The following is a 1,153,433-nucleotide window of genomic DNA, read 5'->3' on the forward strand; positions in this document are numbered from 1 at the left end:
GCACTGACAGGCTGACTCCCCACCCCTTCAACCTCAACAGCAATGCTGGCAGCACTCATACGTCTATTTCCTAATGACAACCTCTGGATATGACGCTGTGCACGTGCACTCAAATTCTTTGGTCGACCATGGTGAGGCCTGTTCTGAGTGGAACCTGTCTTGTTAAACCGCTGTATGGTTTCTGGCCACCGTGCTGCAGCTCAGTTTCAGGGTCTTTGCAATCGTCTTATAGCCTAGGCCATCTTTATGTAGAGCAACAATTCTTTTTTGCAGACCTTCAGAGAGTTCTTTGCCACGAGGTGCCATGTTGAGCTTCCAGTGACCAGTATGAGAGAGTGAGAGCGATAACACCAAATTTAACACACCTGCTTCCCATTCACACCTGAGACCTTGTAACACTAACATGACACCACCGGGGAGGGAAAATGGCTAATTGGGCCCAATTCGGACATTTTCACTTAGGGGTGTACTTACTTTTTTTGCCAGCTGTTTAGACATTAATGGCTGTGTGTTGAGTTATTTTGAGGGGACAGCAAGCTGTACTCCCACTACATTACATTGTAGCAAAGTGTAATTTCTTCAGTGTTGTCACATGAAAAGATATAATAAAATATTTACAAAAATGAGAGGGGTGTACTCACTTTTGTGAGATACTGTATATAGCAAAATGTCTATGACCGAGCTAAGGCTATATTAGTTCTGTTGGACCTGTAACAGTTGACCAGTATACAAGTTTGGTTTTCCTACATTATATAATTGTATTGTGTGTTCCTAAATAGTTCAACTTAAGTCAGGCATTAATGTTTTCAATACAATTCATCTCTATAGTCCAAAGTGGATAAAACATGATATTTTTTTTCTATAAAAAGTAAACTAATTTGCAATGCAGAAATAGAGATAAAAATTTGGAATTACAAGGTATTCATAACTCTCACAACTTTAAAAAATATTACTTTAAGGCTCCATTCACACTAGTGCGATTTCAGATGTGACTTTAGTCACACAGAATCACATGACAATGGTGCCTGTTTCCTGTACTACTTTGCTGATTTTGTCCCCATAGAATATGCAAACCACTTTGAAGTAACATCCAAGTTGCACTACATAATTGCACTGAAAGCCAGACCAAAATTGGATCACAACATTGTGAACTTAGTCTATAATGCAATTCCACCAAAAAAGGGTTTCTGTTTTTGGATAGAATATTGAAGGGTTGAGTTTTTCTGTATGAAAAATATGTGCATTATCTGTGTTAATTCTTCCTCATTTGCTATTCCCTGGTGGTACTAGTAAAAAGATCTTGAAGTGGGGTATATTTTTCCCACCTAGAACACAGATTGAAATAAAGTCTGACAGGTTTTAACCCTTCCTATTTCAACAACAACTAAAAAAAGAAATACATGGGCTTGAATTAATGGAAATCCACCTGAACATCTGCTGGCAGCAAAGTAATCTTCAGATTAAAGATGCAAATCACCCCTGCAAATATTTACATTATAGAGTTATTAGAAATCTTCACATGCTTTCTGTCCTTTCATTTTCTGTCTCAGTTAGATAGTCTGTGTACACCATTTTTAGTTGCCTGTAGGTACCCTCCCTAATGCTAATGTCTGCATATACATAAACTTGCAAGTTGCATGCATGATACAACCATCATTCTGCCCTTTATTGTCTATGGGCAGTCTAAGGGTACCTTTATTGCATTAAAAGAGTTGTAAAGAAACCTGTGAACTAGTAGGACTGTAAAAAGGCTAAATTGCTAATAAATGCTTTTAAATTAAAAAAACAATTTTATAAATGTATTAAACAGAAAATTAGCACAACATCACAATTTTGCTAAAATATCTATAATGTAAATATAATTATCCACTAATATTATGGATGTTGTATATAATACTGTATATGTATTAGGCAGATGTTTCTTTTTTTTTCTTTAAAGAACACATTTAGGCTCATTTAAAGTTCAAAGAACAGTGATATGTGCAAGGTGCTGTAATCCAGAGCAACCAATCAGAATTTACTCTCTATTAGTATAGAGCAATCAGAAATTTGAGTGGTAATAGCTTTAAGCTAGCTGCCATGCATTACTGAAATACTATATTTCAGTATATACTATACTGTGTTGTTTTTTTTTTTTTTTCTTTCTTCAAAGTCTTCATTCCTTTCTAGTATACAACCTGCTATTTCTGAAAGAATTCATTTATTGATTATTGCTTCCAATTATTCCAACAATTTGTACTTCCATACAACTAATCTTCTTTTGCATCCTTGTTGCAGACAACATTGTGAGGTTCAACATGGTGTTAATCAGTGGAACCTGTAATTATCACTCCTATTTCATAGTGAACAATTGTCTCTCATGCTTGGTAACTTATCTCACATACTGAAAGTCAACACATTTAAAAAAAATAAGCATGGTGGATTGAGTGGTTTACATTTTTTTATATTTAAGAATTGTTTTATTTTTGTCTTGCAGTACAAACCATTGACATGAATGACATTTACATGAAATAACTAGTAAATTCATTTGGTTTACAAAACTCAGAAAATCCATGACCGAAGACTAAATATAAGAGACATAAAAATTCAATGTATTTGACTAATCATTTGAACAGAGACCAAAAGCCAGTTGCATAGCATGAAAGACTGTATAGGTCGATATAACTACAGGGGGTCCCCGGGTTACGAACGAGATAGGGACTGTAGGTTTGTTCTTAAGTCGAATTTGTTTGTAAGTCGGAACAGTACCTTTTTTAAGTACAAATCCAGTCTCAGAGTCAGGAAGTGAGATTAAATCCATCTAATGAGGATACAGACAGTATAATTTTTTTTATTTTAATTATTCTTTACTTTTTTTAATTACTTTGTTATTTTTTTTTTTATTTAATTAATACTGTATTTCTTATTTTTTTTTTTTTTTTATAAATTTTTTTTCACTTAACTTTATTGCTATCACACAGGAGAAAACAATTCCCTGTGTGATAGCAATTGGAGGTGACAGGTTCCCTTTATTGACCCTGTCACCTCCTAGCACTGCTAGATTTTCTGTCAGAGCTGAGAGGGGAGGAGCACAGCTCTCCCCTCTCACTCTTTACATGGCGGCAGGGACAGGAGGAACAGGTACAGTACACTGCATATTAAGCATATTACAGTACTGCTCACAGGCTGTTACAGGCTGCTCACCTGATGGCACAGCAGGGAGATGGATAGATGCTGTGTCCAGGCAGGCCGGCCGCGGTGCACCTCCGCGGGGCAGCACTCGTAGGAAAGACCGGGGATCCTGGAGGCTTCACTAGGCCGGACAAGGCCGCGGTGACGTCACTCGGGCCCCGTTCGTAAGTAGGGGTCGTTCGTAAGTCGGATGTTCGTAGGTCGGGGACCCCCTGTACTGTTGCTTGCCTATTGTGACTTTTAATACAGCCACAATGTTGAATATGGAGTTATTTGACTGCATGATGAAGGTAAGAAAACTGAATTATAGTCTATTGGCATTTAATGCAAATCCAGTATTAACAAATTATGTGAATTTACACAACAAATTTTAGACAATGAATATGGTGGTAGAATTAAGCCATGAATATTTTGAGTTGCTCAAAGTAATACATTTAAAAACACATGGCTTAAATATAAAGAATGGATACCATCCCTGGTCAAAAAAAACAACCACTTCCACCTTAAATATTAAAAAAAACTTTCTACCCATCCTCCCATGTATAACACATTCTGTGTTTAGGAACCCTGACGTAAACCAAAAAGTGCCATTGTTACAAAATAAGTGCCATCTAGCTCTTAGCAATTCCCACCCGAAATTTTACACCAAGATACTCAAACCTTTCATTATCCAAAGCAGAAATGTATTTAGGTAGCATAAAAATTGTTATTTAGCATGGGAAAATCATCTTTCCCTTCACAGAAAACGATACTTTCACTCACATATCTATTCCTCCATCTGTTTGATACGGCCAAAAATGTGGATTTCTACTGCACCTGCTTAACTAGACTAGAATTTTGCACTGAAAATTAGCCAGAGGTAGAGTAAGAAATGTGTCTGTAAAGGCATGTATTGAGTGATGGGCAGAGAGTAGCCTAAAACTGTAGTCATTACGATAAAGAAGACCCCCCCGTAACTTTTAAATAGTAACTCCACTTTTCTTGAGAAAAAAAAAAAAAAAAAAACACTCCCCTCTGGGTGGTCAATACACATTGCAAAGGTTTTAACAAACCTTGTTGCAGATTCCTACCTGTTTCTGCTATATGTTCCACCAAGTTTTTTGGATACTGATTCTGAATGAGAGTGACTAATTCATGTTAATAAGCTGGTGCACATGGAGTGCTCTGATGAGAAAATCTGCAGTGTCTCCATCCCTTTAGATATAATTAACTCTTAGGGAGTATCTCACCAAAAATTACATTTTTATTGCAGAGGATACCAAAAACCTGACTTGTATCTTAGTGCAGCGTTCACACAAGTAGGAAATTACATTTCTTGGGGTGTTCTGTATACCAACTGTGTACAGAATGCCTTCGGGAGCTACATCACCTCCTCCCATACTCACCTCCAGAACTTCTCCCAACCTCTGGAATTCCCTACCCCAATCTATCAGACTATCTCCAACTCTATCCACTTTTAGGCGATCCCTGAAAACTTTTCTCTTCAGAGAAGTCTATCCTGCCTCCACCTAGCAATTGTACTTTTATTTTCTCCATCCTGCACAGTTATTACCCTTTTGTATCACTTGACCCTCCCTCCTAGATTGTAAGCTCTAACGAACAGGGCACTCTGATTCCTCCTGTATTGAATTGCATCGTAATTGTACTGTCTGCCCTAACGTTGTAAAGCGCTGGGCAAACTGTTGGCGCTATATAAATCCTATATAATAATACTACTACTAATAATATCGCATTGACTTTATAGAAATGTACAGAGGCCGCAGTTTGAAAAGGAAAGGTAATTTTAATAACATTATATTACAGTATGGCTTGTGTAGTGATTGTAAATAATTTTTGTTTTCTTGCTATATTTTTTTTTTTTTACAAAAGTGGAGTTACCCTTTAATTATATCTCAACAAAGGACACCCCCCCCTGCAAAGTAACACTGACTAGTGTCATATATATCCTTTATATATAGTTCTTTTTTTTACTCACTGTATTTTAGTTATCCTTTAAAAAACAATAATTTTCAGTTTGGGCCTAGTTAAGGGAGAAAATAAGGTCACTGATCAGTGGAGCATAACCCAATACTTCCAAATACTGCAATACAGATGTCACAGTAAGTGTAGCTGGGCATAGGCCCAAGGGTCTAAATGCTTGCTATAGCATTTGCACAATTAAAAGGTATCTAGCAACTTCTGCTGGTCCAGCACAGGTTCTGAGATCAGTGAAGTGTCCACTTGTGGACATAAACACTGACGTGTGGAGCTTTTCTATGTGAGCTGATGATGATGTCACCACAACATACTTGAAAACTGTTCAGAGTTTGGTTGTGATAACGTCAAGGTTTCAGCATATGGGCATAATGCATGTTAGTTACACTTCTGAGAGCCTTATTTTTCTATAATTATTCAAATCAGACTATATAAATTGTTGAGTTTGATGGTCCTTTGTCTTATTGAGTAAGTAAACAGACCAGCAACAGAAAAGTACAGACAATTTAAGAAGCATTGAAAACCAGAACACGTATCCAGTTTCACTACACATCAACTCAGTCATCAGTATTCATGTGGAAGGCCTTGCCAGAGAATTACACCAAAACCCATCATCTGAATCATTCTCTATATTATCAAATCTATGTGACATGCAATCTCCATATTTAGGGTAACACATATTAAAGTTTAAGAGACAAACAAAAAAAATCAAGAATCTCGGTGTATGTAAGAAGTCAAGGTGTTTTAGTGTTCATCGGTGTGTTTTAAAGGCCAAGTGATCATAATTTATGTTGACTAAATCAGTATTAAATTCCAACCATCTATTTAAGGGTTTAAGCCTATTATTGGAAAAAAAAGAAAAATGTAGCAATAGCCAGGAAGGCTATTATCAGTAATACGGTTATAATACCAAAATTACTTTTCTTATGTGTCTATTGGGACAAATAGGTAATTTAATAAAGGCACATGACTTTGCTTCTATCTATCTGGTGCCTACCAGACATGGTATATGCTGCTGTTATAAAATATAACTTTATTTTACATTTTTAATGAATATAAACTCTCTACTTCTCTACTGCAAAACATGTACCAATGATACAATATATAATGCATTGTTTTGGATCTGTACGTCTATGTCTAGGGAACTATTGTGCATATGTTATTTGTTGATATGCCAGCCTTTCTATTAAAAAAATATATGTCTGGCAAAAAAATAACCTGGCATAGCATGGAACCCTGAATTATCAATATGAATACACTTGCTGAGGTTCAATGAAAACATGCTGATTAACTGGAGGGATATGTGGCACTTAAGTAATGTAGACTGGACTAAACAATTGGCTTTATTATCACTGCTTCTTCACTAGGCACTGTCAAAGTATGAATAATGAAGGAGGTAGAACAGAATGAAATATAGATATATATATCACAGTTCAGGAGTTTATATACCATTAAGTTATGGCCCTTGAGAGTACAACAGTGTGACGTTACCAAATTGGAAAATGCGTTATTGTCATGTGAGTGGAGGCACATGACAATGACACATACCAAAGTAATTTATGAAGAATTGCAGGGATTATCAAAATGGCGAAACAATAATGGAATCCCAAGAGGTTTACTTCCAAATACCTGAGAAGGGAATGTGCAGAATCGAGAAGCTAGTTCTGTACAGTTGTCCTATTAACACCAACTATATAACACAAGAGTGAGCAACGTACTATTATACTTAAACGTCCAGTCAGCTTAGCTCATTTTCTTTCAGATAAAAAAAAAAAAAAAAAAAAAGCATATTGGAAAAGGGATGCTAGAGTAAAAAAATACATTCTTTTCAGGATTATCCTTTTCTGTTCTTAAGTATAAAGGTATGATTGTTTAGAATTTTACCAGGCTTAAAATCTCTGACTATAAACCAATCTGAAATCATGCTGCCAAACCAATTTCTCCCCATGCCTGGTTGCATCTGGTGCCAGATAAGGGGCTTTGTTTTTTTTAAAAAATAAATTAAAAAAATATCATCAAAATATCATCTAGTGATAAAACCAAATATTTGCCTTGTTCTAAGAGGAACATTTGCAGCAGTGAGTGATTATTACTGCTTATACTGCCCCATTGAGTGATAATGAACGGTGACGGTTGGTAGGGATTTTAGCCGCAGGCACAATATCTGAGAATACCTTTTCTGTGTAGGATCCGTAGTGCTGGTGAATGCAAGTTAATATATATTTTTTCTTTTTTTCTCTTTTTTTTATACAATAACCACTTTATAACTGGAAGGACCATTTTGATGGCGACTTCAGCATGAAAGAGGTTAAACTTCCACGGATAAACTTCACATCAAAAGGACAGAATAACAAAAACACGATAGTCACGAGTACCCGCATCAGAGGAACATTTTCATCCATGTCTATTCAGAATGGACGAGAACAAAAAAAGTGACGGAGGCAATGGAATGGAAGGGGTGACCCCAGTAGTGCCAAGAATCCTGAAGCACAGTCTCTTCTAATCCTCAAACACTTCCAAGAAAAGTGGGGGGAACAGTTCAGTGGGGCACTCCACTTTCATGTGCAAGAACCTGCTGGCATGGCAGGCTCCAATCATGCGGAGGTCGGTGACTTTCATCAGCAGTTTTGGCCAAAAGTGTGCAACATTGTGTTTCCTGTAATTAATGTAGTGTTCAAAAGCCAAGAGGAAACCTTCTTGGCACTTCTCTATTCTTTCGACACTGGAGAGACCAGGACGATCTAACAATAAAAAAAAGAGAACAGGTTTTATAAAAACAGCTATTGATTTAGTTGCTTAACACAGTGCTTCTAAATTTCTCACCAATAGCCTACATTCACCACACCTTATTACTGCTGTTTCTGTTCCCATTGGGGAGATGTCCCTCACTTCCTGTCCTAGTGACAGAAAGTTAAATGGACAGGAAGTGATGGGACATCTCTTCAACATGGACAAAGATAGAAGCAAAAACACTTTTTAGGAAAGTAGGATAAAATCTGTATGGTTTTATTTTGTTGTTATATGTTGTTTCTGTTTTACTGTCCTAAAGACCCCATCCCCATTCTTCTTATTTCTAGAGGGAAAATTTGCACAATAAAGTCACAGACAGCAATACATTTAGACAAAAGTTCTAACTCTTTATTACTTTATTCAAACCTAAAATTAAAATGGCTGAAGTTCCAGTTTAATTTTCTCTTTCTTTTCTTTCACACATTGTTAGTAATGAGTTAGTGACCTTGTGCCTTTCACGCGTTCATTCAGAATTGAAGGCATATGCAAAATATTTCAATATTTAAAATTACATAAGCATTTTCCATATTTTAGTAAATGACAACTGTTATTACAAATGATGTGGTCCTTTGTAACTCTCATCAACTACGTTCAAGTATTTCAATTTGCAATTTGATTTAATCTAAACTAAAATATAAAAAAAAAATCTGAGATCAAGATAAAGAGATTGAAGATACAGGATTAAAGTAATCATTTTTCTAGATACCATCAGACAAAAAATTTAATTGAAGTTCGGTTTCTTTAAAAGACTGAGTTGTATAAGCTAAGGTAAAACCCATCTGAAATCTCACATCTTTTTTTAAAATCTTCTTATAGACCATGCGATATTTGTGAAGGTTTTTGCTAGGAAATGCCCTAATATATTGAAAATGAAGCATCCTTTTTTTCTTTCCACCGGTCTGAGCTGTCACAGCTGAGTAACAGCCACATCCCTCAACACAGGAATCCTAATTACTGAGTCTAGTAGCCCTAAAGTTTGGGGCACATGGATTGAAATTCAGCTGGTTTAGCAGGGACCAACTTAATTTTAATCTATATGTAGCCCTCTCGGCTTGAAAGAAGCCAATCATTAGATCGGCTTCTGTCGAATGGGACTGCTGGAAAACATTGTTTGGTTGGTGGCTTGCAGCTAATCGGCTGCAGCAATGATCAGTGTATTTCGAAGCAGAGAGTCCCCGCTTTCAGAATACAATGTCCCGGCAGGGGGGGATTCCTGCATCTACATCGCTTGTGTGGATGCAGGAATCAGTTTGTTTTTTGTTCAGTCCTAGTGCTTACTCAGCTTAACTCAGGTGCCCACTGGATTGTACAGCAATATGCAGACACCCTGCACAACTGCTGTAAGGGGAAAGTGGAGGTAAGAATATAAACTTGGGTGTTGTTAGTACATCTATTAGATCGCATATATATAGTTCTGTGACTTTAATTGGGCTTTAAAGACTAAGTGCAGGATTGGGTATAAAGATAAGGGATGTTGGTGCAGGATTGTCTTTTCTCAGCAGTTTTGGGAACATTTTGGTACTATCTTGAAGAACAAAAGCCTTTTTCAAACAATGTTAGTAATAGTATATGACATGTTTTTAAAATAGTGCCCTAAAAGAAAAATTACCTTGTAAAGGATGGGATTAAATATCTATAATATCTCTAGAAACATTTTATAATGCGCATACCTGATGACATAAGTAGCACAGCCTGCAACAAGGCGACTTCGGTATCATCAAGGTTAAATGAAGACAGCGATACACCCAAATCAAAAATGGCATCAGATACCACTCCTAGTCCTCCATTTTTCAGCTGTCCCCTTGTCACTGCCATTTCCCCATTCAGCGTTAAGGTCTCACTTTCAGGATCATAGCGCACTGCAGCTCGGAGGGACATGATCTCCATGCAACAGCCTTTGAGAAGGATGATCTGATCTTCGCATGGCAGCTACAAATAAGCACACATTTATTATTATTCAGTAAACCTTTCTAAAAATTGCTGACTGAAAAACCACTGCAGTCATCCAGTCATGTGCAAGGAGAATTCCTGTTGTAATTAACTTTCACTGCACATAACAGGTAACATACAGGTTTACTTTATTCACGAAGCTAAGTGAACGATCAAAGTATTAAGTAAGCATTCTTTACTTCAAGTGTTCGTTAACCCCCCCCCCAAAAAAAATGCAGATTCTGGTCCCTTAAAGCAGATTACACAGCACAGTGCTTGTGCTGTGTAATCTGGCCCCCTCTAAACTGTAAACCTTCCCCCTGAACTTGCACTTCCTGTATGGCCTCTCTAAACAGACCACGAAAATCAGTGCTGCTCCGACCTGATCACCGTGGTCAAAGTGCCTCCCTCCGTGATAGGCTGCCCTGCTCTGTTCTCCTCTCTCCCCCCTCCTTCCTGCCTGTCATCCCTCTGTCCCCCCCCGCCACTATTGTAAAATAAAAGTAAAAAAATATCACTGCCAGCCTTTCTATTAGAGGCTGGCATAGCACACTATGTCACTAGTTTTCAAAAATGAGCAGTGTAAATACCTAATTTGAGCTGTCTTCAGGCCGGTCAAGTGATGCGCTGTGCCAGCCTCTAATTGAGGGGCTGGCATAGAATTATATGGATGGATTAACAAACCCTTTCAGTATATCAACCATATTGATTTCAAAGGGAAATGTTCTGATCATGATCAACAGTTACCCACAGTTCACAATGGACTGTTTACATACTCCAACATTCAGTCATACTGGGATCTATGTTGTACAAAGTATTCCCTCCATCCTGATCCTCCTGATGACGAGAGGCACAAAAATGCCTACGAATCTTAAAGGAACTGTTGCTCCACTCTCCCTTCAGCATCGGAAACTATTTTAGTGGGTCACATGATCAGCACTAGGCTGGGCATGAATTAGGCTCAGATCTGGAAGGAATCTGTTAGATGGGGTCCTTGACTGGTAATCACTGTCATTGCAGAGGTGGGCCTTCTTCTGAGGTGCTGCATATATGTACTCCTGAGTTTGTGCTGGAAACGTGCTATATACAGTAGCGCACTCCTAGCGCTGATACTAAGCATTTACCGACAACTTGGGCTTTCGTACTAACAATCGGGAACCAGGTGTACTGGCCTCAATTTCATGATCGTTGTGATAGCCTGTGATGGGCTATCACAATGATCATTCTATAAACCCTGCCGATGTGCTCTCTCTCTCCTGAATGGGGAAAAATATACATTGGGGGAATTTATCAATACTGGAGCATACGGACTTTAGAGCAGCTGTGCATTGCAACCAGCTTTTATCTTCAGCTTGTTCAGTTAAGCTTTGAAAATGAAAGAAAGAAGCTTGTGAGTAGGGCCTCCTCACCTGTACACACGAGCGGGGGGGTACATCTCCTCTCATGTACGTGCTCATCAATATCTGGGACTAGGCCGCATTCATGTGTAAGTCAACATTATGGTGGTACCCTGGCTTAGAGATGAGCTGTACAGTTTGTATTTGAGTAACATACAGAGTTCCTATGTGAAGTGTCCTGTAGGTGTAACTTAACACCTTGCTTGATTATTATTGCATTTAGGAGGGACACGCTTAGCCTATGCCCTCTCCACTAGTCCAGCGTAACTCTGCCACCTCATTCCCAGTGACAGAATGGGGTCACACTGTGCATTAGCTCAGACCTCATGCATACACATAATTAAATTCTTCTCTCTCCTGTACTATGCGGCTAAGTACTTGGTGTCTTTATACCGCGGGTTCAGTCCCAGAAACGTTTGAGTGAACCGACCACCAGGAAGGGAGCTAGAGCAATGACCCCCTCGCTAACAGAAGACCTATCACCCACACCAGGTACCATGCTTCATGACTGACTGCTATTCACTTCCCATCAGTTCTTGGTTACCTGCGGCAACTAGACTCCTGCTCCAATGTTCCTGCGAGTTAACCTTTTGTAGTGACCTTACCTTCATACCCTGTGTGTGCTTTACAGGTCCTATTCCTCCAATAAGTCATGTACCATGATGCACCCCTTTGAATAACTTCAGAACAGGCTTGCAATAGGTAACAAAGCCTTACTGGAACACTCGGAACATTACAATGTAAAGTGCAACACAGTCCTCCTGACTAAATACGTTGTGGCTGCCCAGGTGTACCTGTAAAGGTAGTCCATAATTGGGAGTGTACATAGCTCCAAATTCCCCATGGAATAGCAGATGAAGGCTCTTCCAGACCACATCCCTCTAGGTGACATAGACCCTCCTACTCCCATGCAGCCCTGCTCCAAAAAGCCCCCTCAAGCCTGGCCTTTTCCATTTTTATATATAGACCGGGAAGGAAGACAGGACCCAACAAGCCTGGGAAATCGGCTACCCAAAGCTTAACCCCTCCCTAAACTGGGCAGTCTGTCTCACTTGCCAGAGGAAAATATTCACCTTGTAGACACCTGCCCATGAGAAGATTGGTTGCTAACAATTCTGACTGCTCCAGTTTTGATAAATGTCCAAGTTTTCATCTTTTTTTCCTAGCCAGAGGAAACAAAAAAAACCCCATGTGTAAAAAAAAAAAAAAAAAAAGGATAAAATAGCCAGATCATGGCTGGATCTAGGTTAGCGTCAGTGCCAGTGTCAAAGGTCAGGGTCAGTGTGTTTAAAGTGATACTAAAGTCTCTTTTTTTTAGTTAAAAATAACAAACATGTGATACTTACCTGCTCCATGCAGTGGTTTGGACACAGAGCAGCCCAGATCCTCCTCTTCTCGGGTCCCTCTTCAGTGCTTCTAGCTCCTCCCTCCTGTTGAGTGCCACCACAGCAAGCGGCTTGCTATGGGGACACCCGAGCCAAGTTGCAGCTCCATGTGTCCGTTCAGACATGGAGCCGCGACCTGGCCCCGTCCCCTTTCTCTCCTCATTGGCTGACTGACTTTGATTGACAGCAGTGGGAGCCAGTGGGGCCACGCTGCTGTCTCATCCTATGAGGAGGGGTGTCCCGGGCAGCTGAGACACTCCTGCAACATTGCTGGATCTAGATGGACCTCAGGTAAGTATTAGGGGGGCTGAGGGGGGCTGTTGCACACAGAAGGTTTTTTATCTTAATGCATAAAATGTTTCTTTGGGAAGATAAAACTTATAAAAGTCCAATAAAGAGACAGTCAAATATTTCTGTGGTTGCATGTGTTCACCAAATGTACACATATTTTTACCAAAAAAAAGTAAGTTTACATTTTTGTGTTGGACCACATTCACAGCCATCTTGGGCTGCATGTGGCTCGTGGGCCACAGGTTGAACACCCCTGGGCTATACTATTGCTATGGACCTGGAAAGCGCTCGGTAGCTAACACACACAGTACAAAGTGGTCTGAAAAGTGACACAAGCAGAGCCCAATGCCCGAAGGTCACATTCCAAACAGACTCTACCATCGTCTACTCCAGTGGGGTCCAGGTATGCCCTCTAAAGTTATTGCTGAGTATACATTAATCTGTATTAGAGACCAGCTCAAGCAGCATGTAGATGAAGTCTTAATTAAAGAAAAAAATAAACTTGAACAAAAGAAGAAATGACTAGTAAAACCATTAAACTTTTGTCATATATCTCCCACTGAGAGTATCTGACCAAAAATGACATTTTTGTTGCAGGGGATGCCTGATATCTGCCTTGTATCTTACTGCAGACCTCTGGGTAAATCAGTAAGCCAATTACACAAGCAGGAAATTATGTTTCTGGGGGTGTTCTGTACACATTCTGTGTACAGAACACCTCCAGGTAGCCATATTGCATTGCATTTACAGAAAATTACAGTGTTGCAGATGGAAAAAGAAATGTCATTTTTACTAACATTCAATTACAATATGACTTATGTCACAATTGTATATGATAGATATATATATATATATATATATATATATATATATATATATATATCTCTATATCTATATATCTATATCTCTATATCTATATCTATATATTTTTTTTTTATTTGTTATTCTCCCCGCCCCACGACAGTGGAATTATCCTTTAATGAATAAAATAGAAATAAAAGTTTTATATTTTGGAACTTTTAAAAATAAATAATTATAAAACATTGAGTAGTAATATTACAATGTACTGTATATGAACAGTTCATGGTAAAGAAGTATAAACAATAAGGCATGTGGTGGACATAGAGTTATAACAACCCAGAGTGCAGCAATTTACGGCACAATCCTTTTCAGTAATACTTATGAAATTATTTTAAATATTAATAATGACCAGAAAAGATCAGGGGGTCAGAGTAGGGTCCCCCTTTAGATTGATGTTCACTGGAGGAAAGCACCCTTACATAGGTGGTTAGTTAAAAAAAATGCTTCTTACGAAAAAGAAAACTTAGCTGTCTGAGGTTGCATTGGTTCAACATTGCTGGACTGCTATTGAGTGGGACTGGTATCAGAACTATAAAAGCATTGTCAGCCAGTAGATCCATATGCCCCTGCTCTTTGCTCAAGGAACCCCTAGCTACCTATAAAGAAATCAGGGTACATTGTGGGTATATTTGTAGTAGATATATATGAAGGCAATAAAACTATACAGTATGTTCAATATTCTACATGTGTCAAACATGTTGTAGTCAGGGCTTATCAAAAGGTCCTCTGGTTGCTTCAATGTCTTGGCTGATAATGCTTTAAAGACAAAGGGGTTCAGCAAACTGGTTTTCATTAACATGGGAGAGGAATCTAGCAGGTCAGGACATAGCTTAAATGGCTTTATTATTGTTATTAGAATTCAATAGACATATCTTTTCTCAACCAGTAAAACTGTAGCTGTGTTGAAAGGTATACTGTTTAGGACAGTCATGGAGAACTCAGCAGAGCATTATTAAATATTAGGGATGGGCCCCCTGTTTGGTTCGCACCACAACTTTCGAACAATGGGAACGTTCAGAACCGAATAACGAACCCCATTGAAGTCTATTTGACCAAAACGTGAAAAAACAAAAGTGCCTATTTTGAAGGCTTATATGCAAGTAATTGGGCATACAATGGTTATGGGGGCCCGGGTACAGCCCTGGGGGACATGTATCAATGAAAAAAAAGTTTGTAAAAAAACTTCATATTTAAATGAGCAGTGATTTATTATTGCTTAAAGCGAAAGTATAAAAATGAAAAATTCCTTTTTAATATAGTGCCTGGGGGGTCCCCTTAGTCCACCTGTAAAGTGGCACATCTGTACTGTGCATAGAAGCTGCTGCAGCAATAATTGCATTTATGAAGCCCAAAAAATGACATTTTCCCTGCAAGCTTTCTTTATTTTGTAAGCAACGGCTTGGGGAGCCAGTCTGTATGATGAGGCCACAATGTAGTGCATGGGGAACAAGATTTTCTGGTATCTCTACGACAAACTTTGGATTTCTACTTCTGTAACAGGTGCAAAAAAATTGTTTGTTGGGTGTCAGTGGCACCTTCACACCGTAACCCTATAGAGGTACTCTTGATGAAAGCAAGATTTGGCCTTGTTGTCAAAAATTGCAATGATATGTACCTGTCAAACAGGTGTGGAAAGATTGTTCTTTGGGTGTCGATGTTGCCTTCACACTGTAACCCTATAGAGGTACTCTTGATAAAAGCAAGAATTGGCCTTGCTGTCAAAAATTGGAATGATATGCACCTGTCAAACAGTTGCAGAAAAATTGGTCTTTGGGTGTTAATTGTGCCCATGAAACCTACACCAAAAACATTCTTCCAGATGAAATCAACACGCACAACACTAGGCAGCCTAAAAGTCCTGCAGAGATTCCACATCCCAAAAACACTTAATCGGCAACATTGGCATTAGGGGCTTCATAGCTGCTTGTAATCCAGGATTGATTCATTTTGCTAAAAGTCAGATGGTCCATGGAGTCTGTGGACAGACACGCTCTATGAGCAGTAACAAAACCTCCAGCAGCACTGAATGCCCATTCAGAAAGCACGCTGGATGCAGAGCAGCCCAGCAGCTCAATAGCATACTGGGCAAGTTCTGCCCAGTGGTCTATTCTCATGACTCAGTAAGCCAGTGGATTGTCGACTGGAAACATCTTCATGTCTGTTTTCACCCCTAGATAATCGTCCACCATGTGATGCAGACGCTGCCAATGGGATGTGGAAGCTAATTGCCCAGAGCAGCCAGGACTAAAAAAATTCAGAAATGCATTACTTAGGCAGCCGCCATCTCTGCCGCTCCTCTCTTGACCAACATAAGCCTCAAAACTACATTTTCCATGACACTGTAACCTACCAGAGTCGGGAAAAGTGTTTGATAAACTTCTCTTTAAGGTATCCTCAAGAGATTTCATCTTATGCACTCTCTGTGGGGACGGAATGAGTTCTGAGACTTTCTCCTTATAACGATGGTCAAGGAGGGTTGCCAACCAGTAGTGATCCTTTTCCTTTACACCACGTATTCTTGGGTCCTTTCGCAGGCTTTGAAGCATGAGGGAGCCATGCACCGCAAATTTGCGGAGGCATGAGAAGCAAACTCCTCTGGTTCACTAAGGATTATAGTATCTGTAACTGCCTCCTCCCAGCCACATACTACTCCCAAGGGTTCTGTGGATGGAAAACCATCTCTCACTGTTTGATGTATGTCTCCCTCTGCTTCAATGCCTCCAAAACCACCAGAATCCTCCTCCTCCTCCCTCTTCTTGTGTGTTCTGTGGCATAGGAACATTGGTGTCTGCATAAAGTGGGCCTTGAGAGGAAATGAAGTTCTCCTCTTTGTCCCGCTGCTCTGCCTCAAATGCCCTGTCCATAATGCCACGCAGAGTCTGCTCCAGCAGGAACGCAACAGGAATTATGTCATTGATGCACGCATTGTCACAGCTCACCATCCTTGTGGCCTCCTCAAATTGTGACAGTACAGTGCATGCATCCTTTATGAGCAGCCATTGGCCTGGGGAAAAAAAGCAGAGCCGGCCTGAGCATGTCATTGTGCCATACTCACACAGGTATCCGTTGACGGCCCTCTGTCAGAAACCATTAATCAGACCGAGACAGAAGTACAGTTAAATCACACTTGTTTGATAATAATAAAAAAAGGTAAACAGAGTAAACGTAGTCCAAACATAGCCAGAGTTTCAGGAACCAGAACGGATAGTCAGACAAGCCAAAGCATCAGGGAACCACAAGCAGGATCTGGAGCCAGAAGGAATGTAAGCCAAGCAAGTCTTTAACAGGAACACAGGAGAGCGTATCTAGAGATGTGACCAAGGCGAAGTCAGAGATCATCAGGGCTGGGTGGCTTAAGTAAGCAGGACTGACGAGCAGGATATCATTAACAGGTGAGTCACTGTGGAGAGATAGGAGCTGGCAATTAGCCGACAGCTGAGCGGCCAGCTCAGAGAAGGAAGGGCTGAGCCCTGACACCCTCTGTTGCATGTGCAGCCGCTGCAGCATTGCTAAAGTCGAGTTCCATCTGGTGGGCATGTCACAAATCAGGCAGTTTATGGGCAGGTGGAATTCCCACTGAATTTCAGCCAGCTGAGCACTGGCTGTGTATGCCTAAAATGGCTACACACTCTTCTGGCCTGCTTTAATAGATCTTCCAACCCTGGGTACCTATTTAGGAAACGCTGCACTACCAAATTGAGGACATGTGCCAGGCATGGCACATGTGTCAACTTTCCCTGTCTAAGGACAGACAGGAGGTTTGTGTCATCACACACCAAAATTCCTGGCTCTAGCTGGCTTGGCATGAACCACCTCTGGGCCTGTTCCTGCAGAGCTGCAAGAATCTCTGCTCCAGTTTGGTTCCTGTTCCCTAGACACACCAGCTGAAGCACTGCATGGCACCTATTAGCCTGACTCATTGAATAGCCCTTTGAACGCTTAGGGGGTACTTGAGGTTCATAGGACAATTCAGCAGAGGAGGGCATGGAGGAGGAGGAGTAGGAGGAGAAGGTAGAGTTGACGAATCTGGCATTATCGCCAGCTGTATGGAGACGTGGGGGCACAACAAGCTTCAGCACTGAGCCCTGTCCTGCATCCTTCTGAGTTGCAAGCAGAGTTTCCCAGTGTGCTGTGAATGAAATATATCATCCCTGCCCATGCTTGCTGGACCAAGTGTCAGCAGTAATGTGGACTTTGCGGCTGACTGCCTTGCCCAACGATGCCACAAAATTGCCTTCCACGTGATAGTAGAGAGATGGAATGGCCTTACGTGAAAAGAAATAGCGACTGGGAACCTGCCATTGTGGTACAGCACATTCAGCAAATTAATGGAAGGGGGCAGAATCCACCATGCGGAAAGGCAGAAGTTGTAGAGCCAGCAGCTTTGACAAGCTTGCATTTAGACCCTGGGCATGTGGGTGGCATTTTTTTTTCCCACTGCAACAGATGGGGCAGAGAAATTTGCCAGATATAGTCTACAGCTGGTGGTGTGCTGCTGGCAGATGTTCTGCAAGGACCTGGGACACCCTGCGTTATACCATCATCCCTGTCAGTGGAGGCTGCTGAGAGGTCATGAGGTATAGCAGGGACAGACTGAGGTGAGTAAGCAGGAAGGACAGATTTGTGCCCTCTTGTGTGGCTTTTAGGTGCTCTTACCAACGGGCTGAGTGGTGGGAGGTTAAATGACTTGTCAAGCATGTGGTACCCAAATGGTTGGTGTTTTTGTCACGCTTGAGATAAAGTTTGCAAATAGCAACAGTGCACATGTACTAAAAAAGGCCCAGACAGCTGAGCTGTGGGAAGTGGGTCGGGAGATAACAGCGCCACAATGTGATTGAATAGGGTGGCTGCTTTCTACTCTTCCATGATGGCTGCCTCTTTGGGGTTGTGCCTCACCCTAACTTTGCTCCTCTGCTCTATCTGGCACCCAAGTCAAGTCAGTGACCTCATCATCATCATCTCCTCCATCCTCATTACCATTGGAGACCACTTGAGACCACTGGCAATAAGCTGCGGCTGGGGGAACATGACTGCCAATTTGTGTACCAGTGTTCTCCCCTCTCTGTAGGCTCATGTTCCTGCCTTTCTCAACCTCAAAGTCAGAATCAACATCTAAATCGAGTAATTGCTGTGCATCGTCAAGGAGCAAGTGGCTGACGCTATGTTCAAATAACTCAGCTGACTCCTCCATGCCTGATGCTGGGGCTATGGCAGGAATAGCTGTGGACAAGGAGGCAGGTTTTGCCACTCTGGCAGCTGCAGGGGACTGCGCTCTAGTCTCTGCTTGGGTGATGGAGGATGAGGATGGTTTAGTAAGCCAGTCCACCACCTCCTCTGCATGCTGTGGCTGGATAGCACTTGCAACATCACTATACAGAAGAAATGATGCCCTGCCTGAGAACTGACCACGTCCACCTCTGCCTGCGGACACATACGCTGCTGGCCCCCTTACAGTGCCATGGGAATGTCTGCCTCTCCTTGCTATCCTCCCAGACATGATGGGGGAATGGGGGAAGCTTATTAACAAAATGTAATAAAGATGTGTAAATGCGTATGTGGATGCACTTTAAACAATGGAAAGTGGTGTTTTGTGCACTTTGAGTATTCATGACACAGACACACTCCACGGACACACTATAATATACTGCAATATACTGCATCACACATTCAGTAATGCACAAAACTACATGGCGTTAAACTTGCAGTAATGCAAAGAACTATATGGCGTTAAACTTGCAGTCACGCAATGAAATATATGGCGTTAAACTTGCAGAACGGACAGAACTATATGGCGTTAAACTTGCAGTAATGCACAGAACTATATGGCGTTAAACATGCAGTAACGCAATGAAATATACAGTGTTAAACTTGCAGCAACGCAATGAAATATACAGTAAAAAATTGCAGTGACGCAATGAAATATACAACACTAAACTTGCAGTAACATACAGAACTATATGGCGTTAAGCTTGTAGTAATGCACAGAATTATATGGGGTTAAACTTGCAGTAACGCAATGAAATATATGGCGTTAAACTTGCAGTAACACAATTAGGTAGACGGCGTTAAACTTGCAGTAACGTACAGAACTATATGGCATTAATCTTGCAGTAATGCAATGAAATATACGGCATAAAAACTCACAGTAACGCAATGAAATATACAGCGTTAAACTTGCAGTTACGCAATGAAATAGATGGTGTTAAACTTGCAGTAACGCAATGAAATATACGACGTTAAACTTCCCTACATTCACAGTAATGTAAAGATGAATGGTGGTGGCACTACACTCACAATGCTTGAACTATCCCTACATTCACACTAATGTAAAGATGAATGGTTGCACTACTCTCACATTGAACTATCTCTAGATGCACACTAAACTGATATTCTGCACTGACAATAGAATCAGAATAGCACACTATAGCACACTAACTGTCTAATAGCACTGAACAGAGCCCTGTTCTATCTCTCTCCATGCCGCTATCACACTACAAATGGCCACTATGGAAAGAATACTTTTATAGTGTGGGGTGGGATTAAGAGCAATGAGCCATGATTGAATAGCGTCATCATGACAGCGACCAATCATGGCTCTGACAGTACTCTGTGCCCTGATTGGGCGAAGCTTTCATTGCTTCAGTCAATCAGGGCTTTAAATGCACTGTGCAGCGGCGCAGTGCATTGTGGTCGTTCGGCAGGCCGAACAAATGGTCGGATATCCCTGTAATTTGGTTGTTCAGAGAACTTCCGAACAACCATTGTTTGGCCCGAACTCATGCTCAGGCTCGCCCATCCTTATTAAATATGCACTTGCAGAATTATTTTTTCAGTATGTGTTATTTATACCTGTAATATATTTCACAATATATTTATTTTTAATTCTGCTGAAATTTCTGAGTGATACTACAGAATGGCTGCAGCACCACTGTACAGTGCATTTACTTACCTCACAAAACATAGGTAATTTTTTGGCAAAATCAACCACTCGTGTAATTGCTGGGGTGATTATTTTTGTAAACTGGCTGAAGGCTTCTAAGTCCACTTTTCCACCCTCCGGTGCATTAACTATAGGAGCCTGCCCGATATCTTCTGGCTAGGGTCAAAACATCACATATGTAAATTTAGTCATATATTACCTAAAGTTGAAATCCACGCAGATATCAAAAACACCATTTAATCAAGTTACGGGTTCCCTTTGAAAGTAAAGTGTTAGAACATTTTTCTTCTTGGCTTTATCTCTGTTTAAAATATCAAAGCATTTTGGTGTATGTGTTCCATAATTTCAAATTACTCTTTGATCCTGCGGGAAATCCTGTGAGTTCCTGCCCACTTTGTGTTTTCTCAAGTAGCTCTATCATTCTTGCACAGAGTACCTTGTGAGCAACAAAGGAACATAGAAGGTTATGGAGACTGGGAGGTGGGGTGATAGGGAGGTCCCATATTGACAACGCAGCACTTCCATGGATACAGTACGGTAATAGTCACCCTAGGTCCAGAAGTATATTATTGGCACACTTACATTATTGGGTTTATATACACTTTAACCACTTGTCTACGAGAGCCTTTTTTTTTTTTGCACACATCATAATGCACATTTTAGGCCTGAAGTTTGGTTGAAATACCCTAACATTGTATATTTTCTGAAAACAGAGACCCCAGTGAATTAAATGGTGCTAGTTTAAAATTTTTATGTCACATGATTTTAGCACATGTTTATCAAACCCATATTGTCAGTTAAAAATATAAAGTTCATTTTAGTGCACACAAACACAATATTACCCAAATGTTTGATAAAATATAGAAGATGAGGTTGCATTGAGTAACTAGATACCAAACATGTCAAGCTTTTTAAAATTGCGCGTAGGCGATACTGCAAAAACATTTGCAGGTTATCAGTTTAGAGTTTACTGTGAACAATGGCCCTAGAGTTATTGCTCTCACTCCAGTGCACATTTTTGTTTGTTTGTAAGAGGGCTTTAAAAATACTTTGTGTTTTTTTGTTTATTTTGTGTTACTTTAATTTTGTTTACACTTAACTTTATTGCTGTCACTAGGGGGCTGACAGCTGGGATCATTCACCAGAGGGGAGATCAGTGAACAGATGTAGCAAACAGATGTTCACTGATCTCCCTCCACTCCACCTACTGACACCTGCCATGCCTGTCCCAGACCCGTGTAAGTGATTGGCTGCTTACAGCCCCTGGAATCTTTTTCAACAGAAAGCTGACAGTTAGCTTGACAGTAATAAACACAGTCCTGGCAGGAAAATGGTGTGGATAATTACTTTTTCTGCCACAAAATATTTGATTGATTTACTAAAGAAATAGAGACTGTTCACTAAAGTGAATATTAAATGATCAACTGATTATATGCTATAAAAAAATGTTTCTAATATATACAGTATATATATATGTATGGGGAATTCAAAGTAAACATAGTTTAATCTTTTTTACTATTCACTTTGCAGGTAAACATTACATTTCCTATATGTCAAGAAGCAAGAAGGACAAACCAAACTTTTGCATTACTCAAGGTAATATATACTGAATAAATAAACACAAGTAATTATACTCACAAGCCAGAACCCAGATCCCAAGAGGGAAGCAAGGCCTAGAGCTTACCCGATTACCTGAAATAGATTTTTGTTCCATTGTTTATTTTTCTCAATTTACAAAATTCAAAGTGAGCGCACAGATGTAAAATCTAAATCAAATCAATATTTGGTGTGACTACCCTTTGGCTTCAAACAAGCATCAATTCTTCTATGTATACACAGCACTTGTGCACACAGATTTGGAAGGAATTTGGTAGGTAGGTTGTTCAAAACATCTTGGAGAACTAATCACGGATCTTAATAAAACGGATACATATCTGTCTGCATTTCTCAGCATTAAGGACACCATTGATTGGGCAACTATGAGGACCATAGACACAGTGATTAGCCAAGGAAACTTAATGCAGCAGATGAAAGCCACATCGTACTTACTTCCCTTCCACATCAGAAGATGTCCAGCAGTGCCATCAGCACAGAACTGGCGGACACATGTAGGGCCCAGGTACACCCATCTACTGCCCATAAAAGTCCGGCCAGAAGTGGTCTTCATGGAAGAATTGCAGCCAAAATGCCATATCTTGGACACGGAAACAAAGCTAAGTGACTCAACTATGCACAAAAACATAGGAACTGGGGTGCAGAAAATGGCAGCAGGTGCTCTGGACTGATGAGTTAAAATATGAAATATTTGGCCATGGCAGGAGGCAGTTTGTTCACTGAAGGGCTGGAAAGTGATTCAATAATGAGTGTCTGCAGGCAACAGTGAAGCACAGTGGAGGTTCCTTGCAAGTTTGGGGCTGCATTTCGGCAAATGCAGTTAGAGATTTCGTCAGGATCAATGGTGTCCTCAATGCTGAGAAATACAGGCAGATACTTCTCAATCATGCCATACCATCTGGGAGGCTTGTGATTGGCCCCAAGTTTACTTTGCAGCAGGTCAATCACCCCAAACATACAGCCAATGTCATTAAGAACAAAAAAAGAAGAACAAGGAGTCCTGGAAGTGATGGTTTGGCCCCCACAGAGCTCTCATCTCAACATCGAGTCTCTCTGGGATTACATGAAGTGACAGAAAGATGTGAGGCAGCCTACATCCACAGAAGATTTAAAAGGGTAGTCACCCCAAATATCGGTTTGATTTGGATTTTGCTTGTGTTCATTTACTTTCCATTTTGGTAATTGATAAAAATAAACTCTTAGAGCCCTTTCACAATGTCAGCGCCCAGGCATCGGCGGTAAACCACCTGTCTGTTTCCATCTGATTATTATCTGATCTGATCTGCTAGACGGATGGGGAACAGAACACATGTCCATTTACGTCTGCCTCTCCATAGAGAACAATGGGTGGTCTGATCAGGTCTGCCTGAAAAACAGACAGGCGGACCCGATCAGTCTACTTGTGTGAAAGGGGCCTAAGGCCTTGTTCACACAGGGCATACAGCGTATACCCCTGCAAGGCCATGTTTACCTGTATGGTAAAGCACAGGTGTTCTGTGCATCCCTGTGCAGGCAGTCCCATTGATGTCATTTGGGATGTAGCAACTGCACAAACACAGCCGTAGTTCCCAATCTGACATCCATGTAGGTCCCTGAACTCATACTGTCTGCGTCTTGTACCCACACCCACATGAATGTCAGATTGGAAGCAGCGGCTATGCCTGTGGAGCCATTGCATCCTAATTGACATAAATGGGACTGCCTGCACCGAGATGCACGGAACACCCGTACATTCCCGTGCAGGTAAACATGGCCCTCCAAGGGCATACACTTTAGTATGCCACATGTGAACAATGCTTTAGTAGCAATTTAGCAGGAACTTTGTAAGTTATGTTGTGTTTGCGTGCACTAATTATGATTTTGGTGTATTTTTAGTGAAAACAAGAGTTTGATGAAATGTGCAATTATTGCGAGGCCTAAAAAAATCAGTAGCACATTTTTTTTATTCTATAGTTCTTGTGCTTTCAGAAAATCTATGGTTTGTATGGTCTTTTACAAATTCTGAGAGCTGAAAGGGAAAAATGGTAACCTCCAGCTTTTTTAGAGTATGTTGTTTATTTTACTGTTTTGCGCACCTTCAGTTTTCACCATTTCACAAAAAGGTGCAATTTAAAATGTACAATTAATTGTGATTTATTAACTCAATACAGTTTTAATTTTTATATTTAGTAGGAATTTTGCAGGGATTTTGAAAATGTTGCCATGTATGAATCTACTAATAATGATTTTAGTGTATTTTTAGCAAAAATATTGTTTGATAAACATTTGTGAAAATATCACGGGGCCTTAAAAATCAGTAGCACCTTCTTTTAATTCTATTGGCCATGTGCTTTCAATAAATATATGGTTTGTGGGGTCTTTTACAAATTCTGAGAGCTATAAGTAAAAAGTTAACACCTAGAGATTTTTAGAGAAATTTTTGCGTATGTCCGATTTCACCATTTCTCAAAATGGCACAATTTAAAATCTATAAATATTTGTTATTTATTAACTCAATACGGGTTTAGCTTTTATATTTAGAAGACATTTAGCAGGAATTTTGTAAAATTTGCTGTGTTTGTATCTGTTAATAAAGATTTTGGTGCATTTTTTAGCAAAAATAAGGATTGGGTAAACATTTGCGCAGATATTGCGGGGCCTTAAAAATCTGTAGCACCTTCTTTTTATTATACTGATCCTATGCTTTCAGAAAATATATGGTTTGGGGGGTCTTTTACAAACTCTGAAAGCTGTAAGGGAAAAATGAAAACCTTCAGATTTTTGAAGAAATTTGGTTATATACATTTTTGAGTATGTTCAATTTTCACCATTTTTCAAAAATTGTTTATTAACTCAATACAGGTAAAGTGTTTATATTTAGTAGGACTTTAGCCAACATTTTGTAAAATTTGCTGTGTTTATATCTGCTAATAATGATTTTAGAGTATTTTTAGCAAATATATTGTTTTGGGAAACATTTGCACAAATATTGCAGGGCCCTACAAATCAGTAGCATCTTTTTATTCTACAGGTCATGTGTTTTCAGAAAATATATGGTTCGGGGGATCTTTAACCAACTCCAAAAGCTGTAAGTGAGAAATAAAAACCTCCAGATTTTTTGAGAAATTTGGATATTTAAATTTTTGCATATGTCCAATTTTCACCATTTCGCAAAAAGGCGCAATTTAAAATGTACAAATATTTGTTACATATTAATTCCATACAGGTTAGCTTTTATATTTAGTAGGGATTTTGTAAAATTTGCTGTGTTTTTATCTGCTGATAATGATTTGAGTTGACTCTGAAAGCTGTAAAGGAAAAATAAAAAAAGTCATGGAAAAAAATGCAAAAATGGTCTGGCCAGCTGAGTTTAAAAGTGGAGCGCAGAGCCTGGCAGCGAAAAGGTTAAAGGGTGTTGTTACTTCCAGTCAGGAAGCTTTTTACATGTTCTCTTTTTTATGCTCTGTGTTCTGCTTGCTGTTCTCTGTCTTTAACATTGTACCCTTTAGTTAATAATGTTGAGACCGTTATGAAGTCTATGTCTGCTTCAATTTTTGGGTTCATTAACTGAAGTGTCTGAAATATATTTATTTGTTGTGTCTCTAGGAACAAAGGATGAGGATAACAGAGTTTTTGCTTTGCCAAAAACTAGGATATCCCCATGCATTTCACCATTTTGGTGAAATGCAAGTTAACTAGTAAGTTGAAATGAAGGTCCCTTTGTATGTTTTTTAGGAGTAAAATTGGCTTTAATTGGCTCCTGTGGGTTAGAGGGGCTGCTTTAAAACTTTAATATTTGAAAAAACTTTTTCTGCTTAAGTGTACATTGAATACATCAAGAAAGGAATTCAGTGATAGGTTAGCTAATTAAAAAAGACTTTTTATTCACATGGCTTTATTTGTCAACAAAACCATGAGATCCACATGTCCTCTGTGCCAATAACATGGGGATGAATGCTTCTATTGATAAATTAATTAATCATTTCATTGGTGACATGGTAATCAAAGGTGATCAAAGGCTTGGCCAGAAAAGTAAATTAGAGTCAGTTAGCTTAAAGTTAGCTTAAGGCAGTGGTTCTCAACCTGACAATTTGCCAGGGGTCACCGAATCCTGGGCTGTTCCTGAAGCCTGCACCGCTCTCCAGCCTTTTGCAGTCGCCCAGCAGGGCTGTCCCTGGAGCCTGTGGCCACCCAGCTGGGCTGTTCCTGGAGCCCGCGGCCGCCCACCGCATGGCTGGGAGGCAGAGACTAGAGGTCAGCTGACTGGTGAGGAATGTGAAGTGGGAGGGGCTGGAGGAGACCCTATCTCCTGATTTCAGCATAGGTGTCACTGCTACAAGACACCACAAAGTCAGAGACATAGTGAAGCTGTAGACACAGTGAGTAACACTACCTGTGATTATAGTTACCATTAAAAGTCCCCACTACAGTTCTCAGATCAGCAGATGATCTTGATTAAGAGCACCTAAGTTGGCTGATCAGAACTCCCCCCAGCACTGACACTTATCCCATTTCCCCCCCTCCCCCCCCCCACCAAGGAGTAAGAGAAGGAATAAAAATTAAAAATTGAGAATACATGGAAGGGAGAGGAAAAGAGGGGGAGGAACAAAAAAGATGGCTAGAGAGAGGGATGGGGAATAGAAAACAAGAAATTAGGATAGAGAGATAAGAGGGAAAGAAAGGAGAACAAAGAAAGAGTGGTACATCCTAAAATGTACCATAAGGGTTTTTAATACTGTACAAGTGGAAGGGACTTGGGGAGCGCTATATATCTGTGGGTGAGGGGCGCAAATTACTTGTCTTGCCAGTGGGGAGGGAATGGGGGTGGGGCCAAGTCCCGCTCTATGTGTCTTATGGATACTCAGAACTGAGCTCGGGAGCAAGTGACTTGCTATGGGGGCACTTGGCATGGGAGAGGGCGGTGCCAGGAGCTCCGGTGGGGGACCTGAGAAGAGGAGGATCACGGCTGCTCTGTGCAAAACCATTACACAATGCAGGTATATATAACATGTTTAATATTTTAAAACAAAACAAAAAAAAAAAAAAAAACAGCCTTTACTATTACTTTAAAACTAACTTTAGGGTAGGGTTAGCATTAGCCTTTACATTTTTAAGAGTTTTTCTCAAGCAAATTCTTCCTAGCAGGTCATTTTTAATGAATTCGGCAACACGAATGGGTCCTCCTTCAAAGCACATGCAGTCACATAAACCTAACGTTCCAACTAAATACTAATATGTTATTCAGTTATTAATTTCTTACCAAAAATTTTCGTTTCTGTTTCCAGTGACTTCCCTGTGCATTGGTGGCCACATGAGCTTCAGTGACAACCTGTATTAGCTCCCACTCCTCTGGTGTCGGTTCTGGTTTTTGTACCAGTGTCTTCTGTAGTTCATCTTTGCGTCTCTTTTCTCTGTTTTCTTCTATGAGTTTTCTTTTTGCCAAACGCTTGCTGTCGTCCAAAACCACTTTGAGGAATAAAATGCACATTAATTCTTTTCACACTTTCCAATGTCAGTAAATGTCCACTGATTTATACATATAAACACACATTCAGCTCGGCCAAGTACATTTTTTTTTTTGCATGGATCACCTTGCTTCCCATTGCCTGGCAAATTCAAAGTATTTTACTACTTTGGCAGTCAGTGTTTTGCCTGAGTCACTGAGTGTAGCCAGGCCACATTTTATTTCAGCCCACAGAATGACCAAAATATATAATACATTTCAGCTGCTTTATTGAAATCAGCTGCTTTATTGAAAGCTCCGCAGGGAGATAGGTGATTGTAACTCCCCCCACAGCTGCACCAATTGTTCCTGACTGTCCCTTGTGTTCTCCAGTCCCCCTGTGTGTCCTTCATGTGCTCCTCCAGTCCCCCCGTGTCCTCCTCCGGTCCCCCTCTGGTCCTCCTCTGATCCCCCTCTATGTCCTCCTCCGCGTGCTCCTCTGTGTGCTCATCCAGTCCCCCCGTGTCCTCCTCCGGTTCCCCTCTGTGTCCTCCTCCAGTCCCCCTCTGTCCTCCTCCATGTGCTCCTCTGTGCTCTGTGTGTGTTACATCAAGACAAGTAATGGTCACAGTTGCTTCAGTCAGTAATGAACAGGGTGTATTACATTTTGACAATTTAAAAACTGTCTAGCCTCTTTACATATACTCATAATCAGTGGCGGCTGGTGCTCGATATTTTGGGGGGGTGGCAAACAAACCTGGCCCCCTCACTCGCCCCCCCTGCGGGAGACAGAGGGCAAAGCGACGATTAGTGGCCTTACCTTAGGAGGCCGATGACGAGGTGCTGCTGGATCCGAGGTAGGGCTCCTGTGCCTCTGCCCCTCCAGCTGCTGCTCCTCGCTCCAGCTTGTCGAAGGAAGATCCAGGGCCATTGCTTATCCTCCTGGTCAAACAGGCGTTGCTTTTCCTCCCGGCCGAACAGGAAGTTGGCCCTGAGACCCGATTGGCCTGGAGTCCTAAGACTTCCTGGCCAATTGGGTCTCAGGACCCACTTCCTGACTGGCCAGGAGGAGAAACAGGAGGACATTAGCAAATATTAATTTTCTAACGTCACACAACTGGGTGGGCTCAGGGCGCAGTGCTTTGCACCCCAAGCCCACCCTTTTTGAAGCCAATTAGAGCCTCGGGCTCTAATCATGTGCTTAAAAAAAACACATTGAAATCCATGCATCTACTGCCCTGCATGTAGATTAGGGGCCGGGCGCATGGATTGGGGGGCGGCGCCCCTGTGCCCTCCTAATAAAGAGGCCGCCACTGGTCATAATCATATATTAAAGGCTGTGGATAGACAGATGATTAAGAGGTTGTTAAAGCCTTGCCTGCAATTAGTATGAACTCAACACAACTGAGGCAGCCCGCTTCTCACTGCTGATAGAACTGTACAAGCAATGATACTGATTTATGCACATGTTCTTGGCTGTTGGATGTTTTGTTGAGAACAGCACATAGCATTTCTATAGGCCTTATTCAGATGTTTTGCAGTGCACTTATCTAAACAGCCAAGCACACATGCATATTGTGGAAAAGAGTTCAGTTAACCCTATAAATAGCAGGTGGGAGGCTTCTCAGAATGCATTGTGAGCAGCCTCAAGCAGCCTGCCCTTTGACAGCCTCTTCTATGGCTGCCTATACATACCCACTGTAGCCCATCTAAACATTTCCATAAGTATATGTACCAATTTTGCAACAGAGGGAAATAATCTCTCCCTTCCAGTGTATGGCTACTCCATATTGTCCACGTGACTTTTCAGCTATTGAAGACTTAGACCTATTCCTAATGTATTTACTTTAAAATGGAATATATGTTTTTCTATGGAAGTATCCAACTCTGATTTGAGAGAGCAAATAAGTACAAAATAAAATAATTTTAGAATACTCCGGCAACCTCTTGAAACCATTTACATCCCTACGAGAAGAATTTTCTATTCCTGCCGCATACTACTTTAAATACATGCAGATAACCTACTACATAATGCACAATCCACACCTTAATCTCTATATACATGAAAAAGCATGGATATACAGTGCCTTGAAAAAGTATTCACACCCTTGAAATTTTCCACATTTTGTCATGTTACACCCAAAAACGTAAATGTATTTTATTGGAATTTTATGTGATAGACCAACACAAAGTGGCACATACTTGTGAAGTGGAAGGAAAATGATAAATGGTTTTCAAATGTTTTTAAAAATAAATATGTGAAAAGTGTGGCATGCATTTGTATTCATCCCTTTTACTCTGATACCCCTAACTAAAATCTACTGGAACTAATTTGCCTTCAGAAGTCACCTAATTAGTAAATAGAGTCCACCTGTGTGCAAATTAATCTCAGTATAAATGCAGCCGTTCTGTGAAGCCCTCAGAGGCTTGTTAGAGAACCTTAGTGAACAAACAGCATCATGAAGGCCAAGGAACACACCAGACAGGTCAAGGATAAAGTTGTGGAGAAGTTTAAAGCAGGGTTAGGTTCGATCCATCATCTGAAAATGGAAAGTATGGCACAACTGCAAACCTACTAAGACATGGCTGTCCACCTAAACTGACAGGCCGGGCAAGGAGAGCATTAATCAGAGAAGCAGCCAAGGGGCCCATGGTAACTCTGGAGGAGCTGCAGAGATCCACAGCTCAGGTGGGAGAATCTGTCCACAAGATAACTATTATGCCGCGTACACACAACCGGACTTTCCGGTAGAAAAGGTCAGACGGAATCATTCCATCAGACATTCCGATCGTGTGTGGGCTTCATCGGATTTTTTTCTTTCAAAAATTCTGACGGGCCTAGAAATAGAACATGTTTTAAATCTTTCCGATGGAATCAATTCCTATCGGGAAAACCACTCGTCTGTATGCTATTCCGACGGACCAAAAATGACGCAAGGGCAGCTATTGGCTACTGGCTATTGAACTTTCTTCTTCTAGTCCCATCGTAAGTCATCACGTTCTAAACGATCAGACTTTGGTGTGATTGTGTGTAGGCAAGTCCGTTTCAGTGGAACTCCAGCGGAACTCCATTGAAAAAACCGTCAGAGTTCATTCCGACGGAAAGACCGGTCATGTGTACGCGGCATTAGTCGTGCACTCCACAAATCTGACCTTTATTGAAGAGTGGCAAGAAGAAAGCCATTGTTGAAAGAAAGCCAGATGAATACCTGTTTTTCAGTCATGTGGGGGAACACAGCAAACATGTGGAAGAAGGTGCTCTGGTCAGATGAGACCAAAATTGAACTTTTTGGCCTAAAAGCAAAACGCTATGTGTGGCAGGAAACTAACACTGCACATCACTCTGAACACACCATCCCCACCGAGAAACATGATGGTGGCACCATCATGTTGTGGGAATGCTTTTCTTCAGCAGAGACAGGGAAGCTGGTCAGAGTTGATGGGAAGATGGATGGAGCCAAATACAGGGCAAACTATCAGGGCTAGGCTCAGCCCTTCCTTCTCTGAGCTGGCCGCTCAGCTGTCAGCTAATTGCCAGCTCCTTTTTCTCCACAGTGACTCAGCTGGTTATGATCTGCTTGTCAGTCCTGGCTACTTAAAGCCGTCCAGCTGACTTCATCTCTGCCTTCACCTTTGGTCACATCTCAGAAACTTTATCCTGCGTTCCTGTTAAAGACTTGCTCGGCTGACGTCCCTTCTGGCTCCTGATCCTGCTTGCTGTACTACTATGTTGATCTCAGGCTCTCTGACATTGGCATTGACTGACTACCCGATCTGGTTACTGAACTCTGGCTATGTATTGACTACGCTTACTCTGTTTACCTTTTTTATTATTATTAAACAAGTGTGATTAACTGTACTTCTGTCTCTGTCTGATTCATGGTTTCTGACAGTAGGCAAAGGCCATGAATTCAGAAGATGCAGTCAGTCCACTTGTTGGTAATATTTTTTCCAGATTGGATGACCAGGATCACCCCATGGATAAGTTTGCCTTGGCGTTACAAACGTTCCTGAGTTGCACGGCTCACTTGGAATCTTCCACTATGGTTGCTCCGGTACAACCTGTGTTGCAGGCTGTTCCTGCTGCTGCTCTAGTCTCTGTGCAGGCACCCGCCTTAAATATTACCTCTATAAGAGGCATGTCTGGTTCCGCTCCGTTTCCCCAGCAATTTGGGGGCGATCCAGTTCAATGCAGAGGGTTTCTCAACCAGGTTGAGATATACTTTGAGATGCTGCCCCAGGCATTTCCCACAGACAGAAGCAAAGTAGGTTTCGTGATATCTTTGTAAAAAAAAAAAAGCGTTGGTGTGGATTCTCTATAAAATAACAAAACACCAGAAAAAATGTGTGAGCTGCAACCAATCAATTAGTGCTGTGACACCATTGCTACAAATCAATATAAAATATGTTGGTGCGCTTATCAAACTCTCCCCATCTGTTGGAGTGGTGCTTGTATATAAAATCCTAAACCATAAAAAATGTCCTGATATCACAGTAAAGTGAATAAGTGGAAATAAATATATCAATCAATAAAGTGAATGGATGCAAACAAATGCATCAAAAACCTGTAAGGGAACACATATCCCAAGATATATGTTGATGAAAGAAATAAAAATAAAAAAACATTAAATGGTGTCTGTTTGTGTTAACCCAGCTGAGGTCTAAATGTCCAATCAAATGCCTTTGATGAACTTGCTTGTATCACAGATCACAGTTGCATGATGAATTACATTTGCAAGGTGATGATTCACATAAAGATAAAAGAAAAAACATCATTGCGCAGTGTTTTTAAATGCTATAAAACTGGGCAATCAATGTAATCCACTCACACATTCACAGTAGCTGAATCGCTTTTGTTACAATGGTCAGATAGCTTCACTGCTCATACAGCTATCGCTGTGTATGCCGAACACTATACGATGACGTCACTGACTCCTCTTCCCCATGCGTATCACATGTCACGTGACTTTCTCAAGTATCTATATGTGTTCCCTTATAGGTTTGTGATGCATTTATTTGCATCCATTCACTTTATTGATTGATATATTTATTTGCACTTATTCACTTTACTGATTGTGATATCAGGGCATTTTTAATGGTTTAGGATTTTATATGCAAGCATCACTCCAACAGATGGGGAGAGTTTAATAAGCGCACCAACATATTTTATATTGATTCGTGATATCTTTGCTTTCTGAGAGAGCCTTGGCCTGGGCAAACCCTCTATGGGAGATGCAAAAACCTGTGGTCCTGAGTTACCCTGAATTTGCGGCTTCCTTCAAAAGGGTATTTGATGTTCCCGCACACTCCGCTTCTGCTGCCAAGAGCCTCATGTCCATCAGAGTTCAAGAACTGTTGCCGATTACGCCACTGAATTCTGTAGTCTGGCAGCAGAGGTTGCCTGGAACAATGAGGCTCTCGTGGCTGCTTTCTCTCATGGTCTCTCGGATAACATCAAGGATGAAATAGCAGCCCGAGATATACCCACTGAGCTGGAGAGGTTGATCACATTTGCCATCCTCATTGACTCCAGACTCTCTTTTAAGGAGCACTGGCGCAAGCCTCCTGTACATTTGTCTCCGAGCTTTACAGTCCCACCCTTGCCTCCCTCACCTCCTATGCCTCCTTGTATCGAGTCGGTCTGTGAAGATGAACCCATGCACTTGGGCTTCACGCGTATCTCTGCGGATGAGAGAGCCCTTAGGAGGAGGGAGAGATTGTGCCTTTATTGTGGCCAGGCTGGTCACTTTTTGAAGTCTTGTCCTACCCATCCAGGGAACGCCCGAACCTTGAGGTCCTGTCACAGACAGACCTTAGGTGGCGTTGTTTCGTCTCCAGTTTCCCAGAAAGATAAGCCCCTGGTTTTGGTTACTCTGTCTTGGGCTGAGTCATCCGTCGAGTCATGGTCACATCTCAGAAACTTTATCCTGCGTTCCTGTTGAAGTCTTGCTCAGCTGACGTCCCTTCTGGCACCTGATCCTGCTTGCTGTACGTTGATCTCTGGCTCTCTGACATTGGCATTGGCTGACTACCCGATCTGGTTACTGAACTCTGGCTATGTATTGACTACGCTTACTCTGTTTACCTTTTTATTATTATTAATAAACAAGTGTGATTAACTGTACTTCTGTCTCGGTCTGAGTCATGGTTTCTGACACAATCTTAGAAGAAAACCTGTTAGAGTCTGCAAAAGACTTGGGAATGGGGCAGAGATTCAATTGCAATAGGACAACAACCCTAAACATACAGCCAGAGCTACAATGTAATTGTTTAGTTCAAAGCATATACATGTGTGAGAATGGCCCAGTCAAAGTCCAGACCTAAATCCAATTAAGAATCTGTGGCAAGACTTGAAAATTGCTGTTTACAGACACTCTCCATCCAATATGACAGAGCTTGAGCTATTTTGCAAAGAAGAATGGGCAAAAATTTCACTCTCTAGGTTTGCAAAGCTGGTAGAGACTTTCCCCAAAAGACTTGCAGCTGTAATTGCAAAGAAAGGTGGTTCTACAAAGTATTGACTCTAAGGCTGCGTACACACGGTCGGACTTTGTCTACAAAAGTCCAACGGACGCCGACGGACCAAATCTGGCGGACAATTCGACCATGTGTGGGCTTCATCGGACCTGCAGCTGACTTTTTCGGTCGAAAATCTGACGGACTTTAGATTTGGAACATGCTTCAAATCTTTCAGACGGACTCGAGTCTGGTCGAAAAATCCGCTCGTCTGTATGCTAGTCCGACGGACAAAAACCCACGCTAGGGCAGCTATTGGCTACTGGCTATCAACTTCCTTATTTTAGTCCGGTGTACGTCATCACGTACAAATCCGTCGTACTTGTGTGATCGTATGTAGGCAAGTCCGTTCGTTAGAAAGTCAGCCGCAAGTCCGTCGAAAGTCCGCCAAAAGTCCGTTGAAAGTTTGTCGGACGGGCTGTCGGACTTTTGTAGCCTAAAAGTCCGACCGTGTGTACGCAGCATTAGGGCTGAATACAAATGCACGCCACACTTTTACCATATTTACTTGTAAAAAAATGTTGAAAACCATTTATCATTTTCCTTTCACTTCACAATTATGTGCCACTTTGTGTTGGTCTATCACATAAAATCCCAATAAAATATATTTACGTTTTTGGTTGTAACATGACAAAATGTGGAACATTTCAAGGGGTTTGAATACTTTTTTCAAGGCACTCTATCCTCTGATAACTCCTGTCTCAAGGGTATCACACTTTTCTACAATCTTTTACAAGATAAAACCACTTTTGTCAAACTTCCACCAATGATAAAATGCAAAAAAGACATAGGTGTTTCTTTTAGTTCAGCTGAATTCTTCTCTAGTTACAAAGCGACCCGTTCCTCCAACCTGTGGGAACTTACCCTTAATATCAACCTCCGTTGGTATATCACCACATCCCAGATTCACACATTCATTCCATCAGCCTCACCTTCCTGTTGGAGGAACTGTGGTGAACTAGGCAGCTTAATGCATTCACTTTGGAGTTGCAATAGGCTTTCAACCATCTGGTCAGAAACATTCACACTTATCAGTAATGTTACTAAAAATCCTATAGCCCCATCACCAGAATTTGCCTTGTTAAGCATAGACATCAACAATATCCCCTCTCAACTACGTTATGTGACTGTTCACATACTCCTAGCTGTGTTATGGTTTTCTTTGAATTACACTGTTCTCCCACTATAATCAGCTCTCATGGCAACCATTTTCTTTGTCTCTGCATTGTTCCATCTTGTATGTCTATTCTATTTAAAACTCAATAAAAATGTACTGACATTAAAATTATTTTAGAAAAAGATTACAACCCAGGAGCAGCAAAGACTCCACCACTGGCATCTACCAAGTGGTATTTATTGGTTACACTATTAAATTTTCTTAATCAGAATACACTATAAATAAACCAATTCCAAAGCAAAAAAGTCTTATGCTTCGTACAGAAGATGAGAATATCGGACAAAAAATCGTCCGTCTTTTTTGGATGCTAGCCTCATATCGAAAACGAATAAGTTATTAGAGTTCTGAAAATTCTCGTGAGACAGAATACAACTTTCTGCATTGATACAATGTATTGTAATGTATTCTCTTGTTTCTGAGCATGCGTGTTCTTGTTAACTTGATTTTTTGGATGAGAATTGTACTGATTAAATGAAAATCGTTAGTTCTGTTATTGCATGAGAAAACATTTCGTGCTTATCACTTTGGACAATTTCGCATGAACTTTCGTGATCGACTCTCAAGAGCTGTGTACTAACAATCAGATTATTGGACCGAAAGCAGTATTTTTTGTCTGATTTTCTCATCGTGCATACTGGGCATTAGCGAGAGCAACCCAGGAGGCCAGAGAGTAATCACTGTGTCAGTAAGTTTTATTACACTGTGGTAGACTACCTCCAATGTTTTCTGATGGGGCCATTAACAACTGAATTATTACACTTGATACTAGGATCATAACTCACTGTGTTGTACTGTATATTATAGAATGTAGTCCCTCGGACACTCTTATCTTGTACGTTTTGATACTTACGGCCTAGTAGGTATTACTGTTTGATGTATGCCGTCATTCAATAACTCTATGCAGCTGTTTTGACATTGGATCTTGGTTTTGTCTGTAAGCTTGTGGGTGAGCGCAGCGTTGTGCGGCAGCAGTAACACACACACACACACATTACAGATACAATGGAAAGAACCTGTATTGTAGTCAGAGTATAACAGTTCACAACAAGTACGGCAGGAAGGCAGCCCAACCAGGAAAACTCACGGATAAATAGCAGGTTGTAGCAGAGCAGATCTCAGCTGAACTGACAGAGTCTGTCTTAAGGGGGCGGAATGCGGCCTGGCCAATCTGCGCCCAAGTGGGAAGGTTTCCAGGAAGTGTGTCAGATCCCTATTTTTTCCCTACTCATCTGGAACCTTACACTGCTGCTATTACTGTCCCTGACAGACTGGTGACATATCCCTACACTATCCACACTCTAAATGTGAACCAAACTCTGCAGCCAGGGTCTTAAATAGACTCTGCCTGACCCAAGATGGCCACCAGAGTCACATGGGCTGTCAGAATCCAACTAGATTGCTGCCCCAGTGATCCAGGAAACTCTGCAGTGCTGCTGCAGTTAAGCGCCACCTGCAGTGGAGAAAATAGACTGCATCTGCCTACAAGCTAGCACATCCTACCTTGCTATCTGATGTATTGCCAATGTCTCAGTATGTGACTGTCCTTTACTCAGTGACATTATGTCCATACCTTTTGTACTCTGTAAACTGTCTTACACTGAATTAATAAAAATTTGCAAGAATATATTTAGTTCAGCTAATATATCAGCTTGGTTGCCCTTCTCTGTATTTTCTCCAGTTCTCCAACATCATTTTTGTAAACTGGTGCCCAAAACTGAACTGCATATTCCAGATGAGGGCTTACTAATGATTTGTACAGGGGCAAAAGTATGTCTCTCTCCCTCTCTGGAGTCTAACTCTTTTAATACATGAAAAAATGTAACTTGCTTTGATCAACCAGAACACTGAGATCTTTCTCAAACATTGACTCCCCTAGCTGTTCTCCTAGAATGTTTAATGCATGCATGTTTTTTACTCCCAAGTACATAATTTCACATTTATCAATAATAAACCTCATCTGTCACATAGTTGCCCAAGTAAATATTGCATTGAGGTCAGCTTGTAAGTTGGAGACATCCTGTAAGCACATTATTCCATTATGTAGCTTAGTGTCATCTACAAAGACTGACAAACGGTAATTAATTTTTAAAGACAAACAAAATATTGTATAATCTATATACTTTAAATTGGTTTATATTTTGGGCATTCACTGTACTGTGTTCTAGGTGAGTATGTGGAACATACATCTCTTATGAGGTACTTACAATCTGTTGCCATGCCAACAGCGATGCACTTTTTGAAACGACATTCTTGGCACTGGTTCCTTGTTACTTTGTCTATCACGCATTTTCCTTCATATTTACAGGAATAGCTTGGGTGAAGATTTTTCTGAATAGTTCTCCTGAAAAAGCCCTAACAATGGAAAAATACATTGTTACTGTTTGTGGACTGGAAAAAAAAAATCTGAACTTGTATTGCCAATATAGCACTGTAAGCAATGCAAACTATACAAAAACACTCTGCCTTTTTAACTTTGAAGTGAGATGGCTTCATGACCCATGAGTCTCAGCCTGAGATATAGAAGACTTCTGACCCAAATTTTCAATACACTGAGCTTCTTCTTACACTAAGCCACCTGATATTGTCATCCAACACTTTATTCATGTAATTTCCTTTGTACAGCTACAGCTTTCTTCCCTATGCAAAACAAACACTAGGCAACATTATTGTTCTGCAGACACGTTGCTGCAAAGCCCTGCCCCCTTTACCTGCTATGTCACAGCTGGTGCAGAACCCTACAGATTATAATTCATACAAATGGTATATAGGGAAAGGTGATGTTCTGACGTAGTGACAGGTGAAATAATTTGCCATAGTGGGGGGCATTCTACCATAGTCTCATGCTAATTTCTGACAGTACATTTCTACCACTCAAAGAATAGACATGCTTTTGCTAGTCAGGCATTTAAGGGTATGTCCAGCAGTGTTGCCAACCATCAGCATTTCTACTGCAGACAGTAAAAAATGGGCACTTTTCTCCTGCCAGTAAATGCCAGTGACAGGAAAAGGTTACCGGTAAAAAAATATGGCAGTGACGCTCAGCTTAGAACTGTACATGCGCAGTTCCAGTCCGGAGCTGGCCGAGACCATCCAAATGTTTGCTACAGTGTTTGAGGGCGGCGCCGGTGGGGGGTGGGTCTGGCAGAGGTGGTGCCTAAGTGTGTTGTGTGATGTCAGGGTGCAAGGGAGGCAAGCGGAGCCTTGTGTGCAGGTCTGCAGGACGGAAGCAAGGCAAGCCAGGAGCGGGACTGTCAGTGCTCTTTGGACTGGAGTGGACTGAAAGTATCACCTGGCGTGGAGAGAAACTGTCACTGTGACTCAGGAGGGGACATGTTGTGTCGGTGAAGTGTAATTGTGAAAGTCAATTTCATCTGTGTGCTCCGGACCATTCTAATTTCTTGCCCTCCTGAGTCCTGTCCCTGAGCTACTTAATTACTATACCGAAAAAAAAAACAAGAAATATGTTTTTTGCCTTAATATCTGCCTTAAATCACATTGCTAATTGCATATTGTACTTGTTTGTAGTCTAAATACTGAAGTTTGCACTTTAAACTGTAATTTTGTAACGCCAGTAAAAACGTGGCTGTGCCAGTAAATTTTGGGTGTCGTGTTAGTAAATTTCAATCTGGTAGGTTGGCAGCACTGATGTCCAGTCAAAGTTAAACATTTGAATTTTGCTTAGGGGCCACCTCCTGAAAAAGAGTGACAACACTGTAAGGTGCCTGTGAAATTATCCAGATTGTCATCCTTTTCTTTTGGCTGTGGCCATAAGACTGCAGTGCTCTACTGTGACCCAGCCTATTCTCCTAGTGTTGTCACTGAGGCTAGTCACTCCAACAGCTGCAACATCACAACCAGCCACACTCCTTCTTGCTGAGTGACAGAGGCAGTGGGAACTTTTGAAAGTGGTGCTGGTAACTGAAGTCTGGGTCAGAAATTATGTTCCCAGCCCTGCTTCTGCTCACCCATGGCCAATAATAACAGTTTGAGAAAGTAGTGGTAGGTCCTTAGCTGATTTTCTTGTACAGAAGGCACTCTAGCAATGCATTGTTTACAATTACATTTCTCAAAAAGGCCTGGATTCTTTCCTAAGTGTACATAATATAACTGGGTACTAACATTTATAGGTAAAGTTGATCCAGGGAATATCCAATTGCCTCTTGGGTGATCATGAAGTTTATTTTTTTATGGACAGATTTTGCCTGTCCTAGCCTCCTTTCCCTAATGTCAAAGGTTTGATATACCAGGCCTAGGCCTTTTCTACTATTAATTTTCTTCTTGTTGACCACATTATTTGTTGTTCTAAGCTCACTGCGCATTTGAGTATCGGTTTTCTCTTGAAGTTAGTCAATCTTGATCTGAAATGCCAGATTGTCAGATTCCATTGATACTGTTCTTTTCCATATTTGATATATTCCCAATAAACCTCCACTCAAACGCTGATTCTAATAAAATTTCACAATTGTTGGTTTTCCTAGTGGCGTTTCCCACCTCTCAGATGGACTGCTTTTGCACATCCCACATGTTATAAACTCTTTTACAATCCTGTGTCCTTCAATGAGTGATAAAGAAATGTTTGTACTTACGATAAAATCTCTTCCTTGAAGTCCATTGAGGGATATTGGCCTTATATAGAAATTGCTTATAAAAGTGAGGCATGATGGTTGGAGGCAGGGTTATATGAGGAACCGACTTTACTTTTTTGTGTTCTGTTCAAACATTCTGTAGGCAGCAGTATAACCCATATGTCATATACTAATCTACAATTCTGCATCTCTCAATGAACTCCAAGAAAAAAAGATTTTACACTAAGTACAAAAATCTTTTTTTTTTTTCCTTTTGAAGCGCCTTGCAGAGAGTGGGTATCAGCTTTGGTGAAGTAATGTAATTTTTTACGTTGTACATGGAAACCATCAACTGCATTTTTTGCTCATTTATCAGAGCGTTTCCAATAACAACCACAAGTTAGAATCAGAGCAGGTTTGATCCTAATTGGTGACTAAGGGTGAGTAAAGGAACCAAAGTAATCTGAGTTTGGTATCCTGTTGTACAGTGCATTTTTTACAATTAAAAACCATTGCAGCTAACATAACATCCTTGTATGCAGCAATAGACCATATGTTAGACACATTTATTTATTTTATTTATTTACCTTGCATCCTTCACAAGTGATGCATCTATAATGATACCCTGTAGCCTTGTCTCCACACACCACGCACAGTTCATCTTTATCTAAATAGCTGGGTATGTACCCTATAAAAAAAAAAAGGAACATTCATTAATTCAAATAGGTTGGGAGAGGAAATCTTTAAATATGACACACATCAAACATTCTACCATAAAATAAGTCATTATCCATATTAAGCAATTTCAGATCTTAAATACGAAAAAATGTGGTGTTTGCATATATTTAGGACATACAGGATAATGTGCATGTATTTGGAATTTGATTCTAAATTTTAAGAACAATATTCAATGACAATGAATTACATAAACAAGAAGGTTCTCAAAAACACATGGTGGTTATTTACAAAAGTGTGAAGCTATGTGTAGTGAACCTCTGGTCACTTCAACCATCCAGTTGTGTAAGAAAAGGTTTGGATAAAGTGGCCACAGGGTGATTTCACCTCAGGCCACACTTTAGTAAATAGCCGTCATGGCTTTATTTAAAATTCCAGTCCAGCCAAAATTGGGTTTAATAAAGGTCAGTGACAAAAACACCATTCACCAACATGCACTTATAACCAAAAAATAGACTGACCTTTTAAATTATAATACACATGCAGTGATGTGTATTAAAATATAATAACTTCAATTTTAGTTTAGAGCAGGTCAGAATCAAAAGGATAATAAGATTTTAATTTCTGAATAGTTGTCTGATAATGTAATTTCTGACTAGCTGTTAAGGTTTTCTACACATTACTCTCTGCCCTATTACATAAATGACAAAGACTTAGCTTATGCACACTCACAATGAAACACAGTCATGCTGGCATACTTTCTCAACAATTATAATAATAATCTCCTATCTTTCTTGGTTCTTTGATCTGGAGAAATCTGAACAATTGCCCACCCAACAACCCTCTGTAATCCCTGTTAATGTGGCAACAATACACATACTACACAGGGCACATTATCTCTGAATAAGAGATCCTTCACTGACCATAAAATGCTAAATGGAGGGTTAAATATTCAATCAGAACTTCCTGACCCCATCATATTTCTTTCAGAAACCATGAATCAGACTAAGACAGAAGTACAGTTAAATCACACTCGTATAATAATAATAATAGTATTAATAATAACAAGGTAAACAGAGTAAACGTAGTCAAAACATAGCCAGAGTTCAGGAACCGGAATGGATAGTCAGACAAGCCAAAACATCAGGGAGCCAGAGATGAGCATAATAGAACAGCAAGCAGGATCTGGAGCCAGAAGGAATGTCAGCCAAGCAAGTCTTTAACGGGAACACAGGAGAGTGTCTCTAGAGATGTGACCAAGGCGAAGGCAGAGATCATCTGGGCTGGACGACTTAAGTAGGCAGGACTGATGAGCAGGATATCATCAACAGGGAAGTCACTGTGGTGAGAAATGAGCTGGCAATTAGCCGACAGCTGAGCGGCCAGCTTTGAGACAGAAGGGCTGAGCCCAGCCCTGACAGTACCCCCTCCTCAATGACCCCTCCTTCTCAGAGGACCACCAGGCTTGAGGGGAAAATGTCTATGGAAATCATGGAGGATAGGGGCATGTACGTCCGAGGATGAGACCCAAGAGCGTTCCTCTGGACCGTACCCTTTCCAATGCACCAGGTACTGTATGCGCCCACAGAACCCACAGGAGTCAACAATGGACTGTACTTCATACTCCTCATGGTTCTCAACCGGTACAAGGTGAGGACGAGGCACTGAGGTGGTAAAGCGGTTGCAGACCAAAGGTTTTAATAAGGAGACATGAAATATATTCGAGATACGCATATTAGAAGGAAGGTCTAATGCATAAGCCACTGGGTTAATCCTGCAAAGAATATGGAAAGGCCCAATAAACCAAGGTGGGAACTTCAGAGAGGGAACACAAAGCCGGTGGTTGCGAGATGACAGCCAGACCCTGTCCCTAACCTGGTAGGAAGGTGCAGGCAGGCGTCTGCGGTCAGCATGGAGTCTGTACCTTTCATTAGCATGTCGCAAAGCCTCCTGGACTTGTGCCCAAGTAGAACGAAGACCACGGAGATGCTCCTCTAACGCAGGAATACTCTGCGGAATAAACGAGTCAGGCAACATGGAAGGCTGGAAACATAGTTCACCATAAATGGGGACAATCAGGAAGCAGAATTCTAGGCACTATTCTGAGCAAACTCCGCCCATGGTAAGAGGTCTGACCAGTTGTTATGATGGTCAGAAATATAGCAATGTAGGAATTGCGCCAAGGACTGATTGGCTCATTCTGCGCATAGGAGAAAGCAAGCCGAATTCCCAATCGTGCACAAAAGGCTCGCCAGAACCGGGACACAAACTGACTACCCCTGTCTGAGACAATCACCTTGGGTAGCCCATGTAAGCAAAATATCTCCTGAGCAAAAATGGAAGCCAGTTCCTTAGAAGTGGGCAACTTCTTAAGTGGAATACAATGAGAAATTTTCAAGAACCGGTCAACCACCATAAGGATAACTGTGTTGCCCTGGGAGTTGGATAACTCCACAATGAAATTTATAGACAGGTGAGTCCAGGGCCTCTCTCCACTGGGTATGGGTTGTAGGAGGCCCACTGGAAGGTGTGGTGGAGTCTTACGCTGAGCACACACGGAACAGGCAGCTATGAAGGCTGTTACATCAGCATGTAGACTAGACCGCCAGAATTGTTGGGAAATGGCCCAAAAGAGTTGATTCCTCCCAGGGTAGCCAGCAGCCTTGGGAGAATGGTAAGTCTGGAGCACGGCAGTACAGAGACTCTCTGGGACAAAGCAGCGGTCACAAAGTTTCTCAAGAGGAGCATGGACCTGAGCGGCAAGAATTTTGTCATCCAAAGGAGAAGTGAGACTGGTGTGAACCATAGCCAGAATACGATCAGGAGGAATCATAGGAACCAGAACCAACCTTATCTTGGAAGTGGAGGAAAATTGTCGTGCCAAAGCGTCATCCCTTACATTCTTAGTACCAGGTAAGAATGAGACAATGTAATTGAAACTATACAAGAAAAGAGCCCATCGCACCCCGGGAGAGAGGCATTTAACTTCAGACAAGAATGTGAGATTCTTATGGTCAGTAAGAATGAGAACCAGCACAGTGGTACCTTTGAGGAGATGCCTCCATTCTTTCAGGGCTAAAATGATTGCTAACAGCTCTCTGTCACCAATCTCGTAATTGCACTCCGCAGGTGACAATTTCTTGGAAAAGTAGCCACAAGGATGCATAGCGCTCTCAGAGGTAGGACGTTGAGACAGAAGGGCACCAACTCCAGTTTCAGGAACATCAACCTCAAGGATAAAAGGTAACGTGGGATCAGGATGTGCCAACACAGGAGAAGAAACAAAGGCAACGTTGAGACTCTCAAAGGCCTTAATGGACTCTGGAGACCAACTCTGTGGGTTACCGTCCTTTCTGGTCATATTAGTCAGGGGCTTGACCAGAAACAAGAAGTTACGAATCATCTTCTGATAATAGTTGGCAAAGCCAAGAAAACGCTGCAGAGGATGTAAACCCATGGGTCGGGGACACTGTAGGACTGCTGAAAGTTTCTCTGGGTCCATTGAAAAACCAACAGTGGAAATGACATAGCCCAGGAATTTAACTTGTTCACAATGGAATTCAAACTTCTCCAATTTACAATAGAGATTGTTCTCTCTTAGTTAATGAAACACACAACAGACATTTGTGTGGTGGCTCTCCAGGGACTTGGAAAATATGAGGATATCATTGAGATAAACCACCACACAACTGCAACAAATCTCAGAGGACATAGTTAATACATTTCTGGAAAACTGCTGAGTTACAAAGGCCAAAAAGGCATTACGAGGTACTCATAATGGCCTGTTCTTGTATTAAACGCAGTTTTCCACTCGTCACCCTCCTAAATCCTTATGAGATTGTATGCCCCTCTCAAATCAAGCTTTGTGAAAACCGTTGCTCCCTTGAGGCGGTCAAATAACTCCGTAATCAACGGAATTGGATAGGCATTCTTAATCGTGAAACGATTGAGACTCCTATAATCAATACAAGGTCTCAGTTCACCACTCTTCTTCACAAAGAAGAACCCAGCACCAGCAGGAGATGAAGATTTGCGGATGAAACCTTGAGAAAGTGCGTAAGCAACATACTCCTCCATGGCCCTATCCTCCAAGACCGACAAAGGGTGAACGAGGGGGGTATGGTCAATTATGGTCAATACGACCGGTGTGGGGGCAAACTACTGGCCCAACCTTTGTCAAAGACATCGCTAAAATCGCGGTACTCATCCAGCAGGGAGGAGAGTGAAGAGGTGCACAGGACCTTGGCTACCTTCTGGAAGCATGACTTACTGCATTGTGGCGACCAGAAAACCTCAGCATGGAGCAAATCAAAAGAGGGGTTGTGTCTCTGTAACCAAGGATAACCAATAAACAGCAGAAACTTAGGTGAAGAAATAACTTGGAATTTGATTATCTCATGGTGAATAGCCCCTACAGCCATGGACAACGTAACAGGCTCATAAGTCACATGGGCAGGCTGTAGAGGTCTCCCGTCAAGAGCCTCAATGGCAAGTGGAGTGTCACGCAGCTGCAGCGGAATCGAGTGCTTCACTACAAAGGCAGCATCAATGAACAGGCCTGCAGCCCCAGAGTCGATTAGAGCCTGTATCTCAACGGACGACTCAGCCCAAGAAAGGGTAACTGAAACCAGGGGCTTATCCTTCTGGATAACAGGGGACGAAACAACGCCACCTAAGGTCTGTCCGTGACAGGACCTCAAGGTTCGGGCATTCCCTGGACGGGTAGGACAAGACTTCAAAAAGTGACCTGCCTGGCTACAATAAAGGCACAATCTCTCCCTCCTCCTAAGGGTTCTCTCATCCGCAGAGAGACGCGTGAAGCCCGAGTGCATGGGTTCATCTTCACAGACTGACTCGGTACCAGGAGGCATGGGAGGTGAGGGAGGCAAGAGTGGGACTGCAAAGTTCGGAGACAAGTGTACAGGAGGCTTCCACAAGCGCTCCTTAAAAGGAAGTCTTTCTGTGAGTCTAGAGTCAATGAGAATGGCAAACGTCATCAACCTCTCCAGCTCAGTGGGTATATCTCGGGCTGCTATCTCATCCTTGATGGTATCCGAGAGACCATGAGAAAAAGCAGCCACGAGGGCCTCATTGTTCCAAGCAACCTCTACTGCCAGAGTACGGAATTCAAAGGCGTAATTGGCAAAAGTTCTCATACTCTGTTTGATGGACATGAGGCACTTGGCAGCAGAAGTAGAGCATGCAGGAATGTCAATTACCCTTTTAAAAGAAGCCACAAACTCTGGGTAAATCAAGACAACAGGTTTTTGCATCTCCCATAGAGGGTTTGCCCAGGCCAAGGTTCTCTCAGAAAGCAAAGATATCACGAAACCTACTTTACTTCTGTCGGTGGGAAACTCCGGAGGCAGCATCTCAAAGTAAATGTCAATCTGGTTTAGAAACCCTCTGCATTGGACTGGATCGCCCCCAAATCGCTGGGGAAGCGGAGCGGAACCAGACATACCTCTTATAGAGGTAATACTTGAGGTGGGTGCCTGCACAGAGACTAGAGCAGCAGCAGGGATGGCCTGCAACACAGGTTGTACCGGAGCAGCCACAGTGGGAGATTCCAGGTGAGCCGTGCGACTCAGGAGCATTTGTAATGCCATGGCAAACTGATCCGTGCAGCAATCCTGTTCATCCAATCTAGAAAAAATATTACCAACAAGTGGATTGACTGCATCTTCTGAATTCATGACCTTCACCTACTGTCAGAAACCATGAACCAGACTGAGACAGAAGTACAGTTATTCACACTTGTTTAATAACAATAATAAAACAGTAAACAGAGTAAACGTAGTCAAAACATAGCCAGAGTTCAGGAACCAGAACGGATAGTCAGACAAGCCAAAATGTCAGGGAGCCAGAGATGAGCATAGTAGAACAGCAAGCAGGATCTGGAGCCAGAAAAAATGTCAGACAAGCAAGTCTTTAAAAGGAACACAGGAGAGCGTCTCTAGAGATGTGACCAAGGTGAAGGCAGAGATCATCTGGGCCGGACGGCTTAAGTAGGCAGGACTGATGAGCAGGATATCATCAACAGGTGAGTCACTGTGGAGAGATAGGAGCTGGCAATTAGCTGACAGCTGAGCGGCCAGCTTTGAGAAGGAAGGGTGAGCCCAGCCCTGACAATTTCACCAATAATATTAGACTTACGTAGTTTTTTGATTATTATCATACCAGACATGGGCTGTGTTGTTTCCATTTAAAAAAGAGATTTTCTGTATTCATCTATCACAAGTGATACTATATATTTTGACAAAAAAAAAAAAAAAAAAAAAAAACAATTTATTATCTAACTGCCAGAGATTTCATGACTTGCACAATACAGCATGAGCATGCCATGTCTGAGAGAGGCATTGTCAGGAAATGATTGCTGCAAGAACAAGGACAAGGCCAAATTCCGCTATTTACGTGATTATTTGACCACAGTAAGGTAAAGAGACATAAAGCAACACATATGTGCAATGTTAAAAGTGCAGTATTTCATAGCAACTGATCACTTTTCACTGTCTGCTAACAGATTTCTGATTGATATTGCTTACTGCACTTTTTTATATCATTCCTACTTCAAGTGCCAAGCCAGTGTTGAGTATTTTAAGTAGCCCAAATTCACAGAGCTAACACACTGGCATACGTATCCATATTTACAAAAAAAAAAGTTATTTTCAGTTGAGCCAATGACATTTGAGAATTACAGTCATGTGTATAAAAATAGAATGCCTTAAGCTGGTGTTAAAGCTTTGTGAATTGAGACTTGTGCATTAATTTAATAAAGTGTAAAAAATTTGAAATGTATCAAAATGAAGCAAACAGACGAAGTGTTCACTTATTCATCCAATCATGTGTAGATGTTACTTCAATTTACATTGTACTCAATAAGACCCTTAGCGTATTTAGAGTATGTAATAAAAGTGTGTACTACAGAAAGATAGAATCAAACAAGCTGTTTCTCTTTTTACTACTTTGAGTGCAAATATAACAAGAAAGGTTGGAAGAGGACACCTGCTCTCTTGGCTTTTAATGAGTTACTATAGGGACTTCATTAAATCCAAATCAATGCTGATCAATAAGGACAAGCATGCCCTTTGAGTAACCTTCTGTCCTCACCACTGGATTAATTGATTCTGTTAGAAAATTCAATAATGTTGATTTTATATTAAAGATGTATTTAATCTTAAAAAAAACAATTCCAGTTCATTTACTATAAACTGTAATTATTACTGTGCTAAGAATCTATAAAAAGTAAAAAAGTAAATAGCAATACTGCAGCCAATCCAATCTCATATCGATAGATAGATAGATAAATATATAGATAGATGTGTGTATATATATATATATATATATATATATATATAAATAATTCTATGTTATTTATACATTTAAGCCTGCAATAAAATTTTACATTCCTAAATGCTAATAGTTCTACCATTTGTGTTTTCTTTTAGCACTAAATATGTTTTAAATGGCATTCATAAACACATACTACAGTTTTTTTTGAATGTAAAGAAAATATATATCAACTTAAAAACAGTGACATTTTATGTTGATAATTTTTTTATGTGCAGTGCTATTGTTATTATTATCATTTATTTGACCACACAATAATGTCAGCTCATTAAAACTAATGTTGCTAGCTTTCCTAGGAATTCACACTAGCAGAAAATATAAACCCTAGCTTCACTGAAATTATATTATAAATGACACAGAAAATCATAGGAGTTAAAATAAAGAGATTTTTGGAGGGTATTTTCTCTACAGAAATAAACTCCAACTTTTAAACTTAGTTGTAAAACAGATGAATATAGTAAAAATATCTCCTAAGATCCTGTAAAAAAAAAAAAAAAAAATCTCTATGGATGCAGCAATACTGGACTGTACATTCTAAAGTTCTCTAAATAAAACTGATGTGTTTGCAGAAATAATGAAGAGCCATCGGTTCTGTGTTCTAGCCAGGCTACATCACTAGTTAAATCCATGAGTCACTGTGTCAAAATGTATGCACCTACGTTGTTTGGTCATAAAGTTTTCTGGGGATAAAGATACACTGCATTCATTCTATAGGATATCCACATAATACTCATAATATTTTGTAATGTAAAAAACAGCTAAAATAAGGTAAGAAAAACACATTGTCATACAAAATGCAATACAGTTTAACTGTAAATTTGACACATTTAAAATCCTTAATAGCAAAGTGCCTGAATATTGTTAATTCATAGTGAATAATGTGACATTAAGAGAGATTGGTTTACAATAAAAACTAACACTGAACAGACTAGCTACAAAATAGGAAAATATGCTTAAACATTGAAAAAAAAGAAAAATCTTGATCACTTTATCAGTACCATGTTAATCCAGATAGACATTCTAATGTGTACCTTTCAGCCCAGGATAAATTCAGAAGATAAAAACTTTATGTCTAAAGGGCTTTATATAAAGGACTTCAATGTGACAGGTACTATACTGCAACAGATCAAAGATCACATATATACTGTAGCTAGTGAGAGAGACTGAAAGACACAGAAATGTGCCCATAGCAGAGAATAAATCTATAATTCAAGCACAAAGGAGAATAGGGAAATTCCTAATGTTAAGAGAAATAAAAACATTTTAATCTCCTAGCAACCTGAACTACGGCTTTCGGCTGATTACAGATGAGCTCTGAAATGACGGACGGGTGCTAAAACTATGCAACTTTAAATCATCACAGACGATGGATGCGACAATGCTTAGACAATGATGTGAATGAGCCCCTTTTTATGGATTAAGAAAAAAAAAAAAAAAAAAATCAAGCAGACCCCATCCCTACCTTTTTTCTGTGAGAACATCGGAGACTGTCCTTGTGCAAAAGTTGCTTTTTCCTCAGAGAAATACCCTGGTTGGTTGTATGAATTCAGGGCCATGTCCATTTCTGAGTACTCGCTTTTAAACATGTTTCCAGGGTAACTAGAGGTATAAGCCTGATTCACCGCCCAGGCCTGATCCATATATATATTATTGCTGTGTAGGACATGAGCCTCACAAGAACTGTAGTTCTGACTATCTTCGATATAAGTGCAATATTCTGCGGGCTGCATGCAGTAGGTGTTAACAGCAGGCTGGGGCATATCGTACATTTCTTGAACGCAGTAGTTCATTTTGATTTTTCAGAACCAGCCTCTACTTTACACAGACACTACACACACACACACACACACACATGCATAGAAATAGAGTGGAGGGAGAAAAAAAAAAAACAAATGAATATCAAGCAGTGGCTGAAATCTGCCTCAAAGCTAAGCACCCAGAGTACGATTTGGAGCAGCAACTTCTGTGCTAAGGACCTATTTATATCTGCCATGCCACACAGCAGCCAAACATGTTGGAAAAGAGATTTGTAGCAGTTTAAGGTCCTAATCTATGAGCCACTGCTAAATCCCAGGGAAGATGGCTGCTCAGACAGGTAGCAGGGGGTATTAGAGACACAACACAAGCAGCGGCAGACCCCAATCCTGTCTTGGTTTAAGTTGGGCCTATAACTTTGCAGGATCATATTTAGTGTGACATATGAGTGGTGAATACTTTACATGACATCTCGAGGAGTAAAGCTGAAGTGAGACAAGGGGCTATTGAAAATCCTAAAATCAATAAGTCCGAGTTTTTAACTCTATCCTTTTAGAAATTCAATAAAGGAACCTAGATGACCCATACCAGAATTTAAAAGGTAAACACGGCAGCAACCTAATCCACGATCAGTTCTATTGATTTGGTGTTACAGCTTTAACCGTGTGGTAAAGAAGAACCTGCTGTGATGGGTGTATTGATTGGCATTCATGCGCTGTTTCAGTTATTTTTAACCCATTGTTCACGTTTTACACAATGTTTTACATCAAAAAGGTTACAAGAAATGAGTACTGATAACTGGATAGACCTTCATTTTTTTTGTTTTTTTTTTACACCTTTCTTTATATTTTTTTATATTAAAAGACTGTTCTTGCCTATTAGCAAGTTTATTTACAGTATGTAAATTTAACATGGGATCAGCATCAACATATTTTATTATTTGATAGCATATTAACTATGAATACAGAAGAACTTGATCACTAAAACATCTTAAAAGTTTTAAAATGCTATCAAAATATGCAGCTATCATTAAAAAATACCTGCCAATGAATGTATAAGTCACTGTTCTCCCATCAGGAAAACCCCTCTGAAAGGCCATGCTGCCTTCACTGAGTGAATGCATGTAGACATGAAGCTGCTGCAAAGAGGTTGCATGAGATCAGTAGCCCTTAGGTACATTAAACTGATTAAAAAATGCAAAAACATATTTTATTTTTTGAAATGGCAATTTTGTACATGCCAAGTATTATACCCAAGCTTCTATGTTTACATTGTAATTATTAACAAAAATGGGGCTCGGCTCGTTACATATGTGTAGCACCCTCTAGTGTGCTAGAAGGATAGTGTATGGTTTTTTTTGAGAGAGTAGGTACATTTCCAGGCTTGGCTGGCAGCCAAGCCTGGGTGTGTTTTGATCTGGGTTGGGAGTGACTCAGAGTAGAGCTGGGTGACTCACAGGCAGCATCATCAAGACCTCCCACTTCTTTCCAGAATGTTCTAGTGTTTTCTAGAAGGGAAGGAGGAGAGGGGAGGTGCTGCTGTCTGGGGTGTTCTAAGGAGCCCTGACCAATCCCCAATCTGGATTGGCAGGGGGCAGGCCTCCTTAAATACCTAGGGTCCGCCCAGCTAGGGAGAAGTTGTTTGAGTGAAAGCTGAAGATGGAGTGTTAGGTTGTCTGGGCCTTTGAGGGAGCTCCCTCAGCTTGGGGGGGTGACCTTGGGCCTGGGGCTCGGGTGTGCCAGGCAAAGTCTCCAGGAGAGGAATAACAGGTCGAGGGTTGGTGTGTGACACAGAGTCTGGAGAGGACTGTGGAGGCAAGCCTGAGAGGACTGGGAGATTGCAGTCTGGGATGGGTGCAGAGCCAGTGGAGTGGACTGTGGTGGCATGGGCAGTGGAGAGAGGCATTTGCTGCCAGGAGGGCTGGCAGGGCATGAAGATGTGGTACTGGGCTCAGTAGCCATGTGGACAGTTAGCACTAAGGACCACCATATTTTTGCTACAGGGGCCGCAGTCCCTGCCTGCAAATGGCATTCACCCCAGGCTTGGCTGAGCCAGTGTCAGGCCTGCAAATCAGTGCTAGCTGGTCCAGGAAGTGCAAGCAAGTAATGTGCTGGATATACTGGAGTTGTATATACTGGAGGTGTATATAGTCGGTCCCATGTATATTGCAAGGGATTAGCTCAGTAGCGGAGTGTGCAGGGCCCCCTGGGTGGGTAACAGCACAGTGAAGTAGGCACAGACAGCAGGATCTTTGTGAAAGCAAAAACTGTGGTTTATTTACATGTTTGTGGTTACAAAGTGCAGGTATCAAAAAACAGGTAAAATAAAACAAAACAGAAAATAAACCCTTGCCACGTTGGACGTCTAACTACAAAAACACAGGCCTGACTACTTGTTCTGCCACAGCCTATCGCTGCCCAGACACTTGGCACATAGAAACACAAAGAAATAAACAGAGGCTTTTAGCCACACAGACTTAATCTCACCATTCAGAGGTATTGCTGCTTCCCAGTCTGCAATGCACAGAGATCTGGTTCCAGGGCGGAGACCCTTGTTGATGCAACCTGGGAGTTTTATAGAGCCCTGAGTGCTTTATCTGTTACACCTGAGCTTGTTAACCCTCATTGAGCCCAAACAGGCTCACTACACAGTACAAACACAAAAGCAATCAGTGTACAGCATGAACCTGGGACAAATATATCCCATCCTGGACACAACCCATTGATTTTCCTGGCTTCCTGTCACAATATATTGTTCTGCAAATCAGTTTGGGCATCTCATGAATATCCCATCCCCATCTACGTTTATTCCTCTCAATAAAAATAAAAACAAAGTTCAAGGACTGGTTTTCTGCCTGAGGGTGAATGAGAACTGTGTCCTGGCTGGGCAGGGTGACAGATGGACTACAACACTCAGCAGCCCCTGCATGGGTACCGCTACATTTGGGGGCTCGATCCGGGATGTCTGTTCAGTGGTAACCTGTCAGCCGTTGCCCCTAGCAACCGAAGTTGACCGAGCCAGGGGAAATGTACTTTGTTCCACCAATTGAGGGATTGAACTCAAGGGAAGGGTTTCTGTGCTCTGCCTGTCATTCAGTACTACAGTAACAAGTGCCATTGCCCAAAGCAACCAACGGGAACTGTCTGTCAAGTTATTGCTGCCTGCTTAACCAGTTGCCCAACCATGGCTGGGACTGACACTTGTGCTTTAAATCTGCAATTCAGTAATTTTCTACCATGTGCTGTCACCCGTGACAACCACGGCGGGCGATCGCACCCATGGATTACAAATATGTCCAGCATTCCACAATTTTTGGAAATCTTGAACTTTTGCTTCAAACTTCTGCTTTATATGGTAAAGTGTGCCTGGAGATGTTGCCCGGGGTTATCAGGGTAAGCCTGCGGGTGGAACTGTGCTGAAAGTGTTCCCTTCAGTGAAGCATGGGCCACAAACTTTATTGTTGCTACCGGCAACCATCGGAAAAGTCAGCTGTCACCTGCCTTCAGTTGCTTGAGCATAGTCGGTGTCGAGTGACGTGCCTGCTAGTTCCAGTGTGCCTGCAAACTTCAAGGGGTTACAGAAGCATGCTGGGGGAGGGGCCTGCCTATCAGTTTCACAGAAGCCAGCCCGTCTGGAAGCGAGGGGGCGGTGCCACACCCTAGAGGAGACACAGCGTTCCCTGCTAGCAGACATCACGAGGCAGAGGAGCAAGATGGAGGAGTGTGTTCATGTGTTTCCAGTGCTGACCTGGTTGCCTGATCTGCAGGAGCAGACACGGTGTGTGGTATGGATTGTAAAGGGAACCCTACACCAAACTTTTTAAAAAAATGGCGTGGGGTGCCACCCAAACTTCCATACCAGATGCGGGTGACCAAACCCCACCTTCCTGAACCATACCAGGCCACATGCCCTTAACATGGGGGAGATGCTTTGAAGCAGAGGGGCTTTGCCCCCCCACCCAAATCACCTTGTCCCCATGTTGATATTTGCGTCACCGGGTAACCCCACCTCTATGTTTACCTGTCATTCGGCTGTATTCCTGGGCAGGAACAGTCATGTTTGGCGGGCGACAGATTTTTTTTTTTATTTAGGTCAGCTTTTTTTTAATAAAGGACTTGTCAAAAACTGGTTTTGTATTTTTATTAACCTTTTGAGCACTTTTTGGTGAATGGTACTCCATACTCATTCACAAAGGGGGCTTCCAGATTCCAATAAGTCCCCTTCCCACCCCCACAACCACCGGCCCAGAATTGTGGGGAAAAGGCCCTTGTCCTCATCAACATGGGGACAAGCACCCCCTCATGTTGAGGGCATGTGGCCTGGTATGGTTGGGGGGGGTGCACGCTCGTCTATTCCCTTCTTTCCTGGCCTACCGGGCTGCATGCTCGAATAAGGGTATGGATTTGGGTGGGGGGCATGCCTTTTTTTAAAAAAAAAATTGGTATGGATTGGAGGGAACCCTTATGCAGTTTTTTTTTCTCATTTTTTAATTGCCAGCAATTGTTTTGTTTACATTCAGCTGCCAGTGGGGAGTCATCTGTTGTTAGGGACATGGCAGCCAGCTTGCTGGCCTGCTCCTTAGCAACCAGCTATTCTTCAAATAGAATTGGATCGTCGATCAATTTTCGACCAATTCAAATTCTTCTGAAAATGTAGAATTTTCATTAGAAAATTAATATATGAAACAAAACTAAACAAATTTCAATAAAATTCGTATTTTCATGACAGATCCACTTTAGACTGTAACATATTGTTACCCTTTCCACTTGCCCAGGGTTTTGTTAGATGGTCTCTAACTTTGATCTATTTTACCAACAAAGAGATGTGAAATGGGGCATTATTGCTCTTTTTGTGTAATATTTTTCACACTTCACACTTGCTGTGGCCGTGTCTCACAGCAGGGGTCCGGTGTGTCCCTGTTCACCATTTCAGGTGCGAATCAGGCCTGAATTTTTGGCTGAATTTTGGCTGAATTTTTGGCTAAATGGAGTCAAAGACGTACAGGACCCTTTTCAAGTGCGCTGTGTGGCCATGCCAGAGCTGTATGAACCAGCTTCACTGAGAGCCGGTCATGCAAATTGGATGCAGGAAAGCCAGCCTTAGCTCTTGTTCACACAAAACACGGGTTTGAAATCGCGTGAGTTCAGCCGAACTGGCGCAATTTCAAACCTGCATTTCAGTGCGAGTTCGGGGGCGATTTAAAAGACACCTGTGTGGGTTCGTGCACAGATGTCTATTGAAATCGCCCCTGAACTTGACAAAAGTAGTGCAGGAACTACTTTTGGAAATCGGTGTGGCGCTGCAAAGTCAACGTTGCACCGATTGGGAGAGTGCCGATGCTGGCAATAGGTTGCGACTTGGCATGCAAATTGACATGTGAACGCACACCGATGTGAACGGGCGCTTATGGTGTGTTGGACCCTTCCCTTTCCAGGTGTAGACTGTTGCTTCTCAATAAGCCACTAAGTTGGATGTGATTGACAACTGAGACGGTGTGCTGAAGCACTGCTCCACAACACAGTTCCTATACTGCAGGTCATGCATGGGTCCAACTCCAAAAAAATTTTCTTTAGAAAATCAGAGATTTTGTGCATTTTGTGATCCGATGTTGCCACCATTGATTTCAAAATTCGACCAACAAAGCCTTCAATTTCACCTCATGTTGCTATAGAAAATAATTTTTGTGTTTGGGAATCTTCTTTTCTCTCCGGTAATTTTCTTTTCTTGCGCTCATATGCATTTCTTTTTTGATTATATTTCTTGCACGATTCTGTCATCAATAATTTGAAAATCATTTGCTTTTCAAAAATTTTCAACATGCCCAATCACTCAAATTGGATGGCTGCATCAAAATTGGCTGTGGCTGCAGCCTACTAATGGTGCGAAATAGGAACGAAAATTCTTAGTTAAGATTTTCGAAAATTGTTTTGGAATTCGACCCATGTGTGGCCAGCCTTAATGTATGTAAACAAAATACATTAAAACAATATCAAGCCCAGCAAACATTTATTATATTGCAGCTTACCAAATCTTAGAAGTGGCAGCAGTCATTTTCTTTTTTCTTTTTTTTTTCACCTGGTGACCCTGCCAGTAAGTCCATTTTTTAAAAAAGAACACTGTATGGGGTACCATTCACCAAAACATGCTCAAAGTGTGAGCTGGAGTTTGGCTTCAATTTGTTTAGTGTATCTAAATCTACTAGTACTTCTCATGCCGTGTACACACGGTGGTCGGGTTGGTCGGGTTGGTCGGGTTGTCCGACGGATTCGTTCCGTCGGACCAGTCCGGTCGAAAAGTCCGCCCGTGTGTACACGGCATAACACTCCCCTCCTCCCAGGCTGGAAGTGCTGCTGTACAAAGGTGCCCCTGTGCTCATTCATCCAGAGCAGAGGCACTGTAATACAGGAGGTGTGTTACTGGTCAGATCCCCAAGTGAGAACAGAGGGGAAAAAGCTTAATAAAAAAAAAAAATGCAGCCACCACATCTAAGGATTGGTAAGCTGCAATATATTACATTTTGGATTTGGGGTTTATTATCACTTTAAGGTTGTGATTGGTAAACATTCTCCTGCACACAGCATCAGCATACATAATAGACAATAGAAGTCAGTCTCCTGCACACAAGCTCAGAACTCTTTGTTTATGTACTGTATACTGAGCCTGTGTTTAGGAGCAGTTCTTATGTATGCAGTTTAAAATAGTCACTGGGGGAGAAATAGCTAGGGCAGCCAGAAAGAGAAGAGACTGATACACCCTAAAGTGCTGATCCCTCTCATCTTTTTCCTGCCTGTAACTCTGAAGTTGGGGAAATTAAACTCATTGCCCAGAGGGACAACAATGTGTTCATATTAGGCACTTTTATATATTATAATTAAAGATGTAGGCACATTTTTGCATATTGTTTTGATGAGTTTTATATATCGATGCTATTGTTTGACCCCAAACTAATGGACTGCTGACAAGGTCAAACAATAGCATCAATATGTAAAACTCATCAAAACAATATTCCTACATTTTTATTATATTTGTATTATTCTATAATTTACTGCTAACTGGGCACTTCATTCCAGGTCACTGAATCAAAGAATCATAGGTATACACCCCAGTTGAAGTCCTAGCGGACGAAACGCGTCGGGTTAGATATGCCTACTATGCCACAACTAAACTAAGCGCTTTTTTATTGATTTTATTGTTTTTTGTCTTCTGGCCTCTGTCATTGTCTATGGGCCACTAGATCTTTGCTATACCTGGTCTCTGATGTGGTTCATGAGCCAGTGTTTCCTTTTTATTGTAAAGCTTTTATTAAAGTTTTTTTTTAAGCGGATTTACGCTATGTGGGGTTTCTCCTTTTGATTTCTCCATCGGAGGAGCTATATGGTGACTGGAATACCTGAGTGTAGGGGATCGTTTGGTGGGGACTCTTACCTCCCAGCATCTCTACTAAACAGATGAAGCAGCACTCCATCTACTGCCGTTCGTGCTAGTACAAGCTTACCTTGACTCCGAAGCCGCTGGCCGGTGAGTCCACCACTCTTGGTAAGAGTATTTTATACATACCTATATCCATAGTTCCTACTTTATTACTTCGGTATGTGAGCCATCCGGGCAGTTCAGAGGGAGTTCAAGCAGCCAAGCATCCAGGTGTACCTCCATAGGTCCACCATTGGGACTCACATCTGATCTATATTTAATTTACTTATGAACATTATATATATCATTGTCATCATATTGGGTTTAATTTTTTCACCAACTTTTGAATTTTATTTTTCACCTATTAATACAATATATGTATTCTTATGATGCTTGTTTATATGTCTGCTGACATCACGGTTTAATATATTTTGTGTTTACTCACGAGATTCAAATTACCACACATTTTTCTCTTCCCCTTGATGGGGATCTTTCTTCTTTGTTCTAGATAGCACATATACTAATCCCCATATAGATATCCCCTTTAAGATATTGATACTGATTTTTAGTCAGGTACACTTGATTGGATACAGTGCAATATATGGGGCAGACTATAGGGGGGTCTACTTAAAGTACTCATTATTTCCTCTTTTTTATAAGATCTTAAAAGATTTTATTTGATTAAACACCTCATAGGGGAGTTTTGACCCTCTGATTGTTATTTCAGTGGGGCTGACCCAAATGAGGAACAAGTTCATTTTAGCGCCACACTTTATTTTTTATAGGTATTCAAGCTGTTTATGGGCAGTGTCGGGTAGCAAGTTTCAGCACAAATATCCTTAAATTACTTAATGTAGATTTTACCGGCATATTCAAAGTGACAACACATGGACATCTGTCCTTTTGTTCTGTTCATGATTTTAATATTTTGTTTCAACAACTGTAGAGTACATGAAGACAGATACACATATTACTGGACACTAAGGCCCCTTTTACACGGACGTGTCTGTGTATGGACTCCACTTTGCTCAGCAGGGATCGCTCTGAGCAGGGATCCACTGAGCAGACGGATGACAGGTCCGTCTCTGCACACTGTGCAGGGACGGACCTGTCAGAGATCTCCTTTATGGGGGATCAAATGAAAACAGACCGCCTGTCCGTTTTCATCTGATCCAATAGATGGATGGAAAATAGGGTTTCCATCCGTCTGAATTGAGCGGATCGGAGCGAAGTGAATCGGATGTCAGTGGACATGTCACCGCTGACATCCGTCGCTCCATAGACCTGCATGGAGCATCCATTCAAGTCCGCCTAAAAAATTGACAGGTGGACCTGAACGGTCTGCCCGTATGAAAGGGGCCTTACACATATAACATAGAATTTTTTTCAATCAAATACTTTTTATGAAGTGACAGGTATAGTGATCTTTGATCAAAATATCATAACCCTTAAGTTGATGGGAAAAACTTTTCCCTTTTATCATGCTAGAGCATTGAATACAACTTAAACATGGAAATGAACCAGTGTTTTTAGGACCCAAAAAGGTTACCCGGGGATTTGGTATTGAAAATTGATCAGACTTCACCAACCTGTCACGTATCGTCCTGCCTCGTTGGTAAGATGGTAATGGGGGATTATTGAATTCTGGAACCAATGGATAAGCACTTTGCAACAAAGACCAATGTTTTTTAATAATTTTGGTAATGTTATGTGAAAATGGATGAAATTGTGGGGTGAAAGGCATTCTGCGACCTTGATAATTAACTGATATGGTCTTATTGTGTATATTAACACGTTCAGAATGTACTAAATCTGCTGGATATCTTCGCTGTCGCAGCCTGCCTTCCATCTCATCCAATCTCATATTACAAATATCTACCTCACTCGTGGTACTGGTCACACATTTTAATTGACTCCGTGGGATTGATTTAAACACCCCAGGAGGATGAAAACTAGAAAACAACAACAATTGGTTGCGGTCCGTTGGTTTTCTATACAGGTTGCTTACAATATGTCCATCTTTGATGGATAATAAAGTATCCAAGAACGGAACAGCAACATTGTTATATATAATGTTAAACTTTAAACCAGGTATTAGTGAGTTTACATTGAAATTGAGCAAAGATAATGAATTTAAATCACCTGTCCATACAGCGAAGGCGTCATCAATGAACCTGTACCATACTGTACAATGTTCACTGAATAACGCAGAAGGAAAGATGAAAGATTGTTCTATCATATCCATAAATGCATTAGCATAAGGTGGTGCTAAATTGCTGCCCATAGCTGCCCCGGCTAATTGTAAATAATAAGTATCTTTAAACAGAAAAAAATTTCCTCTAATACAATAGCCAACAAATCAAGGAGAAACTTAATCTGAACAGCAGTGTATTTTTTTGAATGAATCAATAGACGTTTGCAGGCTTCTATTCCCAGAGTATGTGGGAGGGCTGTATATGGACATCTGTCCTTTTGTTCTGTTCATGATTTTAATATTTTGTTTCAACAACTGTATAGTACATGAAGACAGATACACATATTACTGGACACTAAGGCCCCTTTTTTACGGACGTGTCTGTGTATGGACTCCATTTTGCTCAGCAGGGATCGCTCTGTTGATCCCCACTGAGCAGACGGATGACCGGTCCGTCTCTGCACACTGTGCAGGGACGGACCTGTCAGAGCTCTCCTCTATGGGGGATCAAATAAAAACAGACCGCCTGTCCTTTTTTATCTGATCCGATAGATGGATGGAAAATAGGATTTCCATCCGTCTGAATTTAGCGGGTCGGAGCGAAGCGAATCGGATGTCAGTGGACATGTCACCTCTGACATCCATCGCTCCATAGACCTGCATGGAGCATCCATTCAAGTCCACCTAAAAAATTGACAGGTGGACCTGAACGGACCGCCCATATGAAAGGGGCCTTACACATATAACATAGAATTTTTTTCAATCAAATACTTTTTATGAAGTTTACTTTTTTTTACACATATAGTATACAGACAAAACAATAACAAATGTCCTTACAAAACAAGACAATTAAATAAAAATAAATATATATACAGTGGGGACGGAAAGTATTCAGACCCCCTTAAATTTTTCATTCTTTGTTATATTGCAGCCATTTGCTGAAATCATTTAAGTAAATATGTTTCCTCATTAATGTACACACAGCACCCCATACTGACAAAAAAACATAGAATTGTTGACATTTTTGCAGATTTATTAAAAAAGAAAAACTGAAATATCACATGGTCCTAAGTATTCAGACCCTTTGCTGTGACACTCATATATTTAGCTCAGGTGCTGTCCATTTCTTCTGATCATCCTTGAGATGGTTCTACACCTTCATTTGAGTCCAGTTGTGTTTGATTATATTGATTGGAGTTGATTAGGAAAGCTACACACCTGTCTATATAAGACCTTACAGCTCACAGTGCATGTCAGAGCAAATGAGAATCATGAGGTCAAAGGAACTGCCTGAAGAGCTCAGAGACAGAATTGTGGCAAGGCACAGATCTGGCCAAGGTTACAAAAAAAATTCTGCTGCACTTAAGGTTCCTAAGAGCACAGTGGCCTCCATAATACTTAAATGGAAGATGTTTGGGATGACCAGAACCCTTCCTAGAGCTGGCCGTCCAGCCAAACTGAGCTATCGAGGAAGAAGAGCCTTGGTGAGAGAGGTAAAGAAGAACCCAAAGATCACTGTGGCTGAGCTCCAGAGATGCAGTCGGGAGATGGGAGAGAGTTGTAGAAAGTCAACCATCATTGCAGCCCTCCACCAGTCGGGGCTTTATGGCAGAGTGGCCTGACGGAAGCCTCTCCTCAGTGCAAGACACATGAAGGCCCGCATAGCGTTTGCTAGAAAACACCTGTAGGACTCCAAGATGGTGAGAAATAAGATTCTCTGGTCTGATGAGACCAAGATAGAACATTTTGGCCTTAATTTTCAGCGGTATGTGTGGAGAAAACCAGGCACTGCTCATCCCCTGTCCAGTACAGTCCCAACAGTGAAGCATGGTGGTGGCAGCATCATGTTGTAGGGGTGTTTTTCAGCTGCAGGGACAGGAGAACTGGCTGCAATTGAGCTAAAAATGAATGCGGTCAAGTACAGGGATATCCTGGACGAAAACCTTCTCCAGAGTGCTTAGGACCTCAGACTGGGCCGAAGGTTTACCTTCCAACAAGACAATGACCCTAAGCACACAGCTAAAATAACAAAGGAGTGGCGTCACAACAACTCCGTGACTGTTCTTGAATGGCCCAGCCAGAGCCCTGACTTAAACCCAATTGAGCATCTCTGGAGAGACCTAAAAATGGCTGTCCACCAACTTTTACCATCCAACCTGACAGAACGGGAGAGGATCTGCAAGGAGGAATGGCAGAGGATCCCCAAATCCAGGTGTGAAAAACTTGTTGCATCTTTCCCAAAAAGACTCATGGCTGTATTAAATCAAAAGGGTGCCTCTACTAAATACTGAGCAAAGGGTCTGAATACTTAGGACCATGTGATATTTCAGTTTTTCTTTTTTAATAAATCTGCAAAAATGTCAACAATTTTGTATTTTTCTGTCAATATGGGGTGCTGTGTGTACATTAATGAGGAAAAAAAATGAACTTAAATGATATTTGGGCGGCACAGTGGTGCAGTGGATAGCACTTTCGCCTAGCAGTAAGAAGGGTTGTCGGTTCGAATCCCACCCACGACACTACCTGCCTGGAGTTTGCATGTTCTCCCTGTGCCTGCGTGGGTTTCCTCCGGGTACTCCGGTTTCCTCCCACACTCCAAAGACATGCTGGTAGGTTAATTGGATCCTGTCTAAATTGCTCCTAGTATGTATAAATGTGAGTTAGGGACCGTAGATTGTAAGCTCCTTGAGGGTAGGGACTGATGTGAATGTACAATGTATATGTAAAGCGCTGCGTAAATTGACGGCGCTATATAAGTACCTGAAATAAATAAATATTAGCAAATGGCTGCATTATTTATTTATTTTATTTCAGGTACTTATATAGCGCCGTCAATTTACGCAGCGCTTTACATATACATTGTACATTCACATCAGTCCCTACCCTCAAGGAGCTTACAATCTAAGGTCCCTAACTCACATTCATACATACTAGGGACAATTTAGACAGGATCTAATTAACCTACCAGCATGTCTTTGGAGTGTGGGAGGAAACCGGAGTACCCGGAGGAAACCCATGCAGGCACAGGGAGAACATGCAAACTCCAAGCAGGTAGTGTCGTGGTTGGGATTCGAACCAGTGACCCTTCTTACTGCTAGGCGAGAGTGCTACCACTACACCACTGTGCCGCCCATTATAACAAAAAGTGAAAAATAGAAGGGGGTCTGACTACTTTCCGTCCCCACTGTGTGTATGAATATATATATATATATATATATATATATATATCAATAACTTTTTCTAGTATATAGCAGTTACCGAAATGGAATTGGAATGTACAATCAGTACATTTAGTTAAGTTTCCCACCATAGACCTATCATAGAACAGCATCAATATCGACAGAGTCATGGAGATCATCCACTCTAGAAGAGACTGCGTATGGGGAAAATAACCAGGAGAACCAGATTTTATTACATTTATTCAACCCCTGTGTTTATAGGTAAGTCGCTCTCTATCCAGCACAGCATTCACCATCATGCACCACTGGACACAAGTTGGAGGGTTAGAAGACAGTGAACAATGAGAAATCAACTTACGGGCAATAAATAACAAACGAGTACATAAAAATTTCTGAGAAAAATATGTCCAGTCCTCTGGGAATATGACCAAAATGGCATATTTAGGATCAGGAGTTAATTGGATTGAACAGACTTCCGATAAAATATGAAATATATCTCTCCAGTTTTGAAACAACGTAGGACAGTGCCATAACATATGAATTAACGTGCCCGTATGCATACTACAACTGAGGCAATTCAGTGAAGGTTGGCTACCCCAAAAAAACTTTTTTTGCGGGGTAGAATAGGCACTAAGGAGTATGAAAAGCTGCATCAGTTATTGGGAGGGGTAAAGCGAAAAAACTTCTAGAAGGAGCTGTAACGCAACTCTCCACTGATCCTTATTTAGATTGCCTATATCTTGACTCCATATCTGTCTGCACTTAATCAAGGTTTTAGAGCTGACTTCCCTCACTAAGGCTTCACATAATCAGATCAGAATCAGACAGTGTCACCACCATAGAAAGAATGTTAGAAAATTTAACATATATGAAATCCAAACACGTCTGAGACTGTAATGCGTGGCAAGGTTGTAGATACTGAAAAACTACTCTATTCGACAAATGATACTGCTCTATAATAAGGTCAAATTATAGCATAGTACCTCCATTATAAAAATTGATGAAGATATACAAGACCAAATTGTTTCCAGCACTCAAAACCAGTAAGGTTATTTACTTCTGAAAGATTCAAATTATTCCAGATAGGCATATACTGCATGCAGCCTTTATGACCGATAGTAACATGTACAGCCTCCCAAACCTTACGTATCAACAAAAAAATTGGGGAGGAGCGGTGCATCCAAAAATGACCTGCCTCCAGCAAGGAAACAAGGGGGTCTTTAGACAAAGAGGAAAAAAGAATTCTCTGAATTAGATCATAAAAGTCAATTTCTGCCCACCCTGCTATCTGTTGCATCAGAGATGCCAAAAATATAATTTTACATTGGCAATCGCCAACCCACCACCATCCTTAAGAATCTGTAAAGCACTTAGTCAGATCCTGGCCTTCCCATGTTTCCATATGAATTCTCAAAATAACGTATCTATCTGTCTAAATATGTGTTGGGGTATCCAAACTGGACAATTAAGTAGCATAAAAAGAAGCTGGGGCATCCCCACCATTTTATAAAGTTTACCCTCCCCACTACTGACAATGGTAATTTACACCAAAAAGGACTAAGTAGTGGAAAAATATTCAAGTTAGGATACTCTACCACATTAAAGTGGATGTAAACCCGAATTTTTTTTTTGTTTGATATCATACTGTAGAGTATAAGATTTCCTATCATCTGAGCCCAGTCTTGTCACACAGAGTTAATCCATCTCTGAACAATCCTCTTTTATTGTTCAGTGAGAGAAATCTTGACAAACTGACAAAAACTGTGTCAAATCCACCCCCTTGCTGTGAGTGACAGGTGATTTACATCTCTGCACTAGCCTAAGACACATGCAGTATTTTTTAATTCCCACCCCCCACTCCTTTCTTCAGCAGCTCTGCCAGGATTGGCTGTTCCACACCTCAGCATGATTTGGCATGCTGAAGTCATGTGGTTACTTTCCTGTCTATTCACTGGATGTTAGAGATCATAGCAGAAGTTCAGTGTTAGAAATACACAGGAGAAAATGCATATTGACAAGGGGAGTGTAGAGGTGGGCGGGGAGTCTACTGACATCACGACTCCACCCACCGAGCTCCAGACAACAGACCCACCCACAGAATCTGCAGTTTTTCGGGTCTCATAACAGACAGAGGGGAGACATTTGACAGGTAAAGATACATACAGGAGGCATGTATATTCTTATAGATAACCCCTATGGCAATAGTTTAGAAAGGATGGCATTGGGTTTACATCCACTTTAAGGGACACCTTTACTCCCAAATATTTATGTGTGACTAGCTTTGAGTAGCTGCAACTGGGAGGGGCTATCTGCTGGGGTCTAAAGGAATCATCATGGAGTTGTCCCAATCAATAGAGAACCCAGAGAATCTTCCATAAGTAGTACCTAAGGACGTTACTGCACTAGTGGAGTGTGTGGTGTATTTTTGCTGATGACACAAAGGTGTGTAATAGGATTGATGTCCCTGGAGATGTCTGTGACATGGAACATGATTTGGCATTCCTAAAAGATTGGTCAAAGCTTTGGAAACTGGAGTTCAATGTTTCTAAATGTAAAATAATACACCTAGGCAAAAAAGAAGCCATTCATAGAGTACAATATTGAGGATACAGTGTTGGCCCAGTACTACAGAGGTAAAAAAATTTGGGGTCACTTACTTTTTTCAGATGATTGCAAAATAAGCACCCAAAAAAGAAGGCAGTCCTGATTCCTCTATATAGATCTTTAGTTAGACTTAATTTAGAATACTGTGTCCAGTTCTGGAGAGCTCACTTACAAAAAGATAAGATAGAACGAGTTCAGAGATGGGCAACAAAAATGGTGAAAGGTGTGTGGGATAAAACATATCAAGAGAGACTTCTTGACCTTAATATGTGCACTCTTGAGAAAAGAAGATTAAAACAATTAGTACAACTAAAGGCAAAACTTTTTTTTTTGTTTTGGACAGCGTGGAGATGGATTAGAACACCTCTCTGTTTTTATCACTGTCTGTGCCCCCATTAGGGAGATTTAGCCTCTATATTTGTCCTGAATTTTGGGTTGTCCCCAGAAAAGTAATAGAGGAGAAATCTTCCAAAGGGTACAACAGTTCTGGTGACCTGGAGATCCTCAAATGATTCCTTTAATTTGCAGGGCTTTTCTTTCACTTCCTGTTTTGGCTATGGGACAGGAAAAGAAAGGAAATCTCCCCAATGGGACACAGATGGTAAAAAATAGACTGGAAGGTGTTATGACCCTCTTACTCTATCCAAAGAGGAAAAATACGTTTTGCCTAAAGTTCTACTTTAAAGGTGTAAACTGGATATTTTTAATATGAAATTAGGATCAAGAACATGGGGAAATGACCTCAAACTCACAAGCGGAAAGTTCAAAACTAATCTTAGGAAATATTATTTTACCAAAAGAGTAGCTGATGCTTGAACAGGAGGAGGCAGTGAGTCAGTCATCAGTAATTGGATTCAGGCCGTGTTCGTGCCTGGGGTCTGGTGTGTTCCTGTACGCCGGTTCCTTTGCGATTCAGGTCCGAATTTTAGCCTGAATTCGCACCTAAACCGGACTCAAAGACACACCAGAACCTTTTTCAATCCGGACAGCGGCTACACCAGACATGTGTGAACCAGCTTCAAAGAGAGCTGGTCACACTTGCCTGTCATGCAAATTGGAAAACCCAGCCTTAAACATAGATCTATACTCTGCCAAAAAAGTAAATCGGGCAGACTCGATGGACCACTTGGTCTTTTTTCTGCTGTTACTCTTCTACACTATATTACCAAAAGTATTGGGACATTTGCCTTTACACGCACATGAACTTTAATGGCATCCCAGTCTTAGTCTTTAGTTGGCCCATCCTTTGCAGCTATAACAGCTTCAACTCTTCTGGGAAGGCTTTCTACAAGGTTTAGGAGTGTGTCTATGGGAATGTTTGACCATTCTTCCAGAAGGCGCATTTGTGAGGTCAGGCACTGATGTGGACGAAAACCTGACAGAACACCAGGCCTTCTTGTCCAAATCAGTGCCTGACCTCAAAAATGCGCTTCTGGAAGGTCTCATAGACACATTCAATATGGAACCCTATGGACTTATGCCCCGTACACACGGTCGGATTTTCCGACAGAAAATGTGTGATAGGACCTTGTTGTCAGAAATTCCGACCGTGTGTAAGCTCCATCACACATTTTCCATCGGATTTTCCGACACACAAAGTTTGACAGCAGGATATAAAATTTTCCGACAACAAAATCCGCTGTCGGAAATTCCGATCGTGTGTACACAAATCCGACGGACAAAGTGCCACGCATGCTCAGAATAAATAAAGAGATGAAAGCTATTGGCCACTGCCCCGTTTATAGTCCCGACATACGTGTTTTACGTCACCGCGTTTAGAACGATCGGATTTTCCGCCAACTTTGTGTGACCGTGTGTATGCAAGACAAGTTTGAGGCAACATCCGTCGGAAAAAATCCTAGGATTTTGTTGTCGGAATGTCCAAACAAAGTCCGACCGTGTGTACGGGGCATAAGACTGGGATGCCATTGAAGTTCATGTGCGTGTAAAGGTAGGCATCCCAATACCTTTGGTAATATAGTGTATGTTTTTATGTTTGTAAATGTGGAATATTTGCAATAATTGGGGAAGCAGAGAAGTGGCAGCCAAAAAAGTTTAAAAACTATATAACTGCTTCTTATTCAGATGACCTCTTGGCTAAAAGTGATCCTGTGGTTCCCCCCCCATGGGGCAGAAAATTTGGTTATTGGTCCCACCTCTCCTCTGGTGAGTATGTTATCTATGTATGTATTTATCTCTTTTTTCCTAATGAATGTTTTTTTTTCACTTTTAATCAGTGTGGGCAAGGCGGAGGGGGCATTTAAAAAGTTGAACTTGCATTTTATGTGCAATGTCCACTTCATGTTAGCCATTGTAAAAAGTATATTGCTCAAAATGTATTGCCAAGCCACTGAGACAGAAAGTATATTTCCAGCCAAGTACCAGGGATGATACTTTATGGAAAGAATCCTTGTCAGCTCTGTTAGAAGAAATATAGCTTTCATCATATGTACTGCCGGACCATGGTGTTCATATAGATGCTGCTTGTTTAGGATATCGTTTTTCTATTTGTTGTCTAATGCTGTAAACAGATTCAGCTGAAAATGCTGCCAAAAATGTTTTTTTTCTAATGTAGCACAACAAAAATGTTTTTCAAGGTCTAATTGGTTACCTAGGAAACAGCTACCTAGACACCAAGAAGAGTAAATAAAAATCATTTTAGAATTTTGCAGGAATGTTTGATTCAGGTTGAGAGCTGCAGCCAAGACTTTGTTGATCTAGGCTTGACCTAGGCTCGACCTAGGCTCGACCTAGACTCGCTCACGACTTTAGTCATCAGTGCTGCAGTTTCTTTTTTTATCTCAGAAATAAAATTAATGAGCTTTTCTTTTCTTTCTAAAACTGCCTATGAACATCAGAGTTCCAGTAGCTTGATATATAAACTTCAGTTGTTCCTGTGTCCAGAGAGAATGCCCCCAGTACTGCTTTTCCCCAGAGGAACAATAGGCTAGCAGATCAAAAAATGTCAACAAAAGTGAGTTTAGTTTAGAACAACACCGCATCCCAAATTATTCTAGAAAAAACATTTGAAAGAAGACGGGATTTTTAATGGTGTTGAACATTCTTTCAGAATAATTCACCAAAACACTTCCATGCTTAAAAATTAAATATCTTTATTACAAATTACCCCAATTATGAGGCCCACCTTTTATATAAATATCATATTAAAAGTTATATTGAAGCACTGTTTAATGTTTACTGTATACACTAAATATTTGATCATTATTATATGTCTTTTCCTTTCCAGAAACTATACTCAGCTGCACCCCTTCATCCCCTGAGGAAGCTTACCAGAGCGAAACGCGTTGGATCAAGGCACCCCTCCCTCCTTTTCTTGACATATTTGTGCCATTATAGTTATGTGCATTATGATGTTTATATAATTGGGGTTGCAATAGTGAATATGGTGTGCGGAACTCTTTTAAGTTTTTAAGGGGTAAATACTTTTAATGAATTTGTAATAAAGATATTGAATTTTTAATCATGCAAGTGTTTTGGTGAATTATTCTGAAAGAAGGTTCAACACCATCAACCACCTCCCGCACGCTCTATTGTCAAATGATGGGCTGGCGGTGGCTCTCTCATTCTGGGACAGCGTCCTATGACGTTGTCCCACTCGCGCCCATGGGGGGTGCACATCGATCAGAGGTGCGCTCTGTCCCTGGGTCGCAGTGCATCACTGATCTGGGTAAAGAGCTGATGACGAGGCTCTTTTCCCATGTGATCAGCTGTCTCCAATCACAGCTGATCACATGTAAACAAGGATAGCATGTGAGGAGAGGAGAGCCAATCAGCGGCATTTCCTCACAGGAGAGATCTGCACAGATAATCAGGACATTGATTATCAGTGCCCTGATTATCAGTGCAGCCCCAACAGCGCCCAGCAGTGTTGCCAATCAGTGCCCAGTAGTGATGCCAGTCAGTGCCCAACAGTGATGCCAGTCAGTGTTGCCTTTCAGTGCCAATCTGTGCCTGTTCATCAGTGCCGTCCATCAGTGCCACCAATCAGTGCCCATCAGTGTTGCCAATCAGTGCCGCCAATCCATGCAGCCTATTAGTACCCATAGGTGTCGCCTATCAGTGACAATCAGTGCCACCTATCAGTGATGCATATCAGTGCCCATCAGTGCTGCATATTAGGGCCTTCTCATCAGTGCCATGTCATCAGTGCGCATCAGTGCAGCCTCATCAGCGCACATCAGTGAAGAAGAAAATGTATTTCTTTACCAAATTTTATAACAGAAACTTTTTGTTTTTTTCAAAATTTTCGGTCTTTTTTTAGCAAAAATAAAAAAACACAGTGGTGCTTAAATACCAACAAAAGCAAGCTATATCTGGCTTAAAAAAATGATAAAAAATTTGTTTGAGTACATCATTGCATTACAAAATTGGCCTCTGCAGGAAGGGTAGTAGTAGTTAAAAATCATGTCTTCCTTAAAACTTTTTTTTTCTAGATAAAAAATCCAGTCACGATAGCCCTGTTACCCTTATCCGTATGGTTTCCAGTTAAAGAATATGTAAATCCAACATTTCATATTCTTGATATGTGCCTGATGTACCATGTACTTTTATTAAAAAAAAGTATCCTCTTCTGTTAGTATTGCTTCTTTTGTGTGAAATCCCTGGTGTTCCTGCTAGTCCCTTTGCTTTCCTATTAAAAACTGACCACATTAAGCAGGAGAAAACACTGTGGTCAGTTCTCTAGCTGTGCTGTGAACTCAGCCTGCTCTCCTCCAATGATCAGACCTGTCCTGACACCCCCCCCCCCCCCCCCCCGCACAGCCATTCAGTGGAAAGATTAGTGTGCTGCTGCTTATCCTCCTCCAGGTTCTATGCAGCTGAGAAGAGAGGAAATGTGATCACTTATAATAAAGGTAAAAAAGGTATTTACAATGTTTTTTATATCTATACACAAATGTTTGCCTTTACTTCTGTTTTAAACTGAATGAGTTGTTTTACAAGGTGAGCGTTTTCAATCACATTAACGTATAACATATGTAAAACCTTGGGCAGTTTTTTTCTGCTATCTTTGTTCTGTTGGGGAGATTTCTCTTAATTTTTCTTCACTGTCCTGGGCACAAAACAGGAAGTGGGAAAAAGTCTTTCCAAAGTGAACATATACCATTTTTCACCGGAATAGGTGTTTCCACTGGAAGATATCCCCTCTGTTGCTGTTCTAGTCACAATACACTTTTGATTTCCTAGTACCACCATTTATGGGTGATAACCTTGAACAAGTAAAGAGGGTCACAGACAGCAAGCAATAAAAACCTGATATGTATTCTAACTGTTCCACACTATTATCCAAAACTATGGGAAAAAATCTAGGTACACTTTAACCACTTCAGCCCCGGAAGATTTGGCTGCTCAATGACCAGGCCATTTTTTACGATACGGCACTGCGTCACTTTAACTGACAAGTGCGTGGTCGTGCGACACTGTACCCAAACAAAATTGACGTCCTTATCTTCCCACAAATAAAGCTTTCTTTTGGTGGTATTTGATCACCTCTGCGGTTTTGGGGTTTTTATTTTTTTGCGCTATAAACTAAAGAAGAGTGACAATTTTGAAAAAAACACAATGGGGGTTATTTACTAAAGGAAACTCCACTTTGCACCGCAAGTGCACGTGGAAGTAAAGTCGCTGTCGATCCGAGGGGGAAATGCAAGGAAAATAAAAAACAGCATTTTAGCTTGCACATGATTGGATGATAAAATCAGCAGAGCTTCCCCTCATTTCAAATCTACCCCTTAGATTTAGAGCGACTGCACTTCCAAGTGCACTTGCAGTGCACAGTGGATTTGCCATTCGTAAATAACCCCTAGTATCTTTTATTTTTGCTATAATACATATCCCAATATTTAAAAAAAATAATAAATTTTTTCCTCAGTTTAGGACGATATGTATTCTTCTACATATTTTTGGTAACAAAAATTGCAATAAGCGTATATTGATTGCGCAAAAGTTATAGCGTCTACAAAATAGGGGATAGATTTATGGCATTTTTATCCCCTTCCCACCGAGCATACGCAGATGTGCATACTCGGCTTTCCGGGGGTTATACCGGGATGATGCCCGCAGGTGCAGGCATCATCCTGGACCTGTTGTTTAGAGCCGGCGATTGGCTATCCAAGTATAACAACTGATGCGGCTAAAAGCCGTTCGGCTGTTATACCAGAGCAGCGGGAGGGGACATCCCCCTCTCCCGCCACTCTTACCGGGCCTCCCGTTCGATCGGGAGGACCGGTGGCCAATCGGCTGCCTCCAGCGGCTGGGGGCGGGCTGGAACGAAGCTGTGGGCGGCTTCATTCCAGCCTTCTAATTGTAAACGCGGAAGCGACGTCATGAAAAAAAAAATACACATTATCCAGAATCGCCGATCTGAATACTTTAAAGTGCAAAGGAGGGATCGGGGGTCTTTCAGACCCCCGATCCCTCCATAAAGAGCACCTGCCACCACCTATTACTGTCACAAGGGATGTTTACATTCCTTCTGGCAGCAATAAAAGTCATCAAAATGTTTTTTTTTTTTTTTTAACACAATTTATAAATATATAATTAAATAAAATAAATAATTAAAAAAAAAAATTTTTGAAGCGCCCCCGTCCCCGCGAGCTCGCACAGCAAAGAAAACGCATATGGAAGTCGCGCCCGCTTATGTAAACGATGTTCAAATCCCACATGTGAGGTATCGCCGCGACCGTCAGAGTGAGAGCAATAATTCTAGCACTAGACCTCCTCTGTAACGCTAACCCGGTAACCGTAAAAAAGAAATTTAAAGCGTCGCCTATGGAAATTCTTAGGTATCGTAGTTTGTCGCCATTCCACGAGTGCGTGCAATTATAAAGCGTGACATGTTTGGTATCTATTTACTTGGCGTAACATTATCTTTCACATTATACAAAAAAATTGGGGTAACTTTACTGTTTGGATTTTTTAAAATTCATGAAAGTGTCACTTTTCTCAAAAATTTGCGTTTAAAACACCGCTGCACAAATACCGTGTGATATAAAATATTGCAACAATCTCCATTTTATTTTCTAGAGTCTCTGCTAAAAAAATATATATAATGTTTGAGGGTTCTAAGTAATTTTCTAGCAAAAAATACGGATTATAACTTGTAAACACCAAATTTCAAAAATAGGCTTAGTCATGAAAGGGTTATTATTATTATTATTTTTTTTACTAGTAATGACAGTGATCAGTGATGTTTATCAGGACTGCAATATTGCGGCGGACAAATTGGACACTTTTGACACATTTTTGGGACCAGTGACATTTATACAGCGATTAGTGCTATAAAAATGCACTGATTACTGTATAAATGGCACTGACAGGGAAGGGGTTAACACTAGGGTGCGATCAAGGGGTTAACTGTGTTCCCTAGGTATGTTCTAACTTTAGGGGGGATGGGACTGACTAGGGGAAGAGAGAGATCGGTGTTCATACTCAGTATGAACACACAATCTGTCTCCTCTCCCCTGAGAGAACCAGGATGTGTGTGTTTACACACACATATCCCCGTTCTCATTCTGTAACGAGCAATCGTGGATGCACGCCGAGCACTCACATCGGCTGTGGGGACACGCTTCGGGTGCGTGCGTTGGCGCCGCCGGAGGCGTCTTAAATAGTCGACGTACAGCTATGACGACTCGCACAGGGGAGCCAACCTGCCACAGTATAACTGCAGTGGCTGGTCCAGAAGTGGTTAAAGAGAAAATCCTGAATGGGCAAAGTGATAAGTTCTCTTGAAAGATTACCCTCCCTTGTCCACATGGGCCTCCTTCACACTATTAGGCAATGCACGTGTTTTTGTTGTTTAAAATGAATTAAAGCGCAGCAACGAAAGCTGCCTTAGGCTGTAGGGTTATCACACATTACCTGAATGCAGGTAGCATAAATAAGCCTTTAATGTTCATCTTAGCCCTGCTCCTGCCGCTATTCATCCATTACAGCCCTCAGACATACCCAGTGTTGCCAGGTATTGGGAAGTATGTGACCTTCTCCCCTTCCTCTCAAGATGTATTGTTCAGGTCTGAGTAGTTAACTATCAAGCCTGAACTCTTTCATGTGGGGGACCGAAATATGTCATTACCTGTGTAAGTTCCAACATTAACAGGGAGCTTACACAGGGTTTAGACTAGAGATGTAAAATTTCCAGAAATTTTAACCACTCAGCCCGTGTTCACACTAAAACGGGCTGCGGATCGCACAGGAGCGTTGTGCATCCCTGTTCCCTGTTTCAGGGACGAATCAGGGCCGATTCTATGCCTGAATTCAGCCCTGAAACGGAGCCAAAGACGCACAACGTTTTTGTGCAGTGCGCTCCGCAGCCGCCCCGGAGATATGTGAACCAGCTCCATAGGGAGCCAGTCACATTCTCCTGCTATGCTAATTAGATGCGAGGAAACGCACATCTAATTCGCATAGGTGTGAACCCGGGCTTAAGGACCAGCCTCGTTTTGGATTTTAGGTGTTTAAATGTTTAAAACAGTTTTTTTTGCTAGAAAATTACTTAGAACCCCCAAATATTATATATGCTTTTTTTTCTAACACCCTAGAGAATAAAATGGCAGTCGTTGCAATACTTTTTTTTGCACCGTATTTGCGCAGCGGTCTTATAAGCGCACTTTTTTTGGAAAAAAATCACTTTTTTTGAATAAAAAAATAAGACAGCACTAAAGTTAGCCCAATTTTTTTTATATTGTGAAATATAATGTTACGCCAAGTAAATTGATACCCAACATGTCACGCTTCAAAATTGTGCCCGCTCGTGGAACGGCGTCAAACATTTACCCTCAAAAATCTCCATAGGCGATGTTTAAAAAATTCTACAGGTTGCATGTTTTGCATTACAGAGGAGGTTTAGGGCTAGAATTATTGCTCTACCGGTCGCGGCGATACCTCACATGTGTGGTTTGACCACCGTTTTCATATGCGGGCGCTACTCGCGTATGCGTTCACTTCTGCGCGTGAGCTCGTCGGGACAGGGGGTTTTTAAAAACATTTTTTTTTAATTTTTATTATTTATTTTACATTATTTTATTTATTTTTACACTGTTTAAAAAAAAAATGTGTCTCTTTTATTCTTATTACAAGGAATGTAAACATCCCTTGTAATAGAAAAAAACATGACAGGACCTCTTAAATATGAGATCTGGGGTCAAAAAGACCTCAGATCTCGTATTTACACTAAAATGCAATAAAAAAAAAAAAAAAAAGACATTGAAAAAAATATGCCTTTAAGAGGCGTGGGCAGAAGTGATGTTTTGACGTCGCTTCCGCCCAGCAGTGTCATGGAGATGAGTGGGCGCCATCTTAGGCTCACTCGTCTCCAGGCACAGCATGGAGTAGGATGCAATCGCCTCCACCGCTACCGACGGCTCCGGTAAGCGGCGGAGGGCACCGGATCGCGGCGGGAGGGGGGGCCCTCTCCCGCCACCGATAAAAGTGATCTTGCGGCGAATCCGCCGCAGGGACCACTTTTATCAGAAAGCCGGCCGCCGCACGAAAACGGGGATACTGGGGTTATGGCAGCTAGCTGCTGCCATAACAACGATATCCACCATCAAAGTTTGGACGTACATCGGCGTGCGGTGGTCGGCAAGTGGTTAAAGCCATGGGGAAAAAAATTGGAAATTTTCATAAAAATTAAAAAAAAATTCAGTGTGGGGTAGTTTTACAAATTGAAAGTCTTTTTGTTACACTGGTAAAGTGAAATGCAGTGTATATATATATATATATATATATATATATATATATATATATATATATATATATATATATATATATATATATATATATATATATATATGTACTATGCTTGAAATAAAAAAAAACAGCTTATTCAGTAAATAAACTAAACTTGCTTTTTTAAATTGTATTTTATTGCAAATAGAATAACAAGGACTGTATATGTTAAGAACATTTCAACTATAAATGAGAACAGGTAACCACCCCCTTTTCTCCTGCAGACAACAGCAAGTGGTGAAAATTGTTTTTCCCATATCTTACATGTTCCTTTTTAAAACGAAAACATGCAGAAACTCGGGTTACAGCCTCTCCTGAATGATTTAACTTGACAGATAGTAATCGACATTTAAAAACATCAGTTTTGCCATGTTTACGTGCCGCGTTTAGTCATGTTTTGCGTTTAGAAGCATTTTTTTCCAAATAGTCAACCGAGTTACTGCGCTTACAAGTGTTTAGTTACAGGCCTTTGGCTTTTCAAATGCCTCTGAACATTAGTCCTGAATGCATTTTTTTGCTTTCCAAAAAAGCTTCTAAACTCAACTGCCTAGAAATGACTATAAACGACCCTGTGTACATGTACTTATAAGATAACAGAGGAGAGTTCAGGGGCAGCTGAAAAAAACGCCCAACTGCTCCATCCATTTACCAGCAGCAGTGTACATGAAGCCTTACACGAGTTTACAAGCAGTTACAAGCATTTGGCGTTTGAATTGCCAGTAAACTACCGTCCTGAACGTGATTTATCTACTTTCAAAAAAATGCCAGTAAACTCAACTGCCTCTAAACTCCTATAAACGACGGTGTGTAATGTACAGATAAGATAACACAGAGAAGAGTTCAGGGGCTGCTGAAAAAAACGCCCAACTGCTCCTAAATGTCCGTTTATCCGCTGCAGTGTACATGAGGCTTAAGTGTCTTTTGAGCACCTCTGGCATACCAGGATGTGTTTTGTCACCCTTGTAGCATTTGGAAAAGAATATTTCTTCTTTCAATATTTGCAAATTGTAGCTTTGCTCTCAGCAGAAATAACACTGTGGAAACGTTTCCATAATCTAGATATGGGTCTCATCATTTTAGGAGGAGGAAAATTAAAAACAATTTACTGACAAGACTATAGGGAAACATTATGCTGTGATGGCAGGGAACATTATTTGGAATCATTTAAAGGTTAAAAAATATAAACAAATTTGTCAGACAAATTTACCCTCTTATCTGGTTAAGGAAGGGGGATGGGTCTTTATATGAGGCAGTGACAAGGTTAGTCTCCATTGCTTGTGTTGGTTTCTTGCCACTGGCCACAGTTCCCAGAGATGAGTCCCCCGTCATTTCTACAGCTCTCAGCACCCCATTTGGAACCTATAGCTGACTTGTGAGTAAACAGGGGGGATTGTCTCCCCCCCCTTCCCTTTTCCTCCCCTCTCTTTTTTGTATCAAACATCAGACTACATGTCATAAACCAGATGTGACCAGAACTGTGTGACTGCGACAGAGTGAACCAGACATAAACAGGTGAAAGTAAATACGTTTATTAAAGTAAATGCATATAAATGTGAACATAGTACCAATACAAACAGAGTGAACAAACTGAACAACCAAACAGTGATAATAAACCAACCAGTATATATATAGCAAAAAGGGAGTACCAGAATCGTAATCAAGTCAAACCAGGGTCATAAACAGGAGATCAGCAGATGGGGGGTGGGGGGGGGGGGGCAGGAGTAAACAGACAGGGAACAAGATGGAAGGAATCAGGCTGCAGGGCAAGGATCCAGGGATACAAGAACAGAAACAAACAGGTTCAGGGTTCAGGATACAGGATCAGGGTTCAGGTCCAGGATCAGGATCACAGATAAACAGGCTGTGGGTCAGGGCACAAGGACAATACCAGGGCAAGGTGTGTGTAAACTCGCTGGGTATTTATACTATAGCTGCTATCAAAGTCAGGTGATACCTAATTGTAGAAGGTAATGCCTGCTCCACACTGCCAGGATCCATCCGCTGGTGGATGCATGTACTGGGGCCCAAAGATGACATAATACCAGCAGGAAAAAGCTCTGACAGCTCCAAACTGCCAGGAGACACCTGCTGGTGGACCTCAGTACTGCACGCCAAATGATAGATATTACCAGTGGAGGGAACCTTTTCTGACAGTAACCCCCCTCGAAGGAGCAACCTCCGGACGCTCTAACTAGCTATTGCTGGGGAAAGTCCATAGCGTCAAGCCAGGCAGCGGGCAAAGTCACATCAGGTTGGGCTATAAGTACGTCAATTTGGGTAGCAGGCACAAGAACCCCAAGCTGAGTAACAGGCACATCGAGCTGGGCGACAGGCGCATCGAACTGGGCAACAGGCACAATGAACTGGGAAACAGGCATGGGCACATCAAGCTGGGCCACCGGCATGGGCACATCAAGCTGGGCAGCAGGTACAGGCACATCAAGCTGGGCAGCAGGCACGGGAAAATCAAGCTAGACAGCAGGCACATCAAGCTGGGCGGCAGGCACAGGCACATCAAGCTGGGCAGCAGGCAAAGGCACTTCAAGCTGGGCAGCAGGCACGGGCACTTCAAGCTGGACAGCAGGCATGGGCACTTCAAGCTGGGCAACAGGCACGTCAAGCTGGGCAACAGACACGGGCACTTCAAGCTGGGCAACAGGCACAGGTACATCAAGATGGGTAGCAGACAGTGGCACCTCAGGCTGGGCAGCAGACAGTGGCACATCAGGCTGGGCAGCAGACAGAGGCTCATCAAGCTGGCAGCAGACAGTGGCACATCAGGCTGGGCAGCAGACAGGAACACATCAGGCTGGGCAGCAGACAGGAACACATCATGCTGGGCAGCGGACAGGAACACATCATGCTGGGCAGCAGACAGAGGCTTGTCAGGCTGAGCAGCAGACAGAGGCAAATCAGGCTGGGCAGCAGATAGGGACACATCAGGCTGGGCAGCAGACAGAGGTTCATCAGACTGGGCAGCAGACAGAGGCTCATCAGACTGGGCAGCAGAGGCTCATCAGACTGGGCAGCAGACATGGAAATCATCAGGCTGGGCAGCGGACAGAGGCTTATCAGGCTGGGCAGCAGAGAGTGTCACATCAGGCTGGGCAGCAGATAGGAACACATCAGGCTGGGCAGCGGACAGGAACGCATCAGGCTGGGCAGCAGACAGAGGCTCGTCAGGCTGGGCAGCAGACAGAGGCACATCAGGCTGGGCAGCAAACAGGAACACATCAGGCTGGACAGCAGGCTCCGCACCCTCAGACAAGGAAACAGACACCGGGACTTCAGGCTGGAACGCTGGCTCAGGTTCTTCAGGCTGGAACGCTGGCTCAGGTTCCTCAGGCTGGAACACTGGCTCTGGCTCTTCAGACTGGAACGTTGGCTCTGACTCTTCAGGCTGGAACGCTGGCTCTGGCTCTTCAGGCTGGGACGCTGGCACTTCAGGCTGGAACGCTGGCTCTGACTCTTCAGGCTGAAACGCTGGCTCTGGCTCTTCAGGCGGGAACGCTGGCTCTGGCTTTTCAGGCAGGGACGCTGGCTCTGGCTCTTCAGGCAGGAACGCTGGCTTTGGCTCTTCAGGCTGGAACACTGGCACCTTGAGCTGGAACACTGGCACCTCCGGCTGGAACACTGGCACCTCCAGCTGGAACACTGGCACCTCCAGCTGGAACTCTGGCACCTCCAACTGGAACTCTGGCACTTCGGGCTGGAACTCTAGCACTTCGGGCTGGGATACTGGCACCGGAACTTCAAGCTGGGACAGACTGGTGGGTGTGGAGGCAGGTTGGGTTAATGGCAGGATCGTTTTGGTTGGGAAAAACGTTTGTTTTTTCTTTGGCTTTGGCTACTGAAGCTCTGTAGGTGACTGCAGGACTGTAGGTAAGGGGTGCAGCAGACTGGAAAGGAGGATTGGGATATGGCAGAGAAGAGGTAACAGTAACTGGGGGAAGATCTTGTGGGTTTGTAGGCAGCGGAGAAGAGGCAGGTGGGTTGAATGCAGGATAGGTACAGGGAGCAGAGACCGGATATGAGTATTTGGTCGGGAGCAGTGTATACTGGGCTGCAACTGAGGTTGACATGGCTGATGGGGAAACATATATTTGGGTAGGCTGGTGCCTGATGGCAGAGGTGGTTTGTTTGGCTGAGGCTGATTGCATCATGTCAGACCATGCCGAAAGTATAGGTTGTACAAACTGTAGTTTTAAATCTCCCTGTCTAACAAAAGACTGAGCAGACACAATGCACTCAGCAATCACCTGTGGGGAACAGGCTGAGTAGTGCTCACAAAAATCGGCGGGATCATCCTCAAAAAGCCACACTAGGGATACAACCTGATTCATACTAAAAGGAGGAGAGAAATCATCATGGCCCTCTGGAATACAGGGCAGGGCCAGCTCAGTACAGATCTTGATAAAAGGCTGCACCTCCCCAAACAATATATAACCCTGATCGACCAGGGAGTGAGCCAAACGGATAGCTGTAAACAACTGGTCACTAGACCATCCTTTCAAAGCCTGGCGGCAATAATCACTACTTTCAGATGCCAGCAGAGAAAAATAAATAACCTCACTGGCATTCATGTTTGCAACCAAACTGAATCAAAATGGTTCCCCTGTGCAGTCACTTCTGGTCAGTGATGGCCCTGGTATTCTGTCATAAACCAGATATGACCAGAACTGTGTGACTGTGACAGAGTGAACCAGTCATAAACGGGTGAAAGTAAATAAGTTTATTAAAGTAAATGCATATAAATGTGAACATACCACCAATACAAACAGAGTGAACAAACTGAACAACCAAATATGCAGGGCAATGGGCAATGGTCCAGGGATATAGGAATGGAAACAAACAGGGTTCAGGATACAGGATACTGGAATCTGGGTTCAGGTCCAGGATCAGGATCACAGATAAACAGGCTGCAGATCAGGGCACAAGGACAATACCAGGGCAAGGTGTGTGTGCACTTGCCGGGTATTTATACTATAGCTGTTATCAAGGTCAGGTGATACCTAATTGCAGAAGGGAATGCCTGCTCTACACTGCCAGGATCCATCCACTGGTGGACGCCAGTACTGCGGCCCAAAGATGACATAATACCAGCAGGAAAACGCTCTGACAGTTCCAAACTGCCAGGAGACACCTGCTGGTGGACCTCAGTACTGCACACCAAATGATAGATATTACCAGCGGAGGAAACCTTTCTTGACACTACATATACGTGCACTTTATTGCAGATAAAAGTATATGTGGAAAGAATCCATGAAACGCGTAGAGCCCTTGTTTGATGCTATGCCATCACTACTATCTGATCAATCACTTGCCTTTACAATCACGATCCATCAATGTATTTCCTTATATTATGCAGAGAGGTCTAGGTCACTAATCAACACCACCCATACCACGGTGGTGTGTATATACATGTATCATGTGTTACAAATGAGCAACATTATTTATTCACTGTATTTTCTTATGATTCAACATGTGTATATGTACCAACGAACATGATATTATATATACATTTTTTATCATCTGATAACCGCATGCTTCATTTAAAGTCCATAATTTTCCTCCTCTTTTACCCTCTTATCTGTCAATTAACCTCCCTGGTGGTATGATTATGTCAGATTTTTGATGCTGAAAGCGGTACATTGTTTTACATAGAAATTTGGCGTTTTATATTGTAGGCCTGTAATTCTTAGGAATAACTCACTTAAATCTGTCCAAACAAGAGTCTAGTAGACATCCCGGGTATGATAAAGTTTGAAACACAAAATCATAAATTATAATATAATAAAGAACTATAAATATTTGTAACACATAATAATATAATAATAATAAAAATTATTCAATAATGTAATCAAATCAAAAACACAGAAATTTGCTTGTTTGCAGAATTGTCGCTGTCATTACTTTCAATGTTTGATGACGAATTTCCCCACAAATCACTATCGCTCAATTCTGCAAGTGATTCTAATTTATCATCGCTGTTTTCTGCCTGGTCTAAAACTGCTTTTGATGTAAAGGGACACTTTTTGGTTGCTATGGACATGCTCAAGTTTCCAGGCAGAAAGAACAGTATATATATAATATAAAAATGCTGACAGGGCACTGGACAAAGCACTAAGGACAAAAGGGATGTGAAATAATGTGATACAGCAATGTAATCTGTAAGATTACAGTGTACTGTGTGTGTTTTGTGTTTTTCACTTTTTGAATTTGGCGCCGGGCTCCGTCCCCATGCGTCGCGACACTCGCAGGGAACAGAGCACGGCATTGTGATAGATCGAGCGGAGGACGGCTTGCACACACAGCGGGGAGACATCGCAGGATCCTGGGGGCAAGTTCAGTGAATTTGCCTGGATCCTGTGATGCAATCCCTAGTGTGGCTTGGGGTTACCACTTTTGGTAATGAAAATTCACCCTGAGCCACACTCAGGAATACTGCGAGGGAGGTTAAGGCTTGAGAGGACAGAAACTATCAAACTATCCTCTATTGTATCCCAACAACCACCCAACTGTGGGAGGTACAAGATGGAGCCCACAAGCAAACTAAACAAGGGCCTTCCCCATGCATTGCCCTCTAATGGCAGAAATGCATATGTATCTAGTTTGAGAACTGCATTGAGAAGTACAGTGCTATTAACTGTCATTAGACAGCACAGTTGAGAAAAGTGGTAAAATAGCTCTGGACTAGGGATAAGCCGAACACCCCCCTGTTCGGTTTGCACCAGAACATGCGAACAGGAAAAAAGTTCGTTCGAACACGCGAACACCGTTAAAGTCTATGGGACACGAACATGAATAATCAAAAGTGCTAATTTCAAAGGCTTATATGCAAGTTATTGTCATAAAAAGTGTTTGGGGACCTGGGTCCTGCCCCAGGGGACATGGATCAATGCAAAAAAAAGTTTTAAAAACGTCCGTTTTTTCAGGAGCAGTGATTTTAGTAATGCTTAAAGTCAAACAATAAAAGTGTAATATCCCTTTAAATTTCGTAGCTGGGGGGTGTCTATAGTATGCCTGTAAAGGGGCCCATGTTTCCCGTGTTTAGAACAGTCTGACAGCAAAATGACATTTCGAAGGAAAAAACACATTTAAAACTACTCGCGTCTATTGCATTGCCGACAATACACATAGAAGTTCATTGATAAAAACGGCATGGGAATTCCCCACAGGGAAACCCCGAACCAAAATTAAAAAAAAAAAAATGACGTGGGAGTCCCCCTAAATTCCATACAAGGCCCTTTAGGTCTGGTATGGATATTAAGGGGAACCCCAGCCAAAATTTAAAAAAAAAATGACGTGGGGTTCCCCCTAAATTCCATACCAGACCCTTATCCGAGCATGCAACCTGGCAGGCCGCAGGAAAAGAGGGGGGACAAGAGTGCGCCCCCCCCTCCTGAACCGTACCAGGCCACATGCTCTCAACATTGGGAGGGTGCTTTGGGGTAGCCCCCCAAAACACCTTGTCCCCATGTTGATGAAGACAAGGGCCTCATCCCCACAACCCTGGCCGATGGTTGTGGGGGTCTGCGGGCGGGGGGCTTATCGGAATCTGGAAGCCCCCTTTAACAAGGGGACCCCCAGATTCCGCCCCCCCCCCCCCGTGTGAAATGGTAAGGGGGTACTTACCCCTACCATTTCACTAAAAAACTGTCAAAAATGTTAAAAATGACAAGAGACAGTTTTTGACAATTCCTTTATTTAAATGCTTCTTCTATCTTCCTTCATCTTCTTCTTCTGGTTCTTCTGACTCTTCTGGTTCTTCCTCCGGCATTCCCGTCCAGCATCTCCTCTGCGGCATCTTCTATCCTCTTCTCTTCGGGCCGCTCCGCACCCATGGCATGGGGGGAGGCTCCCGCCCTTCTCTTCATCTTCTTCTTCATCTTCTTCTCTTCTTCCTTCTTCTCTTCTTCATTTTCTTCTCTGGGCCGCTCCGCACCCATGCTGGCATGGAGGGAGGCTCCCGCTGTGTGACGGCGTCTCTTCGTCTGACGGTTCTTAAATAACGGGAGGCGGGGCCACCCAGTGACTCCGCCCCCCTCTGACGCATGGTGACTTGACGGGACTTCCCTGTGACGTCACGGGGAATGCCACAGGGAAGTCCCGTCATGTCCCGTGCGTCAGAGGGGGGCGGGGTCACCGGGTGGCCCCTCCCCCCGTTATTTAAGAACCGTCAGACGAGGAGACGCTGTCACACAGCGGGAGCCTCCCTCCATGCCAGCAAGGGTGCGGAGCAGCCCGGAGAAGAAAATGAAGAAGAGAAGAAGGAAGAAGAGAAGAAGAAGAAGATGAAGAGAAGAGCGGGAGCCTCCCCCCATGCCATGGATGCGGAGCGGCCCGAGTAGAAGAAGATAGAAGACGCCGCGGAGGAGATGCTGGATGAGAACGCCGGAGGAAGAACCAGAAGAACCAGAAGATGAAGGAAGATAGAAGAAAGAAGAAGCATTTAAATAAAGGAATTGTCAAAAACTGTCTCTTGTCATTTTTAACATTTTTGACAGTTTTTTAGTGAAATGGTAGGGGTAAGTACCCCCTTACCATTTTCACACAGGGGGGGCCGGGATCTGGGGGTCCCCTTGTTAAAGGGGGCTTCCAGATTCCGATAAGCCCCCCGCCCGCAGACCCCCACAACCACCGGCCAGGGTTGTGGGGATGAGGCGCTTGTCCTCATCAAAAGCACCCTCCCAATGTTGAGGGCATGTGGCCTGGTACGGTTCAGGAGGGGGGGCGCACTCTCGTCCCCCCCTCTTTTCCTGCGGCCTGCCAGGTTGCGTGCTCGGATAAGGGTCTGGTATGGAATTTAGGGGGAACCCCACGTCATTTTTTTTTTTTTTATTTTGGCCGGGGTTCCCCTTAATATCCATACCAGACCTGAAGGGCCTTGTATGGAATTTAGGGGGACTCCCACGTCATTTTTTTTTTTTAAATTTTGGTTCAGGGTTGCCCTGTGGGGAATTCCCATGCCGTTTTTATCAATGAACTTCTATGTGTATTGTCGGCAATGCAATAGCCGCGGGTAGTTTTAAATGGGTTTTTTCCTTCGAAATGTCATTTTGCTGTCAGACTGGTCTAAACACGGGAAACATGCCCCCCTTTACAGGCATACTATAGACACCCCCAGCTACGAAATTTAAAGGGATATTACACTTTTATTGTTTGACTTTAAGCATTATTAAAATCACTGCTCCTGAAAAAACGGCCATTTTTAAAACTTTTTTTTGCATTGATCCATGTCCCCTGGGGCAGGACCCAGGTCCCCAAACACTTTTTATGACAATAACTTGCATATAAGCCTTTAAAATTAGCACTTTTGATTTCTCCCATAGACTTTTAAAGGGTGTTCCGCGGCATTCGAATTTGCTGCGAACACCCCAAATTGTTCGCTGTTCGGTGAACTTGCGAACAGCCAATGTTCGAGTCGAACATGAGTTCAACTCAATTTCGAAGCTCATCCCTACTCTGGACCCATAAGGTTATTTATTGGTATTGCTATCTTAAAGTATTGATGATGTAATAATTTGGTTCCTGGGCAGGTGGTTTCTACACCCCAAAGGATCTCCATGCTCCTCTTAGCTTGTAGTTTAATGTAACAAAAATGGAAATTAAAGTCCAACACCACTGCTAAAAGGTCCAGATACAACTTCATTTCAATAAAAGTCAGCAGGACAATTAAAAAAGTAACCAACGTTTCAGAGGCCCACAAACATCTCCTGAAAGCAATGTGAATGGACTAGAAATGAACTGGGCCTTTCATTGTTTCCAGTGTGATTACAAGCACAGGTCTTATCAGCAGCTAGTTTGGCAGCCAAAACCACCTGCTGACAAGCTCTGTACTTGCAATTACAAATCTGACTGACTTTTATTGGAATAAAGTCATATCTGGATATTTTAGTAGTAGTGTGGCATTTCAATTTACATTTTTGTTTCACTAGACTGCACTGGTAATAAGCCAAATGCAAAGAGACAATAAGAGTTGTTCTGGGCTATTACAGCAATCACAAATAATAAACACAGCCTATGTGTACATTTAAGGGTCCTTCCTTTACTCACAATTGAGGAAGGGGAGGAGGGAGAAGTCCATAAATGAAGGGATCCTAGAGAGGTAGGCAGCGGAATATTCAAGGTGGGGGAAAAGATGGGGGGGTGGGGTAATAGACTTCATTGTGGGATCTTTTTTCTTTAACCCTACCTCCCACCCCCGCTCTACTGTGCATCTTATCTCTATTCTGTCTCTGTAGTACACCTTCCATATCCACATTAACCCACTCGTCTCCATCCTCCCCTTGTCCCACGGTATATGACCTATACATTACCCTTTCACCTCCTTCTCCCTCTATGTATGACCTGTACACTAATGATGTGGTGTATCTAGTGAATCATTATCAAACTTTGTGTTTTAATCACTTAAAGATCAACCTGTTTGATCTTTGTGACTACCCTGAGTTGGGTGAAAGGCAAATTAAAGAAAGATTGCTGATGTCAGCACAGTGGTGAAGTTTCTAGGGTAGTGTTATTAGTTTCCCAATTGTTTATTACATTTTTAACTGATATTGTCATTGAAGAATATGTACTCATATAATCACTGTGTGATTTTATTTTTTACTTCACTTTATAAATTTGAATTACACTATAATAAAATATCATAAACTAAGCAATTTTCCCTTCATTAGATATAATAGACTGTTTTTTTTCCCCACCAAGCCACAAAACAACATTCGACATACAACAATTTGAAACAAGGGGATATGTTGGTCAATGGTTTTGTCCAAGATTTGCCAAAAAATGTGATGATGAACATTTACCCTATACATATAGGTATCTCATCAAATTAGTGAAAATTCACCCAGGGTTCACCTAGTGAAGATGACATTTGCTGACAATCATTCTTTAACAGGAAAAATACTTTATTTTAACATTCATTCTATGCAGGAAAAGGGTGAATGTTAACTACAATAGTTTTTCTATTGAAAATGCTATGATTGTCTATAGAGTGCTATGTTTTTTTAAACAGGTTTAACACCTACAGTTTTAACATACTCAATATATATATATATATATATATATATATATATATATATATATACTCTATATAAAGCTATTCTGGCATGCCCCATATAGCAAGTAAGCCAGTTTGATAGCAATCTGCATGCCCTTAAGGGTATGCAGATTGCGATGGGTGCTTAGAGTGGCCCTTAAAAAAACAGGGGCCTGATGCTGCAGGTTACTGGTTCTTTGGCACCCGCAGTGCCAGGGAAGGGGTGTGGCAAGGAGGGGGCAGTGGTGTACCACCTACCTAACCCTCAATCAGGGCAAGTAGGAAATCATCCCATCTCTAATTAATTGGTTTTAGGGGTCTCTGAGATCAATAACCAGTCAACTGGTACAGGTTAACTAAAAAAGGCATCAGAAAAAATTAAGTTATTATACTGTTATTATATAATTATAATTGTTACAAAATTATTTTAATGGATTTTTTTTTTTATATGCGTTCACTTCTGCTTTATTGATGAATTAATGGTGATACAAAACCATGTGGTTACATATAATTTATGTTGCACAAAACATAAATACAATAAAATATTAGTATATGTATATTAAAAATATTAGAAAAAGAATTGTCTGCCAAGTTGTATTTTAGGACCCTGTACAGTATTTTAATTTTAAATAAAAAATTTTTTGGAGGTGGAGGGGGGGATTTTATTCCTTTTTTTTTTCAATACATTTGTATTGAAAGTTTTCAAATACAATGCAAGACGATGCGTAGTAGCTAGGCTACGCAGTAAACTTATGATTAACAGTAGTTGGTTTAACAACAAACAACAGGGTTAGGAAATCCAACGAGCTACAAACTTGTTACATCCAATCATTTGCAGTGATTGAGATCGTTTTAATGAATATTTACCTTTCCAGCTTCCCTCTATGTCTGAAGATATCCCTTGGCATCCATAAAATGTTAGCAGGTGAGAGGAAAGAGGAGCAACAGTCCCATTCCTCTCTGATCAACTCTTTTGAGCATTGACAAATACAGTGCCCTGAAAAAGTATTCATACCCCTTGAAATTTTCCACATTTTGTCATGTTACAGTCAAAAACGTAAATGTATTTTATTGGGATTTTATGTGATAGACCAACACAAAGTGGCACATAATTGTGAAGTGGAAGGAAAATGATAAATGGTTTTCAAAATTTTTTGCAAATAATATCTGAAAAGTGTGGAGTGCATTTGTATTCAACCCCCTTTACTCTGATTTAATCCCAATAAAATACATTTACGTTTGTGGTTTTAACATGACAAAATGTGGAAAATTTCAAGGTGTATGAATACTTTTTCAAAGCACTGTACCCTGCGATGTTGAAGAAAGGAAGGGTAACCCCTGGAAGTCGCACATCTGTGGTGTCCTACTGCAATGAATGGAGTGGCAACCTCAGCCTTGACTCCGACCAGGCCACGCCCCTAACTCGTTTCACTCCACCCCCTGGAGCTTAGTCATGGGGATCATGATTCTCCATGACTAAGCTCCGGGGGAGGAGTGAAACGCGTTAGGGGCGTGGCCTGGTCGGAGTTCAGGCTGAGGTTACCACTCCATTCTTTGCAGTAGGACACTTTAGATGTGCAACTTCCAGGGGTTACCCTTCCTTTCTTGCGCCTTTGCAGGAGCCAGGACGGGCTCCATCCCCTGTCAGCACTCTAGCAGCAGCTGCGAATGCACTGTCCACATACCCCCTACTTATCGAGCCTGAGCAGCCCACACACTTTTCCCTGCAATGTGTTTGGTTCTCTGTAATATAATTTCCCATAGCTGGACTCTAGATATAGGCAATGACACCACAAATAAATTGCACAATATATTATTATTTTGCACTTTATAGTTATAAAATATTGAGCTTTGTGCACATGTAGTATACACCGTTTTAGTGGTAATATTGTATAAGCACTTTCTGGTCAGCACAGTTACATTTTTATACATTAATGACACCACAGCTTCAGTACCATGGAGAGCTAATGCCGGCAGATTCACCTACAGCCTATCTGAACCCTCTCAGATACTGTACATATGACATGTGTTGAGGGAAGACAAGGTCATCTGTCGTGAGCTGCTCCTTCACTCTCCAAACCATTCTGGAGGCAGGGAGCTGATCTGGCAGTATTGCATAAATGCAGTAGAGAAAAGTCAGATCACCAGTCTTGCGTGCTGTTTGTCAGGGTGGTGTAAATATCAGGATTGGCTGAACAGAAATGCAAATCCTGTTGCATGTAAAACAAGTACCATATACTGTAGATAAACTGTGTATTTCATTTTTTTGCCTTGAGATTCGTTTTAAGTAAATCATAAGAATTATATGTTTATCTTGCAGAATCATGAATGTAATACTTAGCGCAACATAAATCTATTTAAAATGTTCAGTTTAGAAGAAGCTAGTCATGTATTTCTACATAGTAAAAGAGGAACTCATTGAGGCTTATGTATAAAAGGTGTTCTAATTGTTTTTCATAGCAACCAAACAGATTCCAAATATTATTTCTGCGGCGCAGAGATGAAAGTGAAACAAAAATTCTAATTGGTTTAATTGCCAACAAAAAACTTTATGATAGCACACTATTAATGCATAGACTCCACTGTGAGCAGAAGAGACCATTATAACTTCTTCCAGATATCTGGTTGGTTGCAATGGGTCCTGAAGATTACTAGTATTTCTAGTATAATAAATATCCTAATGAGTTTCAGTCAGGAGGGTCTTCAAGCCAGAAAATAGGTTTAAAGGGTAGCTCCACTTTTTTGGGAAAAAGAAAGACAGGTAGGTTTATTTTATTAGAAGAGACATTGCTTGCCTCTTCTGAAATAGCCTGCCTGCCTGAAAAAGAAAAAAAATTATACATTTAATAAATGCAAGGGGCCTCAAGTGCATACCCCCGACATGTCTAGAGAACTGCACAATGATTTGTTTTAATAAATTAGCATTGCTGTAAAATGTGCTTTACTGTGCGGTTGTGTGTGTGCCTCTATGTGTGTTTTGTGCTGCAATTCATTTTGAAAGACACTCCCACATGCTGTTATAGTAGCAGGCAATGCCCCTATACTGCAGCACACCACAAAGCACATACTGTGCAGAGAGGTGCATTTAATAAAAAAAAAATCTGATTTTGTGTGTGTTAAGGGTGCTGCCAACCTATTCTCTATTCAATATGAATAGGTTGCCTTAACGTATCATGCCTTATTGCACAGTACTGCATTACATTGGCTCCAGGATAAGATCAGGTTTGCACAGATATAAAATAGCACGCCAACAAATTTTCAGAGGTTTACGACTGTTAAAAATCTGAATGAGAACGCTTGCTTACACAGTAACAAATGTCATTCAGAACATCTGTCATATTTGTTGTGACTTTGGGATTAATGAAGAGATTTTTAAATTATTTTTTATAAATGTGGTAAAAAAAATATTTTTCGTTCATCTAGGGTCCTATGAAACCTGATCCTCCCCCGACAGCTCCGTAGTAGCAGATCATATCTATCAGTGATCTACTGCTGCAGGGAGAGGCAGAACAGAACTGCAGAAACCTATGAGCCGAATGCAGCAGGCCTTTACTCTATTACCCCTAACTAAAACCAATTGCCTTCAGCAGTCGCCTAATTAGTAAATAGAGTCCACCTGTGTGTTATTTAATCTCAGTATAAATACAGCTGTTCTGTGAAGCCCTCAGAGGCTTGTTGAGAACCTTAGAAACAGCATCATGAAGGCCAAGGAACTCACCAGACAGGTCAGGGATAAAGTTGTGGAGGAGTTTAAAGCAAGGTTAGGTTATACAAAAAATATCCCAAGCCTTGATCATCTCATGGAGCACTGTTCATTCCATCATCCGAAAATGGAAAGAGTATGACACAACTGCAAACCTACCAAGACATGACCGTCCACCTAAACTAACAGGCCAGGCAAGGAAAGCATTAATCAGAGAAGCAGCCAAGAGGCCCATGGTAACTTTGGAGGTGCTGCAGAGATACACAGCTCAGGTGGGAGAATCTGTCCACAGGACAACTATTAGTCGTGCACTCCACAAATCTGGCCTTTATGGAAGAGTGGTAAGAATAAAGCCATTGTTGAAAGAAAACCATAAGAAGTCCCATTTGCAGTTTGGGAGAAGCCATGTGGGGGACACAGCAAACATGTGGAAGAAGGTGCTCTGGTCAGATGAGACCAAAATTGAACTTGTTGGCTTAAAAGCAAAACACTATGTGTGGGGGGAAACTAACACTGCACATCACCCTGAAAACACTATCCCCACTGTAAAACATGGTGGTGGTAGCATCATGTTGTGGGGATGCTTTTCTTCAGCATGGACAGGGAAGCTGGTCAGAGTTGATGGGAAGATGGATGGAGCCAAATGCAGGGCAATCTTAGAAGAAAACCTGTTAGACTCTGCAAAAGACTTGAGACTGGGGCGGAGGTTCACCTTCCAGCAGGACAACAACCCTAAACATACAGCCAGAGCTACACTGGAATGGTTTATATGAAAGCATATTCATGTGTTAGAATGGCCCAGTCAAAGTCCAAACCTAAATCCAATTGAGAATTTGTGGCAAGACTTGAAAATTGCTGTTCATAGACGCTCTCCATCCAACCTGACAGAGCTTGAGCTATTTTGCAAAGAAGGCGAAAATGTCACTCTCTAGATGTGCAAAGCCAGTAAAGACATACCCAAAATGATGTTGAAGATGTAATTGCAGCAAAAGGTGATTCTACAAAGTATTGAATACAAATGTATGCCACACTTTTCAGATATTTGTAAAAAAAAAAATTGAAAACCATTTATCATTTTCCTTCCACTACATAATTATGTGCCACTTTGTGTTGGTCTATCCCATAAAATCCCAATAAAATATATTTAGGTTTTTGGTTGTACCATGACAAAATGTGGAAAATTTCAAAGGGTATGAATACTTTTTCAAGGCACTGTATCTGTTGACTGAAAACAATAAATAGTTATCCAGGCTGTGAGTTAGGAAACAAAAGGTTTGTGTTTATGGCAAGACGTGTTTTTAACTCAGAATGATAATGTGATTTGCTAATGCTGACATGTGCCCTATTCGTTCGTGGGAAGTGTGTATATTAATTTTAAGTCCATGTAATCTTTGTGATAACAAAAGCTGTCAAGTTGTATGCCTATGTTGTAAATATTAACACAGGGTTCTATTTTTGCAATTATGGAGAAAAATATTAATAATGGATGAAAAAGGACATGACATACACAGCCAGCAGATAATACAGATGAAGATAATGTTGAAAAGAAAATGAATTTATTATTGTACACAGCTTTTTATCGGTTAAATATGAATATGCACTCTACCTGACATGTCACCACATTTCTTTTATAAACAGAAAAGCCTCTTAAAGTGGAGGTCCGCTGAAAAAAAAATATTAAAAGAAAAGCAGCTACAAATACTGCAGCTGCTGACTTTTAATATATGGACACTTACCTGTCCAGGGAGCCCGAGATGTCGGCAGCCGAAGCCGATCCATCCTTTGGCTCTCGGCTGCTGCCGCCACCATCCTCGGTAAGGGAATAAGGAAGTGAAGTCATGCAGCTTCACTTCCTGGTTCCCTACTGCGCATGCTCGAGTCGCGCTGCGCATCCTCTCAGGTCCCTGCTGTGTTCTGGGACCTGTGTGTCTCGAGAGTAATACAGCGGGGGAGGACGGGGTAGGCGCCGGAAGTGGCATAGATCACCGCGTGCTTTCACACTGGAGCAGTGCGCTTGCAGGATGGTAAAAAAAGTCCTGCAAGCAGTATCTTTGCAGCGCTGTAGGAGTGGTGTAATCAATTAAATCAATGGGGCAGCGCCACCAAAGCGCCGCTGCAGCGGGCGGTTTTAACCCTTTTTCAGCCACTAGACGGGGATCAAAAGCGCCCCGCTAAAACGAAGGTAAAGCGGCGCTAAAAATATTGGCGCTTTACCACCGACACCCGCCCGCCCCAGTGTGAAAGTAGCCTTAGTCATAAAGCTCCCTGTTCCTGTAAAGAAATCTCTTCAATCAGTCTTGTACTAGACTAGAGAGAATTCAAAATACTTGTTAATGTTTCATTAACCTATGTTTTAAACTTGTCTGATAAATGTAATGTTGCAAAGCAGAATAATTCTATGACTGTACCTTTTCCCATATGTCTACAATGAATATTGTAGATTTCCAGTGAGACAAAAGTTTGAAAGAAGGGCTTTGCAAAGGTCTTTTCTATTGATATGTCCTTACCAAGACCTTACCAAGTTATTTTCCCACATGTACTGATCAGAGTCAAACTTTCAGTGGTGGAGGAGAAGCAAGCTCAGTTCAAAGCAACAGTACATTAATGCATAGAGCAAACCATACATGTTTCATACCATTGTACGTCTTTCAATTTACAAAAAACTAAGTAGCACAAAGGCCTAACTAAGTGTATAGAAACAAAATTAATTGTTAAGTGGGGTCCCACAATACATCAGTTTGATAAATCTAAAGAGAATTGTACAGAGAATGTACAATCAGTTAAGTGTGTGTGTATGGACAACTTCAGGTTCCTTTGTGTCCAAAAAACAGACCTTACCTGAATACATAGGACTTATGGAAGTTAGGTTTTAGTGTTCTAGCAATTCTGGATTAGCAGGTTGCTCTTTAACTGGTCCCAGGCTGTTTAAAGCTTGTAGTCAAGAGGACCTACAGCGTGAACATTTAGTTTAATCACCTCCCCTAAATGAAGGTACTTGTACATCCTGAGGTTTTCAGTGGTTTTACCAGAGTCATGGCTACAGCTGCAGTCATGACCCTGGTATCTTTTTTCGAGATGGTGATGCTCTTTAATGTACTTTTCTATGTGGCAAAATGTGGTCCCCCCCTTCCCTAGCCATCTTTTGCCCGCCTTCCCGGGCTCTCCCATTGCACCAGGGAGCCCAGGACTGAAGGTGGTGGATGAGGTGATTGGGGCGGTTGGGGCAGCACACCATAGAAATGAAGGAGAAACTTCCATTCCCCAATCATCTCTATGGTCTATGAAACTGGAATTATTGAGCATTTTGTCACTTCTAGTTCCAGTTTGCTGTTTACAAGCCAGTACATTTGATCAAACTGATCTTGGTTAGATCAGATGCTTTTAGGAGTAGAGAAGAGAACTGGGGTCTGATAGACCCCAGATCTCTCTGTAAAGAGTATCTGTCAGTGCCTCAGCTATCAAAAGGGATGTTACTCATCTCTTGTTATAGCATTAAAGTTAATAGAAAATTTGGGGAATTTGGTCAACATTGATGACCTGATGAATGCAGTACATTTTCTTTAAATATTCGAGGAACATGTGTATTCCTGAGTTCAGAAAACAAGGTCAAGTTGACTCTTTAGTGCCTGCAGCAGAAAAAAGTGAAGACTCTGGAGTGGATATCACAATCTTCTAGTTTATTATATTTTTATTCATTTTCCAATATACAAATTACATATAAAATCATCACAATCCCCATCACATCATTCTTTCTTACACCCCCCCCCCCCCCACCCAATTTCCCCTCTTACCCCTTATAGTAATGAAACCTTCATGAACTTGTAAATGTATCTTCTCCTCTTTCCTCTTTAGTCTGTTAATTATCCATCTATTTTCCTCCCTCCTTACCCCGACTCCTCCTCCTTCCTATATTCTCACAAGTTCGGTATATTTCCTTGAATTCAAGCCATTCTCCCCAAATTTTAACACATTTTTCTAATATATCCTTTCCACTGTAATATCATTTTTCCATCTTATAGATATAATCTACTTTTTTGGCTCAATCTCTTATTGTTGGGCTCTCCATTACCTGCCAAAATTTTTGTATTTGTAATTTTTGTATTATTTGTAACCATTTTGCTGTATTTATAAGATGAGGTATTATGCCCTGTACACACGGTCAGACATTGATAGGACATTCTGACAACAAAATCCATGGATTTTTCCGACGTATGTTGGCTCAAACTTGTCTTGCATACAAACGGTCACACAAAGTTGTCGGAAAATCCGATCGTTTGGAACGCGGTGACATAAAACACGCACGTCAGGACTATAAACGGGGCAGTAGCCAATAGCTTTCGTCTCTTCATTTATTCTGAGCATGTGTGGCACTTTGTGTGTCGGATATGTGTACACACGATCGGAATTTAATCGATCGGATTTTGTTGTCAGATAATTTAGCCTGCTCTCAAACTTTGTGTGTCGGAAATTCCTATGGAAAATGTGTGATGGAGCCTACACACGGTCGGAATTTCTCCGACAACAGGGTCCTATCACACATTTTCCATCAGAAAATCCTATCGTGTGTACAGGGCATTACAGTATTTTTGTATTGATTTATGGAAAGCTTTGTGTTATGAATTAGATAAGACCAAGGTCTTCGGGAATATTTATTCCCATAATCTCCTGTATCTGTTGATTGACCTTCTGCTAGAACTTCTGTATTTTTGGGCACTCCCACCATAGGTGTGCCATTGTTCCTCTCCTCTTACAAACTCGCCAGCAGCATGATGATTTCTCTGAATGATATTTATTTGCTTTCAAAGGTGTTACATACCATCTTGCCAGATGCTTAAAGTTAATTTCTATCGTGTTTGCATCCACTGTTATACCATGTATCAATCTCAGTATTTTCTCCCTCTGTTGTTCATTAGGAAGTGCCCCAAACTCGTTCTCCCATCTTTCCACATATGACGGAATTTTTGTTCCGCCATTGTAGGAAGTATCTTATAAATCTGGGAGAGACCATGCTTTGGTGTCACCGTTGAATATAACAAACGTTTCAATGGGAGCAAGTTTTCCACTGTTCTTATTGGCTGTGGTAAAGTTGCCAAAAAATGTCTTAATTGGTTATACCCCCATTCATCTATCAAAAACAACCCCTCTTTGTGCCTCAATTCCTGAATGGTGCATATTATTTCTCCCTTCATTATATCTTTTAATTGTGCCTTTTTATCATTTTTTTATGAATGATTTTTATTTTGGATGTAAAAGACACAATTGAAAGCATATGTGCAGACGCAGCCACTTTGGTAAACACACATACGAAGAAATGTATCTGGTTGAAATAGATTACATATGACATAACGTAAATAGCAAGACAGTAAGCAAATGGTCACTTAGGTTGTTAGCTTGTGTTCCTAGCGTCCAATAAAACTAGGTGTATCTCATCCTGGGAGTGACAGAGCTCATTAACTGCTAAGTCTCTACTCTCTCTGTTCTTTCAGAGACTGTCAGGTTGTACTATGTATATTCGTTGTTATAAGTGAATATGTATATAGGTTGGTGTATAGATATCAGAAACATGAGGGTAGTAATGTATGAATGGGGGTCACAGGGGGTGGCTGGGGATATTTTAGGAGGAGTGGAAGAGGACTATTTAAGTGTCTTTTAGCATTGGGTAGAGAGAAGGGGGGAGGTCTCAGACTTCTACCTTCCTCCCTCACCCACTGCAATTTTGTGGTTATTTCAAGTCATAAATTGCGTGTATTCGTTATGAAAAAGTGTAACCAGCATGACCAAATTTTCCCAAATATGGAAGGGGTGTCTCTCGCTTGTCGAAAAGTTGCTCCTTTTCCGCGGTTTTCTGTATACGTGTAAGCCAGTCGGCTACAGATGGTGGCTCTGGGGGAGTGCCATTTAGATGGGACGCACATCTTTGCTGCATTTACCATATGCATGACAAGTGAGCGAAGTTAGGCGTTTTTTGGAATCGAAGAGTGGTGCAACAGAAACTGCGCTGGGGAAAATTCATGAAGTATAAGTGGTAATTTGGTTTGTAAGTCAGTGCACCTCTTTCCAGAAGGGTTGTAGTTTAGGACAGGTCCACCAGAAGTGATCCCAGCTCCCCCTCACATCTCCAACATTGTGAGGAAAGTGATGGAAAGATTCTATGTAACCTAATGTGTGGTGCCCCATATGAAGTCTGTACAGACCTTCTGGTACGCTGAGAAGAAGGTAGGAAGTTTTATCGGGATGGTTTGTAAAAAGTATAATATTCTAGGTAGAATGTTTATTTTGATAATTGTATTGACGAAAATGCCTTGTTGATGTCAAAGGTCGGAGGAAAATGGGCAGACTGGTTTGAGATGAAAGAAAGGCAAAAGTAACTCAAACAACCACTCATTACAACCAATGTATGTAGAATACCATCTCTGAATGCACAACACATCGAACCTTGAAGCAGATGGGCTACAACAGCAGAAGACCACACTGGGTGCCACTTCTGTCAGCTAAGAACAGGAAACTGAGGCTACAATTTGCACAGGCTAACCAAAATTGGACAATAGAAGAGTGGAAAAACGTTGCCTGGTCTGATGAGTCTCGATTTCAGCTGCGACATTCAGATGGTAGGGGCAGAATTTGGTGTAAACAACATGAAAGCATGGATCCATCCTGCCTTATATCAACGATTGAGGCTGGTGGTGTAATGGTGTGGGGGATGTTTTCTTGGCACACTTTGGGCCCCTTAGTACCAATTGAGCATTGTTTAAATGCCATGGCCTACCTGAGTATTGTTGCTGACCATGTTCATCCCTTTATGACTACAGTGTAACCATCTTCTGATGGCTACTTCTAGCAGGACAATGCACCAAGTCACAAAGCTCAAATAATTTCAAACTGGTTTCTTGAACATGACAATGAGTTTACTGTACTCCAATGGCCTCCACAGTCACCCAATCTCAATCCAATAGAACACCTTTGGGATGTGGTGAAATGGGAGATTTGCATCATGGATGTGCAACTGACAAATTTGCAGCAACTGCGTGATGCTATCATGTCAATATGGACCAAAATCTCTGAGGAATGTTTCCAACACCTTGTTGAATCTATGCCACGAAGCATTAAGGCAGTTCTGAAGGCAAAAGGAGGTCCAATCTGGTACTAGCAAGGTGTACCTAATAAAGTGGCTGATGAGTGTAGATGGCCTTGACTAACAAATTAAAGCCAAATTTTAGTTGAGAGGGTAGCGTTAGACTAGCAGATATAGATAGCCTTGACCAACAACTGATTAACTAAAGCTGAATTCCAACTAAAACAGTTTCAGCAGTTGCAGCAACAGTTTAATTTCCTTTAGGATTTAAGGTTTTACATACATGAATAAAAGCTGATCATTGTAAGCATTCCTGTCAGTTTTAAATGTTTCATCTCAACCCTCTAACTACTGCTTTTGCTGGACAGCTTGGTCTGTTAAAGGAAGCTTAAAAATAACAGACTTATGCCCTGTACATACGACCGGTTTTGCCGTAGGAATAAACTCTGAAGGTTTTTAGGACGGAGTTCTGACGTAATTCCGCTCAAGCTGTCTTGCATACACACGGTCACACCAAATTCTGATCGTCCAAAGCGCGGTGACGTACAACACGTACGACGGGACTAGAAAACGAAAGTTCAATAGCCAGTAGCCAATAGCTTCCGTCTCGTACTTGCTTCAGAGCATGCGTAGTTTTTGGTGCGTTGGAACAGCATACAGACGAGCGTTTTTTCTAATAGTAATTTGTTCCATCGGAAAAATATAGAACATGTTCTCTATCTAAGTCCGTCTGAATTTTCGACAGAAAAAGTCAGATGGGGCATACACACGGTCAGAATATACGATGAAGAGCTCCCATCGGACTCTTTCTGTCGGAAATTCTGCTCGTGTGTACGCGGCATTACTGGTTGGCTCAACTGATAAAAATAAAGGGGAAAAAAATAAAGAAAACTATAGAATACAGCCACCACATGTAAGGATTAGTAAATTGCAATATATTGCACTTTTTTAGTTAATACCGCTTTAAGCAAGGCTTTATAGACATTGATTTACTAAAGAAGCAAAGAATTTCCTGTCTGCAGAGTGAATGTGGCAAAGCTTTATTTACTGCAATGGTAAAAACAAAAATCCAGTTCCCTCTTGAATATGACAGGGCATTCAAACTGATCTCTTTGCTAAAGACAAGAAGTAATAATGTAGCAGTAATTATGTGTTTACACCCATAGAACGTAGACCAAGGCTATTTACATTTCTTAGAAAATAATTGAGTTATTTAGTTTATTTTCCAATTCAAGAGCTAATCATTAAGCCAGAGAAGAGCGTCTTGACTCTCTAGGTTAAGTTAGAGGTTAAAGCCATAAGCAGAGAGCATCTGTCAGGAGAAGGCATTCTGAGGTAAATAACTGCTAATTCTAAAGAAGCAAAATACTTAAAACCAGTTTAACTTTTTATAAGGTAACAGTTCTCAAGAAGACTTAATCCCTCCTTAAGTGACCTCAGATAAAGGGAAAAAAAGCCATTTGTCTGCTAAAAAGCATATCACATACCATAAATAAGACATTACATAAAAAAAGGATAAAGAGCACCTGTTAGCTTCCTACAATGAACCAGCAGCAATCCACTAGGGACCTGTAACATGGTTGTGAGCCATGAAGCGCTTCAGTGGCGTCATTAATTTCTATCAAATTGATAGGATGTATCCTTGTAAATCATATGCCATCATCTCAAAAGCACTTAATCTGCTGAAAGTAGACCAAATAATTCTGACATAACACATGTACTATTTCATTAGGAACGTCCGTTTGCCAAGTGATTTAAGAACTTTTCCATCCAAAATGAATACAAAGTCTTTTTCGTTTTACCAACCTGCTGCCATTCATATATGTGTGAAATTTGGTTCTGTGTAATTCGAAAACTTTGAAAAAGTGTTTCTCATATTAGTTCAGTGACACGTGACCAAAGCTAAGAACTCCTGTTTAAGAGGAACAGGAATGCTATGGCATGCCTCGCCCTATGCCAGTTGAATAATGGTGATCCTGTTTCATACTGTAAACAGCCAAGTACGATCATGTATTTCGTACACCTATTATTCAATACTATATTTTCCATGTGTCAAACCGTGTAGTGCTTGTGCTGCTTCAATAATGCGCACCAAAACTTTTCAAGTTGTCAATAGTGGAAAGCGATAGCAGTTTTGTAGACACTTAAAGTAGTTTACATGTATAAAGAACACAACTTATCACAGTACAGGATAACAAGCTAATACCCATTGTGGTGATTATTCTGTCTTACTAGTAGTCACTAGAGTCATGTGTTAAATACATAAGAATGTACATACTATACATTGGACCATGCATAGTAGCAATTATCAGTACAAATATAGTAATATTTAATTTCATAGCATATAGCTTACTGTATAGATATCCTTAAAGTCAACCAAGAAAAAAACAAGCAACTGACGCTGAGCAGTTTCTTTTTGGCAATTTGGAAAATAGGTCAACATGCATAATAAGTCACATGATGTCAAAGTAATTGCTTCTACAAAAGACATTTTCAGCTTAGTGTACAGCTATCTCAATGCAATCTGCATCACTTCTAAATCCATAACAATCCATGTGTTTCTCTGTGTTATTTGAACTCAGCTGAAATTTCTGAACATACCACACTCCAAATTCAATTACCTTTCCTATGTCCCACTTGGCAGCCAGGTTCATAGGCAGCGCTCAGCTTATTTATTTCCAACTGGCTTAATTTAAAGCTTGATTCAGTTAGATATGATCCGGATATGTTGTATAAGTACTGTCTTGTAGTGTTTCCATTTATTGAGTCACTGTATATGAAGTTTCTTGCTGTATCTTGAAAGTTATAATACAAAAATTTAGGATGAAACTCAGTTTTGAGATTCCATTCTTCTGCAGCTTCTTCGGATGAATTAGGAAATATTTTTGAGTAAACTGTGGGCATAATTAACTCAGTTCAGCTGTGGTGTTTTGGCCAAAAATAGTTCTGCTTCCTTCTAAGCTTTGTTGCTTGCTTGCATTACCGCTTGTCCATTATCTCTCACACAGACCTGAAGTTATTTTTCAATGTGCAATTCAATAACTACCTACAAGCTGCATTCGTGAACCAGATGTCCCTGACACTGCTATTGAAAATTCTGGTCTGACTGAAAAGCTCCAGTAATTTATGAGCTTTTCTTCCATGATCACTTAAGGTCCCCTAGGTCGGAGCTGGTCGTGGACATTATTTAGGCTGTGAGAACTCAAAACATTGAGGATTCAGCCTGGTATGACTGCTCTTACCACACAATGACCTGGCTCACACTCGTTCACCTAAGTGTGACATTCTTATGAACTGACAGTCTGCTCAATAATTACTTAAAAAACAGCCAGCATTTTGTTTGCACAGACATCGTCTGCAGAAACATTTATTTTGTTTGGGGTTTAAGACGTGGTTGCTATGTCGTATGTATATTCCTGCTATGGTTGATCAGTCCAGGTACTTTTCAAAATGACATCATACTTTTTCCTTGAAAATGCTTTTATTTGCATTTTTTATTAAGCGCAAAATGTTCTCCTTATTTACAATGCTGTGACGGTATACTTTTACATTTCACTTTTCAGTTCTAACAATAAAGTTATTTAAAAGAGTACAAACATCTACTTTAGTCATTGTGAATATATTTTGTAATTTTTTTACTTGAATTAAAAGAGAATCATTTTTTTCAAATTAGTTATTTCCTATCTTAAAGTTATTTCCTATCTTAAAGTGTATGTACTGCCCAAACTCTTATTTCTTAAAGTATATCTATGGCCAAATTTTAAAATCATTCATACATATTCATTTTCACTTTGTATTTCAATTATTTATATGCTATTATTTTCCACGATCTGGAAGTTTGTAAATTTACTTTGTTAAAGCTCCCACACATTTTCTTCCTTGAATTCTGTGACACATATTCACTATGTCCTGTAGGTAGGCACTGCTGTGTCACACGTTTCACAGAGCCTGCCATTTTTAGAACTATAGAGGTGTTGGGAGGAGGGGTTTTAAGAGGCAGAGTCAGTACCAAAATCAATGTGTGCTGGCAGCAAGGTACCATGGGATATGTAGTCCTAAGAAATCAAAAGTAAACAGCAGAGGAGAAGCTGCAAAGCATGCAGGAACTTAGGAAGTTGTAGAAAGAGTTTGCCAACAGACAGGCAACATTCACATGAAAGGAGATTTGTCAAGTAAACTAAAATGCTAATGTTATAAAATGAAAGTGCATGCCGTGACTATAAAACTCCTTTAATTTTGGCTAGAGTATAGGAAGGGTTACAGCCTCTGAATAATTTTATTGCTGTCTTGTTCTTGTAAAGAGATTTACCCTTTCCATTTGTTCTGGTGACAACTGTTATCAGAAAAAAAAAAAATTGAGTTGACACTCGAGCAAGAATAGAGGTTAATGCCCCGTACACACGGTCGGACTTTGTTCGGACATTCCGACAACAAAATCCTAGGATTTTTTCTGACAGATGTTGGCTCAAACTTGTCTTGCATACACACGGTCACACAAAGTTGTCGGAAAATCTGATCATTCTGAACGCGGTGACGTAAAACATGTACGTCGGGACTATAAACGGGGCAGTGGCCAATAGCTTTCATCTCTTTATTTATTCTGAGCATGCGTGGCACTTTGTCCGTCTGATTTGTGTACACACGATCGGAATTTCCGACAACGGATTTTGTTGTCGGAAAATTTTATATCCTGCTCTCAAACTTTGTGTGTCGGAAAATCCGATGGAAAATGTGTGATGGAGCCTACGCACGGTAGGAATTTCCGACAACAAGGTCCTATCACACATTTTCCGTCGGAAAATCCGACCGTGTGTACGGGGCATTAGAGTTCCAGTGGGAACACTTATTCTGGTAACAACAGTCCTGGAAGTGATGGCCTCTGTAAAGGACTGCAGCCATCAATTTCTCCTCAACGGAGTTGTGTTCAGCTACACAGGTGGTAGGAGTGGTAAGCACTCCCTTATGTCTTTACAGGTACAGCTTTTATGGGCAATTTTAGTTTGCCAGTAGAGTTGCTTTGAGACTGTGAGCTGATTCTGGTGCTGTTGGCTTATATTATATATATTTTTTAGCTTATACATTGAGAGAAAGGCACAATGTTGCTATTAACCACTTGAAGACTAGGGATTTTATGATATGACTTTAGATTTATAGAGGAGGTGTGGTGATAGCATTACTGCTCTCGACTCGACATTCATGGTGATACCTCACATACATGGTTCAATCGCTGTTTGCACACGTCTGGGACTGACACGTGCATTCGCCTTTGTGCATTAACACGAAGGGGGGCTGGGGTGCTTTCAACTTTTTTTTTATCATTATTTATTTAATTTGTTTTTAAACTTTATTCCCTGTGTAATCAGTGCTTCTGATTTTGTAGACCATAGAAATGATTGGAGTCATTCTGTCTCTGATTAGCTCTATGGTCAGCTGGCAAAATTGCCGGCTGCATTTTTGGGTTCCCTAGTGGGATGGGAGAGCCCAAAAGAGATGCGCAAAGCGGCGAGAGGGGGGGATGTCCACTCCCACTGCTTGTAAAGCAATTCATTAGCCAATTAAGCACTAGGATTTTGTTTACAAGGAAGCTGACTGCCAGCTGAATAAAACAATTTGGGGATGATGCCTGCAGACATCTTTCCCATATAACCACTCAAAGTCCAGCGATGTACCGGTACGTTGCTGGTCAAAATGTCTATTCAAAAAAAAGTGTCAATACGTCAAAAGATAAGCAAGCATGACATTCAACCAGGAACAGTTGAGCTTTCTAAATTCAAAATCAAGAACCATTTTTGGCCCATTTGATTAATGAAATCAGCTTAAAAATGTTCATAAGTTTCTGAAGTTACAAATCCAGAGGACTTTGTGGTTATTTTATTTTTATTTATTACCAATATTTAAATAGCACCAATATATTATGCAGCACTTTACTGAGAACATTGATCCTTTAACATGAAATGAAAGAATAAAAGCTAATGGGCTGTTTGAACAGATGCTAAAGGAAATGCCTCTATCTATCATTCAATGCGGTTTTTTTAAAGCTGTCAGCCCCTGGCTAATTCAACATACTTTGGTTTATGGTACATAAGGGATAAAGTGGCCAAAGCTGCCTCAAAAATATGCACTTTTTATCCATTTAGTTACCTAGTAAAAAATGCCATTTAGCTCTAAATGTTTCCCAGTATAAATGGATCAGCAGGTTACATTATCAAATCTTGCAGAGGTTGAAAGCTGACAATTTAGATATTTTACTAAAAAATAGGCAATTTCACTATTTTTTTAACTTTTTTAAAGCTGGAAAAATATGAAGAATGCTTAAATCCCCCCAGTTTACAGCATGCACACATTTTAAATATTCACAATGTGTATTACAAGAAAAGAACTAAAATATTCTACAAGAGGCTTATGAAATGCTCAGCTGTAGAACTTTCTGTATATTTGTTATCGGAACCATTTAGCTTCTCTCTTTCATTTTTCTGAAGCAGGTTATAAAATACAGAGGAGACAATGACTGGCCGCTAGCATGTGAACACGGGCTATATTTCAGTTTGATACTTCATGCAAAGGTCACTGTCACCTGTTCTAGTCAATGAGTCTGAACTGCATTATGTATATGGTTGTAATTTTTTTTTTTTTTAAGAAGACTGCTATTGTTTTGCTTAATATAGGGTCAGCACTAAGGATGTTTATAAGCTCTCCTTCACTGCATAAACACACACACTTGAACAACGTGTAGTACGTCGGGGATGGGTCCTGGGTGATAGATTTGCACCCCCACTTTTTGGAATATGATCCCTTTATGGGGGACAATTTGACTGCAGTCTTGGAGTACTCAGGGATTCTCACCCATGCAAGGTGGGTTCCCATTGGAAAGGGGTAAACTGACTGACAGTTTGCCCAAGAAGCACCCAGCTAAACAGAAGCAGATGGGAACCTTAAACCCAGGTGTGGGACTGGTATACTGCCTGTGAGCCACTGTATTATTTTCAATCTACCAAAATTATGGGCTGTTTGTGTTGCTTTGCTGAAGAAAGCTCTGTTTGCCTGGTTCTGAAAGAACTATAAAGAGTTTACTTTTACAAGTGGCTGACTGGTGATCCTAGGTTCCCCACATCACAGATATACTGTACAAGTAGGAATGTATACATATATGATAATTTGCAAAATTACTTTTTAGTGGTCACAATAGGCATCTTGGGGGGAATTTATCACTGCATCTGTGCCAGAATTCTGGAGCAGGAAACATGGGCAGACTGTAACCTATTTATCATATTTGTGCATTATTTTTCATGTGCGGGTGTGATGGCTGCACTGGAAAGTTAAATATCGCAATTTGCAACATTTTGCTAATTTGTTGCAGCTTCTGTACCAAATTTAACATAATTGTGAACCAATTTCAAACACACGTTCTCGATCTCAAGCTGGCATAGATCTTTGTGACTGTGGTATAGCAGTGCAATTAATGTGACTGTAATCAATTGATATCAGTTGTTATCCATTAAATCACCTGCATCAAACACTGTGCTACGCCTTACTTTTGTACATTCATTTGAATATTCCATCCATCATATTCCTCCATTAGATATTTCCTCTTTCCTCTACATTTTCCAAACCTAGCTTAAATCAATTGACTTTCTACATTTAGTTACACACATTTATTCTCTATTAATGAAGGTTTAAAAGTTTTTTCTAATAAAATCTTTAAACAACTGCATCACTTTGAACTTGTTAATTTTTGTTCAAGGTACAGCTATATCTTCACTCCTGTTCTCACCCCTCTAACTGCACTACTTTTTAAGTGACTGTTGCCCATTTGCGACATTAGTCACCCCCACTTCTCTTCATGGCCTGCTTGACAATTCTGTGATTGCTCCATTAATATATATATATATATATATATATATATATATATATATATATATATATATATAATATATATATATATATATATATATATATAATATATATATATATATATATATATATATAATATATATATATATATATATATATATATATATATATATATATATATATATATATAATATATATATATATATATATATATATATATATATATATATATATATATATATATATACACACACACACGGCTTTTTTTTTATCAGAGAATAGATGCAGGAACTCCCCCTTCTTAGTAACTTCTTGTCTCCGCCCCCTACTCACCTCTGAGAACCATTCCTTGGTTCCACCCCCTACCTACCTCTCAGTAGCGCCCCTGTTAGAGAATACAGAGCCAAGTATCATTAGTGAGGCTAAGTCATTTGTACGGCATTTGTTAACGATAACAAGAAAAATAGTAAAATCGATCCCCCCACAACCAACAGCAATAGACCCCCCCTCAGCAACAATTGATTAGCCCAGATAAAATAGACCCCCCAGCAACAATAGACCCCCACAACAAATCACCCCCCCCCCAGCAGCAACAAAAGATCTCCCAACAGCCAGCCTCAGTAGACTCTGACTCTCCAGCAGCTAGCATCAATAAAACACCCTCCCTCAACAGTAGATCTCTTCCAGCAACTATTGACCCCCAAGCAGCAATAGATCCACTACCAGCAACAATAGACCTTCCCAGCAACAATAGACCTTCCCAGCAACAATAGACCTTCCCAGCAAGAATAGACCACAATGCAAAAGTTGACATCCTCCAGAAACAATAGATACCCCAGCAGCCAGCATTAATAGACTCACCAGCCCACCACAGTACCCCTTGCCATTACATAAATATAGTGCTGGATGTGCTGGAACTGCGTTCCCCCACATTCAAGCTGAAAAAAAGCCATATATATATATATATATATATATATATATATATATATATATATTGCTTTTGCTTCCAGTCAAGTAGAGAAGTTGTATAAATCTGGGCTTAGACACCATGCTTATAGCCGTAACCAGCTGAGTGGCCAAAAAGTATTTATATAAACCCGGAAAGGCTAAGCCTCCGTTCACAAGGGCACATCAGGTAGTTAATTTATACCTGGGGTTCTTCAATCCCCATAAAAAAGAGGAAAAAAGCTGATTTAATCTTGTAAAAAAAGATACAGGGAGCCACTGAGGAGAATGTCTAAATAACTACATACATTTTGGTATCATTTTCATTTTTAAAAGATTAATACCTCCCAATAAGGACAATGGTAGAGACTTCCATGCTTTCAATCTTGACCCAATGTCTCCTAGAATCGGAGTCAAATTTAGGGAAATAAATTCAGAAGCTTGACGGAAAATTACAACTGCTAAATACTTGAAATCCTCTACCCACTGCAATGGAATATCATTCAAAGCCGTGCTACGGGCTTCCACATCAATTGGGAACAACAGGGACTTAGACCAATTTACCTCCAACCCTGTAACTATTAAAAAAGAATCCAGTATCTCTAAGGCCCCTTGGAGCGAGGGTCCAGCATCATTCAAAAATAACAGAAGGTCATCTGCATACAAAGCCACCCTCTCCTCCAACCAACCAATCCGCAGTCCCTTAAAACTGGGTGAAGTGCACAAAGCCTCCGCCATTGGCTCAATAGCAAAGAGGGTCGGAGAGAAAGTGCAGCCCTGCCGAGTTCCCCTAAATAATGAAAAGGGAGATGACAACCCTCCCCCTATTTTCACTGCAGCTGTGGGGTTTCTATATAAGACCTGCAACCATTTTATAAATACCATTGGAAAGCCCATTCTGCGGAGTACCTCCCACAGAAAGGGCCACTCCAAGGTATCAAAAGCATTCTCAATATCTTGGCAAGCAATGACCCTAGATCCTATATTAAGATGTGAGGCATAAATATTAGTATATAATCTCCTCAAATTCACATTAGTGGCCCTACCAGGCATGAACCAGTCTGATCTGAATTAATAATATTAGACATCACAGGTTGTAATCGTCGGGGGATGAGCTAGGTGAAAATTTTAAAGTCTAAATTCAAAAGAGCAATAGTCACATATATGAAGCACAAGAGGATGGATCTTTTGGGTGCTTATGAATTAGAACTATATGAGCATGACTCATTGAGTCCGGCAAAGCTCCCTCCTTCAGACAATCAGAGTAAAGAGAAGCCAATACAGGAACTAAGAGCTCTCCAAGAGCCCTATAAAACTCAATAGGAAGGCCATCCGGCCCCGGTGACTTGAACTGATGACCAAAAGTACCTCCTCCCAAGTTTTAGGGCGCACCAGCGTCTCCCTCTCACTATCTGTTAATCAAGCCAGTGCAACTGAATCCAGCCAAGCCTCCAATTCAGTTGGCTGAAAATCAGAAGGCAAATGAGATGTATGCATAGTCTTATAAAATTGCCGGAAAGTCTCCAGAATTTTAGACTGTGTACAGGCCACATCTCCAGAGGACATGCATATTTACGAAATCGGAATACTAGGTTGTTCATATTTAGCCATCATGGCCAAAAAGCGACCATTGCGATCTCCCTGCTCAAATAATTTTTGTTTATTTTTGTATAGATCCGTCCTTGTGGCCTTAACCATATGCAAATGTAAGACCCGTTTGCTTTGGAATAGAACATTAAAATTGGATTCTGAAGGCTCGTCCGCATATTGTGCTATTTTTTCATCCACTATAAGTCTCAAAGTGTCGCTCTTTACTCATTGAGCCTTATGTACTATTTTATGGGTTAAATTTAGTTGTTTACTGTTCTCCTATGTCACTGCATTTGGCCTCCCATCTGTGATTCGAGTCATAGACTAATCACAGTAGTAGTAACTGGACTACGGGATTCAAAGTGATTCCTACTTTTTCTCCGGTTTAAGCTTTATTAGGTTTGTATTGGGGAAGGTTGATCTGGTTGCTACTTTTGCATTACTGCTGCAGTCTGGTGCTTTCAGTCTTTTTTTTTTTTAATTCCTCTCGGTTAGGTTAGTATACTGTTTTTTTTTTTCTTTAATAGCCTCATACTGCCCTTACTAGTGGTGCCATCATTGTCTTTTACAATTATTTTAAGATTTTAGCACATCCTGCAACTTTGCTCCTAATACACAACTAATTTAGAAATCTTTAGTACAGAGTAGAATTCTGGTACTGTTTTTAAACATGGACCTGCAGAAAAAAAAAAGGTTCCAAGGTTTGAAGTATATTGAAGATCACAACATGGTCTTGGTAGTGCGATGGGATGGAGAGTGTACGTTCCTTTAGGTCAGTGGTTCTCAACCTATCTAGTGCTGTGACCCCTTAATAAAATGTCCCAAGTTGTGGGGACCCCTAACAGTAAAATTATTTTTGTACGGTGGGGTGTCAGCACCCAAGGCAATACAAGTAATTTGCGCCCATAACCCACGGACATTTAGCGTTCCCTGAGTCCTTTCCACTCGTACAGTATTAAACCCCTTATGGTACATTTTAGGATGTACCACTCTCTTTGTTCTCCTTTCTTTCCCTTTTATCTCTCTCTATCCTAATTTCTTGTTTATTTCTCACATCCCTCTCTCTAGCTGTCTTTCTTGTTCTTTCTCTTATTATTTCGCTCCCTTTTTCTTTGTCCCCGTCATAGCTAGGCGCTCACTCGTCCCCTCCCCTTTCCTGACCTGCCAGGCTGCATGCTCAGATGAGGGTCTGGTATGGATTTTGGGGGGGCCCCATGCCGTTTTTCTTTTACATCTTGGCGTGGGGTTCCCCTTAAATTCCATACCAGACCCGAAGTGCCTTTTCAATAGGTGCTGGCAATTGTAACCGCGGGTCATTTTAAATGGGATTTGACTCGTTTTTTTTTCTTTAGAAATGTCATTTTTGCTGTAGCATGTTTGATGCATGCTACAGGTGCACCACTTTACAGGCACATTAAGGGGACCCCCAGGCACTATATTTAAAGGAATTTTTCATTTTTATTGTTGCACTTTAAGCATAATTAAAATCACTGCTCCTGAAAAAACAATTATGTAAAAAAAAAAAATGTTATTGATACATGTCCCTTTAGGGCAGTACCCAGACCCCCATACCCCTTTTCTTGCCAATTACTTGCATATAAACCTTTAAAATGGGCATTTTTGATTTTTATCCTGTTCGGCTCCCATAGACTTCAATGGGGTTTGTCATTTGGGTTAGAACAGGGGGGTGTTCGGCCGATCCCTACATCTAAACATAGGTTTTCTGTTAGATCCTCTGTAAAGTTTCACAAAAGCCTGATGACCATGCCAATGATTTCCAATGATGCTGCACTGCTTTTGAATTCAGAACTACATTCTCTCCCTCATGTAGACTGTGCCTGCTTGCACTACAGTGTAATGAGAAGATGTTGCAGGTGGCTTGGCTATTAACATTGTCACTGCTAATGGAAAATGCTGTAGGTTGTCATTTAGCAGCTGGCCATGGCCTAGTGCTGCCTACTTCTTTCTGGAATGAGAACACTGCCTCTGCTGTCAAAACTCTCCCAGTGAATAACGGGGGAATGTATAAGACACAAATGAAGATCTGGCTCTCTCAACGAGATTAGAGGTTTTTTTTACTTTATGAGGTTTATGCATCACATTGTAACTGAATCTGACATCTATTTAGACACCCAGGGGCCCATAGATGTACCTTATAAAAGCCAAAATTTGGCTGTCCCATATTTACAAACTAAATACAGAATGACACTTATTGAAATTTTATACACTGGTAAGATTAACTAACATTAAGGTGATCACATTTACAGTACATCTAAAAAACACCTTATTCTTAGTGTGCAGTTAAAAAGTTTACGTGACCTTTTCCTGTTCACTGTATGTACTGTATATATACATTCTAGGCTGGAAATGGTTATACTAGGATCATGGCTGCAACTGCAGCCTAAGATCAGCTTTTATGTAAAAATGATCCAAATGGCTCTACAACCGCCCCATCACTTTTACAGGGCTCAGAAGAGCCCTCCCCTCATCATTCCCAGGCTTTCTTTTTCTACCTGTAAGCAGTCAGGTTAGCTACCCACAGAGGAGGTGAGGGAACATCAGTTCCCCATCTCCTCTACGACAAATGATGCCAGAGGCGATGAGGATTTAGTTACTTCTGATTTCAGTGGTTTGTTATGATTATTAGAAAGGATTTATATAGTGCCAACAGTTGCAGCACTTTACAACATGAGGGCAGACAGTACAGTTACAATACAACTAAATACAGGAGAAATCAGAGGGCCCTGCTCGTTAGAGCTTACAATCTAGGGGGGGAGTCAAGTAATACAAAAGGTAATAGCTGTGGGGAATGAGCTGATGAAGAAAATAAAAGTACAGTTGTTAGGTAGGGGCAGAATAGGCTACTCTGAAGAGAAGGGTTTTCAGGGTTTGTCTAAAAGTCGACAGAGTAGGAGATAGTTGGACAGATTGGGGTAGGGAGTTCCATAGGATGGGAGAGGCTTGGGAAAAGTCCTGTAGGCAAGCATGGGAGGAAGTGACAAGGGAGTAGGAGGTCTTCGGAGGAATGAAGATGACAATTAGGTTTGTATTTTGAGACTAGATTAGTGGTGTAGCTGGGGGCCGAGTTGTGAATGGCTAGTATTTTCAATTTCATTAGTTGGATAAGTGGTAGCCAATGGAGGGATTGGTAGAGAGGAGTGGCAGACACTGAACAGTTGGCAGGGTTGATGAGTCTGGCAGCAGCATTCATGATGGACTGAAGGGGGAGTGAGGAGGGAGTTGCAGTAGTCGAGGCGAGAGATTACCGGGGAGTGAACTAGGAGCTTTGTGGTGTCACTGTGTTCTGCTGGCTAGGAGGTCAGAGGAGGGATGAGGGGTCTCATAAACTCCTGATAAAAATGCAAAGAATACCTGTCACTGTCCCCTTATAATAGTAATAAATTTGAATGAAAAAAAAAGTATTAAAATTATTTTAAATAAAATAATAAACAAAATTTAAAGCACAGATGTCCCACTGTGCATATGGAAATATGCACGTGGGTCTCGCACACATACATATGTGATTAGTGATTGGCCCACAAGTGAGGTATCACCATGAATGTCAGAGAGCAAAAATTCTAGTGCCATCACTCACGTTTAACTCTAAAATGGTAAAAGAGTTTAAAGCATCGCCTATGGATAATTTAAGTACCATGGTTTGTCACCATTTCACAGGCATGCACAATTTTAAATCTTGACATGTTTGGTATCTTTTTACTCATGCATTGGGGTTGATTTACTAAAGGCAAATCCACCCTGCACAAGTGCACAGCAAGTGCACTTATATATGCAGTTGCTGTAGATCTGAGGGGAAGATTGGAAATAAGGGGAAGCTTTGCTGATTTTATCATCCAATCATGTACAAGCAAAAATGCTGTTTTTTTAGTTTCCTTATATATCCCCCTCAGATCTACAGCGACTGCACTTCCAAGTGCAGTGCATTTGTAGTGCAAAGTGAATTTGCCTTTAGTAAGTGAACCCCATTATCTTTTAGATTTTAAAAAGAAAAATGGGTATTATACTGTGTTTAGTATTAAGGAAATTATTCTCGCACTATCAAATATGGAGGCGGCTAGGGGCGGAGAAGCTGCTTGCACCAATTCGGGTACACACCTGACCTTGGGAATAAATATATAAATGGGTGGTGCTGCGCTAATCCTAAGTGCAATTTAAAACCAGTGTGGCTTAAATGATAATCATATCTTACATCACCAAAGAATAAGCTGATTTAAGTGATGCATGACACTAACTAAAATATAAATAAATATAAGCGTGAAAAAATCTTCATAAAAACACACATATTTAAAAATTATATCATCGTAGCATATGGTTGACTCAAAGTCAGTGACAAAACAATCCTTAATACAGTGCAGGTAAATATAAATAGTGATTTAAGCTATATGCAAACGTAGCTCAAAAAAGTGACAATGTGCAATGTGCAGACAATGTGCACAATGTGCAGTAGCGTATACAACTCTATACAATATGAGTAACAGAAGGGTCAGTATACCATGCTTCACATAAAGTGACAAATGTGCAAAAGTCCATCCAAATAGATACGATATAAATATCCCAAACTAAGGAAATAAAATGCTTCACACAGAAAGTCCATATAAAAATGAAATATGTGACAGCAACGTCCTAGCATGCAATCGTTGCAATTAAAGTGCTCAGAGTGAATAACATCAGGTGTATCTTTGTGTACATACACACAAGTGGGTAATGGCCCCTTACCTTAGGGTAATAGGGCAAAAGCATATGACCAGAAAGACTTTTAGGGCATCCACCTAGGGGCTCCAGCGCTTCCCTCACCGTCCTAGATCCTAGGATATGGTTCCCTCAGATGTGGTGCAGGGAGGTATATAAGATAATAAAGCAGGAAGGGTCCCAATAGTGTAATTCCATTTAGTAAAATAGTGATTTTTAATAAAGAAATACAGGATCCCCTGATGAAGTCACGTGTGGTGTGACGTCACACGTAGGGACGGGACAGGCTGCATACACTGATAGAGGCTTACGAGCTCGCCGCTCGTCGGATCAAACCGCTGTTCATTTATTTTTAATGTGAGTACCTGTATTTCTTTAATAAAAATCAATATTTTACTAAATGGAATTACACTATTGTGAAGCATTTTATTTCCTTAGTTTGGGATATTTATATTGTATCTATTTGGATGGACTTTTGCACATTTGTCACTTTATGTGAAGCATTGTATACTGACCCTTCTGTTACTCATATTGTATAGAGTTGTATACACTACTGCACATTGTCTGCACATTGCACATTGTCACTTTTTTGAGCTACGTTTGCATATAGCTTAAATCACTATTTATATTTACCTGCACTGTATTAAGGATTGTTTTGTCACTGACTTTGAGTCAATCATATGCTACGGTGATATAATTTTTAAATATGTGTGTTTTTATGAAGATTTTTTTCACGCTTATGATATTTATTTATATTTTAGTTAGTGTCACGCATCACTTAAATCAGCTTATTCTTTGGTGATGTAAGATATGATTATTATTATACTGTGTTTTTGTGCACTAAAATTCATGTATGTATTTTTTCCTGAAAATTTGCAATCAATAAACAGTTGCCCAAATATTGTGTGACAAAAAAAATTGCAACAAATACCATTTTATTCTTCTAGGCCTTTGCTTTTAGAAAACATATAAGGTTTGGGGGTGCTGCATTTATAATGTGAGAAATGTCCAAACTGCCCCGGACAGCAAATAGTTACAGAGGAACAAAGCTTCGGTAATTGTTCCCAAAAAAGGTAAACACGGGGCAGAAGACTAGTCACAAGTATTACTGTGGTCTTCCCACAGCTGAGCTCTTCCCAATACTGCCTTACCATGCCTTGCTCTGCATTCTTGGTGAAGAAACAGCCACCTTTGTAGTGATATCACTGAATCCCACTCCAAATCTTCTTAGACAGGGATGTCCATAAATGAGGCCCAACACCAAATCTTAAACTTCCTTAAAAATTTAGATTTCTTTTTTTGGGGGGGGGGGGGTGTTGTAAAAATACGTTTACACTTAGTGAACACATGCAACTGAAGAAAAATTTGACAGTGTCTCTTTATTGGACTTTTATAAGTTATATTTTCCCAAAATACAATATCCCACTGTTCAAAATCAAGCCTTATTCATGTCATCAGTTTTCGGCACTATATTTGTGAGCTGAAAATAGAACAAAAGAGAGAGCGCACACAGGCTCATAGTGCAGTAACCTTAATTACCAAAACAATTAAAAACAATGTAAAAAGTTGCGCTCACAACTTTTGGGATGTCATGCCTGATACAAGCCTCTGTTTGTGAGTGGAACTTTTTACATTGTTTTTATTTGTTTTGGTAGTCAAGGTAAGTGCACTATGAGCCTCTGCGCGCTCTCTCTCTCTCTCTTGTTTTATTTTCTGCTTCCAGTACCCACTGGTGTATTTTGAAAGAATCAAGGCTTTTGGATTTTGGTAACCCAGCTTAAACTTTTATCTTTCCCTTTGACTTTAGACTAGTTAATGGTGTTTTAGTATATTTCTGAGCAACTATTTTCAAGGATGAAGCACACGATGGGCAAAATTACAACCAAAATATCTGATGAACACCTTGAAAATTCATTGGGATTTGCTACTACATCCATCCAACCAGATATTGATGAGTTAGTTAATCAAAAACAGTGTCTAATATCACACTAAGTTTACGTTGCCCTCTTTTGATTTTATAATAAAAAATATTTTAAAAAATATGAAGTTTTATTACTCAGATGGGTACATTATCTATATCAGTGATCTTCCCAACTTTTCCTGCTCATCAGCTATCCTTATTGTTCATGTATTTTATGTGTGTCCCAAGACAATTCCTCTTCTTCCAATGTGGCCCAGGAACGTCAAAAGGTTGGACACCCCTGTCCTCAGACTAACAGTCAGAGGCAGTAGTGCCTTAAAGTGGTTGTAAACCCACTTTGAAAAAAAAAAGAAAAAAACTAACACCTGCAAGACAAAGGCATAATGAGCTAGTATGCATAGCATACTAGTGCATTATGTAATACTCACCTGAGATCGAAGCCCTCACTGCGGTGCCCGTACACAGCACCACCTGGCAACATCACTCCCGGGAGTTACTTCCGGGTATCAGCGATTCGGCGCTGTGATTGGCCGGAGCCGCGATGACATACGTGCCATTGCTTCAGTTTGCTTCAGTGCACATGTGCTGATGATGTCGGCACATGCAAATACAGGGGATATCTCCTAAACCATGCAGGTTTAGGAGATATCCTGGGTAGCTACAGGTAAGCCTTATTATAGGCTTACCTCTAGCAAAAAGTGGTCTGTAAGGGTTTACAACCACTTAAATCTCAAACAGCAGATACACAGCTATGTGACTGTATGCATAGTGCCTAGGCACCCTCACATGTCAGGAAATGCAGTGATGTTTTTAGGAGAAATTATAGACAAAAAGGTACATTTTCAGGGTAATTCTTAGGCCCAGTCTCTGTGTTCCCTCTATGTTCACTTTTTGAGTCGAACGTATTCAAAAATTAATACAGAATCATTCATGCCATATAGAGATTCGTACAGCTATATCTACAGAAAGGGCCATGTTTTAATAGTTTGCACTGTTCTCTGATTATGATACAAAACACTGATGCAAAATCACTTCGGTAATGAACAACTCTGTAATGGTTGCAATACAGCAAATAAATATTGCATGTTAGGATCTTTATACTGACATCTAACAATGAGAGATAAGGAAACAATGTGACCAATGTAAGAATTGCTGCATATTGATTTGGAGCAATGTGTCAGAGAAAATAAAATCTACCAGCATGATGGAACACTTTATTTTATTGAGTGTTTACTAAGTGCAACTGAATCAGCAGTTGTAGTGACACACAGTAGCTAATGATTTATTAAAAATGATTTTTATGCTGGCCATATGAACCAACTGCTTTTTTTTTTTTTTTTTTTTTTTTTTTTAGCAAACCAACCTTAGTGAGGTTTGGTTAAAATTTTCTTCTATCTGTGTGTTTAATATCAGCACATGTCCACTGCAGAAAAAGCCTGATTGGCTTCCAATGCTGCCCTTCCCTCTCCAAGTTTAAAGGAAAAGCATAGTCAAAGCTATTTTGGCTATACTTCTCCTATGGATCACAGGAGTGCAGTTATTTCCACACTCCAGTGACCCGTCTTCAGCCTACAGCGGGCTGAAGTCCATTGCCAGATGACGTTACAGAGACAGTCCAGCTCAGCGCTATAGTGAGCGTGGGTGGGGCAGAGAAGAGAGCCGCAGACTGACAGTCCCCGACTCTCTGCTCACAGAATGCTGATCGCTTAGTTCACAGTGCAGAGACGGCGGGGGACAGATGCAGCATCGGGTCGATGCTGCATCCACCTAGATGAGTATATTTTATTTTTCTAAATCCTGAACTTCTCTTTTAAGTACTGTTGTTCATAGGCACTGCCAGGCAACTAGCATAATTAATTAAAAGCTAAATGCTGGTAACATATACAATTGGCCTTAAAACTGAACTACAAGTGGTATGAAAACACCATTTACAGTAATGGAAAATAAACAAAATATATTTTTGACACACAGAAATACCTAAATCCATCTTGATATTAATTTCATGTAATCCCTTACACAGCAGCACTCAGACTGGAAGTAGGAGTCAGCGTAGATGCTGATCAGGCTCTGCTGGATTGAAATGTGCTGACTGGAAACAGGCAGACACAAGAAAAGTGCAGAGTTGATGACTTATCGGTCTCTTCACTGTTTAATTATCAGGCTGTAGGCAGAGAGGTGGTATCACTACATTCCCTAAAGATGACCCTTTCATCAAAGGGCCACTGATAAAAACGCTCAGTCTTGTAGAGAAGCACATAGCACAGCAGGCCTCGAAACGTGCCATTTCACTGCTCTCTCCTCGCATATGTTCGAACCCTCCAGATGTGTGAATACACGTTTCCCCACTACGTGCATTTTTTCATCTCGCCAGCTCATACTTCACTACAAGGCATACTAGCCCACAGAGGAACCATTGCAGTAGCTGGAAGAGCAGCGAAGTGGTGGCCTTTCAAGACATGGGCCACGGGAAAGTAAGTACAGATGCAGAAGATCGTGCAGCTGCTGGGGAGCAGTGAAGAGGTGACATTTCAAGAAAAAGGCTGCTAGGAATACAAGTATACTGTAGATATGCTTCTTTATAAGGCTTGGCTTTTTTTTATTTTAATCAGTGACCCTGAAGTGACAAGGTAACATTACCTGTAAAAAAAATAGTAACACATTCCTGGCTGTGCTGTCTGATAGAGGAGTAAGAATCACATATGGGTATTTAGCCGTTTGCCTGAGGTTCTGCTTTTCTTATTACATTTCAATGAAATAGCCAGCTATTTTTTCTACCCAAACAAACGTTTAATCCTAACCATCAATGTGCAGTATACGTACATAATCCTAACTACACAGATATAACGCCTTTACTTACAATCTGTAAACAATCAAAATAATTGGATGTTATCTAATCCTGAAATAGTGTAAGGAAGCACACTTGAAATGCTATTGCACACATTCAGCTCTTTTTATTTTACTGTACAGTATAACCAAGGGGAAAGAAACTGAATTTAATAAAGGAAATGTAGACCTGTTCCTCTTGCCCGTTGAAAGCATTCAGTACACTTAATGCTTTCCAAAACAAAAAACACATTACTATTCTAAAATAGATAACCATCTATTTTCTGGATGCTCCACAGATATGTATTTTTTCATGGCCTGCTACATCCAAAAATTACCTTAGCTGACCCAAGTTTTTCTGGTTTAGGTGCTAGTATAATCATATGAAAGAGAACCTGGATTTAATAGTGTGCTATCAGAAACATTCAGATGGCGTAAATAATTTGCATAAAATTGAGCCTCAGCAGAAACAGATATTAGAAGCATTTAACTTTTAATTGGCAAAAAGTACTGCACATACTGTGCTGCTTTTCTTCTGCTATAAGCTCTGGGGTCAGAAGTTTCCAAAATGCCACAGACTAAAAGCATGAATATTGCAAATATTCTGTTTTACATTTATGCTTTTCGCAAACACAGATATATAAAAATTGTACTAGCATACTAAGATAAAAAAGCGCTTTTATATAATGGAATAAAGCCAGTCATATATGGTCAAAGTAGCATAATTAACTGGACACAGCAAGTTCATGTCTAGGGACATTTGGTTATTGAGGAACACATTGCTTTTGCAAACCTGCCTCTGCTGCCAAATTACAGTATTTAAAAGACCATCCTAAGCTGGCCCAACAACCTTATTTTATGTATCAGCACAAAGCACACTAGGTCATGTGTTGTTCAACCATTCCCAGCTTTTGACTGGCCTTTCAACTCACTGATGAGGAACTGGAGGTGAGAACTCAACAAGCTTCTGAAAATAGAAGAAAGGAAGTTGGCCACTCACCTGCCACATTGCCAAGAATGATGAAGGAGAAGCTGATGGAAAGTGCTACAAATTCTGGTATAAACAAAGAGGGTCTGTACATGTATCTGATTAACTCCAACTTTTGTTCAATCTTTGATATATCCTCTACAAATACTAAACATTTTAGAACCATTACACTGCAGTGTGCTGCAATGCTATAAAGGTCCCTTTTTCGCCTTAGGGCCTATTCACACTATTGCATTTCAATAACATGCAGCAGTGCATGTTACATACATTGATGGGCTGCAATTCATTGTGAATGCCATCTCAACACCTCCAAAACACATGTGCCGTTCAATGCATGGTATATTTTGCATTTGGCTATGACAAAATGCAATCCATCCCATTTTTCCATGCATTAATATGTATTTCAGCCCATTTATTTTTTGATCAAATACAAATAATGTGTTAAGTTTAAACTTTTACACATACTGTATTCAGACAAAACACATTACAAATGTCCTTACAAAACAAGAAAATATATATAGCAATCATCCCTGAGGAGTGTTAACGTTACAACACAATAAGTAATTCAGTTAAGTTCCCCACCATAGACCCATCATAGAACAGCATCACTATGGGCAGAGTCAGGGAGATTGTCCACACTAGTGCAGACTGTGTATGGGGAGAATAACCAAGAGAACCAGATCTTATTAAATTTGCTCATAGGACCCCTTTGTTTATAAGTAAGTCACTCTTTGTCCAGCATAGTATTCACAGGTGTGTACTACTGATCACAAGTTGGAGAGTTAGAAGTCAGTCAACGTTGAGAAATCAACTTACGGGCAATAAATAACAAAAGGGTAAATAATGGCCAGTCCATGACCAACAGGGCAAATTTTGGGAGGGGGAAAGCGAAACTTCTGGAAATTGTCCACTGATCCTCTTTAAGATTGCCTTTATCTTGATTCCATATCTGTCTGCATTTAATGTAACTGCCCTCACTAAGGCTTCACCACCAACCCTTTTTAGAATGAGATGGTGTCACCACCATAGAAAAAATGTTTGAAAAATTAAAATACATGGGATCCAAACGAGTCTGAGACTGTAATGCGTGACAACATTGTAGAAACTGGAAAAATACTCTATTCAAAAAGTGATACTGTTCTACAGTAATGTCAAATTACAGCATAGTAACCCAATTATACAGCTGATGGCGAGATACAAGACCAGATTGTTTCCAGCACTCAAAACCAGTAAGTTTATTTACTTATGGAAAATGTAAATTATTCCAGATAGGCATATACTACGTGTAGCCTGTATAGTATACTTTGCATTTGACTTTAATAAAATGCAGCCTGCCCCATTTTTCCATGCATTACCATGTATTTAAGCCCAATTATGTTGAATGGGTTGTTTATTGCAGCATTCCTCTGTGCACAGCATGGAGAAAGCAAACATTTTATATTCTCAGTATCCTAATAGGTTCTGTCTTGGATCCTGAGCCTGGGGCTTTTAAAGAGCTTTGGGTGAGGTCAAGACTCCATTCCTAGTTACAAGTCTACATATTAGTCTCAGCTGTCCACAGGCCTTTATATATGTGAGCTGACTGATGCTTAGGACTCTTTTACTCTCTCTGCTGTGTGAACCTGCTGCTGGGTAAAAAGGCTGACTGCAGAATAAGCACTAAAAAGGTAAAAAAAGCTGCCTGTTTGTTTTGGGGAACCCATTATGGAACACATTGTTAAAGTGGTAGTAAAATTCACATTTTCATTTTTCCCTATAGGGAGCTTATAATAACGCTTACCTGTAGGTTAAAGGAATATCTCCAAAATGTGCAGCATTTAGGAGATACAGTGGGGCAAAAAAGTATTTAGTCTGCCACCAATTGTGCAAGTTTTCCCACTTAAAAAGATGAGAGAGGCCTGTAATTGTCATCATAGGTCATCATGACTAAATACTTTTTTTGCCCCACTGTATTTGCTTATTTGGCAGCCGGTGAAGTCACCAGTTAAACCTACCCCCCATACAAGGTTCACATGTGCTGATAGATCTGGGACGTGTTTATACTTATTTTTAAAGGAGAAGTCCAGCCAGAGCTTTTTAGGCTGGGCTTCTCCTACGGGTTACAGGAGTGCAATTCGTTTTGCACTCCTGTGACCTGTTTTCAGCGGAGAGCAGTCTGAAGTCTCTCCGCTGACGTCACTGGAATCAGTGGAGGCAGCGCGTCATCCCAACTTCCAAGTCTGGATCTGCCAGCTGCCTTGATTGATGGCAGTCTCAGCAAGTCGCTGAGATGGCCTCCCCCCGCCCCTCCACAGCTCAGTGCTCCACACTTTCCTCTTGGGGATCTGTGAGAACTGAGTCATCGATGATGTTTGGTGGCTCAGTTCTCAGTGCAGAGACGGCGGGGGACAGCTGCAGCATCAGTCTGATGCTCCATCCACCGAGGTAAGTATGATTAAAAAAAATAAATAAAACATACTTCTCTTTTAACCACTTGCCATCCAGGCCAATTCTGACACTTCACTCCTACATGTAAAAATCTACTTTTTTTGCTAGAAAATTACTTAGAACCCCCAAACATTATATATATTTTTTAGCAGAGCCCCCATAGAATAAAATGGTGGGTCCACACAATCCTCTTATTCCAGAGGAGTCAGTGTCCTGGTCCCTAAACCCCTGCGGTTCAGTCTCCTGGGTCTCCACCTTGACCTAGATGGGGGGATAGGTCATTCTCCATGCCTTATGTGATGGAGTTAAATTAGTGATTGTTAGCATTTACATGCCCCTCCCCCCGGCTAATATGTCAGTCCTCCACAAAATTGCACCGAATTTGGCACTGTACGCTACAGAAAGTATTCTCCTGGCTGGTGGTTTTAACATGCCCCCTAATCCTATGATGGATAAGTTTAACCCTGATTCAACTGTAGATTCTGTTCTGTCCCACTGGGCTGAGATATTTGGTCTGACTGATGCCTGGTGATGGAGGCATCCAATAGAGAGACAACTCATTTGTCGTTCAACTACATATACCACTCTACCACTCTCTCTCGTATTGATCTGATTTATGTTAGTAATCCATTACTCTCCCGTCACTTGTCATTCAACTACATATACCACTCTCTCTCGTATTGATCTATGTTAGTAATCCATTGCTCTCCCGCATTCTGGATGTCTCCATATCGCCCTGTGGCATATCAGATCATCCCCCAGTTATGCTGACATGCAGAATTGACTCTAGCCCTTGTTCCTGGAGGTTGTCTCGTTTCTGGGTCTCTGATGAGTGGGTGGCCCTGGTAGTGTCATCAGATCTAGGTAACTTTTGGGTACACAATCAAGGCACAATGTCCAGGGCACTGGTCTGAGATGCCTTTAAGGCCTATGCTCGAGGCCAATATCAGGTTATTGGCAGAGTCCAGAAAGAGTCTTCCCTCTTCCTAGTAGAGGCAGAGGCTAAGGCACAGGCTCTGGAAGCTCAATATGTGGTAACTAGAGATCAAGGGCTGTATAGTGCTATGCAAACTATATACAGAGAAAATAGCGTTGATGTGGACTACCACTTGCCGGAAACTCCTACTATCCCAGTCTCAGAGATTCTTCGAGCAGGGAGAAAGGACAGGTAGACTCCTGGCCTGGTTGGCGAAGGAACGCTCCACAACGTTTCACATTCTGAATATTAGAGATAGTACAGACACTTTACATGCTGATCCTTTTCAAATTAATATTAAATTTGCATTGTTCTATGAGCACCTATACACATCAAGGGCGGACTATACCTTGGACAGTATGACAGAGTGTCTGGATTCTGTAGACTTTCTAGAATTGTTAGCTTCAACACGACAGAGACTGGATGCTCCGTTTACACTGAAAGAGATACAAGTTGCTATAGCCTCTCTCCAGACTGGTAAAACTCCGGGCCCAGATGGCCTGCCGGCAAAATTTTATAAAGCTAATGTGGATGTATTGGCTTCCCACTTTCATGAACTGCTCCAGACGGCATTAAAAGATGATTCCCTGCCTCCATCAATGTGGGACGCTGTTATTGTTGTGGTGCCCAAGCCTAATAAAGATCCTGAATTGTGTGCTTCTTAAAGACCAATCTCACTGCTTAATGTGGATGCCTCAATTCAGTGATTTTGTCTTTAGTTCACAGCGATCAATCGGGGTTCATGCCAGGTAAGGGCACTGACATCAATGTCCGCCAATTATATACTAACATCGCCCACGCTAATCACACCGGCTCGCCTGGAGTGGTGGCCTCCCCTGATGCGGAGAATGCCTTCGAATTGGAGTGGGAAGTCCTGTGGCAGGTTTTCCAGGGATTTGGCTTTGGGCCCAAATTTGTGTCTTGGATACAGTTATTATGTAGAGCTCCTATGGCTAGGGTCAGAAGCAATGGCATTCTGTCTGAGCCATTCTATCTCAAGATAGGTACCAGACAGGGGTGTCCACTATATCACTGGGACTTTTTGCACTGACAATAGAGCCATTGGCAATGCTTGTTCGCTCCTCCCCCACAGTCTGTAGTCTCCCAGTAGGTCCCCTTACAGAATGTTTTTTACTATATGATGCACTTCTGTACTTACCTGATGCCTCTGACTCCCTCATGGCAGCACTAGACATAATTAACCGCTTTGGTGGCTTCTCAGGCATTAGGATCAACTGGAATAAATCGCTTCTTTTCCCTCTCTCCCAGCAGGCTCCCCTTCCTCCTAGTCAGACTCCGCTGATCTGGGTCTCCAAGTTTAAATACCTGGGGATTGAAATACAGGGTGATCTAAGTTGCTATTTAGCCGAAAATGTGTACCCAGTTTTGCAACAATTAACCCATAAGTGTCCGGCGTGGAAATCCCTGCCGCTCTCCCTGGCTGGTAGAATCCACTTTCTGAAAATGTCTTTCCTTCCTAAATTTCTCTATATGTTTAGAAACACCCCTATCTCTATTCCCAATTCATTTTTTATTAAATTGGAATGGCTTATGACGAGCTTTATCTGGGTGGGTTCTACTCCCAGGATAGCCAAATCTACCCTTCAATTACCCCTCTCACATGGGGGACTGGCACTACCCTGCTTTAGACAATACTATGGGGCGGCGGTGTTGGTGACGGTGCGTTGTTGGTTTGAAAAGCCAATCCAGCCGTCAACCTGGAGGCAGCTATCTTAGGATCCTACTCAGCATTAAGCAACCTAGTATTTAGGGGTCTGAAAGCCAACCCCGACATGACAGTCCCATGCGTACTATGGTCAAGATGCGGGGACAAGTAACGAAAGCATTGGGTGCGGCCAATATGATCTCTCCTCGCACCGTACTATGGGGTAACCCTCGACTGTTGCATCTCCACTACCTGCCTGATCCCCAGGTGTTTCTAGGTACCACTCTGTAACCCTAACCTTGTTACTGGTTTCATTTCTGTACACTGCAATTTTTCTGACATACACTGGGATTTTTGTACTGTGCTGAATGTGATCTTTGTGCCTGATGGTTTAATGTAACTGTTTTGTTTTATTGTTTCCCTTGAGAGTAACAAATGTAGTGGTACCCCCATAGGGGCTGCTGATTGACTCTATACCCCACTGGCTATCCCGACTCCTCAGATCCTCTCTTACCTCTGACACCTCAGGTTCCATGTTGTTATTCAATGCTATCAGTAAAAGTCATACTCAAATTGTAATTGAAGAACATAAACAATTTACTAAAAGAATTTGTTTAGGATAGCAGGTGGAAACAATAATTCTCACACACACAATTAAACAATTGCAATCGAGGTATAGGTAAATATTCAAGCCGAATGATCACATGAGTAGCACATGCGGGTGTGTCTCAAAGTGGGACTGATGCTCAGCATGGTAAAACCTTGACACGGGGCACGTTCCCACTTCTAATGCAGCCGCGCAAACACACACACTAGTACACTATCAAGTACTAGGTAAACGATGCAATACAGTAAATATGCTCAAGGAGGCTTGCCTACATTGCAATGCAGTTCTTAGAATGTGTAGCAGAACAAGAAGGGCTTATAATGAATGATAAAGTCTCTTGTCTTCTTTCTTCAGCTAGCTCATTATTTGTAATCCAGTGAGTGAGCAAATAGTAAGGTAGAAATGAGGTGGTAGATAACTGTAAACTTGATTATATAAGGCACAGGCACGTTCCCCAGAAGACGTTAGTCATAGACGAAACGTACGTCGGGAGGTTGACGCTCTGACGTCATCGCGACCTTGATGTGAACGGGCGCTTGCTATGCCGGCCAGCGAACTGCTCTTTTAACTGCTACTTTTTGTAAGTGTTTTACTTTTTTACATTAAATCTTTGTGTATCGGATTTACACTATGGCCACCTCTGTTTTGTCTTCATGATTCTGAGCTCGAGTTGGTGTAGAGTCACTATCCATCACACTTCCCTTGTCACGCTGAACACGGAGAAGCTGCATCATTGGTTGGTCATTTTGGATCTTGATCCATATACAAGCCTAATTAGCTTGCTTTCTGGTAAGCGTGAATTTCAGGTGGTGGTTGAGCACTATGAGTGGTGTTTATCTCAAGCTTTCCACACAAGTTTTCACTGAGAATCATTAAAAGACTATGCTTTGGGACTTTTCCTATTTTTATGGAAGATTTCTTCGATCTCCTATTTATGAACTTTGTCATGCATTCATTGATTTTTATGCACTCACATACTTATTCACGGTATAGCACAGTTTTATCTTGTTGTTTGTTGTTGCTTTTTGTGTATATCTCACAATTTGAACTGCTGCTTTTTGGGGGGTTATTTACAGCAGCACGATAATTTTCTATTCCTTTAGGTTTCTTCTTCTATAAAGAGTGCAACCGAACCGTCACTCGGTGTTAAGTGAAGTACAGGCTTTGAGGCCTGTTTCAACACAGTCTATTTAACTGAGAATGCGCTGTAGAACTATAGGTCTCAGCAACACTCTGAAATAGTCTGTAGCGTAACAAAATATTATATAAATCTTGGGTAACAACCCTCTCACTACACCGGACCCGGGCAATTGTGCTACTCCGCCTCTGTGATCTTAGTCCTGCTTCGAGTCAGCACGTCACGCTGCACCGCTCCGTCAGATGACTGGGAACCGTCTTGCTGACTCCTTTGTGTGTCCTGGATCCTCCGTTCCGATCACATGCTGATCCAGCACTCTGTGTTCTAAACCTCTCCGGAGGATTCAACTCCGCTCCGCACCAAGCAGGCCGCAGCTTATCCAAGCACACCTGACAGGTCCCTGCAGGCAGTTCTCATGTCCCTGGCAGAAGAGAACAACACGTGCCATGCCTGTCCTTTTATAACCCTACCCACCAGGCAATTCTGTCACTTGGCCCTGTGGGTAGGTAAAGAGGCACTCTGGGTAAGTAAATCTTTTTCTCCTTTCAACCTGTGAGTCACTTCCGGCATATGCTTTGTAACACATTCTTTATGTGAAACAACAAAGTCCTATTCACATTAAATGAGATGAACACTAGAGGGAGCCATTTCTTAAATAATAATACATTGCTCAGGTAAATAATTCGGTAAACCCCCTGCGTTGCATACATAGTTTACCATAGCATGGCTACACAAATAAAAACTTTTCTGTAAAAAAAAAACAAAAAACGGTTACATCCACTGATGCTTTATCACCAATCCTTGTTTCCACAACAACACAGCATTTTCAAAATCCAATTGTCATTGGGACAGAAGGTGAGGTGAAATCTTCTGAACAGGGGCACAGACAGCAAAACAAACATTACAGGAGTGATAACCCTTTCCCATGCTATCCAAAAAGCTTAAAAACATTTTTTTTGTCTGGAGCTACACTTAAAAAATGTACCTGTTCCGATTTACAAACAGATTCAACTTAAGAACAAACCTACAGACCCTATCTTGTTTGTAACCCGGGGACCGCCTGTACTGTACATGCAGTCTGTTCCATTTTGCATTTGCTTCTGTTAGAGTTCATTACAGTAAGGCACAGTAGTTGGGCAAAAGTCAGAAAAACATGTTAATTTTTGCTAAAGCTACTATATGGTCTCTGTTCTCTCATGGCATTTTGCTCCTTCTTGTCAGAAAACACCACAGATTAAAACTTTTTCTGGTCCAACACAATCTCAAACTGGTGGCCCTCCAGCTGTTGCAAAACTACAATGAAGCATTGCAAGGCTGACAGTTACAAGCATGGCTCCTATAGGCAGAGGCATGATGGGACTTGTAGTTCCGCAACAGCTGGAGGGCTGCCAGTTGGAGACCCCTGCTTTAAAGCATTTGGGGTCAAATGTTTTATGTGACAGGTATGTGGTACACATTGTGACCCTAATATCTGCTATCTGCATATATGATTAAATGGTTCCTAAACCTGCTGTTTTGGAGCCGAGTCAAAAACTTTGATTATATATTAAGTGCTTGTTACAGTAAAAAAGAGTGCATAATGAAATCTGAGATATAAACTAACAATACAAGGAAATGTGTTTGTGCTAACAGCAGAAACATTTTTGTAATTAAGCATCCTTTAAATATCAAACCTTGACCAAAACAGAATACTTTTTAAAAAATTTGTTTTATAATGTTCCATTTAACACAGTGATGGTAAATGTTATGCTACTGAAAGCTGTCAGAGAGAAACAACAAATGACCATGCTTTAGAATGGGGGTCGGCAATGCGTTGATCGTGGGCAGGTGACAGATAGATTGTGTCCTTGCCTTACTGACCCTCCATCCAAAGTGCACTTCTCCCACTTGCAAAACATGTGGAAGGAGCAGGAAAGAGACTTGACTAGTGTGCAGTGTTATTCTCCACCAGACCTCCTCATCTGTCCATCTCAAGCACTTGTGTGTGTCACTATATGGCATGGACAAGAGAGGAGGGCTGGTGCTGAATATTACTGCCAGTAGAACAAACAGCAGTGTGTCACTACTGCTTCCCTGGCATATTAGGGAAATTTCTACCTTGCTGACCTCTAAAGGCTGCCCTGTTGACTCCTATCCTCTTCTCTGGGGGGTCAGTACAGTAGAGAACAGGGGTCAGAAGGGGAGAGAACAGGGGGTCAGCAGGGCTGAGGATGGGTCAGTAGGGTCACAGGTTAGAGGCCTGCTGACCCCCATTCTCTGTCCTACTGACTTCCTGCACACTGCCCTGCTAAGTCCAGATGCAGTGTGTACAACAGCGATTACAACAGCCAGCAAGAATCTACTGATTCTCCACGACGGACACACATGAACTGTGTGAATATGGGCTTACGCTCAAAAAAATTGTGAATGAAAATAACTGCCAAGTTTCTCACTGAGACTAACTTTTACATTTTTACAGATGATAGTTAAGTTAAAAAAAGAAAATCTTTGATCTCTTCAATGTTGTTTAGGTAGACCTCCACCCTCAAGAGTTGCCTACCTCTGCTTTAGAAGTTGTTGAAGACTATTTTAAGTGACAGTAATAGAGGTTACATGAGACAACTAGAGATCACTGTTATTACAGCCCCTTTACAAATCAATGCTCCCACATTTCTGCATCCTACAGCCAACCTAAAATTTGCTTTTGCTACATTTGACACTGAAAGAGGTCCATTTACATTCTGATACCAAAGAAGTGCAGCGCTAAAGAATGTTCAAACTACCGTACGATTGCACTCATATCACACACTAGCAAGGTTATGCTGAAAATTCTACAAGGCTTCAGCAGCATGTGAACCGAGAGCTACCACAAGTAAAAGCTGGATTTTGAAGAGGCAGAGGAACTAGAGATTAAATTGCCAACATTTGCTGGATCATGGAGAAAGCAAGGGAGTTCCAGAAGAATGTCTACTTCTGCTTTATTGACTACAGTAAAGCATTCAATTGGATCACAACAAGATGTGGCAAATACTGAAAGAAATGGGAATACCAGACCACCCCACCTGTCTTCTGAAAAACCTGTATGCAGGTCAAGAAGCAAAAGTTAGAACAGGACATGGAACAACTGACTGGTTCAAAATTGAAAAAATAAAAGAGGAGTGTGGCAATGATGTATATTGTCACCCTACTTATTTAAATTATATGCAGAGTACATAATGCAAAATGCCAGGATCGACGAATCACAAGCCGGAATTAAGATCGCTGGGAGAAACATCAACAACCTGAGATATGCAGACGATACCACACTAATGGCAAAATGTGAAGAAGGACTAGAGTCTCTTAATGAAGGTGAAAAAGGAGAGCGCAAAAGCTGACCTGAAACTGAACATTAAGAAAACTAAGATCATGGCAACCAGTCCCATGACTCTTTGGCAAATAGAAGGAGAAGAAATGGAAACAGTGACAGATTTTATCTTCCCAGGCTCCAAGATCACCGCAGAAGGTGACTGTAGCCATGAAATTAAGAGACGCTTGCTTCTTTGGAAGAAAAGCAATGGCAAACCTAGACAACATTATAAAAAGCAGAGACATCACCCTACCGACAAAGTGCCCTATAGTCACACCTATGATATTCCCAGTAGTAACCTATGGCTGTGAAAGTTGGACCATAGAGAAGGCTGAACGCCAAAGAATTGATGCTTTTTAACTATTGTGTTGGAAAAGACTCTTGAAAGTCCCTTGGATGGCAAGAAAATCAAACCAGTCAATCTTGAAGGAAATCAACCCTGAATATTCACTGGAAGGACACAGGAAGCTGAAACTTGAATACTTTGGCTACCTAATGCGAAGAGAGGACTCATTGGAAAAGACCCTGATGCTGGGAAAAATGGAAGGAAAAAGGAGAAGAGGACGACAGAAAACAAGAGGGAAAGATAGTATCATCAAACCAATGAACATGAAGTTAAGCAAGCTCCAGGAGGCAGTGGAGGACAGAAAAGCCTGGTATGCTATGGACCGTGAGGTCACGAAGAGTCAGACACAACTAAACGACTGAAGAACAACAACAACAACATTTCATATTTTGCTCAGCGTGATCCATTATAAAAGTGTTGAGGCAAAAAAAATATAAGGCTCCTTTCACACTGAGGCGCTTCTAAACTGCCAGTAAAACACTGAGCACTTTTGAAGAGCTTTTCAGGTGCCTTTGAAGAGCTTTCCATTCATTTCAATGGAGAAAAAAAGCACCTGAAAAGCTCACGAAAACCTATTTCCATTACAAACAATAATGGTTTTGTGTGAAAAGCATTCATTGATTTTAATGGAAATAGGTTTTCGTGAGCTTTTCAGGTGCTTTTTTTAGCATGAAAGTGCCTGAAAAGCGCCTCAGTGTGAAAGGGGTCTAAAGAGGGATGGACAGCACAGAAAAAGTAAGAACAGAGTAAAAGAAACTAAAGAGGAATTTCACCAGACTATGGGAAAACTAAAAGTCATCTCCCAAGCTCCCAATTTGTCGCAAGTTTCTTATCTCCTGGTGCCAATATCTTGCATTCAAGAGCTGGCTGTCACTTCCTGATCACCCACGGTGGGTGAGCTGAGGTTTACATCATCCTCCCCTAGGCAAGGAATGAAGAAATTATTTTCAGCACCTTAGGGTGCACCTAGGGAAAAAAAAGGTTCCTGCTTCCCCCGAAATACCTGCAAATGTGTAACAAGAAGGGGCAAGGTGTAGAATGATGCCAAGTTATTTTTTGAGTGTAGGCCTGCTATTTAACTACTAGAAGCTGGTCTAAAGAATATTTATTTTTCACTGGTCTGAGAAGACACAAATATAAATCACTTTCTGTGAGAGCTCCAAAGACCACACAGTTAGGTGCTTATGAGCAGCAGGTTGGGCTCCAGGGATTTAACAACTCAATCAAACAACTGAAAACAGTAAAATCTAAAGATGCCTACACACGAGCGGAAAGTCCGACAGAAAAAGTCCGACGGAAGCTATTTATTGTCTATTCCGATCATGTGTAGGCCTCATCGAAATTTTTTTTTTGAAAATTCTGACGGACCTAGAAATGGAACATATTTTAAATATTTCCGAAGGAACCAATTCCTATCGAGAAAACCGATCGTCTGTATGCTGTTCCGACGGACCAAAAACAACGCATGCTCTGAAGCAAGTACGAGACGGAAGCTATTGGCTATTGGCTATTGAACTTCCTTTTTCTAGTCCCGTTGTAAGTGTTGTACGTCACGACTTTGGTCGGACTTTGGTTTGACCGTGTGTAGGCAAGACCGCTTGAATGGAATTCCGTCTCAGAAACCTTCGGAGTTTATTCCGACGGCAAAACTGGTCGTGTGTGCGCGGCATAAGACTAACTGCTTTTATGCTAATTGTGTTTATGTTAAAAATCATGAAATGTTCATAAAAGAAATGCTCTCTCATTAATTTACACAGTGCGATGTGAAAAAAACATGCACTTTTATAGATTTTTAACATTTTATGGCAGGTGTTTTTTTCATCTTTATGCACATTTTAATTTGGTGTAATTTACCATAATGGTTTTCTTTGTTTCCTTGCTCGCATTTTAGATTTTTAACCTCTCCTCCTCAAATAAATGTCATATGGTTTGCTTGTCATATGTCAAAGTACTGTATACATAGCAAAGCACACTGTTACAAATGACTGTCGCAAAAATTAAACATGAAATATTAGTATTTGTAATTTACTTGTAAAATACTTTTCCTGAAAGCCTAATAAACCTCAGTTGATGGGAAAAAAATCCCCTGCAAGGCAATGTCATAATGTGCTAGTATGCATCATATGTGTGCGGGAGCCACCGTTCACGGCACATCCTCTGACTGTTCGGCACTGTATGCTGGACCTTTAGAGCGCATGTGCTGGTAACGTCACCGGCTGCATGCACTCTGAATATCTCCTAAACTGTGCTGTTCCAGCTTGTATCCTCTGGAAACCAGTATACGGATCCAGTTGTTTGAGGCATCCCCTAAGCGAATAGGGGTGTCCCTTCACTGAGAGGAGGATTCACCTCCAGGAATGGAGGGCTTGGGGTTCCAGTTCTTATGAAACTGGGATGTGGCATTTATTTAGAGACTGAAACTGGTTGCTTATGAAAGGAACTTCTCTTGGACTTTGGAGGCACTACTGGCTTCCGATCTGTAACCTTTGCCTTCTTTTTAGGAGGTAAGGGAGTACTCTTCCTCACAGTTACCTTCTGGATGTAGGTATCCAGGGATGGTCTTAATATACATCCACACTCAAAAGGCAGTCTCTCAATGTTCTGCTTGTAGGGAAGCTCTGCCACCCAACACTTAAGACATAGGATCCTTCTCATGTGGACAGACATGGTGCCTTATGGAATCCTCCAATGCATCTATTAAGAAGCTCACGGCTCCTGAAAAATTTTCCAGTAGCTGCCAAATGGCAGGACCTTCCAGATAACATTCCGGACACTGAGATTCTTTCAGAGAGAACTCATTTTGAAGAGAGGATTCTTGATCATTCTCAATGTCTTCTGCTTCTTCCTCCTCTGCTTCCTTCAGGGGAACTTCTACTGATGTCTCATCATCCCTCAAAAGGGGAGGAGGGAGGGAAGAGAGTACTCATGTTTATGTCCAAGGCTAGTGATAACTCCTGAGAGCTGATCTTGCAGCCCAGAAATGGTTGCAGAGAACTCCACCCTTGACACAAACAAAGAGAGGATTGTGCCCATGAAGCAGTGGAGATACCTAATAAGGGTAGGGATTTAGAGCAATTCTGACTTATAGGGGAGCTATTGCAGGGCAAACTTTGCAATAGGGCCTCCTAACCTGATGAAAAAATCTGTGAGCCCCCAGTCTCTTCCTCCTCACCTCTCTGCATCAGAGAAGCCATGACCTGCTGAGGAATAATGGGCCTGTAACCCAGCAGGAAGCTGAGAGGAGTATCGGTCTGTGCCAAAACAAATAAAGCGACAGCACCCCCCAAAAATACACATGCACCTGTACTTATTAAGCCTCAAAGGGCAGAATTAATCTTGGTTAGCAGTTGTGGAAGATAGGATGGCTGAGATATCAGGCAGATGCTGTTAAGCACGGTGGGCAGGGAAACCCTTTAGAAGTTAATAGGACATGGCCAACTGGCTCACCCCTTCACCCTGCCAGTGAGATCACCTGGTACGCTGTATGCCAAAAGCCGCTGCCTTCAGGACCCAGTACCAAAACAGCAGATGCTACAGGCCATCCCAACTCTTATACGAGGAGTTCAGGTACAGGGCTCAATTCACTAAGTGTTAAATACTGCATGATTATTTGAGATAAAACCCATGAACGTGCAATTTACAAAAAAATACACGGTAAATACTGCACGAGTAAATTTTTCTATTTTACTGTATTTAACATGTTTTTGCACATTGTTTTACTGAAGACTGACTGCAGCGGGAACTGAAACATTTAGCAGTGTTATTTCTACAACTGCTAAATGTGACAGCTCAGCTCAGAGCTGCCGGTGCCCTAACAACAATGACTCATCCTTGCTGTCAGTAGGGATTCCCTGATGACAACAGAATGAACAAAAAAGTAAACTGTAAAAAAATAAATAAAAAAACAACATGCAGTCGTCAAAAATGCCCCTATAGCTGCGCATTTCACATATTATTTGATTACTTTATTTTATTTTATTCCATATTAATTTATTCTGGTCATTGGATAGAATAAACGCTCAAGCGCTAAACACGTCTAGCATTTAGGCCTGGTTCATACTTATGCAGGTTGCAGTTTGCGTTTTTCAATGCACATATTTGATCCATTGAAGTCTATGGAACCATAAAACAGAAAAAAGTCCCTGGCCCTTTCCATAAAATACACAGATGTGAACTACATCCATAGGAAACCTTGTTAAATGGACTGTAGTGTGTTTCTGCAAAACCAAAAATGCACAAAAAAATGCATAGGTGTGAACCAGGCCTTTGACACATTTAAAATGGTAGTAAACCTAACTTAAAAACAAATAAAAATCTTCTCCCTACAAGGTAATGTCATAATGTGCTAGTATGCACTGAATAACCCCAGGCAAGTGACCTCTTACTGAAGCCAAAACTCCCGATCTGCATACTTGTTCCAGGAAGGCATCATAGAAAGTATTGTAGACCACGAACAGCATGGTAGCAAGGTAAGTAGACAAGGTCAACAAGGATGGCCTTCAACTTTTCTTAGTATAGGTTTCCTTTTGTATATAACATATAGTGTACAATCCACAGATATAACCACTGGCATAACATATAAACTGAGATTTTTGTCCTAGGCAAATATCATTTTCAAGAATAGCAACTTACCTGACATGCTGCTAGGCATTATGGATAGGTAGTTCTGTGCATTCTTTTAAGCATCACACACGACCTAAAATAAAGAGACACAGAATATGCTTGAGAACAATGGTTCTTTATTTAATAAATGACTTCATGAGTGTAATACAAGTTATTTTTGACATTGTTTTAGATACTTTTCATTACAAACTTTGACTTGCTCTATTCGGTTGGGTTGGGAGGAGCTAAGCTATGTGACCTGTGATTTCACGTAAACAATTCCACATAGAGTGCATTGGAAAGCGTCCTTCCTTTCAGATCCGTGCCCTTAACGCAACTTTGCCAATGCAGCTCCATTAACGGACATGATAGGCATGGCCAGTCTGTCTAGAACTTTGACAAGCTGCTCCATCCCTCAACAGTGAAAGAATTGTCTCTTTATAACATGGACTGCCTTCCACAGCAGTCTCATGGTAACACCAACCGTCAGTGTAGTAAGCCAACTCGAATTTCTAGCAAACCAGTGGAAAAAGTGAGTTTATGTATAAAATGTGCAGTACAGTTCAGGTAAAAAGTAAAGTGAATTAAAAAGTGGGTCATGTGTACTAGTCAGGTGTGTAAAAACACAGAGCTCGCATATCTCAAATGCACTGCTGCTACAATTACCTACCCTCAGAGGCAAACCTGCTATGCCAAGAAAGCAAAATATATTATTTCACTATGACTTAAAGGGAAACTCTAAAGCTTCCCATCACACTGTGACACATTGTCTGGTCTGATCTGCAGTGGATATGCCCATAGCTCTGTTTGTTTATTTTTTTGCAACAGTTCTAAAACCACAGCTATCTGGACCCATATTGGATCTATGTGGTTGGATGTAAACAGACTTGTATCTGTTTACATCCATTTGCCACCAATTTGTCACATTAGGTCCAAACAAATGGAAAAGGGCACAGATCATTTCCATTTTTTGGCAGATCTTAACAAACTCGTAGGTAATCAGATGTAAACTGATGCAAGTCTGTTTACATCCAGCTGCCCACAGACAAACATATATTATCTGATCAGGTCCGCCTGAAAAACTGACAGGTAGATCTGATCGGACTGCCTGTGTAAAAGTGACCTAATGGTTTTGTGAAATTTACAGAATTTTACAATTATGTTATACAGTGTATCTGTTTGATACTACACATACTCCTAGTTTTACAAGCATGTACTGCAGGAAACTCCAGTGACACAGAATTTGTAGTAAGGATTGCTAACAACTGGAATTTTACTTTCTTCATCAACTCATCCACCACAGTTATTACCTTTTGTATCAGTTGCCTTCCCTTTTAGATTGTAAGCTCTCACCAGCAGAGCCAGCTATCTCCCTTTATTTTGTAAAGTGCCATGCAAACTGTTTGTGCTTTATAAGCCCTGTATTATTATAATAATTATAATTAGCATCATCATTATAAAGAGAGGAAAGCAGAAGTAGGTTCCTTACGCTTTTTTTTGCAGATTTTTTTTAATGGAGTTGAGAATCTTAAAAATCAGTTGTGTGACTATTCACATCAGTGATCCAATTATATGCAGCTAAAATAAGAAATAGGGGTTTGTTTTTCAGATGATTGGATATTTACACATATTAGGCCCTTTTCACATGGGGAGTCCATCTAATCCAAGATGAATCTGTCCACTGATCCCCGCTGAGCAGGTGGATGGCTGGTCCGTGTCCGCTCCGTTTATGCAGAGCGGACACAGACACATCCCACTCTCCTCTATGAGTGGTCCAATGTAAATAGCCTTCCTGTCCATCCATTTTCACCTGACTGCCATGCCATCCGATCTGCTAGATGGGTTGCCCGTGTGAATGGGGCCTTGATGTGTAACAAATCGCAACTCCTTTAATAAATCAGTCTCACTGTCTTTGACTGAACTCTCAGACAGAACTGTATGGAAGGAGCAGGATGAGTCTGTTCTGACGCATTCACATGGACATGTTAATTCTAACTTGAGCTACTGAGATTTGTGAACAATTGGCAGCAAAGCAGATACACGAAAAGGAGTCTGCACCGTCATACAGTGGCTGTATATAATATATAAAGTACTCATGTGTAATATTTTGCTGGCAAAAAAATTGAAACTGAATTTTAAAAATCTTATATTATTGTCCTGGCCATAATAAAGAAAATGTATTAAAAAAATATATACATATATTACGAAGCACTATATACATATAAACTAGTGTCATTTTTTTAGTAAATCGTAAAAGAAATGATCCTAGTGCTAAGCGTAAACTAAGAATGCCTCTTAATTCCTACTAATTTCAACTCCACAATGTACTCTTCTATTATGCTCACCCTGCAAATTACCTCTGTGTTTACAAAAGGTCAGATAAGGCTTAATGACATAGGAGATAGCACAAACATCTCTCTCTTGATCTTAGATACTTCTAGTCCTGATTCCCAGTATCAGGGATTCACCTCCATAGAAACACCATACCCTCAGTAGGAACCCAAGGACAGACAGGATATAATGCTTACTGCTAGATTTGATTAAAATTATCACTGAACGCATACTCACAAAGGAGATATAGGTATGCTGCATGTAAATAAAAAATAAATGCCGCTGTAGACAAACGCCTGGCGGGTTTTGCCATAAAGGACGTGATGACGTCACAGCAGCATTTATTTTCTGTTGACATGCGCCATATCTATATCTCCATTGTAAGTGTATGCATGTAATGTTTATTTAAATGAAATGTAGCTGAGAGGAAGGTGTTTCTGTGGAGGGGGAAATCCTTGATATAGAGAATCAAGGCTGTAAATACCAGAGGATCAAGAGAGGAATGAATGATTAAACTTGGAGTGCTGTTCATACTAAAGAATGTGTCATTAAACCCAGACTATTAAAAACTCTCATTATATGCTATAACAGATTGTTCATACTCACAAAGCCACTAAAGCATTTGTTTTGTTTAGAGTGAAATATACCTGGTTGATCTTTCCTTCAGTTGTCCTTCCTTCTTATATTCTCTGTGTCCCCAGTGCAGGTTAAGTGTGTGAAGACCAGGTGGTGTCCTCTACTGAGCATCATTTTCAGCGTTGTCTAAGCTTTTGTAAGCACAGAGGTAATTTGCTGGGTGAGCATAATAGAAGAGCACAATGTGGTGATGAAATAGGTGGGAATTAAGAGGTGTTTTTTACTACAATTTTGAAGCACTAGAAATGAAGATTCGTCCTTGTGATTGTCTTTTTGAGTGTGATGTCTGGATTTTTGAATTGTTGGACTTCACTTTGATATATGCACAGTAACAGAATAACGATGTTTATATGTTCTTTTATCACTGATAATATAGATAATATTATTTTGCTGTTTGGCGCTATATATAATTGGAGGGCTGCACTTTTTTATTTTTAACAAGGAAGTTTAGTGTTAAGGGTCAGTGTTAGATTAATTATAGAAAATATTTGCATAACTATTTGTTCAGTGAAACTGCTGATACATTGGTTCTTTACAAATGGGGCAATATCAAATGTTCTATTTCAACAATGGTTTTCAGTCATAAACAATAGAGAGATTTGAGAAAATACTGCATTATGGACATTAGATGGAGCTGGGGATCATAGGAAATTAATGCTTATTTACTATCATCTAGTGGCAATAATCTGATATTTTCCTGAACACCTCCAATTTTTATGAATAGCATTCGATCTGTAGATGAACTACAAGAAAAACTTCATTTTTTCCCATTCGCACAGAACTATTGTACATTCATTTTCTCTGGACAAACAGCTATGCAATCATTTTTAAAAATACACTCCTTGTTACAGAACTAGTGTTAGAGCTCTGCACTACAATCTACCAGTATTGAGTTCAATGCACTAAAATCAAATATACCTTCATTTAGATATGGATTTAAAAGATAGTTCTAAAAAAAAAACAATATTTGTTTTTGCATTAGTTTGGAGTCTGTACTGACAAGTTCATCCAGAATGCTCCTATACATTGCATACATTGTATGCCCTGATATTCCCACGTGTATGATATAGTCATAAATGTTTTCTAATTTTATGGATCTGTGCTCATTTTGGAGTTAACTGGTCAGATTTGGATTTTTGGTTATTTATTATAATGTCGAATATTCTTAACCACTTCCATACCACAGGACGTCATATGACATCCTGGGCTTTCAGTAGAGATATCTGAATGATGCCTGCAGCTACAGGCATCATTGAGATATCATATATTTTTTTCTGCTGGCGATTCCCTATACTGTAAAACCAATCATAGTGGCTTGTTCCCCTCCACCTCCCCTTTGAAGGGTTTCTACCGGCTCGCCTGTGTGGGCCACAGAAGGAATCCGCCGGCGGCAGAAGTTTACCATAGAGCTGACTAAGGACCAGATGATCCCCGGTCATCTCTATCACTCTCAGAGGCCGTGATAAACACTGCCGTGTGTTTGGCTTGAAAGCCTGAGATCGGTTTGTTTTTTTATCTCAGGCTTTCCAGCCTAGAGGAGAGATGTGGGGTCTTATAGACCTGTCATGCCCTATTCCTAAGAATAATAAAAGTGATCAAACATTTTTTTTAAAGTGAAAGTGCAAAAATAAAAAAAATTTTATGAAATAAACAATAAAAAATAAATAAATGAAATCGCCCTGTCCCCTTGTGCTCGCACACAGAAGCGTTCGCATATGTGAATGACGGTCAAACCACACATGTGAGGTATCGCCGCAACCTTAGAGTAAGAGCAATAATTCTAGCACAAGACCTCCTCTGTAACTCTAAACTGGTAACCTATAAAAATTTTGAAAGCATAGGCTATTGAGATCTTTAAGTACAGAAGTTTGGCGCCATTCCATGAGTGTGCGCAATTTTAAAGAGTGACATGTTAGGTATCTATTTACTCAGTGTAACATCATCTTTGACATTATACAAAAAAGTAGGCTAACTTTACTGTTTTGATCTTTTTTAATTCATGAAAGTGTTTTTTTTTTTTTTTTCCGGAATGCCGTAATTTGCCCGATATGGAAGTGGTTAAAACAATGGAAGATCTATCACTGCTCAAAAGAACACTGTGTTGCTATGGGTCAATAGTAGTGAATATTCTCTAATTACACCTCTGCCTAGTACATAGATTTAACCATTGAACTGCTGACTGTAGATGCAGGTCCCCTTTAAAACTTGGCTTTATTTGTCTCAGAAACTTGATGTTCGAGATGAACACAGTGCACCCCAGACAGGAAGTACACATTTACACTGTATAAAATGGCCTTGAATTTGAAACAGTTTGTTTTTCCCTTATTTTAGTTTACAGGTAAAAGTTGTTCTGCAAAAACGCTTTTCAATTGCTACTATTAACTATAAATGTCCATTCTTTTATGTACTTGTAGCATGATTTTTTTATAAGTGTTTTTTGAGTACTTTAGCTGGAGCTCTCAGATTCTCACCCAAGAACTGACATTTTATATGTGTAAACTAGCTAACGGGAAACCTTTTAGTTACTAAACATTTGGTTGATGGGCAAAAATATAATTATGAATAGTTTAAAACTTCTCAGCAGGGACATTTTACGTTTTACCAGAAACCGAATTTGATGAGGCATATTTTGACTAAAAATCTACTCACTGGGCCAAGGGATTGGTGTCTCCAGTTCATCCATACAAACAGCCAAATCCTGCATCCCACTGACCGTGCTACCCCTGTCCCATCTACGAACATTGCACTGGACTTCCCAATCCAATGTTCTGACTATGAATTTTATGAGCAGACAGAGCTGAGTTTACAAATAGTTTGCACACAAAAACCAACTTCCAGACAAGCCACTGTTTAACAATTTACAACAACCAAGTTTGGTGTGTTTTTGTATAGTTCATTACTCAAAAATCCAGAAAAAAAAAAAAAACAACCACAATCACCAGGTATTATTTTAATTCACGTCATAAAAGTCAGGTAGTGATCAATTACCAGCAGCAAACACAACACTAAGCAATTCAGAGGACCAATATACAGGGGTTGATTTACTAAAACTGGAGAGCGTAAAATCTGGTGCAGCTCTGCATAGAAACCAAATAGCTTTCATTTTTTTTGTCAAAGCTTAATTGAATAAGCTGAAGTTAGAAGCTGATTGGCTACCATGCACAGCTTCACCAGATTTTGCACTCTCCGGTTTTAGTAAAACAACCCCAAAGTCTCTATATATTCATGTCATGATGTTCCTACAGCAAATTTTATTTAAGGCTTTAAAATGGGGAACACAAAATATTCACAATAAAAAAAAGAATGTAACAACAGCGCAATATTTTTTGTGCCAAACCCACCAGGCTTTGTTGCATGATTAAGTCCTTGATCACGTCACCTGAAAAAAACAGTTGAGCATGGTGATGAGAACATTAAAACACTCATTCATAACTGAGTGATTTGTTGCATATTTCGAGAAAAGTGCAATAGCGTAGTCACTTTTCATGTTAAAGAGGTGCAGGAGATTCTTTTGGGCAGGATCTTCCATTTCTGGCTTTTAGATCTCAATCGAAGCACCTGAAAAATGCACATACCTAGCATCCTTCATGCTTTTTTATATCTAAAAGCCAGTCTCCTCCTAGTAACCTGCTTTCTATTGGCTTAAACAAAAATGTTTATGCCTGAAATCGCACAAAGCATGAAAAACACACTTAAAAATACCTTTAAAGGACAAGTTAACTTTAAAAAAATAATAAAAATAATAATAATAAATGCATATTTTTTTACAGGTGAAAAATGTGCATTTATTATTTTTTATTTTTAAAAGCCTGTAAAGCATTGCACCCATGATCAGCAGATTGTGGGTGCAATGTCAGGCTCCTGCAGACTGTCAGTACAGGCAGACAGTTACCGAAGAGCAGAAAGATCAATGAACTATGAGAGTGCTCGCCAGCGCTCTCATCCATCATTAAGCACTACAAACCATCGGCCGTGGTGGCCAACGATACTTGTAGTTCATTGATTCACAGAACTCTGTCACAAAGGTGGATCAGGTCACGGTGTGGGCAGGTGATTTAGTACATGTCTGTATATGTCCCGTGTGAAGCAGCTGCCCTGTAGCCTACTAATCGAGGAGGTCCCCCTGCTCAGCAAGGGCGCAATTCAGAAACACTTTGCATTTTCTCAATGAATGCAAAGTTCTCTCTGATTGGGCAAGGTGGAGATTGTGACATCAGCGTGCCACCTCTCCATCTTGTCCAATGAGGGAATGTTTTGCAAATATTTAGAAAATGCAAAGTCTTCCTCTGAATGGCACCCATGCTGAGTAAGCAACCTTCTGTGTTCACAATGCAGCAGGGCAGCCACTTAGCATAGGGTCTAGAAACTAGTGAAGATCCCTGTAGTAGTGGCGACTGTGATGGACCACCTGACACCCAGCCTGGGTGCCTCATTCAAGATACAACTTCCTCCACTCTGAAACCAGGAACCAGGTATTATAGCTGAGAATTGCACCCAAGAACTAAATGACACTAGCTTAGGTGCAAACTGAAACTCTCTTTATTGTAAATTTACACAGAATATATACCACACAAAATCAGGTAAGAGCTTGATCACATTATCTTAAACAATGCAAACTGTTAACAGTAATATCACCAGTACATCTAATGAACAGCCAACCGCTAACAGTGATCTAATTAATGGTAAGCTAATCAACAACCAGGCTACCAGACATTGCTTTGATTAATCTGGGAGTCCACCGCAGACAGTCTGGCAAAAAGCCCATCCCTGAATACACAAAGTAACATTACATTGTTTTTCAGGTACTTGTGTAATCTGTCCATTAGAAAAGTCATATTAAGAAAAAGTGGAATTAATGTATCCTTAAAGATTTCTTTAGGGAGATTGTTGATAAATATTGTATCCTCCCACATGGAGGAGCTTCTCCAACCCAGTTTGCAGGAGGGCCACCATATCCCCCCTGACTATTATTCTGATTAACGCGACACCCTTCCAACCACTCCAGAAGGGAAGCTTCATTTACCTTAAAGCGGAGTTCCAGCCACAAACATTTGTTCCAGCCCCAAACACTGTAGCTGCTGACTTTTAATAAGGACACTCACCTGTCCAGGGAGCCCTCGATGTCGGCCTTCCCAAAGCCAATCCATCCATCGGATCTGGTGCAGGCTCCACCATTGTAACTAAGGGAAAGCGGCAGTGGAGCCTTGCGGCTTCACAGCCGGTTTCCTACTGCGGATGCGCGAGTCGCGCGCCGCTTTGTGAATAGCCAGCTTGTCTTCTGGGGGACACACAGGTCCCAGAAGACAGCAGAGGAGAAGGAGGAGGGCTTGCTGCAGAAGACATGGCCTCTTGGGCCGCAGCCGACCTAGGATGAAAGTACACTTAGTACTTCAAAAAAGGTACAAAAGAAAACAAAATTCCAAATATCCAAAAATGAGGGGTGGAGGGGTGGTCTTTAGTTTAAGGCCACCTTTCAAAAGGGTGGAACTCCGTTTTAAGCAGAGAATCGATTCAAGCCTCGTTCTCAGCACTCATCACCTTGTTGTCCATCATTAGAGAATGATCTGCTCTCTCCATGGGATCAGAGGCCTAACCAAGCTCTCTACCATGCTCTGACCGGGAGAAACAGACAAAATCCCCGATCTCCTCCATAGGCCATTATCAGTGGGTAGAAGGCTAGCCCCTAGTCCCCTCCACAAGCCCCTGTCCTGATTGGGTCTGTCATACTTAAATTGGTCTAAGCTGGACTAATGCAACTATGTACAAATTGTCATACCTAAACTTCAGCTTTAAGCATCGCATAACAGGGTACAGTTTGTTTCATGGCTCCAATATTCTTAAAGACAGCTAAGCAGACACTGGATGTAAGGGGGAAGTGGAATGTTGTAATCAGTAATATGTCTTTCTCGTCTTTCTTTTTCTCTTTCTTTTAGAAAATGTAAACTGCAATCTGATTGGTTGCTGCAAACAAAGCATATTTTCCTTTAGGTTTTATACATTTGACAAGGATCATACTCAAAAAGATCAAATTCTAGTCCAGTAAAATCAAGAGGATGGACTAAAAAAATCATAACAGATAGGCCACCACCTAACAGGCAAGATTTTAGATGAAATATGCAAATAAAGATGTTGGATATATGACAATTGAAGTAGAGAGAGATATTACATTAATTACATTTTGGGAAGCACAGTGGCTAAATTGTTAGCACTAATGCCTGGCAGCTCTAGGGTTGTTGGTTTGAATCCTGACCACGGAATCCTGACCACAGAACTACCTGCATGGAGTTCGCATGTCCTCTTTGTGCCTTTGGCGTGTGGTTTCCTTCCACATGCCAAAGACATGCTGGTCTGTTAACTGGCTCTTGTCTAAATTGGGCCTAGTATGTGTATGTATGAATGTGAGTTAGAGAACTTAGATTGTAAGCTCCTTGAGGGGAGGGACTGGTGTGAATACAATATACAGTATATGTAGAGAGCTTTGTAAATTGTTGACTCTATACTAGTAGCTGCAATAAAATAAATAAATATGTTTTGGTGTTAATTTAAATAAATCTATGCAGAAGATCCTTGGAATGAAAGCTGTCAATGTTGTTGGCGGGGCCCGGATTTACAGTATATTTTAGTTTTGTAAAATTAACACCTACAAGCGCTATTAAAACTTACTTTAATAAGAGACAGATTCTCTTTGTTATTGTTATTGTAATATTAAAATGTTCTAGCATGCATCCAAAACTGTGACAGCTGCATTTAAAATAATAGAAAATTATACAAACATAATTGTGCTTTCTGTTTTATTTATTATTATATATTTGTTTCTACTTCAGTAATTCACATGAAGCCTAGTTTGCGCTGGGAGACTAAAATATACATTTCACACAAGAGAGAATGCAGATATATGGAACTGTGCCATCTTGTGGACATATATAATAATGCATGCACAAGATATCATTTATTGAGTGTAATTTTGTCTGAAGGTTCACAAACGTATAAACCACAGGAAAGCACGAAAAAATCCTGCTGCTATTAAAATGACAGAAATATCACACATTCCCTACAATCACAATTAATCACTAGTTTTTAATTCATATTACTATGGATAAAAAAGGAACTTCACAAAAATGTGATAGACACATTTATACAATGGGATAAAAAAAGATAAAAGAGCTTGAAAAATCAGGACAGTTGTTTGCTTAAAGTGTTACTGAACCCAGGACCCTGCAATCACAATATCTGGTCTCTCACATCACACAGTACATGCAAATGCAATTATTTTAGTAAATATAAACTGCTAAATACCTTTTCTCATCAGCAGTTAGAGAAGTTTTGTGATTCTATCAGTGTCCAGCCAAGCACTGGTTAAAGTGTGTAGGGGTTTTCTGACTGTGCTATGAGACTGCAAGACCCCTGACCCTCTGTCTGGACAGCGCTGATTGGTCCTGTGCTGATCACATGCACCCTCCCAAGAAAAAAAAAAAAACTCTCTAGCAATATACACCAAATTGAGCATGTGCAGCCTGACTCCATAGACTCTGTGTTATCAGGAAATTATTAGGGACAGTGTAAGGAGGGGAGGATCAGAGAAGACAGGATCAAACAGCCTTTTTACACAATGTGCAGGATTAACCTCTTAGGTTCCACAGTGAGGATAACAAGCATGCTTTACTGCATATATAGACTGATTTTACTGTTGTGGGTTTAGTAACACTTTAAGTAGCAGATTAAGGGATAAAAGAAAGGGCAGAAAACATGAGCACAATTCTATAATATAAATTCATTTGGGAATGGTGATTCAGGGGAATATTACCATTGTGCTTGGGAGTGACTGTGAGGCTTCAAACCCCCTTCTATTCTAACGTGAAAATGTGAGCCTCCACCAGGAGAAGGAAGCACCAACTTTAAATCAACGTATACTACACTGAACCACCAATGTCAAAATGAACCTGCGCTATATTTTTGAACATATGAAAATGAAAAGCTCAGTCTGAGAACAGAAAGCACAAGATGCTTACTATTAACACTTGTATAAGTCAGAGATGCACTCTTCTGTGCTCTTCACTCATTTAGTTTAGGTAGAGGGGGGATGAAGTGCAAAAAAAAAAAAAAAAAGAGGTAAAAAAAAAGAAAAAAAAGAAAAAGGCTTTTTGACTGAAGGTCCATTTTTCCATTTTTAAGTAATAGCATGCACCTTGTTGTGTGTGCTCTTAGGCAGACTTTTAAGTGTTCAAGATATGGTACAAGTTCACTTTAAAATGTACAAAATGCACTCAATAATATCCTCTGCCAGCATTCAGTCCATAACATTGCTTGATTTTGTATCTTTTCAGTATAAAAATTACCTATTGAATGCTGGAAAATATAAAACTGAAAAATATGTTTGCTTCCAGTGTACTGTATGTTCACTTGTGGTCAGTTTGTAATTGCCCTTGAGATTTTGTTTGAGAAACAACTGATTAGTGTTTGATTGGCACACCTTTCAGACAATCAGGGCACATATATTTAAGAGAGAAGTATGGAATTTTTCTTTTTAAATCATACTTACCTAGGTGAATGCAGCATTGGTCAAATGCTGGATCTGTCCCTGCAGGCTCTAATACTGGGAACTGAGTGATCAAAGACCCCTGATCACTCAATTCTCAGAGCTCCCTGAGCAGAGAGCTGGTAATTGTTAGTCACCGGCTCTCTGCTCTGACCCCCCCCCCCCCCGCGCTCACTGGAGCGATGGGCTGTAGACGGGCTGGGAGTGGGTGGCTCAGGCTCCCAGGGGCTTGCTGAAAGGCTGAACTAGGTGCCAGTCCAGGATTGTGGGCGGATCCCGACTTTATTGTCTTGCCCCAGCCTGGACTGACTCTGTGATGTCAGCCACTGAAAACAGGAGTACAGAACGAACTGCTTGTGGTCCACAGGAGAAGTACAACCACACAAGCTTTGACTGTACTTTCCTTTAATATGAAGCTCTGCCCTGAATCCAGGCTTAATCATGGCTATCTTTCATACCCATGAAAACTTTAGTCCTTCATTAACAATGTTTTAGAAGGGTTGGAATGCGACTGTTGTCTGGTGGTCACCGCCAAGTAAGTGACCACCAGACAACAGAGATTTTCGGTGGATACAAATCCCCTTCACATTATTTAAGAAAAAAAATGGCCCATGTATGTGTTTACCCCCCCCCCCCCCCGCCCCCCAAACCTTCTCAGCGGCAGGTCATGGGAAAGGATTTCAAGAATTATATACCCTGAACATTTCTCCATCCTCCCTGCTAGCACTGAAAAAAGTGCACTGAATGAAGCACTGACAACCTTATAACATCACAATGACATTTGTAAGCCTGGTCAAAAGCATAGAATCAGAGAAGAGTGATGGCAGAAAAAAGACTAAGTGGTCCAATCTGCTCCATCTCTTCTGGTTTTATATATATATATATATATATATATATATATATATATATATATATATATATATAAAACGTTTGGTATTTGTCACCTGGTGTTTGCTGGTGCTATTTTAGAACTGTACAAAATAACAATTTGAGGTACTCTGCACTGGTCAGGAAGTGAAAAGTATACAATGTATCAATGTAAAAATGTTCTCCTCCGAGCTCAGGAATGGAAGTAAATTGTAACATTTCATCAGAAGGAGATTATTTGTTAGAGCCCTTGCACACTGGGGCGGTTTGCAGGCGCTATTGCGCTAATAATAGCGCCTGCAAACCGACTTGAAAATGCCGCTGCTGTGTATCCAGTGTGAAAGCCCTCAGGGAGCGGTGCGCTGGCAGGACGGTAAAAAAAGTCCTGCCAGCAGCATCTTCGGAGCGGTGAAGGAGCGGAGTGTAAACCGCTCCTTTACCGCTCCTGCCCTTTGAAATCAATGGGATGGCGCGGCTATACCGCCGGCAAAGCGCCTTTGCGGTGGTACTTAACCCTTTCTCGGCCGCTAGCGGGGGGGGTAAAACCGACACACTAGCGGCTGAATACCGACGGTAAGACGCCGCTAATAATAGCGGCGTTTTACCGCCGACGCCGCCCCCGCCCCAGTGTGCAAGGGCTCTTAATGAAAGCACACTAGAATGATTTCATAGTTTCACACCTACAGCACCATTAGGGCATTTTTCTGGTCCATTCCCGCACCCCTTGTGGGTGAACTGTTGCGAGCCCTAACACTCTTGTTAGCAAACAGCGGCAAAAGCTTTGTCTATGTTTTTAAAGTGATGCGGTAGCACAGAATAGAGATTTATATCCATAGGGTCAGTAAATACATACATAGTGTTGTCAAGCTGTATGTAAGATGTTCCAAAATATCTAAATGTATTTTTCCTTATTTTTCCTTCCCTTTTTCCATTGTAAATAAATTGTGTACTTTAACTACTTACCCCTGAAGAAGAGAAAAAATTGTAAATCCTCGAAACGCATTAGGTACAATCCTGTCTGTATGACCCACATATTTACCAACACTATTCAGTGAACTGTAAACCGCTCGGTATTTTTATATGTATTTGATACATTTTAATCTATATAAATAAAGTTGTTTTGTATCTCTTATGCCGCGTACAGACGATCGGTTTTTCCGACAACAAAAACCGTAGATTTTTTTCCGACGGATGTTGGCTCAAACTTGTTTTGGATACACACGGTCACACAAATGTTGTCGGAAATTCGGAACGTCAAGAACGCGGTGACGTACAACACGTACGACGAGCCGAGAAAAATGAAGTCCAATAGCCAGTGCGGCTCTTCTGCTTGATTCCGAGTATGCGTGGAATTTTGTGCGTTGGAATTGTCTACACACACTCGGAATTTACGACAACGGATTTTGTTGTCGGAAAATCTGAGATCCAGATCTCAAACATCTGTTGTCGGAAATTTCGACAGCAAATGTCCGATGGAGCCTACACACGGTTGGAATTTCCGACAACAAGCTCACATCCAACATTTGTTGTCGGAAATTCCAATCGTGTGTACGTGGCATAATCCTTGGAGTCTATGCCCTTTAAAATCCCAACTGAGTGTCCAACACACTAGTCTATGTCACTAGGAATGTGGGCATCTTCTCCTATTAAAGAAAACCAGTTCACCGCCCTAGGTGATACAACTTTAGGCAATAATATATATTGTATAAATTACAATATGACAGCAATGAGCCTGAGCACCTGTCAACATCACTTTGTTAGGACTGTCACATTGCAATTTATACAATATATATTATTGCCTAAATGAATATCACCTAGCGCGTTGAACTGGTTTTCTTTATTCATATTTACTGACTAGCACGTTTTTTCACTGCAGCTGATATATTTTAAATTTATTGATTCATATCTTTGCTGCTTAGTATCTTTTATTTTCATCTTCTCCTATTTCCTGTAAAAGCAATTAGTATATAAAAAATGTATTAAACTTTGTGAGGAAAAAAAAAAAAATAACCAGTGTATGAAACTATGGAACAAAGGTCCTCAGCTCTGGCAGTTGTCGTTTGACCTGGCTTATAAATATCATTGTAATACAGTAATGTTGTCAGTGATTCAGTGCACTTTGTTTTCAGTTTGCTTTGGCAGTCTGCAGGGAAATGAACTGTGCTTCACTGGCTGTTAGGCTCATGCAGAAGGAAATAGGCTCTGTCTCAGTTTAGAAGTACAAAAAGAAAGAAATAACATAGATTACACTTTTTTCAAAGAACAGACTTTAAGACTTCAGATAGGGTATCCAATAGTTTTACCAATCTGTGAACAATTGGGGAAGGCTTAAGACCAAAATCATATATTCATTTCCACATTGCATTTCCATTATTTCTAGTCTAATCATATTATTCTGAACAAGCTTGAAGCTTGTAAACATATCCTGTAAAGATCCCCACACATTTACTTCCTTGAATTGCGTGACACGTATTCACTATGCCCTGTGTGTGGGCACTGCTGTGTCACATTTCACAGAGCCTGCCTTCTTAGAGGTGCTGAGAGGAGGTGTTTCAGGAGGCAGAGTCAGTACAGGAATTACAGTTTGGAGGCAGCAAGGTACCATGGGATATGTAGTCCTTAGAAAGTGAAAGTAAACAGCAGAGAAGAGGCATGCAGGGAATCTAGGAAGTTGTGGAAAGAGATGGCCAGCAGACAGACAGAACTCACAACATGAAAGGAGATTTTTTAAGTAATCTTATATCAAATTGCCAAAAATAACTACTGTTTGTGTTATAAAATAAATGTGTAAGCTGTGACCATAGATTTCGTTTAAATGTATACACCACTCAAAAATTGAGATCTTCTATGAAGGGGTAACATTTTGGTAAACTAAACATATAACTTAGCTAACAGATACACAGACCATTCAGAAGTTTATTTTGGTGTTTTTTTTCTTCAGCCTGTATAAGCAACTCTATGTGTCCATGCACATTTGGGTGTTTACAGGCATTATTGCAGAGGAGCCTTTTCAGGCTGAAAAAGAAACCATCACAAGTGCGTTTTTGAGAAGAGCTTTCAGACAAAAAAAATGTTAGACATACATAAATGTAGCATTTGGGAGCATTCAGTGTTTTAAGTGTGCATTGATTATAGTGAAAAATTAGCAGAGGGGAATATTTTGGAAAAAAAAATTTACAAAAGCAAATGCCTATAAATGTGCAAAAACTCTTGTGCAATATGAGCCACGACTTTTGCTGACAGAGGTTCTGGCATTTTTCAGCCACCTAGTGTGCATGGACACTTAACATTTCCTTTCTATTTCCACCTTCAGCCAGCTATAAATTTCTAAGACTGCCAAAAAATGTTAATTGTTCTTCTTTGGAAATATAGCAACTGGTAACCTGGTATTATACAATAAACTCCGATGGAACTCAGACGGAATTTCATTCAAGCGGTCTTGCCTACACACGGTCAAACCAAAGTCCGACTGTCAAGAATGCGGTGACGTACAACACGTATGAAGGGACTAGTAAAAGGAAGTTCAATAGCCAGTAGCCAATAGTAGTAGTGTACACCCAGTTTTACCCACACATGGAGAGCATGATGGAGAGGTTACACCTCCTGGTATATAGGAATGTGCTGTGATCATGAGAAGATGAGTCTTAGTGCCAAGGATGTGGCTTCAGAAAAAAAGGTCAGAGGGGCAGAATTTTAGCACTATTTCAGGCCTATAAATAATGAAGAAGATTCAAAGTCTACTAACAGATAACAGATCTGTCATATAAACTTATTAAACTGTGAAAGTGTTTGCTGAAGCTGTGCAATGTGAATACTGTGCCAATAAAGAAGGAGAAGAGAGGGTTGGAGACAGGTTCTTGAAACTAATGCCAAGAGTAGTGGCCCTGGGATGGTGCAGATATTTACTCAAGTAAACAAACACAGGAAAAATACATAAGAACAGAAGCTTTTGTTCCTACATCTGGCAGAAGAACATTGCAAAAATTTCCACAATGTATCCCACCCTGTAGGTTTCAAACCTTATTGAAGTGAGGACTTTTTGGATAATATTACAATGCACACTCTTGTTTAACTCCTCAAAACGGTTCTGAATTTAAGTGGGACACAAGTAATGGGTTCTGCTTGGGTGATGGAAGAGAAACTGGTCTCCTGGCCACTAAGGGGTCTTTTTGTAAAATACAATGTTGGGCTAATGTCAATAGTATTCAGCCAACCATCAGAAATCCTGACAATATTTTGCTTTATATGTTTTTTCCCTGAAATAACTCAATCATCAGGTATATATAAGAGTATGGCCACAAGATGGAACTGACGATTATAGGAAAGCAACATATTACACAAAATATGGTTTAAAATCATGATGGCTGGGTGAATGCTTGAGTCATTCGTCCAACACATTATTTATCAATGGACTCCTAAGTATTATATATTTTATGGCAATTATCCACCTCTACATATCAGTTTTACTTTCTTACTTTTAATTTCAGATGTATTGAATGACTATTTTAATATTTAAGTTGACCCTGGAGATTCAACATTCCTTCTGAATGCTCATGATTTCCATTCCTACAGCTCCATAGTATTCTGACCTGAAGACCGTAGTTCCTGAGTCACAGGCTCTAGAATTATAAGCCATTGTGTTCACTGATACAAGCATCAAAATTTTTTTGAATTAATTAATGCCTACCGCTCACATATACTGTACATTAGTGGACAATTTAAAAAAAATGCCAGATGCCTGTTATATTTGGTTTTAAAACTGAGATTAAGATAAACTAAGTGGCTTTCTCAATTTAGGAGAATTGCAGTATTTCCTGAGAGCATCAGCAGTTCACTCATGGATTTTACCTGGTCACTGGTGGCCCTTACATTGATTATATTGTGTACTTTTTTAGGTTAATCTTATGTGGTCATTCCAGGTTCTTAGTACCTATTCTATACCCCTATCCTTTCTTGTACCCGATCAGGCCTCACGGAAGAAATTCGCCCACCATGATCTTCTCCCTAACCCAAAAGGAAAGATTATAAAATAGATAATTTTCCTGACTGGGTCCACCATATGAAGGCAGTTATTCAACATGGAATGTCGGTAGTTGTAACTTATCTCCCACCAGCTGGCTGCATAAGGATACATTTTAAATACTTACAATTGTAGGAGCACAGCAAAAAATAAAATAAAACCTCCTTAATACTAGGATATTTAAAGGATAAGTTCACCTTTTGGGAAACAATTAATAAATGCACATATTTCTGCAGAAAAAAATGAGCATTTATTATTTTTTTGCCGCAGTAGCCTGGAAAGCATTGCACCAATGATCAGTAGATGACAGGTGCAATGCCAGGCACCTATAGACACTCAGTATAGCTGTCTGCACATATTTTGAGTATGGACAACCAGTTACTGAAGTCCAGGAAGATCAATAAACTATGAGAGCACTCACTGGTTCACTCACAGTTCATTAAGAACTATAAGCTGTCTGCTGAAATTCAAGACAGTAGTTGTAATTCATTCATTCACAGAACTCTACGAATGAATGACATGGCTGTGTGGGCAGAGCCCCACACGGCTGTGCTGTTATTAATTTGTGCAGGGAGACGATCACCTGCCCGCCGTCACAGGGGGAGAATCAGGGTGGCTGCTGGAGCATGTTACACATTACACCTTAAATATGAGTGTACTGTGTAACATGCTCCAAAGGTGAACTTAGCCTTTAAAAGTCTCATTCCATCACATATCCCAAAAATAAGAGAATTATTCCTCCTTTCAGGACAGTGCAGAGCCATGCAATCATTTTGGCCAGATGCACATTCAGAACTGTTGGTGTGTATACATACTATAAAGTGTGCTTCCAATAATGCGGACCTCCTGCTTGTAACAGAAGGCAAGCATGAGGCTGCTCTTTTTTTCTGACACCGTTTTGCCTGCTGCCTGTCCCAAAGGTGAGAACAGGGAGGTTGCCTTTTGCTGCCCTAACCATGAATAACATTGCCTGACACAGGGGACACAATCTATCCTCACCGTGGGAGCTAGGACAGATGATTTCTGCAGTGTTTGTATAGGGGCATAACGCATATTCGCAGCACATGAATTTCTCTTTTAAATACTAGGGATTCTTGCGCTCTGATAATCTTGGGCTGCAGATAATTTACATAAGAAAAAAAAATTCTTTTGAAACTCTAATCACCAATAAAATGAAAAAAAAGTAGCAAATATCTCCATGACAGTTTTTGTCCTCTTTGCAGTGTGTATCAAGACATTTAATTGATATTCTGCAGCATGCTGAAAGCTGTATGATATGTAAATGAGGAAATGTCAGTAATTGAAGCTTAAAAGCAGAGCAAACACTCCAGGTGAAAAAGTACATTAAGGACATTCCTTATTTAAAGCACATTCATTCTGTAAAAATGGTAATGAAGTCAAACAATGCTAGGATTTGATATTATTAGAATATGTTTTGCAAGTGACAACTATGGTCACATATTTTATTTTTTATCATGAAACATGCCTATGAGCTCTTCAGAAATAGGTGATATAATACTTACAATATGTGTTAGTCCTACCTAAAGATATGAGGGTTTTGAATGAGAAAAATTGGCAATGCATTAAAAATCATTTGGAGGCTCTATAACAGGGGTACTGAATTAACAGAGGTCTAGTCAGTAAAAACTTTCTTCCTGCAGAGGTCCGAATCTAAATTTTGTTCTAAGACTCAGATCCTTCACATCACAGCCCCCTTTACATCAGTGTCCTTTGTCCCCTCCTTTACATCACAGACCCCATTCCCCCCCTTTCACATCACAGTCACCTTCTCAACACAGTCCCTTTTACATCATAGTTCCCCTGCCCACATTACAGCCCTACGTACATCAAACCCCTTTTGCAATCACGTACCCCCCTCACATCACAGCACCCCTTAAGTCACCCCCCTACATCACAACACCCTCCTGTACTCACAGCCCCCTTGCAATCACAGACCCCCCTCACATCATAGCCCCTCCATTAGGCCACAGTCCCCATTGCAGTTACAACTCTCCCCCCTTCATAGACCTATCCTAACACAAGAGGACAGAGGCTGGGGGGCATAGCGGGGTGGACTCCTCTTGTGTGTACTCGCCTGCTTGCCCCCTGCTGCTTCCATTCAATTCACAGAATGGCAGAAGGTAGGAGACACGGCAGGTCTTTACTGAGGAAGGGAGCTTCCCAACTCTTCTTGTTAAGAAGCGAGTGATTGGTTGCTAGGACTGCCTCGTGCCCCAGCAACCCATCACCCACTTGTTAATTTGAAAAGTTGGGCAGCTTGAGCCGTTAGTGCAGACCTGCTGTGCCTCACACCTTCTGCCCTGCTGTCAGTTTAACAGAAGCAGTGGAGGCAGGCAGGTGAGTACACACAGAAGAGGAGTCCACCCAGGCTGCTAAGTGGTCCAGACAAGACTTTGACTCAGTCTGCTTCCTTACTGCAATCCGCCATTTAGTGACGCCTGCTCTATAAAGATGGAAAAAACTGAAAAGTATATAAAAAGCATTTGAGCATAAAGAGGACAATTTTACATAATAGATAACAAGTATGTTTAACTCATGTTTAACTTATGGGCAATTATAATGTATAATTCCAAAATTTTAAATGCCATCTTCAAGTCCTACACCAAACCAGTGTTTTGACCAATGGATGTCTTGCCAAGTCTGTTTCTGAAAAGAGCATTTGTCCCTTTTCAATAAAAGCATTTGTGACATATGCAATGCTACCTATGTTTTTGGATTCTAGGTACACAGGTGGCTTTACACTGATACAAATAAACCCTCGAAAAGAAGACAGGATTTCTGGGGGATGTCATGTATCACAAGGCAAGCCTGTAGCTGAACATCCCAGGAATCTTCTGAACTAAAGTTGGTTTGGTCACAAAAATGACTTCAAAGTACACAAATGACTTCATGCTCTCTAGAATACAAAATTCAAATAAACTTCTTAAAGAACAAAGGTTCTCCAGGTGATTATCATTGCAGTTATTCACATCAAGTCAACAAACTACCAACCAAGAAAAACCCCTCTTTACAGATGTGCCTCATTCCACATGTCATGTTACTTGCGCTACCATATTTTCTGTTCAATGAATTTCAGAATTAGACATCGCTAACCCCTAGGCCCTTGATGCAGAACAATAGCTTTGCACAGATATTGGCATATTTTATGTTCAGTACATCAGCTTCATGGAGTTCAGATTTTCCTCCAGACACTGAATAATTGAAGTGCTCTTTTAGAATGGAAGCACTTTCTCATTTCAGAATATATTGGTTTTACTGCAGTAGATGCATTGTGTTGTACACTGCCAATGTAAAGACTTTCCCCAACATTAAAGCAAAGAACACTGCTATGATGACTATTAATCAGGACGAGTAGAAGTTTATTTTGTTTAATGAATAATAAATAGGAGTATGTCCTACAATTCATCAAGATAAATTATGACCAAATGAACAGTAAAATAGGTTCAGCAATCTATGGGTTTATCATGGCATGATGGGTAATTGCTACATTTTCAATTATTGGCCTCATCTTGCATAAGGTGCATTGTATTTCTAAAATAAAACATGTTATACTTACCTGTTATGTGCAATAGTATTGCACAGAGCAGCCCTGAAACTTCTACTGGGGACCACGGTCAGTGCTCTAGGCTCCTCCTCTAGGCTCCTCCCCTTCTCCGTGTGCCACCATAGGCAGCCATTTCCAATGGCGGCACACGTGCGGGCTCGCTCCTGAGCAGGGCTGTGTGTGTCCATTGCATTGCTTGCCCCCCCCCCCACCCCCGCTCCCTCCTCACTTGACTGAGCGTTACAGGAGCCAAACCTATTAGGGAGTAGAGAAAGGAAAGAGCCACTGCAGATGGGCAGAACACTCAATACAGGACTCAAGTATTTGGGCAGGGAGGGGGAGAAAAACCTGCAAATTTTTTTTTTACATTAATGCATAACATGCATTATAGTAAAAAAAACCTTATGGCCTTAGAACCATGTGAACTCTTGAAGCTGTGCCGAAAAAAAAAAGGCAAGCAATGGGCAAAAGACTAGTTCCCAGTATTGCCAAATATGGCAATCAGAGGCAACAGTACCTTAGATCTCACACTGTAGATATAGAGCTATGAAGCTATAAGCACAGGGGTGCTAGGAGAACTCACATACCAGGAAGTGCATTACTTTTCAGGAGGAAGTCAAGACAAAATGTTGATATTTTTAGGGTGTTGCTTAGGCACGGTCAATATTTCTACCTGTATAACACAGCAGATCTTCACTTTTGGAGTCCAGGTCCTTGCTCAGCTAAGGCTGTATACTCCAACTCCACTCACGTTTGGATTAGGCCTCTCCTACTCAGCCATAAAAACTCATAACCACCACTATGTACACCCATGTAAAAATTACTGGTAGTTTTGATAGTAATAGTTTCAGTGACTGTCTTATGCTCAGGAATGATTAAAGGAAACTGATGCATAAAGAAATGTGTATTACACCATTACTGGTATTCTTCTGAAAATTTTAAAACACTTGGCTGTCAATATAATCCAATGTTTTCCATAGTTCCTGAGTCATATCCTGAATGCAGATTAGGTATTCTGACTTCAATGCAAACTATATTACCAAAAGTATTGGGACATCTGCCTTCACATGCACCTGAACTTTAATGGCATCCCTGTCTTAGTCCGTAGGGTTCAATATTATATAGTTGGCCCACCCTTTGCAGCTATGCCAGCTTCAACTCTTTTGGGAAGGCTGTCCACAAGGTTTAAGAGTGTGTCTATGGGAATGTTTGACCATTCTTCCAGAAGCGCATTTGTGAGGTCAGGCACTGATGTGGACGAGAAGGCCTGGGTCGCAATCTCCACTCTAATTCATCCCCAAGGTGTTCTGTTGGGTTGAGGTGAAGACTCTGTGCAGGCCAGTCAGGTTCCTCCACCCCAAACTCACTCATCCATGTCTTTATGGATCTTAGTTTGTGCACTTGTCCAAATAATTTGGTGGAGGGGGGATTATGGTGTGGGGTTGTTTTTCAGGGGTTGTGCTTGGCCCCTTAGTTCCAGTGAAGGGAACTCTTAAGGCGCCAGCATACCAATACATTTTGGACAATTTCATGCTCCCAACTTTGTGGGAACGGTTTGGTGATGGCCCTTCCTGTTCCAACATGACTGTGCATCAGTGCACAAATAAGGTCCATAAAGACATGGATGAGCGAGTTTGGGGTGGAGGAACTTGACTGGCCTGCACAGAGTCCTGACCTCAACCCAATAGAACACCTTTGGGATGAATTAGAGTGGAGACTGTGAGCCACGCCTTCTTATCCAACATCAGTGCCTGACCTCACAAATGTGCTTTTCTAAGAATGGTCAAACATTCCTATAGACACACTCCTAAACCTTGTGGACAGCCTTCCCAGAAGAGTTGGAGCTGTTAGAGCTGCAAGGGGTGGCCCAATTCAATTATGAATCCTATAGACTAAGACTGGGATGCCATTAAAGTTCATGTGCGTGTAAAGGCAGGCATCCCAATACTTTTGGTAATATAGCGTACCTTCACTTGCTACGTATGTGTCCTAGGTCAATGACTCAGTAAAATACTGAAGCCAGAGACAGCTTGGCAACTAGGATTTTCATAGGGAGGTATGCCATTGCAGTTCAAGTATTTCTCTCGGTGCAGTTTTCCTTTAATACAACTAATACCACAGAAATAAAACTATAAATCAGATCATTACCGCAGTTTTTTTTTAGCGCTCGCCTTAGAAAATGAATCACGTATTCTAACACTATCTCATGAAAACACTGCAGGGAGATTGTTTATTTAAATGCGTCATCTGTGTGTATCATTTCCTGAGACAAAGATCTATGTACAAAATTTCACTTTGATGTCCGTAACCTTTACCTCACATGGATCAACTTTCACCACCATCTGGAATTTCACACACTGCTTCTGTTACCCACAATTATTAATTACTGAGCAATTTGCTGAAGTGCTTTGTCCGAACAGTAAAAAAAAAAAAGTTGGCTGGGAGGAAACACAAACAGAAAACTGGGCAAAATGGCCTGTGTTTAATAACAAGCCGTACAGAACAGGCATACAACAATCTGCAGGAGCTGGAGAAATCACAGAGGATTTCTGACTGGCTGATTATGCCCTACTCACTGATTTTTTAAAGTGACCTTCTTTGCTGTAGTAACAATTCCAAGAAAAGTCATACGACATACACAGCTTACGTGGTGCCCACATTTCTGAATTCCACTAAAGTACTAAGAAATGGTCCTTCCCAAAGTCTGCTGGGAACACTCACACTTATTGGAATGTCGATGTCCTAGGTCCTCCCGTAGTTCGCCTTTTTTCTTCCTATTGACCTCCACATCATCACTGTCTCCTGTAATGACGTGGAGGCGAGTAGGAAGAATTAGTGAAAGCGATGCAGCCACTCCGGAAACTAAACAGGGTGCGATTCCTGTCCAAATCGTGTGCGATTTCCCTCACCGCTCCTGTGTGTGTGTGCTATTTCCCCCACTGCTCCTGTATGTGTGTGTATAGAAAGGGATTAAAGTGCCATCTAGTGGTCAGTTTAAAAAACTGTTAGAACTCACAGTACATAAGTGGCGGTGCATACATAAGTTCACACGGGCGCCACCCCCTCTCTCCAGCCACCCCCTCTATCACCAATAGATAGATTTATGCATTGCATGAATCTATCCATGGCCGCCGCAGCCACCCCCATTCAGACGCTCGGCCCCTTTTCAGGGCACCGGGCACCAGAATTACAGTGGCGGGGGGTGTTTTTGAAGCACCTGATTAGAGCCATAGGCTCTAATAGGCATTAAAAAAAGGTAAACAGTGAGTGCCATGCTTGGCGCTCGCAGTTCACCCAGCTATGTTAGAAAAGCGAATGAATATTCACTTTCCTAACACTGAACCGCCTCACCGCCAATCAGGTGCCACAAGGTTACCCGTCACCTGGTTGGCTGAATCGACAAGCGCTGTGATTGGACTCCTATCAGGCGTCCAATCATAGGAGAGGATGGGAAAAGACATCAAGGACATGGAGGAGCATGGAGGACATCGCTCACCGCCCGCTGCCATCACCCGCTGCCCCACCGAGTCAGGGTAAGTGCCGGGCAGGCAATGGGCGGGCGGGCACAGTGGCAGCATTCAACGGGCATAGTGGCTGCATTCAATGGGCACAGTGGGATCATTTGATGGCACAGTGACTGTATTCTATGGGCACAGTGGCAGCATTTGATGGCACAGTGGGAGCATTCGATGGGCACAGTGGCAGCATTTGATGGCACAGTGGCAGTGGTTGATGTGCACAGTGGGAGCATTTGATGGCACAGTGGAAGCATTTGATGGCACAGTGGAAGCATTTGATGGGCACAGTGGCAGTGTTTGATGGCACAGTGGCTGCGCTTGATGCCACAGTGGCTGTGTTTGATGGGCACAGTGGCTGCATTTGATGGGCACAGTGAGGCTGCAATTGATGGGGTTTTTTTTTCAGAATTTTTCAGTTTGTTTGCGCCCCCCAAAAAAAATTCTGAGCACCAGCCGCCACTATAGTACATATCTGGCCACATGCTAAATAATCTACATAGGTGTCCTGGTCTGCCAATGGTAGCAAATCAGGGCCGCTGGAGGTGCTCACAGGGTTGGAGATGTAGAGGCAGTCCACCCTCAAGCTGACATCACTATACACACAGGGTCCCAGAAACTTCTCTTCCAAACCTGTGAGCACCCCCAGCTGCCCTAATTTGCTACCATCGGTGGACCGAGACACCTATGTAGATTATTTTGCATGTGGCCAGATATGTACTGTGAGTTCTAACATTTTTTTAAACTGCTCACTAGATGGCGCTTTAATCCCTCTCTACACACACACACACACACACACGCGCAGCTGTTCAAATCGCATGGTCCATAACAAGGTCCATAAAGACATGGATGAGCAAGTTTAAGGTGGATGAACTTGACTGGCTTGCACAGAGTCCTGACCTAAACCCGATAGAACACCTTTGGGATGAATTTGAGTGCAGACTGCGAGCCAGGCCTTCTCATCCACCATCAGTGCCTGACATCACAAATGCGCTTCTGGAACAATGGTCAAACATTCCCATAGACACACTCCTAAACCTTGTGGACAGCCTTCCCAGAAGAGTTGAAGCTGTTATAGCTGCAAAGGGTGGGCCAACTCAATATTGAACCCTAGTTCATCTGCGTGTAAAGGCAGGCACCCCAAAACTTTTGGTAATATAGTGTATGTAGCAGCACATCTGTGGATTTTGATGGTGTCAGAGTGAAGTCAGAACTCCAGATCTGCACATTTGTATTTAAAGCCATTAGATCAGAATGACTGCCAAAGAATGAACATTTCAGAAAATATTTCAGACTGGCAGCCTCTCTATTTCCCTAGGTATGTTTTTCCTTTACATGGAAAAGGGCAGTAATACAATGCAATCTATAGCTACCAATTGGCAGTTAGCTTTTTATGAATCTGATTTTACTAAACCAGTGAAGGGTAAACACTGGCTGGCTCTGTGTACATCAGCGCATTTTGTATTTTTTTATTAACTAAAGCTATTAAGAGTAATTTCATGAAGTGTGAAATACTCATTCTCTAAATTTGAAGGACTACTTAATTTATCAGTGCAGTATTTCTAAATAAAATGATGTCATGTCTTGGATGCACTTGAAATTGCCATGACTTAAGACCTTGTAAAACAAAAAATTGGCACATGCTTGTATGTAGTAGTAGTGTCTAACATCATTATATAATTATATGACTATAAGCTAATTAATGCAATTTAGTTAATTACCTGATTTATGAAAAGCTAAGCAAGAAACTGGAGCAAAAGTGAAGGTGTTGCTCACGTCACCCAATCACAGCTATGATTGTTTAGCATTACCTACCCCAGGTTTCTTCACTCCATACTGGTAAAGGAGAGGTACAGCCAAAGCTTTTTTTGACTGTACTTCTCATACAGATCACAGGAGTGCAGTTCGTTCTGCACTCTTGTGACCTGTCTTCAACCGTCAGTGGGCTAAAGCCCACAGATGGCTGACGTCACAGGGCTGCTCCAGGCCTCGAATTCTGGGCCGGCACCTGACTGTAGCCTTTTAGCGATCCACCGAGAGCCTGAGCCAGCTCCTCCTGCCTCCTCCATAGCCCAACACTCCAGTGAGAGCAGGAGGGGCAGAGCAGAGAGCCAGTGATTGACAGTCACGGCTCTCAGCTCAGAGCGGAGGGAAGAACTGAGCGATCAGCAGTGTTTGATCTCTCAGTTCTCACTGCAGAGCCAGTTGGGGTACATATGCAGCACTGGATCGTGTTTTTTTTTTCTTGTGAGATAAAAGTTTTACATGGATAAATAAAAGCTGATCATTGTAAGCACCCAGTGTTAAATGGTTTATCTCAACACCCTAACTGCTACATTTGCAGGAGAGATTGGTCTGTTGAAAAATGCCAGACTTACTGGCAGGATCACCAGATGAAAATAAAGGAAAGAAAACCTAAAAAAAACAAACACATGCAGCCATTATGTCTAAGAATTGGTAAGCTGCAATATAATAATTGTTTGCTTTCGGATTTAATACTGCTTTAACGCCTAGCTCAGCACCCACACCCCTTAAACGTCTCCAGCTGCATAGCACATATTAAGTGAAAGATTGAGATTCCACCCCTTTGTAACCCACCACCAGCATTTACTAAAAACGGAAATATTCGCTTGGGGTTAAATTACCTCAAACTTAAAGCAGAACTTTACTCTGCAATTGCACTATAGGTCCATGCCCCTATAGTGGATGTGATATTGCTATAACCATCATTTCATTTTTAGCCATGTGACTGTTAGAAAGAAAGATCTTTTCAGTAAGAAATAATTTTAATCTAATACATTATGCTTAATGTGAGTTAATCCGTGCCAAACAACTGGATTCAATTTTATTGCAGTCAGATCAGTCATTGGTATTTATAGTTTACGGAACTCTAACATATTGCTGATTTGCTCAGCTAAAATGGATTTTAAATAATGCATTCTAAAGTGATTTGGGTCTGTTACATAGAACTATGGCTTCCCATTAAGAAAAAAATGTGCTGCAATAAAAAAAAAAAAAAAAAAAAGTGATTGTAATTATAAAGTTTTTTTTTTTTTTAAATAACTCACCTCCCCACTCCATCATATAATGTAATTGACAGCAACAGGAATCAATGGCTCCTGCTGCTATCATTCTGCCCTATGAGGAGCAAGAGAGCGCAGAGAGCTGCTGCTCTCAAGCACAGTGCTGGATCGAGATGTGAGGGCTCAAGTGAGTATAAGGGGAGCTGGATGGAATCCTGTAGCAAAGACAGATTTTTCTCTTTAGAACTACTTTAAAACCAACTTCAGGCAAAATAAACTTTAAATAGTGAATTGAGCATCAGTTATCTTACATTATTTCTCAGTCTTGATTCCAAACACCTCTTCCTAAGCCATCCTCTATGTGCCAAACTAATTTAGTGTCCTGGGGACCAGGCATCGTTCCCTTCTTGTTTTCTTCTTGGGTACCAGACCTCTCATTGCCCCCATGAGCTCTCCTGTGAAAATGGACCCAGTTATTGGAAGTGTTGCCTCCAACTGGAAGTGTCTAGATCACATAGAGATCAGATACAGATCCCCATGCATACACAAAAGAAGAGATAAAGATTGGGCGGGCGACAACAAGCTTCGGGTAAGTAAAATGGGCTTTTGGAGAGCTGTCCTCCCTTTGTCCTGGTCACTGTCTATCCAAAATGAAAAAAGTTTTGCCTTCAGTTCTACTTTATTGAAAAATATGCATTAACTGTGTCCTTTTAGTCCCCCTAATAGGTTCCACAAATACCTATCCATCCTGCCAGTGAAGTCCTAACACAGCTTCCTGTGATGGTGTGGCAACAATGCTACACTGCTCCTGAATTCAGAGCAGAGTTGCCATTTGTAGGCTGTGCCTGTTTGTACTCCAGTGGTATAACAAAATGTTGCAAAGGACGATGCTATCAGCACTGTGACTGCTGATTCACTAGCCTATAGCTTATCAATCAGCATATGACCTTACCTAGTCCTGCCCACTGCTTTCAGGATTGATAGCATTGCCTTTGTTGTTGAAACTCCGTTATGACCAAAGTATGAATTTTACAGTAAAGAGCAGCAATCCAGACATGGGATAAACCTCAGCAGAGGAAATTTTTTTTCACAGTGAAATAATAGAGTGTCCCAAGTCTCCCACTAGGGAGATACAGGTATGTAAGGGATTTAGCGTGCCTATCGAAAGTAGTATGCAGGACATTTTTTTTTAATATATTAAAAACTAGAATATTTATTATACATGATTTCCAATCTGGAAGTACAATCTAAAAACATAGAATTGTATATAAGTGCCAGGTATGTCATACAACCAATAGAGTACAAAGTGATTGTCGGATGAACGCGTTTTGCCCACATCTGGCTTCTTCTGGATCTACTGGTTATTCAAAATGCTTCAGCACAAAATGGCGTTCAAAATTGAGGAAAGGATGGAGGGACTGGGGTTAAATCAAAGAGTCGTATAAGCCAAAGATTATCAGGAAGGGTAACAAATGGCTTTGAATAAGGAGATAAACCAAAAACAGCTGAATGCCTCAAGATGATATGAAGGGGAAGATAGAAAGGAAGATAGAAAGCATGATCTTGGATGGAAGCCACACTTGCCAAGCACAAGAATCAACAAAAGAAAAACCACTGACACTGTCCTGTTGTAATTTTGTTTACAACAACAAAACCTCTTTTGACCCTCCAGATCAAATTCCTAATAATATATATATATCAATCCATTATTTTGTGTAGGTATAGATATATAATAAGAGACTATGGAAGTCACCAGTAAAATTAGCATGAAAAATCTAAAACCAAAAAAGAGCCAAAACCATCTAATAAACCCAAACCCAATCCACCTAATCATTATCCGCGCACCCCACAATATTCAGTTCCCACTCACAAAGGATTTTCCCCACTGAGACCACAAGAACAATATGATCATTATAATTATGGCAGAAACTATTACCCACCTAGACCTCCGAGAGGTAGTTTTAGGGGTAATTTTAGGGGGAGACCAGCACCCTATCAAAACCAATACCAATCTCATATAGAAGGAGAGGAAGGAGGGGAGGAACTAGAAAAAGAAAGAGAGACAACTACATTTAGGATTGTTTAATGTAGCAGGAGTTGAGTTTTCTAAAGAGGAGATGGTCTTAGCACTAGGTCTCAAGTTTGTACCAGACAAATATCTGAACAAGTTTTAGAACTACATAGACATAGAAAAATTTGCCAGAAAATTAAATATTAAAAAACATTTTTGTGGACAACCCCTTGGGTCTCCACCCACTATTGAAATAGATAATTATTTACATAGTGGATTTAAAAACAACTTTGTATTTGATCCAAAAAAATGCACTCATCATTTCATAGAAGTGTTTAAAAACATGGTTCAGGATGAAGTGAAAAAATTAAAAACAAAAAGATATAAAAACAATACAATAATCTGGGAGGGTATCAAGAAATTAGGACAAAAAAAGTGGTAATAAGACCGGTCGATAACGGGGGGGGGGGGGGGGGGCTAGTAATATTGACTAAAGAAAATTACAACAAAGAAGTCCTTCGACTACTTGGTGATAAGACCACCTATACAAAATTAAAAGGTGATCCCACACCAAAATTAAAAATTGAACTCACTAAGTGGGTAAAAAAGGGAATTAAAATGAAAATTTTAGATAAAAAAGAAGGTAAATATCTTGTTCTCCAAGCCCCTATACTTTCAGTTCTTTACATTGTCCCTAAAGTCCACAAATCCAAAGATAATCCCCCCGGACAGTCCATTTTGAATGGGATTGGTTCCCTTTTCTCAAGGGTTGGGGATATTTAGAAATATTTCTCCAGCCTTTGGTGATGAATGGCCAATCCTATCTCAAAGATAGTAGAGAACTTATAAATATTCTCTCTAACGTAACTACCAATCCAAATACATTTTTAGTTACAGTGGATGTAGAATCCCTGTATACTAACATTAAACAACAAGATGGGCTTACAGATGTAAGATGGGAAAAACCAATCCCAGCTTAAATCGGCACAAATAAAGTATTTGGTAGAAGGACTACAATTGGCTATGACAAACAATCGTTTTTGGTACCAGGGGACACACTATAACCAAATGCAATGGGGGCTCGTTATGCCCCAAGTGTAGTGAACCTGGTACTCAATAAATGGGAACAAGAATTCATCTATAAACACCAATGGGAAGGCCTCAAATTATACAAGAGGTACATAGATGATGCAGTGCTGCTGTGGGAGGGCTCCGAAAGTAGCCTAGTAAAGTTCATACAGCTGATGAACTGATTTTCACAGGTGTATGGAACAACAAGTCAATCAGTTATTTGGATTTGGTACTAACTAACACACAAAATAAAATTACCACACTTACGTATTTCAAAGATACCGTCAGAATCGGGTATGTACCCATACATAGTTGTCACCATTCTAAATGGCTCTTAGCAATTCCTAAGGGACAATGTATGAGGCTGAGGAGAAATTGTGCCACCGTAAGGGACTATGAAGCACAATCTTCCATCCTCACTGAAAGATTCATTGAAAAAGGCTATTCACTTAGGGCATTGCAACAATGCCAAACACAAGTTTTACATATGAACAGAGACGATCTACTAACAAAAAAATCGAAATTACCTTTCAAGGCAGATACAGCTTTTTTGACAGGATTTAATCGACAGTACAAAGAAGTAGAAAAAGTTTTTAAAAAATATTGGCCCATTCTTCTCAAAGATAAAGGTCTAAGAAATGTACTACCTGCAAAGCCACAATTTATCTATAGAAGGACAATATGAATAGAACAATACAGAAAAATAAAAAATCATGTATACTGATACATAATGTGCAGTGAGCCCTTGTGTATCTACATATTTCACCGTTAGGCTTCTTCAGGATACAGTCAAGGTTCTACAGATAGCAAATAAAGAGAACGGACCTCACTGTCTGAAAAAAAAATATATAGATAGATAGATAGATAGATAGATAGATAGATAGATAGATAGATAGATAGATAGATAGATTAAACAAACGACCATACCTTGCAGAGAAATAAGTCTCAATTATAAGTATCCAGAAACTGGTTCAGAGGGTACCATCCCACTAGAAACAGGTTCTACTACACCACCGTCAGAATCTATGCACAGATAGGTCAGGCCAGACCAATCTAGAGTGGACTCAGTACCAAAGAAGGAGGGAAGCCAACTATGGGCTTCAAAGCCCACCAAGCAATGAGGACACCCACCGGGAAAAATAGTCCAAATGTGAGACTGAGAAATTGTCCACAATGTGTAGCAAAATCTATAGAGCAAAAAACAAAACCAAGAAAAATAGTAAGCAAGAGGTTAAGTAACCAAGTGATGCACCAAAAGTATCCATCTATAGCTACAAAGCAAAAGTACTTACTTGGATATTTAGACAGCCTTGTGCTAGTCACAACATGTCCCTGTGTGTGGCGGCCATTTAAAGCTCAAATTTGCTCCAAAACCATGGGAAAAACAGCGCCAAAATGATGACATCATAAGGGGGCAACGACAAAAAAAAAAACTTCTTATATATTTCTCATATTTGTTACTTGGGCAGTTGTTACTAAACTTCCTCACATTACCCCACATCACCCCATAATATTGGCACCTCCATCTTCTGTTAATATTGAATTGAAGATACTGTGTGCCATGTCCATAGTGGCGCACAGATTGCATTCTCCCGTGCGCCGAGTTCACTATAGTAAATGGGGGATTTGCGCTCTGTTCCCGGCGCACCGCTTTGTAAATATGAAAATGTGAGTTGCGCCTCGCCATGCGCTACTGATGGCGCAGGCTTTCGCAAATTAGCCCCTTTGTGTTTACTTTGTATGCTGTTATGTTTTGGTCTCATGTGATGCCCAGAGTCTGTATTTTTTTTTGTAAAAAGAAAAAAAGAAAAACGCACTGGAACTGGATTGCAGGGTACTGTGGCACCATGCAATCCGGTGCAGGCAAACACACTGCACCAGATCCGCATTTGGAGTATTGTTAGGATTACCTTGACACCTGCAAAAAAATCACACACCTAGTACATTTTGAAACACGCATGAAACACAGGTTTCCCACACCACGTTCTGGTGTGAATGGACCCTAAATGACTAATCTGTTTCCTTTTCTGTCTTTCTCACAGTTGATAACAGTGTTAATTTCGTCAACGAAAACTTTTTTTGTCATAATTTTTGTCAGAGGCTTTTTTAAGGTGACGAAAATGAAACTAAAAGTACAGCACATTTTTGTCAACTGACGAAAACTATGACGAAAATAGAATCCGTTTTCGTTAAGGAACGAAAACGGGATGTTAATGGCAAGGAGAGATGTTTACCCTCATGAATTTACTGTATTTATCGGCATATAACACAGTGTATACGCCAATATTTGTTTTTTACCAATAGAGGGCGGGGATCGGGTGGTCCGCCCCCAGGTGCCACACATTGGGGGGTGGTCAAGCCAGCCGCCCTGCCTCTCCTGGCCCTTGGACAGCACTGCCAGCAAACTCTATCATTAGGAAAAAATCATTGCCAGCCCCTTCTCCTATACTGCTCCTCCTCCTGTGTCACTCATTGTAAGCTGAAGCTTCTAACCTCAATAGCTTCGTTCTTGTTGGCCACTCTCCTCCTCCTGCTCCTCCTCTGAGCGTTGCTTTAGATTGGAGGAGGAGAGCGGTCACATGACCATCCATGAATCTTCAGAGGAGAGCAGCCATGTGACCGGGTCCATGCAAGAACGAAGCTATGAGGTAAATTTAGAGACTTTGATTTACAATGAGAGTGACACAGGAGGAGCTGTGTATAAGAAAGGGTTGCAGTGATTTATTCTTAACTTTAGAGTACTTGGGGGTCTCCTGGGAATGCAGGGGGGCTGTGTATTGTGGGGGCTTTGTATTGTGCAGAGGGTGGGGGGCTGTGCTGTGTATTGTGGGAGGCTTTGCATTGTTCAGAGAGTGGGGGGCTGTGCTGTGTATTGTGGGGGACTTTGTATTGTTCAGAAGGTGGGGGGCTGTGCTGTGTACTGTGGGAGCTTTGTATTGTGCAGAGGAAGGGGGCTGTGCTGTGTACTGTGGGGGCTTTGTATTGTGCAGAGGAAGGGGGCTGTGCTGTGTACTGTGGGTGGCTTTGTATTGTGCAGAGGATGGGGCCTGTGTTTTGTGTACTGTAGGGGGCTTTGTATTGTGCATAGGGTGGGGGATGTGTACTGTGGGGGTCTGTGTGCTGTGGGGGGCTGTGTATTGTGCAGAGGGTGGGGCCTGTGTTTTGTGTACTGTGGGGGGCTTTGTATTGTGCATAGGGTGGGGGCTGTGTACTGTGGGGGGTCTGTGTGCTGTGGGGGGCTGTGTATTGTGCAGAGGGTGGGGGGCTGTGTACTGTGCACATTCAATTTTAGTTGACTAAAATGATTATATTAGACTAAAATGTACTGGAGATTTTAGTCGACTAAAATACGATGACTAAAATGGGACTAAAACTAAAATGACATTTTAGTCAAAGACTAAGACTAAAATTAAAACACTTTCAGAAGACTAAAATGGGACTAAAACTAAAATGCCATTTTAGTCCTAAGACTAATGCCCTGTACACATGTTCGGATCTTCCGACAGAAAAAGTGCGATCGGATTATGTTGTCGGAAATTCCGTACGTGTGTGGGCTCCATCTGACTTTTTCTGTCGGAATTTCCGACACACAAAGTTTGAGAGCAGGATATAAAATTTTCCGACAACAAAATCCGATCGTTTCGGATCGTGTGTACACAAATCCGACGCACAAAGTGCCACGCATGCTCAGAATAAATTGAGAGATGAAAGCCATTGGCTACTACCCGTTTACAGTCCCGACGTACGTGTTTTACGCCACCGCGTTCAGAACAATCGGATTTTCCGACAACTTTGTGCGACCGTGTGTATGCAAGACAAGTTTGAGCCAACACCCGTCGGAAAAAATCTGATGGATGTTGTTGTCGGAATGTCCGATCAATGTCCGATTGTGTGTACAGGGCATTAGACTACAACTAAATTGAAATTTGCTGCCAAAATTAACACTGGTTGATAGACAATATTCTGTTCTTTGTACTATGAATTTGTTTTATCAATGCGTGCCAAAGGGTGGTTTATTAAATATATATATGTCCTATAACTGGTTTGGCTGGTTTTGTTCCCACAGGGTAATACCACGAGACAACCGTAAAATGAGTATCTGGCAAATCGCAAATACAAGAATTCTTTAAGAGCTGCAAAATAGCTGAAATATGACTTATCTTGCAAAGTAATCAGCAATTAATCCTCAGAATGTCTGCATGTCTTTGTGCATTAATAGTGTAGAAAACCAAGATCCTTTACTTACTGCTTAATAACATTTAAAACCAACGGTAATCAATGTGTTTTAATCAGACAAGCTGCCTTTGTGCCCAACTCTGGGTAATTTGTGCACTGTTAACCCACACGATGATGCTGCAATCCTTGTTCTGACTGTTCTGCTTCCAAGAAAACATTCCAAATAGAAAACTGCCAAGTCTGCACTAATTTTCTTAAAAAAAAAATGCAACTTTACAGTCAACACACAGTCTCAATGCCTGGAATTTTAATGTTTAAGCTCTACTCAGCAAGCTACACTGATCTGTTCCTGTAGGACATTATTTTTATTAGGATACTATGTACTGTTGTTTAATATGCTTCAGACTTAGATGCATAATGTATTTTAAAGACATTATGCATCTGAGTCTGTGTGCTTTTACATACATTTATAGTATGCATTTATTATGTTCAAGACTATAGAAAAACTTTTTTTCTTTTAGTCCAGTATACACTATATGGCAAAAATGTTCTCAGTGTCCACATTGTTTGGATGGAAACAACATATGATGCCAGCACATTTTTATTCTTCTTTCAGGAGGACTCAAAGTCACCATATAGAAGGATGCAACATTTTGGCTCCCTTTATCACCAAATTATTTGGACTGTGTGATAGTTTGACGATGTGTGTGGGTATCTTTGTTTCTATACCCATATACCTGATTTCAAGGGACTGTCCCTGATTTAGAACAAAGTCTCTCTGTCCCTCTTCCCATCTAATTTGTCCCTCATTTTGGTTTGATCCATATAGTTGTATATAAAATGCACTATTTATCTTTCAAAAAGTGTTTCCCAGTGTTAAACCTTTCATCCAATTTTGAAATTGCTTACTTTGTAAATTTCAGAAGCCAGTAAAAAGGAATAGTAGTGGTAAAAAAAAAAACAAAAAAACACGTGGGTTTAATTAATATTTTTTTGTATACTTCTCTGTTAAGGGGGCCGTGGTGGGGGGTGTCCTTTGTCTACATTCTTTTGCTTACAGGTGTCCCTCGTTCGCATCTCAAAAAGTTGGGAGGTATGCTAATGGGGTTGGTTTACTTAAAGCAAATGGGCTGTTAACTTTGCAAGGGATTTTGCACTTTGTTAGGGAATTTTTCCTTAGTTCAGTGTGAATGCGATGAAAATTTACTTTGCAAAGAATACCCAATCACATGCAGGGGAAAACCCCTCCCCCTACACACACAAACAAAAAACTGTATTTTGCTTGCATGAGCTCCACCTCATTCACTAAGCTAAGTGAAAATTCCTTTGCAAAGTGAAAATTCCTGTGCAAAATGAACAGACTTTTTGGTTTTAGTAGATCAATCCCAATGTGTCTAATGGTGATCTACATCTAAACTTCAGCGTCAGAAGAAATGCCATTTGCCATTTTGTGCTTAAAATGTCTTTAAAACAAACTCTCACTGACCTATAAAGTTGGAGGTACTAAGGAGCAATTAAAGCCCAACTCTAGGCAACTAAAAAAATATCCCTTGCAGTGGAGCTGTACCTGCATCGCAATGGTTAATTGCTTATTGAGGTCTAGGGAGACAATAAAAGTAGATTTACTTACCCGATCCTCCACTCCTTTCTGCTAGACTGGTCACCACAGCACCTTCTCCCCCAGGCTTCAGTGGTCTAGGGTCCTGACATCATCAAGACCAAAGCAGGGTTGTGATGACACCAAGGGGTTGATTTACTAAAACTGGAGAGTGCAAAATCTGGTGCAGCTCTGCATGGTAGTCATACAGCTGCCAGGTTTTTTGTCAAAGCCTAATTGAACAAGCTGGAATTAGAAGCTGATTGCCTACCATGCACCGCTGCACCAGATTTTGTACCCTCCAGTTTTAGTAAATCAACCTCCAAGTGACAGTCCACCAACAGAGCGTGGGGAGTGCCATCTGCAGGGGGAGCGGACGATCGGGTAAGTAAACCAGTTTTTCCTCTCCCCTAGACAAAACAAGTTATAATTTAAAAGTAAAACTATAGGCAATTATTTTTTTTTTCATTTTGGATAGAGTAAGGACAGGCTGTAAGCCCTGTCAGTTTTTTTTCCCAACATCTTTTCATCATTGGGGAGATTTCCCTTCACTTCCTGTCCCGTTGCCAAACAGGAATGCGAAAAAATCTCTGCAAATTAAGGGAATTCCTTGGGGCCGCCCATGTCACCAGAACCAGTATCCCAATTGGAGGATTTCCCCTCTATTATCTTTCTGGGGACAACCTAAAATTTGAAATTTTCTTTTACTTTTAGTTTAGGTGATAATGATAAGCGGGACAAATAGAAAAGGTGAATCTCAGTAACAAGGACACAGACAGCAGTAAGAACCTAATAGAAGTTCAAATCCATCTTCACTCTATCCAAAGCTAAAGAAAAAGTTTTTCTTTTAGGTATACTACCTGGAGTTTGGCTTTAAAGTGTCACTTAACACTCTATGTACTGCATTTACTGTATAACCACCAAATTCAGCATAGACTAGTACAGAGTTTTTTAACCCTTTAAAACTATACACACCCTATTCTAAAATGTAAAAAAATAACAGTTTTGCACAAAGCAGCAATATCCACACATGTAGGACACCCAACAGTAGAGGTGACTTATTCTTTCAAAGCAAACAAACCTTGGTACTGGCAAATTCCAATGTTTCTTCAGTTTCTCTCCCTCAGCTAATGTGACCCCAGTACTGATGGAGAGGGGCAGGGGTGGTGCAAACAAAAATGCAGGCAGGCACCCAACGTTCTCCTAATCAACCAATGATGTCATTGATTGTTAAGGCGCCAGTGACTAGAAGGTTGTATTGGTGCACAAAGAAAGCTTGTAGCTTAGTGTAACTAAAAGAACTCTGAGGAAGTTAGCGTCTCTCGGGATCGCAGCTCACAAGCAGTGGCAGTGAAGGAGGTGATAGCTGGATGTAACCCGATGCCAAAAACGAGAAAGCATGGACTCGAGTGGATAAATTGACTTTGTGTATACAATGGAATGCAAAATGGCAATGCTACTGAGATCAATGCTATAGTATGCCTGTTAAGTAGCGCATCTTTCCCGTGTTTATTACTGTACCCCAGCAAAATGACATTTCTAAAGGAAAAAATGTCATTTAAAATTGCTCGTGGCTGTAATGAATTGTCGGTTCCCGGCAATATAGAGCAAAAATCAAAGAACAAATGGCATGGGTCCCCCCCCCCCCAGTCATTACCAGGTCCTTCGAGTCTGGTATGGATATTAAGGGGAACTCCACGCCAAAACTCCCCATGTTGAGGGCATGTGGCCTGGTATGGTTCAGGAGGGGGGCACTCACTCATCCCCCCCCTTTCTTGACTTGCCAGGTTGCGTGCTTGGTTAAGGGATCTGGTATGGATTTTGGGGGGGCTCCTACGCGATTTTTTTTTTCATTTTGGTGCAGGGTTTCCCTTAAAATCCATACCAGACCTGGTATGGATTTGGGGGGGAACCCCATGTCAGTTTTTTTTTTTAATTTTGGCATGGAGTTCCCCTCAAAGTCCATACCAGATCCGAAGGGCCTAGTATGCACTGGGGGGGACCCTACGCCATTTTTCTCCTTGATTTTTGAATAGCTGGATTTTTGAAATTCCACACCATAATATTATTGAATAATTACATACCATTGCATGCATTTGAAGAGTTAAAATGATTGGATAAACCAAACTGATATGCATTCACTAATTATGCTGCTGAGTATAATGTACGTTTTCAAGAGGTGATACCATTGATGGGATTTCAACCCATGGCTTGAACATTTGAAGGTAACAGGGCATACCACTACGTTATGGAGCTGGAGCACAATCATACGTGGAAAATACTATTACTAATGTTTGATTCTTTTCATTCTATACAATGAAAAATAAAGACTGTAAATTTTGTGAAAAAAATGCCTTTTTCTTTGTTTCTGTCATAAAATTTTGCTAATTAGTCATTTTTCTTCATAAACTTTGGCCAAAATTTATACTGCTACATAGCTTTGGTAAAAATAACCCATATTAGTGTATATTATTTGGTCTTTGTGAAAGTTATAGAGTCTACAAACTATGGTGCCAATCACTGAAAATTGATCACATCTGATCAGGCCTTCAGGACATCAGGTGAATCTCATTTCATGAGACACTAACAAGTCAGGAAAGTACAAATAACCCCCAAATGACCCCTTTTTAGAAAGTAGACATTCCATTGTATTAGGTAAGTAGCATGGTGAGTTTTTTTAAGTTGTAATTTTTTTCCCACAATTCTTTGCAAAATGAAGATTTTTTTTTACAAAATTGTCATATTATCAGGGTATTTCTCACACACAGCATATGCATACAACAAATTACACCCCAAAATACATTCTGCTACTCTTCCCGAGTATGGCGATACCACATGTGTGAGACTTTTACACAGCCTGGCCACATACAAAGGACCAACATTGAAGTAGCACCTTCAGGCGTTCTAGGAGCATAAATGACACATCTCATTTTTCAACCACCTATTACACTTTTGAAGGCCCTGGAGCACCAGGACAATGGAATTGCCCACAAAATGACCCCATTTTGGAAAGCAAGCACCCCAATGTATAATCTATGAGGCATAATGAGTTTTTTGAACAGTTCATTTTTTTCCAGAAGTTTTTGGAAAATGTGGAAAAAAAAATGAAAACGCATTTTTTTTTACACAAAGTTGTCAATTTATAAGATATTTCTAACACATAGCATGTATATAGCAAAAATTACACCCCAAAATACATTCTGCTATTCTTCCCGAGTATGGCAATACCACATGTGTGAGACTTTTACACAGCCTGGCCACATACAGAGGTCCAATATTGAAGTAGTACCTTCAAGCGTTCTAGGAGCATAAATTACACATCTCATTTCATTCCTACCTATCACATTTTTGAAGGTCCTTGAGCACCAGGACAGTGGAATTACCCACAAAATGACCCCATTTTGGAAAGCAAACACCCCAACATATATTCTATGAGGCATGGGCTGCAGATAGGTACTTGGGTACTCTGATGGGCTGCAGATAGGTACTCGGGTACTCTGATGGGCTGGAGACAGGTAGTCGGGTAACTTGATGAGCTGCAGACAGGTACTCGGGTACTCTGATGGGCTGGTCACAGGTACTCGGTTACACTGATGGGCTGGTGACAGGTACTAGGGTACTCTGATGGCCTGGTGACAGGTACTTGGGTACTCTAATGGCCTGGTGACAGGTACTCAGTTACTCTGATGGCCTGGTGACAGGTACTCAGGTACTCTAATGGGCTGGTGACTGGTATTCAGGTACTCTAAAGGGTGGTGACAGGTACTCAGGTACTCTGTACTCATATGAACTGTGACATTTACTCGGGTACTCAGATGGACTGTGACAGGTACTCAGGTACTCGGATGAACTGTGGCAGGTACTCAGGTACTCAGATGGACTGTGACAGGTACTCAGGTACTCATATGGACTGTGACAGGTACTCAAATGGACTATGAAAGGTACTCAGGTACTCGGGTACTCAGATGAACTGTGACAGGTACTTGGGTACTCAGATAAACTGTGACAGGTACTCAGGTACTCAGATGGACTGTGACAGGTACTCGGGTACTCAGATGAACTGTGACAGGTACTCGGGTACTCAGATGGACTGTGAAAGGTACTCAGGAACTCGGGTACTCAGATGAACTGTGACAGGTACTCATATGGACTGTGACAGGTACTTTGATGGGTGGTGACAGGTCCTCTTTATTAGGGGGGGCAATCAGTGTGTGTTGGTGTACAGTGTAAGCGGTAGCAAAATGTTACAGCAATCTCCTTCTCACACACAATCGGTGTGTGAGGAGGAGAACCTGGTAACATCTTGTTACCGCTCTATGTTTACATTTAGTGATCTGCTGTGAAAGGATCACACCCGATCACGTGGTAAACAGCCATTGGCCAATGGCTGTTTACCAGCGTCGGTGATGAGCAGTGTTCCCGGGAACACGCTGCCACTGACGTGCACGCGCAGCACGCTCGCGCATGTGCCATGCAAAGTGGGGCAGTACCATCCTCGATCACGAGGTAAACAGCCATGCCCAATGGCTGTTCACCCCCCTCGGTGGCGAGCGGTTTCTCCGTGACACGCCGCCACCGAAGGTACAGGGCTGCCCGCACACGATCGCGTGCATGCCATGTTTAAATGGACTGCATATTTCAGTACCGTTTAGGCAATTATATCATGCTCTAAACATTATTTCCATGTGCACTACTCCAGGTTTTAGCAAAGTAAGGGTTTGGGCGCTATTTGGTTTCAGGGGACCATAGTAAATTTGATTTTGGGAGTATTTTTTTTACCAGCGCTATAGTGAATACCGTTTTAGCGCTAATTATCGCTAATTAGTACCGCGGCACTATAGTAAATGACCCCCTAAGTGGCACACTTTAATTGAGTAAAACACACATTACTTTATTGAAAAATGTTCAAATGTTCAATTAAAAAGGGCAAATCCAATCCCTTCACCAACACTTACTTAAAATAAAAAGACAACGTTGTCTCACTGACAGGAAGCAGCTGCACATTCACCCATCCAAACAGCCATGCACTCACAGGGGGATCCAGTGCATGAGTCCTGGTAATGAAGAGTAAAAGGGCTTGTAGAAGTGAAGCAAATGTCCCAGTAAATCTTAGCCCATAGTTCACTCATAAACCGTCTTATTTACCCTAAGTGACATTATCTAATTTGGTTCTGGCCGTAATCATGGAGGGGGGGGAGGGGGGTGATAGCGGGAGGTTCAAGATAATCAACCGGGTAAGCTTGAGTCCACTGGTTAATTTCAGCAATAAACTGGAAGGGTGCTCATGCAAATGCAAGTCAATACTCCTCCTATATATGAAAAACCTGTGAACTTGATCGTTCTTCAGGTGCGGTGAATGAATTGCTGAAAGTAAACCCACAGCTGGGAGACACACTTGAAAAAGGGGGTGCACAATCGGAGGCCAGTATGGATTAAACAGGGAAATCTCACCACTGATGTCTTCCATCTAGTCCATCCTCAGAGCTCAAAAAGCAAAAATGTAATATATTGCATCTTTCCAATCCTTAGATGTGGTGGCATTATTGTGGTGGCATTAAAGAGGAATTAAACCCATGGATTTAATAGTTTCCCAAAACAGTTGTATTCAAGGCATGCCATGAATGATAACTGTCACATTTGCTTGGGCTCTCATTTGAACTGTCAAGCCATCAAATGGCTGATGTCATAACTAGTCGCTTTTTTTTTTTTTTTATTTATTTTCAATTAGCCATCCGGCCAGTGACAAATTTAGTATCCTAGGGTGTCTTCACTCTGGATGGGGAGCATGGAGATACCTTCAGACAGCAACAATGTTAATCTGGACAGGGTAGTGTTAAACTCGAACTTCAGCTAACACTTTTAGGCAGATACAGCAACTGTTTTTTTCCTCTTGGGATAAAGATCTTCCATAAATGAATAAAAGCTGACCATTGGACCAGTATCCATAGGAAGCCTGTGTGACAGGGGGACAACATATTACCATGAAAACAAAACAAGAACAGAATGTGTTGTAAATCTTTACTAGGAAGTGATTAAACAAGGACCCCAGTGTTATCTTCCATGGTTTCAGTTAATTAATAAGTTATTAATGGGCTATTAGTAACTGGGTTTAAATATATATTTTAAGGTTACCGATTCTGCTGTGTAATACTGTGCAAAGAAACATAAAACAGAATATTCAAAGGGAGTACAAATCTAGAAGCAGAAGTACCCTAACATGACATTGAGTTCTCCTAATACACATATTTCTTCACATCATTACATACCAGTGTCTCTTGGTTCACAGGGGACAATTTAAAAATCAAGCACAGCGCTTATAAATTTACCAGGCGTTTCCAGCTATTTGGAATGTTGCCATAAAATGGACAATGCTTTGAGACCATGTGAAGCTCAGTCGGCAATGCTTCATATATTACATGCAAACTTTCCAAAGTATATGCAAAGCTCATAAGGCAAGGCTGGAGTGGAAGGTCTAAAAGATGAGACAATAAAAAAAATGATGTATCACTACTAATATTAACAGTATATTATTGTGCAATTGCAACATAGAGGTAAACTGTAAATATCAAGCCCCTGTGCTGTTGGCACCTCAAAATACATTCTCTTATAACTTACATTTATACATTTGGAAGAAAAAAAAGATCCCTGTTTTTCATTAACCAATCAAGACCCCAGCCTTTTTACTTCAATAGAACTGGAATTTAATAATTGAATGCTTTTGTAGTCTGTCCTTTTACATTATGAATTCCTTGTTGGGGAAGGGATAGTCAGGGCTTTAAGCTAAAGCAAATTAAAGTACATGAAAGTAAAGCTGAAAGCAAATGTATAAATCATAGCGTATCATAGGAAAAAAATAAGTCAGGGCTATGCAATTATGACTTGGTGATGGTGATGGTCTACATTGGACAAATGCTGAAGCACATTAACAAAGCAATTTAGGAAATGTTATTTTTAAGATCTGTGACTTTTTTAAAGTCTCAGTAAGAAATAAGAATTCTCACCTTTTGTTTTAGTTTTGTGAATTGAGTATGTACTGTATGTAATTTGTTGTGAGCACTGGATGCAAAAAACTCAATTGTTATCCAGGGTGCAAAGATTCCTACTTCAAGATACCAGCCAAAGCTTACAAGAAATCCCAAATTAATCACAGTCATGTGCTACCGAATGCTCCCACAAAGGGAGCACAATTCTAATGGTAGCCCTAGGTTCAATTTCTACAAAGAAAGCCATCTGCATGGAGTTTGCTTTTAAATACTTTTGTTGAAAAGGGTTAATGAAAGAAAATATATAGTCCCACAATACAATTCTTTGTAATTCTTTTTCTAAGTTAGAAGAAGTGTACAGTTTGTCAACATAACACACTTTGGAGATGCAAAACTATGGAAAAAACTGTGCCACTAAATATATTGTGTACATGTTTACATGCCTATGTGGCAAATAATACATGGGCAGAGCGATACGTTCATTTGCCACTAGGGTTGGAGAACATATCACCAAGATAAAAAGTGTCGTTATTAAGCAGAATGTTCCTAGGCATTACAGAGAATACCAAAACCGTGATCCACAAGGTTCTGAGTTTCTTATCATTGATAAATACATTCCCCGGTGAAGAGGAGGGGCTATGACTAGGGGCGTTTCACGCTTAGAAACATATTTGATATACGAATTACAGTCCCACTCTCCGTTTGGGTTGAACATAGAGTGGCACATTAATGCCTTTATAAATAAGGGCTAATGTTAATTCTGTACACCTCTTTTATGATCTGAATTCTGGTCGCAATTGTTGTAAGGTTTATATAATATTTTTTCCAATTTTGTATTTGTATCTTTATTATTTATGTATATTTGTATGTTATATACATTTAATCAATATATATGTTTTTGTATTGTATGAGGACCCCGCACTGAAGGTTGGCTCCGTGGTGCTATCCATCATTGAGCGTGTTTTTGTTTCATCTGCATTTTTATAATGAGGCTTGATTTTTTGCAAAACATTCGATGGCGAGGCTTGGTATTTCTTGACCTTGAGCCTAGTCAGATGACCTCCTTATACACGAGGTCACGTAATTCCCTGTTTGTTTACTACCTTTTAATAGCGAGATCAGAACTACATGCGGCCCCATCACACGTGATTACGTTTTTCTCGAACGAGGCTTGTCCCGTATACAAGCGTACTACACGTGGTAACGCCACTTGTGGTTTTAGCCTTTTCAATATGAGGCTTGTACCGCACGCGGCCGCGCCATTTTGCGGTTTCCCGGAAGTGGATACTAATTCACATAATCATCACCACGAAGCTGCAGCTCATTATGGGGGTACCCTTTTATTATATAAGCGCAGTGGCCACAGCAGATGAGCACCCCAGTTGATGTCTTATGAGAAGAAACGCGTCAGGACTGCTGAAGCCACTGCTTTTTATCGTAAGCACTTTTTATCTACTAAAATGTGAGTGAATTTCCTTTTTATAATAAACATTTTCTGGTTTCAAAATGGAATCACACTATGTGCCTTTCTTCTTCTTTCTTTTTTTGTAAATATACTATACTGGAGAAACCATCCGTCCGGTCTCCGGTTTAGAATTTATCCCATTGAGGTCCATTGTTGGAGTTTATCTTCTAACTGGAGGTCGTGTCTGTCGAGGCAGTTTCCCCCTGATTGACTCATTAGGTGTATACCTGTTTGAGTTCAATTTCTCTGGTAAGCCTTTCGATTCTCTAGTGGTGGACCACATATCAGCAACTTTAAGCACGTTCTGTTGCCTTTAATCTACACTGATGCTTACCTTTTGGATATTCCTATCACTATATTGCTTGGATCACTTTCACTGTCTGTTTTATATATTAGTGATTTGCCTTTTGGACATTATTTTTGGACACTATTTATATTTGTGTATCATTTTCACACCATTGTTATCACACTTTGTCCATCATTGTTTGTTTAAAGGTTTATAATTCACGTCATTGTGATTTTTATATTTTTTATATACACTCCTTAATCTTAGTTTACTCTGAGACTACTTATTAGCGCTGCACTTACTTTCCACATTTTTCTAAGTTAGATCTTTTATTGAGATATAAACCCAATTTGGTAAGTAAATGATGTTTTTTTTTTTTTTTTTTTTTTTAAATTGATTTGATGTGTGTGTGAGACAGGGCTGGACCAGTCTGATTTACCTAGAGGTGATCTGGGATGTGTTGTCCTTCAAGAGGGTGCATTGGCTGATGGAGGTAAAACATGGGTGAGCCTAATTAGGATCTCAGGTGTTGCCTCTCTGGTAAGGACAGAAAGGCATTGAGAAATTCCAAAATGTCAGGACGCTGTACCCATATGTTATTCACAATTGAAAATAGAAAACATATCAAATGTTTAAACTGAGAAAATGTACCAGTTTAAAAAAAATTAAAAAATACATTGATGGCACCAACATGTCTCAAAAAAGTTAGAACAGGGGAACAAAAAGCTGGCAAAGTACAACCCCAATTTAGAAAAAGGCCATGTTTACCATGGTGTAGCATCCCTTCTTCTTTTAACAACACTCTTTAAACGTCTGGGAACTGAGGAGAGCAGCTGCTGTAGTTTTGGGAGAGGAATGTTGTCCCATTCTTGCCTGAGCATATGCTGCACTAAAATCTGGATATATCTTTTTAGCATTGATGGATTCATACCCATTCCATACGCACTAATGCACTCCTGAATTGAGGTTGTAGATTTGTATCAGTGTAAAGGTTGTCACACTTGAGGTTATGGTGATGCATGCCATCGGGATTGACCAGGAACCAGAGGTAAAGTATGGCATTAGCCCTTTAGGTGTCAAAAGACAGAGAACCATCATATGAGACAGAGAGCAGTCCTGACAAATGAGGAGGCACTTCCCCTGAAATTCGTGGGGTCTACTCATCACCTGTGCAATGGGACGATACCAGATAGCACTACTTAAGATCTTATTGCACATCGAAACATATTGATCACAGTCCATGACTACAATGTTTCCTCCTTTATCAGAGGATTTTAGAGCCAGGGAAAAGTTATTGGACCAACTGACTTAAAGCCTGTCCTTCTACCTTAAGCCTGGTTTCTACCATAGACTACACTATACTGTTTGCATAGTTATTCCTGAACAAGAAGCCAATTGCCTCTGAAATGCGTTGGCTATCTTTTTGTGATCTCTGCATGTGTAAAAGGTGTATCAATACGTTTACGTGTACTGTTCCTTTGCAATTCTGTATTAATCACATTTATGGAAAAAACGAAATTTTTTTTAATATAACACTATGTGCATAAAATTACTCTTTTATGGAATTAGAATAAAGTTTATACATTTTTAAGAAATATATATTTTTGAACCCACCCAATGGGGGAATATCTTTGTATTATACTTGATTAAAAAGAGTGCATTTTTTACTTAAGCAAAGGATACGTTTTCCTAATGGAAATGTGTCCAGTTTATCCTCAAGGGTACCTTGTAATCATAAGAGACTGCAAACAGTGGAAAATCTATACATAAAAGTAGAAACCAAAGAATGGGAAGAAAGGAAAAAAAGTAAAAAGAATAGAAGGAGGATAAAGTAAAGTAAGATAAAGTAATCTCTCTGGGGGTGGGGGGGGGACCCAACATTTTCCTAATGGAAATGTGGCCAGTTTATCCTCAAGGGTACCTTGACACAATAAGAGACTGCAAACAGTGGAAAATCTATACAAAAAAGTAGAAACCAAAGAATGGGAGAAAGTAAAAACGGTAAAAAGAATAGGAGGATAAAGTAAAGAAAGATAAAGTAATCTCTCAGGGGGGGAACCCAACATTTTCCTAATGGAAATGTGGCCAGTTTATCCTCAAGGGTACCTTGACACAATAAGAGACTGCAAACAGTGGAAAATCTATACAAAAAAGTAGAAACCAAAGAATGGGAGAAAGTAAAAAAGGTAAAAAGAATAGGAGGATAAAGTAAAGTAAGATAAAGTAATCTCTCGGGGGGGGGGGGGGACCCAACTGGTTGTTGCCTGACCATGTAAAATATATTCAGTTCAGGAGAATTATATTTTCAGAACTGCTCCCTTTGCCCTTAGTTTCATTTTTCATTGGTCACTATCCACTTCTGTTTTTGTCTAGTTTAGGCATATTAGTCATAGTTTTCCATGCTCAGGCAATTGTCAAAGTGGCGAGAACATAAAGGATATTTGTTTATGAATATATTTAGATGTGTTTGTCATTTTAAATTGAAGTAACAAGTCCAGGAACTTCAGAAGGTTAATATGGGTTAGATAGACCTAATAAAGTAATAGACGTTGATTCAGAAGTCCACCAGATATGGTGTATGGCACCTTCTTGTCCACAACCCTAAAAACAATTAGGGCATGCTTATGAGTCAGGGGCATCTGTGGGGGGCACCATGAACTGTACCGAGTTTAAATGCTCTTCATGTCAAATCCACTGTGTGCTCATTATGGGACTCACATGTGAAAACAATCTACAGTAAGACTCTTTCCTTCTTCTACCAAAATAAACTCTGATCCTAAAAATGAGGGGCAAAGGACACTGTTGTACTAATGGACTGTACTATCTGCATTGGATCGTTTCACTGAATTCAACTGAAATGTGCAGATTCTGCATAAGCTTCAGTCATGGACAGGCTGAAGACAAGCAGCATCACCTGTATATTCAAGTACCGTACAGGAGGGCTGCCTGCCCTGGGAGCTGGGGACACACTTCTTAAGGACCCAAGGATGGCTTGTTCTGTCCCTGCAAGTGCTTGATTCTTGTTTGTTATCATTTAAAGTAAAATAAATTAAACACTAGGAAATTCAGTCTACTTCTCTTACAGTGTATCAGTGTATGATAAATTAATGGGTTGGTACTTGGTGAGTTCTTTGACAAGTCTCAAATCCCTTGCAAAATAAACTTTGGAGAGAGAATGACTGAAATGTTTCTTTAGAGAGGAATAGTATTTTTACAATGGCAGAGAGTAATATATTACGCTCTTTCCCATACGACAAATTTGCCATATATTTTGGAAGAAAACCAAATTCATGGTCTATAAAATACATTCTCCACATGCACCGCTTAAATAAAGCATCTCAAAAGGGAAATATTAGATGAAAAAAATTACAGCTGCCCAAAAAGCACTCCAGTTTATTTACAGGCCTGAAGACTAGCAGAGACTTCATGCTGTATTCACATTTAGATATTTAGAGTGGGGGGCAGGAGGCGGAGCCTAGCGGAGCAGACATGCATTGTTAGAGCTCCACACCGCTGTGGAGAGAAGAGAAGGACAAAGCGGAGCCTGCAGGCTCAAAAGGTATCCATTTGAACCTTTTTGCCCCAGGGAACAAACTGTGAAAGTTTGGGCAGGAAATATGGTACGGGGAGGAAACCGTGGCAGAAATAAAAATCACCTCACAAAGAGCTCACAGGCACTCACTGCAGCTGAAGCAGCTCCAGTCACCTCACAAGATACAGCATCAGGGCGCTCTCACAGACAGAAAATGTCACAGCAAGACTCTCCATTTGAGTCAGATACAGAACAAATCCTCTCACAAACTTCTCCACAAGCCTCCTCAGTATCCCCAGTAATATTATTACAATTTGAAAAGATGCTTCATAAGGCTTTAAAACAAACCTCAGACCAAATAACAAACAGCCTAACCAAAGAAATAAGAGAGCTGGGAAACCGCACCGCAGCCTTAGAAATAAAAATGGATGAAATTGAAATTACAACCCAAGAAAATATAACAGAATTGGAACAATTAAAAAAAGAGAATTTAATACTTCAAACTAAGCTCGAAGATTACGAAAATAGAGCCAGACGTTCAAACTTGCGCATAAGGGGAATACCTGAAACTGTGACAGACCTGCAATCTACTATTACTGCTCTATTACAAGAACTAAAGCCAGATATCCCTATTGAACGTTTAGAACTGGACAGAGTACACAGAGCCCTCACAGCCAAAAAGAAAGATGGACCCCCACGTGATATAATCACAAAATTTCATTATTACAGAACGAAAGAACAAATACTAATTGCTGCAAGAGAAAAAAAGGAACTTAATTTTCAAGGACACAATTATCAAATTTTTGCTGACCTATCCCAACTTACTATTACTAAAAGACGATCCATGAAACCCCAACTAATGGAACTGCAACGCCACAACATTATGTATCAATGGGGCTTCCCCTTTTCAGTCAGATTTAACTACCAAGGTACAATTTACAGAAGCAGTTCAGCAGATGAACTACAACAAACTCTTTTAAAATTAAATCTGACAGAACCCACAAGCAGCAACACTCCCACACGCAGAAGAATGGCATCATCTTCACCTTCAGGCAGCACCCAGAAAATTCCAGAACAAAATGGGAATCATCATTCTCACAAAAGAGGCCGTTATGCCACATCATCCATGGACCAAGAAGATTCAATGGACTGACATCCTAATTCCTGATATCTCTTCATTTATTATACTAAGAGATGGTTCTCTATAAAAAAACCTATATTTATAACTGAATGTAACTGCATTCTGATAGTCACACACTGTGTGGGATCATGTTACATTCCAGTTATATTTCTTATTACTTCTGATTCATATAGCCTTAGAATATATAAGTGAAATAAGGAAATTCTTGTTCAGTTATATATTATCAGGTAATAACAATAGATTTATTACTTTTTAGGACAAATATGTTCAATAATCCAGAAGTAATGGAAGCTTTTTTTTTTTTTTCTTTTTTTCTTTTTCTTAAAACAAATATATTATTACCTAACTCTAATTCCTAGAATTATGTTTTTGTTTATTCTAATCTGAAGCAATACAACCTCAATTTTATGAGTTAACATATCTAAACAGTTACATATGAATAAAATATGTAATTGTTTACTCTAAAAGGGTTAAAACCCCAAAATAATTCAAACTATCTTCATCAATACCAAAGTTATTAACAGTACCTTTCTAACTGAATTATTTAGCCTAGGGCAAGACTAACCATATACAACCACCCTGGAATAAATAATTTCAACAAAAACTATATTCTGCACTCCAACTAATGAAACATCAATTTGATGTCTTTTGACATAGCACTTCTCTCCTGTAAGCGGAAGATCCGTGTACCCCCATTAGCCCTCCTCATTCTCCCAACCATATTATGTGGGAGTGTGACGAAGGCACTTATTCCCCTGAGAGAGATATTTATTCTCTTTCACGGGTAAATTGTGATTACTTGCAAAAAATAATTTATACAATGTATCATCTAATCTCACATGTTTTTTGTTTACTCTTTACTCCAGAATTCACTGGTTTCTTTTCTATCTATTCATCTCTTCAGTCCACACAGGTTGATCTGCGCAGTCAGCTCTGCATAACAAAAAGTAAGTCAAAACTATTTGATCTGTTGCCATGGCACCACTGAATATACTTTCCCTGAATGTTCAGGGAATAAATGTCCCTCAAAAAAGGACCAAAGCCTTCCGTACTTTCCATAACAAGAAGGCTCACATAGTATGCCTCCAAGAAACACACTTCACCAAAGATTCTACTCCAAAATATATTTCTCCTTTTTATCAACAAATTTACACGGCTTCTGCCTGTACCAAGCAAAGGGGAACTCTAATTGCATTTCACCGATCCACACCATTCACCTTATCATCAGAAATTAAAGACCCAGAAGGTAGATACCTGATACTCATGGGTTATATAATGGATACAGCAATCACGGTGATTTCCTACTACGCACCTAACAAACAACCTACACCATTCCTCTCACATATATTACAAGTGATTAATACACACAAAATAGGAACAGTGATAATGTGTGGGGATTCGAACCAGATCCTACTCCCATTTCTAGATAAATCACCTTTTACACCATCCAAAATAACCTCTAGATTACCTTTTTCGCAACTTCTTTCCAAATACAATCTGGTAGATTCATGGAGAGAAAGTAACCCAATGAAAAAGAAATTCACTTATTTCTCGCACCCTCATCAAACCTTCACCAGAATAGATCATATTTTTCTAACAATAGGAATGATACCAGAAATTATTGCATCAGATATAATTCCGATTCCGTGGTCTGACCATAATGCAGTATACACTACTATAGCCTCAGCCATACCAAAAGCGCATGACCCAACGTGGTACTTACCGGACATAATGCTCAAACACCCACTACATCAGATGGCCATTGAACAAGCTTTAAAGGAATACATATCAATTAATAATACAACAGACATCTCCCCAATAACACTGTGGGAAGCTCATAAGCCTGTCTTGCGTGGTACAATACAAAGACAAATGGCACTATTTAAACGGGAACGCAAAAATCTAGCAAAAAAACTAGAACTCAATTTTAATGCAGCCTACATATCATTTCAAGATAATCCATCTCAGAGTACAAAATCTCATCTGGAAAAATCTAGATTGGAATACGATCTATTTCTCACTGAGTCAGTTGATAAATCCCTCAAATGCTCCAAACACAATTTCTACATGAATACAAACAAACCAGGTACATATTTGGCTCGGGCATTAAATTCAACTAACAAATCTTTCAAACCAATACGTTTGAAATTATCAAAAAATGTTTACACTTGTAATCCAGTTAAAATAGTCCATAAATTTCACTCACATCTCGCAACTTTATACAAGACAAACAATGAATTTAATCCTACAGAGGCTGAATCCTTCTTCTCAAAAATAACCTTATCTGAGTTATCTCAGAATCAAAAAAGCAGTTTGGATGAGCCTATAACTATAGATGAAGTTGCTAATGCCATAAAAGACCTAAAACTTAACAAAAGACCAGGCCCAGATGGCTACTCGGCTTTATACTATAAAACATTCTCAGAAATACTCTCTCCCATTCTCACTGAAACTTTTAACAAACTTCTAGATGGACATTCTTTTCGGCAAGAAACACTAATGGCAATTGTTTGTATGATCCCAAAACCCTTTTCTGATGATACTTCCTGTGTGAATTATCAGCCTATCTCTCTGTTAAACCTCGATATTAAATTATTAGCAAAAATAATAGCAAAACGCCTCAATAGCATTATAGGAAAATTAATACATAGAGATCAAGTAGGCTTCATGCCAAATAGGCAGGCAGGCGATAATATACGCAGGGCAGTGTTATTGGCACATATTGCTAAAAAACGGAAAATCCCTTTATGTTTTCTATCTCTCGATATTAAGAGGGCATTTGACACAGTATCCTGGCAATATATGCAATATTTATTACAAAAATGGGGTTTTGGACCCCACTTTTTAACATGGATCAAAGCATTATATAATAAACCCAAAGCCTATATAAAATATGCTGGATACAAATCTGAAGCCTTTAATATCGAAAGAGGTACCCGACAGGGTTGCCCATTATCTCCCTTATTATTTGCCCTTATACTCGAACCCATGGCCCAATATATCAGAACAAACCAAACTATAACTGGCATTGAAGTAGGAGGTATTACACACAAATTATGTATATTTGCAGACGATATATTACTTTTTCTATCATCACCACAGGTCTCTGGTCCTAACTTAATACCAGCTCTTGATGGATTTGCAGCCCTATCCGGCCTTATGATTAATCCTAAGAAATGCCTAGTGCTTAATATTTCACTCACAAACATGGAATTGATCCCGGCTAGGGCTGCACTCCCATTCACATGGGCAGAAAAATCAATCCCATATCTTGGAATTCATTTAACAGCCTCTCATTCTGACTTATTCTCAACCAATTATCCTCCTGTATTAAGACAGATCACAAATCTAATAAAACAGTGGTCGCAACTTCCTTTATCCTGGATGGGGAAGATTAATGCAATCAAAATGACTATTCTACCCAAATTGCTTTATCTATTCAGAGTCCTCCCTATTCCAATTCCTTCCTATTTTTTGAGAATAGTACAAAAAAGAGCAACTTCGTTTATATGGGGCTCTTCTAAACCACGTATACCTATACACACACTACATCTTCCCAAAAATAAAGGAGGCCTGGGATACCCTAATTTTACTAACTACTACAGAGCGGCACATTTGGCCAGTCTGTCCAAATACCATGCAAAACAGGAAATCCCATTATGGGTATTTATAGAGGCTTCAGAAAATGACCCTCTATTAATATCAAATTTATTATGGCTTGATCCTAAAGACCGCTTTAAAATTCATAATCCCATAACTAAACACTTCTTATCTCTCTGGGATAAACTAAAAACCAAATATCAGTTACAATCTCCACACAATCCTCTCCTTTCTTTTATCAGAAATCCGGCCTTTTATCCGGCATGGATCTACCCAAATTCTTTTAAAGCTTGGACAACATCAGGCATTCAGACACTAAATGACTTCATAGCATCTAAATCATTCCTTTCATTCCCATCGCTTAGAGAAAAATATGATCTACCAAACTCTGAGATATTTAGATATCTCCAAATCAAAAATTTCTATACACCATTCCTAAAGGGGGATACACCATTATCCCAATTATCCATTTTTGAATCAATCTGTACAAAAGATCCATTTGCTAAAGGTACAATTTCATCACTTTATAATCAATTATATGGAGTACCAAATCTTAATAGACCCTCTTACGTTCAGAGGTGGGAGGAGGACCTGGGACGAACTTTAGAAGACACGGACTGGTCTAACATATGGCTCACATCAAAGTCATCTTCACCCAACATCTTAGCACTGGAGACAAATTATAAAGTCCTAACTCGCTGGTACCTTGTACCCGCTAGAGTGGCAAAATATTCACCTAATACCTCAGCTCTTTGTTTTCGAGGATGCCCAGAAATAGGCACATATTTACACATATGGTGGACGTGCCCAGTAATCCAAACCTTCTGGAAGGAAGTCTTCGTGATTGCATCTAAAATATTTAAAAAAATAATACAACCAGATCCATATTTAACTTTACTTAATCTAAAACCGGAATGGTTAACACTCTCTCAATTCAAACTTATGATCCAACTAATAACGGCTGCAAAACAAACAGTGGCCAAGGCATGGAAATCTCCTACATTGGTACTAGCAGAAACAATTCACAGAATGAATAATACAATGTCCCATGCTAAGATGGTAGCCATCGATCAAAATCAAATTCCAAAATTTGAAAAACTTTGGCATCCTTGGATAAAACAACAGTTCCTGTCAAACTTCAATGACTCTGTCCTGTTGCCATGGTAACAGATTAAATGACTTACAGAGACACCCATTCTAAGGCTTCAAAGAGAACTAAAAAGAATAATAAACTGACGAGCGGGACAACCTTGTGGACCATACCTCTGCCTTTCTACCCTTTTTCTTCTTTCTCTTTCCTTTTCTCCACCTTACGATTAAAGCTCATTATCAGAATTTATTTGACCTATATACACTCTACTTGTAAACAATATGTATAGTAGGTATAAATCATTTAAATACCTACAAAAGTAACTAAGGAAATGATATATATCTTTAATTTAGGTTTACGTGAACCCAATGTTTAATATTTGAAATTTCATGATATTTACCTATATAAACCCTCCTGTAAAACAATGAGCTTACTTTATAGATCCTTGTAAACTTACTTTATGTATCTTTATAACATTGTATACTCAATAAACTTCTTTTGACAAGGATATTTAGAGTGAAACTCTGCTAAGCAGTATACTGTATGTCTGTGAAATAACCTCATTATAATTTTAGATAAACACAGTCCTTTGAGACAATTAATTAATTAAAACAGCTGGGGTGAAGCACTTCTCCCAGGCCCTGAGGCAGGGATTGTGCCTGGCTCATCTCATCCCTGACTGTCTTAAAGCATACTAGCATAAGCATGCCCATTTGCTGTATGGGATAAATATAGAAGGGTGGGTAACTGTAGTGGCAGAGAACACAGAAGTGCATATTGGCATAGCTGTGGTGCGTGCTGAGGCATTTCTTACAGTGGCGGCAACCACAGAGATGGACATTGATGCAGTGGCAATGAAGTGGGTGCATGTGAGAGAAGTAGTGGAAGCGGGGGGGGGGGGGGGTGCAGTGGTAACTGTAGGGCATGGGTGCTCAACCTGTGGCCCTCTACATTTCGCATCGTGCCTCTGCCTTTTGGAGTCATGCTTGTGCCTGTTAGCCTTGCCATGTCTAATGGGACTTGCAGTTCTGCAACAGTTGAAGGGCCACATGTTGAGCACCCATGGTGTAGGGGTTGCTGTGCAGTTGTGGTGTGGAGGGAAGGAGGATGGGGGTGAGCAGTTTTGGTATTATTAATGCAGGGGGGCATGAAGACTTAGTTGTAGGGAAGATGCATGCATGGTTCTGTGAAGGAGAGTGCAGGCACAGTGGTGATGGGAGAAGAGGGTGGTTGGCTGGCACAGTTGTGAGGGGTGCCTATACAAAGAGCTGTGAGCTGTAACTCCAGATACAATCCTCCCAGCCAGCAGCAGATTTCAAGCAAAGGAGTTGGTGGTGGGAATTGCCAGGCCAGATATAACAGTTCCTGTATAAGAAGCAGCAGAACCTGGGGTATACATATAAAAGTTGATGGAACTTCATAGATGTAGTAGCAACACAACGTTAATACCTTCTGCTGCCACTAAACATATTTCAGGTATTGTCGCCATTTTGGCCTATTCCAGACACTTTACACTATTTCCATAATAGACCTGGCATTTAGTAATAGTACTGCTGGTCTCCTCTTATCTGCAGCAACCTTTTCAGATACAGACAATTAGCTCCCATCACAGGAAGTCTCCCATCACTAATACCTCATTTGTGGCTCCTATATTTTATTTTATTTATTTCAGGTACTTATATAGTGCCGTCAATTTGCGCAGCGCTTTACATATACATTCACATCAGTCCCTACCCTCAAGGAGCTTACAATCTACGGTCCCTAACTCACATTCATACATACTAGGGACAATTTAGACAGGGAGAACATGCAAACTCCAGGCAGGTAGTGTCATGGGTGGGATACGAACCAGCGACCCTTCTTACTGCTAGGCGAAAGTGCTATCCACTGTACCACTGTGCCGCCCTATATGTCGCATGATCTACTGATAATAGCTGCAAATCATTTCTTAGTGACAAATTAGTTTGCATTAATCTGTTATATTTAGTAATTTCAACAGCTCCCTACTTTAATATAAAATCATGCATTTCCATTAGGCCAATCAGCTTCTTTAACAGCAACGACAAATTAGAAGGCCACCCAAATAACGGCTGAATAGGAAAGATAGGAATAAAATGGCCAACAGAAAAGCCCACACATAAAGTGCTATTGACTTAAGTATTATGAGAAACAGCATGTTTCTAAAGCACTGCAGTACAATATTGATTGCAGTGTCACTTTATAACCAGATTTAGCTAAGTTCACAACATTGTCTATTAAGAAATGAAGTTGTTGCTTGACATTTTACTGACAACTAACCTGTTTCTGAATTTGTATGAGCAGATATAAGGAGACATAATGAGAAACAGTTATGGTTTTATTGAAGTATTAGAGGGGGAGGACAAGGCACTCATGGATTATGGGCTTCAGTTAAGAGACGATACTTGGGTATGCATGTGTTCATCCTGCACATAATTCCATGAAGTGAAATATTAAAAAAATGTGTTTTAACATGCCATATAATTTGAAAAGGACCCATCTAGGGTTGTTATGGCAATGTCATCCCAAAAGATAAAGTACAAATGTTATATTTGGTGTTACCGGGTACCCTTAAGCTGATTGAAATTTAAGCTATAGGTGGTTCGAATCATGTATGGGTAGGCTAATTGTAGACAAGTTGATTGATCGCTCAATTTAAGTACAACCAGCCTATCGGATTGTCACGCGATTATTTCCAGCGGCTATACTCGCTAGCAATAATCACTGTGTGCTCTCCTGGCCGGGGCGGCTCCCCCTGCCCCCTCCCGACAATAGCTTCGCAGGAGGGATTCCCCATCAACACACATGGTTGCAGGAAAGAAAATCACATCATCTATGGCCAGCTTTAGCTGGTTCAGCGGAGACCATCCAAAATGTGTTCAGCGTGTGGGCACAGAAATCAGAAATCAATCTCCCAATTGGCTTCTGTCGAAGGGACAAGTTGGATTAGCTACTGCAGCTGATTAGTGTATTCTGACAGTGTCTGATCCTGCTGTCAGAATACAATGTCCTTATGGGGGAAGGGGGGGGGGATCTGTTTGTTTTTTTCATTCAGTCAGTAGCCAGCCTTTCTGGCTGTGTGCACCATACCGTGAATTCTGGGCACCCCACTTGACAGAAATCAATCTCCCCATTGACTTCTGTCGAAGGGACAAGTTGGATAAGCTACTGCAGCTGATCAGTATATTCTGACAGTGGCCAATACAGCTATCAGAATACAATGTCCTGGTGGGGTGGTGGGGGTTCAAGGCTTTATTAACAAGGCTTTGGGTTCTGGAAGCCTTGTTAATAAAGCCTTGAAGATTTCTAGGCATCTCTGTCTACACATCAAAACAGTTTCCACTGTGCTTGACACCCAAAGGAGCACTGCCCAAAGCCATTTCCTTTAGTTAGAAGAGTTCTCTTTTACAACCTAAACATACGTACATTTTAAGTTTAAGTACCAAAGTGGTATATAATTTAATAAGATAAAAAAAATTATATGTTTTAAACTTCCACTAATGCTCCTTGTGCCCTCCGTATTTTAACATACATTTAAAGTATAATTAAAGGAAAAACTTTTTTTTTGTTTTGGATAGAGTGGAGAGGGATTAGACCACCTGTCAGGTTTTTATTGCTGTCTGTGTCCCCTTTAAAGAGATTCCCCTTCTCTATTTGTCCTGTTTACCCTTATCATTGAAAGTAAAAGAAAATCCCACTATTTCTGGTAAACTGAGGGGTCCCTATAGAATTCCCTTAATTTGCAGGGACTTCATCTCACTTCCTGTTTGGTTATGAGACAGGAATTAAAGAGGATATCTCCACAATTAGACGCAGATGGTGAAACCCCTCTAGGGTTTATAATCCTCCCTTACCCCGTCCAAAATGAAAAGAAAAAAAGTATATAGTACTACTTTAAGGTATAACTGTTATGAGCGACTTACAAGGGTTTCCACTTCTGATCTCAGAGGTGGCTCCAGCCATTTTTTTTTCTGCTGGTACTGTGCCTTTGTTAACACTTTGCATGAGCCTACCTTAACGCTCAGCTATGGGCAACAGGAAAAAAATACCTTTACACAGCTTTCCCCCAGCACTTCGAGATTAAAGTGGTTGTAAAATCTAAACATTTCTTACCTTAATGCATTCCTTGCATTAAGGTAAACATGTTTAGGAGTCAGCATTCCCCCTCACCTCCCCTTGTACTTACCAGAGACCTCATTCGATCCAGCGGCGTGCATGTCTGCTGGTCTTTTCTCCCCTCACTTCCGGGTCTCGTTGGCTTTGCTGGGACATCGGGAGCCATTGGCTCTCAGTGCTGTCAATCAAAGCTAGTGATGAGGGAGTGGGGGGTGGAGCTGAGTTCCGCTGCCTGTGTCAATGGACGCAGCAGAGGGACTCGGGTGCGAGCAGGCACGAGTGCCCCCATGGGAAGTGGCTTCCCATGGTGGCACTGGCCAGAGAGGAGTGGCCAGGAGCTTCGGCAGGGGACCCGAAAAGAGGAGGTTCCCCGCCGTTCTGTGCGATTCCATTGCACAGCATAGGTAAGTATAGACGTGTTTGTTATTATTTTTTTTTTTTAAATGTAGCTTTAAATGCTTGTTTTTCCTAGGCAGATTGGAATGTCCTCCAAAGCCACTCGTCTTCACTTCCCCACCAGCTGCAGTTCCACAATATCATTGTGTGCAATGCAAGACCAGAGGTCTACCAGGACTCTGGAGAACTCTTCCACATCCCAGGAGTATTGGAGAGCACTGGAGAGGGCCAGCTGCCAGGGAAATGAGGAATATGTTAGGTAAAGTACTTATTCCTGCCCTTCTACAGAAAACAAGCATTTATCTTTGCAGTGTTGGGGAGGTGGGTAACCCTAGTCCAGAGTTTAAGCTGTCTGTAATAAAAACACTCTAACAATCAGCTGTTGAGGCACTGAACACATATAATGAACACGTATGTAATGCATTATGCTCTGCACAGACTGCAGGAAACTTGCATTTTTCAGAAGACGTTCAGCAGTGGGAGTCTATCTATTAATCTCAGTGTAGGTAGGTACAGTGAGTCACAAAATAGTACAGAAAGAAAATGTTTCTATAACTGTAATGTACAAAAACTGAAGGAACAATTTGCACCTGATTGAAAAAAAAAAAAAAAACTCAGCTGGAATTGGAAAAAAATCTGTAGCCAGGTAAAAAAAATGTCTGATTGCCAGCAATTTCCTTTATGCGGCAACTTTCAATACTGTATTATCTTTATATGTGAAAAACCATGCATAGATAAAGGACTAAGCTGAAAATGTTTGCTGCAATCAACACAGCAGCAGGGAATGTTGTTTTATCAATTACTTCGATTTGTCAGCAATTTGGGGATCTAAAAATATCTGCTCGCCCTAACGCTTCCCCCTGCTGATTATAAAAAACTTCATGTTTATGTAAAAATCATATTGTTGCCAAGCTATATGACTGTAATTAAACCACTATCCACATTCAAACAAAGACACCATTCAATATTAGCTTGTCATCATTTTCCAACCCACCAGGTAACCGGGAATAAAATGTAATGTAAATTTATCCTTATAAAGTGAGTATTCAGAAATCTTAATCGTCAAATACAAATTCCTGAATCATTTGGGTAAGCAAATCTAAACAAACAAGGTATATCAAATGCAAAGTAAGCATTACTGCAAACCAGGTACTTTGACTTTTTAAATAGTTATTAAAGACAGATGAGTATTAAAAAATTTAATTAGGCATTATATACCAAATAATTTAAAATGGGACACTTCAACCCCAAAAAAATGTGCACATTCCAAATATAATAATTTTTCCTTATACGTAAAAAGCACTGACCACTTTGTAAGATGGGCATGCACTACTGCTTGTAGTTGAGTAGCTGGCATTGGGATTGATTTACTAAAGGCAAATCCACTTTGCATTACAAGTGCACTTGGAAGTGCTCTCACTGTAGATCTGAGGGAAGAATCTGAAATGAGGGGAAGCTCTGCTGATTTCTATCATCCAATCATGTACAAACAAAAATGCTATTTTTTATTTTCCTTGCATGTCCCCCTCAGATTTACCGCAACTGCACTTCCAAGTGCACTTGTAGTGCAAAGTGGATTTGCCTTTAGTAAATGATCTCCATTGGTTGCTTTGTAAACACAGGGCAGTGTCACAAGAGTTGTACTGTTATACACTCACCAACCACAGTGTTATGATCTGTAGGGGAAATTGTGGTCATGTGACCATGTTGACTAAAAGGTAAAACGTTGATTAAAAGGTTAAAAAAAAGAAGCGATTTTTATTATTTTATGTATATTAAATCCTACATAGACATCCAATAAGTGACACTGGCCTGTTTGCTGAGATAAGGCTTTACAGTAAAGCCATATTGAAGTTTCCCTCCTTTTAGTTCTTTACCCTTGCGAGTTATGATTTTTTTTACTGATTTGGAATTACGTAAGATACCATTTTTATCAATAAAAATTCTGTTTTATGCACTCCCACTCCAAAGCTTTATGCTGGCAGCTGAGAAACAGGCACACCTCTCTGTATGTGTATGAGTAAAGCTGGCCAGAGACGGGTAGTTTTTTCCCATTTAGCAGTGGGCTGAACGTAAAAGGACAGATACCCCCATCAACATAAAGAAGGTGGATGGAGGAATCACCCTTGCCGAGGCATTTTACTCTGACAGTGGGATATCAGAATAAACTGATCAGCTGCTACAGCCGTTGATCGACACAAGTTTTCCAGTATGACTCTTCCACAAATGTCTATTAAATGATCAACTTCTGTTGACAGCCCCACACTGACATTCGTCTTGTCCCTGCTGAACTGGCTGAACTTTAATCCATTTATGGAAAGCTTTAGAAAATGGTGCATGTCATACCTATCTGTTTCTGAGTGCTGCTGACTGAGTTCACTAAGTCTAAAGCTGGCCGCACACTGTTATGCCCCGTACACACGGTCAGATTTTCCGACGGAAAATGTGTGATAGGACCCTGTTGTCGGAAATTCCGACCGTGTATAGGCTCCATCACACATTTTCCATCGGATTTTCCGACACAAAGTTTGAGAGCAGGATATAAAATTTTCCGACAACAAAATCCGTTGTCAGAATTTCCCATTGTGTGTACACAAATCCGACGCACAAAGTGCCACGCATGCTCAGAATAAATAAAGAGATGAAAGCTATTGGCTACTGCCCTGTTTATAGTCCTGACGTACGTGTTTTTCGTCATCGCGTTCAGAATGATCGGATTTTCCGACAACTTTGTGTGACCTTGTGTATGCAAGACAAGTTTGAGCCAACATCCGTCGGAAAAAGGCCATGGATTTTGTTGTTGGAATGTCCGATCAATGTCCGACCATGTGTACGGGGCATTCGTTTCTTTTGTTCAGACTTGCAGGCTGAATGAAAGAAATATAACAGGTTTCTCCTTCCACTCTAAACAGTGCAGATAGAGGAATCCCCCTGCTGAGTTATTTTATTCTGACAGCCACCAGCAGCAGCTGTCAGAATACCCAAACAGCAGCTGCATCTGTTTTGTGTTGGAAGCAAACTCTGTCATGCACCCCCAGCACTCTGACCATGCTGTCATGCTCCCAGGCACAAAGTGTCTCCTGAGTATGTCAATCAAAATAATCACAAGCCCATGAAACACCTCTGGCCTTAAGATTTGTTTTGACTTTGTCATTAAAGGGTTGGAGGAACCCAACCAGGATAAAACATATGAAAATATGATGGCTGCGATTGCTAACTAGCTTTATTATTGTATGCTATTGGGCTGTCCTTCTTATCCTTGCAGGTAGGTGGAGCTGGGAATTCTTAAAGTTGTTCTAAAGGCAGAAGGTTTTTTACCTCTGCATTCTATGTATAAAAGTAAAAAACCTTCTGTGTGCAGCTTCCCCAACACCCCAAATACTTACAGTACCTGAGCCTGATCTCAATACAGAACCATTCCCGAGAGCAGCAGCCCTCTCCCCCTTTGCACTGGACGTGGAGGCAGCAGCCAGAGCCATTGGCTCCTGCTGCTGTCAATCACAGCCTGTGAGGAGAGAGTGGGGGGGGGGGGCAGCCGTGCTGTGTGTGTCAATGTACTCACAGAGCCTGGCTCGGGATCGAGCTCACATGAGTGCCTCCAAAGCAAACGGTTTGTTATGGAGGCACTCAGAAGGAGGGAGGAGCCAGGAGGCTGGCAGGGGACCCCAGAAGTTGAAGATCGGGGCTGCTCCGTGCGAAACCATTGCACAGAGCAGGTAAGTATAACACGTTTGTCATTTAAAAAAAATGTTCCCTTTACAATCACTTTAATAATGGTAAAAAAATAACAAGCCAAAAGGTGATTTTCTTTTTACGCAAGCTACTGAAAATGGAATCTGCTGATAGCAAAACGCAATAATTAATTAAGCACCACGTATTCATAACTAAAGTTCTAGAGCAAAAGTTTGTCAAACCTTTTTTTCCCTGTATGTAGTAGGGTAAAAACCCATTAGAAATGGTTCAGTGTTTTTTTTTCGTTAAAGAAAAAAATAAAAGGAAAATAATAAATAAATAAATAAATAAATAAATAAATAAAGGAAATGGTTCAGTGTTGAGTTTATTTATTGTTGTGCCATGCTCCTTGGTATATGCCACCAAAATGTACATGTGATGCAAGAGATGGAGAGGCATTTAACTGGGGCGTATTCCTTCAATATGCCTAGCGCTAACGTAAATACATCCTCAACCACAACAGCTAATTCTTCATTTCTTTTCATGCATAAGATCACTCCCCCACAAACACATGATAGCAACATATGGAGAAAGTCTTCAGAAAGGCCCTCCGGTAAAAACTTGTGTATAAGTCCAACAAATAAAACCCCCAAACTGAAAATAAAGTGTGGAATGTCTGTCTTTTAAATCCTATAAAATAAACACGAGTATGCTCCACATATGTGAATTCTGTTAAGTTGCCTAATATAAAAATAACAATCATGATTTAGCAAACCATAAATATGTCCAAACGTTATTGAGAGGTCATAAATAAATGGAGGTAGAAAAACTGATGCTCAGAGCTGACCCTGGCAACACTTCAAGAATGAGCGAAAAGATATTTCTCGGAGCACAACAAAAGCCAAGGTTTCTGTAAAAGGAATTATATTATTCCCGCATCTGAAATAATCCTATTTCTGTTTCTATTAACCTATCAGCAATTTGTAAATCTACTACATGGTGGATGTATTTTAGATCTGTATAACCGTTCATGTCCACTCTGCCGTTCCCATACACCGATAAAGAGGATGGTCCACCAAACTCTTATGCTGTTACCAATAAGCCAGGTTATTAAAATGAACCTGTCATTATGGCATTTTACATAACGCTGATCTACTGTACAGGCAAATAGCTAAATATATAAATTAAATACATACATTAATGTTTATGTAAAGCAGAACCTTTTAGTTTACGTTTTGGATAGAGAAGGGAATGGTTAAGACCCATGCCGGGTTTTTTTCTTATGTGTTTTCCATTGGGAAGATTTCCCTTCACTCCTTGTCCTAGAAACACAACTGGAAGTAAAAGGAGATTTTTTCCAAAGGGAAGAAAAATTCCCTCTTAGGACTCGTTTGCATTTTGGATAGAGCAAGGGGCATTATAACCGCTGTCAGATTTTTTTTTCACCATCTGTGTCCCATTGCGGAGATTTCCCTTTGTTTCCTGTCCCATAGCCAAACAGGAAGCGAAAGGTAATCCCTGCAAATTAAGGGATATCCTTGGGGACCCCCAGATCACCAGAACTAGTGACACTGTTGGAAGATTTCCCCTCCACTAGTTTTCTGGGGACAACCCAAGATTTGGGATTTTCTTTCACTTTCTCTTTCAGGCTGGGTTCACACTATTGCGAATTGGATACAGGTTCTTCTTTGCAGGAGATTTTGACTGGCTCTCTATTGAGCCGGTTCACATATCTCCGCTGCGGCTCTGGTGCGAATTGTACAGGAGCCCTGTGTGTCTTTTGGTCTGATTCTGGTCCGAATTCAGACAAAAATTTGGGCTGAAATTGGACCTGAAATAGTGAACGGGGACGCACTGGACCCCTGCTGTGAGCCGCATGCGAAGATAGTGTGAACCCAGCCTTAATGATAAAGGTAAACAGAACAAATAGAGAGGGTGAATCTCCCTAATGGGGGCACAGACAGCAATAAAATCCTAACAGCTGGTCTAATCCCTTTTCCACTCCATTCAAAACAAATACATTTTGCCTTTAGTTTTACTTTAAGCTGCAAAGGCCTCGGACAGGAGTGTACACATGCCACACACAATGCAACAAAAATGATCGTCCCCAACACGTTTGGTAAGAAGTCCTGCCACCAAATGCAACCCATTCAGGCAAATAGGTCTGCCCTGCAACCATGTGTGACACAATGGTGCAGCAGTTACAGGGTTAAAACAATACAGGGCTTTGTTCACTGACAGGGGATCTTGCTGTTTTTTTTATTCCCTGCTAAGCAGGGGGAAAAAAACAACAATGTCCTTAGTAAAAGCAGCACATATCACACACATAACACATAGTTAGGTACACATTTAGCCCCTTGATTGCCCTAGATTTTAACCCCTTCCTACCAGTATTATTAGTACAGTGACAGTGCATATTATTAGCACTAATCACTGTATTAATGTCACTGGTGATGTCAGTGACAGTTAGTCAGTTCCTCCCAGTGGCAGTTGGTGTCAAATTGCCTGCATTTCAACTTCTTTATCAACCTGTGCACTACTACAGTCCCGTTATAAGGTGCTAATCAATGCTTTTAGTTGTAAGAAATAAGAAAAAAAAAATTCCAGTATATATCCCAGTTTGTAGACGTTAAAACTGTCACACAAACCAATCAATATACACTGATTGGGATTTTTTTTCATTAACTAGTTGCCGTCCACCCACAGTCAAATGCGCAATTGTCATTCAAAGTGCGACAGCGCTGAAAGCTGAAAAATGGCTTGGGCAGGAAGGGGGTGTAAGTGCCCTGTAGGCAAGTGTTGAAGCCATGTATCAAAATACATTTGACTGAAATTTAATTTTTTTAAACATTTTTATTGAATGTGTTTATAGTGGAAAGTAAAAAGTATATATTTTTTTTTTCAAAACTGTTGGTCATTTTTCGGTTATATCGCAAATAAATACAAAAAACCCAGTGGTGATCAGATACCACCAAACGAAAGCTCTGCTTGTGTGAAAAATGATACAAATGATATAAATTTTGTTTGGCTACAAGGCTGCATGACTGCGCAATTTTCAGTTAAGGCGGAGTCCCAACCAAAAGTGGAAGCTCCGCTTATCTGCTTCCTCCTCCCCTCCAGTGCCACATTTAGCACCTTTTAGGTACCTCTTTTTGACAGGTACCTGTCCCCACTTCCAGGAAATCTCGCCACAGCGAGATCACTCGGAAGATGGACCCCCTCTCCTCCTTTCTCCGTCGCCGGGCCATTCAGAAAGTCACAAGGCTTCATTTCCGGGTTCCCTTAAAGGTAATGGCGGCAGCAGCACCTGAGAGCCAATGGAAACATTGACTGGGGTGCCGACATCGCTGGATTCCAGGACAGGCAAGTGTCCTAATATTTAAAGTCAGTAGCTACAGTATTTGTAGCTGCTGACTACCACATTTTACAATTTCCCATTTCTTTATTCAGACTCTCTTTTTTAGTACATTCTCTTGGTTGAATCATTATGTTAATTATGTTTTAGAATCTAAGACAGGTCCACTTTGAAAGGACTCTGTTGGGTAGGATAACCAAGTGACATTCTGCGTACAAACATTGCAGCGACACTGGACTGATATCTAAGGTCAGAGTCAATCAGCATTTGGCTCCCTAAATGCAAATTCCTGCTCAATAAAACAGGAACGCTAATGTTATTGTACAAAACTTTGCCAGCAAAATGCCCAAGCAACTATTTTCAGCCATGATAAAAACCATGAATCTTTCAGAGCACAGGAAGAGCTGACAGTTTTTTGAACTACAGCTTACAATCTGCAAAGTGATGGCTGCTAGATGACAAGGGTTGCTTAGTAATGTTCTACAATAACACAGTAATAACTGACTCAATGCTGCATCATACATAGGAGTAAAAGAAAGTCACTGGGTTACATGGGGCCACTACAGGGTTCACTTGTGGTTCACTTTCTCATTGATGTTTTCTTTTATGCCTTTCTGTATATTCCTTTATTTTCCAGAGCAAGCTATTACATGGTCTGCTTAGATGTAAGTGGTGCTTAAAGCACAAACCAGACTGATTAGAATGCATTCAAGGACCATACCATCTATTTATTCTAGCTGTGGGTGGACAGCATTGTGCACATAATAGTGATGATAACATCATCGTACTCTGGGGCTGATTTACTAAGAAGAATACGCTGCGCCAGTTCATACCTTAATTGGTGCGCTGGAAAAGTCATTAACCGAACGGCGCACTTTGAAGCGCAAAACGATAATAAATATGTAAACTGCAACTGGTGCTAGGGAAACTGCGGTTTTCTCATTGATAATAGCACGCGCCCAATACAACTGGTTAATTTTATCTCATTGGATGTGTCTTGTTAGGCAATTAGTAGGTGTTCTCAGTTAATTAACCCGTTTGATGCTAATCTCATTCCTATTACTTCTAATATATCTTTGAAATGTGTTTTTTTCTATTTTTATCCAAATCTTTCAATACATTACAAAGAACAAAGAAGTGTTTCTAAACCCAATAAATTAATATTTTCAGATCTTGATCCTTAAAGGTGACCATACACTGCAATCAGTTAGAACTTAAATACAGTAAATTAGATTTAGTGCAAGACCCTGTTTGATTTCCTATAATTTGAATTAATTGCTCAAGTGCGTCTTCTTATTACCTATTTTGCCAAAATATCGAGTTGTACAGAGATTGGCCAATCAGATTGAATGGTGCATGACCACCTTAAGTGCCAAATTTGGAATGTAGATGTGCCATGACCCACTTGTATTTTCCTAACGATATTTCTTGGGCATTATACAAGGTACATGAGAAACTAGACATGTGCAATTCGTTTTGTAACAAATCAAAATTCGGATGAATTTTGCATCTTTTGGACATTTGGATGCATCCGAATAAAAAAATAACAAGTTTCAACTAATACGAAAGAAATTATAGCGAATATAACGAATGAATTACACATGATTCAGTAATTCATTCAAGATCTAATGAAACAAAAGGTCAACTCAAAGTAAATCTTACAGTCCAATGAGCTGATTAATATTGTGCTGGAAGATGGATTACTGGCAAAGTGCATTCCTGAGAACTGAGTGAGAAGGGTGTTGTATTGTATTTGAGCAGAGGAGAAGAGATATTGTCATCGTGTGTGTTAATAGATTCAATAAACAAACAACTTTCCAAACTACGAATCATTAGCACGAATATATGCACATACATAAATATCGAATTTCAACTAATACAAAAGAAATTATAGCGGATATAACTAATGAATTCGACATGATTCGGTAATTCGTTAAAGATTTAATAAAACAAAAGGTCAACTCAAAGTAAATCTTACAGTCCAATCAGCTGATCAATTTTGTGCTGGAGGTTGGATTACTGGCAAACTGCATTCCTGAGAACTGAGTGAGAAGGGTGTTGTATTGTATTTGAGCAGAGGAGAAGAGATATTGTCATTGTGTGTGTTAATAGATAAACAAACGACCTTCCAAACTACGAATCATTATCACGAATATATATATATATATATATATATATATATATATATATATATATATATATATAAATGAATTCAACATGATTCAGTATGATTCAGTATAACGAATATCGACACTCTACAGAAATAACAAATTATCCGAAAACGAATTAACGTAACATAACAAATATAACAGAACGGAATTATGTATTTTACTGATGACAACGAAGCAAAACTAAACAAAATTTTCCATTGTGCACAAGTCTATGATAGAGTGATCAGGAATCTTCAAATTACGGCTCTCCAGCTGTTGCGGAACTACACATCCCATGAGGCATTGTACAACTCTGACATTCACAGACATGACTAGGCATGATGGGAATTGTAGTTCCTGAACAACTGAAGACCCCGGTGCTAGACCATAATTATGCCTCTAGAATTGGGAGTGTGGCATCTACCCAACTTCTCTCTGCTTGTGGACACAAGAACCTACATCTATAGACATATATTTGGGCAGCACAGTGGTTAGCACTTTCACCTAACAGCTAAAAGGGTCATTGGTTTGAATCCTGCCCATGACACCATCTGCCTGGATTTTGCATGTTCTCCCTGTGCCTGTGTGGGTTTCCTTCAGGTACTCCGGTTTCCTCCTACACTCTAAAAACATGCTGATAGGTAAATCGGATCCTGTCTACATTGGCCCTAATATGCATGTATGAATGTGTGTTAGGGACCCACACAAACACCACCCCATGTTAAAAAAAAAAAATGGCTAAATTTGCAAATAAACATGAAGCGTTAGCCCCACATTGCTTTGCTTCAAAATTGAAGCCTTGTGTTGAGTCTGGAGGAGTTTGAACGCCTCCCACTCAAATCTACAGAAATGCTCCACAACTGTATTGGCAGGCGTTTGCGGCATGTTAAAATTTGTTTTGAAAAAAAATCATGTAGGAGGAATATAATATCTCACAATGCCCTGTGATGATAGAGGAGAGCACAGAGTGTCCTGCAGCAGTGTTGTCAACCTACCAGATTGAAATGTACTGACATGACATACAAAATTTACTGGCACAGCCAAGTTTTTACTGGCATTTCCTAAAGTTACAAAATTACAGTTTTAATTGCAAATTTCAGTATTGAGACTACAGACAAGTACAATATGCAATAAGCAATGTGATTTAAGGTAGATATTAAGGCAAAAAACATATTTCCTATTTAGTTTTTGATACAGTAAGTAAGCAGCTCAGGGACAGGACTCAGGAGGGCTAGAAATTAGTATGGGCCGGTACACACACTTGAAATTGACTCTCGGGCCTCATGTACACCGGACGTTATAAAAACGGCAGTAGCATTGCTGCGTTAAAAACTTTTTTGCATTAGCGTGGGAGTGACGTTACGTGACTCCGGCCAGTCACAGAGCCGGAGTTCGCGGCCCCCAGAAGGCCCCTGAAGATGGACGTTCCAGCCAGCGGGGATATCGGGGACATCGCAGGCTTCTGTGTCAGGTAAGTGACACATAATGGGCTACTATGCATAGTAGCCCATTATGCTTTACCTTTGCAGGGAAACAAAGAGGAAGTAAAACCCACCAGGGTTTACTTCCTCTTTAAAACTGCCCATTACTTTCCTTCCATGAGGAAAAGGGGGAATTGAAACTGCCTCCCTTTTTCCTATCATTCTACATATAAGCTTGGTATTATCGGCTAAGTTTGCTTGGGATGGATGGATATAAATACTAATATGGCAGACATTATCCATGTTTTTTTTATTTTTACTTATCCAGCAACCTTACCTTTTATTACACAGATAGCCTAGACAAAACATGACTAATATTACTGATGGATTAGTACATATATTAGATATCACTCGTCCATTATTGTAAATTAAGCCCAATCCCATACTACCATGATAACAATCATCAGTATGCTCATATGTAGGTGATTGATAATTACTGATCCCTTTTGTAACCTACAATATGATATGTAACAGGACCCACACATACAGGTGACCCATGGGTGCAACGCATAGGGCAGAGCCTGATGATCGCAGACTATTTGTAAGGACCATCGCTGACCGGAAGTAAAGGTGTACCATATAACTGTGGTATCCCTATACATTTCTGTGATATGCTGAGTAATTATTTTACTATGTGGAGGCCACTTTCTTCCCCTTTTTTTAACATGTCACTGGAGCATGCTATTATGTTAGTTTGCATATGAAACAACCTTAAAGGGACCAACACCATTTTTTCCCTCGATGAGCCCTATGGAAGATTAAGGCACCCTAGTGGACAGGAGAAGTGAGCACCCTGATGGTGAATCTACAGAGACCACCGAGAGACCTGAAAGACATCCTTTGGGAGCAATACATGCGTTGTCTGAACACACATGCATTGTAGGTCAACTAAGGTGATAACAGTGTGATCATGGTGGTGGATGGGAAGAAGGTGTAATCATATATAAAGTTCATGAGGATGAATTGAAGTGAAGGAATCTGTTTGTATATCATCACAGAACATTTATGAACTGATAACAATATTTTGGGATAATTATGAACTTTATCATTGTCACTTGTTTGTTTGATACATAAGCACAAGTTTTAAGTTATATTTGTATTCACATATGTGATCATTGGATATTTGATTGGTTTATAGCTTATTGGAATTTGATATAGGCAGTGCAGCACTCAATTGCACTTTCAAAGCAGGATTGTACTCTTGTATGCTGGGGCCCCACAGGGCTGTCTTTAATATTGATTGGACCCTTGGCAAACATTTTATTGGGCCCTCACGAATCCACATATCGACTATTTGCGGGCAGTGCAGGCGCAAGGGAAAGCAACCTTGGGCCCCACAACTATGACTTGGTACGGGGCAGCTGCCTCTTTTGCCCTGTGTTAAAGCTGGCCTTGCGGCCCCATAGCAAAGTCATTACATGGCCCTCTTGTCTCTCTATTTTCCATCTTAAAGGGTATTCCTCCAGTGATACAGAATACCAATTGCTTTTAAACAAATATATAGAGGTTGCTAAATACATTTATTTTAGCCAGATGTAATTGCCAAATGCTATTGCTGCTGCTGCAAAAAACAAAAACAAAAAAAAACTTAGTGCTGCCCCCCCCCGACTCTGGAGCCCATAGCAAAGACAGGGTCTGCCCTGGCTATAACTATGCCCTTGATTTAAATGATACTAGGCTGTATCTGTGATTGTATTTGACTGATATTTCACCAGACTTCATAAAGTACCTTTCTATGGCCAAATGCAGGCTATTTACAGACATAAAATAACAACATTGTAGCTGCATATAAATCTGAAATCTTTTATTGCACTACAAAATACTTTGCCTGATAAATTTAGATTGTGAATTTATGATGGGCTGCCAGCATGTTGAAAAATGAAGCATATAATAAGAACCTGTGAAACAGTGATGGTTAGTGGAGGGTAGATGGTTGGCTGGAAAAAAATACTTAGTTTACTCTGCATGTACAGGCGACTACTGCTACGGTGAGGACCAATTCATTGTGCTCAGAAAAAAACCCGCTGTCTAACTTTAACAGCAAAGTCAAAGTCTAAGGAAGATGCTTATACTTATATAAAAACATAAATCTGCATTGGGTGACCATACCTACCATGACCAATCAGATTACATTATTACTAATAGAAAAGTAATTACTGCAGTATACCTGTATATGTAAAAATGTGAAAAAAAGGGAGATTTTGGGAACCAGTATGTACGTTTGCTCTCACAAATACATTTAAAATGTAATTAAATGCAGTATAAAAAGGGTCAGTCCCAAAATTGATATTTCAGATTCTGAGATATGCACGATTAGTTACCTAATGATTTTTAGCTCTCATGGACTGTGGTGGTAAAATCTCTGCGCACAGGTCTGTATACCCACTATGGTCATTTTGACGAAGTCCTACTCCACCTGCAGGAACGTTCAATCATTTTATATTTTATAGAACATAGCAGAGGGAGAGGGTTGGGATCACCCAAAGTTGGCAAGAACATCAAAAACTGTAAGATAAGCATAAAGAGAATAGAAATGGAGAATAGAAATATCATGGATGTAGAAAAAAAATACACATACACAAGATGCTAGGGGGTTTCTAAGCCAGTGGCGTATCATCCATGGGTGCAGGGTATTCGCTGCACATGGGCCCCGAGGGGGGGGGCCCACAGTGACCCACCCTGCACCCATGGATGATTGTTTCTTGACAGTCAGGGATGATTGGTGTGGCAGGGAACAGCTGCAAGCACCAATCTCCCTTTATGGCATTTCAGCTGACAGCCCCTTCTCCTCCTCTATTTACCGCTGTCTGCTGAAATGCCATACAAGGAGATCGGTGCCTGCAGCTGTCCCCCCACCACACCAATAATCCCTGACTGTCCCCCAGTGTCTTCGTCCACCCCGGTGTCTTCCTCCGCTCCCGGTGTCTTCCTCCGCTCCCGGTGTTCTCTAGATTTGCCACCTCATCCCTTTAAACCCAAACACCTTTAAATTACACAGGTTCTGAGACTAATTAAATGCAGATAAGGCACCAAGTGAGTTTAATTACCACCTTAATCAGCCACAGAACCTGTGTAATTAATATGTGTTCGGGTTTAAAGGGATGAGGTGGCAACCATAGTGTTCTCCTCCGCCACGCTCTATACTCATCCTCCGCCCCCCCCCCCCCATCCCCTGCAGCAGGCTTCCCTCCTCTCCTCTCCCGCCGGCTACAGGGGATGTGTCAGGGTGGAGAGCGGAGGAAGGGGCCGGTAAATATGTAATTTACCAGTCCCTTCCTTGTCTGAATTGGACATATAGGGTGATCGCTACCGATCGCTCCTGTGTCCTGTAATAAGTGAGCAGAGTAACCTGTGATTACTCTGCTTCAGTTTAAGAATGAACAGGAGCCTCTGTCTTTTGCTCATTCATTTTCAATGCTGAGAAAGGGACAAGGGAATCTGTGTCCTCAGTCTCTTTCTCTTTCTCAAAGGGGAGAAGTCAGAGGTTTGTTTACACCCCTGATGTCTCACCAAAACCATCCAACAGGGCTGATAATAAAAAAAAAAGAAGAAATGTAACAAAATAAAATTGTAAAAAAATGTGAAAAATAAAATTGTAAAAAAATAAAATAAAATAAAAAACTACTGACACCATCCCCCCGTCTTACCAACACTATCCATTACCCCAACCCCCTCCCTCCCCAAAAAGCATTGTAAAAAAAAAAAAATGAAAAACAAATTAAATTGTAAACAAATAAATACATAAAAAGAAAAAAAATTGACACCATCCACTGCTGTACTCACACTGTCCATTGCCCCATATCCTCTTCCCCAGAAGCAAAAAATGTAAAAAATAATACAAACAAAAAAATTCTGACACTATCTATTGCTCTATTGACACTGTCCACTGCCCTACTGGCACCATCCACTGGCTCCCAAAAAGCATTTGGAGAAAAAAAAATAATACAAAATGAAATTGTAAAAAGATAATAAAAAATAAAGAAAAATAAAGAACTACTAACACCATCCTGCACATACTACCCACCACCTTACACTTAGCACTCCTCACCTACACATGCTACCCACTTACATACACTTCACACTCTTCTCTTGCACATAATACCCACCACCAAACATTCTACACTCCTCTCCAACACGTACAACATCTACCTCCATACACTCCGCATTCCTCTCCTGCAAATACTACCGACCACCATACACTCTGCACTCCTCTCCTGCACATACTACCCACCTCCATACACTCCGCACTCCTCTCCTGCACATACTACCCACCTCCATACACTCCACACTCTTCTCTTGTACATATTACCCACCACCATACACTCCACACTCCTCTCCTGCACACACTACCCACCTCCATACACTCTGCACTCCTCTCCTGCACATACTATCCACCTCCATACACTCTGCACTCCTCTTCTGCACATACTACTCACCTCCATACAGTCCACACTCTTCTCTTGTACATATTACCGACCACCATACACTCCACACTCCTCTCCTGCACACACTACCCACCTCCATACACTCCGCACTACTCTCCTGCACACACTACCCACCTCCATAAACTCCGCACTTCTCTCCTGCACATACTACCCACCTTTATACACTCCACACCCTTCTCTTGTACATATTACCCACCACCATACACTCCACACTCCTCTCCTGCACACACTACCCACCTCCATACACTCTGCACTCCTCTCCTGCACATACTATCCACCTCCATACACTCCGCACTCCTCTTCTGCACATACTACTCACCTCCATACAGTCCACACTCTTCTCTTGTACATATTACCCACCACCATACACTCCACACTCCTCTCCTGCACACACTACCCACCTCCATACACTTCGCACTCCTCTCATGCACATACTATCCACCTCCATACACTCCGCACTCCTCTTCTGCACATACTACCCACCACCATACACTCCATACTCCTCTCCTGCACATACTACTCACCTCCATACAGTCCTCACCCCTCTCCTGCACATACTACCCACCGATGTATACTCCGCACTGTACATTTCCTATTTAACATTACCACATTCTGCACTATGTAAGTCATCTCAGACTCTATTAAACCACACCCCCTTTAAGCCACGCTCAATATTTAAGCGTAATTTAAGCCATGCCCACAATTCACGCGCCACATTTTTTTTTTATCGATGCCTAAGACCCACTTTTTATCTTGCACACGGGCCCGCTGATTTCATGATACGCCCCTGGGCCCCTGGTCTAAGCCCACTAGTCACCAATTATTACTGAAGTATCACCCCTGAATATGACAGCTACATAGATAAGCTAAGCATACACCATTATTTAGTTGTTGCTGTTTTTTTTTTGCTGTGTTTTTTTTCTCTAAAAATAACAAACATGTTATTACATACCTCCTCTGTGTAGTGGTTTTGTAGTGGATCCTCCTTTTCACGGGTCCCTTTTCGACTCCTGGCTCCACCCTTCTGTTGAGTGCACCCACAGCAAGCATCTTGCTATGGGGGCGCCTGGGCTGAGTCACAGCTCCCTGTGTCAATTCAGACACGGAGCTCTGGTTCGGCCCCCGATTGGCTAACTGATTTTGATTGACAGCAGCGGGAGCCGCTGTGTCTCAGCCAATCAGGAGGAGAGTCCCGGGCGGTCGAGGAACTAGTAGACATTGCTGGATAGAGATGGGGTTCAGATAAGTATTAGGGGGGCTGAGGGCAGCTGATGCATACAGAAGTTTTTTTTAATCGTAGCCTCCCTGGCAGTATTACCGTGTCTGGCTCGGGGTGAGATTTCAGTACCAAAAGCGGTAACCCCGAGCCAGACTCGGGATTGCATCACAGGGTCCATGTAGAGGTTACTTACCTTGTCCCCTGGATCCTGCGATGTCTCCCCGCTGTGATCTGTGAGCCGCCGCGTCTCGCTCGATTCACAGTGCTGAGCTCCGTTCCCTGCGAGCATTGCGACACACTGGGACGGAGTTCGGCGCCACATTCAAAAAGTAAAAAACACAGTATAGATACAATATACTGTAATCTTACATATTAAAGTACTGTATCAAATAATTACACATCCCCTTTGTCCCTAGTGGTTTGTCCAGTGTCCTGCATGCAGTTTTATATTATAAATACTGTTCTTTCTGCCTGGAAACTGGAGATTGTCCATAGCAACCAAAAAATGTCCGTTTACGTCAAAAGTGGTTTTAGACCAGCTAGAAAACAGCGATAATAAATTAGAATCACTTGCAGAATTGAGCGATAGTGATTTGCGGGCAAATTCGTCATCAAACACTAAAAGTAATGACAGCGACAATTCTGCAACTGAGCAAATTTCAGTGTTTTTGATTTGATTACATTATTGAATATTTATTATTATTATATTGTTTGTATTTTTTTATTTTTTATTATTTATAGTTATTTATTATATTATAATTTCTGATTTCGTGTTTCATGTGTTTTATGTTATCATACCCGGGATGTCTACTAGACTCTGGTTTGGGCAGATTTAAGTGAGTTATTTCTAAAAGTTACAGGCCTACAATATAAAACACCAAATTTCCATGCAAAATAATGGTACCGCTTTCAGCACCTAAAATCTGAAATAATCATACCGCCAGGGAGGTTAATGCATAGAATGATAAAAAGCCTTCTGACTTTACAACCACTTTAAATGCACTGAACAAATGTCAAAAAAAACATGTGGATGGCATTACTGTCAATGACAAAAAAAAAAGCTATTAACAAATAACTGTCCTCGAGCCATAAAATAATTGAAAAAAAGGTAATGCGTAGTACACAAACTGCACAAAAACAACTCTGCCGCCTCTTCTATAGAACAATGGAACTGAAGTACTGAAGTAAGCCTAACTTTATGCCAAAAAGGGAACTTGTGTTCATTCCACTGTCCCTGATAACAAATAACTGTCCCTGAGCAATGGAACACATAATACATCAAGGTTCAAAAAAAGATAATGCATACTACACAACAACAACTCTTCTGCCACTTCAACAGAATTAATGAATTAAAGTGAACCTAACTCTGAACCTGAGTTCACTTCACTCCAATAATTCTAACTCCTGCAGGAGCATGAAAGATAATATTTTCCTTGCATATGATTTCATGTTCGGTGCAAAGGTTCACTTTACATATCTTTGCCTCAGTTCAATACATTAACAAATTAACATGTTCAAAAAATTGAAAAGCTGGCAGTGTACAACAAAATGGATGTTTGGGCTAAGTACTTATAATGTAATGCACCCAAGCTTTGGCATGCATTTTTGAAATGCATTACAATGTGTTCTTTACAAGCTTTTTACTTTTATTAACATTATCTTAACCACTGCAATAGCAGACACTTTCGCCCCTTCCCGCCCAGGACAATTTTCAGCTTTCAGCGCTGTCGCACTTTGAATGACAATTGCGTGGTCATACAACACTGTACCCAAACTAAATTTTTATCATTTTGTTCTCACAAATAGAGTTTTCTTTTGGTGGTATTTAATCATCTCTGCGGTTTTTATTTTTTGCTAAACAAACTAAAAAAGAACAACATTTTTGAAAAAAAAAAAGTTTTTCTTTGTTTCAATTATAAAATTTTGTTTTATCCTTCACTGACGGGCACTGATGAGGCAGCACTGATGGGCACTGATGAGGCAGCACTGAAAAGGTGGCACTGATGAGGATGCACTGATATGTAGAATTAATGGGCACTGATAGGTGGCACTGATATGCAGCACTGATGGGCACCAATAGGCGGCACTGATATACAGCACTGATGGGCACCAATAGGCGGCACTGATATGCAGCACTGATGGGCACTGACTGGCGGCACTGATGGGCACTGACTGGCGGCACTGATGGGCACTGACAGGAGGCTGTGATGGGCACTGACAGGCGGCACTGATTGGCAGATAGGCGGTACTGATTGGCACTGACAGGTGGCACTGATGGGCAGCACTGATGTTGAGGTACTGACAGGTTTTACTGCTGGGCACTGAGATGGGCACTGACTGGCTTTGTGGTGGGCACTGATTAGCATTGATATGGGCACTGATTGGCACTTTGATGGGCACTGTGAGCTGTGTTTTAATTGGGGCACTGATTGACAGCTGAGGGGGCACATCTGAGGTGTTGTGGCACATCTGAGTAGGCTGTGCTGATAATCAATGTGCTGATTATCAGCACAGACCCCCCCCCCCCCCGACAGGAAGAGCCGCCAATCTGCTCCGATCGGCTCTCCCTGTCAGCGCGAACTGAGGAATGCCGTTTACCAGCACTTCCTGGTTCTCGCGATGTTAAGCTGTGATTGGTCACAGCTGATCACGTGGTAAGAAGCCTCTGACAGAGGCCTCTTATCACGATCAGAGATGCTGGGTGTCAGACTGACACGCCGCAGTCGCGATCACCGCCCACGCGGGCGCGCGCCGGCATGTTATCCTGCCGGATGTCATATGACGCCCAGACAGGATAACAGAGCCACTTCCCGGCTGTCATTCTGCATATGGCAGGTGGGAAGTGGTTAAAGTGTCACTAAACCTACATCATAAAAAACTATAAATAAATTATGTATTACCTGCTGTTCATACTCACTCAGTCACTATGAGATTCATTTTCTGTATTCTGCAAAAAGCCTGGTTGATCCTGCTGCTTTCTATCTCCCCCTTCTGTCCATGTCCCCAATTCAGCTAGGGATTTTGCAGAGCAGTGTTGGCAGCTCTGCACATGCTCAGTTTTCAGTGAGTTTCTATGCTGATCATTTCCTCCCTTTCACATCTGAGCAGCCAATGTGTCACACATGTCGGCGTATACACAGTGGTAAACAACGGCCCACTCTCTCCCTCCTCCTCAATGCCCATTAACCAGCTAAACACAATGGGGGGGGGGGGAAATATTACATGTAGATTGATGGAGGCATCACCTCCCTCTTATTCTAAGACACAGGCTAGAGGGGGGTGACACAGTCGTGACTGGCAGATATCCGCCCGGACCATGTTACTGCCAAAAAATAATACAGTTCTGATTGCAAATGTATATTTGTATGACAATTTAAAACAGTTAATTGATATTAATTATTTAGTTTTACTCTGTATCCCAAAGGCTGCTTTTTTTGAACATGTGACCAGCAGCAGAGGACTAGAAGCTCCTCATGCTTATGTTTCCCTGCAGACAGGCTGGGAAAAACCTGGGTCATGTGATAGCTGTATATTGATTAGGAAAAAGGTACTTTGCTTTTTTTAATTAAAATAATTACAGTGCCATCATTCATATACAGAAATAGAAAGGACAATGTCAATTAAACAGTGTGTGTTTAGTATCACTTTAATAATACAGGACAGGACACAGGTGGATATTCATAGATCCTGGGTTATATACACTGCTACCTTTAGGTGATTGGACACTGGGTGTACCGTTATAACTCCACCCCACTCCGTGAGATCTCAGTTTTTTTCCTAGTGTCCTGTAGGTGATGGACCTTTTCTCCTTATAGAGATGTTTCTATATTTAAACTAGTTCATATGCTCATTTATGCACATTGCATTGTAAAAAATTCATGTTATACTTTTTTAAGGGCACTGCAACATAAGGGAGTTAACTAGTTTCATTGGAGTACTGTAAATACATTCAGAATGCAATCAGAATTTATCTGGTGTGAACATACACTAAATAATAAAAGTTGAAACCTGAGTGGTCACTCTGGGTACTGTTTTGTTCCCCTTTAGTCAGGCTTTTATAAATGGGATCCTCATGGGATTATTATTAATTGTAAGTTCCAGAAAAGTCCTAACCATCATGCTCATACAGCTTTACATGAAAGACATTTATTTTTGTTAGTATGTATTTTAAAACCACAACCTGCTACTCATATCTGACCTAACATGCATTATTTTTACTTAATAAACTGTAAAAATGGTTAGTTCTGGTAATTAAAATGTACCTCATTGGAAATATGAAGTGATCTTCTTTGACTGGTGATGTGTAACCTGCAAATCAGAATAAAACAGTGATCAGAATGTTACAGGTCCCATTAAGAGCATTAAAATTCATGAAGAATATAGAATACAGAATGTTTCCATTATTATGGAAATAATCTCACAGTACATTGTCTACAGATAATAAATGAGAAATAATATATTTACTCATGCACTTCACTAGCAAGGAAAAAAAACATTTAGCAAGCACACTCAGGCTGTGTAGAATATATTTTAAGGTTGCCTAGTTCTCGCAAGGTAGGACAAGTACACATTAATCACAAAAACGTGTAGGCTGAATGGTTTTAAAGCTGCCAAGTTACATTCAGAAAGATTTAAATGTCACTCAAAATGCGGACTTAAAAATAAAAAAACAGTCTATTACCCTTAGAACCTGAAGCACACTTCAAAATGCAAATGCGGTACATACAACCTATTCCCTTCCTAAAGTACAAAGTCACTTAGCCAATCAGGGGAGAGAGGGGGCAGGGCCGTGTTGAATGTCCATGTCTGAATGGACACACGAAGCTGTGACTTGGGTCAGGTGCCCCCATATCAAGCTGCTTGCTGTGGGGGCACTTGACAGGAAGGAGGAGCCAGGAGCAGGGAAGAGGGACTGGAGAAGAGGAGGATCTGGGCTGCTCCATGCAAAAACAACTGCACAGAGGAGGTAAGTATAACATGTTTGCTATTTAAAAAAAAAAACAGACTTTACAATCACTTTAAGCCCCTATGATCAAGGCATATTCAATATAACATATAGTAGAGAATAGTACAGAAAAAAAACAAGGTCAAACAAATAAATAAAGTGAACAAAAGTCTCTATACATTCTACAGATTCACTTACCAAGGGACTAAACTCACTTGATTACATTGGAGTTTAAAAGAGGAGTGAGGGTTTAAAAAACAAAAACATACATACTCACTTTAGTGGCTGCAGCATCATTCTGATTTTGCTGCTGTCACCCCCCCCCCCCCCCGTCGACCCTATAATGAGAACTGAGCGATCAAAGACCACTAATCACTCAGTTCTTGGGTCCACATTGAGCACAGAGAAGTGGCTGTCGGTTACTGCTCTATATTCTGCCCCTTCAGTGGTCACTGCTCTATATTTTGCACCTTCAGTGCTCACTTGAGCTCCGGGCTGTGGAGGGAGTGGGAGCAGCTGGCTCAGGCTCTAAGTGGTGCACTGAGAAGCTGAGTCAGCTGCTGTTCAGGCATCTGGGCGGGTCCCGACATTATTGTCTGGATTCCTGAAAAGCTTGGACCGGGTCTGTGATGTCAGCAAACTGCAGGCTTTATACTGCAGTCCCCTCAATCTGGGTCACAGGAGTGCAGGACTAAGTGCACTCCTATGACCCACAGGAGAAGTTTGGCCAAAAGAACTTTGACCATACTTCTCCTTTAAACCCTCTCTGTATATATCTTTCTATATTTAGACATATCAATTTAGCCCCACACCACAAAATGTATCAAATTATAGTATAGAGTATTTGTTATCCTTTTAGTCAGCTTGCTTGTGTTTTATCCTCTATAAATAAATTTGTTTTATTATACTATATAATGATCCCATTAAAGTGCTCACATGTCCCCAGCCCTCAAAAAAACTCGGTTCGTGATGCCTAAGGGCACTCAGGATTTTCCATATGTCCAGAGTGTCATCAAGGAGGCCCTACTGATCCATGGGGAGCATCCTGCCCCATTTATAGTCCCCCAAGATGGCCTGTGGTGTCATCAGAGAGTGGACCTTGACCTCAGGGTCTGCTGGTCTGCTATACTTTTTGCCCTGTATTCTAGGGACCTAAATTCATCTGGGGTTAAATATAAGGTGTTAGAGTACATTTAAAGAATGGAATGTAGATAGATCAGTAATATTTTAGGTGCCCCCTTTTTGTCATTATTTTTTATGGCCCACATTAATAGATTAAAGGGTTGTCAGAGGAACACACCTGCCTGTGGTGTCGTCGGGGGAAGGAGAAGTGGAATGCACCTGCCTGTGGTGTCGTCGGGGGAAGGGGAAGTGGTCCTTGACAGCCAGGGGCTATACTTTTTGCCTTTAGATTGTTCAGGTTGGATGTTAGTCATCTCCTTGAAGGACTCCAGATACTTTCACTCAGCAAATGTCGATGCAATATTTTAAATTGTTAAGTTTTGGATTATTTAATTATTGATTTTTGTAACCTTTTTTGATGTTTAGATAAGTAACTTTTTATTCCCCCGTTGTCAACTCCTGAAGAAGTGGATTTTCATCCACGCAACGCGTTCAGCTATAGAATTATACGTAATTTTGTCGACCAAACAGTTAAAAAAATATTTATGATATTTAACAAAATATGGAGTGTTTCTGTATTTGAATTGTTTTTAAAAAATACTGGAGAACTTTTAATGGTTGTGATTACATAATAAAAGTGTTGGAATTTTATATTGGAGTACGGTGTAAGGGCCTCAAAAATCCTGCCATAGATGTTTGTACCATAGGTCTGGTACACCTTTTAGCCATGTCTAGAGTAATGAAAACATTGATAGGCTTGCTTCTGTTTTACGCATGTAAGGCCATCCTTTCAAAATGGAAGTCTCTGCAGGCACCTACAATTAATCTCTGTAAGCACTTAGTTAATGCAGCAATCCCATTATATAAGTTTACTTATGAAGCGAGGGGTTGCCCCCAAAAATTCTCAAAGGTCTGGGATATTTGGATAGCCTCTACTGACATGGTCGCATCTAATGATAAACCAGATTAGTTCAGGGCGGCTGTTATTTTCCTGTTGGAAGTTTTGTCATTTCATCTATGATATTATCCCCCTTTTTTTTCTCTCTTATTACAAAAATGCACTGCATATTGGAGGGAAATGGTTGCCTTGTATTAGGTTGTTATTGTATGTTTTCTTTTATGTTGTTACCTAAGCCTGGGTATGCCCAATAGGTTTTGTTTTGTGCTATACACTTACATTTTTAAAAAAGAGAATTAAAAAAAGAAAATCCCGCCATAAAATGTTTTGTAGTTTATTTGAATTTCAAAATTTCAATTCTTAATCTCCTATCGTTGACCATTCCAGTTAGAGGTCTTAATGCAGTATTTTCCTGCTTGAGATATTTCAGGAAAATATTAATATTATGGCTACTAGATGGAGCTGACGATCCTAAAGCCGCGTACACACGAGCGGAATGTCCGACAGAAAAAGTCAGACGGAAGCTTTTCATCGTATATTCCGATCGTATGTGTGCCTCATCGGAGTTATTTTTTTCGAAAATTCTGACGAACCTAGAACTAGAACATATTCTAAATGTTTCCGACGGAACCAATTCCTATTGGGAAAACCGCTCGTCTGTATGCTGTTCCGACGGACCAAAAACGACGTATGCTCTGAAGCAAGTACTGGCTATTGAACTTCCTTTTTCTAATCCCGTCGTACGTTTTGTACGTCACCGCGTTCTTGATGGTCGGAATTTTTGTGATCGTGTGTACGCAAGACAGCTTCAGCGGAATTTCGTCGGAACTCTGTCGGAAAAACCTTCAGAGCTTATCCTGACGAGAAAATCGTCGTGTGTACGCAGCATTAGACATACACATATTAGACACATTACAGGGATTATTCACACAACAAACTTTTTGTTATAAAGAACCCCTTATTTCAGGCTCTGACAATCACAATTTACACATCTATTTTTTTTCAGTCGTATTTGTGGTATGTTTGACCATTTTACATTACTCTATTTACTCTCATTTTTTTTGCTTGGTTTTCGCAAATAGAAACAAGCAAAAGGCTTTCCTATCCTCATGTTCATGTGATTTGATTTATATATAAAACTGTTTGATGTGTGTTGTTGTTAACATCAGACCTTTTAAGCTCTGGATTACAAAATAAATAAATCTGAAAAACTTCAAATTGACTGTCACAGCTTCAAAGACAGACTGTGTTTGCAGTATTTTATGACTGAAGACAAAAGAAATTATTTCCGGAGATAATTAAAACCAACACAATTATATCTGTGGCAAAGTTCACCAACCAATGTGTGTGCAAGTGTTCTCACACCACAGCAGTTGCCAGTGAAATGATGTAGCTACTGCAATGGGAGCCTCGTACCTTTTGCCCTTCAGTGATGTAACACATCAACAAAAAATGCAGCTGCTGGTGGAATCATAATGCTAACTTAGTTAACACAAACTGGATATTGATGGTAGAAAGTTGCTCTGGTAAAAAAAAAAAAAAAATTGCAAGCAGGCACTAGGAAATGCCTGCAGGAAAATTACAACAAACTGCATGTTAACACAAAAATACATTTTTTTACCAATGAAACTCATGCTGAAAGCACAGTAACTGGTGTGTGATGGTAGAAACAGCTTAGATGTTTCCCAATTCCAGTGCTTCACACTATTAAGGTTTTCTTATCAATTGTTAGAATTTCACTAAAAAGTGGCATTGGTGTGGCCAGGGCCGGCACTCCCGCTAGGCGAACTAGGCAGCCGCTGACTTTCCCATTAGCCTGACCAGGAAACACGAGGGGCCCTACACACGGCTGGAGAACTTACTGACTCTCCAGAGAAGGCAGCAGCCGTGGAGGACATCCGTCATGGCTGCTGCAGAGGAGGTCAGCAGCAGCTCAGAATGTGAGGAGGGCACGAGGACAGCTGGGGAGACAGGGGTGGCGGGCATGAGGACAGCAGAGAAGGCACGCACGAGGACAGCTGGGGAGACAGGGGAGGAAGGCATGAGGACAGCAGAGAAGGCACGCACGAGGACAGCTGGGGAGACAGGGGAGGCGGGCATGAGGACAGCAGAGAAGGCACGCACGAGGACAGCTGGGGAGACAGGGGAGGCAGGCATGAGGACAGCAGACAAGGCACGCACGAGGACAGCTGGGGAGACAGGGGAGGCGGGCACGAGGACAGCAGACAAGGCACGCACAAGGACAGCTGGGGAGACAGGGGAGGCAGGCATGAGGACAGCAGAGAAGGCACGCACGAGGACAGCTGGGGAGACAGGGGAGGCGGGCATGAGGACAGCAGAGAAGGCACGCACAAGGACAGCTGGGGAGGAGGACAGCATCTCTCTGGACGTAGCTGCCGCCTTGGTGAGTACGCTCTCTGATCCTGTTGTAGTCACCACGTGGCCCTAGGCAAAGCTGACGTAAAACGTCCCTGCCAAGTGATATTTTTATGAAAGTACACCTATCATTTAAAATAACACACATCAACAAAAAAACATGCCGGCATTACCAAATCACGGTATTATTTCAATAAAAAAAAAAAATCCTTTTCTTGTCATAAATAAATAATTAAAAAAAACAGCTGCTATCCAGCTCACAGCCTAGACAGCCATAGACCACATGGTCTCTGGCTTCCAATTATTATTCACAGCTTGGAGGATAAAGTTGCAATCATACAATATTTTAAAAGTGTGTACTTATAGTTGTTGAAAACCCTCCCACTGTTGTTTACGTGCAAGGGTTTTAGTAAACCTCATTGGATTGTCCTGAATAGTGTTGTTTCTTTTTAAAGGGACTCAAGAGTCCACTCACTTCTACTTCCTGCAGTCATTTTCCTCGTGGGCACAAACTGAGAGTCTACCAACTAATGTCACATAAAAAAATCCCAGTATAATAATAAAGATAAAAACTGCCAAGAAAATCTGTTGGACAATTAAGTAGACAGGAAAGTAGACTGGGGGAGTTCCTATACAAACAGTGTACAGAGCACTTCATTTGTGGTAATGGCTATATAGCCATATGGTATATACAGTATGTGTATATATATACACACACACACACAAACACACATACACACAGTGCCTTAAAAAAGTATTACTGCCCCTTAATATTTTCCACATGTTGTCATGTTACAACCAAAGACGTAAATGTATTTTATTGGGATGTTATGTGATAGACCAACACAAAGAGACACATAATTGGGAAGTGGAAGTGGAAAATTTTTACAAATAAATATCTGAAAAGTGTGGGGTGCATTTGTATTCAGCCCCCTTTACTCTGATACCCCTAAAATCTAGTGGAACCAATTGCCTTCAGATGTCACCTAATTAGTAAATAAAGTCCACCTGTTTGTAATTTAATCTCAGCATAAATACAGCTGTTCTGTGAATCCCTCGGAGGTTTGTTAGATAATCTTAGTGAACAAACAGCATCACGAAGGCCAAGGAACACAACAGACAGGTCAAGGATAAAGTTGTGAAAAAGATTAAAGCAGGGTTAGGTTATAAAAAAATATCCCAAGCTCTGAACATCTCATGAAGCACTGTTCAATCCATCATCTGAAAATGGAAAGAGTATGGCACAACTCCAAGCATACCAAGACATGGCTGTCCACCTAAACTGACAGGCCGGGCAAGGAGAGCATTAATCAGAGAAGCAGCCAAGAAGCCCATGGTAACTCTGGAGGAGCTTCAGAGATCCACAGATCAGGTGGGAGAATCTGTCCACAGGACAACTATTAGTCGTGCACTTCACAAATCTGGCCTTTATGGAAGAGTGGCAAGAAGAAAACCATTGTTGAAAGAAAGCCATAAGAAGTTTAGTTTTGAAGTGTTCGCGAAGCCATGTGGGAAACACAGCTAACATGTGGAAGAAGGTGCTCTGGTCAGATGAGAACTAAATTTAACTTTTTGGTCTAAAAGCAAAATGCTATGTGTGGCGGAAAACTAACACTGCACATAACCCTGAACACATCATCCCCACCGTGAAACATGGTGGTGGCAGCATTATGTTGTGGGGATGCTTTTCTTCAGCAGGGACAGGGAAGCTGGTCAGAGTGAATGTGAAAATAGATGGAGCCAAATACAGGGCAATCTTAGAAGAAAACCTGTCTGCAAGAGACTTGAGACTGGGGCGGATGTTTACCTTCCAGCAGGGCAAAGACCCTAAACATACAGCCAGAGCTACAATGTAATGGTTTAGATCAAAGCATATTCATGTGTTAGAATGGCCCAGTCAAAGTCCAGACCTAAATCCAATTGAGAACCTGTGGCAAGACTTTGCTGGTCACACATGCTCTCCATCCAATCCGACAAAGCTTGAGCTATTTTGCAAAGAAGAAAGGGCAAAAATGTCATTCTCTAGATGTGCAAAGCTGGCAGGGACATACCCAAAAAGACTTGCAGCTATAATTGCAGTGGAAGGTGGTTCTACAAAGTAGAACATTTTGAAAACTATTTATCATTTTCTTTTCACTTCACAATTATGGGGTTTTATTACTAAAGGCAAATCCACTACAAGTGCACTGCAAGTGCACTTGGAAGTGCACTTGGAAGTGCAGTCGCTGTAGATCTGAGGGGGACATGCAAGGAAAACAAAAAACAGCATTTTTGCTTGCACATGATTGGATGATAGAAATCAGCAGGGCTTCCCCTCATTTCTATCGTCCCCTCAGATCTACAGTGACTGCACTTCCAAACTTGTATTGCAAAGTGAATTTGCCTTTAATAAATCAACCCCTATGTGTAACATGACAAAATGTGGTAAATGTGGAAATTTTCAAGGGGTTTGAATACTTTTTCAAGGCACTGGTCGTCAGACCATAGGTTTCTTCAATGTGGCTTTACTTTAGCGCCCACGGCTCCGTTCTGGCTGCCTCCTGCAGCCCCTCTGACTCCTGGAGACCTCCTGTCTCTCTTAGGGTGGAGCAGTCTCCAAGTGGGAGCCATTAGGTATTCCCATACCCTCATTATAAGGGTTGTGCTCACCTGAGCACACACCCTGGTGGTCATCTACAAAATCTGGACACAGGGTTGGAGATTCCGTCAAACCCAAGACACTATGGAATCCCCAAACTACAGAGCCCCATGCCGGAATACCAAAATATATATACAGTATCTCACAATATTTTATTGTTAATTAATTGTTTATTGTTAATTTGTTAATGTCTAAACCGCTGGCAACAAAAGTAAGTACACCCCTAAATGAAAATGTCCAAATTGGGCCCAATTAGCCATTTCCCCTCCGCAGTGTCATGTGACTCGTTAGTGTTACAAGGTCTCAGGTGTGAATGGGGAGCATGTGCGTTTAATTTGGTGTTATCGCTCTCACTCTCTCATACTGGTCACTGGAAGTTCGACATGGCACCTCATGGCAAAGAACTTTCTGAGGATCTGAAAAAAATAATTGTTGCTTTACATAAAGATGGCCTAGGCTATAAGAAGATTGCCAAGAACCTGAAACTGAGCTGCAGCACAGTGGCCAAGACCATACAGAGGCTAAACAGGACAGGTTCCACTCAGAACAGGCCTCGCCATGGTTGACCAAAGAAGTTGGCTGCACATGCTCAGCGTCATATACAGAAGTTGTCTTTGGTAAATAAATGTATGAGTGCTGCCAACATTGCTGCAGAGGTTGAAGGGGTCAGTCTGTCAATGCTCAGACTATACGCTGGACACTGCATCAAATTGGTCTGCATGGCTGTCGTCCCAGAAGAAAGCCTCTTCTAAAGATGATGCACAAGAAAGCCCATAAAAAGTTTGCTGAAGACAAGCAGACTAAGGACATGGATTACTGGAACCATGTCCTGTGGTCTGATGAGACCAAGGTAAACTTATTTGGTTCAGATGGTGTCAAGTGTGTGTTGCAGCAACCAGGTGAAGATTACAAAGACAAGTGTGTCTTGCCTACAGTCAAGCATGGTGGTTGGAGTGTCATGGTTTGGGGCTGCATGAGTGCTGCCGGCACCTGGGAGCTACAGTTTATTGAGGGAACCATGAATGCCAACATGTACTGTGACATACTGAAGCAGAGCATGATCCCCTCCCTTCGGAGACTGGGCCACAGGGTAGTATTCCAACATGATAACGACCCCAAACACACCTCCAAGACGACCATTGCCTGTCTAAAGAAGCTGAGGGTAAAGGTGAGGGACTGGCCAAGCATATCTCCAGACCTAAACCCTATTGTGCATCTGTGGGGCATCCTCAAATGGAAGGTGGATGAGCGCAAGGTCTCTAACATCCACCAGCTCCGTGATGTCATCATGGAGGAGTGGAAGAGGACTCCAGTGGCAACTTGTGAAGCTCTGGTGAACTCCATGCCCAAAAGGGTTAAGGCAGTGCTGGAAAATAACGGTGGCCATACAAAATATTGACACTTTGGGCCCAATTTGAACATTTTCACTTAGGGGTGTACTCACTTTTGTTGCGAGCGGTTTAGACATTAATGGCTGTGTGTTAAGTTATTTTGAGGGGACAGCAAATTTACACTGTTATACAAGCTGTACACTCATTACTTTACATTGTAGCAAAGTGTAATTGATTCAGTGTTGTCACATGAAAGGTATAATAAAGGTATAATAAAATATTTACAAAAATGTGAGTGGTGTACTCACTTTTGTGAGATTTTGTATAAGCAAATGAAATGGTCAAACTGGGTGATAGTAAAGTCCCGCATGTGGCCAGTTTAAGTTGATAACTTGGTTTTGTCTATGCATATATTGTAGAAATAAAGTGGGGGAAGGTTGAAGAAAAGCGCTTTTCTTAGCCATGGATTGGCTTATGAGACTTTAAGAGGTGATTTACGCCTCAAGCAAAATATGATATGTATTTTATTCCATCTGCAGCTGCAGTTATGTAGCTGTCTCATAATAACTGTACTTGTCATTGGAAGATGAATATGTTAATAGAGCTGTGGGTTAAAGTGACCAAACCAAAATAAATCCATTTGCATCTATTTTCCCATGCTTGAGGGGCATTTATACATTTTCCATTACATCATTTTTAAACTGCTGACATCCAAGATCAAAAAGGGCCATTGAGTTTTGTACATACTGTATATGCCAAATATACATTCAGCTATAATGAACTGTCTGTGTTCTTGTCATACTTGGAATAATACATCTGTATTGCATAACATTTAAAAAATAACTCTACAAAACTTCTGCCACTAACTTCCTTTGTCATAGGGATACATTTAAATATTTTTTGTGTTGCCACTTTTGCTCCTTTGTATGTCATAGTTTAGGTCTTTTCTAGAAAAAAGTTCCCTAAATGTTGCGATTATGATGGAGTTAAGGCTTCCAGTTCTATCTCTGGATAATCAGCAGTGTCCATATAATATCTAGTAGGGGACTGCTAGTTATGGAGACACCAAGTGAAAAGTCAGTAATGTAACCTGGAGATTGAGCCTCACAAGGGTTAGTCAATCAATGCCAAAACCCCATCAAGTCTAGATTATTGTATCTTAAAGTGATTCTAAAGGTTTTTTTGGTTTTGTTTTTTAAATAATAAACATGTTATACTTACCTGCTCTGTGCAATGGTTTTGCACAGAACAGCCCTGATCCTCTTCTTTTTGGGTCCCCTGCTGGCAGTCCTGGCTCCTCCCACTGTCGAGTGCCCCAAATAGCAAGCCTCTTGCTATGGCGGCAGGTAAGAAAGCTTGCTCCAGAGTCACACTCCTGTGAATGGACATTGTCCATTCACACATGAAAGCGTGATTTGGCCCCGCTCTCTTCTTATTGGCTCACTGGCTGTGATTGAGAAAGGTTCATGCTGCTGTGTGAGCCAATCATGGAAGAGAGACACGGGAGAGCCGATGCTCTCATGCACATCGCTGGATCGAGATGGGGCTCAGGTAAGTAGTAGGGGGGATGGGGGGGAGCTGCACCCACAAGGTTTCCCCTAATGCATATAATGCATTAAGTTAAAAAACCTTCTGCCTTTAGAGCCACTTTAGAACCCTAGAGATCAGAGTCAGAAGGCTTATGACTGAAAGAAAAACTGATATCATGATCAGGCCAACACTCAAATTCAAGAATCACAGGAACACTGGCTGGAAAATCTAGAAACAATACACAATGAACCAGCAAACCCTAGAGGAAGAAGGTGTCATTAGAAAGCCCTTGATACTTCCCAGGGGAGACACAAACTGGGAAGTGGAGAGTAAAGGGCCATAAGTATTAGCAGGCTAAATAGCTTTACAGTTACAAGAGTGAACATGAACAGATGGTCAATCAGCATTCGTTGATTGAGCAGGTAGGCATAAACACAGAGGACTGTATTATTAAAAAAATGAAGAAGATGTTTTCATCCTATCTCAACTTTTGTGCACTTCAAAGCCCAAAAGGGTTAATTTAGACAATTATACTTTCCACTACAACTGATTGGCCATTTTACACTAGGGCAAAAATTGCACTTAAAGTGTATATCTACATTTCTATGAGAATCCATCTCCGACCCCTAACTTATCAATTTGAGAGTAACCTATGCCGCGTACACACGGTCGGACTTTCCGGCTGGAAAAGTCCGACGGAATCTTTTCATCGGACATTCCAATCATGTGTGGGCCTCATCGGACTTTTTTTTTTTTAAATTCTGACGGACCTAGAAATAGAACATATTTTAAATCTTTCCGACGGAACCAATTCCTATTGGGAAAACCGCTCGTCTGTATGCTGTTCCGACGGACCAAAAACGACGCATGCTCTGAAGCAAGTACGAGACGGCAGCTATTGGCTACTCGCTATTGAACTTCCTTTTTCTAGTCCCGTCGTACGTGCTGTACGTCACCGCGTTCTAGACGGTCGGACTTTGGTGTGATCGTGTGTAGGCAAGACAATTTCAGCGGAACTCCGTCGGAACTCTGTCGGAAAAACCTTCAGAGTTTATTCCGACTGAAAAACCTGTTGTGTGTACGCGGCATAAGTCCTTTTAAAAAAAAAAGTCAGCAGCAATAAATATTTAACTGCCCCCCCTGCCTGTGCTTCTGAACTTTGCTTCTTTGAATATCCAAGCTTTTAAGGAACAATGTAAAATCCTTGAAGCGCTATATCGCTATATGCTGGCATTTCCATTGCCTGGTGGCGTTTTCAAAGCTACTTCATATATCACTGCAGGGCACAAGGACTGATGGACAAAAACCACAAGAGTGCAACACAGGACAAGGCATCCCACACAACTGAAGATCTTTCAGCAAGGTTACAGTTAGGATATATAAAAGGGCTTGGATTAAATAACTGAAAAAAGTACATTTATATCTAATTGAAGCTACCCCCAAAGGGTTTAGAAGCCATTTCATTCTGCGGAACTGCTAATTTTCAAAAATATATTGTACTTTTTAATTAGGCAGCAGGCCTTCTTTAACAATATAATATGGTTTAATTAGCTACAATTTTCCAAACAGATGCAAACGGAATAACTTTTGTGAACAGTTTTCTAATTTACCAAAACATGGCAATAAGCTCTGTTCAAGGCAATGAGGTTGGAGAAAAATAATCTAGCAGAATTTTGCTAAGAGTAACTTTTTCATTCCAACCTGTCGCCCATGTGATTTTCTAAAAATGGGGGAAAAAAAATCAAACGCTGCTTCCTTCAAATGTAGCAACCTAAATGTGATCTGCATGTATGTATATATAACTCCCTAAGAAATGTCATTTACTACTTGTGTGATTGGCTCAACAATTTTCCCAGATGGCTGCACTGGTTTTCAAATCAAATTTCAGGCATGAGAATAAGCTTCCTTATTCCTAAAATACGATCTATGGTTCATCCTTTCCTAAAGGGATGCAGGCACTGTAGATTTTAACATTACAGCACTAAGCCTAGTTTCACAGAGAGAGATCAAATTGCATGACAAGTCGCAGCCTATTGGAGGCAATGGCACTGTTCCAATCGGTGCGACACAGATCTTGCGGCGCCGCACCAATTTGCAAAAGTAGCTCCTGCACTACTTTTGCCGATTTCAGGTGCGACTTCAATAGACATCTGTGCATGAAGCCACACAGATGTCTATCAAGTAGCAGCTGAAATCGCGCTGACCTTGCTACTTTGAAATCGTGCTACTTTAAGTGCAGTAGCAAGATTTCAAAGTAGCATCAATGTGATCCAGGGCTAAGACTGATCAGATGATTATAATTAGGTAGGCTCTTCTAAGCAAAAATCAGGTTGAGGAAGGACATGGTAAGAAAACCAAAAGTGATTATGGCTGCTTTCACATATATGTTTTTGCCGCGTTGTTGCTGCATTTCCAGTGTGTTTTGCACCTGTGAAAAAAGGACATGTGACTCAAAAAGTGCACCAAAAGAAGCAACCGCATTTTTGAAGCATTTTCAATTCATTTCAATGGAAAGGAGCATTTTGGCTGCCTTTTATTTTTACAGCACCAAACATGCAACAAAAATGCAGCATGCAGGACTAACAAAAAGGAACTAACCCGCAACTGACTAGTGTGAAGAGCTCCATAGAATTTAATGGTCATGCATATTACTTTCGCTTTTGGTAAGGCAAAAACTGATCAGTGTGAAAGAGCCCTACTTTAGAAAAGAAGGCATGAACAGGTCCCTAAAGCCCGGTTCAACAGAAACCGTCTGACATCTGGCCCATGTGTACGTCAGCTTTTCTGACAGAAGCCGGTCCAATGGGCATGCTGGAAAACCAGCATCCAATCGGCATCTGATCAGAACTGGCAGCTAATGGCTGTGTTCTGGCAGGGGGGCAGACCCCTGCCAGAACACAATAGCTCATTGGGGAGATCATTGTACTAACATTGCATAGTTAGTACAGTGAGCTCCTCCTAAGCTCCTCAGTTTTTTTTTTTGGTCAGCCCGCTGAGTTGAACAAAGAATTGATAGTGTGTACCAGGCTTATAGAGGACTGTTTTTTCTCTTATAAAAACTAGACTTACATTTTAAAGCCCTGTGGACACAAACATATATAAAAATGCCATGCTCCTCCTGATTATTGGGACCAAACTGTTTACCCTAAAAATTCACTACTCATCACACTATTAAAATGTGTATTCCAGCATCCAGCTGTATTGGACAGAAAGCGTATGACGGAGAGAAAAGAACTTGCAATGAAAAGAGACTTAGCCTGTGCTGATCTACGCCTAAAAATGGAATTGAGCTCTAAACTTCATATGTGTTCAGAAGTGATCATTAGAGATGTTTCCTACAGTGAAATACTGACTGCAATATTATTTGTTCCTCGTACCTGTTGAGGAAAAATGTTTCCATCTATACATCAGCTTAATATTTCATTTGGCAGATCTATCCAGTGCTTACTTTCAACTTTGTACATGATTGGACAAATGCCACCATGAGATCCACATCCAAGAACTACAATGGAAATATAACTACTCGTTTACAAACACAGAATTGTCCTGTTAAAAAAAAAGCTGGATATTTGCAAAATGAGAACAGTGTGCTGCTTACATCTGCTTAAGGCATACTGAGGTCAGGCTCCCATTTACGAGGACCAGTGCCCATTTTACTAGCTAGAATACATTCCCACAATCCTTTTTAGCAGAACCAATCCAATCTTCACAAAATTCTATTCATTAATAATGGAAAGGATATGCATCAAAATGCAACTGGGGCAGCCCCCTTGGACTTTTTAGGCTGAAAAAATCTGGTAAAGAGAGTAGATAAAAGGCAACACAGTGCCACTTTTATTGGGTACACAATATAGAAGAAAGTATGAACATAGCCATATAGGTATTTATATTAAAATATACAAAATATGCAAATGAAACAACTAATACATGTACATGAATGTCAAACCCAAAGAAGCAATTATATCCAGATACTGCCAGAGTCAGGCTGTGGTCAGTCCATGGAAATTACTAGCAGGCATCCCAACATGTTTCGGAATTGTCAGTATTTATTCCTTCATCAGGGGAGATTTATATTTTGGGTGACTTTATTCTCATGTAGGAAAGTTCACAGTATAGAGACACAAAGCAGGCATGGCGGCTGGGAAATGCCACATGGAAAGAGCAGGTGGACAAGCATGAGTCCCTGGATGAACCGTCGGCAGACATCCACAAGAATCGCCCTGATGGCTGCACCAGCAAAGAAGATAGTAATGTCCTTAAAAAAAACTGGTGAAAACAGTCTTATCACAGCGGCAGTGCTCAAACAGAGCATTTCATTCATTAATAGTGACTTCACTAATAACACAAAATACTTAATATTCACAATGAATACAGTTGAAGCTTCGGACATCCCAGGGTATGGAGGTATTTTCCACATAAGTAATACTCAAAGTATTTATGCACATCAAAATAAAAGTTATACTGAGCACCATAAAAACATTGGGTTGCCAAGAGCCAGAAATGTACAATAAAACCTAAACTGCAATAAAGCAATTTAGATCAGAAGCAGAACAGATCCAAACCTAATCACTAAAATCTCATTCAAGCTTTAACATGCTGATGTAATTTCAAAATTATATTTTCTGTCATATTAAATCTGAAGCTTTAATTAAAAGAATACCCAGTATCCCTGCTATATAGTTTTTTGTGGAGTCGGTTCTTGATATAAGATGACAACTGTCTCCTATATGGGATCATGCATTGTCACCCTTGCCACCTTTGTCACGAGACTTATGCCCTGTACACACGGTCAGACATTGATTGGTCATTCCAACAACAAAATCCATGGATTTTTTCCAACAGATGTTGGTTCAAACTTGTCTTGCATACACATGGTCGCACAAAGTTGTCAGAAAATCTGATCGTTCTGAACGCGGTGACATAAAACACGTACGTCGGGACTATAAACGGGGCAGTAGCCAATAGCTTTTGTCTCTTAATTTATATGAATATGAAGGGTATATATACACTGTATTTATTTATTAGGATATACTGTATATTGAAAATTAACGTGACGTAATACAGTTTGTTTTCTAATTTTATCAAATCTGATAAATACCAGCACATATTAACCGCTTGCCAACCAGCCGCCATCAATATACTGCAGCAGGTTGGCACGGCTGCGCGAATTGCTGTAGGTGTACGTCGGCCGCTTTAAGAGTGATAGGGGGCCAGCACGTGCATCCACGGTTCAATGCCAAAGCCGATGCGCGTGGCCGGCAACCGCGATGTCCACCGGCCACCCGCGAACGCTCCTCAGAGAGCCAGAATGGGGATCTGTCAATGTAAACAGACAGATCCCCGTTCTGACAGGGGAGTAGAGAGAGATCTGCTGTTCCTAGTGATCAGGAACAGTGATCTCTTTCCTCTCCTAGTCAGTCTCATCCCCCCCACAGTTAGAACCACCTCCCTAGGGAACACCTAACCCCTTGATTGCCCCCTAGTTTTAACCCCTTCCCTGCCAGTGACATTTATACAGTAATCAGTGGCTATTTTTAGCACTGATCGCTGTATAAATGTCACTGGTCCCAAAAAAGTGTCAAAAGTGTCCGATCTGTCCTCTGCAATGTCGGCAATGTTGCAGTCCCGCTAAAAATCACAGATCGCTGCCATTACTAGTAAAATTTAAATAAACAATAAACGTGCCATAAATCTATCCCCTATTTTGTAGACGCTATAATCAATATACACTTATTGCGGGTTTTTTTATACATGTTGGCCTAAACTGATGAAGAAATTTTATTTTTTTAATTCATTTTTTGGAAATTTATTATAGCACAAAGTAAAAAATATTGTTTTGTTTTTTTTCAAAATTGTTGCTATTTTTGTTTATAGCGCAAAAAATAAAAAACGCAGAGGTGATTAAATACCACCAAAAGAAAACTCTGTGGAAAAAAATGACATGAATTTTGTTTTGGTACAACGTCGCACAACCGCCCAATTGTAAGTTAAAGGGACGAATTGCAAAAAATGGCCTGGTCATTAAGGGGGGCAAATCCTTCCAGTCCTTAAAGCGAAGTTCCATTCAATAATGGAACTTTTGCTTTAAGGGAGGTGACCCCCTGACGTGCCACATTTTGCATGTCATTTTTTTTGGGGGGGGGGGGGCGGTACCCTCTTTTCAGAGGGTTCCAGCTCCCACTTCCTCCCAGCGCACCACGGCACCAAAAAGGAGATCACCTCTCCCCCCTCCCTTTTCGCAATCATCTGGGGCACGTCACAGGTCCCAGGTGATTGCCCGGCCAGTCACGGCGCGGCTCGCGCATGAGCAGTGGGTGCCCAGCTGTGAAGCCACAGCCAGGCGCCCACAGTTACAATGCTGGCGCTGGAGAGAGGAGGGGGAGACGAGCGAGGCTTCGTTCCCCCACATCACTGGACCCCGGGACAGGTAAGTATCCGATTATTAAAAGTCAGCAGATGCAATATTTGTAGCTGCTGACTTTTGATTTAAATTTTTTTTTTTTTTTTTTTTTTTTAGCAGAACTCCACTTTAAGTGGTTAATGAAAAAGAAAGGGTTTTGTCACTGAAAATAAAGCTTGTTAGTTAAAAAAAAAAAAAAACTGGCTCCTAACTTTTTTTAGTTGGCTTCTAGATTACAAGCAAATTTTTCAATTTAGCTGCAATAGTAGAATTTAATTGTGAAGTTGGGGGAAGGGGGAGGGGGGGGGTTGTTACAACAGTGACTCAGCTGCTGGTTTTTACTGCCCTCTGGCCACCTGTGTGAAACAGCCCTTGGTAAATTCCCCTTTGGATCTTTCAATTTAGTATGTTCAGATTTTACACAAACAAAGCAATGAAACCCCATCAATGACCTAAAATCTTTGACCGAAGGCTGGGCTTTGCTATAAGCTGCCGATCTCCTCCTTGTTTAGAAAGCTCCTTTTAGCCGAAAGTATGTTGATTGCTAATATTTCTCCTGGCAATGCTTTATTCCCAGAGATGCTGAGCAAGCTGCATCTGCACATTAGTAACATCCAAGATATATTTTGAAGTAAAGAACATTTTTAGAAACAGCAGAAAAAGAACAAAAATAAGAAACAAATTGCCTGTTGTTAAAATTATTTTTGCCTTGAAATTGATCCTTTACACATTTTTTAAATCTTCTGCAAATTCGGTGCTTAGTACCTCAAATTAAAGGCTAAGTTCACCTTTAGGTACATGCTACAGACCTATGTAGGGTGTAACATGTTCCTAAGCACCCCTTGACCCCCCCATGACATCATACAGATGGCCTCTCCCCCACAGACATTGTAACATTTCAAATCAGCGAGGCTGTGTGGGGCTCCGCCAGCAAAGCGGCGCTAATCATTCACACTGATTTGTGAATGAATAAACTCCAAGTTGTCCCCCACTGTGCCAGACGGATCTGTAGTTCTCAATGACTATGAGTGAGGTAATCAGCACACTTGTAGTCTTGTAGTCCACTTAAAGTGTTTGTGAACGCAAAAAAAAAATTCACATCCTGTTCCCTTAAAGCAGATTAACTACTTACGGACCGCCCGTCGTCATTATACGTTGGCTGTTTGACGTTGAATATCGTTGTTATGGCAGCAGATAGCTGCCATAACCCCGGGATCTTTTTTAACCACTTGCCAATCGCTGCACGCTAATATACGTCGGCACAATGGCAGCAGTGGACAATACCTGTACATCCCCTTTAAGAGGCGGGGATAGCAGGCGCGCGCTGGCTGCGTACAGTGTCACTTGATGTCCGCCGGTCTCCCGGCGATCGTGTCACGGAGCCGCAAAAGGGGAAGTGCCCATGTAAACAAGGCATTTCCCCCGTTCTGCCTTGTGTCATGACAGAGATCACTGCTCCCTGTCATCGCCCCCTAGTGTTCAACCCCTTCCCTGCCAGTGTTATTTACACAGTAATCAGTGCATTTTTATAGCACTGATCGCTGTATAAATGACAATGGTCCCAAAACTGTGTCAAAAGTGTCCAACGTGTCTGCCATAATGTCGCAGTCCTGATAAAAATTGCAGATTGCCGCCACCCACTAATAAAAAAAAAATAATAATAAAAATGCCATAAAACTATCCCATATTTTGTAGACGCTATGTCTTTTGCGCAAACCAATCAATATACGCTTATTGTGATTTTTTTTACCAAAAATATGTAGAAGAATACATAATGGCCTAAACAGAGGAAAAAAATAGTTTTTTATTATATATTTTTGGGGGATGCTTATTATAGAAAAAAGTACAAAATATTGCGTTTTTTTCAAAATTGTCCCTCTTTTTTTGTTTACAGAGCACAAAACAAAAACCGCAGAGGTGATCAAATACCACCAAAAGAAAGCTCTATTTGTGGGAAAAAAAGGATGTCAATTTGTTTTGGTGCAACGTCGCATGACCACGCAATTGTCAGTTAAAGTGACACAGTGCCGAATCGCTGCTGTCCAAATGTCCCCCCTGTGCTTATTCATCCAGGTGTGTGGTCTGAAGGTGTGTTACTGGCCAGATCACCAGGTGAAGGGAACAAAAGAAAAAAAAAAGCCTTAAAAAGGAAAACTAAATGCAGCCATCACATCTAATGATTGGTAAGATGCAATATATAACATTTTTGGGTTTGGGTTTAATATCTCTTTACCCGCTTGACGGCTACAGCGTGGTCGGATAACTCTGGGAGGGCATACTATGACGTCTTCCTAGCATCGCGCCTGGGAGGACTTGCACCCGAGAATCTCTGTGATCGTCAGGTCTCCCAGACCCAGCGTGTCACGGATTGGGATAAAGGGCTAATGACTGCCTTTTTTATGTCTGTGCCCGGGAGATGCGATGCGTTCTGCGTGTCCCTTTTATGTAATTTTTTGGGCATTTCCATTGTCCTGGTGCTGCAGGACCTTCAAAAGTGTAATGCCCTGTACACATGGTCGGACTTTCTGACGGAATATGTGCGATCAGAGCTTGTTGACGGAAATTCCGACCGTGTGTTGGCTCCATCGGACTTTTTCCTTAGGAATTTCCGACACACAAAGTTTGAGAGCAGGCTATAAAATTTTCCGACAACAAAATCCGTTCAATGTAATTTTTTGGAAGGTGTGCATCCCATCTGGCATAAAACTAATACAGCATTTCATAACAAGAACATAATACCAACAGTCAGACATGGTGGTGGTAGCGTGATGGTATGAGGCTGCTTTGCAGCTTCAGGACCTGGACAACTTACCATTATTGATGGAACCATGAATTCTGAGCTCTACCAAAAAATACTAAAGGAGAATGTCCGGCCATCAGTTCGTGACCTCAAGCTCAAGCGCACCTGGGTTATGTAACAGGACAATGATCTGAAACACAACAGAAAGTCCACCTCCAAATGGTTCAAACAAAGCAAAATTTAGGTTTTGGAGTAACCTAGTTAAAGCCCAGACTTAAATCCAATTGAGATGCTGTATCATGATGACCTTATACAGGCCGTTCATGCTGGAAAACCCTCCAATGTGGCTGAAATAAAACAATTCTGCAAAGAGTGGCCTAAAATTGCTCCACAGCAATGTGAAAGACAGTTCACAGTTGTTGCTGCCAAGGGTGGCACGACCAGTTATTAGGTTTAGGGGCAATTACTTTTTCACACAACTGTATGTATTTTGGGACTCTGTTTCCAGGACATCTCTTTTTATATTTTGTATCAATAAATGTTAAACCCTTTTATAAATTTCTCTACCCAAATTTTTCATTACGTTAGATCACACACTTCAATTATTTGTGTCAGTGCCTGCATAGTCCCACTCCCAAGAGGGGTCCTCCTTTCGTACATTTTTTTTTAATGGCAGGTTGTACTCAACAGGGCAAAATCTGTATATTACTTGTGTACAATCTTATTAATTTCATGCACATACAAATGTGCAGGAAAACCAACAATACTCAGTATAAGACAGATAATACGGATTATTGTTAGTTTCCAGCACATTTTTATTATTCTGAGAAATAAAATACTCTTTCCTTGTAATAACGTTGGGCTACAAGTCCCATATTTTCCAGTCTGACTGGTAAACTGCCAGTCAAGTGTCAAACTCAACTTCACAGCTGAGTTGGTAACTCATTCCCTGGATTGGTCATTTCTGTAGATAGTAATAAGTAATCAGGGTCAAGTACAAAGAAGCAAACAAAAATTTACAGGTAAAGTCATAATTTCAAATGGGTTTCCATTATTCATCATGGGAAGAATGTCCCGGGATATACAAAGCTTGACAAACCACATTTTGAGTTGTTTTTTTTTGGCTTAGGGAAAAGTACGGACATGCGCAACTGTACTACTACTAACTGAGATATAAATGTTAACATGGAACTGTAACAAGCACTATTAAAAAGTGAGTAGAAATAGATGTTGCTGCATGGCAACTATATGGCCTACTAAGAAATTGCACCTTTAATTATTAAGTTGATACAGATTGCAGTTGCTTGCACTAGGAATTGTAAGCACATTACAGCTCAAGGCAAACATTTATCTAAACACAGCATCCGATCGGATCCGATCGGGCCACCCCTTGACTTCTATTGGGAGGCGGATGCCAGTCGATATGTGTCCGCTGACACCCACCTGCCATCTGACCTGACAAGATATGCTCAAAACAGATGTTTGGCGATACATTCGCTATCCGTCCAGTGGATTGGATAGGATAAAAAATGTACAGGCTATCCATTTTCATTCGATCTCCCCATAGAGGAGAGCAGGACTCTGTCTCAGCACAATGAGTGGAGACGAACCTGCCACCCCCTTGCTCAGCGGGGATCAACAGAGCAATCCCCACTGAGCTAGCGGAGTCCATCAAAACAGATCCGCCTCGTGTGAAAGGGGCCTTACAGATCTATATTAGAACTAGTAACAATGTTACTTTAGGCTGAGCAGCTCTGAAGGCAGAGTGGTGTTGCCCCTTAAATGCATCGGATGCTTTTATGGGACCTTTTTTGACCAACAATTAAAATTATATTGGACTGTTTGATCTGTTTTTGGCCTGGAGTTCCGTTCTGTATTTCTCTGGTTCGAGCTTCTATCGGGTGCTCATCGAGGGAAGCCTTGTTGTGTGGGAGCCACTTCGTCAGAGTTTTAACTTGTTTTAAGCTCAACTTTGAAAGTTCCCAGGGCCTCTTTAGATATGTTGTTCCTGATTCATGCAACCTCACACATATATACCAACCATGAGAGGGAGTGCATAGTACAGAATCACAGGAAGTCCTTCCCAGATACAAAAAAAAAAATAAAAAATGACCAAGCTTGCTAAATTTTATTTTTTTATCTATTAAACAAATACAAGTTTATCCATTTTAGTTATTGTCTGGAGCTGCTTTCAAGAGACATTCAATAATTGAAATTTTAAAAGGAAAAAATACAAGTATTCCTCCCATATACATGTAGTGGAAATCTCTGTCATAACTGCCCAGCCTATGGGAGGGCGACATACTGGTTATCACCTTGCTTCCTTCATAGCAGGTCACATGAACCAAGAAGAGAACAGGTTGTAGCTAAAGGGAATAAAAGCTATTCTTCCCAGTGTTACTCTCTACAGCCACACTATATCCTCAACTTGGTGCACAGTATGTGCCCTGTTCTAATATCAGCAAGAACTGCCGAGACTCTTAACACTGCGCAAACCCGGGACAGGCTGGGCAATATTAACTGACATTTCTGCTGTACTGTGTTAGATTTACTTGATAGCTCATGAAGCCAGAGTAGGAGAAGGGGCAGTACACTTTTTTCTTTACAAGTACTCTTATCCTTTAACCACTTCAATACAGGGTACACTTTCACCCCCTTCCTGCCCAGGCCAATTTTCAGCTTTCAGCGCTGTTGCACTTTGAATGACAATTGCACGGTCATGCAACGCTGTACCCAAACAACATTCTTACAATTTTTTGAGACAGACAGAGCTTTCTTTTGGTGGTATTTAATCACCTCTGTTTTTTTTATTTTTTTGCAAAAAAAAAGAAAAAAAAAAAGGTTTTCTTCGTTTCTGATATAAAATTTTGTAAATAAGTATGTTTTCTCCTTCACTGATGTGAACTGATGAGGCGGCACTGATGAGGAGGCACTAATATGCAGCACTGATAAGTTGCACTGATGGGCAGCATTTATAAGCACTGATAGGCAGAAATAATGGGCTTTTATGTGCACTGATAGGCGGCACTGATGGGTGGCACTGATGGGCAATGATGGGCACTACTGATGGGCACTGATAGGCGGTACTGATGAGGAGGCACTGACAGGCATCACTGATGTGCACTGTAAGGCATCATTGATGGGCACTGATTGCATCACTGGTGGGCCTCACTGGTGGGCATTGTTGATGGGGCTGCACTGATAATCACTGCACTCATTATCAGTGCAGATCCTCCCTGTCAGGAGAGCCGCTTATTGACTCTCCTCTACTCATGCCCTATCAGCGTGAATAGAGGAATGCCGATAACCAGCACTTCCTAGTTACACTGTGATCAGCTGTGATTGGACACAGCTGATCACATGGTAAAGAGCCTACGTCATAGGCTCTTTACCATGATTGGAGATATGGTTTGTCAGAGCGAAACAACGATCACCCTACTGCACACCCCTGGGGGCTCTCACAAGTGGCTCATTCTGAAGGACATCATATGACATCCAGTCAGAATGGGAGAGCCACTGCCCTGCCATCGTTTTGCTATAAGCTGGGCAGGATGTAGTTAAAGTGTTACAAAACCCACAACAGTAAAATCAGTCTGTATATACAGTAAAGCATGCTTGTTATACTCACTGTGCAACCTAAGGGGTTAATCCTCTGCATTGTGTAAAAAGGCTGTTTGATCCTGTCTTCCCTGATCCTCCCCTTCTTCCACTGTCCCCAATCCATTTTCTGATAAGACAGAGCCTTTGGAGTCACTCTGCACATTCTCAGTTTGGTGTGTATTGCTAGAGAATTTTTTTTTCCCCTTGGGAATGTGCGTGGGATCAGCACAGGGCCAATCAGCACTGTCCAGACAGAGGGTCAGGGGTCCTGCAGCCTCATAGGACAGTGAGAGAATTAAAACTCCTCCTACAAGCTTTAACCAGACACTGATAGAAGTCACAAGACTGCTATATACTGCTGATGAGAAAAGGTATTTAGCAGTTTATATTTACTTAACCTTCCTGGCGGTTTTCCCGAGTGTGGCTCGGGGTTAAAATTCAGGACCATTAGCGGTAACCCCGAGCCACACTCGGGATTACATCGCAGGATCCTGGTGCCTCCTTACTTACCTTGTCCCCGGGATCCTGTGATGTCCCCCGCTGTGTCTGCGGGCTCCGTCCTCCTCCGAAGCCTCTCCGTGCCAGGCTTCGTTCCCTGCGAGCGGCGCGACGCACGGGGGCGGAGCCTGGCGGCAAATTCAAAAAAAGTGTAAAATCATAACACATACCGTACTGTAATCTTACAGATTACAGTACTGTATGAAATGATTTCACATCCCCTTTGTCGCCAGTGCTTTGGCCCATGCCCTGCATGCAGTTGTTATATATACTGTTCTTTCTGCCTGGAAACTGGAGATTGTCCATAGCAACCAAAAAGTGTCCCTTTACGTCAAAAATGGCTTTAGACCAGCTAGAAAACACCGATAGTAAATTAGAACACTTGCAGAATTGAGCGATAGTGAATCGTGTGGAAATTAATTTTATTACTATTTATTTTTATTTTTTTTTTATTATTTATTTATTTTTATTATATTATAATTTATGTTTTTGTGTTTCAAACTTTATCATACCCGGGATATCTACTAGACTCTTGTTTGGACAGATTTAAGTGTGTTATTGTTAAGAATTACAGACCTACAATATAAAACGCCAAATTTCCATGCAAAATAATTGTACCGCTTTCAGCACCTAAAATCCAAAATAATCATACCGCCAGGGAGGTTAAATGATTGCATTTCCATATTCTGTGTACTGTGGGAGAGCAGATATAGCGAATGCAGGGTCCTGGGTTTAGTAACACTTTAAGTTGCGAAAGTGACAGCAATAGAATGTTTTGTTAAGCTGTAAATAAGACTTAGACTTCAATTAGATCTTCAAGTCCAATTTTCTGACTCTGGCTTGCGAGTGCCAGTATTCAGCAATGATTCTGTGAGTCATTATTGAATCCTGAACTCACCTAATGAAGCGTATTTCCTAAGAGCTAACTGACAGTTTAAGCTTTGGCATGATGGTGAGCAGATCTCATCTCTACATTGGCTATCCTCAAAAGACACAAGTGGCAGGAAAACCTCACTGTGCTCCTTCCTAACAGCACTTGCAAAGCAGCCTGTTAAGACTATGTTAACACCATTTTAACACAACAACTACGCAACCATAGCAGCAAAGTATTATTGAAGACACTTTGGGGTTGATTTACTAGAGGCCAATAGACTGTGCACCTTGGAAAGTGCAATTGCACTCTGCAAGTGCAGTTGCTCCAGAGCTTAGTAAATGAGGTAAAGTTTTACTTTGCAAAGAATACCCAATCACATGCAAGGAAAATAAAAAAAATGCATTTTTGCTTGCACATGATTGGTTGATGAAAGTCAGCAGAGCTTCTGCTCATTTACTAAACTCTGGAGCAACTGCACTTTTCAAAGTGCACAGTCTTTTTGCCTTTAGTAAATCAACCCCTGTCTGTCCATTCAGTTCTAGCGAAGATATCCAAAACTGAGAACAGATTCTTGATATGTTTATCTGTTACACGTTGTTTTTAATCCTGTGGCGGATGGAGTTTATATGTTTTGGCTTGTATCATCATGTAGAAAAAAATATATATTCACATTTTCCTTGCAGTGTGTTGAAGTCAGAAGGTCTTCGGTATTTAAACAGCTCCAACTTTAATAATAGCTATGTAAACACATTATTCTTGGAGAACACTCATGGTTTGCTTCATAATCTACTGTGTTTTATTCATTGAAACAAGATTTTGAAGGTTCTCTGTACAAGAGGATATGAAACCCAATCAAAGCAAAGAATACATCTACAAATAATGTCAGGCGCTAAGCCAAGTAATATAAGGTAGCAATTATCAGCGAGTCCATAGGTTGAACTTGATGGACTCGTGTCTTTTTTCAACCTCACCTACTATGTAACAAGTGAAGCCATTTACCTTATTATTAATGGTTCAGTATGTAGGTGTTGTACTGTATATCATACAAACACTAAGGAACAAATACAAAAAAACTAAAAGGCACAGACAAGGGTTTTTGCTACAGCATCAAACCATCTTCTAGTGCAGATTAGAGAATCAAACTAAAGCTGAACTCTATGTAGGTTATTAGGTGTGCTGCAGGGCCGGGGGTAAAACTGATAGGTGGGTTCAACACTTACAACCCCCCCCTGTAAAAAATATAACAAAAACTGGGAGGTATGACCCGGCGTGTAGACGAGATAGGCTGATAGGCCACCACCTTTTTGGGTTTATAGGGTCCATGGATGCTATGATTCTTGGCTATGCAATGCAGTCTCTCGCTTCTTATACAGTATATGTTATGTTTTAACTTCTGCACTGCCATGCTGGTTCTTCTAAATAAAGAATAAAAAAAAAGAGAGAGAGATGAGTTCATCAGTTTCACTGGACTAGTCACAGGCTGTGGGGTGGGAAGGACACCTGTAAGTGAAAGTGCATCTGCATCAGAGAAAGATCAGGTCTCTTCCTCTGCCAGAAAGAGTCTGTGTTATGTGGTAGAATGGTGTAATTCTCAGGACTGGATGGACAGAAATACAAATCTTTTGGCATGTCAAACAGCGTTCACAAATTCATTTCATCCGTATATTTAGCTGTTGCATATAATTCAGCTTGCAGAATCTTATTGGTAAGTAAGACCTTACATTAGTTTGGTTCTACCAAGCCACTCACTCATTGCTACTTTAACTATACATATGTTCAGTACACCAATGAACCAACCAGCCATCTCCAGTTGTACATTGTATGGTTATCCCTCCAGCAAAACTGTTGGAGTTGTTAAAAAAGGAGTGCAAAGTGTGTAAAAACACATAACCATACAATTTTACGCTTTATTATTTTCCTGTTTCATGTTATCTATACTTGCCAGATTTTCTTAGCATTGTCTCTTTTTGACCAATGAACAGAGGGTGTGGGATATACAGTAATCCTCAAGAACAACTACTAATCCAGAACGCGTAAAGGCATTAATAGGTACTCACAAGATCACATTTGTCAAATTGGTCAGCTTTGGCCTAATATAAAGTAACTTACAACAGTGTCCCATACATTGGGAAAGACAAAATTATGTTTTCCTTACTCGGTTTTAGCAAGAACAAGATTCTTAGTAATTAATTAGAATTTTGACATGTTATATTAGGTTTTAAGACTGTAATTTGGACTGTTGTAAGCAATCCTGTGCATGTAGTGTCCAGCAGAGCATGAGGAGAAAAGAGCTGCCACTAGGAACAAATCAATCTCTGCTAGCAGAAGGAAAGTCCAAAGGGATGACTTTATCAGTGTGCTGCTGCTGTTTTACTGTTTATTCAACAGTTCTTGACCAAACTGTGCTGCTGCTGCTGCAGTCGAGGTTGAGAATCTGGCTATTCAGTTTGGTAGGAGTGGTTGGATCACAAAACTGGCTGTATAGAATTACAAACCTTTTTGGCAGCTCAGACTGTTTCTACATATGTATTTTAACTGTGTATTGAGCTGCTTGCCGGAGTTCAGCCTTAAAACATTAACATTCCTTTAATACTTAATACTCCAAAAAAATTGTAATTTGTTATACGTGATTTGATTGCAACATAGCTTAGACATATGCAAAATTTTTCTTTCTACTATATATCTATCTATCTATATCTATATCTATATATATCTATCTATATATATATATATATATATATATATATACAGTATCTCACACAAGTGAGTACAACCCTCACATTTTTGTAAATATTTTATTATATCTTTTCATGTGACAACACCGAAAAAATTATACTTTACTACAATGTAAAGTAGTGAGTGTACAGCTTGTATAACAGTGTAAATTTGCTGTCCCCTCAACATACAGCCATTAATGAAAATGTCCAAATTGCGCCCAAAGTGTCAATTTTTTTCTGTGGCCACCATTATTTTCCAGCACTACCTTAACCCTCTTGGGCATGGAGTTCACCAGAGCTTCACAGGTTGCCACTGGAGTCCTCTTCCACTCCTCCATGACGACATCACGGTGCTGGATGTTATAGACCTTGCGCTCCTCCACCTTCCATTTGAGGATGCCCCACAGATGCTCAATAGGGCTTAGGTCTGGAGACATGCTTGGCCAGTCCATTACCTTTACCCTCAACTTCTTTAGCAAGGCAGTGGTCATCTTGGAGGTGTGTTTGGGGTTGTTATCATGTTGGAATACTGCCCTGTTGCCCAGTCTAGAGAGGGGATCATGCTCTGCTTCAGTATGTCACAGTACATGTTGGCATTCATGGTTCCCTCAATGAACTGTAGCTCCCCAGTGCCGGCAGCACTCATGCAGCCCCAGTCCATGACACTCCCACCACAATGCTTGACTGTAGGCAAGACACACTTGTCTTTATACTCCTCACCTGGTTGCCGCCACACATGCTTGACACCATCTGAACCAAACAAGTTTATCTTGGTCTCATCATACCACAGGGTATGGTTTCAGTAATTCATGTCCTTAGTCTGCTTGTCTTCAGCAAACTGTTTGTGGGCTTTCATGTGCATCATCTTTAGAAGAGGCTTCCTTCTGGGACAACAGCCATGAAGACCAATTTGATGCAGTGTGCAGCGTATGATCTGAGCATTGACAGGCTGACCCCCCACCGCTTCAACCAGTCTACAGCAATGCTGGCAGCACTCATATGTCTATTTCCCAAAGACAACCTCTGGATATAACGCTGAGTACGTGCACTCAACTTCTTTGGTTGACCATGGCGAGGCTTGTTCTGAGTGGAACCTGTCCTGTTAAACCAATGTATGGTCTTGGACACCATGTTGCAGCTCAGTTTCAGTGTCTTGGCAATCTTCTTATAGCATAGGCCATCTTTATGTAGAGCAACAATTCTATTTTTCAGACCCCCAGAGAGTTTTTTGCCATGAGGTGCCATGTTGAAATTCCAGTGAACAGTATGAGAGAGTGAGAGCGATAACACCAAATTTAACACACCTGCTCCCCATTCACACCTGAGACCTTGAAACACTAACAAGTCACATGACACCGGGGAGGGAAAATGGCTAATTGGGCCCAACTGTGACATTTTCACTTAGGAGTGTACTCACTTTTGTTGCCAGCGGTTTATACATCAATGGCTGTGTGTTGAATTATTTTGAAGGAACAGCAAATTTACACTGTTATACAAGCTGTACACTCACTACTTTATATTGTAGCAAAGTGTCATTTCTTCAGTGTTGTCACATGAAAAGATATAATAAAATATTTACAAAAATGTGAGGGGTGTACTCACTTTAATGAGATACTGTATATATAGATATATATATGTAACATTTCTGACAATAAGTGAGTGGTACTCGGAAATATTTTGTCAAGACAGTTATGGGACATATGCCAACACTATGTTCTTCCATTGACCAAAATCCTGCAAATCTGCAGGAAATGTATTTGACACATAGACACAACATAAAACCAGTGCAAACAATGTAATACAAGCATGTTTAGAATGACGGGTACTTTGATAAATGTTTCCATTGTCTTTCTGGAGGCTTTTAGCTTCTGCTCTGATGTAAATTGCACTTATTTAAGCTGTAAAGAGGAAAAATGCACATTCATTTCTATACATGTGTTTATAACTTACCTAATAACCATCAGCAATCAAACCTAAATCTTTTTTCATTTTTAGCTGGGAACTGATTTCCTTTCAAATAAACCTCTTGAGGTTAAAAATAAGGGAGGGTTCATTGTTGAGTTGTGTGTTTTATCCCCCCAGCCTCCCATGTTTTGACCTCAGCGGACCTGACGATTTTTGTTATATTTTTTACTTACGACTTTAAAAATTTGTAAAAGACCCCCCAAAACAATCTATTTTCTGAAAGCACAGGCCGGCAGAAAAAAAAAGAAGATGTTACTGCTTTTGTGAGTTTAGTTTTGTTTAGTTGAGCAAATGTTTAGCAAACTTTCAAAATCGTAAATAAATTTTTTTTTTATTATTGTTAAGAAAAAAAACAAATTGCAAATCAATTGTGCCTTTTTGCCAAAAAGTGAAAATCTAAGGAACACAACATTGAAAATAAGTGACTTAAAGTGATAATAATAGCGAAAGTTTTTTTTTTAAATAAAAAAAGGTTATACTTTCCTGCTCTATGCATTGATATTGCACAGAACGGTCTCTTACCTCCTGTTCTGGCAGTCCCCTGCCAGTGATATCATCTTCTCCTTGCTCTTGGTGCCTCATTAGCAAGCCTGCTGCTATGAGGGCACCTGTGCTAGCAAGCCAAACTGTGTGCATCCATAGACACACACAGCGCCGGTAAGCCATGCTCTTCCTCGGTTTGACTGACAGTAGCAGGAGCCTGCTGCATTCAGTGTCTCCTGTGAGACCTGGAAGTCAGTGGAGTGGTGATGCAACAACAATGCACAAATTGTGCGCTGCAGTGAAAAAAGGTAATGTGTGATTTTACGTGCATTGCCGTGTGCTGGCATGCTATTAAAAAATGAATGGGCTACCCTATTGCAATGCATATTAAAGCATAAAATAACACACTTTAAAGCAGAGTTCCACCCAAAAGTGGAACTTCCATTTTTAAGCACTCTTCGCCCTTACATACCACATTTGGCATATCATTTTTTTTTGTGAGGGAGCGGGTACCTTGTTTTGACAGGTACCCAGCTCCCACTTCCGCTCTCGCCCCCCTAGGCGACTCCTCCTCTCCCCCTCCCTCCCTGCAATCTTCTGGGACACGTCACAGGTCCCAGAAGATTGCCTGGCCACTGAGAAGGCATGGCGTGACTCGCACATGCGCAGTGCGCACCCGGCTATGAAGCCACAAGCTGTCACAGCTGGATGCCCACACTTGCAATGCCGGCGTAGCAGAGAGGGAGAGTAGCAATGCTTTGGGTGGTCGGATCGCTGGACCACAGGACAGGTGAGTGTCTGTTTATTAAAAGTCAGCAGCTACACTTTTTTTAGCTGCTGACTTTAAATAAACTTAAAAATGACTGGAACATCATTTTAAGAAGATACAGGGGGTTATTTATTAAAACTAGAGAGTGCAAAATCTGATGCAGCTCTGCATATAAACCAACCAGCTTCCAGGTTTTATTGCCAAAGCTGAATTGAACAAGCTGAAGTTAGAAGCTGATTGGATACCATGCACAACTGCACCAGATTATGAGTCCACCAACTTTAGTAAGTCTCCCCTAGTGTCACTTTTCCCATTGAAAACAAAGTGACAGTGTTTATGCCTACCTCCCCAACCCACTTATACTCAACTTTCAAGTGATCCCCCACTTCGACCTTCCTACATTGTAGGAATGAAATAACTATTGTCTGAGTTTAGAATGAGCCATGATGCCACCCCTTAGTGATTGGCCACTAGACCAGAGCACTGTCACATAGGAAGAGATTATATACATGCTCCTCCATACCCGGCAAAAGGAGCGGCAGGAGATTGCTAAAGCTGGCCATACATGGACTGAAATTTGGCTGGTTTCAGCAGAAACCTTCTGAATTTTGATCCATGCACAGCCGTTTCCATTCAACAGGGACTGTCATTGTATTTTTGCTTAAGCAACACTTAAAGCCAATTGGCCACAGCCCTGATCAGTGTTTGTTCTGGCAGCAGAGGAATCCCAGAGTACAAGAGCAATAGTGAAGCAGGGAGGATTCCCCCATCCACCTCAAATGTGTGTGTCAGGAAAGGTTTCACGTGCTGGTGGCATCGTCTGATCCTTGGGCCACAATACTGGTGTCCACCAGCGGGTGTCTCCCGGCAATGTGGAGCCGACATTATCTCCTACGATCAGACGCCACTTCAGGCTGATTGCAGGAAATGTATGTTAAGCACTTAACAACCGGCCCATAGCTGAATGACGGCTACAGGGCGGTTTCTCAACTCTGGGAGGGCATACAGTGACGTCCTCCCAGAATTCCGCTCTCGCGCGCCCCCTGGGGCGCGCACCCGAGAACATCCGTGACCGCCGGGTCCACTGATTGTGGCCGTTTACCATGTGATCGCTGATCACATGTAAACAAACCGGCGTCATCTCATGATGCTGGTTCCTCTCCTTCCCTCTGTGTACCGACCGGTACACTATGAGCAGAGAGGGGGAGGGATCGGATGGCAGCAGCGCTGTGGGCTGGATCTGTAGTGTCCACAGCGCTGCTCTGTGACATCCAGCCATCCATCCATCCATCCATGCTCAGCCATCCCTCAATGCTTTGCAATGCCCTGCAATACTCTGCAATACTCTGCAATACCCCACAATACTGTGCAATACTCTGCAATGCCCTGCAATGCTCTGCAATACCCCACAATACTGTGCAATACCCCACAATACTCTGCAATACTCTGCAATACCCCGCAATACTCTGCAATACCCCACAATACTGTGCAATACTCTGCAATACCCCAAACTACTGTGCAATACTCTGCAATGCCCTGCAATGCTCCGCAATACCCCACAATACTGTGCAATACCCCACAATACTGCGCAATACTCTGCAATGCCCTGCAATACCCCACAATACTGTGCAATACTCTGCAATGCCCTGCAATACTCTGCAATACTGCACAATACTGTGCAATACCCCACAATACTGTGCAATACTCTGCAATACCCCACAATACTGTGCAATACCCTGCAATACTCTGCAGTACTCTGCAATACCCTGCAATACTCTGCAATACTCTGCAATACCCAGCAATACTCTGCAATATCCCACAATACTCTGCAATACCCCACAATACTCTGCAATACCATGCAATACTCTGCAATACCCCGCAATACTCTGCCATACCCTGCCATGCTCTGCAATACCCAGCCATACTCTGCCATACTCGGCGATACCCTGCAACACCCTGCCATACTCAGCCATACCCAGCCATGCTCAGCCATACTCGGCGATACCCCGCAATACCCCGCAATACTCTGCCATACCCCGCAATACTCTGCAATACCCAGCCATACTCTGCAATACTCGGTGATACCCAGCCATACTCTGCCATACCCAGTCATACTTGGCGATACCCTGCAATGCCCTGCCATACCCAGCCATACTCAGCCATACCCAGCCATACCCTGCCATGCTCGACCCCTTAACACATAATCAGCTGTCAGCCAATGATGTCAACAGAGCCGGTAATCGGCTATTTTTTCTCCTCACACTTGAGGGGGAAAAAAAATCCGATCACCGGCGGCTGTCAGAGGGACATCAGTGCCAATCAAGGAGAGCAGCCGCCAGCTCATCTGTGCCCACCTGTGCCACCTGCCAGTGCCAACTACCAGTGCACAACAGTGCCGCCTACCAGTGCCCACAGTGCCACAGTGCCACCTATCAGTGCCCACAGTGCCACCTATCAATGTCACCAATCAGTGCCTCATCAACAGTGCTGCCCATCAGTGTCACCTACCAGTGCCCATCAGTGTCATCTACCTGTGCCCATCAGTGCCATCTATCAGTGGTACCTATCAGTAACACCTATCAGTGCCCTTCAGGGCCACCCATTAGGGCCCATCAGTGCCATCTTATCAGTGGCCATCAGTGCTGCCTTATCTGTGCCCATCAGTACCGCCTTATCTGTCCCCATTAGTGCCGCCTTATCTTAGCCTATCAGTGCTGCCTTATCTGTGCCTATCAGTGCCACCTTATCTGTGCCTTTCAGTGCCACCTTATCTGTGCCTATCAGTGGCCATCAGTGCAGCTTATCAGTGGCCACCAGTGCAGCCTATCAGTGCCCATCAGTGCCGCCTCATCAGTGCCTATCAATGAAGGAGAAGAATTACCTGTTTGCAAAATTTTATAGCAAACTACGAAACATGATTTTTTTTTTTTTTGCAAAATTTTCCATCTTTTTTTGTTTGTTTAGCAAAAAATAAAAACCCCAGTGGCGATTAAATACCACCAAAAGAAAGCTCTATTTGTGTGAAAAAAAATTATAAAAATGTAATTTGGGTTAGGGCTGGGAGATTTTCTTAAAAAAAAAAATCTTCGATTCTCTTAAAAAAAACTCGATTCACGATTCGAATCGAGTTTTTTTTTTTTTTTTTTTTTTGGAAACCGCGCCGGTCCCGAGGCGCTGCGGGCATGAGCTTTTAGGCGAGGCCGCGGCTTCGGCCTAGTCCGCGGCATCCGGCCTAGCGGACTAGGCTGAAGCCGCGGCCTCACCTAAAAACTCCTTGCCTGCAGCTCTTCAGGCCCGGCGCGGTGTCCGCGCCGGTCCGGAGGCTCTGCGGGCATGAGTTTTTAGGCGAGGCCGCGGCTTCGGCCTAGTCCGCGGCGTCCGGCCGTAGCCGCGGGCTAGGCCGAAGCCGCGGCCTCGCCTAAAAACTCATGCCCGCAGTGCCTCGGGACCGGCGCGGTAAAAAAAAAAAAAAAAAATCTAAAAAAATCGATTTGCTTAAATTTTGAATCGATTTGACCTCTCAACTCGATTCAAGATTTAAATCGATTTTTTTCCCAGCCCTAATTTGGGTACAGTCTTGCATGACCGCGCAATTGTCATTTGAAGAGTGACAACGCTGAAAGCTGAAAATTGGTCTGGGCAGGAGGGGGGTTTAAGTGCCCAGTAAGCAAGTGGTTAAGCAGCAGCCAATATATGCAGGTATAGTGGCACCTCTATTAGGATCATAGAGGATAGACCGAATTTTTCATTTCTTCATAAAGAAATTGTAGGAACAGCATATGAGGGCTGTTCTAAAGGAGCCACAACTATAGAGAAAGTAAAAAAAAAATCCTGTAACTATTGTTGGAACAAAATGGAAATAAATAAAGGGAAATATAGCCAATAAACATGTGGATGCTTGTAAATTGGAGCATTTTATGTAAGCATAAATGGCAGTAAAGCAATGTTTATGCCAAATACATACATGAACAGTGCAATATCTCTGCTATTTATTATGGTGTTGACTTTGAAATAAAATTAGCTAACGTTAAGTATGTTGAGCAGCTGTAAGACAATTACTGAACTGCTTTATTTTCATGATAGCTTGTGCAGCATCACTACATCGGACTTTGGAGAAAGAAACATCGCATTAACTCGCATATGATTTCATCAGGGAGACAACACAGCCTTTGTTCAGCAGTCTGGCCTTATTTTATTGGCATTGATTAAAGAAGTGTGATGTGAGAAAGTAAATTCTAATCATAAGAAGTTGTACAGCTTGCAGTGTTTCATGGCTCCAGACGTTGTTACATGATAGAGGTGATGCAGTAATGGAATTCTCTGTATGTAAGATAAAATGTATTGTTAAATTAAAGGGAACCCATTATGGTAAAATATTCCCATCTGGGTGATCTATGTACATTGCAAGGATTTTAGCACATTTTGTCCTACCTTTTGTTATTCTGAAGAAATAGCTATTTGTGTCCATGTGCAAAGTAAATTTGTATGGGAGTGTTTTTTAATTATCAGTCAGCTGCTACACTTGCAGGGCTCTAATGAGGAAAGTGTCAGGGTCTGCATCCCTTGAGGCTAGGTTCACATCTATGCGGTTGATGCGGTTTTCAGTCACGTTTTGCGTTTTTAAACATACATTTTTGCTGCATTTTTCATTATTTTTTTTTATCTAAATATAAACACTCTGGCCCAAAGTACACCTCTCAGCGCCAGGAAAAAATTGCTGCTCAAAAGCAGAAACAGAAACTGTTAATACAAATACAGGTAACGCCCAATTTGCTATCACAAAGAAGGCAAGAGATTGAAATAGTATATTAATAAAAACAGCCGTTTAAACCATAAACAAATTATAATAAAAAGTAGTATAATATAATCAATAAATTGACCTATAATAGTACATTACAAACAGCGCTATTGTTGATCAAAAACACACAAGCATGCGGCCAACTTCACACGAAAGTGAGGAGTTTAAAAAGTGGTTCAGAGAGTGTTCATTGGTGATCATAAAAAAGAATCTCAGTGTGCACCTTCCACCGGTCAATTCAATTCCACCATGTGAGAACACGCTCCCCTCAGGGGGTTAAACTCACCAGAGCTAAGAAAAATATAAGCCTCCAAGGGAAGAAACATCTAAGCTACAAGCTGCTGCCAACACCACTCTGGGGGATTCACAGATGATCAGGGCTCTCTCCCCCTGTATGTTCCTTCCAAGTCTCAAAGGGGGGTGCAAGAGGGGGTCCTCCAGGTGTGTTGCTCTGTGTTCTCTCCTGTGCTCAAGGCTGTCGTCTCTCCTCCTCCTCCAACCTCAATCCGGCTGCTGATTTGAGCATCTGCTGTCCTGGTGGTGTTCTGGGGGTGCAGTGGGCTTTCACCTCTGCCACATGTCCCTGCCTCTCACACCGCTGACTGCAGCTCGTCCGCCCAGAGCCTCCCTCATCCGCTCAGTCCGGCCTCAGGGAGCAGGCCGGGAAGCCGTCCGCCACATCCTTAACATCCGATGAGTCATCAGCTGTCAGCAAACTTCCCCTAAAAACAAGAATTGCTGCCACTAAAAAAATTGACAAAAAAATGGCATGGCCCCCCCCCCCATCCATACCAGGCCCTTATCTGAGCATGCAGCTCTGCAGGTCAGGAAAGGAAGGGAGGGGATGCGTGAGTGGCCCCTCCTCCTGAACCATACCAGGCCACATGCCCTCAACATCAGGGGGTCTTATGGGGCAGGGGTTCCCCCATCCCGAAGCACCTTATCTCGATGTTGATGAGGACAGGGGCCTCTTCCCCACAACCCTGGGCAGTGGCTGTGGGGGTCTGCGGGCAGGGGGCTTATCGGAACCTGGAAGCCCCCTTTAACAAGTGGGCCTGCAGATCCTGGGCTGAGAACTTTCTCTGAACACCAATGACAACAATAGATGCCAAAGTGGCCAACTAACAAACATTAGCACTTTCGCATAGGAAGAAGGCAGCCCATAGATGATTTGATTGGATGGATTGACTTGGGTACAATCAGCCTGCCAATACATGGGTTGAATCTCATTAGCTCCTTGCTGACCTGGCCAAATCTCGATGCAGGAGGGAGGGACCAGGAGTTCCGGCGTGGGACATGAGAAGAGGAGGATCCGGGCTGCTCTGTGCAAAACCACTGCCCAGAGCATTTAAGTATAACACATTTGTTATTTTAATGTAAAAAAAATAAAAAATTGAGGGTTTAAAGAGTTTTAAAGAACTTTAAAGAGATGTAGAATCCCCGTAAACATGATTGGACTTTCCGACAGGAAATGTTCGATGACAGGCTGCTGTCGGTAAATACAACCATTTGAATGCTCCACCGGACAATTGTTGTCGGATGTTCCTCCAACAAATGTTGGCTAGCAGGTTTTCAAATTTTCTGCGGACAAATGTGTGTTGTCGGATTTTCCGAGCATGTGTACACAAGTCCGTTGGACAAAAGTCCAAAGTACAAACACGCATGCTCGGAAGCAAGGACGAGCCAGAAGCGGTCAGTCTTGTAAACTAGCGTTCGTAATGGAGAATTAACATTCGTGATGTGGCAAATTATGAAATCTCCAAATGCAGCGCACATTCTCTTCTTCTTTAATGGGATAATAATGAAGCTGCTTTGCTCGTGATACTGATGAAGTTATTGCAAACTAATTTTTAAAGGCTTTTTTTTTCTAGTGATATCAAGAATAATATTATTATGCTTTTCTTTTTTTTTTCATTTGGGCAAGTTACCACAACACCATTATCCTGTAATTTTTAAGATCAAAGGTACAACTATGTTGGTGTCCCTTGTTAATTTTACATTGTATTTATTAAATGTAACTGACTACTCCCAAAATGTCATTTGAAGTAAAACACATAGCCAAGTTATTCTACACAATTTTTTGATTGTGTATTAAAAAAAGAAAACAAATAAAATTAGACATGCTATCTGCCAATAGAACTTAACCAAAAAGTGCATTCTATGCATTCAAAAATATAGAAAATATAGCAAATGAAATCATTATTAAACCAAAAAAATAATGTCAAAGCAATAACTCCAAGGCCATTAATAAATAACACATTATCTCACCAACTTCGCAACATGGCTGGTTGACGAACGACCGTTCAGAAACTAACTGAAAACCGCAAACTGAAAAGTGCGAAATGAAATGAAAAGTGCGAATCAACACTAACAAACTTCTACTAACATGAAATTAGCAAAAGGAGCCCAAAGGGTTGCGCTAAAGAGCTGAAAAACAAAGTAGTACGTCTAGTACGTCACTATGTTCGGAATTGTTGGCCAACAGTTGTGTAGCCGTGTGTATGCAAGACAAGTTTGGGCCAACTCCCTTCGGACAAAATTCCACGGTTTTGTTGGCCAACAATCCGATCGTGTGTACGAGGCTTTATTCTTGGATTCCATGTGGTGGTGCTTCTGCTTCAAACTTCCCTAATTTATATTAATGGTAATATTAATGGTGCATCAGTTTTTATTGACAATCATGCTTTAGTTTGGGTACTCGCATCTTCCCCCTCAAATGTTACATCGGAAAGTTAATTTGCAAAATGTGTCTAGCAAGTTAAAAAGCTAAATAGACCTTAACAATTAAAATTAGGCCTTTCACCCAGTGAAACACTTTGGTTATATTTTTTAAAATTCTTTAAAAAGGAAAACTTTAAGTATTAAACAGAAATTATATTGATTTTGGATTGATTTGACTCTTTTCTTTTACTTTTTATTTGATATAAATACATTTACATTCAGTTTTATTTTAGTAAAAAACTGAATGTACTGGTGTTTCAGAGCAATATGGTTTTCCAATTCAATTAAAAGTCTGAACAGCACAACTATTACACACTATTTCAATGGGCCTGTACATACATACAGCTGTCTCCCAACTGTGCTCCTGTGTTGTCAACATGTAACATATACCACTGATGGACACTACAGGTGGCTGTGTCCACACACATTTTACAGGTATGATCTACTGTCATCACATTCGAGAAGCAGTTTCTAAACAATAATTTGCAGCCAGTGCTGGAGCAAATGCATATAGACAGGAAGGGGCTGAAAGCAGCTGGAGAAGGGTGCATTAAAAAGAGTATTTTGGAAATAAGAAAAACATGACAATTATGTTATACACTAACTGTTGTGCAGTTGGGGTTTAGATTTACTGCCTTGATCCCAAATATAATAAAGCAAAGACATTCAGTATATTCAAATGCCCTTAAAGAATAAGCTCACCTTTTAGAACAGGTTACATGTTACACCCATATTTCAGATGTGAAATTTAGCATGGACTGGTTCCCTCCCTCTGCACCTCTTCATTCCACATGCACAGCTGCATTATTCAGTCACAGAAATCTGTGAATAAATAATCTACACGTCCCATATGCCACTGCAGAAGACTTGTAATGTGAATGAACCGTGAGTGTGCTGATCAGCACACTCTTTAGTTCATTCACACTGAGCTACAGGCACAGAGTTGTAGGCAGTGTCTGCAGGAGCCTGACATTGCATACTCTTTAGTTCATTCACACTGAGGTACAGGCACAGAGTTGTAGGCAGTGTCTGCAGGAGCCTGACATTGCATACTCTTTAGTTCATTCACACTTAGGTACAGGCACAGAGTTGTAGGCAGTGTCTGCAGGAGCCTGACATTGCATACTCTTTAGTTCATTCACACTGAGGTACAGGCACAGAGTTGTAGGCAGTGTCTGCAGGAGCCTGACATTGCACACTCTTTAGTTCATTCACACTGAGGTACAGGCACAGAGTTGTAGGCAGTGTCTGCAGGAGACTGACATTGCACCCTCAATCTGCTGATCACGGATGTAATACTTTGCAGGGTGAAAACAAATGACAGTGACACTACATAACCCATTATGTATCCAAGGCTGGGCGACTGGTGCTCAGGCACAGATTGTAGTCCAGTAAAGAAGTGTAGAGAAAGAAGATCAGTAGCACCATGGTCAAATGCAGAAGGACATCAGCTTTTTTAGGACATCGGTGTGGGCAGCACAAACAGTCAACGTGTTTCCGCCATAACGGCCTTACTTATCACCTACTTTGCAGGCTCTGGTTTTTAAAAAAATAATAAATGCACATTTTTTCATCTGCAAAAAGCCTTTAAATAACACTTGATACTTTATCCCTTGAAACAATATCAACTATTTCATGTTGTCCTGTATTTATCTTTTTGGATAAGGATGATGAAACAGGCCCATGGTGTACTTTATAATAAAGAAGTATATACTGATCGTGTGTTCTTTGAAATAATGGTAAGTGCAGTACAAAAGTGCAAAAAGTCTGTATACTCAGTTACGTAATCTACTCACTGCTGTCTGCAAAAATACAAAACAGAACTACAGCTGAATCACTCAGGAAAATATCCAACAAAGAATAAAAGAGAAAATACCAAAGAGAAAAACTGCAGAATAGGAGGTCATGTTCTATGAAGGGGCACTTGTTTACAGAATGGAAGAAAACAATGTATTATGAAAAGTGTGGCATGAGGATGAAAAAATTCCTCCAGAACAAACAGTAATGGGCTGAACAAATAAACTTCTGGAATTATTCACAGCATCAGGATCAAATAAAGGTTATTTCTATAAGCATTTTTAAGGACAATAAATAAACATTTGCATAAATGTTAATACAGGCTAAATATCATATATAAAAATATGTAAAGGTTCATACTCATGGGGCTGCCAGAAAACAATATGTAAAACGTCCAGCATCTACCACAACTATGCTGGTATTCTAGGCATTTACCACAACCATGGTGCTAGAACAGGCGTTTGCAATGCTTATTGAGCTGTAACATGAGAAGCTTCAACCATAGTTATGGTAGCTGTAATAGACATATGTTATAACCATAGTACTAAAACAGGCATCTATCAAAGATATGAAACTTTAGTATTCATCTACCATAGTTATGAAGCTGTAGTAGGCAGCTACCTTAGCTATGATGCTATAACAAGCATCTACCATTGTTATGAAGCTGTAGTAGGCATCTATCTTAGATATGATGCTATAGCAGGCATCTACCATAGTTAAGGCGTTGTGGTGGGCATATAGCATAACTATAGTACTATAATAGGCATCTACCACTGTTATGAAGCTGAGTTAGGCATCTACCTTAGATGTAAGGCTATAGTAGGCATCTACCATAGTTATGGAGTCATGGTAGGCATTAAGCTTTACTATAGTACTATAAAAGGCAGCTACCATAGTTATGAAGCTGTAGTAGGCAGCTACCTTAGCTATGATGCAATAGCAGACATCTACCATAGTTATGGAGTCATAGTAGGCATATAGCTTAACTATAGTACTATAAAAGGCATCTATCATTGTTATGAAGATGTAGTAGGCCTCTGCCATAGATACAGTGCTTTAACAGGTATCTACAGGTAACAGGTATCTACTATGCTTATTTGTAGTAAATATCATAGATACAGTGCTACAATGGTGATCTGCCATTGGCCTGTTGTAGACACATACCTTTTCTATGGTCCTCTAATAACCAGCTATCATAGCTATAGTAATAACCTCCCATAGCAGCATAACTATAGTGCCATAATAGTTATCTATGCTGTACTAGAAATTTATCATAGCTAGCATGACATCTACTATAGTCACAGTGCTATACTAACAATCAGCCATAGCAACAGTGCTGTTATAGAAACTGACCACATCTGTAGTGCACTAATAGGCTTCTATCATAGCTACGGTATGAAGCTGCATAGACCACTAACACAGCCATAATAGGCCTTTACCTCGACTATAGTGCTATAGCAGGCGCCTACTATAGGCCCAGTTGTTCTATATAATTCAGACAAGGCTGCAAACACTCATAGACATTTGTAGCATATTAACATCATAGCAAAATACACATAAGTATGATATAAATAAATGATTATAATGCAGATGCCTACAGAAGGTCACTTCTTGGTATTACTGAAGATCCTATAAAGGTGTAGGTATTTTAATTGGGTCGAAATCAGTCATGCTTATAAACTTTTCTTGAGTTTCTCTGAGGAATATGAAATACTAACTTCCATCACCCATTTTTTTTTTCCTTGCATGTGATTGGGTATTCTTTGCAAAGTGAAATTTTACAACATTCACTAAGCTCTGGGAAAAAACTTTATTCCACATGTCATTATTTATTCATTAAAAAAAAACACCAAAAGAACACAAGTGACACTCGACAAACTATGCATCTCGGTACACTGGGGCACACCTCATGTTCCTACCATCTCAGAATGGTTTACCTGTCTACATAAAATAGGTGAAATAGAAGAACTCATTACCATCGCTAAAGATCAACCGTCAAAATTCACGTCAACATGGGCATGTTGGATTTTCAAACGACTGAGACATACCACCACCTAATGGACATTCAGACTTCACCGCCTGTGTGCACCCTAAAGCCTTTGAACATACTGTCGAACTCCACCTGATACTGACCTATGGTTAAGGTGAACACATGCCAGAGGGAACCTGGTAAGTTCCTTCCCCCACCCCCCCACCCCCCTTACCTCCCTTCTTCATCCCCTCTCATCTTTTTTCCTCTCCCCCTATCTTTTTTTTTTTTTTTTTTAATGCTTTTGGCCACAGTTATTCTTACCTTTCTCCTATCAAATTTCGAATATGACCTCCCTTGCTACTTGTCTTCTGTTATCGTTTGTTCCAGGAGTGCAAACCTTGATGTCTTTCTCCTCGATGATCTCCCCCTGACCCCCCCACCCCTACCAATCCTGACCACCTTGCACATGTCCCCTACTGGTAAACTATGTTATTATGATACGTTTGCTGTATTGATAAATTGCACTTACTTATAGTTTTCTTTATCTCTATGATACTTGTTATGTCGGTCGCCGGCAACCACGAAACTGACGCTCCTTACTATACAACGTCTCTTTATTGTTCGATCCTTATTCTGTAATACGACACTGTTTTATCGTGTTGTTCATTGGCTTTTATTTGTACCTATTTTTACATAATTTCCAATAAAATGTTTTTGGAAAAAATAAAATAAAGTGGCACTAAACAATATAAATATTCTCCAAAAATAATCCATATACATTCACTACTTAATGTGTCTGTAATTTATTTTTCATTCAATCAATCATTTCGTTCTGCCTCCTTGTAAGGCTCCTAGTGAGTTCCCGAACCTCTCTTTTCCCTCTTACTTCCTTTTAGAGTGAGCAGTGCGGCATGGTGGTGCGGGCTTAGAGGATTTAAAACAGGCACTGAGGTGGCAACGTATCACCTCCCAGATGCCTGTCTAATGCTTGTATCGCTTTTTACAGAGGTGGCAAGGACTGCTGCAAGTGTAAATTAGCCCTTACAGGCCAGTCCACTAGGGAAAATGCAAGGAGAAGCCTAAAAACAGAAAACAAATTCAACCACCACATTTAAAGTGATACTAAAGTATTGTTTTCTTTAAAAATAACAAACATGTTATACTTACCTGCTCTGTAAAGTGGTTTTGCACAGAGCAGCCCAGATCCTCCTCTTCTTGGGTTCCTCTTCAGTGCTTCTGGTCCCTCCCCCTGTTGAGTGCCCCCACAGCAAGTGGCTTGCTATGGGGGCACCCGAGCCGAGCCACAGCTCCCTGTGTCCATACAGACACAGAGCCGCGACCTGGCCACGCACCCCTTTCTATCCTCATTGGCTCACTGACTTTGATTGGCAGCAGTGGGAGCCAATGGCGCTGCGCTGCTGTCTCAGCCAATGAGGAGGGGAGTCCTGGACAGGCGAGTCTCTCGTGCATCATTGCTGGATCTAGATGGACCTCAGGTAAGTATTAGGGGAGACTGTTGCACACAGAAGGCTTGTTATCTTAATGCATAAAATGCATTAGGATAACAAGCCTTCTGCCTTTGCAACCACTACCACTTCCATACCGGGCCTATTCTGGCACTTTTCTCCTTCATGTAAAAATCATCATTTTTTTGCTAGAAAAGTACTCAGAACCCCCAAACATTATATATGTTTTTTTTAGCAGACATCCTAGGGAATAAAATGGCGGTCATTGCAACTTTTTTATCTTGCACAGTATTTTATTTGCACAATAATTTTTCAAACGCTTTTTTTTGGAAAGAAAACGGTTTCATGAATTAAAAAATAACAAAAAGTAAAGTTAGCCCATTTTTTTTGTATAATGTGAAAGATGATGTTACGCCGAGTAAATAGATACCCAACATGTCACGCTTTAAAATTGTGCATAATCATGGAATGGCGCCAAACTTCAGTACATACAAATCTCCCAGGTTACCAGTTTAGAGTTACAGAGGAGGTCTACTGCTAGAATTGTTGCACGCGCTCTAATGCATGCGGCAATACCTCACATGTGTATTTTGAACGGTGTTTACATATGTGGGCGGGATTTACATGCGTGTTCACTTCTGAGCGCGAGCTACCAAGGACAGGGGCACTTTGAATTTTTTTTATTATTATTTTTTTTTTTTTTAATTTTACTTAGTTTTTTTAATTTTTACACTTTTTTTACATTTTTATTTTTTTGATCAGTTTTATTCCTATTACAAGGAATGCAAACATCCCTTGTAATAGCAATCTATTGTGATAGGTCCACTTTATGGGGAGATACGGGGTCAATAAGACCCCACATCTCTCCTCCAGGCTGGAAAGCAGGAGATCGAGGAAAAAAAATTCACCGATCTCATGCTGACAGCCGTGATCGCGGCTTTGCTTCATTCCGATAACCCGGGCATGACGTCATAACGTCGCGCCGGGGCCTCCAACGGTCATAGAGATGACTGGTGAACATCTGGCACCAGATGATTCTTTCTCTGGGTCCCCGATGGCACGGGAGAGCCCGGAGAAGCACCAGATGGCTGAAGGAGGGGGGGAAATCCCCTCCCGTCGCCTATAAGAGAGATCAAGCAGCGGAACTGCCGCTATGATCACTCTTATTGTGCACAAAATCGCTGGCTGCAAAGAATGATATCTGAATGATGCCTGTAGCTGCAGGCATTATTCAGATATCCCAGCACAAAGTCAAGAACGTCATATGATGTACTGTGGTAGGGAAGTGGTTAAGGATTGGTAAGCTGCAATATATAACATTTTTGCTTTTGGATTTAGAGTGCCAAATAAAATAACTCAAAACATACTTTAAATACACTATATACATTGATATTAAATTGACAAAGGCTTTTTGAAAATCAAAAAACATATCTTTATAGATGAGAATAGTGAATAAATGGGCGAGAAAAGTGTGACTTTTCCATGTCTGTGTTCCTCAGGCACAGTCCCAGTATGTCTTCCGTAGCTGATACCTTTATGAGTTTAGCTTTTACACCACATGCAAAGCTCTGTAGAATGGTTTTGTCATGTAATACTTTATTCCAATTAAATACATATCATTTACTCTTTTCAGCAGCTTTACCAAAATTGCAGTTAAATTGTTCACAAAAGAAGCAAAAAAGACACAGTTTCTGCACGGCATCCAAAAATGTCACTTTGGCACATTAAGGCTTCAAAAGATGTAGTTTCTGCACAGGGTCCAAAAAGTCACTTTAGCACATTAAAGGCTTCAAAATATTTTCTTGCTCAGCGTGATGAAACATGAATAACCATGGGTGTGAACTTATTAGAACAGCAATTTACTTCAACTCTCTGCAGCCTCCATTCGCAAATCTGATATTTTTTTAATTAACTTCATAATTGTATTAACACTTGATTCAATGCCGGGGTGTACACTAAACTAACAGCACAGAGACACACATTAGAAAACAAAAAAAAAAACAGATTCATACCCAACAAGTAGCAATTATCCACAAAAACACTTGTGCCAAAAATGTTGCATTTGCAGAATAAAGACCAGTTGTGTTGCCTGCCATGGAACAATATTTAGACTAAATCACGGGAGAATTGTAGATTTGGGGTATTATTTGCAAAAGCGTTTCAATCTACAGTAATTATGTTTGATTACAGTATTCCAACATGTTACATTATTCACAGAATCAAGCAGCTTTCAAATCATAATGCCAATCAACACACTATAAAAAACAACTGTTAAATCTTGAAAATGAAATTGTGGGTAGCAGTCACAAAGAGTCCTAACTGACCACAGAAAGACACCTCGCTCTATTGAACGTACTCACACTCTAGAACATTGTCTGCACAGATGCTACACATGAATACACACAGGGCGGAATCACACTTCCCTCGCCACGTGTTACGATAGCCCATTCATTCTTAAAGTGTAAGTTCACCCTTACAGAAAAATCCCCGTCAGGAGATATGTTTAGGAGCATTCTAATTGGTCGGCGCTGTCAGATGGGTGACGCAGACCAATCAGAAGCCGCGTAGCCCGCCCCCTCTCTGCCGGGAGGAAGAAGAGGAGAGAGCTGAGAGGATTTCTAAGCGCTGGAGCCATGGGGCAGCTATATTGGGGCTCAGAATGGGCGATCGCCACCACTTAGGTCAGCGGGACAGGGGGGAGGGGTGCGAGGTGGGGGTCCTGTGTAAGTTCACCTTACAGATTTTTCAGTAAAGGTGAACTTATCCTTGAAAGTGGACTGTAGTCAGAAAATTAAGTCCTGATAGACCCCTTCAGGCTGGCCCCTTTTGCAGGTATAGCTATGTAAAACATAACAAATAAATGTCTATATTGTGCAAAATCCAGTAATACATTGTCCAACCCTGCTGTGCACATGCTTAGTTGCTCTCCATTTTTAGGCCCTGCCGAGTTTTTAGAGTCCTATCTGCTGACAGCCTTAAAGTGGAATTAAACCCTCCTATCCTTTACAGCCAAGGAAGCTGCTTCTATTTGACAATTTGGTTGAGGACACAAGCAAATGTGACATCCAGGAATGTAACTGTTTTGAAACTGGTAAATCGATGGGTTTAGTTCCTATTTATGATTTACTGCTGCTCAGGAGCTTGGGGCTTCAACAAAATGGCAGAGTCCAGCAAGAAGAAACAGGAGCAATGCTTGGACTATAAAATAATACAATTTTATATTACTTATCAAATAATTTTTTCATTCTCAGCCCTGATGTAGGGGGAGATTTGTAAAATAAAAAATTACTCAATTAGTGCTGTGGCGCAGTATAGGCAGAAAGAACACCAAGAAACTAACATCCAAAGCCATACATTTCAGGACAACTTGAGATTCAATCAAAACACCATGCCTATTTACTGATGTTTGATTAATGCTGAGAAATGTTTAAAGCAATCCCGTTGAAAAGCTAAAAAGGTAGAAAAGAAAAAATTCCCTGAAATGAAGATATATACTTACCTGTCCTGCTGCCTGCGAAGACAACCTTCTAAGGTGCCCAAAGAATCCTCTTCATCCAACATACATCAGAGAGTGTCGGATTCCTGGTCCGCCACTGACTGCTGTGGATCATACATCACTGTAGGAAACAGGTCTATGGACAAAAGTAGGAGGAAATCTAATATGTAATAGTTCTTGCCCGGCACAAAAATAGAGAGGAAATCTTCCAACTGGACCACCTGTTCTGGTGAAGACTGTGTAAGAGGGCATCCCCTATTCTATCGAAAACTAAAAAAAATGTTCTGGCTTTAGATACACCTAACTGTAAACTTATGCTAATAGTAAGTCTTTATTAGATGTCATTAATAGCATACTAATCACTTTTATGTTTTTGCACAATTTTCCAAGCAAATGGAAAAGTAACGGAAAAGGGAAAAGTCCTGGAAGTCCCACATTTCTGCAAAACCCTGCCCATGGAGTGAAATGCGTAGGGGGCCAGGCCTAGTTGAAGCCTGGGCTGAGGCTGTCATATACCTTCTTACAGGGTTTAGCAGAGTTGTGTGGCTTCCTAGACTTTTTTCCCTTTCCATTAGATGTCTAGAGCTAGGACGAACTCTGTCCTTGTCTGCACTCCAAACGGTTGATATATAAGAGGACCTGGTGGAGCCTTGACTGGCATCTGTCAATTTAATTTGAATCACAAATGTAAAAACTTGTTTTAAAATTATTTAAAGTATAACTCCAGCAAAACTTTTTTCTTTTGTTTGGGGCACATTGGCGAAAGGTCAATACCCCTTAACCTAGCAAAAAACTATCATAGCCCATATTGAACACATGAAGAAAGGGAGGGGTAAAAAGGCATAGAAAGCCAACACACCAGCTGAAATCTATCAGTAATTAGAAAGCAATCTTGCCCCTTGTCATGCAAATTATTATCAGCTGGTTCAGTCTCAACTGATGGGCTATAAAAAGGTGTCTTATTACCAATGTGTCACACAAGAAACATCTCATTATGGGTAAAAGCAAATAGCTCTCTCAAGGCCTTTGCAACCTTATTGTTGCAAACCATACTGATACATTGGTTACAGACGGATTTCTAAACTTCTGAATGTTCCAGTGAGCACTGTTGGAGCATAATCAGGAAACAGAAAGAACATACTTTCACCATAAACTGGCCACGACCAGGTGCTCCCCTCAAGATTTTTGACAGAGGAGTGAAAATAATTATCAGAAGAGTTGTCCAAGAGCCAAGGACCACTTGTGGAGAGCTTCAGAAAGACCGGAAATTAGCAGGTACAATTGTTTCAAAGAAAACAATAAGTAATGCACTCAACTGCCATAGCCTGTATGCAGCTCACCATGCAAGACTCCATTGCTGAAGAAAAAGCATGTTGAAGCTTGTTTAAAGTTTGCTGCACAACATTTAGATAAGCCTGTGAAATACTGGGAGAATATAGTCTGGTCCGATGAGACCAAAATTGAACACTTTGGATGCCATAATACACACCTTGTTTGGAGGCCAAATGACACTGCACATCACCCCAAAAACACCATACCAACAGTGAAGTTCGGAGGTGAGAACATCATGGTGTGGGGCTGTTTTTTTAAGCATACGGTACTGGCAAACTTCATATTATTGATGAAAGGATGAATGGAAAAATGTACCAAGACATTCTTGATAAAAAACTGCTGCCATGTACCAGGATGATGAAGAAGAAACGAGGGTGGACATTTCAGCAAGACCTTGATCCCATACACAAGCCAAGGAAACTCTCAATTGGTTTTAAAGAAAAAAAAAATAAAGCTCCTAGAATGGCCCAACCAATCATCTGACATGAATCCAATTGAAAATCTATGGAAAGAACTAAAGATCAGAGTTCATAGAAGAGGTCCATGGAACCTTCAAGATGTGGAGACTGTTTGTGTGGGAGAATGGGCCAAAATGCATACCACTAGTTTCTCCATATAGGAGGCATCTTGAAATTGTCATTATCAACAAAATATTTTGTACCAAGTATTAAATAAATTTCAGTTAGCGTGTTCAATACTTTTTCCCTGTCACATTCCATTTTAATATACACATAACTTAATTTCTGAACTTTTCTTTTTTTTTGGTTTCTTTCTATGTATGGATTGCATGGGTTGTTACCAACATGTGGGGAAATTTCATGTCAATAGCACCTTTAGAAATATATTTACCTAGAGAAATGGTGACGTGTTCAGTAGTTATTTTACCCACTGTATACAGCAATTACAAGCTAATAAGGATTCTAGCTTTACTCTAACTCACTAAAACAAAAAAAGCGTGTACAGCTTTTCCTGCACTTTCTGTCCAGGTGACAGATTTGTGACTAGGACAGGAAGTAAGGTGAAATCTCCTCAATAGGGCCACAGTGAGCAGTAAGCACAAGTTCTAATCTCTCTTTCCCCTATCTAAAAAACGTTTTGGCAGAAGATACAGCTTATTGTTAACATTAAAGCAGAACAAAGCTATGGTCGACAAAATTCATGCAGCATTCCTGCAGTGATCATCTGTAGAGAATCATCTGGCTCCAGCCCTCTTTACCAAGACCACAGATGTCAGCAACCGTTTGATGATGGAAAAGGAGCTGTGAAGTATTTGGCTGTTTTTGACAAAATAAGACTTTGCAAAGACAATACTTTATTTGGCTGCTGTACAGTCACTAAGCTAGATGCTGGAGGTGTTTTTGAATGTTAAACACACTTAAGTACGAATTCCTAACTTCTCATTAACATCAGGAACCATATACCTACCAACCATGGATAGCTTTCCCAACTAGACAAAATGCCTTATTTATAACTACTGCATTTAATCAACCTCTAGCTAAATAAGCCAAGTCTTTTATTTAGATTGACCTCCAGTTAAACACACCATGTGATATCTGGGGACTCATAAATGTGATTTGATGTCATAATAAGTGTATTTACACAAGCCAGCGTATAATCATAATTTATCCTGCCATGATGAGTACTGTCACTGGTAATTTATTTCTTTCTACTTTTAAATAGGCTAAGGTCTCTTTCAGGATACTATATCTCACAACGCTATGTCACAGTTGAGAAAAATCCAACATCCTACCTACAGATGAATATTTACCTAAAGTATAGTTATAGGAAAATCAAAAATCATATGTGATTCAGCCTGTCATTAGCTTTACCAGAGCAGTTCTTGTTTTTCTAAGTCCGCTCTGTTTTATTACCTGCTGATCCTGCTAGAACTGTTGCTGTACAGTACTTGCTTAAAAAAGCATTATCTGGAGTTTAACGTTATTTGTCTCTTACTTAAAGTCTATTTAAAGATGAATTTCAGGTATGGATACTTCCCCAAGCTTGGACAAATGTGACTATGTATATACCATACCAAGCCGATACCACTGGAAGTAGTAGTAGACATCACTACTCCAGCGATCTTCACTTGCTTCTGGGTCCTGAGCCAAGTGGCTTGGCTGTCCTGCTGCATTCTATACACAGTGACTATTTCAGTAATTTCCAGCTACCACGGGGCATTGGCCAGATATAGTATATGCATAGTTGTCAGGGCTTTTTTCAGCGGGAATGTGTGTGGGGGGGACGCTGTTTCAGCACCTCCCACATTATGTATGTAATGGCAAGGGGTTCTTGGGGGTCTTGTTGCTGCTGAAGGATCTCTTGTTGCAGTGGTGAACCTTTTGTTGTGGGTGGGGGTCTATTGTTGCTGGTGGGAAATATATTGTTGCTGGCTTACTGTATGTTTCTGGAGGAGATCAATTGTTGCTGGAAGTGATCTACTGTTGAGGGAGAGCTCTACTGACGCTGGCTACTAGGGAATAGATTGTTTCTGGCGGGGGTCTATTGCTGCTGGGGGGGTCTATAATCGCTTGAGGGGTCTATTGTTGCTGGCTGCAGGGGATCTATTTTACCGCTTTTATTGTTATCATTAACAAATTCCATACACATTACTACAATTACCACAAATGCTATTGGTTCCATATTCTTGATTAATATAGATGGCTACTTAAATATTATCAGCCTTGAATTGAGTTTACAATTTTGTCAGCGTCCTCAGAATTGTATCACCTTTTTCAGCTTTGATGCTTTTAACTATGCTAGCTGGCTGATTGGGCAAGTAAGTTTTATATATTTTAGTATTTTGGCCCCTGTATTATATTGTTACCACCTGCATTGGTTTAGTATTACCTGTATTACATTTTAGTTTTCAGTCATACAACGGAGTACTCTCTTGGTGTTTTTTGGATTTATCGTCAAGTGGCTGGACAGTATAGCATACTTACCTTGCATAGGCCTGGGGACTGCCGCCGTTTGTAGTCTTCCCTGTTTATAAATTGTCTAAAGATTTGGTATGTCATATCTGATACATGTCTCTTTAGCCAGGTTGCTCTTCTATGAAAAAAGGGTAATGCAGGCACATAGGAGGTTAGTGGATATCATAAAGAGTCCATAAATCAGTTCATATAATCAGCAGCAATCATAAAAGTCCATGAGGACTGTCCTATAAACAAACAATCAGGAAGGAAAGTGCTCTTCTAGGAATCATATCAAGGGTCCCGAGGAAGCAATTTTGTGAAATGCGTTAACCTATCTATAAATCAGTTCATATAATCAGTAGCAATCATAAAAGTCCATGAGGACTGTCCTATAAACAAACAATCGGGAAGGAAAGTGCTCTTCTATGAATCATTTCAAGGGTCCTGAGGAAGCAATTTTGTGAAATGCGTTGACCTATCTATGCGCTTATTATGAAGATATATGTATACGGCTCTACAAATTCTTTGTTATTTGGAAAAAGCATATGTATTATAGGACAATATATGATCCCTTCATTTTAATACTACGTTCCTTTAATATTTTGTAAACAAAAATTGAATTTGAATTTGAATTTTTATGTGTCTTCCTGTGGTAACAGTAAAGTCTCCCTCATAGTGCCCTTATTGGGAAATTTTCTACAATTTAACCATTTTTTAGATATTCAATTGTATCTTATCTCTTTGTACCACTAATGCATTCAGGTTGGGCTCCTTTCATGATAAGTTTCACTGGGATTAACATTATAGCTTTTCACCACCACAATTTATAATACAGGTGCATCTCAAAAAATTAGAATATCATCAAAAAGTGAATTTATTTCAGTAATTCAATTTGAAAAGTGAAACTCATATATTATATAGATTCATTACACACAGAGTGATATATTTCAAGCATTTCTTTCTTTTAATTGTGACAAATATAGCTTTACAGCTAGTGAGACAAAATTCAGTATCTCAGAAAATGTGAATATTACATAAGACCAATAAAAAAAGGATTTTTAATACAGAAATGTTGGCTTACTGAAAAGTATGTCCATGTACAGTATAGTATGCACTCAATACTTGGTTGGGGCTCCTTTTGCATGAATTACTGCATCAATGCTGTTCACATTCTACGAGGAAGTGAGCTGCCATCTAGATAGGGGGAGGCCTGTGGATGTGGTGTATCTGGATTTTGCAAAAGCCTTCGACACAGTTCGCCATAAACGCTTAATCTACAAGCTGAGGTCTGCAGGCATGAACCATAAGGTTTGTTCTTGCATACAAAACTGGTTACAGGGGCACGCCCAAAGGGTGGTGATAAATAACGTGTACTCAGAATGGTCTGGAGTGGTAAGTGGGGTACCTTGATTGGGCAGTCATTGACACCCTCCACAAGGAGGGTAAGTCACAAAAGGCCATTTCTAAAGAAGCTAACTGTCCACAGAGTGCTATATTCAAACGTTTTAATGGAAAGTTGAGTGGAAGGAAAAAAGTGTGGTAGAAAAAGGTGCACAAGGAACTGGGATAACTGCAGCCTTGAGAGGATTGTGAAGCAAAGGCCATTCAAAAGTTTGGGGGAGGGTGCCAGTGCTTCAAGAGCCACCACACACAAACATATCCAGGACATTGGCTACAACTGTTGCATTCCTTGTGTCAATCCACTCCTAAACCAGAGACAACGTCAGAAGCATCTTACCTGGGCTAAGGAAAAAAGTACTGGACTGTTGCTTAGTGGTCCAAAGTCAGTGAAAGTAAATTTTGCACCAAGTGGCCCCGAGATACGGGGCCCCAAAGTCGGTCAACTGTGTCCATCTGCAGCAATGTCATTTCGGGACCCTTTGGGTCCAGAGACCCCAAATTTTGGCTGCAGCTAGGGGGCATCTAGGAACCCTTAACTACCGAGTTTGAAGTTCGGGGACCTTTGGCTGCAAATGGGAACAATGAGGCATGCAAATGGGCACAGTGAGGCTGCAAATGGGCATTGTTGACCCTCTTTTCCACTTACAGTAGCTGCGCATTTCTCACCCTAGGCTTATGCTCGAGTCAATAAGTTTTCCCAGTTTTTTCTGGTAAAATTAGGTGCCTCGGCTTATATTCAGGTCGGCTTATACTCAAGTATATACGGTACATTACATTAATTGTTTACATGTATTGCTTGTTTCAATGTGCACACTTTAGGGAAAGCATACCTCTTCCAATGTGGTTTTACATATTATATTGCTTTGCTCATTGCCACCCAGACTTGCTCTCTTTGTTTCCCAATTTGATTTTAATTGATTGTTTAACCATTAACATTTAATTGTTTAAAGGTGGAGTATGTATTTATATGTCTAGATTGCCCAGTGTGTATTATGTTATGATTACGGCTACTCGCTGAAACACATTAGCTTATTTTTAATGTCACCCGTCCCCATGTAGCCAATAAACACTTGAACATGGATACCAGAGTTGCCGGCTCTTCATGTCTATTTGCATTCTGCAGTAAGTGTGTGGAGGACACTTGGGACCAAAGCACCGTTCTATCAGATTCTCTGTCTGGATATTCATGTTCCCTGTAGTGAGCGCTGCACCTGTTTTCTCTTTCTATAAAATATCCATGGCTGGAATTCTTCTTTAAAACTACATGCCAAGACTTCCCTAACCACATTGTGATAATGCTGCTGCACTATTTCACTTCTATAACAAATCTACAGGCAAGAACTGGTAGAAAAACTATCTATAGGGAGTACTCAGATAGACAAAACTGGTTGTGGCAGATTACACTTTAATGTGTGCAATACTGCAAATGTACAAAGCCTTGATGTGTAGAACTGATTAATAGCCACAGACTTGTCTACCAAAATGATTAGGAAGATCACCTTTAATAATTTTTATGCCTAATTTCCTTTCCTAAATTAGTTTGAAAACCTGCCCAAAATACAAATGAGAATCAGAAAAAGTGGTCAAAATTGCACACTTTCTGAGATATTCAATATATCCACTTACTACTACCTAGTACGTCATTTGACTTCAAGTGGTTGTACTGGGGTGATGCCTGCAGCTGCCTGCCGCAGCTTGCACGGGCTCTCCTGTCCCACCGGGAGATCAGAACTACCAGCCGTCACATCTGCCAGCTGGTCGGACAAACCAAACAAAGCCGGGATCGGCTTTGATCGGGTTTTTGCTATGGTAACCTGGAAACGATGACATGACATCAGTTTTGGTTTACCCGCCATTTTTAAAAAAAATCTAAATCAAAACACAAATCTTGGTGTTTTGAATTCTTTCAGGGGCATAGGAGGGATTTGGGATCTGAAAGACCCCAGGTCCCTCCATGAAGAGTACCTGTCACATGCCTATTGCTGTCATAAAGGATGTTTACATTCCTAGTGACAGCAATAAAAGTGATAAAAAAAATTTGAAGCAACAGTGTAAAAATAAAATAAATGAATAATTTAAAAACCAAAAATGTTAATTTTCCCTCTCCTCCCATATTAGCACACAAAGGCAAATGCGTATGTCTGGCCCGCATGCACGCAAACAGCAATCGTCCTACACATTTGAGGTATCGCTGTGAACATCAGCACTAGAACTCTAAAGTGGTAACCTGTAAAAGCTTTTAAAGTGTCGTCTATGGATAGTCAAATTGACGCTGTTTGTCACTGTTATGCGCAATTTTACAGCGTGACACCTTTGGTATCTATTTACTCGGCATAACATCATCTTTTATATTTTACAAAAAATTTGGGTTATATATTGTGGGTTTTTTTACATAAAAAAATGGCAAAACCCACCAATTTATTCTCTAGGGCCTCTGCTTTGAAAAATATATAATGTTGGGGGGTCCTAAGCAATTTTCTAGCAAAAAAAAAAAAATTATTGTTACATATGCCAAAAACCAAAAAGTGCCAGAAAATGCCTGGTCTTCAAGTGGATATTTATTAAGTAGTGCTTCAGGCTAGTATTCTAAAAGACACATTTTGTACAAAGAAGGTCAAATCACATTTAAAAGGGCAGAGAGATGATAAAACTATATACAGTATCTCACATAAGTGAGTGCACCCCTCACTATTTTGTAAATATTTTATTATATCTTTTCATGTGACAACACTGAAGAAATGACACTTTGCTACAATGTAAAGTAGTGAGTGTACAGCTTGTATAACAGTGTAAATTTGCTGTCCCCTCAAAATAACTCAACACACAGCCATTAATGTCTAAACCGCTGGCAACAAAAGTGAGTGCACCCCTTAAGTGAAAATGTCCAAATTGGGCCCAATTAGCCATTTCCCTCCCCAGTGTCAGGTTGACTTGTTAATGTTACAAGGTCTCAGGTGTGAATGGGGAGCAGGTGTGTTAAATTTGGTGTTATCGCTCTCACTCTCTCATACTGGTCACTGAAAATTCAATATGACACCTCATGGCATAGAACTCTCTGAGGATCTGAAAAAAAGAATTGTTGCTCTACATGGCCTAGGCTATAAGAAGATTGCCAAGACCCTGAAACTGAGCTGCAGCATAGTGGCCAAGACCATACAGAGGTTTAACAGGACAGGTTCCACTCAGAACAGGCCTCGCCATGGACGACCAAAGAAGTTAAGTGCACGTGCTCAGCATCATATCCAGAGGTTGTCTTTGGGAAATAGACATATGAGTGCTCCCAGCATTGCTGCAGAGGTTGAAGGGGTGGGGGGTCCATCTGTCAATGCTCAGACCATACGCCGCACACTGCATCAAATTGGTCTGCATGGCTGTCGTCCCAGAAGGAAGCCTCTTCTAAAGATGATGCACAAGAAAGCCTGCAAACACTTTGCTGAAGACAAGTAGACTAAGGACATGGATTACTGGAACCATGTCCTGTGGTCTGATGAGAAAAAGATAAACTTATTTGGTTCAGGTGGTGTCAAGCGTGTGTGGCGGCAACCAGGTGAGGAGTACAAAGAGAAGTGTGTCTTGCTTACAGTCAAGCATGGTGGTTGGAGTGTCATGGTTTGGGGCTGCATGAGTGCTGCCGGCACTGGGGAGCTACAGTTCATTGAGGGAACCATGAATGCCAACATGTACTGTGACATACTGAAGCAGAGCATGATCCCCTCCCTTTGGAGACTGGGCCACAGGGCAGTATTCCAACATGATAACGACCCGAAACACACCTCCAAGACGACCATTGCTACGACCACCACGACCACTGCTTACTAAAGAAGCTGAGGGTAAAGGTGATGGACTATCTTTTAGTTTTTTTACTATTTCCCCTTAGTGGGATTATAGAAGGGTGTCAAGCAGCTAGCTAGCTAGCTAGTACTTAAAACAGAGAGTACCATAAGCGCAGAGCATTGTGTGCAACGATTTCCCCCGCAGTACTTTTTATCTACCAGTAGATGTCCTCAGTCTGATGGCCAGCATCATTCAAGCCAATTTGTACAAGCCTGGACCAACCTCTACACGTGATTGGACAGTGAAAGATAAGCTCATCTCTCCATCACTCTACTTTCTCCTGCTGTCTGCTTCTTTTAGCACATAAACTTATTGGCTCTTTGTACTGCTTCTTCCTTTCACACTTCAAACCCTGTTATACTGGAAATACAATGCGCTGCATTTATTGCTTTAATTGTTCTTGATATGACCTAATTTATATTCCATAACAGGCACATTACAGAGATGCAATAAACCATGTTGGGGATCAAAAAAAATGAAAATATTTTTCTCCCGCTGTTATCAAGCACCAGCATATTGAACCCTATGTGATTTAATCGCTCATAAAAGTCTAATCAAATGTCACCCAGGCAAAAAGGGAGTGAACAGCATAAAGAGAGAGGCAGTTTTTGTAGCTTGTTTTGTATATGATTAATTACGATGCTTGTTTTGCTTTATGCTGTGCTAGTGTTCTACAATCAATTAATTTGGACATGTTAGGGAGGTTATTACTGTGACTTCCCCTCTTTGAAAATTATTTTCACACTTCAATACAATTTCCTGACTAGCTTTCCAGTAACTGGATTTAGAGAACAAGTCCACTCAAAATTGAATACCTTCTTTTTTGTGAATTTATACAATATTGTAGCCAATCCTGTCTTTTGATGATACACTGATGATGATAACGAGTCTTAGAGCACAGACATGTGCATTTTTTAACATGTTATTATACACTGTGCTAAGGCAGTGCTTTTTCATATCCAATAGGCTAACAGCAAACACCAAGGCATGCAAAAACACACATGTTCCATTTTTCCCCCCCAATACAGCACACCTCAGTGCTCATATCTACTCTATGCATTATTGCAACCTTTTCAACAGAGGAACCCCTGAAATAACTTTCTTGTTTAAGGAGACCCTGCTAAAAATGATTATATCTACAACTCATGATACATTAGTGCAATGGTCAGTGGGAAGAATAAAAACACAAAAAGAAACAATATAGTGCTAAGATAGCTAGGGCAGTGGAGTGTGGACAAAGTCACAAAATCAAAATTCCAAAGGGAAAACACACAAGGGGTGTTTGGGGTAGTCAAAGTATGTACTAAGTCCCAAAATGAATGTGTCTACTTGAAATGGCTTCACCTTTTCCAGATATTTTCTTTGTTTTTTTTCTCTTTAAAATGGTCTATCTCTACATTTATCGAATAATCAGTACATCTGATACACATCTATCCCAACTATGCTATTTTCTCCCAGGTTTGTGCAGTAATAATTTAAAATTAACTTCCATTCATTTTTATCCATCTGTACATCTACCTGTTGGATAAATCTATTTATAATAGTTCATTGATCTGGTCCATTTTGTTATCCATACAGTACTTTTCTTTTTTTATTTCAATATTTGTTTTTCTGAGAATACAGTTTTTTTTGTCTTGCTTTGTCCATCTGTATGTCCTTTAAAAGAGTATATATATATATATACACATTGTCCACCTGTACACATATGTAGTTTGATTGTCCACTTCTATTCAGAATCCTACTCTTTATACATGTTTAGGATGGAGATGTCCTTCTTAAGCCCCGTATACATGATCAGACTTTCCAACAACAAAACCGAGGATTTTTTTTGAAGGATGTTGGCTCCAACTTGTCTTGCATACACACGGTCACACAAATGTTGGCCAACAATTACGAATGTACGTGGTGACGTACAAGACGTACGACGAGCCGAGAAAAAGAAAGCTTAATAGCCAGTGCAGCTCCTTCTGCTTGATTCCGAGTATGCGTGAACTTTTGTGTGTTGGACTTGTGTAAGCATGATCGGAAATTCCGACAACAAAGTTTTGCTGGCGGAAAATTTGAGAACCTGCTAGCCAACATTTGTTGGCGGAAAGTCCGACGACAAATGTTTGATGAAGCATACACACGGTCGGACTTTCCGCCAACAAGCTCACATCCAACATTTGTTGTCAGAAAATCCGATCAAGTGTACGGGGCATTATGCCGCGTACACATGGTCGGAATTTCCGACAACAAATGTTCGATGTGAGCTTGTTGTCGGAAATTCACCGTGTGTAGGCTCCATCGGACATTTGTTGTCAGAATTTCCGACAACAAAAATTTGAGAGCTGGTTCTCAAATTTTCCGACAACAAAATCCGTTGTCGGAAATTCTGATCGTGTGTACACAATTTCAACGCACAAAATTCCACGCATGCTGGGAATCAAGCATAAGAGCCACACTGGCTATTGAACTTAATTTTTCTCGGCTCATCATACGTCTTGTACGTCACCGCGTTTTTGAAGTTCGGAATTTCCAACAACATTTGTGTGACCATGTGTATGCAAGACAAGTTTGAGCCAACATCCGTCGGAAATAAATCCAGGATTTCATTGTCGGAATGTCTGCTCGTGTGTACGCGGCATTAGGCTCACTCATTAATACATCTGATTTTTTATTTATCAATCTGTACTACGAGGTGTGTCTAAAACATTTGGTGAATGGTCCAATAGCCGATATCTTCATGGCAACATTGGCAGGTGCGTGTGCATGCACATGGCTATCCAGAGACACGTTGAGAAGCGCCACCTAGCGTGGAGTACACATGAATATCAGGCTAAACCAGCTGTGGGCAGTCAAACGTAGTCAGTTTGAGGTAGAGTCACAGTGCAATGGAGCAACGAGTGAACATCAAGCTTTGCTACAAACTGGGGAAAACGGTGATGGAAAACAGTGATGGAGACTCATGAAATGTTGGTGCAAGTGTACAGGACAGGAGCCGTGGGCAGAAAATGCGTTTACAACTTTCTACAAACCATCATCACAGGGTATGAGACCTAGTTCTACCAGGAATACGGAATCCAAATGGCAATCAATGGAATGGCGTTCACCGTCTTCCCCGCAACCCAAAAAAAGTCACCTGCAAAAGTCCAAGGTCAAGAAAATCTTGATCGCCTTCTTCGACAACAATGGCATCATCCATAAGGAATTTGTTCCTACGGGTCAAACCGTGAACGCCGCATTCTACAAGGAAGTTTTGAAACGGTTGCTAAGATGCATCCGCCGTGTTCCGCCAGAGTTGTACAGGACTGGACAGTGGATGTTGCTGCACGATAACATGTCTGCGCATTGTGCGTGGCAATTCTTGGTCCAGCGTAGCGTACCTATTCTCGATCATCCACCGTACTCCCCTGATCTGGAGCCTGCGGACGTCTTTCTGTTTCCCCACCTAAGGGCATTATGAAAGTTGCACGTTTTGCGGACGTGGCGACAATCCAATAATGTGTGACAGCGGTTCTGCAATCTATTTCTAAAGAGGCCTTTGCTGACAGTTTCCAGAAGCTTTGTGAATGTTGCCAAAAGTGTGTTATTAAGGATGGCGATTATTTTGAAGGCCAATAAAGGTCATTTGTTTGTTTTCTGATACCATTCACCAAACTTTTTAGACACACCTCGTGTGTCCCCTTGATACAAATCCAATAGTTCCCTTTTTAACTTCCCCATTCTTCAATTTTGTTACAGTTTTAATTGTGTTCCTTTACTTTTCTGTTTTTGTCACCCGATTCAGTCTAGTCAATCTTTGTGATGTCCACTCTATGTTTTTTTTTTTTGCATGCTGTCATTTGTTTCTAGAGAGGGTGTAGTAAGAGACCTAGGTGCCATTCATACAGGTCTTCCCCTCTCCCTATTGGTCAGTAATTTGCATAGAGCCTGCCCAGCCCCCTTCCCTTCCTTCATAAACATCCCATTAAATCCCTTATCCAGGTTTGACAAAGGGGTGTGTCTCCGCTAACATGTAATCACACCCCATTCCTATCCTGTCATACTCGTGTATATCCGGCTCCACTCTTGGGTCAAGGCTGACAGGGCAGTCCATGCTGGCTCCCGATGAAGGTCCCGGCTATCGCCGCTTCCTGCTCCGGCTCTACGATCTCCAGCCACATGTTCTGCATATACAGTCTATCTGCTTACAGGCATCACTCTGCTCTACCTGCTCTGTGCAAAACCTTTACACAGAGCAGGTAAGTATAACATGTTTCTTATTTAAAAATAAAATGCCTTTACTATCACTTTAAGTCGGATGTAAGTTTCTATATTGCATTTAATGTTACAGAGAATTACAGCAACTGCAGATTAAGGCCCCTTTCAGAAGGCGGATAGAATTCAGCATTTAGCTGCGGATAGATCGAAATTATCTACCGCAGCTAAACTCAGACAATGCTTTCCTATGGCCCCATTCACACACTGCATTTAGCAACGGTTTCATTACATGGGGTTTTGTGCGGTTAGAAAAAATAAATCTGACTGCGTCCAGGACCGATTTATTGCAGCTATCTGCACATAACTGCAGGTAATCACAGCGTACTGTTTCTCCTGCGGATAGCAGCAACATGTAAGCACAAGTAAATACAAGTAAACGCAGCTAATTGCAATGTACAACTGCAAGTGATCACGGTGCCTTTTAGTCTTGGAATTTCAAAATAACAAAACATGCTTTTAACAGCGGCAGAACAGCCGTCCGTGTGAAAGAGGCCTTAAAAAGCAAAGATCATTTTTAGTACCAAACTACAATATGCTGGTGTAGCAGTTATTTATGCTTTTTTTTTTTTTTGCTAATTTTTTTTTCCCCACAAAAGCTGTGTTACCTTTTAAACACAATTTTGTATAATTACAAGAGGCATATGTATATTTTTTTGCATCTTAGTGTGCTTTGTGTTTTTCTTCCAGATCTGTGCAATAATCCAGTCTAAAACTTTGCCTCTTAACTGCTTCCTTCCTGACCAGAGCACTTTTTGCGATTCGGCGCTGTGTCACTTTAACTGACAATTGCGCGGCCGTGAAACGTTGCACCCAAATAAAATTGACATCCTTTTTTCCCATAAATAGACCTTTATTTTGGTGGTATTTGATCACCTCTGCAATTTTTATTTTTTGCACTATAAACAAAAAATAGCATCAATTTTGAAAAAAACACAATATTTTTTACTTTTTGCTATAATAAATATCCCCCAAAAATATATATAAAAAACTATTTTTTTCCTCAGTTTAGGCCGATATGTATTCTTTTACATATTTGGTAAAAAAAATCGCAATAAGCGTATATATAGATTAATTTGCACAAAAGTTATAGCGTCTACAAAATAGGGGATATTTTTATGGCATTTTTATTATTAATTTTTTTTTTTTTAGTAATGGCAATTTTTATCGTGACTGCGACATTATGGCGGACACATCGGACACTTTTGACACTATTTTGGGACCATTGTTATTTATACAGCGATCAGTCCTATAAAAATGCACTGATTACTGTGTAAATGACACTGGCAGGGAAGGGGTTAAACACTAGGGGGCGATGAAGGGGTTAAGTGTGTCCTAGGGAGTGATTCTAACTGTGGGGGGGATGGGCTACAACTCACATGACAGCGATCACTGCTCCTGATGACAGGTAGCAGTGATCTCTGTCATGTCACAAGGCAGTATGGGGAAATGCCTTGTTTACATAGGCACTTCAGCGTTCTGCGGCTTGGTGACACAATCGCCGGGAGACCGGCGGAGATTGAGTCAGCAGCGGGCATGCACGCACACTAACCCCGCCAATTAAAGGGGAGGTACAGGTACGCCCATTTGCCCACCACTGCTATTGTGCTGACGTATGTCGGCGTGCAGCGGTCGGCAAGTGGTTAACCACTTGCTGCCCGCCCACCGTCATATGACGGCGGGACGGTGCAGCTGTTATCCTGGGCCGCCGTCATATGACGTGACGGCCTTCCAGGCCCCCCAGGGGGCGCGTGCGCGCCACGTCACTCGGGTCCCGGTGCGCATGCCCGGAGGCCGCGATGTCTGCCGGGCACCCGCAATTGCCTGGTAACTGAGCAGGACGGTGGATCTGTGTGTGTAAACACACAGATCCACGTCCTGTCAGAGGAGAGGAGACCGATGGTGTGTTCCTTGTACAGAGGAACACCGATCGGTCTCCTCCCTTTGTGAGTCCCCTCCCCCCCACAGTTAGAATCACTCCTTAGGAACATAGTTAACCCCTACAGCGCCCCCTCCTGGTTAACCCCTTCATTGCTAGTCACATTTATACAGTAATCAATGCATTTTTATTGCACGGATCGCTGTATAAATGTGAATGGTCCCAAAAATGTGTCAAAAGTGACCGATGTGTTCGCCGCAATATAGCAGTCATGGTAAAAATCGCAGATCGCCGCCATTACTAGTAAAAAAAAAATAAAAATGCTATAAATCTATCCCCTTTTTTTGTAGACGCTATAACTTTTGTGCAAACCAATAAATATACGCTTATTACGATATTTTTTACCAAAAATATGTAGAAGAATAAGTATCGGCCTAAACTGAGGAAAAAATTTGTTTTAAAAAAAAAAATTGGATATTTATTATATTTTTTTTGTTTATAGCACAAGAAATAAAAACCACAGAGGTGATCAAATACCACCAAAAGAAAGCTCTATTAGTGGGGAAAAAAATGATAAAAATTTCATGTGGGTACAGTGTAGCATGACCGCGCAATTGTTATTCAAATTCGACAGCGCTGAAAGCTGAAAATTGGCTTGGGCAGGAAGGGGGTGAAAATGCCCTGTATGGAAGTGGTTAAAGACTGGTTACTGCGGCTCCCTCTCCTTGTTCAAGGAGACTGGTCCTATAGTTTTCTGCAGGCAGCCTGTGGTTGGTGGACCTACTGGGCACCTCCCACAGCTCTGCTCTCTGCACAGGTTATGTACAGCATTGTGATGATATCACTGCTACTTTTACAAGGTAATATCCGGATTTTCAAAAGCCCTTATTGCACCCAAAGTGGATTTATATCCATTTCCTAAATGTATATAATATAACTGGGTACTAACATTTATAGGTAAAGTTGATACAGGGAAAATCCGATTGCCTCTCGGGGGATCAGGAATGAATTTTTTCCCCTGCTGGAGCAAATTGGATCCTGCTTTATTGGGGTTTTTCGCCTTCCTCTGGATCAACTGTGGGTATAGGACTGCATACATCTTAAGTCTCCTGCGAGGTGCGGGAGTCTCCCACATTTCTGCGGTGGCTCCCGCAAACCCGCAAGCGCCTTGTGAACTCCCGGGAATGATCGGTGCGGTGGGGAACACCTGTGAACACCGATCTCCTTTGTATCGATTTTTAGCTGACAGCCGCTTCTCCTTCTCTCCCTCCTGTGGCTGTCAGCTAAAGAGCTATACATGGAGATCGGTGTCCACAGGTGTCCCTCCTGCAGCACCAATCATTCCCGGCTGTTCTGTGTGCCCCCCCCCCCGTGTTCTCTTCCGCCCCTCCTGTCTTCCTCCTCCGCCCCCCCTCGTCCCCCGCAGCCGGCTCCCCTCCTCTCCTCTTCCGCTGGGTGAGGGTGAGGGAAATCCGCTTCCGCTGGGGGGGGCTGTCAGGAATAGGAGACAGTGAGCGAGATCGCTCCTGTGATAACTGAGCAGAGTAAACTGTGTTTACTCTGCTCAGTTTATGAATGAACAGGAGCCTTCTTTAGTGCTTAAAAAGGGACTGGGGAATCTGTGTCCTCAGTCCCTTTGTCTGTCTCAAAATTGAGATGTCAGGATTCTGTTTAGACCCCTGACATCTCACCAAAGCCCCCCATAAAATATATAAAAAAAATTGTAAATAAAATCTAAAAAATGAAAAAAAGTGTAAAAAAAAAAAAAAATAAACTACTTACACCACTCTCCCCTGCCCTACCAACACTCTCCACTGCCCCAACCCCCTCCCCCCAAAAAGCATTGTGAAAAACAATTAAAAACAAATTAAATTGTAAAAAAAAATCAATTATTAAAAATTAAAAAAACTACTGACACCGTCCACTGCCACATATCACCCACCCCCTACCCCCTTCCCCAGAAGCACTGTGAAAAAATATTGAAAGAGTGATTTAAAAAATATTTTGCCGTGGGGGGGCAGCGGGTTGCTGGCTGAAGAGCCACTTCCCTGAAATGAGTTTGCTACCTCCCTGAAATTCGTTTTTGCAGGTTGGGATGTCTGGGATTGTGTATATGGGATTGTATGATTTTTTTTTTTTTTTTGGTTGAACTAGATGGACTTGTGTCTTTTTTTCAACCTGACTAAATATATATCCTTTGTGGCTATTGAGGAATATATTTCAATGAAAGTTTTTGCACCTAGAGTTCAGCTTTCATGAGCCCCCAGCCTTCATATATATGAATCCATATTTTAGTACTTTGCTCTCACTAGAAGGCATCTTTTCTGCAATCACATTTATGGGAAGTTATCATAACAATGCGCAATAAACACTCTTTGTTCTATATACTCTTTTGCTGCTCTAGTTTTATAAACACATTTTCTGGCTTACGTCTCTGTTTACGCTGTTGATTAGAGGCATAATGAAGCAATGTGTTTGCGAATTGCGACAGAGGCCACGTTCCAAATGAAGGCAGAAAGCAAACAGATGAACACGGATGAATGAACAGTGAGGCGTTCCACAGGAGGCTGTTACCAGTAGAACAAGCTTACTGCACCCTCCAGAAACATAGAAAAGGAGAGCGATACTTCACTAGAGGGTGTCAGCAAAAGATTTTCAATCTTTAACCACTTCAGCCCCGGAAGGATATACCCCCTTTCTGACCAGAGCACTTTTTGTGATACGGCACTGCGTCGCTTTAACTGACAATTGTGCGGTCATGTGACGTTGCACCCAAACAAAATTGACGTCCTTTTTTTCCCACAAATAGAGCTTTCTTTTGGTGGTATTTTATCACCGCTGTGGTTTTTATTTTTTGCGCTATAAACAAGAAAAGAGTGACAATTTTGAAAAAAAAAGCAATATTTTTTTACTTTTTGCTATAATAAATATTCCCAAAAAATATATATAAAAAAAAATTTCTTTCTCAGTTTATGCTGATATGTATTCTTCTACATATTTTTGGTAAAAAAAAAAAAAAATCGCAATAAGCGTATATTGATTGGTTTGCGCAAAAGTTATCGCGTCTACAAAATAGGGGATAGTTTTATGGCATTTTTATTATTTTTTTTTTATTAGTAATGGCGGCGATCAGCGATTTTTATCGTGACTGTGACATTATGGCGGACACATCGGACACTTTTGACACTATTTTGGGACCATTGTCATTTATGCAGCGATCAGTGCTATAAAAATGCACTGATTACTGTGTAAATGACACTGGCAGGGAAGGGGTTAAAAAAACAGGGGGCAATCAAGGGGTTAAGTGTGTCCTAGGGAGATGTTCTAACTGTGGGGGGGGATGGGCTAACACTGACATGATAGCGATCAGTGCTCCTGATGACAGGGAGCAGTATATGCCTGTCATGTCACTAAGCAGAACGGGGAAATGTTTTGTTTACAAAGGCATCTCCCCGTTCTGCCGCACAGTGACACGATCGCGGGACACCAGCGGACATCGAGTCTGCAGGACCCGCAGGCACGGTCACGGAGTACACGGCGGGCATGCGCGCCCACAATGCCTGTATGCCCATTTGTCCAGCCGTGCCATTGTGGCGTCGTACATTGTCGTGCGCTGGTCGGCATGTGGTTAAAGCCCCTCCAGAAAGAAGGACCAGGATAGGAATACATATATATGGTTGTGTGCAGTCACCAACTAGTGATCTGGTCTCCAGGTACATTATGAATATTGTAGGAGCGGTCTAGCTTGGTTGGGGACTGCCAAATCAAGCTGCAGTGGGGGCTGATTTACTTACTAAAACTGTGCAAAATCTGGTGCAGCTGTGCATGGTAGCCAATCAGCTTGCTCAATTAACCACTTGCCACCAAATCAAGTACCTGGTATGTCATTTGACTTCAAGTGGTTGTACCAGGATGATGCCTGCAGCTGGTATTGTTTTTTAGAGCCGACGGTCGGCTCTCTTGTAATAGCAATCGAGGGGCTAACTAACTAGCCCGTAACCCGAAAGCGATGACATGAGATCACGCCCGATTTACCTGGTTGTCAACAGCGCCATTTTTTGAAAATCAAAAGTATCCAAAAGTATCTTGGCGTTTTAAATACTTTCAAGTGCAAAGGAGGGATTTCGGGGTCTTACTGACCCCAGATCCCTCCATAAAGAGTACCTGCCACGTGCCTATTGCTGTCACAAGGATGTTTACAGCAATCAAAGTGGTAAAAAAAAAAAAACTTAAAGCAACAGTGTAAAAAAAAAAAAAAAAGAAGAATTAAAAAAAGTCCCCCTGTGCTAGGTGAACGCGTGCTTCGGGCCCGCACACACGCAAACATCGATCGTCCCACACATAAGGTATCGTAGCGAATGTCAGATGATGGGCAGCAATTCCAGCACTAGACCTCTTCTGTAGATATAAAGTGGTGTAAAGGCTTTTAAAGCATCGCCTATGGATAGTAAAATTTACATTGTTTGTCATGTCTGTTGTCTGTTGCGCGGGCAATTTGGTATCTATTTACTTGGCGTGGCATCATCTTTTAGATTTTACAAAAAAAATTGGGTTATGTATTGTATTTTTTTGCATTAAAATAAAAAATAAATTCCCAAAAATTGTGTTTGAAAAACCGCTGCGCAAATACCGTGTAACATAAAAAATTGCAAAAGCCACCAATTTATTCTCTAGGGCATCTTCTTAAAATATATATATATATAATGTTTGTGGTTCTAGGTAATTTTCTAGCAAAAAAAAAGATTTTCACATGTATACAAAAAGGGGCAGAAAATGCCTGGTCTTCAAGTAGTTAAGCTTTGACAAAAAAAAGCTAGAAGCTGATTGGTTTCTATGCACAGCTGCACCAGATTTTGCACTCTCCAGTTTTAGTAAATCAAGCTGCATTGTTTGTAATGGCTGGTGTGGCATGTTACCCTGTAACTGCAGTTTTTAGCTGTATTTAGAAAAAAATACTAACCATTAATGTGCATGCATCTGCAATAGTGAACTTTCTGTTGGTACCTAATGGCTTAAAGTGTATTTAAAAACAAATATGTAATATGTAATATAGTCCTGTCCGGCTTCTGTCAAACGGGCATGCTGGAAAACCAGCAGCCGACTGGCATCCGATCAGTGTGTCCTGGCGGGGGGGGTCCAGTCCCCCTGTCAGAACGCAATAGCACAGCGGGAAGACCACTGTACTAACATCACTTGTGTTAGTGCAGCGATCTGTCAGGTTTTTTTGTTCAGTGTGTTCCCAGCATTACAGGGCTGCCATAGAGAGTGTGTTGGCTTACGACATTTCTCTGCGGCAAGGGTTGTGCACAGCTCAAAATATAAAAACCTTGCAGTCAGCGGTAAGAAGGCACAGAAAATCATCACAGGCACAGGTGTACCTAGTATTGAAGAACTCACGGTACACACGATCGGAATTTCTGACAACGGATTTTGTTGTCGGAAAATTTGAGAACCAGCTCTCAAATTTTTGTTGTCGGAAATTCTGACAACAAATGTCCGATGGAGCCTACACACGGGCAGAATTTCCGACAACAAGCTCACATCGAACATTTGTTGTCGGAAATTCTGACCGTGTGTACGCGGCATAATATGTATACACCATCAGCACTGCCTCCTATTGTAATATCCCCCTCTGCACATGATTTATAAATATAAATGCTGCAAATACCTAATTTCTGAGCCGAGATTGCGATCATATGGCCCGCTCTCTCCTTTTCTCCACTGACAGATGCAGCAGGAGGGGCCAAGATTCCCCCCACTGACGTCAGTCTGGAGGAGAGGAGGAGAGAGTCGGCCAGTCATGTGATTGCGATCTCTGCTCTGAAATGAGGTATTTGCAGCATTTATATTTATAAATCATACACAGAGGGGGACACTGCAATAGGAGGCAGTGCTGATGGTGTATACAGGTTAGTGTTATTTAAGCAGCAGGAAGTGCAGGGGGAGACGGCACTGTCACGAGCAGACAGGCAGGGAGGGGAGGGGGGAGGACACAGGAGCCACAGGGAGAGCAGATAATAGGCTGCAGATGACGAGGCATGTAAACTGACCATGGTGTCAGGGCTCAGCAGCCATGATACACCGTGGTCAGTTTACAGAGGGGAGGGCAGAAACTGTCAGGATCAGCCAGGTATTACAGGTGTTACAGGGGGCCAAATGACACAGCAAAAGCACTGTGCTGTATAACATGCTTTAACCACTTGACCACTGGGCACTTAAACCCCCTTAATAACCAGACCAATTTTCAGCTTTCGGTGCTCTCACACTTTGAATGACAATTACTCAGTCATGCAACACTGTACCCAAATGAACTTTTTGTCCTTTTTTTCACACAAATAGAGCTTTCTTTTGGTGGTATTTAATCACCGCTGGGTTCTTTATTTTTTGCGCTATAAAAGAAAAAAGACCGAAAATTCTGTAAAAAAATGCATTTTTCTTCGTTTCTGTTATAAAATTTTGCAAATTAGTAATTTTTTCTTCATATATTTTGGCCAAAATGTATACTGCTACATATCTTTGCTAAAAATAACCCAAATCGGTGTATATTATTTGGTCTTTGTGAACGTTATAGAGTCCACAAGCTATGGTGCCAATCTCTTAAAATTGATCACACCTGAAGTACTGACGGCCTGTCTCATTTCTTGAGACCCTAACATGCCAGAAAAGTACAAATACCCCCCAAATGACCCCTTTTTGGAAAGAAGACATTCCAAGGTATTTAGAAAGATGCATGATGAGTTTTTTGAAGTTGTCATTTTTTCCCACAATTCTTTGCAAAATCAAGATTTTTTTTTTCTTTTTTTTTTTTTCACAAAATTGTCATATTAGCAGGTTATTTCTCACACATAGCATATGCATACCACAAATTACACCCCAAAACACATTCTGCTATTACTCCCGAGTATGGCGATATCACATGTGTGAGACTTTTACACAGCGTGGCCACATACAGAGGCCCAACATGCATGGAACACCATCAGGCGTTCTGGAGTGCCCAGGCCAATTCTGACATTTTCTCCTACATGTAAAAATCATAATTTATTTGCTAGAAAATTACATAGAACCCCAAAACATTATATATATATTTTTTTTAGCAAAGACCCTAGAGAATACAATGGCGGTCGTTGCAACTTTTTATCTCGCACGGTATTTGCGCAGCAATTTTTCGAACACGTTTTTTTTGAAAAAAAAACAGTTTTGTGCTTTCAAAAAAAACAAAACAGTAACGTTAGTCCAATGTTTTTACATAATGTGAATAATGAAGTTATGCCGAGTAAATAGATACCTAACATGTCACCCTTCAAAATTGCACACGCTCGTGGAATGGCACCAAACTTCGCTACTTTAAAAAATTTTACTGGTTACATGTTGTGAGTTACAGAGGAGGTCTAGGGCCAAAATTATTGCTCTCACTCTACTGATCGCAGCGATACCTCACATGTGTGGTTTGAACACCATTTTCATATGTGGGCGCAACTTACGTATGCGTTCGCTTCTGACTGCGAGCACACGGGGACACGGGGAAATTTTTTTTTTTTTTTTTTTAATTGTTCATTTTACTTTATTTATTTTAGTTTGAGGCTTTTTTCCAAAAAATAAATTTTTTGATCACTTTTATTTCTATTACAAGGAATGTAAACATCCCCTGTAATAGGAATATGGCATGACAGGTCCTCTTTACAGTGAGATATGGGGTCAATAAGACCTCACATCTCACCTCTAGGCTGTGCCTGAAATAAAAAAAATTAAAAAATGATCCTGGCTTCGATCGTAGCGGTGAGTCGGTAGAAGCACCTGAGGGCGGCGAGAGGGGGGGGTGTCCCCTCTCGCCTCCCGTAAGAATGATCAAGCAGTGGAACAGCCACTATGATCGTTCTTATGGTGTAGGGAATCGCCGGCTGGAAAAGATGATATCTGAATGATGCCTGTAGCTGCACCCATCATTCAGATATCCCCGCACAAAGTCAAGGACGTCGTATGACGGCCGGCGGGCAGGAAGTGGTTAAAACACATTTTTTTTAACACAAAGTTGTCCATTTATACAATATTTCTAACTTATAACATGTACATACCAAAAATGACACCCCAAAATAGATTCTCCTGCTCCTCCTGAGTACGGCGATACCACATGTGTGAGACTTCCACATCCTGGCCACATGCAGAGGCCGAGTACAGCCGGGCATGGCAGAGTATAGCCGAGTATGGCTGAGCATGGCAAAGTATGGCTGGGTATCACCGAGTATGGCGGGGTATGGCGGGGTATGGCGGGGTATGGCGGAGTATGGCGGGGTATGGCGGGGTATCACCGAGTATTGCAGAGTATGACGGGGTATGGCGGGGTATGGCGGAGTATGGCGGGGTATGGCGGGGTATGGCGGAGTATGGCGGGGTATGGCGGGGTATTGCACAGGGTCATTGCAGATTATTGTGGGTCATTGCAGAGTATTGCACAGGGTCATTGCAGAGTATTGCACAGGGTCATTGCAGAGTATTGCACAGGGTCATTGCAGAGTATTGCACAGGGTTGCACAGGATCATTGCAGAGTATTGCACAGGGTTGCACAGGATCATTGCAGAGTATTGCACAGGGTTGCACAGGATCATTGCAGAGTATTGCACAGGGTTGCACAGGATCATTGCAGAGTATTGCACAGGGTTGCACAGGATCATTGCAGAGTTTTTGCACAGGGTCATTGCAGAGCATGGGGGGGGGGGTGGCTGAGCATGGAGGGATGGATGTGACTGTCAATGTCACTGAGCTGCGCTGTGGGCATTACACATCCAGCCCACAGCGCGGCTCCCATCCGATCTCTCCCCCTCTGTACCGATCGGTACAGAGAGGGGAGGGAGGAACCGGCGTCATAACATGACGCCGGTTTGTTTACATGTGATCGCTCCGTCATTTGACGGAGCGATCACATGGTAAACGGTCGTGATTAGCGGCCGTTTACCGTAATGTGCCGGGTCCTCTGGACCCGGCGGTCATGGATGTTCCCATGTGCGCGCCCCAGGGGGCGCGCGGGAGCAGTTTTCTGGAATCACGTCATATGACATGATCCCAGAGTTATCCAGCCGCCCTGCAGCCGTCAGTTGGCTATGGGGCGGTTGGCAAGTGGTTAAAGGAGCAGGATCAATTTCTTTTTTTGGGGGGGGTTAACAAATGCTTTAATGCATTCTATGCATTAAGATAAAAAGCCTTCTGTGTCCAGCAGCCCCCCTCAGCCCCCCTAATACTTACATGAGGTCCAGCAATGTCCACGAGTGTCTCAGCCATCCGAGATTCTCCATCCTGATTTGCCGAGACACAGCAGCAGCGCCATTGGCTGCCGCTACTGTCAATCAAAGTCAGCTAGCCAACCAGGAGAGAGAGGGGTCAGGGCCGGGTTGGGGCTCCGTGTCTGAATGGACACACAGAGCTGTCACTCGGCTCGGCTGCCCCCATAGCAAGCTACTTGCTGTGGGGGCACTGAACAGGAGGATGGGGGCCAGGATCACAGAAGAGGGACCCAAGAAAAGGAGGATCCGGGCTGCTCTGTGCAAATCCACTGCAACAGAGGAAGCAAGTACAACATGCTTGTTATTTTTATAGGAAAAAAAAAAAATGAGACTTTACAATCACTTTAAACTGTTACTTTCTGGCAGGCAGTTCAGGAGTATTGACTCCCGTAACGCCAGACTTCACAACTGTTTTTTCCCCTTTGAATTTTGGAAGGACTTAAACTGAGGGGGTGTATTTCACTGATTGTGTGTATGTTTTATGTAGCTATATTTGTTTTTATATGGATGTTTTGGAGGTTTTTATATAGGATGCTGGATGGGAACACCTGTCGTTTTTTTTTTTTTTTGATCAAATTTTATTTAGAGATTTTTTCTTTACAAGTACAGAATAACATAGAGACACACTGTCACACAGAATAAAAGAACTAAAAATAGAAAAATAGAAACATTTTAACAAATAGCAACAAAAAAAGACAAAAACAAAAAAGACAAAAATACAGCACCAAGCCCACAAGTTACTGTTAAATAAATAAATCAATATAACACCTGTACCCCTCTAACATACGTGGCAAACTAATAAATATCCCACAAGTAACAATAAGAACAACTTTCTCAACAAAGAATAATAGACAGGCCCATCTCATCTATCCAACTAGATGATTTTTATTACAGAATGTTTATTCTTAAAGTATAACTAAAGACAAATCTTTTGTTTTTGGTTTTCAATGGAGTGGAGAGGAATTATAACACCTGTCAGTTTTTATTGCTGTCTGTGCCCCCATTAGGGAGAGCCACCTTCTCTATTTGTCCTGTTTAATGTTATCATCAAAAGTGAATGCAAAAGAAAATCCCAAATTTTGGGTTGATGCCAGGACAGTAAAAGAGGGGAAATCATCCATTGGGGACACTAGTACTGGTGACGCTATTGAACCCCAAGGATTCCCTCACTTTGAAGGGATTTTGATTCACTTCCTGTTTTGGCTATGGGGCAGGAAGTGAAATCTCTCAAATTGGACTCAGATAACTGACAGGGGTTAAAAATCTCCCTTACTCTATCCAAAATTAAAAAATAAAAGTCTTGCCTTTAGTTATACTTTAATAGAGGGCTATGGTGACTGTTAAGTCCATGTCTCTCTGGGGCTGCTTTGCTAGTTCTTTCTGTTTTGTGTTGCAGATGACAAGCTGCCTGCTGTTGCTGGGAGGATTTACCTGAGCTAGTGGGCAAATCTTTAGTCAGGTGAGCGCTGGATTGGTGACAAATATTTGGGAGGGAAACAGCTAGCTGTCAGCAGTTACCTCAGGTCTGTCATCTGCACTCACCTCTGAATAATCCATAGCCTCTCTATTCAATCTGTGGACCTGCCCCCCCCCCCCCCCCCCCAGTCCCCTTTGTTATTTTCCCTCATATCTGTCTATATTAATGGGGCAATGTTGCTTACTTTGTAGCTGGACGGTGGCTGGTAAACTCTTATCTGGTTGGTGTAAGATATTGCTGCTTAAATCTTAGCGACTAAGCATTTTGGGTGTTAATGGGGTGTACAATCCTGTGACTTCATGAATCTTCATGGCTAAGCTCTGCCAAATGCCATCCAATGAGGTGCCTGAAGGAAGTGCCCTGGCTGTCTTAAAGGACTGCAGTTGGAAGGGCTAAGCCTTTACGTCAGGGGAAAGCCAGGCCTCATTCCGAAAAGTTAAACTTGAGGCAAGGCATCTGCATTAAAACATTAAGGCTGGGTTCACACTGCTGCCGGATGTGGCTCGCAGCAGGGGCTCCGGTGCATCCCTGTTCTCTGTTTCAGGGATGAATCAGGGCTGAATTTTTGCCTGAATTTGGCCCTGAAACTAAGCCAAAGACAGTGTCTGTGCAAACCACTCCGCAGCCGCCCCGGAGATAGAGAGATAGTCACAATCTCCTGTCATGTGAATTGGATGCGGGGAAACCATCCAATTCACACTAGTGTGAACCCAGCCTGAAAGAACGATTACAGGATGACTTTATCACAGTCAGTCTGTTCTCCTATGTTAATTGATGGTCTCTTGCAAAATAAAGCAGCCAATATGGTCAATATGCTTCAGTCCAAAAGAATCAGGAAGGTAGCAAAGTCTTGCCCTGAAAAGGTTAGTGGGTTTACATCATAACGTGTATACAGTGCCAGCAAGCTATGTAATGGCTTTCTAATGTCTTGACTTCCACCTGCAGTATGTTAAATTGCTGTGTAGACCACATGACAAAAGTATTCTTGGAAAGATTTATGTAGGATGTCACCACACCCTTAAATGAACACCGACACAACATTAATCAAAATTCTTCGAATTAATTCACTATGATGAATTAGATTTAAAACTAGAACTACTGGACTATTAAGTTACTTTCAGCTGGGACATTTTCTTCCCTCTAATGACACATTTCCTTGCCAAGTGCACAATGGCAGAAAACTCATTTTTGACAAAGGAAGATGTATACAGCCATCTGGTAAATAACCAAGTGAATTTAAGTTGGACACTTGAAACTCTCATGGTAGTTTGCTTAATAATTATTTCCAAACATGCCCCAGGCAAAACCCTGCCAGACAAACCAAAGCAGAATGTATAGCAGCTAGATGAAATGCTACATCAAATGAACTTGCTGGTCAGAAACACAGTGGGGGGAATTAATAAAAAGTACCTGAGACAACTTTGTCTCAATGGCACCAGTTGAGATAGAACTTGTCTCAGACACTTTTACTTATTTCCCCTCAATATGTTCGTCTTTAATGCTAAATTGATTACACTGATGTTGCGTACTGGTGTCTGTATTGGACTAACCCCTGGATTAGAAATACTACATATAAAAACAATGCCAGAAGTACCCTAGTTTATCCATTTACCAACTGGTCCTCCAACCACTAAATACCACTGTGAGATTGTCAGTGACAACATTGTCATTTTTAATATGGTGGAGGGTTCAAAGTATTTTGGAATTATTTTTGTATCAATAAAATTGGTCACATTAGCCACCAAAAGAGGTTATTCTTGGGGCCCAACGTGAAATAGACAACACTTAATTTTATTGATATAAAAATGATTGCAAAAAACGTAGAACCCTCCAACATATTAAAAATGACAACATTGTTACAAAGAAAATAACAAAAGATCCAGAGCACTCATACATTACCACCTGTGGCAAATATTCCAAACAACCTGAATTAAGGCTAATATATGATCATGTATCCCATCATAAATTACCAAAAACAGGGTGGGGTCATATCTGCAAGGATTGACAATGACCCTCAAGCATCAATTAAATTATTCAATATTTTGCCAGAGTACTACTATATAGCCACATACATGTAATCATTATTATATATTGCACTTAACACCCACAAATATGCTTCGTAAGTTCAATAGTCATCTCGCAAGGAGGCTAGTTAGGTGTTTCATATAGGTATCTAATTTTTAATTTTCGCCTGGAGTTCAACTTTTATTTGTATCTAAATCCAAACTTTGAGGATTTACTTGATTTCCCTCTTGTTTTCTGATTTGTCTACAGGACATGAATGAAGAGAAATCTTTTGGAAGGCATACATATAAAAAAACTGACAGTGGTTTACACTATTTTCTACCCTATCCAAACAAAACAACAAAGAAAAAAACAAAACAAAACAAAAAAAAGGGCATCCATTATAATCTAACAAAGAAGTAAATAAAAAGCGACAAGTGACAGAGGCGCCTATTGGTTATATTGAGTGATTTTTAACTCTCACTTATTTTAAATATGCCTAATCTTCTTTTTGATTGAAACAGTGTATCTGAAAACACAGGTTTAAAGTGAATGTAGCATTTTAAATAAATATTTGTATTGCATTCCTCATGTTTAGTGCCAGAAAGCACATCATTTGAAAAATTATGCCTTTTTATTCTGTAAACTTTAATTTGTCCACCTAGCTGTCACAGTTCCTATCATGCCATGCAAACGGCCAGGCATGGTCACATCCCAAGTGGCTCAAGGATATATTGAACCCATGACTTTCTGTGTACTGCTCCTGTTGAATTGCCTCTGAGCCACACCTCAGCTGATTATTTGGCCTGGTTTCCAGCTATGCTTTGTCCAGCATGCAGCATTGAGGGCTATACTCTGGATCTTGCTTTGCAATTAGTATCTGTTACTCCTGGTTCAGTTGAGGCAGTTTATCTAATCAGCTGGGTATAAAACACTGCCTCACTCTGAGGGCTGTGTCAGTTCATTGTCTCTTGTATTGCCAAAGGTTCCTGTGTTCTTGTTTTCAAGTTGCAGTGTTCCAAGACTGACCCTGGCTTCTGACCCAGGCTCTGTTCATTGTTAACGTTGACTTCTGGGATCTCTGACTACAGCTTTCCTCTACAGTCCTTTGGTAAATTCCCTGTCAAACCCCCATGCACAGATTCACAGCCCAGGTAGATGTTTACCTTGTTACCGTGGGCTGTGTGTATTTGCAAAGGTGAGCATACATCTCTGCACTATGGACTCCAACCAAGGTAAGCCCTTACATAATAAACTGACCATCACAGAGTCTGCAGAGATGTACAAGATGCTCACCTCCCTTGCTCAGCAAGTCTCCAGCTTGGGCCAGACCGTTTCGGAGCTGCAGTAAGAAGTCCTGTTGTTTAAAACTACAGTATACCCAGCCCCAGAACCAGCATGCCCTGAACCATTTGTTGTGATGCCTGAGAGGTTTGATGGTAACCGTGCATCCTTCTTGTGTTTTAGGATGGATTGCTAGCTGTTGTTTGCTCTTAAGCCTAGGTCGTATGCCACCGATTATATAAAGGTTCGCGCTACCACCAACTGCTCATCAGCTACTACAGGAAAGGAGTCCAGTCTTAGACAGCTGGGAAGCATTTATGTTTGCTCTGGACTCTCACATTACAGTTTCAAAGAAAACCAGGGTTTCCAAGTTTGCTCCAAGTTCACGTGGCCTACGGGGACCCAGGGACAGGAATATCCTGTACAGATATGACTCCAAGCCTTTCCAGTACATGCCAAGCCATGAAGCTCTAAACCCACAAAGTCTGGATGCTCCTGAGGATATACACACATCTACCCTGGAAGATGGGGAACCTGTGGAGATCGGGGCCATCCGGTCCAAGCTGTCTAAAGGTGAAAGAGAGCAGAGGAGAGGCTGTGGTCTTTGTTTCTATTGTGGAGAAAGAGGGCACTTTATCTCTCTCTGACCAACTCGCCCACCTCGGCCAAAGGATCTTCAAGTAGGTACTATTAGGATCCATCCTGCTACCCCTGCTTATCAGCCTGTGAACTGCCAAGGTTGCTGTAAGACCTGTCCACGTTCAATGACACAAATGGGTATCCAGACTATGGTGGTTAACGATACCAGTGTCCCTCAAGAACCCGTAACCAATATCCCTCGTACCATCTGGTCTAGAGGCAACTATGCAACCTTCTGACAACAAACCAGTTCCTGCAGTCATCCCAAGCTCCATAGTGGTAAGTGCAATAACATCATCTTGTCCTGCCAAGGAAGTTCTACCACCCGACTGCATGTATGCCTCGAATGGCACCATAGTTTGTAAGCTGGAGATGTTTTAAAAAGCTTTGCAAGCGATGAATGTCTCCCCTGCAAGAACTTCTAAAGCAACAATGCCCAAAAAGAATAAGGAAAGGTCTTCTAATACTTCTGTTGGTGTATTGTTTCCCTGTGAATTAGATGAAGACTATACATATGGCATGGATGCCTAGGACAAACTACCTGTTCACGCCCAGAGGGCATTTCTAAGGGGGGAACTGTCACAGTTCCTACCGTGCCATGCAAACGGCCAGGCAAGTGGCACAAGTAGGTATTGAACCCATGATTTTCTGTGTACTGCTCCTGTTATATTGCCTCTGAGCCACACCTCAGCTCATTATTCAGCCTGCTTTCCAGCTATGCTTTGTCCAGCATGCAGCACTGAGGACTATACTCTGGATCTTGCTTTGCAATTAGTATCTGACACTCCTGGTTCAGTTGAGGCAGTTTATCTAATCAGCTGGGTATAAAACACTGCCTCACTCTGAGGGCTGTGTCAGTTCATTGTCTCTTGTATTGCCAGAGGGTCCTGTGTTCCTGTGTTCTTGTTTTAAAGTTGCAGTGTTCCAAGACTGACCCCGCCTTCTGACCCAAGCTCTGTTCATCGTTAACTCTGACTTCTGGAATCCCTGACTACGGCTTTCCTCGACAATCCTTTGGTAAATTCCCTGTCAAGCCCCCGTGCTCAGATTCACAGCCCAGGTAGCTTTTTACCTTGTTACTGTGGGCTGTGTGTATTTAGCAAGGGTGAGCATACATCTCTGCACTATGGACTCCAATGAAGGTAAGCCCTTACACTAGCAAATGCCAATTTTCAGGCAGAGGCAGGCCCAAAATTAACATTTCTACAAATGATGACTGGCATGAAGAGTCAGTGTACATAGCATAAATAGCTGTTTCAATCGTGTCACTGGGTCACATAAACAATCATTTCACTCCATCTTTCAGGACGGGAAATGGTCACATTTCTCTATCTGCACATCAAACAGGGCTTCTCTTGGAAAACCAGAAAAGTGATGGCAGAAAAAAGACCAAGTGGTCCATCGAGTCTACCCATTTATATATATATATTCATATTTTTTTAATCCTTTTTTCTGAGTATAGCTCTATGCCAATCCTAATCATGTGTGGATCTACTTGCTGTTGACTAACTTACTACTTCTGCTGGAAGCCTATTCCAAGCATCAGCTACACTTTACCTAAAATAATACTTTCAAAGGTTAGTTTTGAACTTTCCTCCTGCTAGTTTGAAGTCATGTTCCTGTTCTTGATCTCAGCTTCATATTGAAAATACTGTACTCTTGAACCTTATTCCCCTCTAATGTATTTAAAGGTTTCATGTCTCCCTTTTCCTTCGTTCCTTCTTTTCCTTCATATTAAGTTCCTGAAGTCCATTTTTGCTTCATGTCTCTGGTCTTGTTCTGTAATATCAATATCTTGTGATCTTTTCTACAATTTCCCATTATTACTAGCCTGGAATCGGTTAGGATGCATCCTGAGCCAGTCAGCACTGATTGTGGACCAAAATCAAACAGCCCTCTATTGGTTAAAGGCCTGCCTTTGGCCATAACCGGACAACTTTACAACTTTAATAATCATTAGTTTCATCTAAACTGACCACATAACTCAGGTCCAGTCTCTGAAAAACAATAATTATTTATGTGGAAAAAAAGATGTTTATGGTGTCTCTATGACTCAGAAGATCTGTGAGAAAAAAAATTGATTAATGGGGTAATTTGCTCATCTTTAACCTTTAACCCCCTCTGCTGTCCGACCAATTTTTTTTTCATCTTTACACACATACTAAAATATGTATTTTTGGCCTTAGGAATACTTGTAACTCTCGGAAACATTATGCATTTTATAAAAGCAGGGAGCCTGTTTAAAAAAGAACAGTCATTTTTATGTTGCATGTTGTTTATCAAGGTTCTACTTTCAGTAAAAAATACATTAAAATTAATTTTAGTACCTACAAATACTTATATAAGACCCATTTTTTTTGAGTGATTCTAATTACTTACTGCATGTTACTTCACTTAAAGTACATGTAAAACCCAAATTAAATGACATTTACTTTGTGTATCGGATGCAATTACCATTTATATGTACATAAAATACAGTGCTTGTTTTTAGTTTGTTTATCCTTTGTTGCAGTTCAGTGCTGCTACACTCACACCGATTCTTTGCAACTACTTCTTGTTTACATGCATGCTCCCCAGCAATAGCCACTTGTAAAATCCAATCAAAAGTGGTGTGACAGGGGGACATCGCAAAAGCACAGCTGATAGACAAGGACAGAACGTTATCAAATTGTATATGAAAGCCCAATCTATCGGAAGACAAAGCCACTACTCAGGTACATTATTATGAAAGATTACTAGCTCTTAGAGTGGACTTACTGATATTATTTGAGAAAGCTTGGCAACCATGGCTACTCTGGTATTACAGATAAACTATTGATGTATTTAGATCTCTGTACTACAATGCGCAGTGTAATCATCTCTAATTTCTTTTAATTTTTGTGTTTTTTTTTTTTTTTTTTTTTACCACATCAGTGACCGTTTTCGGGGAGGTAAGTTTCAACTTTGCAGTTCAATATTCGCCCAACTCGTTATTCACATCATAGTGGCATATCTTGAATGTGTTTTTTTTTTTTGGGTGTAAACTGGTTTATATTCTAGTCTTTTGCCATAATTTCATATATCGCTAGGAGAAATCTACATCGCTTACGATCTTGAAACCCCTCTGCATTAGTGGCAAGTGAAGCGAATCCAATACCAAGCTTATCTTAACCCCCCTCCCTTCCACCCAATTCTACCCCAAATCCCCCAAACCCCACCAAAGTCCTCAATGTCATTCCACCATGGGCCTTAAAACCTACCGGTTCTACTCCGCTCATGAACTCCACTCATGTTGCTTTTTACCGATCTCTAACTGAGTGAAGGGCCAAACCACATAGACCTTTTAGATTCCTAACATCTCTGCAGATCTTATTGAACTTTTAAAATCTAGCCAGTCCCTCCATTTTTCCTCAAACTCATCCATTTCCGCTCCCTCGCTATATCTCAGGTATTCAAGATTTTGGATTTCGTTTGTTTTATCATACCAATCTTGTAATGTTGGACAGCTTCTTTCCTGACAATATCTAGGTATGAGACTTTGGCTGCATTCAGAAATTGTGGTAAAAGTGTTCTCAAATATGACTCAGTTGACATTCTAAAACCATGAAATAAACACGCCCATGGATCATCGGGGACCGCTATATGGGTTATCTCACTAATGATTTTCCTAATCTCACCCCAGAATTTTTAAATTTCTGGGCATTGCCACCAGATGTGTGCCATTGTTCCGAGCTCTTTGCACCCCCTCCAGCAATATTGCGAGGTTTCACTCTGAAACTTAGATGCTCTATCTGGGGTAATATACCATCTTGCAAAGCATTTGTAGTTTAGCTCGGACACCTTATAGTTTACTGATGTGATATGAACTCCCTTTAGTAAGATCATAACCTCCGAGTCTGTGAGTTTTGATTCTAATTCAGTCTCCCACTTTTTAATAAATACCAGATTTTCTATTCCCTTCAAATCTATCAACACCTTATAAATCCTCGAAATCCCTTTCTTCCCTGCTTTATCGACACACACAATTTCTCTAAGGGCTGCAAGTTATCCACCGATCTAATGGGTTGGGGAAGTGTTTCGATTAAATGTTTTAATTGGGAGTATCGCCATCTATTGATGGCTATAAGATCACTTTTGTTTTTTAATTCCTGAAAAGAACAAAGTTTACCCCATTCCATCACATCCTTTAGTTGTGTTTCTACTTGCAAAATCCATCTCCCGTTCAAAACCTCCATGCCTGGTGCAAAAAATTCTGTATCCTTCAGAGGGATTAAAGGGGAGTTATACTCCCACTTCTCCCTTTTGTGCAAATTATCCCAAACTTTTAAAGTGTACCTCGTGATAATATGTGTCTCGGAACTGAGTTTCCTAAAGGGTGGAGGAATCCAAATGACTTTACTCATTTTTACTTTGCTAATCATGTTGTCCATTTTCACCCAACGCTTTTCCTTGTTACTTTTTGCCCATTCTATAATTCGTGATAAAATAATTGCCTTGTGATAGCATCTGATATCTGGTGCCCCCCAACCCCCATTCTCCTTGTCATTAACCAGTGTTGCAAAACTTTTACGTGGGTTTTTCCCTCTCCAAATAAATTTAAAAAAAAAGTGAATGCAATATTTTGAAATATGCTTGTCGTAGTGGAATAGGGAGCATTTGCATTTTGTATAAAATTTTTGGCAAGATTGCCATCTTAAGGATGTTAATTCTTCCCCCCCCATGACAGCTGTCCTCTTGTAATTCTATAGATATAGAAAAAATACTACGCTAACTATCTAAAATAAAAATAAGAGCAGCGACTAAAGTGGTATACAACACAAAACAGAATAATAGGAAAAAAGTTGCGCTAAGAAAGTGTATAAAAAACACAAATAAGTGCCAAAAACTGATTACATAAATAATGAGAGGACCAAAATGGTGTTATAATACATCTATGGGTCAAGCACACAAACACATATGTGATAAGAACAATGTCCATTCAGTAAGTCCACAACAAAGTGACATGTATTGGAACACTTAGGATAAACCATGTAAAGAAAAGTATATGAAGAAATAAAAAATGAAAAAATAATTTCAAAAATTATCCCCAAAGGTGATAGGTGATAAAAAGTTCTTGTTGCAGTGAACAAATGGTGCGTAGATAGGACCTCCACCTTGAAGAAAATGCTGCCGCTTACCAGAGGTAGTTGGTCCCTGGTTACAGGGGACCACAATGAGCAGGCGGCTGTAACCCCAGCCCGGGATCTCACAAACAGGCACTGGATGGCATCACGTCCTTTCCCAGCTTCCACCAACAGTGTATAGGTGAGAATGTAGGGTTGAAGAGTAGTGCTATATGACTTTCATTATATGATATTCACATCTCTCTGGAGAGTAGAGCCTAGCGATATTGGAATCTTGTGAATTTGCAAATTACAGAAAGCCTGCAACCCCCCCTTACTCAGGGAGGTCAAACAGCGTTTAAATTAAATCAGAGATCCACGGATGGAGTGCTGGGACTTCCCCCTCCGATTAGCCGTTGACAGCTGGTCAGCATAGGCAGCAGAAGGTGATGATCTTGCGACTCCAGTCCACAGCAGAGCAGAGTAGCAGATTGACCAGCTGGAGACTGAGTCTGAGACTGAGACTGAGTCAGTCTCCAGCTGGTCAATCTGCTACTCTGCTCTGCTGTGGTTTTTGGCACTTATTTGTGTTTTTTATACACTTTCTTAGCGCAACTTTTTTTCCTATTATTCTGTTTTCTCTTGTAATTCTGTTCAGCTCCCCTTTGATCTTGTTAAGGAGAGGAACAAAATTAGCCTGACATAGAGACTCTCTTGATTTAGTTATCTTAATCCCGAGATAGTTAATCTCTTTTTTTCCCCACGCGAATGGGAACTCCCTATAAACCGTACGATCCCCTTTATCCATCTTATTTATTTCTAATATTTCTGATTTGGCCGGGTTAATCTTGAAGTTTGATATTTCACCGTACTCTTTTAAGGTTTTAAGCAGGTTGAGGAGGGCTATCCTAGGTCTGGTAATGTAGAAAAGGATATCGTCTGCAAAAGCTGCCAATTTGTGTACTTCTTCTCCGTCATTTACTCCCGTAATATCCGGGTTCTGCCTGATTCTTGTTAGAAGAGGTTCGAGCGTAAGCACAAACAGAAGGGGGGAGAGTGGACAACCCTGTCTAGTTCTGTTAGTCATTACAAACGACTCCGAGAGTGTTCCGTTGACTTTGACCCTCGCAGAAGGATGGACATATAATGCCTTTATCCATCTGATCATGTTAGGCCCAAAATCTCCTCCAGCATAGAGTACATAAAGCCCCAGTCTACCCTGTCAAAGGCTTTCTCAGCATCAATTGACAGGAGTAGACCTGGGGCTCCACTGTCTCTAATTCTCTGGGTTACCAAGAGTGTTCTTATACCGTTGTCCCGCCCTTCCCTACCAGGGATGAACCCAACCTGATCTGGGTGGACAATGTTGTTCAGTACGTTCTTCACTCTCCCGGCCAGTACTTTCGCAAATATTTTCGTGTCTGTATTGAGGAGCGCTATAGGCCTGTAGCTAGAACAGAGTGTGCTATCTTTGCTCTCTTTCAGGATAATGGTGATAATGGCTTCTAACGCCTCTTTCCCCATCTCCCAATTTACTCCTATCCCATTCATGTACGTACATAATTTAGGAATTAGTAGGTCCTGGAATTTTTTATAGTAGAGTACGGTAAAACCGTCGGGCCCAGTACTTTTCCCTACCGGCGTTTCTTTCAATGTTTTTTTTATTTTGTCCTCTGTTATGGGGGCCTCTAATAAATTACATTCATCTTCTTCTATTTTTTTTAATCCCAAGTCCTGAAAAAAAGCTTTAGTTCTCTCCCTTTTCTTGTCTGCCTCATTCATTGAAATCTTGTTATTAATGGAATATAGGCCCTCATAATAATCTTGGAAGGTTTTAGCAATTTCACTAGTTCTATATCTCATATCCCCATCTGTTGTCTTAATTTTCTCAATATAGTTGTTAGTCTTCTTTTTTTTTAGGGTCTTAGCTAAATGCTTCCCCGGTTTATTTCCCCCCACATACCTCTCCTTCTTTATTAGGTTGTAGGCAACACATGTTTCTTGTTCTACTAAGTCTCTCATGGCCTCTCTTTTATAGTGGAGTCTTAGGAGCGCCTCCTTCCCTCCATTTGATTTATGCAGTTGCTCAAGTTCAGATATCTCTTTCATTAATATAAGTTTATCTTCCTTTATCTTTCTTTTCTTTTCCGCGCCTGCCTTGATCAAAATCCCCCTGATATAGGCTTTGTGGGCCTCCCACACAGTGGACTCCAATACCTCCGCTGTTTCATTCGTTTTAAAGTAGAACTCTAATTCATTTGTTATAAGCTTACCTATCTCTTTATCACTTAATAATTCTTCGTTTAACCTCCAACTAGAACTCTTGTTATGGATCTGTCCTATGTTCAGTATTAGGCTTACGGGCGCGTGGTCGGAAAAGGTCATTATTCCAATATTTGAGCTAATGTCCGCCTCCAGCCAGCGATGTTCAATCAAAAAAAATCAAGTCTGGAATAAGTCCCATGCACGGGGGAGTAGAACGTATAATCCCCACGGTTGGTATGCTGCGCCCTCCATGCATCCACAAATTGAGACTGGTGCAATTTCTGTCTCACCTTGTTATTCCAAGCCATACTCGTCCCCCGTGCATGGGACGATTTATCCTTTCCTGGGTCTAAACAGAGATTAAAATCGCCAGCCATTATGGCCAGTCCTTTCTTAAATTCCACAAATTCGGCCAACCTCGCTATCATAAAGCTATTTGGATTTTTATTTGGGCCATATATGTTTGCCAGCGAACATTCAATTCCATTTAATTTCCCTCTCAGAAACAGGAACCGTCCCTCCAGGTCAGTCCTTCTCTCATGTAGGTCAAACCTTGTTCCAGTGGCAAACCCTATGGCTACTCCTTTTGCGCGGAATACAGGCGAGTGTCAGTATAACCAGACTGGAAACTCCTTGGAGAAGATTTTTTGGTTTCTTCCCAGGAAAAGATGTGTTTCCTGCAGAGAAACCACATCAGCCCCAGGAATTTTAGTTCCTGCAGGATGTTGGCGCACTTTATGGGGGAATTCATACCGCGCACATTGTACGATATTATTTTTAAATTAGGCATGCTTGCTTTGAGATAACTGTCCTAAGCCCTGCAACAGAGTGGTTAATTTTTGTGTTGATTATACTCACATCTGTCATTTGGATTTGGCTTGGATACTATGATGTCCTGTAAAACTTCCCTAAAGAAGTCACATGACCCTGATGTTACACGTAGCGCCTAAGCAGTGACAGTGCGGACCGGAAGTGACATAGGAGGAAGTCCAGGTACTCTGTGTGTATTGTACATGTTTATGACATTTTTTTATGTTTCTATGGACCCCTGTGGAGGGAGGTGGAAGTGTCCCATAGTCTGGGAGTTGTGTATCTACAGGATTGGATTGATATATGCCTTTATTTCATGAAGCGGAGGTGAGAGTTCTGGGAGACTGGAGGGAGCATGAGGTGTTATGTTATATTAAGATCACTATCAGCTACAGTGGAGAGAGTCACTCATTGGCAAGGAAAGTGGCTTGCATCATGGTATTGGAAGCACTTTCTTCATAGACTGATATTTGTTGATGGACATTTAATTGTGCACTTATTGTAGATTGCACTGAGCATGGTTTAAGCATATATATATATATAGATATATCTATATATCTATATATATATAGATATATATAGATATATCTATATATATATAGATATATAGATATATCTATATATATATATAGTTTAGTTTTAGCACTTAATATTTTACTGTTTTGGCAGCGCTACATCACATATAATCTATTCACCCTGTGATACTACTTCCTTTGTTTATCTTCTTTATTTCCTTGTCCTACCTGCAGTTGCAGGTCCCTGTACTTAAAAAAAAAATGAATAAAAATCAATTTAAATAAAAAAAATTGTATATGAAAATGCCCAAACAGGGGCCTTAATGGCAGAAGTATCACAAGGTTTGTTTTAAAAAGGCAGCTGTTCAAAAATATTAATACTTTTGAAACTAAATTAACATGTTAAAGTGATATTTTAGTGATAGGAATTACAAATACTTTAGGAATAACTCCTCTCTCTTGAAGAAGTATGTAAGAAATTTTTCTGATCTTCTTAAATTATTAAAGTGCAACTACAAGCACAATAAAAAATGAAATACATGATGCGGACTGTCATCACCATTCAAATAGCAATTAGCAATACCGTTAACAGGCCAAGCTGTCCAGCAAAAGGACAGTTCCATTTACAGGAAGTTTAATCAACCAGCAGAAGCACTTAATAATTACTGGTGGTCAACCTATTAAAAAAAGAGGGAGAGAGAGCAGAAACTGGCAGGATCAACAAATATAAATTTAAAAAATTTACTTACACTGATATTAAGAACCCTACACATCTACATTTTTAAAACACGATGGAAGCTACTTACACAACTTTAGTATTGGGGATTACATATATTGTGGCCCCTTTCACAGATGGGCCAGATCCAGTTTTGCTCAGCAGGTACGTGTCTGCTCCGCTTATGCAGAGAGAACGTGAACACAGCCCACTCGCTTGCAGTTCATTTACACCCGACTCCAATTTGATCCGGCCAGACAGATCCCCTTTTGTTTGTTTTTGCCGGATCCGATTAAATCAGAGGTAGCTGGGTATAAACAGACACAAGTCTGTCTACATCTGACTGCCCATAGTGGAGAATGGAGGGTCCAATCGGTTCCGGCAAAAAAATAGACAGCCAGACCCGATAGAAGGGTCTTAAAGTAGAACGAATGCAAAAAAAGAAAAGCTCTCACAAATGACTGATTCTGGAAAAGATTACATATTGGAAAACAGTACGTCTCACGTTCAGTAATGAATCTTGTTTGTTACATACCTCTAGAGAAGCTAAACACATGGAAGGTAATGGATGGACAGGAACGCATTAGACTTACGCAACCTGCACCACCAGAAACTTTAGAAGTTCATTGAGATACAGTATTACAATAGAAATGTATAAAATCCCATTACATAATAATGCCGATCAGGGAGTACATGAAGATGCCATTATCATTGCTTTTACAATGCAGTATTGCTCTGGTAAACATACTGCTGATAAGGAAACTTGGCAAGATGTAACCATAATTCATTCCTCAAACAAACTAAAAGTACAAAAGCAGATAACAAAGCAATACCAATAATGACAAAATAAACAGTTATTCTTTCCTTGTCAAATATACGACTGCTATTGCAATTCCTTAAGGCCGAATTTACATGTGTGTGGCATTACTCACCTACCACAATGCTCGGCATATTTTTATTCATTCTAAATTGCACACCAATACATACACACACATATACAGTATAAACAAGCACACAAAAGGACCCACTCAAAGTAAACAGGCTGTCTTGTAAAATTGTGTCCATTAATGCACGCATAGATGTAAATGTTGCCCAAAAATTCAGAAACACTGTAGAACTGAGAACAAATAGGGCCTCATAGGACTGCCAACCAATTTTATTCTCCCATATTTATTCCACTTTAAGTTTTGAGTACAGATATGAATCCAACTTGTTGATTTAATGCATCACAGTCAGCTATTTCAGACTTTTCTGTTAAAAGTTTGTTTTTCGATGACTACAAATTCTTCCTGGGAAGTGCAATACTTATATAAATATCAGGCTATACTGCAGCCATGGGGCCCACTACTGTGCTGGATAATGGTTTAATCAGGCGGCAATAACACTGGAAAAATATTTTTTTCTAAAATAAATACAGTTTGGGAACTTTTATAAAACTGCCATAAAAGCTGTTAAAACCCATGATTTTGCTTAGCAATGGTACAATGCACAAAAAATGACTATATATATATATATATATATATATATATATATATATAGCGCTCACAAACAAAAACCCATGATAAATGAAAACAAAAAGCATACAGTCCATATAAAACTAAAACGGTTACTCACATCTAATGTGCAAAGTTGTAGGAAATGCTTCACATCTGGTGTGCAAAAAATGCAGAGAAAATGTTGCAGAATTTTCAGGCGTACCAATGCACCCCCACATGTGTCCCCACTCACCGAATCACAATGACAACCAGCTTTTCAGTCTGGGAGTCAATACAGGCTTATAGCGATATCCAGAGGATGTCACAGGATGGCAGGTTCACTGATGAGATTATATGGTAAACGATCCTTCAACGTTAAAACTCAGCCAAACAATACAGGTACCCAAAAAGAAAAAAGGAGGGACCAGTAGTGAAGTATGGTAAGGAAGATTATTTATTGCGCATAAAAGGATATACTTACAAACCTAAGTTAAAATCAGGCATGGAAATGGTAAAAGGATGCAGCAAACACCGCTGTTGGCGTTTTTCCCACGAGACCGGAAATGATGTCAGTGGTGGCGGAAGTGCGTCGCGTCAATGCATTTCGCCCTACCACAGAGCGTCATCAAAGGACCTAGAACAAAGATCCTTTGATGACGCCCTGTGGGAGGACGAAATGCATTGACGCGACGCACTTCGGGCACAACTGACGTCATTTACGGTCTCGTGGGAAAAACGTCAACAGCGGTGTTTGCTGCATCCTTTTACCATTTCCATGCCTGATTTTAACTTACGTTTGTAAGTTTATCCTTTTATGCGCAATAAATAATCTTTCTTAGCATACTTCACTATTGGTCCCTCCTTTTTGGGTACCTGTTTTGTATGGCTGAATTTTAACATTGAAGGATTGTTTACCATATAATCTCATCAGTGAACCTGCCATCCTGTCACATCCTCTGGATATCGCTATAAGCCTGTATTGACTCCCAGACTGAAAAGCTGGTTGTCATTGTGATCCGGTGAGTGGGGACATATGTGGGGTTGCATTGGTACGCCTGAAATTTCTGTCTGCAACATTTTCTCTGCATTTTTTGCACACCAGATGTAAAGTATTCCCTACAACTTTGCACATTAGATGTGAAGCACCTTTTCAGTTTTATATGGACTGTATGTTTTTTGTTTTCATTTATCATGGGTTTTTGTTTGTGAGCGCTGTATTTATATATATTGTCACTATGTCCAAGTGTTTAGCACTTTGTGTATAGCAGCTTCATTCATTTTTAATTACCCTTTTTTCCACACCATCAGCGCAAGTTTATATATTTAGATCATATATATTTTCACAATGCACAAAAAATGTCATTATTACATCAAAAATATATAAATATTTTATACACATTCTAAGCAAATCAGTAAACAATCTTCCAAGCCCTCATTGATCTCGGTAGTTGTAGGCACTTTGCAGCAATTCATTCTCAAAATCTACAGCAAAAAACAATGAAGTTGTTTAACCCCTTCGCGCCTAAGGGTAAAACAAATCTTTAATGCCTAAGTCCAATTTTGCAACTTTGACATATTGTTAGTAAAACCGTACATATAATCGCAATTACTTTGTGCATCTAGGTGGATTATACCTTATTATATTATAGTAAAAAAAACAAACAAACATTTTTTTTAATGTAACTGTATATTTCTTGCTACTACCATAATCTACCACCACAGAACAACCCAAAATAAATTCTCCTGAGCTAGACCATTGCAGCGATACCACATATGTGTATATTATTTGTTGTTTGTAACCGTAGTATAGCCCAGAAACAATACTGCGCATTTTGCTTTTTTTTTATCTTACCTAAAACACACTGACACTAAACCGACACTGACACTAATAATAAAAAAAATCTTGTCCAAAAAAAACTGATTCTGCCTTTGACCCTGACCTTGACCTTTGACACTGACCCTGACTCAAACGCTAACCCTGGACCTGACCTAGATCAAACCTTAATCTAGGTATCTTTTTTTTTTATTATTATTTTTATTATTATTATTATCATTATTATTATTTTTCTTACACACAACTTTGTTTCTATCTCTGCAAGGACATAGAAAGATACAATGTATCTGTCTCGTCCAATCACAGAGATAGAAAACACAGGGGTGAGCTTCACAGTGACTGATCACTGTTATAGTCAATCAGAGGCTATCACAGCGATCAGGTGACCTGGAATCAAACGTTCCGGGTCCCGATCGTTGGAACGGTGGAGTCGCATATTTGCGTACGATCGCCGTAAATAAGTTAAAGACTAAGTTTACTAAAACATATGAGCACAAAGTTCATTACTTAATATCAATGCAATGTGTCTCTTGCATTACTGGCTGCTGATTTAGTTGAAATCTTCATCCTTCGATCCCCCGCTACCCCCACTGTGGCAATCGTCCTGTGCGCCAAGAATTATTAGAGCTAAGGGACCCATCATATGTGGTCAATCTATAAATGGAGGAGGTGGACCTTCCTTTCACCTGCCCATCCTCCATTTAAAGATCTATTTTCATTCATAGAAGCTATAGTACAGCAAGTACAAGTAGCAAGAGCAAGTAGCACGAAGGACACATCGCATTAATAGTAAGTACCCTTGTGCTGATTTTTTTTTTAATTCTTGACTAAAGGTAGTCTTTAAGGAAGCCTATTTTAACAGAATTATGTGGGCTGCCTTTGTTGAATTCTTTTTGAAAATGCTAGTTCCCTGGCTTTCTCTGCCTTTGAAACACTGACCAAGATAAAGCATGAAGATCAGGAAAATCAGAACAAAGTCACAACTCCAAATCTGCATACCTACGAGCAGTGACACAAAAAGTTCTGATGCAATTGGATCAGCATGACAGCCAGCAACTAGCATTTTAGACGAGAAAGGTCACCAGTGGCAGACTTCCTACTCCCTCAGTACAGGTTTACTTTAAAATTAAGTTATGTATTTGCTCTTAAGTATATGTAAAGCCAAAACCTTTTTTTTTGGGTTGGGCAGGAAAGTGTTAAAAATCCTTTCAAGTTTGCCAAGTCTGGGCACCTTTAGGGAAATTTACCAGAGACATAACAGGAAGTTAAAGGGAATCTGACAAATTATCCTCTTAGATAAGTTGTCCCTGGAACAGGTGTGCCATTTATCTCTTGTACTTGGGGGTCAGCTGTACAATTTGGGATTTCCCCACATTTTCTCTCTCAATGAGAGTACAAAGAGGGGTGAATCTCCCTAATGTGGGCAGAGGCAACATTAAAAACGGGACAAAGGGTCTAAGCTTTCCCCACTGTATACAAATCTAAAAGAAGGGTTTTGTCTAGAGATACCCTTGGAGGTGGCCTTTGAATGTTTAATCAAGAACCATCCCACTCTCAAATAACTTATCTTCTGACGTGTGCACCTACTGGATAACTAGCGCACATAGGGCAAACTATCAAAAACTATCATAGCAATACTTGTGGTTCCCACTAATCAGTTCCTACCAGCAGAGAAATGTAGGAATGGCCTTCTGATTTGACAATCTATCTGACCGATTACCCAGTCTCTAGGCCTCATTCGGTTTATTAAATGCATAGTTTTAGTAAAAAATACACTAAAGTTAATTTTTAGTGTTTTTAAAAATGCAATATATGACCCATTTTTGGTACACTATAAAAAATTAAGCTGCATTGAGTAAAAATATACCTAATATGTCAAGCCATAAAATTGCATGTGGCCATGAAATGGTGATAAACGTAGGTATCCAAAATTATCTATAGGTGACACTTTACAAGGTATAACTGTGAATAGCTGCCCTAAAACTATTGCTTTTTCTGTGCGGTGCTATAGAATGTGTTGTCTTTTTCATATGTAGTCATTTTTGAATGCATGTGCACATACAATTTTTTAAAATGTTTTTATGTTACTTTATTATTTCTTTCACGTTATTTTATTGCTATTACATAGGGGACCAATAACCCCCCTTGTGATACCATATTCTTTGTGATAGCTGGTTCTCCTTTTTGAGACAGCAGGGGTCTTACACATACACATATTTGTAAAAAATTGCACATAAGAAAAATGGTAAAATGGTGCAAGATTAGTTACTTTTGTGTTCCAACCTTTAACCCACATCTGCCCTTGATGAAGTAAGGCTTTAAAGTATATATTACACTAAACATTTCTTTTTTTCTATGTGTGTATACACATATGAGTATTTTATAAATCATAGCCTCTATTAATTTCTTGTACTTCCTCCATCTGAAGTACTTAATTGATCCTGCCAGTCACATTTCTTTCTTGTTTTAAACTGCCCACACAAAGCACAGAAGCTGATCTCTGTTAGAGTGGTCCGTTTTGTCCTTTTCCTGTCCATTTAGAGGTACAGGACACTGTGCAGACACACAATATACCTTTATTGGACAGTTTGTTCAGCCACCACACCCCACTGACCAATCACAACCTGCCTCTTGAACATGTCCCCTGCTCAAGCACAGCCTGCATCTTGCCTCAGGCGGAACAGACTAGGGAACACAGGCACGCAGTGTGTCTGCACAGTGTCATGTAACCCAGCCTCCCCCCTTACAATCAGAGAGAAGAGATGCATGGTCACATGACAGAAATGTTTATCCTTGTAAAAAAAAGTAACAAATATATTTTCTGAAACTAAATAAAGGAAGGTTGGTATCTGCAGAGTTATAACTGTATCAGAAAGTGTCTAAAACTTAGTATGTTCACAACTACTTTAATGAAACATGCTACAAAGCATGCTGGGAAATTCGCTATCACCCTTGCTGAAAGCTACAACTTACATTATATTCATTTGTGGAAATCAGTTCACCACTTACTCTAAGCTAAAAATAACGGTCTACATGCACATGAATAGGAATATTTTGAGAATGGTTAACCATATATCCAAATAAATGAAAATAAATCTGAAGTGTACATAGATATTTCATGAGATGCAATTTCCTGTGTGAATTATTCACAGAATATGATTTTTACAAAGTGTGTGATATTGTAGTTGATGAATATTAATTGCACTGTCTGCCTTTATATACCAAGGTAGGCAGACTGGATTGCAGCACTGGGAAGTCATCCAGCTCTACAAGGAATAGTTATGAAGCTCACATTTAGCCACAGGCTAATGTAATGTAGCAACAGTAGAAATGATACTGCCAACTCTGTTCTGCTTATTCTTCTTGCACGTATACCATATGCCACAAAAGACGACACATAAGGGAATATTTATTAAGCAGCGGAGGTGACTTTCACCAAACGTTAACTGGTGGCGAATCAATCACTGCCATTTAAAGCTCACCAGGAAGATTCACCTGCAGTGAATGTTTAGTGAATGTCGATTACCTGCTTATAAATATGCCACACAGTGTGTTGCAGAGTTACACAGTTGAATTCTTACTAGTCCATATTATCCCACCAACTAGACATCAAGCCTTAGCTGAGACAATAAAACAGAGATACATAAACCAATACAACCTAAATATGGATGAGAGTAGGTAACAGATCCATTTGCCTGCGATCACTGCTGGACACAAAAGCTATGTGCTGCTGGGCAGGGTAGGGCAACACAGTGAAGATCACAGGTGCAGGGGTGAAGGTATGTACAGTATTTAGCTATGTGGCTTTAGCTGAGGGGATATTTAATGGACAACTTCACTAAAAGTTCTTCAGCTGTCCAATGATTTGATTATTTGAAAGCCTCAGGTTTTGCTAGAGAAAAGCATTGTGAGCCTGAGACGTAAATAGGATTATGGAAGACCTTTGAGCGCCCTTTGGCATCCTGAGGAAAACAATGATGGGCGTAATATGTGTGCTGTGGTGATGGGTGGCCTAATTGCACAGACAGTTGGGGGGGCGAGGGTAAAAAGACTGTGATTAAATATCAACACTTACAATGCATTCAGCACCCACAAAATATGCTTTCATTACTGTGCCACAAGCAAGAGTTTCACAGACCTTAACTCCAGCACCCATATACTGAAAAGTTAGCTATAAATTAGATACAGCTAGCTAGAAATTGGGGCTGTTTCCCTTTTTGTTTACCTGACTGAAATTGGTGTGGGGGGCACATTGAACACTTCCATCTGCCATTGTTTTATGCTGGTCTTCTGCAGGGTCCCTGTGTCTTAAAGATGGAATGGGCTGCCTCCAGGCAAATCTACCCTTAACTTAGCCATTGCTACATATATATATATATATATATATATATATATATATATATATATATATATATATATATATATTATCCAACACGGGTGCTCTTATAGACTACAGTTAAAACCAGAATAGTGGATTAGAATTATCAAAACACCGATATATGGGTTGGCACCATCGTCCCTTTATGAAAAGAACAAAGAGAAAACCAAAATTTTGGCAATGTTGGGACTTTGTGAGTGCTTGGTAAAATTAATATATAACAACACAGTATGAAAAAATAATAAATCATTTTATTACAACTACATAAAAAAAGACAGACAATGATTGCACTAAAAAAAAGACAGATATCACTTAATCTGTATAGTGTATCCAAGTGTCTGTTCAATTTTCTACACATACATTCAACGTGTTTCACCATATGGCTTCCTCAGGAACATGCGTGGACGTTTATCTTTACTGAATAGATACAAATTAATATATTAGTTATATAAATCTCAAATTCAAAAAGATACAAAAAAGGGTTCAAGCAAAATACATATATACATACATAAGTGCATCCAGGAATTGTGACTGAAAACTCTCAGCCGGTGGACTCTGACTCCAATGTGTAGGAGGTACTGAAATCAATCCATGCTAGATGGTATCAGGACGAACCAATGAGCACCGACATCCTGACAGGAGGAAATGCCGACCTAAGCCTGGTAACCCACTGGGAGGATTATGGATGGTAAACTTGAGTACCGTAGTGAATTGTTTATTGCTTATAATTGATCAAGACATAATGATATATGGTATATCAATGACAATACATGTCATTGAGTAGGCTTAATAGTTAAGTCTGGAAAAAACATGTCATCACAGATATAATGTGGAGTTGGACTTACATCAAGAGTAACTGTTAAATGAACAGACTGGGAGCCTAGGTGTCCAACCAACACACAGCTGCGACTGTATGACTACATCAGGGTTAAAAAAGATCCACACCAATTGTTCTGCAAAAATATGAAGAAAATTCTGCATATAGTATGCAAAAACAAAGGGGAAACTTATTTGTGCTGACCCAACCTAGATAAATGAGAAAATGCTTGCCTGTATGTGTTTATCAAATGCATACATTATAAAGTCTTAAGCAAGACGGTGCACTAGGATGGCCAGGTTGGTTAGACCTGCAAATAGATACAAATAATGAAAGGGAAAATGTAACCCTCCTAATGTGATCAAAAAAAGCTAAACCATGATAACTCTCAGGGTAGGGCCTAAGCATGATATCAATGAGCTCTCTGATGGAATAAAGTTGCACCTGTATGCAGCTGTGGACATCGTGGCTCCCAGAAACTCCAGCGGCTTCTCCATTGCCGCATGGAGCTATTTGTACTCCTCCCAGATGCGTCAGGTGAACGTGACGTGTGATGTCACGACACCAGGATGCAAAACGGACGTGATCGAATGACGCCAGAGATGTGGGAGGTGGCTGCTGCCTCACCCCACCGGAGATCCATTGCGCATACCCGGGGATCAGGAAGACGGAAGCCTGGCAAGGGGCACACCAACAAGGAGGTGCCAAAGCCACGGCACCGCCCCGTCCAATCCACAGTGCCCGTGCACGGATCCCAGGGCGCAAAAGAGCTGGATCCCAGGTGACGGCGCTACCAAAAGGCCAGACCCGCAAATGTACACCCGTCTCCATGGGAGTTCGGCATGATCCCTGTTGGAATAACGGGGACCATGCCGCCATGGGCTCCTAGGCATCCATATGGGAATAATTGGGCAATTGATAGGTAGACCTCCCCGTCATGGTGCTCAAATAGACACCCTGTAAACATGGACTGAAGATGAAAAATATATAACAAAAAAAAATGTATTATGAAGAAAAATCAAAAAATATTGATACTAAAATGAGATGAAATAAAATGAAATAAAAGTTAAAATGAAATACAGTTAAAACCACACTATACAGAGGGGCAACTTTCAACTAAAGCTAGGTACACATGGGCTGAAAATCGGTTGAAAACATTCGATTCTGCAATTACAGACTGACTTTCAGCCCATGTGTGCAGCTCCTCATCCGACAAAAGCCCACCTCACAACCAGCTTCTTTGTAATGGGCATGCTGGAAAGTCGGCAGCCGATCGACTTCCAATCAGTGCTTGCAGCCAATCCTGGCGGGGAGGGAGACAGCGAGGGAAATTGATGTACTAACATTGAATAGTTAGTACAGCAACCTCCTCAATGTGCTGTGGCTTAAACCTTCTGTATGTACTGCAAATTTATTTTTTTGGTCAGTCACTGCTCTGTGCTCTGCTCCTCCAGCTCTCATTGGAGTGCCAGGCTAGAGAAGGGGAATGCCAGCTGTCAATCAGGCAGCCGGGTGTAACCCGTCAATATGGTTGGGATCCTTTTAAAGTCTGGAGCGGCTCTGTGACTTCACCTGATAGAGGGCAATAGCCCACTATAAGCTGACTGTGGGTCACAGGAGAGCAAATGTAAGTGCACTCCTGTGACCCACAAGAGAAGTATAAGCAAAAAAGCTTTGGCCATACTTCTCTTTTAAGGAGGAATGGACTGCCTGGCATACCTGCACTCAAATTATCTATTGCTATATATGATTATATGGTACAACATGGGGACTAAGGTATAGATTAGGGTTAGGACGACTGTTCTGTCCACCAGATGTCTTGCTGATGTTTTATACTGGTTATTTGTACCTGTGTTGTTAAATTTACATGCAAATGTGTAATTTTTTTTTTTGAAAAGAACATGTTTATTGTTGACAGAAAAAATCATACAAAAAAAAAAATAGAAGCATGTCATGTCATCAGCATCAGTGGTTACAGCATTACAGGTATTCCAGCTTGCTATTTCCATCATAATTTACATCGGGCTAGGGAGGTATTGGTACGTACATAATTGGACATTGTAGCTAGGTTAACCATTTACATTGTATCGTTCATATCGAGCTGGGCATTACCCCAAAATACCTATCTAGGGTGAGGAGAGTCGTATCCTCTATAGTCTTGTAGGTATATCTTAATGATCATGTAGTACAGGTATTATCGTTGGTTAGCCATACGCTCCATATTTTATGGTACTTTTTGGGACAACCCCTGTGTATGTAGAGTATTTTTTTATATGGCAGGGACGCATTTACCTCTCTCAACCAGTCTTGGACAGAAGGAGAAGTGGTTCTCAACCAATGTTTGGCAATTAGTTTCCTAGCAGTGAAGAGTGTTTCACTGAGGAGTGTATCTAGAGGTCTGGACAAGGCGTCTGGAAGTAGGCCCAGTAAACACGGTCTGGGGTCCAGTTGTAGTGGTGAACCCATATGATCATGGAGGAATTTTATGATCTGCGTCCAGTATTCAGTTATTGCTGGGCATGCCCAGATCAAGTGAAAAAAGGAGCATGGAGTGCCTAGGCATCTTGGGCAATTTAGATTCTGGCTTGAAGAGAATTTGGCTATTCTGGCAGGTGTGAGATACGACTTATGAATGATGTACAGTTGGGTCAGGCGTTCGGGTAATTTAGGTGAGGTTTTCCGTACATTTTCCAGTATAGTTTCCCAGTCAGAATTGTCAATTTGGCCAAGGTCTGTCTCCCATTTGAATTTTGCTATGTCTACTATCCTGGCCGTGGTGCTATTACGTAGTGCGGTGTATAGGTTAGATATAAGTTTTTCTGATGAGGAACCTGTGATGATATCCACTAGTGGGAGCGTTTGTGGATTGGGAAATCCGTTTGTGAATTGCGCCTGAAGCGCGTGTTTTAATTGCAAATAGCTAAATTGCATGGTAGAGGGAAGGTTAAACTCTTCACAGAGTGTTTGGAAGTGTCTTACCCCAAATATTGTAATAACCTGGAATAGGAACACTATGCCCCTAGCAGCCCACCTGTTAGCTCCCTGCAGGGTCAGAAGTTCCCTCAGAAGAGGGTTGTGCCATAGGGGTGTGTGTGAGTGAATAAAATCGGTATTGGACATTTTGATCGCTTTTCGCCAGACATGACAGTGCTGGTGTAGCAAAGGGTGCCGTATTTTATTTGTTCGCCTCCTGCTCTCGTTCCTAAATAGGACTTGTAGTGGGGAGTGCATATCGTCATTTGGTCTTTCACATACCAATGTTTGATATCTGAGTTCGTCAGTCTTGTGAATATGATAAAAATGTGAGAGTTGCGCAGCTATATAATAGGTGTATAAGTCTGGTACGGCCGCTCCGCCTGACGAGGTTGGGTTTTTAATCGTGTTCCAAGCAAGTTTGTGCCTATTAGATCCCCATATGAAGGAGTTGATGATTTGATCCATCTTTTTGAAGATTTCTAGTGGGATTAACACTGGGGAGTTCCAAAATATATACAAAAGTTTTGGTAGGAGTATCATTTTAAATAAATTAATTCTCCCCATTACTCCCAGAGGGAGTCTAGCCCAGGATTGTGTGCGAGATTTTAGGAGGGGGAAGAGTGGTTCGATGTTATTTGCTATAAATTCACTGAGATCTCTTGTAATAATCACGCCCAGATATTTAATTGAGGCCACTCTTTGTAGTGGCAGGGAGGCCGCATGATGGGGGGGGGGGGGTGAGTGGTCAAGGGGGAGAATCTGTGATTTGGACCAATTCATAGTCAGCCCCGAATGCCTCCCAAAAGCCCCAATAATATCAAGAACCTTTTGGAGAGAAGGGCCAGTGTCCTCCAGATATAGCAGCATATCGTCGGCATATAAACTCAGTTTTTCTGTTAGTTGTCCCTTGGTCAGTCCTCGTACATTTGGGCTTAATCTAAGTGATATGGCCAGGGGTTCCACAGCCAGGGCATAAAGCAGTGGGGACAACGGGCAACCCTGCCTGGTTCCGCGTCCAAGGGGGAAAGGGTCGGATGTGTGCCCATTAACTACCACTCTAGCCATGGGGGAATAGTATAGTAATTTTACCCATTTAATAAACTTGGGCCCGAATCCGAACCCCTTAAGGCATTCCCACAGGTACCCCCATTCCACCGAATCAAAAGCTTTTGCGGCGTCTAACGCCACCACCGCCCTGTCTCCCACATTCTCATGATCAGCTTGAATATTCATGTATAATCGTCGTAAGTTCATGGCTGTATTCATGCCAGGCATGAACCCCGTTTGATCCGAATTTATTAAGGAGAGAATACTTTGGTTAAGACGCATGGACAAAATTTTGGCTAGTATTTTAATGTCAGCTTGTAGGAGCGAGATTGGGCGGTAGGATTCTAGGTGGTGGGGGTCCTTGCCAGGTTTGGGGATCACTATGATCACTGCTTGGCGAAGGGAATCAGGCAGGGTCTCGGTTTCAAATATATGGTTAAACAGCAGTAATAACTCGGGTATAAGGATTTCTGAGTAGGCCGCATAGAAGTCGAGTGGCAACCCATCGCCCCCAGGGGCTTTTGCTGGTGCCAGGGATGCTATGGCGAGTGCTATTTCATCCAAGTTAAGGGGGGCTTCTAGCTCAGTGACCTGAGATTCTGACAATTGGGGAAAGGGGATGTCTTTAAGAAAGGTCTGGGTCTCTTGTGTGGTGACTTGCACTTTTGGGGAGTATAGGTCCATAAAGTATGTTTGAAAGGCTTTTGCCACTGTTGGAGGGTCTGAGTATGTGACAGAGTCTGGCCCGAGAAGTGTAATCACCACTGGTGGACTCATATCTTGACGAGCAAGGTGTGCTAATAATTTGCCCGCGCGTTCACCTTGTTCAAAAATACGTTGCTTCACAAAAAAAAGTTTTTGTTTAGCTTTTTCAAAGTGTAACTGGTCAACAAGGCGGGTTTGAAGCTTGAGTGCGGACGCCTTTTTCTGTGAGGGATCATTTTGGAACTCCCTAGTGATCAAGTCCAGTTTGTCAGAGGCCTGGCATAAGATGGCTTTGGAGGAGGTTTTGGCTCTGTTTATCCGGGAAGATAACATAGTGCGTGCGTGAAGTTTAAATGTTTCCCATACCATACCCACAGGGGCTGTGTTCCTATTAGTATTAAAGTAGTATTTCCATTCACTGTGAATGTCCTCTTGGTCCTTTAGTGTATCTAGCCAAAAAGGGTGTAGGCGCCATGTACGGGGGCCACTATTTGGGGCCAGCTTTAACGAGGCCCAGCATGGGGCGTGGTCTGAGAGGGATCTAGTGTGGTACCCTGTGTCGGTCAGTAGGGGGAGTAGGGTGTCTGATATTAGGATGAGATCGATCCGGGACATAGTAGAGTGTGTCGCCGAGAAGCAGGAGTATATCGTGGTATTGGGATATTTATATCTCCAAGTATCAGTAAGTGAAAATTCTGTTAGTGTGCGCCCAAATCTAGTGGTGTCAGGGGGGTGGGGATTTGGATGTGTTTGTAGTCTATCTTTGCGGGGGTTGAGTACCATATTGAAGTCCCCTAACCAGATGCTTTGGATGTTGGGGTGTTGTGTCATATATAATAGACCCTCTGTGATTAAGGTGGAGTTGTATGGGGGAGGGATATAAAATGCCAATAATAAGTACTGTATTCCATTAAGCGTACAGTGTAAGAATATATACCTGCCCTGTAGGTCTGTACGAACTGAAATTATTGCAAATGGGGTAGTTTTTGCTATGAGAATTGAAATTCCCCGGGAATACGGAGTATGGGTGGAGTGGAACGCCCAGCCAATCCAGGGGCGCCTCAACGCTCGTTGAAGTTGTCCTGTGGCATGCGTTTCTGCAAGGACTATAATGTCCGCTCTGTATGATTTAAGTATATTAAATATCGCCGTGCGTTTGATTTTGTCCCGGAGTCCCCGGACGTTCCAGGAGAGAAATTTTATATTAGCCATAGTACTCTATTGGCAAGTAATGGGAGGATGAACATGGAATATTATGAGGGCTCACACCCCAACACACTCCGCACCCCGGTAAATATATCTCTGTCCCTCCTCTTGCAGGGAAACAGCTATGCATTAACCTTCTGAGACATGAAATAACACTAAACATGTTTCTTAACTTAACATTGCCCTTCACCCCCCTCCCTACCCTCAGCCCCCCAAACTTGACTGGGGTATACATCCCAAAACTAGTGCAATAGCAAAAAGTTGAGCGCATAAAGCTAACAAGGATCAAAAAGAAATAAAAAGAAAAAGAAAAGGGGGTATTGCACTTTAGAACGTACCCCCACCAGCGGGAGCCTATTTGGCAGCGCCGGTGGCGGTGTAATTAGCAACCTTTGGGTGCGAACAGATTCTGGATAAAAAAAAAAAATCCAGCAATGGAGAACGTGTAACCTCTGTGGCCCACTGCCGTGGGTGTGTCCCATTAACCTGAGCCAATGCTCCGCTGTGGCATCAGAACTTAAGGTATTGTCACCAAAAAGGGGAACAAGAGGAAATAAGAAAAAATAAAAAAATAAAACACAAACAGGGGGGGAAAAAAAGAAAAAAGAGGGTAGGTGACTAGGGTTATGGAGTGTTCTTAAAGTACCCCCCGTGTCTGGGTGTGATGATTTAGCCAAGGGGGGAGACGAGCAGTTCCAAGTTCTAGCCTGTGTGTCGTCACCAATTGCAGCATGTCCACTGCGGAAACTACTTATTGAGGATAATTTGGCGGCCCTGGATTAGGGCTGGCGAGTGTTCTGAAGATTGAAAAGACAAGGTGGCGGAAGTCCCATCAGAAGTATTTTGGTCTAGGGGACCGGGTATCCTGTAGATGCTGGGCTAGAGTCATTGTGGATTTAAAGTGTTCCTGGTCATGCGGTGATGTTGGGAAGACGGGTCTTATATGGTGAAGGCCGGAGGGTGTAATAGGTGAGGCAGGAAAACGTCTTGGTAAAATAGAAGAAGGCACTTACATCAGTGTTAGGGCGATGGTGCTATCATGCTGGGCGATTTCTTGCAGCATCTTGTTGATCTATCCATTCCGAGGCCATAGCAGGATCCTCAAAGAAGTGCACTCGATCTTCTCCAACCACGCGGAGGTGAGCTGGAAACAGCATTGCATATTTAATGTGGTGTGCACGTAGGCGGCGTTTGACCTCTGTAAAGCGTGCTCGCTGCCTCTGCACCTCAGCAGAGAAATCTGGGAATGCTGATATGAATCCAGATTGAAAGGGAATGTTGCCCTTGAGCCTGGCCATTCGCAGTACAGCATCACGATCTTTAAAGTTCAGTAGTTTTGCAATAAAGGTTCGGGGTGGTGCTCCTTCAGGTGGACGGCGTGCCGGCATGCGGTGAGCGCGCTCCACCACAAAAGTAGTAGAGAAGGTATCTCTGCCGTATGCGTTTATCAGGAGCTTCTCAAGGAAGGTGGCAGGGTCTGTACCCTCCGCGCCCTCAGGCAGGCCGATAAATCGCAGATTGGATCTGCGAGATCGGTTCTCAAGATCATCATGCTTCTGTGCGAGTTGCTGTATCTGTCTCTGCAGGTCCTCACAAGAGTGTTGCAGAGGATGTATAATGTCTTCCGCCCGCCCTATCCTGGTCTCAGCCTCAGTGACCCTCTCCCTTAGTTTAGTCATGTCATGTCTAATAAGTGATATGTCCACCTTAACTTCCTCAATTTTAGATGTCAGAGTGGTCTGGCATAGTGAGATAGCTTCCAGTACCTTGGCCGTTCCGTCGGCTGATGGATCAGAGGGGGGTGCCGCGTGTGTTGCTGGCGCGGCGCCATCTTGCTCCTCAGTGTCCCGCTCCGTCCTCCGGTATCTGTCCAGGGAAGAGGAGCCAACGGTGTTTCTCTTTGGAGGGGACATGGTCCGGTATGTCTGCGCCGCCGGTACACAGTGTTTTGGGTAAGTTTCAGGCCGATTTTAGGTGCAGGATGAGGGTAGAAGGATCGCCACAGCGGAGCTCTGGTCACACACGTCCTCTCACATTGCCGTCCAGGCCACGCCCCCGCAAATGTGTAATTTACTTAAGACAATCATATGTGGTGTGCAGGCTCCATCTAGCATTCCTTTTTGGTATTGCTGCAGTTCTGTTCTTAATTGTTTATTTGTATGTGTAACTAAGGAAGTTGTCAGCAAGCAGGGAATTCTGGGTAGAATCTTAGAAGGAAGTGAAACAGCCACCATTTTGTGAGAAGACATTCAGGAAACAACACATGTATTTCTCTATCGCCATCAACCCTTAGAGAACTTAAAAAGTAAGTTTTTACTATCCCATCTTGTACTGTATATTGTTGTTTATGCAATGTATGCTCTATTGTATGCAATATTATACTTATAGAGGTCTATTTCTGTTATTTTGTAGTTTCACCTGGCTTGTTCTAATAAAACTGGGATCAAAGAAATATGGTATCTACAGTTATTGGGATGAGAAGGTTTAGCTAGCTGTCCCAGAGACAGAACAGTGAAATTTTTAAGCTGACCTCTGAAGGAAGATAAGCTGATTTCGGAAGTCTGTACAGCCTGGGGCTACGCAGTATCCATACAGTCAGAAGCCTTAAAGAAACAGGCCTGCGGCAGGCGAAGCAAGCAGCCACACTACACACAGACGGGCTCTGTCAAGCAGCATCGACACTAGAACGGTCTCTACACAGCAAGACTGCTTCTTCCCCGCAGCCATGTCTCACAGTGGGACATCTTCTTACAAAACACGTTCACGAGCAAGCTCATTTAAGTCATCTGTCGCAAATGCAGCAGCTATCGCCCGTTCAAAAGCCGAAGCAGCGAAAGCCAGGGCCGCATTCGCAGACCAAGAGTTGCAGATGAAGAAAGAAAAGGCCCGCCTTGATGCAGAAAAGGTGAGACGGGAGCAAGAGAGAGAGAAGGAAAGAGTACGCTTAGAGCAAGAGAGAGAGAGAAAGAAAGACTACACTTGGAGCAAGAGAGAGAGCAAGAAAGAGTACACATAGAACAAGACAAAGAGAAGGAAAGAATACGCCTGAAAGAAGAGCTAGCCCAGCAGGAAGCATCTCTGAAATTGCAGCAAGCTTTCTTAGAAGCTAACATGGAGAAGCTGGCAGTAGAAAGAGACGCTGCCGCTGCCATTGCTGTAGCAGAAGCTTTAGAAGCAGCCGTCTAGGATGAGCCAAGAGTAGGCAGTAGCATAACGGGTCTAGAAGAGGACTAACAAGATTCTTCACAACGCACGTCAGATTATGTCTACCAGCACTGGAACCCAAGTAGCATCCCACAACAAGAAATTAAATATGACGTCAGTGAGTCACATCAAATAAAGCAGCAACAAGACGACCTGGGACCCCACTGCTACAAGCAAGAAAAATCTGACAGAGTTCCAGACTTTCCAGTTCCAACCAAACCTTCTACTCCACAAGGTACCCAGCCTTCATACAAGCATCAAACACCAGTCTGTAGGTGTATGCAACGAACAGGTACGAACTGCCAACCTTATGTAAGTTTGAACCCAGCGCGCCTAAAGAAGAGACTTTTACCAGGTATGCCTTTATACCGCATCACAATACACCAGCAGCCTACCCCAATGCTAATCAGGCTACTGTAGACTTTGCCAAGTTCCTGGCCAAAAGATAGTTAGTTACCCAAGGACTTGTCAAATTTAGTGATCGCCCTCAACACTACAGGGCATGGCGATCCACTTTCCAGAGTGTCATTCAAGGTCTAGATCTATCCTGCAGGGAACAAATAGAACTCCTCGTAAAGTGGCTTGGCAATGATTCTGCTGAACATGCCAAAAGGATCAGAGACATTAATATAAACCACCCTGAGATAGGCCTTACAAACATCTGGAACAGACTGGATAGATGTTATGGCTCACCAGAGGCTATAGAGAGTACACTGTTTAAAAGGATAGAAGACTTCCCAAAAATACCTAGCAGAGGTTACCAAAGACTCGGAGAATTCAGTGACCTGTGTATGGAGTTACAAATTGCTAAAGCAGAAGGAGACTTACCTGGTCTTTCTTATCTTGACTCTGCTAGAGGTATTAACTCCTTAGCACAAAAACTTCCTTATGAGTTACACGAAAGATGGATTACTCATGGCTGTAACTACAAATGAAAGCACAATGTGCCTTTTCCACCCTTTAGTGAGTTTGTGGACTTTGTAGACAGACAAGCAGGAATGAAAGATGACCCCAGCTTCATTTTTCCAGTGTCTTATACCACTTCTTCTGGCCCCCAAAAAACTCAGAGCTCCAGTAGCAGTGCACAAATCTAACATTTTTTTCCCACAGATTTGCAGAGTCTCAGCCAGAGGATCAAGACAGCGACCCTGCTAAGTTCTGCCCTCTACATAAGATGCCACATCCTCTTCTGGAATGCAGGACCTTCAGGACAAAGACCATCAAGGATCGTAAAGCTTTCCTCAAAGAGAACAACATCTGTTACAAGTGCTGCTCCTTGTCTACACATTTCGCCAAGGACTGTAAGGTCAGTGTCAAATGTACAGAATGTGACAGCACAGAGCACAACACAGCTCTACACCCAAGGCCTACTCCAAGAACTTTCTCACCTGTTCATAGGGACAAAGAGCAAGGCGGGGAGACCAAAGACTCAGGCACAGATGCCATAGCAATCACTTCACAGTGTACTGAAGTTTGCAAAGGAAGTACAGGTGGCAGGTCCTGCTCTAAAATCTGTCTAGTGAGAGTTTACCCAAAAGGACACAGAGACAAAGCAGTCAAGCTCTACATCATCTTGGATGATCAGAGTAACAAGTCACTAGCTAGATCTATGTTTTTTGACATTCTAAACCTTAAAGGCCCCAGCAGTCCTTACTCCCTTAAGACTTGTGCAGGTACAGTGGAAACGGCGGGGAGAAGAGCTGACGGCCTACAAATTGAATCTATGGATGGTAAGACATGCCTACCCTTACCGACCATAATAGAGTGCAACCAGATAAGCCAGACAACAGATCAGAGATTCCCACACCAGATGCAGCAGCTCACCAGACTCACTTGAATCACATAGCACATCTCATACCAGAACTAGATGATCAGGCTCAGATAATCTTACTCCTAGGAAGGGATATCTTGCAAGTCCACAAAGTAAGAAAACTGATCAACGTTCCTAAAAATGCCCCATATGCCCAACAACTGGATCTCGGGTGGGTCATTATAGGTGATGTTTGCCTGGGAGGAGCACACAAACCTGCATCTGTTAATAACCTGCTCACTAGTACCCTCAAGAGTGGTTGTCCTACTCTTTTTCCAACCCTGTCAAAATCACATCCTCATAAAGGAGCTACCACACAACAACCCTGTACCTCTTCTTTTCCTAAGTCCCCTCTGTGACAGCAATACCTATGACAATGACCAAAGCAACTTAGGAAGCACAGTGTTCCAGAGAACAAAGGAAGATAACCAGGTAGCAATGTCTATTGAGGATAGGCTCTTCCTAGAAGTTATGGAAAAGAGTATGGAGAAAGATGGGACTAATAGCTGGGTTGCACCTCTTCCCTTTAGACCACAAAGATGAAGTTTGCCTAACAATAGAGACCTAGCACATAAACGTCTCACTTCCCTAAGACACAATCTTCAAAGGGAACCAGAGATGAAAGAACATTTCTTTTCCTTCATGGAGAAAATATTTCAGAATGGTCATGCTGAGATAGCCCCAAACCTCAAAGATTCAGAGGAATGTTGGTACTTACCCATATTCGGAGGCTATCACCCTAAGAAGCCAGGACAGATTAGAGTGGTGTTCAATTCCAGCGCCAAACATGAGGGTGCCTCTCTAAATGATGTCCTTCTCTCTGGCCCTGACCTTAACAACAGACTATCAGGAGTACTTCTTCGCTTTCGCAAGGATTCAGTTGCATTCATGGCAGACATACAGCAAATGTTCTATTGCTTTCTTGTTAAAGAAGAACACTGTAACTTTCTGAGGTTTCTCTGGTTCAGGGACAACAACCCCTCTGGAGACATCACAGAATACCGTATGAGGGTGCACATATTTGGCAACAGTCCTTCCCCTGCAGTTGCTATACATGGCCTCAGACATTCTGCTAGAGAGGGAGACACAGAGTATGGGTCAAATATCAGACAGTTTGTGGACAAGGATTTCTATGTAGACGATTGCTTGAAATCACTACACACCAATGAAGCCGCAATAAGAGGACAGAATTAAAATTAGACTTGAGAAATTTAACATTAATAAATCACCGGGACCAGATGGCTTGCATCCGAGGGTACTTAGGGAACTCAGTCAAGTGATTGCCAGACCGTTGTTCCTAATTTTTACAGATAGTCTACTGACTGGAATGGTACCAGTTGATTGGAGAAAAGCCAATGTAGCACCAATATTTAAAAAGGGCCCAAAATACATCCCTGGGAATTACAGACCAGTTAGCCTAACATCAATAGTATGTAAACTCTTGGAGGGGATGATAAGGGACTATATACAAGATTTTAGTAATAAGAACGGTATCATTAGCAGTAATCAGCATGGATTCATGAAGAATTGTTCTTGCCAAACCAATCTATTAACCTTCTATGAGGAGGTGAGTTGCCATCTAGATAAAGGAAGGCCCGTAGACGTGGTGTATCTGGATTTTGCAAAAGCGTTTGACACAGTTCCCCATAAACGTTTACTGTACAAAATAAGGTCCGTTGGCATGGACCATAGGGTGAGTACATGGATTGAAAACTGGCTACAAGGGCAAGTTCAGAGGGTGGTGATAAATGGGGAGTACTCAGAATGGTCAGGGGTGGGTAGTGGGGTTCCCCAGGGTTCTGTGCTGGGACCAATCCTATTTAATTTGTTCATAAACAACCTGGAGGATGGGATAAACAGTTCAATCTCTGTATTTGCAGACGATACTAAGCTAAGCAGGGCAATAACTTCTCCGCAGGATGTGGAAACCTTGCAAAAAGAAGGTGGTCTCAGCGGGGAGCATTGATAGCTTCAAGAAACTATTAGATAATCACCTGAATGACCGCAACATACAGGGATATACAATGTAATACTGACACATAATCACACACATAGGTTGGACTTGATGGACTTGTGTCTTTTTTCAACCTCACCTACTATGTAACTATGTAAGTCTCCTCAAAAGAACTCAAGCAATGCTTGCGTGTTCCAACTTAAGACTCCACAAGATTGCTTCCAACAGTAGAGAAGTTTTAGAAGCCTTTCCTGTCCAAGATCATTCTAATGAGTTAAAGGACTTAGATCTAGGCACAGACTCACTTCCCATGCAACGCAGTCTTGGTTTGCTTTGGGACTTAAGATCTGACACATTTACTTTCCAAGTAAACACAGAAGGAAAACCCTTTACCTGTAGAGGCGTCCTGTCTACCATAAACAGCCTATATGATTCCTTAGGCTTTGCAGCACCTGTCACCATCCAGGGTAAAGCACTACTGAGAGACTTAACCTGTGAGTCACTAGATTGGAACCACCCTCTCCCCACCGACAAGAAGAACCTATGGCTAGAGTGGAAGGACTCACTAACAGCTCTATCCAACCTTAAAATTCCACGACCATATGCTCTTCTGTCATCTGCTGACGTTCAGATGCAAAGACTTTGTGTGTTTTCGGATGCTTCTGTTAAAGCAATTGCTGCTGTTGTCTACCTGAAAACCATAGACACTAAACTTGCACCACTTCCCGAACACACCATACCCAGGCTGGAAATTTGTGCTGCAGTATTAGCTACAGAGCTAGTGGAACTAATTGCAGTCAGAGGCCCAGTGAAACTCATTCGCTCCGACAGAGGGTCTAACTTTGTGGGAGCAGTAAAAGAACTTAAAATTCCTTCTAATTTGGATGTTCTCAGAGTAGAAAGATACTTGAAAAGCAAAACTGCACATGGATCTCAACCCACTTCACTCTTCTCACATGGAAGGTGTTTGGGAGAAGATGATAGGCATAGCCCGCAGAATTCTTGATTCTATCTTCCTACAAGTAGGAACTGCAAGGCTTACTCACGAATGTTTAGTGACATTGATGGCAGAGGTTACAGCTATCATTAACGGCAGACCCTTGACATCCATGTCAAGTGACTCTGAGGATCCAGTGGTCCTCATACCTGCCATGTTACTCTCGCAAAAGATTTGTCTTGCCGGTGCTCCAGCTGGAGAATTTTGTGAGAAGGACCTTTACAAACGTCATTGGAGACAAGTACAAACCCTTGCCAATACCTTCTGGAACCAGTGGAAGGAACAATATATATCTGCTCTACAAGTAAGGAGAAAGTGGCACACTGAAAAGCCTAATCATAAACCTGGTGATGTTGTGCTCATGAAAGATTGCCAGACACTAAGGAATATGTGGCCTTTAGGTTTGATCACCAAAGTACTGCCAAGCAAGGATAATTGTGTCCGTAAGGTCGAGGTTAAGATCTTTCAACAGAATGAGGCTAAAGTACTCTTGAGACCAGTGACTGAACTTATTCTGTTGCTTTCTACGGAGGACTCAGTTAGTGACATCACTTGATGTCAGGCGGGGAGTGTTCTGTCCACCAGATGTCTTGCTGATGTTTTATACTGGTTATTTGTACCTATGTTGTTAAATTTACATGCAAATGTGTAATTTACTTAAGACAATCATATGTGGTGTGCAGGCTCCATCTAGCGTTTCTTTTTGGTATTGCTGCAGTTCTGTTCTTAATTGTTTATTTGTATGTGTAACTAAGAAAGTTGTCAGCAAGCAGGGAATTCTGGGTAGAATCTTAGAAGGAAGTGAAACAGCCACCATTTTGTGAGAAGACATTCAGGAAACAACACATGTATTTCTCTATCGCCATCAACCCTTAGAGAACTTAAAAAGTATGTTTTTACTATCCCATCTTGTACTGTATATTGTTGTTTATGCAATGTATGCTGTATTGTATGCAATATTATACTTATTGAGGTCTATTTCTGTTATTTTGTCATTTCACCTGGCTTGTTCTAATAAAACTGAGATCAAAGAAATATGGTATCTACAGTTATTGGGATGAGAAGGTTTAGCTAGCTGTCCCAGAGACAGAACAACGACACCATATGGAGGGGTCTTGATGATATATTTGCAATTTGTTCAAAGCTCTTCAATGTTCACCTTACACTAAAGGCTAGAAACATGAGAAAAAGTGCAGGATCTAGATTTATGGACACGGTTGTAAAGGGCTAACTGGATAGAGAGATCATACCAACTTGCAGTGATAATTCAATAGGAAAAAATAGGTAAGTCTATGATAATTGCACAATGTGTCATACTTGCTCAATATACAAGAAAAACCAGCTTCATTTTCATATAAAATAACACATCTGACATTTTTAAGGTAAATCTGACTGGAGCATTAGAAGATAAATACATTACAATTAACTCCAATTTACAACATACAGGTATGTCCAGTGCTGGCAGAAGAACAACACACTCTTCTGACATGGCATTTTAGGCTCTAATAACTTGAAATACAAGTCTAACAAATCCTGCCAAAAAAGGTGAAGTCCAGTTTCTGGATTGTGGATGCCGTTTCGGTTTAGAACATTGAGGAGTGGGGCAGGTCAGCTGGGAATCTTCACACAGCTGTTTTCCTTTATGCAAAAAGATAAGCTTTACAGGACGCCAATGCGCGCACTTGTTTAACCATTTCTGTTCTGCAGTCTTACTTGTCATATTGCTGGTTTGAAATCCCATAATGATAGGATTTCCTGCAGCAGAGACGGAGAAAACAGCCTAGTGTTTTGTTAAACACATTCTGGCTAGACCTGCTATTTCATTTGGCTTATGTGTTTTCTGTGCGCATAGGTTATTAGCATGGCAGCCTCGACGTGTTGATTTTGTGGCATGAAGCTTGGTCAGTCAGCCTTTGATTCCTGTGATACTTTATCTATTTATAAAAGTAGCTTGTTTAAGTTTCCATAAAATGAAAGGCAATACCCTTACCGCAAAGTACTGAATGAATGTACAGGAGTTCTCCAGTATTGTGGTCAGTTTGTGGTTTGCTGTCAGAGCAGCAGGCCTGCCTGTTTAACAAATGAAGGTAAAAGAAATTATGAATGTGAGAGGCTTGCTTCTGAAAACAGAAATTGCAATGCCTTGAAACAAGGATTTGTTATGGTATACTGGCAGCCTTCAATCATAGCCAAGCAATCTGGAACTTGATCCAATGCAGAGCAGATCAGGTGCCTAGAGAGTATGTGCATACCTTTGTGGACATGTTTTTGGTTAGTGGTTAAATGTGCAAAAAAGATTAAAAGTGTCTATTTTGCTACCAGTGTACTGCTGCTCTAAATGTACTGTATTATCTCTGCAATATCTAAACATTGTCTGTGTACATAACTTAGTGAAGGAAATGTAAAACTTCGACCTTGTCCTCAAGACTCAGACCTATCCTTACAGCGTCTTCTATTATACAACGTCCACCTAGGTCTATCAAGGAATCTTTCAACAAGAAGAAATACCTTGTAATGCCCTTTGCTTAATAAAACTCCAGGCTTCAGGGTTAAAAGGCCAATGTAGCAGAAAATATTGTATTTTAGTAACTGTAAGTGGTCAATACCTACAGTATAATGTTAGTATTCAGTATATGAATTTCTTTATATGCAACTGTCCAAACTGTCCAGCGAAAGTAACAGTTGGTTTAACCCATACAGTATCTTACAAAAGTGAGTACACCCCTCACATTTTTGTAAATGTTTTATTATATTTTTTTCATGTGACAACACTGAAGAAATGACACAATGTAAAGTAGTAAGTGTATAGCTTGTATAACAGCGTAAATTTGCTGTCCCCTCAAAATAACTCAACACACAGTCATTAATGTCTAAACCGCTAGCAACAAAAGTGAGTACACCCGATGTCATATGGCTCGTTAGTGTTACAAGGTCTCAGGTGTGAATGGGGAACAGGTGTGCTAAATTTGGTGTTATCGCTCAATCTCTCATACTGGTCACTGGAAGTTCAACATGGCACCTCATGGAAAAGAACTCTCTGAGGATCTGAAATAAAGAATTGATGCTCCACGTAAAGATGGCCTAGCCTATATAAGAAGATTGCCAAGACCCTGAAATTGAGCTGCAGCACAGTGGCCAAGACCATACAGCGGTTAAACAGGACAGGTTCCACTCAGAACAGGCCTCAGCATGGTCGACCAAAAAAGTTGAGTGCACGTGCTCAGCGTCATATCCAGAGGTTGTCTTTGGGAAATAGACGTATGAGTGCTGCCAGCATTGCTGCAGAGGTTGAAGGGGTGGGAGGTCAGCCTGTCAGTGCTCAGACTATAAGCTGAACACTGCATCAAATTGGTCTGCATGGCTGTCGTCCCAGAAGGAAGCCTCTTCTAAAGATGATGCACAAGAAAGTCCACAAACAGTTTGCTGAAGACAAGCAGACTAAGGACATGGATTACTGGAACCATGTCCTGTGGTCTGATGAGACCAAGATAAACTTATTTGGTTCAGATAGTGTCAAGCGTGTGTTGCAGCAACCAGGTGAAGAGTACAAAGACAAGTGTGTCTTGCCTACAGTCAAGCATGGTGGTAGGAGTGTCATGGTTTGGAGCTGCATGAGTGCTGCCAGCACTGGGGAGCTACAGTTCATTGAGGGAACCACAAATGCCAACATGTACTGTGACATACTGAAGCAGAACATGATCCATTCCCTTCGGAGACGGGGCCACAGGGCAGTATTCCAGCATGATAAAGACCCCAAACACACCTCCAAAACGACCACTGCCTTTCTAAAGAAGCGTGGGGTAAAGGTGAGGGACTGCCCAAGCATGTCTCCAGACCTAAACCCTATTGAGCATCTGTGGGGCATCCTCAAATGGAAGGTGGAGGAGCGCAAGGTCTCTAATATCCACCAGCTCCATGATGTCATCATGGAGGAGTGGAAGAGGACTCCAGTGGCAACCTGTGAAGCTCTGGTGAACTCCATGCCCAAGAGGGTTAAGGCAGTACTGGAAAATAACGGTGGCCACACAAAATATTGACACTTTGGGCCCAATTTGGACATTTTCACTTAAAAAAATGTGAGGGATGTACTCACTTTTGTGAGATACTGTATAACATTCCCTGGGGTTCTTACAATTGTAAGAATTTATTAGTTTAAAGTTATATTAAAGTCTTTTTTTTTTTTGTTTAAAAATAACAAACAAGTTATACTTACCTGCTCTGTGCAGTGGTTTTGCACAGAGCAGCCCTGATCCTCCTCTTCTCGAGTCCCTCGCTGGCACTCCTGGCCCCTTCCTTTTGCCGAGTGCCCCCACAGAAAGCAACCGAGCCCCTGACCTGTGTGTTCATTCAGACTCAGAGCCCCTCTCTCCTCACTGGCTCACTGACTTTGATTGACAGCAGCAGGACACAATGACACCCGCTGCTGTGTCTCTGACAATCAGGTGGGAAGTCCCGGACAGGCAAGGCTCTTGTGCTACATCGCTGGATCGAGATGGGGCTCAGGTAAGTATTAGGGGGGCTGAGGGGGGAGCTGCACACTGAAGGTTTTTTTTTATCCTAAGATAAAAAATATTCTGCCATTAGAACCACTTTAATTATTAATTTGGTTAAAACCTTTTCTCCCCAAAAAAGTGAGCTCATGCATACGGGTGCCTTGGAACATACAACATAAACTCTGGGTATATTTCCCCATCTAGGAGCCATAGGTGCTGCATACAGCCACCCATAGAAATCAATGTCTGCGTCTAGGGGTGTACATCTGTACTCACATACAGTATGTGTTTATGCAAAAACTGGCATATACAGCTATTCATTTCTATGGGCAGCTGTGCAGAGCACCTATGGCTCCTGAGTGGGAAAATGTGCTCAAAGCTTACATTGTATGGCCTCAGGCACCTGTGTGCATGAAACTATAAAGTGTTAGAAGAAGTTAGACAAAAAGCCTTCTGTGTGCAGCAGCCCCCCTCTCAGCCCCCTTAATACTTACCTGAGGTCCCTCTAGATCCAGCGATGTTGCAGGAGTGTCTTGGCTACTTGCGACTCCACTCCTCATTGGCTGAGACAGCAGCACAGCACCACTGACTCCCACTGTTATGACAATCAAAGTCAGTGAGCCAATGAGGAGAGAAAGGGGTGGGGCCAAGCCAGGCCGCGAGTCCATGTCTGAATGGACACAGAGATCTGTTGCTCGGCTGGGGTGCCCCCATAGCAAGCTGCTTGCTGTGGGGGGCACTCAACAGGAGGGAGGGGCCAGGAGCACCCGGGAAGAGGAGAATCTGCGCTGCTCTGTGCAAATTCATTCCACAGAGCAGGTAAGTATAACATGTTTGTTATTTTTAACTAAAAATAATGAGACTTTACAATCACTTTAATTAATTTGCTGCTTACTTGAATCTGTGGTCAAGTTACGCTCAGATGCACACTGAAAAATTTACATATTCCAAACAAGCCGTTTAAAATAACCCATTATTCACATTTGCAGAGCTAGGCATTTGAGAAAAATTAATCCTAAAAATTTACAACAGAAGCACTAATATTTTGAGTTTAATTACTTTGATTATAGTTTCACCTGAAAAATAAAGCCTTCTGCTTCTGACTCCACCAAATGCAGATTTGTACTGGGTCAAAGTGTCAATGTGCTGTGAAGCCAAAGGATCAATTTTACTGCCCAAATTAGTTTTCTTGTGAAAAGGGATCACAAAAAGTTAAAAAAAATATTTTTTTCTTTAAATAAAGCAGTAACACAACACTAATCCGAAATTGTCTTTCAATCTTATGACTAAACACACAGTGGTTGGAATGGAACTGGTTGCTATGGTTCACTTAATAAATATGCTTCTAAATGTCACATGATTGTAACTTTGAGCTGACAACTACAATAAGCATTTACACACTTGTAGTAGAACTAAAGGTAAAATATCATTTTGGATAGAATAAGGGAGGGTTATAACCCCTGTCAAGCATTTTTGCCATCTACAGTCATGCTCAAAAGTTTGCATACCCTGGCAGAAATTGTGACATTTTGCCATTAATATTGAAAATATTACTGATCATGCCAAAAAACTGTCTTTTATTTAAGGATAGCAATCACATGAAGCCATTTATTATCACATAGTTTTTTGGATTCTTTTTAAATCATATTGATAACAGAAATTACCCTGCCAGGGTATGCAAACTTTTGAGCATAACTGTATGTCCCATTGGGGACATTATTCTTTACTTCCTGTCCAACAGTCAAAACAGGAAGTAAGAGGAAATCGCTCAATAGGGAGAGAAATCCACAGTATTTACCAGGGTCACTCGAACTAGTGTCCCCATTTAAATATTTCCCTCTCTATTCCTGTTCTAGTGACCACTCAAAAACCACTTAAGGACCGCCCCACACAGACATACTGCGGCAGGGCGGCCCTCCTGTGTGAAATCACGTTCCTGTACGTGATTTTGTGCACGGGGTCTGGGCTGCATGTGTGAGCCACCGGCGACCCACTCCCGCCGTGATTGGACACAGCGGGAGCCAATCAGTGGGTCCGGCGGACGAAATGTCTGCTGGGACCTGCCAATCATTCTGAGGAGAGGCAAAACGGTGGTCTGCCTATGTAAACAAGGCAGACCGCCATTCTACCAGAGGGGAAGATGGAGATCTTGTGTTTCTGAAAAGCAGAAACACGGATCTTTGTTTTCCTTTAGTCAAAGCACATCTCCCACAGTTGGAAAGCACCCCTTAGGGACACATTTAACCCTTTGATTGCCCCTGATGTTAACCCCTTCCCTGCCAGTGTCATTTGTACAGTGACAGTGCATTTTTTAAATACTGATCACTGTATTGGTGTCACTGGTCCACCAAAAGCGTCACTTAGGCTGGGTTCACATCTCTGTGGGGAGCGGCTCACAGTAGGGGTCAGGTGCGTCCCTCTTCTCCGATTTTAGTGATAAATAAGTCCCTGATTTTTGCCTGAATTTGGACCTGAAACGGAGCCAAAGATGCACAGGACCCCCGTGCAATCCGCTCTGCAGCTGTAACGGAGATGTGTGAACCGGCTCTATTGAGAGCCAGGCACACTCTCCTGTCATGTGAATTGGATGCGGGGAAACCGGCATCCAATTCGCACTAGTGTGAACCCAGCCTGAGTGTCAGATTTGTCTGTTGCAATGTCGCAGTCGCGCTAAAAATCGCTAATCGCCACCATTACTAGTAAAAAAAAAATTACATACATCTTTCCCATAGTTTGTAGACGCTATAACTTATATTTACTTATATTTACACAAACCAATCAATATACGCCTATTGGGATTTTTTTTACCAAAAATATGTAGAAGAATACATATTGGCCTAAATTGATGAATAAATTAAATTTTTTAAATCTTTTTATTGGGTATGTTTTATAGCATAAAGTAACAAATATTGTTTTTTTTTTCAAAATTATCAGTCTTTTTTTGTTTATAGCGCAAAAAATAAAAACCGCAGAGGTGATCAAATACAACCAAAATAAAGCTCTATTTGTGGGGAAAAAGGACATTAATTTTATTTGGGTACAGCGTCGCATGACCACACAGTTGTCAGTTAAAGCAACGCAGTGCCATATCGCAAAAAAAATGGCCTGGTCATTTAGGGGGTAAAATGTTCTGGGATTGAAGTGGTTAATACACCTTTAAATTAGGCTCTGTACAGCACCCAACTTGTGGCAGCTTTTGCTGAACAGATGGCTGCCAATGCTACATTTGAAGCTTACTGAATATGATGGACCAATATTTCCAGCCTCAGTAATGGACCAAATCAATAAACTGCTCCCTGGTATCCGATAACTTGGACAATGACCCTATAAAATTATAGATTTGCCATCTGAAGAGTTAGTCTGAAGTAAACAAGTTCACCATCAAAGTGTTATTTTCCCCCTTTGCAACATACTTCCTGGAAGAGAGTCCGGGACCAACAACCCAAATAGATGAAACCGTCTACCAAAGGTCCAGGGGTTTGGCTTTCAACAGAAAGAATCGGGTTTGCACAAATAAATAATTTTGACATTTGTTTCCCAAAAATGGATTCTAAAATAAATTTACCATCAATAACCACCACTGTAGCTTCTATTATTGCAGGAGGCATTTTCCTGGCAAATCTATTCCATGCCTTACTTTTGAGAAAACAACAAATAGTGTGTTCTGTATGTGAGAAACCTCAGTGATACTTACACACTGTCCACAATCCTGTACATATATATATATCCCTTTTTTTAATGTATGGCGCCATTTATGTTGCAGTTGCTTTATGATTGTTCCTTCTAAAAAATGTATTCTGTGCCCTATGTTAACGCAATGTTGTTGGTGTTACTCATGCCTCTCAATGTAGAGAAATAATAATGAAAAAAAAAAAAAAAAAGATTTATCATTCACAACAGCTACTGTTAACCCAATGGTGACCACCATGCATATCTGGCTATTCCAGTAAAACCAAACAAAAACAGTACATTTACAATATGAAGAACTATAGCAAAACCCACAGTGAAAAATTTTCACCAACATGTTTGTTCAAGTACAAAATGAAAGACGTTATAACTGCCCCTAGGGCCTCTTTAGCAAGGAAATACCCAGTATTTTTGGTTTGTATTAGTTATGCTTTAAACTTTCAGAAAGTGGAATATTTGTCCATACACCTTGCTAAAGATAAATGTTAGTGGTATAGCATTTTAGGATTACCACTTTGGGACAATGCAAGGGTAACACAAGGGTAGCTCAAACCTTCTACAATATTATACTATATTAACACTTTCGGTACCTCTGGATGCAAAGCTGCAGGAGAAAGGTTGGGGACCAGCGGCCCTAGGCTGAATTCTGCACTGGGGCCCCAGAGTGTGAAGCTGAGCTACTGTAAACAGACAGAATTTTCTCTGCTTTTCCCCACAAGAAGAAAACAATAAGTTCATTTGAAAGCCTACTATGGGGGCATTTGTGACCTATGGTTGAATATTTGCCACAAAAGTAACTGCAGAATCAAAACAGCCAAACTGGAGGTGGAAGAACTATTTGCTCACCTCATGCAATGGAGCTATGTGGTTAAACGCAAATATAAATACTATAATGGGTCTGCAGCAAAACTTTTATTTGCCCCTACTAGAAATATAGTATTTCCGCTATTTTGAAATTTCCATCTGTTATAAATAGATATTAAATTATGTTAGGGGAGCTGGTGTATTGTCAAGTCAGGATATGAACGTTGGCCAAACACAAGTATGAGCTTTGAAACCCATAATTATTTTATAGAATGGAAGTTCCACAAATCGGAGAGTGCCAGGTTCACCAAACATACAACTAGAAAACTTGTCTGTAACATGCAGATTTTCTACAGTGCATAACACTAGGGTGGGTAAAGGCTCACTTCTATTAAATGTACTGTATGTGTTCATGTACAGTACGAATCAACGAAAATAGACAATATAGAAATAACATCATTCAAGATACTGTGCATGCACTGCAAAGTATTAACCAACTTAGTTCATCGGCTCAAATATATGTGCTGTATCAAACTCTGAAAAGAGATACAATAACATATTTTGGATTTATAGGTTCAGTAGCAATTTACATCTCCTGATGGGGTAAAACAGGGGCAGTGTAGGAGCGAGGTCACCTTAGTATTACTACATGAAGGAATTACAGGTAAATTAAAGAGAAAAGTTACATTACCAAGATTTAAACACAGAATTGAAGGCAAAAAGTGAAATGGAAATCTCTACAAAGTAAGGGAACCAAAACGAGTGTGTCTATTGAATAATTTCTGTTCTATTTTGGTTCTGGTGACCACTCAAAATTTGGAATTTTCCTTCATTTTCACTGTCAAGGACAAATTACGAGGGCAAATTTTATTAATGGGAATACAGACAGCTCTAAAAACCTGACAGGTATTCAGGTTCTTCTCCATTTTAGCTATAATTAAAAAAGGTTTGTGTTAGTTATGCTTTAAGTTTCAGAAAGTGGAATATCTGTCCATACACCTTGCTAAAGACAAATGGCCAGGTCTCTCCACCTGGAACCACTAGAGATCAATGGGGGAGATCAGGTCTAAGCTTTTATGACAGAATCTTTGAATCTCCTCACAATGTTCCACTGGGTTTGCAATGCTTTGCTGTCAAGTAGCTTTAGCTTGGAAGCTGCATGGCATCATTGAAACTGCAGCATGGGGTTATGTGGAGAGGGGTTTCACTCTCTTGTTTTTAGAGCTATAGTGAACATGACTGCACACATGTAGATACAATATTGATTGACCCAATCAAGGTTTTGCCGATGTCTGGTATTCTGAACAATTTCACAGTAGACCTGCCTTGCCCAATTTGCTCTTTTCTACCTGGTGTTTGCTTTCCACAGGGTAGGTGAGGCTAAGGGTAGGTGAACTGCCCATAACTTGACTTGTGAACTGATAATGTCCATTGGTCACCTAATGTAACACATAACTTGTCTTGCCCAAAATCTGTGTGCAATTTATGCCACCTTGGACACTTATAACAGAATGGTCCTATACCCAAGCACATTAAGTATGGGATGCCAGCAGTTTGCAACAAATAATTTTGCCCTTAGCACACTTTTCATCCCTGAGCCCATATCATTTTTTGTGGGACAACAAAGTGCAGTTTCACTTTAAGTCAAATTACTGATGTAAAAGAAGGAACTCTAAGGTACCTAAAGTGCCCCTGATTTAATATTAGGATTACATCTGGCCTCTCTACTTATGTGAGTGCTTAAACCCACACTTACTAATCAATTGTACATCACAGATTTCATCTATATGTGTAACATAGTGGAAAGTTTGTATTACAGGGAAGTCAAGATAGTGAATGAAGCCCTTGTACATATGTATATACTTTTGCAGTGAACAGTGTTTCGTTTTTTCTGCCACACAGACCTCATAATGCCTGAATTCAATCTCAGGCAAGTTCATTAAATGTAAATGTGGTATAGGGATACTTGTTGAATCAGCAATGGCCAAAAACATCAAGTCCTGTAACACCCTATCCTCCATCTTGAAAAATTTAGGATGTGTTAGATGACTGGAAAGCTGGACCCAAAGTTTGACTGGAGAAACCACAAAAGCAAAGATCCAAGAATATATATTACCCGCTTATAGACTTCTTACAGGAGACGAGAAAATTATTCACAAGCAAGTTTAACACTACACTGGTCAGTGGGAACTTACTGTACATATCAAACAGAAAATAACTTTTTATGTTTGCACAAATCTGCATTTAACTTAGGAGCCTGTGGCTGTGGTAAGTTGACCTAAAAGTTTTTAAAAAAGATGTGTCCTTTGCCACAATACTGAACAAGGTATATATGGATATATATTAATCTCACTGCACAGTCAACGTGTAATACATATAGTAATATTACATCCAGTTATATGTAATGTAAATATCTTGCACATTGTAACATATAATAAAAAATAGTCTCATAAGCAATAAAAAAAATTTTTAAACTAAAAACTTATTGGATGCAACTCTTTCTGGTCATTTCATCCTTACACAGAGACTGTCGTTTGTCTTTGCAAAGAGTTACCCCCTCTTCCTGATAATCACCTAGCCAGTGCTCCCTCCCCGCTCCTAACTCCATCGTAGCTAATGACAATACCTGGAACATGTGACAGTGCTTGGGTCTAGCAGTCAATTGCTAGCTCAAACACTAGGCTTCATGTACACGGGACGTTTTTACAACCTCTCCTGAACGATTTAACTTGACAGATAGCAACTGACGTTTAAAACGTTGGTTTTGCCGCGTTTACATGTCGCGTTTAGCCGTGTTTGCGTTTAGAATTTTATTTTTGTTAAAATGAAAAACGTCTGTAATGAAACGCTGCTGGATGCGATTTACCGCATTTAGCAGCTTTTACAGGCTGTTACAGGCATTTGGCGTTTCAAATGCCTTTGAACATCCATCTGAACCCATTTTTTTGCGTTCTAAAAAATGCTTCTAAACTCAACTGCCTAGAAACGACTATAAACGACCCTGTGTACATGTACTGATAAAATAACGTAGAGGAGAGTTCAGGGGCAGCTGAAAAAAATGCCCGCCTGCTCCTAAATGTCTGTTTACCAGCAGTAGTGTACATGAGGCCTAAAAAAAAAGGGCTAGGGAGGTGATCTCACCGCTCCCTTTGTCTGACATCAGTTCACACTGTGAAATTTAATGCCAATTGCAACAATGGCAGGAGAGGCAAGTTAGTGCTAGCAAGGAAAGTATCACAGGCTTGGGAGGCTGGCACTTCACAAGGATAGTGTCCCTTTTAGCCCCCAATTACACCTCAGTATTTTGGAGCGTGCTTTTCTACGCTTAACATCAAGAACCACATTGTAGAATACCACTGCACTGAGCACATAAGTATAAACCCATATATTATTTTAATTTAAAAAAGTAGATTTATAACCCCCTTTAAGGCCAGTTATAGGCCAGAACTTTACAGAAGCCACCAAAAACAATTACAGATAAAGGTGGGTCTCTTCTCACTATAAATACTGTACAGTATACAATATACATTGCTGAAGTCTTAAAGTGATACTAAACACACACTTTTTAATTTCCATTGTCCCTTTTATTTCTGTATATGGCTGATGGAACTGTAATTATGTTAATTAAACACAATCCAAGTACATTTTTCCTAATCGAGATACAGCTGTCATATGACCCAGATCATTCCCAGCCTGTCTGCAGGGAAACATGAGCAGGAGGAGATTCTAGTCCTCTGCTGCTGGTCACATGTTCAAAAAAAAAAAAACAGCCTTTGGAATACAGAGTAAAAATAAATAAATAACATCAATAAACCGTTTTAAAGGATATTTAAAGGTTGCTTTAAAAAAAAAAAAAAAAAAACATGCCATATTTACCTCCTCTGTGCAGTTGATTTTGCACAGAGTGGCCCCGATCCTCCTCCTCTTCTGGGGTCCCTCAGCGGCGATCCTAACTCCTCCTCTTCTCAAGTGCCCCATTGGAGAGCTGATCTCCCTCGGGGCAATCATGCGGGCGTGCTCCCGTGTCCTGCTGCTGCGTCTATTGACACAGACAGCAGGACTCGGCCCCGTCCCCGGCTCCCACGTCATTGAATTTGTTTGAATGTAGCAGGAGTCAATGTCTGCGCTGCTATCAATCTATCCAGTGGCTGGAGCTGGTGTGCTCATTCTTGTTGCTGGAAAGACTGGGTTTAGGTAAGTAAAAGGGGGGGCTCTGGGGGGCTGCTGCAGCACAGGAGGTTTTTCACCTTCATGCATAGAATGCATGAAGGTGAAAAACCTTGAGGGTTTACAGCCCCTTTAAATTGGCATTCAAATATACATTTGAAATCAAATCTTTATTATTTTGTGCGATCGTACGATAATCTGATCATTAGTACAGAGCTTTTGAGAGCCGATCAGGACAGTTCATCTGATATTATTTATTATCGGACATGCACAAATTTTTGTATTTTATACAATGCCCGATCGTACAATTTTTGTTTAATTAGTACAGCTGTCATTCGAAAATGCAATACAAATGCATTACAGCACATGACATCAATTCCGAATTTTTATTCTGTCATACGCGATTTTTCGTGACTTCAGTAAACTCATCAGATTCAATCTGAGATTAGCATGCAAAAAAAAAAAACGGACGATCATCGTCCGATAATCTCATTGTGTGTACAGGGCTTTTGAATAACAGGGAGGTGAAGCCTCCATCAATCCAGCTGTAATATCCCACCACCATTGTGTTTAGCTGGTTAGTGGGCATGGAGGAGGAGGGAGGGAGGGAGTGGGCTGACATTTACCACTGTGTATACACCCACATGTGTGACTCTATAGTCACATGGGCTGCTCAGATGTGATAGGGAGGAAATTCTCAGCATAGAAACTCCCTGAAAACTATGCTGAGTTGCCACCACAGCTGCAAAATCCCTAGCTGAATTGGGGACATGAACAGCAGGATCAACAGGATCAACCAAGTTTTTTTTTCAGAATACAGAAAACAAATCTCATAGTGACTAGGTGAGTATGAATAATACAGCAGTTACCGTATTGATAGTTTTTTATGATGTCATAGTGACACTTTGTTTCCTTGAAATTATTTTGCAATATACCAGTTTAAAAATGCTGTTGCTGTTTAAAAATGGGTAAATATATACTGTGCTTAAAAAAGAAAGAACACATATTAAACATTATTTTTTCTAACTCTTTTTCTTGGATAACTTATTTAAATTATAGTGTAGTAACAAAGTGTTCTGGAGCACAGACTTTGCATTATGCTGGAATGTTGAACCCTTTCTGCAGGACTCTTAACAGCAGTACATGTACAATTACTGATTAATTCTTTATAAGTACGTGATCTTTGAAGAGTCACTTGTAGTTTAAAAATAAAATAAAGTTCAAGCAGAAAACTAAGATTGATTCAGTCTTCTTTGTGGCAAAATACTACATACAATGCACACATATTAATACTTAAAGTGGTTGTAAACCCATAAAAAAAAAAAAAAAAAAAACCTGCAAGACAAAGGCATAATTAGCTAGTATGCATCGCATACTAGCTCATCATAATGAGCTAGTATGCATCGCATACTAGCTCATCATGATGAGCTAGTATGCATCGCATACTAGCTCATTATGAAATACTTACCTTAGATTGAAGCTGATACAGCGGTCCCCGTACACTGCCGTGACGGGCGACATGTCTCCAGAATGTTACTTCTGGGTTCGTGGGGTCTGACGCTGTGATTGGTCAGAGCTGCGATGACTTCACTTCCGCACATGTGCACGTGAGCCGCAAGTCACGGCACCCCAGCCAAATAAATGACGAACGACCCATTTCTTCAGTGCGCATGTGCCGATGATGTCATTGTGCAGGTTTAGAAGATCTCCACGGTACCTACAGGTAAGCCTTATTATAAGCTTACCTGTAGTAAAAAGTGGTGTGTAAGGGTTTACAACCACTTTAAATGCTTGTTAGGCGGGCGGAATGCATAAAAAAACTTTGGGATTTTGAAAATGTAATAAAATCTAATTGAGAACTGTAAATTATTTTATTGCAAATAAAATGATCAGAAAATTACATAAAAGATATCAAGCTGGCCAACTGTTTTTTATAAGAATATGAAGTTTAATGTACCTCCAGTTGTAAATAATTATAATAAGATTATACAAGTAGTTGAACTGCAAGACAAATCCTAATATCATCATTGATAAATCCTAAGTGCATCAAAAAGACTTTTTTTTTAGTTTTGGATAGAGTGGTGGGGTGTTTGAACTCCTGTCAGGTTTTATTGCTTTCAATGTCCCCACTAAGGAGATGCAACCTCTCTATGGGGTCAATTAAAGGCAAATAGTCTGCACACTTTGCAAAGTGCAGTTGCACTCTGCAAGTGAAGCTGCTCCAGAGCAGAAGCTCTGCTGCCTTCTTTCATCCAATCCTGCGCAAGCAAAAATGCAGTTTTTTTCATTTTCCTTGCACGTGATTGGGTACTCTTTACAAAGTGAAGCTTTACCTCGTTTACTAGGCTCTGGAGCAACTGCCCTTTGCACAGTGCACAGTCTATTTGCCTTTAGTAAATCAATCCCTATGTGTCCAAGTCAGTAGTGTATTTAGGTTTTGTGCTGCCCTAGGCCTGACTAAACTCGTGCACCCCCTAATTTAAATATTACCCACCCCTTCCTGTCAAGGCCACACCCCTTGCTGTTTAAGCCCCGCCCTGAAAATTTCAAGTGGGGGCCTGGGGGGGCGGCAAAGGATTGCCTTAATTTGCATAGATTTCCTCTCACTTCCTGTTTGGCTATGGGGCAGGAAGTGAAGGGTAAATCTCTGCAATGGGACAGGGATGGTAAAAAGTAAACTGACAGGGGCTAAAACCCTCCCTTATTCTATCCAAAATGAAAAAAAAAGTGTTGCCTATAGTTCTACTTTAACCACTTCAATACTGCCCAGACCAATTTTCAGCTTTCAGTGCTGTCGCAGTTTGAATGACAATTGCGCGGTCATACAACACTGTACCCAAACTAAATTTTTATAATTTTCTTCCCACAAATAGAGCTTTCTTTTGGTGGTATTTGATCACCTCTGCGGTAAAAAAAGACAGAAAATTTTGAAAAAAAATAAAAGTTTTGCTTTTCTTTCTGTTAAAAAATTTTGTAAATAAGTAAGTTTTCTCCTTCACTGATGAGCAGTGATAAGGCGGCACTGACAGGCACTGATAAGGCAGCACCGATGAGGTGGCACCAATGAGCGGGCACTGACGGGCACTGACGATGGGCACTGATATGCGACACTGATGGGCACTGGTAGGCGGCACTAATGGGTGGCACTGATATACAGCACTGATGGGCATTGATAGGCGGCACTGATGGGCACTCATGGGTGGCACTGGTGGGCACTGATAGGCGACAATGATTGGCACTGAAAGGCTGCAAAGATGGGTTCTTATGGGTGGCACTGATAGGCGGCACTGATAGTCGGCACTGATGGGCACTGATACGCGGCACTGATAGGCATCCCTGGTGGCACTGGCCGTGGTAGGCATTGTGAGTGGGCACTGATTGTCAGCTGCCTGGTCACAGATTAGTATTTCCCTGGGGGTCTAGGGGGCATACCTGGTGGTCCAGTGTGGATGGCCATCCTGGTGGTCCAGGGCGGCTTCCCTGGTGGTCCTGGGTGGGATCCGAGGGGGGGCTGTGCTGATAAACAATCAGCACAGACCCCCCTGTCAGGAGAGCAGCCAATCGACTCTCCTCTACCCGCGTCTGTCAGACTCGAGTGAGGAAAAGACGATCACCGGCTCTCCCTATTTACATCACGATCAGCCGTGATTGGACACGGCTGATCACGTGGTAAAGAGTCTCCGTCAGAGACTCTTTACCTAGATCGGAGTTGTGGTGTGTCAGACTGACACATTGCAACAACGATAGCCGCGATGCACACCCCCGGGGGCGCACTGCGGCTTAATATCCTGAGGACGTCATATGACGTCCAGTCAGGTTATTGAAACCACTTTGCAGCTGTCATTTTGCTATATGGTGGGCGGCAAGTGGTTAACCACAAATTTCTGATAATTTTATGGAGAGGACTAAGAAGATATAACCATGCCAATGGTGCAGCAGAAAATATATAGCACAGTGAGGAAGGTTTGTGGTCCAGGATGATAGGACAGTCAAAATTAGAAGCGGCACCCCCCCTACAGTTGCGGAATGCCGTCCGCCAGCATACCGGAAGTAGTGCGGCCACTTTATGGGGGAGCTAGACTAATCTGCCTCTCAGCCCAGTCCGCCCCATAAAACTGGCACTACACTAACAGTGTAGCGCAAGCCGGCGGGGATTCTTTCCATGCTGCCCCCCTGCAAAGTGCTGCTCTAGGCCTGGGCCTTGTCGGCCTAGGCCAGGATACAGCATTGGTCCTAGTGACCACTGTCCTTGTGACTAAAATAGCAGGAATATTCATAATTTTGAATTATCTCAGAACAGGAATAGAGAGAAAATCTTCCAACGAGACAGTTGTTTCAGTGACAACAGTCACTGTTGTGCAAGGGTGCCTAGGCACTCCGGTGCCTACAGTCTCTGTAATGTGAGAACATCTGAGGCGGGGGTCTCCAAACTGTGGCCCAAGGGCAATATCTAGCCCGCTACAAGATTTTATGCAGCCTGCAGTAAGTATCCATGAAAATACCCTGGCTGGCAGTGGATGCACCATTCTGTGTATCGTAATACAAAGACCAATGCATCAATTGCCAGCCAGCCAACTGTGGCCTCTCCCCCCAGTCCCTGGTGTAGATTCCCAACCCCTCCTCTGTAGTTGTTTGTTAGGAACAGCATCCTAGCAAGCAATCACATGTTTGAATTGCCACCAGCATTTACAGAACTAGACCTGCTGTGACATCTGGCTTCTGCCCTGCTACTCTGCCATCGAAAAGGTAAGGGGGGACACTACTGGTCAGACATGGATGCAAGGGGCGACAACTTTGCTGGGTACACATGGATGTAAGGGGGGACTCTGCTGGGCATACATGGATGCAAGGGGGGCCTCTGCTGGGTACACATGGATGCAAGGGGATACTCTGCTGGGTACACATGGATGCAAGGTGGGATTCTGCTGGGTACACATGGATGCAAAGGGGATTCTGCTGGGTACACATGGATGCAAGGGGGGACTCTGCCTGACACACACAGATGCAAGGGGGAACACTGCTGGGCACACACAGATGCAAGAGGTAACTCTGCTAGGCACACACAGATGTAAGGGGGAACTTTGCTGGGCATACATGAATGTAAGGGGTGACTTTGCTGGGCACACATGGATGTAAGGGGGGACTTTGTGGGCACGAATGGATGTAAGGGGGGACTTTGTGGGCACACATGGATGTAAGGGGGGACTCTGCTGGGCACACATGAATGTAAGGGGGGACTTTGCTGGGCATACATGGATGTAAGAGGGGACTTTGCTGGGCACACATGGATGTAAGGGGAGACTCTGCTGGGCAAACATGAATGTAAGGGGGGACTTTGCTTGGCAAACATGGATGTAAGGGGGGACTCGGCTGGGCACACATGAATGTATAGGGGGACTCGGTGGGCACACATGAATGTAAGGGGGGACTCGGCTGGGCACACATGAATGTAAGAGAAGACTCGGCTAGGCACACATGGATGTAAAAAGGGGGATTGTTTATAAAATGTATTTTGTTTTGGTCTGCAAATATTTGAAAAATATATGATGTGGCCCTCATGCTGAAAAGTTTAGAGACCCCTAAACTAAAGCACATCTGCCTGTGATTGCTAGTTTCACAAGATTTGGAGTGAGATTTTGTGATGTTGCTTCTGTGCTAGAGAGGATTATGTACTGCATGCACCTCTCTACTTCTGCTTCATTCATTCTATGGTTCAGTGCTTTGTGAACCTCTCCTGCTGCTTTTTCAATATTTCCCCACTGCTTATCAGATCACCAGTCATCAGCAGGGCAGATATCGCATAGGAAGCAAAGCCCTGCCTTTATGACCATAGTCATCCCCACGCAGAAACAAAGTGCAAAACTTGGCATGGCAAGTCAGTAATGATAAAAAGATCAGCTACAGGGAGCTTACAGGTAATATCAATTACTAGTCCTTCGTGCTAGGAACAGCTCCCAAAATTCAGGTTCTCTTTAATATGTGAGTAAAATATGTGAGTAATTAGTCATATAAATGTTTACTTTATAGTGGTTGTTAAGTTACTGGCCTCGGTTGATACACGGAGATGAATGAAACAAATCATCCTACATAAGTTGTACCTGTTTATTTGCAGTCTTTTCTTCTCTACATCTGTTCAAAGTGCTGAATTTTAAAGCCTGTCTGAGAGTTCAGAAAAAAGGGGGCAGAGAGCTGAATTTACACTCTGCAGAGCTCAGTGAGGAGAGCTCTGAAAGCTGATTGGAGGGAAGGGACACACCCCCCTCCACAAAGCATACAAGAACAGAGCTACGGTTGTCAATCTGATGAAGATCCCATTTTTCTCGTGGTGTCAGAAAAACTTGTCAGAAGTGACTCATGCTGACAGCAGAGGAACAAAGCAGCAGGCAGAAATGACACAGTGCTCCTAATTGAGACAAGTGCACACTATAGAGGGATATGCTTTGTTCATATTTCATGTCTGAGGTTTACAAACACTTTAAAGGCACGTGGAGTGAGATTTGGTGATGCCACTCCTGTGCTGCTTGCTAGAGTGGAATCTAGCAAAAAAAAAAAAAAAAAGTATACTACACTATACTTTCCTTTTAAATTCATTTTATTTATTTATTTATTTCAGGTACTTATATAGCGCCGTCAATTTACGCAGCGCTTTACATATACATTGTACATTCACATCAGTCCCTACCCTCAAGGGGCTTACAATCTAAGGTCCCTAACTCACATTCGTACATACTAGGGACAATTTAGACAGGATCCAATTAACCTACCAGCATGTCTTTGGAGTGTGGGAGGAAACCGGAGTACCCAGAGGAAACCCACGCAGGCACAGGGAGAACATGCAAACTCCAAGCAGGTAGTGTCGTGGTTGGGATTCGAACCAGTGACCCTTCTTACTGCTAGGCAAGAGTGCTACCACTACACCACTGTGCTGCCCATTTTGGGTTAGCTTAACAGCAGAAGACATCCCTTAACGCATAGGGGTTGATTTACTAAAGGCAAATAGACTGTGTACCTTGCAAAGTGCAGTTGCACTCTACAAGTTGCTGTTTTTTTTTCCTTGCATGTGATTGGGTATTCTTTGCAAAGTGAACTATCATCTTATTTACTAAGCTCTGGAGCAACTGCACTTTGCAAGGTCTATTTGCCTTTAGTAAATCAACCCCATACAAAACGACATTTCTTTATATACATTTCTTTATTTACATTTTCTTCATGACAGCTCTTTGCATTGCCTGTTTCTGTGATTAAAGTCCTTTTACTTCTCACAGTTATAAATGTCTGCAATCTTCTTCAGTATGCATACTCTCAAGGGCTGCACTGACCTCTTCTGAGCTAATCTACTACTGACCTAATGAAACTAGATATGGGATATTTCCAGCACTGGCTGCTGAACAATTCCTAATGCAAGCATGGATGCAGAATACTAGATCTTTTAACCTGAACAGCCTTGCCACAGCCGGGGAAAGTCAGTGTCAGTGAATCGACAGCTGTCAGACTCCGTTCATTGATGTGGTCCTGTTCCTAGACACAGCCACAAGTCTGGAAACATGATTCACCACCAGCAAAAGTACAAACCTCTTCCAACTATTTATATATTTTCTTAGAACCAATGTATGTTTTTATTAACAAATGTATAGATGCAACTTTCAGAAGCAAAGAGATCACACATTTTTAATATCAAAAGCAATAAAAAACGACACTATTTTTTGAACAATTATATGTATAAAAAAAGTTTGTGTTGCGTCTGTCAATATTCACATATTACGCTGTAATAAATGTTCATTTATAATATCTCAAGCAATAGTAATAAAACCACAACTTCTTAAAAAAAAAAAAAAAGTATTTGTGTTGAGTCTGTAAATGTTCACATTATTGCAATATTGTAATAAATATTCATTTTGGGTGCTGCCATATTGAATAATTCTCTGCTGCATTCAAGCACCGAGAGAATCCCAACTCAGTGTATCTTCAAAACCGCTGGAAATCTACTCCATAAAGTATCAAAAGAAAAAATAAAAAATTGGTGCCACAACGGATTTGTCTCAGTTGAATCATTCATAATGATCGCATGAATTGAAAAAAGGAAGGTATTTTCTGCACTCAACTTCTGCGTAACAGATTTGCTTTAAGGGTACGTTCACATTGGACGCAGCTATGAAATTGTGCGAGTTCAGCTGAACTCGCACACTTTAAAACCCGCATTTCAGTGCGAGTTCGGGGACGATTTGAAAGACATCTGTGCGGGTTCATGCACGGATGTCTATTAACCACTTAAGTACTGGGCCTATTTTTTACACTTGGTGTTTACAAGTTAAAATCATTTTTTTTGCTAGAAAATTACTTAGACCCCCCAAACGTTTTATATATTTTTTTTTTCAGACACCCTAGAGAATAAAATGGCGGTTGTTGCAATACTTTATGTCACATCATATTTGTGCAGCGGTCTTACAAACGCAATTTTTTTTGGAAAAAATACACTTTTTTTGAATAAAAAAATAAGAAGACAGTAAAGTTAGCCCAATTTTTTTTTATATTGTGAAAGATGATGTTACGCTGAGTAAATATCCAATATGTCATGCTTTAAAATTGCGCCCACTCGTGGAAGGGCGACAAACTTTGACACTTAAAAATCTCCATAGGCGAAGTTTAAAAATTTCTACAGATTACCAGTTTTGAGTTACAGAGGAGGTCTTTTGCTAGAATTACTGCTCTCGCTATAACTATTGCAGCGATACCTCACATGTGTGGATTGAACACCGTTTACATATGCGAGCGCAACTTGCGTATGCGTTTGCTTCTGTGCATGAGCGGGACAGGGCGCTTTAATTTTTTCTTATTTATTTTACTTTTTATTTTTTATTTTTACACTGTCCCTTTTTTGGGTCACTTTTATTCCTATTACAAGAAATGTAAACATCCCTTGTAATAGAAGGACCTCTTTAATGTGAGATCTGGGGTCAAAAAGACCTTAGATCTCACGTTTACACTTAAATGCAATAAAACATTTTTTTTAAAAAGTCATTTTTTTCAATAATTTTTTTCCCCCCTTTAACCCTGTAAGGCCCTCTGTTGTAATATTCCAATATGACTTTTAACTCTACTAAAATTACCCAGCATTTTTTTTCTGCCTAAAGACCAAATTTACATAATTAGTAGGTCCTATTGTTCAGACTAGCACTGATATTGGATGGTAAAATGTGTAAATAGGCATGTTTACCTGGACATGAAGTTAGTCAACCTGTGAACTTGCCTTGAAGCACACAACTGGGCTTGATAATGGAAGATTAAAATAAGTAAACTGTATCTCGACCATGCATATATCAAGGTACTGTTGAATGCATTGATATTAGATTTTGAGCTTGTTATGTCTGTGCTGTAATTTTACAATGTTGGGTTAAAGGAGTAGCAGAATTTGCCTTTGCACCTTGCAGTTTTCACCTGTTCCATGTGATAAAAAGCCATAGAAATATTGTTTTTGATTATTCACAATACCAGCTTGAGATTATAGCAAAATGTAATGGTTCACATTACTAGAAAAATTCAAGTTTAAATTAAGGAATAAATCATTTATCTTTTAATGTACTGTATGCATATACTTAACTTGTCCTGTTGTGTTTTCTGGCCATTGTCTAAATATCTGCTTGCTACATGAGGGACAGGTGATAATGTTCTGGTATATGGAGGGGCTATAGGTGCTAATTGCATAATAAGTATAGAGCACAATAGGCTAGCCAGCCAGTATGGTGTTCATTCTGTGGATTGTGTTAATTGATTGGAATGTGTGAAGTCTTAAAATTAAAAATTACATTTTTACTCACACCCGCACAAATCCTTTTCTAGGATTGATCACATCTTTATACCAGTATCATCCTCACCAACCCTACTCCTCTCAAACATCCACCCAATAACCTGGTCAGACCACTGTGCAGTGATCACAACAGTCTCTTCCCTGATTCCTTAATCTAGAGATCGCACTTGGTGTATAAATGAGGCATATTTAACTAACCAGTCTTATTGTTTTGACATACAACTTGCCCTTAAAGAATACATACAGCATAACTCCACACCTGACATCTCACCTGTCCTCTTATGGGAGGCACACAAACCCGTGATCCGAGGGACCTGCATATCTGTATCTACTCACCTCAAAAAAGATAAAAAAACTTAGAGCCCAGCAACTGGAGGCGGATTTTCACCACCTCTTCCTCCAATTTCAATCCACTCCAACTAAACCCCATAGAATCTTGCTAGAAAAGACGAAAACAGAGCTGGACCTACTCTTGGCAGAATCGGCGGACAAAGCCATTCGTAGATCTAATCATACAATTTATACTAAAGCCAATAAACCTGATACTTTCCTGGCACTAAGACTTCGTCGTCCGGAAAGGGTACATAACCCCATCAGACTCAAATTGGCCAAAGATAATTTCACGAGCAATCCTGTGAAGGTGCTCTCTGAATTCCGTAGAAAGTTGGCTGAACTATACACTCCAACACGTACCTTCTCGGCGAAACAAGCCGAGTCATTATTTCAGAATATCTCACTTCACAAACTATCTGAGGCCAATCGAGAGTCTATGGAATGCCCCGTTACGTCCGAAGAAGTTCTTATTGCTATAAAGACTCTTAAACCACACAAGAGACCAGGCCCTGATGGACTCTCTAGCTCCTACTTTAAAAAATTTCCTCCGATCCTGGCTCCCCTTCTCACCAACACCTTTAACGCCCTCCTTAAACAACACTCTTTTGGTCGGGACACGTTGACAGCCATCATCTCCATGATACCCAAGCCCAACATGGATAATTCCCTTTCGTCCAATTACAGGCCCATCTCCTTACTCAACCTGGACATAAAGATCCTGGCCAAGATTATGGCGTTACGCCTTAACCCAATTATAGGTGGCCTCATACACAAAGACCAAGTAGGCTTCATCCTAATACGTCAAGCCAGCGATAACATCCGTTGCGTTATTCTACTCCAACATTTAGCTAGATCACGCCAAATCCCCATGCATCTCCTCTCTCTTGATATTCGTAAGGCATTTGACACGGTCTCTTGGCCTTACCTTCACTATATACTACAAAGATGCGGATTTGGCCCCAATTTTCTACAATGTGTAAACTCCCTCTATAACCAACCGCAGGCATATGTTAAGTACTCAGGATTCCGCTCGGACTGTTTCCAGATACAGCGTGGTACAAGACAAGGTTGCCCCCTTTCTCCCCTAGTGTTTGCATTAGCGATCGAACCACTAGCGGCCCTCCTTAGGGCAAACCCAAATATTAAAGGCCTAGATATAGCCTCTACATCTCATAAATTATGCTTATTTGCCGACGATGCACTATTATTTGTCACCTCTCCACGAACCACACTCCCGAATCTTATCCAACTCTTAGATAAATTTGCTCTAATATCAGGCTTGGAAGTCAACCAGTCCAAATCTAAGGCTCTCAACGTGTCTCTCCCACAGTCAGAACTCGAACACATACAAGAATTTTTCCCCTTCACCTGGTCTACATCCTCAATAGCCTACCTTGGTATCAAACTAACTAGCGATCCAGCCCACTTATTTTGAACCAACTATCTCCCTATGTTAAAGCATCTAACAGCCCTGCTACAATCCTGGCGTCCGATATGTATCTCATGGCTAGGCCGGATAACGGCCGTAAAGATGTCTCTGCTTCCAAAACTGCTTTATTTATATAGAGTCCTCCTGATCCCTATTCCCTCTTACTTCCACCGAATTATCCAGACACGAGTTTCCAAATACATATGGGGCTCCACCAGACCTAGGGTATCTAAAGCCATACTACTTCGTAGTAAACTCAAGGGGGGGCTAGGACTACCTAACTTTCTGAGATACTATCACGCGGCTCAGCTAGCCCAGATTACTCTCTATCATGCAAAAAATGAAATTCCACTTTGGGTTAGTCTGGAAGCCATCGACCTTTACCCCCTCAAAGTGTCCAACCTACTATGGTTGCCCTTCTCAACCCGTGGTACAATCAGTAACCCCATTACTGGCCACTCCCTTAAGTTATGGGACAAACTCCGAGGCCCATTTAAGTTGCAATCAGCTCACTCCCCGTTACTCTCTTTTCTAGATCACCCGAAATTTTACCCGACTCTTGTCAACCCAAGATCATTTCAAATCTGGTTTAGGGCGGGACTTTATCGCATATGCGATTTTGCTTCTGGTTCCTCTATAAAGACGTTCTCTTCGCTACAAAACCAAGCAGACATTCCCCCTACAGAAATCTTTAGATACCTGCAGATAGCCCATTTCATTCGTACAACTATAGGCACACACACCTCACTAGACGATTTATCCATATTTGAAGGGATTTGCAACTCGGACCCTCATGCCCTGGGTTTAATTTCACTTTTATACACTCATCTGACCTCTCCCCCAACCAACCTTCCCACTTACGCTGTACAGTGGTCCAAAGACCTTTCATTAGATCTCGATGCGGAGGACTGATCTGGTATCTGGTCCAATACGAAAATATCATCTCACAACGTAATTGCACAAGAAGCGAACTACAAAATACTCATGAGATGGTACCTGGTTCCAGCCAGGATCTCTAAATTCCTCCCAAATTACCCTTCTATATGTTTCCGTGGCTGTAATGAAAGGGGTACTCATATTCATATATGGTGGATATGCCCAATAGTACAGGAATTTTGGGCTGCAATATTCCGAATGGCTTCCACCATACTTCGACATACCATTGATCCTGACCCGACTATTGCACTGTTGAACTTTATCTCCTCAGATTACACCAGATCGCAGACCCGCCTCCTCCTTCAGTTCACAACAGCGGCTAAATAGACGATAGCCAGGGCCTGGAAAACCCCAAAACTGAATCTAACCAAAGTCAAGAACAGGGTCACTCAAGCCATGATCCACAGTAAAATTGAAGCAACGATTCTTGATAGGATCCCCCAACATCTTAAAATTTGGAACCCTTGGGCTGAACATTTTCTACCCCCCAGACTTCGACAAGCACCTTCTAAAACCCTAGCTAGATCACAACAACATCGGACAGACTTAATGGTGATCTGGTGGTTCATGCGTCCCCCCCGACCATACCTCTCCCCTCCTCACCTATCTCTAGTCTTTCTTCACCTCTCCTTTTCTCACCACTTTTCTTATTCTCTCTTCTCTAATTAACACCTCATCTACAGATATATCACTGGTAATGTTTTTCACAGTTTACATAACGTCTACCAGATTTTGACCCTGTACATGTTCGCAGATTTATCTTTCATGTAAATGTACAAACCTATAGTTTTTGTTTTATTTTCATTTATATAAGGAGATAGATATAATGCAGCTATGTCTTCAATGATTATCTTCTGTACCTTCTGTTATGACATTGTCCTTGCTGTCCTTCTTAATATTTTAGACGCAAGAAAAGAACTTGTATAAATGTCATTGTTCTTTGTTGCATAAATATGGCCTGTTGAACTTTATGTCTTCTTTTCAATAAAAAACTTTGAACAGAAAAATTACATTTTGTAAACAATTTGACAGTGTCTGATATTGGAAAAAAAAGACAAATTTTGTAAACTCAGACCATGGCTTGATGCGTTCAGGGAGAAATGCCTGCAGGTGGTACCAGAAGAACACGACTTTGTGGATGAAATGATGATTCCTTTTAGGGTGAAATTTAGCAGCATCAGGCAATACATGCGTGGCAAGTCACATCCATGGGGGTTCAAGGTGTGGGTAAGGACAGGCATCTCTGGCATACTGTGTGACTTTGATGTGTACCAAGGCAGTGTGAACAGAATACGTGCTAGATCTTAACTTGGATTGTCAGGAGATGAAGCTGGCCTCCACACTTCCACAAAGTCACAACTACAAGATCTATGTAGACAACTATTTTACCTGTGTCCCACTAATTGTTAAGCTGCTTGACCAGTGAATTCATTAAACTGGAACAGCCGGGCAGGTACGCTCTCCAAACTGTAACCTTGATAGTGAGAAAAGCCTAAAGAAAATGGGCAGAGGAAACTTTGATGTCAAAGTGGAGGCGAGCCACAGCATCTTTGCATTGAAATGGTTTGACAACAGGGACGTCACACTTGTGTCATCCCCTGCTGGTCCAGAACCGGTGAAGAAGATTCAACACTGGGACAAAGCCACCAAAATATATGCTGAAGTTGAGAGGCCTTACAATGTGGGTGTCTATAACAAATTCATGGGCGGTGTGGATATGTTGGACTCATTTGCAGCAAAATATAAGTTTCCTTTGAAATCCCGCCACTGGTACATTTACATCTTCTGGCACACCATCATCCTAGCTGTGATCAATGCATGGCTGACGTACAAACGGGACTGCAAAGCACTGAATGCTCCCAAGAAAAAGATACTAAACAGGAGGCTGTTTCAAGCCCAATTAGCATCCTCTCCCATCCTAGTTGGCACAACTGTCATAAAACCAAAGAGTTTAATCCATGGGTGCCCAATTCCACAGACAGGGAGCCCCTTAAATGACAGGAAGAGACCATACACAGAAAAAGGGAGTCCTTCAAATGGCACCCCAGCCAAAATGTCAACTCTACATCCACCAAAAGACATTTGCAAGGACATGTATGGACATGTCTCTATAACAAGCAGAGGACACTGCAGACAATGTGGTAAAGGATATAGCAACAACCTTTGCAGCAAGTGCAATGCTTCTGCTTCTCAGAGGACAAGAACTGCCTTTGGGACTATCATAACTAAGCATGGCTATAAACATAGCTAAACATAATAAATGTCAAAGTTTTTATTCAATGCAGTAGGCTTCGTAACATAGTTTTATAATAAATGATTATTAATAAAAAATATGACTTGAATTATTATTTATTTTTGATAATTACTGTATAGATATATAGGGTACTGTTGAAGGCCTTATCAAGCAGAAAGCCCTTCAAATAGACCCTTTGTTGGTCTCTACATTTGTTCTGACAGTATGAGTAAAATTACTGAAATTCTGCTACCAAACAGGCCCAATGTTGCAAAATTACAACGTTTGCCTAAAAACGTTCTAAAATTTCAAAAAACGTTAAAACCCATTGATTTCTGCATGAGAGGCCTCCTACAACAATATCTTAAAGGTAAAAACGCTTTTTGCAGTTTTCTTCTATATTTGGGTCTTCTGGGGTTAAGACCATTGGGTGGAGGGGACGTCTGATGTTGCTTCTGTCATCCAATGGTATGGAGTAGAGTGGGGGCCATCATTACCTCACTCTACTTCATGCCTCTGAGGGGAAAGGACCGGATCATCTCAGGCGCTACCGAAGGCTCCGGTAAGTGGCGGAGATGACTGGAACGCAGTGGGAGAGGGGTGGACACCTCTCCCGCTGCCGATAAAAGTGATCTTGAGGCGAATTTGCCACAGAGACCACTTTTATTTGAAAGAGGACCGCCCGCTGTTTTTAAAAATGCCGGGCTTATGACAGCTATCTGTCAGCAAAAGCGCAGTGTGACCGCAATGAGGCAGTGTGAAGCCACCCCTAAAGGAGCCAAGCGCAATGTAGGCTCTACAGCGGGTATAAAGAATTACCCTTGGACTAGCCACAAGGCCTACCCAAAAGGCGTATGCAATAAGAGCAGTTATGTCCTAGTGCCAGTGAAAACACAGTGGGATCTCATACTCATAGTGATTCTCTGGCACTCCTGGGGGCACATCACTCAGAGCTCCTTATGCCCAATTGGATGAACAAAGTTCTAGAGAAGGGAGGAGATAAGAAAAGGTGGGGCTGTTGGAATGTGTGAAGGATTTGTTTGGAGGGAACATAACTTTCATGGAGATCCTACGTGTTTATAGGGGTAGCAGTTAGTAGACTACTTTAAGTAAACAAAGATAGTCTACTTCAGGCAGACCATACTTTGATAATATTTTTTGAATGTTGTTCAAGATACCTAGCATATGACTAACTAAGCATTTGTGTATATTTTCTTTCTACATAACAATGTGCTTGGAAGACTGTTGTCTGAGACAATGTAGTTTAATGTGCAAACTAACACTACAAGACATATATTTTTATCCCTCTGGATATGGAGGTTGAATGAGATACATAATTTTATGTTACAAGCAGTGCCAGCACGGTTGCAGCAAGGCAAAGACTTCAAACTGTCCAGATTTACAGAATACAAATGTGCATTTTAATATGGAACTGTTAAAAAAAAGACAGCTTGGCTAAACATATTCCTTGTTTACAACACTCCTAGAATACAAGACTCCTAAACCTACCCAGAATGTATTATTGTTGCTGTCATATTTTAAGAATGACTGCTTACATGTTATAAAATTAGGTTGGACTCAATGGGGTTGTAAAGGAAGAATTTTTTTTTAGTTTAATGCATTTTATACATTAAGATAAAAAGCCTTCTGTGTGTAGTAGCCTCCCCTCGATGGGGCCAAACAGCAGCTCTATGTCTGAATAGATACACGGAGCTGCAGCTCAGCTCGGGTGCCCCCATAGCAAGCTGCTTGCTGTGGGGGCACTCAACAGGAGGGAGGGGCCAAGAGCTCCAGCCAGGGACCCGAGAAGAGGAGGATCTGGGCTGTACTGTGCAAAGCCAACTCCACAGAGCAGGTAAGTATAACATGTTTGTTATTTAATAGAAAAAAAAAATAGACTTTACAATCACTTTAGTGTAAAACTATAGGCAAAACTTTTTCATGGTGCCTCCATGGCAGCATACATGTGGTAGGGTTCAGTATGCTACCATGAACAGGCACCAGGAAATGACAATTTACGGTAAGTATGATACAATTTCCTTTTTGTTTTTTTCATTTTGGATAGAGTAAGGGAGGGTTATAAACCCCGTCAGTTTTGCCATCTGTGTCCCATTCACTTCCTGTCCCATAGGCAAAATAGAAAGTGAGAGGAAGTCTCTGAAAATTAAGGGAATCCCTTGGGGCTTCACCAGAACTAGTGTCCCCATTGGAAGATTCCCCCTCTATTACTTCTCTGGGGACAACCCAAAGTTTGGGATTTTCTTTTACGTTCACTTTCAATGATAATGGTAAACAGGACAAATAGGATGAACATGTTATGAGACTGTCTGATATCACATATGTAGGTGAGTTTATGCACATATGGCTTTGGTTGTATATGCATTCTACTGCCCAGAAAATTAATTTATTCTGGCCATTGCAATAAATGTACAAACTTGTGTAAATAATGCTTGTAAACTCCATTCCAAATGCAGCTTGGTGCCTCTAAACATTACTCTTAAAATTCTGATCTAAACGCCTGATGTGCATGGCTACATTGGCTACGATGGAAACGTGTTAAAGTGATTGTACAGGTTCGTTTTTTATTTGTTTAAAATAACAAACATGTCATACTTACCGCCACTGTGCAGCTCATTTTACACAGAGTGGCCCCGAACATCCTCTTCTGGGGTCCCTCAGAGGCTCTCGCGGCTCCTCCACACATCAGATAACCCCCTAGGAGAAGCGCACTCCCGAGGGGGTTCGAATCCATAGACACGAATGCCAGACTCGGCCCCGCCCTCCGGCACCCGCGTCATTGGATTTGATTGACAGCAGCGGGAGCCAATGGCTGCGCTACTATCAATCCATCTAATCAGGACCCGAGACACCGGCTTTTGCTGGTGTACTCATTCCCGGGACGAGATAGAGGGGGTACAGGTGGTAAGTAAAACGGGGGCTCGGGGAGGCTTCAGCATTACAGGAGGTTGTTCACCTCAATGCATAGAATGCATTGAGGTGAAAAACCTGAAGGGTTTACAACCCCTTTAAGAGGCATAAAAAAACTATGCCTGTAAAAGCAGTATTTTTTATGTGCATGAGGCCTTTTGCTCAGGTGTTGGATTTGTTAAAAATAACCAATTGTTACACTGTAGGGTTGATTTACTAAAACTGGAGAGTGCAAAATCTGTTGCCGCTCTGCATAGAAACCAATCAGCTTCCACTTTTTTTTTCTGACAAACCTTCATTGAACAAGCTGAAGTTATATTTTGATTGGCTACCATGCACAGCTGCACCAGATTTTGCACTCTCCAGTCTTAGTAAATAACCCCCACTGTCTTCTAAAAATCCGTACTGTATTTCAATACTTCCCATTACAACTACAAATCATTTTTTAAAAAGCAATGAACATTCCATGGCTCAATCAATATAATACCACAAAAAGACAATGCACCAGCAAACACTTCTCAATACGTACAGATCTATCTAAATACCCAACAGAGAGTTATTTTTACATTAAAAAGTTAACAGAAGGTTGTGGTGTTGTTCAAATATATATTTTAAAGCTAAAGTCTGTGCAAACAGCTAATTACACATATGAAATACATAATGGAGCTGTTAACTTCCCAAAGTATTTGTATTTCTGTTTATCCAGTTCTGAGGTTTTTACAGCCCTCTCACACAGCATAGTCCTGTCTGGCAGGGCAGGAAGCCTGATTTTTCTCTGTGGCAGTTTGGAGTACTTACAGGTCTTGTCCCACCCTGCAGCACAACTGATTGTCTTCTTCCAGGTAGAAAAGCTCTATTAAAATATATGAACCATTGCAGAGATTGCCCTTCACTTCCTGTCCCATAGCCAAAAGTGAGAGGAAATCCCTGCAAATTAAGGGAATACCTTGGAGACCCCAGGTCACTAGTTAACTAGTGTCCCCATCGGAACATTTCCCCTCTATTACTTTTCGGGCACCATCCCAAAATTTGGGGATTTTCTTTTATTTCACTTTCAATGATAAAGTTAAACCGCACGATTAGAGAGGTTAAATCTCCTTAACAGGGGCACAGACAGTAATAAAAACTGACAGGTGTTCTAATCCCTCTCCACTCTATCCAAAATTTAAAAAAGTTTTACCTTTAGGCCCCTTACACACGGGCGCTCCAATCAGGTCTGTCAGTTTTTCAGGCGGACCTGATCGGAGCCACCATTCACTCCTATGGAGCGGCGGATGTCAGCAGTGACATGTCCACTGACACCCGCTGCTATCCGATCCTGTCTGTGAAATCCAGAGGGATGGTGACCCTATTTTCCATCTGTTTGGTGGATCGGATGAAAATGGACAGGCAGTCCATTTTCATCTGATCTCCCCATAGAGGAGAGCGGGACTCTGACAGGTCCGTCTCAGCACAATGAGCGGAGATGGACCTGCCGCCTGCTCAGCTGGGATCAGTGGATCGATTCCCCGCTGAGCAAAATGGAGTCCGCCAAGTGGACAAGCCCGTGTGAAAGGAGCCTAAAGCCTCGTACACACGATCGGAAAGTTGGCCAACAAAACTGTGGACTTTTGTCCGAAGGGCGTTGGCCCCAACTTGTCTTGCATACACAAAGCACGCAATTGTTGGCCAACAATCACGAATGTAGTGACGTACTACGTGGTTTTTCAGCTCTTTAGCACCACCTTTTGGGCTCCTAATTTCGTGTTAATAGAGGTTTGGTGAGTGTTGATTTGCGCTTTTCATTTTGTGCTTTTCAGTTAGTTTCTGAACGGTCGTTCGTCAACCAGACATGTTAAGGAATTGGAGGAGATAACGTGTTATTTATTATTGGCCTTGGAGTTATTGCTTTGACATTTTTTTGGTTGAATAATGATTTGATTTGGTATATTTTCTATATTTTTGGATGCATAGAATGCAAAAATATATTATTCTTGATATCACTAGAAAAAAAGGCCTTTGAAAATTAGTTTGCAATAACTCCATCAGTATCACCAGCAAAGCAGCTTCATTATTATCCCATTAAAGAAGAAGATAATGTGCTCTGCATTTCGAGATTTCATAATTTTCCATGTCACGAATGTTAATTCTCCATTACGAACATTAGTTTACAAGACCGACCGCTTCTGGCTCGTCCTTGCTTCTGTAGCGGTCACTACCTAAAGGTAGGTGATCTAGAAGTGTTTTAGTGACAGAATCCAGTTTCAGGCAAATGTTTGTTTTGATCTGGGCGTGGGAGTGTTAGTATAGTGGGGGATATGACCACCTGCACTCTGGCTCAGAGAGCCTCTCCTGCTTTCAGTGGAATTGTTCTGGAAGGGAAGGTTGGACTTGAGACCTGAGTGGCAGGCAGCTCATGTGGGGGGCTCTGACCAATCATTAATTTGCACTGGCAGGGGGCAGGCCTCCTATATAAGTTGGGGTCACATGCTTCGGGGGTTCTCTTGTGAAGCACAAGAAAGACAGCATGGCGTGCTGAAGGGCCATACCGGACATCCCCATGCGGGGGATGTGCCGTGTGCGAGGAGGGGGGATGGAGGAGCTGCAGGGGAAGGAGCTAAAGTGAAGGATCTTCATCCCTGTGGAGTGCATCAGGTTTCTGTGGTCGGGGAACACAGCGCTTGATTGTAAAGAGGATCAAGTGGAGGAAGTAGAAGTAAGGCAGCGAAAGTGAACCAGCTTATCGGATTCCTGTGACTGAGGAACACGGGACTTTGATATAAAGAGAAGGTCAGTGTAATGTTCAAAGAAGTAGAAACGCTGAAGAGGGTAGCGTAACAAACTGTGTGACTGTGGAACATAGTATGGACAAAAATGGACGGGCTGGAGCAATAGTCAGTCGTTCATTATGTGTGTCAAAGTTCATATTTTCATAACTTCCAAAGAGTGAAGGGTGTTAGTATGTGGGTCATGAAGAAGGTGGTGCAGCCCTTCAACCTTAGAGGATTAATACCCCAAAGGAAGCATATCAAGTTGGGCAGAGGAACTATTCAGAGTAGTAAATCTTCAGCCAGATTGACTGCAGTGAGGATCAATACAAGGGGATTATTCAGAGTGATTCGCCTTGGTAACTGGAAGTAATAATCTGCAGTAAGAATCAATACAAGAGAATTATTCAGAGTGATTCGTCTTGTTAACTGGAAGTAATAATCTGCAGCGATCATCAAGGTCATGGGTGATGATCAATCCTTTTGAATTTTATGGGCATCTCATACATCCGTAATACCTCTCAAAAGTTTCATCCCATCAATAAAAGCAAAGAAAGAGAAGAAATTGACTGTTTTGTGTCTAAGGACTAAAAAGGGGATGGGGCAGGGTGAATGGCCGATTGAACAACTAATTCAGCAGATCCTTTGGGGGTAGTGCGCTACACTTCTAAGCATGCGTGTTTGTACTTTGCACTTTTGTCCGACGGACTTGTGTACACATGCTCGGAAAATCCAACAACAGACATTTGTCCGCGGAAAATTTTAAAACCTGCTATCCAACATTTGTCCGCGGAAAATCCGACAACAATTGTCCGATGGAGCATACACATGGTCCGATTTTCCCCCAACATTCTGTCATAACACATTTCCCATTGCAAAATCCGATTGTGTGTACGAGGCTTTAGGTATACTTTAAGTAACTGGCTGGCATCATGATGGTGGCGGACCCTTGCTACCTTTTTTTCCTCTTCCTTTAGACACATAGATATAATGATGGACATACAGTACAGGCAGGTAAAATACTTGGCCCTCTTGCTGTAAAAAAAAGGTGTGTATAAACTCATGTACCTGGTATGCATGAATGCTGTTTCTGGAAAAGTAAATTCACAATAAAGTGACAGTAAAGTGCTTTCATTTATATTTAAAGAAAAAGTTGAAAGTTGAAAAAACATCAGATTATTGGCATCCAGTAAAGGGGATCAAAACTGCAGACGGGGGATTTTAAGACATTTAGTCATCTCTATTAAATTTAATGATTTAGAAAAAAATATAGATGGTGTTTGTGAATTAGTTGCATTTGCAAAAATAAAACAAAAACTTTTACCTCTTTCCCTATAAATTTCAGTTATACACCCTTAGGCCCCTTTTACACCGGGCAGATCTGCTCAGTGGACTCCGCCAGCTCAGCGGGAGATCGCTCCATTGATCCCCGCTGAGCCGGCGGATGACAGGTCCCTCTCCTGCTCATTGTGCAGGGACAGACCTGTCAGAGCCCCGCTGTTCTCTAGGTGAAGATCAGGTTAAAACGGATCTGCCTGTCCGTTTTCATCCGATCCCATCCAATCCGCCGGACGGATGGCGAACGTATCGCCACACGTCTGTTTTCAGCAGATCTTATCGGATCGGATGGCAGGCAGGGGTCAGCAGACACATCTCCGCTGAAATCCACCTGCCCATAAAAGTCAATGAGTAGCCTGCTCGGATCCACCTGAAAAACGGACAGGCGGATCCGAGCGGGCTTATCGTGTGAAAGGGACCTTACTCTGACACTCAAATGACCTCTGTCAGTAAGACAACAACCTTATATCTAATTTGAACAATTTACTACGCTTAAAGCATACTGTGGGAGAACCTTTTTTCCTTGTATTGGATTGAGTAGTGAAATGCTGTCCGTATCACTGATAAGGGGGAGATCACCCCCTCAGTTTGTCTCTGTGACCGCTGTCCTTGGTCAGTAATGAGAAACACAAAATTTTACGGTGATAACTATCTAACAAGGTATTTCCCCAAACGTTGGAAGATTTCTACTTACTTCTAGCTGTTTCACCTGACAGACAGGGGTGCTAGTCATTTCCTATTCCAGCCTTTTTCAACCAGTTTGCCGTGGAACCCTGGGGTGCCCCTTGGACACCTCAGGGATGCCTCAGCAAAATGCCTAAAAATTGTCAAAAAATTGCTGAAAAAATTGTCAACAAGCCAGCAAGTGGATCAAGCCTGCATTTCCATTACAAAAGGCCACAGGTTTCTATTGTGCAGCAATACAACCTTGGGCACAGCGTGGGCAAGTTTCTGGCGTTCTAAAAACAGAGGATGCCATCAGTTGATATTGAGGACTTCTGGCACCTGCAAAACATCCGTGTTTGCCTCTTCCCTGCCCCACTCTGTTAGCACTGAGATCACGTTAGTTGAGTGAGGGACAGAAAATGAGAGGGAAGAGAAACACTGGCATACTAGTCAGTACTAATATGCAAAGGTGTATTTACTTTGTAAGAATAAATCACCTCTAATGTTGGGTGTCCTACAAGTGTATATGCTGCTGCGATGTGTAAAACTATTAGTTTAGTTTTCACATTCTTGAATAGGGTGCAGGTTTTTAAAGGGTACCTTGACTGAAACGAGGTTAAGGAAACCCTGCCCTATTCTCTCCAAAGCAGTGGCAAATGGACCATTTGCAGCTTTGATGAAAGCATTACAGACCTGAGTAAGAACAGCCCCAGTGGATGTGGCCACAAATATAGCAGACAATTGCACTGAGCTACACTAAAGCCTCGTACACATGGTACGATTGTTGGCCAACTGAGCGTCTGATTTTTTTCAAAAGGGTGTGTGCCAGGATCTTGTCTTGCATACTAACAGTACACAATTGTCATGCAACAAACATGAACGTAGTGACGTACAAGGAATTTCAGCTCTTGAGCGCCACCCTTTGGGCCCCTACTGCTAATTTCTTGTTTGGTGAGCATTGATTCCGAGTATGTTTGTACTTTCGACTTTTGTGTGATGGATTTGTGTACTGATCATACGAAAATCTGACGTCAAACCGCTGTCTGCTGAAAATTTACTAGCCTGCCATCCAACATTTGTTGGCTGAAAGTTGAACAACAATTGTCAAAAGGAGCATACAAACGGCAAGATTTTAGGACAACAGTCTGTCAACAATCATACCGTGTGTACGAGGCTTAAGGCCAGCCATACATGGTCAAACTTCTAAAGAATTTTCTTTTGAAAATCAGAAATTTTGTGCGTTTTGTGATCTGAAGGTGCCACCATTGATTTCAAAATTCAACCAACCAAACCTTCAATTTCACCTCCTGTTGCTACAGAAAAAAAAAATTGTGGCTGGGAATCTTCTTTTCTTTCTGGGAATTTTCTTTTCATGCACATGCGCATTTCTTTTTCGAGTACATTTCTCGCACGATTCTCCCATCATTGATTAGAAAATCGTTCGGTTTTCAAAAAATGTCCAAAAGATTTGATGACCGCACGAAAATTGTCTGTTGCTGCAGGCCAGTAGTGCGAAATCTGAACGAAAATTCTTAAATAAGATTTCCGACCCATGTATGGCCTCCCTAATGCATTTAGAAAAACTGGTAATAAACCCAATTCCCAAGTAATGTATGGCAGCTTACCAATCCTTAGATGTCGTGGCTGCAATAGTTTTCTTTTTTTAGGCCTTTCTCCTTCTGTAATTACCTGGTGATCTGGCCAGTAACACATCTCGTGTATTAGGCTCCTTTCAGACGGGGCGGACTCTGTCAAGCGGATCCACCTGCTCAGTAGGTTATCTCTCTGCTGATCCCTGCTGAGCAGGCGGATGACAGGTCAGTGTCCCCTATGCTATGCAGAGCGGACAAGGACACAACCCACTGTTCTCTATGGAGCAGATAGATGGAAATTGACCTCCTCTCTGTTCTTACCCCACTTTCATCCGTTCCACCATTTGTAGCAGACATCATTGGATCAGATGCCTCGGACACATGTCCACTGACATCTGCTGCTCCATCAAGAGCTATGGATGATCTGATCAGATCCGCCGAAAAGCTGAGAGGCGGACCCGATTGGTCCTTCAGTGTGAAAGGGTCCTTAGAGTGCCCCCACTCTGGATGAAGGAGCACAGGGGCACCTTTGGACTGCAACAATGTCATTCTGTGGGGAGGGGAGTGTGAGATGAACTAGCAGATTTAGATACAGTACACTACCAAATTGAAGCCAAACTCCAGCTAACACTGATGTTACACAAGCAGCTACAGCAACATTTTTTTCCTGTGAGAAAAAAGTTTTACATAAATAAATAAAAGTTGATCATTGTATGCACCCCTGTCCGTAGTAAATGGTTTGTCTTAAACTGGAATTGCTACATTTGCAGGAAAGCTTGTTCTATTGAAAAATAATAGACTCACAGGCAGATCACCAGGTGAAAATAAAGGAAAGAAAGCCTATAAAAGAAAACAAATGCAGCCACCGCATCTAAGAATTGGTAAGCTGAAATAAAATAAACATTTGCTATTGGGTTTAATGACACTTTCGGTGCTTTTCATTATAGTTGTATGAAATGACTGACTGTGTGGCTGTGAAAAATCGTTGGCAAGTGCATAATGGGGGACATACAGGAAATCAAGGGCCAGGCACAGAAACACTGACTGTGAAAGTAATGAAAGCTCAACTGCAGCCAAAAGTTTTATTTTTAGATAAAGTCAGTGGGGTTAAATTAGAATCTGGCCTTTATCTCTACACTTGACTCCACTGGTGGGATGTCCTGGAAAAAGTCCAAGACAAGAAACAAAACGAAAGGGTGTCACTGGGACAGGAAGCCACAAACAACAATAAAAACCTGGCTAAGGATATAGCCTCCCTTATTCTACTAAAAAGTATTTTTTATTTCTGCCAGCATGGAAGCCCACCTCCTGTCCCTTTGAAACCCATTGATCAGGGAGAAGGAAAAAAAGAGGCTGCAATAAAACTCACAGAGGTTCTGACCCTTCCCTACTCAGTCTGAAATGGAGTTTAGGGAGCCAGGGGAACTATTGATCATCCATCTCCACTTTTGAGATCCTAATATGACTTGAAACCTTAAAGTATAACTAAAGGCAGAACATTATTTTTATTTTTTTTGGATAGAGTGGAGAGGGATTAGGACCCCTGTCAGGTTTTTGTTGCAGTCTGTGTGCCCGTTAAGGAAATTCACCATCTCTATTTGTCCGGTTTACCATTATCATTGAAAGTGAAACTAAAAGAAATGACCCAAATTTTGAGTTGTCCCCAGAAAAGTAAAAGCGGGGAAATCTTCCAATGGGGACACTAGTTCTGGTGACCCCGGGGTCCCCAATGGATTCCCTTAATTTGCAGGGATTTCCTCTCACTTCCTGTTTGGCTATTTGACAGGATATGAAGGGAAATCTCCACAATAGGACATAGATGGCGAAAAAAAATCTGACAGGGGTTATAACCCTCCCTTACTCTATCAAAAAAAAACATTTTGCCTATAGTTCTACTTTAAATAAACATATTTTGAAGTGACTCTGCGTATGATTAATATTACTAGGATGCTGACAAACGAATGCTTGCTATTATTGTATAAAAGTGTATACACCTCTATAGAGTTACTTATCTGATAGCTCTCCAGTGCTTGACTATTGAAGCAATATAAAAGATTTGCTTCTCTGCACTATAAGATTCATGACATTGTGGGGTTGATTTGCTAAAGGCAAACAAAATATACACCATGCATGTGCAGTTGAACTCTGCACGTGCAGTTGAACTCTGCACGTGCAGTTGAACTCTGCACGTGCAGTTGAACTCTGCACGTGCAGTTGCTCCAGGACTTAGTGAATAGGGTAAAGCGTCACCTTGTAAAGAATACCCAATCACATGCAAGCAAAAGGAAAAAATGAATTTTTGCTTGCACATGATTGGATGATGGTAGTATGCAGCACTTTCTCTTATCTACTAAGCTCCGTAGAAACTGCACTTACAGAATGCAATTGTACTTGTAATGTGCACAGTCTGTTTGCCTTTAGTTAATCAACCCATATGTGACAAGTGTGCATTTTTCCTCATTTTGACTTGCAAAATTGACAAAATTTAATAAAAATGTACCCTTAAAAAAAAAATAAATAAAAATAAATAAATAAAAAAATAAGTAAAAGGACCAGGGATGCTATAATAATGTTGCTATGGAGCCTTTGCTCATGTTAGTGCAATATGAAGGAAAAAGGCAGGCTATACTGAGTGTGGGCCAGAAATAGGCTCTTTTCCTCTGTGGAGGAGACCAATCTTACTAGCATAGTTATGCATCTGAAATATCTGGTCCATGTCCCTCTAATACTTGCTTTACTATAAAACAGCTCGAGGTTTTCAGGACATATTTCCTGTAATCCAGATATGTAAGCGCTTGCCGACCAGCCGCCGCAGTTGTACTTAGTCAGGTTGGCTCGGCTGCGAGAATCGCCGTCATTGTACGTCGGGCGCGTACAGTCAGCCCAGCCCAGCTCGTCCAGTTAGCCCAGCCCCCATACAGTTAGAAACACCTCCTAGGTAACACATTTAACCCCTTGATCACCACTAGTGTTAACCCCTTCCCTGCCAGTGTCATTTATACAGTAATCAGTGCATTTTTTTAGCACTGGTCGCTGAATAAATGTCACTGGTCCCAAAAAAGTGTCAAAAGTGTCCAATCTGTCCACTGCAATGTCGCAGTCCCACTAAAAATCACAGATCACCGCCATTACTAGTAAAAAAAATAATAATAAAAATGCCATAAATCTATCCCCTATTTTGTAGATGCGATTACGTTCACGCAAACCAATCAATATATGCTAATTGGGATTTTTTTTACCAAAAATATGTAGCAGAATACATATTGGCCTAAACTGAGGAAGAAATTTGTTTTTTTTACTTTTTTTTTTTGTTTTGTTTTTTATAGCGCAAAAAAATAACAAAAAACGCAGAGGTGATAAAATACCACCAAAAGAAAGCTCTATTTGTAGGAAAAAAAGGTTGTCAATTTCGTTTGGGTACAACGTCACATGACCAGGCAATTGTCAGTTGAAGAGACTCAGTGCTGTATCGCAAAAAAATGGCCTGGTCAGGAAGTGGGTAAATCCTTCCGGGGCTGAAGTGGTTAACATTCTTCTGTGTTTTGAATATTATTCATGGCGCACATTTTTGACATCACCTTTCTTCTGTGCTTGTCATCGATTTTCAGGGCTAACTTCAGATCCTGCCCTTGTCAGACGAACCATACTAGAGAACTTCTTTGCCATCCTACGCGTTCTTTTATTACAGTATTAGTTGAGATGCTGGATTTATTCCACGTTATTCTCAAACGCCGCTGTGTCATTTCTTCGTGGCTTTTATGTGATCTGTGTGGGTAGGACTTCCTCATAATTCTAATCTTATTAAACACATGTAGTAAATTGCCTTAAAGATCATCAGTGGAAGCATTGTGAAGCCTAACACAACATATTCACAAACAATTTTTCCTCCGTCTTTCCCTTCTTACTCTATGAGCAGCTGGAGTCACTCAGACTCCTGCTACCAGTCCAAGTCCTTCCCTACCACTCTCATTCCAGCACGCCATCATACACACTTTCAGCTGGGCTCATAAACTGCCTGTAATTAAGTTATATAACTACGTAACACATATAGCGACACTGATTTCAGTTCGGCGCTGCTCCCAAATGACTATTTCTATAGCACAAGCACACTTACTGAAGTCGTAAAAAATACAAATTAAAATATGTAGACGGAATTCTCCTTGCACGTACCTGTCTAGTGCTCTGTCAGCGCTCTTATGCACATTTGGCACCCGTCCTTGTAGCTCAGTATCAGCCCAGTAGTATAAGAGAGTTTTTCTCCAGGCTCTGCCCAGTTCTCTCTGCCTTACATTCAGCAATAATCAGGTCTCACTGTAGCCTATACTTATACTGCAATTACTTAACTTTTACAGTGAACTTTTTTTTTTAAAGAAACAGTTTCTGTTGATGGAACCAGATTCGTGCTAAGAGAACACAAAATGTACATAACTCACAGTGGCAACCCGTCCATTAGGGGCGCCCGGGGCGCTACCCCCTATCTCCTCTCCACCCTCTATACGCAGTGGATAGATTCATGCGCAGCATGAATCTATCCACAGCCGCCGCTGCCGCCCCCTATTCATGTGCCTGGCCCCTTTTGGGGCACTGGGCACATGAATTACAGCGGCCAGGTTTTTTTTTCTAAGCACCCGATTAGAGCCATAGACTCTAATAGGCTTCAAAATCGGGTGGGCAGAGGATGCACTCTGATCCCACCCAGGTGTGTTGCAACAGCGAATTAATATTATCTGTTGCAACGCTGATCCTCCTCCCGGTCAATCGGGAAGCAGGTATGAAACCCGTTTCCTGATTGGCCAAAACGTCCTATGGGATGCTTAGTGCCAGGAGGTGCAGAGAGGAGATGCACCGTGGATAGGACTCCAGGAGAGCACACCAGAGCTGGCCATGCTGGAAGATGGCCACAGCAGCTCCGACCGCTGCTCTCACTGCCCGCATCCATGGTAAGGACAGCGGGTGGTGGTGGGGTGTTAGTGCCACGCCGCACGCGGGGGGGGTATCTGGCAGTTGTGCTAGTGCCGCTCCCCCCCCCCAAAAAAAACCCCTCACCAACTGCCACTGCATACTCACCCTTAACTTTAAATCAGACAGTATTATTTATGAGTGCAGCATATATTTAGTAAGCAGGCCTAGGTTTGTGGAGCTGCCGCATGGGCCGAGGCCTTGGGAGGAAACATGCTAGGGAGGGGGGTTGTACTGCCTCTTGTTTCATAACTCTATCCAGAGTTGCTAACTGTCAGTAAATTTACTGACAGTTTGTAAAAATAAGTGATTTTTTTGTGTGTACATATCAGAGGCTGATAATTTGTCATACTGTGTTGACTTTTTAAGAGTAAACCAGGCAAATTATTTGTCATGGGTATTGTCAGTGTTTCCATATTGTGTTTATACTATTTAAATATCAGTTGTCTTAGTTTTTATTAGGAGTTTTGTATTTTTTTCAGGTTGAAAATTTAACATGTTTGGTTAGTAAAAAATACTGTGGAAGGTTCATCATAATATTAACAGTCAGTCAGTAAGGTTGAATAAAGACACCAGTCCGACCTGAGTGAGTGTCTACAATTGTCCCTATCCCTGTACATTGTGTCTCATTAAGATGCTCATCTATTATATCATTATTTATTTAAGGTACCCATCTAGTGCCGTTAATTTACACAGCGCTCCACACATACATTGCACACTCACATTGGTCCCTACCCTCAAGGAGCTTACAATCCAAGGTCCCCAACTCACATTCATATACTAGGGCCAATTTTGAACAGAAGCCAATTACCTACCAGCATGTCTTTGGAGTGTGGGAGGAAACTGGAGAAAACCCACGCAGGCACAGGGAGAACATGCAAACTCCAGGCAGGTAGTGTAATGGTTGGGATTCAAACCTGTGACCCTTTTTACTGCTAGGCAAGAATGCTACCCATTACACCACTGTTCCACCACAGTGGTTGGCAAAACCGATTCTACTGCATTTATTGCAATAGGAAATTGACCACGTAGCCACCCTGGTGGTATGAATATGTCAGATTTTTGCGTCTCAAAGCGGTACATTGTTTTGCATCGAAGTTTAGTTTTATATTGTAGGCCTGTAATTCTTAGTAATAACACACATAAATCTGTCCAAACAAGAGTCTAGTAGACATCATGGGTATGATGAAGTTTGAAGCACGAATTCATAAATTATAATATAATAGATAACTATAAATAATTATAAAAAATAATAATATAGTATAATAATAATAAAATTACCCCAAAATTTCCCCACAATTCACTATTCTGCAAGTGTTTTGTGTACTTTTTGAATTTGCCGCCAGGCTCCGCCCGTGCATCACGATGCTCACGGGGAACGAAGCCCGGCACACAGAGCATCAAGCAGAAGACACAGTCCACAGACACAGAGGGGGGACATCGCAGGATCCTGGTGACAAGGTAAGTAATTTGGACCAGGATTCTGCAATGCAATCCCGAGTGTGGTTCGGGGTTACCGCTAATAGTACTCAAATTTAACCCCGAGCCACACTCGGGAAAACTGCCGGGGAGGTTAATTAAAGTTTGTGTCATTTATATCAGGTGTGAAGACCTTTCTGGTCAAATGGTCTAAGGTAAGAAAAGTACAGTTCAAGAGGCATGAGAGGTTGCTTTGCCTCTAGCAAGCTTTCGAGTATTCACAGAATGCACACTGTATTCTGGGTCCTTGAGAAACAGGTTGATTTACTTAAACTGGAGAGTTCAAAATCGGGTGCAGCTCCGCATAGAAACCAATCAACTTCCAGGTTTTATTGTCAAAGCTTAATTGAAAAAGCTGAAGTTATAAGCCGATTGGCTACCGTGCACAGCTGCACCAGATTTTGCACTTTTCAGTTTTAGTAATTCAACCGCACAAAGATTAAAACTGGATCACTGAGCTTTCTGCGTACATAGACAATTTCAAAGAGGATCATGGCTCTTCCCGCTAGCCATGAAACAGCTCTTACACAGTCTTTGCCAAGACAACAGACTTGCAGGTCTCCTTGACCGAAGTGATGGCCTGTATAATGCATGTGAATAGCTTCTAACTATACAAGGGAGTGTCCTTCCAGCACTTAATTTGCTCTTTCCAGGAAATATACTCTCTATAATTTATCTTCTCTGTTTTCCCTTTCTCACGTCAGGAATTGATAAACAGGAGCTCTACAATGTCCTCATAAAGTGAACACTATAAGGTGACATCCTGGAAAATGCAGGTACATTTGTTTTGTGTGAATGAGGCAAAATCAAATGCTCTCAGGCTTTAGTCTCTGCAGTTTTAATGTTATTCTTTAAAGAGTGAATGAATGGGGAAAATACTGCATTATGGTCACTAGAGGGCGGTGAGTATAACAGGAAATAAGTTTGCTCCTCAGCTCTATCCAGTGGTCATAATACGGTATTTTTGCCATTCACACTTTTTTTTCAATGAATAACATTCAACCTGCAGAGAATATATCATGAGAATATTCAGTTATGCCCCATTCATACAGAAAAATAGAAGATGCAGTTTCACAGGACAGATAATTATATACATTTTTTCACAGGACAAAGCTTATATAAATACACTCCTATGCCTCTGCCCCCATGGTTAACTACCCACAGGCAGCCTCTTCACATAAGCAATCCCTTAATAATAAAGCATCATGAAGCCCTCTAATTGGAGAGTCCTGAGGTGTTGTCTATGTATTCAACCAACAGAAAGATGCGAAAGTGTAGTAGATAAAGAGGCATCAGTTAGAGTGTGATCACTTTGATTTAAATGCAGAAGGAATAAAACTATATTAGCCATTTAACCACTTGCCAACCGCCTCACGACGATATACGTTGGCAGAATGGCATGGGCAGGCAGAATCCGATCGGACCCCCCCCCCCCGGTGCCCGAGGCGGTCGGCGTTTGTCCCCCGGAGATCGGAGGTGAGGGGGAGGCCATCCATTCGTGGCCCCCCCTCGCGATCGCTCCCAGGGATCTTTCCTCTGCTGCTGTATGCTAAACAGCAGCAGAGGAAATGATGTCATCTCTCCTCGGCTCTGTATTTTCCGTTCCGGCGCCGAGGAGAGAAGACTTCAATGTGAGTGCACAAACACTACACATACAGTAGAACATGCCAGGCACACAATACACCCCCCTTTACCCCCCGATCCCCCCCAATCACCCCTCCCCCCCGGTCACACTGACACCAAGCAGTTTTTTTTTTTCTGATTACTGCATTGGTGTCAGTTTGTGACAGTTAGTGTGGTAGGGCAGTTAGTGTCAGCCCCCTTTAGGTCTAGGATACCCCCCTAACCCCCCCCTAATAAAGTTTTAACCCCTTGATCACCCCCCGTCGCCAGTGTCACTAAGCGATCATTTTTCTGATCGCTGTATTAGTGTCATTGGTTTCGCTAGTTAGGGAGCTAAGTATATAGGTTTATAGGTTCGTTGTCAGCGTTTTACAGCATCAGGGACCCCCATATACTACCTAATAAAGGTTTTAACCCCTTGATTGCCCCCTAGTTAACCCTTTCACCAGTGATCACCGTATAACAGTTACGTGTGACGCTGGTTAGTTAGTTTATTTTTTATAGTGTCAGGGCACCCGCCGTTTTATTACCATATAAAGGTTTAGCCCCCTGATCGCCCGGCGGTGATATGCGTCGCCCCAGGCAGTGTCAGGTTAGCGCCAGTACTGCTAACACCCATGCACGCACCATACACCTCCCTTAGTGGTATAGTATCTGAACGGATCAATATCTGATCCAATCAGATCTATACTAGCATCCGCAGTAGTTTAGGGTTCCCAAAAACGCAGTGTTAGCGGGATCAGCCTGGATACCTGCTAGCACCTGCGTTTTGCCCCTCCGCCCGGCCCAGCCCAGCCCACCCAAGTGCAGTATCGATCGATCAATCACTGTCACTTACAAAACACTAAACGCATAACTGCAGCGTTCGCAGAGTCAGGCCTGATCCCTGCGATCGTTAACAGTTTTTTTGGTAGCATTTTGGTGAACTGGCAAGCACCAGCGGCCTAGTACACCCCGGTCATAGTCAAACCAGCACTGCAGTAACACTTGGTGACGTGGCAAATCCCATAAGTGCAGTTCAAGCTGGTGAGGTGGCAAGCACAAGTAGTGTCCCGCTGCCACCAAGAAGAAGACAAACACAGGCCTGTCGTGCCCATAATGCCCTTCCTGCTGCATTCGCCAATCCTAATTGGGAACCCACCACTTCTGCAGCACCCGTACTTCCCCCATTCACATCCCCAACCAAATGCAGTCGGCTGCATGAGAGGCATTTTTATTTCCTCCCGAGTACCCCTACCCAACGAACCCCCCAAAAAAAGATGTCGTGTCTGCAGCAAGCGCGGATATAGGCGTGACACCCGCTATTATTGTCCCTCCTGTCCTGACAATCCTGGTCTTTGCATTGGTGAATGTTTTGAACACTACCATACACTAGTTGAGTATTAGCGTAGGGTACAGCATTGCACAGACTAGGCACACTTTCACAGGGTCTCCCAAGATGCCATCGCATTTTGAGAGACCCGAACCTGGACCGGTTACAGTTATAAAAGTTACAGTTACAAAAAAAAGTGTAAAAAAAAAAAAACACACAAAAAAAATATATAAAATAAAAAAAAATAGTTGTCGTTTCATTGTTCTATCTCTCTCTATTCTCTCTCTATTGTTCTGCTCTTTTTTAATGTATTCTATTCTGCAATGTTTTATTGTTATTATGTTTTATCATGTTTGCTTTTCACGTATGCAATTTTTTATACTTTACCGTTTACTGTGTTTTATTGTTAACCATTTTTTTGTCTTCAGGTACGCAATTCACGACTTTGAGTGGTTATACCAGAATGATGCCTGCAGGTTTAGGTATCATCTTGGTATTATTCTTTTCACCCAGCGGTCGGCTTTCATGTAAAAGCAATCTTAGCGGCTAATTAGCCTCCAGACTGCTTTTACAAGCAGTGAGAAGGAATGCCCCCCACCGTCTTCCGTGTTTTTCTCTGGCTCTCCTGTCTCAACAGGGAACCAGAAAATGCAGCCGGTGATTCAGGCAGCTGACCATAGAGCTGATCAGAGACCAGAGTGGCTCCAAACATCTCTATGGCCTAAGAAACCGGAAGCTACGAGCATTTCATGACTTAGATTTCGCCGGATGTAAACAGCGCCATTGGGAAATTGGGAAAGCATTTTATCACACCGATCTTGGTGTGGTCAGATGCTTTGAGGGCAGAGGAGAGATCTAGGGTCTAATAGACCCCAATTTTTTCAAAAAAGAGTACCTGTCACTACCTATTGCTATCATAGGGGGTATTTACATTCCCTGAGATAACAATAAAAATGATTAAAAAAAAATGAAAGGAACAGTTTAAAAATAAGATAAAAAAGCAAAAAAATAATAAAGGAAAAAAAAAAAAAAAAAGGACCCCTGTCCCCCCCGCTCTCGTGCTAAGGCGAACGCAAGCGTCGGTCTGGCGCCAAATGTAAACAGCAATTGTACCATGCATGTAAGGTATCACCGCAAAGGTCAGATCGAGGGTAGTAATTTTAGCAGTAGACCTCCTCTGTAAATCTAAAGTGGTAACCTGTAAAGGCTTTTAAAGGCTTTTAAAAATGTATTTATTTTGTTGCCACTGCACGTTTGTGTGCAATTTTAAAGCATGTCATGTTTGGTATCCATGTACTCGGCCTAAGATCATCTTTTTTATTTCATCAAACATTTGGGCAATATAGTGTGTTTTAGTGCATTAAAATTAAAAAAAGTGTGTTTTTTCCCCAAAAAAATGCGTTTGAAAAATCGCTGCGCAAATACTGTGTGAAAAAAAAAAATGAAACACCCACCATTTTAATCTGTAGGGCATTTTCTTTAAAAAAATATATAATATTTGGGGGTTCAAAGTAATTTTCTTGCAAAAAAAAAATAATTTTTTCATGTAAACAAAAAGTGTCAGAAAGGGCTTTGTCTTCAAGTGGTTAGAAGAGTGGGTAATGTGTGACATAAGCTTCTAAATGTTGTGCATAAAATGCCAGGACAGTTCAAAACCTCCCAAATGACCTCATTTTGGAAAGTAGACACCCCAAGCTATTTGCTGAGAGGCATGTCGAGTCCATGGAATATTTTATATTGTGACACAAGTTGCGGGAAAAAGACACATTTTTTTTTTTTTGCACAAAGTTGTCACTAAATGATATATTGCTCAAACATGCCATGGGAATATGTGAAATTACACCCCAAAATACACTCTGTTGCTTCTCCTGAGTATGAAGATACCACATGTGTGAGACTTTTTGGGAGCCTAGCCGCGCATGGGACCCCGAAAACCAAGCACTGCCTTCAGGCATGGGACCCCGAAAACCAAGCACTGCCTTCAGGCTTTCTAAGGGCATAAATTTTTGATTTTACTCTTCACTGCCTATCACAGTTTCGGAGGCCATGGAATACCCAGGTGGCCCAAAACCCCCCCCCCCAAATGACCCCATTTTGGAAAGTAGACACCCCAAGCTATTTGCTGAGAGGTATAGTGAGTATTTTGCAGACCTCACTTTTTGTCACAAAGGTTTAAAAATTTAAAAAAGAAAAAAAACTTTTTTTTTTCTTGTCTTTCTTCATTTTCCAAAACAAATGAGAGCTGCAAAATACTCACCATGCCTCTCAGCAAATAGCTTGGGTGTCTACTTTCCAAAATAGGGTCATTTGGGGGGGTTTGTGCCACCTGGGCATTCCATGGCCTCCGAAACTGTGATAGGCAGTGAAGAGTGAAATCAAAAATTTACACCCTTAGAAATCCTGAAGGCGGTGATTGGTTTTCGGGGCCCCGTACGCAGCTAGGCTCCCAAAAAGTCCCACACATGTGGTATCCCCATACTCAGGAGAAACAGCTAAATGTATTCTGGGGTGCAATTCCACATATGCCGATGGCCTGTGTGAGCAATATATCATTTAGTGACAACTTTGTGCAAAAAAAAAAAAACATTGTCACTTTCCCGCAACTTGTGTCAAAATATAAAATATTCCATGGACTCAACATGCCTCTCAGCAAATAGCTTGGGGTGTCTACTTTCCAAAATGGGGTCATTTGGGGGGTTTGTGCCATCTGGGCATTTTATGGCCTTCAAAACTGTGATAGGTAGTGAGGAGTGAAATAAAAAATGTACGCCCTTAGAAATCCTGAAGGCGGTGATTGTTTTTCGGGGCCCCGTACGCGGCTAGGCACCCAAAAAGTGTATCCCCGTACTCAGGAGAAGCAGCTGAATGTATTTTGGGGTGCAATTCCACATATACCCATGGCCTGTGTGAGCAATATATCATTTAGTGACAACTTTTTGTAATTTTTTTTTTTGTGTCATTATTAAATCACTTGGGACAAAAAAAATTAATATTCAATGGGCTCAACATGCCTCTTAGCAATTTCCTTGGGGTGTCTACTTTCCAAAATGGGGTCATTTGGGGGGGGGGGTTGTACTGCCCTGCCATTTTAGCACCTCAAGAAATGACATAGGCAGTCATAAACTAGCTGTGTAAATTCCAGAAAATGTACCCTAGTTTGTAGACGCTATAACTTTTGCACAAACCTATAAATATACGCTTATTGACATTTTTTTTACCAAAGACATGTGGCCGAATACATTGTGGCCTAAATGTATGACTAAAATTGAGTTTATTGGATTTTTTTTATAACAAAAATTAGAAAATGTCATTTTTTTTCAAAATTTTTGGTCTTTTTCCGTTTATAGCGCAAAAAATAAAAACCGCAGAGGTGATCAAATAACATCAAAAGAAAGCTCTATTTGTAGGAAGAAAAGGACGCAAATTTCGTTTGGGTACAGCATTGCATGACCGCGCAATTAGCAGTTAAAGCGACGCAGTGCCAAATTGTAAAAAGTGCTCTGGTCAGGAAGGGGGTAAATCCTTCCGGGGCTGAAGTGATTAAAGAGACCACTTAGAACTAGCAGGCTGGAAAAGGGAACCTACTCACCACCATTGTTATTCAGAGTGGAGTAGGGGCGCATAATACAGATTAAAGACAATCACACCATATTGCTTCCCTATGACCCCACCCTGTAGTCTGGACCCTCTCACTCTTGTCAAGCTAGAACAATTGTAGATGTAAGGGTACCCATTTAGAGGACATTCGAATTTGGAAGAAAATAAAGAATGATAGTAGTGGCTTCTAGTGTGGCTAGAAAGAGAGATTTGAAAGGCAAAAATCTGGCAGCAGTTGGCAGTAACTTAAACCACATTTGCAGTTTTGATGTCTCCTGCACCACTAGGTAAGAGAGGGTTCCAATGCAGAAAAATATTTCACCTTCCTTCTCTATTACTGTTGTTGTTACTGTTGTAAGTGTTTCTTAAATTATGGATCAGGACCAAAATTTGTTGGCAAATGTGTTTGTGATGAGTTGCCACATGACTGTGTAGTAAACGTAGCCAATTGTCCAAGCTTAAAATCAGTGGTGGGTAACATACAATAGCACACTTTATGTATCTGTGATCTGGGACATAGACTATAAAACAACATGGTTAATGTATCAGAGAGAGTGTTCAATTATATGGAATGAAAATGTAATACATTTACCCACTCAAAACACCACTACCTCTCTCAAAACCTGTGAATCAAATGAATTAATATGATTGAAAGCAAAGACGTGTTTAGGGTATTACAGCGTGTGCAAAGAAGGAGGGAAATTACACAAGCAAGGTTGACAAGTGAATAGACTACAGCACTAGTTGAAAATGTCAAAAAGAAAATATAAAAAATATTTTATTTCTCTGGGCCTTACTTAAAGTGGTTGTAAACCCATTCATATAGCCAGCGAAGTGAATAACCTCAGATGATACACAGAGATGAAACAAATCCCCCTACATAAGCTTTTCTTGTAAAAGGAGAAAATGGTGCAAGATATCACCAAAACATGCAAAGGAAAACAGTAACCAAATAAAATAAATTCAAATTCACAATGAAAATGAACATGAAAATCAAGTCCCAAATGGTAATGATGCAAAATGCATGTGCAATATGGCAAAAGAGTCCCAAATGGAAAAATATGAAAAGTCAAATAAAGGTGATACTGAACACCAGCGGCAGCTCCCTTGGGAGTCGAAGCAAAACTGAAAGGCAATAAGGGAAAAAGACAAGGTGCGCCAATCTAAGTGCAGTATCAAAAAAATTGATTTTAATATAAATGGTAAAAACAGCGGCCAAATGGCTACTCACAATGATTCAGTAAAATCAGGCACATAAAAGCAAAGTAGGTGGTCCAGAGACATCATGCCAGCTGATTCCAATGCAGGATCCGAAGGTGTTCCACAGCGCTGGGGGGAGAGACTGTCCACAGTGTGTGATCCTCGGCTGGTGGGTGCTGAGCTGTGGGGGGAAGAATGGAACCCAAGTGTCTGCAAGGTGGGACCGGCATAAGATCGAGCACCAAACCAGGAAACAGGAACCCATAAAACAGGAGAGTTGGGACTTTAAATGAGGTGAGCAAAGAAGACCAGGGGGACAGTCAAACATAGCATAAAACACTTTATTGATACATAGTAGTGCAATGACACAATTGTAGTTCCAGTGTAGATAGTTATAACAAGTCGTGTAGCAGTCACATCCTAACTGATACATGATAAACATGGTAAACAGCCCCAAAATGGATGCAGGGAGAATAATACTATTCTGGAAGAAATATTCACTAAAGTAGTCATAGGGTGATAAAAAACTTATAAGTATATGGTTGTCTGGTGCATGTAGTAAGCCCGACGCGTTTCGTGTATTGAACACTCTTCAGGGGCGATATAGCACCAGGGTCTACAAAGGAAAAGAACAATGGGATAAAAACTGTATAAGAAAAAAAAAAAAAAAAAAAGGCAAAACCTCTAGTCTCCAATGGGTACTCACATGCCACGCGATAGTGAAACCAAGGGGGTCCTCGACTGCCGGCAGCCAATACATGTTTACCATGTAAAGAAGACCAGGGGGACAGTCAAACATAGCATAAAACACTTTATTGATACATAGTAGTGCAATGACACAATTGTAGTTCCAGTGTAGATAGTTATAACAAGTCGTGTAGCAGTCACATCCTAACTGATACATGGTAAACATGTATTGGCTGCCGGCAGTCGAGGACCCCCTTGGTTTCACTATCGCGTGGCATGTGAGTACCCATTGGAGACTAGAGGTTTTGCCTTTTTTTTTTTTTTTTTTTCTTATACAGTTTTTATCCCATTGTTCTTTTCCTTTGTAGACCCTGGTGCTATATCGCCCCTGAAGAGTGTTCAATACACGAAACGCGTCGGGCTTACTACATGCACCAGACAACCATATACTTATAAGTTTTTTATCACCCTATGACTACTTTAGTGAATATTTCTTCCAGAATAGTATTATTCTCCCTGCATCCATTTTGGGGCTGTTTACCATGTTTACCATGTATCAGTTAGGATGTGACTGCTACACGACTTGTTATAACTATCTACACTGGAACTACAATTGTGTCATTGCACTACTATGTATCAATAAAGTGTTTTATGCTATGTTTGACTGTCCCCCTGGTCTTCTTTGCTCACCTCATTTAAAGTCCCAACTCTCCTGTTTTATGTATTCACGCATAGGGATGGAGACCTAGTGTCTCATTTAAAGTCCCATTTTTCTATATTTACCTGATTTAGGGATGGAGGTGCGCTCTGAAGCCTATGGGAAGTCATTTACTCATATATGAGTTGATATTATAATTTTAATTGGGACCACTTTGTAATACTGCATCACCACATTATTATCATTATTATTTTTATTATATGGTTTATCTTTGAAGACTGTTCCTTTGTCCTTATTTGCCCCCCTCATTTAAAGTCCCCATTTTCCTGTTTGATGTATGTACAGGGATGGAGACCTAGTGTCTCATTTAAAGTCCCACTTCGTCTTATTACTTGATATGGGGATGGAGGTTGGCTTGAGGACATTTGGAAGGTTTACTTTCTTGAAAACCACTGTGGCAGGGCGTTTGCCCTGAATCATTTGTTTCCCTGTGTTTTTTAGGGGTTGCTTAGCAGTACACAAAATGCTGTGTCCCATTCTTCATCTACTCTTTTTGTTTTTGTTTTTCCTTTTTTGCTTTCCCCTCTCTCCATTTGGGTGCAACCACATGGTGTGTCTCTGGGGGGTCGGCCTCTGCTTGGCGACCTTTTGTTCTGTGTCCGGGAGCTGCGAGGCACGGCTGGGATTCCTCCCCTTCCCCCCCCTTCGTTCTCTCTGACGGGTGGTCGGGGCGGGCCTCTCGCTGTGCGTCGGCACCACGCCTCCTCGTTACGCACGTGACCTCTGCTTGAGTGTCACGGCGTTTGACGCTGTGTTTTCCTTTCTGTGCAGACGCGTGGGTGGCGGCCTCTCCAGCAGCTGTGGGCGGCGGTTGCCGCTGCGCTGGATGAGTCCTCCATCCGCATGTGTGCCTGCACCGCGTGATGCTGGGGGGAGTTATCTGATTGGGGCGGGGACTGACCATATATAGGGTTCCCATCTAGGCTTAGCCTGCTTTCAGGCAGTATGGAGATCACCGGGTCGGTCCGGTTGGCCATTATTCACCATCTTAAGGTAAGGGGGGTTTCACAGGGATATTTTTGTACTTTTTGTTTCAAGCAGGGGCCCCAGTTCTATTTTGGGGCTACATTTTATACTATTTACTTTTATTACTTTAGGACCCTACCCCCACCAATTCCCAGTGTGTATCATTACTTTCTGGGGACCTCTGTGCTGTGTTGGAATCTCCTTCCGCCCCTCTCTTTGAGCTCCTCCCTCAGCTCCCGGGCACGGGCTATTTGGCTGCCGGCAGTCGAGGACCCCCTTGGTTTCACTATCGCGTGGCATGTGAGTACCCATTGGAGACTAGAGGTTTTGCCTTTTTTTTTTTTTTTTTTTTTCTTATACAGTTTTTATCCCATTGTTCTTTTCCTTTGTAGACCCTGGTGCTATATCGCCCCTGAAGAGTGTTCAATACACGAAACGCGTCGGACTTACTACATGCACCAGACAACCATATACTTATAAGTTTTTTATCACCCTATGACTACTTTAGTGAATATTTCTTCCAGAATAGTATTATTCTCCCTGCATCCATTTTGGGGCTGTTTACCATGTTTACCATGTATCAGTTAGGATGTGACTGCTACACGACTTGTTATAACTATCTACACTGGAACTACAATTGTGTCATTGCACTACTATGTATCAATAAAGTGTTTTATGCTATGTTTGACTGTCCCCCTGGTCTTCTTTGCTTACCTCATTTAAAGTCCCAACTCTCCTGTTTTATGTATTCACGCATAGGGATGGAGACCTAGTGTCTCATTTAAAGTCCCATTTTTCTATATTTACAGGAAACAGGAACCGGAATAGGACCAGCGTGGAGCGCACCGGACACTGGAGGAGGAACAGCGGAAGTGTCGTATGGACGTGTCAGATGACGCGTTTCAATGCATCCGCATTTTCCTCAGATCTAATAGGCTGGTGGTGTAGGCAAGGTTCTTCTATATAAACCTTGCCTATTCCACCAGCCTATTAGATCTGAGGAAAATGCGGATGCATTGAAACACGTCATCTGACACGTCCATACGACACTTCCGCTGTTCCTCCTCCAGTGTCCGGTGCCCTCCACGCTGGTCCTCTTCCGGTTCCTGTTTCCTGGTTTGGTGCTCGATCTTATGCCGCTCCCACCTTGCAGACACTTGGGTTCCATTCTTCCCCCCACAGCTCAGCACCCACCAGCCGAGGATCACACACTGTGGACAGTCTCTCCCCCTAGCGCTGTGGAACACCTTCGGATCCTGCATTGGAATCAGCTGGCATGATGTCTCTGGACCACCTACTTTGCTTTTATGTGCCTGATTTTACTGAACCATTGTGAGTAGCCATTTGGCCACTGTTTTTACCATTTATATTAAAATCAAGTTTTTAGATACTGCACTTAGATTGGGGCACCTTGTCTTTTTCCACTATAAGCTTTTCTTGTATATCTGCTGTCTTCCCTTTTCTATACTCTTTGAAAAGTACATATGTTAGAATTCTTTCTTCCTCTTCCGGCAGTGGGTGTGGAGTCTGGGCCTACACATTGTGAGAGCTGATTGGAGGAAAGGCACCCCCCCCCCCATAGGCAGAGAAATGAAGGTACATGCAGAGCTGTAGTCTGAATAGACAAGCTCTTCGCTTATCTACCTTTAAACTCTCCCTCCCTGACACAAATTTTCAGCTACCGTTATCTCATGTGTTGGAGAGCTTGCCAGAAGTGACTCTGCTGATAACAGAGGAACAGAGCACCAGAGAGAAATAGCAACTCAGAGCTTTAGAGAGAGATAAGTAAACACTACATAGATATGTAACAAAGGAAAAGAAACACTGCACCTCTAAGTGCAGTATTGGTAAACCATTTAATGATAAGTCAAAAGTGAAACTACTCACAAAGGGAGCATAAACACAAGCATGATAGTAATCCTGCAGCAAAATCCAGGGGGTGGTTTTCTCCTAAACGTCCGTGTCTCTGAAGTGCAGCTGACAGCTCGTGCAGGTGGACTCCAGCATTTGCTGCCTATGAAAAAAGCAGGGAACACAGCAGCGATCGGAGATGACGTCATTTCCGGGTGCAGGGTGAGAGGAGGAGGCTTCGTGTTCAGAGCATGCTTGCTCCTTCCTCAGGCCATACAAAACATGTGTTGTGGTATATGTGTGGTGGGGAGATAAACCTACCCAGTCACATGATCCACTAAGGTGGCACTCTGACTCTATGAAATACATTCAACGCTTGAATAAAATGGGGATGGATAATAAGATGAGTATAAAAACTAATCAATAAAAAATTATTACAAATTAATAACTAATAAAAACAGTAAGGTTGATAAGAATTAATGAAATTGATAAGAATAGGTAGCAAATGTTCCAGTAGCAGATTAGACATACATACATACATAAATTAAATATTATGTTACAAAGAAAAAAAAAGAATTAAATAAATAAAATAAATACATATACAGATACATAAAAAAGGGATAAAATATTGGAAGGTTCATTAGAAATTATTGAGGGATTATTTAAAAAGTTAATTAAGAAGCAGATTGTGACTGTATAGATATGCGTACAGATCTGTTCACATGCATATACATACATGTATACATATACACATACACATATACAAGGGGAATACAAGTATTTATGTATGTTTTTCAAACATACATACTTTTATTCCCCTTGTATATGTGTATGTGTATATGTATACATGTATGTATATGTATATTCAATAATTTTCTTCATGTATGTATGTTTTTCAAATATACATGAAGAAAATTATTGAATATGGTAATGAAGTATAAACTAGTAATATAGTGACGACTTGAAAACAAAGGTAAAGTGACCAGTGTACTAATGAAGTAAATGTTATAAGGCTTATTATAGCAGTAAGGGCAGATTATAGGATGGTATGAACCTCAATTTCTTCGTTCATACCCCCTGGCGTTAAAGTATCCAGGGAATAAATCCAAAACGTCTCCCTCTCACATAAGCGCTTAAAGCGCTCAGCTATGGAAAGGAATCAAGGTATGGCTTCCAGAATCCCAAAAAACAGACCATCAGTTGATTGATCATGGTGATCTGCAAAGTGTCGGGGGACACTGTGCTTATCGATCCCACCCGCCACAAATCTACGGTGTTCCCCGAATTAAGCCTTAAGGGCCCGTATGGTGCGTCCCACGTACAACAATCAGCATGGACAGGAGAGGCAGTACACCACAAATTCAGTAAAGCAGTTAAAAAATTCCGGAAAGTTGTAGGTTTTACCTTTGTGGGTAAAGCTTTTCTGTCCATGTCGAACATGTTTGCACGTGAGGCCCTTTAATACTGTGCTACTATTTTTCAGAAAGCCGACTGACACCGACACTGCACTGTCTTCCTGTCTTGCCACTTATCAATCTACTTTAAATTGCACCATATTAAGCTACAATATTTTTACTCAAATAATCCTAAACAGGTCAATTTAGTTAACCTCCAATCCGCAACCCTACATTCATAGGTGTGTGCAGCCTATTGCATTAGGGTGTGCACCCCAAAGCTCAAATACATATGCATGTGTATATGTACTGATGGTGTCAGTAGGGCAGTGGACAGTGTCAGTAGTTTTATTTTTATTCTTTTTAAATTATTTTATTTTGTGACAATTTTTTTTTTTGGATGAAATATCAGTGGTCTAAACAGGGGGGAATATGCACCACACAAGGCGATTAGGGTGTGCCCAGGCACACCTGGCACACCCTGTGCGCACGCCTATGCCTACATTTTACTCAAACATTTCTTGTCAATACTGCAATTCAACGGGCACACACAGATACAAAAAGAAGCTACATTTAAGACTTTCTAGAGTTTAGTTAGGTGTGCAGAGCAGATTAAAGTCAGTTTGGTAAAGCTGCCATGTTGGCAGAATGCGAAGTTTACAACGCAAGACAGTTTCCTATTTTAATACCCCCAATTGTTGTGGGGAAGATCTCATCGGCAAGCAACACATGCAGACTGAATACATACCCAGTTGTCCACGAACTCAATAATCTCATTGTACATATCAGATTCAGAAGAACCTCGGCACAGAAGCGGATGCACCACCTTGCGCATTTGCATATAAAATATCAGCCACTGAACATTGCACACCGGAAGACATGGAGGACATCCCGATAGTATCTTGGAATGTTAGGGGTCTTCACTCCCCATTAAAGCGCACCATGATCCGTATGTGCTTGAAGAAATAGATCCCCGGAATACTTTGCTATCAAGAGACCCACTTGACTGCGGACACTGTGAGCTTCCTGGGATACTCCTGGGTGGGAAGGGCCTACCATTCCACACACACTTCCTACTCCAGGGGGGTGAGTGTCCTGATTCACGGAGCCCTGGACTATGAGGAATTTGCAAGTGAAATTGATAGTGAGGGACGCTATGTCTTTCTCCTTTGCAGGTTTGGTACATTGACATGTGTGCTGGCTGTAGTATACATTCCTCCTCCCTTCACGGCGGCGGTGCTCAGGTCTCTGCTTACATTTATGGATGGCAGGCCTGACGCACCGCTGTTGGTAACGGGGGACTTTAATTGTTGTCTGAACCCAGTTGAGGATAGACACCCAGGACCCGGACCCTCTGCCCTCTCCAGGGGTACCCCCCTGGCGTGGTTGTTGCAAGAGGTGGGCTGGGTGGATATCTGGAGACACAGGAATCCAGGGGTCAGACAATTCACTTGCTTCTCTAAAACACACGGCTGTTTGTCCAGGATTGATCTGGGTGTGTGCAGCTTAAACATGCTCCCATTTGCTGTCTGACATGATACATAGGCCCCGCAGTGTATCTGACCATTCTGCAGTAGTTATAAGGATTACAATAGCCCCAATAGTTACACTACCCAAGGCCTCTTGGAAGTTTAACGCCTTTTGGCTGAAACTGTTCCGCTCTCATGAGGGGATAGTGGGGAGCATGCGTGAGTTTTTCCACACCCAGGATCCAAATGATTCTATAGTTGGGCAGTGGGACGCCTTCAAGGCATATTTGAGGGGTGTGTTGATTGCTGAAATGAATAAGGTCAAACAGGACTCATCTGCTCTTAAAACCGAAGTAGAAGCTAGAGTACAGGAAAAGGAGCAACAGTATATTGCGGACCCTTCAGACTCGGCCAGGGAGGTATGGCAGGCAGCTCTTTCTGCATATCACCAACTGCTATCCTCGTCGGCCGATAAGAAGAGATTCTTGGCAAAACAGGCTTTTTTTGAAGAGGGCGAGAAAACAGGCCGCCTACTGGCGAGAATAGCGAATTCCTACCAGAAGTCACCAACCATAGGAGCCATTAGGGCTAAGACGGGTAACATAGTTAATACACTTGAGAAGGTGCTACAGGAACTAGCTGATTTTTATGAAGATCTATATAGGCCTGGTACATCCTACACCTCATAAGACCCAGAACAATACTTGGGGCAGATTGACTTCCCTAAATTAAATAAGGATCAGAGATTTGATTTAGAGAGCCCCCTTACAGTAGAAGAACTACAGATGGCGGTTGGCTCCTTCCCTAACTGTAAAGCACCAGGGGAAGATGGGATTCCCATAGAGATATATAAACAATACCCTACTGAATTACTGCCACATTTACTCAAGGTTTTTAATAGATCCCGAGAGGAGGGGCACCTGCCAATATCAATGTCCAGGGCCAATATTGTTTTACTTCTTAAATCTGGCAAGGACCCAGTTGACCCAGGGGCGTATCGCCCAATTTCTTTGCTACAGAGTGATGTGAAAATATTAGCTAAAGCTCTGGCCATTAGACTGAATGGAGTAATCACTTCTATTGTGCATGGAGACCAGGCTGGCTTCATGCCCAATAAGTCAACTGCAGTCAATTTACGAAGGCTATTCCTTAATATGCAGTCTAAGGCAGACAATATGGGCACTAGGGCCCTACTGTCGTTGAATGCTACTAAGGCATTCGACAGCATAGATTGGGACTACCTATGGTCAGTTTTGCAAAACTTTGGATTTGGACCGAATTATATTTCCTGGGTCAAAATCCTTTACAGCCAGCCGGAGGCCGCTGTGAGGGTGTCTGGCTTCCTATCCCCGAGTTTCGTGTTGAGGAGGGGTACGAGGCAGGGATGTCCTCTGTCCCCTCTCCTCTTTGCGTTGGCTATTAAACCATTGGCGATTGGGATCAGGGCAAATCGGCGCATCACTGGTTTCTGTTATGGAGACATGCAGGAAAAAATTATATTGTATGCTGACGACACCATGCTTCTACTTGGTGACACGGGCCTCTCCCTTCAGGAGGCCATGTCGACCATATCCAAATTCGGGACATTTTCGGGTATAAATAAATATAATATATTATAAATTGGTCAAAGTCAGCCCTTCTTTTATTGGACAGAGATGACTCCCAACGGTGTGTGCCTCTTGCCCTATTCCAATTGCCACTTCTTTCAAGTATTTAGGAATTCAAATTACTTCCCAGCCCAGAGATTTCATACACTTGAACATTTTTCCCCTTTTACAGCATTTCCGGGACAAAATCACAACTTGGGGCTCCCTCTTCCTGTCGGTAGCGGGTAGAGTAAACCTAAAAAAAATAATTCTTATGCCACAGTTACTTTACTTCCTCCATAATACCCCCATGGTCATTCCCTTAAAGATATTTCATATCGTCAATGCCATCTTCCGAACCCTCATCTGGAGGAATAGACCTGCCTGGATCAAATTAGAACACTTACAGAGACCCAAAGACTGTGGTGGATTGGCATTGCCCAACCCATGGCTGTACTACTTGGCTGCTCAATTACAACACTTGATTGGTACATTTGTTCCGTCGCAAAACTCATCCCACAAACTAATGATTCATACAGTAGGTAGGGGTCCGATTCACATGGCTCTGGAAGCATTGGCCTTCACTAAACCACATAAAAAATACCCAACTTTCAGTTTGGTACAAAAGGTGTGGAATAAGTCCAAATACCTCCAGAATGCGGATGGCTACACGGAATACAGTCCCATCTGGCATAATGACACCTACGGGGAATTAGCTAAACTACAGTGTGGTGCTTGTTGGAAGCAGTTTGGAGTTACACATATTAAACACATCTTTAGGGATGGGGTGTTACGTACGTTTGCTGAGCTGAAGGAAACGTATAACTTGCCTGCCTCGATGCATTTTACCTATATGCAAATTAGACATGCGGTGGTGGCCCTGGGCCGCTCCTCGGAATGGCATTAGTCTCCAACCCCAGTATTTAACCTTCTGGGGGATGCTGGCTCATCTAAAGGATTTATTTCTCAATGCTATGCCATCCTGTTTCAATCCGTGATGAAACAGCATCCCCTGAGGGTGAGAGAGAAATGGGAAGCAGAGGTGGGACAGCTGGACGGAGATCAGTGGGAGGAGATCTTTCAGGCGGTGAACTTATGTTCACTTAATGTGTCACAAAAACGTACCCAACTCTATATGCTGTTGAGAACGTACTATACTCCACACAGGCTACATCTAATGAATATGCAGGCTGAACCGACATGTACAAGATGCAAACGCGACCACAGGGACCTCATACACATGTTGTGGAGGTGTCCTAAGCTACACACATATTGGGCAGGGGTGGTGCGAAACATCCACCTAGTCTTTAATGTGAATCTTCAACAGGACCCTAGAACATGTCTCTTGGGAGCTCTGGAGGAGTATGAGTGGGAAGGACACAGTAGAGAAGCTGTACACAGAGTACTTTTTCAAGCTAGGAAATTGATTATGACTCACTGGAAGTCTGATATGCCCCCGACCATTAAAGAATGGACTGATAATATTAATATAACTCTGAGAATGGAGAAGTTGATATATCAACATAGAGGTAGCATGCAAAAATTTGAAAAAATTTGGGGACTATGGTTAGATGTGCCGGGATTGGCCCCTATGGAGCTGGTGGCTGATAGGCTACTGGGAATCAATGCCGGGTGAGGTACAGAATGAGGTTGGATATAACTGGGACAATGGGCTGTAATGTGTCACATTGATGCTGATGATTGTTCATTGAATTGTGTATTGTACAAGAGGAGCCATATGTTCCTGATTATAATGTTTGTATTGTTTTTCCTGCAAATTCAATAAAAAATTTTGTTGGATAAAAAAAAAAAAAAAGTCAGTTTGGTATTCAGCCATACAAAATGTGTGGGTACAATTAAAAAAAATAGGTGGCACCACTTAGGATTTCAGGTAAGGACCTTAAGGGTCTTTTTTGTTTTCTGTGAGAAAGGCAGATTGGGCAACAGCAAAACTACTTCAGATATCTTACATACTAGAAAAAAAATTTTTGTCTAGCCTCAACTTTAACTTTTTGGATACTATCCATCACTGTTTCGAAAGCCCCACAACAATCAAGCCATGGTTTTCATATCTGGCACTAATGAGAGCTAATAGGCATAAAGCAGCTGTGTGTAATTTACATAAAAGGCTCTATACATTATGGCTTGTTCTGAACAGATTGTTGTTTTTTTATACTTTCAGTGTTTCATGCGGCTCTTGTTTAAGTCAGTGTAAATTATGAAGCCTTGAGATTTGTTTTTCTGCATTTTGGCTTCTTGGCCTTTTTTTTTCCTTCTCAGTAAACTGACGGGTCCTTCATAATGTGAGTAAATGCATCTAAAGGATATCAACACAATGTGAAAGAACTAATAAAAAACTATGATTGTGTAAGTACAGTAGGCCACAGGGACATAAAGGAATGATTTCCTTGGCTCTATTCAAGATCCTTAGAGGAGAAGAGGCAAAACACAAAATGTGTAATAAACATGTAATTTGGTAAGCTATTTTTTCAGCTTTGGATTCACTGTGAGGAAGAAAAAAAGACATTATTCTGTTAGGATTTTAGTCAGTAGGAAATAAAGCCTCTCTCAGACAACATCCTGCTCCTGTGGATTCGTGACAACTTGGTAGCCATTATTCACAATGCATTTATTTCAGCATAAAATCCTTCTCTATCCACTTTCTTGATTAGAGGAAATTGCTCTCAGCTGCTGTGAAGGGAGTTTTTAAAATTGAACAGTTTTCAACGAGTTTTTAAAATCACATGGATTTTAATTGTATGTGTCCTGTAAGATTCTGTAATGGCTACGTTGAGGATAAACCCCTAGGGCTTGGTGTAAAAATCTGCAGAAAAGAAAATGGGGAAAACCAGAGTTGTTGGCCATGGTAGCTAATCAGATTATTGGTTGATTTTCTGAAAGAAAAAGAAAACCTGGTTGTCCCAACTTATCATTTCCTAATTTTTATAAACTGCCCTTGTACCATTTTTTACTTACGAAGGCCCCATTTTCCAAGTCAATTTGAAATGCCTTAAAAAAAAACATCTGGCCAAAGACTACTTTGATAAAAGGTTTTATCCAAAACTACATACTATGGTCTTTATTTGGTTTTCACTCAGGTCTACTCAGGTTCACTCCAAAGCCTCGTACACACGATAAGATTGTTGGCCAACAAAACCGTGGACTTTTGTCCGACAGACGTTGGCCCAAACTTGTTTTGCATACACATGGCACACAATTGCTGGCCAACAATCATGAACGTAGTGACGTATTACATGGTTTTTCAGCTCTTTAGCGCCACCCTTTGGGCTCCTTCTGCTTATTTTGTGTTAGTAAAAGTTTGGTGAGTGATAATTCGCACTTTTAATTTTGCGCTTTTCATTTCGCACTTTTCAGTTCATTTCTGAACGGCTGTTCGTCAACCAGACATGTTGCGGAGTCGGAGGAGATAACGTGTTATTTATTATTGGCCTTGGAGTTATTGCTTTGACATTATTTTTTTGGTTGAATAATGATTTGATTTGGTATATTTTCTATATTTTTGGATGCATAGAATGCACTTTTTTGGTTAAGTTGTATTGGCAGATAGCATGTCTAATTTTGTTTTCTTTTTTTAATGCACAATAAAAAAATTGTGTAGAATAATACTAGGCTATGTGCTTTACTTCAAATGACAGTTTGGGAGTAGGCAGTTACCGTATATACTCGAGTAAAGGCTGACCCGAAAATAAGCGGAGGCACCTAATTTTACCCCAAAAAACTGGAAAAACTTATTGATTCGAGTATAAGCCTAGGGTGGGAAATGCAGCAGCAGCTACCGGTAAATATTATGCTTCATAAAGCTCGTGGGAAATGAAAAGCTTTATTCTATTTTGTTTTCCATTGTACACAGTAAATGGCAAAAGAGGTATAGTCAAGCTCCCTCTTCCTGTTTTGTGGCTCTAAATGTTCCCGGGGCAGCATCTACACATAATCACCTAATTTATCAACCCCCCCTCCCAATTTGGTACACATTTGACAAGTTACCCCAAAAAGTGGATGCTGCAATGGTGGACAGTTCTGTGTGCATTGCATGTTTTAGGGATTGAAAAAAGTGATCCTCTGCTTTGACATCCTATATTGGCCACTTGCTGTGCCCTTTATGTAGTAGGGAGGAGATATGCTGGCATAAGTTAGGTGGTGGGGAGCATTCAGAAGAATGGTGCAAAAGCTTTTTTCTCTTTTCTTACCAGGAACTGTGTATGTGAGATCGATGTCCCACTGTGTTAGATCGCTGTGCAGCCGCGATAGCGATGTCCCGCCTCCTATGACACACGGCACAGTGATTCCTAGCATTGGATCACTGTGCCATCTGTCACAAGAGGACATCGTTATGTGGCTAGCTACGCGACAATCTGACACAGCATGGGAGGGAGGGAAAATTCACAGGGGCGCCAGGCCGTTCACAAGCCTCACCCAGCGGCGTGGCCCCGCCCCTTTTTCTCCTCCATTTCGGACATTTTTATCACTCACTCGAGTATAAGATGAGGCAGGTTTTTTCAGCCAAAAAAATGGGCTGAAAAACTCGGCTTATACTCGAATATATACGGTACATTTAAAAAAATACAATGTAAAATTGACAAGGGACACCAACATAGTTGTATCTTTGATCTTAAAAGCTACAGAATAATGGTGTTGTGGTAACTTGCCCCCCCAAAAAATTATTATTTTTGATATCATTAGAAAAAAAAACCCTTTGAAAATTAATTTGCAATAACTCCATCAGTATCACCAGCAAAGCAGCTTCATTATTATCCCATTAAAGAAGAAGAGAATGTGCACTGCATTTTGAGATTTCATAATTTGCCGCGTCACAAATGTTAATTCTCCATTACGAATGCTAGTTTAAAAGACCGACCGCTTCTGGCTCCTCTTTGCTTCCGAGCATGCGTGTTTGTACTTTGGACTCTTGTCCAACGGACTTGTGTACACACGCTGGGAAACTTGTCCACAGAAAATTTTAAAACCTGCTATCCAACATTTGTCCACGGAAAATCTGACAACAATTGTCCGATGGAGCATACACACGGTTGGATTTTCCGCCAACAGCTTGTCATCACACAATTCCCGTCTGAAAATCCGATCGTGTGTACGAGGCTTTAAAGTGGAGTTCCACCCTAAAGTGGAACTTCCGCTCATCGGATTCCTCCCCCCCCCCCGGTGTCACAATTGGCACCTTTCAGGGGGGAGGGGGGTGCAGATACCTGTATAATACAGGTATCTGCACCCACTTCCGGGTATAGCTAGCCGCAGCTAGCCGCAGACTCCCCGCCCACCCCCGTTGTGTTGTGAGAAATACACAGTTCCCACAACACAACGGGGACCAGTATAGACGTGCAGCGCGACTCGCGCATGCGCAGTAGGGAACCGGGCAGTGAAGCCGCAAAGCTTCACTTCCTGATTCCCTTAGTGAGAATGGCGGCGGCAGCACCCGAGGACCGAGGGACGGTTCGGTCTCGGGTGCCGACATCACTGGACCCCGGGACAGGTAAGTGTCCTTATTTTAAAAGTCAGCAGCTGCAGTATTTGCAGCTGCTGACATCTAAAAAAAATTTTCGCGAAACTCCGCTTTAAGCTAGCTGTGCTTCACAAAAAATGTTTATAGTTGAAAAACCTGCACTTAGATATAAATAAAGTCCAACTAAACCAATATATTTCGTTTTTTTGATTGGGAAAGAGCAAGCACTTTTATCAGGTTTATATGTCTTTCTGTGACCCTTTGAGAAGATTTTCTGTCACATCCTGTCCTAGTTATCCCTATCCTGTCCCTGTGATGCCCATACAAGAGTTGTGTGTGCTCATGTCTGTGTATATGAGGGAAGTAGAGGTGTGGTTGTCACTAGGACAGGAAAAGAAAATCAGCAACAAAACAAAAAAAAATTGTCTAAAATTCTGATCCTTCAGTTTTTGCCTGTGTCTCCATTATAGAGGTGTCTGAGTAAGAGTAGTCTCCCCAACATGAACATAAACAGCAATAAAAAGCTTGCACGTTTGGATTCTGTGGTGCTCAAATGGTCAGACTCCTTCTGTAAGGCCTTAGAGTTCCATATCTCAAAGTGCAATGGCAAGGTATGTCTCAAACCATTAGCTGGAGTTTCAGGCAAGCTACCTAAAATTAGAATATTATACAGAATGCAAGACCAATGATAACTTTAAGGAAGGACTTTCTTTTTTTGATACAAATTCTATTAATAAGCCAACATGTTTCAGGGATTATATGGGTCTCCTTTCACCAGGGTTTTCAAACATTTAGGAGATATCAACATTTCAACTGTAGAGAACTCTATTTTATTAAAGCTTTAAGAGATGGTTGCTCCAGCAAGTGGTTTTGGCAATGACTGGCCATTTTTCCTTGCACTTCACCATTGGTCGGGTGCTATCTTTATTCTATATTTCAGCGATAAAATATGTTTTAGCTGTGGATAGGAAGAAGGTAATTTGTCATCAGGACACTGAACTGTTGTAATCACCTTTGGTTGGAAGCTGCCATTGTCTGACTGTCAGGCTACACACTAATTCCAGGGAAGTCAAACCTGATGCTGTACAGGTGTCAAAGTTTAGCCAATCAGACAACAGCTTCGATTAGAATCTAATTACACAGATATCTAACTCAATAACAAATTCCCTTTAAATAAAAAGGACTTTTGTTTCTGTGGTCAGCTGTAATGGGTATTTCCTGCCTAAGTTATTAAAGAAAAAAATAATATAAAATTGAAGAATATGTCATGTATTTGTCATATGTCTGGAAAACATGTTTTTCTGGAAAAATTGTGGGTCTGTTAAATTCATTTTTACAATTTTTTTTTACTTACACTGATTTTCTGATGACTTTGTCATAAGGTGGTAGTAATAATTATTTAATCATATGAGCCAAAATAGTCAAATTAATTTTAAAAGGTAGAAGTAAGGCATGTTAAGCTTTTAAACTGTCCTTTAAACTGGGATGAATAAACACCCTTGGGGGGTGCGTTAAAACTGAACTGCATGAAAATAGATAAATAAATAATGGTCAAAAGAATTGCAAAGGGGTATAAAGAGCCAATGTTAACCTATGTTGTGGGGATTGTTTGGTGGCGGAGAAGGGGGTTTAGTGAGCCAGCAACCACCAATGATGGGGATAGCTGATTTTAAAATGCCACTGATCTTCAATGATCCAATGACCATGGGAATGTTTTGGGGGTTGGGAGGGGTTGTTAAAGTGCCGCTGACCACCAATGATTGTACAATTGTTTGGGGGGGTTGTTGAGTACCATTAGATGTGGTCTTTTTAAGGGGGTTAAAGTGTTTAAGTATTATCTATAAAGAACACAATTCAAGCTCATACACAGGGCATTCATCCCTGCCCTGATGGACCTGTCCAATCCCCTGCTAACTGTTTGTCCCTGGTGTGGGGCTAGCAGACCGACCCTTCTCCATCGATTTTGGTCATGCAATGTGATTCAGGACTTTTGGGATCAAATTGCTCAATACATCTTTGAAATCACCAACCTGAGATTACCCAAGGATTCCATACTCTGCCTATTCAGCTACTCATGACTCAAGACATCTGTGTCTTCTAACGGTCAGGAGGGCCATACTCCAGACCTGTACATTTCCACAGGGACCATTACTTGCTAAGGTTAAGAAGGAATTGAAACGCTTCTTTATGTGGAAAAATTGGATGCCATACTACAGAACTTGGGACCCACCAAACTCTTTATCACCCGTTGGAAAATCTTTATTGAACATTCCTTCTCCTTGTCTAAAATTCAACATCTCATGACCACCAGTTTTCAGCCTGGTATGCAAAGGCAAACATCAACAATACCCTGGGCAAACTCAAACTACCAGGCCCTTCTCTCACCTTGGGCAATGATCCACCACACCCTGGTGAGGTGTTGACCACACCCATCCTTTGAAAGATGCCCATTCACTGTGTGATTAATTCTGAGCCATATACTCTCCTATTCGCTCACCTGACTACAGGAAACCTTCTCAGGCCAACTATCAGTTTATGTTTCTTTTAGTTTAGTATAGTTTGGTCAATTACCACTGTTTTGGATCCGCTATCTTACTGAGCATCTCTCTCTCTTTTACTGTGATGTGGTAGGAGATAGAGACGCCCTTACCATCCATGCTTCTCAGTTCTTACTCTAGATATGTGTCTACCTGTCAAGGCTGGGTTCAGCCCTTCCTTCCTCTGAGCTGGCCGCTCAGCTGTCGGCTAATTGCCAGCTCCTATCTCTCCACAGTGACTCACCTGTTGATGATATCCTGCTTGTCAGTCCTGCCTACTTAAGCCGTCAAGCCCAGATGATCTCTGCCTTCGCCTTGGTTTACATCAGAGACTATCTCCTGCATTCCTGTTAAAGACTTGCTTGGCTGACATTCCTTCTGGCTCCAGATCCTGCTTACCTCTACAAGAGGTATGTCTGGTTCCGCTCTGCTTCCCCAGCAATTTGGGGGCGATCCAGTCCAATGCAGAGGGTTTCTCAACCAGGTTGAGATATACTTTGAGATGCTGCCCCAGGCGTTTCCCACGGACAGAAGCAAAGTAGGTTTTGTGATATCTTTGCTTTCTGAGAGAGCCTTGGCCTGGGTAAACCCTCTATGGAAGATGCAAAAAACTGTTGTCTCGAGTTACCCTGAGTTTGTGGCTTCTTTAAAAGGGTATTTGACGTTCCCGCATGCTCCGCTTCTGCTGCCAAGTGCCTCATGTCCAACAAACAGAGTATGAGAACTGTTGCTGATTACGCCAAGGGATTCCGTACTCTGGCAGCAGAGGTTGTTTGGAACAATGAGGACCTCGTGGCTGCTTTTTCTCATGGTCTCTCAGATACCAACAAGGATGAGATATCAGCCCGAGATATACCCACTGGGCTGGAGAAGTGGATCACGTTTGCCATCCTCATTGACTCCAGACTCAGAGAAAGACTCTCTTTTAAGGAGCGCTTGCGGAAGCCTCCAGTACATTTGTTTCCAAGCTTTGCAGTCCCACCCTTGCCTCCCTCACTTCCCATGCCTCCTGGTACCGAGTCGGTCAGTGAAGGTGAACACATGCACTTGGGCTTCACGCGTCTCTCTGCGGTTGAGAGAACCCTTAGGAGGAGGGAAAAATTGTGCCCTTATTGTGGCCAGGCAGGTCACTTTTTGAAGTCTTGTCCTACCCATCCAGGGAACGCCGAACCTTGAGGTCCTGTCACGGACAGACCTTAGGTGACCAGAAGAACCAGAAGGATAAGCCCCTGGTTTCGGTTACCTTTACTTGGGCTGAGTCGTCCATCTAAATACAGGCTCTAATCGACTCTGGGGCTGCAGGCCTGTTCATTGATGCTGCCTTTGTATCGAAGCACTCGATTCCGCTGCAGCTGCGTGACACTCCACTTGCCATTGAGGCTCTTGACAGGAGACCTCTACAGCCTGCCCATGTGACTCATGAGATTGTTCCATGGCCGTAGAGGCTCTTTACCATGAGATAATCCAATTCCAAGTTATTTCTTCACCTAAGTGTCTGCTGGTTATTGGTTATCCTTGGTTATAGAGGCACAACCACTTTTTTGATTGGCTCTGTGCTGAGGTTCTCTCCTGGTCCACAATGCAGTAAGATATGCTTCCAGAAGGTAGCCAAGGTCCTGTGCACCTCTTCACTCTCCTCCCTGCTGGAGGAGTACTGTGATTTTAGCGATGTCTTTGACAATGGTCAAGCTGGTAATTTGCCTCCATACAATCTTGTGAGGATTAGGAGGGCGATGAGTGGAAAACTGCGTTTAATACCAGAACAGGCCATTATGAGTACCTTGTAATGCCTTTTGGCCTTTGTAACGCCCTGGCAGTTTTCCAGGAATTTTTTACAGTTATGTGTGGTGGTTTATCTCGACGATATCCTCATATTTTCCAAGTCCCTGGAGAGCCACCACAGAGATGTCTGTCGTGTGCGTCAGAAACTGAGAGAGAACAATCTCTATTGTAAATTGGAGAAGTGCGAATTCCATCGTGAACTGGTTAAATTCCTGGGTTATGTCTTTTCCACTGCTGGTTTTTTGATGGACTCAGAGAAATTTTTAGCAGTCCTACAGTGGTCCCTATCCGTGAGTTTACATCCTCTGCAGCATTTTCTTGGCTTTGCCAACTATTATTGGAAGTTTATTCGTAACTTCTCATCTCTGGTCAAGACCCTGACTGATATGACCAGAAAGGATGGTAACCCACAGAGATGGTCTCCGGAGTCCATTAAGGCCTTTGAGAGTCTCAAGGCTGCCTTTGTTTCTGCTCCAGTGTTGGCACATCCTAATCCTACATTACCTTTTATCCTTGAGGTTGATGCTTCTGAGACTGGAGTTGGTGCCCTTCTGTCTCAACGTCCTACCTATGAGAGCGCTATGCATCCTTGTGGCTACTTTTTCAAGAAATTGTCACCTGTGGAGTGCAATTACGAGATTGGTGACAGAGAGCTGTTAGCGATCATTTTAGCCCTGAAAGAATGGAGACATCTCCTCGAAGGTACCACTTTGCCAGTTCTCATTCTTACAGACCATAAGAATCTCAAATTCTTGTCTGAGGCTAAACGCCTCTCTCTCAGAAGGGCGTGATGGGCTCTTTTCTTGTCTAGTTTCAATTACATTGTCTCATTCTTACCCAATACTAAGAATGTAAGGGCTGACGCTTTGTCACAACAATTTTCCTCCACTTCCAAGATGGAGTCAGTTCCGCAGGTAAACTGCATGGTCTCTTTGACCATGTGATTAACCTGCTGTTCCCACACCCACAAAAGCGCCTCGGGCTGATATGCGTGGGGGTGCCATTCAGAATGAATTTGGCTGTGGGTGGTTGCAGGAACAGGTACGATTCCTGCACCCGCAACCAGCCCGCAGACTGCGGTCGAGTGTGAACCTTTACTTACTGTATAGGCAATTGTCACATCCTACTCAAAGTTATTTAAAGTGGTGGTAAACTGCATATAAAAAAATAATAATAAATAGGCGCCGGGCAGTTCAAGTCATAATCTGCTAGTATGCATCGCATACTAGCAGATTAGGATACTTACCTGAAAACGAAGCCCTCCAGTGGTGCGCTGTCACTGCTGAAGGTGCTTCCATCCTCACCCAGTCTTCAGCGATATGAATGGTCGAGCTGACGTCGATGTCACTTTTGCCCATGCGGGTGGTTGCAGGATCAGGTGCGATCCCTGCACCCGCAACCAGCCTGCAGACTGCGGCCAAGTGTGAACCTTTACTTACTGTACATACAATTGTCACATCCTACTCAAAGTTATTTAAAGTGGTGGTAAACTGCATATAAAAAAAAATAATAATAAATATGCGTCAGGCAGTTTAGGTCATACTCTGCTAGTATGCACTGCATACTAGCTGATTATGATAGACTTTCCTGAAAACGAAGCCCTCCAGTGGTGTGCTGTCACTGCTGAAGTTGCTTCCATCTTCACCCAGTCTTCAGAGATATGAATGGCCGAGCTGGCGACGATGTCACTTTCGCCCATACGCGCAGGATGACTCTGAAGGAAGGGCATGGGTATGCTGCTCCTCCGAGCGAATGCGCCGGTGACGTCACTGGTTGCATCTAAAGTAAATATTTCCTAAATGGTGCACGTTTAGGAGATATTTACTGTACCAATAGGTAAGCCTTATTATAGGCTTACCTACATGTAAAAATCATACATGTGAGTTTACTCCCACTTTAAGATCAAAATAATTTTTCTTTCGTTGTTGATGGCATCTGCACCATTTGGCTGCTAAAACTTTTTTTTTTTTACTTTATCTTACTTTGAGATTTTTCTCAAGCTCTACCATCAAAAGTTCCTTTTAGCATTACCTGAGATGTGCTTTTATTTGAAAGCTTTATTTTTTTTAAGGCTGAAGCATTCTTTAAGGGGAAACTTACATTTTGATAGAACAATTTTTAAAATTCCCAGATTTTTTAAATTTTTTTGTTTTATATAGAACTCTTTATTTTATGGGTTTTTTTTTATAAAAAAAGAACAGCAGTAGCTATTTCCTTTTCAGAATATTTCTTTAGCTTAAGCTGTGTATGAACTCATACAGGGCAGGAGACAAGATGAGACACTTTTCTGTTTCACCAATTAAAATTGTATTGAACCCAAAAGCAAAAAAATATTATGTTGTATTAAACCAATTTTTCAATGTGATGGCTGCATTAGTTTTCTTTTTTAGGCTTTCTTTCTTTTAATATCATCTAGCCAGTATCATTTTAATTTCATTAATATCATCCAGCCAGTAAGTCTTTTGTTTTTCAAAAGAAGCTCTCCAGCGGAATTGTATTAGTTACAGAGATGAGACAAACCACTTAACACTGACAGGGGTGCTTATAATGTCAACATGTAAAAAAGAAATCTAGAGCTTTTTTAACTGTCTGGAAATCATTAATATGAAATACTTACTGTATATGCAATATTTTATGTTTACCTGGCATGATATCAACTTATACAATATCCTAAACATTGCTTTTGAGGATAAAAATAAATACATTTTTAGCCTTCATTTCTGGTTTTCCATTAACTGAAAGTTTTTATAAAGATTTTGCTTCTTTATTCCTTTTAACTTGCCCTAATAGTAGTTTTGGATCTGGCACTGCACTAAAATGCTCAGATTTTTGTATGATACAAGTGAAAATAAACAAAATAAGCTGGCAGAGTTCTAATGGAGCATACCTCAATAAAAAGTCATGCCATTCTAATGAATACAAACGTTGAGCATACTTGATATAAAAGGGAAAGGGGAATTATGACTCTGCTATGTTTTCTAGTGTAACAGAAGTGCCTTTCAGATGTGAAACTATTCCAAAAATACAGATATTCTAGGATGGAGCTAGGACATTTCTGAATTCTTACTAAAGCAAAAGGAGATGAATGGAATTGTCACATTCTGTTCAAAGTCTATTAAGACCAACACAATTTTGTATGGGGTCATCATCAATTTGACAACTAATACTTATATTTTTTCCTTTTTTTAACTTCATTTTGTTTTTTTGTTTTTCAAATAAATATGTAAGTGTTAAAAGTATATAAACATCTATTGGGTTTTATTGAGAGTGTTAGGGGAAGATAAGATTGGGAAAATGAAATATATTGCTAATGGTACAATAACAATAAAAATTACCCTAATCTACTCAGTACTTTTTTTCCTATATAAAATTACCAAAGTATTTACATGGGGAGAAGGTGTGTTAAATTTGGTGTTTTCGCTCTCACATTGGTCACTGGAAGTTCAACATGGCACCTCTCTGAGGATCTGAAAAAAAGAACTGTTGCTCTACATAAAGATGGCCTAGGCTATAAGAAGATTGCCAAGACCCTGAAACTGAGCTGCAGAATGGTGGCCAAGACCATACAGCGGTTTAACAGGACAAGTTCCACTCAGAACAGGCCTCGCCATAGTCGACCAAGTTGAGTGCACGTGCTCAGTGTCATATCCAGAGGTTGACTTTGGGAAATAGATGCACGAGTGCTGCCAGCATTGCTGCAGAGGTTGAAGGGGTGAGGGGGTCAGCCTGTCAGTGATCAGACCATACCCCACACACTGCATCAAATTGATCTGCATGGCTGTCATCCCAGAAGTAAGCCTCTTCTAAAGATGATGCACAAGAAAGCCCCCAACAGTTTGATGAAGACAAGCAGACTAAGGACATTGGATTGGATTACTGGAACCATGTCCTGTGGTCTGAGACCAAGATAAACTTATTTGGTTCAGATGGTGTCAAGCGTGTGTGGTGGCAACCAGGTGAGGAGTACAAAGACAAGTGTGTCTTGCCTACAGTCAAGCATGGTGGTAGGAGTGTCATGGTCTGGGGCTACATGAGTGGTGCCGACACTGGGGAGCTACAATTCATTGAGGGAACCATGAATGCCAACATGTACTGTGACATACTGAAGCAGAGCATGATCCCCTCCCTTCGGAGACTGGGCCACAGGGCAGTATTCCAACATGATAATGACCCCAAACACACTTCCAAGACAACCACTGCCTTGCTAAAGAAGCTGAGGGTAAAGGTAATGGACTGGACACAAACATGTCTCCGGACCTAAATTCTATTGAGCATCTGTGGGGCATCCTCAAACAGAAGTTGGAGGAGCGCAAGGTCTTTAAACATCCACCAGCTCCGTGATGTCATCAAGGAGGAGTGGAAGAGGACTCCAGTGGCAACCTGTGAAACTCCATGCCCAAGAGGGTTAAAGGGGTTGTAAACACTCAAGGGTTTTTCACCTTAATGCATTTTATGCATTAAGGTGAAAAACCTTCTGTTGTGCTGCAGCCTCCCAGCCCCCCCGTTTTACTTACCTAAACACTGTTTTTCTCTGGCTGGGTATGAGCAAACCAGCTCTAGCTGGTGTCTCGTGTCCTGACTGTATAGACTGATAGCAGCACAGCCATTGGCTCCCACTGCTGTCAATCAAATCCAATGACGCGGGCACCGGGTGGCGGGGCCGAGTCCTGCTTTCTGTGTGAAAACACGCAAAAGCAGGACTCAGGAGTGAACCCACACAGATGTCCACCAAGGAGAGCGCTTCTCGTGGACACCTGATGTGGGGAGGAGCTACCAGCACCACCGGGGGACCCCAGAAGAGGTAGATCGGGGCCACTCTGTGCAGAACGAACTGCACAGTGGAGGTAAGTATGACATGTTTGTTATTTTATTTATTTTTTAAATGAGTATTTACAACCCCTTTAAGGCAGTTCTGGAAAATAATGGTGGCCACACAAATATTGACACTTTGGGCCCAATTAGGACAATTTTACTTAGGGTGTACTCACTTTTGTTGCCAGCAGTTTAGACATTAATGGCTGTGTGTTGAGTTATTTTGAGGGGACAGTAAATTTACACTGTTATACAAGCTGTGCACTCACTGATAGTTTTCAAATTTGAATAGTTTTCCAATTTCCAAAGAGAATAAAATAGAATACAAAATAAAGTTATAAAATAGAAAAAAATGTGTAATAGAATAGACAAGAATATAAGAGAAAATTAAAGAATAAAATATAATAGAGTAAAACAGAAAAAAAACAGGATAGAAAATAAATGAACAGAATAGAATGAAATAGAATAGAAAATAAAGGAATTTTGGGAAATGGTTATATTCTTTCTATTTTATTCTATTGTCTTTTGAATTATATTTTCTTTCAATTAGTTTATTCTACTTTATTCTATGCTTTTATATACTATTAATTTATTTTCTATTCTATTCTTTTCTATTCAAATTTATTCTATTCGCAATTCAATTTTGAAAGATGGTTATATTCTTTCTATTCTATTCTATTCTGTTTTTTCTATACTATTCTGTTATTTTCTATTCTAATCTATTCTTTTCTATTCTATTCAAATTCAAATTGATTCTATTTACATTTTGGGAAATTGTTATATTCTTTCTATTATATTGTTTTTTTTAATTCTATTTGTTTCTAATCTATTATAGTATATTCTATTCTTTTTTTCTATTCTATTCTTTTCTATTCTATTCTTTTCTCATGAATTCAAATTTATTCTATTTGAAATTCGATTTTCAGAAGATGGTTATATTCTGTTCTATTCTATTCTATTTGAACACTAAGGCTGTGGTTTGATAATTACTTCTAAATCTCACATGTTAGATTTACAACAGAAATGTAATGGTTTAGATGAAAAGGAAGGTTCCTGCTGTGTCTGTCAATGTAGTTTGTGCGCTGCCTTTTTGGCTTTTGTATTAATTTTGTCTGTTTTTGCTCATGATAATCCTGCCATTTAACTTTTTAGGGGTTTGGGACAAGGACTTCTGATCACCACAAAAGTTTGTCATGGTTGTTATTAGCTTGATTTGTATCCCTGCTTTTCTAATGTGATTTTTTAATATGTCAAATTTTTAGTGTCCTACCCTTGTAGAATGTAAGCTCTTTTGAGCAGAGCCCTTCTAACTATATTGTCAAATGCTGCAGCATCATTTCCATGCCTTTTATGTTTTTTGGCTCAAGTACATTAATGTACCAAATTTTTATACTAATGTTGAAATAAAAAGTAGATTTTTTTTTGTGTTGTTTGACTTTTGCAGACTACAAATACATATTTTCTAAGTGCAAACTATTCATACCCCTTCAAATCTGTATTAAATCTAGTTGCATACAAAAGTTTTTGGCTGTGCACACATGCAAGTCCTTGAGTAGAAAGTGTAATGGGGGAGGGGGAACAGAACCCCCCCAAAAAACAAAACAAAAAAACAAAATCCCTGCTCCAATGCTAATTTTCAGGGCTCTATTAATTCTTTTGTGGACTAGGTAAACCATGAAATATGTAAACTAAATGTGAATTCTATCTAAGCACCAAATTAAGAGAAAAATACCCCAAAAAACATTTTTAAACAAAATTTGGCATGGGGTCCCCCCCCAAGATCGATACCAGGCCCTTTGGGTCTGGCATGGATTTTAAGGGGAATTCCACGCCCAAATTTGAATCAAAGGGGTCACCCAGTGACATAATCGGGTGACCCCACCCCCTTCTGACATCACATAGTGTCACGTGATGTCAGAGGGGGCGGGGTCACCGGGTGACATACCCGAGTGGCCCCGCCCTTGACAATATATCACCTGTCAAAGTGAAGAGACAGCAGTCTGCAGGAGCTCTCCCATCGAGGTGGAGCGTTTTGATTTTTTTCTATTTTTTGGGTCCGTCGGGCACCGTGATTGATGATGGATGTACATCGCGGGACACTTTTTTAAATTTTTAATAAAGGATTTGTCAAAAACTATCATTTGTGGTTTGTATTTTTTGACATTTTTTGGTGAATGGGTAGGGGTACAATGTACCCCTACCCATTCACATAAGGGGGGCCGGGATCTAGGGGCCCCCTTGTTAAAAGGGGCTTCCAGATTCTGATAAGGTCCCCACCCACACCACCAGCCAAGGTTGTCGGGAACAGGCCCTTGTCCCCATCAACATGGGGACAAGGTGCTTTGGAGGGCACTGCAAAGCACCCTCCCCATGTTGAGGGCATGTGGCCTGGTGTGGTTCAGGAGGGAGGGCGCTCGCTCGCCCCCCCATCCTGACTCCCAGGCTGGATGCTCGGATAAGGGAAGGGTCTGGTATGAATTTTGGGGAAGGACCCCATGCCAATTTTCTTTACTTTTTGGTGTGGAGTTCCCCTTAAAATCTATGCCAGACCCTAAGGGCCTGGTATGGATTTTGGGGGGGACCCTACGCCTATTCTTTTTTAAATTTTGGCATTGAGTTCCTCTTAAAATCCATAACAGAACCAAAGGGCCTGGTATGGGCTGGGGGGGGGGGGGGAACCCACATCTTTTTTACAATTTTTTTTCCTAATAGCCAATGCCATATCAGCATGAGCATGGTTGTTTCCATAATATTAATGGCTCATTTGCAAAACATTATTGTATAGAATTAAAAAAATCAAACACTAGTAAATGTATTTTCTATGCATGATCGTGTTCAGCACATTGCCTAGTGGTCTGTGCTTTTACCTTGAAAGACTCAGCCCTTGATGGACTCATGGGTTCTAATCCCACAGAGGGTATCACCTAATAAAAGATTGCATTGGACTCAGCAGCATTAGGTGAAAGTCAATGCACTTTAGTTTGATTGATTCTATTATATTAAGTCTTCAAATGCATGAAATGGTATGCAATTATCCCATACTATTATGGTGTGGAATTCCAAACATCATACACTAGTTAACGGGCAGTTTACATTGTTTTTATTTGTTTTTATAATTCGCTTGTGCACTGGAAAAACAAACACAGCTGCCTTAGGTGGGTGGTAGGTTGGCTGGGATTTGAACTCATAACTTGAGTGCTTTGGAGACATCTAAGCAAACCACCAAGCCAATGTGCTAAATACGCTGAGATCTGCATAATAGTGTAGTATGATTAAAGAATGAACACAAATAATTACTGCTTTATAGCCACCTAAATAAAGAAAATAACATAGAACAGATATGTAACTGTAAATGCTAAACACATATAACTTTATTGATTAGCAGAAATTACTTTGCAATACTCATTCATAACTGCATTCGTTAGCAAAAGAAGAAAACAAACTAGGAATACTAATTGTAATATACTTAAATAGATGCACATGAGGTAGAGCACATCTCACATAAAAAAATTTTCTTCACACACATGGATCATGGTTGCAGTGCAGTGCTATATAATAACTTGGTAGCAATTGGCACTTGCAGATCCGCGGATTCGGCGATTAGCGTTGATTCTGAATTCACTAAGGCATGTTCGCCACTAATAGCGTGATTTTTCATTCACATGTTCACCTTGTTGAACTCTTAATTGCCTCAAATGGGCACTATTATATATAGAGCGCCCAGTACTTCCTGGGACTCTTAGTAAATTACCCCGAGTATGTATAACATACATTATATATTAATTTACTACAGCTTACCAGTCCTTACAGTCCATAGATCTGGGTTCTAGTTTTCTTTTTTAGACTGTTTTCTTTTTATTTTCACCTGGTAATCCTGTGCATTACCAAGTATGACTACAAATACAGTGCAGCCATTTGCTAAAATCATTTAAGTTATTTTTTTTTCCTCATTAATGTACACACAGCATCCCATATTGACAGAAAAACACAGAATTGTGTACATTAATGAGGAAAAAAATGAACTTAAATGATTTTAGCAAATGGCTGCAATATAACAAAGAGTGAAAAATTTAAGGGGGTCTGAATACTTTCCGTCCCCACTATATGTCTGCTACTATTTATCTCCAATACATGGCAAATGGATAGAAGAGTAGTTTACAAAAGAAAGATAACTTTATTTATGCTTCCAGTTCAGTTCACAGAATGTAACACTGTCTTTGCCTTTTTTACAACCTCCTTTTGTACAGAAAGAGCAACCTTTTTTGCTCTCTCTGTACTTGCTAAAAATGTTTTTATCTTGAAAAATCAAAACAAATGCAGCCAAATCTAAGGACTGCTTCATTGCAACATATTTTTGTTCTTGGTGTTAGTTATCCTTTAAGGGACAGGCTACCTTTCCTAAAAAAGCTCTAAAAATACCACACCTCCACTATTGAAGCAGTAAATCAAATCAAACCCGAGATGCAGACCCTTACCCCCAGGAAGACATGTACCCCAAGCCAGGGATATGCAATTAGTGGACCTCCAGCTGTTGCAGAACTACAAGTCCCATGAGGCATAGCAAGAACATGACAGCCACAAGCATGACACCCCAAGGCAGAGGCATGATGGGACTTGTTGTTTTGCAACAGCTGGAGGTCCACTAATTGCATATCCCTGCCCTAGGCACTGCCTGACCTACCCACACCAGGGCAGTGTTTATACACTTCTAGAAACCTGCAGCACATATGATGGGCAAAGAGTATAATAGCTATACCCACTTCTTGTGCTGAACAGTAGACAACAAATTTACATATGGCAAGTGCCAGCTCATGCACAATACTGCATAAACTGTAATATCCCAGAAGCCCTGGCAGAGACTTACACCAAATGAGCTGATGTTATAATTGAAAGGGTTGTAAGCCTCCGTGTTTTTTCACCTTAATGCATCCTATGCATTAAGGTGAAAAAACACCTGGCAATGACTGCCCCCAAGCCCCCCTGTTTTATTTACCTGAGCCCTGGAACTTGACCAGGCGGGGGCACGCTGTCTCTTTGCCCGGGGTTGTAGGCTCTTGATTGGATAGATTGATAGCAGTGCAGCCATTGGCTCTCGATGCTGTCAATCAAATCCAATGATGCGGGTACCAGGGGGCAGGGCCGAGTCATACATTAGGCAGCTATGCACGCCGAATGCTGGACTCGGGAGCGCGCCCGCAAGGTAACCCCCTCGGGAGAGCGCTTCTCCTAGGGGGCTATCTGATGTGGGAAGGAGCTGTGAGAGCCGCCGGGGGACCCCAGAAGACGAGGTTCGGGGCCACTCTGTGCAAAAGGAGCTGCACAGTGGAGGTAAGTAAGATATGTTTGTTATTTAAAAAAACAAACCCTTACAATCACTTTAAAGCCACAGGTGATTCTGCCACATAAGGATTCAGGAAGTTGTTCATTTAAAGATGCACTATGGAGACTAGCAGTCAGAGGCAGCAGTCCCTTAGATCTCACACTGGAGATATACAACTATGAGGCTATAGGTACTGGAGTTCCTAGGCACAGTTAAATACGAGGAAGTTTGCTGCTCTTTTTTAGGAGAAATTTGGACAAGAGATACAATTTCAGGATGGGAAGGGTGAGAGGGAGGGTTTAGGAAAGGAAGCTGCCCTGGGTGCAGTGTTTTTATCTGTGAAGGGCCACGAGGGACTAGCTGCTCCATCTTTTGCAGAGTCTCAGGCGGTGCACTAAAAGGACATTTGTAGTTAACGATTACTCTGCCTGACAGTACAAGTATAGTACAAGAATAATACTGGCTGGAAAGGGGAAAACGAGAGAGAGGTGCAGAAGTACATGATCAGGTAAGGACCACTAATGCAGGGGAAAGGGAGATTAACAGCATTGCCACTGATCAGCAAAGAAAGTTGGGGGAAATATGGGGGGGTGTTGTTAACAGCACTGCCATAGAACAGCAATACATGGGGGTTAATAGCACATTGCCACTGACCAGCACAGCAATACAGGGGGGGTAGAGTTGACAGCACTGCCACTGACCATAAATAAATGAGGGGGGGGGTTAACAGCACTGCCCCTTACCATCAATGCAAGGGGGTTTAACAGCCACTAAATAAATGCGGGGGGGGGCTACCAGCACTGACAACGAGCACTGCCACTGACCACCAATGAAAGGTGGGGGGTATAATTACTGCCACTGACACCAATGCTGGGGGTTATTACTGCACCCACTGACACCAATGCTGGGGGTTATCATTGCAGCCATGGACTCCAATGTGGGGGCTACTTTCACAGGCACTGGCACCATTTCTGGGGGCTACTATTGCATCCACTAACAATAATGTTGGGGGTTATTATTGCGGTCACTGACAGCAAGGCTGAGGGTTAATATTGCATATTGTTATTATTGCTGCCACTGTAAAAAAGATGCAGGTTAGTACTGCAGTCACTGACACCAATGTTGATGGTTATTATTGGGCAGACTGACAGTAATGATGGGAGTACTACTGCGGCCACTGACACCAATGCTTGGGGTTAATACTGCTCTCACAGACACTAATGCTGTGGATTATTATTGCGGTCACTGACACCAATGCTGGGAGTTACCATTACTGCCACCAGTGCTGAGAGTTACTATTACTGCCATTGACACCATCGATAGGGCTAATTTTACTCCTACTTTCTCTTCGGTGCACATTGCAGTCAGGGCCATCTTTAAGGTAGGGCAAAAGGGACAGCTGCCCTTGGCCCTGTCATTGTTGTGGGGCCCAAAGCAGCTGCCTCATACTTGCCAACTATCCCAGTTTTAATTCCCTCACCCCTTGAGGTTTAAGTCCCGTGCTGTGTCCTGATACCTCAGTGTGAAGTTCTGTTACTAGCTCTCCCTAGCTAGCCCTGTTGTTGTGTACAGATGACTCACCTGCAGACCCTGTGTTTACATGTAAATGCCGGCATTGATATGTAAATAGCGACGGCCTCCCTAATGTAAATAGGGACGGGCCGGAAGCATTCATATGTAAATAGAGGTGGTATTCATATGTACATCATGCCCCCCTGAGCTCATATCCACCATCATCTATTCTGAATGCTGCCCACTGGGGAGATAAAGGGGCTAAACATGCTTGAAAGTCCTGCCTACAACTTTGGTCATTAAGCCTACCACCTGCCTGTTCTGCAAAGGTAAGCAAATTGGTGGGTGGGGTAGTGTGTGGTGTGCAGAGGTAGGCAGAGAAGGAATTGGAGTGGAGAGGAGAGGATGGGGGAGGTTTGGGGTGCAGAGGTTAGCATGGGTTTTAGGATTGCAAAGGTGTACTGATAGGGTGGATAAAGTTGCAGGTCATGTGTAGGGCAGCCCATTCATTTCAATGGGCTGCTCTATGCACTACACACGTGGAAGAAAGTCCCAAACCCTTTTTCAAAATCACACATCATGTCAGCAGATGTGTGAGTGTGTCAAAAACAATTAATGGCACTTCTGTGTATCTGCTAAAGGGCAGCACGTTTCTGTGGTGTCAGGAAAGTGATTTTGCATGTGTTCCAACACACACAAATGTAAACGCAGGCTAAATGTCTCAGTTACATTGGTGGTCAGTGTAAATCTTCTCATTACATTGGTGCTTGGTGTAGAATCCTTTCATTCACACTAGTGGACAGTGTGAATGCTCCCCCTACATTGGTGGTCAGTGTATGTAAATCCCTCCTTACATTGGTGGTTATTGTGAATGCTTCTATTACATTAGTGGTCAGTGTAAACCCCTATTACATTAGTGGTCAGTGTAAACCCCTATGACATTGGTGGCCAGTGTTGAAACTCCTCTTTATATTGGTAGTCGGTAAAAAAAATCAGCATTGCCATTGATCGAAGCAAAAGCAACACTGCATGGGGGGGCCCAAGAATTTTTCGCCCAGGGTCCAATCAATATTAAAGACGGCCTTGATTGCAGTACAATGCAAAGATTTCAGCAGGACCAAAATTTTGATGTATTACAGTCTATTATTTTTAACTTGATGCAGTGCACCTCAGTGCATAGAAGCATGCTAATGTTTGGCCCTCTGGGAGTGCTGGGGCCGCACTTGAGTTGCTCTATTATTGTCAAGTTGGCCACCACTGCTCTCGATGCTTAATTGTACTCGACTGGCTGCTCCTCCTGACACTGACCTATGCATAGTAAATTGGGGAGAGGGGACAGCTTGGTATCTCTGAACTGGGCATGTGCAGACCCAGCACTGCTTCTTAGGCACAATTAACTTTTCTAGATGTTCCCTACAACATAGCAAATCTTCACTTTTTAAGTTTAAGTCCACTTTAAGCAACCAACAAATATCTTCTTTTCTGTAACAATAAAACATATTTGCACCTTCAAAAAAAAAATTATTTTAATTTGAGGTTGTAAAACCTCAAAATGTGGAATTATCTAAAGGGGGAAAAGGGGGTAAAATACTCATGGAAAGGCTCCGTATATTAAGAGAAAATTAAATGTAAAAGTTCTAAAACATGGGTGGTGAACTGACAGGGCCTTAGACATGCAAAAACATGTTCATAAATTGTAATAGTGACATATAACTGTTGGTTGGTAATAACTGATGGGATAAATTGTACTTTCTCCTTTTTAAGAAAAGATGAGTGACATGCCTTTAAAAAGGAGTAAGAAATGCGTGCATTATTCTTATTACGATGATTTGTGTGGGTATCGGGACATGCACAGACATTGCTACAATGTGTTTAAAAGCCCAAACTAACAGATACATATGTTAGGATAAACCGTAGGATAAACCCCTATATAATTAACTTACAGAACATCAAAAGAATTATAGTTTTATTCAGCTATAATTCCCAATATGGGTGTGTTTCTTGTGTTTCTGTTTGACACTAACTTATAACAGGTTCCTCATTTAGCCAGATTTTCACATTGGAGGCTAGACATCATCTCTTCTAAAGACTCATTATGATCCAACTAGCATCACATATACAGTATACTGTACATAAATACGGATTTACTGTATATATATATATATATATATATATATATATATATATATACATATATATAGATTCCCATCCACTTTTAGTAGTTAGTTATTTGAGTTGTTATGAGCAACTTTAGTAGTATAATAAGGTTAAAAGCCAAAAATATGAAAATAAAAATGGTTAAAAACAACAAAAACGAGTTTGAAGTTGAGGATCTGTATGGATAAAGACATTTCACTCACTCTTCAAACAACCCCCCTTACTGAAAAACAGATATTGATAATTGTTTATTCTGTTCTTTACTATTTTTTTCAGGTTTATTCAATGAGGCTCATATGTACGAACATTTAAAAAAATCTTTTTTTTTCTTTTTTTTTAACCTTTTCTGATGGCAAAGCAAAACTTAGGTCAGCCAAAGCAAAGGGCTGGCAAAATCACAGGTGGGTGATTATTAAATATTCTCATTGACTTGCATTATCAGAACTGACACACTCAGGATGCCCAAAAACTTTCCAGCAGACATCTCCGCGATGTCATGCTGGTATTTAGAAGCAGGGACGCTTTGGCAAAGCTCAATAAATGCTAGAAAATGATGTCAGAATGTAAGAGCCAGAGCCCTAATGGAGTGCTAAGTGCAATAACTTTGTGCAAAATATAGTTACTTATAAAAATCAACCAGACTGCAGTTTATTTTACAGATTAGTAGGTAGAAAAAAATGTGTATCAATAGCTAAACTTTTTTTTTTTTTTAGTTTTTGGATAGAGTGGGAAAGAATTGGAACTGCCATTGGAAGCACTGTTGGAAAGATTTCTTCACTTCCTGTTTGGCAAAAAGTTTGACAGGAAGCGAGGGGAAATCTGTTTATCAAAAAAAAGTAAAAATTTTTTTTTTTTACATTAAGTAGGGGAATGCTGGCATCTTTGCCAGCTTTTTATTGTTGTATGTTTCCCTGTTGCATGTCTTCCGCCACTTCCCTTATGATAAAAAGTTGTCCCAGAACACAAAATGAGGAGATATCTCTCTAAAGGAGGACTGAATAGCAGGTTAGAAAGTTAGAACCTGACAGGTGTTCTAACCTTTCCCCATTCCATCCACAACTACTGTATATAAAAGTGACATAATTATCATACTAACTGAGATTAGAAGTTGAATAAATATAAAATATCACTGATTACATTATTATAACATAAATACTTTGATCCTACTAAAGTAATAGAGAATGTTTGTTTTCAGAGAAAATTCACGTAGCTTAGTAAATTTTAAAGTTGTGTGGATTTCAGTTATAGAATCATGTACAAGCATAAATTCTGTTTTTCATTTTCTTTGCAAATAACTGAGTTTTCTTTGCAAAATGAAACATGTCTTATTCATGAAAGTGAACACGTCTTATTCCTTTAGTAAATAAACCCCACTATTAAGCAGTTGGGCCCAGGTATAAATTAGTGATGTAGAGATCTCTGTATTTTAATATATAAAAATATTACATATAATAAATGTATAAATAAATAAAAATAAGGTCAATTTATAAATGCAAGTCATTTGAATGTGAATAGTTTGTTGCTAATATAGCAAAGCTTAGCTTGTGGATATTCTGATTAACTGAATTAAAGTAGAACTAAAGGCATTTTTTTTTTCATTTTGGATAGAGCAAGTGGGGGTTAGAACCCCTGCCAGATTTTATTGCCATTGATGTTCCATTGGGGAAATTTACCTTCACTTCCTGTCCCATAACCAAAACAGGAAGTGAGAGGAAATCCCTTCAAATTAAAGGAATCCCTTGGGGTCTCTAGGTCCCCAGGTCACCAGAACTAGCTCCCCCATAGGCAGGCTTCCCTTCTATTACTTTTTTGGGGACAACCGAAAATGTGGGATTCTCCTTTAGTTTCACTTTCAATGATAATGGTAAACAGGATAAATAGAGAGGGTGAATCTCCCTAATGGCAATAAAAACTGACAGGTGTTTTAATCCTTCTTCACTCTATCCAAAACTAAAAAAAAGTTTGCCTTTAGTTATACTTTAAGTCTTAAATACATGGCTGGAAGAGCAAAAGAGTTTAACAGACAAAATAAATAAATAAACTGTTCATTCATGTTACACCAAACAGAATATCTACATTGGTCACATGTAACTCTTATGTTTGAGTCAGCAGACATTCACAAATCTTTTAGGTAGTGCTGTCGCCTTATATTAATATTCTGTGCCATTATTATATCCCTTTCTATGATATACATTGGGTGATACTTGGCTTCCCAGGCTCAGATTCGAGCAGCTGAGTAGACTTGAATATGGACAACTCAAGAGATTTAGCTAGTGGGGCAAATACATACAATGAATGCCAGGATGGCATTTAGAGCAACCCAAAATATCTTTTCCACTGAGCTTTTATTTGGTGACAAATATTTGCAAATAAACACAGGCATAATGTAGTAACCTGAAGTCACTCGATCATCAGATGGTACTTATATTTAGGTGCCAGGAATCCAGGGCTGGTAGTACTATGATGGTGCTCTGCCTCCTGAGTCTGATGTGACATCAGGCTAGAAGAAAGCATCACAGACCTTTCTAAAATTGCTTGGAAAAAGGGTCTTCTAAGTCTTCTCTGCAGATCACCTAAACTACCATGGCTAAATATGGGCAAACTAATACACAAAAAAATATTTTGGCCTTCTCAAGCCATGACTGTAGCAAAGGGAGGGTAAGTAAATAATCATTGCATAGGACTTGTCCCTGCCCCACTTCTCATCCTTGAGCTTCATACCAGCCATTTGGGTTTCCCCACTCTCTGTTTACAAGGTTGTCTGATACTCACGGAGGGGTTTCTTTTTTTTTTTATAATCGTAGTTACGCTTTGTGCTGCATTTTTTAAAGTGTATGTATAGCCAAAACTTTTATTTATTTCTAATTAGGGAAGGGTTAACACCTTTAGGGCTGGTTCACACCAGATGCAGTGGGACTGCACTGGGCAGCTATCCCAGCACAGTCCCACTGTGTGGACCAGGCTAAATGATTTGACTCCAATGTGCAAGGTTCTGGCATGATGGGCTGAAAAAGAGTACTGCATGCAGTACTTTTTTTCAGCGCAGTGCAGTGTGAGCCAATCCACTGCCACGCACCGCGTAGTTGGCAGTTTAACTTGATGAGATGTCTGTGTGACATCTCAATAAAGGTTGTTAAAAAAAAAGAGAGGGAAACAGTATGATTCGTCGAGCTCAGGGCATCAGCGGCCGGACCGCAGTGCACACCAGCTGCTGTTCTGTACAGTGATATCAATATCTGGAATTCCTCTTTAATTAGTCCTTTATGGTTGCAAGCTTTTCACAGGTGGCAGCCTTTTGCCACTTGATTCAATATGTACTATCTCAATGTGTACTACAGAGGGCAATGTTGATAAGCAGGAAATATGTATTGCATTTTAAAGCCACTCAGAATATAAGGATGCAGGCAACCAAATTGATTTAGTGAGTGAGATGATCATCTATACATGATAAATACAAAGATACACATCAGAACCATTTAATAGGCAAGCTGTGTCCTCTGAGAACAGTTATAAGGGAATGTTTTACTGTAGTACAACTTCATGTTCTTATATTGTATAATTTCAAATTCTCTTAGATGACAACGTGATATGTACTTATTAATGGTAACTTGAGGACACATGAACTTCAGAAGCTTTTTAATTAATATGGTATGACATTGGGCCTGAAATGTTGCTGTCCTTATCTTAACTGCAATTATATACTCTGGCTGCAATGCTATGCAAGTTGCAGATAATTGTCTAGCAATAACTTATGAAGTAATTAAAGAGCAGTTATATCTTCATGCTCCTAGATATATATCAGAACAAATCAGATTACAGTAGTTGTATTGTAGTCAAATGGGTTAAACAAAATCTGGTTGCTTTCAATTGGTAAAATCATTCTGCACTTCCTTGCTGAATAATCCAGATGGTATAATGTCAAAATTAGAGGTATGGGTTGAGTAATTTTCTCAACCATAAAAAAAAAAGACATTCATAAAAAATTGCTATGTAAGGAAATGCAGTCTCAGCATAACTTAAAGGTGAATGAGAAAAACTGCATGCTGCCTTCGTATAACTTGCAGAAGACAGCCCCACACTTTGGAGATTTGTCCACTGTCATATAATTACAGTTTTTTGATACTCAACTGTACCAAAAATTCCTTTGTCTACATATTTCATTCAGTCCCTCATCTTTTCACATCCTTTGAATTTTCTGTGTCAATAGTTTTTATTTGGTTTTAACAAATAGTTAATGTGCAAAAGTTCCGCCCACGCAGGGGCTGTCATTGAAGTGGTAACAAAAGTTAGCTCACAAGGAAGGCAAAAATAGGGTCATACATGAACAGAAAAAATGAGAGCTAATACAACAGCAGTAAATAGGAAGTGCCCATGGGACCATAAGGATCAAGGGGTCCTGCAGAGGCTTCCCACAACTGTGGGGGTCCCTTGGGCCCACCAATATCCAAAAGGTGGTGCAACATACAGCCTAGAAAGATCTAAAAAGGAGCAGAAATCAGAAGAAAGTTAGGCGGAAAGTTGAAGCTAGAGGAAAGGAGCTTGCACAATTACCAAGTAGGGAGCTAGAGAAGGGATAAAGGAGTCTAGGCGAGGGAGTCTGGGGTTAAAGCCCAGGAGATGGGGAGAAGAGAGCATCAGGAGCACAGGCGGCCCAAGCTGGATGGGGCAGGGTAGGAAAGGCATATGACAGCCATGGTTCCAAAATTTTGAGGAGCTTGACATGAGAGTCATTGCAGATGCTCGACATCTGTTCGTTAAGCATCAACACGGTCATGCAATCTCTCACCTCCTGAAAAGGGACAGATTTTTTTTCCAGGCTTGGGCAATTGTTTTTTTGGCTGACAGAAATTGTAGGTGAGCTTTTGTTGATAAGCAAACAGGCCCAGAATTGGACAATGTAATAAGGCAAACTTGGCTTCCTTTGGTACAGACGAAACAACGTGAACAGGAGGCCAAATACTTGGGACCAGAGGCTTATTAACATCCTTTGAATTTTAATGCGTTATTCATAGAGAACATGATTTAAAAAGTGTAACAATACAATAAATGCGTATAAAGAGTTTTATGTAAATGGACCTATGTATGTGGATTTCTCCCCTAGGCCTGCAGCCCCCTAAGAAATATATGTCATGCATGATATATATACAGCACATGTACCACACCATAGGGGGCCAGCTGCAAGAACCAGGAAGAAACAGCTGGCTTCCAATGACATAAAAAGGGAAGATGGCAGCAAAAGAGGGGATCCTCTAATTCCTCTATAACACTTGTATGCACATTGTTTAAGCAGCATTGTATCCCTTGAAAATATGGCAAATTTGGATCTGTCCCCTTAAAGTCAAAACTATCTCTGTCAAAATCTTCTGATATAACATTATGTTAAGATGAATATACAACCACATCCTCTGCAATAGCAACATTTTCTTTCAACTTTCAACATCATACAAGCACAGACATAAGTATCTAAGAGATACACTTACTAGATCTTCATGTCTATATTCCTTTGACTGGTTCCCTGAACCATGCATCCATTAATGACCTCTTCAGACTCTTCACCTGTGAAAGCTGCAAGGCCGATAGTGGATTCTAAAACTGAAACAGAAAGTCATCATAGAATTGCATTACTTTTACACTGTATTTTTAAAGTATATCTAAAGCATTTTTTCAGATACTCATGAATGATTATCTTGGCCAGGTTTGCATTGCCATCTTACGTCAGTACCGGGAAGATTTACCCCCAATTACCCCTGGGAAAACACAAAATTACTTTTTACTTTTACCATTTCCTATTCTATCCAAGACAAAAAAAATACTTTATTACCAGACTGGGTATTTCTGGCTGACAGCTAAAGGTTCTGCATTGGCTTACACTGACTGAAACCTCAGAAGGAGCCAGAATCTGATAAGGGATCAGTCACTGTGATAGCTTGACTTACTGAGCTCTGTGAACAACTGACCTATTATATGAGGTTTCAAGTAGACATACAAAAACATGTGAAAAGAGGGCTAAAGCTGGACTAAAAAAAAAACAAAAAAAAAAAAAACAAATATATATATATCTATATATATATATATATATCTATATATATATATATATATATAGATATATATATATATATCTTTATCTTTTTTTGACCTGATGCTAATAAATAAAGAAAATATATGCACAACCACAATACATTTAGTTTAAAGATCAATTCTTCTAAGTACTATATGTACAGCCAAACTGGCATAAAACACAAATGTACTAATACTAATAACATTTCAGAAATCAGTAACCCCTAACGATATTAAAAAAAAAGTAGCAGTTTTATCATTGTCTGATCTGGATGATAACTCTTTGTGAATGTCACTCAGCACATTATGAGCAAAGCAATTAATACATTTTATTACCTGTAAAGGCAAGCATGATTTCAGACTCGAGTAGTAAAAAAAAAACATGCAGATGCACTTTTTATTATTAAAGGGGACCTTATACCTAAATTTGCAAGGTACACTTTTAAAAAATGCCTTCCCTCCTAAAAGAAACAATGCATTAAATGTACAAAAAAGACACAAGTTTGCAAAAAGTTAATAATATATTTACTTTTCCCATGGCTACTACCAACAGCTCCTATGCGAGGATGATGTCATTCTGCTTCTGGCAAGATCTGTGAAATGTTGGGTAGCCCAAATCTCACTAAAAAGACCATCTTGCACTGTTATGCAGCATCTTCTCATGAGATTTGGAGTACTCAGCACTTCCTGGGATCATGTCTTCAGGAGGGTGATGTCACCATCTGCACTAGGAAAGCCAGGGAAAGGAGAGAACATTATCCAACTTCTTTCCCTACTGGCGTTTTTTCTTTTTGTTTTATACTATGTTTCTGCAAGAGGGAGGAAGCATATATAAAAAGAAGATCCTGCAGGTACTAGCTTTAATGTTTCAGCTTTCTATCTTACTTTTGCAATGTGTGAATGACAGCTCTGTTTATCTCCAAAGATTAAAGTGGTTGTAAAGTCACATCTATTAGACCCCTTTCACACCAAGGCGCTTCAAAAACGCCATAAAACGCCTTAGCGCTATTACCGTGTTTTTACAGCGCTTTAGGGGCGTTAACGGTAAAATTAAAGCAACGCTGCAGGCGTTTTAACAGCGTTTTTCAAGCGCTATTGAAACATGTGTTATTGATGCTATCTTTCTGCTTGCATGTTTATCCTTTGTGATATCATGTAAAACAAGCAGTGTCTTGTAAAGTAACAAGAGCTTATAGATAGGGGCAAGTGGCGCTACCTGTATTGAATACCAAACTACGTGCTCGTGTATAAATATATAAAGGGTGTGTGCCCAGTAGGTTTATAACCCGTGCTACTGTATGTAAAAACCAGTGCCTCCTAATCCTAGGATATAAATGGGTAACCTTCCACCCAAATGTGAATTAATCAAGTAAATAATATACTAAATAAAACAATAAACATTCCCTCTAGTGCGTGAAGGAGAATAGATATCTATGAATTACTAGATGCAGATTATCCTCCTATAATGATACCTGTGCATTAATAACATTAGTCTAAAAATGCATCTTGATACCCAATATTTCATACAACTCCCTGTGCTCTCACCCGTGTGGCTGAGCAGGTGGAGAGTGTAATCAAAATCCAATACTACCACATTTAGAAAGTGCAATATTAGTGAATTATTAAAAAAACATATTTTTGAAAAAATGACACCTATAAAAATATAAAAATTAAAAACTAAAATAAAAATGAAAATTATCAGGAATAGGAATTAACATATTAACACGGGCTCCTATCCGGGCTTGATTTCTATACGCAGTGTGAATGCCAGGCTCTTGTAGCAGGAGTTTGGAACTTTTAAACTTTTTATTTTGTTTTCGTTTTTGTGCTGGTTTTAATAGCTTTTTAAATAAAGTAATTTTTACGGTATCACACTACGAGAGCCCTGTTTCTTTCTCATGAGGATAACCAGGATCACTTAAGGAGATACCATATCTGGAGGGTAACTCCCGGGGACAACTCTACTGGAATCCCAGATGTCATCCACGGCCAGATAATACATGCCTATTACCCCTGCAGGGGTATAGGGAGCCGGTGAGTGGGGATCCTTGAGGGGGAGCATGAGGGGGAGCACCGCAAGTCACTGGATTTAAAATTGATGCCATCACAAAAGTCACTATCCACAGGAACCCTATTCATGGTGGAACTTTATGCAATTCTATGCAATTATATCTATGCTGGAACTCTGTAATGTGGGACTCTTTCATATATGTTAATTCCTATTCCTGATAATTTTCATTTTTATTTTATTTTTTAATTTTTATATTTTTATAGGTGTCATTTTTTCAAAAATATGTTTTTTTAATAATTCACTAATATTGCACTTTCTAAATGTGGTAGTATTGGATTTTGATTACACTCTCCACCTGCTCAGTCACACGGGTGAGAGCACAGGGAGTTGTATGAAATATTGGGTATCAAGATGCATTTTTAGACTAATGTTATTAATGCACAGGTATCATTATAAGAGGATAATCTGCATCTAGTAATTCATAGATATCTATTCTCCTTCACGCACTAGAGGGAATGTTTATTGTTTTATTTAGTATATTATTTACTTGATTAATTCACATTTGGGTGGAAGGTTAACCATTTATATCCTAGGATTAGGAGGCACTGGTTTTTACATACAGTAGCACGGGTTATAAACCTACTGGGCACACACCCTTTATATATTTATACACGAGCACGTAGTTTGGTATTCAATACAGGTAGCGCCACTCGCCCCTATCTTTAAGCTCTCAATACTATATCTCACCCCTTTTGGGGGTGTGTGAGGGGAGGCTGCAAACCTGCTTCCAGTCTGTGAGCGCGGAAATTCTTTTACACTTTGTAAAGTAACAAGCAGTGTCTTGTTTTACTTCAAATCTTCATTTTTCTGGGATTAATTCTTTTTTTTTGGCACTTTAATTTAGTTTTTTTGGTACTTTGATGGTCTGTTTAATCATTCTGACCTTCCCACAAGTTCAGTCCTGTTGTTGTAGATACTCTTTTTTCTGCTTGCATGTTTACCTTTTTGTGAGATCATGTGAATTTTCTACAGCTCAGGGCAGATTATAGGAGCTATTCAGGCGTTTTTACAGTGTTTTCAATTCATTTCAATGGAGAGGGGCGTTTTTGAAGCGCTTTTTTCAACGCCCAAAAGCTGCTCCAAAGATGCTGCTTGCATGGACTTTTCTCAACGCCCCGCCAGCGCAACGCCTAAGTGTGAAAGGGTCCATTGAGATGCATGGGGAGCGTTTTATGAGCGTTTTAATAGCGTTATTTTTAGCGCTAAAACGCTGCAAAAACGCCTTGGTGTGAAAGGGGTCTTATATTCTTTTATCCTCTCTGTTTTAGGAACATATTAAATACAGTGTGTGCGTGTTTTGAAAATTAGAATGCTAAATACCTTCTTTGTCCAGCTCTGCTGTGTGGTCACATGTCCTCCCTCTGCTCTCCTTCTCGATAGAAGGAGAACAGTGGGAGGGGCTGAGATTTCCCTCTGAACGTATGCAAGCTAGCAGAGGGAGGACATATGACCACACAGCAGCCCTGGGCAAAATACACACTGCACTTAATATGTTCCTGAAACAGAGAGGATAAAAGTACATAATAAATGTTACTTTACCAAAGGGGAGGAGCAGCTGCAGCGGAATACTCAATAAAGGCAGGAGGAGAGGTGTGGGGAGGAGTTTGGTTTTACAGTTCACACACAGATTACGGCAATGACAGGGAGAGAGGGAGGGGGAGATGCAGAGATGCTGAATACACTAGCCATGATAAAAGTGGTTAGTACAAACAGGCGAAGGCAGGAACGGCAGGATCAATCAGGTATTGTAAAACATAGACAGGGACAATTTGACATGGCAAAATCACTGTGCTATATCTCATACCTTAAGGAGCATTTTTTTAAAGGTTACAACCACTTTAATGGAGCCTGCCATTGGTGCAAAAAAAGCCAGTTTTCATGCAGAGGGAGCTACAAGTACTGAGTAGAATCTGCAAGAGGTGGCGATTAACAAACAAAAAAAAGGAGGAAGAAAACAAGTCCTGCTAAACCACAACCCACGATAGGGGGTGATCTATATACACCCTAATATAGCTTACCTAAATATAGTACTGTTGCTATAGCCAAAGAAACTATGCATAGAAAGAAAAAATCCTGGTATCTCTACCAGGATCAAAATGCGGCTACTTCGGCAACAAAAAATCTAAATTTAGGTATTATACCCAGATTTAGACTTTTTGTTGCCAAAGTAGCCGCTTTTTGATCCTGGTAGAGATACCAGGATTTTTTCTTTGTATGCAAAGAGGTGGAGATTGTCTGTCTGGGAAAAATCTGTAATATCACCATCACAGGCAGACCCTCTTTAACCCTAATATACCAATGTTCAAAGAGCATCTCTATTTGACCTACCCTGAGCCACTCTACCGCTTTCAAATCTCTACCTGTACCATAACTGTAGTTTCCTTTATTAAGAGTACCAGGGAAGGGATACAGAAAAGTATTGTTATCTTTTAGAACAATTACAGCATGGGTGCTCAACCAGTGGTCCTCCAGCTATTGCGGAACTACAACTCCCATGAGGCAAGCCGCTGACAGTTACAAGCATGACTCCCAAAGGCAGAGGCATAATGGGACAGCTGGAGGGTCACATTTTGAGCACTCATGATTTACAATATGTACAAGTTAACATGTAGCCAGGTTATGGACAGCAAACTATTTACATTTTGCAAGCTAAGTAGCTGCATTTACACCTGAGAGTGACCGTTTACAGGTGATTTTGGGACATTTTTTCCCTATATCTTGGCATTCTTTTAGGTGTATTTGAGCATTTTGTTTTAGCTAATGAAGAGCTAGTTGCTAGGAGGAGGACAGGGTTGTTTAGGCTTCAAAAACATACATTTTCTGATGTTTCTCAAGCACTTCCTTTGAAGTTCTTGGGGCCAAAATGCACCGGTTCTGCTTCAAACGTAACATTTGTACCTTTTTTGAGCTTTAGGTGTTGAGCCACAGGAGCCTAAGTGTGAATCAGGTCATGAAACAGTAGTTTTAAAACATGGTCTTCCTCATTCCAAGCAAGTAAGAACTGTGGAATAGCCAGGCCAACTCACTGTCTAATGGCCATATACATAAAGATTTTTCCCATTCAGCCTATAGATTCTCCCATCCATGCAAAATGTGGATGGGTAAATATTCCTCTGCCAGCTTTTGTATTCAGCAGATCACGGGTGCAATGTCAGGCTCCTGCAGAGTCTCAGTATAGCTGTCTGCCTGTACCTCCCATATGGGCAGACAGCTACTTGAGAGCAAGGCGATCAATGAACTACGAGAGCGCTCACCAGCGTCCTTGCAGTTCATTGAGAACTACAAGTCGTCTGCCATGGTGGAAGACAATAGTTGTAGTTCTTTTATTATTTATTATTTTTTTAAAATTTATTATTTATTTATTTTATTTACAGATCTCTACGGAGCCCTGCACTGCCACGCTCTTTTTAAATTATGATAATGGGTCCAGAGAGAAGATCCCGGCACACTGTCACAGTGGAGGATCTGAGGGGCGCAGGCGGCTGCTCCTTGGTATCATGTCACACCCTTAATCCGGGATTAACATGTAACGTTACCAAAGGTGAACTTATCCTTTGAAAAGCATTTTACCACCCTTAAAAAACATATTTATGAAAAAGAAATCAACAAAATTTAAACATTTTTTGCTTTAAATATTCAACCAGCAACAGGAAAAGTGCTACTTCTTTATGTTACCCTGCATGTGATTGAATGTTTGAAGGGAAACCATGTTAATTTCACTTTAATAAATTCATACCCCAATGTGTACTGAATGCGACAGATTTAGTCCAGCTGACAATGTCAAATCAGAAGTCATAATGTTTCACCCTGCAGGGGGGTGACTTTGAGAAAGGATGCCGCTGAATAGCTGCATCACGCAAAAAAATTTCCAAGGTAGAGCAGAAAGGCCACCTTCAGTTATAGTCTTTATAGGAATATTGAGCAAGATGAAGAAACTAAAACCGCAAAAATACAGTCTGTGCAACTTTTTGTAGAGACTTTTGTTAATTCATGGTTGACAACTTGCCACTTTTCTCTGTGGCTATACTTTAATCTCCATACATTTCTTTCAATAAAATAAAAAATGACAGCAAGTTACAACCAGTCTAACCAGAGAAAATAAATGATTGCATGAATCAACAAAGTTTTTAGACAGTCTGGCCTTGACACAATGTCATCAGCGCAATTCCTCTATTGAAAGCAACTTTCCTTTGCTACTGAATGACAATTACAATTAGTCATTGCTAAACTTAGTCAACCTTCTGGGTAAAATCATTCTTTTCAGGCAACTACTCATATATGGGAAAGAAACCTCTGCTAAGTAATGTATTAGTTCATTGCTCTTCACTGATACAAGCTGATAGAAGCCACATAAGTCCAAGAAAAGTATATGTTTGGTCCTATTGAGACTTCTGAAGGGTCCCATAGCATACGCACAGTGGTGTGCAGCATAACACACAAGCGCTGTGATGGGTTGGGCATGTGATTTTAAATCGCATGGGGCTGCAATGCAATGCTTTTTTTTATCATTCATTGCAGTGCATTTGTTTTACTGAGCATCAATGTTTTACTATACACTGCAGTGTGCTCCAACCTGTCTTGCTTTTTTTTTTTTTTTTTTTTTTAATGCAGTTGTGCTCATAAGTTTACATACCCTGGCAGGATTTATGATTTTTTGACCATTTTTCAGAGAATATGAATGATAACACAAAAACATTTCTTTTACTCACGGTTAGTGTTTGGCTGAAGCCATTTATTATCAATCAACTGTATTTACTCTTTTTAAATCATAATGGCAAAAGAAACTACCCAAATGACCCTGATCAAAAGTTTACATACTCTGGTGATTTTGGCCTGATAACATGCACACAATTTAACACAAAGGGGTTTGAATGGCTATTAAAGGGACCCATCCTCACCTGTGATCTGTTTGCTTGTAATTAGTGTGTGTGTATAAAAGGTCAATGAGTTTCTGGACTCCTGGCAGACCCTTGCATCTTTCATCCAGTGCTGCACTGATGTTTCTGGATTCTGAGTCATGGGGAAAGCAAAAGAATTGTCACAGGATCTGCGGGAAAAGGTAGTTGAACTGTATAAAACAGGAAATGTATATAAAAAGATATCCAAGGAATTGAGAATGCCAATCAGCAGTGTTCAAACTCTAATCAAAAAGTGGAAAATGAGGGGTTCTGTTGAAACCAAACCACAGTCAGGTAGACCAACTAACATATCAGTCGCAACTGCCAGGAAAATTCTTCGGATACAAAGAAAAACCCACAAATAAATTCAGGTGAAATACAGGACTCTCTGAAAACATGTGGTGTGGCTCTTTCAAGATGCACAATAAGGAGGCACTTGAAGAAAGATGGGCTGCATGATCGAGTTGCTAGAAGAAAGCCATTACTACGCAAATGGCAGAAAGTATCCTGCTTACAATATGCCAAACAGCACAGAGACGAGCCTCAAACCTTCTGGCACAAAGTCATTTGGAGTGATGAGACCAAAATTGGGCTTTTTGGCGAAAACCATACACACTTCATTTGGAGAGGAGTCAACAAGGCCTATGATGAAAGCTACACTATTCCTACTGTGAAACACGGAGGTGGATTGCTGATGTTTTGGGAATGTGTGAGCTACAAAGGCACAGGACATTTGGTCAAAACTGATGGCAAGATGAATGCAGTATGTTATCAAAAAATACTGGAGGAACATTTGCATTCATCAGCCAGGAAGCTCCGCATGGGACGTACTTGGACATTCCAACATGTCAATGATCCAAAACACAAGGCCAAGTCGACCTGTCATTGGCTACAGCAGAATAAATTAAAGGTTCTGGAGTGGTCATCTCAGTCTCCTGACCTCAATATCATTGAGTCACTCTGAGGAGATCTCAAACGCGCAGTTAATGCAAGGCAGCCCAAGGATTTACAGAAACTGGAGGCCTTTTGTCAAGAGGAATGGGCAGCTTTACCATCTGAGAAGATAAAGAGCCTCATTCACAAATACCACAAAAGACTTCAAGCTGTCATTAATGTTAAAGGGGGCAATACACGGTATTAAGAACCAGGGTATGTAAACTTTTGATCTGGGTAATTTGGGTAGTTTCTGTTTTCATTATGATTTAAAAAGAGTAAACAGAGTTGATTGATAATAAATGGCTTCAGCCAAACACTAACCATGAGTGAAAGAAAAGTTGTTGTGTTATCATTCATATTCTCTGAAAAATGGCCAAGAAATCATAAATTCTGCCACGGTATGTAAACTTATGAGCACAACTATACACACCAATGCAACACATCAATGTGAACTGAGACCATAAAAAATAAGTCTGCCTCGCTTTGGGACACTATTAAGCCTCATACACACGATCGGATTGTTGGCCAACAAAACTGTGGACTTTTGTCCGAAGGGCGTTGGCCCAAACTTGTCTTGCATACACACAGCACACAATTGTTGGCCAACGATCACGAACGTAGTGACGTACTACATGGTCTTTCATCTCTTTAGCGCCATCCTTTGCGCTCCTTCTGCTAATTTCGTGTTAGTAGAAGTTTGGTGAGTGTTGATTTGCGCTTCTCATTTCGCGCTTTTCATTTCACGCTTTTCATTTGTGCTTTTCAGTTAGTTTCTGAACGGCCGTTTGTCAACCAGACACGTTGCGGAATTGGAGGAGATAACGTGTTATTATTGACCTTGGAGTTATTGCTTTGACATTATTTTTGTGGTTGAATAATGATTTGATTTTGTATATTTTCTATATTTTGGGATGCATAGAATGCACTTTTTGGTTAAGTTCTATTGGCAGATAGCATGTCTAATTTTTTTTTGTTTTCTTTTTTTAATGCACAATAAAAAAATTGTGTAGAATAATACTTGGCTATGTGTTTTACTTCAAATGACAGTTTGGGAGTAGGCAGTTACATTTAAAAAAATACAATGTAAAATTGACAAGGGACACCAACATAGTTGTATCTTTGATCTAAAAACTATGAGATAATGGTGTTGTGGTAACCAAAAAAAGAAATAATAACATTATTCTTGATATTACTAGAAAAAAAAAAACCTTTTGAAAATTCGTTTCCAATAACTCCATCAGTATCACCAGCAAAGCAGCTTCATTATTATCCCATTAAAGAAGAAGATAATGTGCTCTGCATTTCAAGATTTCATAATTTGCCAGGTCACGAATGTTAATTCTCCATTACGAATACTGGTTTACAAGACCGACTGCTTCTGGCTCGTCCTTGCTTCCAAGCATGCTTGCTTGTACTTTGGATTTTTGTCCAACGGACTTGTGTACACACGCTCGGAAAATCCGACAATAGACATTTGTCCGCGAAAAATTTTAAAACCTGCTATCCAACATTTGTCCGTGGAAAATCCGACAACAATGATGGTGCATACACATGGTCGGATTTTCCGCCAACAGCCTGTCATCACACATTTCCCGCTGGAAAATCTGATCGTATGTATGAGGCTTTGGGCAATGCAGCTCAAGACTGGCGGTGTGAATGAGCCCTAAAGAGGAATGTCTGTTCAACTTTACTATATTTTTATTGTTATATTATTTGTTTATTCTTCCAATCATGCCTTTACTTCCAAAGCAAATACAACTGAAGACATCAGGGTTAAAAAATGTATATATCTTAAAAATTGTGGCTATAACTTTTAATCATCAACAGATCACTGCCTGGGTGCACTCAATGATGATGAAATATAGTAGCAGGGATTCCAGACACTCCAAGGACCTTGTTTTTTATAGCAATTTTAAAAGAAGAATCCCAGTTTGTTCCCTAACTCCCCATAGCATATATACACTATATTACCAAAAGTATTGGGACGTCTGCCTTTACATGCACATGAACTTTAATGGCATCCCAGTCTTAGTCCGTAGGGTTCAATATTGAGTAGGCTTAAATTCTTCTGGGAAGGCTGTCCATAAGGTTTAGGAGTGTGTCTATGGGAATGTTTGACCATTCTTCCAGAAGCGCATTTTTGAGGTCAGGCACTGATGTGGACGAGAAGCCCTGGCTCGCAGTCTCCACATAAATTCATTCCAAAGGTGTTCTATTGGGTAAGGACTCTGTGCAGGCAAGTCAAGTTCCTCCACCCCAAACTCGCTCATGTCTGTATGGACCTTGTTTTCAGCACTGGTGCGCAGTCATGTTAGAACAGGAAGGGGCCATCCCCAAACTGTTCCCACAAAGTTGGGAGCATGAAACATGTCTTGGTATGCCAACACCTTAAGAGTTCCCTTTACTGGAAGTAAGGGGCAAAGCTCAACCCATAAAGACATGGATGAGCTAGTTTGGGGTGGAGGAACTTGACTGGCCTGCACAGAGTCCTGACCTCAACCCAATAGGACACCTTTGAATTAGAGCGGAGACTGTGAGCCAGGCCTTCTCGTCAACATCAGTGCTTGACCGCACAAATGCACTTCTAGATGAATGGTCAAACATTCCCGTAGACACACTCCTAAACCTTGTGGACAGCCTTCCCAGAAGAGTTGAAGCTGTTATAGCTGCAAAGGGTGGGCCAACTCAATATTGAACCCCATGGACTAAAACTGGGATACCATTAAAGTGCATGTAAAGGCAGGTGTCCCATTACTTTTGATAATATAGTGTAACTTACATATATGAGTTAATTCTTTTGGACGGTCACATGACTCAGAGGGTCCTTCTCCTCTGGTGATGGTGGTTCTTACTGCTGGATAGGATGGTGTTTATGTTATGCATGAGTGCTGTTGTTTGCAACATTTTCCCATGAGCCTAGACTGTATGATGATCCCCCCTCTCCTCCACTTCAGGTGCTGGTTCCAAAAGGAGCATGTCCCACTCCACACATCCACAACCATACCAAGCTCAGGCCACGCACTGTAAATGTCAACTTTATCTCATAGAAAATTCCTGATTTTAGCTCAGTCCCTGCCTATTGGCCATGCCCCTATGATGCATTTCAACCTGGAAGAGAAACCAAGATTGTTAAAGAACACAGGGGCAAGAAAAAGCCTGACACAAATTTAAAGACATGTCAGCATCTGTATGTCTGCTGTTTACTATCTTACATTAAAGTGAAAATCCAGTTTTGTTGAAAGAAAATGCAAACCCTTCTATTTGAACTAGATAACAACACAGTAGTTCTCAACAGATCACTTATCCGGCGCTTAGAAAAATATACTAATGTAGTAATAGAGCAGCTGCTATAGTATAAACCAACATTTCTAAAAGGGAAGCAATCAAAACTAAAATAAAAAATAAAAATAGTCCTTCAAACTTCAGCAGCGCTAAAAGCTTTAAATTGTTGCATAAAAACGTAATAGTCTGTAAATCCAAATGGGACCGAAGTTCAACACAAAACTTTGCATGTAGCAGTTCATAAGTGATTCATCAGCTGTTTTAAACATTCAACCATTACCACATATAGTGCTTATAATCCCTATAGGAATTGCACTCACCAGATTCCAGATCGATAAGAGCCTCTTTGTATATGTGAGGTAGCTAGGATCACTGCCAAACGAACATCCGTCCGACCTTCAGAAGACGATCAGCCAAAATGAAGACAGACACGTGCGTCCTCTTATTCACCAGGATCCCATCAGCTGAGAGTTTTTCATAATACTCAAGCAAAGAAAGGGAGAAGGAAGCCTCATAGTGTAAAACTAAAGGTTTTATTTATCTGATAGACCTCCTTCCCTTAATGCATTGAACTTACAAACAAATGTTTCAAAAAAGCATCCAATAAAATGGTAGCATGGTGCATTTGGTTCCGTTAGTCTCACCACCTGTCGGAGAGCTGTAATCGTCCATGGTGATTCCCGGGGGAACCTTAGGTGTACATGGCTTGTTAAACAGGTCATCGGCTCTGGTTTCTCCCGGGAATCACCACGGACGATTACAGCTCTCCGACAGGTGGGGAGACTAACGGAACCGAATGCACCATGCTACCATTTTATTGGATGCTCTTTTGAAACATTTGTTTGTAAGTTCAATGCATTAAGGGAAGGAGGTCTATCAGATAAATAAAAGCTTTACAGTTTTACACTATGAGGCTTCCTTCTCCCTTTCTTTGCATGAGTATTATGAAAAACTCTCAGCTTACTGGATTCTGGTGAATCAGAGGACACAAGTGTCTGTCTTCATTTTTGAGGGTCGGATGGATGTTCGTTTGGCAGTGATCCTAGCTACCTCACATATACAAAGAGGCTCTTATCGATCTGGAATCTGGTGAGTGCAATTCCTATAGGGATTATAGGCACTATATGTGGTAATGGTTGAATGTTTAAAACAGCTGATGAATCACTTATGAACTGCTACATGCAAAGTTTTGTGTTGAACTTCGGTCCCATTTGGATTAACAGACTATTACTTTTTTATGCAACAATTTAAAGCTTTTAGCGCTGCTTAAAGGGGTTGTAAAGGTAAATTTTTTTTTTTTTTTAAATAACAAACATGTTATACTTACCTTCACTGTGCAGCTCGTTCTGCACAGAGTGGCCCCGAACCTGCTCTTCTGGGGTCCCTCGGCGGCTGTCTCAGCTCCTCCCCGCAATAACTAACCACCTTATTGCGAGCTCTCTTGCATGGTGGTTAGTTATTGCGGGCGCGCTCCCGTGATACAGCCGGCGGCTATAGCGGCTCGCTGTATCACTCGGCCCCGCCCCCGGCGCGCCGCATCATTGGCTGTGATTGACAGCAGTGCGAGCCAATGGCTGCGCTGCTTTCAATTCATCCACTATAGCCAATCAGCGACCAGGCTGATCGGCTGAATGGAGGTTGGGAGCGAGCGGCCGAGTTTCGAGGTGTCAGGTAAGTAAAACGGGGGGGGGCTGGGGGCGGCGGTATTTTCAAAAGTTTTTTCACCTTAATGCATAGAATGCATTAAGGTGAAAAAATTTATACCTTTACAACCCCTTTAAGTTTGAAGGACTATTTTTATTTTTTATTTTAGTTTTGATTGCTTCCCTTTTAGAAATATTTGAACTACATGCAAAATATTGCAAGAATTTTAGAAACTTCACTGCTTATACATGAGAGTCTGCCTTTAAGATTTTTATGTGGTCAATCACAGTGTTAAAATAGGAAAAGTTGCATTTGCACATCTTTGCACATGTATATGGAGTGACTCACCTGAAAGATGAGTAATAGGGACAAAATATCTAGAAAGTCTTGTGCTCAGGATCCTTTTTTAAGCATTGAAAGTAAGAGAATTTTACAATTCTTTGGTCTTTTAAAGCCTAACTTTAGTCAAAATTAAGAAAAAAAAAATCAGCACAACGATCTATACATGGAGGAGTCAGACCTTTCATTCATCAGCTAAAGTACAACTTCTATGAATGGAGAAGGAGCGCGGAAAGGGCAAGCATATTTGGCACTCTTAATCACTGCCCATCACAGGTCTGTTGGCTCCATTAACCCCTCACTGCACCAGAAGATTGCATATGTGGGGGTGGGGGGAATTGATAGAGGATTTCAATGAATGCAGGAGCCAGCAGCACAAGGGACACACTGGAATAATAGTAATAATCCCTTTGTAATGATTGTTTTTCCTCTTTAATGTGAGATCTGGGGTCAAAACAACCTCAGGTCTCATATTTACACTTAAAAGCAATAACAAAAAATAAAATGTCTTTTTTTTTTTTTTAAATAAAAAAAAATTGTCCCTTTAAGGCCGTTGGGCGGAAGTGATGTTTGAGGTCACTCCCATCATCTAATGGCATGGAGTCAAGTAAGGGCCATCATTCCCTCACTCTACTTCCTGACTATCAGGGGAAAGGATCATCTCTGCCGCTACCAACGGATCCGGAAAGCGGCGGAGACAACCAGGATGCGTCAGGAGGGGGGTGGGCATTACTCCTGCCGCCGATAAAAGTGAGTGAATCTGCCGCGGAGACCACTTCAGCCCCGGAAGGATTTACCCCCTTAATGGCGATGCGGTCGTGCAACGTTGTACTCAAACAAAACTGATGTCCTTTTTTTCCCACAAATAGAGCTTTCTTTTGGTGGTATTTGATCACCTCTGCAGTTTTTATTTTTTACGCTATAAACAAAAAAAGAGCGACGATTTGTAAAAAAAAACAAAAAAACAAAACTTTTTTCACTTTCTGCTATTAAACATTTCCAAAAAAAATAATGTAAAAAAAAAAAATGTATTCATCAATTTAGGCCAATTTGTATTCTGCTACATATTTTTGGTAAAAAAAATCCCAATAAGCGTATATTGATTGGTTTGTGCAAAAGTTACCACGTCTACAAAATAGGGGATAGATTTATGCCATTTTTATTACTTATTTATTTTTTACTAGTAATGGCGGCGATCAGTGATTTTTAGCGGGACTGCGACATTGCAGCGAACAGATCGGACACCTAACGGACATTTTTGACACTTTTTTGGGAACCAGTGACGTTACTACAGTTGCAGTTAGACCCCTTTCACACCGGGGCGTTTTTCAGGACAATTTGGGGTGTTTTTCAGGCGCCTGTAAAACACCTCTCCTGCAGCCCCAGTGTGAAAGCCACAGTGCTTTCACACTGGGGCGGTGTGCTTACAGGATGTTAGAAAAAGTCCTGCAAGCAGCATCTTTTGGGTGGTGCGGGAGCGGTGTATCAATGGGCACCGCTGCTGAGCCGCCTGGAAAGCGCTTCCGCAGTGGCGCTTTCAACCCTTTATTCAGCTGCTAGCGGCCGAAAAGCACCGCCATTACAACGGTAAAGAGGCCGCTAAAATTATCGGCGCTTTACCTCTGAAATCCCCTCGCCCCAGTATGAAAGTAGCCTTATTGTACTATGACACTGGCAGGGAAGGGGTTAACATCAGGGGTGATCAAGGGGTTAATTGTGTTCCCTGTGTGTTCTAACTGTATGGGGGAAGGGCTCACTGGGACAACACACAGATCTGTCTTCCTGCATAGCAGAAAGATGGATCTGTGTGATTTCCCCTGTCAGAATGGAGATTTGCCTTGTTTACACAGGCAGATCCCCGTTCTGTCACTGCGGGGAACAATCGCGGGTGGCCAGCGGACATCAAGTCCATCGGACCTGCTCATTGGCTCCCCCCGCTGGCCAATGGGAGCTTGCATGCGCCCACAGATCGCTGTGTACGAGCCCGACATACACCTAGGGCGATTTGCGCAACTGAGCCAACCTGCCACAGTGTAACTGTGGCGGCTGGTCGGCAGTTATATTTAATGTTAAACTAGCAACGTAAATCTACGGTGGGCGGTCCGAAAGTGGTTAATCTGGACCAACCTAATGCCCTGTACACACGATAGAATTTTCCGACAAGAAAACCCTGGATTTTTTCCATTGGATGTTGGCTTAAACTTGTCTTGCATACACACGGTCACACAAATGTTGTCGGAAATTCCGAACATCAAGAACGTGGTGATGTACAAGACGTACAAAGAGCCGAGAAAAATGAAGTTCTATAGCCAGTGTGGCTTTTCTGCTTGATTTCCGAGCATGTGTGGAATTTTGTGCATCGGAATTGTGTACACATGATCGGGATTTTGTTGTCGGAAAATTTGAGATCCAAATTCTAACGGAAAATGTCCGATGGAGCATACACACGGTCGGAATTTCCGACCACAAGCTCACATCGAACATTTGTTGGCGGAAAATCCGACCGTGTGTACAGGGCATTAGTCTTCAGAAAAATTTGGTTGTGTGTTTAAGTGATATATACATATATATATATATATATATATATATATATATATATATATATATATATATATATATATATATACACACACACAAAACTACACACACTTTTTTTTTCTTTTTTCTTTTTTTTTTAAGAAAGTGGATTTTTCTTTCAGATTAAAATGAAAGGAACAAGAGGAGTCTGTAAATAGCTGTGCTCGGGCTTTCCAGCTCTGTCTGTCAAGGCTGGCTGTCCTCCAGTCTGTTAGACATTGCAGATGATATTCTCACGATCACATCTCTGTATACACAAACACAACAGTGTCTAAAATCTATTGGACTGACAGTGAGCTCGATTGATTGGCATTAACAAAAATGTAATTAGTCTGCTGATGCCAAACTTTCTGTACCCCAGGGATATAACTAAAGTCTTGTACAGGCAGAATTCAAAAGGGGGTGCTCAATGCGGGTTCCTTAAATCACCAAGCATCCAAGTGCCTTGGGCTAAGGCATACTGAGCTGAATGCTTTGGTACAAACAAGAAGCTAAGTTAAACATTTGTGTTTTTTTTTTTCCTGTATGCCAAAACATGTTTATGTATGCGCTGTAAACTCTTGTAAGAAAGCATGCTGCAAAATTGAAAAAAGTCAAAGGAAAGGTCACAATTTTCAAATTACAAGTATTGATTACGCTTAACTGTGACCCCAAATGCCAAACACTTGTCAGGAGATAAAATAAACCTTAGTTTACAGTTAGCGCAAGCATGACTCCAAGTGCTTAGACATGGCAAGGGCTGCAGGTAAGGTACAAAGAAAATGGCTTAAGCCCAGGTTCACACTGCTGCGGTATTGAAATCGAGTTCAGCTGAAATCGCACAACTTAATTCCCATATGTCAGTACAACAATTTCAGAGACATCTGTGCGGTTTCCTGCACAGATATCTAGTGAAATCACACCTGAAATCGGCAAAAGTAGTACAGAAACTACTTTTGGGAATTGGTGCAGTCCCGCAAAGTCGGTTCCACTACGGGCAATAGCTACCGATTTGGCATGCGATTTGACATGTCAAATCACATGCTAAATTGCATCAATGTGAACCAGAGCTTAAAGGGGTCGTAAACCCATTAGGATAAAAGACCTCCTGTGATGCAGCGGCCCCCCAGAGCCCCCATTTTACTTACCTGAACCCAGTCTTTCCAGCGACGGGAAGGAGAACACCAGCTCCAGCTGGTGTCTCGGGTCCTGACTGGATAGATAGCAGCGCAGCCATTGACTCCCTCTGCTGTCAACCAAATCCAATGACACGGGAGCCAGGGAGCCAGGCAGAGTCCTGCTGTCTGTGTGCAGCAGCAGTACACGGGAGCAGGAGGGGAAGGGAAGCCGGAAGGGAAGGGAAGGGAACACACAGAGGATCGAGCGGAGGATCCGGCCGCTGTACACAGCGGGAGTACATCATGGGATCCCGGGGACAAGCTAAGTAACCTCTTCCAGGACCCAGTGAAGCAATCCCGTGGCTTGGGGTTACCGCTAATGGTACTGAAATCTCACCCCGGGCCACACTCGGGAATACCGCCAAGGAGGTTAACATGCAAAATAGCTACAGGATCTACCCTGATTATGGGATTTTCATGTTAGGGATTTTAAAGTGGAGCTACCATTTAGACTCACATTTCACATGAATTAATATGGTACATGTCAGGATTTCCACATAACATCATTTACTAAAGGCAAAAATACTGTGCACTTTGCAAAGTGCAGCTGCACTCGGCAAGTGCAGTTACTCCAGAGCTTAGCAAATGAGGTAAAGCTTCACTTTCCAAAGAATACCCAATCACATGCAAGGAAAATAAAAAAACAGCATTTTTGCTTGCACATGAGTGGATGATGGAAGTCAGCAGGGCTATCCCTCAACTGCACTTTGCCTTTAGTAACTCAACCCATATGTGTGCATGTACACATAGGGGTTGATTTACTAAAGGTAAATAGACTGTGCACTTTGCAAAGTGCAGTTCCCTCCGCAAGTGCAGTTGCTCCAGAGCTTAGTAAATGAGGTAAGGCTTCACTTTGCAAAGAGTACCCAATCATGTTCAAGGAAAAAAAACAAAAAACAAAAAAAAAAACAGCATTTTTCCTTGAACATGATTGGATGATGGAAGTCAGCAGAGCTTCTGCTCATTTACTAAGCTCTGGTGCAACTGCACTTGCAGAGAGAAACTGCACTTTGCAAAGTGCACAGTCTTTAGTAAATCAACCCCTATACGTTAGGGAAAAAAAAAGCACCTTCTAGTCTGAAGCAATCTGATGGATTATAAAGCTGGCCACAATACTGCTGAAATGCCAGTTCCCACTGAACTGGCTGAAATTTAAACTGTGGGTGGCCCTGTTGGCACCCTCCTAAATCCAATCAAAATGCAAGCACTGTTCAGGTATTCAGCATCCACTGACACAGAGGCTTCTGAATACAATGGTAGTCAGCTAATAATTCTCTATCCAGCCCTTCAAATCCATGAAATTGGAATCAGGTGTTTTGGATTAGGTGCCAATGATTAGAACCTCCCTTAGGTAGTAGGCAGTTGGAACTGGACTTATTTAAACCTCAGATATCTAATGCATGGTATTCTGTTTACTATTGGCGTTAGTGGTGGCATCATGTCAAGATCCCTCTAAAGCCCTCAGAAAGAAAGCTGTGGATGCCTATGAGTCTGCCAAGGAATTTTAAAAGAGTGAAATCAATCATTCCACCATAAGAAAAAAATCTACAAGCAGCACAGATTTCAAATGACTGCTAATTTGTTTAAGCCCAGATTCACACTGACAGCGGGAATGAAAAGGTCAGCTGAACTCGCACAATTTCATTCCCACATGTCAGTCCCGACTTCGGAGGGCAATTTCAGAGACATCTGCACAGATGTCTATTGAAATTGCACCCCAAATTTGCCAAAAGTAATACAGAAACGACTTTTGGGAAATGGTGCGGCGTCGCAGAGTCGGCGTCGCACTGATTCGGACGGTGCCATTACCGGCAATAGCCGCCGATTTGGCATGCGATTTGATGTCAAATTGCATTCCAAATCGCTGCAATGTGAACCTAGGCTTAGACTGATCAGTCCAGAAAATTAAGCCCAAGTGCTGACCACTGGGTGCTAAAAGAAATCTCCAAGAGCATCAACATTTCATTGTAGGATCTGCATTTTTTCAAAAGTTTGTATCAAAATATGTGCATTTACAATCAGAAAGAAATGGCAACAGTTTAACCTGAATGGAAAGTTTGTCAAGAAAAAGTCTTTCCTGTTAGGGTCGGTTCACACTAGGACGACTTGTCAGGTGACTTAGCCGCCTGACAAGTAGCGTCCCGTTCTGTACAATGGAACCGTCGCTCCGACTTAGAAAAAGGTTCCTGTACTACTTTGGGGGCGACTTGAGGCGACTTGCATAGACTTCTATATAGAAGTCGTTTTGCAAGTCGCCGCCCCTGTCGTGTCCAGGTCGCCTGAGGCAGTCGCGCTGCAAGTCGCGCTGCCTCAGTGTGAACCGGGGCTCAAAAAAGAACTTTGGACCCTTTTCACACTGAGGCGCTTGAAAACTGCCCACAATATGTCGGGCATTTTTGCGGCGCTTTTCAAACACTTCTGTGGTGTCAGCAGGGTGCTTTTTTTATGGCCACATGACTCAAAAGAGCCATTTTGCGGCTATTTTAAATCGTGTTTCATTCGCTTTTCAGGCGCTATTGAAGTGCTGCCCATTCATTTCAATAGACAGGGGCGTTTTTGAGGCGCTTTTTTAAGCGCTCCAAACATGCTCCAAAGATGCTGCTTGCAGGACTTTTTTCACCACCCCGCCATTGCACTGCCCCAGTGTGAAAGCATTCAATTTATTTACCCGTACCTCACAAGTCTATTTTATATGTCAAACATTTCTCACTTTTTTTCTAAAAATTGTTAATAAAGCAATTTAAATCTATGTCCTTATTTAAACCCAAGGGGGCCAAAGGATTAAGACGATGTATCCACTGGGTTTCGTTCTGTGAGATTTTTTTTAAATAGACTTGTGAGGTATGGGTAAATGAATTGAGTTGAGCTAGAAATTGGGGAAATAATATACTATCTGGCCACTAGATGGCCAACTAGCAGGATTCTTTAGAGATTCATTTATTCGGGTGGGGAACATCAGAAATTTAGATATAAAATGCACCTTGTACCTATATAGTATTTTGAGTCTTGATTTTTAATGATTTAATGATTCGAGTATATTGAATTTAATTAATTTACATGGTACAAACAATGACATGTTATTAAGATTGTGCGTAAAATTGTAAAGGCCGAAACCATCTCGATCAGTTTTTGATCAAATTTATGAGGGAAGGGATTCCCAGTTGAATGGTAATGCCGCACATACCTATTCATGCATTTTTTTTACTTTCAATAGTTTTTTTTATTGAACTTTTCATGTTACGGTACATACAAGAGTATACAAGAGTATACAAGAGTTATAAAGAAATAACGTAATAAAGTAACAAAGTATCAATTTCTGCTTCTTTACTCTAAGCATTTAATAGGTGCTTATTTAGACGTGTATATTGATGACCTTCTTATCATATGTGTTCTTTAGTAATTACCACTGTTCTCTGATATAAGGTAGACCTCCTCCCCCAACACCCCATATGGGATCAAACTGTGTCCAGGGTAGAGAGTTCCCTATCCTCTCTTTATTGTAGATACATTATTCTCAGATATTCTGCAATATACCGTGTATTATCAAACTAAGGTTAGAGTTCGTGTCAATGCTATGAGTAAGAAGGTGAGGAGTTTTGGCAATAAAATTAAGAAGAGAAAAAAAATTGTAAGTAAAAATAAAGAAAATTGAACCAGTTCAAAAAAGATTAAATAAAAAAAGAAACATACAATTACACAATCTGTTGTTTCACTTTTTGGGTATGTAAATTATAAATGGTATTCACAGCCTTTAAATTGATACCAGTCAGTCCACGGTTTCCAGTGCCTGTGTGCTATTTGATATCTACCTTGTGAGGAGGCCAACATTAATTCGTATGTGGCATGTGTGTTGGACATCAGAAATACTTCACTAATCGTGGGTATTTCCTGGTCTTTCCAGTGTCTCATGATCGATAGTCTAGTGCTCAGTAGGGCGTGAGTCAGTATTGCTCTAGGGGTTTTTGGGAATTATTCTATTCCTAAGGATAAAATAGCTAAACCTGGGGTCTTGGAGATTCATAGATTTAGTATTTTTGCCAACAGTGCAAATACTTTGTTCCAGAGGGTATGCGAGGACAGTCCCACAGTATGTGGTATAATGTACCAATAGAACCACATTTCCGCCAGCAAAGTGGAGAAGTGTGGGTGTCAAATTTAGATATTTTGAATGGGGTTAGATACCAGCATAGAAGTATTTTTTGAGTTAATTCCCATAGCTTAATACTTTTGGTTGCAGAGTATGTCGTTTGTAGTGCTTTTTGCCATTGTTCTGGAGTGTAGGAAGTGCCCAGCTCCCGCTCCCAGGCGTTAATGTCAGAAAATTGATTGGTGAATATCAGTTTGTTATGCAGGGTATGGTAGAATAATGATATACCTTTGATATTATTCATGCATTTTTTTTAAGGGGTTTTTAAATATTTTATCAATTGAAAGTTTGATGCACGGAAGTGATTCCGTACACAGCAGCGGGTATAAGGTCTCCTGGAAGATGGCGGTGACCAGACTTCCTGATGACACTTTACAGCGAAATGCATAGTGGTCGGATAGCTGTTGATATTCCCGTGGACAGCAGGTGACGTCACATGGGTTCGAACAGTGGAACGCACGCCGGAATTTGGTGAGGCAGATGGTGTCTTTGTCTACACTTGTCAGTGGCAGTGTTGCGATTGTACATTTTGACACACATATATATGCTGGTCGAGCTGGTGCCGGTCTGGGCACCCTGATATGTAAGCGCATAAAATTGGGGGATTGGTTTTAAATGTAATTTTAATAAAACTGTGCATTCTGTCATTTTCTTTCTGGGTGATTGCTGCATATCCTGCTGAGTGGAAAGAACACCTATGAGGTGGAGAGAAGCTAAACTGGAGCTCCATGCTGAGATGTATTGCCATTATAATACATGCATTGTGGTCCAGCGGGCCTTAGAGCTCTGGTGAGTGCACATTTGTATTTGGTGGTGGAGCATGTTTACCCTGAAGTCGGGTTGAATAATTTGGCACTAAAGACACATGGTGGATGGGAAGCGTTTATAAAGCGCAAGATAAAAGACTTGGATGTGATCATGGTTCAACAAGGACTTTATATTTGCACATTTTTCTTATTTTTTTCTTTTTCTAAAGCACAAGTTTCTGATTTTTGTCCACAAACTTATCACGAATGGGACAGTAATATACGTATTGCATGAAATTGTTGATTTAATCCCTATAGGTTTTTATTTTGGATTAATCTAATTCATTGCACAATATTGTTCATTTTTTAAAGTAGAAATCACACAGCATAAATAAGTAAGGGTATATTCAATTGAATAGCGCCTACTTTATCTTTTTGGTTTAACCAGTAAAATCTGCACTGACCAACATATACACAGTACATTGCAGTAAGCAGTTGCATTGAGAAGGAGAACAATGTCTTGTTGGTAGTATGTGAACTTAAACTTGAGAAACGTTACTTTTTTCTGTTTTTTTTTTTTAATACTGTGTTGATGATACCTTTTATTCTAAGCTTACAACAATAACATTTTTTTAGCAACACCTTCCAGGCTCCAACAACATAAGGTCAGTTAGATCCAATGTATTCATAGGATGGGCCTATGGAAATAATGATATCATAGGACTGACATTATACAGACTCTGTAGGAGGCTAGGGAGCAGAGAAGCCACTGGAGCACTGCCAGTTGGCAAACTCTAGACAGGTCGAACCTAAACGGTCGTCATGTAAATAAAAGGAATTATAAAAATATTCAAACCTTAAAGCAATTCTGTGAAGAAATACGGCTGCCTGTTCTAACACCAAGTATTCTGGATGGTAGATGGGTTTGTATGATGAAAGCATCTGTTGGTGCATGAAGTCATGATACTCTACTGTTAATATGTATGTTTACGGTAAAAGCTGTTAAAAACCCAAGAAGTCAAACAACCTTTTCTTCTCAGGAATAGGTACTTTAAAGAACAACCCTGTGCAAATAAATAAACAAGACACTGTTTTCAGCAAAGGAGCTAGCACAATTGTTAAATATAAATGGCCATACCCCATATCTGCTCAAGGAGACCTCTTCTGTTGGGCTAGTTGTTTACCAAGATTAAAAAACTCCTTTCCCCTAGAAAAAGAAATCTGGTAAAGGGGTTCTTTGGAGCCCTCCCCATTTCACGTCTATGCCTCTGTAGTCTGCACATGTCTTCCTGTCTCGGCACTCTTTCACCAGAGCTTATAGTGTTTGAAAAGTCAGCTGGGAATCTTTAGTTACATGTTTAATAGGGGGTGAGATGCCCTGTCCCCTGTCAACCATTTTGATATATTTAACAGTTAACCCACAAACCAAGGTCAAATGTTGGGATAAACCGATTTACTCACGACCAGTTACTAATTTTAGAATGTTTTTTCCTTGAAATCTGTCAATATTAATATGCACTCATGTCTTAGGGCCAGTTCACATTAAGACAAAGCTAAAACAATACAGTTAATGACTGATTTGTGTGAGCAACACACGCGTTTTCAAGGGGAGTGCAATGAAGGCAGTACAAAATGCCATAAGTGCCATGGATTATTTTATCTGCTGCTACAGTCCCTAAAGATGCGATACAAATGTAAACTTTTCTGAAAACTAGCATTTTCATATGGTTGCCTTCTTGTGGCCATACTTGGGACTGATAAGTTGTTTAGGAAATAAGTTCTGCATTATGGAAAGGAAGAATGCACATTTTCCCAATGCCTTTCATGGATGTGTGAATAAAAACGATGTGCAAAAAGTATTTATCTGATGGAATTTACCATACAAGAAAGTAAATGCTCAAAGTGCAGTCTTTTAGGTAATTGATACTCCACATCACGTTCAGCATTATCTTCTTTTGCAGGCTGATTTTTGGGTACAATTATTTTGTAGAGACAGCCTTGCTCATGCCACTTATGTATACTACAAGTATACATGCAATACAACTATTGCTCACATAAGAATGTTAAGTGTGACGTTGCCATCATTGTGCACTCATTTTAACATTCTGCCCACAATACAAATTTTTATTTAGTACCTAGTTACTTTTTCTTCAGTTAGCATAAGTAGCACGGTTCATACTGTAAAGACTCCAAAATAATAATCATTCCTGTCCATGTTTTACTATATAATATGGCACTGCTCAGAGGTTTCTTAAATATTTTTAAACTGTATTTTTTCTATATATTTAATGGAAATATATATAGATTACCCCACCCCCTACCCTTTTGAACAATATTCCACTGAATGGCAAAGGCAAGACCGTTCCTATACTTCTGGACAGTAATTCTTTATCATAGGCTACACGCAGAATTATCACCAATAATTAAAAGTTCTTACAGCCTCAGCTACTGAGAAAACAAAACATTTGTTGTGTAATATGGAGAAAATAACTTAAGATATGATATTGAGCTTTGGAACCCTGAGTTCTTGCTGTCATGACTATCCTTAATAAGAACTAGTGTACTTGATGTATTCAGAAAACATTGTTAAAATGAATATACAGTACCTTATAAATAAATATATAGGTGTAGATAGCGATGACACTGTAGTTGACAAAGGTAGAACTTTATAATGTTTTTTAGACATATATGTTAAAGTTATTCACTTTATGTATTTAATCTTATCAGTATGTGCTAATGGCTTAAAAATCTTTTTTTTTTTCATAGATTTTGTAATTACATATGTTCATTGGGCAACTATATTTGTCCATTACATATGCAGAATCTGCTTTCTACTTTTTAGAGCTGCACAGTGGTTTTAAATAACTGTTCCTTTTAACTCACTGTAAGTTTACCAGTTAGGGTGCATCTAACAAAAAACAGCAGATTAATTGCAGTCTCTGAGGATGTGAATCATCAACAACGGCCTTGTAAAGCAGACACTAGGTGATCTTTGCTCAGATATGTCGCCTAAAGGAGCTGGGCAACATCAGTTTGGTTTACTCATGGCAACCAAAAGGTTTATTGTTTTTACTCAAAATTCAACATGATAACTATTCCAAGTACACTGGCTAAAAAAAGAAGAAATTGAGAGTCATGGGTCTAGTCAAAGCGCTAATTAGATTCTCATTGAAATTTTGTAAAGGGATGTAAATGTCTACAAGAAAAAATTCTCCTAAATGGGGTAATATTAGCTTTTGAGGCCAAGGTTGCTTTTCCACAGTACACCATTACATCTATTGATAATTTTGTTCAATAAATGATTCAAAAGCCAAAATATTTCTTGCATTCTTATTTATGTATATCACCTTTATTTGTAAAAACACGATTTAAAATTCACACTATGGGGTTGATTTACTAAAGGCAAATCCACATTGCACCACAAGTGCACTTGGAAGTGCAGTCACTTTAGATCTGAAGAGAAGATCTGAAATGAGGGGAAGCTCTGCTGATTTTATCATCCAATCATGTACAAGCAAAATTGCTAGGTTTTTTCCTTGCATGTCCCCCTCGGATCTACAGTGACTACTTTTCCCAGTGCACTTGCAGTGCAAAGTGGATTTGCCTTTAGTAAATAACCCCCATGACTACATCCACAAGGGCCCAGCAAGGGGATATTTATTCACGTAATTGAGCCCCTTCTACGGCACAATATACTGTCACCCCAGGGATACACAAGTAATCAATCATAGGGGTGTCTTCCTCTGAATTAATTAAGCATACAAGAAAAAAAGAAGTAGGGGAACACAAAAACAGTTCCCAAAGAATTCATCAAAAAGGAAAAGACCGGTAATAAAAATAAAATATAACTTTATTTAGAGATATTCACATAACACTAGTCAATTAATGGCTAAATTGGTACTACTAACCTCTACCATGTACATTAAAAACTAGACAATTGTCTTAGGGACACAGGTGGCCACCATAAAACAAACATACAAACCTCACAGACATCCCTCCCCTTGGATTTATCAAGATGGTATCCTATTAATGGAAGAATAGATACACATGCACAAACACTAAACAGTTGGAGCTGAAAATAGCAGGATGCACCACATCGGTGCATATAAGCTCCAGTTTAGAAGGTTTGCTGTATTAATAATCCCAGTTAGCAAAATAAAGTACACAAAGTTCATCCAGAGTTGCATATGCATAGATTAAATATTCAATGAGAACTGTATAATATTCAATGAGAACTGTATAGCAAGCACTATATGTAGTCCCAAAGGAACATTAATTTCTCCTTAGATTGAGTTCAAATAAACAAAGCACTTAATGGACAAAAGTTCCCCTTGGGGATTAACGGCATATATCTATACCGCTATTTAAATGGTAACAGCTCAGGGCGGACTAGTGGATTCCATCTACTGCAGGTAGGTGTAAGGTATTTACATCACTTTACAAGTAGAGCAGACACATCTCACCACTTCCACCGTCATACTGAGGCCGTCTTGTCCGGATCATGTATCCATAACAGATGGTACATATATCTTGGTACTGCTACAGGGTATAAAGTAGACACTTCCTGCAGTAGTTAACCTGTCTGGAAGACACACAGGTCCCGTATGTGCTTGCTCTTTTGCTACCAGGTTGAACTCCGAGACCTCGCGAGGTCTCGCAGTATTTGCAGGGTATCCAGTAGGAGAACGAGCGGCGTCTGGAGGCTCATCTGGTGGGTGGATAGGCCGTGTCCTCACATCACAGAACATAATGGCATCATGTTGACGCGTTTCATTCGTCACAGGAATTTCATCAGAGCATGCGTGGACGTCTGCCCCACATCTTTAAATATCATCCAGGTGATTCACTAATTGGAATCACTGGCGATTTGCACAGATGTCCGCCACTAGTTTTAAGCAGCCATACACATAGAAAAACTACAAATACAACGGGCGGGCGACCATGGAGTGCAAGCATACCACAATAACTAATGAAGAGTACACAAATAATAAACTTAAAAAAATTAAAAATGGAAATAGAAAAACACAGAAAATAATAATGCATAACTAAATTTGAAAGCTTTATTTATATAAAGATGTAATTTTGCCTATTCAAATATGTTGAAAAAGTCAACAATTTCCATGCAAGGTACTTAATTTCTGCCATGTATTTATTTACAAAACATGTTAGGCATAAATGGGTTCTGATGCAAAATATCCAAGAGAATTATTCACAAAGTATGTGCAAAGTGACCGAGTAAATTGCAATAACCTACAGCAGCTAATCAGATTTTAGTCTGTTCTAACTGGATCAGTAGACGCCTAACTGGTTGTGCGTGATCACTGCACACTTCATGTACTCACTGCACTTTTCAGTGCCATACTAACCACATTACTCTGCCATTTTTGTAAACTAAAGTGACTTTATAGAAGTGATTTTTTTCAAACCAATATATTTTCTAATATGATTTTAAGTAAACAGAAACCCACTCTAACGTTCCATGTTTTTTTGGGGGTACTTCTATACATCTGCACCTCTTCAAATGGCTTTTGAAGGGCTGTAGTTTAGTGATAGAACAAGGACATACTTCTGCTCATTAACTAATATTTTAATTCTTCCTCCAGGTCCCAAATTGGAAACAAATCTCTCCCTAAACTTTAGAACAGTAATCGGATCTGCATCGATGAGTTCACTAAAAACGCCACTGATATAATATCGGGACCCTTTTGGGGTTTATTTTTACAGAATACCCATGATGGCTGTAAAACATTTTGATGAAATACTGCAAGTGGAGAACATATATTTAGCAAGAAAAATTTTCATCAGAAAATGACTTTCTCCTTTACATTTGCTAAATACAATTTCTATGTATTAAAACTGACCAGAACTCCAAGGCAGATAAAAATACTCAAACGCAGCTTTATGTTAATTAATAAATGCAAAAATAAAAAATTAGACTTGATATTAGCCTCTTGCAATCTATTATACTTAGGCTGGGATAGGAAGTGGCAGCCCTAGGAGCCAATCAGGTGTGTGGCATGTAAATGTAATCTGCTGTTATTCTTTCATTATCCAGCCAGCAGGCTGGATAATAAAAGAGAGGACACTGTAAATGGAGAGAGGACACTGTAAATGGTGTCACCACCCGGTTGAGCGATTTGGGTTGTGTAAATCTCAGGACTTGATGGGTAAAAATGCAAATCCTTTAATACACAGGTGTCAAACTGGCGGCCCTCCAGCTGTTGCGGAACTACAAATCCCTTGAGGCTTTGCAAGGCTGACAGTTACAAGCATGACTCCCACAGGCAGAGGCATGATGGAACTTGTAGTTCCGAAACAGCTGGAGTGCTGCCAGTTTGACACCCCTGCTTTAATAGGTAAAACAGTTTGTTTATATATATTTTCATTGAGGTTTGAATTTTTGTGTATTAAAACTAAGCTAAATTAGTCAGTTGTCTTATTTTTGGTAATTGCATTGTTGAATAGACTAAAAACAAAGTATCAGTGTTCCTTGATTATTAATGCAGTACAGGCGGTCCCCGGGTTACAAACAAGATAGGATCTGTAGGTTTGTTGAATCTGTTTGTAAGGCAGAACAGGTACATTTTTTAAGTGTAGCTCCAGCCAAAAAAACTATTTTAAGCTTTTTAGATAGCATAGGGAAGGGTTACCACCCCTGTAACAATTATTTGGCTGTCTGTGCCCCTGTTCAGAAGATTTCACCTCACTTTCTGTCCCAATGACAATTCGGGTTTGAAAATGTTGGGTTGTTGTGGAAACAAGCCTTGGTGATAAAGCTTCAGCTGAGGTACCTTTGTCCCATAATAATGCTTACAGGAGTGAATTTCCATTCCTAGGGATAGATTTCCTCTCACTTCCTGTTGTCTCCCTCAATTTGTAAGTAGGAGTCGTTTGTAAGTCAGAAGTTTGTAACTAGGGGACTGCCTGTAGTAATCTATTATTATATAGAAAATATTCACATCGACTGCAACCAATGACATCACTAGACGTCATTCCCTCCTAGATTGTAAGCTCTAATGAGCAGGGGCCTCTGATTCCTCCTGGATTGGATTGCAACTGTACTATCTGCACTCATGCTGCGCAAACTGTTGACACTATATAAATCCTGCATAGTAATAATAATAATCCCTGTGTCACTGAGTGTGCCCTGAATGCAGAGAGACTCCTGTGCTCATGCGTGAGGGTAACATAGTTGCAGCCCGGCTATTCAAACATCCGGGGAGTGCAAATCCAAATGAAGATGGAAGCACAGGGAGCGGTAACAGCTCAGGGGGGCTCTGTTTAATATGTAAGCCTGTCATAATGTGCTAATACATGGTGCATACTAGCACATTATGGCATAAACCTGCAGGGACTCATTTAAAAAAAACACAACGGAAGAGTTTACTACAGCTTTAAAATAAAAACAAACATGTCCATTCAAATGGCAAGAGCTTACTTTACTACTATACTTACCAATCCAAACATTAACCTCCCTGGCAGCAATCCCGGGTGTGGCTCTAGGTTAACTTTCAGTATCAAAAGCAGTAACCCCGAGCCACACTCGGGATTGCATGGCAGTATCCTGGTACAGGTTTTTTACCTTGTCCCAGGATCCTGCAATGTCCCCCCGCTGTATCCTCCGCCTGATTCATCAATGTTCTGGGCATCGCCACACATGGGAGCGGAACCAGACGGAAAATTCAAAAAAGTGCAAAATACATTACACATACAATACACTGTAATCTGTAAGATTACATTACTGTATCAAATCATTTCACCTCCCTTTTGTCCCTAGTGCTTTGTCCGTTGCCCTCCCTGCATTTTTATAATATATATTTCTTTCTGTTCTTTTTGCCTGGAAACTTGAGAACGTCCATGGCATCCAAAAAGCGTCCCTTTACATCAAAAGCAGTTTTAAACCAGCTAGAAAACAGGGATAGTGAATTAGATGCATTTGCAGAATTGAACGATAGTGATTAGTGGGGAAATTCGTCTTCAGACAGTGAAAGTTACGACAGCGACAATTCTGCAACTGAGCAAATTTCAGTGTTTTTGATTTGATCACATTATTGAATAAAATGTATTATTATTTGTTACAATTTTTTATAGTTATTTATTATATTATAATTTATGATTTCAAGCTTTATCATACCCGGGATGTCTACTAGACTCTTGTTTGGACAGATTTAAGTGAGTTATTCCTAAGAATTACAGGCCTACAATAAAAAAAAAACAAATTTCCATGCAAAACATTGTACAGCTTTAAGATTCAAAAATCAGACATAATCATACCACCAGGGAGGTTAATTAATATAAAACCAGTCACGCACACTAAAATGTTTAAGGCTGGTTTCACACATATGCAATCCAATTTGCAGAACATTTGAAAATATGTTCTTTCTTGGGTCTGTATAAAAACGGGATTCCTCAAGAATGGGACTTTAGAGGACCATGAACACTCAAAGAGTAGAAAATATATATAAAACAATACAAATTTATTACAAGGAGTAAATAACATCATACAACATGAGTAAAACTGAAACACATGATATACAGAAACAGTCCACAAATGGATAAATGGAAGAGGCCCAAACCAACTGTCAGGGAGACAGATGAAATCCAACGCATTTTAACAAGTGAGGTAAGGGTCTTCTTCAGGGACAGGGAATAGGCTGAGGATTTCCGGGTGAATACAAACAAACAATCTCATGTGTTATGTGTTTCAAACAATGGAGAACATACGCTCAACACAGAAGAGGAGAACAGAGACACCTAAGAGGGCGCCAAGCAAGCCAGAGCAGGATGGAAATAAATCATGTCCAGATGGAGCCCTCCCGTATCTGAGAACTACCTCCCAAAAGGGTGGCCAGAGCACTCACAGATGACAGACCAGCATGGAAATATCACTTTAGAGTTTGTAGATTGAATTTTGCAGAGCAAAAGTTCTTTCACAGACCCCCATCACCTAAAAATGGCCACTAGTGTTGGAATGAAGCTCCGCCGCAGATGGAACCATACAGAACTCTCATACTTCAAGGTTTCTGCCCCCGATATGGAGGAGCTGGCTAGATAGCTAACCAGCAGTGAACCTAGAGGGTGTCGCAGGTGCAGCGATGTCCTATGTCTCCAAAGTGAAGCGAATGGGTCTGGGTCACATATGTGCGTTGTATCCACACTGTGCATTGCATAAAAAAAGTGTGCGTTTTCTAGGCAGTTCTGTGCAAATTGCAGGCACATAATCTTCAATAGGAATGCATCTGATTCGCAGATGTGTTCTATTCTGAACACGAATACTCTCCCCCTGCTCAATACACCTCCCCCTTTCTCAGGTCAGCTGATCCGCAGCTACAACGGAGAGGAACCGCTGAATTAATCTTCGCAGGGAAACCAGAGCTGTAATTCGCCCTGGACTAGTGTGAACCTAGCTTAATGGTACACATTAGTCAGATTTGGAAAGGAAGCAATGAAGTTTATATGATGGTAGCCCAGAACAGTCAAACTAATTTTCTTTTGGAGTGAAACAATTAATAAATGCAAGTGGTTTCTATCGAATACTCTACTTTGCTTTTTTCCTTATTGAAAATATCTGCCTGTTTAGCAGTATTTAAAAGTGAGGTGTGTATTGCTGGGTTACTCATGGCATTCTACATGCTCCCTAGAAGGCTCAAGGTCATCACACCCCTCCATACTCACTTTCTGAACCATGCAACCTATTTCCTGATACCTCCATGCTCTTCTTCTAGCTCCAAACTGTGTTTCTGCTCCCACTCTCATTTAGTCTATAAAAAAAATGTATAAAATATATAACTTAAAATTTAACAGATTTTCTGGGGACTCCTTAGGATGCACCTGTTGATGGAGAGTTGTCACCAACAATTTCTAGTAGTTAGACTACCTAACCTTGTCCATCAAGGGGTCCAGAGCTCCTATGATACCCCCCTGTTTTGTACCCACTGTGCTTTGGATCATCTAATCCACTTGACAAGATGCTAAAATTCTACCTTAAAGCCACTAGAGCTTGGATGTAGAAACTGCCAAGAATTGCTATTGCAGGAAGCTTGCAGGAGGCTTAATAAAGGAAGTCAATATGGGATGGTGACATTACCAAACTTTCTCCTAAAAATATTAGGTCCTAGTTGCCACACTGAAAAGGAAGAACCAATGTCAATTTACAGCCAAAACCTTCTGTTTCATTCTGTAGAAAGAAGGTAGGGCTATATCTTCTGTCAAGTTTTCATTGTTTAAGAGGGATTTGCTAGAAAAGGAAGTAAAGCAAATGCCTCCAATAGGAGAACAGACAAAAACACATCTCATTATGAGGAAGAGTTGGATAGTCTGACAATTTTTTTTTTCATGGCGCACACATTTTAGTGAAAATTAAGTGGAGGTTCCGACTTTACCATGGCTGCATGGTTTTCTGAAAAGCATTAACATATCGTTGATGGATTTTACTTGATGCCTGAAGCTGCCTTAACATACTTTAGGTGGAGATAATGTCTGCGAAACAGGTCTAGCTATTAAGGGATTAACTTACATTAAAAGATACGATTAACAGAAGTTATTAGTAATGAGTGAAATAAATGCTTTGAGCAACCACTCAGATTCTGCATGTCATTTTTTTGGGAGAGCTAAGCGTTGACTTCAAGCAAAAAAGCTAATTATACAGTTGAAATACTAAGGTTCAGATCACACTGGTTTCGAAATGCCTGCTGTACACATCATTCTTCAGACTAGCTTTTTAAAACCTGAAGCCTGTGTTGAGGACAATTATAAAGGAACCGTCTTTACCTGATGAAACAATAAAGCAGAACTCCAGGCAAAACTAAGATAAAAATGAATAGTCAATAGAAGATACAATAACAATACATGTGGTTGCTTTTGTTGCAGAGATTCAGTCCAGAGATTTCAGTACTTTTTGATTTACCACTAGATGTTTTCAATCTGATGGCCCACTTTTACTGCTTTCTTCTATCACCATGCTTGAACTGCTTCTTCCTCTCACACTCCAGCCTTGCTGTAGTGTCTATGAGAGGCTGATACCAGGTTGAATTCAGTCAAATTCAGGCAATTACACTACTTGTATTTAAAACAATACAATTAGTGATGTATTATGATTACAATGCTGCATTAATCTGAGACTTTTAAAGATGCCTATTATAATTATTATTATTTTACAAGATTTACAGTGGGGCAAAAAAGTATTTAGTCAGCCACCAATTGTGCAAGTTCTCCCACTTAAAAAGATGAGAAAGGCCTGTAATTGTCATCATAGGTATACCTCAACTATGAGAGACAAAATGTGGAAAGACAATCACATTGTCTGATTTTTGAAAGAATTTATTTGCAAATTATGGTGGAAAATAAGTATTTGGTCACCTACAAACAAGCAAGATTTCTGGCTCTCACAGACCTGTATCTTCTTCTTTAAGAGGCTCCTCTGTCCTCCACTCATTACCTGTATTAATGGCACCTGTTTGAACTTGTTATCAGTATAAAAGACACCTGTCCACAACATCAAACAGTCACACTCCAGACTCCACTATGGTGAAGACCAAAGAGCTGTCGAAGGACACCAGAAACAAAATTGTAGACCTGCACCAGACTGGGAAGACTGAATCTGCAATAGGCAATCAGCTTGGTGTGAAGAAATCAACCGTGGGAGCCATAATTAGAAAATGGAAGACATACAAGACCACTGATAATCTCCCCCGATCTGGGGCTCCACGCAAGATCTCACCCCATGGTGTCAAAATGATCACAAGAATGACGAGCAAAAATCCCAGAACCACACGGGGGGACCTAGTGAATGACCTGCAGAGAGCTGGGACTAACGTAACAAAGGCTACCATCAGTAACACACTACACTGCCAGGGACTCAGATCCCGCAGTGCCAGACGTGTCCCCCTGCTTAAGTCAGTACATGTCCGGGCCTGTCTGAGGTTTGCTAGAAAGCATTTGGATGATCCAGAAGAGGATTGGGAGAATGTCATATGGTCAGATGAAACCAAAGTAGAACTGTTTGGTAGAAACACAACTTGTTGTGTTTGGAGGAGAGAGAATGCTGAGTTGCAACCAAAGAACACCATACCTACTGTGAAGCATGGGGGTGGCAACATCATGCTTTGGGGCTGTTTCTCTGCAAAGGGAACAGGACGACTGATCCGTGTACATGAAAGAATGAATGGGGCCATGTATCGTGATATTTTGAGTGCAAACCTCCTCCCATCAGCAAGGGCATTGAAGATGAAACGTGGCTCGGTCTTTCAGCATGACAATGATCGCAAACACACCGCCCGGGCAACGAAGGAGTGGCTTTGTAAGAAACATTTCAAGGTCCTGGAGTGGCCTAGCCAGTCTCCAGATCTCAACCCCATAGAAAACCTTTGGAGGGAGTTGAAAGTCTGTGTTGCCCAGCGCCAGCCCCAAAACATCACTGTTCTAGAGGAGATCTGCATGGAGGAATGGGCCAACATACCAGAAACAGTGTGTGACAACCTTGTGAAGACTTACAGAAAACGTTTGACTTCTGTCATTGCCAACAAAGGATATATAACGAAGTATTGAGATGAACTTTTGATATTGACAAAATACCTATTTTCCACCATAATTTGCAAATAAATTATTTCCAAATCAGACAATGTGATTGTCTGGATTTGTTTCCACATTTTGTCTCTCATAGTTGAGGTATACCTATGATGACAATTACAGGCCTTTCTCATCTTTTTAAGTGGGAGAACTTGCACAACTGGTGGCTGACTAAATACTTTTTTGCCCCACTATATATAGCATCAACAGTTTGTGCAGTGCTTTACAACATGAGGGCAGACAGTACAGTTACAATACAATTCAATACAGGAGCAATCAGAGGGCCATGCTCATTAGAGCTTACAATCTAGAAGGGAGGGTCAAGTGATACAAAAGTTAATAACTGTGGGGGATGATCTGACGGAGAAAATAAAAGTACAGGTGTTAGGTGTGGGAAGGATAAGCTTCTCTGAAGGAAAAGGTTTTCAGGGACTGTCTAAAAGCAAACAGAGTAGGAGATAAAAAGACAGATTTGGGTAGGGAGTTCAAGAGAATGGGAGAGGCTCTGAAAAAGTCCTGGAGATGAGCATGGGAGGAGGTGACAATGGAGCTAGAGAGCAGGAGGTTTTGGGAGGAAAGAAGAGTACCAATTAGGTTGGTATTTTGAGACTAGACTAGTGTAAAATGTAGCGATGATGTAGCTGGATGGCTTTGTAAGTTGTTGTTAGTATCTTGAATTGAATTAGTTGGGTGAGCGGAAGCCGATGGAGGGATTGACAGAGAGGAGTAGCAAACACTGAGCGGTTGGTAAGGTGGATGAGCCTGGCAGCAGAATTCATGATGGACTAAAGGGAGATAACGTATGTAAAGGTAATCCCGTGAGGAGGGAGTTGCAGTAGTAGCGGTGAGAGATGACCAGGGAGTGGACTAGGAGCTTTGTGGTGTCTTTGGTTAGAAAGGGGCCTATTTTGGAGATGTTGCAGAGGTTAAGGCACCAAGATTTGGACAGTGATTGGATGTAGGGCCTAAAGGATAGATCAGAGTCCAGGATTACACCTAGAATCTTGGCATGCGGGGATGGGTTGATAGTTGTGTTATCGATCTTGAAAGAGAGATCAGGGGAAGGGCACATGGGGGAGGACAAATTATGAGCTTGGTTTCTAATAGATTGAGTTTGAGGAAATGGTGTGACATCCAGACTGATAGGTCTGTTGTTGTTATGCCTATAGTTCAAAGCTTTAAAAAAACACAGATTCCCTAGTAAACCTCTTTCCCCAACTACATGATTGCATTGGAGAAGTTGAGTGGCAATATTTATCAAAGCTATTAAAGAGGAGGTAAACCCTGATGGATTTTACTTCTTTCCTTTGCCCCTGCAAAGTAACAGCATAAAGTGCTAGTATGCATTACATACTAGCACATTATGTGACACTCACCTGCAAACGAAGCCTGTGCCGTCCCCGGTGCAGGCCGCATCCATGCCCATCCCTCTTCCTTCCGGGGCCACGGACTCCGGCTCTGTGACTGGCCAGAGCCACGTAACGTCACTCCCGCACATGCGCACGGGAGGACCCAGTCACGGTATTTGCTCATGAAGAAAAGGCACGGGGGCCGTTTCTCCACAGCACATGCATCGATGACATAATCGGTGGAAAACACGGTAAATATCTCCTAAACTGCGCACGTTTAGGAGATATTTACAGTACCTATAGGTAAGCCTTATTCTAGGTTTACCTATAGGTACAACTTCAACAGAGAGGTTTACAACCTCTTTAACTATGGCACTACAAATGAAGTTTATTACACTGATGAACAGTGTGCAAGTTTTCCTTTCATAGGTTAAACCATTATGCCCATCAGCTTGCAAAGCAGGTACTCCAATAATCAGCCTGATTTCAAATGTTAGCTGGTGTGTCAGAATTGCAACATATTTCAGGCAACTAAAAAACGAATCAATCTATCTATCTACACATACACACAGACACCCATACTATATATATATAGTCCTCCATTTTAATGGCTAATAAAACTGAAAGAACTTAAATTCGGAGTTCCACCCATATAAAAGTCAGCAGCTACAAAAAGTGTAGCTGCTGATTTTTTTTAATTGGACACTCACCTGTCCCACGGTCCAGCGATGTGGGCGAACAAAACCCTGCTCCTCTCCCCCTCCTCTTTGCGTTGCCGGCATTGTCACTGTGGTTGCCCGGCTGTGGCTTCACAGCCGGGCACGCACTGCAAATGCGCGGTGCCTTCAAAATATTTTATTTTCAATACATACAGAATACAATTCGATACATTTAATAATTATTTTAAAGGTTCATTAACACCAAATCCTGGATAATGACGAGTTAATGAAAAGAAGCCAGTAACAACAAAAAGCATGGTGAAAAGGCGTATTCAATTCCTGCTAGGTTAACTTACTAGGTAAACCGGACCTGGAGGAGGACACCCAGGGAATAGAGGTATTCCCGACCCTCCGGCACCCCTAGCGGGATCATACTGTGCCGAAGGGGTGAACCCCCCACCCACCCAATGACCCCACCCACGGTCAGAAAGGATATTTTGACAAGAATATCCAGCCCAGCAGGAAGGAACATAATAAAAACTTATCTATAACTTGTAATATAATAAAATAGAATGGGAGACAAGTATCTTCCAATGTCATTTCCAGGTATCCTCAGAACAGAAAAATAAAAGGACAGAAAAAGAGAAAGAGAGGAAAGGAGGGGAAAGAAAGAAGATTTGGGTCTATCCTAAAGCTGTGAAAGGGTGAGATCCGGAATGACATTATGAAATAGAAAATCCCTACGTATTTAGCCCACAGATCCCAGATTCTTTCGAACTGTAGGGTCTTGTCGGCTAAGATGCTGGCCAATTTTTCTTGGGTCATTATCCAGGATACTTTTCTCCTGACCTCCAACATGAAGGGCCTATGTTTCTTCCAGGCTTTCGCTATTATAAGCTTGACTCCTGTGAGTATGAAGTGGATTCATTTTTGTGTGTATTTGGGGATGAGATGTATATGGGCATTTAGAAAAGCAACAGGAATGGACCTAGGAATCTGAAGACCAGTCACCTTAAATATCATGTTAAAGACTTTGTTCCAAAATGGGCATATCCTGGGACATCCCCACCAAATATGAACCATCAACCCCATTAGTTGACAACCTCTGAAACAAGTTGGATCTGCAGTTGGGTATATGGTTGCAAGTTTAGTGGGGGTTAAATACCACCTGGTTAGAACCTTAATGTTAGCTTCCATCAGAGAAACATTAAGAATTCCCCTGAGGGATTTTGAGCAGGCAGTATGCCAGGTTTCTAAGTCCCAACTGCATTGAAGATCATTTTCCCAGGCCTCCATATAGGGAGATTTAACTGTGGGGTGAGTGAGACACGAGTAAATCAAAGAAATTCCTCCCTTTTGTTCCATGGCTTGTTCACACCAGATTTCAAATTTTGTGAATTGAAGCAGAAGTGGTTTATCTTTACAAATTTGGTGTAAGAATTTAGAAATAGGATCAAAAGGGCATCTTTCAGAGTCTGGGAGTTTCAGCGTATTGATGCAATAGTTAAGGGTTATGGGCTTCCCAGATCTAAAGAAATGTCCTATACGATATAGTCCCTTGTCCACCCACCATTGGAATGGTTTTCTATCTAGACCTGGAGGGAAGTCCGGGTTATTGAATAAGTGTGATAGGGGACGTCCTGTGGAAATGAGGGTTGGGTGATTTCTGAGGCTACCCCAGAGTGTGCACGACATAGTTGGGGCCATTATAGGAGGTCTTTTCTTAGGTGGACACCACAATAGATAATCTAAGGATAAGTGAGGTACTGCCTGTTGTTCTATATTGATCCAGTCTGGTTTTTCTGGTTTTAAGTAAATTATGGAGAGTTGAGCCAGTCTAGCAGCTATATAATATTTGTGCAGATCAGGAAGACCTAGTCCTCCCTTACTTTTATGGAGAATGAGAATTACTTATATGTGAATTTGAGTATCTTGCTCTGGAGATTTTTCAAATGGAGTTTATTTACTGGGATGGGAAGAGATCTGAAAAAATATAGAATTCTTGGGAGTAAGGTCATTTTGATCGAATTGATCCTACTAGGGATACACCGAATGGGTTTTTTGATGCGGAAACCGATACCGAAAATGAAAAATACACTAGGCCGAAAACCGAAACCGATACTGACCGATATCGAAAATGACTATTTTTAAAAAATATTTTTATACAGGAGATGGTCAGAGACTGGGGACATGGTACAGGAGATGGTCAGAAACTGGGGACATGGTACAGGAGATGGTCAGAGACTGGGGATATGGTACAGGAAATGGTCAGAGACTGCAGACATGGTACAGGAGATGGTCAGAGACTGTGGAGATGGTCAGAGACTGCAGACATGGTACAGGAGATGGTCAGAGACTGCAGACATAGTACAGGAGATGGTCAGAGACTGCAGACATAATACAGGAGATGGTCAGAGACTGCAGACATAATACAGGAGATGGTCAGAGACTGCAGACATAGTACAGGAGATGGTCAGAGACTGCAGACATAGTACAGGAGATGATCAGAGACTGCAGACATAGTACAGGAGTTGGTCAGAGACTGCAGACATAGTACAGGAGATGATCAGAGACTGAAGACATAGTACAGGGGATGGTCAGAGACTGCAGACATAGTACAGGAGATGGTCAGAGACTGCAGACATGGTACAGGAGACAGTCAGAGACTGCAGACATAATACACGAGAAGGTCAGAGACTGCAGACATGGTACAGGAGATCAATGCAGCCTCACCAGTGCCCATCATTTGCAGTCTGCCTGGGCCTCACCAGTGTCCAGCAGCCTACCAGTGCATACCTCCCAACTTTTGAAGGTGAGAATGAGGGACATTTAGGGGGGAGATTGACCTGTGGCAAGCGTAGTGCGCCGTGGCAAAAAGTGGGTGTGGTAGCATAGTAAACTGTGTTGTCTGTAAACACAGTTTATTACGCTACAGTTAGGAATGGACAGAGTAAGTGATTTGCACAGATAACTTACTCTGTCATTTCAGGCAGGGAAGCCTTCCCTGCTCTCCATCCTGACATATTCCCCACAGCAGTTAGTGGGAGATGGGAGGGGGGAACCTGGCAGAGCTGGGGGGGCGGGGGGGGGGCGGGCAGGAGACAGTACAGGGTGACAGGAGAATGGCAGGGTGAAGGAGAAGAGCACAGGGGGGACTAGAGAAGAGCACATGGGGGACCAGAGAAGAGCACAGGGGGGACCAGAGTAGAGCACAGGGGGATCAGAGAAGAGCACAGGGATCAGAGAAGCATCAAGGGGGACCAGAGAAGAGTACAGGGGGGATCAGAGAAGAGCACAGGGATCAGAGAAGAGTACAGGGGGGACTGTAGAAGAGCACAGGGGGACTGGAAAAGAGCACAGGGGGGGCCAGAGAACAGTAGGGGGGCAGAGAGGTTGCTGGGCAAGATCACAGAAGGGCCAGGAGAGAGCTGAGGGGCCCACGAGCAGCAGAAAAAAGCTGGAGAGGAGGGGCGGCATACAGAGAAACCAATGCCCTCCATGTTCTTCCTGCAGCTGCTGAATGCCCACTTTTCCTCCTCTCCCTCCTGCAGGAATTCAGTGGCTGCAGGAAGAACATGGAAGGCATTGGTTCCTCTGTATGCTGCCCTTCCTCTCGGGCTGGGTCACAATGGCAACCACTGTAGTTACGTCCCTGCAATGAAGTAAAGAAAAAAAAGTTCTGGCAGAATGAAGGAGCAATGAGGAATGCTGGCAGGATTCTGAGGCTGTGAAAGTTGCAGACTAGAGCATACAGAGGGTTAAGAAGACTAGTAGATGAAAAGATTGTGGACCATGAAATGCTGAGGATGAAGGGGGAGGAGGAGGGCTACGAGTGTAGTGCGAGCCGGACAAGCAATGAGAGAGAAGAGAAGGGACGGGTGTGAGGAGCTATCAGTGTGCAGTGATGCCGGAAAGATTACCATACTTCATTTACCTTCTACAAAGCACATTCCGGTCAGTACAGAGGCACTGGGCAATGTCACTCAGAGACAGGAGAGGATCACAGCGGCACTGCACAGCGACAGAAGACAGGAGCAGCGATTGGGTCAGATGTCAGAATCCTCCCACATGCAGGGACTTCTATCACCCGGTTACCACACACTGATAAATATGTACCCCGGCCGCACTTAACATACTGTGCAGGAGCAACTCAGAGCGAGATGTCGGGAGGCGGAGCTGGGAGGGAAAGCCGCTCTGCACACAGTTTCCTCCACAGTGCACTCCCGCAAAGCACAACAGCACTCCAGAACGACACCCTCGTAATAGGCGGCACCAGGGGCGGGGCCGTTTCGGCACCATTATCTTCAAGAATTCTCTTTCGGCAAATTGCTGAAAAGGCATTTTCGGACGATATGTTTCGGCGGCCGAAATTTCGGTGCATCCCTAGATCCTACCTAACCAGGAGAGTTCGTATTTGGACCAGGTTTTAAGGTCATTTTCTAATTTCTTATATAAAGGGGGATAGTTGTTTGTGTAGAGGTTTTCGATACGGGCTGTAGGTGTAATACCTAGGCATTTGATAAGGCTATCATTCCAATCAAATTTGAATGACTGTTTTAACAGGGATACAGTTGGTAGGGGGAGCGAAACATTAAGGGCTTGTGATTTCGTATAGCTGACCCTTAGGCCTGTGATTTTCAGAGAATTTATTTAGGGTCTGATATATGTTGGGAAGAGAGGTCAATGGAGAAGTCACGAATAGGAGGAGATCATCCGCAAAGAGTCCACATTTGTGGGTTTGATCTCCACAGGATACCCCTTTAATGTTTGGGTTGTGACGGAAGGCTATTGCCAGAGTCTCTATAGCAATGGCGAATAATAGAGGGGAAAAGTAGACATCCCTGTTTCGTTCCCTGGCTATATCTATTGATTTAGAATAATGTCCTTGCAGACGAATTAGTGCCTTAGGTTGCGAGTACAGGGATTGTAGCAGGCCTATGAAGCACCTACCAAATCCCCAAAGCTCTAAAAGGGAGAATATGTATGGCCAAGAAATTGTGTCAAAGGCCTTTTGCAGGTCTAGTGATAAAAGAAGCCCTTCGTGTCTCACTCCTACCCCCAACCGGATTGTAGAATGGAGACCAAATTAATTGCTCGTCTTATTTGGTCTGGGCCTTGTCTGCCCGGAATAAAGCCCACTTAGTCTTTATGTATGTAGTTATTAATAAAGGATGATAAACGGTTGGCCAATATTTTTGTCATTATCTTAATATCATTATTGATAAGGCAGATTGGGTGATAATTGTTAACTTTTTGGGGTTTCTATCAGGTTTGGAAATGACTGTGATGTATGGTGTGTTAAGGTGAGTATCTAAGAGAACACCCTGTGTTTTTGAATTAAAGAAATTGGTCAGATGTTGCGCTAAAGTTCCTGAGAAGGCTTTGTAAATAGGGGATGGATAAACCATCAGGTCCTGGTGCCGACACTCATTTGAGGTCTTTAATGACCCCCTGAACCTCTTCTACCGTGAAGGGAGCTTCTAGTAAATTTTTGTATGAGGAATTTAGGGTTGGGATAGGAAGCTCATCTAGATATTTAAAAATTAAATCTTTGTCAGGTTGGGAGGATGAGCTGTAAAGGTTGGAATAGAAATCTTGAAATGCGTCCAAGATTTTGATTGGGTTAACTATGGGGGGTTGGCCTGCTATTCTGATCTTGGGCATTGTGTGAATTTTGACTCGGGGGGGAGAGTTTTGTCGTGAGTAGTGACCCTATCTTGTCTGTATGTAAAAACAATTTATTACTACTCCATCTTATCACCTTTTCTGCTTGCGTAGTGAGGGCTAGGTTGAGATCCATTCTAGTTTTATCCAATAAGGAAGTAGAAACCGAGGATTCCGTTTCCTACTTAGCATACTAGAACATATAGTTATGATAACCACCAAATGATCAGAAAGGGCTGTGTCTTTAATGTGAGAGCTGTGTATTAATGGTATTTGGTATGTGGGGGTCAGAATATGGTCTATTCTAGCGTAAGCCATATGAGGGTGTGAATAATGTGTGAAATCACGCTTAGTGGGGATTAGTTCCCTCCAGGCATCAGCTAAACCATGAGTAGAAATGATTCTTGCAATTTTATGACTTTCTTTAGTTGGGCAAGTTAATTGATCCTTTAAGGGTTTAGATTTATCCAAAGTCTGGTCGAATGCTACATTTGAATCTCCACCAAAAATGATTGTGCCCTCGAGCATGGGGTTCAGTGTGTCCATCATAGTCTTAAAAAAAGACAGCTTGTCCTCCCTATTGGGAGCATAATAAGACACTATAGAGTAAAGGTGTCTTTATACTGGTTTTTATTGAACATTTTGGTTAAAAAAAAAAAGTACTTCATGTCAGTTGTATAGAGTATACTTCCAAACAGTCTTCAAATGGACAATCCCCAATCAATGTAAAGGTGAGATTTACAAAAGGATTCAGTGAATATCACATAGCCAACAAGAAGATAGTGTGCTGCATTGCAATTGGAAGACATAGAAGGAAAATGGAACTAAGCAAAACCACAAGTTCCAGTAACCGGCTAGATAACCATTGAAGCATATCATATAACTATACCAAGAAAATAGATAAGTCCACCTCTGAGATATAAAGCATATCACTCAAAATACTGGATAGAAATCAACTTAATAGATATGGTGTGCCTCACTGCCTGTGAATGTAGTAACGAGTTAAGTGTCTGGCATCTCACATGTGTCAAAAAGTTTGACCCATGGAACCCAGATTTTATCAAATTCACAAGGGCATCCCCTGGCTTCATAAGTCATCTAAGAAATCAATGTTATATATTAGTGAAAAATAGGAGCTAATGATGTCATGGGGTTATTGAGGGGTGCTACTTTAAAATTATTCAAGCCCTTTATTGTATGTATAAAAATTCTAACATGTTTAAAAAAAAAAAAAGATCTTAGTTTTAATACGACACTCTATTTAGTACCTTGAAAATCCCAAGGAATTTGCTTTTTCTTTTTTTGGTGGTCTCATATAAAGGGATGACAGTGCTCCTCCTAAATGGGGCCAACGCCTCCTAACTGTGGTAATAGACACAGAAAACAGTCTGTGTTGCCCTTAGCAACCAGACACATAACTGCTAATATTACTTTACCACAACAGATTAACACAAAGGAAGGATTCTGATTAGCAGTACAAACATATTTTTTCATTAATTAATCAGCCAAAAAGTGTTTACGTATTCTTTATGAACTAGATCATAATGAGAGTACTAAATCTACTCCCAAGCACAGGGCCATAATTGAGGCCACAGAGAATTTCAATCAACTGAATTACATCTTGCCGTATTTTCCTTGAATAGCAGAGCCTAAACTAGAGGGAATTGGTGGTATTTTAATATGCAACCTCAAGTATCTTATTAGGAGGCACACACATTTTACAAATTACTGAAACCATGGCTTCTGTGTGTTATCCACGTTGTATTAACACCATATATCTTGCCGGAAAAAAAAAAAAAGTCTTGTTTGTAATGTCAGTACTATATCACCGTTTTTGTCAGCTGAGGATTGTGCAAGTTGTGACCTGACAGTTTCATCAGCACAGCAAATGTGAACAACAGATGAATTTTATAACATATGATAAGGAATGTAAACCTGTTGATGCTGTCAGAGCCGTGGTGTGTCCTAAGAAGGAGTTCAAGCTATGTGCTAATACTGCTGTTCCCTGCTTCAGACGTATATAAAGCACACAGCAAACTGCCTGAAGGAGCCGTCCTAGTCATACTGGTCTGATACTCTGATTACTTGTAACACAGGGAGGGGCACAGACACTCCATATGAGCTGCAATAAGCTGAAAAGAGAAAGGCAGGCAAGGAGAGACCTAGTTTCGCAGAGCTGTAATGGCTACGGCTTTCATGTCAATTCCTTTTATGTACCGCCAGTTCTTCATTCTGCCATTGATACCTATGCATATACCCTGACATGTGGAACTCACTTTTCTGAGGCTACAATTATTTCTTTACTGAATTTGAACTCTGCTTCTTGAAACATATGCAACCAGGGAATGAACTCTGAGCTACCTTAATAGCTGCCCCACCCACTCCCAATGTATGAAATAGCAGATAAAAAGGCAGTTCAAGTCAGAATCTCAGATTTTTTTCATCAGATCTTATTCGAAAAAATTCTTTACCACTTCAGCCCTGGAAGAATTTGCCCCCTTCCTGACAAGGCCATTTTTTGCGATACGGCACTGCGCCGCTTTAACTGACAATTGCGCGGTCGTGGGACGCTGTACCCAAACAAAATTGACGTCCTTTTTTTCACACAAATAGAGCTTTCTTTTGGTGGCATTTGATCACCTCTGCGGTTTTTATTTTTTGCGCTATAAACAAAAAGAAAGAGCAACAATTTTGAGAAAAACCCAATATTTTTAACATTCTGCTATAATAAATATCCCCCCCCCCCCAAAAAATCTTCATCAGTTTAGGCCAATATGTATTCTTCTACTTATTTTTGGCAAAAAAAAAAATCGCAATAAGCGTATATTGATTGGTTTGCGGAAAAGTTATAGCGTCTACAAAATAGGAGATAGATTTATAGCATTTTTATTATTCTTTTTTTTTTTTTTATACTAATGTCAGTGATCTGCGATTTTTAGTGGGACTGCAACATTGCGGTGGACAGACACTTTTTGGACACTTTTGACTTTTTTTTGGGACCATTGACATTTATACAGCAATCAGAGCTAAATATAGCCACTGATTACTGTATAAATGTCTATGCAGGGAAGGGGTAAACGCCAGGGGGTGATCAAGGGATTAAGTGTGTCCTAGGGAGGTGTTTTTAACTGTGGGGGGATGGGACTGACTGGGAGTATGGAGAGATCGCTGTTCCTGCTTACTAGGAACAGCAGATCTTTCTCTACTTCCCTGACACAACGGGGATCTATCTGTTTACACTGACAGATCCCCGTTCTGTCTCTGTGAGGAGCAATCGCGGGTGGCCGGTGAAAATCACATCAGCCGGCCATGTGCATTGGCTCTGGCATCACGCCCCCTAGAGCTCTTAAAGCGCCTGACGTACACCTACGGCAATTTGCCCAGGAGAGCCAACCTGTCGTAGTATAATGACGGCGGCTGGTCGGCAAGCAGTTAAACTGTGTGAGGGCGGGGATCTACTGTACCCGTGCTTGTAGGGTAACACTCACGCGGAGCATTGCGCATTAATGCACGGGAGATGAGCTTCCACTGTGTGCAATAATAGCGTGCAGAGTTCCTCTGAAAAGCAAATTGTCCCATGTCACTACACAATGTAACTTGTATGTTTGCATTAGGAGGGACAAGCTGAGTCTGCGCCCACTCCACTAGTCCAGGGTACCTCTCTCCTAGTAACAGAATAAGGTCTCACCGACCTCATGCATGCTCTCACTTAACTCTATCTTTTCCATAACACGTGACCAGGCCATATATCTCCATTATGTTAGTCTGCTCCTGGTTGCCATGGGAAATGGATTGTTAGGGAAGGACCCAGAACACTGCCCTCCTAGCTACCGGAGGACCTCCCCCTTTACTAGGTACCATGACTGGTTGCATGTAGCTTGTTCTTTCAGTTAGTAATACATAGCAACTACATATTTCTTCTTTGTCCTGCCGAGTTAACCTTTTGTAGTAGCGTTACTCTATACCCTATAGTGCAATTACAGACCCAGGTTCTTTGGAATACGCTACAACCAACATTCACCCCTTTGAATAACTTCAGGCATAGAACGGTTGACATAACTTTACTGTTGAAATGCAGCATGATAATACAGCAAGAACAATGTCCTTTCCCTAATCCTAACTATCACGATGTAGCGGCCCAGGCATACCTCTGTGAGGTGAGAGTCCATATAGGCATTGTCCATGACTTGGATAAATTCTTTGTAAATATACCTTTTAGCTTGGGGGTGATTAGGCTCGGTTCACACTGGGGCGACTTGGGATCCGACTTGTACGCCCTCAAGTCGCCCCAAGTCGCCCCAAGTCGCTTTGCATTTAGATTACAATTGTAGTGAATTGAACCGTCTTAACTGACACTACTGAAGTCGCTCCGACTTCAAAAAAGGTTCCTATACTACTTCTATCCGACTTGTAGGCGACTTGTACCCATTCAACTCAATGTAAGTCGCCTGCAAGTCGGATCTCTCAAGCGACTTTGCAGAGAAAACCCCTCCCTCCCCCCTCCCTCCCAGAGAGGTGATTGGCCACAGGCGAAGTCGCCTGTCATGGAGGCGACTTCAAGTCGCCTCGTAATTTGCCGAAGTCGCGCTGAAGTCGCGCTAAAGTCGCGCTGAAGCCGCGTTGAAGTCGCGGTACAAAGTCGCGCTAAAGTCGTGTTGCCCATGTGTGAACCGACCCTTAGGGTAGTTGAAAGTATTTTCAAAAGCTGCATTTTTTGCAGCACATCATTTTCTCTTTAAGATGCTGATGATTTAAATTGAGTTAGATGTATATAAACGTTTTCCTCCAGGGCCACTCCTATCTCTATCATACGGGACAAGACAAGGCATCTCCAGTGGTATGCCTTGTTCTGCAACCAATCCAGTCGCAACAAGATTGACCCAGTGTTCCACGAAGATTGGGTAGTGTTTCTCATGCTTACTGGACCAGGTGCCCTTATAGTCATTTGTATCCTGTCCCTTACAGTGTAGTCCAAATACATTATGTTCCACATTCTAAAGGAAGGCAAAAGATGGCCTTCTCGGCAGCTCTAGATGATGAACATCACTGCCTCTTGATGTATCCTGCCTGATGTCCCCTCCCTCCATGAATATGGTGCCATCTTCCTCATCCTCAATATCTGAAAGGAGGAATGCTAGATTCATCCTCCTGCAGCCACTCAGTAGTCTTGTAATTAAATATTTTCACTAACTCCTTACTGCCAGTTTGAGGCGCTATGGTGGGATTAACAGAGGAATTGCAGAGGAGCACAGTTACAGACAACTGGCTGCTTTGCACTAAGAAGGAGTAAGAACAGGAAGGCTGATTCAGCCACTATCTACCTCCTGTTTGTGAGGCTGTATAGCTAGGCCACTATGTGAGAAGAAAAGCAGACGTGCCTTGCTTCTTGATGGTGACCACCGGTGTTTCCTGCAGAACCTGCTCACTCCCTGCTACCTCTGCGTGCAGAACCTCTGCCTCTCACTTTAGGTCTGCCTGACATTTTTGATGAAGAAAATTGGTTAAATTTAATGGCAACTATGACAAAAGTTGGAATAAATATGTGGTGCTTTGGTGCACACTACTTTACTACACAAATATACTGTGATGTGCTGCAAGCAAAGTGCATCTTTGCCTGTGTCAACATGTGTACACTGCACACCTAAAATAGAAAAAAAAGATCCTAGCAAAATAAAATTGTATCTCCCACAAAAAAATAAGCCCTAAAACTTTAAACCTCAACACATTTTTTAACCTAGTAAAAACTTTCTTTTCAAGAGCAGTTTTTTTGTGTTTTTTGGACATGGATAAGCAAGTTTGGGGTGGAGGAACTTGACTGGCCTGCACAGAGTCCTGACCTCAACCCAAAAGAAGACCTTTGGGATGAATTAGAGCAGAGACTGTGAGCCAGGCATCAACATCAGTGCCTGACCGTCAAACATTCCCATAAACACACTCTTAAATCTTGTGGACAGCCTTCCCAGAAGAGTTGAGGTTATTATAGCTGCAAAGTCAATTTAATATTGAACCCTACGGACTAAGACTGGGATGCCATTAAAGTTCATATGCATGTAAAGGCAGGCGTTCCAATACTTTTGGTAATATAGTATAGATGGCAAAAAAAAAACTGACTGGGGTTATAACCCTCCATTACTCTATCCTAAATTAAAAATAAAGTTCTGCTTTAATAATTTCAACAGAAATTTGATAGATCCAACACTTCACTTTTTTGGCACCCACAACTTATCTAGGCTATGTTTGGATGCTAGTTTGTACCTCTCATAGCAAACAAAACGGGTTAGCAAACTCTGCATATATATATATGCTGTATCCTGTGGGCCCACGTCAGTGTGCATAGTACATTCCATTCCATCAGCGCACAATCTAGTTGTTCATACACAATCCCATCAGTAAATCGGGCCCGTTGGTTCCAGTAGGAAACATTCAGGTTTTGGTGGTTTCTGCAGGAATCTACTCAAAGCTGTGTACTGTTATGGGTCATCATGCTTGTTTGGTAGAAGGAAGTCATACTTTTATGTATTCAATATTGGTGGATATCTTTAAGTTGATATAGCTAAAACACTGTTATGTGACTGATAATTGTGCCATTTCTAAATCAATTTATGTTTAATGAGTTAATTAGGTAACCTCTGCATAATATATTGTCAATATTTTGTTCACAGCGATAAATGCCCGTACTTGTCATAAAGATGAGATTTCCTGTAATTTTCTTGGGGTGTAATGGGCAGCGCTAAAAGCTCTGTCTAGACATTCATTCATTTCATAAATATCATGGCAGTAATTAGCCTAAATGTACACTGTAGGAATTTCAACTTGCTTTCACGTTATGCTCTAATATTATTATGAAGGCTTACACATAATGTACTCATACTTAGAAAGCTCAGAGCAAACAAATATCTGTTTTATTACCACCTACATTATAATTTATAGCATGTAATTTGGCAGCAGTTCTGCTCCCTGCGTTATGAGCTACCTGTAGGGCACAACTGTCTTGTAAGCCAATTGTAGATCTTCCGTTTATTCTGTCCATTGCTTTTGATGATACCTCCATGTTCTAAAATACAAATGGCTACATCAGCTACTGATCAAATGAAAAGACTGCTATAATGAATAATTTTGTATTATAGTAAGTATATGGAGTTAATACATGTAATGATAGTATTCAGTATATAAATTCCTTTTTTCTTTTTATTTTAAAGGCCTTTTTAACATTTTTTTTCAACATATGCATGGAACCTGGGCTGTCCACCATACGTGACAGCTACAGGGGTTAGCATTCATTCATACAGTCTAAACCTTTTTTCCAAGAAAAAAAAAAAAATTGATACAGCTGCTTAAAAGGCATTAGCTATTGGGCTGTAATTTTTTTGCCATTTATTTAAAGTCAAACCAAAAGTACATGTCCATCTAAGACTCCACAGGGTGACTGCACTGCTGCACGATTTCACTGTAGAATGAACAGCATTGTCAACCTGTTAAACAAAATGCAAAAATAATGGATCTACTGGCAAAAGCAACAAATATTAAAACTATATTACAGGAAGAATAAAAAAAAAAACTGACTGATGTGGTAATACTAGGGGAGAGACTGCAGCATATACGGTATTTCCTTTTTGATGTTGCTCACAGTTCCACTTTAACTGCTGTAGTTTCTAAAAAGAGCAAAAGCAAAATGACACATTTTACCTAGAATTGTGGTAGGTTTGGCCCATGTTGGCCCCAGAGGTGGCCCGTCCATAAGGGGCGCAGCCCCCCTAATCCATGCATCCGGCCCCTAATCCACATGCAGGGCGCCGGACACATTGGATTCCAATGTTTAATTTTTTTTTTTTTTTTAGAAGCACTTGATTAGAGACAGAGGCTCTAATTGACTTAAAAAAAGGGTGGGCTCGGGGCACAGAGCACTGCACCCTGAGCCCACCCAGTTGTGTGACAATAGAGAAATAATATTCGCTATTGTCTTTCAGATTCTCCTCCTGGCCAATCAGGAAGTGGGTCCTGAGACCCGACTGGCTAAGAGAAGCGATCGTATTGGCCACCAAGGAGGAGGAGGAGAAGACACAGGGGAGCTGCCATGATGCCCGAGGAGGAAACTCAGGGTGAAGCCAAGGGGGGGGGGGAGCCCTGCCCGCGACCTAGATGGGGTAAGTGTGGGGCTGGTGGGCTGATGATTGAGCGACAGGTGGGGGGTGGTTTTGCGGCCCCCCCAAAAAATAATGGAGCACCAGCGCCACTGGTTGGCCCAAAGCAAATAAAACGTTTTTCGCTGGAATTGTGGTAGGTTTGGCCCTATCTCCCTATGAGAAAACTGACTTATGTTTGCCAAAATTCTTGGGTAAATTACAAACACTACTATGTCTTAAAAAGAACCTGCTATCAAGTTAAATATTTTGATAAGATCTGCCATCATTTCAATGGCAGGTTGTACTAATCCGAAAGCAAAGCATGTGTTGAGCATCTGTTGAGAGCAATGACTGCCTTGGAACTAGAAGATAGCTTTTAGGTGAAACAAAAACTGTTATGCCGCGTACACACGGTCGGACTTTTCACCTGCAAAAGTCCGACGGACGCCGCCGGACCAAGTCCGGCGGACAATCCGACCGTGTGTGGTCTCCATCGGACTTCCGACGGACCGTTTCGGGCGGAAATCCGACGTACTTTAGATTTGAAGCCTGCTTCAAATCTTTACGTCGTACCTCCGCCGGACTCAGTTCCTGACGGAAAGCCCGTTCGTCTGTATGCTAGTCCGAAGGACCAGATACGACGGAGGAGCAGGTTACTGCATCTCGCGCTCGCTGCAATAGGAAAAACTAATTTTCCCATTGCGGCGAGCGCGGGGGGCATCCCAGGCCCTTAGGTCTGGTATGGAACTTTAAGGAGAACCCCCTACGCCGAAAAACCGGCGTGGGGGTCCCCCCAAAATCCATACCAGACCCCGATCCGAGCACGCAGCCCGGCCGGTCAGGAAAGGGGGTGGGGACGAACGAACGCCACCCCCCCTCCTGAACCGTACCAGGCCGCATGCCCTCAACATGGGGGGGTGCTTTGGGGGAGGGGGCGCCTTGCGGTGCCCCCCCACCACAAAGCACCTTGTCCCCATGTTGATGAGGACAAGGGCCTCTTCCCGACAACCCTGGCCGTTGGTTGTCGGGGTCTGCGGGCGGGGGGCTTATCGGAATCCGGGAGCCCCCTATAATAAGAGGGCCCCCAGATCCCGGCCCCCCCACCCTATGTGAATGAGTATGGGGTACATGGTACCCCTACCCATTCACCTAGGTAAAAAGTGTCAATAATAAAACACAACACAGGTTTTTAAAATAATTTATTAAACAGCTCCGGGGGGGGGTCTTCTTCCGTCTTCGGGGGGTCCCTCTGGTTCATCTTCTCCCGGCGTCCGGTTGGTTCTTCTCCGCTCTCCGGCCTCTTCTCCCGGTGTCCCAGGTCTTCGGCCGGCCCCTCCGCTGTCTTCAGGTAGCTCTATTGCCAGCGGAGGTCCGGACTTCTTGGCTTCTTGGCTTCTTGTGTTCTCTTCTCTTCTCTTCCCCCAGATGTTGACACGACGCTCTCTCCGGCTGGACTGGTCTCTGAGGGCTGCGTTGTGACTTATATAGGCGGAGACCCCGCCCCCATATGATGTCACAGTCCCTGGGCATGCTGGGACTGTGACGTTTTAGGGGGCGTGGTCGACTGGATTCCGGATTCCGATAAGCCCCCCGCTCGCAGACCCCGACAACCAACGGCCAGGGTTGTCGGGAAGAGGCCCTTGTCCTCATCAACATGGGGACAAGGTGCTTTGTGGTGGGGGGGCACCGCAAGGCGCCCCCTCCCCCAAAGCACCCCCCCATGTTGAGGGCATGCGGCCTGGTACGGTTCAGGAGGGGGGGGGGGCGCTCGTTCGTCCCCACCCCCTTTCCTGACCGGCCGGGCTGCGTGCTCGGATCGGGGTCTGGTATGGATTTTGGGGGGACCCCCACCCCGGTTTTTCGGCGTAGGGGGTTCCCCTTAAAGTTCCATACCAGACCTAAGGGCCTGCGACGGGGCTAGCAAGGTTTCAATCTCGCCAAAAAAAGCGGCGAGATTGAATTCTTTTTCTAGTCCCGTCGTACCCAAGTCACGTTCAAAATGAACGGACTTGTCCGTGTGTGGGGAAAGTCCGTTCATTCTGAAAGTCCGGCGGAAGTCCGTCGGGAAGACCGGATTCCGGAAAGTCCGGCCGTGTGTAGGCAAGTCCGGCGGTAGTCCGCCGGAAGTCTGGCGGCAAGTACGTCGGACCTAGCTTTCTAGAAAGTCCGACCGTGTGTATGCGGCATTAGATAATGAGTTTAAGTATTTAGCCTGATGATGGATTCCTTTTTTGAAATTTAATAAAGTGGAATGACAGGTTCACTTTAACTCCCACTCCCTTGGTTGACAGAATCTGAGCTTTTTGGCAGCTATGTACCATAAATGACCTGTGGGCTTCCATGTCCTCTCGTATCACACAGTCACACCAATAGAGGGAATTGTTGTTAGATACTTCCAAATAATTCCCTGTGCTTTGCTGTCAGTTGTAACCAATCAGAATGCTGATATCAATGATTTATTTAGCATCACAGAGGAATTCCTGCTACAATGTAAAAATTGCAGATGTTGCAAAGTATTTTATTGCCACAAAACTGAGTGAATTTTTTAAATGTAATGTAACATGGAAATTATTATTATTATTATACAGGATTTATATAGCGCCAACAGTTTACACAGCGCTTTACAACATGAGGGCAGACAGTCCACTTACAATACAAATCAATACAGGAGGGATCAGAGGGCCCTGCTTGTTAGAGCTTACAATCTAGAAGGGAGGGTCAAGTAGAACAAAGGGTAGTAGCTGTGGGGGATGATCAGATGGACAAAATTAAAATAGAGTTGTTAGGTGTGGGTAGGATAGGCTTCTCTGAAGAGGAGGGTTTTCAGGGATCGTCTAAAAGCTCATAGAGTAGGAGATAGACAAACAGATTGGGGTTAGGAGTTTCATAGGCTTGGAGAGGCTCTGGAAAAGTCCTGGAGACGAGCATGGGAGGAGGTGATGAAAGAGCTGGAGAGCAGGAGGTCTTGAGAAGAATGAAGAGAACGATTAGTTTGGTATTTTGAGACTAGGTCAGTGATGTAGCTGGGGGCAGAGTTGTGGATGGCTTTGTAGGTAGTAGTTAGTATTTTGAATTTAATCAGTTGGGAAATAAATATTGAACGTTTACTACATGAAACATAATGGCTCTTTTCTTTCTTTAAAGTGCTTATTTAAAAACCACAACCAGCTGAATGCAAATGAGTGTATTTCTTACAAATAAGGTAACTGCACTGGAGCACAAAGAAGACGAATGACCAAACCAAAGACCAGACAAGCATACCAAAGTTACTAGGGCTGTTTAAGGCCAATCAAGTAATGGCTTATTGTGCTGATTCACAAGAGATGCTAAAGTACCTAAAATGAAAGTACCTAAAAGGACTAATAATATCCAAATATTTTTAACCATTTCAAAAGTCCATCCATCCTAAAATACAAATTGGCAAAATTAATTGTTTCTGCTCAACGCCCATTTTCCACCAAACACACACTTTCAATATTCAGTGACAATACCAACCCAATGCTTCAATTACATAGAGTTAAACCACCCAAATGTCCTTTAGGCCATCCATTGGTCTAGGTGACAAGAAAATGTATATGTGCATGGTGACTAAGTGGTTAGATTATCTGCATTGCATTACTAAGATTCCAACCAGGACACTTCCTGCATTGAGTTTTCATGTTCTTCCTGTGCTTCTGTGGGTTTCCTCCCAAACTACAAAGACAACAAGCTGGTAGTTTAAGTGATTTCTGTCTCAATTGGTCCTAGTATGTGTATTTATGGAGGTGAGGTAGGCACCTTAGACCAGTGGTTCTCAACCTCAGACCTCAAGTACCCCCAACGGCCCAAGTTTCCAGGTTTTCCTTTACTTTGCACAGCTGCTTTAAATCAATATCAATGCAATGGATATTTTATCTAAGGGAAGTTCCCAAAACATGGCCCGTTGGGGGTACTTGAGGACTGAGGTTGAGAACCACTGCCTTATCCCAGTGTTTCTCAACCTTTTTTCAGCCATGGCACCCTTTTAAATTCTGCACAATCTTGAGGCACCCCATTCTAAGCAGCAGCATTCACACATATAGGACACCCACGTTAGAGTATTCCAATGTTTCTCTTCTCCCTCAGTTTCTCTCCATCACTCAGCTAATGTGACCCCAGTGCTGACAGTTAGATGCAGGGGAGGGGCCCGATGTCCTCCTTACCAACCAATGATGTAATTGATTGTTAGCACGCTGGAAGCTGTAAGGTTATAATGGTGCTCAAAGAAAACCTGCGACTTTGGGGTGTATTTACTAAAAGCAAATAGACTGTGGGCAATTTGCAAGTGCAGTTGCACTTATTTTCCTTAGTATATGTAAATGTGGTAAAGCTTCACTTTGTAAAGAACACCCAATCAGGTGCAAGGGAAATAAAAAAACAGCATTTGTGCTTGCACATGATTGGATTATAGAAATCTGCAGAGCTTTACCACATTAAGCTCAGAGAAAAATTAGTGCAACTTCACTTGCAAAGTGCACGGTCTATTTGCCTAAATCCACCCAAGTGTGTAACTAAATGGCAGGCTTGGACCACCCACTGGCTTGTATACGATATTGGGGCAATTTTTAGGCATTTTGCCAAGGCACCCCTGAAGAACCCTGAAGGCACCCTGGTTGAAAAAGGCTGCCTTAGACTGTATGCTCACTGAAAGCAGGGGCTGATGTGAATGTATGATATGCAAAGGCCTGCTTAAATTGTCACTGTACAGAATACCTGTTCTGGGTTTCTCTTTTTTCTGTTTCTGGGCAGAATCTGGTAGCAATAGGGTTATAAATACAGCTATGAACAAAGAATACATGTAGATGTAGAAACATATTAGAATTAATTTACTAAAAGGCAAATAGGCTGTCAAATTTGCCATTACATTTGCCCCAGAGCTTAGTGGATGTGGTGAAATTTCAGTTTGCAAAGAATACCCAAACACGTGCTTGCACATTGTTGGATGATTGAAGTCAGCAGAGATTCACCTCATTCACTAAGCTCTGGGAATAATTCCCTTGCAAAGTGAATGGTTTATTTGGCTTTAGTAAATCAGCTCCAATAAATCATAACCCTTAACTGCCATCTATCTTGGGCAAAAGTTTCAAGTGTAACTTCAGTTTCCAGACAAATTCAATACTGTAAGGCAGGACAGAGATATAAATAATTCTGTCACTCCCATTGGAAGGAATTTTAGACCAATTCGCTTCCCTTAACTCTTTCACTACATCTTTCTGGATTTTCCAGTGCAGACCGCTATCTTCAGGTCATGCCAAAGCATTTCACTAAAGCTGGCTATATACACCTAAATTTTTCATCTAAAAGATTCCTCCATCCATGCCAAACAGCCTGGATGGATGAATCTCCCATTTCGGAATACTGTATTCTAATGCACCTGCATCTGACTGGTTTGTTCAGCCAATAATTTTCCACAAGGCACCTTTGATTTCTCAATCATGGGATGTCAGGCTGCAGGGTGCCGACAGGGCTACCCATGGAGGGATTTTAGTCTGGTTCATTAGGAAATTGCTGAAATTCTCTCCAGGTTCAGGAGAAAGAAGAAAATATTGACATTGAATTGCTTGACAATCACTTTCCTCGACTGAGAGTAAAGCCTGGTTCACAGGGACCGAATATCAGACAGTATCGGCCGAGCTAACAGAAACCAGCCGATATTCAGTCCATGTGTTCGGCAGCCGGTCCAACAGAACCTGGCAGAACAACCAACTTCTGTTGAACGGGCATGCCAGAAAAACACATGCCGATCACCATCCGATCAGCACCTGCAACCAGTGGCTGCGAACGCTGACAGGTATGTTCTAGCTGGGGGGGAGCCCCCCTGTCAGAACACTATAGCTCAGTGGGGAGATCACTGTACTAACATTGCAAAGATCTCCTCACAAGCTCATAGTGTGTACCAGGCAACAAAGATGAACTCTGGTTGGTCACCATGGGCATCATGTCACTTTTCTGAATGGATGACAATCTAGCTACATTTTATCAGCTATAAATCCAGACTAATTGAAATGGTTCAAGAACATTCTTTTGCAACTGTATTTACTCTGTTACATCGATTTGGTTCAGGAATATGAAAATAATAGTTATGTCAAAGAAGACAGCAGTAGAAAAACACAATCCCTTCAGACATTACATCACTGGCAATAGTTCCTGATATTCTGTGCCAAGAAGCATAGTTTAAAAATAAGTCCCCAGATAGATGTCAGGACATCAGACAATGTGCAGCTCATGTTTATTTGTGAGTCTTTGTCATTTTGCACTTATTACACTACTTAAGCATTTCCACATCATTACTAAAATCATAATAAATGGATAATAGCTGTTAAATAAGAAAGATGGATCTCGACTCCTACAGAATCCATTGAAAGAAAATGATACAGCGAGGTAGGCAGGAAGGAGAAAATAGTTGCTTTACTTTTGTCCATAGATGAACTGCTTTGTATTAGATTATTGCTCTATAAAACTCCATTAGCAATATTTTTTTATTACACCTTGAAAAGAGAACCCACCGCCTACAGGAAGTAACATTCATATGGAAGCCAACATCTCCTAGAAGTACTGTTATGAGAACAAGCAGCCTACATACTGTCAGTTGCAGAATATTATGGGGATCGCTAGACTACTCTCTAGACCCAGCATTCATGAACCACAATCACAAATAGAAGCGATATTTAAAAGATTTTGGTTTACATCAGTAACAAATATAGTACCAAGGTCATTTCCAAGAATTAAAAAAGTATAGACCCAATTTACAGTTTTTGCTATTCGTAAAGCAAATTTTTGTGCACGGTAATGTGTGTTGCAATAAGGGAGCCCATTGAAATGAATAGGCAGATAAAGCACCACAACGTCTGAAAAGATGGACATGTACCATCTTTGTTAATGCTCAGTAGTGCATTTTTATCTGGTTTATGATGTGCTGCAATGCATGTGCATTGAAGCTGCATTACCTGCATTTCAAATATTTGGCACCGCAACTCAATACACACTAAAACATTGCAGTGACACGCAACCCATATGAACTTTTGACTACAGTTTACACATGTATATGAAATTGGAAAGTATTTTTCACTTATTTAATTAACAGTTGCACTGATTACTTTGGGATTGAAAGGTCCTATGAATTGCTGCACTAAAATATTTGCACTTTAGTACATGTGATTTGTTTTTTGTGCTTTATTAATTGTATATGATTTTATAAATGTGTTTAGGGATAGGAAAGATAGTTAGCGCTGCCCCATCTTTATATAAATATATTTACTTTGCATGTATCGCACTAGGTTCTAGGTGTGGCCCAAGGTTATCCACATAAGCACAGAAGTATCTCTTTGGAGATAATTACATATGTGATGAGCTAGTGGCATCTCTTAAATTATACTAGTACAGAAGAGGAAGGTATAACTGATAATGAGTCAAGCATATTGTTATTACCTAGGTAACACTAAAAGACTTGAGATGTTGCTAAACCTTTAAAGAGCTTCCCCCTTGACTAGCATCTGGCAGAATGTTTGCACAGTCTTGGCTATCCATTGCTTATTATGTTCATTTATGTTGCATGCAAATATTACATTGGTCCAAATATGGGAATGACACAATCCTTTTTTCTCCTAGTTCTCCTAGTTCTCTCCTAGGTTAGTCAAACACATGGTGATTTCAAGCACAAGGGTCGCTCTGGAGTTTCTTATTTAAAGTAGTTGTAAAGGCAGACGTTTTTTTTTTTGTTTTTTTTATCCTAATGCATTCTATGCATTAAGATAAAAAACCTTCTGTGTGCAGCATCCCCCCTCAACCCCCCTAACACTTACCTGACATGCATCTAGATCCAGTGATGTTGCAAGAGTGTCTCGGCTGCCCGGGACTCCCCTCCTCATTGGCTGAGACAGCAGCCTGGCGCCATTGGCTCCTGCAGATGTCAATCAAAGTCAGTCAGCCAATGAGGAGAGACAGGGGATGGGGCCAGGCCACGGCTTCACATCTGAATGGACACAAAGAGCTGAGGCTCAGCATGGGTGTCCCCATAGCAAAATGCTTGCTGTGGGGGCACTCAACAAGAGGGAGGGGCCAGGAGCACCGAAGAGAAACCAGAGAAAAGGAGGATCTGGGCTGCTCTGTGCAAAACTACTTCACAGAGCAGGTAAGTATAACATGTTTGTTATTTTTAACTAAACAAAAACGACACTTTAGTATCACTCTAATCTGTCAAACAATGGATTCACCTCCATTAAAGGGTACCATGATTACAGAGTTCTCCAATTGTGTTATATGATCACATTATCTGATATGTCTTAAAGACCATACAAAGATAGAAAACAGGTTCAAATTAAAGTGATTCTAAAGAAAATATATTTTTTATATATTTATTATTTTTAAAAAAAATAAGATAACAAACATCTAATACTTACCTGCTCTGTGCAATAGTTTTGCATAGAGAACCCCCGATCCTCTTCTTTTTGGGTCCCACACAGGTGGTCCTGGCTCCTCCCCCCTGCCGAGGGCCATCAATAGCAAGCCTCTTGCTATGGGAGCACTCAAGCAGGCTCATTCCTGAGCCGTACTCTGTGTGTCCACTCACACAGAGAGCGTGTCCCGCCCCCCCCCCCCCCCCCCACACTCTCCTTATTGGCTCACTGGCTATGATTGAAAAAGGCAGGGGCCAATGACTCCCACTGCTGTGTGGGCCAATGACTCCCACTGCTGTGTGGGCCAATGAGCAGTGAGAGAACCAAGAGAGCGTCTGCCCTCATGCACATAGCTCGACCGAGATGGGGCTCAGATAAGTATGGGGAGGGGGGGAGCTGCACCCAGAAGTTTTTTTAGCTTAATGCATAGAATGAGTGCATTAAGGTAAAAAAAAAACAAACCTTGAGCCTTTACAACCACTTTAATACAACAAAGAGCTACAAAAAAAATGGTTATATTTAATTTTCGTGCACATCCTCTTTAAATGGTTGAGTTTTGCTTATATTCTGGATATAAGCAAGAACATAATTGGTAATGTTTCTACAGAGTTTAATTTTAGGACCCAAACAAAATTGGAAAGCGACTCAGAGCTAACAGCATGTTCCAATCTTCGTTCAAAAACACAGTGTCTTCTCCATTGAGACCAACTTTGCCATTCACCAAGCCAAAGAGATAACGCCAACTAACAGAGTTATAAATCTGAGGTCAGTTTATCATAGTCAAGAGTCTAACCAACTAATGAGGTTTGCAGAATCACGTCTAGCAAATATTTTGAAGAGAAATATTTAAAAAATAAACCTGATTTTCCACAAAATCAGCACCTACCACACTATAGTCAAGAGGCTTTCTTGCATATCTTAAACTTAAATTGATATCATATTTATAAGCAATGCATTCACAAGATGGCCCAATGATTGTTTACATTTGCCTCTAAAAAGCAATCCAAAGTGGATCACTATTTAAAGAGCATTTGATTGGCGCCTGTCCTGTTTTAATCCCCGTAAAGCCTGCACCATGTGCATTCAGTTAAATGGGTCACATTTTGGTGGGTAGTACTGAGGGGTATTATTTTTGCCACAGCAGCGAAGCAAAGCTTCTCTGATGCTGCACATGTACAACCCCCATCTGGCAGCCATCTTAGTTTAACCCCCTTGGCGGTATGATTATGTCAGATTTTTGAATCTCAAGCAGTACATTGTTTGCATATAAATTTGGCTTTTTGTATTGTAGGCCTGTAATTTTTAGTAATAACACACTTAAATCTAAGAGTCTAGTAGATATCCCAGGTATGATAAAGTTTAAAACACAAAATCATAAATTATAATATAATAAATAACTATAAATAATTATAAAAAATAATAATATAATAATAATAAAATGAATTTCCCCACGATTCACTATCGCTCAATTCTGCAAGTGTTCTAATTTACTATCGCTGTTTTCTAGCTGGTCTAAAACCACTTTTGACATAAAGGGACACTTTTTGGTTGCCATGGACAATCTCAAGTTTCCAGGCAGAAAGAACAGTATATATAATATAAAACTGCAGGGCAGGGCACTGGGGACAAAAGAGATGTGAAATGATTTGATACAGTAATGTAATCTGTAAGATTACAGTGTACTGTATGTGTTATGTTTTGTGTACTTTGCCGCCGGGGTCTGCCCCCCAATGCGTCGCGGTGCTCGTAGGGAACGGAGCCCGGAACACAGAGCATCGGGTGGAGGACACAGACTGCAGACACAGCGGGGGGGGACATCGCAGAATCCTGGTGACAAGGTAAGTAACCTGGACCAGGATCCTGAGATGCAATCCCAAGTGTGGCTCAGGGTTACTGCTAATGGTACTGAAATTTAACCCCGAGCCACACTTGGGATTACCGCCAGGGAGGTTAACGGGGGAGGGGGGTTGGGGGGCGTAAAACTACAGCTTAACTGCCTGTTTTTACTGCTCCCACCACAAGTGTAAAAAAGGCCTAAGAATGCACCACATGCTTGATACTTCTGACAGCAGAGACTAGTATAGTCAGGGTTTGTGTTCATGCATTCAGCCTTAAATTGATATCAGTTTGAGATGCTTCTGAGCAGTGGCGGCTGGTGGGTTTTTCTTTTGATGGGGGGGTGACAAACAACCCCCCCCCCAGGCAGCCGGCGGCGCGGCACTACCACCGCCCCCTGATGGCACGGCACCTCAGATCCATCCATAAAGAGTACTGGTCACTGCCTATTACTGTGAGAAGGAATGTTTACATTCCTTCTCACAGCAATAAAAGGGATCAGAATTTTTTTGAAAGGAACAATATAAAAAATAAATAAATAAATAAAATTAAAAAATGAAATAAAATAAATAAGAAAAAAAATAATAATAATTTGATGTGCCCCATCCCTCCATGGTTGCGTGCAAAAGTGAACGCCTACGTAGGTCGCGACCGTAAATGTAAACAGTGTTCAAAGCACACATGTGAGGTATTGCCATGATTGTTAGAGCGAGAGCAATAATTCTAGCACAAGACCTCCTCTGTAACTATAGACTGGGAACCTCTAGACATATCTAAATCATCGCCTACGGAGATTTAAGTACTGTAGTTTGTTGCTATTCCACGAGTCTGCGCAATTTTAAATCATAACATGAGGGGCTGTGTAATATGCAGGGGGCTGTGTAATGTAACGGGGTCCGGAGGTGCAGGGCTGTGTAATGTAAAGGGGTCCAGAGGTGCGGGACTGTGTAATGTAAAGGGGTCCAGAGGTATAGGGCTGTTTAATGTAAAGGGGTCCAGAGGTGCGGGGGCTGTGTAATGTAAAGGGGTCCAGATTATTATCTTCATGTATTAGCAAGTGAATGTGGCCCTCCGTGCATTCACATACATTGAATCCGGCCCTTAAGTGGAAAAAGATTGCTGACCTCTGGTGTAAACATTCGGAAATTCTAATTTAGCCTTTAGGTCTCCGGAACAGAAAGGGAGGTCTAACTGGGACACAGACAGAAATTTAAATCCAAATCCTCCACTTAAAAAAAAAAAAACATGTTTTTTCCAAAAATAAAATTGTAGTTTTAGAGATGGTCTTCTTTCATTCATTAATAGAGCTAAAAATGTAAAACTACCGTATTTATACTTTATAAAAAAAGCTGCGTTTTTCTAAACTACATGAGTAACCATCCACTCCACCCAAATCTGCTACACTCCTGGAACATTATGCACACAAACAGTCTGCTGTGATTTAACCCTTTTACTTTCAAAACAATGTTACTATTTTTCTGTGAATTAAAACACACAGTATAAAATTTACAAAGACTCCCCAAAAAGGTGCAAAAAACACACACAAGAGGGCAGAGCTCCTCGTGCATTACAACTACACAATTTATTATTTCCAAATGACAAATGATCCTCAGATGAATAGAATCAACAGGCTTGTAACTATATGCTTCAGCCTTGAGCGGTAAGTCCCACCAAAAAAACATCAGATGAAAAAGCTAATGCATTTTGGGAGTCATGGGCTCTTGGAAAGGTCTAGGTGATCAAGGTTGAACCATCCAGGAAAAAAAAAAATATATCTATGGCCCTGGTTCATACAAACACAAATTCTCGCAATTTCCACTAAATACAGAAGATGACACTTAAACCAAAATCATTTTTTTTAAATTATTGTTAGATCTCCAACTTACTTTTCACTAAAGCACTTTTAAATACTATTTCCTAACTAGAAGCCTTTCTTAACACAGAGAAAGTAAAAATTTTAAAGAAATTTTACAAAAATATGACAAAATACAATGCCCAAAAACATAGTCATTGCGTTTTGCCCAATAACAGGACAGTAACAAAACTTTTTTCCTAAACTAGTACTAGAAAAATGTGCATTATGATTTAATAATAGATTAGAATGGCATCATAATACATTTATATTGTACAGCTTGTTTGTTGGCCATATATATATATATTTTTTTTTAAGTTATTCTTACCACAGCACAGGATAATTGTGTTTTGACTATGAGGAATACAAATAGTTGCACTGAGGTTTGCCTGTGTTGAAAAAGCACCAAAATTTTCACTGATTTTAAACACTGATTCTTGAAGTTCAGTGCCTGCACTTTCCCTTTTAATGTCACTAATACTTCCTACTCTGACCCTCAGACAGGCCCTAAAATTGGGTCCAATGGGTCATACAAATAGCTCCAGCTTATTTGCATTGTCAAATTCTGTTCTCAAAGCCTGTATTAAACAACGGGATAAAATTACTGCTGAAGTTTGATGGTTATTTTTTTACAAATATGGGCCAATCAATGTAAAGATTAAGACTGTCATACCGCCCAACATTCTATGACAGGTACGTATTTCTTTATTTCTTTAAAAAGAAAACACTCTTTCCACATACAGAACATGATGTTTCAAATACAAGAATAATCACATAAGCGCAATGGAGCTTTCTTTTCACTGCTATTTTCTTATTTTATTTTAAAATTTAAAAATAACAAATGCGAAAATATGAAAGATTGATGAAAATTTAGTGCATTATATATGGGCTTTGACAGATAAATAGTACATTTATTTATACAGACCTCTATACCAAGGCATCATGAGGAACAGTTAAAGAGGCGAACAAAATGTCCATTTGGCAGCATTGCATGTTGCCTTTATCTTAACAATAATGAATAATGTGGCTTAGGTAATTGATATGTCTAGGCATAACCCAAACCTTCTTCCCCGCCATTAGAGCATGTTCCAGCATTATTTCTTTCCACCTACCTTGTTGCTTGTAGCAAGAATATGCTTTTATTACCTGTGTTATCATCATCAGACCCTATTGACTTAGCCATACCCACTAGAACTACATCTACCAAGTGTAGGAGCAGGCTTTCTGGGTTAAGGCAGCACCATTGTTTTACTTAAAAAATGAATACATAGGCTGAGGGCAGAAATGGGTGGGACATGGTGAAGTTCTACAGTCTCCAGACAACACTATGGTTCAGAAACATTTCAACAAAATAACGCTAAAGCACCTGGACCATATGGCTTACACCAATGTTTCCTCAAAGAGTTGAGCTTTGTTACTGCAAAGCCATTGTTTCCTATTTTTAGAGACTCTTTAATGACTGGCATAGTACCACTGGACTGGCGTAAGGCCAATGTGCTGCCTACATTTAAAAAGTCTTTACCAATTAACTACAGACAGGCTAGCTTAACTTCTATAGTTCAGAAGATACTTGAGAGTTTAATGTAATAATACAAAGAAGAGTTTTTGCTAGAAAACAATATTTTAATAGATAGCACAAACTCACAAAAGACCGAAATTGGCAAACAAATCCATTTTTTCTTTAGGAGGAAGTAAGCAAAAACGTAGACAAAGGAATGGCTATGGACATAGTATACTTAGATTTTGCAAAAGCGTTTGACACAGTTCCCCACACGTTAAAGTCTACAGTCTTAGTTTGTAAATTGTTAGAAAACTGGCTAAAAGACCATATTCAGAGAGTAGAGTAATAATTCATATTCTGAATGATTTAAGGTTATTAGAGGTGTACCGCAAGGTTCAGTGTTGGGACCCTTACTTTTTAACCTACTTATTAATGATATAGCGTTTGGCATTAAAAGTACAATTTCTGTGTTTGCAGATGACACCAAGCTGTGCAGTGGTTTAACATCCTTATAGGTTTAACATTCTTATAGAATGCCTTCAACCTAAAAGCCAACCTTAATGCACTTTTTAACTGGGCGACTATGTGGCAAATGAGGTTAAATGATGATAAATGCAAAGTTATATGCTTGAGCGCTAAAATATGCATACATCATCATACAGTCTAGGAAGAGAACAGCTGGGAAGTCAATGGTGGAGAAAGATCTGGGTGCTCTGGTAGATCATAGACCTAATAATAGAATGCAACGTGAAGCTGCAGTTTCCAAAGCTGACAAAAAATACTTTCTTGTATTAAAACAGGCATAGACTGGAGAGAGAAGAGATAGAGAGAGAGAGAGAGAGAGAGAGAGAGAGAGAGAGAGAGAGAGAGAGAGACATCATTTTGCCCTCAGTTCAAATTATTAGTAAGACCTCATCTGGAATATGCAGTTCAGTTTTGGGCACCAGCCCTCAAAAAGAATATTAGAGAACTGGAGGAAGTGCCGAGAAGGGCAACCAAACTGATAAGAGGCATGGAGGAGCTCAGCTATGAGGAAATATTAGTTAAAATGAGTTAGAATAAATCTACTCTTCTTCAGAAGAGGTGATTAAGGGCATATATGATCACTGTGTATAAATACATAAGTGGTCCATGTAGTGAACTTGGTCTAGAGGTATTTAATTTCAAGTAATTACAGGGGACAAGGAGGCAGTCTTTACATCTGAAGGAAAAGATATTTAACCTCCATATACAGAAAGACTTCTTCACAGTAGTGTGAAGAATGTGAAAATGTGGAATAGACTCGATCAAGAACTAGTTCTGGCCAGCTCAGTAGATTATTTAAAAAAAGAGCTGGATGCATTTCTAAATGCACAAATATAAATGAATAGTAGCATTTATAAGTAAAAACACCAGGGTATTTGATCCAATTGCCTCCTGGGGGTTCAGGAAGACATTTTTTTCTCCCGCAAACTGAATCATGCCTTATTCTTTTTTTGCCTTCCTCTGGATCAACTGTTGGTAGAGGATTGTGTGTATGGAGGTTTTCCACTTGTTTGTTTTATTCTGTTGGATGAACTAGATGGACTTGTGTCTTTATACAACCTGACCAATGATGTAAATATTTAGTATACATTTTAAAATGCAAAGATCAGTGATGTTCAAACTATAATAAAGCATAGCTGCCAATCAGACTTTACCATGGTCACTACTGTACACTTTACCACTGTTCCATGCACCGCCTTGATCTGCTATTTTTTTTAGTTTCTATTCAACTACAGTAAAGGGCTTATACAATTTTCAGACATGAACTGCAAAAATACTGAACTTCTACAATAAACTGATGTTCCCCTGGTAAGCTTTCACTGCTTTCTAACTGAAATGAGAGAATAAGGGCTCACGCACACAGTGCTTAAAAAAACATCTCTTTTACAGGGAGTTTGGCTTTTTTTCCATTTATGTTAGCCTATGTGTCCATGCACGCATAGGCATTTACAGGTATATTAGAAAAATGGCATTTACATGCAGAACAAAACCAGTGCATTTAGGATAGGAGCTTTTGAGCAGAAAAAGTGCTTGATGCGTGTAAATGCGTCTAAATGTGCTTAAATGCTAGACGAGTTTAGCACTTCAGTGTTCATTTATTCCAGTGGCCAGAATAAATTAATATTCTGGCCACCTAAATCCATTAATGCTCAAACACTTGACGTACCTAAACGTGTGTGCAGTACGTGGCTTTAGGTGCGTTTTTTTAAGCAGCTTTTTTCTGCCAGGAGAAAAAGATGTTTAGAGGGGAATATTAAATGCCCTGTGAGCATGTGGCCTAATTGGAAATGAACTCTGTCTGTAGTTTGTCAGATCTGTCTGATCATCTCCTGGGTTTAAGATTCAACAAACTGGCTTTAAAAAATATCCTCAGTTTGCCACATTCACAGATAGTTTGGCCCTTAACGATTGGGAAAGGGGGGGGGGGGTTTGTGCTTCAATAGAGTTACATAAAAAAAGGTTTCCCTCAATATGTCAGGCCAGTGCTGATAGGCATTAGACTTTTATGCTTCTTTGGTGCTATTTCTGTTCTGGTAACAAATCAAGTATTTGGATCTTATCTAATTTTCAGTTCTGGTAATAATGGTCACCAAACTGTGAGAGTAAATTTCCCTCTGGATACAGCAATCAAAATTTAACCGCTTTATCCTAAACTAAATCGAAACACACTTCATGTAAAATAAGCCCTCTTTCATTTATCAGTATTTGTAAGTAATCAAAAAAATAATCCACAAGGGTGTATCCTTCCCATTCTGCTCAAGATTTCATTTTTGTTCGGTAATGCAGGGCAATTTGGCAAGTGAAAATACAAGGGACCTGTACATATATATAAAATCTTGTAGATATTCATTATATTACATTCATTATATTAATAAATGTGGGAATTTGAGAAGTCCAAACTCCTTAAAGCGTTTGTTAAGCAAAAAAAAAAAGTGTTCCGTTAAAGCATATTATACAGCACAGTGCTTGTGCTGTGTAATTTGGCCTCTTCTATCACCTGAAATAGATGGCCTCCTCTATGTAAAATGACCATGGTTCATCATGGCTGCTGAGCCCTGACACTGTTGTCAGTTTACGTGCCTCCATCATCCACTGTGTCTCCTGTCTCTCCTCTGTGCTCTCCTCCTACCACTCCCCTCCCCCCTCCCTGTCTGTCAGCTCCGTGCCCATCCCCTCCCCTACTGAGGGGAGAACCGATCTGCACTCTGTAAACAGGTGTATCACTGCATTATTTTTTTTTTTTTTTTTCAAAATTATTTATTTATTTGTGTCAGAAAACCGGTTCACCGGGACATACATAACATGGTAAATCTGTATTAACAGCATTGACAGCAGTTATTAACATACGGTTCTGTAATGCAAAGGTGTTGGGCAAAGTCATCTGATCAAGCTTACTATAAACCTCATATAATAAGCAACAAAGTATTAGTATGAGTAGCATATATATTATATTCAGAGATCATAGGTATGGGAGCTGTTTGTCCTTGGTCTCTATCTAGTTGTATACCTCGTTTTAGAACAGGGATATTTCTAGATATAATATTCCGTTCGTGAACGGTTCTCTGCCTTTTTTATATTATAGAGAAATAGAAGAGGAAGAATATCATCTGAGAAAAGTCAGAGTAGGGACAGATAAGTAAAGGGGGGGAAAGAATGGAGGGGGGAGGTGGGGGAGGGGGGGTGGCTAAGTGGGATAGGTGGGGAGGGGGGGGGGAGAGAGGAATAGGGAGTGGTGGGGGGGGATCAGGGTGACAACAACCCACAGAGATGGAGTTGGGCTGGCGTCAGTGGATCTCCGCCTCTAACCATCCGGTGTGGGACGGAGTCATTTGCCAAGAAGAGTTTTCCCTTCTTCCGAAAATTTGAAAATGTTCCAAAGTTGCCAGGTTTTGGAGTATTTCTCTTGCCTGTTTAGGCTGGTGAGGATTAGATCCTCCATCTGGTTTATTTCTTCAACTTTTTGAAGCCAAAAGGCTATGGGTGGTGTTTGAGTGGATTTCCAAAATGAAGGGATACATGCTTTCGCTGCGTCCAGTAGGTGTCTTATGATTGATTTCTTATAGGATCGGGCGGGTATATCAGTGGCGTGCAAAAGGAAGTAGGCTGGGTCCTCAGGTATCTCGCGATCAGTGAATTTTTGAATTATTTGGCGTACTTCTTTCCAGAAGATCTGGATCCGAGAACAGGACCAGAAAATATGGATAAGTGTGCCCTTTTCTTCCTGGCATCTCCAACAGATGTCTGTCGTGGAGGGGAAAATTGATTTAAGTAGTGTAGGTGTTCTGTACCAATGTGTGAGAATTTTGTAATTTGTTTCCTGGATTTTGGAGCAAATAGAAGACTTGTGAGTGAAAAGTAAGATTTGTTGTCTTTTATTGGTTGTGAAGGTGCAATTTAGTTCTTTTTCCCATCTGGTGATACTATGAGCCTTGTAGTCCCCCGTCGGTGTAATAAGCAGTTTGTAGGTAAGTGAGAGAATGTGTGGTAGGTCCCCTGTTTCTGAGCAATGCATTTCCATGGATGTGAGGGTTTGATTGGTTTCCTGTGGCGGTGGGAGGGTACTTAAAAAATGATGTAGTTGTAGAGCTCTGAAAGAGTCTAAACGGAATTGTCCTTCTGGGTCCGTGAGTTCCGATAGTGTTTTCCATTTCCCCGAGGTGCTAAAGTGTGATGCTTGGTGCAGACCCTCTTCTCTTAGTTTCAAAAATTCCCTATCTTTAAGTCCAGGTTGGAACAGGGGGTTGCCCAATATGGGTCTGAGTGGTGAATTATGTGAGAAGTGGGGGGTGGTATGGATCAGTTGTGAGCAGATCCGTGATGTGGTACCTATTAGCGGGTGGCGTATAATTTCTGTTGGGAGGGAGGTGTGACACCACGGAGCCCTTTGTAAGGGGATCTCACTTTGTGCCTGCTCGAGTCTTGTCCATAGTTTGGTGTTTGTGTGGCGGCACCAATCTATGAGTCTACTCAGATGGGTCGCTCTGTAATAAGTTTGGAGATCTGGCATCGCCAGGCCCCCATTGAGCTTAGGCAATGTGAGGATTCTACGTTGTAGACGTGGTTTCCTCCCCGCCCAGAGGAAATGAGTGAAGGCTGTCTCACCTGGTTAAAATAATCTACTGGAATGCGTATTGGTATGGCTTGCATAATATATAGGAATTTGGGTAGGATCGACATTTTAAGAATACTACACCGACCCAACCAGGAGTGTAAACCGCTACCCCAATTGGCCAGGAGTTGTTTAACCGTACTCAAAAGGGGCGGAAAATTGAGCTTGTATAGCTGGGAGTGCTTCGGGGGTATTTGCGTGCCTAAGTACTTGAGGGCTGTAGTTGTCCATTTAAAGTGGAAGCTGGATTGGAGGTGAGGGATTTGAGATTGGGGGATTCCTATACCCATTGCCTCGGATTTGCTGAAATTAATCTTCAAATTAGCTAGTTGACCGTAGGTGTGGAATTCTTTCATAAGGTTAGGAAGTGAGATGATGGGTTTTGTAAGGGAGAACATCAAATCATCCGCATAAGCGGAGACCTTGTAATGCTCCTTGCCGATCTCTACTCCTGTGATGTCGGGGTTAAGTCTGACGTGACATAAGAAGGGTTCTAGGGATAGTGCAAAGAGGAGGGGCGATAGTGGACAGCCTTGGCGGGTTCCGTTCGTTATTGGGAAGATCTTGGACATTACACCATTAGCCCGGACTACTGCTGTTGGGTTCAGGTAGGCCGCAGTCACCCAGTTTAACATTTTGTCTCCCAGACCAATGTGTCTTAACGTTGCGAACATGAATTTCCAGCTAACTCGGTCAAAAGCCTTTTCGGCGTCTGTCCCGAGGAACACGCACGGGGTTTTAGTGCTATTTGCGATATGTAGTAGGTTAAGGACTTTAGTCGTGTTGTCCCTGGCCTCTCTCGTCGGGACAAAGCCTACCTGGTCAAGATGAATAAGTGAGGGGAGGTGTTGTTGGAGTCTTGTAGCGATGATTTTGGTGAAAAGTTTTAGGTCTGTATTCAGGAGTGAGATTGGGCGGTAGGAACCGCACTGGCTTGGGTCTTTACCGTCTTTTGGAATAACTGAGATTTGTGCCTGTAGTGTGGCTCTGTGGAATCCACTTCCCGTGCCCAGATCGTTATATAGTCTGATCATGTGGTCTCCTAAAAAGGGTAGAAAAGTTTTATAGTAAGTGTTGGTGAGGCCATCTGGGCCTGGGGCCTTCCCTGTTTTAGAACTTTTTAATGCAGTTTGGAGTTCCAGTAATGTAATGGGATCATCTAAGAGTGATTTGGCGTCCTCTGGGAGGGAGGGCATGAGGGAAGTCGCAATGTATTTGGTCGTTGTATCTGAGGGGGGTTGTGTCTCGGTAAGGTTATATAGAGCCGAGTAGTAGGAGCTAAATTCCTGGGCAATCTGATGGGGTAGGGAAAGTTTCTGGCCTGTAGCAGACTTAATGTGTGGTATGTATGAGGCAAGTCTCTGTTCCCGGAGGGTCTGGGCTAGCAGTCTTCCGCATTTGTTGCCTGATTCATATATTCTTTTTCGAGAGATCTGTAATGTGGCTTTTGCTTTGAATCGTAAGAGGTCAGTTACTTGCATGCGGGCTAAGTTCAATTCTGTTTCTAATTGTCTCGAGGGTGTTTGTTTGTGTTGTGTCTCTAAAGTTGCCAGTGTCTTTAGGAGTGTGTTCAGTTGTGAAGTCCTCTGTTGCTTAATACGTGAGCCATGCTTAATGAGAATCCCCCTAATCACAGCCTTGTGGGCTTCCCAAACTAGACCAGTATCGCAGTCAGGGGTGTCGTTCGAGTCAAAATAATGACCTATTTCTTTGGTGACTTCTGCTAAGACGTCAGGGTCTTTCAGTAGGCCCTCATTTAGTCTCCATGGTGGTCTCTGAGTCCGCAGGGTGTCAGAGAGGGCGTAGCGTAAGGTAATCGGGGCGTGGTCTGACCACGTGATTGAGCCTATTGTTGTCTCTCTAATTGCCTGCAGCTGTCTGTGAGGGATTAGGAAATAGTCGATCCTAGAATATGATTGATGTGGTTTAGAGAAAAAGGTATAATCCCTCTCGCCTGTGTGAAAAAGACGCCATACGTCGATTAGTTGCAGGGAATGAAGCGTCGTGTTAAGTCGTTTACGTAGGTCCCGTGGGGACGAAGACGTTCCAGTGGAAGTGTCTTCAGTGGGTGTGAGTGGGATATTCAGGTCTCCGCCTATAATCAGTTGGCCCTCTGAGAATTGTTGGAGTAGGTCTAGCTGTTTTTTTATAAATGAATCTTGGTGCGTATTGGGGGCGTATAGATTGGCCAGGGTTATTTTAATATCTCCTATACGGCCCTTCAAGAAAAGGGATCGCCCTTCTCTGTCAAGTTTAACGTCTGTGTGTGTCCACGGGATTTTTGTCGAAATCAAGATCGACACACCCCTGGATTTAGCTTCTTTATATTTCGAGTGATAAGCAATCGGGTAGTATTTATTTTGAAGTGTCGGTAGGGAACCCTCTCTAAAGTGGGTTTCCTGCAGGAGTACAATGTCAGCGCCCCTGCGGCGTATATCATGCAGCAAAATTCGTCTCTTCTCTGGTGTGTTTAGGCCCTTAACATTGAAGGAGATTATATTCAGTGTGTCCATCTCTGTGGGGAGTTGGTGGGGGAGGGGTAGGGAGAAAAAAAAAAAAAAAAAAAAAAAAAAAAAAAAAAAAAAGGGGAGGGGGGGGGGGGGATAAGGAGAGAGGGGGAAGAGGGGGTGAAGGAGAAGGGGTGAGTAAGAGGGGGGGAGAGGTTAGTGAGTAGGTGTGAGACGGGTTTCAAGTAGGTTGTAGAGGAGATTTAGAGGCAGGCACTATTGGGTGCCGTTAAACAAGAAAAACTAATGTAGCCTAGTCGGCTATTACGCTCCCCGGACTAATGCCGTGAACGGAGCGCGAACCTAATTGGGGTGAGGGATAGACAGGGCCGGGCGAAGAGACCCCGCGACCTTCCGTCCAACCCCGGCAAACTTAAATTATCATTTGAATATATTATATTACTGTTAACAAGGCTAGCAATCATTAAGGTAAAAACCTAGGAATTGAAAAACAAATAAAGTTATCAGATATTTAAACTTGTGCATGCAGTGGGCACCATTGTGTGTACTCTGACCGTGTGGTGTCAACAAGTGCAACAGTACGGGTTGTCATCTCATCACCATCCAGGGTCACACGTCTCTAAGGCCACATCCCCAGCCATATCACCGGGAGGGATGCGCTGGAGGTGTGGGTGCATTATTTTTTTAAAGCACAGTCAGGGGGGAACATTACATGGATAAACCTAGAGGAAAAATGTCAATTTAACCCTGTGGGTTAGCAACCACTTAAAAGTGGCTGTAAAGGCAGAAGGTTTTTTTATCTTAATGCATTCTATGCATTAAGATAAAAAGCCTTCAGCATGCAGCAGCTCCCCTAATATTTACCTGAGCCACATCTCTATCCAGCGATGTTGCATGAGTGCCTCGACCGTCCGGGACTCTCCCTCCTCATTGGCTGAGACAGCAGCGAAGCGCCATTGGCTCCCCCTGCTGTCAAAGTCAGTGAGCTAATAAGGAGAGAGAGAATGGGGTCGGGCCACGGCTCCGTGTCTGAATGGACACACGGAGCTGTGGCTCAGCTCGGGTGCCCTAATAGCAAGCTGCTTGCTGTGGGGGCCCTCAACAGGAGGGAGCGGCCAGGAGTGCCAGCGAGGGACCTGAGAAAAGGAGGATCTGGGCTGCTCTGTGCAAAACCACTGCACAGAGCAGGTAAGTATAACATGTAGACTTTAGTATCATTTTAATTACCATGTTTTACCTATTATATCTTTATGATGCAACTTCGGTCACTGTACATTAAACTTTGATTCTGCAACCGCTACTCAGTATATTAACCAATATGTCCCAACTGTCCCTCTTTTGAAACCCTATCTCCTCCTAATTTGTCACTCCTTTAGATCTGACATATGGTAGAGACCCACATAATATACTATTTATTTATAGTTTTTACATGCTTAACTCTTACAAATGGTTCAACCTGAGCTGTGTGTCAAGGCTGGCAGATTGGTTCTCTCATTTTTATGCTCTAATTAACTTTTTCTTGAGTGCATTGTCATAAAAAAAGTATGGGGTTAATTTATTAAAGGCAGAAAGGCTTTTTACTTTGAAATGGGAGCTGCACATTGCAAGGGATTTTGCCCCAGATCTTTGTGAATGAGGTGAAGCCAATCATGTGCAAGCAAAAATGTTGTTTTCTATTTTCCTAGTGCTTTATCGGGTACTCTTTGCATAGCAAAACTTCACTGTATTCACTAAGCTCTGGGGCAACTTTCTATGCAAAATGCAACTTCCCCTGCAAAGCAAACAACCTATTTGCTTTTACTAAATCAACCCTCAGTGCACCAATCTATACAACAAGATGTTGTTATGTATGTGTTTTTATCATTCCCTTATGTAATAAAAGCTATTGAACATCGCATGCAAGTTGATAATAAAGTCATCATTTTACTGTTTCAGCAAAACAAGAAAGATGGATGCAGAGTCTGAAGTTAGTTCACAGGGCCCCTGCCAACAATTATTTCCATTGTCTCTTCTCCCCACCATGCTCGGTACATCCCACAAGTAAATGGAGAAAACAGCTAAGAAATATACTGTCTAGACTGGCCATAATGTATGCAGCAGTAACTCAACAACAAACAAGTGTTGTCCAGATAAAAGTATTTGTCAGTCTAGAACTAAAGATATCACTGTAAAACAGGTTCATGTCAGGACGGGTGAGTAATGACTCCTTTCAGTGGAGCACATTTACACAGTTAATTGCTCTCTAAACATTATTTAAAGAATTAGCTTGCTTTAATGTGAGCTCATTCTCCCGAGCCCCTTTATGGTCTGTTAACAAGAACACAATAAAAAAATAATCCTGCATGGCACTGGCTTTTCCTTAGCTTCCCTTTTGCATAGTTAGGCTATTTGTTCTCAGATTTCTTGAACCAAAGATCTAATCTGTGTTTAGGAGAAGGTATTGCAATTATAAAAGATCTGTTAATACATTGATAAGTAGATATCTTTGCATACAGACTATGAACCTGTGGAGATGTGGTCATTCTGTAATCAAATTTTCTATTCCCTTCATTGAATTTTATGAGTATGTAATAATAAATAATGTACTAATGAATTGCTTGTTACTCATACTGTATATGGTCAATTGTTTGCTTTAAAACTACCTAAATCAGCCTATCCCAACCAGGGTTATTTCACAGGGTTCCTTGACTAACCATCAATGTGACCAATAATTTAAATAACATTCTTCCTCAAACGGTCTACAAATCAAGGGACCCTTGTCCCACTGACCAATGACCATAAATGTAAATGGGGCACTTTTCCACTGAGTACCAATGTAAGGGGATGTCTTCTAAACTGATCACTAATGTAAAATACATTCTTCCTCCCACTGTCCACTGACCATAAATGTAAGGGAGGCCCCTGTTCCCTGACCATAAATGTGGGGGACACCTTTCCACTGACCACCAATATAAGAGTGCATTACAAATGTCACCGTCTGCTTTTCTGAACTGTAGCTATAAAAATTTTTAGCAGGGGTTCCTTGAGACCCTAAAATTACTGAAAGGGTTCCTCTGGGGTGAACAGGTTGAAAAAGGCTGACCTAAAGTACATCTCAAGCCAGCTATAGATAGTAGGGATGCACTGATACCATTTTTTTTAACACAGAGTATGAGTACCGATACTTATTTAAGTACTCATCGATACCAATTACCAATACCTATCACCTTGGAAGAGTAGGTAAAGGGGTGGTTTGGGAGGTGTGGGGGGGGGGTTAGGAGGTTGGGTGAGGCTGATGTGAGGGCAGGGTGGGGAAGTAGGGGAGCAAGTGAAGGCAGGGTGGGGAAGTAGGGGGGTAAGTGAGGGCAGGGTGGGGAGGGAGAAGGGATATAAGCGAGGATGAAGGAGCTCCATAGTCTGGGAAGACATTGCTGTCCTGTCCTGTCCCATCTCTGCCAGCGCTGCCCTCACTCCAGACCACTCTCCAGGCTCATTTTCATAGTCCCGCTACAGCAGTCATAGCCAGCAAAGACAGAGCTCCAAGGAGGAGCCACACCTGCCCGCTTGCTCAATAACTAGGAAGCTCGCTCACAGAATGAGGCCCGCACTGCATGGTGAGAGCTGTAATTCTCCACTGCCTGTTAGTCTACAACTGGTTTATGAGTATTGGCATGGCTCCCCCCCTCCAAACCTACCACAGTGCTACCTAATGGTGTCACCCTTGTGGCTGGAGGCTGAAATGTCATTGGTTGTTAAGGACGCGCCGACTCCGCTACTTAGCAACAAATAATTGCCGGCATTCTTTTCTTTACATTTCATCTGTTAGTGGGGAAAGAAAAGCTGGAAAAAAAAAAAAAAGCCAGAAGGTATCGGTTTCCGGTATTGGTAAATCGGCATAAGTACCGAAACCCGTGCAAACGCCTAGTATAGGCACCAATACCAATACTGGTATCATTATCGGTGCTACCCTAATAGATAGAGTGAATAATTATAACCCCTGTACCATTTATTGTTATATCCCCAGAAAGGCTTACTATCTCTTTTTTTACCTGGAAACTAGAGAATATTTTTTTGGAGTTATCACCAGAACAGGAACAGAGTAGAAATCTTCCAATAGAGACACTTGTTCTGGTTACAACTGTCTGAAAGGTGATCTACCTTACTTTGAAACATTTTCTGTTAATTCTATAGGAAAATAAATGAAAGGAAATCTTCCGAAGGTGACACAAAAACAAGGTTTTATTACCTACTCTATCAAAAATGAAAAATAAATGGTTATAGATATACTTTATACAGTATTAGAAAATATGTGGCCTATATAATGATAGGTTTAGAACTTAAGAAGAGATGAAAAAATGTCACTAGCCAATCAAATGGCAGAAAACATATAAACATATAAATCATATCCATACAAGTGTAAACATGTCATTCATACCCATACAAATGTAATTTATCACACCTGTAATGGCAGTCATATTTAGATATTTGTCTGCATTTAAATTGGTTGTAAACCTCAGACATGACATACTGTATGAACAAAGCATATCCCTCTATAGTGTGTACTTGTCTCAATTAAGAGCACTAAGTGTCATTTCTGTCTTTCACTTTGTTCCTCAGCTATCAGCGTGAATCACTTCTGACAATTTGTCCTGACACCAAGAGAAAAAAGGTGACAGGGGAGGGACCCCCAGCAGATTGACAGCCTCAGCTTTGTTACTGTTCAGAGTTTTAAAAGGATGTAGAGAAGATAAGACTGCAGATAAACAGGTACAATGTATGTAGGAAGATTTGTTTCATCTCTGTGTATCACCTGAGGATAGTCACTTCATTGGGTATATGTGAGGGTTTACAACAGAAAAAAAACTGTTTCATGGACTGCATATATAGCTCAGTGAAAGGTCACTGAATTTAGGTAGAAACATTGGTGGGAATTTACAAAGACTGACACATATGGGAAAGTGCCCCAGGTTCTAAAATAAATATTTTCCTATTCGAGGGTGCCAAATAAAAAAAAAATATATATAAATATAGATAGCTATATATAGATATATATCTATATATATATCTATATATATCTATCTATATATAAATATAGATAGATATATATAGATATATATATATAGATATATATAACTATATATATCTATATATATATATAGATACATCTATATATCTATATATAGATATATCTATATATAGATATATCTATATAGATATATAGATGTATAAATACATGTAGAATAGAGATTTAGAAGAAGAAATTTGTTTTTTTGGGGTGCAAAGTAGGTAAATAAATATTGCACCCAAATGTGTTTTCATGATACAAAATGTAACACAAAAATAGCACTTTGTTATGAAAGATGACATCCAAAACTATGTGTTAAATTTAGACAGAAATATAATTTGTACTAAGTGATGTGCATATTTGTCCCATGTGCTCAAACTATAATATTGATCATATGAAGGTTAGAGATCTAAATACGCCCCAAAAATCTGGACATTTGTGAGAGAGAGGAGAACAGCTGGGAGGAAAACCTAAACCTATTTTAATTTATATGAAACATTTGAATCCTTTTCAATTTTCTTTTGCAAATTCAGAATGAGCTTCTTTATTCAACATTTACTTCCTTTTTTTCATGAAAATGTAAGAAAATCTGACAATATAACCATTTCATCCAATGCAGCACACTTTTAAAAACATTGCTTATTCATTATCCACTGAAACTTCCTACTCCTCACTTCTGTACAACAGTTTGTAGGGGTCGACCAACATCGTTTTTTCAGGGCTGATACCGATACCAATTTTCGGCTGCCTTTCAGGCTAATAACCGATAACAGGTGCCGATATTCTGTACATCACCATCACTTGCCACCAGATGCAGCATGTCACTTGCCACATCACCTGCCACCCAGATACAGCATGCCACTTGCCACTGTCACCTGCCACCCAGATGCGGCTTGTCACTGTCACCGGCCACCCATATGCAACTTCTCACTACTTACACTACTTCTGGCAGCCTTTCCCCAGAGGTGTCCGAGCGGGTAAACTTCCACATGTGGGCATTTGGTGAGAGATGACGTAACTATCTCCCTGCTCACCCACGGCTACAGCACTGTCAAGAGCAGCCTTCCAGGCCAGCCGCACCACTGACAGAGATTGTCAGAGACTGCAGCGAGCGCCGTGCAGGGACAGGGGGAGAAGGCCTGACCAATATCGGTAATATCAGTACGTTTCTGACAGATACTGATAATTTTAAAAATGTGAATATGTCAATAATTCGCCTCTCAGATAACCGGTTGACCCCACCAGTCTGCATTTGGTGTACTGTAGTAGAAGGTTTCCTACTACAGAAATGGCACACTTGATTTTTGTTAATTTGAGGGGAACAGTGCAACACATTAAAAATTGGCCCACTAGTCATACTAAATTTGGCTCAACAAACTCACTCTTTTTAAATAGGGTTATCGGTTTATTAATTTGGAACATAGATCCTTGTTTTTGTGCATTAAATTCTTGTGCATACTGTATATAAATGTTAATTCCCCTAGTTGTGTCTGGAGGGTTTGCAATCATGTCAAGGATGTATAGGTCCCTCACTATGCAAACTACCTTTTTATCGGAAATCTAATGGTCAAAAAACTCCCCATCATTGAAGAAGGCTGATGTTACGGGGTGAAGAATGGCAGATGAGTATAACACATCTAATGCTCCCACAGGCTAACCTTCTGGTCTGTCCATGGTAATGGGCAAAGAGTAAGAGTGCCGATAGGACTACTTAAGGTATTATATATATAACACCTTGATACTAAAAATGTAGTTAAATTAAGTATTATGTCTAAGTTCCCCTCCAGTTTTTTCAGCATTTTGTTTACTGCTTCAATACAGATGTTTTTTGATCTTTGAGGACACAAGAACCATCTTTAAGAAAACAAGCCTAAATGAGCATGCTAGAAGAAGATTTTAATCCAAGGTTTATTGTACACGTCTGAAAAATGAGACATTAACCACAATTACGTGACTCTCATTTATATAAATGTTCCTCATTTATTCTAATAATAAGCTGACTGTAACTGATTTGAAAAATACCAAGTCCACATAGCTGCAAGACAAATGAGCCATTACATTTGGCAACAGGCCTTTATTTTATTTATTTATTTTTGCTTTTGTTGTATCACATTTTATCTATCTTTCTCTAAGATCCATTTTTAGTACCCTGCTGCAGGTTTAACAGGATCGTGGAAGCAAAAAAAGCATGGCTTTTTATTGATACATTTACAAAAGGAACATAGATTAATGGTTTACAAAGTGGACATGGCTTTTAGCATGACACCAGCAATACATAGGGGTTGATGTACTAAAACAGAAGAGTGCAAAACCTGGTGCAGCTCTGTATAGAAACCAATCAGCTTCTATTTTTTTTTTTTTTTAATCAACGTTTAATTGAATAAACTGAAGTTAGAAGCTGATGATTGGCTACCATGCACAGCTGCACCAGATTTTGCACTCTCCAGTTTTAGTAAATCAACCATACAATGTTTAAGCAGCAGACCAAATAGGCTTGTGCAGTTTTATAAGTGGCAGACAACACTCACAAAAAATGTACCATTCTTCACTAGTTGTTTTTCTGGTTCAGGTTTGCACCCATAAAAGGACATCCAACAGCCCTCACATCAGCCCAATTATGTTTCTTTATATATGATAGGTTCTTGGGCATTGCATGCAGACAAGAAAGATGGCTGAAAAAGTTAGCCCCTGCAAATAATCATTTTTATTGTCTTCCAATCATGCTCTTTGCATTCGACAAGTGAACTGCGAGATTGATTCATTCATTTATTTCTCTTAGCAGTATAGCATAATAAATCATGATTTTTAATTAAAGCATTATTATTGCTATACTTTATAATATTATGATAATAAGTCACAGTCATTTTAATGAGAAAACATACTATTTCTAAAGCGTAGCTATTTACAGTGCATACAATGCAAACATGGTGCTATAACTTAGCTTATATTAAATAAATGTAGCGCTAAATCAACTTGTATAAGTAATAAATGTGCACGTGCATATAATGTCCCAAATAATGCCGTGTGGCTGTCAACACAAAAGTCCACAATCAGGGTAAATGAACCATGGGGCAATACATGCAACTTCTCAACGATGTACTCAGAAGTCTTCAAGGTAAGTAGAAGGATGGAATACGCTTACCAGCTGTGTTGGATTCTATTGCCATAAGCATAGAATCAGTAAGACTTTGTGCCACCAAGGGCAGAAACATGAGGTGATGGAGGCAAGGGTAGAGCCTCTATGGTGGAGGCAAGGGTAGAGCCTCTCTCGGCTATGGATGTCCCTTCTGGTCCACTAGAACTGGGTCAAAGATGATTTCCACAGATCAATAGTTCCTTGATGCATCAGAACATGTGGAGAAAAAAGGGATACTTCCACATAGTGTAACTCCGTATTTTTATTAAAAAATCGCAGTACAGGGAGCAAAAATTAAAACGTGATCACGGATAAAAGCAGTGTATGAGGTAAATGAAACCACCCTACGCGTTTCGATCAAAACGATCTTCAACAGGGGTATATGAGACCCTCATAACACTGCCGATATTTATAAAATACAATAAACCATCAAACATATTCAAGGACCAATCGGCTGTCAAACATTGAACAATGATAAATCTGATTGGCCAGGGGTAAGGGTCATATAGCTAGCACTGATTCGCCCCCTCCTCTAAGCCTATCAGTAAACTTATGACAAAGAAATTAGTAAGTTTCTGGCCACTATCACAGGACGTCTCATGCTGATCGCCTGTGATTGGCACTTAGTATAGGGCGTGTATATGTTGAAAAGTCCGGAAATAAAACCGGGCTCCCACATCCAACGTCACGACCCGGAAGTATCACAGGACGCACGTGGAGGTTGCCCAGCAACCCACCACGCTGGATGCGGAAAGCGCGCGAAATCACACCACGTGATCGCGCGGCCGTCATGTAAGGCCCGGACCGCTCCCCACGTGTTGACAACATCCGTCACGTGCGGGCAGTGCGTCCAGGTTGCTGGGCAACCCCGGCGCGGCATCAGGGAGAGCCGGGAATGACGTAGGCGTATCAACACCACGGTCACCTGACTCTTCAGGTCTATCACGTGACCCGATGCACATCGAGAATATCAATCCATTGGGAAAGATGGTACACAATCCAAATAGAACAATATTGTTGACCTAGCAAGTAATAAATATGCTACATACAGGTGGGACTAAACCCATGATGAAATTAATATCTAATATGCAGAGGAAATAAAATACAATAAATGTAGAAGTATGTGTATGTGTACTAATAAAAAAAAAAAAAAAAAAAAAAAAATAATATATAAATTCAAAAAAGAAAAAGGGAAGAAAAGGGGGGAAGGGGAAGGAAAAGGAAGATAGGCCATATCAATGTGAAATCATGATTAGTGATGTACAGTGAACAAAATGATTGTATACTGGCAAAAGGGGGGGATAGGTCTTGTATTGCCTGGGTAAATGTAAACCATGTAGGGCAAATTGATCTAAATGTGTAGAAAAATTAAGAAAGATTGATAAATGAGTTCAGATCCCACTCCACATTGAGCCCAAAAGGAAAATAAGATCTGAGCTCATGTATCCAATAAGTTTCTAACCTAGAGACCCCTCGTATACGTGACTCCCCCCGCCAGTGGGGGACAAACTTATCGATCACTTGGAACGTGCTACCCGAGGGGTCCCTATTATGGTGGAGTAAGTAATGTCGGGGTACAGTGTGTTTATCTTTACCACCTTTGATACCTGCAATATGTTCATTAACACGTGTGGTGAATGTTCTAATGGTCCTACCGACATATTGTTTCTTACAGGGACAAGTAATCAAATAAACCACATATTGAGTGGCACAGGTAGTGAACTCTTTCATGTGATAAATATGGGAAGTGGTTGTAGAGATAAAGGTATCAGTTTTACGTCCCAATAAAGTGTTATGTGCACATACGTTGCATCTGCGACATTGATAAAAACCTTGACTTTGTTGGAAAAATGAAACTTTCTTTGGAGGGTCTATAATATTAGGGGCGATATGTCCCTGTATGGAGCGAGCACCTCTAAAAATGACTCCTGCATTATCCGGTAGCTCAGGGCCTAGGAGTCGATCACTTTTAAGGACTTTCCAGTGTTTTCTGAAGATGGCCTTTATCTCCTTATATTGAGTAGAGTATGTAGTAAAGAAAGACCATTTGGCTCTGGAATCTGAAATATTAGAGGTGCGTTCTACCAAAGTAGAGCTCCTATCAACCTGTGAAACTTTATATATCTCTGCATCAAGGTCTCCCGCCTTATAGCCTTTGGCAACAAATCTCTCTTTAAGGATATGAGATTGGGCAAAGTAGTCAGAAATTTTTGAACAATTACGACGCAGCCGTAAGAATTGGCTGCGTGGAACCGACCGTAGCCACTGTGCATGATGGCAACTATCAGACGGGATGTACCCGTTTCGATCCGTGGGCTTGAAGTAGGTCTTGAACTCAAGATGTTGGTCAACGACCATAACTTCAAGGTCCAAAAAATGGATGGAGCTCAGGCTGGCCTCATAGCTGAGAGAAATCCCGCGGTCATTGGCATTCAGAACTCTCATAAAATCATCCAAAGACTCACGGCTTCCCTGCCATAGGAGGAGGATGTCGTCTATATATCTAACCCAAAGAACCAATTCTGGTCTCTGGTAAGCATAGACGACATCCTCCTCCCACTGGGCCATGTAAAGGTTGGCCAAACTCGGGGCAAATTTGGCCCCCATAGCCACACCCTTTCGTTGTATGTAAAATTGGTTCTGAAACCAAAAGTAATTATGGCCAGTAGCGAAGCGTAGAAGCTGCATGATGAAGTTGCGCTGTAACAATGGCAGGGTATTGTTCCTAGACAGATGTTTCTCAACAGCATCAAACCCCAGACAATGTGGTATGCACGTATATAAGGCAGCTACATCAGCAGTGACCAGAAACGTACCCTCTCTGAGCCTAACTGGCTCCAAGCGTTGGATGACGTCTCTGGTGTCTTTAAGATGAGACTGAGTCAGTTTAACCAACGGTTGGAGGTAAAAATCCACATATCTCCCTATCCTAGAGGTGACAGAGTCAATCCCACTGACAATGGGTCTGCCAGGGGGATTGACTGGGTCCTTATGGACCTTTGGTAGATAGTAAATCACAGGAATCCGCGGGACAGTGGGTACTAAATAGTCTTTCTCCTTTTTATTTAGAATCCCCAAAGAGTACCCTTCATCAACCAACTCCACCAAATTACGTTTGAATTTCTGAGTGGGGTTATAATTGATGGGGGTATATGTGTCTCGATCCTGGAGAATTCTAAGCATTTCCCCGACATAATCTTCCTTGTTGAGGACTACAATGCCCCCGCCTTTATCAGAGGGTCTTATAACAAGATTCTTCCTATTGCAGAGTTCTTTAAGTCCTTCTTCTACATTTATTGTATTTTATTTCCTCTGCATATTAGATATTAATTTCATCATGGGTTTAGTCCCACCTGTATGTAGCATATTTATTACTTGCTAGGTCAACAATATTGTTCTATTTGGATTGTGTACCATCTTTCCCAATGGATTGATATTCTCGATGTGCATCGGGTCACGTGATAGACCTGAAGAGTCAGGTGACCGTGGTGTTGATACGCCTACGTCATTCCCGGCTCTCCCTGATGCCGCGCCGGGGTTGCCCAGCAACCTGGACGCACTGCCCGCACGTGACGGATGTTGTCAACACGTGGGGAGCGGTCCGGGCCTTACATGACGGCCGCGCGATCACGTGGTGTGATTTCGCGCGCTTTCCGCATCCAGCGTGGTGGGTTGCTGGGCAACCTCCACGTGCGTCCTGTGATACTTCCGGGTCGTGACGTTGGATGTGGGAGCCCGGTTTTATTTCCGGACTTTTCAACATATACACGCCCTATACTAAGTGCCAATCACAGGCGATCAGCATGAGACGTCCTGTGATAGTGGCCAGAAACTTACTAATTTCTTTGTCATAAGTTTACTGATAGGCTTAGAGGAGGGGGCGAATCAGTGCTAGCTATATGACCCTTACCCCTGGCCAATCAGATTTATCATTGTTCAATGTTTGACAGCCGATTGGTCCTTGAATATGTTTGATGGTTTATTGTATTTTATAAATATCGGCAGTGTTATGAGGGTCTCATATACCCCTGTTGAAGATCGTTTTGATCGAAACGCGTAGGGTGGTTTCATTTACCTCATACACTGCTTTTATCCGTGATCACGTTTTAATTTTTGCTCCCTGTACTGCGATTTTTTAATAAAAATACGGAGTTACACTATGTGGAAGTATCCCTTTTTTCTCCACATGTTCTGATGCATCAAGGAACTATTGATCTGTGGAAATCATCTTTGACCCAGTTCTAGTGGACCAGAAGGGACATCCATAGCCGAGAGAGGCTCTACCCTTGCCTCCACCATAGAGGCTCTACCCTTGCCTCCATCACCTCATGTTTCTGCCCTTGGTGGCACAAAGTCTTACTGATTCTATGCTTATGGCAATAGAATCCAACACAGCTGGTAAGCGTATTCCATCCTTCTACTTACCTTGAAGACTTCTGAGTACATCGTTGAGAAGTTGCATGTATTGCCCCATGGTTCATTTACCCTGATTGTGGACTTTTGTGTTGACAGCCACACGGCATTATTTGGGACATTATATGCACGTGCACATTTATTACTTATACAAGTTGATTTAGCGCTACATTTATTTAATATATGGTATTCATTCTTGTCACATGGTTTGTAGCAGCTTACTCACTCACTGTCCATCCTCATTTTTTAGGGTAGCGCAATAATTATTCCCTTCCTATAACTTAGCTGGCTTTCGAATTGGCAAGGCCGAATCAATTATTGTGGGGTCCTTGGAATGCTATCCAGGAGATTCTGCTCAATCCTAATGCAGTCCTTGAATTTTTGGGTAGCTCAAACTTCCTCCTCATCAGTAGATGTAATTTTGTCACGTCTCAATTGACATCAGTCTGTGCTGAAATATGTTCTATAACAGACAGTATTGGGAGCACACGTTTCTACAACTGCTGCTATTTTCATGGCTTACTTCTGCATTCTTACGCTGCTTCCTAGATCGAGAGTTATTTTGGCATTTTCTCTTTGTTTTTCTTGTAGCTTCAGAAAATGTTTGTTAACTTTATCAATTTAGATTAATTATTACTGTAATTTCCAGTAGAATATATCTACGTTGTTTCAGTTAGAATACTACAAAACACCCCCTCGCTGCACCAAGTCACAATTTTTTGGTCTGAGGTCACAATAACAAACTCCTCCCAATGTGTCTTGCCAAAAAGGGTATCATTAGGGTCACAGTATGGGCTACTGATCGTTCTACCATGAAAGCTATAAGGTTTTTACACTATTTGTCTTGTCTTTTTTTTGTCTTCAGAGTTTACTCCTGGGGAACCAGCAGCAGACCAAAGATTCTGGGTTGCTTCCAAGTTTTCATGACGCTAGATTGCTGCAGGTCACTTACCTATCTTTGATTTTATTTTCTAGCTCTCTATTGTGCCAGTAAGGAATGACTGACATTTCCTGGGGACAGGCACTGTGCCATCTGCATGCCCAGCATTCTTTTACACCCTTGTGACCTTGCGCTGAATTGTAGAATTTTTCTCCATTCAATCGTGGACACTTTGAATGCCCCTTGATATGTCTTATTTTGTAGCTTTTTGGCTTTTCTTAGGAGCCATATGATGTTCTGCTGCTAGTGGCGTTAGATCTTAGCTTGGACTAACTGTTCAAATACATCACTGTTCAGGGACAAGGTCTGCACTTATGCAATTGCTTACAGAAGGCTGCAATTTTGTGCAGTAAAGCAGCTGGTAAAACTCAATTTATGTATCAAATTATTTACATGCTTCAAAATAATTTTCATACATGCTGCAATTTTTATGCAATAATATACATTTTTCAGGTAGTCTGGTTAATGAATGGTAAATCTGCACTATGGAAAACTTATATTCTTTAATTTAGATGACAAAGCATTCAACGTTTGCTCCAACAGCAAATTGTGAAATTTGTCCCCATAACTTGTTTGCTGGTTAATTAGCTAAATTAGTTAATGTGGTCAGTGCAGGGACAAAGTCATGCAGTGTCCAGAGTGAAGATCTAGTCAGGAGATGGCGGAGCATGCATAATGGATGCATCCACTCTAAGCTCTCATGGGAATTTGATGGCAGAGCAGGCACCACTAGGCACGTAAAAGGAAATATCCTACTTCTTTTTTTCATGTTTTGCCTTTTATGGAAACCTTATAAGAGAATGAGCCCTTGAAATCACAAAGTACACAAGTGATTATGGTGTTTTAAAGCCGAACACCAAGAATATATGAAAGACTCAACTTAAGGCAGCTCCGTTACTGTTGAAAAATGATGAAACATATTAATGCAAACAGTGTATGTGTCAGGAATGAATTTTATTTCAGAGTCTTGCAATTCGCTATACAACAGCAGTCAGACTGGGAAAAAAGAGTGGCAGAACAGGAGCCAATCAAATATGCTGTATGCTAATATTTTGAGAAGGAACATGATGGTATGAGGAGAGGGCCGAGTGAGCAGATGGATGACCTCATCATTCTGATTCTGCTCTTGCAGTGTTCAGTCAGGAGGCTAGGAGTGGAAAGATGACACCAGAGTATACCTTAACCGTAAGTGGTTTCAGCCACCTGGTGATAATGTTGCTGGATGATATGAGATGGTAACTAAGTCTCAGCATTTACTGGTGGAAAATGGCAGTTGGAGTTCCTCATTCTCTTAGCAGCTACCACTGTTGTTGATCAGTGGCAACTATAAGAAGGTCTCAGACCTCTTGATACTTGAAAACAACAGTCTGGTGTATGTTAAGGAGAACAATATAATCTGACATGCTACACTGTAGAGTAGACAGATCCAATAATAAAAAGTAGTCATTGGTTATAGTTTCAGGGACCATAAAACAGCTGAAGTTCATCATGATCACCTTGTTCAGCACTATGCAGAGCTAAGCTCTTTTCAGAGAAGTTCACAAAGTGGTTCATGCCAAGTCAGAGTAGTACATTGGAAAATCCAGTATACAAAAAAAGAACTGACACCCTTCCAGAGGAGTTTACAAAGTGAGTCATACTAGGATAGGGTAGCAAGCCAAAACTCAAAGAAAAATGTAGGTAAGCTTCTTTACAAAAACCACAACAAAGTAGCAAAGTTAAGAGACATTCCAAGACATACAGATACCTTTGTACAGACTGCGGAGAACTGCCTAAAAAATGTCTTGCCAAAATGTTTTTGTTTTGCACAAAAGATTTTCAGGTTTTAATTGTGTCACATTTGAGAGATTTCCCCTCACTTCCTGCCAGGACAGGAAGTGAGGGGAAATCTCTCTAATGGGAATACAGAAAAAAACTCACATTATTAGTAGAGGGAAAGCATTCTGACAATGCTTTCATTGCTTTCCACTCACTTTTTGTTGTCATATGAGCAGGAAGGGGGGTTAAAGCTCTTCAATGGGGTCAGAAACACAAATAAAAACCTAACATGAGTTTGAGCTCTACCCTTCTTTATTAAAGAAAATAGTACAACTGGCTCCCTCTGTAGTTCTGTAATACCTGCTAATCCTCCTTCCTCTAGCAGAAGCCTACCAGACAGGGTCTGCTTGATTGAAAACAACAGGCTCTCACATAAATGATAAATCAAATGTTGATGGTATGGGGTATGGTATGATGGTATGGAGGTGCATTAGTACATCTGGAAGGGGGAGCTTACACATCTGGAAAGACACCATCAATGCTGAAAGATATATCTAGGGTTTAGAACAGCATATGCTCAGGCAAGAATAAGACAACATTCCTCTCCCAAAACCCCAGCAACTGGTCTCCTCAGTTCCCAGACATTTACAGAGTGTTGTTAAAAGAAGAGGGGAAGCAACAGCATAGTAAACATGGCCCTGTCCAAACTTTTTTGGAATTGGGCTGGTACTTTGCCAGCTTTTTGTTGCCCTGTCCCATTTTTTTTTTTTTTTGAGATGTGTTGCTGCCATCGATTTTAAAAATAACTTATATTTTATTAAAATGATCTATTTTCTTGGTTGAAACATTTGATATGTTTTTTCTTTCCTATTGTGAATAAAAAAATGGGTTTATGAGATTTGTTAATCATTGCATTCTGCCCTTATGTAGATTTTACACAATATCCCATCGATGCCAAGCAAATGGAAAAATAGATTTGGCATTTACATACACTTTAATCTCTAATAGGTCAAACGGCCTCATTGCTCCTTGGTACCATGTAATCTAGGGTGCTTATGCTTTAGGACATATGAGGGAACTCAGGAGCAGCAGAGAAAAAAATGACCTTGCACTACATCCTCTGCAATGGCATCCTGTTTAATACACTATCCAACAACTTCACACTTAACAAAAAGTGGTAGCAAAGGATATTAGCTATTCTTAAAATAATGTCCCTTCCCCCCCTTCTACCTTTTCTGAATAAAAAAAGATCTGTGTATTTACCTATTTTTAATTCACTCCAGTCTGGTCCCATAATCCTGCAGGTCCTGCTCCTTTGTGTAAGGGAGCGGTCGACAGCTGCCATGAATTCCCAGAGCCACCACATCACCCATAGGCTCCCATGGCCCAGCTGTAGTCAGCACTCAATCCCCCCCCCCAGCAGCAGCCACTCTCTCTGACACAGGGGAGTCTGAGCTAAAGGATCAAATGACTGGACCATCAGCAAAAATTAGTTAAGTACACGGATCTTATTTATACAGGGTATGCAGGATAAGTAGGAGGAGGGAGAGGGAACATTTTCAAGAATAATTAGTATTAGCCATATCTTCCACTTTAATAAAGTGCTCATGTGTTAGGACAGTAGCCTTTAAAAGAGAAGCATAGCCAATACTTTTTTTGGCCATACTTCTCTTGTAGGTCACAGGAGTGCGTTCACTTTTGCTTTCCTGTGACCCCAGAGTCACTTTATAGCGGGCTTTTACCCACTGTCAGCTGACGGGGCAGAGCCCCTCCAGGCTGTGGAAAGATCCCGATAATATTGCCGTTATCTACCCATCTGCCCAATTGACAGCTGGCTCTGGCCCTCTCTTTAGTCCAGTGTTCCAGTGAGTGCTGGAGGTGCAAAGCAGAGAGCGGTGATTCAGTCACCACTCTCCGTTGCGAGCAGACCAAACACTGATCAATCAATAGTCATGTGATCGCTCAGTTTGCGGTCTTAAAGCTGATATGGGACAGCTGCAGCATCCCACTGATGCTGCAGCATAGAGGTGAGTATGGATGTTTTTTTTTTTTTTTTTATATGCCCCCAATTTCTCCTTTAAGTAATACCTATATTGAAGAGCAAAGCATCCTTGCTGACAGTTACATTTAAACTGTGTGTTTCTAAATGACTAAACTGACTACTTTTTTTCACAAATGAAAATGAAGCCACCCTACATTTCATCAGATCAATGTCAATAAGGTTGGATGGCAGCTCAGTGACACATCTATATTGCAAGCTGACAGGACATCAGAGAAAAGGATTTAAAGCTCCCTCTGTGTTTGAAATGCATAGCCAGCAAACCACACCAGAGACAGTTGTTTTGATCTCGCTAAATACTGTGCTGATTCACTGACTATGCTGTGGACATGACTAAACCCCATGCACGCTACACCACTCACATTTAACTAGAAAACAGCGTCTGGGAAAACAGAGATACATGGTGCAGGAGCTAATAAAAATGGCACATTATTGAGATAAATGGACTTTGTATAATAATGAAACAGCATTGCAGGTCTTTGTATAATTCAGAGATGAAAAAATAAATGTATCACTTAATTTTTTTGTTTTCGAAAACCTAGATAACTAGTTGGGCGTGTTCCTAGTTTTTAGACTCCACAATCAAGCTGACAAGTCAGCAATAGAGTTATATTTGAGTTAAAGCAGAAGTAAAGTCAGCCAGACCAAAAATCTCATAACTCCAGTCATCTAGTTAAAGCTTGCAAAATACTCCTGGATATGTGGACTTACTTACTTGGTGTAGTTCCCGTTGATGAAGCTGACACCATCTTGTATTGTTTCCCTATCACATCTTTCACCTTCCGAGGACATCAAAAACAAAACCTGCACATGCGCAGTACAAAAAGATCCAGTGTGACATTGGCAGGGCTTCCTTCGCAGTGCATAAACACAAGTGCACTGGAAAAGTTTCCTGAGATGTCAATAGTCAAATGGGGTTTCGGGAAGTAGACATAGACTCACGAGACATTCTGACATGCTTATTCTGGAGATCTATGCTGATATCATCCAGGCATAGGTGCTGTTTGCTGTACATCCCAGATCGTGCAACGATAAACGCAGGCGCCAGTGACATCACCGGGAGGGAAAACAGAATAGCTCAGAAACAAAAGGGTTTTAACTACAAATAGTATGTCATTTTTATTTTAATTTAGGATAACTTGCAATGATGACGTTAAGAAGGTATTAGGAATTTTTACAAGGGATGTTCAAGTCAAACTGGGACTTTTAATTTTACAGTTCCAAAATGGGATGCTAGCGTGGCGGTACTATAAGCAGGAGTAAGTGGCACGTTAAACAACATGTCAAACAGTGTTGGTGCGTGCATGGAACAGCGTGTGGTGACAATGTTTCTTGTGAACAAAGGCAAAAATCCGTGGATATCTACAGAAGACTTCAAGCACAGTACAGTGATGAGACGCTCAGCCACAGTAAGAACTGTGAATGGTGTTAAGATTTCAAAGATGGCCGTACATCCGTCAGTGACTATCCTGACTGTGGTGGTTTCCAGCCCACAGCAGTCATTCCTGTGAACCTTTAGCACATAAAATGCCTGATTTTGGATAATCTACACATAACCTGTCGTGAAATTGCACAAGAGACAAATCTTTCTGATGACGAAGTGAAGCAGGCTGTCCTAGGATGGTTCAGGCATACTGACAAATCTTTCTATCCTGAAGCTTTCCAGGCATTAGTTAAACGCTGGGATAAGTGTATAAATGTAGCAGGGGAGTATGTTGAAAAATAAATGCAGTTTCCACTCCTTGAAATTTGTTCTTGTATTATATAAACTCAAAAGTCCCGGTTTGACTTGAACGCCCCTCGTATTTTTATTATACAGGATTTAATAGTGCCAACAGTTTGTACAACATGAGGGCAGACAGTACAGTTACAATACAATTCAATACAGGAGGAATCAGAGGGCCCTGCTTGTTAGAGCTTGCAATCTAATGGAGCACACTAAAATGTGCATTCTGCTTTCCACAACTTAATGTCTAAAGTTGTGTGGGGTGGGCAGGCCTAAACATTGGCAGCCTTCTACCGGCAATCTCTATTTGGTCTCTACAGCAATTACATGAGCAGTGGAGTGTAGAAACCATCATACAGTATATGGTTTCTGGTTATGAGGACGTTGAATAAAACAGATATGTGGACTAGATGTTATCCTTGTTCTCAGTCCTGGTATGCAGTTACAATGCAAACTGCACACAGTTTGGATGTTAACAATATAAAAATCAAAAAGTCGCGCTAAAGGTTAAAAGTGACAACAGGCAAATGCCTAGAAAACCTCATGGGAATGTGAAGGTGAATAATAATCACTGAGTGAATAAATTTTGTAGGAGTGCTAAACAATATACATACACACTGTGAAAATAAATAAAACTGAAAATAATATTAAATAAAATAGGACACAAATATTATAAACTATGTCCGTGTGAAAAAGTCAATATTACATGACCCAATCAATGACAAGTGAGTATCTCGAATATCTATAGGAATAATATTGTGACAAATCTGTGATAAAAAACTAAACCAAAATTGATGTATAAAAAAATATATAAAAAAATAAAGAAATAAAGGAAAAAACCTAAAAAAAGTACATAGCTAAACAAGAACAGTATTGATTAAAGTCCATCCGTGTTAAAAAAACATGCAAAAAAAAATGGCTTGTCTCCAAGTGCTCTGTGAAATATTGTAACAAAATCTTGTTGTGGTGAAAAATAGAGTGCGTAGACAGACCTCCACCTCTTGGAAAAATTGCTGCCTCTTACCAGATAGAAATGGTCTCTTAGTTATAGGAGACCCAAGGGGCAGATGGCTGCAACCCCAGCCAGGGATCTCAAAGCAGACACTCAGCGTCCAAGTCCAGGGACTCTCTCCAACCAGCCTCAGCAAATATGGAAATGTCACCATGCAAAAAACAAAGTGCTCCACATAGCATAAAACCCAGCGCACAAAGAAGAGAATCAGCCCCTACAGTTGAGATGAAAGGCTTTGGAGGGAAAATACCATTTAAACACGGATGGACTTTAATCAATACTGTTCTTGTTTAGCTATGTACTTTTTTTAGGTTTTTTCCTTTATTTCTTTATTTTTTTATATATTTTTTTATACATCAATTTTGGTTTAGTTTTTTATCACAGATTTGTCACAATATTATTCCTATAGATATTCGAGATACTCACTTGTCATTGATTGGGTCATGTAATATTGACTTTTTCACACGGACATAGTTTATAATATTTGTGTCCTATTTTATTTAATATTATTTTCAGTTTTATTTATTTTCACAGTGTGTATGTATATTGTTTAGCACTCCTACAAAATTTATTCACTCAGTGATTATTATTCACCTTCACATTCCCATGAGGTTTTCTAGGCATTTGCCTGTTGTCACTTTTAACCTTTAGCGCGACTCTTTGATTTTTATATGATTTATGGTTTACTACTTTATAGTCGCAGCTTATACCAATTAGTGTAAGCGCAATATTTGTTTTTTACCTTTCTGGATGTTAACAATGCAGTGTTCACAGCTGCCTGGGCCAGTGATGGCAGCTCTTACAGCACGAGCAAAGTCATTTGCATGATGTCCCTGAATAGAAGAAGTAGAACTATAGGCAGAACGTTTTTCTTTTCATTTTGGATAGAGTAAGGGAGGGTTATAACCACTGTCAGATTCTTTTTCACCTTGTGTCCCATTGGGGATATTTCCCTTCAATTCCTGTACCATAACCAAACAGGAAGTGAGAGCAAATCCCTGCAAATCCAGGGAATTTCTTGGGACCAAAACTAGTGTCCCTATTGGATAATTTCCCCTCTATTACTTTTCTGGGGAATACTCAAATTTGGGATTTTCTTTTACTTTCACTTTCAATGATATTTGTAAACAGGACAAATAGAGAGGGTGAATCTCCTTAACAGGTTCACAGACAGCAATAAAAACTGACAAGCATTCTAATCCCTATCCCCTCTATCCTAAACTAAAAAAAAAGTTTTATCTTTAGTTATAGTTTAAAAGTTATTTTCTGATATACAGTATACACACAGAGGTTTGATAGTAACCATATCCTACTAGAGACAGGTGTAATTGTTCCAACGTTGTCTACTACAAATACCACCCCATACATCATATAAATCAGTGCACTATTTGTCAGTTATTAAAGTCACTTATTAAAATGACAGCTGTTTATGTGAAGCTGTTCAGAGCGCAAAATGACATAAAGCCATAGCTCGAATCCAATGCCAAGCCAGATTCTTTAAGATTGTTAAACATCAAAAGAATTAAATACCTTAACCTCCCTATTTAGCCAATGTGGGCGGCAGTAATTAGTCATGATAATTTGCTGACTGGTACATAAGTTTTTTATATCTCACTACAACAAATGTTCCTGATTAAAGCAATACTTATAACAGTTCCCAGCTGTATGAGCAACTAAGCTAAGAAAATAAATATTTCAGCTGTAGATTGACATGCAGCATAGCAATCCTTAATTTGGCAGAATACCATAAAAGGGTATAAAGTGCAAAGAATCCGCAATGTTTTCTAAAACGCTATTGTTGGCACATATTTAACAGTGGCAATCAGGCGAAGATTGGCAACAGACATTAAACAACGGAACAAGGCTGCAGACTCAAAGCCATGGCTAGGAACATAGTTCCTGCAATATTCTATCAGAATAATCAAGTCATAGGCCATTATAATCAACGTAGGGGTTATTCCATGATGATATGGATGTAATGCACTTCTAAGAACACTAGAACGCTAAAAGAAACCCCATCTTCTTTAAAGCACAATTGCATTTTCGGTTCAAAGTATTATTAAATGCCCCTTTTTTTTTAAATTACTATATTAACCCTCGATATAAAGTTTGCTAAATATGTAGCAACTTTTTTTTTTGCATTTCTTAATAAACACTGCCGCCGACTCCCAGTCCTACAGTGCTGTTGCCCTGGATTTACGAGGATGTTTCAGAAGGGACAGCCCAGGCACCAGGAGATTGCAGGAAGAGGGAGCAGAGGAGTGGCTTTTCGACCATCTATGTCTTTCCAAGGAAGCACAGTCGGGCAGCAGCGAGCATGTAAAGGTGGCTCCACAAATCCCAGCATGGGGATGGAGCCACCTGAAAACCAGGCCTAGAAAGAAGAGAATCCAAACTGACAAATAAGTTTGAGAAAATGAATCACCGCTCAGGAGAACTTGCTTTCAGGTGTGTGTTAGTGAATCCTTCAGAGGAGAGGAGTACCAGGTGCTGGCTAAATGCAAATTGAAGCAGGGTTTGAAACAGGAAAATCTGGATGCCGCACACCGGATAAAGTTGAAAACATCTTCTTTATTGTAAAACTTGGATCATAAAAAACAGGACAATCTGGCAGGTGGTACAGACACAGGTGACGCGTTTCACGCTCTAGTTCGAGCGCTCGAACTAGAGCGCGAAACGCGTCAACTGTGTCTGTACCACCCGCCAGATTGTCCTGTTTTTTATGATCCAAGTTTTACAATAAAGAAGATGTTTTCAACTTTATCCGGTGTGCGGCATCCAGATTTTCCTGTTTCAAACCCTGACAAATAAGTTTGCAACCTCCTGCGCTTGAGAGTGGTCCCCAGAGACAGTGTTTGTCTATATTCCTGTCCTGGCTTTTATGGAAATGCCATGCCTTGCTGCCCTCTCGAGACAGGGGAAGTCTGGATACACTGAAACCATAAAACAAAGCAGAGGGTGCACCAGTGTTTAATTTTTCCTTAAAAAATATGATTTATTGTTAAGAAAATTGGTAAGTTATATACTCAAAAACCAACAGGTGCATCAAAGCTTGTCATAACATAACCTCTTTAAAGTGGATGTAAACCCTCACATATTCCCAGTGAAGTGAACAACCTCAGATGATACACAGAGATGAACAAATCTTCCTACATAAGTTTTACATGTATATCTGCTGTCTTCTGTTTATATGTTTAGAAAGTACACGTCCTGTTAGAATTTTCTCTTCCTGTTCCAGCAGGGGGAGGGGATTTTGCCATACACTGTGAGAAAGCTGATTGGAGGAAAGGCACCCCCCCCTCCACATAGGCAGAGACTTGCAGAGCTGTGCTGTGATTTGACCAGCTGTCTGCTAAACTATTTCTAGCACCTGCGCCCTGACATAAAATTTCAGGCTGGTTTTATCACATGTGTCAGAGAACTTGTCAGAAGTTATCATGCTGAATGCTGAGGAATGGAGCAGGAGAAAGCCACGGGACTTAGTGCTTTGAAGAGAGATAACAAAACACTGCAGATATATGTGCCCAGCGCAAATTTCATGAATCGGGTTTACATCTACTTTAAGTCATCAATACATCACATCTCATGACAAGCTTTGATGCACCTGTTGGTTTGTGAGCATAATACTTACCACTTTTTTTTTACAATAAAAAATATTTTTTTGAGGACAGGTGGGTAAGCCCTCTGCTTTATTTTATAGTTCTAGGGAGAAGAGAACTTGGAGTGGTGGAGTGAAAAAAAGTGAGAAAAGCTAAAAAAAGAAAAACACCAGAAAGTGTTCAAAGTATTATAGGTAATTTTCTTCCAAAAACAGCCACACCCTGAACAAAAAAGCACGCTTTCTCTCCACGTGAAAACAATGGTTTGTCTAAAGCAGTTTGACACATCCTCTACTGAGTCAAATCTATACCACCTATACCTCAGCAATCAGTAAAGCTCATGTTATGTTCAGATTGCAGAGCTCTAGCTAAGACTCAGCAGGAGGTATATCGGACCTCTGCAAAGACATCACTGCTTCCATACAGACAGCAAGAGTCTGTTTCTGCATCCTGCTGGCAGGTGACAGGCTTTTCTACTGGCTTTTCCTAGTAGCTTTCTAAAGAAAACAAACTGTAGGATTTTGAACACCTTTTGTTTTGAGGCACCTGGAATGTATTTAGATGATTTAACCTGAAAGTTCAGGTTTGTTTCAAAATGTGTGTATATAGAAATGTGGATACATTTGTTGGTATCCTTGCAAGAGAATAGAATAACTCACAATTTTCTCTGAAATAACTTGGAACCAACTTGCCATCTATCATGGTTTATTCCATATTAAAAAAAAAAAAAAAAAAAAAAAAAAAAAACAGACTTTGATTTTTGATTCAACGGAAAATGTTAAAAGTGGTTGTAAAGGTAGAATGTCTATTACCTTAGTAATTACCTTGCAGTAAGGTAAAATAAAAAAAAAACACATCTGCATGCAGCTTCCACCCCCCCCTTCCCAAATACATACCTGAGCCCGAACTCGATCCAGCAATGTGCAAGAGAGCTGAGGCTCTCTCCCTCCTCATTGGCTCAGATACAGCAGCGGGAGCCAATTGCCAATGATGAGGGAGCAGGGGGTGGTGCTCAGGAGCGAGCACTAAGAACTGACCCCATTGCAAGTGGCTTGCCATGGAGGCACTTGACGGGGGAGGAGCCAGGAGAGTGGATGTGGGGAAGGAGGGTCAGGGCTGCTCTGTGCAAAACAATTGCACCGAGCAGGTAAGTATAACATGCTTGTTATTTTAATAAAAAAAAAAAAAAAAAAAAAAACTTCAATCACTTTAAATATTAAAACAAATGAAAATGGCATGGCCAAAAATGATTGGACCCATAACCTAAAATTTTATTGCCCAACCCTTACAGGCAAACAACTGACTTCTGTACCTGCAAACAAAGCTGTCTCCCAGCGCCACAGAAGTCTATGGAGTTCTACTGCACATGCACAAGCAGCGGGATCTGGAGTTGACCTTTATAGTGACAGTGCTGCTGATCTCTTCTAACCTGCAACAATCCCGCACAAAGCAGCAATCAGCTGCAACATTAACTATCCTCAGTTTCTATAACTGGCAAATAATAAAATGCTCCCCCTTTTAATCAGGACAATAGTATTCAGTTTAGCTAGCATTCTCTAGATTCTACATTCTCCTGTAACTGACCCTGAAGCTCCCGGAAGTCTGTAAAGAGCTTAAAGTCCAATTATAGACAGTTGAATGAATAGAACATGGCCTCAGGAATATTGCTGGGGTGCAACATGTCTTACTGCAAAACATGACGGTTCATATGATTACAGTAAATGTAGAGGCTCAAACTTTTTATGTTAAAAGATTTCTGCATGATCATGAAGTGATCACCCTATCTACAGAACAGAAGCAAATAAGGATCTCCAACAAAAAATTACTACAATTGTTTTAATTTGTATAGGTGATCTGGAAGTCAACAACACAAATGGCTTTCACTTTCAAAATGATTTCACTTTAGAGATCAACTATTGACAATGTTTAAAATCAATAAGAAGGCCGCCAATGATCTACAAGTATCAAAAAGTTTACTTAACTTACCTAAATCTGTGTAATTAATGATGGATAGCGTGACTCTGCTATGTGCTTCTGGGTGGAGCACAACCTCTTAACACATGATTCTCTGTCATGCAATATCCTCTCTCTTTCTGTTCTTATTCAAACACAAAACTAAACTGTAATATATTGCAGCCTACAAGTTCTTAGATGTGGTGGCTGCATTTGTTTTTAATTTTCAAATTAAGAACATTTTCAGCAAGTACAGAAAAATACCAGAAATGCAGTGTCCTTGTTACCTCCCATGAGCTTAAAGCGGCTGTAAACTTCAACCATGGAATCTGAGCAAACCACATATATCTGTAGTGTTTACTTATTTCTCTCCAAAGTTCTAAGCGTTGTTTCTCTCAAATGTGTGCAAACTAAACCAGGGAAACTAATTTCCTTTTGTTTTGTTTTGCATGGGCACCAATGTTAGCTATTTGTAAACCAATGTAATAAGCATTCTATCCACTGACCACCAGCGATCACAAAATATATATATATATATATACACACATACACAAGGATTCTTTTTTTAACTCTATTAACCTCCCTGGCGGTTTTCCCGAGTGTGGCTCGGGGTTAAATTTCAGTACCATTAGCAGTAACCCCGAGCCACACTTGGGATTGCATCTCAGGATCCTGGTGCAGGTTACTTACCTTGTCCCCAGGATCCTGAGATGTCTCCCGCTGTGTCTGCGGGCTGTGTCCTCTGCTTGATGCCTATGTATGCCGGGCTCTGTTCCCTGTGAGCATGGCAAATTCAAAAAGTACAAAATTCATAACACATACAGTGCACTGTAATTTTACAGATTATATTACTGTATGAAATAATTTCACCTCCCTTTTGTACCTAGTGCTTGTCCAATGCTCTGCATGCACTTTTATATTATATATACTGTTCTTTCTGCCTGGAAACTTGAGATTGTCCATGGCAACCAAAAAGTGTCCCTTTACGTCAAAAGTGGTTTTGAGCGATAGTGAATCGTGAGGAAATTCATTTTATTATTATTATTTTTTATAATTATTTATAGTTATTCATTATATTATAATTTATGATTTCGTGTTTCAAACTTTATCATACCCGGGATGTCTACTAGACTCTTGTTTGGACATATTTAAGTGAGTTATTCCTAACTAAAGGCTTACAATATAAAACGCCAAATTTCCATGCAAAACAATGTACCGCTTCGAGACGCAAAAATCTGACATAATCATACCGCCAGGGTGGCTACAATATAAAAAAAAGCAGAAACTTTTTGAAGACCATATATATATATATATATATATATATATATATATATATATATATATATATATATACATACACAGTATCTCACAAAAGTGAGTACACCCCTCAATTTTTAGTAAATATTTTATTATATCTTCTCAACAACACTGAAGAAATGACACTGTTACAATGTAAAGTAGTGAGTGTACAGCTTGTATAACAGTGTAAATTTGCTGTCCCCTCAAAATAACGCAACACGCAGCCATGAATGTCTACACCGCTGGCAACAATAGTGCGTATACCCCTAAGTGAAAATGTCCAAATTGGTGTCATGTGACTTGTTAGGGTTACAAGGTCTCAGGTGTGAATGGGGAGTAGATGTGTTAAATTTGGTGTTATCGCTCTCACTCTCTCATACTGGTCACTGAAAGTTCAACACGGCACCTCATGGCAAAGAACTCTCTGAGGACCTGAAAAAAGAATTGTTGCTCTACATAAAGATGGCCTAGGCTATAAAAAGATTGCCAAGACCCTGAAACTGACCTGAAGCATGGTGGCCATGACCATACAGCGGTTTAACAGGACAGATTCCACTCAGAACAGGCCTCACCATGGTCAACCAAAGAAGTTGAGTGCAAATGCTCTGCGTCATATCCAGAGGTTGTCTTTGGGAAATAGATGTATGAGTGCTGCCAGCATTGCTGCAGAGGTGGAAGGGCTGGGGGGGTCAGCCTGTCACTGCTCAGACCATGCGCAGCACACTGCATCAAATTGGTCTGCATGACTGTTGTTCCAGAAGGAAGCCTCTTCTAAAAATGATGCACAGGAAAGCCTGCAAACAATTTCCTGAAGACAAGCAGACTAAGGACATGGATTACTGGAACCATGTCCTGTGGTCTGATGAGACCAAGATAAACTTAGTTGGTTCAGATGGTGTCAAGCATGTGTGGTGTCAACCAGGTGAGGAGTACAAAGACAAGTGTGTCTTGCCTACAGTCAAGCATGGTGGTGGGAGTGTCATGGTCTGGTGCTGCATGAGTGCTGCCGACACTGGGGAGCTACAATTCATTGAGGGAACCATGAATGCCAACATGTACTGTGACATACTGAAGCAGAGCATGATCCTCCCCCATCAGAGGCTGAGCTCCAGGGCAGTATTCCAACATGACAGCGACCCCAAACACACCTACAAGACGACCACTGCCTTGCTAAGGAAGCTGAGGGCAAAGGTGATGGACTGGCCGAGCATGTCTCCAGACCTAAACCCTAATGAGCATCTGTGGGGCATCCTCAAATGGAAGGTGGAGGAGTGCAAGGTCTCTAACATCCACCAGCTCCGTGATGTCGTCATAGAGGAGTAGAAGAGGACTCCAGTGGCAACTTGTGAATCTATGGTGAACTCCATGCCCAAGAGGGTTAAGGCAGTGCTGGAAATTAATGGTGGTCAGACAAAATATTGACACTTTGGGCCCAATTTGGACATTTTTACTTAGGGGTGCACTCACTTTTGTTGCCAGCCGTTTAGACATTAATGGCTGCGTGTTGATTTATTTTTAGGGGACAGAAAATTGACACTGTTATACAAGCTGTACATTCACTACTTTACATTGTAGCAAAGTGTAATTTCTTCAGTAATGTCACATGAAAAGATATAATAAAATATTTACAAAAATGTGAGTGGTGTACTTACTTTTGGGAGATACTGTATATATTGATATATCTATATATAGATATATATAGATAGATATATATATTCCTATATATATCGATCTATATATATCTATATACACGAGAGAGAGAGAAAAAATGTATTGAGGCAAATAGCTTTTTTTCCAGCATCTGATTGGTGGCTTAGAAAGCAAAAATATATTTAATTTTCACTCCACTTTTTATAAAGTAGTATCAGTGTTCTTTAGATTTTAATGAATACATAGATTTTTTTCTCAGACTATGGGAAAAATAAAGGGGAGAGGATTGGGGAGACATGATAGTCCCTTTTTATCTATTAACAACAGATATAATATTTTATTCCTCAGATCTACTTTTATATTCAGAATAAAGGGCCAAGATAAGGATGAAGAACAGCAAAATACAGTATCATCAGTATAGGGATGTACTCATGACTCATTAAGATGTCATATTTCTTGCTAGTAAAAGTGCAACTTCTGCTCTACACTCTGTTCTGCATAAACTCCACAATATGACAGGTCTGGTGTAACATTCTTTTCAGCATGACAACAAGGCCAATTAACCACTTAGTGTCAAGGGCACCAAGTGGTTAACTGCGGGCAATTTTTTTAAATTTTCACACACTTGTTAAAATCAGAATTTATCACATGTATTGCTATAAAATTACTTCCACATTTTTTATTTCATATTTTTTGTGAAAGCAGAGGCCCTGTAGAAAAAAAATGCTGACAGTTGCATTTTTTTATGTTGCATATTTGCACAGATATTTATCAAAAGCATATTTTCAAAAAATAATACACCAAAATGGATTTTAGTGTACATAAACACAACATAATACCCAATTTTTTGGTGAAAGATAAAATACGGGGTAGTGTCAAGTAAATAGATACCAAACACATCAAGTTTCAAAATTGCGAGTGACCGTGAAATGGTGAAAAACTATGGTACCTAAAATTTTTCATAGGTTATCAGTTTAGAGTAAACCATGAATTACAGCCCTAAAAGCATTGCTCTAACTCCAACGTTCTCAGAAGTACCTCACATTTGCAGCACAGTTGCTGTTTACATACATGTACTGATTCTATGCATGCATTTGCATTCACATGTATGTGCAGGTTATTGATTTTTCTTTTTAGATGTACATTTGCACATGCATAGTTCCTAACACATTCATGGCATCCTGGCTAGGCCAAGATTTGAAGAGTGCCCTGTCGGGATAACATAACCGTATATTTCTGGCAGAGACTGCAAGTCTTTTTACTTCCTTTCAACCCCATGTGACTAGTGATGTCACAGTGTTTGGGATAGTCTATTGCTGCTGTATATGTACCTTAAAATCCAAACTGAGGCTTGGCCACTTCTGTTTTGTGCATGCACGAATCCTCCATGGAGAGCGAAATGCGTAAAAGGGGAAGTAAGCACGAAGACGCATCCAAGATGGCGGCTGCTTCAACAAGAGTGGGGGTAGAGCAGCCTGCACTGGAATACAGCAGTACAGATGGCATGGTTAGTTAGCATAAGCTTAATTCATTTTTATAGCTGCTGGCAAATGTTATTTCCACTTTAACATTGGATAGTGTGGAATAGGGTTAAGGCCTTCATCAGGCCTTTACTACTATGTAGATTTCAACTGGGGATGTTTTACTACAACTTCCTGATGCACTAACCACTGTAATGGAGCCAGGTAGTAGGGGGAATCTCCTCAATGAGGACATACATTGACCAGCCATAACTTTATGATCACCCACCCAAGGTTGAGAAGGTCCCCATTTTGCTGCCAAAAGGGTCTGTCCTTTTGCTACCAAAACAGCCCTGGCCCAACAAGGCATGGATGCCACTAGACCTCTGAAGGTGTGCTGTGGTATCCAACACCGTTAGTAGCAGGTCCTTTAAGTCCTGTATGTTGCAGGGTGGTGCCTCTATGGATTGGACTTTCCAGCACATCCCACAGATGCTCCAGTGGATTGAGATCTGGAGACCAAGTCAACATCTCAAAATCGTTATTGTGTTCCTCAAACCATTCTTGAACCATTTTTGCAATGTGGCAGGGGTCATCATTGTTCTGAAAGATACCACTGTTATCAGGGAATATTGTTAACTTTTGGCTATTGACACAGGTAAGCATGGGCACCCTGAAGGGTCACAACAAACTGTGATGCCCATTTTTTATGTTTTCAACACATCAACTTCATGGATATGGTACTTGCTGCCTGTTATACACACCAACTTTCAGATGCCATTGTAATGAGATAATCATTGCTGTCTATAACTACAAAGTTATGGATGATTGGTGTACACAGCATTAAAAACTTGACACAAGTTGTACCCTTTCCTTTCCCAGTTGCAGGGACTTCCCATAACGGACAAGTAATGTTGGTACAGAAATTGAGGGAAAAAAACAGAGGTTTCTGCACTTCTGTGCTCTATTGCTCTGAACTAAATTAGCTGGAGTTCTGCTTTAAAGTGTATCTTAACCCAAGAACGTCAATAAATTGAATCTGTTGTGGCTGCATTAGATGTTTTTTGCGGACTTTTTATTTTTTATTTTCCTCTAGTGATCCTGCCTTTAACACACTTGCTGCTCTAGGATAATAACACTTATTAGGTGTATTGTATCTATTGAGGGATGATGTTGTCACCCTAGAACAGGGCTACAAAACAGCTACCTCTCTCCCTAATGAAAGAGTCAGTGTTTTGTAGTAAACAGAAGGAACTGGGAATAATGTACAGCAGGGGTCGACAAGCCATCGATAGCGGGCAGCCAACAGGTAGATTGTGAACATGGTTCTGCATTCCCGGTCTTTTTTCCCTTTCCCAGACTCTGTTGCTCTCCCCCTCACTGCAGAGCAGAGAGTGGGACATATCCCAGTACTGGATGGAGGGAAAGGGCACAGGACACTACAGTGGGGGTAATATGAAGGTAGAAAAGTACACTGCTATGGGGGGGCAGAGGACACTACATGGGGGGGTTTGTAAAGAGGGCAAAAGACACTAAGGGGGGGGTGATGTGAAGGGGGCACAGGATACTGCTTTGGGGGGAGGGGGGCACAGGGCACTATTATGGGAGGCACAAGACACTACAGTGGGGGTGGTGTAAAGGGGGGCAGAGGACACTGCTATCGGGGGCACAGGACACTACAGTGGCAGGGGCGGGGGTGATGTGAAGGGGACAGAAGACACTGCTATGAGGGGGAAGGCATAGGACACTAAAGTGGGGGGTTATGTGAAGGGGGGTTGGATACTGGTATGCAGAGGAAGAAGACACTACCGTATGGTGGGGGCAGAGGACACTACTGGGGGGGGTGATGTGAAGAGGAAAAGATGACACTACCATGGGTGGGGGGCACAGACCATTGTGCTGTGTTTTATTGGGGGCTTTATAGTTGTTTTTTTTTTTTTTTTCTTAAACCCCCCCCCAGGATCTTTGATGTCCTCCGTGTTGCCCAGGTAGATCGCAATCTCTGAAAGGTTGCCTACCCCTGACGTACAGTAACTGATAAGAGTGCAGAACAAGCAAAGGGAGATTTCTGGTAGTTGTAGTAACAAACATACCTGTTCATTACTGAATACTAGATTTTATTTTTGTCTAACTTTAACCATATTTTTAGACGATGCATATGCCATGCATCTTTATGAACAGCAAATAAAGCCAATATTGTCTGTAATTCTAGCGGTAGAATTTCTCTCATCCCTACAGCATGCAGTCCCTGTTATCACTGGCTAATTTCATGTGTGTTATATCCTTCATCTCCAAGCTTATCTCAGTGAATCTCAGTAGCTGAGCCTGCTGTTGCAGTTTGCGAGTGAAACCTCTTATAATTGGCTTAGAAAATGACATTTGTTCCATCTTGGAGCACGCTGTGAAATTTTTTCTTGTGAGAACCAGTTGTGTCTTTATGTTTCCTCAGATAATTGTGTTCTTTCAGCTTAGCCACATACGTTCCCCACATTACCAATGACATGGTGGCTTAACCAGGTGGCTGTGCACACTCTGCTATGGAAATTGTTGCAGGGTTGCACAACCTTGATATATAAAACGTGCTGCTTTGACAGAATAAGTCCCTTGCAGAAAGATACATTGCATACAGAATGTTCAAAAAGGGCCCTGTAAATGTTAACTTTGTAAAGCAGAAGTTCTTAAGCAATGTCGATAGAAAAGTCAGATTTCAACCAAAAGGGATGTAGATTAGGGACTTTGCTGTACTTGCACTTGTGCCAGTGACTTCAATATATAAAGAACAAGCAAAATTGCTTGCAGCAAACTCTGTAGTCCTGCCCTTGCCAGATCACAAACCGTGATATGAAGAGCAGTCTTACTTGTGTAGTAAGAATAACATCCTCCATGGAACACGAGCCAAGCTTTTTTTCACCTTAGGTCTACTCAAACCACCTAAACCACATGATGTCTGACCAGGAATAATCCGATTATTTAGTAGTAACTATATAATCTGATTTAACATTTTACTTTATTGTAAAGTAATTATAATTATCCAGCATTTTCAGGTAGCAAAATAGGATAGTCTTTTAATACTCTTAACCTAACCTTATTATTTTTCTACAAAACTTAATTAAAAAAAAAAAAAAGAAAGAAAAAAGATGTCTCAGCACTGAGTTTTACAACTTTTAAAGTGAAACTAAAATGGCTTTGCATCATTTTTATTTAAAGTTTTTGAGTCTTTAAATTACTTTTTTTTTTTTCTGTGTTCGTACTATATGTATGCAATCTTTATCTTACAAATAGCCATTAAATACAAGTCGAAGGATTCCCAGAACACCATGTATTGTCCAAAGGTAGAGCAATGAGTGATTTAGTTGTGTGAGTGCATTTCAGCTTTAGTTGCTGAGCTCTGTAAACAACAGGCTTTTTAAAGTAGGTGTTTAAAGGAAAGTGAATAAAATGTGAAAAGAAGCCTAATGGCTGAACCGATCACTACATAATGTCTTAAAAGCTTTGGTCTACATAACACACTCTCCAACAACTGTAAATGACCTAAATTTGCCAAGACAGATACAATCGAATGTATGTGTTCAAAAGTAGGACCATTTCAGGGCCTCAATTGGATAATGTAGGCTTTTGTGTAAATTATTGATTAGTCCACAAAGAAATAAAAAAGCCATCAAAAGCATATTAAAGCCAAGCTCCAACTAAAGTTTTTTTTCAATGGAGTGGAGACAGGTTGAAAGTATTGTCAATTTTTTTGCTTTGTCTACCTGTGAAAGATTTCTCATAACATTATGTCTACTTAATAGGTGTCATACAAAACTGTGAGTGAATATCTTATATAGCGATAAAAACACATTTTCAAGTAGTGTAGAGAACGCATAATATCACTGCTCTCATTGAGATTTGCTTTCTCCTGGAATTTGTACAGTCCATAGTTTAAAAATGAAAAAGGGATTCTGCATGGTTGTTTTGGACAAAAATACATTTTCCAGTTAGCATACTTTCATACATACAGTAAGCCTCCTAACCACAAAACATCTCTCAAAACGATTGCACTGCATGCAAAAATACATTGTGACTAAGCATACATTTCAGTTGAGATTTGTGGCCACCTACCACCCACCAAATTCTACTTTGTTTTATCTTATATGTAATAACACACTTCTAAGGACATGAAATACATTCCACGCTAACTTCAAAAAAACACAAAAAACAAGCAAAAAAAAAAACATTAAAGGGCATGCTAATGAGATAAAATAGAAATGCTATGTGCAAAGAAGAACAGGGGGACTTTTTAGCAACAAAATTCAAAATTCAACAACATTTTCTCTTGTTGTATTTAAGCAGGTTAGAGTCCAGGTGCATAACTTGGTGTCGGAAGTTTATTTGAACAGAGCAGAGCACAGACACAAAGCCCAAGAGCTACAGAAGCAGTGGGAAAGTTGACAACGGTATTAATTCAACAGTTGGGACATAGCATGTAAAATGTCCCCAAGCTAGACTTCTCCAGAAAATTTGATTTCCAGTATGCCGACCCTATAACCCATTTATTCTGACCACTGTTTCAGATGCAGGAACCTGAAGTTTCCAGGTGGTACATTTACTGCCGGTTCACACAGGGGCGACTTGTCAGGCAACCTAGCCGCCTGACAAGTCGCCTCCCGTTCTGTACAATGGAACCGTTCTAATAGGAGCGACGCAAGTCGCTCCGACTTAGAAAAAGGTTCCTGTACTACTTTGGGGGCGACTTGGGGCAACTTGCATAGACTTCTATACAGAAGTCGTTTTGCAAGTCGCCATGGCAGTCGTGTGCAGGTCGCCTCGGTGAGGCGACCTGCAAGTCGTGCCGCCCCTGTGTGAACCAGGCCGAAGGGCTTATGTCCCTTTGCCTGACAACAGTAACTTCCTCTAATGTTTACCTTCCTCTGGCCCCAAATCTTCTACATCGCTGGCTGTGCCCCATAGACTTGAATCTCTGGTGAAGAAGTTCAGCCTCATTCAAGTCAATGGAAACTCTCCGGCATTGCCAGCATGGGAGATTATTCCTCCTACAAGCTTAAACCAGACACTAATAGAAGTCACAAGACTGTTATATACTGCAGATGAGAAAAGGTATTCAGCTATTTATATTTACTAAAATAATTGCATTTGTATGTCCTGTGTACTGTGTTAGACCAGATATAGTGAATGCAGGATCCTCACTGAGGCAGGGTGCTGTAATGTTTTTAAGACGCTATATACAGCACCCTGCTGGCCCCTCCCAGTAGCCATAATCTGCCTATGTTGCATAAAGATACATAGTGACCCAGTAATGATGTCACAGTTTCTAAAATTCGGTATATAATGAAAGCGGAAAGACTTTATTAACCATTTCAGCCCCGGAAGGTTTTACCCCCTTCCTGACCAGAGCACTTTTTACAATTTGGCACTGCGTCGCTTTAACTGGTAATTGCACATGCATGCAGTGCTGTACCCAAACAAAATTTGCGTAATTTTTTCCCCACATATAGAGCTTTCTTTTGGTGCTATTTGATCACCTCTGCGGTTTTTATTTTTTGCGCTATACACAAAAAAAGAGTGACAATTTTGGAAAAAACAATATTTTTTCTTTTTGCTATAATAAATATCCCCAAAAGACAAAAAACAAAATTTCTTCATCAGATTAGGCCAATATATATTCTTCTACATATTTTTGGTAAAAAAAAATTTAAAAATTGCAATAAGCGTATATTGATTGGTTTGAGCAAAAGTTATAGCGTTTGTAAAGTATGGGAAAGATTTATGGCATTTTTAATTATTATTTTTTTTTTTACTAGTAATGGCAGTGATCTGATTTAGCGGTATTGCGACATTGCGGCGGACAAATCGGACACGTTTGACACATTTTTGTCATCAATGACATTTATACAGCGATCAGTGCTATAAAAATGCACTGATTACTGTGTAAATGACACTGGTAGGGAAGGGGTTAACACTAGAGGACGATCAAGGGGTTAAATGCGTGTTCCTTCAGTGTGTTCTACCTGTAGGGGGATAGGACTGAGTAGGAGAGGAGACATTTAGCTGTTCCTACTTACTAGGAACAAACAAGATGTCTCCTATCCTCTGACAGCACACACAAATTTACAAACACAAATCCCCGAGCTGGTGCACGTGACCGCCAGCCATACGCATCGGGTCCCCCGCCGTGCAGTGGGTGCACGCGTGCACCTCCGGCAGCGCACGCACGCCCTCTGGCAGCTCCTAAAGGAACCCTGTATATACATCGGGTTTCCCGCAGCTGTGTCATTGTGTCTCAATATATTCGCGAGCTGGTCGGGAATCAGTTAAAAATGTTCATTGTCATGTAGATGAAGGGAAAAAAGGTTGCTGATCACTGATGTAGATGAAGGGGAAAAAGGTTGGAAGGGAGGAACCAGGAAAGGCAAAATATAAGCAGATTAAACTTCTGCTTTAAAGTATTTGTAAACCCTCAATTTTTTTAAAATAAAAGTAACAAACATGCTTATACTTATCTGCTCCGTGCAATGGTTTTGCACAGAGCAGCCCCTATCCTCTTCTTCTGGGGTCCCCCGGCTGGCACTCCAGGGCCCTCCTCTTCATTGGGTGACCCCACGGAAAGCCGCTTTCCATGGAGTCACCTGTGCAGGCTCGCTCCCGAGTCCCACTGCTGCATCAATTGTCACAGACAGCGGGACTTGGCCCCGCTCCCATGTCACGGCTTTTGATTGACAATAGTGGGAGCCAATGGGGAGAGGGACAGCGGCTGGAACAGCGGCTTGTGCACATAGCTGGATCAGATCGACCTCAGGTAAGAAAAAGGGGAGGTCTGGGGGGGGGGAGCTGCAGCACAGAAGGTTTTTCACCTTAATACATAGAATGCATTAAGGTGAAAAACCTTAAGACTTTACAATCACAACAGTAGCTAATCTGGTCTAGCAACAATGCTGACTGTACCTTGCAACCAAAAGCCGAACATTGCCCTTTGTCTGTAGATACAGAACAGGACAATAATGAGTCTATTCTTTCAAAGGATGATTTGTTTTACTTTCGGAGTGAATTTATCATTTGTAGGGAATATAAAGTAGTGATATTCTTGACAGACCTATATTTACCAGACAGAGAAGTGTGCCATATCCTTTTGTGCAACAGAGATAAGAGACCACATCTTTTAGCAATGCAAGTCCTGAGACAATAGATACAATATTTTTACCATCTAAGCTCAGCTAAGAGCATAAAAACAGTTTTTAGAAATCCCATAATGAATATCATTCAACATAAATTCATGTATTTTGAGTGAAAGGAGAGATTTAAAAGCATCTACCTGATTTTTATTTCCAACTGTTATGCCCTGTACACACGACCGGTTTTGCCGTCGGAATAAACTCTGAAGGTTTTTACGATGGAGTTCCGACGGAATTCCGCTCAAGCTGTCTTGCATACACACGGTCACACCAAATTCCGACCGTCAAGAACATACAACACGTACGACGGGCTAGAAAATGGAAGTTCAATAGCAATAGCTTCCATCTTGTACTTGCTTGCAGCATACAGATGAGTGTTTTTTTTTCCGATAGGAATTTGTTCCGTCGGAAAAATATAAAACATGTTCCCTATCTAAGTCCGTCTGAATTTTCGACAGAAAAAGTCTGATGGGGCATACACACGGTCGGAATATATGATGAAAAGCTCCCATCTGACTCTTTCTGTTGGAAATTCTGCTCGTGTGTATGCGGCATAAGGCTTGGCCATAGACATCGCAAATTGGAACCCTTTGCTGCGTATTCTCCCCACGGGGGTCACAAACAACAGAGAAGGCGAAAATACCTTCTCTATATAAGAGGTTTTTAATCCACAGGTACTCATAGTCACTCGTTTATTAATTTCTATGCTGTCTGATTATCTCTGCTGGTGCTCAGATCAGCCAGGCAAATAACAAAACTTGAACTGGGAGAGAAAGACCTAAATAAGGTTCAAGAAAACAGCCAAAAAAAGTCTAGTTTGGTTGTGTCGTAAGGTTTTGTCACATATGGTTTCATTATTACAGCTCTAGTACAGACTTAAACAAATTAAAATAAGCAGTATCTGTATAAATGAAAGGAGTTGGGTGAGCGGATTGCGGCATTCACTATTGCTGAATATTGGGGAACAGAAGTGACTTTGTTACCATCATACGAATGAAAGTAATAGGGCAACTTTAGGGGTAAAGTCTTTGCATCACTTTATGTAATCTTTTTTTTCCCATAATAACTTTCCAATCATGTGTGGAAATGGCACAGATGATGTTGAACTCGCCAGCTAATGTCCCAGAGGGGAGCATTAGATATACCTCTCCTTTCCAAGGGCTGTAAAAAAAACTTTCCGTTTTCAAGGCCTGTAAATGATTGCTCACTATCGTCTTTCTGGTAGCAAAAAAGACCAATTTTCATAAAAGGATTTGCCATAGGTGTGCACAGCCTATTGCATTAGGGTGTGCACCCCAAAGCTCACATAACACATATGTATGTGCATGTGTATATATACTAACGATGTCAGTAGAGCAGCGGATGTTGTCATTAGGGCAGAGACTGGTGTCACTAGGCCAGTGGATGGCGTCAGTAGTTTTTTTTTTATTATTTTTTTTTTAACTATTTTTTTTACTAATTTTTTTAGGAGGCCCGTTAAGGGGCTTTGGTGAAATATCAGGAGTCTAAACAGAATGAATCTGCGCCACACAGGGTGATTAGGGTGTGCCAAGGCACACCTGGCACACCCTGTGCGCACACCTATGGGATTTACTCTGACCCTTCTTCTATTTCATTATACAAAAAAAAGATTGACCTACAGTATGTATTGTGCATAGAGTAGGTGGGGGCATCTTTAATTAAGGATACTTGGGTTAAACATTTTAACATCTTGGAATACTTTATTCAAACCTTAACAACCAACACACACCAGTCAATAGCACAATGCTTCAAATACACACAATGGTTTTAGACTAGATTATTCCTCAATGAATCCCAGCTGAAATTCAACTCCCTACCTAACTTAATGCCCAAATCTCACAGACAGTGGCCTCCCACCAAGGGGTCATTTGGTGTAAAGCCTAGTAAACGCTTTTAGGTTTTTTTTTAGTTCAACCCAGCAGGCTGAGTGAAAACAAACTAAAGAGCTTGGGAGGAGATCATGTACTAACAATTTGATGTTAGTACAGCAATCTCCCTGCTGAGCTATTGTGTTCTAACAGGGGGAAGAGCCCCCCCCTCCCCCAGCCAGAACACACCAGAGCACTGATCGGATGTCAATCGGCAGACCTTTTTTGGTCATGTCCCTTCGACAGAAGCCAGATGTTCAGCTAGCTTCTGTTAGCCGTACACATGGGCCAAATGTAGACTGGTTTCTATTGAACTGGCCAACACCACCCTATATTTGGCCTTTGTATACGGTGCTTTAGACCAAGCACTACCCACCCAATGTTCACGTTTACTGTAATGTGATTATTCTTTATACCATTGTTTTGGACAAATATTGCAGCCATCTCTACTGTCCAATGCATTCTCAACTTAAACTAAAAAAAAAAAAAAAAAAAAAAAAAAAGATTCTAATAATGTAATTAATTTATGTCTGTCAGTTTCTGGGGTCAGTTGTAATAAGTAGAAATTTACGAACCTACAGTAGGTAAATTGAGAAACTCCTAATTTGACAAAATCTCATGTCACGGCATTCAACACTACAATATTATGCTAGGTCACAGTTCTAAACACTCTCAGGAATCATTTAGAAAAAGGTTTCTGAAAGAGAAAACATGAACTAAAGTTTCTCAGGGTGAGTGATAATGTGAAAATCTGTATACTCCAGAAACAGACAATCCTTATCTTTTGAATATCAAGAAATTCAAGAGCATTACCCTGTGCCAAAACTCTTGATATTGGACATCACTAAGCAGCATCACAGCATAAAATGTAAAGTTTTCATTATAAAGTCAATTTATTCTTGACGTGTATAATAAAACCAAGAAACAGCGATAGGACTTTAAACCATATATTGCTACACAGCATGAGAAAACCACCATCCATCCATCAATAATAACCACATATGTTAATTATATTCCAACATACTGCTGCATACACAACCAACACACATAGCAAATTATGTATTTTAATTGCATAGATGTCATTAGTGATTATTATTAGGTTATTATTTGCCACGTGTCATATTTCACACTTTTAAAGTGGTTATTATCCCTTACATAACCAACTGAAGTGACAAGCCTCATGTTATACACAGAGATTTAACAAATCCTCCTACATAAATTGTACCTGGGTATCTGCAGCACTTTCTCCTGTACAGCCTCCTAACGCACACATTTTATACAGCATTTCTAAGCCTCCAGAGACAGGGGTGGGGATCTGATGTCACACACTGCATAGCACAAAAAGGGGAGCTGAGTGTAATGTGAGACCTGAGTGAAGGGAAAGGACACACACCCATTCTACACAGGGAAACAAGCACAGCCGAGGCTGTCAATTATCTGCTGTGTGCTGAAGGGGAGGGAAGCAGTCTCCCAAGATTCATTGCTGTCGGTATAGACCATTGGTTCTTAACTCCTGTCCACAGGACCCATTAACAGGTCAGGTTTGCAAGAGAACTGAAATACATCACAGATGATAATGTTTGTTGTTCAGTGATTGCAGTATTCTAGTCTGCATCTCCCCAGGGTAAAACTTAAAATCTGGCCTGTTAGTGGGTCCTAAAAACAGGAGTTGAGAACCACTGGTATAGACACTTAGCATTCTTATGCCGCGTACACAAGATCGGAAATGCCGCCAGCAAAACTCCGATGAGAGCTTTTTGTTGGAAAATGCGACCGTGTGTATGCTCCATCGGTCTTTTGCTGCCGGAATTCCAGCCAGCAAAAGATTGAAAGCATGTTCTCTATTTTTCGGTCGGGAAAAGTTCCTATCCAAAAATGCGTTCGTCTGTATGCAATTCGGACGTGCAAAAAATCACGCATGCTTGGAAACAATGCGACGCATGCTTGGAAGCATTGAACTTCATTTTCTCAGCTCATCGTAGTGTTGTACGTCACTGCGTTCTTGACGGTCGAAAGTTCCGAGAACTTTTGTGTGACCATGTGTAGTCAAGTCAAGCTTGAGCGGAATTCCGTCTGGAAAACCATTCAAGTTTTTTCTGAATGACGGATCCGATCGTGTGTATGCGGCATTAGTGACTCATTCAGATGGAATAAGAGAGCACAAAGAAATCACATTTGGTGCCTTGGATAGAGGCAAGTATATACCATAGATGGATATGTTTTTTCCATTTTTAATTTCAGGGGTTTAACAACACTTTTACATTACATAGCGTCATATGCATTAAAGTGAACCTGTAGTTTGGTGATGAAGGCAAAGCAACAGGATGACTTTTATGCCACCATCCCCGGCAGCCTATTTTTACATTTCATTAGGGCTGTTACTGATTAAAAGTTTCGTGTTTGATTAATCATTTTTTTTTAATTGGTTAATCGACTAATTTCGATTAATTATAACGCACATACAGATCCAACTACTTTTAGCTGATTTAGCACCGTTGTTATGGCAACGTCCGAAGCCGGGCATAGCGGGGCATGGCTAGGACGTCACAAGTCCTAAACTCAGCCTCACGGTGCCCATAATCGAAGCCTTTCTGTGCCCATAATGCAGTCTCACCATGCCCATAATCTCAGACTTACCGTGCCCATAATTGCAGCCTCACCATTCCTTTAATGCAGTCTCACCGTGCCCATAATCACAGCCTCACCATGCCCATAATCGCAGCCTCACTGTGCCCATAATGCTGTCTCATCGTGCCCATAATCACAGCCTTGCCGTGCCTATATTCGCAGCCTCACCGTGCCCATAATGCAGTCTCACTGCGCCCATAATGCAGTCTCACCATGCCCAAAATGCAGTCTCATCGTGCCCATAATGCAGTCTCACCGTGCCCATAATCGCAGCCTCACTGTAGTCAGTGCCTGGATTACACAGTCTGCAGGCATTTCCCGCTGTGTGTCTCGGAGCTGAGTGTGAAAACTTTGGCCGCACTGTGAGAAAAGTCCCGCCCTCCTCCTAGATCAGCTTGTGTGATAGACAGAACACTGCGTCTATCACATGAGCTGATCTAGGAGGAGGGCGGGACTTTTCTCACAGCGCGGCCAAAGTTTTCACACTCAGCTCGGAGACACACAGTGGGAGATGCCCGCAGACTGTGTATGACATATAGTGGAGGAGGAGGAGGAGGGATCGGAGCGTTGCGCTGCAGCCACAGCTTGGGCCAAGGCAGCCCCAGGGCAGGCAGCCTACCGATCAAAAAAATTTTGATCAATCAAAAAAAAATAACGATTAATTGAGGAATTAATCGTTATTTCCTCAGCCCTAATATTACCTGGTCCTCCAGTATTGCTGGAGGACCAGGTTTTAATATGAAACAGTTCCTTTTCCCCTGCAAGGGCAAAGCACAGTTTCAGTGAACAATACAGCTAAATGAGTAGTTGACTATACCAAAAGTGTGCAAAAAATACATTGCACACATTGCAAAAGTTACATTTTTGAATGACCTTTGTGTCTTCTGCATTAAATTTACCCCAGCAAGGTAGAGAGATGGCAACAGTCAGTGGCTATCACAAATGGTTTAATAGATAACGGCACCAAAAACAGTAAAGTATTAGTATTCTGCCTCCCAGACCCCTGTTGCTATACCAATGGTCTGATAAGCAAAAACTATTTTTGATTTGTGCGAGCTCAAGATTCATGCTAATTTTTCACTTTAGGTTATAGCTTTCTCCTAAAAAAAAAAAATGATCAAGTTTGCTTGCAGAAACTGATTTAAGACATGAGCATTAATGGAAACGTCATGCTCCCATACCGGGTCAAAAGAGGGAATATTCCTGGTGCATGTGTTTGAAATTACTGTAATTGATTCACCTGCAGTGAATGTTTAGTGTCACATTCACTGCTTTCCAAATATGCCCCATGCTGTAATGTTGGGCAATACACTTTATGCAATAAGTAGACATGGCTTTGGTTTGAATTTATTTGGAGGAATAATCTTGTTAATTTTTACATGAACAGATTTTCCTCATGCTATATCATATGGCAGCTTTCTTTCTCCCCTGTTGCGCCACAGAGAAAAATATGTGCAGTGTATTATTCGCCAGGAAAAGTGCTGCCGGGAAGATATTTAAAATATTTATATTAAACTGAATTTGTTTGGAGTATTGCGTTGAACCACAAAATGCACAGATCATAATTTAAAACAGAATATGTGTAGCTTCTTTGGTAGGTCATCTTGTATTGTTTTTTTTTCATAAATGTGCAACTGGACTTTATAATCTCACACCTTTATTGAATAACAATTTAAAGTGGTTATAAACGCTCAAGATTTTTTACCCTCATGCATTCAATTGTCAGTTAAAGTGACGCAGTGCCGTATCGCAAAAAATGCCCTCGTTAGGAAATGGGGGGGGGGGTAAATCTTCCGGAGGTCAAATGGTTAAAAAAAAAAAAAAAAAAGCTATGTCTGTTCACAATTACTAGTTTGAATGTTTGAATTAATTACATCATATATGTGGAAAAAAAGGGGTAATAAAAAAAAAAAAAAAAAAGATTACCATATATACTCGAGTATAACTTGAGTTTTTCCAGCACATTTTTTTGTGCTGAAAATGCCCCCCTCGGCTTATACTCGAGTCAAGCACTTTTCTGCAGCAGAATGACATTTTCCAAACCAAATTTGGGGCCCCGTATCTCGGGGCCACTTGGTGCTAGGAACCCCAAATTTGGTGGAACTAGCACTACAACAAAGCTGGGGTTCCTAGCACCAAGTGGCCCCGAGATACGGGGCCCCAAAGTCAGTTCGGAAAATGTCATTCTCTTCTGCAGAAAAGTGCTTGACATTTTCTGAACTGACTTCGGGGCCCCGTATCTCAGGGCCACTTGGTGCTAGGAACCCCAGCTTTAGATATGTTGTAGTTCCACTGGGTTTGCACACCAAATTTGGGTTTTCTAGCACCAAGTGGCCCTGAGATACGGGGCCCCAAAGTCGGTCAACTGTGTCCATCTGCAGCAACGTCATTTCTGGACCCTTTGGGTCCAGAGACCCCAAATTTTGGCTGCAGCTAGGGGGGCATGCAGGAACCCTTAACTACCAAGTTTGAAGTTTGGGGAACCTATGGCTGCAAATGGGCACAGTGAGGCATACAAATGGGCACAGTGAGGCTGCAAATGGGCATTGTTGACCCTCTTTTCCACTTACAGTAGCTGCGCATTTCTCACCCTAGTCTTATACTCGAGTCAATAAGTTTTCCCAGTTTTTTGTGGCAAAATTAGGTGCCTCAGCTTATATTCGCGTCAGCTTATACTCGAGTATATACGGTATCTCTTGTTATCGAAGCAAATACTGCCTATGTGGTCATTATCAGCCTGTTGGGCCTAGTTACGCTAACTGAGTGGACTTTCATGCATGCATCCATCAGCCAAAAAAAAAGTGCATTTATCCATATATTTTGTAAAGCTTGAAGCAGCAGATGTGTTTGTTTTGCCCGTGTATAAGCATTAAAGCGTTTGTTACCTTAAAAAAAAAAAAGGATCCTGTTCCTTTAACCACATAAGGACCGGAAAATTTGCCCTCTTAAGGACCAGGCCATTTTTTGCGACATGACACTGCGTCGCTTTAACTGACAATTGTGCGGTCGTGCGACGCTGTACCCAAACAAAACTTTCTTTTGGTGGTATTTGATAACCTCTGCAGGTTTTATTTTTTGTGCTATAAAAACAAAAAGAAGAGCAACAATTTTGAAAAAACCCAATATTTTTTACTTACTATAATAAATATTAAAAAAAAAAACATACATTTCTTCATCAGTTTAGGCCAATATGTATTCTACATATTTTTTGTAAAAAAAAAAATAAAAATCACAATAAGTGAATATTGATTGGTTTGTGCAAAAGTTATAGCGTCTACAAAATAGGGGATATATTTATGGCATTTTCATTATTATTATCTTTTACTAGTAATGGCGGTGATCAGCGATTTTTAGCGGCACTGCGACATTGCTGCGGACAGATCGGACACTTTTTTGGGACCACTGACTAAATATCAGCGATCAGAGCTAAAAATAGCCACTGATTACTGTATAAATGACACTGGCAGGAAAGGGGTTAACACTAGGGGTAATCAAGGGATTAAATGTTCCCTAGGGAGGTGTTTCTAACTGTGGGGGAAGTGGACTGACTGGGAGTAGAGAGAGATCACTGTTCCTGATTACTACAAACAGCACATCTCTCTCTACTTCCCTGACAGAATGGGAAGCTGTCTGTTTACACTGACAGATCCCCGTACTGGCTCTCTAAAGAGCAATCGCGGCTCGACAGCGGACATCGTGGCTGCCAGCCACGTGCATCAGCTCTCTAGCGCGCCCCCTTAAATCGTCCGTGATTCGCGCAGGGGCGCCAACCTGGCTGGTCGGCAAGTATTTAAAGCATATTATACAGCACAGTGCTTGTGCCTTGTAATTTGGCTCCCTGTATCGCCTGAAATACCTGGCTGATCCTGCCCGGTTCTGCCCTCCTCCTGTAAACTAACCACGGATTATCATGGCTGCTGAGCCCTGACAACGTGGTCAGTTTATGTGCCTCCGTCATTCACAGCTCTCCTGTCCTCATCTGTCCTCCTCTCCCCCCTCCCTCCCTGCCTGTCAGCTCCTGCTGCTGAAATTACTTTTATTGTTTCATATAATCCTCTGTGTTTCGCTATATTATGTGCCCCATTCTCTGTGTTTTCTAAAAAGAATGCCGCTCTATACCTGATTTCAGAGAGCCGCTCGACGCTCACGTGACCGGCTGCCTCACTCCTTTACTCGTCCCAATGATGTCAGTTGGGGATTCTTAGCCCCTCCCATTGTGGCTGCCAGATCAAGAGAGGGGAGAAGCAGCAGGTCACGTGAGCACTGAGTGGCTCTCTGAAATCAGGTATATAGAGGCATTTCTTTAATAAAACACAGACTGGGGCACATAGCATTACGAGACACACAGGATTATATGAAGATATCACAGTGGCCTTACAACCACTTTAAGGTGCTACTAAAAAGTGAAAGCAATGCACATACACCACCTTAGAACGCAACAATGCACATAAAAAAGCGTGAATGTGGCCACAATCATGAAGTATTTTATTTATTATTACAATGCATAATTAAAAAAACATTAAAATTCATATAAAAGACATTTAACAATTATCACACAGGTTATCATCTTCCTGGCAATAATTGTGGGGTTCTTAGACTAGCTATTGAGGAGAGCAGAAAAGGAGCTGTTTGAATGTAGCTAGGGTACAGATTTATGGGAAATATTCATTAAAATATATCTACTAAATACTAATACATTTTTTTCATTTTAGTTTGCAATGTGGTAGGAATAGGGAATAGTTTTTAAAGTAAAGCTGGGTACGCACGGATGTAAATTTGGCTGGTTCCATGGAAACTGGCCACATTTTGATCTGTGTGTAGCCCTCTCTGGGCAACAGGTAAAAATAAAGGAAAAAGACAAAAAAAAAAAAATGTAGCCACCACATCTAAAAAGTGATAAGCTGCAATATAATATATTTTTGGTTTTGGGTTTAATTCCATTTTAAGTTCCTGCAATCTCTCCCAATATTTTATCCCTCAGACCTTTCACCATTTTCTTGGTCCTTCTCTGGATCTATTGGATCTTATCAATTAGGTAAAAAAAAACAAAAAAAAACAAAAAACAAACAAATGCAAGTTAAAATAATTCATGCTTCATCGTAGATTTAAACTCTAACAACCTGTATACACAATATTCATTTTTTTACACTAAACTGAAGCGTTGATAGAAATCCGAGAGGAACGGACGCTCCCACATATTTTTTCAGGGCACTGCGGATTACATTACCACATGCACCCCCCCCCCCCCACCAGAACACTCCAGTCAGCGCTCTCAGCCAAGCTGATCGAAAGCCAGTCGGCTGCGGGTTGTCCAGCTCCACCTGATTTCTGTCGGACCAGCTGCCATACACACATGGGCTGTGTGTACTGGCCGATGTCGTCTGACATTCGGCCCGTGTGTACTAGGGTTTCGTGAGAAGATGAAAGAAATTAAAGTGAACCGCGCACCCTATTCTTTAGCAAACCTTGTACCTCAAAGTGCAAATAAGTGCAATATCATAGGCAACCACTAGGTGCCCCTAGCGGATTGCTAACCATATAATGGAAAGTGCTAATAATAATAATACAATATAGTGATAATTAGACATATAGTTGCCACCAGATTTCTCCAGCGTGTGATAAAATCTTTTGTATAACTTCTAGTGCAGTGTCCAAAAAAAATTAATATCGTGAATGGGTAATGTCCAATATGTTCAGGCAATGTCCAAAGATACATATGATTCCATATATCCACCAATATAGTGATTAGGATCTTCCTCCACCAACACCAGTCACACAGCCTACTCACCAAATTTACATGACCCCCGTTATAGGAGACATGTACAGCAGATTGGTGCAGACAAGCTCTCAATGTGCATCCCCATGATTCAGCAAAAAAGGGGAGACTCCAATGGCAGACATGATCAAACCGTCACCAATTCTCCAGGCATTAGTAAAAGAAGAAATAATCTCCCATGGTAAAGTACATAGATTTATTTGAAAAGCGCTTTAAAATTCCATTAGTTACAAGTAAAATGCAGAAAATTGATAATGGAAGCAGGGACGCTGATGTGCGCTCCACCTGCCTTCCACTATGGCAGAAGTGACGTAAAATGCTCAAACACACCCAACGAGTTTCGTCAGCATGTCTGACATCATCAGGGGTCACACTTAGTGAGAAGATAATCAGCCTATTAACCAAATATTTTCATCATAGTTTTCAGTGATGAAAATGAAACAAAAATAAAATGAACAATTCCAAAGATACTCCACGTTTAGAAGGTCACCTACTGTTAAAAATTATATTAAAAAACTAGTTAACAGCTACCATATACAATATATCAATTAATGCAATTTAGAATAATAGTCCGTCACTCTCAGGCTCCACTACTTCATATATATATATATATATATATATATATATATATATATATACACAAGTCACCGCAGTCACAAGCTGTGTTGTGTGATCAGATACCGATGTATATAGTGGGATTAATGAGCATTTTTTTTACTTGAATTTTGTGAGTGCGCTGTTGCCTTCTGGCCCTTTAAGAGGTTTATGACACCAGGAGGCGGGGAGAGGGTTAAGATCATGTGACTGCCGTGTTTGGCTGTCACAGCGGTCCCGTGCTGGGAGTGCACAGCGCGCGTGCTTTCAACACAAGTGCATAGAGAGCAATTAACACAAATATGCGGCCCCTCAGCGCTAAGGACCAGGCACCAAGAGGCCGCATATCTGGGTATAGCCTGTGCCAAGGGGTTAAAAAATGGTCTAAATGGGATTACACTTTTTTTTTTTTTTTTTTGAGCGTTAGAGGTAAAAGTGTTATCCAATTGAAAGTCATTATCCCAGACTGGAAGACCCTCCTACAAAAGTTGTGTAAACAAAGAGAGATATGCTGTTCAGTAAAATGAGAGGCAACTTCATTTGGTGAGTGTGGTGTATTGAGGGGAGTGGTGGTCACTATTTGCACTGATGGGGAAGATTTTTGAGTAGATGTTGGGGTCACTTTCCAGAGGCACTTAATTCTGTGTATTAAGGACACGTTATCCACTAATCAGTTACACAGAGGTGGACTTGTATACATGTATATGATGCAGTGGAGCGTTGGCTGTCTCTAAATTGCAAAAATAACATTTAGTTTTCAATCAGATGACTAAAATATGACTAAAACTAAAATGGTATTTAAGTCAAAAGACTATAACTAAATCTAAATCTAAATTTGATGCCAAAATTAACACTGGTGTAAATGCGCATAAATACCACATGGGCATGTGCAAATACGTAAGATTAGAGGCATTTTTTCTGCCAACTTCTGGCAACATATTTGGAGCATTAAGAATTTACCTCTTCAAGAACCCCTAAAGCTTATCCCCAGTATTTAAAGAAAAAAAAAAAAAAAAAAAAAAAAAAAATATATATATATATATATATATATATATATATATATATATATACCTATATATAATATATATAATATATATATATATATATATATATATATATATATATATATATATATATATACATACCTTTATCCAGCAGTCTTTAAGTCGTACCAATAAGGTCAGAGCAGCTTCCTCTTCTTCCTCTGGCAGGGGGGTGGCATTTTTCCTTGAGCCTGAGCACCACTCAATGACAAATGAGAACGACTCATTCTGGAGTACCGTGGTCTCAGCCCATGTGATGATGCACCCCTCTAGGGGGCATGTATCATGTGAGTTTTGTTCTGCTCAATGAGGACGGTGGCACTAAACTTGAGGAGGAAGCTGAGGACAGCCCTGGAGGAAGCAGAGGGTAAATAATAACTGCATTTTTTTTTTTTTTTTTGGAGGAGTGGGTGGTGGGGGCAATGAAAGAACAAAGAAATCCTGTAGCTGGACTTTAAATAGAACCTCTGCTTTGCCCTCACTCCTATGGACAAATGGTAGAGTAGGGGAGCAAAGGGAAGGTCAGGCTAAGCAACTGCAGGGGACCTGTGGGTTTGCCCTAAATGGGCAAAGCACAGATTCATTGTAAGTGGTTAGATGTTCTACTTTGCTATCCCGATGGTAAAGATTTGAATGTATTCTGGACATGTTTATCCAAGTGCTATCCAAGTGTCTTTCTCAGCCAGGCAGCAGCTTCATTTCCAGTGATTCACTCGGCCCTACTAATCTGGTAGGAATTGAATGTGAGTGTAGCCCACCTGCTACCGACACGACAGTAGGTTATACTGCGGCCTAATTCCAAGTTCTGCTTCAACTGCTGTACCCCACATGCCCTCAATATTACCTTGGAAGTGTACACTTTGTGGGGATTGTTATGATATGTTGTATCTTACTGTTCATATTGTAAATCCTAATTTACAGGGTTTCTTGCATGCAGAACCAAGGAGGGTCATTTTCCAATTTATATTTCAATAACTACTACAAAAAAATTGTCATTTGAGCACCAGCTTACTTTTTAAATAAGGTGATCAGCAGAAAAATATCAACCAATATATTTTATGCTGAAGATCAATTGTCTACTAAGGCTTGATGGCCTTCACTAATACCAGATCATCACATTATGTGAGAGCCATATGGCGTTTATCAATACCTTAATATGACCTTGCACTGAGCATTTAGCAGACATAATTGATGAAAATTACTCCGGTGTCCAACTGCTATGTGTTTAATGGCCAAACAGAATTGATTGAAAACCAAACAGTATAGTGACTTAATTTGCCACTAAGGTAATTGAGTAACTGATTCAATTGTGCTGTGATCAATCCAGTAGCTTCAGTACTGGCCCTTTAACATTCTTCACTCTTTAGACTACATGCTACAGATATCTGGTGCATGGGGGCCTAAATACAAGTATGCTTTTAGTCTTTAAAAATAGGAAAAAAGTAAACCTTTTTGTCTACCACATTTATATAAAGTGAAATGCTAATTGCTTATTCAGACAGAACATAGAAACAAATAATAGTGCTTGCTGTGTGTTGAAGCAATGGTTCTATATTCTAATTAAATAAAGAACAAAACATTTCACAGAGAACAATATTTCATTAATTTGTAAATAAGAATTACATATAAAACCTTATCTGTAAATGCTGTAAGAACAATAGCTATCAGCTTAATATGCAAATGCTACAACTTGAATTAAATCCATGCCTTAATACCAGATGCAATACTAAATGGTAAGTTCCCTCATTGAATAGATCAGGGAATGTTTACAATACCTCAGGCTTTGTGGATGTTTATGTCCTGTGACATTTTTACAGTGATAATATCCAATAAGATCATAGAGCAATAAAACCTAGAGGTTTTAGCACTGACCTACCCTACTAATAAAAATAGTTTTTATGGTGGTCACTGGCTTTGATTTACTAAAGGCAAATTGACTGTGCACTCTGCAAGTGCAGTTGACCAGAGCTTAGTAAATTAAGTAAAGCATCACTTTACAAAGAACATGCAATCACACGCAAGGAAAAAAAAAACAGCATTTTGCCCACATGATTGGATGATGGAGGTCACCAGAACTTCTCCACATTAACTAAGCTCTGGAGCAACTGCACTTGCAAAGTGCCCAGTACATTTGCCTTTAGTAAATCCACCTCAGTGACCACCATAAAAACTATTTTTATTAGTAGGGTAGGTCAGTGTCCCATTTGGAGAATTTTCCTCTAACTTTCTTTCCTGTTGGAAATGTTGTTAATGGGAATTTTCTGATAGATGCCTTTCTGCACCAATCAATGTATCTCTCTGTGTGGATGGCTTCATAATAAAGACATGGGTAAGGCAACAGTATGCCACCTTTAGATCTGGGTAGTGTTAGCAAAGATTTATAAATACAATGGAATTTAGACAGAAAAATTGAAAAATGGAAAATATAGTGTACAAAAGTTTGGGTATGTGAATCAGTCTGCATCAGATATAAGAAGTGAGGGAGTACATTTATCGTTAGGATAATATTTCTGCTGAACTAGGAAAAATGTTCTTTGCTCAAACAGCAACAACTTTGCATATGGTCGAGAGAAACAGGGGAAAGTTGATTTGAAACATTTGGGTAACGACTGGGGTGATTTGAAACCTCAAGTAGCTGAAGGATGTGGTTGTTCCTTAAACAATGAACACAGTCCATGTGGTGTTTAGGAACTGAGATAACCATTTCTTGTGTTTTTTTGATATTTACTTTAAAATGTTATAAGTTCCCATAGGTTATAGTTTCTGAAAAAAAGCTAATAGGGAAATTTGGGGATTTGTAATTCAGTGAATTAAACCTTTTGTAGTTGTGGGTTTTTGAAGCCATCTACCCTGGGGACTTTGCTGGATTTCATGGAGAAGAGTGCAGCGAGAAATACCTCCTTTATGATGGGTTGGTCTATGGCGTCTGTCATTTTTGAGGATCCTGGGGAGGATCGAATCCTTGATGTAGGACAGAACTCACAAAGAGGGTACAGAGACCAGGGTTTGAGAAGATGGGATAGTAAAGGAAATGTTATACAGTTTTTCATAATAGCTTCTAAAGTAGCGATCAATATCTGATGATTTTAAGGCATGCGTTCATCCTCTGTGAGGGTCTATGTGTGAACATAAGGCTTTGATTATTTTGAAGAGATAACAAAAACCAACATTAGCTGGCGCAAAGGCAGTGTGATCGTGAGGGACACAGACCCTTTATAGGGACACAATCATAGCATGAAATTACCCAATCCATAGATAAGTCCATAACATAAGTAAATAACAGCAGCTATCCTCAGAGTATAGCCAGCTCCGTGGGATAAGAACAAGAGAAGAGAACAGGAAGCACCACCTAGGTGTAGTAATTAAAAACAGTTTTATTCACAACAGTTAAAAACACACACAAGATAGTGGAGTAAATGCACTCATTAAATATGTAGGGAAGCAGCTCACTCCATCCTGCAGTCCCTCCTTTGTCTCCAGAGGAGGAGAGATGGCTGGAACCAACAGGCTGTTGTTTCCAGCCGTATGTGATGTCACATACGCCGTGCGTTCCACGCTGGTTCGCTTAGACTTCCTAGTGGCCATAGGATGCTCAACACACCTTCTTCATCTCCAGCGGTCCCCTGGCACAGTGCGGTGTATGCGGGATGGACCTGAGTGGCTTCCCTACATATTTGATGGGAGCATTTACTCCATTATCTGCTTTTGACTGTTGTGAATAAAACTGTTTTTAATTACTACACTTAGGTGGCGTTCTGTTCTCTTCACTTGAATTTTTTGAAGTAACACAGAAGAAAGTTCTTTGATCTCTGCTGCATGGGATTAAGCTAAGGACTTTTTTTAAGCTGTTTCTATTTTAGCCATTTGGGTTAAGAGAGTTGTGATATTGTTGATATATCAATTTTAGGTAGACTGACCCCTTAAGTGCATATGGAGATAAAGTTAAAATTAAGTTTATACTGATCTTTCTACTCTTAGTAAAGAAGTGCAAAAATGGAATAATCAAATGACAATTGCCTGCTATCAAGTACAAGTTTCAGAAAGGAAGCATATTTTGTGCAAAACCTCAAAATTAGGCCATGATGGTAAAAAAAAAATTAGAAATTGCACTGATCAGCTTCATGTACAGATTCATGTGTCAACAATGAAAAATAGAAGTATATGGCTTTTTAAATAGGCACCACAGACTGCCCAGAACTTTCTAAGAAATGCCAGAATTGCCAGTTCATGCTAGTAGTATTAAATATGCACACCTACTGGACATCATTAAACTGAAGGCACATAACTGTAAACTAATCAGACAGACCTCCATTTTATTTTATTATAATCCTTTTAACCAGAAAGATTGTGTTGATTTGCTTGTGGTGTACAGCCACAACCACAGCTGGTGAGCTTTGGCCAAAATCAAAATTTTCTAGACAAACTTGTAAATTCTTAAAGGTTTGCTCAGACTGTACATGTTATACAGCAAAGGAATCAGAAATGTACACTGTCTGAAAGGGGAAATTAAAAATTACACAAAAGTTACATGTTTTTAATATACGTTAACATGCAACTAGTGGACAGCAGAGAATGAACAGTTTGGACATTAACATGTTTGTGAGACTGTTAGTTATTAAGCGTTACATACTCATCTGTACGAGGATCTTTTGTCAGATAAAATAAGAATAAAAAACCTTTTTCATTCGTATTGTATTTGACAAAGGATCTATGTGGGTCCGAAAGTGTTGTACAAATGAGTATGAAACTCTTCAAAAATTTGGTGCTGCAGACTGGACTTTTATCTTTTTACTTGAATTTGAATATATACAGTTGTGCTCATAAGTTTACATACACTTGCAGAATTTATGATTTTGTGGCCATTTTTCAGAGAATATGAATGATAACACAGAAACATTTCTTTCACTCATGGTTAGTGTTTGGCTGAAGCCATTTATTATCAATCAACTGTGTTTACTCTTTTTAAATCATAATGGCAACAGAAACTACCTAAATGACCCTGATCAAAAGTTTACATACCCTGGTGATTTTGGTCTGATAACATGCACACAAGTTGACACAAAGGGGTTTGAATGGCTATTAAAGGTTACCATCCTCACCTGTGATTTGTTTGCTTGTAATTAGTGTGTGTGTATAAAGGGTCAATGAGATTCTGGACTCCTGACAGACCCTTGCATCTTTGCTGCACTGACGTTTCTGGATTCTGACTCATGGGGAAAGCAAAAGAATTGTCAAAGGAACTGTATAAATAAGGAAAGGGATATAAACAGATATGCAAGGAATTGAGAAGGCCAATCAGCAGTGTTCAAACTCTAATCAAGAAGTGGAAAATGAGGGGGTTCTGTTGAAACCAAACCACGGTCAGGTGGACCAACTAAAATTTCAGCCACAACTGCCAGGAAAATTGTTCGGGATGCAAAGAAAAACCCACAAATAACTTCAGGTGAAATACAGGACTCTCTGAAAACACGTGGTGTGGCTGTTTCAAGATGCACAATAAGGAGGCACTTGAAGAAAGATGGGCTGCATGGTCGAGTCGCCAGAAGAAAGCCATTACTACACAAATGCCACAAAGTATCCTGCTTACAATACGCCAAACAGCACAGAGACAAGCCTCAAACCTTCTGACACAAAGTCATTTGGAGTGATGAGACCAAAATGTAGCTTTTTGGCCACAACCATAAACGCTACATTTGGAGAGGAGTCAACAAGGCCTATGATGAAAGGTATACCATTCCTACTGTGAAACACGGAGGTGGATCGCTGATGTTTTGGGGATGTGCAAGCTACAAAGGCACAGGAAATCTGGTCAAAATTGATGGCAAGATGAATGCAGTATGTTATCAAAAAATACTGGAGGAACATTTGCATTCATCAGCCAGGAAGCTGCGCATGGGACGTACTTAGACATTTCAACATGACAATGATCCAAAACACAAGGCCAAGTTGACCTGTCATTGGCTACAGCAGAATAAAGTGAAGGTTCTGGAGTGGCCATCTCAGTCTCCTGACCTCAATATCACTGAGACACTCTGGGGAGACCTCAAACGTGCAGTTCATGCAAGACAGCCCAGAAATTTACAGGAACTGGAGGCTTTTTGCCAAGAGGAATGGGCAGCTTTACCATCTGAGAAGATAACGTGCCTCATCCACAAATACCACAAAAGATTTCAAGCTGTCATTGATGTTAAAGGGGGCAATACACGGTATTAAGAACTGGGGTATAAAAACTTTTGATCAGGGCCATTTGGGTAGTTCCTGTTGTCATGGTTTAAAAAGTGTACACACAGTTGATTGATAATAAATGGCTTCAGCCAAACACTAACCATGAGTGAAGGAAATGGTTTTGTGTTATCATTCATATTCTCTGAAAAATGGCCACAAAATCATAAATTTTTTAGGGGTTGGGCTTGGCCCCTTAGTTCCAGTGATGGGAACTCCTAAGGCGTCAGCATACCAAGACAATTTTGGCTATTTCGTACTCCCAACTTGGTGGTTACAGTATGGGGATGACCCCTTCCTGTTCCAGCATGACTGCGCACCAGTGCACAAACAAGGTACATAAAGACATAAATAAGCAAGTTTGGGGTGGAGGAACTTGACTGGCATGCAGAGAGTCCTGACCTCAACATGATAGAACACCTTTGTAATGAATTAGAGCGGAGACTGCAAGCCAGGCCTTCCCATCCAACATCAGTTCCTGACCTCACAAATGCGCTTCTGGAAGAAGGGTCAAACATTTCCATAGACACACTCCTAAACCTTGTGGACAGCCTTCCCAGAAGAGTTGAAGCTGTTATAGCTGTAAAGGGTGGGCCAACACAATACTGAACCCTACGGACTAAAGCCCCATACACACTATTAGATTTTCTGCAGATTTTTGTCTTCAGATTTACCAAAATCATGTTGTGCAAGGGCCTGCCTGATTGCATACAAATTGAAACTCTTAAAGTTTGACCTCATATTATATGGTTTTAGTAAATCTGAAGACAAAAATCTGCAGAAAATCTAATAGTGTGTATGGGGCCTAAGACTGGGATGCCATTAAAGTTCATGTGCGTTCAAAGGCAGGTGTCCCAATACTTTTGGTAATATAGTGTAAATATCTATATCTTATATAGCTATAAAATTGTTTAGTTTTTTTTTTAATTAATTTACAAAATACAAAGTATGTGAACAGAGAAAAATCGAAATCAAATCAATATTTGGTGTGACCACCCTTTGGCTTCAAACCAGCATCAATTTTTCTCAGTTACTTGCACAAAGTTTTTGAAGGAACATGCTCCACAGGTAGTTTCAAACATCTTGGAGAACTAACCACAGATTTACTGTGGATGTAGGCTGCCTCAGATCCTACTATCTCTTCATGTAATCCCAGACAGACACGATGATGTTGACTTCAGGGCTCTGTGGGGGGGGGGAAACCATCAGTTCCAGGACTCCTTGTTCTTCTTTATGCTGAATATAGTTCTTAATGATATTGGCTGCACGTTTAAGGTCATTATCCTGCTGCAGAATAAAATTTGGGACCAATCACATGCCTCCCATGCCATGGCATGATGGATAAGTAACTGCCTGCATTTCCCAGCACTGAGGATACCATTGATTGGTCAATATTGAGAACCATAGATGCAGTGGATAACGATGGAAACTTAATGAAGCAGATGATGTTGAGTTCAGGGCTCGGGAGGGGGGCAAACCATCACTTCCAGGAATCCTTGTTCTTCTTTATGCTGAATATATTTCTTAAGGACATTGGCTGCACGTTTAAGGTCATTGTTGAGAACTATAGATGCAGTGCATAGCCATGGAAGCTTACTGCAGCAGATGAAACACTGGCAGATGTCCAGCAGTGCCATCAGCACAGAACTGGTGGAAACTAGCGGGACCCAGGTACACCCATCTACTGTTCGGAGTAGTAGTCATTGAAGAGATGTGGCCAAAAAGCCATACCTCTGAGGTGGAAACAAGACTAAACAACTCAACTGTGTACCAAAACACGGGAGCTAGGTTGTGGAAAAATGGCAGCAGGTGCTCTGGATTGATGAATCAAAATGTAAAATATTTGGCTGTAGCAGAAGGCAGTTTGTTCGCCAAGGGCTGGGAAGCTGTACAATAATGTGTCTTCAGGCAACAGTGAAGCATGGTGGCAGTTCCCAGCAAGTTTGGGGCTGCATTTCTGCAAATGTTTTTTTTTAGATTTGGTTAGAATCAATGGTGTCCTCAATGCTGAGAAATACAGGCAGATACTTATCCATCATGCCATACCATCAGGGAAATGTGTGGCCCCAAATTTATTCTGCAGCAAGGATTACATAAAGAGACAATAGGATTTAAGTCAGCCTAGATCCACAGAAGATCTGTAGTTAATTCTCCAAATTGTTTGGAACAACCTACCTGTTGACTTCTTTCAAAAACCTTGTGCAAGTGTGCCTAGAAGAATTTATGCTGTTTTGAAGGCAAAGGATGGTCACACCAAATATTGATTTGATTTGGATTTCTCTTCTGTTCAATTGCTTTCCCTTTTGTTTGTGTGTGTATGTGTGTTTGGTTACAAATCATGGCACTATATAGGAAAGCAGAGCGTGTTCATGGGTCATTCATTTGGAGAAGATTATTTATGAATATTTGACTTGGCCAGGTTTTTCAACTTTGTTAGTGTATATTGGTTATATATACATACACACAAACGTACACGTACTGTATGTATATTTAGAATCAAGGAAAGAAAAGCCTATCTATCTGTATCTACTCCAAAATTAATATGAGGACATACTAATAAAACAATGACACACATTTTAAAATTAACTAAGCACAAATTAACTTCACCAGGCTGGTCCCTAAAAAGGAAATACTGACCTGAAAAGTAACTGGTTACTATGGATAACAGACTTTTGTTAGACATCTTCCAAAACACAGATGGTCACAAATCATATAATCTGGCAACGTAATGAAAGACAGCCTGATCTTTAACAGATTGTGTTATCAAGTATACAGCCAAATCAACACCCAAACTCCCGTCTCCTGGTAATTTACAAAAAATAAATGAAAAAAATTGCTGGATTACTCAGAAATAAGACCTTGTATTAATATGTGAGAATTTGGTGTATGTATGGTTTACAAGTTGTAATCACATATTATATATAACATCACATATGTTATATGTTATCTTTCTTTGCCTTTCACTAGCATTACATTTCAAAAGACATTGCCCTTAGTATCCTAAAATGATTTGCTATATACTCAATACACTAACCTGTAATGATCATTATTTATCAAAATGGACTTTATATTTAGTAATGAGAACCAATAAGAACTGCAAATAATAGTTACATGGCTAAAATAATGATTGTTATGGCAAAAAAACATATGCGTCATAGCTTAGCGAGCTTTATGCATGCTATTTTTAGTCAAGTTTAAATTGTACCCGTCTGAGTGCTATAATAAGACTACTTCCCTGGCACCAAGGAAGCTGTACCAAACAAAAGCCACTATTCAAAAACTCTTTGAGCAAATGACTTGGAAAATCTTTCCATTGCTTGTTACTACTAAATAGTAGATGATAATAAACGGTTGAATAAAATGGATAGGATGATTACACTGATCCCCCCAGTTTGGCACACATGTATATTATATCATATACTAGTGATTACATAAACATTGGTAGCTAGCTTCATGGTTTGGCATCTAGTTAAAGCAGCCTTGTTTGCAGTGCTCATTGGCTGGATACTGCCAAATACAACATGCAGTGGTTTTCTTTTAGTTGTTTCAACTAATAACCTGCCCTAGAGAAAAATATTTTATTTGAGTATCACTAGTATTGAAAATGTATCAAAAATGTCCACAATAATCAGTGGATGTGGAAATACAAATGTTTGACTTTTTATGGACTTTATTATTATTATTATTTTTTTTTTTTACTTCTTTATGCTACTTTGTTAATGTGTGGGCAAGCAAGATGTTTTGGCTTCAGCGTTCCCAGCTTAATGACATTACCAAAATTTCTTGCCAGTTAGTCTGCAGAAAAAGCAAACTTAGCATTTGACCTACACAACAGTACCTTCTGTTCTGCTTCTATCCCTGGGAACACATAAACGAATTTACGGTTTGAATCTATGGCAGATCTTCATAGCCAGAAGCTGTGCACTGTAAAGGTGTTAATTATGATATATGTACCGATACTTCTAGAATTTCAATCCAGACATTGGCAGTGCTAATAAATGTACAGATATGTATCGGTCCTTTGCATGCCTTAGTATATTTGATCTGCGTGTTATTTTATCCTTGCCTAGCAATATCAGTACACAGAAAAATAGACTGTGGCTTTGTAAATCTTTCTTACGGGAGGTTGATGGATATATAACAAGAAGTGAATGCATTCAGCTGGAAAATAATGCCACTCTGGAAATCAAATTATTATATGTAATAATGCAAAAACAAATGTATTCTTGTCAGGCATGGGAAACTGTCTGATGGCAGGTAATACATATGCAGCAACAAGCAATCAGGCTCTTATTTTAGCTTTGTCTAGATTGTACTGAATCACAGATGACCATTGATTGGTTATCAAAGATGAGTAGAGTATATTGGAGAAATGCACTTCACCATCGGTGAAGTCCAATATTAGAATTTGCTTTAGGGAAAAAAAAATGAATATGCTCTCTCTCTCCCTATATACTGTATTTATCAGCATATAACACACACTTAAAATCAGGGGAAAATTGTGGGTGCGTGTTATACACCGATCTCCGCTATCTCTGAGGGAAGAGGAGTGAGCGCCACTGAATTACACAGAGCCGCAATCTCCTGTGTACCCGGCGCACTGTCACTCACAGCCATGCCTCCTGGCCCCGCATTGGGCCACTGTTCTGTCTATCATATGAGCAGGCCAGGGGGCGTGGCTGTGAGTTACGGAGTGCCGGGTACACAGGAGATTGCGGCTCTGTGTAATTCAGCGGCGATCACTCCTCCTTTTCCCTTGGAGACAGCGGGGATAATCCAACACTGGCGAGGCTGCAATGATGGGAAAGATGAGGCTGCAGATGGGCACTGAACAGGCTGCATTGTTGGTCAATTTATAGGCTGCAGATGGGCACTGAACAGGCTGAATTGTTGGGTAATTTAATGGCTGCAGATGGGCACTGAACAGGCTGTAGTATTGGGTAATTTAATGGCTGCAGATGGGCACTGAACAGGCTGCATTGTTGGTCAATTTATAGGCTGCAGATGGGCACTGAGCAGGGTGCATTGTTGGGTAATTTAATGGCTGCAGATGGGCACTGAGCAGGGTGCATTGTTGGGTAATTTAATGGCTGCAGATGGGCACTGAGCAGGGTGCATTGTTGGGCAATTTAATGGCTGCAGATGGGCACTGAACAGGCTGCATTGTTGGTCAATTTATAGGCTGCAGATGGGCACTGAACAGGCTGAATTGTTGGGTAATTTAATGGCTGCAGATGGGCACTGAACAGGCTGCAGTATTGGGTAATGTAATGGCTGCAGATGGGCACTGAACAGGCTGCATTGTTGGTCAATTTATAGGCTGCAGATGGGCACTGAACAGGCTGCATTGTTGGGTAATTTAATGGCTGCAGATGGGCACTGAGCAGGGTGCATTGTTGGGTAATTTAATGGCTGCAGATGGGCACTGAGCAGGGTGCATTGTTGGGCAATTTAATGGCTGCAGATGGGCACTGAGCAGGGTGCATTGTTGGGCAATTTAATGGCTGCAGATGGGCACTGAGCAGGGCGCATTGATGGGCACTGAGCAGGGTGCATTGATGGGCAATTTAGAGGCTGCAGATGGGCACTGAGCAGGGTGCATTGATGAGCTGTGACCCTAATTTTGCTTCAAAGTTCTTTATTTAAAATGTAAGTTTTTTTCCTTGAACTTCCCTCCTAAAATTGGGGTGTGTGTTATACGCCTGTGCGTGTCATACTCTGATAAATACTGTATATTTAAATATATATATATATATATATATATATATATATATATATATATATATATATATATATATATATATATATATATATGGTGGGGTTAGAGTAGTTTATTTTATTTTCCCTTTGTTTTTATTTTATTTTTTTATATATTCCATGTTTATTACAGTCTCGTGATATAGCATTCCACAAAAACATTACAAGAATTGTATGCAAATCAATCGGTCAGAGTTGAGGACACTACAAGAACGGGTGGCAGAACAGGTGAATACACAACCTACTAAAAGGTCCTGATTTTTTTTTCAAATATTTTATTTAACCAAAAGAAGGCAGTAACCTCTACAAGACAACATATACAGTGATTCATACACCATAATACAGTAAATGGAGTCCAAGCATGTGAAGGGTACAGCCAATGCTGGAGATAGAAAAATCGGCATAAAATTCTCTGTTCCCTTCCTAAGAATCCTATATGTTGCAAGTCTGATGATAAAAAAGAGAGAACCAACTGCCTACGTTTATTTATGTTTTTGAAAATAAAAAGAGAGATAGAAGAATAAGCAAGAAGGACAAGAAACATAGACACAAAAGAGAAAAAGAGAAAGCGTTTGTGGGAGAAAAAAAAGGGGGGGGGGGGGATAAAAGGGGCTATTGGATGAACAACCCCCATGCTGCTGCCACTGGCCCAAGAGGATCACCAGGGATCTTATGTCGGTTAGTAGCTTAAATGTGTGTGTGTTCACATGTGTATTTTATAAATCACAGTCTATATCATTTTCATGTACATCCATCTTAAGTACTTGGTTGATCCTGCCAGTCATCTTTTTTCTTTGTTCTAAACTGGCCACACAACGCACAGAAGCTGATCTGTTAGCATGGTCAGTTTTTATCCTTTGGTTGGCCATTCGGTGGTACAGGGCCCTGTGCAGACACATAGCATGCCTATATTGGGAATTGTAACAAAAAAACAAAGAAATTATAATAAAATTATGAAAGAACATTAACTATGTAACTTCTCAGAATATCCAGGTTTACACTGCGAGCAGGCCTTTTGTCGTCATTAAGGCTCCAATCACACCTGAGCTTAGCAATTTAATGGCGTTTTTCAGGCTTTTTTTAAGTGTTTTTGCAGCTTTTTACAATCGTTATAAAGCATTTTAGAGGCATATTACAACTGTTTTACAGCTTTAGGTGTTTTTGTTTAACCAAAAAAAAGCACTACGGGGAGGAGAGGGAGAGGAAATTAGGGGTGGAACGCTGGTGTTTCAGCAGAAAACGAGCGACAAAACGCTTGTAAAATGCTCAAGCCAGGCTTTTCTATTGAAGTCTATGGGGATAAAAACAAAAACGCTCGTAATCTCCCAAAAAGAAGCTGTACTTTGTTGGCCTTTTTTTGTAATGAAAAGCCTTCTTAATGCAACTTTTTCTGACATGATCATGTTGAAGTAGTTCACCATGCCACACAACATTGAAATTCATTTTATTTGTAGCTTCTGAATACTTGTTTTACAAATGACTCTTTTATCATTATTTGTTATGTATGTCCAATGTAAAAGTAGAACATTTTTAAACTGATGTACAGTATATAATTTGTATTTATATTTTATATTACATTTTTTATATTATATTTATATTAATTTTTATTTATATTTATATTTGTTTTTTACAATTTGATCTATATAGTTTATACTGGAGCCACTCATTATAACATTCTCTACAGACTTTTGTCTGCAGTTCAGACACCCTTGGCTTTTTCCCTAATTATTATTTCATCTGATGTAAGTAAGCTACCTCCCTCTCGGGAACACCCAATCACTTTACACCAGTTCACTTCCAGTTTATCACCTTTTTTATGGTTTTTAAGTTAACCATCTTATCCTTCACTTTCCGTACTTATTATCACTTCCCCTTTCACGGTCCATTATTTCTTGTCCCTACTCACTTCCTCACACCCCAACCCCCCTCTCCCTTCCCCCCCTCCTCCTATTCCCCCCCTCCCTTCTCCCCCCTTTCCTTACCCCCGCCTCTCCACCTCCCCTTCTTTCCCTTCCTTCCTCCTTTTTTCTTTTTCCTCCATCCTACCCTATCCCAACTCCCCTTCCCTTATTCTTTATCCCCCCCTCTATTCTCCCCTTTTTTTCCTTCCCACCCCCTTCTTTCCCCTCCCCCCACCTCTCCTGTCCCGGCCATCCCCATTTCCCCCCTCTTTTTCCCCTCCCCTTCCCTCTAGTCACCCCCTTTTGACCCCTTCTTTCTCCTCCCCTGCTTCCCCATTCACCCACACTTTTTTAGTAGATTCATTTCCCTTTACTTCACTTTATTAATTTACTAATTTCTGCACCATTATGCTGGTTAGATCTTAGCCGAAGAGTCACCTTCATGCCATATCTGCATTTTTCCATGTGCACTACCCATTGACGGTTTTTCATGACTTGACTTTGAGTTGCAGACGCAAGATCTTAATTTGGGTGAGCGATTGATGATGGGCATGATAGTCGACAGCTTGTCGTATTGTACCTTCATTTTTTCTCATCTCAATTTCCTTATTGCATTATTAGCTAATGTAATGGTTCTAATTCTGTTCTGGTTTTATGCAGTGTTACATCTAACTGTCCTCAAAATTTCCCCTGATGAGCCCATAGTGGCGAAACATGTCATGTCGGGATTACCACTTAAATGCGATCTTCGAGTGACTATATTTTGTCATCTATTCTGAATTTATGATGTATCCTTGTATATGTGCACACAATTTATACCAAACCTTTTAATCATATTCTGTATGTATTAATAAAAATCTTGTAATTCATTTTTTCATACCTAATATATGACTGAAATTATTATTACAATTATCTTTTGGTTGGCACCTAAAAAGTCCCGCTAACAATCCCTCTCCCGTACAGTATATAATGATTTCAAGTGATTTTAGAAAAGAGACATTCATCGAGCCCAGGTTCACACTGACAGCGGGAATAAAATTGTGCGAATTCGCACAAATTCATTCCCGAGTGTCAGTCCCGACTTCGGGGGCGATTTCAGAGACATCCGTGCACCTCGAAATCCCCAAAAGTAGTACAGAAACTACTTTTGGGAATCGGTGCGTCACACTGATTCAGACTGTGCCATTGCCAGCAATTGCTGCAGATTTGGCATGCAATTGGACATGCAATTTGACATGTCAAATCGCATGCCAAATCGCTCCAATGTGAACCTAGGCTAAAGGAATCCATCTGCCCTTAGCTCACGAATGCATGCAAGAGGGTGTACTTATCTAAGAAAGCCCCTCCTCCCTTCCTCCCCTCCTGAAGACTCCTGGGATGTAGACATCATTTGACTAGGCAAGAAACCAGGAAGTAATTAAAGAAATGTAAAAAAGTTTAAAACAAGTATATGATATAGATTCCTATCTATTTACTAATGCTAGCAGCATAAGGATTTAAAATAGTCAATGTTGATTGAGAGAGTGAAGTTGCACTTTAAACTCTGTTTATAAAGCAACAGGGACTTTCCAGCACTCTCTGCATGCTTTCAGGCAGTCCGTGTAAAGGCTGCCATACATGTCTTGAATTTTAAAACAACCACAATTAAAGCCACGTGTGTCCCACTGGTGGCATCATCCATCTTGAAAATAGTCAATTGTTCAACCAACATTTGTTGAAAGAACAAGGAGGAAGATTGTCAGTTGAATAGCGCCTGCATCCAATTCAGGTACATTTACTGTTCAAATATCCTGACAGCTATGGGTGCCAGGTGTCAGAATACATTAGCGGGTATGGGAGATACCGCCACCCATGTTGTTTAGTGCAGATGGAAGAATCGGTTAGATCTCTTTCATTCAGCCTGCGAGTTGAACAAAAGAAATCAATGCATGTATGGCCAGCTTAAGAAGTTTTGTCTCTACTAGGAGAGAGGTAGAGAGGTAGGAAGGTGTGCATGCCAGTCAGGTCTACTTTTTGTATACAAACTATTTGCAAAAAAGGTACAGTACAGCAAAAAACGTAACAAAGCCATAGAGTTACAGTGAAAACATAATAAAGTGAGAGGTTTAAATAAATCTACAGAATAAACTTGCAGGACAATAAGAGTCTAAATACAAAATAAAAATGCAATTTAGACTAGAGATTACCAAGATAACAAGCATCTTGATGTATAACTACAATGCCATTCAGAAATATCAGTAAAAATGAATGTATATAAACATACAGAGGTAGATAACGGCTTGATAGGTGTACATCAGGAAGGTATATCATTTGGAATCCCCATGTCTAAGCTCCGAGAGGCAGAGTGAATGTGTTGGGGAACGTGGCCTGGTCAGAGTCCGCGCTGAGGTGCCACTCACACACCTACACATCAATTCAAGGGACAGCACTGCAGGGAGTCCTTTCTTTGCCTCAAGTCATTAAAGGAGCTGGGATAAGCAGCGGATGTCTCAGACTTACACCCCATTCCAGAGAGATTTAGTGGCACACCAAGCAGTTTTGGGTCACAAATTTGGAATCCCATGTATACCATTTAGGAGAAAACACGAATAATGTTTTGTAGAGTGTTCCATGACCCTGATGGAATAAATTCTATTAATGATTGTAGAAAATAGGATAATTTCAGATTTCCAATGCAAAGCTATGGCCCAAAGGGTAGCAAACACAACTAGAGTGGATGAGCGTCTCTTCATGGCATGAAGCCCCTGGAATAAGGGCAACGAGAAGACACATCAGAAGGGTCAAGACTAAAGTGTTACCAGTAATGGTAGAAGCAATATGAGAAATTCTGAGCCAGAGTGATTGGATCTTGTCACAAAACTAAAAAGTATGCATCAATGAGCCCCTGGAGGAGCAACCTTTAAAACACATATCAAACACACTAGGGTAGATGGCATGAAGCTTAATCGGGGTATAATACCATCTAATGAGGAACTTAAGGGCTATCTCTCTCATAGTAAGTGATCTGGTGCTACTACGTAGGTTGACTAGGTTGACTACGTAGGTTGACTAGCCTCCTGGCCCAATCCTCTGGGGTGAAGTGTGTGTCACAGTCTGCCTCCCATCTACTCATATATGTAAGGGGGTCAGAGAAAAGGATTCCCAATAAAGGAGCTATATAAATCAGATTATAAACCTTTGCCTTTGCCTCTGGGATAGTCAGGTCTACTTTTAGCAAAACAACATTCCTTCACAGAGCTTCTCCTATTGCATAGAGCTCCACCTGCTGGCTACATTTTTTAGTTTTCAGCAATGACCAAAAGAAAAAAAACAAAATTACCATGTTTTAGCACTTTCAAGATCTTAACAGTAGAGAAAAATACTTGCTGCTCTGCCATAAGTGCACTCAGTTCCAAAAACCCATTGTTGGCTGACAACACACAGCATATACAGTAGGTAAACTAAGCCTTGCTCGGTTGTCTTTTGTTATACTACTCAAATTGCCCCACTCATGTCTACAACATAGACACAGATTATTCTGTAGCCCAGAATTAGAACTAGGTGGGCTAATTAGACTCCTAGAGATAGCACAGGAAGTATGCTTAAAACACCAGACAGCTCTGAATTCCTGGCATGATCAAAGGGCAGTTTTCAAACAGATATGACAAAATACGTAATGTATGAAAAAGAAGGGGGGGAAGGGAACGGGAAAAAGTGGGACTTTTACACAGGAAAACCTACGTCTCCATCCCTAATAAAATGTAAATAAGCAGCAAATTGGGGCTTTAAATGAAGCATGTTCAATGTGGCCAGAAAATTATTATATATGTATTTAAATATATATGTATTTATTATATGGACAGTGAAAAACTGTCCCATATTGAATACAGCAATTGATAAACATACAAAAAATATATGCATTAAAGACCATTGTCCTAGAAATAGATCATAGCATAAAAGTGTACTACACAATGTGGCTTAAAATATCATCCTCCATCATGTTTATGCGACTTTCGAACAGAGTGGTATTATAATAATAATAAATCCAACTGAGCTAAAATCAAATAGACCGTCTATGTATGACATAAGATGCATTCAGATATGCCCAACATATTTTGTGGCTAAAAACCACTTCCTCAGGGGGCGGGTGCATCTAAATAAATAGAGAAATATAAATAAGCCAGTATAATAAAGTGTAGACAGAGAAAAGTAATAAAATAATATGTAAGAGACAGTATTAAACTATCCCACATATACTTACATACGAACGAAGCCTGGAACCTGCAAGACCCAAACCTGGAGGCTGCCTATAGTGTCTATACCGGGAACTGTGGTAGATTGGACCCACCAGGGAGTCAAGCACACACACACATGGTCCCACACTGTTTGATGTGCAAGGGGGAATGAGGTGTTGGAAAAGACCCAATTAGTAAATTGTTTGGGCTCCATTTTTGTGAAGTTCAAAAATCAACTATAAGTAAATACTCATAATAAAGAGCATACTACTTTCTAAAAAAGCAGGGGAACGAAAAGGAATTGAGCCCAACACCAAAAATACTGAACATATGGATAAAGGAAAATTACCTATTGCCACAACAGGGAAGACCAAATTCCAATAGCAGATACAAGGTGTGTTAGAGAGGTGCTGCCATACGGACAGACTGACACCAAATGAAGATGTTGTATGTGCTTGAACTACCTAGGAGGCCCTAATGGGGCCCACCAGGGAGTCAAGCACACAGACATGGTCCCACACTAATTGATGTACAAGGGTGGAGGTTCAGGTTTTGGAAAAAACCCAATTTGTAGAAGTAAATACTATTAATAAAGAGTATACTACTTTCTAGAAAAAAAGGGAAATGGAATGGAGCCCAACCGTAAAACATACTAGACATATGGATAAAGGAAAATTACTTATTGACACAACAGGGAAAACCAAATACCAGTATCAGATATAAGGTGTGAGAAAGGCGTGGCCGTACAGACGGACTAACGCCAAAAGGAGATTTAATATGCGCTTGAGCTACCCAGGGGGCCCTATACCAGCGTCACATGGGCATGACACAACAGGATAGGGTACGCACATCTGAACGGCAGAACCACCCAGCCGTGTTCACCCCCTCATAGGTCAGCCGAGATCCCACAACACACATGCCAGCGCAGAAAAATCCAAAAGGGCATCATGCGTGGGACATGGGGACGTGGTGCCAAAGCGTAATGGGACAAGCCCGCCCCATTAACCCCACATCCTGCCGAAGCAGAGAGGAGAGTGGCCAGAACGCAATGCAGCTGCTGGATATGTGTGTGTGCTTGACTAGCCACAGTTCCCAGTAAGGACACTATAGGCAGCCTCCAGGTTTGGGTCTCGCAGGTTCCAGGCTTAGTTCATATTTAAGTATATGTGGGGATAGTTTATTACTGTCTCTTATATATTATTTTATTAATTTTCCCTGTCTACACTTTATTATACTGGTTTATTTATATTTTTCTATTTATTTAGATGCACCTTCCCCTGAGGAAGTGGTTTTTAGCCACGAAACATGTCGGGCATATCTGGATGCATCTTATGTCTTATATAGACAGTATATTTGATTTTAGCTCAGTTGGATTAATTATTATTATACCACTCTGTTCGAAAGTCACATAAGTCAAGTCAAGTCAAGCTTTATTATCATTCCACTACACGTAAGAACATACAGTAGAACGAACTATCGTATCTCACAGGGCCACAGGGGTACATACAAATTAAACATAATTATAACTAGATGTACAAAGAATAAAAACACAGTGAGGAATACACATCTGGGAACTGCGTAACTGTACATATACTATATGTTTCCAAAAGTCTTTGTAGCAGCAAGTGTTTATAAAAGTGTCTAGTGCATATTCAAGAGTAAAAAGGAGGGGACATGAGACGTTCCTGATCACAATATATAGGAATAGAAGAGGTTTCAAAGAGGATTGGAGTTGAAGGCTCTGACAGCCTGGGGGGAAAAACTGTTGAACAGTCTGACAGTCCTGGATTTGATACTCCAGTACCTTCTACCTGATGGCAAAAGCTGAAAGAGACTGTGGGAGGGACGAGTAGGATCCCTCACGTTACTGGTAGCTTTTCTGGAGCATCGTGTATGGAAAATGTCCAAGATGGAGGGGAGAGAGACACCAACAATCTTTTTTAGCCGTCTTCACTAGCCGCTGCAGTTCCCATACCAGACAATGATGCAGCTGGTCAGCACGCTTTCAATGGTTCCCCTATAAAATCTAATAAGGATGGGTGGGAGGAGACTGGCTTTTTTAAGGCGGTGGAAAAAATATAGGGGCTGTTGTGCCTTCTTGGTTAGTGAGGTGATGTTGGTTGTCCAGGTAAGATCCTCTGAGATGTGCACTACCAGGAATGTAATACTGCTTACTCTCTCCACAGTCAACCTGTCAATGGTCAGTGGGGAGTGATCAACAGAATGTCTCCTGAAATCCATCACAACCTCCTTTATTTTGCTTACATTAAGGAACAGGTTGTCTGTACTACACCGTTTAACCAGGTGTTCCACTTCCTCTCTGTAGATTGTTTCATCAATGTTGCTGATGAGACCCACCACAGTTGTGTCATCTGCAAACTTGATGATATGTTTGGAGCTGAACTTGGCAGTACAGTCGTGGGTCAGCAGTGTGAAGAGCAGCGGGCTGAGAAACACATCCCTGTGGGGCACCCGTGCTCAGTGTGGTAGTGCTCGATGTGCTGCAGCCAACACGGACTGAATGAGGTCTTCTGGTTAAAAAGTCCAGGATTCAATTAGAGAGGGGCAGAGAAAAACATAAACATGGAGGACAACATTTTATGCCACATTGTGTAATGTACTTTTATGCTATGATCTATTTCTAGGACAATGGTCTTTAATGTATATATTTTTTGGATGTTTATCAATTGCTGTATTCAATGAGACGGTTTTTCACTGTCCAGATAATAAATACAAATATATTTTTATTATTGACTAATTTTCTGGCCACATTGAACATGCTTCATTTAAAGTCCCAACTTGCTGCTTATTTACAAAATACATTCAATGGTATATTTAACAGACAAAGAGGTAGCAAATAAGGGAAGATTATTGTTGGGGTTTACATGTTGTTGAAAAATTACTGTAAAAATAAAGAATATGGGGTTGATTTACTAAAGGCAAATAGACTGTTGCACTCTGCAAGAGCAGTTGCTCCAGAGCTTAGTAAATGGGCAGAAGCTCTACTGACCTCCATCATCCAATCATATGCAAGCAAAAATGCTGTTTTTTTTTCAAATTTCCATTGCATGTGATTGGGTGTTCTTTGCAAAGTGAAGCTTTACCTCATTTACTAAGCTCTGGAGCAATTGCACTTGCAAAGTGCACAGTTTATTTGCCTTTAGTAAATCAACCCCTATGTGTTTAAAGCAGGCATGTCCAAAGTCCGGCCCACGGGCCAATCGCGGCCCGCGTTATGGTTTTGAACAGCCTGCCTGGTTATTTGGACATATATATCTTTTGTGGCCCCCCAACAATCTCCCAGTGCGGGGGCCACAAAAGATATATATGCTGGCTGCCTTGGAGGGGACCGGGAGGAGGCGGGACGAGTGCCGTACACACAGGAGTATTTCCTGTTTACACGGCAGCCTCTGTAATAGGAAGTCCCGTCTCCTGCGCTGCCATTGGACAACTGTTCTGTCCATTCTCTGCCCACTCAAAGGCTGCAGATGGATGGGCATCATTCAGGCTGCAATGATGGCAATGGTGGGTGCTGCATTCCTGGCAATGTTGGTTGCTGCAATTATGGTTGGTGCTGCATTCATGGCAATGGTGGGTGCTGCATTTCTGGCAATGGTGGGGCTGCATTCATGGCAATGGTGGGTGCTGCATTTCTGGCAATGGTGGGTGCTGCATTTCTGGCAATGGTGGGTGCTGCATTCATGGCAATGGTGGGTGCTGCATTCATAGCAATGGTGGGTGCTGCATTCATGGCAATGGTGGGTGCTGCATTCATGGCAATGGTGGGTGCTGCATTCATGGCAATGGTAGGTGCTGCATTCATGGCAATGGTGGGTGCTCCATTCCCGGCAATGGTGGGTGCTGCATTCATGGCAATGGGGGTGCTGCATTCCTGGCAATGGGGGTGTTGCATTCCTCGCACTTGTGAGGCTGCAGATGGGCACTGACCCTTATTTTTCTTCACAGTTCTTTATTTAAAATTTCATTTCTTTTCCTGAAAACTTCCCTCTTAACTGCTTGCCGACTGTTGCACACAGATGTATGTCGGCAGAATAGCACAGGCAGGCAAATGGGCGTACCTGTACGTCCCTTTAAATTTGCCACCTGTCGGGCGCGTCTGCCACGGGAGCGTGCCCGCGGGTCCCGGGAACTCCCCGTTCTGCCTTGTGACATGACAGAGATCACTGCTCCCTGTCATCGGGAGCAGTGATCGCTGTCATGTGAGTTGAAGCCCATCCCCCCACAGTTAGAATCACTCCCTAGGACACACTTAACCCCTTGATTGACCCCTAGTGTTTAACCCCTTCCCTGCCAGTGTCATTTACACAGTCATCAGTGCATTTTTATAGCACTGATCACTGTATAAATGACAATGGTCCCAAAATAGTGTCAAAAGTGTCCGATGCTTCTGCCATAATGTCGCAGTCACGATAAAAATCACAGATCGCCGCCATTACTAATACAAAAAATTAATAATAAAAATGTCATAAAACTATCCCCTATTTTGTAGACGCTATAACTTTTGCGCAAACCAATCAATATACGCTTATTGAGATTTTTTTTACCAAAAATATGTAGAAGAATACATATCGGCCTAAACTGAGGAAAAAAAATTTTTTTATATATTTTTGGGGGATATTTATTATAGCAAAAAGAAAAAAAAATTTTTTTTTTTTTTTTCAAAATTGTCACTCTTTTTTTGTTTATAGCGCAAAAAATAAAAACGCAGAGGTGATCAAATACCACCAAAAGAAAGCTCTATTTGTGGGAAAAAAAGGACGTCAATTTTGTTTGGGTACAACGTTGCACGACCACGCAATTGTCAGCTAAAGCGACGCAGTGCCAAATCGCAAAAAATGCTCTGGTCAGGAAGGGGGTAAAAACTTCCGGGGCTGAAGTGGTTAAAGTGAAGGTGCATATTATACGCCAATAAATACGTTATATCCAAATAACACGCCCGAGCTCATCTCTTTACTTACATACAGCCAAGGAGGCAAGAGAATTCTTATTGAGCAGTGTATTACTGCTTGAATTAACACACTTAGACCGAATTTTAATGGTTCAAAGAATGTCAGGCAAAATGTTCACTTCACCAAATCTGGCCCTCTTTGAAAAAAGTTTGGACACCCCTTTTTTAAAGTGTTATTCACCCAGAAGTGATAAAAGCTGTCCTGGAAGTCTTATGCCGCATACACATGATCGGACTTCTCGTCGGAAAAAGATACGACGGCTTTTCCGACGGGATTCCGCTCAAGTTTGCCTTGCATACACACGGTAAAGCAAAAGTTTGCCGAACTTACGACCGTCAAGAACGCGGTGACGTACAACACTATGACGAGCCGAGAAAATGATGTTCAATGCTCCCGAGCATGCGTCGAATTGTTTCCGAGCATTCGTAGGAATTTTGCGCGTCAGAACTGCCACAGACGATCGCATTTTCGGATAGAAACTTTTTCCGACTGAAAAATTGAGAGCATGCGCTCAATCTTTTGCTGGCTGGAATTTGGCCAGCAAAAGTCCGATGAAGCATACACGAGGTCGCATTTTCCGACAAAAAACTCTCATCGGTCTTTTGCGGGCCGAAATTTCGATCGTGTGTGCGCGGCATTACAGAATTATGATGGAAAAGAACAAGGATTTTTATTTCACGGATTGCTACACTGCCTCCGTGGGCACTGACAGCTCATCACCCACAGAAGGTAAGTACAGCAGGGAAAGGTGACCACTTTAGAGAAGTCCTATGGTTACAGAACACACTCCAATCCAGTAAAAGCTTACTTAAAAATCTATTTTCATGTAGTGAGTGCTGCCTATCTATTGGTCATCTCTTTCCACAACTTCCTGGGTTCCCTGCATGCTTTGCAGCTTCACCCCTGCTGTTTATTTTCATCTCTATGGCAAAGTGAATATGTGTCACAGTATTCAAAACACAAATGTCAAGATTGTTCAGATTAATAGCAGTAGGCTAGAAATAATTGAAATGCAATATGGAAATGGATATATGATATTACATTTCGACCACAGATACACTTTAAGCATGAGATATAACCCTGCTGGCTTATACCCAAAGCTGCAATATCAGTTTACAGAAGTCTAACCATTAAATTCCTTTATCTTTTTTACTAGCTCGTAATAGATTGATAATTTTACAACAGGTCTTAAATAAGAATAAATCCATTCATATAAATGTATTAACCTTCTGCTTTAAATAGGTGGTGCTATGCTTAACGGTTTCTTTTGGTGCCCTCACCTTCATCTAGTTGCTGATCCTGCCTCAGAATTTCTGTACACACAAAATAAATAAACTGCCTTAATTCTTCGTGGCATAGATTTAACAAGGTGTTGGAAACATTCCTCAGAGATGTTGGTCCATATTGACATGATAGCATCATGCAGTTGCTGCAGATTTGTCGGCTGCACATCCATGACGCAAAACTCCCGTTCCACTATATTCCAAAGGTGCTCTATTGGATTGAGATCTGGTAACTGTGGAGGCCATTGGAGTACAGTGAACTCATTGTCATGTTCAAGAAACCAGTTTGAGATGATTTGAGCTTTGTGACATGGTGCATTACCCTGCTGGAAGTAGCCATCAGAAGATGGGTACACTGTAGTCATGAAGGGATGGACATGGTCAGCAACAATACTCAGGTAGGCCGTGGTGTTTAAATGATGCTCAATTGGTACTAAGGGGCCCAAAGCGTGCCAAGAAAATATCCCCCACACCATTACACCACCACCACCAGCCTGAACCATTGATACAAGGTAGGATGGATCCATGCTTATATGTTTTTTACGCCAAATTCTGACCCTACCATCTGAATGTCGCAGCTGAAATCGAGACTCATCAGACCAGGCAACATTTTTACAATCTTCTATTGTCCAATTTTGGTGAGCTTGTGCGAATTATAGCCTCAGTTTCCTGTTCTTAGCTGACAGGAGTGGCACCCGCGGACTTCTGCTGCTGTGTTGTGCGTTCAGAGATGGTATTCTGCATACCTTGGTTATTTGAGTTACTGTTGCTTTTCTATCATCTCAAGCCAGTCTGCCCATTCTCCTCTGACCTTTGACATCAACAAGGCATTTTTGTCCACACAACTGCCGCTCTTTGGATATTTTCTCTTTTTCGGACCATGCTCTGCAAACCCTAGAGATGGCTGAGCACAAAAATCCCAGTAGATCTTTTAGGGGCACTTGAAGTTGAACAATACACCCCATCTACTTACATAGCTGTCACCCATCTCTTATATTTGGCAAGTAAACTTATTGCATGTTTCTGGCTCTCCCCATCACCACCGAGCCTTACACAATGGATTTAGCAGGTAAAATACATTCCCATTAGGGAAAAGAATACCTATTAGCATAGACGTTCGCCCAAGAAATTCCAGTCCATATGGCAATGTTGGCCCAATGTCCCAGGCTTGACCCCCTCCACAGCTTATTTTAGACGATTATTACAAATTTAAGTTCCATTGATGCTTTATGGGTCCAATTGTTGATGACTGTACTTTCGTCCTGTGAAGTTGACTATGCACTGAAAGATTATTCCTTCCTAGTTAACTGATGACATTTTAAGTGCGTTTTTTGAGCCCTTACATGACACTCCAACCAGTTATTGCTCTATAGTATGTTATTAGTTTTTATTTTTTTTCCTTTTATTACAATCTAAGATGGGGGGGTTTTAACTTTGATGTACAATATTCACTGTATGACATGTAATACGCTTGATGAATATTTGTAATCCTTTATATCATTAATAAACCTTTTTCTTGATTAAAAAAAAAAAAAATTCCAGTAGATCAGCAGTACTAGAAATGCTCAGACCAGCCTGTCTGGCACCAATAACCATGCCATGTTCAAGGTCGCTTAAATCACCTTTCTTCCCCATTCCGATGCTCGGTTTAAACTTCACCACGTCTAGATGTCTAAATACATTGAGTTGCTGCCGTGTGATTGGCTGATTAGCAATTTGTGTTACCAAGCCATTGAACAGGTGTACCAAATAAAGTGGCCGGTGAATCTGTGTATCCACATAAATGTATATAACTGGTCTTGCTTTTTTTCAAACTGGGGTAAATGTTATTATATTTTCCCTTTAAATTTTGAGAACCTTGCACATTGAAAACTGCGCTGTGTATATTGAAGTCATTGCTGAGCAGTGCTTTTGTTTTCCTTTACATTATATTCTTGTTTACTTGACACTCACTCAATGTGTTAATTGCATACAATACTACAGAATCCTTAACTGCTCTTGACTTCTCTTCTTTCAGCCCAACACTCCCTTGACATATGTTTGCATTGAACTATGCAAGATATTACACAGAGCAATAAATCCTAATGCTGGAAAAACACTGACATAAATATATTTTGTCAAACAGTTTGAAAAGACATTGCCAAAACATAAATCCTATGCATGACTCATAGCCAACTGGAAAGGACACCAGCTTCTGCAATACCTGAAGTATGCAGCACAATGCTGCTAATGTAGCTAAGGGTGCTATTTATATATATATATATATATATATATATATACACACACATACATATGAAAAAAATGAAATGAAAACAGGATAACAAAAAAGTATGTTTTTGAAACCTGATTGGTCACCAAGGAAATCTTTTATTCCCTTGGGATACTAAGCAAATAAACAGATAAACAGATTAGTCAATACAGTTCAACTTTTGTTGAGCATTCAAGTATTGTACAGTGGTAGCTTTTAGCGCGGCTCTTTACTCAAACTCAGTTTCCTCTCCTTTGCCCCACATCACCTTCTTTTTTTTTATAGAATTAAAGATCTTTATTTTTCTTTAGGCAAATAACTTTTTTCCCAAATGCAGCCCCCCCGCTTCCTACAACTAGATAAAGCTTAGTACACACGGGCCGAATGTCAGCCAGCATTGGCCGGTTCAATAGAAACTATCGGCTTGTGTCTCAGTGCTTCTGCTACATTTTCGTACACACTATAAGAAAATCGGGCGAACATTTTTGTCCAAGGATTGCTCGTACGATGTTCTGATAGTGTGTGCACAACTTTCGACAGCCGATTCCGACCTTCTGAATGAATATTTCCAAAGGGACACATTTTTCTCGACAGGAACAGAACGAATGATTTTCGTTAAATGTGTACCGTTTTCGTACGATAAAATTCAGAAACGAAAGACTGCGAATGATCAGAAAAATGAAACAACAAAAAAAAGCCCTTGACGTATGAGAATTTTCATACAATATTTCCTTCCTTGGTCCCGACTTGCCGTGAAACAACAAGAAAAATCGGAAGATCTTGCAAAATCGGAAGACCGGTACGGTGATTGGCGCAATAGAGCCGCCCTGCCGCAGTATGTCTGCGGCGGCTGGTCGGCAACTGGTTAATTGGTCCTCTGTTTAACCCCTTGTTAACCCTTAACCACTTGCCGACCAGCCGCCGCAGTTGTACTGCGGCAGAATGGCACGGCTGGGCGAAACGATGTTATGTAATGTTGCTTCGCCCTGTGGCCACTAGGGTCGCACGTGCACCCCCTGCTCGCCCATGGAGCCGATGCAAGTGCCCGGCGGTCGCGATTACCACAATCGCTCGGGGCACACGGAAAATCAGGATCTGTGTGTGTAAACACAGTTTCCAGTTCTCGTGGGGGGAAAAGTGACAGATCGTCTGTTCATACAGAGTATGAACAGCGATCTATCTCTTCCCCTACACAGTCCACTTCCCCCCTTCAGTTAGAACACGCTAACCCCTTGATAGCCCCCTAGTGTTAACCCCTTCCCTGCCAGTGACATTTTTACAGTAATCAATGCATTTTTATAGCACCGATCGCTGTAAAAATGCCAATGGTCCCAAAAATGTGTCAAAATTGTCTGACATGTCCGCCATCATGTCGCAGTCCCACAAAAAATCGCAGATCGCCGCCATTGCTAGTAAATAAAAAAATTAATAATAAGAATGCCATATCCCCTATTTTGTAGACGCTATAACTTTTGCGCAAACCAATCAATATACGCTTATTGCGATTTTTTTACCAAAAATATGTAGTAGAATACATATCCGCCTAAACTGAGCAAAAAAATAGTTTTTTTATATATTTTTTGGGGATAGTTATATAGTTATTACATTTTTTGTTTATAGCGCAAAAAATAAAAACCGCAGAGATGATCAAATACCACCAAAAGAAAGCTCTATTTGTGGGGAAAAAAAAGACGTAGATTTTGTTTGGGTGCAACGTCGCACGACCGCGCAATTGTCAGTTATATAAAAAAATCCTTCAAGAAACCTCTAAGGGCTCATTCTCGTTATACCATGGCCAATGTGTACCGTTTTAGTACGATAAAAATCAGTAACGAAAGACTGCAAATTAATATTAATAAGTTTTTCTTAATAGTACTAATTGTCACTACATCATGGGTGCATAACCTTCACACTGAGAGGTGTTTATACTGTCTTATTATATATTAAGTATATATTTTTTAGCGCAGCTACTTTTTGAATTATGTGTATTACAGTGTGGGTGTCTCACATTTTTTAGTTGCAGCTTTGTGTCATTTTAAATACTCTGTATATTTTTTATACAGGTTCTATAGGGATATAATATATTCTATAGGGTTATAATTGATCAGAAAAATGAAACAACAAAAAAAAGCCTTTGACATATGAGAATTTTCGTACCATATATTTCCTTCCCTGGTCCTGACTTGCCGTGAAAAAAAAATCAGAAGACCGGTACGGCGATTCGCGCAATAGAGCCACCCTGCTGCAGTATATCTGCGGCGGCTGGTCGGCAACTGGTTAGTTGGTCCTCTGTTTAACCCCTTACGAACTCTTAATTTACGCTAATCAGCCTTAATTAACTCCTTATTCTCTTTCTCTATTTAATTATTATTTTCCTGCTGATTTTTTTTGTTCACTTCTATTTTATAAACTATCAATAATTAAACCTTTTTTTTTGTTTTCGTTTGCTTTGTTTGTTAATATTTTTACACCATTAAAATATATTTATTCATTTCACATTAAAAAAAGGGCAAACTTTAAAAAAAAAAAAAATTCATTTGTAAATAACTTTTCAGTGCTTTGTACCACTGCTGACAGCTGAAGTATAAACAGTACAGCTGTCGGTAGGTATCGGTAATTGATATCGGCGAGTACTAAAAAAACAGTACTCACTCTAAAAAAATTATATCCCTAGTTTTATTCCTAAACTTCAAGCCATACATAAAAATACTATACATTGCCTTTATGTAATTTACTGTGAGGCCGGAAAAAGAAAACTAGGAGATTATTAGTTTCTATAGCAGAAATATTTTTCTTTCTCTTTGTTTTTTTTTTATAAAGAAGGCCTTATGTGTGTGTCACACACTTGTCCCTGACCCAAAACAACCTTTTTGCACTCCAAGGTGTTTTCAGGTATCATATCAGTTTACAGTGGCAATTTCCTGATATATCGTGAGAGTAAGGTGAGATATGTAAAGGAAACCTGTAAAATATTGCCTATATTCCCACATACAGGGAGTGTAATGTTTTCTCAGTAAATGCAATCAACGAGTAAATGAATACAGAACACACTGTGCTGTACAATGATAAAATAGACTAATATAGCTATTGTGCATTATACCTGTATGCATTAGTCACAGTCAGCAGCCCTACACAACCCCTGTGCAGTTTTTCATTTTCTTTGATTATCAGATAACTGGTCTGGGTTTCCATTCTGTCTATATTTACATGATAACAATATGAACTCTTGCAAAGGTAAGCGCGGCCATACATAGGCCTATAGCCTATAAATTTGTACAGATGGAAGCATCAACCGTGACGGTCACATTGTGGTTAAAGCAAATATTGCTCGAAAATGCAAGGTCCACTTAATATATCAGACCATCTCAACCCTTTTCATGATAGCTTTCAAAAAACCTGTGCAAAAGAGGTTGGAAAACATTCTCAACAACCACCAGCTTTTGTACTGTAGATGTGACGCCATGATCCTTTTGCTAAGAATCTAGGAATGCTGAGGATGCCGAATCTCATGAGAAGCCACCCCAACATAATGCTGGAGTGTCTTCTCATGATATTTGGGATCCTTGGCATATCAAGAATCTCTCTGAAAGGATTGACTATGCCTAGTAGTTACAGATGAACTCTTGCAAAGGTAAGCGCAGCCATACATAGGCCTATACATTTTTTACAAATGAAAGCATCAACTGTGATGGCCACATTGCGGTTAAAGCAAACCTTGCTCAAAAATGCAAGGTCCACTTAACATATCAGACCATCTCAACCCCTTTCATGATAGCTTTCAAAAAACCTATGCAAAAGAGGTTGGAAAACATTCTCAACAACTACCGGCTTCTGTACTGCAGAGGTGACGCCATGATCCTTTTGCTAAGAATCTAGGAATGCTGAGGATCCCGAATCTCATGAGAAGCCACCCCAACATAATGCTGGAGTGTCTTCACATTAAATTTTGGATCCTTGGCATATCCAGAATCTCTCTGGAAGTATTGGCTTTGCCTAGATGTTACAGACAGAAGCTGGGTGGAATGTACCGTATATGCTCGAGTATAAGTCGTTCCGAGTATAAGTCGAGGCACTAATTTACCACAAAAAAATGGGAAAAACTTATTGACCCGAGTATAAGACGAGGGTGAGAAATGCAGCAGCTACTGCAAGTGGAAAAAGAGGGTCAGCAATGCCCATCTGCAGCTGTATACCTCCCTGTGTCCTTTGCATGTATCATATGTCCTGTGCATATGTGTCATGTTTCCTGTGTCCTGTGTATATGTGCATGTGTCATGTGTATATGTACCTGTGTCATGTACCTGTGTATATGTGCATGTGTATATGTACCTGTGTCCTGTGTATGTGTATATGTACCTGTGTGCATGTGTCTGTGTGTGTGCATCCTACCTGTGTCCTGTGCATCCTCCGTGCGCTGCTCTGCACCGATCAGCGTGTAGTATTCAGCCATTCACTGTTCAAAAGTCGCGCCTCCTCCTCGTCCAAAAAACTCCATTTCCCAGCAGTCAGCGGTCAGCCTATCACGGACATTCTCTCATCCTCATACCACGGACGAGGATGAGAGAATGTCTGTGATAGGCTGTACACTGACTGCCTATCACAGACGAGGAGGCGCGGCTTTTGAACATTGAGAGCCGCTGCTGAATCTATGCAGCACACGCTGACCGCCGTCTGCCTGCATGACACGCTGATCATGCAGACAGATGGCGGTGACTCGTGTATAAGTCGAAGGGGGCACTTTCAGCCCCAAAAAAGGGGCTGAAAAATTCGACTTATACATGAGTATATACAGTAAGTATATTTTAAATTTTTTTCCCCCTTTTTAAGCTTTTATGAGATTATTTGATTCGAAGCGGGGAGTATCATATAAATTACAGTGCCTTATAAAAGTCTTCATACCCCTAGAAATTTTCCACATTCTGTCATGTTACAACCAAAAACATAAATGTATTTTATTGGGATTTAATGTGATAAACCAACAGAAAGTGGCACATAATTGTGAAATGGTTTTCAAAATTTTTTTTACCAATAAATATGTGAAAAGTGTGGTGTGCATTTGTAGTCAGCCCCCCTGAGTCAATACTTTGTAGAACCACCTTTCACATGATAACAGTATGAACTCTTGCAAATGTAAGCACAGCCATACATAGGTCTATAAATTTGTACAGATGGAAGCATCAACTGTGATGGTTACATTGTGGTTAAAGCAAACCTTGCTCTAAAATGCAAGGTCCACCTAATATCAGACCATCTCAGACCTTTCAATGATAGCTTTCAAAAACCTGTGCAAAAGAGGTTGAAAAACATTCTCAACAGCCACCAGCTTCTGTACTGCAGAAGTGACGCCATGATCCTTTCGCTAAGAATCTAGGAATGCTGAGGATCCCGAATCTCATGAGAAGCCACCCCAACATAATGCTGGAGTGTCTTCACATGAAATTTGGGATCCTCAGCATAGCCAGAATCTCTCTGGAAAGATTGACTTTGCCTAGATGTTACAGACGGAAGCTGGGTGGAATGTAAGTATATTTTACAATTTTTTCCCATTTTTAACCACTTAAGGACCAGCCACCGCAGTTGTACTGCGGCAAGTTAGCTCCCCTGGGCGAATTGGTGTAACTGTACGTCGGCCGCTTTAAGAGCTCTAGGGGCACGACGCTGGATCCAATGCACATGGCCGGCGGGCGTGATACCCGCCAGCCACCCGCGATCGCACCTGACAGAGACAGAACGGAGACCTGTCAATGTAAATAGACCGATCTCCATTCTGTCAGGGGAGGAGAGACAGATCTCCTGTTTCTACTGATTAGGAACAGCAATCTGTCTCCTCCCCCAGGCAGTCCCTTCCCAAACAGTTAGAAACACTCCCTAGGTAACACATTTAACCCCTTGATTGCCCCCTAGTGTTAACCCCTTCCCTGCCAGTGACATTTATACAGTAATCAGTGGCTTTTTTTAGCTCTGATCGCTGTATAAATGTCAATGGTCTCAAAAAGTTGTCAAAAGTGTTTGATCTGTCCGCTAAAAATCGGACAGCTGTCCGCTATTTTAACTAAAATATGTAGAAGAATACAAATTGGCCTAAAGTGATGAAAAAAATGTTTTTAAAAAAATGTTTGGATATGTATTATAGCAAAAAGTAAAAAATATTGTTTTTTTTTCAAAATTGTCGCTCTTTTGTTTATAGCGCAAACAATAAAAACCGCAGAGGTGATCAAATACCACCAAAAGAAAGCTCTATTTGTGGGAAAAAAGGACGTAAATTTTGTTTGGGTACAACATTGCACGGACGCGCAATTGTCAGTTAAAGCGACGCAGTGTCGTATCGCAAAAAATAGCCTGGTCATTAAGGGGGCAAATCCTTCCGGTCCTTAAGTGGTTAAAGAGTAAATCCACTTTTGTTGAGAAAAAAGCATTCCCCTCTGGGTGATCTATGTACATTACAATGATTTTGACAAACTTTGTTGCAGATCCCTATCTTTTGTTATTCTGAAGAAATGACCGTGTGTTTGTCTGTATTCATGTCCAGAAGTGAGTCTAATGGGAGAGGTTTCATAATTTTCAACCAGCTGCTGCACCTGCAAAGCTCTAATGAGGAAGATTGCTGGGCCTGCATACCTTTAAATGTGATTTCTTATTCGGAGTACCTTCCAGCTTTAGTAAATAAACCTCACTGTGTACTTAAAAGTTTGGTATGCCTGTATCTTACTAAAAATTACATTTTTGTTGCAGGGGATGCCTGAAATCTGACTTGTATTTTAGTGCAGACTTCTAGGAAAATCAGTGAGCCAATCACATAGGTCGGAAATTACATATCTGGGGAGGGTTCTGTACACATTCTGTGTACAGAACGCTTCCAGGTAGCCATATTGCATTGCATCTCACAGAAAATTACAGAGCTGCAGATTGAAAAGAAAAAGAAAGTTTTAATAACATTCAATTACAATATGACTTCTGCCGCAATTGTATATGCTATATACGGTATATATATTTTTTTGTTGTTTTCTTTTTTTTTTCACTAAAGTGGAGTTACCCTTTAAGTTATCATGAAATTAGTTGATTCAAAGAGGGTAGACCTCATATATATTAATTGGAGCATGCATTTTAGTGTAAGGTTCCGTTTAATAACATAATAATAATGCGCAGTCCTGACCAATGAAAACACTTGAATGTGGCGAAAAAGATCTTTAACCACTTCCTGCCCAAAGTACATCATATGACGTCTTTGACTTTGAGTGGGGATATCTGAATGATGCCTGCAGCTACAGGCATCATCCAGATATCATCTTTTTCAGCCGGTGATTCTGTAGAACAATCATAGCGGCAGTTCAGCTGCTTGAACGTTCTTGCAGGCGGCAGAAGGGGACAAACACCTCCCGCTGCCCTCTGGTGCTTCTCCGGGCTCTCCCGTACGATTGGCGAACCGATGGCAACGATGGCCATTTTATTCCCTAGGGTCTCTGCTAAAAAAAACATATATAATGTTTGGGGGTTCTGAGTAATTTTCTAAAAAAAAAAAAATGATGATTTTTACATGTAGGAGCGAAGTGCCAGAATTGGCCCAGATGGGAAGTGGTTAAAGATCACTCTGCCCAAAGTTCATATTTTAGCATTGCATAGATGTCAATGGGTCATCCACCAACTTCTTTTATCTGGCTCAGCTCCACTGTCACACTGCAGCCATAATGAAATACTTGTGCTATATATATTTATTTATTTACATTACAAAGAATGTAGCAGAAGCACTGAGATTTTAAAAGGAATAAAGGCTCGTACACACTATAAGAAGATCGGGCGAAAATTTTTGTCCAAGGAACGATTGTACGATTTTCTGATAGTGTGTGCACAACTTTCGACAGCTGATTCTGACCTTCTGAATGAATATTTCCAAAGGGACAAATTTTTCTCGACTGGAACAGAATGAATGATTTTCGTTTAATGTGTACCGTTTTCATACGATTTTCGTACAAGAAAAATCAGAAAGGAAAGACTGCGCATGATCAGAAAAATGAAACAACAAAAAAAAAAGCCTTTGACGTATGAGAATTTTCGTACATTATTTCCTTCCTTGGTCCCGACTTGCCATGAAACAACTAGGAAAATCGGAAGATCGTTCGCCCAGATGCGGCCCGTTGCCTGCCTATATCTGGCCTTTCGGGCACTATTTCTCCCACTGATATGACACACTATTCTGCCATCTGACACCAACAATGGAGCATCATTTCTTCCACATACACCAACAATGGGGCACTATTCCTCCCTATGATTCTATTCCAACCCTCTAATACCAAATGTGGCAATATTTTCTCCGGCTGATACCAGGAAAATTTCCACTCCCGCTGGCCACAGTCTGGCGCCTCAAAAGTCTGAAGGACAATACACTGGCACTTTGTTTAGAAAGTTTGGAGACCCCTGCTTTAGTGAATCAACTGCTATGGAAAACCATACACTCCCTCTGGGCTGACATTATGAGGCTGATGTACTAAAGAAGTTGAGAATCTTTAAGGCCTGGTTCACACTAGTGTGATTCAGATTTGACTTGTTGCACAGAATCGTACAACAATGGAAATCACATTATTTTCAAGGGTGCCCAATCGCATCAATGCAGTGCAGCGCATTTTTTAAATTTTTTATTTTAAACCTACATGTGCTAATTTGGTGCAGTTGCAGCACGATTTTGGTCTTGTAGACTTTAATGGAAATGCACCTAAAATCAAATGCAAAACAAACATCCAGTTTTAGTGCATTTTTGGCAAAATTTTGTGTTTAAAATCCAGTCTCCTTCTTCTTCAAAAAAAACACATGAAGCCAGAAAAATGCGTCAAAAACGCTGTACAAAAAAAAAATGGTGTCAATATTCAGTACAATAATCCATTAATGTAAAAAGCTAAATTCCTGTTCACTTTGAATACTCAATCATGTACAGACACTTTTTGCATATTGTATAGCTGGAGTGAATAAATCACAAATTTTTTTTCAGTGAAAATTTCTGAACTCTTTAGTAAATCAGCCTCTCTCGCAACTGTTAAGCAGGGAGGTCCGAGAAATAAAGCGAAACCTCTAATGGCTAATCTACAAATCTCTCTATAACAAAAATATAGACAATCAGGTAACACATGTGTGGGAAAAAAGCGTCACACCTTTTAATTAAAGAACACCACGAAGACATTATCAATAAATCAGTGATTTGAGTAGTCGCTCATTTATTTCCACCCCTTTCCCAGTTCACGCAAATTTGCCTCCAGGATGTTTCATTCTAGCAGCAGTTCTATGGGCTTATCGCTATGTCTCTTTCACCTGTCCACAGAAGTCTGTCTGAAAACCTCTTGCATCCAGTGTGACTAACCACTTTGTGCCCAGGGCAATTTTCTACCTTTTTAAAATATGTTAAAATGTATATTTTTTTGCTAGAAAAATAATAAAAATCCTAAACAATTATATAAATGGAGGGCTCACAAACACAATATAATACCCCACTGTTTTGTTAAAACACAAAAAGTGGTTGCATCGAGTGAATAGATACCAAATATATCAAGCCTTAAAATTGCATGCACCCATAAAAAAACTACGATAGCCAAAACTGTCGGTAGGAAACACTTTAAAAGTCATCAGTTTAAAGGTAAGTGAGAATTATGGCTCCTGCAGTCGTAAGCTTGTTTTAACCTTTTAAAGTCCAGGTCATTTATATATGGCCTATGCATGGCACATGGTTAAAGTGTATCTAATTCTAAGAACAAAAATGTAGTATATTGCAGCTTACTAGTCCTACCGTAGTGATTGTATTCGTTTTGTTTTTCTGCCTTTTTTTCCCTTTATTTTTATCTATTGATCCTGAAGGGGTCTTAGGGTCTTAGGGTGACGTCACGCACTATATTTATGGAGGAGCAAAGTTGACACCCTACGACAGGAAGTGTATTAAGATTACAGAACACCGCTTTCCCTTTACTCATCTTCATAACATTGTAAGGAAACACTCTACAACAGAGGGAACTGGTAACCATGCTAAGAGGCAGAGTATAAAAGAAGTTATTAGTTCACTAGTATTCTGAAAGGATCGACAAGTGAACATTTTCACACTTTTTAAAGATATAACAAACATATAATAAAACAAATTAAATCATATATTTACCGTGTTACTAAACCCACGACCAAACCCATGTCTGGTCTCCCACAGTACACACAACATGGAAATGCAATTATTTTAGTAAATATAAACTGCTAAAGACCTTTTCTCATGCAAATTATATAACAATCTTGTGACATCTATCAGTGTCTGATTAAAGCTTGCAGAAGGTATTTTCCATTCTTCTCTGACTGTCCTATGAGGCTGCAGGACCCCTGACCCTCTGTCTTTACCCTCTGTCTTTGCTGATTGGCCCTGTGTTGATCACATGCACCCTCCCAAGAAAAACAAAACTCTCTAGCAATAGACACCACACTAAGCATGTGGAGTGTGACTCCAAAGGCTCTGTCTTATCAGGAAATGGATTGGGGAAAGAGGAAGATGGGGAGGATCAGAGAAGACAAGATAAAACAGCCTTCTTACACAATGCAGAGGATTAACCACTTAGGTTTAACAGTGAGTACAACAAGCATGCTCTACTACATATACAGGCTGATTTTACTGTTGTGGGTTTAGTAACACTTTAACTGAGCAGATGGCGCAAATAAGAGATGCTCATTGTTATGGTTTACATGCTCTTTAGCCCCTTAAAGCTGCAGTAACCCACATGTGTGGCAGCAAAAAGCTGGGCTGTAATGCCCACACATCGCATATAGGCATCGCTGGGCAGGCAATGTGTATGCGCTGAGAGCGCACTCCCTGCACGCTCTTGGCACAAATACAGAGCTGCTGAAATGACATCAGTAGCCGGTGGGATTGGCTTCTAAACATGTGACTACTGTGACAGCCAATTACAATGGTCACATGATCACCGATCCTTCCCACCCCCCGGGCATTAAAAACTTTCAACATGTACATCAGGGCAGACGGGAAGAAATTAAAAGAGTAGATGACAAATTCTGCAAGTATACCAGCATTTTCAGCCAAAAGATCAACCAGGAGGGCACGGGGGTAAAGTCAATATACATACTGCACTCACCCCATATTTTTTTCTAAAAAAGGCTCTGAGAAATTTTTCTTATTACAATTTAAGAACACAAAACGATTCCCCTTTTACATGCTTTTGTTATTTTAGAAATATAGACTATAACATATGGAACCAACATATAAAGAAGAAAAATAGAAGCTTTTGATGTACGTCTCATGCACTGAACTAATGCATATATGGGAATGTAGTTTAAAACAAAACATAGTTTTGGCACTCTTAGAAGACTGAACTGTATTACTACATGAACACTGATTATGAACTAACCAAAATGCAATGTAAATTGCATTTCATTTGTTTATATAATAATTACCCGGCTGTTATTAATCAACCACAAGAACTCATATGGGAAGTGGAGCCGGTAATTTATTCTCATCAACTGCAAACTATAAAGAAAAAAAATATTTAGTATAAACCAGCTGTTTCTCCAGCAGGAGTTTGATGTACTCCTATGGTATGTCTAGTTTATAGAACAGATCCCATGATTTGGGACTTTGTTTCAATGTTATCCTGTGTTTACATTTGAATATTCATGAGTTTTTCAAAAGAAGACCTCCCTCATTGTTCTAAATGCATTAAAAAAATTAAAGTGTAAGTCCAGCCTAACACTAAAATCCCTGCATCTACAGACTTCCACGATCTAACACTAACCAATCTAGCCCTGTAAAGAAGAAATCAGTATGCATACCTTTTTTGAAGCCGATCCGGTCTCCAGTGGCGAAAGCTCTGGAGAGGACACAGCCGACAATGGCTGTGAAATGAATGATGAGTGACATCACCCATAGACTTACTATGGGGCTTCTGTTGTCGGCTGTGTCCTCTGCACCCACCTCCACAGCGAAGCCGCAGATGACAGCTCATCGTGGGATCAGGTCAGATCGGCTTCAGAAAAGGTATTCTGATTTCCTCTTTACAGGGTTAGATAGGTTAGTGTTAGATTGTGGATATCTGCAGATGCAGGGATTTTAGTGTTAGGGTGGACTTCTACTTTAAGGCAAGTAATAGTCTCACAAAAAGCAGTGAATATATAAAGGAATTCTAGGCAGGTATATAAAAACATCTTTAAGTGTAGTAATGCATTCATAAAAATACTAAATATATTTGTAAATTTAATTAGCACAAGCACCTAAATATATATTTAGTTATGCCCAAGAAAAAAATGTCAAACTGCTCTCCAGATGGTCCTGGGATCCAGTATCCATTAAGCAGATCTATCCTGAGTCTTCAGACACGTGTTGGCTCTGTCACGGAGCGAGAGGAACATATCTGCACGTTTGGTGGGAATGCAGATCAACCCATTTTGGACCCAAATATTTCAGGTACACAATGAGGTTTATGACGAGTCTCTTACCCCTTCCCCTAAAATGGCTCTCCTGTCAATTTTGCCTGGTTCCATCAAATCGCAGAAATTAAGTCTACTCAGATTTTTCCTGTTAGCTGCACAGCAGCTGATTACCAGGTTCTGGAAATCCCCTACCATACCACCTCTAAATTTATAGGTAGATATCATAAATGACACTATGATTATGGAGGAAGTGAAAGCTACAGAAATGGACACAATGGAAATACATACTAAATTGTGGTACATATGGCTCTATTATTCAACTTCTGACAAGTTTTGCAATAGACTCTCCATTTAAGTGGTTAGTTAGGCTGAGGGGAATGGATAATTGACCTATTTGCCTTTCTCCTCCTCACCTACTCTTCCACCGACCCCCCCCTCTGGCCATTTCCCCTCTTTATTTCCCCTCGACAGCTACGGAAGCTTTTCAGTTTTTTTCTTTTACTTTACTTAGTGTCTGCTGTTTTCTTTGCTTTGCATATTCTTTTTTCTATCTTTGCTTACTTCTTTTCTTCCCCTCCGCCTTTACTTCTTTGGGCCTTTCGCCCTTATTTGTTTTGTCTAAATTATTTGATATAATGCTTATATGAGGTTCAAACAACTTTACTAATGCTCATCCTGATGATTGTGGTACTGTCATATACTGTTAATGATTGTTACTACTTTTTCCCCTCTCCCTCTTTTATTTTGTACCCCTTTGAATTTTTTTTTTCTGTGACAATAATAATAAAAAATATATTCAACCTAAATATATAGTTAGCCTTAGGTCTCCATTATCGTCTGCCCAGCTACAAACAGGCAATTGACTGCTGTACACTGTGAGGGAGGAAGAGTCAACAGGGAAGGCCTACAGGTTGGGAGAGCAAGCGTCAGAACATTGAGCCAATCATAGTGTTGTCTGATTATCCTTACAGGGTCATTGTGTAAAACAAGAACTTCATCAGCTTGTTGCAGCTATTTCGTAGTCATCGGGCGATAGGTCCTACACTAACCTGCATTCCAGAACTGCAGAAAAAGGTAAGATCTTTACAAAACTTGCTTTTCAGAAGTATGAATTCCTAGGCAGGTAAAACAGTTCATACATTTTTTGCCTGGAGTTCATCTTTAAAGAAATATGCCATAGAAAACCAATCAGCTTCCAGATTTTATTGTCAAAGCTTAAGTGAACAAGCTGAAGTTAAAAACTGATTGGCTACCATGCACAGATGCACCAGATTCTGAATGGCCAATTTTAGTAAACCTCCCCCCAGTGTGTTTTTGTACACTGGCCCGCCAGTTGTTTAATGCCTGTGAACATGACACGTAATGTGAAAAAGGTTGCTGACCCCTGGTCTAAGTATTAAGATTTTCACAGAGACAAGATAATATCTCATGTTGCATGTTGCTGCTCTCTAGTTACATAAGTGGTCAAGCTGACAAAAACACATGCTCATCAAGTTTAATATATATATATATATATATATATATATATATATATATATATATATGTACATATATATATATATATGTATATACATATATACATATACATATATATATATATATATATATATATATATATATATATATATATATATATATATACATATATATATATATATATATATATATATATATATATATATATATATATATATATATATATATATATATATATATACCCTAAATCTTACAAACCTGTAAACCTGCCACTTATCCATAGGAAAGTAAAAAAAAAATGTAGTCCAATTTGCTCTAACAAGGAAATCCTCTGCAAAAATAACTAGCTAACTCCCAGGATCAATGTTCTATTATGTTACTTCACAAATATTAGTAGCCATTTATACATTACTGTATTTAGAAACACATTCAGCTCTTCTTTTAACCGTATAAAACTATACACTTAGGAACCCTTTCTGTATATAGAAATCGTGTTACATCTCATTTTTTCCATTCAGAAGGAGTGCCTTTGCATCCTATGCAGTGACCTTAAAGCATATCTAAACCCAAAAACTAAAATAATACAGTACTAATATGATGTGTCTGCATTAGCCTTCATTTTTCAATCAGTAGGCCTAAACTTTATCTATAGACACCGAAACAAAAGACCCAAAAAAAAGGACATGTCAGGGGGCATGGACCGAGGCACAGCATTAACTGAGGCTTTTTAACATGTATACATCTATGTTAGGATCAGCTGTGGAGAGCATCGGTTTCAAGCTAAAATGTTTATTGCTCACTGGGTGGGTTTTTCTTACACTGGCATCCCTACTATCCTGAGTGCCAATGGGGCTCTACACCTCAGCCTGGAGCGGCACCACAAAGTACTTATAGCCTCATTGAAAAGACCCAAAAAGTTTCACTTTGAAACAGATAAATACTCTCAATAAATTAAACACATCTAAAATAGGTCCTATAACCATGCTTCAATGAAATTTAAAGGATAGGTGCACTTGAAAACAAACTGTGCTTACCCTTTTGGGCATTACAAACCGAGTAACCAAACAGAGTTCCCAGATCACCAGATTACAGACAAGAGACATGGGTGGCCTGGTGTAGTATAGTATCCCTGGATCAGTAGTGAAGGTTTGAGCAGGTGGGTTGTGTTCAATGACTGCTTTGCTAAATATTTTATGCTTTCAAAATTCTTAAGTTATAGTTACATTATAATATAATTAAAATAAGTTAGGTTACGTTATAATATATTATATCATAATAATAAAAAAAAAACTCATAATTCCAGCTTCAAACAAGTGATCACATGTGATCTAAAAAAAGGTTCTAATGAAGTAGAGATACACCTTAACTAGATTACCATTTTTACCTTTATTATGCTCTTAAATCTTGTATTCTCAATGCTTCTAAATAAAGATGAGCTCAGATGTGTTCGGATACTAGTCCAAACCCGCGCAAGCTATCCCACTAGAAAGCTGTCACTGCAGGCCACCAATCATAAGCAGCTGAGGCATTCCCCAAGGCATGTATATGTGCAGCTGTGGGGCGGGGCCGCTTATAAACGGTGGTTCGCATTGACAGCTTCCTGGCAGGATAACTCAGGCTCATTCTACCTAATATCTGACTAGTAGCCAAACACGCCTGAACTCATTCCTGATTCTGATCTCTCCCAGCCTTTTTCATTTTATATGATATTTTTGTTTTTTAGTTTCGATCTATATTAAGACATATAGTTTACATTGTCGCAACTTTGATAGTAATAGAGAGTGGCCAATGATAATATGAACTTCCCCTTCTAATTTTTTTAGTTAACACTAAATTCCTATTTATACCAGCAGTACTTTAAAATGCCCGGCATATACAGTGAGGGAAAAAAGTATTTGAGCCCCTGCTGATTTTGTACGTTTGTCCACTGACAAAGAAAGGATCAGTCTATAATTTTAATGGTAGGTTTATTTTAACAGTGAGAGACAGAACAACAACAAAAAAATCCAGAAAAACGCATTTCACAAAAGTTATAAATTGATTTGCATTTTAATGAGTGAAATAAGTATTTGACCCTTTCACCTAACATGACTTAGTACTTGATGGCAAAACCCTTGTTGGCAATCACAGAGGTCAGATGTTTCTTGTAGTTGGCCACCAGGTTTGCACACATCTCAGGAGGGATTTTGTCCCACTTCTCTTTGTAGATCCTCTCCAAGTCACTAAGGTTTTGAGGCTGATGTTTGGTAACTCGAAACCTTCAGCTTCCTCCACATATTTTCTTTGGATTAAGGTCTGGAGACTGGCTAGGCCACTCCAGGCCCTTAATGTGCCTCTTCTTGAGCACACCTCCTTTGTTGCCTTGGTCGTGTGTTTTGGGTCCTTGTCATGTTGGAATACCCATCCACGACCCATTTTCAATGCCCTGGCTGAGGGAAGGAGGTTCTCACCCAAGATTTGATGGTACATGGCTCTGTCCATCGTCCCTTTGATGCGGCAAAGTTGTCCTGTCCCCTTAGCAAAAAAACACCCCCAAAGGATAATATTTACACCTCAATGTTTGACAGTGGGGATGGTGTTCTTTGGGTCATAGGCAGCATTCCTCCTCCTCTATACACGGCAAGTTGAGTTGATGTCAAAGAGCTCTCATCTGACCACAACACCTTTACCCAGTTCTCCGCTAAATCATTCAGATTTTCATTAGCAAACTTCAGGCAGGCCTGTACATGTGCTTTCTTGAGCAGGGGGACCTTGCGAGCACTGCAGGATTTCAGTCCTCCACGGCATAGTATGTTACCATATGTTTTCTTGGTGACTACGGTCCCAGCTGCCTTGAGATCATTGACAAGATTCTCCAGTGTAGTTCTGGAATGATTCCTCATTGTTCTCTTGATCATTGAAACTCCAGGAGGTGAGATCTTGCATGGAGCTCCAGATCGAGGGAGATTGACAGTCATTTTGTGTTTCTTCCATTTGTGAATAATCGCACCAACTGTTGTCACCCTCTCACCAAGCTGCTTGGCGATGGTCTTGTAGCCCATTCCAGCCTTGTGTAGGTCTACAATCTTGTCCCTGACATCCTTGGACAGCTCTTTGGTCTTGGCCATGGTGGAGAGATTGGAATCTGATTGACTGATTGCTTCTGTGGACAGGTGTCTTTTATACAGGTAACTGGCTGAGATTAGGAGCACTCCCTTTAAGAGATTGCCCCTAATCTCAGCTCATTACCTGTATAGAAGACACCTGGGAGACAGAAATCATGCTGATTGATAGGGGATCGAATACTTATTTCACTCATTAAAAGGCAAATCAATTTATAACTTTTTTGAAATGGGTTTTTCTGGATATAACTGTTGTTATTCTGTCACTCACTGTTAAAATAAATCTACCATTAAAATTATAGACTGATCATTTCTTTGTCAGTGGGCAAACGTACAAAGTCAGCAGGGGATCAAATACTTTTTCCCTCACTGTATCAGCTTAACTTGTTGGTATTTATGAGCATTTTCATAGCATTTTGTAGCTTTTTACAAGTATTTTTAAGCATTTTAAGCATTTGAAACGTTGGTGTTTTGGAGCACTGAAATCATCTATGAAGCTCTTGTACCAAGCATTTATGAGAATTTTAGGAATGTTCATCTACAGGCCAGAAACATTAAAAGTGCAAGGAAAATGTGTCTTGAAGATTTTCAGGACACTACTAGCTACAACACAATAGTGTGAGCAGTTCAGACTGAAAACAACATTATTGCTCATCGTCCAAGCATTATGTCAACATTTTAAGCAGATGCAAAAATGTAAGGAAATACCCAAAAGCCTGAGAGGGTTGTAAACCAAAAAAGGGAACACATTTTACATCTAAAGGGGAAACCATAATAGTTTGAGGTGAATTTTCTTGTCTTTTAGGTTTATGCTTTTAAAATGCTTTATGCTAGCCAGTTTACTGTATGTATACAACCCTTGTTTTACAAAGAAAACATTAACATCTGAAATAGGATTCCCAATCATTATGTTTAACTAAAAAGACAAAATGGTTGAAGCTGCTTGCCATGGGTACCACTTTGACAGGAAAATCAGAGACATCCAATAAAGAAGGTGTCTTTTTATCAACTCCTAAATGTGTGAATTTCTGCTGGAGTCACTGAGTTCTGCAAACAACAGGTTTCTTACAAGATTTGGTAAGGACACACACTGAAACCTGTGAAAAGCCAATAGCTGACCTGTTTGCTTAAAGTGATTGTAAAGTTTTTTGTTTTTTTTTAAATAACAGACATTTTATACTTACCTCATATGTGCAGTGGTTTTGCACAGGGCAGCCTGGATCCTCCTCTTCTCAGGTCCCTCTTCGCTGCCCCTGGCCCCTCCTTCCTGTCGAGTGCCCCCACAGCAAGCAGCTTGCTATGGGGCACCCAAGTCGAGCTGCAGCTCTGTGTGTCCATTCAGACACGGATCTGCAATTTGGCCCTGCCCCTCTCTCTCCTGATTTACTAACTAACTTTGATTGACAGCTACTGGAGCCAATGGCGCCGCTGCTGTGTCTCAGCCAATCAGGAGGCCAAGGAACTTGTGGACATCGCTGGACAGAGATGGGATCTCAGGTAAGTATTAGGGCGTACTGGAGAGGCTGCTACAAACAGAAGTCGTTTTATCTGAATGCATAGAATGCATTCAGATAAAAAATAACTTCCGCCTTTACAACTCCTTTAAAGCCCAATTCCAGCCAAAAATTGTTTTAGGTCTTCTACTTCTTTTTGATAGTTGGTATAGTTTGGAACACTGTAAGGTTATATCACAGTCTGGGCCCTCATTAGGGAGATTTCCTCTAAGGTCCCTTTCACATGAGGCGGACTCCGTTTCTACGGAGCCCGCCTCGGTCTGCCGGCTCAGCGGGAGATCTGTCCATTGATCTCCGCTGAGCCGGCGGATGACAGATCCCTCTCTGCTCACTGAGCGGGGAGGGGCTTGTCAGGCGCCGCTGCCGCCTATGGAGGGATTGGACGAAAACGGACAGCGTGTCCGTTTTCGTCAGATCTCACCCGATCCGATCCGCCAGCGACGGATCTGGACGTAGAGCCATCCGTCTGCTTTTAGCGGATCGGACGGGGTCGGATGTCAGCGGACATGTCTCCGCTGACATCCGACGCTCCATAGGCTAACATGGATCGCCCGTTCAGGTCCGCCGACAAAACTGACAGGCGGACCTGAACGGTCCGATCGTGTGAAAGGGGCCTTACTTCCTGCACCAATTACAGGGAGTCAGAAGGATAGAAGTGATGGTAACAGTTTACAATAAGGGCAGCAACAAAAACACATACACTCAGGGAGGGAAAATCTCCACAGTGGAATCACAGACAGCAAGGAAAACCTGATATAGGTTCTAATCCTTTCCTTCCCTCCCTATAGTCAAAACTAAAAAAATAAATAAATATATATATATATATATATATATATATATATATATATATATATATATATATATATATATATATATATATATATATATATATATATATATCATATTTCCAAAAATCTTTTCACACATTTATTAAAAGTTTTAATAACATCACTAGTTGATAGACTGAACAAACCTAAAACTAAATATCTGACAACCTATCAACTGACAACTTATCCATTTTTTTCCATATGCTATCTACTAACATAACATTTGCTTCCCTATTTTGGCAGATCCCAGGTCTAAAAATACTTTCCTCGCTATCCCCAGACACTTTTGTCCTCTTACCTTTTTCTTTCTTACATTGCCCATTTTTTCTCCTTCTCCTGTCCTTAGCTTATTCCAAGAGGTGCAATTTTATCTAAGCTCTTCTTTTTTTTTGTGTACTAACTCAACTCAACTACGCTTTCATCCCTGACAGTATATACATTCCGCACCATGAAAATGTTTTGGAATTGTTTAGACTGTAACCTTGCAGTCACAGTCTGTTTTATTGCACTTACGATTATTCTTTATAGTTCTGAAACATACTCCTTTGCTCTGTACTTGGATGTTTTCCTATTTGTACAATTTATTCTTGTTAATAAAAAAATATAATTTACTTTAAACTAGTGTAGTAAAATCCTACCAATAAAGGATCAAGATATCACATCTTTTCAAAATTTCTACTCTCACTGCATTCTTATTGGGTTTACTGTTATTATGCCATGTTGGCAAAGCCATATTGTGGCTTCTCCAATGACATGTCCATGCTGTGCACCACGTTCTGCGACACCATAACGTAGATGTGCCTTATGCGATGTTAGGCATGGTTGCCGTGCAGAGCGGACTTACGGGGACACCATCACCCACAATGATCTCTTTTTTTGGGAGATTTTCTTTGTGGGGGTGTTTTGGCCAAGCCTTGGTTCAGAACATTGTTGGTAAGTGTTCTTATTGGATGTATTATTAGGCTTTGCCAACATGATTTTTGACTGATTAACCAAATATCAATAATTTTTGTGACTTTTTAAACCCAACTAGATGCCTTTGCATACCCACATTTTTGGCACAAAGGGGGTTTGGAATATTCACCTCATGGCAAGCCATACACTTTGGTAAGGGCAATTTTCTAACTTTTCTAACACTGTGAAAGGTGGTATACTTTTTCTTGACTTATTGTTACTGTTTCTGTGCACCTACATTGGAAAGACCTCTTAGACTGTCTTATGCAGTATGCAACATTCAATAAAAGCAATAAAATTGTAGCATATTGATACATGAATGTAAATTGTAAATATAAATATATATATATTTATGGTCGAAACTCTTCAACTGGGATGGATGTGAACCACATAAACACACCACAAGACTTACAACATGAAATAGACCTGAAGTGTGCCCTGGACCGCTGGCCGTTATACCACAAAAGGGGGCATACCCAAGATAAGTAATAGATGCTTGTGGAGAGAAATAAACTGAGAATTGCCCTGAAAAGGGGAATGGAAGGGAGGGTATCGCGCACAGGAACCAACAAAGACCACAGATGAGTGGGCTGCTTAAATACCCCCCAGACTCCTCCCATAAATTCAGGCCACCATACTGGCCTTCCTTTTTTTGGTCGAAGCCCTTCAACTGGGATAGATGTGAACCACATAACACGCCACAAAACTTACAACATGAAATAGACCTGAAGTGTGCCCTGGTCTGATGGCCATTTAACCACAAAAGGGGACATACCCAAGATAAGTAATAGATGCTTGTGGAGAGAAATGAACTGAGAAATGCCCTGAAAAGGGGAAGGGGGGAGGGTATCGCACACAGGAACCAACAAAGACCACAGATGAGTGGATAAGCTGTTCATGGCCACCAACCAACTTCTATCTTCAGCTTGGTTAGTTCAGCTTCTATCTTACACTTTCTAAGCTTAGTGGTTGCCATGCACAGTTGCTCCTTATTCTCGCTCCTTTTGTTTTTGCCTCCCTATCGCTTCTTCCTACCCAGAGGGATGGTTTGGACATGATCAACTGAAAGATGATATTGAGTTATGGCTTCTCCAAAAACGACAATATAACAATAAATCTAAAAGGTTTTTGTTGTTGTTTAACACTTTTGTAAAAATTTTCTAAACTGTTTAAAGATTTATTTGATCTGTTCTATGATGGTAGCTTGAAAGTCACAAGTTTCAACTCTCTATCTGTATTAAATTGATATTTTAATTTGTGGTATAGAGAAATGGCTTCAATTGATTGCAATCCAAATATTTTTTTATTCTTGTTTTGTATAATTCTCTTACACCTGTGAAAAGTACAAAGCTCAATCTGCCTTTGAGTATAGTATGGCAGAGACAAAGGAGTTATTGGTTATTGGCCTTACTTTTTGTTCTTATCAGTAGACACACGGTTATTTCAAATAAGCTTTTATAAATATTGTCACAATTACTTTAGCCAGGATGGAACCAATTAAAGTAGTATGAAAATCTCTGCGATTTTTTAAAATAATGTGTTGTCTACAATGAAAACATTCCCCAGTACGTTATATAACTAATACAGGTCCCTAAGCACTTTTTGTAAACTTCACTGGTGCCGACTACTGGTTCCTAATTGCAGCTTCCCCAAACTTCCTGTCAGGAGGGCATAGGCATGTGCACAGGGTGTGCCAGGTGTGCCTGAGCACACCCTAATCGCCCCATGTAGTGCAGATTCCCCCTGTTTAGACCCCTGATATTTAACCAACGCCCCCTAACAGGTCACCTAAAAATAAAAAATAAATAGAATTGTAAAAAAAATTAATAGAAAATAAAAACAACTGACACTGTCCACTGCTCTACTGACATCAATCTCTGCCCTACTGACTTCAATCTCTGCCCTACTGACTTCAATCTCTGCCCTATTGACACTGTCAGAATATATACACATGCAAACACACACATATGTGTTAGAGCTTTGGGGTGCACACCCTAATGCAAGAGGCTGTGCACACCTATGCAGTAGGGAGATCGCACTGTGTACCAAGCTGGGTGGACATAAATCAATTATTTAAAAAAAAAAAAATTCAGATTTTTGTAATTTAAATCAGATTTTTTTTATTTAAATCATTTTTTTTTTTTTTTATCAAATTTATTTTAATAAATTGCTTTTGGAGTAAAACTATCTAAAGATAGTTTTCTATTTCAGATACCTTAATAATTTAGTTTATTCACCATGAAATGGAGCTTAGTTATGTAGCATGAGGCTGTATATTCTGCAATATTTACAATAAACTCATTCAATGAATCCAAGCCGTGCAAGCTGAGATAACATGCACTGCATTGATGCATTCACACAATTTCACATTAACCATGAGATAAAACAAAGTTCAGGAATATTCCTTTATCCCATTGTTTTGCAAATCTATGTACACTGCCAACTGTATGATTGAATCAGTTCTGATATTGCTAATTTACTAACCTGACAGCTTATTATTATAAATAGGAAGCCTTTGTTTTGTTTGCAAATATTAAAGACTCTAACTACCAGCAAGAATTAGTCCTTACATTTAAAGAGCACCTGTCATTTCAGATCCATCATGGCAGTGCCTATTAGCGGGCATCCACTCACCTGCTGCCGCCACGTCCCACGCCTTGTTGTGTCACTGCCGCATCACCAGCCGTCCTATTAAAATGAATGGGACTGTCGGTGAGTTAACAGCGGGTCAGAGGAGGAGCCACTGCAGGACAGAGATGACAGTTGCTCTTTAAAAAATATGATTTAAATCAAATCCATCCTGGTACCAAGTGAGAAGGGCCAGCACACATGTATGTGTGGCTCCACAGATCACTGCAAGGGAAACGAATCCAGAAAACAGGACAAGTGCTGGGTGGAACAAATAGAACAGGGCAAAGGACAAGTTTTATAAATGAAGAACCATCATCCAGTATAATTCTACATCTCAGCAATTTAAAATGATAAAAAGGGAGTCCTTAATATCACTTTATGCAGGAAAATGTGAGTAACAGAGGTGACCCTTACAGAGGGGTTTTGCTTCTGGTTGCAAAAAATTGTTTGCCTACAGCAGTGATGGAGAACCTTGGCACCCCAGATGTTTTAGAACTACATTTCCCATGCTCATGCACCCTTCAGTGTGGTTGAGCACCATGGGAAATGTAGTTCCAAAACATCTGGGGTGCCAAGGTTCTCCATCACTGGCCTGGTGGAAATCCAGACCTGATTATACCAATTCGTAGCATCTTTGACCTTCATATGTATGAACAAGGGAAAAACACTCTACTGGACAATGATGAAAACTTCCCTAATCAACCATGTATTCCTCATCATTTTAGTGAAACCCTAGGTAATATATATTTTGTTTTACAGTAAGCTGGGGATGAGTATTATGTGATTGCACATACAATCTGGAAAACCCATCAGCAGCTCTGCTTCTAATAATACGAAGCTTGTCTTACAATACAACTCGCTAATCTAAACAGCATCTATCTGGTGCATATTGAATTACAGGACTTTGGCTCCCAGTGTCATCCACACTTGCTGAATACCAGGTTTTCTTGGAGGAAATGTTATAGTTGGACATTTACTGTAAATAGCTAATCACTGTCTAATACAGCCACTGAAATCATGAGAATCAACGATAGCTATGGTTCCCAAGATACCTTAAAACCACTTCATATATCCAGACCTTAATATACTGCCACATCACGAAACAGTAAACCTGACACTTTGGAAGGATGGACTAACAACTTTTCGAGGCAGGCAGTGCGTGGTATTAGAACTGAGATGGGAAAGGTTATTTCATTGACCAGGCCATATCCCCGAGACAGTTCCCCATAGCCACTGTGCTACAACAAACTCATAATGGAACTTTAATCTGCAGAACCAATATGAGAAAACTGTAGAGACACTGTAGCGTGGTGATGCCATATTTCTTAGAAAAATAAATGGCTGCAGTTCTAATCCTACAAATCCAAGTTCACTAAGAACCAGCAATAACAGCATTATGTGGATTTACTGCATGGCTAGCACAATGTACAGAATAGCGGCACTGTTTCGAGGAATCCTCTTTAGAACGTTGATGTCTATAGAATTCATGTAATGCCCACATTTTTTTTTTTTATTGAGCGGGGTTAAATAAGTTAAATCTTGTCAGTTTATTGTTGTCAGCCTGTTCTCTATTGAAGAAATTTGACATCACTTCCTGTCCCAAGGACACAACAGGAAGTTAGAGGGAATCTCTCCAAAGTAAGGGGACATCTCTTCATAGACGGGTGTCATTAGATACACATTAAATATACCATCTGTCATTGCATTTTGTACTACCTATCAAATATAATTATCAAAGATTGCCTTCAGTTGTCTGATTATATATATATATAAATATATCTTGCCTATTTCATGCACTGGTTTAAGTACAGAGAGGCCTGCAAATGTTCTGGCATATATCTAAGGCAATGTTGAGGCTTATGGACTTTATTCAGAGAGGGGTGTTGGGGGGCATTGGGAGATAAACTGGGCAAATTCCCAAGGCCTTCAACCTCTTCAGTCACCCAGCTGGCAGAATGGCAGCAGGTGAAGGAAGCTGAGATGCTGTCACATGGGGCTCCCACTTTGTATTTTCGTAGAGGGCCCCATTTTGACTAAAACCAGCCCTGGTTATAACAGAATGATCAAACAACAAGTCTCAATCTTCAGGCTACAAAGAAAAAAAATAATAATTAGGCAATTGTCCAAACGAATGCTTTTTTTTTGTGAAAACCAAGGATGCAATTTATTTATTTATTTTTTATCCATGGAGGAGCAGCATTGCCACCCTAGGACAGAAGCACATAACACCTCCCTCACTCTTCTTCTCAATAACATGGTAGGGAAGTTTTGTAGCCCAACATTATTTTGTAGCCCAACATTAGCCCAACATTATTTTCACCCAGCTCCTATGAATTCTCATATTGAAAGATGTTGAGGAAGAGAGTTACGAAAGGACCACCAATGGCTCAAACTTTTGGAAGGTTCATCGGCAACTGGCCAAAACTGCTCCATGTGTAGCCAGCTTTACTACTCCCCAATTGTTATGTTGTTTTTTCATGTTTGTTAGTTTTGGAGAGTGAAGAAAGTAAAAATTTCTGTAAAGGTTTTGTTTCTGCCTGTTACCCTATTGGGGATATTTTTCTTTGACTTCATGCCCTGAGAAGGCTGTACAAGGAACGGGGACTTAATAAAAACATTCAGAACTTCTTACCTTTGCTTGCTTTACTAAAAATGTGTTTTTGTTTCTGTATTTCATTTGAGGGGATTTCTCACCTTTTTTTGTCTGGCTAGGAACTGGGGGGGGGGGGGACTTCTAATAGGGAAACATATGATAACAAAAACCCAACAGGGACTCTATCACCTTTCGACACTATCCAAAACTAAACAAAAAGTTTTGGCTGCAATTGGGCTTTAAATTGTACATTTATTTATAGAGGTCTATACATCAAACCAAAAGAGAAGACCAATAGAGGAGGGAAGAGGGACCCGTTATGAAGAACAGTATATTTGCCACTTTCCAAATTAGCCTATATGAGTTTATTCTACAACTGATGAACGCAAGGCTCTAACGTGTTAATTCTACATGACGAATAAACACAGGCCTACACGTAAAATTCAGTGCGGTTATAGACAGGGAAGCACAGCCAAGATTTTGTAGGGCATCTTAAAACGTCAATCCCTGGCTATCGCCTTTTATTAAAAAGCAGCAGCTTACCAAAGAGATCTTCTTATCCCCAAGTGATGCCCAAAATTACACCACTGATGCAATTTCTGTCCTGTAAACAAATTTTTATATTTATATTTTATCCCTGGTAACTGGAAAATCATTTTGCTGTATAAAAACACATAGCTGTGGTGAGGGGGGATTCACAGTCACATATTTACCTTCAGGGCCTAGGCTGTTTAGGCTGCCAGGCCTTGTAGCCATCATATAAGCTGAGGATATAGTTAAGTTATTGTGTATATACCCCGTGGCAATTTCAGCTACTCCACATAAAAATAAAAGGTTTTGATCAGCAGCATGTGACAATAAGTATTAAATACTTAAACTGAACTCCCGGCAGATAAAAGAAATCCTTATTTCAGTTATAAATTCATGAAAAGCAGTTAAAGCTGACGTTTAGGTATGAGAATTTATGCTTATGAATTTGCTGTGAATTATATTGTACTGATTTTTTATACTGATTATACTGTAATAATTTTTCAATGATGATAATAAAAAACTTGAATGAGAGAATTTATGCTTATTTACCCTGATACAGCTTTATCCAGCTTGCCCCGCTAATACAGTGATCTCTACTAGTATCTGGGTCCCATGCCGATCAGCTGTCCTACTGCTTACTTAAAGTATAACTAAAGGCAAAACTTTTTTGTTTTTGTTTTGGACAGAGTGGAGAGGGATTAGAGCCCCTGTCAATTTTTATTGCTGTCTGTGCCCCCAATAAGGAGATTCGCCCTCTCTATTTATCGTGTTTACTATTCTCATTGAAAGTGAAAGTAAAAGAAAAACCCACATTTTGGGTTGTCCCCAGAAAAGTAATAGAGGGCAAATCTTCCAACAGGGCCATTAGTTCTGGTGGCCTGGGGGTCCCCAAGAAACTCCTTTAACCACTTGCCGACCAGCCGCCGCAGTGTCCTGCAGCAGAATGGCACGGTCGGGCGAAAGCGACATTATGTTATGTCGCTTTGCCCTGAGACCACTAGGGGCGCGCTGCCCGCTGCTCTCGCCAGAGCCGATGCAAGCGCCCAGCGGTCACGATCACCGCCGGGCTCCCGCGATAGCTGCCGACACACCAAGAACCGGGATCTATGTGTGTAAACACACAGTTTCCGGTTCTCTGAGGGGAGAAGAGACAGATCGTCTGTTCATACAGAGTATAAACAGCGATCTGTCATCTCTCCTACACAGTCCCATCCCCCCTTCAGTTAGAACATAGAGAGGGAACACAATTCATTGGTTGGCCCCTAGTGTTAACCCCTTCCCTGCCAGTGACATTTTTACAGTAATCAATGCATTTTTATAACACTGATCGCTGTATAAATGCCAATGGTCCCAAAAATGTGTCAAAAGTGTCTGATGCGTCCGCCATAATGTCACAGTCCTGATAAAAATCACAGATCGCCACCATTTCTAGTAAAAAAAAAAATAATAAAAATGCCATAAAACTTCCCCTATTTTGTAAACGCTATAACTTTTGCGCAAACCAATCAATATACGCTTATTGCAATTTTTTTTTTTTTTAACAAAAATATGTAAAAGAATACATATCGGCCTAAACTGAGGAAACAATTGTTTTTTTTTATATATTTTTGGGGGATATTTATTATAGCAAAAAGTAAAAAATACTGCGTTTTTTTCAAAATTGTCACTCTTTTTTTATAGTGCAAAAAATAAAAACCGCAGAGGTGATCAAATACCACCAAAAGAAAGCTCTATTTGTGGGAAAAAAGGACCTTAATTTTGTTTGGGTGCAATGGCGCACGACCGCGCAATTGTCAGTTAAAGCGACGCAGTGCCAAATCGCAAAAAGTGCTCTGGTCGGGAAGGGGGTAAAATCTTCCGGGGCTGAAATGGTTAATTTGCAGGGATTTCCTCTCACTTCTGTTTGGGTATGGAACAGGAAGTGAAGGGAAATCTCCGCAATGGGACAGAGATGGCGAAAAAAAAAACAGACAGGGGTTATAACCCTCCCGTGCTCTATCCAAAACGAAAAAAAAAAGTTTTGCCCATAGTTCTACTAAACACAAGAGGTTGCTTTCTTGGTATGGTTGCCTTTTTGGGAACTGTACATTTTCTCAAAGAATACAAAGTGTTCTCTGATTGGACAAATGAAGAGGCAGACGGTGATGTTTTTTGGGACCTGGAAGCTGGTGGAGATCACTGTAGTAGCGATTTTTGGTATGTGTGTACGGGCCTAATAGACTTCAGTTAAAACAAAAAGGTAAATGTAACAAAATGTAAAAAATTGAAAAACATAGAGATGTAAAATATACACATAATATACAGATCTATGTAACTAGGACGCATGTTCAGACATTACGGGGGAGATTTACTCAAACTGGAAAGTGCAAAATCTGGTGCAGCTCAGCATAGAAACCAATCAGGTTCCAGGTCTTATTGTCAAAGCTTAATTGAACAAGTTGAAGTTAGAAGCTGATTGGCTACCATGCACAACTGCACCAGATTCTGAGCGCTTTCATTTTAGTAAATCTCCCCCTAACTGTCCATTAAGCTACATACATTAAGCTTCCCCTACATACACATATTTAATTGTAAGCTCTCATGAGCAGGGCCCTCTTGTATTGAATTGTATTGTAACTTTACTGTCTCCCTCTTATTTTGTAAAAGTGCTGGGCAAGCTGTTGGCGCTATATAAATCATTTATTATACCAATAATAAATAACATACAAATATGCAGAAGAATTTTAGGCATTCGTACCTTTAATCTAAGCGGAGGGCTTAGTAAATGTTGTCAATGTGTTGCTGTTTTTATATCTTAAAGTAGAACTATAGGCAAACTTTTTTTTTTTTTTGGATAGAGTAAGTGAGGGTTATAACTCCTGTCAGATTTTTTTTATTATTATTTTTTTTTACCATTGCAGAGATTTCCCTTCATTTCCTGTTCCATAGCCAAACAGGAAGTGAGAGAAAATTCCTGTAAATTAAGTGAATTCTATTTGGACCCCCAGCTCACCAGAACGCTTCACTCTGTTCAAAACTAAAAACTGCCTTTAGTTATGCTTTCATTTTTTGACTGTTTTACACCCTGATGTTTGATGTTTGATGATGCATATAAAAAATGGAAAAATTTTCCTGACCATGAGAGAGATCTGGTGGCCATACACAATTCAATAAATGGATGATTTATTTTCCAATTGATCTCTTCCAATAGTAATGTAAAAAATGTACACTTTAGTTGTAAACCATTAAAAAGGAAGTAAACCCTGATGGGTTTTACTTCCTCTTTTGCTCGCTGCAAAGCCTGCAAATGAAAAGCATAATGGGCTAGCATGCATCGCATACTAGCCCATTATGTGCCACTTACCCGCAAAAGGATCCAGCGATGTCCCCTGTGTAGGCAGCGTCCATCTTCTGGCCCCTCTTCCTTCCGGGCCGCGGACTCCGGCTCTGCGAATTGCCGGAGCCGCATGACGTCACTCCCACGCATGCGCACGGGAGCCGCGATTAACGGCACAGGCTAGGGAAGAAACAGCACTTAGTTTTGTTTCTTCCCCGCGCATGCGCCATTGGAATTTTCAGCAGACTACAAGTGAAATATCTCCTAAACGGAGCACGTTTAGGAGATATTTTCACTACCTATAGGTAAGCCTTATTCTAGGCTTACCTATAGGTAGAAGTCCAAAAAAAGTGGGTTTACAACCACTTTAAACTGATATGCCACACATAGGGAAGTGGATTTCAGTTGATAACTAGGATACGATCACAAGTTACGATCATAAATTATCTGTTTACAAGATATAGGTTCATTGTCTGATTGATCAAAATGTGATTGTACTGTTGAAAATGTATCTAACTGCTGCCGATCAATGCAAAGCAAATGATAATTTTTCGGCCCTGGATCGACCAAGTTTGATCAAATCTGATCTAAATTGAGTCTAAATCAGTTGGAAGAGAAGTTATGGCTATACGACTCTTTGCAGATTTGTCTGTTGTGATCGAATCACAAATTGTTTAGATGTTAAATGTGTGTTGTCGGACTTTCCGATCGTGGGTACACAAGTCCGTCGGACAAAAGTCCAAAGTACAAAAACACATGCTCGGAATCAAGGACGAGCTGGAAGCCCTCAGTCTTGTAAAACTAGCGTTCGTAATGGAGATATCACGTACCTCTTGTACGTCATTACGTTTGTAATTGTTGGCCAACATTTATGTGACCATGTGTATTCAAGACAAGTTGGAGCCAACAACCTCCGAACAAAATTCCACGGTCTTGTTGTCGGAAAGTCCAATCGTGTGTACGAGGCTTTAGTGTTTAAGTGGTTAAACTTCCCTCATTTACACACTATCGATCTAAAGGACAAATCGTTACAATGTTTATACTTAAGTTCCACTGCTAAAGAATGTTGTGATTCTTGGCAGACTGCCCGTTTTTTTTTTTTTTTTTCCTTTCTTTTGACAGCTGTCGACTTCAGCAGGGCAGAGAGAATTCTCTGCATAGAAAGAATCGGGAAATACGCTGTCAAGATCCCAACGGGGAAAAAAATCGTGATAAGGATTCTTAACGATTAATCATGCAACTATAACAGGTGGCAACCCTAACTGCAACATATGTTAGTGCATCACATTGTGATACACTCCAACACATCTCCATCCCATGCTGGAATGTATTTCAGAAGGAGGTTACACCCTTGACAACTATGGTAGTTAGATGTCAAAAAAGCAGCAAACAACTTCTAAGCCTCTTCATAGCTTGCACAAAGTATTGAGCAAAACAGTGTACAGCATAGGCGTGCGCACAGTGTGTGCCAGGTGTGCCTGGGCACACCCTATTCATGCTGTGCTGTGCAGATTCCCCCTGCTGCTTGGCTGCAGAGAAAGGGACTGAAGAATCTCTGTCCTTGGTCCCTTTCTCTCTCTCAAAAGTGAGACATCAGGGGTCTGTTTAAACCCCTGGTATTTCACCAAAGCCCCCCCCCCCAATGGGGCAATGGGGCTCCTAAAAAATTGTAAAAAAAAAATAAATAATAACTTGAAAAAAAAATAATGTAAAAAATAATAAAATTGTAAAAAAGTTATAATAAAAAAATAATAAAAATTAACTACTGACACCAACCTCTGCCCTACTGACATCGTCCACTGCTCTACTGCCATACATAGAATATATATATAAATAGAGACTGTATATATATATATATATATTTATTTTGAGCTTTGAGGTGCACACCCTAATGCCATAGGCTGGGCACACCTATGGTGTACAGTATGTGAAACATATTCTCCATTAACAGGCCCAGTTAAGAAAATATTGAAAATACATTTTATTGGCTTTCAGGTCTTTTAATTAAAGGAAAGTTGGGTTGACTGGTAGACTTGGAGCCGTGCCCTCCGTGTGTATGGGTTTGCAAAGCTTTTTCAAAGGACAGACAGGCTGGATTTTTCCAGCTGGCGTAAACGTGGATTTTCATTCGGAAGTTTTCTGTGCACCTAGGCATGAAAAAATGGCTTGGCACGCACGGGTTTGTACTGGAAAGCAATCCAATATAAAATACAAGAAAAAAAAAAAAAAACACATTCAGAGGGTAACCTCCTATATCTTGACGCTTTACAAAATGTTTTAGTATTAAAACACAAATTAAACAAAGTTAATTAAAACATCTTTAAAAAGAATGTTGAGGAGCTTTTGCTTTTTCTTTTACTTTTCAGCCCTGGAAATGTCCTTCCCCGCTACATTGTAAAGCACTGCTAAACTGTTGGCACTATATAAATAGTGTATAATAATAATAATAATAATAATAATAATATTATTAATAATTTTCTAACACTTTTGTACAGAGTACAGTTCTCTGTAATTTTGTATGTCAAGGCAAATTTCCAGTTATTACTGTCATTGAATAGAGCAGTGGCGGCTGGTGCTCACATTTTTTTTTTTGGGGGGGGGGGGGGGGGCGCAAATAAATACCACTAAAAGAAAAGTTCTATTTGTGGGAAAAATAAGGACATCAATTTTATTTGTGTACAGCGTTGCACGACCGCGCAATTGTCAGTTAAAGCGATGCAGTGCTGAATAGCAAAAAATGGATTCCTATCTGTGGCTGATCACAAAACCCTGACCATGCCCGCTGCAGACATACGCTGATCTGGGTGGTATACGGCTCTAATTGGCCATGTGCATATCATCTTATCTTACCTGTCTCTATACCAGGGCTCTCAAACTGGCGGCCCTCCAGCTGTTGTACATCTACAAGTCCCATCATGCCTCTGCCTATGGAAGTAACTGTCAGCCTTGCAATGCCTCATGGGAATTGTAGTTCTGTAAGGGCTGGAGGGCCGCCAGTTTGAGACCCCTGCTCTATACCTAACACACTTAAGGTAGATGTGAACTACTATGACAATGACAGTTAGCTTGCTAAAGCATGGTTTATAATAACAAATGTCATTTTGTCTTTTTTTTTGGAAAACTTTTCTTTTGTGCATCTTAGCACTTCTGATCTCCTGCAGCCTCTTAGCAGCCACTTCCCATTTATATGCATGCCTCCCTGCCCCAGCTGCATGTCACTGGTTGGCAGGACATTTCTGCACAATGGATGTTGCCACATCCGTCTCCACTAGAAGTAGGTGAGAGACCAGGTGACAACCAATTGGCAGAGGGGGACAGAGCGTTGCCACTATAACAGGAAGTGCCTGAACACGGACCTTCACAGAAGGATCGCTGGGTATTATTATAATGACAGCTGCAGATTTGAAAAGATTGACAAGAACTTTGCAAATAACTATGACATGATGAAGATAGGATGAGATTGGGTGCACAGGTCACAGATACAATCCAGCTGTGGGAACTGTCACAATACAAGTGACACACATATACATCATCATTCATTGCCTTCTAATTCTCCCAAATGTAATGGGAAAGCCTGTCCTCTTATTGGATGAGATGATCAGTGCACTCATAGGATCATACCTTCTAACGTTTTGAGATGTGAATGAGGGACACCTACTGGCAAATGCATGTAGGCATAGGACACGCCCCCTGCCACACCCCCTTAAAGGAGAATTAACCAAAAAAAGGTTCATTAAATCCACAAGGGCATTTTTTTAACCACTACTATTCCTTTATATTGGCTTTTAAAATGTACAAATGCAGAAATTTAGAAATTGGATGAAAGGTTTAGCACTGGGAAACATTTTTTGAAAGATAAAAAGTGAATTTTATATACAACGATATAGATCAGACCAAAATGAGGGACAAATGAGGGGGAATGAGGGACACAGGGACATTGCCCCAAATCAGGGACAGTTGGGAGCTATTATAGGATGTCTGACAAGGGGGATTTTATACAGAATCAGCAAAACATCCATCCTGAAAAGTTATTTCCCCATTCCCCTCAGGAATGCAAGCCTGATTTCCAAACAAAGACTGTCCCAGCTGTGTGGGCTGGTGGCCCATACACATGACATTGAGTGGAAGAGGCAGGGATGGAGCCTGGGATTGATGGATGGATTGTGGGTGAGCAAAACCATATATTCCACAAGTGAGGAGCTCAGCCATGCACTGCTGCTGTGGAAAGGGGGGGTCCTATGGGGAGAGGGGTCCTGATGATCGCAGTCCCGGGATACACAGTGACAGAGGCAGAGCATTCACTTTGATGGCAGCATGGGAAGCAAATGTCCACACAGACAACACAACCCATCTACCTGTCTATCAGCACAGACACCCTCCGTCCCCTAGACACAGCCCACACCTACCTTTCTTCCCCTTTATTGTCGGAGGGTCAGTGGGGAGGTGATGAAGATTAGGAATTAAATGTCCAGTGTGTCCTGGCATGTCCTTCAATCTGTCACTTCTCCAAGTTGACCTGTTCTCCCAGTAGCATCATCTTCCATTAGGGTTGCCACCTGTCCGGGATTCACCCGGACAGTCCGGGTTTTGAATCATGTGTCCAGGTTTCAGTACCCCTGAAACTCGGACACATTATTCAGAGAGGAATGTGGTCCAGAACAGGGCTTGACAGGAGGGTGAGGGGGCACTATGTACACCACATTACCATTCTCCTTGAAGACCCCAAAGATGTCCCAGGTCTGTTATCCTATAGTGTATACTAAAATTAAAATTAAAAAATTAAAACATTTCTGTGAGCCGTTAAAGTGTTCGGGTTTGGCTTGAAGAAAGTGAAGACCCTACCTTCAATTGATCTTCAAATAGGTCCCACTCGGGTCGTGCATTCCATCCAAGCAGCGGCAACATCACTTCCGGCTTCTCACTGGCACAGAGAAACTGGAAATGACATCAGGAGGGAAAGCACCGCCCATGTCCTACGGTGGTGCCAAGCAACATAAACACAGCAAGAAGAATGACCCTATAAGAGTGTAGAGGTGCACTGCACAGTGCCACAAAGCAGCAGAAAACCCCGCAAATGAAGCGTCTCGCCTGCAATCACGTGATTGCATTGGAGTCACGCTTCCCATAGTGCACTGTGTCCGGCGCCCAAACACAGTGCACTAAAAGGACATTTTTTTTTTCTTAAAGGGCCTTTTTTTTTTTGTGACTAGCTTTGGGGGGGGGGGGGGGGCGGAACCCATGTGCCCCCTATGGACAGGCCGCCACTAGAATAGAGAAAGGAGTACTTGGTCATTACTGGTTGTTCCTCTGAAAATAATATTTACCTGGTTGCCATTGAAAATTTGCGGACCACGAGAAGTCAGAACTGCTTTTGTATATTATTTCCAAGTCAGCGAGAGACAGAAAATGGCACTGGAGCATGTAGTGTGATAACAAAAAAACCAAGCACGGTTAGTAGGTCATCAATAGATGTCTACGTATTTTCTCAGCATAGCTTTCTTTTAAAGTATGTCATGTACCTACGACAAAAACTCTTTACTCACTAATACTGTGCCACACAAGTATGACTATGCACAAGTAGGGGTTTGACCACAAGTCAGGTTATAGGTTGACTAAGTCTCAGTTTTGTCTGCACTGGTACTAAAGTAAATTCATAGGCTTTGAGTCTGCATTCTTACCCGCACAATTAGGCCCCTTTCACACATTCCAATCAGACCTTCCTGTCAGTTTTTCAGGCGGTCCTGAGCCAACGTTCCATTCCCCACTATGGACTGACGGGTGTAAACGTATCCTTTTACACCTCCGATCCAATCCAGTCTCCAAAAAAAAAAAGATGGTAGGGGATCCATCCTCCTCCGTCTAGATGGATCAGATTGGAGGGCAGTTGGGTGGAAACAGACTGTGAGGTCCATTTACTCCTGGCCACCCATAGAGCAGATCGTGTTCTGTCCGTGTCCATAAACTGAGTAGACAAGGATCTGTCATCTGCCCACTCTGCTCTGATCAGTGGAGAGATCCCCTGCTGATGAAAACAGAGTGAAAGAAATCTTAGGACCCTCTCATATGCCGGGTCCGATCAGATCTACCTGTCAGTTTTTCAGGTGGACCTGATCGAAAGGTCCATTCACCCCTATGGTCAAGCAGGTGTAAACGAATATATGTCTGTTTACACCCGCCTACCTCGGGTCTGATCTGGTCAGCTGAAAAAATGTAAATGTAAGGGGATCTGTTCTCTTCAGTTTAGGCTGTATTTTCATGATTTTTGGGAATTAGGTTAAAGTGGCTGTAAACCCTTACATATACCCAGTGAAGCGACTGGCATCAGGTGATACACAGATGAAACAAATCCTCCTATATAAGTTGTACATGTTTATCTGCAGCCTTCTCTTTTTTAAATCCATGCCGAGTACATCATTTATACAGCTTGTCTGAGCTTGCAGAAAGCAGGGGGCAGGGAGCTGAATTTAACACTCTTCAGAGTGCAGTGAGAGCTGACTGGAGGGCAGGGACACACCTCCCTTCACACAGAATGGGCACACATCGCACCACACTGAACCAAATGTAAATCGCACAGGAACGCTCAGAGTATATAAATAGTTTTGCTGTAGTCATACAATAATGTTGATTTGTTTCTCTTTTCCTCGTTAAATATGAGCTAAAACGCCAGGCACCCCTCAACACTACTGCTACACAGCGGACACCAGCCACACCCTAAAATGGGAGCGCTTCCATGTGTGACTAGTATAAACATAACCCTAATGTTAGGAAAGGTTAGAACTTGTGATATTTTTTTTTCAGGTTGTCTTTTGTTCTAGTGACAACCACATCCCCATTTCTTGTATTCAAGTCACAGGGACAAGAAGTGATAGAAACTCTGGGGTCACAGGCTGCAAAAAAAAGCCTGAGAGAAATTTTAACTCTTTCCTGTTCTATCTGAAACTAAAAATATACGCTGGCCATAGACAGCTTGAAATTCCAGCTGTGGCAGCAGTAGGGGAGAGGAGGGAGTGCCGACAACAGATGGGCCATAGGAGCCTATGGGCGACGTGAGCACTCAGGCTTTTCCCTGTTGCGATCTTGACAAAAGTATTTCCCGATTCTTTCTATGCAGAGAATTCTCTCTGCTCTGCTGAAGCCACAGCCATCAAAAGAAAGGAAGAAAAAAAACTGGGCAGTCTGCCAAGAATCACAACAGACTTTAGCAGTGGAACTTAAGTATAAACATTGTAACAATTTGTCAAAGGAATAGACTCCTGTGTGTAAATGAGGAAAGTTTAACCACTTAAACACTAAACCTTTTTCTGACATTTGTTGGTTTCAAGTTAAAATAATTTTTTTTTTTGCTAGAAAATTACTTAGAACCTCCAAACATTATATATATATTTTTTAGTAGAGACCCTAGAGAATAAAATGGTGGTTGTTGCAATATTTTATGTCACACTGTATTTGCGCAGCGGTCTTTCAAATGCAATTTTTTTGGAAAGAATGACTTTAATGAATATAAAAAACCAAAAAAAACTAACCAGTAACGTTAGCCCAATTTTTTTTTTTGTGAAAGATTTTATGCCGTGAGAATCGTGAGAGAATCGTGATCTTTATTCTAAGCAAAAAAATCGTGATTTTCATTTTGGCCAGAATCGTGCAGCTCTAGAATAAAGTAGGATTTTAACCCGTCAGATTTTGTGGCCATCTGTGTTTCATTTCAGAGATTGTTGTACACTTTCTGTCCCAGAGCCAAAACAGGAAGTGAGAAGGAAAACTACCAGAGTGAGGGATTCCTTGGTTGTCACAAGAACTAGCTTCACTGTTCTGATGACAACCCCAAATTTGGTATTTTCCTTCACTATTTCTGATATCTTTGATGACGGTCACCAAGACAAATAGGGAGGCTAAATCTCCTGGACAGAGACAGCAAAAAAAAAAAAACCTGACAAGCATTGTAATCACTCTCCACCCCATCCAAACTTTAACCTCCTTCGCAGTATGATTTAGTATGTCAGATTTTTGCATCTCAAAACGGTACAATGTTTCGCATGGAAATTTGGTGTTTTATATTGTAGGCCTGTAATTCTTAGGAATAACACACTTAAATCTGTCCAAACAAGAGTCTAGTAGACATCCCGGGTATGATAAGGTTTGAAACACGAAATCGTAAATTATAATATAATAAATAACTATAAATTATTATAACAAATAATAATATAATAATAATAAAATGTATTCAATAATGTAATCAAATCAAAAACACTGAAATTTGCTCAGTTGCAGAATTGTCGCTGTCATTACTTTCAGTATCTGATGAAGAATTGCCCCACAAATCACTATTGCTCAATTCTGCAAGTGTTCTAATTTATTATCGCTGTTTTCTAGCTGGTCTAAAACTGCTTTTGATGTAAAGGGACACTTTTTTGTTGCTATGGATGATCTCAAGTTTCCAGGCAGAAAGAACAGTATATATAATATAAAACTGCATGCAGGGCATTGGACAAAGCATTAGGGACAAAAGGGAGGTAAAATGATTTGATACAGTAATGTAATCTTTAAGATTATAGTGTACTGTATGTGTTATGCTTTTTTCACTTTTTGAATTTGCCGCCGGGATCCGCCCCCAATGCATCGTGACGCTCACAGGGAACGGAGCCCTGAACACTGATAAATCGAGCAGAGGACACAGCCCACGGACACAGCGGGAGGACATCACAGGATCCTGGGGACAAGGTAAGTAACTCTCCCAGTATACTGTGAAGCAATCCCAAGTGTGGCTCGTGTTTACCGCTTTTGGTAATGAAAATTCACCCCGAGCCACACTCGGGATTACCACCAGGGAGGTTAAAAAAAATCAAGTTTTGTCTTTAGGGTCACACCAGAACGCGGTGTGGGAAAGGTTTCTTCCATATGCGTTTCCCGCACTGCGTTCACAACGCACTGCTTTTGCAATCTTCTGCAGGTGAAAATAAATTGTTATTGGCACCCCAAATGCAGATCGCAAAGGTAGGGCATTTACAGCCATCCGATTAGATGATATCGCAGTACCCATGCAACTTGGTATGGCATGTTTTTTTAAAAAGCAGTACATGCACTACATTTTGTGCAGTCCGGTGTGACTTGCAGACCATTCAAATGAATGGGCTGCCAAACTGCAATGCAGGGGAACGCACAAGAATCGCACAGGAATACGGACCACAATCCTGTGCGATTCTGGTGTAAACCAGCACTTTGTTAAATGTTTTTGCTTTCACAGTCTTTTTTAGCTTGTACGTATATATTTACCAAGCTCGCATTGTGGTTTAATTGAGTTCACCAAGATCTAAGGTTCTATAATGATTAGGGATGCATTGATACTATTTTTTTTACAAAGAGTACAAGTACCGATACTTTTTTTTAGTACTCTCCGATACCAATTACCGATACCTACCGCAACTTTTTTGTTTTAACTTCAGCTGTCAGCAATGGTACAAAGCATTGAAAAGTTATTTACAAATGAAATAAATAGATTTTTTTTTAAATTTAGCATTTTTTCAATGTGAAATGTGTAAATATAGTTAATATACTGTTTGCGAGTAACGCGGGTTAACAAGCGTTTCGCAATACGAGCACTGTATTTTGAAAAATCCTAACTCGGTTTGCGAGTGTTGTCTCTCAAAACGAGCAGGATTCAGGCCAAAGTGGTGTGCAGTACCGCGTTTGGCCTGAGGTGGGGGCGCCGGAGCCCAGCGGAGCCGAACGGCGCCGATCATAGCTGTTCAGAAATGCTCGGAAAGACTCGGAAATACTACGTTACCGAGCCTTTCCGAGGTTTGCCGAGGTCAGCTGAGCTGTCCTCGGGCCTTTCCGGCTGTTTCCAAGGCTCTCCGGCGCCCCCCCCCGCCTCTGGCTGCATGCGGTATTGCATCCCATTGAAGTGTGGAACTAATTATTTTGGCTTCCATTGACTTCAATGGGGAAACTCGCTTTGATATGCGAGTACTTTGGATTACGAGCATTCTCCTGAAACGGATTATGCTCGTAATCCGAGGTTCCACTGTATATGTGTAAAAATATTCACTAACAAAGCAAACAAAAAAAAAAGTTTTGATTGTTTATCTTTTATAAAATACACGTGAACAAAAGAAAAAAAGCAGGAAAATAATAATTAAATGGAGGAGAATAAGGAGCTAATTAAGGCTGATTAGATTTAATTAAGGGTTATTAACGGGTTAAGCAGAGGAACATTTGTTCATCCCTTTGATCTGCAGATGAAGAAACAGAAATATACAAAAAGAAACAATGTTTCTTTTTATTTTACCCTGTTTCCCCGAAAATAAGACCTAGCGTGATTGTCGGTGATGGCTGCAATATAAGCCCTACCCCCCAAATAAGCCCTAGTTAAAGTCATTGTAGGTCTTATTTTCAGGGTAGGGCTTATTTTCGGGGAAACAGGGTAGGGCTTATTTGGGGGGTAGGGCTTATATTGCAGCCATCACCGACAATCATGCTAGGTCTTATTTTCGGGGAAACAGGGTAGTGTTTCAGGGCTGAGCAATGTTGTTAATAAACATTGCCTGCTGCTTTTTTTTTTTTTTTTGACAGCTCCAATTACCGGACTTCTTTAACACTGGGGAGACCCACTGAGCTCAAAGAACCGAGCCTGAAAGTATCAGTGCATTGGCACGAGTACCGATACTTGTGCAAATACTCGGTATACTAGTATCGGTTCAACCCTAATAATTATAATGGCAAACGTTCAGTTTTTGTCCCCCTAGTTTTGTCCCCTTTAAATAAGGCGCCCCTTTTACTTTGAATATGGTTGCGGTAAGACAGCACTGCTTACATTGTCGTTAACAATAAATTACCGTTCATTAGTAGGCAATTAAATCGCAATGAAATGAGCAACAGCCTAGATCACATGAGCGAGGAAATTCTCTGGCCTGCTGTTCAGGAACATAGCGACAGTGCTGGATAATCCTAATGAGACTGATGACCTGAAAAGCCTGGTAAAAAAAAAAAAAAAAGCCCAGCTTTTGCCTGACTAATGTTAGATTGTGAACAAGGGAAGGCAGGAAAAAAAAAAAAAAAATGATCATAGCAACACGGATGACGTGGAACTGGTTAAATGGAAATCAAAGAGTGAAGACGGCACAGTCTGAGAGCGTGCAGGCCTGACATTTCAAACAAGGACAAGGTAGCAGCACTCACAGTCTGTGAACTTCACAGTTGGCAATGGCCCAAGTGTCTGTAAATGCCCATGAAGGGAGAGGGGCGGGAGGGCGGACACGGTAAGAACTAGGTTCGTTTACACCAATATGTCTGCAATACAAGACTGGCTGGCACAGGCCTCCATCTGACCCGTCTTCCTCAAAATGTTTTCATCAAGAATGCAGGAATCTCTTCAGCCGAGAGAACATGCTGTATTCTTCCGAAAAAAGCTAAAGGGGGGAAAGAAAAAAAAAAAAAAAAAAAAAAAAAAACCTCTCTCTTTCAGATAATCCAAACCTAATCCTTTCTGGCATTGCTGAACTGTTCACCCCTTCAGGACCAGCAGGGGACGTGATCATGGTGCCTAGAAAGCGAGCTCTGTGACAGGCGCAGGGAGGATGTGACAGCTGATTACAGGCAGCCGCCTATTCTTTAACCTACTAGCCAGGAGCACCTTCCAATCACTGACTCCATGACACACGGGGCTTATGTACTACCGAAGAGCAGGAGAAACACAAATCAATTGGATTAAATGGCTTTCCTGATTCGGCCTACTGTTTGCTAATGGAAGCTGACTTCTGATTGTATATACACTATATTACCATAAGTATTGGGACACCTGCCTTTACATTCACATGAACTGTAATGACATCCCAATCTTAAGGCTCGTACACACGATCCGAATATCGTACGACCTTTTTCGCTTAATAGTCGCAAGTAGAAATTGAATAGGTAAATAAAGTCACGAAAAAATCGACAACTATACTGACTAAACGAAAATCGTACAATCTGGTATCGTACGAGGAAAATTTTTGTGCTTGTCCGATCTAATAATATCAGATGAATTGTCGTGATTGACTCTCGCAAGTAGTGTACACACGATCCAAAAATCGTACGATTCTTCCTTGGACGACAGTTTTCGTACGATATTCGAATCGTGTGTACAGGGCCATTAGTCCGTAGGGTTCAGTATTGAGTTGGCCCACCCTTTGCAGCTATGCCACCTTCAACTCCTCTAGGAAGCCTGTCCACAAAGTTTAGGAGTGTGTCTATGGGAATGTTTGACCGTTCTTCTAGAAGCGCATTTGTGAGGTCAGGCACTGATGTGAATGAGAAGGCCTGGCCCGCAGTCTCCGCTCTAAATTATCCCAAGGTGTTCTATCGTTTTGAGGTCAGGACTCTGTGCAGGCCAGTCAAGTTCCTTCACCCCAAACTCACTCATCCATGTCTTTATGGACCTTATTTGTGCACTGGTCCAAATCATTTGGCGGAGGGGGGATTATGGTGTGGGGTTGTTTTTTAGGGGTTGGACTTGTCCCCTTAGTTCCAGTGAAGGGAAAGAAGTCAGCATACCAAGACATTTTGGACAATTTCATGCTCCCAACTTTGTGGGACCAGTTTGGGGATGGCCCCTTCCTGTTCCAACATGACTGCATACCAGTGCACAAAGCAAGGTCCATAAAGACATGGATGAGTGAGTTTGGGGTGGAGGAACTTGACTGGCCTGCACAGAGTCCTGACCTCAACCAAACAGAACACCTTTGGGATGAATTAGAGAGTAGAGCCAGTCCTTCTCGTCCACATCAATGCCTGACCTCACAAATGCGCTTCTGGAAGAATAGTCAAAGATTCCCGTAGACACACTTATCAACCTTGTGGACAGCCTTCCCAGAAGAGTTGAAGCTGTTATAGCTGCAAAGGGTGGGCCAACTCAATATTGAACCCTACGGACTAAGACTGGGATGCCATTAAAGTTCATGTGCGTGTAAAGGCAGGCATCCCAATACATTTGAAAATATAGTATATATATCTGTTCAGTCATATCTGACTCCTGGCACTTCTATGGGCCAGATCTCTGACACTGACACAATACTGATACGCTCAAAGGAGGACTCCACTTTAAAAAATAAATAAATAATATAGCTTAAAAAATTGCAGCAAAAGCTATTTTGTCATTTAAAGTGTATATTATGCCAAAAGGTACTATCCTACATACTGCATGTATATGTACGTGTGTGTGTGTGTGTTTTTTGCTTACATTTTATTTAAAGTGATTGTAAAGGCAGAAGGTTTTTTTATCCTAATGAATTAAGATAAAAAAAAACCCCTCTGTGTGCAGCAGCCCCCTCATACTTACCTAAGCCCCGTCTCGATCCAGTAATGTTGCACAAGAACCTCGGCTGTCGGGGGGGACTCTCTTTCATTGACTAAGACAGCAGCAGGCGCCATTGGCTCCCACTGCTGTCAAAGTCAGTGAGTCAATGAGGAGAGAGAAGGGGCAAGGCTGAGACACGGCTCCATGTCTGAATGGAAACTCAGAGCATTGGCTCGGCTCGGGTGCCACTATAGCAAGCTTCTTACTGTGGGGGCCCTCAGCAGGAGGGAGGGGCTAGGAGCACCGATGAGAGACCTGAGAAGGGGAGGATCTGGGCTGCTCTGTGCAAAACCACTACACAGAGCAGGTAGCTAAAGCATGTTTATTATTTTTAAACAAACATTTTTTTTGCTTTAATAACACTTTAATTTCTTGCCTCCCGGGTAACAAAAAGGGTAGGTTTTATTACCCACATGCCGCACATATGGGTCCATGGACGGCTGAGGTTTCTGGAAGCTGTCATAGACAGCTCCCAGTGTCTAATAATGATCAGGAGTAGGGCAGACTGGCTGCCAATCATGTGACCACTGATTGCTAATCACATTGTGACCCACGACAAATGCATAAGGCTGACAAGGTCCAGTAAGTTGGATGCCGTTGACTAGTGAGGGTGCAGGCTAGGGAGAGATTCACCCAGACCCAAAGCATGCTGTAGAGATAGAAAGAAATAGCCCAGCTGCCATACACATCGCCTGGCCTGAGTAGTTAGTAGGAAAAAGCAGCTTTAGCTCAATTCATCCAGGTCACTCCCCCGACATGTTTTGTCCCACCGTCAAGGGCTATTTCATTCTAATTCTACAGCCAATCACAGTGGTCATGTGATGAGACATTCCTTCCTGCTCTCTGGGCATAAAGTATAGCTCCCAACTTTCCCTGATTTCGAGGGACAGTCCCTGATTTGGAACAAAGTCCCTCTGTCCCTCATTCCTCCTCATTTGTCCCTCATTTTGGTCTGATCTATATAGCTGTACAGAAAATGCACCTTTTTTCTATCAAAAAGTGTTTTCCAGTGCTAAACCTTTCATCTGATTTCTAAATTGCTGCATTTGTAAATTCCAAATGCCAATAAAAAGGAATAGTAGTGGTAAAAAAAAGTACTTGTGGGTTTAAGCAATCTTGTTTTCTTGTACAATTCTCCTTTAAGGGGGCGTGGCTGAGGGTGTGTCCTATGCCTGCATGCTTTTGGTGACAGGTGTCCCTCATTCCCATCTCAAAAAGTTGGGAGGTATGATAAAGATCCTGTAAAAGTGGAGCTCCACTTTCCCAATCAACATTGATTATTTTTAATCCTCAAGCTGTTAGCATTAGTAAATAGATAGGAAAGTATGTCATATTTACTTATTTTAATTTTTTTTTTTTTACATTTCTTCAGTTACTTCCTGGTTTGTTGCCTAGGCAAATTATGGCATACATCCCAGGAGTCTTCAGGAGGGCAAGAGGAGAGGAAGAGGAAGATGGGTTTTCTCAGCTAAGCACACTGCCCTGCCTGCATGCCTGAGCCAAGAGCAGATGGATTCAAGGAAGTAAATGTTACAAGAATCATTTGCCCTTACTCAAGATGGTCATGGCCAGAAATGCTGGGGGGGTGTTTCTCAAAGTGATTTCTCAACAAAATAAAGCATGGAGATATGAATGGACAGGGGAATTTGCTTTGAATATTAAAAATGAATTAAATAGTGTTTTTGGTTTGTGGTGCTCAGATGCAGTGAAGATCAGCTTTATCAGGATGCTGGGGTTGGGTGGAAAGGGCTTGATGTAAATTGAACCTGATTGTTTTTGGCTTTGTCCATTCCTCAGAAATACCTAGTGATCTTGCCAGTTCCAGGCCAAGGAGTGGATCTGTGCTGGTATTGTCAGTGTGCCCCTCATTGCCTCCTCTACTGAGATACATAACTCCGTGCCAGCGTACTGGTGCTCATGTATCTCCCATAGTCAGGTTAGCTGCCACCCACCAATCACAGCACACCTTCTGTAACAGTGTCACCCTTATGGAATTCATATTGGGAACTTACCCCTTTAATAAGCACCCACCCCAGTATGTGTAAGAATGGGCACCATGAAGGCTGTGCAGTCAGGTGATTGCCATATACTTTGTTCACATATACTTTATTATAAAATTATCAGTCTGAAGCCACAGTAATTTTATAAAACTGTGTAAAAAAAATGAAATGCAGTATGACAACCAACATGGAGGCCTTCTATACACCTCCAGAAATGTCATGTTTGAGTTGTGTGATTGGCTCACTGATTTTCTCAGACATTTGCACTACGGTAAAAGTGAAATTTTAGGCATCCTCTGCAGTATGAATTTTATATTGGGGGGGAGTTCTCTCCAGAGGTTAAATACTTCTAAAGGGATGTCAGCAATTTTCCTCATTGAAACACTGAGAGCGTACCAGGAGGTCATAATAAACCCATAACCCTCTAATAAAGAATCGGTCTAGAAAGAACATGGTAGAACAAACTGATTTTAAAGGTAGAAATCTACTACTAAGTTTGATTTCTCAAGATTGTTTTCTCAACAGAAGTGGAGTTACATTTTAAAATCCTTTTTCCATTGAAAAAGGGTATATTTTTACATGGTAGGTCACCAGGTCTTACCTGAACCCTCCCTAAGGCCCCTTTCACACTGGGGCGGTGGGGGCGTCGGCGGTACAACAGCGCTATTTTTAGCGCTGCTGTACCGTCATTCTTGCAGCGGTATTCGGCCGCTATCGGTGCGGTTTTAAGCGGCGCTGGCGGCCGAAAAAGGGTTAAAATCCCTCGTACAGCGCGGCTATACCGCGGCAATACCGTGGCTATAGCCGCGCTGTACGAGGGATTTTAACCCTTTTTCGGCCACCAGCGGGGCTTAAAACCGCACCGCTAGCGGCCGAATACCGCTGCAAGAACGACGGTGATTTCAATGGGCAGGAGCGGTGAAGGAGTGGTGAATACACCGCTCCTTCACCGCTCCAAAAAAGCGGTTTGCAGGACTTTTTTTACCGTCCTGCCTGCGCACCGCTTCAGTGTGAAAGCCCTCGGGTTTCATACTGAACAAACAGCGGAGGCTGTTTAGGGGCGGTTTGCAGGCGGTATTTTTAGCGCAATACCGCCTGCAAACCGCCCCAGTGTGAAAGGGGTCTTAGGGTTAGGACTGGGGGCTAGCATGGAGAATGTGATAGCACTTGTGCATAGACACTTTGTACACACATTCTAGAGCCAATTAACCAACAAGGAAATCTGGGCTGCCCAGAGGAAAACCATGCAAACATGCAAACTCCATGCATACAGTAGTGTCTAGGCCAGTGGTCTACAAACTGCGGCCCAGGGGTCGAATGCGGCGCTTTGCTTGCTTTTATCTGGCCCTTGAGGCACTATTTCATGTACTGACAACAATGATGGGGCACTATTTCATGTACTGACAACAATGATGGGGCACTATTTCATGCACTGACAACAAAGATGGGGCACTATTTCATGTACTGACAACAATGGGGGCCAGTGACACCAATGATGGGACATTGTTTACTCCAACTGATGCCTGGACATTTTCCACTCCTGATGGCCACAGTCTCTGGCCCCCTAAGTCTGAAGGACAGCAAACCGGCCCTTTGTTTCGAAAGTTTGGAGACCCCTGGTCTAGGCTGAGTTTTTAAATCAGGGACCCAAGTGCTGCTCTAAGCCACTGTTTTCTTTATTTCTGATTGGTTTACATTAACTATGTTCTAACATACCCTCACAATTGAATTATGTCCTCTTTTTAATAGTGAGAAGAGCCATGCTATGCTGTGCCCTGTGTCAGTCAATCAGAAGTTTACCTTGATTGCTGTAGTTATCCCGCCCAGCACTGATTTAAGCTGATCGCGCATGCACAGATTTCTACAAAAAGATTCTTTCAACATCAAACAGCATTGATGGAGGAATTACCTGTTACTGTATTCTGACAGCTGACACCCGCGGCTGACAGAATACCCAAACAGTGCCTGCATCTGAGTGAACAAAGGCACTCTCTGTCTGACAATTTTCTACCTGGTTCCTCCAGCAAAAGCCGATTGAATAGCAAAGGCACCAACAATTCGAAATTTGGTACGTTTTAGCTTGAATCGGCCCAAACTTGCACGGTGTAACGCAACGTTCAGAGTTACTTGCTATGAGTTTTTGCACATTGCTGCCTGCCCATTGCTCCTCATTGCCCAGTATACATTTTAGCAGAAATCACAAAATAAATACTTTTCTCCTATAAAGGAAAGAAATTAAACCTACCTGAACCACCTCCTGCACTGACAGTCTTTGATCGGGTACAGAGATCGGGTGGCTGAAAAATACTCATTGTCTGACATCATTGTCTGACACTTCTAGGTGTGTTGGATACCGCCCCCCCCCCCCCCCCCACGTGTGGTGTGGTACCTTCTGCTGGCCCCTCCATCAATTCTCTGTGGCACAGTAATGTAGTGACTGGTGGAAGGTACCACTTTCATTCACCCCATGGGGAAAAAAAATCCAGCATTATTCTCCACCCACACCAAACAGCACAGGTGTGAACCGGGCCACTTTGGAGACAATGCATTTTGCCTTGTCATGCAGTGGGGGGGTGGTGGAACTGCACTAGAACAGCCACTCAAAGCAGTCCCATTGGACCCGATGTGAATGTACCCTAAGGCTCCATTCACACCTGAGCGTACTGGCATTGTGGGCAGAATCGTGCGATTCTGCCCATGATTCCAGAATCGCGGCAAAACATAGGACGCATTTGCGAGAACCAAAAATGCTCTAAAATTGCAACAAAAATCGCAATGCCAAACGCTCCTGGCTCTGTGCTACGATTTGCTACATGAGCGTCTTTGGAGCATTTTTGGTGCAGAGAGAGGTCCATTCAAATAATTGGTGCTGCTTCCAAAACGCTCCACAATTTTTTTTTAAAAAAAGCTAACAAAAAACGCAGTTCAGCAGCTGTCGCTGCACTGTGCTCAGGTGTGAACGGAGCCTCAGGGCCACTTCACACCATGAATCGCACAGGAACATGCTGTGCATTCCTGTGCAATTCATATGCAATCCGGGTGCAGTGCAATTTCAGCCCATTCATTTGAAAAGGCTGAAATGTCCCCGGACTGCACCAAATGTAGTTCACGTACCTCATTAAAAAACGCATGAATCACATGGTACTATTGTATCGTGCAACCCGATGCAGGCAAACGCGCTGCATTTGTGACCTGTGCTTGGGGTGTCATTGACATTGACACCTGCTGCAGACCACAACTGCATTGCGTTTTGATTGCGGTGCTGGAAACGTACATAGAACTCGGGTGTCCCGCACTGCATTCTGCTGTGAACAGGGCCTAAGTATATTATACTTTTCAACAAACTCAGCTTTGCAATGGAGCACATATTAGTAGCACGACAGGGGAATATTAATCCTTTTCTTTTTTTTTTTTTTTTATTTGCAGGTGGGGCTTATTTAAAACTTTTTTTATAATTTAGTGGCAGAGATGCCATACCTTTTCAAGTCTTTTTATCCTATACTTCTCCTACTAAAATATTATCGATAGATAGATAGATAGATAGATAGATAGATAGATAGATAGATTTTTTACATATGTGATCTATTTGAATATATGCATGTAATATATATATATATATATATATATATATATATATATATATATATATATATGTACTGTGTATATATATATATATATATGTACTGTGTGTATATATATATATATATATATATATATATATATATATATATATATATATATATATATATATGCATGTACTGTATGTATATATATATATATATATATATATATATATATATATGTACTGTGTATATATATATATATATATATATATATATACATATAAATACCATATATACACACACAAACATAGATGTAAAAAATAAAAATAAAAATGATATATATCATTATATATATAACATCCAATGGTTGCCACTGCACACAAATCAGAAATAGATAATGGGCCCGGGTGAACAGCAGACTGTAGTGCATATAATCCAAAAAACAGCACTCATGGGTCTTGAAAGGTGAATGCAAAACACATAATGAAGGTTTTATTTCAAAGTTTCGACCAGGCACAAGCTCATCTTCCTCAGGACGGAGCTTGTCCTGAGGAAGACAATCTTGTGCCTCGTCGAAACATCGAAATAAAACCTTCATTATATGTTTTGCGTTCACTTTTCAAGACCCATGAGTGCTGCTCTCTCTTTTGAATTACAATTTTACATATATATATATATATATATATATATAATATATGTATAATATACACACACAAACACACATATATATATATATATATATCCGTTTAATTGTTTTTAAATAAAATACAATTTTAAAAAATAAATAAAATATAAAAATATATATAGGTATATACACACATACATACATACCATATATATATATATATATATATATATATATATATATATATATATATATATATATATATTTATTTATTTTCCCAAGTGAATTTATATATATATATATATATATATATATATATATATATATATATATATATATATATATATATACTGATGCCGATGCTAAAAGAAAAAAAGTAAAAGAAATATATATATATATATATATATATATATATATATATATATATATATATATATTTATTATTCACTCTTGGGAAATAAATATATCTATCTATATATATATATATATATATATATATATATATATATATATATATATATATAAATAATACTTTTACTTTTTTTTTTTTTTTTTTTAGCATCAGCAGTGACTTCCATACTATCTAATCTAGAGCACCAGTGACTATGTGATAGCACCAACACAACAAACGAACTTCACTATCACTGACAGATCCATCATGTGTGTACAGATTGCTCCATTGTATCCATGTATATAGTATGAGATGATCGGTGCTCTCTATAGATCGGGTGATCGGTGGGAATCGATCCCAGCACATGGAGATGAAGTATTTAGCGTAATATAAAAGCAGCTCCCCCATACCATCAGGTAGTATCAATCCTCATGTCAGTACCGATCCTCCCGTACAGTGTGTAGGGCAGTCGGTCCGATGTCACCCTCCTATACAATAACATGACAGAGGAGAGATGACAGGTCACAGTATTACACAATCTAATATCCCATCCAATGCAGATCTCTTCTTCTACAAGCAGCCAGCCGGCTATCTGTCCATGAGATGTCCCGGTACACGGGGAGCCCCCCATCCCCGGAGATCGGACACCACCCGATCCTCTATATACACTGTATACTCTATATACACCATGACAGCCCCGCACATAGACCATAGACCATCGGCCATACGATGAATCCCAGCAATGACATGAAGTGAAAGTATGAGATGACAGGCGGCCCGGGCTGTCAGTGTGATGACACAGGCGGCACCGAGCGGCGGGCAGAGCCGTGTACCCGGACCAGCACACACACACAGGCCCATAGACAGAACGAGAGGAGAACCGGGCTCACCTGACAGTCAGATGAATGCAGAGCGGCGGCCGGCCGGGAGGAGGAAAGCTGTACAGCTGATCTGGTGCAGGGCGCTGGGATTGTCCTGAAATGACCTGCCTGGGGAGGACGAACAAGGATAGGAGGGGCGGGGGAGAGGAGGAGAGGAGAGCAGAGGAGGAGAGACGAGAAGAGAGCAGAGGAGGAGAGAGGAGACGAGAGAGGAAGAACACTGCTTCCACCACACACTGCATCTGTGTACACTGTGTGTGTGTGTGTGTCACCAACAACACACACACCGATCTATACACAACACACAGGAGGGATCAGAGATTGTGACAACACACAGGAGAGATCAGAGATTGTGACAACACACAGGAGAGATCAGAGACTGTGACAACACACAGGAGAGATCAGAGACTGTGACAACACACAGGAGAGATCAGAGACTGTGACAACACACAGGAGAGATCAGAGACTGTGACAACACACAGGAGAGATCAGAGACTGTGACAACACACAGGAGAGATCAGAGATTGTGACAACACACAGGAGAGATCAGAGATTGTGACAACACACAGGAGAGATCAGAGACTGTGACAACACATATGAGAAATCAGAAACTGTGACAACACACACTAGAAACAGGGATATATCTACAGCGAGGCAAACAAGTTGTTTGCCTTGGGTGGCAGTTTTCAGGGGGGCAGCGATGCCCCCAGGTAGAAGGGCTGAGTCGGCTCTTTAACCACCTCAATACAGGGCACTTACACCCCCTTCCTGCCCAAGCCATTTTTCAGTTTTCAGTGCTGTCGCACTTTGAATGACAATTGCGCGGTCATGTTACACTGCACCTTAATTAAATTTTTATCATTTTTTTCCCCACAAATAGAGCTTTCTTTTGGTGGTATTTGATCACCTCTGCGGTTTTTATTTATTGCGCTATAAACAAAAGAAGAGGGACAATTTTGAAAAAACACAATATTTTTTACTTTTTGCTATAATAAATATCCAATTTTTTTTTTTTTTTTTAACAAATTTTTTCCTCAGTTTAGGCCGATACGTATTCTTCTACATATTTTTGGTAAAAAAAAATTGCGATAAGCGTATATTGATTGGTTTGCGCAAAAGTTATAGCGTCTACAAAATAGGGGATAGATTTATAGCATTTTTATTATTTATTTATTTTTTACTAGTAATGGCGGCGATCTGCAATTTTTATTGTGACTACGATATTGCGGCGGACACATCGGACACTTTTGACACATTTTTGGGACCATTCACATTTATACAGCGATCAATGCTATAAAATTGCATTGATTACTGTGTAAATGTGATTGGCAGGGAAGGGGTTAACACTAGGGGGCGCTCGAGGGGTTAATGTATGAGGAGGTGATTCTAACTGTGGGGGGAGGGGACTGACTGGGGGAGGTGACCGATCGCTGTCCCTATGTACAAGGGACACGCCATCGGTCTCCTCTCCTCTCTGACAGGACGTGGATCTGTGTTTACATGCACAGATCCACGCTCCTGCTCTGTTACCCGGCAATCGCGGGTGCCCGGCGGACATCGCGGCCGCCGGGCACGCGCACCGGGTCCCGAGTGACGCAGCTAGTGACCGGGTCCCCTAGTGGCTCGGGAGTCCCGAGTGACCGGGTCCCCTAGTGGCTCGGGAGGGCGAGGACGTCATATGACGCCCTCCCAGAACAACAGAAGCCTCGTCCAGCCGTCATATGACGGTGGGCGGTGGCTTAGCGGTTAACCACTTCAGCCTCGGAGGATTTGGCTGCTCAATGATCAGGCCATTTTTTGCGATACGGCACTGCGTCGCTTTATCTGACAATTGCGCAGTCGTGCGACGCTGTATACAAACAAAATTGACGTCCTTTTTTTCCCCACAAATAGAGCTTTCTTTTGGTGGTATTTGATCACCTCTGCGGTTTTTATTTTTTGCGCTATAAACAAAAGAATAGTGTACATTTTGAAAAAAACACGATGGGGTTTATTTACTAAAGGCAAATCCACTTTGCACTGAAAGTACATTTGGAAGTGCAGTCACTGTAGATCTGAGGGGGACATGCAAGAAAAATAAAAAGCAGCATTTTTGCTTGTACATGATTGGATGATAAAATCAGCAGAGCTTCCCCTCATTTCAGATCTTCCCCTATTTACAGATTTACAGCGTCTGCACTTCCAAGTGCACTTGTTTTGCAAAGTGGATTTGCCTTTAGTAAATAAAGCCTGATATCTTTTACTTTTTGCTATAATAAATATCACACATTTTTTTTCAAAAAAATTTTTTTTTTCCTCAGTTTAGGCCGATATGTATTCTTCTACATATTTTTGGTAAAAAAATTGCATTAAACGTATATGGATTGGTTTGCGCAAAGCTTTTAGTGTCTACAAAATAGGGAATAGTTTTATGGCATTTTTATTATTATTTATTAATTTTACTAGTAATGGCAGTGATCTGCGATTTTTATTGGGTCTGCACATTGGACACTTTTGACTCATTTTTGGGACCATTGACAATTATACAGCGATCAGTGCTATAAAAATGCACTGATTACTGTAAAAATGTCACTGGCAGGGAAGGGGTTAACACTAGGGGGCGATCAAGGGGTTAACTGTGTTCCCTCACTGTGTTCTAACTGAAGGGGGGATGGGACTTACTAGGGGAGATGACAGACCGCTGTTTATATTTTGTATGAACAGATGGGACTTACTAGGGGAGATGACAGATCGCTGTTTATACTTTGTATGAACAGATGATCAGTCTCTTCTCCCCTGAAAGAACCGGATCTATGTGTTAACACACACAGATCCTGGTTCTCTCTCCATCACGAGCGATTGCGGGTGCCCGGCAATCATTGCACCCACCGGCCACTTGCATCGGCTCCAGGGGCCCTAGTGGCCACAATGGAAAGCGACGTAAGGTAACGTCGATTTGCCCTGCCGAGCCAACCTGTCGCATTAAAACTGGGACGGCTGGTCAGCAAGTGGTTAACCACTTATTAGTGGTTATACTGGGATGATGTCTGCAGCTGCAGGCATCACCCTGGTATAGTTTTTAAGAACCGACGATCAGCTCTCTTGTAATAGCAATCGGAGCTGCCTACTAGCCGCTCAATTGCTATTACAAACGGCGGGAGGAGACGTCTCCATCTTTGGCTCTCTCAGGCTCTCCCATCCCACCAGGAGACCCGAGCGACCAGCCGGCGCGTCCGCAGCCTAGCCCGGATAGCCAAGCAAAGCGGGATCAGCTTTGATCAGCTGTTTGTGACAGTAAAACCAGAAGCAATGACGTGACATCACTTCTGGTTTACTCTGAAACCATCAGCACTATTTTTAAAAAATCGAAAGCATTCAAAAACACAGATCTTGGTGTTTTGAATGCTTTTAGGTGCAGAGGAGGGACCTGGGGTATTATAGACCCCAGATCTCTCTATACCTGTCCTGTCACATGCCTATTGGTGTCACAAGGATGTTTACAATCCTTGTGACAGCAATAAAAGTGATTAAAAAAAAAATATTAAAGAAACAGTGAACATATTTCAGGGGTCGGGAGTGAGTAATGTACATAGTTCAGGGGTCAGGAGTGGATAATGTAAATAGTTCAGGGGTCAGGAGTGGGTAATGTACATAGTTCAGGGGTCGGGAGTGGGTAATGTAAATAGTTCAGTGGTCGGGAGTGGGTAATGTACATAGTTCAGGGGTCAGGAGTGGGTAATGTAAATAGTTCAGTGGTCGGGAGTGGGTAATGTACATAGTTCAGGGGTCGGGAGTGGGTAATGTACATAGTTCAGGGGTCGGGAGTGGGTAATGTACATAGTTCAGGGGTCGGGAGTGGGTAATGTACATAGTTCAGGGGTCGGGAGTGGGTAATGTACATAGTTCAGGGGTTGGGAGTGAGTAATGTACATAGTTCAGGGGTCAGGAGTGGGTAATGTAAATAGTTCAGTGGTCGGGAGTGGGTAATGTACATAGTTCAGGGGTCGGGAGTGGGTAATATAAATAGTTCAGGGGTCAGGAATGGGTAATGTATATAGTTCAGGGGTCGGGAGTGGGTAATGTAAATAGTTCAGGGGTCGGGAGTGGGTAATGTAAATAGTTCAGGGGTCGGGAGTGAGTAATGTACATAGTTCAGGGTTCAGGAGTGGGTAATGTACATAGTTCAGGGGTCGGGAGTGGGTAATGTAAATAGTTCAGGGGTCGGGAGTGAGTAATGTACATAGTTCAGGGGTCAGGATTGGGTAATGTACATAGTTCAGGGGTCAGGAGTGGGTAATGTAAATAGTTCAGGGGTCGGGAGTGGGTAATGTACATAGTTCAGGGGTCGGGAGTGGGTAATGTACATAGTTCAGGGGTCGAGAGTGGGTAATGTAAATAGTTCAGGGGTCGGGAATGGGTAATGTACATAGTTCAGGGGTCGGGAGTGGGTAATGTACATAGTTCAGGGGTCCGGAGTGAGTAATGTACATAGTTCAGGGGTCAGAAGTGGGTAATGTACATAGTTCAGAGGTCGGGAGTGGGTAATGTAAATAGTTCAGGGGTTGGGAGTGGGTAATGTAAATAGTTCAGGGGTCGGGAGTGAGTAATGTAAATAGTTCAGGGGTTTCGGGAGTGAGTAATGTACATAGTTCAGGGGTCAGGAGTGGGTAATGTACATAGTTCACGGCTCAGGAGTGGGTAATGTAAATAGTTCAGGGGTCAGGAGTGGGTAATGTAAATAGTTCAGGGGTCGGGAGTGGGTAATGTACATAGTTCAGGGGTCAGGAGTGGGTAATGTAAATAGTTCAGGGGTCAGGAGTGGCTAATGTAAATAGTTCAGGGGTTTCGGGAGTGGGCAATGTACATAGTTCAGGGGTCAGGAGTGGGTAATGTAAATAGTTCAGGGGTCGGGAGTAGGTAATGTACATAGTTCAGGAGTCGGGAGTGGGTAATGTACATAGTTCAAGGGTCGGGAGTGGGTAATGTACATAGTTAAGGGTCGGGAGTGGGTAATGTACGTTGTTCAGGGGTCGGGAGTGTGTAATGTACATAGTTCAAGGGTCGGGAGTGGGTAATGTACATAGTTCAGGGGTTAGGAGTGGGTAATGTACATATTTCAGGGGTCGGGAGTGGGTAATGTACATATTTCAGGGGTCGGGAGTGGGTAATGTACATATTTCAGGGGTCGGGAGTGGGTAATGTAAATAGTTCAGGGGTCGGGAGTGGGTAATGTACATAGTTCAGGGGTCGGGAGTGGGTAATGTAAATAGTTCAGGGGTCGGGAATGGGTAATGTACATAGTTCAGGGGTCGGGAGTGGGTAATGTACATAGTTCAGGGGTCCGGAGTGAGTAATGTACATAGTTCAGGGGTCAGAAGTGGGTAATGTACATAGTTCAGAGGTCGGGAGTGGGTAATGTAAATAGTTCAGGGGTCGGGAGTGGGTAATGTAAATAGTTCAGGGGTCGGGAGTGAGTAATGTAAATAGTTCAGGGGTTTCGGGAGTGAGTAATGTACATAGTTCAGGGGTCAGGAGTGGGTAATGTACATAGTTCACGGCTCAGGAGTGGGTAATGTAAATAGTTCAGGGGTCAGGAGTGGGTAATGTAAATAGTTCAGGGGTCGGGAGTGGGTAATGTACATAGTTCAGGGGTCAGGAGTGGGTAATGTAAATAGTTCAGGGGTCAGGAGTGGCTAATGTAAATAGTTCAGGGGTTTCGGGAGTGGGCAATGTACATAGTTCAGGGGTCAGGAGTGGGTAATGTAAATAGTTCAGGGGTCGGGAGTAGGTAATGTACATAGTTCAGGAGTCGGGAGTGGGTAATGTACATAGTTCAAGGGTCGGGAGTGGGTAATGTACATAGTTAAGGGTCGGGAGTGGGTAATGTACGTTGTTCAGGGGTCGGGAGTGTGTAATGTACATAGTTCAAGGGTCGGGAGTGGGTAATGTACATAGTTCAGGGGTTAGGAGTGGGTAATGTACATATTTCAGGGGTCGGGAGTGGGTAATGTACATATTTCAGGGGTCGGGAGTGGGTAATGTAAATAGTTCAGGGGTCGGGAGTGGGTAATGTACATAGTTCAGGGGTCGGGAGTGGGTAATGTAAATAGTTCAGGGGTCGGGAATGGGTAATGTACATAGTTCAGGGGTCGGGAGTGGGTAATGTACATAGTTCAGGGGTCCGGAGTGAGTAATGTACATAGTTCAGGGGTCAGAAGTGGGTAATGTACATAGTTCAGAGGTCGGGAGTGGGTAATGTAAATAGTTCAGGGGTCGGGAGTGGGTAATGTAAATAGTTCAGGGGTCGGGAGTGAGTAATGTAAATAGTTCAGGGGTTTCGGGAGTGAGTAATGTACATAGTTCAGGGGTCAGGAGTGGGTAATGTACATAGTTCACGGCTCAGGAGTGGGTAATGTAAATAGTTCAGGGGTCAGGAGTGGGTAATGTAAATAGTTCAGGGGTCGGGAGTGGGTAATGTACATAGTTCAGGGGTCAGGAGTGGGTAATGTAAATAGTTCAGGGGTCAGGAGTGGCTAATGTAAATAGTTCAGGGGTTTCGGGAGTGGGCAATGTACATAGTTCAGGGGTCAGGAGTGGGTAATGTAAATAGTTCAGGGGTCGGGAGTAGGTAATGTACATAGTTCAGGAGTCGGGAGTGGGTAATGTACATAGTTCAGGGGTCGGGAGTGGGTAATGTACATAGTTAAGGGTCGGGAGTGGGTAATGTACGTTGTTCAGGGGTCGGGAGTGTGTAATGTACATAGTTCAAGGGTCGGGAGTGGGTAATGTACATAGTTCAGGGGTTAGGAGTGGGTAATGTACATATTTCAGGGGTCGGGAGTGGGTAATGCATTTGGTGCAGAGGTCAGGAGTCAGTAAAGTACATAGTTCAGGGGTCAGGAATAGGTAATGTACATAGTGCAGCCTCCTGTGGCAATAGGTTACAGCGTCTTGCCTATTAACATTTGCATTGCCACAGTCAATACGGTCACATTAACATTTGTGGTTTGGGGGTAGTAAAGATGTACTGTTGGGCTGTGTTTTTACTGCCCTGACAAACTGCTACCCATTAAATTGTACCACGGCTTGGAAAAAAAATGATCTCCCATGCCGTGTTCTTAGGAAACTTACCACCCACCAAGCTCAAACCATTCAACTGAATGGGGCCGCATCGCATCTGTGTGAAATGCCCGTGGTTGCAGTGCAGTGGTTCTTCCTCAAATGTTTTGCAGGAGTTCCGGGGCAGAAATGGGACTATTTCATGATTTACGGGCACAGACAATGTAATCCACACATCTCGGTTCTTGGCAATTATATTAAAGTTCCAGCCTGCTCTGCCGGATTAATATAAAAGAGAGGATCAGAACTTTCATTTCATTGGCGGGAACTGCAATGCGAAGATTAATCCACCTATGGTAAAAACACATTCAATAGTACACTTTCTGCCCTCGGACCCTACTGAACAAATGGACAACAGGATCCAGAAGCTGGTGTAGATCTTTATAGTAACAATGCCTACTACAGTGATTTCCAGCTTCCATGTGGATCCCACAGGTATGGTATATCCGCTTACCGACCGCCTCATGTACGAGTACGGAGGCAGAGTGATTCTCCTGGGCTGAATCTCGTATCTAGTACATGATCTAGCACTTGTAGGTAGCTGGCGTGCGCGGACAATGACTGACCGCCAGCACCAGCTGATCGATGAGGAGGAAGACAGGACAGAGCTCTGTCAATGTAAACAATACAGAGCTCTGTCCTCTCATTGGGGATGTGGCGGTTTTTGTTTCCCTGCATAGCAGGGAATAAAAACCGGCGCATTCCTTACTAAAAGCACCTCACAGTAAACACACCAAGCGCTGTTAGGCACACATTTAACCCTTTGATCGCCCTAGATGTTACCCCATTCCAAGCCAGTGTCATTAGTACAGTGACAGTGCATATTTTTAGCGCTGATCACTGTATTAGTGTAACTGGCTCCTACAAAGTTAGTGTCAAACTGCCTGCCATACTGTCACAGTCCTGCTAAAAGTCACTGATCGCCTCCATTACTAGTATACATAAAAAATAAATTCCAGTATACATACCATAGTTTGTAGACGCTATAACGTTTGCGTAAACCAATCAATATACGCTTATTGGGATTTTTTTACCAAAAATATGTAGGAGAATATGTATTGGCCTAAATTTATGAAGACATTTGATTTTTACATTTTTTTTTATTGGGTATGTTTTATAGCAGAAAGTAAAAAATATTGTTTTTTTTTTCAAAAAATTGTTTTTCTTTTCTTTATAGCGCAAAAAATAACAAACCTAGTGATGATGAAATACCACCAAAAGAAAGCTCTATTAGTGAGAAAAAAGTTATATAAATTTCATTTGTGTATAGCGTTACATGACCACGCAATCGTCAGTAAAAGTAACGCAAGGTAAATCTTCTGGAGGTCAAGTGAATATACTGTACTTAGTTACATTAGTCCCAATTGGATCAATGTGGGTATGTAAAAATTTGCATACATAAACTTCAAGCTGATTTCCAGGAATTCAGTCACTTTGTAAAATGTGCAGGCATACTATGAGTTAAATCCAGCAGGGTTCATGACACCTCATGGACCTATTTCTTTTATTTACATGTGACAGTGTCATAAACCAGATGTGACCAGAACTGTGTGACCGCAACAGAGTGAACCAGACATAAATAGGTGAAAGTAAGTTTATTAAGGAAAATGCATATGTGAACACACCACAAATACAAGTGAACAACCGAACAATCAGTGATATAAAACCAACCAGCATATGTAGCAAGAGGGAGTACCAGAATCGTAGTCAAGCCAGGCCGGGGTCATAAACACGGAATCAGTAGCTGGGAAGGGAGATAAACAGGACAAGAGAGGATGGATGGATCACAGGAGGGACGGGTCAGGTACAAGGCTCAGAGTCCAGAGTCCAGGGTTCAGGGTTCAGGTAACGGACAGGAAACAGGATCAACAGGTTCCAGGAATCAGGGTTCGGGTTCAGGTTACAGGATCAGGCTACAGGATCAGGGTAACAGGATGCAGATCAGGGCTCAAGGACAATACCAGGGCAACATAAGTGTGCAATTGCCAGGTATTTATACTGCAGCTCTGCTAATTAACGTCATTGACACCTGTCTGCAGAGGGGAATACCTGCTCCATACTGCCAGGATCCATCCGCTGGTGAACGCCAGTACTGCGGCCCAAAGATGACATAACATTAACAGGGAAAAGCTCTCCTGACAGTTCCAAACTGCCAGGAGACACCTGCTGGTGGACCTCAGTACTGCATGCCGAATAACAGATATTACCAGCGGATGGAACATTTCCTGACAGACAGGTTTATGGAGCTCCGTGGGGGTGGGTGGGGGGCAGGTAGCTATTACTACATTCCAGTGCTCTGCAGCTGAAGGAGCTGAGAAGCTGAGACTGGAAGGTGCAGAGTTGGAGCTCTGGAAATGTAGCAAAGTCTGTTCTCCTTGAACTCCATAAGGCCCCTTTTACACAGGCCGTATCCGTTTTGACAGACTCCGCTTGCTCACAGGTTCGTCTCTGCTCACTGTGCTGAGATGGACCTGTTAGAGTCCCACTGCCCTCTATGGGGAGATTGGATAAAAACAGACAGCATTTTCATCTGACCCACTGGACGGATGGCGAATGTATCGCCATACGTCTGTTTTCAGCAGATTTTGTCGGATCAGATGTCAGCGGACACATATCCACTGATATCCACCTCCCCATAAAGGACAATGGGTTATTTCATTTTATAACATCAACATTGTAATAACAATACAAACAATAGTAATTTTTGATAATTCAACATAAGCTTACTTTCATGTTATGAGTGCTGCCTGTCTGCTGGCCATCTCTTTCCACAACTTCCTGGATCGCCTGCATGCTTTACAGCTTCTTCTCTGCTGTTTACTTTCCATTTCTAAGGACTACATATCCCATAGTATCTTGCTGCCTGCAAGCAGTGATTCCTGTACTCACTCCGCCTCCTGAAACTCCTCCTCTCAGTACCTCTGTAGTTCAGAAGGCAGGCTCTGTGAAATGTGTGACACAGCAATGCCTGCCCACAGAACATAGTGAATACGTGTCACAGATTTCAGTGAACATGGTTGTAAAGGCAGAAGGTTTTTGATCTGCATTATCAGCCCCCCCCCCCCCCCAGCCCCCTAATATTTACCTGAGCTCTGATTCTGAAGGGTGGCCGTTCCTTCAGAGCGAATGCGCCAATGACGTCATTGGCTGCATATATAGTAAATATCTCCTAAATGGCGCATGTTTAGGAGATATTTACAGTACTCATAGGTAAGCCTTATTATAGCCTTACCTTTAGGTAGGGCTTTTTTTCTCAAACAATAGGTGCTGGAACTCAACCATGACCCCCCAAAACCCATCCACCCAACACACACCCTCCAAATCACATCAAATAGTGGGTGTGGTCAGGCAAATTTCACAAACAGTAGGAGGGTTCTAAAGGGGCATTAAATACCAAGATTGCATTACATACACAGGGCAGAGTTCAGGGCGGTTACATACAGAGTGCAGAGCTGTCACTTGTAAACACAGAAACCGGACTTCTGTGTTTACAAGTGATTGTGGTCAGCAGGCCCCCCCAAGGGTCTGAGCCAGAGGTGGTGGAACCGAGTTCCACCAAGTTCCCCCTGAAAAAAAGCCCTGCCTTTAGGTACAAGTACAGCATTCAAGGTTACAACTACTTTAATAGGAGTAGGATAGAAATAATTGAAATATAATGTAGAAATGAATATATGACCATCTTGTGAGAGCACATGATCACACAAGGGTCCTACATTTCTTCTGAGAGCGCTTAAAACTGTTTCTATTCATTGAACTGTGTCGCCCTGCCTGTCTAATTCACTCTTCATCTTGCTAAAGAGACAGCACCTATTTTCAGTGAAGTACAAAATGTCTAGACAAGGCTCTATGCACTCTCCTATTGCTGAAGCAAAGCAAGTACATAATGCTTCTGAACCATACAGGGAGCAGATTCTACAGATATTGCAGTGCAGAGTGTAAAACCCAAACACACCATAAAACCATCTCTCAGAAGCTCAGAGAAAACTATGTAACTATTAGAGGTGAGCTCTCCAACAATCTGTTAGACCTCAAGTTGTCGCAGCGATCTACAAGCATGTAGATCACAGGTCCCAGAAGACTGCGGGACCAGTCACAAAGCGTAGCATGACTTGTGCATGCACAGTAGGAAACTGTAGGAAGCCGGAAGGCTTCACTGCTGGTTTCTCTTACTTACAACGCCGGTGCCTGCACCTGAAGCCAAATAAAGAATCCCTGGACAGCTAAGTGTCCTTATATTAAAAGTCAGCAGCTACAGTATTTGTAGCTGCTGCCTTTTCTTTTTTTTTTGGGAGACTGGAGCTCCTCTTTAAGTGACAAACTTACAGAGACTAATGCAAACACAGAAGCAGCTAAAGTGCAAAAATACTTTGCAATAAAAGAAGCAAAGAAGACAACTCAAATTAAAATTAAACAAGCAGAGACAGAAACTCAAAGGGGACTTCTTCAAGGATAAAAGACTCAATTAGAAATAGGAAAGGCAGAGATGGAGTCTTAAATGGAAATACCAGAGGTAGAGATGGAGACCCAAATAAATATTCTGCAAATGGTAGAGGATGCAGCTGCCCTGGCAAGGTTGAAAGCCCCACAACAAGCAACAGGAGAAACTAGTAATTCAGATTGTGTTACAGTTTGGCATCGTACCGCACCTACTGATGATCCACAGTATCCAGGTACATCCAGCCTTGTCTTAAACCATGGGGAGGAGCCACAAGGTCATGTTTCAACTGCACCAACCGTTTCTTGTAGTGAAGTCTGTGGGAAATATTCCAACTTCAGATGTTGTGCCAAAGTATGACTACTAAAGATATACCCTGAGGGGCAACCAGAAAATCTACCAGGATAATATGCCAAATTAGATGAGCAAAGCAACAAATCTCTGGTTACAGTTAACCAAAATTCTATAAGATGTTGTTTGGCATAAAGGGACATGCAGCACCATATATTCTCAGCACCTGTTCTGGTCACGTAGAGACTTTCGTGAGGGTTAATGGGTACATGGTCTCTTTGACCAAAGGAAATATGCACATACCCTTGCCAATATTAATTGAATGTGATAAATTACCCCACAACCAGTGGTGTATTTTGGTTTTGGCTGTTCTATGCAAGACTAAAATCCTACGCGCCCCCCCCCCCCATCTAAATTTGTTCCATCCCAGCCGCGGTATACGGTTCCTTTAGGGTCTGATGAGAAAGCTGCATCCGTTCACAATGAACAGCTGTGGCTTCCTCATCAGACCCTGAGGCATGATTTGCCCAAGTGCCACATATGTGGTCAATGGGGTAGAGGATGGGGTTAGCAGGAGATAGGACAGGGTCAGCAGTGCAGAGGATGAGGCAGCCCTGATGAAGCTGCACTGATATGCGCCACTGATGGGCACTGATAGGCGGCACTGATGGGGACTAATAGGAGGCACTGAAGGGCATTGATAGTTGGCACTGATGGGCGCAAATAAGCAACACTCAAGGGCACTGATAGTCGTCACTGATTGGCAGAACTGATTGGCACTGACGAGCAATACTGATGGGCACTGTTGAGGCTCACAGAGCGTGCCGCACCAGGCGTGTTTATGGGAGGACGTTAATATATGCCCTCCCAGAACTGGATGGCTGCGCTGTAGCCATCATTCAGCTATAGCACAGTTGCCTCTGGGACGGCGCCGTCTCCCTGAAAAATTCCGCCCATGGCAAAACAGGGATGAGATTCTTACTCTGAAAGCTGCATATTATCATTCCCCAGGTACCTGGCCGATCAAATTCCTGCTATGGACACGAATGCTGAAATTTTAGTTTTGCTGGGAAGAGACATTTTTAGAGTACATCAGGTGTGCCAGGAGTGCAATGGTCCTGACAATGGCCCATATGCACAAAGACTTGATCTAGGCTCAGTAATAATGTTTGGACAAAATACCCAATCCATCTGAGGTCAACTCCTCATTTTGAACTGTGCCCTCACCACTATGAAGATGCCACTCAAGTGCCCAATGTCACTCCTATCTTCTGTGATGACAATTTAGGAGCACAGTGTTTTGTACTAAACCTGATGACAAATAGCCCTGTCAGATGAGGACAGAGAATTTATGGGCAATTAATTCTTCATGGATGACTCCAACAGCTGGCTTTCACCCTTACTCATTTGTGCTGTAAGAGTCAAGCTTCCCCACAGTCCTGAGCAGGTCTTGTGTAGATGCGTCTCACTCCAGCAAACACTAAAGAAGGGGCTTGCAATGAAACACCATGTTGTTGCCTTTATGAAGAACATATTCAACAATGGTCATACTGAGCTTGCTCCACCAGTACAAGAACATGGCAAGCTCTGTTATCTCTCTTTCTTTGAAGTGTATCACCCATGTAAGCCGGAAAAAAAATCAGGGTTGTGTTCAACTCCAGTGCCAAGTATCAAGGCATATCACTGAATGTCATTTTTCTCACAGGTCCTAATTTAACCAACCTTATAGGAGTACTTATGAGGTTCAGAAAAGAGCCATTAACCATTACAGCTGACGTTGAACTCATGTTTCATTGCTTTATTGTATGAAAAGACCATAGGAACTTCCTCAGGTTTCTGTTGCACTGTGACAATGACACAAACAATAAAGTAATTGAATACTGCATGTAGGTGCATGTCTTCAGTAACAGTCCCTCCCCTGCTGCTGCAACATACAGCTTACGATGGACTGCTCTTGATGCAAGGAAGAATGTAGCAGACGTTTGATATTTTACTGAGAGAGCCTTCTATGTTGACAATGGACTAAACGCTTTACCCGCAAATGAGGAAAACATCGACCTGCTGCAATGTTCACAAGGTATGTTTTCTAAAGCCAACCTCAAAAGTCCATCAATCGAATAAACTTCTGTACAGCCACCCTGTCTGTTTTTTTCTGAATGATCATTGCCTCCTCCACACGAACGATCATTATGTACTGATGGTGGGGAAGGCTCCCTGCCATGAGAACACAATAGCACAGCAGGATTAATTCCCTCATCCACTCCAATTTTTTTCAGTTAACCTGCTGGTTGAATGAAAAAAAAAAAAAGTATAATGTATGGCCTGTCTTAAAAAAAAAAAAGGGGGGGGGCGGGGTTAAAGATCCACTTTAATTCTGGGAATCGATAACCCACCTGTACAGAGAAGTCTGGGCTTACAGTATAACTTGTTGAAGTACTCTTTTGTCTTTCAACTTAGCTCTACAGACAAACCAGTTTCCAGATCAGATGAACAGCTTTCCTCCTCCTGGCGCAGCAGGTCTGTCCTTTCCATAAGTTTGCAGCACTCCCCCATCCCCTACCTTATTCACACAAGAATGGAAACATGGCAGGTCCGGACAAAGGCTGGGACTTTTCAAGTTAAGAAGCGGGTGATTGGTTACAAAGCAGCAGGGAGGTCCCAGCAATCAATCACCTACCTTTTACTGTCTGTGATGGGATGGCCTGTGATGAGGAGGGGGATCTGTAATGAGAGAGATCTGTGATGGGATGGTCTGTGATGAGAGGAGTCTGTGATGGGGGATCTGTGATGAGGGGAGTCTGTTATGAGGGGAGTCTGTTATGAGGGGAGTCTGTGATGGGGGATCTGTGATTGGATGGTCTGTGATGAGGGGAGTCTGTGATGGAGAGGGATCTGTGACAGAGAGGGGTCTGTTATTAGGGATGAGCCTGATGTTTGAGACGAATGCAAGTTCTACTCGAACATCGGGTGTTCGCCTATTCGCCAATTAGCGAACAATTTGGGGTGTTCACGGCAAATTCAAAAGCCGCGGAACACTCTTTAAAAGTCTATGGGAGAAGTCAAAAGTGCTAATTTTAAAGGCTTATATGCTTAGTATTGTCATAAAAAGTGTTTGGGGACCCGGGTCCTGCCCCAGGGGACATGTATCAATACAAAAAAAAGTTTTAAAAATGGCCGTTTTTTTTGGGAGCAGTGATTTTAATAATGCTTAAAGTGAAACAATAAAAGTGAAATGTTCCTTTAAATTTCTTACCTGGGGGATGTCTATAGTATGCCTGTAAAGTGGTGCATGTTTCCCATGTTTAGAACAGTCTGAGAGCAAAATGGCATTTCTAAAAGAAAAAAAGTCATTTAAAACTACTCGCGGCTATAATGAATTGTCGGGTCCGGCAATACAGATAAAAGAAGTCATTAAAAAAAACGGCATGGGATTACAGTAACTGAGCAGAACATACCAGTCCCTTTGGGTCTGGTATGAATATTAAGGGGAACCCCAAACCAAAATTAAAAAAAAAAATTGCTTGAGGGTCCCCCCAAATTCCATATCAGGCCCTTCAGGTCTGGTATGGATATTAAGGGGAACCCCGCGCCAAAATAAAAAAAAAAATGGTGTGGGGGTCCCCCTCAAAATCCATACCAGACCTGGTATGGATTTTAAGGGTAACCCCGCACCAAAATTTTTAAAAAAATCGTGTGGGGGCCCCCCAAAAATCCATACCAGACCCTTATCCGAGCACGCAACCTGGCAGGCCACAGGAAAAGAGGTGGGGACAAGAGAGCGCCCCCCCTCCTGAGCCGCACCAGGCCACATGCCCTCAACATGGGGAAGCCCCCAAAGCACGGGCCTCATCCCCACAACCCTTGCCTGGTGGTTGAGGGGGTCTGCGGGCGGGGGGCTTATCGGAATCTGGAAGCCCCTTTAACAAGGGGACCCCCAGATGCCGGCCTCCCCCTCTGTGTGAAATGGTAACGGGGTACAAATGTACCCCTACCATTTCACAAAAAAGTGTCAAAATGGTAAAAATGACAAGACACGGCTTGGGACAAGTCCTTTTATTAAAAAATAAAAAAATTAAAAGTCCCACAAAGTCTTCTTCTCTTGCTCTGCCGACGGGCCGAAAAAGAAAAAAAAAAAAAAACGCGACCGACCCACCTCCATGGGAGGCTCCCGCCATATGACGCGTCTTCGCTTTGACAGTTCTTTTATAACTGAGGGCAGGGCCACACCGTGACGTTCCCTGGGTGACCCTGCCCCCCTCTGATGCACGGGGATATCCCTATGGCTTTCCTGGGGCGTCAGAGGGGGGGCAGGGTCACCCGGTTACGTAAATGCCAGGTTGCGTGCTCGGATAAGGGTCAGGTATGGATTTTGGGGGGGCTCCCACGCCATTTTTTTTTAAATGTTGGCATGGGGTTCCCCTTAAAATCCATACCAGGGTCTGGTACGGATTTTGAGGGGGACCCCATGCCATTTTTTTTTTTAACTTTGGCGTGGGGTTCCCCTTAATATCCATACCAGATCTGAAGGGCCTGTTATAGAATTTGGGGGAACCCCCACACAATTTTTTTTTTTAAGTTTTGGTTCGGGGTTCCCCTTAACCAATAGCCACCCGCCCACTGTCATATGACGGTGGGATGAGGCAGCTATTGTTCTGGGCCGCCATCATATGACGTGATCGCCTTCCCGGGCTACGAGGGGACTGACTGGGGGAGGTGACCGATCGGTGTGCCTATGTACAAGGGACACACCATCAGTCTCCTCTCCTCTAACAGGACGTGGACCCGATGCGCTTGTCCGGCTGCCGCGATGTCCACCGGGCACCCGCAATTGCCAAGTAACTGAGCAGGACAAGGGATCTGTGCGTGTAAACACACAGATCCACGTGCTGTCAGAGAAGAGGAGACCGATGGTGTGTCCCATCGCCGCCATTACTAGTAAAAAAAATTAATAAATAAATAAAAATGCTATAAAACTATCCCCTATTTTGTAGATGCTATAAATTTTGCGCAAACCAATCAATATATGCTTACTGCGATTTTTTTTACCAAAAATATACATATCGGCCTAAACTGAGGAAGAAATTTGTTTTAAAAAAAAAAAATTTGGATATTTATTATAGCAAAAAGTAAAAAATATTGTGTTTTTTCAAACTTGTCCCTCTTCTTTTGTTTATAGCGCAAGAAATAAAAACCGCAGAGGTGATCAAATACCACCAGAAGAAAGCTCTATTTGTGGGAAAAAAATTATAAAAATGTTGTTTGGGTACAGCGTTGCATGACCGCGCAATTGTCATTCAAAATGCGACAGCGATGAAAGCTGAAAAATGGCTTGGGTAGGAAGGGGGTGAAAGTGCCCAGTATTGAGGTGGTTAATATTCATACCAGACCCAAAGGGACTGGTAATGGACTGGGGGGATCCCATGCCGTTTTTTTCAATGACTTCTTTTATCTGTATTGCCAGGACCGACAATTCATTATAGCCGCGAGTAGTTTTAAATTACTTTTTTTCCTTTAGAAATGTCATTTTGCTCTCAGACTGTTCTAAACACGGGAAACATGCGCCACTTTACAGGCATACTATAGACACCCCCAAGGTATGAAATTTAAAGAAATATTTCACTTTTATTGTATCAATTTAAGCATTATTAACCACTTCCAGACCGCCACACGCCAATGTACGTCCCTACTTTGAGGACGGATATCGTTGTTATGGCAGCAGATAGCTGCCATAACCCTGGTATCCCCGTGTTCAGCCGGCCGTCCGGTACAAGATAAAAGTGGTCTCTGCGGCGGATTTGCCGTGAGATCACTTTTATCAGCAGTGGGAGAGGGTCCCCCCCTTCTGCCGCGATCCGGTGCCCTCTGCCGCTTACCGGAGCCATCGGCAGCGGCGGAGGCGATCGGGTCTGTTCCCTGGGCTGACATGGAGATGAGTCTCTATGACACTGCAGGGTGGAAGCGATGTCAAAACATCACTTTCGCCCAAAGCTCTTAAAGGGCCATTTTATTTTTTTAATCTTTTTAAATGACTATTTTTATTTGTTTATTTTTTTGCATTCTAGTGTAAATATGAGATCTGAGGTCTTTTTGACCCCAGATCTCATATTTAAGAGGTCCTGTCATGGTTTTTTCTATTACAAGGGATGTCTACATTCCTTGTAATAGGAATAAAAGTGACACATTTTTTTTTTAAAACAGTGTAAAAATAAAAAAATAAAAGGTAAAATAAATAAGAAAAAAAAAAATTTAAACGTGCCCCGTCCCGCTGAGCTCGCGTGCAGAAGTGAACGCATACGTGAGTAGCACCCGCATATGAAAACAGTGTTCAAACCACACATGTGAGGTATCACCGTGATCGGTAGAGCGAGAGCAATAATTCTAGCCATAGACCTCCTCTGTAACGCAAAACATGCAACTGGTAGAATTTTTTAAATGTCGCCTATGGAGATTTTTAAGGGTAAAAGTTTGTCGCCATTCCACGAGCGTGACATGTTGGGTATCAATTTACTCGGCGTAACATTATCTTTCACAATATATAAAAAAATTGGGCTAACTTTACTGTTGTCTTTTTTTTAATTCAAAAAAGTGTATTTAAAAAAAAAAAAGTGCGCTTGTAAGACCACCGTGCAAATGCGCTGTGACAGAAAGTATTGCAACGACCGCCATTTTATTCTCTAGGATATTTTAAAAAAATATATAATGTTTGGGGATTCTAAGTAATTTTCTAGCAAAAAAAAACCTGTTTTTAACTTGTAAACACCACATCTAAAAAAGAGGCCAGGTCTTAAAGTGGTTAAAATCACTGCTCCCGAAAAAACGGCCATTTTTAAAACTTTTTTATGCATTGATACATGTCCCCTGGGGCAGGACTCAGGTCCCCAAACACTTTTTATGACAATAACTTGCATATAAGCCTTTAAAATGAGCACTTTTGATTATTCATGTTCGTGTCCCATAGACTTTAACGGTGTTCGCGTGTTCAAACAAATTTTTTGCCTGTTCGCATGTTCTGCTGTGAACTGAACCGGGGGGTGTTTGGCTCATCCTTATCTGTGTTAGAGAGGGATCTGCAAGAGGAGTCTGTGATGGGGAAGGGATCTGCGATAAGGGGAGTCTTTTCAAGTTAAGAAGCGGGTGATTAGTTACTAGGCAGCGGGGCGGTCCCAGCAATCAATCACCTACCTTTCACTGTCTGTGATGGGATGGCCTGTGATGGGGAGGGGGATCTATAATGAGAGATATCTGTGATGGGATGGTCTGTGATGAGAGGAGTTTGTGATGGGAGGATCTGTGATGAGGGGAGTCTGTGATGGGATAGTCTGTGATGAGAGGAGTCTGTGATGGGGGATCTGTGATGGGGGGGATCTGTGATAAGGGCAGTCTGTGATGAGGGGAGTCTGTTATGAGTGGAGTCTGTGATGGAGGATCTGTGATTGGATGGTCTGTGATGAGGGGAGTCTGTAATGGGGGGATCTGTGATGGAGAGGGATCTGTGATAGAGTGGGGTCTGTGATAGAGAGGGATCTGCGAGAGGAGTCTGTGATGGAGAGGGGTCTGTCATGAGGAGAGTCTTGGGTAGGGGGGGATCTGTGATGGAGAGGGGTCTGTGATGAGGGAGGTCTGTGATGAAGGAAGTCTGAGATGGGGGGATCTGTGATGGGATGGTCTGTGATGGAGAGGGATCTGTGATTGGATGGTCTATGATGAGGGGAGTCTGTGATGGGGGAATCTCTGATTAGAGCGATCTGGGGTGGGGGGGATCTGTGATGGAGAGGGGTCTGTGATGGAGAGGGCTCTGTGATAGAGGGGGATCTGTGATGGGATGGTCTGTGATGGGGGGATCTGTGATGGAGAGGGGTCTGTGATAGGAGCGGATCTGTGATGGGATGGTCTGTGGTGAGGGGAGTCTGTGATTAGGGCAGTCCGGGGTGGGGGTGAAGGATATGTGATGGAGAGAGGTCTGTGATAGGGGGATCTGTCACGAGGGGGGTCTGGGGTTGGTGGGGATCTGTGATGGAGAGGGGTCTGTGATGGGGGATCTGTCATGAGGGGGTCTGGGCTGGGGGATCTGTGATGGAGAGGGGTCTGTAAAACAGGGGGATCTGTGATGGAGAGGGGTCTGTAATGGAGGGGGATCTGTGATGGGATGGTCTGTGATGAGGGGAGTATCTGTGATGGAGAGGGGTCGGGGATGGGGGGATAGGTCACGAGTGGGGGTCTCGGGTAGTGGGCATCTGTGCTGGAGGAGTCTATGATAAAGGGGGATCGGTGATAGAGAGGGGTCTGTGATAGAGGGGGATCTGTGATGGGATGGTCTGTGATGAGGGGAGTATCTGTGATGAAGAGAGGACTGTGATGGGGGGATCTGTGATGGACAGGGGGGGATCTGTGATGGAGAGGGGTCTGTAATAGAGGGGTATATGTGATGGGATGGTCTGTAATGAGGGGAGTATCTGTGATGGAGAGGGGTCTGTGATAGAGGGGATCTGTGATGTAGAGGGATCTATGATGGGGGAGATCTGCTATGGGATGGTCTGTGATGAGGGGTGTCTGTGATGAGGGGGGGTCTGGGGTGGGGGGGGGGCTGTGATGGAGAGGGGTCTGTGATGGGGGGGATCTGTCATGAGGGGGGTCTGGGGTGGGGATCTGTGATGGAGAGGGGTCTGTTATGGGGGAAACTATCATGAGAGGGGTCTGGGGTGAAGGGGAATCTGTGATGGAGAGGGGTCTGTGATAGAGGGGGATCTGTGATAGAGAGGGGTCTGTGATGGAAGGGGATCTGTGATGGGATAGTCTGTGATGAGGGGAGTATCTGTGATTGAGAGGGGTCTGTGATGGGGGGATCTGTGATGGAGAGGGGTCTGTAATAGAGAGGGATCTGTGATGGAAAGGGGGCTATGATAGGGGGGATCCGTGATGGGATGGTCTGTGATGAAGGGAGTCTGTGATGAGGGGATCTGTGATGAGGGGGATCTGTGATGGGATGGTCTGTAAAAGGGGGGTCTGTGATGGGTCAGGCTTTGATGGGATGGTCCTTTATGGGTCAGGCTGTGATGGGGGACTGTGATGGATTGGTCTGTAATGGGGGGGTCTCTAATGGGTCAGTCTCTGATGGGGGGTCTGTAATGGGGCAGTCTGTGATGTTAAAGGAGGATGTGCTGTGAAGAGGGACTGAGGGCACTTAAAGGGGGGTCTGTGATGTAAAAAGGGTTCTGTGATGTAAAAGGGGGTCTGTAATGTGATGGGGGGGGCTGAGGACACTGATGTAAGGGCTTGTTCACACTTGTGCAGGGCAACATTTAACAGTGTAATTTTATGAGAAATATTACAAGGGAGGGTTTAGTGGCAGAATTAGAGGCGGAGCAGGGTAGGGGTTGGGTGGAGCAACTGGTGGCTAGTAACTCTTAAGGCATGGCTAGTAGCTCAGGACATTACTTTTTTTAGCCCTGGCTTATATGATCCACTGGGATTTGTAGCTCCTATTACCATACAAGGCAAATCCTTACTGAAACAGTTATCAGAGAATAAGGACTTGGACTCTTTGCTAGCAACTGACAAATTATCAAAATGGGAGTCTTGGAAACAATCTCTACATGCCTTAGATGAGATTCACATACCAGTTGCTACACTTCTGTTTCCCTTGCTGCAATTCAGAGAAAGGAAATTCATATTTTCTCAGACGCATCCACTGAGGCCATAACAACTGTTGCCTACCTCAAGGTAATAGTCTCTTGTAATCAAACTCACGCTGGGTCTCTCTTTGGCAAAGCCAAGTTAGCACCTAGGTGTAAGCATATAATTCTTAGGCTTGAACTTTGTGGGACTATGCTAGCTGTGGAAATAGCAGACTTCATACTGCGTGAGCTAGACATTGAGATAGATTACGTCAAATTCGACACAGACAGCAAGGTTGTTCTGGGCTACATATGCAACCACACAAAATACTTCTATGTCTATGTCAGCAATTGAGTGGAAAGGATTGAAAAATCCTCCAAGACTGAACAAGGGCATTATGTTCCACTGGACATTAATCCTGCAGATTTGTCACTAAGCCAGTGTCTACAAATGCTTTGGCAGATTCTACCTGGTCAACAGGACCTGGGTTCCTGCTGTGTCCTGCAGAAGGATTTGCCTCTGACTTTTTCAGTCTTCTAGACCATGACAAGAACTCACAGATTTATCCAGAAGTCAATTCAAATCTACAATCTGGACACTTCTTCCTGGTCAAGAACCAGCATGCAGAGGGAATTACCTGGCCCATGAGACTCACTCCTAGTAATGATGGCAAAGTAGAGCTGAAGGTCACAAGACAAGGTACTGTAAAGGCTTTCATCAGACCTACCACTGTACTTGTATTGCTCTTGCCCTTGGGAACTGAACTTTACATGCTTGATGGAGAGATTTTTATGACACCCAGCAGGAGAATCTGTCAAGAACTTTTAGCCCCATTATCAGTTGGACTATATGACACTCCCTTGCAGCTAATACAATCTTAGGTTATTTGTTGTTATTTCACTTTTTTCATTTGAATTTTCATAACGGTCATTATGCAATTATTATTGTATAGTGGTATCTAACGATACTAGATGGGAATTGTGCTGCCTCCAACAGTTTATGGGAAATAAAAGTATTTGTTTTTACAGCCTACGCTGTTTTCTAGGCAATTCCTATATACAGTGGGACCATGGAAAATGAACGTAGACACCCTCTAACAGGAAGTCAGATCACAGCAGTAAAAAAAAAAAAAGGAATTTTGAGTTTTGAAGGAGGCAGAGAGCAATAGAGGCTACTTTTCCAAGCTAGGAATATAAACTTGAATAGGTTTCTTTTTTAACCAGAGTTTAGTATCACTTCAGGCATCCATTAACATCAACAAAGCCCAACTCTGGGTTCACCTCTCCTGTTCCCAAGAGCTTCCCCTGCTTTATAATATGTTCTGTCAGAGCGGTCTTGCTAGACTTGGAGCACCAGGATCAAGACTTGGGGAAAATATGGTCCAGAGAAAAAATAAAAGGCGGGGGTTGTTTCTCCTTCATTCGTTGGACACAGCTGATCCAGATAGTAGGAGAATGGTGTATGGAGCTGTAATATTTTTAATCCTACAGACTGCAGTCCACCTCTGTATTCTTCACATTCAACATGTCCATTGTAATGGATCTTTTGTCTCCAGTAATGCATTAAAACTAATTCAGAGAGGGGCACAGAAGAGGCTTTTCTCACCAAAACTGTAATAGTTATAGCAGGCATTTGGTAGTTAAACATAGCCAGGGCTTTATTTTTAAAAAATGTAAAATGGAGTTAAAAGTTACTTTAAGGACATGTATCTGTGTAATAGTAAAAGTTATAGAATATACTTTGCCTCGCTCATTGTAGAGCAACCTCTAGGAATTTGGAGTTTTGAAGGAGGCAGAGAGCAGTAGAGGCTACTTTTCCAAGCTAGGAATATAAACTTGAATAGGTTTATTTTTTAACCAGAGTTTAGTATCACTTCAGGCATCCATTAACATCAACAAAGCCCAACTCTGGGTTCACCTCTCCTGTTCCCAAGAGCTTCCCCTGCTTTATAAAATGTTCTGTCAGAGCGGTCTTGCTAGACTTGGAGCACCAGGATCAAGACTTGGGGAAAATATGGTCCAGAGAAAAAATAAAAGGTGGGGGTTGTTTCTCCTTCATTCGTTGGACACAGCTGATCCAGATTGTAGGAGAATGGCGTATGGAGCTGTAATATTTTTAATCCTACAGACTGCAGTCCACCTCTGTATTCTTCACATTCAACATGTCCATTGTAATGGATCTTTTGTCTCAAGTAATGCTTTAAAAATAATTCAGAGAGGGGCACAGAAGAGGCTTTTCTCACCAAAACTGTAATAGTTATAGCAGGCATTTGGTAGTTAAACATAGCCAGGGCTTTATTTTAAAAAAATGTAAAATGGAGTTAAAAGTTACTTTAAGGACATGTATCTGTGTAATACTAAAAGTTATAGAATATACTTTGCCTCGCTCATTGTAGAGCAACCTGATGCTAGATAACAATATCATAGACACAGCGTAATCACTTTACTACCCTTGTTTCTTGCACAAATGTTTCCCTGCTGTATTCCTGACTATTCGCATTCTGTGAGATGTTTATGAAAAAAATCAATAAACATTTATTGAACCATAAAAGATATGGAGTTCCTCCTCATGCAAGCTTCCAATTTAGTTAAAAAAGATACCATGGTTTTTAGCAGTTTTGGTTGTGTAGGGAATAACTGCAGTCCATGTCAAGGTATGAATATAGTAAAAAGGTTGGAAATTAGGGCGCTCAAAACTCCATTATCTTAAAAGTCTCTATACACAAAGTCCAATCATACTGGTGATGGCGTTGGTATGAAGGTATCTTCAACACTTAGGGCTGCAGCTTGACAGAACGAAGCAAAATCTATGAAAACATAAACAAACAAAAGGCGCCTCTAAGAGTAGAAGAAAAACTGTTTTAATATCCCAACTGGGTTAAAAACACTTACAGGATGGAGGAATAAAACAGGCACATCATGGAAGTTGTAAACAACAGCATTGGAAGGGGTCACGGCGAAGGAAAGTCTTCAGAATAATGGATGTGTGAATCACTGGATCTATCACAGTCCGCAGCAGGATGAGACGCTGGAGCGCTGTGGGAGCCGGCGTCATCAGCGAGGAGAGGAGAAGGACCCAGAAGTGATGTCAACTACTGAGAGACAGCGCAAAGCAGAGGATGTGAGCTCATAAGAAAGGGACGCGTTTCGGAACTCTGAGTGATTCCTTTATCAACCTATGACCATAGCACGGACTGGGTGTAATATATATACTGACGATGGGCTGGCCGTGGGCGGGTACAGCAATAAACAACAGGAAGTGGACATAATGAAAAGTGGAACTAAAAATTAAGGATTAAAAATAAAGGTTAAAAATAGCATTCTGAAGAAAGATTTGGTGTGTAGAAAATTACATGGCAATAGGCAGAACAGTAACAGCATGAATGATAAATGTTGAAAAATTAAAATAAAGGATTAAAAAAGGGGATATATATAGAGAAAGCCTGTGGCAATTGGTAATAAAACATAAATATGCATGAACCAATGCGTTGTGCCGACTTATGGATTGTATTTGAGCGTGCACGCACATGTGTAAGCATAGATGGAAAGTTAAAACCTGAAAAATGCATATATATGGAAATCAGTGATAACATGTAAATATGCATAGGACAATGTGTGGTGCAGGCTTGTAGATTGTGTTTATGCTTGCATACACATGTGTAAGCATATACAAGAACGTATACGCTGGGTGATAACATAAATGGGTGTGGACACTAAAAGTTATAAACCGGGTAAAACCACGTAAATAATTGGTCATAAAATATCAGAGTATAGAACTGACTTCAAAGTCCTCATTTAACCCTCCAGGGGCCAAAACATTTAATAAGAAGATCCAGTACATTTCCCTATGACAGAGTCTTCTGTAACGTTCAGCTGGGGGAAGGTCCCTAGGCATTGCCTCAATGACCCATACCCTGAGGCCATCTGTGGATTTTTCATGAAATTGGACATAGTGTTTGGGAACGCTATGATTGTCCAATCCACCTGTGATAAAACGGCGATGTTCACCAAATCGTTTACACAGTGGCCGGATGGTACATCCTACATAAAACAAAGCGCAAGGGCATGTAAGGCAATATATGACATGGTCCGAAGAGCAGGTGTGAAAACCCTTAATCTGATAAGTTTTGCCTTTTACATGAAAGTCTTTCTGGCCATGCATCACAAAACAGCAGGTTTTGCAGAGGGGCTTGCGGCATTGGTACATCCCAGAAATCGCTAAAAAAGTGGGTATGTGGTGACCAGGAGGAGGGGGTTTCACCTTAAGTTTACTGGGCTCTACCTTGCAAATTGGGGTCTATTTGGCAGGGCAGAAAGAAGATGCTCATCTTGGAGTAATAGGGGCCAATGTTTCTTCACAATATTTTCCATCTGTTTGTGTCGAGAGTGGAATTGAGTGATGAAGCGTAAGTTGTTCGTCTGAGTGTTGGAACGAGGATGAGAATTTTCTATGAAAGATGCTTTTTTATATTGCAGATAAGCTGTTTCTACAAGATTAGCAGGGAAGCCTTTATCCAGAAATTTCTCTTTTAGGATTTCACTCTGGATGTCATAGTCCTCACTCAAGGTACAGTTCTTTTTTAGCCGGCAAAACTGGCTCTTAGGTACATTATTCAGCCATAAGGGGTGGTGACAACTGTTGTAGTGGAGGAACCAATTTCCAGCTGTTGGCTTAGTATAATTTTTTGCATGTATCTCCTTACAAACCCAAAAAGTTCAAGATCCAGAAAAGCTATTCTATTTTGGTCAATGACAGAGGTAAATGTTAGGCCCATATTATTGGTGTTACAATATGCGACAAAGTCAGAAAATGTGGGTGCGCTACCATCCCAGATGATGATCACATCGTCTATATATCGACCATAAAAGACGTTGTGAAAGGAAAAGGGGTTATTTTGCCATATGTGTTGATGTTCCCAATGCCCCATAGTAAGGTTGGCATATGAGGGTGCAAAATGCGCCCCATAGCTGTCCCATTTACCTGAAGGAAAAAGTCATTGTCAAACTTAAAATAATTATGTGTGAGGCAGAAGGAGGTAGCCTCAACAATGAAAGAGGCTTGTCTCGGATTCAGCATGGGATCTTAACATAAGAAAAACTGTAGGGCATTGAGGCCCACTTCATGTGGTATGGAAGTGTACAAGGATTGTACATCTAGGGAGGCCCAGTGGTAACTGGGCTCCCAAGAGTACATGGATAGGAACTCTAACAAGTGAACGCCATCTCTAATGTAGGACTGAAGAGATTGAGCAAGTGGCTGGAGGAACTGATCTATGTATTGTGAAAAAACACTGCTGATACTATCCATGGCATTCTTATTAAACAAAGTTGGGGAAATTTAGTAGGGAATTGAAAGACTATAGCAGTGACAGGATTTTTTCCTGGAAACGTAGATCCACTCACGACCTTCCATCCCTTATGGACATTAATCCATTTGCCACCGTTGTCCCTCGGAAAATAACCCCTCCCAACAAAACATCCATCTCTAAACCAACCAAACCTACCATCATACATAATACTAATATCAATACATATGGCAGAATAACCCCTTTTCCTCTCATATCGTCTTTTATGGTCGATATATAGATGATGTGATCATCATCTGGGGTGGTAGCGCACCCACATTTTCTGACTTTGCCGCATATTGTAACACCAATAATATGGGCCTAACATTCACCTCTGTCATTGACCAAAATAGAATAGCTTTTCTGGATCTTGGACTTTTTTGGGTTGGTAAGGAGATACATGCAAAAAATTATACTAAGCCGACAGCTGGAAATTCGTTCCTCCACTACAACAGCTGTCACCACCCCTTATAGCTGAATAATGTACCTAAGAGCCAGTTTTGCCGGCTAAAAAAGAACTGTACCTTGAGTGAGGACTATGACATCCAGAGTAAAATCCTAAAATAGAAATTTCTGGATAAAGGCTTCCCTGCTAATCTTGTAGAAACAGCTTATCTGCAATATAAAAATGCATCTTTTGTAGAAAATTCTCATCCTCGTTCCAACACTCAGACGAACAACTTATGCTTCATCACTCAATTCCATTCTCGACACAAACAGATGGAAAATATTGTGAAGAAACATTGGCCCCTATTACTCCAAGATGAGCATCTTCTTTCTGCCCTGCCAAATAGACCCCAATTTGCCTACAGAAAAGCTCCTAACATAAGAAGTAAGGTAGCGCCCAGTAAACTTAAGGTGAAACCTCCACCTCCTGGTCACCACATACCCATTTTTTTAGCGATTTCTGGGATGTACCAATGCGCAAGCCCCTCTGCAAAACCTGCTGCTTTGTGATGCATGGCCAGAAAGACTTTCATGTAAAAGGCAAAACTTATCAGATTAACGGTTTTCACACCTGCTCATCCGAACATGTCGTATATTGCCTTACATGCCCTTGCGGTTTGTTTTATGTACTGTATGTTACTGTTCTGCCTATTGCCATATAATTTTCTACACACCAAATCTTTCTTCAGAACGCTATTTTTTTTTTTTTTTTTAATTCTTTATTTATAATTTTATCAATACAAAACCATATCCCGCCAACACTGTTTCCATTTTCATTTCAAGAATCACTTATTAATCACATTAACCCCAGACCCTCCAACCCCTACCCCTCCCTCCCCCCTTTCCTGCAGGAGGACTGCCGGATGACCACCCTCTTAATTAAGTCTTGCCAGACTCCGATTGAGCTTCCGCCATTTATACTGTGTTAATTATCTCCTCCAGGTAACTCCAAGACCTTTTAAATTTTTGCCATCCTGCCCATTTCCCCGTCCATTCCTCCTCCTCGTCTGGTGCCAGTTCCCCCTCGTCCAAACACTCAATATTATATATTTCGTTTATGTTAAATAGCCAATCTCGTATATTTGGATTTGACAGTTCCCGCCATTTCAAGGCGATCTGTCTTTTAGCTGCATCGAGCATTATTGGGACCAAGGAGGACCGGTATCTTTTTACCGACATCGTCGTACCGTGGAAGAGACAAACCCAAGGGTCCTCTACTATTTCTTCCTCAGTGATCTCTTTAATCAAGGATATGATTTTTTTCCAATAAATCTTAATGGTGGGACATTCCCACCACATGTGAGCCATGGTTCCCAAGCATATACACCCCCTCCAGCAGGTACTTAATTTTGAACTATCCATTTTGCTTAATCTGTCTGGGGTGGCATACCATCTTGCAAGACATTTGTAATGAACTTCCGTTCTTCTTATGTCTCGTGCTGAACAGTGTACCAACTGCAGGATCTTTTCTAATAGCGCTTTACTGCATTGTGACCCCAACTCCTGCTCCCACCTTTTGATGTAAGGAGGCACCTCCAGTTCCGTCTCTGTTCCCAAAATCCTATATAGTTGAGCAATCACACCGCCAGATTGCCCCCTCACACAGAGCCACTCAAGCGGTCTATACTCATCTTCACTTCTCAGTGGTTTAGGTAATTGTCTATAAAGTGCGACAGCTGGAGGTACCTCCAACCATCTATCACCCATAACTCTGGTTCCTTCCTTAACTCAGCTAACGTGCGGGTTCTCCCTTTACTCGAAAAATTTTTTAATTGAATACAATCATCCTTCAACCAATTCCCCCCCACCTCCCTCATCCCAGGTTCAAACAATGTATTATTTTTCATGTAAATCAATGGTGAATTATATGTCCATTTATTTCTATTGTGTATCAAGTCCCAATATTTAAAAGTGTTATGTGTCAAAACGGCCGTATTACTACTAAGTGCTCTAAATTTAGGTGGGTTCCACATAACGTGCCCTAAATTAGTGTTACTTAAATTGTGTTCTATGTTTACCCATCTTTTATCCGATTCCTTCTTAAACCAATCAATAACTCGTGCTAACACTACAGCTATATAATATCTATTGAAGTCGGGCAACGCAAGTCCACCTTTTTTTTTCCCCCTACTTAGAGTTGCGTAAGAAATACGTGGTTTTTTGCCTCCCCAGACAAATTTCGCAATAAGGCTCCGTAGCACTCTGAAATAGTACCCGGGCAGAGGGATGGGGACCATCTGAAACTTATATAATATTTTAGGTGTCAGTACCATTTTAACTGCATTTACGCGTCCGAACCATGATAAAGGCCTTGATGAAAATCTCCTAGCTTCCTGCCTGATCTCATCCAGCAATGGGATATAGTTTTTTAAATACAGTTTTTTGTAAGTGTTAGCTAATTTTATCCCTAGATACTTAATTTCCCCTTTCCACGGGAAGGGGAACACTTCAGCTAGGTGGGCCTACTCTTGTTTTCCTATACTGATATTTAATATTTCTGACTTCTTTACATTTATTTTAAAGTTAGAGATGTCCCTGTAACCTCTGAGAATCTGACACAGGTTTGGGAGCGAAATTCTGGGATTCGTGATGAAGAACAGAACATCGTCGGCAAAGGCCGCGAGTTTATGCTCCTCTGTTCCTATCTTCACTCCGCTACAATCGGGATTGTTACGGATAGTGGCCAGTAGAGGCTCGAGGGTCAACACAAATAAGAGAGGGGAGAGAGGGCAGCCCTGCCTAGTCCCGTTTGTCATACTAAAGGGCTTTGAGAGGGCCCCATTCACCTTGACAGAGGTCGTGGGGTTGTTATAGAGTATTTTGATCCACGAAATAAACCTCGGTCCAATCCCCATGACTTCAAGAGTTTTCATCATGAACCCCCAGTCTACCCTGTCAAACGCTTTTTCAGCGTCAATCGACAGGAATAGAACTGGGGGCCTGCCCTGTTTGCTGGTTTCCCCCAGGAGAACCGCTCGCACCCCATTGTCCCTGCTCTGTCTCCCCGGTACAAAACCTGTCTGGTCTGGGTGAACCAGATAGGCCATTTTTTCCTTCAGTCTATTGGATAGTACTTTCGCATAGAGTTTGACATCTGAGTTCAGCAACGAAATGGGTCTATAACTTGAGCAAAGCCTGGCATCCTTCCCCTCTTTTAATATCAAAGTTATCGTCGCTGCTAGAGCTTCCCTCTCCATTTCACAGTTGGTGCCTAATTCATTCCAGTAATGACACAGCCTGGGTACCAAGATATGTTTTAATTTTTCTAGATAGATAGTGGGAAATCCATCTGGACCAGGGCTCTTGCCCTTTGGGGAATCTTTTAATGCAGCCAATATTTCCTCCTCCTCAATGGGTCTATCCATAAGGGATCTCTCCTCCTGAGACAACTCCGCCAGTCCTGCCTCCTTCAGGAATTTCTCCCCTCTACTCCTACGCGTGGGGTCCTCTACTCCATGTTGCCCAATAGAATACAAAGCCGCATAGAACTTATTAAATTCCTCTGCCATGCCTCTACTGGTCACTATTGCCTCGCCTTTTTTGTTTTGAATTTTTTCGATAAAATTCCGACCCCTTTTTTTCCTTATCAGTCTGGCCAGATGTTTACTCGACCTATTCGCCCAGAGGTAATTATCCTTCGTTATCTTATTAAGGGCTTTCTTAGCATCCTGCTCCATCAAGTCCCTCAACTCCTCCCTTTTGGCGATTAGTTGGTGATAGCAATCCTGACTCTGCCCCATGAGCTTTTTATGTACCTGTTCCAGGGAGAAAATTTCCTCAATTAACCTCTCCCTTTCTTCCTTTCTCTTTTTTTTTAGCCCTGCTCCCAGAGACATAAAAATCCCTCTAATGTAGGCTTTGTGTGTTTCCCATAGAATTGAGGGAGATACCTTCCCAGTGTCGTTCGATTTAAAGAAAAAGTCCACTTCCTCCTGGACCCTTTCAACTACCTTTGGATCCTTCAACATGGATTCATTAAGTTTCCACGAGAAAGGTTGTCGTTGCCATTCTGGGATTTTCACCTTCATCACGACCGGGGAGTGATCCGAAAGGGATAGAATTTCTATTCTGGTTTCCTTTACCCACTCCAACATACTGTTGTCCACAAAAATATAATCTAGTCTGGAGTAGGTCCCGTGCACAGGGGAGAAGAAGGTAAAGTCTCTCTCTTTAGCATGCTGCATTCTCCATGCATCCATTAGCTGACAGCGGAATAACCTCCGCCCGATTGAGCAGATAGAAGCCTTCCTTATCCCCTGGGCATGGGACGTACTATCCAGATCCGGATCCAGGCAAAAGTTGAGGTCCCCTGCCAACACCACCTCCCCCTCCCTAAACTCCGTTAGCTTTGTCAGCACTTGTCCCAAAAAACTGTCGGGTTTCTGTTGGGACAATATACATTCACCAAGGTAAACATCCTGTTCCCCATTCTGCCTTTCAATAAAATATAGCGACCCTCGGGGTCCGTCATTCTCTCTGCTAGTGAGAAATTTGCTGCTTTCGAAAACCCAATAGCCAACCCCTTTGCTCTCTTAAGGGGCATGTCCCCATAGAACCACGTAGGGAACCTTGGAGAAAAAAGCCTAATTCTGGAATCCAGGGTCAGGTGGGTCTCCTGAAGGAATACTATGTCGGCACCCAGGTGCTGAAGCTCCCCCATTACTTTGTGTCTTTTTTTAGGCGAGTTTAATCCTTTCACGTTATATGATAAGAATTTGAGCTCTGGCATATTAATCAATCACCCCCTTCTCCTCAACCTCCTGCTCCGGAGCCCAACCTGCAGGTACACCTCCCCCTCCCGACACCCTTCCCCCCCCAACCCTTCCCCCCCAACCCTCCCCACCCTCCCTCCCCCTCCCCGCCCCCAACCCTACTCCCCACCCTTCCCTCGGTAGAAGACCGACTCCGAGCCCGCATGTTGGGAGATTACCCATTTCCCTACAATGCGCCTCCTTCCTCGGGGTGAGACTCCCCCGCCGGCGTCTGGTACCCCCCCCCGGGAGAAAAAAAAAAGAAAAAGGGGGGGGCGGAGGGACAGAAGATCAGCTCCCTGACTAAGCGAAACAGCCCCCCCCGCAGACCCTCCCCCTACAGAAGCATCTCATCAACAGGAAATACTCTCCCCTTCCTTGTCCCCAAATCCTGCCTTGTAATAACTGAGTTTAACGTCCCATCCCAAATACCTCAGAAAGAGATTTTCAGAAAGAAATTTTCAGCTGAGGTCCAAAAAAAAAAAAAAAAGGAAACACCCCAAAAAGGCACCCCCCTCCCCCTACCAGCACCCCAGCTGAACTTTCTCAATCTCAACACTCCCCTCTCCCCCTATGACAGTTCAGGGATGGGAATACCCAGACTGTCACAAAAGTCCTGCATCTCTATATTCTATGCGATATGCCGTCCTTCATAACTATCAGGGATGTTGGGAACCCTCAGCTATACTTCAGGTTAGACCTCTTGAGCTGGTCTAGAACTGGCTTCATCTGTCTTCTCCGCGCCAAAGTTCCTGCTGACAAGTCAGTGAACACCTGTAGGTTTTGGTTTTCAAAGCTTATTGGGGGTGCCCCCTTTAAGTTCTTCCATATTTTCTCTTTGTCCTCATACGAGTGAAACTTCACGATAACATCTCTGGGAATATCTTGTTTTATGTTTGGGGGCTTACTTACTCTATGGACCCTATCAATCCTCAGAGCCTCTTCTTCATGCCTGCCCAAGATCGGGTTGAATATCTTTCTCATCTTCACCCCCAGATCCTCGTTCCGTTGCTCCGGGATCGATCTAATACGTAGGTTTTGGCGTCGACTCTGATTTTCCTGTTCTTCTAATCTGAAAGCCAACATGCGATTTTCAATCTGCATTTTCTTGACTTGTTCTTTTAACTCGAGGATTTCCTTAGCAGAATTTCCTGACGCCTCTTCCGCCTCTTCTACTCTGCGCAGGAGATGTCCCATGTCAGTACGAACGTTTACGATTTCAGCTTTTATCACATTTTCTAATTTCGCAAACATGTCGATCATTTCAGCTTTACTGAACTGAACTGGTACAAGCGCCATTATTCTTTGCTCTTCAACACTGGAACAGGCAGCTGCTCCTTCCGGCTCTTGATCTTCTCTGGTCTTGTCCCCCTGCCCCCCCTTTCTGCTGGTCTTTCTTCTTCTCCTTTGCTCCTGTTTGTTTAGCCTCCATTCCAGGACTCTTCAAATTAGCCTCCTTTAGATATCTTTGTATAGAACTGGTATTCAGACTCTCCCTTGTGTTCTGGGGTTCTGTTACTCTTGATGAGCGGCCTCTCATACTCCCCCCCCCCCCTGTTCACTATTTGTTCACTCTTTATCCCTAATGAGCAGGTTACGTGGTTTACTTAGAAATTCTCAGACTGGTCTCACCTGCTATCTGCATGCTACTAAGAGCTCGGCAAAAAGGACACAAGAAAGACAAAAAAATAAAAAATTGAGGCAGTGAACCCACAGCACCGTCCGTAAAACTAGGGGAGGAGGAGGAGGACAACTCCAATCGAGTTCTCAAAGGCACAGGTGCAACAGTCCTGATCTTGAGTAAATAGATAGATTTTTGTCACAATCACCTCAATTGGCCACTAGATTTGACTCTTATCCATACTTTGTTTAATTCACAGACAGTATCTTGTATCAGATCATGAAAGTAAAGGGTATATTTCGGGGGGACCCCAATTTAAACACAATTAACTTCCTCCAGAGAGAGCACACAGCTCGAAAGGTATAACAGTCCCAATCTCCCGTTGTTGCTGAGAACTCAGCAGAAAGAAAAAAAAAAAAAAAAAACAGAAAAAAAGCACAGGGAGAAGACAAACTGGGTTGAAGCCTGACTCGGCAGTACCGTCCATATAATTCATAAAGGAGGAGACGGGAGGATCCGGCAGGGCACGCCGCCCTCAGGGGCGTCAGTGCAACAGTCCAGATTTTATATACCGGTTAAATAAATCTTGTCAGTATCCACTTATTTTATACCAGGATTGACTCTTACCCGCACTTTGTTATTTTTGTTATTTTTGTTACCTCCCTTCTTGTGGAGATTACATTTAGACACTGCACCACACTTGTTTAGCTTTGCAAGTAGTATCTCATATTATGCCATAGAGAATGGTAGGGGGGAATCCTGAAGAGCCTTGATTTAATCATATTTAACTCATCCGGGACAGCACTCAGATGTATTGGTATAACAGTCCAAATCTCGAGTAGCCCCCCTGCAGCTACAGCTTTAATTGATATCAGTACTATACACTGCACAGTTCTCGCTTATAACATTTTAAGGTTGAATAAAGCAGGGCTACACTTGTCATACCTTCATATCCTCCTGCTCTTCGCTCTGTCAGCATGCATATGACCAGCTGTCATTACCTTATTTTCCTCGTGGTAAGTTCCCTGGAGGAATGCAGTGCTCCCTGTTTGCCGTGCGGGGAGTGCGATCCGTCCATCACACCCACCTGCTGTGACCTGGAAACTTCAACCGTCCTCCACTAGCTCCTCCACCCCACTTCAGGGGGGTCTAATAGGTTTGGCACCGTCTCTCTCCTCCGGTTGTTCACCCTCTACTGCTCCGGGATCCCGTCTCTGCTGTTCCCACTCAGTCGTTCGAGGGAGGTCTGCTGACCCTGCTGCTACCTCTGCAGGAAGGAGGAAGTCATGCGGAGGAGCGGCTGCTCGCCGAGTCTCGTCCGGGCATCCCGCGGGCTCTCACCCCGCTCAGTGTATCCGGAACGCACCGGAGGCTCGTCTCCAGCCCTCACCCCAGTGCCGCCGTTGGGCCCCTCCCCCGTACGGACGTCCTACGTCACTCCATCACCCAAGCATGGCCTGGCGAGAACGCTATTTTTAACCTTTATTTTTAATCCTTAATTTTTAGTTCCACTTTTCATTATGTCCACTTCCTGACGTTTATTGCTGTACCCGCCCACGGTCAGCCCATCGTCAGTATATATATTACACCCAGTCCCTGCTATGGTCATAGGTTGATAAAGGAACCACTCAGAGTTCCGAAACGCGTCCCTTTCTTATGACCTCACATCCTCTGCGCTGCGGTCCAGGCTGGTCACAGAGTCTCTCAGTAGTTGACATCACTTCCGGGTCCTTCTCCTCTCCTCGCTGATGACGCCGGCTCCCACAGCGCTCCAGCGTCTCATCCTGCTGCGGACTGTGATAGATCCAGTGATTCACACATCCATCATTCTGAAGACTTTCCTTCGCCGTGACCCCTTCCAATGCTGTTGTTTACAACTTCCATGATGTGCCTGTTTTATTCCTCCATCCTGTAAGTGTTTTTAACCCAGTTGGGATATTAAAACAGTTTTTCTTCTACACTTAGAGGTGCCTTTTGTTTGTTCATGTCAAGGTATGAACAAATGGAAACCACCCAAACCTCTAACTGGCCTTTACAGCAAGAAGCACATGGAAGGGCAACGCACATCAAAAACAAACAAAAATTCCAAGCTCACTTAACAGCTAGCCTGCAACAAAACCAAGTTGACCCTGCCTAATGCCCCTTACACACGAGCGGAATTCAACACCCTCCGAGTTTTTTCCGACGGAATTCCGCTCAAGCTTTGCTTGCATACACACAGTCACACAAAAGTTCTCTGAACTTTCGACCGTCAAGAACGTGGTGACGTACAACACTACAGCGAGCCGAGAAAATGAAGTTCAATGCTTCCGAGCATGCGTCGAATTGTTTCTGAGCATGCCTAGGAATTTTGCGTGTCAGAATTGGTACAGATGATCGGAATTTCCGATCGGAACTTTTTCCGACCGAAAAATAGAGAACCTGCTCTCAATCTTTTGCTGATGGGAATTCCGCCGTCCGATGGAGCATACACACAGTCTGAATTTCCGACCAAAAGCTCACATCGGACTTTTGCTGGGGGAATTTCTGATCATGTGTACGGGGCATTTCAGTTCACATTAAAAACAAGGAGTTTAGTTGCACACATTTGCAAACATATGTGTATATGTGTAAGCCACAATGGCCACATCAAGGCACCTAAATCTAAAGATCTAAGGATCTAAAGATTACTATAATAAAAAGATGGACAGATTGCTGAATGATAATAGTACTTAACAGATCCTTACGGGAGATCCTACGCTCAAATATGGAAAAGAACTTACATAGTTACATAGTAGGTAACTACTACGAAAAAAGACACAAGCCCATCAAGTCCAACCTATGTGTGTGATTATATGTCAGTATTACCTTGTATATCCCTGTATGTTGTGGTCGTTCAGGTGCTTATCTAATAGTTTCTTGAAACTACCGATGCCCCCCGCTGAGACCACCGCATGTGGAAGGGAATTCCACATCCTTGCCGCTCTTACAGTAAAGAACCCTCTACGTAGTTTAAGGTTAAACCTCTTTTCTTCTAATGTTAATGAGTGGCCACGTGTCTTGTTAAACTCCCTTCCGCAGTGGTCTCCAAACTGAGGCCTGGGGGCCAGATGTGGCCCTTTGCCTGTTTTTATCTGGCCTTTTGGGCACTGATACCAACCAGGGGGCGTAATTTCCCCCCCCCATTGACACCAGTAAAGGGACACAGTTCCACTCAATGACACCAATGATGGGGAACATATCCTCCCAATGACACCAATGATCAGCCACAATTTCTCCAATGACAACAAAGATGAAGTATTATTTTTTCCCACTGAGGTCAGGACCTTTTTTACTCCCAGTGGCCACAGTCTAGCTCCCCAAAAGTCTGAAGGACAGTAAACTGGCCCCTTGTTTAAAAAATTTGGGGACCCCTGAACTAGAGAGACTTGTTAAATTAGGAGTAAAAAAAGGTGTGTTGAATAAAAAAGAAGAACGTTATCCCCCCACTGGGATGCCCAATTGTTAATGGTATTGGTTCTGTTAATGGAAGATTGAAATAATATAAAGAAGCAGAGCTAAATTAATAATAAATGGGTAATTCAAGCCTGAACCAACATTTGAAAATATAAAAGCAAATAAAAATCATAATGTGTTTGAAGTGACACCAAACTTATTATGTGATAAAATATAAAGTGACAACAAAATAATATGTGACAAAAAAATTTAGTCCATAGGAGCACATAAACAAGGGCATTAGGAAGCAAAAGTTCAAAGAAAAATGATCAGTTCACAATCCAGTAATAATTTAAGTGTCCCTGCGTTCCTAATGTTCAGTGCTTCCACCACCAGGTGACACCAGATAAATAAGTCTCTTTCCGGATCCAGTGGACCATCGTATAAATGGTCAAACGCGCTTTTAAATCAATCTGACCAGCATGATTCCAAACGCCAGGCACGTATCCAGTCAGGATCACTCTATCAGCATGGTAAAAGAAAAGATGTATATATGCCCATAGTGTAATACGTATTTTTTATTTTTTTTTAAGTGATAATGAACAATTGGTAAACGGAGCCACACTACAAACTCAATGGGCAAAAAGTTCTGCGAATCCGCATATATCGGTAAAAACAAACAAATTAGAATGCTTTCCCATAGACAGCGAGCATGCATGATGACGTAGCATCATAGTCACACCCTAAAAAAAAAAAAAAAAGTATATTGTGAAATGTTTACGATTCTGTAAGTTTGTAAGTTTATAGACGATATTATGGTTATTTGGAAGAATAGAAATAATAAATTAAGGGATTTTACAACCAGATAAAATAACAATTAGAATGATATAAAATTAACATTGGAAATTAAGATCAATTTTTTTAGATCTGGAAATAATGAAAAACAATAAAGGAATAAGTACATGCAGGTTTTGTAAGCCTACAGACCAAAATAGATAAATTTCTCATGATAGCTGTCACCATAAATGATTTGTGATGAATATCCCTAAGGCACAGCTATTGAGAATTAAATGCAATTGTACTGATAAAACAGATTATTTACAACAAGCTGTGAAAAAAGGACAAAAGTTTGTAAAGTAAGGATATTATAAGAGCTTCATTAGGAACCAAATAGATAGCGTGAGATAAGTAGAAAGGGAAAAGTTGATGCCAAATAAAACAAACAGAGAATAAAGAGGATGGGTATACATTAACAGTTATTCTGGATTAGAATAAACAGTAAAAAAGTGTGGAAAGATAGATAAAAAAGACATTGACTGGTTTTAAAGAGTGATAAGCATCTGGGGACTTTTTTACCAGAACACCCTAGATTAATTTACAGTAAAACTCCCACATTGCACAATATGTTAGTTAAAACTATACAGGCTCTCTTTATTTGATATCAATGGTTTTTATGCTTGTGGATGTTGTTATACCAGTTCCAGGGTTAGGAGGAATAAAAAGAGAAGAAAAACATTTGTTTCATATACCACTGGTAGGCAATATACAGTACTATTAAAGAGTGTGTAACGTGCAATACCAAAAGGGTGGTGTATGGTATAGAATGCCCTTGTGGCTATCAACATATAAGCAGAACGAAAAGAACGCTGGCAAAAAGGATCAAAGAACATTTTTATAATATCACCATGGGTTTTAAAAAGCACAACTTATCATTACAGTTTTCTCAATATCATAATAAAGACCCCTTAAGGACATCGAAAAATATAAGGAAAATTGGAGGGGTAGTGATATGGATCTTTGAGTTAAAAATTTTAGTCCCTAGGGGTTTAAATGTGGAGTTTGATTTAAATATTTAATTTAATTGTTTTATTAATGATTTTAGATTAAAGTTTTTTTATAGTCTTTTTATATGTCGCATTTTAGGTATTTATTATGTTAGGATTTAACATATGATATATGTATTTTATTGTATATGGTATATAAATCTAGGACATATGTATTATTTTAATTAAAGTGGATGTAAACCCTTTTTTTTTTTTTAATTAACTACTTCAGCCCCGGAGGATTTGGCAACTCAATGACCGGAGGACTTTTTACACTGCGCTGCTTTAACTGGTAATTGCGCGGTCATGCAATGTTATACCCAAACTAAATTTGCTTCTTTTTTTCCCACAAATAGAGCTTTCTTTTGATGATATTTGATTGCCTCTGCGATTTTTATTTTTTGCGATATAAATGGAAAAATACAGAAAATTTTGAAAAAATTATATTTTCTACTTTTTGTTATAAAAATGTAATAAACTCAATTTTAGTTATACATTTAGGCCAAAATGTATTCAGCCACATGTCTTTGGTAAAAAAAATGTCAATAAGCGTATATTTATTGGTTTGCGCAAAAGTTATAGCGTCTACAAACTAGGGTACATTTTCTGAATTTACGCAGCTTTTAGTTTATGATGCCTATCTCATTTCTTGAGGTGCTAAAATGGCAGGGCAGTACAAACCCCCCCATCAAATGACCCCATTTTAGAAAGTAGACACCCCAAGGAAATTGCTGAGAGGCATGTTGAGCCCATTGAATACTTTATTTTTTTGTCACAAGTGATTGAAAAATGACCAAAAAAATGTACAAAGTTGTCACTAAATGATATATTGCTCACACATGGCATGGTTATATGTGGAATTACACCCCAAAATACATTCTGCTGCTTCTCCTGAGTATGGGGATACCTCATGTGTGAGACTTTTTGGGTGCCTAGCCGCATACAGGACCCCGAAAACCAATCACCGCCTTCAGGATTTCTAAGGGTGTAAATTTTTGATTTCACTCCTCACTACCTATCACAGTTTTGAAGGCCATAAAATGCCAAGATAGCACAACCCCCCCTCCCCAAGTGACCCCATTTTTGAAAGTAGACACCCCAAGCTATTTGATGAGAGGCATGTTGAGTCCATGGAATAATTTATATTTTGCCACAAGTTGCGGGAAATTTTTTTTTTTTTTTGCACAAAGTTGTCACTAAATGATCTATAGCTCAATCATGCCGTGGGCATATGTGAAATTACACCCCAAAATACATTCTGCTGCTTCTGAGTACGGGGATACCTCATGAGTGATACTTCAGGCTTTCTAAGGGCGTAAAATGGTGATTTCACTTCCTCACTAAGTATAACAAAAAAAGATTTGCGCTAGGTGCATATACTATACGTGAAAAAGTGTTAATTTAAATAAATAACAAATAAAAACCGTGAAAGGAATCCTGCTGCTGAACACTATAACCCCGATATGAGGGCACAAAAGTAGATATAAAGAGAACAGTGCAGCGCTGGATATATATATTTCAAAATGAAGAATGTGTTAAATCCAATTTCAATAGAAAAAAATCTTGACAACAATTAGTGACAACTAATAAATATTATATCAACCAGTATACGGTTGATCAAGCATGGTAGATTATATAACAGTGAAGAACAATAAATATACACAGGTTAAAATAAGAAAATTAAAGTCCCAAAAAAATTAAAGTCCCCCCAAAAAATGGTGTTCCTATATGGAATCCTCGATCTATATTCCACCGCAGGTGCTGCCCACCACCTAGTGAATAGTTTTGGAGGCTTACCAGACAGCCTGCGACCGCCCTTATTCAGGGGGGTCAAAACAGGCTCAGTAGAGAAATGTAGACCTCAGAAAGTATCCCACAGGGAGCTCTGTGGATGTTCCTCCAGCTTCCTTACAGGAAGTCTAGCCTGTGACACCAAGGTATTCTCCAAAGAATGCTAACCCGGGAGCGTTCCTCATATAGCAATCAAGGTTTTGTCTCCAGCGGAATCCAGCAAGGGCTATCCTTCCGCTCCTCCGATAAACTGGCTTGTCCTGCCATTCTACTTCCGGTTCTCTCATCCAGCTGTAGGGGGGGTAGGAGGAGGAGGGGGTGGGACTGTCTCTGGTACGGGCTCTATAGAATTCTGCTGACCAGCACTCTCTGCTCCCTGCCCGGACTGACAGGGCGGATCTCACCCTCTGATAGATGAGCAAATCATATAATTACTCCTAATTGTTGCAGCGGTGACACAATGATACTCGGGGTGTACTTCCTCACTACCTATCACAGTTTCAGAGGCCCTGAAATGTCAAGATAGAACAAACCCACCCCCAAAGGACCCCATTTTGAAAAGAAGACACTTCAAGCTATTTGCTGAGAGGCATGTTGAGTCCATGGAATATTTTATATTTTGTTGCATCAGAACATTCGAACAGACCGAAAGTTCGCGCAAACTTTCGAGCCCTGTTAAAGTCTATGGGAATCGAACATGAGAAATCAAAAGTGCGAATTGTAAAGGCTAATATGCAAGTTATTTTCCTTAATAGGGTTTGGGGACCTGGATCCTGCTCCAGGGTACATGTATCAATGCAAAAAAAAGTTTTAAAAACGGCTGTTTTTTTCGGGAGCAGTGATTTTAATGATGCTTAAAGTGAAAAAACAAAAGTGAAATATTCCTTTAAATATCGTGCCTGGGGGTGTCTATAGTATACCTGTAAAGTGGCGCGTGTTTCTCGTGTTTAGAACAGTCCCTGCTCAAGATGACATTTCTAAAGGAAAAAAAGTAATTTAAAACTGCTTGCAGCTTTAATGTCATGTCTAGTCCCGGCAATATGGATGAAAATCATTGAGAACCCCCCCCCCCCCAGCCATTACCAGCCCCTTTGGGTCTTGTATGGATATTAAGGGGAACCTCGCACCCAAATAAAAAAAGGAAAGGCGTGGGGCCCTCAGGCCCTATATATTCTGAACAGCAGTATACAGGCGGTGCAAACAAGACAGGGACTGTAGGTTTGTTCTTAAGTAGAATCTGTTTGTAATTTTGAACTGGTACATTTTTTACGTGTAGCTCCAGCCAAAAAATCTATTTTTACGCTTTTTGGAAAACATAGGGAAGGATTATCACCCCTGTAACATTTGTTTTGCTGTCTGTGCGCCTGTTCAGAAGATTTCACCTCACTTTCTGTCCCAATGACAATTGGATTTTGAAAATTTGGGGTTTTTAGTGAAACAAGGAACTCTTACAGGAGAGAATTTCCCTTCCTAGGGGTAGATTTCCTCTCACTTCCTGTTGTCTCCTCCCGTTTGCAAGTAGGAGTCATGAAATATTAGATCAAGTATAGTAATTACATGCCCCTGTTGAACAGGGTCAGAAAATTGGGCCTTTGGTGGTGGACGGTGTGGTGGTGTTGCCACAATACTGTAAGGCCTCACAGTTACTCTTGGTGGGCGCAGGAACGGGCCCTGCTGTGAAATATTAGATCAAGAATTGTAATTACATGCCCCTGTTAAACAGGGGCTGAAAAATTGGGCCTAAGGCACTGGTGCTGGTGCCACAACACTGCAACCCCTCACAGATACCCTAGTTGGAGCACAGGCATGAGCCCTGCTGCAAAGTATTGCATCAAAAATTGTAATTACATGCCCCTGTTAAACAGGGGCAGAAAAATTGGGCCTTAGGCACTGGTGCTGGTGCCACAACACTGCAACCCCTCACAGATACTCTAGTTGGAATGCAGGAATGAGCCCTGCTGCAAAGTATTGCTTTAAAAAATTGTAATTACACGCCCCTGTTAAAAAGGGGCTGAAAAATTGGGCCTTAGGCACTGGTGCCACAACACTGCAACCCATCACAGATACTCTAGTTGGAGCGCAGGAATGAGCCCTGCTGCAAAGTATTGTATCAAAAATTGTAATTACACGCCCCTGTTAAACAGGGGCTGAAAAATTGGGCCTTAGGCACTGGTGCTGGTGCCACAACACTGCAACCCCTCACAGATACTCTAGTTGGAGCGCAGGAATGAGCCCTGCTGCAAAGTATTGCATCAAAAATTGTAATTAACATGCCCCTGTTAAACAGGGGCTGAAAAATTGGGCCTTAGGCACTGGTGCTGGTGCCACAACACTGCAGCCCCTCCAGAAACTCTAGTTGGAGCGCAGGAATGAGCCCTGCTGTAAAGTATTGCATCAAAAATTGTAATTACATGGCCCTGTTAAACAGGGGCAGAAAAATTGGGCCTTAGCCACTGGTGGCGGTGCCCAGAACCAAAAATGTTCTTACAAGCTATCAGGATGAACATTGAGGAGAAAGAGGATAGTCATTCAGCATAACAGGATAGTCACTCAGCATCAGCATAGGCAGTCTTGAAGGGATCTCACATTTAAAAAAAAAAATATTCGGTTACATCAGCATCAGGTGCTTGGTAGCTGGTGATCCAAGACTGAAGGTCAGCCGATCTACCGATTCAGTGGACAGGCGCACCCTGTGATCGGTTAAAAAGCCTCCAGCATCACTGAATGTGCGTTCCGAAAGAATGCATGATGCAGGACAGGTCAGTAGCTCAATTGCATACTGTGCAAGCTCTGGCCAGTGATCCATCCTCCAGACCCATTAACCCAGAGGATTTTCGATGGGAAAGGTGTCCTAGTCTGATCTTGCCCCTAGGTATTCCTGCATCACATGAATCAGACGCTGGCAATGGTTGCTGGAATCGATCATACCTTGGGGCTGCGGACTAAAAAATTGTCTGAACGCATCGGTCAGATGGCCACCTTCTCCACCGCTCTTTCTGTGACTGACCGAAGCCTCAGCAACACATTGTCCAGGAGGACCAGCAAATTGTAACCTCCCAGGCTCTGGAAACGCATTGCACAAACCTTTCTGCATGGCCTCCCGAAGATGTTTAATCCTCTGCTCCCTCTGCGACGGCAAGATAAGGTCCGCAACTTTACCCTTGTAACGTGGATCAAAGAGGGTTGCCAGCCAGTAATGATCCCTCTCCTTGATACCACGAGTATGAGGATCCTTCCACAGGTTTTGCAGGATCAGGGAGGCCATGCAGCGTAGGTTTACTGAGCCATTCGGTCTGGAGTCCTCTGGGTCACTAAGAACGACATGATCCGCAGCCACCTCCTCCCGGCCACATACAAGTCCATGGGTTTCTTCGGACTGTAAATGATCCCTTCAAGACTGCTGCTGAGTGCTAGGCTCCATCTCCATGCTGATACAATCCTCCTCCTCGTCCCCTTCCTGTGTGATCGGCGGGCATGCAGGAACACTGTCTGGATAAAGGGGGCCTTGAGAGATAAGGAAGTCCTCCTCTTCCTGCCTCTGTTCTGCCTCAAGTGCCCTGTCCATTATTCCACGTAGCGTGTGCTCAAACAGATGGACAAGAGGGACAGTGTCATTGATGCATGCACTGTCACTGCTCACCATCCTCGTGGCCTCCTCAAATGGTGACAGGACAGTTCAGGCATCCCTGATCATGGCCCACTGGCGTGGGGAAAAAAAAACAAGCTCCCCTGACCCTGTCCTGGTGCCATAGTCGCACAGGTACTCATTGATGGCCCTCTGCTGCATGTGCAGCCGCTGCAGCATGGCTAACATTGAGTTCCACCTGGTGGGCATGTCACAGATTAGGCAGTTCTTGGGGAGGTTAAATTCCTTTTGGAGGTCAGCCAGCCGAGCACTGGCATTATATGACCGGCGGAAATGCACACAGACTTTCCTGGCCTCCCTCAGGACATCCTGTAAGCCCGGGTACCTGCCCAAGAACCGCTGCACCACCAAGTTAAGGACGTGAGCCAAACAGGGCACATGGGTCAGTTGTCCCTGTCGGAGGGCGGAGAGGAGGTTGGTGCCATTGTCGCAAACCACCATTCCTGGCTTAAGCTGGCGTGGTGTCAACAACCTCTGAGCCTGCCCCTGCAGAGCTGACAGAATCTCTGCCCCAGTGTGGCTCCTGTCCCCAAGCACACCAGCTCAAGCACCGCATGGCATCTTTTTGCCTGCGTGCTTGCGTAGCCCCTTGAACACCTACGGAGCACCGCTGGTTTCGAGGACAAACCAGCACAGGAAGAGGCCATGGAGGAAGAAGAGGAGGGGGTGGAGGAGAGAGGTGTGGCAGAATCACCACTGGTAGAATTTTGGAGGTGTGGTGGCAGAACAACCTCCAACACTACTGCACCCTGTCCTGCATCCTTCCCAGCTGCCAGCAGGGTCACCCAGTGCACGGTGAAAGATAGGTAACATCCCTGTCCATGCCTGCTGGACCATGAGACAGCAGTAATATGCACCTTACCGCTGACCGCCCTGTCCAGCGAGGCATGGACATTGCCTTCCACATGCCGGTAGAGAGCCGAAATCGCCTTCCGTGAAAAAAGTGGTGTTTGGGAACCTGCCACTGAGGTACTGCACATTCCACAAACTCGCGGAAGGGGGCTGAGTCTTCTAACTGCAAAGGCAGCAGTTGAAGTGCTAGCAATTTAGCCAAGCTAGCATTCAACCGCTGGGCATGTGGATGGCTGGGAGCAAACTTCTTTCACCGGTGGAGCAACTGGGGTAGGGAAATCTGCCTGCTAGAATAGGACGTTGGTGTACCGATAGCAGATTGCCCACAAGTACTTGGCAGTGGCACACCTAATTCTACACCTTCATTCCTCTCAGTGCAGGTTTCTGAGAGGACTGAAGGTATAGTGGGGTTGGAGATCCCAGCTGATGAGGAGGCGCAAGGAGAGGTCCGCCTTGTTCTTTGGTGTCGGTCTTTTAGGTAGTATTGCCAATGGGCTGCATGGGAGTTCGACATACTGTATGTCTGATTAAGCATGTGGTGTCCAAGCACTTGCTCTCTAGTGCACGCTTGATGCGCTTCAGACATAAGTTGCAAATAGCAATGGTGTGATCTGCTGCACACGTCTCTAAAAAAGGCCCACACCAAAGAACTTTTGGAATAACGCGCTGAGTCACCAGCGCCCTGCACTTGCGAAGCTCTGTGGTGTGATGCAGTTGGTTGGCTGGCCTTAAGCTGACCCCTGGAGGGCATCCTGCCTCATTGGAGATGTGCCTCCTCCTCCTCCTCTCTCCTATCAGGCACCCACGTAGAGTCAGTGAGCTCATAATCCCCTCCCTCCTCGTCACTGGAGCAAACCTGGCAGTATGCTGCAGCTGGGGGAACATGACTACCAGTTTGTTGTCCTTCTTGGGCACCCCTCTCTCTGATCTCACGTTACTGCCTTCCTCAAGCTGGGTACCATCATTGGAGCCTTCAAAATGCTGCACATCCTCCTGTATCAGACACTGTGGTTGAACAGTTCAGTGGACTCCTCTGTTGGGGCTAGGGAAGGAGTAACTGATGATGACCTCAAGTCCAAGGAACAGGCCGCTTTGGCACCTGCATTGGCAGCCAAGGTAGCCTGGGTGACAGAGGATGAGGAGGATGAGGATGGCTTGGTCATCCACTCTACCAACTCTTCGAAATGTTGTGGCTCAACACGGCCAGCTGCCGAGAAAAAGGACAAGCGTGCCCCATGGCCACATGCTGATGAGGATGCACCGTGTCCACGACAAGCACTGTTGCCTCTAGACACAGAGCCTACTTGCCCTCTTTTATTGGCCTGTGACTGTCTGCCTCTCCTTGTTGGCCTTCCAGACATACTGTATTTGATGTATTGGAATAGGTACAGAAGGAATGGCCTGCAGTGAGATGTAGCTGCACAAAGCTGGGATGTATATTTATACTGATTATACTGCAGCTAGCTGAATCGCCTTCCTGTAGTATTAGTAGGAAGAAAACAACAGGAATTGTCTGCAGTGAGCTTTAGCTGCACACTGTTCCCAGTATACAGTACACTAATATACTGCAGCTAGCTGAATTAACTGCCTGCCTGTGGTATTATTAGGAAGAGAACACCAGCAATTGTCTGCAGTTATCTTTAGTTGCACACTGTGCACAGGATACAGTACACTGACTGAAAACACTGCAGCTGCCTGCCTGTGGTATTATTAGGAAGAGAACACCAGCAATTGTCTGCAGTTAGCTTTAGTTACACACTGTGCACAGGATACAGTACACTGACTGAAAATACTGCACCTGCCTGCCTATGGTATTATTATTAAGAGAACACAAGTAATTGTCTGCAGTTAGCTTTAGTTGCACACTGTGCACAGGATATAGTACACTGACTGAAAATACTGCAGCTGCCTGCCTGTGATATTATTAGGAAGAGAACACCAGCAATTGTCTGCAGTTAGCTTTAGTTGCACACTGTGCACAGGATACAGTACACTGACTGAAAATACTGAAGCTGCCTGCCTGTGGTATTATTAGGAAGAGAACATCAGCAATTGTCTGCAGTTAGCTTTAGTTCCACACTGTGCACAGGATACAGTACACTGATTGAAAATACTGCAGCTGCCTGCCTGTAAGTATATTAGGAAGAGAACACCAGCAATTGTCTGCAGTTAGCTTTAGTTGCACACTGTGTACACTGACTGAAAATACTGCAGCTGCCTGCCTGTGGTGTTATTAGGAAGAGAACACCAGCAATTGTCTGCAGTTAGCTTTAGTTGCACACTGTGCACAGGATACAGTACACTGACTGAAAATACTGCAGCTGCCTGCCTGTGGTGTTATTAGGAAGAGAACACCAGCAATTGTCTGCAGTTAGCTTTAGTTGCACACTGTGCACAGGATACAGTACACTGACTGAAAATACTGCAGCTGCCTGCCTGTAAGTATATTAGGAAGAGAATAACAGGAACGGATCTAGCTATATATATATATATATATATATATATATATATATATATATATATATATATATATATATATATATATATACAACACCTGGGATGCATATATATACTAAATTCACTGACTGCAGCTAACTGACTCGCCTGCCTGCTCTATCTAACTCAAATGAAATGACACTGTCTCTCTCTCTATCTCTCAGCACGCCGGAACACACTACACAAGGCCGACTTCCTGGCGGCCTTATATAGTGTGTACTAAATCCCCTGAGGCATAATTGGCCAAAGCCACCCTGCCTTTGGCCAGTTATGGCTCTCCGTTCTTACCACGCTGTGATTGGCCAAAGCCTGTGGGTCATAGTGCATGCTTGGCCAATCATCAGCCAGCAATGCACTGCAATGCCGCAGTGAATTATGGGCCGTGACGCGCCACTTGAATTTGGCACGAACGTCCCATAATGTTCAAAATTCGACGAACGGTCGAATTACGTTCGCCTTGAAGCTCATCCCTAATCACCAACTCTTCTAACCACTTGAAGACAAAGCCCTTTCTGACACTTTTTGTTTATGTGAAAAAATATTTTTTTTTTTGCAAGAAATTACTTTGAACCCCCAAACAGTATATATTTTTCTACAGCAAAGGCCCTACAGCTTAAAATGGTGGGTTTTGCAACTTTTTTTTTTCACACAGTATTTGCGCAGCGATTTTTCAAACGCAATTTTTTTGGAAACATTTTTTTAAAAAAATTTGAATGCACTAAAACACAATATATTTCCCAAATGTTTGATGAAATAAAAAAGATGATCTTATGCAAAGCACATGGATACCAAACACGACATGCTTTAAAATTGCGCACAAACGTGCAGCGGCGACAAACTATATATATTTTTAAAAGCCTTTAAAAGCCTTTACAGGTTACCATTTTAGATCTACAGAGGAGGTCTACTGCTAAAGTTACTGCCTTCGATCCGACCTTTGCTGTGATACCTCACATGCATGGTGCAATTGCTGTTTACATATGACACTAGACCGACGCTTGCGTTCGCCTTTGCGCGTGAGCACGGGGGGACAGGGGTGTTTTTTTTTTTAATTATTTATTTTGCTTTTTTATTGTATTTTAAACTGTTCCTTTCATTTTTTTTTTTAATCATTTTTATTGCTATCCCAGGGAATGTAAATATCCCCTATAATAGCAATAGGTAGTGACAGGTACTCTTTTTTGAAAAAATTGGGGTCTATTAGACCCTAGATCTCTCCTCTGCCCTCAAAGCATCTGACCACACCAAAATTGGTGTGATAAAATGGATTGCCAATTTCCCAATGGCGCTGTTTATATCTGGCGTGAGTCATGAAATGCTTGTAGCTTCTGGGTTTCTTAGGACATAGTGATGATTGGAGCCATTCTGGTCTCTAATTAGCTCTATGGTCAGCTGGCTGAACCATCAGCTGCATTCTTGGGTTCCCTGTTGGGATAGGAGAGCCCGAGAAAACCATGGAAGACGGTGGGAGGGGGGAAGTTCCCTTCCACGGCTTATAAAAACAGTCTAGATGCTAATTAGCCGCTAGGATTGCTTTTATATGAAAGCCGACCGCTGGCTGAAAAGAATGAAAGAGTGATCATTCTGGTATAACCACTCAAATTCCAGCAACATACCAGTACGTTGCTGGTCCTTGTTGGGCATACATTGTAATGTCCTTTTTTTTCATGCAGCCTGTGGGGTTTCAGAGGGCTGAGGGGTTTCTCTACAACACCAGTCGCCGTAGGAATTTGGACTGCCGTGTTTGCGTGAAGCGAGGACAGAACTAAAACATTCAGTGAATCTCTCCACTTCACTGCTAACAAATTATTGCACCTCAAGCAGGCTCTCTCCCCCCGTCTAAGTCAGGATTCTACAAGCCGTTGGGGGAAGCCCCGGCGATTAGATTGCACGGTGCCACATGCGCCAATTCCATAATCAAAAAGGTGACTAAAAAGTGGCACGCTCGTGTAATAATTGTCCACGTACAAGTGGTACCCCTTTCCGAATAAGGGTGACACCAAGTCCCACACTATCTTACCAGCGCTTCCTATGTAGTCAGGGCAGTTCTCTGGCTCTACGTGACTATCTTTTCCCTCGTAAACCATAAAACTATATGTATAGCCTGTGGCCCTGTCACAGAGCTTATACATCTTGACCCCGTATCTGGCACGCTTGCTGGGAAGATACTGTTTGATAGACAAGCGGCCAGAAAACTTCATCAAGGACTCATCAACGCAGACAACTTGACTGGGAGTAAACAACGCTGCAAAATGTTGGTTGAAGTGGTTTACGAGTGGCTGAATTTTGTAGAGCTGATCAAATCCAGGGTCACCCCGAGGCCGACAGAGTTTATTGTCACTGAAGTGCATGAACCGCAAGATCTGCTTGTATCGTGTCTTGGTCATGGAGGCAGAGAACACAGGCATATGGTGAATTGGGTCAGTGGACCAACTCACTCTTTTTGGTTATGCCCATGAGGAGGGATAGGTCCAGAAAGGTCTTAAATTCGGAGACCGTAATTGGTCTCCAATCTCTGGCAAGGGTCATCTGGGTATTAGCGGTGATGTATTGGCCAGCATACAAATTGCTTTGGTCCACAATAGATCTATAGAGATCTTCGGTGAAAAACAGTGAATAAAAATCAAGTGACGTAAGATCAACTGTTTCCACCTGAATTCCGGGTTGGCAAGTGAAAAAAGTATGGGTGCTGCAGAAGTGGTGGGTTCCCAATTAGGATTGGCGAATGCAGCAGGAAGGGCACTATGGGCTTGACAGGCCTGCGTTTGTCTTCTTCTTGGTGGTAGCGGGACACTACTCGTGCTTGCCACCTCGCCAGCTTGAACTGCACTTATGGGACTCGCCACGTCACTAAGTGTTACTGCAGTGCTGGATGTACGACCAGGATGTACTAGGCCGCTGGTGTTTGCCAGTTCACCAGAAGGAATAGCGGCGCTAGTATTGGCTCTCTGCTCCATACGAGGGACCTGTGGTTCTTGCACCTCAACGACAGCAGAAGAAGATCGGGGTCTGGTATGCCTGACCTTGGCAGGGACCACAACTCCGTCGTCAGAGATATCTGTCAGGGTGCCGCTGCTGTCTACAGGTTCGTATTCTGAGCCTGAATCTGACAGATGAGTGACTTCCTCTTCACTCTCTGTCATGCTCAGAAACGTGTAGGCCTCTTCACTACTGTACCTTCGATTTTCCATTTTGGGCTCTAAATTTACTGGTACAGTAGTGAGACTCACAGGTAAAAAAGCTGCGGACTGTTAGCGACTGATTCAAATGCTACCGAAAAAACTGTTAGCATTTGCAGGGATCAGGTCTGACCCTGTGAACGCTACAGTTATGTGTATTGTGTTTTGTAAGTGACAGTGACAGTGATCGATTGATACTTGGGTGGGCTGGGCTGGGCTGGGCAGAGGGGCTAAACGCAGGTGCTAGCAGGTATCTGGGCTGATCCCGCTAACACTGCATTTTTAGGAACCCTAATCTGCTGGGGGTGCTAATATACAGTCAGGTCTATAAATATTGGGACATCGACACAATTCTAATCTTTTTGGCTCTATACACCACCACAAAAGATTTGAAATGAAACATACATGTGCTTTAACTGCAGACTTTCAGCTTTAATTTGAGGGTATGTACATCCAAATCAGGTGAACGGTGTAGGAATTACAACAGTTTGTATATGTGCCTCCCGCTTTTTAAGGGACCAAAAGTAATGGGACAGATTAACAATCATCCATCAAACTTTCACTTTTTAATACTTGGTTGCAAATCCTTTGCAGTCAATTACAGCCTGAAGTCTGGAATGCATAGACATCACCAGATGCTGGACGCGTGGGTGTTAGCGGTACTGGCACTGATCTGATGCTGCCTGGGGCGACGCAGACCCTATCTGACGCTAAAACCTAACTTTGGTCACCCGCCGGGTGATCAGGGGGTTAAACATTTATTGGGTAAAATACGGCGGGTGTCCTGACGCTATAAAATAAATCTAGCTAAACTGCGTCACCCGTGACACTTATACTGTGATCACAGGTGACAGGGGGTAATCAAGCGGTTAAGCCTTTATTGGGGGGGGGTCCCCTAGGCCCATCTGAGCCTAAGAATAATTACCCTAGCACTGATTTTTGTCACTAATGACACTAGTACAGCGATCAAAAAAAAATCTGATTGCTGTACTGGGTGACACAGTGACAGGTGGTGAAGGAGTTAACTGGGGGGGTGATCAGGGGGTTGTTCGGGGAGTGAATGTGTGCCTACGAGACCTGGTGTCAGTGTAGTGTTATGCAACTCACTGTTCTGATGCTCTCTCCTCTCGGTCTGGAACTAAATGACTGACACGAGGAGAGATGACATCACTTCCCCTGTCAGTGTTTACAGTTACACAGACAGGGGAAGGATATCATTCGTCAGTAACGATCACCAGGTCCAGGCCAGATATCAGTGATTTGGGCCTGGGGATTTATCAGCTCCTGATCGATCCTGATCGCCGGGGACGGCGGGGTGGCGCACGCCCCCCAGACGGCCGGGTGCATCACATATAGTAACGTGATTTTGTGCAGCCGGACCAACCTGCCGCAGTAAAACTGCGACTGCTGGTCCGGAACCGGTTAAGGCTTGTACCTTTTAGAGTATAGGATTTCATGTAATCTGTGCCCAGTCTTGCCAAAAAGAGTTAATCCAGCTCTGAGCAATCTTATCTTTTTTCACTGAGATAAAAACACACACACAGAAAAATAAGTGTCTGTTTCTTCCCCCTTGCTGTGACAGACAGGTGATTTCTTTATCTCATGCAGGAGTGTGAGAGAGGCATTCTGTATACTTCACATCACCCCTCCCTTCTTTTCCAGCTCTCCCACGATTGGCTGCTCCACACCTCAGCATGATTGGGCATGTTGAAGTCATGTGGTGCCTTTCCTGGGTTTTGACTGGATATTAGTGATCATGGTGCATAATCCACGAGATCAGCAGAAGTTCAGTGTAAGAAATACACAGGAGAAAATATATGTTCACAAGGGGAGTGGAGAGATGAGCGGGGAGTCTACTGATGTCACAACTCCGCCAACCGAGCTTCGGACAACAGACCACAGAATCAGGAGTTTTGCAGGGCTACAAACAGAAAAAGGGGATATATTTGACAGGTAAGGATACATGCAGGAGGTATGCATATCCTTAGAGATAAGCACTAAGGCAGTAGTTTAGCAATGATGAGAGTGGGTTTACATCCACTTTAATTTTTTGCTAGTTTTTATGTTTATATTTATCTTAAGGGCCTGGTAAAGTGTACAATGATGTATTGCAATGAGTGTTATTATTTGTATTATTATTTAGAGAATTATCAGCATTGTAAGGGTAATTGGATGGATATCAGCAGTATATGGACCCATAATAACATTAGCATTTGTATTGGGAATGCAGCATGCAGGTAATATGCAGCAGAGTAAAATAAAATGGCCGGGAGGGTTGCCAGATAAATGAATAAACAACACACAGGTTAAATATCGACATTGTGTCACCATGCTCCCATCCCTCTAATGAAGCCATGTGATTGTGGGATAACGTTTAAGGGGCGGAGCCAGTGACGTAGGATGCATCTCAAGGAAGTCGGGCGGAAGGTAACCTGGCTCGAGGTTAATACACAACAGAGCAAACTTGAACTTTTAAATTTGAACAGCATTAAATTTAACATTCTGATGAATATAGAGTGCGGTTTCCATCTACATTGCTCCCTCTGGTGTTAAGAGAGATAGTGGAAGCTGTTATTCCATGGTGCACCAGTTATAGTGCATAAAATGATGTAAGTGTAATTTTATTGACAATTGGTAATAAATTATGCTTTAAAGTTACAGAAAGCACTATGATAGCTGATATGAGCACTGTTTGAGTCTTGCTGAATATTAACAACAACATAAAGAGATATTGAGTAACATCTGGGATCAATTGTGGTTAACAATACCCCAGGGCATATTTTCCCCTTAAAGGGGAAGGTGCATTTAGATCTATTATTCACAGGTCAGACAATAGGGTGAGCAGATAGTGGTGAAGGTGTGTGCATCACATGGTGTAATCACAGAAGACATTTGTGTAGCACGATTGGAGTTGAAATGAAAAACAAGACTATATATTTTTTTGTGTTACTTGAATTTTTCATTTCTTTTTATATTACAATGTATGCTGCATGATTTTTTTCTATGGAATTGGTGTGTGGAACACTAGAGATTTCAGCAGCAGCACACTTGAGCACAATATATATATATATATATATTTTTGAAACGTTAAAATAATTGCACAGGGGTACATTTTGATTGTATTTTCTTTAGTTTACACCTATGGAGGGCTTTGTTTTAAGGTAAGTTTTTCATAATGTGCTAGTATGCGATGTGATGCATACTAACATATGATGACATTACCTTGCAGGGGAACCAGAATTTTTTTTAAGAGTTTACTACTGCTTTAAGTACTAGTTCTGGTAAATACTAGCTGCATGTACATGGGTGTATTAAAATATTCCCATCTATGCTGGATATTTCTGCCAGGAGCCACTATAAAAATATGCTTGCTATGGCATGTAATTACACGCGTTTATGGGCCTATGGTGTTTAGAAGCATATGCATGCAAGCTCATCCTATTGGCTAGAATATACATTTATTTTAGCAACTAGAATTCATTTATACACATTTATTTGCATTTATGCATGTATGTGTGTATATTTTGCCAGTAAGCTCCTCTCCAAACACAGGTTAGGGGCATTTTTATGCCCCTGAAAGCTGCTCTAAAGGATGAATCTAAATGCCACAATGTGCATGAACTCATTGACTAAAATACAACTGCATTCAGAGGCATAAAAAAGGCATATTTTATTATCTGTTCTTTATTATATCCTATTCTTTCATGTTTTAAAATAACAGATACTTGCAATTGTCTTCATATATAGTAAGTGTTAAATTGTGTAGAATAAAACTTTTCAGCAGGTTTTGTTTTCTTTCCTGATGCTTCTAACAGCTATGGCACATGCATAGCAGTTAAGTTAGCCAAACAATCACTGATGACAGATAACATCAGCGATATCGATGAAAATGTTTTCCCAGTTTGTTGAAAATCATTGTCCGCAGTCAAATAATTGTTTACAGTTACATCTCATGTGTCTCATCTCATCTCATGTCATGTTGTCATGTCATGTTGTCATTATATATATATGTATATATATATATATATATATATATATATATATATATATATATATATATATATATATATATATTTAATGCAATGTATGTGTATATTAGGTTTGAATAAGTGCTGAATTTGGCACGAAACGCATCACCTTTTAATGTTCCTGTCATATCTGTGATGTCATTTTAATGCTTCCATAAGGACCATTATTAATGAGTGCAGCAATATTCTGGATTTGTTACTGAATCTCACAGACTAGCTGTGCAGCACCTTGGTTTCCAGTTAACAACATGTGAGAGTCGGTCACTCACCTAGAGCAGCATTACTTTGGTTTTACTAGGAATGGTAGTGGAAATGCTGAACAGTTAGCTGTGGACAGAGCTCGGCATGTCCCTCCTAAATGCTAGTTACTGCAAAAAGGTACATTGTCACGGGAACCCGAGATTTAACTGGAGAACAGTTACAATGCAAGTGTACACAGTGTACGTTCAGCTCTAAGAGTAGAGGCCCGCTTTAACCACTTACCGCCAGGCCTATAGCAAAATGACAGCTGGGCGGTGGTTCAGTTAGCCTGACTGGACCTCATATGACATCCAGCAGGATAACAGGCCTGGGGGGTAAACATGGCCACACAAGAGTATGCTGCACACACACACATATATATTTGGATTGGTTTCAAGATTAATGCCATTTGCAGGTAATCTTGTGGGTATTGATCAGTTAAATGTTTTTTGTTAATGACATGAAGTATTAAAGATTCTATGATTATTCCAGATGGAAACCATGTGATATAGTAAAAAAAATAAAAGGATATCAAGTATTCTCCTTCATTGAACTTGCTCTGCCCCTCATATCTGTTGGAGTTAATTACAGATTTTGGAGTAAGTGAAGATAGGTTGGATTTTGGTATCCTCCTGGCCCACCTATATATATTTTTGTTCTTATACATCCTCTATAGCTCCCTTTACAGCATACGCAGATGTTTCATATGTATTCTCAGTTAGGCCACATTTTTTTGCCACCAAGATTTAAAGATCCCAAAGAAGTTAATTGATGCAAATCGCATTGACCTTTTGGTAAAATCCACCAAAGATATTTGTAATTATTACTAGATATGGTCTACACAGCTTTCTAGGAATTTCTACCCAGTGTTTTTTTTTTTTTTCCAAAAATGTTTTTATTGTTTACATAAGTAAGGTTACATCAAACGTTGAACATACACATCGCACAGAGACAATATGATCTATAACAAGGAGAACAGGCAGTCGAAAATTCAGTGTTACATTGCATCCCCATAGGTCAGGGCGTGCTGTGTGTAATTAACCACTTCAGCCCTGGAGGATTTGGCAGCTCAATGACCAAAGCACTTTTTTACAATTTGGCACTGCGCTGCTTTAACTGTTAATTGCGAGGTCATGCAATGTTGTACCCAAACAAAATTTGCGTCCTTTTTTTCCCACAAATAGAGCTTTCTTTTGATGGTATTTGATTGCCTCTGCGGTTTTTATTTTTTGCGATATAAATGGAAAAAGACCGAAAATTTTGAAAAAAAATGATATTTTCTACTTTGTTATAAAATTTGTTAAAAAAACTTAATTTCAGTCATACATTTAGGCCAAAATGTATTCAGCCACATGTCTTTGATAAAAAATAAGCGTATATTTATTGGTTTGCGCAAAAGTTATAGCGTCTAAAAACTAAGGTACATTTTCTGGAATTTATGTAGCTTTTAGTTTATGACTGCCTATCTCATTTCTTGAGGTGCTAAAATGGCAGGGCAGTACAAACCCCCCCCCCCCAAATGACCCCAATTTGGAAAGTAGACACCCCAAGAAAATTTCTGAGAGGCATATTGAGCCCAATAAATATTGAATATTTTATTTTTTGTCAGTGATTGAAAAAAAAATATATATATTGCTTACACATGACATGATTATATGTGGAATTACACCCCAAAATACATTCTGATGCTTCTCCTGTGTACAAGGATACCTCATGTGTGAGACTTTTTGGGAGCCTAGCCATGTGCAGGACCCTAAAAACCAAGCACCGCCTTCAGGCTTTCTGAAGGCATAAAATTAGCAAAATAAGATTTTTATTACAGCTTACCTGTAAAATACTTTTCTTTGAAGTATATATATAACCCCTCCCCCTACAGGGAGTACCTCAGTTTTGAAGCAAAGCAATACACGTGTATACCCAAAAAGAGGGGAGGGACCTCTGTGTCCCGTGATGTACTTCAATTTTTTTACAGGTAAGCTGTTATAAAAATCCTATTTTCTTAATCGTACATCATGGGTAGGGATGAGCCGAACACCCCCCGGTTCGGTTCGCACCAGAACCTGCGAACGGACCGAAAATTCGCACGAACGTTAGAACCCCATTGACGTCTATGGGACTCGAACGTTCGAAATCAAAAGTGCTCATTTTAAAGGCTAATTTGCATGGTATTGTCCTAAAAAGGATTTGGGGACCCGGGTCCTACCCCAGGGGACATGTATCAATGCAAAAAAAACTTTTAAAAACGGCTGTTTTTTCGGGAGCAGTGATTTTAATGATGGTTAAAGTAAAAAAAAAAAAGTGAAATATTCCTTTAAATATCGTACCTGGGGGGTGTCTATAGTATGCCCGTAAAGTGGAAACGTGTTTCCCGTGTTTAGAACAGTCCCTGCACCAAATGTAATTTTTAAAGGAAAAAATCTCATTTAAAACTGCTTGCGGGTTTAATGTAATGTTGGGTCCTGGCAATATGGATGAAAATCAGTGAGACAAACGGCATGGGTACCCCCCAGTCCATTACCAGGCCCTTTGGGTCTTGTATGGATATTAAGGGGAACCCCGCACCCAAATTAAAATAAGGAAAGGTGTGGGGCCACAAGGCTCTATATACTCTGAACAGCAGTATACAGGCGGTGCAAACAAGACAGGGACTGTAGGTTTGTTGTTAAGTACAATCTGTTTGTCATTTTGAACGGGTACATTTTTAACGTGTTTAGCTCCAGCCAAAAAATCTTTTTTAAGCTTTTTGGAAAACATAGGGAAGGGTTATCACCCCTGTGACATTTGTTTTGCTGTCTTTCCTCCTCTTTAGAAGATTTCACCTCACTTTCTGTCCCAATGACAAATGTTTTTTGAAAATTTGGGTTTTTTTGTGGAACAAGGATTGGAAAGCATCAGTGGAAAGGAGAAATGTTTTTCCCATATTAACTCTTACAGGGGAGAATTTCCCTTCCTAGGGGTAGATTTCATCTCACTTCCTGTTGTCTCCTTCCGTTTGCAAGTAGGAGTCGTTTGTAAGTTAGATGTTTGAAAGTAGGGGCCTGCCCTATATACTCAGCATAAATTTGGCCCTTAGGTGTTGTTGTGGCCACAACAACGTAAGCCCTCACAGGGCCCTGCTGTGAAATATTAGATCAAGAATTGTAATTACATGCCCCTGTTGAACAGGGGCAGAAAAACTGGGCCTTTGGTGGTGGTGGTGGTGGTGCTGGTGCCACAACACTGTAAGTCCTCACTCGCTCTTGGTGGGTGCAGAAATGGGCTCTGCTGTGAAATATTAGATCAAGAATTGTAATTACATGCCCCTGTTGAACAGGGGCAGAAAAATTGGGCCTTTGGTGGTGGTGGTGGTGCTGGTGCCACAACACTGTAACCCCTCACAGACACTCTAGTTGGAACGCAGGAACGAGCCCTGCTGCAAAGTATTGCATCAAAAATTGTAATTACACGCCCCTGTTAAACAGGGGCAGAAAAATTGGGCCTTAGGCACTGGTGCTGGTGCTACAACACTGCAACCCCTCACAGACACTCTAGTTGGAACGCAGGAATGAGCCCTGCTGCAAAGTATTGCATCAAAAATTGTAATTACACGCCCCTGTTAAACAGGGGCAGAAAAATTGGGCCTTAGGCACTGGTGCTGGTGCTACAACACTGCAACCCCTCACAGACACTCTAGTTGGAACGCAGGAACAAGCCCTGCTGCAAAGTATTGCATCAAAAATTGTAATTACACGCCCCTGTTAAACAGGGGCAGAAAAATTGGGCCTTAGGCACTGGTGCTGGTGCCACAACACTGCAACCCCTCACAGACACTCTAGTTGGAACGCAGGAACGAGCCCTGCTGCAAAGTATTGCATCAAAAATTGTAATCACACGCCCCTGTTAAACAGGGACTGAAATTGTGCCTTAGGGATTGGTGGTGGCGCCCAGAACCAAAAATGTTCTTTCAAGCTATCAGCGTGATGATTGAGGAGGAAGAGGATAATTACTCAGGGATAGTCACTCAGCATCAGCATAGGCAGTCTTTGAAGGGATCTGAGATTTAAAAAAAAATTATTCGGTTACATCAGCATCAGGTGCTTGGTAGCTGGTGGTGATCCAAGACTGATTCATTTTTATGAAGGTCAGTCGATCGACCGAATCGGTGGACAGACGCACCCTGTGATCGGTTACAAAGCCTCCAGCAGCACTGAATGTGCGTTCCGAAAGAACGCTGGATGCAGGACAGGCCAGTAGCTCAATTGCATACTGTGCAAGCTCTGGTCAGTGATCCATCCTCAAGACCCAGTAACCCAGAGGATTTTCGGTGGGAAAGGTGTCCAAGTCTGATCTTGCCCCTAGGTATTCCTGCACCATGTAAAACAGACGCTGGCGATGGTTGCTGGAACCGATCATACCATGGGGCTGCGGACCAAAAAATTGTCTGAACGCATCGGTCAGACGGCCACCTTTTCCACCGCTCCTTCTTTGGCTGACCGAAGCCTCAGCAACACGTTGTCCAGAAACAGGAGTTTGTAACCTCCCAGTCTGTGGGAACGCGTTGCACAGACCTTTCTGCAAGGCCTCCCGAAGATGTTTCATCCTCTGCTCCCTCTGCGATGGCAAGATAAGGTCCGCAACCTTACCCTTGTAACGTGGATCAAGGAGGGTTGCCAGCCAGTATTGGTCCTTCTCCTTGATACCACGAATACGAGGATCCTTACGCAGGCTTTGCAGGATCAGGGAGGCCATGCAGCGTAGGTTTGCTGAGGCATTCGGTCTGGAGTCCTCTGGGTCACTAAGGACGACATGGTCCGCAGCCACCTCCTCCCAGCCACGTACAAGTCCATGTGTTTCTTGGGACTGATCCCTTAAAGACTGCTGCTGATGCTGAGTGCCAGGCTCCACCTCCATACTGACACAATCTTCCTCCTCCTCCTCCTCCTCCTCCTCCTCGTCCTCTTCCTGTGTGATCGGCGGGCATGCAGAAACACTGTCTGGATAAAGGGGGCCTTGAGAGCTAAGGAAGTCCTCCTCTTCCTGCCTCTGTTCTGCCTCAAGTACCCTGTCCATTATTCCATGCAGCGTGTGCTCAAACAGGTGGACAGGGGGGACAGTGTCACTGATGCATGCACTGTCACTGCTCACCATCCTTGTGGCCTCCTCAAATGGTGACAGGACAGTGTATGCATCCCTGATCATGGCCCACTGGCGTGGGGAAAAAAAAACAAGCTCCCCTGACCCTGTTCTGGTGCCAGGTACTCATTGATGGCCCTCTGCTGCGTGTGCAGCCGCTGCAGCATGGCCAACGTTGAGTTCCACCTGGTGGGCATGTCACAGATTAGGCGGTTCTTGGGCAGGTTAAACTCCTTTTGAAGGTCCGTCAGCCGAGCACTGGCATTATATGACTGGCGGAAATGCACACAGACTTTCCTGGCCTGCCTCAGGACATCCTGTAAGCCCGGGTACCTGCCCAAGAACCGCTGCACCACCAAGTTAAGGACGTGAGCCAAACAGGGCACATGGGTCATTTGTCCCTGTCGGAGGGCAGAGAGGAGGTTGGTGCCATTGTCGCAAACCACCATTCCTGCCTTAAGTTGGCGTAGCGTCAACCACCTCTGAACCTGCCCCTGCAGAGCTGACAGAACCTCTGCCCCAGTGTGGCTCCTGTCCCCCAAGCACACCAGCTCAAGCACCGCATGGCATCTTTTGGCCTGCGTACTTGCGTAGCCCCTTGAATGGCAACGGAGCACCGCTGGTTCCGAGGACAAAGCACAGGAAGAGGCCATGGAGGAAGAAGAAGAGGAGGGGGTGGAGGAGAGAGGTGTGTCACAATCATTAGCATTTTGGAGGCGTGGTGGCGGAACAACCTCCAACACTACTGCACCTTGTCCTGCATCTTTCCCAGCTGCCAGCAGAGTCACCCAATGCGCCGTGAAACTTAAGTAACGTCCCTGTCCATGCCTGCTGGACCATGAGTCAGCGGTAATATTCACCTTACCGCTGACCGCCCTGTCCAGCGAGGCATGAACATTGCCTTCCACATTCCAGTAGAGAGCCGGAATCGCCTTCCGTGAGAAAAAGTGGCGTTTAGGTACCTGCCACTGAGGAACCGCACATTCCACAAACTCACGGAAGGGGGCAGAGTCTACCAACTGAAAAGGCAGCAGTTGAAGTGCTAGCAATTTTGCCAAGCTAGCATTCAACCGCTGCGCATGTGGATGGCTGGGAGCAAACTTCTTTCGGCGGTGCAGCAGCTGGGGCAGGGAAATTTGCCTGGTACAATCTGACGTCGGTGTACCAAAAGCAGATTGCCCACAAGTACTTGGCTGTGACACACCTAATTCTACACCTTCATTCCTCTCAGTGCAGGTCTCAGAGAGGACTGAAGGTATAGTGGGGTTGGAGATCTCAGCTGATGAGGAGCAAGGAGAGGTCCTCTTTGTTCTTTGGTGTGGGTCTTTTAGATGCGCTTGCCAACGAACTGCATGGCAGCTCAACATATGTCTGGTCAAGCATGTGGTACCCAAGCGGGAGATGTTTTGGCCACGCGAGATACGCTTGAGACATATGTTGCAAATAGCAGCGGTGCGATCTGATGCACTCGTCTCAAAAAAGGCCCACACCAAAGAACTTTTTGAATAACGCGCAGAGACTGCAGTGCCCTGCACATGTGGAGCTTTGGGGTGTGATGCAGTCAATGTGCTGCCCTTAGGCTGGCCCCTGGAGGGCATCCTGCCTCGTTGGTGATGTGCCGCCTCCTCCTCCTCCTCCTCTCTCCTATCAGGCACCCACGTTGAGTCAGTGACCTCATCATCCCCTCCCTCCTCATCACTGGAGCAAACCTGGCAGTATGCTGCAGCAGGGGGAGCATGACTGCCAGATTGCTGTCCTTCTTGGGCACCCCCTCTGTCTGCGCTCATGTTACTGCCTTCATCGAGCTCAGTATCATCATCAGAGCCTTCCAAACGCTGGGCATCCTCCTGGAGCATGTGCCCAACACTGTGGTCAAACAGTTCGAGGGACTCCTCAGGAGGACATGGTGGGGCTAGGGAAGGAGTCACTGATGACATTGAGCCGAGGGAAGAGGCCGCTGCTTTGCCAGACAAAGTACCCTGGGCATGGGTGAGAGAGGATGAGGAGGATGAGGATGGCTTTGTCATCCACTCGACCAAGTCTTCCGCATGTTGTGGCTCAACACGGCCAGCTGCCAAAAAAAAGCCCAAGCGTGTCCCACGGCCACATGCTGATGAGGATGCACCGTCTCCATGACCAGCACTAGACACAGAGCCTGCTTGCCCTCTCTTATTGGCTTGTGACTGTCTGCCTCTCCTTCTTGGCCTTCCAGACATACTAATGGCCTGTAGCTGCACTAAGCTGGGATATGTATATATATATATATATATATATATATATATATATATGTACTGATACTGCAGCTAGCAAAATCAACTGCCTGCCTGTAGTATGAGAACACCACCAACCTTCTACAGGTAGCTTTAGCTGAACACTGTGAGGTGGACGCACCCCACTAACTTGTAGGTTTAGCTGAACACTGTGAGCAGGACGCACCCCACTAACTTGTAGGTTTAGCTGAACACTGTGAGGTGGACGCACCACACTAACTTGTAGGTTTAGCTGAACACTGTGAGGTGGACGCACCACACTAACTTGTAGGTTTAGCTGAACACTGTGAGCAGGACGCACCCCACTAACTTGTAGATTTAGCTGAACACTGTGAGCAGGACGCACCCCACTAACTTGTAGGTTTAGCTGAACACTGTGAGCAGGACGCACTGCACTAACTGTAAATAGTCTAGCTGCCTGACTGTGGTACTAATAGGATCAAAAGAACACCATTAATTTTCTTCAGGTAGCTGTATATACTGTAACAAGACAAGCCTGCCTGTCAGTAAGAAGATAACAGGAACGGATCTAGCTGAACACTGTGAGCAGGACGCACTGCACTAACTTGTAGGTTTAGCTGAACACTGTGAGGTGAACGCACCACACTAACTTGTAGGTTTAGCTGAACACTGTGAGCAGGACGCACCCCACTAACTTGTAGGTTTAGCTGAACACTGGGAGCAGGACGCACTGCACTAACTGTAAATAGTCTAGCTGCCTGACTGTGGTACTAATAGGATCAAAAGAACACCAGTAATTTTCTTCAGGTAGCTGTATATACTGTAACAAGACAAGCCTGCCTGTCAGTAGGAAGATAACAGGAACGGATCTAGCTGAACACTGTGAGCAGGACGCACTGCACTAACTTGTAGGTTTAGCTGAACACTGTGAGGTGGACGCACCACACTAACTTGTAGGTTTAGCTGAACACTGTGAGCAGGATGCACCCCACTAACTTTTGTAGGTTTAGCTGAACACTGTGAGCAGGACGCACTGCACTAACTGTAAATAGTCTAGCTGCCTGACTGTGGTACTAATAGGATCAGAAGAACACCAGTAACTTTCTTCAGGTAGCTGTATATATGTAACAAGACAAGCCTGCCTGTCAGTAGGAAGATAACAGGAACTGATCTAGCTGAACACTGTGAACAGGACGCACTGCACTAACTTGTAGGTTTAGCTGAACACTGTGAGGTGGACGCACCACACTAACTTGTAGGTTTAGCTGAACACTGTGAGCAGGACACACCCCACTAACTTGTAGGTTTAGCTGAACACTGTGAGCAGGACGCACTGCACTAACTGTAAATAGTCTAGCTGCCTGACTGTGGTACTAATAGGATCAAAAGAACACCAGTAATTTTCTTCAGGTAGCTGTATATACTGTAACAAGACAAGACTGCCTGTCGGTAAGAAGATAACAGGAACGGATCTAGTTGAACACTGTGAGGTGGACGCACCACACTAACTTGTAGGTTTAGCTGAACACTGTGAGCAGGACCCACTGCACTAACTGTAAATAGTCTATCTGCCTGACTGTGGTACTAATAGGATCAAAAGAACACCAGTAATTTTCTTCAGGTAGCTGTATATACTGTAACAAGACAAGCCTGCCTGTCAGTAAGAAGATAACAGGAACGGATCTAGCTGAACACTGTGAGCAGGACGCACTGCATTAACTGTAAATAGTCTAGCTGCCTGACTGTGGTACTAATAGGATCAAAGGAACACCAGTAATTTTCTTCAGGTAGCTGTAAATACTGTAACAAGACAAGCCTGCCTGTCAGTAGGAAGATAACAAGAACGGATCTAGCTAAACTGAATACAGTGTATATATATATATGCAACACCTGGAATGCATATATATACACAATACACTGTAAGTGCAGCTAACTGACTGACTGTTCTGCCTAATCTATCTAACTCAAATCAAATGTCACTGTCTGTCTCTCTCTCTCTCTCTCTCTCTCAATGAACGCCGGAACACACACTACACAGGGCCGCCGTGCAGGCGGCCTTATATAGTGTGGGGCGTGTACTAAATCCCCTGAGCCATAATTGGCCAAAGCCTCCTTGGCTTTGGCCAATTACGGCTCTCTGTTCAGGCGGCGCTGTGATTGGCCAAGCATGCGGGTCATAGTGCATGCTTGGCCAATTATCAGCCAGCAATGCACTGCGATGCCGCAGTTAATTATGGGCCGTGACGCGCCACACGAATTTGGCGCGAACTGCCCATATCGTTTGCAATTCGACGAACGATCGAACAGCCGATGTTCGAGTCGAACATGGGTTCGACTCGAACACGAAGCTCATCCCTAATCATGGGACACAGAGCCATAGTAGTAACTATGTGGGATGTCCCAGAGCAATGCCAACTGAGGGGAGGGAGACACAAACAAAAGTAGGGTGCCATCAGGCCTAAGGACCTATAGTGCTGCCTACAGTACACTGCGCCCGAAGGCGATAGCCTCATGCCTTCTTACATCCACCTGATAGAATCTGGTGAATGTATGGACTGAAGACCAAGTTGCGGCCTTGCAGATTTGAGCCATGGAGGCTTGGTGATGCACTGCCCATGAAGCACTAACAGCCCTGGTGGAGTGCACTTTGATTTGAAAGGGTGGAACCTTCCCTTAAAACCATAAGCTTGAATAATTACTTGCCGGATCCACTTAGAAATAGTAGATTTCAACTCTGCCTGTCCTTTTCTAGGACCTTCAGGCAACACAAACAAAAACACCTAATACACTGGTGAAAAAACTGAGGTACTCCCTGTAGGGGGAGTTGAACTTCCTGTTTAGGGTGTGCCAGTGTCCATCACCTAAAGGTGGCCTATATAACCCACATAGTAACTACTATGGCTCTGTGTCCTGTGATGTACGATTAAGAAAGTAACGTTACCGTATAACAGTAATGCCCTGTACACATGGTCGGACTTAACGACGGAAAAAGTGCGATCGGATTGTGTTTTCGGAAATTCCGATCGTGTGTGGGCTCCATCTGACTTTTTCCGTCGGAATTTCCAACACACAAAGTTTGAGAGCAGGCGATAAAATTTTCCGGCAACAAAATCCAATCGGTTAAATTCCGATCGTGTGTACACAAATCCGACACACAAAGTGTCAGGCATGCTCAGAATAAATTAAGAGATGAAAGCTATTGGCTACTGCCCCGTTTATAGTCCCGACGTATGTGTTTTACATCACCGTGTTCAGAACGATCGGATTTTCCGACAACTTTGTGCGACAGTGTGTATGCAAGACAAGTTTGAGCCAACATCCGTCGGAAAAAATCCATGGATTTTGTTGTCGGAATGTCCGATCAATGTCCAATCTTGTGTACAGGGCATTAGACTTACCATACTTGCAAAGCAAATAAAAATAAAACATTGCAATCTGTGCCTAAAAAAATATATGCCGAAGCATGGGGGCAATCTGCCCCTAATTTTAGGAGCAAATTGCTCCTCCACCCCTGCCCCCATGCTTCGGCATATATGCTCTTTTTTTTTAACTGTGGTGGTGAAAAAATCACCTCCGACAGCGCTAGAGTCACGGCTTTATGTATCGTGGGAGCAAATGCTGTTGCTGTCAAAATAAATAAACCCGTGCTGCAGTTGAATGGTGTACCTGCTAAGCAAATGATGGTTAACAATAAAACAAACATTACAGTATAACATAACATACCTGCAAAGCAAATACAATAAAACATAGTAAAAATAGAACAGAGAGAGAACGATAGATATAGAACAATAGTGAGCGAACAGTAGAGCGGACAGTAGAGAGCGAACAAAAGAGACAGAACAATAGAGAGAGAGAAGAAAAATACAACCTCAACTATTTTTGGATTTTTTTATTTTATATTTTTTTTTGTGTTTTTGTGTGTTTTTTTTTCTTTTTCACTTTTTTCACTTTTATAACTGTAAACTGAACATTGCAGATGAGGGTCTCTCAAAATGTGATGGCCATCACATCTTTCGAGACCCCAAGACCCTGTGTTACTGTGCCTAAGACTGTGTGGTGCTGTACCCTACGCTAATACTCAACTAGTGTGTGGTAGCGTTTGAAACATTCACCAATGCAGAGACCAGGTTGGTCAGGACAGGAGGGACAAAAAAGTGTGTGTCATGCCTAAATCCGCATTTGCTGCAGACACAAAATCTTTTTTGGGGTGTTCTTTGGTTAGGGGTACCAGGGAGGACAAAAGGAAAATGCCTCTCGTGAAGCCAGCTCACTGCATTTGGATTGGGAAGTTGGGCAAGAGCACCGTCTGGAAACAAAAGGGCTCTGACGATCTCTTCCTGGAATTTAAGGAAGGATCCAGTCCGTTCTGAAGCTTTGTATAGCACAAAAGCGTTCAGCAAAGCCAATTGAAATAAATAAGCAGACACTTTTTTGTACCAGCGTCTGGCCTTACGAGCAATTAGGTACGGCGCCAACAACTGGTCATTGAGGTCCACCCCTCCCATGTTAAGGTTGTATTCGTGGACACAGAGGGGTTTCTCCACAACACCAGTCCCCGTAGGAATTTGGACTGCCGTGTCTGCGTGAAGCGAGGACAGAACGAAAACATTCCGTGAATTCCTCCACATACAAATGGTACCCCTTTCCGAATAAGGGTGACACCAAGTCCCACACTATCTTACCAGCGCTCCATATGTAGTCTGGGCAGTTCTCCGGCTCTACGTGACTATCTTTTCCTTCGTAAACCATAAAACTATATGTATAGCCTGTGGCCCTGTCATAGAGCTTATACATCTTGACCCTGTATCTGGCACGCTTGCTGGGAAGATACTGTTTGATAGACAAGTGGCCAGAAAACTTCATCAGGGACTCATCAATGTAGACAACTGGAGTAAATAAGGCAAAACATTGGAATGTGTCCAGCTGGGCGATTCTCAGTGCAAATGGACTTAGACTTGCTGCAGTGTACTACCCAGAGCAGTGGGGAGGCACATAGTGAAGCCCAGCTGACAGCAAGGTTAAAGACTCAAATAAACATGGGGACTATGCATGTGCCTGCTATAATCCAGCAGAGTGCTGGAGAAGTTAAACTAGGGGTGACCAAAACTGTCCTTTTGCCATGTTCCCTAGTGACAGGTGCTGCAGAGTTGCCCAGGGAAATTTCCAAGAAGCTTGCAGTGACGGAGCCGAGAGTTTCCCAGGTCAGCTATGGAGCGGCCCAAGTAGGTAAGAGTGCCCCTTTACAGAGAGCGCGCACTGTGAGGAGTCACTCAGAGGTTGTAGTAGCTCATAGACAACCCACAAAAGCAGTAGATATGTCTCCATGTAATGAGAATATTGATGGTCATGCCAACAATTGTGTTGGCCAATGTGATGTTATTGGTGATGATGACTCTGAAAAGTGTGTTTCCTGTAATGTCATGACTGAGTCACAAAGTGAGAGTGTGTGGGCGCAGCCCCACAACCCTAAGTGTACCCCAGTGGGCAAGGGGTTAAGTCAGCCTGTAAAAGCTGAGTGTGCAAAGCTGGATGTATTCGTAGCGCCACCAGAGAAATGTGGTCAAAATGGTGTACAGTACCTGGCGTTAGGTGATGAAGCATCACCCCAATGCAACATTGGTAAAAGTGTGGTGTCACAAAATGATATGTATAGAAGTGACGAATGTGCAGTTGTGGCTAATAAATCCCAGGTTCCTGTGCGGCTTTCTACAGCAGGTGATGCAACGCTGTGGAACGCCCATGAGTAAACCACAATGGACTGGGACAGCTGGGCCAAACAATTGCAAGCCATGCTGGGTAAGTCTAGCTTAAGTAACAAGGGTGTGGACACAACTGCTATGCCAGACAGGGGGATCGGAGGTTGAGGGCGCCTTGGTCCCTGCAAAGGTTGCTGCCCTCCAGTCTGAAGAAACAGTTTGGGGCACTGGCATCGCAGATGTGTTGTCCACAGCCCGGCTTCTAAATAATGTTGAGTGTCAAAGTGATAGTGTAATGACCTGCAGCGGCTCACTGACACTGGTGAAGAAGGGATAAGTGTGAGACCTGTGTCTGACAGCGCTCCAGGGGAGCAACAGGTTGTGATGATGGGTACCTCCAAGGAGGTGGAGGTCTCTTCAAATGTCTTACCCTTTCAACCTGCAGTGGATGAGCCCCTCCATGTCTTGGACATGGGAAAAGTCCCCAGAAAAGTCTGGTATTTAGACATGGGACAAAAACCTTACTGGAAATGCTAGACTTCGTAAAAACACACTCACTGTACACTTGGGTGTCTCCAACGCAGTTGGACCAGGTGGTGCTGTGGAGTACCAATGGGTGGAGCCAGGTGGTGCAGGCCGTGCTGCGAAGCCTTGATCAAGAATGGTATTGATGAGACCAATGCTTATTAACAGTGTGACAAATAGTCTTGAGGTTCTCAGAGAGGGTGCTCTCAGTTACTGAGTGGTATGGAAGGCGCTCAGGAGAACTGTTGGAGACATCAAAGGTCTCTCCGGCTGGTGTAGTGACTAGAAACATTTCTGCTGGTGTTGTCCAAGGTGCGGCTGAGCAGAAGTCAGTAGAAGGTGTAGATACTGTCTCATCCGCTAAACCTCAGGAGAAAGAAGGGCCCAGAATAGACGCAGCACTAGCAGAGATGCTTTCCATCACTCGGAAAGAGGTACAACTTAAAGTATCCGGAGACACTGTGAGAGAAAGTGCTAATGTTGGTTACTGCAACAATGTAATGTGTACACCAGAAAGAAGTGGTTTATACTTGGATCAATGTAAGTTCTTAGAACAAGTACCCATGGAGTGTTGGACAACAGGTGAGGTGGAGCTATGCTATAGTCCTGTGGGGTATAGTCACTCGCCTGTGTGTGGTCCCTCCTCGGTCTGGTTCTAATAAGCACTGAGATAAATGGCGCTGATTGTGTTGGAAAGGGTGACATTGAAATGTATGATCTGCTAATGATCGGTGCTTTAAAAAATGATGTGGTTGCCATGGGTAACCAGAGAAAGGTTCTTGAACCTGAAAGACCTATGGTGAAAGGTAAAACTGACTTCCGTAAGTGGAAATGTAGGATCAGGGAAGGTAGAGTTCCCCCAAGAAAAGAGAGTAAGCCTAGGGACCCCAAGAGAAGGGAGGGAAGGCAGAGTATAAGGAATTATAGGACCTGGTTAAGATCCAAGGTGGAACGTACCTGGAAGCACACCCGGAAAAAAGGTTGGGCCTATGTGGCTGATGGCTAGAACAGAGGTGTCCCAACTGCTATGGTGGGTGCAGGTGTTTCTCCCCTCACAGATCTTACCAAGGGGGGAAAGTCCTCAGAGGTAACTTGGTCCCCAGAAGCTGAGAAAGCTTTCCAGAACCTAAAGACAGCCCTGTGTAATAGCCCTGTCTTAATCACCCAGGAATTTGTAGTGCAGACAGATGTTTCAGAAGTGGGATTAGGTGCAGTGGTGTCCCACGTGGTGATTGGGGAGGAACACCCTGTAGCATTCTTAAACAGAAAACTGACCCCTGCTGAAAAAAGATGCACCATTGTAGAAAGGGAATGTCTAGCCATCAAAGAGGCTCTTGAAAGTTTAAAATATTGTCAGTTAGGGCGACAGTTTGGACTCCTAGCGGTTCATGCCCTCTCAGATGGATGGCCCAAAATATAAATATATTTAATATAATATAATATAATATAATATAATATAATATACAAGATGGACTGTATATATAAATATATTAAATACACTGCAGCTAACTAAATAACCTGCCTGCCTGCTTAATCTAAATCACACTCTTGCTCTCTCTCTCTCTCTCTCTATCCATGCCAACAACACACTACACAGGGCCGATGTGCAGGCAGCCTTATATGGTGTGATTTAGATTAGGCAGGCAGGCAGGTTAGATTGAGCGGGCGGGCAAGCAGTCCTCCTGAGCCATAATTGGCCAAAGTCACCCTGCTTTTGGCCAATTATGGCTCTCTTAGCTGAGGGCGCTGGGATTGGCCAAAACATGCAGGTCGTGGTGCATGCTTTGGCCAATCATCATACAGCAATGCACTGTGATCTCGCAGTGCATTATGGGGCGTTACGTGGCGATCGAATTTGCCGTGAACGCCCCATAATGTTAGTTTTTCGATGAACGGGCGAACACCCGATGTTCGAGTCGAACTCATGTTCGACCCGAACATAAAGCTCATTCCTAGTGTTTACAGTTACACAGACAGGGGAAAGATCTAATTTGTCAGGACTGATCACTGGGTCCAGGCCAGATATCATTGGCCTGGGCCTGGGGATTGATTGGTTCCTGATCGAATCCGATCGCCGCGGCCGGCGGGGGGGCGCGCACCGCCCCCCCAGCTGGCCGCGCACGGAACGTACAGCTACATGGTTTTGTGCAGCTGGATCAACCTTCCACAGTACAACTGCGGCGGCTGATCCAGAACTGGTTATACAGACCTTTTGTATGTTCCAATTCTTGACCTGCTAAGACTGTGAGCCTATAAGGGTTCCTATGTTCTGTTCGTCTTGTCTAGTGAATAATCAGTATTTAGAGGTGTATCTGGCATGAGTCAAGATGTGTGATTATGTGTAACCCCTTGAGGACATTCGGGGATCTTATCCGCTGAAAAGGTTGTCATGTGTTACTCAGTCTGTGCTTGTAGTAAATTAATAGCTTGTGGTATTGTTTATGTGGGGTGTTTTTTCATTGGTATCCTGTTCAAGTTGTTGATGGCAGGTTCATCGGGGGGGGGGGGGGGGGGGGTAGACTGGGAAGAAGTGGGGAAAACTATAAATTATAAGTTTCTAGGTGGGTTTTCCCAGGAATGGGGAAGGGACTGATGACATGGGTTGAAATGGATGAGGAGTGTAGATAAGGGGGACAGGGATGGGGGGGGGGGGGTAATGTCGGGGATATTTGGGTTTGAGGGGTGTTTTGTGATTTTGCAGTAGTAGCAGCCATCTCTTGCTTCCCCCCTCTGAAGGGGATCCCTACAAGGCCCAGGTTTGCTGCTCAGTGTTATGAGCATCAGGTAGTTCTATGAGCTTAGTAGTTTTGGAAGTAGTGTTTAAAGATATTTGGGCGGCGTGTGTGTTTTCAGTTGTATGTTTCAGGTTATCCTCATTCAGATGTTTAATGGTTTGGGGAGTAGAGTCGGGAATATTCCGATGTTGTTTGATAATGTTTCCAACATGCCCATTTGATACCAAAGTTGTTGGGTGAGTCTCTTGCTATGTGAATTAATTCCTCCACTTCAGCGGTCCTGTTAATTCTGTTGAACCATTCTTTAATTGAAGGGGAAGTTCGGGATTTCCAGTGTGCTGGTATGCATTGTTTTGCTGCATTTATCATGTGCATCGCCAATGATTTGTGGTAGGTTCGGTGTGATAGGTGTAAGTGGTGTAGGAGAAATTGTGAGGGAAATCTGTCCAGATCGCAGGTAGTGACTAGTGATTATCCTGTGCACTTCTGTCCAGAACGCTTAAATACGGGAGCAGTCCCACCATATGTGGAGTAAGGTTCCTTGTTTATCTGTACATCTCCAGCATTCCTCTGAGATTGCTGGGTTAAATTTATGTAGTAAGGCAGGTGTGCGGTACCAGCGAGTTTGAATTTTTGAATCCATTCTCTTGAATAGTCACATTGATAGATCCCTTATGGATATTAAGATACATTTTTTCCCATTCTTCCAGTGAAAGAGATATAGACAGGTCTCTTTCCCATGCAGCACACATTGTCGAGTTGTTGGGTTTACAGTCTGTAAAGAGAAGGGAGTGCGTGACCGAGATCAAATGTGTTTGGGGTGACTTTTGGGAGCAGAGGTGCTTAAAAGGAGTCAATTGTCTGGAACAGGAAGATTTTCTGCCTAATTTTCTTAAGAAGTGTGTGATCATGAGATACATCCAGTCTGGTATCTGAGGTTTGTCATGTCTAGAAGAGAGGTAAGATGCTGAACCGAGTTTCTCTTGGTCAGTGTTTTTTTTATATACGTTCTTATGCTTTGTGATAAAACATATTTTTTATATAAGCATGTGTCTGTCCTTCTTGGTACTGGTAATGTCTGACATATAAAGGGTCTTTTTTAAGGTTGATACGAATAATGGAAGTGGTACAATAGAAACAGACATTTTTTTTTCTTCTAGATATACTGTATGGAACATAATCAAGGGACAGCCTATAGTCTATGACCCAGATCAAATTCAACACCTTCTACTGCTCCCCATGTAAAGAAAGTGGGGACTTAATTCTTGGCCAGCTGACAGTGCAATCAGCTGATCATGGCTGCACCTCCTCAAAGTGACCCACCAGGTATTTTAACCACGTCAGCCCTGGAAGGTACACCCCCCCCTTCCTGACTAGGCCATTTTTTGTGATACAGCACTGCGTTATTTTAACTGACAATTGCTAGGTCATGCAATGCTGTACCCAAATAAAATTGATGTCCTATTTTTCCCCCACAAATAGAGCTTTCTTTTGGTTGTATTTGATCACCTCTGTGGCTTTTAATTTGCACTATGAAAAAAAAAACTGACAATTTTACTTTCAAAATCTTTTATTGGTTTTACAAATAAAAAGGAAAGCAATACAAAATAATAAGAAGAACAGCAGACTATTACATTGCGTACCCCTGTGGGGGATGCAGGAACTGACTTTGCATGGTGTAAAAGTCTATCACATAACAAAACAATAAACAGGACCTAAGGAGCTACTGCAACACTTCAAAGAATGTGTGGACCGCCCCGTTTACATACAGTAACGTAGAGTGGCCAGAAGAGGTTCCGCCGGCACCCCAAAAGGGATCAAGCTGTGCTCGGGAGAATCTCAGCGGGCTGCCCCTATCTTATGTTTATCCTTTAGGCTCGGGGTCAAGGAAAAACCTTGAGGTTGCTGTAGCCTGGTTTGCTATCTTTCTAGGGAGAAAACTCCCTCCAGGGTATGGTTTGCACTAAAGTCAGGAGGACTTTTTCCTAGTCTCCTTAAAGTGGAAAGCAGAAGAGTAGTGTCAAGAAGGGAGAGGAGAGGAGAAGAGAGGGGAAGGAGAGGAGAGGGAGAGAGAAGCTAGCCTATCAACGGGAGAGGTCCCCGCCCCCCTCAAGAATACTTGTAATTTTAAGGTTGAACACCGGGTATGAGAGAAATACCAATAAACTGCGCCCATGGTTCCCAGACAGCTTTGAATTGCGCTTTGGTGTCGTGTAGAATGCTAGAGAGTTTCTCTTGGGACATAATCCATGATATTTTACGAATAGCTGCCTTGAAGGAAACCTTGGGTTGTTTCCAGGCTTTGGCAATGGTGAGTTTGGCACCTAGGAGGATAAAGTGTATTAGTTTACGCGACAGTTTTGGTGTTTTGGGTAAGTTGTCATTGAGAAGAGCTATGGCTGGGGTTTTCGGGGTTTGGATTTTCGTGATTTTCCAGATCAGGGAGAATATCTTGCTCCAGTAGGGCCTCAATCTGGGGCATTCCCACCATATGTGGGCCATTGAGCCCGAGAGCTGACACCCTCGGAAGCACCTGGGGTCTGCTGTTGGGAACATTTTGGTCAATTTGTCCGGGGTGAGGTACCATCTAGTAATGACCTTGAGGATTGATTCTATTAGGGAGATATTCTTAATGCCCTTAAAGGATCTGTTGAAGGAGATCCTCCATTTATCAACGTCCCAGTTGAGGGAAAGGTCACTCTCCCAAGCTAGCATGTAAGGGGTCTTTAGGGATTGATGGGAAAGTGACTGATAGATGACGGAGATCCCTCCTCTCTGCTCCATGGACTGCCCACACCATAATTCGTATGGTGTGAATGTGTGAGGCAAGGATTTCTCCCAGCAAATGTGGCGGAGAAAATGGCTTTTTTTGGTGAAATCTATAACACTCTGAATTAGGGATTTCAAGATGATTGAGACAGAAATAAAGAGAAATAGGGCCCTAATTCGTGACGAAGTGTCCGATTCGATACAATCCCTTGTCCAACCACCATCTAAAGGCTTTGATGTCCAACCCTGGGGCAAAGTCTGGATTGTTGAAGATGTGCGCTAGCGGGTGACACCTCGAGGTTAGAGCGGGGTTGTTTCTTAGGTTATCCCAGATTTTGAAAGATTGAGAGAGAGACGGGGAGAGTATTGGGGGACGCTGTCTTGGGGGTACCCAGAGTAGGAAGTCCAGGGTGTAGGATGGGACAGCCTGTCTCTCTATTTGGAACCAGTCTGGTTTCTCAGCCTTAGAATAGACCGTGGAGAGCTGGGCTAGCCCAGCAGCTTGGTAATACCAGAAAAGCTGAGGAAACACTAAACCCCCCTGTGTTCTGGGTAGGAAAAGGGTTCTTTGCTGGATTCTGTGACCTCTGCCCCCCCAAATAAATTTGATTACTTTTCTTTGAAATTTGGTCAAGTGTTCCTTACTAATGTTTATTGGAAGGGCCCTGAAGAGATAGAGGAGTCTAGGTAGCAAAGTCATCTTCACTGCATGGACTCTCCCGAGCCAGGATATCTCCCCCTTTGACCAATTTCCTAAGTCAGCTTCTAACTTGCGATAAGTCTGGGGGAAGTTCGCAGTATATAATTGTTCCGTTTTAGCTGTGAGTTTGATTCCTAAGTAGTCGATGTAAAGGTCGTTCCACTTAAAGTCAAAGAAACTTTGAAGTGCGGTTACTGTGTCTGTCTTGAGGGAAATATTTAAGGCAGATGACTTAGAATAGTTTACCTTAAGTCCTGAAATTTTGGAGAACTCCTTCAGGAGTTTGCATAGGTTTGAGAGGGAGGTGGTCGGGGACGTGATTAAAAGGAGCATATCGTCCGCAAATAGCCCGCACTTGTGGACTTGGTTCCCACAGGACACTCCAAGGATGTTGGGATTTGATCTTATTGCTATCGCAAGTGTTTCGATCGCCATGGCGAAAATCAGAGGGGAGAGAGGACAGCCCTGTCTCGTACCTCTAGCTATATGGAGGGGTTTGGAGTATTGGCCTTGTAATCGGATTACCGCTTTCGGATTGGAGTACAGGGATCCCAGGATTCCTAAGAAGCTAGTCCCAAAGCCCCACTTCTCCAATAGCGAGAATAGATAGGGCCATTCGATCGAATCGAAGGCTTTATGTAAGTCTAGCGATAAAAACATTCCTTCCTGCTTGGGGCCCCCTTCCCAGTTCTACCTGGGATAAAACCCACCTGGTCTTTATGGACATACAGTTTTATAAAGGGTTGGCGAGAATTTTTCGCGTCTAGTCTATCTGTTATTGCCTTAGAAGGGTTTTTCTTGTGGTCAGCTTTCAGGGTTACAAAGTATTTTTCCAATTTTTGGATGTCAATCAGTCGTTCCTTCTTGACCTGGGTCGCTAACCTGATGAGCTCGCCTCGGACGGTAGCCTTGTGGCCGGCCCATAGGGTCTCGGGAGAAGTGTTTTCTACGTCATTTAGTTGAAAGTGCTCTTTAATGCCGTCAGCTATCACCTTGGTGTGAATTGGGTCGCTGAGAAGAGATTTGTTCAGTCTCCAGTAAGAGCCCCTGTTCCCCGTTAGAACATTTCTCAGGGATAAGAGAACCAGTGAGTGGTCTGACCATGCTGTGTCTAAGATAGAGACTCTATTGGCCAGAGGGATAAGGTTTGTAGGAATGAGAATGTGGTCAATCCTGGCATATTACTGGTGGGGAGAGGAGAAGTGAGTAAAGTCCCTACGTTTGGGGTTTAGTTCCCTCCAAATGTCAACTAAGCCTTGGGCGTGTAGTATTTTGGCTATTCTGGTGCTCAGTTTCGTGGGACGCGTCAGCTGGTCTTTGGGGGGTTTGGTTTTGTCAAGACCCTGGTCAAACGCCACATTGGAGTCTCCCCCACAGATGACCTTGCCCTCTAGGAGGGGGTTTAGAGTTGCAAAGAGGCTCTGGAAGAAAGTGGCTTGACTCTTATTTGGGGCGTAGTATGAAATTATGGAGTATAGAACTCCCTCCAGAGTGCCCTTTACAAGAATAAACCTGCCCTCTGGGTCTCTGAAGTCCGAGATGTGGGCAAATTTGCTGTTTTTTGAGAGAAGAATTGCTACCCCTTTTGTCTTGTTTGGAGTGTTGGCGAGGTAAAAAGATGGATAGTAGGAGTGGAGGAACTTGGGACTGTACCGAATCGGAAAGTGCGTCTCCTGCAGGAGCACTATATCCAGTTTGAGGGATTTGTAGTGATCAAAAGCTAATCTCCTTTTCCTAGGAGAATTAAGACCTTGAATGTTATGAGATGCCACCTTGAGATCTACTCTCTTCGATATTGTTTCAGCCATGGGAACAGAGGGGGGGACGACCATCTAACCAGCAGCCACCTACCTTATGATCACGTTTATTTGCAGCGAAGTCCCACTCGAAGATGAAGATTCGTCCTAAGTCTGTGAGGGTGAGGGCTGGGGACGACTCCCGCCTACAGGCTAGAAGAGAGAAAAAGAGTGAATGGGGAGAAATGGAGGGTAGAGATTCAAACAAAAACAGTAACAAAGACAGTAACAAGGGTCTTCTAACGAGACCCGTGGAGGGTGGCGGTGTGGATGTCCACCAAATCTCCATTCTTAACCTTTGCTTGCCCTGAAGGGGCGAGCGAAGTCCCACTCGAAGAGAACACATTCGGTTCTCCAGGATTGAGAGGAGGCGCAAGGGTACCACCCCGGACCCCTGCAATAATATGTGTCTGACTATTAAACTGTGCACAACTAAGTCAAGATTAACTGAATTGACAATAAGATACCCGTTTCACAAACCGTGAGTACATGAAGAAATATACGTTCTCGGAGAGACTGTGTATTAGGCCTCTGTCCCCCGGCATACTCCCGTCCCAGCCACCCCCCCAACCTAACTGAGGGGAAGGGTTGGGAAGGCCGAGAGGATGTGGGGAGACCAGGCAACGAAACCGGCCATAACAAAATGAGGCCTGAAAAAGGGTTCGTGGATACAAATAAAAACAGAGAGAGAGAGAGATAACAAGATAAAATGCAAATTTCAGGGAGACGGCCCCAGAAAAATGGACTCGTATGTTCAAGTCCCAGAAGAGCAGTTCTGGAGAGGAGAGAGCTACCGGTTCCTTTGCAGAGCGAGACTTTTAGGATTCGAATCCATGATAGGAAGGAATAGGGATCCGGAATCTTGCTTCAGGAAGGTGTGGGCAGCAGAAGGGCTGACCGTTGCAGACTTCTCTCCTCTCTGAGCTTTAGGGACTTGTGGTGTAGAGGCCTTTGGAGTGGAAGTATGACCTAGAACAGGGGACCTGAGCAGAAAACAACAAAAAAGTGTAGCGCTAAACCATATCATAAATGACAATGAATGGTAGGTATACAGTGAAAGGAATCACTAAAAAATAAAAACTTATTAATGGGTAGAAAGTCCTGATACGGACGTTGTAACTAAAAGGTAACCATAGTTAGTCCTCAGGTAGACATATTGTACACAGGTGAATCCAGTGTCCCAAAAGGCAGATCAGCTCACTCCCACCAGAAGAAAAAAAGGCTTACCAGATGTGGTGGACCCGACAGGGCATACGCCGAATTGGGTCAGATAAGGCTTAGGTGGTGAGTGGCTGTAGATGTCTGTGATGTCGCGGCTTGCTAGATTCCTCCAACTGGTACCCGGGTCCTGGAAGGTATGAGGTGTTCCAAGAATATGGATGGTTCTGTGGGTCCTAGGGGGGGGATGGGGTGTTCCGTGGATGGATCCCTCAAACCGGCATTCATAGATTAGGTGATGGTATTGATATGGAGAAAAGAAAGGAAGGGCCACATAGTGTAAATCCGAATGTAAAATTTTTAATAAGAAATATTTGGGAAATACACTCACGTATAAGTCCAAAATGTAAAACAGCGCTGTGACAAAGTGGCGACAATGGGGTCCTACCAGACGCGTTTCGTCCTAAAAAGACGTCATCTGGGGGGTTACCCCCACTGTAGCCACACTCATATATATAGGGGGTGCCTCAGTGATCATGGAAAACAGCTCCACATTGAAAAAACGGCACTTCCGGTATTGCCGTTTTTTCAATGTGGAGCTGTTTTCCATGATCACTGAGGCACCCCCTATATATATGAGTGTGGCTACAGTGGGGGTAACCCCCCAGATGACGTCTTTTTAGGACGAAACGCGTCGGGTAGGACCCCATTGTCGCCACTTTGTCACAGCGCTGTTTAACATTTTGGACTTATACGTGAGTGTATTTCCCAAATATTTCTTATTAAAAATTTTACATTCGGATTTACACTATGTGGCCCTTCCTTTCTTTTCTCCATATCAATACCATCACCTAATCTATAAATGCCGGTTTGAGGGATCCATCCACGGAACACCCCATCCCTCCCCTAGGACCCACAGAACCATCCATATTCTTGGAACACCTCATACCTTCCAGGACCCGGGTACCAGTTGGAGGAATCTAGCAAGCCGCGACATCACAGACATCTACAGCCACTCACCACCTAAGCCTTATCTGACCCAATTCGACGTATGCCCTGTCGGGTCCACCACATCTGGTAAGCCTTTTTTTCTTCTGGTGGGAGTGAGCTGATCTGCCTTTTGGGACACTGGATTAACCTGTGTACAATATGTCTACCTGAGGACTAACTATGGTTACCTTTTAGTTACAACGTCCATATCAGGACTTTCTACCCATTAATAAGTTTTTATTTTTTAGTGATTCCTTTCACTGTATACCTACCATTCATTGTCATTTATGATATGGTTTAGCGCTACACTTTTTTGTTGTTTTCTGCTCATATACCTTGTTGGTTGTGTTAGCTGCTTCCTTTTTTCTTCTTTTTTGTTTCTCTTGTGAGCAGCGCAGAATCATTTTGCATATATAGAACAGGGGACCTGACCGGTCCGGAAATTGGGGGGTTGGAGCTCTAGCTCAGTCAACAGAGGGAACTACTTCCCAAACGGAGGTGTCCATGGTAGGACAGAGGGATGTAGGGATCTTGACGGTCAATTACGGTGGTCTTCCATCCTTGCTCTTCTTAGAGGGACCCTTGTTCTAGAGGGGGGATACAGGGCTGGCCGGAGGGGGGCGTTTGGCCAACCCCGATGATGGCGTGGAGAAATCCATGGGTGCTTCCTGCGATATTAGTTTTAGGGACAGGAACAGTCTCTCACCTTCTGGGAGGTTGGAAAATGCGTGTGTCTTGCCCTGTATTGAGAACTTCACGGCGAAGGGGAATGACCAGCGGTACTTGATGTCCCGTTCCATGAGGACCGTTAGGAGAGGCTTGAGGGCATGTCTTCTTTGGATGGTGGACTGGGCCAGGTCTGCAAAAACCTGAATTTGGTGTCCCCAGGGGTGGAGCTTAGGTTTCAAGCGAGATTGTCGCATAACCTCTTCTTTAACCGTGTAAAAGTGCGGTTTCACTATTATATCTCTGGGTGTACCGTCTTTTCTGGGGGGTCCTAGAGCCTTGTGTGCTCTGTCCAATTCTAGCCTATGCGGCGGAATATTAGGGATGAGCTCTGAGATAAAGTCCTGAACCGTGAGGGGGATATCCGTAAAGGATTCCGGGAGGCCTCTTATTCTGAAATTATACCTCCTGGGCCTATTCTCAAGTTCGTAGATCCTGGAGAGGGCCGTATCTAGTTGTTCTTGAATGGTCTGGATGTGTGTAGCATTTTGGTTGGTTCTGGAGACCGTGTTCTCAATTTTGTCTTCCATGGCTTCAATTCTGGAGCCCAAGCTAGATAGGTCCGTTTTAATGGTGTTGGTGATCTGTATTGCTGTATTGGCCAGTCTTTTCTCTAATAGGGCAGAGAATTTAGTAAAGAGGTCTTCTTGAAGTGCGGTGATGTCCCTGACTGAGTAGCCGGGGGATGGATTTGCTGTTGAGGGAAGTTGGGAGGCCATGGATGGGGATAGGGCACAGTCCTCCAGCTGCATGCTGTTCAGGGGCTCTTTGTGGGCCATGGGGGGGGTTGGTGCTGGTGAGGGCCATGCGGGCCTGCCTGGTTCATGCAGGGGGATCCCTGTGCCAGAGTCAGAGTCAGAGTCGGGGGGGGTCAGTACCGGCCTGTTTTCTGGCGCTTTGGCCTGTGTGGCAGCATGAGGCCTGTTGGTTTCCTTTCCGGTGGCCATCTTGGTACACCCGTCTGCCGCCTCCGCAACTAATTGCGGGCCCAGGTCTCGGCGAACCTGGGGACCAGACATCTCTCCGTGCTCCCCTGGTGTTCCTGGTTCCAGGCGGACAGACTGGAAGCTCCTCCGCGGGCTGTATCGGGGGTTGTGCGGCTCGTTCGTCCGGGGTGGTGCGGAGCTCCAGGCTCAGGCGGCCATGTCGGAGCTCTCGCGCATGCGCACTCCGAAAAAAAAAAAAACTGACAATTTTAAAAAAAAACAATGTTTTTTACTTTCTGCTATAAAACATACCCAATAATTTTATTTTTTTTTACAGACATTTATTATAGGCACATTGGTACATTGGCATCCAATACTGTGGGTGGACTGTTTAATTGAGAACTTACGTTATTTTATGCTAATTGTCTGTTTTCTTCATTTTTTTAATGCAAGCACTTTTGCGGGGGGGTATTGTCAACTATTTGAGTGGGTGAACAATTTAATAGATAAGTGAAGCTAGTTTATGATAATGGTTTGCTTAGACCATCTGTCGAAGAAAGAAGGGTTAGTAGAGTTGATGACAAAAATCTAATTATTTATTCTTTCATTTTTCTTAATCATACGATTTTGTCATTAAAATGCAATGCTAAAATATGATGTAGCCATGAAACTGGTAACATTGTCTTGTGTTATTTATTTTAATCATTAAATTTGTTTTATTATGTTTGGGGCAAGTACTGTTGATTTATAAAAATCCAATGCATACACTCACTGTGGTGCCCCATCATATTTCTGCTGGACACTGATCACCTTGATGGGCAATTTCTGAAGCTGATGTATATATTGAACTTCATAATATCATAATACCCCTTGAACATGACTTCGGGTATATGGAATATTCAGAATGCCAGATTCTATTCCAGTTCAGTGCAAACCTTGCTGTGTAACCTTTGTCTCTGCATGGTGATCAAAGAGCTAAAATAACTGGGCTGTGACGGAACTTCAGGAGTGTATGCACAAAAGCAAGTGAAAGTACCCTCTCGGCTATTTACTCCACAATTCGCAAAGATGTTTGAACTTGTAACTTTTCAAGAAACGTTGCCAGTTAGAATAAAATAAGGTTAACCCAGAACAAAGGGAAGAATATGCAATCCTATGGCGTTTAAAGCCTATCTGAATCTGGTCTAACTGGATTCTAAAACAGTATTGTACACCCAAATCTGTCTAAAAAAATGTTTGTTGTTCATTTTAGTTTGCAAGCTGCTGAAACAGTAAATCAAATATAAATCTGTGATGTCATCATTGCCCTGGTGGTTTTTTATTTAAAATAAGGGCTAATATTTGTACAAGGCCTAAACAGGTGCTGTAACTGGCTGGTTAGAAAAGGTAGGATGGTGAAGTTCAAATTTCTTCTCTGATCATCTCAACCAGTCGGACAGTCTCATGTAAAATGGGCAACACACATAAGAGTATGATGGGACAATCTCTATGCAATCTTCTTTTGATTTAACAGCAGTTACTTTTGTGTGAGACCCTATCTAAGTGAACTATTCAATTTATATACAGTGTCAGGGATTAGCTCAATGTGGATCACCTTACCTTGGAAAAAGGATAGTCCAAACAGCAGATTTTCTTAAAAGCCAGTTTTATTTTAAAAGGTTACATGAAAATTAAACAAACAAAACAGAAAATAAATCATTGCCATCCAGGCACTAACTAAACATTGCAGGTTCCTAACCCAGGGGTGAAGGGCTTCTCCCAGTCACCAACAAAACAAAGATAATGCAAACCTTTTCTTTCTCTCACAAAGCAAACTTCACATAAGTATCTCTCTCAGGTTTTGGCTTCCTGAGTCCCAGGTCAAGAGCAATTCTTTGCTCCAGCCCTGCTTTATTTATACTACCTGGATACAAGTGGACTGCAAAATCTGGTCCGGTCCGGAACCAACCCTGCCAAGGTGGCTGGTAAAACCCGGACCGGATTCCACCTTAGTTTTCAGCAAATGAACGCATGTGAGGTGAAACATAATGTTCATCAATTGCCTCACCTTTCATAATGTCACATATCCCCCCTCTGCTCAAGCCCCTGTGGCTGAGCAGCTGTCCTAACCAGACAATGGACACGGGAAAGGGCACCTGCATTATTCTGGAGTTTCCCAGCTCTATACTCCACTGTGAACTTAAAAAACTTGAAGGGCAAGGAACCACCTTGTCACCTGACTGTTTTTCTCCTTATTATCACACATCCATTTAAGACTGGCATGATCAGTGACTAGTCTGAATGGTCTACCCAACAGGTAATATTTCAGGGCATCTATGGCTCATTTGATAGCTAAACATTCTTTCTCAACAATGGCATAGTTTTTCTCATGTCTGATAAGCTTTCTGCTCAGGTAGAGCACTGGGTGCTCCTCCCCATCTGTGATTTACTCTTACTCACTCTTTTGTGAAATTTGTGGTCACGAGCACGGGTTGTATACAAAGAGCCTGCTTCAACATTTGAAATGCCTTCTCTGCCTCAGGATTCCACTTACTCATGACCAACCCTGTACCCTTTGTCAGATCTGTCAGTTGGGCTGCAATGGTGGCAAAATTGGGTATAAATCGCCTGTAGTACCCTGTGATCCCAAGAAATGCACAAACTTGCTTTTTATTTATAGGTTGGGGCTACTTTTGAACCGCCTCAATCTTGTTTATCTGAGGCTTGATCAGCCCTCAACCAATAATGTAGCCAATGTATTTGGCCTCCTCCAAGCCTATGGCACACTTTTTGGGATTGGCAGTGAGTCCTGCTTTCCTAAGGGAATCTACTATGGCTTATACCCAGGGCAAATGAGATTTCCAATCTGGGCTGTGGATGAGGACATCGTCCAAATAGATGGCTGCTTATTGGCGATGTGGTCTCAATGTCTTGTCCATCATTCTCTGAAATGAGGCAGGAGCACCATGCAAACCAAAAGGCATCCGCTTATACTGGAATGACCCCTCAGGGGTAGAAAAAGGCTGTCTTCTCTTTTGCAGATTATGTTAGGGGTTTCTGCCAATAACCTTTAGTCAGATCAAAAGAAGTTCCCAATCTGTCAACAAGCTCATCGACCGGAGGCATTGGGTATGCATCGAATTTAGACATGCTGTTCAACTTCCTGAAATCATTACAAAGCCTTATAGTGCCATCTGGCTTTGGGACCAACACTATGGGACTTGACCAGTCACTGTGGGACTCCTCTATCAAGTCCAACTCTAACATGCCCTTTATTTCATTTGCAACTGCTTCTCACCTAGCCTTGGGTATTCTATAGGGCTTTACATTAATGCAGACACCTGGTTCCGTAATTATGTCATGCTGTATAACACTAGTCTGTCTGAGTAGGGGAGAGAAAAAGTCTCTTTTCTTATTCACAAACTCTTTAACTTCCTTCTGTTGGGCCACTGACAAAGTTTCAGTTATGGGTACCTCAGTTGTCTCGAGGGCCATGTCTTTTTGGGGGGTTGGCACTGCCAAAAAAGTCTCTCTGTCCTTCCAAGGTTTCAAGAGATTAATGTGATATATTTGCTCTGGTTTCCCTTTTCCTGGCTGGTAAACTTTGTAGTTTACTTCTGCTACTCTTTCTGTAATTTCAAAGGGACCTTGCCACTTTGCTAGGAATTTACTCTCAAATGGGGGGACTAGTACCAGCACTCTATCATCAGGGTTGAAGGTTCTGGTCTTGGCACCCCCATTATAAACCCTTCTCTGGGCCTCCTGGGCTTGCTCCATATGTTCCCGTACAAGTTCTACCATACAGTAGTTCAAACAGGGAATAACCTGTTGAAGCCTGAGGTACCTCTCGTATAGCAAACATGAGGTACGGCACCAAAAAAAATCCCAATTTCTCCTATCTTTGTCCACCACCTTTTTAACATGCTTTTGAGCATCTTATTAAATCTCTCCACAAGACCATCAGTTTGGGGTGGTAGACAGAGGTAGGGAGATGGGAGATTTTGAACAATTTGCACAATTCTTTAGTGACTCTGGACATAAATGGTGTGCCTTGACCCGTCAATAGCTCTTTTAGCACACCCACGTGAATAAATACTTGGACAAACTCTTTGGCAATAGTCTTAACTGAGGTATTACGCAAGGCAATGGCTTCAGGATACCGTGTGGAATAGTCCAGTATTGCCAGTATGTGCTGATGGCTCCGGGCAGACTTTACTACTGGTCCCATCAGATCCATGCCAATTCTTTCAAAAGGCCCTTCAATTATCAAACGGTACCAGCTGACTGCGAAAATGGGGCGATGGCGCAGAATACTGACACTCTGAGCATGACTCACAATATTTTTTGACATCTGCATGTAACTCAGGCCAAAAGAGTCTCTGGGTTATTCTCTCCTTAGTTTTCTCTATACCCGGGTGTCCACCCATTATATTACCATGGGCTAAATCTCATACCATTCGATGATAGGGTTTGTTAACCACTAGTTGCTCTACCTCCTCCTCCCATTGCTTCACCACTTTATACAGCAAGCTATTTTTAAGAGCGATGTAGGGAAAAGACTCTCCTACATTAGGTTCAACAGATTCGCCATCAGTCATTTTAACATTTTATCTGGCTCTATTGAGTGTGGAGTCTCTTAGTTGTTCCATACAAAAATCATCTTTCCTGACTTCTAAGTCAGGCACCATGTTCTGTCCACTCTCACGATTAGAGTCAGAAATCATTTCTTGTTCATTAACCTCAAGCTGGGGGCTGGATTCCAGCTCCTCCGACTCCCCATCCATTACAGAAAAAGGAAAAGGATCTACCCCACCATTGGGAACACCAACCGTTTCTCTTTCAATTTTGTAATCAAATGGGTCTGGAGTGAGTTCCAGTGTTTCCTCAGCAGGGGGATCTCTGTCCTCCTGACTCCTCTTGTTTTCCCATAAACTCCAAAAGTGTGGAAAATCTCTCCCCACTAGGGCTTCATGAAGTAGTGAGGGTACCACCCCACTGAATGTGTTACAGTGCCCCAAGGGGTATCAAACTCAACCACAGCAGCCTGGTAGTCACATGTGTCACCATGTATACAAATCACCCCGATAGTGCTAGGGTGTATTGTTGCAGGATTTACAAAATCACCTTTGACTAATGTCATATCACTACCAGAATCTAGCAGAGCAGTGACTAGATTTCCATCAACTGAAATCATACACATTTGTTTTTCCATGCGTTCCTGACATGATGTAGTACATGCCACCTATGCAAAAAGAGACATGCTTTCTTCAAATAAGCATGATCACATTGCATTGGTTCAACATTTAGGGAACAGTTAGCAGCAATATGACCTAACGCATGGCAGCGATAGCATTTTATGTGTTCTGTACTTAGTCCTCTAAATGGCCTCAGAGACCTTCCTGACCTATTTGGCCAGTCTCCAGGTCCTGAGCCCATGGTCTCATTATCTGTGGCAACAGTCTTGTAATTTTTTCCCCACGTACTTGAACCCTGGATCAGTCTTACCGGATCCTCCAGGAGTTTTTTTTCACATCTAGAGACATTGGGGTGGGACAAGTCCTCAGCAGCAGTATATCTCTCCACCAGGTCAACCAGCTGGTTTGCAGTCTTAGGGTCCCCATGGCTGACCCACTTCTTCAAAGTGGCAGGGAGCGCCCGTAAATAACGGTCCATGATCACACGCTCCACAATCTTAGGGACTGACAAAGTATTTGGCTGCAGCCACTTCTTGGTGAGGTGTATTAGGTCAAACATTTGGGAGTGGAGTGGTTAGTCAGTACTGTATGATCACCAATGCACCCATTGAGCCCGGACCGCAATGGTGACACCCAGGCATGCAAATATCTCAGCCTTGCCATCTTGCTTCACCCACAGTGGGCTTGTGCGAGTGCTGCTGCAGGTCTCCTTGATCACCTGAGCCCAGTTTCTCCCTTCCACAACCACTGCTCTCACAATTATCCGGCCACACCTTGTAACCTTTACTGGACAGCTCTGGAACTGTGGCAGGAAGAGATTCTTGAAGATTCGGCCTGGTAAGCGGCGGCCATACTTGTTCACCCCGGAGGCCCGCTGGTCATCTTTAGACTATGTCTCCACCGAAAAAGACTCCCGAAGCTGCTGACAAGCTTGCCAAGTACCGCCGCCTTGAGGGAGAGCAACAGGCTAGGGATGGCGCTGGTCCCTCTCTGGACACGGAACATTCTACGGTGGCCACAAACAAGGTACTCGATGCTATTGCCTTTTGCCAGAGCACGCTTACCACCAAAATCGAGGAAGTCAAAATCGATGTGTCCCTTATCCGACAGGACCTTTCTACCCTGCGGGACTGCGTGGCAGAGACGGAGACACGCATTAGTAGAGCGGAAGACATCTTGCACCCCCTACAACATACTACTGATGAGGTGCGCCGCCAGATTCAACAGATTAGTGCAAAACAGGATGATATGGAAAATCGCCTCTGGAGATGTAATCTCCGATTCATCGGCCTCCCTGAGACTGCTGAGGGCAACGACGCGGCAAGTTTCCTTGAAAACCTCCTGACATCCACCTTCGGCAGAGATGCATTTTCGGTAATGTTTGCGGTGGAAAGAGCTCATCGAATCCCTGCTCGTCCTCCTCCTTCAGGGGCTCCACCACGTAACCTGATAGCGAAATTCCTCAACTTCAGGGACCGCGACAAGGTCCTCCGCCTGACCAGAGAGAAGGGGAATATCCCCCACACCAACACACAGGTGGCTGTATTTCCGGACTTTTCCAATGAGGTACAACGTCAAAGATCCAAATTCCAGGATGTTAAACGACGCCTCCGAGTACTACACCTTAAATACGCTATGCTATACCCTGCAAAGCTCCATGTGGAATGTGAGGGCCGAACCCACTTCTTTGAAGACCCTGAGTTAGCATCCACTTGGATTGATCAGAGAGATCACCGAGACTGAGCGCAACACCTTGCCTATAAGCTGTGAGTACTTTGCTTTTCTCCCCCTTGATCCCCCCTGTACCCGCAATATCATCCAATGCTGTACTGCTGAGCCCCTCAGTAGGCACATCGTATGTACATATCCTTTGCTGGAACTGGGGGACGGATTTGCAAATCCTTTTCAGCCCTATACTGGATTTCACAGTGTACCTACCGTCTCCGGGTGACCTCATTGACTCATGATCCCCACTTCCCCTATACCTAAGAAATGCCTGTGGAGTACATTAGATCGAACGCCACTAATAACTCTATCACCCTTTATCACCCTGATGGCAAGCGGAGCCCCCCCTACACGGCTGTAATGGCGCTGCACTTCTGTGGCTCCTACACCTCATGCGCTTCTCAGAGAAGAAGTCGCCCCCCTAGTGCCTATGTGAATTTTTTCATTCCCCGTTTGTTTGACTGGTTTCTTTTCCCCCTTGTTTTTTTTCTTTTTCACATGGGTATCTATGCTCCTCTGAAATTAAGTTTCTTGCCTCCAACGGGTCCTAAACGTTGGATGTCCCCTGTTGATACCTGGTTATGGGATGCTATGTCTGTGCATGTTTGGGTGGCATTGGACTGGGAGGGAAGGAAAATGTTGTGGTTATTATTTTTCTCACACCACCATGTTTGCAACTGTTTACTTATGCTAACGGTACTATGTTATTATCATACATGCACTGTCGATACTATTTATCAATGTGTTTAATGCTATTTGATGTGGCTGTGTCTGCTCTGCCGGTCCTGATCCAGCCGCGGTTCATCATATGCACCCTCTACCCGCCATGAGCTCTCTGAAGTTCCTTACGTGGAATGTTAGAGGCTTACGCAATAAGATTAAACGCACAGCCGCCCTGAGATTCCTTAAATCCCAGCATGCTGACATCATTACCCTAGTTGAGACCCACGTCACGGGCCACTTACAATCCCCTCTCAAAAAACCTTGGATTGGTTGGGCATACCACGCCACCCACACCACTTATTCCAGGGGTGTATCGGTCCTGATTGCTAAAAGGGTTCCGTTCGACCTAATACTACTCCAGACGGACCGGCAGGGCGGATACGTGTTTATACACGCCACTATTAACGGCTCCCCTATTCTGATACTAGCCTGCTATATCCCCCCTCCATACAACTCACTTGTGATTAAGGAGGGCCTTGCCTTTATGGCACAACACACCTCTGTACCGGCGGTGTGGATGGGGGACTTTAATATGACCCTCATCCCCACTCTAGACCGAATGGGCGCACCAGACCTCCCTCTAGACCCACCGGCCCATACCAGACTACACCGCATACTGACTGACTTTGCTCTTGTAGACACTTGGCACCACAAGCACCCACATTCTAAAGTCTTTTCATGTTTCTCAGCCAGCCATAACACAATGTCACGAATCGATTTTATTATAATTTCAAAGACCCTGACACCTAAACTGGAAGACGTGGGCTTTGCTCCGAGAATACTCACGGATCTCGCCCCTTACTGGGTTACGATTCAGCTCCTGAAGGCCTCTCCTGCTCCACTTTGGCGGTTAAACCCGTTTTGGCTGACTGCCCTGCAGGACCAGGATGACATCCCCACAGAACTGCAATACTATTTTTCAGCCAACAGGGAGTCAGCCTCACCTGACATAGTATGGGAGACAATCAAGCTCCACGCCCGCTCCCTGCTCTCCACACGTATTAACAGACTTAAGCGATCATCGAAACTCATTGTCCAACAGGCTACAGAACACCTACAGGTGCTGGAGGAGGCGTTCCACCAAGACCCCTCGCCCAGCACGGCCAACAATCTTAAGATTCAGACGCGACAGGTCTCCCAGTTACATATTGAGAAGGCCAAACAGCGCATCTTTTTCTGTAGGCAAAGGGTATTTGAGTATGGGGAAAGATCAGGCAAACTTTTTGCATACCTTGCTCACTTATATTCACGTCCCCCTGTGGTGGTGTCGTTGACCGATCATCAGGGGAATGACATCACTGATCCGCAACAAGTAGCAGAGGAATTTGCGAGATTCTATCGTGCACTCTACACCTCTCGGGTCACTCACACTCCCCAAGATACCAAAGATTACTTAGCGAAAATTGAATTCCCTAGATTGACTGACGCCCAACGTGAACTCTTAGAAGCTCCCATTACTAAAGAAGATATATCTGAGGCTATTACCTGTCTGGCTACATCTAAGGCCCCAGGATCGGATGGCTTGCCACTTGAATTCTATGCCACCTACTCTGAAATTTTAACCCCTAAACTCCATGATCTATACAAATCCATATTTGATACGAGAATCCTACCCCCCTCTATGAGAGAAGCCCAAATTGTGGTAATCCCTAAGCCTGGTAAGGACCCCAAATACCCAGAATCATATAGACCCATTTCCTTACTACAGGTTGACATTAAAATACTTGCCAAGATTCTGGCCTCCTGCCTTAACCAGGTTATTCTTTCCCTGATCCACCCCAATCAGACAGGCTTTATGCCAGGGAAGAACACTGCTATGAATATTCGCCGTCTATTTATGAACATCCAGGGGTCTCATGATGCAGTCGGCTCGAGGGTCGTGGTGGCTTTAGACGCCGCCAAGGCCTTCAATTCCGTGGAGTGGAATTATCTATGGGAGTGCCTTTCGAGATTTGGACTTGGCCCCAACTTTATTCGTTGGGTTCAGCTCCTGTATCAATCCCCGAAGGCCAAGGTGTTTGTAAATGGTTGGCTCTCTGATCAATTACCGCTGGAGAGAGGGACCCGACAAGGCTGCCCCCTTTCCCCCATGCTGTACGCATTCGCTGTGGAGCCATTGGCCATCATGGTTCGTGCGGACACCAATATTCAAGGCCTCAAGATAGGGAATCTGGAAGAAAAGATTGGGATGTACGCAGATGATACGCTCCTTTACTTGGCCGACTCGGGTCCCTCCCTCGTTGCAGCCCTCCACTCCATAGAGCATATTGGTAGCCACTCAGGCCTAAGCATAAATTGGTCTAAATCCCAGATCCTTCGGATTGACCATTTCCCTCCCTCACTCACATCCCCCCCTCTGACTCTCCCCAGGGTCTCTATAATTAAGTACCTCGGCGTGCAAGTCACTAGGTCGCTTACAGACTACATACTTTTGAACATTGAACCCCTGTACACCCTGATTAAGACCTAGACACAAAATTGGGATCGACTACCCCTGGGTGTCATGGGACGCATCAGTCTAGTCAAAATGGTACTTCTCCCAAAGATACTTTATTTGGTGTGGCATGCTCCCCTGTATATACCACAAAAATTTTCAAAACAATTGAATCTATTCTCAATTCGTTCATATGGGGATCCAGCAAACACAAATTATCTTGGAAAATACTTAAAAACCCAGTGACATTGGGAGGAGTTGCTCTTCCAGACTTTCAGGACTATTATCTTGCCTCCCAACTGTCCCACTTCTATCATTTTGACAAGAACGAGCTACCAAGATACCAGCTACTACTCTGTGAACACCCTGATAATACAGCTCATACCCCACTTCAATCAGTCTTAAGGGCCCCATTGACAGGACATACCTCCCAACATAAAGCAGGCATGTTGACACATCACCGGAGGGTGTGGCAGTTGGCACTACAAAAACTCGGAATTTCACAGATTCATTCCCACACCCCCCTTTGGTTCAACCTGAGCTGTTGTCTATCCCGGACCCCGCGGTTTGGATACGTTGCGGGATCTTGTATATACACCAGATCATGACGACTACGGGACTTAAAACATTTCAAACATTAAAAGACGAATTCTCACTTCCCAATCACCTCCTTTTTAGGTACTTACAACTTCGCCATGCTATACAAACTCAGTTTGCTGGCTCCAACCCATCCCTGACAGTCCCCTCCATAGTAGACACGATCACAGGTGCTGAGCGAGCCAAACTAATCTCCACTCTTTATTCCGCCATCCGTCTTCCCAACTCCATAGCCCTGGCCTATAGTGCTAAGACTAGATGGGAGGTGTTGGTTGGAGTGATTGAAGATGAGGATTGGGATGAGATCTTGGAAGGCGTGAAAAAGGTTTCCCCTAAACTGTCGGACCGCCTAACACAGTTGTATATCATACATAGAACATATCTGACTCCTCAGAGAATAGCGCATTTCAAACCCATGCATAATCCAGGATGCCGTCTATGTGACCACACCCCAGGCTCTTTCTATCATCTTATATGGTCCTGTCCAATTATCCATACATACTGGATACAAGTGATACGCTTCCTCCACGATCAGATGGGTTCTCCTGCTACCCTAGACCCAAAGATGTGTCTGCTCGGTCTGCTACCTGACTTAGACGCTGACAAACCCCTCCGTACCTTTCTACATGAAACGCTATTCTTAGCGAGAAAAGCGATAGCCCGTAATTGGATGCAGGCCCTACCCCCTACAATCCAGTGTTGGAAAAAAGAAATTAATGACACTCTCCCATACAAGAAGCTGATTTATGTACATAGAGGATGCCCGCTTAAATATGAGCAGGTCTGGAACAGATGGCTGGAGGATGGTGAAACATGTACTTGAAATGTTGATATCTTCCTTTTTTTTTCTTCTCTCCTCCTCTCCCTTCTTCTCTACTGTGTGCTGGCTTCATGTCCGGTGGATATTTCACCCGATATCATGTAGATAACTTAATGTGCTCATGTATGTTTTGCTGCTCTGGCCATGTTGGCTTATATTATTTTTTATGTACCAAGCATATATTTTCTTAATAAAGTTGGTTTTCCAATTAAAAAAAAAAAATATCTCAGCCTTCAGCGTCTCATAATCCTGGGCAGCATCTGGTTCCAGGTCATAATAGGCCTTTTGGGGTTCTCCTGTCAGAAAGGGTGCTAGCTGTCCTGCCCATTGATCTTTTTGCCATCCTTTTTGAACAGCGACTCTTTCAAAAGTCGCTAGGTAAGCTTCCAAATCATCTGCAGGTGTCATCTTCTGCAGGTAATAGCTGGCACGCACCATTTTCTGTTCCACCCGCAAAGGACCCACGGACACCTTCTTTAACTCCACCAGGGCCTCCGCAAACTGGCTGTTGTTTTCCTGCTGGGCTGCAATGACTTCCTGCTGCTGGCTATTGGCTTCCTGTAGGGTTGCAGTGGCCTGGCGATTCATCTCCTGATGTTAGCCGTTGGCTTCCTGTTGCTGGCGGTTGGTTTCCTGCTGGGTTGCAGTGGCCTGCAGCAGGGCTTTTAAAACATCCCCCATCTTTCCACTTGTAAAGGAAGATGCCCGCCGAAAATCCACCATATGTCAGGCGTTAACTCAATGGGGATCACCTTCCCTTGGAAAAAAGGTAGTCCAAATGGCAGGTTTTCCTAAAATCTGACTTGTTGCCAGTTTTATTTTAAAAGGTTGCATGAGAATTAAACAAACAAAACATAAAATAAAGCCTTGCCATCCATGCACTAACTAAACATTGCAGTTTCCTAACTCAAGGGTAAAGGGCTTCTCCCAGTCTCCCGCAAAACAAAGATAATGCAAAACTTTTCTTTCTCTCACAAAGCAAACTTTACATAAGCAGCTCTCTCAGGTTTTGGCTTTCTGAGTCCCAGGCCAAGATCAATTATTTGCTCCAGTCCTGCTTTATTTATACCACCTGTTGGTGGACACAAGTGGACCGCAAAATCTGATCCGGAACTCCTTGAGGCCCCTGATAGGTATGTCATGTGACAATCTTCTTCCTCAGTTTCTTATTTCCTCCACCCGTGGGTGGTCCTGGATGATAAAAATAAAGTTAAGTAAAAGAAAAGTAAAAAAAAAAACACTAAAGTTAGACCCAATCACTTAACTCCCCCCCCCCCCCCCCCCGGCTCACCTTCATGTACATGCACATACAGTTGTAAACACACATGTATGTTGGTTCACCTACATATGAAATCGTTGATTGTGCTATAAAAGTGTAGCACTAACTCACGGTGGAGCTGCTGGTTTAAAGCGGGCCCATCCTCTGATCTTTTCACCCCTCTTAATTTGTTCAATCCCCTTGACACAACTGTAGTGCAGTGTTGTAATGACACTAATGCCAACCTTAGCCCACAATATACACTTATACATATATTTACCTCTACCTGATTGCTTGTAGCTCCACCTGCAGGAGAAATAACAACGCTGCACACCGACTTCTGTAACAACCAAAATAACTTCTTTTTTACTGAAATGATATATGTATATAAAAGTTATTACAAAGGCTATACTATCATACCAACGTAGTGTGACAGTATAGTGAATAATTATGACAATCTTTGTAACATGCACAAATATACCAAAATATATATATACACTAGGGAGCTCCCCCTGCTTTAAACCGTAAAGTCACTATCCTTTATAACTAGATGCAGGGCCCTGCAATAGAAAAAAATAGTCCTGACGTCTTGAATCTTCGCCAGCTATGAATCAATAATTGTAATCCACAGGAAGAGTTCTTCTGGAGTGTTGTGCAGTGCAAGGTGATACACAAAAGCAATTATAATCCAGCAAATTGAATAAGTGTTCCTTTTTGAAGAAGACAGACATCCAGTATCAGTTCTTGGATATTGAAGTCTGTGTAAATGTAATGTTTTCCAACTAACTTGTTCCGTGGGACTATCAGTCCCAGCAACACTCTCTAACAGTTTTAAATGTGTGTAGTGTTAAACAACTTCTGGGTGTTAACCCTCTCACCGCACCGGATCCGGACAGATAGGTGTCTCCGTTTCAGTAGTTCTCAGTCCATGTGGAGCCCCAGCCTCACTGTCACGCTGTTCCATTTTCCAACAACCAGGAGTCCTCAGTTACCTCCTCCACGGGTCTCCGGAACGACCACTTTTGTTACTTCAGCACACTGTGATACGATGGCGGATGCTTGCTGCTGCTTCACTCCCTCGCAAGGTAGGCCGCAACCCCGTGGGACACCCACAGAGCTCTGCCAGCAGGCCACGCATCCCAGTAACAAGAGACTTAAGATGGCTGCTCCCAGCCCTTTTATATCCTCCCCACAATGCAGTTCAGTTTTCCTCTGGTCCTTGAGCATTGTGGGTAGGTCAAAGTTGATGTCCAGAAGTAAACAATCAATCACTTCCATGTCACTTCTCAAAATAATGAAAAATAAACAGATTGCATCCTTATAATTAGCCACTAGATGGCGCTATATCAATTTATTACCTTTACAACAATACATATGACTAGAAACAAAAGTTGTCAGCGCTACAAAAGTTAAATAAAGCTGTTCACACAGAGCAATAATGCTAGGGTCATTTAATGATGATCTGAAGAAGCTTTCAAAGTTTCGGCTATGAAAAATTTTGGGTACAAAAGTTTGTTGTCATTTCAAGGGCTCATTCAATTTTAAGGCTTGGCATGTGTGGCATCTGATTTAAGGGGGAACACTGAGAGCTCTAATGTACGGAGGGAACGCTGCAGACTGGTGTAAAGGGGAACTCTGATATAAGGTGGTTTGTGGTAACCAGAGCTCTCATGTACATCAGAGTTCCCAGCATTCCCCTTTTATCAGGGTTCCAAAGCCCCCCTTACATCAAAGTCCACAGAATTCTCCCTTACATCAGAGTCCACAGAATTTCTACTTACACTCTAAGGGGGAGCGCTATGATGTAAGGGGTGCTTTGGGAAACCTGATTTAAGCTGGGCTATGATGTAAAAAGGAATGCTGTGGACTCTGGTGTAAAGAGGAGCTCTGATGTAAGGGGGTCTTTGCTCTCAAAATCTGCTCCTACATCAGAGTCCTCTTACATTAGTGTACTCACTGTGAGGGAGAAAAGAGGGAGGGGGAGACTTTAGTCACAGTGAATGGATGGTGAACTCACCCAGGATGGAAGCTCAGGTATTGGCTGTCGGCACCTTTCATCTCCATCATGTATCATCTGGCTACTGGGCTTCAAACTTCCCGCCTACACATCCCCTTTTCTGAGGCACAGCACTTCTGGGGATTGGAGTGTGAGTGGGTAGACACAGGAGGAGAGGAGCAGGAGGAGGAGGAGCAGATCCAGCTCTCTATCACCTCTCCCGTCCATTGGGGGGGTAACTGTCGGTGCTGGCTCTGGGCTGTGCGAAAGAGACACTCTCAGCCAGCAAGCCTGACAGGCATCAGGGACCATTAGAAAGTGTTACCTTTGCGACCCTGGTAGTTCTGTCACTGGTTAGAAGGTTGAGACAAACCATTTAACAATGACAGGGGTGCTTAAATTGGTCAGGTTTTATTCATTATTATTCATTATGTAAAACCTTTATCCCAAAAGGAAAAAAAAACTGTTTACTTTAGCTGTATATAAAGTTTTAGCTGGAGTTCAGCTTCAATTTCTTAGTCAAGTTCATCTAAATCTGCTTGTCTAATGCCGCGTACACACGGTCGGACTTTTCGTCTACAAAAGTCCGACAGCCTGTCCGACATACTTCCGACGTACCTTCGGCGGACTTGCGGCAGACTTTCTTACGAACGGACTTGCACACACACGACCACACAAAAGTACGACAGCCTAGTACGCGGTGACGTACACCAAGTCCGACGAGACTATAAAACGGAAGTTCAATAGCCCGTACGACACCCTTTGGGCTCCTTCTGCTAATCTCGTGTTTATCTCGTGTTAGTAGAAGTTTGGTGAGAGACGATTCGCGCTTGTGAGACTCGTATTTTTCAGTTCGTTTTAACTGTTGTTCAGTCTGTGCTTGTGAGGTTTGTATCTGCTTTTCAGTGCGTTTGGTCAGTTGGCATTGAGAAATCTTTGTTTTATTGGCCGCTCGTTCCTGATTTTCAGGTCGTTCTTCACAGGCCTTGCTGTTCTTCAGTGCGTTCTGTTTAGTGCGTTCTGACCAGCCGACCGTTTTGAAGCCATGTTACCTGTACGTACTCGTCGTAGAGCTCGTGCATTGTATGTGCTTGGTGCTGTAGTTTATTCTTCAGCCCAAGACCAGTCCATGAACAGGGCGAGGAGGAGTTCATGGACCAAGAATTGGTTGCTTCAGCGTGACCAGTTCTGTCACATGCCTTTGCTCCGTGAGATCCGTGAGAATAATCCTGAGGATTTCAGGAACTTTCTCCGGATGACGGACCCCGTTTTTGACCGTTTGTTGGCTTTGCTGACCCCCTATATCAGCAGGCAGGATACCTGCATGAGGCAAGCCATCACTCCGGAGCAGAGGCTGGTCGCTACCTTGCGGTATTTGGCCACAGGGAGAAGCCTGCAGGACCTTAAGTTCTCGACAGGCATCTCCCCCCAGGCTCTGGGGATCATTATCCCAGAGACCTGTTCTGCCATCATACAGGTCCTGCAGAAGGACTATATTAAGGTAAGATATTTTTCTTTTATTAGCATCACATGTTCTTTTATGTAATCTTTGATAATGTGATGTATTTCTTGCTTCAAACACTACTTACCATCATTGCAATATAGTGTGAATGTCCCCTTTTTATCCTCACACATGCTGGAATTTTTTCCTGTTATTTTTTGTCATGCATGTATTTTTTCCTTCAATAACCTACCTTCCCAGCATGAAGTGATGGGAACATATCCACCTAGTCTACTCATTTGGAATGTATTTTGTTTGAGTGTATTTAGTGTGCTGCTAATGAGCAATTATCTAGATTTCACAACCCCCCCACCCCCCACCTAAACTCACTCCAAATAGTGTGCTGCTAATGAGCAATTATCTAGATTTCACACCCCCCCCACCCCCACCCTCGTTAAAATTTGCTGGAATGTTCTGTGGTGTTGATTTGTCTAAAGCAAATATATGTTGCACTTTGCAAAATGCATGTGCACTCTACAAGTGCATTTGTTCCAGTGCTTTAGTAAATGAGCAGAAGCTCTGCTGATTTCCATCATCAAATCATATGCAAGCCTCAAAGTGTTTTCATTAATTGCCCTTGCATGTGATTGTGTACTCCTTGCAACATGAATGCCTTTTTACATTACCTCATTTACTGTAAGCTGGTTAGCAACTGCACCTGCAGAGTGCGACAACTGCAGTCTTGTAGCCTTTTTAGTCCCTAAATTCCTGCGTGTCCTAAAAGTAATTTTTTTTAGGGATTTCACAACCCCCTAAAATGTAATCAATGTTCCATCAGAGGGGGTGAGCAATCTGATAAGTGTGCCTTTCCATATTAGTTATTCCAGAACAATTAAATTATTGAATGTTATACTGATGCTGGGGAATAATGTTTTTAATTGTCTAATTTTCTTGCAATGTTAGCTTCAAAATTAATTGATTTTGGTTTTCTTGTTTGATTTCCCAGTTTCCTTCAACGCCACAGGAATGGCAGACTGTGGCATCCCATTTTGCCAGCCGTTGGGACTTTCCCAATTGTGGAGGGGCTATAGATGGGAAACATGTCCACATTGTGCCACCACCCCATTCGGGGTCATATTATTTTAATTATAAGGGGTTCCACAGTATTGTTTTAATGGCGGTGGTGTCGGCACACTATGATTTTTTATATGTGGACGTGGGGAAGAATGGCCGGATGTCGGATGGAGGAGTATTTGCCCAGACGGAGTTCTGCCAGCGTCTCCAGAGTGGTGGCCTGGGATTGCCACCTGATGAGGATAACGTGGAAGGACTCCCCTTTGTCTTCATTGCCGATGAAGCCTTTGCTCTCAGCAAGCACCTCATGAGGCCATTCCCCCAAAGAACCCTCACCCCGGAGAGGAGGGTTTTTAATTACCGGCTGGCCAGAGCTAGAAGAGTGGTTGAGAATGCGTTTGGAATTCTGGCCAGCCGGTTCCGCCTGTTTCAAACAGCCATTAATTTGGCGGAATACAAACTTAATTTTATCATTTTATCGTGCTGCATTCTGCACAACTTTTTAAATAAGCATTCTCCAAATTATATAGGCACAGTTGGGCCTGAGGCCGGACAAATAGAAGCCAACCTTACAGGCCTGGATACTGTCCGTACTGGCTTGGCCCCCCAAAGTGCCCGTCAAGTTAGACAGCAATATGTTAATTATTTTATGGGTAGGGGGGCCATTGCAATGGGCCAGGATATATAATTTTTGACAATAAAAAAATTATTGATGAAATCTTGCATTATATTTATTGCTTGCCTTTCTTTTGGGCTGTCTCCTAGGTTATGGTCGAGCAGTTGTAGTGCCAACTGTATTGTAATTTTAAATGTCTAAATAAGCTCCATTGCCACTGTAAACAACTTTTTTACAATTATAACTAAAATGATACTGAGCCTTGAAATAACAAACCACACATTTATTTAATTCCTATAAGGAGATGTTTTTATTAATGGTTGTTATGCATTCAGTTCTGCATTTAGTATAAAATGTTCATAGACAAAAATAGAATGATATCTTAATAATGTAGCAAAATATAATTATATCTAAATATTTATACCTAATCCACAAAAAAATATTTTTGGCTTTTTGATTTTCACAAACAGGCTTATTTTTTTGTTTTGGGAAAATCAAGTTTTGTTTTGTTTTTTTTTTTTTTAAAGCAATTTTTTTGTTTATGTTTTTTTTTTTATCAAGTTATTTGTGTTTTTATTATTTTTTTTTAATAAAGTTTGTATATTATTTTTTTTGGTTTTTGAAAATCAAGTTTTTTAATTTTTTTTGGTTTTTTAAAATCAAGTTTTTTAAATTTTTTTGGTTTTTTAAAATCAATTTTTTTAATTTTTTTTGGTTTTTGAAAATCAAGTTTTTTAATTTTTTTTGGTTTTTTAAAATCAATTTTTTTAATTTTTTTTGGTTTTTTAAAATCAAGTTTTTTAAATTTTTTTGGATTTTTAAAATCAATTTTTTTTTTTTTTTTTTTTGTGTTTTTTTGAAAATCAAGTTTTATTTTTTTGTGGATTTTTGAGGTATTTACGAGAAACAGCCCTCCTTTTTTACATTAGGTTAAACAGCCATTTATGTTCTGCCAAAAAAAAAAAAGAGAAGGCCCAGAATGGGGTCAGCAAAACAGGAAATGAAGGACATGATTGATGTTTTGGGGTTTAAAAAAGGGCATTTAGATTCGCCCCAAAACATCAATCATGTCCTTCATTTCCTGCTGCATACGATCCAGCCGATTCCGCATTTCATCGATGTCCTTATTCCAGGCCATTATTTGACCAATTAGCCGTTGGGCACTTTCAGAGGTGAAATAGTCACTTCTTGTTGTTGTACCTAAAGTGGAATGAAACCAAAAAATGTCTTTAGAAATATGCACACATACATAGTTTTTACCTTACCATAATAAAGCTGTTGTCTCAGACACTGACCTGGTGGGGTGCCCATGTAGCCTAATTCCTCCACATCCTCGGGGGTGGCACTATTGCTTGAATGAAGCACAACCAGATCCCCTAAAATAGAGTAGACAAATTACATTAAACAAAAGGCAGCCATGCATAGATTAACGTAAGCTGGTGTGTCAGACACTCACCTGGTGGGGTGCCCATGTCGCCCACCTCTCCTTCCTCCATATCCTCAATGGGACTTGGGCTTATTTCCCAATCATGTTTTGCTTGGGGTGGACTGTCTTCTGGTTGTTGGCTGAGTGATTTTTCCCCTATGTGAAACAAAAAATTATTAATCTAATTAGCACACAGATATTTTAGTACATAGTAATTTTCCAACATTTGTAATGAAGTGGTTTGTGTAGAGTTCCTATTTTACCTCAATATTTAAAATTAGAAAGACATATCGGATAGATAGATATCAATATCTCAAAATATAGTTAATAATCTTTTGATCTCTCTCTATATCTGGAACAAAATCTCTAAATATCTAACTAAATGTAAAGCCAAAAAATTAAGATAACTTCAAATCTTCAAAAAGAATGTTTTACATTTCTATATCTATCTATCTACCTATCTCTATATTTCTCTCTCTCTATATATTTCTCTCTCTCTCTCTCTCTCTATATATCTCTATATCTATATCTATATCTATATATATCTCTCAATATATATATATATATATCTCTCTCTCTCTCTATAGTTATATATATATATAGTTATATATATATATACATATATATATATATATATATATATATATATATATATATATATATATATATATATATATGTATATATGTATATATATGTATATATATATATATATATATATATATATATATATATATATATATATATATGTATATATATATGTATATATATATGTATATATATATATATATATATATATATATATATATATATATATATATATATATATACATATATATAGATATATATATATCTATAGATATGTAACGAGGTTTATTAAAAGATCGTTTAAAACGATGAACAAAAAATCGGATAGGAAGGAAAAGCACATGGAGCAGTATACAAGGTAATAAACACAAGAGAAAAACACGACAAGTACTTACTTTTTTTAAGAACTTTCCGGATACGTCGGTATTGATCCGGCTCCCTGAGTTTCAGGTCAGACCATCTTTTTCGCAGTTGATCTTTGGAGCGCTGGACCCCAAAAGATGCCTGCAAAGTCTCCACGACCTTCGCCATTATTTTGGCCTTGCGCAAATTTGGCCGTGCGTACGGCCCATAATTGCCATCATAGTCGTCTTTGTGAAGAATGGCCACCATCTCCACCATCTCTTTAAAACTCATATTAGAGGCCTTAAATCTAGGCCTCATAGATTTCGCTGACGTTCCAGCCTCCGGGCTGTCTCCACTACCTGAGGTCGTCAACATTTCAGGTGTCTCCGCCATTCTTTAACTCCACTACGCGCCGTAACAAAAAATGGGCGGAGAACATGAGTTAAAATCGAACGTCAGGGGCGGGCGACGCAGGCGGAGTTTCACACATGCGTAGTGTATAAAGAGGGGCCTTGCGCACGTGTCGTACGTACGTTCTGTGCGTCGAATTAGGGGGCGGAGAATATGAGTTAATTTCTAACGTCAGGGGCGGGCGACGCAGGCGGAGTTTCACACATGCGTAGTGTATAAAGAGGGCCCTTCCGCACGTGTCGTACGTACGTTCTGTGGTAGGTGATAGTGGACCTGGACGTTACAAAACGAAGGTAATTTTAGATATTTTTTTTTTTTTTGGTTTTTATGGTCATGACTTTGTAGCAAGCGGCCTATATGGCTTGATAGATTGATGAGGCCTACATAGGGAGAAGATGATGAGGGGTTAGCCGAAACCTATAATAAAAGTGTTTTTTGTCTTGTGACTTCATCTTTTCCAGATATAATGAATCCCCTATTTAAGGATCCAGAGTTCCTTACATCTTTTATTTCCAAATATCGAGAGATGAGGAATTTGTGGGAGGTGAAACACCCTCAGTATTATGCTAAGCATGTGAGGAAGTCAACGCTGGAGAGACTTCTGGCCTTTGTCCAGGCAACCATCCCGGAAGCAACAATGGAGACATTGCTCAAGAAAATTGGGGTCTTGAGGAACATGTATAAGAGGGAGCATAAGAAGATCCAGGAATCAAGGAGATCAGGAGCATCAGCAGATGATGTTTATGTACCCAGGCTGTGGTACTATAATCAACTCCGTTTTCTGGATGACCAGAATGAAGCCAGGCCATCACTTTCAACCCTTCCCTCCACCCTTCCCTCCACCCCAGCAGAGGCTGATGAGGAGCAAGCTGGGTCTTCCATCCTGGATGAACCAGATATGACCATCTGGAGTCAGGTAAATTATTTTAACAAATATTTACTGTACTAATATTAATGATGTTAACTGGATGTTATAATTGTCTAAAATAATTTGGCACTCAAAATTGTGTATACATATCAATTGACAGTAGTGGCTAAATATGTTTGGCACCTGCTTGAAATAATTAGGGTGTCTGATTAGACTCTTTTATTAAAGAGAAGTATTCACATTGAATTTGCTATTCATGAGAAGCAAACTGTGTGTCATTGATGAACCCAAAAAAATATACTCAAACTATTGTCCTTTTTTTATACACAGGATGAGTCCATCCAGGAGGAATGTGGGGAAAGTGGCAGGCAGGAGGAGACCAGGCCCATGGACAGCCTGGAGGAGGCCGGATTCACCATCATCCTGGAGGAGGCTGGGCCCAGTGTCAGGCAGGAGGTGGCTGCTCCCAGTGAGGTGGCTGCTCCCAGTGAGGTGGCTGGGCCAAGTGAGGTGGCTGGGCCAAGTGAGGTGGCTGGGCCCAGTAGGAGCCTGACCGAATCCCAAGTGCCTCCCCTCCACCTTCCCAAAAAAAGGGCCAGGAAGGGGATGGTCACACAGGACGCATCCCTGCGCCTCATGCAAGAGGCCACCCGTTTTTTAAGGAGCCCCCCCGAAGCGGAAGAATCCTATGGCTGCTACTTAGCCAGCAGGCTTCTTCAGATGAATAGGGAGCAGCGCCTCATTTGTGAGCGCCTATTTGGGGAAACAATCCATAAGGGGCTGCAGGGCACGCTAACACAAAACACCCAACTACATGAGGCAGCCCCCCCTCCTCCTCCTCCTCCTCCTCCTCCTCCTCCTCCTCCTGCCACAACTGAAACACCAGAGCCACAGCCTCAAAAGAAGGCTACAGGGAAGGCTGCAGGGCAGCGTGGAGGAAAGGCTGCAGGGAAGAGAAGAAAATGATGACCTGGGTTCAGTCTGGTCTGACAGAAGACGCAGGCTGTTGTAGGACCACAGTCTGGGGACATCTAGATCATCTGCTGGTGCTGTTGATCTCTGGGATTCTTGGACCAGATTGTGCTCCCTCTTATATGGACTCCGCAAGATCCCAATTTTCTGGTACACCTACTTTTTCCAGCGTTGACTTCCTCTTTATTTTATTTTGACCATGAATAAATGGATCATTTTTTGAGTTTAGCAAAAGACTTTATGTTTTTTCTTTGAAATCATTGATTTTACACACAATGTTAAATTAACAAGGGACAACAATCTCATTGAGTTTTAAAAAAAACACACCAAAAATACATTACTAATGTTAATAATGTTCAAGTGGTAAGTCTTGAAAATCAAAAAATTTACGTAACCAAAAACGGTGCTTTGGGTTAACTTTATCTAAAAACTAAAAAATAATCACTATAAAAAAAAAAAATAATAATGGGTTCTTTGTGTTAACTTTACAAACCTAAAAAAAAAAAAGGGGAAAAAGTATTATTAGTATGGAAACATTGTTTTTAAAATGCATACTATATCATTCATGAGATCAAAGAGAAAAAGAATCCAGAAATCAGTTTGGGAGAACTCTGATTATGAACAGCAAAACACCTTCGTTCTTTAGAGCCTTCGTAAAGAAGAAATAAAATGCGCTGCATTCAACGATCACAGATTTTGCAGCGTGATGAATGTGCTACCTACAATACGAACACTAGTTTTACTAGACCGAGTGCTTCCGTTTAGTTTTTGCTTATGAGCATGCGTCGTTTTTTTGTCCGTCGGACTAGCATACAGACGAGCGGACTTCGGGGTCCGTCGTAGTTACGACGTAAAGATTTGAAGCATGCTTCAAATCTAAAGTCCGTCGGATTTGAGGCTAAAAAAGTCCGTTGAAAGTCCGGAGAAGCCCACACACGATCGGATTACCAGCCAGCTTTAGTCCGTCAGCGTCCGTTGGACTTTTGTAGACGAAAAGTCCGACCGTGTGTACGCGGCATAACACTACCGTGTACCCAGACTGCCAATGCTGCTGTCCAAAGGTGTGTGCTTTACTATTTCATCCAGAATGCTGACACACTAATGCCGCGTACACACGATCCGATTTTCCGACGGGAAATGTTGTCAGAAAGTCCGACCGTGTGTATGCTCCATCGAACATGACTCATGACTGTTGCAAATTGAATGTTAACAAATAGAAAAGACTATCCTTCTGACCCCAGCATTTTTCATTCTTGTCCCAATCATTTTTGGCTACTATTGTCTATTGATATGTAAACCACTTTGTTAAATCAGAAATTAGTGATCAATAATAGCATCTAGTTAACATCATTCAATTTTTGACAAGACATATGTTGAACAATGCTATACCTGGCTCAAGCTGGGCTCCTCCACATCTTCTTCCTGGGTGGAAGGACCAGGTTGGACTTCTGAAGCCTCATCTGATGTGGAAGGAAGTGTGGAAGGAAGTGTAGATAGTGATGGGCTGGGTTCACTCTGGTCTGACAAAAACCGTAGTCCGTCGTTGTACCACAGCCTGGGGACATATATGTCATCTGCTGCTACTCCTGATCTCATGGAATCCTGGACCTTTTTGCGCTCCCTATTATATGTGCTCCTCAGGCCACCAATTTTGGCCTTCAAATAGGTGATGTCTGCTGTGGGATACACCGGCTTCACTAATTCCAACAGTTGCTCCACAGCTGCCTTCCTCTTTAGCTTGTTGGAGTATTCTCTGTTTTTGACTTGCCACAGACAGGGCAGCTCCTTGTACTTGAACCCTAATGTCAGGCTAAACTCTCCTAATCTTGTCCCAATATAGGCCTCAATCTAGAAAAGCAGTATAGGACACTAACCACTGACGCCCAAAGTTCAAATTGTACCTTCGTTTGCACGATCGGCGCTTATGCTACTCCATCTTCTGCTTGTACGTACGACGCACGTGTGTTATGCTTTATATACAATGCGCATGCGTGAAACTCCGCCCCTGACCTTCTTTCTACTGTATTCCCCGCCCCTTCTCTTTTGGTGCAGTGGGAGAGCACATAGTGGAGACAGAGCAGGGGCATGCAGAGAACAGCAACGAGGAGGACGAAGAAAGCCCGGAGCAAGGCAGTTCCGGATCCAGGACGAGATATAAGGCCTCAAATATGTCCTTTGTAGAGATGGTGGAGATGGTGGACATTTTGAAGAGGGCTGACTATGATGGGAAGCATGGACCGTACAGAAACCCAAATGTGAGAAAGGCCAAGATCATGACTAAAGTTGTTAGAAGTCTGCACAGGAATTTTGGGGTATGATGATCCAAGGAGCAATTGAGGAAACGCTGGTCAGACCTGAAATTGAGGGAGCATGATCAGTGCAGAAGGATCAGGAAATTGCTTCTAAAAAGTAAGTTTTTGTCGCGTGTTCCTATTATTATTATTATTTTACTTTTGTGCTGGTACATGTGCTTTTCTTTACTGTTGTACATTTTAAAATGGCAAGTTTGAGGTTCGTGGGTATATTAATCGTTCGCATTAAACATTGTTTGTTCGACTACTAATACCTTTTTGGCAGATGCAGGTTAACTACGTTTGTTCATGCCTTTTTGTTTGAATAGAAGTTTATTACATTGTTGTCTAGATGTGTTTGTAACTAGAATGAAATGCAAACTTGATTCAGTGTAAGGAGAGGACACTCAGCAGCTGTTTACACATCTGGACGCAGGAGCACTAGTGTGGGACACCAGAACACCCTTTTTATGGTGTCCCATGCAGGTGCTCCAGTGGATACTAGGGCCTGCAGGGTGCCCCCCTGCCCCAAAGAACCCACCCCCCATGTCGAGGGCATACGGCCTGGTATGGTTCAGGAGGGGGGCGCTCGCTCGTCCCCACCCCCCCCTTCCTGACCGGCCGGGCTGCGTGCTCGGATAAGGGTCTGGTATGGATTTTGGGGGGACTCCTACGCCGTTTTTTTGATGTAGGGGTTCCCCTTAAATTCCATACCAGACCTAAGGGCCTGGTATGCCCTTGGAGGGGAACCCATGCTGTTTTTTTATTTAAAATTTGGAGTTCCCCCTCATGTTTCATACCAAACACCTGTCAGCAATACTTGTCGCTCATTGGGAAAGGAGAAAGCACATTTTTCCTTTCCCGATGAGCGAGCCAGCTCAGCGCTGGCTCCCGCGACAGGGCTCGCAGGTGTCAAATCTTGCCGATAACAGCGGCGAGATTGACACAATATCGCGATCACCTACTGTAATAGTTAGCTGAAGAAGGGATTGTCACCTCATGTATCAAATAAGTTATGTTTACACTATTGAAGAAAATGGACAAAAATAAAAGGCCATTGGAGAACCTAGGAGACAGCTATAAGAAACACAAGCAGTAAATCAAATGAAATATGAGTTCACTTTTTAACAATTTATTTAAAACAGGTTACACATTTTCTGGCATATCAATGGCCCCCCCTACCCGCAAAGTACTGTAGATACTTTTGGCGTACTTCGCGGGTGCTTTGCGGGGGCAAGCCAGGACAGCCAGCTTCAAGAGCCGTCAGAGTTGTTGGATCCGGTAAGCTGGCCTCGGTCCAAACTGAGACCACATAGTTTGATGCATTTTTGCGCAAAAAGTTATGTAAAATGCAGCATGAAAGAATTATGTGATTGAATTTATATTCCGCCATATTTGTAGCAGTGAGGAATAAGCAGAACCGGCTGGCCATTATGCCAAAGGCATTTTCTACCACTCTTCTGGCTCTGGCCAGCTGGTAATTAAAAACCCTCTGGTCCGGGGTGAGGGTCCTCATTGGGAATGGCCACATAAGATGGTTCCCCAGTGCAAAAGCTTCATCCGTGATGAAGACGAACGGAAGTCCCGCCACATTGTCTTCTGGAGGTGGCAAGCCCAAGCTGCCATTCTGGAGCCGTCTGTAAAACTCCGTCTGGGAGGGGGGCGTGTCCGGGATGGCAGAGGGAACAGGTGTGAGGCCTGAGCTCCCGCAGATCGGAGCAAAATCCTTCTTTTTTGGGGTGCAGATGCTAGGAAAATGACCCTCCTGTGCCCCCCTCACCCCCGAGACACTACTGGGGTGTGTACAGGGTGAATCCCCAGCAACAATCTCCGCACAAGGCCGCGCCGCCGAGAACCGCAGACTAGGCCGAAGCCACGGTCTCGCCTAATCCTTCAGCCCGCATCAGGAACCAGGCCGACGCGGTTCGAAATTACATCCTCTTTTCTTGGGGTGCAGAGGCCAGCAAGCCGACACTCCTGTGCCCCCCTCATCCCTGAGACATCTCTGGGGTATGTACAGGAGGAATTCCCAGCAAAAAGCTCGGAAAAAGGCTGCGCTGCTGAGATCCACGTACAGGGCCGAAGCCACGATCTTGCCTAAACTCCCTGCCCATATGGAGAACCAGGCTGGCGGATCGAATGACTCGGAGCGGCCCCCGGATCCAGCGGCAGATTTTAAGGCAGTCATGCAGGCCTTAACCTCTCTGACGGAAAAAGTGGATCACATACAGACTCACGTGGAGTTTATCAGGAAGGATTTCGATACCCTGAGAGGCCGCATGCATGAGGTGGAGCAGAGGGTCTCACAAAATGAAGACACGGTACGTGACCATGGGGCTGATTTGCATGTGCTGAAAACCAAAGTTAAAGTGTTGGAGGCCAGGGCGGAGGACGCCGAGAATCGCAACAGAAGGAACAACTTGCGAATTTTGGGGCTTCCGGAGGGAGCAGAGGGTACGGACCACACTGCATTTGCTGAACGTTTATTGCAACAATTGCTTCCCTTGGCACGGTTTTCGCCAATCTTCACCACGGAAAAAGCACATCGCATACCCTTCACCAAGGGCCCACAAGGTGCGCCACCCCGCACCTTCATCTTTAAATTGCTCCACTTTCATGATCGTGACCTGGTGCTGAAGGAGGCGAGAGCACAGGGAGAACTCCGCTTTGAAAATGCCAAACTCCTGATCTTTCCATATTATTAGCTGGAAACGCAGAAACAACGGAAATCCTTTGACACCGTGAGAGCCAGACTCCGAGCCAAGCATATCAAGTACAGCATGCTGTTTCCGGCAAAATTGCGAGTGGAAGATGGTGAATCGGTACGCTTCTTCAACTCTCCTGAAGATGCCTCCATGTGGATCAACACGCTACCTCGCAGATAAGTCTCACCACACAAGAACATCTGTTTACCTTTAGCTAAGTGTGCCATGGCCGACCGGCGTTTAGAGACGTGCCTCCTTTATTTACTGGCCTGCTCACTACTCTTGACCCAGACGACCTCCTGTGCAATTCATGCCAATTTGCTTTATGGTAGACGGTAACCTGGGGGTCCACCGGCTTTCAAGATATCTATCTTTAACTAAGTGGGCCATGGCTGATTGGTGATTTAGAGACGTGCCTCCTTTATTTACTGGCCTGCTCACTACTCTTGACCCAGATGGCTTCCTATGCAATTCATGCCAATTTGCCTTATGGGAGACGAGAGTCTGGGGGTCTACTGACTTTCAAGATATCTATTAGCTCCTTGAGCTGTTCTGAAGGGAGGAGTGGGAGTCGATTTCTTTGCATATCCTGCCCCCCCCTCATTCTCCCCAATGATGTTGGTCATGGCCAAGACAATATAACTGTTCCTGCAACGTTGAGGTTTAAGTTTGTGCCCCGGGAGACTGCACCCACTTATTACGATCCGATCTCCAGCAGCGGACTGAATGTTCTCCATCATCTGACTGTTGCACTGTGGATGCTGTTCCGCTCACGGTACCCCATTACAGGCATGTTCGCCTTGGTTCTGAGTTGGAATCCTGAGCCTCCCCGAGGTTTGGGTCAGGGTTGGCGGGGTGGGGGGCATGGTTGGGAAAGTTTTGTTATAATTTGTTGATTTGCTGTTTTTTTACAAGCGATGTACTCATGTTTGTCACAAGCTGCACCAGATGCCACGTCCTGACCTTGTTAGGGATCCAGGCCTTGCATCTGTTTTTACATGGTGATATATGGATGAAAGGTGTGATCTCGAGCATAGATGGCTGACTGTACCATAATTTCATGGAACACCAGGGGCCTGAATTCCTCTGTCAAGAGGTCACTGGTGTTTCAGTTCCTCAAAACATACCGCCCCCAAATCTGCATACTACAAGAGACCCATCTGATGGGAAGTAAACTTCTGAGCTTGAGGCGACCTTGGGTAGGACACCAATACCACTCCACGTATACTAACTACTCCAGGGGGGGTCAGCATTTTAGTGAACAAATCAGTACCGTTTAGATTGCTGGCGTTGGAGCTTGACCCTGATGGTCGGTTTGTAATTTTACATGCCATTATAGATAGATTGGAGTTGGTGGTGATGGGATTGTACCTACCCCCCCCCCCCCGGCCTCTATAAGGGTACTTAACCAAATTATCTCTAAAATAGCTGCCTTTGGTACAGATAATGTGGTAATGCTGGGGGATTTCAACCTAGTCCCAGACCCTGCAATGGACAGGCTCATGTCGGGGATGGGCTCGCCATCGGAGCTGTCCTCTTGGGCTGAGGCGTCTAATTTGACCGATGTGTGGAGGTGGCGTCATCCTTCTCGACGGGCCTACACTTGTCACTCAGCCTCCCACAAAACCCTATCCCGGATAGATCTTGCATATGTGGGGGGGTCTGTCCTGCCCATGGTTCGGAACATCAATATACTCCCCCGTGGCATATGCGACCACGCTCCGCTTGCTTTAAAGCTCTGTGTGTCTAATGCTCCAGGGGAGAATCTGTGGAGGTTGTCCAGATTTTGGTTGAATGACTCTAGAGTATCGGAACCCTATAGACCCGAGGCGATACATTATTGGAGAGACCTAGACAACTCCGTGACTCTGACCACATCCTGGGACGCATTTAAGGCCTTTACTAGGGGCAGTTTCCAAACTTATATCCGTAAGATCCGGAAGGATCTGAGGAGGGAAACGCAGACAGCCGAGGGAAGGGTGACAGCATTAGAGGCGGAATACTGCACGACGGGATCCCCTAGGGTATACTCAGACTTCCAGGCAACGTTAAGAGATGCTCTTCTATTATACACGGCAGCCACAAAAAACAAATTTTTACACCAGTCACAAAGAATTTTTGAACATGGAGAAAAAACAGGCAGTATGTTGGCATGGCTGGCGAGGGAAAGCTCCTCTCCGGTGACTATTTCAACTATTTGTGATTCGGACGGGACGATTTTGACTGATCCCGCAGACATTAACAATAAATTTGCATCATTTTATCAGGACCTCTACTGCTCTCGGATGAGATGTTCGGACAAGGAACTGATTGCATACCTTGACGGGGTGGAGCTCCCTTGCCTGACATCCACGTTTAGGGAAGCATTGGATGGCCCGATCTAATTAGAGGAAATTCAGAAAGCAGTAGCCTCCTTACAAAATGGTAAGACACCAGGACCAGACGGAATTCCAGCCGAATTCTACAAAACATAAAAAAGAAATACTTTCGTCGTTTAGGTTAATGCTCCAAAAAGCCACGGAGGGGGGCTCACTACCCCCCGACTATGGCTGAAGCGGTTATTGTGGTCATTCTTAAGCCTGGCAAGCCCCCTGATCAGTGCACCTCATATCGGCCAATATCACTCCTTAACGTGGACGCCAAGTTATTGGCCAAAGTTCTGGCCAGACGGTTGAACACTGTGATCACGGCACTGGTCCATCCAGACCAGTCTGGATTCATGCCAGGAAGGGGGACGGATATAAACATTAGACGTCTCCTTACACACCTTTCTAGGGCAAGCGGGGACGGTCCGGAGGTAGTGGCCTGTCTCGATGCCGAGAAAGCTTTTGACTTGGTCGAGTGGCGCTACCTCTGGGCTGTCCTGCGCAAATTTGGATTTGGCCCTCACTTTATTGGCTGGGTGCAGATGCTCTACCATAATCCCTCAGCACGCATACGAGCAAATAATTCACTATCACCGTCCTTTCCTCTATCTAGGGGTACCAGACAAGGCTGCCCGCTTTCTCCCGGGCTGTTTGCCCTGGCCATGGAACCCATGGCTGCTCATATTAGAGCCGCCCCCATGGTACAGGGCATCCAGGCAGGGGTGGTGATGGACAAAATATCCCTTTATGCTGATGATATCCTACTTTTTCTTAAGGACATATCCTCCCATTTACCAGCACTTCAAATAATTGATGAGTTTGGTATGCTCTCGGGCATTAAGGTGAACTGGGGGAAATCGATAATTTTCTCATTAAATGCATCCAGTCAAAATCCACCGACAGGTACCCCCCTAAATTGGGTATCTGAATTTAAATATCTAGGAGTGAGGGTTAGAGCCCCACTGGCTACATATTTTGAACTGAATCTACAGCCACTACTAAAAAGTCTCTCACAAAAATGTTTAACATGGAAAACCCTCCCCCTCTCTCCGGTAGGGAGGGTAAACTTAATTAAAATGATATACTTGCCTAAATTTTTGTACTTTTTTCGAAATTCACCCCTGGTCCCCCCAGCCTCCTTTTTTGCTAAATTGAAAAGTATATTATCCTCCTTTATTTGGAACGGAAGACCCCCGAGACTGGCCATGACTACTCTCCAGCTGACCGTTACTCAGGGGGGTTTGTCCTTACCGGACTTCCAGGTATACTTCTGGGCAGCTGTCCTGTTGACGGTTCGATGGTGGTTCTCTCAGCCACGGGAGTGGCAGTAACCCTGGAAGCCGTCATCCTGGGGTCCTACTCCTCACTCAGCAATGTGGTGTTCAGAGGGATGAAATCCCAACCTAGCATTACGGATCTGATGTGCACTACCATTGCAGTTTGGAACAAAGCTAGGAATCGTTTTAACAATCCAGAAAGGTTCTCCCCGCACATCCCCCTATGGGGCAATCCTAGATTGCCGCATTTGAAGTCGGTCCCAGACCCCCAAGTTTGGGCAAGAAAGGGAATTGTCAAGCTAAAACATATTGTGGTGGGTGGTAAATTAAGAACCTTCTCTGACCTCAGGAGCGCTTACTCACTGCCAGGTTGGATGCTGTTCAGATATTATCAACTCCGACATGCTTATAGAAAACAGTTTCCACCTCTCCTCCAACTAGAATCAGACCCTGTGGAGGGATTACTTACCGCTAAAATCATAGATAGACCGTTATCTACGCTATATTTTCATTTGTCTATACCCCCTACAAAAAAACTTGAGAAAACGCTGGTCAAGTGGAAAGCAGACATTCCTGACTTGGCAGAAGAGGAATAGGAAACGTGTGTAACCTCCTTTGTGATTAACGCGATCTCGGCCAGAGAGCGATTTATGCAGGTCAAGTTCCTCCACAGGGCCTACTATACCCAAAACGTCTGACAATCATGACACCCGATAACCCAGTGGCCTGCGCCAGATGTGGTCTAGAGTCCGCCTCCTTTTTCATATGGTGTGGTCTTGTCCTCGTCTCGGAGACTATTGGATGGAAATAGCTAACACTCTTAACTAGGTTACCTCCTTAGATGTGGGGGCCCATCCCAAGGCAATGCTGTTGAACATTTTTAATCCCAATGTTAGAGGCAAATACACCAAACTATTTTTGAGCTATGCTATGTTCTATGCCCGAAAAGAAATATTTCTCCATTGGAAAGATTCATCACCCCCTAGAGAATCTTCATGGCGTCTAACAATGAATTCTATACTCCCACTATACAAACTCACATATCTTAATCGTAACTGCCCCAAAAAATTTGATAAGATATGGTCGGGTTGAATAGACGCATGGGGTGCTGAAGTTGTGGATGATGTCCAAGTTGACGCTGAGATACCAGCTGTATGATTATATAACATGATTGAGATCTCTTTAAATTTCATCTAGTGTGTTTGCTCAGTTAAGCTATTGAGGTATTTGTGGTTTCCTTCCTTGCCTCCCCTCCCCGTCCCCCCTCCCCCCCTCTCATCTTCTAAGTATACTTAATCCACCCCCCCTTCCCCCCATTCCCCCCCCCCACAAGACCTTCTTGGCTGATTTGCTTCAAGCTGTTATCTTTACACCATTATTTTGTTGAACTGTCATGTAATGCTCTCAGACTTTTTTCTATTGTTTATGTAAACAATTAATCATCTATCTTGTGACTACATATGTACTGTTACTATATCTAAACGTGTCTTGTAATGTTAAATATCTTGAATAAAAAATTTTTTCTTGTGAAAAAAAAAACTCCGTCTGGGAGATGACTCAATGATCCGACATCAGGCCATTTTTCCCGATGTCCACATACAAAAACTCGTACGTCGCTGACACCACCGCCAACAACACTATACTACTATACCCCTTATAATTATAATAGTATGACCCAGAGTTGGGGGGTGGGATGACGTGGACGTGTTTCCCATCTATTGCCCCACCACAGTTGGGGAAGTCCCACTGCTGGGCAAATTGGGAGGCTACAGTCTGCCATTCCTGTGCGTTTGAAGGAAACTGTGGAGTCAAACAAGAAAAAAAAAATTAGTACTTTTGCACATAACATTGCAAGCAGATTAGACACAAACATTCTTGGTCAACATAAGTATAAATTTATTTTAAGGAGTATTTAAAGACAAAAGTATAAGGTCCACTTATCAGATTCCCCCCCCCTCTGATGGCCCATTGTAAAAATTTTCGGGGGGGAGATTTTTTGGACAGGTAACCCTCTCCACTTCATTGAGAGCTGAATGCATAAATAATGTGTGTTACTTTGGCCAGCCCCTCCTTACTTACACTATTGGCAGCCCAGTGGACAGGTAAGAAGTGTCATAATACAAAAATATGAATACACACTGTACAAATTGAAGCACATTTTTACATTCTGCATTTACCTATCAAGATAATAGGAGAACAACAGTACCATTTGAAAGTATTCAGGCAGGCACTTGCACTACATGCTTTGGTGAATTCATCCATAAATCTGACCACAAAAGAGATAGGTATAGTGTGTATGGGTTTGGCAAAGTCAGCAGATAGAGTATTGGTATAGGTTGACTTAGTGGTTGGGGGGAGGGAGGGTTCCAAATGAGTTCAGGCCCACAAAAAAAAGCCTCTTGCACTCTGCCTGAATTTAAGGTCAACAATAACATTTGTACACATTTTAAGGTGTGTTTAGAGTAAACACTACAATGGAGCTGACAAAGTACATTGTTAAGTGACTAGGCTAGGTGTGTATGGGCCCAGGATAGCATGCTGGGGAGGTTAGTGAAGGCAAATATGCATGAAGGACAAAAAATGAGCATTAAAAGCTTACAGCATGCATGAGGACATTCGCAGCATATTAAAATCATGGTAATTATGGAATGAAGAAATTAATACAATACATTAGCAAACAATAAATACATAGAATGTGATGTTAAAGGGTAAAACTTACCTTTAATATAGTCCTTATGCAGGACCTGAATTATGGCAGAACAGTTCTCTGGAATAATTATTCCTAGAGCCTGGGGGGAGATTCCAGTCATGAACTTGATATCCTGGAGACTTCTCCCCGTCGCCAAGCACCACAAGCTGGCGACAAGCCTCTGCTTGGGAGTGATGGCTTGCCGCATGCAGGTGCCCTGCTTCTTAATATAAGGGACAGCAAAGCCAACAGACGGTGAAAAATGGGGTCCATCATCCGGAGATAATTCCTGAAATCATCAGGATTATTGACCTGGATCTCCCGCAACAAAGGCATGTGCGAGAATTGGTCACGCTGGAGCAACCAATTCTTCGTCCATGAACTCCTCCTCGCCCTGTTTATGGACTGGACTTGGGTCAAAGCAAGAACTCCAACACAAAGCCCATGCACAGCACAAACTCTACGACGAGAGGGTACTCGCAACATGGCTTGAAAACGGTCGGCTGGTCAGAACGAACTGACAGAACGCACTGAAAATCAGAAAGGACCTGAGAAGAACAATCTGAAAATCAGAAACGAGCGGACAAGAACGCACTGAAAAACAGAAGCGAACTATTAAATAGAACGCACTGAAAGACAGGAACGAACTGACAACACGCACTGAAGAACAGATACGAACCCACAAGCACAAACTGACAAGCAGAAACGAACTGAAAAGCACGAGGCTGAAAAGCGCAAATCGTCTCTCACCAAACTTCTACTAACACGAGACAAACACGAGATTAGCAGAAGGAACCCAAAGGGTGGCGCACTGGCTATTGAACTTCCTCTTTATAGTCGTACGTGTTGTACGTCACCGCGTTCTTGTCGTTCAGAATTTCCAACAACATTTGTGTGACTGTGTGTATGTAAGACAAGTTTGAGTCAACATCCTTCGGAAAAAAAATCCACGACTTTGTTGTCGGAAAATCCGATCGTGTGTACGCTGCTTAAGACAGAAAGTGTGTTACTGGCTGGATCACTAGGTGAAATAAAGAAAAAAAACTAATGCAGCCACCACATCTAAGCATTGGTAAGCTAGTTGTTGGGTTTAATACCATTTTAGGTGAATTTTTTTACTGAAAATTTGTGTATATAAACCATTGTGCTGATAATTGTGTGACATAAAAAATAGGAACTACCACCATTTTATTTTCCAGGGTCTCTGTTTTCAGAAAATATATAACGTTTGGAGCTTTTAACTAATCTTTGGGTCTGAACTTATTTTGTAAACGTGTACAAATAAAATGCAAAAATTACTCTGGCTGCAAAAGGGTTAAAACACATGCACCAAGAAAATTCACCTGTGGTGAATGTCAGATTCATTGTTTTATATAAATAGTCCCAGCCTGATTTATCCGTTTACTGTAAAAGCCTAAGGTATGGATTTTGCTGGCCCTGACCCACATTTTTATATTTTCCACATTTGTGTGGATTTTAGATTTCCCAGAGAAAGTTGAGGGCTGAAAGCTTGGTCTCAATTGCATGACTTACTAAATCCTATAAATCATAGCTCGGTATTGTGCAGACTACATTTTAAATTTTCTGTTAAACATTTATTTGCATAGCTTCACAATTTATATCACATTTATGATAGGTTTCTATGATGTGATCGTTTCATACCTCTGCATCTGTTGGTTTATATTTTGAACTGTTTTTAAAAATTTGATGGTCCATTTATCAATACCTGAGCCTGCTCATGTAGGTCTACAGTATAATCATATATACATTTTTGTAGTTGTATAGTCTATGTCTACAACATTGAGACCCATGGCTGTTGCATTGCAATATTTCGCATATGTTCATTTACATCTTTTAGACTAATATGTATCTTCTTTTTAGCAGGTCCAAGGACAGAGGGAATTAAAGAGATTATGTCCATATTTAAATGAGTGTGACTCATGACCATTACAGAGAGCTGATAATCTCAAAGCAGGAAGATTATAAATGTGAATTACGGTAAGTTTTCTGTTTTCTTTCCAATATTTTTATTGAAAATAGTATATAGAAAATATACAATATACATTCCTTGAATATAAAAGGTAATGGAAATAGAAGATACATCTCGGCCAACATGGCCAGCAAGAGTTACATTAGCAAATTATAACATCTCTACTCTGTTTACATGAGGCAAGAATGGCTATCTGGTTGTTCACAGCTAAGGCTATCCCTGTCACTCTTGTACAAATGCATTCAAAATATAGAGTGTCCTTACTTTGGAGATATATATGTCTATCCTTATATTTTGGTTGCTCCAAAATTATTTCCATGACGCTTATGTATTGCTTGGAGAGAAGGCGCGACGCCGGGGGCCCACCCGTCCACCCCATTTGGGATCTACACTATGGACGGGAGGCCCCCAGCCCTCCCCCCCATGACTTATAACTAATGAATCTAATATCACATCTTGATCCTCTGCAAATATTGCGAGGGCAATGACACAAGGCAGGAAAACCTGCAAAGACAAACAAAAGGACAAAGGAAAGGATAAGAGAAAGGAGGAAAAAGAGGGAGAAAAGAAAGGGTGGGGGAAGGGTTAGGGTTGAGTGCACCCCTAAGGATCTCCACTAAGATCCATTATCTATCGAAGCCCGTAGATAGATAGGTCCACCATGGTTCCCAAATCCTATCGAAAGCCCGCTGTTTATCCAAAAGAATCGCCGACAGGCGTTCATTAATCATAATCCACGTCAGCTTCGCTCTTACCAATTCAAAGGGGATCAGAGACTTTCTCCAGGATCTAGCAATCGCGATCCTAGATGCTGTGAAGATAAAAGATATGAGTTTTTTTGTGTGCCTAGGTACTCCTTCCACTGGACCCCCCAGTAGCGCCTGTTGTGGAGATTTGGTTAGATTGACTTGGGTCAGTGAGTAAATAAAATTATAAATGCGTATCCAAAATCGTCTGACTTTAGGGCAAGCCCACCAAGTATGATAAATTGTACCTTCCCTGCCGCATCCCCTGAAACATAGTGGGGAAGCGCCAGGGATGTATGTAGCAGTTCTCGCCGGAACCATATACCACCGTAGTAAGACTTTATAATTCGCCTCTATCAGGGAGGTATTTATATAACCGTTTTAGGCTAATTGCGCCATATTAAGCCATGTATCCATTTCTATCGTTACCTCTATATCCTGCTCCCACTTTTGCATATAAAATAATTTTCCCGTCTTAGAGGTCAGGATACTATAAATTTTGGATATGTGGCCTTTATGTTTATCAAAAGACCTGCATAAATATTCCATTGGGGAAGAAGTCATGATATCGGACTTGCGTTGTAGAGTTTTCAGGAAGTGCACTGGAGGTAGTGATAGAATTCTGTATTAGGTAACTGATGCTTTTCTATAAGAGATTGTTTTGATAATATACCTCTATGATCACATAGGTCAGCTATACGAATCAGGCCCTTGTTGGTCCACCATGATAATCTTTGAGGATTAAGACCCGGGGTGAAATCTGGATTGCCCGTTAACGGGGCTAAGGGAGCATGAGTAGAGCGAAAAAAAAAAGGTTTTTGTAATCTGTCCCACAAGCTTAATGAAAAGGATAATGTGGGGCACAATACGGTCAGTCTGTCTTTCATATGAAGCCACAACAAATGGCTAATCGGTTTTGCAGGATATGGTGATGATTCCAATTTCATCCAGGATGGTTGAGGTAGCCCTGAGTGGGAGCGGATTAATTGGGCCAATTGGGCTGCCTCAAAATATTTGGTCAAATCTGGGACCCCCAAACCCCCTTTAGTTTTGGGGGTGTAGAGGGTTCGCTGATTCACCCTAGGTCTTGTATCTCCCCATATAAACATCATTATCTTTTTCTGAAAAACCTTAAGATCAGGTCTATTGATTGCTATCGGAAGAGTTCTGAACAAATACAACAGTCTCAGCAAGAGGTTCATTTTAATGGAGTACAGTCTGCCAAACCATGATGGAGGGCTTTTAGCCCATGACAATAGGTCTGCTGTCAGTTTCCTATAAAGAGGGGGATAATTGGCTTGGTACAGGGCCTGTAGAGTGGGGGTTAGAAAAATTCCCAAATATGGAAGTCTATCTTTCTGCCATTTAAACTGGAACAATTTTTGAAGAAGTTTTACTGTCCGCGATTCTAAGGTTAAATTCCAGGCTTCAGATTTGGAGTGGTTTATCGTGAGACCTGAAAAAGCAGTAAAGCGTCGTAGAACCTGATAGAGATTGGGAAGGGATGTGATCGGGTAGGAGAGGAACATTAAGATATCGTCGGGGAACAGAGAACATTTCTGCTCCCCGTCTCTGCAGCATATCCCTTTTATGTCTTGGTGATGTCTAAGTTTAATTGCTAGGGGTTCTAATGCTAAAATAAATAAAATGGAAGATAGAGGGCACCCTTGCCTCGTTCCCCTGTGTATATCTATTGTATGAGATTTGTAGCCTTTTATCTGAAGTTTGGCCGTGGGTGTGTTGTATAGTATCTGTAAAACAGTCAGAAAATGAGGCCCAAATCCATATCTCCGCAATGTGTAATATATATATTCCCACGTGACCGTGTCGAACGCCTTACAAAGATCTAACGACAGTAGCATTTCCTTCCGTGTGCCCTGATTGTCCCAGTTTGAATTAAGTGCTGCTATAATATCTATTACCCGTCGGGTTTGGTCAGGAGCCTGTCTATTGGGAACAAATCCCACTTGGTCGGGATGGATATATTTGGCTAGAAAGGAGTTCATTCTGGTCGCCAAAACTTTGGTCATCAGTTTGAGGTCCACATTGATGAGCGATATCGGGTGATAGTTAGCAGGGTCCCCATGATCCTTTCCCGATTTAGGAATTACTTGGATAAGGGCCTCAATCTCATGTGTAGCTAGGGGGTCACCTTTCCGTATCGCATTGAAAAAGGAACACAGATGAGGAGTCAATATGGCTGCAAATTTTCTATAATAGTGGCCAGTGAAGCCGTCCAGGCCAGGTGCTTTTGTGGGATTCGAACATTTAATGGCTGCTAATATTTCTCCCTCGGTAAAGTCTGCTTCCATTAATTCTATATGTTCTTTCGCTACTTTTGGTAAGGGAATATCATGAAAAAATTCATCTGCCCGGGCTTTGGGAAATGGGTCTGGTTTATTGTATAGATCAGTGAAGAACCTTGAAAATTCTTGGAGTATCACTTGGGGGTTTTGGGTAAGTTTCCCATCTCGTGTACGTAATTTCGGCATTGCAGGATTGAATGGTCTCGGGGTTAGTTTTCTAGCTAATAGTGTGGTAGGTTTATCTCCCTTCGTGTAAAAACGATGTCTAGACCAGCGTAAAAATTTTTCCGCTTTGGTTGTGAGGCTAAGATTCAATGCAATTCTAGCTGTATCTATTTTATGTCGCAGATCCAGATGAGGGTTAGATTTTTGTTCCTGAACTATTTTTTGTAACTTGTCCTCCTGCTGTTGAATCTTCTGTGCATTATCTCTTTTTTTCCTAGAGGCCACTTGAATCAGTTTGCCATGAATGGTGGCTTTATGCGCCGCCCAAATAATGCTGGGGGACGTGTCGCTAGCTTGATTATCTATAAAATATTGTTGGATGGCCTTCTCTATCTCAGTGTATATAATGGGGTCATTGAGTAATGATGCGTTAAGTCGCCACGTTAAGGGATTTGGTTTCATCCATAAATCAGTTAGTGTCATTTGTACTGATGAGTGGTCTGACCATGAACTGGGCACTATTTTAGCTGATTCAATTGAGGGTAAGAGTGAAGATTGTGCTAGTAAATGGTCTATACGAGAGTATGTTTTATGGACCTGGGAGTAGTGGGTATAATCCCTGGTAGTAGGATGGAAGTCCCTCCAAATATCTATGAGATCATAGGAGTGTAAAGTTCGGGCCAGTTTGGTACCCTGTTTGGGGGTATGTTTCACTATAGGTTTGTGTACGTTGGTCCTATCAAGGACTTGGTCTAAGGAGACATTGCTTTCACCGCCCATTATAACTTGGCCATGTACATGAGGCATCAGTGTTTGTAGCATGGTTTCGAAAAATGTTACCTGTCCCGTGTTGGGGGCGTGGTATGAGATGAGTGTGATAGCATTTTCATTCACTTTCCCCGCGACCATGACGTATCTCCCCTCTTTATCCCTGATGACTGTTGAGGGAGTGAACGGTACTCTCTTTGCAATGCAAATCGTTTCTTATCTCGGCCGTTCGATAGATAAAACGTGGGATATCTAGCTTTCAGGTATCTAGGGGCTGAAGTACGCGAAAAATGCGTTTCCTGGAGGAGTAGGAAATCTATATCTAGTTTGTGATAGTTTAGAAAGGCTTTAGCTCGTTTTGTAGGGGAATTTAGGCCTTATGTGTTAATACATGAGTGTGTGAATGGGGTACCTGAGATCTTATCATTATAGTCCGGCAGACTCTACTCGCCCATTGTAGATGGTTGTCATTACCCTCGAGTAGGAGATGTTTCGATGGGCTTCTTCAAATTTCAGATGTAGGGGTGCACTCAAGGAAAAGGGGAAGACAAAAGAAAGAAGAAATAAGAAATCAGTGTTGGGATAAGATGAACTGGACCATAGTCCATCCGTCACCTCAGAAATAAGGTACATAAAAAACTGATATAACAACATAAACATATTTGTAAAGGTCCCGGAGACTATGGTCTCCACTGAGTTTGGCGAGGTTGTCACCATCTGGTTGAAGACGACAAGCTCGTCTAGGAGTGGCATGCGTTTCCGCCTTGGCACTTTTCATATAAAACATTGTATTGATAAAGAGGGGAGTCAAGCAAAGCTAACTAACTCAATATATTACATTCCCTCAAGTCTAACTAAACAAAACTAGGTTAGACTAGATTAGGGTGGTCAGGGTCTACTGTATCTATATAACCTTCATAGTAAAACAACAAACATAGGTTAATCAGCTCTAATCTCCCAATAATGAGAGGGGATTACATCCCTCCAGAAGTTAGGCAGTCACATTGGCGTCTCGAAGACGAATTAAACTGACTGAACTATAGCCAACACATGAGTTCCAGACCGCTGAAGGGGAGTCCTGTACGGGTGTACAGTAATATCAATTATCTCTGTGTGGTGGATACTTCCCAAAAAAGGGCTCATCTCCATCATCCGTCCGGTCCTGCTACTGGGTGTTGTCTTCTAGAAGAATATCGCTGGCGTTGTTCCCATAAGGGCGAGATTGGGCGATCCAATTCCTGTTGTGCTTTGGGGGCTGATGATTCCCTGGATATCAAGCCAAGGCCCAAGAGAATGTCTTCTCCATCCGAGAAATTTGCAAAGGAATATGTCTTTCCCTTAAAGGTAAACGATAATCGAAAAGGAAATGACCAACAGTATTTGATTTGGTGAATATTGAGCTGCACCAATAATGGTTTCAGGGCTTGTCTTTTTTGGATAGTCATTTGCGAAATGTCTGCGAAAATTTGTACGGGGTGGCCCATGAGATCAATTTCGCCCTTAGCCCGGGCTGTGGACATTATTTGTTCCTTAATTCTATAGAAATGCGGGTTGACTATGACGTCTCTAGGAGGGCCATCATGTCTTGGGGCCGTCAGAGCTCGATGCACTATATCAATTTCCATGTGCTGTGGTGAGATGTCCGGGATCAAATCTTGCATGAGAGTATGTACTGCGTCCTCCAGGTCAGTGACCGCCTCAGGTAGACCGCAAATTCAAAAATTATAGCATCTGGATCTGTTTTCCTGATCTTCAATTTTTGCGTTGGCTTGATCTAATTGATCTTGTAATGAGGCTATCATTCTGATTAACCCTCCGCACTGTGCCATCCATTTTGGATTCGATAGTGTCCAATCTGTCCCCTATGTCATTAAAGTCATGTTTCATTTCAGCTGTGATTAATTGGCAGGCCTTTGTCAGCTCTTGCTGTAATAGTGCTGAAAAGCGAGCGAGGAGGACAGAATCCCCTGAATATGGCGCTGGAGGTGGGGGAGGTTGTTCACTTCCTATGCTGTTTTGGCTCAGGGCAAGTTCGGCTATTTCAGCCATATTCCTTTCCATGGAGGAAGCTGGGGAAGCTGGGGAATCAGCACCATCCACCCCCCCCGATAGGTATGGGAGGGGGAGAGAGAGAACCGCGGGGACCCATCTTTCTGTGGCCGTGTGATATCTTCTTGTGACTGAGAGGAGAAGGGGTCCCGCTCTCTGTCTAGTCCGGCTGCCGCTATGTTATGAGGAGAGATGCCTTGTGCAGGGGGGGCCTGATTTCTCTGGGTCCCGCTCACCTGCTTTGCAGCTTCTGTCTCTGTCCTCCGGCCCAACGCCATCTTGGAAGCGGGAGTCCCTGCTGTAGCGTTCCTCGAACGGAACAAATAGCTGGATGTCGGGGGTTTCTTTTTGAATGTCCTCCTCCTCTCCGGTTCATAATGTGAATCCCGCGGAAGACTGCAGTCTTTGTGGCTTCCCTCTGGCTTAATCAGGCTAGGAAAGGCTGGCGGTGTGCGGAGCAGGTCAGAACATGTCCGCTCCCGTGTCTGCGCGCATGCACACAAGTTTTCTGTTTTAAGACTGATATAAATCACTGCAGGTCACAGATGAACATTAGTTGTAATGAAGAGTATGTGAACCCCTAAACATGTATTTGATAAAAGAACGTTTTTATGTAGCAACGGTGCTGAAAAGTTCCTCACGTTAGTGGGTTGGGTTTGTTGAGGACAACTTGGGAAGAGTTCCCAGTCACTGTGGAAATAATTGTCTCTGTAATACTTTTTTTTATGTAGTTTCATCACAGTACTGTAGTAGCAATTATCTTGTTTTACATACTACACACTATAGAATAATAGTAATTAGTACTATTGAAATTGGTTTGTCATTAGGAGGACATTTTTCTTTGTAGTTTTAAGGAATCAGTAAATCAAAATTTAGGAACTAGAGATCAAATTGCCAACATTCGCTGGATCATGTAGAAAGCAAGGGAGTTCCAGAAGAATGTCTTCTTCTGCTTTAATGACTACAGTAAAGCCTTCAATTGTGTGGTGAAAACACCTAATAAATCCAAATAAACAATGGCTGATAGTGAAACAAATATCAATGTGTGCTAAATATGTAACGTAGATGGCTAATGAAAGGTTAATACTAGTAATCTATACTCATAACAAATAAAAATAAAAAAAAACTGAGAAAAAATATGTGTTGAAAAAATGGTGGAGTCCTCTGAAAAGCTATTCACAGTCCTCTGAAAAGTGATTCACAATCCTCCAAAGGTGATAGCTGATAAAGTGCACCGTTCAATAAACAAGAATAAAGTTCTTTATTCTGTGCAAAAACCAATATAAAGTGCAATGTGCTTCTCTTTAGTGGTGGCACCCTTCCGTGCTGTGCACTATAGTGATGGATGGCCTCTTACCTCAAGGCTGTGGGATAACAGCGTGTGTATGTTAATCACAGATGGTTCTTGGCAGTGATCAAAACCTCCTATGCTTGTGTATTTCAAATATAGGAAAAAGAGAGGGATTTCCAAGATAGTGTAGTATATTTTGAAACGGCTTGGTTTATTTGATAAAAACGGTGAATAAAAAGATACTCACATTTACAAAGTAAAAATCAGGTATCAAACCACAAGTGCTGAGCTTGCCTGCATCACTTCTGGTGCCTCTACGTCCCTACATGTGTCGTCATGTTCACGTGACTTCATCAGGGGCTCAGGGGATATTGTCACCCTACTTATTTAACGTTTATGCAGAGTACATCATGTGAAATGCCAGGAACGATGAATCACAAGCCGGAATTAAGATTGCAGGGAGAAATATCAACAACCTGAGATATGCAGACGATACCACACTAATGGCAGAAAGTGAAGAAGAACTAAACAGGGCCGAATTAAGAACATCATGGGCCTGGTACTGTTGATTTTGGTGGGCCTTTCTATGAAAATAAATAAACAATTTTTTGTTAAAACAAATTTAATTAAGTAAAGAGAGGGGGTGAGAGAGAGGGGGTGATAGAGAAAGGGGGGGGGGCAGAAAGAGAGGGGATAAGAGGGAGGGGGGAGAGAGAAAGGGGATAGACGAGAGAGAGAGAGAGATAGAGAGAGAGAGAGGGGGGGAGGGAGAGAGAGAGAAGGAGAGGGGGGAGGGAGAGAGAGGGGGGAGAGAGAGAGGTGGAGAGAGAGAGGGGTGAGAGAGTGAGAAAGAGAGAGGGGGGTGAGAGAAAGAGAGAGAGAGGGGTGGTGAGAGAAAGAGAGAGAGAGAGAAGGGGTGAGAGAAACGGAATGAGAGAGAGAGGGGGTAAGAAAAAGGGGAACAGAGAAAGAGGGTGAGAGGGAGGGTAGTAGGAGAGAGGAAGTGAAGGGGTGAGAGATAGAGAAAGGGGGGGGTGAAGGGGTGAGAGAGAGAACGGGGTGAGAGAGAGGGGATGAGTCTGTGGGAGGCACAGCATAGTACATTACATGGGGAGGTAATAGCACAGTACATTACATGATGGGCACAGCATATTACATCGTGGATACACGGATACAGCACATTACATGGTGGGCAAAGCACAACAAATGACATGGTGGGCACTGCACAGCACATTCAATGGTGAGCATGGCACAGCACATTTCATGGTGGGCACAGCACATTACACGGTTTTCCACTGCACAATACAGCACATTACATGGTGTATACAGCACATTATATGGTGGGCAGGGCACATGACATGGTTGGTACTGCACATGGTGGGCACAGCACATTATATGGTGGGCACAGCACATGACATGGCGGGCACAACTGAGCGCATTACATGGTGGGCACTTTACCGTACAGATGGGAACTGCACAGCACATTATATGGTGGGCAAAGCATAATATATGATGGGTACTGCACATGGTATGGTGGGCACTGCAAAGCACATAATAAGGTGGGCACTGCACAACACCACATGACATGGTGAGCACTGCATGATACAGCACATACGGCACTCCAAAGCACAGCACATGACGGGCACTGCACATTACATGGTGGGCACTGCATGGCACAGCACATGACTTGGTGGGCACAGCACAAGACATGTTGGGCACTGCAAATTACATAGTGGGCACTGCAAGGCAAAGCACATGACATGTTGGGCACTGCAAGGCACGGCACATGACATGGTGGGCACTGCATGGCACAGCACATGACATGGTGGACACTGCACATTACATAGTGGGCACTGCAAGGCACAGCACATGACATGGTGGGCACTGCACATCACATAGTGGGCACTGCATGGCACAGCACATGCCATGGTGGGCACTGCATGGCACAGCACTGCACATGACATGGTGGTCACTGCATGGCACAGGACATGACATGATGGGCACTGCACATGACATGATGGGCACTGCAAGGCACAGCAGGACCTGGTGAGCACTGCACATGACACGGTGGACACTGCAATTCACAGCACATGACATGGTGGGCACTGGGCACAAGACAGCACATTACAGGGGGGAGCAATAGTCTGTTCTCTAGCACAATCATTACACCCCCTCCCTCCCAGGTCAGTTTCTGCACAATCCTACCTCTCTAATAAGTTTACTAACCTTATCTCAACAGCATGGAAGATGGCCTTCCTTCCGGGCTCCTGCTGGTTAGAATGCCATCAGTGCTCCTCCTCCACACAGCTGCCTGCAGCTCCCGGACACGGAGGATCTGTGTGAGTGTAACAGACCCCGTGATAGGAGCCAGGCATCAGCAGAAACTATGGAAATTGTACGTTTCTCATTTTTTAATAGACATGCAATGACTATCTTTTGAGTCATAGAAAAATTTTGAGATTTGGACCTTGGATGGAAGATAATTTTAGTTTTAGTGACCTGACCTCCTTGCACTATAAATGAATGGAGCGCAAATAAAGTATATGCCATATAGGGGTAGGGGGTTGTATTGTGGAGGGGAGGGGGGTGACAGGAGAATGGTTGGGGAGGGGGGCACGAAAATGCACCTTCGCCTGAGTAGACAAAAATCCTTGCATCGGCCCTGAATCTGCTATGCATGTGCATCCAATCCCATCATGAAGAGACCTCGTCAATTAAAAGATGCCAATATCTGGAAAAGTGAGATATATGGAGTTTGGGAGTTCTTGAATGTGTTGTTAGCCTGCAAACTGGACCTCATTTTGTTAAGATGATGATGCTTACAGTACATTTAATAGCATTACATTATAAAATAAACCATAAAACTAGATATAGAAATGTCTAGTGAACCGGTGTGTGTCAAAGACTGTTTTCCTTGGTGATAAGATTCCCTATAAGGTAAAGATTAAATTAATATTGTTTTTTCCTGTCCAATATTACCTTAGAACAGTGATGCGAACCTTAGCACTCCAGGTGTTTTGGAACTACATTTCCCATGATGCTCCTGCACTCTGCAGTGTAGTTGAGCATCATGGGAAATGTAGTTCCAAAACATCTGGGGTGCCAAGGTTCGCCATTACTGCCTTAGAACATTTAATTTTCTATTAAAGTGTTACTAAAGCCACAACAGTAAACTCAGTGTGTACATGCGGTAACGCATGCTTGTTATACTCACTGCGGAACCTAAGGGGTCAATCTTCTGCATTGTGTATAAAGGCTGTGTGATCCTGTCTCTCCAATCCTCCTCTTCTTCCACTGTCCCCTAATTATTTGCAGATAATACAGAGCTTGGGGACAAGCTGCACATGCTCAGTTTGGTGTGTATTGCTAGAGCGTTTTTCTTTCTTCTTGGGAGAGTGCATGTGATCAGCACAGGGCCAATCAGCACTGTCCATATTGAAAACTCCTCCTACAAGCTTTACTAGGAACTGATACAAGTCACAAGACTGCTATATACTGCTGATCAGGGACGTAACTAGCAATCACAGGGCCCCATAGCAAAATGTTGTATGGGGCCCCCCCCCCACAAAAAAAAAAAACTATGCCATTGAACAACAGATTACCACACCCATGTGGCACAGTACCGAGGCAACAGCTTATATTAATTTCGAACAACAAAGTATGCAGTATACTGTATGCAGTAGAGCTGGGCGATTTTCTTCAAAAAGAAAAATCTGCGATTTAAAAAAAAAACAAAAACTTGATTCACGATTCGAATCGAGTTTTTTTTTTTTTTTTTGGATGGACAGCGCGCCGGTCCTGAGGAGCTGCGGGTAGGAGTTTTTAGGCAAGGCCGCGGCTTCGGCCTAGTCCGCAGTGTCCGGCCTTGTGGACTAACCCGAAGCCGTGGCCTCGCCTAAAAACTCCTGCCCGCAGCTCCTCAGGACCGGCGCGGTGTCCATCCAAAAAAAAAAAAAAAAAACTCGATTCGAATCGTGAACCAAGTTTCGTGAATCAAAAAAAAAAAAATTAAAAAAACGATTTGCTGAAAATTTTAATCAATTTGACCTCTCAACTCGATTCAAGATTCAAATCGATTTTTTTCCCTAGCCCTAGTATGCAGCCCCTGAAAGACACACATGCATACCCCTATCAGTACAGACACCCCCTACCTCAGTGCCGACCCCCCAGCAGTACAGACACCCCTCAGTACAGACACTCCCGTTAGTACAGACCCCCCCCTCAGTGCAGACACTCCCCACCTCAGTGCAGACCTCCCCAGCAGTACAGACACTCCCCACCTCAGTGCAGCCCCCCCAGCAGTACAGACACCCATCTCAGTGCAGACACCCCCCACCTCAGTGCAGACCCCCCAGCAGTACAGACACCCCCCCAGTACAGACACCCCCCCTCAGTGCAGGACCCCCCCAGCTGTACAGACACCCCCCCTCAGTGCAGGACCCCCCCAGCTGTACAGACACCCCCCCCCTCAATGCAGGACCCCCACTAGTGCAGACCACCCCCCTCAGCACAGACACCCCCCCAGCATTGCAGACACCCTCCTCAGTGCAGGACCCCAACTAGTGCAGACCACCCCCCCTCAGTACAGACACCCCCCCAGCATTGCAGACACCCCCCTCAGTGCAGGACCCCCCAGCAGTACAGACGCGCCCCCCTTACATACCTCAGAACAGCGCTGACAGTCTTCAGATACACAGCAGTTTGTGTCCCTCGAGGCTCGAGTGCAGGCTCCTCCTCCTCTGTGGATGTAAACAGAGAGGAGGGGAGGTGGCTTCGGTCCGCGCCGCTGAGGGTTAGTGGTGCGGCTGCCGCTACCCAAGGGTTTCACCCCTCTGGCAGGTGTCACCTGGTGCGGCCCGCACCCGCCTAGCAACGGCACTCATCGGACCCCAACTCGACTGCGGGCCCCATAGCGACCACGTGTGTCACTATGGCGGTAGTTCCGCCACTGCTGCTGGTGAGAAAAGGTATTTAGCAGTTTATATTTACTAAAATAATTGCATTTCCATGTTCTGTGTACTGTGGGGGAACAGATATAGTGAATGCAGGGTCCTGGGTTTAGTAACACTTTAAGTCAAATCAGGTAACTTTGCATGCAACTATAAAATCAATGGGATTAAATAGAATAATAAAACCAAATAAATCAGAATAGCTAAAGGAGAAAACCTAAAAACAGGCAGTATAAACTCTGCTGTTTCAGCGACATTTCCGCGCAGGCCGTTAGAATCAAGCGCTGCCTCTATCAAACATGATTTAGTTGTAAGTCTGTGATAATAAAACAGAATGATATGTAATTATACCACTAAGTGACCTAAAAGTGTTAATGACCTGACCACAGAGGCTAACTTCCTCTTTATCAGTCTCTTATGCGGTTATTAAAGTGTGGGTTTTCTTTGGAATAAATATCAGTAGCAGTGAAACAACAGTGACACTTTGTTTATGTTATTTCAAGAAGATTTTTCAGAGTCGTCCAATCCTTTCTGTTTGCCTTCTCATCAACTTGAGGGCAACTCCAGTCAGACAGCTAAATCCACTTTTAAACATGTTTATGGGAAGTATTTTACCTGCCAAAGAATTTGTAAAGTACTGCACATACTCTCTGTTCTCCCCGTGCTGCTGTACTACATTGCTGCATAGAGTGTAATACAATTCTGCAGACTAGTGATACTGCCAAGCCTCCTGCCAGCTCTTTACTAATAAACATGTAAGGGGGCTTCTGATTGGCTAGGTGTTGGCGCCAACAAGTGCAAGTCCCCACCTGCTTCCTCTAGGATAGAACAACTACCCACCTGCTCTTAGCCCTCTACCCTGGCCATATTGTGCCCATGTACTTGTCAGAGAACTTTACTCAACATCCCGGGACATTAGCCTTTATATTCAAAGAAAAGAATGTCGACACCAACAATATAGTTTCCGCATTTTATTGGTATTTTTCAAAAGATGGCATTGACACATCACATCACATAAACCTACTATTTCAGGTTGCTTGACATTACTTTGCCAATCACACATATGGTGGATATACCGCAGCAGTCATTATGTGAAAGCAGCACATTACACAGCACTCTTAAAGTGATATGAAAAGTTTTAATTGCCGTAATTAATTCCCATAAATTATGTGTAGCGCACTCCACAAAGGAGCCGCAGGTGAAAAGTGATCCCCCACCCTGCACAGCCAGGCACACCGAATTTACACAGGCTCCCAGAGTCAGAGAACAGTCCAGTAGTTTGTTTTTGTATTTTAATAAAGGGGATAAAACTTGGATGCGGAGTAGGGGTATTATGGGATGCCCACTTGACTTCACAAAACTTCAGAGACAACTCTCCTATATACAGTCTATACACACTTCTTCCTCTTCCTCCAGCACTTCACTTGCTTGCAAAAGCAGACTCAGCTGGGACACTTTAGTGAATCTGGCAAAGCACTCAGCCCTATCAAAGCAAATGCCCTTTACAGGCAGGGACCCCGGAATACTTTAGTTGTGTAGCAAAAATCCAGTGTCCAGCTTACATCCCTGTGGCTACTGATCCCAGCACCACACCTTCAGGCACTGCCAGCCCGCCTGGCTGCAGCTGCCCCTTTCACTAGCCCTCCTGGCTACTTCTCCTAAGCCCACCCAGACTGCACACTCACCAGCCCAACCGGCTGACTCCTCTGGAGAACTCCTGGATGTGCTGACCTATTCCTGCTGCCCTCACACTTGCTCCTGTGCCCCCAGGAAGGATATCTTCCGTGTGTTGTAGAGGGTCCCTCCAGCACCTGAACCCCAGGCCCGAGGTCACCCCCAGCCTGGGGGACAACCTAAAGGGCCACCAACAGCCTCCTCAGCACTCCTTTTCCATCTCCCACCTGGCTGTCTCTGCTGGCATGACTCATGAGCATTTATGAGGTACCTGCCCCCTACCAGCCCATTTTGCTGGGGATTGGCTGGGGCCCTCATCAATACTCCAAGCAGCTCCTCCTAAACTCCACCCTCTACTTCTGGAATCTTTTCCAAGGTTCCAGAGAACAGGGGGAGTCACCAGAGGTGCTGCTTGCTGAGTCGTCCATCATTCCTGAGTCACTCAGCACTGACCCAAATTTAACCCCAGCTTGGCTGCCAGCCAAGCCAAATTTATCTACTCTAACAACTATGTACACTAGCACACTAAGCTAGAGGGTGCTACACATGTATCATGCCACTGTATTTATTTTTTTTTAAATCCTCTAAGTACCTTATTCATGCAGAGCTGTTGTGTGATCACATGATCTTTCCCTGATCTTTGGGGCTTATATTACTGTAGTATGAGTCTGCACAGCAATGATTGGTGCTGTGTCAGTCACATGACTAAAAAGAAAACAGTTCTAAAAGAACAATTAAAATGAAATTATAGCTATTAAAAAACTGTTTTACAGACCCCCATAAATCTTTATCAAGCATCAAATGTGTATTTTTTGTGCATTAATATGGTGTAGGCAGAGTCCAAGATGATTGACATTGTTCAGATGGCATCTGCATCCATGTATATTTTTAATACTAAGTTATTTTAAATTATATTATATTAAAGCTTTTTTGTGAGTTTCTTAGTGAATGTAATAAGCATACTATATCCCGAACCCCATAGTGTTTAGCAATAGGAGGACATGGAGAAGGGACTGTGTATACGCCCACATGTGTGACTCTTTACTCATGCGGGCTGCAAGGATATGAAGAGCTTAGAAGGGAACTGAAATTGGAGCATGCTCAGTAGATGACAGCTGATCATCATGCAGACATAGAGAAGATGGGAGGGACAGCTGAAGGCAGGATCAATCAGTTATATTTCGCTCTACACAAAACAAGTGCTTAAAGAGGAGGTCCACCCACCCCTGCAAAAATTAAAAGCCAGCAGCTACACATACTGCTGCTGCTGACTTTTAATAATAGGACACTTATCTATTCTGGAGTCCAGCGATGTCGGCACCACAGCTGATGTTTCCATCAGATGTCGGGTGCTGCCGCCACCATTACAGGTAGGTGAACCCGGCAGTGTAGCATTATGGCTTCTCACCGGGTCCCTACTGCGCATTCACGAGGCACTGCTGCGCTCTCCTACTGGTTCGGCGGTGGGGGAAGGAGGGAGGAGGAAGAGGGAGCCGAGCTGCTGATGTAATGCACAGCGGCCTGGACTTCCGGAAGTGGGGACAGAATACCTGTCAAAGACAGGTATCCGCTCCCCCCTCCCCCAAAAAAGATTGCAAATGTGGCACCGGAGTGGGGGGGGGGGAGACAAATGAGCGGAAGTTCCACTTTTAGGTGGAACTCCGCTTTATAGGGGCTTTGTATGCACACTCAGTTATATAACATGTAATGAGAGTTTCTCATTTCGCATCTCATAATCTGATTCATGAAGCATCCTGCTCTGTCAGCAGAGATCAGCAAGGTGCCTTCTATAGTATACCAGTCTTTCCTTTAAAGTCCCACTCCATAGCTCTACTCAGCTGGGTACTCTTCCTGAAGTTACTCTCCTGATCCCAGACTCACTCTCTGAGGTCTCTGACTTGCCATTAGGCTTAATGCATCCAGCTCACGACTATTCCCTAGTCCTTCCTGAGACGGGACTGCTGGAGCTGCTCCTACTGAACTCTGTACATTTCTCCTACGAATTCTACCCTGAGCAGGACCTTGACTGTACTGACTACATCTGCATAGGTATGGTGTAATTGGCTACCATGCCCCATCTGCACTAGGTTCCACCCAACCCAACTTATATATGGCCACTAACGCCACCCATTACATCACTACAGAAAGGCTTTGTCTAAAGGGTACCTAACACCCAATTATATTATTCATTGTTTGTAAAAACTGTTTTAGGACAGAGCAACCTAGTAAAAAACTAGTTAACTACCAGTGGTGGCTGGTGGGTTTTTCTTTCAGGGGGTGCGGCAAACAACCACCCCCCTCCCCGGGGGGGTCGGCAGCGTGGCACTACCAGCCCCCATCCGGGCGTCCGGCGGCGCAGCACTACTACCCCCCTACCCGGGGCGGCCGGTGGTCTGGCACTTACCCGATCTAGGTGGCGGGCTGTGGTGTCCTCCAGCATGGTCTGTCCGCCTTGCATGTGGAGGAGTGCGGGCAGTTGCTCCGGTGTCCGCTCCTCCAGCAGCTTTCTCCGCCATGTGTCTCCTCTCTCTTCCGGCTAAGCGCTAGGCATGCAATAGGATCACCTGATGCTTTGGCCAATCGGGAAACAGGTTTCACGACTTGCCTCCTGATTGGCGGGGAGGAACTTTAGTATGAAAATAGCGAAAATTCATTTGCTATTATCACACAACTGCATGGGCTCAGAGCGCAGCGCTGGCTCTAATCACGTGCTTCAAAAAAACACTCCCCCCCATTGGAATTTGTCCAGGTTAGTTACCGTATTTATCGGCGTATAACACACACTTTTTTCCCCTTAAAATCAGGGGAAAATCGTGGGTGCATGTTATATGCCGATCCCCCGTTGTCTGTGGGCAAGAGGAGCGCCGCTGACATGGACAGAGCCAAGTGTACTGTGTACTCGGCTACTCGGCTCCGCTCGCAGTCATGCCTAGTCCCGCCTCCTAGCCTTTACGTCCCGCCATTGGACCGGTGTTGTGTCCATCATAGGAGCCGGGCCAAGGGGCGGGACGGAGGCGTGACTGTGAGCAGAGCCAAGTAGCCGAGTAGCCAAGCACACAGTGCACTTGGTTCGGCTTGACTCGCTCTATGTTGGGGGCGAGAGGAGCCGAATATCTCGGCGGCGGAAAATTTAAAAACCAAACATGCTGCAATTTTGGGCAAGGCTGCAGACGGATACTGGGGAAGGCTGCAGGTGGACACTGGGCAAGGCTGCAGACGGACACTGGGGAAGGCTGCAGGTGGACACTGGACAAGGCTGCAGATGGTCGCTGTGCAAGGCTGCAGATGGACACTGCAAGGCTGCAGATGGACGCTGTGCAAGGCTGCATTGATGGGCATTTAAAATGTAAGTTTTTTCCTTAAACTTCCCTCCTAAAAGTTTTTTTCCTTAAACTTCCCTCCTAAACTTGGGGTGCGTGTTATACGCCGATAAATATGGTACTTTGCTCTTCTTCACTGCAATTCATGCCGGCCGTAGATAATACAGGTTGCAGGAAAGCAAATTGCTTGATTCCCTCATCAACACAATCTATTGTCTTTTCCCAGCGGGGGGGTGCGGGGAGCCGTCCCGGCCAGGAAAACACAGTGATTATTACTAGTGGCTATAGCCGTTGGCAATATTCACATCCAAGTTGACCAATGGATCGACTTGGGTACAATCAGCTTTCCCATACATGGTTCAAACCGTCTATGGCCGGCTTAAGAAATAAAGCTAATGGGGCGTACACACGGTCGGACTTTTCGGCTACAACAACGGCGGACAATCCGATCCTGTGTGGGCTTCCCCGGACTTTCAGCGGACTTTTCCAGTCGCAAATCTGACGGACTTTAGATTTGAAACTTGCTTCAAATCTTTACGTCGTAACTCCGCCGGACCCAGAAATCTGCTCGTCTGTATGCTAGTCCGATGGATAAAAACCCACGCTAGGGCAGCTATTGGCTACTGGCTATCAACTTCCTTATTTTAGTCCGGTCGTACGTCATCACGTACAAATCTGTCGGACATTTGTGTGATCGTATGTAGGCAAGTCCATTCGCTAGAAAGTCCGCCGCAAGTCCGCCAAAAGTCCATCGAAAGTTTGTCGGACGGGCTGTCAGACTTTTGTAGCCGAAAAGTCCGACCGTGTGTATGCCCCATTAGGCTTCTAACCATCCCCAGCCTCCTGACTGACCAATGAAGAAGCATCCCAACACTGATAAGGACATACTGGGGTTGATTTACCAAAACTGGAGAGTGCAAGATCTGGTGCAGCTCTGCATAGAACCAGCTTCCATTTTTTTTTGTCAAAGCCTAATTGAACAAGCTGTAGTTAGAAGCTTATTGGTTTCTATGCAGAGCTGCATCAGATTATGCACTCTCCAGTTATAGTAAATTAATCTCAATCTGTTCTCTCCTCCTGGCAGGAAGCAGCATGTGATAGAATAACAGCATTCTCCACTACAGTGCAGGTGATAACAAGAATCTAATATAAGAATAGATTTCAGGCATTGATAGAAGGTGTTTTTAAAATCATGTATAAATCTGAACTTTATCCAAAATGTTTTCTTTTTCAGTTTAGAATAGAGTGTTATTGTTTTAGATCCTCTGTAGTTTTTAATTGCTGTCTGTGCAATTACTTCCATGTTTCCTGTTTATTTTAAAGGTGTCAGTTAGAAAAGAGAACAAGTAAGGGAGAAACAAGGGGAGGGTTGCAACCTCTGTAAGTTTTTTTTTCATGTTTGTGTCCACGTTGGGAAGATTTCCCCTATTTCCTGTTTGGTTGACAGGTGTCAGACATAATAGGATGTGAGGGTAAATCTCCCTAATGGGGACATAGTGAGCATTTAAAGTGTTACTAACCCCACAACAGTAAAACAGTCTGTATAAACAGTAAAGCATGCTTGTCTTGCTTATCTCACTGTAGAATCTAAGGGGTTAATCCTCCACATTGTGTAAAAAGGCTGTTTGATCTTGTCTTCTCTGATCCTCCCCTTCTTTTACTGTCCCCAATCCATCTGCTGATAGTACAGAGCCTCTGAGGCACTCTGCACATGTTCAGTTTGGTGTGTATTGCTAGAGTTTTTCCTTTTTTCTTAGGCGGGTGCATGTGATCAGCACAGGGCCAATCAACACTGTCCAGACAGAGGGCCAGGGGTCCTGCAGCCTCATAGGACAGTCAGAGGAGAATGAAACCCCCCCCCCCTACAAGCTTTAACCAGTGCTCAGCCAGACACTGATAGAAGTCACAAGACTAATATATACTGTACTGTGGAGGAAAGGGAAGGGATAGGAGCGTGAGGACAGTTGCTGAGACTGGCCAAACATATACTCCAACCCACAAAGCTTTGTGGTGATCTATCTTGGTACTGGTATCTTGAATAAAAATGAATTTATTTATTACATATAAAAAGACATACATAGATCACATTAAAAAAGTTTCAAAAACAATATACAATATACAAGTACTCAAAGGTTTCCCAAGAGATATCTGTTGGAGTTTTTCTCATAGATTAACCAGTCCTCCACTAGTTTCACGGTACATAGAGCGCTTTTTCAGGAGGAATAATCTATAAAACAAATAATTAAATAAAACACAAGAACACATAATCATGCAGAAGCATAGTATATACAGATAGAGCTCAGTGGTAAGAACAGGTCGATCGCCAGGTACAAGGCCCAGCTGTTCAAAAGCCGCCCCCCCCCCCCCCCCATGGTGGGCAAGGGGGATTATAAGGAATTATAAGGAATTGAATCTAAATAGGGGTAGGAATAGATATATACAGAGCAGTTGGTCAAATATTACCCATAAAGGGATTGTATTGTGCACCGGGAAAGGGGGTGAAAACAAGAAAAGAGACAGATGGAAAGGTAGAAAAAGGCAGAAAAAAAGGGGGGAAGGGGGGAAGAGAGGGGGGGGAGGGGGGAAAGGGAAGAAAAAGGGGGGAAGAAGGGGGGAAGAAGGGGGAGAGGGAGGGGTAGAGGGAGGGGAAGGGGGAACTGATGCAAGTAAGGGTGGGTAGGTTGTTGGGTGAGGATGGGGGGGATGGGGGTGAGGGGAATGGGTAGATGGGTAGTGAAACAAAGGAAGTGCAAATATACCTAATGGTTAAAAAATCAAACCCTACCTGCTTAGATATCTTTAAAGATCTATTCAGAAAATATGTACAGAGCTCCAGAGGGGAAAGAAGAGGGCATGGCAGGGCAGACAGAAAGGGGGAATGCAAGCAGCGAGACCATATATGAGGTATCTCAGGCTGGAATATATCGTAATCTTAAGTCACCAGTGAGTAGTTGCAAGCTGAAGGTTCATTAAACATGAAGCAAGCGCCTGGTAAGGGGTCCCTCTATCTGTGGCCAAGTTAGAGCCTATAGGCATCAGACGGGTCTGTAAAAGTAAAATGAATAAAGCGCTGATGTAAGAAAGGGGCAGGGAGTAAATCCACCCAGGCTTGGCAGCAAGGATCCCAGTCCTACCTTTCTCCTGGCTGCCGGTCACGACCCCCCCGGAGAGAAACATCCGCGGTGCTCACCAGTGGGCCAAGGCCCACTAAATGAGCCCCCCAACCCGGAAGCCGGACACAAGACGCCATGACGTCAACGGGTCTGGCTCCCCACACTGTGCAGGTGCAAATTACCACGCTACTGCACAAGCGCACGCCCTCTATGTCAAATGGGCTGGAGAGCTCAAAACTCAGGCAGCGCAAGAGAGAAGTGATTTCCACAGGGGAAACAATCCTCACCAGAGGAGTCACATGTCCGCCGTTGCGGAGAAAAAACAAACAGCAAGGGAGAGACTGGCTAGGCATGCAGGGGAAGCAACAACCCAAAATAATTTCATCAAATATACATGACACATTAATTACAAGAAATAATGAGGGATTATAGTCCCAAAATCTATAATAGAACTTTATTTAGAAAATAAAACATTTTGGAACTTTGACTATTACTGACATAGTTCAAGGGCAGGTATGGACGGCCAGGTAACCTGAGGTGTAATAGGCCAGTGGGGAATTGCTGCAAATGATTGACAGGGATACACAAATGGAACCCATGGGATACGTGTGGGAAGGATAGGGAGGGGGTAGGGGAATGGGAAGGGGAAAGGTGGAAAGAATGGGGGAAGGGGGAGGGGGGAGAGAGAAGGGGATTGCAAAGAACCTACAAGAACGGTTTATAAGATATCATCTCATTGAGGCCTGGGGGGGTGGTAGCATTGAGATGTTCCATCCACAGAGTTTCTCTCTGTAAGATCGTCCTATCCCAATCACCCCCTCTAGGGCTCTGTTGGACTACTTCAAGGATCAAAAATTTGACAGCCGTAACATCAAAGCGGTGGTGCAGTCCAATGTGTCAGCCTACGGTGGTGAGTTTACCATTACTAGTATAGAATAGTATAGGTGGTCCCCGATTCTCTGTCGGAGTTCTCGTATTGTTTTGCCTACATAGAAGGCCTTACAGTTACACAGCATAAGGTAAATCACCTCCATAGTGCCGCAATTGGAAAAGACACGAGGTGAAAGAGTCTCACCATTAGGTAACTGGAACCTACTCCCCTCGAGAATCCAGGGTCAGCGGAGGCAATCCCCACATTGGAAGGCTCCACTGGGTCCTGCAACAGATCGTTTGGGTGGTTGGTAATGGCTGTTTGTCAAATGGTCTCTTAACGAGGATGCTTTCCGGAACACCAGTTCTAGAGTAGATCTCACATGTCTGCTCAGGACATGGTGGTCTGTCAGTAAATGCAAATGGTTCGATAGTATCATTCTAAATTGTTGATGATGGGCAGAGTACTTAGTGATGAAATTGACTGTATCTGTTGATATGGGTTTGGGTGAGGTAAACAGTAAAAAGCTCCTGGTGCGTGCTAGTGCTTGATTAAACGCTTTTCTTAGATTAGTACGTGAGTAACCTCTGAGTAACAGACGGTCACGTAAAGCATTGGCTTGAATCCTGAAATCTGTCTCTAGAGTACAGTTTCTTCGTAGGTGCAAATATTGCACGTACGGAATGCTCCACACTAGTGGACGTGGGTGGGCACTAGACGCGCGAAGAAGCGTATTACCAGCCGTTGGCTTGGAGAACAAGTCTGTGCCTATTGTATCGTCCTGTTGTTTGACAATAGAGAGGTCCAAAAAGGGGATCCAACTATTGTCAAAACTAAATGTAAATTTAAGGTTAAAACTATTGTCGTTCAAGGTCTGAATGAACTCCAGCAGTTTCACTCTGCTATTGGTCCATACTATGAACAGGTAATCTATGTCAGAAGTTATACTGTATGTCTCTCCCATCTGCCAAGATGCAAATTAGTATATGCCGGAGCACAAGAAGTCCCCATAGCGACTCCTTGAGTCTGTAGATACAGTTGATCATTGAAAGTAAAATAATTTTTAGTTAAAATGAAATGTAGTACTCGCAAAATGAATTGGTTCAGGGGCCAAGAGGTTTGTTCTCTGAGGAAGGAGCCAGCCATCTGGACACCCTGCTCGTGGGGGATACTCGAGTATAAAGTCTTGATATCTATAGCCACAAGCAGGCCGTCCGGAGGGATCTGGATCCTCTCATTATGTTTCAAGAGGTCGGTAGTGTCACGTATATAGGAGGGGACGCTCTGTACGTGAGGCATTAAGAAAGCATCTACAAATTTGCTGGCATTATCTGTGAGTGATCCTAATCCAGAGACAATTGGTCTGCTGGGAGGTGTCTGGATATTTTTGTGGGTTTTAAGAAGGGAATAGAAGGTAGGGACACGCAGAAATTTGGGAACCAAGAACTCCAGGGTATCCTTGTCAATGAGGCCCTCATAGAAGGCCCCAGTGCAAAGATCCCGGCGTTCTGAGGCAAAGGTAGAGATGGGGGCAGGGGCAATGGGTTTGTACCAGTTGTGATTATTCAAGACAGTCAGGCACATTGATTGATACTGGGTATGTGTCATCAAGACAATGTTACCAAGTTTGTCCGATTGTTTGATAACAAGTTCAGAACATTTTTGTAAGGACTTAAGTGCTTTAACAGCTTGCCACCCGTCGTCTGTCATATGACAGCAAGGCAGCGCGGCTCTCGTTCTGGGATGGCGTCATATGATGCCCTGCCCTTTAAACAGGGAATGCACGCGATCGTGTGCGCGATAGAGTAGTGAGTTACCAATCTGTGTCTGTATTGTACTGCACAAGCACAACACTTGTCTCATCGCCCCCCCAATTGTCATCTGTCACCCAACAGTCACCACAGTCACCCCATAAAGTGCACCTGTCACATAAGACTGCCATCAGTGACCGTCAGCGGTGCACCTGTCAGCCATCACCCGTCACCCATCAGTGACCGTCAGCCGTCACCTGTCAGCCATCACCCGTCACCCATCAGTGACCATCAGCCGTCACCTGTCAGCCATCACCTGTCACCCATCAGTGACCGTCAGCCATCACCCATCACTCATCAGTGATGTCAGCCATTACCCGTCACCCATCACTGACTGTCAGCCATTACCCGTCAGCCATCAGTGATCGTCAGCCGTCACCCGTCAGCCATCAGTGACCGTCAGCCATCACCCGTCACCCATCAGTGACCATCAGCCATCACCCGTCACCCATCAGTGACGTCAGCCATTACATGTCACCCATCAGTGACCGTCAGCCATTACCCGTCACCCATCAGTGACGTCAGCCGTCACTCGTCAGCCATCGCCCGTCACCCATCAGTGAACATCAGCCATCACCCGTCACCCATCAGTGACGTCAACGATTACCCGTCACCCATCAGTGACGTCAGCGATTACCCGTCACCCATCAGTGATGTCAGCCATTACCCGTCACCCATCAGTGACCATCAGCGGTGCACCCATCACCCATCAGTGACCGTGGCCTGTCACCCGTCTGTGACCATCACCCGTCAGTGACCATCACCCATCACCGTCCGTGGCCTGTCACCGATCAGTGACCATCGCCTGTCACACCATCATCACCTATCAGTGAACGTCACCTGCCACCCATCTCACAGCCCATCAGTGACCGTCACCTGCCACCTGTCACACAGCCATCAGCGTCATGTCCAAAAGATTATACACCAGTGAGGAGGCGTTCCAGATCCTCTCCATGACTGATGAGAGCAACGGGGAGTTCTCATCAGATTCCAATTCTGATTCCAAATCAAATTCGGCATTTGAACCCAATAGTGAATCGGCAAATGATTCGGTAGAAGAATGGGTCCCTCCTAAAAGGGCACGGCACTCTGGAAACCAGGATTATATTCCAAGGCCCAGTACCAGCGCTGCTGCCAGCAATAGGCCCCAAGAACAAATTCCCAGGCGCAGTACCAGCGCTTCCGCCAGCGATAGGCCCAGGGAACAAATGCCCAGTACCAGCGCTGCCGCCAGCGATAGGCCCCAGGAACAAATGCCCAGACCCAGTACCAGTGCTGCCACATCACGCCTGAGTACCAGCACAGGAAATTCAATTCCCCCAACTACTGGAGTGTCACGTCCCCCAAGAGCCAGGGCCTCTATATATATGCCAGATGGTCTTGCCGACCCAACATGGCTGCCATCCGACTCGGGATCACCAATTATTCCCCCATTCACAGTACAGCCAGGTGTGCAGGCCAACACCCAAAATTTCACAGTGATTGATTTTTTTTATCTGGTTTTTGCCCGACACTTTGCTGCAATTCATTGTGGACCAGACAAATATATATGTCCAGCAATATATTGCCAACAACCCCCAATCATCCTATGCCCGTCCATTTGAGTGGAGAGATCTGAATTTGGAGAAGTTCAGATTGTTTATGGGCCTCACCCTAAACATGGGGCTTACAAAAAAAAAAAATTAAGGACATGCCTATTGGTCCACCAACCCTATCCACAACATGCCCATTTATTCTGCCGCAATGGCCAGGTCCTGATACGAAATGATAATGCGCTTTCTTCATTTTAGCGACAACACCAAGTGCCCTCCCCGCAATCATCCAAATTATGACAATTTATATAAACTTCGTCTACTGATAAATTTCTTTTCCCAACAATTTGCAGAACTCTGTGTCCCCGATAAGAATATATATGTCGATGAGTCCCTGGTACCCTTTTCAGACCGGCTAGGAATAAAGCAATATATTACTAGCAAAAGGGCCATATACGGAGTAAAATTATACAAGCTCTGTGATAGAGCCACAGGATATTTGTATGCGTTCCGCATATATGAAGGAAAAGATTCCCAGCTCCAGCCCCCTGAGTGCCCGGCCTACATGGGCACAACTGGAAAGATTGTATGGGACTTGGCATACCCACTTCTGAACAAAGGATATCACATATACCTCAACAATTTCTACACTGGCCTGCCCCATTTCAAACACCTATACATTGCAAAAACCTTGGCCTGCAGAACCTCCAGAAAAAATAGGAAGGGCTTCCCACAATCTCTAGCAAACAAAAAGCTGCAAAGGGGGAAAGAGCAGCATTGAGATGCAACGAAGTGCTAGCCTTGAGGTGGAAGGATAAAAGGGACATGCACATGATGTCCACCATCCATGATGACACTACAATTGAGGTTCAAAGAAGAAGAGGTCCCATTGAAAAGCCAGTATGTGTCCAAGATTATAATCTCTACATGGGGGGGGGTGGATTTCAATGATCAAATGATTCAGCCCTATTTCTCGATAAGGAGGTCCCGATTCTGGTACAAGAAGGTAGCAATTTATCTCATACATTTGGCTGTTTATAATTCCTATGTAGTCTACACCAAATCCACAGCCCCCCTCCTTCCTACAATTCATAGAAGAAGTTGTTACGTCCCTCATCTGTCACCAAAGACCCCCCCCGAAGACCTACGCTCTGAGGCTGTTTGCCAACTTCATGAGCGCCACTTCCCCTTCAACATTCCACCATCTGAAGCAGGCCGAAGACGGCAAAAAAAATGTCGCGTGTGCACCAAAAGAGGATTTCAAAAAGATACCAGCTACCATTGTCCCCAGTGTCCCTCCCAACCTGGCCTTTGCATTGGAGAATGCTTCCAACTTTATCATACATCCCTAAAATATTAGCCCATATTTTTAACCATTTCCCCATTTTCATCATCTGTACTGACCATTTTCCATGCTTCCCCAAATAACCATGCCACTGTCTTCCACGTGAACTGACCCTGGCCTGTTTTTTGACTATGCCTCTGTCTACCGTTTGGACTGCTTCCACGTGAACTGACCCTGGCCTGTTTTTTGACTATGCCTCTGTCTACCGTTTGGACTGCTGCCACGTGAACTGACCCTGGCCTGTTTTGTGACTATGCCTCTGCCCACCATTTGGACTGCCTCCACGTGAACTGACCCTGGCCTGTTTTATCAACTACGCTACTGCCTACCACTTGGACTGCTTGCATGTGAACTGACCCTGGCCTGTTTTATGGACTATGCTTTTGCCTACCACTTGGACTGATCTGTTGCCCTGCTGCTGTAGTACACAGGGTCTCACATATGTGAGGGGCTCCAGAATTGTTTTTCTGGATGGAGAAAACAATTTTTTTTTGTTTTCTCCGGGTTTCGGAATTTCCGGATTAGGGTCTGGAGTCCGGAGGCTTCATAGAGATTTGGGTGGGTCAAAGCCTCTACCCCTGTGCCCCTGTGCACAGGTCTTACCTGATTGCGGCCCTCAGCCTGATGCTGACTTACTGCCATCATGCCTCTGCCTGCCGCATGACCACACTGCTACATGGACTATGCAAATAATTAGCTGTAGCAAGAGGCAGTATGTTTATGAAGGGCTGGAGAGCGTACAGTGAGTGTCTGCAGGTAACAGTGTACCAGGACCAATATTATGGCTGTGCTGGCTGTCTCTGCCTGGAGAATTTCTATGGACTGTGCTATGCTGACAATATTCTTGTGCTGACTATAGACAATATTCCTGCCTGCTGCCTGGATAATTACTATTGCTGTTGCTAAGCACATCCCTGCCTGCTGCCTGGACCAGTGCTCTCCTCTGCGGATACTACTAAAAGCACAGGTAATGCTTTTTTTTTTTTTACCCTTTCCGCAATATAATTTATTTTGGATTGTAATTCTTGGTATGTACATGCTATGTGTTAGAAATACGAAGGTCTCCTCCGCTGGTGATATCGATCATTTGGCATGCACTACTGCGGTCCACCAGCAGGTGTCTCCTGGCAGTTCGGAGCTGTCAGAAGAGCTCTTTCCTGCAAGTATTCTATCACCTTTGGGCCGCAGTACTGGCGTCCACCAGCAGAGGAATCCTGGCAGTATGGAGCAGGTATTCCCCTCTGCAGACAGGTGTCACCTGACTTTAATTAGCAGAACTGTAGTATAAATACCCGGCAATTGCACACTTATGTTGCCCTGGTATTGTTCCTTGAGCCCTGACCTGTATCCTGTTACTCTGATTCCTGATCCTGTAGCCTGAACCTGAAGCCTGATTCCTGGAACCTGTTGATCCTGTTTCCTGTCCGTTACCTGAACCCTGGACTCTGGACTCTGAGCCTTGTACCTGACCCGTCCCTCCTGTGATCCATCCATCCTCTCTTGTCCTGTTTATCTCCCTTCCCAGCTACTGATTCCCTGTTTATGACCCCGGCCTGGCTTGACTACGATTCTGGTACTCCCTTTTGCTACATATGCTGGTTGGTTTTATATCACTGATTGTTTGGTTGTTCACTCTGTATTGGTGGTGTGTTCACATATGCATTTTCCTTAATAAACTTACTTCCACCTATTTATGTCTGGTTCACTCTGTCGCAGTCACGCAGTTCTGGTCACATGTGGTTTATGACAAGAGCCTTCAAAAATAATAGGTTGCCAGGAAATAATATATGTCATTTATGCTCCTAGAATGCCTGATGTGCTACTTGGATGTTGGGCCTCTGTATGTGGCCAGGCTGTGTAAAAGGCTCACACATTTTGGGGTGTCCTCTTTGCTATACACATGCTATGTGTTTAAAATATCTGATAAATGGACATCTTTGTGTAAAAAAAAATGCGTTTTCATTTTTTTTCCACATTTTTCAAAAACTTCTGGAAAAAAATGAACCCTTCAAAAGACTCATTATGCCTCATAGATTATACGTTGGGGTGTTTGCTTTCCAAAATGGGGTTATTTTGGGGCAATTCCATTGTCCTGGTGCTCCAGGGCCTTCAAAAATGTAATAGGTGGTTGAGAAATGAGATGTGTCATTTATGCTCGTAGAACGCCTGAAGATGCTACTTCAATGTTGGGCCTTTGTATGTGGCCAGGCTGTGTAAAAGTCTCACACATGTGGTATTGCCATACTCAGGCGAAGTAGCAGAATGTATTTTGGGGTGTCATCTTTGCTATGTACATAATATGTGTTGGAAATATCTGCTAAATGGACAACTTTGTGTAAAAAAATTGCGTCTTCATTTTTTTTCCACATTTTCCAAAAACTTCTGGAAAAAAATGAACCATTCAAAAGACTCATTATGCCTCATAGATTATACATTGGGGTGTTTGCTTTCCAAAATGGGGCCATTTTGGGGGCAATTCCCTTGTCCTGGTGCTCCAGGGCCTTCAAAAGTGTAATAGGTGGTTGAGAAATGAGATGTGTCATTTATGCTTGTAGAACGCCTGAAGATGCTACTTCAATGTTGGTCCTTTGTATGTGGCCAGGCTGTGTAAAAGTCTCACACATGTGGTATCGCCATACTCTGGAAGATTAGCAGAATGTATTTTGGGGTGTAATTTGTTGTATGCATATGATCTGTGAGAGAAATAACCTGTTAATATGACAATTTTGTAAAAAAAAAAAAAAATCTTAATTTTGCAAAGAATTGTGGGAAAAAATTACAACTTAAAAAAACTCACCATGTTACCTACTTAATACCTTGGAATGTCTACTTTCTAAAAAGAGGTCATTTGGGCGGTATTTGTACTTTCCTGACTTGTTAGTATCTCAAAAAATGAGATAGGCCTTCAGTACATCAGGTGTGATCAGATGTGATCAATTTTCAGTCAGTGATTGGCACCATAGTTTGTAGACTCTATAACTTTCACAAAGACCAAATAATTTACACTTATTTGGGTTATTTTTACCGAAGATATGTAGCAGTATAAATTTTGTCCAAAATTTATGAAGAAAAATTACTAATTTGCAAAATTTTATGACAGAAACAAAGAAAAAGGCATTTTTTTCACAAAATTTACGGACTTTTTTATTTATAGCACAAAAAATAAAAAACCCACTAGTGATTAAATACCACCAAAAGAAAGCTCTATTTGTGTGAAAAAAAGGACGCAAATTTCATATGGGTACAATGTTGCATAACTGAGTAATTGTCATTCAAATTGTGAGAGCGGTGAAAGCTGAAAATTGGTCTGGGCAGGAAGGGGGTGTAAGTGCACTGTATTGAGGTGGTTAATTTGTCTAATATTGAGATTGGATGGAATCTCATGCCAGTTCTGTTTCTTAACCACTTCCCGACCACCTCGCGCAGATATACTGCGACAGAAGGGCATATACAGGCAGATTAACGTATCTGTACGTTGCCCTTTAAGAGGCGGCTTGCAGGCGCGTCCGATGGGAGCTCCGTGACCGTGAACGCGGGTCCCACGGACCCTATGCCCGCGGGGATACCCGCGATCGTCTCACGGTGAGGAAGAATGGGGAGATGCTAATGTAAACAAGTATCTCCCCATTCTGCCTAGTGACACTGTCACTGATCTCTGCTCTCTGTGATTGGGAGCGGCGATCAGTGTAGTGTCACACACAGCCCCTCCCCCCACAGTTAGAAACTTTCCCTAGGACACACTTAACCCCTACAGCGCCACCTAGAGGTTAACTTCTTCACTGCCAGGGACATTTTTACAGTAATCAATGCAATTTTTTAGCATTGATTGCTGTATTAATGTCAATGGTCCCAAAAATTTGTCAAAATTGTCCGATGTGATTGCCATAATGTCGCAGTCACAATAAAAATCACAGATCGCTGCCATTACTAGTAAAACAAAAATTATTAATAAAAATACCATAAAACTATCCCTTATTTTGTAGACGCTATAACTTTTGGGCAAACCAATCAATAAACACTTATTGCGATTTTTTTTTTTTTTTTACCAAAAATATGTAGAAGAATACGTATCGGCCTAAACTGAAGAAAAAAAAAAATTTTTATATATTTTTTGGGGATATTTATTACAGCAAAAAGTAAAAAAATAATGCGTTTTTTTCAAAATTGTCGCTTTTTTTTGTTTATAGAGCAAAAAATAAAAACTGCAGAGGTGATCAAATACCACCAAAAGAAAGCTCTATTTGTGGGAAAAAAAGGATGTCAATTTTGTTTGGGAACCACGTCGCCCGACCGCCCAATTGTCAGTTAAAACGACTCAGTGCCGAATCGCAAAAAGTACTCTGGTCTTGGGCCAGCAAAATGGTCCGGGGCTTAAGTGCCCTGATGGCTTCATGCAGGAAAGCCCAGATGGCCGGGCAGGTCATAAGATCTGGAAATTAGCGAGATCTCAATCGAAATTGTTTGATCGAGCAGGTCTGGGATGGAGTGGGTACCGAGGGGGAAGGGGGAGAAGGGGTGGAGTCCTCCGTTTCCCCTTCGTCATAGAGAAGCATGAGGTCGCGGCGCGCCTGAAACTCCTCCATAGTGAAGTGTTTTGTTCCACAAGCTCACGTTCAAGGTTGAGTTGTCCTCGATCCTTATCAAAAATAAACTTAAATGTGAGGTTACGGGCAAAAAGGTAGAGGTTCTTAATAGTCTTTGTGACAATAAGTGCATCGAGTGGGCAGAAGCCCAAACCCAGCTGGAGAACTGAAGACTCGTCCTCTGTCAACTGGTAGAGGGTCAGATTTATGATGTTGTGATGGGTGTCGTTTTGGGAGTGTTGGGTGATGGGAGCGGGAGTTTGATGACATATGTGTCCAGGTTGCCCTGTTGTTTTTTGAGATCTAAAAAAATAAGATCTTCATTAATTTTAGTGCTTTTATTAGTTAATAGTGACGATCCCAGAATTTTTGGGTTGGTTCCATGTAGGGTGGAATTGTTAACAGTCCCATCAGTTGGGGCATGATTTCAATTTCAAAGGGTGATGACAGTTAAGTAAATCAGAATTGTATAACACAATAAAAAAGGAGGCACTCAGAAGCTTGTTGATGGTATGTGGGGCAATCCACACGTCCACCGCCAGCCGCAAGCAAGAGAAAGGTGCTTCTGTGCACTGGTACACAGAAAAATAAATCTTGAATAAAAATTAATTCATTTATTACATATAAAAAGACATACATTATTCACATTAAAAAACTTTAAAAAACCAATATACAAATACTCAAAGGTTTCCCCCAAGAGATATCTGTTGATGGAGTTTTTCTTATAGATTAACCAGTCCTCTACTAGTTTCACGGTACATAGAGCGCTTCGTCAGGAGGAATAATCTATAAAACAAATAATCAAATAAAACACAAGAATACATAATCATAATTGCAGAAGCATAGTTTATGCAGATAGAGCTCAGCGGTAACATTGAGAAGTTGCTTACCCAACAGGTCAATCGCCAGGTACAAGGCCCAGCTGTTCAAAAAGCTCCCCCCGTGGTGGACAAGGGGGATTATACAGAATTTAATCTAACTAGGGGTAGGAATAGATATATACAGTACAGAGCAGTTGGTCAAATATTACCCATAAAGCCCATAAAGGGATTGTATTGTATAGTGCCCCGGGAAGGGGTGGGGGGTGAAAACGAGAAAAGAGACAGATGGAAAGGTAGATAAAAGGCAGAAAAAGCTATATACTGCTGATAATAAAAGGTATTTAGCAGTTTATATTTACTAAAATAATTGCATTTCCATATTCTATGTACTGTGGGAGACCAGATATAGTGAATCCAGGGTCCTGGGATTAGTAACACTTTAAAACCTGAAAGAGGCATTCACTATTCCCCGCACTAAAACAAAACTCGATAGAAAAGAAGTTTGGTTGATATAGGACTTTAATGATTTTAAATACATACATAACTGGATTAAATGGTAAACTTTTATTATCTGACAGGAGTTCAGCTTTAATACATAGCCAGCTTTTAGTAGATTGTAATGACTTGAAAACTGTCTCATGATGTTTCACTAAATAGAGAAACTAAGGGGTGATTTTAAACCCATGCCAGTAAAGATATATACAGGTATATCTATACACATACAGTATATAGTGTCCACTATACCTGCAAATATATACTGTATATAGTGTTATAGTAACCAAAAAAAAAGACCAAAACATTTTTATATTTCTGATGTGGTCTCTGATTATAAGTTTAACCAGTGTTAATCCCACTGCAGTGCTTTCCCTTTTCATTTTAATTGAGGTAATTTCATAATCGGTCATGGTTGCAGAGTTTGAGTCTATTACGTGCAATACACCATAGATTGCCTAGCCGCAAAATCTAAACTAAACCTCAAATAGTTTGCAGGCTATGAGCTGGGTGGTCTGGTGCTCTTGGGTGGGAATGAGGCAAACAAGTAGGACCTTCTTTAAACAAAATGCAAAATGCTTTAATCATTAACATTTCAAAGACAGGGATACAGAGAGATGGGTGATATCTGGTATATATATATATATATATATATATATATATATATATATATATATTTACAGTATCTCACAAAAGTCAGTACACCCCTCACATTTTTGTAAATATTTTATTATATCTTTTCATGTGACAACACCGAAGAAATGATACTTTGCTACAATGTAAAATAGTGAGTGTACAGCTTGGATAACAGTGTAAATTTGCCATCCGCTCAAAATAACTCAACACACAACCATTAATGTCTAAACCGCTGGCAACAAAAAAGAGTAGACCCCTAAGTAAAAATGTCCAAATTGGACACAAAGTGTCAAAATCTTCTGTGGCCACCATTATTTTCCAGGACTGCCTTAACGCTCTTGGAGCAACTCACGGGTTGCCACTGGAGATTGCCACTGCCTGTGAAGTTGCCAGTGGAAGTAGCAACTTCACAGGTAGCCACTTCCACTCCTCCATGACGACATCACGGAACTGGTGGCTGTTAGAGACCTTGCGCTCCTCCACCTTCCGTTTGAGGATGCCCCACAGATGCTCAATATGATTTAGGTCTGGTGACATGCTTGGCTAGTCCATCACCTTTACCCTCACCTTCTTTAGCAAGGCAGTGGTCGTCTTGGAGGTGTGTTTGGGGTTGTTATCATGTTGGGATACTGCCTTGCGGCCCAGTCTCCGATGGGATGGGATCATGCTCTTCTTCAGTATGCCACAGTACATGTTGGCATTCATGGTTCCCTCAATGAACTGTAGCTCCCCAGTGCCGGCAACACTCATGCAGCCCCAGACCATGACACTCCCGCCACCATGCTTGACTGTAGGCAAGACACACTTGTCTTTGTACTCCTCACCTGGTTGCAACCACACACGCTTGACACCATCTGAACCAAATAAGTTTATCTTGGTCTAATCAGACCACAGGACATGGTTCCAGTAATCCATGTCCTTAGTCTGCTTGTCTTCAGCAAACTGTTTGCTGGCTTCCTTGTGCATCATCTTTAGAAGAGGCTTCCTTCTGGCATGACAGCCATGCAGACCAATTTGATGCAGTGAGCGGCATATGGTCTGAGAACTGACAGGATGACCCCCCTTTCAACCTTTGCAGCAATGCTGGTAGCACTCATGACGCTGAGCACATGCACACAACTCGGCCATTGCATGGCCTGTTCTAAGTGGAACCTGTCCTGTTAAACTGTTGTATGGTTTTGGCCACCGTGCTGCAGCTCAGTTTCAGGGTCTTGACAATCTTCTTATAGTCTAGGCCATCTTTATGTAGAGCAACAATTCTTTTTTTTAGATCCTCAGAGAGTTCTTTACCATGAGGTGCCATGTTGAACTTCCAGTGACCAGTATGAGAGAGTGAGAGCGGTACCACCAAATTTAACACACCTGCTCCCCATTCACACCTGAGACCTTGTAATAATAACGAGTCACATGACAAAGGGGAGGGAAAATGGCTAATTGGGCCTAATTTGGACATTTTCACTTAGGGGTGTACACACTTTTGTTGCTAGCGGTTTAGACATTAAAGGCTGTGTGTTGAGTTATTTTGAGGGGACAACAAATTTACACTGTTATACAAGCTGTACACTCACTATTTTACAATGTAGCAAAGTGTAATTTCTTCAGTGTTGACACATGAAAAGATATAATAAAATATTTACAAAAATGTGAGGGGTGTACTCATTTTTGTGAGATACTGTATATATTTCTATATACACTGTGATGATCATTTTCATTAGATAGATAGATAGATAGATAGATAGATAGATAGATAGATAGATAGATAGATAGATAGATAGATAGATAGATAGATAGATAGATAGATAGATAGATAGATAGATAGATAGATAGAATTTATATGTAGCACTACCCCACTATCACTAGCTTGTGATTTCTCTGCACACCTGAAGATGACACACCTTGCTCACCCAGCACTTAGAGACACACCTCATTTTATTTTAAAGAATTTATTAGGCCAAAGATAGCCTAAAAGAATCCAGCAAATACAATTTAGAAGCACTGCTCCAGGTCAGTCCCCTTTTTTCAGGTCAAATCCACAAAGGGTGCAGGTCAAGCTCATGATTGTGTGGAAGTAAAAGAGGAAAAACTCAGATGACCGCACACCAATATCAAGTGTAAAACATCTTCTTTATTCAAACTCTTTAAATGGCCATTGGCTTAAGCTGATGTGGCACCATCCAGGTGTAGTTTTTTAATTAATTGATTGCCTAATTGCATGTTTATTTATACCGTCACTTTCTGTGATCGTAGCATATTATGATTAAGCGCCCTAGCAGCATGAAACTTATCAATAGGTTCCCTGGGGTGATGTCTGATAATATGGTGATTTTAAAAGTTTGGATAAAGAAGACATTTTACATGTGATTCTGGTGTGCGGTCATCCAAGTTTTTCCTCTTTTGATAGCCTAAAAGAAGACAGGATTAGCAAGTGCACTTATGCTAACAATCAGTTAGAAAATAACATGGACACTGGGAGATATGGTTAAATACCTGTAGTATTCTAAATAACTGTAATTAACAGAACTGAACTGCATTTACCTAGCAACAGTATATAAAGACAGTCCTAAGTTGCTATAACAGTCCCAGTTTTATTGCACTGGCTACTGATTGATGAAAAAAACATTGGCCGGCAAAGTTGGGGGCCTTGGAGAAACCACAACAGTTCCCAGCAGACAACAGAATAACGTCTATGATGTTAGACCAGTCACAGGGCACTCAGTGCTTTAATTCAGTAAATGTCCAGTTAAAGTCAGAAAGTAGGAGTGCTCTTTAGTCTAATCTCACCAGGCATCCAAATCACACCTACCCAAGGAGAAGGTTCTCTGTCTCTTTGCTTCTCTGAGTTATCACTCGACTGTGGTCAGCTATGGCAGGGATCTGACCATCCAGCAGAAGTAGCAGCAGCAGCTCAGTCTATCCCACACACCTGCTTGCATCCAGGAGCATTCCCTCACATGTAGCATTGCACAGAGTAGGATGGCAGCAGCAGTCTCTGAACAGACGTCTTGTCCTGGACAGCACAGCAAACTTTGGGCACACCTCACTGTTCCCTCTTCACTACAGCCTTATGGTGCACTCTCTCAGTTGCATGGCGCAGGAAAATATTTGCATCAGCATATGGTCCCCACAGTGGCTTCCTTCCTGTAGTCTGCAGGCTGGTGGCACAACCAACCTCCCTTTCTCCAGCAGGCCAGTTCACTGTCCCCTTGCTCAGCTTTCTTCAGCCAATTACTGTCCTCAAGACCCAGCCAAGATGGCTGCCCCCTGCATTGGGAACACATTTTTTTAGATGAGCATTACTAAGTGGTCTCCTTAAAGATGGCTGCTGCACATCTGCATGAGTGAATATTCAGTTTAACCCTGTTCACACTGATGGGTACACTGTAGTCATAAAGGGATAGACATGGTCAGCAACAATACTCAGGTAGGCCGTGGTATAGAAACGATGCTCATTTGGTACTAAGAGGCCCAAAGTGTGCCAAGAAAATATCCCTCACACCATTACACCACAACCACCAGCCTGAACCATTGACACAAGGCGGGATGGATCCATGCTTTCATGTTGTTTATGCCAAATTCTGACCCTACCATCTGAATGTCGCAGCTGAAATTGATACTCATCAGACCAGGCAACGCTCTTCCAATCTTCTATTGTCCAATTTTGGTCATCCTCTGTGAATTTTAGACTCAGTTTCCTGTTCTTAGCTGACAGGAGTGGCACCCGGTGTGGTCATCTACTGCCACAGCCCATCTGCTTCAAGGTTCGATGTGTTGTGCATTCAGAAATGGCATTATGCATACCTTGGTTGTAACGAGTGGTTATTTGAGTTACTGTTGCCTTTCTATAATCTCAAACCAGTCTGCCCATTCTCCTCTGATCTCTGACATCAACAAGACATTTTCGTCCACACAACTGCCACTCCCTGGATATTTTCTCTTTTTCTGACCATTCTCTGTAAACCCTAGAGATGGTTGTGCGTGAAAATCCTAGTAGATCAGCAGTTTTTGAAATACTCAGACCAGCTTGTCTGGCACCAACAACCATGACAGGTTCAAAGTCACTTAAAACCCCTTTCTTCCCTATTCTGATGCTTGGTTTGAACTTCGGCAAGTCTTCTTCACCACATCTAGATGCCTAATGCATCAAGTTGCTGTCATGTGATTGGCTAATTAGCAATTTGTGTTACCAAGCAATTGAACAGGTGTACCCAATAAAGCGTCCGGTGAGTGTATTTCTAATGTCCCGTACACACGGTTGGACATTGATCGGACATTCCGACAACAAAATCCATGGATTTTTTCTGACGGATGTTGGCTCATACTTGTCTTGCATACACACGGTCACACAAAGTTGTTGGAAAATCCGGTCGTTCTGAACCCGGTGACATAAAACACGTACGTCGGGACTATAAACAGGGCAGTAGCCAATAGCTTTCGTCTCTTAATTTATTCTGAGCATGCGTGGCACTTTGTGCGTCGGATTTGTGTACACATGATCGGAATTTCCGACAACGGATTTTGTTGTCGGAAAATTTTATAGCAAGCTCTCAAACTTTGTGTGTCGGAAATTCCGATGGAAAATGTGTAATGAAGCCTACACACGGTCGGAATTTCCGACAACAAGGTCCTATCACACATTTTCCATCGGAAAATCCGACCGTGTGTACAGGGCATAAAGGTGTTATTGACATGAAATTTTCACCACATGTCAGTAACAACCCATGCAATGCATACATACAAAAAATCCAAAACAAATACATTCATTAATTAAATTATGTGTAAAAAAAATGGAATGACACAGGGAAAAGGGCTTCACTTCCTGGTTCCTTACTGCATATGCGCGACGTGCACGGCGCTATCCCACTGGTCCCCGCTGTGTTCTGGGACCTGTGTGTCTCCCAGAAGACAGCAGGGGGGACGGAGAAGGTTCAGGAAGTGGCATAGTGGGAAAATGCGGTAAAATCGCTCCATGTTTTTGCCACGTTTTGCATTTTCCCGCAGCCAGCAGTCAAAACATTCTTATCCTGAACGTAAATCTTCCATTTTGCATACTAAAGGTTTTTTACCTTAATGCAGAGAAAGCATTAGGATAAACAAACTTTCACCAAAGTGACCAAAAAGCTTCACCTCTTTCATTAAGCTAAGACACTTTTCAACTAAGATCTATGCAGAGCAATATGGTACCAATTATTTTGAGTATCACCCCAACACATTAAACCAGTGCACCACCAATGCACCCAAATAAATGGGCATCCTTAATGCAACGTACATTTACGCACAACATAGTGTGCATTAAAACATGTTCATTAACCACTTCAGCCCGGGAAGGATTTGCCCCCTTCCTGACCAGGCCATTAATTGCGATACGGCACTGCGTCGTTTTAACTGACAATTGCGCGGTCGTGTGACGTTGTACCCAAACAAAATGTATATAATTTTTTCCCCACAAATAGAGCTTTCTTTTGGTGGTATTTGATCACCTCAGCGATTTTTATTTTTTTGCGCTATAAACAAAAAAAGATAGACAATTTTGAAAAAAAAACACAATATTTTGTACTTTTTGTCATAATAAATATCCCAAAAAAACCCCCCACATTTCTTCATCAGTTTAGGCCGATATGTATTCTTCTATATATTTTTGATTAAAAAAAAAGAAGATCGCAATAAGCATATATTGATTGGTTTGCGCAAAAGTTATAGTATCTACAAAATAGGGGATATATTTATGGCATTTTTATTTATTTATTTATTTTTTTTTTACTAGTAATGGCGGTGATCTGAGATTTTTATCGGGACTGAGACATTGCGGTGAACAAATCGGACACTTCTGACACTTTTTTGGGACCACTGACATCTATACAGCGATCAGTGTTATAAATAGCCACTGATTACCATATAAATGTCACTGGCAGGGAAGGGGTTAACACTAGGGGGCGATCAAGGGGTAAAATGTGTTCCCTATGTGTGTTCTAACCGTGGGGGGAATGTGGTGGCTGACTAGAGGAGGAGAGAGATCATTGTTCCTACTTGGTAGGAACACACGATCTCTTTCCTCTCACCTGACAGAACTGGGATTTGTGTAGGCCAGTGTACATGAAGCCTAATGCCGCGTACACAGAGTCGGAATTTCCGACAACAAATGTTCGATATGAGCTTGTTGTCGGAAATTCTGACCGTGTGTAGGCTCCATCGGACATTTGCTGTCAGAATTTCCGACAACAAAAATTTGAGAGCTGGATCTTAAATTTTCCGACAACAAAATCCGTTATCGTAAATTCCGATTGTGTGTATACAATTCCAATGCACAAAATTCCACGCATGCTCGGAATCAAGCAGAAGAGCCACACTGGCTATTGAACTTAATTTTTCTCAGCTCGTCGTACGTCTTGTACGTCACTGCGTTCTTGACATTCAGAATTTCATTAGTGTGACCGTGTGTATGCAAGACAAGTTTGAGCCAACATCCGTCGAAAATAAATCCACGGTTTTGTTGTTGGAATGTCCAATCGTGTGTATGCGGCATTACAAGGATAAACACAGTTCTAGCTGCTATATGTTTAAAAGCCATTAGACTAAGTTCACACTGCTGTGATCTGATCTGATTTTCAGTGCGATTATGGAGTGCAATTTGGATGGGGTTTGCATATTCTTTGGGGCCAAAATCACACTGGAATTGCACCAAAGTAGTACAGGAACCTTTTTCAAAATCGCACTGCACTGAGTTGCATTGATGTGAACAGTCACCATTTCCATTGTGATGTGATTTTGTGTGACTCAAGTTGCATCTGAAATCACACTAGTGTGAGCAGAGCCTTAATCTCATGTGTCTTCCACTCAGTGGTTCTTCCCACAAATTTCAACATCGCTACTGTGTACCACAGTGTTATATAGGAGTCTGCGGGAGGAACTACACAGTGCAGTGGGGACAAGGAGATTAGCACTCCTTGACAGGGTGGTTTCTTCACAAAATTTAGCTGGTGATTTCCCCTGATCGGAGTAGCAGCACGAGAGGCAAGTGTTTTTTTTTTGGGACAGTTTTATCTGGACTTTCAGATTATTGACAGGGTTACTTTAACTGACTGTAAATGGTTATCTATTCAGGTAAGTTAATAGGTAATGTAAAGCTATGTAAACTGAACTGTAACTAAAAGGGAACCATAGTGTGAGAAATAAAGCCTTGTAACCACGACTCCTAAGGATAGGCATGTACACACAATGAGGGTTCCCCAAAACTACAATAATCAGTTTTCTTAACACATAATATGCACTGACTCACAGACACACACTAACCAATATTAACTGATGGACACGCACTGACCTACATAAACACAGACAGACATATGGAGGTACACTGCTTTGATTGACAGACCTACATTAGAGGGAATCACACAGATGGATGATCAAAATAGCTGTGAGTATAACACAAAGAGGTTATAGAATGAGGCATACTGCCAACATACACAGCATGATGATCAGCATCAAATAGCAACTAGTGTAGCCCCCTGCCATTAAGACTGGATTTACACTATGCAGTGTGTTAATTCAGGTGTATTAGCGCAATGCATTTTCATGTGATACCACATGTGAATTCCACTGTGCTAAGGTATCCCATTCACATCTGTACATTTTGGTGAGCTGAAACACATATGCATTGAAGAGCCCTAGCATTAAAGTGCCATTTAAAATTATTGACACAGTGATGCATTGTACTGTAGATCTGCCATGGCCTCGTGTAGTGATAACACAAACACACATTTGCATACCTCCCAACTTTCTTACATGGGAATGAGGGACACCTATCAGCAAAAGTATGTAGGCATATGACACACCTTTTGCCACGCCCCCCTTAAAGGAGAATTGTACAGTACAAAAAAGTAAGATTGGTTAAACCCACAAATGCTTATTTTACCACTACTATTCCTTTATATTGGCTTTTGGAATTTACAAATTCAGCAATTTAGAAATCAGATGAAAGGTTTAGCACTGGGAAACACTTTTTGATAGATAAAAAGTGCATTTTATATACATCTATATAGATCAGACCAAAATGAGGGACAAATAAGGAGGAATGAGGGACACAGGGACATTGCTCCAAATCAGGGGCAGTCCCTCAAAATCAGGGACAGTGGGGAAGTATGCATTTGCTGCATGTAACCATAATGCCCTGGACTAAATTGTCCCTAAAGGTTCTATGTAGACATGGTAGGCAGGCAAGTCATTTTTTGGCCAACTATGTGTCATAGACCAGGAACTAGCATAATATGAATGTTTGGCCATTGATATGAACAAAAATACTCTTTGTTTAATCAGTGCACAGTTAAGTAGCTATGACGAAAATCGATGTACTGTATATACATGATCTAAAAGTATTTTAATATTATTCATGTGTTTGTTAGGGTTCAGGTTTGGTTAGGGTTCAGGCTAAAGAGAAACAGTCTGGGTATCCAATGTTATCTAAATATCCACTTTTGAATTGTTATACTAGATTACTTTATTATTTGCAGGCATAGGCGTGCGCACAGGGTGTGCCAGGTGTGCCTGGACACACCCTAATCACCCCATGTGCATTAGCATTATCCAGGGACAGCACCAGGTGGGTGGTTGGGGGTGCTAGTGGCCAGTGTAAATACCCCCATTATTATAAAGGCTAGGTTCAACAGTAGGAACACGTTACACCCATATTTAGGGCGTAATGTAATATGCTCCCAATCAACTGTCTCCCAACACCAGAGCCTCTTTTCTGTGACAGGAGGTGGCGTTCATGTGTGTTTGAGATTTGGGGTGCACACCCTAATGCAGTAGGCTGCGCACACCTATGTTTGCAGGTATTTGCTGTCTGCCAGAGTACAAGTGTCAGATTGCAAGGCTTGCCAGGGCTCAATGCTGAAAATAGATATTCAAAAGCGAACACAATAACAAAGGGGTTTTTAAGATTACATGAGAGAAATTAAAATAATTTGATGTCCGGCAGTTTTATCCTCTTCCAGCAAACGTCGGCCCTTAAAGCGGTATTAAACCCAAATGCAAAAATCCCCCTCAATTTGGAGAATTTTTTAATAGAGACATCTATCACTGGAACGAATATCCCCATTGAAAGACTTCACCTCTATTCCTATTCTGGTAACTCACAATTTTGGATTTTCCCTCACTTTCCTGATAATGGACACTAGGACAGTAATGGCGAACCTTGGCACCCCAGATGTTTTAGAACTACATTTACCATGATGCTCATGCACTCTGCAGTGTAGTTGAGCATCATGGGAAATGTAGTTCCAATCTGGGGTGCCAAGATTCGCCATCACTGCCCTAGGACAATAGAGAAAATGAATATACTTATTGGGGAAACAGACAGCAAAAAAAAATAACTAACAGGTGTTTGAACATTTTCCTAGTCTATCCAAAATTATAAACTACTTTTAGCTTTTGACAGAGGAGGTAGAGGCGGATTACAAATTCTTACAAACAGCCATACCTGACTAATTCACTTTAGAAAGGATTAATTTTGATTCATTCATTTTGAAAAAAAAATTTGGCCAGTCCAGTGGAAATGTATGCGTTTACACATTCTTAAGAAGCAATTAACTTACAAAATAAGCCCTAATTGTCCTCTGCAGAGAAATAGTGACAATACTTTTTGAACTGTGTTGTAAAAAAAATTGAACAAAAAAGAACAAAGGCAACAATGGCCTAATCTAGGCTTTGCATATTTTCATTTTTGCATTGCTAAGTATGCTAAGGCTGCTATCTGGATTTTTTTTAGCTAACTTTTACATTTAGGGTGCCTTCTCCTGAATTTTTCAGATATTACTAAAACAATCGTTATTTATTGGCTTAAACATGGTATAATATTAATTACAAGAGTGACTACGAGACTTAGATAGAAGGGACAAAAATCTAGCACGTGATTAATTTCTATATGTAGGAGTTGCACTCTGACAATGAGAAAGAGAAAAGAAGCGTGGTTGTCATTACTGCAGAGACACAGCCCATTGGATATATTACATGATAGGTTCCTGAGGTCAGGGATATAAAAATGTCAATCAACATGCAAGTACAAACATATCAAATTAAGCTGAGGTCTTATAATGTACAATTATGATACATTAAAGTACTGTAGCATTGCAGAAACACTGCAAGCCTTCTTTTGATCCATTGTACTTTTAATATAGTTTATTTGATTGCCTTAGGGGTTACAGTATACATACCTGAGTTACAATATGAACTTATTTCTGATGAGAACTTTGCGCATGTATTTATGTATATAAGCAATTATACAGTATATATACTGTAAATATGTATTATGTGTATATATATATATATATATATATATATATATATATATATATATAGTACCTTGAAAAAGTATTCATACACCTTGAAATTTTCCACATTTTGTCATGTTACAACCAAAAGCATAGATGTATTTTTGGGGGATTTTATGTGATAGATCAACACAAAGTGGCACATAATTGTGTAGTGAAAGGAAAATGATAAATAGTTTACAACATTTTTTACAAATAAATATGTGAAAAGTGTGGCGTGCATTTATATTCAGCCCCCTATACTCTGATACTCCTAACTAAAATCTAGTGGAACCAATTGCCTTCAGGAGTCACCTAATTAGTAAATAGAGTCCACCTGTATGTAATTTAATCTCAGTATAAATACAGCTGTTCTGTGAAGCCCTCAGAGGTTTGTTTATCGAACCTTAGTGAACAAACACATGAAGCATCATGAAAGCTAAGGAACACACCAGAAAGGTCAGGAATAAAGTTGTGGAGAAGTTTAAAGCAGGGGTAGGTTATAAAAAAATATCCCAAGCTTTGAACATCTCACGGAGCATTGTTCAATCCATCATCCAAAGATGGAAAGCATATGGCACAACTGCAAACCTACCAAGACATGGCCATCTACCTAAACTGACAGGCCGGGCAAGGAGAGCATTGATCAGAGAAGCAGCCAAGAGGCCCATGGTAATTCTGGAGGAGCTGCAGAGATCCACAGCTCAAGTTGTAGAATCTGTCCACATGACAACTATTAGTCGTGCACTTCACAAATCTGGCCTTTATGGAAGAGTGGCAAAAAGAAAGCCATTGTTGAAAGAAAGCCATAAGAAGTCCCCTTTGCAGTTTGCAAGAGGCCATGTGAGGGACACAGCAAACATGTGGAAGAAGGTGCTCTGGTCAGATGAGACCAAAATTGAACTTTTTGTCATAAAAGCAAAACACTATATGTGGGGGAAAACCAACACTGCACATCACCCTGAACACACCACCCCCACCGTGAAACATGGTGGTGGGACCATCATGTTGTGGGGATGCTTTTCTTCAGCAAGGACAGGGAAGCTGGTCAGAGTTGATGGGAAGATCGATGGAACCAAATACAGGGCAATCTTGGAAGAAAACCTCTTAGAGTCTGTAAAAGACTTGAGACTGGGGCGGAGGTTCACCTTCCAGCAGGACAACAAAAATACAACCAGAGCTACAATGGAATAGTTTAGATCAAAGCATATTCATGTGTTAGAATGGCCCAGTCAAAGTCCAGACTTAAATCAAATTAAAAATATGTGGCAAGACTTATAAATTGCTGTTCACAGATGCTCTCCGTCCAATCTGACAAAGCTTGAGCTATTTTGCAAAGAATGGGCAAAAATGTCACTCTCTAGATGTGCAAAGCTGGTAGAGACATCCCCAAAAAGACTTGCAGCTATACTTGCAGCGAAAGGTGGTTCTACAAAAGTATTGACTCGGGGAGCTGAACACAAATGCACGCCACACTTTTCAGATATTTATTTGTTAAAAATGTTGAAAACCATTTATCATTTTCCTTCCACTTCACAATTATATGCTACTTTGTGTTAGTCTATCACATAAAATCCCAAAAAATACATTTACATTGTTGGTTGACAAAATGTTGAAAATTTCAAAGAGTATGAATACTTTTTCAAGGCACTATATATATATATATATATATATATATATATATATATATATATATATATATATATATATATATATATATTCACAGTATATTGCACAGGTGCTCATGCTCTCTCTCTCTCTTAAATATTTGGAACAATAGAATACTTGTTTTGGGCATTCCCACCCTTTCTCAAGTTAACAAGTGTTCACACACTTGTGAGCGTAATGCCGCGTACACACTACCGGACTTTACGGCATACTTTGCCCGGCAGACTTTTCAACGGACTTTACGGCGGACTTTCCGAATGAACGGACTTGCCTACACACGATCAACCAAAGTCCGATGGATTCATATATGATGACGTACGACCGGACTAAAACAAGGAAGTTGACAGCCAGTAGCCAATAGCTGCCCTAGCGTCGGTTTTTGTCCGTCGGACTAGCATACAGACGAGTGGACTTTTTGACCAGACTCGAGTCCGTTTCAAATCTAAGTCCGTCAAACTTTTGAGAAAACAAAGTCAGCTGGAGCCCACACACGATCAAATTGTCCGACGAAATCCGGTACGCCGGACCAAGTATGCCGTAAAGTCCGATCGTGTGTACGCGGCATTAGTTAACTTGAGAAAAGAGAGGGAAGTCTGAAACAGTTGTTCTGTTATTCCACGGGCACACTTCGGTGAAGTAAAGTCTGACGTCCTTTTTTCTTTGAAATGAATAAGATCCTGAGTCTTTGAACACTGAATACCCTGGATTCAAGGTGAAATGCGTCTATACAAGGTGGTGATAACCTATGCAAATTAAAACACAACACAGCACATTCCTTCTCTCAGGCCGCATTTGTATGTGAATCATACTCTTCTATTATTAAGTGTTCTTGTATAGCAAGACCACTTACTGTTATCTCACATATATATTATTATTATTCTTATTATAGCGAAATTTACCACTTTAACGCCTCCCACAGCTTTTACACTACATAGACAGTAATATACCGAAACGTGCGGATTGTTCCCGATTGGTGTGCTATTACTTTGTGGAACGTTTCACCGAATGGTTCACAAACTATCGTCATTTTGCAGCAAAATTGGTCCCATGGGAATAAATGGCGAAATGTTCAAAACTAGAGCGGGAGGTGACAAAAGCTGACAACCCCATGATCAGCCAAAACATTATGTCCACCCCATTATCAGCCAAAACATTATGACCACAACATGATCAGCCAAAATATTATGACCACCCCATGATCAGCCAAAACATTATGACCACCCCATGAAAAAAAAAATAATTAAAAAAAATAATAATTTTTGAAAAAAAAAAAATAAAATCATTTTTGGAAAAAAAAATGATTTTTGAAAAAAAAAATTTTTTTGAAAAAAAAAATGATTTTTGAAAAAAAAAATCTTTTTTGAAAAAAAAAAATTTGAAAAAAAAAAATTTTGAAAAAAAAGTCATTAAAAAAAATAATTTTTGAAAAATAATTTTTGAAAAAAAAATGAAAAAAAAATCATTTTTGAAAAAAGAAAATCATTTTTGAAAAAAAAAGCATTTTTGAAAAAAAAAAAAAACATTTTTGAAAAAAAAAATGTTCAGCTCTTTCAGCTAATGATGGGACTTCTTCATTTTTTTTTACTACTATTTATACTTTCTAAAATATTAAGCTTTTTAACACTTTTGACAGTTACTCCAGCCACTCCAACCACACAGCAGTTACTCAAGCCACTCCACCCAGTTACTCCGCCCACTCCAGTTGTAGAGGCAAGAACACTTTTCACAATTTCCCCAGAAATTGTAGCTTTTCTAGTTTGTAAAATATAATTTCAAAACTAATTTTAAATATTTCTAAAGCGACAGTACATTAACATTGTACTTAGTGATCCTGCCATGAAAGGCCTTGTTCAGGCTCTTCCCTGTTAGGGTGAGAACATTATTTTTCTCCCAGCTGTGGTTATGCATTGTCACCCTCTTACATGGGCTTCTGATGGAGATGGCCATTTAAACACACATTATGCTGGCATAATCCCATAGTGTCACCATCAGGAGATGCCATGTAGTCAATGTAGAAGTGTGCTCCTGTAGACAGTAAGTGGCTAAAAGAGTCTGCTGGAGATCAGAAGCAATAAGATGGAACTAAAAAAAAAAAAAATTGAAATATGTAAATTACTTACAGTATATTACACAGTGCTTTAGTAAACTAAATAGGTAATTTAGCATTCACACCTACTTTTCAATTATGAGGGCCCTTTGTTCTTTGTCTTGATTCTATGAATGACCTTGGCTCCTATGACACACCAGGTAAAGCAGATAGCAGCTGCTGTACTGTAGACACCATGAGGATATGTACGTGGCACACGGTTCTAACTCAGTATCTGAAGATAAACAACAGTCTGATTAGGAGTAAAGAAGTACATTATATTGTAATAAAAGGAAGTGGCAATATGCGCATATAGAGACAGGTAGAATGTACTGTACGTATAATACAACTTTCCAGACAGAAAAGTTGCCTTGTGGTAGAAGTTTAAAGTAACAATCACAGAAGTTAGATTGCTCTATATCTGTAAACTGCAAATCAATGTTAAGCTAAGGCACAAACAACAACAGTAAAGCTAATTAGTATTGGCATAACTTTCCTGCTACCAGTATGTTATATTACTAGAGTGCACTCTAGGGATTACTAAACTATAACCCAGATCTACTACAGTAGTGCCCCTACTTCTACAGGCAATGACTGGAGTCCTTGTAGAGCACCTAAATAGACAGTCCTTGATCTTCAGCTGGTTAATGTTGGGGACCGTCCTGAAGATGGTGCACATGAATATAGTCCTGGTGGAAATCTGCATGCAGTGGTATAAACTGTTGGTTAAGTGTCTAATCCCTAGAAACATAGTCTCTGATAGCAGCAAACAGGTTATGGCAGCACAGCCATCTCACCATCCAGCAATACAGACATGAAAGTCCCACTATGCAGATGTCCTCTAGTTTGATCCAGTGTGACTCTAGTCCTCAGTTTACCAGGCTGTGCATCAATGCTCCAGTGCCTGTGCAGCAAAAGACTGTCTCCCACAGTGACTCAGTGCTCAGTCTCTGTGCACCAGGATCCATTCTTCATCTCACTCTCTGGCTCTCAGTTGTGAATGGCCTTGATCCCTGCTCAGGCTACTGGCTTGTGTGTAGCGGGTGCAAGCCCAGACAGGGATATGTGCTTGCTCTGGTTCCCCGTCCCAAATGACCATGCTATTCAAACTGCATCCTAGGAAATACAGCTCCCCACACTGTCTCCTTGTGGGTACTGTAGATCAATGATCCACAGAATTCCACAGCATGATTCCCATTCAGGACTTCAATTCCCACAGTCCAATGCAGCAGTATACAAGTCTATAAAGCTCCTTCAGCTTGTCTCCCCCCCTGCTGGCAGGAGCCAGATAGTGTTACTGTGTCCCATGTGTCAGCTCAGTTCAGTGAGAGTAAAAAGAGAAGCTACAGCACAGTGTCCTAACTTGCTCTTTATCTAGCCAAGCACCTGGGTATATATATATATACTGTATTGGATTATGTTTCACTGCTTAAAATTTGAACTCCAGTCAAAAATACAGTATATTAGTATATTACAATGCAATACAATACAAAATATAACATTAAATATTCATTAAAAGATAAAGCAGAAAGCAAATGTATCTTTAACACCAAAGCATTTCCCTGCACTACTTCTTTTTCACAACAAGTTGCCCTCAACTTTCCAGGTTGAATGACTGCTAGCATCATTCAACCCACTTCCACTGAACTCAGGCCATCATGTACTTGCCCCCATTCTGTGACTGGACAGTGGAGGAGAATTTTGACAGTAATGAGCTCCTCTCTGTGTCACTTAGCTTTCTCCTCATATCACCATGCTCCTTGGCACCTTGTGCTGCTTTTTCCTCTCCCATTTTGAGCTCTGCTGAATCGAGACTGCAAGAAGCTGATACCAAGTCAGATTCAGATGCTTACATTGCTTGTATTGAAAAAAATACATTTACAGAATATATAAACCCAAAAACAATTTTAATGTATTGCCACTTACCAGTCCTTGAATGTGGTGGCTACCTTAGATTTCATGTTTCAAGCTAAAAACAATTTCATCAAGTAAAAAAAAAATACCTGTTGACCTTGGCAGACATGCAGTGTCCTTGTAATTGCATGTGAATTAAACTAAAATCACGAACAACAATATCATCCTTTTAACCTCTTGAAGACCAGCCGCCATCATTATACGGTGGCAGGTCGGCTCTCCTGTGCAAACCGCTGTAGGTGTAGGTCGGTCTGTGCAAGGAGGCTACCGGGCACACGCACGCCTGGCATGCACCTTGAGAGTGTGCCCGCGGGTCCCGCAGACTTGATGTCCGCCGGTGACCTGCGATTGCTGTGTACAGAGGCAGAACGGGGAACTGCCTATGTAAATAAGGCAATTCCCTGTTCTGCCTAGTGACATGTCAGAGATCTTCTGTTCCCAGTCATCGGGAAGAGCGATCTCTGTCATGTCCTAGGTAGCCCATCCCCCCTACAGTTAGAACACACATAGGGAACACATTTAACCCCTTGATCGCCCCCTAGTGTTAACCACTTTCCTGCCAGTGACATTTATACAGTAATCAGTGGCTATTTTTTAGCTCTGATCGCTGTATAAATGTCACTGGTCCTAAAAAAATGTCAAAAGTGTCCGATCTATCCACTGCAATGTCACAGTCACACTAAAAATCACAGTTCGCCACTATTACTAGTTAAAAAAAAAATTATATTAGATGTTTATTAAAGCAAAATTAAAAAAATATATATTTTTTCAAAATTGTCGTTTTTCTGTTTTGTTTATAGCGCAAAAAATAAAAACTGCAGAGGTGAGCAAATACCACCAAAAGAAAGCTCTATTTGTGTGAAAAAAGGACATAAATTTTGTTTGGGTACAGCATCGCATGACTGCGCAATTGTTAAAGCAACGCAGTGCCGTATCGTAAAAAAGGGCCTTATTAAGGGCCAAATCCTTCCGGGGCTGTCTTCCACAAACTACAAGTTACCCCATCCCTTTAAAACAGAGATGAAAAAAATAAGGCATGTTTGTAGTCCATATCAAGAGGGCAGCCTGGGTGGAAATCATGGCTCCCTTCATTTTTAATGGCACCCCATGCACCGGCAACTATATGGCTTGGTGTGGCATGATTTAAAAAAAGGGTTGGAGACTTTTTTTTCTGCATGTAGGTCAGCCCATTGCAATGAATGGGCTGCCTACTCGCATAACACAGGTCACAAACATGTGAACAAAGCCTTATGTCTTCTCGTTGTGCAGCTACAAATAGAAACATGTCCCCTTGATTGCTAATCTAAAAGAAAATCTATCATTCTCCATTAGTGTCTTCCATGTTCCAGTACAGCTAAATGTCCCAACATTACTTGCTTTTGTATTTTCTGTATGTATAAAACTAAAAGTTCTTTCCCTTACTGACATGCCTTACAATTACAACTGAGATTTCCTGCAATCTCCTTTGGTGTGTCAAACTTAACGAATTACAAAGCCCTGAATGTACCGCTGTCTCTTCTCATTGCCTCTAGAGTTCCAATTCCCAGCATGTGTCTTGTGTTTTTTTTGTTTAGAGCCCATTCATATCACTTGTTTATTGACGTGCTGACATGTGGTTTTCACTCTGTTGTGATATGTTGCAAACAGAGGGGAAAAGAAGAGTTGGGACTTTAAATGAGGCAATGAGTGGATAAGTTCATCGGCCTCCATCCCTATTGAACATATATTAAAAGAAGGGGGTTGGGTGGGACTTTGTATGAAGCACGGCTAGGTAATAGGATATGCAATCACATGATGATAAATTCAGAAGAAATATACGCTGAGTAATTGAAAATAACATGATAGACAATAGTAACACCTTAACACTTTATTAAACATAATTCAAAGTAATAATGGTAGATACATAGGTATATAGTAATAAAAGGTTCCCATTCATAATACAGATAATGATGTTAATAGTGGTACTAATTGATGATAAAATTCATGTTATTAAATCTCAGAATCACATGATTGCGATGATGTAGCATAAGGCTGGGGCTCTACGCATTTCGTGGAGATGTCCACTCATCAGGAGCAATAGCAATTGGTATAGATCTATAGTAGAACAAAAAAGGCAGAATGAACAAGTGTTGGACACACGGGGGACACAGGGCAGAGGAGGGATGGAAATTTCCCAACACTCTTACCTGTATGTAAATTGGGTATATAGCACATAATGATGTTGTGCACGACCGGAGGCAACGTGGCAAAACAGGCTTCCCAAGGGAGCTGAGGCCACAAAACCATGGCCACACTGAGGCCAAAGAAAGTAATATGAAAGGCATCAGTGGTGGTGTGGTCCCCATTGATCAAGTATGTATTGGTGCAGGCAATATAATAGTTGCAGTGGATATTCTGTAAAAGAAAACATGGTAGAATGTATATAGCACCTGTTTATTCTGCCTTTTTGTTCTACTATAGATCTACACCAATTGCTATTGCTCCTGATGAGTGGACATCTCCACGAAACACGTAGAGCCCCAGCCTTATACTACATCATTGCAATCATGTGATTCTGAGATTTAATAACATGCATTTTATCATCAATTAGTACCACTATTAACATCATTATCTGTATTATAAATTGGAACCTTTTATTACTATATACCTATGTATCTACCATTATTACTGTGAATCATGTTTAATAAACTGTTAAGGTGTTACTATTGTCTATCATGTTATTTTCGATTACTCAATGTATATTTCTTTGGAATTTATCATCATGTGATTGCATATCCTATTACCTAGCCGTGCTTCTTATAAAGTCCCACCCAACCCCCTTTGTTTAATAACCTGTAACAAGGGGTTAAATTCATTTATATATTTACCCTTTTAGATATGTGGTCAGTAAATGCAATGATTAAAACACACAAAACAAAGAATGTAATAAAAAAGATTTACTTAGCTTCGATTAAAGATGTATTACAGATGTTACAATACAGGATAAATTCAGCATTCAATCCAGGGAACCTCTCAACTTCTGAGTTTTCAGATAGTTCTGGAAGCCGACAGTCTGTTCAAGATCTGGGACCTCTTACGTCCTCAGCGAAGTTCGCTGCCCTGCTCCATTGTCTCACCTTATAAAGGCCAGATGAAAGGCGCGAAAAGCTGGTTTTATCTGGTCCTAACAATAGGCTAGCCAGAGAATGGTTCAGAGACAATGACCCTCTGTGAATGACCATCTGTTAGCTCAGAAACATACATTTTACATATATAGAAATATATATATATATATATATATATATATATATATATATATATATATATATATGTAATCACCTTAAAACCATTACTAAGTTTCTTGTAATTCAATAACTGAAGTTACACCCATACTACATTCCACCCCTTGACTTACAAGATTCTTAGTTTAGTTTATAATACTCAGGATTACTTATAGATATATCAAGATGTTCTACTTAAGGTAGTCCTTTCGCTTGTACTCCAATATAAACATTTCTGACTTCATTAATGTCATCCTTCACATTTCCAGTGTTATAAGTATGTATGCGAAACACTCCTCATTATTAAATATGGTCCCATATATCCCACCCCTTGGGTATTTTCCACATGTAAATCAATGTATAACAGTTTTACATCCTTCCACACCTCGTCTTATTTATCTAAAGTTCTATCTCTTGACCCACTTTCTCTGTCTGATTTACCTGTCCAAGAAATCTCATTCTGCTATGTTAGGGCTGAAAAATATAAAAAATGTCCAGGCTTATAAAAACAACTATATGTTAGACTAACAGAATAACACCAAACTTCCTTTTGAAAGTACAGGCATGAGCATCAAAGTTCCCTTTCCAAGAGTTTAAACGCATAGATACTTGTCAAAGTCCTCCATATCTGGTGATGGACAGCAGAGTCTTAGACATCCGGTTACCAGATCGCAGCTGCAGCATAACATTTGAAACACTGTAGAACTGAAAGAACTGTAGAATACAAAGTCCATATCCTTCGGACTATTGCAGCTCACAAGTCACAAACGTGCAGGCACATAACCACATAGTAGCTGGAACTTCTACAGACAGTTCAGGCACATGACCATCAGAGCAGATAAAACAGTTCAAGTACTTCACCATCAGATTCAGGTACTTAACCATGATAGCGGATGGAACAGTTCAGGTACTCGACCCTCAGAACAGGTGGAACTTGCACCAACAGTTCAGCTGCTGATCATTGGTAAAGACTTTATAGACCGTTGCTGCTGTCAAAAGTGTTTGTCTCCTTTCTCCAATATGCTTCTAGTTGACATCCTGACAGGTGTGTTACCAAATATGTCAGTCCAACATTCCTTAATTAACAACAATGCCCATATAGCCCATTATAGATTTCTGAACAAGCAAATCGATAATCATTAGTGATCTGTCTTAACACTGAAAAACTCAGCTTTCTACATTAAAGGTGAAATATTATTACAGGTATATTACTCATCCCCCACCTGAACTATACACTACTCTGTCTCAAATTATAGGCCCAACTTTAAACTACTTCATGTGTGTTTCCTCTATGCACTTTGATCTCCTTCCACACTCTAAAGACATTCTGGCAGGCTAACTGGCTCTTGTCTACACTGATCCCAATATGTGCATATAATATGCCCATGCATATGTGTCACTGTATTCTACATGCCAGTCCCACCCCAAGCAATCAAGGAGAATTGAGGAAAACAAAACCTAAGAACCTATTTTATAACTCTTTTTCCTTTACCAAGAAAATTTTATGAAAACTCAATCAGGTGTATAGAACAGGGTGATCAAAGAATCACTGAGTGTCAGATATAACTGACTATATATATACCACTAGAACACCTCATGTTGAAAGACTTACAAATTGTGTTCAGTGCAATAATATTAACCTAAATGTACAATTATAAGTAGACATAAGTACTTTTTTTCCTTGAAAAACAAAATGATTACTTTAAATTTAAACTGTCAATCATGCAGGAAAATGTACTTTATGTAAAACCCCAAACACACTCCCACAGTGGTAATGCCTTACAGTTCCACCAAAATAATTATGGCAGAATATACAGAAGTAGATGCCGCCATAATTTAGCTTACATATACACAGAAAATAACAATATGTAAATGTTTGGGTATTCTTACACCCTTCAAACCATTTCAAGTATTATATAATTCCAGATATCAAAACAATCTTGCTGTCAATATTCAAACATTATTTGTTCTATATCATTTTATATTCAACTCAATCAGAGGAAACCCTTATAAATCCATTATGCAGCATCGAGAGTATTAGCTGCTTCAGTTTACAATCAGTTCCAATGAAAACTTTCAGTACATTTGCATATTGCATAAAAATAACAATAAAAACAACATAAATGATTCAGTTTGACTGTAATCTTCATCTTTAGTTCTTGGACATCAAACCATATCAGACAGGTGGATTGATGCTGTTTAATATTGTCTAGGAACTAAACAAAACAAAAAGATTATTTAGTGTGATATTTTTACCGTTCCTTCCTAGAAAGTAACAAATAGTTAGCAACAAACACATTTAACCAACACTTTCCACAAACAACAAAACATATGGCCATTATTTCTGTTATTCATGAGTGCACTTTTATTACCCTTATTAATTGAGCTCATATTACTTAATTAATTATCACCACGTGGATTTTCATTAAAGGACGTCCATTCAAAGTTGCCATTAACCATGGTTGAAATAATTCACAAGAACATTATATGGTGTTCATTACATTTGTGCACAAACATTATACATCACCAAACTCATATTGATGTTTCTATTGCAACCTCTTGTTCAATACCATACAGATCTACGAAACTTCTAGGAATAGATCTGGTTCCTTCTGTATTAACGAAAAACTTAAATAAAAAACATTAGTGTTGTATGCTAGAACATGACACTTTATTACATTCACCAATAGAATTATAATAATCATGACTGCTATTCAGGATTTTGAAGGGTGTTAACATCAATCAGCCATTTACTTTCTTTGTTTCAAATAATCCTAGATTAAAAAAACTAACAATTTCAACTAGGATGTTTTTTTTTTTCAACATACCGTATTTATCGGCGTATAACACGCACCGGCGTATAACACGCACCCCAATTTAAGAGGGAATTTTAAGGAAAAAAAAACTTTTAGGAGGGAAGTTGAAGGGAAAAAAACTTACATTTAAATGCCCATCATTGCAGCCTTCTCAGTGCAGCCTTGCCCCAGTGCAGCCATGTCAGTGCAGCCTTGTCAGTGCAGCCTTCCCCAGTGCAGCCTTGTCAGTGCAGCCTTGTCAGTGCAGCCATGTCAGTGCAGCCATGTCAGTGCAGCCTTGTCAGTGCAGCCTTCCCCGTGCAGCCTTCCCCAGTGCAGCCTTCCCCAGTGCAGCCTTGTCAATACAGCCTTCCCCAGTGCAGCCTTGTCAGTGCAGCCTTCCCCAGTGCAGCCTTCTCCAGTGCAGCCTTGTCAGTGCAGCCTTCCCCAGTGCAGCCTTGCCACAGTGCAGCCTTTGATCAACGGTCCCTGCTCCCTGTGCTTCAAAATCGCCGACCGCGATTTGAAAATGGCGCAGACGGCGCCGAAATACACAGAGCCGGTCCTCGGCTCTTTCCGGCGGCTCTCGTTTACTTTCAGCTCCACTCGTAATCCCGAGCGGAGCTATCCGAGTAGGTTCGGATAGCTCCGCTCGGGACTACGAGTGGAGCCGAAAGTAAATGAGAGCCGCCGGAAAGAGCCGAGGACCGGCTCTGTGTATTTCGGCGCCGGCGGCGCCATTTTCAAATCGCGGTCGGCGATTTTGAAATTTTGACAGCTCAGGATCGCAGGGTATCGGCGTATAACACGCACCTGCGACTTTCCCCTGATTTTAAGGGGAAAAAAGTGCGTGTTATACGCCGATAAATACGGTAATTAAGCATTTCTTAAAATGTTCAGCACTGTCCTGTCTTTCACAGGCACAAGCTTTTTTACAGGGTGGGGGGGGTTGAGGGGGAATATCTGCAACAAACTCTGTCCCCCTCTCTTAGGGATCGTCTCATTCAAGCAGACTCTCACAAATACAGTCTAAAGCTGCAGTTCCTTTCACAACATGCTGGACTATTGTCCATTGTCTGGGGGGGGGGGGCTGAAAGCTGCAGCCATTCCTGTATGTTTAACTGATCTTTTCAGTCAAACATACAAAAACTCACTTAAACATCAGTAGCCAAATGTATTTTTACATATCATCCATACAAGCAACTTTTCCTCACCAATAGCTAGCTAAACAACCAACAAACGAGCTCAACATTTAAACTCAACACATATATTACTGCAGTAATCACAATCTAAGCATCAATACAGGTCATATTTTTCCTTTTCCTACCTGTTTTCTGCTCATCGTTTTCAAACCTCAAAGAACAATTATGTGAGCACCAGCGAAAGGGCCACTCGTCCACCTAACGCGGTCATCAGCTCATCTGTTCTATATCTCAAAAAATCTAAAGCTTGCCGGGGAAACACTCGACCATCTACCCCCTTTTTGTTTCAGTGCCTGCAAAAATATCCATCCTAATATAGATGCAGCTTTCTGTTCCGATTTTGAATATCGAAACAAATCAAGAATCAGGAGACAGTGGCGGGGGTCTTCCACTTTAAATGCATCCTGATACTTGATCAATTCACGAGCCAGAGTAGACCAGCGTCTAGAATCTGCCCACTCTGAGATGGGGCTCTTTCGACTGTCTCCCCCCTTCGCTTCTTTTATCCAGTTAAACATATCTGTCACTAACTGCCACCAAAGCAAAGCTAGCAACAAACCTCCCATCACAGTGCACACTAATAATACAGTTTCCCAATTGTCAAAAAACAATACAATTCACAACAGTATTACTAGGATTAATCACTGCACTTCAAACCAGCACTGAAAGGGTTAAATATCCTGCTCACAGCGCCATTATGTAACAAGGGGTTAAATTCATTTATATATTTACCCTTTTAGATATGTGGTCAGTAAATGCAATGATTAAAACACACAAAACAAAGAATGTAATAAAAAAGATTTACTTAGCTTCGATTAAAGATGTATTACAGATATTACAATACAGGATAAATTCAGCATTCAATCCAGGGAACCTCTCAACTTCTGAGTTTTCAGATAGTTCTGGAAGCCGACAGTCTGTTCAAGATCTGGGACCTCTTACGTCCTCAGCGAAGTTCGCTGCCCTGCTCCATTGTCTCACCTTATAAAGGCCAGATGAAAGGCGCGAAAAGCTGGTTTTATCTGGTCCTAACAATAGGCTAGCCAGAGAATGGTTCAGAGACAATGACCCTCTGTGAATGACCATCTGTTAGCTCAGAAACATACATTTTACAAATATAGAAATATATATATAAGTAATCACCTTAAAACCATTACTAAGTTTCTTGTAATTCAATAACTAAAGTTACACCCATACTACATAACCGCTGTGATATGTGTTTACGTGCTTTTCAATTCATTTTTTATATGTGTTGTGGTGCAACTTTTTTCCTCAAACACTCTTTATTTAAAGGAGCCTTCACTTAAAGGAACATTTCCTGTGAGGTCGCTTCCTTCTTCTAAGGACTTCTCATTGCTAGTTGTGTGGAATCCCTTGGATAATGGTTTTTGTTTGTTTACTGTCTTAGTACATGCCATTGCCATTTTATGATGACATGCTTGGTAGTGGAGTAATTTATAGGTGCATTCTCTGATGATGGAAAGGGAAAGAGGTGGACAATTTTGAACCCTGCACCTTCACTCTCACCCTGAAAAGTTTTTCAACTACACCCAGTTCTCAATTGAAAGTAAATGCAATGTGGTGAATGCATATTTTGACGTGGGTAACAAAACTGGCAAATGTTCAAAAATGAATTTCAGTCATGTTAATCCTTTTGTAAACAGACTTTCTTGTTTACAAACTATTTATTTGCAAAAATTCAGTATACTACAGAAAAAAACAACAAAACAGTTATGCCCTGTACACACGATAGGATTTTCCGATGGAAAATGTGTGATAGGACCTTGTTGTCGGAAATTCCGACCGTGTGTAGGCTCCATCACACATTTTCCATAGGAATTTCCGACACACAGAGTTTGAGAGCTTGCTATAAAATTTTCCGACAACAAAATTCCGTTGTCGGAAATTCCTATCGTGTGTACACAATTCCGACGCACAAAGTGCCACACATACTCGGAATCAAGCAGAAGAGCAGCACTGGCTATTGAATTTCATTTTTCTTGGCTCGTCGTACGTGATGTACGTCACCGCGTTCTTGACGTTCGGAATTTCTGACCAACTTTGTGTGACCGTGTGTATGCAAGACAAGTTTGAGCCAACATCCGTCGGAAAAAATCCATGGATTTTGTTGTCGAAATGTCCGAACAATGTCCGACCGTGTGTACAGGGCATTACAGTGAGAACATAATAAAGCAAGAGGCTTAAATAAATCTACAGAACAATTAATGACCGTCTAAGTACAAAATAAAAATGCAATTTAGACTAGAGATTACCAAGATCACAGGCATCTTGATGTATAACTATGAAGTCCATCGGAAATATCAGACTTTGGGTTTATAGGGGTACATCCCATAAATCCTATTTTCCACATTTTTTAATGTTACAACCAAAAATGTAAATGTATTTTATTTGGATTTTATGTGATTGACCAACACAAAGTGGCACATTATTGTGAAGTGAAAGGAAAATGATAAATGGTTTTCAATTTTTTTAAATATCTGAAAAGTGTGGCATGCATTTGTATTCAGCCCCCCTTTGCTCTGATACCCCTAACTAAAATCTAGTGGAACCAATTGACTTCAGAAGTCACCTAATTAGTAAATAGAGACCACCTGCGTGTAATTTAATCTCAGTATAAATACAGCTGTTCTGTGAAGCCCTCAAAAGTTTTGTTAGAGAATCTTAGTGAACAAACAGCATCATGAAGGCCAAGGAACACACCAGACAGGTCAGGGATAACATTGTAGAGAAGTTTAAAGCAGGGTTAGGTTATAAAAAAATATCCCAAGCTTTGAACATCTCAAGGAGCACTGTTCAATCCATCATCCGAAAATGGAAAGAGTATGGCACAACTGCAAACCTACAAAGACATGGCCATCCACCTAAACTGACAGACTGGGAAAGGAGAGCATTAATCAGAGAAGCAGCCAAGAGGCCCATGGTAACTCTGGAGGTGCTGCAGAGATCCGCAGCTCAGGTGGGAGAATCTGTCCACAGGACAACTATTAGGTGTGCACTCCACAAATCTGGCCTTTATGGAAGAGTGGTAAGAAAAAAGCCATTGTTGATAGAAAGCCACAAGAAGTCCCATTTGCAGTTTGCGAAAAGCAATGTGGGGACACAGCAAACATGTAGAAGAAGGTGCTCTGGTCAGATGAGACCAAAATTGAACTTTTTGGCATAAAAGCAAAATGCTATGTGTGGCGGAAAACTAACACTGCACATAAAACTGAAACATGGTGGTGGCAGCAGCATATTGTGGGGATGCTTTTCTTCAGCATGGACAGGGAAGCTGGTTAGAGTTGATGGGAAGATCGATGGAGCCAAATACAGGGCAATATTAGAAGAAAACCTGTTAGAGCCTGCAAAAGAAGAGACTGGAGCGGAGGTTCACCTTCTAGCAGGACAACGACCCTAAACATACAGCCAGAGCTACACTGGAATGGTTTAGATCAAAGCACATTCATGTGTTAAAATGGCCCAGTCAAAGTCCGACCTAAATCCAATTGAGAATCTGTGGCAAGACTTGAAAATTGCTGTTCACAGATGCTCTCCATCCAATCTGACAGAGTTTGAGCTATTTTGCAAAGAAGAATGAGCAAAAATTTCACACTCTAGATGTACAAAGCTGGTAGAGACATACCCGAAAAGACTTGCAGCTGTAATTGCAGCAAAAGGTGGTTTTACAGTATTGACGAGGGGGTGGGGGGGGGGTGGGGCTGAATACAAATGAACGCCACACTTTTCAGATATTTATTTGTAAAAAATGTTGAAAACCATTTATCATTTTCCTTCCACTTCACAATTATGTGCCACTTTGTGTTAGTCTATCACATAAAACCCCCCAGAAATACAATTATACTTTTGGTTGTAACATGACAAAATGTGGAAAAGTTTAAGGGGTATGAATACTTTTTCAAGGCACTGTAGTATGGATGAACTTCTCTTCATTGCATTAAGCCCCTTGAATAGGGGTGAAGAGAAGACATATAGGGAGGTTTAAGACTAAAGTGTTACCAGTGATGACGGGGGCAATATAAGAAATTCTGCCCTGGAGTGATTGGATCTGGTCACAAAACCAAAATGTATGTATCAACGAGCCCCTGGAGGAGCAACCTCTAAAACACATTTTTGACACATAGGGTAGATGGTATGAAGTCTAGTGGGAGTATAATGCCATCTAGTGAGGAGCTTGAGGGTAGTCTCTCTAATTATAAGTGATTTGGTGCAACTTCGTAAGTTGTCTAGCATCCTGACTCAATCCTCTGGGGTGAAGTATGTGTCACAGTCTGCCTCCTATCTACTTATATATGAAAAGGGTATATGAAAGGGAGTCAGAGAAAAGGATTCCAATAAAGGAATATACATTGGATATTAAACCTTTGCCTCTGGGAGAGTCACGGCAGATCTTCTCATATAGCGATGGTGGCGAGGTTGGAGATAATGTATATTGAGAGACGTAAAAATGCCTGATTGGAAAATAGCAGAATAGTTTTCATTGAGGGATGTTCTTGTGGTTACGCAGATGATCAAATGAGGCAAATTCGGCACCCATCTGAAGGGAAGCTGATATAATCAGGTTATTTCTGAGAAAGCAGTGTTAAAAGTTGGGTGTTGGAAGTTTTTCTTAACCACTTCAGCCTGGAAGGATTTGCCCCCTTCCTGACCAGGCCATTTTTTGCAATACGGTACTGTGTCGCTTTAACTGACAATTGTGCGGTCATACGATGTTGTACCCAAACAAAATTTATGTCCTTTTTTCCCCCACAAATAGAGCTTTCTTTTGGTGGTATTTGATCACCCCTGCGGTTTTTATTCTTTTGAGCTATAAACAAAAAAAGAGCGACAATTTTGAAAAAACACAATATTTTGTATTTTTTGCTATAATAAATATCCCAAAATAAACGCTGCTAAAGCTCTTATTCCCCGGTATTGGAAAAAGACAACTGCACCTACATTACGCCAATGGCTAATGGCAGTGGACCAAATATACTACATGGAAGATTTAACTTACTCTCTTAGAAACAAAACCAATCTAGTAAAGAACATATGATCCTCTCCTGTGAAAAGACACAAAATACTTAAGGAACTTCATTATTATAAAGCAGATATTGTATTTTTACAGGAGACTCATCTGACCATTGAAGCTGAAATTAGGTTGTTCTCCCCAGGCTTGCCTATGTGGTTTTATGGAGACACGCCTATTAAGAGATTGAAGGGAGTGGCAATAGGGTTTTCAAGGGCCTCTAAATTTTTGCTAGTGGATAGGGTGACAGATCCAGAGGGCCGATTTATTTTCCTAAAGGGTGACCTGGGAAATATAAGGTTTACTTTAGCGAATGTCTATTGCCCGAACAAAAATCCGACGGTGTTCCTAAGACAGGTGCTGGCCAAACTAATGGAGTTTAGGGAGGGGGAGGTGGTGCTGGCGGGGGACTTCAACTTTTGCCTTGATCCGGCTGTGGATAGTACGTCTTGGGCACAGGGGACAAGTAAGGCCCAACTTAGCGCGATAGGAAACCGGTTGCATCACTGTCATCTGATGGATGTCTGGAGGGTGCAGCATGCTAAGGTTAAGGATTATACCTTCTTCTCCCCTGTGCACGGGATGTATTCGAGACTGGATTATATACTTACGGACCACAGTCTATTGGATTGGGTGGAGGAGACTCAAATAGAAATGATCTCTTTATCTGATCATGCACTAGTCACGATGAGGTTGAGGATCCAGGAGTTGCAAAGGCAACCCTTCTCATGGAAGTTTAATGAAAATTTATTTAAAGAACAAATATTATTAGAAAGGCTTCAGGAGGAAATTGAGTTCTTTTTTAAATCCAATGATACAGGGGAAGTCTCCCCCTCCATCCTATGGGAAGCACACAAAGCATACATTAGAGGGGTCCTCATCTCTATTGGGGCGGGGGTGAAAAAAAAGAGGAAAGAAGAAAGGGAAAGGTTGATCGAGGAAACCTTCTTATTGGAAAAGAACCATAAAAAACTGAAGGGCCAGAGTCAGGAGGTTTTCCGCCAGTTAGCTGCCAAAAGGGAGGAACTAAGGGACTGTATGGAGCTAGATGCTAAAAGAGCCCTCAATAAAATAGCAAGAGATAACTACTTCTGGGCGAATAGGTTGAGCAAGCACCTGGCAAAAATGGTGAGAAAAAAAAGGGAACGGAATTTTATCGAGAAAATACAGAATAAAAAAGGGGAAGAAATAGCCACCAGCAGAGGGATAGCGGAGGAGTTTAAAAAGTTCTATGAAGCTCTTTACTCCATTGGGCAAAAAGTACCCGGAGATCAAATGGACTCTGGGAGGGTAGAGGATTTCCTGAGGGGGGCAGGGGTGGCGGAGTTATCAGAGGAAGACAGAGTCAGCCTCAATAGGCCTATAGAGGTAGAGGAAATCTTGTTAGCTTTAAAAAATTCCCAAAAGGGCAAGAGCCCAGGCCCCGATGGGTTCACTACGTTGTATTTAGAAAAAATTAAACACATCCTCGCCCCTAGGCTTTGCCACTTCTGGAATGAGTTGGGGTCGAATTGCGCAATGGAGAAAGAAGCGCTAGCTGCCTCTATCACACTGATATTAAAAGAAGGTAAAAACAAGAGGCTTTGCTTGAGTTATAGGCCAATGGGGTGTGAGCAGTGCTATTGCTGGAGTTTATCAAACGTCTGGGGCCCCCAGTTCTATTCCTGTCAGTGGACGCGGAAAAGGCATTTGACAGGGTAGACTGGGGGTTCATGATTAAAACCCTGGAAGTAATGAGGTTTGGCCCCAGATTTATTTCATGGGTCAAGATACTTTACAATAATCCTTCAGCATCCGTAAGGGTTAACAGGGTTTTCTCCGGACCCTTTCGGATGGAAAATGGCACTAGGCAGGGATGCCCCTTGTCTCCCCTCCTATTTGTCTTGTCCTTGGAGCCTTTATTGGCCACCATCGAAATAATCTAGATTGTAGCGGGGTGAAGATAGGAGCTGAGGAACATAAGATTGCGGCCTTTGCCGACGATGTTATGTTCTTCATCTCTAACCCCAGGATTACTATACCGAATATCTTACAGATCTTAAAAAGATACGGGGAGATTTCACATTTTAAAATAAATCTAAAGAAATCCGAGATCCTAAATATTAATGTACGCAAACAGGAGGAGGCGAGTCTGTCAGAGGTGTTTCCCTTCTCTTGGAGAAAGAAAGTCAAGTATTTGGGGATTAAACTATCTAACTCACTTAAAAAATTGTATGTAAACAACTACATCCTGCTGCTGGATGAGATCAGGCAGGAAGCTAGAAGGCTATCATTGAGGCCCCTCTTATGGTTCGGTCGCGTGAATGCGGTTAAAATGATGGTAACACCTAAAATATTGTACATATTTCAGATGGTGCCAATTCCACTTCCCCAATCATATTTAAGAACTTTACGAGGTTTGATAGCAAGATTTGTCTGGGGTGGGAAAAAGCCACGAATTTCCTACGCAGTCTTGAGTAGGGGTAAAAAAAAAGGAGGACTTGCTTTGCCAGACTTTAAAAAGTACTATATATCAGTAATATTGTCACGGGTCCTGGAGTGGTCAAAAAAGGGTTCGGAGAAGAGATGGGTTAACATAGAACACTATTTAAGTAACACTGATTTAGGTCACATTATCTGGAACCCCCCAAAATACAGAACACTGAGCACTAACACGGAGGTATTGACACATAACACTCTTAAATATTGGGATCAGATTCACACACAGAATAATTGGACATACAACTCACCTTTGATTTATATGAAAGACAATACATTTTTTGAGCCTGGGAGGAGGGAGGTGGGGGGGAATTGGATAAAAGAGGACCACATTCAATTAAAACATTTTATCAGTCAGGGGAAAATACGCACGTATGCTGAGTTGAAGGACGAATCGGAGTTATGGGTGATTGATGGGTGGAGGTACGTCCAGCTCTCACACTTCATAGAGAGGTTACCGAAACCACTCAGAGGTGAGGAGAAATATAGACCACTCGAGCAGCTCTGTGTGAGGGAGCAATCGGGTGGATCTATTTCTCAAATCTATAGGATTCTGGGGGCTAGGGGGGAGCTGGGGGTGCCTACATATATCAAGAATTGGGAAAGGGAGTTAGGGTCACAATGTAGCAAAATCACAGTAGAGAAGATTTTGAGGATGGTACACTATTCGGCACCAGACACTAGGAGGATTGAAATAAATTTTAAATGTCTTGCAAGATGGTATGCCACCCCAGACAAATTGAACAAGTTTGATCGCACTAAATCCGAGGCATGTTGGAGAGGGTGTACTTGCTTAGGAACAATGGCCCACATTTGGTGGGAATGCCCCATTATTAAAACATTTTGGAGGAAAATCTTAATATTGATTAAGGAAATTACAGATAAAGTAATTCTAGAAGATCCATGGGTGTGTCTATTCCACGGTACGGAGGAGCCGGTGAAGCAATACCTATCTTCTATTGTCCCTATACTGTTGGACTCTGCTAAGAAGCAGATTGCAATGAAGTGGTTAGATACGGCGAGCCCAAACACACGAGATTGGCTCTATTGTATTAATGAAATTTACAACGTGGAGTGTACGGACAACAGGGGATTGGCACCCGAGGAGGGGGAAGAACGAGTTGATAAATGGGCTGTTTGGCAAAAATTAAAAAATTCCTGGAGATACCTAGAGGAGATCTTAAGTGTTGAGTGAGGAACTTGAAATCAGGGAGAGACTGGCAGGAGTTACTATGAAGGCTAATTTTTCTATAGCCATTTGCAGGAGGGGAGGGGTAGGGGGTGGGACTTAGGGAGGTTGGATTATTGTGATAAAGTTTGTAGTGTGGATTTATGTTTATATGATTGGGGTTGTATTAATAAAATATTAAATAAAGAATTAAAAAAAAAAAAAGAACATATGGTCCTGTTGGCTTGCCTTTAAATACACTCCCGCCTATGTGGAAATCATGGCTTCAACTAAGTAAAGTATTACTGTTAAAAACATTTGATACGAGGGACATATCTGAGGCGAACACCCCCCTTTTTTTCCTACCCCCCCGCCCCCCTATTTCTTTCTCCCCCATTCCTTGTCCTTCTTCTACTTTTTTCTGCTTCTGCTCTCTTTTTAAAACATATATTAACACAAATGACAAGATGTTGAATTGATGCGATGTTAGGCAGCATTGACAGTGATTGATTAGTCTCAATTGGGATACCTTGAAGTGTAAGAGACTTGTAAGAGACTTGCATGAACTGGAATATGATAATGATGGAAGGCCTACTAGCCACTCTGTAAACACTACTGTATTGTTTCTGTCTTTAATAAAAACTTATTAAATAAAAAATAATAAATATCCCAAAAAAAATATTTCTTCATCAGTTTAGGCTGATATGTATTCTTCTACATATTTTTGGTAAAAAAAATTGCAATAAACATATATTGATTGGTTTGCGCAAAAGTTATAGCGCCTATAAAATAGGGGATAGATTTATGGCATTTTTTTTTTTTACTAGTAATGGTGGTGATCTGCCATTTTTATCGGGACTGCAACATTGCGACGGACACATCGGACACTTTTGTCACTTTTTTGGGACCAGTGACTTTTATACAGCGATCAGATCTAAAAATAGCCACTGATTACTGTATAAATGTCACTGGCAGGAAAGTGGTTAACACTAGGGGGCGATCAAGGGGTTAAATGTGTTCCCTATGTGTGTTTCTAACTGTGGGGGGAATGTGGCTGACTAGAGGAGGAGAGAGATCGTTGTATCTACGATCTGTCTCCTCTCCCTTGACAGAACCGGGATTCGTGTGCTCCGCCATGAGCGATTGTGGGTGCCCGGTGGGCACGTGCATCGGCTCCGGGGAGATGTTGCTACAGTGTCTTAAAGAGCTGACGTACAGCTACGATGGCTTGCACAGCTGTGCCAATCTGCTGCAGTATAACTGCGGCGGCTGGTTGGGAAGTGGTTAAAGCCAGACTGTTTAGCAGCAGCAGTATGTATCAGTTAAATTAACACTAAAGCTATAATTCATTTTTTAGTCAGACATCAGGCCTGAGAACTAGGAACACTTACAGCTGCGCATTATAACTTCTCTGCTGCAAGGATAAAGTTCTGTCAGCAAAGGGGAATTTTTTATTTGGACTTGGAAATGAGTACTGAAGTTACAGTGCGGTCTAAAGGAAGTTGCATCATAGGGCCTTTGGACTAAAGTGAACTGTGTTTGTGTTTAACCCCTTCCTGAATATGAAAAGTGGTCAGAGGCAGACCTATGGAGGAAAGGCATCCTACAGATGGAGATCAGGTGTCTGCCTACTGTATGCAAAGATGTGGCCATATTCCATGATGCCACATGTCTGCATTGCTGTTTTGGGTCCAGAGTGCACTCAATCAGTCAAAGCGTTGGGTACACGTGATTCATAGCTCTCTTGACACTAGACAGATATGCATATATGTGGCAGCACGGAATAAGGTCTTTTTTGCTGCCACATATATGCATATAGCAGGTGGGAAGGGTGTGTTGAAAGTTTATGCTTTAAAGTGGTTGTAAACCTCAGTCATGAAATCTAAACAAAGCACATATATCTTTAGTGGATACTTATCTCTCTCCAAAGCTCTAAGTGTTGTGTCTGTCTGGTGCTTTGTTTCTTTGTTATCAACATGAGTCACTTCTGAGAAGTTTTCCAGACACATGAGATAAATCTGTGAGTGGGAAGGAGCTCAGCACAGAGCTTATCTACTCAGAACACAGCTCTGTATCCTTCCTTTGCTCCTGTTGGCTGTGTGGAGGGGGTGTGTGCCTTTCCTCCAATCAGCTCTCACGCAGTGTAACTACAACTCTCTGCCCCCTCCTCTGTGACAATAACAGATGGAGAAGGATTTTAAAAAGTAAAACCTATGTAGGAGGATTTGTTTCATCTCTGTGTATCACCTGAGGTCAGTCACTTCTCTGGGTATATGAGAGGGTGTACAGCCACTTTAAGTTTAAGTTGCACTCAAAATTCACACATTATCCAAATGGAATCATAGATGAAAAAACAATATTAATCTTGGGAGAATATGTACATGCAGTGACAAATTGAGAACTATATATATATATAGTTGTGCTCATAAGTTTAAGCCTGGCAGAATTTATGATTTCTTGACCAATATTCAGAGAATATGAATGATAACACAAAAACATTTATTTCACTCATGGTTAGTGTTTGGCTGAAGCAATTTATTATCAATCAACTGTGTTTACTCTTTTTAAATCATAATCACAACAGAAACTTCTCAAATTACCCTGATCAAAAGTTTACATACCCTGGTGATTTTGGTCTGATAACATGCACACAAGTTGACACAAAGGGGTTTGAATGGCTATTAAAGGTAACCATCCTCACCTGTGATCTGTTTTCTTGTAATTAGTGTGTGTGTATGAAAAGGTCAATGAGTTTCTGGACTCCTGACAAACCCTTGCATCTTTCATCCAGTGCTGCACTGACGTTTCTGGATTCTGAGTCATAGGGAAAGCAAAAGAATTGTCAAAGGATCTGCGGGAAAAGGTAGTTGAACTGTATAAAACAGGAAAAGGGATATAAAAAGATATCCAAGGAATGGAGGATGCCAATCAGCAGTGTTCAAACTCTAATCAAGAAGTGGAAAATGAGGGGTTCTGTGGAAACCAAACCACGGTCTGGGAGACCAACTAAGATTTTAGCCACAACTGCCAGGAAAATTATTCGGGATGCAAAGAAACACCCACAAATATGAGAACATGTGGTGTGGCTGTTTCAAGATGCACAATAAGGAGGCACTTCATGGTTGAGTCGCCAGAAGAAAGCCATTACTACGCAAATGCCACATAGTATCCCGCTTACAATATGCCAAATAGCACAGAGACAAGCCTCAAACCTTCTGGCACAAAGTCAATTGGAGTGATGAGACCAAAAAAAATGGCCAAAACCATTTGGAGAGGAGTCAACAAGACTTATAATGAAAGGTACACCATTCCTACTGTGAAACACTGAGGTGGATCACTGATGTTTTGGGGATGTGTGAGCTACAAAGGCACAGGAAAATTGATGACAAGATGAATGCAGTATGCTATCAAAAAATACTGGAGGAACATTTGCATTTATCAGCCAGGAAGCTGGGCATGGGACGTACTTGGACATTCCAACATGACAATGATCCAAAACACAAAGCCAAGTCGACCTGTCATTGGCTACAGCAGAATAAAGTGAAGGTTCTGGAGTGACCATCTCAGTCTCCTGACCTCAATATCATTGAGCCACTCTGGGGAGATCTCAAACGTGGAAAATGCCCCAAGAACAAGCAGGAACTGAAGACAGTTGCAGTAGAGGCCTGGCAGAGTATCACCAGGGATGAAACCCAACGTCTGGTGATGTCTATGCTTCCCAGACTTCTGGCTGTAATTGACTGCAAAGGATTTGCAACCAAGTATTAAAAAGTGAAAGTTTGATGGATGATTGTTAATCTGTCCCATTACTTTTGGTCCCTTAAAAAGTGGGAGGCACATATACATATTACTGTTGTAATTCCTACACCGTTCACCTGATTTGGATGTAAACACCCTCAAATTAAAGCTGAAAGTCTGCAGTTAAAGCACATCTTGTTCGTTTCATTTCAAATCCATTGTGGTGGTGTATAGAGCCAAAAAGATTAGAATTGTGTCGATGTCCCAATATTTATGGACCTGACTGTATGTGTACATTTATTTTGAATTCCACTTAGGTAAATGAACCATGTATTGTATTGTACAATCAACATGCAATGTAATCTGGTGAAATTTGAAAATATTGGTGATGCCAAACCCTACAGAGGGACGATGGAAATAAATTGCAAATCTATTTTGGTAATGATTTACTTTTCAAAACTGTTTGGGAGCAATAGCTGAGAAGTGCTTTAGGATAGCGATGCCACTGTGTAGTGTAAGCTTATACTTCTACCACAAGTTTTGTGGGTTCTATGGTTCTGCTTGCAGTTGTGGATTTAGATCACTGCTCCCTCTACACTGATGTGGGGTCTTATGGAACCAGCAGTGATTCCTGAAAAATTTGATCATTCCAATTTGAGCAACGATTGAGGAAAATCCAACTCATTATTCCTGAGGATAGATCATAGACTGGAACGACTAATGCAGCTTAACCTTTTGTTTTTGTGGGTGATAATGCTTTTGGGCAAGACAGACATTTAACAGCCTTATTCCTCGTAGGCCCTAAACCATTTAAAGTGCATGTTTAACTACAGACTGTGCTGTGCTTGCAGAATGGTCAAATGCACGTTTAGTATACTAGTAAACAAATGGCAGATATTGCACTCAACCATCCAAATGATTCTGGGAAATGCTAATATCATTAATATCATTAAGGAGACCTGCATGGGACTGCAGATGCCAGGCTAAACCTGCAAACATGCACATAAAGAAAACACACCACACATAATAAATTTGAAAAAAGGCCACGGCCCGGTTTATTGGTTTAAATCCCAAATTTTAATAACATCTTAAACTTTATTTACTTTCAAAATTAACTTTATCAACCAAAATCATCCAAATACACCAAAACTCAACCCAGCTACTAAGACTCAGACTGATCCAGCATTTATTTTAAACATATTCTCACATATCCCCTTTGTTCTAACAGACCAAAGGGATCCACCACATAAACTGGCCCTGACAGGGGGTGTTTGGGAGGGAAACTCTTTGTGATGACTCCTCTTTTGGTGACTGGCAAAAGGCTCTGTCAGGAGGCTCCTTAAATAGCCCCTCAAAAGCCTTCCAGAATGTTCTAAAGGTCACCTGACTCTAACTGCCCAACCTCTGCTTAACCTCCTAACCTTCTGGAAGCTTCTAGGTCACGTGACCCTAACCCACCTATCAAAATAGGCCCCATTCAAATCAATATAAAATTGACTATATTGCTGGCGCCGTGGCACGATGAGGCAAAGGGGGGGCCAAATAAGGCTACCCCCTTTTGCCTACATGGGACCACACATAATAAATTTGGATAGAATAGGCCATGGCCCTAATTTTTGGTTTATAAGAATATCTGGTGAAGGGAAAATAGCATAAAGTCTACCTAACTCAAAAATAAATCACTCCAATCCATGCCCCTCTGGCAATGCCAATTAATAGAAAAGGAGTGTGGATCCAGGCCCAATTTTTAGGAGTAAACTCTAGCAGCCGCTCTCCTCTGCATCCAGAAGATAAATGAATGGCCCAATATCCACATCATACGACAATTACCTGAAACAGAGTAATAAATTAATATGGGCGAATGTACAATTTATAAGAGTCTGAACTCCATCTTCCTATTTTCTTTATACTTTTAGCTTCTAGACCAACCCTAGCAGCCTTGTTGCCGCTCCGATTCTAAAAAAAATGGGTTGTAATTCGTAAATGGCTCAATTTTAGATGTGACATACATCTCTTCAAAACTACTGTAAGTTGGTAAACAGTCAGAGGCGAACCGTCACTGAAAATAAATTACAAATTAGACAACCCTGGCCTGATGTTAATATAAGATTCCAATGCTTTAACAGGACAGATACTTTGTAATGAAATCCAAGAGCCAAGACCCAAAGAATCAGTTTTACTAAATTGCAAACATTTTCTTTGACTGTCATCAAATAACAAAACATTAGAAAACAAAATACCTGACCTTACAGCCTTTGATGGAGATAATAATTCCGAAACTCTGAATGCAGCAAAAAAGGCTATTGAAAAAAACACATTAAACAAAATAGCTTCATACTCAGATGAGCAAACTAAAGTTGTTATACTGCATAATTTAGACAATATCTCAGATGTAATAGGGGATCTAGTGTCAATAATCAGGTTCCCCTTTCAATATCCGTCCATGGACTGTTTTATTGAAAATAAACTTTGTCAAGCAGGAAGGTTATAAAGGCGAATAAAAAAATAAATGCCAGATAAAGTTTTATTAATGTGAGACCAAAATGTTTTCTCCATTAGTGATTGGAGAAATAGCAACACTATACGTTCAGAATATTCATAAATGTTAGTCTTTAACCACTTGCCACCCACCCACCGTCAAATGACGGCTGGGTGGTGCGGCTCTCGTTCTGGGTGGACTTCATATGACAGCTTTCCAGAACGACCGCTCTTGCGCGCCCCCGGGGACCCGCAGCGCGGCAATCGCTGCCGTGCCAAGTTGCTAGGACACGGCACGACCCCAGTCCGTGTAAAAAGCCACGGCCGCGGCTCTTTAACCTTGTGGTCGGCTGTGTACAATCACAGCGGTCACATGTAAACACGGTGATGCCGGTAATCGGCGCACCTCTGTGACATCTCCTCACAGGGGACAGCTAGGTATGTAATCAGGGCACTGATCATCAGTGCCCTGATTACAATTAAGTGCCCAACAGTGCCAGCAATGATTGCCCACCACTGATAGCAATCAGTGTCAACCAGTGCCCCCAATTGCCACCAATCTGTGCCCACAAGTGCCAGCAATCAGTGCCCACAAGTGCCAGCAATGAGAGACCATTAGTGATGCTACTCAGTGCTGGCTATCAGTGCTGCCCATCAATGCCCATCACTGCTACCCATCAATGTTCATCACTGCTGCCCATCAATGCCACCCATCAATGCCCATCAGTGCCGCCCATCAGTGCCACCTATCCATGCTGCCTATCTGTGCCCACCAGTGCCGCCTATATGTGCCCACCAGTGCTGCCCATCTGTGCCCAGTGCCCACCAGTGCCACCCATCAGTGCTGCCTATCAGTGCTCATCAGTGCCACATATCAGTGCCACCTTTCAGTGCCACATATCAGTGCCACCTATCAGTGCCCATAAGTGCAGCATATTCATGCCTCCTCATCAGTGCCACCTAATCAGTGCCCATAAATGCTGCCTCATCAGTGCCCATAAGTGCCACCTCATCAGTGCCCATCAGTATAGCCTATCAGTGCTGCCTCATTAGCGCCCATCACTGAAGAAGAAAAATTACTTATTTACAAAATTTACTGACAGAAACTAAGAAAAACTTTTTTTTTTCAAAATTTTTTTTTTTTTTTTTTTTTTTTAGGAAAGAATAAAAAACCCAGGAGTGATTAAATACCACCAAAAGAAAGCTCTGTTTCTGTGAAGAAAATGATAAAAATTTCACATGGTTGCAGTAAATCATGACCGTGCAATTGTCATTCAAAGTGTGACAGCGCTGAAAGCTGAAAAATGGCCTGGGCAGGAAGGGGGTGTAAGTGCCCTGTATTGAGGTGGTTAACCCAGAAGATTTTAACCCCTTAATGACCAGAGCATTTTTTGCGATTTTACATTCTATCACTTGCGCGATGTTGAACCCAAACAAAATTGACATCCTTTTTTTCCCCACAAATAGAGCTTACTTTTGGTGGTATTTGATCACCTCTGCGGTTTTATTTTTTGTGCTATAAACAAAAGAAGAGCAACAATTTTGAAAAAAGCAATATTTTTTACTTTTTGCTACAATATATATCCTCAAAAAATATAGAAAAAATCAGGTTTCTTTCTCAGTTTAGGCCAATAGATATTCTTCTACATATTTTTGGTAAAAAAAAATTGTAATAAGTGTATATTGATTGGTTTGCGCAAAAGTTATAACACTTACAAAATAGGGGATAGATTTATGGCATTTTTATTATAATTTTTTTTTATTAGTAATGGAGGTGATCTGCAATTTTTATTGGTAATGCGACATTGCAGCGGACAGATCGGACACTTTTGACAGAGCTAAAAATAGCCACTGATTACTGTGTAAATGTCACTGGCAGGGAAGGGGTTAAACACTAGGGGGCGATCAAGGGGTTAAATGTGTTCCCTTAGCGTGTTCTAACTGTAGGGGGGATGGGCTACCTAGGATATGACAGAGATCACTGCTCCCAATAACAGGGAGCAGTAGATCCCTGTCATGTCACTAGGCAGAACGGGGAAATGCCTTGCATTTCCCCGTTCTGCCTCTCCTCATCGCAAACGCGGGCCACCAGCGGACATGGAGCCCGCAGGACCCATTGGCATGCTCCCGTGGCACACGGCGGGTGTGCGATGTCGGCAACGCGTGCGCCCGCTAGTTCCGGGATTACGAAGGAACATACAGGTACACCCTTTTGTGCACTTGTGGCATTCTGCCGGCATACATCGGCGTGCGCGCGGTCGGGAAGTGGTTAAGGAAGACAAAAAGCACAACCATGAAGTTCTGATTTCATAGACTTCTCCCTGAATTCAAAGATCCCCACAGTGAACAAAACAGGGCAGACACACTTGTGCCAATATAGCAATCAATTTGTTTGCTCACCAGTGGCTGTGTACTGTAATTTAAAAAAGTGCTCCCAATCTGTTGCCAAATCTTTTAAAATCGTGATATAGCCTATGGGCTCTGTCATAGATCTCAGGGTGGTCTTGCATTATGTTTATAAATGCATCTATTACCACCCATTCTGTGCTGGCCATTTTCCAGATTTTCCTCAATTTTCCTGTGCTCCCTGTACTCCCAAATACTGTCATGGGAATAGCAGGTATACTATAGGTCACCAGAGAAGTGACCCTCCATGAAAGAAATGACTATTCATCCAAAGAAAGCCTCAAAGGGTAATAGACATTCCCTTAACAAATTACATTTGTCCATGGAAGCAGTGAAGCATCATGCCAGCACATCCTTGAAAAAGTTACACTTTAGAAGACCATGCATCACACTTACAGATGGCCTGTGGATATATGGTCTATGAGTTCAATATACTATTTATGTTTACTTCACAGTGGATAGTTAAAAAAAATACCATGTAACACATGTCAAAGATTTAATCATGCTTCCTGAATCCGCCTGTGAACAAATGAGAGCACTTTTTTTCTAGAATTAGAGAAAGAATGGATACACGGTTGAAGTATATAAATAAAATGGAGCCTACTTGAATGGTCTCCAAAGACAAAAGTGCAGATGCTCCGAAGCTTAGTAAATTAGTTAAAGCTTCACTTTGCAGAGAATAGCCAATCACATGCAGGAAAAATTAAAATAACAGCATTTTTGGATGATTGGATGATGGAAGTCAGCACAGCTTCTGCTCATTTACTAAGCTCTGGAGCAACTGCACTTCCAGAGTGTACAGTCCTTTTGCCTTTAGTAAATCAACCCCATAGCAATTCCAATGTATCACTTCTAATTAAGCCTGTTTATAAAGAATGATTTCCTTCTTTAACCTCCCTGGCGGTATGATTATTTCAGATTTTAGGTGCTGAAAGCAGTACAATTATTTTACACAGAAATTTGGCGTTTTATATTATAGGCCTGTAATTCTTAGGAATAATTCACTTAAATCTGTCCAAACAAGAGTCTAGTAGACATCCTGGGTATGATAAAGTTTGAAAAACAAAATAAAAAATTATAATATAATAAATTACTATAAATAATTATACCAAATAATAATATAATAAGAATAAAAATAATTCAATAATGTAATCAAATCCAAAACACTGGAATTTGCTCAGTTGCAGAATTGTCGCTTTCGTTACTTTTAGTGTTTGATGACGGATTTCCCCACAAATCACTATGACTCAATTCTACAAGTGATTCTAATTTATTATCGCTGTTTTCTAGCTGGTCTAAAGCCACTTTTGATGTAAAGGGACAGTTTTGGTTGCTATGGAAAATCTCCAGTTTCCTGGCAGAAAGAATAGTATTTATAATATAAAAGTGCATGCAGGACACTGGGCAGATCACTATGGACAAAGGGGATGTGTAATTATTTGATACAGTACTGTAATCTGCAAGATTACAGTATACTGTATCTGTACTGTGTGTTTCACTTTTTGAATTTGGCGCTGAACTCCGTCCCCGTGCGTCGCAACGCTCGCAGGGAACGGAGCTCAGCACTGTGAATCGAGAGAGACACGACGGCTCGCAGATCACAGCGGGGAGACATCGCAGGATCCAGGGGACAAGGTAAGTAACCTCTACGTGGATCCTGCGATGCGATCCCGAATCTGGCTCGGGGATACCGCTTTTGCTATTGAAAATCCACCCGAGCCAGACTCGGGAATACCGCCGGGGGGGTACTTACAAATACAATAAAGCTTACAATCGAGGCATCCCAGATGCAGATAGACCGTTCACATTGCCCACTACTTTTATGAAAGTTTAACTAATTGACCTTGAACAGTAATTGATTAGGTTGTTTTAACAAAGGCAAATCAGTTGTCCACTTTGCAAGATGATTTTTAATTTGGCAGAATTTCCTTTGGCTTAGTGAACATGGTAAAAATTCACTTTTCAAAGAATATCCAATCATGTTCAAGGAAAATAAATTATATTTGTTTGTACATGATTGGATGGTAGAAGTCAGAAGATCTTCACTTAATTCACTAAGCTAAGGGAAAATGTATTTGCAAAGTGAACAGCCTATTGGCCTTTTGTAAATCAACCCCAACAAGTAGTTTAGCTATATGAATTTCAGTATACAATTTCACAACATTAGGGTTCAGTTGGTTCAAAGCTGTGATACAACTAAAGCAAAATTACCATATGGCCTACCATGCTTCAGAAATGCTAGAAACAACCTAAAGAATTTCATCAAATTTCATCAAATTTATTATAAGTTTTCTTTAAGTGGTTGTTAACCCACTTATATAAAATCATCCCATCCGCGCTGTAATATACCAATAAATGTCCCTGTGCCTGTCTTATGTAAAAAAACATGCTTATCTGTATCCATATTAGCGCGGCTCCCATCGCTCAGCTGACTCTTCAGCTCTCTTCACTTTCTGGCCCCGCCCCAGTGGCCAGGGCCGAGCACTCCCGCTGACGTCAGCTGGGGAGGAGAGAGGAAAGAGAGAGGCACGCGTCAGCTGATCACTGGGAGCCACGCTGATATGCATACAGATCAGCATATTTTTTACATAACACAGGCACAGGCACACTTATTGGTATATTACAGAGCGGATGAGATGATTTTATATGAAATATCAGAGCAGCAGGAGCAGAGGGGGGGACGGCCCTGACATGCAGATAGGCAGATAGGGGAGGGGGGAGGAGGACAGAGGAGACACAGACACAGGAGAGCAGGGCTGTGGATAACAGAGGCATGTAAATGGATCATGGTGTCAGGGCTCAGCAGCCCTGATTATCATGGTCAGTTTACAGGGGGGAGGGCATAGCCAGGCAGGATCAGCTAGGTATTACAGGTGTTACAGAGAGCCAAATTACAACAGCACAAGCACTGTGCAGTATAACATGCTTTAAAGTAACAGAATAGTTTTTTGTTTTTTTTGGTTAACAAACACTTTAAGTTATCTTGTAAGGGAGTAAAGAATGCACCACTAGCATGATTTATTAAGGACATGAGCGCTAGCACATCATTAATAATACCAACGATAGAAGAAAAGAGCTCTTTGATCTGCTAAATACATTTTTTGAAAAATATTTTCCGCTGTATTATGGATTAAGTGGCTTTCTTTCTTAACATACCAGAGGAAAGTAAGCCAAACCAGTACAGGAGTTTCCTTTCATGTAACAATTTGCAATGTATATTTTTGAAAGCAAAGCATTTGGATGGTCTTGCATATGAACCACAAACCTAATTATATAGAGAATATACATGCATACACATTCACATTATAGTATACTGGTGGATTTTGTGTTAAAAGTCAGACATTTACTCTTCATATTAAGTCCCTCATCTGAAGGGAGACAGATACATCTTATACAAGTGATATCTCTATTCCTATATACATTCTTATAACTAGCATAAAATTGAAATGTGTACCGATGATGCATTGATAATTTGATAAATTACAGAATATATATACTGGATGTATACAATATATATAAACAGTAATACTTCGGATTGCTAGTAACGCGGTTTATGAGCGCTTCGCAATATGAGCTATTATTTTTTTCAAAATCCTGACTCTGTTTGCGAGCGTTGTCTCACAAGACGAGCAGGATTCAAGCCTCTGGGGTGTGCAGTATCACATTTGGCCAGAGGTGCAGGGGCGCCGGTGACACTCGTAGCCACTCGGAAACACTCGGAAACAATCACAAACACTCCATTCCCGAGTGTCTCTGAGCCTCTCCGAGTGTCCCTGAGTGCATCCGAGTGGTCTCAGAGTGTTTCCTCTCCGGAACCCCCCACCTCTGGCCACATGCGGTACTGCATACAATAGCAGTCACTGTGAAACAAATTATCTGAGTTTCCATTGACTCCTATGGGGAAACTCGCTTTGATATACAAGTGTTTTGGATTACAAGCATTCTTCTGGAACAAATTATGCTCGTAAATATATATTATATTTATATAGTATATTTAGTGCTATTGTGGTGATTATACTCATGTGGCAGATGCATTTTCCAATTAGTTATGCCAGTCCAAGCTGCACTTTAGGTTGTGGCAGCTAACTTTTATTAAATAGAACAGAACAGTATACATAGAAATCTGTTACCCACGTAGGGTTTTCCACCATCAACAGGAAAAATCAACTGAAAGTACCGAGCCACCTAGCCTCTTTGTCAGCAACACGGCTGCTCTCCTCACCAGTACCTCTGACTTTATTGCCCAGCTCTCCTGGTTCACTTGGCTCACTTAGCATTTAGTCGCATCACCATGCTGCATGGCCCACTCCTGGCCTCTGGACAGGGGTTTTCCTGACATCCTGACAGGAACCACCCTGATTCTTGGGACGAGACTTCCTGGAAAATAGCCGGGGTACCTCTTACCCCTGGTTGAGGTTGATCTTACCTCTTGGCTACTGGCTGGGGCAATATGGGAGCTGTGGGAGAGATTTACTAAAACTGGTGCACTCAAAATCTGGTGCAGCTGTGCATGGTAGCCAATCGGCTTCTAACTTCAGCTTCAATTAAGCTTTGACAATAAAACTTGGAAGTTGATTGGTTTCCCATAGGGTCCATAAACCCATAGGGACCATGTGTAAGATAAACTTCTACATCTATTAATTAAGGTCTATGTTCCTGATTTATGTTAGCTTTACAAGAATATTTCTGGACATTACAACACATTACATGTCTACATTTATACTGGGATCAAATGCTTTAAATGACTGGAAGAAGATACATTTTTCCTTTGAAATGATTAAACATACTAAATGTAAAGAAGAAAATAAAAGTAATAGATTATTTTCTAGGTAAGCAACATACTTGCTTTTAAAGTCTAACAAAAAGAAAATAAAAGTCTGTTCCAAGGTGTTAAAATACTTTAAAGAGAATGTACATTGATATTTACATGCCGTATATACTCGACCCGAATAAGCCGAGGCACCTAATTTTACCACAAAAAAATGGGAAAATTGATTATTATTGACTCGAGTATAAGCCTAGGGTGAGAAATGCAGCAGCTACTGTAAGTGGAAAAGAGGCGTCAACAATGCCCAACTTCACTGTGCCATCTGCATGCCTCACTGTGTCCATCTGCATGCCTCACTGTACCCATCTTCATGCCTCACTGTGCCATCTGCATGCCTCACTGTGCCATCTGTATGCCTCACTGTGTCTATCTGCAGCCTCACTGTGCCATCTCACTGTGTCCATCTGCAGTCTCACTGTGCCATCTCACTGTGTCCATCAGCATCCTCACTGTGCCATCTCACTGTACCCATCTGCATGCCTCACTGTGCCATCTGTATGCCTCACTGTGTCTATCTGCAGCCTCACTGTGCCATCTCACTGTGTCCATCTGCAGTCTCACTGTGCCATCTCACTGTGTCCATCAGCAGCCTCACTGTGCCATCTCACTGTACCCATCTGCAGCCTCACTGTGCCATCTCACTGTGTACATCTGCAGCCTCATGTACCTGATCTCCGGTGCTGTGACATGCAGTCTAGTCGGCAGCCGTCCAGTGTAACAGAGCCTCACCTCCTCCTCGTCCGTGACGGAACACTGATTCAGTTTCCCAGCAGTGAGTCAGTGTTCCGCCTATCATGGACGAGGACGAGGAGAAGGCGGGGCTTTGTTACACTGCACGGCCGCCGACTAGACTGCATGTCACAGCACAGGGAGATCAGGTGCATGAGGCTGCAGATGTACACAGTGACTCGAGTATAAGCCGAGGGGGCTTTTTCAGCACAAAAAAATGTGCTGAAAAACTCGGCTTATACTCGAGTATATATGGTATGTTCTTTCTTTAGTATAATCAAGAATGTAAAAGTAAGAACGTTGCTTTAATTCTTTGTCAGGTAATTATGAAATATTGAATATATTTTTTATCCTTTGCTTCATACATTATTCTCTGTATCCTTATCACCTGTGCCATCTCACTGTGTAAATCTGCAGCCTCACTGTGCCATCTCACTGTGTACATCTGCAGCCTCATGTACCTGATCTCCGGTGCTGTGACATGCAGTCTAGTTGGCAGCCGTCCAGTGTAACAGAGCCCCACCTCCTCCTCGTCCGTGAGGGAACACTGATTCAGTTTCCCAGCAGTGAGTCAGTGTTCCGCCTATCACAGATGAGGACGAGGAGAAGGCGAAGCTTTGTAACACTGGATGGCCGCCGACTAGACTGCATGTCACAGCGCCGGGAGATCAGGTGCATAAGGGTGCAGATGTACACAGTGACTCGAGTATAAGACGAGGCTTTTTCAGCACAAAAAAAGTGCTGAAAAACTCGGCTTATACTCGAGTATATACGGTATGTTCTTTCTTTAGTATAATCAAGAATGAAAAAATAAGAACGTTGCTTTAATTCTTTGTCAGGTAATTATGAAATATTAAATATATTTTTTATCCTTTGCTTCATACATTATTCTCTGTATCCTTATCACCTGTTCTAAAAGGTCTGTTGTGTACAGAGCATGGGAGTTCAAGCTGAAATTTAAGCTGGCCATACACTGATTGAAATTAAATTAATTTTTGATGAGTGTGTGGCCTTCCCCACTTGACAAATTGATTGATTATTTAATCAATTTCTTTTTAAGAGACATGTTGGAAATGTTTCTATCGAGCAATGATTGCGGCCAATCAGCCACTCAGCTGCCTCTGTCAGAATACAATGCTCTGGTGGTGGGGGTGATTTCTCAATTTACCTTGTTTGTGTAGATGGAGGAGTCTGTTATTTATTTATTTATTTGTTTAGTCTGCTGACTAGGGATGAGCTTCGAGTTCGAGTCGAACTCATGTTCGACTCGAACATCGGCTGTTCGCAAGTTCGCCGAACAGCGAACAATTTGGGGTGTTCGCAGCAAATTCGAACACCCTTTAAAAGTCTATGGGAGAAATCAAAAGTGCTAATTTTAAAGGCTTATATTCATGGTATTGTCATAAAAAGTATTTGGGGATCTGGGTCCTGCCCCAGGGAACATGGATCAATGCAAAAAAAAGTTTTAAAAACGGCCGTTTTTTCTGGAGCAGTGATTTTAATAATGCTTAAAGTGAAACACTAAAAGTGTAATATCCCTTTAAATTTCGTACCTGGGGGGTGTCTATAGTATACCTGTAAAGGGGCGCATGTTTTCCGTGTTTAGAACAGTCTGACAGAAAAATGACATTTCAAAGGAAAAAAAGTAATTTAAACTACTCGCGGCTAGTAATGAATTACCGGTCCGACAATACACATAAAAGTTCATTGATAAAAACGGCATGGGAATTCCGCACAGGGGAACCCCAAACCAAAATTTTTTTTAAAAATTACGTGGGGGGTCCCCCTAAATTCCTTACCAGGCCCTTCAGGTCTGGTATAGATATTAAGGGGAACTCCGGCCAAAATTTTAAAAAAAATGGCGTGGGGTCCCCCTCAAAATCTATACCAGACCCTTCAGGTCTGGTATGGATTTTAAGGGGAACCCCGCGCCAAAATAAAAAAAAAAAAAGGCGTGGAGTCTCCCCAAAAATCCATACCAGACCCTTATCCGAGCACGCAACCTGGTAGGCCGCAGGAAAAGAGGGGGGGGAGAGTGCCCCCCCTCCTGAACCGTACCAGGCCACATGCCCTCAACATTGGGAGGGTGCTTTGGGGTAGCCCCCCAAAACACCTTGTCCCATGTTGATGAGGACAAGGGCCTCATCCCCACAAACCCTGGCCGGTGGTTGTGGGGGTCTGTGGGTGGGGGGCTTATCAGAATCTGGAAGCCCCTTTAACAAGGGGACCCCCAAATCCCGGCCCTCCCCCCTGTGTGAAATGGTAAGGGGGTACCCCTACCATTTCACTAAAAAACTGTAAAAAATGTTAAAAATGACAAGAGACAGTTTTTGACAATTCCTTTATTTAAATGCTTCTTCTTTCTTCTTTCTTCTATCTGCTATCTTCCTTCAGTTTCTTCCTCCATCGTCTTCTTCTTCTGGTTCTTCTGGTTCTTCCTCCGGTGTTCTTGTCTGGCATCTTCCTCCACGGCGTCGGCGTCTTCAACCCTTCTTCTCCGGGCCACTCCGCATCCATGATGGCATGGAGGGAGGCTCCCGCTGTGTGACGCTTCTCCTCTTCTGACGGTTCTTAAATAACGGGGGCGGGGCCACCCGGTGACGCACGGGGACTTGACGGGACTTCCCTGTGGCATTCCCCGTGATGCCACAGGGAAGTCCAGTCAAGTCACCACGCTTCAGAGGGGGCAGGGTCACCAGGTGGTTCCGCCCCCCGTTATTTAAGAACCGTCAGAAGAGGAGAAGCGTCACACAGCGGAAGCCTCCCTCCATGCCATCATGGATGCGGAGCGGCCCGAAAAGAAGATGAAGACAAGAAGATGAAGTGAAGAAGATGAAGAGAAGAAGATGAAGAGAGAAGCGTCACACAGCAGATGCGGAGTGGCCGAAAAGAAGATGAAGAGAAGAAGATGAAGAGAAGAAGATGAAGAGAAAAAGATGAAGAGAAAAAGATGAAGAGAGAAGCATCACACAGCGGGAACCTCCCTCCATGCCATCATGGATGCGGAGCGGCCCGGAGAAGAAGGGAAGAAGACGCAGACGCCGCAGAGGAAGATGCCAGACGAGAACACCGGAGGAAGAACCAGAAGAACCAGAAGAAGAAGAAGATGGAGGAAGAAACCGAAGGAAGATAGAAGATAGAAGAAAGAAGAAAGAAGAAGCATTTAAATAAAGGAATTGTCAAAAACTGTCTCTTGTCATTTTTAACATTTTTGACACTTTTTTAGGGAAATGGTAGGGGTACCCCCTCACGATTTTACACGGGGGGGTGGGCCGGGATCTGGGGGTCCCCTTGTTAAAGGGGGCTTCCATATTCCGATAAGCCCCCCGCCTGCAGACCCCCACAACCACCGGCCAATTTTGAGGGCTTGTGGCCTGGTACGGTTCAGGAGGCGGGGGCCACTCTCTCGTCCCCCCCTCTTTTCCTGCGGCCTGCCAGGTTGCGTGCTCGGATAAGGGTCGGTATGGATTTTTAGGGGGACCCCACACCATTTTTTTTTTTTAATTTTGGTGCGGGGTTCCCCTTAAAATCCATACCAGACCTGAAGGGCCTGGTATGGAATTTCGGGGGACCCCCCACGTCATTTTTTTAAAAGAATTTTGGTTCAGGGTTCCCTATGCGGAATTCCCATGCTGTTTTTATCAATGAACTTTTATGTGTATTGTCGGACCGGCAATTCATTAATAGAGTTAATTTTTAATGACTTTTTTTCCTTTGAAATGTCATTTTGCTGTCAGACTGTTCTAAACACGGGAAACATGCGCCCCTTTACAGGTATACTATAGACACCCCCCAGGTACGAAATTTAAAGGGATATTACACTTTTATTGTTTCACTTTAAGCATTATTAAAATCACTGCTCCCAAAAAAACGTCCGTTTTTAAAACTTTTTTTTTGCATTGATCCATGTCACCTGGGGCAGGACCCAGGTCCCCAAACATTTTTATGACAATAACTTGCATATAAGCCTTTAAAATTAGCACTCTTGATTATTCATGTTCGTGTCCCATAGACTTTAATGGTGTTCGCGTGTTCAAACAAATTTTTTTCCTGTTCGCAAGTTCTGGTGCGAACCGAACAGGGGGGTGTTCTGCTCATCCCTACTGCTGACTGAACAAAAGAAAATGTGTATGACCAGCTTTACACAAAATTGAATCAAAGCAATCACCTATCTCTTACTTGGCGGCTCCATCTGAGGTGTCAGTCAGGCAGAAAATCCCTAAAAGCAGACAGCGTCTCCTGTGCTGCCTTTTTAGATTGCCTTATGTGCTCAGGGGATTCTTTGTCATGTATGGAATCTTTATTTATAAAATAAATATTGCCCATGTATTGTAAAATAAACATCAGTTCAAAAACCTATAAACTAACCTCTATTACCCACTATCCTAGCAATAAGTAGGGACACAGATTTCCCCAAAGGATGTACCTACAGCAATAAAAACATAAAACATTTTAAAAACATGAGTGGAAGCTGGCTTTAAAAATGTATAAAAACTTAATATATCCCATAGCCCTTTGTGCCCTTTCACTAACTTCAATAATTAAACAAAGCATTACTAGACCTACTGATTACCAACAATACAGACCTGATCACGGATGTGGAAATAAGGGGCAATTTAGGAAACAGTGATCACAGGTCAATTAGCTTCAGTATAAATCACACAAATAGGAAACATAAGGGGAATACAAAGACACTGAATTTCAAAACTCCCCTAAACTACGATCCTTGCTAGAAGATATACATTGGGATAGAATCTTAGGAACAAAGAACACGGAGGAGAGATGGGTTTTCTTTAGGATCATATTAAATAAGGGCATGAGCCAATGCATCCCATTGGGAAATAAATTCAAAAGAGCAAACAAAAATCCTGGATGGCTTAACTCCAATGTAAAAATGCATATAACAGCAAAGGAGAAGGCCTTCAAAAAATACAAGCCTGAGGAATCATCATCAGCATTCAGACTTTACAAAAAATGCAACAAGAAATGTAAGGGAGAAATTAGGGTGGCTAAGATAGAACACGAAAGACACATAGCGGAGGAGAGCAAAAAAATTCCCAAGAAATTTTTTAAGTATATAAAAAAGGGAGGACAGACCACATTGGCCCTATAAAGAATGAGGAAGGAAATCTGGTTACAAAGAATGGGGAGATGGCGAAGGTATTGAATTTATTCTTCTCCTCAGTCTTCACAAAGGAATCGGGGGGCTTCAGTAAATGAAACTGCAGTGTTTATCCTCATGACACATCACAGGAAGCACCAGCATGGCTAACAGGACAGAATTAGAGATAGACTTGGAAAACTTAACAGTAATAAGTCACCATGACCAGATGGCTTGCACCCAAGGGTCCTTAGGGAACTTAGTCAAGTAATTGCCAGACCATTGTTCCTAATTTTTACTGACAATCTACTAATGGGAATGGTACCAGCTGATTGGAGAAAAGCCAATGTAGCACCAATATTTAAAAAAGGGCCAAAATACATCCCTGGGAATTACAGACCAGTTAGCCTAACATCAACAGTATGCAAGCTCCTGGAGGGGATGATAAGGGACTATATACAAGATTTTAGTAAAGAAAACTGCATCATTAGCAGCAATCAGCATGGATTAATTAAGAACCATTTTTGCCAAAACAATCTATTAACCTTCTATGAGAAGGTGAGCGGCCATCTAGATAAAGGAAGGCCCGTAGATGTAGTGTATCTGGATTTTGCAAAAGAATTTGACACAGTTCCCCATAAACGTTTACTGTACAAAGTAAGGTGTCATGGTTATGCAGTAATCTTTCTCTGTCAGCTTACCTCTCCTCATGTGTTCAGACTAAGAGGCCAGCCACTCTCACCTGGCTGTTTTTATAACCTCTCCTCTAAGCATGGCTCCACCCTAGGCCCTATCAGGGAACACTATATTAACCTGTGCACTGCAAGCCAGCGGGGCTGATCAACCATTGTAATTCACTGTGTGTTTGGCTTCCTGTTTCCTGCTTGCCGTGTGCTCTACGTTTGTCTCTGTTACCAACCTTGCTCGTGATCTTGATCTTTTGGCATGTCCCCAGCTATTCCTGTTTGCCTGTGACCCTGAACCTATGGCGTATACTCTGTTGTTCTTGTCTGCTAGTCGCCCTGACCTCTGTTTTATGCCTTTACTATCTTTGTTGTCCCAGCCTGCTGCTTCCTTCTCCTGTAGTCTACCATGAGCGTGAGCTGTGAGACAATAGGGCCCGCGACCTGGAGCCAGACTGCAGCGCAGTCCATCCTCACCACTAGAGGCTCTGGTGAACACCTGCTGGCTCTTAGACTCCGCTCTCTGGGGAATCTATGCTCTAGCTCCCACTGGGACCTGTGTTAGTGATCCAGTAGACCTGCTTCCTGAACCTCCCTGGGTACAATCCGCAGCAGTCAGTCCTAGGGTCCATTATCTTAGCGGTGCACTTCCGACTCCTATGGAGTGCATCTGTCACCTGGTCTCAGGTGACCTGACATAAGGTCCGTTGGCATGGACAACATGGATTGAAAACTGGCTACAAGGGCGAGTTCAGAGGGTAGTGATAAATGGGGAGTACTCGGAATGGTCAGGGGTGGAAAGTGGGGTCCCCCAGGGTTCTGTGCTGGGTCCAATCCTATTTAATTTGTTCATAAACGACCTGGACGATGGGATAAACAGTTCAATCTCTGTATTTACGGACAATACTAAGCTAAGCAGGGCAATAACTTCTCTGCAGGATGTGGAAACCTTGCAAGAAGATCTAAACAAACTAATGGTCTGGGCAACTACATGGCAAATGAGGTTTAAACACTTGCTGACCGCTGCATGCCGATATACGTCGGCACAATGGCAGTGGTGGGCAAATGGGCATACCTGTACATCCCTACCTGTACATCCCCTTTAATTGGCAGGGCTAGCAGGCGCGCGCACGCCACCACGTACAGATGTCCGCCGGTGTCCCGGCGAATGTGTCACGGAGCCGCAGACATTTCCCCGTTCTGCCTTGTGACATGACAGAGATCACTGCTCCCTGTCATCGGGAGCAGTGATTAATGTTATGTCCTAGGTAGCCCATCCCCCCCACAGTTAGAATCACTCTCTAGGACACACTTAACCCCTTGATCGCCCCCTAGTGTTTAACCCCTTCCCTGCCAGTGTCATTTACACAGTAATCATTGCATTTTTATAGCACTGATCGCTGTATAAATGACAATGGTCCCAAAATAGTGTCCAATGCGTCCGCCATAATGTCGCGTCACGAAAAAAATTGCAGATCGCCACCTTTACTAATAAAAAAAATTATAATAAAAATGCCATAAAACTTTCCCCTATATTGTAGACGCTATATCTTTTGCGCAAACCAATCAATATACGCTTTTTTTACCAAAAATATGTAGAAGAATACATATCGGCCTAAACTGAGGAAAAAGTTAGTTTTATATAGTTATATATTAGTTAGTTAGTTATATATTTTTGGGGGATATTTATTATAGCAAAAAGTTTAAAATATTGCTTTTTTTTCAAAATTGACGCTCATTTTTTGTTTATAGTGCAAAAAATAAAAACCGCAGAGGTGATCAAATACCACCAAAAGAAAGCTCTATTTGTGGGAAAAAAAGGACGTCTGGGTTTATTGTCACACGGCCGCGCAATTGTAAGTTAAAGCTACGCAGTGCTGAATCGCAAAAAGTGCTCTGGTCCAGAAGGGGGTAAAATCTTCCGGGGCTGAAGCAGTTAATGCAGAAAAATGTAAAATAATGCATTTGGGTGGTAAAAATATGAATGCAATCTACTCACGGCGGGAGAACCTCTGGGGGAATCAAGGGTGGAAAAGGACCTGGGGGCCCTAGTAGATGACAGGCTCAGCAATGGCATGCAATACCAAGCTGCTGCTAACAAAGCAAACAGAATATTGGCATGCATTAAAAAGGGAATTAACTCAGGAGATAAAGCAGTAATTCTCCCACTCTGCAAGACTCTGATCTGGCCTCACCTGGAGTATGCTGTCCAGTTCTGGGCACCAGTCCTCAGGAAGCATGTACTGGAAATGGAATGAGTACAGAGAAGGGCAACAAAGCTAATAAAGGGACTGGATAGTATTAGTTATGAAGAAAGGTTGCTAGCACTGAACTTTTTCACTCTGGAGAAGAGACGCTTGAGAGGGGATATGATTTCAATTTACAAATACCACACTGGTGACCCCACAATAGGGATAAAACTTTTCAGCGGAAGGGAGTTTAATAAGACATGTGGCCACTCATTAAAATTAGAAGAGATTAGATTTAACCTTAAACTGCGTAGAGGGTTCTTTACTGTAAGAGCGGCAAGGATGTGGAAGGCAGTGGTTTCAGCGGGGGCCATCGATAGTTTAAAAAAACTATTAGATAAGCACCTGAACGACCACAACATACAGGGATATACAATGTAATACTGACATATAATCACACACATAGGTTGGACTTTATGGACTTGTGTCTTTTTTCAACCTCACCTACTATATAACTATGTAATTCAAGGGCAGCGATATTAGGCTCCATTCACACTTGTGCAACTTTCCATATGACTTTGGACATCAAAGCTGCATGACAAGTTGCCCATTCTTTTCAGTGTCACCTGCTCAAATTGATGGAACTTAAACTCTTAGTGCCGGCACCTCCCGGCCTTTTAAGAGGTTTAGGGTGCAAGGAGGTGGGGCAGAGTTTAGGATCATGTGACCGCCGTGATTGGCTGTAACGGCAATCGGAAAACTCCCAATTGCAAGTAGCAATCGGGAGCTTTCGGTTAGCCGGTGCTCGCTCTTGGCATTGCTGTATTGACTCAAATTCACGCAGATATACCGTCAAGGCCCAGCTGCCAAGAGGCACATATTTGCGTGTGGCTGGCGCCTAGGGGTTAAAGTCACAGCGACATTGAAAATGTGCCTGCACTACTTTGGTGCAACTTTTGCTGCAGCTTTGGTCAGATCAAAGTTGCACCAAAAGCTACATCAAAGTCGCTCTCCAAAGTTGCACTGAAAATCGTGTGACTTTGGAAATGCGCTAATGTGAATTGAGCCTAAATATGCACACGTGCATCATTATCTGATTCTAGTGATTCCAAATTTTTCAAAAGACAATTGGACAATGAGAACACAATTCTAGGTTGGTGGGAACATCATTAATAATTATAATCTAGTTTGATGAGTTTGGAGATTGAGTTTACCAAGGTGTCTGTATTTTATAACATGTAGATTCTTCAGAAAGCTCTACCTTCTTCAAATGGGTATTATTACCTCAGGTATTAGGAGCATATTTTATTAGTAATTAAATTTAAATTTAGATTTTTGACTGGGTTAGCTTAGGTTTTACAGGCATTTTACTGGGTTGCGTATAGTTGATAAATGTAAGGTTTGAGTAAAGTTTGTGATTTACCTATCATTATCTATGGTTGTGATTTTTGCACAGTAAGTAATATATAAAAAAAGTAATGAATACAAAGGAAGACTTCTCTGCAGGTTTACGGGACTAAAAACTACCAGGCCCTAAACTCAACTTTAACCACTTCAATACTGGGCACTTTCACCTCCTTCCTGCCCAGACCAATTTTTAGCTTTCAGCGCTCTCACACTTTTAATGACAATTACTCAGTCATGCAACACTATGCCCAAACATAATTTTTATCATTTTTTTCACACAAATAGAGATTTCTTTTGGTGGTATGTAATCACCACTGGGTGTTTTATTTTATGCGATATAAGTAAAAAAAGAGTGAAAATATTAGAAAAAAAACAACCTTTTTTTTAGTTTCTAATATAAAATAATGCTGGCCATAAACTATACGAAAAATTGGCCGAAATTTGGAAATTTAGACAATTAGGTAAATTTTCTGCCGAAGGAACGATGAATTGAAAGGTTAATGTGTTTCCCGTCCAAACTGTCTGCCCTAGGTATATGTAAAAAACAAAAGAAAAATGCATTCATTATTATGTCCACTGAACGCTTTGTCGATCTTTACATGATGGCACTATTGTTTGCCCTCACGGCCGAATGTTCGTTTTTCGAAAATGGGTTTGGCCGATTTTTCGCATAGTGTATGGCCAGCATTAGTATCTGAAAAGGTAGGTTTGTTTTAGAGTGTGAGAACCTCATATGTGTGTTAAAAAGGGTATAATAATTAGCTCCCCACAAAAACAGAAAATAAAAAATTCCAAGAAGATGGTTTTATAACTTACATGTCAGCACCAACAGTGTGCCCAAACATAGAGAGGTGAAAGTGTCAGAGCAACCGTCTAACCCAGGGCTGAGGCGAGGATAAACCTCCCGGTCCAAAAGAAGACCAGATAAAGGGGGAACCAGGACATCATCTGCAGCTCTGTGGGGTGTGAAGATTATATATATATATATATATATATATATGTATATATATATATATATATATATATATATGATATGTGTATATGTCATTAAATAAGGATAGTTGATTGGTGTCTACAAAAGTGTCCAACAGCTCCATGGAGAAAGCCAAGTGTAAAAGAAAATTTGTAAGGTAGCCACCAAAGGATGATCAAGAGATAAAGAAGAGACCATGTGAATACATAACCAGATAAAGGCAAGAAAGGGGAAACAACCCATAAACAAAGTGCCAAGTAAACAGTGGTAGCCTGAATGGAAAAAAAATATAATTATAAGAGGGGTAGCCATATCCTCTCAAGGATCCTACCTGTAGAGGAAACATATAAGTAAAAACCATCCCAGTATGCCCACCAAGTGTAGAAAATTAAACAGACTGAGGTCCTGACTGAACTCGGCTAAAAACCCTGATGGCCATGGGTGGATCCCCTGCCAGCGCCATGCACTAAAGAGAAAGTAGGACAAATATATCAAGTATAAAATCAAATATTTATTTGGCAAATATTAAAGATAACCCCTATATAATGCACTCTAGGGGAGGTATAAAATTATCAGACACATTACATATATAAGAAAAATGTACAAACACATATTATAAAGCATAATTACATGATTCTGATTGCATGCTTCCAGAACCCGGGCGCTTTTCGACCCTTGCGGTCTTCCTCAGGGGGGTGGCATTTGATTAGCAGATCAGAAAGCTATCTAAAGTACAAAGGTACAGTGAATATGCATCAAAAAGAGAAAAGACAAGCCTGTACAAAATATCTCACAAATTAGAGATTCTCTTTAAATGCACCCAGGAGGAAGGAGGAAGCAGGATGAGTACGCCTCACACTTTGTAGGTGTGTCCACAACACAAGGGATAGAAAAAAATCAGCCCAGAGGCCTGGGGGTTCCTAACAGACTGAAAACGGAAAATTGTATCAAATAATTACTGTAATTTTCCTCTCCTGACGCCAAACCATGGCAGCATGCTAGTGATAGAGCTCCGCCTCTTGACCACTCCCCCAGGACCAGTGAATAGCATAAATGAAGGCATGGTTAGCCACCACCCCATTCTTTGTAACAAGCCACCGAAACGCACATGGGTGGACTCATATGCTGCCATGGTTTGGCGTCAGGAAAGTAAAATTACGGTATTTGATACAATTTTCCATTTTCCTAACGCCAACATGGCAGCATACTAGTAATAAATAACTAGCTAACAGGGTGGGTAATGCTTGACAAACCAAATTTATTTTAAATCATAACAAAAGACTAGATAGTCCTTCTTCCAAAATCTACAGACGACAAAGCGCCTGGGTCGATTCTATAATGTCTTAAGAATGTATTTCGCAAAAGATGCTGCACTACAGATAGTTTCCATAGATACATTCGAATGAGCCAGGATGCTGCCACCACCCTGGTGGAGTGTGCAGTCACCACTGTAGGAAGATCACCGCCCCTCACTCTGTACACTCTACGTATGAGTTTTACCATACATCCTGCCAAGGTTCTTGCGGTGGCTTCCTTCCACCAGTATTTTCCTGTTGGGACTATAAAGAGTTTCTCCGAAGACCTAAATGGTGCAGTAACCGAAAGGTATGTTTTTAACGTTCTGGAGACATCCAATTCTTGCAGAATTCCTGAACTCTCTTCTGAGAAGTTGGGTAAGGCCCAAATACCAGTTTGGTGGAAGGTTGCTGCCACCTTTGGAACAAAATAATCGACTGGCCTTAGTTCGACCTGATCTGGAAAGAATCTTATATGCTTCTCTGAGGCTCCCAGGGCTCCGACACTCTCCTACCACAGGTAATTGCCGTTAAGAAAGCTGCCTTGTACGTTATGTTCCAAAGGGAACAATCCTTAGTTGGAGCAAAGGGATGGGCAGAAAGAAAATCTAGTAGAACTGACTGATCCCATTGAGGAAAATGGGAGAATTTTGATAACTGCTTTCAAGAATTGTTTGATTAGCGAGTCCTCAGCCCATTTTAGTTTTGTTATTGCTGAGATTGCAGATATTTGCACTTTCAATGAACTAAGGCTAAGGCCCATGTCTAGGATCGACTGAAGGAAGTACAACACTGCCAATAGAGGTGGGGTTGCTGGATCAAGACCTCTCTCAGTTAGCAAGAGTGTGAACCTGTCCCAGATTTTGTTGTAGACTTTATTCGTAGTGGGTTTTCTGGCCCTCAGTAGTATGGCAATAACTCCAGAGGAGCACCCTAAGTTCTCCAGCCTCCCCCTCTCAGTAGCCAAGCCCAAAGATCCAGCCTGCGTATGTTCGGGTGCAAAAACTTGCCTTGTACTAGTAGGTATGGAAATATTGGCAGGGGAATTGGATGTTGTTTGCTGAGGTGTATCGCTAAGGGGAACCAAGGCCTCCATGGCCAGAACGGAAGGATGGCTATGACTGTCACCTGCTCTCTCAATAGCCTCAGGAGGAACCTCATGATTAGAGCTGTTGGAGGAAAGGCGTAGGCCAGGTTGCAATTTCAGGGTGTGACTAGCGCATCCGTTCCCTCCGCCTGGGGATGTGGAAATCTGGACAAGAACCTCTGAAGTTTGCTGATGCTGTAAGAAGCAAAGAGGTCGATTTGCGGTAGACCCCACTTATGGACCAACTGATCAAATACTCTGGGATGTAAGGCCCATTCCGTCTGATCCGGGAATTTCCTCAAAAGATGATCTTCTTGCGCATTCAACCTCCCAGTAAGGTAGACTGCTCTCAACGACTGTAGGTGTATTTCTGCCCAGGTCATTATGGGTTTTACTTCCACCATCAATGTACTGCTGCGAGTTCCTCCCTGGTGTTGAATATAGGCCACTGCGGCCCTGTTGTCCATCTGTAGAGTAACTGGGCGATTCTTGATTCTGTGGCACAGAGTCTTGAGAGCCATGAATGCTGCTCGAATCTGTAGTACATTGGAAACCAATCCCCTGGCAGGGAAGCTCCACCTGCCCTGGACTGACTGACCCTCGCAGTGTGCCCCCCAGCCTGCCTCACTGGCATCGGTCGTAACAATGACCAACTTAAAGGACCCAAGGGACCTGACTTTTTTAGGAATTCTCAGCCACCACTGCAGGCTCTTCCTCATAATGACAGATACCGTTATCAGTTGTGCTAAGCGCTGCTTCCTCCACTGTGATAGGAAGCCTAGCTGAAAATGACGAAGGTGCCAGTGGGTCCATGGAACCATTGGAATGCACGAAGACATGGTGCCTAGAAAACTGAGGCACCGAAAGGCTGAAAGGTGACTGGAAGTTGCTGCTGCTAAAATTCTCCTCCTGATCACCTTGACCTTCTCTGGTGAAATAGACACAGATGCCTTCTCTGTGTCGAATAGTGCTCCCAGGTACACCAACTGTTGACTTGGGATGAGAAGGCTCTTTTTGAAGTTGATCCACCCAAACTTCTGCAGAGTGTGGACGAGGATCTCTCTGTGTGTTATTAATTCTTCTTGATCCCTTGCCAGTAGTAGGATATCGCCCAGGTAGTGGTGGTAGCACCCTGAGCTGGGCTAGCATGGCAACGAGGACCTTCGTGAAGGTTCTCGGGGATGTGCACAGACCAAAGTGAAGGCTTGTGAACTGTAAATGAGTCTGGCCGATTGCAAATCTTAGGTACCTCTGGAAGGTTGGCAAGATTGGAATAAAGAGGTATGTGTCTTGTAGATCCACCGAGAGAACCCAGTCGTCCGGTTGTATGGTCTGAATGATAGTGTGAATGGACTCCATTTTGAATTTCTTCAATAGAATAAACTGATTTAGAGCCTTCAAGTCAATAACTGGGTGCCACCCTTCGTCCTTCTTGCGTACCATGAATATGGTGGAGTAAAACCCTGAGTCCTTTTCCGAAGAGGGAACTGGTATTACTGCTTTCTGCTCTTGGAGGGTATGAACGTACACCTCTGGGAGTGGCCCTGGGAAACTGTGGATTTTACCCAGGCGTCTGTAGAATTTTTTGCCCAGATGTCTGCAAAGTGCACCAGCCTGGCCCCTACTGGAAGCATCTGGGACTGCGCATCGTCAAAAAGATTTACCAGGCTCCTGTGGGGCACTCGGTGTCTTCTGCTTGTGGGCTCTAGGAAAGGATGATTGTGCCCCTTTCCAGCTGCCAGCCGGGGCCCTGGACTGCCAAGAGAATCTAGAGTCTCTGGATCTGTAGGAATGAAACCTACTGGAAAAAGGCTTTGACCTTCGCTGTTTCCTGTCCTGTGGGAGCAGACCAGACTTGCCCCCTGACATTCTCGAGATAGCCGAATCCATCTTGGCACCAAAGAGGGACTTGCCATCGTAGGGTATCTTACACCAAGACTGCTTCGAAGAAGGATCTGCCGACCATGGCTTTAGCCATAGGGCCCTCTTTGCTGTTACTGAATGTAACATAGCCCTGGCAGAGCACTTGACCTTGTCTATTGCTGCTTCCCCTATAAAATCAGCTGACACCTTCAGTTCATCCAGAGCCCGAACGATATCTGCCCTTGGTGTTCCCTCCTTTACTGCCAATTCAATGTTCTGAATCCAAACTTTCAGGGCGCTAGCCACTGAGGTGAGGGTTATAGCTGGACGGCAGGCTGCCCCCGCTGCCTGATAGGCCTTTTTAAGAACTAAGTCTATTTTTCTGTCCATCAAATCCTTGACGAGTCCTCCATAGGTAGAGTTACATTTTTTGCCAAGCGGACGACAGCCGTATCGACCGTAGGTGGTGAGTCAAGTGATATTCCCTCTCCTGTAGAGGATATAATTTCTGCATACGGTTGAGTGGAAACCTCCTTTCGTTTTTTTGCCACTCCTGCTTTAGGACGTCTTTGATTTCGTCCATAAATGGAAAATAGGTCTGACGTTTCTGTAAAAAAGGGTAATAGGATTTTGCCTTCTTTGGCACTTCCTCCTCTTCCCATGCGATTGCCTGTTTTATTGCCAGAATGAAGGGTTCCACTAGAGAGAAACTGAACCCAAGTTCATGATGAGGAGGAACTATCCTTTTCCACAGGCTGAGCAGACTGCAAGGACATCCCATTGGGCATGGTCATGCTGCTTGCTGAGGTCCCTGGCTGATCTTCCAATGGGACTCCTTGGGCGAGTGGCTGGGCTGATGTAAACTCAGATAAGGAATCTCGTATTACCTTCTATAGTAATGCTGAGACTTGTGCAGTGTCCTGCTCCCTGTCCCCTGAAAATTCCTCTAGGCAGTCTTTGCATACCAGTTTATTGGATAGGGGGACTGCAACGCAAGAGCAGCATGATTTCTTGCTGGAAAGTCTGTATTGCTCTGGAGAAGAGGAGGCACGACGTGCTCTTTTGGATTTTTTCTTTGACCGGGAGCGACATCTGGAGCTATGCTCCTTTGCCGAACGCCTGTTCTCTCTTGTTCTTGAACTCCGAAAGCGTGAGCGTGCGGGGCTGAAACAGATCAAAGCAAACCGCATTAGAGGGAACTCTTTTAAGGTCACCTGAAAACTTACCAACTGGTGGTCCCCCTACCTTAAGTATTGAGGGTCTTGCATAAGTGGTGACTGACTCATGGTAGTAGAGAATAAGGGATGGCCAGTGGAAAAAGGGAGAAATAGCTGAATGATAAACAGAGGGATGGAGATTGCCAGTAATCTTCTAACAAAAAAGTATGAAAACTACACCAAAGCAAAAACAGTTAAAATAAACCAAAGGAAAAAAAGAATGCACTTTTTTTTTTTTTTTTAAAGTACAGAAAACTTTCCTACCAGTAGATGGCGACACAGAAGGATGCTGAGACTGGATCCAGGAACAAACTTCACAGTCTGAAGACACAGTCAGGAGGCTGTCTATTGCCCATCCCACAGCAGCCCACTGACACTTTTAAGTGATCCTGGGAAAAGCAGAACCCGCCCCAGGCTCCACCTGTTGTTTGTGGGCAAAACTAATTGTTTGCCCAGAACCAAAATGGCACCTGGAGCTTCCGTTGGCCAGTGCTCATGTGCAAACCGGGCGCAGCCCTATGACATCATCGGAAGCGCCTTAGGCTAGTAAATACCACGCCTATAGGGAGACCCTGACACCTACTGCACGGTGCGGTCCCCTTCTCGCTCACCCAGAACCTACTAAAAGCCAGATAAGAAAGAAAAAGAGCAGGAACTGAATAAAAACAGGTAACAGACAAGGAAGCCCCTAGAAAAGGAAATGACAGGCTGGCCCCCCCAAAGCTCCTGGAACCAAGTCATGCCGCATGGCAGATTTTGTTCCTAAAGAGGAAACACTGCAGGGACCCATCAAGACCACACAGACGAGGGACTCTCAGGCTTATTTGTGCGATGTTAGTAGCCCAAGCAATGAGACTATGCACTGGGAGAGTGGGGGACATAAAATTCCTTACTTCATCACTGGTGTGTGGAGGTATGAGGAAAAAAAGAAGAATGGGGTGGCAGCTAACCATGCCTTCATTTATGCTATTCACTGGTCCTGGGGGTGTGGTCAAGAGGCGGAGCTCTATCACTAGTATGCTGCCATGTTGGCATCAGAAAAGGGTAAACAACATCAGGGGTGAGCTGAAGCTAAATTTATTAGATTTTTTATGGCGCCATAACAGGCAACCCATACCTCAAAATTTGATGTATGTAGCTCTCAGACTGATGGATTGTACCTCACGGGGGAACAAGGGGTGACACACAACCTCATACATGGGAGGGGGACCAGGCATATGCCTACCACCAAGGTCTAAAAGACATAAAAAAAGAATGCCACAAGTTACTCCCAAAATTGATCTGGGGGGAGGGGCAGCAGATGGAAACCAGTATTTAAAGCCTAAACTTACCTGAGTGCAACTTAGAATTTCATAGATTGTGGAGCCCGGAACGGTATGTACAGCTCACCTCCATGCACCACCAGCAGTGAACATGACTGAGGTGGTGCATGGTATAAATGGAAAACAGATTAAATCATGTGACTGTGAGGACCCAATGTAGAGGGTGCCTAATGGCGCCAAAATTGCCATCAGCAGCTGTGTGTGTGATAGGTGGCCAATGGGCTGAATGAAAACAGCTGTCTCCTGTATCCCCCGCCGCCTAATCCATGGGTGGGCCCCGCCAGAAGTGACTCCAACAGTCAGCACCAGAAGGCGCCTGGCGGTGACGTCATGAATGGAAATGGAAACACCGACGCTGCCATTTTGGGAAGGGCAGCTAGAAGGAAAAAGACAGCGCTGACTTGCAAAAACACAAGACGGATTGTGTCTATTTTCCATGAAAATAGACACAATTTTGAGGCTGATAAAAGACATTGGTTTGTTTTAGCTGCACAAATGATATACAGACAGACAATTTAAATCTTATTAACCAACCTTGGAAACTATAGCAATATTTTTTCTGTAGCTCACAGTGTAAATCTTGTATGAAATCATTTTCTACTCCAATGTGCAACACAGAAAATAAATACTTGGAAAATGTAACTTTACGTGAATACTGGCATGACAAATGTAATACCTTTAGCATACATATTTTAGAACACTTCCTCTGATTATGTTACTGATCGCATTTGAACTCTGCGTTACTACAGACGGCAGTAACAGACAATCCAGCAGTAGAGCTTACTGAGAAAAAATTTATCTCCCCATACTAAACATATTTTGTCTTAAAAAGTACTCAATCCTCCATCAAATTTTTATGGGTGTTTCTCCCATAATAATAGCATTAGAAGGTTCCTTGTGGAGCCCTTCTACTTATTTGTTCCCTCAAGGCAGTGCTTCAGAAGGCTTTCCTTACCTATAAGGTACTGACCTCTTTTCTCAGTAAGTGTAAGAGCAGTCAAGCTGAAGAGAAAGATAGAAGCTAGATGACAAGATTAAATCACTATACTTGCTACCATTGGGAGGACACCATCTAAGATTCATGCTCTAAAATGGTTATAGTGTCTTATGGTAGAAAAGCCAATGATTTGGACCCTTCCATTTTTCTTCAACAAAGGAACAGAATGGCAAAGGAAAAATGGCACCCTTTCTTAGAAAACAAACCTGTATGTATTTGTAAAGATTATCTATTTTGGAAAGCCCAGTAGAAAAAAAAATGTTATGTGTCAGTATTATTGCCATCTAAGTACCATGTACATAGTGTGCAGACTTCAATATGCTCCAAAGTTCTAAAAAAAACGCGCTGACAGTGTTTAAGTAGCCCGCAGGAGCTACAATTAGGCCACAAGTACTTTTGATAAATGCCCTTTTGTGAATGGCAGAATTCAAAAGCATCGGCCGATGCATTGGTTGTATTTGTTTAAGATAATTATATGATTTTTCAAATATCATTGTTCTGCATATATAGGTGACAATTCTTTAATGTCACTTTGCTCCACACAACTTCTTCATACATTTTGCCACAACATGGCAACAAGTACCATGGTTTCATTTGTGCAAAATACTTTGTGAGACCGGATAGATAAGAGTTTTCAAAATGTAAAGCCCAACTGAACTTTCAGCTTAAATTAGTTAAATACAGCACTACAGGTCTCCAACCAGCAAGGAGGTTGAACTTTGCTTATTATAGAGATTCAGGTCTGACGCAGGGGATGTGTTTGGCTTCTGCAAAGGGAAAACTGGTTCCACACAAAGAACACAGGTCTTTCTCTACAGCATTTTTGTTATTTAGCACTGCACTACTTTAACTGGTAATTGTGTGGTCATGCAACACTGTACCCAAACGAACTTCCAACGGATGTTGGCTCAAACTTGTCTTGCATACACACGGTCGCACAAAGTTGTCGGAAAATCCGATCCTTCTGAAGGCGGTGACGTAAAACACGTACGTCGGGACTATAAACGGGGCAGTAGCCAATAGCTTTCATCTCTTAATTTATTCTGAGCATGCGTGGCACTTTGTGCGTCGGATTTTTGTAGACACGATCAGAATTCAACCGATCAGATTTTGTTGTCGGAAAATTTTATAGCCTGCTCTCAAACTTTGTGTGTCGGAAATTCGGACGAAAAAAGTCAGATGGAGCCCACACATGATCGGAATTTCCGACAACACAATCCAATCGCACTTTTTCCGTCGGAAAATCTGACCTGTGTACAGGGCAATAGCATCTAAAAACGATGTTATATATATACAAAATTTTTTTTTTACACTACTAATGGTGGTGATTAGCGACTTATAATGGGACTGTGATAGTGCAGCAAACAATCTGATATTAACTGACGCTGAGGGGGGAACTGACTAACTGAAACAGACATGACCAGTAACACTAATATAGTGATCAGTGCTAATAATATACACTGTCACTGTACTAATGACACCGGCTGGGAGGGGGTTAACATTTAGAGCGATCAAGGGGTTAAATGTGTGCCTAACAATATGAAATGTGTGTAATGTGTATTGCTTTTACTAACATATCTCATTGTTTCTTTGTTTATTTTGCAGGGATAGGAAACAGAGAGATTGTTCCCTCTGTACAGAGCCATGTGCTGATTGTCAACACTGTGACTTGACACAGCCAGTCAGCAGGCCATAGGCATGAATTATTGCCCAGGACTTGCTGACAGACCCCTGCTATGTAAAACCACAGCAGGTGTCAGCAGGGGGAGCACACATGCAGTACATTGAAGGCGGATGGTCCGAAAGTGGTTAAAGTGAACCTGAAGTGTACAGTTAATGTAAAATGAATACCTAGCCCATGCCAAGAGCACACACCAGGCACCTCCAGCTTCATGTTTTAAGTATTTTGTTCTGCCCCCCTCCCCAGCTTCTAAGCCTCTCAATTGGCCCATCACTGCTGTTTGCTTTGAATATTTTTTTTTCTTATTTAAAATTATAATAGAAAACTTCTTTATTTGCACACTATAGTAATAAACTAAAGGACCTATATAACAATTAAACTGTGTTTGCTAGAGCAGGGGAGATTGAACACTTATGCCCCGTACACACGGTCGGATTTTCCGACGGAAAATGTGTGATAGGACCTTGTTGTCGGAAATTCTGACCGTGTGTAGGCTCCATCACACATTTTCCATCGGATTTTCCGACACACAAAGTTTGAGAGCAGGATATAAAATTTTCCGAGTTTGACAGGTGTCCGTTGTCAGAAATTCCGATCGTGTGTACACAAATCCGACGGACAGAGTGCCACGCATGCTCAGAATAAATAAAGAGATGAAAGCTATTGGCCACTGCCCCGTTTATAGTCCCGACATACGTGTTTTACGTCACCGCGTTTAGAACGATCGGATTTTCCAACAACTTTGTGTGACCGTGTGTATGCAAGACAAGTTTGAGCCAACGTCCGTCGGAAAAAATCCTAGGATTTTGTTGTCGGAATGTCCGAACAAAGTCCGACCGTGTGTACAGGGCATAATAGTGTGCTTACCAGCACATAACTAAATTGCAGAGCAAATCTCAATGAATCACCATAAATAGAGCAAAGAACTGTATGTGCATAGGAGATAACATCTTCACGCCTCGCATATCACTACATCTCCTCGCATTCCTGCATCCCCTGTGTAACCGTGTGACTCATATTATGTCGAGTCACGCTATATCATTTAAATAAAATCTGGCATATGCCATGTTCTTAAAACTGTTCAAAAGCAATTATACAAAACAAGACCCACCTTGCAATACAGCATATTATATTAGCATAATACCTAAAGACTTTTTACATTTTACTTTATTAGTATTATTTAAATTTTTTCTATATTTGCATTACTGTATTTATTATAAAATACATTTAGATTTCAATAGTATGTAAGTGAAATAGTTTCTTGCTCTCTGACCTGATCTGATAAAAAATTCAACAGCCCCGCTAAGGCATAATATTTTGAAATAATTTAAAAGTCAAAGGGCTTCAAGTGGAATCAAGTTATGCAAGATAACATTATATTAAACAGTGTACAAACTTTCTCCTAGAGTATGTCAGCCTGCCAATATTCCTTGGTTTAAGTATGAGGTGAGTGTGGTATAAATATAGTAATTAAATACTATTCTTGCAGAAGAATGAAGAATTCATAACTGTAAACTACACATAGTATACCACTGAATATTATTTGAATATAACATTGCCTTCATGATTAACAATCAAGAGAGGGATTAAATAATGCATGCTGATGCTTAAATGTAATGCAAAATTTAAGAGTTTAAAGAGTTTTTGGAAGGCGTGTGTTTCTAGAACACTGTCAGCCAGAGTGGGAGAGTATGATATACAGAGCCATCCAAGTGTCGTTTCTGAAATAACATAAGCAGAGCTCTATGGAGGCAGGAGGAAAAAAATCACAAGCAAACTGACATTGCATTAGATTATGTGTACTTTATATATTTATTATGTAAAATGATGTATAATGATGTATACCAATAAATAGAATAGCTTTGGAATAATGTTGAAAGTGAGTTCGAAATTGACACAAACCCAGCCCATTTGCAGTTTAGTGCACCACCGAACAAACTGGCCCTATTTGGTGAGTTCACCCACCCAAGTCCCCAACTGCAGAGAATTTCACTGCTGTAATGTAAATAACAATTTTGTGGATCCTGAGTGACATCATTGACCAAATATAACAATTGCAATGCTACATCCTGAGTCTGACACGCGACACCTGTCAAACTCGGGATGTAGCATTGAAATTTCAGCCCAATGGGAATGCATGAAGGTAAAAAAATGTTGAGCTTTTACAACCACTTTAATACATGAATATTTAATATTCATACATGATTACATCATTATTCATACATGACAAATTAGGGTTTACCAATACTTTTAAACTCTTCTTTTCATTAATTTATTAACCTCTTTGAGCTGATGGTATGCATATATGCAGTCTCTCGGCAGTTGGGCTTTAACGCCGAGAGACTGCATATATGCGTACCAGTATGTAAACAGAGCTGTGGCGAGAGCATGTCCCCTGCGCGCTCCCACCACAGTTGTCAGTGGCTAACGGAAAGCTCTCGATCTCTACTTGCGACAGCCAATCACAGTGTCACATGATCAGAAACCCCACCTCGCAGCATCAGAAACCTCTTAAAGGGCCGGGAGGTGCCAGCATTAAGGGGTTAAGATCTGCTTAAAGATTACTTCATCTTAGAACCCTTTCACACTGGGGTGCTTTGCAGGCACTACAGCTCTAAAAATAGGGCCTGCAAAGCGCCCTGAAACAGCTGGCAGGACGCTGAAAAATTACTGCTAGCAGCATCTTTGGAGCGGTGAAGGAACGGTGTATATACTGCTCCTAAACCGTTCCTGCCGGCAGAGCGCTGCTGCAGCGGTGCTTTGCAGGCGGTTTTAACCCTTTTTCGGCCGAATAGTGCCACTAAAATGACGGTAAAGCGGCCCTAAAAATAACGCCGTTCTACAGCTGGCGCCCGCACTGCCCCAGTGTGAAAGGGGCCTTACAGTTAAAGTCTAATTCATGTAGTGTGATTATTTCTTTCTGTTTATTCACGTGTTAGAGCGCAGGTGGCTCCTCGATTCACCCGCCACAGAGTGCAGAGCAAGAGCAATTTGGCTTGTAGTGGAGGAGATTGTCTTCTGAACAATATTAATTAATTTTAATAATTGTGAGTGACACAGTGACTCGTGATGCAAAAGAGCCCATTAAAAAAATTACAAACATCGTGTGACTGGCCCATCATCTATACCTGGGTAGGCACTTGTTATTAATGGCTGGTTGTACCTATGATGCTTTATAATTATCTTGAAGTTATGTATCCAAAACCCTAAAGTTTGCAAGCATGATAATAAAATAGTGCTGTTTATTATGGATCATTTCAAAATAGTCCACTAAGTAATATTAACAACCAGTTAGTAGAGGTTACAATGCTAATACATCTGTTCTTTGTGTATGGTCGCAAAACAGTACAAAAGTTGTCTTTAACACATTTCAACTGAATCTCCAAAAAATCTACAACTTTTTAATAATCAGCTAATTTCTATGCTTTACAGTATTATAGTTATATTCTCGTTAGTTGCCATAGTAACCTGCTTATTTGCATCCAACCATTGAAATTCATGGAAATTTAGCTGTGAACAAATTCCTGTTATTCATTTTTTGGAAATTAAAGGTTCCAAATCCTACAACTACAATAAATTTAATTTAGACTCTTTATTTGTATCATTATCCCCAGGGCTTATTTTTTAAGCATATTTAATGCAGAACTATTTAATTACAACCTGATATAAAATATATAATTGCCACAGAAGCCATTTGGCAAATTGTTATGAAAATGACCTTTTTTAATTCTGCAGACAGCTATGATATTCTAAAACTGCCTAAAATTTACAAATTCTCTTTCTTGACCATGGCAATAGTACTGTTTACAAACAGGACTTCCCAAAATTCCCATTCTCTTTCCCATAAAACAAATTCAATCTGCACAATGCTTGCTTTAAAGTTATGCCGCGTACACACGGTCGGACTTTTCACCTACAAAAGTCCGACAGCCTGTCCGACATACTTCCGGCGTACCTTCGGCGGACTTGCGGCAGACTTTCTTACGAACGGACTTGCCTACACACGACCACACAAAAGTACGACAGCCTAGTACGCGGTGACGTACACCAAGTCCGACGAGACTATAAAACGGAAGTTCAATAGCCCGTACGACACCCTTTGGGCTCCTTCTGCTAATCTCGTGTTTATCTCGTGTTAGTAGAAGTTTGGTGAGAGACGATTCGCGCTTGTGAGACTCGTATTTTTCAGTTCGTTTTAACTGTTGTTCAGTCTGTGCTTGTGAGGTTTGTATCTGCTTTTCAGTGCGTTTGGTCAGTTGGCATTGAGAAATCTTTGTTTTATTGCCCGCTCGTTCCTGATTTTCAGGTCGTTCTTCACAGGCCTTGCTGTTCTTCAGTGCGTTCTGTTAAGTGCGTTCTGACCAGCCGACCGTTTTGAAACCATGTTACCTGTACGTACTCGTCGTCGAGCTCGTGCATTGTATGTGTTTGGTGCTGTAGTTTATTCTTCAGCCCAAGACCAGTCCATGAACAGGGCGAGGAGGAGTTCATGGACCAAGAATTGGTTGCTTCAGCGTGACCAGTTCTGTCACATGCCTTTGCTCCGTGAGATCCGTGAGAATAATCCTGAGGATTTCAGGAACTTTCTCCGGATGACGGACCCCGTTTTTGACCGTTTGTTGGCTTTGCTGACCCCCTATATCAGCAGGCAGGATACCTGCATGAGGCAAGCCATCACTCCGGAGCAGAGGCTGGTCGCTACCTTGCGGTATTTGGCCACAGGGAGAAGCCTGCAGGACCTTAAGTTCTCGACAGGCATCTCCCCCCAGGCTCTGGGTATCATTATCCCAGAGACCTGTTCTGCCATCATCCAGGTCCTGCAGAAGGACTATATTAAGGTAAGATATTTTTCTTTTATTAGCATCACATGTTCTTTTATGTAATCTTTGATAATGTAATGTATTTCTTGCTTCAAACACTACTTACCATCATTGCAATATAGTGTGAATGTCCCCTTTTTATCCTCACACATGCTGGATTTTTTTCCTGTTATTTTTTGTCATGCATGTATATTTTCCTTCAATAACCTCCCCAGCATGCAGTGATGTGAACATATCCACCTAGTCTACTCATTTTGAATGTATTTTGTTTGAGTGTATTTAGTGTGCTTATAATTAGCAATTAGCTAGATTTCACAACCCCCCCCCCACCTAAACTCACTCCAAATAGTGTGCTGCTAATTAGCAATTAGCTAGATTTCACAACCCCCCCCCCCCCCCCCACCCTCGTAAAAATTTGCTTGAATGTTCTGTGGTGTTGATTTGTCTAAAGCAAATATATGTTGCACTTTGCTAAATGCATGTGCACTCTACAAGTGCATTTGTTCCAGTGCTTTAGTAAATGAGCAGAAGCTCTGCTGATTTCCATCATCAAATCATATGCAAGCCTCAAAGTGTTTTCATTAATTGCCCTTGCATGTGATTGTGTACTCCTTGCAACATGAATGCCTTTTTACATTACCTCATTTACTGTAAGCTGGTTAGCAACTGCACCTGCAGAGTGCGACAACTGCAGTCTTGTAGCCTTTTTAGTCCCTAAATTCCTGCGTGTCCTAAAAGTAATCTTTTTTAGGGATTTCACAACCCCCTAAAATGTAATCAATGTTCCATCAGAGGGGGTGAGCAATCTGATAAGTGTGCCTTTCCATATTAGTTATTCCAGAAGAATTAAATTATTTAATGTTATACTGATGCTGGGGACTAATGTTTTTAATTGTCTAATTTTCTTGCAATGTTAGCTTACAAATTAATTGATTTTGGTTTTCTTGTTTGATTCCCCAGTTTCCTTCAACGCCACAGGAATGGCAGACTGTGGCATCCCATTTTGCCAGCCGTTGGGACTTTCCCAATTGTGGAGGGGCTATAGATGGGAAACATGTCCACATCGTGCCACCACCCCATTCGGTGTCATACTATTTTAATTATAAGGGGTTCCACAGTATTGTTTTAATGGCGGTGGTGTCAGCACACTATGAATTTTTATATGTGGACGTGGGGAAGAATGGCCGGATGTCGGATGGAGGAGTATTTGCCCAGACGGAGTTCTGCCAGCGTCTCCAGAGTGGTGGCCTGGGATTGCCACCTGATGCGGATAACGTGGAAGGACTCCCCTTTGTCTTCATTGCCGATGAAGCCTTCGCTCTCAGCAAGCACCTCATGAGGCCATTCCCCCAAAGAACCCTCACCCCGGAGAGGAGGGTTTTTAATTTCCGGCTGGCCAGAGCTAGAAGAGTGGTTGAGAATGCGTTTGGAATTCTGGCCAGCCGGTTCCGCCTGTTTCAAACAGCCATTAATTTGGCGGAATACAAACTTAATTTTATAATTTTATCGTGCTGCATTCTGCACAACTTTTTAAACAAACATTCTCAGAATTATATAGGCACAGTTGGGCCTGAGGCCGGACAAATAGATGCCAACCTTACGGGCCTGGATACTGTCCGTACTGGCTTGGCCCCCCAAAGTGCCCGTCAAGTTAGACAGCAATATGTTAATTATTTTATGGGTAGGGGGGCCATTGCAATGGGCCAGGATATTTAATTTTTTACAATAAAAAAAATATTGATGAAACCTTGCATTATATTTATTGCTTGCCTTTCTTTTGGGCTGTCTCCTAGGTTATGGTCGAGCAGTTGTAGTGCCAACTGTATTTTAATTTTAAATGTCTAAATAAGCTCCATTGCCACTGTAAACAACTTTTTTACAATTATAACCAAACTGATACTGAGCATTGAAATAACAAACCACACATTTATTTAATTCCTATAAGGAGATGTTTTTATTAATGGTTGTTATGCATTCAGTTCTGCATTTAGTATAAAATGTTCATAGACAAAAATATAATGATCTCTTAATAATTTTGCAAAATAGAATTATATTTAAATATTTCTCCCTAATCCACAAAAAAATATTTTTGGCTTTTTGATTTTCGCAAACAGGCTTTTTTTTTTGTTTTTTTTTTTTTGTTTTTAAAAATCAAGTTTTTTATTTTTTTTGGTTTTTTTCAAATCAAGTTTTTTTCTTTTTTTTGGGTTTTTTTAAATCAAGTTTTATTTTTTTTTTGGGTTTTTGAGAAAATCAAATTATTTTTTTTGTTTTAAAATCAAGTTTTTTTTTTTTTTTTTTTGGTTTTTGAGAAAATCAAGTTTTATTTTTTTGTGGATTTTTTAGATATTTACGAGAAACAGCCCTCCTTTTTTAAATTAGGTTAAACAGCCATTTCTGTTCAGCCAAAAAAATAAAGAGAAGGCCCAGAATGGGGTCAGCAAAACAGGAAATGAAGGACATGATTGATGTTTTGGGGTTTCAAAAAGGGCATTTAGATTCGACCCAAAACGTCAATCATGTCCTTCATTTCCTGCTGCATACGATCCAGCCGATTACGCATTTCATCGATGTCCTTATTCCAGGCCATTATTTGACCAATTAGCCGTTGGGCACTTTCTGAGGTGAAATAGTCACTTCTTGTACCTAAAGTGGAATGAAACCAAAAAATGTATTTAGAAATATGCACACATACATAGTTTACCTTACCATAATAAAGCTGTTGTCTCAGACACTGACCTGGTGGGGTGCCCATGTAGCATAATTCCTCCACATCCTCGGGGGTGGCACTGTTGCTTGAATCAAGCACAACCAGATCCCCTAAAATAGAGTAGACAAATTACATTAAACAAAAGGCAGCCATGCATAGATTACCGTAAGCTGGTGTGTCAGACACTCATCTGGTGGGGTGCCCATGTCGCCCACCTCTCCTTCCTCCACATCCTCAGTGGGGCTTGGGCTGATTTCCCAATCATGTTTGGCTTGGGGTGGACTGTCTTCTTGTTGGCTGAGTGATTTTTCCCCTATGTGAAACAAAAAATTATTAATCTACTTAGCACACAGATATTTTAGTACATAGAAATTTTCCAACATTTGTAGTGAAGTGGTTTGTGTAGAGTTCCTATTTTACCTCAATATTTAAAATTATAAAGACATATCGTATAGATAGATATCTAGATATCAATATCTCAAAATAGAGTTAATAATCTTTTGATCTCTCTCTCTCTCTCTATATCTGGAACAAAATCTCTAAATATCTAACTAAATGTAAAGAAAAAAAAAAGATAACTTAAAATATTCCAAAAGAATGTTTTACATTTCTATATCTATCTATCTACCTATCTCTATATTTCTCTCTCTCTATATATATTTTTCTCTCTCTCTCTCTCTCTCTCTCTCTCTCTCTCTCTCTCTCTCTCTCTCTCTATCTATATATAATATATATATATATATATATATATATATATATATATATATATATATATATATATATATATATATATCTCTATCTCTATATATATATAGATATATATCTATATCTATAGATATATATATATATATCTATAGATATATATATATCTATCTCTCTCTATATATATATATATCTCTATATATCTCTATATATCTCTATATATATATATATATATATATATATATATATATATATATATATATATATATAGATAGATAGATAGATCTATCTATAGATATGTAACGAGGTTTAGTAAAAGATCGTTTAAGACGATGAACAAAAAAATCGTATAGGAAGGAAAAGCACATGGAGCAGTATACAAGGTAATAAACACAAGAGAAAAACACGACAAGTACTTACTTTTTTTAAGAACTTTCCGGATACGTCTGTATTGATCCGGCTCCCTGAGTTTCAGGTCAGACCATCTTTTTCTAAGTTGATCTCTGGAGCGCTGGACCCCAAAAGATGCCTGCAAAGTGTCCACGACCTTCGCCATTATTTTGGCCTTGCGCAAATTTGGCCGTGCGTACGGCCCATACTTCCCATCATAGTCGTCTTTGTGAAGAATGGCCACCATCTCCACCATCTCTTTAAAACTCATATTAGAGGCCTTAAATCTAGGCCTCACAGATCTTGACGTTCCGGCCTCCGGGCTGTCTCCACTACCTGAGGTCGTCAACATATCAGGTGTCTCCGCCATTATTTACCCCACTACGCGCCGTAACAAAAAATGGGCGGAGAACATGAGTTAAAATCGAACGTCAGGGGCGGGCGACGCAGGCGGAGTTTCACACATGCGTAGTGTATAAAGAGGGCCCTTGCGCACGTGTCGTACGTACGTTCTGTGTGTCGAATTAGGGGGCGGAGAACATGAGTTAATTTCGAACGTCAGGGGCGGGCGACGCAGGCGGAGTTTCACACATGCGTAGTGTATAAAGAGGGCCCTTGCGCACGTGTCGTACGTACGTTCTGTGCGTAGGTGATAGTGGACCAGGACGTTACAAAACGAAGGTAATTTTAAATATATTTTTTTTGGGTTTTATGGTCATGACTTTGTAGCAAGCGGCCTATATGGCTTGATAGATTGATGAGGCCTACATAGGGAGAAGATGATGAGGGGTTAGCAGAAACCTATAATAAGTGTTTTTTGTCTTGTGACTTTATTTTTTCCAGATATAATGAATCCCCTATTTAAGGATCCAGAGTTCCTTACAGCTTTTATTTCTAAATATCGAGAGATGAGGAATTTGTGGGAGGTGAAACACCCTCAGTATTATGCAAAGCATGTGAGGAAGTCAACGCTGGAGAGACTTCTGTCCTTTGTCCAGGCGACCATCCCGGAAGCAACAATGGAGACATTGCTCAAGAAAATTGGGGTCTTGAGGAACATGTATAAGAGGGAGCATAAGAAGATCCAGGAATCAAGGAGATCAGGAGCATCAGCAGATGATGTTTATGTACCCAGGCTGTGGTACTACAATCAACTCCGTTTTCTTGATGACCAGAATGAAGCCAGGCCATCACTTTCAACCCTTCCCTCCACCCTTCCCTCCACCCTTCCCTCCACCCCAGCAGAGGCTGATGAGGAGCAAGCTGGGTCTTCCATCCTGGATGAACCGGATATGACCATCTGGAGTCAGGTAAATTATTTTAACAAATATTTACTGTACTAATATTAATGATGTTAACTGGATGTTATAATTGTCTAAAATAATTTTGCACTCAAAATTGTGTATACATATCAATTGACAGTAGTGGCTAAGTATGTTTGGCACCTGCTTGAAATAATTAGGGTGTCTGATTAGACTCTTTTATTAAAGAGATGTATTCACATTGAATTTGCTATTCATGAGAAGCAAACTGTGTGTCATTGATGAACCCAAAAAAATATACTCAAACTATTGTCCTTTTTTGATACACAGGATGAGTCCATCCAGGAGGAATGTGGGGAAAGTGGCAGGCAGGAGGAGACCGGGCCCATGGACAGCCTGGAGGAGGCCGGATTCACCATCATCCTGGAGGAGGCTGGGCCCAGTGTCAGGCAGGAGGTGGCTGCTCCCAGTGAGGTGGCTGCTCCCAGTGAGGTGGCTGGGCCAAGTGAGGTGGCTGGGCCCAGTAGGAGCCTGACCGAATCCCAAGTGCCTCCCCTCCACCTTCCCAAAAAAAGGGCCAGGAAGGGGATGGTCACACAGGACGCATCCCTGCGCCTCATGCAAGAGGCCACCCGTTTTTTAAGGAGCCCCCCCGAAGTGGAAGAATCCTATGGCTGCTACTTAGCCAGCAGGCTTCTTCAGATGGATTGGGAGCAGCGCCTCATTTGTGAGCGCCTATTTGGGGAAACAATCCATAAGGGGCTGCAGGGCACGCTAACACGAAACACCCAACTACATGAGGCAGCCCCCCCTCCTCCTCCTCCTCCTCCTCCTCCTCCTCCTGCCACAACTGAAACACCAGAGCCACAGCCTCAAAAGAAGGCTACAGGGAAGGCTGCAGGGCAGCGTGGAGGAAAGGCTGCAGGGAAGAGAAGAAAGTGATGACCTGGGTTCAGTCTGGTCTGACAGAAGACGCAGGCTGTTGTAGGACCACAGTCTGGGGACATCTAGATCATCTGCTGGTGCTGTTGATCTCTGGGATTCTTGGACCAGATTGTGCTCCCTCTTATATGGACTCCGCAAGATCACAATTTTCTGGTACACCTACTTTTTCCAGCGTTGACTTCCTCTTTATTTTATTTTGACCATGAATAAATGGATCTTTTTTGAGTTTAGCAAAAGACTTTATGTGTTTTCTTTTAAATCATTGATTTTACACACAATGTTAAATTAACAAGGGACAACAATCTCATCGAGTTTGAAAAAAACACACCAAAAATACATTACTAATGTTAATAATGTTCAAGTGGTAAGTCTTGAAAATAAAAAAATCTACATAACCAAAAACGGTGCTTTGGGTTAACTTTATCTAAAAACTAAAAAATAATCACTAGAAAAAAAAATAGAATAATGGGTTCTTTGTGGTAACTTTACAAACCTAAAAAAAAAAAAAGGGAAAAAGTATTATTAGTATGGAAACATTGTTTTTAAAAAGCATACTATATCATTCATGAGATCAAAGAGAAAAAGAATCCAGAAATCAGTTTGGGAGAACTCTGATTATGAACAGCAAAACACCTTCGTTCTTTAGAGCATTCGTAAAGAAGAAATAAAATGCGCTGCATTCAACGATCACAGATTTTGCAGCGTGATGAATGTGCTACCTACAATACGAACACTAGTTTTACTAGACCGAGTGCTTCCGTTTAGTTTTTGCTTATGAGCATGCGTCGTTTTTTTGTCCGTCGGACTAGCATACAGACGAGCGGACTTCGGGGTCCGTCGTAGTTACGACGTAAAGATTTGAAGCATGTTTCAAATCTAAAGTCCGTCGGATTTGAGGCTAAAAAAGTACGTTGAAAGTCCGGAGAAGCCCACACACGATCGGATTACCAGCCAGCTTTAGTCCGTCAGCGTCCGTTGGACTTTTGTAGACGAAAAGTCCGACCGTGTGTACGCGGCATTAGTCATACTGTTTCATGGTAATTCGCCCTTTCCAGAAATTAGCCAATGCAGTCAAGGGGCCCCAGTAGGTGTTAAAAACTGTGCAGCTTTGTAATATATTTTTTATTTTCATACCTGTAGGCCATGTGGGCCCCCTGGAATCCTGGTTTAAAAATTCCCAATTGGCAAAACCATTGTTTTACACTATTGTAGTTCTGGATTTGAGTGCAAATGATTTTCATGTCCTAGCAACAAAGCGGAATGTGGGGATTGCTAACTTGAAGTTTTGCAGCCAGTCTGCTGCTAGGACCCAAATGGCTTCCAGGGAAGGTAAACAAAATCTTGTAGAAATGTAAAATAAATCAAAAACAAAAAAATCTGTCATGACGAGGCTTACGTCACTGCTCAGACCAACCCTGCACGCAAATAACGCAAATAACTAGGTCCGAAAGAGGGACTAACCATTTGTCTCAGATGTGGATGTCCAACCACCCCAAATCTTTTCAATTTTTTTTTTGGACAACCGTGATTCAGATATGTGGCTTTATTGAATGGCAGTGCGGTAGTCACAAGTCCCTTACAAAACTGTAACCTAGGAACCATGTTTTTTTTTCCAATGTAATATGATTGCATTACTGATATAATATAGCAGTATGCACAAAAAAGTTCTATGTGCCACCATGGTAGCAAGCTCCTCGACCAGACCCTACATTTATATTGGGATGGTCAACGGAACTGAAAGAGCCATGACCTCTGTTACAATTTGGGTGACATCCTTCCTGGCACCACTACTATCATATCCAAGCAACCACCTACGATCAAAGAGCTTTTGACCTGCCAAATAATACTTATGGGGGCCAGGAAGTGCCAATAACCCTGACCCACAGGTTCCTGATATCGATCTGAGGGTAGGGTCCTGATATCGATCTGAGGGTGATATAACAGCCAAAGCAAGGAATTAAACAGCCCATTGATCTTTTTGAAATAGAAGCGAGGAACCCATATCGGGCAATGTCTTAAAAAATATAGAAAGACCAGTAGGCTCTTCATTTTTAAGAGATTACCTTGTTAATTATAGTCAATGGCAATTTTTTTCCAGGTCACAATTTAGTGTTTCAACATATTAAGAAGGTGCAGAAAAAATTCAGGGCCATGTAATCTGAAACCTTAGTTGTGATTTGTAGAGCCAAATATGTCAGTCTGGATACCTATCGCAAAGGGAGATCAGGATCTGCCCTCTCTAAAGTTTCAGTATCTAAGGGCAGGATAGAGGATTTAGTCCAGCTGACCTTCAAGCCAGCGTAGTGAAGTAGTGAATCCTAAGAATCCTAAGCACTGCACATAGCAAGGGACCTGGGTCATTCAAAAAAAGAAGTCATCGACATATAAGGCCAAACATTTCTGAATACCTCCCACCTCCAAGCTGGGTTATATTTTTAAACTGGATTTCCAAGAAAAACCTTACCTTCAGGTCTCAATTTTCTCAGGATCTCAGACATATACAGCAGTTATAAATTTTGAGTTGTCCATAGAGAAAAGTTTTAGGCCTCATCCACAATGGGCATTTGCCCAGCTATTTTGAACTCCTTTTCTCCTTGCAAGAGAAAAGCAGCTTAAAAAAAGTGCCTAAACATGCGTTATGGTTTAGGTGCATTTAGGTGTGTCAAGATTTTAAGTGTTCATTCATTCCACTAGCCAGAATATTAATTTATTCTGGCCATTGAAATGAACCAACGCTCAATCGCTAAACACACCTAGTGTTTAGGCCTGTTTAGGAGCTCTCCTGAACGCACAAGTGATGTTTTTTCTGCCTCTAAGCATTCCTGCCTCTTAATGCCTGTAAATGCCTATGTGTGCATGAGGCAGAAAAAAAAGTCAAACACTATTAAAAATGGCATTTTTGATACACAGTGTGCAGCAGGGGCGGATCCAGGGGGGGGGGGCAACGGGGCAATTGCTCCCCCCGAGAAATATTATTGACTGCCGAGTGTCTCTCTCAATGTTTAGAATCAGCAGCAGCGCCGGTGTTGTTGAACGGCCACGCTTCTGGCCTGGACTCTCACTGGTTGCTAATGCCTGCCTGCCTGGCGTGTAGCAACCAGTGATGTCATGTCAGAGCCAAGGAGGAGGAGAGGGAGGTCCCAGCTTTCAGAGTGGAGCGAGCGGAGGAGGATTTAACTTCTTCCTCCTCCACGCCTAGTGTGTGAATGTTGGCTCCACCCACCTCCTCCCTCTATCTTCTCCAGGGACAGCTCCAGTGTGGCGTGAGTGAGTGAGTGAGGGAAGGAAACTTCCTTGGCTGTAGCAGGTGAGAGGATTGTATGCACTATGCATGCCACTTTGCAAACAGCATGCCTACCGATGTCTGACTCCTATCACAGCATCTGTTACACTGACACAGATCCTCAGTGTCTGGGAGCTGTCTGGGGGAGGGGCGCTGATGTCCTATCCAGCAGGAGCCCGGGAGGAAGGACATCTTACATGCTGTTATGATAAGGTCAGTACATTTGTTAGGGAGATGTTGTGTAATTATTGTGCTAGGGGACAGACTGCCAGCTTCCCCCCATGTAATGTGCTCTCTTGTGCCCAGTGCCCATCATGTCATGTGCTGTGCATTGCAGTGCCCACTATGTTGTGCTGTGCCTTGCAGTGCCCCCATGTAATGTGCTGTGCCGACCATGTCATGTGCTGTGCATTGCATTGCCCTTCATGTGATGTGCAGTGCCCCCTATGTTGTGCTGTGCCTTGCAGTGCCCACCATGTAATGTGAAGTGCCCACCATGTCATGTGCTGTGCCTTGCAGTGTCCACCATGTAATGTGCAGTGCCCACCATGTCATGTGATGTGCCATGCAGTGCCCAACATGTAATGTGCAGTGCCCACCATGTCATGTGATGTGCCATGCAGTGCCCGCCATGTCATGCACTGTGCCCGCCATGTAATGTGCAGTGCACACCATGTCATGTGATGTGCCCACCATGTCATGTGCAATGCCCACCATGTCATGGGCTGTGCCATTCTGTGCACGCCATGTAATGTGCAGTGCCCACCATGTCATGTGCTGTGCCTTGCAATGCCCGCTATGTAATTTGCAGTGTCCACCATGCCATATGCTGTGCCATGCAGTGATCCCACCATGTAATGTGCAGTGCCCACCATGTAATGCGCTGTGCCATGCAGTGCCCACCATGTCATGTGCAGTTCCCACCATGTCATGTGCTGTGCCCACCCTGCCATGTGTTGTGCCCAGCATGTAGTGTGTTGTGCCCACTGTGTAATGTGCTGTGCTGTTCAGCAGTGCCCACCATGTCATGTGCAGTTCCTAACATGTAATGTGCAGTTGCATTGCCCACCATGAAGTGTGCTATGCCATGCAGTGCCCACCATGTAATGTGTTGTGCCCACCATGTAATGTGCTGTGCCATTCAGTGCCCACCATGTAATGCGCTGTGCCCACCACGTCATGTGCTGTGCCATGCAGTGCCCACCATGCAATGCGCTGTATCCACCATGTAATGTGCTGTGCCATGCAGTGCCCACCATGTCATGTGCAGTGCCCACCATGTCATGTGCTGTGTTGTGCCCACCATGTCATGTGCTTTGCCCATCATATAAGGTCCTGTGCCCACCGTGTGCATGTGCTGTGTTGTGCCCAACATGCAATGTGCTGTGTTGTGTAGTACCAACCATGTCATGTGCTGTGCCCACCATATAATGAACTGTGCCTACCTTGTAATGTGCTGTATTGGGCAGTGCCAACCGTGTAATGTGCTTTGCCCACCATTAAATGTGCTGTATCCATGTATCCACCATGTAATGTGTTGTGCCAACCATGTAATGTACTGTGCTATTCCCCCCCCCCGTGTTATGTACTATGCTGTGCCTCCCACAGACTCACCCACTCACTCCCACCCCCCTCTCTCTTTCACCCCCCTCACCCCCTCTCTCTCTCATCCCCTCTCTTTCACCCTGTTCTCTCTCTCACCCCCTTCACCCCCTACCACCCTCTCTCTTTCACCCTCTCTCTATTCCCCTTTTTCTCACCCCCTCTCTCTCGTCCCCTCTCTCTCGTCCCCTCTCTCTCGTCCCCTCTCTCTCTCTTATTCACCCCCTTTCTCTCTCTTTCCCCCTCCCTCTCATCCCCTCTCTTTCAACCCCCCCATTTTGCTATCACCCCCCCCTCAACCACTGTCTCACACCCCTCTCTCTCTTTAATTTAAATTTAGCAAAAAAATGTTTGTGTTTTCATTTTATTTATTTCCATAAAAAGGCCCACCAAAATCCTTAGCACCAGGCCCATGTTGCTCTTAATCTGGCCCTGTAAGCAACACCTTTTTTTCTGCCAGTGCCCCTCCCGAGACTAGACTCTGGATCCGCCCCTGGTGTGCAGGAGGTTTTAGCCTGATTATGTTGCTGAATTCTCATGGTGATATCTGTGATAAGCAGCAGTGAAGTATCACCAAATTATTAGTTGAAAAACTGGGACAGGAGGTCATGGAAGGCTGTAGAAGGATGCACACAAGCATCTGTGGGAGGAAATATATGATCCTGAGAGGCTACATCTATGGCATCATGCACAGTATTATTATTATTATTATTATTAATAATAAACATTTCAGATTAAACATGTTTGTCAGTTTTTAACCACTTCCTGCCCGGCCTATAGCAAAATGATGATCGGGAAATGGTTCAGTTATCCTGACTGGGCGTCATATGACATCCAACAGGATAAGCTGCGATCGCGCTCCCTAGGGGGGCGCGCAGTGCGGCGATCGCTGTTGTGGTGTGTCACTCTGACACACCGCAACACTAATCTTGGTAAAGAGCCTCTGACGGAGGCTTTTTACAACATGATCAGCCATGTCCAATCACGGCTGATCACAGTGTAAACAGAAAGAGACATTTATTGGCTTTTATTGGCTTTTCCTCACTAGAGTCTGATGCCCACAAAGGATGCCCACCAGGTATGCCACCCTGGACCATGTCAATCAGTGCCCAGCCAGATGCCAATCAGTGGCCATCAGCAATGCACCCAAGCAGTGCCATCAGTGATGCCTATTAGTGTCATCTAACAGTGCCACTCATCAGTGCCGCCTATCAGTGCCCATCAATGCCCATCGTGTGACCTATTAGTGCCACTCATAAGTACCCTTTTCATTGCAGCCTTTCAGTGCAGATCAGTGCCCACCAGTGCCACCTATGAGTGCCGATCAGTGCCGCCTATCAATGCCCACCAGTGCTGCATATCAGTGCCACCTATCAGAGCCACCTATCAGTGCCCATCAGTGCCGTCTATCAGTGCCCATCATCAGTGCCTATCAGTGCCACCTCATCAGTGCCACCTCATTAGGGGCCACCTCATCGGTGCCGCCTTATCAGTGCCCATCAGTGCAGCCTCATCAATGCCCATCAGTGAAGGAGAAAACATACTTATTTACGAAATTTTATAACAGAAACAAAGAAAAACTTTTTTTTTTTCAAAATTTTTGGTCTTTTTTATTTGTTTAGCAAATATTAAAAAACGCAGAGGTGATCAAATACAGCCATTTTTGGGAACAAAATTATAAAAATTTTGTTTGGGTACAGTGTAGCATGACCGCGCAATTTAAAAAGTGACAGCGCTGAAAGCTGAAAATTGGCTTGGGCAGAAAGGGGGGAAAGTGCCTGGTATTGAAGTGGTTAAAAAAAAAGCTTTTGTGTTATGTTATATGTTTTTTAATGAAATAAAGGTAAATGGATGTTGATGAATGAATATCTGTTTTCTCTGTAGGTGAACACAGATCCATTTTTTCTCGGTCAGGAAATGGGGTAAAATCAGAATGAAAATGGATGTCACATAGTCACATATGTGACATCAATTTCTTTTCAGATCCATCTCAGCAGGAATATATGTTATCAGATCTCCTGCTACGATAGGTGGAGTTGGACGCATAATGCCTGTGTGAATGGAGCCTAAAAGTGTTAGGAACACTGCCAATGAATGTGTAGTAATCTAAATATATACTATATTCACATGGCTGCACGAGGGCGACTGCCAGGAAGAATCAGAAGATTTTTACCAGTGGTTCTAAACACTACCTGCACACACTGTGTATAAACAGCAGTGCACCAAAATACAGTGCTATATGCCATAAATCCCACTGAAGGTCAAATAGTGTTTCACACCTACTGTCTCTTACTGGTGAAATCTGGTTTTATGAGTTTTAGGGTAGTTATACTGGACATGTATACATTTCTTTCTTCGACCCTTGTGCTAAGCAAGAGTAATCTAATAAATTCCTCCATCCATGCTAAACAGCATGGATGGAGGAATCTTCACTGCTGGCTATTGTATCTAAGCAGCTACAACTCTTGCAGATGCTTGAATACATGAACAGTGACTGCATTTAATAAAATGTAGTCACGTTTTGGAATCCAAGGATTTCAATAGACCAGGACATTGCAATTGCCAAGCATTGTAGATGTTCATATAGATGTTACTGTGGATATTTTTCCCAGGCATAAAGCCAAAATGGTCAGGATCTATGAAGGATGGTATTACTAAAGCCAGCCTGACAGCTAAAATCCTGTTTAAAATTTTGATGTTACCAATCAGTAAGGAGACAGCGAAGAACATTGCTATTTTTCGCAGGCTGAAAGATAAGTGCTATCATTGCCTCATTCATAGAATTAAATAGCTCCCCCCTTGTCCAGAGCCTTAATGTAGAGTTTTAGCAAATGAGAGGTAAGCTGTTCAGAATGGGTTTTATACATATTTGAATGGCATATCATCAAAACAGGGATTTTATTAGCGGTAAAGGGAAGTATTGCAGACCTAATTTCCTGCTCTGTATGTGGAGCCTCTAAAGAGTCATGATTTTGCTGGGTCAAACTAAGCAACGTTACTCCTTCCCAAACAGAATTGATCTTGAATACAACAACCAGGACTTAGTAGAGTATGAGGTTCCAAAGAACCATAGAAAGGTAGCATTTATTTCTAACAGGTCAGACGTTCAGTTCCCTATTTCAGTCTTAATGTAGAAAATCACAGTAGTGGGAGAATCCATATGGGTCAAGAAAAAAAGACCCTTATCATTCTTACTACTATGTTCGTGAAGCACTGCTGCCTGAGAGAGAGCAGTTTCTTCTGGACCAGGTCAATAGAGTATAAATTGAGTAGGTGCTAAACCTTCACTACCCTTATCCTTTTGGCTTCCGAGGTAGTATCACAGTGTTCCTTAGTAACTAAAAGCAGTGGGTTCTCTTAGGCAATTCATTGAGCATAATGGGATGACTAGCTATATAGGTAATTTAGGAGCCTCTGGTGATGGCCTTAAATGTGTTCCAAATAAGGGAATAGTTCCCAAGGGGTACGTTGCCTGCCCAGAAGGTTAACATATCAGTTATTACTCAGGTGCAGACCCATCCAGAGGAGACCCAAAGAGGGTTTTTTGTTCAACCCATTGATCTGATTTACAAGGTTGCTTTATCCAATAGACATAGCCTCCCGAGACCAAGTCTGTGCAGATGGTATGGTAACTTGCTGACTCAGATGTCTTTTTTTTTCAAGCTTGGTATATTGTAAGAGTGTTTTCTGGCCATTTCTTGAAGATGAATAAGCATTACTGAACAATATGTCTTCTAACTCTATAGAGGTAGCTCCTTTACACCCTGAGGGTAAAAACAAAAGTAAGAAATAGTATGGAGAAGCAGACAGTGGCTAAAAGGGGACTATATTGTCTAACACAAAATAGGAATGGGGAGCAGGTGAACATACCAAGCACAATAAAGAAAAAAGGCTGTGGCAGCACAACTACTAAATTATATACAATTCTGTAAAGCCAATCTTTTGATTTACATATATTTTCCACATTGTACATGCAGATTACTGGCCTCCTTCTGAAAATGCTAGAGGCCTGGCTACTATGCTGACCCACTGTGTTTAATACTTGCTGAGTCTCTGACCTGGACCATGGATACCAGGAAATCAGAATATAAGGAGAAGGCATTTTTGTAGTCTAAGATAGAGTAAGAAAGGGTCACATCCCATTTACTTACTGTTCTAATGACAGGAAGTACAGTGCAAAGCGCATTCTCATGAGATTTGGGATCCTCATCTCTTCCGACCGAAGGCGAAGGGGCTGAGTGAAGTCACTGGTGCCCAGGTAAATGTTCAGTAAGCTAGGGTCCAAAGTGATTATCTTTTAGGTTTTTATTTTATTGTATTGATTCAAAGTACTGAAATAATGTTTTTAATTGTGTATTCCTCTTTGTTTCAGATTTTTGTTTTATTCCTGCACTGCTTTTTCAATAAAACATAAAAAATATTTCAGCTTTTAGACTTTACCAATCTACAAATGTACATACTTTTAATTTTGTTACTTCAAAGTTTTATTTATTGCAGATTGATTTTCCACAGCTTTAAAACTACTGGATATGTCAGGCTTGAATACATTTACTAAATGGAAAACTTATCCTTTAGGGCTCTCCTATTAACTATACTTTCCCTACACATACATGCATTTTCACTGAAATTCTGTTATGTTATTTAGCTGAAAACTAAATATACAATATGTTTTATTTAAAAACTGTAGTCTAAAACTTTTCGTAGCTATACAATAGACATTCTGGGATTATTCCAAATGCACAGTTGAATTTATTGGCCTGGTGAAAAAAAAATCATCAGTAAACTGAGAATCTGATCGATATGAAATACTGCCAATAAACTTGACATATTTACCAGCTACAACCAAAAAGTGGCAAGTTCTGTACAAGCTGTATCCTCTATGACAAATCTTTCCTATAGTTGCATTGCTATTAGTAGACCTAAATGACTCAGAAGAGAAATACATTTCCTTTAATCTTTTCTAGCAAAGACTGGGATGTCTTACTTTATGCCGCGTACACACGGTCGGACTTTCCGGCATACTTGGTCCGGCGGACCAGAGTGTGCCGGACAATCCGCCCGTGTGTGGGCGGCGGCGGACTTTTCCGGCGGACTTCTTCCCAAAAGCCCGCCGGACCTAGATTTCAAACATGTTTGAAATCTTTCCGTCGGACTCAGTTTCGGGCGGAAAGTCCGCTCGTGTGTGTGCTGGTCCGACGGAAAGCCCGCTCGTGTGTAGGCTGGTCCGACAGACCAAATACGACACGAGGGGATGGTATTGCATCTCGCGCTCGCTGCAATAGGAAAAACAAATCTTCCTATTGCGGCGAGCGCGGGGCATACCAGGCCCTTAGGTCTGGTATGGATTATAAAGGGGAACCCCGCTACGCCGAAAAAACGGCGTGGGGTCCCCCTAAAATCCATACCAGACCCCGATCCGAGCACGCAGCCTGGCCGGTCAGGAAAGGGGGTGGGGACGAGCGAGCGCCCCCCCCCCTCCTGAACCGTACCAGGCCGCATGCCCTCAACATGGGGGGTGGGTGCTTTGGGGGAGGGGGGCGCCCTGCGCCCCCCCCCCCAAAGCACCTTGTCCCCATGTTGATGAGGACAAGGGCCTCTTCCCGACAACCCTGGCCGTTGGTTGTCGGGGTCTGCGGGCGGGGGCTTATCGGAATCTGGGAGCCCCCTTTAATAAGGGGGCCCCCAGATCCCGGCCCCCCACCCTATGTAAATGAGTATGGGGTACATGGTACCCCTACCCATTTACCTAGGAAAAAAGTGTAAGTAATAAAACACACCACACAGGTTTTTAAAATATTTTATTAAACAGCTCCGGGGGGGGGTCTTCTTCCGGCTTCGGGGGTCCCTCCGCTTCATCTTCTCCCGGCGTCCGGTTGGTTCTTCTCCGCTCTCCGGCCTCTTCTCCCGGTGTCGCAGGTCTTCGGCCGGCCCCTCCGCTCTCTTCATGTAGCTCTATTGCGAGCGGAGGTCCGGACTTCTGGGCTTCTTGGCTTCTTGGCTTCTTGGCTTCTTGGCTTCTCTTCTCTTCTCTTCCCCCAGATGTTGACACGACGCTCTCTCCGGCTGGACTGGTCTCTGAGGGCTGCGTTGTGACTTATATAGGCGGAGACCCCGCCCCCATATGATGTCACAGTCCCTGGGCATGCTGGGACTGTGACGTTTTAGGGGGCGTGGTCGACCACGCCCCCTAAAACGTCACAGTCCCAGCATGCCCAGGGACTGTGACATCATATGGGGGCGGGGTCTCCGCCTATATAAGTCACAACGCAGCCCTCAGAGACCAGTCCAGCCGGAGAGAGCGTCGTGTCAACATCTGGGGGAAGAGAAGAGAAGAGAAGCCAAGAAGCCAAGAAGCCAAGAAGCCCAGAAGTCCGGACCTCCGCTCGCAATAGAGCTACATGAAGAGAGCGGAGGGGCCGGCCGAAGACCTGCGACACCGGGAGAAGAGGCCGGAGAGCGGAGAAGAACCAACCGGACGCCGGGAGAAGATGAAGCGGAGGGACCCCCGAAGCCGGAAGAAGACCCCCCCCCGGAGCTGTTTAATAAAATATTTTAAAAACCTGTGTGGTGTGTTTTATTACTTACACTTTTTTCCTAGGTAAATGGGTAGGGGTACCATGTACCCCATACTCATTTACATAGGGTGGGGGGCCGGGATCTGGGGGCCCCCTTATTAAAGGGGGCTCCCAGATTCCGATAAGCCCCCGCCCGCAGACCCCGACAACCAACGGCCAGGGTTGTCGGGAAGAGGCCCTTGTCCTCATCAACATGGGGACAAGGTGCTTTGGGGGGGGGGGCGCAGGGCGCCCCCCTCCCCCAAAGCACCCACCCCCCATGTTGAGGGCATGCGGCCTGGTACGGTTCAGGAGGGGGGGGGGGCGCTCGCTCGTCCCCACCCCCTTTCCTGACCGGCCAGGCTGCGTGCTCGGATCGGGGTCTGGTATGGATTTTAGGGGGGACCCCACGCCGTTTTTTCGGCGTAGCGGGGTTCCCCTTTATAATCCATACCAGACCTAAGGGCCTGGTATGCCCCGCGACGGGGCTCGCAAGGTGTCAATCTAGCCGATAAAAGCGGCAAGATTGACATCCTTTTCTAGTCCCGTCGCACCTGAGTCACGTTCAAAATGAACGGACTTGTCCGTGTGTGGGCAAGTCCGTTCATTCTGAAAGTCCGCCGGAACTCCGTCGGAAAGACGGGCGGACTTAGCCCGCCGGAAAATCCCGGCGTGTGTGGGCAAGTCCGTTCGTTTTAAAGTCCGGCGCACCTGGCGGACAAAGTCCGTCGGAAAGTGTGCCGGACCAAGTAGGATAGAAAGTCCGCTCGTGTGTACGCGGCATTAGTCATTTTGTTTAGAATAAAGCAAACATGCTGGCAGTACTGGGCATTTTTTTTAGAAAGCCAAGAGTTCTTATCAGGCTGAGTATCAAAATAGATGTACTCTTTTTGGTAAATAAGGTTTTAATTTAAATGATAAAAAGAAGATATACAACTCAAAAAAAATTGACCAAAATAAATAAAGTTTCCCTTCTTCCTAAGTGGGAGCTTTAAGAGGCAGGCCAAATAAATAGTTGCTGATTGGTATCCACTTCATCTATACCACTGTTGCAAGAAAAGATTGTGCACCTTTTTACTGGAGGAGGCAGATAATTGTTAAAGGAGAAGTACAGCCAACGCTTGTTTGGCTGTACTTCTCCTGTGGATCTCAGGAGTGCAGTTCCTTCTGCACTCCTGTGACCCATTTTTAGCAGTAGCCCGCTGTTGGCTGACATAACAGAGCTGGTCCAGGCTGGAGAAATATTACAATAATATGGTCGGGAGCCACCCACAACCCTGGATTGGGGGGGGGGGGCAGAGCAGACAGCGGTGACTGACAGTCATCAGCTCTCTGAGAACCGAGTGATCAGCGGTGTTTGATCAGTCGGTTCTCAGTCTTAGAGCCAGCAGGGAACAGGTGCAGCATCGGACCAATGCTTCATCCACCTAGGTAAGTATGATTCTTGAAAAATAAACAGTATCCCATACACTTTACTGCTGAGGAGCATAGGCTTAATGCAACAACTATGTTAACTAGTAATCTTGCCTGAACAAGACACATAGACTGATTGAGTTGGAAAGAACAAGGCCACAGCTTTATTTGAAATTTCCAGCATAAACAATTTCCAACATAAACACTTAACCAGTGCCACCGTTATACTGTGAACATGTTTGAACATAACCTTGACTTAGTCTAAAAGGCTTGTCCTTCGCATGAGTTCCAGACAGACATTAGACTGACCCAACCTTCACTCAATGGCATAGCCCATTAAAGGAGCATTTAACTCTGACAAGGTCAAGCTGCCTAGAAAACTGTGACAATCAACCTCAAACAAAGGGGGTGGTCAATCCTTTTGAGGCTGGATTCACACTGATTCCGGATACAGCTTGCAGCAGGGGTTCGGTGCATCCCTGTTCTCCTTTTCAGGTCCGATTTCAGTCTGAATTTTTGGCTGAATTCGGACCTGAAACAGACCAGAAGACGCAGAGGACTCCTGTGTAATTCGCACTGGAGCCGCTCCGGAGATGTGTGAAGCAGCTCCATAGAGAGCCAGTTACAATCTCCTGTCATGCAAATTGGATGCGGGGAAAACCTGTATCCAGTTCGCACTAGTGTGAGCCTGAAGCTGAAATTCCTCACATCAGTGAAGATTTTACCTCAGTGTAGACTTTAATAGAGTTTCACCTGCCCCCTCACCCCATGCCTAAATAGCCAATCATCTAAAGCTGCTTTTAACCTGCTGCTTATGTGCACGCCCATTTACTGAGCCATGCTCCCATCAGTCAAGGCTCACTTCCCTATGGGCCTTCATTCGCACAAAACAATATAAAAAAAAACACTGTTTTTGATATACATTGTATAGAGCAATACAACATATACCCTACCTCACTTAATGATTTAAAACATTTTAATGGGTCCCCCTCTCCTATTCTTATACCATACAATAATCCTCAGTGCTGTCCCCACTTCTCCATAATTACTGATTTGCTATCCTCCTTTACCTTTGCACTGATGCTTCACATTATTCTACACAAAGACAAGAACTTGAACCTGTAATTCTTTTATTGCCTACAGTAATTCTGAAAGAACAATAGTCACATTTTCAGAATGACTCAACTGATACATGACCTTAAATTGAATAAAAGCATTGAACAAGAAAAAAGAGGTAAATTCCAGAGGGTCTTGTACTGTTAGGTGCTGGGCTTGTTTTTTTTCTTTTGTTTGTGTGTGGGGGGCATTAGGGTGTGTTGCTTTTTAATGTATAACACAATATGAAAAAAAAAAAGAAAACAAAATCATTTTGGCTCACTGTATCCAAGTTTGTTGAAGAAATCTTGAACGCTTTACATTGTATTGTATTGAATTGTATTGTAGCTATACTGTTTCTTTTTTTTTAACACACTGCATAAAACTATAATGCCCCGTACACACGGTCGGATTTTCCGATGTAAAATGTCTGATCGGAGCGTGTTGTCGGAAATTCCGACCGTGTGTGGGCTCCATCGCACATTTTCCATCGGATTTTCCGACACACAAAGTTGGAGAGCAGGAGATAAAATTTTCCGACAACAAAATCCGTTGTCGGAAATTCCGATCGTGTGTACACAAATCCGACGGACAAAGTATCACGCATGCTCAGAATAAATAAAGAGATGAAAGCTATTGGCCACTGCCCCGTTTATAGTCCCGAGTACATGTTTTACGTCACCGCGTTTAAAACGATCAGATTTTCCAACAACTTTGTGTGACCGTGTGTATGCAAGACAAGTTTGAGCCAACATCCGTCGGAAAAAATCCTAGGATTTTGTTGTCGGAATGTCCGAACAAAGTCCGACCGTGTGTACGGGGCATAAGGCTTCCTTCACATGAATGATTAGAGGTATAAACCAGATTCCAGCTTAAAGAATCAGCAGATTCTTTTGGCTGGAATGACAGGTGTATGCAAACAGTGGCAGCCACTCAGCCTGTATAAGGCTTCATGTACAGTACACTAGCAGCTCCTAAACTTGGGAATCGCATTCAGGATAGGAATATTTTGATTGCTGGCTGCGGGAAAACGCAGCAGTAAATGTAGACCTGGTGTTCATGAAGCCTAAATAAATGACAAGCTGAGAGGAGTAAATGCTGTTTGCATATATATGCATATGGAGTTGTTACCTGCAGTTAGTGGTCCCAACCTGGATGCATAAAAAACAAAACCCATTGATCTAATATGGAAAATAAAGATAAAAACATATACAAATATGTATATAATCAAAGTGTAATGAACCCAGTGACTGATGATGAACATTCAAACAAAAGTCCCAGTGAAAAGTTTATATTTGTCCACAATCAGGACTTTCACATGAATTTTTTCCATATATATGGGACTCTTTATCACAATTTTTATTGATTTATTTATCATTATTTTTCACTGGGACTTTTGTTTCAATGTTCATCACCAGTCACTGGGTTTATTACACTTTGATTATATACATATATGTATATGTTTTTATCTTTATTTTCCATATTAGATCAATGGGTTTTATTTCCTTTTTTCCTGATACTTGTATTTACACAATTTACAAATTAGCGCTACACTTTTTGTTTTTTATTTTTAGTGCATATATCCTATTTGCTGTGTCAGCTGCTTTCCTTTTTAGGCAGCACAGAATTATTTATTACACTATCCAACATGGATGCATATTTTTGTGTCCAGCAGCAATCATCCATCCCTAACTGCAGATAATGGCTCCATGTGTATTTACCTGCAGACAGCCCATGGCTGCTGTCAGCTTGTCACTCATTCACATGGGCAGCATCTAAGCTTAAGCACTCATGATTGCAGCTGCAAGAACCTGCTGATTCTTCCCACCAGAATTCACAGACTAGTCCTCATAGCCCATGTGAAGGAGCCCATAGTGCTATCTAAATGCTGTATTATAATATTAATAATAATAACAATAATAATAATAATAATAATAAAAGAATCTGTACTAGAAAAATCAACTCTAATGTTTTATTAGTCACTATTAGCAGCAACTGAACTTAGACACCTGGGATAAAAATTACTTAGCCAGTGAATATAGATAAAAGGAAATACTGTATAGTTGCCTGTCGTAGTGAATAGCACCTGCTGAGTCCATCTGAACAAATGAAATGAATGCAGCTCCACATACATCTGGGCTTGGTATTAGTCATGTCTGCTTTCTATTTATGTCCATCTGGTGAAAACATCCATAACTGACTGTACAGCCTGATATAGAAGAAAGGGATGAGGTATTGTATGGACAGAATAATGGCAGTCACAAAGCACATCCATACAGACGGTGCAAGTGTTTATGTAAGCTCTGATATGTGCTGGCTAGAAGTACATTTCAGATAGATAGATAGATAGATAGATAGATAGATAGATAGATAGATAGATAGATAGATAGATAGATAGATAGATAGATTTTATATCTATTATATATAATATATATATATATATATACTGCTCAAAAAATTAAAGGAACACTTTGAAAACACATCAGATCTCAATGGGGAAAATATCATTCTGGATATCTATACTGATATGGACTGGGTATTGTGCTAGGAACTGAAGGATGCCACATTGTTTGATGGAAATTAAGATTATCAACCTACAGAGGGCATAATTCAAAGAAACCCCAAAAATGAATGTGAAAAATGATGCAGCAGGCTAGTCCATTTTGCTGAAACTTCATTGTAGCAACTCAAAATGGTACTCAGTAGTTTCTATGGCCCCCACGTGCTTGTATGCATGCCTGACAATGTCGAGGCATGCTCGTAATGAGACGACAGATGGTGTCCTGGGATATTACCTCCCAGATCTGGACCAGGGCATCACTGAGCTCCTGAACAGACTGAAGTGAAACCTGGTGATGTCGGATGGACCGAAACATAATGTTCCTGAGGTGTTCTATTGGGTTTAGGTCAGGTGAGCGTGGGGGCCATTCATTGGTATCTATTCCTTCAACCTCCAGGAACTGGCTGCATACTCTCGCCACATGAGGCCAGGCATTATCGTGCACCAGGAGGAACCCAGGACCCATTGCACCAGCGTAGGGTCTGACAATGGGTCCAAGGATTTCATCCCGATACCTAATGGCAGTCAGGGTGCCATTATCTAGCCTGTAGAGGTCTGTGTATCCTTCCATGAATATGCATCCCCAGGCCATCACTGAACAATGTTACAGGCAGCATAACAATCTCCATGGCTTCTCCAGACCCTTTCATATCTGTCACATGTGCTCAGGGTGAACCTGCTCTTATTTGTGGCGGATTGTGGTGTTCAATGGTAAATGCAAATTGAGCTCCACGGTGCTGGGCAGTGAACACAGAGTCCACTAGAAGACGTCGGGCCCTCAGGCCACCCTCATGAAGACAGTAGTAAGAAGAGCCGGCAGAACTGTAATCCTTGAAGTATCATTTATTGGTACATCAGAGTGACAATAAAACAATAAACTGACGCGTTTCGGCACTAGCCTTAGTCGCTACCCTCATGAAGATGTTTGGTCAGAGACATTCACACCAAAGGCCTGCTGGAGGTTATTTTGTAGGGCTCTGGCAGGTCTCATCCTGTTCCGCCTTGCACAAAGGAGCAGATACCAGTCCTGCTGATGGGTTAAGGACCTTCTACGGCCCTGTCCAGCCCTGTCCAGCTCTCCTAGAGTAACCACCTGTCTCCTGGAATCTCCTCCCTGCTCTTTTGACTGTGCTAGGAGACTGTGCTAGGAGACACAGCAAACCTTCTGGCAATGGCATGTATTGATGTGCCGTCCTGGAGGAGTTGGACTGCCTGTGCAACCTCTATAGGGTCCAGGTTTCGCTTCATGCTACTAGTTGTGACACAGACACTAGCCAAATGCAAAACTAGTGAAAAACAGTCAGAAAAGATGAGTAGGGAAAACAGTCAGTGGACTCCACCAGTAAAACCATTCCTGTTTTGGAGGTTGTCTCATTGTTGCCCATCTAGTGCACCTGTTGTTAATTTTATTAACACTAAAGCAGCTGAAACTGATTAACAACCCCATCTGCTACTTAACTGACCAGATCAAAACCCCAGGAGTTTCATTGACTTGATGCTATACTCTGATTAAAAGGTGTTCCTTTAATTTTTTTGAGCAGTGTATATATATATATATATATATATATATATATATATATATATATTTTTTTTTTTTTTTTTTTTTTTCACATATTTTACTAGTGACTGTTTGCACAGGTATGAAAAATTTGTTATAAACAAATATAGTTAAGGTGGGTATTGTATGCTTACAATGTGTCTATTTTGTGAGCAATGCTTAAACTATTCAGAAATGTTCACTCTATTCCAGATATGTAGCTGGAAGGAAAACCTGTAACAACAGTCTTAATGTAGTTAACTACAACATAGCATCCAACACCATGTTAAATTGGTAGAAGATTAAATAAATAAATAAAGTGATGCGCTTGTGTTATCTCTATGTTATTATACTGCCTCTTGTGCCTGTCTTTTACTTCTAAAGTAAGTGAAACATTGTATGAGACTTTTTGTTTAATAGTAACTTGTGTTTAGAAAATACATCTTAACAACTAAATTACATAGACACGTATAAAGAGATATGTTCAGGAGATACTGTGTTGCGAGCCTTTTTGTGAAATTCCCCTATTGCACACTCCCAAAACCTTCAGTAGAAGCTGAGAAACAACTCTTCTATGCCGGCGGCTGATTACAGACAAGCTGCTCCACTGTTGACACAAACTCACTAAGCCTGGGCTTAACAGAAGAGGAGGTATCATTTCAATTCAATTTGGTGGATTAATCACTATGATTTGACTTTGATCACATAATTATATGCTTCATATATTAGAAATTTTTATTAGTACCACTGGCTGAAGGTTTTGGGAGTGTGCAATAGGGGAATTTCACAAAAAGGCTCGCAACACAGTATCTCCTGAGCATATCTCTTTATATGTTTCTATGTAATTTAGTTGTTAAGGTGTATTTTCTAAACACAAGTTACTATTTAACAAAAAGTCTCACACAATGTTTCACTTACTTTAGAAGTAAAAGACAGGCACAAGAGGCAGTATAATAACATAGAGATAACACAAGCGCATCACTTTATTTATTTTATAACAAACTGTGGGGTGTCACTAATTGATTGTAGCTGTATTACCTTTTAAAATTTGTTCACTATTGTATTTTTTCACCATTTTTACAAAATAATTTTTAGTCCACTTCAGCGCGTTAGGAATTTTTATAAAAGATTAAATAAGCCACCTTGCAAAGAAAGCATTAAATACTCATCTGTCTCACCACCAATACTGCCGATATTTGCTCTTAAAAAGCTTGGTGTAGCGTTTATTCAGGAAACCCACTGCACCATTGTGTCTGAAAAAACAGTACTTTCCACTCACATATCATGCCACCAACCGCTCAGCCAAATCCAAAGGAGTTTCTATACTCCTTGCAGGGAAGGTTCCCTGGACCTCCCGGGACACTAGAATTGACACAGAGGGGAGGTAGGTGTTCCTCAAAGGACTTATAGGTGATGTGTTAGTGACCCTAGCTACAGTCTACGTTCCGAATGATAAACAAGATATTTTCATACACAAAACACTGACTGACCTGATAAACTTTGCTGAAGGACAGCTGATTCTGGGTGGAGATTTTAATGTCCCCCTGAATCCGGCGATGGACACGTCATCCGGTACCTCTTCACTGCTCGCGGGCTTACATAAACGCATCACTCGGGCGCTCCATGAGGCCAGACTGATAGACGTGTGGAGGCTCTTGCATGCAGGGGAGGGGGACTATACGTTCTTCTCGCCCCCACACAAAACATACTTGCGCATCGACTTTTTCTTACTACCACATAGCCAACTGGAAGCAGTCGGCGCAGCTACCATAGGTAACATCAACTGGTCGGATCACGCACCCATTACATTACGATACTCTCTCTCGCAGACCGCGATGACTAAATCGAAATTCTGGCGACTGAATGAAAGTTTACTACAGAATCCCACGGTACTAGCTGACGTCACAAAAGAGCTTAATCAATACTTTCTGACTAATAATATAGACAATTGCGACCCTGGGATACTTTGGGAAGCCCATAAGTCTGTAATTAGAGGGGTCCTGATTAAACACGGAGCACATATTAAAAAGGAACGGGAGAAAAAATTACTGTTGCTTTACAGAAAACTCATGACTTGGAAAAAGCACATAAGAGAAACTCGACATTAACACTAGAAACAGAACTTCTAACTTTATGTAGGCAGACAGTTGATTTGTTACAATATCAGGCGAAAGCAGCACTACAATCATGTAGGAAACTTACATATGAGTCGGGGAATAAATGTGGAAAACTTCTTGCTAGAGCAGTTAGACAACAGAGACTTTGTGCATATATCCCCCAAATCATCTCCTCGTCAGGACAGAGGAAGGTTCTACCCACTCAAATTGCCAATGAATTCAGAACTTTTTATTCTTCCTTATACAACCTCCCGAAACCACATACCAATGACACCACAGTAGGGGACTATCTTACCTTATCTAACCTGCCCAAACTCTCAGAGGAAAATGCAGCTGCCTTAGAAGAACCCATCACATTGTCTGAATTGCAATGCGCTATTCAGAGTATGAAACCGGGTATGGACCTGATGGATTGACCCTCCAATACTATCAGACACTCCTACCGGTCTTAGGCCCATACATGTTAAAACTCTTTAATAACCTCACAGAAGGTGGTCATCTACAGAAGGACACCTTAAGTGCTCACATCTCCCTCATACCAAAGGAGGGAAAAGATCTGTCTGCCTGTGGTAGCTACAGACCTATATCTTTCCTGAATATAGATCTTAAACTCCTCACTAAAATATTAGCTAACAGACTATTCCACCGCATGACGGACTTGATACACCTGGACCAGGTGGGTTTTGTCCCTAGCCGTGAGGCTAGGGACAACACCACCAAAGTACTCAACCTGATACATAGAGCCACTGCGACTAAAACACCATGCATTTTTCTCAGCACAGACGCTGAGAAAGCCTTCGACCGGGTGAGTTGGGAATTTATGACCTCAGTTCTTAAACACATTGGCCTAGGCAGACACATGCTTCATTGGATCTCGAATGTTTATTCCATACCAACAGCCCAGGTTAAAGCTAATGGAGTCTTGTCTGACCCTTTCACTATTTCTAATGGTACCAAACAGGGGTGCCCATTGTCACCCCTTCTCTTTGCCCTTGTACTTGAACCCTTTCTAAACACGATACGCAGAAATCCGGATATCTCGGGAATTACTATAGATCAAAAGCATTATAAGATCTCTGCATATGCAGATGATCTCTTGTTTTCTCTAACCAACCCGACTATATCCCTTCCAAATCTAATTAAAGAATTCCAAAGATATGGGAACATATCTAATCTAAAAATTAATTTTGACAAGTCTACAGCGATGGGCATTAACATGACGACTGAACAACTGTCCCCTCTGAAAACTACATTCAACTTTAAATGGTCTGACAGTCACTTTACCTGCTTAGGAACAAACATACCTAGAGACTTAAAACGCACATTTGAATTGAATTTCCCACCAATGCTATCTAAAGCGAAAGAGTTGCTTGAAGAGTGGGGCAAGGGTCTTCACTCCTGGTTCGGGAGATGCAACCTACTTAAAATGTGCATTCTCCCAAAATTTTTATATCTGTTTCAAGCTCTGCCAATTAGGATACCCTCCATATATTTCAGACAAATACATTCCCTGTTTATAAAATTTATATGGTCCCATTCGAAACCTAGACTACAAAGACATTATCTGACTCTACCGAAACACTATGGTGGTCTTGCCCTCCCTGACGCAAAACACTATTATCAAGCAGTACATTTAGGGAGGATCATTGACTGGAACAGACATGAACAAACCAAATTATGGGTCCAAGTGGAACGCACCCAGGCAAGTGTCCCACTAAAAGGAGCAGTCTGGTGCTACGATCAGCTTCCCCGGGACATGACTTTGCACCCGATTATAGGCGCCACTTTGTCGATAGGCTCTATGATACTAAAGACCACTTCACTGACATCAAGACAGTCCCCTCTGTTTCCCATTTTGGGTAATCCGGCATTCAAACCAGGACTAGACCGCTCAGAATACGAAATACTATGGATGGCAGGTAAAGGGTGCGCAGTACACTATGTAGATGGAGATCACTGGACCTCAACTCAATCACTGACAGACGTTAATGGAAGTTTTCGGTTATCGTTCTGGAAAGCAATCCATTTACATCATTTTATTCTCTCACTACCGGACCCTGCACACTTTAAACGTGACCTGACAACATTAGAAGAATATTGTAGGAATGATGGTATATTACCTCAGGTACTCTCCAAAACGTATTATCTGCTTAACATACCTGCGGAACAACCAGATCTGCTGTTCCTGCAGAAATGGGAGCATGACTTACAGCGTAACTTTACAGCTGCACAAAAACAAAACATACTTTACTTTTCCCTGAAGTCATCCATCTGCATGAAAATCCAGGAAACAAATTATAAAATTCTGACTAGGTGGTACTATACACCTAAACTACTACATAAATTCTTCCCTAACACATCTGATAGGTGCTGGAGGTGCTTTGCAGACAAAGGGACACTTTTGCATATTTTTTGGACCTGCCCACTATTACAAAATTTTTGCAACAGTCGAGCAGATCATTAAGAAATTCAAAAACCACATAACCCAGAGAGATCCTGCAAGCTTTTTGCTGCACGCCACTCCAATCCCAGCCAGGTCGTACAAGAAATCAGTGGTTAGACACTTGCTCAATGCAGCAAAGTCTTGCATTCCAGCCTTGTGGAAACAGAACATACCTCCATCAGTGGGAATGTGGCTGCACAGAGTTGAGGATATTAAAAAAACTAGAAGATTTAGTTCTTACTGCTCAACATAAACAAGACAAACATTCCAAAACCTGGTTATCTTGGAATATGTTCATTTTGTCCGATGAGGGACAAACCTTGCTAAATACCTGAGAGTTACATTAATGTAAATTCACTGCAGGACAAGATCCCTGCACAGTCCATCACACTCGTGTTAAATATATTCCCCCCTTCCCTTTACCCCCTCTATACTTTCTATCCGTTTCACGTACCTATCTCTTCAATTAGTGGTCTAGTACTCAGTCAGTGGAAGGCCATCCTTCCCCATCAGATTTGATGGGGCTATGAAGGGGCGGACAGCCCCTTGGAGTGCATCAGTCAAGAAGTATGACAATACTTACTGGATCTATATAGATAGCGAGGACTGGGCTGAATGGTATGATTTTATGTGGTATATTGTCTTCTCTGTAGACGGAGTGAGAGTCTTCTATAGAAATCACATATATTTGTTGTATTTGCTAGAATGTGAAATCTGACCACTGTTGCATTATACCCTCATTGTATTCTTTTCTCTTCTCTTCAAAATCTTCAATAAAATTTATATTTGAAAAAAAAAAAAAAAAAAAAAGCCTGGTGGCTAAAAAACCTTCAGCAGACAGGAAATTTCTAGGAGTGTAATATGCCTGGTACCCCTCGACATTCTGTAGCTGAATCCAGGTCAAAGAACACATACACATAGCTCAGGACCTCAATGGAAATCGTGGTAAATAATAGTTCTGTGATAAGAATAATAGATGGAGAAACTGCCATTCAGGTATCAAAAAACACTGTACTATATTTATTCAAGCATAAAATAAGTCATAAAATCCAAAAGCCATAGATGGAATGTAAACAGATCCTGTTACCAGTTGTGACTGACTGTGACACAAGATTAACCGCTCCAGATTTTGCATCCGGTGTGAAAAAATTACGCTCTCTGGGTACAAAGGCCGGTGTGGAGGTGGCTGGAGGGAGAGAAATAGAAGATGCTGCTGGTGCATGGGTGCCAAGTCAACAGACTGGGTGGGGGTAAGACTGGAGCAAGTTTTGGATCTATTTGGAGAATGTTCCAATGTTTACGAATGATTTTTAAAATAAGCTTCTATTTGCCATTGTAACCTGTAATAAACCTCACTATATTTTTATCTTGAAATATTGATATAGACCTCTTTTTGGTAGGCTTAAGACAATCGTCATAGGCATTTTGTACCAAAGATTTTGGGTATCCTTTCTCAATAAGTTAAATTGACAATAATTTACCCTGCTTAACATAATTGTCCACTTTCGAGTTATTCTTCCCATTCTATTGAATTGCCCCCTGGCAGGGGCACTGTTAGAAATCATGGGGCCCCCATACAGCCTCCCTGACAGGGCCCCCTTCGATCACACTCTCGACCCCACCCCTGACCCCATGCTGTCATGAGAGGGGGAGGGACTGGTGGCAGGAGCATGTTACATATTCCACGCTAAAAACAGGTGAATTATGTAACATGTTCCAAAAGGTGAACTTATCCATACTTATCCATATCCTTATATTAACCATTAATATTCTAAATGTATTACACATATTATAAAGCAGCACAGATGTCTTATTTTAGAACTTTTTTAAAACTAATTTGATGGGATGAGCTTGGGTGTGTTCAAACCCTAGTCTGAAACCACCTTAGCTATCCTGTCAGGAAGCTGTCACAGTGCCCCACCAATCATAATTGGAGCTGAATGGAAGAGATGTCAGTGTTTTGATGTCCATGCCTGTTCAGTGTGTGTCCACATACACCACAGAGTTGTAGTGGCTTTATGGGTGGCCAGATGTAAATGGACTTGGGTCCATTTACATCAGGCTAACTCTGATCTGCCACCTTTAGGACTCAGTCCTTTTCAAATTTTTTTTTGGACCTGAATGGACATGGAGGTAGGTGGGTGTAAATGGACACATTTTCCGCTCACATTTTTGTAAATATTTTATTATATCTTTTCATGTGACAACACTGAAGAAATGACACTTTGCTACAATGTAAAGTAGTGAGTGTACAGCTTGTGTAACAGTGTAATTTTGCTGTCCCCTCAAAATAACTCAACACAAAGCCATTAATGTTTAAACCGCTGTCAACAAAAGTGAGTACACCCCTAAGTGAAAATGTCCAAATTGTACCCAATTAGCCATTTTCCCTCCTCGGTGTCATGTGACTCATTATTGTTACAATGTCTCAGGTGTGAATTGGGAGCAGGTGTGTTAAATTTGGTGTTATCGCTCCCACTCTTTCATACTGGTCACTGGAAGTTCAACATGGCACCTCATTGCAAAGAACTCTCTGCGGATCAGAAAAAAAGAATTGTTGCTCTACATAAAGATGGCCTAGGCTATAAGAAGATTGCCAAGACCCTGAAACTGAGCTGCAGCATGGTGGCCAAGACCATACAGCGGTTTAACAGGACAGGTTCCATTCAGAGCAGGCCTCGCCATGGTTGACCAAAGAAGATGAGTGCATGTGCTCAGCATCATATCCAGAGGTTGTCTTCCGGAAATAGATGTATGAGGCTGCCAGCATTGCTGCAGAGGTTGAAGGTGTGGGGGGTCAGCCTGTCAGTGCTCAGACCATACGCCGCACACTGCATCAAATTGGTCTGCATGGGTGTCGTCCCAGAAGAAAGCCTTTCCTAAAGATGATGCACAAGAAAGCCCGCAAACAGTTTGCTGAATACAAGCAGACTAAGGACATGGATTACTGGAACCATGTCCTGTGGTCTGATGAGACCAAGAGATAAACTTATTTGGTGCAGATGGTGTCAAGCGTGTGTCGCGGTAACCAGGTGAGGAGTACAAAGACAAGTGTGTCTTGCCTAGAGTCAAGCATGGTGGTGGGAGTGTCATGGTCGGGGGGCTGCATGAGTGCTGCCAGCACTAGGGAGCTACAATTCATTAAGGGATCCATAAATGCCAACATGTACTGTGACATACTGAAGCAGAGCATGATCCCCTCCCTTCGGAGGCTGGGCCGCAGGGCATTATTCCAACATGATAATGACCCCAAACACACCTCCAAGATGCCCACTGCCTTGCTAAAGAAGCTAAGGGTAAAGGTGATGGACTGGCCAAGCATGTCTCCAGACCTAAACCCTATTGAGCATCTGTGGGGCATCCTCAGGTGACAGGAGCGCAAGGTCTCTAACATCCACCCGCTCTGTGATATCATCATGGAGGAGTGGAAGAGGACTCCAGTGGCAACCTGTGAATCTATGGTGAACTCCATGCCCAAGAAGGTTAAGTCAGTGCTGGAAAATTATGTATATATAACAATCAGTGCCACCCCTAACTTTCCTAAAGTGCTAGGTGCAAATTAACAAATACACAATACTGTTCATAAATATATCAACAAGTGCCAGCAGCTGTACACTATAAGTGAATTCACCTCACTATACAAAGAATAAATATGAGCAGGTATAACAGCTGGTGGAGGGTGCACAATTAAGCATTGTCTATAAGAGAAGCACGGTGGTGAATGATACAAACGGTTTACAGCACTCAAGAAGTCACATATACTTTTATTCACAACAGAACTTTATGTAACGGGAGATTATGATGATTGTATTTTTTGTAATTTTATTTGCACAATTTTGTTGATATTAGAGTCACTACGATATTAGCACTGCACTTTGTATATGAATATGTATTTATTAGTGCTGGAAAGTAACAGTGGCCACACAAAATATTGACACTTTGGGCCCAATTTGGACATTTTCATTTAGAGGTTTACTCACTTTTGTTGCCAGCGGTTTAGACATTAATGGCTGTGTATTGAGTTATTTTGAGGGGACAGCAAATTTAAACTGTTATACAAGTTGTCACTCTCTACTTTACATTGTTGCAAAGTATCATTTCTTCAGTGTTGTCGCATGAAAAAATATAATAAAATATTTACAAAAATGTGAGGGGTGTACTCACTTTTGTGAGATACTGTATGTGTCATGGTTATGCAATAGAGTTTGTCTGTCAGCTTACCTATCACCATGTGTTCATCTCTAGAGACCAGCCAACACTCACCTGACTGCTTTTATAATCTCTCCTCTAGCATGGCTCCACCCCAGCTCCTATCAAAGAACTCTATCTTAACCTGTGCACTGCAGGCCAGCCCTGATGATCAACCTTTGTGTGTTTGGCTTCCTGTTTCCTGCCTGCCGTGTGCTCTACGTTTGTGTTCTGCTACCGACCTTGGCGTGTTCTCAACTATTCCTGTCTGCTCTTGACCCTGACCTTTTGGCGTGTCCCCAACTATTCCTGTTTGCCTGTGACCCTGAACCTTTGGCGTGTCTCTGTTGTCTTTGTCTGCTTGTGGCCCCGACTTTGGGTTATTCCCTTACTATCCCTATCCTCCTATTGCCTACTGTGGGCATGAGCTAGTGGACCCTGGGGGTCGTGACCTGGATCTAGTTGCAGCCCAGTCCACTAGAGGCTCTGGTGAACACCTGCTGGCTCTTAGACTCCGCGCCCTAGGGAATCTTACGCGCTAACCCCAGTGGGATCCCTGTTGGTGTTCCAGTGGCCCTGCCTTCCTTACCACCCCGACTCCCATCCGCAGCAGTTAGTCGTAGGGTCTACTACCTTGCGGTGCATCCCTGATCCCAAGGGTGTGCATCTGTCACCTAGCCTCAGGTGACCTGACAGTATGTTTGTCAAAATATGGCAAACAAATCTAAACTTTATGCTTCTTCCCAAACCCACAGTTTTGTGTATGCGCCTGTGATCATAGATTATTCATACATTGCTGTACAGAAAAACAGTGTATATGTTCTAAAGGCTGTTTGCTTTAAGAAAGAAGGCTGCTTACTCACAAGATTTACAATAAAAAAGTATGAGCCAGTGGTAATCCATTTTGTTCACTATCATCATTTAGCTTTCCTTAAAGCCCAACTCTAGGCAAAAGTCAAATTTTAAATTTGTAATGTGGCTGACATACCTTGCCCATCCGGGGCCCTTGCAAACACATAAATTCATTTAGAGTGTCTACTTCCTAATTATGACATGCCCTGTAATAGTGTGCATACTTTTGTCATTAGAGAACATTACCTGTGGCTGTAATGCCTTCTTTTCCCTTCTGCATTTGTATTGGAACTTTAATAAAAATAACTGAACAAGAAAGTGTCTGCTTCCTGTAACCTGAATCATTATTTCCTGCTCTGGGGACCAGGAAAATCTCAGCTCTCCTTATCTGATTTGGGACCAGTCCTCTTACCACCCTGTTGTAGTTCTGCTGTAATGCACACTGATGTAATTCCTTCCTGTGCATCCCTACTCTAGCATGCCCCAGGTGGTGCTTCATTTAGGGAAGATGTTGGAGATGCATGCACATACTGTGGCCAGCAGCTCTTTAAAGTGGATGTAAACCCTCACATATACTCAGTGAAGTGAACAGCCTCAGATGATACATAGTAATGAACCAAATCTCCCTACATAAGTTTTACATGCATATCCGCTGTCTTCAGCTGTATATATCCTTTAGAAAGTGCTCTTCGTGTTACAGATTTTCTCTTCCTGGTCAGCACTTAGAGTGGATTCTTGGTATACAACCAAGACAGGTGATTGGAGGAAAGGCACACACCCCCACTCCACATTGGCAAAGGAAGGGAGATGTGGCTGCCATCTCGGAGAACTTGTCAGAAGTTATCAGGCTGATAGCAGAGCTACTGGGCAGGAGAAAGCTACGGGACATAGTGCTTTGAAGAAAGATAAGAAAACACTACAGATATTTGTGGCCAGCTCAAATTTCATGAATCGGGTTAACATCCACTTTAAGTGTGTATCTTTTTTAAATATGTATTTTTTTTTATGTTGATATCTAAGTGTTGGTGTTATGTTCTGTGTAGAGCTATACCTGAATTTCATTGTAAGATACGATGTCAGCACACCAGTGTGAGGATGTAGAGAATGATGATAAGTAAATTTAGTTCACTTCATACTGCCTTCCCAGTTACAGTTCTATCTCTCCTTCAGTGCCAAAGTCGTGCACTTACCCTTCACTTCCTTGTCTCAGCTCAGAACACAATAATGATAATAATGCATCAATGATAATAGAAAAAAATACATTCCCTTACAGTGCTGGCAACTTTGTGCCTGCAATGCTTGCTAAACTTTCTTTTATGAGAGCATTGTGCTACTGGTTAGATGGGCATTAATTTTGTTAAATAGGCACAAGAAGAAACGTCCAAATGCATTCAAGTACAGATCTCAATAGAATGCCACAAACTCATGGGAACTGTAGTCTGTTATTACAATCGGATAGCTGGTTGGAAGAAATACGTGGCTCACTACTTTATCCTCTAACCTGCGTAGACCAATACTAGGCTTATCTGCACATGGTCCTCACAGACAGCCGGATGCCAGCCTTGACATGCAAGTTGCAGGGCATCACGGTGGTTCAGCATCCTCCTGGTCCCTACACAGTTTACCCAGGAGCACCCACTGAGTTGGTCCAAGCGTACACTTCCAGGATCCAGATGGCCAGTTGTGCGCCAGTGAACACACCATTCCCCATGTGTTGGCTGTAATAAATATTTCTCTAGATACCCACGCAGAGGCTTATTTCACTCGCTTAAGCCAGCAAAGAAACATAACAGTCCAGATATTGACAAAAACATAGGCCAAATATTGATGTGAATTAAATAGCATCACGGTAGACAGAAGGCATGAGGTACCTTGAGACTTATCTCGAGTAACTATGTACTGTAATACTGCTTTTCAACAAAACTCTGTTTACTTCTAGTGCTTATTGTGCCTGATATTATATCTCCTGAAGAAGCCAATATCAAGGCGAAACATGTAAAGTTGTTTGTCTTGTTTTTATCTTTTGAATACATTTTTACTTTTATAAAATAATTATAAAAATTATAAAATAATTTTGTTCTGATTTGGCACCTAAAAAATCGAATTTACTTTATCTCATTTTTCAATAACTTTCAATAGGGATGTGGTGTCATTCATGTTAGATGATAGGCAAAATACTTTCTCTTTATCTAGAGTAATGCTCACTCACTACTTATAACAGTGAGCTATTCTCCCCAGAGGGGAAGATAAAGGGAAAAACAGAATTATCTTCTTTTTTAGCTGTCCGTTATTCCTCTTCTTATTCAGATCATTCCCAGAGCAGCATATCCTGGCTAGAACAATTCAAGATTGACAGCTCCACCCACCTTAAATAGGGATACCCACAAAGCACTCCACCAGTAGGAGGAGCAACCCTTAAAGTGGAGGGCCGCCCTAAAATAAAAAATATCATGAAAAATCCTAAAAAAAATTAAAAATAAAACATTTGAAAAAAAAATTTAAACTTACCTGAACCCTTATTGCTAGGCAGTCTTCCTAATCTGCCTCTTCCTATTCCACGGCGTGTCCTGCTCCTCGGTGTGTGTTCCCAGAAAACCACAAGGATATTCACAGAGCACCGGACCGCTCGCGCGTGCGCAGTAGGAAACTGGCAGTGAAGCCGCAAGTCTCCACTGCCTGTTTCCCTTAGTTAGGATGGCGGTGCCGGGACCCGAGAGCCGAGGGACGGGTCGGCCTCTGGCGGCCGACATCGTGGGCACCCAGGACAGGTAAGTGTACTTATTTAAAGTCAGCAGCTACAGTGTTTGTAGCTGCTGACTTTTAAAAAAAAAAAATTTCCTGGCCGGAATCCCACTTTAAGGGGACCTCTACATTGACCTCCCTATACCAGGGTACTCAGAATACACTGAGTGTCGATAGATGACATCACAGAGGTACCGTATAAGATACCTCTAAAGTAAGTGAGCTATTATTACAGTAATTCAGCAGTTTTAATCTGTTTACCACAGGGAACAAAAGTAATTACTAAATAATAGCCTGATGTTAGGCTTCAAGAACAATATCTTGTGTGTTAGATTTCAAATGCAATCTGGACGTTATCATCTAGTATGGTCCCCTATAGAAAAATCATAACCACCCCTCTTGTGTACTTCTGCATGTCTGTTGGTTGAAATCAAAATACCAGCTAAATGCACCTTTTTAACCACTTCAGCCCTGGAAGGATTTAACCCCTTCCTGACCAGAGCACTTTTTACAATTTGGCACTGCGTCGCTTTAACTGCTAATTGCGCGGTCATGCAATGCTGTACCCAAACAAAATTTGTGTCCTTTTCTTCCCACAAATAGAGCTTTCTTATGATGGTATTTGATCACCTCTGTGTTTTTTATTTTTTGCGCTATAAACGGAAAAAGACCGAAAATTTTGAAAAAAAATGATATTTTCTACTTTTTGTTATAAAAAAATCCAATAAACTCAATTTTAGTCATACATTTAGGCCAAAATGTATTCGGCCACATGTTTTTGGTTAAAAAATGTCAATAAGCGTATATATTTATTGGTTTGCGCAAAAGTTATAGCGTCTACAAACTAGGGTACATTTTCTGGAATTTAGTTTATGACTGCCTATGTCATTTCTTGAGGTGCTAAAATGGCAGGGCAGTACAAACCCCCCCCAAATGACCCCATTTTGGAAAGTAGACACCCCAAGGAAATTGCTGAGAGGCATGTTGAGCCCATTGAATATTATTTTTTTTGTCCCAAATGATTGAATAATGATAAAAAAAAAAATTACAAAAAGTTGTCACTAAATGATATATTGCTCACACAGGCCATGGGCATATGTGGAATTGCTCCCCAAAATACATTCAGCTGCTTCTCCTGAGTACGGGGATATCACATGTGTGAGACTTTTTGGGAGCCTAGCCACGTACGGGGCCCCGAAAACCAATCACTGCCTTCAGGATTTCTAAGGGCATAAATTTTTGATTTCACTCCTCACTGCCTATCACAGTTTTGAAGGCCATAAAATGCCCAGATGGCACAACCCCCCCCCCAAATGACCCCATTTTGGAAAGTAGACACCCCAAGCTATTTGCTGAGAGGCATGTTGAGTCCATGGAATATTTTATATTTTGACACAAGTTGCGGGAAAGTGACAATTTTTTTTTTTTTTTAAGAAAGTTGTCACTAAATGATATATTGCTCACACAAGCCATGGGCATATGTGGAATTGCCCCCCAAAATACATTTAGCTGCTTCTCCTGAGTATGGGGATACCACATGTGTGGGACTTTTTGGGAGCCTAGCCGCATACGGGGCCCCGAAAACCAATCACCGCCTTTAGGATTTCTAAGGGTGTAAATTTTTGATTTCACTCTTCACTGCCTATCACAGTTTCGGAGGCCATGGAATGCCCAGGTGGCACAAACCCCCCCCCCCAAATGACCCCATTTTGGAAAGTAGACACCCCAAGCTATTTGCTGAGAGGCATGGTGAGTATTTTGCAGCTCTCATTTGTTTTTGAAAATGAAGAAAGATAAGAAAAAAAATTTTTTTTTTCTTTTTTCAATTTTTAAAACTTTGTGACAAAAAGTGAGGTCTGCAAAATACTCACTATACCTCTCAGCAAATAGCTTTGGGTGTATATCATTTAGTGACAACTTTGTGCAAAAAAAAAAAAAAAATGTCTTTTTCCCGCAACTTGTGTCACAATATAAAATATTCCATAGACTCGACATGCCTCTCAGCAAATAGCTTGGGGTGTCTGCTTTCCAAAATGGGGTCATTTAGGGGGGGTTTGAACTGTCCTGGCATTTTATGCACAACATTTAGAAGCTTATGTCACACATCACCCACTCTTCTAACCACTTGAAGACAAAGCCCTTTCTGACACTTTTTGTTTACATGAAAAAATTATTTTTTTTTGCAAGAAAATTACTTTGAAACCCCAAACATTATATATTTTTTTAAAGCAAATGCCCAACAGATTAAAATGGTGGGTGTTTCATTTTTTTTTCACACAGTATTTGTGCAGCGATTTTTCAAATGCATTTTTTGGGGAAAAAACAAACTTTTTTAAATTTTAATGCACTAAAACACAGTATATTTCCCAAATGTTTGATGAAATAAAAAAGATGATCTTAGGCCGAGTACATGGATACCAAACATGACATGCTTTAAAATTGCGCACAAACGTGCAGTGGCAACAAAATAAATACATTTTTAAAAGCCTTTAAAAGCCTTTACAGGTTACCACTTTAGATTTACAGAGGAGGTCTACTGCTAAAATTACTGCCCTCAATCTGACCTTCATGGTGATACCTCACATGCATGGTGAAATTGCTGTTTACATTTGACGCCAGACCGACGCTTGCATTCTCCTTAGCGCGAGAGCAGGGGGGGACAGGGGTGCTTTATTTTTTTCTTTTCTTTCTTTTTTTTGCTTTTTTATCTTATTTTTAAACTGTTCCTTTTTTTTTTTTAAATGCGATGGCATCTTGGGAGACCCTGTGAAAGTGTGCCTAGTGTGCCCTGTGAAAGTGTGCCTAGTCTGTGCAATGCTGTACCCTACGCTAATACTCAACTAGTGAATGGTAGCGTTCAAAACATTCACCAATGCAAAGACCAGGATTGTCAGGACAGGAGGAACAATAATAGCGGGCGTCACGCCTATATCCGCACTTGCTGCAGACACGATATCTTTTTTGGGGAGGGTTCGTTGGGTAGGGGTACTCGGGAGGGATAAAAATGCCTCTCATGCAGCCGACTGCATTTGGTTGGGGATGTGAATGGGGGAAGTACGGGTGCTGCAGAAATGGTGGGTTCCCAATTAGGATTGGCGAATGCAGCAGGAAGGGCACTATGGGCACGATGGGCCTGTTTGTCTTCTTCTTGGTGGCAGCTGGACACTACTTGTGCTTGCCACCTCACCAGCTTGAACTGCACTTATGGGACTTGTCACGTCACCAAGTGTTACTGCAGTGCTGGTTTGACTAAGACCGGGGTGTACTAGGCCGCTGGTGCTTGCCAGTTCACCAAAACGCTACCAAAAAAACTGTTTGCGATCGCAGGGATCAGGCCTGACTCTGTAAACGCTGCAGTTATGTGTTTAGTGTTTTGTAAGTGACAGTGATCGATTGATAATGCACTTGGGTGGGCTGGGCTGAGCCGGGTGGAGGGGCAAAACGCAGGTGCTAGCAGGTATCTGGGCTGATCCCGCTAACACTGCGTTTTTGGGAACCCTAAACTGCTGGGGACGCTAGTATAGATCTAATCGGATCAGATATTGATCCGTTCAGATACTATACCACTAAGGGAGGTGTACGGTGCATGCGTGGGTGTTAGCGCTACTGGCGCTAACCTGACACTGCCTGGGGCTGGTGCTTACCAGTTCACCAAAACGCTACCAAAAAAACTGTTAGTGATTGCAGTGATCAGGCCTGACTCTGCGAACGCTGCAGTTATGCGTTTAGTGTTTTGTAAGTGACAGTGATGGATCGATACTGCACTTGGGTGGGCTGGGCTGGGCCGGACGCTGCCTGGGGCGACGCATATCACCGCCGGGCGATCAGGGGGCTAAACCTTTATTCGGTAATAAACGGCGGGTGCCCTGACACTATAAAAAATAAACTAACTAGCCAGCTTCACCCGTAACAGTTATACGGTGATCACTGGTGAAAGGGTTAACTAGGGGGCAATCAAGGGGTTAAAATATTTATTAGATAGTATATGGGGGTCCCTGACGCTATAAAATGCTGATGGCGAACCTATATATTTACCTCCCTAACTAGCGTCACCAATGACACTAATACAGCCATCAGAAAAATGATCGCTTAGTGACACTGGCGACGGGGCGTGATCAAGGGGTTAAAACTTTATTAGGGGGGGTTAGGGGGGTATCCTAGACCTAAAGGGGGCTAACACTAACTGCCCTACCACACTAACTGTCACAAACTGACACCAATGCTGTAATCAGAAAAAAAAAACTGCTTGGTGTCAGTGTGACGGGGGGGTGATTAGGGGGTGATCGGGGGGTGATCTGGGGGTGATCAGGGGGGGAAATGTGTGCCTGGCATGTTCTACTGTGTGTGTGTTGTGTTTTACACTCACGTTGATGTCTTCTCTCCTCGGTGCTGGAACGGAAAATACTGAGCCGAGGAGAGATGACATCACTTCCTCTGCTGCTGTTTATTATACAGCAGCAGAGGAATGATCCCATTGGCGGGGAGCGATCGCGAGGGGGGGTCCACGAATGGATGGCCTCCCCCTCACCTCCGATCGCCGGGGGGAAAAATGCTGACCGCCTTGGGCACCGGGGGGTCCGATCGGACCCCCCGCCTGCGGGAGGCAGATCGTGTACAGGTACGTTATTCTGCCTGCCCGTGCCATTCTGCCGACGTATATCGTCGTGAGGCTGTCGGCAAGTGGTTAATACTTATGTTTACTGTTTTATATACCATACTGTACGGTCACATAGGTGACACATTTCCTGATTAGCAATTCAACTTCCTATGTCAAACAAAACCAAAGAAGTTCCTAGCTCAACTTACCGACCAGCCATCAACCAACCAAATTATCCTGCCTAACAGTATGCAGAGTTTAAAATTTGAAAAGGAGGGCAAGACGCGGGACTTTGCATGTGGGCTAAATATATATATGGGCGGGTCTCTCATATTTTATATTTGCCCACTTGTTCCCACTATTCCTTTCGATCATTTAAATATGATTGTTTTTCCTATCTATAGATGATCACTACAGTTTTGCTCCTGATGAGTGGCTAAAAGGCCCCGGTCACTAATCTGTACAGGTATCAACTGCAATGTGTGTAAATATGTATCAGCTACTCCATGTATTTGTAAATATATGTAATTTCCTTGTTGGAATGTCAATTACTGTGCAATATTTGGTTCTAATCAAATGTAAAACTTATTGATATATAGCAAAATGCATAATAATTAAATATAAAATGATATGACAATTTGAACCAATTAAAAGCTGTGTTTTACCCAATTTATTTACCTGCTTCCGTGTGCTTCATGCAAAGTCCTGCCTCTTGCCCTCCTTTTTAAATTTCAAATATTGAACCGGGATGGAGGAGGGGACCCGAATGGCCCCTTGTACCTCATTTAAAGTCCCAAAAATCCTTCTTTCTTCTCTATGCAGAGCTTAGTTTGCACACATTTGCAAATACATGCATAAGCTACAGAGCCACTTCACGGCACCCCAGTATTATCTGTAGTCCTAACACTATATACAGTATTTTTGAGAGCCTCAGTAGTAGAAACACATGCATAATAATGAATAGATAAAGAGCAGGTGAGCCTGGAGGGAGCACACCCCTCCTTAAATGCACATAGGTGACACATATCCTCATCGCCTATGGCTGAGTAGCAGGGAGATGAATGAGGAAACTTTAATTGTTTTCCTGGTCATAACCCAGTTTAGACTATCATGATAAAGTGTAAAGGACCTTTATGTGAAATTTGTTCTACTAATGATAGGAAAAAAAATATGTGACCAACAATTATACAGTTAGTGCATCTACTGTCTATAGGCACATGCCTACTGGTATACCAGAATGCCAATCAATCAACTTATAACTAGCCTGCAAATGGAAGGCATTGCACAGCACAAACAAACATATTTTCCAGCACACTTACTTACCAGTTAGACTACAATTAAAACATTTTATAACTAGCTTTTGAAGTAAGGTGCAAATGGAAAGCATTGTACAGCACAAAAAATAAATAAATCCCAGTACATTTACCAGCTAGACTGCAATTAAAACAAAGTGACACTCTCTAACAACTTATGTCAATGCCTTCTGGTCTTAATGGTAAATTTGTCTCTGCATACAATGTATGTAATTCAGCTGTGCATTTGTCTTGCCTGGAGTTCCACTTTACAGCAACAGAAGTCCACCAGTGCTGATGGACAGCAAATTCACAGGAGGAGGGGGAAGGAGGAGGTTATAGTTCTTCTAGCAGATCATACTAGTTGACAATGCCAGACTGGCTGAGAAATATAGCACATGAGAGATTCTTTCCACTTTCATCCTCTCCAGCTAGTCAATGCTCTCAAGGGCTCATAGTTGATATTACACTTGATATTTTATTTTTAGATTAACTACATGACGGCTCACTGCCATGCAATGGTAATTCAAGATGACAAAATTAAGCTGCATATTAAAAAGTCAAGGAGTATGAAGGTTCCAATGGTTAAAATCCATCAGAAAAAGAGTGGATGGGAGGAACCTTGTGACTTTATTTATTGCTATGTTTCAGCAGTGGTGTAATACATGTTATGATAACATCTGGAAATAGCTTATGTTATCGAGTAATACTTATGAAAGACTAACACTAGACAACTGTCACTGCATCTATGTGTCAAATGCTCTTGGCTTATGCTTTCTTTATGATTTACTAAGCAAAAGTAAGGGATTTCCACTGAATCTCCTAATGTAGAGGCCATATTTCTCTACAAAAAGTTTGCTAAAGCTAAATATAAGGCTAAATTATTGCTCATGAAGTGAATCTGATCTAACAACGCTGAAGTGTAGGCACCAAGTATCTGTTTTAGCCTTCAATTTATTACCTTTGACCCTGGGGACCATTTGGATTCTTTAGCAAGTAAAATAGTTCATGCATATGTATTTAATATATGAATTAAGCTATGTTCTGATAGTTCTGTTCTAAAGTGAATCTGACTCGACCTTAAAATGCAAACACCTTGTTGTCCCTGCAAGAGCCTTGACATCTTTTCAAGTCTGGATTAAGCCCAGCCTTCTTTGGTAGTTCCCATCTCTTGTCAGTCACCTGTCAAATGCCACATCCACTGCTCTTGAGGCTCTGATCTTGCGAGATTAAATATCAAAAAATAAATCTTACTGCCAGGAAGGGTTAGATCCTAATTTCAACTAGGAAATAAATGGAAGCCTTCTGCCTAGGATCATTGTTACCTTAGGAAATTTTTTGGTTATGTCAGCTTTAAGAATGGCCTACACATTCAACTTTATCTTTCAAACATTGAAAAACAAGTTGGTTCTGAAAGCTATAGCACTTATAGTAGGTGCCTCTGCAGATCAGCTTTTCCTGTTTTTAGACTCCATGCCTTGAGTACAAGGTAGAGTAGTGATTAACCACTTCAGCCCCAGGAGATTAGGCTGCTCAATGACCAAAGCACTTTTTACAATTTGGCACTGTGCTGGTTTCACTGGTAATTGCATGGTCATGCAATGCGTTCTTTTGTCTACAAACTATGGTACATTTTCTGGAATTTACGCAGCTTTTAGTTTATGACTGCCTCTCATTTCTTGAGGTGCTAAAATGGCAGGGCAGTACAAATCCCCCCTCAAATTACCCCATTTTGGAAAGTAGACACCCCCAGGAAATTGCTGAGAGGCTTGTTGAGCCCATTGAATATTTTATTTTTTGTCACAAGTGATTGAAAAATGACAGAAAAAAATTACACAAAGTTGTCACTAAATGATATATTGCTCACACATGCCATGGTTATATGTGGAATTACACCCCAAAATACATTCTGCTGCTTCTCGTGAGCATGGGGATATCACATGTGTGAGACTTTTTGGGAGCCTAGCCGCATACAGGATCCCGAAAACCAAGCACCGCATTCAGGATTTCTAAGGGTGTAAATTTTTTATTTCACTCCTCACTACCTATCACAGTTTCGAAGGCCATAAAATGCCAAGATAGCACAACCCCCCCCCCCCCCCCAAATGACCCCATTTTGGAAAGTAGACACCTGAAACTATTTGCTGAGAGGCATGTTGAGTCCATGGAATATTTTATATTTTGCCACAAGTTGCGGGAAAATGTCAAACTTTTTTTTTTTTTTTTTAACAAAGTTGTCACTAAATGATATGGTGCTCAAACATGGCATGGGTATATGTGGAATTACACCCCAAAATACATTCTGCTGCTTCTCCTGAGTATGGAGATACCACACGTGTGAGACTTTTTGGGAGCTTAGCCGTGTACAGGACCCCGAAAACCAATCAACGCCTTCAGGCTTTCTAAGGGCGTGCATTTTTTATTTCACTACTCACTACCTATCACAGTTTCGAAAGGCCATAAAATGCCATAATAGCACAAACCCCCCAAATGACCCCATTTTGAAAAGTAGACACCCCAAGCTATTTGCTGAGAGGCATGTTGAGTCCATGGAATATTTTATATTTTGCCACAAGTTGCTTGAAAATGACAAACTTTTTTTTTTATATTGAAAGCGGTGATTGGTTTTTGGGGTCCTGTTTACAGCTAAGCTCCCAAAAAGTCTCACACATGTGGTATCTTCATACTCAGGAGAAGCAACACAATGTATTTTGGGGTGTAATTTCACATATGCCCATGGCATGTTTGAGCAATATATCATTTAGTGACAACTTTCTGTAAAAAAAAAAAAAAAAATTCCAAAAACTTGTGGCAAAATATAAAATATTCCATGGACTCAACATGCCTCTCAGAAAATAGCTTGAAGTGTCTTCTTTCCAAAATGGGTGTTATTTGGGGGGGGGGGGGGGGGTGTTGTGCTATCTTGACATTTCATGACCTTCGAAAACTGTGGTAGGTAGTGAGGAAGTGAAATCACCATTTTACGCCCTTAAAAAGCCTGAAGGCGGTGCTTGGTTTTCAAGGTCCTGTACACAGCTAGGCTCCAAAAAAGTCTCACACATGTGGTATCCCAGTACTCAGGAGAAGCAGCAGAATGTATTTTGGGGTGTAATTTCACATATGCCCATGGCATGTTTGAGCAATATACTGTATCATTTAGTGACGACTTTGTGCAAAAAAAAAAATGGTAATTTTCCCGCAACTTGTGGCAAAATATAAAATATTCCATGAACTCAACATGCCTATCAGCAAATAGCTTGGGGTGCCTACTTTCCAAAAAGGGGTCATGGGGGGGGGGGGGGGGGTTGAACTGTCCTGGCATTTTATGCACCACATTTAGAAGCTTCTAACCACTTGAAGACAAAGCCCTTTTAGACACTTTTTGTTTAGATGAAAAAATATATATTTTTTTGCAAGAAAATTACTTTGAACCCCCAAACATTATATATTTTTTAAAGCAAAGGCCCTACAGATTAAAATGGTGGGTGTTGCAATTTTTTTTCTCACAGTATTTGCGCATCGCTTTTTCAAACGCAATTTTTGGGGAAAAAACACACTTTTTTAATTTCAATGCACTAAAACACACTATATTGCCAACATGTTTGATGAAATAAAAAAGATGATCTTATGCCGAGTACATGGATACCAAACACGACATGCTTTAAAATTGCGCACAAACGTGCAGCGGCGACAAACTACATACATTTTTAAAAGTCTTTACAGGTTACCACTTTAGATTTACAGAGGAAGTCTACTGCTAAATTTGGTCCAATTGCTGTTTACATATGACACCAGACCGACGCTAGCGTTCGCCTTTGTGCTTAAGCACGGGGAGACAGGGGTGCTTTTTATTTTTCTTTATTATTTATTTTGCTTTTTTAATTTTTTTTTTAAACTGTCCCTTTCATTTTTTTTTAAATAATTTTTAATGTCATCTCAAGGAATGTAAATATCCCCTATGATAGCAATAGTTAGTGACAGGTACTCTTTTTTGAAAAAATTGGAGTTTATTAGACCCTAGATCTCTCCTCTGCCCTCAAACCATCTGACCACACCAAGATCGGTGTGATAAAATGCTTTCCCAATTTCCCAATGGAGCTGTTTATATCTGGCGAAACCTAAGTCATGAAATTCTCGTAGCTTCCGGTTTCTTAGGTCATAGAGATGATTGGAGCCGTTCGGTTCTCTGATCAGCCCTATGGTCAGCTGGCAGAACCACCGGCTCAGACAGGAGAGCCCAAGAAAACCATGGAAGACGGTGGGAGGGTGGGACGTTCCCTCCCACTGCTTGTAAAAGCAGTCTAGAGGCTTGTTGGTCCTTGTTGGGCATACATCGTAATGTTCTTTTTTTCATGCAGCCTGTGGGCTGAACGAAAAAAAGAGATTGATCGGTGGGTATGCCCACCATTAGAATACCACCTTTCATTCACCCACTTCTAATGATGGACATACATGCACCATTTTTTTTAACTGTGGTGGTGATATCACCTCCTACAGCGCTGGAGTCTCTGATTTACATTTCGAGGGAGCAAACGTTGTTGTTGTCAAGATAAATAAATCAGTGCTGCAGCCGAATGGCGTACCTGGTAAGCAAATGATGGTTAACAATAAAACAAAGTAACATTACAGTATAACAGTAAGACATACCATACCTCCAAAGCAAATAAAATAAAACATAGTAAAAATAAAACAGAGAGAGAACAATAGATGTAGAAAAATAGTGAGCGAACATAAGAGAGAGAACAATAGAGAGAGAGAGAAGAAAAATAAAACCACAACTATTCTTGGCTTTTTTGTTTTATATTTTTTTTGTGTTTTTGTGTGTTTTTTTTTCACTTTTTTCACTTTTATAAAAACTGTAAACTGAACATTGCAGATTAGGGTCTCTCAAAATGTGATGGCCATCACATCTTTCCTGACCCTGTGTTAGTGTGCCCTAGGATTGTGTAGTGCGGTACCCTACGCTAATACTCCACTAGTGTGTGGTTGCATTTGAAACAGTCACCGATGCAGAGACCAGGTTGGTCAGGACAGGAGGGACAATAAAAGCGGGTGTCACACCTAAATCCACATTTTCTACAGACATGACATCTTCTTTGGGGTGTTCTTTGGGTAGGGGTACCAGGGAGGACATACGGAAAATGCCTCTCATGCAGCCGGCTCACTGCATTTGCGTTGGGAAGGTGGGGCATAGCACCGTCTGGAAACATAAGGGCTGTGATGATCTCTTCCTGGTATTTGAGGAAGGATCCAGTCCAGCCTAAAGCTTTGTATAGCACAAAAGCATTCAGCAGAGCCAACTGAAATAAGTATACAGACACTTTTTTGTACCAGCGTTTGGCCTTACGGGCAATTAGGTACGGCGCCAACAACTGGTCATTGAGGTCCACCCCTCCCATATTAAGGTTGTATTCATGGACACAGAGGGGATTCTCTACAACACCAGTTGCCGTAGAAATTTGGACTGTCGTATCTGCGTGAAGGGAGGACAGAACGAATACATTCCGTGAATCCCTTCACTTCAATGCTAACAAATTATTACACTTCAAGCAGGCTCTCTCCCCCCGTCTAAGTCGGGATTCTACAAGCCGTTGGGGGAAGCCCCAGCTATTAGTTCGCACGGTTCCACATGTGCCAATTCCAAAATCAAAAAGGTGACTAAAAAGTGGCACGCTCATGTAAAAATTGTCCACGTACAAGTGGTACCCCTTTCTGAATAAGGGTGACACCAAGTCCCACACAATCTTACCAGCGCTCCCTATGTAATCTGGGCAGTTCTCCTGCTCTAAGTGACTATATTTTCCCCCGTAAACCATAAAACTATATGTATATCCTGTTGCCCTGTCACAGAGCTTTTACATCTTGACCCCATATCTGGCATGCTTGCTGGGAAGATACTGTTAGATACTGATAGACAAGCGGCCAGAAAACGTAATCAGGGACTCATCAATGCAGACAACTTGATCGGGAGTAAATAAGGCTGCAAACTGTGGGTTGAAGTGGTTTACAAGAGGCCGAATTTTGTAGAGCCGATCAAATCCAGGGTCACCGCGAGGATGACAGAGTTCATTATCATTGAAGTGCATGAACCGCAAGATCTGCTCGTATCGTGTCCTGGTCATGGAGGCAGAGAACACAGGCATATGGTGAATTGGGTCAGTGCACCAATATGACCACAACTCACTTTTTTTAGTTATGCCCATGAGGAGGGATAGGTCCAGGAAGGTCTTCAATTCCGAGACCGTAATAGGTCTCCAATCTCTGGCAAGGGTTGACTGGGGATTAGCGGCAATGAATTGACCAGCATACAAATTGCTTTGGTCCACAATAGATCTATAGAGATCTTCCATGAAAAACAGGGAATAAAAATCAAGTGACGTAAAATCAACTGTTTCCACCTGAATTCCGGGTTGACCAGTGAATGGGGGAAGTATGGGTGCTGCAGAAGTGGTGGGCTCCCAATTACGATTGGCAAATGCAGCAGGAAGGTCAATATGGGATCAACGGGCCTGTGTTTGTCTTCTTCTTGGTGGCAGAGGGACACTACTCGTGCTAGCCACCTCACCAGCTTGAACTGCACTTATGGGACTCGCCACGTTACCAAGTGTTACTGCAGTGCTGGATGTACGACCAGGATGTACTAGGCCACTGGTGTTTGCCAGTTCACCAGAAGGATGAGCAGCACTAGTACTGGCTCTCTGCTCCATATGAGAGCCCTGCAGTTCTTGCACCTCAATGACAGCAGAAGAACGGGGTCGGGTACGCCTGACCTTGGCAGGGACCACTACTCTGTCATCAGAGCCATCTGTCTGGGTGCCGCTGCTGTCTACCGGTTTGTATTCTGAGCCTGAATCTGACAGATGAGTGACTTCCTCTTCACTGTCTTTATCTGTCATGCTCAGAAATGTGTAGGCCTCTTCACTACTGTACCTTCGATTTGACATCTTGGTCTCTAAATTTACTGGTACAGTAGTGAGACTCACTGAAAAAAGAGCTCCTGACTGTCAGCGACTGCTTCAAATGCTACAAAAAAACCTGTTAGTGTTCGCAGAGATCAGGCCTGACTCTGTGAATGCTGCAGTTACGTGTTTTGTGTTTTTGACAGTGACCGATTGATACTGCCCTTGGGTGGGCTGGGCTGGGCAGAGGGGCTAAACACAGGTGCTAGCAGGTATCTGGGCTGATCCCGCTAATACTGTGTTTTTGGGAACCCTAAACTGCTGGGGAAGCTAGTATAGATCTGATCAGATCAGATATCGATCCGTTCAGACACTATACTACTAAGGAAGGTGTATGGTGCGCGCGTGGGTGTTAGCACTACTGGCACTAATCTGACGCTGCCTGGGGCGATGCAGACCCTATCTGACACTAAAACCTAACGGATATCACCCGCCGGGTGATCAGGGTGTTAAACCTTTATTTAGGTAATATACGGCAGGTGCCCTGATGCTATAAAAAAACTAGCTAACCAGCTTCACCCGTGACACTAATACAGTGATCACTGGTGACAGGGGATGATCAAGGGGTCAAACCTTTATTAGGGGGGGTTGGGGGGGTCCCTAGACCTATCTGGGCCTACGCTAAGTACCCTAACACTGACCACTGCACTGGGTGACACAGTGACGGGGGTGAAGGGGTTAACTGGGGGGGTGATCGGGGGGGGTGATCAGGGGATGGCAAATGTACCTATGTGAACTGGTGTCAGTGTAGTGTTGGTGGACTTACTGTGAGATGTTCTCTCTCCTCTCTCTGGAACGGAAAAGAATTCCAGGAGGGGAGATTACATCACTTCCCCTGCTGTGTTTACACTTACACATGCAGGGGAAGGATCTCATTCACCAGGACTGATCACCAGGTCCAGGCCAGATACCATTAGCCTGGGCCTGGGGACTGATCAGTTCTGGATCAAATCCGATCGTCACGGCCACGCGCGACGTATGGCTACAACGATTTGCGCGGCTGGGCCAACCAGCCGCAGTATAACTGCGGCGGCTGGTCTGGAACCGATTAATGGCTTATTTTCTGAACGGTCTAGAGTTGTGAGTGGTGTGCCTTAGTGCTCTGTCCTGCTACCAATTCTGTTTAACTTGTTCATAAATGACATAGAGATTGAATTAAATCTTTCAATCTCAGTTTTGCTGAAAACACAATGTTAAACAGGGCTATAATTTTTAAAAAGGATATAGCAACTTTACAAGAGACCTAGTTAAAATAGAGGGGTAGGCAGGTATATGGCATATAAATATTACAATATGATACGATATCTCCACCTCTACACCAGTATACACACCAGGGATGTCTCAACAGTTTAGGTTCCTGTGCACCTCCAATGCATAAATTTGAAGAGAACTGGAGTCCGAAAACAAGCCTATGACTAAGGCATCAACTAAAACTCATTAGTGTTCTGCTGGTTTTGTTTGGATGTCTCAAATCAATCTTCTTTTCACAATATTGTGAAATATTGTTATCAAACTCTAGAATGTAGGCAGAATGTAGGCAGCTATATGACAAATCAGGTTCAAAACTGAAAAATGTATAGTAAAGCACTTGAGAGTTAAAAATGTGTATGCAAGCTACTTGCTAGGGAGAGGAAGGATCTCCCTCTGTACTCTTCCCCTAGAACTGGAAAGAGTACAGAGAAGGGCAGTGAAATTATTAAGGGGGCTGGAGGGCCTCAGTTATGATAAATGATTACAAAAAGTACATTTATTGTCCCTATAGAAGAGGCTAGGAATGTGATCGCAGTGTACAAATCTTTAAATTGTTATGCCCTGTACACAAGGTCGGACATTGATCGTACATTCCGACAACAAAATCCATGGATTTTTTCCAACGGATGTTGTCTCAAACTTGTCTTGCATACACAAGGTCACACAAAGTTGTCGGAAAATCCGATCGTTCTGAACGCGGTGACGTTTAACACGTACGTCGGGACTATAAACAGGGCAGTAGCCAATAGCTTTCGTCTCTTAATTTTTTCTGAGCATGCATGGCACTTTGTGTGTCCGATTTGTGCACACACGATCGGAATTTCCGACAACGGATTCTGTTGTCAGAAAATTTTATAGCAAGCTCTCAAACTTTGTGTTTCGGAAATTCCGATGGAAAATGTGTGATGGAGCCCACACATGTTTGGAATTTCCGACAACATGGTCCTTTCACACATTTTCCGTTGGAAAATCCGACACACAAAGTTTGAGAGCTTGCTATAAAATTTTCCGACAACAGAATCCGTTGTCGGAAATTCCGATCGTGTACAGGGCATTACTGTATTATTCAGAGAAACTGTTTAAAGCGGAGTTCTGCCTTGGGTAAAAAAAAAGTCTGCAGCTGCTGACTTTTAACCACTTCGGCCCCGGAAGGATTTACCCCCTTCCTGACCAGAGCACTTTTTACAATTTGGCACTGCGTAGCTTTAACTGATAATTACGCGGTCATGCAATGCTGTACCCAAACAAAATTTGCGTCCTTTTCTTCCCACAAATAGAGCTCTCTTTTGATGGCATTTGATCACCTCTGCGGTTTTTATTTTTTGTGCTATAAACTTATTTAAAAAAAAAATGATGTTTTCTACTTTTTGTTATAAAAAAAGTCCAATAAACTCAATTTTAGTCATACATTTAGGCCAAAATGTATTTGGCCACATGTCTTTGGTAAAAAAAATGTCAATAAGCGTATATTTATTGCTTTGCGCAAAAGTTATAGCGTCTACAAACTAGGGTACATTTTCTGGAATTTACACAGCTTTTAGTTTATGACTGCCTATGTCATTTCTTGAGGTGCTAAAATGGCAGGGCAGTACAAAACCCCCCAAATGACACCATTTTGGAAAGTAGACACCCCGAGGAAATTGCTGAGAGGCATGTTGAACCCATTGAATATTTATTTTTTTTGTCCCAAGTGATTGAATAATGACAAAAAAAAAAAATAAAAAAAAAAATTTACTAAAAGTTGTCACTAAATGATATATTGCTCACACAGGCCATGGGCATATGTGGAATTGCACCCCAAAATACATTTAGCTGCTTCTCCTGAGTATGGAGATACCACATGTGTGGGACTTTTTGGGAGCCTAGCCGCGTACGGGGCCCCGAAAACCAAGCACCGCCTTAAGGATTCCTAAGGGAGTAAATTTTTGATTTCACTCCTCACTACCTATCACAGTTTTGACGGCAATAAAATGCCAAGATGGCACAAACCCCCCCCCCAAATGACCCCATTTTGGAAAGAAGACACCCCAAGCTATTTGCTGAGAGGCATGTTGAGTCCATGGAATATTTTATATTTTGACACAAGTTGCGGGAAAATTACAAACTTTTTTTTTTTTTTGCACAAAGTTGTCACTAAATGATATATTGCTAAAACATGCCATGGGCATATGTGGAATTACACCCCAAAATACATTCTGCTGCTTCTCCTGAGTATGGGGATACCACATGTTTTGGACTTTTTGGGAGCTTAGCCGCGTACGGGGCCCCGAAACCAAGCACCGCCTTCAGGATTTCTAAGGGCGTAAATTTTTTATTTCACTCCTCACTACCTATCACAGTTTTGAAGGCCATAAAATGCCGAGATGGCACAAAACCCCCCCAAATGACCCCATTTTGGAGAGTAGACACCCCAAGCTATTTGCTGAGAGGCATGTTGAGTCCATGGAATATTTTATATTTTGACACAAGTTGCGGGAAAGTGACATACCCATCACAGTTTTGAAGGCCATAAAATGCCCAGATGGCACAAAACCCCCCAAATTACCCCATTTTGGAGAGTGACGCTGTTTACATCCGGCAAAATCTAAGTCATGAAATGCTCGTAGCTTATGGTTTCTTAGGCTATAGAGATGTTTGGAGCCATTCTGGTCTCTGATCAGCTCTATGGTCAGCTGGCTGAATCACCAGCTGCATTCTCAGGTTCCCTGTTGGGACAGGAGAGCCAGAGAAAAACATGGAAGACGGTGGGGGGGCATTCCCTCCCACTGCTTGTAAAAGCAGTCTAGAGGCTAATTAGCCGTTAGGATTGCTTTTACATGAAAGCCGACCGCTGGCTGAAAATAATGATACCAAGATGATACCTAAACCTGCAGGCATCATTCTGGTATAACCACTCAAAGTCTAGCAACATACCAGTACGTTGCTGGTCCTTGTTGGGCATATATTGTAAACTTTTTTTCATGCAGCCTGTGGGCTGAACGAAAAAAAGAGATTGATCGGTGGGTATGCCCACCATTAGAATACCTCCCTTCATCCACCCACTTCTAATGATGGGCATACATGCACCATATATATATGCCGAAGCATGGGGGCATCCTCCAGCAAAAGTTAGGAGCAAATCGCTCCTCCGCCCACTGCTGCCCCCATGCTTCGGTATATATGCTGAAGTATGTAACTATGGTGGTGAAATCACATCCGACAGCGCTGGAGTCACGGCTTTATGTATCGTGGGAGCAAACACTGCTGCTGTCAAGATAAATAAATCCGCGCTGCAACTGAATGGCGTACCTGCTAAGCAAATGATGGTTACCAATAAAACAAAGTAACATTACAGTATAACAGTAAGACTTACCATACCTGCAAAGCAAATACAAAAAAAAAACATAGTAAAAAATAAAACATTTAACGCAACCTGTGCCTAAAATATATATATGCCGAAGCATGGGGGCATCCTCCCGCAAAAATTAGGAGCAAATTGCTCCTCCGCCCTCTTCTGCCCCCATGCTTCGGCATATATGTTGAAGTATGTAACTGTGGTGGTGAAATCACCTCCGACAGCGCTAGAGTCACGGCTTTATGTATCGTGGGAGCAAACGCTGTTGCTGTCAAGATAAATAAATCCGCTCTGCAGCTGAATGGAGTAAGTGAAAACAAAAAAATGGTTAACAATAAAACACAGTAAACAGTAAAGTATAAAAAAATTGCATACCTATAAAGCAAACATGATAAAAACATAATAACAATAAAACATTGCAGAATAGAATACAGTAAAAAAAAAGCAGAACAATAGAGAGAGAATAGAGAGAGAACAATAAAAACGACAACTATTTTTGTTTTTTTTCATTTAATATATTTTTTTGTGTTTTTTTTTTTTTTTTTTACACTTTACTTTGTAACTGTAACTTTTTTTAACTGTAACCGTTTCCAGGTTCGGGTCTCTCAAAATGCGATGGCATCTTGGGAGACCCTGTGAAAGTGTGTCCTAGTCTGTGCAGTGCTGTACCCTATGCTAATACTCAACTAGTGTATGGTAGTGTTCAAAACATTCACCAATGCAAAGACCAGGATTGTCAGGACAGAAGAGAAAATAATAGCGGGTGTCACGCCTATCCGCGCTTGCTGCAAACACAACATCTTTTTTGGGGGGGCTCGTTGGGTAGGGGTACTCGGGAGGACATAAAGAAAATGTCTCTCATGCTTACTGCATTTGGTTGGGGAAGGTGAGGTGGAGCACCGTCTGGAAACAGAAGGGCTCTGACGATCTCTTCCTGGAATTTAAGGAAGGATCCAGTCCGTCCTGAAGCTCTGTATAGCACATAAGCGTTCAGCAAAGCCAATTGAAATAAATAAACAGACACTTTTTTGTACCAGCGTCTGGCCTTACGGGAAACTAGGTATGGCACCAACAACTGATCATTGAGGTCCACCCCTCCCATGTTAAGGTTATATGTTAAGGTTATATTCATGTTGTGGACACAGAGGGGTTTCTTCACAACAGCAGTCGCCGTAGTAATTTGGACCGTCGTGTCTGCATGAAGGGAGGTAAGAACGAAAACATTCTTATTATCCCTCCACTTCATAGCGAGCAAATTATTACACTGCAAGCAGGCTCTCTCCCCCAGCCTAAGACAGGAATCTACAAGCCGCTGGGGAAAGCCCCGGTGATTAGGTCGCACGGTGCCACATACTCCAATCTGATGATCAAAAAGGTGACTAAAAAGTTGCAAGCTCGTGTAATAATTGTCCACGTACAAGTGGCACCCCTTTCCGAATAAGGGTGACACCAAGTCCCACACAATCTTGCCAGCGCTTCCTAGGGCAGTTTGTCGGCTCTACGTGACTATCTTTTCCCTCGTAAACCATAAAACTACATGTATAGCCTGTGGCCCTGTCACAGAGCTTATACATCTTGACCCCGTATCTGGCACGCTTGCTGGGAAGGTACTGTTTGAATGACAAGCGGCCAGAAAACTTAATCAGGGACTCATCAACGCAGACAACTTGATGGGGAGTAAACAAGTCTGCAAAACGTTGGTTGAAGTGGTTTACAAGGGGCCGAATTTTGTAGAGCCGATCGTATTTAGGGTCTCCACAAGGACGACAGAGTTCATTGTTGTTGAAGTGCATGAACCGCAAAATCTGCTCGTATCGTGCCCTGGCCATGGAAGCAGAGAACACGTATGGTGAATTGGGTCAGTGGACCAATATGACCGCAACTCACTCTTTTTGGTTATGCCCATGAGGAGGGAAAGGCCCAGAAAGGTCTTAAATTCGGAAACCGTAATTGGTTTCCAATCTCTGGCAAGGGAGGACTGGGGAATAGTGGCGATGTGTTGACCAGCGTACAAATTGCTTTGGTCCACAATAGATCTATAGAGATCTTCGGTGAAAAACAGCAAATAAAAATCCAGTGACGTAAAATCAACTGTTTGCACCTGAATGCCGGGTTGGCCAGTGAATGGGGGAAGTACGGGTCCTACAGAAGTGGTGGGTTTCCAATTAGGATTGGCGAATGCAGCAGGAAGGCCACTATGGGCACGACGGGCCTGTGTTCATCTTCTTGGTGGCAGCGGGACACTACTTGTGCTTGCCACCTCGCCAGCTTGAACTGTACTTATGGGACTCGCCACGTCACCAAGTGTTACTGCAGTGCTGGATGTACGACCAGGGTGTACTAGGCCGCTGGTACTTGCCAGTTCACCAGAAGGAATAGCAGCGCTAGTACTTCTCTGCTCCATACAAGGGACCTGTGGTTCTTGCACATCAAGGACAGAAGAAGAGGTTCGGGGTCTGGTATGCCTGACCTTGGCAGGGACCACAACTCCGTCATCAGAGCTATCTGTCATGGAGCCGCTGTCGTCTACAGGATCGTATTCTGAGCCTAAATCTGACAGATGAGTGACTTCCTCTTCACTATCTGTCATGCTCAGAAACATGTAGGCCTCTTCACTAGTGTACCTTCGATTTGCCATTTTGGGCTCTAAATTTAGTGGTACACTAGTGAGACTCACAGGCAAAAAAGCTCCTGACTGTTAGCGACTGTATCAAAATGCTACCAACAAAAACTGTTAGCGATCGCAGGGATCAGGCCTGACTCTGCGAATGCTGCAGTTATGTGTGTTTAGTGTTTTGTAAGTGACAGCGATCGATCGATACTGCACTTGGGTGGGCTGGACAGGGCTGGGCCGAGGGGCAAAACGCAGGTGCTAGCAGGTATCTGGGCTGATCCCTCTAACACTGCGTTTTTGGGAACCCTAAACTGCTGGTCAACTGCAGATCATGTACCAGCAGTGGTTTAATATTAAAGTGGCTCTAAATCCAAAGTATTTTTTACCTTCATGCATTCCCTGCATTAAGGTAAAAGACACCCCTTTACCTCTCCTAGCCCCCCGCCCCTTAACACTTACCTGACTCCTCTACTGATCCACTGTTTTGCCCAGCTGCAGCTCTTCTCTCAGTTCTTTCTGCTCCCACAGGCCATAGGCTCCTGCTGCTGTCAGTCAAATCCTGTTAGGGAAGAGCGAGGGGCGGGGCCGTGCCATGCTGTGTGTATCTATGGATGCACACAGCCTGGCTTGGGAGCACACCTGCATGGGTGACCCCATAGCATGCAGCTTTCTATGGGGGCACTCAGAAGAGAGGAGGAGCAGACAGTGCCGATGGGGGAACACCAAAGAAGAGGTAAGGAACTACACTGTGCAATATCATTGCACAGAGCAAGTAGGTACAACATCTTTTTTATTTTAATAAAAGCAACCTTTACAATCACTTAAAACTGTGTAATGGGTTCTATACTGTTAGAGCGGTAAAGATGGATGTGGAACTCCCTTCCACAGTTAGTAGTGTCTGCAGGTGGTGTAGATAAATGAAAGAGACTTTTAAATGGGTTTCTTAGTGAACATAATGTACAGGGTTAAATATATGGACAGAGACCAACATTGAAATTTACAAAAAGTATGGCACCAACATCCTTTAGAAATAGAGAGAAAATTTTGGAGATGGGACTTTATGGGTGCATTACAACGCAGAAATCACTGCTATCTCTCCTATCCAGTATAATTTGATGTGATTATTGTATGTTTATATCGCAGGTCATCTTTGGAACTGCTCTTTACCATAACGCTTTACACCCCTCCCTAAGGGAGACCCGGTAACTTTTGGGCAGTTTTTGGCCGTGCGGATGCACTGCATTATGAGATCCCACTCCCTATTCATATTTTACATTTTATCCAGGTTCCCATACTCAGTCAATGAGGTAGGAACTTAATTTTTATTAGGTGTTACTTGCCATGTGTACAACTGCAGCCATATGTGTATAAAGAAGACATCATTTGTTAATCCTTGGTGTACTAATTTTTTGTTCTTTGTTTCCCTGTGCACATTTAAAGTTGATTGACTATAGGTCTTCATATTTAATAAACAAATCTTCACATTCTTTCCTGAGGAAGCCATATGGCGAAACATGCAGAAAACATGAACGTGAGGAAAACACAAATGTGATTACAGTAAATCATTGCCATTTTGTATATATTTTTACATTTCTGTGTTGTAATGCACCCATAAAGTCCCATATCTCCAAAATTTTCTCTCTATAATGCACAGGGATATGGAAATTGGTAGTGACATAAACACACACAAACACACACACATACATATAGGTTGAATGAACTGGATAGAACTGTATCTTTATTCAACCTTACGAACTATGTAACTATGTGACACCATCAATGTAATCCAGAAGTCATAGGCAGGGGTGGGCGGGATATGCTAAACTCCTGACTGGTACATATGAGTATATAAGAAGAAAGTAAACCTAGGCGCTGTCATGTGTGAGGAAGTCCTTTGCTGTTTTTTATTAAAACTACAGTGGAACCTCAGATTGCGAGTAACGCGGTTTACAAGCGTTTCGCAAAATATGAGCTGTTTTTTTTTCTAAATCCTGACTCGGTTAGCGAGCGTTGTCTCACAAGGCGGGCAGCATTCAAGCCTCTGCGGTGTGCAGTATTGCATTTGGCCAGAGGTGCGGGGGGCGACGGTGATGCTCGGAGCCGCTTGGAAACACTCAGTAACACTCAGTTCCTGAGTGTCTCCGAGTGTCTCTGAGTGCCTCCGAGCGGTCTCCAAGTGTTTCCAAGTGTCTCAGGCACCCCCCCACCTCTGACCACATGCGGTAATGCATACCCTAGGGGTGACACTGGAACAAACTATCTAAGTTTCCATTGATTACTATGGGGAAACTTGCTTTGATATACGAGGGCTTTGGATTACAAGCATTCTTCTGGAACAAATTATGCTCATTATCCAAGGTATTACTGTATATGCAAAAAGGTACTTTTATTTTTTGTCACTGTGCTAATGAGTCACTGGAAAGACCTGTGTTAATGGGCTTTTGTTTGGGTTAAGCAGGTTTTGCATTCTCATGCAGGCCTATGGCAATGAAAATCCTGCTTGAAGCAGGCCAAATGGAGGTCAAAAGGAGCTCAGACGCACATCAAATGCCATGTCATCAACATAAACCCAAAGCCTGTCGACCCAGTCCTTTAAACAGAAAATTTTAGATTTTAAAGCTAAAGTTTAGCTAAAATTGTTTAGCCTTACAGCTTTAGTGACCTAACTTACCTGTAATGAAATATGTCCTACACCATGCAGGCAGCTAGATCCTGGAGACATCTTCACTGCAGGGATGCTAAACATCTTCTTGGCTCAGAATTTCTGGTGGTTAAAAGCTTTGGGTCAGCGGGCTAAATTTAATAGCAAAAGCTCCTAGTGGGGACTCTCCTGTTGGGGGCTCTCAAGCTTCTGCATGTGGCCAAACCCTGCGGCTGAGGCCCTAACATTAAACAGGGCTATCCAGAGGATATTATATGCTCTGTGGCCGCCCAAGCCTTTTCAGATTTGCATGTCTGTCATGTACACAGATGGTAGTTTGAGACCTTTACATTCTATCCTCTGACCAAATCTATAACAACCCCTAAAGGCCTGGAGCACACCTCACGCAGGGCCCTGAAATTCTTTTTTTTTTCTTTTAATCTTTATTTTTCAAAATTTTCATATCAAATACAGGATAAAAACCATCCTTCTTATCCCTGGAATCACACCAGGGGATAATATTACACATTTACAAAATACAAAATGCATACATTACCCCGCTTCTTCTCCCTTCCCATACCTTCCCGTAGATTAAACCCTCCCTCTTCTCATTCCCTACCCTACCCCCTGTCCCCTTACCCCTAGACCCTTAGACCATTGCATCACTATATTCTTTAGTCAATTTGAACAGTTTCCATTTTTCCCCATCTTTTAAGGAACCCCTCTCTCCCTCCTTCCTCTGAGAATCTAAGATTTTCTAACCTATAGACTTCATCCATTCTCTCAAGCCACACGCTTATTTTTGGGCCATCCACCATCTTCCATTTTTTGGGATCAAACTCTTCGCTGCATCTAATGCCCTGTACACACGGTCAGATTTTCCGACGGAAAATGTGCGATCGGAGCTCGTTGTTGGAAATTCCAACCGTGTGTGGGCTCCATCTGACTTTTTCCATCAGATTTTCCAACACACAAAGTTTGGGAGCAGGCTATAAAATTTTCCGACAGCAAAATCCGATCGCGTCATTTCCGACGCACAAAGTGCCACGCATGCTCAGAATAAATTCCGAGACGGAACTGCTCGGTCTGGTAAAATTGGCATTCGGAATGGATATAGCACTTTCGTCAGGCTGCAATGTTTTAAATTGTTTAACCGGTTCCCGACCGGCGCACGCCGATGTACGTTGGCAGAATGGCATGGCTGGGCAAATGGGCGTACCTGTACATCCATTTGAATTCCCCGCCGTGCCACTGCGTGCGCGCCGCCGGCTGGGGGCTCCGTGAGTCGGGTCGTGGGTCCCGCGGACTCGATCGCCGTGGGGATACCCGCGATCGCCTCATGGAGCGGATGAACAGGGAGATGCCGTTGTAAACAGCATCTCCCCGTTCTGCCTAGTGACAAGTGTCACTCGATCTCTGCTCCCTGTCATCGGAGCAGAGATCAGTGATGTCACACATACAGCCCATCCCCCTACAGTTAGTAATCACTCCCTAGGACACACTTAACCCCTCCCCGCCCCCTAGTGGTTAACCCCTTCACTGCCTGTGCCATTTACACAGTAATCAGTGTATTTTTAATTGCACTGATCGCTGTATAAATGACAATGGTCCCAAAAATGTGTCAAAAATGTCCGACATGTCCGCCATAATGTCGCAGTCACAATAAAAATCGCTGATCGCCGCCATTACTAGTAAAAAAAAATTATTAATAAAAATGCCATAAAACTATCCCCTATTTAGTAAACGCTATAACGTTTGCGCAAACCAATTATTAAACGCTTATTGCGATTTTTTTTTACCAAAAATATGTAGAAGAATACGATCGGCCTAAACTGAGGAAAAAAAATGTTTTTTTTATATATATTTGGGGGATATTTATTATAGCAAAATGTAAAAAATAATGCGTTTTTTTCATTTTGTTTATAGCGCAAAAAATAAAGAGGTGATCAAATACCACCAAAAGAAAGCTCTATTTGTGGGAAAAAAAGGACGTCAATTCTGTTTGGGAGCCACGTCGCATGACCGCGCAATTGTCAGTTAAAGCGATGCAGTGCCGAATCGCAAAAAACGCTCTGGTCAGGAAGGGGGTAAAATCTTCCGGGGCTGAAGTGGTTAATGCAGAGCACTCTCTTCTTCTTTCTTCTTTATAATGCTAGAAGAATGAAGTAGTTTTGCTGCTCATATTCACACAGAGTTCTCACAAACTTCTTTATTATTTATCATGAATTTTATCAATATATTTTGATTTGTCACATCTGACAAATAAGATATTTTTTTTTTTTTGGTTTGTATTTTTTTCAAGCCTGATCTTTTTTTTTTTGACTCCAGAATAGTTTTGGGTGTGTTTTGTGTGTCAAGTTCCCACAACACCATTATTATCTTGTATTATTTAATCTCAAGGAGGTTGCGTGGTGTTGGTGTCTCTTGTTAATTTCACATTGTATTTTTGAAATGTACCTGCCTCCTCACAAACAAACTGTCCTTTTTGAAGGAAAACACACATAGGCTAGTATAATTGCAACAAAAATTCCTTTATTAAGGGCTCATAACCAAAGAGGAAGGCAACGCTGGATAAACAGCAGACATTGGCGAAGCCTTTGGCCCCCAGGGCAGACATCAATTATTTGACTGCAAAATTGGTGGCCTGAGGAGTCCATATATAAGGGAGTACAGTCTGGTCCAGAAGTCCAAGAGATCATGAACAGCTGCAGATGACATCTATGTTCCTAGGCTGTGGTCATACAAGAGCCTGCATCTTTTATCAGACCAGACTGAACCCAGGTCATCACTCTCTGGTCTTCCTTACACGCTTCCTTCCCGGCTGCTGCTCTGGTGTTGGAGGTGTGGCAGGAGGAGGAGTAGGACCTGGAGGAGGAGGAGGAGGAGGATGAGGACCTGGAGGAATAGGAGGAGGAGGACCTGGAGGAGGAGGAGGACCTGGAGGAGGAGGACCATGGGTGAGCTCACAAATGTGGCTTTCGCATGTGAGTTGGCCCCTCAACCCCTTCTGTAGAGCTTCTAAAATGACACACTCACATAAGAAGCATTGGCCCTCCTCCATTTGCAGTATTTTGCAGGCTGTTATGGCAGCAAAATACTCTTCCACACTGTGGGGTGTTCTGAGGGCCCCAGTAGCCTTCCAAAATAGGTCAATTGCAGCCTTCTCCAGGTTACTCCTCTTCCTGCCACTTTTTCTTTGAAGGTGGAGGGGAGGGACCTGGGTATTGGGCAGCCTACTTGGCCCGGCCACCTCCTGGCTGAGACTTCCATGTGTATGAAAAAGGGACATCGTTTTATTTAACATCATTAATTTGCCAACCAGAAATATTTAGAACAATACTATACCTGGCTCAAGCTGGGCTCCTCTACATGTTGCTGCCTGGAAGGCCCAGGTTGGTCGTCAGAAGCCTCAGCTGAGGGGGAAGGAAGCGTGGAAGGAAGAGTGGAAAGTGCTGGCCTGGGTTCAGTCTGATCTGACAGAAAATGCAGTCTGTCATAGTATCACAGCCTGGGGAGATAAATGTCATCTGCTGCTCCTGATCTCTGGGAATCCTGGACCTTCTTGTGTTCCCTTAGATAAGTGCTCCTCATGGCACCAATTAGGATCTTCAAATAGGTGATGTCTGCCGTGGGGATCACCGGCTTCACAAATTCCAGCAATTGATCCAGTGCTGCCTTCCTCTTTGTTTGGTTCTTATAATCAGGGTGGTTTACCTGCCACAGACAGGGCAGCTCCCTGAACATATCTAGGAATATGCTCATAAACTTCTGATCCTTCAAGATATCCATTTTCTCTGCAAGACACAACACAAGACAAACCCTAATGTCAGGCTAAAGTATCCTAATCTTGTCCCAATAGAGGCCTCAATCTAGAAGCAGTATAGGCCCAATGTTAAATCTTACCTTCGTTATCACGATCGGCGCCTCCGATACTCCTTCCTCCACTCACAGATCGTATGTACTAAGCACACGTGTTACGCTTTATATACACTGCTCATGCGTGAAACTCCGCCCCTGATGTTCTTTCTAGTCTATTCCCCACCCCTTCTCGTTCTGCGCAGTGGGGAAGAGCACATGGCGGAGACACAGCAGATGTCTGATAATTACACCAACGAGGAGGAGGAAAGCCTGGAGCCAGAAACGTCCCGATCCCGGAGGAGATGATTTAAGGCATCAAATATGTCCTTTGGGGAGATGTTGGAGATGGTCGACATAATGAAAAGGGCCGACTATGACGGGAAGTATGGACCTTACCCCAACCCCAATGTCAGAAAGGCCAAGATCATGGCAAAAGTAGTCAAGAGTCTGCAGAAGAAGGAGAGGACACTCAGCAGCTGTTTACACATCTGGACGCTGGAGCACTAGTGTGGGACACCAGAAAAACCCTTTTTAGGGGGCCCACACAATTGCTCCAGTGTATACTATAGGGGTGTCTCCGTCTGTGAAGCTTGTACAAAACAGGTAAGTATTCAAGCTTGACAAAGTGACAAACATTTTTCTTCATCTTGCAACTCTGCCAAAACAGACAATTGTACACCACTTCAAAGCAATGTTTCATGTTCCTATTTCTGCCATCAAATATCTGTGTGCTAAGTATACCTTTTTTTTTTACATAGGGGCTAAAACACTTGGAGGATACCACTCATCTGAGGAGACCACAGACCCCCCACCTCAGGAAGAAGTGGAAATCCACCAAAGACAAGCAGAGGAGGAAGAGGGAGACGTGGTGGAAATTGTCACCACAACAGGTGAGTGTCTGCGACCACAGGCTCAGGTAAGAGATGGATGCCGGCATATTTATAATACATGGAGTGTTTTTTTTTTCTATATTTTTAGGTGATCGTGATGTTGTGGATCCAGGTCATTTCACCAGTGAAAGTGCACAGATCCTGATCGGGGAGATCATGGGGTGTAATAGGGACTTGGAAAACATCCAGAAAAACATCAATCATGTTCAAACCAAAATGAAGAACATCATTGATGTTTTAGGGAGAGTTTAAAACAGCTCCAAATCCCTTACTTTTTGGGGTTTTTTTTGCATCTAAAATTTTTTCACATTTTTTGACATAATCGAGAAAAGCCAAATTTTGAAGACGCACACAGTGTGTCAACATGTGCTATCTGCCATCACGGGAGATCAATGTAGGCGTTTTGGGGGTGCAACACCTTCCTCAATAATAAAGTAGTTGAGAGGAAGGGGTTGCACCCCCAAAACGCGTCCCTTGATCCCCCGTGATGGCAGCTAGCACATGTTGACATTCGGCAATTTGTGTGCATCTTCAAAATTTGGCTTTTCCAGGGGTGACTTCACCCCATCTGTACGCAATAACAGTTTATAAATACTCATGTCTGATATTGACTTCAATTTCTTTGTAAGTTCCAGATTTGTGTATTTCTTGTTGCTTTTAAACATGCCCGTTTTACCTTAAATGGACATTTCTACATTTGCTAATGTGACCCAAAAAATTGTTATACAACAAACATGTTGGTTTGTTTTAAAAACCTTTTATAAATGCACATGTGATTGTGCTGGTATTAAAAAGATTGATAATCAAGAATGTGTGGATTCTTCTTTCAATGCTCCAAAACATTTGTTGTGGTAAAATTGGTGTTTTCTGTGACAATGGGGGTGATTTCCTAAGGGCAAATCCACGTTGCACTACAAGTGCAGTTTCCCTGCATGCTCAAGTGCACTTGTAGTGCAAAGTGTTTTTGCCTTTAGTAAATAACACCCAACAGTGCTTTCTAATGTTACGCAATCACGTCATTTTCAGGACTACCCACATTTCAGTCAGGGTCAGCTAAAAGAAAGACAAGCAGTAAATGTCAAAAAATATTTTAGTAGTAAAAATTATTTTTTTATTTAAAAAATGTCTCAGACATTGTCTGGCATATTGATGGCCCCCCTACCTGCAAAGAATTCCATGTATCTTAGACGGACCTCGCTGGCACTCAGGGGGGCAAGCCAGGATGGCCAGCTTCAAGCGCCGTCAGGGTTGGTTCATGTACATGAATTCAGGCCCAACTGAGCCAGCATAGTTTGCAGAATTTCTCCTTAAAAAGTTGTGGAGAACACAGCAAGCCAGGATGATGTGATTACGTTTATACTCCGCCATGTGTATGGGTGTAAGAAATAGGCTGAACCGGCTGGCCATGATTCCAAATGTGTTCTCCACCACGCTTCTGGCTCTGGCCAGCCGGTATTTAAAAACCCTCTGGTCCGGGGTGAGGGTCCTCATAGGGAATGGCTGCATAAGATGGTCCCCCAGTGCAAACGCTTCATCTGCAACGAAGACGAATGGGAGTCCTTCCACATTGTCTTCTGGAGGTGGCAAGTCCAAGCTGCCATTCTGGAGATGCCTGTAGAACTCCGTCTGGGCAATGACTCCACCATCTGATATCCGGCCATTCTTCCCCACGTCCACATACAGGAATTCATAAGTAGCCGACACCACCGCCAACATCACAATACTATTGAACCCCTTGTAGTTGTAATAGTATGACCCCGAGTTGGGTGGTGGGACAATGTGGACGTGTTTCCCATCAATTGCCCCTCCGCAGTTAGGAAAGTCCCACTGCTGGGCAAAGTGGGAGGCCACAGTCTGCCATTCCTGCGGGTTGGAAGGAAACTGTGGAGTCAAACAAGAATAAAAAATTATTCATTTTGCACTTAACATTGCAAGCAGATTAGACACAAACATTCTTGGCCAACATCAGTATGACATTTATTTTAGGGAGTATTTAAAGACAAAGGTATAAGGTCCATCCATCAGATTCCTCCTCGCCCCCCTCTCATGGGCCATTTGTAAAATTTTATGGGGGGAGATGTTTTGGATAGGTAACCCTCTCCACTTCATTGAGAGATGAATGCATAAATAATGTGGATTACTTTGACCAGCCCCTCCTTACTTACACTATTGGCAGCCCACTGGACAGGTAAGAAGTGTCATAATGCAAAGATATAAATACACACCTACCTATCATGATAATAATAGGATACAAAAACTTTAAACAGTACCATTTGAAGGAATTCAGGCAGGCCCTTGCACTACATGCTTTGGGGAATTCATCCATAAATCTGACCACTAAAGAGGTGGGTATAGTAGTATGGGGTTGGCAAAGTCAGCAGATAGAGGATTGGTATCAGCTGAGTTAGGAGTTGGGGGGAGGGAGGGTTCCAAAAGATTTTGGGACACCAAAAACAAGCCTCTGCCTGAATTTCAAGCACACATCACAATTTTACACATTTTAGGGGGTGTTTGGGGTAAAGCACTACTATGGAGCTGACAAAATACATTGTTAAGTGACTACACTAGGTGAATATAGGCCCAGGAGAGCATGCTGGGGAGGTAAGTGAAGGCAAATATGCACGAAGGACAAAAAAAATTACATACAAACCCAGCATGCATGAGGACAAAGGGAACATTCACAGCATATTACAATCATGGTAATTAGGGAATGAGGAAAGAAATACAATATATTATCAAACATTAAATACAATAAAATGTGATGTTAAAGGATAAAAATCTTACCTTAATATACTCCTTCTGCAGGACCCGGATGATGGCAGAACAGGTCTCTGGGATAATGATCCCAAGAGCCTGGGGGGAGATGCCTGTTGAGAACTTAAGGTCCTGCAGGCTTCTCCCTGTCGGCAAGTACCGCAGGGTGGCGACGAGCCTCTGCTCCGGAGTGATGGCTTGCCTCATGCAGGTATCCTGCCTGCTGATATAGGGGGTCAGCAAAGCCAACAAACGGTGAAATACGGGGTTCGTCATCCTGAGAAAGTTCCTGAAATCAAAGGCTTGTGACAGAACTGGTCACACTGGAGCAACCAATTCTTGGTCCATGAACTCCTCCCCACCCTGTTCGAGGACTGGGCTTGTGTCAAGGTAAGGACCCCAACACCAAGCCTCCGCACAGCACGAACTCTACGAGGAGTACGTATACGCAACATGGCTAGAAAACGGTCGGCTGCTCAGAACGAAGTAACAGAACGCACTGAAGAACAGCAAAGCCTGTGAAGAGCAACCTGAAAATCAGTAACGAACGAACATGAACACAATGACAAGTCAATTATACTCTCTGCACGCACTGAAGACCAGATACAAACCCACAAGCACAAACTGAACAACAAAAAATCATCTGAAAGCCACGAGTCTGAAAAAGCGCAAATCGTCTCTCACCAAACTTTTACTAACACGAGATTAGCAAAAGGAGCCCAAAGGGTGCCTCGCTTGGTTCTGAACTGCCCTTTTATAGTCTCGTCATACGTGGTGTACGTGACCGCGTTCTTGGCGATCGGAAATTCCGACAACTTTGTGCGACCGTGTGTATGCAAAACAAGTTTGAGCCAACATCTGTCAGAAAAAATCCATGGATTTTGTTGTCGGAATGTCCGATCAATGTCCGATCGTGTGTACGGGGCATAACAGATGTATCAGGATCGAGTTCCTATACTCCTTCACTGGCGTTTCTACAGCGTGGAATAGGCATACCCAGGGATATTCAGGTAACTCGGCCCTCGCAATCCTTCTGATATATCTCAATATTTCCCTCCAATATATTTTGATTTTAGGGCAGCTCCACCAAATATGGGCCGGAGATCCCATCTGTTTGCATCCCCTCCAGCATTGTGTTGTTTGACCCATTTGATATTTTGTAGTTATATCTGGTTTCCTATACCACCTCGCTAAACATTTATAGTTTGTTTCAATTATTTTAACATTAACAGAGGATCTGTGTACCAGTTTCAAAATTTTTCCTAAATCTTGATTCTCTCCCCTTTGACCTATTTCTTCCTCCCATTTTTTTTATAAACTTCGGGACTTCCAACTCCTTTCCCTCTACTAATATTTTATATATCTGTGAAATGCCACCCTTTGCTGTGCCTGTGTCACATAACCTCTCTAAAGGTGTCAAATCCCCCTCCCCCCCCTTTCAATGAATGTGGTAACGCCATTACAAAGTGCTTGAGTTGGAAGTACCGCTATTCATTCAAAACAAGCCAATCTTTTTTCATTTTCATATCATGTAGTGAACAATTTTTTCCTTTTTGTGTTATATGTCTAAGTTGCAAATTTCCTTTTTTAATCTAATTTCCACCCATCGAGCTCTTCCCTGGCGTGAAATAGTTATTCTCTTTTAGTGACATTAGTGGTGAATTATATTCCCACTTATTTTGTTTGTGCAACTCATCCCATATCCTCATAACATTTTTAGTTAACCTTAATGTATTAACCCCAAGTGCTCTACCACAGCTTCATAATATTTTTTGAAATCTGGTACACTTAATCCCCCATTATCTTTCCCTCTCTGTAGGATTGATAGGGAGACCCTGGGTTTTTTATTCTGCCAGATCAATTTTGATACCAAACTTTTGAGCACCCTAAAATATCCTGGGGGTACATATATAGGTAGCATCAGAAATGTATATAATATTTTGGGTAATATAATCATTTTTAACATGTTGATCCGGCCAAACCAGGACAAGGGTCGTAATGCTATTCTCTTTACCTCTGCTTTTACTTCATCCAACAAGGGTATGTAGTTAGCCTGGTAGATTTCCCTCAGTGATGCTGTAAGTTTTTCCCCCAAGTATTTTATTCCCTTCTTCCTCCAGGGAAACTGAAATTCCTGTTGAAGGCTACATTCTTCTTTTGAACTTATATTTATCCTAATATCTCTGATTTATTTAGATTAATCTTAAAGTTCGATAGCTCTCCATACTCCTTTAGAACCTTCAATAGATTTGGCAGCGAGATACGAGGTCTGGAGATATAGAACAGCACATCATTGGCAAATGCAGCCAACTTGTGCGTCTCCTCTCCTAGCTCCACCCCCCCACATCAACATTACCCCTTACTGTCGCCAAAAGTGGTTCCAGCGCCAACACAAACAACAGCGGGGACAGGGGACGTCCCTGTCTCGTACCATTGTACATCCTAAAGGGAGCTGACAAAATTCCGTTTATCCTTATGGATGCCGTAGGGCTCTCATACAGCGCCTGTATCCACTCCCTCATCCTTGGGCCTATCCCCATACCCTCCAAAACTCCTATCATGAACCCCCAGTCTACCAGATCGAACGTTTTTTCAGGGTCAATCTAAAGAAGCAGACTGGGGGTTCTCCCCTCCTTTATTTTCTGAAGTAGCAATAGGGTTCTAACCCCGTTATCCTTACTCTCCCTTCCTGGAACAAAGCCCACCTGATCAGGGTGTACTAGTTCTGACATCAGGTCTCTCATCCTTAAAGCCAACACCTTTGCAAACACTTTTGTATCAGTGTTCAGCAACGAGATCGGCGTGTAGGTTGAACACAATGTGGCGTCTTTACCTTCTTTCCGAATAGTAGTTATAGTGGCCATTGAAGCTTCCTTACTCAGACCAAACCTCTCTCCCAACCCATTAAAGTAGGAACAAAGCCTCGGAGATAATTTTCTATTTTCTAATTTTTCCCTACATTTTTTAAGGTACTCCATCGTGAACCCATCCGGCCCTGGACTTTTCCCTTTAGGTGACTCTTTAAGAACCTTATTTATTTCTGCAGTAGTAATTGGCCTCTCCAATGCTAGTGCAACTTCCTCTGATATTCTGGAGAGATTAGCATTTTGAACATAGTTTTTAATTTTGTCATTTTTCTGGGCCTCCTGTTTTCCTTGTTCCCCCTCTTGCCTAACCGAATATAAATGCTCATAAAAATCTCGGAACACCTCTGCAATATCTTTTGAATTATGCACCCTTTCCCCTTTTTTATTTTGTATTTTCTCTATAAAATGTATTGATCTTTTTTTCCTCAATATCCTGGCTAAGGTTTTACTATTCTTATTCCCCCACAAATATCTATCTTTTGCTACTCTGCAGAAGGTTCCCCTCACTTCCAAATCCAAAAGGTCCTTTAACTCCTTTCTTTTAAGTACCAGTTTATGTTGTAATCCCCTGTCATACCTTTCCTTATAGTTCTTGTTTTTTTTTACCCTGTTCTAAAATAAATATTTCCTCGATAAGTTCCTGCCTCTTCTTACTTCTCTCCTTCTTTCTCCTTGCACCCATTGATATAAATATCCCTCTAATATAGGCTTTATGGGCCTCCCACAAGGAATTCTCTGCGATCTCATCTGTCTCATTGGCAATGAAGAATTGTTCTAATTCCCTTTTCAAAATCTCTTCCCCTTGTTTATCTAGGAGGTTCTTATTAAGTTTCCATGTATATGATTGCCTCTGTGTCTCCGGGATTCTAATTGTCATGGCAACCGGGGCATGATCTGATAATGAGGTTATCTCTATTTTCGTTGACACCACTTGGTCCAGCATCCTGTGTTCAATTAACCAATAATCTATCCTCGTGTATGTCCCATGCACAGGAGAGAAAAACGTGAAATCTAATGTTTTTGCATGTTGTATCCTCCACACATCCACCAACTGATAATGAGATAAGTGAGTTTTTATTGCTTTTAATTGAGTGTTTCTTATACCCTGTGCATGGGACATACTATCCAGAACTGGATCCATACAGAAATTCAAATCACCCCCAATTATTACCCTTCCTTTTTGAAACTCCCCCAGTTTTCTCAGGGTTTCCCCCAAGAACTTTGTTGGGCTATTATTTGGACAATAAATGTTAACCAAAGTACCCTCCATTCCCCATAGTTTCCCTTTAAGGAGGAGGAACCTTCCCTCCTGGTCACATAGTCTATCCTCCAAGGAAAACCACACCCCTCTGTCTATCCCGATCACTACCCCCTATGATTTATTTGACAATGAGTCCCCATAGTACCACACTGGGTACCGTGGGGAATACAATTTTACTTTAGTTTCATGTGACAGGTGGGTCTCCTGAAGAAATCCACCCCTGCTCCTTAGTGCTCCACTTCTTTCAGAATTCAGTGCCTCTTAGCAGGTATGTTCAGCCCCTTTATATTATACGTCAAGAAATTTACTGTTGTCATATTAAATCAAAGGGGACCTCTACTACCTTGAGGGTAAATCCTGTCCCATGTTGTGGGGTCTAATTTTACCTGGTCTAGGCAGCAACTTCCAACTCCTTCCCAAATCAACATCAAACCCCCCTCCCCCCTCTGACCCCCTCCCCCCACACCTGGTGATCTGCAAATCATTCCTTTACCTTCCAGAAGCAGCCTTTAATCCTCTGATGCTCCTCTTTCACATGCTTCTGGCTTCCTTGTATTGTTTCCAATACGGCCTTTGCTGCTCAGTATTTCATCCCCCCGCTCCTAATGCTGATACCTCTGTCCATTCATCTTTAGCCTGCCCTCAGGCTTGCTAGGGGGGTATCCGGGAAACTAGTGAGGGGGATGGGGATATTAGTTTCCAGCCGGTCTGGAAAGTCTTCCAGCATGCTCCTCCACTCTCCTCTCCTGCGCCGTTCCCCCACCAGACCGCACCGGTCCTCCGCTTACTGTCTGTGGGTGTCAGGGGCTTTCATTCGCCGGTCCTTGTGGTCTCTCACCCCGCTCAGCTCCGACCGTTTCAGCAGAGCCTCCTCCATGCGCCCTCACAGGCGCCGCCATCAGGCCCCTCCCCCAGCGCGTGCAAGTCACGTCTGCATCACCCCGCCTCCAGGACCCTGAAATTCTAATGTGGTTTAGATTAGTTCTTTGAAAGTCCCAGTGAACCTCCCGGGCCCATAAGACATAGGGACATGATTCACATTCACATGGTGCGTGTTCCCTGAAGGGGGACCCCTATCAACACCAGGAGGGTGACTTCTTACCCCAACCACCACCAGCACCTAGACTGATTAGGTTTACACTAGTTGTTCATAGATACTTAATTCCCCAGGTATTGGCTGAGCATATTGATTCATAAATTTAGTCCTTACATCAGACCACACGGAGGCTGCTTATTGCATTTCATTTCTTTACTTAAGTTAAGTGCAAACAGTCCACAACAGTGGGATCAGTGCAGTTCCATAAGCAAGGTAAACAGTAATTGTCAGTCCATAATGGTGATAACAGTCCCAAAATGATTTAGTGCTTCCATCCAGCAAGATGGGAGGAAGGAGAACTGCAATATTCACCATTATTTTACCATGTCTTCTATCTAATTTCTAATTTCATTCAAAGGTCACAGCCCTCTAAGTTTCTGACTAAGCCTCTCCCTAAAGGGGAGAACACACCCTGCTGCTACATACATCTGTTTTAGGCCACCGCCCAAATGATCAACACCTAAGCCACTCCCATCTCTTACATATAGGGAAACCCTGACTTTCCACCTATGGGATGGGATGTACAGTTAAAGGGAAAGTAACCCCTTCCTACACACTATTTCAATTAAAGTATGGCACATGCTCATGCCATGTATGAGCACTGCATGGACTGCATGGCATATACATTGTAACAGTAGTGTTCTGTTTGAAGTTCCACTTTATGAATCGACATACCGTCTTTAGACCTGTGGCCAGGATGGTTACCTGCTGAATAAACACCCTTCACAGCCAGCTTAACTCTCCAATAACACACTGAAGTTTAAATTATTGTAGTTTTACGTCTTAAAATGCATTATATAGGATGTTAACTGGTCATATAAAGTGTAAAAAGACAATGATCTTTTTAGCCTTAAGCCTAGTGAGAAGACTAGCAGCTCACTATGGGAACATGGGGAAGAAGGGAGGGTCAATCTAAAGGACTACGATAATTAGCCACAACAGACAGGGTAGCTGGGTTATACCAGTAACAAATACTGAAATAATAAGTTGCAGTAACACTGAATTACCAGTAGATGTTAACATTAAGATATTAATATGTATAGAATGCAATCCTATGCAATAGAAATGGATACACAGTAGGTGTTCCAGAGCACTCCCCACCTGAAATCTTTAAATTAAACATAACACAACTTCAGTCCAAAACTGGTAAATTGTTCTTGACCCTGAAAAATACAAACAAGAAAGGATAAACATGTGAACATAAGAAATTAAGCCTATAGAAAGAATTAAGATAGTTCTTGAAAACCCCATCTTCAAGTTAGGGAGGCTACAAGATGTTAAACCTGATCTGACTCAATGTTGTCCAGTTAAGTCCTTGATGTCCTGGACTTGACATCCTGGAACAGACTTGGAAGCATTAGCTCAGGAGGTAAAGTTTGCAAAACTTCTTGGGGCGGCAAAAGGATAGTCTCTCCAGTGTGTTGAAGGAACCTCTTAACAAGTCTTGGAGACTGTGTTTCCAGGCTGCATTGGGAGGGATGCACTTCCAGGATGACAGGTGTACATGACTGATGGACCTTTAGGCTTTTCACCATTGGCAGAATCTTGATGACCAAATCTTCAGATAAGTTGCAGGTTAGGTCAAGACCTTAATGTAATAATGTGAAAAGTTCTCATTGGCATTCCTTATGTACAGAGTTGTAACTGTTTTGCAGTTGTCAGGCAAAGTTTAATTGATGTCAAAACCAGCCAAAGGTTGTAGCTGGGGTTCTGTGGGTAACTTCTACTGGAGTAGGTAGTGATTTGGAGTTACTAGCCACACAGCCTGTGAACTGATAAACATTGTTATGGTATTGCAGGATCCTATTGTTGGGTATTCAAAATTGCTGCTATCGTTAATAATTGTCTGGAGTATTAAATTATTAGGGTTCTTACTAGGCGATTGAAAGGCAATTGAAGTTTGCATTTGTGGTCAACATCAATAAATACCCAACCTAGGCCAGTGTTTTGGGCAGTGTTATTCCAGCCATTGTATTTCTCACATAAGGTTTCTCGCCCTATGTACTCAGGATTCTCTTTAAAAAAAAGCATGATTTGATTTGGCATTATTGTCAAGTGGTAGGATAGAGTCACCAAAATGACTTAGGTGTGACTCGAAAAGTGCATCTTCTGGTGTAGGAACTTTTTTATTTCTCATTAGGCAATTTGATTGTACTCTCTGAGCCTAGGTAGAGGAATGTGCTTCCTTCTAAAGGTGCAATAATAAAATCAGGAGTAAAAGTCGTGCCTTCTGACATTTCCACCAAGCCAGCATGTGTGCCATGTGCAGTATAAGGCAAAACATTTCCACTTATGCTGAACAAGTCAAAGAATTATGAAGTTGCAAGTGAATGACTGCTTTAGCCATTCAAAATCTACCAGAATTTTTTTACCATTTTTTTTTTTTTAAATACGGCATGTATCTTGGTAGCCTCTACCTCTCTGCCTTTATAAGTTGTTTGCTAAGCGGGGAACATCTGTGATTGGATACTAAAGGAAGTGCTGCTAGTATCAGGACAAATTATAATAATCTTTAACAACACACTTAAGAATGTTTAGACGTTAACTAAAATAATGAATTAAAATGTAATATATTTCAGATATCCAGTCTTTAAATGTGGAGGCTGGCATAGTTTTCATTTTTTAGGACTTTTTTTTACCAAGTACAGAAAGTTACTGTTGATCTTGCCACTGCCACTGATGCAATGTCACTGTATCTTCCTGTGAGATGGACTGGATGTAAAAAAAAATACTATATTTCTTGTGTAAACATTTAGGCCCATCACCCCACATGTACTGGAGATGAACAAAGGCAGACCATGGTATCCTTCATAGCTACAGTAGAGTGTAGTCAAAATAAGGAAGGAAGTGCAGAATAACAAGATGATAATAAAGAGAAAAAATAGCCTATAGACTGGTCTGGTAAGCTGCAATATACTATATTTTTGTTTTTGGATTTATATATGCACATAGGTGTGCTCAACTTATTGTATTAGGTTGTGCACCCCAAAGCTCAAACACACATGCGTGTGTGTGTGTATATATATATATATATATATATATATGTAGCGCTGGTAAATTTGCGATCTACCATCTGATAGGTAAATTTAGTAACTTGTTCGTAAGGAAGGTTAGATTTGCCTCTGTTTCAGCTTGGCTGACGTTGCGTGTGTTTCCATACTGGGCCATGGGTGTCGCTGTTGCCGCTGGCTGGTGTTGGAAGGGCAGCGTGTCTAAGCGTATGGATGCTCTTCTGTCCCGGAGACAACTCGGTGGAGGTGGTCCTCCGAGTTGCATTCTGGGCGAGGGTATTTATGGGACAGACGCCATATTTTGGGGTTCATTTTTTAGCCACCTGCTGGCCCTCCTGGCCGACAGGTATGCATTAGAGAGCTATCTCCTGGTCCTCCGTTCCGAAGGCCCACGTCGCTGCGGCACAGGGGTGGGCCCAGAAGCCTGTCTGGGGCCTACCACAGCGCCCGAGGAATGGTCCTGAGCTGTCAATCCAGAGTGAAGAGGCTGGACAACCGAGGAGATCCCAGGGGAGGACCCGTCATGGGAGGATCATGTAGCGTGCTGATCTGGAGAGGGGCCTGGTGACTCGGTTGGAGGACGTATCCTAAAGTAATTATACAGCATAGTGTTGCCGGGTTTGGCTTAAAGGTTCAAGCACTGTGACTGACATTCATTGCAGAATAAAACCAATACATCCTGTGGCAGAGGATCGTATGGGTATATCCCAAACAAGTCCGTGGCAGAGACTTTTGTTCGTGCTACGTACTGGCTGCTAGGCGAGTAAGAGAGGCCTATCCAGGCGTGCAAGGAGTGTGTTCCACCAAGGGAGTGTATTCTACTGAAATCTCTAACCCCAAAGGACATTTGTCAAGAATCTTACTAAAAAGGTATTTGAGTTTTCCCCTGCGGTTTTCCTTCTACCTCTTTCCTGCAACTTCCTTCGTTGATGGTTTAATAAAGCATTGAAAACGTACTCAAGTGTTGGTGCGTGTGTCGTCCAGAGGTAAACTCAACGGAACCCTAGACCCAGTGTCGGTGAAACAGAGGGAAGGAGAGTGAAGGTAACAAGCCCGCTTTAAACCAGCAGCACTGGAGCACATTGCAAACTTTATGAGTTTTATTAAATTTTAATAAATAACAGTTTGATATACTATACAGAGAGCACTAGATATTGTTACTTTCATTCCATGTATCCATATTTTGGAGATGATGAGGAATCCACGTCTAGACACTTACACCGCCATTCCACTGCACTTGCTGAGTGACCTTGCTGACCTTATTACCCATATGGGAATGCTGTTTTAGACCTGACTGATTGATTCAAGGGTCCACCGCATGAGGTGAGGGGCCATTCCGTTTGTTGGTGGAGGGTGTCACAGAAGTCACCGTACATGTTTTACACTTCACTCTCATCACTGGATAGTTGCTATTACTCTTGCAATCTCGTTCCAAGAAGGACTGTTTTTTTTTCTTTATTTTAATTTATTTTTCTGGTGCTTATTAAATTGCGATTGTACTCGTTAGTTTTTTTTTTTTAGGTTAACGCTGTACTGCCTTTTATATTGTTTTATTTGGGATTTGATAATTTGACCCCCAGTATTTCAGCTGCTAGTATTAGAAATTGTTGTTGCGCTGGTTGATTTTCCTTCTTTATAGTTTCTCCAGTCCGTTAAGTTGGCAAGCTTTGGTGTACTGTGTATAAATATATTTTCCACTTAGGCCCTAATGCAGAAACCATCTACTTAAGAGGGCATGGGGAGCAGTTGCTATAAATGTATTGTTTAAATTCAGAGGATTTTTTTTAAATTCTGGGTGTCTGGGTGTTTGAACATAGTCTAGGCCAGCCTTTTTCAACCAGGGTGCCTTAGGGTTTCTTCAGTGGTGCCATGGCAAAATGCCTAAAAATTTATCAAAAATTATGTACAAGCCAGCAGGTGGATCACGCCTGCCTTTTAGTTACACAAAGCCACGGGTTTTCACTATGCACCATTAGGATTTTCTAGACACTGGCACCCTAACAACCAACGACATCATCAGTTGATAAGGAGGATGTCTGTTGTCTCTATAGCATCCTTGTTTGCTCCACCTGTGCCCTTCTCCCTCAGGACTAGGGTGACATTAGCTGACTGATGGAGATAAATTGAGAGACAAGAGAAATATTGGAATACCAGTTAGTACCAGTGTGCAAAAGTGCATTTGCTTTGGAAGAATAAATCACCTCTAACATTGGGTGTCCTGGGTGTGGATGTTGCTGCATTGTATAAAGCTATAAGAATAGTTTTTTTACATTTTAAAATGGGGTGCTTCGAGACTGTCCATCATTTTAAAGGGTGCCTTGAGATTATCTATAATTTTAAAGGGTGCCTTGAGATTGTCTATGATTTTAAAGGGTGCCTTGACTGAAAAAAGATTGAGAAATACTAGTCTACGCTGAACATAACGCCTTCAGTCCTTGTGTATGTTTTGTTTAATTTGTGAGAACAAAAAAAAATGTTAATGTTCAAACAATTTCTGTAACAAATTAAAAATGCATTAAATCTATGTAAACATTTAAATGCCTTTGGTACATTTTGTCTTCTTCTCCTCTTGTTTGATCTATAGTATAAAAAACATTGACAGAATAAAAACAAAGGACAGACTGTTTAACAACATAAGGATTGTGAATTTAAGGATGTAACATATACTGTTACATAAGCACACAGTTTAGCTTGAAAGATAACTATCATTGAATTTTTTTTTTTTTTTCTTAGATTATGCTTTGTACTTTAATCCTTTCGCTGCCATTTTTGCGTTTTTTTTGCCCACATGTTTAAAAAATTATTTTAGGCCTGAAGATTACACAAAACCCCAAACATTATATATTTTCTGAAAGCAGACACTCTACAGAATAAAATAGTGGTAGTTCCAATTTTTTATGTCACATGATATTACTGCAAGGGTCTAAGAAACGCAATATTTCAGTAAAAAACACACTTACAGTATGTGATTTTTAGGGCAAACAAACGCCATAAATGACCCAATTTTTTGTAAAATATAAAAGACGAGGTTGCGCCATGTAAATAGATGCCCAACAGGCCAAACCTTGAATTTTTTTTGAGCCCAGGAAATGGCGTCAAACTTCAGTACCCTATATTTTCTATATGCGATGCCCCCTATAGGTATCAGTTTAGTGTTACAGAGGAGGTCTGGTGCTAGAATTATTGCTCCCACTCTGGAGTACACAGCGATGTGTAACATGTGTATCGCAATCAATGTTTTCATGTGTAGGCCCCCGACGCATGGGTTTACATTTGTGCGTGTGTATATGTGGGGGTGGCGGGGCCTCAAATTTTTTTTTGGGGGGGGATTTTATGTAATGATTTTTTGGTGACAGGTTCTCTTTATTGAGATATGCAGGGTCTAAAAGACCCTGCATGTCTCCCCTGTACTCCATTGAATGTTTTGCAATGCATATTGCATTGCAAAACATCGTACACCAGCAAATCGAGCCGGGGACACAGAGAACGTGACCTCAAAGTGACGTCAGAGACGTCGCTTTCCGGGTCACTGAAAGAAGGGGAGGAGAACGGACGTGTATCCTCTCTTCTCCTTCCCCTCTACCCGCCGCCGATGAGCATGCGGCGCCCAGTAAGGGTAGTGGCACCGCTACCGGGGGTATGAGAGCGATCGGGGGCAGCGGCACCGCCCAATTGCTCTCACCTGACAGGCAGGGGTCTGCCTGTGAGTTTCACACACAATCCCGGTAGCTGCAGCCAGGGGATTGTGTGCAATACCCCCCGCCACGGCGAAAGGGTTAAAGTGATATGAAAGTCTCATTTTTTTAAATGTAAAAATAACAAACATGTCATACTTACCTCCTCTGTGCAGTGGCTTTGCACAGAGCAGCCCCAATCCTCCTCTTCTCGGGTTGTCTGCCAGCGATCCTGGCCTCTCCGTCCTGCCAAGTGCCCCCACAGCAAGCAACTTGCTATGGGGGCACCCGAGCTGAGCCGCAGCTCCCTGTGTTCATTCAGACACGGAGCCCCGGTTTGGCCCTGCCCCCTCACTCTCTTCATTGGCTCACTGACTTTAATATAAAGCAGTGGTAGCCAATGGCTAGGAGAGTCCCTGACAGCCGAGTCTCTCGTGCAACATCGCTGGATCGAGATGGGCTCAGGTAGGTATTAGGGGGCCTGAGGGGGGCTGCTACACAAAGAAGGTTTTTTTTATCGAAATACATAGAATACATTAAGTTAAAAAAAAAACTTCTGCCTTTACAACCACTTTAGGTTCAATAAGTTTTGTTGTTTTATCAACACGAAATAAACAAAGATGTGACAAGGTGCGAACCAGTAGGCACATTGGCATATTAGGCTCGGATTGTATATTTGTTAGTAATGTATTCAATAAAGTATACATGATTACGTGAAAGACAAGTCAATACCATTAGATTCAGCGTATAGAACCTATGCGGTTCCTGCCAGCCCAGACACCCCAATGGAAACATTTACAACCACTTTAAACAAAAAGTCCCAGAGCCATGTCTTGGTTCTGTAGAATTACAGTCTAACTCTAAGGAGTCTTAAAAATGTTCCCTTCCCCCTCCTGTTACCTATTTTTAGTCTGCTTTGATCCAGTCACTGATCCTGCAGCTTCGGCTCCCCTGTGTTAGTCAGTGACAGCTGCAGGAGAGAGGAGGGAGAGCTGACAACGTCTAGGACATGGGAGCCTATGGATGACATCAAGGCTCCCATAATTCCCAGCCATTGTTGAGCACTCCATCCTGTTCCCTGCAGCCACTGTTCACTGACGCATGGGATCACAAGACTGGAACGGAACATACTAAAAATAGGTAAGTATACACATCTTTTTAACACAGGTTAGGCAGTATTGGTAGCAGGAGGGGGCATTTAAAGTGGATGTGAACCCGATTCATGAAATTTGAGCTGGGCACATATATCTGCAGTGTTTTCTTATCTCTCTTCAAAGCCCTAAGTCCTGTGGCTTTCTCCTGCTCCGTTCTTCTGTTATCAGCCTGATACTATCTGACAAGTTCTCTCTCAACTGTGATAAAACCAGGCTGAATTTTGTGTCAGGGTGGGTGCTATAAATAGATTAGCAGAGAGCTGGTCTATTCACAGCACAGCTCTGAAAGTATCTGCTTATGTGGAGAGGGGGTTTGTGCCTTTTCTCCAATCAGCTGTCTCCCAGTGTTAGCAAAGAATCCACACCCACAGGTGAATCAGGAAGAGAAAATTCTAACGTGCACTTTCTAAACAGTATATAAAGCTGAAGACAGCAGATATACATGTAAAACTTATGTAGGGAGATTTGTTTCATCTCTGTGTATCATCTGAGGCTGTTCACTTCACTGGGTATATGTAAGGGGGCACGTTCATCGCAACCGCTGGCCACGCGTATTTGTTCCCCCACAGTGCAGCGGGCACACGTGCACCTGCTAGCCCTGCTTAAAGGCCGACGTACAGCTCGGACAGCTCGCTGACCTGCTGCAGTATAATGACGGCGGCTGGTCAGCAAACGGTTAAGGCGTTTTGTTATATCTATTTGATAAGTAAAAATAAAAGTGCTTGTTGATCGTGAGGGAATCTTGTGAACTTCCTGTGCTCAGCTTTCTACATGGGGTTTCATAACCTGTGGAGTATGCCCCCTCAAGGGAAGTGCAAAGATTATGAACGTGAACCGAGCCTCCCAAAAAAGTACTGCAATAAATTTCTTGGTGGAGATGGAAATGGAATGAAATTCGGGTCCACGGACTGACCACAGTAGAACCCAAACAACTCAGGTTTTTTTTTTTTGCAAAAATTTTTGGTTTCAAAAACAAACTTCAATGATTAACCAAACCTCAAAAATATTCTACAAAAGTGCACCTGTGAAAGTTTGGAGTCTCACTGAAGTTGCTGATACATCAAAGCTCTGTCTTTGCCATCAGGCCCCTATGCTGTGTTTTTATATCTAGCCAAGAAAATATTTCTTGAGGCCTCCTGAAAAGTTACAAAAGGCCTCCTACAATTTATAAAACTCTTATCAAGCCTTCTTCCCTTTAAATGGTCAAAGTAATTCTCAAAAGGCAACAGAAGAAACAGATTGATGAAATATTTCTGTTCAGTAACATCATCAAAAGGCCTGTTTTAGCTGCATCGCCTCATATTTTGCATGAGCAAAGAATAATCTCAAGAAAGTAATTCTTCCCTTTGGAGATAATTTAGATAAAGAATATCTGAAGAACATTTGACCTTTGCTAGATATGTGCAAGTTCCCCACAGGTGTTTGTAACCCCCTGTTTTCTATCTCAACAAACACTGGGATCAAATACTCTTTCTCTGAGGTTAAAATGTTCCAAGAATTCAATGTTAATTTGTATAATACAGACCCTTCAAGATGTAATGCCATAATGTAGTGTTTTATATCACATATCCCACACTAATTTTCATATGGATGCATTTGAAACATAAGGTTTCATTGTCACATGCCTCTTTTGGATCTACAGTATAGCCTTTGTATGACATCAGTGTTTCACTTAAAGGGTCACAGGGGAATGTTTTGGTTCAAAAGAAGAAAGCTGCCAGCCAACAAAAACTGGCTGCGTAGGGAGAGCAATTATGTAAATCTTCCTACACTATTCTCTTTGGGGGGATTATTGGAGATATTTCCAGTTTGGGTTTAATACAATTGTTTTGAGACAAATGTCAAATATTATACAATTGCTTGATAAATATGTTGTTTAATATTTAAAAAAAATGTCCAATGGATTAAAAACCTGTTTACCAATAAGTTTGCCTGATGGATGATGTTGATTCATCATCACTTCAACTTCACTGACTGGCAAAATTCTTGATGAACATGGTGCTCACAAGAGGTGCCTATCCATTTATGATAAAGAAAGCAATTTCTGCCTTGTCTTATTGTAACATTTTCATTTATTTGAATCTGAATCTTCCTTGTGTGGATTTGCACTAAAACTCAACTGAAGCAGACCTGTTTTCTGTGGTGTGTTCTGTTGCTTGTACTGGGGGAAGATGCTGCATACACTGTTTAGGAAGTGTAAGGCTGCAAAGGTTTCTGGTGTTCAGGAGGATGTCTGTTGCAAAGGTGCTGACTAAGGACTAGAGCTTGGGAGAATGAAGTCTCTGATTTTTCTTCAGAATTTAGTCTCAAAAGTTTTGGGTTTAGTAAGGGAGAGATGCTGGCAGTTGCTGTGTTTGGTTTGCACTTCCTGCATGCTCTACATACTGAATCTGAAAAGAGGAAAAAGGCAGTGGTAGAAATAGACTTAAAGCGGAGTTCCACTCAAATTTTTAACTTAATCTTACCCCCTTCAGTTAATGGCATAGATGTTCAAATGCCACACGAAATTTTTTTTTTATCGCTGTAATTACCTTTATATTGTACTTTATTGTGGCACTTCCTGTCTCTCTTCCCATGGGAGTAGGCATGTTTATTGCCTTTCCCCGGCGCCGTACTGTCTCCTGGTAGCTTAGTGTCAGGCTTCCCAAGATTCAGTGCAGGAACAATGATCACGCACGTGAACAAGCTGTGAATGAACAACATTCACCGCATCCAGGAAATCAATGCTTGTGGGCTTCAAATGCCCACAAGCAAGATGGAAACAGCCAGCATCACATTTTTTAAGTTCTTCTTCAGTACGAAAACAGACAGAGGCAGAAATATTACACCCAAACTGTGAGTATTATTTTGGGATTAGCAAAGTGTCTCAATGACCTAAAAAAAAAAAGAAAAGATTGGTCGCCGGACTCCCACTTTAATGAAGGGGTAGCTTGTGGTGGCGACCAAGTGTTTGGAAGACACTGCAAGCAAGACAAAGGTTTTAAAAAGTGGGGCACTCAAACTCAAACCTGCAGTGGCTTTGAAGTGTGTTCAAACAACGGCAGGCAGAGCTGAAAATTTGAATGAGTGGTGTGCGACAATGATGTCCCCAAAAATGACAAAAGCCCTAAGCCTGCAAGCAGAAGTAAGACATGTACCACTGTTACATCCCATAAGGGGAAGCTGGGAATCTGATCAGCTCAAATAGCAATAGCTGAGTTGAGTCAGATAAAAGGAAGGCAAGGCATATGGTCTCCAGGAAACACGTGGACTGGTTTACTCAAGGTGGGAGTCTCTAGAGAGCAAATAGATGGGATTCCTACACCAGCATTGCTTAATAGGTGGAAGCAAGTGATTGGCAATAGTAGACTCAGTCGCATTAGGTGTTTTTGTTGTCATAGAATTGCTAGAGAGCGCCATGCTGTGAAGACTGGACAACATCTAGATGACTCCATCATAAAGATACATTTTGCATATACATTGTACGTGCTTATTTTTGCTAGAAAGGATAATTGGCTTGTGCATGTTGTGTTGTGTATCCTACAGTTGCACTGTAAGTGCAGTTTTTCTTGTTTAGTAAAAGCATTAATACACTGCAGATGTCTAAGCTTCCTTGGCTTCTACCGCAAGAATCTTTATTAGACACGAAAGCAAAACATCCTCATAAGTGAAGACAAAAACCAGGGGCCAGGAATGACATGCATCTTCATTGTCACAGACTTTCTTTAATTTTTGTATCTTACTATCAAAAAACACTAATGCCTTGTACACACGGTCGGATTTTCCGACGGAAAAAGTGTGATCGGATTGTGTTGTCGGAAATTCCGATCATGTGTGGGCTTCGTCGGACTTTTTCCATCAGAATTTCCGACACACAAAGTCTGAGAACAGGATATAAAATTTTCCAAAAACAAAATCCGATCAGTTAAATTCCGATCGTGTGTACACAAATCTGACGCACAAAGAGCCATGCATGCTCAGAATAAATTGAGAGAAAGCTATTGGCTACTGCCCCGTTTATAGTCCCGACGTACGTGTTTTACATCACTGCGTTCAGAACGATCGGATTTTCCGACAACTGTGTGACCGTGTGTATGCAAGACAAGTTTGAGATAACATACGTCGGAAAAAATCCGATGGATTTTGTTGTCGGAATGTCCAATCGTGTGTACAGGGCATAACAGTCATCTAAGGTAATTCTGAAAAACTTTTTATATCTTTTCTATACCATATAGCCTGACCATTTACCTCTGCCATCTGGGAAATCTGCCTTTTGTCCCCCCCCCCCCTTTGGTGATTCAGTATTAGAATCACACCCTACACTAGGTACAGTATCTCACAAAAGTGAGTACACCCCTCATATTTTTGTAAATATTTTATTATATCTTTTCATGTGACAACACTGAAGAAATGACACTTTGCTACAATGTAAAGTAGTGAGTGTACAGCTTGTCTAACAGTGTAAATTTGCTGTCCTCTCAAAATAACTCAACACACAGCCATTAATGTCTAAACCGCTGGCAAAAAAGTGAGTACACCCCTAAGTGAAAATATCCAAATTGGGAACAATTAGCCATTTCCCCTCCCCGGTGTCATGTGACTCCTTAGTGTTACAAGGTCTCAGGTATAAATGGGGAGCAGGTGTGTTAAATTTGGAGTTATTGCTCTTAATCTCTCATACTGGTCACTGGAAGTTCAACATGGCATATCATGGCAAAGAACTCTCTGAGGATCTGAAAAAAAGAATTGTTGCTCTACATAAAGATGGCCTAGGCTATAAGAAGATTGCCAAGACCCTGAAACTGAGCTGCAGCACTGTGGTCAAGACCATACAGTGGTTTAACAGGACAGGTTCCACTCAGAACAGGCCCCGCCATGGTCGACCAAAGTAGTTGAGTGCACATGCTCAGCGTCATATCCAGAGGTTGTCTTTGAGAAATAGACATATGAGTCCTGCCAGCATTGCTGCCGCGGTTAAAGGGGTGGGGGGTCAGCCTGTCATTGCTCAGACCATACGCCGCACACTGCATCAGATTGGTCTGCATGGTTGTTGTCCCAGAAGGATGCCTCTTCTAAAGATGATGCACAAGAAAGCCCGCAAACAGTTTGCTAAAGACAAGCAGACTAAGGACATGGATTATTGGAACCATGTCCTGTGGTCTGATGAGACCAAGATAAACATATTTGGTTCAGATGGTGTGTGTGGTGGCAACCAGGTGAGGAGTACAAAGACAAGTGTGTCATGCCTACAGTCAAGCATGGTGGTGGGAGTGTCATGGTCTGGGGATGCATGACTGCCAAGACTGGGGAGCTACAGTTCATTGAGGAAACCGTGAATGCCAACATGTACTGTGACATACTGAAGCAGAGTATGATCCCCTTTTTTCAGGGACTAGGCCGCGGGGCAGTATTCCAACATGATAACGACCCCAAACACACCTCCAAGACGACCACTGCCTTGCTGAAGAAGCTGAGGGTAAAGGTGATGGACTGGCCAAACATGTCTCCAGACCTAAACCCTATTGAGCATCAGCATCTGTTGGGCATCCTCAAATGGAGGAGCGCAAGGTCTCTAACATCCACCAGCTCCGTGATGTTGTAATGGGGGAGTGGAAGAGGACTCCACTGGCAACCTGTGAAGCTCTGGTGAACTCCATGCCCAAGAGGGTTAAGGTAGTGCTGGAAAATAATGGTGGCCACACAAAATATTGACACTTTGGACCCAATTTGGCAATTTCACTTAGGGGTGTCCTCACTTTTGTTGCCAGCGGTTTAGACATTAATGGCTGTGTGTTGAGTTATTTTGAGGGGACAGCAAATTTACACTGTTATACAAACTCTGCACTCACTACTTTACATTGTACTTTTCCTTCCTTCCTTTGTCTTTTATTCTGTGGCCGATACTTTTCGTATACATTCTAACCCCATATACAGTGGGGACAGAACGTATTCAGACCCCCTTAAATTTTTCACTCTTTGTTATATTGCAGCCATGTGCTAAAATCATTTAAGTTAATTTTTTCCTCATTAATGTACACACAGCACCCCATATTGACAGAAAAACACAGAATTGTTGACATTTTTGCAGATTTATTAAAAAAGAAAAACTGAAATATCACATGGTCCTAAGTATTCAGACCCTTTGCTCAGTATTTAGTAGAAGCAACCTTTTGATCTAATACAGCCATGAGTCTTTTTGGGAAAGATGCAACAAGTTTTTCACACCTGGATTTGGGGATCCTCTGCCATTCCTACTTGCAGATCCTCTCCAGTTCTGTCAGGTTGGATGGTAAACGTTGGTGGACAGCCATTTTTAGGTCTCTCCAGAGATGCTCAATTGGGTTTAAGTCAGGTCTCTGGCTGGGCCATTCAAGAACAGTCACGGAGTTGTTGTGAAGCCACTCCTTCGATATTTTGGCTGTGTGCTTAGGGTTATTGTCTTGTTGGAAGGTAGACCTTCGGCCCAGTCTGAGGTCCTGAGCACTCTGGAGAAGGTTTTCGTCCAGGATATCCCTGTACTTGGCCGCATTCATCTTTCCCTTGATTGCAACCAGTCGTCCTGTTCCTGCAGCTGAAAAGAACCCCAACAGCATGATGCTGCCACCACCATGCTTCACTGTTGGGACTGTATTGGACAGGTGATGAGCAGTGCCTGGTTTTCTCCACACATACCACTTAGAATTAAGGCCAAAAAGCTCTATCTTGGAGTCCTTCAGGTATTTTTTAGCAAACTCCATGCAGGCTTTCATGTGTCTTGCACTGAGGAGAGGCTTCCGTTGGGCCACTCTGCCATAAAGCCCCGACTGGTGGAGGGCTGCAGTGATGGTTGACTTTCTACAACTTTCTCCCATCTCCCGACTGCCTCTCTGGAGCTCAACCACAGTGATCTTTGGGTTCTTCTTTACCTCTATCACCAAGGCTCTTCTCCCCCAATAGCTCAGTTTGGCCAGACGGCCAGCTCTAGGAAGGGTTCTGGTCATCCCAAACGTCTTCCATGTAAGGATTATGGAGGCCACTATGCTCTTAGGAACCTTAAGTACAGCAGAAATTGTTTTGTAACCTTGGCCAGATCTGTGCTTTGCCACAACTTTATCTCTGAGCTCTTCAGGCAGTTCCTTTGACCTCATGATTCTCATTTTGCTCTGACATGGACTGTGAGCTGTAAGGTCTTATATAGACAGGTGTGTGGCTTTCCTAATCAAGTCCAATCAGTATAAACAAACACAGATGGACTCAAATGAAGGTGTAGAATAGGGATGGGCTGAACTGACCCCTGTTCGGTTCGGATCAGAACTTCCGAACACCGCGAACGTTCGGACCTGAACAACGAACCCAATTAAAGTCAATGGGACCCGAACGTCAAATATCAAAAGTGCCCATTTTGAAGGCCTAAATGCAAGTAATTAGGCATACAATGGTTATAGGGGTCCGGGTCCTGCCCTGGGGGACATGGATCAATAAAAAAAAAGTTTGTGAAAAACGTCATTTTTAAATGAGCAGTGATTTTTTTGATTTTTAAAGTGAAAGCCTAAAAAAGAAAAAATCCTTCCAATATAGTGTCAGGGGGGTCCCCTTAGTCTAACTGTAAAGTGGCAGATCTGTACCATGTTTAGAATCTGCTGCAGCAATAATTGAATTTATAAAAAAAAAAATAGAATAGAAATAAATAATAAAATATTATTGTATTTTAAGTTTACATGTGTTCACTGGTACCAATATAGTCAATGCCCCCCCCCCCCCCCAATTGTGGTTGTAGTTAGACAGCCTCAGCAACTGTCTCTACTTACCTCTTCATTTGCATAACTATTCTTGAATGATGGAACCGTAATTACTTATTGTAACTCTGAGGCAAACTCAATATATTTTCATTTTTATAGTTTTGTGTAAGCAACTAACTGAAGAAATAAAACCTCTTTATAATCCTGAAGTATATGCATAGCCCAGACTTTTTTGTTTAGGATAGAGTAGGGAAGGGATAAAACCCCATTTTAAGATATTCCTTGCTGTCTCTGCCAAACTGGCGGGATTTCTTTCTTGTTCTTTAAGGAACTCAGGATTCAATTATTTAGAGACGACTAGATTCTTTTAGATATTAAAATGAATTTCACGCAATATTACCAATACTCAATAAATGTGCGTAAAAGTGTGTAAACATAGACAAAATAAAGACTTTTATATAGTGGTTGCTGCAGCTGTAGGATCAACGATCTCTGTGTTGTAACATATAGCAATTCCCAATGTTTTTCAGTGAAGTGATGGTGCTATAGTAAAGTGAAAACGTGCAGATATCTATGATAATATTGTGATATAAATGCCATGAATGAAGGCAGGCTAAAATATCATGAATAAATTATTGTGAATAAATAAATTATTGTGAGTGAAATATTCCTTATAAAATTCTGAATAAATAATATTAAGTGCAACCCGTCATAAAATAAAATTAAATAAAAATAAATTTTACACAGAAAAGGTGCCAGCAATAATCTATAAAGTGCAATCACAATTCACTTAAATGTAACCTTAAAAGTGCAGGTGATAATATTGCAAAGTTATAAATAAAAAGTTCTTGAAACAATAAATAGATGACGATATTAGAAAGGTATTTATAAATGGTTCTTCTACTCAGATCTGTTCTATCTTGTATGCTGGGTATAATATTCTTATGGTGGTGCCTCCTGGTGTGGTCTCACAGAACTCTCACCTTAAAATTGCAATAATCAGGCTTTTGGTAATTGTGTCTTTAAGGCGTGGAAGCAGTGTCTGGGAGCCTCTCCTTCTTTATGGTTATCTCTCCATACTTTCTTCTCTGTCACTCCATTTCTTCTCCTAGACAGTAGTTCACAGAGCAGATCCCCTTAATGAGAATGCATGGCCAGGCCTACATTAACTACATTGGATTCTACTTTAAGTCTTCTTGGTGAGTTGGATGCTGCCTTTGGATTTTTTTGAGTAATGCCCCGTACACATGGTCAGATTTTCCAACGGAAAATGTTCGATGGGAGCCTTTTGTCGGAAATTCCGACCGTGTGTAGGCTCCATCGAACAGTTTCCATCGGAATTTCCGTCGCACAAAATTTGAGATCTGGTTCTCAAATTTTCCAACAACAAAATCTGTTTGCATAAATTCTGATCGTGTGTACACAATTCCAATGCACAAAGTGCCACGTATGCTCGGAATCAAGCAGAAGAGCCGCACTGGCTATTGAACTTAATTTTTCTCGACTCGTCGTACGTGTTGCACATCACCGCCTTCTTGACGTTCGGGATTTCAGACCAACTTTGTGTGACTGTGTGTATGCAAGACAAGTTTGAGCCAACATCCCTACTCTGTTAAAATGGAAAGCTTTAGCTTTATATCAGGAAGGAATTTTTTCCCCTGCTGCAGCAAATTGGTTCATGCTTTGCTGTATTTTTTTTGCCTTCCTCTGGATCAGCTGTGGGTATAGGATTATGTATATAGGATTGTATGATTTGGTTTAGGAAAAAAAAAAAAAAAAAGATTGCCCTTTTATTGGTTAAACTAGATGTCTTTTTTTCAACCAGACTAACTATGCAACTATATACATGTCAATTCATTCTTGATTGGTTCATTGATTTAATTGTGGAAGGTTGACCGGCTTAAACATTAAGGCTGGGTTCACACCATCACCGCATCCATCGCACAGCAGGGGTTTCAGTGCATGCTGATTCACTGTTTCAGGTCCGATTTAAGCCCGAATTTTGGGCTGAATTCGGACCTGAAACGGACAAAAAAAGGCACACTTTTTTCATGCAAAACGCACCGGACCTGCTGCAGAGATATGTGAACCGGCTCCATAGAGAGCCAGTCACATTCTCCTGCTATGCGAATTGGATGCAGAAAAACTTGCATCCAATTCGCATAGGTGTGAACCCAGACTAAAGTGTTACTAAGCCCACAACAGTAAAATCAGTCTGTATATGCAGTAAAGCATGCTTGTTTTCAGTAACGGTTGCTCCATTAGGGGCCGAGGGGCGCAGACCCCCTATCCATGTGTCCGGCCCCCTAATCTGCATGCGAGGCGCTGGACACATGGATTCCAATGGGGTTTTTTTTTTTTGAAGCACATGATTAAACCCTGTGGCTCTAATAGGCTTCAAAAAAGGGTGCGCTCGGGGAGCAGAGCACTGCGCCATGAGCCCACCCAGTTGTGTGACAATAGCGAATTAATATTCGCTATTGTCACACTGATTCTCCTCCCAGTCAGTCAGGAAGTGGGCCTTGAGACCCGTTTCTTGATTGGCCGAAAAGAGAAGTGATCCTATTGGCCTAGGAGGAGGAGTGAGGAGACGTCAGGCAGGGGAAGCCACACCACCATGAAGCTGATAAAGTAGGACACAGTGTGAAGCCGGAGGAAGCCCGCGCCATAGGTAGGGTTAGTGTTTGGCTGCTGACCGACCGACTGGGGGGGGCATGACTGATCGGGTTTGGCGGCAGACGAATTGCCGCCCCCCCCCCCCCAAAAAAAAATATACCACCAGCCGCCACTGCTTGTTATACCTACTGTGGAACCTAAGTGGTTAATTCTCTGCATTGTACATAAAGGCTGTATGATCCTGTCTCTCTGATCCTCCCCTTCTTCCACTCTTCCACTGACCCATCCACTGGCTGCACATGCTCAGTTTGGTATGTATTGCTAGAGAGTTTTTTTTTTCTTGGGAGAGTGCATGTGATCAGCACAGGGCCAATCAGCACTGTCCAGACAGAAGATCAGGGGACAATGAAAACTCCTCCTACAAGCTTTAAGCAGATACTGATACAAGTCACAAGAATGCTCTAACTGCTGATGAAAAAAGGTATTTAGCAGTTTGTATTTACTAAAACTATTGCATTTCCTTGTTCTGTGTACTGTGGGAGACCAGATATAGTGAATGCAGGGTCCTGGGTTTAGTAACACTTTGAATGAAATCTCAACAGACTAGGTAAAATAAGCAGGCTAAAAAACTTTGGATTAACATAAAAATCTTATTAATAGTTATTTCTTAAATTAAAAAGAAGTGTTTTCATATATATGTATGGGTCAACTACAATATATTTTCTTTTTTCATGTTAGCTGTACATCCTGCTAAAACAGCTGCACAGAGAATTTGGTTAACTGTTCCTGTATCAATGTACATCAATCTGTACACTGAGACTGAACTCAGTAAGTTTCTATGTGGCTAGCTGATTTTATCTCAGAAAGTGCAGAGCTATTTCACCAATCGTGGCAGGCAAATAATTTGGCTGTCCTAGATTATGCAACACAGGGACCCATTGTCAGCTTTCTTAATAACTCAGCTATCATTTTAATATGGCATATGTGCAGAGAAGTGATGGTCAGAGAAGGAAATGATCACTCGTGGACTGAGTACACTTTATGCTGAAAAGGTGCAAATGGTTCACTGCCATATTGTGACCATACGATGTACTGAGATCTTGAGAAATGATCCTCATCAATTTCCTTTTCGATGAACTGCTGAACTATTTTATAAGCTCTTTCAAGTGCACTTTCCTTTGGTCTAAGAATAGTTTGTGGTATATTTATCAAACTAACTTGGACTTATATCTAAAGATTTTTTTAAGGACTTTCCTCTTGATATGGTTACGATTACGCTCAAAGAACAAGTAAACACTCAACAATAGTGTTTAAAGGGAATATTAAAACAATGATAAATACATGCAGTTTGAGAAACATTTATTTTGATTACATCTTTCTGGCATTCTGATTGTTCTGTTATTTTGCTGACAGCCTTAAAAATCAGACCTGCAGGGTTAAAGTGATATTAAAGTCTTGTTTTTTGTTTAAAAGTAATAAACATGTTATACTTACTTGCATTGTGCAGTGGTTTTGCACAGAGTATCCCAGATCCTCGTCTTCTCGGGTCCCTCGACGGTGCTCCTGGTCCCTCCCTCCTTCCGAGTGCCCCCAGAGAAAGCAGTTTGCTATGGGGGCACCCGAGCCGCAGCTCTGTGTGTCCATTCAGACACAAAGCCACGGATCGGCCCTGCCCCCTCTCTCTTCACATTAGCTCCCTGACTTTGATTGACAGCAGTGGGAGCCAATGAGGAGGTAGAGTCCTGGACAGCCAAGGCTCTCGTGCAACATTACTGGATGGAGATGGGGCTCAGGTATGTATTATAGGGACTCCTGCACACTGAAGGGTTTTTATCTTAATACATAGAATGCATTAAGCTTAAAAAAAAACTTCTGCCTTTAGAACCACTTTAATATGGAGCTTCTTTCAAAATCCAAAATAAATTCTACCTAATACCAACACTTTTTTTTCAAACTTAAATAGAGTGATGGTAACCATTGCATGTGTCCCTGTTAGAGAGATCACCACTCTTACCATGAATGAAAGAGATGGTAAATACAAAATTTGCCACGATACGAGGAATAGAGAGGTAATCTTGCAATGGGGACACTTGTTCCATGACAACACTCTAAGGGGTGATTTTCTTTGCATTGGATAGATATCATCTCACTTCCTGTTGAGTCTATAGAAGAGAAAAGTGAAGTAAAATACCTTAATTAGACACAGATTATGAAAAAAAAATTACAGCAGTTTTAACTCTCCGCTATTCTATCCAAAGTTGTAAAAAAATTGATTTAGATACACTTTAATCATCAATTAACAGATTCAGTAACACTGTGAAAACAATTTCTCGCTGCCCATATGTCCTTTAGGGCCATATCTCACAACTTTTCTAGCAGTCAGGAACATAGGAAGTGAAAGAAAATCCCCTAACAAGGGGCACAGACAGCAATACATTTCTGACAGATATTCTTACCCCTTTCAAATAAAAATAATAATAATAATTTAGTAGAATTCACTTTAAAGTGATTGTAAAGTCTTGTTTTTTTTTTTCTATAAAATAACAAACATGTTATACTTACCTCCTCAGTTGCAGTGGATTTGCACAGAGCAGCCTGGATCCTCCTTTTCTCAGGTCCCTCTTCTGTGCTCCTGGCCCCTCCCTCATGTTGAGTGCCCCCACAGCAAGTAGTTTGCTTTGTTGGCACCTGAGCCGAGTCACAGCTCCGTGTATCCATTCAGACGCGGACCCTGGCCCCACCCCCTCTCTCTCCTGATTGGCTATCTGACTTTGATTGACAGCCGCGGGAGCCAACGGCACCACTGCTGTGTCTCAGTCAATCAGGAAGGACTATCTCGGACGACTGAGACACTTGTGGATGTCGCTGGACAGAGAGGGACCTCAGGTAAGTGTTAGGAAGGCCATACATGGATCAAATTTCAAAATAATTTTCTTTAGACAATCTTATCTAAGAACTTTCCTATGAATTTCGCATCATTAGTGGCCGGCAGCAACAGCCGATTTTCGTGTGGCCATCGAATTTGAGTAATCAGGCATGTTGGAAAGTTTTTTGAAAAACGAACAATTTCAAATCGTGCATGAAATGTAATCAAAACGAAAAAGAAATGCGCATGTGCAAGTAAAGAAAATTCCCGGAAAGACAAGAAAATTCCCAGCCACGAAAATTCTTTTCTGTAGCAATAGGAGGTGAAATTGAAGGCTTGGTTGGTTGAATTTCGAAATCACTGGTGGCAACATCAGATCACAAAATTTCTGATTTTCAAAAGAAAATTCTTTCGAAATTCGACCATGTATGGCCAGCCTTAGGCGGGCTGAGGGGGGCTGCTGCACACAGAAGGCTTTTTTTCTTAATGCATTAAGATAAAAAACTTTCTGCCTTTACAACCCCTTTAAGGCTCTGTTCACATGTACTGTGGTGACCTGTGTTTTACTGCACTGAAAGGAGTAGGTCACACAAGGACACATAGAAAATAAAATGTTCTCTGTGTTTCCTGTTCACACCACAATGCTGGTGTCATGTGCAGTACATTGTGCTACATGTATGCATTTTAACACAATGCAATACATGTAAATGTATGTAAATGAACATCAATGCTATGCAAAACTATAGAGAAAAAAAGCTTTTTTATTATTTTGTCCCCCAAAATGTCAAAGTGCCTACAAATGCACACCAATGGATGGCAATGTGCATTCATTTTCTGAGCATTCTCTTGCATGTTTATGTTTAAGCAGGCCCTTAAACAAAAAATCTGAGCTTGCACTGTATATGACTGAATCTTTGAAGCAAACTTTAGTACTAGAAACACATTTCTGTGCCTTCCACCTGCTTGTCAACTGATTTTAAGGCTCAACTCCAGGCAAATGATGAAACACAGAGAAGAAAAACCTACAGTATATGGGGTCTGTCTTATCTGCCAAAGAAGTTGTATTTTCTCCATCTAGTCCTGAGACTTACACAGCTTTGCTACATGGCACAGCCCTATCTGAATAGTCAAAAGACCTGATTTTGCTCTGCTGTAGTTAGGTTACACTAACAGGTCTTCTGCCTCCCTCAGCATGTAACAGGACAGTTAGGCCTCATGTACACTGCTGCTGGTAAACGGACGTTTAGGGGCAGTTGGCCATTTTTTTTTTCAGCTGCCCCTGAACTCTCCTCTGTTATCTTATCAGTACATGTACACAGGGTTGTTTATAGTAGTTTCTAGGCAGTTGAGTTTAGAAGCCTTTTTTGGAAAGCAAAAAAATGCGTTCAGGACGGATGTTGAGAGGCATTTAAAATGCCAAATGCCTGTAACATCTTATAAACTCGTGTAAACGCGGTAACTCACATTTAGCAGCATTTGGTTTACAGGCGTTTAGAATTTTTGACTATTTGAAAAAAAAAAAAAAGAACTCTCTTAGGGCTCTTTTACACGGGGCGGATCAGTGATGATCCACCCCGTGAACACCCGCTTGCTCAGCGGGAATCGCTCCGCCGAGCAGGAAGATGACAGGTCCTTCGCTGCACACTGTGTAACGACAGACCTGTCAGAGCGCCGCTCTCCTCTATGGGGCATCAGATGATGATGGACCGTAGAGTCCGTCGTCACCCGATCCAATCCGAAAACAGATGGAAAAGTAGGGTTTTCCTCCGTTACACTTTTCGGAGCGGGTCGGATGTCAGCGGACATGTCACCTCTGACATCCGACGCTCCATAGGAATACATGTATGTCCGTTTTTCATCCGAAAACGGAAGGATGAAAAACGGACATACGGAATGTCCATGTGAAAGAGCCCTAAAACTCAAACTTGGATAAATGAGGCTAAACGCGGCATGTAAACACGGCAAAACTGACATTTTTAAATGTCGTTTACTATCTGTCAAGTTACATCGTTCAGGGGAGGTTGTAAAATGTACATTAAACCTTAAAGTAGAAGCGGTAGACTGACAAGCTCATTTCTCTGTCACTCTGCTCTCTCCACCCAGCATGTCCTTTTTTAGCACATGAGCACCACAATACAACTGACCCACTCTGAGCTCTGCTGTACAGAAGATTTCAAACGGCTAAATACCAAGTCAAATTTAGGTACTTACACTGCTTCCGCAAAAAAGTTACTTTAATGGTGTATTATTGAAAATAGAGCTGCATTAATAGGTACATTTTATGTTTGAATGGAATTCAGTTCTAAAGTAGTAATTAACACTCATAAATACGTTTATATTTCCCTTTAGATCAAGGGTCTCCAAAATGCAGCCCACAGTTCGAATGTGGCCCTTTGCTTGCCTTTTTTGGGCCCTTGGGACACTATTCCTTCCACTGACACAAAAGAAGTGGTACTATTCCTCTCACTTACACCAACAATCGGGTACTATTCCTCCCACTGACACAAGAGATGGAGAACTACACTAATTCTCCCACTAACACCAATCATGGAACACTATTCCTCTTGTTGATACCAATAATGTCATTTTTTTTACTCCCACTGACCATTAAGCGCATGGCATGGTTTATTCCCACCGATGCCAGGGCATTTTCTGCTCCCACTGGCCACAGTCCGGCCCCCCTAAAGTAAACTGGCCCTTTGTTTCAAAATTTTGGAGACCCCTGCTTTAGATCAACTTTTCTAGCTGCAATTTCAAATTTATTTTTCAAATATTGTTTCCAAATCTTTTTTTTTTACCATTCTGAAACATGCATGCTGCGGTCTCCCTCACCTAGCACTTTTCTGAACTTCCAACTGGGGAGTGAGCCCTGATTTGATATTACATGACTCCTTTATGTAGGGACTACATGTCCCACGATCCCTTGCTCAAATGCTAGATGACTGCTCCACCCACCATCCCTTAGATTGACAGCAGCACCAGAAAAGGATGGCAATTAAAATATATTGAAAAAAGTAAATCATATTACTGGAAATTAAAAAAAAAAAAAAATCTTTATCACTTTGCTGCTAGTTCCTTTTCCTTCACATGCCCACAGTGAAAGACCAGTAGAAGAGTGAGAAAGATGTAATACCCTTTATTATGATTAATATATTTTAGTTTTTTTTTTCCAGTAAAACTTTTTATCAGCTTTCTTCGGAACTGCTGTCAATCTAAAGGCTGGTGGGTGAAGCAGATCTCTAGTTAATGTGGAGGTAGTCTGTGCCCAGAGCATGTTCATGTGTGGCTGTAGACCCAACTGGGAGCACGCATTAAGCGATTCAAGCTCTATTTCTTCTGAATAGATGGCCCTGGGAAGGAAAAGAGTCAACATTTCATAAAATATGTAAGTGATGCTAACGCATAATGTTTATTATTTTATAGTTTTAATAACACATTAACCACTTCAGCCCTGGAAGATTTGGCTGCTCAATGACCAGGCAATTTTTTGCGATACGGCACTGCGCCACTTTAACTGAAAATTGCGCGGTCGTGTGGTGCTGTACCCAAAGAAAATTCATGTCCTTTTTTTCCCACAAATAGAGCTTTCTTTTGGTGGTATTTGATCACCTCTGCGTTTTTAATTTTTTATGCAATAAACAAAAGATGAGTGACAATTTTGAAAAAAACACAATGGGGGTTGTTTATGAAAGGCAAGTCCACTTTGCACAAGTGCAAAGTGCACTTAAAATTTAACTGAAAGTGCACTTGGGAGTGCAGTCGCTGTAAATCTGAGGGGTAGATCTGAAATGAGGGGAGGCTTTGTTGATTTTATTATCCAATCATATGCAAGCTAAAATGCTGTTTTTTATTTTCCTTGCATGTCCCCCTCGGATCTACTGCGACTGCACTTCCAAGTGCACTTTCAGTGCAATTTCAAGTGCACTTTGCACTTGTAGTGCAAAGTGGATTTGCCTTTAGTAAATAACCCCCAATGTCTTTTACTTTTTGCTATAATAAATATCCCAAATTTTTTTTCAAAAAACTAATTTTTTCCTCAGTTTAGGCCGATATGTATTCTTCTACATATTTTTGGTAAAAAATATATTGATTGGTATATTGATTGGTTTGCGCAAAAGTTATAGCGTTTACAAAATAGGGAATAGATTTATGGAACTTTTTATTATTATTTTTTTACTAGTAATGGCGGTGATCTGCGATTTTTATCGGGACTGCGATATTGCCGAGGACAAATTGGACACTTTTGACACATTTTTGGGACCATTGACAATTATACAGTGATCAGTGCTATAAAAATGCACTGATTACTGTAAAAATGTCACTGGCAGGGAATGTGTTAACACTAGGAGGCAATCAAGGGGTTAAACGTGTTCCCTGGGAGGTGTTCTAACTGTGGTGGGGGGGGGATCCAACCTGACAGAACTGGAGAGGATCTGCAAGGATGAATGGCAGAGGATCCCCAAATCCAGGTGTGAAAAACTTGTTGCATCTTTCCCAAAAAGACTCATGGCTGTATTAGATCAAAAGGGTGCTTCTACTAAATACTGAGCAAAGGGTCTGAATACTTAGGACCATGTGATATTTCAGTTTTTCTTTTTAAATAAATCTGCAAAGATGTCAACAATTCTGTGTTTTTCTGTCAATATGGGGTGCTGTGTGTACATTAATGAGGAAAAAAATGAACTTAAATGATTTTAGCAAATGGCTGCAATATAACAAAGAGTGAAAAATGTGAGGGGGTCTGAATACTTTCCGTCCCCACTGTATATATATATATATATATATATATATATATATATATATATATATATATAAAACATATGAATGGTATACTGTATATTATTATCTCCTATCTAGTGAAAACAGGCAAGCACTACACATTTAGCTGACTGCATATATTTCCTCATCAGTAAAAGAAAAAACTGCAACAAAATTAGAGGCCACATTTACCTTTAATTAGAGCCAAATGCTTTCATGCTTTTATCCACAGAAAAGAATGTGGATGTGGCATCATTCCCAATCCTCACTGAGATGCAACAGTTTGATGTGCCTTATGGTTATTGCATTAAACATTTTCCTAGGGCTGTTGAACTCTTTTAGCAGACGTGTTTATAACACACATCAGAGGAATAGCTGGATGATTTTTGCAGCAAATGAGATATATTACTTATACACATGCAAAAATTCCCCTGCCACTGATGTGTACATATCCAGTGCTAAAATGTATCAAAGCGGGTTAGAGCCTGTAATAATATACTACATTTATTTAGCACAAAGAGGCTTTTCAGATGCTTACAAATAAGAGGCAATCACATAGCCACCTCTGTGATGGAATTTTGGCAAAGGTATTCAAGTCTTCTGATGTGCATGGCTGCTACTAAGTGGGATTTGTTACATGGTATCAAGGTACTGTAGTGTAAGCTGAGATGCTCAGAGATAACTGATCTGATTAATAACATAGCAAATATGTGAGAGCATGCACACAACTCAGGGGTATACTGCTCACTGCAGAAAATTATGAAAGACTTATTGGAGCAGACCCCTCATGATGCAATGCATTTGACAGATGTCAACATGTTATCATGGTGGAAATAGGATAACTAGTTAAGAAAGAACTTCACCTGAGTTTCAGAAAATTAAAAGTCAGCATCTGCATGTAGTGTAGCTGATGACTTTTAAGAAACACACTTATGTCTTCCATGCAGCTGCCTCTTCTCAAGGTTGAAGGTTCTCTATGCCACCATCTTGTTTGAGGAGCTGGCTGTTATTTCCTGATGACTCACAGCTAGCTCATGCACATGTCTGAAACATACCTAGCTGTGAGACTGGTCCTGCAGCCTCCTGGGAAGTGATGTTATTCTGGGAGGCTGTGAGGAGGGCGATGGACTTTATCTTTTTCTATGTAAGGAATAAGGACGTGGGTGGCCAAAAAATAGGTACTCTTTCCCAGAAAAAAAAGCTGCCTTTTCTTAACAGGCCAGGGAAAGGAGAAAAGCATGGTATGTTTAATATTTGGGTGAAGGTCCACTTTAGGGCTAGCTTCACACCTATGCACTTCTGCTATCATGTATTTTTTTTTTTTTTGTGTTTTTCATCTCTTATTTTTTCTTGTCAAATTTGTTTATTGAATTTTAACAATTAGTATACATAACTACATATGGTGGCAGCAAAAGAAAAGATCACATATATGGTAATAATATTGAGTTGTAGTTCCAACATAAACTAAAAGCAGTTTAACAAAAATAATTTTAGCATGGATCTAACTACTCAAAAGATTGTGTCATACATTGTATAGGAGAGGATAAAACCAACTTAGACCAGGTATAAGATGACCTCAGATAAAAAAAAAAAAAAAAAAAAAAAAAAAAGGTCTTAATTATTATCAAGAGTATAGTTTTTAAATAAAAATAAAAAAATAAATAATTTATTATAGAATTTAAAATCTTATACTACATATTGGAACGATGTACAATTGGTATAATGATAACCAAGGAAATAAACGTTCTGCTACCAGAACCATATAAAGAGTAAATTGAAAGAGGAGAGAGAGAATAGGGGGAAACATAGAAGAGAGAAAGAAGGTAAAAGAAAAAGTAATCTTAGTTAGGAGAAAAAATAGATAGGGAAGAAAGAAATCAGAAGTAGTAGGGGTAGTAAATGGTAATAAACACATACCATGAATGCAGAGAATGGGAGTATAAATCGAGATTGCCAAGGTCTTAGTAGGGAAGCATCAAAATTGGAAGGCAAAAAGTGAGTCACCCAGGGATTCCATATATTCACAAAGTTGGATATTTTATCTTGAGTTATAGCCTCAGTTTGGCCATGGATCATTGCTTGATTGACTCTATTTTTAGTTTCAGCAATTTTTTAAGGACAGGGATTTCCAAGCTTTGGCAATTGTTTGTTTCGCGGCAGTAGTGATCTGTATTAGGAGTTTGAATTTGCGGTAGGGAGAGTGGCCGGTTTTAAGTTTAAAAGTGCTATTGTGTTATCAGGATTGATAGGGATTTCAAACAGTGTTGAAATCATAAGAAATACATCTTTTCAGAAATTTTTTGCTACCGGGCAATCTTCAAAGTATGAAGATGTGATCCAAGATCACCACAGCCACGAAAACAAGATGGGGAATAATTTGGAGCTTATTTTTGCAAATCTGACAGGGACCAAATACCACCGTGTGAGTACTTTGTAATTTTTCTCTAAGGCAGCTATGTTTTGTGAGGATGACTTAGTTGTGATCCAAATCTTATCCCAATCGCTGCTTCCAACAAAAACCATGTTGATGGGGGCAAGGGCCTCATCCCCACAACCCTTGCCCGGTGGTTGTGGGGGTCTGTGGGCAAGGGGCTTATCGGAATCTGGAAGCCCCCTTTAATAATGGGGCCCCCAGATCCCGGCCTGCTCCATGTGAATGGGTATCGGGTACATTTTACCCTTACCCATTCACCAAAAAAAGCAGTAAAATGTGACAAAAGACAATAGCCAGTTTTTGCCAATACCTTTATTGAAAATGTCTTCTTCTTTCCCCGCTTCTTCCTCCGGTCTTCTCCATCTTCCTCCGGCTTCTTCTTCCCCCAGTCTGTCCCCCGGTCTTTCTCCCCCGCCGCTCCCGCTAAACATTCACAAAACGAACCTCCTCTGATGCTGCTATTGGGCGGATGACATGACTCCGAGACCCCGCCCCTTGTGACTTTACTGCATGGGACATGATGTGTCAGTGATGTCACAAGGGGGCGGGGTCTTCTGATGATGTCATCCGGCGGCCACGCCTCATAATTATATATGAAATGTGCACTATGGAAGAGGACAGATTGGCTGGCCGCAGCATCGCAGGAGGTTCGTTTTCATAGCAGGTCGGTGGCGTGAGCGACGGAGGAGAAAGACTGGAGCTGGAGGAAGATGGAGAAGACTGGAGGAAGAAGCGGAGGAAGATGGAGGATGAAGCAGGGGAAGAAGAAGCTGGAGGAAGAAGGAGAAAACCAAATGGAGACCGGAGGAAGGAGCGGGGGGAAAAAGAAGCTGGAGGAAGACCGAAGGAAGGAGTGGGGAAAGAAGAAGACATTTTACATAAAGGAATTGTCAAAAACAGGCTATTGTCTTTTGTCACACTTCACTGTTTTTTTTTGTGAATGGGTATCGGGTACAATGTACCCGATACCCATTCACATGGGGGGTGGGATCTGGGGGGCCTCTTGTTAAAGGGGGCTTCCAGATTCTGATAAGCCCCGCCGCCCGCAGACCCCCACAATGACCAGGCAAGGATTGTGGGATGAGGCCCTTGTCCCCATCAACATGGGGACAAGGTGCTTTGGGGGGCTACTCCAAAGCACCCTCCCCATGTTGAGGGCACGTGGCCTGGTATGGTTCAGGAAGGGGGGCACTCTCTTGTCCCCCCCTTTTTTCCTGCAGCCTGTCAGGTTGTGTGCTCGGATAAGGGTCTGGTATGGATTTTGGGGAGGACCCCCACGCCATTTTTTTTTCAAATTTTGGTGCAGGGTTCCCCTTAATATCCATACCAGACCCTTTGTCTGGTATGGACCTTGGGGGGAACCCTACGCCATTTTTTTTTTTACATTTTGGCGTAGAATTTCCCTTAAAGTCTATATCAGATCCGAAGGGCCTGGTATGCACTGGAGGGGGGACCCTATGCCGTTTTTTCCTTGATTTTTGAATAGCTGATTTTTTAAATTCCACACCATAATATTATTGAATAATTACATACCATTGCATGCATTTGATGAGTTAAAAGGATTTAATAAACCAAACTGATGTGCATTCGCTAATTATGCTGCTGAGTACAATGTACGTTTTCAGGAGGTGATACCATTGGTGAGATTCAAACCCATGGCTTGAACCTTAAAAGGTAGCAGGGCATACCACTAAGCTATGGAGCTGAGCACCATCATACATAGAAAATACTATTACTAATGTTTGATTCTTTTCATTGTATACAATAATGTTTTGCATTTGAGGCATTAATATTATGGTACCAACCTTGCTCATGTGTCATTGGGTAGGGATGAGCCGAACGCGCCCCAGTTCGGTTCGCACCAGAACTTGCGAAGAGGCCAGAAATGTGTGCGAACATCATTAAAGTCTATGGGACACGAACATGAAAAATCCAAAGTGCTAATTTTAAAGGCTTATATGCAAGTTATTACCATAAAAAGTGTATGATGACCTGGGCCCTGCCCCAGGGGACATGTATCGATGCAAAAATAAAGTTTTAAAAACAGCAGTTTTTTCAGGAGCAGTGATTTTAATAATGCTTAAAGTGAAACAATAAAAATGAAATATTCCTTTTCATATAGTGCCTGAGTGGAGTCTTTAGTATACCTGTAAAGTAGCGCATCTTTCCCATGTTTAGAACAGTACCACAGCAAAATGAAATTTCTAAAGGAAAAAAATGTCATTTAAAACTGCTCTCGGCTGTAATGTATTGTCAGCTCCTGGCAATATAGATAAAAATCATTGAAAAAAAACGGCGTGAGTTCTCCCCCCAGTTCATTACCAGGCCCTTTGGGTCTGGTATAAATATTAAGGGGAACCCTGCATCAAAATAAAAAAATTGCGCGGGGGTCCCCCCAAAATCCATACCAGGCCCTTCAGGTCTGGTATGGATATTAAGGGGACACTGTGCCAAAATTTGAAAAATAATTGGCATGAGGGTCCCCCCAAAAATCCATACCAGACCCTTATCCGAGCACGCAACCTAGCTAGCTGCAGGAAAAGGGGGGGGCGAAAGAGCGCCCCCTCCTCCTGAACTGTACCAGGCCACATGCCCTCAACATGGGGAGGGTGCTTTGGGGTCCCCCCAAAACACCTTGTCCCCATGTTGATGGGAACAAGGGCCTCATCCCCACAACCCTTGCCCGATGGTTAATAAGGGGGTCCCCAGATCCCCCCCATGTGAATGGGTATCGGGTACATTGTACCCCTACCCATTGACCAAACAAAGCAGTGAAATGTGACAAAAAACAATAGCCGTTTTTGACAATTCCTTTATTGTAAAATAGCTCTGAGTGGTCTTCTTCCCGAGCCGTGTCTCTTGTCATCTTCTCCTGGTGCTATCTTTCTTGCTGACATTTTCTGTCGCCGTCTTCTGTCGCCATCTCTCCCGCCACCGCTTGCCTCTCCCGCTGCCATGTTCTTCCTCACCGCTGTGTTCTTCCTCACCGCCGTCTTCCTCCGTTGTGTTGTCCCCTGCTGTCTGGCGTCTCTGACACAACCATGGGGTGTGACCATCAGTTCATGTCACACGCAGAGCCCACCCCTTTATTTTCTGGAAAAAAGGGGGCGGGCTTTCTGTGTGACGCCAATGGATGGTCACACCCCATGGCTGTGTAAGAGATGCCAGACAGTGGGGACAACACAACGGAGGAAGATGGCGGGGGGAAGAACACGGCAGTGAAGAAGAACTCGGCGGAGAGGAAAAACACGGCAGTGGGAGAATTAGGCGGTGGCGGGAGATACGGTGGCAAGAGACACAGCACCAGGAGAAGACAGTGGGTGACACGGCCCAGAGGAGAAGACCACTTAGAGCTATTTGACAATAAAGGAATTGTCAAACCGGCTATTGTTTTTTGTCACAGTTCACTGCTTTTTTTTGGTGAATGGGCAGGGGTACAATGTACCCAATACCCATTCACATAGGGGGGCTGGATCTGGGGGCCCCCTTATTAAAGGGGGCATCCAGATTCCGATAAGCCCCCCGCCCGCAGACCCCCACAACCACCGGGCAAGGGTTGTGGGGATGTGGCCCTTGTCCCCATCAACATGGGGACAAGGTGTTTTGGGGGGACCCCAAAGCACCCTCCCCATGATGAGGGCATGTGGCCTGGTATGGTTCAGGAGGAGGGGGGATGCTCTCTCGTCCCCCTCTCTTTTCCTGCAGCCTGCCAGGTTGCATGCTCGGATAAGGGTCTGGTATGGATTTTGGGGGAACACCCACGCAATTTTTTTATTTTGATGCATGGTTCCTCTTAATATCTATACCAGACCTGAAGGGCCTGGTAATGGAGTGGGGGGGAACCCCACACCATTTTTGTTAAATTTTGACATGGGGTGTCCCCTCCGAATCCATACTAGACCCAAAGGCCCTGGTATAGACCTGGGGGGGACCTTATGCAGTTTTTTTGCGATTTTTTTTGGCTGGCATTTTTTTTACTTTCAGTGGGGAAGCCGCTGACAACCGAAGATTCATTGTTTGTTAAGGATGCGGCAGCTGGCTTCCGGGCCCCCTGGTTTGCAACCAGCTATATACAGTGTTAAAAAACACATAAAAAATCCCATCACAAACACAACAGTTGTGTTTCTGGTGCGGTTCCATTGAAATCTATTACCCGCAAATGGCCACATAAACCCACTTTTGATTGAAAAAATGCACAAGAATTTCAGCAAACAGCCCTAGTTGGGCATTTGTCAACAGGCACAATATCATTCCTTCTCCCCCACAAATCACAGAAAAAAACCTGACCTTCTCAGGCCAAACAAACCCCCCCCTACTGCAGCCCTTTATATAACATAGGTTGTATTGTTAGCACACTGACACACACCCAATAGAAGTACACACCCACCAGTATCTTTCAATCTACCTGTTAGTGTATGTCTAAAGTGATTGCACCTGATGGGCAGAAACACATAATACTATTTGTAACTGTGTTAGCCCTTGGCTATGTGTACCAAATCTCCAACTACAGGCCAAAGATCGAAGTCTATTTGCATGCACATAAACAAAGCAACAGTTTTCTAAGCATATGTATCTGTGCAATGTAAACCCTACAATTTTAAATGTCCAAGTCCCTGGGCATGATTAGTGTTAACAAACATTAACATCAGTCCCTGGCTGCAATGAGCTTCCAATCTAAATTCCAAAACTGACTTTCTTACATTAGGAACTATTTCGACAGTAGACAAATAGATTGCCTGCATGTCTTTGGATTGTAGTGAGAAACCCACACAGGGAGAACATATAAACTTTGACAAAGCATTAGCATGTTGGGGAACTGAACCAGCAACCCCAGTGCTGCTAGCCAGAATTGCTACCCAATAAGCCAGCAGGCAGCCTCATATGTGTTTGCTGCATCTCTGTGGTGTGAACCAGCCCTAAGTCCATAGCCATGCTCGGTGTCACAAGCAATATACAATATATTGGCGTAAGTATTGGGACGCCTACATTTAAATGCACATGAACTGTAATGGCATCCCAGTCTTAGTCCGTAGGGTTCAAAATTCATTTGGCCACCCTTTGCAGCTATAACAGCTTCAACTCTTCTGGGAAGGCTGTCCACAAGGTTTAGGAGTGTGTCTATGGGAATGTTTGACCATTCTTTCAAGTGCATTTGTGAGGTCAGGCACTGATGTTGGACGAGGAGGCCTGGCTTACGGTCTCCGCTCTAATTCATCCCCAAGGTGTTCTGTTGTGTTGAGGTCAGGACTCTGTCCAAGCCAGTCAAGTTCCTCCACCACAAACTCACTCATCCATATGGACCTTGCTTTGTGCACTGGTCCAAATCATTTGGTGGAGGGGGGATTATGATGTGGGGTTGTTTTTCAGGGGTTAGGCTTGGCCTCTTAGTTCCAGTGAAGGGAACTCTTAAGGCATCAGCATACCAAGACTTTTTGGACAATTTCATGCTCCCAACTTTGTGGGAACAGTTTGGGGATAGCCCCTTCCTATTTCAACATGACTGCAGAAAGCAAGGTCCATAAAGACATGGATGAGCGAGTTTGGGGTGGAGGAACTTGACTGGCTGCACAGAGTTATGACCTCAACCTGATAGAACACCGTTTGGCTGAATTAAAGCAGAGACTGCGAGCCAGTCCTCCTCATCCAACATCAGTGCCTGGCCTCACAAATGTACTTCTGGAAGAATGGAACATTCCCATAGACACACTAAACCATATGGACAGCCTTCCTAGAAGCTGTTCTAGCTGCAAAGGGTGGACCAAAACAATTTTTAACCCTACAGACTAAGACTGGGCTGTCATTAAATTCATGTTTGTGTAAAGGCAGGTGCCCCCATACTTTTGACTAGATAGTGTATCTGGCAGGATTTACAGTGGAATCGTCCTATACATAAATACTACATTTAGACATAGTTTTAGGACCTGGGAGAGGACACAACTTCTCTACATGAAGCAGCAAATTTGGAAATCAAACCCAGACACTCAGGGATGCTAAGCAGAAGTTCTAACCTCTAAGCCACAGAGCTGACACATAAGAAAACCTCCTACATATAAATACACATAAATACTGGATTTCTTTGGACAGGTGATGGAATTACATTACTCACGAGTTCTTTTTGATTTATTTTGTGATATTTGGTGTTTTTTTGTGGGTGAGTGTAGAAGAGTGATATTATCCTCAAATTTAATTTCTGATGTTGGTACACATATCACATTTTTTGGGCTCAAATTATAATTATTTGGAAATAATAAAAAGCACAAAAAATGTGACTCATTTTAAAATTGCATCAGCAATGGTATTGTTTGTGCTTTCTAAAGACACCTTTGTGAGTTTGGGTAAAGATCATTGTAAGATGGAGAGTAACAAGTGAAAGTTACAGAGAAAAATATATTTTACCAAATCATCAAAACATTCCACATTCTAACATTCTTAAAAACAAAATATTTGAAGTAGAAGCAACAATGTTGCAAAGGAAAATGTATTTCAGAGAAAGATACATTTCATCTTAACACCTTAAAAGGATTTATTTGTGAAAGTTACAATTGTATCATTAGAATCAATGGCTAAAACTTGCATTGGACTATAATAGCGCCGATTTTCACTTCCAAAAAATTCTCTTTAACACAGCGCTCATTTTAGTATTTACTATAGCGCCTTGTAAAAAAGACACTGGAGCTAAAATGAGAGCTATTTGCAGGTCTGAGCATGCTCAGTTGTGTTGGCACCTGGTTGTACAAAAACGGGAAATGTATCTCTTGTCAGTCTTTTAAAGATATTTCAGTGTAGAAATCACTTTTTCGCACAGTTTAAAAGCAGGTTATCTTTAAATAATATACCGCATATTTCAGTACCATTTAGGCAATTATATCATGCTCTAAACAATATTTCCATGTGCAATTCTCCAGGTTTTAGCAGAGCAACGGTTTGGGTGCTTTTTTGCTTCAGGGAACTATAGTCAATTCGGTTTTGGGAGTATTTTCTCACCAGCGCTATAGTGAATACAGTTTTACCGCTAATTACTATGATTAGCGGTACTAATTACTAATTACCGCTAATTCACGGTAATTAGCTCTAATTAGTGCCACGGCACTATAGTAAATGACCCCCTTAGTGTGTGGGTCACATTTACATATTATTTCAAAGCACGTTCATTTATCTAAATTAATTCTTCCTTGTATATAGGGCATAACATTTTTTTAATCTGAAGATATTGAAAGCGCTCTGAATTAGGAAGTTTGTGACTTTCACATAAGTCAGGGAAAGTTTTAAATGAAGCAGAGGATGCTAGTTCACAGAGTTGAGTTAAATTAATGGAGGTCCATGCTTTAAAAGATTTAGGGGAAGACCAAGCAGGATAGAAAAGTGGATTTTTAAGAAATGATAAAAGAGGTATATGGGTAGATTGTAGTCCATTTACTAAATAAAATTTATCCCAAATGGCTAGTATATGTTTAGTTATAGGATTATTGAGTTTTTTACGGTTGGAGGAATTAGACAATACAGGGCTGTATTGAGTCGCAATCTATTGATTCCAGCGCAACCCAAAGCGGAATTTCACGCTTTGCGTGATATTTAGGGATATGGGCTAATTGAGCTGCATTGTAATAGGTGATAACATTTGGAAACCCTAGTCCCCCTTTGGGCTTTGGAAGGTAAAGAGTGTATTTGGACAGATGGGGTTTCAAGGAGCCCCAAACCAAAGTGAATGCCTTACGTTGTAGCATTCTGAGAAAATATACTGGAACAGGGATAGGTAAAACTCAAAAAAGATAAAGAATTTTGGGCAGTATAGCCATCTTTATTATGTTAATTTTACCTATCCACGATAATGGTAGAGAGGACCATTGTGTCAGAAGATTAGATATTTGATGCAAAATTGGAGGATAATTGGCAGTGAAAATGTCAGAAAGATTGGGTGTGAGAGTTATCCCTAGGTAAAGAAGGCATGAAGTGGATCATGAGAAAAGGAGGGATGTTTGCGCTTGTTGTTAAATATGAGGAGTAGGGATGAGCCGAACACCCCCCCGGTTTGTTTCGCACCAGAACCTGTAAACGGACTGAAAATTGGCGCGAACTTTAGAACCCCGTTGAAGTCTATAGGACTCAAACGTTCAAAATCAAAAGTGCTAATTTTAAAGGCTAATTTGCATGGTATTGTCCTAAAAAGGGTTTGGGGACCCAGGTCCTGCCCCAGGGAACATGTATCAATGCAAAAAAAGTTTTCAAAATGGACATTTTTTCGGGAGCAGAGATTTTAATGATGCTTAAAGTGAAAAAAAAAGTGAAATATTCCTTAAAATATCTTACCTGGGGGTGTCATTTAAAACTGCTTGCAGCTTTAATGTAATGTCGGCTCCCGGCAATATGGATCAAAATCAGTGAGACAAACGGCATGGGTGCCCCCCCAGTTCATTACCATGCCCTTTGGGTCTTGTATGGATATTAAGGGGAACCCCACACCCAAATTAAAAAAAAGGAAAGGCGTGGGGCCCCCAGGCCCTATATACTCTGAACAGCAGTATACAGGCGGTGCAAACAAGACAGGGACTGTAGGTTTGTTGTTAAGTAGAATCTGTTTGTAATTTTGAACTGGTACATTTTTAACGTGTTTAGCTCCAGCCAAAAAATCTATTTTAAGCTTTTTGGAAAACATAGGGAAGGGTTATCACCCCTGTGACATTTGTTTTGCCGTCTGTGCTCCTCTTCAGAAGATTTCACCTCACTTTTTGTCCCAATGACAAATGTTTTTTTTAAATTTGGGGTTTTTAGTGAAACAAGGATTGTTGATAAAGCATCAGTGGAGAGGAGACACGTTTTTCCCATATTAACTCTTACAGGAGAGAATTTCCCTTCCTAGGGGTAGATTTCATCTCACTTCTTGTTGTCTCCTTCCGTTTGCAAGTAGGAGTCATTTGTAAGTTGGATGTTTGAAAGTAGGAGCCTGCCCTATATACTCTGCAGAAATTGGGGCCTTAGGTGTTGGTGTTGCCACAACACTGTAAGCCCTCACAGTTACTCTTGGTGGGTGCAGGAATGGGCCCTGCTGTGAAATAATAGATCAGAATTGTAATTACATGCCCCTGTTGAACAGAGTCAGAAAAATTGGGCCTTTGGTGGTGGTGGTGGTGGTGCTGGTGCCACAACACTGTAATTCCTCACAGTGACTCTTGGTGGGCGCAGAAATGGGCCCTGCTGTGAAATATTAGATCAAGAATTGTAATTACATGCACCTGTTGAACAGGGGCAGAAAAATTGGACCTTTGGTGGTGGTGGTGTTGCCACAACACTGCAACTCCTCACAGATACTCTAGTTGGAGCGCAGGAACGAGCCTTGCTGCAAAGTATTGCATCAAAAATTGTAATTACATGCTCCTGTTAAACAGGGGCTGAAAAATTGGGCCTTAGGCACTGGTGCTGGTGCCACAACACTGCAGCCCCTCACAGATACTCTAGCTGGAGTGCAGGAATGAGCCCTCCTGCAAAATATTGTATCAAAAATTGTAATTACACGCCCCTGTTAAACAGGGGCTGAAAAATTGGGCCTTAGGCACTGGTGCTGGTGCCACAACACTGCAACCCCTCACAGATACTCTAGTTGGAGCGCAGGAATGAGCCCTGCTGCAAAGTATTGCATCAAAAATTGTAATTAAACGCTCCTGTTAAACAGGGGCTGAAAAATTGGGCCTTAGGCACTGGTGCCACAACCCTGCAACCCATCACAGATACTCTAGTTGGAGCGCAGGAACGAGCCCTGCTGCAAAGTATTGCATCAAAAATTGTAATTACACGCTTCTATTAAACAGGGGCTAAAAAATTGGGCCTTAGGCACTGGTGCTGGTGCCACAACACTGCAACCCCTCACAGATACTCTAGTTGGAGCTCAGGAATGAGCCCTGCTGCAAAGAATTGCATCAAAAGTTGTAATTACATGCCCCTGTTGAACAGGGGCTGAAAAATTGGGCCTTAGCCACTGGTGGCGGCACCCAGAACCAAAAATATTCTTACAAGCTATCAGCATGATCATTGAGGAGGAAGAGGATAGTCACTCAGCATAACAGGATAGTCACTCAGTATCAGCATAGGCAGTCTTGAAAGGGTTCTGACATTTCAAAACATATTATTCGGTTACATCAGCATCAGGTGCTTGGTAGCTGGTGGTGATACAAGACTGATTCATTCTTATGAAGGTCAGTCGATCGACCGAGTCGGTGGACAGGCGCACCCTGTGATCGGTTACAAAGCCTCCAGCAGCACTGAATGTGCATTCCGAAAGAACGCTGGATGCAGGACAGGCCCGTAGCTCAATTGCATACTGTGCAAGCTCTGGCCAGTGATCCATCCTCAAGACCCAGTAACCCAGAGGATTTTTGGTGGGAAAGGTGACCAAGTCAGATCTTGCCCCTAGGTATTCCTGCACCATGTAAAACAGACGCTGGCGATGGTTGCTGGAACCGATCATACCTTTGGGCTGCAGACTAAAAAATTGTCTGAACGCATCGGTCAGACGGCCACCTTCTCCACCCCTCCTTCTTTGACTGACCGAAGCCTCAGCAACACTTTGTCCAGGAACAGGAGTTTGTAACCTCCCAGTCTCTGGAAACGTGTTGCACAGACCTTTCTGCAAGGCCTCCCGAAGATGTTTCATCCTCTGCTCCCTCTGCGATGGCAAAATAAGGTCCACAACCTTACCCTTGTAATGTAGATCAAGGAGGGTTGCCAGCCAGTAACAATCCCTCTCCTTGATACCACGAATACGAGGATCCTTCCGCAGGCTTTGCAGGATCAGCGAGGCCATGCAGCGTAGGTTTGCTGAGGCATTCGGTCCGGAGTCCTCTGGGTCACTAAGGATGACATAATCCTCAGCCACTTCCTCCCAGCCACATTCAAGTCCATGGGTTTCTAGGGACTGTAAATGATCCCTTGAAGACTGCTGCTGATGCTGAGTGCCAGGCTCCACCTCCATGCTGACACAGTCCTCCTCCTCGTTCTCTTCCTGTGTGATCGGTGGGCACGCAGGACCACTGTCTGGATAAAGATAAAGGGGGCCTTGAGAGCTAAGGAAGTCCTCCTCTTCCTGCCTCTTCCTGCCTCAAGTGCCCTGTCCATTATTCCATGCACCGTGTGCTCCAACAGGTGGACAAGGGGGACAGTGTCAGTGATGCATGCACTGTCACTGCTCACCATCCTTGTGGTCTCCTCAAATGGTGACAGGACAGTGCATGCATCCCTGATCATGGCCCACTGGTGTGGGCAAAAAAAACAAGCTCCCCTGACCCTGTCCTGGTGCCATAGTTGCACAGATACTCATTGATGGCCCTTTGCTGCGTGTGCAGCCGCTGCAGCATGGCCAACGTTGAGTTCAACCTGGTGGGCATGTCACAGATTAGGCAGTTCTTGGGCAGGTTCAATTCTTTTTGGAGGTCAGCCAGTCGAGCACTGGCATTATATGACCAGTGGAAATGCACACAGACTTTCCTGGCCTGCCTCAGGACATCCTGTATGCCCGGGTACCTGCCCAAGAACCACTGCACCACCAAGTTAAGGACGTGAGCCAAACAGGGCACATGGGTCAATTGTCCCTGTCGGAGGGTGGAGAGGAGGTTGGTGCCATTGTCGCAAACCACCATTCCTGGCTGAAGCTGGCATGGTGTCAACCACCTCTAAGCCTGCCCCTGCAGAGCTGACAATATCTGCCCCAGTGTGGCTCCTGTCCCCCAAGCACACCAGCTCAAGCACCGCATTGGCATCTTTTGGTCTGCGTACTTGTGTAGCCCCTTGAACGCCTATGGAGCACCGCTGGTTCCGAGGATAAAGCACAGGAAGAGGCCATGGAGGAAGAAGAGGAGGGGGTGGAGGAGAGAGGTGCGTCAGAATCACCAGTAGTAGCATTTTGGAGACGTGGTGGCGGAACAACCTCCAACACTACTGCACCTTGTTCTGCATCCTTCCCACCTGCCAGAAGAGTCACTCAAAGCGCCGTGAAAGATAGGTAACGTCCCTGTCCATGCCTGCTGGACCATGAGTCAGCGGTAATATGCACCTTACCGCTGACCGCTATGTCCAGCGAGGCTAAGACATTGCCTTCCACAAAAAATGACAAGTGTGTCCCACGGCCACGTGCTGATGAGGATGCACCATATCCACGACCAGCACTGTTGCCTCTAGACACAGAGCCTGCTTGCCCTCTTTTATTGGCTTGCGACTGTCTGCCTCTCCTCGTTGGCCTTCCAGACATACTAATGGCCTGCACTGCAGTGAGATGTAGCTGCACAAAACTGATATGTATATGTATACTGATTATACAGCAGCTAGCAGCATGCCTGCCTGTGCTATTAATAGGATCAGAAGAAGCACACCAGCACTTGTCTTCAGGTAGCTATAGGTGCAACTGTGCAGGGCACACAGTACACTAACTGTAAATACTTCTAGAGCCTGCCTGTGCTATTAATAGGATCAGAAGAAGCACACAAGCACTTGTCTTCAGGTAGCTATAGGTGCAACTGTGCAGGGCACACAGTACACTAACTGTAAATACTTCAAGAGCCTGCCTGTGCTATTAATAAGATCAGAAGAAGCACACAAGCACTTGTCTTCAGGTAGCTATAGGTGCAACTGTGCAGAGTACACAGTAAACTAACTGTAAATACTTAAAGAGCCTGCCTGTGCTATTAATAGGATCAGAAGAAGAATACAAGCACTTGTCCTCAGGTAGCTATACTGTAGGTGCAACTGTGCAGGGTACACAGTACACTAACTGTAAATACTTCAAGAGCCTACCTGTGCTATTAATAGGATCAGAAGAAGCACACAAGCACTTGTCTTCAGGTAGCTATACTATAGGTGCAACTGTGCAGGGTACACAGTACACTAACTGTAAATACTTCAAGAGCCTGCCTGTGCTTTTAATAGGATCAGAAGAAGCACACAAGCACTTGTCTTCAGGTAGCTATAGGTGCAACTGTGCAGGGTACACAGTACACTAACTGTAAATACTTCAAGAGCCTGCCTGTGCTATTAATAGGCTCAGAGGAAGAACACAAGCACTCGTCTTCAGGTAGCTATAGGTGCAAATGAGCAGGGTACACAGTACACTAACTGTAAATACTTCAAGAGCCTGCCTGTGCTATTAATAGGATCAGAAGAAGAACACAAGCACTTGTCTTCAGGTAGCTATACTGTAGGTGCAACTGTGCAGGGTACACAGTACACTAACTGTAAATACTTCAAGAGCCTGCCTGTGCTATTAATAGGATCAGAAGAAGCACACAAGCACTTGTCTTCAGGTAGCTATACTGTAGGTGCAACTATGCAGGGTACACAGTACACAAACTGTAAATACTTCAAGAGCCTGCCTGTGTTATTAATAGGATCAGAAGAAGCACACAAGCACTTGTCTTCAGGTAGCTATAGGTGCAACAGTGCAGGGTACACAGTACACTAACTGTAAATACTTCAAGAGCCTGGCTGTGCTATTAATAGGATCAGAAGAAGCACACAAGCACTTGTCTTCAGGTAGCTATAGGTGCAACTGTGCAGGGTACACAGTACACAGACTGTAAATACTTCAAGAGCCTGCCTGTGCTATTAATAGGATCAGAAGAAGCACACAAGCACTTGTCTTCAGGTAGCTATAGGTGCAGCTGAGCAGGGTACACAGTACACTAACTGTAAATACTTCAAGAGCCTGCCTGTGCTATTAATAGGATCAGAAGAAGAACACAAGCACTTGTCTTCAGGTAGCTATACTGTAGGTGCAACTGTGCAGGGTACACAGTACACTAACTGTAAATACTTCAAGAGCCTGCCTGTGCTTTTAATAGGATCAGAAGAAGCACACAAGCACTTGTCTTCAGGTAGCTATAGGTGCAGCTGAGCAGGGTACACAGTACACTAACTGTAAATACTCCAAGAGCCTGCCTGTGCTATTAATAGGATCAGAAGAAGAACACAAGCACTTGTCTTCAAGTAGTTATACTGTAGGTGCAACTGTGCAGGGTACACGGTACACTAACTGTAAATACTTCAAGAGCCTGCCTGTGCTATTAATAGGATCAGAAGAAGCACATAAGCACTTGTATTCAGGTAGCTATACTGTAGGTGCAACTGTGCAGGGTACACAGTACACTAACTGTAAATACTTCAAGAGCCTGCCTGTGCTATTAATAGGATCAGAAGAAGAAAACAGGCACTTGTCTTCAGGTAGCTATACTGTCAGTGCAACTGTGCAGGGTACACAGTACACTAACTGTAAATACTTCAAGAGCCTGCCTGTGCTATTAATAGGATCAGAAGATGCACACAAGCACTTGTCTTCAGGTAGCTATAGGTGCAACTGTGCGGGGTACACAGTGCAATAACTGTAAATACTTCAAGAGCCTGCCTGTGCTATTAATAGGATCAGAAGAAGCACACAAGCACTTGTCTTCAGGTAGCTATACTGCAGGTGCAACTGTGCAGGGTACACAGTACACTAACTGTAAATACTTTAATAGCCTGCCTGTGCTATTAATAAGATCAGAAGAAGTCCACAAGCACTTGTCTTCAGGTAGCTATAGGTGCAACACTGTGGTCAAACAGTTCGGGGGACTCATCAGGAGGACATGGGGGGGCTAGGGAAGGAGTGACTGATTCCATTGAGCTGAGGGAAGAGGCCGCGTTGGCAGCTGATTTGTCAGACAATGTACCCTGAGCCTGAGTGAGGGAGGATGAGGAGGATGAGGACAGCTTGGTCATCCACTCTGCCAAGTCTTCTGCATGTTGCGACTCAACACGGCCAGCTGCGAAAAAAATGACAAGCGTGTCCCACGGCCACGTGCTGATGAGGATGCACCATATCCACGACCAGCACTGTTGCCTCTAGACACAGAGCCTGCTTGCCCTCTTTTATTGGCTTGCGACTGTCTGCCTCTCCTCGTTGGCCTTCCAGACATACTAATGGCCTGCACTGCAGTGAGATGTAGCTGCACAAAACTGGGATGTATATGTATACTGATTATACAGCAGCTAGCAGAATGCCTGCCTGTGCTATTAATAGGATCAGAAGAAGCACACCAGCACTTGTCTTCAGGTAGCTATACTGTAGGTGCAACTGTGCAGGGTACACAGTACACTAACTGTAAATACTTCAAGAGCCTGCCTGTGCTAATAATAGGATCAGAAGAAGAACACAAGCACTTGTGTTCAGGTAGCTATACTGTAGGTGCAACTGTGCAGGGTACACAGTACACTAACTGTAAATACTTCAAGAGCCTGCCTGTGCTTTTAATAGGATCAGAAGGAGCACACAAGCACTTGTCTTCAGGTAGCTATAGGTGCAACTGTGCAGGGTACACAGTACACTAACTGTAAATACTTCAAGAGCCTGCCTGTTCTATTAATAGGATCAGAAGAAGAACACAAGCACTCGTCTTCAGGTAGCTATAGGTGCAACTGAGCAGGGTACACAGTACACTAACTGTAAATACTTCAAGAGCCTGCCTGTGCTATTAATAGGATCAGAAGAAGAACACAAGCACTTGTCTTCAGGTAGCTATACTGTAGGTGCAACTGTGCAGGGTACACAGTACACTAACTGTAAAAACTTCAAGAGGCTGCCTGTGCTATTACTAGGATCAGAAGAAGCACACAAGCACTTGTCTTCAGGTAGCTATACTGTAGGTGCAACTATGCAGGGTACACAGTACACAAACTGTAAATACTTCAAGAGCCTGCCTGTGCTATTAATAGGATCAGAAGAAGCACACAAGCACTTGTCTTCAGGTAGCTATAGGTGCAACTGTGCAGGGTACACAGTACACTAGCTGTAAATACTTCAAGAGCCTGCCTGTGCTATTAATAGGATCAGAAGAAGCACACAAGCACTTGTGTTCAGGTAGCTATACTGTAGGTGCAACTGTGCAGGGTACACAGTACACTAACTGTAAATACTTCAAGAGCCTGCCTGTGCTTTTAATAGGATCAGAAGAAGCACACAAGCACTTGTCTTCAGGTAGCTATAGGTGCAACTGTGCAGGGTACACAGTACACTAACTATAAATACTTCAAGAGCCTGCCTGTGCTATTAATAGGATCAGAAGAAGAACACAAGCACTCGTCTTCAGGTAGCTATAGGTGCAACTGAGCAGGGTACACAGTACACTAACTGTAAATACTTCAACAGCCTGCCTGTGCTATTAATAGGATCAGAAGAAGAACACAAGCACTTGTCTTCAGGTAGCTATACTGTAGGTGCAACTGTGCAGGGTACACAGTACACTAACTGTAAATACTTCAAGAGCCTGCCTGTGCTATTAATAGGATCAGAAGAAGCACACAAGCACTTGTCTTCAGGTAGCTATACTGTAGGTGCAACTGTGCAGGGTACACAGTACACTAACTGTAAATACTTCAAGAGCCTGCCTGTGCTATTAATAGGATCAGAAGAAGCACACAAGCACTTGTCTTCAGGTAGCTATACTGTAGGTGCAACTATGCAGGGTACACAGTACACAAACTTTAAATACTTCAAGAGCCTGCCTGTGCTATTAATAGGATCAGAAGAAGCACACAAGCACTTGTCTTCAGGTAGCTATAGGTGCAATTGTGCAGGGTACATAGTACACTAACTGTAAATACTTCAAGAGCCTGCCTGTGCTATTAATATGATCAGAAGAAGAACACAAGCACTCGTCTTCAGGTAGCTATAGGTGCAACTGAGCAGGGTACACAGTACACTAACTGTAAATACTTCAAGAGCCTGCCTGTGCTATTAATAGAATCAGAAGAAGAACACAAGCACTTGTCTTCAGGTAGCTATACTGTAGGTGCAACTGTGCAGGGTACACAGTACATTAACTGTAAATACTTCAAGAGCCTGGCTGTGCTAGTAATAGGATCAGAAGAAGCACACAAGCACTTGTCTTCAGGTAGCTATACTGTAGGTGCAACTGTGCAGGGTACACAGTACACAAACTGTAAATACTTCAAGAGCCTGCCTGTGCTATTAATAGGATCAGAAGAAGCACACAAGCACTTGTCTTCAGGTAGCTATAGGTGCAACTGTGCAGGGTACACAGTACACTAGCTGTAAATACTGCAAGAGCTTGCCTGTGCTATTAATAGGATCAGAAGAAGCACACAAGCACTTGTCTTCAGGTAGCTATACTGTAGGTGCAACTGTGCAGGGTACACAGTACACTAACTGTAAATACTTCAAGAGCCTTCCTGTGCTATTAATAGGATCAGAAGAAGAACACAAGCACTTGTCTTAAGGTAGCTATACTGTAGGTGCAACTGTGCAGGGTACACAGTACACTAACTGTAAATACTTCAAGAGCCTGCCTGTACTTTTAATAGGATCAGAAGAAGCACACAAGCAATTGTCTTCAGGTAGCTATAGGTGCAACTGTGCAGGGTACACAGTACACTAACTGTAAATACTTCAAGAGCCTTCCTGTGCTATTAATAGGATCAGAAGAAGAAAACAGGCACTTGTCTTCAGGTAGCTATACTGTCGGTGCAACTGTGCAGGGTACACAGTACACTAACTGTAAATACTTCAAGAGCCTGCCTGTGCTATTAATAGGATCAGAAGAAGCACACAAGCACTTGTCTTCAGGTAGCTATAGGTACAACTGTGCGGGGTAAACAGTGCACTAACTGTAAATACTTCAAGAGCCTGCCTGTGCTATTAATAGGATCAGAAGAAGCACACAAGCACTTGTCTTCAGGTAGCTATACTGTAGGTGCAACTGTGCAGGGTACACAGTACACTAACTGTAAATACTTTAATAGCCTGCCTGTGCTATTAATAGGATCAGAAGAAGAACACAAGCACTTGTCTTCAGGTAGCTATACTGTAGGTGCAACTGTGCAGGGTACACAGTGCACTAACTGTAAATACTTCAAGAGCCTGCCGGTGCTATTAATAGGATCAGAAAAAGAACACAAGCACTTGTCTTCAGGTAGCTATAGGTGCAACTGTGCAGGGTACACAGTGCACTAACTGTAAATACTTCAAGAGCCTGCCTGTGCTAATAATAGGATCAGAAGAAGAACACAAGCACTTGTCTTCAGGTAGCTATACTGTCGGTGCAACTGTGCAGGGTACACAGTACACTAACTGTAAATACTTTAAGAGCCTGCCTGTGCTATTAATAGGATCAGAAGAAGAACACATGCACTTGTCTTCAGGTAGCTATACTGCAGGTGCAACTGTGCAGGGTACACAGTACACTAACTGTAAATACTGTAAAAACACCTGCCTGCATGTCAGTATATTAGGAAGAGAATAACAGGAACGGATCTAGCTAAACTGAATACAGTGTATATATATATCTATATCTATATCTATATATAGATATAGATATAGATATATATATATATATATATATATATATATATATATATATATATATATATATATATATATATATATATATACAACACCTGGTATGCATACATATACACAATACACTGTAAGTGCAGCTAACTGACTCGACCTGCCTACGCTAACTTAAATCAAATGACACTGTCTCTCTGTCTATTTTTCTCTCTCCGCCACCGCAACACACTACACAAGGCCGCCACGCAGGCGGCTTTATATAGTGTGGGGCGTGTACTAAACCCCCTGAACCATAATTGAACAAAGCCACCCTGGCCAAGCATGCGCATCATAGTGCATGCTTGGCCAATCATCAGCCAGCAATGCACTATGATGCCGCAGTGAATTATGGGCCGTGACGCGCTACTCGAATTTGGCACGAATGGCCCATATCGTTCGCAATTTGATGAATGGTCGAACAGGCGATGTTCGAGTCGAACATGGGTTCGACTCGAACTCGAAGCTCAACCCTAATGAGGAGGTAAAGATATATTTAAGGCTATAGATTTTTGAGAGTTATTAATTAGACCAGATAAATGGGCAAAGTGATCAAGTTTACTTATAAGATTAGGAGCAGAAATATGAGGGGATGACATAAAGATTAAGATATCATCAGCAAATAGGCAAAGTTTATGTTGGTGACCAGCTAAATCTAGAGCTTTAATAGACGGGTCAGTGCGGATTGACTGAGCAAGGGGTTCAATAAGTAGGGCAAATAAGAGTGTGGAAAGTGGACATCCCTGATGTGTACCCCTGCAGATGTAAAATAGGTTTTATTTATATCCAGCATATTTAACATAAGCTTTGGGATTTTTGTATAGGAGTAGGAATGAGCTTCGTGTTCGAATCGAACGCATGTTCGACTCGAACATCGTGTGTTCGGTCGTTCGCCGAGTTACGAATGTTATGGGCCGTTCGTGCCAAATTCAAGTGGCGCGTCATGGCCCATAATTCACTGCGGCATCCCAGTGCATTGCTGGCTGATGATTGGCCAAGCATGCACTATGACCCGCATGCTTGGCCAATCACAGTGCCGTGTGTATAGAGAGCCGTAATTGGCCAAAGCCGGGGAGGCTTTGGCCAATTATGGCTCAGGGGGTTTAGTACACGCCCCACACTATATAAGGCCGCCTGCACGTCGGCCCTGTGTAGTGTGTTGCGGTGGAGAGAGATAGATAGACAGAGAGACAGTGTTATTTGATTTAAGTTAGGTAGAGTAGGCAGGTCGAGTCAGTTAGCTGCACTTGCAGTGTATTGTGTATATATATGCATCCCAGGTGTTGTATATATATATATATATATATATATATATATATATATATATATATATATATATATATACACTGCATTCAGTTTAGCTAGATCCTGTTCTTCTCTTCCTAATATACTGACAGGCAGGCAGGTGTTTTACAGTATTTCCAGTTACTGTACTGTGTACCCTGCACAGTTGCACCTACAGTACAACTACCTGAAGCCAGGTGCTTGTGTAGGCTCTTGACGTATTTCCAGTTACTGTACTGTGTACCCTGCACAGTTGCACCTACAGTTTAACTACCTGAAGCCAGGTGCTTGTGTAGGCTCTTGATGTATTTCCAGTTACTGTACTGTGTACCCTGCACAGTTGCACCTACAGTATAACTACCTGAAGCCAGGTGCTTGTGTAGGCTCTTGACGTATTTCCAGTTACTGTACTGTGTACCCTGCACAGTTGCACCTACAGTATAACTACCTGAAGCCAGGTGCTTGTGTAGGCTCTTGACGTATTTCCAGTTAGTGTACTGTGTACCCTGCACAGGTACACCTACAGTATAACTACCTGAAGCCAGGTGCTTGTGTAGGTTCTTGACGTATTTCCAGTTACTCTACTGTGTACCCTGCACAGTTGCACCTCAGTATAACTACCTGAAGCCAGGTGCTTGTGTAGGCTCTTGACGTATTTCCAGTTAGTGTACTGTGTACCCTGCACAGTTGCACCTACAGTATAACTACCTGAAGCCAGGTGCTTGTGGAGGCTCTTGACGTATTTCCAGTTACTGTACTGTGTACCCTGCACAGTTGCACCTACAGTATAATTACCTGAAGCCAGGTACTTGTGTAGGCTTTTGACGTATTTCCAGTTACTGCACTGTGTACCCTGCACAGTTGCACCTACAGTATAGCTACCTGAAGCCAGGTACTTGTGTAGGCTCTTGACATATTAGCAGTTACTGTACTGTGTACCCTGCACAGTTGCACCTACAGTGTAGCTACCTGAAGCCAGGTGCTTGTGTAGGGTCTTGACGTATTTCCAGTTACTGTACTGTGTACCCTGCACAGTTGCACCTACAGTATAGCTACCCGAAGCCAGGTGCTTGTGTAGGTTCTTGACGTATTTGCAGTTACTGTACTGTGTATCCTGCACAGTTGCACCTACAGTATAACTACCTGAAGCCAGGTGATTTTGTAGGATCTTGACGTATTTCCATTTACTGTACTGTGTACCCTGCAAAGTTGCACCTACAGTATAACTACCTGAAGCCAGGTGCGTGTGTGGGCTCTTGATGTATTTCCAGTTACTGTACTGTGTACCCTGCACAGTTGCACCTACAGTATAGCTACCTGAAGCCAGATGCTTGTGTGGGCTCTTGACGTATTTCCAGTTACTGTACTGTGTACCCTGCACAGTTGCACCTACATTATAACTACCTGAAGCCAGGTGCTTGTGTAGGCTCTTGACGTATTTCCAGTTACTGTACTGTGTACCCTGCACAGTTGCACCTACATTATAGCTACCTGAAGCCACGTGCTTGTGTAGGCTCTTGACATATTTCCAGTTACTGTACTGTGTACCCTGCACAGTTGCACCTACAGTATAACTACCTGAAGCCAGGTACTTGTGTAGGCTCTTGACATATTTCCAGTTACTGTACTGTGTACCCTGCACAGTTGCACCTACAGTATAATTACCTGAAGCCAGGTGCTTGTGTAGGCTCTTGATGTATTTCCAGTTACTGTACTGTGTACCCTGCACAGTTGCACCTACAGTATAACTATCTGAAGCCAGGTGCTTGTGTAGGCTCTTGATGTATTTCCAGTTAATGTACTGTGTACCCTGCACAGTTGCACCTACAGTATAACTATCTGAAGCCAGGTGCTTGTGTAGGCTCTTGATGTATTTCCAGTTACTGTAATGTGCACCCTGCACAGTTGCACCTAAAGTATAGCTACCCGAAGCCAGGTGCTTGTGTGGGCTCTGGACGTATTTCCAGTTACTGTGCTGTGTACCCTGCACAGTTGCACCTACAGTATAACTACCTGAAGCCAGGTGCTTGTGTAGGCTCTGGACGTATTTCCAGTTACTGTACTGTGTACCCTGCACAATTGCACCTACAGTATAACTACCTGAAGCCAGGTGCTTGTGTAGGCTCTTGACGTATTTCCAGTTAGTGTACTGTGTACCCTGCACAGTTGCACCTACAGTATAACTACCTGAAGCCAGGTGCTTGTGGAGGCTCTTGACGTATTTCCAGTTACTGTACTGTGTACCCTGCACAGTTGCACCTACAGTATAGCTACCTGAAGCCAGGTACTTGTGTGGGCTCTTGACGTATTTCCAGTTACTGTACTGTGTACCCTGCACAGTTGCACCTACAGTATAGCTACCTGAAGACAAATGCAGGTGTTCTTATACTAATAATACTACAGGCAGGCAGTTGATTCTGCTAGCTGCAGTATAATCGGTATATATATACATCCCAGTTTTGTGCAGCTACATCTCACTGCAGGCCAATAGTATGTCTGGAAGGCCAACAAGGAGAGGCAGACAGTCACAAGCCAATAAAAGAGGGCAAGCAGGCTCTGTGTCTAGAGGCAACAGTGCTGGTCATGGACACGGTGCATCCTCATCAGCACGTGGCCATGGGACACGCTTGGCCTTTTTTTCGGCAGCTGGCCGTGTTGAGCCACAACATGCGGAAGACTTGGTCGAGTGGATGACCAAGGTGTCCTCATCATCCTTATCCTCTCTCACCCAGGCTCAGGGTACTTTGTCTGGCAAAGCAGCTGCCAATGCGGCCTCTTCCCTTGGCTCAATGGCATCAGTGACTCCTTCCCTAGCCCCAAAATGTCCTCCTGAGGAGTCCCCTGAACTGTTTGACCACAGTGTTGGGTACATGCTCCAGGAGGATGCCCAGCATTTTGAAGGCTTCGATGATGGTACTCAGCTAGAGGAAGGCAGTAACGTGAGCCCAGACAGAGGAGGTGCCCAAGAACGACAGCAATTTGGCAGTCATGTTTCCCCTGCTGCAGCATACTGCCAGGTCTGCTCCAGTGATGAGGAGGGAGGGGATGATGAGGTCACTGACTCCATGTGGGTGCCTGATAGGAGAGAGCAGGAGGAGGAAGAAGAGGCACATCACCAATGAGGCAGGATGCCCTCCAGGGGCCAGCTTAAGGGCAGCACACCGACTGCATCACACCGCAGAGCTCCGCATGTGCAGGGCGCTACTGTCTCTGAGCGTTATTCCAAAAGTTCTTTGGTGTGGGCCTTTTTTGAGATGAGTGCATCAGATCCCACCGCTGCTATTTGCAACATATAAAAAAAACAAAAAAACTGAGCTAGAAAATTTAAACACAGCAGCGGCAATCAGTGAGGCAAACACAACAAACAGAAACTATATACAAATGCTGCGTTTTGAAAATTATATAAATAAATAAATGATCTATGTGAAAAATTAATGGTAAAAAATTAAATATATAAATATTAATAAATAGTCCCAACGGTTGAAATTCAGTAAATAATGTGATTAAACAGAGTGAATAAATCAAGTGAATAGATCAAGTAGTGATATTAATGTTGATAATTGAAGTCCTAAAAGTATTCCCAACAGTCCAATTGATGGCACTCAATGATATGTCAAAGCAGAGTGTGTGTAATCCCAACAAATGAATGGCCTGCTTACCAGATGCAAGCCAAACACGGGCGGGTGGCTTAACCCTGCCTGGGCATGGTGCTAGAATATAAACTCCAATGAAGTAAACACCCAGTGTAATAAATTAATAACCACAGATGCCACACGGAAGACCTCCTTACCAGATGGTAATTATTAAGTGCAAAACATGAAGGTGGATATGCCCTCTGCAAAGGAAAAGTAGTAGTGCACCCACCACCTCACAAAGATCCTGCTTACCAGATGGTAAATAACAAAAAGTCAGTTATGTGAAAAATCAACCGAACTTCTACGAATGGAAAAGTGGCTCAGAGCACCAACACCACACAAAGGACCTGCTTACCAGATGTCAATCCACACTTAAAACAGGCCATACTCAAACAGGTCAAAAGAGAAGGAGGAGGACCGAGATAGGTACAAGTCATGACTCTTGTGGGACGAGCTGGGGGGGTGGAGTAGGGGGCTGGGAATGGGGTCTAGAGAGGTGGGGGTAGGTTCTAGGAAAAAAAAACAAACAAAAAAAACATTTCTTTATGGGGGATATTCGTACAGCATGTTAAATTCACTACTTGTAATAAATGGACGAAAAAAAAAAAATTAAATTAAATTAAGCCACAATGATGTGAAATTGTTAAGGGATGAGTTTGAGTTGAAAGTTGAAATAAGATCTCCCATACAAACACTTTGCTGAAGTGGCAAAAAAAAAAAAAAAAAGAGCTGGTGTGCTTGGGGGACAGGAGCCACACTGGGGCAGAGATTCTGTCAGCTCTGTAGGGGCAGGTTCAGAGGTGGTTGACGCCACTCCAACTTAAGCCAGGAATTGTGGTTTGCGACAATGGCACCAACCTCCTCTTCGCCCTCCGACAGGGACAACTGACCCATGTGCCCTGTTTGGCTCATGTCCTTAACTTGGTGGTGCAGCAGTTCTTGGGCAGGTACCCGGGCTTACAGGATGTCCTGAGGCAGGCCAGGAAAGTCTGTGTGCATTTCCGCCGGTCATATAATGCCAGTGCTCGGCTGCCAGACCTCCAAAAGGAATTTAACCTGCCCAAGAACCGCCTAATCTGTGACATGCCCACCAGGTTGAACTCAACGTTGGCCATGCTGCAGGGGCTGCACACGCAGCAGAGGGCCATCAATGAGTACCTGTGCGACTATGGCACCAGGACAGAGTCAGGGGAGCTTGGTGTTTTTCTCCACGCCAGTGAGCCATGATCAGGGAGGCATGCACTGTCCTGTCACCATTTGAGGAGGCCACGAGGATGGTGAGCAGTGACAGTGCATGCATCAGTGACACTGTCCCCCTTGTCCACCTGTTGGAGCATGCGTGGAATAATGGACAGGGCACTTGAGGCAGAAACGAGGCAGGAAGAGGAGGACTTCCTTAGCTCTGAAGGCCCCTTTTATCCAGACAGTGTTCCTGCGTGCCCGCCGATCATGCAGGAAGAGGAGGAGGAGGATTGTGTCAGCATGGAGGTGGAGCCTGGCACTCAGCATCAGCAGCAGTCTTTAAGGGATCATTTACAGTCCCAAGAAACCCATGGACTTGTACATGGCTGGGAGGAGGTGGCTGTGGATCATTTTGTCCTTAGTGACCACGTTACAAGAGTAAGGTTGCAGACCTTATCTTGCCGTCGCAGAGGGAACAGAGGATGAAACATCTTCTGGAGGCCTTGCAGAAAGCTCTGTGCAATGCGTTCCCAGAGACTGGGAGGTTACAAACTCCTGTTCCTGGACAACGTGTTGTCGAGGCTTCGGTCAGTTAAAGAAGGAGCGGTGAAGAAGGTGGCCGTCTGACTGATGCGTTCAGACAATTTTTTAGTCCGCAGTCCCAAAGTATGATCGGTTCCAGCAACCATCGCCAGCGTCTGTTTTACATGGTGCAGGAATACCTAGGGGCAAGATCTGACTTGCACACCTTTCCCACCAAAAATCCTCTGGGTTACTGGGTCTTGAGGATGGATCACTGGCCAGAGCTTGCACAGTATGCAACTGAGCTACTGGCCTGTCCTGCATCCAGCGTTCTTTCGGAATGCACATTCAGTGCTGCTGGAGGCTTTGTAACCGATCACAGGGTGCGCCTGTCCACCGACTGCGCTCCAACTAGAGTATCTGTGAGGAGTTGCAGTGTTGTGGCACCAACACCAGTGCCTAAGGCCCAATTTTTCTGTCCCTGTTCAACAGGGACATGTAATTACAATTCTTGATCTAATATTTCACAGCAGGGCCCGTTCCAGCGCCCACCAAGAGTAACCTTGAGGACTTACAGTGTTGTGGCACCAGCACCACCACCACCACCAAAGGCCCAATTTTTCTGCCCCTGTTCAGCAGGTGCATGTAATTACAATTCTTGATCTAATATTTCACAGCAGGGCCCTGTGAGGGCTTACAGTGTTGTTGCAACACCAACCCCTAAGGCCCCAATTTCTGCAGAGTATATAGGGCAGGCCCCTACTTTCAAACATCCAACTTACAAATGACTCCTACTTGCAAAATCCTTGTTTCACTAAAAAAAAACAAATTTTCTAAAAACATTTGTCATTGGGACAGAAAGTGAGGTGAAATCTTCTGAAGAGGAGCACACTCAGCAAATGTCACAGTGGGTGATAACCCTTCCCTATGTTTTCCAAAAAGCTTAAAAATAGATTTTTTGGCTGGAACTACACTTTAAAAATGTACCAGTTCAAAATTCCAAACAGATTTTACTTAACAACAAACCTACAGTCCCTGTCTTGTTTGCACCGCCTGTATACTGCTGTTCAGAGTATATAGGGCCTGGGGGCCCCACGCCTTTCCTTTTTTTAATTTGGGTGCGGGGTTCACCTTAATAACCATACAAGACCCAAAGGGCCTGGTAATGGATGGGGGGTACCCATGCTGTTTGTCTCACTGATTTTCATCCATATTGTTGGGACCCGACATTACATTAAAGCCGCAAACAGTTTTAAATGACTTTTATTCCTTTAAAAATGTAATTTTGTGCAGGGACTGTTCTAAGTACGGGAAACATGCGCCACTTTACAGGCATACTATAGACACCCCCAAGTACGATATTTAAAGGAATATTTCACTTTTTTTTCACTTTAAAATCACTGCTTCCGAAAAAACGTCCGTTTTTAAAACTTTTTTTTGCATTGATACATGTCCTCTGGGGCAGGACCCGGGTCCCCAAACCCTTTTTAGGACAATTCCATGCAAATTAGCCTTTACAATTAGCACTTTTGATTTTGAACGTTCGAGTCCCATAGACTTCAATGGGGTTCTAACGTTTGTGCGAATTTTCAGTCCGTTCGCAGGTTCTGGTGCAAACCGAACCGGGGGGTGTTCAGCTCATCCCTAATGAGGAGACCCAGCTAAGAAAATGAGTACCAAATCCCTAACGCTGCAGGACAAAATGTAGGTAATGCCATGAAACTGTATCAAATGCTTTTTTGATATCTAAAGATAAGAGACAGATGGGTATTTGTCCTGATTTAGCTGCTTGAATTAGTAAAGTAGTCCTGCGTACATTATCTGCTGCTTGGTGCTGTGGGATAAAGCCAACCTGGTCTTTATTTTTTTAAAGAACCTATTACACTATTTAAGCGGGTCACTAAGACTTTCGCTAGTAACTTAATGTCAAGGTTGAGTAATGATATGGGTCTATAGTTAGAACAAGATGTATCGTCTGACTGAGTTTCGGGGATCATTGAAATTATAGCTGTTAATGTTTTGGGGCAAAAGGATTGATCGTTAATGAGAGAAATAAATGCATCTGTTAACATTGGAGCAAGGATATGAGAGAATTTCTTATAGTATAGGGCAGAGAAGCCATCTGGGCCTGGACATTTATTTGGTTCAAGAGAGTTAATTGCTAATTTAATGTAGATAGCTGTAATGGGCTTTCAAGACAATCGCGTTGGGCTAAAGGAAGTAGGAAGTTTGCTTTGTGAAAAAAAATTATTCTGCTAAAGTTTGATGAAAAGATCCTTCCTTTTTATGTAAGGAGGTAAGATGTTTTTGAAAGGTGTGGAGGATCTTTACTGGATTACTAGTAAATGTATCATGAGATAATTTCAGTCGAATCGGTTTAAAGGGGCGATTTAGTTTTTTAAGTGCTCGGGCTAAAAGAGTGTCTGCTTTATTCGCTTTAAGATAAAATTTATGTTTAGACTTACATAATATTTTATCTACAGATTCTGATAAAAAAGGTCAAGGTTTAAACGTGCTTTATCAAGCTATAATTTAGTCACAGGGGTAGGATTGAATTGAAAGATTGTGTAGCATGTATTCAATTCTGCTTCTAATTTTTGTTTTAGTTGTCGTTTTTCTCTTTTAAGAAATGAGGCTTGCTGTATACAAACCCCACGGAGAACAGGTTTATGATCTTCCCATAGGGTCAGTGGGGATATATCAGGGGGCTCATTATTGGCCAGGTAATCTTTTATGGCTATTTCTAGATCAGAGGAGTGTGATGGATGAGATAGGATTGAGTCATTAATATTCCATGTAGAATCTTGTGTTTTGGTTATTAGAGAAGTGAAAGTTGAAAGTACAGCACAGTGGTCAGTCCATGTAAAAACTATAATAAATGAAGAAAGGAGTTCAGGGGTCATGCCTATTGAGATCAAAATGTGATCAATACGGGAAAATGATTTATGGGGATGAGAATAAAAAGTAAATTGGCGCCTAGCAGAATTGATTTCACGCCAAGAATCTAATACAGAGTATTGTTCAAGAAGTTGTTGGAACTTACAAGATTGAGAACTAGATGCAATAGGAGTTGGGGATTTATCTAAAAAAGGATAAAGGACTTGCTTTGAATCTCCACAGATTAAACGTGTGCCTGTTTTATGAGTGTCAATTATCTGTAATAAATGGGAGAGGAATGAGGATGGAGTTTTGTTAGGAGCACAGTAGAATACCACTGTGATTAGAGAATCAAATAGATATCCCATGAGTATAAGAAAACGACCTTTTGGGTCTCTGTCAGAAAAGGGTGTAGTGCGATGAAACGCTATTAGTACCCCTCGTTGTTTCATTTTGGCAGAGGCTGTGAAAACTTGAGGATAAGCTGAACCAAAATATTTAGGGGTCGCCTTATCTGCGAAATGGGTTTCTTGAAGGCATACAACATGTGCTTTTGAGGAAGCTAAGGAGCAAAAAACTTTAGTTTTTTGGGATATTTAGATATTTAAGGGGGTCATCTGTAAATCTTAAAGGAAATATTGTAGTATACTGCATTCATAGATTGTGAGTCTACAACAATTACTCTGGGGGGGGGGGGGGGGGGCAAGAACCAAGAGGGGAGTAGAGACAGAATAAAGAGAAAGAAAGAATTACCCCGGGGGGGGGATGATATCTGTAATACATGATGTAATATCGAGAAGTGTGTCTCTACTTTTTTTTTATTTTTGAATTTTTATAAGATATAAAGAAAAATTAATAATGAGATTAAAAAAATAAAAAAGCATGAAGAAAGAGAGAGTAAGAGTCATATAGTCAAATAATAGTAAGTAAATTGTGCGAATAAGAAAAGTAAAAAGGCGGTGTACTGAGTGCGTAAAAAAACGCTAACTCAGAGGCCTAATATCTATCTGAGGAGGTCCTCCATTAATAGTCAGAATGGAGGTTTATCCTAGGACAGAAAGATAGGGGGAGCAGTGACAATCTCTCAAGATCCCAATGGCCTAGATCTCTATACAGAAAAAGAGAAATATTTGGACACCCAAGTTCGGCCATTGAAAAAAAAATATATAAATTAGCAAGGTTAAAAAAAGAAATAAAAGGTTTATTAGCTATTAACAACTATACTGTAAGGTGGGTATATATACCTACAGGTAACCCTAGGGAAAAAATACATTAAAATAAGAAACTGTTTATCTATAGTTTGCATAGCAATATTACTTATCATAGGATTGCCATTAATGAAGAAGGAAAATAGTGATATTAATAAACAGGATCATTAAATATAAAACAATAGTACTTCAATTTAAAAAATAACTAGATTTTTCTCTAAGATAAATATAAGCAAATAAGGTTATAATTGAGACAATAGGCATCTCAATGGCTTGGGGGGGGGGGGAAGGGGGTAAATAGATAAAACATAAAAATGTCTATCTGAGGTTGTGGGGGTTAAAAGGGGGAAGTTCAAAACTTAATAGAACAGAATTATTTTAAATACGTTTAGTCAGATTATACTGAAGGTGGTAAATTACCAAAGAAAGTCAAAGCCTTAAGATTGGATATGCTTCAAGATGAGGAGTGAAAGTCATTCAGTCCATTGTGTCTACAGGATCTATGTCAGGAGAATTGAATCGACTTCTCTTAGAGGAATGTTGTCGGCCTCTGTCTTTTTCAGATTTGGAGTATTCTTGATGGGAGCTGGATGTTGTGCGACGACGAGGGCTAGTTGAAGATCTTTCGATAAGATGTAGTTCTTGTAGAGTGTTTTATAGTTTATCTGAGGATCTACAGGAATGTTTGACACCTTGATAGGTAAAGCGGATAGAAAATGGGAATCCCCATTGATAAGGGGTCTGGCGTTGCTGTAGATTATGAAGTAAGGGTTTCAGTGCACGTCGTTTAGCCACAGTAATTGGGGAAAGGTCAGCAAAAAGCTGATAAGGATGATCTTGAAAGATGAGGGAATCTTTTCCTCTAGCTGCAGCCATGAGTTGTTCTTTGGTGCGATAGAAGTGTAACTTCGCAATAATATCACGAGGGGGACCTTCTGGTTTGCATGGTGTTTAAGCTCTGTGAATCCTATCCATCTCCAAACAATCAACCGGGATTGACGGTAGTAATTCTTGGAAAAGTACGGTCATAGTACAATGTGGTGGATGACCAAAGAATGCTTTCCCTGGTGAAGAAAACACCCTTCACAACAGTTGGCCTGATCAAGAACACTCTCCAGGAGGTAGGTGTATGTGTGTCAAAGTCAACAATCAAGAGAAGATTTCACCATAGTGAATACAGAGGGTTCACCACAAGATGTAAACCATTGGTGAGCCTCAAAAACAGGAAGGCCAGATTAGAGTTTGCCAAACAACATCTAAAAAAGCCTTCACAGTTCTAGAACAACATCCTATGGACAGATGAGACCAAGATCAACTTGTACTAGAGTGATGGGAAGAGAAGAGTATGGAGAAGGAAAGGAACTGCTCATGATCCAAAGCATACCACCTTATCAGTGAAGCATGGTGGTGGTAGTGTGATGGTGTGGGCATGTATGGCTGCCAGTGGAACTGGTTCTCTTAAATTTATTGATGATGTGACTGCTGATAAAAGCAGCAGGATGAATTCTGAAGTGTTTCGGGCAATATTATCTGCTTATATTCAGCAAAATGCTTCAGAACTCATTGGACGGCACTTCACAGTGCAGATAGACAATGCCCCGAAACATACTGCTAAAGCAACCAAAGAGTTTTTTAAGGCAAAGAAGTGGACTGTTATAAAAATGGCCAAGTCAATCACCTGACCTGAACCTGATTGAGCAGGCATTTCACTTGCTGAAGACAAAAAATCCATTGTGGTGGTATATAGAGACAAAATTATTAGAATTGTGTTGATGTCCCAATATTTATGGACCTGACTGTATGTATGAAGATGTCTAACCACTGAAGTCCTTAAGAGATATAAGAAGGTATACAGTCCCTGACAAAAGTCTTGTCGCTTCTCTATTTTGTAGAAACTCCTGCTATTAACCTGACTATTAATTAATCAATTGGTGTTAGAAATAGCTCATATGAAAAGCTAAAGCCCTCCCAAATGATGTTTAATGCACTGAAATAAATTAGTTTCACTGAAAAAAGATTTATCATTTAATCAAGACAGACAGGTCAAATTTTGGCAAGACAAAAGTTTTGTCGCCTATACAGAAATTGAACAACTTTACTGAAAATCCAAAAATATGTCAACAAATTAAGTAGTGGTGCTGTGAGATCCAAATTTAATATCTTGTATGACTTCCATGAGCTTGAAGGACAGCATCCATGCGGTTTGGCAAGGATTCATACAATTTACTGATGAAGTCATCAGGAATAGCAAAGAAAACAGTCTTGCATGCCTCCCAGAGTTCATCAATATTCTTTGGTTTCGTCTTCCATGCTTCATCTTTCATCCTACACCACATATGCTCAATGATGTTCATGACTGGGTTGGCCAATCCTGGAGCATCTTGATTTTCTTTGCCTTAAGGAACTTTGATGTGGAGATGGAAGAATGCGATGGAGCACCATCCTGCTGCAAAATTTGGCCTTTTTTATGGTTGGGAATATAAGAGGTAGCTAAGATTTCTTGATATTTTAGACTATTGGTGTTGCCTTCCACCCTGCAGATCCCTCGCACACCCCCATACTGGATGTAACCCCAGATCATGATTTTGCCTCCACCAAACTTCACTGTTTTCTGGGTAAATCTCGGCTCCATGCGGGTTCCAGTAGGTCTCCTGCAATATTTGCGGCGACTGTGGTGTAATTCAACAGAAGATTCATCTGAAAAATCCACCTTCTGCCACTTTTCCAGAGTCCATCCTTTTAGCAGGCTGTGGCCCTTGGCAAATGCCACACGGTTTTTCAATTGTCTTTTGTTTAGTGCTGGCTTATGGGCACTGATTCGACCATGGAGGCCGTTTCGAGACAGAATCCGACAAACTGTTCTGGTTGACACAGGGACTTCAGGTGACCAGGTCTCGTGGAGCTCTGCTGCAATGGAAAATGGGCTGGCCTTGGATTTTTGAGCCAATAAACGGTCCTCTCGAGCAGTTGTCTTGCGGGGTCGGCCTGACCTGGCCTTGTCCAAAACGTCTCCAGTCTCTTCAAATCTTTTTTTTATCCTCTGAACTTGACGCTGAGACACATTGAAGGTGTCTGCCACATCAGCAGTGGATCTGGTCTTCAGCCTCTTGATAATCAACACTTTAGTCTCCGGGTGAATCTTAGGCATGTTTGCAGAGGTCTAGTTGCAGTTGAGAAGGTCTAGTGTACTGGTATTCTTTTTATACACACCTGAGACCTAATTGATCCATTATTAGTCACAGGTGAAGTTCATATAACAAGGCGACAACACTTATGTCTTGGCAAAAATTGACTCAATGGGCTTTACCAAGCTGTGAATATTAGAATACTTTTTGTCAGTTTCGTTTTGCACTGAAACATTATTACAAAAGCTGTTGGGATTAAAATGACCCATTTCTTGTAACAAAATCTTGATTAGAAATATATTTTAGCGGCACTTTAGGTCAATTTGTACACAAGTGACAAGACTTTTGTCAGGGACTGTACAGTATCACTACTAGAGTCCTTGAGAGATATACAAAGATATCTCCCCTGGAATCTTTGAGAGATGTAAGAAGATATATCTCTACTAGAGTTATTGAGAGATGTATGGAAATATCTCGCCTGAAGTCCCTGAGAGGTCTGAGGACAGAACTCCTCACTGCAACCCTTGAGAGATGTAAGAAGATATATCAACTGGATTCATTGAGAGATGGAAGGATATATGTCTCATATGAAGTCTTCAAGAGAGATAAAGAGATATCTACTCACTGGAGTTCTTGAGAGTTATAGAGAAGAGAAATGTTACCTCTGAAGTCCTTTAGAGATGTACGTTGCTATGTCACCGCTGGAGTTCATGAGAGGTTTACTGATAGATATCTCCATTGGAGTGCTTCAAAAATGCAAGTAGGTACCGTATGCCCCAATGGAGTCCTGAAAGTGATTGTAAGGCTTCGTTTTTTTTTTTTTTTTTTTTAAATAACAAACATGTCATACTTACCTCCACTGCGCAGTTCGTTTTGCACAGAGTGGCCCCGATCCTCAACTTCTGGGGTCCCCCTGGCAGCGCTGGTCGCTCCTCCCCGCATCGTATAACCTCCTAGGAGGAGCGCTCTCCCGGGGGGTTACATTGTGGGCACGCTCCCTAGGACTCAGCCCTGGCCTCTGGCACTCGCGTCATTGGATTTGATTGACAGCAGCGGAAGCCAATGGCTGCGCTGCTATCAATCTATCCAATCAAGAGCTGAGACAACAGGGAGAGGGGAAGAGCACATCTCCGGCGTGTGAACCACAGGACTCAGGGGAGTAAAACGGGGGGGCCGAGGGGCCGGTCAGTGACAGAAGTTTTTTCACCTTAATGCATACGATGCATTAAGGTGAAAAAACTTGAGGGTTTACAACCCCTTTAAGAGCTGTAAGGAGAAATTTCCCCACTGTAATCATTCAGAGATGTAAGGCGATATCTCCCCAACAAGGTCATTAAGAATTGTAAGACGATATGTCATCTTCAGAGTCCTTAAGAGCTGTAAGAGGTATCCAAGACATTGTCTTTTCATTAAAATTGGAAAAATGTGAATGTGGAAAGATCCTTGTAAGACAACCAGTGGGGACAAAAACATAAGAGGTACCTATGACTTGTTTTCAAAGGTACCTGACTTGTTTTCAAAGGTACACCCTCTAAAATTTACAGATCTTACTGGGAGCATGTTTGTTCCAATTTATTGACTCACAATATAGTGAATCAAGGATCAGGGTGACAGTTAGAGGCTGTACCATTCAAAAAAGTTAGCAGAGGCAGTTCTAATGCTTCTAACTACATACGTCCCTCTTAAGTCCATTAGATGCATTCCAATGTGCTTGTATTTTCTTGACTATCAGAGCACCAGTCTCTGGGCATTTGTTGATTTCAACTTTCATGTAAAATTGCATTTGTGTCACAACAGTGGATTTTTCATTTTAAGAAAAACCCATACCATTTTCTCTTGCAGCAATGTGTTCACTAAGTTCCCATTCGTAATTGTTATTGAAAAATTACCTGAAAGCTATCTTTTTAAAATTTTATTTCTTTATTCAACATTTTCTTAGTTTTTACAAACAGTATCAAAAATCAAGCATTCCTCTCAAATCCCACCCCCCTCCCCTGTTCATTCCACCCCTTAAAAGAGACATTATATTATACACACATTATAAATATTACCTAGGGGAGGTCTGGCAGCCTATGGCCTTTGGATCCAAATAGAAAACCTGAAAGCTATCTTAATGTTCATATACACATTTGTAAATTGACTTTCTTTTCAAATGTTTTTATTGCGTTTTCAGCAATAAACAAAGGTTACACAACATGAACATAATAGACAACTGAATAGTCATTAGAAGATACAGTAGGGCAGTTTGGTTGGCAAATAACATAAAAGAATCTTGCTACTCATAAGTCAAATGACTACTTGAGCCTTGTGCTCTTTTTCAGTATCGGTGCCGCTGAAGCACTACCTGCACCCCATAAAGGGAACTAGCTGTGCCATGAAGTACAGAGCAGCGCCATTTATAGTATTTAAACCTTGACTATGTATTTATTTATAGTTGTATAGTCAAATTTTCTCTAACGACGACTCAGAGACCAGAACATAAATTGAAAAAAACGAATTATCAAATATAACAAGTAACATGTACCATACATATGTATAAGAATATTAGAACATGCCTCTAACCATCACTTGGGTAGCTCACAATCCATGAATCCCAATGGAATTTAAATTTGGTTAGATTTTGGGACCATTTGGCGAAGTATTTTTCGTATGAATATTGCAGTTTAACTCTATAAATGACTTCAGATAGGTTTGGAGCTTCTAAAGATTTCCATTTAGAGGTAACAGTTAGCTTTGCCGCTATAAGAACATGCGTTACTATAGGTCTAAATTGTGTGGGTATTGTATGTATTCCTATGTTCAGTATGACCATCTGTGGTGATGGTGCAATGATTAGGCCTGTGACTTTAGTAATTAAGGAAAATACAGTTTTCCAGATGCTTTTCACTCCCTTGCACTTCCATAGAATATGCAAAATGCCGCCTCTTTCTCCACACTCTCTCCAACAATTGAGAGATGAGCCTGGATAAATCTATGCCAGTCTGACTGGGGTTAAGTAGGTCCTATATATCATTTTTAACATCAATTCCCAACGGTTTACACAGTGGGAGTATCGAAAGTGAGATTGAATGTCACTCCTCCACTCCCCCTGTGTGTATGAGGTTTCCATCTCTATTTCCCAATTTTGCATGTTGGAAGATTTTTGAAAGGGTCCACTAAATTGTAGTTTGTTGTAGAACCATGAGAGCCCTTTGGGCTTGTCATGGCTAGACATCAAGTATGACCAAGTTTCCCTATGGATGTTATAAGATATATTTGGGTTATTCTTATGAAGATATGTAAGTTGAATATGAGAAAATGTTGTGGGATTAGGTTGTTTAGATAACAACTCTTTGTAAGTAAGTATTCCCTCTTTGATCCATGGTTGATTGTTCATATTAGGAATGATATATTCCTAAATTTGTAACGGGAAATCAGTACAAGTATCCATTTCCTCTTGTGGTGCTATAGTATGTAGTTTGTTCCATGCTAATATAGTAACGTCTACTGATGGGAAAGCCTTGCAGTTTAGTTTCATATGGGTCAGGCACAATAGCAAGGTAGGCAGATGTCTATTTCCTACCACACTCTTCTTGATTTGGACCCATAGTTTGTCTGACTGTGGGTCAAACCATGCTTTGATTTTGTATAGGCGGGCCGCCAAATAGTAATTCTTAAGATTGGGGAAGTTCACCCCCCCCCTCTAGCTTTCCTAGTAAGGGATATGAGATTCTGGCCATTTTTTTACCCCATATAAATTGTTTAAATAGTTTACCCACTTCTGTAAAGAAGCGGTCAGGTATAGTGATTGGTATAGTTCTAAAATAGTATATTATTTTAGGAAGAAGAATCATCTTCAGAGCTGCAATCCTCCCCACCCAGGATAATTCAAACTTAGATATGTGTTGCAGATCTTGTTTGACAATTCCTATTAGTTTAGGAAAGTTTGCTTCGTACATAGAAGCTGATGGCGACGTCAGTGTGACCCCTAGGTATGGTAAATTGTTAGAAACCCATTGAAATGGGAGTGTTGCTTTGAGATATTCATTTAGTTTGCGTGTCAACCCTATTGGTAGAATAGTAGATTTATTTGAATTGAGTTTATAGTAAGATGCTAACCCAAATTCATGTAAAATCGATTGTACTTTTTCTAGTTAGGAAGCTGGACTAGTTAGTGTTAAAACAACGTCATCGGCGAATAGTCCGATTTTATGGGAATATCTCCCTATCTTAACCCCCGAGATTGTGTCGCAAGCTCTAATGGTCTCCGCCAGGGGTTCCATCACTAATGAGAAAATCAAGGGTGATAAAGGACATCCCTGCTGAGTAACATTGGTAATGTGATATTTGTCTGATAAAACATTAGAGGTAAAGACTTTAGCTGAGGGCTTTGTGTATAAAGCCATAATTGCAGAGTACATGAGACCAATTATGCCAAATTTTTTCAAGGTCACACTCAGGTACCCACAATATACCCTGTCAAACGCCTTTTCGGCATCAATCGCCAGAATTACAGTGGGGGTCCCCCGAGTTTCTGTTATGTGTATCAAGTTGTATAGTCTACGTGTACCATCTGGAGCCTGACGCCCCTTCACAAAGCCTACCTGGTCTGCTTTGACTAGTTGACTATTGCTAGGCGGATAGCTATAAGTTTTGCATATATTTTTAAATCAGTATTAAGCAACAAAATTGGTCTAAAGTTTTGACGACAGTCCGGCTTCTTCCCTGGTTTTGGCAATGCTACAATAGTGGCTTCCAGCATCTCTTCGGGAAAAGAGACAGTTGAGGCAGTGTAGTTAAATAATTTTTGTAAATGCGGAGAAAGAATTGTTGCAAAAGTCTGGTAGTATTCTGCAGAGAACCCATTACTGCCAGGGGACTTATGTGCTGGGAGTGATTTAATTGTGTCTAAGATTTATTTTTCTGATATCGGTGTGTTAAGTGAGTCTAAGGTTTCGTCACTTAGTTTGAGCAGGTTTACTGAATTAAGGAAGGTGTTTATATTGAGATCATTTGGTTGTGGGGTTTTTAGGTCAGATTTCAAGTTGTATAGATCACTATAGTATTTCTGGAATCTATTGGCAATTTTAGTTGGGTGATAAATTGTTTGGCCTGTATAAGGGTCAGTGATAGAGCTTAGAGTTTTGTTGTTTTTTCCGTACATACTTAGCTAGGAGTTTGCCTGCTTTGTTGCCGTGTGTGTAGTAGGTAGCTTTAAAGTGTTTCAGAGATGTTGTATGTTCTGCTAATAGGGCTAGCCTAAGCTTTTGTTTACATTCTAAAAGTGCTGATTGGGTGATAGGGGAGGGACTTTGTTTATTATGTGTCTCCAATGTGTTTAAATTTGTTAGTAGTTTGGTGAGAATTTTAGTCTTCTGCCTCTTTTCCGTAGCCACAGCTTGGATCAGTAAGCCTCTACTGTAAGCCTTGTGAGCACACCACAATAACATCACATTCACTTCTGTATTATCAATATGTTGGACGTAAGTATTCTTTAAGTGATTTAGAAAGTTGCTCCTGATGGAGCGGGCTCAAGAGTATCAAAACATTATTTCCTCCAAAGGTAGGTGGGATTGCATGAGTTCTGTTCTCGTATTGTAATGGTCACTGGGGCGTGATCTGACCATGTAATCGCATGAATTTTCACCTCTATAATTTTTTGTAGAATATTGAGGTCAGATAACATCAAGTCAATCCTTGAGTAGGAATTATGAGAGGCAGAAAAGTGCGTATAGTCCCGTTCTGTAGAGTCGATGCATCTCCAGGTATCATAAAGATTAGTTTCTGCAAGAAATTTTTTAAGTTCATATCTGTGGGATGAGCAGTCCAAAGATTTGTCCACCACACAGTTGAAATCCCCACAGATGAGTAAAGCTCCTTGTTTGTGTTTATTAATTTTATGGTAAATGGACTTTCTAGTGGTCATCTGTTTAACTGCAAATGTGAATGGCATCTGTGCTTAAAGCAAACCTGTACTGAAAATAATATGAAGGCTGCCATTCTGATCTCCTTTTAAAATGCAAGTTGCCTAGTGTCTCTGGCTTCAATACCATGAGGTTGATTTACTAAATGCAAATATATTGTGCAAATATATTGTGCACAAGCTTAGTAAATGAGCAGAAGCTCTGCTGACTTCCACCGTCCAATCATGTGCCAGCAAAAATGCAGTTTTTTGTTCCTTGCACATGATTGGGTTTTCTTTGCAAAGTGAAGTTTTACCTCATTCACATTCTGGAGCAACTGCACTTGCAGGCTGCAACTGCACTTTGCAAAGTGCACAGTCTATTTGCCTTTAATAAATCAACCCCTTTGAGTCACAAAGTACCATATTTATCGGTGTATAACACGCACTTTTTTCCCCTGAAAATCAGGGTAAAATCGTGGGTGCGTGTTATACGCCGATCCCCCACCAATTTTGAGCCTCTCGGTGGCTGTTCGGCGCTCTTGGCCGTTCTCGGCGGCTTTCGGGCCGCTCTCGGCTGTTCTCGGCGGCTTTCGGCTGCTCTCGGCTGTTCTCGCCGTCCTTCGGCTGATCTCGACGGCTCTCAAAGTCCCACACGAGCCGCCGAGAGTGGCCGAGCACCACCGAGATATACAGGACATCCGGCTCTGTATCTCGACTGCGCCATTTTTAAATGGCAAGGTACTGACAGTGTACAGACTGTCTGCAAATGACACAGGGGCAAGGCTGCAATTGACACTGGAGGATGCAATGATGGACACTGACAAGGATGCAATGATGGACACTGACAAGGCTGCAATGATGGACACTGACAAGGCTGCAATGATGGACAAGTCTGCAGATGGACACTGATAAGGCTGCAAGGCTGCAAACGACACTGACAAGGCTGCAAGGCTGCAGATGGACACTGACAAGGCTGCATTTAAATGTAAGTTTTTTTTCCTTAAATTTCCCTTCTAAAAGTTTTTTTCCTTAAAATTCCCTCCTAAACTTGGGGTGCATTTTATATGCTGGCACGTGTTATACACCGATAAATACGGTATGTAACAAATATGAAGCCACTGATATTAGTTCTAGGTCTGTGACATCAATAAAATCATATCATCAGTCAGACAGCCAGGGAACTAACATTTTAAGACAAGAGGTTAGCAATGGCATCCTACATATATGACAGCTGCATATGTATACATTTTTTTCAACCATTCACTTTATCATTAAAAGATACTGTAATAACACTCCCAATAAATTGATTGCACCAGTGATTACTCTGTCCAATATAGTGTCCTGGATAAGTGCACATCAGGAGACTGATCTGTGAGTGTGATGGATTTTTACACTGATTGGTCACAGACTGAAAGATAGCAGCATGCAGAGCTGTGTGAGGCACAGAGGCACACAGCTTAAAACATAACTACTAAACGAACATGAATGCTTGTTTCATCTATCGGTCGGCATCTTAGTCTTAGAAGTGGGTGCTAACTCTGGAACACACCAGGACAAATATGGCTGTAATCTTTTTGGAAGAAAGGAAGATAAAAGCGTTGTCAGGGGGAGTACTATGATTTCTCTGAGAAATAATATACCTGTGTTACACTTTTACATTACTTTAAAAAATATCTAAAGCTGGGACCATTTTTATACATTTTAAATAAGTCCAATTAGCCCCTCATTGTCTATAGTTTTTCAGTCAGGTCAGACTATCCTCTAGATTATAGTACTACTACAAAGCTAGAAGCAGAGCCTATATGTGAAATGACCAAAGATGGCTTTTCCCATGTGCACAGTATTTAGAAACTCTAAACAGAAACAAGGGGGTTGATTTACCAAATGCTTATAGGCTGTTCACTTTGAAAAGGAAGTTGAAACTAATGCCGCGTACACACGAGCGGACTTTACGGCAGACTTTGCTTGCCGGACTTAAAAACGGACGGACTTGGACACACACGATCACTCCAAAAGTCCGCTGGTTTTGAACGCGGTGACATACAGCACGTACGACGGGACTATAAAAAGGACGTTCAAGCACCACTACGGCACCCTTTGGGCTCCTTCTGCTAATCTCGTGTTTATCTCGTGTTAGTAGAAGTTTGGTTAAAGATGATTCGCGCTTTTCACACTTCATCTTATTTCGATCATTTTCTGCGGTTCAGTTTGTGCTTGTGAGGTTTGTATCTGCTTTTCAGTGCATGTTGGTCAGTTCATAACCTGCCTAGCAGGCCGTTCTGGTCCGCTCGTTCCTGATTTTCAGGTCGTTCTTCATAGGCCTTGCTGTTCTTCAGTGCGTTTGTTATAAGTTTGTTTGACCAGCGGACCGTTTTGAAGCCATGTCGCGTGGACGTACTCGTTCTCGAGTTCGTGCTGCATGGGGACTTGGTGTTAGGGTTAATACTTTGACCCGAGTCCAGTCCATGAACAGGGCGAGGAGGAGTTCATGGATGAAGAATTGGTTGCGCCAGCGTGACCAATTCTCACATATGCCTTTGCTCCGTGAGATCCGTGAGAATAATCCTGAGGATTTCAGGAATTATCTCCGGATGATGGACCCCGTTTTTGATCGTCTGCTGGCTATGCTGACCCCCTGTATCAGCAGGCAGGATACCTGCATGAGGCAAGCCATCAGTGCGGAGCAGAGGCTAGTTGCCACTTTACGTTACTTGGCGACTGGGAGAAGTCTTCAGGACTTGAAGTTCTCGACAGGCATCTCCCCCCAGGCTCTGGGATAATAATCCCAGAGACTTGTTCTGCCATCATTCAGGTCCTGCAGAAGGACTATATGAAGGTAAGATTTATCCTTTAACATTACATGATATGTATTAAATGTTTGCTAGTGTACAGTCTAAATGTCCTCTTTACCTAATTACCATGCTTGGAATATGCTGTGAATGTCCCCTTTATCTTCATGCATGCCTGTTTTTTGACATTAATAATTTTTTGCCCTACATGCATATTTACCTTCAATAACCTCCCCACCATGAAACTATACGAAAACCCCCTAACGGGGCTTTAAAGCAGCCAAAAAAAAAAAAAAAAAATTCAATATTCGTAGTTGAAAAAGTTTTAATTTTTATTAATACAAAAAGTATCTAAATAGCATATTATAAAAATCACTGAGGATAGGTGCTGACTAATCGAGTCATGACATGATCTGAATATGGCATACCAATATAATGGACAAAGCATACAATTAAACCAAGCACTAGGCACAATGCATAGGATAACGGCCAAAATTATCTTTGAAATAAATTCCTAAAAACAGTAGCAACACATATTGCTAGTGATACCATAGATGTATGTGGGGTAACTGAAGTTGTAACGTTAAACCTGACGCGTTTCGACCCTTCCCGGGTCCTCTTCAGAGGATAGTTGCCCCCTATTATAGAATTTTATGACGTTTTCACATGTAGTTAAGGAATTGTGAGTTGTAATGTTTTTGGATGATGCAGTTTCTCTTTAGCTCCCCCGTCTCCCCCACGTCAGAGCGGCTCCCAGGAAAGCGGGCGGTGGGCCGAAAGTGTCTTGCAAGGGATCACAACTAATAGCCCCCGTATGGGGCGGGGAAGTTTGGGGAAGGAGGGGCAGCAAACAACCCAAAAGGCACCAGTGTATGCAGTCAATCTGTATGACCTGTCTTCAGTTTGAGAACTCTTTCGAACAGGGTGATCAAAAAACCCTGTCGATCATGACATTATTTCAAAAACTGACTAAGGTACTCGAGAGGAAATCTGCCCTCTTCTGGCATGTCAAGAGTTTTGGCAGATACCTCGAGGAACAAATTAATCCTTATGGACTACGTGTCCAAATTTTCCCAAATATTGACTTAATAAGTGAGGAATGTAAGACTGAGTGGGAGGCTAATCTCAAGTCATGCTCCAGGGAGATGATGTCGATTTTATCTAGGGAATATGGCAAACAGCTTGCCCTCCTAGACGGCATCATCAGCAAACTGGAACAAACACTGAATCAATATGCCCAACACCCCCTCTTTGCTGAATCTCAAACTCGCCTGGAGGAAAATCTCTCGACGTTTAACAAAAACATTTTGCGCAATAAAGAAATGCAATTCTGGAGGGACAAACATGCTTTTTCGGAGGGATATGCCTACAGATGGAGAAACCATGGGCCACCGTCTAATAATCAATCACGTCAAGAACCTAAAAATAAGAAGAATACTTCAACCTCTAAATCTCGGGGACTTTCTGACCCCGAACCTGAACGAAAAAATTCCTCCCAACGCAATAGTAAAACACAACAGAAAAGGGACCGTAGCTTCAGGAATTCTCCAGAACACGACCCCAAAAAACGCGCGACGGATACTGTTTCTACACAAGCAGGCCCTTATGATACCCAACCTGGCTGCAGTGCGATAAATGACAGCACTGCAGAGGTGAGCGGGGCAACACCTTCTGAATTAAATAGCAATAGTGTACCCACGCAGGAATTTTCCAAACTCCTTATTCCCCCTGTGGGCCTAAATAAGGTAGCTTCACAAAAAGCTTTAAACTCCCCTCGGGGACCAGCGTCCCCACAGACCTACAAAACAGGCAAGGGTTTGGACCCCTTTGTGGTGCGGATACAACAGGCCACCTAAGTGTAGTTAATTTATCCTCCACCAATCTGTCACCTAGTGAGATACAACTTTTGTCCTGTGGACTAACGTTCTGTCCGGAACAACATTTTGACGTTTTCGAAACTATTATTGATCTACAACTCTTTGCACGCAGGTTATTACTTAAATACCTGCATGCAAGGGACGACTTGGAAGGTGACGCTGTGGATGGGTCTCCTCTCAGTATGAAGGAATGTAGAGCCTTACGAGACCTAACTCTCCTTTATCAAGAAAACAACACAGTGGATCTAATAGATCAAATCGATCTAGACGCCTTACTGCAGGAGGTAGACAGATCGACTCCGAATCCCCTTACGATGTTCAAAAAGGCTTCCACTACATTTCCTTCGTCAAGCATTAATTCCAATGTTGCAGTATTTTTAAGGCAGACCATCCGTGACATATCTAAATTACCACAAACTTACTCTAGACCAACTAATCTCTCTCATGATGAAAACGCAGCCCTCCAAAGCCTCATTAAAAATCCCACAATCGTGATAAAACCCTCAGATAAGGGAGGCAACGTAGTCATCATGAATAATGACGACTATGTTTCAATGTGCCTGGATATATTAAAAAACAAAGAATGGTACAAAGTAATCTCAGCCCTCAGCATCAATCAATATAATTCCAGCTTCTACAATATGGTTGACCGGGCATTTCGTAGAGGGGAAATTACCAAGAATATCTATGAATTTATCAGAACTCCACACCCTAGGGTGGCCACCTTTTATAGCTTACCCAAGATACATAAAAACCCGATCAAACCCACAGGTCGCCCCATTGTCTCTGGCAATGGGGCTATATCCGAAAACCTAAGCCGTGTCATAGATGCATATCTGCAACCCCTCGTTCTGGCCTTACCCTCCTTTGTAAAGGATACAATACAATTTCTGCAACTTATCAGTGATCTGAGGTTACCTAAGAATGCGATTCTGGTGACTATAGATGTTGAGGCGCTGTACAGCAGCATTCCCCATTCCAAGGGACTGGCTGCTGTGCAAAGAGCTTTGCAACAAAATTCTTCATATGATTCGGTTTTGGTTAGGTTTATTGTGAATGGTCTACACGTTATACTGCATCACAATTACTTTTGTTTCGACAACTCCCACTACCTCCAGGTGCAGGGTGTGGCTATGGGGACCTGTTGTGCCCCCTCATATGCCAACCTGTACCTGGGGGAGTGGGAGAGGTCCCTCCTCGGCGACGAGGACCTTGTTGAATACACCAGCCATATAACCAAATGGCTGAGGTATATCGACGACGTCTTCGTCGTCTGGGAGGGACCTGAAACCAAGCTATTTGAATTTTTCAATAGAATTAATGTAAACGATCGGAATTTGAAGTTCACCATGACATATGATTCCCACAGCGTCACTTTCCTGGATGTCTCCGTTTCGATTACGACCGAAGGACATCTCTCCAGCACTTTGTTTCGTAAGACAACTGCTGGGAATACGGTCCTTCATTTTGACAGTTTCCATCCCACTCCATTGAAAAACTCGATCCCGTACGGACAGTATCTGCGCCTCCGGCGCAACTGTTCCAGTGACACCTTATTTATTAAAGAAGCAGAGGGGCTCCAAAATCGACTGTTAGCAAGGGGCTACAGTAGATCCTGTCTTAAAAAAGCTTACAATCAGGCTATTGGACACTCAAGATCTCAGCTACTCTTTAAATCCAAACCCTCCCCAAGCCTGGGATGTAACCCTACCCGGATCACCATGCGCTATTCCCGTCAACATCAGGCTATTAGAAAGATTATAGAACGTCATTGGAATATCCTCACCGATGACCCTAAGTTACGTGAATTTGTTCAGGATAGACCTATTATTATGTACAAAAGAGCCATGTCACTGCGGGACCAGCTTGTCCGCAGTGAATATACCAACGATAACAATAGATCTAAACACTGTTCCACAGTGGGTTCTTTCCCCTGTGGACATTGTTCGTATTGCCCACTCATCAAACAGGATAAAATCTTTGTTTTGCCGAACGGCAATATATTTACACGTAAACAGTTTGTAAATTGCCGCACTCGCGGTATTGTATATCTGATGGAATGTGAATGTGGTGCATACTATTTGGGGAAAACCAGGCAGGAATTCTGGAAACGCATCTCCCAACACGTTTACAGTATGGAGGTGGGGAACCCATACCTCCCCATTGGGATGCATGTAATTTTTACACACAATTATAAAGTTCCCAAAGTTACCTTCATGGCTCTGTATAAAATAAAAATTCCTAACAGAGGTGGCGACTGGAATAAGTCTCTGCTGCAAAAAGAGCAGAGATGGATATTCCAGCTACAAGCCACCTCTTCACCAGGTTTAAATGAATCAATCTCATTTGCCCCTTTTTTGCAAGGATTTGTATCAGGGAAGACACAGTGACTTTCCCCTAACCCCCCCCTTTTTTTTTTTTTTTTTCCAGACCTGTAGATATCGCTGCCTGGTTTTCCCCACATTTAACCATCAAAGTTATCACGATTACTCTTATTTTTCTGTATGCTCAGATGTACGAGATGCATATTAATGTGCATATCTGCGATTTATATAATGGATCATATGCTTTGTATCGTTTTATTCCGTGTTAAATTTAGCCTTAAACAGTTCGGAGTTCTTTGATTGTTTGCAGTACTCAAGATTCATGTAATTTTGCTTTTTTCTTTGTTTTTGTTTATATACCATCACTTTCACTGCTTAGTTCACCTTTGTTCATAGTTCATTGCACATTTTCCTGCACATTATCTCATCTGGCTCACTCACTTTGTCCTCCCATGTGTGTTTTCTTTTCCCGCCCCCCCCTCCCCCACCTTCCTTCCCCCCCCTCCATACCCATTCCCTATTCCCCCTCTTTTCCTCTTCTCCTCCCTTTCCCCTTCCCCCCCCCTCCCCCTTCACTATTCACGTCCTACAATTTTCTTTTTCTTCCTATTCCACTGACACCCATTTGCTTTTTCCCCCTCCCCCCCCCCTTCCTTCCTTTTCCTTGCCCCAATCTGTCGCTCACTTTGCTCACATTTCACCCTCTCACTCCTCCCCCTTTTTACCCCTTTTTCCCTCCCCCCTTTTCTTTCCCACACTTTACACCACCCAATCCTCTCACTTTTCATCCCTCCTTTGTGTCCCCTCCTCTTTCCTTCCCTCCCTCCCCCTTCTTTCCTCCTTGTCTATTCACTTGAGGTTTCACCGGTGCTCTTACCTACTGCCTTTGGCATTTATTTCTTATGGTACATGGGAATTAATTGGCAGCAGGGCATGTGCTATTTTCTGCTCCTCCTATTCACACTTACACTGTATTGGGTTATTATTTTTTCTTTCTTCTCTTAAAAAAAAAAAAAAAAAAAAAGAAGAAAAAAGAAGAAAAAAAAAGAAATAGAAAAAATTGGACGTTTTTCAAACTGAAGACAGGTCATACAGATTGACTGCATACACTGGTGCCTTTTGGGTTGTTTGCTGCCCCTCCTTCCCCAAACTTCCCCGCCCCATACGGGGGCTATTAGTTGTGATCCCTTGCAAGACACTTTCGGCCCACCGCCCGCTTTCCTGGGAGCCGCTCTGACGTGGGGGAGACGGGGGAGCTAAAGAGAAACTGCATCATCCAAAAACATTACAACTCACAATTCCTTAACTACATGTGAAAACGTCATAAAATTCTATAATAGGGGGCAACTATCCTCTGAAGAGGACCCGGGAAGGGTCGAAACGCGTCAGGTTTAACGTTACAACTTCAGTTACCCCACATACATCTATGATATCACTAGCAATATGTGTTGCTACTGTTTTTAAGAATTTATTTCAAAGATAATTTTGGCCGTTATCCTATGCATTGTGCCTAGTGCTTGGTTTAATTGTATGCTTTGTCCATTATATTGGTATGCCATATTCAGATCATGTCATGACTCGATTAGTCAGCACCTATCCTCAGTGATTTTTATAATATGCTATTTAGATACTTTTTGTATTAATAAAAATTAAAACTTTTTCAACTACGAATATTGAATTTTTTTTTTTTGGCTGCTTTAAAGCCCCGTTAGGGGGTTTTCGTATAGTTTCTTGCAATTTTGGGGTGTGCGGCCTACCGGTCTACACTCATTTAGTGCCCTTGTTATTTGTCTTAACCTCCCCACCATGCAATCTTGAGTCCATTTATATCTCTAGCCTATAGTCCCTTGAACAATGTATATTGTCAGCTCCATTGTACTGTTTGACCCTCCCCCACCCCCTCAAATGTTTAAAACTGTCAGGTGTGTTTTTGACCCTAATTAGAACCCCTCCCCCACCCCCTCAAATGTTTGAAACTGTCAGGTGTGTTTTTGACCCTAATTAGAACCCCACCCCCTCAAATGTTTGAAACTGTCAGGTGTGTTTTTGACCCTAATTAGAACCCCACCCCCTCAAATGTTTGAAACTGTCAGGTGTGTTTATTAACCTAATTAGCATTCAAATTGATCAATGGGCCATCAGAGGGGGTGAATAATCTTATAAGTGGGCCTTATGTTTTTTAGAATAAAAATTACAAACACACATATTAATAATGTTCGACTGCTGTTGTTCAATAATGTTTTTGTGTAATCTGATATCCAAGTTATGTTTAAAAGTACTTATCTTAATTTCTTTATTTTTTTCACTCCACAGTTTCCTTCCAGTACACAGGAATGGCAGACTGTGGCCTCCCAGTTCGCTGACCGTTGGGACTTTCCCAACTGTGTCGGGGCGACTGACGGGAAGCATGTCCGCATTGTGCCACCACCGCATTCGGGGTCTTATTTCTATAACTACAAGGGGTTCCATAGTGTAGTTTTGATGGCGGTGGTCTCGGCACATTTGGACTTTCTGTTTGTGGACGTGGGGAAGAACAGCCGGATGTCTGACGGAGGAGTGTTTGCACAGACCGAGCTGTGCCAACGTCTCCAGACTGGTGGCCTGGGATTGCCACCTGATGACCAGAATGTGGATGGACTCCCCTCAGTTTTTATCGCTGATGAAGCGTTTGCTCTTGCCGAGCACTTGATGAGGCCGTTCCCCCAAAGGACACTCACCCCTGAGAGGAGGGTATTTAATTACCGGCTGGCCAGAGCAAGAAGAGTTGTGGAGAATGCCTTTGGGATTCTGGCCAGCCGGTTCTGTTTGTTCCTCTCAGCCATAAATCTGGCGGACTATAAAATTAATCACGTCATACTGGCTTGCTGCATACTGCATAATTTTTTAAGAAGACATTCGGCTACATATATTCCTCTGTTGGGCCTGAGGCCGGACTTGTACTTGATCAAACACTGACAGGCCTGGAAATTGGCCGTATTGGCTTGGCCCCCCAAACCACACGTCAAGTGCGTGAATGATATGTGAATTATTTTAATGGTCGGGGGGCCATTGCTATTCAACAAGAGCTATAATTTTTTTTAAAAATAAAGAAAATAAATTTTGGATAAAATATCTTGTTTTTCTTCTTGTTTGCATTTAGTTTTGTCTGTCTCCTAGTGCACTTGTAGTAGTGGCAAGTGCATTTACCTTTAGTTAATAAGGCCCTTTGTCACTGACTGTAACTACACCAAAATTACCAAAACATCTTATTGAGAAATAATCAGCCACACACATTGTAGTAGTAAAAACATTTTACTGTGTGCACATTGAAAGGTGCATTTTTTGGAACCTTTTTTTTTTTTTTTTTTTTTTTATAATTTTTTATTTTGTTTTTTTTTTTTTTTTTTTTTTTGGAATTTTTTTTGTTTTTTTTTTTTTTTTTAAATATTTTTTTTTTTGAAGGTTAGTAAAGGCTAAAGGCATATTTAAACAAAAATAGACCTTGTTTAAAAAAATTTAAATTCACAACAGTGTTTTGAAAAACATACAAAAAAATAAAAGAACTTACAAAGTTCAACATGTTAATAACGGTGCTGGTGATGTCACCCTTGTAAATCCGAAATTTTTCAGATGCTCAAAATTGTGCATTACAAAAGGGTCAAGTCAACATGTGCTATCTCCCATCATGGGGGAGCAATGTACGTGTTTTGTGTGTGCAATCCCTTTGTTCCTCTCACCACAAAAAAAATTTGAGGATGAAGGGGTTGCAAACACAAAACAAGTACATTGATATCCTCTGATGGAAGATAGCACATGATGACACACCGTGTGCATCAGCAAAAATCTTTTTGAAGGAAAAAACTAATACAAAATTGGAAGAAGAAACAAACTTGACAAGGAAATGAAGAACATGATTGATGTTTTTAGGCAAAACTTCATTTCCTGTTGCATGGAGTCCAGGCGAATTTTCATGCTGTGAATTTGGTCACGCATTTGATCAATTTGGCCATTCCACAACATTATCTGGCCAATAAGTCTTTGGGCACTGTCTGTGCTGAATGGCTCTGCCGCTTGGCCTTCCGCAACCAGAAGCTCACCTAAAATGTGTGTAAAAAAAATGGGTTAAAATATGCATGCCTAAATACATTACCTTAAGCTGGGGTGTCAGTCACTCACTTGGTGGGGTTGAAAGCTCGCACACTTCCTCCACCTCTCCTTCCTCCAGCTCGTCGGGTGGGCGTGGTCTTGGGCTTGGGCTATCTTCAGCCTCAGGCTGGTGAGTTGGGGGGGTCCTGGGATCCTTGGACTGTTGTCTGAGTCTTTTCTCCCCTATGATAATTCAACAAAAGGTATAGTTAAAACAGTGATATTTTCTAATTTTATAATTAATATGAAACATTGGTTATGAGTTGTGGACAATTGCCTTTTTTTGTCCTCAAAAATTTAGAAGACAGGATGAAAATTCCCTCTGAACAACAATTATAAACTATACACATTTTCATGCAAGTTTCACAGATGCAGACACCTCAATGATCTCCCATGTGTATTACCCCTCAAAAATGTCTTTATGGTCACATAGTACACTAGTGCTCGTGAGTCCAGATGTGGAACCAGCTGCTGTGTCCTGTCCTTACATTACACTGAATCATTTATGAAGAAGCATTATATATTTTCAAACACATCTACACCACATCACCAAATTTTGGGAATCCGACAAATTATCAAGACCTAAATGTATGTCCAACCCTGTACCATCGTATTTGACGAAAAAAATAACGTCTTTTTCTTTCGTATCATATGTATTTTACAAAGAACGATGTTTACGAACGATGCTGTATAAAGGTAAAAAATATGGATCAGCATGCAAGTTAAGTATCTCAATAGGAAAACACAACAAGTACTTACTTTTTTTAAGCAGCTTCTTTATTCGCCAATATTGTTCTGGCTCCCTACTTTTGATGTCAGACCACCACTTCCTCAATTGTTCTTTCAAACATTTAGTGCAAAATTTAGCTTCTAGAGCGGTGACAACTGATAACATTATTTTGTCCTTACGCATATTCGGTCGTGTGTACGGTCCTTTTTTCCCATCGTAGTCCTCCCTTCTCAATTCTCAATATGGACACCATCTCCACCATCTCTTCAAAAGCCATGTTGGTGGCCCTATATCTCCTCCGGGATGTGGATGGTTGTGGCTCCGGGCTTTCCTCTGCGCTACTTCCACTGAATCTCTCCACCATCTTTCTCTATCTACTCCCACTGCGCAACGAAGAGTGAAGGGGCGGGGACAAATCGTACTAAAGAACATCAGTGGGGGCAACGCAGGCGGAGCATGACGCATGCGCAGTGTATATAAAGCTATTACGATGGCCTGCGTATAGCTGTGCGGAAGTAGCGAGCGTCAGAAACAAAGGTAAGGTTAAACAAGGGGTGGGTGTGTATATGGGTCCCCTAGATTCTTCACAAAATAATCCTGGGAGTTCTGACTGACATTCCAGTTTTGATCTTGTGTCTTGTCTTTCAGCAAAAATGAATCCCTTTAAAGAGGCTGATTTTTTGTCCAGATTTATCGATTTATATCAGGAAAGCAAAAACCTGTGGGAGGTCAAACACCCACTATATTTCAATCGAGCTGTAAGGAAGGCAACACTGGGCACACTTTTAGAATTTGTGAAGACTCGAGTCCCCCAGGCAGACCTCAAGTTTGTGGACAAGAAAATTGGTATCTTGCGAAACATGTATAAGCAGGAACACAATAAGATCCAGGAGTCGCTCAGATCCAGAGCAGCAGCCGACCAAGTTTATGTACCCAAGTTGTGGTACTACCACAAAATGCGATTCCTGGATGACCAAACAGAAGCCAGGCAATCACTTTCGACCCTTCCCCCCACCCTTTGCCCCACCCTTCCCTCCAGCCTTCCCCCCACTCTTCCCTCCAGCCTTCCATCCACCTCCACCCCAGCTGAGGTGTCCCAGGAAGAACTGGGCCTTTTCAGCTTTGATGAAGTGCATGCGCCCAGCTTCAGCCAGGTATCCTTTTTTGGGGAATTTGTGATTGTGTAAATGTTATTAATGATGTTAACGTCTCAAATTTTGAAGTGCTTCAGAAAAAAATACTTCATCACAAATATTAATATTTAGACATATCACTAGACAGTAGTGGCCAAAAATATACTTCAGATATTGTTGATCAGCTGGAATAATGGTCGGGTCAAATTGATAGCCTTTACTATTTGTTGAGAATTATATTTGCAAGTCATGAGCTGAAAATTGTGTGTGATTGCGTAACACAAAATTACAACTATTTCCCTTTGTTTGACACAGGATGACCTCAGCCAGGAGGAGGCCTTGACCAGTGGGAGAGAGGAGGAGGCCTTGCCCAGTGGGAGAGAGGAAGAGGCCTTGCCCAGTAGAAGAGAGGAGGAGGCTGTGGCTGGGCCCAATAGAAGCCGCACGGAGTGTCAAGTGCCTCCCCTCCGCATTATCAGCAAAAGGCCCAGAAGAATGACACAAACTGAGGAGGAATCCCTAGCCCTCATTCATGAAGCCAGCCAAATCCTCAGCACACCATCCAATGCAGAGGAGGCGTATGGGACATATATGGCCACCAGATTGCTTGAACTGGAAAAGGGGCAACGCCTCCTCTGTGAGGGTTTGATTTTTCAGGCCTATCAGAAGGGCTTGAGAGGGGAGCTTACTGCTACAACCTATCTAGCAGATGAAGCCACTCCTCCTCCTCCTCCTCCTGCCCCAAGTACACCACCAGAGGCCCAGCCTCCGAGGAAGGCTGCAGCGAAGCGTGGAGGGAAGGCTGCAGAGAAGCGTGCAGGGAAGGCTCCACGGAAGACTTGAAAGTGATTGTCTGGTTTCTGTCTGGTCCGACTGTGCTCCCTGTGCTCCCTAGTCGCAAGATACCAATTTTCTTGTCCGAAAACTTGATGTGTGTCCTGCGGGACGAAAGGCTTCACAGATTCCAAAAGTGTCTCCAGTGTTGCCTTCCTCATTTTTTGTTAACCAAAATACATGGATTTTTTAGTTACCTTACATTATTGACTATGTGTTTTGATTCCAAAACGACATTTTGTTGGGGAGTAGGCAGGTACAGGTCAAAAAGACTATGGGGTTGATTTAAAAAAAGCAAATAGACTGTGCACTTTGCAGAGTGCGGTTGCCCTCTGCAAGTGCAATTGCTCCAGAGCTTAGGAAATGAGGTAAGGCTTGACTTTGCAAAGAGTACCCAATCCTGTGCAAGGAAAATGAAAAAATCAGCATTTTTGCTTGCACATGATTGGATGATGGAAGTCAGCAGAGCTTCTGCTCATTTACTAAGCAACTGCTCTTGCAGAGGGCAACTGCACTTTGCAAAGTGCACAGTCTTTTTCCCTTTAGTAAATCAACCCCTATGTGTGTTTGTTCCAAAAGGCTAAATCATTTAGAAAATCAAGTGCAAAGTACTAGTGAAAAGTGCACTTTAGAAATTGCACTGCAAGTGCACTTGTTGGAAGTGCAGTCGCTGTAAATCTGAGGGGAAGAGCTGAAATGAGGGGAAGCTCTGCTTATTTTATCATACAATCATGTGCACGAAAAAGGTTGAAAATTTTTTTTGTGGTTCCTTGCATGTACCCCTCGGATCCACAGCGAAGGCACTTCAAAATGCTCTTTCTGTGCAATTCCAAGTACATTTTGCACTTGTAGTGAAAAATGAATTTGTTTTTGGAAAATAAACCCCCCTATGTCTAATTAACAAGGGACACCAACCTCATTAAGGTTCATTCAAACAACACAAAATATTAAGGTTATTGTGTTAACTTTAAACTACAAAAATAAAATTAAAAAACAAAAACATTTTGTATAATTTAGCACACATTGTAAAATAGATAGTGTTTAAATCTAAAAAAAAAAAAAAAAGATGAGTCCAAAATCTAATTTAATACTTTATTTATGGAGATCTGTCTTTTAAAAAATATCATATTAGTCATGGCATGAGGATAAATCATGAATAAAGTACTTTGTGAGAACCCTGTGTGAATAAAAAGCACCAAAACAACTTCATTCCTCTCGCATTATAAAGAAAAAAAAAACGCTGTATTAAAAGATCACAGAAGAGGAATGTGCTAGCTTCAATATGAAGGCTAGTTTTACCAGACCGAGTGCTTCCATCTTCTAATTGCTTCAGAGCATGCATCAGTTTGAGTTCGTCGGACTAGCACACAGACGACCGGTTTGTCCGCTAGAAAGAAGAGTCCGACGGATAGATTTAAAACATGTTTCAAATCTAAATCCGTCCAACTTTTGAGCAAACAAAGTCCGCTGGAGCCCACACACGATCGAATTGTCCGACGAAATCCAGTACGCCGGACCAAGTCTGCCATAAAGTCCGATCGTGTGTACGGAGCATAACAAGGGAATTTGCCCCAGAGCTCACTGAATATGATGAAGTTTCATTTTTGCAAAGAATACCCAATCACATGCAACTAAAATAATAAAAAAACAACATTGCTTGCACAAGATTGGATGATGGAAGTCACCTCAATCATTAAACTCTGGGGCACATCCCCTTTCAAAGTGCAACTCCCTTTACAAAGTGAACAGCTTATTTGCAAGACCTGGTTATATGTTACTGGCAGGACACAGATTTGGCTATGCTGTAATTCATGCAGGGGTGGCCCATCCAAAACAAAAAAAAGGTCCTTTAAGTGCATTGTGTACAGGGGCCGGACACAGTGCACTATGGGCAGCTTGACTATGCGTCTATGATTGCAGATGAGACGCTTTATTTGGCTGCTTTTGGGCATTCTTGTGGTGCAAAGCAATGCCCTGCAACACTCCCATTTTGCAGTCATTCTCCTTGTTGTCAGGTTTTCTATTGGCACTGCCATAGGACATGGGAGGTGCTTTCCTCGGAACCGCTGCATCATTTCCGGTTTCTCTGTGTCAGTGGGAAACCGTAAGTGATGCCTCGGCTCCGTGGATGGAACGCATGGCCTGAGCAGCGCATTCTTTGCCCTCCTGCAGGCTGTGGGGTCGGGCCTGGGGTGTATATCTCCGATAAGGAGTGTAGGAGGAAGGGAGGATGGTCAGGCTCCCATAAAGTGGGGTCCATATCTCCTGTATGGAGGGCAGTGGTGTAGGACTGGTGGTATAGCGGAGGTCAGTGTCAGTACGGGGGAGGGGAGGATGGTCAGGCTTGTGCTGTATTGTCGGCGCTCCATCCCCTTGCCATGCCACGGGGGGTCTGGGGGTGACATAGGGGAGATGGGCTGGTGTCGGTTCAGGCAGAGAAGATGCTGAGGCCCCTCAGCCGGAGCCCCATGTGACCAGGGAGGTGTCTGGCTGGCTGGCTGGGGAGTGAGGGGGGGGGGAAAGGCCTCTGCTGCTCGGATGGCCGTAGTGTGAGCGGAGGATCTGCTGTGAGGCTGCACTGAGGATTTATGGGGACATGACTGGGATCCTGAAGGTAAGAGAGCATGGGCCGATCCACGAATACTGACCGAGACATCCGCCGATCAGTGTGGGAGATCACCGACTGAGAATGAAAGCTGAGTGACAGTTGACTGTGAGATTGGATGGACAACTGAGAATGAAAGCTGAGCAAAGCAGTGACAAACAGTTGAGCACGAGATAGGCGCGACAGCCAAGAGTAAGCTCTGAGTGACAGCAGAGCCTAAGAGTTGAGTGAAAGTTTATGGGCACACTGACAGTGATTTGAGTAACAGATGGGCACAGTGGCTGTGATTGATGGACACAGTGAGGTTGCAATTGATGGGCACAGTGAGGTTGCAACTGATGGGCACAGTGGCTGCAATTGATGGGCACAGTGGTTGCAATTGATGGGCACAGTGGCTGCAATTAATGGGACAGTGAGGTTGCAATTGATGTGCAAAGTGGTTGCAATTGATTGGCACAGTGGTTGCAATTGATGGACATAGTAGTTGCAATTGATGGGCACAGTGAGGTTGCAACTGATGTGCACAGTGGCTGCAATTGATGGGCACAATGAGGTTGCAATTGATGGGCACAGCGAGGTTGCAATTGATAGGCACAGTGGCTGCAATTGATGGATGGCACAGTAAGGCTGCAATTGATGGGAATGGTGGCTGCAATTGATGGATGGCACAGTAAGGCTGCAATTGATGGGAATGGTGGCTGCAATTGATGGGCACAGTGGCTGCAATTGATGGACACAGTGAGGTTGCAATTGATGTGCACAGTGGCTGGAATTGATGGGCACAGTGGCTGGAATTGATGGGCACAGTGGTTGCAATTTGACACAATGGTGTCAATTCATGGACACAGTGAGGCTGCAAGTGATGTGCACAGTGGCTGCAATTGATGAGTACAGTGAGGCTGCAATTGATGGCACAGTGGCTGCAATTGATGGGCACAGTAAGGCTGCAATTGATGTGCACAGTGGCTGCAATTGATGGGAACGGTGGCTGCAATTGATGGGCACAGTGAGGTTGCAATTGATATGCACAGTGGCTGCATCTAATGGGCAGAGTCGCTGCAATTGATGGACACAGTGGTGTCAATTGATGGACACAGTGAGGCTGCAATTGATGGGCAAAGTGAGGCTGCAATTGATGGACACAGTGAGGCTGCAATTGATGGCACAGTAAGGCTGCAATTGATGGGAATGGTGGCTGCAATTGATGAGCACAGTGGCTGCAATTGATGGACACAGTGAGGCTGCAATTGATGTGCACAGTGGCTGCAATTGATGGACACAGTGGCTGCAATTGATGGACACAGTGGCTGCAATTGATGGGCACAGTGAGGTTGCAATTGATGGGCACAGCGAGGTTGCAATTGATGGGCACAGTGGCTGCAATTGATGGGCACAGTGGCTGCAATTGATGGGCACAGCGAGGTTGCAATTGATGGGCACAGCTAGTTTGCAATTGATGGGCACAGTGGCTGCAATTGATGGACACAGTGGGGTTGCAATTAATGTGCACAGTGGCTGGAATTGATGGGCACAGTGGCTGGAATTGATGGGCACAGTGGTTGCAATTGATGGACACAGTGGTGTCAATTCATGGACACGGTGAGGCTGCAATTGATGTGCACAGTGGCTGCAATTGATGGGCACAGTGAGGCTGCAATTGATGGCACAGTGGCTGCAATTGATGGGCACAGTAAGGCTGCAATTGATGTGCACAGTGGCTGCAATTGATGGGAACGGTGGCTGCAATTGATGGGCACAGTGAGGTTGCAATTGATATGCACAGTGGCTGCAGCTAATGGACACAGTCGCTGCAATTGATCTGCACAGTGGTTGCAATTGATGTGCACAGTGGCTGCAATTGATGGACACAGTGGCTGCAATTGATGGGCACAGTAAGGTTGCAATTGATGGGCACAGCGAGGTTGCAATTGATGGGCACAGTGGCTGCAATTGATGGGCACAGTGGCTGCAATTGATGGGCACAGCGAGGTTGCAATTGATGGGCACAGCTAGTTTGCAATTGATGGGCACAGTGGCTGCAATTGATGGACACAGTGGGGTTGAAATTAATGTGCACAGTGGCTGGAATTGATGGGCACAGTGGCTGGAATTGATGGGCACAGTGGTTGCAATTGATGGACACAGTGGTGTCAATTCATGGACACGGTGAGGCTGCAATTGATGTGCACAGTGGCTGCAATTGATGGGCACAGTGAGGCTGCAATTGATGGCACAGTGGCTGCAATTGATGGGCACAGTAAGGCTGCAATTGATGTGCACAGTGGCTGCAATTGATGGGAACGGTGGCTGCAATTGATGGGCACAGTGAGGTTGCAATTGATATGCACAGTGGCTACAGCTAATGGACACAGTCGCTGCAATTGATGGGCACAGTGGTTGCAATTGATGTGCACAGTGGCTGCAATTGATGGGAACGGTGGCTGCAATTGATGGGCACAGTGAGGTTGCAATTGATATGCACAGTGGCTGCAGCTAATGGGCACAGTCGCTGCAATTGATGGACACAGTGGTGTCAATTGATGGACACAGTGAGGCTGCAATTGATGGGCAAAGTGAGGCTGCAATTGATGGACACAGTGAGGCTGCAATTGATGGCACAGTAAGGCTGCAATTGATGGGAATGGTGGCTGCAATTGATGAGCACAGTGGCTGCAATTGATGGACACAGTGAGGCTGCAATTGATGTGCACAGTGAGGTTGCAATTGATGGGCACAGCGAGGTTGCAATTGATGGGCACAGTGGCTGCAATTGATGGGCACAGTGGCTGCAATTGATGGGCACAGCGAGGTTGCAATTGATGGGCACAGCTAGTTTGCAATTGATGGGCACAGTGGCTGCAATTGATGGACACAGTGAGGTTGCACTTAATGTGCACAGTGGCTGGAATTGATAGGCACGGTGGCTGGAATTGATGGGAACGGTGGCTGCAATTGATGGGCACAGTGAGGTTGCAATTGATATGCACAGTGGCTGCAGCTAATGGGCACAGTCGCTGCAATTGATGGGCACAGTGGCTGCAATTGATGGGCACAGTAAGGCTGCAATTGATGGACACAGTGGCTGCAATTGATGGGAACGGTGGCTGCAATTGATGGGCACAGTGAGGTTGCAATTGATATGCACAGTGGCTGCAGCTAATGGACACAGTCGCTGCAATTGATGGGCACAGTGGTTGCAATTGATGTGCACAGTGGCTGCAATTGATGGGAACGTTGGCTGCAATTGATGGGCACAGTGAGGTTGCAATTGATATGCACAGTGGCTGCAACTAATGGGCACAGTCGCTGCAATTGATGGACACAGTGGTGTCAATTGATGGACACAGTGAGGCTGCAATTGATGGGCAAAGTGAGGCTGCAATTGATGGACACAGTGAGGCTGCAATTGATGGCACAGTAAGGCTGCAATTGATGGGAATGGTGGCTGCAATTGATGAGCACAGTGGCTGCAATTGATGGGCACAGCTAGTTTGCAATTGATGGGCACAGTGGCTGCAATTGATGGACACAGTGAGGTTGCACTTAATGTGCACAGTGGCTGGAATTGATAGGCACAGTGGCTGCAATTGATGGGAACGGTGGCTGCAATTGATGGGCACAGTGAGGTTGCAATTGATATGCACAGTGGCTGCAGCTAATGGGCACAGTCGCTGCAATTGATGGACACAGTGGTGTCAATTGATGGACACAGTGAGGCTGCAATTGATGGGCAAAGTGAGGCTGCAATTGATGGACACAGTGAGGCTGCAATTGATGGCACAGTAAGGCTGCAATTGATGGGAATGGTGGCTGCAATTGATGAGCACAGTGGCTGCAATTGATGGACACAGTGAGGCTGCAATTGATGTGCACAGTGGCTGCAATTGATGGACACAGTGGCTGCAATTGATGGACATAGTGGCTGCAATTGATGGGCACAGTGAGGTTGCAATTGATGGGCACAGCGAGGCTGCAATTGATGGGCACAGTGGCTGCAATTGATGGGCACAGTGGCTGCAATTGATGGGCACAGCGAGGTTGCAATTGATGGGCACAGCTAGTTTGCAATTGATGGGCACAGTGGCTGCAATTGATGGACACAGTGAGGTTGCATTTAATGTGCACAGTGGCTGGAATTGATGGGCACAGTGGCTGCAACTGATGTGCACAGTGGCTGCAATTGATGGGCACAGTGATGCTGCAATTGATGGCACAGTGGCTGCAACTGATGGGCACAGTAAGGCTGCAATTGATGTGCACAGTGGCTGCAATTGATGGGAACGGTGGCTGCAATTGATGGGCACAGTGAGGTTGCAATTGATATGCACAGTGGCTGCAGCTAATGGGCACAGTCGCTGCAATTGATGGGCACAGTGGCTGCAATTGATGGGCACAGTAAGGCTGCAATTGATGTGCACAGTGGCTGCAATTGATGGGAACGGTGGCTGCAATTGATGGGCACAGTGAGGTTGCAATTGATATGCACAGTGGCTGCAGCTAATGGACACAGTCACTGCAATTGATGGGCACAGTGGTTGCAATTGATGGGCACAGTGGCTGCAATTGATGGGAACGGTGGCTGCAATTGATGGGCACAGTGAGGTTGCAATTGATATGCACAGTGGCTGCAGCTAATGGGCACAGTCGCTGCAATTGATGGACACAGTGGTGTCAATTGATGGACACAGTGAGGCTGCAATTGATGGGCAAAGTGAGGCTGCAATTGATGGACACAGTGAGGCTGCAATTGATGGCACAGTAAGGCTGCAATTGATGGGAATGGTGGCTGCAATTGATGAGCACAGTGGCTGCAATTGATGGACATAGTGAGGCTGCAATTGATGTGCACAGTGGCTGCAATTGATGGACACAGTGGCTGCAATTGATGGACACAGTGGCTGCAATTGATGGGCACAGTGAGGTTGCAATTGATGGGCACAGCAAGGTTGCAATTGATGGGCACAGTGGCTGCAATTGATGGGCACAGTGGCTGCAATTGATGAGCACAGCGAGGTTGCAATTGATGGGCACAGCTAGTTTGCAATTGATGGGCACAGTGGCTGCAATTGATGGACACAGTGAGGTTGCAATTAATGTGCACAGTGGCTGGAATTGATGGGAACAGTGGCTGGAATTGATGGGCACAGTGGTTGCAATTGATGGACACAGTGGTGGCAATTCATGGACACAGTGAGTCTGAAATTGATGTGCACAGTGGCTGCAATTGATGGGCACAGTGAGGCTGCAATTGATGGCACAGTGGCTGCAATGGATGGGCACAGTAAGGCTGCAATTGATGTGCACAGTGGCTGCAATTGATGGGAACGGTGGCTGCAATTGATGGGCACAGTGAGGTTGCAATTGATATGCACAGTGGCTGCAGCTAATTGGCACAGTGGCTGCAATTGATGGGCACAGTAAGGCTGCAATTGATGTGCACAGTGGCTGCAATTGATGGGAACGGTGGCTGCAATTGATGGGCACAGTGAGGTTGCAATTGATATGCACAGTGGCTGCAGCTAATGGACACAGTCGCTGCAATTGATGGGCACAGTGGTTGCAATTGATGGACACAGTGAGGCTGCAATTTATGGCACAGTGGCTGCAATTGATGGGCACAGTGAGGCTGAAATTGATGTTTTTTTCCAGCATTTTTCAGTTCATCCCCCCCCCCCAAAGAAAAAATTTTTGAGCACCAGCCGCCACTGCATTCATGTGAAGGCTATTTGTGGCAGACCTATCTGGAAATTTGGAGTTAGGGTGGTTATGCTCAGAGACACGGGCCAGTAATACCCTGATGGTTTTGGATAAAATCCCCCTTTTTTTCATTCACCTGGATCTGTTGCAATAGGTTGTGGTTCCGGTGCCCCCTGTGTGATTTTCTATACCCTCCCACAGGCTGGGTAGGGGGACCTGGTGAGAGCACCATCATTAGGGGTAGGGGGACCTGGTGAGAGAACTATCATTCCAGCTTGGTATTTTATGTACCAGCCTGGTTTTGTTCCAAATCCCGTTGACACGAAACAGCTCCCTTTATATGTCCTGAAGAAGCAGAATTTTTGCAAAACACATAGATATTTGCTGAAAAGTCTAAATTGTGATCTTAATATTTATGTATGAATTTTTGTTATGTGGTTACTTTTACATTTTGTACAAAATAAAACATGTATTTTTAACAAATGGCCGTGACTTAAAGGGGGTGTGGTTAAATAAAGATGACTTACATAATGCAGAATGTGGTAATGTTGAATAGGGAATAGGGAATGTTTCAGTGCAGAATGAGGGGGCAAAGATGCCAATCCTAATATATATATATATATATATATATATATATATATATATATATATATATATACAGGGGCGTAACTAGAAATAGCAGGGCCCCATAGCAAAATGTTGTATGGGGCCCCCCTGCAAACAGCCCCCCCCCCACAGTTGCCCTAGTGTCAATGCAGTGTGACCTGTGCCACATACAGTGTGACCCGTGCCCAATGCAGCGTAACCTGTGCCCAATACAGCGTGACCTGTGCCCAATACAGCGTGACATGTGCCCCATACAGCGTGACCTGTGCCCAATACAGCCTGGTCTGCCTGTGCCCCATACAGCCCCACTTATGCAGAGGAAGAGGCAAGCCACCCGGATCAGCAGAGAACGGGATTGCCCGCTGTAATAGCTTTCATTTGAATTTCCTGTCTTCCCGGGGCTCATCGTCACATCTCCCCCACCTCTTGGCCCGACGCCTTTGATGAGGTCACATGTCCCGCATTGGATCGGCGTTCTGTCTACCAAAGGTACCGGGCCAAAAGGTGGAGCTATGTGACGTGAGCCCCGGGAACACTGGAAGTTCTAATGAAAGCTCTTACATCGGGCAATTCAGCTCTCTGCTGATACGGACAGCTCGCCTCTTCCTTTCCTCTCTCTTCCCCTGGCTGGGAGACTGTGCCAGCGGTGCTCTTATCCTCACTGGGCCCCACTCGGCTGCAGGCCCCATAGCGCCCGCATGGGTCGCTATGGTGGCAGTTACGCCCCTGTATATATATATATATATACACACACACACACACACACACACACACACACACACACACACACACAGTATCTCACAAAAGTGAGTACACCCCTCAAATTTTTGTAAATATTTTATTACAGTATCTTTTCATGTGACACTGAAGAAATGAAACTTTGCTACAATCTAAAGTGCAGTGAGTGTACAGCTTGTATAACAGTGTAAATTTGCTGTCCCCACAAAATAACTCAGCACACAGCCATTAATGTCTAAACTTGCAACAAAAGTGAGTGCCCCTCCTAAGTGAAAATGTCCAAATTGGGCCCAATTAGCTATTTTTCCTCCCCGGTGTCATGTGACTCGTTAGTGTTACAAGGTCTCAGGTGTGAATGGGGAGCAGGTATGGGGAGCAGGTATGTTAAATTTGGTCTCTCTCACTTTCTCATACTGGTCACTGGAAGTTCAACATAGCACCTCATGGCAAAGAACTCCTTGAGGACCTGAAAGAAAATTGTTGCTCTACATAAAGATGGCCTGGGCTATAAGAAGATTGCCAAGACCCTGAAACTGAGCTGCAACATGGTGGCCAAGACCGTACAGCAGTTTAACAGGACAGGTTCCACTCAGAATAGGCTTCGCCATGGTCGACCAAAGAAGTTGAGTGCAACTGTCTTTGGGAAATAGACATATGAGTGCTGCCAGCATTGCTTCAGAGGTTGAAGGGGTTGGGGGTCAGCCTGTCAGTGCTAAGACCATACGCTGCACACTGCATCAAATTGGTCTGCATGGCTGTCGTTCCAGAAGAAAGCTTCTTCTAAAGATGATGTACAAGAAAGCCCGCAAATAGTTTACTGAAGACAAGCAGACTAAGGATTACTGGAACCATGTCCTGTGGTCTGATGAGACCAAGATAAACTTATTTGGTTCAGATGGCATCATGCGTGTGTGGCAGCAACCAGGTGAGGCGTACAAAGACAACTGTGTCTTACCTACAGTCAAGCAAGGTGGTGGGAGTGTCATGGTCTGGGGCTGCATGAGTGCTGCTGGCACTGAAGAGCTACTGTTCATTGAGGGAAAAATTAATGCCAACATGTACTGTAAGATACTGAAGCAGAGCATGATCCCCTCCCTTCAGAGACTGGGCCACAGGGCAGTATTCCAACATGATAATGACCCCAAACACAACTCCAAGACGACCACTGCTTTGCTAAAGAAGCTGAGGGTATAGGTGATGGACTGGCCAAGCATGTCTCTAGACCCAAACCCTATTGAGCATCTGTGGGGCATCCTTAAACGGAAGGTGGAGGAGCGCAAGGTCTCTACATCCACCAGCTCCATGATGTCATCACGGAGGAGTGGAAGAGGACTCCAGTGGCAACATGTGAAGCTCTGGTGAAGTCCATGCCTAAGAGGGTTAAGGCAGTGCTGGAAAATAATGGTGGCCACACAAAATATTGACACTTTGTGCCCAATTTGGACATTTTCACTTAGAGGTGTACTCACTTTCGTTGCCAGCGGTTTAGACATTAATGTGTGTTGAGTAGGGATGGGCTGAACACCCCCTGTTTGGTTTGCAGCAGAACACGTGAACAGGCAAAAAATTTGTTTGAACGCGCGAACACCGTTAAAGTCTATGGGACAAGAACATGAAAAATCAAAAGTGCTCATTTTAAGGGTTAATATGCAAGTTATTGTCATAAAAAGTGTTTGGGGACCTGGGTCCTGCCCCAGGGGACATGTATCAATGCAAAAAAAAGTTGGAAAAATGGCCGTTTTTTTGGGAGCAGTGATTTTAATAATGCTTAAAGTGAAACAATAAAAGTGAACTATTCCTTTAAATTTCGTACCTGGGGGGTGTCTATAGTATGCCTGTAAAGTGGCGCATGTTTCTGTGTTTACAACAGTCTGAGAGCAAAATTACATTTCTAAAGGAAAAAAAAGTCATTTAAAAGTACTAGCAGTAGGAAGAAGAGGAAGAAGTGGGGGAAGAACAAGATGGAGGAAGAAAACTGAATGAAGACTAGAAGAAGATGGAAGAAGAAGCGGGGAAAGAAGAAGAAAATAAAGGAGTTGTCAAAAACCGTCTCTTGTCTTTTTGAACATTTTTGACACTTTTTTTGTGAAATGGATTACCATTTCACACGGGGGGCCGGGATCTGGGGGTCCCCTTGTTAAAGGGGGCTTCCAGATTCCGATAAGCCCCCCGCCCGCAGATCCCCACAACCACTGGGCAAGGGTTGTGGGGATGAGGCCCGTGTCCCCATCAACATGGGGACATCCTCCCCATGTTGAGGGCATGTGGCCTGGTACAGTTCAGGAGGGGGGGTGCTCTCTCCTCCCCCTCTCTTTTCCCGCGGCTTGCCAGGTTGTGTGCTCGGATAAGGGCCTGGTATGGAATTTGGGGGGACCCCACGCATTTTTTTTTTAATTTTGGTTCGGGGTTCCTCTTAATATTCATACCAGACCCAAAGGGCCTGGTAATGCACTGTGGGGGAATCCCAGGCCATTTTAAATAAATGACTTTTATGAGTATTGCAGAGACCCGACAATTCATTATAGCTGCCGGCACTACCGCTAGTACTTTTAACTTTCTTTTCCTTTAGAAATGTCATTTTGCTCTCGGACTGTTGTAAACACGGGAAACATGCGCCACTTTGCAGGCATACTATAGACACCCCCCAGGTACAAAATTTAAAGGAATATTTCACTTTTATTGTTTCACTTTAAGCACTATAAAAATCACTGCTCCCGAAAAAAACGGACATTTTTAAAACTTTTTTTTGCATTGATACATGTCCCCTGGGGCAGGACCCGGGTCCCCAAACACTTTTTATGACAATAGCTTGCATACCAACCTTTAAAATTAGCACTTTTGATTTCTCCCATAGACTTTTAAAGGGTGTTCCGCGGCTTTTGAATTTGCTGCAAACACCCCAAATTGTTCGCTATTCAGCGAACGGGCGAACGGCCAATGTTCGAGTCGAACTTATGTTCAACCCAAACAGACAGCCCATCCCTAGTGTTGAGTTATTTTGAGGGGACAGCAAATTGACACTGTTATACAAGCTGTACACTCTCTACTTTAGATTGTAGCAAAGTGTCATTTCTTCAGTGTTGTCACAAAATATTTACAAAAATGTGAGGGGTGTATTCACTTTTGTGAGATACTGTATATATATATATATATATATATATATATATATATATATATATATATATATATATACACACACACACACACACACACACACACACACACACACACACACACACACACTGTATATATACTGTATATACCATCCTGTACATCCATATACTGCTCTTTTATACCACCCTATTCATCCATATACCTCTCTTATGTACCACCGTATTCATCCATATACTTCTCTTATATCCCATCCTATTCATCCATATACCTCTCTTAGATACCATCCTGTAAATCCATACATGTCTCTTATATACAATCTTGTACATCCATATACCATCCTGTGCATCCATATACCTCTCTTATATACCATTCTGCACATCCATATACCATCCTGCACATCCATATACCATCCTGTACATCCATATACCTCTCATATACCACCCTGCACATCCATATTCCACTCCTATATACAATTCTGTACATCCATGACTTCTCCTATATTCATCCATGTACCTCTGTACAGGGGTGTTCCATGAAATCAGTGGGTCTGTGTGTAAGATCATAAGTTGGGCACCATTGCTCTGGTGTGCTTAGTGTGGTGTGGACATGGGTTTCTTTGTGCAAGGGGCTTAACTAAGATTGTAAAAGACCCAGGGCAGTTTTGGGTGCTCCAAGGATATAATTAATGCGACGTGCTATGCACGAACAGAACAGTGGCCATCTTGTGTTAACAGTGGGAGGGACTTAAAGGGGCATGTTTAGATAAAACAAAAGCCTTTGGTACCCATAAAATATGCATAGATTTCCACAAGTTATGCCCCGTACACACGGTCGGATTTTCTGACGGAAAATGTGTGATAGGACCTTGTTGTCGGAAATTCCGACCGTGTGTAGGCTCCATCACACATTTTCCATCGGATTTTCCAACACACAAAGTTTGAGAGCAGGATATAAAATTTTCCGACAACAAAATCCGTTGTCGGAAATTCCGATCGTGTGTACACAAATCCAACGGACAAAGTGCCACGCATGCTCAGAATAAATAAAGAGATGAAAGCTATTGGCCACTGCCCCGTTTATAGTCCCGACGTACGTGTTTTACGTCACCTCGTTCAGAACGATCGGATTTTCCGACAACTTTGTGTGACCGTGTGTATGCAAGACAAGTTTGAGCCAACATCCGTCGGAAAAAATCCTAGGATTTTGTTGTCGGAATGTCCGAACAAAGTCCGACCGTGTGTACGGGGCATAAGTCTCACAGACATGTATAAAACTGTGCACAATAATTTTGTGTACACTGAAAATAGACAGATAGCTAACAAATTGCCTGAGACAGAAGAACATCATTAAAATAGTCAGGGACTGCTTAGAAACCAGCAGCTGTTGACACTAAACACTTTGGTGAGATGTGTGTAATGCACAATATAGTGTACAGTATATAGTGCAGGCGTGTGTAACAAACTGATTCTTCCATCCTTAATTTCCCCCAGTTTAGTCTGCCCCCAGTGCAATCCTCTCCCCCAAGGTCAGTTTGACTCCCTGTGCTATTCCCCCCAGGTCAGTCTCTGCCCCAGTACAGTCCTCACCAGGTCATTATGTCTCCTAGTGCAATGCCCCTAGGTCAGTCTGTCCCCAGTACCAGGGCTGGACCCAGAGCTCAGCAATAAAATATATACCCAGGGCTTTTTTTTCAAAGAAAATAGGTGCAGGTACTCACTCCCCATATTGCACATAGTACAGGGTTCAGGAGTGTGCCTCAGCTTATTTAGCAAGGCAGTGGTCATCTTGGAGGTGTGTTTGGTGTCATTATTATGTTGGAATACTGCCCTGCGGCCCAGTCTCCGAAGGGAGGGGATCATACTCTGGTTCAGTATGTCACAGTACATGTTAGCATTCATGGTTCCCTCAATGAACTGTAGCTGCCCAATGCCGGCAGCACTCAATCAGCCCCAGACCATGACACTCCCACCACCATGCTTGACTGTAGGCAAGACACACTTTTCTTTGTACTTCTCAACTGGTTGCCAGCACAGACGCTTGACACCATCTGAACCAAATAGGTTTATCTTGGTCTCATCAGACCACAGGACATGGTTCCAGTAATCCATGTTCTTAGTCTGATTGTCTTCAGCAAACTGTTTGCGGGCTTTCTTGTGCATCATCTTTAGAAGAGGCTTCCTTCTGGGACAACAGCCATGCAGACCAATTTGATGCAGTGTATGGCGTATCGTCTGAGCACTGACAGGTTGACCCTCCACCCTTTAACCTCTGCAATAATTGTGGCAGCACTCATACGTCTATTTTCCAAAGACAACCTCTGCATATGACGCTGAGCATATGCAGTCAACTTCTTTGGTCGACCTGCTCTGAGTGGAACCGGTCCTGTTAAACCACTGTATGGTCTTGGCTACCATGCTGCAGCTCTGTTTCAGGGTCTTGGCAATCTTCTTATAGCCTAGGCCATCTTTATGTAGAGCAACAATTCTTTTTTTCAGATCCTCAGAGAGTTCTTTACCATGAGGTGCCATGTTGAACTTCCAGTGACCAGTATGAGAGAGATAAAACCAAATTTAACACACCTGCGCCCCATTCACACCTGAGACCTTGTAACACTAATGAGTCACATGACATCGGGGAGGGAAAATGGCTAATTGGGCCCAATTTGGACATTTTCACTTAGAGGTGTACTCACTTTTGTTGCCAGCAGTTTAGACAATAATGGCTGTGTGTTGAGTTATTTTGAGGGGACAGCAAGTTTACACTGTTATACAAGCTGTACACTCACTGTAATTTAGATTGTAGCAAAGTTTCATTTCTTCAGTGTCACATGAAAAGATACTGTATTAAAATATTTACAAAAATTTGAGGGGTGTACTCACTTTTGTGAGATACTGTGTGTGTGTGTGTATATATATATATATATATATATATATATATATATATATATATATATATATATATACATACAGGATTAAGCTGTACAATCACTACTTTACATTGTAGCAAAGTGTCATTTCTGAAAAGATATAATAAAATATTTACAAAAATGTGAGGGGTGTACTCACTTTTGTGAGATACTGATATATATCTATATATACATCTATATATAGTTATGTATCTACATTTACTGTATATATATATATATATATATATATATATATATATATATATGGAGCTATATCTATATAGTTATATATATATATATATATATATATATATATATATATATATAGTGATGTATCTACATTTACTGTATATATAGAGCTATATCTATATAAATATAGTTGTACTTTAAACCTTTTATTTGTTAATTTATTTTTAGGAAAATGTATTTTTCTGTGTAGCTCTGAACATACAGCCATTTAACTATCCATTCTGTTTATTTTATCTATAAAATCTGGCGATTTAACATAGTTGAGGAGTTTCGTGTCTCCTGCTGAAACGTTCCTATGGTAATGTCACCCATAGTTCTCCAAATATATTAAGTCAGTTTGGAGCTTTATGCCAACATTCTTTGCATGTGTTTTGATTTTTGGATGACAAATCTTGCACAACCGAAAAGCTCTGGCAAAAAAATGAGTCCATATGTTAAAGGAGGAGGAATCAAAACCATCTTTGAAGACTAAGCTGAAATAGAAACGGGGTAAAATAACATCATTACTTTCAAAGGACAGTTATACATTTTTACTCTGAAATACCTATAGAGTTTTGACTAATAAATTAACTAACATCCATTAGCTTTGTGATAACTGAATTGAAATACCGTGTAAGTGCTCATTTTAGTATTGTATGCAATTGAAATCGTTACATATTATATGTAGGAAGGAGTAGATCAGTTATCAGATTAGATCCATGAAATTAACCAGATCAGGCCAATATGCTGCAGATATTGGACCCATATTGTTTTAATACCAGTGAGACCTATGCCTTTCTTATTGGTATAAAGAAAATAGAGTGCTTCCTTACTCGGTTAGCCACATTTCTACTTTGCTCCTTGTGCTACTAAATGTAGCACTAACTCACGGTGGAGCTGCTGGTTTAAGGGGGTCTGTTACCTTCTCCTTGCTTCCCTTGGTTTCACCGGCACCGGTCTAGGGGTTCCGTTGAGTTTACTTCTGGATGACACATGCACCAACACTGGAGTACGTTTTCAATGCTTTATTGAACAAATAAACTTTAGCAAGTAGCAGGAAAGAGGCGGAAAAGGAAACTTTCAGGAGAAACTCAAATATCTTCTTATAGAATCTTAGCGACAAATGTCCTGGTAGAATTCAGATAATTAGGTAGAATGTGCTCCCCTTGTGGGACACACTCCTTGCTCGTCTGGATAGACCTCTCTCACCGGTCTAGCAGCCAGTACGCAGCACAAATCAAAAGTCTCTGCCACAGACTCGTTTGGGGGGTAAATCCGCACAATCCTCTGCCACAGGATGTATCAGATTTTCTCTGCAGTGAAAGTCAGTCACAGTGCTTGAACCTTTAAGCCGAACCAGCAACACTATGCTATATAGTTACTTCTTTTGGAATACGTCCTTCGACCGAGTCACCAGGCCCCTCTATAGACCAGCACACCGCATGATGTCTCCAAGACGGGTCCTCCCCTGGGATCTCTTCGGCCGCCCAGCTTCGTCACACAGGACCGACAGCTCAGGACCATTCCTCGGCCACGGTGGTAGGCCCCAGACAAGCCTCTGGACCCACCCCTGCGCCACAGCATCCTGGGCCTCCCGATCGGAGGACCATGAGGTAGCTCCTTAACGCATACCTGTCGGCCAGGAGGGCCAGCAGGTGGCTGTAAAAAAACCCTATAACATGGCGTCTGTCCCATAAACACCCTCTTCCCAGAATGCAACTCGGAGGACCACCTCCACCGAGCTTGCATCCAAGACAGAGGAGCATCCATACACTTCGACACGTTGCCCTTCCAACACTGACCAGTGGCAACAGCAACACCCACCGGTCAGCACGGAAGCACACACAACGTCAGCCAAGCTGGAACAGAGGCGAACTTTTAGCCTTCCTAACGCACAATTTACTAAATTTACCTAACCTGCGGTAGATTGTAAATCTACCAGCGCTACATACTCCCCCCACTATAATAGACGTTGTCCCCAACGTCTGTCCCAACACAGTAACAGTAACTCTCAAGCCTGAAAGTAGCATTTGAGTTTCTCATAAATTTAGCAAAGAGAGAGAAAAAGGACAGTGTAAAGACATTATAAAATGTATATCTTATAAAACATTATGTTCACAGCCGCGAACAAAACCACAATATAATTTTACATATCCTCACTAACTAACTAGCTGAAAAGCCTCTCAGCTATACATATGATCCGATGATCCCTGAAAAGAAAACACATTTAAACACACATATATACATCCTGCGCAACACCAGGAGCAAAGCCTCATTTAAAATGAGACTCTCTTCCTATGATTTATATTAGAAAAAAAATATATACTTTTGGAGTCCATCCCTGCATAAGAACTTTTCTTGTGAAAGAAATCCAGCTAGCAAACAGAAGTCCTTGGATTTAAACACAGAACAGGATCTGTAGATCTTTACCACGCAGATCTCTTTACCCTGTCACTATCTAACTAGGTAACTACAAAGTGATAGTGTCCATAATTACCAGTAAAACCGAGGATCTGGTAAAGTCACATATTTTCCTTCTTTATCCACAGTGGTAATAAAGTACACAGCATTGTCCTTTCCCGGTCTGCAGATTACCACTTTATCAGCATAGATATGCCGACCATAGTTCCAATGTACAAAGCACCCGTTGAAACGTTCATCCATCTTGACAGAACATCCAGTCTTTCTAAAGGGCTTAGGCACAGACAAGTAGTCCCAAATAGCGTCACTATACCAAAGCTCCCGATTAGCTTCAATCTCCCGCATGACATCCTGGGGCACATAGGGGAACTCCAAACCATACTCTGCAGCCACACGCTTGTTTAACATCCTTTGCAAGCAAGCAAGTTTTGGCAAAGGTCTGTCTCTCCCCATACCAGGCATTACACAGGAATCCAATGACTTTTTCACCATAGACCCAGCCGGTGTCTGTAGCGAATCAGTAACTTTTGACAAAGTCCCAGCAACCGCACTGTGCGTCTCCACACAGGGTGACGTCTTCCCAGAACTCATGGCAGTCCATTCAGGAAGGGTCATTGTGGAGGCAACATCCTCGCCTTGTGACCACAATAGCTCTTGTGACATGGTTTCAAATAAGTCATCATCCCCGGGAAAGATCCGACATGGATTCTATTTCCGAGTCCCTTAATTCTTCCGCTGGCAAATATTTATTTACAGTCCCCAACAGTGGCTTACCCGTCCCAGGCGTAGACTTTGGTAGCTCCGGCTCAGGTAACCTCTGGGGTAGGCCTCAACCACGGCCACGGGAAGCCTTCACATAGCCCACCTTCTTCTGAGTAGGTACTACAGGAACAGGCGTAGTGGACTCAGAAATCAAAGTAATGTCCCCTGATGAGACGGCAGCAACAGTGTCTCCCTCTGAAACATTTTCAGCAGCAACAGGCAAAGTAGCGGCCCGTCGCTCTCTCTCTCTCTGCAGCGGTAGCAGCTTCCACTGTAGTGATACCTGTCACCCAATCCATTCAATAGGCACGGGGTGGCATAGTAGATGGCTCCACCACAAACAAGTACTGTCCACACTGCGGACATCGGCCGAATGGACGAAGATGTACGGCCAATCCTCCACATCGATGGCAGGTCATGCCCAGTCCCTCAACATCTCCAGAGGTATACAGGACAAACTTCCCTTGCGGCTTCATTCGAACTCCAGTATCTGTAAGCAGAGTTCCCGATTGCACAGTATTCATCACGGTGCTTGCAGGGAACACTCTGGGTCCCCACAACCGATTGCAATGCCGGAAAAGACATGGCCACACTCTGATCCTTCAGCACGATCAGGAGGCCTCTCTTCTCCTCTGGCGCCAAGCACACTACACGCGTCCCACGCGGTAGCAAGTAGGGTAACTCCTCCCACTTGTTCTTTCAGTCAGGTAGCTCCTGGGCCTCTTCTGGCGCCCAGCATCTACGCACTCAAAAGCAAGTCCCGCAGTTTAACCTTTCCTCTTCCTGAAAAGATTTTTTTCTCAAAGTCCAGCTCTCTCTGTAAACTCCCGGTAAAACACTCCATTGGGTTGCAACAATTGTCAGTCAACAAATCCCGGACGACGCACCCACATGTAGCACTAACTCATGGTGGAGCTGCTGGTTTAAGCGGGTCTGTTACCTTCACCTTGCTTCCTTTGGTTTCACTGGCACCGGTCTAGGGGTTCCGTTGAGTTTACTTCTGGACGACACACGCACCAACACTGGAGTACGTTTTCAATGCTTTATTGAACAAATAAACTTTAGGAAGTAGCAGGAAAGAGGCGGAAAAGGAAACTTTCAGGAGAAACTCAAATTTCTTCTTATAGAATCTTAGCGACAAATGTCCTGGTAGAATTCAGATAATTAGATGGAATGCGCTCCCCTTGTGGGACACACTCCTTGCTCGTCTGGATAGGCCTCTCTCACCGGCCTAGCAGCCAGTACGCAGCACGAATCAAAAGTCTCTGCCACAGACTCATTTGGGGGGTAAATCCGCACAATCCTCTGCCACAGGATGTATCAGATTTTCTCTGCAGTGAAAGTCAGTCACAGTGCTTGAACCTTTAAGCCGAACCGGCAACACTATGCTGTATAGTTACTTCTTTTGGAATACGTCCTTCGACCGAGTCACCAGGCCCCTCTATAGACCAGCGCACCACATGATCTCTCCAAGACGGGTCCTCCCCTGGGATCTCCTCGGCTGCCCAGCTTCGTCACACAGGACCGTCAGCTCAGGACCATTCCTCAGCCGCGGTGGTAGGCCCCAGACAAGCCTCTGGACCCACCCCTGCGCTGCAGCATCGTGGGCCTCCTGATCGAAGGACCACGAGGTAGCTCCTTAACGCATACCTGTCAGCCAGGAGGGCCAGCAGGTGGCTGTAAAAAACCCTAGAACATGGCGTCTGTCCCATAAATACCCTCTTCCCAGAATGCAACTCGGAGGACCACCGCCACCGAGCTTGCCTCCAAGACAGAGGAGCATCCATACACTTCGACACGTTGCCCTTCCAACACTGACCAGTGGCAACAGCGACACCCACCGATCAGCATGGAAGCACACACAATGTCAGCCAAGCTGGAACAGAGGCGAACTTTTAACCTTCCTAACGCACAATTTACTAAATTTACCTAACCCGCGGTAGATTGTAAATCTACCAGCGCTACATAAATAAAAAAGGGGACCCTTTTTTTTTAAAAAAAAGTTGCATATTTCCTGATGGCAGGAACACCCACATTACTCCTTTGCTACTCTTTGTACCCCTTTGTACCCCTGTCCTGTTTAAATGTTGATCAAAAGACCCGCACATTTTGTGGCTTAGTGGATTTTCTTCATTAGGACATTAGGCCAAAGACCAATTTGTAAAGTATTTTAACTAACAATAACTCAGAATTGGATTACATTGGTCTGAATACACCAAATTTCTGAAAGTTGAAATCTCGGTCATCATAACTCTTTGCGCTATGGTATTAATTACAAGTTTGTATTTCAACAAGCTAACTGCCAAAGTGACAATATCCACATAATACATTTAATGAATTAAGTACATAAACAAATAATATGCATCCTAGATTCCTAGGTGCCTGATTATCTCTGCACATTTAAGATTAGGTAAGCCTTATACATCCTAAAGCTACGGTGTTTGTTTTAGTAACTTCAACTAAGGATTACCTAACAAAACATTATACAGATGTATTCATTTAATAAAAGATAATCACAGTAACTCGCATCCCATGAACAATTTGTTTTTCTATTTAATGAGAATTTTTAGACTGCATTCATTGTGAGTTTGTTTCTCTGGAAAAGAACCAAACTCCAATGTATATTATCCTATACAGCTAGAGTATATCACGTTACCATTGTCAGCACTCTGAACTTTCACTCAGGCTATGCTGATGCGAAAGGAACATTGGAATCATACCATTTTTGGTTTACATTAAGAACATTTACTACAAGGGTGATAACACATAGCAGACATTTTATTTTTTCTGCCTCAATAGCTTATCTACAGAAATGACTCCAAATGTGGTATAATGACTGTTCCCTTATTTCAGCTAGTTAAGTTTGTTACTGCATTCCTGAATGAACATTAGGTCTATAAGTTATGCATTTCCCTTCAGCAAACACCCTTTTGAGAACAGATGCAGGACTGATTTATGGATAAATAGAAAAGATATAGACTTATCTAAAAAAAGGGTACTGATTTATAAAGCCTAACTCCAGGCAACACTTTTTTTTTGTTTGATTAGACTGGGGTAGGGACAAAACCGGTTTCAGATATTTATTGCTCTCTGTGTCTCCATTTGGTAGATTTTATTCCCCCTTCCTGGCTATTTGATGGGTTTCAGGCAGAATAGGAAGTCAAGGAAAATCTGTATCTTAGATCCGCTCTCTGTTTTTTACTGCTGAAAAAAGTGTCACTTGGTAGGAAGTAATAAAAAACCTGTAACAGAGACACAGACAGAAATAAAAATCTAATAGGGGTTTTAGGCTTCCCTTACTCTACTAAAAAATATTTTTTGCTTTTGTCCGCATTGCTGTTGGAGAGCTCTGCTTATTTCCTGACTGTTAAAATATTGTCTGCAGGACAGAAAGCAAAAACTCCATAACAGATCCCTCTATTCTATAGCAGTATAAACCTGAGGTTCTAACACTTCTCCACTGTTTCCAAAATGTAAAAAAAATATTTTTGATTATACATACACTTTAACTGAAATATTTCCATTAACAACCCTTAGCTCAAAATTATATCCCTTACAGCAGTTCATTTTAATCCCTAGACCCTTCTACTTCTAACTACTTCCTGAACACTTAAATGCAACCTTTGAATCTACAATTTACCCATTATCTTAACTGTTAAATTTTTTTCTAATTTGATCCTAAAATCTGACCCTTATCCTCAATCTAAATCTTGTAACCTCCACACCTAACACTTAATGTTGGCCTTTCCCCCTTTCACTAAAATTCACATCAGCATGCAGCTGTGCATGCTAATGCAAAATCAACCAACAGCCATTTCTTAAAAAAAAAAAAAAATTATATATATATATATATATATATATATATATATATATATATATATATATATATGGGCTTTTTCTTCCCTTTGCATGTTTTCCACTTACTGATGCTTCATAGGCACTGGTGTAGCCAGTGCCTTCAATGGAGATCTCATTTTTAAGCAACAAGATTTTGGAAGAAAAAAAAAGGATCTTGGGGGAAGGTTTAACAAATGAGTGTAATACCATAAGGAGCATGCACAACTTGAGGTGCGTGATATCATAGCCTCATTTTGGGCATGTACAGTATGACAATACATTTAGGAAAAGGCACAAATATCATTTCTAGGCCTGCAAAGAAGAAGGTAGTTGAAGCCAAGTACAATTTACATTGTTTTTCAAAACGGCAGCGCAGGAGAGGGACACTGACAGAAATGATCCAGTGGGAGAGTGCCAACATATGAAAAATAAGGCACGGTGGTTAGGAACTATAGGCAAAACTTTTCATTTTCATTTTGGATAGAGTAAGGGAAGGTTATAACTTCTATCCCCTAGGTCACCAGAACTAGTGTCCCCATTGGAAGAGTTCTACTCTATTAGTTTTCTGGGGAAACTTTCACTTTCAATAATAATGGTAAACAGGACAAATAGAGAAAGTGAACCTTCTTAACGGGGGAACAGACAGCAATAAAAACTGACAGGGATTCTAATTCCCCTCCACTCTATCCAAAATGAGAAAAAAAAAGTTCTGCCTTAAGTTATACTTTAACTTAACCTTAACTAAATTAACTTTTAAATCTTACTCTTAAACTCAAGCTTAGGTTAGCCATTACATTCATTACATTTAATTTTAAAATGTAATTTTAAAACAAAACAAATCCTTTAACTTAACTATAACGGCAAAACCTAACACTAAAATGTAACGTATGCCCAAGGTAATTCTTACAATTAAAGAAGAATTATTATTTTTTGCAGTATTCAGTTCATGAAGGAACAAAGTACAATGGTATAACTTTGTCCCATATTCCTAGATGCCCTATAATGCTAGCTGCAATATTGGACAAGGCGCGGCCACCCAACATTGCAGCTAGCAAGGGGACAGCTGATTTGCCAAAGTGTACCTGTTCCCAGCACTTGGCCAAGGAAAGCACCAACAAGAGTAATGCAAAGGGAGATAAAGTGTGTTAGCCTCACTTCCATTCTTCTTGCCAGTGCTTGTCATGGACAAGTGCAGGAAACCCACAGACAGCCACTCGCTAGCAAAGCGGCCGTGTCCTTGCTACCTGCGGTGTTGGGCAGCCATGCATGGAGAGGGTCCACCTGGTCTGACCTGGTCTGCAGCTTGTGATACAGGACACCTAGGAAGATGGGGCAGAATACTATGTACTTTGTCCCATATTGTAAAAATATTATATATCTTCTTTAAACTTAAAGTAGTATTAAACTCAAATACACAAAAATAATATATTACAGTTTACAACACTGAAAAACAATAGTCCTAACAGAAAGCAAGCTAACAGGACTTTAGAGATACTAAACCACAATTTAAAAGTTAACTTTTGTATTGTTATAAACATATAAAAATGTTTTAAAATATGAAGAATATCATTGGCTCACAAATTTGAGTTAATAAAAGAACTGCAGTTACATATTTTGCAAGTTACAGATGGACAAATTCCCACATGGTAGAAAGGGGAAATCCTTACACAATCTGACACGTTTCGCAATGGCAAAGCCTGCTTCCTCAGGGAAGACTGGCAAAGGGTTCTAAGCATTGCAAACACAGTCGAAGTAAGCATCATACATACACCCCTCTAAGTAAACAGACAGGTAAAGTCAATATTTAAAAGTATAGTGATTATAAACAGTATAGTACCTGTCAGAAATATTGGGAGTACCTACAGTCTGAATCAGAGAAGTGGAACTGCGGCCAATACAAGTCCAGGAGAACCTACCACATCTCAAGGTCTATAAATTATGCAAGGGATGATAAATGTCTTCCCTGAAGAAAAGAAAGGAAAAACATTAAAACATTAAAAAAACCCTCAAAAAGTCCATTAATGCATGTAATGCATAACGATCAGGGGACACAGTGGTCACTTTGAGTCATACAGAGCAGAGAGTATATAAAGCATATAGCCAAGGCATAAATAATGTGTAAATTGCTAGATAATATAGTTTGAATAATATATATTGGCCTGGGGTTTTTTTTAATATTTTATTATTATTATATTTTATTCAAACTATATTATTTGGCAATTTAAACATTATTTATTCCTTGGCTGTATGCCTTATATACTCTCTGTCCTGTATGGATCAAAGTATCCACTTCATTCCTGTCAGCGTTAAATGACTTGTTTTAACCCTATAACTGCCACTTTTGCTGGACAGATGGTTGTGTTAAAAGAAGTTGAAATACAACCGACTCACTGACCTGATCAACAACAAAAATAAAGGAAAAGAATGCCTAAAAGATAAAACAAATGCAGCCTCCACATCTAAGAACTGGTAAACTGTAACATAATTATTTTTTGTTTTTGGGAGTTTTTAAAAATCACAAAATTGTTCTAAAAATCTCAGCACTAAAGTTGAACTCCATCAAATCATTTGCAGCCATTTGCCCAGGTCCCAATCAGAATATTGCAATGAAAACTAGTTTGGTTGTCAAAACTAGAGTAGTAATGTTGGATAAAAAGAGTCTGGTTATAATGAGGTTGATTTACTAAATACAAATAGACTGTTCACTTTGCAAGGGTGATTTCCTCGGAGCTTAGTGAATGTGGTTAAAATGCACTTTGCAAAGAATACCCAATCATGTGCAAATTAAAAAAGATAAAAAGAAAAAGAGCATTGGTGCTTGCACATGATTGAATGATGGAAGTCAGCAGACCTTCCTCTCATTTACTAAACCCTTGGGAAAATTCTCCTGCAACGTGAACATCCTATTTGCCGTTAGTAAATCAAGCCCAATGTGCTTATTAGGACAGGAAAAAAGGACACGGGGAACCAAAAGTTTGAAGAAATCAAAAAATGTTGCATCAAGGATTTTAAATCACAGTTGCCCTTTTTAATAGTGTATAGGAGGTAGGAAAGATGTTGAAGGCAACAGGTTGGACACTGAACTGAGAAGAGTGGTACTGGTGAAGTTACAGGAGAGGATAAACAAGAAAAACTAGGGTAAAGAGTGTTACCATTTTCATGTTTAGGAAGTGATGGTCATAAGGAAAAAAAATGCTACTGCTAAGAATTTAGAAGCAGAGGAAGGGTGTGGGCATATATATAGAGAGAGTGTAAATATGATTGAGAAGGTTGTTTAGGAATTGGTGAAATGAGCCAGTAGAGCAATGGAGGAGTGATGAAAAAATTCCCTTTGTATGCAATTCAAAAGCAAAAAACATAACCTGTTTTTTTGGGAACTAAGCTGGTTCTTGCAAGAAGATAGCAAGTTGCCAGCCCCAACGCCATATTTGTTTCATCATCTCTCAGTGTGGCAGAAAAGCAGGCCACCTTGTAACAATGCAGTAGAAACATCAGTAAACCCAAGCCAGGATTCAGTGATTGCCTAGAAATATAATTATTTGGAGAGAAACAGGTCATAAAGAGCTGTTAATCTGTCACAGGCACAATGTGCATTCCAGACAGGACATGTAAAGGGTCCAGGAAGAACTGTTTGATAGGTGACATGGAAGGATCCTGCATGAAAAAAAGGAGAGCCAGGCTTAGTAGAAATATCACCAACAGCTAAAAAAATAAATAGCTAGGAAATAGCTTGGAGATTTACAATATTTGCTTTTAAGTGAATAGAAGGTGAAAAAGGTGCAACAAATTCAGGAAATGTTAGTTAGGGCTCTGTAAGAGCTATGCTTTACCCATCTTGTATCTATCATTGCAAGACAATACTAATAATACATGGAACACAGAAAAGAAAATTCCTATTTGTATTTAGAAATTGATATTTTTTTTTTTGTTAACAAGTGAGATGCTCAGGAGATGAAATCACATTGAATCTCCTTAAAATTCAGTTCACATGTGTTTGACTATCATAAACAGTGCAGTACCTTAAAAGGTTGAGAAGATAACAAGTTAACTATGCATAGACATTTTCAGCTGTTTTTTATCCACCCAGCTGAAGCCGACCCCATCTTAAAAAATCATCGAGCTTTACTTCCCCTTTTATGACTACCACCCATCTCTGACATCACCCTGCATTCTCATGCATGCATAGCCTGAAAAACAAGCTTCATGCTATGCAGGCTTTTTATGCAGTGCTTGGCATGCAGTACAGTCACATAAGAATGAGCACCTATGCTGGAGACAGAGGTTTACATCACCCCAGCAAGGCACTCTAAAGATCATGGAATGGACAGTGTGCCGTGAATGTCAGCAGCCAAAATAAACTGAGAAACATCATGAACAGAGAGGATTTTTTTTAACTTTCTGCTATATAACATATCCAATAAAAAAATAAAAAAAATAAAATGTATTCATAAATATTGATTGGTTTGTGTGAAAGTTATAGTCTACAAACTATGGTATATATACTGGAATGTTTATTTATTTTTACTAGTAATGGCATAGATCGGCTGCTTATAGCAGGACTACAATAGTATGGTGGGCAATCAGACACTTTTAACACTTTGTAGGAACCAGTGACTTGGTCTCAACTGCATCCCTGGGCTCTTCTGACACTGTGCAGGTTTTTGGTAACATAATGTAAAACGGTTGAGATTGACATTTCAATCAGTTGATAATGAACACTTGCAACAGATTGGTAAAGGAGCTAAATGAAGAAAAGTGCCTTATTGAAGCTATCAGATAAAAAGTATGTATCCAGGGGGGCAATAAAAATTAAACTTTAAATGATTTAATGTGGTCAAGAAGAATATGATTAAAGGACTGAAAGCTCAGTTGAGGTGTAAACTGCTACAAAGCAGTGACAAGGAAAAGCCAGATGAATACAATGAAACTTTCCATAGTCCATTACTTTACAGAAAAAATATACACTGGCGGAGGCGATTGCTACAAGGAAAATCACCTTGTAGGTGAGAGTAGAGAAATTGTTTTCTCTAATTGTCAGAAAACCACTGTGTCTGAAGTGCAGGGAGAACCAGACTGTCACAGAAAAAAGTGATAGTAGGACCTCTGTGCTATCCGAATAATGTGGAAGGTGTGACCCTTAAAAAGAAAGAGGCACACACACTAGAGTTTCATGAGAGCACAGACTGTCACGGAAAAAAGTATAGTACACCCTCTGTGGTATCTACATGTTGGAGAGGGTATGTGCATAGTCTGAGCACATCAGATTTTCACCAGAGCACCCAGCAAACAATAATGGACTTTATTGGTAGGTGTACTAGGTTTGTGGCCCTCAGAAACTTCTGTGCAGCAGCAGAAGTAAGCTGAACAGGAAAGGAACCACAGTGTAGTACACAGTTGACAGGCAACATCAGAAACAGGGACAAGCAAAGGTCAGGGCAGTCTGCAAACAAGCAATTAGATACAAACTGAAGACTGGAGCTATGAAATTAACCTAATGCTCAAGTAATGGGTGCTGGTCTGAGCACAGCGTAATAGTGAGTTTGATTGACTGACAGGACAGGGACTTATCCAGTAGGTGCTATATAAACCAGCAAGCGATGCCTATACCGCTCAGCATTAGAACAAAGCATGCTGCATTAAGAATGGAGATACCATATGCTCACAGCACCAAAAGTAATAGCAGAGCTGCTTTACTACTGATCTGTGACATAGATTAGGTCTTATCAAAATGAGTGTGAGACCCATGGACTTTTAAACAAGATAGTAATGACAGAAACCTGAGCTTTTGAGGCCTCATGCAAACAGGGCATAAAAAAAGATGCTCATACAGGCATTTGATAGTTTTCTTTTAGCCTGTAGACGCTGATATTCCCAGCAGTCATATTAAAAAAATACACATAGCTGCTATGGGGATAGGGACTGTCACTGATAAATTTCATAGAGACAAATTAGTATAGGACTTACTGTATAGGCACTGATGTAACCCCTTCAATAATGTCCTTTTTGGGAAAAATGCAGTGTATTTTGGAGAAGTTAGGCTTTAAGTAGAGAAGGATTTTTACATCTTTTTAAAAAAATTTTTTTATTATCTTTCTTATTGATATATCAAGCGTACAATCGTACAACACACAAAACAAAACACAAAAGGTCACAATAAAAGTCACAGTCACCCACAGAGGGGTTGCAATAAACTGTAGCAAAACTGTAGGCTCTAGTAGACTGTGATAAGTGTATGTATAGCTCAGGTCCCAACAATGCAACTGCTCGTGAATATGAGTAATGGTAATTTAAGGAGAGTGTCCTCAGTACCAAGTCATCTCAACATTCTATAAATCAAGAAAATGAAATGACGAGAGTGTTATGATTTGTCTAACATAGAGGCTGTGGTTGGGTCAGCCAGCAAATTGGACCAAACTCTATCGTACTTTTTGGCACAGCCCTGATTAACATGGGTATCTTTATATAAAGGCAAATTGACATTGACCAAATGTTTCCAGAATGTAAGGGACGGAGGGGCAACCTTCTTCCAGGACATTATGGCCTTACAGGCATAGTAAAGCAGTAAACCAATCATAGTTCTCCCCCGCCACTGTAGGAACCAATTCCTCCACCAATCCCAATAGGCACAGACTCACAGAAGGCTTCAGGGAGATCTGAGTAATAGAACTCCTCCCAGTATTTGGCAATGGTCGGGCAACTCCAGAAAACATTGGCAAAATTAACAGGAGAGTGATTGCACTGCCAACATTGGAGATCAATGGGTTAATTGTATGTAGTCTGTGTGGAGTAAAGTAAGTCATATGCACTATCTTGAATTGAACGAACCTGTCTCTTTGAGAGACCAAATGACGAAAGGGAAGATCCCAAACGTCTTCCCAATCCTCATTATCTAGCTCGAGCAGGTCTCTAAGCCACCTCTGACGTAGGTTGCAGAGGTCAGGGAGGGTGGCCAACAGGAGATGATTGTATAACACCAAAGTAGGCTTCTCCAAGCACTCGGTGCAAATTATGTGTTCCAAGTCAGAGTGTTTGCATAGGAAAAGTTTGGGACTTTAAATGAGGCCCACATAGACATGTGTCTCCATCCCTGTTCAAGAACATAGAGGGGAGAGAGTTTTGGGACTTTAAATGAGGCGTGTAGCCAACAAGCGATGTAGGGAGCATAACCATAGTATAAATGCATATGGAAGGTAAATGTACATAAAAAACAATCTTTATTAAGTTATCCATCGGCAATTGTAGCCAATATTGAAACATGATAAAACAATTCATAGGCTCAGTACCCACAGCAATGATTCAATACACAATAATAGATAAAATCAAAAAACATTTAGACATGATAAAACCAGAAGGATTGCAGCACAATATGCTCTATGCGTTTCGTGAAACATCACTTCTTCAGGAGCAGGCGCAATCCAACTATCTATAAAAAAAGTGTATATCAAGAACAATCTATCTGGATAATAATACTAAATTAGTCCAGATAAGTGATGTCAGAACTTGATGGTGTTATTACTCACAAAACGGCTCCCATGTCAAACACGACCGCGACAGCTAGGGCTAACCCCAGGGGTGTCCACCACGGGAACTGAGGGGGCCATACCAATACACGACAAGTTGCAGTATGAAAGTCATGAAGAGAGTACAGATAACCATATAGGAGCAACACGTGGCTTAGTTGACCGTCCAAAGGGATTCTATAAAAATAATAATGTATATAGATAGTATATATAGTTATATCAAAAAGATTTTATGAATTATCAGAGTCTTAATGAGTATTTAAGCCTATATATGGATAAGTTACTGCTGGAGTCTCAGCCTAGAAGGAGAGATAGGGAATAGTCAGATTGTTTCAACCTTAGGGGAGTGGTGGAAAACTGACCGCTAAAGGCATGGGACAACTGAAGATAACTGAATATATGGGAGGGTGGGATATTATAGTCAGCAGAGAGAGAATGCAAAGAATCTCAGAGAGCCGTTAGCAACAATATGAGAAATAAGTGTAATCTTATATTTGGCCTGCGCTTGTGGGTCCGGCAGATTGGATAAATGTGTCAGAGCTGGATTGTCCCACAGAGTGGTATTTGGAGAGGGGTATTTGTAAGAAAATCCCACTTTCCAAGCTTTGATAGTAGTGACTATGGAAGGGGTCAGGGGGTAAGGGGCTTTGAGACCTCGGAAAAGAAGGTGCTGCAGGGCTTCCAAGGAGCGCAGTACCACTGCCTCTAAAATCGTGGAAGTGTTATATCTGTCGGGCATAGAATCTAGCAGTGATTCATTTTAAATCAATTTATGTGTCCCAATAGGGACAAAGGTATGTTTTCCCATGCCTTGAGCTGAGTTTTTGTGGACTGGTACACTAGGTGGAGATTGAGCTTAAGATAATCAGTAGCAAGCCTAGATACTGTCACACCCAGATATTTGAATTGTTCCACCCACTGCAACTGCAACATTGGAGATGCAGTTTTTTGGGCGTTGGGGTCAATCGGGAACAATAAAGATTTCGACCAATTACCTTTTAGTCCAGTGATGGATAAGAATTCCTCCAATGTTTGGAGTTCCCCCTCCAAGGAGAGACCTGCATCATTCAAAGACAATAGCAGATCATCCGCATATAATGCTACCAGCCAGGCAATTCTGAGACCACAATTGAGGGGGGGTTCCATTGCAATTGCAAAAAGGGCTGGAGAGAGGGCATCCCTGTCTGGTACCTCTATACAAGGCAAATTCCGCTGTGTCAGGGCTGGGCTCAGCCCTTCCTTCTCTGAGCTGGCCGCTCAGCTGTCGGCTAATTGCCAGCTCCTATCTCTCCACAGTTACTCAGCTGTTGATGATATCCTGCTTGTCAGTCCTGCCTACTTAAGCCATCCAGTCCAGAGGATCTCTGCCTTTGCCTTGCTCAACATCATAGAAACTATCTCCTGCGATCCTGTTCAAGACTTGCTTTGCTGACATCCCCTCTGGCTCCAGATCCTGCTTGCTGTTCCATTACATTGATCCCTGACTTCTGGCTTGGCTGACTATCCATTCCAGTTACTGAACTTTGGCTATGTTTTGGCTACGTCTGTTCTTTTTACTTTTATTATTAAACAAGTGTGATTTAACTGTACTTCTGTCTCGGCCTGATTTCATGGTTTCTGATACGCTGATAGGTCACCACCCAACCTGATTGCTGCTGTAGGGTTTTAATAAATCGTTTGCAACCATTGTATGAAAAGAAGGGGAAAGCCCACTCTCCCTAACAAGGCAAGGACGCCTATTGATAAAGACAGATTCACGAAACGCGTCAAAGTGTACCACACGGCTTGCTACACAGGTCATTGGCTCTGGTTTCTCCCCAGGAACCACCACGGACGATCATAGCTTTCCGACAGAGGGTGAGACTAACAGAACCAAATGTACCATGCTACCATTTTATTGGATGCTTTTTCTAAATATTTGTTTTATTATGATAAAACTTTCATCTGATCGGATCCTGGTGAATTAGAGGACGCAGGTGTCTGTCTTCATTTTGGCTGATCGTTTTCTGAGGGTCAGACAGATGTTCGTTTGGCACTGATCCTAGCTACCTCACATACATAAAGAGGCTTTTACTGATCTGCAATCTGGTGAGTGCAATTCCTATAGGGAGCATTAGCACTAGATGTGGTAATGGTCGAACGTTTAAAACAGCAGATGAATCACTTATGAACTGCTACATGCAAAGTTTTGTGTTGAACTTCGGTCCCATTCGGATTTACAGACTATTATTATTTTTACATATATTTTTTATGCAACAATTAAAATTTTTCAGCGCTGCTGAAGTTTGAAGGACTAATTCATTTTTGTTTGCGCCATTGACATATACTTCACAAGGCCACTCAACGGTATCAAAAGCCTTTTCTATTAGACATGTGCAATTCATTTAGGTCCAAACTAGTTTTATAATGAATTGCTACAAATTCATTAATTCGTACATATACAAATTAACGAAAACCCATTTAACACATTTTTCCAAATATTCGTAAATTTGTATATTCAAAAATTCGTAAATTCATTAATTCGCACATTTGTAAATTCATAAATTCATACATTCGTAAATTCTTAAATTCATACATTTGTACTTTTTTTTACATTCGTAAATTCAAAAGAAATCTGAAATAATAATTAACTAATAACTTAACTATTACTAACTGTTAAATAATAATTTCCTTTCAAATTTGGCTTTTAGTGAACGTAACGAATACAAATTTATCCGAAGTTCTGAATTATCCGAAATAACAAATGCCGTATCTAAACGAATGGAACGTAATGAATTAATATTAATAAATAACAATAATAATAATAAAAACTTTTTATTATTATTTATTATTAATTTGTTCCATTCCATTTGTTTAGATGCGGCATTCGTTATTTCGGATATTATTCGGAACTTCGGATAAATTCGTATTCGTTACATTCACTAACAGCCAAATTTGAAAGGAAATTCTAATACCTATAATTTAATAGTTAGTTATTTCAGATTTTTGAATTTTCGTTTTTTCGGATTTTCGAATTTCGAATTTCCAAATTTCCGAATTTTCAAATGTACGAATGTACAAATTTACAAATTTTCACATTTACGAATGTATAAATTTACAAATTTACGAATGTACAAATTTTTGAGAGTACGAATTTACCAATGTACGAATTTACAAATTTATGAATGTGCGAATTTAGGAATTGCGATCATAACGAATGACCCGAAAAACGGAAAAAAAAAACTGAATGAAATGAAAATTAACAAATTTTTTGGTAGTGCACATGTCTATTTTCCATGTTTAACCACTTGCTTACTGTGCACTTAAACCCCCCTCCTATCCAGACCAATTTTCAGCTTTCAGCGCTGACGCACTTTGAATGACAATTGCGCAGTCATACAACACTGTACCCAAATGAAATTTTTATCATTTTTTCACCACAAATAGAGCTTTCTTTTGGTGGTATTTGATCACCTCTGCGGTTTTTACTTTTTGTTAAAAAAATTTAAAAAACTGAATTTTTTTTTTTTAATTTTTAATTTTTTTATATTTTGTTATAAAAAATTTAAAATGGGTAATTTTTCTCCTTCATTGATGTACGCTGATGAGGCGGCAGTGATGGGCACTGATAGGCGGCAGTGATGGGCACTGATGGGTGGCCGTGATGGGCAGCACTGGCAGGTGGCACTGATTGGCAATACAGGTGGGCATTGGTAGGTGGCACTTGTGGGCATTGATAGGTGGCACTTGTGGGCAATGTTAGGTGGCACTGTGGGCACTGTTAGGTGGCACTTCTAGGTGGCACTGATGAGGCAGATGTTGTGCTTCAACTTCGGGACCGATGTCCCTGACACCTGAGCCGGTGATCGGCTTTTTTCTCTACTCGCACTGTCAGCGCGAGTAAAAAAAAAAGCCGATTACCGATCTTTTGTTTACATCATGTGATCAGCTGTCATTGGCTGACAGCTGATCACATGGTAAGGGGCTGGGAGCGGCCCCTTACTCGGATCGGTAATCAGCCGAGTCTCAGTGACTCGGTGATCACAGCGCGCCCGGCGCGCGCCCTGCAGGGCGCGTGCAGGGAGCGTGCACAGGGGAGGCCGTCATATGATGGCCTCCTGGGAATGCAGGTCCGCGCTGTGGCCGTCATTCAGCCATAGCGCGGATGTCTAGTGGCTAGGGAGGCAACTACTCTGGAGCCTGCATTAATATGTGGGGCATGAATATTTGTCAATAGTCTTCATAAATTTACATCCGTGTCCCTATGAGCCATAAACCCAGTTGATCCGCATGAATAACTGAATGAAGTATAGTGTTTAGTCTACCGGTAAGAAGTTTAGTGAGTATTTTGAGATTGCTATTCAATAAAGCGATTGACCTGTAGGAGGAGCAGGTTGTTGGATCTTTAGGGGACTTGTATATTAGAATTATATGGTCCTCGCTCATGGAAGTTGGAAGCCTATCCTCTGATAGACACTGCGTAAAAAGGGACACCAGGAGTGGGGCAAGAAGGTCTCTATTGGTCTTGTAGAATTCCATTGGCAGTTCATCAGGGCTGGGTGCCTTTCCATTGGAAAGATTACTACATCTTTAAGTGTTACTAAACCCAGGACCCTGCATTCACTATATCTGGTCTCCCAGCGGTATATAGCAGTCTTGTGACTTCTATCAGGGTATGGTTAAGACCCCTTTCACACTCGGGCGGTTTTCAGGCGGTTTTCAGGCGCTTTAGTGTTAAAAAAGCGCCTGTAAAGCGCCTGAAAGAAGCCTCATCTGCAATCCCAATGTGAAAGCCCGAGTGCTTTCACACTGAGACCCCTTTCACACTAGGGCATTTTTCAGGCGCTTTATCATTTAAAAAAGCACCTGTAAAGCGCCTGAAAAAAGCCTCATCTGCAATCCCAATGTGAAAGCCCGAGTGCTTTATCACTGGGGCACTGTACTGGCAGGGCGTCAAAAAAAGTACTGCAAGCAGCTTCTTTGCAGTGCTTTCGTGCTTTTGCCATTGGGCTGGGTGCGCTGATGGCCCGAGCCCTTTCACACTGCCAGCGCCCGAATAATGCCTGAAAAATGCCCCAGTGTAGTGGGAGGAGGCGGAGCCTAGTGGAGCAGACATGCATTGTTAGAGCTCCACACCGCTGAGGAGAGAAGAGAAGGACAAAGCGGAGCCTGCAGGCTCAAAAGGTATCCATTTGAACCTTTTTGCCCCAGGGAACAAACTGTGAAAGTTTGGGCAGGAAATATGGTACTGGGAGGAAACCGTGGCAGAAATAAAAATCACCTCACAAAGAGCTCACAGGCACTCACTGCAGCTGAAGCAGCTCCAGTCACCTCACAAGATACAGCATCAGGGCGCTCTCACAGACAGAAAATGTCACAGCAAGACTCTCCATTTCAGTCAGATACAGAACAAATCCTCTCACAAACTTCTCCACAAGCATCCTCAGCATCCCCAGTAATATTATTACAATTTGAAAAGATGCTTCATAAGGCTTTAAAACAAACCTCAGACCAAATAACAAAAAGCCTAACCAAAGAAATAAGAGAGCTGGGAAACCGCACCGCAGCCTTAGAAATAAAAATGGATGAAATTGAAATTACAACCCAAGAAAATATAACAGAATTGGAACAATTAAAAAAAGAGAATTTAATACTTCAAACTAAGCTCGAAGATTACGAAAATAGAGCCAGACGTTCAAACTTGCGCATAAGGGGAATACCTGAAACTGTGACAGACCTGCAATCTACTATTACTGCTCTATTACAAGAACTAAAGCCAGATATCCCTATTGAACGTTTAGAACTGGACAGAGTACACAGAGCCCTCACAGCCAAAAAGAAAGATGGACACCCACGTGATATAATCCCAAAATTTCATTATTACAGAACGAAAGAACAAATACTAATTGCTGCAAGAGAAAAAAAGGAACTTAATTTTCAAGGACACAATTATCAAATTTTTGCTGACCTATCCCAACTTACTATTACTAAGACATAGTATGAAACCCCAACTAATGGAACTGCAACGCCACAACATTATGTATCAATGGGGCTTCCCCTTTTCAGTCAGATTTAACTACCAAGGTACAATTTACAGAAGCAGATCAGCAGATGAACTACAACAAACCCTTTTAAAATTAAATCTGACAGAACCCACAAGCAGCAACTCTCCCACACGCAGAAGAATGGCATCATCTTCACCTTCAGGCAGCACACAAGAAAATTTCAGAACAAAATGGGAATCATCATTCTCACAAAAGAGGCCGTTATGCCACATCATCCATGGACCAAGAAGATTCAATGGACTGACATCCTAATTCCTGATATCTCTTCATTTATTATACTAAGAGATGGTTCTCTATAAAAAACCTATATTTATAACTGAATGTAACTGCATTCTGATAGTCACACACTGTGTGGGATCATGTTACATTCCAGTTATATTTCTTATTACTTCTGATTCATATAGCCTTAGAATATATAAGTGAAATAAGGAAATTCTTGTTCAGTTATATATTATCAGGTAATAACAATAGATTTATTACTTTTTAGGACAAATATGTTCAATAATCCAGAAGTAATGGAAACTTTTTCTTTCTTTTCTTAAAACAAATATATTATTACCTAACTAGTTCCTAGAATTATGTTTTTGTTTATTCTAATCTGAAGCAATACAACCTCAATTTTATGAGTTAACATATCTAAACAGTTGCATATGAATAAAATATGTAATTGTTTATTCTAAAAGGGTTAAAATCCCAAAATAATTCAAACTATCTTCATCAATACCAAAGTTATTAACAGTACCTTTCTAACTAAATTATTTAGCCTAGGGCAAGACTAACCATATACAACCACCCTGGAATAAATAATTTCAACAAAAACTATATTCTGCACTCCAATTAATGAAACATCATTTTGATGTCTTTTGACATAGCACTTCTCTCCTGTAAGCGGAAGATCCGTGTACCCCCATTAGCCCTCCTCATTCTCCCAACCATATTATGTGGGAGTTTGACGAAGGCACTTATTCCCCTGAGAGAGATATTTATTCTCTTTCACGGGTAAATTGTGATTGCTTGCAAAAAATAATTTATACAATGTATCATCTAATCTCATATGTTTTTTGTTTACTCTTTACTCCAGAATTCACTGGTTTCTTTTCTATCTATTCATCTCTTCAGTCCACACAGGTTGATCTGCGCAGTCAGCTCTGCATAACAAAAAGTAAGTCAAAACTATTTGATCTATTGCCATGGCACCACTGAATATACTTTCACTGAATGTTCAGGGAATAAATGTCCCTCAAAAAAGGACCAAAGCCTTCCGTACTTTCCATAACAAGGAGGCTCACATAGTATGCCTCCAAGAAACACACTTCACCAAAGATTCTACTCCAAAATATATTTCTCCTTTTTATCAACAAATTTACACGGCTTCTGCCTGTACCAAGCAAAGGGGAACTCTAATTGCATTTCACCGATCCACACCATTCACCTTATCATCAGAAATTAAAGACCCAGAAGGTAGATACCTGATACTCATGGGTTATATAATGGATACAGCAATCACGGTGATTTCCTACTACGCTCCTAACAAACAACCTACACCATTCCTCTCACATATATTACAAGTGATTAATACACACAAAATAGGAACAGTGATAATGTGTGGGGATTCGAACCAGGTCCTCCTCCCATTTCTAGATAAATCACCTTTTACACCATCCAAAATAACCTCTAGATTACCTTTTTCTCAACTTCTTTCCAAATACAATCTGGTAGATTCGTGGAGAGAAAGTAACCCAATGAAAAAGAAATTCACTTATTTCTTGCACCCTCATCAAACCTTCACCAGAATAGATCATATTTTTCTAACAATAGGAATGATACCAGAAATTATTGCATCAGATGTAATTCCGATTCCGTGGTCTGACCATAATGCAGTATACACTACTATAGCCTCAGCCATACCAAAAGCGCATGACCCAACGTGGTACTTACCGGACATAATGCTCAAACACCCACTACATCAGATGGCCATTGAACAAGCTTTAAAGGAATACATATCAATTAATAATACAACAGACATCTCCCCAATAACACTGTGGGAAGCTCATAAGCCTGTCTTGCGTGGTACAATACAAAGACAAATGGCACTATTTAAACGGGAACGCAAAAATCTAGCAAAAAAACTAGAACTCAATTTTAATGCAGCCTACATATCATTTCAAGATAATCCATCTCAGAGTACAAAATCTCATCTGAAAAAATCTAGATTGGAATACGATCTATTTCTCACTGAGTCAGTTGGTAAATCCCTCAAACGCTCCAAACACAATTTCTACATGAATACAAACAAACCAGGTACATATTTGGCTCGGGCATTAAATTCAATCAACAAATCTTTCAAACCAATACGTTTGAAATTATCAAAAAATGTTTACACTTGTAATCCAGTTAAAATAGTCCATAAATTTCACTCAAATCTCGCAACTTTATACAAGACAAACAATGAATTTAATCCTACAGAGGCTGAATCCTTCTTCTCAAAAATAACCTTACCTGAGTTATCTCAGAATCAAAAAAGCAGTTTGGATGAGCCTATAACTAGAGATGAAGTTGCTAACGCCATAAAAGACCTAAAACTTAACAAAAGACCAGGCCCAGACGGTTACTCGGCTTTATACTATAAAACATTCTCAGAAATACTCTCTCCCATTCTCACTGAAACTTTTAACAAACTTCTAGATGGACATTCTTTTCGGCAAGAAACACTAATGGCAATTGTTTGTATGATCCCAAAACCCCTTTCTGATGATACTTCCTGTGTGAATTATCGGCCTATCTCTCTGTTAAACCTTGATATTAAATTATTAGCAAAAATAATAGCAAAACGCCTCAATAGCATAATAGGAAAATTAATACATAGAGATAAAGTAGGCTTCATGCCAAATAGACAGGCAGGCGATAATATACGCAGGGCAGTGTTATTGGCACATATTGCTAAAAAACGGAAAATCCCTTTATGTTTTCTATCTCTCGATATTAAGAGGGCATTTGACACAGTATCCTGGCAATATATGCAATATTCATTACAAAAATGGGGTTTTGGACCCCACTTTTTAACATGGATCAAAGCATTATATAATAAACCCAAAGCCTATATAAAATATGCTGGATACAAATCTGAAGCCTTTAATATCGAAAGAGGTACCCGACAGGGTTGCCCATTATCTCCCTTATTATTTGCCCTTATACTCGAACCCATGGCCCAATACATCAGAACAAACCAAACTATAACTGGCATTGAAGTAGGAGGTATTACACACAAATTATGTATATTTGCAGACGATATATTACTTTTTCTATCATCACCACAGGTCTCTGGTCCTAACTTAATACCAGCTCTTGATGGATTTGCAGCCCTATCCGGCCTTATGATTAATCCTAAGAAAAGCCTAGTGCTTAATATTTCACTCACAAACATGGAATTGATCCCGGCTAGGGCTGCACTCCCATTCACATGGGCAGAAAAATCAATCCCATATCTTGGAATTCATTTAACAGCATCTCATTCTGACTTATTCTCAATCAATTATCCTCCTGTATTAAGACAGATCACAAATCTAATAAAACAATGGTCGCAACTTCCTTTATCCTGGATAGGGAAGATTAATGCAATCAAAATGACTATTCTACCCAAATTGCTTTATCTATTCAGAGTCCTCCCTATTCCAATTCCTTCCTATTTTTTGAGAATAGTACAAAAAAGAGCAACTTCGTTTATATGGGGCTCTTCTAAACCACGTATACCTATACACACACTACATCTTCCCAAAAATAAAGGAGGCCTGGGATACCCTAATTTTACTAACTACTACAGAGCAGCACATTTGGCCAGTCTGTCCTAATACCATGCAAAACAGGAAATCCCATTATGGGTATTTATAGAGGCTTCAGAAAATGACCCTCTATTAATATCAAATTTATTATGGCTTGATCCTAAAGACCGCTTTAAAATTCATAATCCCATAACTAAATACTTCTTATCTCTCTGGGATAAACTAAAAACCAAATATCAGTTACAATCTCCACACAATCCTCTCCTCTCTTTTATCAGAAATCCGGCCTTTTATCCGGCATGGATCTACCCAAACTCTTTTAAAGCTTGGACAACATCAGGCATTCAGACACTAAATGACTTCATAGCATCTAAATCATTCCTTTCATTCCCATCGCTTAGAGAAAAGTATGATCTACCAAACTCTGAGATATTTAGATATCTCCAAATCAAAAATTTCTATACACCATTCCTAAAGGGGGATACACCATTATCCCAATTATCCATTTTTGAATCAATCTGTACAAAAGATCCATTTACTAAAGGTACAATTTCATCACTTTATAATCAATTATATGGAGTAGCAAATCTTAATAGACCCTCTTACGTTCAGAGGTGGGAGGAGGACCTAGGACAAACTTTAGAAGACACGGACTGGTCTAACATATGGCTCACATCTAAGTCATCTTCACCCAACATCTTAGCACTGGAGACAAATTATAAAGTCCTAACTCGCTGGTACCATGTACCCACTAGAGTGGCAAGATATTCACCTAATACCTCAGCTCTTTGTTTTCGAGGATGCCCAGAAATAGGCACATATTTACACATATGGTGGACGTGCCCAGTAATCCAAACCTTCTGGAAGGAAGTCTTCGTGATTGCATCTAAAATATTTAAAAAAATAATACAACCAGATCCATAATTAACTTTACTTAATCTAAAACCGGAATGGTTAACACTCTCTCAATTCAAACTTATGATCCAACTAATAAGGGCTGCAAAACAAACAGTGGCCAAGGCATGGAAATCTCCTACATTGGTACTAGCAGAAACAATTCACAGAATGAATAATACAATGTCCCATGCTAAGATGGTAGCCATCGATCAAAATCAAATTCCAAAATTTGAAAAACTTTGGCATCCTTGGATAAAACAACAGTTCCTGTCAAACTTCAATGACTCTGTCCTGTTGCCATGGTAACAGATTAAATGACTTACAGAGACACCCATTCTAAGGCTTCAAAGAGAACTAAAAAGAATAATAAACTGACGAGCGGGACAACCTTGTGGACCATACCTCTACCTTTCAACCCTTTTTCTTCTTTCTCTTTCCTTTTCTCCACCTTACGATTAAAGCTCATTATCAGAATTTATTTGACCTATATACACTCTACTTGTAAACAATATGTATAGTAGGTATAAATCATTTAAATACCTACAAAAGTAACTAAGGAAATTATATATATATATATATATATCTTTAATTTAGGTTTACGTGAACCCAATGTTTAATATTTGAAATTTCATGATATTTACCTATATAAACCCTACTGTAAAACAATGAGCTTACTTTATAGAGCCTTGTAAACTTACTTTATGTATCTTTATAACATTGTATACTCAATAAACTTCTTTTGACAAGGAAAAATGCCCCAGTGTGAAAAGGGTCTTAAGCGGTGCTTTACCAGCGTTTTTCAGGCATTGGCAGTGTGAAAGGGCTCGGGCTTTCACATTGGGATTGCAGATGAGGCTTCTTTCAGGCGTTTTACAGGTGCTTTTTTTAACGCTAAAGCGCCTGAAAAGCACCTGAAAAATGCCCCAGTTTAAAAGGGGTCTAAAGCTTGTAGGGGGAATTTTCATTCTACTCTGACTGTCCTATGAGGCTGCAGAGACCCTGACCCTCTGTCTGGACAGTGCTGATTGGCCCTGTGCTGATCACACGCACCCTCCCAAGAAAAGAAACTGTCTAGTAAATGCACACCAAGCTGAGCATATGCAGAGTGACTCCAAAGGCTCTGTCTTATCAGGAGATGGATTGGGGACAATAAAAGAAGGGGAGAATCAGAGAAGACAGAATCAAACAAACACTCTTTTTACACAATGCACAGGATTAACCCCTTAGGTTCCACAGTGAGTATAATAAGCATGCTTTGCTGCATTTACAGACTGATTTTACTGTTGTGGGTTTAGTAACACTTTAATGTTGCAGTGTCTTGCAGCCTCTCCACGTACACTCTTTGCAGTCATAACAGGCTGATAGTCTTTTTTTGAAAGGACATATTTAATATTTTTTTGCTGGCTGCTATTTTATTTCACAGCCTGTCCCCGAGTCCATATGTATTTCACTGCTAAGTGTCTTTTCACATGACATTTCTAATTGTTACTGGCTGAATTATTTTTACTTTAAGAAGACATTTGACAGGGTAATCTGGAGACAGGAGATTGGGTTAGGGGCAGAGCACTGTCACCCCTTAACCACTTGCCGATCACCTCCTGTAGATATACGTCGGCAGAATGGCACAGCTGCGCAAAGTAATGTACCCGTACGTTACTTTGAATTTGCTGTGAGCTCCGTGAGTCGGGTCGCAGGTCCCGCGGACTCGATCGCCGCGGGGATACCCGCGATCGCTTCACGGAGAGGACGAACGGGGAGATGCTGATGTAAACAGCATTTCCCCGTTCTGCTTAGTGACAGTGTCACTGATCTCTGCTCCCTGTCATCGGGAGCAGAGATCAGTGACGTGTCACACACAGCCCATCCCCCCTACAGTTAGAACACATCCCTAGTACTGACTTAACCCCTCCCTGCCCCCTAGTGGTTAACCCCTTCACTGCCAGTGTCATTTACACAGGAATCAGTGCATTTATATAGCACTGATTGCTGTATAAATGACAATGGTCCCAAAAATGTGTCAAAAATGTCTGACATGTCCGCCATAATGTCGCAGTCACAATAAAAAATCGCTGCCATTACTAGTAAAAAAAAAAAAATATTAATAAAAATGCCATAAAACTATCCCCTATTTTGTAAACGCTATAACTTTTGCGCAAACCAATCAATAAACGCTTATTGCGATATTTTTTTACCAAAAATATGTAGAAGAACACATATCAGCCTAAAATTGTCGCTCTTATTTTGTTCATAGTGCAAAAAATAAAAATCGCAGTGGTGATCAAATACCACCAAAAGAAAGCTCTATTTGTGGGGGAAAATAGGACGTCAACTTTGTTTGGGAGCCACATCGCGCACTTGTCAGTTAAAGCGACGCAGTGCCGAATCGCAAAAAACGCACTGGTCAGGAAGGGGGTAAATCCTTCCGGGGCTGAAGTGGTTAACGCTAAGGTGTGTATTTATAAAAATAAAAAATAATAAATAATTCCATAGTGATGGCCCACCTTCCCTTCTGGCACACAGGAGGTGATTGACAGCCTCAGATGTGCATGCTTCCCAGTTAGGCTTTATAGAGGGGGTGTGTCCATTCCCTCCACTCAGGTGTCAGATTACACAGCTATCTGCTCTGTGCTTCCCCTACCGCAATCAGTATGTTTTATGCCCAGTGTGCATGAGATCTGCTCACTGCTTGTTCTTTGTACATCATTACCTTAGTTACTGGTAAAAACAATGTTAATTCTTTGATAAAAGAAATGGACCTTTAGCTAGCCATTTCTCAAAAACTTGAAAAATGTGGTATATCTGGTAGAAAAATGTCCGGAGAATGTAATATTGAAAACATCATAAACCTGATTTCTCTATTATGTGCCTAATTATGTATTAAAATGAGGAATACTATGGTGGTTATAAATGAGAGGATATGATTGATAAAGAGAGGCTCAACTATGACTAATACATTTTGTTCTAGTTTATGTCTGCAACCTAACTTTGCATTTTTTGCTTAACCACTTGAGGTCCGGGCCATAGCCGAATGACAGCCACAGCGCGGACCTCAATTTCCAGGAGGCCGTCATGGGACGTCCTCCCCTGTGCATGCGCACCGCGTGCACCATGCAGGGCGCGCGGTGTGCGCGCTGTGATCACCGAGTCGCGGAGACTCGGATGATCACAGATCCGAGTACGGGGCTGGTCCCGGCCCCTTACCATGTGATCAGCTGTCAGCCAATGACAGCTGATCACATGATGTAAACGAAAGCTCGGTGATCGGTTTCGTTTTCTCCTCACGCTGACAGCGCGAGGAGGAAAAAAAAGCCAATCACTGGCTTATGTCAAAGGGACATCGGTCCCGAAGAAAAAGGAGGCACATATGCCTCATCTGTGCCTGCAAGTGCCATCTGTCATTGCCACCTGCCAGTGCCCACAGTGCCCAGCAGTGCCACCTATCAATGCCCACAAGTGCTGTCATGGAACGTCCCACACTCCGCTTGAGTGCTTCCGTCATATACCACTTCCTCCCAGTCTGTATACAGATATCCCAACCTCTCTGAGCACAAACAAGGCGACACTTGCTTGTTGCTACCAAGAACTCACTTTATTTAGAATCAAAATTACAAGACTTTATATGCCGTTGGAACCTCCTCTAACAATACAACTGTAACCTAATTAACATGAGCTAATTATCTAATCCTTTATACAGCCTAGGTGACTGAGACATGACCTTTCGCCCAGACTTGTGGGCACCGAGCTTCACACAGTAATATAAACACAATAGCTGGAGCTAATTACAATTAACAATACAAACAAAACCTAATTAACCTAATTAACATGAGCTCCAATAGGAGTCGTCCCGTCTCCTACATTGTATGGCGGACAATGTGATCAGCTCATTCAATTAACAGGTTGCGTTCAGAATCAACCAAACCAATAATAGTCTCTACATACATCCTGGGAGATATGGTGGACAAATATTACTGTCCCATTTTAAGTAATCCAAGATATATTTTCTCACTCACCCTGTGCCAGGATGGCACAGGGTGACTTAGACATAAGATGTATTCTGAGTTCCACGGGCCCTCCCGTCACATCTCTCCCCTTTCGGCAGGAGACTAACACAGGAGGAGACCCCAGACGGGTTGACTCCGAAGTTAGTAAGTAGTTCCAGTCCTCTAATGCCTGTACCCACACAGTACCCCAAACAAATTGTTCCAAACAGAGTATTACTCACCCAGCCAACCTCTGCCTCTCTCAGAGAACATATCTGCCGCTGGGGAGAGGCCTGGACTGGCTCTTCTCCCTGGAATCCTTTCTGCCGCTGGAGAGAAGACAGGGTGTCTGGGCTCACTCTGTCATGCTGTTGGGGATCGGGGCCCACTGCCCAGCATCCCTGGGGTATACAGGTGGAGACTGAAGTCCCATCCACCTTCACAGGAAATCCATCCTCTGTTAGTTGAGGGCAGAGTCCAGCAGTCCTCGGCCCTGTTGCCAGCCCTTCTGCTGGAAACCCCACACCATCTGTTCCGGCTAACTGTTGGAGAGGGAGGCCGACTGCCCCGCCTCCCTGGAACTCTGTAGTTGTTGCCGGTGCTGGGCAGAGGTTGGTAACACTCTGCCCTGTTGCCAGCACTTCTGCTGGGGACTCCGCATCCTCCGCTCCGGCTAACCGTTGGGGCAGGAGGCTGGCTTCCTCTACTCCCAAACTGTGTAGCTGCCATTGGGGAGGTGAGCCGGCTGCTTCCTTTTCCATTCCCTCATCTGGCTGCTGGGACGACATGTCGATGGTACTGTCTCCCAGGTACACGGATCTTTGCTGGGGAGGAAAGCCCACTTCCTCCACCCTGGCCAACTGTTGGGGAGGGACAACACACACCTCCTCTCCCTTCTCCCCCTGTATCTGCTGCTGGGAAGTGATTGCCATCTTCTCACCCTGAGCCTCCACAATTGCTGCAGGTGTGGGGCAGAGGTCTTGGACCCTCTGTCCGGTTGCCAGCACTTCTGCTGGGGGTTTGCCAGGTGGTTCCTCCTCTACAGAAACGTCTTTTAAATCCCCAGTCTCTGGAATTGGTAAAAGTGTGGGGCAGAGGTCTTGGACCCTCTGTTCAGTTACCAGATCTTCAGCTGGAGAAGTTTGTTTTAACTCCATAGATGCTGCTGGCAGAAAATCACATGTCCCTGTCAGTGTTGTGGGAGAAAGGCCGACTACCTCTTCTCTCAGGAAGGCTGAAGCCACTGTTGGTGCTGGGCAGAACACAGTGAACTTTGGCTCTGATAGCAGCTCTTCTGCTGGAGGCTCATCAGGTTGTTCTTCCTCAGCAGAAAAGTCTATCAAATCCCATGTCTCTGCAACTGATGTCTGGGGATAGAGGTTCACCATCTCCTGTCCATGGAACCCAGAAGATGCTATCATTTCTGGGCGGAGGTTAGCAGAGCTCTGCCCTGTTGTTAGCACTTCAGGTTTGGGGACGGCAATCTCCGGATTTTCCACTGCCGATTCTCTGGCATACTGCTGAACTTGTTCTAGCAGTTTCCTGTATGCCCTTTCCAGATGCTGTTCCTTCCTTAGCAAATGGTCCAGATCAGGTTTGAGCTCTGAGACCCCTGCAAGACCGAGCATAGACTCTCTATAGTCTCTCAGGTCCTCAAGGTCAGGTTCCCCTTCATCGCCAAACATAAAAAGATCTGTAAGGTTCTCCCACAGCAATCCAGGGCCGCCAAAGTCATATCCCTCCGGAGAGCATTCTGTTGTCTCCCCTAAATATCCCTCCTCTGCATGCCATTGCAGAGCCCGATAAAGATTGTCCAGCTCTATCTCCTGCTGGACCAACCTGTCCAACTCAGTCACCCATTGCTCCTGGGGCTGCTCTCCCAGGAATGCCATCCGCAATGCCCGTTGGTCACTGGCCCGTTGCTCTTGGGTTGGAAAGCACTTGCCCTGTTTTATACCAGCGAGACGGAGGGCTGCAATCCAGAGCTCCACCCGAATTTGCTGCCTAAGCTCCAGGTATTCATCCTCAGACACAGTCCTGGTGTATGTTGAAAGGATGATCCGCAGCAGCCCCGGGAATTCTGATGCCAGGTCCATATCTCCGCTGGGGTGACTGAAGTCTGCTATCCTGATCTTGGATCCAGGTGGAGGTTTAAATTTCCCAGACTGCAGGACGCTTTCCCGCTGCTTGCCACCAATGTCACGGAACGTCCCACACTCCGCTTGAGTGCTTCCGTCATATACCACTTCCTCCCAGTCTGTATACAGATATCCCAACCTCTCTGAGCACAAACAAGGCGACACTTGCTTGTTGCTACCAAGAACTCACTTTATTTAGAATCAAAATTACAAGACTTTATATGCCGTTGGAACCTCCTCTAACAATACAACTGTAACCTAATTAACATGAGCTAATTATCTAATCCTTTATACAGCCTAGGTGACTGAGACATGACCTTTCGCCCAGACTTGTGGGCACCGAGCTTCACACAGTAATATAAACACAATAGCTGGAGCTAATTACAATTAACAATACAAACAAAACCTAATTAACCTAATTAACATGAGCTCCAATAGGAGTCGTCCCGTCTCCTACATTGTATAGAGGACAATGTGATCAGCTCATTCAATTAACAGGTTGCGTTCAGAATCAACCAAACCAATAATAGTCTCTACATACATCCTGGGAGATATTGTGGACAAATATTACTGTCCCATTTTAAGTAATCCAAGATATATTTTCTCACTCACCCTGTGCCAGGATGGCACAGGGTGACTTAAACATAAGATGTATTCTGAGTTCCACGGGCCCTCCCGTCACAAGTGCCATGTATCAATGCCCACCAGTGGTGCCAATCAGTGCCACCTAGCAGTGCTGCCATCAATCAGTGCTCAATCAGTGCCCATCACTGCTACCCATCAGTGCCCATCACTGCCACGTATCGGTGCCCAACAGTGCCGCCTCACCAGCGTACATCAACGAAGGAGAAAAATGACCTGTTTGCAAAATTTTATAACAAAATATAAAAAAATATATAATTTTTTTTTTTTTAAATTCTGTCTTTTTCAATTTTTTAAACAAAAACTAAAAACCACAGAGGTGATCAAATACCATCAAAAGAAAGCTCTATTTGTGGGAAAAAAATGATAAAAATTTCATTTGGGTACAGTGTTGTATGACCGCGCAATTGTCATTCAAAGTACGACAGCGCTAAAAGCTGAAAATTAGTCTGGACAGGAGGGGGGTTTAAGTGCCCAGTAAGCAAGTGGTTAACATTTCAAATTAAATGTATTTATTGAATAAGTGCTGTAGGTTTTAGTGTTTAAGATAGATTAGTGTATGAGCCACCACCAACTTTTGACATCATGAGATAGCTAAACTAAGAGATGCTATAGTTTGAGTTCTGCACATATACAAGTATGAGGCTTTCGTATGATGACTTGTATCCTTATATTGGGTATTGAATATACAGTTTGCACCAAATTGGTTCTAATCCCAATTTGGTGCAAACAGCCAGTCACAGGGTATTTTCAACCAGGTGCACAAAGTCCCACGCAGTCCTTAACCATTTCAGCCCCGGAAAGTTTTACCCCCCTAATGACCAGGCCATTTTTTGCGATATGGCACTGCCTTACTTTACCTGACATTTAGCAAAGCTGTACCCAAATAAAATTGATGTCCTTTTTTCCCCACAATTGAAGCTTTCTTTTGGTGGTGGATCACCTCTGCATCTTTTATTTTTTGCACTAGAAACAAAAAAGAGCAAACCTTTTGAAAAAAAAAAAAAAAAAATTTTTTACTTTCTGCTATAAAACATATCCAATAAAAAAATGGTAAAAAATAGAATTTCTTCATCAATTTAGGCTAATATGTAGTCTACTACATATTTTTGGTAAAAAAATCCCTATAAGCGTATATTGATTGGTTTGCGCAAAAGTTATCGTGTTTACAAACTATGGGATATTTTTATGGCATTTTTATTTATTTATTTTACTAGTAATGGCAGTGATTAACGATTTTTAGTGGGACTGCAACATTGCGGCGGACAATTCAGACACCTGACACTTTTTTGGGAACCAGTGACAATATTACAGTGATTGGTGCTAAAAATATGCTCTGTTACTGTACTAATGACACTGGCAGGGAAGGGGTTAACACCAGAGGTTATTAAAGGGCTAAGTGTGTCCCTAGGGGATGATTTCTAACTGAGTGTGGGGGGGGGGGGTGGACTTTCTGGATGAACACAGATCTGTGTTCCTGACAGAACGGTGATCTGCCCATTGGACCCGCTGATTGGCTCCCCTCTGGCCAATCGGCGCTCCCGCTGTCTATTGCATGAAATGACATAAAGGTATGTCATTTAGCGCAACAGAGCCGACCTGCCACAGTATACAGTATCTCACAAAACTGAGTACATCCCCCACATTTTTGTAAATATTTTATTATATTTTTCATGTGACAACACTGAAGAAATGAACTTTACAATGTAAAGTAGTGAGTGTACAGCTTGTATAAAAGTGTAAAGTTGCTGTCCCCTCAAAATAACTCAACACACAGCCATTAATGTTTAAACCGCTGGCAAAAAAAGTGAGAACACTCCTAAGTGAAATTGTCCAAATTGGCGCCCAATTAGCCATTTTTCCTCCCTGGTCTCATGTAACTTGTTAGTGTTACAAGGTCTCAAATGTAAATGGGAGCAGGTGTGAGTACACCCCTAAGTGAAGATGTCCAAATTGGGCCCAAAGTGTCAAAGTGGCCACCATTATTTTCCAGCACTGCCTTAAACTTCCTGGGCATGGAGTTCACCAGAATTGTGCAGGTTGCCACTGGAGTCCTCTTCCACTTCTCCATGATAACATCACAGAGCTGGTGGATGTTAGAGACCTTGCACTCCTCCACCTTCCGGTTGAGGATACCCCACAGATGCTCAATAGGGTTTAGGTCTGGAGACATGCTTGTCCAGTCTATCATCTTTACCCTCAGCTTCTTTAGCAAGGCAGTGGTCATCTTGGAGGTGTGTTTGGGGTTGTTATCTTGTTGGAATACTGCCCTGCGGCCCAGTATCCAAAGTGAGGAGATCATGCTCATGTCACAGTACATGTTGGCATTTATGGATCCCTCAATGAACTGTACCTACCCAGTGCCGGCAGCACTCATGCAGCCCCAGAACATGACATTCCCACCACCATGCTTGACTGTAGGCAAGACACACTTGTCTTTGTACTCCTCACCTGGTTGCCGCCACACACGCTTGACACCATCTGAACCAAATAAGTTTATCTTGGTCTCATCAGACCACAGGACATGGTTCCAGTAATCCATGTCCTTAGTCTGCTTGGCTTCAACAAACTGTTTGCAGGCTTTCTTGTGTATCATCTTTAGAAGAGGCTTCCTTCTGGGACGACAGCCATGCAGACCAATCTGATGCAGTGTGCGGCGTATGGTCTGAACACTGACAGGCTGACCCCCCAGTCCCCTTCAACCTCGGCAGCAATTCTGGCAGCACTCATACGTCTATTTCCCTATATCTGTCTATATCTTCAGTGTTGTCACATGAAAGATATAATAAAATATTTACAAAAATGTGGGGGGCGTACTCACTTCTGTGAGATACTGCATGTACTGTGGCTGGTTGGCAAGTGGTTAACGTAGTGATCAGTCAGATAATTCAAATCAGTTTATTTTTTGTGTTTTTGTATTTGTTTTATAGAACTGAGACAGGAGTTGGGAAAAACCTTGAGATACTCAGAACTAACAAACTTGAAGGAGAACACTAACTAGCAAATGGTTAGCTTTAGTAGAAAAAGATCTTCTGTAAAGGAAATAGTGAATAGTGGAAATAGTGACTACATGGCAAATGAGGTTCAATGTAGGTTCAATGTAGAAAAATGTAAAATAATGCATTTGGGTGGCAAAAATATGAATGCAATCTATACACTGGGGGGGAGAACCTCTGGGGGAATCTAGGATGGAAAAGGACCTGGGGGTCCTAGTAGATGACAGGCTCAGCAATGGCATGGAAATGGAGCGAGTACAAAGAAGGGCAACAAAGCTAATAAAGGGTCTGGAGGATATTAGTTATGAGGAAAGGTTGCGAGCACTGAACTTATTTTCTCTGGAGAAGAGACGCTTGAGAGGGGATATGATTTCAATTTACAAATACTGTTCTGGTGACCCCACAATAGGGATAAAACTTTTTCGCAGAAGAGAGTTTAATAAGACTCGTGGCCACTCATTACAATTAGAAGAAAAGAGGTTTAACCTTAAACTACGTAGAGGGTTCTTTACTGTAATGCCGCGTACACACGGTCGGACTTTTCGTCTACAAAAGTCCAACGGACGCTGACGGACTAAAGCTGGCTGGTAATCCGATCGTGTGTGGGCTTCTCCGGACTTTCAACGGACTTTTTTAGCCTAAAATCCGACGGACTTTAGATTTGAAGCATGCTTCAAATCTTTACGTCGTAAGTACGACGGACCCCGAAGTCCGCTCGTCTGTATGCTAGTCCGACGGACAAAAACCCATGCTAGGGCAGCTATTGGCTACCGGCTATGAACTTCCTTATTTTAGTCCGGTGTACGTCATCACGTATGAATCCGTCGGACTTTTGTGTGGTCGTGTGTAGGCAAGTCCGTTCGTTAGAAAGTCTGCTGCAAGTCCGCTGAAAGTCCGCCGGAAGTCTGTCGGACAGGCTGTCGGACTTTTGTAGACGAAAAGTCCGACCGTGTGTACGCGGCATAAGAGTGGCAAGGATGTGGAATTCCCTTCCACAGGTGGTGGTCTCAGCAGGGGAGCATTGATAACTTCAAGAAACTATTAGATTATCACCTGAATGACCGCAACATACAGGGATATACAATGTAATACTGACACATAATCACACACATAGGTTGGACTTGATGGACTTGTGTCTTTTTTCAACCTCACCTACTATGTAACTATGTAACTATGTAACATTTCAGTACAGGGGGCACCCACTATGAACAGTCCCTCTAGGAAAAAGGAGCACAATGGCAACAGTCTCTTTCCTGGGTTTTCTCTCAGGCCTAGTCACTGTGTCACTGGCTATCTGGATGCCTCCTTCCAGTTTCAGCAGACATTGCACCATGAGGCTCCTGATAAAATCCTCCTTGGATGTTCCCTTGTTGTTCCTGTGACTTGGGGTGATCCTTCAGCTTATTGGTGAGCCAGAATCATCCAGCACTTCTTGCAGCTTTTCAGAGCCTTGAAAGGTTTAAAACCACCTCCAGGCTAGGTCACTCTCCAGCAGGCAAAGGACCCTGCTACCCTCTGCTCAGCACCATATATACACCTCTCAGCCCCCTGCTGGTCATTCCCCTGACAATGGATTGGCTGAGGCTGCATACAGGGTCACCCCAGACTCTACCCTCTCCACCTACTATGTTCCAGTGCTTTCTGGAAAGGCAGGATGAGACAGGCAAGTCTACTGCTGCAGAGCCCAGAATAGACAAAAGTAATCAACTCAGCTCCACTGGCTACAGCAGAGCCCAAAAATAACTACATTTATCTATAAACTACCTATACTATCGTCTAACTAGGAGGGTTCTAATTACTGTAGGATATAGTTTAATTGCACAATAACACAAGACCAAAGAAAGACCAGATGACATCTCGGCAAAGAGTGAGACTAGATAAACATACTTTCTTTCCAAGTTTCTTGCTATAACACAGCTGTACCTTCTGTGAATTTTCTGTGGCCACTCAAAGATGGGAATAACAGCTCCTGTCATATTTTACTTTAAGAGCTTTTTGTCAGTAGTGCATGAATGCAGGGTTTTTATTCCAAAGTAAATCTTCTCTATTCTGGACAGAATTTATCTCATTCAAATTTTTTTCTTTCCTAAACTATACTTGCTGATTTGAATAGTATGAGTATAAATTTGCCTTAAGTCAGGTCCCAGCATTCAGTATACTAATATATATTCATATAAACACATTTATTATATTATTTTTGACATTCCATAGAAATAGTGCTTCCCATGACTGTAAAAAGGGGATTGATTCCCTGCTAAATTGTACTTAAGAGCATGGAGCATAAGTAGATAGGCTTTACAGTAATTTATTTGTTTGGCCATTGTTTGCACTAGATCATCTGTGCACTAATTTTGCCTCTGTTAGCCTCTTCCCATCTACAATCTTTAGATTAAAAGAGAAGTATGGGATTTTTTTTGGGGGGACCATACTTATCAGTCCATTAAGGGCGCACGGCGCTGCCCCCTCTCTCCAGCCACCCCCTCTATGTAAAATGGATAGATCTATCCATGGTTGCTGTAGACACCCCCTATTCAGGCATCCAGCCCCTTTTCAGACACCGGGTGCCGGAATTCCAGCGGTGGGGGGGTGTTTTTGAAGCACCTGATTAGAGCCATAGGCTCTTATAGACTTCAAAAAAAGTGAACTGCGAGCGCAAAGCATTGTGCTCACAGTTTACCAAGGTGGGTTAGCAAAGCAAATGAATATTTGCTTTGCTAACACTAAACTGCCTCTCAGCCAATCAGGAGGCGTGGATCTAGTACCTGTCACTTGACTGGCTGAAGACACAGGCGTCCTGATTGGATGCCTAATGGAACAAAAGAACTGGAGGGCAGAGAGCCACGAAGGACACATGAGCACGCCGCCTTCACCTGCTGCATGTCCCACAGCTGCCCACCGTCACCCGCCACCAGGATGGGGTAAGTGTGTGCCAGTCAGATGGTGAGTGGGGGGTCACAGAGGCTGCATATGATGGGCACACAGGCTACATATAATGGGCACAAGCTGCATATGATGGGCACAGAGGCTGCATATGATGAACACACAGGCTACATATGATGGGCACACATGCACATATGATAGGCACACAGGCTACATATGATGGGCACACAGGCTACATATGATGGGCACACAGGCTACATATGATGGGCACAAGCTGCATATGATGGGCACAAAGGCTGCATGTGATGGGCACAGAGGCTACATATGATGGGCACAGAGGCTACATATGATGGTTACAAAGGCTACATATGATGAGCACAGGCTGCATATGATGGACACAGAGGCTACATATGATGGGAACTGAGGCTGCATATGATGGGCACAGGCGCTGCATATGATGGGAACAGGCGCTACATATGATTGGCACATTGGCTGCATTTTATGGGGTACAGTGGATGCATTTTATGGGCACAGAGGCCGCATTTGATGGCACAGTGGCTGCATTTGAGGGCACAGTGGCTTCATTTTATGGGGCACAGTGGCTTCATTTTATGGGGCACAGTGGCTGCCTTTGATGGCACAGTGGCTTCATTTTATGGGGCACAGTGGCTGAATTTGATGGACACAGTGGCTGCAATTGATGGCACAGTGGCTGCATTTGATGGCACAGTGGCTTCATTTTATGGGGCACAGTGGCTGCATTTGATGGGCACAGTGGCTGCATTTGATGGGCACAGTGGCTGCATTTGATGGCACAGTGGCTGCAATTGATGGCACAGTTAGGCTGCAGTTGGTTTTTTTTTCAGTATTTTTCTGAATTTCTCCGTTTGTTTGCGCCCCCCCCCCCAAATTTTGAGCACCAGCCGCCACTGATACTTACCTAGGTGGATGCAGCATCGGCTGAACCGAGTGTCGGTCCAGGCATGTGGACGGAACACCTGAGCAGTATACACACCTTACTTGGATGGGTATATATGTGACTAAGCTTCTTCCAGGTTAGGAGCGCGCTCATCCTGTGGCTGCTGTGTCCATCGGAAATGAAAAACAAATTTGATTTAATTTCTTAATTTTCCCCAAATTTTGACAAAAAATTACAACTTCAAAAATGACTTCTAAATGCCTCAGACTGTATATTTTCCAGAAAGGGGTCATTTTGGGGGGTATGTGCACTGTCCTAGCATTTTGGAGTCTCAAGAAATTAGATATGTACCAGTTTGTAGGCGCTATAACTTTAAGGCAAACCATTTTAACCACCTCAATACAGTGCACTTACACCCCCTTCCAGCCCAGACCAATTTTCAGATTTCAGCGCTCATACACTTTGAATGACAATTACTCAGTCATGCAACACTGTACTCATATGAAATTTGCATCCTTTTTTTCCACACAAATAGAGCTTTCTTTTGGTGGTATTTAATCACTAGTGGGTTTTTTAATTTTTTTTGCTATAAATAAAAAATGTCGGTAAATAGGGCTGAATCATTTGGTCATTGAAATCCACCCCCCCCATGTAGAGATCTATAATCTTGGACACATACTGGCTTTTCAATGGGACCTTGTCTTCTTTGAACCTCAATTGTAGTGTCGTCATGGATGGTGGACATCATGTGCACCTCCCCTTTATCCTTCCACCTCAAGGCCAGCACCACGTTGCATCTTAATGCTGCTCTTTCCCCCCTTCGCAGCTTTTTTGTTTGCTAGAGATTGTGGGAAGCCCTTTCTATTTTTTCTGGAGTTTCCACTGGCCAGGGTCTTTGCAATGTATAGGTGTTTGAAAAGGGGCAGGCCAGTGTAGAAATTGTCAAGGTATATGTGATATCCTTTGTTCAGAAGTGGGTATGCCAAGTCCCATACAATCTTTCCAGTTGTGCCCATGTAGGCCTGGCACTTAGGGGGCTGGAGCTGGGAATCTTTTCCTTCATATATGTGGAATGCATACAAATGTCCCGTGGCTCTCTCACAGAGCTTGTATAATTTGACTCCGTATCTGGCTCTTTTGCTAGGAATATATTGCTTTATTCCTAGCCGGCCTGAAAAGTGTACCAGGGACTCATCAACACATATATTCTAATCGGGGACATAGAGTTCTGCAAATTGTTGGGAAAAGAAATTTATCAGTGGGCGAAGTTTATATGATTTGTCGTAATTTGGATGATTGCGGGGAGGTCATTTTTTTTGTAAGCCCCATGTTTAGGGTGAGGCCCATAAACAACTCCAAATTTAGATCTCTTCACTCAAACGGACGAGTATAGGATGATTGGGGGTTGTTGGCAATATACTGCTGGGCATACAAATTTGTCTGGTCCACAATGAATTGCAGCAATGTGTTGGGCAAAAACAGATGAAAGCAATCAATCTCTGAGAAATTTTGAGTGTTGGCCTGCACACCTAGTTGTGCTGTGAAAGGGTTGGCAAGGCCATCTGGCATATATGTAGAGGCCCTGGCTCTTGGTGGACGTGACACTCCAGTAGTTGGGGGATCTGAATTCCCTGTGCTGGTACGCAGGCGTGATGTGGCAGCACTGGTACTGGGTCTGGGCATTTGTTCCTGGGGCCTATCGCCGGCGGCAGCGCTGGTACTGGGCATTTGTTCCCGGGGCCTATCGCAGGCGGCAGCGCTGGTACTGGGCCTGGGAATTTGTTCTTGGAGCCTATTGCTTGCGGCAGCGCTGGTACTGGGCCTGGGAATATAATCCTGGTTTCCAGAGTTCCGTGCCCTTTTAGGAGGGGACCCATTCTTCCTCCAAATCATTTGCCGATTCACTATTCGGTTCAAATGCTGAATTTGAACCGGAATCAGAATTGGAATCTAATGAGAACTTCCCGTTGCTCTCATCAGTCATGGAGAGGATCTGGAACGCCTCCTCACTGTTGTAAACTCTTTTGGACATGACTCTGATGGCTGTGTGACAGGTGGCAGGTGACGTTCACTGATAGGTGATGACGGTGTGGCAGGCGATGGTCACTGATGGGTGACAGGCCACGGACGGTGACGGGTGATGGTCACTGACGGGTGATGGTCACAGACAGGTGACAGGCCACGGTCACTGATGGGTGATGGGTGCACTGCTAACGGTCACTGATGGGTGACGGGTAATGGCTGATGTCACTGATGGGTGACGGGTAATGGCTGACGTCACTGATGGGTGATGGGTAATGGCTGATGGTCACTGATGGGTGACGGGTGATGGCTGACGGGTGACAGCTGACGGTCAATGATGAGTAACGGGTGACGGCTGAAGGGTAATAGCTGATGGTCACTGATGGGTGACGGGTAATGGCTGACGTCACTGATGGGTGATGGGTGATGGCTGATGGTCACTGATGGGTGACTGGTGATGGCTGACAGGTGATGGCTGACAGTCACTGATGGGTGACGGGTGATGGCTGATGGGTGACAGGTGCACCGTTAAAGGTTCACAGCCGATCACGTGGTAAACAGCCACCGGCCAATGGCTGTTTACCATAGTCGGTGACAAGCAGTGTTCCTGGGAACACACCGCCACCGCCGTGCACGTGCGGCGCACTCCCGATAGCGCCCATGCGCCGTGCACAATGGGGGCGGTACCATCTGTCATCAGCCGTGACTGCATCACGGCCAATCACGTGGTAAACAGCCATGCCCAATGGCTGTTTACCCCCCTCGGTGGCGAGCGGTGTCTCCGTGACACGCCGCCACCGAGGGTACAGGGATGCTTGCACACGATCGCACACATTCCCTGTTTAAAGGGCAGGGCATCATATGAAACCCTCCCAGAATGAGAGCCATGCTGCCTGGCCGTCATATGACGGATGGCAGGCGGCAAGCGGTTAATATACACTTTGGGTTTTTTTTCAAAGACAAATTGACAGTTAACCACTTGCCGACCGCCCGCCGCCAATACACTGTGAGCGAGCAGTGGCTGTAGGCAAAACGACACATACCCATACGTCTCTGCCTACTTTTGCGTTTAGAGCGCATGCATGCGCACTAGACATGTGCAATTTGTTTTGTTCCAAATTAGTTTTTTGTTAAAATTCTGCATATTTGTTCATCCGAAAACATCTGAACTAAGGAAAGACCATTTAACAAATTTTTTTCAATTTTTTTTTCTAAAAGAACAAAAATTACCCCCTTAATGACCAGGCCATTGTTTGCGATACGGCACTGTGTTATTTTAACTGACAATTGCGCAGTCCTGCGACATTGTACCCAAACAGAATTGATTTATATAATTTTTTTCCCACAAATAGAGCTTTCTTTTGGTAGTATTTGGTCACCTCTATAGTTTGTATTTTTTGCGCTAGAAACCTAAAAAGAGCAACAATTTTGAAAAAAAAACAAAAAACAACACAATACTTTTTACATTATGCTATAAAAAAATATCCAATAAAAATATGTAAAAAAACAAATTTCCTTCATCAATTTAGGCCAATTTGTATTCTGCTACATATTCTTGGTAAAAAAAAATGCCAATTAGCATATATTGATTGGTTTGCGCAAAAGTTATCGCACCTTTAAACTATGGGATAGATTTAGGGACTTTTTATTTTTTTACTAGTAATGGCGGCAATTTTTAGCAGGACTGCGACATTTAGGCGGACAAATTGGACACTAAGTGACACTTTTTGGGGACCAGTGACACCAATACAGTGATCAGTGCTAAAAAAAAAGGCTCTGACACTGTAAAAACATCAGGGGCAATCAAAGGGTTAAAGGTGTTTCCTTCCCTATGTGTGTTTTCTAACTGTGTGGGGGATGCTGACACTAGACGAAGAGAGAGCAGCAACTTCCTTCAGCCCCCCTAATACTTTTTGAGCCTGTCTTTATCCAGTGATGTTGTAGTAGTGTCTAAGCTGCCCAGGACTCTCCTCCTCATTGGCTGAGGCAGCAGCGTGGCGAAATTGGCTCCCGCTGCTTTCAATCATCATTCAGCCAATTAGGAGAGAGAGGGGATAGGGCCAGACCACGGCTCTGTGTCTAAATGGATACAAGGAACTGCGAAACGGCTTGGGTGCCCCCATAGTAAGCTGCTTGCTGTGGGGGCATTCAACAGGAGGGAGGGGCCAGGAGAGACAAAGAGAGACCCAAGAAGAGGAGGATCTGGGCTGCTCTGTGCAAAACCAACTGCATAAAGCAGATAAGTATGACATATTTGTTATTTAAAACAAAAAACAAAAAAAAAACCCAAGACTTTACAAACACTTTAAGCTAACATACATACTGATACAGCTAAATTTGTTCTGGGCATCTACACATCTATGTAGTCTGGTCATAAGACACAGGATATACGCGTTTCAATCAGAGTATAGCTGTGGCCTATTAAAAAATATATCCAGACCCACCAACATGACCTTACTGCTCTAGGATAAAAAACAAAACAATCTGCTCCTGTTTATGTCTTCTTTTTTTCTTTTTCTTTTTTTTCCATAAATGTCTTCTTGATCATCTTTCTGATTACACTCACCTGACTTCACAGGAGTTAGCTGACTAAGCTCAAAAGATCACAGAGGTAGTAAGAAGAACAGAGCATTTTGTATCTAATGGAATAGGACATGTTGGAGGGTTTGTACTGTTTATGTTTAAAAATGTAATTTCATTTGTCACTTTTGTTAAACATAGACACAAGGAAGCAAACAACTTGACAAACAGCTGGAGCAGCAGAACTATGAAGAAATAATCTTACATAGAGAGGCATATCAACCAAGAAGATTTCATCTGACCTTTGATCTTTCTGACCCATAGTCATATATGCAAAATTAGTGTCACCTACAGCATGAAAGAAACTCTTATAGAAAGACATCTCTCAGATATCATTTGGGTTAAATGAGAGTTCTTTGACCATGAGTGAAAGCTTTAACACAATAACAAAAATGTATTGGTATATAGTAAAGTAGAACTAGATTAATACACAGCAAGCTATCTAATTGTACAGGAAAAGGGTAAAAATCATCGATTACATGAAGGAATACAGAGTATATTCCTTAAAACATTAATCTATAAACAGTAGGACAGAAAATACATAAGACCAACATATTTAGATACAAGTAAAAGGGGGATTTCCCATATTTCCCATTCCCATAGAGGTTCCATTCACGTGACTGCTCTGCCATAGAGTGTGTGTTTCCCTCCCATCTAGTCTGTGTATATCATTACAGGCTGATGCCTCATTGGTTGGCATGGCGTGGCTCTGATTGGTGGGCTTCCCTATTCCTGGTTAAGGACTGGCTACGTCTCCAATCCCAATACTTTGCATAAATCAGCCCCTTTTAATGCAAATCCTTGTGACTATTTTGAGCAAGAGATTAACTTGACCTTTTCCCGGGAAGTTAAGTAGTGATTGCGGGTTGGCCTCCCTTCATTGCATATCCAAACATGGGATCCTTTGAAGTGAATATGTGTAGAACAATGAGGTTTGGGTCCATTGTTTAGATACACAAGCCTAGACACTGAATTGTCTGGTCTAACAGAGACGTCTGTGAAGTTCATATGTTACGCCCTACATAGATAAAAGCTTAATGAAATATATTCATAATTACAATATTTTATAGCTTTTAATGGAGATTTCATATAAACTCATAAGGCAACAGACATATGTAGGTTGTGACTTATATCAGTGGCAGCTTTTTTTGGGGGGAGCGGCAAACAGTGAACCCACAGCCCACCCCCCTCGGTCGGTTGGGTCATGAGCCTCCTCCCCCGAGTTGGTTGGTCAGTGGTTTGGGATATCTGCACCTCCCTGGGAAGTCAGTTATGAGCCCGGCACTTACTGCATCTATGGCGCAGGCAGCGCTTCTGCCGTGCATCTCCTCCCTCCTACTCCTAGTCCAATTCGAACGCGTCTCTTTTCAGCCAATCGGGAAATGGGTCTCAGGATGCGCTTTCTGATTGGCCAGGAGGAGAATCTGTATGACAATAGTGAATATTTATTCGCTATTGTCACACAAATGGGTTGGCTTGGGGTGCAATGCTCTGCACCCTGAGACTACTATTTTTTTTTAAGCCTATTAGAGCCTCTGGCTCTAATCACATGCTTCAAACAAAAAAAACCCGACTGGAATCCATGCGTACGGTGCCCCGCATGTAGATTAGGGGGCCAGACGCACGGATGGGGGGTCGGCATTACGGACCACCACTGATCTAAAACATTTCAAAAGAAGAGTTCAGGGGGACTTCACCCGGGACTGAGACTAACACCACTGATCAAGATAAATTCTCCATTTCCTGCCCTGCAAGGTAGGCTGGTGATCTGGAAGAGAAAATGAAAAGAGGAGTATGGGTTTGCTGTTTTTCCCCCTAGTCATACTTACCTAAGTGGATGCAGCATCAGACCAGTAAATGATCTTCCCAGTGAAAAGCTGTACAGGGGAGGTGTCGGACTAAGTCTTGGCCGACTCTTGACCATCGAAGGACAGGCAGTTTATGCATCCAGCAGAAAACTAACCACGCTAGGATAGATTTGCTACCATGCCTACCGTGGTCATTTTGAAATAGGAAAACAGGGTGACTGGCAGGATCACCAGGTATTTCACACAAAATACACAATTTAAAATGATCAGAATACTTTTTTAACATAAGTATAACAGACAGATATTAGAAATGTGAAATGTTGGGGTAACATATACTTTAATGGACCACTCTGCAGAGGCTTCAGAGTATTTACAAAGCATACAGAGTTGGAGTAAGATGAGAGGCATGCAGCCCTAAGAACAGAATCTGATAATGCTGTAAGAAAGAATAATATTCTGTATTAGCTCTAAGAAAGAATATTAAAATACAGTGTTCTTAAATATATTAAATAAAAAAAAATAGGAAGAAACAAGCTTCAGCAATAGGCATATATGCATTTTTTTTCGTGTTTGTTTTTTTTGCACGTTTGTCCTGAAACAGCATAGGGCAGCCAATTTACTTGAATGGACTGCTCTGTACTCTACAAATGTGCCAAAGAAGTTCCTGCACCTTTTTTTTTTGGCAGTAAGGCATGTGCTTTTTAGGCATTTTATTAGAGTTCTTACTTCCTCCTGTTGTGGAAAGGTGGAACTCTGGGTCAACCCTTCTGTGAGTAGCGTTCCTCTCATTTCTCCTCTCATACCACATCTCTCTGAACTCTGTGGAGTCTCTCTCTGGACTCCTCCTTCTCCTAATTTCTATATGGAACTTGTCCCCAAGGGCCAGAGTGGGGTCTGTTGTTGTAAGGCCTGAAGCAAGTATGTAGATGACTGTCAACCAATACTGGTTAAGTCAGGGTAGGCTGCCCCACAGGCATCCCCACATACGGGGATGAGTAGGATAGTTCCTCTGGGATCTGACTGAGTAGAATCCATACTTGAAAAGGTTTGATGCAATTTACCAGAACTTTTAATTTGGAAAACACTTCTTCAAGCACTGTGTGATGTTGGCTAGACCTAACATGCTGGATGGAGTGAAGACTGTAGCCAGCAGGAACCCACAGACAGGGCAAATCATGTAGTACCCTGACCCCCATCATTACAAACAATAGGTCAGGCTTAATTTACATGATTGGAGGAAGGGCTCATAAACTATTCGCAACATTTTTTTTTTACTGTTATATTTTGCAGTTTAAAACAAGGGGTAAGGAAGTTCTGTTTAATATACAGTACTGTGCAAAAGTCAGGTGTGAAAAATTATGTAAATTAAAAATGCTTTCAGAAATAAAAGTGATAATCATTTATTTTTATCAATTAACAAAATGGAAAATAAATGGGCAGAAAAGAAATCCAAATCAATATTTGGTGTGACCACCCTTTGCCTTCAAAACAACATCGATTTTTCAATTCTTCTAGGCACACTTGCACAGTTTTTAAAGGAACCCGGCAGGTAGGTTGTTACAAACAACTTGGAGAACTAACCACAGATCTTCTGTTGATGTAGACTGCACTTTAAGGTGTAAAAAAAGAATCTTGTTGTAATTCCTACACCGTTCACCTGATTTGGATGTAAATACCCTCAAATTAAAGCTGTAAGTCTGCAGTTAAAGCACAGCCAAAAATATTAGAATTGTGTCGATGTCCCAATATTTATGGACCTGACTGTATTTTACTTTCTGCTATAAAACACACCCAATAAAAAAAAATTGTAAAAAAAATATTCATCAGTTTGGGCCAATATATTTTTAGCTACATATTTTTGGTTTAAAAAATCCCAATAAGCATACATTGATTAGTTTGTGCAAAAGTTATAGCGTCTACAAACTATGGGGTATTTTTATGGAAATTTTTTTTCCATTATTAGTAATGGCGGCGATCAGCGACTTATAGCGGGACTGCGACATTGTGGCAGACAAATCGGACACTAAGTGACACTTTTGATACTTTTCAAAGGGTTAAATGTGTTCCTAGGGCATGCTTTGTAACTGTGTGTGTGTGTGTGTGGGGGGGGGTGCTTTAACTGTGGGAAGACAGATTCCTGTTCCTGCTTTGCAGAAACAGGATCTCTGTCTTCCCTACTAACAGAATGTCGATCTGCCTAGTTTATGCAGGCAGGCCACCGTTCTGCCTCTGTGGGGAATGATCGGCGGGTCCTGCTGATTGGTTCCCGATGTGTCAAATCACAGCAGGAGCGGGTCGCCGGCGGCGAACACACGTGCTGCAGACCCGGAAGTGCAAAATCAAGTACCTGTATTTGATTTTGCGCAGAGGAGCCGCCGCTCGTCAGTACATGTATGTGGGGCGGTCGGCAAGAGGTTAATAAAAAAAGAGACATCGCCAGATCAGTGATAAGAAAAGCGAGAAGTATATAGGACCTTTTCCATGTTGGTATAAATTGCATCACATATGTACGTATTGTATTGCAGATAAAATTCTGACTGAAACAAAATTCTGTTTGAGTCAGTTCTGCAATAGATACGTATAACCCTTACCAACAGTTACATGAATCTGTTGAAAATTGCACCATTCGTTGGACTGACGGGAGACAGTTTTCTAATGAGCACCTCTGACCCTCTCTATGAATTCTAGAGCATGTATCTTCTCTCTTGTGCTGCTCTACATGATAAATATGGTTCATAAACGGTGTTGTCGAAATTGTAGTTGTAGTATTTCTCTGTGGGCATCAGATTTCTGTGCCTGTATGGAACACCTGCGAACATAACATGATCAGTGCAAGTTCAGCCCTTTGCTAGCTAAGACACCATCAGCTGTACAGCTGACAGTGTCATAATAACAGGCTGGCAGCTGAAAGCAAACAAAGGGGCGCAATACCGGTTGAGTTATGACAGCAGATGGGTGGGAGATATAAGTGTATGTAAGACACTTAGGAGCTGGTGCTGTGTTGTGGGCTGGGTATGTGCTGGCAGCAGGGTGGGGTATGCGTGTGTAATGAGGTGCACAGTCCGGGTTGCTGGCTGTACCCTGGTGCCAAGTAGGAATGAGCTTAAAGTTTGGTCCGGACACAAGTTTGGACTAAACTTTGGATGTTCGGGCTTTCGCCAGGATTTTACTCATTCAGTGGGAGTCAAACACCATGTATGGTAGCGGTAGAAATACAGCTTCTTTCCTGTCATTAGTTGCCAAGGAAACTTCGGATGCTGGCACCCACAATTTCCTGACCCCATTAATTTACTTTCTGGGAATCCCTAGCCATACAAACAACAGGACAGGGTTAGCATGGCATCATATGGCATGGATTGAAAATATGACAGTTGAAAATTGTGTGTTTTATTTAATTGTTACTTTTTTCATGTGAATAAGTAAAACTATTATGTACTTACTCATTCACTCACATGAGGGGCAAGGGGGGGTGGTATCTGGAGACCCCTGTATTGTTAAGGGGGCTTTCAAAATCGGATTAGCCCCCTCCCACAGACTGATACAACCGAGTGGAAATTGTTGCTCTACATAAAGATGGTCTAGGCTATAAGAAGATTGCCAAGACCCTGAAACTCAGCTGCAGCACAGTGGCCAAGACCATACAGAGGTTTAACAGGAAAGATTCCACTCGGAACAGGCCTCGCCATGGTCAACCAAAGAAGTTGAGTGTACATGCTCAGCGTCATATCTAGAGGTTGTCTTTGGGAAATAGACATATGAGTGCTGCCAGCATTGCTGCAGAGGTTGAAGAGGTGGGGGGTCAGCCTGTCAGTGCTCAGACCATATGACACACACTGCATCTAATTGGTCTGAATGGCTGTTGTCCCAGAAGGAAGCCTCTTCTAAAGATGATGTACAAGAAAGCCTGCAAAAAGTTTGCTGATGACAAGCAGACTAAGGACATGGATTACTGGAACCATGTCCTGTGGTCTGATGAGACCAAGATAAACTTATTTGGTTCAGATGGTGTCAAGCGTGTGTGGTGCAACCAGGTGAGGAGTACAAAGATAAGTGTGTCTTGCCTACAGTCAAGCATGGTAGTGAGAGTGTCATGGTCTGGGGCTGCATGAGTGCTGCCGGCACTGGGGAGCTACAGTTCATTGAGGGATCCATAAATGCCAACATGTACTGTGACATACTGAAGCTCAGCATGATCCCCTCCCTTCGGAGACTGGGCCGCAGGGCAGTATTCCAGCATTATAACGACCCCAAAGACACCTCTAAGGTGACCACTGCCTTACTAAAGAAGGTAAAGGTGATGGACTAGCCAAGTATCTCCAGTCTCCAGTCCTAAACACTATTGAGCATCTGTGGGGCATCCTCAAATGGAAGGTGGAGGAGCGCAAGGTCTCTAACATCCACCAGCTCCGTGATGTCATCATGGAGGAGTGGAAGAAGACTCTAGTGGCAACCTGTGAAGCTCTAGTGAACTCCAATGCCTAAGAGGGTTAAGGCAGTGCTGGAAAATAATGGTGGCCCCACAAAATATTGGCACTTTGGGTCCAGTTTGGACATATTCACTTAGGGGTGTACTCACTTTTGTTGCCAGTGGTTTAGACATTAATGGCTGTATGTTGAGTTATTTTGAGGGGACAGCAAATTTACACTATTATACAAGCTGTACACTCACTACTTTATATTGTAGCAAAGTGTCATTTCCTCAGTGTTGTCACATGAAAAGATATAATAAATTTTTTACAAAAATGTGAGATACTGTATATCAAATGATGTAGAACAACTTTATATAAACATATTATATTCTTCATGTGAGATAGAATAGTCTAAAATAAAGTCCAAAAGATGATTCCAACCACTAATGTGAGAAATCATGCACAATATCTTCTCCACATCAGATATCTATTGTGTCACGTGTGCATACACCTCATGCTGCAAATTAAACGTTTACCTCCATTTTTAACCTCTAAAATATAATGAGTCCTTTGATGGTTCGAATCTCGCATGGCTCAACAGAAACCAGCCTAGATTTGACCCATGTATGGGCAGGCTGAATGTGTCCAAGTTGATCGATCAACTTGGGTACAACCAGCCTGCCAGATATTACATGCAATTATTGCTAGCGACTGTTATAGCCACTAGCAATAATCACTGTTCTTCTGGCGGGGGAAAAGTGGGTTTGGTAATAAAGTTGGCAGGGTCTCCACCCAGGGCAGGGCCTCTGAACAGAGGGGATTCCCTTCCTGAGAAATTTCCCAGCATCTAATTAACCACTTCTGGACTGGCTCAGGCTTATATACATCTGTATTTTGAGGAGGGATATCTTTGTTATGGCAGCAGCTAGCTGCCATTACCTCGGTATCCCCTTCTTCAGTGAGCAGTCTGGTTTTTGATAATAGTGGTCTCTGCAGGGGATTCACCATGAGATCACTTTTATCGGCGGCGGGAGAGGGCCCCCTGACGCTGCTCTCTGGTGCCATCCGCCACTTACCGAAGCCGTCGGTAGCGGCGGAGGCAATCGGGTCCTCTCCCTGGCTTGGTATGGAGATGAGTGAGGGGAAGATGGCCCCCACCCGTCTCCATACCATTGCAGGGTGGAAGCGGCGTCAAAACGTCACTTCCGCCCATAGCTCTTAAAGTAACATTTTTTTTTTAAATTACATGTAATTTTTTTTTTATTGCATTTTAGTGTAAATATGAGATCTGAGGTCTTTTTGAATTCAGATCTCATATTTAAGAGGTCCTGTCATGCTCTTTTTCTATAAACATGACCTGTCCCGCCGAGCTCGCGTGAAGAAGCGAATGCATACGTGAGCAGTGCCCACATATGAAAACGGTGTTTAAACCACACATGTGAGGTATTGCCACGATCGGTAGAGTGAGAGCAATAATTTTAGCTCTAGACCTCCTCTGCAACTCAAAACATGCAACAAGTAGAATTTTTAAAACATCGCCTATGGAGATTTTTAAGGGTAAAAGTTTGTCACCATTCCACGAGCGGGTGCAATTTTGAAGCGTGACATGTTGGGTATCAATTTACTCGGCGTAACATTATCTTTCACAATATAAAAAAATGGTCTAACTTTACTGTTGTCTTATTTTTTTATTAAAAAAAGTGTATTTAAAAAAAAAAAAAAAAAGTGCGCTTGTAAGACCGCTGCCCAAATATGGTGTGACAAAAAGTATTGCAACAACTACCATTTTATTCTCTAGGGTGTTAGAAAAAAATATATAATGTTTGGGGGTTCTAAGTAATTTTCTAGCAAAAAAAATGTTTTTAACTTGTAAACAACAAATCTCAGAAAGAGGCTCGGTTAACTACTGCAGCCAGCTTTATATAAGAAAAGATTATTAATAGTACATACATCCAATGTATAAACAAGCATCATCAGCAAACGGCCCAACAAGAGTCCTGGTGGAATTGTGCAGATATACTGTACCTGGGTATTTATAGTTATTAATAGCGATCAGGGCCGCCATCAGGGGGTACAGCCAATACAACTGTGAGGGTTCCCGGCGCCCGCCTGGGCCAGGAGAAGGCAGGACGGGTGAAGGGGAGCTGTGTTGTACACTATAGAAAACGATCTCACAGCTTCTGCTGCTCTCTGTGTCATTGAGCTCAGACATCAAGCTCTTTACTGCCACCTCTGGCTACTATGTGCATGTGCACCCCTCTTGAGCTGCCTGTACTGTGCTCCTCTGTGTCAGCAACATGTCATCTTTGTGAAAACAAGCTGGACTAGGTAGGAAGATTTCCTTTACAAGTAGGGGCTGTGAAGGAAAGGGAGGGGCTGTTTGTGTACAGGGAGGGGCCAGAGGCTTGTATGTTTACAGATTTGTGTATGTGTGGGACTGACATATATATACAGGTGGGGGGCAGACATATATACAGGTGTGAGGGGGGCTGGCACATATACAGGTGTGAGGGGGGCTGACATATATACAGGTGTGTGTGGGGGGGTGGGGCTGACATATATACAGGTGTGAGGGGGGCTGGCTTATATACAGGTGGGGGCTGACATATATGCAGGTGTGTGGGGGGTGACATATATGCAGGTGTGTGGGGGGTGACATATATACAGGTGTGTGGGGGGGTGACATATATACAGGTGTGAGGGGGCTGGCATATATACAGGTGTGTGTGGGGGGACTGACATATATACAGGTGTGAGGGGCTGACATACATACAGGTGTGGGGCTGACATATATACAGGTGTGTGTGGGGGTGGGGCTGACATATATACAGGTGTGAGGGGGGCTGAGTGCATACAGGTGAGGTGGCTGATGTGTGAATTCTGTGCGATGGCCCATGGGAAAGCCCTGTGGAATGTTGGTGGTCAGGCTCGGGGGGGCCCAGGCCTAAAGCTGTGTAAGGGGCCCAAAAATTTCTGACGGCTGCCCTAATAGCGATACCTCCAGAGTCCATTTGCAGGGGCCCCTGAGGATGATCACAATGCAGTATATGTCTTGGTGGTGGAGACCTGAAGACATGATCTGCAGTGTAAAGGAGACCCCCCAGCTGTTGTCCAGCCCGCTTGAAACGCAGCTTTTCACCAGCAGAAACCATGGTGTGGCACTTTCACTAAGAGTCAGTCTATCTACGATGCGCCTAGTCCCAAGTAATGTCTAATCTGTGATGCAACCAGACCTTTAACTACCAAATGGTCATCTGATGCCTAACTTAGCGCTAGCCTTTGGTGGTTACTGAACCCTGGGCTAAAACTAGTTATAGAATTCCAGACCAGAAGGGAAGGGTTGACTACACTCACAGGAGCTGCGAATAAAAACTCTATTTAAAGCGGAGCTTCAACTAAAAGGGGATGTTCCGCTTTAAGCACTCCCCCCCCTCCTATGCCACATTTGGCATGTCATTTTTTTGGAGGGGGGGGAGCGGGTGCCTAGTTTTGACAGGTACCCGCTCCCACTTCCGTTTGGACTGCCTAGGCGATCCGAGCAGAAGTCTCCCCTCCCTGCAATCTTCTGGGACACGTCACAGGTCCCAGAAAATTGCCTGACCATTCAGGAGGCGCAGCGTGACTCGCGAATGTGCAGTGCACACCCTGCTGTGAAGCCGCAAGCTGTCACAGCCAGGTACCTACAGTTGTAATGCCAATGCCGGCGAGAGGTTAGGGAGAGAATCGAGGGTACCAGCGGCCACATCGCTAGATCCTGGGATAGGTGAGTGTGTCTTAATTTAAAGTTTTTGTTTAAATAAACCGGTTAACCTACAAACATACAGCAAAGTAACCACTACATATGCACAACAAGTCCTAGACATGTGCACACTGAAATAGTTTGTTTCGGAATTTCGCTTTCGCCCGAAAAATAAATTTATTTAGTTACTCCCGAAATTCGTTTTTATTTATTTCGTTTTTCGTTAAAAATTGCATTAGTCCGAAAATCCAAATTAAGGTCGACTCTGTTCTTTGAAGGCTTATGGTGTCTGTCGAATGTTCAAAGAAGATTCGAGGGAGCAGCTAAACTGTACGACGCCGTATAGTTTACCTGCTCTGTCGAATCTTCTTAGAACTTTCAACAGACACCATAAGCCAAAGTACGTGTGTACTTAGTTCTAGCTATTTTACTGCTCCTCCTCTTTGGTTACAATCAGCCAATAACATTCATCATCATCATTACTTTTATTTATCTTTTCTCCCCTACGTCGAATCTTTTCTCCCCTACGTCGAATCTTTTCTCTCTATGTCAAATCTTTTCTCTCTATGTAGAATAATCTTGGACTAATAGAGTTAAGGTTAGGCACATTCGACCACAGGTTTGATGGACACAGATTGTTATTGTCATCATCATGTCGAATCTCCTATCTATATCAAACTGTTGTAGCAACAAAAATAAAGCATTTGTTTATGTCGGATCTTTCATTTTTCGGATTCTGCACTTTCGTTATCATTTGTTAAAACGATAACGAAAATACCTGAAATTCGGACGAAAATGCATTCGGACAAAAACGAATGCACATGTCTACAAGTCACAAACTGAACTATCTGCTACAGTGCATGCAACATAACAACAAGGGAACAGATATGCTTCTGTCATCAGTCAGTAAATATATACATAGAGTATATACTGTACATCCAGAAGCTATGGGCAAAACTAGTTATAGAATTCCAGACCAGAAGGGAAGGGTTGACTACACTCACAGGAGCTGCAAATAAAAACTCTATTTAAAGCGGAGCTTCAACTAAAAGGGGATGTTCCGCTTTAAGCACTCCTCCCCCCCTCCTATGCCACATTTGGCATGTCATTTTTTTGGAGGGGGAGCGGGTGCCTAGTTTTGACAGGTACCCGCTCCCACTGTATGCATTTGTGTGTCATCTAAAATAAATCAGTTCATGTTCAGCAACCAAACGAGTATTGCCTTGTTTGTTGTCAGCGGTTGGAATATCTGATACCTATATTCAGACTGGAGGAAGCGGTATATGATGAAAGCACTCAAGCGAAGTGTGGGATATTTCGGTACAATAGTAAACTATTAAAATAGAACCCCTGGTTCTGGTCTGGAATAGCAACAGACTTGTTGACATATGGTCTTAGCTCCTCTCTCTCTCTCCACTTCCTGCTTCTGGGGTTTCTAACCCAGCTACTCAGCCTAGCTAGCCTATCTGTTAGTCCGCGTTCATTTTTACAGATATACTTTTAACATTAAAAATAATCAGTCATAACCTTCCTCCCTAAAAAAAAAAAAAAAAAAAACTGCTGTAGTTATAAAATACGTGTACCATGAGACACCTGCCACATCCTCCTTCCTGACTGAATCGTTTCTGACAGGCAAACCTCATGCACTACCAATGGGCCAATAGCAATGTGTTGGGAGGGATGGTGTGGACTTGTGGCAAACTCCCTTGCTACCTGATACTGCCCAGTGTTAACAGAAGGTCCTGGCATTTAGCGTTATGACAGTAAGGAGGGTGCATGTATGCACAGATACTTCTGTCTCCAAGTACCTAAAAATGAATACCTGTAATGTTTTTTTTTTGGGGGGGGGGGAATTGGCAATGACTCTTTATGCACATTATACAAGTATGCAAACCAATATACAGAATGGAATTTTAGACACATGGCCCATACTAATGGCATTTCTCAGGAACATGTTTGATTTTGATGTATTATAACTGGATTTTAGGCTGTTATTTTAGCAGCTCTGAGATTTCTCCTGACACACAGCTGAACATTTACTAATGCACACAAAGAAAAACAATACTTCCGCTCACTGTACAGCACAAGAGTGAATAAATTATAGGCACTAAATACATTTTTCCTTGTAGATGAAAGCCAGAGTTCTGGCCCACAGGGGGTAGTTTCCAAGGCAAACAGATTTTTGATAAAAGTACACTTTACAATAATTGCTTGACTAACTGAAAATGTACTATAACCGGCTGCAGGCTACATAAGCATATTTTTATATATATTATTTGAATCTGCTGGATTTCTAAAATCCAGATGTCGTTTGAAATATTGCCCTGACAGTTATTAATTTGGTAAATTAAAAATGGATTATTTTGGAAAACATGTGAGACTTTTTTTCTAGTCATTTGAGGCCTACGACCCAAGTCTCAAGTCCAATATGCTTCAAATTATTTTGAAGGGTTAGTCTGCACAAAGTTACATTTCAGCAATGGATGTCTGCTATTGGGCTGAATCACCCACTGACTTTTTGTGTCAGTTGGGGAAATTCCATGTGATTCCCCATGCCAACATGAAATCTCACTTTTCTTACCTAGATGAAGTTCAGTCCCTCATATACATTCTACATATCATATCATGTAAAATAAATGAAAAACCTTGAGGCTGGGTTCACACTATTTGCAGAGCAGCTCGCAGCAGGGGATCTGGTGAATCCCTGTTAACTGTTTCAGGGTCGAGTCAGGTCCGAATTCAGGCAAAAATTCGGAACTGAAATGGAGCCAAAGACTCACAGGACTCTTCTGAAGTGCGCTCCGTGGCCACCCCGGAGATGTGTGAGCTGGCTTCATTGAGAGCCAGTCACACTCTCCTGTTATGCGAATTGGATGGGGGGGGAACCCCATCCAATTTGCAATAGTGTGAACCCAGCCTCAGACATAGTGAGACACTTTTTGATGGCTGAAGTAGGAAGGAATTGCTAAGAACGTATATGTAGACATCTTGCAGAAATATAAAAATATGTTGGGTGATGTAACTTGGCATAACAAAACCATAATATTTATTTTGGTTTTACCGATATTTAAAAGGTTAAGGGCCAGTGGGACAGGAAGTAAAGAAAACCTTTTCCACAAAAAATGTCTTCACCTAGTCCTCGTCTTCATGTGCAAGCATACCATGGCCTTATTTAATCCTATGGGAGGGCCGTTCCCCACTGGACTGCTAGAGGCCGCCATGAGCATTGCTAAAGAAAGGATGAGCAGGGAGATAAGGACCCAGCAGGGATGTTTTCAGTGGAAAGGATTTAGGTTTTCAGGCAGAGGTACACAGTAATTATTGCCTAAACAGGGAGGAAAGTTAAGTATTTAAACAGCTGGGCTGAACTCATGGGGTGAGCTCTTTAATGCTAACCAAAAAAAATAAAAATATCCTGATATGCTCTGACGGATCTTAGGAAGGGCGCAAACATACTAGCCCACAAACGTAATCCATCCATATCTGCATTCATAGGCATTTAAATGTCATGATTTTGTCTTGAAAGATTGTACTTGCTTTGTAATTTTTCCATGTGACTACATGAAATAAAGCAACTGAAAGTTTTTAAGTGCAGCAACCCTCTGGACTCTTCTTCTATATATATATATATATATATATATATATATATATATATACACACACACACACACACACATACACTCAATGTATTTAGGCATCTAGACATGGTAAAGACAACTTGCTGAAGTTCAATCCAAGCATCAGAATGGGGAAGAAAGGGGATTTAAGTGACTATGAACGTGGCCAAACGGGCTGGTCTAATTATTTTACAAAAACTGCTGATCTACTGGGATTTTCACGCACAACCATCTCTAGGGTTTACAGAGAATGGTCAAAAAAAAAGAAAATATATCCCGTGAGCGGCGGTTGTGTGGACAAAAATGCCTTGTTGATGTCAGAGGAGAATAGGCAGACTGGTTCAAGATAATAGAAAGGCAACAGCAACTAAAATAACCACTCGTTACAACCAAGGTATGCAGAACACCATCTCTGAACTCCCAACACATCAAACCTTAAAACAGATGGACAACAGCAGCAGAAGACCACACCGGGTGCCACTCCTGTCAGCTAAGAACAGGAAACTGAGGCTACGATTTGCATAGGCTCACCAAAATTGGGCAAAAGAAGATGGATAAATGTTGCCTGGTCTGATGAGTCTCGATTTCAGCTGCGACATTCAGATGGTCATAATTTGGTATAAACAACATGAAAGCATTGATCCAACCTGCCTTGTATCAATGCTTTAGGCTGGTGGTAGTGGTGTAATGGTGTGGAAGATATTTTCTTGGCACACTATGGGCCCCTAAATACCAATTGAGCATCGTTTAAATGCCATGACCTACCTGAGTATTGTTGCTGACCATGTCATCCCTTTATGACTACAGTGTACCCATCTTCTGATGGCTACTTCCAGCAGGACAATGCACCATGTCACAAAGCTTAAGTCATCTCAAACTGGTTTCATGAACATGACAATGAGTTCACTGTACTCCAATGGCCTCCACAGTCACCAGATCTCAATCCAATAGAGCACATTTGGGATGTGGTGGAACGGGAGATTCGCATCATGGATGTGCAGCCGATGTATCTGTAGCAACTGCATGATGCTATCATGTTAGAAAAGAGCAAAGTCTCTGAGGAATGTTTCCAACTCCTTGTTGAATATATGCCACGAAGAATTCAGGCAGTTCTGAAGGCAAAAGGCGATCCAACTACTAGCAAGGTGTACCAAATAAACTGGCCGGTGAGTGTATACACTGTGCAAAAGTTTTAGGCAGGTGTGAAAAAAATGCTATAATTTAAGAATGCTTTCAGAAATAGAAGTGTTAATAGTTTATTTTTATCAATTGTATTTATTTTTATCAAATGAATTAGCAATTACAGTCGGGTCCATAGATATTGGGACATCGACACAATTCTAATCTTTTTGACTCTATACGCCACCACAATGGGTTTGAAATGAATCAAACAACTGCAGACTTTCAGCTTTAATTTGAGGGTATTTACATCCAAATCAGGTGAACTGTGTGGGTATTACAACAGTTTGTATATGTGCCACTTTTTAAGGGACCAAAAGTAATGGGACAGATTAACAATCATCCATCAAACTTTCACTTTTTAATACTTGGTTGCAAATCCTTTGCAGTCAATTACAGCCTGAAGTCTGGAACACATAGACATCACCAGACGCTGGGTTTCATCCCTGGTGATGCTCTGCCAGGCCTCTACTGCAACTGTCTTCAGTTCCTGCTTGTTCTTGGGGCATTTTCTCTTCAGTTTTGTCTTCAGCAAGTGAAATGCATGCTCATTCGGATTCAGGTCAGGTGATTGACTTGCCAATTGCATAACATTCCACTTCTTTCCCTTAAAAAACTCTTTGGTTGCTTTTGCATTATGCTTTGGGTCATTGTCCATCTGCACTGTGAAGCGCCGTCCAATGAGTTCTGAAGAATTTTGCTGAATATGAGCAGATAATATTGCCCAAAACACTTCAGAATTCATCCTGCTGCTTTTGTCAGCAGTCACATCATCAATAAATACAAGAGAACCAGTTCCATTGGCAGCCATACATGCCCACGTCATGACACTACCACCACCATGCTTCACTGAAGAGGTGGTATGCTTTGGATCATGAGCAGTTCCTTTCCTTCTTCATACTCTTCTCTTCCCATCACTCTGGTACAAGTTGATGTTGGTCTCATCTGTCCATAGGATGTTGTTCCAGAACTGTGAAGGCTTATTTAGATGTTGTTTGGCAAACTCTAATCTGGCCTTCCTGTTTTTGAGGCTCACCAATGGTTTATATCTTGTGGTGAACCCTCTGTATTCACTCTGGTGAAGTCTTCTCTTGATTGTTGACTTTGACACACATACACCTACCTACCTGGAGAGTGTTCTTGATCTGGCCAACTGTTGTGAAGGGTGTTTTCTTCACCAGGGAAAGAATTCTTCGGTCATCCACCACAGTTGTTTTCCTTGGTCTTCTGGGTCTTTTGATGTTGCTGAGCTCACCGGAGCATTCTTTCTTTTTAAGGATGTTCCAAACAGTTGATTTGACCACACCTAATGTTTTTGCTATCTCTCTGATGGGTTTGTTTTTTTTTAAGCCTAATGGTGGCTTGCTTCACTGATATTGACAGCTCTTTGGATCTCATATTGAGAGTTGACAGCAACAGATTCCAAATGCAAAAATTGGGAAAAATTCAGCGCTTAGGTAACTGCTTTCAGCCATAAAGATGAGTTGTCATATCTTCTGCTGTTTGTGTAATTCTTTGCAGGATCTAATTTTGGGGAGCGATTGACCAGTTCTTTGGATACAGCGATCGGTGAAGTGCTGATCAGGAGACCGGTTTGGGCACCCTGGTCCGGTGGAATAGCTGGAGAAGCTAGGGAGGAATGTCATAACAGGCTACGGGCTGACCACTGGAAAAGCCATCAAGGGAGACAACCCACGGTTATCCATATATACCTATCACCCCTGCAGGAGTATCGGGAGCTGGTGAGTGGGGACCCATAATGGGGAGCACATGAGTCACCTGATTTGTTGAGCACAAGAGTCACTTGATCGTTTGAACACTTGGTCATTTTGGAGCTTCACCAATCTCACACTGTTTTTTGGATTTTTTATTATTTGGACTGTTTGATGATACACATATTAATTTTTTGATGGACTTTTCTGATGAATTTGGTAATAATTTCTTGGTATCCATAATGTTTTATAACCAGGAGTAATTAATTCTGGTCACTTATTATATATTTGTTTTTTATGATTTGTTTTGGTTGCAGTAATGTTTGTAGACCAAATGCTGGTATTTATGATTATAGCATTACCATTTAACTATTTGAGCACTTTTAGTGTGTTAGTGTGCACATATTTGTTTGAAAGCTAGGGAATAAGTTTTTTCTTGCATATAGGGAGCACCATTCACCCCACTTTACTTACTCAGATTCCAAATGCAAAAAGCACTCTTGAAATTAACTCTGGACTTTTTATCTGCTCCTTGTAAATGGGATAATGAGGGAATAACACACCTGGCCATGGAACAACGGAGCAGCCAATTGTCCCATTACTTTTGGTCCCCTAAAAAGTGGAAGGCACATATACACACTGTTGTAATTCCTACACTGGTCATCTGATTTGGATGGAAATACCCTCAAATTAAAGCTGAAAGTCTGCAGTTAAAGCACATCTTGTTTGTTTCATTTCAAATCCATTGTGGTGGTGTATAGAGACAAAAAGATTCAAATTGTGTCGATGTCCCAATATTTATGGACCTGACTATCAAATCAATATTTGGTGTGATCACCCTTTTCCTTTAAAGCAAAAGGTTTTTGAAGGAGCTCTGCAGGTAGGTAACCACAGATCTTCTGTGGATGTAGGCTGCCTCAAAGCCTTCTATCTGTTTATATAATCCCAGACCAACTCGATGATGTTGAGAACAGGGCTCTGTGGGGGCTAAACCATCACTTCCAGGACTCCTCGTTCTTCTTAATGCTGAAGATAGTTCTTAATAACATTGACTGTATGTTTGGAGTCATTGGTGTAGATTTACTAAGAGCAAATAGCCTGTGCACTTTTCAAGTGCAATGGCACTCTGCAAAATGCAGTTGCTCCAGAGCTGATTGGACACAGGGGATGCCAATCAGCAGGTCCGGCCATCCGCAATTGTTTCGTAGGGAGGCAGAACGGCAACCTGCCTATGTAAACAAAGCAGATCGCCATTCTGATAGGGGAGAAGATAGAGATCGTGTTCCTAATAAGTAGGAACACTGATCTCTGTCTTTATCCAGTCAGAGCAATCCCCAAACAGATAGCAAGTACCAGCTAAGCACATAGTTAACCCTTTGATCGCTCCTGATGTTAACCCCTTCCCTGTCAGTGTCATTAGTACAGTAACAGTTCATATTTTTAGCACTGATCACTGTAATAATGCCACTGGTTCCCAAAAAAGTGTCAAATATGTCAGTTAAGTGTCTGATTTGTCTACCGCAATGTCGCAGTCCTGCTAAAAATCAGTGATCGCCGCCATTACTAGCAAAAAAAAAAAAAAAAAAAAGAAATAAAGAAAAATGCCATAAAAATATCCCATAGTTTGTAGACGCGATAACTTTTACGCAAACCAATCAATATATGCTTATTGGGATTTTTTTTTACCAAAAATATAAAAATATGTAGCAGAATACATATTGGCTTAAATTGAAGAAATCAGATTTTTTACATTTTTTTTATTGGATGTGTTTTATATCAGAAAGTAAAAATTTTTTTTTTTTTTTTATGCTCTTTTTTTGTTTATAGCGCAAAATATAAAAACCGCAGAGATGATAAAAAATCCGACAAAAGAATGCTCTATTTGTAGGAAAAATAAGGACATACGTTTTATTTGGGCACAGTGTTGCATGACCGTGCAATTATCAGTTAAAGTAACGCAGTGCCGTATCGCAAAAAATGGCCTAGTCATTAAGGGGATAAAACCTTCTGGGGCGGAAGTGGTTAAAGTGGTGAATATGGCAGTCACTGCATATTCACCATAGAATCCTAACTTGATTTTTAAAAACATATTCACCTGGAAGATTCACCTGGTATTAATCAACATTCACCCGCATTCACATCTGCTCTTCAGTAGGAAAAAGTACTTACTGTACCATTAAGTCTCTATATATTCATTAAACTCTGTATTGATTTTTTTCAAGCTGTAAAGATTGGTATTTGTCATATTGACCATTATTTTGAGCAGGGAGAACTCAAATTTATGGTCATCATTGTAAATTAATTACATTTTAACTTAATGAAATGAGTCAATACTTAGTCCCCTATGTCTTGAATACAACTATTCATCATCACTTTTCCTGTTAGTCTTCACTTACCTTTAAGGCCTCATGCACACTGGACGTTTTTTGACGTTTTTATAGCAGCTGTTTTTGGCTGTAGACATTTTTTTCTACAGTTATTAAACTCTCCATCATGTTATCCTATGTGTCCATGCACTCATAGGCTGTTATCAGTAATTTTGGGAAGTGGCGTTTTTGAGCAGTAAAAAAACCCACAAAACCAGTGGGTTCTGAGAGAAGTTTTTCAGCTGTAAAAACGCTCCAACGCTGATAAACGTCGATAAACACTCAAAAACGTCGCTCACCAGCGTTTAATGTTTTTGATCCATTGATAAAAAAAAAAACCGCTAAAACGCTAAAGTGGAAAAACGCGGAAAAACGCTAAAAACACTATTGCAAAAACATTGAAAAACTGCAAAGCTACTGACGTTTTTATAACGTTATTTTAATGTCCTGTGTGCATGACGCCTTTATCTTTGGTAAACATTGCACCAATACTTACTGTTTTATCTTAGTGATAATATTTGTGTTTAATAATACTGATCCTCTGCCTAAACGTGACATTTCATTTTAATTAAATACACTGGTCATTGTATTCTGCAAAGAAAACTGGAAAAATAAAAATAGTGTTAATTTAAAATATGATATTTACTTATATGTACAATAAAGATTTTTTATTTTCAAATAAACTTCAAAATGTTATCATTTTTTTATTATTATATTAGTCTCTCTCGCACTATAGAAGGTCAGGCTAATGTTCTGCAAGGACATCCAGTGTTTTGGAATCGTAACAGTCACTAACTGTAACATTAAACTACTGTCATGCAGTTGATCACATGACTTCAAAGCTATAACGTAAGACTAATGAAGGAAAATTAGCAACAAAGATCCTATTATTTAAATCGGTCATAATAAAGTGATGATACATTTATTTGTTTTTGCTTGACACAGTAACACATAGACTCTGACACAGGATATGAGCAATACTGTAGCTCACAAATGCACAGCCAAGTCAAAGTAATGTACAGGACATCAGTTTTGCCTGTCATAGGCACAATTTTTTATCATAAAGAAGTTGAGCCTTTCGAAGTTATAAGATACTTTCAAAATAGTACAACTTCTAAGTCATGCTGAAATTGAATGTTAAAGAGGAACTTCACCCTCTAAACCTAAAAAGGCACTGATAACAATGTTATTACATGGATATTAGGAAATAAATATTTACCCTTCCATGCGGTCCAATGATATTTCCCTTGAGTTTTGGGGAAGTTCTCCTACCCAGTCATTTCTCTCATACCAGCATTTTGTGTAAGGGCAGATAGTGATACAATTGTCTTTTAAGCCAGTCCCCATAATGAGTTAGTACTCATGCATGTGTACCCAGCACTCTAATCAGGGAACTCACTTGGGTGCACTGGAGCAGTCACTGAGATCTGATGATGTGGTAAATTTTCCAGTCGCATAAAGACATCTAAGTGGGAAATAAATATTGCAATGCCTCCTGGGAAGTGTGACATAGAAATTCCAGAAGGCTGTAGACTGCCTCTGTATGTCACTCCTGCCTAGGCAAGAATCTCAGAAGTATGGGGGGCTACATATCAAAGAAATAAAAGAACGTACGGATGCACCTCCTTAGTATGAATGAGCCCTCTGACTGGTGTGCCCCAAGATTGTGCACAATTCTAAAGGGTGTCTTGACTGAAAAAGTTTGAGAAACCTAGAAGAAAATCTTTTGGCAGAATTAATTCATTCTAAATTTTTATGATCAGTGAGAACAGTTACAGGATGATTAGCCCTGTCCAGCAGATGCCTACATTAGGAAAAAGCTTCCTTAATTGCAAGCAACTCCTTATTTCCAATGTCATAATTATTTTTTTAGTTGAAGACATCAAGCAAGAAAAATACACACAAGGATGAAGCTGAATCTTTTCTCCCCCACTGAGAACGCTCCCACAGCAGAATCAGAAACATCCACTTCCACCATAAAATGTAGTTCAGGACTGAGATGTACCAATATTGGCGCAGAAGTAAGAAGAGTCTTGGGGGGATGTGGCCATTCTTCTCTAAGGTTCTACAGTGAAGAGGCTCCAAATCGGTACTTACACAAAGTGGAGGGGGATAACTTATTCATCATGTGGTGGGACATCACCTGGGAACACAAGGGTCACAATGAGGAAACAGAAGAATAGATAAGGGCCTGAATTTTTCATACCATCTGCTGCAGAAAGAGGCCAAAATGGTGCCGGAATGGCTGCTTCTCCCTGCTCGTCTGTTGGCTCATCTCCTAGCAGAGCAGGCTCCTAGCATACAGGAGATCTTACACATCTAAAGCTAGATCAGTGCCTAAAACTAACACCGCAGCTAAACACAGAGCAAGAACAAGCAGCAACCTTACACATGAAATTATAATTAAGTAGTTATGTTTGGATGATACTAGAGAGCATGTGGAACAAATAAATACCTTTTCCACCATAGGACAGCCTGTTATAGACACCACTGTAAAGGGCATGCTGGTTTCCTTAAGGGGATCTCTTCACCATGATATGCTCAGAAACTAAAATCGGACATCAACGCCATAGGTAATAGAGTGGAGCACGTACAACACAAAATTGGAGAGTATGCAAGTGCTCATAACGAATATGTTGATGCCCATGAGGAAGAGGAAGACATGCAGAAAAATAAAATGAAGCTAGCTAACCCGAAAGATAGGTCACGTAGAAATAATATCAAATTCAGAGGAAACGGTCCCTTCTGCGGACATCCAACAAATTATTATTATACTCCTGCAGTCAGTGGACCCGAGAGAAGTGGTGATAGATCAAGCACATAGATTGCCTAAGCTACATATCTCCCAGACAGGCTACCCAGAGACATTCTGGTGAAGATATATTTTTATCATGTAAAAGAACTGCTCATGCAAGTCGCAGACAGACATCTCCTCAAGAATTATACTCCAGGATATCCTTATATACTGATATTTCACAAGCCACGATACAAGCACACAAAAAGCTCTTTCCCATTACTAAAATGTTGAGGGGCCATAAGCTGGTGTATAAATAGGGGTTGCCAAAACAGACTGCCATGAAAGACAGCTCCATGTATATTATCTCTTTATTAAAACAGGGATTACAGCTCATGGCAACCTCATCTTTTACCTGTTCAGTGAGCCATTGATGAAACTGGCTCTTTTATGCTGCTGGGTTCCAAGCAGTATCTGTGATCCAACATCAGAATTCAGCTGTGTACTGCACAACAAAGCATCTACCCTGGGGCAGCCTGTGTAACTTTGTAGAAGTGTAGTTGAGGAACAAGCCAAATGTTGGTAATCCCTTCCTGTTTGCCAGATTATTGCGCATATCTTCAGCCAATATCTTGCTTCTTACACTCTTGCTGATGTCTTCATCTTCAGTACCGGTAATGGTAATAAAGATGAAAACATCAGCAAGAGTGTAAGGAGCAAGATATTGGCTGGAGTAGAGCACACTAATCTGGCAAACAGAAAGTGCAAAGTTCATGGGAGTAGTAAGGAGTTCAAAGTTTACCACAAACAGGATAGAAAATAAGTTTGTCCAAAGGGATCAGATAGGGAGCTGTTCAGCATCTCAGGTGGCTCAGCAAGAACCAGGTCCTGACAGAAGATGGTATGAACAACGCTGGACAGAAGATAGGCAAAGTATTGTGGACAGTATTGTGGACAGAGTGTAGAAAAGGTGAGTAAAGAAGGCAGAAAATATTGTTAGCTTACAGGAAAAAGAAGAACAACATAGAATGAGATGTATTGTTAGAGTGGGGCACAAGGTAGACAAAAGCAGGATGAAGATGGTGTTGGTAGAGTGATCAAAGGGTAGACAAAGCAAGCAGAAGGTGACGTGGACAGAAAGCAAAATTTTGTCAATAGCATTAAAGCTGGTGTGTGCAGAAGGTTGTGTGAACTTAAAATGGAAGAAGTTGGACACAGTGGGCAGGGATAGAAAAGGGCAGAAGATGGACATACTAAGCATAAGATGCGATGGCTAGAGAAGGGCACGACATTTTTTTTGCTGAACAACTTATGAAGTTTGAGACTTCATGAACAGGTCACTGTGACAATTTTAAATGCATTGCAAACTGTAATATCCCATGCCAATGTGTATTATATTGTTTAAATAAAATGTTGTCTGTAATGATTTGAAATATTAACCACTTGCCTACCGCCGCATGTACATATACGTTGGCAGAATGGCACGGACAGGCAAATGGGCGTACAGGTACGTCCCTTTAAATTTGCCGCCGTGCAGTTGCGTGCGCGCCCCTGGTGGTGAGCGCAACCCCGCTGCGAGCTCCGTGAGTGTGATCGTGAGTCCTGCGGACTCGATGCCTGCGGGGATACCCGCGATCATCTCATGGAGAGGATCAGCTTTTCCCCGTTCTGCCTAGTGACACTGACACTGAGCGGTGATCAGTGTCACGTCACATGTAGCCTATCCCCCTCCACAGTTAGAACACATCTCTAGGACACACTTAACCCCTGCAGTGCCCCCTCCTGGTTCAGGGGCGAATCCAGAGTCTTGTCTCGGGAGGGGCACTGCCAGAAAATACATTTTTTTTGCGGGCAATTTATCTGAGAAATGGCTGTTGTTGGTGCTTTAATCATCCCGGCACCACGGTTGTTATGGTGTCAGGATGATTGAAGCGCAATAATGCAGAATCAGTGGGAGCCCCGAGCGTGTCACTTGCCACCGTCGCCTGCCACACTTTGCGGATTGTCACTTACCACATTGCCTACCACATGTTGTGGATTGTCACTTGCCACGTCACCTGCCACACATTGCGGATTGTCACTTGCCTGCCACCAGATGCAGATTGTCACCTGCTACATGTTACAGATTGTCACTTGCCATGTCAGCTGCCACTAGATGCGGATTGTCACTTGCCATGTAATCTACCACACCTTGTGGATTGTCACTTGCCACGTCACCTGCCACTAGATGCAGATTGTCACTTGCCACATCATCTGCCACACATTGCGGATTGTCACTTGCCACGTCACCTGCCACCAGATGCGGATTGTCACGTGCCAGGTAAGGTGCTGTTTTGCTTGTCTCTTGCTTCTTTGTCCCAGAGTCAGGCAGCAAAGAGATAATGTAATCTCCCTGCTGCCTACGCTACCTGCACAGTGAGGGCGGAAGTTACTGCAGAGATGCAGGGGCGGTGAGAGGTGATGTCATCTCTCTGCTCCCCTGCCTGTCGGCTCGCTGATTGGCCAGCCGCCCACACACACACACCTAGCCTGCTCATTCTCACGTCTCACCCGCCCATCTCCACACCGAGCCACCCGGCAGCCCGGCCAATCCGTTCTCTCACCTGCCTGCCTGCTCTCAAGCGGAGCCGCCCAGCCCTCCCATGGAGCCACCCGTTCTCTTATCTGCCCGCGGAGCTGCCCGCTCTCAAAGCCGCCCCCGGAGCTCACCCGCCCGGCCCGCAACAGATTTCTCGGGGGTGGCAATTGCCCCGTTGCCCCACCCTGGATCCGCCCCGTCCTGGTTAACCCCTTCACTGCCAGTCACATTTACACAGTAATCAATCCATTTTTATTCGCACTGATCACTATATAAATGTGAATGGTCCCAAAATAGCCACAAAAGTGTCCGATCTGTCCGCCATAATGTCGCAGTCAAGATAAAAATCGCTGATCGCCGCCATTACTAGTAAAAAAATAATTTATAAAAATGCCATAAAATTATGGACGAGGCCATAACTTTTGTGCAAATCAATCAAAAAATGCTTATTACGATTTTTTTACCAAAAAATATGTAGAAGAATATGTATCGGCCTAAACTAAGGGAAAAAAAAGGTTTTTTTTGGGCATATTTATTATAGCAAAAAGTAAAAAATATTGCTTTTTTTTTCAAATTGTCGCTTTTTTTGTTTATAACGCAAAAAATAAAAACCTCAGAGGTGATCAAATACCACCAAAAGAAGGCTCTATTTGTGGGGAACAAAAGGACGTCAATTTTGTTTGGGAGCCACGTCGCAGGACCGCGCAATTTTCAGTTAAAGCGGCGCAGTGCCAAATCGCAAAAAGTGCTCTGGTCTTTGGCCAGCTAAATGGTCCGGGGCTTAAGTGGTTAATATAATATCATCATTTTATAATATTAATATGTGTAATCAAAAATGTTTGCTTTATAGTTATACTGCACAATATGGCATGAGAGGAGCAAGTTTAGTAATTGCTGATACATTGAATGGCATGTTCTTACTAGAAAGTCATAGTAGAAATAAGAATAGTGGGATGAGTGCATCTGCAAAGGAGACACATTTGATCTTTTTTTTGCTTGTTGAATTTAAAAAATATCTTTACGCAAAGCACAGACTCTTCATAAATCCATGTGGTCCATTCTGTGCATGCAGCACACTGTTAACAGCAATAACATAATTTTACTTGACTTGCAATGAATTATTACAGTCTTGTCTGAGTTTATTGTGTATGTTTATATTCCTTTGTGAGAATTCAGTTCTGATTTATGCATTGCAGGCGGAACTGGAAAGGAATTACAGGGTTTCGGCATCTGTTTATGAGTGCTTGTGATTTTCATATCTGCACCCTTTGACTTTATCCCCATTGCTGCTATTTTTTAGCACACTGTTTTCAAACCCTCAGCTGTTTCCTAGTGACCTTGGATACTCGACTGCAAAAGCACATGTAAACTGAATTATTTAGTCACTGACCTCTCCTTGGCTCCTTTCTTTGTTAGAAGCTTTCCTTGTACAAGAAATGTAAACATAGCTTGTAAAATGTGTCAGAACTATAATATTACACACTGAATATTTTGTTTTACATATGCCCCCTACCTAAATAATTCACTTAGGCACCACATAAAGTGAATTTATGTTACAATCTACTAGAAAACTAAAGCTTAAAATAAACCTTTCATGAGGAAAAAACAACAAAACATGGAGGCTGCAATTGCTGAGCTCTCCTGTAAATTCTACTTGCCTGGTTATAAACCTGACAACCGTACTTTCATACTTTAAATCCCAACTCCAGGCAGTCAGCTAAATACACCGATAAAATGCATATTTAAGAGCTCTCTTACCTGCCAAAGAATTTGTATGCCTTTCCACCCAGTTCTGAGATTTACACAGCTCCGCCCCACAGCGCAAGCCCATCAAGCAGTGGAGGAGACCTGATTTTTCACTTAGCAGTCTCCCCCACACACAATGAGAAGAAGCACGCTGATGAACTTATGTCTAATGCTGCGTACACACGATCGGAAAAAAAAATTGAGAGCAGGTTCTCTATTTTTCCGTCAGAAAAAGTTCCTATCGGAAATTCCGTTCTTCTGTATGCAATTCCGACGCGCAAAAAACTATGCATGCTCGGAAACAATTCGACGCATGCTCGGAAGCATTGTACTTGATTTTCTCGGCTCGTCGTAGTGTTGTACGTCACCGCGTTCTTGACGGTCGAAAGTTCAGAGAACTTTTGTGTGACCGTGTGTATGCAAGGCAAGCTTGAGCGGAATTCCATCGGAAAAACCATCCAAGATTTTTCTGACGGAAATTCCGCCCGTGTGTACAGGACATTACTCTCTCTTACTACCGGCATGCTTTAGCTCTGGAGCACTTCTGATTGGATGTTGTGCTGCAGTGAAAGATCCTTGTACTGCTTATCCCTCCATCTCTTTGAGGTCTGCTGTGCAGAGACTGCTACCAAGTCAAATTCAGGTACTTACACTTACACTGGGATATAAAAAATATATTTAACAATGCATTAAATATCACAGAACTGCATTAATTTGCCCCTATTATATCTGTCTGGAGTTTAGTTTTAAATCACCAACCTTGTGAAAGTATACAGACAAAGATAGTTACATAGTCAGGCTGAAATAAGACCATCCAGTCAACCCCCCAAAAATTTAAAAGAAATAATCCCATTTACACAATCCTATACCCACAGTTGATCCAGAGGAAGGTGAAAAACCCCAGCAAAGCATGATCCAATTTGCAATAGCAGGGGAAAAAAATCCTTCCTGATTCCCCAAGAGAAAAATCTGATTTTCCCTGTATCAACTTTACCTATAAATGTCAGTACCCACTTATATTATGTACTTTTAGTAAAGAATCCAGGCCTTTTTTAAGGCCCCTTTCACACTGGGGCGGTAGGGGGCGTCGGCGGTAAAACAGCGCTATTTTTAGCGCTGTTTTACCGCGGTAATCGGCCGCTAGTGGTGCGGTTTTACCCCCGCTGGAGGCCGAAAAAGGGTTAAAACCCCTCATATAGCGCGGCTATAGCCGCGGTATTACTGCGGTATAGCCGCGCTGTCCCATTGATTTCAATGGGTAGGAGCGGTTTAGGAGCGGTGAATACACCGCTCCTTTACCGCTCCAAAGATGCGGCTGACAGGAGATTTTTTCTTCTCCTGCCAGCGCACCGCTTTAGTGTGAAAGCCCTCGGGCTTTCACACTGAACAAACAGCGGAGGCTGTTTAGGGGCGGTTTGCAGGCGCTATTTTTAGTGCAATAACGCCTGCAAACCGGACCAGTGTGAAAGGGGCCTAAAGCACTGAGCTTGCCAGAACCACCTCTGGAGGGAGTCTATTCCACATTTTCACAGCTCTCATGCCCCGTACACACGGTCAGATTTTCCGATGGAAAATGTCCGATCGGAACGTGTTGTCGGAAATTCCGACCGTGTGTGGGCTCCATCGGACATTTTCCATCGGATTTTCCGACACACAAAGTTGGAGAGCAGGAGATAAAATTTTCCGACAACAAAATCCGTTGTCGGAAATTCCGATCGTGTGTACACAAATCCGACGGACAAAGTGCCACGCATGCTCAGAATAAATAAAGAGATGAAAGCTATTGGCCACTGCCCCATTTATAGTCCCGACGTACGTGTTTTACGTCACCGCGTTTAGAACGATCGGATTTTCCGACAACTTTGTGTGACCGTGTGTATGCAAGACAAGTTTGAGCCAACATCCGTCGGAAAAAATCCTAGGATTTTGTTGTTGGAATGTCCGAACAAAGTCCGACCGTGTGTACGGGGCATTACTGTGAAGAAACCTTTTCATATTTGGAGATGCATTCTTTTTTCCTCTAGACGTAAGGAGTGCCCCTTTGTCTTTTGTGATGACCTTAAAGTGAATAACTCAACACCAAGTTCACTATATGGACCACTTATGTATTGGTTCATGTTGATCATATCCCCCTTATCTCCTCTTCTCGAGAGGGAATAAATTCAGTTCCTCTAATATTTCCTCATAGCTGAGCTCCTTCATGCCTCTTATCAGTTTGGTTGCCCGTCTCTGCACTTTCTCCAGTTCCCCTACATCCCTTTTGACAACTGGTGCCGAAAACTGAACTGCATATTCCAGATGAGGTCTTACTAATGATTTGTACTCAGTGCCATCTTAAGAGCATTATAGGCCCCCGGGCAATACAGTGCACTGGGGCCCTGTCTACACAATCATGCACAAGAATAAAAATACAAATTATCAATAAGGCTATATTTATTGGTACTTCCAACAAAATCAGTGTTTAAACAAGGAGCAGGCAAAGGTAATAATAATAAAAAAAAAAAAAAACAGTGCCCCAGGACCAGAATAACCATACAAATTATAATCTGAGCACAATCCACTTTAGACCTACTAACAACTATAGATCTATATGGGGCATGTTTGATACAGATTGATTGGTTCGTTTACGTAGGCCCTTATAATTACATAGTTTTGATCAATCTAAATCTGTATAAAAACAGTACAGTCGGTTTGCAAAAATGTATGGAGCATCCTATCAAAGTAATAAAGCAATAGTGGGGATTGGGATGGAGAAGGAGGCTGCTGTGACCAGGAAGTTGTTTGCAGGAGAAAAGTGCACTAATATTCAGGGATCCTGGAGGCTGGATTACTGGACAGAAGAACAGAAGTATCAGGGTTTTTTTTGTAATTTACCCACTCTTGCCACTGCCACACTATTTGCCCAGTACAACAACTCCTCTATTTCTTGATTCACCTACCATTTCCTGTGGCAGAGGCAGGCAAAATATCCGACCGCGGTGGCGATGGGAGTTGTAGCACGCGGTAGGCTGGCTGCGCTGCTCTCCTCAGAGTGACTGACTCCACCCCTGGGAGCAGGGAGCTTGAGCACGCAGTTACTCTTTCAAGTGACGTCGCATGAGACGGCCGCCGCTGTTGCTTATGGGAGTTGTAGTACACAGCGGTGGCCGTCTCACGCGACGTCACCTGAAAGACTAACAGTCAGTCAATAGTGAGTTGTGATTCACCGGGCGGAAACTCGGACAGCCGAGGCGCCGGCCATTGTTTTGGTTATACAAACAGAAAGTACTTAACTTGGGGGGTACACAGTAAAATTGGGGTGGGGCGTGGCCCCCTCAGGCCCCAACCTGGTGATGCCATTGAGCACTGGCACAATGCGGCAGCGAACTTTGTGACATCTAAATGATCAGGGCTCAAAATTTCAAGTCCTGAGCTACTATCCAGGCCTCCAGGGTTACTCGCCACCAGTTGCCCCGCCCAACCCCTACCATGCCCCTGAACCCACCCCTAATCCCACCCCTAAACACGCCCTCATAAATTATCTCATGAAATGACACTTAAATGTTTTATGCAGAATTATGTTATAAAAATAGATATTAACAACTTTATCTGTGTCCCCAATGCAGCATGTGTCCCCAGTGCAGCCTGTGTCACCAGTGCATCTATGTGTCACCAATGCAATCTGTGCCCACCAGTGCAGCCTGTGTCACCAATGCAGCCTGTGTCCCCAATGCAGCCATGTGTCCCCAATGCAGCCCTGTGTCTGCCAATGCAGCCCTGTGTCCCCAATGCAGCCATGTGTCCCCAATGCAGCCATGTGTCCCCAATGCAGCCTACCTGTGTAGGGGAAGGGAGAGGAGAGCCGCCACCGGCTGGCTGATCAGAACGCCGGGAACATAACAGTTTTCATTTCAATAGCTGTGTGTTCCCCGCCGTGTGCCATCGTATACAGCCCCTCCCCCTTGTCCGGGCACTTTGATAGACAGATCACCCGTCCAATCCTGGGATGGGTGATCTGTTTATCAAAGTGCCTGGACAAGGGGGAGGGGCTGTATATAATGGCACATGGTGGGGAACACACAGCTATTGAAATGAAAGCCATTATGTTCCCAGCGCTCTGATCAAACCAGGCGGCAGTGGCTCTCCTCTCCCTTCCCCTATGAATGCTCCGACAAACCCAGGCTGCCAGCAGTGCTCGCCCCCCCTCGCTGTGAATGATGCTTGGCTGGGGTCGCTGGGCAGGTGGGGCCCCCCAGGCAAGTGGGGCCTCTGGGCAACTGCCCAGCGTGCCCATGCAAAAAGACGGCTCTTTTTGTACTGGGGCAAAATGATCTCTCTCTGGAGTCCACACCTCTCTTAATACAAGAAAGGACTTTGATTACTTTGGAAACCGCAGCTTAGCATTGAATGCTATTATTGAGCTTATGATCTACCAAAACCCCCGGATCCTTCTCCACCATCGATTCCCCCAATTGTACTCCCCCTAGTATGTATGATGCATGCATATTCTTAGCCCCCAAGTGCAACTTTACATTTATCAACATTAAAACTCATCTGCCAATTAGTTGCCCAATTAGACAGTGCATTGAGATCTGCTTGTAAATTGGAGACATCCTGTAGGGACGTTATTCCACTGCATAGCTTAGTGTCATCTGCAAAGACAGAAATGGTACTTTTAATCCGAGACCCTATATCATTTATAAAGATATTAAAAAGTAAGGGTCCCAACACTGAATCTTGGGGTACACCACTGATAACCTTAGACCCATTCAGAGTAAGAGTCATTAACCACTACTCTCTGAATCCTTTCTTTTAGCCAGTTTTCTATCCATTTACAAATTGATCTTTCCAAGCCTGTAGACTTTACCTTACACATGAGCCGTGTGTGGGGAACTGTGTCAAACGCAGCCACCCCTCTGTCCAAGGTTTTACTTACCTCCTCATCAGGTTTGTTTGACAATTTCTGTCTTTCATGAACCCATGCTGTCTGCTGCTTAAAATATTTTTTTCCAGCAAGAACTCACCTATGTGGTCTTTTATTAAACTCTCCAGTATCGTCCCAACTATAGAAGTTAAACTAACAGGTCTATAGTTACTTGGCAAAGACTTTGATCCCTTTTTAAATCCAGTGGTACCATTCCAGTCATTAACGAGTCCCTAAATATTAAAAACAATGACCTTGAAATGACAGAGCTCAATTCTTTTAGGATCCGCGGGTGGATGGCATCTGTTCCAGGTGCTTTATCCACCTTTATTCTGTCTAAATATTTCTGGATCATATCATTTTTGAGCCATTTTGGATCATTTGGGGCTGTGTCACTACCACCCCCATTATGGAAATGAGCTCCTCCATGCTCCTTTGTATACACAGAGCTGAAGAAAGTATTTAATAAATTTGCCTTCTCTTTGTCCCCAGTCACCCACTCTAGATTATTTTGTAAGGGCCTACATGCTCAGACCTGACCTTTTTACTATTAATATATTTGAAGAATTGTTTGTGGTTTGTCCTACTATCTTTTGCAATCTGTCGTTCATTTTGAATTTGTGCATCCTTGATTTCCTTTTTACATATTCTGTTAAATTCTTTGTAACATTTAAACGATGATAGTGTTCCTTCATTTTTATATTTTTTTAAAAGCTCTTTTTTTATTATTTATAGCCATTTTAACTTTGGCCGTGAGACACATAGGTTTTATTTTTAGCCTTTTAAACTTATTGCCCATGGGAGTATACTTTTCAGTGAGTTTGCATGTAGTCTTTTTAAAGAATTCCCAACTCTGTTCTGTGTCCATTGATGCCAATATACCCTCCCAGTCTAAATCCTGGAGAGCAACCCTCATCCTTGGAAAATGTGCTCTCTTAAGCCTCATACACACAGTACGATTGTTGGCCAACCGAGCATCTGATTTTTGTCAAAAGGGTGTGTGCCAGGACCTTGTCTTGCATACTTATGCTGCGTACACGCGGTCGGAATTTCTGACAACAAATGTTCAATGGGAGCTTGTTGTCAGAAATTCCGACTGTGTGTAGTCTCCATCGGGCATTTTCCCCTCAGAATTTCCGGCAAACAAAATTTGAGATCTGGATCTCAAACTTTCCGACAACAAAATCCGTTGTTGGAAATTCCGATCATGTGTACACAATTCCGACGCACAAAATTCCACGCATGCTCGGAATCAAGCAGAAGAGCCGCACTGGCTATTGAACTTAATTTCTCGGCTCATCGTACGTGTTGCAAGTCACCGCGTTCTTGACGTTCGGAATTTCCGACAACATTTGTGTGACCATGTGTATGCAAGACAAGTTTGAGCCAACATCCGTCGGAAAAAAAAACATGGATTTTGTTGTTGGAATGTGTGATCATGTGTACACGGCATAACGGTACACAATTGTCGTGCAACAAACGCAAACGTAGTGATATACTACGAGGAATTTCAGCTCTTGAGCGCCATCCTTTGGGCCCCTTCTGCTAATTTCGTGTTTGGTGAGCATTGATTCCGAGCATGCGTGTTTGTACTTTCTACTTTTGTGTGACGGATTTGTGTGCTGACCAATGGCTGCGCCAATGGCTGCGCTGCTATCAATCTATCCTAACTATCCAATCAACAGCCAGACTTCGTGGAGAAGAGGACACCGGGGGATGTGCACAGCAGCTGAACGGGCTCAGGTAAGTAAACGGGGGAGGTGCTGGGGGGGCCGCCATTGCCAAGTGTTTTTTCACCTTAATGCATAGGATGCATTAAGGTGAAAAAAACATGAACCTTTACAACCCCTTATGCCCTGTACACACGGTCAGATTTTCCGACGGAAAATGTGTGATAGGACCTTGTTGTCGGAAATTCCGACCGTGTGTGGGCTCCATCACACATTTTCCATTGGAATTTCCGACATACAAAGTTTGAGAGCTTGCTATAAAATCTTCCGACAACAAAATCTGTTGTCGGAAATTCCGATCGTGTGTACACAAATCCGACGCACAAAGTGCCACGCATGCTCAGAATAAATTAAGAGACAAAAGCTATTGGCTACTACCACATTTATAGTCCCGACGTACGTGTTTTACGTCACCGCATTTAGAATGATCGGATTTTCCGACAACTTTGTGTGACCGTGTGTATGCAAGACAAGTTTGAGCCAACATCCGTCGGAAAAAATCCATGGAGTTTGTTGTCGGAATGTCCGATCAATGTCCGACCGTGTGTACAGGGCATTAGTGTTTTTGTATTATACTAGCACCACACACATTGTAAGGAAAATGGGCAAGATAGACTACATTACTTCTTTTGTTTTTGTTTTTTTGTAGACATCCACCTGCAGAACTTCACATGTGATGCCTCTCAGTGTTAAACTTTCAATAAGTTCCTGTGATCAGTTTTCATAGCTATTGGGTTTTTCTCAGGCAGGCATCTGCAGCACACAAGGCAGTTTTCTATTAGTTCATGGCACATTCTTTTAAGATTTGTTCAAAGAAAGTTTGCACCGTGACCTTGTAATACAACACATTTCAGGGCTTGAGTTTGCCGTAGGTTGCACTGTCTGTACTCTGCAGTTCCTCTTTAGACATGATGGAAGAGGCACCACAACCTTGTGCAAAAAAAACTCACAAAGTTAGGCTTTGTTCTTTTGTTGCTGCTTGGCTGACAGACTTTGAGTTCAAATTCTGGTTAAGAGCAGATGCTGAATCAAAACAAAATGCAAAGTGTGTGTGGTGCAAAAAAGTCTTCAGCAGGATATGGTGGTGTTCGTGATGTACGCAGTGATTGCACAAGTTCAAAACACAAGGCTATTGCTGCAGCTAGGCAAGCTAGCACTGGCATTGTTAGTTTTGTTAAGTTTTGCTAAGCAAACACTACCAGATCCAGTAGTGTTGGCTCATAAGAAAAGGACTTTCGAAAGTGAGCTACAAATGGTAAATTTTATTGCACAAAAAAATTTAGCATTAAGCCTGTTAGATGATCTTACCCATAATGTCACTGACTGGTTTCCAGACTCCAAAATCGCAAAATCCATCAATTGTAAGCGAACTAAAGGTTCCATGTTGGTTAAGAATGTCATTGGCAAGTGTCTCAAAGAGGAGTTGTGCAAAAGGCTTACATATTGTCACTTTTCCTTACTGATTGATGAAACTACTGACATATCAACAAGCAAAAAATTAGCTATGGTTGTCATTTATTTTGATGAAGAAGCTGGTAGAACCAAATACCAGTTCTACTGCCTCCTTAATCTCACTGAAGCAACTGCTGATGCTATTTTTGAGAAGATTAAACAATCTTTTCTGGAAGATGGTATACCCCTAAGAAATGTAATGGCTCTTGGTACAGATGGTGCAAGTGTAATGGTTGGTCCTAGAAACTGTGTACTGTTCCGCTTCAAAGTAGAGCAGCCTTTATATTTTTCACATTCATTGTACCTGCCATGTTGCTGCCTTGTGTGCTGCAGATGCCTGTAAAGCCATACCAAAAACTATCGAGCAACTTTGCAGAGACATACATAGCCACTTTGCACATAGTTGTAAACGTTTACAGTTGTATCATGAATTTCAGGAATTTGTAGATGCAGATTGTCTAAACATTCTACAACTTTGTTCTACTAGTTGGCTTTCAATGCTTGATGGTGTCAACCGCATTCTGAATCAATATCATGCTCTGTTAAGTTATTTTCAGTCAAGTGATGATTCAGATCACTTGGTAACTGTTGACAGAATAAGCATTAAGCTACAGGATCCTATCACTAAGTGCTACTTTTTGTTTCTTCAAGCAGTTTTGCCAAATTTCATACAGTTCAATACAATTTTCCAGAGCAATTCACCTATAATACCTGACTTGTACTTTAAGTATTGCCAACTGCTAAAAAAAGTCTCATGGCCTACTTTATCAGGCCAGACCTGTTGGTTTCCATTCACAATGATGCACTGATTCGATTTGACTACCCTAATAGTGCAAACTTCAAATCGACAGATGGCACTTTTATTGGATACCAAACAAAAGAAAATTTGTCTACAGTAGATGATTTGTCAGCTGTTCATCAGTTCATGGTGCAAGTAACGACATTTTACACAAGAGCTGTAACTGCAATTAAAAAACAAATGCCTATTGGAAACCAAATTATTCAGCTGTTGGCTTTACTAAAACCTTTAAACAGGTCTACTGCAAATTCTAGGGACATTTTAGAACTTGCCAAGCATTTTCCTGAAATTGTTCCCCCATCTGAATTTGACGCACTGCATACTAAATTTATAGAATATCAAGTGACAGATTTTAGTGATCCTGAGACTCACACTTATGATTCTTTTTGGCACATGGTAGGACAAAGCTGCAGTATCGATCCGGACAATCTGAAAGTACCTAAATTGCCACATCTGGTTAAATTTGCAAAAAATATGCATTCCCTTCCCCATGGGACAGCTGAGGTAGAACGTGTGTTCTCTTCTGCAAAGTTAATGAAAACTGATCATAGGAATAAACTTTCCACTCCAATGTTGGAAGGACTGCTGTCAGTAAAGAGTGGCCCAGGAAAGATTACTCAGCACATGATTGAAAAGGTTGATGTCACAATGTATAACCACAAGGTTGAAACTTTATCAAAACGTAAACATAAGCAACTGTGTATGTCTTCTGCTGCTGGCAAGGACAAAGATGATCTGGTGGTGGTGGTGGAGGAAGAGGAATGACTACAGAAAAATTTGATTCCTTTCTGATGTAATTGTACAACACATTTTAGACAGGAATATTCTGTTCTGTTACATTTAAATTATTTTCTCACATGGATTACTGTTGTGAAAATGATGGGGGGTAACTGTCTCCACAAAAGCTGCTAAATGTGTCTTTACCACGTTTGGAACGATCGGATTTTCCGACAACTTTGTGTGACCGTGTGTATGCAAGACAAGTTTGAGCCAACATCCGTCGGAAAAAATCAATGGATTTTGTTGTCGGAATGTCCGATCAATGTCCGACCGTGTGTACAGGGCATTTAAGTGTTTTTATTTTACCCATATGGGTTTGTTGCTTACAGCTAACATTAAATCAAAACATGTTATGGTCACTGCTACCCAGATGCTTTTTTATATGAATATTGGCAATAAGCTCTGCATGGTTTGAGATTACCAGGTCAAGCAGAGCTTTGTTCCTAGTCGGGGCCTCAATAAACTGGACCATAAAATTGTCTTGTAATAGGTTTATAAATGTTTGCCCTAACAGTGCCATTACTCTAGTCAATTTCCGGGTAGTTAAAATCCCCCATTATTATTAATGTCCAGGCCTTGCAGCCCTTTCCATCTGTGCAAGGAGCTGAGTCTCCACCTCCTCACTTACACTGGGAGGTCTATAACAAACCCCAATGACAACCTTTGTAGTATGCACACCCATGTGAAGTTCCGCCCATAATGCTTCAGCCTCATCACACTCTCCATCAACTAGGTTCGCTTTAAAATCACTTCTCAGATACAGACACACACTATCACCCCTCCGTTTTACCCTGTCTGCCATAGCCCCCCCCCCATCTTTTCCCATTCCACCCACCAATAGGGGATGACCCCTGTCTGACCCATTATAATCTAATTCACCCTCCCCCCACAATCCTAGTTTAAAGATATCTGCTTTTATGCTACTTTCCAGATCTGCTTACTTGTTTCAGGTCAGCAAATCAGAAATTCTTGTGAGAAGGGGGTCAAGATAACAATGGTCAATGAAAATTTTCCAAAGGAGGTCACTATTGGCATCCCTGAATCTTTCTCTTGACAAATTGAATTTGAGCAGACAGGTGAAAGAATAAACTGTTAGGACATATGTTTTATCTGATGGTCCATTCAGTACAACATGGGGTTGATTTACTGAAACTGGAGAGTGCAAAATCTGGTGCAGTTATGCATAGAAGCCAATCAGCTTCCAGTTTTTTTCATTTTGTCAAAGGCTAACTGAACAAGCTGAAGTTAGAAGCTGATTGGCTACCATGCACAGCTGCACCATATTTTGAATTAATCAGTTTTATAAAATCAACCCCCAACCATTCAAAATTGCTGCAATAAAATGTATTACAAAGCATGTGTGGAGTTAATAAATATACCGTATTTATCGGCGTATAACACGCACTTTTTTCCCCTTAAAATCAGGGGAAAGTCGCAGGTACGTGTTATACGCCGATCCCCTGCGATCCCGTGGTGTCAAAACTTCAAAATCGCCAACCGCGATTTGAAAATGGCGCCGCCGGCGCCGAAATACACAGAGCCGGTCCTCGGCTCTTTCCGGCGGCTCTCGTTCATTTTCGGCTCCACTCGTAGTCCCGAGCGGAGCTATCCGAACCTACTCGGCTAGGTTCGGATAGCTCCGCTCGGGACTACGAGTGGAGCCGAAAATGAACGAGAGCTGCCGGAAAGAGCCGAGGACCGGCTCTGTGTATTTCGGCGCCGGCGGCGCCATTTTCAAATCGCGGTCGGCGATTTTGAAGCCCAATATGGCAGGGACAGGGGATCGACGGCTGCAATGGGGCAAGGCTGCACTGGGGAAGGCTGCACTGGGGAAGGCTGCACTGGGGAAGACTGCACTGACAAGGCTGCACTGGGGAAGGCTGCACTGACAAGGCTGCACTGGGGAAGTCTGCACTGACAAGGCTGCACTGGGGAAGTCTGCACTGACAAGGCTGCACTGGGGAAGTCTGCACTGACAAGGCTGCACTGGGGAAGGCTGCACTGGGGAAGGCTGCACTGGGGAAGGCTGCACTGACATGGCTGCACTGACATGGCTGCACTGACATGGCTGCACTGACAAGGCTGCACTGACATGGCTGCACTGGGGCAAGGCTGCACTGAGAAGGCTGCAATGATGGGCATTTAAATGTAAGTTTTTTTCCCTTCAACTTCCCTCCTAAAAGTTTTTTCTCCTTAAAATTCCCTCCTAAATTGGGGTGCGTGTTATACGCCGGCGCGTGTTATACGCTGATAAATACGGTACTTACTTTACCCCCAGCTTCCGGACTGCAGTGGATTACGTAAGCATTCTTTCTGTGATCTTGAAATTCTACTGTATTTATCCAAATTATCACAAGATGCTACTCCAACGCAGTGTGGGAGAGTCTTCTCCTGAGATCTAGGATCTTTAACATTCCTAGGATCTTGTTGAAAGGATTGTGGCAGCACCCTTGCCTAGGCACCACAGGCAGAAGCTGGGGGTAAGGCAAGTATATATTCTACCTTTTTTTTCCCATGTTTTCATTTTTTTTACACTTCATTGTGCTGATTTTGTATGAGCATGGGAATGCTATGAGAAGGCCTTGAATTTTGGTGTAAACTCTGCCTTAATCACTTGCCTACTGGGCACTTAAACCCCCTTTCTGCCAAGACCAATTTTCAGCGCTGTCACATTATATATATATCTCTGTGGGCTATGGTTTTTTCACCTATTTTTCCAGTTAACTGCACATACAGTATACTTGTATACAGTGGTAGTTAATCACTCTGGGGTTTTTATTTTTTGCTAAACAAACAAAAAAAGATCAAACATTAAAAAAAAAAAAAGTAATTTTTCTCCTTCATTGATGTGCGCCGATGAGGCTGCACAGATGGGCACTTATAGGCTGCACTGATTGGCATTGATAAGGCGTCACTGATGGGCATTGATAAGGTGACACTGGTGAGCACTGATAGGCACTTATAGTCTGCACTGATTGGCACTAATAGACTGCACTGATGGGCACTAATAAGGCAGCACTGATGAGTGGCACTGGTAGGTGACACTTGTAGGCAGTACTGATGAGGCACTGATGGGCACTGATAGGTGGCACTGGTGGGCATTGATAGGCAGCACTGATCTGCACTGGTAGGTGGCACTGGCAGGTGGCACTGGTGGGCACAGATGAGGCAGCAGTAGCTCTTTGTGATCAGGACTGATGTCCCTCTGACAGATGCCAGTGATCGGCTTTTTTTTTCTCCTCGCGCTGCCAGCGTGAGGAAAAAAAATAGCCGCTTACCGGCTCTGTTTATTTGCTGACAGCTGATCACATAGCAAGGGGTCAGGATCTGCTCTTGCACAAGAGGACATACATGGATGCCGTCCTGGCAATTAGGGACGCGCTGTACCCATCTTTCGGCTATAGCACGGGCAGGAAGAGGCATCAAGGGACTAAATAATGGGACTTTGGGGGCACAAGTGTGTTAAACTACAAAAATATAAAAAATAGGGTTTTTTGAAATTTTATTATTATCATACAAAAACACAAGAAGTAAACATGAAAGTTTAAAAGCAAGTCTGATTTAGACATACATCTCAAATAAAATACACCATATTGGATCCTATCCTGCAGTCTCTTAAAATAACTGCCCTAACTTAATATGAACAATTCAACCATTCATTCCAATTAGGAACAAGAAAAGAAAACTTCCCCTGATTAGGGATGAGCCGAACACCCCCCTGTTCGGTTCGCACCAGAACATGCGAACAGGAAAAAAGTTTGTTCGAACATGCGAACACCGTTAAAGTCTATGGGACACGAACATGAATAATCAAAAGTGCTAATTTTCAAGGCTTATATGCAAGTTATTGTCATAAAAAGTGTTTGGGGACCTGGGTCCTGCCCCAGGGGACATGGATCAATGCAAAAAAAAGTTTTAAAAACGGCCGTTTTTTCAGGAGCAGTGATTTTAATAATGCTTAAAGTCAAACAATAAAAGTGTAATATCCCTTTAAATTTCGTACCTGGGGGGTGTCTATAGTGTGCCTGTAAAGGGGCGCATGTTTCCTGTGTTTAGAACAGTCTGACAGCAAAATGACATTTTGAAGGAAAAAACTCATTTAAAACTACCCGCGGCTATTGCATTGCCGACAATACACATAGAAGTTCATTGATAAAAACGGCATGGGAATTCCCCAAAGGGGAACCCCGAACCAAAATTAAAAAAAAAAAATGACGTGGGGGTCCCCCTAAATTCCATACCAGGCCCTTCAGGTCTGGTATGGATATTAAGGGGAACCCCGGCCATAATTTAAAAAAAAAAATGACGTGGGGTTCCCCCTAAATTCCATACCAGACCCTTCAGGTCTGGTATGGATTTTAAGGGGAACCCCGCGCCAAAAAAAAAAAAAAAAACGGCGTGGGGTCCCCCCAAAAATCCATACCAGACCCTTATCCGAGCACGCAACCTGGCAGGCCGCAGGAAAAGAGGGGGGGACGAGAGTGCGGCCCCCCCTCCCTCCTGAACCGTACCAGGCCACATGCCCTCAACATTGGGAGGGTGCTTTGGGGTAGCCCCCCAAAACACCTTGTCCCCATGTTGATGAGGACAAGGGCCTCATTCCCACAACCCTGGCCGGTGGTTGTGGGGGTCTGCGGGCGGGGGGCTTATCGGAATCTGGAAGCCCCCTTTAACAAGGTGACCCCCAGATCCCGGCCCCCCCCTGTGTGAAATGGTAAGGGGGTACATAAGTACTCCTACCATTTCACGAAAAAAGTGTCAAAAATGTTAAAAATGACAAGAGACAGTTTTTGACAATTCCTTTATTTAAATGCTTCTTCTTTCTTCTATCTTGCTTTATCTTCTGGTTCTTCTGGCTCTTCTGGTTCTTCTGGTTCTTCCTCCGGCGTTCTCGTCCAGCATCTCCTCCGCGGCGTCTTCTGTCTTCTTCTCCTCGGGCCACTCCGCACCCATGGCATGGGGGGGAGGCTCCCGCTCTTCTCTTCTTCTCTTCTTCTTTTCTTCTTTTCTTCTCTTCTTCTCTTCTTCTTCATTTTCTTCTCCGGGCCGCTCCGCAATCCATGCTGGCATGGAGGGAGGCTCCCGCTGTGTGACGGCGCTCCTCGTCTGACAGTTCTTAAATAACGGGGGGGGCGGGGCCACCCGGTGACCCCGCCCCCCTCTGACGCACGGTGACTTGACGGGACTTCCCTGTGACGTCACGGGGAATGCCACAGGGAAGTCCCGTCAAGTCACCGTGCGTCAGAGGGGGCGGGGTCACCGGGTGGCCCCGCCCCCCCCCGTTATTTAAGAACTGTCAGACGAGGAGCGCCGTCACACAGCGGGAGCCTCCCTCCATGCCAGCATGGATTGCGGAGCGGCCCGGAGAAGAAAATGAAGAAGAAGAGAAGAAGAGAAGAAAAGAAGAAAAGAAGAAAAGAAGAAGAGAAGAAGAGAAGAGCGGGAGCCTCCCCCCCATGCCATGGGTGCGGAGCGGACCGAGGAGAAGAAGACAGAAGACGCCGCGGAGGAGATGCTGGACGAGAACGCCGGAGGAAGAACCAGAAGAACCAGAAGAGCCAGAAGAACCAGAAGATGAAGCAAGATAGAAGAAAGAAGAAGCATTTAAATAAAGGAATTGTCAAAAACTGTCTCTTGTCATTTTTAACATTTTTGACACTTTTTTCGTGAAATGGTAGGGGTACTTATGTACCCCCTTACCATTTCACACAGGGGGGGGGCCGGGATCTGGGGGTCACCTTGTTAAAGGGGGCTTCCAGATTCCGATAAGCCCCCCGCCCGCAGACCCCCACAACCACCGGCCAGGGTTGTGGGGATGAGGCCCTTGTCCTCATCAACATGGGGACAAGGTGTTTTGGGGGGCTACCCCAAAGCACCCTCCCAATGTTGAGGGCATGTGGCCTGGTACGGTTCAGGAGGGAGGGGGGGCCGCACTCTTGTCCCCCCCCTCTTTTCCTGCGGCCTGCCAGGTTGCGTGCTCGGATAAGGGTCTGGTATGGATTTATGGGGGGACCCCACGCCGTTTTTTTTTTTTTTTTTGGCGCGGGGTTCCCCTTAAAATCCATACCAGACCTGAAGGGTCTGGTATGGAATTTAGGGGGAACCCCACGTCATTTTTTTTTTTAAATTTTGGCCGGGGTTCCCCTTAATATCCATACCAGACCTGAAGGGCCTGGTATGGAATTTAGGGGGACCCCCACGTCATATTTTTTTTTTTTAATTTTGGTTCGGGGTTCCCCTTTGGGGAATTCCCATGCCGTTTTTATCAATGAACTTCTATGTGTATTGTCGGCAATGGAATAGCCGCGGGTAGTTTTAAATGAGTTTTTTCCTTCAAAATGTCATTTTGCTGTCAGACTGTTCTAAACACAGGAAACATGCGCCCCTTTACAGGCACACTATAGACACCCCCCAGGTACGAAATTTAAAGGGATATTACACTTTTATTGATTGACTTTAAGTATTATTAAAATCACTGCTCCTGAAAAAACGGCCGTTTTTAAAACTTTTTTTTGCATTGATCCATGTCCCCTGGGGCAGGACCCAGGTCCCCAAACACTTTTTATGACAATAACTTGCATATTAGCCTTTAAAATTAGCACTTTTGATTTCTCCCATAGACTTTTAAAGGGTGTTCCGCGGCATTCGAATTTGCCGCGAACACCCCAAATTGTTCGCTGTTCGGTGAACTTGCGAACAGCCAATGTTCGAGTCGAACATGAGTTCGACTCGAACTCGAAGCTCATCCCTACCCCTGATGTAGAGTGACGGAGAAGTATGAAGTTGGGGTTGGAAGAGTATTGCAGGTCTGGTGTTCCAAGGTGGTATAGACTCTAATTGCTCTACATGTTTCACGTTGACAAAGAACGCTTCTTCAGGAGCTAGAGGTTCTATTAAAAATACATATAGACAAAGAGAACATGCATCATAAACAAAGTAAACTATTATCAAAAATATAAATTGCAGTTAAGTACATATAACAAATATATTGAGGATTCCGTCCCCCTATAGCGAAGCAAGGCAGAGGCCCTACAAAAGATTATGGTCTCAAATAGAAGGACAGCACACAGACAGTTTAACACACTTGTGCCCTCAAAGTCCCATTATTTAGTCCCTTGATGCCTACACCATATTGTTGGGAACGTTGGCACAAATGACTATTAAGTACCTACAGAGTCACCCTGTATGCTAAGGTACTTTAGTACTAGGACCTCCTTTTTCACTATTTAATTTAGGGGTGGAAGCATCCCATTTAATTCCTAGGAAGGTGACATATCTAAGTTAACAGTCTTTTCTTTAATCTGGGTTGTACCGACGTATAAATGTTATAACCTTAGTGGCATTTAGGGGCTAGTGCATTAACTTGGGATGGATTTTGTGAGCAATGCATGGCTGGGCTATATTATTGATGTCCAAGCAAGTTGTTTGACGGATACGGGACAGGAAATCGGACTCAACCATTATATAACCAAAATGAAAAAATTACTGAAGAAGAAATCTAACCTGCACTGGCATGTGGATTTTCTCCAACAGTGTGCACGAGAGAGCCTTAGCCCCGTGGGTTTGAGGGTTCAGGTATTTCCATCCTTTCAGAATGTAAGCACTGAATTTAAGACTGCATGGGAAAAAATTCTCACCCAATGCAGCACTGATCTTATTAAACTCTTAATATCTTATTATCAGGATGAACTCGGCCATCTTGATGAAGAAATAATCTTGTTTCAAACTAAAAACGATAATATCAAAAGTCACGCGCAGTTTAATAAAAAATGGCAAGAAGTCAAGGATTATATTACCAAAATCAATAAGGATATTATTTTTAAAAAACAAAACAAATTCATGAAACATAAGTCGGCCTTTATGGAGGGCTATGCCTATCACTGGCAATCCCCCTCTCATAATCGCAGACTTAGAAAAACGACTCCTAAGAAACGATATCAAGATAACGAGATGATGTTCACTGATGATGATACGGAAATTGACTCTAATTCTTCTTTATCTATTCTTTCCTCACAGCCGCTTATGGGAAGAGACTTGAAGACTATATCGAATGACACTGGTGCGCGTAAGAGTTGTACAATATGGTGGTGGGCACTATACACCTTATCCAAAAAAGAAAATAGACAAACAGGATATTAAACGTATGGACGGCTCACTGCGCCAAGGGGCTCCTCTTGTAAAAGGTGGTGGTACTAATTCACAATCCAATTATATGGGCCCTAATGTACAAAAAGCATTACAATTGCTAAATTCACAGGGTCGCATGAGTCATGCTTCCACGACACCACATTCCAGTGCTATGGGGGGATACCCCAAGCACTAGTTCTTTCAACAACACACTCACGAACATGACAGCTCTACCTAACTTCTCTAACTCCCCAAATCTAGCCAACTCACTTTCCCTCACCCAACCACAAATGTGTAAGAAGCAGAGTACACTTGACTCTCATGTCATCTCTAACGCAACACCCACTCTAAATTTTCCGATACCAGGGATACCTCCACCTCACACTTAGGACTTGATGTCATAAATTTCACCCCTTACCACTTTTCTGATAAAGACCTGAATGTATTAAAATTGGGATTGAGTTTTTGTCCATCACAAAAAATTGACAAATATTAGACAATCAAAGACGTCTATATGTTTACTCGCAATCTTACCTCTAAATTTCTTTTCGATCCAGATCGAATAAGAACCAAAGAGGAACGGGAATTTTCGGAGAGTATAAAACGCTTTAAAATGGCTGACTTTAGGGCACTTCAGGATCTAATACTCCTCTTAGAGGAAAATGACAATACCTTACACAATGACACTTCCACATCAATATCCCAAACCCCCCCCCCCCACACCTATAGTCAACAGATTCAAGTCCAAATCTCGACAATTTCCCGATCTATCCCAAAATCCTCAAATCTGGACATTCTTACAGAATGTTGTAAGTGACATCAAACACATGGACATACCCCTTAGAAAAAATAACCTAACTTCAACACAGCGCCAAGCCATTTCTAAAATACACAATCACCCTGATGTCATTGTGAAGCCCGCCGATAAAGGCGGCAACATAGTCCTTCTAACCAGATCTTTTTACGAAACCATGTGTTTGAAGATCTTATCCAACAAAGATTGGTATAAAAAAATTTCCTCATCTTCTACCTTATTTTTTAAGAACCAATTTTTGGATATTATCGGAGATGCTTTTCTAAGAGGGCTGATCAACAAGGACACATACGAATACCTGAATGTTCGGTCTCCCAGGGAGGCGACGTTCTATGCACTCCCCAAAGTGCACAAGGACTCAGTGTCGCCCCCTGGGAGACCGATAATTTCAGGTATTGGTAGTTTAACAGACAATGCTAGTAAACTTGTAGATGCCACACTCATGCCCCATGTTATGGCCCTACCGTCGTATACGAAGGATACTCTAGACCTATTGAAACAGAGGGTTTACCGGTCCCTCCCGACTCCCTGCTCGTGACCCTGGATGTGGAGGCCCTATACTCCAGCATCCCTCAGGAGCAGGGGGTCAGGATGGTCCGAACCTTTTTATATGAGGAGGATCATCATCAGTGGAACTACAACGAGTTTATCCTTAAACTACTCTATTTTATCCTAACTCATAATACTTTTGAATTTATGGGTTCCCACTACCTCGAGGTGCAGGGCGTAGCCATGGGCATTTGTTATGCCCCTGGCTACGCCAATCTGTACCTGGGGGGGTGGGAACGTCATTTGTTTTCTCGAGATCAATGTTCAGAATATTTAGATCACATCCTGATCTGGAAATGCTACATAGATGATATTTTTATCATCTGGACGGGTACCAAAAAAACCCTACAACAATTCATACAAATGTTAAATGTAAACCATTTCAATCTAAAATTCACCTATCAATGTGATGCTAAAACCATCAGTTTCCTGGATCTCGAGATATACAAAGATGCTAACAACACTCTGTCAACAAATTTATACCGGAAAACAACAGCAGGAAACACACTGCTACATGCCACGAGTGCACATCCACCTACCCTCATAAAAAGCATACCGTATGCGCAATACATCCGCCTCCGCCGAAACTGCACCCAAATGACAGACTTTCAATATCAGGCGAACCTGCTTAGAACTCGCCTATTAGCCAGAGGTTACAGCCGATCTCTTCTATGGAAGGCCTTTAACAAAGCTAAAAATAGACCAAGAAATGAGTTACTCTATACTAAAAAAGCCCGATCACAGAATACCACCGTCAAATTGATTACTCGTTTCTCTTCCCACCATCAGGACATCAATAATATCCTTAGAAAACATTGGCATTTTTTAACAGAGGATCCCATCCTAAAGAAATATGTCAACACATATCCAGGGATAGTTTATAGACGTTCAGTGTCTCTCAAGGATAGACTTGTATCTAGCCAATACAAAGCCTTCAATCCAACCTCCCTTCAGGGACCAAGGGGCACACTGCCCTGTGGCAGCTGCTCCTTTTGCCCATGGATATCCTCTGAATACCCTATTTTTCTTCCTAATTGCGAAACCTACTATCCTAAATTTTCAGCGACATGTTGGGTGGTATACTTGATGACCTGTACCTGTGGGGTCTTTTATGTAGGGAAGACGGCCAGACAGCTCAGACAAAGAATTAACGACCATGTCTATTATTCTGGGAATGGCAAGATGCTCACACCGGTGGGCAGACACCTCGATCTATACCACCGGTTTGACACATCATGTATTTCCTTTGCTGTTCTGGCCGTCATCCCAAGAAACCCCAGAGGCGGTGAATGGGACAAGTTCATATTACAAAAAGAGTCCTTATGGATCGAGCGCCTAAATGCTACCAGAGCACCTGGCTTGAACGGATCCCTTTCATATAAACCCTTTCTCTGAGTTTTTAGCCACCCTGAGCTTTCTATTATGTTCATACTTCAATGCCTTTAATTTCGCCATTATGAATCAAAAACAAAAAATAAAAACTAAATTAGATACAGCTTATCTCCCATCCCTTACTAATGTGTTTTTCCCAGCCCCTCCGTTATGTATTTCTTGATCAACATTTTCAAGATATTTTGTGTTTCACATATAATGTTGGATTTCATTTGGATCCGGAAATCATGTATATGTTATTCTGCACATGAATTGTATATATTTTTGTTCTTTTACATTGTTTCCTCCCCCCTGTGGCGACCCTTGGTATTGTGCCCTTAGTGTTGGTCTCTCTTAGGAATGTCTGGCCGTTACCCTTGGTGGTTTCCATTGCACAGCGCCACACATCCGGTTTGATTCTCCGACCGGATGTGCGGCGACTGATGAGGGCGCGGGTACCCGATTGGGCTCCCGTTGCCCCCGTCCTTGCAGTCTGCGCATTGGCCGAGCCTTGTTTCGGCGCACGCGCGGAGTTACCCCTGCCGCGCCTGCGTCGTTTTGCGTGGGGATGACGTTTTCCGGCGCATGCGCAGCTGCCCGCAGCGGGGCCGGGAGACGCCGTGTCAGTCAGACCAGCTGCTTCTGGTCTGGGTGCCCCTATATATATGGGGCTTTTTTGAGCTTTGTGTGAGAGGCATATACCAAGCACTGGCAGGATTAAGCGGCGCACTCCCAGTCTCTCTCTGCTGTTCATTTATGGGTAAGTCTAGCTGCTGATGCTCCTGTTTGTTGGGATCCTTGTGTGTATATACATACAAAGACTGGCCTTATAACCGATGCTTATTGCCTTGTCTACTTCTGTTTCTCTTGTATACTAGAACTACAGTCTACACAAGCTATTCTTGTTACCCATGACTAGCAAATGTGACATATACCTGGGAGGCCCCCTACCTCTGTTTGCTGCCTATCTGACCCATCTCAGATATACACTTTTACCTCCGATCGCCTCAGCGATCTACTAATCAATCGTACCTTCGTGAACGTTCCTGTTTATCATATTTATTTGGTAAGCGTTCTTTTTCTTGGTATGAATATTTCTTGTCAATTTATCAGACTCTCATTCGAATTCACCCTTTCTTTTCTTTTCCTTTTTCCTCGTTTTATACATTTTCTCTTATCCTTTTCTTTTCTTTTTCTTCCTTCTTTTTCTCCCCCCCCTCTTTCCTTCCTTTCTTATCTCTTTTTCCTTTATTCTCTTCCCTTCCCCCCTTCTCCCATTCTTTTCTCTTCTTTTTCCCCTCTCCCCCCCCCCTCTCCCTTTCTTTCCTTCTTTCCTTGTTTGTTTCTCTCCCCCCCATCCCCCCCCTCCTTCCTTTCTCCTTTCTCTATTGGAGTTTCTATTACTTACGGTCATATATGATCACAACTTTATGGTCTTTTTTGAGTCTACCTATTTCTTATCTGCTCATTTCAGTTTTTTACCTTCAAACGCTTTTATAGACCTCATGTATTGGGTCGCCCTAGACTGCCAGGTTGTGCTGTCCTTCTATTTGAGACCATAATCTTTTGTAGGGCCTCTGCCTTGCTTCGCTATAGGGGGACAGAATCCTCAATATATTTGTTATATGTACTTAACTGCAATTTATATTTTTGATAATAGTTTACTTTGTTTATGATGCATGTTCTCTTTGTCTATATGTATTTTTAATAGAACCTCTAGCTCCTAAAGAAGCGTTCTTTGTCAACGTGAAACATGTAGAGCAATTAGAGTCTATACCACCTTGGAACACCAGACCTGCAATACTCTTCCAACCCCAACTTCATACTTCTCTGTCACTCTACATCAGGGGAAGTTTTCTTTTCTTGTTCCTAATTGGAATGAATGGTTGAATTGTTCATATTAAGTTAGGGGAGTTATTTTAAGAGACTGCAGGATAGGATCCAATATGGTGTATTTTATTTGAGATGTATGTCTAAATCAGACTTGCTTTTAAACTTTCATGTTTACTTCTTGTGTTTTTGTATGATAATAATAAAATTTCAAAAAACCCTATTTTTTATATTTTTGTAGTTTAACACACTTGTGCCCTCAAAGTCCCATTATTTAGTCCCTTGATGCCTACACCATATTGTTGGGGACGTTGGCACAAATGACTATTAAGTACCTACAGAGTCACCCTGTATGCTAAGGTACTTTAGTACTAGGACCTCCTTTTTCACGGGCAGGAAGAGGTTAATGACGTTAACACTAGATATTAGCACTTGGGTAGAAGTCTCATTTGTTATGTATGGCTTTATAAGGAGTACTGTGACACTTTAAACTGTTGCTAAAGGCAGACCTTTTTTATTTGTCTGTCCATCTTTCATTTATAGAACACGTTTCATTGCTGGAAGCTATAATACAGCTTCTATGAATAGAATAAGATGCAGAAAAGTCAGGCAAAGTTGGCACTCTTGGCAAGTGCCTGTGACAGGTCCAGTGGATCCTATTAACCCCTGCAGCACCAAAAGATGAATACTGTGGAGCTATGTGGGGGAGGGGGCAGAGGACTGAAGATATCAACGATATCAATGAGATCAGCCACCAGTACAAAGGGCATTTATTATTCAATGTAAGTACATTCCCTTTCTCTGATTAAACATAAATAAATGAACCTAAGCTTTTATTGCTATTCAGTGGATGTGGTGTCAATTGTTTAGTTCAGTTTCTACTTCTATCACCCAGTGTATTAGCTATTACCTAATAAAGAAAAGAGCTTTTAAAAAATCTAAAAATGAAGGAACACTATCATCGGTTAAATGTTACAAAGAATATAAACTAACGACAGATTACAAAAGATAGTAGGACAAACTCCCAAAAATTATTCAGATATATTAATAGTAAAAAGGTCAAGTCTGAGCATGTAGGCCCTTTACAAAATAATCTGGAGTGGGTGACTGGGGACAAAGAGAAGGCAAATTTATTAAATACTTTCTTCAGCTCTGTGTATACAAAGGAGCATGGGGGAGCTCAAGCCCATAATGGGGATGGAATTGGCACAGCCCCAAATGATCCACAATGGCTCAAAAGTGATATGGTCCAGAAATATTTAAACAGAATAAAGGTGGATAAAGCACCTAAATCAGATGACATCCATCCATGGATCCTAAAAGAATTGGGCTCTGACATTTCAAAGCCATTGTTTCTATTTTTTAGGGACTCGTTAATGACTGGAATGGTACCACTCGAATGGTGTAGGGCCAATGTGGGGACCATATTCAAAAGGGGATCAAAGTCTTTACCAACTGTAGACCTGTTAGTTTAACTTCTATAGTCAGGAAGATACTGGAGAATTTAATAAAAGATGAGTTCTTGCTGGAAAAAAATATTTTAACCGAAAGATGGCTACAGCATGGACTCCAATTGCCGGGAGGGCGTCCCTGGATGTCCTCCTGTTTACTTCCGCACTGCGCGCTCCCGCGGGCGCGCATCGGGGAAGTTTTGTGCTGGCCGTGTCCCTTGGACACAGCCAGTCACAGATCGCCGTAAACGGCCAATGACAGCGGCCGTTTACAGTGCGATCGGCGGTGCCAATGAGAGAGGATCTCATATGTAAACATATGAGATCCTCTCTCATTGCCGGCTCTCCCTCCTCACACAGAGGCAGCGTGTGAGGAGGGAGAGCGAACCGCTGCGGCTGTAAGGCTCTGTTTCCACTAGTGCGACTTATTTTGCGACTTGACACATGTCAAGTCGCATGACAAGTCAAAATCCATGTATTTCAATGGTCCCAGACTCAAGTCGCAGCGACTCGAAAAAAGGTTCTTGCACTACTTTGTTCCGTCTTCGGTGCGACTTGTTCTCCATAGAAAGGTATTAAGTCGCAATGAAGTCGTATGTACATGTCTGACACCGCGACTTTGTTGCGACTTCCACGGAAGTCTACGGAAGCACATGATCTCTGCTCCTCCCAAATACATCACTTCCTATATTGATGTATGTGAGTGTGGAAGACAGCAGGAAGCATGCCTAGGGCTAGAAAAAATAAGCGACAAGTGCATGACAATGAGGAAATTATTCGGCTTGTCAGACAACGTCCGGCAATATATGACCTCAGAGATCCAGGTTACAAAGATGCAAAGAAGGAGAGAGCATGGTTGGAAGTGGCTCGCATATATTATGAGACCTGGGACTCTTTATCAGCCACAGAACGTTCTTCAAAAAGTAAGTGGTTGATATATGCTGCTTAGCACTTTCTGTAACCAATGGGTGTGTGTTAACAATGTGCACTGTGTTTTCTTGGTGGGGACCGCTTCTCTTGCCAGGAGATCACAATGGTTTGGCAGGAGGGAATCCCCTGTCAACACTATCTGTGTTGATGGTGGAATTTATATAGTTACTTTCCTGTAACCTGTGGCTTCCAGAAAGTAAATCTGTGTGTGTGGGCCAGCAAATAATATTTGACCAGGGTCCAAATAATATTAAATAATATTAAAGATGGCCCTGTCAATATCCTCCAGCACATGTCAAATTATGTAGGTGTCATGGGTAATATATTTAGCGCTTGTTTTAACACCATCCATATCAATTATGCAGCCTAGCAAATGAATGACCTATAGGCAGTTACTAAAGTGTTTTTTTTTAATTTATTATTTGCTTTATATTTTGTAGTGCACTCGTTACAAACTCGATGGAGAAGTCTCAAAGACTGCTACAACCGGTACTTACGCAAATTAAAAGAAGGAAGGAGTGGTTCCGGCTCAAAAAGATTAGCCCCATATGCCCATGCCGGGGATCTTGATTTTTTGAAACCAGTGTTGGAAATGCGAGAGTAAGTTATCAGCAGGCATATGTTACGAATTGTACATATCAAATAGTAATGCTTACTTAAAAAATATGTGATTTGTATTTCAGAACCCAAGCAAGCTGGGAAGACAGCACACAGGGTTTGGCAGCAGAAGATGAGGCAGAGGAAGCTGCGGAGGAGGAGGAGCAAGAACAATTCCAAGACAATGTTGACAAGGAACTGTTGGTAGATGAATCAAGGTCAACATCAAACTCAATGAATGAGGAGGATGCAGAACCAGGACCTAGCAATGTCTCTAGGCCTTTGCGAAGGTCTTCAAGGGGCAGTGCCCGGCCTGTGAAACCCATGGATAAAATTTTAGATGTAGTCAGTCAGAAGTCCACTAAAATGGCTGAAAACCAGTGTGAAGACACAGCATTTCTCACTGTAATTTTAGGCATATGTAAACAGGTACCCCCTGAGAAAAAATATGCACTCAGGATGGCTTTAATGTCAACTGCTCAATCATTTGTGCGTGAGGGGCCAACAACATCCTCAGCATATATGCAACCCCCCCTTCCCCAATATCCCCCTTATCAACAATACACTCACTTTCCAAGTACACAGTATGCTCCACCAATAAACCGTCCATACTGTGACCAGTATGGTAATATGCTGAATCCCTCAAGGCCACGCATGTTGCATCCAATTCCTGCCCCCACTACCTCTACCCTTGGCCCCCCAACCACTCACCAACTTAGGCAGCCTACACCCAGTCATGTTCCGCCTTTTCTGGAAAGGAAATATTACCCTGGTCCATCAGTGGATTTCCCTGGACCAACCAATAGTTCAGTTTCCGGGACCACTGAAAACAAAACATACAAGCAATTGTAATTTACTATTATTTTTGATGTGAGTTTAAGACCTGTTCTATATTTTTTGGTTGGTTGAGGAGGCCAAAACAACAACTGTTGAATTTTTGAGTTCATGGAACATATTTCTTTATTTTTGCCTTCTTGCAAAAAGAGTTGTCTTGTAAAAAAGATTCAGATTATATTTTTTTTATTTTTTATTACTTTTATTTTGGTGTTTTTCAGAGTGAAATATTTTATTATTTTAATATTTGTTGTGCTTGTTAAAAAGTAAAAAAAATGGTGTAGTTCACCAAAATACATAACTAAAAAATTTTGTGTGCTTTCCTGCACAAAAATCCAGAAAATAAAAATTATTTTGGTTACATTGTGCATTTTCTGCTTATCCTTTTTTCGAATTTGAGGTAAAGACATGTTATTCTGCATTTGGATGTAATGAAACATAACATACATCTAAATAATATTCCAAGAAAATGCATGACATACATTATGCTATGGCATCCTGCTGCCAGGGGACAGAACCAGCAGCAGACATAAAATAAGATGAGAATCCCTCACGCACACTGGCACCATTGGTGGTGCCCCTACTGGCACTCCATTGTGCACCTTCCAGATCGTGCATGAGGGAATCTTCAAAAAGATAGCCATCACGAATTCTAACAAAATTATGAAGCACACATGCTGCTTTTACTGCAGATATTGCATTCTCCAGTTTTAAATTTATCGGTGTATGTAGCAAACGCCACTTGTTGGCTAAAATGCCAAAAGAACATTCTACCACTCGTCTTGCCCTCGTTAACCGGTAATTGAAGATTCGCTTCTCTTCACTCAGACACCTATTGGAATAAGGCCTTAAGAGATGCTCACTGAGAGCAAAGGCCTCATCCCCAACAAACACAAATGGCATTGGCGGCCCATTTGTTCCTGGCAACGGACAGTCCTGTGGCAGGTCCAGACCATTTTCCCGCAACATTCTTCCAAAGGATGATCTTTGGAAAATACTGGAGTCTGAGCTGCTGCCATATGATCCAATGTCTATATAGCTAAAACAATAATTGGCATCAGCCACTGCTAGTAATACAAAAGAAAAATATTTTTTGTAATTAAAGTATTTTGTTCCACTGCCAATGGGCATCACTACCCTCATATGTTTTCCGTCAATTGCCCCTAGACAATTTGGGAAATTGCAACGATCCCAGAAAAGTTCCGCTTTCTTGCACCAATCTTCGCAAGTGGGCTTCTTCAGGACCAAATCCCTAAGGATATTCCAGATGTCTCGGCAGGTATCGTGGACAATATTGCTGACAGTAGTTTTGCCAACCAAAAACTCATAATGCAAACTTGAAAAGGAATGTCCAGTTGCCAGGTACCTAAAATGGAAAAGTACATACATTTTATGATAATGATACATATTTACACTAAGCTACTTCAATAAACAAAAAAAAAAGAGCTAGGAAGGAGGTGCCTGAGGAAGTGAAGAATGAAGAAGAGGAGCAGGAGAAAGACACTGGTGATGTAGAGGCAGAGTTAAGATTGTAAAAACAAGCTTACGCACAATTACATGCTAGTATTTATTTTTGGACTTCATGTAAAGATGATGAAAGAATGATGTGGATCTCCAAATGCCACATAGAAGTTAAGAAGAAGAAACAGTAGGTATGAAAAGTTACCTCAATGTTATTATGAGTCTTTCAACAGCTGGAATACTCCTTCTGAAACTTGTGTTTTGTCGCTCTAGATGACTAGAGAGCAAAGCCAACAATTCATCAAAACTGTAAAGAGACAAAATATGGCTATTATCTACACTGACCATGTAAAAATCAAACATTTACAAATGTTCCATTTTTCTAAAAATTTGATCAGATTATAGTTAACACTTCTAGCTATTCAAATGTAAAAATAATAAAAAGAGTCATACTGACCAGGCATATACACATTTTCATAAATATATCTGGCAGCATTTGCAAGTTGACATCAAAAAATGTTCTCACCTTCTAATTGACATCCTTGTGTAATTGAAGAATTTGTCTTCATGAGCCCGGAGGTCATTGTAAAGGACCCCAAACTGGCCTCTCACTTCCCTTTGGGCGATGATGGGATGTATCCAAAACCTATGCCTTCTCCTCCTCCGGTTATCCTCCTCTTCTTTATCTATAAATGCTGCTACAGCAGCCAAAATGACTGCTGACCCAACATATTGCATAGCCAACATGTTTGCTAACAAACATACAAACATACAACACGTGACAACGAAAGAGGAAGGGGAAATAAATAAGCAGGATAAGGAATTACATCACTATGACTAAATCGCAGAACATCCAAGTCGCACAAAGTCGTTATTAAAGTCGCAACAAAACGCACCACAAATCGCATCGCAAAATCGCAGTGTAAATCGCGCGACTTTGGGGACGCAATAGTGGAAACATAGCCTTAGTAAACAGAAAAAAAGAAAAAAAGAAAAAAAAAGTGTCAGCACTGTTATCTGTCCCTGCCATCTGCCCCTGCCATCTGTCCTGCCATCTGCCCCTGCCATCTGTCCTGCCATCTGTCCCTGCCATCTGTCCCTGCCATCTGTCCTGCCGTCTGTCCCTGCTGTCATGTCCCTGCCATTTGTCCCCAGTGCCATCTGTCCCCACTGCCATCTGTCCCCAGTGCCACGTATAAGTGCCATCTGTCATCAGTGCCACATAGTGCCATCTGTCATCAGTGCCACCTGTCAGTGTCACGTGCCATCTGTCATCAGTGTCATATGTCATCAGTGCCACGTATCAGTGCCATCTGTCATCAGTGTCATCAGTGCCACGTATCAGTGCCATCTGTCATCAGTGTCATCAGTGCCACGTATTATTGCCATCTGTCATCAGTGCCACATATTAGTGCATCTTTCATCAGTGCCACGTGTCATCAGTGCCACATATTAGTGCCATCTGTCATCAGTGCCACATTTTAGTGCATCTTTCATCAGTGCCATGTGTCATCAGTGCCACGTATTAGTGCATCTTTCATCAGTGCCACGTGTCATCAGTGCCACATATTAGTGCCATCTGTCATCAGTGCCATTTGTCATCAGCGCCACGTGTCATCAGTGCCACATATTAGTGCTATCTGTCATCAATGTCACGTGTCATCAGTGCCACGTATTAGTGCCATCTGTCAGTGCCATGTATTAGTGCCATCTGTCATCAGTGCCACGTATTAGTGCCATCTGTCATCAGTGCCATGTATTAGTGCCATCTGTCATCAGTGCCACATCAGTGTCAGTGCCACATATCAGTGCCATCTGTCATCAGTGCCACATCAGTGCCACATATCAGTGCCATTTGTCATCAGTGCCACGTCAGTGTCACATGTCATTGTCCTGGTTCTCCAGGGCCTTCAAAGGAGGAGTAGCAGAATGTATTTTGGGGTGTTATTTGTGGTATATACATGCCATGTGAGAGAAATAACCTATTACAATGACAATTTTGTGGAGAAAAAAAAAAAATCTTCATTTTGCAAAGAATTGTGGGAAAAAATGACAACATCAAAAAACTCACCATGCATCTTACTAAATACCTTGGAATGTCTACTTTCAAAAAAGGGGTCATTTGGGGGGTATTTGTACTTTCCTGACTTGTTCGGGTCGCAAGAAATGAGATAGGCCATCAGTACATCAGGTGTGATCAATTTTTTATGATTTGCACCATAACTTGTAGACTCTCTAACTTTCACAAAGACCAAATAATATCCACTAATTTGGGTTATTTTTACCAAAGATATGTAGCATTATAAATTGTGGCCAAAATTTATGAAGAAAAATTACTAATTTGCAAAATTTTATCACAGAAACAAAGAAAAATGCATTTTTTTTTTAATTTTTCGGTCTTTTTTCATTTATAGCGCAAAAAATAAAAAACCCGGAGGTGATCAAATACCACCAAAATAAAGCTCTATTTGTATGAAAAAAAGGACAAAAAATTCATTTGGGTACAGTATTGTATGACTGAGTAATTGTCATTCAAAGTGTGAGAGCGCTGAAAGCTGAAAATTGGTCTGGTCACGAGGGGGGTTTAAGTGCCCAGTTGTCAAGTGGTTAAGCAACAGACAGCATGAACTCATGAAAGACAGAAATTATCAAACAAACCTGATTTTTTTACGAGGAAGTAAAACCTTGGACAGAGGATTGGCTGTGGACGTTATATACTTGGATTTTGCAAAAGTGTTTGGCACAGTTCCCCACACACGGCTAATGTGTAATGTAAGTCTACAGGCTTGGAAAGATCAGTTTGTAAATGGATAGAGTTATCAGTGGTGTACCACAAGGTTCAGTGTTGGTACCTTTGCTTTTTAATACCTCTATAAATGATATAGGGTCTGGGATTAAAAGTACCATTTCAGTCTTTACAGATGACACCAAGCTATGCAGTGGAATAACATTCTTATAGGCTGTCTCCAAATTACAAGCCAACCTCAATACACTGTTTAATTGGGCAACTATGTGGCAAATGAGGTTTAACCCATTCCCATCCACGCTGACATCCTCCCCTTTGCATGTCAATGAGACTCGGGTGATCGCAGACCCGGCCCCTTACCACGTGATCAGCTGTCAGCCAATGACAAATGATCACATGATGTAAACAGAAGATTGGTAATCGTTTTTTTTTCTCCTCACATTGACAGCGTGAGGAGAAAAAAAAGCTGATCACTGGCTTCTGTGAAAGGGACATCGGTCCTGAAGAGAAAGACGTGCAGCCACTTCAACTGTGCCCACCAGTGCCGCCTGCCAGTGTGCACTAGTGCATATCAGTGCCACCTACCAGTGCCCACCAGTCAGTGCCACCTATCAATGCCCACCAATGCCACCTATCAATGCCCACCAGTGGTGTTAATCAGTGCCTCATCAGTGCCACCTAGCAGTGCTGCCTATCAGTATAACCTACCAGTGCCCATCAGTGCCACCCATCAGTGCCAGCTATCAATGCCCTTCAGTGCCACCTATCAATGCCCATCAGTGCCACCTATCAGTGCCACCCATAAGTGCTCACCATTGCTACCTCATCAGTGCCCACCAGTGCCACCTATCAGTCCCCATCAGTGCCACCTTATCAGTGCAGCCTATCAGTGCCCATCAGTGCCACCTATGAATGCCATTCAGTGCAGCCTATTAGTGCCCATCAGTGCAGCCACATCAGCATACACCAATGAAGGAGAAAAATTACCTGTTTGCAAAATTTTCAAACACTTTTGGTCTTTCATTTTTTTAACAAAAGATAAAACGCAGTGGTGATCAAATACCACCAAAATAAAGCTCTATTTGTCGGAAAAAAATGATAAAAATGCCATATGGGTACAGTGTTGCATGACCGCGCAATTGTCATTCAAAGAGTGACAGTGCTAAAAGCTGAAAATTGGCCTGGGCAGGAAGGGGGTTTAAGTGCCCAGTAAGCAAGTGGTTAATATTGATAAATGTAAAGTTATGCACTTGCAGGCTAAGAATACGCATGCATCATACATACTAGGGGGAGTACAATTGGGGGAATCCATAGTGGAGAAGAATCTCAGGGTTTTGGTAGATCATAAGTTTAATAATAGCATACAGTGCCAAGCTGTGGTTTTCAAAGTGAACAAAGTCCTTTCTTGTATTAAGAGAGGTATGGACTCCAGAGAGAGAGATATAATTTTGCCCCTGTACAAACCATTAATAAGACCTCATCAGGAATATGCAGTTCACTTTTGGGCACCAGTTCTCAAAAAGGATATCGGGGACTGGAGAAAATGCAGATAAGGGCAACAAAACTGATAAGAGGCATGGAGGAGCTCAGCTATCAGGGAAGATTAAAGGAACTGAATTTATTCTCGTTTGAGAAAAGGAGATTAAGGGGGGGATGAGTTATTCACGGTCAGCGCAGAGGACAAGGCGGCACTCTTTATGTCTAGAGGAAAAGAGATCATCTCCAAATACGGAAAAAATTCTTCACAGTAAGAGCTGGGCAAATGTGGGATAGGATCCCTCTAGAGGTGGTTCTGGCCAACTTAGTAGATTGTTTTAAAAAGGCCTGGATTCTTTCCTAAATGTACATAATATATAATTGGGTACTGACATTTATAGGTAAAGTTGATTCAGGGAAAATCTGATTGCCTCTCGGGGGGGGTCAGTAAGGAATTTTTCCCCCTGCTGCAGCAACTTAGATCATGCTTTGCTGGGGTTTTTTGCCTTCTTCTGGATCAACTGCGGGTATAGGATTGTGTATATGGGATTGTTTGAATTTTTCTTTTTATTGGTTGAACTAGATGTACTTGTGTCTTTTTTAAAGCTGACAATGTAAATTCGGAAAAAAAATTGGGCTAGTATTAGGCATAAAGCATTGGAGAAAATTATATAGGTAAAAATTAGGTACAGGCTTTGAAAAAATACCTCCTTTGCAAATGTTTGTAACTTTTCTTGACATCTTTTTTCAGAGCACCGCACTGCAGCAATGAATGTTTTTCCTCACTTCTCTTGACGTTTTCGAAACTTGAAATGTTTGCCATTTATTGTAATATATCAGTAAAGCTGAAAGAGAAACCAATTACCCCAATTCTATTTTCAAATCATTGTCTTGGTGTAAATTATGATATAAGCAGAAGCTGCACAAAGAGAGAAAGGCTGAAAAAAAAGCAAACACTGTTTTCTAGTCCTACAGGTACTGCGCTGTAACCTTCTCACATGGTCATGAGTAGGGTATGAGAACCGTAAGTGAAAACTTGTCAGAATCGACCCAGCAATTCTGGAATTTGGTTTCAGTTTCTGGGTCATTATCATAATTACTGCAGTTTCCGAGACAGCCTGTAAATAAGGTGCATGTGAACCCTATTTTGCGAGTCAGCATGCTGCTTAAGTGATGCCCCAATGTGGAGAGGAGAAAGGGGGTGAACTCACTAGGTGCACTGCACAAGTATGGACCAACTGAAGCGGAGAGAGGTGGGTCACATACAGTGAGTCAGAGACATTGTAGGCAGCTGATAGAACAAAGTGTGATGGTAATTAGAGAGCCTGTGATTATGAACGTGCAGTGTGTGCATAATTTACTTAATTTAAGGTGAGAGCCAAGCCTGATCTGCTGCTGTGAAAAAGCTTGCTGTTCAAATTTTAGTATCTATTTAAAAAGTGCTGCTGTAACGGCTTACCTTGGTTGGAGTCCATAGTGCGAGATGTATGCTCACCCTTGCAAATACACACAGCCCATGGTAACTAGGTAAAAGGCTACCTGGGCTGTGAATCTGAGCATGGGGGCTTGACAGGGAATTTACCAAAGCCTTGTCGAGGTGAAGCCGTAGTCAGGGATTCCAGAAATCAGAGTGAACGATGAACAGAGCCAGGGTTAGACTTGGAACACTGAAACTTGAAAATAAGAACACAGGAAACCAGGCACCTTTGGCAATACAAGAGACAATGAACTGGCACAGCCCTCTGGGTGAGGTAGTGTTTTATACCCAGCTGATTTGATAAACTGCCTCAGCTGAACCAGGAGTGACACTGTGACAGGTGCTAATTAAAAAGCAAGATCCAGAGTATAGCCCTCAGTGCTGCATGCAGGAGAAGGCATAGTTGGAAACCAGGCTGAATCACCTCCTTGACCCACTTGGGTTTGACCACGCCTGGCCCAGTGTTGCCAACTGCCCATAGATTTACGGGCAACCCGTAAAAACAAGGCGTTTTTCCGGTGCCCGTGAAAGCCCGTAGTAAGGGAAAAGTGCCAGTAAAAATGGAGGCGATTGGCTCGGGTCAGAACTGCATATGCACAATTCCGGAAATCCCCTAGAAGATCCGATCTTCTTGAGCCGCCGCCGAGTCTCCTCTGCTCTGCCCAGCAACAGCCAGCCCACCCCAGCCAGAGCCAATGATCTAAGCACATTTTTGCGCCAACACGGCCGCCAGCCCCATAAACAGGTGTAGCCAAGCGGGAAGACTGAGCCTCGTGGAGTGGAGAGAGACCTGAGCGGTGGCGGGACTGGCTCGGGGAGAGGACGTCACGCGGTGCACGGAACAGACGGTCACGGACACGGACTACTAGTCTCCACCTCACCACCACCACCCGACCGAGCAAGTGCACGGGAGGACTTGGAGCCGGAGGAGACATGGAGCGGACCCTCACCCCTGCTGCCTGTCCGTCTGACTGAGCCTCGGCCTGCCCAGGCCAGCCTGCCCTGCTGCCCGCCTGCCGTCGCCGCGCCTGCCGTCTCTCGAGGCAGTGGTGTGTGTCTGTCTCTGTCAGTCTGAGTGTCTTTGTCTGATGATAGCTGAGCTGCCTGCAGCCTGCCACCACTCTCCAGTCTGCATTGCCAGAATGCCAGTACTTCCACATTCCAAAGTTCCAAAACTAAGCCACCCAGGGCAGCCTGGGGGGGGGCCGGGGGGAAGTGAACTCAGCGAAGACGGTGTGGTAGTGGTGCGGCAGCCAGGTGGCGTGGACAGAGAGTCTGTCTCACAGACAGTCAGTCAGTCCCTTTCGCAGTGTCGCTCCTGGCCTGCTGGTCTTTTATATGCCCTTTAGTCTATTTGAGGCTGAGCATATTATTTATATTAAATTAAAAAAATACTAATTGCCACTGCCAGTGATAATATACATACTAATACTAATTGCTAAAATACAGAATGATAATTGCAATGCTCAGCTCTTTTCACATTGGTGAATTTGGTGGTCAAAGTTGATAAATGTCCCTTGTAACCTTTTTGTTGTTGATCAGTATTCAGTATCCCCATACATTGGGAATTAGCAGAAAAGTACTCCACTCGGTCTGTGAGTGACTAACTGTGTCACTGTGTGTGGACTGAGTCTGTGGGGCAGGCTACCTGCAATGTAACTTGCAGAGGGGAGGGAGGAGGACCGACCGACTGAGAGTCAGTGAATGTGAGTGTGACTGTGAAGATCAAGCAAACAGCATTATTCAGAATCATAATGTGCACTTGTGCAGACTGCAGAGGCTCAGAGCAGGCCCAGACAAAGCCCCCCCAATGTTGGCTATGACCCTGTGAGTGCTGTGCTTGCTCCCTCCACAGTGCACTCAGTGAGTAGACTGTGGAAGATGCATGTTAATGCTTTCTGCAGTACTAGTAAATTTTGTTGCTGGCAGTGGGGCCTGGGGGACCCTGGGCCTGGGGTGGGGGGTTAAGAAAATTGGGTTGGGCAGGCATGGAGCACTGTGACTGGTCTGATTTGAGCTACCTGAGAGAGGCTGAGCATAGAGACTGGTGGTACTGACAGTATAAACTGTGAAGGACTATCTCTCTGGTCTCTGGGGCCCAGGGGGCATAGCACCACAATCTGTTTGTTTGTGTGTTGTGCAAAAGTGTTCTGTGTCTGTGGGGGGGGAGCAGTCTCTCTGTGGTCTGCGTTGGGGACAGCCTGTTTCATGTAGATTTTCCCCTTCTCCCCACTGTGACCAGCCTGCTCCTTCCAGCTGCCTTGGACCAGCCTGCTCCTTCCAGCTGCCTTGGACCAGCCTGCTCCTTCCAGCTGCCTTGGACCAGCCTGCTCCTTCCAGCCTCCTTGGACCAGCCTGCTCCTTCCAGCCGCCTTGGACCAGCCTGCTCCTTCCAGCCGCCCTTGACCTGCCTGGTCCTTCCAGCCACCTAGGACCAGCCTGCTCCTTCCAGCTGCTTTGGACCAGCCTGCTCCTTCCAGCCGCCTTGGACCAGCCTGCTCCTTCCAGCCGCCTTGGACCAGCCTGCTCCTTCCAGCTGCCTTGGACCAGCCTGATCCTTCCAGCCACCTAGGACCAGCCTGCTCCTTCCACAGCTACAGATTGCAGTAAATACACAACTTCATTTGTGTGTGTGTGTGTGTGTGGGGGGGGGTTATTCACTTTTTTCTCATTTTAGGTTTCCTCTCTCCTGTTTTTTTTATATAGGTAGATTTTACCAAACTTTTCTTCTTGGACCAGCCTGCTCCTTCCAGCCTTCTTGGAACAGCCTGCTCCTTCCAGCCTTCTTGGACCAGCCTGCTCCTTCCAGTCTTCTTGGACCAGCCTGCTCCTTTCAGCCACATAGAACCAGCCTGCTCCTTATAGCCGCCTTGGACCAGCCTGCTCCTTCCAGCCGCCTTGGACCAAGTTTTACTGCCCTGAGGTGGGCAAAGGGTTGCCTGCAAATACCACAGCTACGGATTACGGTAAATATACAACTTCATTTGTGTGTGGGGGGGTATTAATCACTTAGCTGTTTTTCTCATTTTAGGTTTCCTCTCTCCTGTTTTTTTATATAGGTAGATTTTACCAAACTTTTCTTCTTGGACCAGCCTGTTCCTTTCAGCCTTCTTGGACCAGCCTGCTCCTTCCAGCCACATAGGACCAGCCTGCGCCTTCCAGCCGCCTAGGACCAGCCTGCTCCTTCCAGCCGCCTTGGACCAAGTTTTACTGCCCTGGGGAAAGGGTTGCCTGCAAATACCACAGCTACAGATTATGGTAAATACACAACTTCATTTATGTGTGGTGGTTTTTAATCACTTAGCTGTTTTTCTCATTTTAGGTTTCCTCTCTCCTGTTTTTTTATATAGGTAGATTTTACCAAACTTTTCTTCTTGGACCAGCCTGCTCCTTCCATCATTCTTGGACCAGCCTGCTCCTTCCAGCCTTCTTGGACCAGCCTGCTCCTTCCAGCCTTCTTGGACCAGCCTGCTCCTTCCAGCCACATAGGACCAGCCTGCTCCTTCCAGCCGCCTAGGACCAGCCTGCTCCTTCCAGCCACCTTGGACCAAGTTTTACTGCCCTGGGGAAAGGGTTGCCTGCAAATACCACAGCTACAGATTGCGGTAAATACACAACTTCATTTGTGTGTGTGGGGGGTTTTAATCACTTAGCTGTTTTCTCATTTTAGGTTTCCTCTCTCCTGTTTTTTTATATAGATAGATTTTACCGGACTTTCCTTCTTGGACCAGCCTGCTCATTCCAGCCTGCTCCGATCAAGTTACTCCCCTGGGGAAAGGGCTGCCTGCAAATACCACAGCTATAGATTACGGTAAGTACACAGCTTAATTTCTGGTGGGGGTTTTAATCACTTAGCTGTTTTCTCATTTTAGGTTTCCTCCCTCCTGTTTATGTTTATATAGGTAGATTTTCCTGGACTTGGCTTTTGTTTTTGTTTTGTTTTTTCCTTACACTCAGATCAATTTTGATTTTGACGTTTTTTCCTCCCATAGAAATCAACTTATTGAGAAGATAGCCAGCTGTATGGCTCTACAGCCAACACCACCACCAGATTACAGAAAATGAGCTACTAAACTGTAATGCCCTGTACACACAGTCGGATTTTCCGACGGAAAATGTGTGATAGGACCTTGTTGTCGGAAATTCCGACCGTGTGTGGGCTCCATCACACATTTTCCATCGGATTTTCCGACACACAAAGTTTGAGAGCTTGCTATAAAATTTTCCGACAACAAAATCCGTTGTCGGAAATTCTGATCGTGTGTACACAAATCCGACGCACAAAGTGCCACGCATGCTCAGAATAAATTAAGAGACAAAAGCTATTGGCTACTACCCCGTTTATAGTCCAGACGTACGTGTTTTACGTCACCGCGTTTTACGTCACCGCGTTTAGAACGATCGGATTTTCCGACAACTTCGTGTGACCGTCTGTATGCAAGACAAGTTAGAGTCAACATCCGTCGGAAAAAATCCATGGATTTTGTTGTCGGAATGTCCGATCAATGTCCGACCGTGTGTACAGGGCATTAGTGTTTTTGTATTATACTAGCACCACACACATTGTAAGGAAAATGGGCAAGATAGACTACATTACTTCTTTTGTTTTTGTTTTTTTGTAGACATCCACCTGCAGAACTTCACATGTGATGCCTCTCAGTGTTAAACTTTCAATAAGTTCCTGTGATCAGTTTTCATAGCTATTGGGTTTTTCTCAGGCAGGCATCTGCAGGACACAAGGCAGTTTTCTGTTAGATCATGGCACATTCTTTTAAGGTTTGTTCAAAGAAAGTTTGCACCGTAACCTTGTAATACAACACATTTCAGGGCTTGAGTTTGCTGTAGGTTGCACTGTCTGTACTCTGCAGTTCCTCTTTAGACATAATGTTAGAGGCACCACAACCTTGTGCAAAAAAAACTCACAAAGTTAGGCTTTGTTCTTTTGTTGCTGCTTGGCTGACAGACTTTGAGTTCAAATTCTGGTTAAGAGCAGATGCTGAATCAAAACAAAATGCAAAGTGTGTGCGGTGCAAAAAAGTCTTCAGCATTGGATATGGGTTCGTGATGTACGTAGTCATTGCACAAGTTCAAAACACAAGGCTATTGCTGCAGCTAGGCAAGCCAGTACTGGCATTGTTAGTTTTGCTAAGCAAACACTACCAGATCCAGTAGTGTTGGCTCATAAGAAAAGGACTTTCGAAAGTGAGCTACAAATGGTAAATTTTATTGCACAAAAAAATTTAGCATTAAGCCTGTTAGATGATCTTACCCATAATGTCACTGACTGGTTTCCAGACTCCAAAATCGCAAAATCCATCAATTGTAAGCGAACTAAAGGTTCCATGGTGGTTAAGAATGTCATTGGCAAGTGTCTCAAAGAGGAGTTGTGCAAAAGGCTTACATATTGTCACTTTTCCTTACTGATTGATGAAACTACTGACATATCAACAAGCAAAAAATTAGCTATGGTTGTCATTTATTTTGATGAAGAAGCTGGTAGAACCAAATACCAGTTCTACCATCTCCTTGATCTCACTGAAGCAACTGCTGATGCTATTTTTGAGAAGATTAAACAATCTTTTCTGGAAGATGGTATACCCCTAAGAAATGTAAAGGCTCTTGGTACAGATGGTGCAAGTGTAATGGTTGGTCCTAGAAACTCTGTACTGTCCCGCTTTAAAGTAGAGCAGCCTTATATTTTTCACATTCATTGTACCTGCCATGTTGCTGCCTTGTGTGCTGCAGATGCCTGTAAAGCCATACCAAAAACTATTGAGCAACTTTGCAGAGACATACATAGCCACTTTGCACATAGTTGTAAACGTTTACAGTTGTATCATGAATTTCAGGAATTTGTAGATGCAGATTGTCTAAACAATTTTACAACTTTGTTCTACTAGTTGGCTTTCAATGCTTGTTTGTGTCAACCACATTCTGAATCAATATCATGCTCTATTAAGTTATTTTCAGTCAAGTGATGATTCAGATCACTTGGTAACTGTTGACAGAATAAGCATTAAGCTACAGGATCCTATCACTAAGTGCTACTTTTTGTTTCTTCAAGCAGTTTTGCCAAATTTCATACAGTTCGATACAATTTTCCAGAGCAATTCACCTATAATACCTGACTTGTACTTTAAGTATTGCCAACTGCTAAAAAAGTCTCATGGCCTACTTTATCAGGCCAGGCCTGTTGGTTTCCATTCACAATGATGCACTGATTCGATTTGACTACCCTAATAGTGCAAACTTCAAATCAACAGATGGCACTTTTATTGGATACCAAACAAAAGAAAATTTGTCTACAGTAGATGATTTGTCAGCTGTTCATCAGTTCATGGTGCAAGTAACGACATTTTACACAAGAGCTGTAACTGCAATTAAAAAATGAATGCCTATTGGAAACCAAATTATTCAGCTGTTGGCTTTACTAAAACCTTTAAATAGGTCTACTGCAAATTCTGGGGACATTTTAGAACTTACCAAGCATTTTCCTGAAATTGTTCCCCCATCTGAATTTGACGCACTGCATACTAAATTTATAGAATATCAAGTGACAGATTTTAGTGATCCTGAGACTCACACTTATGATTCTTTTTGGCACATGGTAGGACAAAGCTGCAGTATCGATCCGGACAATCTGAAAGTACCTAAATTGCCACATCTGGTTAAATTTGCAAAAAATATGCATTCCCTTCCCCATGGGACAGCTGAGGTAGAACGTGTGTTCTCTTCTGTAAAGTTAATGAAAACTGATCATAGGAATAAACTTTCCACTTCAATGTTGGAAGGACTGCTGTCAGTAAAGAGTGGCCCAGGAAAGATTACTCAGCACATGATTGAAAAGGTTGACGTCACAATGTATGACCACAAGGTTGAAACTTTATCAAAACGTAAACATAAGCAACTGTGTATGTCTTCTGCTGCTGGCAAAGACAAAGATGATCTGGTGGTGGTGGTGGAGGAAGAGGAATGACTACAGAAAAATTTTATTCCTTTCTGATGTAATTGTACAACACATTTTAGACAGGAATATTCTGTTCTGTTACATTTAAATTATTTTCTCACATGGATTACTGTTGTGAAAATGATGGGGGATAACTGTCTCCACAAAAGCTGCTAAATGTGTCTTTACCAAAAAAAAATAATTTTGCTTCAGTTTTTGGAAGCTGTTCGTCACTGTTAGGAAAGTTTACACTTGTATTGTTGTCAAAGGGACAAAATTACATATTTATTAAATAGCTGTTGTCAATGGAACTGGAGGTGAAGCCAAACCTTCACATGGGGACGCCTGTTCCATTGTCCACTGCTGCAAGGTTGAAGTAAATTCTTTCTCTTTTGTAAAAATGCATTTCTATTTTGCCAGTTATGTTGAAAAGACTGTTTGTTTTTATTGCTGTCTGTGACAGTTAGACTGGATTCACACCTATGCATTTTTAGTGCATTTTGCAGATTTGCAACACAGAATGTGTTCCACAGGAAACCATGGTAAATGGACTGTAGTGCAAATCTGCAAAATGCAAAAAGCACTAAAAATGCATTGGTGTGAATCCAGCCTTAGGGGGAGTTATCTCTATTTTTGTCCTATTTACTTCTATCACCAAAAGAGAACTTGATTCCAGAACATGAATAGAGGTGAATGTTCAAAATTTTGTGTGATCGTAAGGTGTATTGAAAAGAATCAACTCTCTTTAAATTCACATTTTGTTGCTTAGTCTGAAATGAAGACCGTCAGTTTTCATTTTATCCAGCTGTATTTACTCATAGCATCCAAGTGAAGGATATAACACCAACATGTCCGAAAATAAAGCAAAAACTGAATCGGTGAGTTGGAAACTATCACACATACCGTTGTCGGAGTCTAAATGTGCAATGTTAGTAGAGACATATCCTAACAGACCAAAGGCTGAAATTAAATAAAAAAAGGTGTTTCAACAAAATACTGACAAAGGGGTGGTTCCTTTTCCAACTCAGTGCTTCTGTTTAATTTTTTTTTTTTTTGGTGACATGTTGGTGTTTTTGGCTGACATGTTCTAAGTGAGGCTCCCCACTGACAACCAATGTAAGGATGTTATTGGTGCTCCCCATTGACAAGTTCAACCAGTGTACGGGGGATGTTACTGGGGTTTTCCCACTGACAGCCAATGTAACGGGATGTTACTGGGGTTTTCCCACTGACAGCCAATGTAAGGGGATGTTACTGGGGTTTTCCCACTGACAGCCAATGTAAGGGGATGTTACTGGGGTTTTCCCACTAACAGCCAATGTAGGGATGTTACTGGGGTTTTCCCACTGACAGCCAATGTAAGGGGATGTTACTGGGGTTTTCCCACTGACAGCCAATGTAAGGGGATGTTACTGGGGTTTTCCCACTGACAGCAAATGTAAGTGGATGTTACTGGGGTTTTTTTTCAATGACAGCCAATGTAAGGGGATGTTACTGGGGTTTTGTCACTGACAGCCAACGTAAGGGGATGTTACTGGGGTTTTCCCACTGGCAGCCAATGTAGGGATGTTACTGGGGTTTTCCCACTGACAGCCAATGTAAGAGGATGTTACTGGGGTTTTCCCACTGACAGCCAGTGTAAGGGGATGTTGCTGGGGTTTTCCCACTGACAGCCAATGTAAGGGGATGTTACTGAGGTTTTCCCACTGACAGCCAATGTAAGGGGATGTTACTGGGTTTTTTTTTCAATGACAGCCAATGTAAGGGGATGTAACTGGGGTTTTGTCACTGACAGCCAATGTAAGGGGATGTTACTGGGGTTTTCCCACTGGCAGCCAATGTATGGATGTTACTGGGGTTTTCCCACTGACAGCCAATGTAAGAGGATGTTACTGGGGTTTTCCCGCTGACAGCCAATGTAAGGGGATGTTACTGGGGTTTTCCCACTGACAGCCAATGTAAGAGGTTGCTACTGGGGTTTTCCCACTGACAGCCAATGTAAGGGGATGTTACTGGGGTTTTCCCACTGACAGCCAATGTAAGGGGATGTTACTGGGGTTTTCCCACTGACAGCCAATGTAAGGGGATGTTACTGGGGTTTTCCCAATGGCAGCGAATGTAAGTGGATGTTACTGGGATTTTTTTTTCAATGACAGCCAATGTAAGGGGATGTTACTGGGGTTTTGTCACTGACAGCCAATGTAAGGGGATGTTACTGGGATTTTCCCACTGGCAGCCAATGTAGGGATGTTACTGGGGTTTTCCCACTGACAGCCAATGTAAGAGGATGTTACTGGGGTTTTCCCACTGACAGCCAATGTAAGGGGATGTTACTGGGGTTTTCCCACTGACAGCCAATGTAAGGGGATGTTACTGGGGTTTTCCCACTAACAGCCAATGTAGGGATGTTACTGGGGTTTTCCCACTGACAGCCAATGTAAGAGGGAATGGTACTGGGGGAAGACTTGATGTAAGAGGAAACTTTAATGCAAGGGATGAGTGGGGACTCTAATGTAAGGAGGACGCATACAGGGACAATGATGTGAGTACTTTGATGCTGATGTAAGTGGGATTTTTATTTTTTTTTCACTTGGGTGTTAAGTTGCACTGAGTAAATGCAGCTGGCTAAAACGGCATCGGTCTTCATTTCAGGCTTCTTTTTTTTTTTTTTTTTTAAGGGGTGGTGGTGATTTTTTTCTATACCCACTGCGGTGACAAAAATATGGGTTATATTATTCCGCTCTAACGCTCTTACTAATTCAAAAATAAAAGAATATTTTATCTTGAAATCTCCTCTATATTACATTGGTTGTTTGTTGTATTTGTTTGTAGCATAAATACTAAAATTTGCATCAAAAAATGTAATTTTTGTACGTTTTGGAAATGCCAGTAAAAATGTGGTCTTGCCAGTAAAATTTGGGTGTTGTGTCAGTGAATTTTATTCTGGTAGGTTGGCAACACAGGCCTGGCCATTTGCATGGCACGGTAGGAACTGTGACAGTTCCCCCCTTAGAAACGCCCTCTGGGCTTGAACCGGCAGTTTTTCATAGCCATCCGTGCCATATGTACAGTCTTCATCTATTTCACGAGGAAACAATGCACCAACAATAGTGTTAGAAGACCTTTCCTTATTCCCTTTGGGCATTGTTGCTTTTAAAGTTCTTGCAGGGGAGACATTTGTCACTTGCAGAGCTTTTTCAAACATCTCCAGTTCCTGCTTACAGACTATGTTGCCATTCGAGGCATACGTGCAGTCAGGTGGTAGAACTTCCTTGGCAGGACAGGATGATGTTACTGCACTTACCACGATGGAGCTTGGGAAAACTACAGGAACTGGTTTGTTGTCAGAAGGTTGCATAGTTGCCTCTAGGCCAGATGGTAAGAGCTTCTCAGGAGTATTGGTTATGGGTTCTTGACTAGGTAAAAGGCTAACTGGGCTGTGAATCTGAGCACAGGGGCTTGACAGGGAATTTACCAAAGGATTGTCGAGGTGAAGCAGTAGTCAGGAATTCCAGAAAGCAGAGCCAGGGTCAGAAGCTGCGGTCAGTCTTGGAACACTGAAACTTGAAAAAAAGAACACAGGAAAACAGGAACCTTTGGCAATACAAGAGACAATGAACTGACACAGTCCTCAGGGTGAGGCAGTGTTTTATACCCATTTGATTTGATAAACTGCCTCAGCTGAACCATGGATGACAGGTGCTAATTACAAAGCAAGATCCAGAGTTTAACCCTCAGTCCTGCATGCAGGACAAGGCATAGCTGGAAACTAGGCTGTATAATGAACTGAGGTGTGGCTCAGAGGCAATACAGCAGAAGCAGTACACAGAAAGTCATGGGTTCAATACCTCCTTGAGCCACTTGGGGTGTGACCACGCCTGGCTGTTTGCATGGCACGGTAGGAACTGTGACAGCTGCCCTGTCCAATCACCCCATAAACCTCTTCTCTCATTCCTTAGACACCCCTCTTTCTATCCAGCCTGGAATTTGCTGGCTCTTTTTCAGGTGTGGACCATGGCTAGTTTATTTTGGCTACATAAGCTAGTAACAGCGACGTTGCTTAAAATGTTCCCCACTCTCTGCGATACTCATGGGCTTCCCCGTTCTGAACTGTTTCAATACCTGCATATAAAAAACTTTTAAATGCCATACCTTCACACAGAGGCCACTCTTACACAGATGACCTGCTTTGAAAGCATCTACACACACCATCCCCAAACTTATCTTGATTCTCTACACTGTTAGTGACTAAACTTGATATTGGTCTACCCTCATATGTTGCCAAGTTGGAGCAAGATATCTGCCACACCCTGGATGCAACAGAATAGGCTGAGATATGGTCTGCAACTAAGTCCTCCTCACCAAACATTGGTGCTTACCCGGCCCGGCCCCGGCCCCGGCCCCCACAATTTAAGTAATGTGAATAATGTACCTCTAATGAGGAGTATGCTAAGTATGCAGCACTTTTGCTTTCTGTACAATTGACATTGTCTTTGACATCCTGCATATTGCACACAGAACTCACCTTTCTTTTTCTTGTGCTGAGGTCATCCATTTTTACCTACAGTAACTTCTCCAAATTTTCTGTGCCTCCTCCTGGAAACTTACCCATGCCAACCAAGTGACCATCTCCGCACCTTGTACCCGCAGTCAAGCCTGCATCTGTCTTCTGTTCGCCTGCAAGAGTCTTCCCAAGCTCGAACCTGTCACCAACACCACCTAGTGAGTATTCTATTGTCCTTGTAATGATCATGTTCATTTGCTTGTTACGCTGAGGTCTTCCTGATTCACCAACACTGACTCCTACTATTATCTATGTACCCTGTGCATCCTTCTGGAATTTTACCTGCACCATCCAATAGACTACCACTGCACCCTGTACCTACAGTCTAGCCAGCATCTGCCTCCTGCAATAGTCTGCACAAGACTGGACCTGTCACCAGTGTCATCTGGTTTATTCCATTGTTCTCATACTTAATGGTTATGGTCATTTGTTTGTTGCACTGAGGTTTTCCTGATTCTCAGACAATCATTGCTTCTGTCATCCCTGTTACCTGTGCCTCCTTCTGGAATCTTACTCACGCCATCCAAGGGACCATCACTGTATATATAAAAAAGTTGAATAGGCTATGGGGGTACCTCATCCTATATATATTTTTGAGAGATCAAACTGATATGGTGGACTTTAACGGTACCAGTAAGGGACATTTAAACAAAATAGTATTTAATATCTTTATTACAAAAGGTTTAAAAATATTTGTTTACAAATATAAAATCATTTGAAAAGTAATCAGATATCAATAATTTAGAGATCTCTGTTAATACAAACGTCAAGAGGTCGACGCGTTTCACAACTTTGCTTCTTCAGGACCCTAATTTTTTTTACTTAAAACTGAGATCCTGTTCAAAAATAAAGAAAAATGCATAAGTGTTTTTTACATTTGGATTACATAGGAGCACGACAGTTTTTAAATGTCATCCACTTGAATGGAGGATAGCATAAATGGGGACTCACATCTAGGAGAGACCCGTCAAGAATGACGTACCAGATGTCAAAAGAGGAATGATGCAACAACCAGAGTCTTTAAACAAAGAATTATTAATTAATCATTATGAGTAAAACCAGCAAACAATCATGTGATTTATTCTGAGAATGCCAATAAGCATAGAATTAAATAGATGAGACATGGGTTGATAGACTAGCCATAATCATAAAAGAGGGTATAGGCATCAACTAGACTCCAGATCACAGAAGATCCTGCAATTATTCCAACAACCAATCCCTAGATAGATCCAATATATAGTTATTATTCCACATACTCGGGATAGGGTTAATATCCTTACTCTACCACAAAGACAAGAATATCAAAGTATATATACCTTTATACTGTGAGAATTAATGCTGTTGGTCATGAAGTTGCTCACTCACTTGGGAGGACAGAGTAGCTGGTATTTTCTACAAATAAAAAAAAATGCCTAATAAGAGCTCTTATTCACCTTTAATAAATGTACATAGGAGTACTAGTGAACATAGAAGATTCACTAGAAGCCGGGTATAAAAAGGAGGATAACCACTTACCAACTAACTGGTGGCAAATGAACCTTTACCCTGCTGATGCTGCTATCTAGCCAATGTGTCAGGAACGGTGTCATCTCCGGTTTCTCCTGCTGGTGGCACTATTACATTCAGCACCAAAAGGGTGTAATTCCAGTGGCCACCAGCGGGTGTCTCCCTGCCTGGACTGCAGACTTGCCATCAAGTACACCTGTCATGGTTTTGCTGGACTATATAAACCCGCCCTGAACTAGCCTCAGTGCTTCAGAATTCCTCTGCTAAGCCCTTGTTCCTGCCAGTACCTGCTCTTGTTCCAGTCTGTTCCTGTTTGTTCCTGGACCCCGTTTGTGTATCCTGTCCTTGAGTCCTGTTTCCTGTTCCCTGCTCCTTGGTCTGCTTCAGTATTCCTGGTTTCTGTTCCCTTGTCGCTTTTGGCCATGCCTTATTTTTATTTCATGTTTGTTTCCTTGCTCGTGTATTATATTAGATAGATAGGTGGGTTTGGGGGTTTGCTGTGTTTTCACCATTTTCTTGTTTTTGGTTTGCTGTCTTGTTTTAACGTGTATCTTTATCATTAATAATAAACATACTTTCTTTATTTACTCGTTTGTCCCCTATTCCTTGGTGCAGCCCAGCGATCTGATCGCCTGCATTGGATGTTGTGTTTAACATCCCCTGACAGAATTCTGAAGCCATACAATCAGATCGGTTGCACCTGGGAATTTGGGCCTGAGCTCCAGCTATTGTTGAAAGAGGAATTTTGAGAATATTTTGTATTTATCGCTCCTGGCAACTGATGACAGGGACTTTTGTTTTCAGACATTGGCTGAATACACTAGGGAACAATTGTTAGAATGCATCCGCCTAGCTCATGCTTTTATTGATCAAGGCAGTTTTTTGTTTGAAGATGTGCAACCATTAATTAAGATCTGTACTGAGTTGGCCCTGTCTGATGTCGCTGAGGGAGGTGATGACTATACACCCCCTTTTAGTGCAGCTCAGGTAGAATCTTTAGTTTGGCTGTTGGAGGATGACTCAGCATTTTTTTTTTAACAATATTCAGCTTGTCCTTAGCAGGTGTTTGCAAAATGCATTGAATCAGTGCAGTCTCTGGTCAGACAAGCTAAGTGTAAACCTGATTCAGTGCAATCATTAATACATGCCTGGTCTGTTGCACTCAGCCTCTGTTAGCTCCCAATATACCTTTCTACCAATGAAATACCAGTACCCTGATTCCTCCTGTTGCACCTACCCTGCCTTTAATCCCCCTGCTTCTCAGCTGCATCCATCAGCTCCACTAAATCTCCCTTCAAAACCTGCTCCCTCTGTTTTGCCATCCTTTCACTCTTCGCTTCTACCAGCTGCATTCACTACCTACAGCCCTGTACCCACTTATAGATCCCCAGTGGCTAAAACCAAAAAGAAGCGGAAGTTTTTTCCAACCCATACCATCATGCCCGTATCCAATCCTGCCTCCCCACCAGCTAATTTGTTCCAGCCTGATGTGTTCCTGTATGCCGCCCAGCCTGATGTTCCAATGCCTGCTGTTGTGCCAGTACCTGCTGTTCTGCCTGATGTGCCAGTGCCTGCTGCCCAGTCTGAAGTTCCAGTACCAGCTGCCCGGTTTGAAGTTCCAGTACCTGCTATCCAGTCCGATGCACCTGCTGTCCAGCCTGTTGTGCCAGCACCTGCTGTTCTGCCTGATGTGCCAGCGCCTGTGCCTGCTGCCCAGTCTGAAGTTCCAGTACCAGCTGCCCGTTTTGAAGTTCCAGTACCTGCTATCCAGTCCAATGGACCTGCTGTTCTGCCTGATGTGCCTGTGCCTACTGCCCAGTCTGAAGTTCCAGTACCGGCTGCCCGGTTTGAAGTTCCAGTACCTGCTATCCAGTCCGATGTACCTGCTGTTCTGCCTGATGTGCCAGCACTTGTGCTCACTGCCCAGTCTGAAGTTCCAGTACTGGCTGCCCGGTTTGAAGTTCCAGTACCTGCTATCCAGTCCGATGCACCTGCTGTTCTGCCTGATGTGCCAGCGCCTGTGCCTGGTGCTCAGTCTGAAGTTCCAGTACCAGCTGCCCGGTTTGAAGTTCCAGTACCTGCTATCCAGTCCAAGGAACCTGCTGTTCAGCCTGTTGTGCCAGTACCTGCTGTTCTGCCTGATGTGCCAGCACCTGTGCCCACTGTCCAGTCTGAAGTTCCAGTACCGGCTGCCTGGTTTGAAGTTCCAGTACCTGCTATCCAGTCCGATGTACCTGCTGTTCTGCCTGATGTGCCAGCACCTGTGCCCACTGCCCAGTCTGAAGTTCCAGTACCGACTTCCCGGTTTGAAGTTCCAGTACCTGCTATCCAGTCTGATGCACCTGCTGTTCAGCCTGTTGTGCCAGCACCTGCTGTTTTGCCTGATGTGCCGGTGCCTGCTGCCCAGTCTGAAGTTCCAGTACCTGCTATCCAGTCCGATGTACCTGCTGTTCAGCCTGTTGTGCCAGCACCTGCTGTTCTGCCTGATGTGCCTACTGTCCAGTCTGAAGTTCCAGTACCTGCTGCCTGGTCTGATGTTCCAGTGCCCACTCTCCAGTCTGATGTGCCCGCTGTCCAGCCTGATGTGTTCCTGCCCGCTGTCCAGCCTGATGTGTTCCTGCCCGCTGTCCAGCCTGATGTGTTCCTGCCCGCTGTCCAGCCTGATGTGTTCCTGCCCGCTGTCCAGCCTGATGTGTTCCTGCCCGCTGCCCAGCCTGATGTGTTCCTGCCCGCTGCCCAGCCTGATGTGTTCCTGTGCGCTGCCCAGCCTGATGTGTTCCTGTGCGCTGCCCAGCCTGATGTGTTCCTGTGCGCTGCCCAGCCTGATGTGTTCCTGTCCGCTGCCCAGCCTGATGTGTTCCTGTCCGCTGCCCAGCCTGATGTGTTCCTGTCTGCTGCCCAGCTTGGTGTGCCTCTGCCTGCTGCCCAGCTTGGTGTGCCTTTGCCTGCTGCCCAGCTCGATGTGGATGTGCCACTGCCCAGCTTGATGTACCTCTGCTTTCTACTCAGCCTGATGACATGATGCCTGTTAAAACTGTTCCTGACTGATACCCATCTTGCCGCTGTGTCAATCCTGTCCGCTGCCCAGCCTGATGTGTTCCTGCCCGCTGCCCAGCCTGATGTGTTCCTGCCCGCTGCCCAGCCTAAAGTGTTCCTGTCTGCTGCCCAGCCTGATGTGTTCCTGTCTGCTGCCCAGCCTGATGTGTTCCTGTCTGCTGCCCAGCCTGATGTGTTCCTGTCTGCTGCCCAGCCTGATGTGTTCCTGTCTGCTGCCCAGCCTGATGTGTTCCTGTCTGCTGCCCAGCCTGATGTGTTCTTGTCTGCTGCGCAGCCTGATGTGTTCCTGCCTGCTGCCCAGCTCGGTGTGCTTTTGCCTGCTGCCCAGCTCGATGTGCCCTTGCCTGCTGCCCAGCTCGATGTGCCCTTGCCTGCTGCCCAGCTCGATGTGCCTTTGCCTGCTGCCCAGCTCGATGTGGATGTGCCACTACCCAGCGTGATGTACCTCTGCTTTCTGCTCAGCTTGATGACATGGTGCCTGCTAAAACTGTTCCTGACTGATGGCCATCTTGCCGCTGTGTCAATCCTGTCTGTCGCCCAGCCTGAATGTAATGCTCCTGTGTGGTCTGCCTCCGATGGTTTCTTGCCCGTTACCCTGCTAATTTTCACCTCCAGATCCAAACTTCCTGACCCGGATGGTGGGGTGCGTGTCCTGTTTTCAGACTCTGATGGCACGTCCCCAAGTGAACTAAAAGACTCTGGCCTGGGAAGTGTGAAGAAGTCCGCAGACTCAGTAGGGAAACATTTTAAGGTGTTTCTGCACCCACTCGGACTGTCGTACCCAGGGCTGAATGGAGTGTCTGGAGGCCACTCCTTTAGGAGGGGGAACTGTCAGGAACGGTGTCATCTCCGGTTTCTCCTGCTGGTGGCACTATTACATTCTTTACCAAAAGGGTGTAATTCCAGTGGTCACCAGCGGGTGTCTCCCTGCCTGGACTGCAGACTTGCCATCAAGCACACCTGTCATGGTTTTGCTGGACTATATAAACCCGCCCTGAACTAGCCTCAGTACTTCAGAATTCCTCTGCTAAGCCCTTGTTCCTGCCAGTACCTGCTCTTGTTCCAGCCTGTTCCTGTTTGTTCCTGGACCCCGTTTGTGTATCCTGTCCTTGAGTCCTGTTTCCTGTTCCCTGCTCCTTGGTCTGCTTCAGTATTCCTGGTTTCTGTTCCCTTGTCGCTTTTGGCCATGCCTTATTTTTATTTCATGTTTGTTTCCTTGCTCGTGTATTATATTAGTTAGATAGATAGTTAGGTGGGTTTGGGGGTTTGCTGTGTTTTCACCATTTTCTTGTTTTTGGTTTGCTGTCTCGTTTTCACGTGTATCTTTATCATTAATAATAAACCTACTTTATTTACTCGTTTGACCCTGATTCCTTGGTGCAGCCCAGCGATCTGATCACCTGCATTGGATGTTGTGTATAATATCCCCTGACACAATGTGTCCTGTCTCATCTTTCATATCTATAGAATCTATAGAGTACATGATTACATATCTTATGAGCTAAAGTTAGCTCAAATAGTGAGCATAACCATCTATCCATTAACAAAGCCCCAATTAAACTTGCCTATAACATCTGTCAGCAAAACATGGCACCATTCATCCAGCCTTTAAAGTCCAGACTGATTTTATGTCTGTTTTTGGCACCAAAATGGCGTCCTAATTAATAAGGGTACAGGTGAGGCAGTGGGAGGGTACTGGCAGGTAGGAGGCGGCTGGGAACGAAGACCAGCAGGGCATCCCCAGGTGCCTACAACCTCAACTCCACCACCTTGGTCGGGCAAAGAGACTGAAAAATATGTAACCATGCCGGGGGTCCCACATATCAGGACCTGGTTGATGATCGTACATCTTAAGACCTTCCAATATGTCATCTATGACTATATAGAAATTTCATAAAAAACAGAAAAGGAAAAGTGTAATAGGATTAAACTACTTCTTTACCATCCATACTCTTTCCGTTACCTCCAAATCCAAACATAAACAATGACTGTATAAAATAATTTTGTACATCAATTATTATTCATGATACAGTGTTTTCATACATCAAGCATATAAGGATAAATACAGATATATACATCAGATTAACATATGGTTACATAATCCATAATCTATAGAATACAAGGGTCCAAAAGCCACAAGCTCAGGCAACAGGCCTGGGATCTTTCCAAAAAGGGCTTGTAGCTCATGGACTCATTGAGGCCTGGTGGGCGAGTGGCATTTAATTTAAAAATCCACCTTGTCTCACGTTGAAGTAGTTTTTGGTCTGTTACCCCCCTCTAGGATCTTCAGGGACCCTTTTGAGGACCGTGAATTGTACCATTGAAGTATCATTTTTATGATTACGAGCCACGTCTGCCAATTGGAGTATATAGTAAATTATTCCTGATATAGTAGATATGGTCATAAATTTGTATCCAAAAATTCCGAAACGTTTTACCAAAGTAAAATGATCAGCATCTACAAAAAACAATATATACCACGCCTTTTGTCTGGCAATTAACGTGGCGTTTAATATTGTGTATATTTCCATTAGGCAGTATGAATGAAGCTCCTTCCACAATCCAATTACAATGTTCGCACCACATTTGTTCATACCAATGCTTGGTTCACTGGTCATCGAGGGTCCCTGAAAATGACCCTCTAAATGACCGATCTATGGACCAATCGATCCTTCAGAGATCTACATTTTTTGTATGTTATCTGCGGATTTTCGCTGATATATTTCCTCAGGATGGGATCGCCGGTGAGGAGATGCCAGTGTCTACCTATCGTCTCTTTTACCATATCATGGTTACTTGAGTAGGTAGTGACTATCCTTACAGAATCTAACTGTTTATTGGTTCTCTTCCCAAACAGTAGTTCACGTCTTTCTTTTTGGCATGCTTTATTGAAGGCCTTTTTTAAGGTTGTGTTGGTATAGCCTCTTTCTAGTAATCTGGATTTTAGTAGATTGGATTCCTTTTTAAAGGTTTCTTCATTGGAGCAGTTGTGCCTAATGCGTAAATATTGTGAATATGGTATACATTTAATTAGTGGTTGGGGGTGGGCATCCGTGAAGTATAGTATTCCCCGCCATGGGTTTCCTATATAAAGACATTTAATTAGTGGTTGGGGGTGGGCATCCATGAAGTATAGTATTCCCCGCCATGGGTTTCCTATATAAAGATGTTCCCAATGCTCCATCCTCCTGTTTAAATATGATTAGATCAAGAAATGCTATTGATCGCCTATCATGCTCCTTAGTGAATTTAGGATTTTATTTATTTATTTAAACTCTCCATAAATCTCAGGAGTTCCCCTTCACTCGAATTCCAGACCGTAGAGATGTCATTTATGTACCTGTACTAGCATATAATGCTGGACAGGTACACAGATAAAGACTCATCCGCAAAAAGAGCATGCTCCCACCCCCCCAGGTACAGGTTGACATATGATGGGGCACAGCATGTCCCCATCACAAACCCCTGCACCTGGAGGTAGTGGGAGCCATAAAATACAAATCCATTCCTAGTTAGGATATAATGCAACAATTCCATCACAAAAGCATTATGAGGCCTGGCCACCTCATCCCCTTCATTCAAGAAAATCTCTGCTACTGATATACCAAATAAATGTGGTATACTACAGTATAGTGCCTCCACATCAATGGAGACTAATATACTGTCAGATGGAATACTCTTGTTATATAATTTTCTCAGTAGATCCATTGTGTCTTGGATATAAGATGGAAGTTCCACGACGTGAGGTCGCAGGAAAGCATCCACCAAAGGACTTCCCTTTTCGGTTTTGGCCTCTATTCCTGAAATAACTGGGCGTCCTGGTGGATTTATCAAATTTTTATGGGTTTTTAGTAGAGAGTAGAATGAGGGGATTCTTGGATGAGGCACCTTTAATGCCTCTAAGATTTCTTTATCAACGATTCCATTGATTTGGGCATTGTTAATAATTTTGTCATACTCATTGTTAAATTCCTGAATATTATTCTCAGGAATAAGGACCATCACCTGTTCCTTTACCTGCAGTTGAACCTGTCACCAACAGCACTTGGTAAGTTTTACTTTGTCCTTATCGATAAAGGTCATGCATGCCTGATCTCTTTGCTGAGTTTTCCATTTTATCTTGTAGTTATCTAGAGAAAAATGTGCCTTCATTGGGAATCCACTCATTACCACACTTGGACCCAAAAGCAATCAAATCTACTTTATATATATTGCCAAGCTCAAACACATTGAACTACCCCAGGAAACATTTTCAATCACTGGGACTGAATAGGACTGACACCTGGTAAGTGATATTGATTACTGTTCCCCTACTGCTTGTGACATTTCTTTTGCTTAGATACTGTATGTTGGTGGGTAGTGTTTTTCTGTTTTAAAATGTAATATTTTTCAGGGCCAACTGCAAAAAATAAAGAGACAAAACCTAAAGCAAAGTGCATAGTTATCAGAGATTAACTGTGTTTGCAAGAAGATAAACAGAAAGCATTCCTGCTCATCCATGGAATGTTATACTTAAGCATAAGCAGTTCTGAAAAAGGGTAAGAAAAGTGAAAACATAAATTTATTGCTCAATGTTCCGCTTGAATATTTTAATAGTCCATAAAGGTCTTGGTGACTCCAAAACGTACCTAAAAGTACAATCCATAAAGATAAATCCTCTGTGAGAGCGGATAGAGCACAGCAAAGAAATCATTTTTGTAGAGATAAAGTGATCTCGTTTGTAAAACGATTGAGGTTGAAACACTGCTTTGAACATAGCCTAGCAATGACTGCCTCTGACCATGCAGATTCACTTTTCGAAAGAATGCAGACTCTGTAGTTGCAAAGCAATGTTCATGTGGATGTTGTAAGTGCACAGCCAGGATCAATAATGCACTGGCACCAAACTGCACCAGCGCTCTCACTGATACTGAAAAAGGAACTATTTACCTGGTGTCTGGATGGAGGCAATATGGCCTATGGTGAAAAAATTTACCCTTAGCTAGTATGTGCTCTTGAATCCTTCTCTTGCAAATTAGAACTTGCAACAAACTATGTAGATGCTGCTCTGCAAATCACACTATCCAGCAAATGCTATCTCTCATCTGATGGCTATGTTATTCAGAACTCTAGAACTTCTTCTACAATGTAGAAATTGTGTGAGCTTGTAGGTAGACAATGCAAGTGTTAACACAGGAAGATTTAATGGCCTACAGTAGTTGGTTAGGAACCACAGTCCGCATGTTTTGTCCAAGGCTGCTTATGTCACCTTCTTCACTTAAGCTTCACTGTAACCTTAGTTTTCAGTATTTTTTTTTTTCTAAAAATACTAAAAGAATAGCACAGCTGAAGACCTATTATGAATTATGCAAGACAGAAAATAGCAAAGTAGTGAAGGTAATAGAAACACATTGGCTTCCACTTGAGAAAGAAGAATTCTACACCAGATGCCTACCATCAAATCGTGTATAGAGTTGCAGAGTGTAAAAGATCCACAATTAAGAAGGGTAAAAGAATTAATGTGTGGTCCCAAAACAGAACTTTACCTATTCTGTTCAAGTGCAACACTATCGCACTTTGTGCCTCCGAACACTTTTTTGCAACAAGAAAAGGTAATTCTCCACAAGGTTCACCCTGCTCTATCTGAACTCTTCAAAAAGTTACTTAGCAGGTTTCTAATCCAAATGTCATTAGTCAACAGCCAGATGTATTGAACACAGAATTAGACAACCCTTCAATCCTTTTGTACCAAGATTTTTGTTCACAACAAGACAGTTCCAAAAAAAAACACAGGTTTGAGAATTTGCAGGTGTGAATGTCTTTTTTACAGAAGTTACACACTTCTATGTGAGAATTGGCTACTATTTTTAGAAGAAAATGCCACTATATGATCCAATTTTTAGTCTCGTATACTGAATGTTCTAACGTGCCTCAGTTGTGCAACAATAAAGTCAATGCTTTTCTAAAGAAGAAGAAGAAGTTGATACATTAATGGAGGAGTTTCATGATTTCAAAGTACTGCAAGGCAATGAATTTAAAGTCTCTTAATATCGAAACCCCGTGGTTCCACATTTAAAAAATGGAATCTGCTGTGAAAGGGTCGCTATGCTTTCACTGCTTAGGTGAATTGTAAAACATCATTTCTGCTTCTACTAAACAATAATGCTGACATCGAAAGAGTCTTCTCTAAAATAAAAATAAATTCAAAACACAATACAGAGCCTCACTGTCATCACAAACCATTCTGGTGGTTTTGATTAACAGGCAAAATTATTATGTTAAATAAAAGACACTGTAATTATGGAACTATTGTTTTGAATCGAAAGACGAGTCACCTACATAAAATAATAATAAATATTCAGACAAATTTTTCGTTATTCGGAGATTCGGATATATCTGAATACCTGAATTACAGTATAAACAAAGTTTACAGAATGCTCAGGATAACGAAATGAAATTTGTCTGAATTTCCAAAATTTTATTTTAAATTTGAATCAAATTTTTATGTTGAATTCCATTCGGATTTGAACTGTAAACATATTTCTGAAAGAAATGACTGTGTGTTATTAGAGTACCATTTCAAAATAATGTTGTTTTTGTTAAAGTGATTGTAAAGGCTTATTTTATAAAAAACAAATTAACAAACATGTTATACTTACCTCCTCTGTGCAGTTGGTTTTGCACAGAGCAGCCTGGATCCTCCTCTTCTCGGGTCCCACTTCACTGCTCCCGGCCCCTCCCTCTTATTGAGTGCCCCAACAGTCAGCAGCTGCCTATGGTGGCACTGGAGCCGAGTCACAGCTCCATGTGTCCATTCAGACATGGAGCCCACCCCCCTCTTTCCCCTGATTGGCTGACTGACTTTGATCGACAGCCAATGGCGCCACTGCTGTGTCTCAGCCAATAAGGAGGAGTGTCATGGACAGCTTAGACATTCGTGGACATCACTGGAGAGAGCTGGGCCTCAGGTAAGTAATTAGGGGGTGCTGGGGTGGCTGCTACACACAGAAGGTTATTTATCTTAATGCATAGAATGCATTAAGATAAATAACCTTCTGACTTTACAACCCCTTTAAGCTAAAGGTGATTTAAAGAGTCATTGTAATAATTTGGTGAAGATTTTCCTTTTGTTTGTTTACTAGCCGCATTCGAATAAAAAAAAAAAATAACATATTAATTTCGATCGATTCAAAATTTATTGATTTGACCGTTTTGAATAGAAAAAATTGGTAAATTCGAAGAAAAATTCGAAAAAAGGCCAAACTAATTCCGAATTCGAATCCTGAATACGAATTGAACAAATCAACCAAATTTATGAAACTAAATAACTAGATTAACGAATCTAAACAAAACAAAACACATTTTTCATCATGCACATGTCTACACGCATATCTTGAATCAAGCTAAAAAAGCCACCTACACAGCCACGAGTGAAATGAGGCCTGACTCCCAACTTGAGTTCCTGACTAGGCAGTGCAGATAATAATGTCATCTCCTGAAACAAATTTCTAAACTTGTAAGTACAAGCGCTAGCCACTGCTGGCATAAAGACACATACCATGTTAAAATAGCATAGTAGATAAGCTTAAAATTTAGACCATCATTCATTTTTGTGATTTCATTTCATTTAGTTCACATGTATACAGCCATAGTATTTGACTGTGTGTTATGTCAACCTACTGCACATTTAATATTGTTAACATAAATTATAAGTGTATTCACAACCTGAAAGTGTTTTATTATTCATTTTTTCACCTTACAGATGCAATTATTGATCAGTTTTTATTCAAAATAGAAACTTGACTGCTGATATACAACCCCTGGCAAAAATTATGGAATCACCAGTCCCTGAGGATGTTCCTTCAGTTGTTTATTGTTGTAGAAAAAAAGCAGATCACAGACATGGCCAAAAACTAAAGGCATTTCAAATGGCAACTTTCTGGCTTTAAGAAACACTAAAAGAAATCAAGAAAAATAATTGTGGTGGCCAATAACAGTTAGATTTATAGAACAAGCACAGGGAATAAATTATGGAATCACTCAATTCTGAGGAAAAAATTATGGAATCACCCTGTAAATTTTCATTACAAACACTAACACCTGCATCAGATTACATCTGCTTGTTAGTATGTAGGTAAAGAGGGTAAATTATCACGCAGTGTTACACAAGATGTTAGTTGTTCACAGTCGGCTGTGTCTAAAACATGGACCAAATACAAACAACATGGGAAGGTGGTTAAAGGCAAGCATACTGGTAGACCAAGGAAGACATCAAAGCGTCAAGACAGAAAACAAAGCAATATGCCTTGAAAACAGAAAATGTACAACAAAACAAATGAGGAACAAATGGGAGGAAACTGGAGTCAACATCTGTGACCGAACTGTAAGAAACCGCCCAAAGGAAATGGGATTTACATACAGAAAAGCTAAAAGAAAGCCATTTCTAACACCTAAACACAAAAAAACAAGGTTACAATGGGCTAAGGAAAGGCAATCGTGGACTGTGGATGATTGGATGAAAGTCATATTCAGTGATGAATCTCGAATCTGCATTGGGCAAGGTGATGATGCTGGAACTTTTGTTTGGTGCCGTTCCAATGAGATTTATGCAGACGACTGTCTGAAGAAAACATGCAAATTTCCACAGTCAATTATGATATGGGGCTGCATGTCAGGTAAAGGCACTGGGGAGATGGCTGTCATTAAATCTTCAATAAATGCACAGGTTTACATTGAAATTTTGGACACTTTTCTTATCCCATCTATTGAAAGGATGTTTGGGGATGATGAAATCATTTATCAAGATGATAATGCATCTTGCCATAGAGCAAAAACTGTGAAAAAATTCCTTGAAGAAAGACACATAAGGTCAATGTCATGGCCTGCAAACAGTCTGGATCTCAAACCAATTGAAAATCTGTGGTGGAAGTTAAAGAGAATGGTCCATGACAAGGCTCCAACCTGCAAAGATGATTTGGCAACAGCAATCAGAGAAGGCTGGAGCCAGATTGATGAAGAGTACTGTTTATCACTCATTAAGTCAATGCCTCAGAGACTGCAAGCAGTTATAAAAGCCAGAGGTGGTGCAACAAAGTACTAGTGATGTGTTGGAGTGTTATTTTGCTTTTCATGATTCCATAATTTTTTCCTCAGAGTTGAGTGATTCCATAATTTATTCCCTGTGCTTGTTCTATAAATCTAACTGTTACTGGCCACCACAATTATTTTTCTTGATTTCTTTTAGTGTTTCTTAAAGCCAGAAAGTTGCCATTTGAAATGCCTTTAGTTTTTGGCCATGTCTGTGATCTGCTTTTTTTCTACAACAATAAACAACTGAAGGAACATCCTCAGGGACTGGTGATTCCATAATTTTTGCCAGGGGTTGTAGAAATCTGCACTGGTAAGGATGTAGATAACTTTTCTCTTATCCCGGAGACTCTTTTCCCTGAGACTATTGGTTGACGATTTTATAATAATGAGTACAAAGTGAGTGGTACTTATAATTAATATTACCAACATCCCAAGATTACACATGTGCTAATAGGCTATCACTTTTGTATGTAATTTTAATATTTTAATATGGTTGTGTAATAAAGTCTGGTATACTTACCTTTTAATCATCTTCTTGTGCATTTTGCCTGCAAAGTGCTTTTGCCTTTCTGTGGAATTAACAGTGGTGACTTATTTCTCATTATAAGGGCCAGTTCACATTAGATGCAGTCCAGTGCGTTTTTTTTCTGCATCAAAAACGCATGGAAAGCAGGTTATATGGCTTTCAATGGCATAGTTTATACCAGTGCTTGCAGTTCCAGAAAAAAAAAAAGTAGAACATGCTGCATTTTTCCTGCACTGAACTATACTGGAACGCTGTAATGATGTGCACTGGCCCTAAGGGAGTTACTTCACCATTTAAAAGACCGGACTTACTGTATATCAAACTATGTCCTATCTTCACATTTTGGACAGGAACCATTTCCTGTCCCCTTCTGATTTTGACAAAAATGATCTTTGATGTTTGCCCAACAATGTAAATGTATTAGTTATAACAACTAATATCAGTTATTAGTATTAGTTATAATAACGTATAACCCATGTAAAATGTTTCTTTGTGTGCTCAACATTACATTGCATTACATATATATTTTATATTAGCCAAAGCAGTTTTATGTGATTAATAGTATTATGTGAGCTATCTTGGACCCTTAAGACCGTGACTTTTTCGGTTACACCTTTACCGATAATGGTGTGTGCTTCATTCTTTTGGGGGTTTGTGTGTGTGTGTGTGTGTGTGTGGTTGCATGAAAACTGATGGTATTATGTGAGGTGTTATCTCTCTTGACATACAAATTCTAATAAATATTTCTAGAGAGACATGATTTGATTTTTTTTCTCAAATATACATGTTTTCTCTAGCAGGGAGGTCTGTTGTAGCCTAGAGAACAGAACTATGTTTTTATTCTATTTTATTGAACTTTTGGCATAATTTAATCACATCCACCATTCGTGGGTGGTGCAATTTTTGTGTCATGGTTTGCCTTGCCTACCAGCTCACCCCCATACTTTCTCACATTCTCAGGAATTATGATTTTTCCAGGTAAGTTGAAAACAGCCCAGCTATAACAAGAGTTCTGCATTACAAGGAGATGTTTCTGCAACCTATTTTCCATGCTGTATTTTATTATAAGCCTTATGATTATAACATAATCTGATGTATTTAGTTTTCTGGCTAAAGAAACGTCAAAGATGCAGATGCGTGATGGAGCTACAAACAAGTGACATTTGTTTACTGACTCAACTGATTTTTAAAGAAAGGAAGCAGAACGGGGATTTGGTTTTCTGAAGGCGTTGTTCTACAAGAAGGAATGAGCTGACTGACTGCATACTAATAGCTGCCTAGTCATGTGACAGCTAGTACTGGGAACTGTGAATTTAGAACTAGAATTTAAGGCAATCTAAAGCCATGTTATTCTTTTTGGATAGAGCAGAGATAGACACAGTTCACACTCTATCTATCTATCCTGGTAACCATTGTCTGAAAGTAAGGGAAAATCCAAAATTTTGATTGTCACTAGAAATGGACAAGAGGAAAATCTTTTAATAGGAACACTTGTTCTGATGACAAGTGTCTAAGAGAGAATTCCCTTTGGAGAGATCATCTCATTTTCTACTGTTCAAGAAGACAGGAATATCATCTTGAAAGAACACAGACAGCAAAAAAAAAAAAAAAGAGTGTGATTTTAACCATTTTAACTATCCAAAGTTAAAGCAGAGTTCCACCCAAAAGTGGAACTTCCACTTATCTGTCTCCCCCCCCCCCTCCGATGCCCCATTTGACACCTTTCAGGGGGGGACGGGTACCTGTTTTTGGCAGGTACCCTTCCCCACTTTCAGGAGACGGCGCCGCAGCACCATCCCTCTGAAGTTTCCCCCCCTACTCCGTCCTCCACCACCAGGCCAGTTAGAAAGCACAGCACGATTCGCGCATGCGTAGTAGTAAACCGGCTGTGAAGCAGAAAGTGGCGGCAGCAGCAACTAACAGCCGATCTGAAAATTGGCTGGGGTGCCGACATCGCAGAAACCCTGGACAGGTAAAAGTCCTAATGTTAAAAGTCAGCAGCTACAGTATTTGTAGCTGCTGATGTTTCATTTTTCATGTGTGTGTGTGTGTGTGTGTGTGTGGGGGGGGGGGGTGGAACACCTCTTTAACAGCATAGTTTGGGTTTTATACTGATATCATGTAACACATGCATTGTTGTTCATTTGCCTTTGAATAACGTTGTCCCTACATCACTCCGTAGCTAGGGGATGCTCTGTATATCTAGTCTCACCATTTTTTCAGTGTGTCTTTAGTTTCGGTTCAGAGCACATGTAATTGCTGGAGCTAGACATATTATGATTTTTTGACTTACTTGATGCTTAAAGCTTTCAGTGATCCACAAAATGCCATTGAGTCATTGTCTGCTAATTCTATTGAGACTGCAAGTTACAGGTATCTTGCCAAACTGAATCATTTATAGAAATCACATGTGCAGTGCTCACATTGGAGGGGCAGAACAGTCAAAAAATAATTTAGCTCCAGTCAAAAAATCATCTATAAATCTGGGACATACTGTGAAATGTGATGTGGACTTTGGGTATACAGCAGCTTAAGACAGTGCAGCATACCAGCAAACTAATCACATCATGCTACAGCCTACAAGAGAGCAACAATCCAGTTTTTTTTAAAGGACCTCTGTTATACAAGTCAATTTGTGCATCATGCATGTATATTGTAGAAATCGCCTGCATTACTACATCCTATTCTGATTTCTGTTTATAATACCTTTTCAAACAAGTGAGATGGAAAGCCAGGGCCGGTGCAAGGATTTTTGTCTATGTGGGTGAAGGTGCATTTTGTCCCCCCCCCCCACTACCACCACCACCATCCTCCCACTGCCCCCCTCCCCTTCACAATGGTAGTGTGTAATGGGGAGGGGGTTGGGATTTATACATTCCCTGGTTCCCCTCACTAGCTATGGGCAGCTGACAGGTGAGGCAAACTAAAACTTCCATACTGTGCCCAGTAGTGGAGAGGACGCAGTGTTAGGTAATGGAAGGCAGATATTTAACCACTTGAGTACCAGAGCCATTTTTTAAATTTTGTTATTTATGATTTAAAAATCATTTTAAAATGATTTTTAAATCATAAATAACAAAATTTAAAAAATGGCTCTGGTACTCAAGTGGTTAAATATCTACCTTCCATTACCTAACACTGCGTCCTCTCCACTACTGGAGATTACTTAAAATCCCCAAAACATGATATATTTTCTGAAAGCAGACACCCTAAAGAATAAAATGTTGGTAGTTCCATTTTTTTATGTTACCCAATGTTAGCGCAACAGTTTATGAAGTGTAACATTTCTGTAAAAAATACACTAATGTTTTTGGGCACATAAATGCAAATTTATTACCCAATTTTTTGGTAAAAAATAAAAGATGAGGTGCAAAGTAACCCAACAAATTCCTGCAATAATTCCCAAGAAGGCGGGAAAACAGTAGTTAAGTACAGACCTTGAATATGCTATGTTGGATGGCACAGGACAGTGGTGGAAAGGGTGAGAATGGAAATGGGAACTGTCCAGGGAGAAAACATTTTTGTTAATTGGTAATTTTTCTATTTGCTTATGTGAGTGGCAAAATTAATGTATGCCAATTTTGTTAATAAAATAAAAATATATTTCTGTAAAAAAAAAAGGTGCACTGCAGTGTAATTCACAAATCAAGAAAAATACTATGAAATACAATATGTTCCTCATTTTGTTGATAGCCAAAGTCATTGTCATAGGGTGCGTAAAATGGTGTGGCATTGATTAGCTTACTGGAGTAATGATGAGCTGCTAAGATCTGAGTCAAAAGATTACAAAAAAGCGGTGGATTTTATTGCGCAGTGGCCTGAAAAGTCATGAGGCAGGCTGCATTATATATGTTTTTTTTTTTTTAAATGTACAATATTAATTACACCTCCAGATAGTGTTGTTATCCTTTTTCAGATTATTGAAGCAAATGCTATTTAAGAAATGCTTTTCTCATTGCAAAGCATAGTGATGAGTAAATTGGTGAAATCAGGTAGAGGGGGTCATTTACTATAGCGCTGCGCGCCAAAATGGTATTCACTATAGCACTGGTAAAAAAATACTCCCAAAATCAAATTTACTATAGTTCCCTGAATAGCGCCCAAACCCTTACTCTGCTAAAACCTGGAGTAGTGCACATGGAAATAATGTTTAGAGCATGATATAATTGTCTAAATGGTACTGAAATATGCGGTTATTTTAAGATAATCTGCTTTTAAACTGTTTGAAAAAGTGATTTCTACACTGAAATATCTGTAAAAGTCTGAGAAGAGATAAATTCTCAGTTTTTGTACAACTAGGTGCCAGCACAACTGAGCATGCTCAGACCTGCAAATAGCTCTCATTTTAGCTCCGACTTTTTTACAGGGCGCTATAGTATATACCAAGATGAGCACCGTGTTAAAGAGCATTTTTTGGGAGTGAAAATCGGCACTATTCTAGTCCAATGCAAGTTTTAGCCACTGATTCTAATGGTACAATTGTAACTTCCCCAAATAAATCCTTTTCCTTTGCAACATTGTTGCTTCTACTTCAACTATTTTGTTTTTAAGAATGCTAGAATGTGGAATGTTTGATGTTTTGGTAAAATATATGTTTCTCTGTCACTTTCACGTGTTACTCTCCATCTAAATCTTTACCCAAACTCACACAGGTGTCTTTACAAACCACAAACAATACCATTGTTGATGCAAATTTAAAATGAGTCACAAATTTTTGTGCTTTTAAAGCGGGATTCCGGCCTGAAAAAAAAAAGAAAATGTAAAAGTCAGCAGCTACAAACACTGTAGCTGCTGACTTTAAATAAGTACTTACCTGTCCTGGGTGCCCGCGATGTCAGCCGCCCGAGGCCGACCCGTCCCTCGGCTCTTGGGTCCCGGCACCGCCATCCTATGTAAGGGAAACAGGCAGTGGAGCCTTGCGGTTTCACTGCCACTTTCTTACTGCGCACGAGCAAGCGGCGTGGCGCTCCGCTCTGTGAATAGCCCCGTGGTGTTCTGGGAACACACACAGTTCCCAGAAGACAACGGGGCCGCTCACTGAGGAGAAAAACACGCCGCGGAATAGGAAGAGGCAGATTAGGAAGACTGCCTAGCAACAAGGGTTTAGGTAAGTTTAAAATTTTTTTTTTTTCAAATTTTTTTTAGGATTTTTGGTGATTTTTTTTTTCAGGGTGGCCCTCCACTTTAATTATTTCTAAATTATAATTTGAGCCCAAAAAATGTGATATGTGTACCAACATCAGAAATCAAAATGTAATTCCCAAAAATTTGAGGGTAATATCACTATTCTACACTCACCCACAAAGAACCGCCAAATATCACAGAATAAATCAAGAAGAATAACTCTTAAGTAATGTAATTCCATTACCTGTATGTCCAAAGAAATGCCGTATTTATGTGTATTTATGTGTAGGAGGTTTTCACACAGGGCAGCTATGTGGCTTAGAGGTTAGAACTTCTGCTGAGCGCCTGGGTTCAAATCCTAAACATGCTGCTTCATGTAGAGACGTTGTCTCATCTCCCAGGTCCTAAAACTATGTCTAAATGTAATATTTATGTGTAGGAGGGTTCCACACACCATTGTTAATCTAGCCAGATACACTATCTAGTCAAAAGTATTGGGACACCTGCCTTTACACACACATGAACTTTAATGGCAACCCAGTCTTAGTCCGTAGGGTTAAAAATGTATTTGGCCCACCCCTTGCAGCTAGAACAGCTTCTGGTAAGGCTAGGAAGGCTGTCCACAAGATTTCGTGTGTCTATGGGAAAGTTTGACCATTTTAGAAGTGCATTTGTGAGGCCAGGCACTGATGTTGGATGAGAAGGCCTGGCTCACAGTCTCTGCTCTAATTCAGCCAAAAGGTGTTCTATCGGGTTGGGGTCAGGACTCTGTGCAGGCCAGCCAAGTTCCTCCACCCCAAACTCACTCCATCATGTCTTTATGGACCTTGCTTTGTGCACTGTTTTGCAGTCATGTTGGAACAGGAAGGGGCCATCCCCAAACTGTTCCCACAAAGTTGGGAGCATGAAATTGTTCAAAATGCCTTGGTATGCTAATTCCTTAAGAGTACCCTTCACTGGATCTAAGAGGCCAAGCCCAACCCCTGAAAAACAACCCCACATCATAATCCCCCCTCCAACAAATGATTTGGACCAGTGCACAAAGGAAAGTCCATAAAGACATGGCTGAGTGAGTTTGGGGTGGAGAAACTTGACTGGCCTGCACAGAGTCCTGACCTCAACACAACAGAACACCTTGGGGATGAATTAGAGCGGAGACTGTAAACCAGGCCTTCTTGTCCAACATCAGTGCCTGACCTCACAAATGCACTCATGGAAGAATGGTCAAACATTCCCATAGACACACTCCTAAACCTTGTGAACAGGCTTCCCAGAAGAGTTGAAGCTGTTATAGCTGCAAAGGATGGGCCAAATGAATTTTGAACCGTACAGACTAAGACTGGGATGCCATTACAGTTCATGTGCATATAAAAGCAGGCGTCCAAATACTTCGGACAATGTATTGTACATTGCTTTTGACACTGAGCATGGCTATGGACTTAGGGCTGGTTCACATCACAGAGATGCAGACAACAGCTGGTTCAATTCCCCAACATCCTAATGCTTGTGTTGAAGTTTATATGTTCTCCCTGTGTGGGTTTCTCACCACAATTCAAAGACATGCTGGCAATTTATTTGTCTCCTGTCGAAATAGTCTCTAATGTAAGGAAGTTAGTTTTGGACTTTAGATTGGAAACTCATTGCAGCCAGGGACTGATGTTAATGTTTGTTAATGCTAATCATGCCCAGGGACTTGGACATTTAAAATTGTAGGTTTTACACTGCACATGTACATATGCTTAGAAAACTGTTGCTTTGTTTATGTGCATGCAAATGGACTTTGATCTTTGTCCTGTAGTTGGAGATTTGATGCACATAGCCAAGGGCTAAAACAGTTGCAAATAGTAGTATATGTTCTTGCTCATTGGGTGCAATCATTTTAGACATACATGAAGAGACAGATTGAAAGATACTGGTGGGCGTGTACTTCTATTGGGTGTGTGTCAGTGTGCTAACAATACAACCTATCTTATATAAAGGGCAGTAGTAGAGGGGGTTCATTTGGCCTGAGAAGGCCAGGTTTTTTGCTGTGATTTTTGGGGGAGAAGGAATGATATTGTGCATAATGACAATTACCCAACTAGGGCTGTGTCACAATTCCTATCATGCCATGCAAACAGCCAGGCATGGTCACACCCCAAGTGGCTCAAGGAGGTATTGAACCCTTGACGTTCATGTGTACTGCTCCTGCTGTATTGCCTCTGAGCCACACCCCAGTTCCTTACTCAGCCAGCTTTCCAGCTATTGCCTTGTCCTGCATGCAGCACTGAGGGCTATACTCTGGATCTTGCTTTGCAATTAGCACCTGTCACTCCTGGTTCAGCTGAGGCAGTTTATCAAATCAGCTGGGTATAAAACATTGCCTCACCCTGAGGGCTGTGTCAGTTCATTGTCTCTTGTATTTCCAAAGGTTCCTGGTTTCCTGTGTTCTTATTTTCAAGTTTCAGTGTTCCAAGACTGACCCTGGCTTCTGACCCTGGCTCTGTTCATCATTAACTCTGATTTCTGGAATCCCTGACTACGGCTTCACCTTGACAAGGCTTTGGTAAATTCCCTGTCAAGCCCCCATGCTCAGATTCACAGCCCAGGTAGCCTTTTACCTAGTTACCGTGGGCTATGTGTATTTGCAAGGGTGAGCATACATCTCTGCACTATGGATTCCAACCAAGCCGTTACAGCAGCACTTTTTAAATAGATACTAAAATTTGAACAGCAAGCTTTTTCACAGCAGCAGATCAGACTTGGCTCTCACCTTGGTAAATTATGCACACACTGCACGTTCATAATCACAGGCCCTCTAGTCACCATCACACTTTGTTCTATTAGCTGCCTACAATGTCTCTGACTCACTGTATGTGACCCACCTCTCTCCTCTTGAGCTGGCCCATACCTGCGCAGTGCACCTAGTGAGTTCACCCCCTTTCTCCTCTCCACATTGGGGCATCACTTAAGCAGCATGCTGATTCGCAAAATAAGGTTCACATGCACCTTATTTACAGGCTGTCTCGGAAACTGCAGTAATTACGGTAATGACCCAGAAACTGAAACCAAATTCCAGAATTGCTGGGTCGATTCTGACAAGTTTTCACTTACGGTTCTCATACCCTACTCATGACCATGTGAGAAGGTTACAGCGCAGTACCTGTAGGATTAGAAAAAAGTGTTTGCTTTTTTTCAGCCTTTCTCTCTTTGTGCAGCTTCTGTTCATTGTCTCTTGTATTGCCAAAGGTTCCTGTTTTCCTGTGTTCTTATTTTCAAGTTTCAGTGTTCCAGTGTTCAGTGTTTGCTCTTAAGCCTAGGTCATATGCCACCGATTATATAAAGATTTACGCTACCATCAACCTTCTCACTGGGCAAATCAGAACATAGGCTCATCAGCTACTACAGGAAAGGAGTCCAGTTTTGGACAGCTGGGAAGCATTCATGTTTGCCCTGGACTCTCACATTACAGTTTAAAAAAAAACTAGGGTTCCCAAGTCTGCTCCTAGTTCACGTGGCCTACGGGGACCCAGGGACAGGAATACCCTGTACAGATATGACTTCAAGCCATTCCAGTACGTGCCAAGCTATGAAGCTCTAAAGCCACAAAGCCTAGATGCTCCTGAGGATATATATACACACCTACCCTGGAAGATGAGGAACCCATGGAGATTGGGGTCCTCCAGACCAAGCTGTCTAAAGGTGAAAGAGAGAGGAATTTTACCACAACTCAAGGCTTATTCCTCCACCACATAAGATATCACCTACAAAATTTCTGATTGTAGTTCCTTCGTTCGTTTGTTCATACTATGTTATAGTACTTATAATGTCATGCATTATGATGTAATGTTATATCTGGCTATGGGCTAATATGTGACATTTACTTTCATGCTTTCATTTATGTAACACTTGTGTAAACTCAATAAAATTATACTTTTAAACGAAAGAGAGAGGAGGAGAGGCTGCGGTCTTTGTTTCTATTGTGAAGAAAGAGGGCATTTTATCTCTCTCTGCCCAACTCGGCTAAAGATTCTTCAAGTGGGTACTATTAGGATCCATTCTGCTACCCCTGCTTATCAGCCTGTAAATTGCCAAGGTTGCTGTAAGACCTGTCCATGTTCAATGACACAAGTGCGTACCCTGACTACAGTGGTTAACGATACCGGTGTCCCTCAAGAACCCGTAACCAATACCCCTGAGAAGCTCTTACCATCTGGCCTAGAGACAACTATGCAACCTTCTGACAACAAACTAGTTCCTGTAGTTATCCCGAGCTCCATAGTGGTAAGTGCAGTAACATCATCCTGTCCTGCCAAGGAAGTTCTACCACCTGACTGCATGTATGCCTCGAATGGCACCATAGTCTGTAAGCAGGAACTGGAGATGTTTGAAAAAGCATTGCAAGCGATGAATGTCTCCCCTGCAAGAACTTTAAAAGCAACAATGCCCAAAGGGAATAAGGAAAGGTCTTCTAACACTACTGTTGGTGCATTGTTTCCTCGTGGACTAGATGAAGACTGTACATATGGCATAGATGCCTATGACGAACTACCTGTTCACGCCCAAAGGGCATTGCTAAGGTGGGAGAACTGTCACGGTTCCTACCTTGCCATGCAAACGGCCAGGCGTGGTCGTGCCCCAAGTGGCTGAAGGAGGTATTGAACCCTTGACGTTCATGTGTACTGCTCCTGCTGTATTGCCTCTGAGCCACACCCCAGTTCCTTACTCAGCCAGCTTTCCAGCTATTGCCTTGTCCTGCATGCAGCACTGAGGGCTATACTCTGGATCTTGCTTTGCAATTAGCACCTGTCACTCCTGGTTCAGCTGAGGCAGTTTATCAAATCAGCTGGGTATAAAACACTGCCTCACCCTGAGGGCTGTGTCAGTTCATTGTCTCTTGTATTGCCAAAGGTTCCTGTTTATTCTGTGTTCTTATTTTCAAGTTGTTCAAGTGTTCCAAGACTGACCCCAGCTTCTGACCCTGGCTCTGTTCATCGTTAACTCTGACTTCTGGAATACCTGACTTCGGCTTGACCTCGACAATCCTTTGGTAAATTCCCTGTCAAGCCCCTGTGCTCAGATTTACAGCCCAGTTAGCCTTTTACCTAGTCTGGGCTGTGTGTATTTGCCCAGAAACAAAAATGTTCTTACAAGCTATCAGCATGATCATTGAGGAGGAAGAGGATAGTCACTCAGCATCAGCATAGGCAGTTGAAGGGATCTGAGATTTCAAAAAAAATTATTCGGTTACATCAGCATCAGGTGCTTGGTAGCTGGTGATGATCCAAGACTCATTGATTTTTATGAAGGTCAGTCGATCGACTGAGTCGGTGGACAGGTGCACCCTGTGATCAGTTACAAAGTCTCCAGCAGCACTGAATGTGCGTTCTGAATGCTGGATGCAGGACAGGCCAGTAGCTCAATTGCATACTGTGTAAGCTCTGGCCAGTGATCCATCCTCAAGACCCAGTAACCCAGAGGATTTTCGGTGGGAAAGGTGTCCAAGTCAGATCTTGCCCCTAGGTATTCCTGCACCATGTAAAACAGACGCTGGCGATGGTTGCTGGAACCATTCATACCTTGGGGCTGCGGACTAAAAAATTGTCTGAACGCATCGGTCAGACGGCCACCTTCTCCACCACTCCTTCTTTGACTGACCGAAGCCTCAGCAGCACGTTGTCCAGGAACAGGAGTTTGTAACCTCCCAGTCTCTGGGAACGTGTTGCACAGACCTTTCTGCAAGGCCTCCTGAAGATGTTTCATCCTCTGCTCCCTCTGCGACGGCAAGATAATGTCCGCAACCTTACCCTTGTAACGTGGATCAAGGAGGGTTGCCAGCCAGTATTGATCCCTCTCCTTGATACCACGAATACGAGGATCCTTTCGCAGGCTTTGCAGGATCAGGGAGGCCATGCAGCGTAGGTTTGCTGAGGCATTCGGTCCGGAGTCCTCTGGGTCACTAAGGACGACATGATTTGCAGCCACCTCCTCCCAGCCACGTACAAGTCCATGGGTTTCTTGGGACTGTAAATGATCCCTTAAAGACTGCTGCTGATGCTGAGTGCCAGGCTCCACCTCCATGCTGACACAATCCTCCTCATCCTCCTCCTGCTTGTCCTCTTCCTGTGTGATCGACGGGCACGCAGGAACACTGGATAAAGGGGGCCTTGAGGGTTAAGGAAGTCCTCCTCTTCCTGCCTCTGTTCTGCCTCAAGTGCCCTGTCCATTATTCCACGCAGTGTGTGCTCCAACAGGTGGACAAGGAGGACAGTGTCACTGATGCATGCACTATCACTGCTCACCATCCTTGTGGCCTCCTCAAATGGTGACAGGACAGTGCATGCATCCCTGATCATGGCCCACTGGCGTGGGGAAAAAACCAAGCTCCCCTGACCCTGTCCTGGTGCCATAGTCGCACAGGTACTCATTGACTGCCCTCTGCTGTGTGTGCAGCCGCTGCAGCATGGCCAACGTTGAGTTCCACCTGGTGGGCATGTCACAGATTAGGCGGTTCTTGGGTAGGTTAAATTCCTTTTGGAGGTCAGCCAGCCGAGCACTGGCATTATATGACCCGCGGAAATGCACACAGACTTTCCTGGCCTGCCTCAGGACATCCTGTAAGCCTGCCTCAGGACATCCTGTAAGTCCAGGTATCTGCCCAAGAACCACTGCACCACCAAGTTAGGGACGTGAGCCAAACAGGGTACATGGGTCAGTTGTCCCTGTCGGAGGGCGGAGAGGAGGTTGGTGCCATTGTCATAAACCACCATACCTGCCTTAAGCTGGCGTGGCATCAACCACCTCTGAACCTGCCCCTGCAGAGCTGACAGAATATCTGCCCCAGTGTGGCTCCTGTCCCCCAAGCATACCAGCTCAAGCACCGCATGGCATCTTTTTGCGTGCTTGCGTAGCCCCTTGAACGCCTATGGAGCACCGCTGGTTCCGAAGACAAATCAGCACAGGAAGAGGCCATGGAGGAAGAAGAGGGGGTGGAGGAGAGAGGTGTGGCAGAATCACCACTAGTAGTATTTTGGAGGCGTGGTTGCGGAACAACCTCCAACACTACTGCACCCTGTCCTGCATCCTTCCCAGCTGCCAGAAGAGTCACCCAGTGCGCAGTGAAAGATAGGTAACGTTCCTGTCCATGTCTGCTGGACCATGAGTGAGCGGTAATATGCACCTTACCGCTGATCGCCCTGTCCAGCGAGGCCAAGACACTGCCTTCCACATGCCTGTATAGAGCCGGAATCGCCTTCCGTGAGAAAAAGTGACGTTTGGGAACCTGCCACTGAGGAACCACACATTCCACAAACTCACGGAAGGGGGCAGAGTCTACCAACTAAAAAGGCAGCAGTTGAAGTGCTAGCAATTTAGCCAAGCTAGCATTCAACCGCTGGGCATGTGGATGGCTGGGAGTGATCTTCTTTCGGTGGTGCAGCAGCTGGGGCAGGGAAATTTGCCTGGTACAATCTGACGTCAGTGTACAGATAGCAGATTGCCCACAAGTACTTGGCTGTGACACACCTAATTCTACACCTTCATTCCTCTCAGTGCAGGTCTCAGAGAGGACTGAAGGTATAGTGGGGTTGGAGATCCCAGCTGATGAGGAGCAAGGAGAGGTCCTCTTTCTTTCTTTGGTGTGGGTCTTTTAGGTGTGCTTGCCAACGAACTGCATGGCAGGTTGACATATGTCTGGTCAAGCATGTGGTGCCCAAGTGGATGATGTTTTGGCCACGCGAGATATGCTTGAGACATGTCTTGCAAATAGCAGCAGTGGGATCTGATGCACTCGTCTCCAAAAAAGGCGCACACCAAAGAACTTTTGGAATAACGCGCAGAGACAGCAGCGCCCTGCACATGTGGAGCTCTGCGGTGTGATGCAGTCGGTGTGCTGCCCTTAAGCTGGCCCCTGGAGGGCATCCTGCCTCGTTGGTGATGTGCCTCCTCGTCCTCCTCCTCTCTCCTATCAGGCACCCACGTGGAGTCAGTCACCTCATCATCCCCTCCCTCCTCATCACTGGAGCAAAGCTGGCAGTATGCTGCAGCTGGGGGAACATGACTGCCAGATTGCTGTCCTTCTTGGGCACCTCCTCTCTCTGGGCTCACGTTACTGCCTTCCTCTAGCTGGGTACCATCATCGGAGCCTTCAAAACACTGGGCATCCTCCTGGAGCATGTACCCAACACTGTGGTCAAACAGTTTGGGGGACACTTCAGGAGGACATGGTGGGGCTAGGGAAGGAGTGACTGATGCCATTGAGCCGAGGGAAGAGGCCACGTTGGCAGCTGCTTTGCCAGATAAAGTACCCTGAGCCTGGGTGAGAGAGGATGAGGACGGCTTGGTCATCCACTCTACCAAGTCTTCCGCATGTTGCAGCTCAACATGGCCAGCTGCCGAAAAAAATGACAAGCGTGTCCCACGGCCACGTGCTAATGAGGATGCACCGTCTCCACAACCAGCACTGTTGCCTCTAGACACAGAGCCTGCTTGCCCTCTTTTATTGGCTTGTGACTGTCTGCCTCTCCTTGTTGGCCTTGCAGACATACTAATGGCCTGCATTGAGATGTAGCTGCACAAAGCTGGGATGTATATATATACTGATACTGCAGCTAGCAGAATCAACTGCCTGCCTGTAGTATTATAAGTATGAGAACACCAGCAATTGTCTTCAGGTAGCTTTAGGTGCACACTGTGCAGAGGACACAGTACACTAACTGTAAATACTGTAGCTGCCTGTCTGTGGTATTAATAGGAGCAGAACAACAGCAATTGTCTTCAGGTAGCTTTAGGTGCACACTGTGCAGAGGATGCACTACACTAACTTGTAAATACTACAGCTGCCTGCGATACTAATAGGATCAGAAGAACACCACCAATTTTTTTCAGGTAGCTTTAGGTGCACACTGTGCAGAGGATGCACTACACTAATTTGTACATTCTGCAGCTGCCTGCGGTTCTGTACTAATAGGATCAGAAGAACACCACCAATGTTTCACATATGTATAGGGAAACTAACAGATCGTCTGTTCATACTCTGTATGAAAAGAGGATCTGTCAGTTCTCCCCTCAGAGAACCAGAAAGTGTGTGTTTACACACACAGTTCTGGGTTCTCCGTGTGCCCTGAGCGATCACGGGAGCCGGGCGCGCGCTCCCTAGTGGCCGTCTATGGCACCGAAGTACCATGACGTTGATTCGTGCAGCTGAGCCATGTTTCCGCAGTATAACTGGGGATGTCAAATCCCCTGACACGAGTCACACTGAGGGCCAAAGCGACCCAGAAAAGGAAGAAAGTATTCGGAAGCCTCTTGTTTGTGCAAGTAAGTATTCTTAGAATCTGGCTTCAAATGTGTATACATGCCGAGTGTTTAGATGTCCACACATTAGAAAAGTATGTAGTGCATTAACATTAGCATGGAGAAGAAGAGGTGGAAGAAGCTGGCAGTGTTGCTAGGTACCCGAGTTTTGGAGACCCAGGCACCAGGGCCAAGATTACTGAGTAGTTGCAATGTGTACATTCCTAGTATTGTAGGTGTCTGAAGGGCAAGCAGGTTGCAAGCAACAATAGACTGGGTAGGTAAGTATTTTCTGAATTTGACTAGTAACTTGACCATAACTCATTATATAGGGCCTCAGCCACTAGACCATTGATCCCTTAGTACTCTTTACTCTTCTTACTAGGTCATAACCTTCCATGTTGCACTATTGGCAGAATGAGTGCAGATACAGTATGTTGCATTGTTTGAGGGATATGGAGTTAATTAAGGAGGCTGCCACTGCTTTACAGCAAATAATCAGAGATTTTGTGGACATGCTTGCCAAATTTTAATTTCCTCTTGCCTGTTAAGTTTTTTTTGTTCCATTTGTTGACTTCTATTTGCCCTTTTAATATTTAACATGTTTTTAGGACTTTGAAATGTGAAAGTTTTGGGACAGAAGTGTTTCTCTACCCCACTCTTCTAGGTGCACCACCAGGTCATATTTTCTGTATTTTCCTCAGTCTAAAAATGACTGTGCGACTTACTAACAGTGAACACGACAACATCACCTGTGCCAAATTCTACAAGTATAGAAAACATGACCTGGGTTTGCATCTTGAGGAGGAGAGTTGTGAAACACTGCTCTAACTAATGTGAATTGTAATGTTTGTGTTTTTACGAATATAAAACCCAAAATTTGAAGGTGCCCCAAAATTGTGCCTTAACATTTTTATTTCCCTTATGATCCCATGCCTAAAATGTGTGTATTTCCATACATCTAGTTTGCAAAAAGCCCCAAAACACACAGTGTGTCAACATGTGCTATCTACCATCACTGGATATCAATGGACGGGGTACAACCCCCTCCTCATAACTAAAGAAGCTCAAAAGAAGGGGTTGCTCCCCCAAAACACGTCCATTGATACCCCATGATGGGAGATAGAACATGCTGACACACTGTGTGTTTTGTGGGTTTAGAAAAAAAGATGTTTGTAACTACACACATTTGCGGCATGGGATCACAAGGGAAATGCTATTTATTATGCCTCTATACGTGGCTTCAAATTTTGGCTTTTAGAGGGGTGAGATCACCCCATATGAGGAAGGTAACATCCACACAGTCTTGGGATACTAATGTCTCATTTGGCTTTCACTTTACCAAAATCGAACTTTATAAGTTCCTGAGTTTGGAATGTGTATCTAATGTTTTAGAACATGCCTGTTTAGCCCCAAAAAAGGAGAAATAATGCAAAACATACATGTTATACATCAAGATGTTGGTTTGTCTTAAAAAACACATTATTATTTCAATGCTCAATACCAGTGTATTTGTGTTCTTAAATTTGGCCAACTCCTGCAATTTTTAGTCCTCAAAAAAAATTATAAGCGTTGAAAAGGCATAATGTTTTTGAACTTCATGCAATAGATCCATTAAGAACAAAAACATTGTGAGTGTGTAACAGACCCACCGCACACCATAATAGTTAGCTGAAGAAGATATTGTCACCTCATGTAGCAAATAAGGTACATTTGCACTATTGTAGCAAGTGGCAAAAATAAAGCCCATTTGTGAACACATTAGACAGATAAGAAACAGACAACAGTTCAAATGAAATATAAGTTTATGATAAGGGGTGAACTTTATGTTCCGGTCGAACATGAGTTTGAATCGAACATTGGCTGTTCGCCCGTTCGCGGAACAGCTTACAATTTGGGGTGTTCGCGGCACACCCTTTAAAAGTCTATGGGAGAAATCAAAAGTGCTAATCTTAAAGGTTAATATGCAAGTTATTGTCATAAAAAGTGTTTGGGGACCTGGGTCCTGCCCCAGGGGACATGTATCAATGCAAAAAAAAGTTTTAAAAACTGACGTTTTTTTGGGAGCAGTGATTTTAATAATGCTTAAAGTGAAACAATAAAAGTGTATCATTCCTTTAAATTTCGTACCTGGGGGGTGTCTATAGTATGCCTGTAAAATGGCGCATGTTTCCCGTGTTTAGAATAGTCTGACAGCAAAATGACATTTCTAAAGGAAAAAAAGTAATTTAAAACTACTTGCGGCTATAATGAATTATCAACATCAACATGGGGACAAGGTGCTTTGGGGGGATACCCCAAAGCACCCTCCCAATGTTGAGGGCATGTGGCCTGGTACAGTTCAGGAGGGGGGCACTCTTTTCCTGCGGCCTGCCAGGTTGCATGCTCAAATAAGGGTCTGGTATGGATTTTTGGGGGGACCCCACACTATATATTTTTTAAAATTTTGGCACGGGGTTCCCCTTAAAATCCATACCAGACCTGAGGGGTCTGGTATGGAATTTGGGGGGACCCCCACGCTTTTTTTTTTTTTTAATTTTGGTTCGGGGTTCCCCTGTGGGGGAATCCCATTCCGTTTTTATCAATGAACTTTTATGTGTATTGCCGGACCGACAATTCATTATAGCTGCAAGTAGTTTTACATGACTTTTTTTCCTTTAGAAATGTCATTTTGCTGTCAGACTGTTCTAAACATGGGAAACATGCGCCCCTTCACTGCTCCTGAAAAAACGGCCGTTTTTAAAACTTTTTTTTGCATGTTTGGGGACCAGGCAGGACCCAGGTCCCCCAAACACTTTTTAAGACAATACCATGCATATAAGCCTTTAAAATTAGCACTTTTGATTTTTCATGTTCGTGTCCCATAGACTTTAACGTGTTTGCGTGTTCGAACAAATGTGCGGTCCATCCCTATTTATGATCTCAAAATTATATTAGGCATGATCAGCTACAATTTGCTGCCAAGCCACTGCCCCTCTACCCACAAAATAATCAAGATATTTCTGCAGTAAATCTCTGGCAATTTTTGAGGGCAATCCAGCACGGGCATTTTCAATAGGCATCAGCATGCCCACAGACAGCCGAGCTGCAGCCTCTTCAGATGGGCCTGCCACTGCAGAGTTCACACCACTTGGCAGTGAGGCAAGGTAGCTGGTAGCATTCTTCCTTAAAAAAATGTAAATTACAACAGCACAGGACCACATGGTTGATCTTGTAGAGTGCCAGGTTGATTGGGGTCAAAAACAGCCTGAAACGACTGGATAGGATGCCTAAGGCATTTTTGACCACCCTTCTGGTACAAGAGAGCCTGTAATTGAATATTCTCTGCTCTGGGGTGAGGTTCCTCATAGCAAATGGCTTCATTAGATGTTCCCCCAGAGCAAAGGCCTCATCTGCAACAAAAATAAAATTGAGGCCCTCAAAATTCTCTTCAGCAGGTGGCAAGTTTAAGGTGCCATTCTGGAGCTGCTTGTAGAACTCTGTCTGCATAATCACTCCTCCATCAGAATTGCGTTTCGTTCTTCCCAACATCCAGATACAAAAACTCATAGTTGTCAGACACTACAGCTAGCATGACTATGCTGCAAAAGCCCTTATAATTAAAATAATATGAGCCAGAGTTGGGTGGTGGGACAATCCAGACATGCTTGCCATCAATAGCACCACCACAGTTGGTAAAATCCCACTGATGGTGGAACTGGGTTGCAATGTCCTGCTATTGCTCTGGGTTGAAAGAAAACTGTGGATTAAAAAAGAAATTACTACTTCTGCACACAACAATGCAACCAGATTTGACACAAACAGGCTTAGCCAACACAAGGATAAAACGTAAATGGGTATTTAAAGACAAAAGTGTAAGGTCAACTTATCTGATTCATCAGCCCCTTTGGTGGCCCATTAGCAAAATTTTAGGGTAGGGGGGGTAATGGGTAAATGTTTTTGGACAGGTAACCCTCTCCACTTCCATATGCTATTTGCATAAATAATCTGTGATACTTTAGCCAGCCCCTCCTTACTTACACTATTGATAGCCCAGTGGACAGGGCTGTGTCATATTCTAAAAATATGGATACACACTGTCCAAATTGCAGCAGATTTTGACATTTTGAAAATGTATCAATAATCAATATAATAGGAGGCAAAAACTTTCTACATTACAATTTGTAGGTAATCAGGCAGGCCCTTGCACTACATGGTTTGGTGAATTTATACAGAAATATGAACACAAAAGATGGATAGTGTGTATGGGTTCTGCAAAGTCAGCAGATAGAGTATTTGTATCTGTTGACTTAGCATCTTTGGGGGAGAGGGAGGGTTCCAAATGAGTTTGGGCCCCAAAAAATGGTCTCTTGCACTCTGCCTGAATTTGAGGAGAACAATAACATTTGTACACATTTTAGGTGTTGTTTAGGGGTAAGCCCCAAAATGTAGCTGACAAAAAACATTGTTATGTTACTAGGCTAGATGTGTATGGGCCCAGAATAGCATGCAGGGGAGGTTAGTTATGGAAAATATGCATGTAGGCCAAAAAGGAGCAGGAAAAGCTTACAGCATGCATGAGGACAAAGGACATTCACAGCATATTACAATATTGATAATTATGTAATCAACAAATTAATACAATACATTCGCAAACATTAATACATAGAATGTGATCTTAAAGGTAAAACCTTACCCAAATATAGTTCTTCTGCAGCACTTGAATAATGGCTGAGCAGTTCTCTGGAATAATGAGTCCCAGAGCCTAAGGGGAGATCCCAGTGGTAAACTTGAGGTCCTGGAGACTTCTCCCTATTGCCAAGTACCGCAAGGTAACTATGAGCCTTTGCTCTGGAGTGATGGCAAGCCTCATGCATGTGTCCTTCTTATTATAGGGGGTCACCAATGCCAAGAGTTGGTGAAAGCAGGGGTCCATCATCCTGAGATAATTTCGAAAATCACCCGGATTATTCTCCTGGAGCTCCCTGCATCAATGGCATATGACATAATTGGTCATGATTAAGCAACCAATTTTTGGTCCAAGAACTCCTCCTCCTGTTCCTGGACTGGACTTGGGTCACAGCAATAACTCGAAGCCCAATAATAGCACGTTCTCTCCTCTCCTCTGATTCTGCAACATGGCTGGTTGACAAACAGCCATTCAGAAACAAACTGAAAAGCGCAAATCAACACTCACCAAACTTCTACTAACACAAAATTAGCATAAGGAGCCCAAAGGGTGGTGCTTGAGAAACGAACTTCCTCTTTATAGTCTGGTAGTACGTCTAGTACGTCACTACGTTCGTGTTTATTGGCCGACAATAGTGTACCGTTAGTATGCAAGACAAGTCCCTGGCACATGCCCTTTGGACAAAAATCTGTCGCTCATTTGGCCAACAATCGGATCATGTGTATGAGGCTTTAATATATGCTTGAAGTAATTTTCATTTGTCAGAAAATCATATGAAATCAGAATCACAACAGCCCAGAATAACATTTTTTCTGATTCTCTGCAGACCAGACAGATCTGCATGCAAATATTCAGAATAATAAATAATGAACAAATCATTGCCTTTTCCATACTTATGATGACTAGCGCAGAAACGGTCAATATCGGCTGTTTATGATCAATGTCTAAATCAATTATGTAACCATTGCCATGGCAGACTACTGCTATGGGGCCTGCAAGCATGGGGGGCTAAAACTATTCTTCTCTTACTTGATTCTCTGCAAATATATCAAGTTTTATCTTGCACTGAACATTTCATTTTATCACTAGGGATGAGCCGAACACCCCCCGGTTCGGTTCGCACCAGAACCCGCGAACGGACCGAAAGTTCGCACGAACGTTAGAACCCCATTGACGTCTATGGGACTCGAACGTTCGAAATCAAAAGTGCTCATTTTAAAGGCTAATTTGCATGGTATTGTCCTAAAAAGGGTTTGGGGACCCGGGTCCTACCCCAGGGGACATGTATCAATGCAAAAAAAACTTTTAAAAACGGCCGTTTTTTCGGGAGCAGTGATTTTAATGATGCTTAAAGTAAAAAAAAAAAAGTGAAATATTCCTTTAAATATCGTACCTGGGGGGTGTCTATAGTATGCCTGTAAAGTGACGCGTGTTTCCCATGTTTAGAACAGTCCCTGCACCAAATGTCATTTTTAAAGGAAAAAATCTCATTTAAAACTGCTTGCGGGTTTAATGTCATGTCGGGTCATGGCAATATGGATGAAAATCAGTGAGACAAACGGCATGGGTACCCCCCAGTCCATTACCAGGCCCTTTGGGTCTTGTATGGATATTAAGGGGAACCCCGCACCCAAATTAAAATAAGGAAAGGTGTGGGGCCACCAGGCCCTATATACTCTGAACAGCAGTATACAGGCGGTGCAAACAAGACAGGGACTGTAGGTTTGTTGTTAAGTAGAATCTGTTTGTAATTTTGAACATTTTTAACGTGTTTAGCTCCAGCCAAAAAATCTTTTCTAAGCTTTTTGGAAAACATAGGGAAGGGTTATCACCCCTGTGACATTTGTTTTGCTGTCTTTCCTCCTCTTCAGAAGATTTCACCTCACTTTTTTGTCCCAATGAAAAATGTTTTTTGAAAATTTGGGTTTTTTTGTGGAACAAGGATTGGAAAGCATCAGTGGAAAGGAGAAATTGTTTTCCCATATTAACTCTTACAGGAGAGAATTTCCCTTCCTAGGGGTAGATTTCATCTCACTTCCTGTTGTCTCCTTCCGTTTGCAAGTAGGAGTCGTTTGTAAGTTAGATGTTTGAAAGTAGGGTCCTGCCCTATATACTCAGCAGAAATTTGGGCCTTAGGTGTTGCTGTGGCCACAACACTGTAAGCCCTCACAGGGCCCTGCTGTGAAATATTAGATCAAGAATTGTAATTACATGCCCCTGTTGAACAGGAGCTGAAAAATTAGGCCTTAGGCACTGGTGCTGGTGCCACAACACTGCAACCCCTCACAGACACTCTAGTTGGAACGCAGGAACGAGCCCTGCTGCAAATTATTGCTTCAAAAATTGTAATTACACGCCCCTGTTAGACAGGGGCAGAAAAATTGGGCCTTAGGCACTGGTGCTGGTGCCACAACACTGCAACCCCTCACAGACACTCTAGTTGGAACGCAGGAACGAGCCCTGCTGCAAAGTATTGCATCAAAAATTGTAATTACACGCCCCTGTTAGACAGGGGCAGAAAAATTGGGCCTTAGGCACTGGTGCTGGTGCCACAACACTGCAACCCCTCACAGACACTCTAGTTGGAACGCAGGAACGAGCCCTGCTGCAAAGTATTGCATCAAAAATTGTAATTACACGCCCCTGTTAGACAGGGGCAGAAAAATTGGGCCCTAGGCACTGGTGCTGGTGCCACAACACTGCAACCCCTCACAGACACTCTAGTTGGAATGCAGGAACGAGCCCTGCTGCAAAGTATTACATCAAAAATTGTAATTACACGCCCCTGTTAAACAGGGGCTGAAAAATTGTGCCTTAGGCACTGGTGGTGGCGCCCAGAACCAAAAATGTTCTTACAAGCTATCAGCGTGATGATTGAGGAGGAAGAGGATAATTACTCAGGGATAGTCACTCAGCATCAGCATAGGCAGTCTTTGAAGGGATCTGAGATTTCAAAAAAAATTATTCGGTTACATCAGCATCAGGTGCTTGGTAGCTGGTGGTGATCCAAGACTCATTCATTTTTATGAAGGTCAGCCGATCGACCGAGTCGGTGGACAGACGCACCCTGTGATCGGTTACCACGCCTCCAGCAGCACTGAATGTGCGTTCCGAAAGAACGCTGGATGCAGGACAGGCCAGTAGCTCAATTGCATACTGTGCAAGCTCTGGCCAGTGATCCATCCTCAAGACCCAGTAACCCAGAGGATTTTCGGTGGGAAAGGTGTCCAAGTCTGATCTTGCCCCTAGGTATTCCTGCACCATGTAAAACAGACGCTGGCGATGGTTGCTGGAACCGATCATACCTTGGGGCTGCGGACCAAAAAATTGTCTGAACGCATCGGTCAGACGGCCACCTTCTCCACCGCTCCTTCTTTGACTGACCGAAGCCTCAGCAACACGTTGTCCAGAAACAGGAGTTTGTAACCTCCCAGTCTCTGGGAACGCGTTGCACAGACCTTTCTGCAAGGCCTCCCGAAGATGTTTCATCCTCTGCTCCCTCTGCGATGGCAAGATAAGGTCCGCAACCTTACCCTTGTAACGTGGATCAAGGAGGGTTGCCAGCCAGTATTGGTCCTTCTCCTTGATACCACGAATACGAGGATCCTTACGCAGGCTTTGCAGGATCAGGGAGGCCATGCAGCGTAGGTTTGCTGAGGCATTCGGTCCGGAGTCCTCTGGGTCACTAAGAACGACATGGTCCGCAGCCACCTCCTCCCAGCCACGTACAAGTCCATGTGTTTCTTGGGACTGATCCCTTAAAGACTGCTGCTGATGCTGAGTGCCAGGCTCCACCTCCATACTGACACAATCTTCCTCCTCCTCCTCTTCCTCCTCGTCCTCTTCCTGTGTGATCGGCGGGCACGCAGGAACACTGTCTGGATAAAGGGGGCCTTGAGAGCTAAGGAAGTCCTCCTCTTCCTGCCTCTGTTCTGCCTCAAGTGCCCTGTCCATTATTCCACGCAGCGTGTGCTCCAACAGGTGGACAAGGGGGACAGTGTCACTGATGCATGCACTGTCACTGCTCACCATCCTCGTGGCCTCCTCGAATGGTGACAGGACAGTGCATGCATCCCTGATCATGGCCCACTGGCGTGGGGAAAAAAAACCAAGCTCCCCTGACCCTGTCCTGGTGCCATAGTCGCACAGGTACTCATTGATGGCCCTCTGCTGCGTGTGCAGCCGCTGCAGCATGGCCAACGTTGAGTTCCACCTGGTGGGCATGTCACAGATTAGGCGGTTCTTGGGCAGGTTAAACTCCTTTTGGAGGTCCGTCAGCCGAGCACTGGCATTATATGACCGGCGGAAATGCACACAGACTTTCCTGGCCTGCCTCAGGACATCCTGTAAGCCCGGGTACCTGCCCAAGAACCGCTGCACCACCAAGTTAAGGACGTGAGCCAAACAGGGCACATGGGTCATTTGTCCCTGTCGGAGGGCAGAGAGGAGGTTGGTGCCATTGTCGCAAACCACCATTCCTGCCTTAAGTTGGCGTGGCGTCAACCACCTCTGAACCTGCCCCTGCAGAGCTGACAGAACCTCTGCCCCAGTGTGGCTCCTGTCCCCCAAGCACACCAGCTCAAGCACCGCATGGCATCTTTTGGCCTGCGTACTTGCGTAGCCCCTTGAACGCCTACGGAGCACCGCTGGTTCCGAGGAAGAGGCCATGGAGGAAGAAGAAGAGGAGGGGGTGGAGGAGAGAGGTGTGTCACAATCAGCATTTTGGAGGCGTGGTGGCAGAACAACCTCCAACACTACTGCACCTTGTCCTGCATCCTTCCCAGCTGCCAGCAGAGTCACCCAATGCGCCGTGAAACTTAGGTAACGTCCCTGTCCATGCCTGCTGGACCATGAGTCAGCGGTAATATGCACCTTACCGCTGACCGCCCTGTCCAGCGAGGCATGGACATTGCCTTCCACATGCCGGTAGAGAGCCGGAATCGCCTTCCGTGAGAAAAAGTGGCGTTTGGGTACCTGCCACTGAGGAACCGCACATTCCACAAACTCACGGAAGGGGGCAGAGTCTACCAACTGAAAAGGCAGCAGTTGAAGTGCTAGCAATTTTGCCAAGCTAGCATTCAACCGCTGGGCATGTGGATGGCTGGGAGCAAACTTCTTTCGGCGGTGCAGCAGCTGGGGCAGGGAAATTTGCCTGGTACAATCTGACGTCGGTGTACCAAAAGCAGATTGCCCACAAGTACTTGGCTGTGACACACCTAATTCTACACCTTCATTCCTCTCACTGCAGGTCTCAGAGAGGACTGAAGGTCTAGTGGGGTTGGAAATCTCAGCTGATGAGGAGCAAGGAGAGATCCTCTTTGTTCTTTGGTGTGGGTCTTTTAGATACGCTTGCCAACGAACTGCATGGCAGGTCAACATATGTCTGGTCAAGCATGTGGTACCCAAGCGGGAGATATTTTGGCCACGCGAGATACGCTTGAGACATATGTTGCAAATAGCAGCGGTGCGATCTGATGCACTCGTCTCAAAAAAGGCCCACACCAAAGAACTTTTTGAATAACGCGCAGAGACTGCAGCGCCCTGCACATGTGGAGCTTTGGGGTGTGATGCAGTCAATGTGTTGCCCTTAGGCTGGCCCCTGGAGGGCATCCTGCCTCGTTGGTGATGTGCTGCCGCCTCCTCCTCCTCCTCCTCCTCCTCCTCCTCCTCCTCCTCCTCTCTCCTATCAGGCACCCACGTTGAGTCAGTGACCTCATCATCCCCTCCCTCCTCATCACTGGAGCAAACCTGGCAGTATGCTGCAGCAGGGGGAGCATGACTGCCAGATTGCTGTCCTTCTTGGGCACCCCCTCTGTCCGCGCTCATGTTACTGCCTTCATCGAGCTCAGTATCGTCATCAGAGCCTTCCAAACGCTGGGCATCCTCCTGGAGCATGTACCCAACACTGTGGTCAAACAGTTCGAGGGAATCCTCATGAGGACATGGTGGAGCTAGGGAAGGAGTCACTGATGACATTGAGCTGAAGGAAGAGGCCGCTGCTTTGCCAGACAAAGCACCCTGGGCATGGGTGAGAGAGGATGAGGAGGATGAGGACGGCTTGGTCATCCACTCGACCAAGTCTTCCGCATGTTGCGGCTCAACATGGCCAGCTGCCGAAAAAAAGGCCAAGCGTGTCCCATGGCCACGTGCTGATGAGGATGCACCGTCTCCACGACCAGCACTAGACACAGAGCCTGCTTGCCCTCTCTTATTGGCTTGTGACTGTCTGCCTCTCCTTCTTGGCCTTCCAGACATACTAATGGCCTGTAGCTGCACTAAGCTGGGATAGAACACCTGTAATTTTCTTCAAGTAGCTTTATATACTGTAACCAGACAAGCCTGCCTGTCAGTAGGAAGATAACAGGAACGGATCTAGCTGAACACTGTGAGCAGGACGCACTGTACTAAATGTAAATAGTCTAGCTGCCTGACCGTGGTACTAATAGGATCAAATAGAACACCTGTAATTTTCTTCAGGTAGCTTTATATACTGTAACCAGACAAGCCTGCCTGTCAGTAGGAAGATAACAGGAACGGATCTAGCTGTACACTGTGAGCAGGACGCACTGTACTAAATGTAAATAGTCTAGCTGCCTGACCGTGGTACTAATAGGATCAAATAGAACACCTGTAATTTTCTTCAGGTAGCTTTATATACTGTAACCAGACAAGCCTGCCTGTCAGTAGGAAGATAACAGGAACGGATCTAGCTGTACACTGTGAGCAGGACGCACTGTACTAAATGTAAATAGTCTAGCTGCCTGACCGTGGTACTAATAGGATCAAATAGAACACCTGTAATTTTCTTCAGGTAGCTTTATATACTGTAACCAGACAAGCCTGCCTGTCAGTAGGAAGATAACAGGAACGGATCTAGCTGAACACTGTGAGCAGGACGCACTGTACTAAATGTAAATAGTCTAGCTGCCTGACCGTGGTACTAATAGGATCAAATAGAACACCTGTAATTTTCTTCAGGTAGCTTTATATACTGTAACCAGACAAGCCTGCCGGTCAGTAGGAATTTAACAGGAACGGATCTAGCTGAACACTGTGAGCAGGACGCACTGCACTAAATGTAAATAGCAGGAACGGATCTAGCTGAACACTGTGAGCAGGACGCACTGCACTAAATGTAAATAGTCTAGAAGATAACAGGAACGGATCTAGCTGAACACTGTGAGCAGGACGCACTGCATTAAATGTAAATAGTCTAGATAGAAGATAACAGGAACGGATCTAGCTAAACTGAATACAGTGTATATATATATATGCAACACCTGGGATGCATATATATACACAATACACTGTAAGTGCAGCTAACTGACTGACTGTTCTGCCTAATCTATCTAACTCAAATCAAATGACACTGTCTCTCTCTCTCTCTATCTCTCAGCACACCGGAACACACACTACACAGGGCCGCCGTGCAGGCGGCCTTATATAGTGTGGGGTGTGTACTAAATGCCCTGAGCCGTAATTGGCCAAAGCCACCCTGGCTTTGGCCAATTACAGCTCTCTCTACTGACAGCGCTGTGATTGGCCAAGCATGCGGGTCATAGTGCATGCTTGGCCAATCATCAGCCAGCAATGCACTGCGATGCCGCAGTGAATTATGGGCCGTGACGCGCCACACGAATTTAGCGCGAACGGCCCATAACGTTCGCAATTCGGCGAACGATCGAACAGCCGATGTTCGAGTCGAACATGGGTTCGACTCGAACACGAAGCTCATCCCTATTTATCACCTTGTATGTGGCACATGCTTCATAAAATATAATTGAACAAAAAAAAAAAAAAAATAGAATAAAAGCTGCACTCACAACAAACTTTGTTATACAAAAAGCTCCCTCATTGGGTGCTTACTGGGAGAATATTCATCAGTTTGGGGCACTACAATACATTTGGAAAAAAGAGCATTTGAAAAGTGGCCTTTATATGGACTATTGCAGTGTATGAGATCCAGTTCCCAGCAGTGATATATTTGTGACCGTTTGGCTATAAGAGGAAATATAATATATTAGGGGATTATCCTTCATTTTATTGCTAAAATTGAGGGCTTCTGTTTTGCATGTATGAGTTGGATGCGGGGCACCCCGACCTAGCTGTTTTAATGAAACTTCCATCCTTTTTAATGACCACCTTTGATATCTTCAGTAAAAGAATTTGTTGCAGAAGATAACAATGTTGTAGAAAATGTCTACAATATAAAAATGTAAATATATGACATCAAAAATGTATACTTTCCTCTCTGGGTGATCTATGTACAGTACAAGGATTAAGTCAAACTTTGTTGCTGATTCCTACCTTTTGTTATTCTAAAGAAATCACTATTTCTTCCTCTGTGCCTCTGTGCTCAGTGGGTCTAATAGGAGTGGTGTCATAATTATCAATCAGCTGTGCAGCTTCAGAGTACTAATGTGGAAAGCTGCTGGGCTTGCATTCCTTTAGATGGGATTTCCTATTGGGGGTATCTCACCAAAAATGTATTTTTTCTTCCAGGGGATGCCTGAAATCTGATTTGTATCTTAGGCAGACTTCTGGGAAAATCAGTGAGCCAATCATACAAGCAAGAAATGATGTTTCTGGGGGGCACATTTTGGTAGCCATATTGCATTACATTTTCAGAAAATTACAGAGCTGCAGATTGAACTGGAAAGGTAATTTTTAATAACATTCAATTACAATATGACTTGTGTTGCAATTGTATATGCTGCATTATTTTTTCTTTATTTGCTATTTTTTTTTCCCCACGAAAGTGTAGTTACCCTTTAACCACTTTCCCGTGAATTGCCATAGGTGTACGTTGGCCCTTTAAACAGCTCTAGCAGGCGCCCGCTGCACGGTGGGGGGACATGATTCGCGTGGCCATCAGCCGTGATGTCCACCAGGCATGCGTGATGGTGGCCGCAAGAGCCAGAATGGGGATGTGTGTGTGTGTGTGTGTGTACACACACACACACACACACATCCCCATTCTGTCAGGAGAGGAGAGACAGATCGTCTATTCCTGTTAAGTAGGAACAGTGCTCTGGCTCCTCCTCTAGTTAATCAGATCCCCATACAGTTAGAAACAGCTAGCAGGGAACACATTTAACCCCTTGATCGCCCCCTATTGTTAACCCCTTCCCTGCAAGTGACATTTACACAGTAATCGGTGCATTTTTAGAGCACTAATCTCTGTATAAATGTCAATGGTCCCAAAAATGTGTCAAAAGTGTCCGATCTGTCCGCCGCAATGTCGCAGTCATGATAAAAGTCGCAGATCACCGCCATTACTAGTAAAAAAATAATAAAAATGCCATAAATCTATCCCCTATTTTGCAGACACTATAACTTTTGTGCAAGCCAATCAATATATGCTTATTGCAATTTTTTTTTTTTGACAAAAATATGTAGAAGAATATGAATCGGCCTAAACTGATGAAGAAATACATTTTTTTTTTTTTTTTTTTTAAATTTTGGATATTTATTATAGCAAATAGTATAAAATATTGTATTTTGTTTTTTTCAAAATTGTCGCTATTTTTTGTTTATAGCGCAAAAAATAAAAACTGCAAAGGTGATCAAATATCACTAAAAGAAAACTCTGTTTGTGGGAAAAAAAAGGACATCAATTTTTTGTTTAGGTATAGCTTCGCATGTTTGCGCAATTGTCAGTTAAAGCGACGCAGTGCCGTATTGCAAAACATGGCCTGGTCATTAAGGGAGGAATTCTTCCGGTCCTTAAGTGGTTAAACATAATCTATAATGATTCTGGTAAATTGTATTGTATTTTTTGCAATTCATCTGTTAAAAATGGACATAACACGTCACAAAGGATTCCCTGGGTACTATGAATTAAAAATTAGAGCAGTGGTAGTTTATCTCCTTTTAGCTACATTGTTCCTTATTGAAACGTCAAACAGAGCCAGTTAGATTGAAAAGGAAGAAGATGACAGGTTACTGCTCTGACTCATTCTCTTGCATTTGTAGCTTTTTTTTTTTTTTTTCAAATTCTTTTTATTGCATTTTCAAGACAAACAATACATATACAACTTAAAAACTAAACAAACAAAAAAAAAAAAAAAAAAAACAAGGGCCTGTGGTGCCTATATAAAGTATCCCACACATCACATGACAAGCTATTATAATTTGTGTTATTTATCGCATGATGAGTTAACCTATGGCTCGCTTCTTCTTGTATCTATTTAGAGGTCACTTGAGACATCAAGTTCTCTCTCCAATCGTAGCCAATAAATTCTCACTACTCCCCCCCCCCCCCGCAACCCCCATCATATTATTGAAGACTCAACCAGCTGTTTCTACATCCTTTAACCAAGTACGCCAGACTCTATCGTACTTCATCGGACACCCTCTATTGAAGTATGTGTCTCTATATAAAGGAAGGTTATTATTGACCAGACTCTTCCATTGTGTCAATGAAGGGGGGGTGGGCTTCTTCCATTGCATGGCAATGTTTTTCCGGGCATAGAATAGCAATAGCCCCACCAATGTGCGTTTTGCCATTGTTGGTACAAGTGTTTCAATTAACCCCAATAGACAGACTTCCATGGCATGTGGTAGTGTAGTTGATGCGACTCTATTTACCATGTCGAGTACCTCATTCCAATATTGCTGAATTTTAGGGCAATGCCAGAAAATATGAGAGAAATCTCCTGGGGAGATTCCACATCTCCAACACTCCGATGGACATGTAGGGTTCATTTTATGGAGTCTATGTGGAGTAAAGTACGCTCTATGCACTATTTTAAATTGGATCAGCCTATCCCGCATAGAAACTAAGGAGCGGAAAGGGAAATCC

The 1,153,433-nt window shown here is 42.0% G+C and overlaps 1 protein-coding gene across 9 annotated transcripts; it reads right to left on the reverse strand.

Annotated features, from left to right (window-relative positions):
• Positions 1–1,918: 1,918 nt before the first annotated feature.
• THRB (thyroid hormone receptor beta) lies at positions 1,919–608,292 on the reverse strand. 9 transcript variants are annotated; one of them, XM_073630242.1, is made up of 12 exons: positions 608,074–608,292; positions 410,255–410,366; positions 212,237–212,282; positions 138,986–139,023; positions 132,708–132,771; positions 122,153–122,319; positions 40,620–40,720; positions 37,672–37,819; positions 27,592–27,797; positions 20,748–20,894; positions 9,606–9,864; positions 1,919–7,886 (listed from the first exon to the last, which is right to left on the reverse strand). In XM_073630242.1, the coding sequence occupies exons 6-12, from the start codon at positions 122,217–122,219 to the stop codon at positions 7,645–7,647; spliced, it is 1,170 nt and encodes a 389-aa protein (XP_073486343.1). In that variant the 5' UTR covers positions 122,220–122,319; positions 132,708–132,771; positions 138,986–139,023; positions 212,237–212,282; positions 410,255–410,366; positions 608,074–608,292; the 3' UTR covers positions 1,919–7,644. The 9 variants fall into 9 exon arrangements, with proteins under 9 accessions (XP_073486343.1, XP_073486344.1, XP_073486342.1 ...); XM_073630243.1 differs by lacking the exon at positions 138,986–139,023 and adding an exon at positions 459,841–459,921; XM_073630241.1 differs by lacking the exon at positions 138,986–139,023.
• Between the last annotated feature and the right edge of the window lie 545,141 nt (positions 608,293–1,153,433).

This window comes from Aquarana catesbeiana, linkage group LG05, assembly GCF_042186555.1.
Source record: "Aquarana catesbeiana isolate 2022-GZ linkage group LG05, ASM4218655v1, whole genome shotgun sequence".
NCBI lineage: Eukaryota > Metazoa > Chordata > Amphibia > Anura > Ranidae > Aquarana > Aquarana catesbeiana.

Excerpts from the sequence above, each read along its gene's own strand:
- THRB (XM_073630240.1), bottom strand. The coding sequence starts at position 49,847 with ATGAACTACTGCGTTCAAGAAATGTACGATATGCCCCAGCCTGCTGTT. Across the intron at positions 9,865-20,747 it reads AATTACCTATGTTTTGTGAG|CTGCCATGCGAAGATCAGAT; the intron begins GTAAGTAAATGC and ends GCTTATTTGTAG. Across the intron at positions 7,887-9,605 it reads TGTGCTACTTATGTCATCAG|ATCGTCCTGGTCTCTCCAGT; the intron begins GTATGCGCATTA and ends TTTTATTGTTAG.